Raw genomic sequence first — 1,153,433 nt, 5'->3', positions numbered from 1 at the left:
AAGAGTTTCAGGTGTACTCTCACCAACCATCACTGAAACTGAAAAAGACTCAGTAGTTCAGATTTAATCTCTTTTCCTCTGGAAAATTAGAAGTGTCTCAGAAGAATTCTAGCTTTCAGCTAAGTATTGTGAGTTTGAAACCTAGTTGGGGAATACACAAAATATGGTGTGTGCAGAGCCCGGGTTTTTCCTTTTCCCATAACTGAACATTAATTCTCCTGATTGCAGGGGAAAAAAAAAAAAAAAAAAAGAAAGCAAAAATACCAAAAGCCTGCTGGTGCACAGAACAGATAGAAAGAATAAAAAATCATAGAATCATAGGAGGTTTTGTGTTGGAAAGGACATTAAAGATCTAATTCCAATAGCCCTGAGATGGGGAGGGACATCTAACCAAATATTTAGTGTTTTTCTTCTGCTTTGAGGTTTCAGGAGGGGAGGTTCAGTTAGGATTTTTCGGATGCATTTTTCCTTTTGGTTATTCTTCCTTTCATATTTTGTCAATGAAAAATAAAAACTGAGTTTGAAAGCCTAGAAAAAAAAAAATCTGAATGTCACATCATCTCCATTATATGAAACTCATGATGGCCACACAAAGAGGAGACTTTGGGCCACAGCATCCACCCAGATGGTTTTCTTACCAATGATCTCTGGGTTAAATTTTTATCAGCATCAGCACTCTGGTGGGATGTGTGTGATTCCTAAATGGCTAGCAAGGTTTGAGAGGATTTGATCAGATGATATGAGCTTGGATTTTTTTATTGGAGAGGTCAGATGATTTGCTGAAAGCATCCAGATCCTTGGAGATGGAGACATTGATTACAGGCACGGATTTTACAGCAGGAACACTCATGTTTGACAGTTCCAGTGCTTACAAACAGGTAGGAGATTTCTTGCCCCAAATCAGGGACAAGTTGTTTCTGTGCAGGTTTTATTATCAAAAGGAGTGATAGCTTTGATCAGAAGGTGAGACTCATTCTGACCATCCTGCAAAACCGATAATCTGTGCTGATTCCCCATGTGTATCCCTGATAAAGATTTTTCTACTTTTTTTTTTTTTTTTTAATATGTACTTTGAGTCTAGTACAGCAAAACATTTTGGTGTAAAAGCCAGATATGTGCAGCTTGGTACCTGAGTTCATGGCCTGGGGGGACAGTGACAGCTGAGGGTCAGGAGAGAGGCACAGAAAAATGTCAACATTTTCCCACAAGGAAACCAGCTGCAAATAGTGGCAATTTCAGCTTCATTTTAGGCCATGAAAACTTTTCAAATATAATAACAGTAATAATATTAGTGATAGTAATAGCAATGATAATAATAATTATCATCATCATCTTTCTCAGATCTTTTTGGTCCCCATCAGGCAATGCTTGGGAGTTGGAGTTCAGCAAAAGCACAAACTCCCTGTGACAACCTGCACTGCTGTGAGGGCCTGACTTCTTTGAGCAAAGCCATGACAATAATCCCCTTCCAAGTGGTGGGCAGCAGTGCCAGGAGTGGATGGGAAGGAGGAGAGGGAGGAAGATGAGGAAGATGCTGCACTGAGGTGTTGTTCCAGTGCATGAGATGCTGCCTCCACTTCCCCAGTGGTTCAAGGGACCACAAATAAATTCTCCATGTTGATGGTTACATGACTTTCAGACCCCAGGAGCTGGATGTAGCTGTCCTGAATTGATAAAATCCTTCCAACTCAACAAACAACCTCCAGGGTGTCAGGAGCTCTGCTTACCAGTCTCTGCCCTGCTCCTGCCTAGCAAAAAAGAAAAAAATAATGGAGATCTTGTTAAGAGAAATGCATTTGTCAGCACTCTGAATTTTAATGTGAACTGGCAGTGGATCTCAGTGATAAAGAAGAAGTCTAATACGAAAGGTAATTTTGCAGAGACCTTGCTAACATGTGTTATCCACTGGCTTTCTTTTGTTCACCGCTGTGAATTATCAACTGACTCAAGGCAATAAAGGGAAAAAAGTTGTATTTCTCACTGTGTCACTTTAATAACGTCATCCAAAGCTCACTGCAATAATTTAATTTTGCAGAGAAAGCACAGAGTTATTACATTTCTGACCCTCCCCTCCCCCAGCATTTTGCAGACAGGTATGGAGCAGTGATTGACCAAAAGTTGGGATTCATGGTCAGCCCCGGGGTTCTGCCAAAAGTCTAAAACTTTCATTTCTCTTGGAACAAATAATCACAATTCCTAATCCTCCAGTAAGGAAGCTTGATCCAACACATGATCTGAACCACCATCACCAAAGAATGTACAAGAAACCCTGCAGAAAATGTGGGATTAAGCAACCCAAGAGAAATTTTCCTCTTACCCTCTGTCAGTTATAAGCAGAGATAGCAATGTGTATCTATGCAAAGTGTCTCAGTTAAAAATAGGAGGTTTACACAATATTAATAATCATAATGATATGAGATTGTTTCTTCTTTCCTCTTATCAGCAAATGGGAACCTTTGGTGATAATTTGGGATGCTATTTTGCCAGAGACTAATTGTAGCATTGCAGCAAAGGCACTGAGGCTGTGTGTCTACAGTGTTCACTTTATGAAAGTTTGGATTAGGTTCTTAGAACCAAGCAGAGAGCTACAAAATGCATTTCCTTTGCTGATTCATTTTAAATGTTCAATAGTTTAGGTTAAAATAATTTCTCCCAAAAATTCTGAGCCACTCTCCTCCATCTTGCTTCAGTTTTGCTGTGCAGAAAGGAATTCCTGAAAAGGAGTTTTCTTGATAAGAATGTATTATCTTCTGCCACTATTGCCTCAAAAGTTTTCTCCCTAATGTTCTTGATGCTTGCCGCAGTTTACATCAGTCAGCAAAATTAAGCCCATTAACTCCATCTCCCAACTCACCAGAAATCCCCAGTGTCCAGCACACCTACTTTAAGTGTTACTTCTGGAAAATGTGGAAAATAACTTTTAGAGTCATCATTAGGTGTATTGCTGGGAGTGTCATATAAATATCTTATTTACAGAAACATTGAACACCATATGTTCAAAGGAAGATGTGCCAAAAAGTGCTAATTACACTGTTACTTAATGCCAATCAGGTAATTATACTCAGCCCACTTAAATGCTCTCTGCAATCTGGGGTTGCCTCAGCAGCTGAGGCAGGATTACAGGCATCCCAAAATGCTCATCAGTGCCCTTTCCTGAGGGCACTGGGTATTGAACCAGACTTCTGAGTAGGACCCAAACCTCCAGCCCTTTATTTCCTCTGCTCATCCTTTTCCAGATGCTTTTCTCTCTTATCCAGCCAGACACTCAGGAGCTTTTTCCTTAACCCAGAAACATTTGAAAGAATTTTTTTTTTTTTTTACTGTCAGAGAGTGTTCCCCCTCCTTTGATTACTTTCTGGTCTTGTAGGATGTGTTTGGCCTATTGTTTATCTTCTGGTTCCTGGGACAGAAGTGACCACTGCTCATCTCCCCAGCAAAGCACCTTGCCAAGGTTCCCTGGCTGAGAACTTCTTTCTGCACCTCTACTTTGAGCTCTTTTCTTAACACTGATATGTTGTGTTCAGCAATAGGATTTCTGCTCAAATCCTTTTCCATTTCTCAAATCAATTTCTAGTCAGAAAGCCAACCCAGAGGCAAGGTACAAGCATAGATATGCATGTATATAATATATATATATATATTAAAATAGATATGTGGACTCTGTATAGATATCACCCATATATTTAATATAGTAAAAATATATAGATATTTGAGACCTAGAAAATCGAAAACATTCTGCACTGATGTATAGCTGAGGGGCATCTCATCAATACAGCATGTGAAGCTGATATGCAGATCCAGTCCCTATCATCTTGCAGGCAGCCAAACCACCAGGTACAGCAGTCCTGAGCATTGTACAGAACTTGCATGTAAAGAAAAAGTGCAATATACTCAGTAATCAGTGGCAAAATTTGTCATCACTTGAAAGCAGCCAGGAGGCAATCAGAGACAGTTTAACAGATGTTTCCATATTTAAGCCAGAACAAACAGAACAGATTAATTTCCCCACTTTCTCCTCAGAAGCAAATGCCAGAAAGTTCTGGGTCTGAAATTTCACTGTGTAACACAAGGGAAAAACAACTTTTTGATCCCTCCAGCTGCAGAGGTGATGTGAGCAGCAGTGATGAGCTTAAGAACCAGAAGCCAGTCTGTGAGTTCAGGCTGCTGCTTGGGGAGAACAAGGCTGCAGTGAGGTCCATTAGTGTCTGATCACACAACCTGGAGCACAAGCAATTCAGAAATATTACACACTGCTACTATTAAACATAAATACCAAATCAGATTATTTGTGAGGAGAGCAAGAACTTCTTAGCACAGCACCAAATTCACTTTCAGGTTGAGTGTGGTGTTGCCTTTTCTTACATAGCAGGTTTTTGGCCAAAAAAATGGGATGAAATGTGCTTTCAAGCTGCTGCCTGTGCCACCCCACTGATTGCAGAGGGGTGTCCCAGGGCACACATCAATGATGGATACAGCCCAGAGGTCACAAGCTACCTCTCAAATTGCAGGACTCCCACACTTAATTCACTGCTCTAATTATACCATCAGCTGTCATTACTCCTGTTATTTAGATCTGTCATCCTGACCCAGCAGGGAGGGCTGGGGGTGAGTTGGTGCCTGCTGCAGGCACGAAGGAGAAGAGAAAAAGCTGCAGAATCCAGGGATCTGGCACCTGGGGCTGCAAAGTGGAATTGTTCTGAGGCTTCTGGAGGGGAAACTGCTCTGGCAGCAGCTTCTGCCCTGCTTCAGATGGGAGGGGTTCCACAAATCTGCTTCCTCCCTCTGTGCCTGTGTACCAGGGGTTGTTTTTTCCGATTTTTCTCTCTCCACGTGGCTTGAAGTCTGCTAAAAGTGGCTGTCCAAAGCAAAGAAGTGTGGTCTGACGCTGAGGGATGATCAGCACTACACCAACCACTGTGTAATTTCATGTATTGCTTTATCTGCATCCTCCCCTGTGAATTGGTTCCCTGTGAGCCTTGGGAGGGCAAAGAGGGAGAGCAAAGCATCAAGGCTCCTGCTTTGCCCAGCTGCTGATGAATTTGTGTGGGTTTGCTCTTTCCTGAGCTCTCCACCCCAAACGTGAAGGTTGTGTAACAAACCCTTCCCCAGCCTTGAGTCAGAGGCTGCCAGCTCAGAGATTCACCACCTGCTTTCCCTGGAACTGCCAGCTGAAACCCCAGCTGAGCAGAGCCTGTGTGGGGCCAGGGGGATGCTGTCCCCAGCCCACTGCTGCCCACGCTCCAGGGACAGCTGTGGGTTTGTATTTATCACAGGTGTGCACTCACATCTGACATTAAAAAGCCCCAGGGGGGAGAAGGAGGGGAAGAGGTGTCCTTCCTTTGTGAGAAGCCTTCTCCTCTGTTTGCCATTTTGAAGGTTTTACAGTCATTAGACCATCATCTTCACAATTGCCTCACCCAAACTTTGCCGGAGCTTAAACACTTCTTCCCTGTGACAACGATTTCAGCCCTGGCAGGATCTAAAAAAGGCTTTTAATCCTAGTTATTTTCTGTTCCGCTTAATTGCCTTACCCAACACTTCATATAAAGACAATCCATCTCTTCCCCACTAACTTCTGTAATAATCATTATCCTCCTCTGCAGAAATAAAATAATAATTAAAAAAAAAAAAGTAAAAATTAAGCAAAAAAGTGATAGGGGTTAGGAGGAAACTTGACATTGAAAACAGACACTCAAATTATAGATGTCTTTGAATAATCCACAATATTTTTCATGCACTTCACAGTTTCTTTCTGGAGCTAATGGAGCTTTAATAGGGGATGTTTCCCCCCTCCCTTCTCCATGCAACTTCCCCTCCCCTTTCCTCTTCCACTGTGAAGTTTCCATGAGTAATCCCAAAAACAATATTTAGATGACTGAAACGTTACAGCATAATGTTACTGTATAATACAGCATGTCCAGAATGTTCCTCTGGGATGGGAATCTTTTCAGTGTATTAAAGGAGAAGTAAACATTGTAGTGGGGATAAAAAAGGATGCTTTCAAAACTATTTTACATTTTTGCCATTTTCTTTCACTTCTGTCAACTTTATTGGAGCAACAGCAGCTACCCTAAAAGTTTTCTGTGGACAAACCCCATTTTTTTCCTGACAGTTGTGAGCCCACCTGGTTGTATCTGTCATACAGATGTCCTCCCTGTTCTTTCTCCTGTTTCATTTGCCAGGAATCCACCAGGCCAGGTACCATTTATGCAGTGCACTAAAAACACTGCTGTGTTTGCCTTAACTTCCAAGACAACCAAAACTGTCTGTTGTATTTATCTGGTGTTTGTGTCATCTGTCAAACTGTGAAATCAGACTCTGCCCTTGGTGACCCAAACGTTCACCCACATAGATTAGTATTTTTCATTTCAAATTTGGCCTTTTAAAGAGTCCTGCTACAAAAAATGAAATATTAATTTTATGAAGTAAAAAATTTCCAGAGTCAAGTGGAATTGTTGCTCATCCAGGGACAAGGATGCTATGGCATCAAAGCAGATTTTTGAGCAAGATTGAGATAATTTGGGGGCAGCTCCTTGCTCTTCCCCAGACTCTCTGTTTGAGTGTGGGCAAGCCCCACCACTTCACCAGGCAGCTGTTTTATCATCTCCAAAACAGCCTTGACAGAAGATAATAATTCTTCTCTTACAGGCAGATGATGTGAATAAATCCACAAATAAATGTTCAGGGCAGGTCTGCAGCAGAGGATCTGTGGTTTCAGTGGAGATTCCCAAGCTGTCTCTAAGGTGCCTCATGCAGGTACCAGGAGCAGCCTCTCAACAGCTCAGACCACACTGAGACCCACTGCAAAAAGAGCCCAGCAACAGCCAAATTATAGAGCAGACACAACATTGAATCATGTAATAAGGAGAGGGTTAAAGACAGGTATACTGCTTGTCTTTTAGGCACCAAATCTATGGCATTAATGTGGTAGGAGCAATAGAAAACCTGTTATTAAATAGTTTCGTTTGCAGATCAACCTGCTCCTCACATCCATTAGAAACTTGTGGCTTGGCAAATTGGACTTGACAAAGGTGGGTGATTTTTTGCTGGGCTTGGGTTTAAACACAGCTACTTACAATTCTCATTTCCCACTGCATCAATGTATTCAAGAAGATTTTTTTTAATTTTTTTTTTTTTTCTCACATGTGAAAATAAAAACAGCTCAGTGGAAACTCACAGGTCCTGCAGCCACTTTGCTGACCTAGTCAGCTGGCCACCTTTTTTCATGCAAAATGTTTCACGTGAACCTGTTTTATGCCTTGTAACATTTTCATGTGACTCATGACAAGTGATTCATATTTCTTTGGTATTCGCCAAAGATCATACTTAGAAATCTTTATTCTTAGAAATTTTTTGTTCCCGTGTGTAGGAGGGATTGTGGGTGCTGTAGTCAGGTTCATTATGATAAGGCAATCTCAGACATTGTCACATAATCCAGTTTACTGTAATAAATAATAATAATCATAAATTCATTAAAGTCTTGAGCTTGCAATATGAAAAAATTTACATCAGATCTTGGAAAAACCTGTCTGAGAATGGCTTTGAACTTTAAAATGTTGCTGTTGCATTTAAAATATGTGTATAGAATTAATATTCAACCTATATATTTGAGTTGTAGACTGGGATGTGAGGTCCAGCCTTGCTAGGGGACTTCCAGTGTGACTTTAGAAAAATTGCTGAATATTTGTTATTCTGTTTTCTCCTATTGAATGTGCTACTTCTTAACATTTTTGCTTGTTTTCATCCTAAATTCTCCAAGGGAAAGAAGGAAGATTAACTCTTGAGTCTATAACAGTGATTAATAGAAGCAGTAAAGTGATGAGAAAGGCTGTAAGATGCTCATGATTTTGGCTGGGATTATTCATTTTTTCTTTTATGCACCCAAGATTTAAATAACAATTAAAAAAAAAAAGAAAATAATTTCCAAGTGTTTTTCAGTAAGGGAATTTTTTCAACAATTACAAACACTTCGAAATTGAAACATGGTGTGATCTAATTTTAGAACTTCGGATGCTCTGCCCAGTCAAAAGTTGCACAAAAATTTACTAATTGAACTGTCATTGAGTTCTTTCACACTTTAAGTGTGAAAACCACCAAAAGTGATGAAAAAAGGGATAATGGAGAACTGGGGAGGAAAGGGAGGAAATGCATGCACACTGAAACAAGAAAAATAGACCAAAAAAAAGAAAGAAAAGAGAGTGGTATTTGAAGTGTTTGTGGAAATTCAGATATCAGATGAAAGTTGGCTGGTGTTTCCTATTTGGCCTCAATTGGCTGGCTCCTGTAATTTCCAATTCTGTTGATAAAGTCATGCTGTGCCAAACCTTGGAAAGATGCTAGTACACAGAGGAGGGCTGAGGGAATATTTAACTGGAAGAAGGGAGTTTTAGGCTTTGATCTCTGTTCCCAGGTTTTCACATTTTGCTTAAAAACGTTTAGGGTCTTTGCCAGAATGATTGTATAAATTGAGTTGATGAGGGAGGCATTTATTAAGGTGCCCCTTCACTGTGGCCAGCAGCTGTCTCCAAACTCTCACACCAAAAGCTGACATTAAAAATTTCATGAAATCCTTACAAGATTCCCTTCAACTCTTCCCAAGCCTTACCTTTTGTTTCTCAGTGGAAATTGGGACCAGCCAAAGAGTGATCTGGTGAGAATATGCTGTTAGTCTTCATTGTGAGGGATGTTTTTTGGTTTTTTTTAACTGAGCTGATCATCAAGTTGAGCATTCAAATCAATGCTTTGGCTTATATGAAGCTCTTGGGCTTTCAAAGACATCTAGAACCTGCTGCTGCCTGCTTATGGTTTTAGAGACACATTACTTGTTTTGTCTGTTTTAAAAATACAATAGTAAACACACAACCATTTTGGATTTTATGGGACCCAATTAACAGAATGAAAGAGGATCTTGGCTTTATTGATCTTTGGAACAAACATTAGGGGGGAAAAAACTCCACACACCACACAAGTCTGTCTTTCTATGATTTTAACTTTCCTGTTTTCATATAAATTTTTGATATTTTAATTAGAAAATATTTAGCATCATGGTATTGACCTTTATGGTTACATGTCATTTTTAAGAAATTGTTCACATTCAGAGATTAACTCAGAAACATTTACTTAGGTTCAGTAGAAAGTACATCCTCCCAAATAGTGACAGATGCATTAATGGTTAAGATAATGTCCATGGCTCTCTTAGGTAAATACTATCAGTCTGAAATCTTCTTTTAAGAAGGAGATAACCAAACCCACTCAAGAAATAACAGCAAACAAAGCAAGACAAAGTAAACTCACATTAAAAGAAATTAGTACCTACAAAACAGGGTAACAGCTTAACAAGTTACTGGTGTAGCACAAATCTCCTCTAAGTACCAGGAAATAAGCCATTGAAACTTCATCACTAAAGTGAAGTCCCTACTTGTAAAACTTCAGATAGCTACAAACTCCTTTGATTTGATGCAAATCAGAGGTGATTTTTTTTTTTTTTTAAGGTGCTATTTGCTTCTAATACACCTAAGCAATAGGTGAGCTGAGAAAGATCAGGGATGAGTAAACACAAGGCAGCATAACCTCCCTGTGCTTATATATTCACTGAGGATGGGCAAATTTAAAAACAACAATAAGGACTTTTAAGTGTTTATATTTCTGTTGATTTTCTCCTTTCATCTTCTGGCAAAGAGTGATGTTTAGTGTGAGACCTTGTTAACCACTCTGAAGCTTTCTACTTTGTAATCCTTACTTCAGAGTCAGTTTGTATTTCCAAGTTTAAATAAGGTGTTATACCCACACATGGAGAGGTAATAATAAAACTTCTGCTATGACTCAGTATAAAGATGGATTCCTTTTCAAATCACATCTTCCCTGGCACATGCAGCCCCACTGCTCCCTGTCTGGTCTGCTTTCTCCTCAATACACGATCAAGGGACAATACAAAAACTGTTTCAACTCCCAGTAAGAGGCTTAAGTCTGTAGCTCAGACTATAGGCTCCCAGAGACTTTAAGCTCTGAATGGACTATTGGATCAGCTAGTCTGACCTTCTATACAAAGCAAGCCCTTACATGTCATTCAGCTACCTCTGCAAGAAGTGTTGCAGCTTGTTTGGCTAAATCAGGACTTCCTCCTTATAAAGCACATCTCTCAGAATGTGCATTCAGAAAACATGCTCCACTTTCTTTGACAGCATATGGCAATGCTCAGTCAGCCTTGCCTAAAAACAACTGAACAATTGGTAATGTGAATTTGCCTAGTGCCAGTGTGTTGCTCCAAATGTTCTAGACTTATCTGGGATGTTTAAGAGAATTGTCACCACACACCACCCTAGGCAATGATTTGCCTTGATGTGCTGTAGAATCACAGATTGTGCTGAGGTGGAAGTGACCCACAAGGAACATTAAGCTCAACTCCTGGCCCTGGGCAGGACACCCCAAGAGTCACACCCTGTGCCCATGAGGGTTGTCCAAACTCTTTTTCCACTCTCTCAGCTTCAGTGCTGTGACCACTGCCCTGGGGAGCCTGTTCCAGTGCCCAACCACTTTCTGGGTAAAAAACCTTTCCTAATATCCAACCTAAACCCATTTTGACACAGCTCTCTAAGTTTCTTCCATACTGACTTAATATATTCTTTTCTTTCCTTCAGTTATATGGAGTCTTTTAAACTGTAAGGTTTCAGGATGTGCATTCCTGGGCTGCATCTTGCTATCCATGGCCTTTTGGGCCTTGATGAGTAGCTATTAACTTGAAATAATTTAATAGATTTGTGCTGAAGTTGAGCTGCACGCAACTGAAAGCCAGCAGGGAGCTGTACAAGTGTTGTATCATACAATAAATGGCTGGAGGGGCTAAAATCACAGGGAAGGGTTATTTTATATTTTCCCTCTTTATGTATGAATCTAAACATATTTAGGTACCAATCCCAGCCTGGCTGTAAAGGGGCATCAAGCAGTTCCATTTTGTAAATATGGAAAATATATAAAAATTCTGCATTTCTGTAGGTCCCAATTCCAGTCATTTTGCTGGTGAATATTTGCAAGGTCTTGGGCCAAATGAGCTTATAAGTATGAACATATATAAAATGCTCAGGTAGATCCCTCCATGGTGTAAAATTTCCATTCTTGGCGTCTATGTAAATACAAGATTCGTGCCTGCTAAACCAAGAAGAGTGCAATGCCAAAATATAAGTAGACAAGGGTATTCACCAACCTTTGAGGTAGTGGGTTTATTTTCCATTAAAAATAGGCAAAAATGATAAATGAAATAAGCATGACTGTGATGGAGAGGGGGAAGAGCAGTGCTGTGCATTAACACAGGCTGGGTAGCATTTACTCCAACTCTGCTCTGTCTTCTCTGAGTTTCAAAATCAGTCTTATCAGGGAGACAGCAACAGATTTTCAGGGAGGAATTCATGTTCAGGATGTCATGGAGTTGCTCAGTTTCCCTACAAGCCCCAGCTTGGTGTGAGTGGGGCTGACATTCTCCTGCAGGGTGGCCTGCAAATTGGAGCCAGCTCCAAGAGAATTCCCTGGGGAGCCCAGCTCTGTAATTATGTCACCACTTAGTGGAATAATGAACACTGATGGGTTGAAATGAATCCTGGTCCCAACAGATTGAACTTTTTAGCCTGTCCTGTATCAGCCATCTCTTCATTTCATATAGAGTTTCAGTAAAGTAGAGGGCAAGGCCAAGTTCAGAATGGCACCCTGAGCAGAGATTGGAATTAATAATATCAGTTTTTTTCTTTGTCTGAGGACATTTTTTTGCTGCTGCTAATCCAGATGGACTTCAATGTTTTTTGCCAGTCTTGAAACCATTAAAAAAAAAAAAAATCAGAATAAAGCTGTATTTGCTGGTAGTTTATAGCATATATGCAATTCCAGTTATTAATTTATACCTCGTTGTGAAACTTCTCTGTATTATATCATCTATCTCTAATAATGGAACTAATGATATTTATCTTGCAGATTTGCCCAATGTTAATTTCTGATAGCAATCTGATAAGGGGAATTGCTGCATGGCAGAGCGCTGTGGTTAAGGTGGGACCAATTTACTCTCTGACTCATGGTTTTGACAACTCATCCCCACCCTCCCTTTTTTCATGTCAGTGAAACAAACACTGTCCACTAAAAATCACTGGTGTGTGTCTGTGTGGCAGTATTGCCCTCTAGTGCTGACCCTCTGAGGAGAAGGGATAACAATTCTACAAGTGAGGACTGCAGATGTGGTTCCTCATGTCCCCTCCTGAGAGGCAGCATGACTTTGGCTCAAGAGATTCCATATGTTCTGGAGATGAGAAGCTCTTGGGGGAGAAATCCCATAAACCAGTGAAGAAACACCTGAGATTTGCTTAAAAGAGCTTGAGTCTATTATTGCTCAAGGGGAGAGGTTGTTTTGTTTGTTTGGTAGGTTGGTTGGTTGTAGTTTTCCAATTTTTTGCCTTCTGGGCTTAAATAAAACCAATAAAGTCTTTTCAAATGTTTCTGATTGGATTTTTTTTTAACAGTAAACATTGTGTATTTGGTATCTGAAAGCACCACAGCCTACAAAGGCAGACAATAGAGGAAATGTTTTCTTCAGCAAGGATGGGATTGTTTATCAAAGTGGGGATCATCCTTCCAGGATCCACAGGGTAAGAAGACTGCATTTGACAGGAAAGACCAAGGGACAAATCAGTTTTTATGCCTGATTAAGTACAGGAGTTTTCACCTCTTCCATCCCAATCACAATGCTCCAAATTCTGGACTACTGGTTATATTAAGAGCAAAGCTGACAGCATCAGGAGTACCTCTCAATTTTAACATGAATTTAATTTTTATTTTCTCTCTCATTCTGTTTTTCTTCTGTTCTTCACCAGGTCTTGCATTGTTATACCCTGTAATTCTAAATTATATTCAGGACAACCATGACCTATGCTAAGATAAAGCACAGTCTCAGAGTCAGTGTGTTTAAAACAGTGATTGTGATCTCTGAAGAGTCATCATATTATTGTTTTAAATCTGCCACTGATCAACACAAGCTCTACACAACAAAGAGAGTTGTTTCTAGAGTGCTACACAAAACCTGTTGTGGGACTCAGCTGTGGAAGAGATGCCACAGAGCTCTGGTCAGTCATTGTCCCCATCCTGGTTAAAGGATTGATCAGTTTTCCCCAAGTGTAACTAATAATTCCATGTACCCACATATTTGAGAATTTAGTGGGAGCTATCTCAAAAATTGAATTTGTTCCTGAAAACTAAGTCTCAAACTGATTTAGTGTAAGTCAACACTCTCTAATATTCTCATTTTCTGTCCCATCTGATCAAGAAAAAAAAAAAAAGAGGAAAAATAATATATTGAAAATTAAATAATAATGATGATAATAATAATATCCTCATCAAAACAAAATCTTTCTGTAAGAAAAACAAAGAAAAGATAAAAATTTCCAAAGAAAACAAAATCTTTGCTGAAAAACTGTTTCCCCCCCCCCCCCCCCAAATTCCCACTTTTGATGCACAAAGAGTGGTAACTAACAATCTTAAAATACCCATCAGTATTATTTTTTAAATGGCAGCCATTCACTTGCTATGACTGTCACTGTCCTTGGAAGTCTCTGCTGTAGATTCAGAGTGTGCAGCCCTTGCAGGCTGCATCACAGCACAACAGAAGCCTCCTCAGAGGCTTGGCAGTGTGACATGAGACAGGGAAAACATAGGAAAATAGCTATTTTCTAATGTTATCTTAAAGGCTATCAGGGGAAAAGTTCTTAGAGTGTAGAAGTTACCAGTGAACATGTCTGCACAGGACATTCTAACTCACTGAGCAAGTTAATAAAGTGTGGAATAGTATTTTAGCAGTTTGCTTATTATTAGCAAGGGACCATACCCCACATGAAACATGACTCAGCCAGCTGCAAATAAACCCCTCTTCGTCCTCTGAGGTTTCTCTCTTTGATGCTTGACTTATCCAAGATGCTTCCCACTGCCTGCCTCCAATTTTGCTTTTGTGGTAAATTGTTTAGACATGATTTAAAAACACATTATGGGCTATGGAGAGAGATAAGATGTAAATCGAGCTCATCCAGTCATTCAATCCAAAAATAATATTCTTGCATGGCAGATATTAGAACCTCTGCAGGATCCCAAGTGAGAAGTCTTGAAACAAAATCAAAGTTATTGTTGTTGTTATTATTACCCTGTGCTGAAGAGCAGAGGATCCTTCCCTATCTGCGACAGGCATCTTGTGTCAGGTTTCCCACACTTTGAAAACCAAAGCAAACCTTTTGATTAGAAAGAATAATACACTGTGGCATATGTGGTGTGGTCTGCTGCTGCCTTGCTTGACTGAATCCATGTTAACATCAGTGATGGGCAGACTGACTTGGGTTAGGTGAAATTTGGAGAAAACTAAAACTACAATGAAATTCCTTTTGAAAGTCTCTTAGCTTAAATGCCAAAACCCCCCCAAAACCAAACCAAAAGTCATGTCCTATAATTATTGAGTTCTTCATATAGGATGTAAGTTTGGAGTTAGTGATAATAGCTAGTAGTAAAACATGACAAAAGGAAGAATAAATCCCCACCAGTGAATAGTATCAAAGCTAAAGTCCTCAGCAGAAGTAAAAAGATACGATGCAAATGATCACAACAAGAGATATACAATATTTTTATTTCAAATAGACCATATCAACTATAATACAAATTATCTATGGCCTAGAAAGTGGTATAGACTGGCAAGTCTTTTCTTCCAACTAATGTGACTTACAATTTCTCCTTTGAAAAGTTGATCCATTGGAAGACTTTCTTGTGAAAGTAAATAAATAAATTATTGCACGTTCATTCTGCTTAGTAGAGTGGACAGATAAGAAATTAATTACATGAGGATTATAATACTATCTTTCAAAACAGCTCATGAGAGCCAGACATGTGATTGGTGGTCATTTTCCAGCACAAGGTGGCTGGTAACCTTTCTCTAGAAGTTCATTATCTCAATGAAACAAAATATTCACATGATCTTCATTCCACAGTTTTGGTATCCTTTTGATATTCTGGCTCTTGAATACCTAAGGAGGGTGAAATTCTGGTTCTGATTTGTATCTTGTACATCCTGGAAGAGTGATCACATCTGTGGCTGAAGAGATATCATCTGGTACCTTATGGTATAGAACCATGGAATAAAGGAGGATGGAAAAGGCCACCAAGGTCACCAAGTCCAGTCTTTGACTGAACACCACCTTGTCAGCTAAACCACTCCACCAAGTGCCATGTCCAGCTGTTTCTCAAACACCTCCAGGAATGGTGGCTCCACCACCTGCTCCATGTTTCACCACCCTTTCAGTGAAGAAATTCTTCCTGATGTCCAACCTGAACCTGTGCTGGTGCATCTTCAGTACATTCCTTCTCATCACGTAACTTGTTACTTGGAAGAGGAGACTGATGCCCACCCTGTTGCAATTTCCTTTCAGGGAGTGTAGAAATCAATAAGGTCTTCCCTGAGCCTCCTTTAGTCCATATTAGAGAATATGAGCCCCCAGCTCCCTCAGCTGCTCCTCACCAGGCTTGTGCTCCATCCCCAGCTCCATTGCCCTTCCCTGGACACACTCCAGCACCTCAATGCCTGCCTTGAAGTGAGGGGCCAGAACTGGACATTCACAGTGTGTGGAGCATTTGCAAGGTGCACGGGGTGAAACACAGGTATGAGATGTGCTGGAAACATCCCAGGAATGGAAGAGCACAACCAGTGGCAAGTAATTGTTCACCTAGATGGAACAGAACTCCCTCAGCTGCTGAAAACAGGGCTAAAAATGAACTGTGTACCTACCAACAATTGCTACAGAACTGGGGAGGAATCCAAGTTTCAAACCTGCATGTTTTTTGGAAAGCTGTGGATATTTGCTCCTAACTGAGTGAAACTCCACTATGGAAAAATACTTGATTATGTTGGGAATCACTTAACCTCTGTCCTGCTCTGTCCAGGTGAGACTAACTTCTGTTGCCTGTGGTCATGCCAGTGAGAAGGTCACCTGTTCTGTCTGAGAACAGAAACTAAACAGTTCTAACTGTTATTTGATGACTCAGGCCCTAAATGGTGAATAACAGAACTTGAATGTGATTCAACCCAAACAAAAGTTGAACTCTTTCCCAATGCTGCATTATTGTCCAACATTCCTGAATAAGTGGTACAACCTTATGCAAAATCCAAACAAACTCAGCATGTGAAAATGGCATTTAAGCCTGAATAAAGTGTTAAAATAAACGTATTGGGCAGCAAGGATATGTTTTGTAAACACATCAGGATTTGTAAACAGATTGCCATATTATGTTAAAACCTTTTAAAACTCCATTTGTGTCTACAGTCATTTCATAACAACTTTTTCTAAGTGGCTAAAGGGACACATATGGTGTGTTTAGTCTGTTAAAGGAGAGAGCAGGAACACATTGGAGGGGTTTTATTCTACATCACTGGGTCTGTGTTACAGCAGTATTGAGCTGCTGCTGTCAATCCCTGCTGCCCAAATGACCCCTTCTGCATATATTATTAACAGACCTCAAAATTGATATTAATGGTGAAATAGCAACAAAAATTATGAAGTCTGGCTCAGCTAAACAGTTGACATCCAAACCTTTGTCTCAGTACTGATCAGCAAAGCACAAGCACACATACTCAATACTTTATTTAATGTATTGAATCTAGATTACTTTATTGAATCAGAATCAAAGACCAGAGACAATCCCAAATTTGTAGGTTTTTTTTCTTGTCTACACTTCTCTTAGGAATTTTTCCACTTTTTTTCCATTCAGCCCAAATCTTTCAAAGTCCATTCTTCAGGCTGTCTCTGCAAAAATTCTTGTGAAGGTGAAATCTCCAGAGACCACCAAGGTCTTAGAAGGAATGGTGATCTCCCCATTGGCTACCCATGGGGCCCAAAACGTGCAACAAAATGTGACTTTTTGCTGACTTAAAATTAGATAAATTAAATTAGAGAAATGAATGTTGCCTGCACATTTAATTAAAAAAAAAAATAATTAAAAAACCTGTGTTACAGAGCTGGACTGTGGAATAGTATGACAGACTTCTATGAAGATTCTTTATGGTGGTGCCTCCCACATTGGCAATAGCTGAGGATCTGGCCCAGGATTTTCTTTACTGAATGTGAACAAAAGCATTAATATTAAAAGATTCAGTCATGGAGAGCTTGCTTATTCAAGTTAGCTTTTGTCACACGACACTGTTGTGAATTTCATAGACTGGAAATCAGGAGGTTAGCTTAAAAAAAAAATAAATTGCAAAATAAATTGATGACAGGACTGTGCTCATGTCTGAAGCATTTTGTACATATTTAGGTTTGACTCCCCTACCCCCTCTTCTCTGAGATTCAGAAAAAAAGAAAGAAACAGAAACACTGTAAAGCAGATGATGTGGCCTTATAATAAATTTATTCCAGGAGGTGGGGATTTCTATAAAGCAAGGATCTAAGGCTTCTGATCCGTCCAGTTCTGAGGCTGAATTTGCAAAGGCAAATTTATTTACCACTCAGGACTCAGCAACACTGGTCAGGGATCTGGCAAGTCACAGGGCACCAGTAGCTGCAGACCATTGAAGGCTTTGTTATCAGTGTCTCTGTGAGATCCACACTCATTATTTTACTCCCTTCCCAGCCTGGTGTTTCCAAGTTTGCTCACTAGCCCCAGTCATTGACTTTTCACAATAGAATTTCAGTCTAGCTGAAGTTAATTAATTTAAATTTGGCTCCAGCTCTGGTTCATCTCTCATCAAGCCATCCCTTTCCTCTGCCTCAGCAAAAGCCTATTACCTCATCTGTTGGACTGATCCTCACCAGACAGTGTCCAGCCTGGACACAGGTGTTAACCCTTCCCCACCCCCCTTGGATTTCCAAAGAGGATCTCCTTGAAATTTAGGTTGGAATTAATTTCTCTCAGAGATAGCAATATTGGAAAAATACACACAGAACTTGCTTTTTTTGATTACAGCAACTGCAGAAGGGAAAGAGATGTTAAGGCAATTTGTGATGGTTTATAATTGCAGGAATTGCTACAAAAGAACTTAATTGATGTTTAAAGTAAGGATTCTGTGTCCTGCTTGAGGCTCCTGAGGGACACCTTGCTGCACACACTGAGGTTTCTCCAAGAGTGGGTGAGCTGCTCTTTTGAGGAGTCAGGCCCCAAATATCTGCTAAAATGGAAGCAGAAAATAAAAGCTGTTCAGCCAGTAGCTCCCCCCTTCCAGATCTTTCTGCACCTCCTGTTTCCAAAACTGCCTCTGCTTTAAATTCCCAGGGCATGTTTTCAGAGATGGCTCTGAAACTCAGAAGCTCCTGTTTGGAATATTAACTGTAAATAACCTTCCAAGATAAGCTTTGTATGGCAAAGTGGAAAAGTTTCCTTTGACTCTTCCCTGACGGTGCAGCACGATCTGCCCTTACTGCAAAGTTCTCCTGTCTGTGTGTGCTGCAGATATGTCTAATGAAATGTCTTTCAACTCTGCAGACACCTGCTATGCACATCCCAGTTAAACCACCCTGCCCAGCCCCAGCAGACACATCCCCTGGCACAACAGGACAATCCAAACGAGGTGATGTGCTTTGTCCCAGCTGCCACTGCCCGGGGGGGATGCACAATGAGACACAGGCAAGAACTCAATTAAAATTACCGTTTTAATTCAGACTTAAGAATTTCCTTCTACTCCCAAAGATGGATAAAGAAGTTTCCTATCTTTACATTTCAAGGCACTGGCTGATAAATTGAAGGCACTTCTCGTTGGCAGATGGAGTGAGCTGCAGAAGCTGCCATGCCATCAGCAATGACTTGAGAGAGACAGCCAGGGATTCAAGCTGCTTCTTAGCACCACTAAATAGGTTGATGCCTATAATTCCTAAAACCATAACAGCTCACTAGTAATTTCTGTCATTTCAACAATATAGTTTTAGAAGAGATTTAAAAATGTATCACCACTATTTCATCAAATGCCACATTTCACCTTCTGTAGCCACTATTTTGTATCCTTCTTTGCTATTAAATTGACTTCAGTTCTTCAAATGACACATCTGTTTAAGCCTTATCTGTTCAAAGAAAGCTAATAAGCATAGCTAGGTTTAAAAGGATTAACTTGGATGGGAATTCTAAAAGTTTTCAAACATTCTTGATAGTATTTGCTATTAAAAGGGGGGAAAGTGGGAAAAAAAAAAAAAAAAAGCATTTACCTTCTTAAAAACTCTTTCCAACTTACAATGATGTGAGATTAATTTCTTAGCAGGTCAAATGGATGAGGATGACATTTCTGTACTTAAAGAAGCTCTTGATAGCTATCTAATGTTACCATGAGCCCTTTTAAGGAGAAATGAGGAAAAGTTGTATTTTTTTATTTGGAGTAGTAAAATTCAGACAAATATATATATATATATATATATATATATATATATCTCTGTGTGTGTACATACATTTATATATGAACAATCTCCTTGGTTATACACAGATAAATCTGAGTTAATGCACAGACACAACTAAAAATTAAAAATTCTATGAGGTAAAATGTGCATGTACAACTCTCTTAATTAAAAAAGAAAACCAATAAAACAACAACTAAAAATTATTCTCCTCTTTTTATCATAGAAATCAATGTTCTTCCATCATGTACGTCTTCCTGTCCCCCCAGTGTTTCTTCAGTGAGCATTATGTGAAGATTAAATACTAAGAAGTAATATGAAATGCATTCAGAATTATTTCAGGAGCAGAACATAGATAAATTCTCATCAATGGCTAAAAACCAGCATGAATTACATGGGCTCTCAGCCCACTGCATTAAATTCTGCAGGGAATTTGATGGAGATGTTGTGAGATTGAGGAGTTGACTTGCACTGGAAGAGATGCCTGCATGTATGTATGGATAAAAGATGGATGGACTGTGCAGGAATGTATTAAACTGACAGTCAGTTGAGAGGGCATGGCTGCAAAATTTGGGCTCTGAATGGAATCCTTTGAAAGATCAGCAAAGAGAGAGTGGGAAATTGTCTCAAATCCTGCAATAGTAAACCTCAACATATCAAACTAAATAGGAAATACCTGTCACCTTGGAAATAGTAAATATTGCTAAACTAACTTGCTGTCTGCCACCAGCAATAGATCAGCACAAGAATAAAAATACCCCCTCCTATTTTTTTGGGTTTTTTTTTTTTTTTTTGAGTAATAATTGAAAGCAAAAGCTGCTGCTGCCATTTCTGCCATTACTCTGACGAGTAACTGAGTCTTTCTGTGTGTGGATTTTAGATGCAATTACAATGGAAAGAGAGAAGCCAAGCAAGGCAGACACAGGTGCTAATACTGTATCTGTCAGTCACAAAGATGAGCTTCTCACCTCTAGCTTTAACCAAATTAACACATCAGTGACTTATGCATAGCTTTGGGACTTTAATTCATAGCTTGACATACCACATACAAGAAACCAAGGTAGAGATTTCATATTTTTTTTTAACAAATGCTTCAAAGGCAGATGGAGTCAGTGAATAGCCCAAGTGATGCAGTAGATGTGTTTGCAGTGACAGAATATTCCAAATCCTTTGATACTCTGGGTTTTCCTACTGAACAGAGATAGGCCAGGTAACAAAAAACATGCATGAAGATAAAATACAGCTTTTTTTTTGGATTTAGGTTCATCCCAGAGACAACCTAGAAATCTCTTCATTTGTTTTACTGAGGTAAAACAAATATATAACATAAAAACCAGTATAACATAAATCCAGAAGGGAAAATTCTATCAGTTTTGGATCTGAACCAAAATCCAGACCTCATAAGTTGGCTCAGCCCCAAACACTCATGTCAGTATCTAGCTGCATCAGAAAGTCAGAGTGGGAGGCTGAGACCTTCCTCTGGGCCCTAATTCATGTGTAGGCACTAGGAAAAGATATGAACCTACTGAACATCTAATCAGGAATCTTTGGAAATCTTGTTTACTTTCCTTTCTTATTTCTGCCTTTTTTAACCCTCTGAAAGAGCTGGACCTCAACACTGTAATCTGACCATTAGGTGGATTTATCATTATTTGTGTTAGGTTAAAAAAGATAGACTTCCATTTAACCCAAGCCAAATATTGCTTTCAAATAAAGACCGTTTAAACAGGCATTGGTTTGGGATCAGCAGATTTTTGAAAGAGGCTGTGAAGCTCCATGTGAACAGTATGAAAATGAGCCTTCCCATAAATATCTAGATCCAGCCCTATGTTGAAATTCTAATCCAGTTCCCTTCAAAAATTATCATGGTTTAGTTCCAAAGATATTGCATCACTTTAATTACTAGTGGAAAATGATCATTTCACCCTGTTAATCTAGTTTGTCTTTGAAAATATAATAAAGTACTATCTAATAATAAACTATGTGCTTATCATCTGACCAAGTTTCTAGCTAAAGTACTGTTTACTGATCTAATGATTTGGCTTTGCTTTAAACAATAACATCCAAATACAAACACTGATTCTTCCACTTGATCTCCTACACATTTGATTTTATGTAGGCCATTAATGATGTCAGTAAAGATGGGCTTTAATGTATTAAAATAAAATAAAGTTGGAGAAACATGTGGGAGAATAAGAATTTTGCCCAGCAGCTGAAGTATTGAGTTGGGTAATAAATTCATGTACAGCAATGTGTCATTACTGCCTGTCCATGGGGCAGGGGTCTTGTTTGGATAGAGTCACTTCCAACACCTGCCAAAGGCTTGGGATGAAAACTACAGAGCAGAAAACCCATCAGGACCCAGATGGCCATTCCTAATATACTCATTGAAGGAAATAGCTACTGTAAAACATTTTGTGGCTAGGAATAGAGAAATTATGTGAAATAATATAAAAATGGGTCTCTTTTTCCTTGTGATTTGTCCAACAGGTTGAATCCTGGCCATATTGAGGTTTCTGGTAAAATTCCAGTGTATTCTGTTCTAGTGGAAGGTGTCCCTGCCTGTGGCAGGGGGCTTGGAACTTGCATCTCTGTAAGGTCTCTTCCATCTCAAACCATCCTGAGAGTCTGTGATATTTCCCAAATAAAGGCCCCCATGAAATGAATGCTGACTGTTCAGCATGTCAGTAATCAACAAATTCTGCAATTCTTTCTCCTCTGTGCACCATTTTCTGTGCAATAGAAGCTGAACTGTAACGAGAATAATAATTTGGCACAAAAAACACCAAGTGTACTATAACATGTGAAAGTCCTAAAGTCCCAGTGATGGTACAGCCTGGCCTCTGTCTCAGAAAAATCTCTGTGAGTTCCCATGGTTAGAAAAAATATCAGGTCCTCCCATCTTTTCCTTCTGCTTCCAAGCCTCCCTTCATTAAAGGAGATTTGATTTCAAAAACATGTCTCTATGTCTGAGACTCATGCAGAGCTCCATGGGAAGGAGGTACCAGCTACAAAATCTGATTCCAAGATGGTTGGGGAAAAGTGGTTTGGTTCCATAAGTAAACTCTGAATAAAACACAAGATTTCTGGTGACAGTGATGTAGACAAAATGAAATCTGTGCTTTTGGGGGAACTTGTCACTCTCATCCTCAGAGATACCCACAGTGGGGCAGAATTTGGCCTTCTGTATAAAGCAGATATATCCTGTATTCCCAGAAAATCTGTGTCTCTATGAGACTGCCACTGAAAACACCACTGAAAGAACATTTTGGGTGTCTTTGGAACCAAAAACCAACAAAACACAATTCTCTGTGGCTTTTCCCACAGATCTATTTAGCTAATGAAGTCATACAAGCCCTGCACAAAGTGGCACTGGTGACCCCTGTGTCACTGGATGCCAAACTTTAAAGGTAACATGATAATGGGTTTGGATTTAAAAACAAAGGAAGTCTATGTACAACCACATAGGCAGGAGAATGACAAACAAAGATGCTATAGAATGGAAATAGATAATTTCAGACAAGGAGAATGGAAAGTAATTGCTCCTGCCAGTTCCACTGCTCATTACCATGCAGGTTTGGTTTTCTGCTCTCCCTCTCTGCTTTTCCACCTTTTATACCAAATAAAGAGATTTGTTTTGTAACATGGAGCAAATACACATAAACAAAGTTACTAATTCCCCCCAGTTTTCACACACAAACACCCAACTATCCTCCTTGAGGCAGGGAGACATGGTGTCCTTCAGCATTTGAAGCCTCAGCATAGGATGCTCTAAGAAAATCTCATTAAACATGTATTTTCTCTCCCTATCTGTGTGATAGATATATCTTTATTTTATTTAACAGTTCACTCTTTTTCTTTTTCTCTTCCTTCCTTCCTTCCTTCCTTCCTGCTCACTTTTTTTCTGGTGTGAACTTTGAAAATAAGAATGGGAAAATAAATTTGTAATTCTCATGTGTTTATCACCAATTTGTTTTCAACTTAAAAATGTGTAAAATTTTGTACTGTAAAATTGACTGTGAAATAATTTTTAATATAAAAAAGATCAGTTTCCTTGCATTCATAATATTTGAAGAAGAACAGATTTCTCATGTATGTCAGAGGATTAGAAAGATAGGAATTTCAACATCAATTTCATGAGTTTGCTGTTACAAGAGTATAATTAAGAAATAAAAATATACTAAACTCCCAAATATGGTAATTGTATTGATTTTGCATTTTTGTTTCAGATAAGCATTTTTGCAAAACAGTGTAAGATAAGGAGAATAAAATTGTTTATCTGCTTTTGGAATGTGCAGCATCTTATGCTTTTAAATAATACATAAAACACACTTTTCCCACAAAATCTATGTACCTTATTTTTTAATAGATTTATTTCCAGAGCTCTCATTCTTAGTAAGAAACTGTGATCCCCATTTTACATCTGGAGGCCTGAGAGATGGAAGTTCTCCTGCAGCACCTCACTAGGACAGAAACACACAGGTGAGCCTTGGCCCTGAGGCTGTGGTGCAGCCTGACTCACGTCCACATGCCTAACTCTCCCTCCCAAAAAAACCCCAACAGGGTGGCTACATCCAAATAACCTATTGAGAACAATTCTGGTCTTGTGCTATCATCCAAATTATGTCTGAACAATCCCTGGGAGAATTTTGGTTGTCCCAGCCCAGGTCTGTGCCATGGAGCATGGTGATGGAGGGATGGACCAGACCACAGCCCCCCCTCCATCCTGGGACCCGTGGTTCCATGGCACAGGAACAGCCACAAGCCCACCCAGAGAGAGTGGTTTAACACTTAAAACTGTTATTCCAAACTCTGCATAAACCAGCAGACCTTTTTCCTACATATTTGTTTAGCCTGGAGAAAGGGAGGCTCTGGGAGATCTTATTGCTCTCTTCAACTACCTGAAAAGAGGTTTTAGCCAGGTATGAGTTGGTCTCCTCACAAATCCAGCAATAGGACAAGGGAAAATAGCCTGAAGTTGTATTGGGGATGTTCAGTTTGGATATTTGGAAAAATATCCAAAATACTCTTTCTTCACTTAAAGGGTGGTCAAGCATTGGAACAGGCTGACAAGGGAAGGGGTGGAGTCACCGATTTTGGAAGTGTTCAGGAGATGAGTGGACACAGCACTTGGTGTAAGGTTTAGTTGATATCAGTCAAAGGCTGGACTTGATGATCTTGGAGGTCTCTTCCAACCTCTGTGATTCAATAGTCTCATATTTGATTCAATAATTCTAATTTTCATGCAAACAGAAACCAAGTTTTGCAGAGCTGCTCCAGTCCTGTGCCAAGTGCTGGTACCAGCAAAGCCCCACCTGGCTGCACATGATCCCACTTCAGTCCAGAGGTGATGTGGGCCCTGCAGCTGAGCAGTTTCTCCAGCTCACACAGCTGTACAGCTGTTCCAGACCACAGCTGGTGTCCACCTGGCCAGCTCTCTGCAGGAGGAGAAAAGATCCCATCTGTCCATATTCATCTTGGGGGACACTGCTATGATTTGAGGTCTGTTTCCAGCATAGCTCAGCTTTCTGTTGTTCCCTACTTTGGAGTTGTGGTAGAAAACACAGTTGTAGGAATTTTGGTCCTCAATCACATATCTCTATTAATATATAAATGTTAAAATAAATCTGTGTTGCTATAAATAAAGAGTTATTTTCACAAAACACATGAGCAATGTTTCACTCAGAATCTACAATCTGAAAGGACACATTTTCTCTTAATAAGATATGTGGTGGGTTTCCTGTATGTGACATTCAAAATAGTGAATGTTTCCCAATGGACCATTTAACTACAATAAATCTTGACTTGTTCCTTTTAAAGAAATGTTGTCAGCAGCAAATTGTTTCACAGTTGTTCTAAGGTCATGCTTTCTAAACCCACTTACTTCCCACAGTATTTACAGCACCACTATTTAATATACTTAAAATGTGATTGATTGTACGTGTGTGTGTGGGCATGTATGTGATTATTTTCATTAAACAAAATAGTTCTTATGCCATCTTATCAGAAACTGCAGAAAGAACTGAATGAAAATGAATTGAATTAATAACAAATTGAAGGAGGATTGTGCAACATCAGGATTGCTGCTAAAGGCAAGATGAATTTGAACTGGAATGCTTCTCAAAACCACTTATTTTTGGAATACTTTTGGGCTCAGTCCCTCTTTTTTTTCAGGGGCATAGTAGATTAAGAAATCACCCATGTCTACCCATCTATGGTAGAAAAGAAGATAAATGGAGAAAACTCCCATCTGTGAAGAAAAACAGGTAATTTGGACTGAATTAGGAAGTGCTTGTGACTGACTTCTCTAACAGCATCCAAACCATTGCCCCGAGTTTTGGTTGAATTAGAAACCAGCAGCTCTTGTCACCACAGCAGAATGAATATTGGTGCCAACTGATGTCCTGGCTACACTTCTCCGAAACTCTTCACTCTTCTATTTCCCATCTTTACTCACATACAAGGCCAAAATTATCCTAGTCCTTTCTCTGTCAAGCATCTTATCAATCCAAAGGAGCTATTTGCTTTCCAGAGTTTAAATAAATCTTTTACCAAGGACTTTATGACTGTGCACTGAACACAAATAATAAATATTTACATATGTAATAAAGTGGAACAAATTTACCATGCAAATACAGCTACCTGCCCCAGAGTATCCAAAATTTTCATCACTGCTACAAAGTCTTAAGTACTGAACAACTTAAATATCCATTTCACGGGGTAAGAGAATTAGCCTCTCTCTTTGGTTAAATCTAGGGCTAAAATAATGTAAATTGGGTCACGCCCAGCTTTAGACTAGTCATGCATTAGGATTATTTGAGAGCTGCTTGACACCTTTGGACACAAAATATTTAAGCAAAGTGCCTTATTCAGTGCCCTGTGAATCTTGAGTACTCTTGGAAAATCTCTGCCTGTCTCTGTGCAGTGGACTGGAGAATCTTCAGCTCTACCCACCCTGAGCAAATCCTGACTCTGCGACAGAGCCCACGAGCTGTTCCCAGGCACACAAGGAGTACTCAGGTGAGACAAGCAAGTCCAGACCTCTTCTATCCCACTAAATTAACTTGGGTTTATTGTTGCCTCATTCCCCACACTCCCAGGCCAGCCCCCACTTGTCCATTTAATATCCACTGTTGCATCCTGTCTGGCATAGAGATGGTAAAGCTGCCAGCTCGGGGACTGTCTTCTCTCACTGGTTTATGGCATCCCTTGTCTAGTGGGGCTCTAACTCTCCATTGGATTTCCCAGCCTCCTCTGTATTAAAATGAGAAATAGCAAAGAATCAAGATTTTACACTATTAACCTCTCAGCCCTCAGTAGGTGGGAGAAGCACCCAGCCCTTCAAAGCCTGGTTTATTATTGTTTGTAGTACTTTTGCAACTACAGGCCACCAACTAGACTGAATCTACTGCCATCTACCGCAACCCAAATTAATTCTAGCCAATGTGTTTTGAGCCAAGCTGCAAGTTAGAATAACACAGCCTCACACATGCAATGGTCTTGCTGTATAACCTCACCTTTCAGCTGGTTGTGAGCAACACTTCAAACAATGTTCACAGCATTGGTTTTTAGGGAGAAATCTGGGGAAAGGTAATCAGGCATTGTGCAAGCAAATATGACAGTCATATATATCACATGTTAACAGAAAACAAATATATGACTGGCTGGCACCTCCTTTGATCAGACTCCCAGGGAAAGAAGCAGACTGGGTTTTTTTATTAGTAGCTGTCAGGGGATAGAGCTCCCATTGTGATAGGCACTATATAAATGCAAAATGAGATGCTATTCCCTCCTCACCCAAGAGCTGGCAATCTTTGGGCATAGACACATTGCTTGGTCACACAGGAATCTGTGCCAAAGCTTTCAACTCATTAGACCACACACCTTCTCTCATATAAAATCTGTAATAATGTCTATATTATTAAAAATGGACTTATGCCATGAAACAAACCCAGCACATTAAGCAAGCTTGTGTGAGGAGAGCAGCTTGCTGCATGACCTCAAAAGCTTGTGATGCCAGCTGCAACTATAAGCTATCTTTTTCTGCTCAACAGCTCACTAATAATTCAGACAACCCTTGTTCTCACTAAATTATTTTTGTGAGCTGAACTGGGAGAGCACTTGCAAGAGGAGAGCATTTTGTTAGAGTTTTCAATGCTGCTCTGAATGTGACTGGCAGCATGTTCTGGCAGTCCTCCATTTGGACGGCACAATGGTGTCACTTCTAATAATAAAGAACGTGCAGACGTTTCATGAGCTCTAAAGCATCGCTTTGCTGCAGACTTCAGGGCCCTCTTATTTCTTGGAAGTGTTAATAAGTATGATGGAAGAGAAATAGGCTTTATAAAAGGGAACTTCTAATGCTGGATAATCTGGTGTGATGAATGTTGGTTTTTTTTTAAAAGAGGATTCTAATTCAGTTTGCTTACAAATACCTTGATTTTTTTATAGGCTTTGGACTGCTTTTTAATCATATGAATATCATGTGGCATGGTGACTATAGGGGTCATCACTTTTTGCTCTTATTCTCTCCTGCTTTTTGGATGATTTATTTAAAGGCTGGATGTGTTTCTGAGCAGCCTGTTCTGGGTGGCCCTGCCCAAGCAGGAATGTTGGACAAGATGATCTCCAGAGGCCAATGCCAACCTTAGCCAAACTGGTTTCTGTGACAGAAAGGACAGTTCTCACTTGGTTCTGCAGCACACACAGCAGCTGAAACAAGTCAAACCAATGGCCATACATTCATTCATTTAAGTTGTTAAAATACTGAGTTCATTTAGGGATGCAGTTAGTCAGTGCCATCTATTTTGACCCTTCTTTGAGAGGGGGATCAGTTTAAACCTCCAGTAGCTCTTTTCAACCTAAATAATTATATCACACTGAAAGGATGACTTCATCCCCAATAAGATTCTCTGGGTCATCTTCTGGAGTCCTTCTGTATCCCACCCTCTCATTTTATTAAACTCTTTTGTCTGAAGAGAGATCTGGTCATCACATTTGAGTAGTTTGGATTAACTCACCTGAGTAAGGGAAAGTGACTGAAGAAAGAGATCAGATTCCTGAGAGACTTGAATATATTCTGAGAAGAACTTATGACCAGGTCTTTAGATATATTTAAAGTCTAAAGACCATTAAAATATTAATTAAGACTCATCCCTTTCCTTCATCCACTTCCCTTTAAAATGCAGCTTCAAGTTTCAGTGTTTGCTTATGTTACTTATGCTTTTTCCAAAGCAAATACAAAGCTATGCATTTTGCAGCTGAATTTATATAAAGGCAAGCTCTGTGATTTTGAATATGCTACATTTACCCAAAAATATTTGCTCCTCTGGCCTGGCCAAAAAATTAATCAGTGTTAAGCAGAAGTAGCTGCATTTTAATGATCCTTCAGGTAACATTCATGAATAGTGTTTTAGTGGTGTGTGTTTATCCATGCCCTTCAGTCTTTTTAAAGTCAGTGGTGAAGAAGCTATGCTGTAAAAAGACAGAGCTTGGGGATCTCATTAGGAGCTTTTAGTCTGATGGTAACATTAGTTCTTTATCACTAATACATATTCCAATAAAGGCACAATACATGAAAAGTTAACACACCTTGCCAGTATGTAAGGTGATCTAAAAGCAATGCATTTCCAAGCAAGATTTTGATGATACCCCCACTCAGATAAAACCTTATGCTCCCATATGTATTCAGACTCAAGCTCCCACTGTTAATTCAAGCCTCTATATTCTCTTCTTTTAACTAGCACTTATATCTGACAGCTGTAAAGGCTTTCAGCCATAATAAATCTCTCCCTGACTTCCCAAAGCAAACAGTGTTGAAGTGAGTGATCCCTCCAATAACATTTTGTCAGCTCAAATCACCACTGTGTTGTGAGTTAATCAGACAGTCTATGCTGACTGTTTGCTTCCCAGATTTCTTATGGTACTTATTTCCTACATTTGCTCTGATCCTGGTATGCTGTCAATCCAAAAAGGTATTTTGCTGCAGCTATACCTGTTGATTATATGAATTGCTGTGCTACTTTTATTTTGAGCATTTCATCAGATCCAGCTGCTTTTATTTTCCCCAAAGGCATCAGGTGAGTTACTAGATCTCATTGCAGTGAAACAAGCCATGCAGCAGGAAAAGAAAATAAACCAAAATCCCAGATTATTTCAGTAAAGTCCATTTCACTGTTCAGAACTGATCTACTATGCCTTTAACTAAAATCCAGGGACAAAATCAGGTCCCTGGGTTCCTGCTAGCACTGCAGGATGTTTGACTATTCAGCACAACTTAAGTTCTTCAGAATGATATTAAGACATAAGAAATGGGAAAAAGTAAGAGAAATGGAAACCAGGCAGTACCTGGATCTCAGCACCCCAAACTGGTCACAGGATTGAGGAAGATATTTCCTGATGGGTTAGCAAGGTATCCCTTTAACTTCATCAGCAAATAAATGGATGGGAAAACTTTTGGCATCCTATTCTCAACTGTTTTGCTGGCAAATTATATTTTAAAAAATCTAATGACTTGATAAGGTTTTGGCCCTTGCTATTGACAGTGTTTTTTCTCAATTCTCTTTTGCTCACACATGCAACCCCATGCACATTCACATCTTTACTTCAATCTACTTATTTACTTTCAATACGTCTCACGGTGATGAGCTAGTGAACTGAACAGGTGGAGTTTTCCAGATGTCAAGTGGGTTTGTGCTGCTTAGAAAAACATTTCAAGGGTAAAAGAGCTTGTGTTGATTGCTTTGAACACTGGTGCCTCCTTTTCATAAGAAAGCAAATTCAAAAATGGTTGCCTTTGGCAGGCAAACTTACTGTTTTGCTTCAGGCGAGACAGAGGGGAAAAACCTGCACTGGTTAATTTTTTATAAGACAAAACATTCAAAGAAGAGAAAGTGGTTTTGATCAATGACAGGAGGTTGCCTATAAAAACAGTCAAGTTCAGTCCAATATTTTAATTAAAATATATTTGCTTTATGGCAAAGAAGTTATGGAAATACATAGCAACTGGGGTTTTCCTTGGTTGCAATATCTCTCAGATCTATTTCTCTTTCTCAGGTAAATGAAGTATTGTCATGCATTTGCCCCAGGCTTGAATTCATTATTTTTATAAGCAAGTTGTATTTTTCCCCCCAGTGTGATCCCAGTAATGAACTTTTCCCCCCAAACAACAAACCAGAAATGCATTAATTTTATTTGCTTGTTTATTTGCTTCAAAGTCATTGAGTTGGGGATGAATGATTCCTTGTTTTCCATGAACCTGCATAAACAGGTTGGTTTTTTTACTAGCTGTGCATTGGTTATAAAATGGGCTTTTTCAGTCTCAAAAAATACAATGGACAGGTTGCAACCTCAAAGGAGTCTGCCACATCTAAAAAGAAAAAGAAAAAAAGAAAAAAGGAAAAAGAAAAGAAAAAGAAAAAGAAAAAGAAAAAGAAAAAGAAAAAGAAAAAGAAAAAGAAAAAGAAAAAGAAAAAGAAAAAGAAAAAAGAAAAAGAAAAAGAAAAAGGAAAAGGAAAAGGAAAAGAAAAAGAAAAAAAAAGAAAAAGAAAAAAAGAAAAAGAAAAAAGGGAAAGGGAAGGGAAGGGAAGGGAAGGGAAGGGAAGGGAAGGGAAGGGAAGGGAAGGGAAGGGAAGGGAAGGGAAGGGAAGGGAAGGGAAGGGAAGGGAGGGGAGGGGAAGGGAAGGGAAGGGAAGGGAAGGGAAGGGAAGGGAAGGGAAGGGAAGGGAAGGGAAGGGAAGGGAAGGGAAGGGAAGGGAAGGGAAGGGAAGGGAAGGGAAGGGAAGGGAAGGGAAGGGAAGGGAAGGGAATCTGATTAAGCTCAAGCCATATCCATAAAAATATAATTCATTTTGCGGATTCTTTTTAATAAAATTCCTTTCCTGGCCCTCTATTTTCTCTCATGGGAAAATAATTTGTGTCACCTTAATGGTCAAACATTGCTTTATCACCCATTGCATAACTTCAGAGTGAGGAAAAGTGTCCTAAATTCCATCCCCATCCACCCTTCTCTAATCCAGGAGGGAACTCATGGTCACAGAGCAAGAAAGGACAAATCAGGTTCTTGCTAAGACCTGCAGGATTCTGCAGGCCACAATCACCAGGTGTCTGTTGTGATTACAGAGGCCAGTCTGAGGAAACAAGGCCTAGAGAAGGACAATTTCAGACTGTACCATTAATATATGGCCTGTTTTCTCTTTCTAAGGAAAGCATCAGGGCAAGCCATGGCTCTGCTCTCATTGCAGCTGAAAGCAAAGGACATGAATGGGTAACACAGGAGGTCATAACGTGATTAAATTCCAAAACACATTTAAATGATCACTTTTCTTGGATGAAATATTAGCTTGAAGGAAAACGTGTGGGGAAATGCACCTGACTGGTTCAGGACGCATCTAACCTTGGAAAATGTTCTTGGAATATCTGCTTGACATTGACCAAATAATTTAATACCTGGTCTCAGGTTATTCAGTCTTCAAGCACTTTGAAAGATGTGATTTGGAATAATGGACTGCACACAGTGGCTGGGATCTTGTGCTTATCCTAAAATGTATCTTGACTTGACATCATTGGGAAAGGCTTCTTCAGCTGAGTGGTCCACTGGTTTGCTCTGAGGAGGCACTTCTGTTCATAATCAGTCTGCTGACTGTTAATTATAATGATATTTTATAACTCAGAGTGATTATGAGGACTCTGATTCTTGTCATTTCAGGTGTGTGTAGTTTGTAGTTTGATTGGAAACTCCAGAATGAGTAAGACAATCTTTTCCCTACTGCAAAAGGTTTTCATCTAATTTTTGTGGAGAACAGCACAGCAGCATTACATTAGACAAATGATGAGCCAGGACTCCATGTTTTTTCTTTTATTTTCTATTTTTGTTTAGCTGTGGCAGATGTCAGGCAGGAACATGTGGCAGGAACCTGGAGACTGCAAAAAAGTAAATTTGACATAACAGATAAAATTGCATGTGAGAAAAATCACAAAATTCCTCCTTTTTTCACTCCTCCTTAGGATGCAAAGGAAGTCTGTCCCTGGGACAGCTGCCATCAGCAGCAATAGTGAAATTTGTTCAGAGCAGCTTTAAAACCCAGCTGGGAAACTGACTGTGATTTTAACTAATATTGATAAGCAGATAGAGTCAACTCCAAGAGTCCTCAACCTTTAAGTAATGTTGGGAAAAGATCTTCACAAGCAATCAGATTCAGGGTTTCAAGGAAATGTCTTGGTTTGCAGTAAAACTAGCAATGTGTTATCATGATGAAGAGTTAAAAACTGTTGGTTTCAGGATTTAGGATCCCCTCCATCTGTTGTGGCAGGGTGTAGGGTGCAGGAATCTACCTGCTTCCAGGTTTTCCCAGTCCCTTGTGAGCAGCATGGCAGCACTGACTGTCAGAGGCACAGTGCTGGAGGTGAGGGGCTCTCCCTGCACATTTCATAATGGAAACAAAGCTTTGACAAATGAAAATATTGTTTTTAGCCAGAGCTTTCAACCTTCTTGTGTTACAATTCTCTTTGCTGACTTGCACCAAACAACCATCACGCCCTGGGCCTGGAACATGTTCTGTAATGGTCTCCAGTGATGTTGCCATGTGCAAAAAAAGAACAACACTGCTCACAGAGGGGGGATATTTCACCTAATTTGTGATGGGGAAAGATTCCTTTGTAGTAAAGAAAATAAATAAAGCACTTTATATTGAACTGTTCACAATATATACTTTAGATGCACAGAATCAGAATCACAGGCTGCTTTGGGCTTGAAAGAACTTTTAAACATAATCTAATCCACTCCCCTGCCATGGGCAGGGACATCTTTCACTAAACCAAGTTATTCCAAGCCCATCCAGCTTATCCTTGGACACTTCCAGGGATGGGGCAGCCACAGCTTCTATGGACAACCTGTGCCACTGTCTCAATAAAGAATTCCATCCTGTGCTAGTGAAATGTCTCTCTCTATCTTTTTACAAACCTCTGTAGATATTGAAAGGACACAACAAGGTCTCCCCAGGGCCTTCTCTTCTCTTCTCCAGGTTGAACAACTCCAACTCTCTCATCCTGTCTTTAGAAGGTCTGTATATATATATATTTTTATATATATATATATGTGTGTGTGTGTGTGTGTTTCAGCCCTCTGACCATTTTTGTGGCCCTCATTTGGACATGCTCTAACAAATCCTCATCTTTCTTATTTGGACAGAGAACTTCAGCAGGGCTCTCACAAGGGCAGAGAATGGGAACAGAATCATCTCCCTTGACTGCTGGCCAAGCTTCTTGTGATGCAGCCCAGAATACTTTTGGGGTTGAAGGGTCTTGTCCTCCCCATTGGTTGTGATTCTGGACTACAAGCTCAGGCAGGAACATTAATATTTGTTTAGAATAATCACACTCTGCTTGTATTGTACATTCTAAATAAAACCCATCATTGATCAGTGTTTTTCAGTACTCATGGGACCCCTCAGAAATGCAAGTCCTGTTTTAAGCCCTATCCTCTTTTTCTGTGCATGTACACGTGCCAAAGTTCACGTGTTAAAGCAGTCTGTGACACAAAGGTTTTACCTTCTAAATCAAGGTGGGTGAAAGGCACACAGTTCCATGATCCCCACTTCACAGAGGTGGAAATGAGACTCTGGCAGATTTAGGGACTTGCCCAAGGCAAGAAGGAAGCCTTTAGCATGACCAGGAATCAAACCCCACATCTCTTCTGTACTTTAGCTAAGCAACTAGTGTTCCTCTAGGTAGAGAGCACAAATAAGATGGGAAATGGTGCTTTGAAGCCCTTTTTCTCAAGATAACGTCACTGTTATTGTTATAATTTAGCAATAGATGTTATCAATATCAAGGTAAAGCCGGTTGCAATTTGAGTTTATCCTTTGTAATGACTCACTTCTTCCATACTGCCCACCAGAAGTGAACTAATAACCAGTTATTCCCCCTGGATTTCTCAGTATGAATTGTCTCTGTGTTACTTGCTTTTAAGCTGCAGGACAGATTTCCAAGCCACCTCAACAAAGTCATATGGAGAAATCAAACCCCCCATTAGACCTCTTGGTGACCTCCTGATGGAAAGGAGGCTGCAGACACACATCTAACACCACCATGGTGCTCCTTGATGGTCCATTACTCTGATAAAAGACAGTCTGCATTCAGATCTTGTACACTCCTCATGTCCATATAGCATGTTGGATTCTTTAAGATTTGTCAGTTTTGGTGGGTTTGAGTCTGCACAGTTAATTTGACTGTAATTGATTGTAAAATCATATTCATCTTGAGTTGGAAGGGACAAGGAACATTGAAGTCCAACTTCTGGCCCTGAACAGGGCAGCTCCAGGAATCCTACCAGGAACTGCTTCTTGAACTCTGTTCTGTGACCATTTCCCTGTTCTAGTGCCCAATTACCCTCTGGTGATGAACCTTTTCTCAATATCCAGCCTCCCTAAACAACTTCAGGCAATTCCCTGTGGTCCTACCTCTGATCACCAGTGAGACTTTCAAGTGCTCTACCCATTGGAGCAGAACCTGAAAAGCAGGCACTGGGGGTCCACAGGGACTTTGGAACTGGCAGAAAAGCCCCTACAGGTCACAGAAAACACTGTCCTGAACTCTTCTTGACTCTACACCCATGAAGATCCAGAAACCTCCATGGTTATTATTGAGACATTTCAGTCTACCCAGTTTAGTCTACTTTTTTTTTTGTTTGTTTGTTTTTGTTTTGTTTTGTTTTTTTTTCCCTCACAAAACAGTGAATGACCATGCTTAGAATCATGAAATCATTTATGCTGGAAAAGATTGTTGAGTCTAACCATTAACCCAGTACTGCCAAGTCCAATGCTAAACCATGTCCCCACGTGCCACATCTACATCTTGAGGTTTGGCAAGCAGATCTTGTCAGGATGGGATCAAATCACTTATTGAAAATAATAAAACTTCTGCCACTGAATCTAATAGTCTTTTGACATTGAATCCATTAATTCTGGGGTATTTTTGGGGTTTTTTTTTGCTTTTTTTTAAAGGATGTTCCTTTCTAGGTTGGGATGGTTTTTCCTTATAGCCAGTTTTTTACAATGTAAGCATTTAATTATTACCCCAAACTAGGTAGCTGTTATTCTGAATAGAGGGCTTTGCTGAAATACTTAAAAGTGATATTGGGTAACAAAACAATCTGTGTTGGGCTTTTCCCACTGAGTAATTTGGTGTTTAGAATATACTTTGTTAACTAACATGTTTGGTTAACCAACACCTTTGCAAAATGTCACAAGTAATGTTTGTTTCAGGGATTTTATATGGTTTTCCCCTGTAGTGTCTCTCTATTTGCATATCTATTTTTTTCCCCTTAGAATTTTTAAAGCTCTTTACTGAAAGTGCAACTGAAGATTTGTTGTGGGTTTTTTTTTTTTGGTTTTTTTTTTTTTCCCAGAGACTGGTAAAATCACACTGGCTCCAGAGGTTCAACTTTCTGCCCCTGCTAAGGGAGGTCATCAGTAGCGTGGAGTCAGCTTTGGATATCTCCCAATCAGAAACAAATAAAAGTTGGCCCACTGGGATTTCAGCTAGGCTGTATCTATCCTTCCAGTGAACAGTTAAGCTTTGTAGTGTGCCTGCTTGAGAAACAGCTGTTTGTCTAACCCCTGAACTGCTCAATACATTAATCTGAAGCATAATTTAACTCTGTCTGAGCTCCTGAACGTGGTACCAATAACTGGTTAGCATAGATTTACCAGCCTTAAAAATAATAATTTCTGAGGTTCATTTAAAAGATAATTTTCCTTCTGCTAAGACTAATTAGAAGTGACAATACTTGCAGGAACATACCCAACAGAGAGCACAGTTCATAGGGTTCTAAACAGGATGCTCCCCCTTGAAACCTTCATCTTACAGTTTGTGCCTGGTGTTTGTGAGTCAGCCACAGAGGCAGACCCTGGTTTTTTGCTGGCCTTCTGTTTGGGGAATGTGGTTCAGCTGTGCATCACCACTCTGTCCCTCTGCCAGCTAAAAACAAAGATCCAGTCAGAAGGATGGGAAAAAGCATTACTATTCTGCATGAGGAGGAGCCAAGCCTGGATCAGATCTGGATATCTTCAAGCTTCAAAGTCAGGAGACTCCTGGACTCAGTGTGGGCTCATCTGTTTCTGAACTTGGATTTAAAGTCAGGGAGTCACTGGGACCATTGATCCCTGTGACAGTGTAGGTCTAAAAAGAGAGATGAAATAGAGGAAAAAAAAAAAAAAGAGGAGAGTGAATGTTTGTGAAAAACAGTAAGTATCACACGTTTGGCTTTTGAAATGCTGAATGATGCAAGATCGCATTTCTCCTCCCACTAACAGACACTCAGTCCTTGCTTCACTTCATGGGCATATACATATTTCATTCCCCAGATTGCCCCAGAGAAAAACAGAATTGTTCACTCTTCTAAGATTTTGGCTTCTGAGAGCCATTGTTTTGTTCTTCAGAATCTAGGTCATTAAATATCTGTCCAGACATAGCACTGGAATTTTCCAGTAGTTTGCACTCTTTAGGGTTTTGGTTCTGCTTTATTAGTAGAGATCATTGTATCATAGAATATCAGAATGGTTTGGGTTGGAAGGCACCTTAAAGACCATCTCATTCCTCCTCCTGCCATGGGCAGGGTCACCTTCCACTTGACCAGGGTGCTCCAAGCCCTGTCCAGCCTGGCCTTGAACACTTCCAGGTTTGGGGCAGCCACAGCTTCCCTGGCCAACCTGTGTCAGGACCTCACCAGTAAAGAATGTTTTCCCTAATATCTAATTCAGAACTTTTTTAAAATTCACTTTAGAACCATTTCCTCTTTCCCTATCACTACACACACTTGCAGAAAATCTCTTTTTTTCCATCTTTCTTTCCATGAAATGGAAGGCAAAAATTGGACTGCCCTAGAGCCTTTTCTTCTCCAGCCTAAACAATCCCACTTCTCTCAGTTTTTAAATAGGTGGCTGCAAGTTGAGGTAAATTCAGGGTGTTAATTGCTCCTCTCCACATAACAAGTGAGGGTCTCTTTTGCAAGAGGAGCTATTTCTTGTAGATACTGACAAATGAATCACGTTATGCCATGCAACCTCATAAGGTGTTCTATCTGAACAAGTAAAAAAAAGGCAGCATGGAAATTATGGAACTAATCCTTAAGTGTTATGGCCTCATAAGGTTCTTCTCTTGGTCTTACTGACTTTCAAGAGACTATCATCTCCATGGAATATAATAAAAGCTGGTCCTACTGCAGATGACCTGTGTTTCAGTCAAACTCCTTCTCTATGTGTTTTCCTAAAGCTCTGACTCCGACAGTCAAGATGTTATGAGAGATAATTGAATTTTCCTTAAAAATGAGTGCAAACAGAGCTGCCAAAATTTCACAGCCAGAGAGGAATCTTGAAAACTTAGGCTAGATCTCAGCATGTGCTTGAACAGTGCTAAAGCCTGCAAAGAGATTAAATCTCATGTTTTTCTTGCATTATCATCACTGTAGAAATAATGGTGTCTGCAGCTCAGGGAGTGCAAGAGTTAATAGGCAATGGCAGAACTCGGGGATCTCAGCAAGTTGTGGATTGTGTGACAAACACAATCCCTGTTGCAAGGAGTTTAGAGTATAAAAAAAGGTGGGAAAAGATGGACATGGACAAGCCAACAAGGAATATGATGATATTATCCTTTTTCACCAGATTACTGATTTACTGACAGAACAGGCCTGAATCTTAATGAGGGATTTAATCAGAGAAGGATGTAATTTTTCAGCTGGAACCCCCTCGGTGAAACTGTAGATTTGACAACATCTATTTTGCCTGTGAATTTCTGTCAGATGAGCTAATTTATTCATTAACCATAGCTAAAACTATCTTGGAAAAATAAAACATTTTAACATTTTATGATTAACTGTTGTGAATTTTTAGCTAAAATTAAAAAAAAGTTGAACAATTAGAAATCATATTAAATCTTAGTGAAGCATTTGATCTTAATCAGTGTTAGGCTGTAATATATTTATTTTCAGTCACTCCTTTGCTCAAATATCTCAACATTTATGTTCTTGATGAGCTTGATGATGATAAAAAGATTATGAAGAATTAACAGGAAAGCATAAAATTTCCCATTTTTACAGCAGTTTGTCTCCTAACTGAGGGGAAGATGTTGTTTGAGAAGGCAAATGGAACAGGTGAGTTGTGCACATACCAAGGGGCAGATGAAGAGTCTTGGGGACAAAAAGAGGACATCTAGCATATTCATTGTAATGGGAAAAGAGATAATGGTTTTAAACTAAAAGAGGGCAGATTTAGACTATATGTAAGGAAGAAAATTTTATTTTGAAACACTGGCCCAAGTTGCCCAGAGGGTTGGTGAATGCCCCATCCCTGGAAACATGAAAAGTCAGGTTGGACAGGGCTCTGAGCAGCCTGATCTGGTTGAAGCTGTGCCAGCTTATTGCAGGGGGATGCACTAGGTGACCTTTAAAGGTTCTTTCAAACCCAAATAGTTCAATGATCCCTTTTTACACGGGCTAGTTTGTCCCTTCATTACTCAGGTGCAGATCATGAGGAAGGCAGGAAGGGACAGTAAATCACCTGTCCCAACAGTTACAGCAGCCCTGTTACCCCTGGGTCCAACGTGGCTGCCTCTCATCACCTGTCCTAATATCCTTTGTTTTCTGGACTCACTCATTTACTGCTGCAAGGCATGGAGTGAAATGCAGGACTAATTCCCTTGCCTGAAGTAGTCCAGCCCCATTAGGGGCAGAACTGTGGCTCCCTGTACAACCTATGGGAACATAATCCCTGAACTCACAAAGCCAGCAACCCCCAGGCTGATTTTGCCAGCTGTACCAGTTATAGGGTGGTGAGAGGAGGGGATAAATACCTGGAGGGAGAAGATGCATTGCTATGGAATAGCAGAGGATGTGCTGTCACCCTGCAGAGTGTCTGCAGCCCCCAGCCCTGCTGGGGAAGGGGTGTTGGGCTGTCACCATCGCTCCTGCAGCTCCCACACCTACTGAGCCTGACAGAGCTGTTTAGCCAAAGTGCATCACGTTCCCTGCTGCCCTCATTCTGCTTAATCTGCATCCTTGCAGCTCAGTAATCCTCGTGGGGGACTTCCTATAAATAGTGCTTTGGCAATTAAACCCACTTTCCTTGCAAACTAAGCTTTAATTGCTATTGGCAGGTAGCTTGCGTGAGTATCTCCGATGGAGGAACCAGAGGATGAAACACGTTTTAAATAATGAGGGCTTATCTTTGTGAAGAAAGGAAAGTTTATCTTAAATGCTAATGCTATTATCTAATCGAGCATCTAATGTTTTTCCATGCAGTTTGCCCCTCTGAGAGCACCACGGAGCAGAAATATGAGCTGTAAAAATCCTGCTGTGCTCATGGAAATGTATAAATTTCTCTTGCACATTTTCAGGGAAACCAGGTCAAAGATTACACCTCTGCAGAATTTTTTTGGCAACACGCATTCATTATTTTTAATGCATTTCGCTCAGATTTCAATCAGAATTATATTCAAAGAAAACAACAAATCACAATAAAAGAATGGCCCCTCTGCCCTCAGAAAACAGGTGAATACACATCCAGGTCAATCCTCTGGCCAGCTCTGATGTGCACAGGAGATGGGGTCATCTGTTTCAGAAGCAGGTTTAGCTGTTCTGCCTCCTGTTTCACGAGCACTTCACATTCTTAAATGACACCTGGAAATCCGAACAGGCACACTGGAGCCTATCATAAAGGGAAAGAGGGATTTGGACTATTTGGAAGTAAATCCTGAGATTATTTTTACATGAACCTGTGAGAATGCTATTGGTATGCATGTAAGTGTGCATAAACCAGCTGCTGCTCCTGCCTCCTTGCATGCTGAGTGTGCTTTGCTTCAAATCACTTCTGGGGGAGCAGGAGCAATCCAGATATGCACAGAAAACCAAGGCTTTTCAAACCTAAATATGGCATCTGATTATGTGAGCTTTAAATAAAACCACAAATGATACAGTCCTGTATCATACATTGTTCCCAATATGGGTCAAATTCTTTAAAGTGGTGAAGATTTTACATATACATGGCTCATTTTAATTGGGTATAAAGTCACATGAGACTCACAGAAATGAATGTGTGATAAAATTCTGGGGAAAAAAATAGCATGTACAAGGGGAGATGTTGCAGATTTTATTTTTTTTTTAATATTATTAGTCCAGATCATCTATAAAATTCATTTAAATGGAGCACACACATACACACACATTTCGTGCTCACTTTTTATAAATATTGAGATTTGACTTTTCCTTCTGGGAATGTTTTCAGCAAGTGCCTGGTGGCCATGTCTGTGGCTGAGGCTGAACTTTGAATTTGTCCTGAGGGACTGAATGTGTTTGTGCTGAGTGAATGAATGTCCTGAGTGAATACATGTCCTGAGCTCAGTCCTGCTTTGAACCACAAATACCAAACACTGATAACTGAAAAAGATTGGCTTTAGATTGGACATTAGGAAGAAATTCTTTACTGTGATAGTGGTAATACATTGGCACAGGCTGCCCAGAGAAGCTGTGAATGCCCCACACCTGGAAATGTTCAAGGCCAGGTTGGATGGTCCATGGAGCATCCTGGCCCAGCAGGAGATGTCCCTGCCCATGGCCAGGGGACTGAGTGACCTTTAAGGTCCCTCCCAACCCAAACCATTCTGTAATTCCATGATCTGTCAACATTCAACTGGAGACTGCCCCAGTAAACTGCTGAAGGCCAAAAGCAGCCAGCAGCTGTATTTTAAGGAATGCTTTTGAATACAAGATCTCCAAAAATTCAGCTCAAATTTGGGGATTTTTCAAGGAAACCGACGGCCAAGTTTAGTTTAGATTCTGTGTGCTACCTTCCTATCTGGCCTGGGACATCTGTGAAACCACACTTTGCCCATTTAAACTTAAAATCAACCTTGGACCATAGTATCACTTGTATTTTTGGTCCAGGAATGGAGACTTTTGAAAATCCTACTAGGCCCCTTACTGTGTTTAAGCACATTAATATGACTGAAGCTCTGTGTGCTGCTCAAAAAGTCAGTTGGCTTTATTCCATCTCAATTTCTAGAGAAAGTAATACATGAAATATTATTTTTTTAACCTAATGTAAATTAAGTCCATTGTGATTGCATTTCTTACTTCTGTCTTACCCCAGGTACCAACACTGGCAATAATTTTTACTGCTAATGTAACTGGTTGAAACTTTTTATTTGCTTGTTTTCTAACAAGTTTCTTTTTTATTCTGTTCACATTTGTAATCTTAACAAGGGAGAAAATGCTTATAGAGAAAACATAAAGGTATACAAAGTCACAGAAATGTAGTCAAGAAGAATAATGGGCATTAAATCAATATTTATAAACATAACAGCTAATAGAAAAACAGGCTCATGCCCATTTGTTTTAAAAATAGGTTGCTGCAAAACCATGTAAATGAATATTTAATTTAATGATGTTTTTTTCTATATCAAGAATAGTTCTCTTTATAAAAGCCCATGAACAATGACAATAATGCACAATAAATATTAATAATCACCCATAATGGGTAATTAAAGTTTAATAATTAGTATGAAAGTCAAAATAACAAGAAAGAATCACTTGATCACATTCAAAACATTCAGTATTTGAAGGATGTTGTATAATCATTACAGCATAGGTTAATGATTGTCCATTTGAAGTCTGCACTCATTTACGTTCATGGTTATTGGAATGTAACAGTTGATAGAGCATTTCATGATAGAAAAAATTGAATATGTAAATATTATTCCAAATGTGAGTCCACTGTGATGGGGTTATCTCTGCAAATGTAGTTCACATTGGTGGTATTCTATAAGGAGGTTTCTTTTAGAAGTGCCTTTGCAAAAATGGGTTTAATTTAGGGGAGTTTGGGTCAATATGCTGCACAGAACTAGAGAGATTTTGTGTATGTAAACACTGCTTAACTGAACCAAATGCATTTATTCTAAAATACCCCACTCCTTGCAGCTGAGGGTCTGGGTCACATTTTCCAATACTTTACAGAGTTAGAGTTGCATAATCTTTTGCAATATATTTTGGGGGTCTGACATACTCCAACACAAAGAAGGGAAATAATTTGTCAAAAATATACTTTGGCTCATCAGACTCATTTATAAAGACAAGGAGCAGAAGATGACCAAAGTACATCTATGGGCTAACACAGATATTTTAAAATGTAACCAGTTCTTTTTGAGGTCTTCTGTTTGGTTTTGTTTGGGGTTGTTTTGTGTTTTTTCTGGTGATTTTTTTTTTAAAGCATACTTCAAATCGAGTAAATTTACTCTTATTAATCCACATCAAATTTGTTGAATGTTTTTGGTATTAACCTATTATAAGATATATTTTTAATCCACATTTCCAGGAACTTTTGCTAACAATAAAAGTCCTCTACATCTCCCATGTTGTGAACACTCTGGCCAATGAGCTACTTCCATCTTCTCATGTTCAGGATGAGATTTGTGGTCAGCTTGACAAGACACCCAAAAAGCTTGACAAGCCACATAAGCTCCATGTTTCTTTGTTTTTGGTTTTTTGGAGGCGTTTTTTGTTATTGTTGTTTTGTTTTTTGTTTTTGGTGGGTTTTTTTGTTTTGTTTTGTTTTGTTTTGTTGTTTTTGTTTTGTTTTGTTTTTTGTTGGTTGGTTGGTTTTGGGGGTTTTTTTTGTTTGTTTGTTTGATTGGTTGGTTTTGTTTTCTTTTTTCTTTTTTCTTTTTTCTTTTTTCTTTTTTCTTTTTTCTTTTTGTTTGCTTGTTTGTTTATTTTAGTTTCAAGAAATTCAGTTTCCTGATTCTGTTCTCTGTGCCTTTGCATGGAAAAGCAGGAAGCAGTCTTCTTCTGCACAAAATTCAGAAGCATTGTTCTTCTTCACAAATACCTAGCAGCATTTTTATAGTGGGATAGTACAAGGGGACTGATTACTGTCAGGGACTTGTCACATGTCAAGCCCTGTTCTAAGACCAGTTAAATGAAGCAAGAAATGAACAAGAAAATTACTAAACAAGGAAAGCTGTTTCTGAAGCAATATAATTATTTACAGTAGTGACCAATCTCTGCCTTTTCACTGCTTTATGCCCTCTGGGGCTATTGGTGGTCAAGCTGTTTTGCAATGGGTTTATCTTCCCAATTTCTTAAATGAGGAAAATGAGAGCAACTTGCTGGAGGAGGCAAACAAGCCTGGGGAACAGTCAGGATGTGAAATGCTGGTGGAAAACAAAATCCAAGGGGAGAGAAGAGGGAGAGGCTTGAAGAGAGTTTTAGGCTCCATTTCCAGCAGTATGGAGGGAAATTCCAGGACCAGTGAAGGGAAACTCCAGCATGACTGCACAGCACACCTGCCTCTAGCTGCTGACCTACAGGCAGCCCCAGCATCACCCCATTGGTGTCCAGACAATCCCAAATAATATCCACACTTAAAATCCCATACCCACCACCCAGGGGTAGAGAATCCTGCAATCAGAACATCAGTAAGGTTGGAATCGTCAAGTCCAGCTGTGAACCCAGCACCAGCACCATGCCCACCACTAAACCATGTCCTCAAGTGCCACATCCCCACGTTTTTGGAACACTTCCAGGCATGATGACTCTACCACTTCCCAGGCAGCCAAGGCTCCAAGGCTTGACAACCCTTCTGCAAGACATGCAGAGATGCAGGAGTAAGACAAGTGGATGTGCAGCAGATTTCCAGGCAGAGCAGGAAAGGAAATTTTCTCTGTTTTTTAAGAGCATCACCAATCCCCACATGCTACCGTTTAAGTAAAACATGTAATAAAGGAAAAAGACTGAGGAATTCTGTGCAGTTGGGTGAAATTAGCTTTTTCCTAAAATGGAGAATTAGAATGTTTCATGAAATTAATGGAAAGAGGATCTTAGAAAGAATAAAGAGGGGCCTGGATAAATTAAAGATTTTATCTGAAACCAAACTGAAGTAATTGACTAAATTAACTTGTCTTAAAGAGACATGTACTGAGACATTGCAAAATAAAGAAAAGATAAAAGGAAATTAGAGAGTGTAATATGGCATATAAACAGCACTAGGAGAAAAAAAACTGAAGGGAAAAGTAAGAATACTAGTGTCAAAGGGGAGGAAGAAAGGCTTTACATGCATAAAAGTGACTAAATGTCCCATTTTATTTTTCAACAAAAAATAAAACCAATCTTTCTCCTGCTTCCTTAAAATGAAAATAAGAAATCAGTATTTAAATAATATATCTCAGGGAGCAGACTACAAAAAACTATACCTCAAAATCATCTCAGGCTTTCTTTATTTAATATTAAATTTTTAAGAAATCATGGGAAAGCCCTGAGCAGTGACCACATTTTGATTTTTTCTACTGATGTGTAGAATAAGCCGAGACAAACATCATAATATTTGGTTTTTAATTTGGCTAGTATCTAGAATTAATCACAAGCAATATTTTTTGATCAATACAATGATACACAGATATTACAAAATCTGAGATTTTTAAAGACACCTTTTATTTGTTTAGGCAACTACCACAAACCTGTAAGAGCAGTAGAAACTCTTCAGTGTGCTGTGTTAGCAGAACACAAATCCAGTGCCCTCAGTTTAGGAAATATTACTATGAAGGAATAATGTTAATAATGCAAAGTCCCTGCATAAACCAAGCAAAGCTTTTTGCACAACTCCTTATTCATTCCTGATCAGAATATTAAACTAAGATTGCATTAAGGAATTGAAAAAAAAAAGAGTGTTTTTGTTAATCTTGCAGACTTCACTTGAAACCTCTTTTCCTATTTCTTCTCTATAGCCAAGATTAGCTATTGTTGTTGTTATTATCATCATCATCATCAGTTTCAATACCAATACTATTAGTAATACTGTTACTATTTAAAAAAAAATATTTGCAATTAGTAGCCCTAATCAGAGACTGAATGCACTGGAATAAATATTATATATATATATATATACACATATTGCCAGACATGCATGTATGTATATCCACACACATAAATGCTTAAAGACTTTTTTGTGAGACAGTGAGTTTACAGCAATGACAATTGCTTCTCTTTAAGGACTGAGCTCTGGAGGGAATGACAAAGAAAAGACAGCTCCTTTTCCAGGAAACTGAGGAGAAGCAGTGGGTAGAATTCACCCCTACAGTGGGGCTGAAGCAGGCAGAAGTCAAAAAACCTCATGGTACTCTCATCCTTTGGCACGTGATGAGTGGTGATGCTGGAATCACAACATATTCTTATTCTACATCTGGCAAGGGCACATATTGCACTTAAACTCTCAGCATTCCTCTTAATCTCAACTCTTACTAAAATCAAAGCTTCAATAGCATGGGAAATGTTCAAGACTAGGTTGGATGGGGCCCTAGGCAACCTACATGAGTGAAAAGGGTCCATGCCCATGACAGGGAGATAGCACCAGATGATCTTTTAGGTCCCTTCCAACTTCAACTATTCTATGTTTCTCTTATCCCATGGGTCTATGATTAGCTTTTCTCAATTGCAATGAGATTTCAGCAATTCTCACTCTTAGTGGCTGTAATTTGAGAGGTACATTTCCTCCCTTTTCAATCTGTTTTTTGTTTGGTTGGCTTTGTTTTTCTTTTCTTTTGCTTGCTTTTTGTTTGTTTTTGACTTTTTGTTGATATGTTTTGCTTTTTTGTTTGTTTTGTTTTGTTTTGTTCTGGTTTGGTTTGGTTGGGTTTTTTTGAGTGGAAATAGGAAATCTCTACAATGTGTATATGTATCTGTATCTGTCAGAGTACATCCCTCAAAATATTTTTACAACAATGGCTGGCTTATATCTTGCAAGAATACTCACTTTCTGAAAAATTGTGCAAGATGACTAAGAGAAGGTACTGGATAGACATCCTGACATTCAAAACAAAGATCTTGTAGGTTGACAATTTAAGAATTAACAAGGGGATGAGCTGTTACATATAAGTGAACCCCAGGGAAACATAGGTGCCTGTAGACACCAAAGTAGCAAAGATGCCCCTGAGTAGTGGAGTAGTAAAGATGGGGAACTGAGGCAGGACTCTCAGAAGGATTTAAATACCTGCTTCAATGAAATGAATGGCTCTCAAGCCAATGGCTGAGCTGCCAGTGTCGTATTCAAAGCCCTGTGACAAGGGAGGGACTCCAACCCTTATTTCCCAAGCCCCCACCACCCCTCCTGTAACTGGATGAGCTTTCTTTGCTGTCTCTTTTCACAACATCACCATGACAACAGTGCCTGCTCTCTTTTTTGGCTGGTGCTCAGCGTGCATATTGATGGTGATCAACAATGAGGTACCACCATGATGGGTAAACAGATTAGACCCATGTGCTACCCTGTGGTCAGCACACACACAGAGCAGATCTGGAGCCCTCAGAAAACTGCTGCTGCTCCTTCTCCAGAGCCCTGCAGTGTCCTTTCCACTGACACGTAAGCCAGCAGTTGACGATAGTATTATTTACATTTTTAATTACATTGTGTGTACTGGGTATTTACTCTGAGCACAAGTGGCAGGCTGCTTGGGAACTAGTGTTTCTGCAGTGCTGTTAATTAATTGATGATAAATAAGTAAATAAAGAGCCCAGCAAAAGCAAAAGGAAAGACTATAGCCTGCTGCTTTCCTTTCCAGAAAACTCTATCCTCCCTTGTTTTTCTTCTTTTTCTTTTTCACGCCCCTTATCATTCACCTTTTAATTGAAACAAGTTTGACATTTGGTTGCCAAACCTTCCCCCGTAAGCAACAAATGGCACTGAAAACAGGTCTCAGTGTTTTTCTTTCTTTTCTTTGTTTCCTGTACTGGGTTGATGAGTCCTTGGGTTCCTCTGAAATTCCTTACACACACGATCCCTGATAAATCAGGTCTGGCAAATCTTCCCTGTGTGCCATCATTTGAAATTTAACTCAAGAACAATGAAGGAGAATAATTGTGAACACAGAGGAGCTGGGATGAAAACAGAGTAAGAGCTCCCCTGCCTAATTTTTATTGAGAATGAAAGATTATTTCACCCTCTTCTCCATAACTAACAATCACACTGCACAGATAGGAAATAGTTCATTAAAGTGCAACCACAAGAGTTGGGCTTTCAAATGCTACACTTGCAGCTGTTGAATGTTTCCCAAAAACTTCTCATTGGGTAAATTCTGGCCACTTTCATTATGTGATTAAGGCTTTCTTCAGCCTATCAGCACACAGCAAAAACCATGTTCATTTCCTTATTTCTCCTGTATTTAAAAATCTGATCAAGATGAAACAACCTATATATTACAACACACATTTAAATAGGAGTTGGCCCAATGAGTATATTAACAGGAGTGGATATCTGGTTTGTGTTCATTAACAGATAGAGTTATCCAGTAAAGGAAAGGCCAAATTTGGGAGCTGAATTATGTAGCAAACCTGTGCTTTCTAGAACTGTTGATGGTTTTACAACTGCTTTGCCTAGATGGGAGCAATTATGCAAAGGGCAGGTCTGGGCAATGGAGACCATGCCAATGAGTCTGTAGCCTCACTGAAGGAATAATATAATCTCTGAAAGCTTTAGACATGCAAAAAGACTGCTGAAAAAAAAGGGGCAATTTTAGAAACATGTCTAAAGAAGCTGCTGTGTACAAACCTGGGCTGGACTCTGTGGAGGACCCACAGAAACATAAGGGCTGAGAAGATCCCAGTGCTCCAGTCCCAGGTTCCCTCCTGCACAACACACATGGTGTGAATTGACAAGGAAGGATCACAGGGATTTTTTTTCCTGTCTTCATGATAGCTACATCCAGAGCACAAAAAGGCAAAGCACATGAGTCTTTCCTTCCTTGTGTTTCCTCTTAATTCATAAAGGACAATCCATGAAGGGAACTTGGGCTATCACAATGTCAAACAGTGTGGTGGCCAATTTTCATGCAGCTACCTGCAAGCTCTAGTTCTAATTGCTTGTCAATAGAGGCAACAAAAGCCATCACATTCAGCAAAAACTTGCCTAATTCTGCCAGAAAAAAGTGGCTGAGATGAAAGTTTGTTTATTTCCTATGCATTCCTGAGGGTTTCAAGCCTTCCAGCTCTGAAGTTGTATATCCCAGAACATTTCTAAATTAGACACTCAAACCTTTTCTTCCCAAAGGCAGGTGAAACAAATGCATCAATCTTTTCAAAAAACTTCAAAATAGAGTCTATTTATTGAAAAAGCAGAAATTTTAGCTGAATCTCTTAACACTTTGGAACTGCTTTAGCCCATATTCAGCCCCCTGTTGATATGTCTCCTGGATTGTGAAGGGCAGGGGAATTTGCCATAAACTTTCTGGTCAAGACTATTTTACTCCACCAGTTCAGCTGAAGGAAAAGCACATTTTAACACAGATCTATAGTTTAATGACTGAAGAGAATCAAGTTTCCACTTCATTGAATACTTAATAGCAGGTATTGAAATATTTATTGGCCTTCAGGCTAGAATCCAAACTACCACTCCCCACAAGCCAGGTGAGGGTCTTAAATAGATTATGGAGAGCCCAGTGACATATCAAGATCTCCTCATAGCCAAAATTCACACACAACACGTAACTTGGAGAGACAAAGAAAAAGGGAACTCCAGGAGTAGCTCATATGTGCACAGCAGCTACAGCTTTCTCCTGCATGCTGATGCACTTTTATTTTGGGCAGGAATATTGAATGATTCCCTGCAAACTGGAATGGCCTCAGCATAGAGGTCTGAGGTTATCCATGCCCCTAGAAATGCTTGAGAAATTTATCCTCTGATGAGCTTGAAATCAATCATAATTGATTAATCTCACCTCACTCCCAGCACAGTGATGTGAGCTGCAGAGTGTCATCCCCTGAGTCTTGCAAGAGATGTGGACCCTCTGGAAGGTGGAGATCCTGAGACCTCTGGTTAAGGTGTTTCACGTGTTTAATGAGAGATTGGGGAGCCTAGGAGAAAATAAGGACACATTTTTTAACACGATCTATCATGATAGGTCAAGAATGGTTTGAAAGAAAAAGGAGCAATTTAGATTAGCTACAAAGAAGAAGTTTTTACAAAAGTGGTGATGAAACACGGGCACAGGTTGCACAGAGAGGTGGTGGAGGGGCCCCATCCCTGGAAACTTTCAGGGTCAGGTTGGATGGGACTCTAAGCTACCTGATCTAGTTGCTGCTAATTGTCCAGAGCACCTTTAACATCCCCTCCCAAAACAAATTCTTCTATGATTCTGTGATTCCATGAATCTCTAATGTCAAATGGGGACAGAAATAAATGTAAGTCCTTAACAATGGGGCACACTCTAGCTGGAGAGTCTTTACACAAAATGGGACTGCAGTACCTACCCTTAATTTAACAGTTATGCTTTGTAACTATGTCCCAGATGGAAACCAGTGAGAAAGTAGGAGAACATATAATTTGTATTTATCTTCTTGGATTAGGACTGGCAGACAAGCCAAACTCCAAAGTCTTGGTGAGGTGATGCTGCTGAAAGAGATTTCTGAGCACCTGTGGCTGCAGGAGAACATTATTACTGGGTAGCAGCAGCACCAGACAAGCTGACAACAAGCTGCTGAAGTCCTTTATGAATCACTTGACAGAGATGTTCCAGCAGGGCTCATGGCAGGAACAGATTCTTGCTGTCAAGAAGTATCTGCCCTGTCCATGCAGGAGCAATAATCAGTTTGAAAGGCTGAGATGAGACATTGAGGTTTCAAGTTTAGCAAGGTATAAGAAAGATTAAATTTCTGGATTTCTATTTCTATTCCTGGGGCTCAGCTGAGATTTAGGTTATTAAATCAGATTCTGAGTTTTCATTTAAAGGAAAACAACAACACGGACAACAAAAAAACCACCCACACACTGAGGAAAATAAAAGCAAAACAAAGAGATGGAGTGACACTCCAATCACTGGAATGTAACCAGATGAAACCTTGTGATCCTATGCGGGAATATTTGCTGCTGTTTGCTCCTTAGTTAATTAATTATTGCTGGCAAGTTGTGCAGGGTGTGGGCCTGTTCTTGGCTGCTTCACTCTATGTTTGATGCTGAGGCCAGGGGAACTCCAGAGGGTATTGTAAAAATTCCTTGCCTTGGGAGTGAAATAGAGAAAAAAACTCTCCACGCTCCCTGTTGTTGTTGTTGTTGTTGTTTCAAATCCCGTCCCCCATGGTAATTTTATGATGGTCCTTGATACTTTAAACCACCAAAAATGGAGGCTGCAAGTTTTGACCATTTTAAAGGTGTTAGGGGAAAGTTACAGTGGGAAAAGGGAGAAAGGAGGCTAGAACAGGAGTTAGGGTGCCTGTATGGGCTGTAGCACATCTGGGCTTCATTCCCTGATTTGCTGTAAAATGTCACTATGACCTCAGTCAAATCACTTAGGGCTGGGCTATTAAAGGGATTTACATACCTAAATCCACCATGACATTTTCAAAGTTGGAGTTCAGGCACTGCCTTGTCTTTCTCCTTCCTGCTGGTTCATAAAATTCCTGGGGATGGTTAAAACTACCTTCCTGCTGAGCCAGTGAGGCTTGAGAGGAGCTTCCCCTGCCACATCCCTGCTTTTCCTTGTCTTCCTGTGATTTCCACTGATATGGGACCCTGGGTGAAATTGGATCAAGCAGCCAATTCTGCTGGAAAATAAGCAGTCAAAAATGTCACCGCAAGCAATGAAAAAAATGTCAAAAATGGAAAAAATACGATTGTTCATCATGTAACAACAAAATTATGTGATAGAAAAGAATGAGGCTGGGTAGGGACAAGAAATAAAAATTATTATGAAAGGTAAAATCAGCTGTATCGCTTACAAAAATAGATTGTTTTGCTTTAATTGTTACAAATTAATTTTTGTGTTGCTAATGTGGTGATTGAAAATGCACTTCAAGTCTTCTATGCTCCAACAAAGTGTATTTATGGGCTGACAATTAATTCACCTTATACTCAATATATGAAAAAAAAGGGTAAATAAACATGCCACAATCACCAAATAGCTAGGGTATTTAATGATATTTGAGGAAAAGTCGAGTAAATTGCAATAAAGTCACAACCTCAAGAAAGGCTGTAAACAATTTTCACCTTCCTGGATGAAAATTACTGCTAATCAAAACTTTGGATTTGTTTTATTTCCTACTCAAACCTGTTCAATATATGTGATTTATATAAAATTACCCCTTTTCTGATTTTAACTAATACCAAAACAGGGTTAAGTATTCTCAGGATAGTTTTTTTTAAAAACCACAATAACTATCCATGTAGGCACAGTTGCATTAATTAAACATATGCATTTAATGTAGCTAATTTATGCAAGTTTGTGCTCAGACTCACAAGTGGTTATCATTGCATAATAACTTACTAGACCTATGATTTAACTGTCCCTGAATGTGATTTACAGCTTTAATAGGTGAAAATTGCAAAAAAAGGGCAAAATTTGGCTTAAGGCAAGGAAGAGAATTCTGCTCATTTAACTTTATTTTTCAGTAACAATAAATATGATCCATATGTGAAATGAGTGCATTGTCTGTTTGTTTAAGAAACATATCCTTCATGTTCTAGCAGGAGGTGCAAGACATTTGTTGTCATTTCAGGAGAAATTACAGCCAAACATAAGTTAGAGGGGACTTGTTTCCTGTTTTATATTTTTTATCTCCATTAAAACTTTATTTAAATTGAAAATGTCCCTCTAGGACACTGAAAAAAGCCCAGCAAAACCAAAATTATATTTTAAAATCCATTTAGCAAAAAACTTCTGCAAAGTTTCTTAAAATAGCAATTGAATTTTTTCTTTTACTGACTGGAACCAGATGCCTGCTAAGTCCAATCTGAAGACCTCATGCTTTGTTTAAAGAAAAAAATTGAGAAAGCAGGTGTGAGTGGGGGAAAAGTCTGTGGGGAAGTTTGGACAAAGCAAGTCGAAATTTCCATTCCTCCTCTGCAAAACACAAACAAGCTCAACCCTTAAGAATTGCAATTATTTCTTCACCTTGCCATTTTTCAGTCCCGGTGATGTAACTATTGAAAATCAATGTTCCCTCATTGACTGAGGTAGGTGAAACCATCCCATAAATTCCTCCCTGACACAGGAAAGGGGAATATGTTTCAAGACTGCAGCTAACTTTCTTTACTGAGTGCTTAATGTTCATAAGCACAATGCAGCTGAGCTGGCTGCTTGTTCAAGATCTTGAATATGCAATGCTTGACCGGAATATGACCAAATAAAGATTTTATTTCTCATCCTCAGGCAGCTGACATTGGTTAGATCTACAAAAGTCACTTGAAAACAGGCAGTGACTGCTGACTCAGGGGTTACACTCCATTCTGACAGCATGAAATTAGTTGCAGTTGGTCATAATATGTGTTTCTGGTCTACTCGTGGTCAAGGACATCTCCTGCAATAACCCAAAAGCTTTGAAGCTTCATCTGGAGAGAAAAATCCCCAAGGGAAAGGTCACAGTTTAAGAGAAGCAACAGTATTCTGATAAACAGGATAAGGGAATTTTAGAAACTTCAAGACTTTTTTTATTTCTTTCCTCCTTCCTTTCCGGCCCACACAGGTATTGCTCGAGGCATCAGTCCTAGAAAAATTAGGCTACTGTAAGATTTATTGGCTGAGTGCAAGTTTACATTACATTTTCTCTCATCACTTTCTCCTGGAGTAATTGCCTATGCATGCACAGTCCTGGCTGCAAACAGTGTGGTCTGATCCTTGGGTGGCTCATTCTGGGGCTCATCCAGCTAAAAGTTGATATCACCCATGAGCAGCTGAGTCCTTTAAAAGGACTCAGAAGCTTTGGACTTTGCAGGGAGATAACATGGTTCTTTAGAAGAGAAGCCCCTCATTACAGGCCTTTTGCAAACACTGCCTCTCATTTATTTCCTGCAATTGCTGTTTTCCTTCAAGTTTGATTTTTTTTTTTTACTGCAGTTTTCTTTCATCAGCAGCCACTGTAATTGATATAAAGTACCTATAGATGTAGTTCTAGTTGTGAAATTTGTGGTTAAATCATTGTGTGAGTTTTTCTTTCTTAATTTTCTACATCCAGTAGGCCTAGAAAATCTGGCACAGGGTTTGAAAAACTCTGTCTTCTTTGTCATAATAAACCCAGTAAATGCTCAATTTAAGCTGGAAACAGTGAAACCCAGTTTGCAGAAGAGGGATTGGGAAAGCCAGCCAATTACTTCTCCACACAGCACCTCAAAGAGCTGAACTCAGAAATCATTGTGGGTCCCTTTCTACTCAGGATATTTTATAATTCTGTGACTCCAAGAGCAAAACCATGCTAGCAGGTACAAATTACAGCACTCACAGAACATCTGTGGGTCTTTCTACTCAAGTTTATTGGACAGGGATAAAGATCTAACACAGCACAACCATATTTCCCAAGCCTCTATACAGAGTATTTCACAGTGAAAATATCTTATGAGCTCTGAGAACTCATGATTATGAGATTTATACCAGTGGCTGAAGAAATCCTATACATTCTTTAAACCAGGCTGAGCACCTCTGTGTTCTTACCCCTTTTGAGTTATCATTCCATCCTCTTATTTTGCCTGAGAATGTAAATGTAAATGTTAGTGGGGGAAAAAAAAAGCAAAAAAAAAAAAGTTAGCTAAGTCTTGGCTGCTAAAACCAGAGCCAGACCTCAGGGTTTGACCCTTGGTGAACAGTCTTAGCATATTTGCTCATTTCCAATACTGAAGTGTGATGTTGAGAAAGGTGAAACCCAAATAATTTCCTTTAGTAAAAATTACAGTGCTGCAAAGCTACAATAATGTGCCTGAAACAACAAGAAGAAAGGTGGGCCAGGCTGCTTCAAAGCCTGCCTGTATTATTCTTATTGGTTCCTTGGAAAATATTCCATGACACATGAACCTCTTGAACAGTAGAGAGACATCCAGCTTTGAAATAATAACTGGGGGAAGAGGGTAAACTGAGCCATATTTTTCCAAGCATTCCAGGTGCCCTCTGCAATTGGTGACCTAGTCAAGTATGAGAAACAATGCAATCCCAGGGGCTTGCTGCCAAAAAGATCCACAGCCCCTAAATGCATTAAGACATTAATGTCTACTTTGGGATCAGTTCTCAACTTAACAGGTTAACCTCTGGCCCACCAGGGAATAAGCAGCAAACAAGATTTAGCCAAAGCTTGTACTCAGAGGGTAATTGATAGCTGCAGCCCACCCATCTGATACATTTTTTTGATGGAGATAATTTTCCTCTCATAAGGGAACGATCCATTGAAATAATTTAAGTTGACATCTCAACACTAAATCAAAATGCTGTGGTCTGACATAGGTACTGCCAGATGATCTGAGTCTTTCCAGCTAAAGGACAGAGGGGAAGGCAGGAGGGAGAGAGGAAGAAACCTTGGTTTGTTATTTTGGTCATTTCTAGGAAGGAAAGTTTCCATTTCGCTGGCAAATAAATCAGTTTTTCTTTGGAATAATAAGGAATCACTCTTTATGTCTTTCGTAACAGATATATCTTAGATTTCAAAAAAATGAGTATATAGGCAGCATTTTTAGGTGAGTGTTTTTGATGTTTGCTTTCTTTTTGATAAAAGAACCTATTCTGCTGAAGTGTAGGGAATTGTGAATTGATTTTTAGTACATTAATGCAAGCAAAATTTGCCTGTAAAAGAGATAACATTGATATGAACATTTGATATTAACATTATTTCTTCTTCTCTTCTCTTGCCTTTTGCCTTTTTCAAGAGAAATTCTAACAGGTCTGGTTTTATTTACCTTCTTTGTCCCAGAACTGTATGAAAAATATCAATGAACATCAAATATCCAGCACTTTCTTAGTATTATCACACTTTCTATTTAAAATAGTAGCACAACCTTTGGGGAATATATAGAAATTTGCAGCAAATGCTGCTGGTAATGCTGGAGATTGAAGCTGGATGTCAATCCCTCTCTTGTTCTGACAGCAAGAGAAAGTTATTTCAACTGCTCAAACACTTGACATCTTCATTTACACAATCAGCTGTTATACTTTAATTTAGAAGTTCACTATGGTTAAAAAGTGCATTTTTTTATTCTGATTCTATGGTGTAATTAAGAATTCATCTTGCTGATTAAGGCAGAAAGTCATTCCATATGAGACACAGTCCTGACAACAGCACCATTTTAATCTTCCAGGACACAATCTTTTGTGTAAACTATTCCCAAAATATTCCTTCCTGAAGGAATTCCTTGCTACCTGAGAACTCATAAAACCAGAACAAGACTCTGAATTTCAGGAAATTAATTAGTTATTAAATTAAGCAATGCAATGGGTTTTTTCCTCCCTGGGCAATGGAAGTGAGAGTCCAGGTAGTTCAGCCAAAGCAATACAATTTATGATTATGACAAAGCTTCACATTGTGACATTTCAAAAATAACCAAACATACAAGACAAGTAACAACTGCAGAAATTGAATAGAAGCACTGTATTTAAGATATTTTCCTCATTATATTTTATATTCTTTTGTGGTTCCTTTGGTTTGGCCAATGTTGCAAGGTCTTTCAACCTACAACAAAGCAGAAAGCTAAGAGAAAAAAAATCCCAAACCCTAAAACTAGTTATTTGGTTTAGGTCATTTGGCTGGTTACTGAACAGAAAATATCTAAGTGGTTATTTGACAAAGTAGATTTTAGACTGACTTGTGCCACCTGGAATTTTTTCTAGTGTGAACTAGAAAATTGTGCACTTCAAATGGGATTTGCACAATTAAAAACCTTTTAAAAGTCCTAAAGGCTGAAATTTCCTAAGCAGCAGGTAAACTAGAGTGGGAAATTTTAGAATATTGTATGTGTTTACCCTTCTTAAAGCAAAACATCAGCAGTCTGTTAAAATCATGATGCATTTTGATAATTTAAATATAATTTAAATTTTGTCAAGACAACAAATAATGAGGAAACAAATATGAGTTTCCACCTTTAAAAGCTGTAAGGATTAGTTCAGGGATATCAGTTTATTCTTATCTTTTCTCCAGATTAAAAAATCAAAAAAGCCTAAATCCAAACAAAATCAAAACTGAAATATATATATTTGTAACCCTGCTCTGTTTAGGTGAAACAATATCAATTGGAAGCAGAAGGATCTTGATCACAGGAAATTACCTGAATAGCTTTTTTTTTTTTTTTGTATGAACACAGTACTTACAACATTTTGGTTTGGGACAGTTTTTCTTGTGTAGCATTCAGTCAGATCTGTTGATCATTTCACTGTTCCCTTGAGTACAAATAAATTTCACATAATGAAGGTTTTTTCCTTATTGCTGAAAGCTTTAGTTCCTGTTTTATTTCCCTTCACAGAGTAACCATACTACTATCTATAGTAAATTGCTGTGACCCATTTACATCCTTTTCTTGACCTAGGGGTGATTTTACTGGCCTCTTGGGTGGGTGACACTGATTTATTCTACTATTTCTTCTTCACAGAGATCAACAGTTTAACAAGCATGGGACAAGGCTGAAGCTTGAAGTAACATTATATAGTTGAAGATTAAATAATACCAACTAGATCTCAACAGCCCTCTGGTGAGATAAAGTTATTTTCTGTGTTAAAAGGCAGCCTTAGTGTCATCTTCAGCCTCATGAAAATCAGGACCAGCTCCTCACCCAACTGCAAATTTTTCTTATCCTGTTGAGATTCAGTGATTTATATCGTTTTATGTAGTGTAGTTGGTGATGCACATTTTATTTGGATTCCCATAAAGCAGAAAAAGAGGAAATTCAAGGATGATAATCTGCCCCTCCAGAAACACTCACCATGGTCATCATGCAGCTGGGCTGGTTTGTAGTTTTTATTATGGCCACCATATTTGAAAGGAAATTTTGCTTTGTGTTGCCACTTTAAACTTCTTTTTTCTTTTTTCCTTTTTTTTTTTTTTTTTTTTTTTAACAGCACAGACTTCAAAATGCTTCTTTGAAACAACTGAAGAGTGAACTTTAATTCATGTTTTTTAAACAAAGGTTATATGAGACTTACAGAAGCCTCACAAAGGAAAAATATCAGCAAGAATTGCACATTACGTTTAGAGTGCTACTGACTTTCAAATTTCTCTACAGGTATTATTTCCCATGAATAGGAACAAAGAGCAAAAACAGTTAAAAAAGCATATTCAAATGTGTGCATAAAAAGGCATGGTAAATGAATACTGTTTAGTTTGCTGACATAATTACTGGAATGTAATTTTTATGAGTCGTAGAAATCTTGGCATTTTCACTGAACCAGATAATTAGACTCTGAATAGAACAGGGTCAGAATAATTAATACATCAAAACTAGATGAACTTTTTCTAATTATTTTTATTTAATCTCTATTATAATTATTGTTATACTCTGCTGAGCATGATTGCCTCATGTTCATAGATTTGAATGCTGTCTTATAGTTGCATCCTGGGACTTTGTGGAATATTAACAAACCGTGGCCTGGAGAAATTAGAATGGTGTCGTTTCATGATGGAATTCTAAATTGGAATTTTTCTATTTTGCTATGTAGTTGCACAAATTTTGCTTCACTATCGTTTAAAAAATGAATTTAAAAACAAAGTCTTTTAGTTTATTTATTTTTACATTAAAGGAGAACTTCTCCTGAAGTTAAAAGCAAGCTCTTAAAATGCACCTCCCTCCCCCTCTCTTCTGACTCCTGCAACTTTTTTTCAGATCTCATCATTTTTCCTTTTAATTAGATTTTTTTTTCTGATTGCATAGTTTCTCTGCAAGCTTTTGAAACATCAAAGTTAAGGCCAGACTCCAGTGGCTGAATTCAAACAATCACTCAGAAGTATGGAGAATAAGGAGGGCTTCTGTAGTAAATGTTGGTGTAATTGAAGGCATGTGAGAGATTTTAGTCAGCATCCTAGTTTTTTTTCTTTCTTTGGGAAGTGCAAGCATTAAATATAACCACTACAAATGCTGTCAGGGGAGAGATTCAACAAACCCTCTGACATCAGGTCTGCTGGACAGGGCCTAGGAGTTGCTTTGATGACTTAAATATATTTTTCTATTCTCCATTATACAATATTTGCTATGTCTAAACAACAAAACACATATATCTGGAACACAAGGCTCAATTACAAAATCTTTCCCTTTACTTTGGGTGGTAATAATTTACTAACTTGATGCAAAAGTCTGCATTTTCAATTTTGGTTGACTCTGGTAGCCACCAGGGTTTTTTCTTCAATACTTTAACTATGTGCTATGTATGTGCCCAGAAACTTGTCTAAAGTCTTTGCACACTTACACTGGTACAATCAGAAATAAGAGATGTATTTACTTTTGGACCTTGAAATTCTCACTACACTTGACTGGAGAGGCTTCTCTGAAAATATCAGTTTATAAAAGACCTATTATCCTTTGCTTCCCAATACCTTCTGTTTACTATTATCTTTTATCATCATGGACAGAATGTGTTAAGCAGAAGGGATGGTCTGTAAAATGGGGGTTTTTTTTCACATAAAAAAGTAATTTTATAAACAGTGTTTAACCCAACCTTGTTATATTAGATCATTGGATCTGCACACTAACTCTAATGTCTCTACTTCTTCTATCCCACACATGATCTCCATGGGAGAAAAGATAATATATTTCCCCAGCTTTCTCTAGTTCAAATTCTATCTCTTTTTTTTTTTTTTTTTTTTTTTTGAAAGCAAAGCAACCTACTTTTCATCCCTCACCCACTCCTTGTCTCTAAACATGAATCCCAGCCCTTGTTAGATTACTTTACAATGAGCAGAGATACCTAAAAAGATAAGTGACCATCTTCCTTTTGAGGGATGCCCAAGATGACAACATTTTCTGCACCAAGAAAATCTGACTAATCTCTGTAGGATTTCATAACAGATAGTCAGCACTCTGGGAAAGGAACCTGGCCTCATTTCCAGAGAACCCTCATTTGTTTGATGTCCTCACTGGTAGATCTCCAGCATACACAACCCAGCTCCCAGGAGAAGGAATGTGGACAGCTGGAACTGGGAAAAGGGATAATGAGAAGACAATGAGCCCAGGCTGAGTTTCATGTTAATTACATGGTAGTCCAGACTCTGTATCATAAAATTATAGAATGGTTTGAGTTGGAGATTACTTTCAAGACCATCCCAACATCCCTGAAAGAACAAGGACAACACTATTTACTAGGTCAAGTTGCTGAGGACCCCATCCAGCCTGGCCTTGGATGCTGCCAGGGATGGGGCTTTCTTCTCTAGCAAAGAGAACTGGGACAATATTGTATAGTTTGCCACCAGAGCCTTGCAGGTTAATTAGGCAGATGCTGTTATCCAAGTCTACATAGTATGTTCTGCCATGGGAATTCCACTGGAAAATATTGGGCTGTCTTGAGGAACCATTTGCTAAAATATCCCCCTAAATCACCTTAGGGCAGTCATTGTAATTGAGTTTTAATGTTTTCTTACAAATAAAATAAAAAATTTGCCCATATTTTACTCTATTGTATTAGAATCACAGCAATGAAGGTCCAGATTTCACCTAAACCAGAACACAACCTGCTAGAAATGATGGCAGAGTCGTGTAATGCTTATGGAACCTCATGAGGACAACACTGGAAGGATAGCATTCAAAATTATTGTAGATGAGTACTTAATTTGTTCATCTCTATACTTCCAAACCTTCAATAGACCCAATCTTATGAAACTGGTCATCTACATGACTAATCTTCTGGAGTTAAATTATTTATCACAAGTGTATCTTCCTCTGATGCTGAAGGCTGAGAAAAATCAGTCTACAAAGTCCATGGCATGGTCCTTCCTCCTGAAAGGAATTCAGTCCCTCTTTCATATTGTTGTAAACAACCTTTCCCTCAAATAAAGCTGCATTTTCATCATTTTTGGATAAACTGAGAAAATAAAAAAATAAAAGTAAAAAAGGTATGTTTAAACTTGCACATTTCTGCCCAGCAATGCATTTCCTTAGAGCCTGTTCTCGTGATTAAGTTATGCCCTGGGTCAGCTAATTTATGGTTGATATCAGTGAAAGGTCAAGCATCCTGGGTGTGGGAAGAGGGAAAAGTGAGTGTGTGGAGGAGTTTGCAACCAGAAGGTTGCATTCAGTTGCTGATGCAATTTAAAGAAAACATTTTAAAATCTAGATTAAGAGGAAACACATAGGAATAAAAAATCAAAAAAACAACAACAACAAGAAACCCACCTAAATTTCCTAAAGTTAAGAAATAATAGAGGAACCTTTTGTAGTCAAGTACCACTTTTGTCTATTTCTCACATACCTTTTCCATTCATTCTTCACATCATCAAGTTTTTCTTCCTGTCTTTTCACATCTCTTTTCTACTCCTCTTGACTTCTGATATCCATGCAGTTCCCACATTCTTCTATTTTTCTATATGTGCAACTCCTAATTTTATGGACCAGATGAATTAACACTAAATTGTGTATCTGTTAAGAATCCCTAAAACCTCTAAGATACCAAAGGTACTCACCTACTCTCCCTATAAAAAAACTGCAAGATTTTACAGGGTCATTCAACATGCAGAAGTTCATGAGGCATTCTCCTAAATTTAAGTGACATGACTTCCCCAGTGAGCTATGGAAGATGTAAAATTTTCTCCAGCTACAAATACTTTCTGTCTGAGAGTGAGAGGTGAAAGCAGTGAGCAATTTTCTCTCAGTGACCATTTCCACTTCTGAGATGAGCTCATTTCCACAGCAGTGAAGTGTTTTATCTGCAGTTTCCAGAATGGTATCCCAGAATTTTCTTTGAGGCATCAATTTGAGTGGTGCAGTAAGGTGATTCCTGCTGATTTATAAAGATGGTGAATTACATCATCTTTCCTCAGCCTTTTTCTCACTCTTGTGTTAAAGGCCACCTTATAACTCTACTTCCTCAGCTTTGTTTTGCATTTCTGACAGAACACAAAAATAAACAACCCAGTGCCAGCATCTTCAGCCCAATCTGGGCTCAGCCCCAAACATGAAGGTTTCAAGGAAGGATCTCAGTTCTTCACAGAGGTATGTAGGTCAAAACTGAAACATGTTTCCATCATGAAAAACATTTCCAATGTACAGTTTTAAAGTAAAGCCAGATATTTTTAGGTTGGGCCATTTTCTCAGAAGGCCTTCAGGATAGTTGTGAGCTGATGCTCTTGTCCTGTGAGGATACATTGAGGCAAGGGGGTATCACATTTTTAGATTTGTAAAATTTCTCAACAGATTTGTTTGATATCCTCCCTAACTAACAACACAAGAGATAAAACACCATCACAGCAAAATAAGATATATATGATCAATTTTGTTTGAATTTTGAAGTGACAGGACCAAACTTTCCCAATTAGAAGAACAAATATCTGTTTGTGACAGAACACAACTGAGACATCAGTATCAAACAATAAAAATCTCAGCCATAAACATGGTATGTTGAGGTTTCTAAGAGTTGGTTGAGCTCCCACCACTGCTACATGAAACTATTATGAGCATTTCTGTCTCTGCACTGGTTTCTGCAGATTGCTGCCTGCCAGCTGCATGAAGCTAAAAACTCAATAAATTTCAGCTACATCACAGAGGTTGCACTGTTTACCCTCTTGGTGCCAACCTGAGCACATAGGTTTGCAAACATATTGCATATTCATACATATCTGCATATTCATGCAGAACTGGTGTTTAATTGGTGAGTCCACTCACTTGAACAGCAAGAAAAGATAAAGGAAAAGGAAGATGTTGGTAGTCCTTTCCTCTGTAGGCTGCAGACCAAGCTGTTGAGCACAGCTCTTTCCTTTCCTCTGGTGTTCCTCAATGTGGGATGTGCAGAAGGCACTGGCAAATTCCTGTTGTGGGGAAGGAAGAATGCTGCTGCTGCCATAGACCAGAGCAGGCAGATCATTCCAAGGTCTGCTTTAGTGGAAAGGGTCCCTCCCCATGGATGTGGGTCTTGCAATGACCTTCAAGGTCCTTTCTAACCCAAACCATTCTGTGATTCTATGATTCTCTGGTAGAGTTTGGATGTGATGCTGGTGAGACGTGAGGTGGTGACAATGACAGGCAAACTCTCTTCTCCTGCTCTCTCACAATGTTAGACCAGCCCAAAGGCCAAGACTCAGAGCCCTAAAATCCATTCTGTGAGGGTCTCTGCACACACTGCAAAGAGTAAGAATATTAATTTTTTAAAACATGTTAAGTGTAATCTTGCTCTGGCAGATAGCAATGGAAAAGTTCTCAATGGCTTTGCTGGAAGAAAACCAGGTCCTCAACTCTGCAAATTTTTGTAGAGAAGATCACAGACACTGGAGTAGAGTTAAAAGTGCCAGTGACAAATGTAACCATTGCCATCCAGTGGTACTATGGGCTACTGCATATGGATGGAAAAACCTTCCTTGCACCATATCACAGAAAACACATCTCACCCTGGAACCAGACTTCTACAGCACCTCAAGGGTCTAAGAGAGCTGAAATATTGCTCAGGACTTGAATCTACATAGGGCTGGGTTGAAGATTTTGACTTTTTTTTTCTTCTGTGGAAAAGTTAAGATACAGCAATCAGACTTGTTCCTTCTGGTCTCTTCTGCTGTAGAAATAAATGTGCCTTTTATGCCTCAGCTGCAATTGTATGCAGGAAATCCCACTTCTATCTTTAGGCTATTAGAAAAATAAGAACATGTAGTGAGTGCATATAATTGATCTGAACTTTTCTTTCAAGTTAACAGAAAGCTCAATAATTCCAATAATGAGTTCAAACAATCCCAATTTAATCATTTTCATACAAAGCTTTCTCCCTTTCCTGCCTCTCCTTCCACAGACAAAAGTGAAGTGATTAATATATTTTAGTGCTTTTATAAAGAATCCAAGTCCTTGCCTATTATTAAACAAATCTCCACTTAGGAAAAAGAACACAAATAGACAGGAAAAAAATTATTTCCCATTGTAGGAACAGAAAAAGCTGAATATGAAATTAGAGGGGAGTAGCCTACAATGTGACAATTAAAAGTTATGACTAAATCAGGAGGATGCTAGATAATGTAGCTGGCTGTGGAGTGTTTTGCATAGTGTAAGTGATCAAACTGTGAGCTGAAAGTTGCTTCCTGGACAAAACATTTAGTCATTAGCAGTTGGATTTCCCTCTTGCTTACTAGTCATGTGAGCACAAACCCCCTTTAAATCTGATAGATCAGCATATTTCATACCATTTTCCTACCATTACAACCCTAAACAAAGCTGACACCCCTGTAAAGTTATAAAACAAGCAAGGCAATGAATAAGGTTAATGCCTCTCAGTCAGGGATGAATTTGACCCTCTGGGCTATGCCATATTTATAGGATTGACAGTCAGCATCAGATTCACTGGTGCACTCTCTTGCTTTGTGGCAAGGAGGCAGAGCAGCTGTGAAACATCCAGATCCCCCAAGATGGAATTGTTTTGCTCATGAATTTGACCCCATATGCCATATGGACTGGGAAGCTCATTTGATTCTAGCAGAGCTGCTGTCATAATGTCTTTCTAAATGATGCAGCTTCAGATGTTTAGGAGCTGTATTTATTCATTTGGAATGACTGAGGTTTTTATAGCAGGGACAGGAATCAAAATATAAATTATAGAAAGGGCTCAGGTTCCATTTTTGGTAGGGCAGTTGCCTGAGAAAAAGAAAATTGACAACCATAAACACTTGGGGAATAAAGCTGAATCTCATTAAAATCTGAACAATATTCTTAAGGTTTGCCCATTTCTCCCAGAGACAATTAGGGAATTTGGTGTGACACCTGCTGATTCAAGTACTAAATGCCTTAAGTTAGATGTGATTCTGGGCCTGAGCTTCTGGTGATGTGAGAGATTTCTGCATCAGCTCTGAGGAGTGAGAGCACCTCTAGCTTGGCAGCACACCCCATGCTTGCCAGGCAAACACTCTGTATTCTGGGTATGACAATCAGGATGAGCATGTTGTTGGAGAAATATTTCAAGGCCTTTATGATGGTTTTATAAACACTTACCTGTGGGGAAAATGATGGTAGTTTAAATATTTAGAAAACATTTCAGTTCTCAGCTATTCCTGTTTTGAGAGGCTTGGCTTTGATACACATCCAGTCCACTCTCTGTGGCATTCAAAGCCAGGTAGGTTTGCTTTGGTTTGTTCTTGAGAAAAAAAAATTAGGCATTTAATGTCTCCCTGAAAAGGTATTAAACACTCTGAATAAATGAAAAAAAAATATTCTGCTGAATATGAGAAAAACTGAGAGGCTTTGAGTCCAATACTACCTCCCCCCTGTTTGCTATGACAAATAAGGCTTTTCCTCTGTCAAATTTTGCAGAAACCATAAGAAAACCTTGTTTGTACAGCACACAGACTTCCCTTGGAAAAAAATTAGATACTCTGGGGTGTTCAACAGACTATCCCAAATATTCCTCTCTCAGGTGCATCTCAGCTTGATTTCTCTAATAAAAAGTTGCCTATGCCCATCTTTCTGTATGAAAACAGAATGTTCTAGGGCAATTATTTGCCTCCCTGTAGGCAAAGGGTGAGATTGAGAATGACTTACAGGCAACACATTAATTACACATACATTGCACAATTGGAAGTGAAAGAAATTTAAGAAACTACACTGAATATGAGAAATAACCTAAATGTGTTCTACAGATCAACTGATAGAAAGGGAGATTGGGCTGATAAACTACAGACTTTAAAAATACCAGGTCAATACTAGCTGCAACATGGTGAACCAAGTATTTTGAATAACCTCTGGGATAGTTTCTGCTTATGACTAATACCATTACCAAAATTCCCTAGAGGAATTTTGACAGGACTCTGTGCAATTAGGAAGATGTAAATATGATCTATATTTTGTCACATCTGCTAACACTACTATAGTTCAACTAGACAATCAATTTTAAATTGTGTTGATTTAATGAAATCAATATCAAATTTGTGTCATGAATGGGAGGAACAAAAATGACATTTTTCAAGACATTTTAAAATATTTTAGTATAGTATACACATCCTGCATTGGTGCAACACCCAGAGTTGGGTTTTGCCTCTATTTTTTCCCCAGAGAAGATTATGATAAGGTCTTTGTTCATCCCCAGGACTTAAAATATTTCATCAAAGATTTTTGTGTTAATGGCAGGTATAGGACATCTTCATCTGAGTCATTTGGGTCCTAGATCAATCATATATGTATAATTATTTTCCTGTAATTCACAACAGTAAAGGTTGAGAATAGGGGAATTTAGCAATTTTCACTTTGAATGTCTGTGCATTTTTATGCATAGATTACATTTGGGTTTAAATTTTGGAATAATCCCTTTTGCCTTTCAAGGAAAATTGAGGCTTAAAACTTCATGCACCATAATTGCAATGGAAATTAACACACAGGAGAACAAAGCAGTAGACCTCAGCATAACTCTGTTTCAATCTTGCTAACCTTATCAGATCCCTTACTTTTGTGAATTCTGATTTCCTTAAGTACACAAAGAGGAGGAAATTTGAATTTTCAATAAAATAAATTAAAAAAATATACAAGTCTCTCATCCTTGTGGTTTTGTTACAAATTCAAAAATATGTCACAGATAATGTAATCCTGTATTAGCTGTTGATGACTTCAGATATGGTGGTTTGTGTGAAAATGTCAGTTCATTGTGAGCTACTTTTGAATCAGCTGAAAACATAGCTGTAGAGAAGGAAAAAGGCATGTAAAATGAAATAAAATTGAGCACAGAAGCACATGCCCAACTCCTGATTTGTCAGCCCAGTTAGGGGTTTTAGGATTTAATTTGTATTTATATATATTTCTTTCTGCAATGCCTTACATTTTGATTAGAAAATGTGGCCAAGGACAATAGAAAGTGAATAGACATAGAAATGAACATGCATATTTCTGGCCTGGCTATATTTCTATTTGGAAATATTGATGGGATATATGAAATATCCCACACAAATGTTCTTGCATAATTTCAAGATTGTTTGACCTGAAGTATTTATACATTTAGAACCATGTATAAATATATATGTTGGGTGGGAAGTGTTGTGTGGATTTTATGGTACCAGACCAAGCATCAGAGGCTTCACTTTCTGTTTTGCATATGCCACAGATAACAACATTCCTGGAGAAGCAATGCAACTCCTCTGGGCTCACACAGAGTTATAAGGAAGTGAATCCCCATCCCTGGAAATGTTCAAAACCCATCTGGATCTGGTGCCTCAGGGCATAGCTCAGTGGTGGACCTGGCAATGTTGTGTTAATGCTTGGACTTGACAATCTAAGAGGTATTTCAGAGCTTTAATGATTCTATATATTTTTCTGGCTTTATCATAAGCCATTACAGAGGACTCTTTTTATTGGTGTCTCCCTTATGGAACCATGAAAAGTGACTTGTAACGAGTATTTGTTTCTTTAGGAACAAGAAAACAAAGGAATGAAAAATCTATCATTATTTTTTTTTCCTCTGGAATTCTGCACTGGGAAGGGAACTTTGAGCTTCCACTAATTGATATTTTGTGTACACAATGGCTGAAGCTTTTCCTGACACAAGAGACTATTTAAAATGCCACCAAGTCTGAACATACACAGCAATTTCTGCCTGAGCAATGGTTCTTTGGAAGCCTTTGATCTCACCTTAGTTTTAAAGCATATTGTCCACAACCTAATTCAGAAAGTTGGTCAAGCACTTATTTAAAGATGTTGTTACCAGCATTTTTTCAGATTGAAGATAGAGACATGTTAAACAGGTTAATGAACTAATGCTTAATGAATGTATCTCCCATTCAAAACCTCAGGTTGATAGAAACAAAGATTTTAGAGCAGAAAGGACCATAAGATGATGCAACTTCACTTCCTTTAAAACACAAGCTATCATATTTCATCTAGTTGCTTGTGTAACAAATCCAATTTTTTTGATTAATAAGTACTTAGTAAGGGGAAAAATGACTACTACTAGCCTTTAAAGAGTTCTGTGATATTCTCAGATATCTGATTTTTAACATCTTTTTATGCTGTGGAGATTAAATTGAAACTCTTGCCAAAAGCCAGTCTCATTTGTCACAGATTCTCCCACACCTGTCCATTAGCAGTCTTGCTGACTCATTTTCAAATTATCTGCCTCTTTTATGCATTATTTTTCTTTCTTTATTTTTTCAATTCCCTCTACTACTTTTGGCCCTCTTTGGTAAGTTTTTATAACTCTCCTCTGTGTGCTGACATTTTACTAATCCTTCCTCCCTTCACTGCCTCCAGCTCACCCCCATCTATCTTTCATAGTCCCACTTTATTTTCCTTCTGAAATCTGGGAACCAAAGGAAAAGAAGGAAATCAGCACTAATGTGTGGGCTATAGATGGGATCATTATCTCACTTTGAAAGCAAAGTTATTGTAATGATGCTGGCTTGCCTTAGAAGAAGTTTAACCATCTCAATACTTGCCCATTTTTGAGTCTGTAGTACAAATCTAAAGGCCTGCTGTGACTGTAAGGATGAGCAGTGGTTCTCAGAGAATTTGGATGATTAGGAAAAAGCTTCCCTAATGGAGCCACTGTGATATGGAAAACCTGGATAGCATAACACAGGAAAGGAAGGATACTGAGAGAAGAGTTTAAAAGCTTATTAAAAACTGAGGTGTACTCTGCTCCTGGACGTGAGTTTAAAAGAAACTTTGCCATTTAATCCTCTAAGAGCCCTTGGAAACTTTGTCACCTTATCCTATTGAAATTCTTGTTTGAAAGGAAATTAGGCAGCTTTTCAAATTAAATTTTGGCTAGGATGCAATTACTCATAAAACATAACCACTGAAAAAATCCATATTCTTTGTTTATTTATCCAAACAGTACAGTCCTGTCAAAACCACAAGTTGATGTCCACAGTCCAGTTCTTTCAAGTCACAAATTTACTTTTTCACCCATCCAAGCAATGCTGGATTAGAAGTCTGTTAGAAGGGAGGGTTGTATTGAAGGTTTCTAGCTGATCTCCAGGCTCCTGAAGCGAGGCCTGATCTCTGAACCTGCTCTGTGGGACAGCTGAATTCAAACCAGGACACAATCAGCAACTTAAGCCAGGTCCTCACAAAAAAACCTGACAACATTTTATATACAGGGATGTTTCCTATTGCTGTTGTTGAGGTGTTTTATCTGCTGGAAGGATCTGACTATGCTAAGCAGTACATGCAGAGATTTCCTAACACTGGGATCAACTCAAGACCCCAAAGCAGTGGGACCACATTGCCATGAAATACCAGCAGAGGAACAGGTTAACTAGCCCAGGAACCAGCCACATCCATGTAATCCTACTACTTGTAGGATCCAATCTGTGTTGTCACACATTCCTCTTCACAAGTAATTTGGGTAAATTAAAAAGCCCTGCAGAGCACCTGAGTTACCTGAAAAGCTTGATGGCAGGGCACAGCATACTTAATGCTGGCCACCAGTCTTCTTGAGGTCAGTAAAGAAAACAAGAAATAGTTTCTAGAGGAAACTGAATCCATCATGAAGTTGGTATTAAACAGAAATGGGGTTATCCTATTCTGGAAATACCTATCTCTTTCTGTTGACTATAAGGTGTCCAAGACAACTATCTGAGACCAAACAGTAGTTAGACAAATTTAAGGGAGGCAAGCCTCTCTTTCAGGGTGGATATTAAAGCAGCAAAACCCTGGTTTTTCTTTCCTAGCTCATTGCACTTGCTGAGTATTAAAAGTCAATTTTGCCAATATAAGCAGTGTCCTCATAAAGAAAGTGTTAGTACAGCTCTCCCTATAAAGCTGTTGAGTGTAGATGAGACTTTATTTGTTTTATTTTTGTTTTCAGCCTCCTTTATGGATTTTACTTTTATTATAAACAAACTGGGGATATTGCTCTGTGAGTTTGCAATGGGTTGTTTTTAGTGGTATCAAGGCGTGTAATCACCTTGACAACAGAAGCCAAAGACACATGTTTAACAAACCAGTGTGCAGCAACTATTTCCTATATTAATCTCTCCAAATTCAGCAACTGGGTCATTTTCCCTAACTCCAGCTTCTCAGTTTAGTTTGTTCTTGAGCTTTTGAGCTTATGATCTTTGAGTGTCCCCTACCTCTGAAGGGGAGGGAAGGTATTCAATCATGCCCCTTCAGTGCTTAATCACAACTTTAATATGGTTTCCTTCCTGGTTGGTCGTGGCACATATTGAATTAGGAAGCAATCCTGTCCCAGATCCACAAACATGCTGCCAACCTTATTTCCTCCACTTAATGTAATCCAGTCTAGGCCTGGATAATTGTAGGCTTTTGTTACTCCCACCATGCCCTTTTCACATGCTTCTTATATGTACAGTCTATAAGTCACTTCTTAACCCAGTTGTTCTCTCAAAACAGGTGGTCTATATTATGTTCCTTTGGGGTCTGACTCTGCTTTCATTTACCTCATCATAAATCAGGAGTAGCTGTACCAAACTGAATGGTAGTAGGTCAGTGTAAAGCTGATGTAAAAGAAAGAAAAGAATTTAACATTATTTCCTGCTACTGTTCTTCTGTGGGAGAGAAACTCAAAAGGAATTATTATACACTGCTATTATGTGGTATAACCTTTAATTTCACTTTTATGCTCCTTTTGGGGCCCTTCATTTTATAAATTTTCTCCTCCCCTCAGTGAACCAATTTTGTATGACAGAAAGGTCTGTTCAGCAGCAAAAGTCTGTATAGTGACTGGAGCCTGTGGGGCTCAGGAGCCTACCTGCTGCACAGTGAAGCTGATGCACAGTCATCTTTTGTTATTTAATGTCTGCAGTCCTTCCTCTTTCAATTTTTAAAAAATGCAGAATATGATTGCCAGAGACAGAAATCTGTAGCCATAGAGCACATCATTCAGCCTGACATTGATTTTAATGGGTCCAAGATTTAGCCATCAACACTTATTACAGAGCTACGAATCACCTCATTGAACCAGGTCCAGTCTTGTATCCAGTCTCTTCACACTTTAATTTCCTGTACTAGCCATAATCTGGAAAAGGGGATATTTGGTGGCATTTAAAAGAAAAAAAAAAAAAAAAAAAAAAGAAAAAAAAAATTGCCCAGACTCTCTGTATTTCCTTTGGTTCCATTTTTCCTGTTATCAGGTTGATCCATCCTTTCATTCAGGAATGGAAGTCCCACATCTATCTGCACTGCAGTGTGGTAAAACAAACAGGACTGAATCACATCTGGAACATTTTTTTCCCCATTGCCAGTTGCTCAGAAGAGAATCAGAATACATTTTTCTGAAGTTTAGAGTGTGTGGATAATGAGGAAATTGTAAATGACAGATTCTAAACAGCATGATGATTTTTTTTTTTTCTTTTCTAAATTTCAATAAGGTAATTCAATCAGTACCAGGTTGGAGTGGAGTAAAGGGAGGTAGAAGTCAGTTCATTGGAAAAAACTCTTGGATTAGTGTGAAAACTGCTAGGCTTCAACTTTTTTTTCATTTTCTTTTGATTTGTGAACAACTAGGAAAGAGCATTGTCATAATGCTTCTTTCTTTTCCCAAAATTACAAAGAATGCTGTTCTGAATGCATCATTTCAGATTTGATTCAAGATTCTGTAATATCACTGTTTCTCTGCTCAAAATGGATAGACTATCTTTCATTTTGAAGAGCTGTTACCACTTAATATCTAGCAAATCACAGCTTCAAAACTGAAGCACCCTTACTAAGAGAGCATTTTATCATCAAAACTAGAAAAAATAATAAAGAGGCTGAAAAAATGTCCCTACTATGATGTATAAAGTCTACAGTCTATTTCATCAAACACAGAATTGTGTTTTCTGTCCTCCAAAGAAAAATTTTTATTCATATCTCTGATAAATACCTCTTTAGTTCATGTCTTGGTTCTGCTAAGATATTTCTCTTTCTGCTCTCCAGGGAATGCAGTATTTTAAATGTTCTTTCACCATCTTTAGAACAAATCTATAAAACATGACACTGACCATGATATTGCTTAAAAAATATGGTGGCATGATTCTTTTTCTCTCAAAAAAACATCTCAGGACTTAAGCTCATTTCAAGAAATGCTTGACACCGTATAATCGACCGTTCATCCCTCTCTCAAAAATTATTTAACTTCCAGATGACATATTCCATCAATTCAGGCTCCTTTTGAGGTGGTTTAACCATATAAGAAATAGTTGAGGAGCTTTGGAGTCATCAGGACACTTTTTTGAGGAGATGGATAAAATTCTGAGTCTTGGTTCAGCAGCTAGAGATCCTTTTTTTTGGTATCTAACTAATGGGGAAGGGGGGGGGATGTATTTCCTCTTCTCTTTGAAGGAAATATTTAACTTTTTTCCAAATATTTAACCAAACCAAAACAGTCTATATGTGTGTGTTTGAACCCTCTGACACAGGAGAAGGAACTGAACCAGTACCTCCCATGTGTGCATTTTCTTTAATTGCTTTCTTCTATGGAAAGATATGTGAATTTTTTAGCATAAACTATAACTGCATCTCAAAAAAAGTTCAAGCCCCACTCTGCCTTTGAGAGAAATCGTTTCAGCAGTAAAGCCCAACACAGGTTTTATTGCTATGACCATCTGGAAGTAGGACACATTTACTTTCAACATGATGTGGATATGTACACATTTCTACTTTCATTAGGTGCAATGTCTTAGAATACTCTGAACTTTGACAATATATAAGTATGCACATGTACAAACATATACTTTGGTTTTGAGGCTTGAAATTTTACACTTAGATGGCCATTATAATGTCTGACTATTTAGTCTCAGAGGTGCTATCCAGAGCAAAACCCAGCTCCTGAGCAGGTTCAATGCTTTAAGATGAAGTCAGTATCTGCATCTCTCACCTCCCTATTCTCACTTGCAACATGAAGGAGAATATTTTGTTTACCCACCACCATTACTCATAGTTGGAGAGAAACACCCTTGTGAGACCAGGAGGGCTGATTCCCATCTCACTTGCCCCAGTTCAGCACCATTTCAGACTGGGAGAACTGCATCCAGTCAAACTGGTACACGGGAGGCAAAAGCTGAGCTGGAGGAACCCCAGAGGACCCCCATGACAAACATCTGTGTGAACATAAACAGCAGCAGACTTGTGTGGCTCACCCAACGCTTTCAAGCCCTCCCAGTGGTGTGGGTTTTGTGGGTGAGATGTTCAGCTCTAGGCTCATGAGCACATTTGTTTCATCAGGGTATGAGTCTGAAAACAAGGACATGAAAAGGAACGGGCAAGATGGCTGGGCGTGAAACGCCCCAGAAGCCCAGGCAGGTTGTGCACATTGCTCTGCTTGGCTTGGGTTAACTTGGGAGCGAGGTGTGATGTGAGTCAGCCCCAGGACTTGTCCAAACAGTTCCAAAAGCCTACAAGAAACATTTCTGAGGTGGGACTGGCTGGCAGGGGGAGTGGGGGAGTTGGAAGGGAAGGTACACGCGGGTGGCAGTCACGCAAAACCTAAACTCCTCACCGGGCAGCGACCTTAGTATGTTTTCATGTTTATCTAAAAAGATAAAAGGTTTGTGCTTGCTCAGGAATGAAAACATGGGTAACATTCAAACAGAGGAAAGCAGAAACAGCAGTTTAAGAGGCAGGGAAATGTAAACCAGCACTGAGAAACGTTTGACTTTGCCTCTTTTTTTTTTACTGTAGAGGTCATGGCTGCATTGAATTGAAGCAAATAGGAATGACTGAGCAGGAGGTTTTGATAATGTAGAGCAGAGCTCTTCTAGGGATACTTCTGACTGTCAGAATTTGTAAGGCCCTATAGCTAACAATATAAATATGACCAGAGTGAACAGTTTCAGATTTTTTTAATTGCAAAGAAGGCATTGAGTTCAGGACTTTTCAAATGAAAGAGGCTAAAAAAAGAGCCAGAGCTTATGAATATGCCTTGTCTTTTGCATAATGCCCAGAAAAGACCAGATGTTTCTTGAAAAATTTTCAGCTGTTTCAGCATCTTTACCAAACACCAGGTAAAACCGTGTCAGTAAATACTTTCAGGCCAACATAAAATAAATGAAATTAAGGGTTAAAGCTGTTGGGAGGGAGTGTTTTGTTTAAAAACATGAAGGCAGCTTCTGAGTGGATGCGGATTCAGGTCGCTCCACTGTAAAACAATTTACATGGTATGGATTGAACCTGTGATGTTTCTGAGGTATTGCCTTTTTACATATCTGATTTGATAGAACTGCTCAAAAAAGCAAACTCCCTGTGTACAGACACAGACAGCAGGCTGCTCAGACAAAGGTTCTGATCCTTATCTTGCACCAGTTTCACACTGGTGCAATCCCATCACTACCACACATTTCACCCTGGATCTGTTCTTGCTGCTCAGACTTGTGTCAGCCCTGGGCCCAAAGTTTCCCTGTGAAAACCAGGAGAGAGAAAAACAGCCAAGAGCGGGGGAAAGGATCAATTTTTCATTTGACACCGTGTGGATCATGACTTCCTTGTGGGATGTGGTACCTTTTCCCACTCTTGGCTCCTTTCCCCATAATGCCCTTGACCTCGGAGGTCACCTGTCATTGGAAGATGAAGCTCTGAATAAACAGAGAAGACCCTGTGGTGTCTCTTATCTCTGGGTTTTGCCTCAAATCTCCGGGCGGAGTTTTAAATTATTCATCCACTGGTGCTCTCTGCGAGTTACACGTCTCCGTCACCTGCCCCCCTTTGCTTGCCCATTTGTGAGTGAAGGCGGTATCCTTGGGAACCTTATCAGAGATCACAGATTCAGGCTCCAGAAATGAAATAAAAGAGGAAATTGGCTGTATTAGCATAAGAGGAGTCAGCCTGGAGTTGAATACACACATCACCCAGAAGCACCACTGGCTTCTCTTATCAGTAACGTCTGATCACCACTTCTTTATACACACAGGCACACAGGCACACATGCACCACACACATGCACACACACAGACACACACACACACACTCCCCTCTTTAATTCCACCCAGCCCATTCCTTTGTTCCAAGCTCACATGAGGGAACACACGGAATAAGGTCAGATGGCATGAGTTTCCTGAAGCAGTTTCCAACACTCCCAAGTTCTCCTCGGTTAAAAAAAAGACAACAACATAAACAAAAATGTATTTATTTATTTATTTTGTTAACAGAAACTAAGATAATCCTGTAGCCTCAGCTGGAGGGGGAAAAAAGTCAGGATAAAGATTTCAGATAGAGGGGTTCTGTTATTAGTTCAAGTATGATTCCTAGACCAATCTCACTGTTTATCTCTCTCCAGTGTCTCCATGATAATTCATAGCCATGGTTTATGAGCTTTTATTAAGAATTTTAAAATCTGATATCCATAGAACATAATTGGACATGTTTTTGAAGATTAACACAGTGAATAATTTTGAAATTTAGAGGTGCAGATTCATGTAATTGAAACAAATTATTTTCCTGTGTTTCCTTTTTACATGGAGACATTATCTCCAATTCTGCTTTTGTGGGAAACACTGCACATTGTTCCTTCTCAATCAGAAAACTGCACTGTAATGGAAAAAAACCAATTGCTTTATATTTTTTATGGCACGGTGAATTGGAATTTTAAAATTCTGCCTTATGTTGTATACATGGTTTTGTACTTTTGTTCTCAGAGTTGCTTTGGCCTGTTGGCACCTGCTGCCCCTTTTGCTATTGAACCTGGTAACTGGACAAAAAAATATATCAGAGGGAACTAGCACTACAGACAAAGGAAAACATGCCCTGTGAGATCAACTTTGCTCAGATTTTAGGATGATTTTTCTTCATCTTGAAAAAAAATAGCAGAAATTAATGTCCCTTCTTTTGAGAGCTGTTATTTTGTTAATATCCAAATTTGGCAATTTCCATGCAGGGTTTTACTCATGGCAATATCACCATATCTCTACAGAATGAGGCTCTTTTGTTCTCTAATGAATATTGCCAACATCACACAGTAAACATGCATTGGCTTTGCAAATTACAAGTGGAAGGCTAAAGTCTATGGCCCATAATTAAGCAGAGCTTTAACTGGAATGAAAATTAAATCAAAAAATAAAAACCCCATTTCTTCATTTCTAGTAATGGAAGCAAGATGAAATCTGAAGGTCTTTGAATTTTTGGTCAAAAAATGCAAAAAGAAAGCAGCTGCAAGTCTCCTCTCAACATTTTTTTATATTGTTAGTATTTGTACAGATAATGATAATGATGATGGTGATGGTGATGGTGATGATGATGATAATAATAATAATAATAATGACGATGATGATGATAAAATAATAACAATAATAATAATGGGTTCATTCATGTTACCATGGATAAAAGATAAGATGGTAATTCAATAATTCTGGCCATTTATTCAAACAGAGCTATGAATTTCTAGGGGTTTTGTTCCTTTCCCCTTTGATCTCTGCAGAGTCCTCCCTATGTCCTTACCATCCAGAGTAACATCTCTGCTCAGAGGGCCTTGATGATGTTTGGAGGAAGGGATTGTTGTGTCATACAGAATCAACCTTAATTGGATTTGAGTGGGAGGCATGATGTATTAGTTTGTAGCCATATGCAGGACTGATGCCAAATTATTCCACAAAATGAGTCTGGATCTACTGAAGTTGTTGTGAAAACAGCCCTTGACCTCAGAAAAGCTGAGCATACACCCTTAATACCCACCTCTGCTCCTGCAGTACTCATCAGTGTAGGAGGCCATGGTATCACAAGAGGGTAGCTGGGAGGAAGATGAGGTTGATAAGAACAGCAGGGTTCACTTTTAGTCCTAACATTCTTCTTCAGTTCCTTATTTATATGTAAGTTGTACTAATCCGACCAAGAGAAAAACATCTGCTTTGCAATGTCAACAGCAGAAAATGAGGAGTGTCATTACAACTTCTGTTTGTGTCACCTCTGGAGGCTGAAAAGGAAAATCTATGTGTTAATTAAGAGTTTTTTACAGATGATAACAATTAAAGCAGCAAGGAGAGCTGAAAACATAGTGACTTCTGTTAAACAGGATTAAACTTGTTCTTTGACTAATTCAGTCCATCCAGCTGAATGGAGCTGCTGTAAAATGGAGCCTCAAGTAGAGTCAATGGAGCTCAGTCTCACTTGGGTCAGTCACACCCTGCAGGTACTTGATTATGTGTGAGCTTAAACAGAGAAGTTGGGAAACAAATGCTCTTCAATTCTGTTCCAGTATATGGAGTAGAATGAGAATGGACCAGAGATCTTAAAATACAAAATCAATATTGTAAAGATGTGAAGTGACCTGATAGCAGACACTGGTCTTTTCTCTGTCATCAAGATCAGTGTTTCACCATCAGACTTACTGAGAACAAGATTTAATCTTTCCAAATATTCCTGAAGTCAGTTGGAGCTTCCCAAAAAAGAAATACTTTTCATCATGCAAACTTTCTAGTATTTCTTTGTGGTAGAGTTATGACATTAATTACCATTCTTCTAAGACATGGAAAATCCCACAGACTGTACAGACTGGAGAAAATCATCATTTCTGTTTAACTTGGTGTTGCACCATCACATGGGGGAGCTTCCAATCCCTGCCATGGAGCTGGGCTCTGGTCAGGGTATAATATGCTAAAGAATTCAGATTCTAAATAAATACATCTTATTAATTATACTTCTAATGAAAATATATTTACAGAACTGCATATAAGGCTTGTGAATTTAATGGAAAAGAGCTCCCTTTCATGTAAAATAAGTGAGGGGTTGATGTTTCTTTCTTAAAAGACATCATCCCTTTTAACCCATTAGGATGACAAATTTTATTTTATTCCAAGTTTACTGGTTCTGCAAACACATGTTTTTTACACAGAAACACTTCATTCTGTGGAAAATTGGAATCTTTTACCTCCAACAAACTAGGCTGTACTCATCATGCCTGAGACAACTCTTTCTCCTGAAAGCCTCTGACCTCCCTGTAAATCCAGGTAGTTTCCATGCACTGGTTCTGTGTAACTCATGTGGTCAAGCTTTCTGTCTTTTCCCAACCAACAGAATAAGCAATCTATTTATTTATTTCTTGAACAAAAGTTGATATGTTTACACAATCCCACATGAGTTTGGGACTCAGGAACATGTGCCTGAAGGTGAGCAGTAAGTCAGCCTTGAAAAGGGCTCTACAAAGGGTTCTTGAGTCAGTCTGCAGTTCTTGTGTGAGTCACTGCAGTGTATTCCCACTTACTGGGAAAGAGGCAATTGCTTGTCTGAGCAAAATGGATGGCACCTGGAGGGGCAGAAAGCTGCAATATTCACAATAAGTGCATTGTGACAAGTTGACTGCCTGGTGTTTACCTCACAGAGAAATAAAACCCCTTATTTCAAGAACTGAGACACAGCTTCTTTAATCCCAGGCTTTGGAAGCTGAAGCTTGCATAACAAAACAAATCTGCATGTGTCTGCAGCTCATTAATTCATCAGAACATCCTACTGATAACAAACCTTAATCTACAGGAGTTCCTAATTTTGAAGGTGTGCTGTCTTTTCAATTCTCCCCCACCTCTCAAATATACATTTGTGAAGAGATGGTCATTGGAATTTAACCTTTACCTTTTTCATCCACAGGCCTCAAAGCACAGGGCAGTTGGGGTTTGCATTTGTCTGATGATGATCTGTCTTTTTATATGTGCAAAAATGCCAAAGTATCCTTTTGTGTCTTCTCCTGCAAAAAAAAATGATTAGCAAATGTATGTCATTTGTCATTTATGTAAGACAGGGTTATATTATGCCTATTTTGTGTGCAAGTGAGCAGAGCCACAAAAGACATTTTGGAACTTGGTCAAAGCTCTTTATTCAGGGCTAAACCTCAGAATTCCAATCTGGATACTATTCCCATCATCAGCTGCTTTTGCATTTTGATAGTGTCCAGGGATAGTATCTAAGAGCTCTCTTTCTCCATGGGGACCAAGATCTGAATCTATGCTATCTATGAATCACAGAGCAGATACATGGATGCAGAACAAAGAATGACCATGCAGCTCTCCAGAGATGATCGTCTTTATATTTCTATTTCCTAATAAAGGCTTGAATTATTTCCTTTTGCACTGAAGAAACAGATGCCCCATTTCTTATCTGGAAGAGGAGACCAAAAGAGCATCAACACATTGCTCCTGGAAAAGCCCACACAGTCCTATGTAACCTTTACATTTCTGGGAAAAACTGTTTTATAATTAAAGTTACACAAGGTGGATCTGAGTTCTGTTTACATGTACCAAAACCTGCTCCAGCTGTTTTCCTTTTCCTGATTCTGTAGTTAAACCAGAGTATTTATGCTCCCTCTCCATCAATTAAAAGCCTGTATTCAAATGAACAACTATCATATTTTATAGGGAACCTTTAGCTCCCAAACTGCACTTCAAGGAAATTTCAGGGATAGTATTATAAAAGATGTTTTGGAGACAAGACTCCATTTATGCATACAAATTTGGAAAACCAGCATTTACCTGGGAGGCAAGATATTCATTGTTCAGTGTAGAAAACATATTCAAAAGACCCAAGAAAAAAAATAAGCTTTTCTCCTGGAGAATTCTGTGCTGCTTTTTGGATGATGGTGAATTTCAGGTGCTAATAACCTGGAAAGAATTCAGACCAATGTAGGAAACACACTCCTCATGTCCAAACTAGTCATGGAAATGAGTTCTGTACGTGGCCCTAAGAAATGCAATAAGGTAAAGGATATTGCAAGTTTTTCTGATTTCCCTGTCATGTGCTGTACTGGGATCTCCCAGCCCTGGTTACAGGGAGAGTGCAGGCAGGTGAATTGTCTGAGTACAGGAATGCACCTCCAGGTATCTCACATGGCTAGAACTCTTTGGGGAAAAGAAAGACCACAAAGTTCACTACACTGGTGCCAGCAATCTAGAAAGTGGGTAATGTAATAAAACAAACAAAAAAAAGCCACTAATTTTTAACATTCTGACTTTTTACGTTTCCCAAACCTGTCAACAATGAGCCATAATTTATGTACAGACTTATGGGAGCACATGAAACCTTCTCTCCTCCCTGGGTATCATCCCAGAATACCTCTGCAGATATCAAAAACAAGCTTGGATTGGGATTTCCCCCAGCTGCTGTGATGTCTTTTTTTAGGGAATTTTAGGTGGGTTTTGGCTGCTTTCTGTTTGCTTGTTTTGTTTTGTGTTTTGTTTTGTTTTGTTTTATTTTATTTTTAATAACAGTAGTGATCATCTGAGCTCCCCATTTGCATGGAATGGGCACTAGGGTAAGGAATCATAATTCTTATCAAACTGTAACTATCCATTTCACTTTTAGATCTAGGTTATTCTCACACTGGTAGGAAACATCATTTTTAGGGGTTTCCTAAATGCTCTGAGCTGTCTCTGAAGAACCTCAGTTTTCTACACTCATTGTATGGACAACCTAAAGAAAGGTAGACAAGTAAATCTGGCCAGGTGAGTTTGAATACCTCCAGTAGACTGCTTTCCCTTGGAGTCTCCCTTTCTGGAGACATTCCAGACCCACCTGGACACATTTCTGTGTCACCTGCTCCAGGTGATCCTGCCTTGGCTGGGGGGTTTGGGCTGGATAATCTCCAAAGATCCCTTCCAACCCCAAATATTCTGTGATTCTGTAATTGGGTACTTGAAGCTGAGATGCTGTGAATGTGCCCTTTTGGTAGCAGAGCAGGTACCAGATTAACAGAGCCTTCTTTTGTATGTATTTCAACACACAGGTTGGCATTCCACACAATATGGGGAATTTCTCCTTTTCCCATGCTCTCAGCAGCAAGCAGTAAGCATCTGAATTTTGATAAATTTATGGAAAAAATATTTAATATATTTTTGGTATAATAAACTAAAAACCTAACTAATTTTAACTCTCAGTTAAAAAAAAATAAAAGAGAAAAAATGGATTAAACACAAGGTTTATCTTCTAAAGTACAAAAGCATCTGCTAAAACTATTAAATTGATGATACACTGGCAAGGACCTTCCAACCAAATAAGTGAAATGTTCTACTGGTGATGCTTCTGCATTCTTTGGCACTGCAAAACATAACAATTAATTAACAATATTAGTCTAGTGCTAAATGTCTGAGGTTCTGTATTAAATGACAAAAGAAAAAGAAAATCATCAGTACAGCTCCTGATTTACATCATTTGTGATGCTGCCCTAAAAAAATACTGTATTGATTTTTGTCAGGCAGTCTCCAGGGCATGATTCAGGTTCTGCAGGTAAATACAGTCCACATTGATTTTAAGGCCATTATTGGAAAACAGAAACAAAATATACAGTTATTATTTAACTTAGCAGCTCTCACAGCTCTCTCATATTCACAAAAAAAAAATATGGGTGTGCAGATAACCAGACCACCCTGAAAAAAACTCAGTTAAAACTGGACTTTGGAACTCCTACAAAGGGGAAAAAAAAAAGAAAAATAGAAAGGAAGACTTGTTTCTTTTCACCCACAATGCTGATGTCTATTCCTGCTAGCTTCTTTCACACCAATGCATAATGTCTTTGGATGCTTATCAAAATAGCCCCCTTGGTAAATGAATATTTTTATTGCAGTAGCCTTTGGAACTTAAACAAAGAAAGATGGGTAGATTCCCACCCACAACATTAAAGTTTTCCTATTCACTGACACCAAACCATGTTCTAATGTTTAAACAAACCCAAACGCTTGGGAAAATTTAGATTTGACCTCTGTGGGCATGTTAAACAGTTTACATTACAGCAAACTCTAGTTTTCCCTAATGTGCATAGCACTTTGGAACTGTGTCAAAACGGAACAGTTTCAAAGCTGTGTGATCTTCACCCGGGGGCCTAATTCAAGCGGCATGAAAAGTATTTCTTTACTTCTTTACGTTTTTTTTTTTTTTACTTTTTTTTTTTATTCTTTTTCCCCTTATAAAGCTGGATCTGAAGCTGGGTGCTCTCCAAGAAAGCTTATGAAGCTGACAAACATTTACCTCCTAGTCCTACAACCCTAAAACTTCCATCGTAGAAATTCAGAGCAAAGGTCAGACGGAGGAAAAACGTATTAGAAGCAGCATGACAAGCCAAGTTTTATTCTACTTGAAAAGCCAGCTTTTTCAAGTTCTTTTTCTTTCATATTTGTTGTTTGAAAAGGGATCTGAAGAAAAGTCGAAATCCCCATGTAAATGCATCTATTTTCAAACAGGAGGATACCTATGCTGATGCATATTAAACTGCATCCAGCTTTGGTGGGCAAGCCACGTTTGAAGAGCATTCCCAAGGCAGTTGATGCTTGTGTCCTTTCTGAGTCCCCACTGAAGTTCATTTGCATCAAACTGAAATGAATATTTAAAAAAAAAAAAATTAGATGTTTAATTTGCGGTTGCCAGTGGCATAAGAAATATGCATATGTGCTGCTTTCTTGCCAAGCAAAACACTTTTGCAGTAAATATTCTATCTGTGGAGTTCTGAAATGTATTGTATATTCCAAGATTTATGCCAGAATAGTGGTTTGGGTACAATGGAATATTTTACTGGGTGTCTGGGGGTGTCAGTTCAATCTAGAAAATGTATGAAAAAATCATAGATGTGTACATTTCTATATATATAACACATATGTGTGGGTAACTTTACTCATGGCAATGATGTTGGATTTAGATGATATTTAAGGTCCCTTCCAATACAAACCATTCTCTGAAGTTGGTAAAATCCTATTAGTGTATATTAATTTGAGCATTAAGAAGACAAGACAATCTAGTAAAGGGTTAATTTAAGAAAATCACATATTTCTGCACGTACCCATGTAGATATGTAACAACACACATAATTTGAGCTGTCCTATTTATTCTAACATCATTCCATTGTTTTTTCAGGGTCCTATTTGTTGCTTTGAGAACTGTGCAGTGGGAGAACAGCCCCACTGGTACCCTACAATTTTCTACACTCAGGTAACACAATCTTTGTTCATCTGACTAACTCCATGCATGGGGATATTTCAGTTCAGCTCAGAAAATTAAAGGCAGCAAAGATTATTGGATATGCTTGCAGAATTAATATGAAACTTTAATCATCCAAAATATATGAGCTTCAGTGTGTTCCTACAAATCAAATGCAAATAATATACAGCTCCTTGGTCAAATCCTCAAGTGGGGAAAATCAACTAATCTGATCTATATCAATGGAGGATGGGATCTCTGGTTTAATCTGTGGCAGGATTTTCTCAAAGAACATTTTCCAAGTTTAATATTCGAGATCCTGAGAAGTTTTGAAATGCTTCATGATGTGAAGACTTCCTGAAATTTTGAGAGCACATCTCAGACTCAAGGCTTGAGGGACACGAATTTAAACTCTTTGCAGTACTTTCTGAATATTTATAAGGAAAGAGAGATTTCCCAACTACAGCTCCACAACATATTAAGTACTTGCAGCTACTGTTACTGTCAGAAATGAGGGTCAGGGATTTTGTTTCATGTTAGGGGATCTCGTGTCATGTGTAAATGCCTCAGATAGAGGGCACATATGATACCTTTATCCATTAACTGAGCAGTCTGACCAGACTTTCACAATGTCAGATTCTTGAGCTGATTATTTTGCATTTGCCAATCCAGATGTACTGTATTAGTTTCAAACAGAAGAAGTCCGTGTCAATAATATTCATCTTTTCTCAACCCCAGGAGAGGTTAAAGAAATGTACAAAGTCATTAGAACCATGTCAAGTTGCTGTGTGTTTTTGGATAGAATCATAGAATAAAATGAGCATTATTTGTTAAAGATACTGGATGTCCACCCTTGAGGGAAAAGATCTGATTCAGTTTTAGAATGATTAAATAAATAAGAACATGTGTACACATAAATTGATTCTGCAAAAAGTATTTTCAAAAGCTTTTCAACCTAATTGAAATGAACTATCTTACTAAAAATGTTCTCTTTAACTACTTGCTTTCTTAAAAGGGATAATTATAAAAAAATACTTCATTTAATGATTTTTGTCACTTTCCTCTTTGCACATCTTAGTGGATCCATATGGCAAAGCAGAAGAATTCATTGGGTTGTTTCTGACCTTTTTAAACAGCAGCTTATCCAAAAACATTTCAAAACCATATGTAGTAAAAAGTCCCTTTTTCAGGATATCCTAAATCCTAGAAATGCTTTTATATGTGATAAGAAAGCTGTTCCTACATGTGCAGAGCCTGATGCACAAAGGTGCATGCAAGATCAGAGATTCCAAAGTAATTCTGATTTCTGGTAAGGATACTGAGGAAGCACAGTTACATTTGCAATTGGATTTCCCCTTGGGACCCTGGTACCAGAGAAAACAGACTTTATATTGCAGTACATGAAGAATTAGCCATGTAACTAGATAAGCAGTACACTGTTACAATGGTAAAATTTATGCACTCATGCACCTGGAGGCTTATGATATATCAGGCACTGGATGCTTTTTAGAGAATTTAAGAGAGTATTATAGGAAAATATTGAAATATTTTAATATTTCCTTAGTTTTTATTTTTATAATTGTCTTTACTTCCATCTCTCTGAATGCTTTTTTTGCCACATGCTAGAGAGGGAATTCTTCAGTCAGTAGCAACAATAATGATGAAAAACAATTGAGCATCTGATAAATATCAGAAGTGCTATTGGCAGTGGAATAGTTAAAGCAAACTTCTGTGTTGTCAGAGATTCTTCTTTCTCATAATAACTCAGAGTTTAAGTGCATGGGCAGAAAGAATCATATTCCTTAGTCCAACCTTCTGTTTTTCTTGTCCATTTATCTCACACAGCCTACCTACATTTTCCCATGATTCAGGATCCCAGTCATGACTATCAGATAGTCACTGTCCTTCTCACACCTACAGTGTTCTTTGAGTGCTGCCCTTATTTATTTACTCTCTGGGATTTCAGTGCTGCAGGCTGCAAAGCAAATTATATGGGAGCAATCACTTCTCATTAGAGCTTCAGCCCACAGAGCCAAGGAATTCACTGATGTGATCAGCATTAGCTGTGATTATCTCTGTTTTTTAGAGATGTTGGCCCAAGCTAAGTGATTTTTAAAAAATTTATTTATTTTAGAGCTCTGGGATTTGTCACTGTGTGAAAGCAGTTTCTGAAGGAGGGTGACTCTGCTGTGCATGGCCATTACTTGATAGAGCAGCATGCAGAACAAAATTCTCTCTCTGGAGAGTAATCCACTGAGGAGAAAAAAAGTCAGCTAATTCTTTGAAGTGAAGTGAATCATAATAGTGATATCTAAACATGAATATCCTTGTACCTTATTAGAATCATTAATTATATATAAATATAAATAAGGGGACTAAGCTAGTCTTTGGATAAACCTCTTCATTTTGGTTCATTTTTATGAAAGGAATATATTTTATCTTCACTTCTATCAACGTACTATTCCTAGAAAAATCAAAATTTGGTAATATCCATTTAGTTTTCTAAAGTTTTGCACTGGCTTCCTTTCTGAAATGACAATTGTCAAATAGTGCTGACTCCTCTTTATACACAGCTGTTATTGTGCTGACCCCAAATGCTTGGAGGGAAGGGTTATCTGAAGATTTTCCCCATCTCTCCTTTTCCCCAGCTTTTGCCCAAAAGATTTCCAAAGGAATTTCCATCACAATTATCTGAGCTTCTCAAGAGCTCTCAGGGTTAAGTATAATTATAGCAATTTTATTTTACATAAGCAAGGAAAGTCTCACACTTGTTTTGCATATATCATTTCAGTTGATTGAATAGTGGCATATGAAGTTGTGATACATGAGGGATTATGAAAATTCAAATGGGAAGTTCCCTGTTCTAGAGACCTTCCAATCTCTGTGGAGCACAAATGGAAACAGAAAAATCCTTGAGAGCAGAAGTAATGTGACTGCCCTGCACATTTGTATAGTGGGGAGTGCTTCCAGTACATCAGGCACAGAATCATTCTTTACTCTTCAGATTCTCAATATTGAGCAGAAATTATTTTCAGTTTTTCAATTAGCTTGCTTCTGAAGCTCCCAGTACATTTTTTATAAGGAAAGCTTGAGGTAATTTTCCCAGAAACCTTGATCACCCAGCAGAAATTGTGTTGATAAAGATCATCCCCAGCAGTGCATGATCTCTGCTCTCTCCTTGTTTTAATCATGCAAAGATAAGTGAAAACACCTAAGAAAATGGTCCAACAATTCACATTTCATGGAACATATTACAATTTTTCAAAGAAAACTTTTTTATTATTCAGATTGTAAAAGTATTTAGGTGAACTGCTCTTACTGGAAGGACAGGAAAATAACTAAGATGAGAAATAAGGAGCTGGACATTGTTCTTGCCATGCCTGCAGTGTCCTCATGGCTGGTGCTGCTCAGCATCATTTTCAGTGTCTTCATTAATTTCTGATTATTTAGTTAAAAAACCAACAAACTGTGCACCACACTGCTGGTGCTAAATCATCTAATTGTCATGAAATTTGCACCAGACAGATTGTAGAGATGGGTGATGTGATCTTCTTCTGTGTAACCTCACACCATATGCTACTGTTGAAATTTCTATTGCATTGTGGGACTGGATCAGTATTTCTGAATCTTCTGAGATGAGAATGTCACATTCTGCTGCAGAAAAACCCAAAAATTTTGTGCAGACACCAGGCCCTTCTCCCTAACAAAGTAGCAGAACAGTATAATTAGAGATTTACACAGGTTTTTTGTCAATTTTTGAAAGCTATGCTTCACATCTTTTAATAAGGTTTTATTTCATCTGACATTTTTTATCTTCATTTCTTTTCTCACATGCTGAGTTCTTTTTTCATGTGCTGGACTGTCCTGTGGAACTCAAGAGAAAAAGATGAAAGGACAAAGTCTATAAATTTGCTGGAAATAGTTTCTTCAGGAGAGAGAAGAATGGATGGCAATCCTAAATCATTACTTATTTAGAATCTAACATCTATAGGAAAGAATGCTAAAGTACAATACAGTTATGCTGGAATACAATACAGATATTGTATGTTTATTGCTAAGGTCCAGATAGGATAAAAAAAAAAAAAAAAAAAGAGATTGGGTCAAGTTGTTAAAGATTTTCATATCTAAATGCAAACATGACCATTAGAATAGCTTTCTTCATCTTCTGGTCTTTCTATATATTTATATATATATATATATATTTATCTATCTATCTATCTATCTATCTATCTATCTATCTATCTATCTATCTATCTATTTCTATATATATAGATTTTTATATATTTATTTTAATATATATAGATTTCTATAGATTTTGTGTAGCCTGAGAAAGAGTTTCTCAAAGATATTCCAGAAACAAAATAGCCACATGTCTGTGAAACAGCAAAAAACAATGTTTTTTTTCATCACTGGGAACTTACACATAACAAGTTTGAAAGGTAAACAGAGTGTCCTGGTAAAATAAAACTGAAAACAATAGAACATAAAGACATAAATAAAATACTTTTTCTTGCAAAACATTTTTCACTGAGAAAATGCCAATCATATAGGAAGCAAAACAGGATTCACATGTTCATTATGCTTGGATAAATACATGTACCTAATAACAGCTGAGTTATTTTCCATCTGAGATGGTCCAATGTAAAACTGAACTTTCTTTACATTAAAAATATTGAAACTTAGGAAAAATATGTTCATCCACTTCTAAAAACCTTAAAATGTCTTGCAAAATAGGGGCATGAATACTTTCCTTTTCAGCAGGAAATCCATTTTGACACCTTCTAACTTTGTCAACAAAAAATCTTTTTTATTTATTTATTTATGTTATTTATTTATGTTATTTTATTTTTTTATTTTTTATTACAAATGTTATTACAGGATCCAAAAATTATTGGAAACAAATTTTAGGACTTTCTATCATCAAAGTGAAGAGTCATCTTTTCAATAACCAGCCTGAGAACAGCTTGCCTGATCACTTCCCATTCTTCTACCTGTAATTGTGAGATAGGATTGACATCTAAGTGCCCAGAAAACAGAAAAATTGAGTAGAGGGGTGTTGATGCTGCCATATATTCTCATGCCAGGTTGTTGTGGTTGATTTATCAGCAAACACTGTTAACCCTGCAGAGGAACAGCCTGGGAGGGTTTGAAATGCTCAGGGTACCAACAGCAGGATGAACAGCTTTGGGCAGTGAGGGTTTGCTGTATTGGTATAAGGGTTCACTATAAATGGGCAGATCTTTGGATGATCTTATACCTAAAATATAGCAGAGGTAGCCTAAGAGAGAGACTAATTCCACTTTCCACAGTATTGGAGCCAGTGAGAATAATTCTAGTGAGCTTTGGGAGTTTGACTTCTTTGTCAGAATAGTCCAATAGGAAGAATACAAGCCACAACAATAGAAAGTTCATAAGCTAATTGAATATGTATTTCATAAAAAAACCCCACACATTTAACATTCTTTCCAGGAAACATACACAAGAATAATGATCTAGATATTAACTTATGAAATGTTGCCTACAATAAGTTACTGTTGCGTGTCGTTTTACTGCAGGCAAAATGAATGGGAGGCTTTGACTTAATATAATGAAAATTTTCTGTATTTTCCTCAGTTGAGAAGCTTCATTGAGACTTTATATTAGTGTTTCATTATAAGTGAGATGGGAGAGAAATCTACCTGCTTTTCACTGCCAAGTCTTTTATCAGACAAGCACATGTATTTCTGCAGTCGTGTGAGACAGAATTGCAGATGTTCAGAGCCTGTATCCAGAAGTCACCCTTTTCGTGAGGACCCAGCAGAGATTTCTATCATATCTATCAGCAGCTATTTTAGTGCTAGCAGGGACACATTAGGACATGTCAGGGGGATAATGTGTTGCTTCAGCCCTGGCAGTTGTGTAAATGTGTGTGAAAAAAAACCCAACGAAACCAAACCAAACAAAAAGATTCTGCTTAAATTTCCATCACTGCAGAGTCATGCTCTGAGGATTTTGAAGAGAATAAGAACCAAGTGTTGAATTAAAATATGGTAAATTAAACCTCATTTTTACCTGAAAAATTCTGCATGGTTGTATTCATATTAAGAAATATTACTGGCTCCTCACATTGAGCAATGTACCATTTTCTCCTCAAAAAAGAAAAAAAAAATCTAAATATCTTTAAACTCTGCTAATTACAGGCTTTCTAGTAAACTTCTCTCAAGTATAAGCAACCAGCTGCATCTATGCTTGTATTTATTACCTATTTGTATATTTCAGAAGTAATAGTTGAGAAGGCACTTTATTAATAAATAAATAATAATGGGGTGGTAGAAGTTTTTCATACTAAAGTCATTCCCACATACAGTTTGTCAAGATTTTAATTTTTATAGTGTGATTTGAAGATTCTAATAAAAATTGCTTTTGTGTAATAGATATGTTATTTTTTTCTCCAAAAAGAAGGCATTCAATTTAGGCTTCCTTGTTGTCTTCAAAACATTTGATTTGGCTTACTAAGCTGTAAATGATGACAGCCAGAAACTGCTTTACAAGACCAGCATCCACAGAAGTGTCAGACACCTTGAAATCAGGAACTTTTATCAGCTCACCTAGATAAGCCAATATCCTTTGTACACCCAAAAGCTGGGTATTTCAAAACAATTTTAAAACAGGTTTTTCATATCAGGATTTTCAAAGCATCCAGGAAAATTCAGCATCCAAATAACACCAAATATCAGTGCCAGCTCTGAAAATGTTTCCCTGCATGGGGTTTATGTGGCAAGGCTTTAGTGTAAGGAGGTTGCAGGAGTGGCACCTGTGAGAAGACACCAGAAGCTGCCTGAATGTTGGAAAAAGTCATTTCCAGGACAGACCCAGAGCTGTCCAAAGCTGAGCCTTTCAGCAGCATTGGTAACACCTTTATGGTAACATATTTAAGGGGGAGGTGAGAATGAGAAAATGTGAGTCCCAGCCCTTCAGACACTCATGTCAGTGAGCACAGAGGGGCAGGAGCTGCTCCAGGGTGAGAACAGATTCCCCTGCAGCCCCTGGTGCAGCCCAGGGTGAGGCAGCTGTGCCTGCAGGACATGGGGACCATGGGGAGCAGATTCCACCTGCAGCCCATGGGGGAGCCCACACCAGAGCAGGTGGAGGAAGCTGCAGGTCAAACTTTAGCAGATTCCTGGCAGGAGCTGCAACCTGTGGAGAGGAGCCCACACAAGAACAGGTTTTCTGGCAGGGCTTTTGTTGAAAATGTGCAGCCCATGGACCCACACTGGAGAATTTCATGCAGGACTGTTTCATGGAAAGGAACCTGCTCTGGAGCAGGTGAAGAGTGGGAGCAGAGATGAAGCATTATGAGCTGAAAACAATCCCCATTCCCATTCCACTGTGCTGCTCAGGGGTAGAAGAGCTGGGAGTGAAGCTGAGCCTGAGAAGAACAGAGGGGTGAGGGAAAGGTATTTCCAGCTTTGTTCTCATTTCTCCTGAACCTTTCATTGGCAATAAAGCACGTGAATGTCCCTAAGTCAAATCTGTTTTGTCTGTGGCAGTAATTTCTGAGTGATCTCACTCTCCTTGCCTTGAACCATAAGCTTTACACTGTGTTTTCTCTCCCTGTCCTATTGAGAAGAGGCAGTGGTAGGGCAGCTTGGTGAGCACCTGATTATCAGTCAAGGTCAAACCCACCACATTATCTTAGAATTCACTGAAATCCCCTCCTCAACCTTTCCTGTCTCCCACATATCTCCAGCCACATCTCTGGCTGAGCCAAGCTAGACCCTGCTTGCCCTGCAGGTTCTGGGAGAGTGGGATTTCTGCAGGTGTGACCCAGCCTGCTGGGCAGTGCAGGAGGAGCACAGCATGGCCCTGCTCCCATCCAGGTTATTCATGTAATTGCCCAGGCAGTGAGTGAAAATGAGATTTGGTGCTTTCCTTTGCACCCCTTGGACTTTCAGAGGATGCAGAATTAGGTGCTCAGCTCAGTCCCACAGAAGACACCCAGCCCCTTTGAAGGCAGAGGGAGCCTCATGACTTTTGTCATCTTGAATCATTCAGGTTGCAGATTATGTTAGGATGCCATCAGGCTTTTCATTCCACTCATGTATTTTATTCAGTTCTTCCCTTAGGTGTGCTTTTAAAAGGTGAGTGGCATGCTGCCCTGCCAAAAATACACATTTTCTGGTCATTTATCTTTGGGGAACTATAGTTTTTAATTATACATTCACCTACTGCATATAAAAAACAAACAAACAAACAAACAAACAACAACGAAAAAAACCCAAAACAAACCCAAACAAACAAACAAACAAAAACACACCAAATACCCCCCCCCCCCCGCCCTCAAACAAACAAAAAACTGCCCACCACCACCAGAAGGAAGGGAGAGCACATATAATTATCACCGTTTATCTACTAGACCCAAAACTGCAGTGCTTGGTTTGTCTGGTATTTCTGCCACCAACACAATAAATGCTATCACTAAAAATATAAGACATATCATATAATGGGAATGGAACTCATAATCTTAAAACCTGTATGAGTCTTAAATTATTTAAATCATTAAATCTATCTCCATCTTTCTCTCTTTCAGCCGGTAGTAAGATGCATACCCACTACTGAGAATGTGTGAATGTGAAAGCAAAGCAAAGTAACACAAAATTAAAAGTTAAATATATTTTCAAAGCCCAAAAGAAGCCATTTACTGCAGCAGGAGAGAGAATAAATTGCTGAGATTTTTTTTTTTTTTTTTTTTTTTTTTTTTTTACAAATGGCTGGGAGTGTTATAATGTATTTGATTTTTTTTTTTTTTTTTCTAGAGGTAATCTTAGATGTGGAGTGAATGAAGTGAAGTCTGTTATCAATCCATAACATCTGCTGCAGTGTCAAGTGATGAAATGGGTGACTCCAGAGCCCAAGACAGCTGGGATGGCTTTCTTAATGCAGTAGGGTATTGTGCAAACAAACAGGCACTGATACCGTCTATGGTTGTCACAATTATTCAAGCTGGTGATACATCTTCCTGTATTAGCTGCTTGAGAAGCCCTATTTCTTTTAAAAGTAAACTACTGTATAACAATCACCCATTCTGGTCTCTAACTCAGTTGAGTGCAAACATAATAAAACATTGGAAATAAAAATAAATTAAAATTTGCCACCAGAGCAGTAAAGCATAGAAATAGGTATATACGAGCTTGGGAAAAAAAAAAAAAAAAAAACAACCCAGCCTGCTCACAGTTTATAGAGCTAAGAAATAATGTATAACTTTATAGCTGGATCTATACTGGCAAGATTATTCTGCTTCTCTGGAGTGCCTCCCAGTTCCTGGGAAATCCAGCACATTGCTCAGAGAAGTAAGAGACCAAGAGTTAAAAAAAAAAACCCAAAAAACAACAAAACCCAAACTATGGATCACTGCAAATATCCCTTTGCCACTGCAGGATCATTACTGAGATCACTCAGGGGATTTCAGATTAAGGTAAAAAGTCAAATATTGGAAATATAAGGAAAGATAATGAATTTAGATTCAAGATCCTACATGTAAACAATCATCAGCCTAAGTCAACAAAGCATTTTCAGCTTAGAGAATATATATATGTACCAAAAATCATAAAATTACAAGAGAAAGATGTTATGAAAGAGGAAAACTTAATAACTAGTTTTCATGAAAATCTGAAAATTATAATTTGTATTTGAATTGCATAATTTAAGAGCAGAATGTAATCCATCAGCCACTTTCATTCTGCAAAACTAAGAAACATATGAAAAAATTGATAAAATCTTTTTTTTCCAAAATGCAACATTTCAGCCTTCAAGCAAATAAAAGCAACACTTGCTTTTAGAAATTGAACTCAATTTGAGGTATTTTAAAGAACAGAGCTAAAAAGATATTTTTAAAATTTGTATTTAATTATATATTCTGAAAAGAGTATATTTTTAAAATTTGTATTAAATGATATAATCAACCTAAAATATAATAAAAAGAACATGTACATATACACACATTATACTAATAATATATAAAATATACAATTTATAAGTTGTATGTATATGTTATACTTAGGTTGAGCTATGACAAGTTTTCTTTTTTTTAGAGCAGGTATCAAACTGATTATATTAAAAAAAAAAATAAACCAGATATTTACTGAGTATCAAGTATCAATTCAAGCACAAAATTTTAGCTTTTCAGACCCAGACTTTATCAGCTTTTCTTCCTTCTTTCTCAGAAAAACAGCAAATCCAGCACCACTGACCACTGTGGTCATGGCCCTGAACTCCCTGTTGTCCATGTGGGAGAGAGGAACTGGTGGAACTGGTTCCAATCTCTCTGCTGCTGATGAGCTTCTGGTGCAGAATGGAAATTGCAACACCATGGATTGAAGGGCAAGCTAAAGCTGGGAAGGTTGTGCTTGCCTGGATGCTCTGCTGGTACATTTTTCACTGCCTTTTACATTTTTCTGGATCAGTCCTACACAGCCCTTTCTGACTGAGTCCCCTCTCATATCTGCAGGCATCTCAAAAACATTTGTGTTCTAGCACAGGGTGTTGGGTTTTTTCCTGTTAGCTGAAGATGGTGAATATTTTGAGGTTGAAAATTCTCCCTCCTGTTTCCCAAGATGATAATAAATTACCAAAATGCCAATTGTATGTTCTCATGCATTCCTGACTTAATAAAGGTGCCTTATTTGCCTAGAAGTGTAGTGCTGGCTATTGTTTACCAGGAGGCTGGAAGAACCCAAAGGAAGATTAACAGATTGTGCCAGTTTAATTTGGTGAGATCTGATTCTGTTAGATCTTCTCATCTGATTTTGTTTTTCGAAGTACTGTGTGGAGAGGGCAATTTTCCAAAATATAACCTTTCAACAAACCTTAAACTGCTCCTGGAACACCAAGGATTACACATCCACAGAGTGTGGTGGTTATCAGGAAAATTCATCGAAGAGCTAGACAGGAGTCAGGCTGGGTGGCCCCAAAATTCCTGGTCATCTATCAGGAGCCAGGACACAGAGTTTTTGCAGAGTTTGGTTTTTGTTTTTTTTTTTTTTTTTTAAAGGGACAATATGCAGGTTTGATAGCGTGTATGCCTCAAAATATTTTAGTATCCCTGACTGAATTTTGTACTAAGTGCTTCCTAGGAAGTGGGAAATTTTCTGTTTTCCTTAAGCAGCAACATTAAAAATTCTTCACTGAAAGAGTGATTTGTCATTGGAATTGTCTGCCCAGGGAGGTGGTGGAGTCTCTGGACATATTTAAAAAAGACTGGACACTCAGTGCCATGGTTTAGTTGATGAGGTGCTGTTAAGTCATGGGTTTGACTGGATGGTCTCAAAGGTCTTTTCCAGACTAGTTTATTCTATGATTCTGTGATTAATTTATTGCTGAAGCAATGCACTGGCAAAAAGCAGAGAAGGAAGATGCACACAATGTGTTGGTCAGGGACAGGAAAGCTTGGCTCCATGATAGAGTGACCACAAGGAATCACAGCTCCTTCAGCTCATCAGGGAGAGAGGAGGAAATTCCCTTCCTGTGCAGAAAGGAGCAAGGAGGCATCTCCAAGGATGTGTAGAATTGCTCTCCCACTTCCAGGGAAATGGAGCAGTACCATCCTTGTTGGCATCAGGGAAACTTAAGGAGTTTTTCGTGTACAAAGACTTCTTCATACTGAAGGAATAGCCTATGTGTAGAGACATGCAGATAAAAAAAAAATTGACCTCTGGTGATCTTTCTTGTGTTCCTAAAGAAGTGAGATATTTGATCAAACACCTGTCTCTCTTTCCCCTCATCCTCAACTTTTTCTTCCAAAACCTCTAGCCTTAAAAGTGTCAGCCAAATTCAATAGGTAAAAATTTCAGGTGTATTGAGAGGCTCAAGGTTTCATGAAAGCTGGCAGCCTGTAAGAGAGTCTCCATAAGAGGTTCCATGTAAGGAGACTTAATTAGAGAAAAACAAAATGGAAAATTCAACATCTGTACTCTGCAAAACTATTGAAATCCTGTTCCTCAAACCATTTATCTCTTAGAGAGAGAGAGTTCTGAAACTTGGAATGTTGCAGGTAACTTCAATTATCCACTTCATCCATTCCAACCACCTAAAAAAAGGCTGAAAACTCTTAAAAACAGAGCAATAACCTGCCTCTTCTGAGTGAGTTTTCTACTTCATTTTCTAAGTGTGGCTCCCTTTATATAAAAACAAAAGCTGAGGTAAGATGTATTTTCATTTCTATTCTATCAACCATTATTGTTGTATTAAATCTCAGATAGACATGAAAACATTTGATTTTGCAGTACCTTTTCTTCTTTTGACATGTCACCCAGACCCTCATGAGCCTGTGCTCCCAACACAGCTGATCCCACCTTGAGATGTGCCAGGGATTTGTTCAGTTGGGGATAAATGGCTGGATAAATGAAGTGTCAAAATGCTTGTTCTAGTTTTCTTCTCTTGTTTAACAGACTTAAAAAATTATAAATTAAGAGCATCCTTAGCAAAATATAAGGAAGCTGCAAAATTCTTGCACAATATCACTGGTTGGAAAACACTGTTTGGAAAACTCCAATGGGAATTAAAATAGGTATTCAATAATTTTGACACAAGTCCCTGTATCAATACTGGAAGTACTCCTAAAGTTTTTAATTTCCCTATGGATGCTCTCAAGTAAAAAGCATTTGCTGGTGAAATTTTCTCATCTATTACATAGGGAAATGTTGATCTGTATTTTCCAAGGCTGTGTTTAGGTTAGTTCATACTGACCATGAGAAAAAGAAAAGCATAATTATTAGCAAGCTTTTATTGTGTTTTCATCACTCACTGCTGTGGAGACTGAATCAGATTGAGCAGATGATCAACTCAGGTAATTAGTGGAATGGCTGAATAAGTTTGAAGATTCCCCTGTTGTGAAATGAGTATGCAGAGGGCTGGACTATCTTCTGTTCTGTGCTCTTTTTATACAAATGTAAGGGAAACATGGACTAGGAAAAAACCAGAACAGTGAGAAAGAGATGGAAATATTACAGAAAGGTGTTTAACTTATTCCTGTGGAAACCTCCTTGCCCAGTTTCACACTGGCTCCTCTGCCATTGACTTAGAAGTCTGTGATCTATTGTTAAGTTTTCTTCTCCCTTTGTCTCTCTTTAGAAGACTGAAGATTTATTTGGTGTGTGTCTCCAAGAAATTGAAATTAATTTCTAGTTTTTTCAGTAAAAGAAAATAAAATTGAAAAGTATATAAAAGTCTTGCAAGTAACATTTTTCTGTGGTTCTGTAAAATCAAATGGTTAATATTATACAAAGTGAAGTAATCTGATGTCTTTTTGGTAGACAATCTAGACTTTATAGGAGGGTTGATATCTAAATCAAAATCCTGTTATTTGGGCTCTCTAGTGGAGTTGAAAAATCACTCTTATGCATTGCTTTGGTCAGCTGATGTATTTCAGTGTTCCTGTCTGTTAAGCAGGGATGCTTGCAGGACTGGCCAATTTTTAATTTATTTTTTTTCTATGGAACAAAACTTATTTCCCACCACTGAAACTTTTACATTTGTAAAAGTTTCACACCACTGAAACTTTTAAAAATTTGTATTGATTTTCTTTGTCTAAACTTCCACCTCCAAAAATGTCCCTAAAAGGACTAAAATGTTCATCTCAGATGCTTTGTAATGCTTTAGTTCTGAAATTCACTAGAATTTCAACCAACATAATGATTAAATTTTTTTTCTATGTTTGTCTTTTTGAAAAAATATCTCAAATATTTCCAGGGATGAGGCCTCCACAACTTCTCTGGACAAGCTATTCCAGTGCCTCACCACATACATTTTTTGTTGGTATCTGAGCTATTTAATATAAATGGCCAATATTTTGGATTCAGGCTCCTCCACTCTGCCTCTAACAGGGTTACATGGTTACAGTTTCAGACTTTCCAGTAAATGCTCTTATTTAGGCAAGATATCAATTGAAGAAAGAGCAGCTGATGCATTGCTAGGTAATAAAATGAGGGTTTCTTTCTTGCCAAAGGATCTTTACCCAGTGGATAAGAGTTGCTGAATTCAAGCTCTTCCTCAAAAGATGAACTGCTGAGAGATCAAGCTTTCTGTCTGGAGTACAAGAAACTATTTGTAAACCTAGATCAGATGAAAAAAATAAAAAAGAAAATATGAAAAATAAAAGAAAGAAAGAAAAAATCCCTCTGAATTTGCACAGCATATGCTGTCATATTTTCCAAATTAATTTTTTCCTTTAAAATATCTAACTTCTCTGATATCAATATTAAAAATTAAATTTCCTGTCATTCCATTTCAAAGCACTTTTTTTTTTTTTTTTTGCCTTAAAAATGGATTTAAATCACCTAGAAGCAAAGAAGCCTTAATTAACTTTGTTGTTGATTCTGGAGCCTCACACTAGAGCACCTGCAAACCCTTTAATAAATAAGACCTGATTTAGAAGGCATCCTCAGTGCATTTCTCAGTCCAGCCAACAAAACTGCAACAAAGACAGATGTGGTTGGTGGCAATGATCAAATATCTTCAGGAACTCATCTTGCACAGCATAGAATAACTTATTGCAGTTATAAGCTTCAGTTGCATTAGTATCCAGTGCTCCTGGGAACAATATCTCCTCCTGCTTTATCAGCCTAGCAAGCTCCCAATGAAGATGAATTCTTGTTGGGAGCAGCATCCTGGACTGAGAAAGAATGGACTGAGAAAGCCTGACATTTGTCTTCCAATCAGAATCCCAATAAGCACACAACCAGGGGAGGCGGGAAGGGGAGAAACAAACATAAATATTATTTTAAGAGGTCTTCTAATGTGCAATATTTATATACAAATACCAGCTAGTGTTACACACAGCACTCTCAGGTTAGTGAAATATATCGAAGTGCAGTAAATTGGAATGAGTCCTGAGTTTCCATTTACTTTATCTAACCAGACTTATCAACTCTTTTTACTCCAGGCTGATAAAGTAGAACTGCAGCAGACAAATGAGCTAGCAGGGCTGACATAATGTGCTGTCACAAAGAAATGGTGAATTAAAAAAAACCCAAACTGTGACTTTGATCACCTCTAAGGCTCCTACTTTACTTAACCCAAATTAGTTTACTCATTCTTTAGGGAATGTTCAATATCACTGGGAGGTGAGCAAAGAGAAAAGGAGTGTGCTTGGGAATTTACTTCCATTTTTATCTCCAGCTTTGAAGGGGCAAAATGGAAAGTGTGGGGAGGACTTGATGCTGGTCCCCTCTTTCATTATTAACAAAAAGTCACTGGCCTCAACAAGAATAGGTTCAACTGCTTAAGTTCACAGATTCTATTCCTTGAATTTAATGATGCCTTGCCCAATGCCTAGTTTAAATAATTTTAAATATAAAGGTCTATTTTTAATTACAAAACAGAAGTATGAGAGATGTGCCACATGAGAAATAGATTACAGCTCTGGACTTTGCTGTCAGTGGTAAAGGAAGGAGCAATTATCTAAATTATCATTGTATCTGATCATCTCAGAAATTTTGGGGTGTTTATTCCTACCTTTTTTTTTTTTTTTTTTTCCCTTGTCAAAATTTAATTTTACTTACAGAGAGCTGGATCCCAAGGAATGGAACAGGGACAGAAGTTACAGCTTTAGGATAGCTACTCAGAATGAATGGCTGGATCATCTTTTTTCTTTCCTTAAGTACTTTATGCCACATAAAGTACAGCCAGTGAAAACTGCTGTAGTTCCACTGAGATTAGGACATTTGAGACAGGAGATATCATTCATTTATCAGGTCCCCCATGAGTCAGATATAAAATAGGTTCCTAGAAGGAACTAGCAGGTGAATGAGAAATGTAAGGCAAAGAATTATGAACCATTGATTTATTTTTTTTTTTTTCAAGTGTAACACAGTTAAGATCAGCTGTGGTTTTGTTCAAGAAAAGGTTATTGAATTTGGCAGCAGACATTTAAATCAAAGTCATCTACAGTCTCTGCTGTGGAGTACCAGGATATCAAGTACCCTGTTGCAGATTATGTCTCTTGTGGATAGTGAAATTCTGCTCTGCACTTACAGGCATTGGGTCTCATTTATTTACAACCATATTTCAAAACTCCTTACTTCATCTTTCAGCTTTGATGAACCTTCCAGAGAAGCTGCTGTAAGGAGGCAAACACTGCAGACTGTAAATCAGAGGGTGGTGTGGACTATAAGCACACTGGTAAACAATGGATTGAAAGACATTTTAAAGGAGACAGAGTCCCATGTTTAGATGTAGCTCATCAGTGTTTATCTAGGTGCTTCTCCAGGCTGTTATTCATTCCATGCAATGGCTTAGAGGAAAGTTAGGGCTCTTGGCTCACTGAATAAAATGAGCAAATAACAAAAAGTGAGAGGTTTAATACCAGCCTTGGTTCTTCAGCACAACATTGCAAAAATACTCCATCCCTTTTCTCTTATATCTATATTAAAACAGCTAGAAAATTCACATTTGTATTTATTTTGGAAATTATTTCCCCTGGAGTTACCACTAGGAAATGGAAATTACTATTAATGGTGAATTGACATTGCTTTGGTTAATGGTAAATGGTAAATTCTTAGTAAATGGCAAAAAGAAATTCCTTTAGATTTAGCAGGGAAAATGATTGCACTCTAGATATGTAACACAGGTGGAATGGCCTGAGTTACCCTCCTGAGGTGCCATCTCTTTTGACACTTGGAGGAGTTTGTTTTGGAAAAGAAGATTGGTAAAGCTCTGTATTTCCACAAAACAGAGGAAGAGGGTTTATTTTATTTTTCAGCTGAAACATTCAGAGTTTTCACCTGGAATCCTCATCAGAAGCTAGAAGAAATGCACTAAATACCATTGAATAAATGATAAAATCTCAAGTTGGTGAACCTGCTACCTGCATAGCAAATTACCAATTGCCAGCTGTTCAATGGCAGTCAAAGGCTGCCAAATAATCCCTGTATTGAAATGAAAGGCTCAAACCATCTGAAAGAACAAACAGACCCTCCAAACAAGCCTTGAGCACAGATAACTTGCAAACAAAACAGAGCTCGTGTCCTCCAGTGGATTAATTGCCACAAGTACCTGCCATGTTCTCATCACAATTTGGGTTCTGGAGCCTGAAGGAAAACAAAGATTTCACTGCCAGCAGTGATGTCTGAGGTCGTGTCTGCTGGTGTAAGGAGGGAAGGATTATTCCAAGAGATATTGGTTTGCACACATGTGAGGATCACAGATCCCTCTCAAAGTTAGCTGGGTAGTGAATGTACAATGTGCTTCTCAGTCTGACAAACCCAGATATGATATTAAATAATGAGATCCAATAAGAAATCAATGAACCTTTGTCTTCAAAAATTACGTTTTTGATTTTATCATCACACAAGAATGGCTGTGATTAGGCACAGGAAGGCAGGACTATTGATTGTGCTGTCATTTACTCCAGGCTGAAAGGCAGATGGTTACAGCATTGTTTGATCTGCAATATTTTGGTGTTTAAAATCTCACTGCAGCTACCCAGGCAATGAAAGTAACACAGTTCTGCACCTTGGGTACCTGAGGAACCAACTGACAGAGAGCCATGAACTCTGCTGAAGTCAGGGTGAAAACTCACTGAAGGAAAGGGAAACTGAATTAAGGAAAAAGTCTGTTCCTCCACGTAGAAAAATGAAGTCAATATGCCTGCTTGGGTTGCAAATCTGGATGTTGATGTGTTTATTACATTGAGCACCAGGTGCTCTGCTTTTTTTCACTGGTTTTGGTCAAAACATGCATTTATAAATATTTCAAACCCGATGACATAGAGTGAATTTGTCATTCTGAATTTTGCACAACTGCATTTTAAAGTGAACTCTGACATCCTGTGGGCACAAAGAAAATTTCTATTATTTATCTACTGCATTTAGAAAAGTGCTTGTTGTCCTAGTTAGTAGTGCTTAAACAAACATATATACATACATGAGTAATATTTTAAAATATTATGTGTCTTAATGTTTACTCTTGTTTTGGAACCTCAGAAACTCTCCATGCAGCACTTTCATTTTTCACTGTTTTTAGTATCCTGTATCTCTTGTATCTTTTGTCCAGAGAAAGAAGATAAAATTTGGGGTTTACAGTGTTAATCTTTCAAGCTATCTCTATAAAAGCAGAGTCAATAGTTCCATTTCCCCAATTAAAGCAAACTCTTTAATTATGGAATGCTTTGAGTTGCATTTTGACAACGTCTCATTTTTAATTAACTGAATTCCTCTTAAGATACCCTGGATAATCATTGCCAGCAAACTTACCAGGCATAAATGGTAGGAAACACTGACATCTTGTGGGAAAAGAAAGCAGGGAGGACAGACTGCTCTAGAGAGGAATTCAATAGATATATAGAATTCAGAAAGCAGATAATTCCATGGGTATATTAAGTTACCAATAAGTACCTCATCTGGAATAATAATAAAATCATAGAATAATAGAATAATAGAATCACAGAATATTTTGGGTTGGAAGGAACCTTAAAGAACTTCCTAATCCAAGCCTGTGCCATAGCCAGGGACACCACAGGCTAAAAGTGGAGTTGGAATATTAAAAATAAAAATATACCCATAAAACTATACACATACACATGTATACATATACATGCACCCACAGTGGAAATCCACCACTTCCAATATTTATTTCTCTGTAGTTGCTTTCCACAGTTTTTGCTTCAATTTGTGACTCCCTTTCTGGTAACTTTATGAAAGACAGAATATAGTCAGTCTCTGTGATTCTCAACAGGCTTGATTCTAAAACTTCTGCTTTTTTATTCTCTTTTCTTTATTTTTCTGCCTAACATGAAATCTGACATGCACTTTCCCCCTGAAAGTAAATGCAAAAAAAAAGCACATAATTGAGCAAAAACAGCAGAACAATAAAATTAAAGGAGCCACTGTATTGAATACATAGGCTACAAAAATGCATTAATTATTAAAAAGTATCACTAAAAATGTAGTTCTCAGCCTGTTCAATACTTTTCACCTTGTATTTCAGTCATAAATTATGAAGCCTAGCAGCTGCAGCAATTCACTGATGGCATGGAGCAGCAGTGGCATCTGCTGGCCACAGTCATCCCTTGGCTGCTAAAATATCTCTATTTTAATTTTTTTTCCAGATTTTACCTTCTTGTAAATGCACAATGATAAAAAAAAACGTGGTGTCTGATAGAATATGCTATATATGGCATGTTCTGGTGATGCAGGGGATAAATCCCTCTGAGCAAACCATGTGCTGTCAAATATAGTAGCAAAAAATGCAAAGTGTTTAAAGCTATAGGCCTGAGATTTAACCCTTTTTTCTTCTTTGCTCTATGGTTGATGCTCAAATTTATTTTTTTTGCAACTTCCAGGTAGAGTTTCACCAAATTATACAAAAATGGTGGCAAAATGGACTTAATTTTGGATTCACCAAGTCCATCAAGTGCCTTCTCTTCAGATAAGGACAGTCATTCATAACCCAGTGAATTTCAGGTAATTCCTGAGAAGGGAACTCTTACTATGGGAATTTTTATTTTTTTGAGGGCTTCTCAAATTGCAGCAAAACCCAAAAGAAATGTAATGAACCAGGTCCATAGAGTATTTTGCAATTGTTGGAAAAGCAAGGGATATTTAAACCAGCAGCCTGGGAAGATTTTTTTATGGGTCTCCTAGTCTCCAAACTCTTAACACACGACCTGGAATTAATAAAAATTTTATTTAGGTTAAGAAAGTGGAGAAAATTCGAGAATGTTTCTTGCTGTTTAATAGTGAGACAGCTCAAAATGAAATACAAAAGAGTTTGGATTCAAGGCAGACTTTTTTTGTTTGTTTGCTAAATATTGGAGAAAAATAAATGCCTGAGCATAATGGCAGCAGTAATGATCCTCCCAGCCAACCATCCTGTCTCCAGCAGTGGCCAAAGGCAGAGGGCAGCCACTCCTTGCACAGAGGGGTTGGACTGGACTGTTTATAACACCCACACAGTGCCACACCTTGTGTCATGAGTGCAGCCAGGATGGTGGATCATCAAGAGATATTTTCCCAGAAAATTCTCCCAGGCTCCAGTTCTATGAGCCATAGGACATGATTTCATGAACACAAACAAACAAACAAAAGACAAAAGCAACACCAAAGCTCTAAAAAATGCCCAAAGCTCCAAAAAATGCAATTAATTTTTCCTTTAAATTGATATTTAAATTCATGGAGAAAATAAAATCTTGTCAACCAGCAATCCCCCCTACATGATTTCATTGGAGTTCCTTCATTCAGAATAGAATTGAGTAAATATTAAAAAAAACATTTCTGGCAAACTTGCATTCAGATTTCAGGCAGGTGCTTTGTGGTTTTCATTCCTCTCTGCACTGTTGCTCATGCAAAGAAATAATTGGAGAATATTATGGAAATCAGCTGCATTCACAGGCAAACAAGGGTATTTGCTGATGAACCCAGGTATCCATAATTCTTCTCCCTAACCCACCAAAGCATTTCTGCATGGGTTTAGTTCACATCAAAGGGAGCATTTCTATTTTAAAGCAAAGCTTTGTACCAGGAATATTCTTCAACTATTCCACTCACCTTGTTGGACCAGCCAAGGAAAAGCAGAAGAGAGATGAGCAGCAGAACCCATTGCAGAGAGCAGCTTATGAGTCAATCAAAATGTTATATGGCTTCTGCAAATTCAAAGAAAATGGGAAAAGTGACATCATAAAGCAGAAATCCCCTGAACTCAGAAAATCCCCTGCTGCTTTCCTGCACTGACAATACAGCAATCCTTGGTGTGATTTATATTCCCACAATATTCTACACCCAAAACTTGATTGTATAAATCTTTGTTAGTCACCAAGGTGGTTTGCACTGTACTATCAGCACCTTTCACAGAGGAAACAGGATGGGTTGTTTAGAACAATAAATCAAACAGAAATTTTAAATATGATAGTATCTAGAAGTCGTCAGAAACCATGCCCTACAAAAAATACACAATCTTCACTGCCTATTTAGGAAGCCTGAGAAGGACATATTATCAAATGCTCAACTTTCTGTCTACTTTAATCTAACTGCACATTATTTATTTTTTCCCCTTGTGAGCAAATTTACATGTAAAGGAAGGCTCTGTTATCATTCCCATTTGCAAGGAATTAAATCAACTTTTATTTATTTATTTATTTATTTATTTTTATTCTCATATGGGATCTAGATGCCTTTCTGGATGAAACTTTGGAAAAAAAATTAAATTGTATTTTTTTTTTTGTTTACCTCGCCTCTTCCCATGATAACAGCATACATTTTATGTGCAGAACTTTTACCTTATTTTCATCTTTTCAGAAGGAATTTAAAATGGTTATTTAGCATTTAAATACTTACTCTTAAATATATTGGTGGGTACAACCACAAAATAAAAGTGTGAGTTCAATCCAGTTGCCTGAGCACAAGTTCTACCACCATTTGAAATAATCTGGGGGTGCCAACATGTGTACATGTGTTTGCATGCATGGCACAAACCTGTGAGAGATCAGTTTTCATGTAGATGCCCACTAGAAAATCCCAGGACACCCGAATATGTGATAAATATCACATTTTTGGAGTGGGATCCCAATGAATGCCTGAATGCATGTAGAAGAAAAGAAGGAGAGGGTTGGGCACCCATTAAATTACCAGGAAAAAGTTAAATACATCCTTCACAGGAGGCAAAGTGAGGTATTCTTAGAATTTGGGGTAGCACCTGAGATATGCGGAGATACAATAGGATAAATACCTGTTGTCTGAGCCAGTAAAGAATTCTGTTCCTGGGATCCCTTCCACTCTGCTTCAAGGAAGGAAATAAATATCCCAACAGTAAAATTGGTCTGAGGAGATCATTTAAGGTGTTCAGGTTTTTCAGGAGGTATTGCCCATTGGAACTGCTCAGATTTGACCTTTGGAGTCGAGTCCAACTGGACCATAGGCTGTTGACATATGTGAATTAACTTTGGAGTCAACTGCAGTGGAATTTGAGTCAAAATTACAGACTTGTGCCTAAGTGCCACTTGAGAAACCACAGTCAGTGACAGCATCCACAGAAATGTGACCAAAGTGATAAGAGATATTTCAGACATCAGTGCTCACCAATCCACCAGCACCAGACCAGGCTAAACCCCTGGAATATTTCACCTGGCCCTTGTGTAGGTGGCTGAATGAAGCTCTTTAGACTGCTGCTTTCAGAGTCTGTGTAGATGTTTACTGGGAGTCCAGGGTCCACTATGGATGATGGAGATTTGATCAATACCTTCAGAGGAGCCTAGGGAATGACTCAGTTTACTGAGTTTGCTCTGTAGAAACTCCTGTATGTAGAGACCAAGACCCTGAACTGTTGAAATGTAAAATTATCAGACACCCTATGGAATTCAAGACCTGCAATTTGGCAGATGCCAGAGCCTCCTTGAATTCAGGAACCCTCCTGGAGCAGGAGCTGGAGGCAGCACTCTCAGGCACCTTCCACATGTGGTACTGAGCAGCTGCATTCAGGAAAAATCCTTGATTCAAGCTAAATCTTTGATTCGCTACTCAGCAGCAACTAAAACATCAATCTGTTACCAACATTATTCTATCCTAAATCCAAAAACAGCTACTAGGAACAAAATTAACTCTAATCCCAACCAAAACCAGGCAGCATTTCAATTAGGTACTTAAATTTAGACAGTGCTAATGTCCCTAATAGACACAATAACAATCACTGTGAGGTAAAGAGTTCTTTGATTATCATCTATGAGGATTTTTATGTCACTTTGAGGGAGAAGACTTCGAAGAAGTTGCATGTTAGCATCTCTGCTTCTGCAAAATTTTAAGAAGAAGGCTTTTTATTTCAAACAGCTCTTTATTAGATATATTGGTCACCTCATCTCTAAAAGAAATGTATTCCATATAAAGAAAGCAATTTGTTTTGATGTTGACTACAAGGTGTTGATGCACTACTGTTATATTAGTTTTTACTTGACTTTTTCTCTGCCAGTTGATTATGCATAGTTTTAAACTCCTCCAGCAATGATTTTGGCATAGCTCAATATTTTCAGTGCAATAAACTTCAGTAAATAACTAAAATACTTTCACACTGAAGTGCTCTTTAGGCAATGAATTAAAAATAACCTTGTGAGCATAGATGAGTCCCTAAATGCAGGAGGATTTGTGTGTCTGTGTGTGATTTGGGTTTTGGTGGGTTTTGTTTGTTTTACTATTGCTATTTCTTATGCAAAAATAAGTTTTAAGACATCTGAAACTATCATTTTGGATCAGATTTTTCATGTAACTTCAGCAACAAAAATTGTTGACCACGTGGAAAAGATCTGTTGTAGTGCTGAAACAACTTTTAGTGTATAGATTTAACTTCTTTTTCTAGAGAAAAATGTATCCAGCTCTTTCTATTGCTATCCTGCAGTTTCATGTATCCTACCCCTTACATACCTCCCTATTCAATAGTTTATGGTGTTCTGGAATTAATAAACACAGGGTTCCAGATTTTCCTCCTGAATTAAGGAGTTAGAAGCTCTTCTTCTCTCAGGATAGATCCAGTTACCTTTGTGCTATCTACAGCTGGAGTAACTTAAACTTCAGTTTCCACTCCTTGTCTTACACAAAACAATCTTTTCAAGTAAACTTCGTGTCTCTAAATGACACCTGTGATTTCCATCTACTCCTGGGGTGCAGCACTATAATGCTGACTTTGACAGACATAAATATTGAATTTAATGGCTGCATTTTAATTTGGGAAGTCAGTTTATGAGATGAGTGGTGCCTTGAGACTTTGATATGACCAATTCCTTTAGACATGACAGATTTCAATATGGGTAATATCCCAGAAGGAGCACTGGAAATAATCTGAGATATTGCCAGCATCAACAGCAGCTCTCTAGTTCTTTACAGAGAATTGTTTGACATGATCTCAAAGCCCCCAGTGAGGAACATTTCATAGCAATTGTCAACAACCCATTGTGGTTAACTTCTCATCAGAAATTTTTTCCTGCTATGTCAGTTAGATATTCCTTATTTCTTCTATTCCTTGGGGTCACAAATTTTTTTTTATGCCTTTGAAACAGTTTTAGTCATATTTTTGAAGCAACACTTTTTTTTCAGAAAAAAGAACATTATCTTGTCTTTCTCCATAGTTAGGGCAAAATTTTTAGAATTTCTCTTGGGTTGGGTTTTCCAAAATACTCATCCACTCTGAGTAGTGCTTTCTGTTCAGAAAGATGAATGATTAACCGAGTGAATGAGAGAAGACACTTTTTTTTTCTGTGATAATTAAGTAAAATTCTGTATACTGGAGCATGGAATTAATTTTGGTTACATGAAAAGAAGCGGTATTAATAATTTAATTCTTATTATTTTATAGTTTGATATTAAAACTATAAGAATTATATATATAACATATATAAAATATACATAATATAATATACTTTACATATATAATATAATATAATTTATGTATATGTTAAAATATAGTTATAAAATATTTATTATTATATATAATATATATTGAAATATATATTTTATATATGATATTATATATAATGCATTGTGCATACAATATTAGGTATCATAATATATTTCGAATAGGAATTAGGGAAATATTATGATTTTTTAAACCTATCTGGTGGTAACTATTTAAAGAAAATTCATATGAGAAGATCAATTCAGAGAGTGGATTGTTCAGAAACTCACAGTGTCTTCCAAAGAGCCAATATATTTATTTTGCTTACATCTGTCCGGGGCAATAAGACTTTTCTTCCAGTAGATGGTGATAGAGAACCTCCTAAAAAAAACAAAAGGCAATTGACGGCTGTGGGCTTCCCTTCCCTTGTTTTGTGGAATCTGACCCCAAATCAGCATCGAAATAAACAGAACATTTTATACTGGTCTCATGATGGGACAGTTTACCATTAATGAATTATTTTATCTTTTGCCTATTTCTGTCTTTTCCCTATTTCTGTCTTTTCTCTTGTCTAGTTTTGCTCCATTGAAATATTTATTTATTTATTTGATATATTTTTATATTTTTTTTTCTCCTACACGATTTGGTAGGAAATATGAAGCTGTAATTATTGTGATGCTGAACAATTTTTGTCTTACAACTGCAACTTTGTTTTTGGGAAACCTTTCCCCCTCTTCTCCCATTTTCCCTCTGAGCTAAAGGTCACCAATTTCTCAATCTTCTTTCAATTTGAATACTGTGTTACAGGAATGTTATTTTTGCTCTTAATCCTAGTCTTCATGTTGCATATTTTATTAAGAGAAAGAAACATTTGGAAGTTTTAAATACGTGATAATGAGGTAAATTAGTTTAGTTACACAAAATTAATAAATACTGGTCAAATAAACCAGCCAGTAATGATTTATAGGGGAAAATGTCAATTTTTCAGTTATGAAACAATATTTACACATAGGATTGAACTAGGCTTTGATATTTAATTCATTTTCTTAGAATTTATAGGAAAAAAAATCTAAATAATTCTATAAGCTTCAGAGGAACCATTAAAGTTTTCTTTATTTGATAAATGCATCCAAGATCATCTCTTAGATGCTTGGCTGGATATCTTGGACACTCTGCAGGTGTGAGGTAGGTGACATGGTAGATCCCAGTGACATTCTCTGATGTACACAACATTGATGAGTGTGGTGGAAAACAGAGACTGAACCCCAAAAATTTGGTGTCACGTGTCTTAAAGCCAAACCAGAGCAAGACAGAGGTGACAGCCCTGAGGGGGCATCAATACCAAACCATAAATGTTGTGTCAATAACTGATATCAAACCATCAATGTGTATCTGGTGTTGTTCCCACTTGAAAATTATTATCTGTCTTCTGTTTTTTATTGAACAAATAAGAATCTATAAGTGTCATAAACTTTCCAAAGTTCCTGAACTTGTATAAAATCACTGCTGTGAAAAAAGGATGTAAATTATTGTTCACTGTAATGGAATGAGCTGAGGAACATGATGTGTTTTTATCTTGCCTTTCTGAAGAAAAAAAAACTCAACAAACCACAAAAAAAACCCCAAGTGAAAGCTATTTCATGTTCATGAAGATTTTCCTTGGAAACCTAGATTGTTTTACTTCCCCTGAAGGAACTTCAGTAATCTTACCCCAATTCACTGTGATTTGGAAAAGATTATGGGAATGCTTCAAAACAACGATAAGATCAAAATAAGATCAAAATAAAATGTCTTATTTTACCAGCCAGGCAGAAATGTTTTACTTAAGGTCAATCTAACACTAATCTCACTGTGCCTGAGCTAACCTTTTAGGATTATGGGAACTATTTTTCATTGCCCTGGCCTTCACTTCTGTATTACTGGGTAGATTTACGAAATTATATCTCCTAGTTGCTGCTCCACTTCTGTCCCTGAGGACAACAGCAGAGCATGATGGAAGGAAAAATGTTTAATGGGAAAATATTGACCACTCATTCTCCTGGTATATATATATTTTTTACTTTTTTTCTTTTTTTCTTTTTTTTTTCTTTTTAAAAGCTTTTTCATATAATTTGCATCCTGTAGTTTGGACACAAGGTTCTAATTCAGGAATTGTATTAGGGTGAGAAAATACACCTACCATGACTCCAAAGTAGGCAGAGAGTTGCCAGGAGATGCTTTAGCATCATTTTGAAATGAGCACTAAAAGCCAGGCTAAACCAATTAAAAAGCTTTCATAAGCAAAACCTGCACATTAAAAGAAAAAAAAAACAAAACTATTTTGCACACCTGAGCAGATTTCCACCCTGAATTAGTAACTTCATATTTGTTCTGATAAAAACCCAGCCCAAATGTCAGGGAAAAGCATCTTGCAAGCTCCCCAAGTGATAGGAGAAACACTTCTGGGGGGTGCAAAATATGATGATCTTCCTGCTCTGAATATCTTCATTCTCTTCCAAATTACCATAGGAACATTAATTTGATTGTGTACTTCCTACAGCTCTGCTAATTAGTTATCTCATATTAATTATAGTAATTACATACACACCTATCTATAGGACTATTAGGCAGTTCATAGGAAAAAAAACCATGAACTAAGATGTGCTTGATGCAGAGCAGCTAATCAGCCAACAGCTGGTCTCAGTCCCAGAGTTGCTAGTTAACACCCAAAATACTCTACAAAAGGGATACTTTCAAAATTCCAGCTAATAAAAACCCTTTTTAAGTCATTGCTAAACAAATGTGCTCAGCCTGTGTATTTCTCTTCATCTGCTATCAGAGCCAGGGATCAGAATTAAATACTAATATGACTAAGCAGCAGAACAAGAATCATCAAAGGGCTGTTGTAAGGACACATTGCCAGGGAACAAACAGAATGTGTTTGAGCAGAAGAAATGTAGTCTGGGCAAATATAGGTCAGTACATCTACTTTTAAACCAATAAAATGTGTTTATCTGCAGTCTAGGAGTTGTTTTGACTGGAGATTAATGTCTGTCATTACCATATTTTTTTTTAATACACTGGGATAGGTGATGGAAAAAGACTCATCCTTGCACATGAACTATCATAGCAAGTGCTCAGAAAGGGATCTTCATCAATGAACTACAAAGTAGAGCCTGCTGCTAATGTTTGGTTCACAGGGATGTCCACAAACTGACACCCAGAGTGTGATGTTCCTCTCCATCAGCCATGAAAGGCATTCCTTTGTTTCACATAAGAATCTACCAAATAAAAACCTCAACTTTGTTCATTTTATGTCTCATTTTAAGTGGCCAAAAATCACAGATCTGGTTCCTATCCCTTCATGTGTACCTGAGGATGGCCTGGTACAAGAATGTGTCCTGTAAAATTTATGGTCTTCTGCTCCCACTGCCTGTGGTGCTTGTGAGTACAAGGCATTCAGTAACAGATTCACTGGTTTTAGGAGAAGAAACCATTATGCCATCTGCTCTCTCTGCCTCTGAACTGCAGGCCAGCAAGTTCTACCTGCAGATGTTACATTGATCCCATCAGGACAACTCTCTCACTAAAACATTATTCTCTATTCACATCCACTTCCACCACATGTGAAGCTTCAGTTTCCATTGTTTGGTTCTGGTCCTGGTCACTCTGCTGCAGTCTCCTATCCCACCTTTCCTCCCTGTGTGGGACATGGATCAGAGATGTTTCATCTCAATGTCTTTACAGCACCAAGTCTCTACTGGTTAGCTCAACACTTTCAATTTTTGTAGCTATTTTCTTTCTTGCATAGTAATTAAATTGTTTGTGTAAACAAATTGAGCCACCCCAACCTTTGAATTCCATGCAAATCAGAGTCCTATCATGATGGAAATTATATTTATATTTAAAATTGAATTAATCACACAGATTCCTGCCTGGAAGCTGCATTGCCAACCCCATTTCAATCAGTTGCTATCTTGGCCCTGTTGAAGACCTTTATTTTTGTGTATTCCCTTAACTGAATTGACAAAAATTGTGCATGTTAAAAGAAACACATCCTATTTGAGGTTTTTTTTTTTTTAAAAAGTATGAAGTTGTTTAAAAAAATGTGAAATAATTGGGTTATACTCAGGTCTAAGATCCAAATAAATATCTTTCTTGTGTTTCACTGACTGCCAAGGAAAGTTTGGCCATCACACCTTTAGCTTCATGAGAAGTCTACAGTTATGTGAGGGTCTATATTTGGGTCTGAATATACAGCAGATCTAGTTTCAGTCCCATTATATGTACATTCCTCATTTGCAGACTGAAATATGTAGATAGGATGAAGTCTGGGCTAAGAAAATCCATAAGGCTCTTTATGCCCCATAAACTTCTTTCATTCCATTTAAGATTCAGTCCTCATTAAGAAAACCTTGTTTAAGTAAAGTGCATTTACTGACACTATTATGGAGCCAGAATTCTTGTCTTTAGCAAAATTAATTGCCAACAAAGTGCAAGAAAGTGATGAAGAGTCTGGAACACAGGTGCAATGAGGGGAAGCTGAGGGAGCTGGAGAAAATGAGCCTCAGGGAGAACTTTATGGCTTTTTACAACTCCCTGACAGGTGGGTGCAACCAGGGGCATTTGTGTCTTGTCCCAAATAACAGAATCAGAGAATGACTGGTTGGAAGAGACCTTCAAGATCATTGAGTCTGAGCCATGCCCTGACACCTCAGCTAGACCATGGCACTGAGTGCCACATCCAGTCTTCTTTTAAACACATCCAGGGATGGTGACTCCACCACCCCCCCAGGCAGACTATTCCAGTATTTTATTATTCTTTCAGTAAAAAACTTTTTTCCTAATATCCAACCTATATTTCCCTTGGTGCAGCTTAAGTAACAAGTGTCAGGGTAAAAGGAAACAGCCTCAGGTGTCACCAGGGAAGGTTTAGATTGGATATTTGGAAAAATCTCTTGACTGCAAGGGTTGTCATGCCCTGGAACAGGCAGCCCAGGGCAGTGGTGAGGTCACCATCCCTGAAGGGATTTAGACACATTTAGATGTGGCACTTGGGGACACAGTTTAATAGTTTAATGGTAGGCTTGACAGTGTTGGATTAACATTGGACCTGATTAATTTAGATGTCTCTTCCCTAAACTATTCTATTATTCTAATAACCTTAACCAGGGATATTTTCAGAAATGTTAGCAAAGGTATTTGAGCCTTTTAATTGCTCATCCCACAGCAGTGTATAGAGGCTGTGGATGCCATGTCTGCAGCATCATTCATTTTATGTGAACTAATCAAAAGGGGAGTGAACTTATGAGGCTGAATTGAAGAAAAAGAGAATTTCATATCTTTCTCTGTAGGCATAGATTAAAAGCAAACTTGTACCATAGGGAGATTAAAAAACAAACTTTCAAGAAAATGGTTTTCCAATGTCTTTTAAAAAGTTTATTAGTTTTAGTGTACCTCTACTGTATTTAGATGCCCAAATTAGGCTTCACTGATCATGCTTCAGCTGTCTCTAGCAAAAGGAGAGTAATACCTCCAAGGATTATCATCATTAGGGGTCAGGGAAAAACTGCAGGCAGGAAAAACCTTCCTGGGTAAATATAAACCAATGTCAAATAGCTTAAAATACCATATTTATTCTTATTGGAGAATATCTAATGTTGTGTAAGAATATTTACAAAATCAAGTTGGTAGGAAGAAGTATTCACTCTTAGTACATCCATTGTTATATTTGGGAAAAACAGATGGCCTTTGAACATAAAAGAGCCAAAGAATAACATGTGCTCAGAAGTTATTCTGTCTTCTATGAGCATGTTAGCTGGATAAACTCTAAGAAAAGTTTATGACCTATATCCCTGCAGGTTAAAAGTTTCTCCCTATAAGATTTGCACCATAAAGTTTCTGCAATGAGGAGATTAGTTATTAATTTAATCCAGAGATATAAAAACTTGGGTGGTAGAGCGGCATGATTCCAGGTAATTTCAGTGTGTTTCAGTACATAAATGTCTTTTCACTGCACAAATATTCATCATGTGAATTGGTTCTTAAACAGCAAAGTTTAGATTAAAGTTGCATCTGACTACACTAAAAAGCCACTGCAAGAGTTAATATCCCATCTAACATTCTCTGAGTGTTTGCTGGGGTTTAGCTGGTGTTAAATATCTGTTTGTTAGTTAATTCTCACCCACCAACAAACCTGAGGACTTTCAGTAGAATTTTGATTGATCAAGGGCATCAGAATATGAGAAATCCAGGGTTCTTTGATGATGATTGATGATGAAGGTAGATTTTTTAGATGCTGAAGTAGTCATTAGCAAAAGCAAAAAGTTGTAAAATCTTTTCAACAAATAACATTCTGATCCTCAGCCCTTTTCTTTGAAGAGAGTAGTCACTGCTTTCCTACCACAGGACAAAAATTTTCACTTTCCCATAGAAGATACAAATGGAACAGGAAAGGAATGGGTGGTAATACATTTATATTCTGTTCTCCCAACTGTTATTGACTTTCTTCATGTTTTCAGGCAACTCTTAACCACAAATGTGTTGAGTTTAATTTTTTGGGTGTTTTTTTTTTCTTTTTTTTTCTTTTTTTTTTTTTTTTTTTTTTTTTTTTTTTTTTTCTGGGAATTAAACATTTTGCACCAGGTGTGGAGACAGTTTGACCCAAGTGAATGCCCAGGCACATCTGACCACCACTCCTGAGCAATTTCTCATTCTCATTCTCTCCTTCCTCAGCCAACGAGAAACTTTTGAATGAGTAAACTGACATTATGACATTTGCCAATTTTCAATTTTGTTCAGTCAATTAGCAGTAGCTTCAATCTTGTATTTCAATTGATTAGGCTGAAATTACCATAGTGAATTTCCATTCTGGAGGCTATAAAAGCCCTCAGACACTGGGTGTATGTGAATCTCTCCAGGCTGAGCTGCTGTAGCTAATGCACTAATGAAAAGGTTATGTCAGGCAAACTGAATATGGAAAAAAAAAAAAATCCTGAAGACAGAAAAGTTAAATAGGTTGCTTTAAACCTTTTAATAAAAATGGGATGGGGTATTTTTTTTTCCTCCTTCTAATAGTAGCAAATGCCTTTCTGTAAGTGCTTCTCACAGATATTAAATGTAGCAAATACAACAGGGAGTGCTTTTGAAATAGCAGAAGAATTGAAGCAGTGGGAAAAAAATGGAATAGGAATGGGATAAAGGATAAGATACTTCAGACTTAATATATTGCAGAAAGAGAGATAATTCTATGGGATAAAAAAATCAATCTGCATACTATCTCTTTGACACACAGAATGCAGAACTCCAAACAGAAAACCAATAGAATGCATTCTCTGATGTTTTACATATGCTATTTTACTTTTCCAGTGAAATATAAACCTCACGTGCAATCCCTTTAAAAAAAGGCAGAACTGCAGACTATGCAAGGGGAAGGTTTTCTGCTGTGAAATTCTAGATTTAAGAGAATAAAATGAGTACCTCAAGACCAAAGCCACTGGAGAGAAAACCCTCTCAAGCCTTTGTTCTGGTTTAAGCAGTATTTGAGCTTTCCATTAATCAGGAAAAATTCCTAGTGGAATTCTGTGTCCTCCCAACCCAACCAGAAGGAGACAGGGATGGCCAGAAACTTTCATTATAAACTGCAACAGCAGGAAGAGGCTTATCTGGCTTTGAAAGTTGACAAGACTTAAAAACACAGATTGTGTCTTCTGCTTTCAAAAGAAGCCCTCGTTCTTAAGAATAAATAGGAGCATGGATGAGTATAAGAATAGGAGAGTCTTCATCTGGCACCACTGAGGGGCTGATGTGGATCCTCAGTAAACCAAAATTTAAAATGGGTTTTTGTGATGGAGTCAGGCAGTCAAACTGCATGAGCCTGGAGTCATCATGGTGTGTCACTGTGAAAAGGAGAAAGTCTTGTCTTCCACCCTCAGGAGATCACAAAATCAGGCAGAGGGGAGGATTAGATTTTGACAGGACCTTGTTCAATCACGTACCAGCAAAATGATGATCCAAACAGCCAAATCATTGTGGTTTTCAGGCAAGATGTAGCAGTTTCCTAGAGGTTTGCATATCCTAAAAAGGAACAAGAAAAAGCCATGAGAACATTTTTGGTTAGGTTTGGACAAAGATTTTTTTCTCTGTTTTCTTCAATGTTTGCTTTATTCTCCCAAAGGGTTTTGTCTCAATGACCATTGTAGTAAAGATCTGATGTATCCATTTCTCCTGTGGAATTATTTGGCTCATTTTTACAAAAGTGTGGAGGTTAAAAAAAATTACAAATTTAGACCTTAATGGAACTTTTCTAATTTCCACTCATGAAAATGGAAATGCTTCTTCCTGCCATCTTCTTGGTCACAGGTATCATTTCCATTTTAGAGTTTATTTTTCCCATTGTTCAAATACTTTCCTGTGCACTCTCTCACCCATCTTAGAAATCCTTCACAAGTCACTCCAGGCCCTTCCAGTGCATGAGTGGTCTGTGTTTAAAGTTTCTCTGTTAATATTCACATTGTTTCATAGAGTGTTCCTGACATGTTGTTAAAGTCTGCTTTGAATACCATTAATTTCAGTTTATATTTGGGGGTGTTTTTCAGATGTGTTTGTCCTTTATGAAAATGCTGCTGTATTCCATTCTGTAGTGCCTACAGACCATAGCAGTGGAGTTTGGAGTCTATTCAGCTTCTGGGGGAAAACAGCTCAGATTTTTTTGTTAACTCAGGACCTGGCTCTTTAGGTGACATACTGACTCCAATGAAGACAAATTAGATTTTTCCATTTGTTTCAGATGAGGTGAGTTTTCTCTGAAATATTTCTTCCCAATGTTCCTTCTTCCCTTCCAAGCTGGAATTATTATTTTTATTACAAGGATTTCCCTTTTCACATTTTCATAATTACAATCAGCCTGTGCACAAGTATCCACAACATTAAGTTGTGAAGTATCACCCATAGTTTGTGTTTCATCTTCTCAGATGAGCACTTTGATTTATATTCTGCCTCCCAAATTGTGTCTGCTTCTTCAGCACAGTCACCATTGCAGCTTTTTATCCATAACCTGGTATCAATGAGTAATTGACAATGGCAGTAGACTCCTCTGGACTGAACCTTTCCAGAATCTGTGAAGAAACTCATCTGAGATGCAAGGTTATGGCATTGTTACAGGAATTCAGACCTGTTCTGGGTTCTGCACAGCAAAGACTTTCTTCATCCTCTGTTGGGTTCTCTGGATTATCTGCAGTGTTCACCAAAAAACTGGGATGCAGTATTTTTTTTTCCACAAAAGATAGGTACAATTAATTACACAGAGAAGTGAAAATGGTGCTTTTGGTCTGAATCTGCATTGCTATTTTTGCCAAAGAGCTCTGTAGGTCATTCAGAGAAGCCCTCAGCAGGGATTAGACACATAGTGAGATATACATTTCCAACAACATAATAAACCTTCAGTTCAAACACAAAAATTTCTCGTTCTCTGTACTTCAGGAATACCTTTTGCAGTGTTATAGCTGTATCTATAGGTGGATTGTCCAAGTACACTCAGTATTCTGACTCTGTTTTTAATTACATCCATGGGAAGGAGTTTAGACCAGAACTGTGAATTTTCTGAAGTGTAACACTTTTGGTGTAAATGGGATATTTACATTTTTGGTAAATGAGATTTATCCCTGTGCCCTTGACCTTGAATATGTTTTGTCAACATGCCATTGGCCATGTGGCAAAAGGCTTACTGGGGGAAAACTGTGATTTTTTAATATGTGTACAGAATCCTGCAAATAATTTTCCCATTAGTAAAACTGGCAAGTTGCTCTCTTATAAATCTTTTTTTTTAATAGCATACAATAGTGTGCTAAAGACATGGATGCTATCTCTTCATAAGATACATTTCACATATTGTTTTTTCTCCAATGGAATTTTAATATTTTTGGGGAAGCTTTTCTTTGTTTTGGTAACTGTTTAATTTCCCCTTGACAGGTTTTTGTTTTATCCTCAGATATTCTCTGTAGCAAATGTAAAAATAAGGACAATATTTGACACATAAGCTGAGCTCTTTTAAGTTTTCAGTCCTCATGTCTGTGGCTAAAAGAAGTAGGTCAATCACAGTTTAGAATTGTATTTTTACCACCCTAGTTTTCATTGCCTCAACAGGGTCAAGTTTTAAAATAGGTTGAGCAGTGGCACGACTATCCATGATTGGACAATTGAAAAACATAATTTGTAAAGTTTCATGCTGCTTGAGTTCCATAAAAAGAAACCAAAGATTCCTTCTTCACCTATCAAATACCAAAGATGTATTTTTCTTTAACCTTTCTAAAAATGGAATGAGAAAAAAGTAATGGCCCCTAGGAGCCTGCTAATAACAGACAATATAATATTGTTAGATTTTATTGGTTGACAAAGAATACTTTTGATGAGACAAGAACTGAACACTTTCCTGTTGTGTTTCCATCTAATCTTCCCTTCATCTTTCTAGGAGCTCTCTTGAAGCAGAGTCTCCTATATTTATTTATTTATTCATTTATTTATCCCAGCATTTTTTCTTACCATAAACTTCCAGATCCTTGATGACAATAAGAACATACACTTAGAGAAGCTTATTATTTATCTTGAAGTCTGATGTACCAATAAAGACAGACATGCACTTTTAATTTGTATGGAGTATCCTTCACGTTGCAGAGTGCCTCTCTGATGCTGAGGACTTTCCATTTCTCTTGGCACCCCACTCTCCCACTCTGCCACCTTTCTCTGTGCACCCTGGAGTTGCTGTGGCAGTTTTACACCTGCATATCTCATGCTGCTGTTCTCTCGCGTTGTTCTCATAACCTCACACTTGCAAATCCTGAGATATATTGATTTAGTCAAATTTTTCCTGTGAGAAATTGCCACAGAGTGGGCACTCTCTTCCCTTTTTCCTGCCTTTTTTTTTTAAAGTGTATAACATTATAGTAGTGGAGATGAAGGCTTAACAAATGAAAAAACCATTTCAATAGCCCATAATTATTATCCAGTAATATTACTTATACAAAAAGTTTAGTACTTAATTGGTGTGCAGCATGTAATCAAAATATCTTCAAGGGAATGTTAGAAGGATCACAGGCAGAAACTATCAAATGGAAGATTGTTTTTTCTCCCTGTCTGGCCACTGGGGAGAGTTTTCACTATCCCATTCTCCCTGTCTCTTGCTCTGTTTATCCCCTAAAAGTGACTTCACCATTTGAGTCAGTGTATAACATCATCAACACATCCCACAAATACAATTTTGTCTGTGGAGGCAACAAACCCTTATCCTTCTTTGTGCAACACTCTCAGTATCCTGTAGGTTCAAGACAAGACCAAATCCAAATAAGAATCTGTGAAAAAAAGGATCCAGATAAACAGCCAGTTCTGCCCCAAGCCTGGCCTGGAGATGGCATTTAAAACACAGTGAAGACTGAGCCAGGGGAACTCCTGTGATTTTGATGCATTTGGTCCTTGTCTGAGACTGGGACAAAGCCACAATCAAGTTCAATGCTAACAGCAATTTATAACACTTTTGCATCTCTCAAGTCTTAAGCTTTTATTTGTGCTTCTGATTCACACTCTTGAGGATGCAGAATTTGCAGAGCTTCTAAGTATACATTCTACAGAAAGAAACAACCTACAAAAAAACACCTTTCTCTTATCTTTCCTCATTTTAAAAAAACTGTGGTTAAGATCTATATTGCAGAATGCTCAATAATTTTAAACCATTTTTTTCCTGCTATGTAAGATGCATTCCCAACCTCTCTGAATCTATGGAAATAGCAGTGTGTGCTCGAACTATTTATATCTCTGAACATATCATTTTTCTTATCAAGTTGTCATTGCATTTTCTGAGCTGCTTGACTGGTTATTGCAGACAGAGTAAAAATATTCAGCTGCCAGGTATGCTTAAAAAAAAAAAAAAAGAACACACAGAGACAATAATAGCAAGTCGTTCTAAGATTTTACACTTTTTGGCTCTACTCCTGCTGATTACTGGCAGTACTGTGTTTTTGAAGATATATTTAATTATATTTTTAACCCACTAGCTCTATGAATTTTTTCATAGGTAATGAATTTTTTTGCTTTCCAAATATATCCAGTCAACATGATTTTGGTGGGTAACCTTGCAGAGTGGCAAAATCTTTGTGCACATCACCCATTTGTGAGCTACACTAGATGACACCTGAAATTTGATACAGATATTAACAATCTGTTTTAATATACTAGCCTGTGGCTAATTGGAAAGACAATACAAACTAGCAAGAACAAAAGATCTGTTCTGCAGATATTCCTTGCTGACTGCATTTTGCATTGGGTTGATCACTGAAGATAGCACAGTGGAAGAAGCTCTCTCAGATAACCATATTTGCAATTGCTATCACCATATGCTAAGTAGCTTGTGCAAATGTTACCCCTACGCTGAATAAATTGCCTGAATAATTATTGTATTAACTGCTTCTGGTCTGAATTTGCATTCTCTCTTTCATTCATTATCAGCCTGCTTGATTTGCTTCCTCACAGATTAGAAATCTCTTCCTGCGTCTGACACAGAAATCTGTGCTGTGGTATAATAGTGACTGTCTGAAATACATAAAAGAGGATATTTCAGAAATCAGATATGCAAAAAAAATAAACTGTGCTATTTATATGCTATTAATTAATATCTCTGGTTTTGCTGCAAAATCTTTTGTCTTGCAAAACTAAGCAGATTTATTAGGTGTGTTGGGGGTTTGGCAGATCTGTGAGATAATGGTAGCTCTGGTGATGACTGGCAACAGCTCAAAGGAGCCAAAAGTTATTGACTGGAATGAAAATATGAAGAAACCAGTTCAGATTTGTTCTCACAGATCAGCATATAGCCTGACATTGTACAAGACTTGACTAATTCTTATTCCATAAAATCAAAGGGAGTTTTGCCTTTGTGGCTACCAAGATCAAGACTAGCCTCTGAATTGTGTTAGTGCTGTCTGGATTCTAAACCTTTACTGACAGATTCATTACTATACAATATATTAGGGTTTAAAATTTAAAACAAATAGTGTCTTTTCTTTTATGTCCTTGTTACCTTACCACTTGACTGTTATATTGTTGCTTTACAATCTATCTTCCAACAAGATAACTTGGTCAGGAGACAGAGTATTTCCCTTGTCATTATTTTCCAGTAAACACCCTCACTCTTGGGGAAAAAAAAAAAAAAAAAAAAAAGAGAAAGGTCTAACTCTCATTCAGTTTGATCTGGTTGAATCTTTAAACTTAGGAGTTTTCGTGTTTGTGTGGGAGGGAACTTAGGAAGGCACCTTCCTCCCTGGGGGAGGGACAGCCCAGTGGCCAAGTGGAAAGGGTTGAATTTCACCTGGGGTCCAACAGGTACTCCAAAAGCTTTTGTGTCAGTCTGTACTGACAAGTGCCCCAGTGACACTGCCCACATCTCAAAGGGCAAGGGCAGGGACTGGGAGAAGAAATAACTATCTGTAGCAGATCAGATTTGAGAAAAATCTAAGGAATCAGAAGCTGTACAAGTCCATGGGACCTGATGAGATGGAACTGCAGGTCCTGAGGGAACTGGAGTGGTTAAAACACAGTCCATCCTGTTGGAAGGTGATAGCAGTCCTGTGAGGATCCCATGGACTGGAAAAGGGGAAGCACAATTTAAAAAAGGGATGAAAGGGAAGACCTGGGGACTACAGACTACTCAGTCTCACCTCAGGGAATAGCAAGATCATGGGGCAGATCATCCTGGAAACTGTTCTAAGGCACAGGGAAAAGGAGGAGGTGGTTGGTGACAGCCAACAGGGTTTCACTAAGGGAAAATTGTGCCTGACAAATTTGGTGCCTTCTATGATGGGGTTGCAGTTTTGTGTGGATGAGGGAAGAGCAAGTGATGTTCCCTATCTGGCCTTGCACAGAGTATTTGACACTGTTCCACATGGCATCATGTCTCTAAACTGGAGAGAGATGGGTTGGAGAGATGGACCACCTGGTGGGTTGATGATTGCACTCAGCTGTGATCAGCACCTCGATGTCCAAGGGGACACCAGTGACAAGATGTGCTGCTCAGGGGTCAGTATTGGCACTGGCATTGTTTAACATGTTTGTCAGCAGCACGGACAGGATTGAGCACAGCCTCAGCAGGTGTGCTGGTGGCACTGGGCTCTGTGGTGTGGCTCACACACTGGAGGAGGGATGTCACCCACAGGGACCTGCACAGGCTTGAGAGAGGGGCTGGTGAACCTCATGAAGTTCAACAAGGCCAAGTGCATCATCCTGCACCTGGGTCAGGCAGTCCCCAGCACACCCACAGGTGAATGGATTTAGAGCAGCTCTGAGCAGAAGGACCTGGGGGTGTGTGTGGATGAAAAGCTCAATGGGCCAACTGCATCCTGGGCTGCATCAAAGGAGATGTGACCAGCAGCTGGACAGAGGTGATTCTCCCCCTATGATCTGCTTCTGTGAGACCCCAGCCAGACTCCTGCATCCAGGTCTGGGACACCCAATACAAGAAAGGTGCTGACCTATTGGAATGAGTCCAGAGAACCTCTGAGTTCATCCCAGGGGTGGAGTGGCTGTGCTGTGGAGACAGGCTGAGTTCAGATTTTCAGCCTGCAGAAGAGAAGGCTCCAGAGACCTTGTAGCCCTTCAGCACCTAAAGGGGGATTACATGGAGGCTGGAGAAGGACTTTTCACAAGAACATGCAATTTCACTTGCAAACTGCTCTTTCTGACAGTTTCCTTGGCTTTCTGTCCTGTTCTCACTTCCTTTCTTTCCCTTTTGGTTTTCTTCTGAAAATACTGAGTGGCATTAGGCAAGTCATTGCAATTTTTTTTGTCTGTTCTTCTTCCCTAGGCTGACAATTTTCTACTGAATCTCCTTCTGAGAATAGGCAGTCATCGAGTTCTCAACCCACCTAATGTGCTTTCTTGACAACTTTTAACCAGAAGGTAGTGCAATACTAAATCCCACACTCTTCTGAAGTCTTAGTATGTCTGCAGTTATCAAGCCTGTAATTTCAAAAAATATGGGTTTTTTTTTATTTGATTGCATTGATATTCCTGTAAAAAAAGGTAGTATTGACTGACATTAATCTTCTCCCCAGCCTTATAATTTATGAATTTATACCAGAATCAGATTTTCCTCAGATTTTGTCTGTGACAGATAGGCTCCTTGTGTCCATAGTATCCTAAACACTCTTGCCTACTCTGAATCATATTGCAGTGCTAGGATTTGTCCAGCCTTCTGCTATTTTTGCCTCTATCTCTGTCTATTCATCCTGTCTATTCAAAATTCAGAGCATGAACTAGAAATGTCCTCCATCAACTCACACAGGATCCATCCAAGCAAGTATCCTGGCCTGCTGATTTAAAATTATTTATCTCTGAGAGATGTTTAACACCCTCCACAGCTACTAATGGACTGGAAAATACTTTATCATGTTCATATGATTCAAATACATCCTCCTGCTTCTTTCAAGATACTAAACAGAAATATTGAATAAACATATATCTCATTAAAAGTTCTGCCACCCCCCTGAGCACCAGAATTTTATTATAGCTATTATTCAGAACCTACCTTCTTCCAGCTAGTCAGATTTTGCTCTTTTACTGCCTTAATTTTCTACACCCTGTAACTTCCCCTCCTGGTTGATAGCTGTTGGTTCCCTTTTCTGTTTGCTAAATATTGCCTTTTAATTTCTGTCTTGCAGACTTTTGTTGAGCCTGGAAGGGTTATAACTAATGTTGTCCCCTCTTTTTGATGTGCATTTATGAGTTTTTAGGTACTTCAGTTATTTATAAATAAACTCCCAAGTTTCATCTGGGGTTTTACTAGCACTTTTTTTTTTTTTTTGTGTAAATGGATCTACAGAGTAAATGCTGTGGTTTGAGGCAAGAGATTACAATTCTGGGCAGATCCTCCCCCTTCCAGCTAAAATTTGCTTGTTGAGGTTTCCACAGCTCTGGTCATGAAACAAGGTGTGGTGAATCATGGTGCTGTGAAGCTCTTGTACTTAGATTACGTTCATAAATTAATTTGGAAGATTATGTTTTGGGTTGTTTATATCAGTTCATAGATACATATATCTATATTTTTAATCTATATAACAATATATCTATATAGCTGTATATATCTACCTCTGTATATATAGGTGTATGTATATCTCTATATAGGCTTATTTCATGGGGCAACCGACATTTTTCAGTACACTGATCAATTCCTTTATTTTCCATAGAAATAATTCAAAATTTCTTACTCCTGAAACTTTTGAGCATGGATTTAACTTTTTTCTTACTGTTAAAAAAATGTATTATGGCTTCAAATCATATATATGCTTTACTCCTGGCTTCCTGAGACTTCCCACATTTATTTTTAACAAAGGATTTGTCTTGCACTGAGCATGGAAGCAGTGCATTACCCACTTAACCTGCTTCTTGTAAGCTTTAGATGAGGTGTGCGTGCTGTGCTGTCTATGAGGAATTGGCCAGCATATGATGGTTTGGCTCTCAATCAGCCATGGACCATTGATTTCATTTTTTTTGCTTGTAAATAGGAATGTCATTGCCTTCAGTAGGGCATCAACTTGCTCAGTAGCTACCAGTGTAATCTTCCTATACTTGCTGCTGCCATCCTTCTTTCTTACATTCCTGCTATTGTTATTTATGGCCAGCAACTATCTTATTAGCTTGTTAGAATAGGGGGTTTATCTTCCTGTGTGTTTCTAAAGCACCTGCAGTGACAAGGACCGTGGTCCTGACATGCTGCATAAATAACAGAAGGCAGGATCCCTTGCTGTTGGGATCATAGATATTGCTGAAGGCCTTCAAAGGGAGGCTGAGGGGCAACATCATTATTTTCTGCAGTTTCATGAGGGAGGAAGTGGAGAGGGAGGGGCTGATTTCTTCTCCCTGTTATCCTGTTAGAGGATGCGTGGGAATGGTTCAAAGCTGCCCCTGGGGATCTTTAGAAAAGAAGAATTTCTTTACTGAGGGAGTGGCAAAACATTGGGACAGGCTTCCTAGAGTCTATCTGTGTTTGAGGCATTTGGACAATGCCCTTAGTAACATACTTTAACTTGGTCAGCCCTTAATTAGTCAGGCAGTTGCATTAGATGATTTTTTAGAACCCCTCCAACTGAAATAGTCAATGTATTCTATTCTATTCTATTCTATTCTATTCTATTCTATTCTATTCTATTCTATTCTATTCTATTCTATTCTATTCTATTCTATTCTATTCTATTCTATTCTATTCATTTACCAAAGCTATATTTTGAAATCCATTCAATAGGTGGAATTAGTATCTGTTTCCTTAAAATGGTAAATCCTAAATCAGCTACTGATTCCAGCAAGATTGGGATCAAGTCTTGTAGGAATACACTGAATTAGCAAATGGCAGTGTTGGCCCACTGCAGGTCCTTTTCCTCCAGCCACTTGTTTAATGTGAAGTTTTTTTCCATTATCAGGGCCAAAGAAAAACACCTAACAGCCATCAGAGACCTTTTCAGATTTCTTTGCAGACGTGACAGAAACACCATTTTCTCTTTTAATCTCTCCACGGTGCGACCTTGAGAACAAAGTGCAGTAGTGGTCTTTGCACAGGGTCTGACCCTGCATCTCCCAACAATGCCAGGAGCCCTTTTGCTACCTGTTCTCCAGCTGTCCAACACCTGACACCTGCCTGTCTGTTCCTTTGCCATCAGGCACCTTGTCAGGAGAAAAATAACTCCCAGCAGCACCTGTCTTACAAAGCCCTAAATCCCAGCAACTGAGATGTCTCAGAGTCTGTGATCTCTGAAAAGCTGAACAGGCATTGTTAAAAACTAACCAAATTCTTTATAAACTACTAGTTTGATATTCAGCTGCTTTGAGGAGTGTGTTATTGACGTTGGAAGGTCTCTGAATTTTGCAAATCTCACAAAGTATTTCTGAGTCCTGCTATATGCTTACAAATCTCAAAACAGTTTCACCAATTAAGTCAATGAATCCCGAATGAAAAACTCAAACACTTTCACTTGCAAATCCTGACTTTTTTTCTGCAATTCAAGGATAAAAAGGGATTTACAAAACCCATACTGTCAAGTACTGAAGCAGTTTTGATTCTCAATATGCCTTGTGGCTATGTTTGAAAGAATGAGCAAGCAAAAAGTTGCTGACATGGTGTCAAAAATCTAAAGGGCAAAATTCTTCCAGATGAAAGGAAAAAAAACAGAGAAGGAAGCCAAATACTGCCCATAAGAATTTTTTTCTCACAATGATGTCCTCTCCTTGGTTAGGTCCAGATCAGGGGATAATATATAGATGTCCTCAAAGCTGCTAAAACAAATGTTATTTTCCCCCACAAACTAAATTAGGGTAGCATAGATTAGAATATATTGGAATAGAATAGTTGCAGTTGGAAGGGATGTGCAACAGTCATGTAATACAACTGCCTGGTCAGATTGGGGTTGAACAAATGTTTAAACTTATTATTGTTAAGGGCAGTGCCTAAATGCCTCTCAGACTTAGCAGAAGAGATGTTAAGCACCATAGCTTGGAGTGCTTTTGTTCTAACCTCTGAAACATAGCCTCAAAGAATCTCTAAATATGAATCTTGAATTGCAGAAAATTTATTTTCCCCACGTTATCACTAATTTAAATGACATTAGTGTGCAGCATTCAGTTCAGTTTTAGACTCAACGATTATTGCTGTGTATTTTGGTAAATATGTCTTTAATTGTGCATACACCTTGTCCTGTTAAAAATCTTTTTTATTTCTCAACTTCTTAAAATTTTCTAAGCTTTCAATTAGTAGACAATTCATAAAAAGGGAAGAAAATTTTGTATCTGTTCTCTTGGATATGCCTGAAAATCCAGGAAAGATTTTATGTCTGCCTAATTTTATGAGTTCAAAGTGCAGCTATCCATATGTTTTGAGGTATATTCAGTATGGATATGTACTATTCATTTTATGTTGTGTAATGATGCCACAGATTCCACAGACCCATGTCCAGATGATTTCCTCAATGTGTTCAATCAGAAACTCAGTTGACCTTATATATTTATATTTAATTTGATAAATCCATCATAATTTGAACTTAACTGGAAAAATGTATAAATTCTTAAAACAGAAGACCTTCAGTATGATTTATTCTGACCATACCAAATCAACCAGAACAGCTTGAATGATGGATTTCAATTTCAGATTTTAAAGGCGTGAATGAATCTCACATCAGAATACTACCAAGTGTTAAATAAATTTATTTGGTCACAGATATACCCTCAAATTATTTATCCCATGCTTTACACATAATTTTGAAAATTCCAGTCCTTAAGCCATTGGATTCTGACATGTTGTGGACACTTTACATGAAGTCTATATTTTATTCTCCAGCAGTGAAATTTTTACATTTTCCTTTTGTTATTCTCACAGCACTGGATCCTTATCAATGTACACAAAATTTGTACTGTGTAGAGATGATTTTATCAAAATCCTAAATCCCTGAGAAACATAAATTCTCTTTCCCATCTTCATAGTGGAGATGCTAGGTACTGATGATTTTATTGCTAATATTGGGAAGTGAATCATTCTGCCATGTTGTGGTGACATACAGGATGAACCATACCAGAAAACCAAGCCAGAGGGGTGCAGCACTGCTGGTTAACTTTAAGGAATTTGTAGCTATTCAGGGAATATTTGTTATCACACCTGAAATTCTGTAGGCTATTAGGCAGCAGTGTTTCACACTGGTGATGCAGAGGGATAGGTCTTCCCGTTCACTGCTCAAGCAGGGCCAATTTGATAAATCATAAAAATATTCCTTTAGGGAAGGGAGTAATTTACTCTAGCAAAAGCATTTCTTTCCTGGTATTACACAATAATCTTCAGGCAGTCTTAGCAAGATTAAATAAATTTTATTTTTAATAATGAATGACTAAGTACTAACATGGCAAAAATCAAGGTAACTGATGTATTATTCAAGTACATGGTTTACAGCCATTTGAAGCCCATCAGCTTATTGATCTTATCTAGCTCAATAGCTTTGGATCAAACTACAGTATTTACAGGAGCTTTTATTTGCCAGGCACTTAGAAACGAGCTCAGATAAGAATTTGCAAGTGCCACGAATGTTCAGCCTACTGATAAATTTAAATGTACAGACAATGCATAAACAAACATTTATAGGTCAATGTTTATCATGTTACATAAAGCAACTTTGTGGAATTTTCTGTTAATAGATTTTTCATCACAGCTATACCATTTAAAAAATGCTTTTACTTACTGCCTAATATCCAAACCGGCAGGGAATTAAACAGCAGTAGCAAAACAAAATGTTATTTGATTAGAGCAAATTATTTTCTAAGAATGTTTTCATGTTGTGGCAGTGTTCCTACTGGTGTAATATTATGCCAAAAATATAAGACTGAAAATGAATTTTACTGAACAGCATTAGATGGCAGTCTTGCATGTGTTGTACAATGAGCATCTGATGTGCCAAAATTCAGAGAAATGGTGTGCTGGATTAAAAGTTGCTTCTGCAGTCGTATTTGGCATCCTTGTTTGAATGGGTTTAGATCCCACAACTTCTCTCATCTGTCACAATAATAAAGCTCTGGTCTGAATAGCACAAAAGGAAGCATTAGAAAAGCAATCTTCAGACGCACTAATATTCTTTGGAATAATAAGGATACTTTACTACTATTATTATTATTATTATTATTATTGGCATTGTTGTTTGAGTAAATGTCTGTAGATACTTTTTATGGGCTTTTCTCTCATTTTCTTTACTTTTTGCAAAGAGAGAGAGATTCTTTTCAGGCCTTCAGAAACTTTTCTGCTACAGCCCCTTAGAAAACCCTATAAATATTGGTTGTGTTGCATCAGCCCATAGAAACTGTCTGTTTCCTTTGAAACTATTTCCTTCAAAGTCGTTCATAGCCCCAGTCCTATCACAGAAAAAAAGGAACATTCAGAATATAGATGAAGGCAGCCTCACCCTGCATTTCTGTGTGTGTAGATTCCTCCAATTGCAGCTGCTGCCAGTGTCTTTAGCATCTGGTCATCACATATTGTTTCTGGTCCTGGATCTCTTTTGTTGGCTGGTGCCCTTGCAATGGGGATTTTGAAAGCTGGTGGACTGTCAAGCTTGAATTCTGGAATTTGGTTGTACATGCAGTGTGTTCAGGACTCACAGTAGTGAGTTCATCTGCTCTGCCCCTTCATTGATGCAATTAAAGCTTGGTGTGTGAATCATTCATTATTTTTTCATATTTTTCATTTTCATTAATTTCCTGCAGAAAAGTGTTTCTAGAAAATGCTGTCAGGAACAGAGGTCACATTTATGGGTCTAGAGGTGTCAGATTGTCACCACCAGTTAGTGCCTCAATGCTTTGTGCAGTCATGGAATCAGGGAATTATTTGGGTTGGAAAGACCTTAAAGATTGTCTAGTTCCAACCCCCTGCCATGGGCAGGGAACAATACAAATCAGAAGTAAGGTTTTAAAGTGCATCTCATCATGCACAGGTTTAGCAGTGGAGTGGTGTCCAGCTGTACTACCTGGATACTCCACAAAAGAAATTCAAGTGGAGAATGGACTCCACCTCACACCTAATGGGCTCAAACTTCTGTCCTTTGGACCAGGCTCAATACTCATAGCACAGAGTTGACTGCACAAGTAAAAGAAGATGAGAAAAGAATTGCAAATTTATTACAATGAATTTGGTTCACAGAAAAAAAAAAAAAAACAAAACCCAAAACAAGCAAAACCAAATAATCCAAACAAAATAACTCTATAAATCTATATTTGGCCCAAAAAAAGTTTATTTATTTTATTATTGTTTTACTACCACTTAAAACTATAAGTAATAATGTCTCCTAACACCTATGCAGAGCTCAGTCTCACAGAGCTTTACAAAACAGGCTTCTGTCATTATTCCTACCATTTCTATTTCTTCTACAGGAAGTAATTAGGCACAGGAAAGATTAAATTACTTCAGAAAAGTGTCCTTGTAGGCCTTAGAGAATACAATAAACCCAAGACCAGTGCAATTACAGCCCACTGCATTGCCTGCTAGGCCACAATCTCTTTTGGCACAACCCATTTGCCTTGGCTACCCAATAGAAAATTCAATGTCATTAGCATTTATCAATTTTTCGTGTTAGTTGAGTAAATATTATTTGGGTCAATCTGTGATGCTACAAAGCACAGTGTAAATCTGCATTAAGAACCCCAAATCCAGCTGCATCCTGGAAGTGCAGGATCATGGATTCATTGGATTGGAAAAGTCTTTTAAATTTCAGCTGGTACAAGTCCCCTGTAATGAGCAGGGACATCTTCAGCTAGTTCAGTCTGCTCAGAGTTTTTTCCAACCTGACCTTGAATATCTCTAGTAAAGATTCAGGCAAAAGTATTGTTGAGTATCTCAATATTCTCCTTGCCTGCTGTTACCAGTTTTCCAGGCTTGTTCTTCAGGGAGGAACACTTTGTTTGTCCTTCCTGTTCTGGCTGACATATCATTAGAAGCCCTTTTTTATTATTCTTTGCATACCTTGCCAGCTTCAACTCCTGCATGTTTTTCAGAGTGTTTTTTTAACTTGTCAGAGAAATTCATAGTATTGCTGAAACTCTATGGTTTTCTGAATTTTCTTTGTTTTGTTTTTTTTTCCCCCTTTTTTTGTTATTCTCCTCCTTACTATATTATGAAATAGTTTCATGTATTTGTCATGTTCCAGTGCTCTGCAATGGTTGATACAAACTGCACTTTAGAATATTTTGCCATGGATACAAAAAGAAATAAAATATTTCATCTCTGAAATAAAACATTCTCAGAGTACCTGCTCACTATAAAAATAAAGGTAAGCCTCTTTCTAGGACAGTCAACTTTTCAAAAGACAGAGAATTCTGGATTACATGAAAAACAACATCTAATTTTAGTAGAGCAATCCTTTCATTTGATTTTAGGCATACAAATAAATAATAAGGGAAGCTGAGAAGGGGAAATTCTTGGTCAGTGATACAGCAATTAAGTCAATGTGAGCATAAAGGTGAACTGGACAATAGAAAAGGGGATCAGAAAACAACAGGCTATGCAGTATTTTTGTGATGACTGAGCAATAGTTAAAGAAGATCACTTAAAACAGAAATGCAATCTTCTTTCACATGTGGCTTTACTGTCCCATACAGGTGTGAAAAATTCTGAGCTAATTAACTTAATTTTAAGGTGTTTATTTTATTTTGATTTTAGATTTCTGATTTAAGCTTGCTGGAGGGATCATATGCAAAAAAATAAATACCATTCTTGTCTAAATTGGACACATGTAGAAAACTCCTCAAGGAGCAAGAATGGGAAATTATTTTCACTTTCCTAGACCCAAACCACTTTCCAAGTCGTGTTTCTCATAACTTTAACTACCTTCATGGATAGAGTAGCACATCAGAGAATATTCATAATGTTTCCATTATGGTCTGTGTCGGTGTGGCAGAAGCATCTGGCTCAAATTCCTGATTTTTTTTTTGGGATAGGAGTAACATAAAGTGCTATTGTCAGTTTTAACATTTGATGTGCAAATTTGCCTAAATCCATCTGTTGTGAATAGACAAAATAAAGGATTTCTGGGCATGGCTGGTTTATTATAAAGGAGACTCTTACATCAGATGGGTTGAATCAGATTCTTAAAGTTCCTTTTTGTCCACCTCTATTAATAGCAAGGTTTGGTTGTCTCAAAACCTGCATGACAGCTGATGTGCAATGAGATTAATTCACATGAGTGACCCAGCCCTGGAGCTACAGTGAGATAATATGGCTATTTTTGGACCAAAATAAATCCATTATGTTCCCAAAGCTTTTTCACTTGTTGAAATTGGTGTATTCCCATGAAGGAAATTTTAGTGTTAATGAACTTTCCGATGTATTTATTTTCTTTTATTTGATCAAAAGAATTGTTGAACAACTCTTCCAACAAGTATGAAAACATGAGACTGACTCATCCTCAATAGAATTCTTGTCTCCAGTGCATAATTACACTAATTCTGTAAAACTGTGAGGATGGCATAGTCCTATATTGAGATAAGAATATTCACACACATAGATACAATTCTGTTAGGGTGGAGCACTTATTTTATTCCCCTAATTACAAATTTCACTTTCAGCAAATAAATATATTTAGAGAAATAAAATAAATTTTTTCCTTTAAAAAGCAAACATTAATAAAAAAGATAAATTGTTTTGTTTGCAGCTATTACTGAAATATATTGCTTTCTGGTTGCTGTAAACACAAAAAATGATATCCTTCAACAGGTGAAAATTCATAGCAAAAGAAAGATTAAAAAGAGGGGGAAAACAGTAGCTCTTAAATTATAGCTATTTTTACATTTTAAAAACTCCATTTATAACAATTGAAATTAAGTCTAAATATAGTAACTCTCTTTGTAAACTCTTCCAAGCCTTGATAATGCCCTGAAATTCTGTGGAAATGTCCATACTTTATACTTTTCATAACATAGATAAACTAAACTAGAACTCAAAAATTAGTGCATATTATATAAGAGTAAGATTAAAACTCTAAACTAATTTAAGTTATCCTTAGTTGACAAGTTAGACCACAAAATGTTGAAAACTGAGCTTAACCTCCAAAGGAGCCAAATCATATTCAAAGAATGATTCATGAGCTCTAGGCAATGGAGCATCTGAAATTCAAATTATGTCCAAATAATGTCTTTTTATTTGCTTGTTTGTTTGTCCTGTCATAATTCAATGCTTGACTTTATTGATTACAGCAAATGTCTGTATGCTCCTGTTTTCACTCAGATTTTGAACCAGGTAAATCTCATACTTACATATCTCAGGAAAAAAAAAAAAAAAATAGTTAAGGGAGAAGGAAAGCCCATGTAAACACAGCATAGACTTAGATAATCCCCACAGATATGCTCAAACCTTCCAGATTCATGAATGATAGAGTTTTGTAACAATTTTTCATTTGCATTGTATAAACTGCAATCTTTTCTTTGTTGGCAGAAACACTTTTAATTCATGAACTATGTTTAGTTTAGTACTGCTTAGAATTTCTTTTTTCCCCTCTAAATGCCAATAGAATAAAAAGACAAAGCAGCAGTGTTAGGCTAACATAACACAACACACAAGTTTTATTTTAATTACTGATCCCTCTCCTAGGCACTGTGTTTTCCCACCCAGCTACTTTCTGACTGTTTTACTTTGTACTTTGTGGAGCAGCCAGAACAGTCACTGATATTTCATTGTGGTTCATAGTGGAAAAGGACAGATTACATATAAAACAGCAGCAGTGTTCTTGTCAGGGAGGAGGCAAACAGTTACAGGTTCAATTCTTGTTCATAATGAGTTTTAAGGTGTAAAAATAACCTCATAACAGGTTTGCAATAATAAAATAATTTTCCAGTTTCATGAAAGCCAAAGGACACATTTTTAAACTGATGTTCTGATAAATTTGGAACAGGTGCTTAAAATGTATTATGACTGTGCTTGAAATGCCACCATTATCTTCTCCTTTGAAAGCACAACATAAATGTTTGCAGGGAAAAAAATTCTCTCTGTGTTTGGCAGGCTCAGTGTTTTCACACTGATATTCTCTAACTTGAGGACCCCAAATTGGATATCAAATTTCATAAGTCACATTCCTGAAGAATCTGGATTATTTGAAAATGCTAAACAATTCCAGCTCTTGCTGACTCACCTGAGAGTGCCTGTGTGAACAAACACCTCACAGGAGAGTGGGAGCCACCTGAGCATCTCCATCTGCTACCAAACACTGGATGTGCTTCAAAACCTGGCTGGTACAGAAAAATAATGGTGAAGATGTGGAAATAAGACTCAAATTAACTCAAATCAGAACTAAATGTCAAGCTGAAGCTTTAATGCAAGTTTAACATTTGATATTAATTCAGTAGTATTTTAAACAACCTCATGGCACATGCTTTATGTTAGATGTGTACTTCAAATATTTTGTGATTTTAAGTAGTTTGTTGGTAAGGCTGGATCTACTCCTGTCTTGCTTGAATCATATATTCCACTGAAGAGCTAAGATCTGTTATTGACAATGATGAGCAAAAAAGTGTGAAGAACAGGTTATTTCTGCTAACAGGAATATCTCATTCAACATAAACCACTTGGCTTTGGTTTTTGGAATTTTTTTTGTTTGGTTTTTTTTGGCCAATTATTTTCCCAAGTCTATTCAAATATCAAGACATTCATGTTGACCTTTATTTTTTGGCAAATAATTTTATGTGTTGGCAAAATCTGATCCTGTTTGGAAATTGCCTTTGATCCTCTACTTGCAGTCCATTTCAATTCACCTCCCAATAAGCTATTTACTCTTCTGAAGCTCAGGGCACCAAAAGTAATAAAAATATGATTGACTAATGCCCACAGGTGGAACTTCAGAATAGTTAGGCTGCATTTGAGGCAGATATATACCTGTTCCCTAACAAAAACACCTCTTATTGCATATAAATCTGTGACAGAGAAGACTTAATGAACATAATAACTTGGAAAATTGTTTGCAAATCTTTTGAGTCCACTGTGAGTAATGTTATGTCAAAGGTGAATTTAAGCAGTGAGGTGGAAAAATAATAAATAATAGAGCGGCTAAGATGATGTTTTCTGGAGTGTTTTTCATACATAGATTCCAACATTCACTGCAGAAGACTGCAGGAAACAAACTGATTTTTAGACAATTTCCAAGAGCAGTAAGTTGACTAAAGTCACATAGGAAACTAAGAATAGGAATGTGAATAAGGTTTTCCTCTCCTCCATTCAAGCCTTGAAGTCTCCATTCTGGCTTTCAAGATAAAACTAACACTCATGTAATTGTAGTCTTCCTAGAATTTGAAGTTAATGGAGCTTGGAGATTGGTCTCCCAGACCTCAGAATTGAGGCTGTAATGCCAGACTGTCAGCTTGTCTAACAACCTCTTTTCAGACCCACAGTGAAGAAAACATCAGAGATGGGAAGAACAAAAAGATCATGATGCTTTTGCAGACTTGGGTGCTGCAGCCCAGTGTTTGATTTGCAGTGGAATATTTTGGAATTCTGCGAGAGGTAGTGTTTTTCTAAGTTTCAGCAGGCATACCCTGATCCTATTGCCCGTGTAATTAAAAAGGCGTTACAATACCTTAACATCTGTCTCATATGTTCATTACTCATGTAACATTACACCTACCCCAGTACTTTATCCCCCACAGAAAGCAAGTTCCTGTTGGAAAAATGCTGAAGTGTAGATTGAGTGACAAGCAGGAGCTTTTGCTATTGAGTGACCTCTTGACACCCAGTAATGAAACCAGTCTTCAATGTTTGTACAAAAAGAACATTCAATTTTCTGGGAAATGTCAGTATGATTATTTTATTTTCATCTCTTTTAATTTTTTTTATTTTTATTTTGCCCAAGGTTTATCATCACTTAACTCCAATGTGTACATCAGGAGTTGTATTTTCAGATAACAATGAACAATTCTGAAAAAAAAATAAAATATATATATATTGAAGTGTTGACATTTTTTTCTTATCTTCTGAATGATTTTGCTTGCAGATAGGAATGGGGAGAAAGGAAGTTAGGAAAATGCATGCAAACAATAAATATGCCTCTCCAGTAGTCATAAACTGACATTTTTCACATGAAGAATCCCTAGCTATGTGTGCTACCAGGTGAAGGAACCCATCCTTGCAGCTCACAGGGGAAATCACAAATATGTGGCATCACAGCATTAATGCTGTGCTCACACACAAACACCAAAACAAACCCTGCTGCTCAATATGTACAAAGAGCTATGAAAATGGAATTAGTCCTTAGTGTCAGGAGTGATTTTAGGAATGATTTCTAGGGACTCTTTAGCCGTTCTTTGGAAATCTAATCATGAAGATTAGAGCGTGCTCAAAGTATGGCCTTTTGGTGTGACTGCTGAACTGAGAAAGGGAAGGGAAGGGAAGAGAGAGGACTAAAACCTGTGTTTAGTTTAGGTTTGCTGTTTCCCATTGAAGATAAATCTGAGCTATGTAACTGCTCTGCAAAAAATATCCCTAAGATACTTGCAAAAATGAAAGCTAAATGAAGTCTTGATTCACCGTGGTCTGCCAGCAAAGGCATTCTCCCTGGTGAAAGAAACGAGTCCAAATTTCCATCAGGGAGATGAAGGAAACATCTCAAGCTTCTTGTCTGAGCGTCCACTATGCTGTATTTTGTACACTTGTGGGAGATTTTCTCTTTTTTGGTTTCACCTATGGCTGGTGTCCTACTATGTGCAAATTAAATGTTCATTAGCATTGAAACTAAAAAAAAAAAAACAGGTGTCCCACTTCTAGTGCACATGTCCTGATTACCCTGATAAGGACCAATTCTCTTTGTCTCCAAAGAGTTTTAAACATTAAATGCAAAGTAGAACAGCACTAGCGGGAAGACCTGTGGAAGAATGACGTCTGAGCATCCTTGTGTCAAGTTCATTCTTCTGAGGAGCCAGACACCTGCATTCCAGCCTATTTCTCCAGGGGAATATGAGGGTTTTAATAAAATGGAGCAATGTCAGCAGGAGACCCTGAACACATCCCTCCTTAGAACAGTCTTTTACATAATATCTGTATGTGCTCATTGAAGTGTCTTTGGGTGGGGGGGATATCTGCACTGAGAGATAACACTGGAACAGTTCAAGAGCCAAATGGACTCAATCCTCTGCCATCTGCTCTGGGGTGACCCTGCTTGAGCAGGGAGGTGGGATTAGATGGTCCACTGAGGTCTCTTCCAACCTGACCCATCCTGCAATTCTATGACTCAGGTGACATCTCAGCTCTCAAAATCAAAGTGGCATGGACTGAAGTCTTTCATTGCCTGTCTCCCTTGACTGCTCAGAGTTTGTACTTATAGACAAGATGTTGAAGATTAATCTGTGTAGGAAACGTACACTCATGAAGCCCACAGCCACTGCTTCATCCACTGGGTTTCATCCAAATGTCTTACTCATCTTTCTTTCTGTGTGGTATCACTGGAAAGTTGTACCTCACACTCACACTTTGGAGATCTGTCCAGACCCAAGACATTTCTGGTATTTTGAGCAGTTTCCTGGTTTTGACCAAAGGTCATCTTTCCCAATATCTACTTAATATACCAACATACCTGAAATTCTGTGTAACAAGAGCTGGCACAGAGTAAAACTTAAACTGAAACAAAAGACAACAGGCTATTTCTTGCAGTGATTATGTCAAAGCATGGGATAATGGAAGGTGAATAAAGCAACCAAAAGAAAACATAACAGAGGAGAGTTATAATTGCTGAATAAACAACTTCCCTGCTTTAAGGGTTGAGTAAGGCAATAAATATGCTTCCAAAGGTAAAAGTATCCTTCCTAGCTCTATGTTAATGACACCCAAAAGCAAATAGATAAATGTGTTCAGTGTTCAATTCAATTTAATTTAAGGCTTGGCCACTGCTATAATCCTTATGAGAAGTATCCCTTTAGCTGGAAAACATTGTAGGCTCAAAATTATGTGCATACTTGTGTTTGTAAGAAGAAATGGATTCAAATGGATGGTAAACCAGGACCTGGTGAACAACAACAGCAACTTCTTGTTTATTTCTCTGTGATTCAGAAATAATACAAAGCCTTTACAGTATGACCCTGAATCATTGGGATCAGAGGGAATGTGACTAATAACTTCAGCACACAGAGAAACCCTCCATTAAGAGTTGATTAAAACTCATTCAAATTGCAAAACTCTTGTTAGCACCAAGTTTCACGCTGTCAGCAAATTGGTTGGGAAAATGCCCTTGGTTTCGTTGTGATATTTCAATGTATTTCACAGAGAGACAATCAGAGAAGTGCTCATGCATTCATCACAAACTGAGATTCCCAGCAGTCCAAAGGGTTGTGTGGTGCTTGCTTTTGATGTGAAGCACACTTCACAAACAGGAGCAAGCTGCACAAGTCCAGGCCACACAAGTACAAATGCTATGATTTCACATTGTCACCTCAGATTGTCTTGTTGGATCTTTCTAGTCAGGATAAAGGAAATAGAAGGTGTACAGAAATGCTGTTTTCTTTTGCACAGGGAAGGTAGACTCCAGGCAAGACTGCATATCATAGTTTCATAACTTTAAATTAATTATTCCAACAATCCTCAGTGACTGACACTTCTATTGACCCTCAGTTAAGAGGGAAAAAAGCCATTTTCAATCCTCTGAGGCATTAAAAATTCAGAATTATCTACTACAATCTTGAAATTACTTTCTACCATTTCATATTTCCTATTTTTCTGACAAAGTTTTTATTCTCGTAAAGGTTTCTTTTTTGCACCTTGATTGATCTTCACTAACTGCTTTATATAAAAATCAATGTATTTCCAATAGTGTCAGTCTTTCCTCACAGGACAGGTGATCCCCTTCACCTGCTTCACCTTAACCTGTTCACATACACAATGAACATGTGTAAGAGCTATGATTCACTCTCAGACAGCCACCCAAATGTGCTTTTAGTTTTGCTCATGTTTATCATCCTTCCTTTCCTGAAAGGGAATGAAATCCTGAGATTTCAATGAGCATCATTTGGGCAAGCTTTGGTCCATATCCCTGCACTTCTCATCATCCCATTCACTTTTATTGTTTCCACTGCGTTTCAGAATTTTTCCATAATTTTTTAACAGTTTCATTTTTTAGCAACCTCTCAACAGGTTTTTCCCATCGCATTTCCTTTCATCATATCTTGTTTCCTTGATTGATTGATTGATGCTCATTGAAATTGCAGGATTTCATTCCCTTTCCTAAAAGGAAGGATTTCCTTTCAGGAGAGGGAATGATATCCTGAAATCACAGTACAAAGTCTGACAAACCCACAGGAAAGGAGATACGATGAAATGAATGCGATGGGAAAAATCCAGGGAATTGGGAAATGGGGTGACCACACTGAAATGGCTTCAAATGACAAGAAGTGCAGGGAAATGGACCAAAACTTGCTAGGATTATTCCTCAAAACCTCCTGAAACCATGGAAGAAAGGGAAAAATGGAACCTGTTGAGAGGTTGCTAAAAAAGAAAATGGCCAAAAAAATAATGGGAAAAGTTCCAAAACGCAGTGAAAACAATAAAAGTGAATGGGATGATGAGAAGTGCAGGGATATGGACCAAAGCTTGCCCAAATGATGCTCATTGAAATCTCAGGATTTCATTCCCTTTCCTGAAAGGAAATTGCAGAACCTCATTGTGGAATATTACAAAGTCACTGCAGCACCTAATAAATTACTTTCTTCAATCCTAAATACTTGATTAAATTTTGAAGATTGAGGTAGAATTAGCTGCAAATTTGGGCCAGGATGCTCCAATAGATCAAATTGAGATTTAATTGAAAGCTACTGGCACAGCACAAATTATAGGCATTCACCTCTTCATGTAACCCTTCTAGTGTATAATTATTTAAAACAAATTTGAGAGTTCATGTTGTTTAACCATTGCCATGCTATTCAAAGCTACCTAGAGATGTAAGGAAAGAAATGGCACACTGGGAACTTCTAATATCAAGCAGATTGATATTGTCTTTCTCTTGGAATCACAGATTATAAAAAACCACAACTATAAAAGAATAAATAGAAAAAAAAAAGAAAAAAAGAAAAAAAAAAAAAGATCCTTCCCTGCCACAGAACTGTACAGAGACCTTCATAGGATTTTGTGCACTTACTTTTCAGTGGGGAGAGGAGAAAGGCAAAATGAGAAATTGTATTCTATTAAGCCTCTGCCAGCATAAGTCTGGAAAATATTAAGACAAGTAATGAATTATAATTAAAAAAAAATAATTTTCTTCTAATGAAACAAAATAAAAGGCAAAGCTGGCACTGCTGTATAGGAACATAAGGTGTAGGAGTGTCAGCACCAGGACAGCTGAGTGCTTAGGGCAGGAGCAGGATCAGTCATTCAGATCAGCCAGGCTGCTCCCATCCACAGCCCAGGAAGAGTGCAGAGGTGAGAGATGGACCAGCCCCAGTGGGGAGAGGCTGCAAAGGGCTCAGGGCAGAGCTGGCTGCTCACAAGCTGAGCCTGCTGCCTCAGCTTTGCTACCAACCCTTCCTTGTGCTCTCAAGAAAACATTTCCCTCTCCCCCTTTCTATCCTAAAGCTGCTGAGGGTTACAGACTGCTGGACTCAATCATCAGAGTTTGTGTAGTCACACAAAAGTCAGAGAAATGTCATTTTAGCAAGGTTTTGAAGCATGTAACATCCTTTAAGAATGAGCAGAAGAATGATGGTGAGTCCCTTATGTCCTTACTCCATGAAGAGCAGAGCTGCTCCAGTTTTTGTCCTATTTATTTAGTCACTTAAAATATGAGGAACTCATACACTCTTCTTCTGTCCTTACAGCACTGTAGTTTAACATACCCTTAATCCTAACTAAATCCTTTATATATGAAAGCAGATGTAGGACTTACTATTCTAAGTATAGAAAAAAACATCTACACAGATGCCATGAACCACATTGAAAAGTATTATTTATAGTTTTGTGTTTTTAAATGCTTCACATCTCCTGTTAATTATGCTCAGAGAAAACTGAATGATCATTTTTAACATGAACCTGATTAAATGCGTTTAATGGTACCTGGCTTTGGACTCTTGGGTCCTTAGGGAGAAAACCATGAACTTAATAGTATTGGATCAGATTTAAATGGGAATTAGCAAACATTCTATTCTTGCTCACTTACACAGCCTTGAATTCTTGCAGAATGGCTTTAAGTGGAGACTACAATTCCCACAGAGTTCAGTGATGCAGGGTAAGGCCCTCACACAGTATTTCTGGGACTGAATTTAAAATAAAACATGTACCCAAAGCACATCCACAAATCGTTGTCTGAATCTTCTGCTTTCCTAAGTAAGTGAGTAATACATCTGGAAAAAAATAATTTCTTTTAGGGAAAATGATAATATAAAAGATAGATTCACATAGAAATAAATGGTCACATCTCATGTTTCTTTTGTCAGAGAAACCTATTACCAAAAGACCAGTAATGCAATACATCTCTCTCTTGGAACTCTCTGACCATGGCAGCAGAAGACAAATATAAGTAAAACTACAAATTTTGGTGAGAACTGTGGTAAATCCTACTGAATGATTATACAAGGAGAATAAAAGGCTTGCAAATTTCAACTATTTCAATTTAATGTAAGCAGATTGATGAAAAAATGAAACTGTGCTCTACATCTGTGGAGATAATACAGTCCTGATCCCAGAAGCCTCTGAATCCTCATTTAAATTAAACCAGTCTGGTCTTGGATGTCATTGCACTGTTTGTTTCCAGCATAATGGGAAATGGTCCCCATGGCTCTCATGTGATGCAGATCAAACTGGAGGGTCTGTGAGTGACTCCATCATCCAGATTTCTTTTGGCAGCTCTTGGAAGGTCCCAGTGGAAGTTACCCTGCTGATTACAGTCACATCTATGCAGCCACATTGAGTAAATATTCCAAATGACTCACCAGTCACAGGGGTTGCAGGCAGAGTGGAGGTTTATGTTATTTCACGACATAATTTATATTTTTCACAACAGAAGTTATAGAATTATCAGTGATAAAGGACAGTATTTTAAGTTTGGGAAGAATTTTAGCTGGGATATATACAAGGCCTGGCCTTGCTTAACTTCATCATCAAAGATCTGAAGGAGAGAGAAGCAATGAGTTAAATATAATCACTACCTCTGTGAAAATGAGAGTTGCTGTCAGCTCCAGCAAGGACAGAGGCACAGTGGAAAGGGACCAAAAGGACATGAAGATATGATGGGAAAAGATATGATTTTTCAGGCTCGAGAGAGGAAGAAAAGAAATAATCCAAAATTGCCTGCAATAGAGGAACAGCTACAAAATAGGATTAAAAAGTATAAAAGGAGCTTCAATATTGTGTGTAAGAAAAATAACAATAGTAATACTAGAAGCAAAATTGAGCAGAGGCATATTTTGCTTAGCTGAGCTAGAAATGTTGTTCAAATATCCAAATCTTGAATAACTCATGCTTTATAAATATTATCTGGATAGAGCTGAAGTCTTCCCTTCTTCCCTTCCTTTTTTTCCTTCCCTCACTCCCTATCTCTCTCCATTTCATAATTTCTTCTTTTTCTTTCCTTCCTCCCTTTCTCCCAAATATCCTGGTGATCCTTGGACAGTGTTTTTCCTCCTCCCAAACATCAACACATTCTCATTTTCAGCATGAAAAATGTGCAATCTACCTGTTCTCTCTCAAGCTGGGGGGCATGACAAAGGTCCTGAGATAGAAAGTGGAATCACTTGGGGAATGTTTCAAACACTGTCAGAGAAGGAATTTCCCCTAAAATAAGCCAGCACAACAGGAAGGTGCTAAAATTCCAGGCCTAAGCAGAAAGGTGAAGGTTTGGAATTAGCTCACCAAAGATCCCTGTGAAGAATGTGGGATCCTGTGCTGAGAGCAGATGGCACCAACAAAGCCAGGCTGGTGAGTCAGCTCTGGGTACCCCACACAGACAAAAATCCCCTCTGTGGCGAGCTGTGAGAAAGGAAGAAATTCCTTCTAGATGTGCTGGAGCAAGCTGTGGGAATGGCACCAACACCCTGTGGATATCTGGGACCTGGGCTCTATAAGTGGTACCTCCAGAAGAACACTCTGGAACACCTGGGAAGCCCAGAAGAAGAGGACAAATGGGATGCTGTTGGAATCCATGTGGTCAGGATATCTTTATTTAATCTCACTCTCTCCTTCCTCACTTTTCTTCCTATTTCTATCTCTCTGTCTCACATTTGCTGTTAAATAAAATCTGTACAATTGACTTTGGCCTGTGGTCTTGTTTTTAGCTTAGTTCTGGCAGAGGCATTTCTTAACAATTAGGTCCTTACAGAGGGATCTCCCTTTTTCTGGGTCAATAGTTTCCTGCCACTCCTGCTGCTGAAGAAGTGGGTAGTGCCATCCCCTCCCCTCAAGTCTCCTTAAGCTGGACTTAACAACAGAATTTAATCTTCAAAACAACAAATAAAATTGATTGAATATTTCTCAGGACACAGGACTGAACTTCAAGCCAGGTGTCCAGTGAGAGTCCACTCAGAGAAGTTGTGAGTTCCTTCTAAGTTGTGTGCCTCATTATACAAAGGTTTCTGATAATTTATGGCATCTCTGCTGGGTTTCAATGCCCAAGCCTGGGCATCCGAATCCCACCAAAGGAATAATAAATTATTTCAAGCAGCAAATATGTCTAAAATACCATGTGGGAGAATTTTAGACACCTTTGTTTTTATGTAAATTAAATAGCATCTCCATAGGGGTGTTTTTTTTTTTTTTTTCCCTTTTGAACTTTAGTAACTGGATGGCCTCATGTCATTTCATATTTTGATGCATTGCTCTGACTCTTCTTTTAGCCTGTCTTTCCATTAGATTCAGCAGGCATTGGCTCAGGTCTGTTTGCCTTTAATTTGACCTTGAATATACTTCATGGGGTAGATGGCAGATGATTATCTCTCAGTAGAACCCACCTAATTGAAGGATATATTTGGCTGAGGAGATAACTGTGGATATAACAATGAGACTCAGAATTTTTGTGAAAAAGACATTCCCAACTATGCAGCTTTAAAATATCAAAAACTATCATCTGCAGGTAAATTCATGGGACAGTAAATACAAAAAAAAATATTTGTAACATTTAAACATAAACTGCATTTCTTAATGATGTCTCACTGACTAAGTCTCATAATGTAAAACTAGAATTTGCTAGGACAGAATAGAATTAAATTACATACACATATTCTGGCATTTCCATGGGAGAGAAAACCAAGAGCTGTCACTATCAAATTAAACATGAAGTGCTGGAAATTAGGGAAATATATACATATGCAAATAAAAACACAAATACATACATATATTTACTCTTTAACATGTTTTTCTTAGAGAAGTTCTCAAAACAAAATGTATTATTCTGCATTTACTCTAAAACTGTAGAAGGCCAAATTGCTTAATAGCATTATGTTCAATTACAATGACCCACCCAAAAATCCTGAAGGAAAAACTGAATTGTGTGTGCTTTATCAGTCAACTGAATCTACTATGCTGCATTAAAATTTATGAAATTAAGATTCCTATTTCATAAAAATATCCTTAGAACATTAAAATTCACTTTTAAACAATCAATTTTTTTTTTATTATTAAAACTGCTGCAATACCTTGGTTTGACTGGTTTGAAGTGCTAATTGCTAAATTCTTTGGATCAACTGCTGTTGATCACTGGAAACTTTTTGCAGGACTATCTGAAAAACTTAAATGTGATTAGAATAATGAGGAAAAAAGTGTGTGACTATGTGTTACATTTCTCTAATTATTTTGCAAAGGCAAACCCACAGCATAATTATTACAGGGTGGCTTGCAGAAATAGCTTTATTGCTTTTTAATTTCTTCCTATTGGGAGGAGTCACTGCCATTGGGATTTGTGTTAGCTGGTCTCCAAATTCTGAGTCCAAGAGGTCACAAAGTTAAAGAGGAATTTAAACAACAACAAAAAAGGAACAGTGACAAAGAGCAACCAAAGCTGGCAGAATTCAGTGTTACTGATGGTGTGCACTCTGTTCAAGTCGTGTTAAACTGAACTAAGCAAAATTTGGAAAAAAGATCAAGATCTTTTGGATCAGGTGGGATCCTACCAGGTGGATCTGCATTAGCATTTAGTCCATTGGAGCAAGAGCATCTTTTTAAAGCTGGGACAGACACTGTTTTCACAGCCAAGCACAATTTTCCTCGAGTGTTGGTTTATGACATTCCTGTGGGAATTTTTAATGAATACTACTACATCTATAAGGCTCAGTATGAAGCTTCATATCCATGAACAGTTGAAATAAATTGGGAATTTGAAATTGGGCTATTTGTAAGAAAAGCATCAGTGTTTAAAAATAAACCACACATTTAGTTTTGACTTGCCTAATTTAAATAAACCATTAGGTAAGTTTCTATTTATGTCTCAGTTTTTGGCTGCTAAAGTAGATATTTATCACTTGGTTTTTAAATTGGTTTTTTAATTTACTTGGCATTTAATGTAATATAGAAGGGGATTTCTTTGCTCTATGTCTTTTTGCTTGTTTGTTTTTTGGTCTTTTTTTGTTTTCATTTACTTTTTTTTTTTAATTTGGTATGAAATGTTTAAATATATCTTTAAGAATATAAAGTAGATTCTGAGACTTGTTGTTTACCTCAATGTGTAAACTCCATCACAATTTAAACACAGAAATACTGCAAAACCAACAGATTCAGTATATGGAGTCACTCTTATTTTCTATGCCAGAGTACTTCTACAATGAAGAAAATCAAAATTCTTCCTCTAAGATTTATTAATCTATCAGAAGTCTGTGTTTGAAGGAAACAGTATTATTTTTGGACACATTTTTTAATTGATTTTGCTTTCTAAATCAGGGTTTGGAGTTCTTGTTGATCAAATTTTAGGTCTTATATGTGTAAAATTTCCTAATAACTCATAAAAAAAAAGAATTAGGATCCACCTGCTGCAGCTGAGACATCTTAACAGTTTGTTATATACCTGAGCTAGAGCCTACACAGGAAAGGACGTAATGGACAGAAAAAGGGAGTTATAAAATGTACCTCAGTATTCTAAAACTGGAGATGAGACAGATTTTATGAATCATCCTCTGAAAATGCCTGTTTTTCATTTCTGACCATCAAGACAGGTCAGGGTGACCTGCTCAGATGTAGTTATTTATTGTTTATATTTCCAGATATTTGGCGAGCTGAACTGCACATTAAATGACTAACATGGAGTTTTAACATATTTTGGATTGACAGAATTCTAAAAATAAGAGTTTTGAATACAAATGCAGCCCTAAAAATTTTCCTAAAAACTTGTTACTGCAGACTCTGAATAAATCAACACCTCTGATAATAATAAGTTATTCACTTGGATTCACACTCTTAATAAGGATCAGCACAGCCTATGCAAAACCTGTCAGTACCTAGAATAGCAGAGTTGTGGGAATTTTTAGAGTTGATTAGTCATTACATACAAACAGTAAAATAGAAGTTGCTATTTTGTTGACTTTTTATCATGTTTGATACTTTTTTTTTTCAGACTATATAAAACTATGAAAACATGGAGGTTGAAACAAATGTTAAACATACTTCTATAATAATAACTCTCTTCCTGGACAAGAAGGGTGAATTATGTTTGTACTGAATTGCTGGATTAGGCTGTGTTAGCTCCAGAGTCATAATTTAACTTTCAATATTTACCTGAAATTCTTGCCTTATATTAGTTTGGTACATACTGAATAAGACACCAGTGCAGTTGTGACATTTAACAATCTTTAATGTAATGAATTGGTTCTTTTTAGCCACCATAATGGAGGCAATAACTCAAATTTTAAAAACAGTTTTATAAAGTTCTTCCTAGTTAAAACCACAGATGCAGATAATCAAATTGTTAAATCAGATCATTTGAGATACTTTGAAAATATTCTTGGGCCACACAACCCTGCCTTTACTTGTGCAAGAAAACCACAATTCTCATACTTTTACCATTCAACTTTGTAGTGCCAATAAACATATCTCCCCTACCAAACAACTCCATTCTTTTCTCCATATTAATCTTTGCACTTGGTCAAAAACATCCCCCAAAACCAAAATTATCAAGAAAACTCCATGGTGCCAAAATTTATCATGAAGTATCACTTTTCTTGAGTAGCATAAGGAGGAGAATGGGGAGTGAACACAGGAGTGATGGGTTGTCTTCATGCAGGCATTTCACTCTCAACAAGCAAATGTCAATTTTCTCCTTTCACACCCTGAAAGTGTGTGAGGCATTTCACAAAGCAAACTTCCTTTTTTTTTTTTCCCTCTATCTGGAATTCAAGATAAATTCAATATGACACAAAGTCTAAAGACAGACAAGAGTAAAGGTAGAGAAAAAAGGTGAGGAAAATGACAGGAATAATTCACTGACATGATCAAGGAGCTAAGAGGGGCAAGATGTATTCTGTCTGAGCAGCTGAACTTGTGTACTGATTGTAGATAGCAGGAATAACATTTAAGTAGATGTTAAATAAGATTGATATGACAGTGGCCCCTGTGGAGAACTTTCACTCTGAATAACTGGCTTTGTCATAGAACATACCCAAAAACTTTGATTAGAGATCAGCAGGCCAACCTTTGGTGCTGTTCAGAGTGACAGCAGCTCTGATATTTTCATCAAAACTCTTACATGACATATAATCTCACATGCAACTCCTGGATCAATAAAAATCTTCATTGGTCTCCAGTGGTGATTGAAAGGTTCTCTGTGTGAGCTGCTGCAGTGAAAAGCTGTTCAGTGGTGCTGGGGTGGAGAAACAGGCTCAGTGAAGGGGAAACGAGCTGTTCATTATCAGGTGGATTTGATTCATTATTAGTCATTCCAAAAGCTCATACTTTGAAGACAGGTGGGTGCCTAATGTGACAGATTGACTCCCTTTCTCATTTTGGGTAGAGAAATCATTCCTGGCTTTCATCATGGCTTTGGCAAAAATTTTCTTCCTGGGAAAGTGTCCTCTAAAAAAATAAGCCAACCTGGTGTAGTGAGAGTTGTCCCAGACAAAGGTGGGGTGAAGATCTTTCAGACCCCTTCAAACCCAAATCTTTTGATGATTCCAGTATTCTGTGAAACTTATCTGCACTTTGCAAAGAAATCTACATCAGAGAACCACACATCCACCCTGAGGTACTCTCCTAAGGAATTTTTATCTTAAAAAATGCTCGATGACATTTTCACTTGTACGCTGGAGCTCTGCTATTCTACAAGGCAATTTTGGAAGCTGTGTTTGGAATTTTGGAAATTGTCTGTTTCCAGGAGTGTCATGCTCCTCTTGGAGTGCAAAACCCCTCAGCATTTACAGTTCTAGCAAGAGGGGAAATGTGCAGCTCAGTCTCTGAGTGAGAAGTTTCTCCATGTGATGTGTCATATACATGTCAATGATGACAAGGAAGATGAGGACGAAGTTGACACTGCCCCCATTGCCCACAAAGACAAGGACAATGAAGATGAAGATGCCAATGATGAAGTCAACAACGATGAAGATGACGACAATGAAGATGATGAAGATGATGACAAAGACAATGATGATGAAGTCGATGACAACAAAGCCAATGAAGCAAACGACGATGATGAAGTCAATAATGATGAAGTTGACAATGACGATGATGACTAAGACAATGACAAAGATGAAAACAATGGCAAAGATGGGGACCACAATGAAGTTGATGACGAAGTTGATGATGAAGTCGATGACGATGACAATGACACAAAAGATGATGACAACAACGAAGACAATGACAACAATGAAGAAGAAGAAGAAGAAGAAGATGAAGAAAAAGATTACGATGATGAAGAAGATGACTAAGACGACAATGATGAAGTCTATGGCGAAGACAATGAAGATGGTGATGATGACAAAGTCAACAAAGACAAAGACCACAAAGTCAATGACGAAAAGGATGACGATGAAGATGTTGGTGATGACAAAGATGATGGTGATGAAGAAAAAATCAACCAACAAAGTTGACAACAACAACGAAGATGAAGAAAAAGACCACAACAAAAAAGACAACGACAAAGATGATGACAAAGAAGAGAAGAAGAAGAAGAAGGTGTTTCCTTCCTCTCTTGTGCCCAGTGATTCAGGTGTCCAAGCACAGACATATTCATTATTTCTTATCGCTCTGTGATCTGGCATTGTCTCCACTTCCCTCCCATTGGCTGTCCTTTGCAAATGCTAGGAATGACAGAAGGCAACTCCAGTTTCCTACACAGACATATTTTGGCAGCTGAATCAAGATTCCGCTTTCCAGATAAAGCCAATCTAGCACACGCACAGTGGCTTTCTAGATCTTTCATTGTTCTTCTCTTGACCTTCATCTTTTATATTCAACACCCTCTAAACAAGGCTCCAGCTGAGCCTAGACATCAGTCACCCCCTGACACTGACATTCAGTCATCCCATTAAAACAGCCCAGAAGGCAATACTCCCTTCTCTGATCCAGGGTTACACCATTCAACCTCATGCTTATAAAATTTCAACTTCTATATTTTGTCATGCTACTATCTCACAATTTACTTCTGTGTTATATGAATTTTATTTCCTACTCAGAAGTGTAGCAATTTATACTGGTTTTTATTAGTATTGAAACTCCCCATGAACCACAATTCCAACTGTTCTCCAAATTTTTAAAGCAACCTTCCACTCTGGTCTCCCCAGGACTCACAACCTCTGCATTTTTCCCTTTCATCAGTTAAGCCCACCATTCAGATCAACACTGAAAAGGATAACAAGGCTCTGGTTTAGCACACACTTATTTATTGGTGTCCTGCCTGTATTGCAGAGATTCTCTCACCAGTGTCCAGTGAGATGTGTTGATCAACTGCTGAAAATTCAAGCCTAACCAACATAGAGGAAAAAGAGCTAAGAGACATGAAACAAATTGCCTAAAAGTAAACAACAGAGCGTCTTGATGGAGACTAGTATCAAAAATGAAACTTTAGCTGGAAATCAAGGTTCGACCTTAGCACTGCATTAGTTGTCATTTCTTCATTCTTTTATGATTCACTGCTGTGCTGTTGCTGAGGGGAAATTACCCAAAGTAGGATTTTACAAAGAGAAAAAATGATGCTTAAAGGAAGTTCTAGAGCAACTGATCAAGATCTCTTCAACCTCTAATTTCTGCTCTGCACAAGCAGACAAAGTTGTAATAAATACTAAGCAAAGATGAATAATTTGTATCTATCATAGTTATAACTGGAAAGCTTAACATGCACAGCAAACCAAATAGAGTGGGTTGATTTTTTTCAGTGTATTTTTCCTCCCTTCTGTTCAGTGCTGAACAAGAAAGGCTGTTCTGAGGTGCATTATTTTGAGGGCAGAAAATGCTGCCAATATTATTACAATCCTAATTTTCTGAAATTTAAGAAGTGTGTAAGATCAGCGAGTCCATTTTGGTTTATCCATGTAAAAGATATATTCTCCCATGAGTGACATGTGTTGTAATCAAATAAGGCTACCTGTGGATTGCAGCAAACACTCCACCACAGATCTCCTTCTATCTTTTTCTGGGGTAAGCCATGAACAGGCTGCAGAAGTTCTGATTTTTTCTGAAGGCTCCTCCCATGAGACTCTTGCCTATCTTGTACCAGGGTGATGGTAATGGGTGTGCAGAGTGAAGTCCTGCAGCACACATTCCAAATGCCTGCTAATTCTCCATGTGGCCAGATTTACCACCCATATACAAACTGACTTTTCCTTGAATTTCTGTTCCAGGCAGGATGAACTTCTCACACTTCAATATTTAGTCTAGAACTTTGAGAGAGTACCAGTGAAACTTCTGGCTTTGCAGTGAAGATGCAGGAGACTCATCACAGGCTGGAATTGTTCCTTCCAAGGGCACAAACCTCTGCCAGTTAGCAGATAAAACCTGGTGTGCAAACTGTCCTGATTATACCTCAGAGCCAGCAGCAGTCAGACAGACAATACAGGGTCTTTTGGTTAGGAAATTCTATGAAAGATTAAATGTGTTAATTTAAATGTCTCAGGCTTTTATGATGAACCTTGGGGTCTCACATCTGGGTGAAATTACAAGGAGCAGCAGGAAGAAAATGCAATCCAATAGCTTTTGCATAAAAACTGGACCATGACCAGGAGTTATTTGAAATGCACATTCACCCCCACTGTGAAATGGCCCTCAGGTATCCCGTTGTCAAAATACAAATGTGTATTAATTACCAGATAGAGCGAAAGTAGATGTTCCTCAGTATTTCCCATTCTGCACTAAAAACACGAGTCAATTCAGAAATGCTTGTGATTTTAATCTGAAGAGCATCGCAGAGAAACTAACAACTGCAGTCACAGAATCCTGGAATGATTTGGATTGGAAGGAAACTTAAAGATCAACTAGTTCCAACACCCTGCCATGGGCAGGGACACCTTCCACTGTGCCAGGTTGCTCCAAGCCCCATCTAACCTGGCCTTCAACCCTTTGTCCTATTTGATTACTTTTTTCCTTTATTTCCCCCCCCCTTTTTTTTTTTTTTTAATTTTTTTTTTGTTTCCCAGAATGACAGAATTTCACTTAAATAGGGATATATATCAAAACAGGAGAAAGGAAATCTGACTTATGTTTTCATGTGCCCTGTGCTAGAACCCAGTGTCAAAAGCTACTGATGATAGTCCTAATGGACAGGTAAGTTCCTTTTTAATAGATCTAATCTCCAATGGCAATACAGTGTGTTTCAGAGCAGAACTGAAATAAAAGGTGATGTTCTAGAAAGGTGTTGGTTTATTAAAAAGAAGTAAAGACCAGACATCAGCCAGCCTGGTAGCAATGCCCAACAATTTTTAGTGAGCAGTCAGCCAAAAAAGTAACAAATTATTATTTTCCACTGTGTCATCTAGATAAGGCAGGTTACAATGATCTATAAGTCTCATTCCCTTCATTTGCTGATCATCCTGCATTCAAAGCAAGTTAGACTCTTTCATCATATGCATGCACCTTGCAGGGTGTCTGAAGATAACCTGTCAGTTTGGTCTGTTCACCACTTAAATTACCAGAAATTCTTTAAATCTTATGCCTTTTTGTTGCTATCAGGAGTCAGCAGTGATAGCACCAAGAAATGCTGGGAAATATCTGTTCTGTCTGCAGGGAAAAGAAATGATAACTGTCAGTCTGCCCTATATTCTAGAAAGCTCTTTTGCACTCCAGAAACAAAGAATCTCTTAGCTGGGAGGAAAAATAATCAAAAAGATCAATAGGAAGTGTGAAGTGTATGGATTTTAGTGAATTGGGATTTCTTTCTTGTGTCACTGCAGGCAGAGAATGACTAGAGACACACAAGGGTTCAATGCACCTTTGGGCATGGATGTGCTATTCAGAGGAGTAGCCCTTGGAAATTAGGGGTGGTGTAAGAGGATGAAATGAAAGCTCAGGTTTTGTACACTGGAGAAGCCTTTAAGCAAGAGATGTCCACTGGCACAGGATGTTAAACACACTTCTCATATTTACCTGTGCAGGAGCTGTAGGGAACCTTCCCATGGACCAATTCCTCCTGCACCCTTTGCAAGCCCATCAAAACCATGGACATTGTGAACCTGAGATCAAGACTCTGAGGCCCTGAGGGTGGCAGTTGATAAAGATGGAGGTGATTATTATTGTACTAATAGGAATTTCAGTGGAAAATGAAGTTTAAGACAATTGAAGTCAACCACCTGTGCAGTTAGAATCTGAGTATGGTTGCAGATGAGAAAAAATGCATGCAGTGGGATAAAAATATATTTTCTTCAATAAACTTATGCACAAAGGGGGATAAGAACTCACACCTACAAAAGGTTGCTGCAAATACAGTACTGTGCATTGATCCAAGAGGCTTTTTTTCCTTTTTCTGGAAAAAATAATCTTCCTCCCCTTCTTTTTACTTCTATGTGTGCTTTATCCAACCCTTAACCTGAGCACCCTTTTCTATTTTCAAACATATTATTATAGTGACAGCTCTTTACTGAAAGATAGGCCTCCATAGGTGTTATTTAAACACAGTCCACACCCACTAAGGAGCTTTTTCTGAGTACTGTGGGGAGAAAAGCTGTAAAAAAGCAACATCCTATATAGAAGTGATGTTCTGCATCCTTGTACTTTCTCCAGTCCCTGATTAACCAGTTTTTTACTTTTATGCTGGGCACAGATTTCTGTAGAAGAACTTTACTAGAAAAAACCCCTGATACTAATTGCTTAATTGACAATTACAAACTCAGGAATAGTCCTTTCACTGGAGCAGGAACTCAGCATTGTCATAGCTCTTAACACTTTCCTTTGTTTATAAATAGTCTTCTGGAAACTGCAGGCTTACAAATACTCAACTTTTCTGCATTTATTGTGTGCAAACCTTGTGCAAAAATATTCTCCTTGAAGAACAAACAATGCAAGACAGAGCAGCAGCAGAGACTAAAGGAAATATTCAGCTAATAGAAGGAAAAAATCAATTATATGGACAACTCAAAATCCAAAGCCCTCTGTGATTTTTTTTTTTTTTTTTTTGTCCTTGGGGAAGTTTTATTACATGTAAAATTGCTCTTAAGAGCACATCAGCTCAACTGAAAATAGTATTGACTTGTGTATTGAGTGTCTTGTAAACTCTTCTGGGCAAGCACCACATTTGTCTTTATGTTCAAGGAACCTAATTGTTATTAAGGCCCCTGGCTTGTGCTTTTAGATAACTAATTTGTAAGACAGAAGGTAATTGAACAATAAGTTCTGAATATCACAGGAAATAATAGTAAATTGCTGTACCTTGCAATTTTTTTTATATGGAAGTGGGAATGCAAAATGAGAATAAGTTCAGTGGAGGTGGGAAAACTGAAATGAGAAATTTTTCTTTCCTCTCAGTGTTCTAAATTTCTGTCCAGCTACTAAGCTGCAAAACTTTGTTCCTGGAAACACAAACCCAGTACTGAAATCATAATGTACACCATGGAGGTAATAAAATGTCCCTTCAGGGTCCAACTTCCTTTGTGGTCATTCTTATGCCCTTTTTCTCTTTATTAAATTAATTTCATGAGTTCCTGAAATTGCTCAGAGCCACTGTAAATTTTCTTACAAGACAAAATGCCGGGTTTCCAAAATTCCCACAACCTTCCAAATAAAATCCACCTTCAAAAATATGATGGTAGGCAAAAAAAAAAATGAAACAATGCTTTTCATTCTTATCAAAATGGATTTTTTTTTCCTTTAACATTTTGATTTTTGCTTAACTAAATGACCAATTATATTTTTTTTAATATAAAAGGGAAATAATGTTCCCATGATTTGTCAGATGGAATATCATGTAGATAATTGAACATTAAACTTTGAAAAGGAAATCTAGTGGAGCTATTAGAATTTTTAAAAAAAATAATAATCTAGAAAACAGAATCTGTGAGGAAAGACTGAAGAAAAGAATATATTTAGTAGAGGTGTCTTTGGATGTATGAAAGATTGTTGAGAAGGGAAAGAGAATACAATACCTTTTGCTTTGATTTTTAATGGATAGTCCATTATAGACACCACAAAAAGACAAAGTTTACAATAAGACAAGGTTAAATGGGCTTCAGGTTAAATGTGAGGGAATAATCTTAACATTAGAAGGCTAACACTGAAATGAGCCATTATTTCCATAGATGTGGAATCTCAGTTGGTTTAAAAATTTGGTCAGAAAAACAGAAGACACTAAACTTCCATTTGAACTAAAGCATTAACAAGATTTATACTTGATTTTCTTTGATTCTTGTATATTATTTTCTTATTGCAATGCATATGAGACAATGATCATTCATCACAAGTCTTTGCACTTCTTTTGATTTTAAATGGAATTAAAGTGTGATTTTTTTAACCACTTCTAACGGTGCTGTTAGGGACCTAAAGACAGAAATAAGGGTCAAAGTGTTACATGCATCTAAATAAAGTAGAGTTTCATGAGGAGACTTTCTTGCCAGCAAGAGAATTAAAAGTTACTGCAAGGAAGGGTTTAGCAACTCTTGTTATTCATTAATAGTAAAAAGAATATTTATCCTGTGCAAAGATGGTTAAAAGGTCATGCAATAGCACTACTGGGAGAAGTTATTTTATGTATTTATAAATATATCACATTCCATGGCAAAAGAAATCTCTCTGCAGTCCTAACAACTAGCAAAAGCTTTGCCTGAATTCCAAAATTTATTACTTCTCTTAGGTCAGTATATTATCCATGATACTTCACATTGAATTGCCAAGGGAATAAAAGAGGAAAATGGAGGATGTTCAGAAGCAATTACACCAATTGTTCTCCAGAGCCCAAACGTTCATTTATTCTGCAAATAAAGTGAATGCTAATTGCTCCACAAAAAAAGCTTTTCGAATTTGGATTGGGTCCAAAGCATTGGTGTCAGCCCCAGTTTACTCTGTTGCAAACTGGTTCCTGCAAACATCAAGGGTTTGTGGTGGGTTTGGTTAATGGTTGAGCTTGATGGTCAATAATCTTAGAGGTCTCTTCCAGACTTAATGGTTCTGTGATCCAGAAACACTGGGAAACTGATATGTCAAATAAACACAGAATTTATATTATTGATGCCTCTTTATATTGTGTTACTCTGTTTTTAAAGTAGGCAGAAAGTTACAAGGAGAGTAAAAATGTCATTATTGCTCCTGTTTTCAAATAAAGCTAAAGCTCATGGATAGCCAAAACAGGGAGTATGGGCAAACACAACACAAATTAGGATGTGCACACTGACCTCAAACTACCTCTGTCTCATTGTTGATTTTTCTCTGTGGCGAGTCTTATATTTCCAAATTATTTAAATATTGAAGCAGTGAATTTAGAGCTGTTGCCAATTATTCTTCATATTGTGGCAGAACAAAGTGACCCTCACTAAGTACAAGACTTCTGTGAGAAAGAGGGTTCCAGGCACATAACAGAAGATTCTCACTGCTCTCAGACATGAACTAATGGTGGTATTAAACAACAGATGCTTTACAAATACATGGGATAATTTTACTTTGTTTTTTCTTGGAGCTGTCTTGTACAGGGCCAGGAGTTGGACTTTGATGATGCCTGTGTGTCCCTTCAAACTCAGGATATTATATGATTCATGAATTATGACTAAATTACTTTCAGATTTTATTGTGAATATGTTTTAAAGCCTTTTGCTTGTCTTCATGACTAAGAATTCTATCTACTATAAAGTTAACAAAGGGAAAATTGCTTCATTCCCAATATGTTCATCATATGGAAAAAGCTGCTTCCTTGGCTTCCTTTTATCAGCAGTCATTAATTAATTCTCATAACACTCCTGTAAGTGCCAGCATCTGTTAAACATTAGCACACACAGACAGATGAATCCTTTGTGGTTTTCTTTTGCATATTTGTTTTTCCTCAAAGACACTTGAGAGTTATCTCTTTTTTGTTTTTTGTTTTTTTGGGTTTTTTTTTATTTCTTGGACACTAGATATTCTGTCCAGATTTTTACCTTATTTAATGCTGGAACTCTGAAGCAGCATGTTTTTGCTTTCCCCTGAAGAAATATGGACCACCAGGATAATAGAAACATTGAAAAATATATATTTACGTGTAAACCTTTCTACATTGTGACAATAGCCAATAGCCCCTCTTCTCCTTGTCTGGAGTCTCCTCACTTTACTTTTAATTTATCTCAAATTTCTGTGTGTGAAGAAAACTTCAGGAAATTTGTTGTTGTTGTTTATTATTATTATTTTTATTATTTTTCTTCCACAAGCAGATTTCTCCTGTTCCTCATCTTTCACAGTAACAGACCCCACAGACCTCAATTATGCCACCACTGTCCCAGCATCCCAACTGCATAAACATCTTTGAAATTCTTGCACCCCAACATGAAAGTCTGCACCCTTTTTTCTGAGTTAAAGACCTTCTTTAACAGTCAATAGGGAAAAAATTGATTTTTTCTAGAGCATTATTTATCTCATTCTTCTGATGTAAACAGGGCAATCAGGCCCTAAAATGCTCATTTCTCCCCATCGCTGTAGTGGTTGCAGCTCACCAGCTGAGCTGGGAATGTCACCCTTATGTCTTCACAGAAGCCACAAAAGCCTGATGGTTAATTTAGTTAGCTGAGGAAAAAATCCAAAATTACATGAGGAAAAACACAACAAAAAAAAAAATTAAATTAAAGCTTTTCTTCCAGGCTCATTTTCTATCTGATCTTTCCTTGAACTTTCATCAAGATTCTTATTGTTCCCCTGTACATAGTTTTTCCTTCTAATTATGAGGGTGAGCTAAAGTGATATTCTCCCAACACTAGATCTTTTTTTTTTTGCTTCCTGAGCTGGTAAAAAAAAAAATAGAAAAAAGAAGCAGCAAACAACCAGATTTTTTGTCATCCTGTTTTCCTTTTCTACTTTCTTTCTCTGATCACTGTTCTCTGCTCATATTAACCAACCATAAGAATCTATTACTGCATTATTTTGTTACTGGGTTTTTCAGAGCAAAGAAATTGTAGAAATCAGATTTATTTATGCAATTAAAAAAAAAAATCAGATTTTTGCACTTCCAAGGAAGGAGCATTCAGGGGACTTTAGTCCTTAGTGTAATTGTGTTCATAGATAACTCTCTGAGATCCAGGGGTTTTTTTCTCCTCCATCTGACCATGATGAAGTAACATATAAGGGAAGACAGCCAGAAAGCATCAGGATCCACAAAAATGGAACTGAAAATCCTAAACACTGTGTAAGTTATCTTGAACTTTATTTATGCAGTTTGGTGGCACAGGAGGGTTAAAGCTAGAAACAAAACTGAGTTCCAGCTGTGAAACTCATATGGCTGGGTTTTCTTTACACCACACCTTTAAAATCTCCAAGACCTTCCTGTTGAGGAAAATAAGAAAATCTCAGAGATCAGCACAAATAGGTCTGTTAAAAGACACCTTAACTTTTCTGTAGTTTTATACTAAGAGGATTCCAAATTAAGGTAACCCAAAGTAATTCTATTTTTGTCATGGAAACTATAGTCCTCACCGGTGCTTTAGCCATACTCACATCTTTTCTGACCAAAAGAAGCTTGCATTCTTTCTAAAGACAAAGAAAAGTTTTAATTTCTACTGAAACAGTATGAGAAGTTGTAAAGCAGCTGTGTTCTCAAAAGCTGCAAACAGGATTTTGGACTATCTGTTGCTGAATTCCAACAGTAACACTTCTACTTCAGCTACAAAACTCCTAGCATTTCTGAATTCACATTTTTATCTTTCTCACCACCTGAGAAGCCCATCTGCTGTTTATCTCAAATATATCCAACTTTCCAGCGTTTTTCTTTGGGATGTTCTCAAATTCCATTTTGGTTGCACTTTGTTTTTCATTTTATTTCTGGCTTGTTTATTTAGAGATGAAACTGTGCCTAGTGCAAGGCACACGTGTGTTTTGCTGCAATGTCTCAAGCAGTGTGTTTCAAACAAAAAGCTCTTTTTTTTCAGCTGCAGGTCACAATTCTTATTAGCAGCCATGAAGGGATAGTTCACAGGGATTAAGCCACTTCTGAAATGTGAATTCTTGACTAGTGATATGGCCAGTGCACAGCCAAGGAGCAAGATACCTGGAGCAGTCACTGTGCTTTTCCTGCAGAAAATACTGACTTGCCAAACAGAATACTTTGCAATATATTTTCCTAGGAGAGAGTGACTTTTTGACACTGAGGATTTTTGGGGAGTTGATGGGTTTCTGATTTTTTTGCCTTTTGTTTTTTTTTTTTTTTTTTTTTTTTTTTCCCTTAGAATTGTCAGACAAATGAGTTCATTTCATAAGAAGTTTTGTTAGGAAGCCTTTCCAAACTGGAAATCCAGTCAGAGTGGACGCTGATTATGGCACACTTCAAATCAGAGTTAAATGCTGATGAGTGCTTTGCTCCTGAGGTATTTTGATGTGGACCCTTCTCAATCTATTCCTCTAGTGATAGCTCAATTTAATTCTTTAAAGAAGGGTGACATTCATCTAACCCAACTGTATTTTCTAAAATCCAGCTGCCTAACTATAGTAATCAAGGCTTCAGCTACAACCAATGAAAAGAAATAACTGGATAGGGCAGAGACCTGTCTTTTAGTATGACACAGGTCTTCCTCTGCCTCTCCTGTTGCTTTACAGAAACTTGGACCACTTCCTTGATAAAACATTTTAGATGGCTGGATTTAAAAAAAAAGAAAATTACATGAGAACAGAAAGTAATGCGAAGTCACTGGTGATGTGCTCCTAACTTCAATATTTGGGCCAATAGTCTTTAATATCTTAATTTATGACCTGGATGATGGGCAAGAGTGAATTCTCAGCCAGCCTGCAGATGGTATAAACCTGGAAGGAGTGGTTGACAGATGATGATACTACCTTTTAAATAGGCTATAAAAATGGGTCAGCAGGAAAGTCATTAAGTTCTGCAAAGGGAAATTAAAATTCCAGCATGTGGGTAGGAACAAACTCACTCAGTACATGCTGAATTTCTTGTACTTTTTTCTTTCATTTTAGTGGACAGACACTTCAGCCAACATCTAAACTGTGCACTTCTGAAAATATTTCTTTAAGTAATATTCAAAATCAATGAGAGCACCAAGATTTCAGGCTTGGAGCAGGAAGGATTATCTAGTGGTTAGAGCACAGACCTGGAAATGAGAGGACACAGGTTTTGCTTCTTTCTCTGTCACAGGTGTTTTATGTTATCCTAGATAAGTCATTTTGCCTTTCTGAGCCTCTTACTCCCAGTTGTCAAATAACTCTTCCTTCTTTGCCTCTGTGGGATATCATAAAGTATGTGAAGAGTCCAGATTTTATAGTATTAGTTGCCATAAACGTACCTGAGCCTGTCAATTTTGTGCTGGTGATGGTGCATTTTGTTAGAGAATCCAACAGAGTTATTTTGTCATTAAACTGTACAACAAAGCAGAGTCAGCTCACAATTTTGCAGAAATATAGACTGGGGCTTTTTAATGTTTGTTTTAATAAAGGCATGGGCAGGGCAGGGCTGAGTAACTGCTAGAAAAATTAGGAGAGGATGAGTGGGAGCAGTTGAATTGGATGTACCTGAATGTGTTTTGGATGGCCCAGGGTACCAGTGGGTAGGTTATTGAACCAGAAGCTAGTTCTTGTACAATTTATCTGAAATAAATTTCAAATACACACATAGAGTGCATGTTGTATGATTGTTGCTACCTGCTCTAAATTAAAAAGTGTGGTCTCGCTCATTTCTTGTTTTTGATCAATATAATTTTTGGTCTGGACTGCTCTTCTGCACAATAATTATCATTAAGCAGAACTATCAGGAAAGGTGAGATTTGGGGATGGATTTTAGGGGCCACTAAATGTCTTTGGTATCTAAAAACCTAACTAGAATCAGGAGCCTTTGTCACTCCATCTCTTTTTACTCCAGTATTTTGGACTTCAGTTAAGAAGAAATAGAAGAATTGAGAAAAGAAAAAAATAACTCTATCAGTGTAATAACTTGCACCAGGCAGAGCAAGCAAACAAACAAAAAAATCCAATTTGAAATAATCTCCAGTGGAGTTTTCCAGTCTAATTTGCTCATGATAATGGACGAGTGGTTCTTCTCTAATTGGTAGTTTTGGGTGGGAGTATGGGCTTTTATTTATTCTCTGATCACCTCAGACATTGCTAGAGTAATGTTTCAATTGAGAGCCTGACACTTCACTCCCACTTTTTTCCTCATACTACAATTTCAGAGTCAGTTAAGCCATCTGATGATGCTGTTTAATTCTCTTATAAATAACAGGTTTGCAAAATGCTACTGCTACTAAGAAATTGCAGACCAACAGAACAATTTGGGCATTATTTTGGATGACACACACACATCTATTATTTCAAAATTATTATTGTGGTGTTTTTATGTAATCTTTTATTAAATTGAGTAGTTATCTTCAGAAGAACTACCATAACTGTAACCCAGGCCTGTGAAACTCATTTACTAGTGGCAGTGTGTAACCCTAAGTAGTTCTGTTTCCCCTCTATTTTTTTCTCACTTTAATAAAAAAGCAAACTTACACAAAAGAAATTGAACTGGATTTCATGCAGAAAAGCAATTGTGTGACAAAATCACATTTTTGTAAATACCACAGTTAACTCTCTTTGTGCTAAGAGATCAGTGCAAATATCTTGAAATATCCAAGTTACATGGAGCAAATAACCTCTATCCAAAAGATGACAGGTGTTTCTCTTCCCCCACCTCAAAATCACATTAGATGACTCTTGCAGAGTTTATTGTATCTCCTTTAAAACATGAGGTACCTTGAAGATATTTTTCTATGCTAGAAAAATTACTGGGCTAATGGTAAATCTGCAATGCATGCATAATGAATAGCATCAGCTTTCCATTCAAAAGTCTTTAGAAACTCTGTGGGATAAGTGATTATCTCACCAGCAAACCACTGTGCATTTTCTTTGAAAACTCATCAGATACTCTTCTCCTTTTGGTGTTTGTCCCTGTCTTAGCACTTTGGGATATGCAGGGGGCTAAAACTGAACATCTCTTGCTCTGATTTTGCATGTCTGTACTTTATCTTGTAGGACTCCTAACTTGGGAGAGGAAGTAAAACCACATTTGTGCAATAAATTGTACTTAATGCAGTGATGACCCTCTAAGGCCAGAAAATCTGACATTGGCCCCTCTGGGGACCAGTGACCTGGAGAAGGATCAGACCCCACAGGTCTCCCTCAGATAAATCCAACCATGTTTCCTATGAAAGTAATAGAATCACTCCCAGGGAATTATTCTTCTGAACTACTTCAGATGTCTACACTGAGTTGAAATGAATTTTATCTTAGATCTTTATCAACTTTTAAAGAAAGATTGAGTAATTAACTTCTTACTGACATTGAAACTATAACTGTGTGTTTCAGTCTACAGATAAGAAATCTACAGGTACATGCATATAAATTAAGTTCTCACAAGTGATTAATGAGCCTAAAATCTCTGTTTGAGAATTTGATTCTTTTTAGTCAATAAAAATCTGAAGCCCAGCTCAGCTCCCTCGAAAGTAGCTGGTTCTGATTCAAATGATCAATGATTTCCCACCACTGGCAGGTAGGACAGGTCAGTAAAACTCCAGAGCTCAGAGACAGAGAAGAATTTTAATTTGTGCTGACCCACAGGATCTGGGGTATCTGAGAGATGGGATGGTCACAGAGTAATTTGGATAGAAGAGATCTCTGGAGGCCATTGGGTCCAGCCCCCTGCTCCAAACATCAGCCTGCAGAAGCCTAAAAAGCCCCCAAACAAGAGATATGCAGAAAGGGACAGTGAACTCCATCAAAATCATCCTTCAAACCCCTTTGGGGGGCTTTAAATGGACATGCCCTGATAGATGAGCTGTAGCTAAGCTCCTTCACTTAAACCAAGTTTTTCCTTCACTTTAAAACAAAGCTCTTTGAGCCTGGATTCCCTTTGCCACCCTACTGATTTCAGTATGAAGCAGCCATTTTTATGAAAGTACAAATTTTAATTTTAGAGGGTGTTAGAATAGAGTTACAATAGAAAAAATGAAAGAGAAATAACAGATTTGCATCACACACTTCAATATACACTGAAAGATGGACAAGTTTAGGAGCAGCAGGCATTTCTTTGCCTGAATGAAAATGTATTTAAGAGGGGCTGGGAAAATCAGGAAAATTTTTTGCTAATGTTTATTCTTCTGTAGTAATCATATTCAGATATAAAAGCTCTTCATTTGTGCAATAAAACAAAATGGAAAAGCAAACTTCTGAGCTTTATTTAAAGGGAATAAAATTTTAGGCACAGACTGGTGCAAATTCAGCAGAACTTCCCAAGCTCTATTGTAGTTTCTAGCAATGTCATCTTTGGATGAGAATTTTTACTCATAAACTATATTGAATTTTTTTTTTAATAGGGAGATTACTAACAGTTTTATGATTTTTTTTCTAGAAAAAAATGTGGCAATGTTTTTATTTTTTGAACTAATATTTTCACATAGGTGTATTTATTCTTGTGTAACAAATATTTAATTGAAGGATATTATATATTTATGTATAGAGATAATAGATTTGGCTTGAAAGCAGAACTTTTCCATTTTTAGCACAAAAAAGTTAAGTGCTTAATTTTGCAAAGAAAAATGTATTAAAGAAATTATTCTGAGGGAAAAAAAACACAAACATTTTCTGACCATGTCTATTAATAGAAACTGTTTTTCCTATTTGAAATATACATGGAATTTTCTCAGATGCAAAATGCAAAGTGCTTTTTTATTCATAAGAAATTTCAGGAGACAAATGGCTTCTTTGCATTTCACCAACATGAAGCTGATCAAAACTGTGTGCTTGGAAATGTAGCACTATCTGCAGGGACTAGGTGCAAAACTATTTGAAACTGCTCATTTCTTTTTCTGGCTTAGCAAAGCCTCTGATCATCCTGTAACTATAGCAACATAACCATAAGCTGCTCAATTTTAGACACTTTTTGTGTATTGTCTTTTTTTCCCCAGAATATGAAAAGATAATGGGGGAGAGGCACTCTGCTTTGTTTGCCCTGTTAAGCTATATTTAAATCATAAGTGATAAACAGAATAAATTAAAATTTCTCCTGCCTCTAAGTTCTTTTACAGCTGATTTTATTTACCTGAAGACTTAGAGGAGGTGATCCCTTTTCCTGGGTGTTGACACATCATTCCATTTGAGGAGCCCTGTGGGTTCCCACCTGGAGCCCTGTGTGTTCCTGCCACAGCGCAGGGGAGGATATTTGGGAGCTTTTAATTGCTTTGGGTGGAAATACACACCCATGCCCAAGCAAGTGAACTGCACCAAAGCCTGGTCAAGGATATTCTTCAGAAGATCTTTGATTCCTGCCTGCAGGATGACTGGATATTTCCTTAGTGTCAAACATCCAGGTAGTGCTCCTGGAAGGACAGGACTATGCCAGGTCCCCAATAAATTGCTTTCCCAACAAAATGTCTTATCTTGGAGTCTTCTGGAAATACAAAATTTGGATTGGAATTTAGGGATTTCTCTGCAGGTGGAGTTTTAACTCAGCAGAAGTGATGGAGGTTTCCTGTAGGTCTTGTGTTCTGTTTGCTGTCCCATACAGATGTCACGGACAGCACAGAGTAATTCTGCAGGGGTAAATCAGCTGCCATGTGCTGGAATACCAACTCAGGGTATTCTATGATTCTGTGATTCTGTGATAATGAAGATCTAATCAGAACAGCCTGGAGTCAGCCTCTAGACACAGATATATAAATATATGACTCTTGACTGGTTTTGGTGTACAGTACTGAAAACTAAAACTAAAACAACTTGAGGCATCTTAGGATATTGATGTATTGTCACTGAGGTGGCAAACACAAAAAGATAATGAAGAGCTGCAGGAAAGTTAAAATAACCTCAGACATTTCAAATGCCATAAACAATTTGGAAACTGAGCAGTGACCATTTGTGTGTGCAACAGGACAGTTTTTCTTCATTCATTTAATCCTGTCAGACAGCATGAAAAAGGATAGAACTTGAGAAAAAAATGCCTGCTATTAATACTACTGCTTAAAAAGCACAATAAAACATTTAGCAGGTATCATACAACTCAGCAAATTTCTAGTGCTGGCAAGAAAAATGGAACATTTATGAGGGTCAAAACAAATGCCCTGGAGTTGTATGTGTCAAGCTCATGGACAGACCCAGTAGAAGAGCTGTGTCCCTCCAAACAGAAAGGTGTGAACTCTGATTAATATCTGACCACTGGAGATCCAAGGAGTAAATCAGTACATGTACTGTAGGTCTGTTCACAGTTCATTTCTTTACATTCTGTGTAACCATTGGAAAGAAATAGAATATCTCAGAGAGCAATTCACCACTGCTGGTCTAGATTTTTTTTCCAGAATAAATAGAATCATGTGTTATTAAGTTTTATTTATGTTTGTATTCATAGAGGATAGAGAGGTCAGAGCAGAGCAAATGCCTACCCTGAGCAACAAGGACCACTCCTGAGGAAATAAATCATCTTGCAGCATCTTTCCATATTGACCCCCAAAGTGTAAATGAGCAATACATGTCTGAAATTAAATTCATTCTATGTAACTACATAAAGATCTTTTTTCCCACAAAATGTCCAACCTCAAACCAATATATCTTTTGCTTTCTATAATCATTCTGATAAAAACTGTATCTCAGAGCAAAGCTGTTCAAAATTTTTCCTTGGTGAGATAGTGTTTTTATCTGAAGTGATGTCCACACCATTATTCTTGTTGAAAACTGCAAAAACAACTTATTTCCTTTTTCTTAAACTTTCCAGTTTTTGAATCGACTACTTCAGATAAATTGGATGGAAAAATGAAAACCTCTTTCCTCTGCTTTTAGCTTTTACTTCTGGATATTTTTCTATTCACATACACACGCACACAAAAACTTTTAAAAACAATTTCAAGTCCTAATTTTTTAAATAATAAAACATTACCTTGATCTTATTTCTTGGCTGTGAGCATAAAAATAGGTTGCTCTTATGAAAGAAGTACAGCAAGAATATAAATTCTTGGAAGACAGGGATATAACCATGCCAGCATCCTTTTCAGTCAAAGTTTTTTCTAACTCCCTTTTTATGTCCTTCCTGTACTACTGAAGTTAATTGCTAATATCTATCCAAATGGAGAGGGAGGAAAAAACACTTACGTTCCAGATCTTCTAGAAATAATTAGATTATTTAAGGTACTTAATGATGTATCTACTCCATTAAAGAGTGAATGTTTATAAACAAACACTAAATAATAGCATTTCAGTCCCCCAAGGGGAAAATCCATCAGCACTCTATGATATAACATATACAATCATAAAATTGAATGCTTGCTCATAGATAATTATCAAAAGAGTCTAAAGTCACTATTTCTAATAAAGATTACATGTAATCAAATAAATAGCTGTGAGCATTGCCAGTCAAATTCCTTACTTATTTTCACTGGTCTTGGTGACATTACAATGGTTATCAAAAAGAATTAACACAGGTTTGGTTTCTCTCCTTGTCTCAGATCTCCTAAGTCATCTTAAAGAAATTGCTTGTCCCCAAAATTGTCTTACCTGCCTGCCTGCCTTCTCTCAGTTCCCACCTCTGCAGCCTCTGAGAACTCAGTTCTGCTTTCCTCAGACAAACAGATGAACACACTAACTAGAAATTCTTCCTTAGGGCAGGAAATTATGACCAAAGAGCTGCCTGATTTGATTTCCTTTCTATATTTTCTCTGTCATGAGAAGGAGAAGTTGCAGAAATGCACCCCCAGACAGCTCAATGTTCTCATTCCAGATCAGACTCTCTCTCTACTTTTCCCAAAAGTTGCCCATACTCTGATGGATAGAACCCTCACACCCTTATGAGATGTTAAATCACCCTCACACTTTGGATACTCAAATCACTCCCCCTCCAGGGTCTTTCCTGGGCATCTAGAGAAGAAAAAGGCAGAAGTGTTGGACACAGTGTCTACTATTGAAGTAATGCTGTTGAGCAATTGGGATTGGAAAATTTAGGGCATGGAGAGGAAATAGGTCAAAAAGAGTGAACAATTCACAAGGTAGCTCCAAACCTGGTCTGTTTGAATTCACTATGAAGCCAGGGATTTCATGGGATGGAAGGCAGGATGAGAGAAACCTTGCACAAGCTTAATTTATTATCTTCCTTGCTTAAAATGTATGGTCCTGAGGCTAAGAAGAGTAAGAAATTTTTATGTGAAAGTTCTTATATGAAAGAGAAAAACATTGAATAAAACTTCAATAAAGTTCTAGCATCTTATAGCAAATACTTCTGAAAAAATTGGGATTTTCATTTCGGAACAACAGTATATTAATATTATATTAATAAAATCATAGAATAGTTTGCATGGAAAGGAACTTTAAAGATCATCTCATTCCAATCCCCTACCATGGGCAGCCACACCTTTGACTCAGAAGCTCCATCCAACAAGGCATTCAACAATTCCAGGGATGGGACAGCCACAGATTCTCTGGGAAACCTGTGCCAGTGTCTAACCACCCAGATAGGGAAGAATTTCTTCCTAACATCTAATCTAAATTTACCCTCTTTCTGTTTAAAGCTGGTCTTCTGGTCTTGCTAGAGTAATAACCAACAGCAAGTAGGAAAGGAAAAAATAAATTGCCCATTCAGTGATATTGATTTTGCTAATAATCTTGTTTCAGCATGTTAGTGTTTTTTTTTCTATAAGCTACTTTGGAACACATTTGAAAAGTCTGGCTAATGACATGTGAAATCATATATACAGTAAAAACCATTGCACACTATGAAATGTGTCCTTGTGGTGTTATTGGGAGCCCTTGCTTCATTACAAATACAGTATAATCATCCTGGCTGATGGAGTTTAAACAAGAATTCACTGCAGTTTGTTTTGGTTCAGCAAGGACAGCTATGTCAGAGGTTTTGTATTTAGCTACAAACGTTCAGATTCAAGGAGAGAGTCTAAGGCTAGCCAGCATTCATGGAATATTATTTTCTTTAACAAGCACACCAGTGATTTAACAAATTCAGCAATGGTTTTGAAAACAGAACATAATGTGAAAAACTGAATATAAATACTTTAGGATTCAATCCAGAGACCTTTTAGTTCAATTTGCCTTTCAAACAGCTGCTGTACCTTATTTATGCAGTATAAACAACCTATGAAATTACAATTTAGATTAGTCTATATTCATTCCTCTCTATACATGAAGTAGCAGTACAGAAAAGTGCTAGCTCTTGATTTTAGGTGTAAAATTCAAGTCAGGTTTTGGACTTAAACACCATCTATATTTCAGATGGGAATTCTGACTCTGTCTATTCTTCCTTTAACAGTGATTTTTTTTTTTTTTTTTTTTTTTTGGTTGCTTATGTTATTTTGTGTTTTCCCCCAATGAATGACAGCAATTAAACTGGCACTAAGGGAAACTAAAGTGATTGTGCATTTCATACATTAGGAGTTGATTTGGGACTGCACTCTGAAGGAAAAGATAACTGCTGGGTGACTTACCCTGGACATGATCCCCTAAACACATCACCAGATTTATCTCATTTTTTGTGTAGCATTATTGCAGCTCAGGCTTTGTTCTTATACATGGGCCATTACTGACTCTTAGTGTGCCACCTGTTCTGCTGCACTGAGTAATGGTATAGACAAAAGAACTACCTTCAAGGTTTAGATAATCTTCCTTAAATTAATATCATTATGGATTAAGAGTCCATTTCTTAAAATGAAACCAGATAATGACAACATATTCCTTGTCAGAAACCAGCTTCAGTCATGTGGATGGACTATTTTTATAATGAATATATTTTTAATTAGGAAAAAAGATATAAAACATAACTGTACCTTGAGCCCTTCCAGTCAAGGACTTCCTGAAAGCAGCTCTGAAGTATGTTGCTTCTATATCTAAATTGAACTTAGAGTACAAAGAGTTGTTCTTTTCTGAAAGCACTAGGAAACTATATGAAAAAGAATTATATTAAAAAAAGTTCCATCCTTTCTAGCTGTTATGAATTTATATATTATGCCCCATTCCTGGAGGAGTTCAAGGCCAGGCTGGACAGGCATTGACCAACCTGGTCTAATGGAATTTGTCCTTGCCCTTGGCAGGGAGGTTGAGATGAGATGGTTTTTAAGATCCCTTCCAACTCCAACTTTTCCATTTTTCTATGGTTCTATTTCTAGAAACTATGAATTACTGAAAACTACATGGCATGCCTTATCCTGAATAGACCAAGATGGATTAAAGGCACCTGAATACTCCAGATCCTATCTGCTTGCATCTTTCTCAGTAATGTGTCACAAGAAAAAAATAAGGCAAGAAGGAAATTATTAGGGTCTGCCAAATATTTTCTGTCAAATTTCTTGTGTAGGAACTTATGTTTGCATTAAACACATACCTACAGTGTCTGCTTTCCTCAAACTAAACTTTTGTCAGATAACAAAAACTTCAAGATTTTCATCAAAAAGTCAATTTTCCACAGGAAGGAACTCTGTTGTTTGAGTGAACCTAGAAATTACCAATTTCAGAAGTTTGCTAAGTTGTGCTGCAATGAATATAATTATTTCTGTTAAATCTGAGCAGTCTTTACCAAGGGCAGAACAGATGAATCCATGCAAGCTATGAAGTGAACAAGTCCTTAGCATTGTCTGAACTGCAGGTGAACATTCCTGTTTCTCTTGTTGCAGTACCCACCCTGTTTTTCTCTCTCACTGGTGCTTGGAATACTTTCTCCTCCTCTGATGTCAATATTCAATCAGAATTGATTTACAAGTGATAAAGTTAAACCAGGGAGTCTGATCTGAATAATAATCAAACCTTGAAAGTTAATTGTAATGAAAAAACTGTTTAGCCTTGCTTTAATTCTAAAAATTTAGTGTACATTAACCTTTAAATTGGCCATCTTGTGGGAAAGGGATACATTTCATCTGTTGTGTAACAAAAAAGGGGTATCAGGGAAAGGACCATCTTGCCTACAACTTTCATTTTAATCTTAATTGGTTTAATGCTATGAACTTTTCTTCTTGGCTGAAAGCAGAACTAGAACCTGGCATAGCAGACACTTTTTTTCATTTCTTCTGTGTTTTAGCTGTAATAAAAGAACCTTCCCAATTTCCTCATAATCTGCTACATGTCAATTCCCTCAGGTTGCTAGCTTCATTCTATTTCTATTTTTAAACTGAGATAGTTGACTCTTGTTCTTTTCAGCTACCCTTTGCTTAACCTCTAATTTGAGTCCTCCAGTCTTTCCTGTTTGTCACTGAGAAGAAATGCTCTAGTAAATAAGAAACAAGTTCTTTGTGCAGAGGAGCAAAGGCTTGTTTTTCCTTTATTGTCTCATCCTGTGCATCTTGCTGAGTATTTCACTGTACAATTGTGTCCTGCAATAAATCCACCAAACCCCAGAAAATGCAAAAATTGAGGTTGCAGCTGTAATGATAGCTCAGGCTAGCAATGCACAGGAGCACATGCCAGAGTGAAATCCAGGACTTGTGTAAAGCAGAGCAAGGATGTAATTTCCTTTACTGAGTCAGGACTTCATTTGGATCTTTATAGGAACTGGAAACATAAGCAAACCTTTTTCTCACATTATGCATCATCCAATACTGAAAATTAAAAAAAAACATTTTAAAAAACAAGAAGTACTCAGACTCTCCCAAAAGCTGTACTATCTTACATCATAAATTTAAGACCATGAATTAAGCCATTCTTTTACTTTACTTTTAAGACTTTAAAAAGCACTTAAAGTGATATTTTAAGGAGTTTTCCTGTGAATATGGAATATGATGTTCCTTGTCTTTTGCTGTCAAGGCTGTGAGTAAAACATCAGGTATTTCAAGGTTTGAGATAAAGCCCCCACTAATTAGATTCAGCTAGATGAGGCCTGGAGTGAGGAAAAGGACAGACATGAATTGCAGGCAAGAGAGAATAACCTCAAATAACCTGTTGGGAGTCTCTATGAAATGTGCATGCCATGAAACTTAAATGTGAAGAAGTAAACTTCCTATTCTTACCTTGTGTGCTCAGCAATTTTTGCTTTCCCATGGAAAAATTATATCTGGAATCTGTTTTTTTTTCTTTGTGCTTTTTTTTAATTTTTATGTTGCAGTTATTAAAATGAAATGGTCTATGCTGCTACTGATGTCCTAACTTATTGAAAACTCTTCTCTACCTCTTTGACCATAGATCTTACATTAAGTCCATTGTAGGCAACAAAACCACAGCCCTGCTGCCCTTTAAAGATTTGTTTCTCCTTTACTGAATTCCCATGGAGTTTTTAGCACTGGCTTAATTAGGAGTAGGTTCTGTTTTTTAGTTTTCTGCTGATAATAAACATTCTGATGCTGGAAGACACTGCAGTGCAAAAATTATATTTGAGGCAATTGAAGTTCAAGTTGTTTTTTTCTGAGAAGAAACTTCAAGTTTATGCTCAAAGAAAAAAAGAGAATAAAGAAGAAAAAGAAAAAACAATCAGGGAAACAATAAAACCTTCTAAATAAGATGATGGTGATTCTGATCTATCTGTATTTTAGAAGTATAGCCCAAGGGATTAAAAACATGCTAAAACCATGATAACAGAAATGGTGTAAACATTTCAAATCAGAAGGATTGTGTCATCTAGATAATATGACCTCTGAAGAAAGAGTGAAAGAAACTGTAGTTATTTAAGCTTAACAAAGTAAGGTGAGAGAGATTGAGATATTTGATCCCAAGTATAGGGAAAATAATTCTGCAGGGAGGATTGGAAAACAAGAGTCTGCCATGTTCATGATGGGTGCAACAAAACAACAAAAATTTAGACTTCATCAGGAAAAAAAAATCTGGTTTGTACAAGAGGAGAAATTTTCTGCTAGGGTGATGAAGTACTAGAATAGATGATTCAACCCTTTCTGAAAACTTCTTAGAGAAAAACAGGAGTTAAAGTGACACAGTAGAGCTGATCCCATTAAGGGAGAGTTGGATTAATTAACTCTTTGTTTTCTGGCCTCTCAGCCTATTTTCCTCTGATAAAGAAACATTTTCCTTTTACAAATATCGTCTAGAGAAACTGCCTCTGGTGAAAGTGAAATGTTTTGGAATATGATACTTTGGGTAGAGATCTGCTAGGATTTTGACTTACATGATCTTGAACTGACTTTTTCAGCTGATATTCTGAAATGATAACTTCAATATTTAAAATTAATATTTATAAAAGAAGGAAAGGGTTTAAAACTATTTCTGGGTTTTTTAGGTTTTTTTTGTTTGTTTGTTTGTTTGTTTTTGGTCTGGTTTTTTTTTTGTTGTTTTTTTTTTGTTGTGCATTTTTTGGTTTTGTGCAGGTTTGTTTTGTTTTTGGTTTTTGTGGGTTTTTTGTTTGCTTTTTTATGTTTTTTAAATTTTTTTATTGTTTTGTTTTGTTTTACTTGGTTGGTTAATTGGCTTGGTTTTTTTGGTTTTATTTTACTAAATCTACAGATCACTGAAAAGCAATTATGAATTCAGTTTTGGAAGAAGAAGTTCATAATACCAGTTCCATAATACCAGTATTTCCTGGACATTTTTGCTTTAAATTCTATCACTGTATCACAAACATACATGTTTTAAGTACCTCACTTTGCCAAGTAATAAATTTGAGGCTGTCAATTTTAATGAAAGCTAGAGTTAAATGTGAATTTTGTAGCTTTTAGGGAATATTATCTACATGCAATCCATGAGTTCTGCTGAACCTTATGGAAGTGTCTTGTTACGTCAAGGAGTTATAAAAGTTTCACTCCTTCCTGAAGTTACAGTAAATTTGTGATATTGCATAATGAAACCTGACTTCATCTTTTCCTGTGAGAGACTGCACTAAAAATATCTGTACTTTGGCTGGCAGCGATTTTGGGGTTTTTCTGCTGTAATGTATCTCTCATCACTCTCTGTGTTACCTCGAGAAAATTCTAGGTCAGGGTTTCTTCATAGAGGAAAAATTTTGATTTGTTTCATCTAAGGCTTCTTGTCATATCATTATTTAAAAAAAATAAAAAAATTAAAAAAGCAACCCACCATCTTTATTTGAACACATAGAAAAAAATACCTACTTTTAAAAAATTTTGCACAGCATTAATAAGTTTTTTTATTGCTGTTGATGATAACATGATGATAACTCAGTGTCTTCTTTCTGCTCTTGTTCAGTAAAATGCATATAACATGCAGTGTCATAAAACTGCCTTATATGAATTAAAAAAGTCTGTGTATGTGATTTTTTTTTTTTCCCCAGGCACACAATGAAGGGAACAGTACACTGTGAGTAGAATTTGCTGTTTCTAAGTGAATTCAGCAACACCTCTAAAAGTTTCCATTGAAATTGAGATTGGAAATGAAAGACAAATATTCAGAGTTGTATTCTTGTGAAGATGATTCAAGATGAAAATTTCAGTAATATATATATATATCACTTTTCCAAAACAATGCTTCATTACTCACCATCTCATCCAGGAAAGGAAGAGGGGAAGAAAAAGAAAAAAAATAAAGGACCGGAAGGGAACAAGAAAAGCTGAGCACACAAAAAAAGGCAGAGTCTGCACAGTGCTGACATCCCCCTGTCCTCCAAACTATCATTATACTCACATAATTTGAGCAGGGGAAGAGGAGAGGGCAGTCAGCCACACTATGTGCAGCAGGTCCCTTCAAATCTATTCATGACCTTGCAAGTGGAAAATAATTTTTGGCAATTCAGGTTTGGTTTTCACAGGTCCCACTGGACCTTTGCTTGTTCTTTCCATCTGTTTAGCCCTGTTCTCTTGACTGAACACCACAGCAGAATAAGACTAAGATTTGGTGGGAAAGAGATGTTTTCACATTTCTGGTAGGAGGTATTTACAACAGTTTTCACATATTAGCATCTCAAGGAGGGGCAGACTCTGTATACCAAAGCCCTCTGAAGGTTAATAATGCAGCAAAAAAAAAAAAAAAAAAAAATCGAGGAAAACAAATTTTGCAAAATTATTGCTATGAGTAAGGAGGAAAAAAGAGAGAACACAAGCTAACTTCAAACTTCATTCAAATTGCTTAGCACTTTGCCCAGATGTGTCCAGCTGCACTTTGGAAATTGTTTAAAGACACATCTCATAACCTCTCAGGAGTGCATTCCAGCTTGTCCTGCTTGCAAAATCATGTGTTTTTATGATGAGAATTTCTATTCTGGCAGTCTGGAACTGCCTCCTTTGGTGTTTTTTGTGCACATCCATGAAGAGCCTGATTCCATCCCCTGTGTATCCTCCATTTATGTCCACTTGAGATAAAGACTCACTCCATACTATATCCTGTAAAATATTTTTCTTCACAATGAGTTTTGGGGGTTTTTTTGTGTTTTTGTTTGTCTTAATTTCAAGCTGTACATAATGTATACATGTGAAGACAGAGATAATTCAAGTTATAGTGAATTTTCTCATGTGACCTTCTGCATTTTCTCATGTGAAATAAAGGCTGTCATGGTATCTTCCAAAGCAAATCCCAAGGTCTAGCCCCATGTTTCATATTCATCCATCATAATGAGATCCAAGGTAATTATGTAATAACACTGAAGGAAATATTTAAATGCAAGAGCATAAACTCTAAATGGCAATTTTCAACTAAGTGACATAAGACTATGCTATATATTACACAGACTTGTATGATTTACTTTAAGGACAAGACTCTACATCAGCCTAAATCCAAGTAAACTGAATCTCAGCTGCCCACCCTCCTTCCTACATCCTACATCTTCCTTCTTCTCCTGTAACCAGCTGGTGAGCTTGATAAAAGATCAGACCTAGCAAAAATCATATTCTGCAAAAAAAAAAAAAAAAAAAAAAAAACCACCAAAAAAATCATATCCTGCAAAAGATGGATGTCTCACTGGCAACTGGTGAGGACAAACTGATAACTGAGGCCATTAATGGCTGTTTTCCTAACTCTGGGCTGAGTTTCCAACAGCCTGTACATTCCTAAATAAGTACCAGTGTTTGGCTCCATCTCACAAATCATCATATTTTATGTAACTTGCAGTGTTGTAAAGTAATTTCAGCTGATGCTAATAATGAGAGGAAACTTTATAATTCACAAAACACCAAGATAGTAGAAAAGGATTAAACACACTTTCAGAGTCATTGCATTTATTCCCTTATTTTTTATTAAGGTGAGAAGAAGGTATCAGATCAGTCATAATTCCTGTACCAAGAAAGATCTTCATAAAATAGAAAGGAAAAGGGTTAATACATGGAATTTACAGGCTTAGCATGATGAATTTTTCACTCATGTTGAAGGTGCTTTTGTTGTTATCCATGGAGTAAGGCTGACTTAATTATCCAATGATAAAGCTTTACTTCCATGATTATTGGACAAATTGGTTTTTTCACAAGGGCTCATAAGACAGCCATTTCTTCCTCCCTGATTCTTTAGGAGACCTTTAAGGATTTCTTTAGGGACCTCAGTATTTTCTATATGGCTAGAGAATGAAATAAAGAGAGCCTTAAAGGACATTTATGCATACATAAAGCAGAGTAACTTATCCATCTATGGGGAATGAGGATGAAACAGAGATGAAATCAGGAGCCATACAATCACCACCCTCCTTTATTCAAAAATATGAAGGACCTAAATGCCATCTTTAAACTTACTTTCTTTATCAGGATTTAAAATTTCATCATTATCAATAAATCAGTCAGGATTAAATCAGAGTAAAGAGCAATTTGTTTTGATACAGGTGGGAGAGAAAGTCTAGCAGTGAACCTGATTTGTAGATTATGAAACTCAACAGAGCTAATTACAGCAATATTGATTTATTCCAGCTGAGCATCTGAACTCCAAAAACTTCATAAAAGCCCTTGACTTTGTTCCATCCTGTGCTTAACCAAGTGAATGACAATATTTCATTATTGTTTGCAATGTGCTGCATTTCACATGCCAATATTCCCTTTCCTGAATACAGACAGGGAGAACTACATGAATATACAAGTGAGGGAAAGAGTTTTATTGAAGGAGTTGGTGCAGTCATTTCTCAGTACATGTAAATCAATGAAGCCACACTGATCCACAAGACACACAATAATTGTAGATGTGGAAGAGATTACAGGTGACCTTGTCCCTGATAAGTCACAGTTGTTCTAATTACCAAAGAAGAGGAACAGTCTTGGCCTCAGTGGGTCACAGCTGTGACTAATGTAGATAAGTGTGATAAAAGGTGTGGGTTGGACAGTTGGAGGGATTTTGGAGGAAGAGAGCCTGGAGAAAGAGAATCCTTGAGGAAGAAGGAACAAGCCAGAGAGACACAAGGATGAAATAAGGAAGGGAGCTGGTGCTATAAAAGGTCTGCTGTGAGGTCAGTCTGGGTCTGATGGAGTCAGAGCTGAGCTGGGTGAAAGCTTTGTTCAGAGTCTGTAATCTGGTGCTTGCAGTCATAGCCAGCAATCAGAGTCTGCAGTTGGACCCTACAGTAGGAGCTTGTGTAGTCAGAGCCAGGATTGTTAATTTGTAGGAATAAACCAGGACCCTTTTTGTGTTGTTGAATGAGAGTCTGTGTCTTGGCTCATTTCTACCCTTAATGAGAGGTCTGCTGCAACAAACCTGTCCCCCAACTTTTCATCTTGGCTTCCAGTGGATAAAGAGATTAATTAGATAAAGCAAAGTAGAAATCTTTCTGTGCATCTTGTATTTTTGTGGGTTCATACACTTTATTTGATTATATAATATAGAAGTTGAATAAAGCACCTGGATAAAAAAGATTGGATAGCTGTACCTTCAAGGGGACTGCTATTCTGAATGTTCAACAAAAATCTGGAAGTACTTCAGGACACTGCACAATGCTTTATATGATCCAGAGGAAAATTCATGGAGAGCCAGAAAACAAGGATGATCTTTAATCTCAGCCTTCTGTGTCCTGTCTATCAACAGCAAAGATGATCAAGTGTGAGACACAAAGTGAATGTATTCCTGTGCTAAGGGGAGCCCCATGACATGGGTGGAAGTAAGAAACAGTTTTGTTTAAAGGCATAAATCCTGGTCATCTCTGAAAGCTTTCAATCTAAACTTGTAATTTCCTCTCCAAAATCAGTTCAAACAAAATAACCAAAAGCCAAATGAAAAGACTGTCAACTTCCATTGAAATGTCTTATCATATAATCACCTGCATGCATCTCATTGCTGAAATAAAAGATAATGCAAGATTTTGGATTAATTTTGTTACATATTCAACAGAATTCTCTTTTCTGTTAAAGGAAGAAGCTGTCTCCTAAATTTTATGATTCATGGCAAGTTAAGTGTGCCAGGCACAGTGTTCTTGCTTGGACCTATCAGGCTCAATATGATTCATAAACACTTCAGGGTTTTTTGGTTTTTTTTCCTCAAGAAGTAGCCCTGTTTGTCAAATACAATGCTCTTAGGAGGTGACAAGATGTGTGTGGATTTTAAAAAGAAAACATTCTGGAGTGTTCCAGCATCTCTGAAAGAAATGAAAATGTATTTCATGAATTGTTTTTTTTTTTTTTTGTTTTCCTTGTAAAGGTGAATGTTTCAATCACCTGCAACTACATGTGATAATACAGTTCATTGGAGGTGAGATTAGCATGAAACCAGAAAAGATTGGTTACATCTGCTCAGCCTGCACATATAGAACAATAAAAGAAATAATATAACTTTGTAATTTATGCTTCCATTTATTTGGAAGGATTTCATGGAGATGCAGTCCCACAGGACTTGTGGTAAAGTTTTATTGAAGTTGGGTATAAGGTAGTTTCTTTGCACCATGAAAATCAGATTCCTACTCCTTTAGGACCTGCATTGGACTCGGCTAACAATTTAGGACACTTTTTTTTTTTATCAAAACAGGCAAAATGAGATTTGGTGACTGAGAAGATAACAACAGATTTGTCAGTGATAAAAATATCATATTTGGTTTTATGCAGAATTAGGACTTCACCTCAATTTACCAGGACCTAAAGAGACTTCCCAGTAAAACTTTTGGTCTTTCTGGATCTGGGAAGGAAGGGCACTGTCTTCATGCTTTTGGGGTTAGTTCTTGTCAAACCTGATGTGTTTTCCCTAAATATTTTTACTGTTAATGAATCATGGGGTTATGACATGCACACATGTTGCTGGAACATGAGAAAACCCAGTGTGAGAGAGGAAAGGCTGCAAGGACAAGTAGTGAAGGACAGAGGCTCCAAATTTAACAGTGATTTTTAAAAAGTGAGACTGAAGGATAAATTAAAATTGCATGAAGAATCCCTTACCAAATATTAAGGCTCTTATAGGAATAACTTGAATTCACTCGCCATGAGTACTGCATTTGAGCTTGATTACTTTATTCTAAAAAACAAGGGAAAGAGGGAAAAATTCTGAAAAGGACAACATAAAAGGTGAGGAGCACAGGTGGTGGGGAGGAGTGTTTTTGTGAAAGAGAATAAGCAGAACACACTTGATTAAGTTGGATAGAGAGGCAATAGGAAAGAAGTCAGTAATATAAAAAATATAATGGTAGAGGGATTAACCTGAAGCTTCTCTATGCATTTTCTTTCTTGCTCCATTCCAGAAATCTGAAATGGCAGGTGGTGTAGGCAGAGAGAGATCAGAGCTGTATTTAGGAATACAAATTTGTACCATGGTATTTTTTGAGACACACATTTGAATGTTAAAAGAAAAATCACAAAGATCTGTAAAAGTCATTCATTTTGACACATGAGCTACATCTTAAGAAATTTCATTCAAAGAAATGAATAAGCTTTCCTGTAATCCATTTTGAAAACCATGTTCTTAATATGCAAAGGTGAACTTTAGTTTGGATTTTTTTTTTTTTAATTTTTTTTAGAAAACTGTGGGTTTTATGATCCCAAGAAGTTAATTCAGAATCCTGTCGTGTTTCAGGTGGCATTCTCCACAGTTACCATGAATTTTTAGAGACATCTCTGTGACCCCTGTGTGTTAGACAGCACTAAAACTGTTTCCTTGAAGAAATCAAAAGCAGTTGGTGTTGTACATCCCTGAAACTGCTGTAATTCTATATGGCAGGTATCATGGGCAGCTCTAGGGATAAGCAGCAGAGTTGCTGAGGTAGCAGCAAAACTTCCTGAGCTCTTGTCTTTCCCTGCAAAAGTGTAGGAAAATCAGGTTAGATGATGTGACTGATGGTACTGGAGGACGATATTCAGCAAACACAGGATAGTTGTTTTCCTGGTGAGTGGGTTTAACCTGTACCAGGAAATGTTGCTGTTTCCACCCTTCCCATGCTCTGGTGACAGTAGGAACAGAAAAATCTATATCCCAGATTTTTGTTTTGTAGATACCTGCTTTAGTTTCCCCACTTCCTTGAGTTTCTCTTCTTATGTTTTAACTCTGTCCTGAGCCTTGAGCTGGTCCAATTCAGAATTTCCCACCCTGCTGGGAAGTGCCAAACCAGGTTGTCACATGTGTCTTCCACACCTCTGGCTGCTATTGGCACAGTGTGAATGTCCTTTTGTTAGGAGAAAGCTGCTACAATTCCATCAGCTGAGCATTATTGAAATTACTCTCTCCTTTATGTCATGGCCAATTTATTTTTGCTTGTGTGTTTTTTGGTTTTTTGTTTCTTTTTAATGAGTAATAACTTGAAGATCAAGTAGGAGCGTTTGTTCTTTGCTAATCTGATAAAACAACCAATAAAATAAGTAGAAGAACTTCCATCAATTTCATGAATTTTGGATTGAACCCTCTGTATGTAAAAACTCCATCAGCCAAATTAACTTGGTGTCAGGAATGTCACCAAAGTGAGAAGTCAGTTGGTCAGTGGGTGGAAGACTAGTGTTATAGCTCAGCAAGAGAATCTGTTGTTGGTATAGGATGAGAAAGTGGATTTTAGTGTCAAGAGCAGGATTTTTTTTAGAGCACACAGACATGCAAACTGTTGAATGGTGACAGCAATCCTTTATTCCTTTTTAATGGCTCATATATTCTCAAGGCTAATGATGAAAACCCAGGGGTCAGCAACATCAGCTATTTTCCTGCCAGTCATGCTCCCACCTCCAAAAATGAATGTACTGTATGTCAGGTTTTGCTGCCATTAGTTTTGAACTCAGATAGTTGTACCAGCTTTGGTACAGAGCCACCCTGAAAAGAGAAAATGTCAAATGCAACCTTTTTGTTATTGTAAATGGGGTCTGTCTGCCTTCAGAAGGTGATACCACAACAGATTTCAATTACAAGTTCTCTTTGTTGTATGACAGTGAAAATTATTAAAAAAAAAAAAAAAGTTTCCATTTGTTTTTTTTTGTTTTGGTTTGGTTTTTTTTGGTTTTGCTTTTTTGGGGGGGAGGGGGGTTGTTGTTTTTTTGTTGTTGTTTTTTTTTTTTTTTTTTAATAAACCTTCTTAACTTACGAGCTGTTTTGGGAGACACAGCTCACTCCACCTTCACCACAAATGACATTAAAAGCAACAAAGTTCAAATAGGTGTGTGTATTTACACTGTGCATGATTAACTCTCCAGGAAGGAGCCTGGGGTTGCAGGAAGTGCTTGAGGAACCATTTAGTAAGATCTGAAAAATGTTGAATAAGTACAAAGAAGAACAGAAGTTTTGCAGTTTTGTTCTCTTAGGCAGGGATTATAAAGCCTGTTTTTGGGGTGGTTTTTTTTGTGGTTTTTTTTTTTTTTCCTTCTTTTTTTATTTAAAACATAAACTGAGCCCCATCTTCATTGGAGAATTGATGGAAGATTGAGAAAAATGGAAAACGACCCTGGCAGTTTGTGACCAACATGGGAGAGAAAACCAGGAGATGTTTGGCAGGTTTAGGAACATTGCACCATTATCATTCAGAAATCAGATTGCAGTGAACTCTGTGCTTGTCTGTCCTGATGAAAAGCAAGTCACAGGTGCCAGCACACAGGATCAAGTATGTGGGACATGTCTTTGTTTCTCACTTGCATGCTGCCAGACAGCCTGTGATATTTCTTGAACCGAGCTTTGGTGAACAGAAAATGAAACAAATACGGCTTTGATTCACCAAACAAGCTGTGGCAGCTTTGTTGTAAAATTGTGATTATGTGTAGTCTTTGAGAAGGCAGCACTTATCTGTAATATGAGTTTGTGAAACAAAGGGTTTGTTCCAGATTTCAGTGCTGAGTGATTATCTGCTCTGTGAACCTGCAGTCACAGGTAATGTGTCCAACAGCTCAGTGAACTGAGAGTTCCTTCTCCCTCTCACTCAATGACTGTTTTCCTCTCAGACCATCATTTTTTGGCTGCTGAGATACCTGGGTGCTGTCTATAAAAAGAACAGTAGGTGAAAGACTGAACATGCTCTTTGAATTTTTACTTGTTTTTTTGACAGAGGTTGTGCTGAGGGTGGCAAATATCAGCGACCAGAAATGGCACTAAATGCTAAAAGAAATACAGTTCTCTTGATTTAATTTTTATTTCTCAGCCATAGATTCTTCAGTTTTGAAGAGTTCAAAAAAGGCTCTCTAGAAAATTCTTTTTCTTGAGATTAAATGAACCATATTTATATCATGTCCCACTGTTCCTTTTCTGGCCTGTTTTTAAAACATTTTACAGTGGGAGGTGAAGACACTGTAAGCAATTGAGAAAATGTAAATTGTGCTTCATTACCCTTGTTACAAAAAACTTCTGTTAACATTAAATTTTCTTTATTTTAGTCTTTGTTTCAGTTTAAACATCCATTGCACATGTCGTGACTGCCGTGGCCAAGAAAAACACATTTTTCACTTTAATTTGTAACATTTTCCCATCTTTTTTACTTTCATCAAGTACCCAGCTCCTGATCTTCTCTTAGACCTTTTAAAATCAGTCTTTGCTTCTTCTCTGTGAGACTTCAGCCTTCTGATGATTCCATAGCTTTGCTTTGAAGTTTATCTAATTAAATCCAATGATTTAATGGTTGTTGGATCTGGAGCATGGTACATGTTGGTTACTCCTATTCTATGTTTTTTATCTTTTGGGTGGCCCTTATTCCTAGATGCCATTTATGAAAAAAAATTTTTTTTTTTTATTCCTGCCTGAAATTTCAGCCCTATCTTACATGCTGAAATAATAACAGCTGAAATAATAGCACTGCATAAGTGTGTGTGATTATTATCATCCATCAGTCAGACAGTAAAAGACTTTATTTCTTATGGAGGTTTGAGGTTTATTCCTTTAGGTCACCCCAGCAGCTACTCATGAACCCTGTCCTCAGTTAGCAATAAGTCATAGTAGCCAGCACAGAAGGGAAGGGAAAAAGATAAGGGAAAAAGAAGGAAAAACAGAAGGGAAAAAAAAGGAGGAAGAAGGAAAAAGGGAAGGGAAAAAGAAGGAAACAGAAGGGAAAAAAGATTTCTCAGAAGGCTCTTCAGAAAAGATGGGTCGTGCCAAAGTTACCCCTCTCAGAGCAGTCACCAGATGTAGGACTCAAATACAAAATGTCCAAATACAAATTGAAATATTAAAAATCCACTTGTGAAAAAAACTGTCTATTGAAGTCCATATGGTTGCTACTTTAAATTCTAATTTAACAATTTAACACTAAATTATTTTTCTAAATGTTTACTTTAGGCAAAAGAATGCATAAGAATTTGCCAGGCCCATTGATTCTGGTTTAACATCCCCTCTATACACATCTAGTGCCTTTGAAAATGATGTTACAACTTCTTAGACAGGTACTAATAACAGTCTTAATTATTGCAGGGTTGAATGAAGCAGAACATTCTCTGCCTTTTTTTTTTTTTTTGTCTCTGTTAACTAAATAATTTAACTGTAAAAACTGTGTGTCATCAAGGAAGTGCTATTTAGATTTATGTATCATATTTCAAACCAGCTACTTTTCAAAGTATCTTGACCTAACTTGAATCATGTAAAATTATATCCCTCATATGCCTAAGAGGGCATCAGTTCCACTCAGTGCCATCAAAAATTATCAAAACAAGTTGCCCTTAAACCCACACAGGCACACGTATCTTCCATATGGTTCCCTGTTTTAACATCTTTACAGTTTTCATGAATTTATTGTTACCATCTCTCTGGGGAAAAAAAAAAAAAAAGTGTTCTTTTATTCCTGGTTTAAGATGTACCACAAGATATAGACACTATGCAACTTATTTAGGAGAATGGATAAAATTTATGGTAGGACAGGCTATTGATTTTATGTTTAAGGTTGCTACTATTGGAACTGCAGTGTAACACTGAAAAATGATCTTAGCTCTTCTTTGAATTCCAACAGTCTTCATGGCTCAGCTATAATCCTGGGCATCTTTTTTTTTTTTCCAAAAACTTGTGTGAAGACTGAGCTGAGGGCTGACTGTGAATTCCAATGCAATAAATTATATCAGTGTTGTTTTAGGAAGCACTACAGTCATCTCTATAAGGAAGAACCCAAATTATCTTCTCTCTGACATGAGAGCAAGGAGAGATGTCTAAATATCCCAGGCCCATTTGGATGGAGGTGTGAAGAGTTTCCTGTAGTTAAGTCTTCTTTAGGAAAAGCTGTAGAGGTGTCCCAGAGCAGAAAGGAGACTCTTTCAGTCTTGAAGTCACTGGGGGCAAAGGCACATTCTGTACAATGACACAGAGTTCACAAAGACTTGATCACCCTATTCTCTCCCATATCCAAATCTATGATATTTGAGGCCAAAGGAATTTTTACTCAGAAGTTAGTCACTTGAGGGAGGCCAAGATTTCCAGAATTTCATTTTGAATGCAGAAAGCAAAATGCTTATACAGCCTAATACATAGAAATTGATATATCAAAAATGTCTTCTTCTTAATTGACTGAGTTCCAAACAAGACTCTTCTTACACCTGCCTGGTCAAACAGCAAATCTCTCTTACTTCCTTCTTACTTCTCTGCCCCTTGAATGACACTAGCTCAGCCATCGTATTGGCAAATTATGAAGAGTACTTTTATTCTTATTCAGAAATAAAAAACATATCCAGCACTAAAGTAATATGGATTTAGTTGTACAGTCCTTACTTAGAGGTCACTTCTTTTCTCAAATCAATGTTTATCTTTATGAGGAAATAAGGGATAATATTAGCCAATATTACTCAAAGCATATTTGCTGAAACACTATTTATAGGCATGACTGTATTTGATGTTAATGATTTTGGTGTAACAATCATTCTATACTCCCCTTTTGTGTCTTAATCCTCTGATTTACAGGACCTTGAAGCTCAAACTGCATGCTCTTCAGAACAAAGGATGCCAAAGGCAAGGTTAAAGCAAGGGAATTAAAACATAGGTTCATGGTTAAAAGCTATCAGCTCTGCTAAATTCCAATTCCTCTCTTACAACCTCTCCATATTATTTCCCTCACTTTTCTCCTGGGCAGTTATTGCCTTATTCTTTTGGTGCAGTCTTATTTGCAATGCATCTCGCTTCAAGAAAATGAGGCACCTTGCCTTTAAATGCTGCTTTGAAGAATCTGTGAAGATTCTGCAGCTGCTTTTCTGGCTGAGCAGTCCTTGATGGGACTGGGAGGGAAGGGAAGCCTCGTTGCAGTAGCTGGAAAGCAAATCCCCAGGACTTGGCTTTTCATGCACAGCTTTTTGCTGGAGTTCACACAGCTGTGGAGTCCCCAGAAGCAGGGAAGTTTTTCTGAGGCTAGATGGAGAAAAGATAATATAAGCCTTGTGAGAGTTATTTGGCACTTCAACATAGAAGTGCTTGTACTTCCATCTGGGTTGTATGCAAAATTAGAGAAGCCAGAGCTGTATCCTGCTCCTTGGGCTGTTGACAGGAGTTTGGCTCACGCTCTAATGGAATTTTTATGTTTGCCAGAAGGTTAGAACCACAAAACCTGTGCTGGAAATGGCAACCTATATTGTACATAGGAGTTCATCCTGGCAGATGGAGGACAGAAAGTCAAACCAGTTCTTTCATGTCCTTTGAGTCTTGCAGTTATGCCTCATAATGTTCCTACTTCTGAGCACCTCCTACCTATTTCCCAACATTGTTTGTGTTCTCTCTTTCTGCTGTTAACCACGGGGCTTTTTTCAATACAATTCATGCCTGACCTAAGTGCTGCCCAAGTTTCTTGAACAACCAGCTGTTTCTTTTACTTCAGCCTTTCATTTGACAGGATTGCAACAGAAAGCACATCCAATCAATCCACTGTGGTTTCTGCAGAATTTTTTCACTATCAGTGGGAGTTGCTTCTCCAGTTAAAATCGTGCTCTATGCTGCTGACAGAATTAATGAGGGTGATGCAAGACAACATAATTCCATTCTGATATGATGAAGAGACCCACAAGTGGCATAAATGGATGGAGGCCCGTTGACCTCCATTCTGTGTTTGTGTATATAGAATTATAGAATTCTAGACTGGTTTGGGTGGGAAAGGACCTTAGTTCTTACCCCTGGCATGGGCAGGACCAAATTCTATTAGACCAGGTTGCTCCAAGCCGTATCCATTCTGGCCTTGAACACTTCCAGGGATGGGGCAGCCACATCCTCTTTGGGCAACCTGTGCCTCGCAGTGATAAAGTTCTTCCCAAGATGCAACCTAAATCTGCCCTCCATCAGCTTAAAACCACTTCCTCTTGTCCTATCCTTACACACCTTGTCAAAAGTCCCTCTCCATCTCTCTTGTGACCCCTTTATGGACTGGAAGTTTTCTATAAGGTCTTTATGAAACTTTTTCCAATATGTGTCTTCACTGTCTTTAATGATATGGAAATTTTAACAAGAAAAGGACTACTCGAGAATTTTCAGTGGTAGCACCCATTTTTCTTCTTAATTTTGATTTTCTAAATAATTTCTCTTTGAGAGTGACTGTTCTGACTACATCCTTTTCAGAGGTTTCCCAAATAACTGGGTAATGAGAGGAGAAACTGGGGAAAAGAGGGAATAAGTTTATTGTTCCAAACTTCTGAATATTCTGTCTTCTATTAATATGGGGAAAAAAACACCTGACCACTAACTTAGAATAACTTCTACTGTGCTCCTTAATATCACATTAAAGAAGGGGGGAAAATGTATAAGGTTGAAGACCATTAATGCAGTGAACATAAAGGAACTGTAATAAAACCTTGATTGAGATATGAGATTTTAGGGTGGATCATTTTGATTATGTTTTCTCTTCTGTTCAATTCATGCCAAAGTTTTTCACCTAATAGTTTCTATTCTGAACCACCATGTATGCTTTCTGTTTCCTGCAAACTTCACTCTAGAGATGGCAACAATTGTGGAAGAGCCAGTAATGCTGCACATAAAGCTTCTTGTTGCTCTGAATTAAAGTATTTTCAGTGGAACAATGGGATTTTCAGAGTCTTCAACCAGTTGAGAATCACTCCCAGAAAAAATACTCATCTATTACCAGATATTAAGCTTTGACTCATTCACTGCCACTCTCTCAAACTCCAAGAAGGTCAGGGAAAATTACTTTAAATTAAGCTGAGTTTATTTTTATTGTTATTTTTCACTGTTTCCAGAATCAGAGTTTTGGCCAACATATAATATTCAATATTTTGCAATTTTCTTAGTGTTTGTGTAACCATTCTTATATGTTTATAAACTCACAAATAATATTATTTCCACATCAAAAAAATAGCACAAATGCACAAAAAAATTTTCTCCATGCAACAATTTATTGTTTACTTGAGAAAACAGACAACTGTTTATCTTAGTTCAAGCTTTGTTTAATGTCTTTCAAAATACAAAGTTAACAAGAAACATATCTCTGTGGGTTTTAAGGCTTGGGATGAAAATGTTTCAAAATTGATTGAATGCAATTTTTTCTTTTGTTTTTGTTTTTTTTTTAAATCCAGATTCTCTGGAAATTTAAACTGGCTGGCCTTGATGGAACAAGGTAATTCAGAACACTCTGAACCATCTCCATGCATTAGTAAGTGCCTGGTTCTCCCTTGCCTTTCATATTTAATTTTGCTACTCATTATATTTGCAACAGAATTTTATCCAGGGATCCAAAGAATTAAAAACATGAGATGTGAATTTGTAATAATTTGGAGTGATAGGAAACTAAAGCCTTTTGCAGACATAAAAGAGGTAAATAAAAAGGATGTAGAAGTAAATGTATAATTCTTTACAGCCATTAGTTTGCATAGTTAAACCTATCTTTGCAAAGGTGGTAGTAAAATGAAATTTTCTAATGATGTAATAGCATAGTGCAGTATCAAAGATGAGATAGTTTATGCAATAATCCCATCTTCACCTTCACTCTTGATTGTTTGTGCTTCTCCTCTGCCCCACAAAGTGCTGAGACTGTTTGACAAATAACAGTGAAAAAAAAAATCTTTAGCAGAGATAAATCCACACAGATCAATTGACTCCAGCTCACACCCCCCTCAATATCTGGCTTAGTCCTAAGACTTGGCATTTAGAACTAAGGACAAAAATGGATTTTTGGAGGAAAAGAGATGTTATGGCTGCCTCTGGGGAGAAAAGGGAGATGGTGTTGGGGCTGGAAACCGTCCAAACCAGCAAAATCCTGAGGCTGTCAGAGTCTTAATCTCTCACTGGAATCAGACCTGCATTTCAGAAAAAGAAAGAGAAAATTCTGTGATTAATCTAACGTCTATAACATTCTAATGCTATGATTATTCTGGACACTAGCATGAGCTCTTTAGCAGAGAAAGAAAAAGTGCTCTGGCAATTTCTTTTGTCTCTGTCTTCAGAGTTAGCTCTTCATTTTAATAGCCAGATTCTCAAATAGCCCTTTAAAATGCCAGTGAAGCTATCTGTGATGCCACCTGCGTACAAGTGGAATTACCTGACAGAACTCCAACTGCTTCAATGGGGGCAGATTTTCAACAGACCTTTGAACATGTGAACATAAAAGGCTTACTACCAGGAAGCTCCAAGGCAAATAAAACACTTCCTAAAGCAGTCTTTCTTGTATTCTGAAAACCTTCATTTTATGGGTGTGGATGTACCAATCCACCATGGCAGGAGGGTTGGAACTGGATGATCTTTAAGGTTCCTTACAAGCCAAGCTATTCTATGATTCTGTTTTTCTACTCATAGCACAATTTCCAAGGGACTTGCTACTCTTCCTGCCTAGCAGTCAACCTTGTGTCTAATAGCATCACTGTCTTTTTTGTTACCTTTATTGTAAGAGTGCTGCTGAGGGGCATTTGTCATATTACAAAAGAGGAACTAAGGACAGAACCTGGGGGACATTTGAGCATTTAAGCAATATGACCTTAGGAGACCACTCAACTTGATGAAAAATGAAGAAGTCTATTCACATTAAAAAGTCAACAACAGTCCTGCAAGTTCTAGCTTAGAGGCATTTTTTGCTTTCTTCACATGCTGAAGAAATATTAGATGGATTTCCCACTACTGTGGAAAGGTTCAGTCTTCAGTTAGTATTTCTGAAGATAGGTTGGTTGGAACAAGCAAAATTATTCATTTTGTGATTCCATGCAAGAAATTTTTATATTTGCCAGAAATTCCATTACCTTCCATTTCCAGGATTTTTGTCATATTTCACCATTGATGTTAACTTTACATAAAGCCCCTGGAGATCAGAATTTGGATAAGCGTCTCAGCTAATGCTCAACACAATAGTAAGGCCTATATGGATCTCACAATTGCTCTTCCATCCTTTTATTACTCTTGTTTATAATATTCATCTCAGGGTGATTGGAATATTTTAAGATAATATTATTTATTTTGGAGCTCCTGGTGGCACAATATTTGAAACTGGAAGCAACAGCTGAAAACTGGCACATAAGTGTTGCAGTGAGGGACAAACCAACCTTCTTGAGCCAAGCCCCTTTAATGATTCATGCTGCATTGACTCACATTGGAGAAGGATTAATAACACCCAGCCAGTCAAGGCGAGTTGGACCCATCCATTTCTAGAGCCAATTCAATCAAAACCTCTGATTGAATAGTCATTCACATAATAGTCACGTCTGGCCTTAAAATTCATACCTTTTCCTGAAAATCCCAGTCCTTTAGCTTGTAGAGTATTGATTTATCCAGGAGGTTTCCTGTTCCAGCCTGTGCCTGATCAGGGTCGCTGCATCCTTGGGTCCGATCGCTCGGCGCCTTTTATGAGCTCTGGATAATGCACAGGTCACTGACTGGAACACTGCACATTCATCTGATTTTCTAGCTGAATGCTAATAGGGCTTCAATATTTGTTCATTCAGCATTGTATTTCCAGTTACTGCAGTTAATAAAACTTCTTTCTCAGGAATTGTGCTGGCTAAGGGAATCGGAGCAATGTTTATTCCCATATTTATTCCCAAATCTTCCCTTTCAGTCCTGTCCCTCGCTGACTCAGAGGTCTGTTTTGTATGAAGAAGACAAAGAAAAGGTTATATGATTATCTGCAGAAAGCCAAGAACACATACTTGGTGGCATGCCTTTTTCATTGTTACTTGGAAACCATTAAAATATTAAAATGTCTACAAAAGCAATAAAATGATCACAGGAGTATGTGGTGATATTTAATTTTCCCACAAGTTAAATATCACTGATAATTAACTGTTAGAAGTTTATTTTGAAATGACATTTCAGTGGAATATCAGACCTTTACAACATAATTAAAGGTTTTCTCATTGTAATGGTGCCCTATTCCTGGTATGAAAGCTGTTTGAAATTATCTGTCTGCTTCATAAATGATTTTTTTTAACCTTTTTTTTTTTCCCCCATTTAATTTGGCCATTTCTTGTTTTGTTTCTCTTTTAACTACTGATCACAGCCATTTCATTAGGTAATTTGGATCTCTAAGACAGGAAAAATTTTAAAATTTTAATTGTTTGATCTGGTACTTTTCTCTGATTAGGTGGATTTTTGCTGCCAGTCTGGAAAGACTTTGCTGTTAGTAGAGTCACTCCAGGACATGTTCTTTTTCACATTAGGACTGGAGAGATTTAGGGAAATACAGATTTTAAAAAGCCATCAGTTCTTACCTGAAGTAGGCTTTTCTCACTCCTCAGATGTCACCCAAAAGGTTCATCTGTCCTGTAGAGAAAAAACAGTCTCCTGTCACTGTTGAAAATAGGTGTGACATAGACAAGTGCAAATATAAAAAATTTTATTCTAACAAGGAAGTATTTGTGGCACAACTTCTCCATTGTAGAAGATTCTTCTCTACCACTACTCTACAAAAAGTAATGGGGCTTTAATCCCTGTTTACTGCTCTTTGATGATGTTCTATCCAGTGTAATTCTGTCTTTACATCATGACATGTCAAGAAGCCTTAGTAGAGCATCTCACAAGTCCCAGACCCTAACACCAGACAGTCAGTGCTGAGGATCAGCCATGGCAGGAGCTCAGCCCCCAGCAGCTGCTGCCACAGCCCCACCCAGGTGGATGGGGGAGAGAAAGGGAGCCCAGCAGGCTTGGAGAGAGAAAACCTGTGGGTTGAGAGAAAAACGGTTTATAAGAAAAGCAAACATAAACAAAACAAGGAATGAATTCACTGTTTTCCATGGCAGGAAAGCCAGGAAAGCAGGTTTCACCATGGAGGACAGTGACATGGGGACAAACACCATCCCTCTGAATGTCCCTCACTTCCTTCTTTTTCCCCTAGCTGTTACTGCTGAGCAAGTTATGGAATATCCCTGTGTTATCAGTGCAGTTTTCAGCACATATTCAAAACACAACCCCTGAACTGTGAAGGGAATGAACACTACCCCAACCAAAACAAATACAGTAATTTTCTCCTCTAACCCTCCTTTTAAGTCTTAGTTCAAAATTGACATTTCAACATTTCAACATTTTCAACAGCGGCCCCTCAAATTTCATGTATTACACAAACAGGAGAGTATAAATACTATAAACATTTTATGAGACATCTTGAGACATCTTTGTGCATTAATTTCCAGTGATGTGCTCAGAAAAGGATTTCAATTCTATTCAGCAGTGTCACAAGGACAGGCTGGCTCCATGAACACCACTAAATTAGATTACACCAGAAAACATTCCTCAAACTACTAAACTTTTAAAGCAATCCCTGGCAATGTTTCCATGAGAGGAAACAAATATCCTCCAAGAATTTCCCAAACACAGCCTGAGATCTAGCACAGAGCAGGGACTATTTCCAATAGACAACTGGAAAACAACTGTGCCACCTTTGAAGGAAAAAGTTTTGAAAGTGTGAATGTGAGTCATTGCATAGAGGGTGGTCTTGGTGCCAGACAACATTAAAATTTAATAGAATAGATAAAACCCCTATGTATCCAATGTTTTGACATCCCAAGAGCAAACAGGCAGCAAGGAAGAGCAATGCAAGTTTACTTCTTGTTTCTCATCACTCTGCTGTGGCATGGCAGGAAAGAAACTGGCAGTGGAGCTGTAAAAGAGTTCATCATGCACATATTGTCTCTGAGGCATCAGAGGTGATCCAAAACACTGCCAATATGGCTTTATATAAAAGAGGGAGCAGTCAGCACAGTAATTGCTGGTGGGTGCTAAATTCATTTCATGCAGGTCACAAAACAACCTTCAAAGGATGATTCCAAGCAGCAGCTATTGCAATAGCAGGCACTGGGATAGGCACAGGCTGCCCTGTGCTTCTGTGGCCAGGATGCACCTCTGAAACATCTTCATTTTGCAGATATTACTCACTGGAGTCCCCTAAGCTCCATGACTCTCAGATATATTTCTTATCCTTTGTGTTTTATTGGTGAAAACCTGAAATATAGAAAAATAGAGGAAGAACAGATTATCTCAAGAGGCTTTCCATAATATTTATTTTCATCATTACTTTTGTTTCTTTTGGGTCTCCTTTTAAGAGAACTTGGCTCAGGGTTTAAGCTCTGACAAGCTGAAAAGTAATGTAAAGGGTATTAACATCCTATAAATCTGTCCTGTGACAGACAATGGATGTCAATCTCTTCCCAGACCTAACTGGGAGGAAAAAGAAAACAAAATGCACTTTTTTAGTTTTTTTTAATTTCCTTTTTCTTTTTTTTTTTTTTTTTTTTTTTCCCCAGGAAATTAATGGTATTGTCAGGAGGATCAACCTTTTTATTTCAATATCAAAATAAATCCTTGGGTCAAAAGCAAATTATGAAGGAGTTCTCTTCCAGGAATCTGGGAAGATTGGCACTGAGGGAAGTGTGCTAACTCTTCTGTCTGTATTTATGTTATATTTCAAACAGGAACCAGCTGGAAACATCCCATAATAACAATTACAGGATGTACAGCAACATCAGAATCATCTACTGGAGCAGACACAGATGTTTTTTGAGAAATTGAAGAGATTTATGCTATCAAATGTAAGAACAGCAGTGCTTTATTTCTTAGATTCATTAATAAAGTTGCTTCATGGGAACTTTCTCATGTTGACAGAAGTAGCACAGGACTATCCAAAACACAGAAATTATCAACCAAGTGGAAAATTAACTCAAATTTCTTAAGTATGATTAATTTTGAAGGGTTTTATTTCAACAAAGTAACTAGGGTCTTTAAAAACTGAGATGCTCAAAAATATAAGAATTCCAGGAATGTTGAAGACCACTTACAAAGCAAGCAACATCTTTTTCTCCATTTTCCAAAAAGACAATAAAAAGAAGCTGAGAAGCAGAAATAGAGATAATTTGCAATTAGCAAGTGACAGAAATAAACCCTCCATTTCCTGCATCCCAGTGGACCTACAGTCCAATAAACCACTGAACCCCCACAGTGCTATTGAAAAGATATTGGTGGATGAGTTATGTCATAACTCACTCTCTGTCTATGAAAAAACTAATAAGGGAAATGTCATTCTAGAGAGGAAAAAAAAAAAAAAAACCCAAAAACTTAACCCCAGTCTAGCTGATCACAAGTATCTCTCAGATCTTGATACCTTTAAATAAATGTTAAGATGTTTAAATTATGTGTTATGACTCTTATGTCCTTCATCTCCACCTGCCCTTTCCTGAAGCAGTCAACCAACAGCATGTGGACATTCAGTTGAGGAAAATCAGCAGAAATAAGATTGGGTGTTTTAACCCTGATTAAAAATGCTGACAGATTTCATGAAACAGGTGCACACCACACTCACCAGTAAGCCAGGTTTGACTAAATGGTGATATTGATCTGAAAGTTTTCAGTTTCTTCTCTTTCTGTTTGTTCTTTTTCTCTGTAAATGTGATACATCCCATCCCTGGAAGTGTTCAAGGATAGGCTGGATTGGGTTTGGAGCAACCTGGTCTAGTGGAAGGAGTCCCTGCCCATGGCAGGGGAACTGGAACTAAATGATATTTAAGTTCTCTTCCAACCCCAAACCATTCTGAGATTCTGTGATTCCAGAACTGATTGACAAAGATACAAATTCACACTTAGGAAAGTCCTAGATACATAGAAGAAGTTAACAGGGGGGCAGGGGGGAAGAAATCTCTCAAGGAAATTTATTAAGTGTTGGTGCATTTTGGTCGTCTTTCCAGGACTTTACACAGGCATTATTTAGTAGATATATTTAAAAAACAAAAACAAAAGAAAACAAAACCAAAAAAAACCAAAAGTAAAAACAAAAATAAAAACAAACAAAAAAAAACAAACCCCAAAACCAAGCAAACAAAAATAAACAAACAAACAAAAAAAAAACAGACCAAAACCCACAAAAAACAGAGCTGCAAACCTTGGATGTTCCTCCTAAGCTATCTCAAAATAAAAACACAATTGCCTTCAAAAGGTTTAAGAGTAGACAGAGGAATGGATTCAGTAGCTGTGCACTTGGGCAAATTTATGAGCACAGATGCCCTATTCCAGCTGATAAAGAAACATTCATAACTCACTGCTAGATATCAACTGGAATTGTCCCTTTGTAAAAGAAAACCCAAATTATCAGATAGCTATGAGAAAAATAGTTGAAATCTTTTTACATAAAGATTGTTACAATAATTTCAGAAACGTAATCTGGAAAGTATTCTTTTTTTTTTCCTTTATTCTTTTTATTCTTAAATGCTGAATTCAAACTCTATTTGATTCCAATCTACCACAAGTTCATAAACACATACCTCACTAAGAGGATACGAGTAAAGACCAGCAAGTAATTAAATATCTTTGCTGAACTGGTGCCTAGGAACTGAGGGATTCATTATTTTTGTTTAATGAATTTTCCTAACCTTTGGTTCTGTAGCTGTGCTTCCTCTTTATTCCCCAGAGATGCTGGCCAAGGGATAGAATCGACAGCAGATGTTTGTTCTTTGACCCAGGGCTACCAAAAGGGCTCAATAGACACCCAGGTGCTGTTAAGGTTTGTGTGTGAATAACTATTGCTGAAAATCAATCTGAGAGTTGCCTGGTGTCAAAGGCAGCAGAGCCCATTTGCAGGTAATGTGGTGATTTACTTTCAGGCAGGTCAGACACCATACGTAGGAATTTATGATGAAAAAGAAGAAAAAAAGGGATAAACCTATGATTATGCAAGCCAGGAGAGGAATTTTGTAACAACTGAGACACAATCAAGTGTAGGCAGAGACCAGCACAAACTCTTTAAAGAAGTAATAAAGATTTTTAACAGTGAGGAGACAAGGAAAATAAAAGTATGTTGGAAATAACTACAGGATGCAGAGAACCCATTTGGATTTTAAATTGTAATGATAAGCATGCAATGGCATTACAGGGAACTTGAAAAGTCTAATTACCATGACGTCAGTCACCTAAGTGCAGAGTTATGGGATGTAAACCTTCTAATCCCTCTTTTCAGTGCTTTAACCCCCTGCCCACACAAACAGGAAGGGACTAAAAGACATGGCTGGTCAATCAGTGGTGATAACACCCCCATACAATCAAGCTGCAGAGGCCAGGGGAGGATTAAGCATGGGGGAATAACAGGGTTATCAACTGGAGAAACAGCAAAGCAGCAAAAGAAATTGTAAGGACATAATAATAGCAAATAGCCTGGGAACAATTCTAAGCAATGAATTCCAGCAAACAAAACCTCACACTGTATTCAATCAATGTGTTTTAAGAAAATATAATGTGTACAGTGGGTAGACCCCTGGTGCCAGAGTGAAATGAGTTGGTGGCATAATGAGTGTCTTTATTCTCTTTTCTGTAAATTTGATGCAATCAAATGTTTATCTTCCTAAACATACTCAGAAGCTGGATTTCAGCAAAGATTAATAATTCCTAACTATGTTATTTTGCATCCAGTTAATGTATTTCTCCAAGACAGAGCTAAGAAGAAAGCTGAAATTAAAGACAGGTTTTGTCATCCACTTTGATAAATGCCTATCTTTGATAGATCTGGTGGTCACCTTCAGAAAGTTTATTCTGATTTTCAGGATAAAAGAAGTTCTAGAAAATACTCTCTACCTGTGAAAAATAAGTATTTGTCAAAGAGGAAATATCTTTATCAATGCAAAAATCTTCAGGCAGGCTCCAATTCCTAAAGCTCATTGGTAAGATGTTCAGTTAAGTGACTATTTATTAAAGGTCTGCTGTGCACAACCCAAGTTTGTCCAGAGGTGCTCAAAGAAACACTTCAGGTAGAAAATACATCACAGGCCTATGGTAAACTGTAAAAAGACTCATTCTGGAATAGACACCAAGCACAACCAAGGCACTTGCAGATATTAATAAAGTGCAGGATCTGTCTCTGGCAGGCTCAAATTATGGAGGTAATAGTAGAGCTAAAGCTAAAGGAGCGTGTGTGTGACCTGATCAGTGTGGGACAGATCTCTCTCATGTTTTCAATTCAGCAGATACACTATTGTATTCCACAGAATTTTAACAGGGCAAAAAAAAAATTACTGTCCATGCTGCTCTGTTTTTCACCTCAGACTTTGAACAGTTCTTGCTCTTTAATGTAACTATCTTCATGATTTTCTGCAGGTTTGGGAAATGCTAATTATCACTGCTTAATAGTTCACAACACCTGACAAATGAAGGGGCAGGTCCAACAAAGCATGCAATCTGTATTGATTAAGGGTTATAGATTGAAAAACAGAATTCAGGATCAAATTTACACACCTGAGTGTCTTGTTTAGTGCTGGGTAACAGCCACATGCCTTGGGCAGAAAATACCTAATAAGGAGCTGTGATATCAAATAAGAATATGTTAATATCACATCCACATGTTGGATCTGATCTTCAGCTCTGTGTGAAGCAGAGAATCTCAGTCAGATCATCAGAGAAGACTCTCCATGAATCTGGAATTCAGCCTGGAATAGGTGCTGCTTATAACACAATTGGAGAAGAAAAACAGTTCTGTCTGGCTTTTGTGTATTAATGCATGTCCTGGGTAATTCACTCTCCCCAGAAGGGGCAGGAGCTCATAATCCCCAACCACTCCTGCATTTGATGGAACACCAGAACAGTGAATGAGCTGAGACCTTATTCCTCATTAGCTGAGACTCCTTATTCCTCCTAAGTTTACAGTCATCAAGGAAAGGAAAGTAAGATGTGGCAGGGAATGGAGGAGAAGCAAAAACTTTGAGCTGTGGTCATAGAGAAATGGAGAGTCCTGGTTTGAATTGCCTGCTTCTGGACTTTTCCATTTTCATCCAATGGCTCTACAGATTGAATATCAAAGACATGACAAAAATTCAGGACTTTCCTTCTAGGTAAATATCTTAATCAGGCCTGCTGCGTTTTGTGTCTTCTTTGTTTCTTCATTTTTCCATTCCTTTCTAAGCAGGGGCACTCAGTGCTTTCACACTCAGAACACACACACACACAAATGAGTGGGAGCCAGATCTCTGGTTTTTTTCTGTCTGCATTTAAAAATGAAGCAGTTAAAATCACTAATGATTCTTACAATGGTCAGCCCCCAGCCCTATATATATATTTGCTATTTTCTTGCCATAATGCTGTGGAGGAGCTGATTGCATGGCCCAGTGTACAAATGCAAATTCAGATACAGTGACAACAACTCTATAACCCAGAAAACTTGGAAATAACCAGGTCTAAGATGTTTGGTCAGTTTTGAGCTCTACAGAGTTTGGGTGATAAATGCATCCACCTAAATCATATTTTACATGGCAACATCATTGTTTTTCAGTATGCATAAATGGTACTATGAGAAATCTTGAGAGAAAGAGGAAATCAAATCACATCTTTCAGCTTCCTTGGCACAAAAAGTGGCTCTAGGTCTCTCTTGCCTTTTAGATACATACAACTGTCTAAAAGAAACCTCTCCTTCAGAGGGCTTGACAGGAATCACTGGAAATTCAGAGCTGTGAGACATTGCTAGAGTTGTATAATGGTTAAAAGGTAATGGGTGTTTTAAATAATTTGCTAAAAGTTATTTGTGCAAAGTGAGAAAACTCTGCTGGGAAGCACATAAAAAGCCATGCTTAAATGGCTCCTAGGAAATTTCTCATAACTCAAATTTGAGCAAAATGTTTTCAGTCCATAAAAAGCAACTACTGTCTGCCTCTTGATTTAAAAGCAAATCCATAATTTTTTGATTACACTAATTGCAATGCAGTTGAATTCCTCCCTTATTCCTCAGACACTGGGGACCACAAACACATTGCCTTCGATTCTGCCTGAACAACAAACTTGACTTCAAATTATGGACATAGAGAGATTACATTCTAAGTCATTTCATACTCTTCACAAGCAGAATAATGAGTTTTCATTGTAAGAGATCCACAGCATGAAGTCTTCCATTTGAGAGAAAGCCCTGTAGGATGGTGTACTGTTGACACCAGGAAGTAAAATAAAATTGGATGGCTAGAAGCTAAAGATTATCTTATTTCCCTAGATCCATTTGATGTATCTTATGGACCCTTTAAAAGCTAATTGTCATATTCAGAGATTTAGGAAGAACCCTATGAGAAGCTCAGGACTATTCTTGTTAAAACTGGCTTCTTACTATTAGAATGTGAGCAGTTTGACTGAGATTGCTTTAACTCTTCCTCCCCAAAAGCTCTTTTTCTGTTAATTAATCTGTCTGCTGTCTCATCATAGCTGGAAGCTTTGATTCACAGTTCTTATTAATTGTCACATATTGCACTACAGCCACAATGCAAAATTGAACAGAACTATGAAAGCAGAAAGTGCCTGGCAGAGAACTGAACTTAAGGAGGAGCTATGGGTACTCATGGTAGGAAAAAAAGTACTCCTTCCTTGGGGAAAAAAACACATTTCAGAGGTGTGATGTTATTTAAATACTGACTATTATGAATATTGCATGCTTTAGTCACGTTTTCCCTCCAATACACAACTCTTTCTCTTCATATTAGTTTCTGTTGTTATTTGAGGCTTTTTCTGGGTGCAGATTATACACAATTGCCCAGGGTCACAAACCATGATTATACTGAGGTTAAGCTTTAATTAATGCCTATTTAATTATGATAATTATGATATACTTCTTGCACAGATGTTTGGATCAAGTTCCATGAGTTAGCCACATACATCCAGAGTGAAGGTGCATTTGTTACTGTAAAACCACAATAGGAAGTCCTTAGCTCCATTTTCTGTCCTTGTGAGATTCCTTCCTCATAGTCATCACCAAAAGTCATAAAAAACTCAGTTTCCTATGTCCTCCATGGAAGTTCTTTATAGAGTAGAACAGCACTACAAAAGGAGTTTTTCATTCCCCCAACAAAACAACCTCATCTTTTTTCCAAAGTCCTTCTCTCAAATTGCCCAACATGGATCTCAAAAAACTTTTTATTTACTTACTCCTTGATGTTGGCAAGGATCCCTCAAGCTCCACTTTCCAAATCAGTGATGGGAAAATTAGATAATCTAACTAAATGTAGAGAACTGGAGTTATGAATTCAGTGATGAGTGAGGCACTCTGGGCACCCTCCAGGATCAGTGAAAATCAAGACTTTAGGACATGGTCCATTTGGTCTACTCTGAGATGCAGCTAACCACATCCTGGAAATAAGAGTCTCTGCCCAGAAACAGGGAAATTAGAAAATTTAGATTTGTAATTTTCAATTAAAAAATTGAGATTGTTCTGCCAGGAGCAGAGAAGGCTCTGGGGTGACCTTATTGAAATCCTTCAGTACTTGAAGGGAGCTTATAAGAAATCTGGAGAGTGATTTTTTACAAGGTTGTGTGGTGACAGGACAAGGGAGAATGGCTTTAAACTGAGTGAGAGGTTTAGATTGGATATTAAGAAGAAATTATTTCCTGTGAGGATGGTGAGGCCCTGACACAGAGAAGCTGTGGCTGCCCCATCCCTGGAAGCATTCAAGGCTGGGTTGGACAAGTCTCTCAACAACCTGGTGTAATGGAAGGTTCCTTTCTAGTGAAAAACATCCTGTGACACTTTCCTCATTGCATTGATAATTGTATTAAAACTGAAAGCTCCCAGTACATAGCGGGAAATTTTCAATACAACCATCAACCATCCTGACAAAAAATATGATTATTCCTTTATTCACCCTGTGTTCAAACAGCTGATATTGAGTCAGAAAAATTTGAATTTGCTTGACTTGCAAGTAAATTTTAAATCACAATAGGTAATAAGGAAAATAATAGATAATAAGGAAAAATAATAGCTCTCCCAACTCATAAATACATGCACTAAGCAGACTCATCAGTGTAAAATGTGGTGGTGTTTCCCCAAGGAGAGGTGGCCTTGCCTGTTAGGTTATTTTCTCTGGGTCTCCAGTATGGCCATGATAATCTTTTTTCTTTCTTCAAAGTTTTCTTTGGGTACTTGTCCTATTTTGGACTTGTTAATTGAAACTCTGGCCTTAACAACTTGGAAATCTTCTGCAAAGAGTTTGCAAGGGTTGTGAAGTGACTCAGAAGCAAAGCAGGAACAACCACTCAGCTCTAGCTCATGGTCTTCCTTGGAGGCTCTTTATCTGGCCTTAAGTGCTTACATGACCATCATCACTCAATCTTTCTTAACAAGAGCATTTTTCATTACTATTATTTTAGAAGTGTTTTGTAATAGCTCAGAAGTACCGGGAACAAAAAAAAAAAAAAAAAAAAAATCTGAAATGCCTCTTTTTATTTTTTTTTTTTTCCCTTCACCCAAAATACATGTTTCCTTCCACTGTGTACAATCTGTTTCAGTGGCAGTGGCTTGAGTTTCCTTGGAAACGGCTGCAGGTCAGACCTTGATTGGTTGTGTTGTCAGCTTGATTGCAGTGTTTCAGGCAGTGGGACCTCTGAGTGCAGCTCTGAAGCAAGTAAATAGGGGGCTATCCAAGGGCTTTGCATTAGTGGTCTGAAAGAAACCACACAGATGGCATTTGGGGGAGTGTGTGACACAGGGGCACTGGTTTGAAGAGAGCAGGAGACAGCAAGGGATGAAAAAAGAGCCAAATGAGAGGTGCTGGCAGGATGGCTGGGATGGAGAAGTTTGGCTGCAGTGAAAACTGCCACATTTAGAGTCTCACAGAAGGGGCACTGACAGCAGGGTGCTGTGCTGCTCTGGACCATGAGTCCCTCACTTACTGGGACTGGAATGCTTTGTTTCCATTCGATTCTACCAGTTGCACTGAAACATTTCTAAGGCACACAGATATCTAAATACAGTACTAGGAGGGAAGAAGAAAGGAGGATGTGCTCCACAGGGTCTAAGAGTCAGTAAATTAAAAGACATAATTACAGATGAGAGTACTAGGTTTGTAACCTGTAAACTTCGGGGAGGAGAAGAGCAAATTGCCTAAAGAGACATCCCAGAAGCTGCTTAGTTTATGAATCCAAGTACAATAAAACCACACAGGAAGAGCTTACACACCAAGATGAAAAAAGGAAAGGTGGGAACAGCACTTCAGAAGGGATCTCTGAGCTTTGGTTCCTTCCCTTTTCCACCTCTGCAAGTACATGTGTACTGAAAATCTTCCTGGGCTCGTATGTGAACATACTCACACACACACTCGACCACTTGGTGGTTGAGTCCCATGTGAAATTTCTAAAACATCATTTCAGATCTACAGAGTAACCAGAGTGAACCTAATCTTTCAAGGCTTTGCCTTGCCTTGCCTTGCTTTCCCTTCTGTCCCCTCAACTCCACATAAAATTAGGTTTAATTTTAAACTTCAACAGCACAACAGTGGTGTGTGCTTTTGAACCACTCTGCCAGATAAAATTCCACATGGTGATTATGTTCTGTTCTGATTCCTTAGTGTGCTTGATAAATTCTTTGGCAAGCAGACATGCCCAGTGACCTACTGTGAACCTATAGACTTAAAAAAAGAGAGATTGAGAGAGAGAGAGAGAGAGAGAGAGAGAGAGAGAGAGAGAGAGAGAAGGAAAAAAGGTGTTGCTTGTTTTCCATGTCTGCAGTTTCACTTATTGTTCTCCCTGATTCACAAGCAGATCACTTTCCTTTAATTAAGTAAAAAGTACTTAGTGGAATCGATCTGAATTCAGGTCTAAGAGCACTTGTTAATTCTTCTGTTAGTTTTAGGAAGCTGGTGGCAAAAAGCCTCTATCAAGACAAATTTGTGGAGGCACTACCCATGGCTAGAGTAACAGTCAAGTGTCTGCAGTTTAACAACTTACCTGTGTGTCACCTGAGCACCAGGGACTGAAAGCATCCTCCAGCCTATGCAAAAATACAAGTGAATGTCACCTGAGATAAGATGCTATGAAATAGATGAAAAAAAACAATCCCATTTTTCATTACTTTTACGGGCCTGTGCACAGGTTATCTCAGTAATCAGTTAAATTGCATTTAACAAGCACAGCTCATAGTGACAGACACATTCCAGCCCACGAGGAAAGATCAACCCCACTCTGACATTTCAGGAGTTAAACAGGAAAGGAGGAAGTGGAGGCAAGACAGGGAGAGGAAGGCACCTGTCTTCTGTCACACAGAAAAGAAGCAACAAGTTAAAGGAGGATAAAACCCTCTTGATTTCTCCTCTAGTGCTCTCCCCTGTTAACAGCTCTGCTCTTCTTTTAATAGTGTATCACTCTTTTTCAAGCAGATGTACAGCTCTCATTAGAGATAATCCTTCATGCTCCTTCATCTTCCCTTTCCCAGCTTTAGACAGATAACATTAGTTACTGTCTTTTTATTGCATTGTTCCATTTTGTATACTCAAAGAACTATCTGCATTGCTATAATCTATGTATGTCAAATGGGATTAGGAAGGAAATTGAATGAATTAGCCAGAGTTATACAGTAAATAATCAAGGAAATTTTAAACAGGAAAACATCACTATAATTATGTAGGTAACACAAATTCATGGGGTTTTTTAATTGAAATTTTTAAAATCTTCACTATGAGACAAAATTAAATGATGCAGAAATTATTCTTTTTCCTTAATAATATCTTTCTCTGGAAGAGAAATACATATTACATCCAATGTATTTGATAGCATACTTTATATGGTACATAGAGGGAGCTGTTGGCATAGGTTTATTAGACCAATCACTGTGAAAATTTTCCATTATTACCGAACCCTTTATAAGATTTCATTATTACTTTAACTGAAAAAATCATACTGTCATCATCAATATATGAACAAAAAGAATCTCACAAGTTTTAAACACATAAAGAAGATAAGAGCTGTAATACAATATTCTGCTTTTTGCTGGACATTGGATTCATTAGTATATGAACTCCAATAAGCAAAAAGTTTTTTGCTATTTATAAATAGAAAAATAGGGAATATTAGCTTTAAAATTTCAAAAGTATATGAAAACATATAAATGAGACAACTGTACATGTTCCATTGTGTATGTATGAGACTCTTTTCTGTTATTTCTGATAATGCAGAACAGTCTGAAAGCTGGAATCTTTGTCCTCAATGGAGTGCAGGGAGACTGCTGTCCCTGCCTCTTACTCTCCTAACCTTCAGGGATCTTTTTCAGGCTGTTGCTAAAACAAGGGGCAGGAAAATATTTAAAGGGGAAGCTCTTACCCTATGAATAGTTTGGATGCTGTTAATTACCCCTGTAATTGCAGCAGGACTCTTTTATTCTACTTTTTTTTTTTTTTTCTCCACACACGAGCATCTAATAAGGTAAATAAGTACTAAAAACTAGTTTGCCCTCAGGATGAGTATAAACACTTTTGTTTTGCAAAAACAGATTAACAAATGTACATTATATGAATGGGATGGTGAGAAGTCTTTAAACTAGTTCATGTAAGATTAGGGAAAGAGTAGTGAAAGAGTAGGGAAAGATTAATGAAAGATTAGGGACAGAGTATTTTTCAATAATGAAGTATAAAAAAGAATTATTTTTTTTTCCCAAAAATTTAGAAAATGCTTTGTTAACTTTTTTGTCCATTACATTTCATTCCTGAAATTCTATAGATTTTCAAATTCCTTGTGGCACTTGCAATGATGAAATCCTGAAATCATAACTATTCCCTCTGCAGTCCTAGTTCAGAAAACCCTAAATAAGAAGTTCTTGATATGACAGATGTTACTTCCCATGAGATGTTTGGCAAAACTGGTGAGACTCACAGCTTCAAAATGCAAAGCAGCCTTGGCATTTTTACCCAGGTCAGGGCTGAATGTTTTAACATTTATATGAGACCTGGACATCTCAAATAAATAATAATTCTACAAATTGTTAGATAGTCTTAGAGTTTAGAAGCATCTTAAACACTGAATGTGATTGACATGTCACACACTGAAAAGCTGAGCAATATCAACAGGGTCACTTAGTTTCCCAGTGAGCACACAGATGTTATGCTGGACACACATGGTCACTTACCCATTTTTCATTTCACTTGTAAATAGATCCCATGTAGCACTGAACAAAAAGGAATTTATTTACAATGCTTATTTTGTGCCCAATCTCCCCTTCATTTCAATCAGTGAGAAGTTTGACTGCATTTGATATAAGCAAGAAGGAGTTGTTTGTTTCAGCTCACATTTAAATGCAACTTTGTTTGCTGTTCTACCTTAATGGCTGGAATAACAAGGACTACTGAATGATTTGTGTCTACCTCAAATTTTTATATCTATCTGATACTTTAAATTAGTAATTGCAGCTCTTACTTGTGGCCTCAGTTCAGCATGATACTTAAGCAGAATTTAACTTCAATGCATGCACTTTCCTAGGGATTTAAATAAAGCTATCTGTATATTTAAAGATAGCTTCACACTTTTTGAAGAGCAATCGCAGCTGTTGCCAAGATTTCTGCTTTAACAAGCACACAGTGTCTGAAGAACACATTTATTTATTCAGCAACTTGTTTTTTAGACCAAGTGCTTTTAAATCATTCAAATGGGTGTTGCATTTGTTTTGTATTTTCATTGCTAATACAATATTTGAAACCAAGGTTCCTCTAGAGCAAGAGAAGGGGCTATTTGGTTTAGTATAGAAGTATCAAGGAATAAAAAATGGAAATTTTTATAATTGAGCTATTTCATGTTTGGAAGAAAACTAAAAGCTAATCTTAACTAAAGTGCTTTCGTTTCAGTTCATGACACTAACAGCTGCTGTAATTGTAGTGTTGAGGCAAAGAAGTTCTGTATTGTGAAAAATATACACTAAATTGTTTCTAAGTATCTCAGAAGATCTTACCTTCTGCCAGAAGATTTATATAGTCACAATGCAGTTATTTTTCACTGAGCTGTCCTCTCCATAGCAACGAGTCACAAAAATGTATATGTACTTATTGTGGAAAAAGTCAAGATACACAGGCAGCCCTTACAATTCCTTAGTTGTCCATAAAGTGGATCATAGAATCAAAAAATGGTTTGGATTGGAAGGAACCTTAAAGACCACCCAGATCTGATACATCTGTCATGGGCAGAGACACCTTCCATTGCTCAGGTTGCTCCAAGCCCCATCCAATTTAACATTGGACAAACCCAGGGATGAGGAAACACGACTTCACTGACCAAGGGATAAACCTTAGACTGAGAATCTGAAGTGTTTCAAAGCATTTATGGTCAATCTCCTCCCTCCTGGGCTGGGACAGGAGCAGGTGATGATTAATGACAGACATCACAGGAGAATGAGTCTGGGTGGAATTGTGTTACCTGTGGCTGGGATATATCACAGTATGTCTCCCAAAGGATAAGGATTCAGGATAGTAGCTGTTAGGTAGTGTTGGACACTGCTTTTTGCCAGCTTTTCCATAGTCTTTGCTAAAGAAAGGAACATAAGATGCTGATGGTGCTTCACTTAATCTTTGGACACAAGTAGGAAACTTGCAGGATATGGCTACCCCTCATCCTGACCATTTCCTCTCCAATTTACTCATAGTGTTTTCTCTCCTCTTCATTTCACAGAACTCCACTTTTCCATCATCACTGTTTTATTAATCATAAATATAGACTGAAAAAATATATAGATCTAGGGATTATCTTTATACTCCAAAATTCTGGGCACTGGTTGAAAGTTCTGACTTCATGTTCTTTAACTTCTATTGAGAAGAAGCTCTGGTATGGGAGAGCAGTTTCTTAGTTCTGCTTCTTGTTCTTAGTGAACTGGAAAATACTGGTATTAAATATGTATTTCAGAAAAAAATATAAAAATTCCATACTAGTTTATGAATTTTTTAGATGACTTCTAAATTAACCTTGATAATACATACATTTGCTGAACAGAAATATTACACAGGAAATAATTTACTACTCATGGAGCCTTTTTTTTCCTGGTTTTTCCAACCCAGTACTCATTAACTCCACTTGATACAGACTTGAGGGACTTGAACTTAAAACTCCTCCACCACAAATGAAATCACCAGACTATTGAGACAGTTCAGGTAATTATTACTAATTTTGTCCTGTTGGAACTCTTCCACTTCAAATGAATGATACAATCATTTTTCTTCCTAAAACCTCTCTGAAAGGTCCATGATTGGTAAGCAAATAAGAGTGGAAATGCAGATTGCTATTGAAAAAATTAATTATTTTCACATGCTAGTTAAAGAGGAAGTTCAAGGAGACTGCTTTGCAGAGGGGAAAGAAAAATTAGGACCTTCTTAAGGCACACTGGAAATTCTTAGAATTTTTTTACTTGGATGCTTCAGTGTGGAATCTACAAATACATGTTCCATTCTGCCCAATTAACAGCACCTGCTCTTCAAGAAATAGAAATCTCTGCATTTGTGGTTGCCATGTTGATGAATTCTCCTTTTTTTAATCTCCCATTTATTATCAGGTATGGCTTAATAGAAAACTATTCATTTTTAGATTATCTTTTGAGTCATATGCTTCAGAGACAGCACAGATGGTCCAATAAAGGACACTTTTGTACTACTCCCATAGTGTAAAAACTCAATTGCTTGGATAGAATTTAATGAAGATGCACAATAATCTGATACTATCCCAAAACCAGGACAAATAATTGAGAGTAAAACAAGCCAGCCATCTGCAATAAGTTTTGCCCCAGCAATTTCAGTAAAGTTTGAATCCTGGTTTAAATGCACAGAACCATTCAAATGGAATTCAACACACTGAAGAGGAGTCTGCAGGAGGATCCCTGCACTGAATCCAATACTTGTGCTCTTGTAGTAATGATAATAGCTATAACACACCAATCATTCCATTTCTGTTACTCTTTCCCTATACCACACTTAAAAATACAAACATTTTCAGTCAGTTTTTTTTAACTTATAGCACCTTATCTGAGGCCAGTGTAAATTTTGACCATGATGTCACAACATCTGCCCTAGGGAGGTTAGGTTTTTGTCATTTTACACCTAGAGGAGTAAGAAATAGATAAGATGATATGTACAGCACTCAAATCTCACCAGCATCAATGAGTCCAAGTAAATGCAAATATTAGACTCTTGATATTGGTTTTTCGGTGTTATTCAAACCACTAATAAGGAACCTAATGTGATTACTGGGGAATCAAATGTTAAACAAGCAGGAAATTTATAAGAAACTTAGAAAAATTACTTGGTTTTGCAGTTGTAAGAGCAAAAAGAGTTTAATTTAGGTAAAATGGAGGCATTAAAACACAGACATATTCTCTACAATGGTTGTGTAGGTTCCCTCAGAAGGCTGTGGAAGGAGACTCGTCTCCTGCTTGTCTGGAACATCTTGTAGGATGATGTGAATCACCAAAGTCCATTGGCCAGAACAGGACTGAATCTTGAACTAAACACTGACTAGTACACAACTAAATTTAGATTAGGTGAAAGCAGCCCCTAATAGCAACAGGGGCTTCCAGATGAAGCTTCACCAGGTGTCTTCACTTGCTCTCAGATTCATAAGAAACTTCAAGATATGGAAGAATCACAGAGTGATAGAATGGGTTTGGTTGGAAGGAGCCTTAAATCCATCCAGTTCCAACCCTGTTATGGGCAGGGACACCTTCCACTATCCAGATTACTGAGACCCACATCCAGTCTGGCCTTGAACACTTCCAGGAATCCAGAAGCATTCTGAGCTTCTCTGGCAAACCTGTTCTAGGACTTCAACACCCTCACAGTTAGGAATTTCTCCCTAATTTAAACCTATTCTCCCATTCAGTCTAAAACCATTCTTCCTTGTCCTGTCACTGATGACCTTATCAAAAATCCCTGTGTAACTCTTTTGGTACTAAAGCCTGCTCTAGCTCTAAGGTTCCCCCAGAGCCTTCTCTTCTCCAGGTTGAACAACCCCAACCTTCCTGAACTCTTCACTGATCTTATAGATATGAAATCTTTATAAACTACTACAGTTTGGATGTTGCTTGTACAATCCCTCATCTTTCAGATGATATCAGGATCAGAGGGATAATAAATATCTAATAAATTTCAAAGTCCAAGACTCAGAGAACCTCTTAGGTGGACCCTGACAACACTTTTATTAGAGCTTGGAGACTTGAGCTTGGATGTTTGTTGAACTTCTGAGTAAAGGATTATTTGGCATGACTTGTTCAATTTTGTCCCTCTCAACAATGCTGACAATTTGTTCAGAAATGCAACTCCCAAGGTGCAGTAATAATGCAAAATATAATCCTTCAATCTCCTTCTGCCCTTCTGATTCTGTTTTCCTCACCTTCTTCCTCAATAATCCCAAAAGTTGAGATTTTCCAGGAAGGAAATCCAAGAGATACTTGAACCAGTTCCTAGAAACACTCTTCACACACAGTACAACATGGTCCTTATAAAGATTTTACTAATTTCTTATAGATTTAGTATTAGCACAACATTCTCAAGATACATCTTATATAGCAATATGTCCCTGAATATCATCCTTAGTGAGTCATGAAATCCTCATCATTCTTGTTTTGTAATTTCCCATTTAAATTGTACTGTAAACTTTTCTGTTGTCACAGTGACTTCTATATCAGTGAAGATCTAACAGCTCTTGAAAAGATAGAAATTTGTAAATGTTAGCTCATATAGCAATGTATTTCCAGGGAAATGCGCAAATATATTTATTATTTTTTTTTTGTTTGAATGATCATAAGTGTTGGTAGGGTAAGTTAACATTCCAGTCTTTGACTTGTGTTAATTTCCCATCACATGAAGAGAGCAGAACTTACAATTCTGCTCGTTTTTATTTTTTTTAAGCACAAGTCCCAGGTGTTTCATTTTTAAAAGATGTTACAGCAATAAAAATGTTATTAAAGTGTCTTTGTTCATGCTGTTATAGTTGAGGTTGTGTCAGCATTTCCATTACACGCTGATCTTTTTCAGAGAAAATGCTCTGGTCCATTGGTTAAATAACACATGTTTTTCTATGACACACACACAAGAAAGCTAGAAATATTAAAGGAAAAAATTGTTTAGGATCCTATTCTAATTTCATACAGTGTATGTTGGGTTGTAATTTTTCCCCACAAATGAATAAATCAAGTATCACCTGCCAGTGATCAGAGATTTCCTTGTACCACAAATGATGTTATCATCATTTCTAATGTAAACTTTTTTTTAAATTAAAATCTGGAAAAAATGTATTTCTCATTACTATCATGCATACTTCTTATTAGGATAATGCTTTGAAAGTTCATCTGACCCTTACAACCATTGTGGGAATGAAGATGTTGTGGGGCCCTAAAAGACAGATCAAAACCAAAGTTTTGTGAGGTCATTTTTTGGCTTTGAGTTCTCATGACAGCTGAAAGAAGATTTAGGTGTCTCAAACTTTATGTAACATCATGAAATTACTCCAAATCATAGGCAACTTTTGATACTCCTGTCTGAAGGGACATGTTAGGGCTGTAAAAAGGAATCAGAAACCAGGAGATTATGCCTCTGCTGACTAGGGCACACCTCAGTCTGTTAATTTGTTAGCTAAATCTGTTTTCTCAAGAGGCAGCTCACAAACCTTTTACATTCAGTTTATATGTTCTCAGTCATTCATTGCAATTTCTGGACACGAGACCCACTGTTAATAACAACACATCTGTTAAACTGAATCCTGAGCTCTTTCCCTGCTCTGGGGCTGTGATCTGTACTTTGAGCTTTTTGGTTATTACCATGATCCTCTCATATTTTCAAACTCCTTCTGCCTCATCTGACCCTGGAGAAGGTCATGTTCCATATGAGCAGCTTGGAAAATAAGTGGTTTGAATTTCACGCCCGAACTCTTCACTCAGTATTTGTTCCAAAAACAAACACTGTCTTTAATACAAGGGATGGGTGATCTCTGAGTTTGATCTCACTTTGTAGGGGAGGCCAAAAGCTTCGTAGCCTCAGGCTTATTTTTGTTGTTGTTCTTGTTTATTAATCTCTGAATCCTTTAAGACCAAGTATCTTATTGCATCGAGGTTTATTGTAGAAATACTGAGAGGTTACTTCTGTAAATCAGGGTTCAGATGTGCTAGAAGCTGTCCAAACATACAGGAGGAGATTTTTCTTATCTACCTTAGATAAGAAAAGAGTTCAGAAAGATTTTCAATGGAGAAATGAACAGAGAAGACAAGTGGAAAGGAATAATTCAACCATCTTTTGCAACAAGGAATAAACATATTAGATAATACCCTTTAAGCCAAATTGCAAATGGCCATGTTCTTCCCATGGCCAAATCTCACCTTAACACAAGATTTCTTATATTTAAAGATTAAAAATTCACATAGAGGAGATTAATTTGGCTCATTTAAACTTTTATGTCTATCATCAGATTATGATTTCCTAATTTCAGCATTATTTGCCCTTGTCCAAGACATGTTTTCCCGGGTCATCATTCATCTGGTGTACTGATTAAAAAGCCTTCCCTTTGTCTGTTCATTTCAATATTTAATACCAAGTTATGTGATTAGGTGCAGCTATTTGTTCTTATCTCCTCATAACTTTTGTGAATGGTTAACTCCTTGGTTTGAGGATATAAATTGCTGTTTTCGTACTTCAAATTAAGTCCTGTCCTAAGCATAAGGTCTCATCACTAATAATGGGCCAAAGGGGTCAATCTGTTTCCAGACATTCACAGATGTTGTGAGCAAGGTCCTCCTATCTCTGGATAACTTAATTTGCAGGTAATTAAAAACAACAAATCCAAAGCAAACTATTCATGGCTAAAATATAAATCGTTTTGAATATTTTTTTTTAAATCCAGTTTTCTGAAATGAAGTATTTTTGGCATTGACACTTCTCATAAAGAAAAAGCTAATGATTTTATTCTGAGAATAGTATGTGGGTAATTAAGATAATGTTTTTAGCAATCTGAAGTGTTTAACTACCTTCATACAATGTAAATTGATTTTGGTTTGGTTTTTGTTTTTTGAGTTTGTTCTTTTTTATTTTTGTTTTTTGGGTTTGGTTTTTTTTTCAGTCTTCATATATTTAATTTAACTGTGCAACAAAAGAGTAGAAAGAAATGATGGTTTGCATAATTACTCAGCTACTTCAAAATAACATTCTTCAGTGTTTTTCTTCTTTTCTTCTTTCACTTGGAAATTTTCTCCATAACTGAGCCTTTTAGGATCTTTCCTTTTCTTCCCTCCTAACTGCATTAAGTGTCTGTGTCTAAGAAGGAAGCATTTGCTTTTAGTTTATAAAGGTGTATGGAAATAGTGAGGCACATAAAAATATGCATAGCTGTGTTAGCTCTCTGTATAGCATGCAGGTGGATTTATATGTGTGAGTACATAAGCACATTTGTACATGCAAGAAGTATTTAATCAACTGTTAGACCTTGAAAGCATAATCATATTAAAAAGTCACTTATTTTGAAGTTACACTGGAGAGTGGTTATTAATAACTTTGATAAATTGAGGCAAGCTTTGATAGCATAAAAGAAATTGAGGGATTTTTCTGATTAATTTCTGAATACTGGTGGAGAATAAACCTTTTTTTGGGGAGGTGGGGGTTGTGTGTCACTGCTGATATTACTTAGCAAGAATTGTAAGGACCAATGCTCAGTTTAAGACATATTTTATTGGTGAAAGAGAGGAAAAATGACAGAAACAATTCCAATTGAAAATGCTGCTTTAGTCTCTCATAGGTTTTCCTGTAGGTCCCAGTGCCCCTCGTGTACTTTAATCCACTGCAGGTGCTCAGTGCTGTTTGTGAGAAGCTGATCCAGGACAAATCTGAGTTGGCAGCTGTGCAAGGGCCAACCTGCATCACTCAGCTGCCAGCATGCAGCTTCAGAGGGGAAGGATGTTTCTGCTCTCAGGTCACACTCATGGTTTTAGGGAAGGCAGTTTCTGGCTCAGCCTTTGCATACTTGCTCAGAGATGTGAAATGGAGAGATTAAACATTTAGAAACCACTACACAAATCTGTAGTTGTCCCTACACTGGACAAAATGTTTGAGCACCAAGAATTCTGCATCTGTATCAGAAAACCTGATGTTTTGCATAAACATTGCTGGTAATACTTCCTCCCACTTTTCCTAAAATACCAATATTTTGGAGATTTTATTTTGTGTAATGTATCTGCATTTTTTTTTCCTTGTAAACTGTCTAATACTTGATTATCTTCAAGGTTTTAACAGATTCAGTTGTTCTCTGTTTCTTTTTCCAGAACTAACCAACACTCTCCACTGAGAAGTTGAAGAGAAATTGTTTCTCACTTGTAAATTCTCCTTAGGGAACTGTTCTGACAGTGACAAAACTCCTGCTGCAAAGCACTTCTCAGAGCAGTCAGATTTATACCCTTAATAATAATACTCTGGTGAGACCCCACCTGGGGGTCCCCAGCACAGGAAGGACAGAGATCTGTTAGAGCAAATCCAGAGGAGACCACCAGGATGATCAGAGGGATGGAGCACCTCTGCAGTGAGGAGAGGCTGAGAGAATTGGGATGTTCAGCCTGGAAAAGAGAAGGTTTGGGGTGTAATTACAGCCTTCCAGGGCCTGAAGGGAGCTGTCAGGAAAGATGGAGAGAGACTTTTTGCAAGAATATGTGATGACAAGAAAAGGGGAAATGGCTTCAAACTAAAGAGATGGGATATCAGGAAGAAATTCTTCACTGTGAGGGTGGTGAGGCCCTGGCACAGGTTTCCCAGAGAAGTTGTGGATGCCCCTGGATTCCTGGAAGTGTCCAAGGCCAGGTTGGATGGGGTTTGGAGCATCCTGAGATAATGTCAAGTGTCCCTGCAAATGGCAGATGTTGGAACTGAATGAGCTTTATGGTCTCTTCCAACCCAAAACATTCTGATTCTGTCATCCTTAGTGCAAACACAGCAGCGTTCCCATGGATTCCATGGTACACTGGATGCATATTAAAGGAATTGCAAGCACTCAAGGAATCTTTTGCCTTTAAAGTGATTAGTTGAGAATTCAATATTTTTAAATAAAACTTTTGCATTTCTGAGCAAAGAGAAAGATTGGTAAGCCACGCTGGTAGCTCTCAACATGCAGCCTTGTCTCAGAAGGGAGCAGGTTTTGTATCTGTCAGATACTGGCTTCCACAAAGCTTGTTGCAACTCCATAGAATTTTAGAGCTTGTAGATGCACTGGATTTAGAAAAAAGCTGAGACATAGAAGAGTAATTTTAGTGTAATTTTGCCAGTTTTTTGTAATATTCTGTTACAAAGTTTGACAAAGCTGAACTCAGAGTAATTTATTGAGAATTTAAATCGTGTACAATGTTTCCACTTACAAAAATCAATTTATCCATAGATCTCTCTGGGTACCTTTCAGAGAAGAAAACGAGTTGTTTTCCAAATTTCATAACCAGGTGATGTTTATGTTTGAAAGCATCCAAGTAGGTGATTTCTTCCACATTTGCACAGAATGTCATCAATTTTGTCCCTGCCCATGGTATGGGGATTGCAAAGAGATGATCATTTAGGTCCTTTTCAACTCAAACCTTTATATGATTCAATGAACCAGGTCTGAGAACAGAAACTTTAGATTCTTTATCTGTACAGATTCCAGATAGACAATTGTATTGGCTGTATAAACAGCCAAGACTACTTAGATTTAAATTATTAACCCTCCTGCTTGCTATTCCTCTCCTAACAAAGCATATACACAGTGTTCAACTGGAGAACTGCAGAGCATGACAGTCAATGTGTTGCTATAATACTTGTTGTTATGAATTAATTAGCTGATTTACATTTCTATAGCACACTTCATGCAGAAGCAACACATGGCATTATACACTTAAACTACATTACAATTAAACAGAAATTCTGCTAGAGAAGTCAAGGCAAGGCGTCCAAAATAAACCACCCAAAAAGCTCAAAGGAATTAAGTTTCTCATGGCTCTTGTGGGAAGTAGCTTATTAAAAAAAAAAAAAAAAAAAAATTAAGAAGGGGCAAGTCTAAGTTACAAGGACAGCGACTGATCAGCCGTTCAGGGAGGTAAGTGGAGATGAAAACAAGATGTGAAGAGTATACAAGTAATGTAAAAGTAATTATTCATTTGACAGGAAATCTGTGCAGCATCCTTCACCTCCATGGGATAAGCCATTGTAGGCAAGTGGCCATTCTAGGTGGTGAATTTTGTGCAATTTACACAATGCATGGTCAAGGAAGGCTGCAAGCATAAAGAGGCAGTAATCCAGCTGTGGTGCTAGAAAATGTGAGTCAGGAGCTGTGCATCCCACCGAGACCAAATGTTCTTAACCCACCACATTCCTGAGATGACTAAAATGAAGTCTGAACAACACAGCTCACTTCAGCTGATTAGGAAATTAAAATTCCACTCCCAGCCAAACGAGTGAAGAATTATTTTTGAAAGAGTTATTTGACATAAGCAAGAGAGAGGAGAGGGGAAAAAAAAACTTAGTTAGGAAAGAAAAATTTCAAAGATTTAGAGTCTGAATTCTGACAAAAGGCATTAAAAACCAAAAAGGTAGGTCATTAGAGCATAAACTTATTTTTAGTGACTTGACCATGAAGATATTAGGATTCTGTGTCTTCTTTAACTCACTTAGAAAGAGTGAAATCTGTGAGATTTCGGTTTCTGTCTCTGGAAATGAAGGACTGTTCCAGGCAGGAGTTCTCAGATGTTAGCACTGACTGAGCCTTTTCTCCAGAAATGTGCTTCTCTGTGTTCTTCCAATGTCTTATACATTCTCAAGAATAATTTTTGACTGATTGAAGTTTCCCTTTTCAACCAAACTCACTTACCATTTATTCTGACCATTTCATTAAGTTCTGTGCCACTGAGTGCTAATTTTTCACACTAGAAATGAAAAGTATTAAAGGATATGATCCTAAACAACGTTACTTTTTCAAAGTACAGAGTGAACTTCTAACTAACCTTATTTGAGTGAACACTGAGAACATGTTTTTCAGAAAAGAAATGTTCCTCAAGTGTTGCTTTTCTTTTCAGCCAAGGACATCTAGATTTGCAAAAGATTGTGAAAACGTGAAAAAAAAAAGACACATAGAAGATTTCTGATAGCCTGGTATTGGAAACTACATCACACAAGAGTTCCTATTTTCTGGGGGGGGGGGTTTCTTTGTTGTTTTTTTCCTGGTTTTCTTTCGTTTTGCTTTGTTGCTTTTTAATTTTATTTTGTCATAATAAAACCTCTGTCATCAGAGGGCAAGAGAGTGCAAGCCAAAGCTCGTCCTCAGAAGCTGAAGATAATTCATAGTGCTGCAGTTTGAATATTAAATGGAGCTTTCCATTTGGATTTCATGGATCACATGCATTCCATACATCACATCACATACCTCGTGTCTTTTGTATTTCACAAGTTGCCTGCAGGATTTTGAAAATGTGGCTTTTATCCTCTGGCATTAAAAATTTTGGGGTGGCCATTTCCTGAGACATCTTTTCTTTCCTCAGTTCATACTCAGCTGTGATCCTGTGAGAGAGAAAAGGATAATAGGTCATTCCCAGTCTGTCCAAACACATTCTCTGTCTCTGTGCCACAATCCAGGAAAGCTGCACAAATGCTGCAGTGGGGATTTCTTTCCTGGGGCACTGGCATGAGAAATACAGTGTGGGAACGTGGGAGAGCTTAAGGTATTTGACCAAAATGAAATTATAGCCGTATCAGTGGTCAGCAATAAATTTGAGCAGCCTAGTGTAAATGTTGACAGCTATAAATTACACATGAATGGGTAAGTCATACCAGGGGATTGGATGAAGCAAAAATTGAAATAAATAAATATATCAGCAAGAAGAAGGGGAAAAAAAAAAAAAAAAAAAAAAAAAAAAGAAAGAAAGAAAAAGGGGGTGGGGGGGAGAAGGAGAAAATATCAATCTACACACCCAGGAAAAACATGTCCCAGCCACACTGGCAGTTTAGGCATGGAAAAATTACTGAAGGCAGATCATCATTATCAGAGCAAGAAAAAGATGTCTCTAATAACTGTGTTATCTGCCATCAAATCTCCAGAGACAAAAATAGACTCATTTGCTCCAAGGTTTCATGGGTTACAGAGTGAGGCAGGAGCCACAGAAAAAGAGATTGATACCAGGGATTAAAGATCACAGCTGTACAGAGAGGAGGTGGAAACAAATTGGCACTGTTTCTAAAGCCCTGATGAAAGAAAATGGTGCCTTGCTAGGGAAGGTGACAACTGAGAGATAAAAGTAGGAAGGAAATGTTTTAATATTAGAGCTGAGCAAAATGTTGGTAATGAAACAGAGCTGCAGTTTTGCTTAGTTTTGCACTCCCTCACAAACTGAGAGCTTGGATCACTTTCTCAAGGTGAGCAATCCCAAGCCAATTTATTATATCTTCTGGTGGAAATGATACAGAGGGAATTGTGATTGCCCTCTCTGAGATACAAAAGCAACCATGTGGTTTTCCAGCCTGGTGCACCAGCCTGTTTCACTCCATTAATGAGCTACCTCAGGCCTGACCAGGCAGAGCTTGGTTCTATCCTGGGCAGGGATGGAGCTGCCAAGCTGTGCAAAGCTCAGCCTGAGCCACAAGGCAACCAAGCAAAGAGTGGCTGTAATGGCCATCAAATCCCCAGCAGAGCAGGGATTAAATAACAAACCCAGGAGGATTAGCCCAGGAGCTGCTGCAGGAAGTGCTAAAGACAGAGATTTCTGCAGGCTCATTTCTCCCATGGGCAGGACAGGAGAGATGCTCCCAAAGCACTCCATTGAGTGTATTAAGCTTGCTCACAAAGTGAAAACCTGTCCTTGGATACTGCTGGGAGCCAGGGACAAAGCAGCCTTGAAGCCTTGGGTTTATCAGGCTGCACAAGGGTAAGAAATTCTAACAATGATCATGCACCTGCAGGGTGTGTAAGAGATGTGTTGTTTTGCACAAAGCATGTTTTCAAAGAAGTGTTGCCTTCCTGGACCAATGAGCCTTTTCTATTCTGTTTTGCATGATCTACCCTATATAATTGTAGTGTTTCTTTAAATAAAGCTCTCTTTTTCTTCTCCATTACACAAAGGACTATGTTGCATTATCCTTTTCTCCATTCTCCTGTAGCACAAATGCAACAGAAACCTTCTTGTCTTAGTGCTTGACCCTGAGAATTGCTAAGCAGGCAACTCGCCCTCAGACTGGTGGGAGATGAGAACAGGGGAAGAAAAAATTAAGGATCTTCCTTAAATCTGTCTGCTCTGTTGAGATTTTTGTTATGAAGACCTAATTTTAGCTTCTCGAGTTCCAAATTACAAATAGGGATGAGTGAAACCTGAAATAAACAGTTTGGAAACTTTCTCCCATTTGTTTTCGTAAATTTTATTCCCAAAATGTCAAAATTTCCTGAAGTATTATCCACTGTTGGTTTTGACTGCCTGCTGATAGTGATACACTGATGCTGATTCATTAAAACAATTAGAAAGTTAATATATATATATATATATAACCTATTTTGCATTAGATGAGCACAGTCTAGATGTCTTGATACCAAATTTTTGTCTCCGCAGAACTGTGTTTGTTCTTGGAGCCCCACCATGGCTGTTCACGTGGAAAGGATACATTGCTGTGCTGGAGGGGAATTTGGAAGAATTTAAAATATTTCTGAGTACTTCATCCTGAAAAGACATTCTTCTGTAAGTAGCCAAGCAGCTTCAGTGAACTTTTTTTTTTTATATGTATGGATAAAGACTTTATGTGTATGGATATATATAGCCTGTAGTAAAGAAGAAGTGTCCATACAGTAATTTTGAATTAAAATAATAGTCTTACAGTACATTAGCTGTGACATTTTCTTCAGTGAATAATAATGACAGGATTGGTAGTGGATTAGGCCAAAGAAACAAAAGAAATGTCCCCAGGTTGTAAGGAGCAATTTATTCCTATATCAGGCTGGGTAATCCCAGAGCAGAAAAGGACAATTTGTTATTTTAAGTGAGGTGCTGGAAAGCTGTGGAGCAGAGAAGCATGTTCTGTCTGCTGCCAATAAAGGTTAAAATGGCTAAAAATCCTTATGAATTCTCATGAAAGTCCTTATGAACGCTCTTTTCAAGGTTCTGAAAAATACACAGAACAAACCTTTTATGGTGATGAATCAACACCCATTGGACTGCACATAAATTACTTAAAATAAAACAGTTTGTCATTCCTTGCAACCAGACAGTATTGGCTCAAAAAGGTTAACTGAGGACAAAAATATTGCTGCTCACCACTTCTCTAGATCAAGGTAAACTTTAAAATTAATTCTAAAAACTTATAAAAAAAAAAAAGTATGTATGTATATATGTATGCATATATGTATGTACTGTTTTGACTGGCCTTCTGCTGAGACTTCTTTGTCCTACTGTCTGCAAATCCAGAAGATGCAAACATTGCCCTCCCAATCATAAGAAATGCAAAACAATTAGAAGAGAATTTGAAACCCTTGTTTTATCATTTATTTCTATCTGATGGGCTCAAGGAAATTTAGTTGAGCCAAGAGATGCTTCAGCCACTTTTGCTGTTGAGGAGGGGCAACTCTCATTTCCAGTGCTGTTTTATCTGCTTTTTCTGCCTTCAGAAACACAAACTCTGATTAAAACATTTCAAGTGCCTTTCCCTTAAAGCTTTCTCCTGCATAAATGAGCTGGTGATGGATTTCTGCTGAACAGCTTTGAAGCATCTCTGCACCTGACTTCCCAGCATCTGGGATCATCCAGACTCACAACTTCAGCCTCAGTTGTTCTATGAATAATTTTAAATGACGAGTGTCACTCATAGATCATTAGTTCACCAGAAGTTGGATCTAATGTGGATATTTTCAGGAAAAACACTGTTAAAAGAAGAGTTCTGAATAATTATCTATGTTATATAGCTTCCTGGAGATTACTCACCATTAAGCAGATTTAGGTCTTGTTAACTGTGGGAAAGGATTTGCTGAAATTCTTTACATGCACATAGGGACATACTTGGTCCTTGTAAAGTGCCTCATGTGTTTTTTAGTTATAGCATACAGTAATTAAGATTTATACTGCTTGAGGATATTTGATGTTAACACTAGAAATTATGTTTTTCTGTAATCAGAATGTAAATGGGGAGAAAAAAAGGTACACTTGAGACTCCTTGTGTTTGTGAGTGAGAAACTGTCATTTATATTTAGTTTAGCACAGCAGTTTAAAGGTGTTGATCTGAGAGCAGCAAGGCCATATCCAAATGCTGGTTCTACAAAGATTTAGGGAGTTCTGTATTTTCAAATAAGATTTATTAACAACAGCAACATCTCTGTTACCCAGAGTGAATATAATCCTTGTTTCTACATCCTAGAAGTAAGTGTGTGTAATATCAAGGTCTCTGTGTGGGGAATACATAGGCTGCTAAAAAAAGCTTAAAATATTTTAGGAAAATTCTGCTTTATCAAACTATTTTTCTGTGACATTATTGTTTTGGAGTAACAGTCTCTCTGCCATGAAAAATATGCAGTAATCATAGGGAAAAAAATTAGAAAAAGTAATCAACTCATCTCCCCCTTTTTCTGAGGCACTGCAGTTGTGAAACCCAAGAAAGGCAGAAAGACAGAAGGGAGATTAAAATATATTTTGATTGACATGGTCAGGATACATCCTGCATCACCCTTTTTTTTCCCAGACATTCTAGTCAGAGGAGCAAGAGTCTATGCATTACTAATGATTTCAATACAGCAACAATAGACCTTTTTCCTGGTAAAATAAATATCCTTTTTCTTTGCAAAGTAAGAAAATGTTTTACTATTAAATTTCAGAAAAATATGGAACTGAGAAATGAAGAACAGAAATCAGATGTGACCTGAGAGATTTATGACTGAGGGAGCAGCCTGGAGTGACACAGTTCTGCTAAATTCACATTGGAAATGGGGAAATGGAATTCTTTCAGAGAGAAGTACATTTACAATGATGTGGGCTTGTTCCCAATTCAAGACAAATGCTATATTCATCTAGTTGCCAGAATTTGAGCTGTGTTTAATTTAAAAGATAGTTATGGACAGATATATTGATATATCTTCTGCTTCCCCCCCCCCTTTTTACTTTTTCACTCTTTTCTAATTTTTTTTAACAGCACTGAAATCCGAACAATACAAGGAAGCACATTGTGGTGGTGTTTGATTTTTTGTTCACTGTATCAAAATTGTTCTTTCATGCCTGTCATTTTAAACTATCTAGAATGAAAGCTGACTTTAATAAAGTTTTTTTGAGTGCTAAAGTGACATTAATGTTTCAAAAATGAAACCCTAAAAATGATAACCTCCAGTGCCACAAATATGCACCTGATATCCTGACATTACTTTTTAAAACATAGATTAGCTTGGAAGTGGTTTAGTTGAAATAATTTCTCTTCATAAACTACTTTCAAATGCAAGAATAAATAATTAGATTGAATTTATCCTGCTATTAGGATTCTTCACCCCAACAAGCTTTGAGCACACTGGTTGCTTTCAACCAAAAATTGACAGAGACACCATTATTTAAAAGAGAATTAAATTTTTGTGAATCTTAACAATTAAGTAGAAGACTTAGGTTCAAATTAGTAAGGATAAAGCAGAAAGAGCTCAGTTGGTAAATCTTCTGTTTGGCCACAGCAATGAGCACATGAAGAGCTCCCAACCAGCTTTAGCCTTTCTCTCACTTTGGCTTTGGCTCCTGCTCATGGAAATACCCAAGGGATACAGGGCAGAGCTGGAGATGTTGGTGTTGGAGTCAAAGAAAGAATAAAGAAAAAGTACAGGGCAGTTCCTCAGGAAGAAGGTTTCAATAGCTCCACTGCCCAGAGAGCTCCTTGGTTTTGATAGCAAGAAGCAATTTCCTGCACTTCAAGTGCCACTTGGCTGGAGGTGTAAATCAATGCAGCTTATGGGAATACCAAGGTGTGCTAATTATATCATCCCTGATCCTCTCTGGTATTAAAATCCCTCCTAGGAAGAATTCACCCTGTGAGGAGATTCTTTGATTTAGAGCCTGGGAAATAATAGTAACCATAATGTAGCTGTACAACTTGGAAAATAGTATAAGGTACTATTTACTAGTAAGCAAATTCTTTTAAAAAAATGACAATAATGCAAGAACTCCTGAAGAATAAGTCAAAAGGTAGGAGATAAAAAGTATTTATCTAAAATCATAATAATTCCTTCTAAATTTAAATTCTGGAACAACATAAAATATGCACAGAATAACTGTGATTCATGTAATTTTGAAATTTTTAATGCATTACTCAGTATTTAGGATGGAAAGCAGAAGAACCATTCCTTGTAAAAGCACAAGAATAGGAATTAGAAAATGCATAAACTCCAAGGAGAAGACCTTTCACTTCCTCCTATTAGGATTGCTAAAGAGTGAATTAGTGAATGAGCATCATCTGGAGCCCAGATGTGCAGTGACTTGAGTATGTCATGTTCTGGGCTATTGTAATCATTAAGTTGTTTAGCATGAACAGGTTTTTGCTTTGCCAGCATCTTCTCCACAAAGTTTTATTAGTCTAACTTTTCATTTCCCATTTCTTTTTTCTGTTCTTCAAAACCAAAACGTTTCACCTGAAACTGAATAGAAAGTTTCATATGCCACCGACTTGCCTTTCAACAATTCACTTAGGAAAAACAACAAAACAAATTTCAGTACCTATAAAACCTTTTTTTTTCTTTCTCCCCTGGTTTGACTAAGTGAGGAATAATCTATTATTTATATTCCTATCCACTACACACAGGGCTCTCTCTGGGGAGAAGATGAGATAAAGAGCAAACCACCTGCAACAGATGTTGCTCATATTCTCTCGTGTGCTATGGGAAGGTGCTCAGATTCTGCCATGGTGAAAGTGGCATGTGGAAAATAGAGAGAAGGGAAACTATAATGGTGTTCTGAGCAGGGGAAATAGCTTATGTAAAACATTCTGCCTCCAACAAATCATCTTATAAGCTGTTGCATCAAGGTAGGCAAACCACTGGGACACAACTTTGCATTTTACAAATTCACTCTTGACTGTGTCTCCTGCAGAAACCAGCTACAGGAACCTGCTGCTCCCCACACTGTGTCTGAACTCAAATCACAGGGAGCAGGAGAAATGAGAGCCTTAAATCAAGGAATTATTGGAAAACAGTAAGGAGAAATGTATTTATCTTAATGCAGAAAACAAAGCAGTTGATTAAACAGAGGAAATATAGTAATGTAAATTGCTATGGCAGCACCTTGTACATACATACCTGAAGGGCTGTGTTTTTCTAGTTGGGAAATCTAAAGGTAACTGAGATTATTCTGTGTCCTCTTCTAAACTTAATGTCTGCTCTTCTTCCTTCAGTACACACTTTCAGCATATTTTCTTTTAGAAGCCATTTTGAAGCCATTAAAAGTATTTAGAAATCAACTACACGACTGGAACATTGATGTCTGGGGGAGTCATGCTCTGAAACATGGAGGATTTGAGTATTAGAACCCTTTTGATCAACTGAGTTCTTGGCGATATTGTCATACATAATGTTCAATAAAGCAAAATTCTCTGCTATGATGGTCTACATGGGAGAATTGGCTGTAGTCCTGGCTTGCCTGAATGCACATGAAATGTTTCAGAAGTGTGAGAGAAGGTAAAGCTCTAGGAAAGGTTTGCATGCAGGAGATGAAAACCATTTTTGAGTGGGCTTTTATTTTTGTCAGCTCTGGGATGAAAATACATATTACAGGAATTTGGGATTCAAACGTGTCTCACTCACCATGTCAGCATCAGAAGCTGCTTCCTGTTTAATTCCTCCCCCAGACAGAAATTTGATTACCCATCTGTACTCATTTGTCCTCTCAAAACTGTGCTGGAGAAATTGAAACAAAGTTCTTGGAATCCCTGGAAAGTCCTTGCTAATAAAACTTGAGCTACTTATTCTTTTAAATAGAATATAAAAGATATTTAGGATTTTAAGTTTATGGGAACACTTGTATCTCAGTTGCTGCACTGCCATTCTCTCTTCATCTAGCTTCTGCAAGATAAGCAGATAAAAAATAAAAATTCCAAGTTATGCAATGCAGGTGTTTTTTTTCCTAAAAGCTCTTCTTTTCTCTGTGTGTGTCCAGTCTTCAATGGAGCCAATATCAAGTGGAGATTATATGTGTTACTGGGAGACAAATAATTAAAAAAATGTTCACTAGTTAACATTTGAGAAAATGTTGTTATGCATCTTGCAGTGCTTCAGTCTGGATATTTTTTTTTTTTTTTAATCTTGAAGAAAAATATAATTGAATGCAAGGGAATTTCTCTATGCTGGAAAATCAAGCTTTCCCTAATTATAAAAAAAAAAAAACAAACCCACAAGACATTTTGTACGGGTGAAGACTCCCCTACTTTTCCATAACTGCCTCCCTCTTATTTTATGTGGTCCAAAGTGAGAGGCACAGCAAGCAGCACAAAGAATTCATCTGGTCAGAATCTTTACTTTTATGCCAAAATCAATTTATTCTTGGGCAAAATGTAAGGAAAAAGAAAGTGTGTATAAGTATGTAGAACCCTAGAAATTTAGTCTTCAGTAGGTCATGTTGCTGCACAGGCTTAAGAGCTAGTTCACACTGTTATTGAATAAAAGCAAAAAGTATAGTTACCATAGCAACCACCACAACACATGATGCTGATTTTTCCCTCTGAGATTTTTAAGTCCCTCACATTTTTAAGGAAAACATGCATCAAAATATCTCATCTGCACTTGAAGGCCTCGGTGGTTTTTATTGAAATGCACCAGATTTGATGTATTCAGCAGCAGCTCTTTCCCTGAGTGATTCTGAAGAAAGCCAAGTTGCAAGAGCACTAATAGATTGAACACAGGCCCTACACAGGTTTTTTGACACTTGCTGCTGGCAAGACATCCTTTCATGTCTTCCTAGATTTTCAAACAGAAGGGAAATGAGAAGCTGTATAAAGGAGGTCAGATTTCCAAAATCCAGTAAACATTGTGTTGTGATGATTCCCTCTGGAATGGGGAGTCTAAAACCATCCTGGACTATCTTGGATGAAGAATTTCTGTCTATCCTATCACCTCTCTCCTTTTTCATTAATCATCTCAGAATGGAGAGTATGTAACATGGCTTAACATGTTAGTTTAGAAGGAGGTAGGAGTTTGCAGTATTAAACTTGCAGCACATATGTTTCAATGGTTTATGTGGCACAAACTTTAATTATAAACCAGTTATTTCACAGAACAAGAGTATGAAAACTTCTTTCTGTTGTCTTTTAGAAAACCTTCCGGCTAATCCTTACTTTTGGAAGAAATTTTAGGGAGATAACTCAAAATGACTTTGTCTTGGTACACAGAAATTTCTAATGGAAAAGAAGCATATTTCTACTGGTGGCACAGGCTTCTGGAAGATATTTAAATGGAATTTTTAAAACAGTTCAGCATTCAGAGATCCTTTATTGCTTCCTCACAGAGCATGTTTATCATTCACTGAAATTTTATTTAATTTCCATTGGCTGCATAAGCACTTCAGTTACTACTTGATGAGTCTTTTCTTTTTACTTTTCACATTAAACCAGGGTACTGGATCCTTTTATGGACCTCTGAGAAAATATAATTGTTGATATACAAATATCTGTGTATCGAGGAATTGTAGGGAATATCAGCCTAGAAAATATGCTAGTTTTTCTCAATTAACTTTACTGGGGTTATCAAGACCATCACATAGTCTGCAGGTTGAAAACATATGCCCTGAACTTTTAAAAAGCATTGCTATAGTTTGAGGAATAATTATTACATTTTACCTCTGCAGCTGGTACAGATGAAGTCATGTGTAGGTATCCTATAGTTGACATATCAATGGAAAATACTATTATTTAATTTTAATAATAATCCAGTGTAGAAGACAATCATATAAAGACAGAGCAGTAAATATCTGACAAAGAAGTTGAGTCAGGTAGAGATCACTGACAGTGAATAATGGTTTCATATAACACAAAATGTCAAAAGAATAATTTACAGATAATATTAGGAAGGGTAAATGAGGAGACAATGGCTCAAAGTGAAAATAAGCTCAGGGTGCAGTGATCCAAAAATTGTGTTTGAAGGCGATGTAATGCAAATACAAAGCTGGCAGTGCTGCATGCCTTTGAAACAGAGGGAAATCTGCAGTCTAATTGTAAAATATGGCTCCATTTACTGAACAAAGAATGTTATCAGCAGGACAAGAGGAAAGCTGAGAAGAAAGCACTGGTTTGTAATGTGGGTAGTCACCTGTCTACAAATGGGCAGAACAAAGAGTATGGATTTGTACAGTTCCATTTAAATACTTAGGGATTATCTTGTACTAGGGCCATATCATTTTTCATATCTCTACATACAATGCTGAAAATAATGATTTGGTTGTTCAGCCTATAATGCCAATGCATAAATTTCCTTCCCCTTCTGAATGGAGGTGCCTTCTTAATTACATTCATCTGTACATCTCTGCTCTGGGTAACAGGTTTATTTTTGAGTCACTCATTTAACAGGTGCTTGAATGCAATACAAAGATACTGTGAAAATGGTGATGGGATTTAGTACCAAAAGCATTCATCAGACCCAATCGGGGCACAACAGGCAGAGGGAGATAAATTTTGGATCAAGGGCTGTTGGTGGAAAACAGAAACACTTTTTTGGTTTTTTTTTCATTGGTATATAGGACCAGATCACTGTGTTCAGTTACCTGCCAGTTCTGACAAGTATGTAATCTCATCTGTATATGCAATAACCTCAGTTTTGAAAGTATTTAGAATGCTGTCCTCCCTTTTTCACATTGGACAAATGTTACAGAAGTTCATGACTCTGGTGTTTAGAATTTTACTTTCAGTTTCCAGTCCCCATTCCTGACCAACACTGGAATGTGCCACTGTTTATTCTACACCATTTCTCCTCTGTAGTTCTTTTGAGGAATAACATTTGGTTCAGTCTTTAATTTTTCTCATTATGCTTGAGACTTTTAGTCTCTGTGTTAAGAGTACAGAATTTTTTCTTCATCAATCTACTTTCCTCGTCATGTGAGCGCTAAAGCCTAGTTTCAGTATTTTAGCACATATTTATTTTTCTAATTAAAATTAAAAAAAAAAAAAAAAACTTCAGAAAGAGATTAACATTAGACTTCTCTCTAGCATTCAGTCTGTTATGATCAGCTCAGGAGTTGCAGTTGTTTAGAAGGTGAGAACACAAACCCTCAGATTTTGGAGTAGACTGAGAGAGCTTTTTTTGCAGCCATATAGAGCACATCTGTTAGCCAAAATCTCACCATTTACTCTTCTTTCATGGTCCATCTACAATAAAATGTTAGGCCCCTCTTTTCCTGACCCTCTTTGCAGCCACTAAAGCAGCCAGCACAGCTGCTATCCCTTGAACACACTGCTTCTGTCCCAGTGTACATACCATGTTTTATTAAATCCATAATTCATATTTCCAAGTTTCTTTTCTCACATCAGGAGTTGTAAGCAAGAATAGTAATGACACACATCAGGAGTTATAAGCAAGGATGGTAATGATATAAGGGTGTTGCAACAAACAAAATGTTGTGCAGGCACAGTGCTGCTCCCCATGAGCATCCAGATAACTCCCCTGCCTGTGTGCTGGAGAATCACAGACTGAAAATGCTTCCAGCAAGACAAATGTTCTGGGGATTTGGATCTTTAGAATGAAAGGATCAGTCTCTGTGTTTTCAACTTCTCACTGGCCATTGTACGCTGCACAAAGACACCAAGGAAGCTGTTAGGTAGGGAAAGATTTGCAGCTTATTTTCTTCAGCTACTGTTGTAGCAGGTTAAAAAGATAAAATGCACTTTATTTTATGGAAATAGTGCAAAAAATATTTGAATGTTTAACCTCAAAATCTTTGTTGTAGAAGTGGATGATCACACATACTTATTTACTCTTTCTCTGCTACTGAAAAATGACTTGCACAAAAAAAAGAGAGAAAACATGGAGATATGTGCATTACTATGTAGGTCAACTATTAATTGGTTTCAAAGGGCTTTATTCTTTAAAAGAAATGATCCTTTTATACTTACAGAAGACATTTGTTCCATTTGCAGTATAAATTGGGACACATGCAGTTTCCTTTGTTGTTCTCCAAACCATGATGATTAAGCAAGCCCATTAACTCAACGAGCAATACAGAAAGACCTTTTGCAAACTACTTCAGAAGAAAAGCAGAAAAATCTCTATAAACACCGGTGAGCAATAAAATACCAATAAGGCAAAAGGATTGTTTGCAGTATACCCCTAATCAGTGGCTATTCTTTTTATGTCTCAGCATGAAATCTCCACATCTCTGAAGTTAGTTTCACAAGAAATAATCAAGAGAACTGTATAAAACCTAAAGGCCACTAAGAATTAGATTTTGCCAGTACAAAATATATATTAGATGTTCAAAAATGAACCACTTGCATTTTAAAATACTTTAGCTTTCTGTCAAAGCTCAAAATTGTCCAGGCAGTGAGGGATCAGGTTAGGAAGACTAAAGCCTGTAGAAAATTAAATCTGATATGGGGTGTCAAAGAAAAAAAAAGAAAAATAAAAGCTTCTTAGGGGATGGTGGTGATCAAAGGCAGACTAGAGAAAAGGTGGATCCTCTTCAGAAGGCAATAAGAGATTCCCTGGGCTATAGAGAAAGTTGAGGTATTCACTATCTGCTGGCCTTATTTTCTGGTGGCTACCTGACTACCTTCAAAGCCTCTTAAACATGAAAGAAATGCTTGGGCTGCACAAGCCTTTTCTATCTAATTCATAAGACAGGTCACAATTTACATCATTTTACTGCTCTCACACCACTGATTTGCTCCACCAGTGTCCAACATTGCCTGCTAGTTCCTTCAGGAGAAATCTGGAAAAGAGATTGAGAACTGACTTCCAAGTTAGCAAATTAACATTTGTAGTCCTGTAACAGAAAACCAGACAGGCTCTGCTCAGGCTGGATTTTTGTTACTCCAAAACAACAGACACCAATAATGCAGTATTACAGCAGCACTACAGTTGAAATTAGGAATTATTTATTCTCTCTTCAAGTTGAAGAAATACTTGCCCATGTTATTAGAAGCAATCATATATGTCAAAGACACTTGGAACTGATAGTTAACAAGAAAAGATAAATAAATCAACTCTTGGCCAATGCAACATATCAGGGAGTGAAGTGTAACTTGCACTTTAAAATATAAAGTGTCCTATGGCACATCATGAAAACTCAGCCTCGTGGAAAAATACTTCCCAGATTGAAATTATCAAAGACTTTGAAAACAGAATGATCTGGCCAAAAAGTATTCACAAAGTAGGGAAATAACTCAGGCATTTATGAACATTTCTGTTCTCTTTTTTTTCATTTAACCTAGACAGGCAGGAGATAACTGAGCTGAATGCAACAGTGACCAAACTGACCCAGAAATATACAAAGTTCTGCAGTTACCATTCAAGTATTGCTCTGTTTCTATATATACAGATTATAAATGGTTTTTGGAAAACAATATTTACACCAATGTGTTTTACACTATTAAATCAGTATAGCCAAAGATACCTAACTTAGGTAATAATTTAGGTATTAATAATTTAGCTATTATGATTTTTAGTTATTGTTTCTGCTAGAATATTTTCTACTCTCTCTGTAACTTTGTACTTATCTCTCCTGGTAACTAGATTCTGATGGTATATTTTTAAAGTAAACACTTATTTTCAACAACAAGAATTTTTACGAGGGTGATTTAAACATTTTAGTTGCCTATTTTTCCAGCATCACTCAAAAATTTACCTTTATTTGCAAACATTACTATATGAAATATTGCTACAGTGAAGTCAGCAAAATGATTCTGGGCTGCAGGGTGCTGAAATTCCCACATCCTCTTCCCTGACTGCTACAGAGCCAGGATTTCTCCCCTGTTGTGTTTATGCTGAATGGGATGGAGTTAGAGCCTATAAACGATTTGCCACTGTGTAAATGTTTCAGTAACAAAACTCTGAGAACTTCCTTTAACGAGGGGAGTAACTAAGTTTTAAGAGAGGAGTGGTGGGTTAATTGTAAACACCATAAGTGGATCTTATTCTAGTGTAAGCACACTATTTCCTTTTTTTTTTTTTTTTTGGTTGTTGTCTCTGTTTAATTTATGATGGATTATTATTATGCTGTATCAATTTATCCAATTTGCACTTATCTAGGTGTACCTTTGTATTGACACAAAGTTCTGAAGGTGCACTACATGTACAAGGCTAGATAGAGCCCATAGAAAACTACATTAACAAACCTGAATTAAAAGGTAAGAACATGAGTTGGTGATACAGGCACAGTTTCCTTGAGAAGGTCTCCAGTCCATTCATGACCAGAACACTGACAATTTTTCTCCAAGTCATTTCTCCAAATTTAAGTAATAGGAAGGACAAACTCTATCTCATTATATCATGATCCAATTTTAGGGCCAAAAAGGGATTGGAAAAGTATAGTCCTTCAACCAGTTGTCATAATTTTCACAATTGTCTGCAATTAAGTACATAAAATTTAAAAAAAAAAAAAAAATTCAGGTAGTACCCTGGTGGTAGGTAGCTTGCAGAATTCACTGTCACAGAATCACAGAATGGATTAAGGTTAAAGGGACCATTGTGGATCATCTGGCCCAACCTCCTTGCTCATGTAGGGTTGTTCTAAAGCACATGGCACAGGATTTTGTGCAGGCAGTTCTGCAATATCTCCAGAGAAGGAGACCCCACATCCTCTCTGAACAATCTCTTCCTGTACTGAGTGACACACAAATTAAAGTTTTCCCGTGTGTTCAAGTGGCACTTCCTGAGCATCAGTTTTTGTCCATTGATTCTTGTCCTAATCCTTGGCACCCCTGGGCAGAGTCTGGTCCATCCTCTGGCACCTCCTTGCAGACACTGACAGACACAGATGAGCTCCCCTCTCAGTGCTCTCTTCCTGAGCAGGCTCAGCTCCCTCAGTCTTTCCTCCCTTCATCATCTTTGCTGCCTTACACTAAACCCTCTCCATGTCTCTCTTGTCCTGAAATTTCTGCAGGAAAAGCAGGGCAGGGGCTGTCCCATAACACATATGTGAATGCATGGAAAATTTGAACATCCACAAGCTGAGCCACAAGAAACTGTAATTATGCAATCAGCAAAAAATAATATCTTTAGAGGAAATGTTTAGCCATGGCATCTTAATACATTTTTTAGCAGCAATCTCTCCCTGGAGAAAGGTCTCACTTTACCACTGACGTTCCCTCTATTTAGTGCTGGGTACTAAAGTGAAGGTACTTGCTAGGTAACATCCTACTGCAAACCTTTGTAATTCTGAGTCTCTTATACCCAGAAGCCAGTACTGCTACAAATGACAAGTCACAGAAGCTCAAATGGCTCTTTCACTCATACATACATTTGCAAGAATGAGCCACCATCCAAAAGCCTTTTTGCTCCCAGACATAAAAATCTGTGGTGTGGTTTCTAGAATATAACTGCAGGCAGTATGGAAATTGTACCATGAGAATATTGAGGGGAGCATATGTAAAATAAAGAGTGATTGCTGTGTTAGAAGCCCTCAGGTTAGAACTCAGCACAAGAGCTCTATAGGTTTCAGAAAGAAAATACCTTTAATGGTGCTAAAAGATATTAACTAAATGTTGCCTTTGCATAGGAGAGACATTATTCGTTAAATATCACATTGTAATTTAAATGATGATCTGTTTTTGCTTTATGTCCCAAATAGGTTCATTTTTCTCAACACAGTCTGATTTATGAAAAAACCAGAAAAAGTGTTTAAATCAAGTAAGTTTCCTTTCAAAGAAAACACCTCTACAGTGGAAGAATCTTTGCTTCTTTTCATTTTTTCAGTGATTATTTTGTTCGGTATTTTGATTCAAAGATTGTTTCAGAGGAGTAATAATGATTGAGGTCTTGGACAGGATGTGAAGAAGGATTGCTTCTGCCAGCTAACTCCTGTGTAACCATCTCCCTCTGCCTCTCTCCTTCACACTTTGGCTACATGATCTGCTTGGAAACTAAATGGTGGCTTTCTTATTATAGCTAGAATTTATCTAACATAATTGGAACCTTTAAAGTCTTTTATTGGTTTTGTAATGCTGATTATAAAGATATTTTTACTTATCTGTACCCTGGTTCATCTGCAGTGGTTTTTATGGCACTCCACACAAATGATAGTGTTAGCATCCTTACAGCACTGATAAAGCCAAAAAATTAATTCTGTCTAAATATCTCAACACCTTCAAAATACTACCAAAAGAATACCCCTTGCAACAACTAAGTTGTCAGAAAAAGACTAGAAAATTGCTCACTTATGTGGTATTTTAAAGTAATATTTTATAAAACTAAGCTATAGGATAAGAATACTTTGAAATAATCTATTTCTGTAAACCCTTTTCTCTTTTGTCCTGGTCATGTGTTAGATATAGAATTTATAGAGAGTTTTAACTCTATATATTATTTGTTAGACTCTCATAGATTCTAAGAGAAATATCCATCATCAGCTTCCTGTGATTCAGGAAGAGGAGTAATGTGGAACAGTCCTTTTCTCCTCAATCTTGTATTAGGTAGATCATGCATTATTAGTACTGAAATTACCTCTAAGTGCAATCACTTAGCTTTACCAGAAAAGCCTAAATGCAACATGTAATTTGTGTGTTTTAAACATGATGCTGAAAGGGAGGTGAAACCCTCAGATGTTTCCCTCAGGGTCAGTTCAGAGTCTCTCTTGCTCTGTGATTCTCAATGATCTGCTCAGAAATTTGATGTTATGCAGCCCAGACTTGCAACTAAATCTATTTATACATGTCCTACAGGGAAAACTCCCCCAACATGATCAATCTATTCAGGGATTTTACGTGTGATTTATATAATTCACAAGCTGTGTTTAATACAAAGTATCGTGGCACTTATCCCCCTTTTTTTTTTTTTATATTTTTTTAAACATCTTGAAGGTTCAAAGAGTTTTACAAGTACTGATAATTAACTCTGTGATTTTCAAAGAGGTTTGAAAGTGAGCCCCTCATCCACAGCTGAATTGCCTGGGTAACTCCTGAAGACTGCTTTAAGAGATGCTATCCTTGACTATTTTAAGCACAGCTCTGTTCCTCAGAATAGAAAACATTTCCTTACCCTGTCTAATTTTTTTTACAAAGACTTACTATGAAAAACAGCAGCTGATCACTGCTTTCTGTTATAAATAAAATTTTCAAAGGATGAATTTGATCCCAGTCCTCAAGGACAAGCAAGCACATGTAATGCTTTGTTTAGAGATTCTTCTTAAAGTCAGGTACTACAGAGTCCACTGATACATGTTGAAGTGTCAAGATGAAAATGGAATTTTTTTAAATAATAAAGATGATTTGCACAATAATTTTATATCAATTGCTAGAGTTTTTCCATGGTTAGCAATAATAGACATATTCTTCCACAAGTTATGCTACATTACAATAAACAGCAGATTTTAAAAACCACATGTATTTGTGCTGTAAGCAGTCAGAATTTAACACTTCAGCCCTTTTTAATTTTTTTTACTGCTGAATTTCTTTCTTTTTGTTAAACATAATTTCTTCATATTTTTTACTACCACTATATCTTTAATTTTATTCTTTTATTTCCTCCTCTGTCAAATATACAGTCAGCAACATCTTTGAAGAAGTTTTAGGTGATGTATCCTATTTTTGTAACTGACTGATTTTGAGCCCGGAAGAAAAAATAAATCAAAATTGTATTTGGGTGCTATGACGGAATGGGAAAATTGTTGGGGAAGAAAAACAAAGAAACATTGCTCCAGTATTCAATTTTTGTCTTGGTTGTCTCAAGAACCATGAGGTTGTCGTAGGTTCTTGGAGCAAAAGTATCCAATGCATTTAACTTATCTTTAATTGAAAATTATCACTGATAATCTTGAGAACTGCAAAGTGATATTTTAAGCAAAAATGTTAAGCAAGAAGTGTGAGTACAAGGGAATGCTGCAAGCCAAAAGGATAACTCTTTTTTGGGGAAGTTTCTACATTCCATATTCGGCTACAAATTACACTCATGGCTGAGCATTTCATGGTGATCCATAGAAATCAACAATTGTGTGTAGACAGTAGAAACACTGTCCTGCACAGAATGGTCCTTGCTGGAACAGCACAAGGCTATTTCTAATCTGTTAAAGATCTGTTTCCTCTTCACAGTGTTTGTCATTTCAGAGATAGACAAAAATAATACAGAATATCCTTTATATGGATAGTTATTTTATGGACATTATGGCACAGAAAGCTTTTCACATGGTGTGAGGAAATACAATTTAACCTTGGAATTCCATAGGCACACTGCCTGCCCTGCTCTCAGGACTGGCCAGAGCACACACTCAGCACCTGATGGGGCTCTAATGCTGCAGCTCTGGACTTTTGGGGAGAATTGAGCAGCCCTGAGGGTGCTGCTCTGTTTGCATCAAAACTCTGCAGGAGACAGGAAGGATTCTGCAGAATTCCCCAAGGTTTTCTCCAGCTTCAGGTGAGCTAATCTGAAAGTGAACTCCACAGCAAGAGTCTCACGTTTCATTTCCTCATTTTTCACCTTTACTGACCCAGAGGTCTAAGACAAATTCTTTGGTTTGCTTCTATCCTCTGTCCAAACCTGCAGGACTCGCTCACCTGTGACTGAAGGAGGCAGAAATTCCTGAGGCTGGAATGATCATTACCCAGTTTCTGAACCACTTTTTCCCAGACTGCTTGCTCTCACACATTCCCCCTCAGCACCAATGGCTCGTTGCTGTATTGTTTCTTTCTGCATAACAGAAAGCATCACCCATTTTATTTCACTGCTTTTCTCTCTGGTTATTTATTTAATTTCTTCTCTCTATTTTTTTTTTTTTTTAACAGTTTTCCTTTATTGACTGTTCCAGACATGGCACCTTCACACTCATCACACCCCACTCAATTTGTAGTTATTGTGTATAATAACTAGCTAAATAAAAGCAAAAATAACAGATTAACATGATAACATGGTGATAGTGACCTGCTATGCTTATTTTTTCAGCCCTGATTTTCCCTGAGAGGTTCTGGGTAGCATAATCCATACACAATCCTGTACTAAACTGTTTTGAAACACCTCCCAGCAGAAATTACTGGAAATATGGGTAGTTCCAAGTCTGGTCTCACAGAACACCTATGTTCCAGAAATCAAAAACTGGTTCACACAGAATATATGACTTCTACTGAAAAATAATAAACCCTCCTTACATTACCAACCTATTATACACACATTTTACAATCTGAAGGAGCAATCTGTGCTAAAGAGAAGCATAAATAATTTCTTATTTTGGCAGTTTTATTACAAATTGTGCTGCACAATAGCAGATGAGCAATTTTATTCATTGACAAATGGCTTAAATCGGACTGGTGCAATGGTTCATTAACCTTATGATAAGTTTGGGCTATCTCAGAAGTGTTCTTGCTGTGAATTTAGATTTGATGACGGCTCACACATCAAGGAAACAAATTGCCTTGTCTTTTATAGGAAAGAAGGGGGGAGTAAAGAAGTTAATTGATGTCTTTTAAATCCTATAACTAATAAAACAGGTTTTTTCCTAGATATTGCTTTCTAAGTCTTATGAGATGCATTAGACAGACAGAATGCCAAAAGCACAGATTATTTTAGTTCTGTTGTTACCAATTAGAGGGAGTCAAAGAACCCTGATTATAATTATCAGATTTTAATGAGCAATTGTCTGTCAAGATTTTTTCACAACTCTGAGGGCTCATGCACTATTTGTATGCAAAGTACAGGTAGCCTTGCATAGTGAGTTTTTCTTTAGATAATCAGTACCTGATTTTTGACTATCAGTTTTCACTGGGCATTTTTGAATAATTGTTTTTTGATCTCTTGGAAGAGCTACTACTTCCCTTGCTTAATCTAATAAATTATGGAGTAAGAAAAGATTAAAATCACAAGTCAGGGAAAGCAAAAATTGTTTAAAAAAATCTCCTGATGTAAGTCCGTATTGATTCAATGTGTCAAATCAAATTGGTCTGATCTACATCAGCCAGATTCTCATTTCTAGCTGATACCTTTTCATCAGTCTTTTTCATTTTTAAAGGTAAATTTGCAGAGGTGCTGGGTTTGAAACCTTACAGTTCATGTTACCACAGAGGTCTTGGCTATTATATTTAGCTTTAGTTATGGTAAAAACTACAGTGGAAAATGAAACAATGCTAGCTTTAATGTTTCTAGATTAACCTATAAATAAATGCACACTTCAACCTCCAGACAATTAATGATCAATCTCCTCCAGAATGGTGACTTAGTGCTACCTACTTCATCAGATACTGGTTTTTTTGAGGTAACTCTCCTTGAAATTCTGTAAACGTTGGATGTTAATCAATTAATTAATTATGACTGTGTGCTAAACACACTGTAGTCTAAGACTCATGCTTTATTTGATGAGGAAGCTGCGAGAATACAGAGGATGAGGTTTGAAGCCTTTGTGACAGTGAGTCCCTCTTATGAGGAAGAATGAGTACAGAAGGGATAGTATTTTCCTGCTTGTTCTGGATAATTGATGTCAATACCCTGAATTTCTGTTTAGTGCCATCCTACTTCTGTCTGTTATCTCTAAAATATTCAGGCTTCTGGGATCACCAAGTAAATAAGAGGGCTGATCACTGTTCAGCATCAGTGCTCTAAATCTTTCTCTCAAGCACATAACTCACTGAGACTCTGAAGAGGAGCAGAACTGTGCTCAGGATTGATGTAAAACTCTGTTCTATCTATCTCTCTTTCCCTCTCTCCAATCTGGCTATTTTTTAAATTTTTGTCCCATTTTAGCTAGATTTTAAGATGGAATAGTGGTCACCAGGTAATCAAGGTCTGACATAGGGAAATCAGTGACTTACAAAGGAGCAACAACTGCTGAGGAACAATATAACCCCTAATTAGACCCTGGAAAATTCACATAGGAAAGTGTAAAACAAATCATGGAAGCACCAACTACACAACCAACTTTAAACAAAGTTTATGAGATAGTAGAATATCCACCCACAGGCTGTAGTTGTAATGCAGTTTTCAGAAATTCAGCCAAAAATTTTGTGTGTTCTGCTGGTTTGGGCTTTTGTTTCCTAACATTGAGGCATGACTTCTTTTATTTTCTAAAAAATGAAACATTACAATTCAGTCTATTAGATCCCAGCAAATGCTGTATTTTTTGTATTATAAAGAATAAGGATTGGTTAAAAAAATAAACAATTCCCTTTTTTTTCTTACTTTGAAGGAACTCTTCATTGTCTTCCTAGACATTTTGTTAAGTATTAATATTTATGGCTTAATATTTAGCAAGGATGAAAGGCTTACCTGTTTTTTTACCAATAAGTGACATTTTATTCCCATTTTAAAATATTCTTTAGAAACATATGATGGCTCACTCCTGCCACCTTCTCTGGTGATAAACTAGATAAAGCTTCCCATGAATCCTGCTTTTATGGCCTATTCTTGTCTTCTTTTTCTAAGTTATATAGTGCAGAAAGAAGATTTTACTCTGTCAGTGTCATTTTTACTGAGGAGGGTGCTGTTCCATTAAATATCTCTATTAAAATAGATATGGCTACTTCAGAAATAAGGTGCTACTTGGTTTGAGTTAATGGAAACACTGCTTCCAAAATGTCACCTTGCTACAATGACTGAAGTTGAACACAAAGAAAGTGCAGATAATAAATAGGCACAGATGTCAAATTCTGTCACCACTCAGTTAGAAATGTTCCAGAACATAGCAGGGAGCTTCATTGCAAATGCCAACAGTGCTGGTAGGCCTTGAAAAACTGGTTCTGCTGAGTCCTGATACATGGCACATTCCATTTCTTTTCCCCTTTCTCTTTGTTTTCCATTGATAATTTGGGTTGGACAGTTCAGAACTCACCCACATTTGGACACACCAGGTTCACCATTCCCTGGAGAATTAATTTTAGTTGTGCTTAAATTTTTCTTGCAGGATTGCAATTGAAAGTTGAAAATAACCCAGGCTGGTCAAAGAGTAGTTTCAACCTACCTATAATTGAATGTACATATACATATACATATACATATACATATACATATACATATACATATACATATACATATACATATAGTTTTGTAGCAATAATGTGAAAAAGAGAATTCTCTTTCCTTTGTAGCTTTGTCAATCCATTTCAAGTAAGTTCCCAGATTTTATTCTCAGTTTTGTGCTTGAACTGAGACACAATTATTTGATTCTGCAATTGAATGTGGGTTTCTTAGGCTTGGAGTGGGAGCATAGAACACATTGGTGGTGGAGTCTTGGTCCTGCAATTCTTAAAAAAGTTAATGTTAAAAGATAAAAAAAAAGGGCAGTTTGCTTCAGTCTTTGGTCAGCATTTATCATCAGTCCTTAGAAAGAAGAAATAATATATTTCGATAATAGAAATTTCTGGCTGATGACACATCTTGAGTGTCACAATTCTTTATTTTGGATTCATTTCTGTAGACACACCCTATTTCTGTGCAACTGCCCTATTTTAGCTGTGTAAGGATAAAGTGACTGCCCCAACTACTTGGAATATATATTTTAGGATTAGATAGACTATTCTTTAAACATGCCCACCCTTTCCAGTAGCTACATGAAACCTAAAACCTGTGTCTTTATTTTAAATGGTGAAAATAGGGTAATTAGTCCTCCTTTTTTCCATAGCTACCTACTTCTGGATTAGCAAATATAAAATAATAAATTAATATCTACTTTGCACAGTATTACCTCTTCGCAAGTTATGGCCTTTGGAAGGGTAAAAGTAAAGAAAAATATAAATTTCTTGTTCATTACTGCGCAAAATACTGGCACGTTAATGCTAGATATTCCTGAAATCATAGTCTTCAAACCAAAAGGCTTATATTGATTTTTTAAAGAGGGACAATTACTTTTCTAAATTTCTGAAATCTTGCTGAACTCTATAATAGAATAAAAATACCATGTTTTCTTATCACTAAGAATAATAGTTGCTAATAGTTGCCACATTTCCCCCATGACTGATGGAGTGCACACATTCAAATGCTCCAAATTCTGACAGTGGAGTAGCAGGACAGGACAGGGCTCCTTTGTATCAGATTAGTGCAAAATGTGCTTCTGCTCTTATCATTATTATTTTGGAAGTAGATGAAGCTGTATATCTGACTTAGGTCCCAAATGAAAGATCTCACAGTCTGACAATGTGTATCATGATGCCATTTTGAAGGTGGGCAATATTGCATTATCCCCACTTCACAAATGTGAAATGGGGAGTCTGAGAGTTTACCCAAAACAACTGCCTTACCAAAACTACCTGACAATAGTTCCTGAAAGAAGGTAGTCCCAAAAATCTGAAAGGTCTGGAACATAATCCCAAAAGTTGTCCAGATGATGTCCTTGCTTAGACAGAGATAACTATTATGAATTTCCCCCTCTGAGGAAATGCTTGCCTGTTTCTCAAACAATTTAGTTATCTGAATGTTTCTAATCCAGGGTGCATGTGAGGCACTTTGATGAACTGGCCAAAATAATTTGATTGTTCCAACAAGCTGTGCTTGAAAATATGTTTTCCTATTAGTGTCACTGTCCATATAGTTGGCTGCATTTTCTTTCAAACTGAGAATTAGAAAAATTGTTTCCTTCCTGTTGCTTAAAAGGATTCTATTCAGGGGGTTTTGTCATACTAATGAAACAGATTTTTAGGAATGAAAGGTCAACTGTTTGAACTGTCAATCAACTAAATTTGTCACTCTTTAAATCTGTCAAAAGCCAGTGTTCCACTTTGATAAAATATTATAAAAGTTCAAGGTAATAATATTATTAAAAAAATCTTTATGTTCTAAAGAAGGAGTAGAAACTTTCTTATTAGTTCTTTGGTTTTTCAAAGCCTCAGTTTGATTAGGATAATGAAGAAACCTTCATGAATGCTGTTATGACCAATGCCTTTCTGCAAATTCATGTGAGGCTGATAATATCCTTTTGCTGACACAAGGGTGATTACATTGTTAAATTTTAAAAGTCTTATTATAAATAGCCACAAATAAACTGTGCAGTGCAGCTAAATGGTTGGAACAGGAGAGGACATGTTCCAATTGAGACTAAAGAAAAATACTTTACATGGGAAATAGGTATGAGGATCAGACCTAAAGAAGGGAATCACACAGCACAGCACTGGTGGAATGGATTTGTTCACTTTGGTACAGGCAGCTCAGCTTTTATTACAGAAATAGTAACTTTTCTGCTGACTGAAGCCACAGGCAGCAGGCACAGGGACTTGGCTGCTTCTGCCTCTGCAGGCAGCCCTGACCTTCCAACACCAGCCCACAGCCCCACGCCGTGCCAAGGACTGAAACTGGAGTCAAACACATCCTTTCAGGGGCACAGAAAGGGCAAAACCCCAGTCACCAACTCCAGCAACGTGTTCCTGAGGACATGACAGCAAAAACAGATCTTCAACATTGATAAGGACTTCAGACTTTGGTCCCTTTATCTGTAAGAGACACACAAAAGATAATTCACTTTCTGCTCTTCTTTGATGAGCATATTAACTTCCAGATTATCCAAAGTGGGATGAGTATCACACAACCAATAGGTAGAGATTTCACCTGGTTTTTGAGTCAAATATACGTAGCCCTTCACATACACCTCCAACAAATTACAGTTTAAGCCTTTCCAGCAAACTTTCTTTGCTACTATTTAAGACAGGTACATGATAAATAGGCTCATGAATACAGAGAAATCCGTGGAAGCTCTGAAGCTGCTGTTGGTAGAGGTAGATTGAGTAATAACTCTGTTCTGGGGAATGCAAAGAGGAAAGTGAATGGTGATTTATTAACTCAAATGAACATATACTGTTTAACAAGTATAGCAAGTGGAAGTGAATAATACATGAAAACTGCTGGCTCTTAAATTTAGTGCATAGAAAACTGCAGATTAAATCCATAGTAGTGGAATAGTAAGTGGAGAAGCTGAAGGGTGACAGCTTGTAATGGTTGGTAAGGGTAGAAATGAATCTGATTACAGGTGTCAAGATGTCACAGAGCCCTAGGCACAAGGAAAACTAGATTGACACTTGAAAACTGGGTAAAACTTTTCCGTGTAGTTCAGGGACCTGTTATGTGTTACACTCATAGCATGTGGTGCCTAACTTATGGCTTTGTTCCACACTGAAAATGAGTCATAAGTGCTGCTTCAAGCTGTTTTCATTCTGATGACAACTCTGAAAATATAAAGCAACCTCCTTAGGAACTCCTTACTGCAAGATGTTTCCTGTCCAAACAGCATGTCAGCCTATCTAACCTCCAGGTTTTCTGGCCTGAGAGACTTCTGTGGATTTTCTCTGGACCCAACAACAAAGCCTCACTTTTGAGGCCAGCTTCAAAAATCTCAGCCCTTCCAGAACTCAAACTTTGTGGGGGATGTTGAGAACAGCAAAATAAGTGAGAGGTGAAATTCTCTGGAAACCTTTGAACTTTTGATATCCAACACCATTGATGAGTTTAATTTACAATTTGGGGGGTTTTTTGTTGCTAGGTTTGTTTGGTTTTTCTTCTGTACTGTATCCATCCTCACAAACTCCTCCACAAAGAAGAAGCAGCCTGGGTGGAAATGTTTGACTCTTCAAGTCTCAGAGAAGCATGTGTATCATACTGAGGATTTCTGCAGGGTTTCCTCTCCTGTTCAGGTCTGGATTCTGTGTTGAATGCAGCTTTAATCATCATTAGACACAGTTCATTCACAGATCCATCATGTCTGTATAAGTGGGAGCAGGCTCCCCAGGGAAGTGGTCACAACACAAGCCTGATGGAGTTCAAAGATCTTTTGGACAATTCTCTCAGGCACATTGAGGGATTTTTGGGTGGTCCAGGAGCTGGATTCAATGATCCTGATGGTTCCATTCCAGCTCAGCATATTCTGTGATTCTATGATTCTACAGGATCACTTGATCTGATCTCTTTATACCACAAATCACGTTTCACCACTTCCATACTGAGGACAGTAATTTGAATTGGTGTGAATTATAGCATTAGCAAAGGAAGTTGCAATATCTGAACATAGAGCTCTAAGATACATCAATATATTTGACTGGTTAATTGTTGCTGCTGTGTTTTAAATTTCCTATTCTAGCACTACCCAGCCTTTTCTTTCCTGATTACACAGAAATACTGTCATGGAATCACTTACCATTCCTGTAGCTCATGAGATAAAAAGTCTCCTTTTCCAGAGCTTCCTCCAGGATTCTACAGTGGCTCTGGCAGTTTAATTTTTCTGTGTCAGCATGCAGAACACAGCACTGTATTCTCAAATATGATGATGATGATTCCCCACTGAATACACTTCACAAGGTTTATTAGATTCCCACATTGTATCTGTTGTTATGTGTATTATTTGCAACTCCACATCTGTAGTCACAAATGCATGAACTCATACTATTTTTGCAAAGTGTTTTTCATGGTTACTCCATGGTTAATCTGAATTAACCATAATTCTATCAAATCTGACATTACTGTAGTTTCAGTTAGGGATTGATAGTTTAGAGACTTAAGCCACATGGAGTATTTATGTCATTCTAGTAATTATTTAAAACTTACTCTGCTGTGTCACAAGTTACATGACACAAAACCTGTGCATTTTAAAATGTTCAGATTCAAGTGGATGTGATTTCATTCCTTCCTTAGTCATTACTGGACTGAGAACACCTTAGAAAGAAAAATAGTTACAATAAAGAAGTATTACTGATTTCTTTATTCTTTACTGATTTTCTTTAATTTTCCTAAATCCATCTAGTAATTGGCCCAAACCTCTTCTGGATTTTAATCCTGCTTGGTATTTGCAATTGTCATTTTGTTGCAGAAAAAAAAAAAATACTATGTTTTATATGCTCACATTCTAACATCTTAAAATAATGGAAAGAGTTGTTTTATTATTTAGATATGCTATATATTCATAAAATGCCATGTATTATTTCCAGAGGGTTTAATCTGACCTAACTAAAATTGTCAAAAATTTACCTATTTCAAATAAGGGAAAGGATTTCTTTTTAATTAACAAATAGTAATAGACAGTTCTGTTGAAAGTAATGAATTAAAGCTATGGGAAGAGCTTTATATTTCTTAAATCATTCACCAAAAATAACATGAAACTTTTCAGGTTTGGACTCAAAAAATATACTTTGTTCCCAAAACCTCTCTTAAAGTCAAATTCATTGTAGTTTATATCTGCATATAAATGTATTCCTCCCCCAGCACTGTACAGGAATTTAAAACATGATCCTGAAAGCTTCACTGAGAACTGCTTTCCCTCAGTGGAGCCCAGGATTTGAAAGTGGGAACACATGAGATTTCTGTTTTGGAATCGGCTTTTTCACCAGAAGAGACCTTTTTCCTCAGTTTTTCTGGTGGCAACAAATGGGTTGGAGATATAAATTGCTTGTAAACAGTTCCCAAGATTTATCTGGTCTAAGAAAAAGTTCAGTATATGCTGGAGGCACAAGCTTAGCGATTTTTATGTAAGTTTATACAAGTTCAAGTAAAGCTTCAAAAGGCAGTGGTCTGTATTTCTGCTTCCTTGAGCCAAACAACCCTTCTGACCACTCACACACAATTTCCTTTTTCATAGAAAAAATATTTTAAAAGTCCTTTACAAACCTCTGTCTACAGAGGCATTGGATTGGCTGAAAGGTTTCTAATCCTATAATTTTGTGCACGCAGAGTGCCTCATGCAGAGGAGCTTTTACTGCTTTATAAGTGCTTCCATTTTAACTCTCATGCTTCTCCAGTTTAAGGTTACACTGCACTTGAAAAACACCATCTTAATTGTACTTCAACAGCAACTTCATAGCCTTTTTGTTCCTCTTTCAAGTGTTTGAAATGAGAGCATAACTGCTCCCTGAGGTTATTGCTATTAGCCTGGTGCAGAGCTGCTTGTCTTCATTGCAGGTGTGGGGTTTTGAAGGAGACACAGCTTTCAGCAGCCTTTTTTTCCACACTGAATCCTCTTAGGCAAGGGCTGATGTGGGAAGTCAGAGCTGCCACAGGACTGGGGCCAGAAGCAGTGAGTCTCACACCACCGAGCCCACGGGCAGGGTGCCAAATTTGGGGAGCTCCACGAAGTTCTGGGGGATAGAGCTGTCTGTGGGCAAAGCTGCACTGAGATGTGGGCTTCCTCTCTGGGTGTTACTGCCCCTCTTCCCACAAACAATGGTTGTTTCCACAGGTTAGTGCTCACACTGCTTCTGACACTGTCATGGGACAGGAGAAAGCCAAGCGCAGCACCCAAGGTCAAGATGCCAAACTTGGAATATGAAACAGAAGAAATTTCATATCTTCTGCTGTCCAATTAACCTCATAAACTAACAGTTTAGGAGTAAATGCAAGTATATACCTACAAATTGTGCCCAAGGGATAAAGGCTGCTGCTGTTTTTAAACAAGGGTAAACCTTATAATTCATAATCAAATGTTCCTTTAAGGTGATTATGAGCCTCTGAAACTTGGTCTACTATGTCTGCACTAAGTTCATGGCCCCTGAAAGAAAATATCCTCCTCATCTAGCTCAGATTTCTCTCTGGGGATCACCTATGTCATTATATTTATCATTAAATATGTTTGTGTATTTTTCACTTTATCTCTCTAAGGCTCCCAAAGAGGTCATTGTACTCGACCTTCTGTGAGCCCAGAAGAGCTTGTGATCTAAATAGACAAATTATATCTCCATTTCTAGAGTCTATCTTGACCTTTCTCAGACTGCCAACTCCCCAGACACCTTTGTGGCAATGACTGTCCTGCTGGGCTAACTACCTCTTAATTGTGTTATTCCTGTTATTTTTGCCATAAAATGGCCAGACACAGACATGTAGCACATAATCTTGTTCCCAGATTATAGTCCCTTCCTTTCTAGAGTGATTGCTCTGTAAGTACATTGGAAGTAGTTTTGGAAAGGCAGTTCAGCCAGCACTGTCTGGATACCTCAAAAGAAACCTAAACCATGTAACAGCAAAAGAAATTGTTTTTACCTTCAAATGTCAATAGAACTTTCCAAGTGTGTCATAGAGTTTACAAAACAAATCTATCCCAATTTGGTTGCAGGAAATATGAAGAGCTGTTTGACAGCATTGTTTCTCATGTTTTGCTCTTTCAGAATAGGTAAGAAAAGAATTAGAAATGTCTCACCCAAGCTGCACTGGGACTGCCTCTATTCAACAAATCTGCTCTTCATAAGACTGCAAGTGGCAGTGGAGGTGGTTGGTCTTCTGTGTTATTCAGGATTTTCAGGTTAACCAGGATGATGGGAAACTACAGAATAGCCAGGGATAAATGATGAATGAAAATTAAGTTTGGTCCTGATAAAAGAAAGAAATGCACTAGAGAGACAAAACAGTGAACTTTACACATGATTCTGAGGTTATAATCAATGCTTAGCTAAAAACATCTGATCAATGTTTAGGAGAGGCTAAAAAAAAAAGGCATTTGGGGAAATTATTTTTAAAAGATAATGTAGGCAATGTTGTTATTCTTTAATAAACTATCATATGCCTATATCTGGATGAGCACAATTCTCCTTTTCAGATAAGACATACCAGAAGTAAAATGGGACCAGAAAAAATTGACAAAGATTGAACCAAAAATATGATATTGTTTCCGTGTCAGGAACAGCTAAATCTAATAAGAACATTTAATGCTGAAAAATATTTTAAAAGATTGAATGTTGAAAAAAAACAGAGGAAGACTAAGGGTGGTATGATAGAAATCTACCCTGTATGTCAGGGGATGGACTGTCAAAGGTAAATAGGGACTGCTAATATCTCCTCCAGTGAGGCAGTGATCATAGCGACACAAACAGTCACACAAAACAGAAACAGATCCTTCTTTATACAGTATGTGAGAGGTTTTTGACCAAATCTGTGAACTCCATATTTCTGGGCACTGGGGATGGTAAATGAATATGCACAGGTTTGAATACTAACCTGTAAATCCACATAGTAAATCTCTGTGCCATCCATGGAATCTGTTGACTATGAAAATACCTTTTTTCCCCAGAAGTCCCTGTTCTGAAATTTTCATGGATGGGTTGCTGCATCTTGATTTCCATGCATACTCCTCCCTAAACATGTGCTCTGTGATGTTGTCAGAGACAGGATTCAGGGGGTTATATGGTCCTTCCTGTGTGGCTGTTGTTATGTTCTTACCATTATGTTTTAGTCCTGCCTAAATTGTTCCTTCAGCACATTCAGACTTTGAAACTGCTGCTTCTGTGAGGTAAAAATAAATATAATATTGTCATGATGTGTCTCCTTCCATGCTCTATATCCCCTCTGTCACAAGACTCATATCCTTCAGGAGATGAGTGATTATTTGTGCTTGGTTGTGTGTTAAATCAGATCATTCCAATATCAACAATCTACTCCCTCCTGATCATGAGACAGGAATAGCTCTGCCCTCTGTTTCATCGTGCCTAAGGAGGAAACTCACATCCATCCTGGATCTTTTTCTGGAAATGTGTGTAGCCCTGGTGTTAGCCCGTTCAGACAGGTTCTTTGAACACATTTCTAATTCACTTCCAGTTTATGCCAAACAAGACAGCTGATGGGCTGGCTGCACAGACCAGACTAGAGAACAATCCAGGACTGCAGCCTGTGTCTGTCTGTGATATCTCATAAGGGGAAGGCAGTATCAAAGATTCAGAAATGCTCAAGTTGAAAAAGAACAACAAAAGTCAGAGAGTTCACAAAAACTCACCAAATTTTATGAGCAAATTGCACACTTGGCATGGAAATTGGTGTGTCCCTGACCTACTGTATAAGCACACAGGAGAGGGTGTGGGATAAAGGGATAGGGTGAAAGGGCAGAGAGAAATTCAATTCATCTGGGATTCTACACTGTCTGAATGAGACCTGGAGTATTTTTTGCAATTGATACTTTTCCTGATTTGAGCACCAGGGCTGTAAGTGAGCTCAGCAGTTCTGATGCCTGACACACCAACCTGATGCCTGACCTCCTGAGCCAAAATCTGAGTAATTCCATCACGCACTGATGAATCACACTCACCACAGACAAGCACAGAGGAAACCTTGAGCACTCACTCACCAAAGAGGTTACATGAAGATCTCCACTGTCTGACACTCCTGCTAAAAAGATGCCAACCTACATTTCAAAAAAACGAGAGAATATTTAACCCCACGTCTCAAAATGTGTTTCCAAGTGACCTGAGTGCAACCCAGGTGTGAACCCTCTTACACAGTGTCAATTAATGTTGGCTTATTTAAAAGAGCACATTTAAGGAAGAAAATGTGGCAGAGCACAGGTGAAACCGCCCACTAATTTTAACAGACTGAATAAATACTTTATACTGCTTTACTTGGAAAGCATCAGGTAGCTTTGGTGAGGATAGTTTCAGTTTCTGGAAATTAACACCCATGGACACATTTCTGTGATTTTACAATGTTGTGCAATCTTGAAAGTCTCACAGAAAGTGTTCATTTTTCTGTAGACTGACAAGGACTTCAGAATTGTATGAAAATACAAATATTTTATATTAACCTGCATCTCACATTAAATTCTTAACCACTGCAAACAGCAGCAAAATTTCTCCGTATTTTCCTCTTGCTTGGACAAAAGCATAAACCTGGCCTTTTATAGCAACACTTGTGTTATGGATTTGAAGAAAAAAGCATTCCCCACTTTTTTTACACTCAGAGAGCAGATGACAACTTCCTACATTATCTCCTGTCACATAAGCAGCATGTATCAGTGTCAGGCAGAAGGTGTTCCTTGACTGGAAAATCTCCAGTAATCACAGGAGAAAGCCAGGGAGTTAATCAGAAAGGCAGCAGTGACAGAATGTTTCTTTATTTCTCACAGCACTTAGGTCATTGCCTTGCTCCATGCCTCCCCATTAAAAAGATGTAGTCACTTTGACCTCCTGGGGATTGAAAGCTTGTTTCCAGAGCCATGCTATGTTATCCTGCAGTCGTTTGAATCTGCCAAATAATGCTTCATTACCTAAATATCACTGATGGGATATTCTGTGGAGAAATATTGGATTTATTAAAGGGTTGCTTGTGGAATACTGCGCTCTTTCTTGCAGTGTTTTCAAGAACAGGACTCGCCAGAAATATTTAAGGTATTAGATCTCGCTGATAAATAATCTCAAACTGTCAGGAAGAGAAATAAAGACCTTGGGATAAAACTGCCTGTAATCAGCAGCCTTGTTTGCAACCTCAGGAAGCAGCAGAGGATTTAGTGGGGCTGGACACAGAGCAGACCCTTCCCTTGGAGACTCTTTTGCTCCACATCTCCTGCTGAGCACGGAACATCCGTCAGGGGCTTTACAGCCTCCCCAAACTCAGACTCTTGCTTCTGGGTTTTAAAAATGCCAACTGTTGGCTTCCCTCAGGAGATGAGGTTCTGCAGGGCTGCTAGAGATTCTGAGATGTAAAACTGGAGCTGATTTGAGAGTATTAGTCAGAAACTCAGCATTCTAGCTGGAGCTGATTTTATATTAAGAGTGAAGAGCAAGTAAAGACATAGAAATATGATGCAGGTATTAAGGAATCATGGGAATTAAAATACTTTGCCTCTAAATACCAAATTATTTTAAGCAAACTACTGTGATGATGTAGATTTTAGGACTGCTTTTCTATCCTAATATTTCCTTTTTTTCAATGTAATTGTTTTTTATTAAGAACAGACTTGTATTTTCTAGTTTTAAAAATGGGTTTGTATGTACAGTACAGTATAAAAGATTTGGCTGACAAGTAGGTGTGTTTTTGTTAATATCAGAATAACTACAATATCAAACCTCATTTTTTGTCATAACATTTTCATTTAGGCAACATTTATCAAAAATTTCTGGAGTTAAGGACCTTCTAAACCCTATTATTAAATAAATATGAAATTTATCCCAAAAATTACTTATTAAGATTGTCATTCTTCCTCTCAGGGAAAAAAAAAAAAACAAACCCAAACCAACCATGCATCCTATCAAACAAAAGCCCAGTTTTTCCCCATGTCCATTCCAGCTCTAACTATTCTATAGACCACAGCAAGTGTGCAAGGAAGAGTCTTTTCTACAGTTCTTTAAATTTCCTCATGTTACCAAGCTGGAGTTATTCTTGATTTAAGGCTGTTTTTTGAGGTCCTCAGATAATGTAATCTGGGTTCTGACATGATGTCTTTGATGGGTGAGTAACTTGCAAAAGCAAACCACAAAAATCTAGAAGCAGCAAATGAAAACTAGTGGGTCTTTAGAGGAGCATTGCTTGTGTGCCCAGGAGAGAAATGCACTTGATTTAATTTGCTTAATTTAATTTGAGTGAGAGAAAAAAAATGTTGTATTGGATGTTTATAGGTATTCTAGTTTTTAGGGTATTTTGGGGTGTCAGTTTGATGGGGAAATTTTGGTTTTGTTTGGTTTGACTGAGGGAGTTTTGGGTGAGGGGTGGGCAGAATAATGGTTGGTCATAAATGGCAAAATACTGGTTGACTGAAATTATTGATTTTCAAAGCCATCCTTAGTTGTGTTGACTACAGATTCCACCCATGCAGTTACTCCAAACTCCTAATGCCATTCCTACAGGGAATTTGATATGAAATCCAGATTATTAGCTTAGTCTGGGCAGCTATGCCATGGTACACAAGGAAGACCCATGTCCAGTTGGAGATACACAAGAATAATTATGGGATGTTTCAAACCTCACTCTGTGCTCATGTGTGGGTAAACAGGTCAAGCCATAGAACTAAAAGATAATATAAAATATATAAGTTCTTAGACCTACACAGCAGACAGCTGTGTATAGCAAGTGCACATTCCAAAATTCAGGTGTGTGGTTTCTCCTTGGTTTCTCAAACACAGACACCTGGTGCCATTGCAGCTTTTATGGAACCTGACACCCATCTGAATGTCCATGGTTCTCCCATGGGTCTTGCATTATACCTTTCAGGTGGCAACAGATGTTTGGGATATCCCAGGGTGTTTCCAGTGACACTGAATGCCTGGTTTTAGGCAGATGAATCAAAACTTATATGAAGTCTCTATGTTTCCCCATCATTTCAATTACCTAGCTGGACTTTCCTTATCCTCAATACAATAACGTCAAGGTATAATTCAGCTGACCAAACAAAGGAATTTTCATTAGAATATGATTAATAAATATTATTTTTTCTTCCTTGAACTTGAATGAAGAAATTCATGCCTAGTGAAAGTAGAAATACGAGGCCTTGAATGACTTCAGCCTTGGTTATCTACAATTGGGTGGAATTTGAACATCAAGTCTATAAACCACCATGTGAGACAAAGACCAACCACCATAAAAGTGAACCCTTTACTCCTGTCACTTTTGTACAGTTGATGGTTACATCTGAATTCAGAAAATAAGATTCACATTTATGAGTGGAAATAAAATCTAGTGAAGTGTGTTTTTTGATGGGTTTATATTGGTGTCTGTTTTGGTGATTGGGCCATTGATGTTCAAATATAAGCACTATTTCCATTTATTTAGCTCTGTATCAGCGTGGTAGAGCTCCTCAAATCCAGCAATACAGAACAAATCTGTTATTGCTCATGCATCACTGAAGTCTTTGGACCCTCTGTTCCAGCTTTACTTTTTTTCTTTTTACTTAACCAGTGCAAAAATCAAAATCATGTACAGTGACAGCTGAATGCCTGATTCTGAGCTCTCTTTACACTTGTGCAAGTAACCTCACACACTTCATTACAGTAATCTGGCATTTCTTCCTCTTACAAGGGAAATGAAATGGCATTGACAGCTTGAAAACTTGAAAAATATCTAGCAAGAACAATACTTGTAGCTAGCTTTTGCAGTTAAGTACTGTGTATTGTTGTGAATATTTTTTCTTTTTTTTCTTTCCATAATGCAGAGGGAGCCAAATTGAATGATTAATCTTTGACCTGTGTCTGTTGGAAGCACTTGAACAACCCCTTTTAAGGAGTTTAACCTTCTCTGTAGCATGCACATAACTTTCATTAACATTAAATAGAGTTACATGTGCACACCAGGGCATAAGATGCTAAGTAGGTATTAATTGGCTAAGAAATGATCCCCTTCTTCTTCTCCTTGCAGTTGGTGTTTTGGAACTCACTTTTGGCTTGCTACCTTCATAATTCTTTGAGGTTTGCTTTTATTACTTTAACTATTTAAGTGATGAATTTTCTTTGAGGGATCTGTCAGTGTCTGAAGGAATTTTAAAGGCAGCAGAAGAATAAAAGCTTCAATATTAACGTCAGCAGTCCACTCTGTGCCTTTCTAAGCCAATCCCTGTAAATTATCAGTATATTAAATAGCACTTTAACTAGCAAGTTCATTAACAAGCAACTTCATCCTTTCCCTACAATGTTCTATAGCTCTGTACTGTGCTCCTTTACTTTGGGCAAGCACAGTTATTACCCCAAAATTCCTGCTTCTCTCTGCTCTGAGCTCTGCAGATACACCATGAATGAGGCATTGGAGGTAAGATTCATTTTGCTTCATTTGGAAATCCATGATGCAGAAATCCATATCTTAGATCCATGAGATGACTCCTATATTTTTGTGATTTTGCATCTTTTGTGGATTTTTAAAAGAAGAAGTATTTCTGGGAACTATGTTGCCAGCTTAAAGTTAGGCAGCAGACTCTTTTTGGTATTCAAACTCAAACCTTCAAGCTTTGTTCTTGGAATTTATGTTTTCTAACTTTGCAGGGATACCAATGGAGAGAAGCTTTGTGTCCATCCTTTTTTATGCTGGGCTTTGCTTCAACCATGCCAAGCTTTACTCTAGAACCAGGGACATGTGTCCTTCTGATGCATTCCTATCTTTTCCTGTTATTTATTTTTCACTTCCCTTTGCTTATGTTCAATGAGTTCTGACTGGTGCTATCAGGCTGTGACAGTGCTACACAGGCTTAAATATAAAGAGGGCACAGCTGATTATTTTCCTCTTAGGGGCTGCCCTTTGAACTGCAGGCAGTTCTTTTAAGAATAGCTCCACTCTGCCTGCTGCTATTATTATCACAGATGCAATTCCCAATTCAGCTGTCCAGATCAGAAGTGGAACCTCTCTGTTGAAAATCAGCAGAGATGCTGCATCTCCACTTTCTTCTGTTCAGACAAGCTCCTTCCACAAGGCTGTGTGGCAAGGCTTTGTGGGTTTTTGTTTTGCTTGGTTTCTCTATTTTTGATTGTGTTTGTAGTACAAGAGAAAAAGCTGAGGGCAAGATGCTGGGGAGCCTGGAATATATGCCCATAAAAGTGATGTTCTGCTTCCCTGGGTCTGCTCAGACAGCATTGGCAGGCTGGTGGCACTATTCATTTGTGTTTCTCAAACAGAAAAAGAGAGGGAAACAGCAAAACCAACCTGGTAGCTGAAACACATTGGGAATATTTCTGCTACAGACTCCTAGCAGCTCAGACAAGTTATTTAAGTTTCCCACTTCAGTTTAAGCCTTTAATAAAATTGATTTTTCCCTTTTTCAAGCCAGAATTCTCACTGCAATCACCAGGATGGTTGCTATATGGAAGTGACACGAGCTGCTCCCAAAAGCTGGCACAAATTTATTGAGAACTTCAGAGAATGGGTGGTTTCATCCATCTCTAAACAGTGGCATGGCCTGGCTCACCACTGCAAACTAAACTTTGGGGTTTCTGCTGCATTTTGGAGAATATTACACCTCCCGTTTTTTATAGAGATTAAGGGTGACTCATAAATCTCCTATGAAAGCCACTCTAATTTTCAGGTATCTCTGACCTAGTAATAAAAAGCCACATCTTGCTTTAAAACAACATAGCACAGTTTTCCCATCTATTTAGTAGTTTATGTTAAAGGCATTATTCATGTATTTAAACACAAAGACATGTCAGGAGAAGCCCTACTTCAATACTTTTCCAACTTGCTGCAGAGCTGGAAAAGGGGAGTTTTTTATTAAGTTCTCAGGTCCCAGAAAAAAGATGCCAGGTGATGGAACAGTCAATTGGAATTTATTTGGACTTTGAGATTCTGAGACTTTTTTTTCCTTGAGTTTCCTCCACAAATTACAGAACTGGGAGTTTGAGATTTAAGTAAAAGCAAGAAGAGTAAAAAGTCAAGTTAATTTGAGTGAGTGCTGGGTTTATGTTTATAGTTGTATACAGTACAATGATACTGTACAGGTTGTTTCTTTACAGGATATTTTGATGGTAAACTTTTGTGAATCATGATGAGATCCTTAGATAAAAGGCAAAATGTAGTATTCCTTAAGGCCTCAGGTGTAAAAGCACCATTAATAATTTAACACTAAAAAATATGGTTACTCTAGAGACTGTCAGATACTTCTGTGGTACAAATCCCTACAGAGACAGCCATCATAAACTGACTAAATAATTCATTTGATGAATTTCTCAACATTTTCTAATACATTTGACAATGTCTTTCATTATTTACCTAACTTGTGCATCACTGTTAAACTATCATCTCATGGGTGCAAAAGCTGTTTACCTTACAAAGAGTTTATTTTCATTGAAGAAAAGTAAGAAGTTGCTTTGCAATGCCATCCAATAGCACCAAATCCAGGGAGCAGCTGTCACTTAACTAGGAAAGGTGTTCAGAGAATGTGAAACACTTATGCAAACTTTATATTAGGGATACAGACTACTACAGGTATTTTGTAAATTTTTCTTGGTGAAGACTTTGCTCCAAGACCTAGTCCAGGATAAAATTTAGAGATTCCAAAATAGGAGTATAAGGTTTCTCCAGCATTCTGGTGATGGAAACTGTAGAGTTACATTGAGGTAGCTCCCAGTTTATCCTAATCAGGTTATGGCTCTCAGCAACTTCAGTGCACACAGTGAGTTGATGACATGGCCTCAATAATATTGAGATGTTGCTGGTGTTGAAAATTCACCTTGGTCCATCACAGAGAATCCATTTGGTGTGGGGTGTTAGAGAACAGCTTCATTGTGTGAGGATTTCTGGAACCTCTCTCTCACCATGTATGGTTTGTAACACTGGTGCTACTCTCAGCTGGAAGGGTTATGTATAAATGTTTATGAATTTCTTTTCTGTTGGAATTTTAGGGTAAAGGCTGCTAGGTCAAGGTTGACTATTTATTTGTGAAAGGAAAAGGCCCTAGCAGACAGAACTGGCCAATTCTAACATCTGTTGTATAGATATGAGTTTATATAACAGATCCCAATCTTTCCTGCTACAATCTCATCTGTAAACAAACAAGACATTTACTAGAGAAAAAACAGGCACAAGCAGATTAAACGACTTATTCAACGTTATAAAAAAAGGATACCAAAAAAGGTTTTTTTTCTGGGACAGGCCTGGATCTCAGATCTCCCAATGCACCTTTTAGTGTTACAAATGCATCCTTTTTTGCTGGATGTTTGGCTTCAGAAGCCCTTAGTAATGAGCATGGTGAGGCTGAAGATTTCATCATGGAAAATTGTCAAATAATCAGTAGGCACTGGTATTCAAATGTGCTACCATTAACATATCCTCTCAACTGGAGTTACACTGTTTTATTTATTAACAGAATAAAGAAAGGATGTGACTAATTTGTTTTTGCTTCTTTTCACAGATGATCATACAGTAAAGGTGAAGGAGACCCTCTTTTTTAACAGATCAAAGCATTTGTTTTACTGTTTAATGCTTTGGTACTGGCTCTCCCAAGGCCCCTGCTGCTATGAACGAATGCAAATTACAACAGGAAATCCAATGGGCTCAGTAAACACTGAATATTAATTCAAGATGTTTTTGGAAATGCATAAACAGCATCAGTCCCAAAATCCAGAGCAGAAGCAAATAACAATGTTAAATTGATATGTCAGAATTTTATAGGCAGTGCTGTTTTGGCTATAAAAATCTGTTTTTTCTTGCCTTGTTGAGCAATCATGTTATTCTATCACAATACATGAATTCTAAATCGTTGAGCAATACCATTTCTTCCCCCACATTTTACCCAGGGCTTGCTCAGGTTCCTAAATGCTACTTTTCCTGTGTTGTCCAGTCCATTTGCTCTAGATATATCAATGAGAAAAATGTTTTTGAGAGCTATATGAGACTGAGCTGGAATGCAGGAAACCTCCAGCAACCCTCCAGGTTTCTTTGCCTTGTTTGTGTGTGGCTTTTGCATTACTTATTGAGCTTTCTCTATCTCCATCCATGGATTTTCTCACTTTTATCCTTCAAGTTCTCTCCCCATCTCACCAGGGCAAGTGTCTGTGTGGGTCTGAGTTGACAGATGGAATTAAACCACAAAAATTCGGGCACTCTGGTCAAGTCATAGCCTTGATATTTCTCACCTATGAATGTTTTCTTCTGCTTTGATCCCTTGTCAGTAATGGACAGTTTAGAATAAATTGTTTCCATAGCTCAGCCAACACAAGAAGATCCAGCCATCAGCTGTTTCCTTCTGGATCAGGTCAGACCTACAAATAATTTAATTTATGAAAGTCAGAGCAATTATCATTCAGCTAGAGACCTAACCAACCTACAGCTCGAAAAGAGGAAAGAATGTGTCATTGACAAAAGTTTCTGCACCATCACTAAAGCACCTTGATTTTAAAAATATTTGTGCTGGTATCAACATAACACTACAGTGAGTCTGACACTACTTAAATATCTTGTGTAAGCTTAAAAGAGCTGTGAACACTTCAGCTGGAATTCTGAATGACAAGCTGGACACTTCTAAGCAAAATGCCCAACATTGCCTCTCAAAGGCCCATTGCTCAACCAACTCTCAAATTTGTTCTGCATTTTTTTAGAAGACAGAATCAAGTTGTCTGAATATTGAAATTAATAAAAAGAGTGCATTGACATTCAGCTTTCTTTATTTTTCCTGTGTATCATTACATATTTTAATATTCACCTTGGGAACTTTTCCTTATGCGAGACATCATAAAACATGGATCTGAAATATTGAGATCCTGGTGTACTGGCAAATCCACAAACTATTAATAAAATACTCTTTGTTAGAGGGTGGGAAAGGAAGTCCCACCGTGTAAGCAACAATTCCAGTAAATGTAAAATATCTAGTGATACCCAGAGGCTCATCAGGTGGTAGCAGTAGATACCAAGTGCTCATTCTCCAGAGTGTGCAGCTACTTTCCTTGATATTCTAGAGATGAAAAAGGCAATTTAAATATTTTATACTCTCTGCCCTCCAATGATGCCTAGGATTGCTCTAGCAGCCCACAGATGAACTCCTGCTCTCTCACAGCTCACTGGAGACATTCATACAAATGCCTTGTGAAACCACCAACAATTGCCCAATTGCCCAATGTGACAATCAAAGCTCCTCGAGCCACAGGTTCCACTTTGCAGGATGGAAAAGGAGCCTGATGAACCCTGACAGCAAAGGAACATCTTTTTCTTTCTCTATTATCCTTCCTTTTGCAGAGGCTGGAAGACACATGGTGCATCCAGGGACTATTGACAACAGAAGCAGTTTGATACAGAGTTGTGCTCAGTTTTTCCAGAAATATAAGCTCAGACTGAGTATTAATGGTTGTCTCAGTTATACACCTGGGTGTTACCTGACAGAAGGTATTCTGAGGACAATGGTTTCTCCACTTGTTTTATAATAACATTTAATTTCATGTGTGTCATACTGTCAGCAACACCTTTTGTATCTGCAGATACTAAATATTAAATATTAAACAGCATTGTCACCCAAAACTTTTAGCTAGTATGCACAGTTTATGTTTTATCATCAGGTAAATATAACTTTATAATAGAGTATTTGTGCAGTAATTATCCTTTCATTCCCCCCAGGCAGAACAATGATAAATGGTAAAACCAATTTGCAGTAACAAAATAATTTGGTGAAATTCAGAAATGGATACCTGCTAGAAGTGGTTCTGGGATTTAAATACTAATACCAATGAACTGAAAAGTTCTTGCTTTAATTGAATAATTTTTCTCATGAAAGGTTTCATTCTGGTATTTTTATCCTTCACATGCAGATGTAATGGACATTTTTCTGATAAGCTCAAAATCAAAGTTAAAATGTTCCTCATATAAAACATTTTTTTTTTATTTTTTAAAAAATATTTTTATTTTGGTTTTGACAAAAGAGCAATTTTTGTTTTGGTTTGGGATTTTGCTATCCCTGAGAAATTTGCAGGAGAAAGTAAATGTACCATGCATTTTAATTCCTTTTCAAGTTAGTAATGTACTACAAAAAGATCATATACACAAACAAAGAGAGAGAGAGATGTATTAAGCTCCTGTGGCCACCTTGGGAATCATTAACTGATCTGATAATAAAACTGAAAATTTCTTGGCTTCTACCCACATATTTTGAGCAGAAAGCTTCAGTACTTTCTTAGAATCCAGCAGTGAAATGTTTTCTGTTTTAATACAGAAGCTGATCTTAAGTTATCCATGTGATGTTTATTTTCCCAAATGAACTTTTGACAGTCTTTTAAACAGAACTCATTAATTTCTACAGATATTTAGCATTCCCAAAGTAATTTTTTTGTTTTAAAGACATATGTGAATTTATGTAAGCCTTCCACTCACAGCAACAGTCACTGGACAGAATCCAGAGTACTTTAAATACAAAACTAAAGCCTAAATAAGTTTTTAGACAAGTTGAAAAGATCAAGAATTTACTGATATCTGCATTTTGACCAGTGGAAATCACAGAAGACTATTTTATGCAAGATTGTTTCTGGCACTAAAATTGACACTTAAATGCTATTAAGGCATACAAATAATAATTTGGAAATACTTAAGAGTACTCATGTACAATTTAAAAATCCTTATCTGTTTCCTCAGTTACCTCTCTTTGTTTCAGACACAATGATTAAGATAAAAATCTAGTTTTTCTATCAGATAAAGCATTCTCAGATTCCAGAGTGATTTGGTATTTGAGACAAACTATATGAAAAGAACAATGGAAAATAAAAAGTTTGATTCCTCTTAGTAGATTTGAAGAACTGTTTTCTATAATCACTTGGTATCTGAAATCTCTCAGTGTTTTTAACAGGTGAAGCATTCTGGAACAAAAATGTTTCTGTTTCTAAAGTGTGTCTTGCTTAGCAAAGCAAAGATAGTAACTACATTTTGATACTGTGAGTGAATTCTCCAAGCTGGTGAACTGCTGACAGCACGCAGGAGGATTGGTGAGCACTATTCTGTTTTAGCTCAAATGAATGTACAGATGAAGATATAACCTCTCATTTGTTGTTCTCTGTTATTTGAAGATTCACATGATAAAAAATAAACAGAGTGAGTGACAGAATAACTCTGACACTGTTGGGTAAAAGATATTCTGTATTTAAGTGTTTATACATTCTTGTAGCTGAAGGCATTGCACACAATTACTTGAGGGTTTTTTTTTTTTCTCTGCTAGTAGGTCATACTACCAAATAGCAATAGGCAGTAAAAAAGTAACCAGTTAGTTTTCATTCCAATATGCAAAATACATCACTTTAATGTGGAAATAGAAATTGAAGCATTTTGTAATGTCTGATGTGTGTACTACAAGTTATAAATTACATCTAGTCTTGGCTTTCAGTTTTCTTCTTGATTTTTACCTGTCTATTCTTAGTGTATAAGAAAAGTACCATTAAAAATGAAAGCAATCCATTTTAAGATGTATATGATAAGCTTTAGGGCTCTTACATAGTAGTTAGTGGTACTACCCAAGCTCAAAGAGTCTTTTTTTTCCTCCTTCAGATGTGCTTAAAGAAATTTCCCTTACAATGAAAAATGAAAAATAGGAAATATGACGTTCAGTTACTTGTGGATTTCTTTTGTTCTTTTTTTAGGGTTTGGTTTTTATTCTATTTTCAATCACTCCTGTTTCTTTACTGCTTTGTCTGGATAAAATTGAATCCATATACCCAGGAAGCCCCTAAATTCTATTGTCAGGCTTTCTGATAACACACTATCAGTTTATTCCCTGGTTTAATCCATTTAAAGTATCTCACATTAAATGTTGCTCATTTGCTGTTATACTTTTGAAGTCATGGCTTGAACTGTATTGTTTTCTGAAGCAAACTTCTTTTTCTCAACTGAGTTCCTGGGGAATATGATCTACCACTGGGGCTCGTCTCATTGCCAATTCTAAATAACACCCTAGGTGTTCTTACTCCATTGTATTCCTTTTTAACTTGTGCTGGGGAATGAAAAAAAAAAAAAATCTATGTAGAAGATTTTAAAATAAAGAAGAATTCTGTAGTGTGATTAGGTGATTTATTATTGGCCAAAAGTGGATATGTAGGGTCAAAAAGAAAGAGTTTGACCTTTGTCTTTGATATATTATTCCTGTAAGCATTAGTAAGGAAACCTAGATGATTGGTAAAAAATGCCTTATCTTTGATGGTTAAAGTTGGATGAGAAAAATGCCAGGCTTAGCACAGACATTTCAAAGACTTAGGTAGTATTTGGCTTTCTGGGTTTTCCCAGGGTTGAACTGGGTTTGTACACACCATTTTCTTCAGTGCAAAGTTAATTATGAAAAACCTTTAAATAATGGGCTACCTGCCAAGTACTTATTCTCCTGGACACCTCAGAAAGGAATAAACACCTGGAAACAGCACTATCACAGGCTGTAAGAAAATGCATCCTGCAGAGCCTTTGGCACAGGGATCCTTGCCCTGCTATGAGTAAGAGATGCTGCTGCCTCGTCTGTGTGCTGATCTGTACAAATTGTTTTCTCAGCCTGTTTCTTAGAGGATGGAATTGTAAAACTACTGGCACCTTCAGAGCTGAATCCTGAGAGATGCAGAACTCCACCAGTTCCCAGTGCTTGTGATGAAAGCTGATGATATTTAGCAACTTGTCAATGCTTGGTCCCATCTGAGCTGCTGGGAGCTGCACAGGCAAGGGAGAATCGTGGAGCCAGGTGGGATCCTGTGGGTGCCTGCAAACATCCCATCCCCTCAGCACTGAGAAACTGGAACGCTGGCCACTGGCTGGTCTCCTGCCACAGGCACTTCAGCATGTCATGCATGAAAAAGAGAGCAAACTGCCCTTCGTTTTGGCCCACGTTGTTAAAATCCTGGGATGGAGATAGGCGAGCCAGATAACTCGCACTGCATTCATGTGATTTGGCCTCTGCCAAACACTGGTTCAGTGATTTCTAAAGTGCTTGTGGCTTACAAAGAGAAATGATTGACAGCCATTACAGTGCTATACCTTGCCTTTTGAGGGGGAAAATAAATGTATTGCTGATGAGAATTGGAAAAATTAGCTATGAAAATCATGAAGCTCATACTTGATTACTATTGGCTCAAACAATATTTCTTTTCATCATGTGCAATCATTTGCTGGAATTCCTGCCCCATTAGATAAGAGAGACAATATGAAAACATACATTTGTCCAGCATGAAAATTCAAGTCTGCTTAGAGCTCTGCTGATGTCTAAGTGAATTTATACTGATGACTCCAATGGCTTACCAGATCATAATTGGCATTTTATCCTTGTCCCCATGTTTCTGATCATGTTATCTGTTTTTCAGAACTGTAAGCCATTGCTTCACTTCTACATTCAAACAAAGGTTATTTTATTTTTCTGGAGAAAACGTTGTTTTGGGTTTTTTTCTCTCTATCTCTGTTTTTGGTTTTGTTTTGTTTTGTTTTTTAACTTGATGCATTGTTTCCAAGAGCTGTGGTTAGCACATCATATAACAAACCCAGCTCATTATTATGCAGTATCTACTGCTGCTTGCTGCAATGCAATATTTACACTTTGGCATTAAGGCAGGAGACGGCCCTCGTTATGGAGCACAGCCACCGTTGATAGATCGACATAGCAGCTTTTCAGAAACATGAAGAATTGAAAATGGCCCATCTGGGGATTGCAAGTGCTATGAATTCTTTATATCTAACAGTTGGCCTGCACTGACCCAAAGGATATTAGATTTCTTAGGAGCAAACGTGCTCTGCTGAAATGTACTTAAAAAGCTCGATCTCAGCGTCCTGCAGTGGCTGCCCCCCATCATCCCTGGCTTTTTCCAGACAGAGCATCCTCTCCCTCTGTGCAACCCTTGCTCCCTGCCTTATGCCTCCTGCTGCTTCCCTCGTGTCTCCGTGTTGGCATTCCGCAGGCGGCGGCCGGAGCGCCCGGGGTAAGCGAGTGCGCCATCAGGAGCTGGAGGAGGCTGCTCCCAAGCCTGCATTTTATTGCCATGTCACTGGGATTGTTTCTACAGCTGGCAGGCCAGAGTGACCTTTGGCTGCCTCTTCTCATTTCTGTCGGCTCCTTCCCCATGAGTCCACGTCACATCTGCTTCAGCTGGGCTCTTTCAAAGGTTTGCTCTGCCCTCGCTGCTGCTGCAGAGCAGGGGGCTCCCACCTCAGGCTGGGAAGTGGAGGGGGAAGGTGAATGCTGAATGGCCCAGCACTCACCTCACCAGGTCTTACTGGGCCAACAGCACCAGCACTGGGCCAGGTGTAACCTGCTGCTGCTGGCATGGGACACAGGGATTCACTGAGGGGCAGGAAAGCACAGCAGGAGCCAAACAGAGATGAGGGAGGATGTGAAGTGACACCTGCCCTGCCCAAAGCACAGGCAAAATCACCTTGTCATGCTAATGAGACATTTCTCTAATAATTGCCCTTTGAGGATCCCAATGCACCTTTCCTGTAAAAACCGAGCACTGTGGTATCATTTTGTAGGAACGATCAGTTATCATCCCAATTTCCTTTCTCTTTTGAGACAGATAAGTTAGCTGATGTCACTGTTGGTCTGTGACATTTGCCACTTACCATCATCTGAGCACTGGACAATGCTGCTACCCCAGAAGTTGTTCCCATTTTCTCTGCACTTTTCTATATTTTGTGTCCTCCAAACTTCCCAACATCTCTGTTAGCAGAAGGTCCTTCAGTGAGGCATAAAACAGGACAGAATTTGGGGGTTTACTCCACATAGACTCTAGCAAATCTTTTGTTTCTGCCAACTCATGATTAATTTAGAGATCTGCACAGGTGGAAAACAAACTTTATGTGCATTGCACTGGCCTCTGACACCATGACCCAAACCCAGGCCCTGTCTGGCTCTGCCACCAGGTTTCTTGTCCTTTTCCCCATTTCAATGACAATTCAGGGAGGGAGAAGGAGAGAGCAGGATTTAGGAGGATGAAAACTGTCAGTTAATTGAGACAATTTTTAATTAAACTGTGCATTTCACTAACTGCTCTGCGCAAAGAGCTTTATTGTAGTGTTGCTGTGGCAACCTTAACTTTGAGCGACCTGACATGTGATTAAAATCTAAGATTTAAATGTTTCATTAACAAAGAGAGAGATCCTTTTTTTTTTGTTTTGGTTTGTTTTTTTTTTTTAATATTTTTTATAGGCATCCACCAAAATCACAGATCCTGAAGAGTGAGGATCAGAGTGCCACCTCAGATTTTAGTTACTGAGGGAAGGGATGGAGAGAAACAGCCGTGCAGATGACTGAAAGTCTATGGGGGAGAGATATCCTTTTCCTGACTTACAAGTGCCTGCCCCCTTCTCCCCCCTGCCCTGCATCTTCCCACTCCCTAAGGATGCTGTACCAATCAGACTTAGTAGCTTAAAAGGCCATAAAGGGAAAAATGTCAGGTGTGAGCTGCTCTGCTCAGCATGACAGGAGTTCAGATAAGAACACAAAAAATACCACATGGGGTTAGACATAAGGTTCATTTAGCCTGCTAACCTTTGCCTGGCAACAGCAAGTAGCAAATGCTTAGGATATGTATAGACTTGACCTTTCTCTCACAGACCCTCCCAGCTCCTGATAACCACCACTTAGATGTGTCCTTGCAAATCTCCCCCAAATAGTGTTTTTTCCTAGTAAAGACCTTCTGAGCTGGCAGAGGTATATACTTCCTTCTTTTTTTTTTTTTTTTATTTTTTTCCTATAAGTGGGCATACTTTGTCCTTTGAAGAAAAAATGATTGCTGCTTGTATTATGATGGAATGGGATCAAGGATTCAGGGCAGCCCTGTAGGCAAACAATGAAATAGAGGCATCCTAGCGTTAAGGCAAGATGCTTTCTCCTTTCTGCGCCTCTTAAGAAAGAAAAATTGGATATAGCCCCTAATATATGTTCCTGTATAGAAATGAGGATCTGTCCTGACATGTCCTTCTCTTTTCCCCATTAATTGTCATAACAGTTTCACCCTGGAAAGCTGGGGTCACATCATCATCTCTGATTTTACCCACCAAGGGAAATGAATAGAAAAAGAAAAGTCTCTTGTATAGGTAAATTTCTATCAGAGAGCAATCTTGAAATAAAACTCCTTGATTCTCCATATCTCTTTTAATTTCTCTTGGGCATAGCTCTAATTTATTTAAGAATATGATAGAGTGGAAAGGTGTTAGGTATTAAAGAGTGGACTTATCTAGGAGAAGAAAATTTACAATAATTCATCATTTATCTCAACCTTTACAAAGCTGGGTTTCTTCTTTCCTCCATCCAGCAATAGGTGTTCATTCAGTTCTCAGTTTTTGCCTTTTATTTTTAGGAAAAGAGATGAAAACTCAGAGGCCATCTAAGCATTTGTGCAACACAGAAGCAACACATGATTTCCTGACCTGCTGGACAATTAGTTCATGCCCTGAAGTGTGATATTTGATTACCATTCCTTACAGATTTGGTTTGTGGTGCTAATAGCCGTAAAATTATTGAGTTTCTGATTAGATGCAGTCACAGAATTTGTCTCAATGATTTCCAGTTGCAGGGAATTATCCAGATATGCTTCTTGGTGTGTTCCAGACTTGCTTTCTTTTGTATTTCCAGGACCACTCATCCATCAGGACTGTAACAAGAAGAGACAAAATTTGCTGTAACATCAACAATTTTAAACATTTCAAACACAGCAAGATTGCTTGTTTGCTTATTTTCTCTCTACTATAATCTCTATGTTTATTTTAAATTGGTCTCACATTTGGAGATTGATGAGAACTGTAAGTTAAGATGTATTTTACAGGTGTTCTCAATTCTGAATTGGACAAAATCTTATAAAATATTAATGACTGTACACACATACAGAAGATAAACTTTGGTAAATGCAACTATTTCATTCAATGCTTCCTGCAAGTTTGGAGGATGCAAAGATTTAAAAAAAAATATCAGCAGAAATAGTAGGGGTTTTATTAAAGAAGAGCTATATTAAAAAGGGGTGTGGCATTCATTCTTTTAACTCTATAGTTAGGAGATATTTTCTTGATTAGCAACTCTTTTCCCATTCTATTCAACTAATTATACTCTAAATTTACAGATTTTAAAAAGTGAGATTTTCCTTATGCTTTGTTTCCAGCAGATCAAACTTATTTTTAAAATTAGAGCTTAAAATTTCCCAAAAAGTTCTCTTCCCTGTTTTGAGCACTTTACCTCAAGATTTTCAGTTTAGTTAATAACAGTGTCAAAGTTCTGTAGATAATGATTCAAGAGGAAAGTAAATAATTATAAGATAAGAACTAAATTAAGAAAAATATTACAAGGCTGTTTCAATATGTCCACAATTTTCTTTGGCAGAGATAATGGAAAATATCCTCCAGGTTGAGAAAGGAAAATTGTTCATAGATTTTAAATCCTTTAGTGCTGGAGCAATGGAAAGGGTCAAAACATCTATTTTGTCTACCCTAATGCCCAAGTGAAAAGCTGCCCTCAGCATGTCATATTAATTACTGCTTAAAAAATAATAATGCAAGGCTCCTACAGGATAAATAAACTAGGCTTGCCAAGGAGAAGCAGCATTGAGTCACAGGATGGTTTGAGTTGGAAGGAGCTCAAAATCTCATCTGGTTTCAACCCCTCTGCCATGGGCAGGGACACTTTCCACTGTCCCAGGTGCTCCAAGCTCCATCCAACCTGTCCTTGGACACTTTCAGGGATGGGGCAGCCACAGCTTCTCTGGGTGACCTGTCCCAATGTCTCACCATCCTCACATTAAAGAACTTTTTCATAATATCTTATCCAAATATGCACTCTTTAAGTTTAAAGACATTCACCCTTGTCCTATCCACCCATGCCCTTGTAAAAACTCCCTCTCCAACTCTCCTATTGGACTTCTTTAGGCAGTGGTATAAAGACTTCATTCTTCCATTTCTTCATTTGAGATGAAATGGTACCTCTCAATCAAAATTGCTGCAGGTAAAAGAAAGGAAAAAATAAATCTCAGAAGGAAACTGGTCACATAGCTAAGCAATTGATGCATGTCCTCATATTTTGGCATATGATGGGCATATGGGCTGATCCCTGCCATGGGATTCTGTCATGGTACATCTTTGTTTAAAAGCAATCAAATAAAATAGGAATTTTTCCACATCATCCCCTAAGCAAGGATTAAAAGAACACTAAATGTTGTAAGTTTGACAAAATCCCTCTCCAATATGTTTTAAACCATACATGCCTTAACCTTTGTAGCCACTAAAGAAGAACAAATAGTTCTTGCTCTTTGGAGACCTGAGGTGCAAAAACATTTATTATTTATGGAGAAAATATATTATGGAAGACAACTGACATATTTATTGCATTATACTACCAAAATACGGAGTTTCACTTTTTTTTGCTTTTTCAGAGTTTGCGTCCCCTCTACAAATCCTTTCAATGGCTTTATAGATTTTCAAACACCTGATTTTCCCCCCCTTTTGGTCATGTTAGATTCAATGCAGTTTAATTGCATTTTATCTGCCAGATGTGGGAATTAAATAATTTCTGAGAGATGTAAGGGAAGCTGGAACTTTCCCCAGTTGCCTGCCTTCTTTTCTTTTTTTGCATGTCTCAGAGTTTTGACATTTTCCCTGGTGACTGTTGCTATGCTGTGCCTCAGCACATTGGCTTGGGATCCTTGCAATGCCTAAGGTGCTAAGGCATGTTTTGTACAGAAAAATCATCCGTTTTTTTTTTTTTTTTTTAAAGGCTTCTTGGAATAGGATATCAGAATTTTTCCCCTAGAGATGATGTCAAACTTCTCATCAACACACTGCAGAGTCAAAGGCACAGAAAATTACTAATGACCAAAGACATTTTGGGAAGACACCTTGCTTGTTATCTTCAAGAGGGGCATAACATTCACCAGGTCCATTAAGGGCCTGATTTCTTATATCCAGTATTTCCCTTCTGAGCAGGAAAAGGTAGGAAAAATCTTTGCATTTCCCAATAGCCAAGCATGCCACTCCCACAGGCACCAGGATGTGAATATTGTCTTCCTAACAGCTTGTAAACCCAGTTTGACACCAGACATCTGAGATCCCAAGACTGCCTTACCCAAAGTATAAATCAGAGAGAATTTATTTGCTTCTTGTCCTGTTCCATTTAACTGTGAATTCCACTTGTATGTGCAAATAGCAAGACAAAAAATTTCTCTTTTCACAGGTGGCCCCTTATCACTTGTCATTTTTCTTCTCTCTTGGCTCAACCTGTGTTTTTTTGTGAGGATGTGAATTGCCTTATGAAAAAGTAATAATTAAAAAAAAAATAAAAAGAACAAAAGGCAGCAGCACTGTTTGTCCTGTTTTTTGTGAACTCTGGCAGCTCAGGCCTCCAGGAGGAGTTGTGGGCAGGTAAAATTGACATCAGGCTATAGCTGAGTGCGTGGCTGCTGCCAGGATCAGCTCCCCCCAGGCCTGACACTCCTTGTCACCCCTGTTGCAGCAGCAATAAAGGATGCACAGGCTGGTGGAGGAGAGATCCCCCCTGAGCACAAACCAAGAAGGGCACATTGAGAGCCCCGTGTTTGGTTAAAGCCCAGCACCAACTTATATTCCTGAGTCAAGCTGTGTGAAAAATCTTTTTTATTTTTTTGGAATTAGATGCCAAATTGGTAAAAACCAGTGGTGGTAGCAATAGAACAACAAAAACAACAATAAAATTGGAACTAAGACTAAAACTTGGGGTGGGGGTGGAGGGGATGGAGGAGAGAGGGAATGTTTTTTTTCTGAAATAAAATGTGTCATTTTGCTCAACTCAAAATGAAAAGTTCTCTTACAGGCACTTGTAAAAGGAAAAAAAGGGGAAAAAAATCACCAGGGCAACACCATCAGCCATTGTTTCCTCAGTACCTTTAGAATTTAGCACATTTAACCCTGGCTGTCAGACATCCCTGTGCCTAAGCAGGTCTGAACCCATTTGTGCCTTTGGTGGTGCTGTGAACTCAGTCTCTATGTGATCCTCACAATATGCTTGAATCACATTGTTCCCCCAAAAGACTGCACAACCCAAATTTTCTAAGGTAGCTAAACAAAACGAAGCAAACAAAAACAAAAGTAGGAAACTGTTTATCTATAGCTAGTGTTCAACTAGAGAGGACAAGAAAGAAAATAAATTAATTTTTGTCTTCAAGCGTTCAGTTTTTCATTTGCTATCTTTTACTCTCCCTTCACTTTTTGTTTCATCTGAACAGGATTTATCCATATGTTTGGAGTGACAAACTAGATTTGAAGTTAAATTTTCCAAACTGCATATAATATCAATTTTTGTATCCAGTCTGATACAGAACCCAGGCTCCTCCAGAACCCGTGTCTGCCTGTTTGGATATTTTTATTTGGATGTCACACTATTAAACTTACATATAAAAGCACAGAAATGATCCCATACTGAAAAATGGGTAGAGCACCAGTGAAGGATTTTAAATGGGTTCACATCCAGGGCTTGGTCACATTTTGCCAGGTGCTGCTCATACTGGTTTTCCACTACCTGCAATGAATCTTCCCCACTAGGGTGTAACATTTAAATCTGGGCCAGATCATCACTTTTTGTCACTATGAACTGAAAAAAAATTACGCTGCTCTGTACTGCATGGAAATATGTTGAAGTAGAAATTATAAAAAAGGGTATTCTCTGAGCAGTCATGGAATGTTTCTTTAAATTCCATACTTGATGATTGCCTAGAGCTTTTCTCTCTCTCTTTTTTTAATGAGGATCATCATATCAGTTTCTATTTATAATATCTATCTCTTATCTGAAATAAGTTGTTGACATTGAAGTCAATGCAGATTATTTCTTTTTAGCTATCATACCATGAAGTTTGTGTTGTATCTAAGATAAAAGGATTATAAGTTTGCCATGATATAGAAATCAAGATTTTTTTTTATTGACTTTCACTTTTGTTTCAGGAACAAACATAATTTCATTTATCAGGAATCCTTGAGTATGATCTTCATTTTTTAAACACTAAAGACAATCAAAATCAACAACCTACCAACTGAAATCTATGAAAAACCTGCAAACCAACATATCTGTTTCCATGAGCACATCCAAAACACATCATGAAAAATTATGTTATCCAGCCATGTCCTTGGACACCAATATTTTTACTTTGAGGAGAACACTCATGAAACCCACCTAAATAATTAAGAGGGGAAATTTTATCCAACGAGGCACTTTTCCAGGGGAATAGATTCTTGTAAAAGAAACATTCAAATACATCACAAGAATTACTTCCACACGTCACAGGCACAATGTGTTACAGACCATCCTGCCCTGGAAACTGGAGGGGGAAATCGATGAACAGTGTGATGAAGTGACTTGTTTAATTATATATTAAACTTATATGGGGAGATCATATCTGCTCAGAGCTCTTCCAACCATTCACAGTCTGCAAATCTCTAAACTCATCAGAAAAAAAACTCCCTGTAGGCCACAAACATGACAAAGGGATTTAGATCATGGCCAAGGAAGAAGTTTAAACTACACTAAAGCATCTCCACTACAACCACAGTAAATATTTCCACAGTGGGCTCATAAAGCCTTTGGTATTTCATTTGTCTTTTTGCAGAACATATTGCACTTCATGAATTTCACCAAATGTCTTACTTGTGAAATGAAAACACAAGAATGAGCCATGTGGACAATAAATACTGGACAAAACCACCTCTGGTCAGGGAGATTCTATCTCCTACAAAACAGTTATTTACTGTTTCAGTCATGAGAAGAAAAAAATGCTTACAAAGCCTTCTTAAAATCAGGCTGAAAACTAAAACTCAAGTCCTGATTGATTATTTAAAACCTGGATTATATCTGCCATGACTTTGTGATACATTATAATATTTCTCCTTTTGGCCATCCACATCTGTGTGTTCCTTGACATCATTCCTTCCATTCCTTGGTACTAATCCCATTTTCCAGAGTTTTGACCTGATACTTATTTAATTAAGCTAATATTTTGGTTTTAGTTTGAATTCAGCTTTAAAACTCACTTCTTTGTGTTCAAATATGTTTGCATTTTTGTGCATATTATTCAAATGAAAGGTTGCTATCTCTACTTATAACTATGACTAAAAATTCTGCATGTATTCTACTCTTTAAAAAATATTAATAATTTTTCTGATTCTTTATTTTGTCCTTTTGATGCATCAATATTTTATTCAGTAAAACACTTCAATCAAAAGAAGTTTAAAAAACTACCTGGTGAAGCTTCTAAGTCTGTCTATAATTCTTTTTTCAGATTCACCTGAAACTCCACATCTTTCTGTCATTTTTTTCATTCATAAAAGAAATTTTAGGAAGAAACTTTAACCAAAATCGATTTTTTTTTGAGAAGGAAGGTATATTTTTTCTAAAGTATTTATGAAAATTTTCATGATCTACAGGATGCCTTAAAGTAATTATCAAATGATGTCCAGAAAGGTCAGAGGCTGATATGCAATTAAAGATGATGATTAAGAGTAAGGATGTTTTACATCACCATGATTCCTGTCACCTTCTTTAGCCAACAGCATTGCAGTGCTCACATTTCAATATTCTTCAGGGTGACTCCTGCTCTCACCCTGAATATTTTTAGATGTGTTAAACTCTTAGCTGAGATCAATCCAGTTGTCAATATATCATTATTAGAGTAAGGAAGCTGGATAGAAAATGAACTAGACACACCACAGGAAGACTCAGAAATGCTTAGATTAGGTATCTCCTTGTTCATAAACTTTCAATTTCTAAATCCAAATTTCCTAACAGAGTCTGATTGCATGAGATTCCATCACCAGGATTTCCACCTACGGTGCAGAGACTAAATATCAAAGGTCTCTGAACTGTGAGTGATATTTACCCACAGTGTACATGTCATTAACAAGTAGATAAGAAAAGATTGATCTTGGCTTTGACTTTAAGAAAGGATCTGGCAGTTTGTGTGTACAAATGTTGTTACCAGCAGAAGTATCCTTGCAAAATGCTGGAGTTTCAAATTTAGAGCCACATGCATTGGATTAATTCTGATCATAGCAAATCGTTTCAGATTGACTAAATTGTTGTTGTTGCTGTTGCTCTTTTGCTTATGATCGTACTTTGCTTTGGATCATATGAAATGATTTTGTAAGAAATAGCTTTTCTAAGATATTTGTCAATAGCAAATGTGCTAATCAAGGCTAAAGCCTAATAAGATATCCCTAAATAGACATTTGATTACTCATATACCATCTACAGTTACTTGTAATTCCAATTCTTGCCCATTTCTGTTTGATTCAGAGAAACAATATGAAATTGAGTGTCTTGTTTGAAAAATAGGTGTGTTGCTGCATCTGGGTTAAAATGACAGCATAGTTAATATTAAAACCTCAGTCTTTTCTGGGAACTGAATTTCACTTAGAAGTAACATAAGGACCTCAGTCCTTCTAGAGAGGTCACCCACCTGCAGTTTTAGAGCAAATTTTGGTTTCACTCTATGATTCATGTCCACTAAACTATTTTCACAGGAAAATTATTTATTCACTGAAAAGGTGACCAAGCATTGGAGCGAGTTACCTAGGGAAGTTGTTAATGTTAAAAAATCAATGTGGCACTTCAAAACATGGTTTAACAGTGGGCTATAAAATGTGGATTAATAATGGGATTTAATGAACTTGTAAGTCTATTTATTCCTTAATGACATGATTTCCACATTATGAAAAATACTGCTGGGAAGTCCTTGTTGACATGATCTCCATTCCAGGTTATCACAATCCCAGAGGAAAGAGTTGGGACTTTTCCCAAGAACCTTCTCCTTCACAAAAAATGGCATCACCTCCTACTCTAATAAATTCCACAAGCTCTAGAGAAAACCACTTGAATGCTTGTAAAAAAATTCCTCCAAGAAAAAAAAAAAACTTTCCCTCCTTTCGATGCACATTTGTTTATTTGCAAAGTTTTCCATAAATATAAAACTCACCAAAATTATTTTGCTGAATTTTACTAGGAGCACTATCAGAGTCAGCCATTCCATCTGCTGCCTCCTCATTCCCCAAACATCTGCACTCAACCTGCTCCTCTTTGGCTCAAAATCTGCATGACCCACGCAGGACCTGGGAGGGCAGGGCTGTGCCCTGAACCACCACATCACCCACCCCACAGCTCACATCCACTCACCTGTTGTGTTGGAAGATTATTTTGTCCTCCTGGAAATCAGAGCTCTTTAATAATGTGCAATTACTGTAGGCAGGTGTAAAGTTTCAGGTTTTTTTTATTCATGGTGAGGTTGCATTGCTTAGTTCTTTGCACTCCCCAAATTCCCTGTGCATTCAGTCAGGCATTTATAAATGCAAGAAGAGGGTAGTTGAGCTCCTCAAATAATGTTGTTTTGCAGGTGTGCATATGAGAGTAGAAACAATTATAAAAATTATATATACAGAGAATAAAGTATTGCAGATGCAGTTTAGAATACCTTAGAAGAAACACTGTTGAGCAAGAAACTCACCACAATTATTGATTTTATTGTATTGGGTAAGGAAAAATGATGAATTTTCCTCTTCTAGCAGGTGGCAATAGCTTGTTGAATACTGAAATGGATTGAATTTCAAGATATGGCTGCACATTATTATCCTTTATCACTGTCATATTCAAGCCTGGAAGATTTCATTCACTAAATGCAAACCACATTGGAAGATGCCATTTTATTTGGGAATAGGTTTATACATTCAAAATTATCCTTGGCACTCCAGTGTTAATACCCCTCCAGTGATAATTTTAAAGATTATCAGTGGAAAAATGGAAGGATTAAAACTTCCAAGGATGTCAATCATTTCAGCAACCCTCCCCCCTCCCTCTGTCATCCACAGTAGGAGAAGAGACTGCAGATTTTGTGGTTTATGACATACATCTGGAATGGTACACTCCTTAGTATATTAATTATGCATCTTGATATTTGTCTTGTAGGATTATTTTTTCCTTCAGCTAAAAATAATTTCATCACACATTAAGCCCATGAAAATTCCATCTCTTTTGCAGACTAGATACTCCAGATTTATAACCTACTTACCTCACTTCAGTTTGTTTTGAGATTTTGAGATTGGCCTTATTTATTATACAGTCTATAAAGTAGAATTATTCTAAATCACTCCTGTGGAACCATGAAAATGAAATTTTGGATATGCAAGAGGATTTTTATGTCTTTTAATTAGAGCTTATGTTGAAACTTCAAATGCAATGGCAAAATGGCAAAATGTTCATTGAACAGCTCAAGCTGACTGCAAAGGACAGAGCCCCAGCTGTAGAGAGATGAGATGTCACAGATTTGGAGCAGTTTTAAATGACAATATCAATATTCAAATCTTTAGCTCTGACTTAGTCAGGAGCTTTATACAGGAATTCTGTTGCTTTATCCTCATTTTCCAGGCTGGCAATTGAAGGGAGGTGAATGTTGGGACTGTTGCATTTGCTCCCTTTCTACAGCAACACAGCCATGACTTTCCCCAGGATTTGCTTTTAGGCTGTCAACCTACAGTCAGACAATTATTAAAACTGGACAAAATTAATTCTCATACTGCCAGATTCCAGCTAGTCCATCACGACTCAGAAAGTTTGGTCCTCATGTACAATCAGTTTGCAGTGTTTATAGTTCTTTTGCTTCTTTTTTGAAGTATCAAATAACCCAATCTCTGTATTTGCAGCCACCTGGACATAGCTGTTACTTGTCTTTCCCCTTTTCTCCATCTGCAGCACAGGATTCAGTCTTCTGAAGACTGTAAAGCTTCCATTTAAATGTAGTCTTTGAGCTTAAAAAGCTTCATGCATGTGAAATATAACGGGTTATGATATGCAAGTAGCCAGGCTAAGTGAACTAAAGGTACCTTCTGGCCATAAGCTCTGTCAAATTATTAAACCTATGAAATTGCAGAACACAAAATACAGGATAATGTTAAGTCAATGGGAGTGGTGGAAATTAAGTATCATGTGCATTAAAACCCACATACTTGGTTTCATTAAACTCCAAGCACCAGAATTTCTCCCAGGCAATCCCATTTCATAGGATAATAAAATAAAGAGGAAGAAGCTTTAGGGCCACTTGACCAGTGTCTCCCCATATTTGCTAAGTGCACACACTAAAAACTAATTTTCAAGGAATTTAATGCCTGAGAGCCAATCCAGCAAACGAAGTAAATCCTGTCTTACAGAACACCTGCAAGTCACTAGGAAAGAAATATTCTCAACAGTGCTTCAATAAGCTTATGTATGCAAATTTAACTCCAAGTACAGAAGGTACTGTGACTCTGTCTCAGCTGCTGGGGACTATAGATTTTTTGCAGAATGGAGGAAGAAATTGCTTCTTAAATTTGGAAAGTTTCAAATAAATATTTAGAGTGATAATCCAATACAGTTGGAACAAAATCCTTTTAAGTCTATTTCTCAGTTACTTAATCTAACAGGTGTCTTAGTTCCATATATATACACACATACATTTTTTTATATATTTATAGACTTATTATTAATTTAAGACAGCTTTTCATATTTTCTGACATCTCCCAAGGAGGTGTGGTATCATGTGCAGTGGAAAACTAAAGTTAAACAGATAATGAATATCCTCAGTGTGAAGATTCATAGTGTTTGCCTTGATCAGACATTTTTTACACTATTGTCAGTTTTTATTCTTTCTTCTCTGATAAATTTTTGCATGGGTTGGTCCTGATGTAGAGAATACGTTGAAGTTCTTCAATACACAAAGTAACTTGCTACTTACATTTTTGTGTCTACATATTTATAAAATCCAGAACACAGTATGTCAAGTTATTGTCTTATTAATCCCTGACTTTCAGTAGCCGAATATCTCCTGGAACAGATGCAGTTTGTGACAGATGCCACACCTGTGGTACTTGATCTAGGTCATATAATTATTTATTAGTTTGACTTCACAAGATGGTTTTTTCCCACACAAGCAGGTGATGAGATGTTGTATATAGGGTTTCCATCCCTGGATCTGAAATAAATGCACATCTGAACCTCAGGATTGACACAGCTGGACAAAAAGAATGAAGGCCTGCACTCAGACCAAGAATACATGCACAAATCCTTTCTCCAAAAAGCTCTTGCAAGAAGCAACTTCTGGCACATGGAAGCTCTTTCCAGGGTCACTTACACATGGCAAAACAAAATTTCAACTCTGGATTTTCAAGTCCTTACTCTTCTGCTTATGTTTATTTTCAGGAAAGGCTTCTTCTACTGCAGCATCCAGTTTGGTCATCATGAATAGGGGATGAGGTTATCCTTGCATGGGTTTGCATGTCTGGAAATTTGCACATTCAGTGTTTTGATGTTGATAAGATCAAAGGCAATTCCTCTCTGCAAAACCCATCCATACCTAATGAAAGCAAATATATACCTGAAATCTAAAACTCTTACAGGTGAAGTTTCTAGGACTGTAGTTCAAAGGGTTTTTGATTGAAATGTTATAAGAAATATGCTAAAAATAATTTTAACTATAAACTCCATGTGATTTTTCAAAAAGAGTTGTCTCTCTTTTCTGACTGAACATATAAGCAAAATTAAAAATTATTTACATTTAGTAAGTGTTGTGGTTTAAGCTTGCAGGAATCTAAACACCACACAGCCTCTTGCTCACTTCCCACATCCCAGTGGGATGGGTGAGAGAATGGGGGAAAATAAAGCAAAATTTGTGGGTTGGCATAATGGCAGTTTAACAAAATATAAAAGGAAGTGAATAATTAAAAATAATAATAATAATAACAATAACAGAACTGGAATATACAAAATGAGTGATGCACAATGTAATTGTTCAGCACTCAGATTTCTCCCAGTTTGTGGATGTATGTCTATATATGTTTATATATATGAGCATGACATCATAGGGTAGGGTGCATCCCTTTGGCCAGTTTGGGTCATCAGTCCTGGATGTGTCCCCACTTTCTTGTCCACAGACTAAGGCTGTAAGGCATGTGCCTAGTGAAATTTTTTTTTATGACTGCTTTCCATGTGGATAAAATTCCAACTTCCCAAGTTCTTAATTTAATTTTTTTTTTTCCTTCACGTGTATTTTTTTTCTCTTCACCTTATGATTTTTTGGTGATTCGCTTTTCTGACTGTCCATTTGAAGCTCTGAGGAAGGAAGAGTCTGGACAGAGAAGGGCTGAATTCTGCAGCAACCTGAGCTCAGACCATGAGTGCAATTCAGAATAAAAGAATGTGCCTTGTTTAATCTTATATCATGAAATCAGACTTAATACTCTATCTTAATTCTGCTACATTATCTTGTTACATAATCTTGGAAAAAATAGCTAAGATTCATCTTCCATTCACTGTCTCTAAAGGGAATAATGCCATCTATAATATTAGTAAAATCTTTGCTTTGGAGTAAATGCATGACAAGATGGAGGTATATGGGTAGTATGATAATGCAGGTTTCAAAGTTTACTGGAAAACTCAGCCCCTGGGTTTGCCTTTAGCATCAAATGGTTAACCTTTCCACTACTGTTACTATTATCTTTAATAACCTGAGATTCCTCTTTTCATTTCAGCAACTTGCACTGCATGTGAACATTTTAACTAAAGGAGTGACATTTCAGTTGGAAATTATATGTGTGACAGTGACTCTTTAAACCAACAGATCTGAACCATTTCTATCAGAGCTTTATCTAAGTTTATTTGTTTTGCTGGTAAGAACTCTGGAATTATATTTGCAAAGACTGGCCTGTGGGTATAAAGGATATAATTAATAAAAAAACCACCTTGAAATAGGTGCCCCTTTCCATGGTGAGCTTCCTTTCCACCTAATGATCATTCTATAGACAGAGGCTAATAAAGGACTTATCCTGGCAAGTGTTCTGTATCTAATTGTCTTCAAGGGGATTAACAGGAATTCTGGTGAACTTCCATCCACAACATTTTTCTTCCTCTTTGTGCAATATAGTCATTCTCCTTCAATGAGAGTTTGTATCTTCCCATTAACTCGTTAACTGCACTTGTAAACTGTCACTGAAGCAAGCAGATCTTACAGGAATCTGGACACAATGTTGGCTTTTATTGGTAAAACACAATTACAAAGGTAATTGGCTCCTATATATCTGTGTGACATTTTCTTGGCAGAGTTTCTGCCGTTCCTGGATTGCCTTCCCCTCTTCCATTCCTGCTCAATATGGTTTGGTATTGGAGCCAATAGCCTGGTGACCATTCAGAGGTTATACTTGGCAGGTGTAGAACACAGATGCTGGATTCCAACCTTCAATGGCTTGCAAGAGTTTTTATACCAAGATCTCTGGGTGCATCCATCTCTTGGACAGTGCAGCAACTACAAAATTGCCTTTAAATATTAACTTGCTGATGAGTTAAGCCCATTTTGTAGACCTCCAGTTTCTCCTGTTTTATTTTTATCTGGAGAGAATTAAATTCTCTCACCTTCAGGATCAGGTTTTTCATGCATTCTTACCAAGATGAGTTCATGATGGACCATTTTATGTAACTTTTTTAAGATGATAGAGTGCCTTGAGGACCACCCACCTAAGCCCCTCTGCAGTCATTGAGACAGATTACCATTTCTGCATCCTACTACAAATAATCCAAAGTGTAAAACACAAAAAACATGCCAGGTGGCTGAAGTGGGAAGTGGGGCTAACAGAATGATTTAAAGCTGTCAATTTTTCCACCAGTCAAAGACTGTAATCACAGCCCACAAAATGCAAGCAAATATAGTCATAGTCTCCTCTATAGTACTTTCTGAGAGTTCCCTTGAACAAAATCCACTATAAATCAGTTTTCCAGGGTAAGAACAAACTTGGTAGTGCTTCATGTACTTTGGAAAAGAAAAAAACAAAAACAACACCACCAACAAAAAAAAGTCTCAAAACCAAACCATGGCTCCATGGTTCCTCCTTGAAAAAGTGTCAGAGCCCCTGATGTACATTAACCTTCAGGCTGGGGGCTGGAGTGTAAAGGGGTTTTACCATGAAAGATGTGACAGCTCAGTGCTGAGATCAAATTCAGGGAGGTGAGGTTTTATAAAGAATATCTCAAAGAAAAACATAAGTGAATTCATCAGCCTCTAAAAGAGCTGAGGCCTTGCAAGATGAGATCTGGTTTAGATGGTGTATATTGCTCAAACTCATCCAAAAAGAACAAAATTTAAAAATACACATTTGGAGAATATAGAAACTTCTTTACCAGTCTTTTTAATTTCTTCTTGTCCATTCATTGTTCTTTCCCTCTTTTTAAAAAATTAATATGGACAAAGTTCTTCAATAGGGAAAAATCTACGGGAAAAAAAGGATTTTTGGCAGGCTCAGGTTTTGCTGATTACTGACAGAACCAATTGTCACTTCCATTTGGTCTCTGCAGAGCCACAGAGATGAAATTTTCAGCTCTGGATCCAGAGAAGTCAGAGACATTTAGGGATGTCCACCAGTTCTGAAACTGTTGCATTTAGCTCTAAGTGAATTTATGCAGGAGCAGGAATAATGTTTAATTCTTTGCCAGAATACAAAACAAGCCAAATGCCATATTCTTTGTGATTTTTAGGTTGGATAAAGAGACTAATGTCAGAATTATTCCATTTCTGTTCAGGGAATTTTGAGGCAGATGTGAAACACTCCATATTTATGGAAGGTCCATATGCAATTAATACATGTTAGTGTCCAATAATCAATAACCACATCTGAAAGCCCAAACAAGACAATTATTTGGAGCAGTGTTACAATCTGTGCATGAAGCAATCTCTTTGTTTTCTGCTCTGCTGACCAGAAATTTCTCAGCTTGTTAAGGGCTGAAGAAATATGGAGTCAAAGAGCAAATCCAAAATACAGACAAAGCTTTAACTAGAAAGAATAAGAGAATTCAGGCAATACTGTGTGAAGTCAGCAAGTGTTAGTCTGACTAAACACTTTTTAGGGATAAATTTCAGTGTGAAGAAAAATCTTACAAGTAATAATACAGTTTCTTATTTAGCATAGAAAACAGATCATAAATGTGTGTGTGATTGCATAGATGTATATATGTCTTTTCCTACTGCAGAAGCTTTATTTCTTCTGGAAACAAAAATAGCTGTGTAATTTAACTCTCATACTTTGCTTTGCAATTGGATGTTTATGAATAGAATAACTGTGGCAGCAAATATGTCATGAGCAATCAATAGGTTGCCATATATTTCTATAAAATATTCATCAGATAACTCAAAACTAAAGAAATTCATAAAGCATGTTGCATCCACTTTGCTTACACCAAGCACTGCTGGAAGTATTATTTCCATTGGCATCCTTAAGAATTCTCACATTTGAGCAAAGATTCACAGTCTGGCCAGGCAGGATTCTGTTCTTCTTCAAGACTAGGAAATTACATAAATAAATACAGTAGAAATTACCTTTTGATAATAATACATCCTTAACTGCCAGAAAAAATTACCTAGGAAAGCAGTGGATTTTCCACCACTGAAAGATATTAAATCACGTTTTTATATATTATAAAAGGGATATTTGATGCAAAAATGACTGAGCAAAAAGCTCTTTTTGATTTCCTCTGCTTATGAAAGAAGTTAGACTGTAATTTTCATTCTAGTCCTAGAATTTATGAATCTATGATACTTACAGTGTATTTGTGGATGATTTTTTAAAAAGAAGTGGAAATGAATCAATAATATTCATTGTTAGTTGAATGCAATTTGTCTGCCTCACTGTATATTCTCTACATTCACCTACAGAACCATCATGCACAAAGTTATGGAATATGTAAATGCAAGTCTAATTTAAGTGAGCATAACCTTTTGATCTAAAAAATAAACAATCTAACAATAGGAAAAATTGCAATCTGTCAAGATATATTTGAGTTATTTTGCAGTAATTGGCTTGGCAGCAGCTTCAGTCACAGATTTCTGTTTCACAGATTGTCCCCAAATGAATAAAAGGTTTGCTTTGAAATATAATTAATACTGTTTTCAGCTGCAAGACTTTCTCAGGTTGTCAAAAGAATTTGAAAGAGAAGAGAAGAGAAGAGAAGAGAAGAGAAGAGAAGAGAAGAGAAGAGAAGAGAAGAGAAGAGAAGAGAAGAGAAGAGAAGAGAAGAGAAGAGAAGAGAAGAGAAGAGAAGAGAAGAGAAGAGAAGAGAAGAGAAGAGAAGAGAAGAGAAGAGAAGAGAAGAGAAGAGGAGAGAAAAAAGGAAAAAAAAGAAAAGAAAAGAAAAGAAAAGAAAAGAAAAGAAAGAAAAGAAAGAAGAAAAGAAAAGAAAAGAAAAGAAAAGAAAAGAAAAGAAAAGAAAAGAAAAGAAAAGAAAAGAAAAGAAAAGAAAAGAAAAGAAAAGAAAAGAAAAGAAAAGAAAAGAAAAGAAAAGAAAAGAAAAGAAAACCCAGAAGATGAAATAGCCAAACTAAATCCAAAAATTTGCTAAAGGGCAACAGGGAAAAAAATTGGACTGAAACAAATGGCAAAAGCCTTTCAGGTATTTTTATTATTGTTATTTTTTATATCAAATCAAACATCTACACAGTTCAATAATGTTCCATGGACTATACAGACACTTTCTTACTCTCAGTTAAGATAACATATGATGATTAAATATTTGTTCTCACAGTGTGTGTACATTACAAAGCAGAAGACACAAGAAAACCCTATTTTCCAGTACTGGAGCTCTAAATATCTGCTTCACCTACAAACCTATTCATTTACACTTTAAATCTACATACAAATGTTTAGGATTCCAAAAGTTTGCTTGTGGAAGTTGCTGACTCAGGGTGCAAAGTGCAGCTGAAATGGGAAAGTGGGTGCAATTCTTCTCCTTAATTAAGGGGTTAATTGACTCGGATCCATCAGCCACTCTGCACTCCATCTCTTTCCTCCACATTTCCTTCATCCTGAGATTTGGGATGTGCACACAAGGCAGGGAGTACAAATCCTTGCTGGAAGTGAAATGAAACCAGGAATTTGGTGTGTGTGGGGTAGGGCTGTGTTATCCAACCTGTGCTGGGCAGGGAGTGACAGCCCCAGGTCACAGGACAGAGACAGGGGTGGAAGGAGACTCCTCTAAGGGTGCTAAGAGCTGTTATTGACCTGGAAATCCTGACACCACCCATTCCTCCTCTAAAGACTCCTCTGTGATTACTGAGAGAAGGCAGATCCTGACATTTTAGATGCCAAAATCCCACGGCAAACAAAGCACCAGTCTAGACAGAATGTTTACAAAATTTTCTTGATGCTTACCTGCATCTTTTATACATCAACAGTTTAGAATGAGTCTCTAATAGCTCTGCAGTGCACTTCTTCTCCTATTTAAAAATTAAGATTAACAGCATTCCCCAGTAGACAGCAGTGAGTGAGAACTGTTCAAATCAACACAAACCATGTAATATCCAGTGAAAATGGAAATGGAAGAATTCCTCCTACAATATTCTTGTGTTGCAACAAAAATGTTGTTTCCTGCTGAGGTTTCCTAGCTGGTTTTGGAAGGCAGTTATAGTTGATATTTCTGCTTCCCCTGTTTTAGTTTCCATTAGAGACATACACATCTGAATAAGTCATGCTTTATTCCTATCACTGTCAATGGAGAAAATTCAGGGTTCAGCTTATCCTATGACCATATCTTTTAATGATGAAAAATAGATGGCCACTTCAGGCTTTCAGGAATTTAAGGCTGAATAAAAAGCAAAATGTCTTCCAGTGTGATTACAACTGTATTTATGAATAAAATAAGCAATTAAAACAGTTGATGATGGAACAGGTTTTCCTGGATAAACACTAGATATTCCTAAATGTTCAAGTTATCTAAAATGAGTTCACTTTTGCTCAGAACCCAGAAGGCAAAATCATCTTTGCTTTCCCTGGACTTCAGCTGGGTAAATTAAGCACATGAACATCTACAAGAACTGGCTCATTGCTTCAGTCTGTGTTAACCTGTTATCTGTGCACTTACAGCTCACCAGGAGCTTCATATTGTCAGAGATGATTTACAGTGAATTAATTCCACATATTAACCAGACTTCTTTTCTGTTCAGGCAATTATCAGTGAATTATCTGAATTAGTTGCATGTGTTGCTTGTCCAGGAGTGTTTAGGGAGGGAAAGGGTGTAGCTGTAGCCTGTGTGCTCTGAGGTAGCTGCACAGAGTGTAAAGGATTAGAAAGAATCTGCTACTGAAACAGGTTGATGTACAAAATGAAGCTGTTTGCAAAGGATACTGTGGAAGAGTAGAGAGAAGGGGGAGACTGAAGATGTGGCTTAGTGTATATCCTAAACCTGGCTGGAAGATGGGCTTTGAACAAGCTGTTATTTTCCACATGGGAGTAGCATTGCTACAGTAAAATGCCAGATTTCATCCATCATAATGTCATGGCTCATATTAAAATGTCTTGAGGGACCCGAGGGAGGGATGGGCAAAAGACATCAAATCAATTTTCAGGCAATTGCTACGGTTTTCAGAACCTAAGCCCTGTGTGATGGTGTTATGGTTGCACAAAGGGAGGCTGTAAATAAGGTCCATATATCAAGAGGGGAAGTAATTTAGAAAAAGGCAGTGGATTTGACTTTTGCATGAGGCTGAACATACAGTGAAGTACAATCAGGTTATCATTCTGTATATTCTTTACAGAGATAAGCACCAAATCCATACTTATGAGAAATTAGCACATCAGTGTAGTCCTGAAAGTGTCAGCTCCAGAGAAATCAGCACATCAGTGTAGTCCCAAAAGTGTCAGTTCCAGAACAGGTGTAGCTCTTAAAAAAAAAAAAAAAAGAAAAAAAAAATCCCCCACACCTCTAGGGTTTGTTTGTTTGGGGTTTTTTGCATTTGTTTAAATTAGCATTTAGTTATAAGATATGCAAGTCAAATACCATTACATAGCTTGTTTCTTCTGGAAGCCTGAACATTAAGCTTTTGCAGAGGGAAAAAAAAAAAAAAAAAGACTTTTTTACAAGGTGCTTTTAAACAGAGAGTATGGGAAATTAGCCCCAGGATAGTCCTGCACTAGAAACAAGTAGAATTTGAGAGTTTTATGGTCTACATAAACAAGGATAAATAGTTTTGTGATGAGTTTTTCAAGACAACAAATGGTCTGTGTACCACAATGTGCAGGGGGCAATGTTTGTACAAGATCCCCAAGCAGGTGGCTGAGAAGGAAATTGAACTACCTAATGGCTTAATATTTCTAGATGTTGCATCCACTTAGGAACTCTTCTGTTTCCAGGTCTTTCTGCTGGCAAAGGACCAGCATATATGAAAATCTATTCAAGGCATCTGAGTGCCTTCATATTCCATCTGGAAACAGAATCCAGGGAGTTGCGTGTGAAGAGTAACAAAAAAAAAATTCTTGTTGCTCAGGTATGTGCCTGTGGATATTTACCTCCTCTGTGAGCCATGCAGAAGGAAGTCAAGAGAAAAACAGTTATGAAAGCAGGTCTAGAAATGTTATTTTATCTGACATGGTCATTACCATAGACATGGCTGACCTGCAAAAATCACTAAAGAAAGAATTTTCCTTCTAAATGGGTAGTTTTAATCTTGGGCGAGGAAACATCAAGATTTGCTACCCAGCATCTGTTTATATCTTCTATAAAATTAGCTTCTGGCCTCAATCCTAGCCAAAGTGGACATATGGCTGAATAAAAAAAAAACTACAATACTTAACACTAATCGACATACTTGTTGGCACTGGAGCTGGGTGAATAATTCAGTTTCTTTTCTGTTTGGTAGCCAAGCCACACAAAAAAAAAGGTGGGGAAATTTATTGCAGCAAAATGGCTCAGCAAAACTAAAAAAAATTGCACAATTTTTTCTGCTCAAGTGTTTCATCAATACAAACACATAAATTTACTTATTTCCCTTCTAAGGTTAGTTGATGTCATTACTTGATCTTTTTTCTGTCAGTGTAGATGATTTGCTTAAGTATGAGAGATTCTTTCAAAACATGAAGTCAGTTAGTTCTTGTGGAAGTAAAACCATGCATTTTTAAATAGTAAAATAAAATAATATGACATTCTCAAAAGCCCATTTTCTTTTTTATTTTCTCCATGGCTAAAAATAATTCCTGATTTTGCCTCCATTTTCAGAGATGTTTTATATTTCTTCTCTAAAGCTGTTTTCCAATAAATCAGTAAATTCACTGTTCACTATGGAAAAAAAAAAAAAACAAAAAAAAAAACAAACAGTCTGGACAGTACTAATTTTTAATTCCATCATGGACCAATGTACATGGCAATCAAAATAAATTGAGGTTTAATCTCTTTGTGTGGGCCAGCTAATCTGGTGACCACTGGATACTGTAAATTTTATACTTTGGGTTGATTTACCACACTAACAGCTTCAATGTGTAAATTCCTTTGATGGTTTCTTGTTTCTTTCAGCACAGACCTCACAATGATATTTATTAAGGTTTCAGTATAAAGTATCTGTTCTTTGTGCACTGTCCATTGTGAAGCTGAACTTGATGTGGTCAATAAGAGCTTTTTTTATAATGAACAAGTTGCATAGCATTTTAAAAGTCTCTTGAAGCATAGATTATTTCTGATAAATAAAGATTTCTGAGTTTGGGAGACTAGATCTGTTTATTTTGGTGAACTTTAGAAAAGAGTGAAAAAACTCCTTTAATCATTTCAACAGTATATATGTTTATTTCCCCAGAAACATTTGTCTAATGAAAATCTATCCCTCCCTACCAACAGCAGAAGAGGTAGATTGTACTTTGTGAACTTTGATTTGTATATTTGCTCCTCCTGGAGTCCTTCTCTGATTTTGCACCACTGGTGGAAGTAATGCTATTGATTGCTGAGGTCTGGTTTAGCACAGTGCATTAATGAATGTTTCTGTGTAAGCCTGTTAACGTGGCATTAAATTCAACTCCTTACTTGAACCCGTGTGCTGGCCTCCAGTTACCATTCCTAAAGGTCACAGGTCTCCCCCAGGTTCTGCATCACATTTGCCAGGTCTGCACAGCTGTCATGCACAGCCCCAGGCACTGAAAAAGCACCAGATGTCTGCTCATAGGTGAGTGGATTTATCTCTGACTGGATGCAGCTCCAGCTTCAGGTGTCTGGGATGTTCACAACTCAACAGGCTCATTTTTGTCTGCAGAGCCTGTAAAGCTCTTCAGCTTGTCAAATGAGGGACCAGCTGGATAACTCTCATCTCCATTGAGCTCGATTTTGTTGGCCACACAGTATTTAGTATTATTTGAGGTGCTCCAGTGTCTTGAAGACATTCTCATGGTGCTTATGACAGATGACATAGAGGGACCTTTGCCTCCTGAAGGAGCAGCTCCAACTGGGATGCTCAGTGGCCTCTGAAGTGGCTGTACATGTCAGAATGAGAACAAACTGATGCAAACCCTTCTGACTGTACTGGAAAACAACTTAGAATTGCTAAATTAGGTACCTACCCACAATTAACAGGACAACCCCTTGAGTTCTGTGGGGCTGGTGGATGTGAAGAGGCCTCAGAAGACTCAGGCCCCCCTTTAGCAGGAATTGGATGCCAGGATGACCTGGGTTACCTGCAGTGCCATTGGGTGTGTGCCAGCTGAGTCAGCCCTGTGTCTGTGCTAGATGATGCAGCAGCAGTAAATCCTTCTTGCTCTCACAGCAGCCTCTGCAGAATCAAAATTAATTGTCAAAATCTGAAGCTGAATCCCATCCAAAACCGGGTGTTCACCTAAACTGGGCACACACAGAACCAATAAAGCAGTTAAGAGTGCCAGCCAGGGAATAAAAATAGCCTTTTAGTCAAGTGTTAATATGCACATGCTTAAAATGCAGTGTGTGCTTAAGTGATTTGCTGATTCAGACCTTGAAGTGCTTGGCCAGTCTTTCCCTCTGCAAAGCTCAGATTAGAAATGCATTGTATTTTCTTTTTTTCTTTTTTTTTTTTTTTTTTTTTTTCTCAAGGCAGGAAATAATTTCTCACCTTTTTAAGTGCCACTTGTCTGTGGGTACTGTAAAAATTGTTGCATCTTGTGGATGTGCCAATTAGAGGCAATAATTACTTGACTTGTCTGCTTTAGCATTAAAATGCCTAAAACTCTCTGTCCTTGGCAGCTGGAATTTTTACTTCTGTGCTTTTCTGACTAAGAAAGACACTGAGTTTTTTATGGAACTTGGTAAAATGATCAACAAGACAGTCACCCAAATTGCAAAACTCCATTCACCTAAATTAATTCAATTATTAATTTTGGAAATTCTTTCCTATGTAGTTCATATAATCACTTTGGTGGTTATATAATATAATATAGAATTTAAAATAATTCAAATGAACTGGAACATAAATTTTATGTAGAATATACTTCTAGATTAAGCATTCTAAAATTACATTGGATTTTTCCATCCAAAGTAATATTTTCAAGGAAGATGCAAGATTAGTCTGTACTAATGAAAACCTAATTTGCTTGAAATTTATGTGTATAAATGAAATGGAGTGAAATGCAGAATTGCATTTTTTTTGTGTAACTCTGACTAAATTTTCTGGGGTGAGAAAGTGGAAAAACTAGATAAACCATTTTGTCATATTCATGCATTTTAGCACATCCCCTAAAATCTTAAAAATCAGGTAGATATTTTTTTCTAGAATGCTTTTATGAGCTTTTAATAATTCTCATGTGTAAAATAATTCTCATGTTTTAGCTGCACATTAGGTACTTTCACTGGAAACTGCTTCCAACCAAATTTTTCAGGGGGGTTTTAAGTATTACAGAATATTTTAGGTTCGGGGTTTTTTTTTTTCCAGAACTATTCGACACCACTTCTGTCTAAAAATGTGTATGCATAGGTGGGAGCTGATTAATGGTGCTAAAAACACTTTGTGTAGGATCTTATGCTAATTATCCTTTATACCCTAACCTGTGTCAGTTTTAACAATCTAAATTAGCATTTTCTCTTAGGACTAGAGGAATGTGAGAATTGTGAAATTGGCTCAGTAAGCTGAATTAACAGTGCGAAAATTGAGATGTTCTGTCTTTCCATATTAACATCTGCTTCTTGTACTAAATGTGATGTTCTAATCTAAGTGATGCAGACAAAAAAAAAAAAAAAGACAAAAAGAAAGAGGAAGAAGAGATGGGATAGGGAAAGAGAAATGAAAATCTTGCTACATTGTAGAAAACTGTAATTGGTGACAATTGTTATCGGCAGTTCCAGGTAATCATGTCTGGAATAATGGATTTTTGACATGCAAGTCTTGAAAATTGGTTGCATTATTGTTGATGCAAATAGTTTAGTTTCTTTCCTATTACAGCTGCAATATAATGGAACACAATCTTACAGGCAGTGGGTGATATAGACAGAACATTGCTCAGGTAAAATCCTGATTACAAATGGTTCCATTTGGTTTATTTTATATTCTAATAGGGACATAAGTCTTTCTGGGCTCATTACATTATTAAAATAAAACCCCACAGTTCTGAAGAAAACAGGAAGCTTTTATTATTGTTTCCTCTTCTAAAATTATCTGAGGATTATTCAGATTTTAGGTCTTAGTGAGCTGATAAACAGCACTAATCAATGGCAGCGAGAAGAAATTTCCATTTTCAAAATACAGAGATCATTCCCAGTCCTGTGAACTGCCCATTGTTATTCCTTATTATGATAACCAGTACTGTCTAAAGCATTTCTGGGCTGCCAGGATGGCATCTGTGCAAGCAGCAGCTCCCAGGCAGCAGCAGCAGCACCTCAATCCAGATGAGTTCAAGTCAAATTGAAACTTCCTACAGGCTCAGCTCACCAACCCTGGGAGCAGCAGGCTGGAAGGAAAAATGCCTCAATCCAGTCAGTGCTGCAAGGCACAAGTTTGCTCACTGAGTTCAGGCACACAGGAATTTAAAGGTAAATAAGGACAAAGACATCAGCAACTCAATGGCAACTGCTGGAAAGGTGCTGGGACAGAGAGAGAGGTGCAAGCTGCCCCAGGGGGCTGGTTAATCCAGTCATTAATTACCAGATTAATGGGCACATTAATCCAGTCTAGATGGAAGATGAGTGCTAGTGGCTCTGGGAAAAGCTGCTGTGCTCTGTCTAGGCAGGAGGATGGGGGAGCACCAGGTTTCAGTTCCAGAGGTGCTTCCAGCTCACAGGTTTCCATAATGCTGATGGCCTGAGCTCTTGGAGTGAACTCAGAGGTTGGAGAGAGATGGTTCAAGGCTCAGTTCTCATCCTTCCCTGTTTGGCAGGAAGAAAAGAGGGGAGAGAGTTTCCCACTTGTATCTTCCTTAAGGATTTTTCTCGGATTGTAAGAAACACAGAAATAATGAGCTTGGCCCTCAGTCATCACTTCATTAAAATAAAAACCCTTCATGACAGACCAAATGTTATCTTTAAAATCTTATTACTTGTCAGAATACACTTTTGTCCTATTCCTAGCCAAGAACATTTTAAGCTATTTATTTTATTTTTTTCATCCCTGCAGCATTGCCATATACAGCCCTTCAGAAACACTGCATCACTTTTCTAGAATTCTGTTCAAATTATATCTCCAGATCTTAAAGGGACTCCTGTTAAAAGAGATTACAGGTACAGAAACACAGAGAGCAGCATGGATACCCCAATTATGGTATTTATATTCATTATTCTTTATAAACTAGCACAATTCAAGGGATCAATAAAATAGTTTTGGAAGATCTGTCTGGGTAAAACTGTAAATGAGTTCCCATCCCATTGGCATTTGGGGTTAAGCATGCACTCCCATTAGACATCTGCTTAGGAAGCAGCACTCCCAAGGGCAAGAATCAGTCCAAGCTGAGTTTTGATTATCAGAACTGCTGTGGGCCTGGCTGAGCTGGGGTTCATTTCCCCAGAGCTGCCCTCCCAGTGCCCTGGTGCCCAGAAAGGGGCTCGTGATGCCCCAGAGTTTGGGAACTGCCTCTCCAACACTCCCCTTCACCAGCACCTGGGGGGGACAGGATCCTGTGAGGGGACACAGCCAGAACCCAAACTGTCCAAAGGGACATTCCATACAACATCTGTTCTGATATAAAAGCTAAGAAATGGAGGGGGAAGTGGGGGGGTATTCATTATTTACCCTGTTTGCCTGTTGGAGCACCCTCTCCCTGCTTCCTGGGATGTGGGTAGATATCATTGCTGATGCTTTCCAGCCCTCCCACCCCACTTTTCTCATGCATGCACCTTTCATTTTTGCTTTAGCTAATTTATCTCAATTTTAGTAAATATATCTCAACCAACAAATTGTGTCCCATCTTATTTTCTCTGCCTTCTCCAGCTCAGAAGAGGGAGTGGAGTGATAGAGAGGCTTGGTGGGTACCTGGCACCCAGTATTTTAAATTTATTTGGACTTCAAGCATAGCCTAAAATGTGAACCCCACTCTGTACTGGCCACCCCAGAATGTCAGAAAACACACAGTGTTCAGTGAAACCTTTACCTTAGTGGGTTTTTTTATTGAGTTGCATAATGACCCAGGAAGGGCACCTGTATCTCTAACACAGTAGCAGATATTTCTCTCCTACTGCTAAGTTAAGGGTCTCTTTTATGGTTTGTCTCAATGATCTTATAGGTCTTTTCCAACCTAAATGATCCTACATTCTCTGCTTTATTCTGCTGCCCAGCTCACACCAGGCTTGTGCCAGCTGAGCAAACAGGCTTATGTACCATTATTTGTTAGTTTCTTGTCTAACTCTATAAGCTGGGTGTTCACTAAACATTACATTTACATTTTCTTTCAGCTTTGCTTGAACACCTGTAATAAGAATGCTGCTATAACCTGACAATCACATTCTGGTAGACATAAAATCAATCCTTAAGCACCTTTGAATTTCCCCTGATTTTTTCCACTTTATCCTAAAGAACAGTAAAAGTGACAAATTGCAGCATAATTTCTCACCAGAAGTGATTTCTTCCCAAACACCCAGAAATGCTCAACAGTATCATGCACCATTCCCACTCCATGATCAAAGACAAATCTTTTCCTGTGCCAACAGGCAAGTCACCCCTTTGAAACCTCTTTTTTAATCCCAGATATCATAACCCATACTGACTAATCATTGCACCTGTCCATCAGTTGGGACATTGACATGGATTGGGGAAATTCAGCTTTGCTGGTTCATTTGCTTTCTCCTTACAAAGTTCCCATAGCTCCACCCTGAGCAATCACTTGCCCATGAAACCATCTGTGACTTGAATCTCTTAGGGCTGGGATATTTAATCAATTATGTCCAGTGCTGTGAGAAGAAGATGGTTCTGGCACTGTCATATTACATGTGTCCCAATGCTGAACCTTTTTGAAAAACTTTATTTTTATTAAATATATCTGTTCTGTGTTTTACAGTCTCTTGGGGGTGAAAAGGCAAATTAATTTAATAATAGATTGAGTTTCCACCAACATCTGTTTGCAATCTGGCCAGGCTGTTATAAATATCCCTTCCCTGTGTATCTAAATGAAGTCTTGTATTACTTACACTGAGTTCTAGAAATTATTGCAGTGCTCTTTTGCTTGGGAAGAATTTTTATTTTATTGTATAATTCTATTTTCTAAAATTGAATGATAACACTTTTGGACCTTATCAAGCAGTGATTTACCATTCCCCAGATGGTAACATATGCAATGGTATTATTTTGTAGCAAAAGCCTCAAGAAAATAGACAAGAATGATGCCAAGACAAAATCATACTTTTTTTCTTTCCCTTCTTTTGGGACACAAGTGGAAACCAACCAGTCCCATTAATCAAATTCCTTTTCTTTTTTTTTTTTTTTTTTTTTCAGTTTTGTTCTTTGAATTATGGTAAAGTTAAGGGAGAGCCACTATAGGTAAAAAAAGAGTCAAAAGAGTAGAATTAGTTCAAAGAGAAAGTCCCAAGAGACAACCAGCTCAGTATTTTCAGGTGTTGGGCAGCCCCACTCAGCAAGTCACAGCCCATGGCTTATCTGAAATTCTGATGAAGGACTTGTGCTCAAAAACTTTGTCAGATCAGGGGCACAGACCTCAGACCTCAGCCTTTCATGCTGAACGGGGAACTGGTATTGTAAAGAAACACTTATGATAATGGTAATGAATAATAACAATAATAATTTATTATTTCTGTTTGGTTTTCCTATTTTGCAGTTCAATGGGGAAGGTCTAACTCTGAATGCTCCAGCACAGGGTAAGCATTCTGTTGTTTTCCTCATGGCCAGTCATTCCCCAGGGCTTGACTGCACTTTTCAGGTACCTCTCACCTCACAAATTGGGAGAAAGTGAGGGCATGAGGCATCTCAAGCTGCAAGATCCTGATTGTAAGGGAAGAATTTTAATTGCCCAATTGCTGAGAGGTGTTTGCTTGGCAATTGTTATCCCCAGTTTCTTTGACAAATGATGATGGATAAAGAGTCAGAAATATAGAGATCTCCACAAAGCCACCTGCAGCCCATCTGCTTAGAAACAGTGGGCACCAAAAGCTAAATATTTAAATTTGTATTTAACATTTAGCTGAACATTTTGCTGCAAGCAAACCCACTGTTTTAACATGCTAGTTACTAACATACTAGTTCCAAAACCTCCACATTTTTTAGGGCTGACCTCACATCCTTGAAGGATGGAGCTCCCTATGTGCCCCTGCCCATGGCAATGCAGTGTGATACTGATGAGCAGCACAGTGGGTGAGCACTTTGCTAAATATGCAGAAGTTTAGGATTTCTATTCTTTAAGAGATGGATATTTTTCCTTTCCTCTAAAATAATAAGACAACAGTGTACTAGTTTGGGCTAGACATGGCCAAAGTTCAATATTTCCTTGAACTTGTTTTCCTTCCATAGGTTTTTTCCAGCCCTTGCAGGTTACAATTCCATAAGGTATAACCTGACCATAAGAAGCCATTTGGAAGAATGTGACCTGACAGTGCAAACACTCTGAAATAGATGGAGATTAATTATATGGAATTATGAAGAGGCAGATGAGAAACTAATGGAAAGTCAATAGAACTGGGTTTGACCTCTGTTCCAAATAGAAAAACCAACAAAGAAATAATGGGGGGAAAAAAAACCAAAAAGAAAAAAAATCAAAACCCAACCAAAAAACCCAACCTTGTTGTATGATCTTGGACAAATCTCTTTAAGTCTTTTTTTTGTTTCTTTGTTGGCTTTGCCAGCTTTGTCTGCTTTGTCTTTTAGAATGCAATGCTCTCTGGGACAAGGACTGTTTTTTCTTTTGTCTGTACAGTGTCTAGAACAAGACACCTCAGCCTTGGTGGAAATCTTCAAGTGGAATTGCAGGGATAGTAATTATGGAGTCTTTGTATCCAGTGTCACAAGCACTTAATGAGTTAATAGAGAAGTGTCAGTATTAATATTGAAAGAAGAACAACAGATACAGCCAAGAGGGGGGAGAATCACCTTCAGTGTTTGAAAAATCCATAATAGAGGAAGTGTTTCTTGTGGAGTCTGTTTTATTTAGACAATAAGACATTTGTTCAAATTACAATAGACGTTCAAACACTTCTTATTAGGAACTTTAAAAACCTGAAGGAAGCTTTCTTTCCTTTTTTTCCCATTGAAGTCTACAAGAAAGAAAGACTCTTGCTTCCTTCTTGCCCTGAGACTTTTCTACCAGCAAGTGAAACATTTGCTAAATACAATGATTTATTTTTTTTATATCAAAAGGTTTTGACCATACCCATTCTTTATAAACATTTTACAGCTTCTTCTGTGTCCTTTCCTTTCTCTGCAGAGCGTCAGCTGCTCAATGTGGAAGGTGACAATGAGGCTCAGAGCAGCACAGTGTACCAAAGGCATTATACTGAAAATCTGTGTGTATTTGAGAATGATGACAATGAGAGAACCTAAGTTTGCACTGCTGGAAAGGAAAGCACACAATTGTGCAATTCTATGGATATAGAAATGTTCTCTGGGTTCACAGGCTAAGCTGTTGGTGGGAAATGAATGTTTTTACATATCTTAATTTCTTTGAAGGCAGGATGTTTACCATTTTAGCTCCTCACTGTGAATAGCAAACAGGGTTTACATGGTCACTGCAAGCAACAAAGGATTTCAATGAGTTTGTAGCATAATTTCCTCAAGCTTTAAGAATAGGGAAGCCATAGGAAAACAGGACATCCAATGAGCTGCTTTTGGTGACAAAGCTGGAGTTAGGAAGATGTGGACAAGAGAAGGATGCTGCAAATTCTCGTACTTGTAAGTGGTTCTTATTCTCTTAACACATAAACATGAGGTGTTTGAAAAGTCTAATTCACTTTACTTGGACCTCTTATGTGTTTAAATTGGATGCACACTTGGAATTCTGCTGGGCTGGCATGCCCATGCTTGCAGTGGGAATGAGGAATGCATTTGATTATCATGAAGAGAAGCAATTCCCAGGGCAAAGGGATTAGACTGTAGGAAATTCTTACTCTTGTTGGGAAAAACTAAATTGCTACATTTATGCTTAAAAGTTTCAAAACTTACAGTATTGTCAGCAGCAGATTATGTGAGTTTATTATTATTTTAAAGTACAGGGAATGAGTTGGGCTATTTCCTCTTCCCTGAGTGATTCTATTGATGGGGAAAAAATCCAGCAAGATCAGTGGTAATAGGACAGAGCTGAAGTTGCAGATCTGAGCCTTCTCCAGTAGTATATGGAAATAGGAAGCTTATTTGCCTTTTCTCACTGCCCCATATCTACATGGCTTTGGCTTCAAAGCATCCCTGTCACATCTGTGCAAGAAGAAAGATTCACATGGTTTTTAAGATTCATGGTTTCAGGATAATCTTTTAGTGTTATTTTCCAGAGAAAAAGATCACACACTCCTGAAATGTCAATCCTACTTGATACAGTTAAGGATCCTATGTCAGTGCAACTTGCCAGAGTCACTATAATATAATAAAATGTTAGATTATACATGTTTGGTTCTGTCTCCTTATTTTGCTTCTCAAAACTGGAGGAGGACAAGGTCTGGTGGTGGTTTGCTTTGGTTTTTTGGAAGATATTTTAGTAATCTGTCTGCATAGCATTTGGAAATGCAATTAGCTTCATATATTTGGACTGTTCTGTGCAGACATCAGGTGCTAAGGAAGAAGTGCTAAGAAAATTCACAAAAGCTTTTGGCTCTCTTGCATAGCAGCTGGCTGAACAGATAGAGGGTTGGGGTTTCTTTTTGAAAGTGGGCAGGCCTTTGAAGTCAGTGAAATAACTCTCCTGGTCTAGATTCAATTTTCAGTCAATTGCTGGTCAGATTAGCTGTAGGACTGCAAGTGTCTTACTGGTGATGAGCTAAAGCAATTAGATGCCTGAAGCTTGTCATCTCCTTGTTAACAGGCTCCTGGGTATGCCTGCAGCCCCCTTATTTGCAGAAGACTGTAATTCAAATGACATCTGTGAGTTATTTATAGGAAAGCAGTGCTGGAGCTGTAACCCATATAAAATCAGCCACTATTTCAGTTCCCTGGCAGAGACACAGTCTCTAAGTCTCCCATGCTTTGGGATGATCTTGACATCAAATGTAGGGTCAAGACACCTGTGCTTTTTGTCTTTTTTCCAACTGTATTCAGAAATCTTTCTACTACTCTGAGTTTAAAACTCTGTTGGAGGCTCAGTCCTGGGAATGCTGGGAATGATAAAGTGAAAAGGCTGCAGAAATAAAAGGGGTTGGGGCAGCCTCAGGACCCTCTGCCACAGAGAGCCACCAGCCATCCTGGCAGAGCCAGAGTTTCTCAGAGGATATTCACATACAGAGCTCTGAGGGAAAGCATTTGGGCACTGGGAAGGAAATTCAGCCACATCTCTGCTCAGTCAGCTGCAGAGATGGAAATGCTGGGTAACAGCAATATTAACTGTGAGGAAGGAGCTGTGTCTGCCCTGTCACTCATAAGCAGACACATTTTCTCTGCTTATTGAATTCATCCACTGGTGTCATTACTCTGTGCTGGTGCTGCTCCTTCTATCTCACAGGGGCACCAGATCAAACTTTCCTCTCCTCCTGCACCACACAGGAATAAATCACACCAGTTCAGCTATTCTAGTCCACTGGACACCCTCCTGGGTTAACCCTACAGGAAAAACATGGCAAATTTTGATACTTTTAATCATCAGATTCCCTTTCCATAAATTCTCTTTCATTCCCATTCGAACTCCTTCCCCCTTAAAAATTACCTGGAAAGAAAGAATCTTCTAGTCAGACACAGTGTTTAAGTTTGAGCTGAACAAATTTAATTAGTGCATAGAACTAAAAAACTTAAATTGTGTCAGCCCCTTGGTCTTAATATGTATTAAAAGTGTTATTTAGGAACAGGTGTAATTTACTTCATAGCATAAAATTGATCAGATCACTGCATATCAAAATGATGCACGAATGATGAGATTATGGTAATTAATTAATCACTAAATGTGTGTTTAAAGTGACGCTTGACAGAGAAGAGCTGAGAAGTTCAAAATTAGTCATTAATCTACACAGAATTGCACATATATTTTTGCATATCTTTTGCATCATTTTTGAAGATTTTTCACAATTCTTTACAAATACTAATAAAACAAATACTATGGAAAATAACCTTAGAAGCTTATTGGGATCAATTTTTATTACCACTGAGCTATCTCCAGGATAAAAGTGTGTGTGTTATGCACAGGGAGATGCCAGATTGACACATCCATTCAGGAGTGCCAGACTGTGCTCACCCTGACTGCTGTATTGCCTCCAGTGAGTGGTTCTGTCACCAGATCTTAATTAAGCCTACTGTAGATAAAGCTCCAACCAGACTGAACACAACACATCCTTCATTGGTGCAGCCATCCCTCAGTGACATCAGCAACCAGAAGGGGAGCCAGTTGTTACTTCTAGGGAGAATCTGCTTGTGATTTGGTATTGCAAAGGATTTAGGCTGAAAACCTGAAAACAATTAACCATTGTTATCTATTTATCATTTCTCATTTTTTGTGAATGTGAGAATTATATATTTATGTGCTCATATATTGATATGTCTATGTATTTGTTAGGAGTCCCACCTCCTACTCTAACAGAAGTCCAGCCAATATATTGGATGAAGTCTAGAAATTAACTTTACCCCAATCATTTGGTTCCAACCCTCTGCCATGGACAGAGTCACCTTCCATTATTTCAAGTAGCTCAGAGCCCCATCCAGCTTGGCTTTGAACACTTCCAGGGATGGAACATCCACAACTTCTCTGGGCAACCAGTTCCAGTGTTTTTTCATCATCATAATTTCCCCCCCCCCCCCCAATTACATGGTAATATCAGGAATAATTTCTTACTTTTATAAATTCCTAGTTTCTTGAATCTGAATTTAGTTTCTGTTGTTATTATTCTTTTCTGTGCTTGAAGGATGAAAAGCATGAAAACATGAAAAATTCCTTGTCGAGCATTCACATCAGAATAAACTAAAAGAATTACAATATGTCCCAGAAAAAGGAGAGAAAAATCACAAACAAAAAACAAAGTGAAAATGAGAATGGAACAATAATAAAACAAAGAAACAAGCAAAACACAAAAAACTCAAACCAAAAAGCCAGCCAAAAATACCCCAAACAAAAACCCAAAAACAAGCAAACAAAAAGCCTCCAGAAAAAAACTAAACACAAAACCCAATAATAAACCCAAAACAAACAAACATAAAACCCCAAAGCAAAAAACAGGCAAAGCAAACCAATGGAAAATAGCCAAGCAATGAAAACAAGCTAACAAACAAACCCCAAACAATTCAAAATCCCAGATCTAGCAATTTTAAAACCACGATATCTAATTAGGAGTTTCTTATAATTTAGACTGGCAGACTATGTAATTATTTGAGTTTTGATAAATCACTTTACTCTCTTTCCATTTACTCATGTAAAATCTATGGAGAAAAACTGGTGAAGGAGCCATGGGGGTCAGGCAGACAGAGACTTTTTTAACTCTGGAATAAAAATTCCACTCCATAATTTCTATGTCATCCTGTGTGCACTGCAGCCAACAAATGACAGTGGTTCATGGCTGGTTTGGTAATAATATTAATATTTATGTTCTGGATGACAGGACAGTGGTTTGGAAATTTAGGAGCATTGGAACTGACTTCCCAGTTCTTCTGCCAGACAACTGTGAGCCCTTCAAATGTTGTTCCAGCTATTTTCCCAGGTCCAAAAAAATTTTCTCCTTTTCTTTTTTTCTGGGAAGTCTTGTCTGCTTAATTTGTAAATTCTCCAGGGTGGAGAATGTCTTGTACTGCACAGATATGGGCCTTGATCACACATGAACTCTAGGCTTCACAAAGATTCAAATATTCAAGCAACATTATCTCATATATCTTTGCCCCTCTTTAACCTGGTTTTGCATATGGACAAAGCATCTCATTTGGTAAGCACATTTTGAAAATGAGAGCTGTCTTCTGAATTGCTTTCAGATGCTGATTTCAATCAATTTTGTGGTCACCTAATAATAAAAAGTGAGCTTCATTTGCAGAACAGAATTGTTTTGAAGTTGGACTAATGTGTCTGGTGTTGGCTTCCAAAATATTTATAGTGTGCTTCAGAGACACAGCCTGGTGTGGCCAATGCAGTGTGGTTCAATGTTTTGTCCATAGGACTGTAAAAATTCAAGAGATCCATAAAAAGATTTGAGATAGTAATACTGGCAACACTCCCAACTATACCTTTTCAAAAGGCATTTCTAGAGTTTAATGTACAAAATCAGGATTTCCTTCCCTCATCTCATGGTAAGCCCTGTATAGTGAGCACCAAAGCACCAGCTCTGATTTGCCTCTGTTTTTAGCATCAGATCTCTCTTGTGCAGCCAGCACTGCTCACAGCAGCCCAGACACAGACAAAATTCAGGCTTCCAGATGCAGAAGCAAATCCAAGATGTGATGAGTTTGGCACTGGTGATGGAGGAAAGCAGCAGTTCCTGCAGTGAGTGTGAACAGAGATGTGAGTGGAAGTTGTACTTGGAGTCCAAATGCTGGAGCCTATGACCAGAAGATAAGGATCCCAGGATCAGATGTCCATAAAAAAGAGACTGAAGATGGCCAGAGGTGAGAAAAGAAGATTTAAAATCTCACACATATACTTTTTTTGTGGGTTCATGGGCATGCCTGTGCAGCAGGGCATGAGATCTCCTCTGGAGCAATCTTTGCCATTTGGGTTGAGTTCTTTAGTGAAACCAAACAAAAAATATATCGTGCAAAAGCAAGGAGCTTGAAAGCCTCATTCATGAACCATAGGACCTAAACAATGCATAAATTCTTTATTCATTATTTCTGAAAAATTTGCAGCTGCCCTCTTACCAGATTTGCTGATTGTCTTCCAAAATGAGAAATATCCCTGACTGTTTAGCATAGAAAGGAAAAGGGAGTGTTAAATCTAAGTGATGAATACTAGACAAAGTTGATGCCAGGGGCAGGCTGGTGAAAATCTCCCCTATAATTATAAAATTATACAAAAGATAACTTCTTAATTTGGCACTGATTATTTTTTGACTTCATAAAACTAGAGGGATAATTCATTCATTGCCCTTTTCTGCTTATTTTAATTAGGTATTCTCAAGAAATTCCTTCTTCAGCATCAAAGTTGTTGTGAGGCAGGAGTAAGACAAGCTTTTTTTCTCCTCTTAATTATTTTAGATAATGATGGCAGGATACTGAAAATTTTTCCTCGATGAGGAAAAACTTTCTGCAATTTCAGAGCACCCCAACTTACATAAAACTGCTGCATAAAGGTAAAGCACAGTTAAACCAAATGTAACTCACATCACAGACCCACAGATGGAAGAGCAAAATGTGATATAATGCTCCTGGGTTGTCCTAGTGCCTTCAGCACAGTGATGTCTTACAGGATCTCAGCAGGGACCAATCTCTAAACTCTTGTGAGCAGTGGCAGGACATGAGGGAATGGCCTGAAGCTGAGCCAGGGGAGATTCAGATTGAATATCAATAAAATATTTTGGCTAGGCACTGGAAGGGTTCTCCAGGGAAGTGGTCACAGCACTAAGCATGGCAGAGCTTAAAGAGCATTTGGACATCAGGCACAGGGTGTGACCCTTGGGGTGTCCTGTGCAGAGTTGGAGCCAGTGATCCCAATGGACCCCTTCCAACTCAGCATATTCTATGATTCTATGATTCTGTAATTTCCCTGTTTATTCATTTTACAGGATAAATTGCACAAAAAGCCCCACAAAGAGCAGAAGGAGAGGGACCTCATCTCTAGGATGGTACCCTGAGGGATTCTGACTCACCCCAGCCTGCTGCTTCGAAAGTCTTGCACATCCTTCTGCATCCTCTATAAATGTAGGTGTCACCTCCTCCTCCTCCTTCTCCTGATATTTTGTAGAAAAATGCCTATCATCAGTTCTGCTCTACACTTGAAGAAAAGAAAATCAGTGTTCTTATTCTGAGTGTGCACATCACGCTGCCCCCCCTAGAGATGCAGGATGGAGGAAAGCTTTGCTGGTGTGTCTGGGCAGACCTGGCAGTCAAACACGGAGCCCTGCCAAAGTGGTGGCAGCTTTGGAGACAGCTCAGAGACTGCCAGGCATGCTGGGAATTATTGGAGACAAAGGCATGAGCAGATTTTAAAAATCTAAATATTTATAGACTTACTTATTCCAGGCAGGTGACCTGAGAACAAAGTGATCCAGTGAATGACTGAGAACTAATGACCTGGAGTCACACCTGGGTATTCTGAGCATCCAATTTAGTGCTTAATCACAGGTACTTTCACAGATCAAGTGGGACTTCAGGCTTGCACTTGCATTGCCAAATTGCAAGTCTCCACTCTTTTAACTTGACACATGTCTAATAAAAAAATGCACGTGAGGAATCAGACTGATGCTCATCTTGAGTGTGTATTCTTTCCATTGGTGCTAATTTTCAGTTTCATTCTAATTTGTTTCATTGGATATTGGGAATAAGAATGTTTCTGAGGCACTGGGTATAGCCATCTCTCTATTGTCAGACACAATGTCAGGGAGAGTACAGCTGAAAGCAGAAAAGAACATTTGGGATCCCCAAGTAAAGGGAAATCAGTTAAAATTCTATAAAATAGTGAAAGTGACCAACTATCTCTATCTTGAACAAATAAATGAAAAATTACTTCATGAAATTATAAAAAATATTATATTTATCTGCTTAATTTTTAACATGCTTTGGATTTAAAGGACATATTTTAAATGTTCTTGAAATTGGCACTGAAAGAGGGGCAATGAGAGAACAAGAGCAGTTCTGATATCAGCTTCCTTTATTTAAATACAATTATTTCAATGGAAAAATGCCTTCTTATGTGTCCCCACTATTCTTGTTTGAGATGTTAAAATTAGAGAAATAAATATGTCATAAATATGTCCAAAGCACATCATTATAATTTTCCTCATTTTCAGCTGTTTGTCATTAAAAGGATGAATTCCAAAAGGCTTTCACATTTTTAATGTAGGTTTTATGCATGAAGACTTAATAGGAGAGAATAAAAGAATCCCAAAGTAACTCTACATCTCAAAGTATACACAAATTAAAGCTCTCTCCACTGATGGGTTTGTTCTACAGAATTGCATGGACTTCATTACAAGGTAGTCAAGAGTCATAATTAGAATCTACTGAGTAAGGAAAATGCAGGAAAAAATTGCTGAACTCAGAGTCAAATATTAGTTATTCTGCTGTGAGTTAGAAGCACTCTAAGCACATAAGGAAATGAAAATAAAATTGGTCCTACATGCCAGCCCACTGCTAATAACCCCACACTACAAAGCCCAAGGTCTTTTCCTGATAACTGGATGTAAATCCTGCTGTTCTCTGCATGAGGGGGACTAAAGAGAGAAACTTCCCTGCAATTTGAGCTCCTGCCTTGCTCCACTTCTCCAGGTTCTGGTGTGGAGTCATTGCACTGTGAGCTCATTCCTGCAGTGCCACCAAGGTGCCAATGGACCCCAAACCCTCCACCACCCCTCCAGACAAGGACAACTCACCCTACTGCCCCTGGGGGCTTCTGTCCCAACCCTCATTATCAACTCCACCGTTTGTTCATTGAGAATCACAGAAAATATTTCACATTTAGAAAAGTCAAGTTTGAAAAAAGTCTCTGAATGGCTACTAAGAAGTTCTAAGGTTTTTCTGAAAAAAAAGTTGTAAGTGTTGGGTATTAAATTTTCTCTCACCAGAAACCACCATAGACATTATTTTGGTATTATTTTCCAGTAATTTTTACAAAACCTTCAAATGTGTTAAAACTTTTCTTTGGTGCTGTGTTAACCTAGAATGAAGAATCACTGCAAAACAACTCCTTCATTTGTATAACAAACAACCTGACCTTTGCAACTCTACAAAAATAGAAATTAGCCTTGTTTTTCAAAGCTAGAATAGTAATACTTCTATAAGGTTTGGTATCCTCTATCTGATTCCAACACATATCTCTAAATTCAGTAATTTCAGGGTATCCACTGGCTGCATAAGTGTTTCTTGAAGATACACATTTTCCTATTTTAAATTTTTCTGTTCCTGTGAGTTAAAATTTGCCCAGAAACTCATTGCATATTAGGACACTGCCTTCTTAAATTTAATTTGATGTCTCTTTAGAATAGGTTCTCCCATTATCTAAATGAATAAAGCACCAAAAAAGACTGATAGGTTTGAGTGAATCTTTTCAGTTATTTTGATCCTGAGAAACCAAGAGCAATTTTCAAATCCGTCTTTGTTGCATGTACAAAGATATATCACTAAAAGAAGAAGACATTAAGAGTTTTTGGATTTTTTTTTTTAAATCAAACTTTGGCCACAAGAGTGGAATTCATTGCATTAAATTTTAGGCATTTAAAAATTAGACTCTGACTTCTAAACTACTCAGCATAGGCAGGATGTTCATTCTTAGTCAATTAAAGAAAAAGATGCTTCCAAGGTGATTAATTTGACCAGAGTTAGCTGGTTTAGGCTGAAATGTCTGTTTCTCTCCACTGACTGCCAAGAGAATTCATTCTTTCAAACATTAGATCACTCCCATGTCTCATCTCCTAGCCATGTATTTAAAAAATTACCTCCCTGGCCCAGCTTCTCCAGTTTCACTGTGGGAATTTTGAAAGTTCCGGCTGACTTCACAATGATGGAGGTAGAAAATCTCCTGCTAAATTCAGCAGAGAAATGTCAGGACAAGATTATTTTTAAAACCAAGCAATTTATGCAATTGTCTGCACACAAGTGATGAGGGTTTTTTTCTTTCTATTTAATTTGGAACAATTTGTGAAAACTAATTGAGTTACTTAGAGCATAAAAACATTGTAAAACCCACTGTTTGTTGTTTGACTCAATTGTTCATTTCAACTTCTACAGATAAAAACAATCCTGAGCAAGAGCTTAGGTGTTATCAGAACTCAGTGAACACTTACCTGGCTGGATCCTCCATTTCTCAGCAATCTGTGCTGTCATTTTTGTAACTGAGCCTGTGTACAAAATCCTCCCTAACACTAAGAATGCATTCAAGTGAAAGAAGGTCTATTGAAATGGAATATAAGGCAGGAATGCTTCACAATAAAGGTAATAAAACAATGGAACAAGTTGCTCAGTTGTGGATTGTTCCTCATTGATCAAGGTCAGACTGTCTGAATCTTTGAACAGCCTGATTAGTGAAAGGTGGAAAAGTGCCCCTTGGCAGGGGGGTTGGAGTAGATGATATTTTATTGTCCTTTCTAAATCAAACTATTCTGTGTTTCTGTAACTCTATGTATTCTTTTGACTTTTGCCAGATATTCCACCCTAATATTTTGGAAAATCCACAGTCTCTAAAGATATTGGCACTGCACTTGTCTCACTTTATCCAGCCCTGTCAGCACCAAAAGCCAAGATCCATTTTCAGGTGAGGTCCCACAATGCCAGGGTTGAACACCATAGAGGCTGCTGTGAAGTTATTCTAAAGTAAATAAACGAGTATTTTTATTTTTAAAAGTTTGATTTAAGAGCCATGGAAATTGCAAAGGTCTTCAAAGAGATATAGTGAATGAACTGTGTCCACCCAAATCACTGAAACTTGCAGGAGTCAACATCAGCTTAAATAAATTCCACCATGTTCCAGGGATTTTTGTAGGACTTAAAAGATATTAAGAAAATTATGAAACTCATACTGGACCCAAATAATTTCTTAAAATTATAAAGAGGCCTTCAGTGTGGTTAGTGAGGAAAGAGAGAGACCATATAGTCCTCCATCCCATTTTTCAGGCTCTGTTTGCATTGTCTTCACCTTCTCAGCATGGGAAAGCATTTGAGGCATCAAACATATCTTTACCTCTAGTCACCACATTGATCACCTAATTTTCTCCAAATATTCACTTGAGTCTCCTTCAGTTCATTTCCCCAAATTGCATTTGTGTAATGCCTGAGTAATAAAAGTCAGCAGAACGACTAGATGGAATTTCACCATTTTGCATTATCATTGAAAAAGACATTGCTATTCCCTTATCAAAAATATCCATCAGCCTAATTACATCCCTTTTCTTCATAAGGTTTTAAAATAGGATACCTAAGTATGATAGGCAATGCAGACTTATTATTTAATGACAATAGGAGAGATACATTTTGATTCATTTTCTTATGTGTTAAAAATTTATGACAAACATAAAACCCAGTTATAGCAGCTGGATCATTTGTAATGGTCATAATTTTATTTAAATCATATATAGATAAAACATTATGTCCACTTTAAAGCATTATGCCATTTTGAACCACTTGGGAAGACAGTCTTGTAGGATGGAAATAAAGCAAGCAGTAAGAATAATCTTTGCTGAAAAATACATGAATTCTGAAAATTGGCACCTGAAACTTTAATATCATTTTAGCCTTTTTAAATGAATTTTTTTACCAATTTTAATAATCTCTCTGGCATTATCTACTTTACTCCAGTTTAGTTTTGATACTGATTTTGTCATTTGCCTAATAATAAACCTTGCTCTATCTAATTCTTTCCCTATAAGTTGTATTTATCTCACAATTTAAAACTGAAGAAGAAAACAAAGCCAATAAAAAATGGGGGGAAAAAAAAAGTCAAGGAAAGATTTTTAGACAGCATAGATCATCTGAGAGCAAGACAACTAATTCAGTCCAGAGCAGAGGAAAGTTATTACATTAAACTGGAATTGCAATTCTTACTCAATTTGTGGGCATCCTAATTTTCCAAATTTTAAACCATATTTTGATGGTTTCTGTTCCACTGGAAATTATGTGAATAAATTGTCCTCTGTTGCAAAAGTTGATCCAGGATAGTAAAAGTCTGAAAAATACAGAAATTATTTTAAAGTGTAAAAGACATTTATCCTGGAATTTCTCTATAAATAAGGATGGTGGATTTGATTCCTTCCTTATAAAATCCAGTTTAATAGCTCAGTGCTGGTTAAAACATTGATAATGCCTGCTCTTTTCCTAGAGAACTGCAGTTCCAAATATTTTTATTTTTTTCACCTAGTGTTTATTCAAAAGGAAAGTACAGCAGAAAATGCAGAGGGATTTGCAAATTTTCTTTTCAAAATACTTGAATTTCCACTTTAAAATAACCAGTTGCCACTGTATTTGAAAAGAGAAATAAACACGTACAAGGAAACTGTCTCATAAGCAGCTTTCGGGATTTATAGGGGAGTTATTTCCCTATAAAAATTGATTCTTCTGTTTCAACAAGTTGGGCCATGGCCCTTTCTGGTTAAAAAGATTTTCCCCTCTCAAAACCTCTTGCAAAAACTTGGGTTTATTTTCTGAGCCTTGACTGATATAAAATGGTGGAACAAGCTGTATTTTCATGTAGCCATGAACATCATCAGCTGTGGATCAGGCCCATTTATAAAAATATTTTTAAATATATTCTCTGAAATTTTTGAAAATACTTCCCATGGGAAACCGTCAGTTACCAATCCAAGGACCTGAAAGAAATTCTTAGAGGAAAGAAACTACAATTGTATTAAGGACAGGATCCAAGTTTGAATAGGTTACAAACTGATAATTTCTATATTTCTATGAATGCACACATGTGTTGGCAAATTAGGATTTGGGCTTTCTAATTCTAATTTGGATAAAGTCAGTCATAGCCTGCATTGGACAATTTTCAAATTTGCAGTGCCATGGAAATGCAGACTGAGCCCATTGAAAAAAATTCTCTTGATTTCTAAATCATTACTTTTCTATCATATTTTAAATCAAGCAACTGTAAATTTACTTCTAATTTATGAGATAAATTATAGAATTTAAAATTAATCCTAAAAAGTCTCTTTTTTTCTTTCTTTTTTCTTTTTTCTTTTTTTTTTTTTGTGAGAGAAAGGAGTACTAGGGCACAGATGATTTATGTTTCTATGCTATAAAAGTAAATTATGACCAAAGTCTTCTCCCGACTTCCTTTTTTTTTTAGAGTAATACAAAAACATAACCTTCACTCACTCTGTTTTTCTGCTAGATAATATTTTGCAGGTGAAGGATTTTTTTTCTTTGGGGATTACCCCAAAATGAATGTTTGGGATATTTTTTCCTTCTTTATATTTTTATTATTCTATCATAAGTTTCCTTAGGGATCCCTGAAACTCTAATAGTTAGATGTTTTATCTAAGACAGATGACAGGGTTACTTCTCTGTGACTCATGAAAGATTTTTGTGCTACAGCTGAAATTTATTTTGAGGATTTTTTTTATATTTCAGCATAAATTATATGGAATTACCTGAAATAACTTTGACAAGTATGAGCTTGTATAACTAACAATAACAAGAAAAAATTACCAGGAAGTTACTTACATTTGCAATACTTTTCTGCAATATATATGAGTCAAGTACCTATATTGCTTGTTTCACTCCCATCAATATTAATTACAGCAATAAAAATGACTCTGTTATTGCTGTCCTGAAAAGATGTTAATGATGTGGTCATCACTGAAATAGCTAAATTGGCTAATGTGATGGCACAATAAATTCAGACTATAATTGGGCTGATTCTCTTTTCTCTGACATCTGTGTAAATTAGCAGCTCCCAAAGCATAAAACTCACACAAATGAGCAAAGATCCAGATCTTTGCTTTATAGCTGTGGAGACCAGTTTGTAACAGTTAGGTAATTTTAGTTAGTCACTCTGCACTTTTGTGCTGCATTAGCTGGCATTTATATTCCATAGACATAGCCACCTGCATCTCAGCCTCTTCAATACCTAAATTACTAATGTATTAACATTCTTGCATCAGTTACATTTTCCAGTAATTCACCAGAAAGTATTTCATGGTGAATAAATATAATCATAGGAAAAATACCTTTATATATTGCATGTATTGAATAGCTGTAAAAATAAAATATTTTAACTAAATTCACATTTAAAAACCCAGTTCTTTAAACCTTAGGAAGAAAGCCTCAAAGCATCTACTTGCCCCTCCTGTTTCTTTTATTTTAACTACATGACTGTTTTTCTACAATGTCCCAGGTTTGTTTAGAGAACACACTGGAAATTCAGTTACTGATGAACAGCAAGACAATATTTTAGGTTTTTGATTTCATTCAATTTTCTCAAGCTTTATTCACTGTACAATATTCAGACTTTGCTCTGAAGACAGAATGATTGATTTCTTGCCAGCATTTCCACATTGCTTCTTCTTTGTAGCATCCATGGGCTTCACAATGATTATTGAATTTTTGTGCATAGCATTTCTGTTAGACAAAGAGATTACAGTATTAGAGAAAGAGAAGGTAAGGCAATGGTTGACCTGGTTTTACCTCACTTATTTTAGTTGCATAACTTTGGTACCTAAGTCAACAGTTTATTAATTTCAGGTTTGATCTGTGCTTAATTAAAAGATGAAAGATCTTTGAAGAGCAGCACAGATTTTAACTGAGTGCCTTTGTTTCAGAACTAAAGGAGCAGAACAGAACTATGATTCCAACTCTCACAGTACCAAAAATTCAGTGTAGATTGGGGTAGATTGAAAGTCCCATTTACCAATGTGTTATGCAAGGCTCAATTTCTCCTGGGAATAAGAAAAGAGACCACCATAAAGAGAATCTGTTTCCATAACTATATTGTTTTCTTGAAGGGATGATTCTGATAATCAATCATCATTGTGAGATTTTTGATTTCTTCAAAGCAGAGGACCTGCAGATCCTATGCCAAGCATCCACAAAGCATGAAATTCACACTTAACAGCCAACAGTCAGAATTTTGGTTTAAACAATGTGCCTAGGAATATAGAAAACATTCTGCAGAAGTAGCTCTGGGCTTGGGTCCCCTGCAGATACACTTTGACTGCCTCTGTCAGTTGAAGTCTACTCTCTAGCATGTTATACACATTCCAATTTCTGTTAAAAATATAAAAAAAATTCTAACAGCTCATTAAACTGAACAACCTTCACTTATCCCCATAGCCTGGCCCATTTCTGGACCCTGGCACATAAGAAATTGAAATGGAGAATTCAGCTGCTAACATGCAGGAGCTGAAATACTTTGGCACTTTGCAGTTTTTCACTACTTGACGCCCCTTGTCAAAACATTAAGGGGGATGTAGAGCAGCAGCATGTCATTATGTAACATTTTTACACATCATATTTATAAAGAGTCAAACACATTTTATTCTTGATCTAGAACTCTGCTAATTAGATGCCACTGACAGTTTGACTGCAGACTTTGAGCCTGAGCTCTGTCATGCTGTTCCTGGTTGGCATTTATAGTTGGCTACTCCATGGAAGCTTGGGCCACTCTGCTCAGGCTTTCAAGACAGAAGCACTGAAACTTTTCACCACTTGTTCATCATCTCTTGCTTGCTAATTAATGTCTGCACAGTGCTTTGAGTATGTGCTGTCAGAATTCTGTCTTTTATTTCCCTGGTGAAAAAGCCTAGAAAACACAATCATGGATGCCTGACAAACCACCCTAGATGGGAAAAAGAAAAGCCTATTAAATCACCTGAGACTACAACCTTTTACAAAGTGTATTTATCATAATATTATCATACCAATACAGGTTATTGCTCTTGTGATTTTAGGTTATAGAGATTTTTGTAATTTTTAGCCAGCTCAGATTCAGCAAAAGTGCAACAATACAGAGCTCAGCAGCCAGTGCAAAACCAACCCCAAAGCATGGAAAGGCAATGACCAAGTTATTGAACCTTTGAGCTAAAGGTATATACCTATCAGATCTTACTTTCCATCCTAGAAGTTATAATTGTGCCTGGATCACATCCCAGAGCATCCTACTGGTAACTGGAGTTTGTAATACACTTCTCTCAGCTCTGACCATGCTGCTAAATGATGTCTGTCCTGAGCTCTGGATGAGTCAGTCACACATTGCAGACACTTTGGGGGTTCACCAGGTGCATTGCAACTATTGTTACAGGTATCCATTGTACTCACATTCTCCAAAGTCTTAATCTTTGTAAATTACTAATTTTCCATACAGACTAAATGGCACATGACTGCAGGAAAAGATTAAGCCCCCTGTAATGATATTAAATAGGAATTTATCTGCCTGTAACCCAGCTTCATCATATCTCATTCCCAGAACTGCATGCCTCTAAATTCACTATGCATTTTCTATTGAAATTCTATGGATGCCAAAAATCAGGCATAGTAATGTAGAGAAAAAGGTGTTTTCCAATGAAAATACCACTGCAATGCAGATTAGGAGAGGCAACAAAGCTAGGAGGGATTATAACAGAGAAAGTCTCTATGAGAAATTACATTAATTCCTGGCTTTCCTGTTTGTCATCTAGCCACAATAATAACTGTATCTCTTGCACTCCCTAAGTTATGTGGTCATCTGAGGGTGACAAAAGCTCTTGCAACTGTTTAGTTCATCAATTACCTAAAACTCTTTGTGTCAAAACTCAGTGAAAACAAAAGTAAAATAATTTATGCTTTTCTGCTGATTTCAAAGTAACAAATACTCCTTCATGTTTCTTCCTACCAGCCAGGGTACTCATGCAACTTCTGAGATGGTCTATCATTTATTGAATGCATAAATACACACTTATTTGATAAACTTGGAGGAAAATATACAGAAACATGGTTAGAATTTGTTATTTATAGAAACTCTTCCAATCCATAGAAACACATTTACAATAAAAGACAGATTTTAAAGGGAGGGGGCTGGGGGTTGATTTGTTTTTCAGCATTAATTACTTCAAGTCCCCAGACCATAGGATTATATTGAGAGCTCAGGTTTATCTAATATTTATAAAGAGCTGGATGGTTTTTTAGAAGTGTAAAATCATGGCTTTACATGGCAGACTTTACCTTTATCAGCTCAGCACTCTTAATCTTGATCTCCTCGTTTGAAGAGCTGTGGAAAAGTGTGTGTGTGGGGACAACACAAGCATAATTAGACAGGAAAATGTTTGTCTCTTGATTTTATTCTCCATGGTCTTTGGAAACAAAAATTACTTTACATTTCCTCACAATAAAGCAAGATCTTGCTCAGCTGTGAAATTCTCCCCACAGAAATCTTCCATAGCAGTAGTAAATAATGCAGCACAAGGCAGTGACAATGACACATTAGAGCTTCATTTGAATGCAGGCTGTGCTTTGTGAGTGATGCAGAATTCAATGGGCAGCGATTTTGAAGGGGGGAAGAGGCTTGTTTGTGTTCACATTACATAATCCACTTGTCTTTGTTGTTCCCATTCTAGGCATTTTGTCCAAAGATGTTCTGCTTCTCATAAAGTGCATTCAGCCTTATCTGGAGCTCAGAAGCCTAAGGCTTTGTTACAATAGTCATTTATAACTTAACTATAAAAAATAAAAAAAAAAAAAAAAAAAAAAAAAAAGATAGCTGAACAGGAAAACACATCTTTAGTCATAAATAAATAGCTCATTTGTACCTGGGGAGGAGAAGAATAGCTTTGAAAGAGCTTTCACTTCAGAATCATGACTTCCAGGTAAAAGCAATTGGAAGAAGGCTCTCTAAAACAAGATTCGTGCCATTTGTTGTTGAAAGCACATTGCTAAGATTTCCAAAATTGCTCTGGGATTTGAATACCTTTGTGGGTTTTTAGGTGTCCCACATGGAATTAATCTGAAAGGAGCCCTTATAATACTAAGCATTTTCAGCTCCCTGAAAACCAGACATTCCTGTCAACCATCTAGAAATGGAAGAACAAAAAATTTTTGCCTAAGAGAAAATGAGTGGCAGCTGCAGATGGAGAAGCATATTCATGTGGGATAATTTAAGCCTTTGAAATACAATGGAGGTAAAGAAAAGAAATCTTGGTAAGTGTAATTTGAACTATCCAAGTAAAAATTTTTGACCTATTATCACGATTGATTTTGTGCTCGGAAGCTGATTTTAGATAAGGGCCTAACTATTGAAACACAGAAATTTTGCCATGTTTACAATGGCACTGCTATGCCTGTGTTTGATACCAGATATATTGGTATGATACTAAAACACCGATACAGCTTTTTCCAGATATATCAATAAACTTTAACCACATAACTAACATAGGAAGGGACCTTAAAGACTGTCTGGCCCCAAACACCTTCCACCAGGCCAGGCTACACCAAGACTCATCCAACTTGGTCCTGAACACTTCCAGGGATGGGGCAACCAGCCATCCCATGAGTGTTACCCTTTCAAGGATGATGTTCAAAGATATAGCAACATCACAGTTGAAATGGGGAATTCTTTCATGTTTACAAGACCTCACACAATAGCTCCAGGCAGAGAGGAAAACTATTCAAAAGGGTTTTGCTTTCACAAACCAGGAGAAAACGCTCAATTCTGTTCTCCCCAGCATGTGCAGGTTTTGCAAAGATATTTCCATTTCATTTCAGCACAATTTTTTGGTGTTTAGGGGGAGGAAAAGGAAAAGAAAGATCATAATTCATACAGAGGAATTGAATTAGAATCATACATAGAAATGGGATTTTTACTAAATTTTAGTTGAGACTGGGCTTGTGCTGAATGACCTGCTTTACTCATCTCTCAGATCATCATCCATGTTACATTTGAACATTTTCAAATCTCTTGAATAAACACATATTTTCCCTCATTTTTCTGTTATAATCTCAAAGAATACTTCCAATTTCCCCAGCATATAAGTTTTCTAAGCAGGAACAGAGAAACTGCCTGAACTCCAAAGCTCATGCTGAAATGCAGCATTTCTCTACTCTTGAATTCTTTTTAGTAGGTGTTGAAATCTTTTATAGAAAAGTGCATTTTACATGTTCAAAACTTCAAAAGAAGGTGTTAATGTAATTGATACATGATAAGTTTGACAGTTGGTGTCATTTTATGAGTTGCACTCAGCAGCCTTCTGAAACAAAAATTAATCTGTTTTCCTAAGGAAAGGAAGCCTAAGGCTTTAATGACAAAATAACTTCTTAATGACCTGCTCTAATCCATAAAGTCCTAGTACATGCCCCAATATTCAGAATTTTAAAGAGGATTAATGTAAATATTCTGACTCTCATATTTCTGATATTATTTTTAAATTGATCTTTTGTAGAAATAGGATTGTATTTAGTGGTTATATACACTCCCTTATATTTGTATTAAGTTACAAATAGGGATATATCTTACAACTACTTACTTGACACTTTAAATCTTGTTGCCTCTCAGTGAGTATCAATTGGATGGGGATCTGTCCCAGATTACCATTTTTACAGTTTTTTTTATCAAAACAAAACACAGAGAAAGGGTTGGATATAGCCAAAACAGACCTTGGAGCAATTTTTGGGGAGTCTGGGAAAAAGAGGTACTTTGGGTATCAATTAGATGATTCATTTCCTGCTGAAATTTTGGCCACCATCATGTGATTTAGTTGATCTGAAAATGGTAGGATTCAAACTGCTAAAAAATGTGTCAGATTTTTGGTTGGCTTGTTTGTTTTTGGTAGGGCCTGTGTGAGACCTATGAGGAGAAGCCAAGACAAGAATAATTGATCAACAAACCCAAATGATACTGGATATGTAAATTCAAAAAGGACTATCCTGTAGAGTCATTTATGCCAATGTAGAATCAAAAAGAGGAGAAAGATGACAACTTAATCCTTAGGAATATTTTTGGAATGTGTAATGTGAAACCAATTCAGAGAGTTCCTTTTACCATCTCTCCATATTCCTTGCTGAAACATGAACAGTCCTGTCTAATTTGCCTCCCTCTTCCTTCCATCCTTCATTTTTATAGACCATCCTTCTGAAAACAGCAGAAAGTTTCATAAATTCTAAATACAGAGGAAGCATTTTATACCATCACCTTGTGGGACATCAACTTTGTACCAAGATCCACCCAAAGATCAAACACAACAGAGTTATGGAGGAATCAGGAATAGACAGAGCATTGTCCATTCCAGACCTTCTCCATAAATACTGGATTGTATAAAATTTCTACAGCTACCAAAAAAAAAAAAAAAAAAAAAAAAAAAATTCAGATTTTTTTCAGGCATAACCTCAGCCTTCACACAAACCTGCTTTTCACCTAAACTCATCTCAGTGTCACTTGGCTGTTCCTCTCACCTTAGGGGTCTCTATTCCTTGTTGGTATAAATGAGTCAGAATTTAAAATCAAATTCTTGTATAAACTGACCCCTAGTTAAATGCTGCATGTACATTTTAATCTTATAGTCAATGATTTGTGTCCCACAGCCATCCCTGGCACCAACAAGTGTGGTATCTGTATTACAAAGTTCTTTCAACAGTTTTGAGTCATGAAGAGAGGAGGATGCTCTCCTTGTGCATAAATGAATCTCAGGAGGGTTGAAGACTGCCAGGCCCAGTATATTCCATGGAATTTGGCAGCATTTCTGCACTATTTACCACTACATCCACTTTACAACTCTGCTTATCTTTCTGGGTGCCTGACAACAAATGATTCAAGAAGAATGAAACCTAGATTCTGTAAAGAGCAGTTTTCCATCCAATCTGCCCTGCAGCTCATGAGCCTTAGGTTAGGTACTTCCACCTCACTTGGCCAGACAATTCTGCTCCTGTAGGAGTACTCAGACCATGTCAGACCTCCCTGAGTAACTCAAAAGAGATTTGTCAACTTACATTTTAAGAGAAATAAAATACCATCTTTACACATTGTCAGTTTTACAGTAGACAGCAAGAGGAGAGAGAAGAAAGACAGATTTGTATGCCAGAGTCTCAATTTAGGCCAGGCACCAGGTTGGAGGCAAGCCTGGGACAAGCAAGAAGGTTATGTGCAAGAAGAGATGGGTGGAAGAAAGCAGGAACAGGATCCTAGACAGGCAGGGAGAGCTGAGTGATCAGAGCAGGGAATGGTTTACAGAGTAATATTGCTGTTGTGTCCAGCATGCTGAAAGAATGGCTTTGTTAAGCTGCAACAGCATCTGATGGCTTAATAAGATGAGTTAATTATCATTATTATGGCTTAAAAAGTGGGTTATCTGAGCCTTACCACTTTGATGCCAATATTACCAGTAATTTACTAAGTTTTCTCTACAAAAATGTTCGTCTCAGGTATTTCAGATCCCTGAAAACTTTGCTGCCTCCTCTCATTTATAATGGTGCTTGCATTCACATGACAGACCTTTCCAAATTCCATGAGGAACAATGTACCAATGAGAGTGTTTGTGGACATGTGGGTTTGAGGGAGGTCAATAAGTAAGATCGTCACCACAGCCAGTGTCAGTGCTGGGCTCCCCTCCCAGGATGTCTCTGGAAATTCACAGACACCATCCCTGGGCTCTAATCCTGGTCCCCAAGATCCATGATACTCAACATGTTGCCTTGAGACATTGTGGATGCCCCATTCCTGAAAATGTCCAAATCCAGCTTGGAGAGAGCTCTCAGCAACCTGATCTAGTGGAAGGTTGCCCTGCCAATGGGAAGGGGCTTGCAATAAGATGATCTTTGAGATTCCTTCCAGCCTAAATCATCCTGTGATTCTATGGTTTGCTACATGCTTGTCAATGCATCAGTCAGCTTTCACAGAGATAACTTTTCAGTATCCATTCTCCTGGCACTTTCAGCAACAGCTTTTCTGAGAGAACATTTTCTGTTGATCCCCATGAAGCAGTTTCACATATGGCACCATCAGTGGCTCAGTCCTCTTGAAGGAATATTCTCTTAATTCTCTAAACTGTGGGATCTACCTTGATTGCACAGCCTCAAAACCCTTCCTTGTTTATTGGGGTTTAAAGCTGCCTTTTCCAGACTTCCTATTTTTCAGCCAGACCTGAAGAGAAAGTAAAACCAGAGGCACCACTGGGACAACTTGCTTGTCATTGTGAAAACATGACAGATCCTCAAATTACAGTGGGGATAGTTGAAGCACTGTGGAGGAAGGCCCATGTTACAACACTAGTAAATTAAATGTACTTTTGTTGCTTTTGTGTCTTACACAACCCAGCAGGAATGACATGAGGAGAGATGACAGGCAAGCACATGCCTCAGCTGAGGAGAGGGGAAAGAAGGTGAGGAAGCAGGAGGTGGTGATAGAGCATGAACAGCTTCACAAGGCATCCCCAGACAATCAAGTTGACAGAAGGAGTGGGAGTTTGCAGGCAAACTTTCTGCAGTCTCATTAGATTGGGAGCAGGCTGATGAGAGCTCTAAATAACAGGTGCTTTATTTAACAAGGGAGAGAGAACATGAAAATGGAATGAAAAAAAGTTATTAGGGCTGAAGTTTCACCAGCAGAGTCAGAGGCTGAGGCTATGAGAGGGAGGAATGGTGCTCTGCCTCTTTCTGTGCCTTTGGATGTCTGTAGGCTCGTGGGCAGGAGCTCAAAAGGTTTCCTGTGAACACCAGACATCCTGCAGAGTTTGTCCATCCTTGCAAGGAATTAAGTTTTCCAGAGCTGCAGAGTTTTTGTGACTCTTCTGAGGAAGTCCTGATATTTCTTCTTCACCTTCCAAAAACATCCACAAAACTCATTCACCAAAACAACTAGTTATATCACTCCCAGGAACAGAACAAAATCTACCATCAAATTCAATTTAAAAATTTGTTTTTTGGAAAGGGGACCTGCCTATGAGGATTTTATCTCTATGTAATGAACCAATAAAAGCCTTATCCAGTTTACAAAGGTATTGTTTATAGACACAGCACAGCACAGGTATCCAGCAATTACAGAAGTTTTCCATCTATCACCAGTTTCTTTATTTTTCTCATGGCATCTTAGAAATGAGTAGCAGTCTTTTGTTGTTGTTGTTGTTTTTTGGTTTTTGTTTTGTTTTGTTTTGTTGTGTTGTTTTTTTGCTCCATATTTCCTTTCAATACAACAGCAGTAAAGGAGTGTTAATGTTCTCTTGTCTTCACTGGTCAGAATGAGATGGATACATGACCATCTTAAATTTGCCAGTGGAAATTTTTTGAATTTCAAGCTAAATCTGAAAGAATTTGAAAATTTCTCCACTTTTTTTTTGACACTGCATGGTGATTGCCTTGCCAAGAAGTGAGAATACACTTTTGCAGGAGACTCTTGCTCAGTAACAACTTGCAAACTTCCAATTAGTTACATGTGGCCTTGCTAATTGGCCATAGTACCTGGTTCTCCTAAAATTCTTGAAGGCAAAGGAAAGAAATTGGAGGCTGCTTCCCATCTCAGAGGCAGGATAAGATTACAAAGTTGACAAGCATTAATCTTGTCCATATCAGTGTTCAGCTCCCACATCTACAAGGACTCTAAAAAAAACAAGTTTTGCTACTTCATTATGCAGCAAGTTACCACTTGGTGCCCGAATTTTTGTTTTATTTTGTGGAGGTAAGAAGAAATTAGAGATAATTTTTCACTCAGTGGGTTTTTCTGTTACATACATATACTTCTATTGACCCATTTCAAAGTTCACCACAGGGACACACTTTAAAATCCTGAAATTATTTAACTTCTTTTTTTCCCTTGTTACCCTTTTACACCCTGGCCTGAGGGTAGCACAATTTCACTTGTCTTTGGCAGTCTGGTTTTGTCTATGCACCATAAAATACACAGGAATGTGATGATTCATCTTCTCTGACTTTGGATCCTACTGCTTTGCTGCTTTGGCTACCTGTGGCTCTCTTTGTAATCACTTCAGAGACCAGAGGGTTTTAAGGCACAATTCATTTGACCTATTTTAGACACTGGCTTTAGCATGAAATAAATTGCACTCCAGAAGTTCTCATTTCTCTCCCAGCTGAGCCTCAGGTGACCAGCACAACCCCAGCTGTGTTCAATCAGTCCCACCCATGAATTTCACTCAGGGCCTCCATCCACTGAAATCCATGGTGAAACTCCTTCAGGCTTTGGGTACAGTTCTGCCCCATTTCATCTTTGAGAAGAAATGGATGTGCTTGCAGATGTTTTAAACACATGGTAGGCTTTTACTATCCCAAAACATAGGACAGCACCTTGAAGACTCATTAAATATCTGTACTGAGTTGCTCCTGTTCACTGATCTGTTTGAAATGAAAATTAAGTTAGTGCGATGGGATTGGAGATGGGACATTCTTCTGCAGGTTTCAAATTGTAGAGGTAATTGTTTTATTAAAATATTTGCTCTTTTGCTCCCTACAAGGTTTTTGATGGCCTGGGAGTCAGTGTAGGGCATCATGCTAGCCGTTAGAGCTTTGATTTCCACAATGCCTTTCTTTATTTAATAGGCCTGAAATATTGATTAACATTTACAGATTCAATTCCAAGCACTTGCCAGGGGTTACAGAGAGCCAGAGAGAGCTGGTTGTGCCAGTCAAATCCTGAGGTGTAATGAAATCCCCTACTGTGCCTGTCAACTTATCCAGTGTACAGGTCATTTCCCACAAGGTCTGCCGTGTTGAAAGAAGCAGTTTTCACATGAAACATTTCATAGGGAAAAGGAAAATATGTCTCCAGTATTGTATGCTTTATCCCTTTGTCTAATATTGAATGGCCTCATTGCTTCACACAATTTTTGCCCCCAAAGCTTTCTGAGTCAATAGAAGAAGAATGTTTCAGGTGGGCAAAAGTCAAGACTCGCAGTGTAAATGCTTTATTGCTGTTGTCAAGGAATTTCATGGTAACTAAGGCTAGAGATAGACAAGCCCCAAAAGGACTGGAATCTCAATCCATTTTAGTTAAGTATTGAATGATTCTTTTATTCTTCCAAATATTACAAAGCTCCCTTTGAAAGATACTTACATCTTTCTTCCAATAACATCCTCTTTCTTAATTTGTTCCAAGACCACAGCTCTCCTTCATATTCAAACTCTCTTACCTATTTCAATCCAAGTCCAAATAGAATATATTCTATTCCATCCAAGTCTACATCTGATTTTCTTTTTTTTTAGGATCAGGGTGCTTTTGTCTTCTTATCTCCTATGGAGAAAAGAAAGAATATGCAGAGAAATGTTTCATTTTCTCAGTTTTGCTCCTGCTATTAGATGTTAAATATCTGATTTTAAAAAGGTTCTTTTAAAGAAAGATGTCCTGTTCTTTGAGTGACTAGGAGCTAACTTTAGATTGACTATAACAATAGTCTCTAGGCCAAAAAAATCAATGTAGTTATTTGCCCTGATCTTTCATGTGATATTGTCTCAAGTTTAAAATTTCTGAATGAGAAGTTCAGTTGTTTGCCCTTAGTTCCTAACAAGGAGGAGAACACAGACACCTGAGCTGGTCAATGCTTTCAGAGCCATGACTTGACCTGACTTCAAAATGATGGTTTGATTTACAGTTTTAGAGTAAACTTTGGGTGGTTTTTCCATCAGCTTGAGTTGTAACATGAATGGCATAGAACCACCAATGGATTCAAAAATATTTTCTTCATTTTTTGCTTGGTATAATGAAAGGAGATGAAAAACACCCACCTGAGAATAATGCACTGGATATTTTACATGTCATTGGTACTGGCTCAGGAGGGATCAAGTCCAATGCTTTAATTGAACATTTCTAGCAATCTAAATGTAATGGAAATTAAAAAAGGCGAAGAGTTTCCCATCAAAAATGGGTGTTGAGAAAAATCCCATTATTTGACACTTCATAGAAAGTGAACATTTCTTCCTTCAAGTATGTTTTAATTTATTTCTATATTATTTACAAGAAGCTTTGCACTAAGATAAGTGGCTAACATGCAGTCCTGATAAACATTTTGCTACCAAAGATTGGTTTCCCATCTCCAGGAATTACCTTCAGTGAAACTTCATCTACAAGTTTCCCTTGGTTTGCAATATACACCCTATTCTGTTGCAAAAAAAAAAAAAAAATTAACTATGGTCTGTATAAACCTATTCAATTCAATTTCAATCAAGTAGTCAATTCCTGCATTCTCCAATGAAAACAAGATGCCTCCAACAAGAAACTTGCTAGAAATAGGAATGAAAGTGACTTTTTTCTGGTAGCCAGAATACTGGAGGTTAACATATAGAATTCTAATGATCCATGAGTGATTCCTAGAGTGGGATCCCATTTAAAATTAAATAACATATATTCAAGTATCCTTATGTGAACTGAGTATTTAATCTCCTGATAGGTACAGCTGATAATCATCATATCCAGAAAACTTTTCATGAAGAGTGGAATTCAGCTGTTTAAGCTTTCTGAAACTGAAATATCTGGGGCATTATGCCTATGGCATTACTATGGCCTGGCAAATATAAAATAGGATTTATGGGAGGTGACATCACTGTGAAGCAGAAGCTAGAGGCCAAGCAAGATACTTTTCAGAATCTAAAATTATACAAGACTGTATTTAGGTACCTGGATGCTGTCCTAGATAACTGCTTCAGGGTGAGCTGAATAATCTGACCACCACAAATATCACTGTTGCCAGTCATGGAGACATCCCAGAGGATTTGTAACCTGTACACAAACTTGACACGGACCTTGTAGGAGACATAAACCCTCTGCAGGTGAAAGTCAAGTGGGGTCCATAAGGGAACCTCAGATGGCAATTGACACATTCATTTAGGCAAATTAACTGTTTTAGAATCCATTGAATTTTCAATATGTGTTCTTTGACTACACCAGGAGCTTAGACATGTAGACATCCACAGGAAAACTATTTAGGACATCCATGTTTCTTCATATCCATAGATGAGATTGCTCAGAATCCTCCATCTGATGTACCTGAGGAACAGGTTGGCAATAAGAAGTGTTTTTTTTCACACAGAATCAATTAGGTTGGAAAAGACCTCTGAGATCATGGAGTCCAACCTGTGGTTGATCATCACCTTGTCATCCAGAGAGAGTGCCACATCCAGAATTTCCTTAAACAACTCTCTGGGCAGCCCACTCCAATGCCTAATCATCCTTTCTGTGAAGAAATTCTTCTAATGTGCAGCTTAAACCTTCCTGGCACTGCTTATGATCCACAAGCTGTGAATCCACAAGGCTAAATTGGCCTTCAATCAAGTTCCCCACAACTCAGATGATCTCCTACTTTCTTCTGAGGTGGCTAAGAGTCTCTTTTTCATTTCAATTTCCTTATTCTCTGCTCTTATTAGATCCCAAAATTAGTTACCTTAGAAAATTGCACACTGGAGGATGCAGTCTCACCTCAGAGGATATTAACCCAGAGAATCAGGGACTCTGAAATACTCCTCAGATTAATAAGATTTCTTTGAATGACCACTTACTTTGACCAAGGGGGGCTGATATTTCAATACTGATATCAATATCAGTGCTGATATTGATTTTCTCTGTACAAAGTAGTTAAAAATGAACTAGTATGAGATGTGTGACATAGATTTGAATTCCTCTTGGACAGTCCAATCAGTAGCATGATAGAAGCCTTATTATTTTTTATTTTATTTTTTTTCTCATTGAAAATATCATTCATGCAAGTGGAAGAAAGCAACAGGCACTGGAGAAATGATTTCAGCACATTCAGCTGCCTGGATGGACCTGCCCTAACAGGATGGACAGGATGATTCAGATTAGGGAAGGAGAAAAGTGAATTTTAGCATCTAATACCCTGTGCTTGCAAGTGAAAGACAAGACTCAAATACTCTCACATTTCTGACTCAGGACTTTATTTTAAAAGGAAAATGCTGTGTTTCTAGATGAGGCAAACCTTTATTTGACTTTTTAACAAGGGAAAAAAAGTGTCTCAGTTCAGATCAACTCAAACATTGTGGGTTTTTCTGAAAAGAGGTAAACAGAAAAAGCAATAACTATCAGACCCCAAATGAAAAGAAGGTAAACTCAGATGAAATTGAATTTCAGCAAAATATCTGTGCCTAATTCCCCTCTCATTTTAACAATCTGGGTCACAGCTATAGTCTACTGGTATTACCCTGCATTGGTTTTTACTGGTGTCTTTCCTGTGTGTCTTTGGCACAATTTCATACCCAATCCATTGTTCAGAGCAGCTTTTCAGCTTTTCTAGCTCCAGCTAAACCAATTTATTCCTAAAACTATTGTCACAATTTCTGCTTTCTTACATTTCTCTTTGTTAGGAAAGAAAGGTCTATTGACTCTAATTCAGCTTGACTAGGCTCCAGAGCTTAGAAGGTTTTTTTATATTATTGTTTTCTTTAAGAAAATGCAATGTTTACTCTTTCTGTTGCATTTCTTGTTTCTTAACCATTTTGTCACTGTACTGCCAACATGAATGTACTCCCTCCAGTTAAATCATTGTCTTTTTAGAGCTACTTTGTAATATTAAAGACAAATCTGTAACACTTTCATCATGTTGACACAATAGCAGCCCAAGATATCCCTGACTGCAGGAATGCTGGGGGCATGAATTCTAACATTTTGCTGTAGGCTAAATTGTAGAAAAAGGTTTTGGCAGCTGTGATTGACCCTATCTGGGGCAAACCAACTATGATGTATTTAAATTAGTGTCTTTTAATTAGACATACACAGGACTGGGGACAGCACTGAACACAATCAGGTAAAATCTTTGCTGACACCCAGAAATAAAGTTATCATTAACATTTGCTGATCTCTAATTGTAACACCTTTTATGAAAGTCTCCAGTTTCTCTTTTCTTCATGTTGGTCACAATTTCAGGTCCCTTTGTCTCTCTGCCCCTTTAGCAAAACGATGCACTGACTTTTTGCTGAAGACACAAAATCTTTTTTTCTGCATTATTGCCATAATCTGTTTATCAGCCCCCTCATTCTCTACATTTTCTGTATCTAATCACCATTCCACCTTTTTTTTTTCTTTTTTTTTTCTTTTTAACTTACAGATTGCTGTAAATAAAACTTACAGATGTTTTGGGGGATTGGTTTTGACTGAGGTTTTTAAAGTTTTAGTATAATATAGCCAGAGATTTTGAAATACAGATCACACCAGCTTCTGTGGTGGTTTTCTGTTCCTACATACAGTAAAGGTGCATTTTAAAGTCTCCCTTTTGGTGCCTCAAATAACTCTTACACCATCAAAACTTAAATGGAAGTGAAGTTTTAAAACAAATGTTGAACACCCACAGGTTCCTTAGGTTATAGTGGTTATTGCAGGTGCTTTATCACCTCTAAAATTTGCACACTTTTACTCAATTTGGAAAGGCCAGCACATTTGCAAAAGTGCACTCTCCACCCTGCAGAGTTTTGGGTTTCAATAAATGTCTTACCGAGGAAATAAACAAGATGCAGACCTTGAGATTGTTTCTTAATTCCTGCCTTTTATTGAAGAAGCCCTTCCTCTAATGCATCATGATAAATTAAATCATTGACCAATTCCTAAAGCAGAAGCAGGGAATTTCTGTTATCAGGAGCAGGCACAGCTGGAGGTTTGTTTTGAGATGAGTAATGGTCACTTTACAAAGTGTGAGTGGGACAAAATCAAGGTGCTTGACAAACCCACCACCCTTTGAGCAGGGTAAAGGTGCCCATGTTTAGCTTAAAAAACCCTCTTACGGCTTTTCCATTGGCTTCCATCAAATTCCATTCAACAGTGAATCCTGGCAGGGATTTTAAAAACCAGAATAAGCTGCTGTGGGTTCAAATTTACAAAAACATCAAGAAATTGACATTGAATTAAGAGCTGATTCCTTAGAAACTCAAGAATCATTTAAAGATATTGTCATTTAGTTATCTAGTTTCCCACACAGCCAGGAAGCTAACCTAAAATTCAGACATTTCCATGACTTATTTTCACAGAACAACCTTCTTTCTTTGTTTTCTTTTTTTTTTTTCTTTATTCCTCTTTTTTTTCCCCTTTCCCTGACAGTCCACATCTTTAAGCATATAGATTTTTAGACATACATGCTTTCAAAGCCAAGCAAAAATCTGAAAGCAATTTGCAGGGTGAAAATGAAGCAAAGAAAATCCCTAAGGTTTTTTTCCTAGTGGTAAATCTGGGCCTATTTTATAGCTGAGGTAAGAAAATCCTTTCTTGAAAAGACGTTTTCTAATTGAACATGAGATAAACAGATCTTTGGGCTAGTTCTTTATTTTTCTCCTCTTATCTTAACAGGAGGTTTTTCACATTATCAAAATTCTATTAAAAGGTTTTTATTGAAGAAAAATGTTGGACTTATTGATATTAATAATGTAACCTCCTTGAGCACCTGTTCACAGCTAAAGGAAGGTCAGAAGCTCAGGATCACTGAAAGATTGCCTAAGGATTAAAAATAACTTAAACATAACTTGTGAGGAACATTTTAGCTCATTTGTAGCATGTTGAGACTCCAATAACTCATATTTTCCAAGAGGAAACTGTATTCCAAAGGGCCAAGAAACTTAGTTGTCTTGAAATGAAAACTGAGGACCAGAAATTTATGTTAAAAAAACCCAAACCAAAAAAAATGACAAACAAAAAACTGAAAGAAGCTTACAAATATGATTCTTTAACCTCCAAAGAAATTTCTGCACACCTTGAAAGGTGACATTAGTGCTATTCCTTTAAAACCATAGCTTAAAAAAGAAAAAATACTGCAGTGAAGGAGATTTTGGAGAAAATGTATAATTTTAACCAAAATAAGTGCTTTCTTCAGAACTATATAAAAAGCTGTAAAGTAGCCAAATTCCTCCCTCAACACTAGGTAATATATGAATTAAAAATTTAAATTTTTAGACCTTCATATCTGTTACCTTTTTATTTTACTCAGATATTCCAGGGATCTGAAGCCCATGAGTGTGAAAGGAAACCAAAATTTCTTTACAGAGTGATATTTTGGAGTCAAGAATTTACATTCTTTGAGGACAGGTTATTTTTACTTGTTGCTAAAAAGTGTTGCTTTTCCTAAGAATTTAGGAAAAATTATAAAACTTCTGAGAAAAGTGAACTCTTTTTTTAATCCGGATTTTTTTTTTTAATTTTAAACTTGAGAGTTGAGGAAACATAAAGGGGAAAGAACAAAAGATTGGGAGTGGGGGAGGAATTAGAAAACGGTGCTTAAAGTGTCATAATTTCTATACTGAATCAATTTAATTCTATCTTTTAGACTTTTCAGACTTTTTCTCCTTCTACTCATAGCTGGAAATCAGCGTGGCCCAAACTATAGATATTGCATTAATACTCACCATCCCTTATTTTGACAAAACACTGATAAAAGTTGTTTGTTGAAGAAATACATTAATATTAATAAATGAATAATGAATTCACTTAAGACTTTCATTATCTGTACATTCATAAGTTTGAAAGATGAATATGATAGCTGAGCAAAAAATATTGCTAATTAGGGTGTCAGCTCAATCACCAGAACAGCACAGCTTTTCCTAGAGATGCACTAAACCCAGACATCAAAATATAAATTTGGATTTAAAAGTGGAGCTGAAACCCCACCTCAGATTAATTTCTTCATTCTGTTTTTACTTCTCATCGTGCCATAACTTTCTCAATATTTGTTGAAAGAGCTCTTGGGGGCTCTCATGTTTGTTACAAAAGACTGTCCATATTTATTCCAGTAAGGGAAAACGTTGCCCTCACTGTAAACAAGAAGCAGCTGGACTGTGCTGATGAGCCCCAGTGAGAGCAGAGTTTATGCTCATTTTTTTGTAGGTGGGCATTTGTGTGTTGTCTGCTTCTCCAGCAGAGCCTTGTTTTGTCTTGGAGTTTATACTCCACACCAAGATACATGTAAATAGACTTCCCATGAGCTCTTGGAAAAAAAATGGGATTGCAGAACATATCAAAACAGTCACAAAATTACTAAGCTGCCCTAAAATTGGTCTGAGAACTGGTTGAGGAGCAAGGAACAGCTGGACTGGGCATGAGGTGGCCACCAAGGGCTGAGAGAACTCCCTCACTGGAGCCTGGAATTGTTTGTTTCCAGGAGCCAAGTCCACCCTAGGAATATTTTCTTATCATCTCGTTCATGCTCTGAAAATTGAATCACACCATATTTTATACAGGAAGAAAGAAACAAAACCAAACCAAAACCTTCCACAGAAGGGTTTTAGTGTACATTTGAGGACAAAATTAATAAGATCAACTCAGCCTTCAGTGCCAAGTCAGGAAGAAAATTCTCTTCAAGGTTTTGATTGAGTCTATTAGGGCCTCTTCATTATAAAACTTCCAGTGCTGTTCACAGTGGGAAACGTGATTCCAAAGTAACTCATCTGTCAGATTTGTTCTGGTTTAGCAACAGGAAGATTGAATCTTAAAATTAATGTAGGAAGTAGAACAGTGGGAATGGCTGAAAGATGCTTTGCCTATTACAAGTTTATGCTTGTGAAATGTAAATCTTGATGTATTTTTGCTTTATTTGGACATATATAATTGCTGGATCAGCTGGAAACTTAAGTTAGCCCAGCTCAGGTCTGTCTTGCTCCCTTAAAATCTCTATCCTTCTCTATCCAAATCTCTATCTGTAAAAAAGATTTGTTCAACTATTGCCCTAACTTTTGTGCCTTAGTTAAGTGCCAAGAGATCTGTGTCCATCTAATATTCCAACTAGAATTCTGAGATGATGAAGGAGTACATATATATATACCCAAATAAGTAATTTTAATTTCATTGATGTTATAGACAGATTTTTCCCAGTGGGCCTGTGACTGTTCCAGAGGGCAAGTTCAGTCACCAAACAGGATTCTGACCATAAGGAATTCATGGTGTGATTTCCAGCCTGGGTGAAATGTTTTGATTTAAGCACTGTGAATACCTTCCAGTGTGATCACCTGCTAGGTAGAACACACAGATTTAGTGTATTTTGTCTTAAAGGACATTTTTTACCTTTTCTTTTCTGAGCTGAAGATAATGTGAAGGTATTTCAAGATGAAGGCATTTATATTCCAAGGAACAAAACAAAGAGATACTGTAATGGCATATGTGAGCTACATTTACCCTGAGGCATTTACCATAAAGTTCAGGGTGTTTTTTTATTGCATCATTCTGACAGCTGTGAATAGGAAAGTGAACATATTGGTATTGTCACTGGGAACTACCATTTATGTCTTCAGATACAGGAGGGAAAGAGAAAGGTACCAGCATCTGTGAGCACACACAGAGGACCTGGATCCAGAGAGCTCCCTTGGATCAATTTCATTTGGAATTCAAGAGGGACAAAACAGTCAAAACAACTGCTGATTCTTTTTCTAATAGGGAAAAGAGGGAGGGAATGAAGGTGGGAGAAGAAAATAAGGAGGAATTCATGGTGAGAGAGAGAGGGAGGAAAGGAAGGAAAACGGCAAACTGGCAAGTGCAGAAAGGAGAGACAAATAGGGAAAAATGTATAAAAACAAAAGAAAATAAAAAAGTGAAAGAAATATGGGGGAAAAAAAGAGAAAGCAAAAAAGCAAGAGGAAAGCAAGAAAGCAAGAAAGAGAAAGAAAGCAAGAAAGCAAGAAAGCGAGAAAGCAAGAAAGAAAAAGAAAGAGAAAGAAAGAAAGAAAGAAAGAAAGAAAGAAAGAAAGAAAGAAAGAAAGAAAGAAAGAGCAAGAAAAAGCAAGAAAGCAAGAAAGAGGAAGCTAAGGAGACAAAGGCTGATTTGTCTGGAGAGGTACATATGGTATATTTGAAGAGAGAATTTAAAATGACCTTCTACGAATGTCCTAGTCCAGAAAACAAGAAAAACCCATCACTTTAAATGTCTGGAAAAGTTCATTATGCTTTCTGTAGTCTCTGTGGAGCATCTTTAAGCAAAAGCATGGTAAATAATATATCAATTTTCTATCGCCACCTATGAGTGAAAATGTAGAACTGCAAATTATTCTTCTGTGCATAACAGAGGAAAGAGATGTGACAGTTCTAATTCAAACATTTCCAGACATATATGTTTACGTCTGAGGCAAAAACAACAACTATAATTTGTTTCTGGAGGAAATAAGCCAGTTTTCAGCATATTTAGGGTTTATTAATTTATTTAATTTTATTCATATCATACATTTTGGGATTTATTCCAGTAGTACTACTATCCTGTCCTAACTGAAGCCAAAACTTGGTTGTTCTGTGATCCAAGATAAAGACACTTCTGATTTGGATGTTGCTCACAACATAAAAGCAAGGGTAGGCTCAACCTCCCTTATCTACACAGTATTTCTAGATTATTAGCTTTGAGATACATGTAATTATTTAATGACAACTGGTGCAAAAGGAGAGAAACACAGATAAGAATTTACTTAAACCAGCAGCAGGGTTAAAGTGGAATAGACCAGAAAATCTGAGTGAATGTAAACTAGTGAGATATAGAGTGGTTGAACAATTGATCTGAGAACCAGGAGATGCAGGATGACAGGATTAGGATGACAGGATTAGGGAGGAAATTAGTATGGGTGCTGAAAATATGTGGTTCCTAAAGTCACAGGGTAGGAAGGAATTCATCCTGTCAGATGGCAGCAGCAGCACTTGAGGGAGAGTAAAGCAAAGACAACTCAAAATGTGTTGAGATGATCCTTTAGGATCCAGGAACCCTGGATATCATATTTAGCTGAACCACAATCTTCCTATATGACTGGAAAAAGAAGAGGAAACAAAAAGAATAACTCTGGGCCCAATTCAGGCAAGAGTCCTGGTGGGATTCATTAAGTGAATGAAACATTGCAGCACAGAGATCTTTGAGGAGTCTCCCCAGGCTCCTGAATAGTCACTGAGGAAAAGCCACGTGGAGGCTGTGAATCATCTGCATGCATTCAGCTGGGTGAATTGTATCTAAAAGGGGCCTATTCTGCTCCATTGTCTTTGAAGGGAGCCAAGGGTGCCCAGCTCATGTGCAAACTTGTGGAGCAGTCATTCAGCTGCCTCCTCTTGTGAATGGAGAGAAATGGGCACTTCCAGTGTGTGATTCATTCCAGCTTTCCCAAGCACTTGTCTAAATTGCCTTCTGGAACTGCCTTTTATTTCTTAATTTTAAGAAAATCTCAGCCTGTTATTCCTGAGTGACTAACAGGCTTTGATAACTCACACTTCCACGCCTAAAGTTAGGTGAGATGAATCCCACTCATGAACTATGAAATCTTTATGAATTCCTTCCTGCCAGACAGTTAGCTGTCTAGAGACCAGCTAGGCTGAAGTTTTACATTACAACTGTCCTGGCTTTTTTTTCCTCCTACCTGCCTCAGGTAGATGGATAACATATTGATGCTGTGAGTGTGTCTCTTGGACACACCTCTTAATGCAGAGAGGTCCCTAAAATCTCATCATTTTGGCAGCTCAGGAGACATCACTGTGTCTCCAGCCCACAGCATCCCTGTGCCTGTGTTCTTGGGGCAGGACTGTCTCATTTCACTCTAAGGATTAACACATGGAAGTTGCTTGCAGGTGTGTAGGAAGGTATGAAGGCAGAGCTCATAAATAAAATGACCTGGTGTAAAATGTTGAGGAGTTCCATTGAAGGACAAAGTGAAGTTAAGCAGCAGCATTACAAAATCACCATAATAAAGTACAATTTAGGCATAAGGTGAATTCTGAAACAAAGCTTTCTATGTTTGAGTTGGATCTGCCACAAAATATCTGTGTGATCCTCAGCAGGGCAAAGAAAACTCCTGGGAAAATCAGGTACTCTTTGCTCATAGAGCATAAACAAGAAATGCAATTTTTATTTATCCTCTTTAACACCAAAGATACACAGAAACTTCCAAAAGGGAAAGAGCTCTGGCTTTGAATGGAAAGACAGTAGATTGCGTATCTGTGAGAAATTAGTAAGAAATCTTTACTGTGGGGGTGGTGGGATTCTGGCACAGGGTGCCCAGAGAAGCTGTGGCTGCCCCATCCCTGGAAGTTCTCAAGGCCAGATTGGATGGGGCTTGGAGCAGCCTGGGACAGTGGATGGCATCCCTGCCGATGGGATTGTCTTGGAACTAGAACATTTTTATAGTCCCTTCCAACCCAGACCCTTCTGTGATTCTTCAGTTTTCTCATCTCTGATTGCACCCAGGATCAATGAACACTTCTGATTATTTTGTTTTGCTTTGCACTATTTGAATGGAGGCACCAAATATGACTTTTTTATGTGATCCCATACCAAGAATCACAGAGTGGCTCCATTTGGAAGGGACTTTGGCAGGACAAGGGGTCCAGTGCCCCTGCCCAGAGCCAGTGACCCATGACCATGTCCAGATGACTTTTGAATATCTCCAGGGTAGGAGATTCCATCACCTCTCTGGGCAACCTCTGCCAGTGCTTGGTCACTCTCTCAGTTAAAAAATATTTTCTTGATGTCCAGAAGGAACATCCTGTGTTTTGGTTTTGTACCCATTTGACCACTTTTTGCCCATGGGACCATCCTCTGGTCCTGTCACTGGGCACCAGACAACACTCATAGTGCTGAAACAAACACATATCTTAAGATGGTTGTTTTCTTTACATTGGAAATATGTCAGTTATCTGGATAACTTTCTCTTTCTCACATTAAGAATTTCATATGAAATTAATATTTATCTCAGACCTAATGAATATTCCCAGTATATTAAGGAAAAAAACATTTTTGAAAGCCTGTATGGAGTGTATGAAATATTTATAATTATATATTGATTTTGGTAGCTTTGCTGGTAAATATTTTAATTAAAGAATTTCACAAAAGAGACGAAATAGAGAAGAGCAGAGTTTTTTCAGCTTTTTAAAAATCCTTTTTTTGATGATCCCTAACACTTATGATTAGCTGTGAGAGACATGCACCAGATTATAAAAACTGAAAAATGTGAGCAATAAAAGAAAGTCTGGTGCATTCTCCAGATGCTAAGTTTTAAATACAATAGTAGCATGTTTAGAACCTAATTTAAACATCAGAGTTTTAATTTTCATCATCTGCTGCTCTATCCGAATATTTAGGAATTTGGGATGTAAGTTTTAAATTATTTTCAGAGATCTAGGACTCATGCACCATGAGAAGGAAACTTTTAAATTAAACCTATTGGACAATCAAGACTTTATCATTCCAGTAGCTATTTTTATTACTAATAAGAGAAAAAATCTGTTACTTAAACCATTTTTTGGCATTAGATATACCTTTTAAAATGTTCAATTAAAACTTGTGCAAGTCTCAGAGTATTTCTACTTCACTGAAGATATAATGGAATATATTTAATTTGAGTGAAAGGATGTTAAAGATATAATAAAAGACTTTGACAGGTTTCTCAGAGAGCAAATGAAATTTAAATATGCAGATCTTACAGGCAGAAAAAAAAATGTTCTCTGAGATCTGATTAATACACTTCAGTTCAGCAAATATGGCTTTACCACTAATCCAGGTAAAATAAAAGCAATCTATTAAATGATTAATCTACAGTCTAAGATGGTTGTCATCAGATTTGAGGATAAAACAGAATATGGAAAAATTCACACAAAACAGATGTAGTGTCAATGAAGCCTAAAGTGAAGAACTGAAAATTCACATGACCCTGCAACAAAAGGACAATTATTAGTCACTTGAATAGTTAAAATTGCTCTGACTACTCATACCACATTTTTATTTTACTCCCTGCACAGAGTGTTAGATATGTGCTGTATGGAATATTTGCTGTGAATTATATTAATATATAAATCCCTAAATTAATAAGACACTCCAAATGAAGGGACTGAATTTCAAGCTGAAAGCACAATTTAAAATTCTAATGTTTCTTTGTTTAGCTTGGTACCAAAAAACACTACCAAAAGTATATAGGAAAAGACAGGTTTGGAAAACAGGTGCAAGTCACTCAAAAAATTGTTTTAACCAATTAAATTCCAGGTACTCAGTGGGTATTAATTGGTGGGACTGACTCTCTAGGATGAGGGTCCACTTGCAGTCTTTGGAACAGACTAGAATTAAATGCAAAATTATGATCAAACTGAAAATCCAAGGTTTGAAGAATAAATAATAAAAAACATTAAACTCACATTTTAAAATGACACGAGGTTTTCAGAGGTGGTTACATGGCTACAGCAGCACAATATTCTTAGTTAAAATCTTTAAAAACACCACAGCTCATATCTCCTAGGAAATTGCTTTTGTCCCTAATTTTCTCCTAGACACAAATGATACATAAATATCTAATTGCTTTCATTAATATAACTTGATCTCTTAGAAACTTTCAGTTCCTTTGAAATATTACTTCAAACTCTCAGCTGACATGAATTTAATGATATGATGCTACTGTTGCTCTTCAGGCTCAAAATTTGCTTTTCTTTTTATTCCAACACGCCTAGCTCCAGGAGTTCTGTTATGCAAGAATCAATTTTTATTTAGCAAAAGATTAGCTTCTGCTTCTTGCCATCCACAAAAAAAAAAAAAAAAAAAAAAAGTGTTAAAATGCAAAACAATACTTAAAAGAAGATGGAAAACAAATAGAATTAGTTCTGTAGTTCTGAAAACCTGATTTTTTTTTTTTTACACTGGACCTTGCCATTCAAGAAGAGAAGGGACTAATCACTTATCTAAAGTTGAGGTTAGTGATACTGAGCTCCCCAGCGTTCCAAGAGAAACCCACAGGTTGTTCTTACATTGAATACCAAGGGGATCAGCATTATTGTGTCAATAAGGAATACAGAGTGAATCAAACAGAATGTCTGCATGCTATAAATACCTTGAAATCAGCAGAAATGTCATTCCAAATAAAGGGAGACCCAGTTTTGCAGAAGTGAAATAAACAATTATGCATGAATAGCCCAAAGGAAGCTATGGGTTACAAAACCATCTTTCTCTGCTGCTTTCTCCTGGCTTTTCAGCTGGCTGGTGTTTTCTCTCTCCTTTTCTCTCTCAGCTCTGACTCAGTCAGGCAACTCACTTATTAAGTAAACAGCCTTCAGAGCAGCTTGTCTGAGGAATACAGTTCCATTAAGTAAAAATACAGAGCAAGAAGATCTTGAGAAGCGATGATCGGAGACCTAAGAATACAAATGAACAAATGCACTTTCTGATTTAAATATGTTATTGTTATTAGCACCATTATTCATCTTCCAGTAGCTTCAGAACAAACGTCTTGCTGCACTAAACTTTCACAGGCATAAACATCTATTCTGCCCTAAATAACTTCCAGTGTAATTGAATGTTAGCAACATAAAACACTTATCAGGAAATGAGGCTGACTCACAGATTTAGCTTACTGTGTGACAGGTGGGTTCCAACCTATTTTTTCAGTTGGGAAAAAAAAAAAATTCTTTGTGTTGATCTTGGGGTCTCTCAGAGGCTGGATGTTTTTTTAACACACTCTCCTGCAGTGATGGCTGCCAAAATGCTTGTAATTCTCCATTCAGCATTCAGCTTAATGATCCTGTTTCCTAAGGGTCTTCCAAGTGTTTTTGCACAAGAGAAGGGAAGGTCTGCAAAACCCTGTGAGTTCTGCTGCAAAGGCCTGTGCTGCTGAACAAAATGTGAGATGGGAACAGCAGTGGGGCTGCAATGGCTTTAAAATGGCATGGGGCAGGGTTAAATTAGATATTAGCAAGAAATGAATTGTGGTGAGAGTGATGAGGCTTTGCAACAGCTTGTCCAAAGCAGCTGTGGCTGCCCCATCCATGAAAGTGTTCAAGGCCAGGCTGGATGAGATTGGAGCAACTTGGGATAGTAGGAGGTGTCCCTGCCCATGGCAGCAGGGTGGAACTGGATGATCTCTGAGATCTTTTTCAATCCAAACCATTCTTTGATTCTATGTCAGTGGTCTCCTGCAGCAGCCAAAAGCTTCCCCAGGTCCAGCTCAGCCCTTGACTCACAGCCTAGTGCAGGAATCCATTGTCTTTGACAATCAAAGTTAACACATTCTTCTTATTGTCCAAGGCCAATGAAGCACTTTGGAAACTGAAAGCGTTTCAAAACATGCCTGGAGCATCACTTTAGAAACAAGCAGACACACAATATCCCTGTGAGGCAGAACAATGCTATTATACTAATTTCACAGATGGATAAACTTGAACGCAGTAAGGTAAGGCCTAGATCCTATTTGGTGCTGTGCTTTGATATTTTAGGGGATTAAGCAGCACACAGAGACTTTTCTTCTCTTGCAGGAAAGCTGAAGGGTTTACAAGGAAATAAAATAGGAGTGCAACTGCAAATGCATTTACACACACAAGCTGCACATGGAAGAAGGTGGCTCACCAGCTGGAGGGCTCCTCTTCTCTACTGAGCTGCACAGGTAACAAGGATAACAATATTTTCCCAGTAAACTGCTTACATTTTTTTTAATTTTTTTTTTTTTAACAGCAGTGAAATGAGTCCCATCTGCCTCAAACCCCTTCCATGGTCTCCAAGCTGGCTTGAGTTCAAGGCAGATGTTGCCTCTGCTCCACTCCTCTCACCCTCACCTCACCAGCAGGGCAGGGCTTGCCCAGAATAACCTTCCAGGTGTCCTCATGGCCATGCCCAGGACTCTGCCCAGCCCATCCCTGAATGCTAATGCTGATCTTCCTGCATGTGCCCTGCAAGGGGCTGCACTTGGGCAGGGTGACAGAGCTGCCAGCATCTGCTGGGCGAGAGCATTGCTGAGTTCAATCTCACTTTTTCACTTTGAGCTACATGAAATTTTTAATTGTCTGGTTGAGAGAGGGTGGCAGCTGACAATTGCTTTGTTCAGACTCACAGAGCTGATAATGCTCTGTTCATGAGACTGGGGTTGTTAATGATTCCTAAGCTGATACTTCCTCACACTTGATTGTGCACAGTAGACGTCATAATTTGAGCTTGTCATGTTCATTTTTCAGGGGGGGAAACTGCAACAAAACCTCTCCTTTTCATGGTAGACTTCTCTATAAGTGTGTAATTACATCCTGATGTTCTCTGTGATTTCTACCTTGTTCAGACCATTGAAAGTCAATTTTAATACACTTCCATAAAATTTTTATTTTGTCAGGAAAAAAAAAAATGCTTTTTTTTTTTTTTCTTTTCCATGTGGCACTGTGGAGGTACTATTTTCTTATATATTAAAAATACTGTTTAAATATATAAGGATGCTCCAAAGAGCAGTTCCATCAGAGTGAAGCTGTTACCATTCCAATCCTGGTAGATTCCAATCCCTCAAGAAGAAGGGACTTGTCATTTCTGCAAATGACTGACTGTGGGAGCATCTCCATATCCATCCCAGGTCACCACAGAGAAGTCTCCTATAGGGATCCTCCCACATCTTGCAAAATTTTAATCATCAGACCTTCAATGTCAATGTAAGGGCTGTTTGCAAATTCATACAGAAATAAACTCTTCCAAATCTTGCATCAGCTGATCACTGTGGCTTTGGCTGCATCAAAGTGGTTGAAGGATGAGGCATTCTGAGTATCTTAGCAGGCTTTGAACACTGATTTTAGAATACATTATTGTTCATAAAGATTTTGGGTTTTTTGGTAATGCAAGCCAAAGCATTAAAAGCAGACTGTTGATTTTAGGTGTCTTCTCTTTTTAGATGGCTGTGAAGTCCTGTGCTCTGAAAAGCAGGATATTTTCTTTTCAAGCAACTTTATTTAGAGAATGCAAATGATAATTATTTCAAAACAATCTCCTCTATTAATTGCATTATAGACAACGGCAACCAAAACCACCTGAGAATTTGCTAGAAGAATACCTAGCCCCAAATGACCACATTAATACTTTTATTCCATGACTGTAGAATGGAGACAAGGGAAAGCTTGGAATCTGCTTTGCATTTGCAGCCTGTAGTGTCAGGGATCCAGAAAACACCAAAAGGTGATTTCAGGAGAAAAAGTAGAGAATATCAAAAGCTTGCCATTAAATAGATAAATAGTATATAGATCATTCATATATAGTAATATTTATGTGAATAAAATTGTAGTTTGTGCAATCATTCAAGATGACCTGATACAAAAAATACAAAAAATTTGCTGTCTATAAGAAGCCAGGTAAGCCTAGAGAAAAGGACATTTGCAGCCACTAAATTGCATATTTACCTGACTTCCCATTCCTTTCTGGAGTTTTACACATGGCAAAATAGAAAGAAGGAGATATTTTCTCAGTGGCCTTTAACATATGCAGCCCAGCTTGTTACCTGCCAAAACTGGGACTTTCAATTCTCCTAGACTTAGACAATCTCCTACACACTTTTTCCATTTCCTAAGGCACTTTTCTGACCACACGGCCATAAATTTGGGATACAGGTGCCTAAAGAAACAAGAATCATGAAGTCAGCACATGTTGTGGAGCCTGATGTTTTTTAACATGGTTGTTAAGAAATGTCTTCTGGGAGAGAGTGAACTCAATTTTACCCCTTGGCAATTAAACACTTTTGTGTTATAACCAAGAACCTTCTCATGTGGAAGACTTTCCCACTTTTATATAAGACAGGTTAAAATGTTCTTGTACCTATGTGGCTTAGGTTTCTTATGTAGAAAACAATCATAAAGCAGATGTAAGTGTATGCATTTTCCTCCTGTTTTAGGAAACAAACAGGGAACTTAGGTCTCACTCCAAATTCCTTGGCAGAAGTCCTCCAAACAGAATTTTCCTTCTGTCTTACACAATGATTCACAGCCATATATTTGCTGAGCCTCAGTGACATTCTCCATTTTCGTGCCCTGAAAAAGAAACATTGGAAAAAAAAGAAAGAAAAAACAAACAAAACAGTGTGGTGAGATCATGAACAATCTCTGTGGTACACAATCTGAAAGTCGTGTGACCATCATTATCATTAGCAAATCTGTATTAAATGCATAACTCATGCTCCCTTCTCTGTCAATTTAATGCCTTTAGAAACCAGTCATGCAAATGCCATTCAGATGATTTGATTTAGCAAATCTGATCTGCTCTCTTCTAGAGGTAAGCTGAAGAGAGATAATCCTCATTTCTAACTGAATGCATTTCATTACACAGATGCAGTCAAATACTTTGGGATATTTAATTCTTCCTAAACTTACCCCAGTTATTAGAAGCACGGCAATATTCCAGAGCAATTTTTCAAAGTTCTACAGCTAAACTGTTGTTTGCTGTGGCTATTATGCAACAAGGAGATACAGAGAATATTATCTCAATTTAGAAAACTCAGATTTATCTCACCTAGCTTTGTCCAGCTGAAATTTAGACATCTGCCCTGGTTATCTGGGGTCTCTCAACAACCAAAGGAGAGAGGCACATCATGAGAGCATGATTCATCCCTCTTATCTTAAACACCTATCTGATGCTGGAAGCTGGTGCAATTTTTCCAAACTGTTAAAAATGGATGTCTTATTTCCAATCTGAATCTGTCTAGTTTCAGCTCCCAGCTACTGGATCCTGACATGCTAGATTAGTGAGTTATTTACTGTAAAAAATATCTTCTCTCTGTGCATGAAGAGTGCAAATAATCTACTCTTCAAAGAACTGAATAGATGGAGATTCCTAGTTTCCCACTTTATGACATTGTGGTTGCTCTTCAAATAATTCTTGAGAGATAATATTTCTTATCACCCCAACTGACACAGCTGGAAAAAAATAGACAGGTTTCTGGGCACATAAGCTCTTCTTTAGGTCTCACTGAGTTCAAAGCTTCTCTATGAAAAGCAAATTTATTTTCATTTTTGAAAAACCATTTAACTTGACAAATTAAAGCTTTGCAAGGGAAGAAGCACTTCTTACACATAATTGGCACTCTAAGGTTTTAATTCTACAAAAAAAGCACCACAATAGTTAGCCAATTTGTCTTCTATTACCAGGAGTCTCTTTCCAGTGTGTACTCAGCAAATTCTGTACATAAACGTGATGATTTAAGATCACACTCCTGAAGTTGTTGGGAATCAATGGGATTGTTTCCACTAAATAACTTTTCATTTAGGCCTTTTGGTTCAATTCTCTACACTCACACAGGATGAAAACTTCTATGGGCATTGAGCAGCAGTCATTAGGAAGCTGTGGTGAGCTTGTAGGAATAAAGTTCGCATAAATGGTGAGAGAAAGCACACTGTTAATTTGCATTTTACTTTAAAACTCAAAGTGTATTCTAGCAACCCATGACCCTATTATCAAAGGCTAGAAGAAGATAATGAGATTCTAAATAAGGCTCTGAATAAATGAAGGTTTTCTCTCAATTATGAATGGATACATGCTTACTATTATAGAGGTGTTCTCATGTCACTTTTCTGAGGTCTTTGTCAAAACTTTCCCTTTGTCAGATGAAGGTCGAGGGGACACTTTTATTTTCACAATTACAAGCTCACTGTGAAAAAAGGTCCCTAATAAAAAATCCAATCCCCAAGCAAAGATATTCCAGCCACTAGAGGAGACAAGTTTAGAACATTTGACATTTTCGCCCTCTTGGAAATATGGAACCCTAACTCCATCCTTAGTTTCCTACCAGATCTTAAATAAATGGATGAAGTTAATACAGATATCCCAGGATACAACTGGGTAATGGGAAAAAGGGAAAAAAACAAAAAAGGTGGAAGCTGAGAAAAAATAAAAACAAAGCAACAAACCCCCTTTTTTTTTTTTAAATTTAATTGCAGATTAAAAATGTATCTAATTTTCTGAAAAACAATTCTCACTGGTTTTCCTTTTTTCTTTTATTCCTTAGATTTCACAGTTCGATTTTAAAACTAAAAATACCTACTCCAAGATACCACACAGAGAGATAACATTTCAGTGATAGCAAACTTTTCTGATATGAGATTCAGGAGATAATCCAAAGACTTTCCCTAAGACCATTTATATCTGATATATCCATTATATCTGAGATACAATGATAAACAAAACCAGTGTTTTATTGTTAATTTAATTACAATAATTAATACTCCAAGATATATTGTTGACAGGAAAAATATTGCAAGTGATTCAGGCTGTCAGTTTAGTTATGCTGGACAATACACAATACCTGATGCTTCACAAAATGTCAATTATGTTATCAACAATATTTCTGTCCAAATATCCAGGTAACAAAAATTAATTACATATAAAGCAGGAATATAATTCTGTCCCTATAGTACATAAAATCCTGAGACCTCTTTCCTCCTTTGTGGTGGCATAAATGTTATTATTGGCACTGCTTCATTATTTCTTGAATCTACATTGGGTTTTCCCTGGGGCACAGCAACTGAGACATGGTTGATTCTCTTTTTGTGTCCTATAACTTGTCAACAAGCTGATGCAATTAGGACTTTTCCTTCCTGGTGGCCCATGTGCATGCCCTGAGTGGTTGGTTTTACTTAAAGATGGACCAGATTTAACATTTTTCCTGGAGATAAGTGCCACAAACTGCAAGTCAGTCCAAATCAGCACACAGCCACAATTAGTTTGGTACATTTAGGGGTATTTTTTGAACCAGCTCTCGTGTGAAATTCTTGTGTTGTTTCACAAACAGTTGAAAATGGAAATTGGCTGGTGGATTAAAATAGAAATTCATAAGCTTCTTATGAAGTATCCCTGCTATGAATGAGGGTTGTGTGAAAAATCAAACTATTCCTATTATACACAGTAGACATCTTTCCACCTGAATGCTCTTATCTTTTTTTGATCATATAAGACAAACAAGAAGGATTCTCTGGATTTAAAAACAAGACTAACCCCTTCAAATCCACCAATTTGAGAGCTGAAAGAACAAGTCATTCATTTTCTATCCATTTTTTATTTAAAACTGTAACATTTATATCTCTAGTGAAATATGCAGGTTTGTTTCATTGGCAGTTACAAAGCCCTTTTGTGCTGTTATCTTATTCATTATATTCATGTATCTTTCTTTTAGAAAGCTAACAAATGACAGATTTTTAAACTGTCTCAAATCCTTTAGAACTCCTACACTTTCAAGAACTTCAGTCACTCTAAGCTGTAAAAATTGAAAACTGTGATAGATATTTTAAGTGTACTATTGCTACCTGAATTTCTGATTTTCAATAAAAGTCCTTATTCCAAGATGAAAATGGCTTTGGCTGAATATAGTTTATTGTAGTCAGAAATTGATCTCAGTAGTTTCACAAAATATGGGTGAGACTGCCTAATCAGATTTTTAATTTTGAAACATGAAAACAAAATCAAAACTGAACCTAAGCTTCAGTTATTCATTAGTTACTGAAATTCCAGAGACTTTTATATAGTTGTTAATAAACTTGTAGTTTACTTCTTAATTCTACAGATAAAGATCAACAACTTGTGCACCCTTTCCTGTGATGTTTGAATTCTGTCTGCCATACATTCAGTAGGAATTTCCCTTCTGACAACACTGAGCTGCAAGGGAACAAAAAACACAGTGTTTCAGTTTGCAGTAGTCTGTGATCACCATTACTCACTCAAAGACAACCCCCCAGGTTATGTGATGTCTGAGGAAAATGTTTAGAAATCCCCAGAGTGTCATATTTTTATAATGGATATTCATGCAATTATTCATGTTCTGACAGATGTATTCTCACTCACAGTATTTTTGCCACTTGTAGTAATTTCTGTCTGCAGCACCTGACGTGACTGACTGATCCCTGATTTTCCCAGGAATGCCCCAAATTGAGAGGCAGTTGCCAATTCACCAAAATATGCTTGGCCAGCAGAGAAGATGAGCCCAGAGAGGTGAAGTGATTCTTCTTTGGGCATGGGGTGTGTGGTAATAAATAGGAAAACTCTTGGCTTTTGGAGGACAGGACCAACATGTGCTCCATTCTCATCAGCTGCATTGCTCAAAAGGAATAGAAGAGAGAAAAAAACCATCTCCTACAATTTGTTTGGCTTAACTATAGAATTTTGAGGACATCAATAAGGGGCTCTTCTCCAGATGGAGGGGAAGAAGATATGAAGGAAAAAGAGCAAAACACTGAGCACCTCAAATGCAGCAAGAACCAGAGAATCATTTAGGTTATAAAAGGCCTCTAAGATCATGAAGTCCAAACATTAACCCAGCAGTGCCAGAAGTAAAGTTCAAGCAAAACTGACTCAGAAATACTTAACACAACCCAATAAATCTGACATTCCCAAACCCAATAAAACAGTGAACCAATCTCTTCTCACCATAAGAAAAAACCACACCTGAAAAGCAAGTGCCCATTATTTTCCAGTGGGACGCTGATACAATATTGCAATATTAATTTCTAACACATTAGATTTTTTGAAGATCTACATGCATAAGAAAATCTTTTTTTATTATTATGTTTCTGAACTGAATTATTTACTGACTGTAGAACTTGTGTTTTTTCATTTGGAAAATATCTTCTTTAAATATTTAGAAAAAAATATCTATAAACAGCATGCAGTTTTAATTACAATTTATACGCTTGCATTTTAATTGCCTTTTAAACTAATTTAGCTTGTTCTTAAAGTTAATTAAACTCATTGGGGGGAAAATGTTCCTTAATTCAGTTGTGAAAATGGAGCAGATGTGGAGATGTATTTGTGATTGTGTCTATCAGTTATAAGAATCCTTTTAATCTTAAACTCTTTAATAGACCTTAAAACAAAGTGCTTGCCATATGATGAAGGTGCCCTGTGCATTTTCTGCTTTCAACATTAAAATTATAGCGCACAGCACATTATTTTTTAATTAGTTTGTCCCTTCTAAAATTCATTGAAGCTGGATATGACAGCATGCTCCACCGACTGTACTGTTAGAACTTTGGGTCTTGGGGACTATAAAATGCAAGTTTCCAAACATTTAAGTAATTCACATTTGAAAACAGGTCTTGGTTTGAACAATTGTGACTTCTGGCAGGCCAGGGAACATTTTGGCAGTGAGAAGAGAGAAATGCACATTCTCAAGAGAGGAAAATATTAGAAATACATATCAATTGAATTAGAGGTCACCGTGGCACTTCAATTTACTCATTGGCATAGCTCTGAAATGGCCAAACTGATGTTTAGAGTAGTTCTGTTGTTGGAGAACTCATCATGGACTGACTCCAGTTCCTACAAAGTCCAGTCTGTTAATCCATGCTGAACTTGATATTAAACTAGTTTTAAATTATGGCTGCCTCAGGTGTCTTTACTCCAGGCATAATTACAGTTGTCCATGTCGAATATTAAATTGTTTGTTTAAAAAATAATACAGGAGAAAATAAATTTAAAAATATCAATTTGTGAAGGAAAGTTTCTTCCAGCCAAATAACCCTACCAGGTTTCAGCTTTGATTCCTACCTTGCTGTGGTAGGATGTGGTAGTATAGTAGGATGTGTGGTAGTAGGTACTAAAAAAAAAGAAACTCATAACCCATTTTCCCTGAAGTGACCTGTTCTTATTTCTTTTCTGAAAGAATTTTATCTGTTAATCAAACTAAACTATACTCTCACTCTCCAGACTGTCCATGAAAATGGTCCAGTCAAGATTTCTGGTTGCAGTGATAGTACTCGATGCATATTAAACAACCAGGTCATTGCAGACAATTGATCTTGTGATAGACGTAGAACATTAAAACCATAAAATAAATCCAAACCTTCAAAAGGCCCATTAAATTATCAGAAGTGACTACCCAACAATGCTTGTTATCCCAGATCTTGAATGGTGTTTAACCAACATAAGCAAACAAAAGAGGATTTACCGTGAAGGTTGGAGGAGAACAATAGCCAGCGTTTCAGTCTCCTCAGAACAGAGTGCAAGACACCTAGAAATTCTGAAGGAAAAAAAAAAAAAGAATTTAGATAAAGAAAACCAACCCTTTCATCCAGACTGTATCCAGCATCCTCGGGTCAGTGGCTCCGAGGTCACTGACACTGCCTTACAAGTTTTACGAAGAAAGCCTGGGCTAGCCCATAGTTCTGTTATTGCAGCACAAACAAGCTCGCTGCTGGTTTGTTAACTTGTTTTGATTCTGCCCTACTCTTGTTTCGTTGACGTGCAGCAGGCTGACATCCAGAGACACTCTCCTTGGGCAGCCGAGCGTGTCGGGCCGGGCGCGCTCGTGTCAGCTCGGCAGAGCCGCTCAACGGCCGCGCGCGGATCCAGGAGCGCCGTTCCCTCTCTGCAGCTCGCTGGGGCTTTCTGCACACTGTATAGTGTGTGACAGATACTTTTCTGCATGTGTAGCTGCTCGTTATATACACATTTAAAATCCTTTGCGGTAGCGCCTGCATGTATTTCACTTACGGATAAACTTTATGTTTTTCTCCTTTTGTCGCGAGTCTTTATTTTTCATGTTCTCTGGATTTGAAGGCATTTTTTTTTTTTTTACAAGCTTTTTCTTTACTGACCATCCGTGTCTGCCAGAGCTATTTCATTAACTGGCGCAGCATATAAACCTTGTGGAATTAATCCATTCCTTCACACCCAAGAGCAAATTGAAGTCACCTCAACACTTCCATAAAACTGAGGTTGTGCTTTTTAGATTACTGAGCACAGAGATGTGTGCATGTCCTGTTGGAGGAGCTGTATGTTTCCACAGGAAATGTTCTTTTTTACCTCATTGTTGGCTCATTAGTCTTTCTTCCCCAGTGCTGCATCACAAATCCATAGGGAGAACCTCTGTGGGATGTAGCTCACTCTCAGGCAGCTAAACACAAGTGGGAGACTGATATGGGATCTGTGGGATCCACTTAACCTAAAAGGAAGCAGGGACCACATATTCCCTTGCCTGAATAAAAACTGTTGTCCCAGTCTGGGGTTCGTCCTCTGCCCCGAGATCACCCCAGAGGGACACGAAGGTGGTTCAAAACCTGGTTTTCCCCGAAGCCGCCGAAGAGAGACTGCCGGAGACGGTTTTCTCTTTTTCCAAGGACAGTTTATTATTTCTTATCTCTGGGACTTTTTGCCTGGCCAGCAGCAGTCTGCTCAACCTGGCATCCATGGTGGAATCTGCCTGGTCAAGGCAGGGCTTATCTTATATAGTTAGTACTACGTATTACATGTTTACAAAATTTTACCAATACAATAGAATTTTATTAAATGGTCCAGCCCTGACCCCAACCAATCCAAGAGGCCAACGTGTCATCCAACATGGATGACATGGAGAAGAAGGAGGAAAAGCTGTCCACTCCCCAAATTCTCCATCTTGGCCACGTGTCCCTTATCATAAACATTCAAGAAAACCTATTTATCTATGTTCTAACATTCTAATTTACACTCTACTCATCATTATTTTCTGTGTCTCTTCTCTCAATGTGGTCAGATTCTCCCAAGGAGCCAAATCCAGCCCCTGCAGCTCCTGGGCAGCACTCAGGGGTCTCTGAGGGGTCTGCCAGGGGGGTTTTTGCACCCCCAAAGGAGCCAGGGAAAAACCCTGGATTCCCACAACTGTCACCTGTCATGATCACTGCAGGCACACTATGCATGTGAATAACGAATCACAGTTCCAAATCCTGACTTGTTTATGAAGATTTCTCCAGGTGTTTGCCTGCATTGTGAAGATTCCCCAAATGGATTAGCACATTTGGTTTCCTGGTGGCTCCTAGAATGTAAACCTAAGGCTGTGTGTGGGACTGTGAGGGTCAATAACCTCATGTCAGAATATGAATTTCCATTGGGTTGTGTCTATTTAGCCACTGTGGTCTCCAAGAATTACTGATAAAACCTTCTCATATATCTTCACCAAAAACATGGATGTTACTGAATTGTCAGACATATCCTTCTAGGAGTTTAGCACCACATTTAATTATCTAGAATCTTTCTACAGTAATTTAATCTATTAATCTAATCTCATTTGGGGGCTGTCCTGTGTAGGGCCAGGAGCTGGACTTCCCTGACCCTTGTGGCTCTCTTCCAAGTCACGATATTCTATGATTCTAATTTAAGCAGCTTCTTGGGAAAATATATTTTTTTTTTGTACCTCTAGAGGGATTTTCTCATGTTGATTTACACTTCATAGTAAATTTAACTCAGAATTGTATATTAAATAGTCCTGGTTCACATTTTATCCAAGTTCTCAAGCCTTCTCTATCCTTTCCAAGATTGGTTGCTCCACTGGTCTATCTAAGACCAGCACAATAAAGTCATTTCCTCAGGTCTCTAAACAATGTTAATGATCTGGAATGTAGTAGTCCAAGGTGCCTTCATTTTGTCATCACTGCAGACTTCTTTTGAATCTTCTGAGACTCCATGCTGCTGGCATCCACATTTACCCTTGGAAGAAAAGACTGTCTTAACCTTGTTAATACACAAGTCCCAGAGCACGAGCTGTCATGACTATGCAAGCAGTGAAATAACCATAGGGTCTCTGTAGAGTTTTAGATTATTCCCTATTTGCACATAGGTTAACTGTGATATGAAAGAAGAGAGGAAAAAATTATGCTGTACTGATTCCTAAAAAGGAGCTGGTAGGAGTCAGCACGTAGTGTCATTCTTTATTAAAAAGCAAGTAATATAATTTTCTTCTGTCATCTTTTAGTGACTTCAGTGACGTTCTCATTTTCCCTTCTTTTCCACTTTTTGCTGGTCACACAATTTATGAGCCAAGTCAGCAGCTGATGAAGTGCAATAGTTAGACCATGGCAAAGGGCAAACTTAAGGGGAGGGTTTAATCTCATCTGACTTCAGACACTTATGTCAGCCTGAGCTATACATTTATTCTCATTTCTAATGAGTGAGGAGAAACTGCTGGCTTTCAGAAGTTTATTTCAATCCTAAAACATGTTCTGTAATAATCCATATAAACATGTTCCAAAAGTACAGATTTGTGTGTGAATACTAAATGTAGTCTGGGTTTCTAGTTCAGTTGTAGGTATGAGGCATCTAAATTAGGGAAGATTAATTCACCTTAAATAACTTAGAAGCAAAACAGGAACAGCACAAATCAAGTCTTGTAAATCATTCAGAGAATAAACAGAAGGCTTTGCTACATATCATCTCTGTGTGAATGGAGATAACCTAATGCCATTTGAACAGAAAATACCTGAACTAGCATTTTCAACAAGCTCATATTGCATAATGTATCCCGAGTCACATAGGAAATGTCAATATGTTTTCTCTCTCCATTAACTTTAGAAGGCAATTAGAGGACTAGTTTACACTAGACAGATCACTTTTTGAAAGCTAGAAGTAAAAGAGATTAATTCTAGCCTATCTGTTTGCTCTGTGGATTTATTTTTTCCCCAAATCAGGCTTGTGCTGTCAGGCAGTGTGTAGTCTGGCTAGATCTATATTGCTGACTGACACTTTTAAGAGCATGTGGACAGCACAATGTTCAAAAGGCCCAGGTTCCCCTGCAAGTGCAAGGGACTGGATCGTTAGAACAGCCCTAATTCTGCACATTGTCTTTGTCCTGACAGGGATCAAGGCCACTGGTCCAAAAGCCATCTGGAGACACCAGAACACAGAATTGTGCTAGCAATATCATTTCTCAGCTTTGTCTTTCCTTACATTGAGCTGTGGATGCTGCATTTTCACTTTTGCAAAATTTTTGATTGATTCCATGGTGGGAGAAAAGCATTTTTAATTCGTGGGGGTTTCAATCAGCAAAAGGTAAATATTTAAATACACTAAATACATCTCCTGCCTTAAATCTGTTCTGGATAATCCATCTGACACCATTTGATGTATGATAGCACAGCACCTTGAACACTGTGTTTCACCTCACATCCCAGGGTCAGATTTGGGTCCTTCATGACAAGGGAGACATCCAGGGAAGGGCAATGAGGCTGGGGAAGCTCCTGAAACTGCTTTTATTTTGTCTCTTTTCTGTGTGGATAACAGGTAATCTTGGTTAGTAACAATTTGCCAGTAGATCAGTAATGGAAGAGTCAGATCTCCATATCCCAAATCAAATGGTTTCTTTTAGCTTTAGAGAGGAGAGCCCCACACTTGTATTTTAGCCACAGTGATGTCAATATTTGTCAGAACATGTTCCAAAGCCCATACAGAGGATTTGCATATGGAATACTGCTAGGATATTTTGTGTTATGAGGGAGATTAGTTGCAGTATAACAACTACAATCCCAAATTAACCCACTTATCAGGAAAAAAAATCTTTATCCAAAAAGGGAGACTATGCAAGGGAAAGAGAATAAAAAGGTTGGCTAATATCAAAGGATGAAATAAATTCACTTCTACCTAACACAAACTTAGTTTTATTTTGCAACAGATTGTTCATTTTAAGAAGTTGCTTCCAATGTTCCCATGCTGAATCAGACCACTTGTGATTTCTACTGAATACAGGCAAAAGCAATTTTTTGCAGTTTATCATCACAATATTGATTCTGTCATATTTTCTCTGATACAAGATTGATGTGGAAGTTGTAAACTGCTAAAGGGAATTCAAGATTATATTATATTCCAGGGAGTGGTTTATAATATGTAGTGAAAATAACATTTTGTGTTGTAGTGAATTTAAAAACTTACTTTATCTTTTGGAGTGAGAAGTGATCCATATATATGTGTATTTAGATAGAAACAGCTCCTTTGAATAAATTAAATGGCATGGCACAGACAATTAGGGGGAAGAATACCGATATGAAGTGAAATTAAATAAATTTGAAAAAAAAACATCAAAATGATGAGCAGATGAAGATATTATAGTAGTTCGTATACCCTCTACTACTAAAATCAGATGAGTATCAAAAATTCTATTGAAACATTAACTCTGATCAACATGGTTTTCCAAGTTTTAGGCATGCAAAATTACTTAAAGCACTTAAATATTGTTTTCGAGCATTATTCACTTTTTTCAACTGTTGTCTGGCCATAAATGTCATCATTTTGATAAATTCTTACAGGGCACATACAATTCCAATACTGTCTATTGAATTACTGAATTAATAAATTTATCATTAAGATGCAACTATTTAGATATTTCTACACTATAAAAATAAGGCTATCCTGTATCTTTAACTTCTTATATCATCAGATTTGTACTAAAAGTGTTTTAAAAAGAATGTTTCCAAAAAAAAACCCAAATAAAAATAAGCCAAAGTTAGTATTGTAAAAAGTATAGGTAATAAACTCTTCACAAGTCTAGATTTTTTTGTAAGGTAACAATTAGTGCACATCTTAGGTATATGAAAATTTTTATTTCCATGAAAATACAAGTCAAATAAAATTCTTTATCCAGCACAATTGGAAAATAAATGTTCTGCCAATGTTTAGAAAGTTCAATACCAGCTCCACAGCTGGAGATGTCTTCCATCACTGAAATTGGCTTCCCAGCCTATGGGTTTTGTCCTTCCCCAGTGACACTTTTTGCTTGATTTGTTGGTAATGGTGCAAGTGATCCTTTTTTACATTCAAATTTGCATTTTTACATACATATCCTAAAAGTGCATGCTGCAAATACTTTTCTCCGTATACATCCTGTGTGCTTTTCAGTGTTTAGTTAATGCCCCAAGAGTGCAATCATATTTATGGTCAGAGGAGAAAGAAAAGCAAAGATGAATGAGCTGCCCAAGTTTACCTGGTTACATTCCAAAGTTGGGCATTTCATTTCTATTCAAAATCAGAGGAAAAGCAGGCAGGCATTGGTGTGCTAACCACAGAAAGCAAGCACGGCTCTCAGGAAGTTGGGGCATGAAGCTCAAGATAAGGATCTTCCATTCCCAATTCTTCTACTGGCCAGTCTTACCTCCTTCTTTCTGAATTGGAAAAACAGAACCAAAGAATGTCCTGAACTGGACCCACAATGATCATTGATCCAGCTCTTGGTCTGTGCAGCACACCCCAGGAGTCACACCATGTGCCTGAGACTGCTGGCCAAACACTTCTTAATTCTGTCAGGGTTGGTGCTGTGACCACTGCCCTGGGTGAGCCTTTTCCAGTGCCCAGCCATCCTCTGGGTGAAAAGCCTTAATAATATCTGAATTTCCTCTCTTCAGAGCTTCATGTCATTACAGTTCTATGCCATTCATGCAAATGAGGATCTCTATCTTAAAACTCCTTAAAATTTGTTTAATTAAATAAAAATCTTAAAGCTGTATAAGAGAAAGATACATTATTAGCATGTATGTAATTTTAAATTTCTAATGTGGTAGAATCCTAAATAGGAATTTCTTGATTTTAAACAAAAATACACAGCACAATAAAGGCCTAAAATCTTCTTTCAGAAAGTTTATCAGGATAATATCAATGCAATGAATGATGAACACAAAACATTGTGCAAAAGGTCCTAGTCATCATCTGACTCCAAGATCAAATCTCTCTCACTAAAAAGTGATGAATGAGAACAGTTTCTTGTCCACGCACCCTCAGAAAAGTGAGTGCATGCAGTGCCTTTAAATTGTACAATGCTGCTGGAGTGACAGATCTTGAAAGCCCATCTCCCCCAGTATTTCAGCTCCTGACACTTTTGTTTTGTGGGAGCCTATTCATAAATTTTTATTTGCTGACGCTTTTCATCATAAATGTTTAAAAAGTAAAAGTGCATAATCATTTTCCCTTACAAAAAGCCCGATCGAAGTCTAGCTGAAGTCAATGGGAGCTTTTCTTCCTTTGACATCAATAGGCTTTGGATCAGATCCATACAATGAAATTTAGTACAGCAGTTAAACATGTGCTAAGGTTCCATGGACTACAGAGGGGCTTTAGACACACTCTCAACAAATGCCTTCAATATCCAGCTGTGGTGGGAAGAGAGCATTTGTTTGGCAGTTTTGGGAAGGAAGGACGAAGGCGAGAAGCAGAGAACAATTGAAGTTGATACAGTGTCATAAAAACTTTTAATTAAAAATTAGACAGTTTGTCACAGTGTTCAAAAAAGCCCTGAGAAGATCACAGATATAAATGGGCCAGTAGGAAGGTTTCTAAACTGCATAAGACCTGTTTCTCTTAAAAACATGCACAGGAATGTTCTGGAACTACTGTTTGGTCCTGTGTCCATATATCATGCTCAGGGATTTCAGAGTGAAGAATACAAACTATCAACCTGAGTAAATTTTTGGAAGTGGGTAAATGTGACAAGGTAAATGTGTAGTAGAACACTAGGAGCTGGATGTTGTTATGTACAATACAACTTAAGCATATTTGAAAATAAAATTCCTTTAAATGCATTAAAAACCATCTAACTAAATGGTAAAGGCATAATCCTTAAAATCTCTTGTGATCTGAGCTTTCACAGTTCGGTTTTTTTTCAGCCAGCATTTACCTGGTCATGTACCTCTTTGTAGAAAAATCAGGAAGTATGGATGCATAATTATTACATAGTAGGTGTCAGGGCCAAAACTGCAGATCCCCAAGACTCACAGAGGCACCATCAGAGTGGGAGCTGGGCACACCCAGTCCCTGGATGATTTGAATGTCCATTCTGACTGTCCAACCCATCACAAGTAGGTGCTCAGATAGACTTTCCAGTGGAAAATATTGATGCTTAAATTGTATTTCTACTGCATCACTTCTGCTGAAGACAACTTCCAACCTTCCCTGTAACATGTGCATACTGCAGATCCACATTTTCATCTTTATGTGATATTCCAGTGGCCACTTGTCTTATTCACTACAAGAATTTAAGTTCTTTGGGCTTTTAACCTTTTGTTTTTTCACTGCTTGGGTTTAGAATATTGAGTGATCTCATTTATACAGAACGTTATGTGAGAAGGGAAATTGCTGCTGTTTAGACACAAATGCATCAGACAGGCAGAAAAGTAAAATGTTGAGAAAGACATAAAAGAGGGGTTGTTTTGAAGTATCTAATAAACTGGTGTTTATTAAAGTTAAAACTCAAGAAATTTAATTTTGTTTCATTCCCTGAGTATTTTAATTAAAGAAATCTCAATCTGTCCCTGGAAATCCCAAACAAGAAAAAAAAAAAAATCAAATTTTTCTACAGACAACATTAAAGTAAACTGGGAAAAAAACCTCTAACCTTTTACAAAGTCTTAAAAAAGAGAAAGATTAAAAAATATGTGATCAATAACAAAGAGGGTCTTCTGTGAGTCTTGCATCGTTTCTGCCTTTAACACAAAGGCACATTAATGAGTACACAAGCATGAACAAAAATATTATGGGCTGTATTTGCCTTCCACTTAGGCCCTGGAAATTAAAGCAAAGCATCTGACTGCGAGCTAGCTCTTTCTAAACCTGAAAATTTACCTTAAAAAGTGCTTCTTTCACCACTACAGCCCCTTCTTTTAATTGGTATTTTTCTTACATTTCCCCCTCAAAATCACTGGATCTTACACTGAGCTCAATGTAAGGAGAACAAGGAAATAATCCAGACACAGTAAGAAAAGACTGTTCTGAGGAAGGATTCAGTCACTGGAAGTTGGAAACCTAATTCCTACTGAAAGTGGGAAAAAAAAAGCCTTTTGACAGTTTATTAGTTCCATGAAAAGGTATCAAGGGTCACCAACTCTTCCTGTTCTGCTAAAATATTTATAAGAGAGAGTTCTGGAGAGATGTGCTCACATGATAAGTTTTTGGATTATTCCTGAAGGTGCCCATGGCAAAGGACCTTTTTGCCCTGCTGGGGTTTAACCCCAGCCAGCCCAGCCCCACAAAGCTGCTCACTCAAGTCCCTCAGCTCAGAGGTGAGGGAGAGAATTTCAAGGGTAGAAGTGAGAAAATGGTTTGAGGTACAGACAGTTTAATAGGTAAAGCAAAAGCTGTGCACAGGCAAAGCAAAACAAGGAATTCATTGCCCATTTTCCATGGGCAGTGGGTGTTTCAGTCCCCCACTCCCAGGGAAAATGAGGCTCCATCAAATGTAGCAGTGACTTGGGAAGGCAGATGCCATCTGTAAAAATGCCCCCCTTCCCCTCTTCCTCCCTGCCCCATTCTTTATTTTCTCCCAAGATTTATGAGGTGCACATGACCCTGTATGGTGTGGGATATCCCTGGGATCAGCTGGGGTCAGCTGTTCCAGCTGTGTCCCCTCCCATCTCCTAAAGTTGGGGATACTTTGCTGGTGGGGTGGGGAGAGGAGCAGGAAAGGCCATGACTCTGGGTAAGCTCTGCCCTGCAATAATGAAAACAATAAAAACATCACTGTTATCCACACCACCAGCACAAACCCAAACCACAGCCCCTGGCTGCCGGAAAGAAAATTAACTCTACATCAGCCAAAACCAGCACAGCCCCTACTTATCCCTGAATCTAATGAAACACTGGGAATGTCACTTTCCATTCCAGTGTCTTAATTTCTAATGGTCCAAATACAGTCCGAAACCTTTGGGATTTTTCACTGGTTTTATCACAGGGTTTGGCAATGTTCTGCTTTCTCCCAGGACTTTTCAAAAAGAATGTGTATTATCTGTGAAGCCTGAAGCAGTAAGACTATTTCCTTCAGACCTTGGTGAAGGCAGTTGATGGGAAGAAAAATGCAAGGATAAACCATTGATACAGAGGGCAGTGCAGCACCCTGACACAGCTTCTTCTTCAAAAGTAATAAATATTCATTAACCATTAGGGAAATGCCTTCACAATCTAGCCGACTTCTTTTTTTCTTCTTGCAAAGCTACAGTAGAAGGACTCAGTATGTAATTTAGCTTATTAATATTCTTTATTTGTATTACAGTAGTAATCAAGGCCCAGTAATCACCCCACTCTCACTGTGCTCTGACAAATGACCTTTATTTGGCTGCCACTGCAAAATATATCTGTAGCTGAGAGCAGCAGATGACCTAGTACAGCTTCAGAACAAATGCATGTGGGAACTGCTGCAAATTCATCCTCTCACTGGAAGTGGAGCTCAGCATTGATGATAAGAATGGAGGACACCAATTTCATGTTATAGAAACTATTTTAAGTCCCCTAGTCCCCTGTCACCTCCGTTGTTTTTTTTTTTTTTTTTTTTTTCTTTTCCTCTGGACTATGAAAAGAACCACATTTTTGCAGGAGATTATCCCTAAGTACAAGTCTGTCTATCCTGAAAGCAGAGGAGGTCAGATTCATGGATATTCACTTTGCCTGAAGAGTTTTTCACCTCAAGTTACTGCAAATTATGCCATGAAGTGACTTAACCTCTGCTCCCCAGAGCTTAGACCACTGCCTGAAACTCTCAGTGACTGTTTTTTTCTTCCTACACTTCTACTTGCTCTTTTCTCATTTTTTGTCTCCCACATCCTACTGAACAACAGAAAATTCTATGGAGATTAATTAAGTGTTTTCCGTGTTTTTTTAAAATTTTTGTCATTGCTGAGAAACTGAGCAGAGGTCTGAGGAAGTATATGGGCTGGTGGCTGAGGCAAGAAAACAGATTTCAAGGGTCTCTGGTTAACTGGAAATCTTCTAAGTGTCACTGCCCATTAATTTTAGTCTGTCCTTTTCTGCTCTCTGTCAAACAAAAACTGGGGAATGTCTTTCCTCCCAAAAGTTTCTTTATTGACTTATGATGGGATTTATTATATTTTCAGTTGTGGACATTGTTTATTATGTCTCCTGGAGTTAGGAAAGCAAATTAAAGTCCCCAGTAAAGGAAACAAACTAGCTGGGGAAGATCATAATCTAAATAATGTGAATGCACTTATTTAACTGGAGGAGGCTTTGGGAATCTACTATAGAAAATTTGTATTAGATTATCCATGAATCTCAGCATTGAATAATTCTGATCTTGCTGATGTGCAATTTAAAATTGGATTAAGGCTAATTCCAAATATGTAGAAATGTTCCATATAAGTGGAACAGAGAAGGACTGGTTTCAGGAAACACAAAGGATGTTCAGCTCCCCCAGTATGGAGGTTTGAAGCCATTTAAGATTCCTTGAGGTGATTCAGTTTAGTCTCCAGCTGTCACCTCCTAAATACACTGTGAAGTTCAGTTCACCTAAAACTATACACACAGAAGCTGGCCAGATGAACATTTAATTTTCTAGGCTGTCATATTGGCTTGATCTGCTCCAAAAGTGATGCAAACAGACCCACCTTAGCAATATTTGGAGAGCAACATGTAGATACTTGCATTAACCTGGAGATGGATTTCACCCCAAATGTTGGAACAGATGCATTTCAAGTATGAAGGGTTTAAAAATGGTTCCTGTCATAGAGAGGAGCTCACCAGCAAATTTGATTCTGCTCCAACATGTCCTGTCCCTTCCAGTGACCTGAACCAAACTCTGAGTTTTTAATGGCATCTGAACCAGGTGATTTTCCAAAGCTCTAGGCTTGCTCACACCATGTTGCTCTGTTAATTGCTTAAGCAGCTGTACTTTTATATCTTCCATCCTTTCTAAAAAGGTAATCCAATTGAACTGGGATTTTTACACAAAGAAAGTAAGAAAACAATAAACTTCATTTTCAGAGAGGAGTAGACAGGTGCAGGAGCAAGAGAAAACAGTAAATACATAAACAAAACTCTCTGCCACCATATTGGAATGATAAAGAGTAACAAAAAAACCCCTGATCTTGGCAGAGGGAGCAAAGCTGTGATTAACCATTGAATTATTCATTGCTACTCTTGTTATGTAGAGATTATGTGAAGGTTAAGTAAAAGCAGAAAAAATAAAAAGAGGAATAGAATCAATATAAACTATTTGATGGAATAAAGTGATTAGATGTTGTTTTGGTAGGTAGTATGTATTGTTCATGGCAGGAGTCGTTAAATTTCAGACCAAATTTGAGATGGACTTTGAGTTATGAGACTGTGGAAGTTGGGAATGAACTCAGAGAGAGGCTCTTTCACCATCTCAAACTGACATTAATCAACAGCACACTCAAGATTTGCCACAAAGCCCATGGCTATGAACACTAATTGAACACAGTTTACAGCTGAAATGAAATATATTTTCAAATCACTTTTTTTTTTCTATAGCACACAGAGCTCTTAAAACAAAAGAAAATATCCAATGGAAATAGGGAGAAAAACTCAGTATACAGCCTAAAGGAGTCTCTGTTTCTGGAAGTTTATTGTAGTGGTCTACTGGGCTTGATGCATTGCTGAATTTTTCAGCTATTTAAGCTACATAACACCACTGATTTCAGTAGCTTTACTGCAGTGTGTTTCTAGTGTAAAATGGCAAATCAATTGCCTATGCAAGATGCCTAAGTTGCATATTCTTCTTTACCCCTCAAACTGGGTACACTTCAATTATTACTGTCTGTTTATAGTATTTTAGACAGCCAATAATAATGTAAATATATTTCTTGTCAAAAATCAGAAAAAAATAAAAATCCAAAGGTGGGGCAGGTAGATCCTGCAGCTCAGCCTCTAAAACGGAACTTTTTCAGGGCTGACTCTTCCATAAATCATGTCAGAATCTTAAAAAGATTCTAACATACCTAATATAATGCTTATTATCTCCTGCTGTCTTTGGCTGTAGGGATCATTTTTTAGGTGGGAGAGGTGGTTTTGTGACTCTAGGGATTTTTTTTTTTTTTGCCTGTTATTAACTTGACTCTTTACAAGTTAAAAGAGACAGTGAGGGATGTGAGTTCAACAGCCAGAATCTGTTCAGATTGCACTTGGACAGTAAAGTACCTGTTCCTGCAAATTGACTAGATTAAGGGCTCAATTTTCATTTTAACCAAGAACATGGAGTATTTATTTGTGGAAATACCCTTTGGCTTATCAGAAAGAAGGTTAACAGGTGGCTTGATCTGAGAGTACCTAAAGAGCAGCTAGAAGAGAGCTCTTTAATCAAGTGGCCAGACATGAGCCAAGATCCAACAGCCAGAAATTGAAGATAAAATTAAATAGGAAATAAATGTTGATTTTTATTCTGGAGGGTAATTAGCTGTTATTTGCTGTTGGTTATTAAATTACAGGAAGAACTGTTTGATACAGGAATACAGGACTGTTGAAGATGGAAAAGGCCTTTGGAGAGCATCTGGTTCAACAACTTTGCTCAAAAATAGTCTTTTGCAGCAGCTTGTTCAGGGCTAAATCCAGATGGGAACTTGAGTATCCCCAAGGACAGGGACTTGCAGCATGGGCAATCTGTTTGGCATTTGACTGCCCATACAAGAAACCTGATATTCCTATATTTACATGGAATTTTCTTTATTTAATTTGTTATCTCTGCCTGTTGCCCTGAGGACCTCTGAGAAAGGGCCAGCTCTGACTCCCCATTCCTACATGAGGTATTTGTAAACATGGGTAAGATGTCTCTAAACCTTCTCTTTCCAACTGAAGTCCTCTCATCTTTTCTTCATTTGCATCACTTCAAATTTTGCCATCAACAATGAAGGTCTCTCCACTAATCTCTCCTTAGCATTAGGATGTGTTCTAGTTCAGCCAAAAAAATCAAGTTAAATGCAGGAGTATTTGTCAGCTAGGAAGTCAGATAACCAGAGTAACACATTTTACCATTAAAATCTTCAGACTAACACCTTTGCCTTACAAAAAGAGCAACCTTCATTGAAGGTACAGATGAGCTCTCTTTCTGCCTCTGAGAACTGTAATTTTCAGTCATCAGAATAGAATTATAAAACCTGAGTAGTTTTCTGAATAAAAAAAATCCCACGCAATATTTTTGACCAATTATTTAAATACCTGTTGGGCTGTGGTGTACCCACAGTGTTCTCCTGGTCTACAGGCACTTGAGAATGTTCTTATAGCACTTGTTTCTCTCCTGCAGACAGTGGCATTTTGTATTTAGTGGATCAGCAAAAAGGCAGTGACATGGCAGGAAACCCATGACAATTATTGCTTTTACCACCCTTTAGCAATGTGGCTGCAGCAGGGCTGAACAGCTTGAGATGCTTTCCCAAATTATTTTCAGAATGTGGATATTTTTTTGACATGACTTATTTCTTTGCTTGAATAAATCTATCACTTTTCTTGGCACAGGGTTAATGCTGTCACATTTCTGATCCTCTGGAGGAAATTTTTGTGAGGTTTTTTTTAAGCCTTTCATTGGAAATCAATTTCTAGATTTAATCATCAGTACATTTTTGCTTAATCTGTTACCTACCCCTCAATCATTGTATTCCTCTGAAAATGGCTTGGGATTAATACAGGAACTGGACCACAGAGATGCTTGCATAAATCTGCTTCAGATAGATAGAAATTAAGGTATTCAGTGGGAAAAAAACTCTTGGGATGGTGTTTAAGTGGAGCTCTCTGGATGTGGGAAGGTGGACACCATTCCAAGGAAGGCCATGGTTGAAACCTGGGTCTTCCTCACCCAGTTAATTCACCAACTTTGGCTTTCTCAGCTTTTTTCCAGGGGGTGTGAAACCAGCTGTGGGGTCTGGGTGCTCCAGGGCTGTCCTTAGTGGGGACACAGCCCAGATACAAGAGTTCAAGGAGCAGTAGGATGTGCTGGTTCCCCAGTCCTTACGGTATTTGAGGCATTCTCTGACTCTGGATGTTCTCAGGCTGTCTCCAGGCTCACTCTGCTTTATTTCTGCACTTGGCATTATTTCTCTCTGTAGCTTTGAGCTGTCTCAGTGTAAAGGGGTCTTGAGGGCCTTTGTCTTTGCACTGTCAGAAATTAACACATTGGGAAATAAATTACAACTCCCGCCAGCTAAATAAAAACACAGACTGATCTGAGAAAGTAATTTATTGATCTTTCTTCTGTTAAAGTAGATTTCAGGGTGCAAAACACTAACTCAGCTAGATCAATATCCCTTTCACTACCAAGCTGGCTTTAAGATTGTAGGGATATTCTGAAGGCTGGAGTTTAATTTCAAGACATGTTCCTCAGACATCACCTTAGTTAAAGCTACAGGACAAGTTTTGGGTAAATAGGGAGAGAGGTTCTGACAGGGATGGGTGGATATTCCACAGCCAATTCATTGGGATCTCAATGACATGTGAAGGCAGAGAAAGGTGTATTGCTGGAAATTAAAACTGCTTCTAACTACAAAGCAGTTTTAAACCCCTTGTTCAAGAGTATACTTGCAAATTCTGGTTTAGTAACTTTGCCTTATCTGAGTCTTTAACTGCTGTATATCAGCACAGCTTTACTGAATTTAGTGGTGTCTCACTGGAAACCTGGCCCTGGTTTTGATAGCAAATCCTAAACATATCTGTATATAAAATGTCAGATAAATAATAATTTATGAAAAGTTCACAAATTAAAATATTATTTTATAGGAATATTTTTTTTAAATTACAAATAATTAAAAAGCATTTATTTAGCTGTAGCAAAGGACTGCTGGTTATCAGCTGTGATTCATATCTCACAGTGATGGTCAAGACTGTAGAATGTGAAGCAATACTGCAGTATTCTGCTGGAAAGCAGTCCAACTACAAGTGAGGGAATTCAAGAAATAAGTTGCTACAGTGGTTTTTTTCCCCAGCAAATTTTCCTGCTATGCCTGAAAGAATTAAGAAGAGCAATCTAATCACCCTATGTTATTCTTTCCTACTTCATGATTTAGAAATTCTCTTCGTTTTCAGTTTTGTTTTTTTTTTTTTCTCTCTTCTTCCCTGCAAGGAAAATTTAATGAGGCATATTTGCTTGTTTCCATGGTATTTCAAAGAAAGATTACTAGCTGAAAGCAAAGAAATATATAGAATAAAGCAGAGAATGAATGTCTTGTTGTTTGAAACACATATAAACCTTACTTTCAGAATTAATTATATAGAAATACTTTCTCTGTACTTGTAATAAGTGAAAACATCCTAGTAATTTTTTATTTTACTTTGATGTAAGGTCTGATGTCATGAAGAAAAATTATTTGCTAGCCATTTAGCTCTATTCTTTGGTCAGTTAGACATACACATGTAGGACTTTAAAGAGCTTTTAAAAACAGCCTTTGCTGTTTGAAATATTTCATAATTAAGTGACAAACAGTATTCTGTTTGCACTATTCTCACAGCACAGGGCTATATTTTAGAGATTTAATTTATTTATTGATGAAATCCACATTTATGTCTGTGAACAACACCTGGCCAAGAAGAATAAGAGTGTCCTTGGGCACCTCCCAAGCAGACCCAAAACTATAATTGCTCATGTACCCTTAAATTCCATGTCTGGTATAACAGTGTTTGCACAAATGCAGACAGGAAAATGGAGTTATCATCAAATCCAGCTTTATTAAAATCTCTTGCTCATGGTCAGAAAAGAATTACCCATTATTCTTATGCTGTTAATTATTTGTTTAATTTTTAAAGGGCTTGAAAGCTCAAAAGATGGATAGGATTTTACCCTGCTGCCCTCAATTCAGTGCAAAAATACCTATTAATTTCAGGGGTCTAAATTCAAAGACACATAAAATACTGAAATTAATACAAATGCCACCAACAAAACTTGAAGCAAGAATTACATTTATGGCCACACCTAATGAAAAATACAGACAGGTGATGTATGAATCAAGCCACATGAAGCAAGCCACTAAAGATTGGATCTGTCACTTAAAATGACACACCTGAGGTAGGAATTCCACGTTCTCTCTGGTTAACAGATCAGCAGCTTTGCAGGACAGCTGGATGTTCCTGAGACAAGAACCTGCCTGATGACCAGGAGTTTCATTTAGGTGCCTAAATGGGATGAACCAGGAAGAGCAAATGCACAAAATAAATGGTAGTTGCAGTTGGGACAAAACTGCTGAGGGCTTTGCAAATCCTCTTGGAACCTAATGTGCTTTATTTCTTACCTTCAAATCCAGCTGGAATTACTAAAGCATCCCTGGGGATTTGTCAATGCAAAGTGCTTTGTTAGCACAAAGCAAAGAAAACCCATCTATTCAAAAAGAGGTGGTTTGTTGGTTTGGGGTATTTTTTTTTAATTTCATTGCAATGCTAGGAATAGCATTTTCCAGAGCTCTGGTCTATTGTTTGAGGTTTTGTTAAACCTCTTCAAACTCTCTTTGAGCTACACCAAGTCACCCTTGCAGGTCCTTTCTTTGTTTGGGTTTCAGTGGGGGCTCTGCCTGTCTTTGTGTTGATCCCAGCTCCAACGATTAATTATCCAATTACAATAGAAAATGTTAATTCCACTCAGTCACTGCTGATCAACTAGATCTAATCCTTAACAATTTTAATAGAATCACTGTGAATCAGACAAGAACACTTGCCTGCAAATTCAGTTGGAGGGTATGCTTATGCTAATAAAAAGCCATAGGTCATAATATTGCTTGCCAAACTATCTGATTTTACAGAGTATTGTTATTTCAATATTATCAAATGAAAAAATAAGAACCATCTGCTCAGCATTTTAATGAAAACATACATATATTTCTTCTTACCTATATTTAAAAAATAGTCTTTTCATCTGCCATTTACCCATTTCCACAACCTTAGAAAAATTATATTTTTCCTCAATTCCAATTTTACCTAAGAGACAAGTAGAAATTATTATTTTTATTTTATAGGTGGGATATTATTGCCCAGAAAATTTTACAGAGTTTTTCCAATACAGAAAATTAGTCTCTCTTAAATTCCTCTATACTGCTTCACAGCTCGGGTTTAAATCAACTTCAACAATTAATGTAATTAATCTAGAATTTAGAATTGGGGCATGAACAGACATTGTGAAGTAAAAGATAAAAAAAACCATAATATTCCATTCTTGCCTTCTCCACATTTTCTGAGTAACAGTTCCTTATTTTTTAAGGAAAAAAAATCTCTGTTCAACTAAAGTGTTAAAATATTATCCTACATATACTTCCAGCAAGCAACTTCTCGGCATGGGTTAGGCTCTACTTGGAAAACTATTGTCATCCAGGAGACAACCTGTAGTTTTAAATGACTAGGCTGTCAGTTCTTTAGCTCTCTGCACTTGCTTTTTCTGCTTTAGTGAATAGTAACAATTACACGACAAACAGCATGTTATTTCCAACTGTGGGTTTTTGACAGAAATCTTTGTGATACAAATATTGCAAACTTCCATTCATTTGCACGATTAAATTCTATGCAGATTTTTAGAGCCTTAAGAAGATTTTAATGAAGCTTGCAGTCTTCAGAATTTGGAAGAAAAGAGGGGAATCTTTTTTAAAAGTGTATTTATTAAAATTGGATGCTTTGAACATTGCAGATTTGGGGTTTTTTGTTTTTTGTTGGGTTTTTTTAACTAGTTTTGCTAGATTTGTGTTGAGATTTGTAAACAGTATATTTCATACCCTGGAAAGGATATTGTCAGCAATAAGGATTAAATATTTAACAATTCTGCCCCAGAAAACATTTATAAATCACTTTTTTTTTTCTGAATTTAACAACGAGCATGCAATATTATATCTAGTAAATAAACATGGAAATATTATAATTGAGTAAAGCCCAAATGTCATTCATGACAGCTGCTAGAAGCCACAGACCCTACTCCGATTTCACAGGAAGCACTTTAAAAAAAATTCACCATGAGCATTTAATTTCTGAAGGACAAGTAGGGAGTGAAATAATTCATCAGTGTCAGGTTGGAAGGATGTGCACTGGGATTCCTTTCTGCCCCTTCTGCCTTCTCTTCAGAGTGGAACACGAGTTGCATTTCAGGTGTCACTTTCTGCCAGCCCTGCAGAGCAGCAGAGGCTCAGAGCCCCCATCACCCCGGGGTGACACCCCAAGGATGTTGGTCCCTCTCCAGAGTTTGGTGACATCCTAATTCCCCTCTGCAAGTGCTGGGGGAGGAACTGGGGAACGAGGCTGAGCTGGGGATTCTGCTGAGGTTGTGGATTTTAATTGTGCTCTTAGCATGGGGTTGTGTCCCCAACCACCAAGAATTCCAAACCCCAGATTAGTTTTCTAACCCTGCTCAGTCTTTATCTGCCCAAATTTCTCTCACTCTGCAGTCACCCCACATGAGAATTCATCCTTTATTTATTTTTTTCCTAATAATATATTTTCTTTCATTTCTAAAGTAATTTTGAGCAGTTCTAGTGTTCACACTCATGACAAAGTCTGCAGCTGTGTTTTTTATGAACTGAAGGATTTTATTTTGTCTTCTTTATACAATACAATTAATGAATGTAACAACAATCAAAACACATTTTTCATCAGGGTTAGACTCCTTTTTAATTTTTTTTTTGCATTTATAGATACATTTTAACCAATGAGGACAACTCCCTGTACCTGTTGAGACTATTTGATTTCCACTAAAAAATTTTAACTGAATCCTGTTTCTTTCCATATATACTCTTACATCCACAAATATCTAATATATTTTATGGTACCTGCACACTAATTAATGGTTTTATTTGAAATAAAACATTTGCTATCCTGACCACCTTTAGTGATGGTTTCCTAGCAACCAAACCACCTCAAATGTTGACCCTTATAACATTTTCTTTAACATTCAAGAGGTTAATTTTTTGCATGCTTTCTAAAAGAAAAATAATTTCTTTACATGTGTATTACTCAGTTTCTGTAAAATGTCTTTATCAATTTTCTCAGTGTCTTTTTAAGAGTAAAATGATAGATTCAGAAAAGTATTTCAAAATTCAACATCAACTCAATTATAAAAATAAAAATAAACTGTTGTACTCTGAACAATAAGTCAACTATTTCAGTTACTATTTTTTTATTCCAGGTTCAATTAATAAATAATTCTATGACAGTATCTCAATAAAAATCCAATGTTTTAGTCCAAAAAAATCACTTCAAATTGAAATTAATATTCCCACAAGAAAAGTTTGTTTATTCTGAGTTGGAACTGAAAAATTTCAACACCATCTCAAGTGTCATTGTGCTTAAAGATGAAACAGCAATATTTGTGCTTCTTGGAATTTTTAGATTACGGGTGTTGTTTTCCCCCATTTATTTCTGTTTTGCCAATTCTTTTCTTACTGAAGATCCTTGGTAAAAGTGAAAGAATTTTAAAGAAATCTTTTTTTCGAATTTTTGTTTTTCCCCACAGATGAAATAACAGAAAAAGAGGAGGAAAGAGAAAGAAGGGAAAAAATAAAGACTAAAATGAATGTGAAAAATGCTCAAGTCCTAAACTGTATTCAGAAAATTGAAATGATTTTGAGATTGTTTGGGTTTCTGAGGGGTGTTTTTAAATAATTTCTGGATGTAAGAAGACGGTTATTTTCAATATTTTCATTGTAATTAAAAATTTAACTACCTTTGAACATTGACTATAACACTCAGTCCCCTGGCTGGAACACAGGTAATGCTATTTTACCTGTGTGGAGCCAGGATCATGCACTGACCCAAGTAAAACAGATTTTTGAGAGAACCTGCATTGCAACTCCCAATATGGTTGGGGTTTTTTACCTCATCAGTACTGTGGGGGCAATTTATTAAAACACCTTAGCAGAACTCTGAAGCAATCCTTGAGTCATGTCAAAAGGTTTCATTCAAAATGTCATTCAAATTGCCATAGTATATAGGAAAAAGGGGTAATTTCAGTGGAAACTAAAAAATTGAGTAGTCCCTGCAGTAAACAAATTTTGTCCATTTAATTTCCCTGTCAATGGAAAAACATCTGATGTTAGCAGAATGGTTTTCTCAAACATTAAAATTCCTTATCCATCATAACAAATATTTTCTGTTATTTGTATAGATTCAGATTCTTAGTCCATTATTACTCACAGTTTTTTTTTCATTAAAATTGCTGTTTGAAGGTTGGACTGCTTACAATGACTGCCCCCCACTCCCCTTTTAATAGTGTTTACTTTCTATTACTAATGACTGTGCCCCTACTTAGGCAATGATAGCAACACAGTAAAAATCATCTTCCAAAGAGCTCCCACTTCAAACCAGCAGAAAAAAAGGGGTACTTAGCTCTGATTAAAGAAAATCTCTCTGCTTTCATAGACTCAAGTGAGCTCCTGCATAAAGCTTTTTGATAACTTCACAGGAAGAGCAGGACATGATGTGCATCACCCACCTGGGAGGCTGAAATGCAGAAGTTGTGGTTTGCTTGTGTGGCAGAGCCAAGCAGAGCCCAAGGCAGCTGTGGGGCAGGGGAGGAATGATTCCTCCTTGATCCACATCTCAGAGTGGTCCTGTCCAAAAAACTGAGAACTTGAAAACCTGAAATCTGCTTGTGTCTGTAGAGCTCCTAAAGGCTCTGACTGCCAGGAGTTGGGGCAGGTAACCAGGACAGTAAGGAGGATTTGTAATGATTGATTTGGAAAAGACCTTTAAAATCATTAACTCAAACCATAAGCTCAGCACTGCCAAGGCTACCACTGAGCCATATTCCTGTGACTCACACCTACATGTATTTTACATGCTTCATTGCCTGATCCCCATTCTCCCAGTTTCACTGTCTGCTAATTCTTCCCTTTTTCATTTGAAAACATCTTCTCTGCGTTTACACTGCAGATCTCTTGATACTGCAGGGTGCAGTCCTGTTCACAAGACCACTACTCAGATGTGGAGGCTCCACCTAGAGAGTTCTAGTCAATGGCAGAATTCAGGTGTCTTACATTATCTCTGTGTTTCTGGGTGTTTTTGTGAACCCTTTTGGTACTGTGCCTATCTGTGATTCTTTTGCATTTATATCTCTAGCAAAAGCATTAGACATTTCAAATTTTAATTAATGGAAATATGCTTATGATGCATAATCGGACTGCTGGGTAAAATTAAATAAATAGATGTTATTTGGAGACAGAGCAGAGATCAAGAGATCAAGCAACCAGATTAGACTAGAAAAACATCCATCAATTATCAGTTACTAAAATTAGCTCTGTCAAATGTCAATATGAAGCTTTTTTCCCTTGAGATCCAATGCTAGCACAACAGACTTCTAAGATTAATAATCTTCGAACACCTTTTTGTTGTTATTGTTGGATAAATTTTTGGTTGATTGTTTTATACATTAACAAGAGTTTAATTCCAGCAAATTGTTCTGTAAAACAGGTGCTGTTTATTGCTTTGCCTTCCTTTCCCAAGCTGCTGTTGGTTTTGCAGTCAATGAGAAATATTAGTTTAAAAAGCTAAAACCTTCATCAAATAATTGTGGCTAAGACACCAGAACTTTTCAGAGTAATTCCAAGTGCATCCATTCATTGGCTCACACTCTTGACTCTTACTGTAGAGATCTATATTTATGCATGTTCTCTGTTTTCTTACTTAGAAATCTATAAATTATATCCATATCTGTCAGTCTAACAAATGTTTTAGCCAATACACCAAAGGGAAATTTGACCAGTAGGAATTTAATGGTGAGCAGATATTGAAATGCACAGCGAGGAATACATTAACCATTTCTTTTTAATATTGACAACTGTTTTAAGCAACATAGAGAGTTACATCTGAAAGGAAAGAATTGATATCTTCCTTTGTAATCACAGACTATTCACAAATAAATACAGAATAAGGAAACTGAAGGCCCCAATGGTTACCTCTGCAATTGACTGCATCATTTTGAGATCTTTCACATTAACATATTTCCAAAATCAAGTACCAGCATGCACACTAACATGCAGAAAGATCAATATTTTATCTCCTACAATGACTATAATTGCAAGTCTGTGCATCTGAATGCAGAATCACTGCAGTAAAATGCCAATTAAACTAGTACCCAAGAAACCTGATATTCTTGTCAATTCCACTAGGAAAGGTTATTCCAGAAGAACCAGGTAAAGAAAATTCAAAATATTAGTTCTTTTTTGAAGGGTATGAATCAAAATCTTTCCCACTTTTGCACTGATGCCTGATTGGAGTCACACTTAGGTTAAACAGGCAACAGTAAACACTACTGTGGCATGGGAAAAGAGGGAGGATCTTGCAATATATTGCCTAAAATATGCCCAATTTTAAAGAAATCTCAGCCCTGAGTTCAGCAAAATCAGTAATGAGAATGAACCCTCAGTGGTGGATTGCAACCATATTTAAAAGCAATAAAACACATGCATTCTACTTCTACATTTATTTCTATTCCTTCATAGAAAAATGAAGGAATAACTGTAGTACAGAGTTCTAGTTTTCTGAGTTAAAGCTAGAGCAGATATGCCTATAGGCAGAATAACCAGACTCTCCTGTTGCTGTCTGTACCTGAAGTGGAGGTTACCAGTTAAAATGCTTGCTTAAGAAAATCCTAAATAAAATATGATTTTTAAGAGCTGGAAAAACATCCATGTATAAAATAGTGTTTAATATCACAAATTTATCTCCCCCCTTTCTGAAAAGTGGGGCAGTAAGACAGTCCATAATGTTATGTTAAATCTAAGTATGTTTTGCAAACAATTCCCTCTGACAGCAATCTGGTTCTATCAAAGCATCCCACTGTCTCACCAACATTATTATTATTTAATGACATGGGCATTTTGCTGAATAAATAAATAATTAGTGGCCCAATGATCTTGCCTAATAATTTTATGGGTGATGTAATGAGTTACAGTTACAGTAGAAGTTACAGTAGAAGAGAAAGAGAGGGCTGAGCTTCAGTCTTAAAAATTTGCTGTTATTTTCCAGTCTGAACCTATAAACTGAGTGATGTGGAGGAGGTGTCTTCTTTTTTGCTTTTTATGAGAAAAGGCAGAATTCTGAACAGTAGCTTTTCTGTGTCTTTGGTTCTGAGATTTTCATAGCTATCTCATTAAAAATCTGATGGTTTGCATGCACAATATAAAAAAAAATGCTGTATGGCTGCCAAGTTTTCAAAATAAATTAAAAAAAAAAACCTACCAGAAGGAAACCATAGAAACATTGCTGGGTGTAAAACAGTCAAATAAAAGTCCATAAATAACTACTGAGAAGGAAAAAAAAAAAGTCCAAATTTTTTAGATTATTTAAAAATTAAGGAGCAATTTAAGGTAAGAGCGTTATACCATATTTTTAGCTGCTTTCCTTTACATTTCATCCAGTAAATGCAATTAATTTCTCCTCAAGATAACACACAAGGGTATCCACAAAGTGTTGAAACATGGAAAGCTGAGGGGTGACCTACATGGAGAAAGCAGTTCTCACTAAGGGTGTGAAGTTTCATCGAAGCAGCTGCTCTGCACCAATTCTCAATGCAGACAGTGGCCTTTGCTACATCTCCCTTTATGCTCCCAAGGGAATTAAATTAGAATCATGGCTGCCTTAATTCCCCCTTGTGGGGAATGGGTAGAAAGAAGCATGTCCAGGAGAGGCAGATGTGAAATGGACTGTACTGTGCTGGTGAAATGATTTTCTCTCTCTGCTGCTTTTATAGGAAGAAAATAAACTGGCTTCAAAGAAACATCCAGTCCTTAAGACAGGAATTTTTTTCTTTTTTTTTTTTTTCCCACCAGGAAGGCTCAATTTTGCCAAGAGAGTGGCTTGCATCTCACCTGCTATAGACGCTAGCTTTGATACAAGCCTTCTGGTACCAAGGACAATAACTTTTCATCACTCTTTTTCCTGTTACTTAATTCCAGTGCTAATGGTGCCAGAGATCACAGTGCATAGTCTCCATATATAATTGCTGAATTTTGTCTTTCCTGCTGGCCTCTGCCATGTGTGAGCACGTAGGTTCCTGTCATGATAGCTGAACTATGTCTGTTTTATAGAATTAATTCTCATATATCCCTTACATTCTTCCAGATTCCCTCAGCCTTGAAATGGGATTTATCTCACATAGTCTAATCCTCTAAGTTACACACCCAGTCAAAGCCAGTCATGGAAGAGCCCTCTATCCTCAAAAAAGAGGCAGGCTGAGCAAATCCTGAAATCATACAGTACTTTAAGCAGACCATGCCTCATCTAGTCCAACCCCCTTGCCCATGGGAGTGTTAATTTTCACACTAGGTAAAGTTGACTGAAATATTTTCCAGATGAGTGATGAAAATTTCCAAGAGTGTTGGGGGTCTCAAAACCCCCCTGGTGAGGATCTCAAAGACCCCGAGTGAGACCCTGGTGTCACAGGTGCTGAATTCTAACCCCTGGGGGAAGTTGTTCAGCACAAAGAGAAAAGAAACAAGACACCAAAATTAGTAAAGTATAAATTAGATTATTAGAACATAGATAAATAGTTTTTTTGGAATGTTTATGATCAGGGACACGTGGCCAAGATGGAGAATTTGGGGGGTGGACACCTTTTCCTCCTTCTTCTCCATGTCATCCATGTTGGGTGACACGTTGGCACTTTTAGATTGGATGAGGCCAGGGCTGGACCATTTAATAAAATTGTATTGTATTGGGAAAATTTTGTAAGCATGTAATACGTGTACAAACTATATAAGATAAGCCCTGCCTTCAGCAGGCAGATTCCACCATGGATGCCAGGCTGAGCAGACCCTGCTGGCCAGGCAAAAAGTCCCTGAGATAAGAAACAATAAACAATCCTTGGAACAAGAGAAAACCATCTCCAGCAATCTCTCTTCAGCTGCTTCAGGAAAAACCAGGGTTTGAACCACCTTCGTGTCCCTCTGGGGTGATCTTGGGGCAAAGGAGAAACCTCAGACTGGGACAGAGTGGGGAATCCATAAATCCATCCACCCTGTTCTAGTGCACAGCCATTCTTTCTGCAATTCTTTTCCCCCATGTACCCAAAAATCTCACAATTTTTTTTTCACATCATGTGCCACTGTCCTTTAGCGTGGAGAGTTGCTTTTGCTCCAAGGGACTCTGTGAAACATCAGCACTCACATCTTGCTTTAGCAGAGTGAAGGTGATTTTCCAGTGAGCTGTGAAGGTTTTCTTTTTGTCTCCTTCACTTGGGCTAACATGACTATTGTGGTTTGTCATGAGTGTCTGGATTGTGGTTAGATGTGGAAATACAGTAATAGATGCTTTCACGCAAAGATGGAAGGTTGTGACACCAGTGTCAAACCAACTATTTCAGCATTCCCCAGCGATGCATCAAAATGTCAAAATAGTGACAGAAGTTGAAAAGCATCTCTAACAGGGGAGAACCCTGAACACACCTTCCAAAGAAAGAAAAAGGCAAGGCAGTTCAGTCATATTTTGAAACTGAGTGTCCTCTTAATGATATAGCACAGGTTCTGGTAATCTCCAGTTTAGAAGGGCAATCAACTGGGCATGCAGTCAGAAGTAAACTGCAGATTTCTTTGTGGACAAATCATCAGTGGGTGCAAAACATCTGAGATAATTAACAATTATATAATTTCTGCAAAATTGAGGAAGAGTTATGGAAGTAGCAAATATTCTGGCAGAACAAAACAGAATTAAGTATCTGGCAGAGTGAAGTAGAATTAAGAATCAAGAACCAAGAACATTTGCTAAAATTTTAGTCTTCTTCTGGGGATCTAAAGCATCTGCAATTTTGCTGCACTTTGTTTATACTCTGGTAGCACAGTTATGGCCAACGTGCCAGATGAAAAGTATATAATAATAATTAATCCTTGCACTACAAAATTTGCAACACAATTAACTGTGATGAGCGAAGAATTGAAGACTTGCTTCGGGGATATGTAATCTTACTTGGGACTAAAATAAGATTTGCCCCCATTTACACTTACAGTCATTAAAACACAAAGAATCAAATAATGTCTCAAGTTTGCAGAACAGATGCAGCAATTCCAGGAACTGATCAAATATTCCTCAGTCATATAATGCTCTTCAAACCGACTGACATTTCCCATTTCTTCTTCTAATAACTGTGTGAACAGTTCAGGGTAAGAAGCTGGATTTCTTTTCTGCTAAACATTTAGATGAAAAAAAGCAGCCCTGAGATGCTTAATCCCCAAGGAGATATTTCCTACCTGGACTGCTGAGGTACCACAATGCACAGCTGAATAAACCAGGTTGGCAAGCAGTTAATTCAGTTTTTAAGTCATAACCCATGGTTGAAGATGTTTTAAGCACATTTTGGGAATTCAAATCCCACGGTCAGTTTCAGTTTAATGAGTGTCTTAATAACAACTTTTTGCTTTACCTCATTTGCTTCAGATGTCAGTATAGAAGTCAGAGAATTATTTAAGTAAAAATTAACTTTGTGTTCTTTATTGCTGAAACCAAAGTAATTTTTCTGTTTTCTTTAACTTAACATTTTTTGAAAGACACAACAATCTAGGAAAACCTGCAAAGGTAATGACTCCATTAATTAAGCCACTTTTAGTTTAATTTTTTTGCTGTAACAATGCTGATTTTAAAATAATTTCTTTATGTTATTTTCCAATTTATTAAGGTGACAGTTATGTAAATTATAGCAATTAGTTCCATCAAACTTACATGATCATTTACTTACTATGGTTGAACACTGAGTTATATAACAATACTGCAACTCACTGCTGACCAAAATCAGTTCTAGCAAACAGTTAAAAACTTCTTTTTAAATAGAATTATCACATTTTCATTCTCTTTTATTTTAACTAAGAAAAGGGGCTCATCACAGCCATGTTGTTGACAGGATGATTTCTAAGCCAATTCACCACCATAATCCACTTATCCCAATCAGTCTTCTTAGGCCTACAGATTTTCTGGCAGCCTCTCTGGAAAACTGAAATACCTCAGGAAGGTGAACAAATGACTGCCTCAAAACAATCTTGCCAAAGGTAATATAAATTCTTATAGCATTCAGTAGGGGAGGGATGTTTAAGCAGGTACCAAGGCTTACCTGACACCACTCAAATATCATAAAGGTGTTATGTACCTGCTCCTTACAATCAGTTTTGCTAAACATGGAACAGAGTTTTCAATGCTGGAGCACTTAAAATTAAATCACTTTTTTTTTCTCTTTATTTTTTTTAAATGTTTCTTTGTCCAGTTCTCTATTGAGAGATTTGGATCTAAAATGCAAGTTTTGCTGGAAAACGCTATTTGCATTAGGTGGTGTTTGATTTACCCATCTACACAGGACAGGAATCAAACACCCTTTCTTGTAAGAGCAAGGTTCTTTGGGACACATTAGGGCATGATTCACTCTGCAACCATTGCTGAAAATATCAAAGGTTTATTTTAAAAGGAGGCAAAAAGTGTTTTGTCTATTCACAGCCAAAAAAACTACTGTGAGATTAATTTTCTTCTATAAAGGTACAAAGTTCAAGTTGCCAAAATTAGCAATTGTTTCACCTGAGCCTCTTCTCTATGGTCCTATTCAAAGCAGTATTGTTTAGTGTTTCAGTGCCTGCTGCTTAAAATGCAATGTTCCCCATTTAATGTGTCAAAAAGCTTTAGCTAATTATTCTCATAGCAAGGATAATCGTACCAATTATGATTCTTTAAAAAGAATAGTGGAAACAAAGAAGTGGAGATAAGATTTAACTATGACAAGACAAACTGGGGAGGCAGGGGAATCTTAAATGTTGAAAACCTCCAGTGCCTTCTTCTTTACAGGAAAAATTAAAATTACAGCTTTTTGAAAGAGACAAGTTGTCACCGAGGAACCTGGGGTATTGTGGATTATTATGACAAGGTTCCTGTTGGTTTGCAATGAAGTTCATGAGTGTCCCTCCAGCCTCCAAATCTAGGGCTCTAGGATATGCCATAAAAATCTAATATTGGTACTACCAACTACCTGGGTTTGACAGGCAGGTGAATTTTAGATGCATAGTTCTGAAGGCAGCAGTCCAGGACCTTATTTCTCAAATCTGTGGATGCTCTATGGATGCTCTATGAAGAGAAGCAGGTGGCCAGAGCATTGATTATGTCAAATATCTACCTCCAGTGATTGCCTCTGGAAGGAAAGAATTGCTAAAGGACTATTTAAATCACCTAGGTTAAATCTTTTCCTCTTTATTGGTGTATTGAATAATCAGGGTTTTCAATCCAGCTGGGTTGCAGGCTGGATACACTCTTTCTAAGGAAAACTACCAAAATGAGCAGATCTGAATTTTGGTGAGGAAGAAAACAGTAGCCAAAATGAGACCTGTGTCCCCAGCAAAGGTAATAACCAAAAATTGGATATCTATGTATATGTTCACCTAGAGGGTGAAGAGCTCTTATCTCCCACATCAAAAAGACCACAACAGGATGTGGGACACCATCAGGAAGGAGGACTCTGTGATCCTGCTGAAAATGACTCTATAATGGTAGAAAATCGAGGAACAAGGAGACAGTGAGGAATTTTGCTCCTTCTGCCTCATTGCCAGAACAAACTGAGAATCTACTGCCTTTTCAACTCAGCCAGCAGTCTGCTCCTGCAGCTATTACCTCAGGAGCAGATAGGAAGCTCGAGTGTAATGACTTTTATCACTTACTTGTGGGTATTGTTAATCACTTTGAAAGTCTTTGCGACGCATTTAGATTTCTCTAAATGCAGTGACGACTTTGGACAGAAAAATCACAAAGCCTTGGTTCTGATCCAGATCACACAGACAGCCTGAACATACCTACTGTCACTTAAAATTGAAGAACAGCGAAACACAATTGTCCTCTTGTGCCTGACAAATTCAAAGACACAGATTGAGTTCAAACAACTGGTGCCCTGTTCCACAAGCTCTGATAATGAAGACACCATGAAAGTTTTTGGCACAAAGGAAAACAAGTCAATACACACATCAGGACACTACAACAGATAAAATTTAGCTCTATTATAACCAGGTATTCAAGCATTCTTGGAGAAATTGGATCTGTCTGCTGCTATTTCTGCCGTGCTTGATTTAAGCTGCTCTGTTATCCAACTCCCCGACTGTTTATCAAACAGAGAACCTCATCTGGATGCTAAGGAGATATTTCACCATCAGGCTGAGGGGTGGTTTTCTCTGAAAGTGTCACAGGAAAAGGCACTGAGAGATGGGAAGAGCATAAAATCTTTACAACTTTTCTTCTCCCCCATTTCAAAATCCTTTCCTGAAATGTAGCCTCTGTATCTACAAGGCAAGTTTTAAACTGAGGAAAAATTATACCAAGGCTAGAGAAAGAAGTGTATGGCATGAAAGGAAAACCTGTTTGGAAGGACCTTGAGGAGGCCATCAAAAAGTTTGATTTTTGCTTAGCAAGATTTAGCTGAAACATTGTTATGTTGGTCACCTTACCTTTACAGAGACAGTGTTTTTCCCATAGCACAGGGGAATAATCACCTACTTAGAAACTGCTCCACAGTAGGGATATTCCACATTCTCACACTGTTACTGGTGGTGTTTTACTCCCAAAAGTTTGTGAGACTGAATACACACTCAGTAAGGCTTGGATTCCTCAGCCCAAAATACAACTGCTTATTCTGCGAGACACACAGGTCTTGGAGCAACAGGCTGTTATGCAGAAAGGTGTGTAGGGAGATAGATGTGTCTTACACTGAAAAAATCAGTGCTGTAGCAATGAGTTCTGGATATTCAAAGGTACTGAAACCAGGTTCCATGACCCTTCCCTGAAATTATTCCATCCTGCTATGCAAATCTTCCATCACTTTTTTTTCCCCCTATGAATTCCATTTGTTTAATGGATTTCCTTTCCATTACAGAGGTGCAAAAATGCTACAACTGAGACAGGTTAACATTGTCTGAAACACCAGTTTGCCTCAAATTCTTTTTGAGATGTCTCTGTAAAGCAAAAAGGACCTCAAGAACACAATGCAAGTTTTGAGAAGTGAGTTTCATCTAATTTCATCCCATATAAGCTAACTAAAATGTTTTTGTTTCGTCTGTGCCAGTTGTCTGCAGTCTTTCTTTAGGAAATGGAAAGGAATAACTGCTTCCAAAGGGCAAATGAACCTTCTCATTGTGAACACTTATTTTAGATTGAGACACATGCTCTGGAATAACTCTCTGTCTCTCCATGGATTAGAAAAGGAGCTTAGACCAAATGTTTCCCCACTGGATAACTAAATTTAAGCTTCTGTTGCAGCTAAATATAACAAGAACACTGTGAGACTAAGCCTAAAATCCCTTTCTGTAGTACAGCTGGTAAACACACCACCTGACAGGGAGGTTACACACAGGTTACAGGCAAACCTCTCAAACCTCTCAAAGTTTTTTTAAATCACTGTTCTTTGTATGCCCTGTAAAACAGCTCAAACCACCACAAGCCACACATGGAGAGTCCAGGCAGATGGATGGTTTTCAATGGTTCAGTTGCTGTTAAGTTTATACAGGAACTTTAGTAAAAGATCTCTGTAGGACTCAGGAGTTATTACTCTGGTGATAGAAAAACATCATGTTCAGCTATTAGCTTCACTGAATGACCAGAGTCTTGCTTTTTCATATTGTTATTTCATGGCCTGGTGACAGGGAATTAGGAAGCTGGTGGGTGAAGCATCTGATTATGCCATGGTCAGGACTTGGTTCTGCAGAAGAGCCCAAATGGCCTCGTGGTAGCATTCAGAGATTCTCCTCAGGGTCTCAAGGGTTTAAACTAAGGGTTTAAGTAAAGTTTTAATTCATGCTGTAGCAGAATCTCTTGGATGAGTGTACTCTTTACAGGGTAATAAAAATGGCTGGATGGCCAAGTCCAAGGAGTGGTGGACTCAAGGATCTTAGAGGACTTCTCTCACCTTAGCAATGATTTTATTGTTGACTATGATTTTATAATTCTGTGATATTATATTATATAAGAGGGGAAATGGTTTGATTTTTCCTTCTGTTCCCTAAATGAGAAGCAGCAGCCCATTCCCAGAGCTCCCTTAAAAATGGCAAAGCACAAGGAACTGCTACAGTGTGAGATGGGAATTTCAGGTCATTACTAATCAGGTTGACATGCAAAGTGCTGAGGTAGAAAATGAAAGCCCAATTGCACATTCCAGCCCCCTGAGATATTTGGTCTCCCAGGAACCATTATTTCGCCTGTACAAACTATTGTTTCATAGAGAATATCGTGTTTCAGCAGAAAAGTCAAATGTGTCCTCTCATAACTCCATGTGGCTGTTAGCTTACTGCTGAGCTAATACTTTGCCACATAAATAAAACTGCACAAAAAAGAGAGAGCAGACTTGCAAGGAAACATGGGGAAAATATAATTCATTGGTGCTCAGGGCTGAAAAGCTAGTGAGCTCCTTTCCTTTGTTTTTTTCTTCCCTTTACCCTTACAAGTTGATGTGTATCCAAACAGCTTGAAAAGTACTTTGAAATCCAACTTTAGTCAGCTATGATGAAGACATAAGAGGAGCTGATTTTTCCTTTGTGATGCTTTGTTTTCTTCTCTTTTATTCACTGTTCGCTTCACCAGTGGCTGCAGGAGAGGATCCAAGTGTTTTTTCCTGTAACTCTTTTTTTTTTGGCACAGTTAAAAATATATTTCTTGAGCTACAGAGTCACTAGATACTGCTCTTGTGGCAAACTCAACAAGTGAGCTGAGAGGGCTTGAACCAAAATGCAAAATTTCTCAAACCCAGGGAATCTATAACATCTTACCCAGGAGCTTTTTAATATGGTGAAAATCTGCCTCTTTGTGTGGACAGATGTGAAATGCTAGGTTGTTATTTTATTTTTGTTCAGTCAGTTTGACAAAGTTCTAAGGCACCACTGGGGACCAGTCATTGGGCTCAAGGGCAGTGGTGGCACTCAGAGGCATCTAGAGAGGTTGTAGGACAGGTCCAACAGGAGCTTCATGAAATTTAACAGGGGAAAAAATGCAAAATTCAGCACTTTATATGAGTCATCACTGAACATCTAGGGAGCAGCTCTGCTGAAAAGGACTTGGAGGCTCTGGTGGGCAAATATCTAAATAAGAAACATCAGCACACCCTGCCAGCAAAGTGTTCTGGATTGCTGGTGCAGGAGAAGAGCTAGGAGTTGGAGAAAATTTATATTCCTTCCTAATTATCAGTCATTAGCCCACAGCTACAATTGTGCCTCTAGTCCTGGGACACAAAAAAGAAAGGCATTGGTAAAAATTGGCATGAATTCAGTGGTAGGTCACCACTGAGTGGGAAAGAGCAGGAACTGGGGTAATTCATCTTCACAAGGTGCTGGGGGAGTTGGGCTTGTTTGTCCTGGAGAAGAAACTGCTACAGGAGGAGGTAACAGCCCATACCTGCACTGAGGACACCAAGAAGAAAGAATTATTAAAATGCAGCTCTGCAAAACACTTGAACTCACATTTAACTTTATGTTTCAGTTTTACTTATTCATTGTAGCTTTTAAAATAAATATAGATATTTATGTATTTTTTTTTATTCTGATCTGTCTAATTCACTCACACATCTGTATATTTTTAATGTATTGTAAAAATCTACTTAAAGCTGGACAAATACCTAACATCTTCCCTGTACTGAGGTATTTTGTAATATTAAAATGTGATTATCGTTCATCCAATTTGTGGATTAGATGTTATTTCATTTTATTTTTACAGCTATATGCAGTATTACCAACCATTAGCAGGTAAGTATGAAATGATGAAATTTTTATGGTTGCTGCTGCAAAAAAATGAAATGGTACCAGAATTATTAGGTTTAACTCTGAACATTTAATAGAAAGGAAAGGATTCAGTGCTGTGCTACTCCTCTGCTGCAGGGTGTGACATGAGTGCAGTGAGAGCTCCACAGTTTCATGTGCTTTGCACAACCTGGCCACAGGAAATCCTTGTTCAGATGAGAACAGGCACCACTGCATTAGCTGAAATTTGGGTTCATAGCAGATTCCATATATTTTAACACATATTTCATTTTGCATCCTGCCCTTCAGCCTGGTTGTTGATGGCTTTGGAGGAAACTTCTCATTCTCACATGGCCCTGGGGCCAGGAAAGCACAAACCAGCAGCAAGGAGGCTCAAAATACAGAAACATCTGAAATATCTTCAGCCTGCATAAAGGAGAAGATCCACCAAAGCAGCATCTAGATCTGTTATCTCATTCTCAGCTGAGAAAAAAAATCTTTGGATTCAAGCAGAGAATTTATGGGTTTTAAAGTGTCAGTAACCAGAAGTGATTGCTCCTTTTTTATTGGTTTTGGGGACTGAGTTCTTAGTTCTTTTTTGTGGCATCCAAACAGCAGCTCAGTAAAGCTGCAGCTATGGTTGACACAAAAGCTACACAGAGGATCCCTGTGATCTGGTAAATGATTCTCTCATCTTAGTAAAATAGCACAGTAAGATAAAAGAGTCTTTTGAAACTGGACAAGAAACAAAGTTAGAGAATTTTCTTTGCAAGAATGTCTTGTTTACAGGTAAGGATAAAAAAGAAAGTTTGAAAAAATGAGAAAAATTAATATAAGGTCTAACCAGATTCTCAGTAGTGTCAGTAGTCACATGGCAAATGAATACTGCAAAGCTGTAGAAATTTACAATACCTGAAAATCTTGCACCCTTTCCTTAGAATAATCCAAACTCTAAAAATACTTAAAATTAATGAAAGGAGAATGATGGACCTTAACACTGGAAGACTTAATAACTTTTACCCAGTATTAATACATATGCAAGTGAAAGGCTCTCAGAATATTGGTTAAATGCAACACTGAATAGTGTCTGCTAATAGTAATTATTATTTTCACCATTATTGTCTTGATGTTCCAGGAGAAATTTAGAGTAGGACTAGCAAGCATTTTTAGATTGCATTGATATGTAAATTAATTTTCCATGTAACATCATGCATTTTCATGTGGAAATCTTCATCTTTTAAGCTTTTACCATGAAAGAAAGAAAGAATACTCTGTCCCTGAGGTATCCAATCAAAATTTGTGAACCATTTCAAATTTATGAATTGAGCACACACAGTGAAACCATTTACTGCATGTTGTATGAAGAGTGACTCCACTGTGCTTCATGGTGGGATTTTATTTTATTGCTTTTTTATTGCTTTTTAAATTTTCTTCCTAATAATTCTTAATTACTTTTGCAATTAACTTTTTGACTATCATTAACCACTATTTTTTAATATAACTCTTCATGGCAACTTCAAGATCACATTCCTCAATGGCAAAAACTAAATTTAGCACAAGAACAGGGAAAAGTTAAGAATATTTTTTCATGTTTTCCTTTAACATTTACACAGTTTTAGTTCCCTGCTGATCACCACACCTTGTACATCATAGTGCTGAAATGCACTGAGCTGTAGAGCAAGAGGTCAAGGCTTTAGTTTAGTTGTTGTCTGTTTTTGGTATTCAGATCTTAGATAACCCAGAGATCTCTGTGAATTTGCCCACATGATTTTCCTTCACAGAACCTCAGTACCTCTGGAACTGAACATTTAATTCTTTATATCTGTGTTCTCCTTGCATGAAATTTAGTATTATTCCATGCCTGAGATAATATTTTTCTCCTGAAGAATAGAGGCTATAAAGAAAAATTCATTCATGCTTTTAGACACCTCAGGCAGGTTTTCACTCACCTAATTTTAACTGTCTACAAAGTAATTGTCTGTGCCTGAACTAGTTGGAGGTTTTTTTGACTCTCAGAGACCTGGGAGAGAAATGGGCACTCAGCTCATCCTAGGGTAGCCATCCATGATAAAACAGATGAAACATGTGTTTTAAGTACCAGTTCTCTCTATGATTATAAAATAAGTTCAGGTGCATACTGGACCACAGAGTTCAGATCTAGGCATAAGCATAGCTGGAATAGTTACACACTGAGGTGAGCTTGACATCCTGAGTTTACAGTGATGACTGATGTTCCAGTTTCTACAGACACCCTTTGGAAAGTTTATGCAGTATATATCTCTGAGCTATAATCTAATCAATATTTTAATAACCTCAATTTTCAGTGTTAGAAAGGATATTTCCCCAAGCTATGAAAGCATGATTTTGTTTTAAATTAAGAATTTGGAGTCTGTTGTGAGCTGTAGGAACGCTGAGAGTAAAGTGCCATGATTGCATATAACTTTGTGACACAAAGGGCACGTGGTTATTTATTGACTAAATTCTGAATAAAATAGAACAAACAAGTACAATGAGAATGTTTTATGATTGCATTTTCGCCAAGCTGTATGATCAGTTCTGGATTCAATATAATTAATCAAAAATAGCTCAAAGCACCAAGAGTAAACAGAGTAACACAGAAGGAGGAAGAGATAAAGAGCATCTCAGAATGGTAATGCAGTCTAGGCAAGTGAAAACTCATTGAGTACTTGAGGTAAGGAGTAGGAAGATAGTTTCAGATTTTTTTGAGATTTAGAATTTCAGAAGGAAACAGGAAATGTTGCATATTCACAAAGAGGGTGATTGAAGCTTGTCTGGCCTCATGTTACATGCTACACACATTTCCCATAATTTTTGGCACAGCTAACCTAATAACAGTGAAAACTTTTATCTTTATTCTACACACATTGGAGAACTCAAACTTTTAGAGTTTGTGAAAATCTTTTGAGCTCCAAGAAGGGCTCAAGAGTGTTCTAAAAAACTGCACCCTCCAATGGTCCTCCATTGCTTCTTTCCTTATTCCTACTCATGAATTTTGATAGCTGAAAGCAGCAATTTTTCTCAAGAAAACTTTGATTTAGTAGCTTGCTGTGAAAACATTCCTCTCCCACAATTTATTTTAAAAAGCTGTGATTCCAAGCTTTCTATCCTGTAGATTTCTAGACTCACAGTTCCCTGTGAATCATGAATACTGCAGGAGTCACAGGTGAACTGCCAAACTCCAGGTCCACTCTTCCTGCCACACTTTTCAGGATCTTTTCAGACATTGGGAGACAAACCCAGTAGTTTTTCTGATTCTGATTCCTTGTCATCTTTGCTCAAACTCCCATTTCAGCTATAGCATTGAAAAGAGAGGAAGAGATTGAAGTCATCACCAGCTTGGATGCCTCAACATCTCTCACTCTGTGAGCTCCCACTGCTCTGAGAAAAATAGGGTTTGCAATGGGGAGGAGTCTAGCAGATTACATTATTTTTAGCTAAAAGAAGTCATCCATTATGTCAAGATCATTATATCTAGAGACCATGCCTCTGCAACAAGTTCCTTGAGGATTTCAGGGGGAAAAAAGGGAAGGAAACAGCTATTGAGGGGTGAGAAGAGGAAGCAGATCTTAACACATGTCTCAATGCTACATCATCTCTCAGCCCTGTTGGTGTAGGTCATAGGGAAGAGTGCAAAAACTTGTGGAATTAAAATAATACTCTGTCATCTGTTATGTAACTCTGTCAGTAGCAAAGAAAATAAAAAAGTTTCTTTTTTGCATCCTATTTTATTCCTCACGTTGCCTTCAGCAATTTTTTAAAATTCAATGTTACTACTCTTCAGTTAATGACTTCTAAAAAATAAATATAAACTTTTATAGCTTGAGTGATAGTGTTTAGTAGTTGTCTACAATCTAAGATTGCAACAAGTTCTTTTCAAATTTTCAGAAAAAATTTAATTTATACTCACTCCTGAAACAGTGTTTTTGCAATATTTTGATTAAACTGCCTTCAAAGTGTTGGTTTCACAAAGATTAAAGGAAAGACTCCCAGTTTACATAAGCTGCCACATCCTGTGGGCTGTTAACATTTTAGATTAGTTTGAATCTCTAATATTAACATTTTCTCTAGACATTCCTAATTTTCCTGGTGAGTTCCACTGTTTTTCTTTTTACTTATACAAATAGAGAAGCTCTAAGGGGGCTAAACTGAGATGCCTTAAGCAGTCTCATTTTCCAATGAAAAAGAGACAGTCCTCTGTCTTCTGAAAACTAGACATCTCTTAGATGTCTGTTTATTTGGAGATGTATAAAATCTAAAATTCAGTATTCTAGTTTTTAATAAGGTTTCAAAAAAATCTCTCTTCTATATGTACCAGTAAGGATTTGTAAAGATTTCCATTTTAATATCACATCTCAAATAAACTTAACTTTTTTTATTTTCTGTGTATCTATGATGAGACCCTGAGTAACACATGAGAAATTATCTTTCTTTATTCTTCTTTATTTTTAAAGCACAGGGAGAATAATGAGGGGGAGCAGAAGGGAGAAAGAATATATGAGCTAGTGTTCACTTGTTACATATATATATATATATATATATTTAGCAAATATCTCCTCCAGTCATAATCACACAAGATAATGAGGTGATCCCACTGCCCCTTTCCTTCGAAGCTGAAAGTTTCATTTTTGCACACGTTAAATAAATTTCTGATATCCGTAACACAAAAAAATAATTTAAAAGGTGTTGCTCAAGGGAAGCCATCAGCACTTGAGAGAGCCACAGTCCCCACCATCTGCTACCACAGAGACAGAGCAACTATTCACAGTTTTTGTTGCAGTCCTCAGGCTGCAATTGTACTGCAGCTGAGGGTGGTCACAGCAGACCTGAGCAGTTTTATATCTTTACTGCTTATTCCCCCTCCTGCTGCCACCTCTCTTCCTTCCTCCTCTCCCCATTTTTTTTACTGTAACAGGCAAAATCAGGACAGGGAAGGGATTGTATCTTTCTGATCTTTAGGCGACCTGCTGCCACCAACTGAAACATGAAATGCATATTGTATTCTGAGTCTGTAGGTGATATCCTCTAGGCTGAGATACATTTCATTTAATTATAGCTATCTAAAAAGTCTATAGTTATCTAAGGCAGCTATCTATGCTCCTCCTTTAGATGATTACAAAAAAGGCAATTCCAAAGGTGCTTCATCCTAAAACTACAATTGGTATTAATCCCCAAACAAGTCCTGTGCAAAATTAATTCTCCTGTCTGATATAAAAAGAGCTCAGGTTCCAATTTGGAGCAGGATGGACTTTGCCTGAGGAAACACACAGCTCCAGTGCAGGCGTCCTTACCTGAGGTGACTGTGCAATTTCCTTTCCATAAGCCAGTAGAAAAACTGGAACTTTAGATTGCTCTCTTGCTAATGTAGATCATGGAATCATGAAATGTCTTGGGTTAGAAGGGACCTTGAAGCTCATCCAGTTCAAATCTCCTGCCATGTGCAGGGACAACTTGCTCCAGTCCAGGAGAGCCCCCTCCAACCTGGCCTTGGACACTTCCAGGGATGGGGAGTCCACAGCCTCTCTCAGGTATATAAAGATTGAAATATTGGAAGTATTTCACTTCACTGAAGGCAGTGATTAGCTTGTATCTAATCTCTTTCTTAACAGATTTATACAGTTAGAAGAGGTGAATCGTGTAGCTTCCAGAAAGCTAAAAGATGGTGAAATTATTCTGGGTTTTAGCACCTGTCTCACACAATTAGAAATCATGTGAGCAATGCCACCACCTTCAAAAGATTATTCCACTTTGCCAGACACTCATTCACCTATGCTATCACTTTCAGGTTTTGGGATGTGAAGGTTTTCATGTGCTCTCCAGAGCCCAATGCAGAGAGCCAAAGATTGAAATCACTCCTCCCTCTAACACACCAATGTAAAGACACAACAAATCCTTTGAGGCTTCAGAGTTATTGAAAGGGGAACAGAGGAGAATTTAAACCTGGTGGAAAAATGTGTTTGTGTTACTTGCACTGCCTGGAAACATTCATATGGCACAATGTTAAATATCCATGGAACTTAATATTCATAGTCTATTTTTCTTATGGCAAAAATATTATGTGAGCTACACATTTGCAAGGACACTTGTTCACCATAGTATGCATTGAAATAAGTGCTAATTCATTATAACCTTTAAAGAATCTCATCTTCATTGACATTTAAGTATTGGATTGTCTCAATGAGGTCATTAAAGGGAGTTGAATGTAAGGGAGGATAGTTCCTCAGCCTTATTTCATTGCAAATTTTATAGCTAATTACTGGGACAAAACACTAAATAAGAAGACAAACAGTGCAAGTTAAAATGGAAGGTTCTCTGGCAGATATAGCTTTATAAAAAATCAAAAGTTAAATGCTAAGGACTCATTCATAATAAAAAGCAATTTCCCAAGTATTATGTTCTATGTCCCTTATGGTTAAACACCATAAATTAGCAATGAGCATTCCAATTCAAATGACTTGTGTTCTTCAGTATTCTTAAAAATCAGTCAAATCAGAAGTCCGCTAGTGCTTCAATGGAAATAATAGAAGACAATTTAATTGACAAAATTGTGTTTTAGATAGTACTTCTTATCTTCAGGCAACACATTTTATTACCTAAAACTTCATTACAGTGCACAAAAAAGGAGAAAGAGAAACATATGTTTACTTGTAGTGAACCATACGTTTAAAATGATAACAGAATTGATTTCTTCCTGCAATTTTTATCTTTACTGTATACATTATGACCTGTATGCTGAAATGTAAAAACCTAGAAATGCCTGGTACACTTCTGCATTTTCAGGAAAAAGAAAAAAATAATGTTCTCAGAAGAATTATATTTTTCCATTGTTGTAATGTGTATTGTTTTCCTAAGATCAAATCTTAAAAGACAAGAGCCACTATATTGTTGTCAGTAGTGCTTCTGTCAGATCTTGTGTCTGTATCTTCCAAGGAAAGAGAGTTTGGTGTTTCAGGAGGAATCCTCAACATGAGAGTAAGGAAGGAGCAGTGTTAGTCTTCAAGTGTAAGTACTGGGTGTGAAGTCAATTTTAAAAGTAAAAGGTGAAATTATTGATTTTGATTCTGTATTTTCGGTGAGGAATAAAACACATGTTCTGAATCTACTGCCAAAGATTATCTGCAAATTTTTTCAGTTGTTTCTGAGGGAAAAAGAAGGATGCCCAATTTCTGGTGCTCCTGGAATTGTGGGTTATGAAACAAGCACCTGACATAACTGGAAAGAAGTATAGTTTGATAGTAACACAGGATTAAATGCCATGCTGATGATTAGAAATAATAAAAATAAACAGATCCACAAATTAACAGCAGCCCTTTTCCCATTATGACTTACAAGCTGGTAGTGTTTGTAAGTTTCCATGAACCATGAGGGTTATGTTCAACAGTCTTAATCCCATTGACCATAGAAGCACAGAATGGCTTGGGTTGGAAGGGTTCTTAATGATCAGATAGTTCCTACCATGGGCAGGGACAGCTTGCACTAGAACAGGTTGCTCCAAACCCCATCCAACCTGGACTTGAACAATTCCAAGGTTGAGGCATCCACAACTTCTCTGGGCAACCTGTACCAGTGCCTCACCACCCTCACTGTAAAGAATTTATTCTTAATACTTAATATTAGTTTGCTTTATTTGAGTTTAAAGCCATTCTTCTTTTCCTATCACTGCATGATCCTGCAAAAAGTCCCTCTCCAACCTTCTTGTAGGCTCATTTTAGGTACTAGAAGGCTGTTATAAGCAGAAAAACTAAACAGATATAAACCTATAAAAGGCATGTCCTTTTTACCAGATCCTTTAAGGATCTGGATATCAATTCTTACACTCATGGTGCAGGAGTACCACTGTAAGTGAACATAGGCATTAATTGACTTTGACTCAGAACTGTAATTGCATTACAGTTATTAATACAATACATCACGACTTTTAATACACAATAATTGAATTGCAAGCCATTTAATGGTTGGGCAGGGGTACACAGAAAACAAAGCAACCTTGATTGCTTGATTGGTTGGTCAGAAGAAAATTGTGCAGGCAACAAGGACACACGTGTGACAAGGACTAGAAAGCTCCTACACTATTGAATTCAGTAACAGGAATCTGGGAGCACAGCAGATTGTCATCTGTGTAGAAACCCTGGTTGTGTTATTGTAGTCAAATATCAGTAGAGCCCATGGGTTACATGCTTCTATGAAATACAGAACATGTATAGAGAGGCACTACTTCTATTGGACAGTTGACTCCATACTGTTCACTTCTAGAAATCACACAGAAAAAGATCCCAAAACAACAAAACAACCAAAACCAATCAGGCAAACAAACAGCAACAAAAACCCTTTAAAAACTGTAGGTTTAAAAAAAAAAAAATAAAAAAACAACCAACAACTAAAGGTATAAAGAAAAGTATGAGAAAAATAATGAGAAATTGAATTCCTGTATTGACTCCTGCACGGCTTTTGATCTGGCTGACTCCAGAAGCAATCTGTGCTCCTGAGACAGAATTATAGGTGTTATTAAACATCCTGGCAATTGGGGTTGAATCCAGGTTGCTTACAAACACTGTCTGTTGCAGTGTGATTCCAGGACAATCCATGACTCACAGCAACCTCAGGACACTGCTGCAGCCACTCCAACACAGCACAGGGAGAGGGAACAACATTTCCCCTTTGGATTTGCCTACAGATTCAGATCTGTGTGGCTCAAATGCAATTTTATTATTTGATAGGAACCACTATGGTAAATGCATATGTCTTGGGTTGCAACACAGGATGTGGCCAGCAATGTGGATTCTATCACCATCAGTTGAAGTTGGGTGGGGCAGTGCCCCTGATCTCCTGGCACATATTATCTGCTAATGGGCCATCTTTAAACCAGCTGGGCAATCATCTTTATCTTTCCCACAGCCCATCCTCCCTCCAGGAGATATCTCCTGTTCATGGCCAGTGAGTCTCAGTGCAAGGCTGATAAAATTCCATCATCCCACTGGGAGATGCTCCAGCCAGGGCAGGAGCCAAGCCTTTCCTACCCAGAGAAAAACTGAGATTTTGGACACCAAGGCACCTTCTTTCCACTGAATTCCAGAGGAAAACCAGACCCTTGAACATCATCCCTGGAGCTTCAGAGGAAACTGCACCTTCTCCAGGAGCACTGCTCCAGCTGAGCCACATCTGCCCCTGCAGGAGGATGCAGCACCATGGAATGGGACTGTGCCACCACCCTGACTGACTGACAGGTGTCAGGTTGGGTTCTGATTCTATCAGTGTTTTGAGGTTGTTCTTTGTAATACTGTACTTCTATTTTAATTTCCCTAGTAAAGAACTGTTATTCCTAATTCCCATATCTTTGTCTGAGAGCCCCTTAATTTCAAATTTATAATAATTTGGAGGGAGGGGGTTTACATTCTCCATTTCAAAGAGAAGCTTCTGCCTTTATTGGCAGACACTTGTCCTTCAAACCAAGACAACATATAAGTAGTGTGTTTTTATGCTAAAATGCCCTGATTTTATCCTGTTTGAAGAAATCCACTATTTGCAGAGTATTATTATTGAGATGAAAGTGTAACATGGGTTGATGGATAAACAAATAAGCAACAATAAAACGCTGCCCTTGCAAAACACTACAAACATCAATTAATTCTATTTGCAGCAGTCTTGTGCAGCTGATAAATTCCCTTCCTGCAGATGGAAGTGCTAAGGCATAAAAGTGGCAAAGAATTTTCACTGTGCCAGGGCATTGATTCAGACAGAGGTTTGAGGTTTGACTCTTTCCTTTAGAGTCTTTCCCACAAGCACCAGAAGGCTCTGTTAGCTCTGAAACATGTTTTTCTTACAACAGAAACTAAGCTGAATGATTTCTTTTCTCTCCCCTGCAAAGAAAACTCTCTCTGTGGAAGAGGTTCATGGTTTCAGGCTCTTTACAGCAGATCCCAGCCTGCCCCTTCTGGGTCCCCAAGAAGTCTTTTCTCCCTTCCCTACAAAAGCCTTGATGTGATGGTGTGGCACCTTCATTCTCCCAGTAGGCAACACCCAAACAGCCTCTCTGTCTGTGCCTTCTCCCTGCATTAATAAGCCTTTCTCACCATCTTCTGAGCTCTTTTTTTCCCTTGAAGAGCCCAACTTTCCCCTTGAGGTCCTGTTTGGAGCCAGAACAAAGCCAAGAGTCAGCTTTGCCCTTTCTGCTTTGCCTCAGCCATTTATAAGAGTGCAGCATTGGATGCCCAACGGGTGCAAGCAGACTTGTAACCCAGACATGATCCATCATGCACAGCCACAAAGTGACTCTTAATTCTGCTAGTCCAGTCCATCTTGGGAGGCTGAGATAAGGGAGGCTGTTCCTCAAAGAGCCCATAAGATTTTCTTTGGTGAAAACTGAATGTTTTATTGTTGCTCATAAAAGGAGCCTTTGATATGGTTTTGGTTTTTCTGTGTGAGCTTTTAACTGATGGAATCATTGATGGTTACTTTTTAATTTACCGACTCAGAGAAAATCATCCCTTTCCTTCCAGAAATAAATCCTTGGTCTTCCCAAAGCACAGTTGCATTTTAATTGTGCTAAACAGGTGGTATTAAAAGTTGCCACATGGCTGCTTTGCCTTCTTACTCTTCTGAATTTTTCCTATTAGAACATGAGTTGAAATTCATTCTCAGTGGAATGACAGCCTCCTGAGAACAAAACTGGAGGCAACATGAGTTCAGTACATAATAGCAGCTGCCCACTGAAGGGACAAGGAAGACTGGAACTTGCAAAACATAATTCTCAAACTGAGCATCATCCTGGAAATATCCTGATGTGTTCTACAAGTGTTAAAATGGTTTGAAAAAGCCAATGGTAATTTATATTTGGCGCACCAGCATAATATTTAAACAATTATTTACTTTTATAAAAGAAATATTTTGAAAGCTCTTTTATTTAAGTCATGGAATTAACCTTCCTTGCTTGTACCATTTTTGCCACACAAAAATGTCATTTTGCTGACAAAATGAGTCTGTCAAGTACCTGATTTTCTTACAGATCACTGGTGCTGTGCCATCCTGTGCAGGAAGCACTCTGCTTCCAGACTCAGGGAGATGGGAAGCTCTACAGAGAGCAGGATTTAAGCCCAACCTTCTTAAACAATTTCCTTCCTGTTCTGCACCTGCTATTTGACCAACTCAAACTGACATTCATCAACCAGCAAAGCAAAAAGTTAACAGTTTAGCAAGGAGGTATTTGAAATTGAAGTTGAGACTCTGGGTAGAGAAATGTTTTGTTATCTTTCTAGTATTTTCATATAGATATATATATATATATTCATATATCTACTACATGTATATATTCTCAAAACATTTGATTTTAAGAGGAAGCCACTTATACAATGATTATTTTTAAGAGGGTTGAGAGGTTTTCTGTAATTATGCTACGCTCATAGAATCATAGCATCCTCTTACACATCTGTTCATTACATATCTGTGTCTCCAGCTAATCATTTAGAAATTCATCACATGAAATATACAAACAAGGAAGTTCCATAACATTCACAGCCAACCCAGAGAGGCTGGCATTGCATATTTGATTGCTTCCCAAAGTCAATATTTGTGATAAAAAGCATTTTATTTCAATCTCTTTTTCCCTATCTAGATGCTAGAACTCACCATTTAAACATGCACAAGATTTTGAAGGTCTTTTCCAGATTTTGAAGGTCTTTTCCAGCCTAAACTGTTCTGTGTTTCTAAGATGTTGATGTTGGATGAGCAGTGAGGTGGGTTTAAAACTGGCTGAAAGGCAATGTCCAGGGAAGGGGATCAGTGGTACAAAGTCGAGCTGGAGGCCAGTGCACTCTGGGGGTCAACACAGGGTCCAGTCCTGCTTAGCATTTTCATTACTATTTGGATCAGAGAGTTTTGGATTAGCAAGTTTGCAGGTGATGAGAACCAGGAGGAGATGCTGATATGCCAGAGGGATGTGCTGCCATCCAGAGGGACCTCAAAGGCTGGAGAAATGAGATGAGAGGAACCTCGTGGAGTTCAACAAGTGCAAAATGCTGCAGCTGGGAAGGAACAACCCCAAGCACCACAATGTGCTGGGGTCTGCCCAGCTGGAAAGCAGATTGACAGAAAAGGACACGTGGATCCTGGTGGAAGCCAAGTTGAACAGGAGCCAGAGAGGTGCCCTTGCAGCAAAGAGGATTAATGGAATCCTGGGCTGCATTTGATAAACTATTGCCAGCAGGCTGAGAGCAGTGATCCTTCCCTTCTCCTTGGCACTGGTGGGGCCACACCTGGAGCTTCTTGTGTTCTGCACATGCTAACCAAGACTCACTGATGTTCTCAGAAAAATCTCTCTTAAGCTTTGCAACTGATTTGTGATCGTGATGTTAACTATGTTAATCTAATGTTAACTTTAAGTATTAAATGGAGGTATCCATATGTCATGAATTTAGCCATTATATGGCCCTCTTGTTTTCAAAGGAGGTATTCTTCACTAGAGAATTATCCAGATTTCATAGGGCCCAAATCAGACCTTAGAAGAGCCTTTCTTTACATGAACCTTACAGGAAGTCTAAACCTGCAAACTCTTGGATTAGATTATTCAGTTTTAGTCCTTAAATTAAACTGAATAAATCAGATAGATTTTTTTTTTTCCTAATGTGTCCTCCAGAATATGTAGATCAAGTTTTTAGTTTTGTTTGCTTTTTCACAAAGCCTATACACCATCCCTTATTACAAGCTGGGCTGTGCAACTTCTGTCCCAATGAAAATCATTATTCAAAGTAATATATTATGCACAAATTAGGATTGGGGCTATGACCAAAGGCATATATTTGCATTTGGATGAATATATTTGTGCACAGCTTAATCTCCATGTGATTGCATTTGAGATCTCAGGGACAGTACCTAATGCTTTCCCTTCAGAATTGTCATAAATAAATGAACTAGGGATAAAATACTGAACTGATTTGTGCAATTGCTAAATTACTGCAACTGATGAAAAATACATGGCCCTAGAATCCTGACAAATATCTTCAGCTCACATCTGGCAAGGTCACAAATCCTGAACTGAGCTGCAAAATTATGGATATTTACCTCTCATTGAGTTAATATGTCCTAAATTCTTAATGGCAAACAGCTTGTCTTTGGAGTCAGAGTGTCAGCACAGTTTAGGGCAGGAAGAAAAGCTCTTAAAGTTGATCTGAAGTGGTTTGTGGCAACATTGTCCCCATTAACAAAACTAGCACTCAGCAGGTGGCAATTACTGCACTTCCAAGTGAAGTGGAGGAATCCAGGATGATTTATCATGGAATGACTTGGGTTGGAACAGATCCTAAAGATTGACCAAATCCAATTCCCTGCCATAGGCAGGGACACCTTCCACTAGTCCAGGCTGCTCAGACCCCCACCCAGCCTGGCCTTGAACAGGGATGGGGCAGCCAGAACTTCTCTGGGAAATTTATTCCAGGGCCTCACACACCTTTCTTATCACACTGAGCAAACTGGATGTGCAAGAGCACATTCCAGCTGAAGGGTGAGAACCCAGAGGCAATAACTTCTATTCCTGTTTGATCTGCAAGAGCTTGTCCACATTGTCATGAACCAGGATGTTGAGTTTGGTCCTAAGTGCAGGCTGAAGGATGCTGATCACATTGGATTTTTTGTCCTGATACAGCTATGGATTTAAGCCTAAAGAACACATGGGAGGATGTCTTATTTAAAACAGGGCATTATTTAGAAGCAAAGCAGCACAGCCTGAATTATCTGAGTAGCTACTGCATCCAAAACCCTGTGATCTTAAACAGATCATGTCCCCTGCATCTATTAATTACACTCCAAATTCTCCTGATTGTGTGACTGTCTAACAGATTCAGTGTCATGGCTCTAAATTCTGTTAATTACAATTCTGCCAGATGGGTGACAGAAAAGGGAACAAACTCCAAATTACTGTAAAAAGTTAAAAGAAAAGAAATGTCATCCTGTTTTTCATGTAGCAAATGTTAAACCAGATCCTAGGCTGTACAAACTGACCAGCTCTCTTGCTGGTGTTAGACTGATTCATGCCTGCTGAAGACATGGCCCAGTGTTAGAAGAACAGATGATTCATGCAATTTTTATATTAAACATTAATATGATGTTCTCTAACACGGTTTAATAGGTACCTATTGAGTGCCAAGTTTCCGTCAGTGCCTAATAAGTATACTGACTAATAATAATTAACAGATCTACTTGGAAAGCAGTAATTTTCATATATTCCCCCTGCAAGAGTTTTAACTGTTAATGAAAGTTAGATTAACAATTGATGTAAAATGGATCTATAATCCTCAGCTTTTGGTTTTTTTTAATCCTCAGCACAGCAAAGAAATTATCATAAGAGACTCCAGTTTCCATCACAGGGGCAGCAAGGACCCCCAGGGAATATCCCAGGGCTGACTGCAGCAAGCATTTTCTCAGGTAAAGCAGCCTGTTTCTTGCTAAACAAGTAGGAAATTGTATTAATATTTTAGTTTACAGCAATTTTTGCAGGGTTTTTTTTGTCCTCATTTTGTGTTCTGCGATCATGGAAATCAAACACACCATTGCAGAGTACACAGGGGTCTGGAAGCACAATGAGGATTTTTTCTGCAGTGTTGAGGTCCTCAAACTGGTACTCTTTGAACAGTCTGGCAAGGGAATGCTGTATAAACCGGGGAATGAAAGCTTCAGGCTGCTGCTTGCACTGTGCTGAACCTGGGGCAAAGCCCTCTGAGCCACCACAGGAGCCTCCCATAAACAGGTTTGGGAGCTGAGCACCAGCCTGGCTCATCCTGCAGCATCCAAGGGCATCTCCTCATCCCAGGGCTCCCAAATATCACCTGCAGTAATCCTGGAAAAGTGAGCACTAAAGGAAAGTTTGTGTCTTTTATGTGAGGACAGGCATTAAAAACACAGCCCAGGGTTTGAATAGCACTGACTCACACTGAGGGAACCCAGCTGATACTGAACATTTCACTTGCCCAAAACGAATGAACTAATTCACTACTTCTGTGAGGACAGGATTTAAAAAAAAAAAAAAAAAAAAAAAAAGGCCTAAAACATTGGTGGATTTTTATTTTTATTCTTTCTTTCATGCCTGCTAGTGGGAAGTCCTGACAGGCCAGGCTTTCCTTGAAACAATGCAAATGAATGGCTGAACACCTCACAGTTACTGGTGCCTTCATCCTTCGTGGGCTGCAAATGCAGCAGAACTGTGAATATTTAGTGTCTGCGAGGTGCCTTGGATAATGATCTTCCTCTGATGCAGTGTTATTGCTGTTTCTGGCAGGCCCTAGAAGAGCAGGCTAATTGCACAGTGTCAGATGGTAGGTGTGTTACTGGGTAAAACTCTAAGAGGCACATCAGCAGAGCCTTTTACAATATAATAAGCACGATTAGCCAGCCTCGTAATATGACCGGAAAAATTTCACCACTCACTATTTGCTTAAAGTTCAGGAGGTCTGAATGTAAACTAGGAATAAAATGAAGACTTTTGTTTCTTATTATGACAGTGAAAGATTAAGAAATTGCACTGTTTGAAGAATCCAGTCCCTTCACTTCGTTGATTCTACCCACTGTAACACCCATTCCTTGGAAAAATGCTATTTTTTAAATTTAGTTTTTCCCAGGATGGTGATAGCAAGGAGTCCTTCAACTCCAACCAGAATCACTAAGGGTTTAATCTAATCATATTAGTGCTTGATCCTGAAAGATGAAAAAAATTCACTTGCACAGGACATGGAAGGATGTGACCCTTGGTTTTAAAAGTCTCATAGCAAAACAGTGTCACTGTAGATTGCAGTGTTAAAAAAATAGTAAGAAAAGTTCTTATATTCTACCTTACCCGCTTGAATTGAGTTATTCCTCTCTCCAAAAACCAAGAAACAGATACTCTGAAAGTCCCAAAAAGGCATTTCTCTATTAACTTTGAATATATAAGGGAGGAGCTTAGATACTAGATGGCAGTATAAAACCTTAATAAAATTCATTTTAATAATGACATTTTAAATAATCATGCAGTGCATTATCAATACACTTGCTGGGATAGCAGAGGAATTAATTTAATTTCACCACCATTTCTGTATTCCAGGTATTGAAGGTTTCTTTTAGAAGAGATACAAACTTTTTTGTATAATATTCAGACATTAATGAAACCTTGAGATAGATTCTACTTTCTCCCTAAATTTAGTCATTTCCATAATTGCAGTGAAGAAAAATAGAGTGTTATTTTATATCAATATTCAACAAGTATCTTCATTACAATCAGGAAAATTTTGTTACTGGTAAAGATAAACTCCTTAAATGTAATTTCTCTCTGCATTGCTGCCATGAATGAGAGCAGTAGAGAGAAGAAATTGCCCCAGCAAATCTGATGCTGAAATATAGATTGTTGATAATTAGTAGTCTTATACACTGTTTCTCATTTGGGCCAATCCATTTTTATTTCACCAATTTGGGAAACGCATCACAAATCCACCTAAAGCTGAGAAATACATTGAATGCAACAGATGGTGGTTAAGTTAGATAATAGAGCAGAATGCTAAAGAGATTTATAGTCTGCTTTTTATTGCTCATTCTGGGGGATGCTAGCATTCTCCATTTATGCTCATAAGGCTTTTTCATGGCAATATCCATAGTTCATAGACTAATTCTTAGAGCATTGTTACATTTATCTAATCCAACCTCCCACATAACACAGGTCAGGGCATTTCATTAAGTGTTTCTTGCACCTAGAAACATACTTTTATAGCAGCTATCATAGCAGTGGTAAACTGCCAACACCTTTCTGTCAATTTATGCTCTGTTACAGTGAACTCTCACTGCCCCAGCCCAAAGTGCTACCCACTGCCATTTACTCTCAACAGCTCCTGGTTGCACTTTCTCTCTCCCAGCCTGCTGATTCTGGAGATTTATCAAGCAGAGCTACGAAAAAGGGCAGAAATGGAACGTGCATGATGCTAAGTTCAGATGAATAGAGTAAGCAGTAGTAAGGCAGGGTATATTAAGTGGGGAAATACAAGTCAAGGAAGCAGCAGTTGGAGGGCTCTTGAGCATTTTCCCAGGAAAGGTCCTTTAACCTTTGTGCATGGTGCATTTCAATTGGATGTCAAAGCCTCTCAGTCTATAGCTCTACTGAATATAAAACAAAACCCACTTGAAAATTAGATTAAAATAAGCCCTGCTTTGTATTGATATTGTTTTTGTGATATTTTTCTTTTTTTTTTTTTTTTTTTTACACAGAACAAAACTTTTCAAGTCATCTGTATTCCACAAGTAACAGCACTTGCCTTTATGACTCTCAACTTGTTATCTTTTTTTTCCATGATGGTTTGCTCCCTGAGCTGGGTTGGACAAGCTCATATCTACAAGGAATATTTGCTGACATGGAAAGGCCACACATTCTTTTGCAAACACACCCACAGTTGCTCCATGACATACAGGCAGATAACAAAGGTTTCATATAAAATCTTCATAATTTCGCTAGCACACCAAGCCTGTGGCACATTGATGAGAAACATCAAGTCAGCACTGCAGCCCTTGAAATCAGAGCTGTAAATGTGTGGTCTGTCAGCAAAGCCCTCTGCAAACACCTGCCCAAACTTGCATGCCATTTAACATGGCACAAACCTCACCTGCCATCAAGCTCCTGCCTCTGCTGTACACGGTGCACCAACAGCACCACACAGATGTGGGAGGGACTGAATGTGAAGGTGTCCCAAAAGAGACCCAAACAGCTTTCTGCAGCTTTGGCTGTGATCCTTACTTACCATGTTTACATGAACATTTTGTTGTTTTTATAGTTTTCCGCATTTTCCAAGTCTATCAGTTGTCTTTCATCTCTAAATCCAGGAAACAAACCTCATAGAGGGGTGGGCAGTTTTTCCATTACACTGCCTACAGCTCATCACATAGTGAATCCCTTATCACCATGTCCAGATGTTATTGGAAAAAAAATAATAAATGACAGAATTTATTTCATTTCTAAGGACTGCTGTGCTGGATGACTCCATATTCTCTCTCATTTCTGAGACTGGGGGCTACTGTAATATCTCAGCATCTCAAAAGCATCCCTCTAGTACCTGCATGAGGAAGAAATGTATTTTATTTTCCTAAAAATGCGAAAGGGTCACAAAAAGTACTGAATTTCCAGGTTCTTATATATGGAAATATCACCAAATGCAAACAAGCCATTTTTATTATTCTTAAATACAATAAAATCAGTTATGGAACTGTTGTACTGAAGGAAAGTAGATGATTTCAAAACAAGCCAGGTAACCAATGAGTAACACTCACCATTCTATTAGACATTATAGGTTAGGTGTAAAACCCCTTGAGTCAAACTGAAATAGTCCATTTCTGTCAGTAAATTCATAATTTAACTCTTGATGGGCTGGATTTTACTTTGAAATGCTTTGCAGACCAAACCAAATACTGGTATCATCCTCATATCTCTGCATCTGTACCTAAAAATCTGTACCTAATCCCAGTTTCACCTAAATGACCTGCAGGGTAATTCCCATATTTCCACTAGTGTGTTTACCTCCAGTAAGTTTATTGTCCTATTTTACACTCATTGTAAGAAGCAGGAATGAAATAATTGCATTTATATTTTTTTCCAGTAACATGCTGTTAAACTTGCCATGTCAATACATTCTCTTCTGCTTTGCCCAGAAAAAGGCAATTTACATAAAGCCCAAATGCTAAATGCACAACTAGGGCATATTTTTAATTGCTTTTAATCATTTTTAGAAAAGTAAAGGAACCAGGTGTTTTCCTTTAGTTCCTTGCCTAATAAGATTTCAGATTCCCAACATAAATTACAGTCTATTTGTATGCAACTGTGGGTTTCCTTTCTGAGCCTGAGTGCTGTCTCTGTGAGCTTAGGCAGAACCCCCCTCATGCTGTATCTGTTTTTTGGCATTCAGTGAGGAACAGAAAAGGACCAAACACTTCATTTTTTAAAGGCTTGCTATTGACATGAAGGTTTTAGCAACAATGGCAGAAGTGAATGCTGTCCAAGCTCCTGATAAAAAGTTTTATAATTGCAGAGTAGGCAACAAAAACTGATTCAAACACGAGTGCTGCAGTGAGAGCTCTGACAGTATGGCTCTCTGTAAGTGCTGGCTTAATCTAATAAAGGAGCAACAAAATTCCAAAACCAGGAATGGAAGCAAGGCAAATTCAAATGAGACAGGGTAGGATGTTAACAATAATAACAACTGTAAAGCATCAGAATTACTTCATATGAAAATTGCTGGTTTTCCCTCCCTTTGAAGACTTTAAAATCAGACATCACTAGCTTTCTGAAAGATGTCTAACTCAGCCAGAAGTCATCAGCCAGGCTTAACACAGGAATTACTGTGCATCATTTTGTGCTATAGAATCATAGAACCATTTAAGTTGGAAAAGACCACTAGGTTCGAGTGCAATCATTAACCCAGAACTACCAAACCCACCTCTAAAACAAGTCCCCAAGTGCAACACCTACAAATCTCTTAAATACCTCTGGGGATGGTGAGTCTACTACCTCCCTGGATAGCCTGTTCCAGTGCTTGATAACCCTTTCCATGTAGAAATTTTTACTAATATTCAACTTAAACCTCCCCTCATGTAATTTGAGTCCATCTCCTCTTGCCCTGTCCTTTGTTACCCAGGAAAAGAGATTGGTCCCCACTTGGATGGAGCCTCCTGTTGGGGAGCTGTAGAGGGCAATAAGGTCACCCCTGAACCTCTTTTTCTCCAGGGTGAACACCCCCAGCTCACTCAGCTGCTTCTCACAGGACTTGTGCTCCAAATCCTTCACAAGTTCTTTATGGAGGAGGTCAGAGGAGACAATGGGTTTTTCGAGCCATAAAATGGAGTAATTTCACTATGGTGGTGCCAAAAGCTTGATGAAATGTATTAAACCCTTACGTTTAAGGCAATGGATGTGACATGGGAGTGAAATCTAATTTCAGCAATAAAAGGATTTAACATACCAAAGCCATGGACCCAGTGTTTGCCTCTGCACCCAACTACTTCTGCCAGTGAGGAAACCTTGAGCCTTGAACCTGATGTTCTCTCACCCACCACTGATGAGATAATGCCTCTTCTGTACTTTCAGCATGGATGCTGTAATGATTGCCTGTTTAATTGTATTTTCCCATGAAATTGGATACTACAAAGAGAGCCTCATGCAGCATTCAGTCACAAGCTGCTAATGGCTGCTGATTCTCCCTTGCACAGAAACATACATTAAGGAGGAGAAGACACCATCAGACTCGTGCTGAGATTTAGAAGTCCTCTGTTTGGGTGTGAGAAGAGAGAAATTGAAGGAAGAATAAGAGGGGTGCTAAAGAACAGACACAATCTCTTCAAAATTATGGCCATTGAAAGGAAAAAATATCCTGTATCAATCTTGGGACCGCAAACACTCCATCTGAACTTTGTCTCCTTTTTGCCACTGAAAAATAATTCTCCTGATGGGAGATACCTTCTGATATTATTTGTTTGAGTCTAGACCTCGTCCCTAGCTTACTGGAAATCTATATTTCCTACAGATTGCTTGCTTTATGCTTTTCATAAAGCACAGCTTTTTTCAAAAGGCTCGGCTCCCCCTGATGTCCATGGGACATTTAGCATTTGACAATAATGAGAGTAAAATTGGACCAATGCTGAGAAAAATCTCTCTCCCATATGCCGTAATGAAACCCCCCCATGTGTTTATGTGCTTTTTAAAGTATGTTAAGTGATTATGATGGGGCAGACACTTTTAATATATAAATCTCTAGAAAATGACAGAACATTTCTGAAGCCTCCTGAGTGGGTAGGAATCCTGAACCAACTGTTATTTCATATTTAATCCCATTCCCTTTCTCCCTGAAACTAGGCAATCCTGATTAGGCTCTACTTTTTAATAAAATAACAAATTCAAATAACAAATGCAAGTACAGTAGTATGCTCCATATAAAATTTACATTAGAGCTTTTCTGAGAAAAGCTTTAATGCTGTGCTTGAAGTAATTTTATTTTTACAGAGTGCTGCTCGTTAAAAGTTGTAAATCCCTTTCTGTGTTGCCGAGGATGTGTCTAGCTCCCAGTTAAATGGAAATGTATAATCCTTCTCACTCATTTGATTTTCTTAAATTATGGTTTTCTCTCTGGGCTCAGTCCTGGAAGGTGCTGAATACTCCCCAGATGGGAAGACAAAACCAAAATCAGACCTTTCTCTTTGTCTGGGTGGTATTTCACTTTCCTGAATAAAAGCCATTCCTTCTCTCCTCCTGGCCATTTTCTACATTGTTGATAAAGGAACAGAGAAATGGGTCTGAGCTGTTTCCTGTTCTCCACCTCCATCCACCCTGGAGCAGCAGAGCTGAAGCCGTGGGAGAGGCTGAGGGTGGAGTGCATGGTGCATTTTATGGGGGTGGGAAGAAGACCATGAGGCAGATTGAGACCTGGAGCATCACAATTCTTTCACAGCTTCTCTCCCAGCCACCAGGCCAGTGGGTGGGGTGTGCCTGAAATGAGCCTGAAATCCAGAAATTCAGAGAGACTCCACCAGCTATTGCTGTGGGACTTTGATGCCTAGCTACTTCAAAACCAAAAAAAAAAATCCCTGAAAATTTATAGTATCTGGAACCTGCCATTATTTGTCCCTTCAAATTTTTACTGCAGAAATAGAGAAATAATTAAATCAAAGCAAAGTCATAAGGGGAATGTGACTCATGCTTTCTTTCCAATTTTCATTCTTTCTTTCCAAGCTGTTGCAAATGCTGAAGGCCTCCTGCTGTCACATAAAGCCTCATAGAGGTTTTGCCAGTCCTGAATATTCCCAGACTGGTGCTGAGGATTTGGGAAGGAGGAAACACTTTGCCATTATCCACAGCTGGAGCCATGACCTGTAAAGGAATCATCTCTGTGCTTCTGAAAGGATCAACTGCATTCTGAGTTGTGTTTCATCAGGAGTATAGACAGGGCAAGGTGGTTTTTATCCTGTCAATTTTAGGTTAATGTGACAGAAGCTTATTATACTTTTATGTGAATTCCAGAAAAACAAAACTCCTTTAAAACATTCCGTTCTCACTCAATGCAACCAAGCAACTTTCTTTTCCTCCTCAGGTCTTTTCTTAAAAGTAAATTAATTCAAGGTTATCACTTCCCTTCAGCATCCCCCACTTCAATGGAATTAGTCTTAATTTACTTTAATGAAACGTACAATATTAATCTTAATTAAAAGCCTTGGAGACAGACCTGTGTAGACTCATGACACAGACACCTTGGACTTTTGTTGGAGCCTCTTTTCTATGCCATTTGGAATCCAGGAATTTGTCTTTCAGCAAATGATAGCTCTGATATTTTCCAGCCCTATTGATCAGTTAAGTAGTCAATGATTTCAGAGATTTTTCCTGATAGACTCTGACTTACACTTAGCTTGCTCCCTAAATCAACATTTGTTGTCAGAGGGAGGAAAAACACCCAGAGTCAATTGGCTCAAATAACTAACTTATTTTCCACACACATAGTATTTCAACAAGTAAAAGTGAACAATTAATTAAAAGTTCGACCAAATTGGCCACTGAGTGGCATCAAGAATGAAACTGTGCACAGAATTTTGTGCAGAAAGTCTGAGAGGATTGGGATTGCTCAGCCTGGAGAAGAGAGGGCTCTGGGGTGACCTTGTTGCAGCTTTTCAGTACCTGAAGGAGGTTTGTAAGAAAGCTGGAGAGGGACTGTTTGCAAGGGCATGTGGTGATAGGACAAGGGAAAATGGATCTAAACTGGAATAAGGCAAATTTAGATTGGATAATAGGAAGAAATTCTTCACTGTGACGGTGAAGCTGGACCAGGTTGCCTGAAAAGGTTGAAACCCAAGTGGAAAGCTAGTTTGCATTCATTTTGATGTCATGAAACATCAGTTTTTGTAATGAAATATCAGGTTTCCATGATATTTGGAGAACACAAAATCAAACCTGAGGCTTTTTGCTTTACCTTACATACATGTATATATCTGTACATATACATATTCATGTATGTATATGTATTCATTTCACAAGATATGGAAAGATGTTTGCATGTGACTGACACAAATGTTATTTGTACTGTTGAATGATCCTCTATTTAAAAAAAAAAAAACCTGAAAACCATGCTGCTGTCCATCCCACCACTTTTCATCACACCCATCTTCAGAGAGTTAATACAACAAGCTGCTCTCCCCTGCTCCATTATGTTTAAATGGGCCTTTCAACACCTTTCCCTCCACAGTGAACACTCACACAGGCTTGAATATCAAACTCCAGATGTTTGGGATCTTGGCAGTCATGCCCTGACCCTGAACCTTGGCCACCACTGAAGCAAATGGCTGTTACTGAGAGCATTGTTGACCCAAACATTTTCTGACAGCATCTTCAACCTGCCCCTGTGATTGACACTTCCCAGAAAGCTGATGTGTCTGATGGGCTGTATCAGCTTCAGCTCTTTAGGTTTCAGATTCAGTAGCTGCTAAAATGAGTTCAGTTCTCACCGTGCATAATTCAGTAAGTGCTGCATCAGCTTTGGCTTGCTCTGCATTTAATTTATTAGGAGCAGAGATGCGTTTCACACGCACAGATTGATTGTTATTTCACCAGGTGATGTGTTTCCATCAGCAGGTGATATATGTCATTTACTGCATTACACAGTTGCAGATGTTGAAATATGGGGTAAAGGGATCTGTGCTTGATTTTGCAATACATTCTAATGCATTTTGACATGCTTTTCATTTAGTAATATATTCAGTCATTCATTCTATTGTGTATGTTTGTCAGGTGGGTTTTTCTGTATTGGGTTGTCTGGGTTGGTTTTTTTTTTACTTAAATATGGGATTTTTGGATGTTTCTCTTTATTTAGACTGTGCTTAAAACTTATCCCAATTTCACTCTGCTTTGCTTATTTATATATCAAAAACATTTGCACATGTAAATTATTGCCTTGTCAACCTCGACATAAAAAGCAAAATTAGTTTGTAGAGAAATGGATTAAACATTGCAAGATGCTTATGACTTTGGGACTCAGATTTTGGTGGGACCTTAGGACATTCCTCAATTAACATTGATTTATAACCTTCACATGCTCACTACTTCTTATTCATAAATTTCTAATTTCCTTTATGTGATTATAAGTAAAAAAAATTCTACTAAGTTTATTTTTTATTTATAGAACTCCATATAAGCTGACAAGGAGCTCGCAGTTCTGAGATGAACTTTTAGGAAATGTCTTGATTTCTGTGTGTGCTACAGCAAGATTTTCTGAATTTCCAAGCTAACAACATTTCTACCACTCCCAAACACATGCTGTGGACAAAAATGTTGTTTTTTCTTTGTAAAAAATGGGCTGTGATTCTCAAAATGTATTGGTAGGCTGTTGGCAGTAGGCAATGGCCAAGTGTTTTCTCTGAGGAAAGATGAAGCCTTAGAGAAAGCAGCAGCATCACATCACATATTGCAGCTGGAGGTTCAAATGGGAGTCAAACAACTTCAGTTCTGTCCTTTGTCATTTTGGAGTGGATGCTTTAAGATTGAGACATTTTACTTGAAACACGAAGCTTTTCAGCCTAACTATGCTTCAGCACTTTAACTTTACAAAACACTTCACAGAAAATATTTAGCCCTTAAAAGAACTTGCTAAAAAACTAAGAATGTTGGTGCTCCACACAGTCATTAAAGACTACATGACATTCTCAAGAGAAGAAGAGATTTAGTGCAGAAATAAGAACAAAGTTTGTTCTCACCTTTGTGTCCTTCAATTCCAAACTCCAAGCCTTTAAATAAATGCTGCAATTTGGAATAGTCTCTAATGCTTTTGCTGCAAATGATTTTGCTGGGAATGATTTTGCTAGCACTTAAACTCTGCTTCTCCTCAGAACTGCTCTCTGGAGGAGGTTTTCTCACCCCAGTCAGTATAAAGAGAGCCACAGTATACAAATCTCCTAACTTAGGTATCTACACTGTAAATACCCTCTCAGGGACTGTTCCTGCAGGATGTAGCATTAAAACCTGTTCTGATGCCTCAAAGAATTACTAAAATGTTGTCACAAGCAGGCAGCTATGTATCATTTTTCTGTCACTGAGCACCTTTACAGCATTACAAATATTCTAAGTGCTCAAACAATGTGTGCAAAGTAAATCCATTTTAAACTAAGCCAGTTAAAGTATAAACAGTAAAATGTTTGTCTTGTTTTTGCCTTTTCATATTTTCCCCAAGACAGAAAATAATAATTTGCGAGGCTGTAAAATGCTGGAACAATCAGGGCAATTTTATAAAATATTTTAACAGTTTGAAGAATGTTCTGCTTGGAGGATGAAGAGTATATATGTGTGCACATATATGTGTTTGTATATGTATAAATATATGGGGATGGTGCTTTGGTTTTTTTCTCACACCATTTTTCTGACTCACAAACAGCTTCAGTTCATTGACTTTATTAAGGGAAAAATTGTGTGTTTCTGTTTCTGATCAAGTGATTAGCTGAACTTATCTCTTGAGGACTGTGGGAGAGAAGAAATTCTTAGGCTTTGTTTTTGCAATGTCGTCTCTGGACGCAGATACAGAATATTGATATCAAGGGACCAACCTAAAGCTTATTGAAATCAATCAGAAGACTGACTGCAGGGATAATGGTTCTAGCCACAATTTTGGAACTTTCTTAAGCAACAGCTTTACACTGCAATGGGATTTGGGTAAATGCTAAAGCGTTTTGCTGCGCTGAGATTTCGTCCTGGAAGCAGGGTTTATGTACCTGCATTTATCAGAGATGGTGTTTCTGTGTGCTTGCAGGTGTGTGTGCATGAGCCCAAATGAGCAATCCACGTAGAGCTGCTGTGCCTTTATTACCCAGTTCAGATGGCCAAAAATCCATCCATCACATAAAATAATGGGGAAGTGCAAAAACTCGCTGGTTTCGCCAGCTGCATCCTCCCCTCCTTTTCAGGGAGATGGTTTTGTGTTTGCATTTGCTAGGCTGTCACTGGCTATTTCTCCAGCGTGGGGAGATCCTGACATCAGCCATCAATATGTCACATCTAAGTGATGTTGTGTTCAACACTCACAGACGATTTTCAAGCTCTATAGTTGTGTGTTCTGCATAAGAACCTGCTGTGGCTCAACCCCAGCCAGCAGCCAAGCCCCATGCAGCCACTTGAAAGCCCTGCTCAGCAATAACAAAAACATCTCTGTAGTATCAGCCCTGTGCTCAGCACAAATGCAAAATGTAGACCCATACCAGCCACTGAGAAGAAAATTAACTCTAGCCCAGCCAAAACCTGCACAAAACCCTTAGATGAGAGTAGGTCTGTAGCAGATTTACATAATGAGATGATCTGAATTACAAGAATCAAATTATTTTGATGTTAACTTGCTATTTTTAAAACTTGATTTGGTTTGCTTTGGACCCTTAAGTTTCATGGAGAAAGTGAACAGATCTTATCCCTTGCTATTCCAAATGGAATCTCCAAACATCTCCCCATCCATAAGAGTTGATTTGTGTTCAAAGATTTTTGCCATGCCCCAGTACAATGTAAGTCATAAAGAAAGGACTTTAAATAAAGGAAGAAATCATGTCAGTAGGTTTTGGCAAGAAAGAGTTCTCATAAATGTTGAATAGCAAAAGGCTGCCAAGGGGTGTAAGAGGTCAGCACATGTCACTTTCAAGCAAAACTAAAACAAAAAGGTTGAGAAGCTGGGTCCAGAGATTGCTTTAGATCTTTTTTCATGTGAGTTTAGGTTACTTTGGAGCCACAAAGTCCTTGACATTGGTAATAAGGATAAAAATGTTACGTTACTATGGAGAGTGTTTTGAGGCAGCATTACTCAGTTTATTTTGTGCTGCTGTTCTGTACTGTATTTGTAAGAGGGTGTTTTTGTTGCTGCTCTTTGCTAAATTACTGCAGTACAAAAGTTTCCTATCTCACTTCACTTCTTTCCCATTCTTTCAAAAATTACTATGTCAGTAACAAGCTGAAGGTAACTTGCTGTGCCTATTTCTTTATCATTTTGCACTATATGGCTTTTGTTTTTTGGTTCAAAAAACCCCAAATCCTTACTTGCTAGAACATAATTTTTTCCAGTGACTGTGGCACCACATTAATCTTGAATTATTTTTCTGAAACATTAGCTGTGCAAGAAACTACATTTAAATAAAATAGCATTTTCCTGGAAATTATCTGAAACTTTAAGAGGATATAAGTTTATTTTAAGATGGATAGGAATGATAGACAGACCCAAATACTTATCTACGCATGTCCAGATGGTAGACTTTAGTGATCTGAGCTGGGAGATGGATGAGGAAAACTTGTGATTTTTAATCTTGGGTCTGACACCACTTCCCTCCATGGCCTAAGGCAAACCACTTAACTTCTCCATGCCTCAGTTCACCATTTGCCTCTAACTTGGAGTCTTTAGCAGCAGCTGCTTTCACTTTCTCTGGTAATTAGGCAAGCAGTCTTTTGCTTGAGGCCTGGCATTAAAATCTACCCCTCCTGCTTAAAGAATAGTGGAGTCTTTTGATATCTGTCACGCTCATTTTTCCTGGTTTTGACTACTTTTTAAAGGTTCCTTTTGAAATCTCTTGCATGTGATAATGCAGTCAATATGTTTAGGTTCCTACAAATGTAACACCTGAGCAATACTCATTTGCATCTGCCACTCCTCCAGCCCAGGGGGTTCAATGAAACACAGGTGAGGATTTAAAACCAGGATATCTGCAGTGCCAGCCCCTGGACACTGTAGTGGTATCTATGCAGCTCAATAAAACAGCCCCAGGAATATTTTTTGCTGCCAAGGCCTTGCCTTGCAGTCATATTTTTCAGCCCACCAAATGGATTGGTTATTACCTAAACTGCCCAAGGTCTGGGTTCCTTTCACAGAGAGTCCCTTCTACTGCTGGGAAAGGTCAGTGACTGGGAGAAAGTTAATTAGCACAGGACCAAAATCACAAGAGGGAGAAGTCTGTAGGTTGCATGAGGACTGAAAGGCATTTTTAACCCTGTTTTATTTGCCTGGCTAGATATGGACATGTTCCAGGGAAGTAACCTGACTTCCAGGTGAGGAATAAGTTCAAGAAATAAATAGTTTCAAATGTTACAGTACATTCTCTACAGATAACTGAGATACTTGCAGTTCTGACAAAAGTAATACCTAAGAGGCCATTCTTTAGCAGTGAATCTATAAATATACAGGTAATAAACACCATAATCTCCTCTTCAGAAATGCAAAACCATGACCAACATAGCCAAAGCAGCCCAGCACACCTCTAAGTGGGACAGGGCTCAAACTTGAGCCTCTCAAGACCTGTTGGGTATTCTACATTGTAGAAAAAACTTGATTATCTTAGAAGTCTTTGCCAACCCTAATGATTCTATGACTCTATGTGATCCACCCACATTTGAGATTTTAGGTCATTTTATTCATTAGCATATCTGTATCCACTGAAATCAAGGCAACAGTATCACAACATCCATTTAGATGAGTTCATTATCTTTCCTCCCTCCGCCACTAATTCTTACCTTGCAGTGCAAAAAAAAGTAAAGGCAGAGGTGCTCAGTAACTCACTAAATTAGTTGCAGTCCTCAAAATAAGGTGAAATAAAACAGGACTAAAAATGCAGAGAGTGTATTTTTATATTCGTTTATAGATTTCTTTGTTCCTGAAGCCTCTGGCTTGTAAGCATCTCCCTGCTTGAGTCTTTTTTTTTTTATTCTATGTTGTGATTGTATCTGTTTTCTTTTCTCCTCTGGACAATAGGTTATTTAACTTCTGCCTACACTTTCCCCTCCCCATCCTGTTGTCTCTGCTGTCTTTTTATAGCTTTGTTTGGCTGATTTGGGTTTGCATGATTTATCACTCTAATAACCTCTTCCTGCAATGGTGACAGGGAAGGTGCCATGGAGGGTGGAAAACTCCTTCTTCCTTATTGTTGTCCCCTTATTGTGTGATCTGACAGGCTGGGAGAGGACACAAAAGTGGGAGGGACGGAAATGGGAGGCACTGGAGCTGCCAGAATAACCCCCTCCCTTTTAACATTTCTGCCAGGTTTTCTAGAAATGAAAGATTCTTCCACCCTTTTTTTTTGAGCCTTTTAGGGAGAGAGGGTGGAGCTGTGTGTCAGCAGCATTAGAGGGTGGCCAGAAATAAAAAAACAGCTTCAGTCTTGATGTGACAATTGAGGTTTGCACAGGTTTCACCTCAGGTGAAGATCCAGAGTAGCTGAGGTTTGGCTGCTTGTGCCACTTTGGGGTAACAGCAGGGCTGGGATGGCTGCTCTGGTTTCTGCTCTATTTAATCTCTGTGAGGGGGAAAAGGCATCAAAGGATTTGAAGGAATGAAAATAAGACTAATGCTTGGTCTTCTGTGGCTTGGAAAATTCTGAGCTATTACAACATCAAATAAGCCAAGCCCTGTCACTGTTTTCTCTCTATTTTATGCGAAGCACAGAGCAGCCAAAGGCCAATGGCCTGTTCAACTACTTTATAGCAGCTTTGTTTCACCTTCTCACTGAAAAAATGAGCAGAGCACTGATTTTGTCCATTTTAGTGCCTATCTTTGCTCATTTAATCTTTCAGAGCTCCTCTCCCCTCATCCATCTGCTCATTGCTTTAAATATTTCCATTTCTTACCCCACTGTTGAAACATTTTCCACCACCCTCATGGTGCTGCCCTTAAGACTTTTTTGTCATAGTTTTTCACATTTCTTTCCTCTGAAAATGCCAACATGAGTTCTGGCTCAGGAGAGCAGCCAACTTGCCAAACTGATGACCAGGCCCTATTTTCCAAGGCAATTAAATTATAATTTTTTTCCTCTTTAGGAGGTCTGTTTTCAAAATTATATTAAAACCCAGTATTCATAGCAAGACATAATTTACATCACTTTCAGGGTGAAAAAAAGTGGCCTGCATGTGGTAAATGTTTCTCAAGATCATGACTTTAGGAGATATAACACCATAAGTTTTTTGTTTGTTTATTTATTAGCTATTCTCTGTGTTACCAGCTCACAGCTCAGCTCTCAGATACAATGTTATTTTCACCGCATTCCTTTCTTTTATTGTGGTTCATAGAATTGTAGAGTGGTTTGGATTGGAAGGGACCTTAAAGATCATCTCCTTCCAGCCCCCCTTGCCCTGGGAAGGGACACTTTCCACTGTCCCAGGGTTATCCAAGCCTCATCCAACCTGGCCTTGAACATTTCCAGGGATGGGGCAGCCACAGCTTCTCTGGGCAAATTATAATTCAGGATTGCAGTTTATTATAGCACAGACCAAGCAGCTGCCACTAAATCTGTCAGGAATTGTTCTGGCCAGGCTGCTGGGAATCAATTCTGCCCCTCTCCATCCCTGCTCGTTGATATTTAGTGACTCTTCACGACTGTTTTTTTTCCTCTGCAGGTTGCTCCTACATAACCTGGTCACAGGATGAGAGAAACCAGGAAGAACTATGCTTTTTTTTTTTTTTTTTTTAAAGCAAAATAACTTTTCACTGCAGTTTTAAAAGCTAAGTTCTTAAGGATAAATTATAGGTCTCTTTGAGAGATCAAAAATTTAATTAGAAACACTTTAAATATAACTTTATTTTTTGCCAGACAATTTAATAAGTATATTTGGGTGGCTCATTTCACTTTGGAGTGCATAATTGTTTCATGCTTTCAAGTTCTGTGGAGCTGTAGACCATCCCTATTATAGAGAGTTCTGGAATACTCTGTTGGTTAAATATGTGTCTAACTCTGCCTGTGACTCAGCTTCATGTTAAACTCCTCAATAATACAATCTCATCTTAGTGGGAATAGTAATTGATTTTTAAATGCTGTTTTCCATGCAAGAATGAGCCCTGCACGAGCCCAAGTGTCCTTCCCTAGGCTCAGACCAGGAGTTCCATGACCTTGCCAGTCTGCAAGGTGATCCAGAAGCTCTTGGCCCATGGTGGGTTCCTCTCCAGCCCTTGGGGGTGATTTTCTCTGGGGACAGTCCCAGGAGGAGCCAGAGCAGAGCATCCTATCTCTGAGTGAATCCCAGGCTTTCCTCCCCTGCCCTGCTGCCCCTGGACTCCTTCCTGTTTGTAGGGAAGAGCCATCAATCACCAACCCCAGCAATCCATGGCTCAACATATCATTTTTTCTTCTACACCTCTCTGCAATCATGAACTATGTCAGGTTATCATAATTTGCAGTCTGGGAACCAGCACCTCTAAGCACTACATCATCATCAGCTACAGAAAGTTCTCATTTAAATGAGAAAGATGCAGTGGATATATTTTGTAATTCCCATCCCATCTTACACTGATAGCCTTGAAGGTTTCCTGCAATGCCTCATCCTTTGCTGCAGTCCCTGAAAATTTATTCTCTATTCTGAGACTGGATAATTGTTTCTTATATTTGCATTATTACATTTTCTAGGTTTCTTCAGTCTGTACACTCTCTGAATCAAACCTAGACTAAACATGTTTTTAAACCAAATATTGCCTTTTTATTCCTGTAACTATAACAGACTTGATCAGTTCCAGTTAAAGATAAACTTTAGATCAGATAATTCTTTACTCAGAATTAGTTTCATGCTATGCATTCTCAATTATATTTGTCTTTCCTCTATGTATTTGCATTTCCCATTCACTTTTTTTTTCCTAAGTGCTCTATGTTTCCTCTATAATTTATAAGCATTTCATTATTTTTTAATGAAAAGATAATTTCTTTACTTCAGCATCCTTCAGCCAAGTTCCATGCAGAACTCTTCCACTTCACTGCCAGCCCTGTCCCCTGGAAGCAGGTCTGGGAGCACGAGAACTTTGTTTAGTGTCTGTGCTGGGTGTTGAAGGGTGCTGCCTGTCCCTGCAAACCCTGTCACCCCCTGCTCTCCTGGGCTCTGAGACGTGAGATGTTCTGGTCCCTGCTACTCAGGGCTGAAAATTCCTGCAAGCAGCACTCATTTCTAAATTCTGGCTGTTTTCTGGGTCTGTGCATGTTCCCATTCCCCAAGCAGCTGCTTTTCTTTGACAATTTATTGCTGTTTATTCTACAGCTCCTCTTCCAAGCCCCTCACTTTGTTGTGACCTCCTGCATCCTCTCCTGCTGGTGAATCTGTCAAGAGCACTTGCAACTTGTTTTCCCATTTAACATTTCCATCCTGCCTTGAATATTTCTGCAGTTCAGCACATCCTGCCAGCATCTTTCCCAAGTCTGGATCTACATCTTCCAGCTGTTCTTCCTTGCAGTTCTGGTCACTACCTGATCATTCAAATGTGCCCTGGTGAAATATAACTACACACCTAACTTGTTAGTTTAGGACTAGAAAACAAATGCTTCAAAAGGATTTTTCTATATTCAGTTCCCAATCTCTTCTCAAGGCTTCCTTTTACTTGGGAAGGCAATATTCCCCAAATTTATGAAACTTGCCCATTTGTTCTGGTTTAATTACTTAAAGCCAGTGCTATAAGTACTATAAGCTCCAGGTCAATGCTCTGGATTTATTTCAGTGTCAGATATATATCTCTAACCTCAAAGTCTTAGCAACTGACACTGCTGAAAAATTACTGTTGTGAGCTCTTGCAAAGCTCATTTGAAAGAAATCAAACATTTTGATATTTTGGGAAAGCAAGCACCTCTATATTCCTGCTTTCCAAAAGTGGAACAGAGAAATCTTCATTATTTGACCATTTTATGACTGGAGGAACTCTGTCTTTTCAGGAGAACTTCTTTGAATCAGTACATCTGGAAAACAAACAAAAAAAAAAAAACCACCCCAAAGCCCAAACTAAGATCAAGAAATTAAATTTAATGAAGGATTTAAATTAAAGTAGATATAGAATATAGGACACAGTATTAAAATAAAATAAAAGCATAAAAATAGGACATAGTTTTAAAATAAAAGAATAAAAATATTGAAAGTACAATATATAATATTATATAAAATATAGAATATAAAATATAATATATAAAAATGTAAACAAAAAATAAAAGCTTCCATTCTGTAGTTTTAAGTTAGAAATCATAATTCAAAAAGTAAGGAAAAAAAAAAAGAGGGGGAAAAAAGCCCTCCCCACAGACTGCAGCTCATGAATTTTCTTGATTCAACTTGTTGTGCCATTAAAAATAATTTGAATGACTCATGGTAAAATGTGAGGCAGAGTGATTCTTTAAGGCCACAACTGGGACCTCTGCTTTGCTTAAATGTCAAGCCAGTGAGAATGGGAAATACTGATTAGTTAAATAAATATGAAAAATCATTTCTATATCTGAATATTTATTTAGAGAAAGATTCCCAGCATATCAAGTGCCATTCTTTGCAGGTAATGCTGTGGGAAGTAATCAAACCAAAAGCATAAAACTGCCTCATTTAACCTTGTTACATTATGAACTGTGCTGAGCATCAGCTGGGACTCCTGAAAATTGTGACTTCATTTGGGTTTTGTTGACTTTCTTGTATCAGAGTTGATGATTCTTGGGTCCAGCTTAGATCTGGACTCTCCTCAAAGTTCTGGAAAAACCACAAGAGACAACTTATCATTCTCTTTACCTTCTTTCACTTTGCAATTTCAAAGAAGATGCTGTTGTGAAATTAAAACACAAAGAAATAATGCAGGCAAAAAGATTTTGGAGTGTTTTAGCTTTGTTTAGTAATTTTCATGCTTTTTCTTTTTACAGTGTTATCCAAGCAGATGAGTAATTCTTTGAAGTACAAAGCATCATTTTGATTATATTGAAATGTATAAAAGATCTTTAAAACATCATTTTACATACAGAATATGATTCTAGCAAAATCAAGCATTTTGTTATTGATTGAATAATCTATCCTTGTGATTAAAGGCAGTTTTTTAAAACAATTACACTTTCCCAAAAAAAAAAAAATAAAGAATATGAGCTAAATTGTTTAATTAACATTGCAACAACTTTCTGGAAAATTTTAAAAAACCAAATCAACCACATTAAAATTAAATCTGTGTGTGATTACTTCAAACATGTCCCTATTAGTCACTACCTGGGTGATCATGGTCCTTCATGCATTCATGTTTAGCTCCCAATTATTCACAGTTTGTTAATTGGTGTGATATGGAATGAATACTGATGGTACAGCCTGAAGATGATTTCCATACCAAAGGAACAGGCATATTTACTGTCCATGTACACAGCAAAAAACAAAGTTTCCAACAGATGTGTCTTGGAAATCTGGCAAACACCTCTCTGTGTGCCTCATGTTGGCTCATTACACAGCCTTGCAACATGAGAAATGGAAAATATTATGCAATATAATGGGAAAAAAGAAATAAAACAAAACAAAGTAACACAAAAACGGGGGGGGGGGGGAAGTAAAATGGCTAAGTTTTGTTGTTTAATTTGTATAAATTTCTTGAGAAACTCTGGACCCAATAGGGTCTAGACAGACAAGAGTGGTGTGACTTGATGTTTTTAATAGAGAAGGGCAGCATGTGGTGTTGGCTGTTCAGATTTGCACCTGAACTGAAACAAGAGGGTGTTCAGTGAGGAAAAAGAAGCCTCAGGAACTCAGATCTGTGTCAGATTTTTCTCAAGCTGAGTGTTAATATCCCATTTTGAGCTAGTCTGTGCTTCTGTGTTAAATCCAGCAGGGTCATGAGTCAAAGTTATTCAGAGGAGAGGTGAAAGAGCCTTTAAGAATCAGTGAAAAAACCAGCCTCTTTCACTTCAAAGAATTTGTGTTTGTTTGTTTGTTTGTTTGTTTTTGCTATGAGGTAGAATATACTTGACCAGGAGAAAATGTTAGTAAGTATAAAAGCAGCTCTAGTTGGAGGCAGGGTGAGTCTAATCCATGAGAAAATCATCTCTGAGCAGCAAATCTCAAGGGAAACCTGAGAGATTAACTCTGAGCTAACACTTTAGTAGGATGGTCCAGACTGACTCTCAGCAACAGGATGCAACAGGAAAGTATGAAAGAAGTAATTTCAAGAGGGGAATAGAATTGAAAATTTCAATTAGAGCTAATACATCTAAAGGAGGACAAAGCATAGAATGACACAAAGCCTCACATCCAATCTGCAAGAGAAGATTTTCACCAAAACAGAAACAAACTAGAGTTATCAAGGAAAAAAAAGAAAATACATGCCCTATTCTGGAGATGAGATAGCAAATTATAGGCTCACAGGAACTGTGACCCATCTGCTCTTCACCCTGGCCACAGTGTGCAGCATTTAAAATAAACCCATCTAAACCAGAATGTGAAGTTCTTAATTGATTTTGTTTTCTTTTGAAATGGCTCAACTTATCACTGAAATGCAAAGAAACACAGCTGCTCTGTAAATGTTCAGAAAGCCAGTGTATGAAAAGAAAAAGCATTAACATTTAACTTGCACTTGAGGTGGTCTTCACCTTTAATCAGATAGCATAACATGAATAAAAAAATCACTGAAATAATGACATTTCCAGTGTTCAGGGAATATAATTCTTTTCACATAAAATGGAGTAAGGTTTTGGCCCAAATTCTTTCCCTTTTGCATCTCCCTCCACTCACTGTGTTGACAAGTCTCAGAGCAGGCTTTTAACTCCCCTTACCTCTCTCACTTTTCCCTTGTTGCACTCACCAATTGAAGGAAAGGAGAGCACAAAATACCCATTTGTGAAGGGCTGAGAGCTCAGCTGCAGAGTCCACAGAGCCTCCTTTATAACACTGGGGCTCTTTTCAGCTTTATGGCATATGTGGATTTTGTTTCTGTCTTGGAGATCTCTGCAGATACAAGTGGCCTTGCCAAATTTATAGGTACCCATGCTTAGGTGTGCACACCTCAAAGCTATCAAATATGTCACATTTTATTTCTTTCACCTGTTTATGGAATGTGGACACCTGTGATTTATTGGCAGCACATACTGGTTGCTGTGGAGGAAGCTTCCAATGCAGGAATTAGCTCAGTAATCCTCCAGCTTCATGAAACTATTTTGGATTCTATTTTGGATATTTAGCATTTGAAGCAACCATTTATGTTTAAAATAGTATTTAAAAAATAAAACCACCCAAAAAAAAATCCCATTTCCTTTGGAATTTTACAAAAGCCTTCATGTAGGAGAGCAAAGAAAACCTAATGAAACCCAAAAGCATGTAACAATTTATTTTTCCTCCTACACAATATCTTCATTTATGGCAAGTGGAATCAGCAGTCTGCACACTGAGCAAAAGATGCTGTCAGGTAATAAGAGTTACTAAGCAGGAAGGGTTTTAGTAGAGGTTTCTAGGGGGTGCAGGAACTGTTTCTGGTAGCAGATGCTACCAGGTACTCAGGTTATTTGTGCTTCTCTGATCATCTGTTGCAAAGGCTTCACTCTTTCCACTGACTCAGAGTTGAGGCATTTGGAGTTTAGTGCATTTCTGCTGCATTTAGGTGAAGGTAATGTATTTCAGAAGGGCAGTGATGAGTGGAAAAGTCACCTTACCAGAGGACCTTGCAGGAATAGAGTTTTCATGCATATATTTTGAAAGATTTTTTGGAAGACTCGTCTATAAAACATGTATTGATACTGTGATAATTTTTTTTCCTATGAATGAATATAAAGCTTACCAGAAATACAAACTGTTTTTTAAAGTTAATGGTGCCCCAAAATATTTTTTTTTATTCTTTCTTCCCAGTAAATTATCTCACTTAATTTGACAAATTAGATTGACAAAGCAGACAACTTCTGTGCTGTGATTCTGCTACCCAAAGGCAGAATGCCCTGAGTGTCAGGGTATCCAATTGTCCTTGTGGGTTTTCACTCCAATATCACCAGCTGAGTGTAACCCAGCCATTGACTCTGATGAACTGGGCATGAATCTGCTGAGGCTTTTCATAGAAACATAAATTTATAGAATTTATAAATATAGAATGGTTTGGAAAAGGCCTTAAAGATCATCCTGTCCTCCAATCTTGGGCAGGGACACCTTCCACTCTCTCAGGGTATTCCAGCCTGGCCTTGGACACTCCCAGGGATGGGGCATTCACAGCTTCTCTGGGCAGCCTGTGCCAGGGCCTCACTTCCCTCACAGGGAAGAATTCTTTCCCAATATCTGATCTAACCCTTCCCTCTTTCCATTTAAAGACATTCCCCCTCCTCCTGTGAATGCTACAAGCCCTTGTAAAAAGTCCCTCTACAGCTCCCTTGTAGGCTCCCTTCAGGTAGTAAAAGGAGTAATGAAAGGGTTTCATTTCATCTCTGAAATTTAAACATTTAATGAAATAAACACTGGAACCTTTGTCCCAAATCCTGGTTCAGTACCCTAATTAAACAGAAAATGCCTTATTTTTAATAGTTTAAGAAAATATTGAAAGTGTTTCATGCAACACAAATGGCTCTAATGAGGACAGCTGAGATAGCCATGCCAAAGCAACACAGCTCTGGTGCTTCAGGCAATATTCTAAGTGGCAGGAAGTGTGTGAAAAGGCTTAGTCTGTATATTGTTTTCCTTCCTCTTTGGTATTTATTCCAGCCACTGGGAAATCAATCAGACAAAATGACTGACCAGCCCTTTTTAGGACTGACCTGTGAACCCAGTTCAAACTCCACCATCCCTGCCAAACTCACATGGCAAATTCAACATGAACTTAGAAGAAAGATTTATGACAATCAGCTGCATTTTCCACCCATCATCTCTTCTGTCACTGTGACAGTGGAAGGGTCCCAAGTCATAGCACTGTTGTGCAGAAAGGCAAGTGGGACATGATTTGATTTTTGGCTCAGATCCATACATTGGTGATCATTAGCTAGAGAGGTTAGAAGGTATGTAATCACTTAAAAAAAGTGTCAGAGGCCTGAGAATCTTGGCTTGCAAATGTAATTACAGAACTTGTCAATAGCCATTGATTTCCTTAGACAGATCACTTGAAAACATTCAGAAAGCTGGGAGTAAAATGGGAGAATGCTACAGAGCTCCAACAGTAGCAAATTGCAATTTTCCATCTTTTCCTCCAAGTTTTATATTTACACGTTGTGGCATCTTACAGGCCAGGGGCATATTTAGTATATTTGTAAGAAAATGTTCAGCATTCCTCTTATTCTGCTTTACATGCTGGTTTTAGTGCATTTCATTAAATTTTAAAAAGCCTGAATAAATGTTCACATGAAATGATTACTAATCTCTGAAATTTATCTTCTCATAGTCCATCTGTCCTCTCTTGAGTGACTATATTCCCATTAATATCTAAAGTTTCTTTATAGTATCAGCTCTTAAACTATCCTTTTGTGAACCAAACTATTCTACTCTTTACTCCACTCTGAACTTGAGCAGGTCCAGAGGAGGGACACAACAGTGATCAGAGGTCTGGAATGCCTCTCCTATGAGGAAAAAATGGGATAACTGGGGTTTTCCAGCCTGGAGAAGAGAAACTTCCAGTAAGACCTTAGAGCAGCTTTTCAGGGCTTCAAGGGCACAAATAAGAAAAATTGGGACAAAACATTTGGAAGAGTCTGTAGTGACAGGACAAGGGATAATGGTTTTGAACCAAAACAGGGTCAATTCAGACTAGACATAAGGAAGGAGCTTTTCACAATAATGATGGTGACAGGTTGCCCAGAGAGGAGGTGGATTCCCTTTCTCTGGACACATTCAAGTTTGGATGGGACTCTGGGCAACCTGATCCAGCTGAAGATGTCCCTGCTCATTACAGGGGGTTGAACAGGGTTCAACCTTTAAAGGTTCCTTTCAACCCCAACTATTCTATGAATCTAAACAATTCAGCCTTTAAAAACCACTCTGCCTCCTTTCTCCTTCTTTCCCAGAGCCTTGTGCCTGACCTTGCTGATGGAAGAGAAATATTTAAAGACTGAATCCAGAAGTTTTTAAACATTTTGTTGGAATTAGCAGCAGAATGTATTAAATGGCACTGAAAATATCAAACACAGCTGAACTGTATTTGAGGACAAGAGAGAGAAATGTAAACTTATTGTGGAAGTCTCCTGTTAGGTAAAAAAAAATTGAGTATCTGAGACTCCGATTCCAACATCAGCCTGGAAAAATAATTATAATTAGTGCTAGTAGATAACAATCATTACTGTGCAAGAAGTGATAGAGAGCCAGCCAAATATTTAATAGCAGGAAACAAAAAATAAATACCATAAGCAATTTCTTCTATGTATATCACATTATTCTTTCATCTTCTTATTTCTGCTTTTTGGCCTTTTTTTTAACAATTGCCACTGTAAATCTTTCGCATGGTATTATATATAGGAAAAATTATAAGCTCTACTCCATGTACTTGGAACTTTTGAAATATATGAATATAGCTGAATCTCAGCTTGAAATAACAGGGGAAATTGCCTTCCTGTTGAAGATTTTTTCCTGGAGGACAGGATGAAAGTTTAGACAGTTGATTCGGTTTGTTTTTGAAAGGTTTGGTAGCAGAAGGGTTAAATGGATGGCTTCTGAGAAGCTGCTAGAAGTTTACCTCATGTCTGATAGAGCCAGAATTAGTTGGACTCAACACTGGCCAAGGCTGAGCCCATCAGTGATGGTGGCAGTGACTCTGTCATAGGACAGGGGAAAAATCCTGCTCAGCACATCAGCAACCCATGAGGAGAGAGGAGTGACAATATGTGAGAGGAGTGACAATATGTGAGAGGAACAACTCTGCAGACACCCAGGGCAGTGAAGAAGGAGGGGCAGGAGGTGTTCCTCTGCTTCTCTTTCCAGCAGGAATATTGCAGGACTGAAATAATTTCTGCCAGGTGAAGATTTAAGGAGTTAATAACCCACTTGCACAGCTCAGGCATTGTAGGGTGACCCATTCCCATCTCTTCCTGAGGGCTAATGGCCAATGCACCTACAATCCAGCACTTAAAACTCCCCAAGCCTGAGAATTGAGTGGAATTCCTCTCTCAGATAATTCAGTGGTGGGTTCTGAGATGATTTTGGAGATCTCCAAGCCTATGGTTTCCTTTGTTTATTATATGTTTCACATTCCTTTGCTTTGATGGGATTTCTGCTAGCAGCTGAATGTTGATGAAGAAAAAGAAAGCAAACACTGAAATTTCATTCCCTGCCATGACACAGCATCCAATACAGCATTATTACTTCTTATATTAACACAGAAGAAATGAAGCTACCTGGATTTACTAATCTGGGCCAAAATGAAGATTACCACCATATGTTGCCTGATGAGCTAAAAGTTCTTAAAACAATCTAGAGATCTTGACAGAACAAGTGCTGCAGATATGGATATAAGCCAGGTAACCAAATGTGGTCAGAAGGAGTTTGTGTACATAATTTTCTTTCAATAACATCTTCAAGATAAAGAATTAGTTGGAGTTTCTGGCTGGGAAATAGCCTAGGAAATATAATAGAATATATTATAGGATATCCTCAGTTGGAAGGGACCCACAAGGATCATCAAAGTCCAACTCCTGGGCCTGCAAAGGTCAACCCCAAAAATGACACCATGCACTGAGAGTGTTGGCAGAACACTTCTTGAACTCTGTCAGGTTCACTCTGAGCCCACTTCCATGGGGAGCCTGACAGAGCTTCATGCTGTTCCAAATCCCATTGCTTGCACAGAAAGGAAAAAATACTTCCAGGGTGTCAGATGGCCTGAGAATCTGCCCCTTTGAGAACAAGCTCTTTGGAACAGAAATCCTGTCTTCTTTAATGGAGTCCCTGTGTCCTCTGAGGTAGAAACTGGTGTACAGAGAGAAATAGAAAACAGCAATCTGCTGAACACACCACCCAGGTTTGACAACAAGACAGACAGCTAGGGAAAAAAAGAAAAAAAAAGGATAAAAATAAAAGTTAAGTCACTTTAAAAATCCCTTAAAAATCTCTCCAGGGTATTGCAAATCCCTGTAGGCATGGAGACTACATGGCTGTGGATTTTTCTGTAGAATTCTGCAGACTTTGCAAACACTTTAGGATGCTGCAAGGAGCAGATGCTTTCTAGCTGTCATCACTGGAGTATTGCTACCCAATTATGGCTTTGTTTCACATCACCTTTAGTATTTTCCATTCACTTTATAATTTCCCCTTAACTTTTATTAAGCTAATCATAGGCTTGCAGTTGCCAGCCTGATGGACTTGGAGAAGCAGTTGTTAAGCAAAGCTTGCTTGTCCCTCAAGAGATTCTCTCAGTCATACAACAATTCTAATAATAACAACGATATGGGGAGGGGAGGAAAACAATCATTCAGGCAACAGAATATAGTGTTCATTATGTTAATTTACTCCAATGTATTTGCACAGTGTTACTTGGCACTAAGAAATGAAATTCAGTCCCATTCATGCAAGGAGTGTGGTAACATAATGTAAATGTTCAGTTTCATTTAGTGCAGGTAAGGAAACAAAGTCATGTTTTAATCCTTTGTAACATAAAAAAAAATGCATTCAAAACCCTGCATGCCTGAAAATACATGGCATTTCTTCCCATGAAGCAGACACATTTGGCCATTTGCTTGCTGGACACATGGCTGACAAATATTGTGACTGCACTCATTCAAGAGAGTCTTAGGGCTAAAAATGGTACAAGGAGGAAGACAGGTCATGTTAAAACTGAGGTGATTTGGCAAGGAGGAGTGGAAACACTTTTGTGGTAGTGCTTTGCCCTCTGACTGTTAAGAAATTTGTGTATCTGTTATCTGATCCTCATTGTGGGAGAATCTTTTCTGCCCAGTGATCACCAGCCTCAGAATTACCTGGATGATTTCTGGATAACTCAGATTTTCTCTAAAACTACCAGAGAAGTCATAAGGAAGGGAGAGTCCACTGTTGTTTTAAACTCATTTGAAACACCCAGGTTTCTGCCCTATGTAGTTGCTGGCATGCCATGTAAAGGCTCAACAATATAAGGGTATAAGCATCCTTTGGATAAAAGGACTCTCCTCAAAACAAGGGGTTTACACAAGGATGTTGGTACCAGATTTTCCAGGTGGAATGTAGGAGTGACATGAGGGTGACCCAGAGTGAATAAATCCCACTGAAAGTTTACTCATCCTGCTGGTAAATGGCAACAGGATTACTCCAAGCCTGGCCTTTCTTCTTCTTCTGGTGCTCCCAGCAGCTGGACCTTCCAGAATTTTAGGTTTCAAAGTGGAGTTCTGTTTGCAGAAGGTGCCAGAGCGTGGTGAAGGTGATGAGTATGTGATTCTCACCCTGACATGGTGCTGGATCCCACTCCACACTGCTGCACCAGTAATTTTGGCACCAGTGTTACCTTGGGAGATCATCTGTGGTTGCTGCTCCACCTGCCAGAGAGAACTTCAGTTTCTCAAAGAGATGCATGATACTTTAGGAACAAGGGCTAAATATTTCATCCAAATTCCTGGCAGGCTTTAAAAAGAAAAAAAAAAAAGTCTTTTCTCCATCTCCCTTCTCCCCTCTCTCGATCTATTTCCAAGCACAAACTGAGCAGAATCCTAATTCCTTTGAAATCAGCAGGAACCAATTGTACTCCAATTGACTGAACTAGGAATAAGTTCTTGGTGCATAATGCATTTTTTTCCTTATTTTCCTTAGAATCTGAAGATGAGGAATAAAAATATTGAAATGTGTCATAATGCAGGGAAAAAGAGAAATCTTCCCACTTAACCAAACAAAACAGATGTTTGACTATCTAAAAAACTACCAAATAAGACTGTTTGAGTCTATGTCTGAATATTCTCTCTCTGGTTAGAAGAGATGGGAGAAGAGAAATGCATTTAACTACATGGGGCTGCTGAATTTCTAGAAATGAGGCAACAGTGTCAGCCCCAAAACAGCTGCCAGCCTTTCAAACAGCTCAGCCACCCCTGGATAGGAGAATGGCATTGCAGAAAGCCAAGGCACAGAAAATACCTAATGTCTAATTTCTCTGCCAAAACATTGATGAAATCTTCAAAGTGCTGAAGGAAATGACATAAGCATGAGCAACTCTTAAATAATCTTTAAAATTAGATTCTTTGCACATATATTGCTAGTGTGGTAAAACGTGTGTGCTTGTGTGTGGGCATTTGTATAATTAACATTCAAAGACTTAAGCAATGAAATCCTCCCATAGTTTCAGTATATTTCGCACTGAAATCCTTCAATTTAAAAAATCTTTCCTAGAACCCAAAGCAGAGAATGTTGGGATATCTCATCTCTTTAATGTTATGTCAATTCTTGAACTTATTATTTTTATAGTAGGTTTTCTGGTGTGTTTGTTGGGGTTTTTTTTTTGGTTGGTTGTGGGTTTTTTTTTATTTTTTTATTTTTTAGTAGAACATTACCACTGAAGTTATTTTCAGAACATCATATGGATTTTTCACTGAAACATCTGTGTTAACTTTTATCATCCTAGCTCTGCTTTGTAATTTTGGAAACAGATATAAAGAATGAGCAACCCAGAGCACAGTAATATAGTGGGAAGCATCCTTCATAAGTCAATTGAGGAATTTAATAATCTCTTTAGAAATAAGCTCTGCAGCTATGAGAAAAATGTGTGGGTTAAAGGCCTTCCAATTAAGAAAGGTTTCTCTGTGGATTTATAGGCTGGTGGTTAGCTCTTCCTGTTCGTGTTTCCATGGCAACTGTCAGGTAGATTTTCTGCTACTTGCTAGGAAGTTGGAAATGTTGAGTCTGGTTGAGCCTTTCAATTCACTGAAGCTTAAATGAAATTCTTTGCAAGGAACTGGCATTTAGCCTGGGTCATTTATTCATATCTAGAAGAGAAATCAATTATAGTAATCAGATGTGCAAATTTTTTTTTTTTAATTGGAATTATTTTGGGTAGACTTTTTTTTTTGTTATTATTATTGTGCTACAATCTATTTTTAATGCTAGGGTAGGGAAGGTTTGAAATGCTGCAGCTGGCCTCTTTGCTGCTGATGGCTTCTGGCTTTAATTACAGCCCAAGTCACACGCAGTCACGTCTCTCTCTCTCTCTGGTCTACTTTTACAAGCTATAATCACTCCTGGTGATATTCATGATACCAGCTTGAATCCTGTAGACTCATTAGAGTTGAGACACCTGTATTGTGAGAAACACAGCTCACTATCTTTTCTCCTTTCAATTTTCTTGTCTTGTTGATTTGTTTGAATTAGGCTTGAGGAAAGTAAATATTTTGTGTGGCTTTTATTCAAACTTACTTGCTACGTCGTGGTTCAATTCCTCATCAGAATCCCTGTGTGTTTGCACACTTGTCTGTGCTCCTTCTGTTTTCCACCCTGCACTGACTGTCACTTGGCAGGTCCTTGTTTCATTCCTGCAATTCTCCAAAGTCAGGCACATCAGGGGGTGTGGGGTGCTCCTACAGTTCCAGCCTTTCTGTTGTGCACAATCCTTGCCACCTAACGAGCTCTGTCCTGCAGGCTTTATGTGAATTATTCCATGTAGACTTCATTGACTTTTCTTGCAGGAATAGAGCCAGCAGGGCTTGGCCCAAAGATCACAGATTATCTAAACAGAGGCAGGATGGTCCTCTGGGCAGAGAGGTAGTTAAGAGCTTGGAAAACCTGAGGGCTTGCTGCCTCTCTATTCCCCTGGCTTCCAGAGGAAAGGGAGAGTCATTTAGTGGCAGATCCTAAACTCCATGAAGTCCTCTCACACCAGAGTTAATGGAGCTGTGACAATTTATGCCAGCTCAGAATCTGCTCCATTACCCGAGCTCACTCCAGCTGTATAATAAAAATAATAGCAGTGCCCTACCTCAGAGAGGTGTCTTGAGGATAAATAGTTAGATGGGAAAGTGTTATGATAGTATGATAATGAAGACTAGAAAAATACCTGCAATAGGCAGAAATCAGCATAACTGATCTGACATTTACTTTTATTCTTCCAGTCCTGCCACAAAGAGACAGTAATAGCTTGACAAAGAAAAAGTGATGTCTAGCCTCTGTTTCTCCTGCTGCTTTGCTTGCCTCACTTTGCTGTCCTGCCTTTGTTGTTTCTTTCTTAGGATTTCACCTAACTTTCCTTAAAAGCTTTTAAGAACCAGTTAACAAATATTTCATTCCATTTTCCTCCTTGCTTTATCCCAGCCTATTTAATTTCATTTCTTTTTTCTGCTGCTCTTCTTATCTTCATTTCCATGGGTTAAGCCCAAAATCTGTGCATACACAGGAGTCCAAAGAAATTTCGTTATCTTTAAATGAAACATTAGTTCCTCTAGAATTCATAAAGCAACCAAAACCAAGTTTTGATGTTTTAAATTTTAGCAGTTGCTTCTAGGCCACCTAACAGAGAGAGAACTGATTTTGGTCCAAAGAGCCAGAATATCTTATCCAAGATTTTAAAGTTCTGTTCAAACTATATTTTGACTATATAGATCAATTGGATGCTAGAGGTGCAAGAGTCATGAATTTTCCAGTTTTCATGACTGACCTTTTGTCTTAGGCAGACTTGGCACCTCAGGCAAATCTCACAGGTCTAACTTTGCTGTATTTTGCACTGTAAAGTGCCTTGAAGAATAATTCTTCCTAAGTTTTTAGTGTGGATATCTTCTTTCCCTTCGAGCCTGCAAAGAGCCACCCTGAGCTTTTCTATGCTTTTTCTATGCTGAGCTTTTCTATGATTCCCTCCCTCTGAGTGCCAGTGTGAGTTTTTGGGTTGGCATCATGGCACACACACACACTCGCCCTGAGGAGCTGAATGGACTCAAAAATGTTCAGGTGGGAGGAGAAGCCTCTCTAAAATCCACTGCATGAGGAAACTGCTCCATTGCTCAATGTGTATCTGGTTCTCATGGCCAGGAAAATGTTTTGAGAAACCACTCTGACCTTCTGCACTGGAACAGGCTCTCCAGGGCAGTGACCACAGCACAAGCCTGACAGAGCTCATGGAGCACTTGGACAATTCTTTCAAGGACGTGGTGGGACTCTTGGAATTGTCCTGTGCAGGGTCAGGAGTTGAACTCAGTGATCCTTGTGGGTCCCTCCAGATCTATGATTCCCTGATTCTGTGTAGGCTTGGTTTATAACTTGGTTTTCCCCTGCATGTCTCTGCTGTGGCTACTCAAAACCTGGGTTCAGACACACACAATAGAAGAAGCCAAGTATCTACTTAACCTCAGCTTAGCACAGCAGATGGGCAAGAAAAGGCTGTGGAATAATTCTCCACCTCTCACTGCAGAGCACAGCTCATCCAGCAGTGTCATTGGTGTTCTGGTAACTTCACTCTTGGTAAATTCCATGATCCAGTGCAACTAAGCAAGGAAATGGGAGTTACTGAGACTGCAAAGGATAATGTTTTTAGTTAGGTGGTTATCTTTATTCCCCAGCCTTTACAGACAGAAATTTTTTAAATCATCTCTATGAATACACACTGAATATCCCATTCCAAAGCAGTCCTGTGTGTAAGCTGTAGGTGTCAAAATGGCAAAGAGCTGGAAAGCGCTGGTGCTTGTTACACAAAACCCGCAGCAGCACATTCCTTCACGGCTGTGTATGGGCACATCTGTTTTAAATGTAAAGGCTGCTGTTTCAGGTGACCTTATATACTCTCAAGCATTAGAGTGTGTTAGTGAGTGTGTTTTGGAAAGGTTAAAAAATATGTCGTCTCTTTTTTCAGGAGCTATTAGTTGGATACCAGCTGAGTTTTCCACAGTGTTATTGCAGGAAATACGAGGATCACTTCAAATTCAGTAATGGCTTGTTCTTCCTGGCACTAAAGAATTGTGGCCTCTAATTAATGACTATGCTTCTCCATCACAATCCCAACACATATTCATATTTTCATTTGTGCAGGCACTCACAGGATTATCTATATACAATTATTTAGTGGTTGTTGCTGCAAATCAAGAGAGAGTTTTAGCAATTCACTCTTTCTTTCTAAGCAAAACAGCAGAATGAGAAATTGAAAACAAGGTTTTCTTTTGGTGCAGTGCCTGGACCTCTTCTTTGACAAATGAGGAGTGCTGGCAGAAGACAGGACCTATTTTCATATTTCTGCCCAATGTTTTGCCAAACTGCCAGAGAGGGTCTTTAACTGGGGATGCAAGGGATGGTCATAAACTTTGATTTTGGCTGAAATTAATGAGGTAATGGCTGAAATTAATGAGGTAAACCCTCAAAATGAGGTAAACCCTGTCAAAACAGGACACCTTGAGCGGCTGTACACAGCATAAAGCAACCAGAGAAACAGGCAGGAGGAACCAGGCTCCAAGATGATGAGATGTGGCTCCAGTTACTGGAGTAACTGGGATGGGATAGGACTGGAGCCCTGCCTGCTTCCCTTACACCCAGTCTGAGCCATAGAATCATTTAGGTTGGAAAAGACCTCTAAGATCTTCAGGTCCAAACATTAGCCAAACATTGCTAGATCCAGCACTAAGCCATGTCCCTAAGCACCACTCTGACAAAGTTTTTGAACACTTGAGTTCATGATCTGTGATGAGAGTGGAGTTGCTCAGTATTTGCATTCCTGTAGAAGTCTTTCATCCATGCCTGGTTTCTTGATTCAGCTCAGTCTTTCCTTTTTCAATTATTCTTTCTTAATTGACCACCATTGCTTCTTTACAGAACAATAACTTTTACTACAACTACCTTTCAATTCTCCTCCTACTTGCAGTGGTATAGCAACTACACAGAGACCAATGCAATGATCCAAATTTGCATTTGCTGTCACCAATATGTGGTTCAAGGGCTTTACAGCATAAAGACATCTAAAGATGGTTGTGGGGAAGGATAAATTTTGGGATACCATTAATGTTCCCTATATTGTTATACTCACTTTTCCAACCTAGAAAACAGCTCTTGAGTTTCTGACTCTCATTTAAATTCTTTGAGTAATTACACTCAAGGACTATTTTTTTTTTTCTTATTTATGGATATAGGACTAGCCTGCTACATTTCCAGATCTCCTGCCTTACATCAATGTCATGTAAGCTCCAATCTGATGGAGAACAAAAGATGCAGATCACCAAATCACAGATCCAAATCACCCAATACCTTATCTTACACTCTTTTAAATATTAGTCAAAGTATAGCACCAAGAAGATCTTTACATTGCATAATTTAAATCTGAGTCATAAATTTATCTGAAAATGTTTCAGGTGCTATTGATAGTTCTTATTATTAAAGAAAAAAAAAAGAAAAAAAGGAAAAAGCTGGTCTTAATTGTTGCTGTGGTAACTAACACATCTGCCAGGATATGTTGCAGTGGGAAAAGAGTGTGAATTCTGTGAACATTTCCTGTTGTCTTTCCATGGAAAGACTTGGAGCAGAGGTCCTTAGTGGCAACTTTACAAACTCAACTAGGAGGCACTGTGAAATTGAAAGGCAAGCAGTGTGAAATGAATGGAAAGCACCACTCTGGTTTAAATAAACAAACAGAAAGAACAGGATTGGGCAGAAGACTCATTGCCTTGGTGAAAAACAAAGAATTTTTTGGTAAAGTTTAAAACACTATTGGGCACAGATGGTAACAAACTCACTCAGTAAGAATTCAAATACCTATATTTTCTACAGACTCATCAAAATTACCCTTTAGGGGTCCAAACTCATTAATATGGAAGGAAGAAGGGCAGCAAAGGAGGGGATCAGGTTCTGTAGAGTTCTCATCTTCTGAATGTGACCTTACAGGGCTGGGTGGGGAATGCATTTTTGCAGGTTTGCTTACTCCACATTTTACAGCATAAAAAAATAAACAGAGTGTTTCCCAATCTTCATCTCTCAGTGTCAAAAAGCTGACCTGCACCTTCCTTCTGGCCCTTCCACTACCCGTAGTTTTGTGTTTCATTCTGAAAGAATTTGATATATTTTTCCTCTATTTATAGCTCAAACAGTCCACCACAAGGCGGGTGGTTTCACTGAAAGACAAACAAACTTCTAACAAAACCCCACTGATTCATAAATGACCAACTCTGCTGACACTGCAGGCTGCAGGGGACTTAAACCACCCTGGGAAGCTGGCCATTTCCTGTAGTACACAGTAAGAACCCCTGTGGTTTCCTTGGCTAGGAAACAGCTGGTGGGGTTTTTTTCTTTCTTTTGCTTTTTTTTTTTTTTTTCTTCTTTTCCTCTTTTATTTCTTTCTTTACCAAAAAAAAAAAAAAAAAAAAAAAAAAAAAAAAAAAAAAAATCAATTTCTGCATTGTTTTATAAAAGGATCAAAATTTAGGATTTTGTTGCTGTTTTAATGTAATATATAAAACAGCATGACTTCCATTCCATCCTTTGTCTGACACATTTATTGATTTCAAATTGTTTTGGGGCAGATTGTTAGCATCTTTGCTCCTTTTAAAATGTACTTCTGAATGTAATGGTTTATTCCCTCATGTTCAGGACTTTTGACCTTTGCACTGGGATTTCTTGTCTTGATCTTGTTCTTGTTGATGCCTCTCTCTCCCTGAATTAAAGCAAGTTTCTAACCCACTGGCACTTTTATTCCATACAAAAGAGGCAGTAAGGCACAATTTTGTGTTCTGGCTCCTTTCAAACTCAGTGGGCTTCTGGATGACAAACAAAATTGCTTCTCTAATGTTTCAAAGGTAAGACACACCTTTGTCAAACACAGCAGCTGCATTTTGTTTAGAGTCTTCTTGTATGGAAATATCCTAATATTGATGAAATGTAGACTCTGCATCCCTTAGAGAAACCAGGGAGAAGAGATAACTGCATGTCTATGTAGCATTCTAAGCATCAAGAGTACTCTGAAGGCAGATATGTGCATTATCTTGACACTTCTTCACTCCCTGAGTGGGTTCCCTTCCTTTTTTAGACCCACACAAATTAATCACAGTTATTTGAACTGAAGACACAATTGATTCAACCAGCAGAAATTTCTTGCACCCTCTTCCTCCACTTGAGTTTCCTTCACTGTAGGGATGATTGAGGTTGCTGTATTGTCAAAAATGTCCTTCCTGCATTTTTGACAGAAGGAAAAGAAAACAGAATGAGGGATTATACAAATCATTTGGGCAAGCAAAGATCAGTGCCCCACAGCCAAGTGCACACACCAAGCCTCCCCACAGCCTTCTTCAGGCTGGCATTCTGGGGAAACTGTGGCACATCTGTGATCTTAAAATGTATTATCCATTCATTTGTAAAAGGTTTGAGATGTTTGGTTTTCAGTTCTGAACACATGAAATTAAGAAACAAGGATGGCAGTGCACCAGAGAGTGTTATGGTGTGAGCTGTAAGCTTTGAACATGCACAAGAGCCATGAGGGAGGTATAAAATTGCTGAAGGATTGTGCAGGGAGAGGACAAAACGGTGTGATTTCATCCATATTTCCTACATGGTGTGACCTTTGGAATGATTTATCACCTGAATTGTGTCCTGGTGTCACCTAACAAGGAGCCCTCTGGTTCCCATCACAGTGGGGGACATGAATGAATCTGATCAGGCAAAAATGGTGACCAGAGAAGTTGTGAAATTTCCATCCCTGGAGATATTTCAATGGAATCTGGATGTTGCCCCAGGCAACAGTCTTGGTGACCCTGCTTGAACCACAGGGAGGAACTAGAATTCCTCCAGAATTCCATTCCACCTGATTCTATAAATGGATTCAGAACGACTGGCAGAAAAAAGCGTGGGCATAAAATCACTGTGCCATATAGAAGCAGGGGCAGCAATTCTTTGCATACTTTCTGTTTTATTATCCTGTTGGACAGCTTTGCAGGAGAAAAAATATTACAAAATAAAGGTGAAGATGAGATCTAGTCTGAAAATAGTATTTTTAGTGGATTTTTGATGTGCTACTTGTTAACAAAGACACATCTCAGACAAAAAGTATAATTTCTGCACCATTTTTTACTGTGTGGGAGAACTGCTGAAATCCATCTCTGGACCTAGACATATTACAGTTGATTATATTTTGCAGAATTCCTTGAAAAGAGCAAGAGAACTGGCAAAAAAATACTTTATTGGAATTTTTTATTTTTCAATTTTTAAATATTCTGAAGTGCATGTGTTTTGCTAAAAATAGGTAATGCAAATTAGAATTTTTAAATTAAAATTTTGTTTATTTAATTAAAACAAAAATAATTTTAGCACATTTTCCTTCTTTCAAAAACAAAACTTCAGCAAGAGCAGCAACAAAGAAATTCCAAAATTTAGAGAATACATTAGATAAGGGTGGTTTTTACACTTGCTTAAGTCTTTGGACAAGTTATCTATTCTCCTACTGTACATGGTTTCCTTCAGTTGACTCCAAAGTGTGTTATCTGGTTTGTTTTACATTGCTTCTAAATTATACATTTGTTTTAAAAAGCAAAAATAAGAGGACAGACTGAAAGGGGAGAATTGTCTTTAAATTACTTAGTTTCACATTTAACATCCCACTGTGTGCATGACAGAACCACAGAAACCAGCAATGGCAAAGATATTAGATCATCTGGTCCTTCTTTTTTAAAATGCAGAATTCTATTGGCTTTGATATCAAATCAAAAGAAACCAAAATGGAGCTCTGTGTAAAAAATTAAGGCAAATGTTCCTGGCCTTAGAATACAAGTTACTTTACTACTTCATATTTCATGTCACTTAGGGAGGATTTTCTTAAAATACTAATGGGAGTTGGGTGCCTGAGTCAATGGAAATTGGACACCTGACTCCCATTTGTGCCTTTGAAAATCTTCCTTTTATAAATCATTGTGGAATTCCTTTACTATGATAGAATGTAGAAAGGGAGAGCAGGCTTAGAAGTGATGCTTGAAGTCCTCCAAGGACTATAAGGATATTCTTTCTACTTTCTTGCCTTTGAAACTGATATTGTTGGTTAAGTCACTGAATTTAAATATAACTGTTCTTTTGCAGAGAATTATGGTTTGCAAATTATGATAACCAGCTTTCCTGCTGCTGGTCATTCAAAATTCTGCTGTATGATCTTTTTTTTTTTTTTTTTTTTTTTTTTTAAATGCTCTCTTGTTTGCACCCATCTTTTACTAATAGTCCAAAGTAATGAATCTCTGAAAGAAGCAGGGAGATGAAAGTGTTCTGTAGCTCATTAGGCCACTGTTTGCTGCAATTATTACAACATTTTTCAGTTATTTCTGTTGCTTTCATTTTTTTATTCTGTTTTGAGTCTTTCTGACCACCTATTACAGAATCCTAACAAGAATGTACAGGAAATCAATGACCTGAAAAGTTCATCGTGCTGTTATATGACTTAATTTGGAAATATTGTGCAATACAGTAATAATCATGGTCTAATCCTACCTCAGTTTTTCCCTTGTTGTAACAATTTCCTTAATCCTTTATAGACCTGAGACAGCACAACTCTTCCTTAGAAGTGCAACCATTTTTGTAAGACAAGCAGTAATAATCAGAGATATTCTGATTTCCCATCACTACTCTTTTCATCCAATGGAAACCCATGAGAAATGCCATTCCCTCTCAGTTGTGAGAACGTTTTGAAGGTTTCCTTGTGTTCTCCCCTGGGATAAAATTTTAGAGGTCTAAAAACAGGCTGCAATTCATGCAGAAGAATAGACAGTCCTTTAGGGAAATGGGATACATTATGATGGAATAGGAGACTCAGTTTGAGGAAGATTAAACATTTCTTAATTCATTAATAACTGAAGAGTACATAACACAACACCTAATATATATTACTTTTTCTATGAACAGACAACTCACACATTACATTTATTCAATGCAGTATTAATTGCATTGCAGTTAATAACATACTCTTAATGGATCCTGGAATATCAGAAAAAACCTGAAGACTGAAAGAAAGACTAATGTGACAATATTCAGAAATGATGCAAAGAATCATCTGGTAAGCTTCAGGGATGTCAGAGTGACATGAAGCTATGGAAAATATGTAAAAAAGGAATCTGAATTAAATGCATGTAAATTCAAACAATGAAATATCAGCCAGGACTAATTAATGCAAATAAACATCTTTTACAAATTTGAAAGTCGTCTTTGATGAGACTGTGAGTTTGGCATGGATAATTAAGAGATGAAACATATTACTTTTGGTATGCAAATTAGGTTTTACAATGCCTAAAATGACCTCACAAGGAGATTTACAACACCTGCTCCATATAATTCTTCAGATGAGCTTAAGCCGTGTGTAAGTCCTTGGTCCAAAAGAATTGTGCAAGTTGCTGTTGAAGGCTGCAGGCAGACAGGTCCTCTAAGTCAACCCAAGATATTTCTGTGGCCTCAAAAGACATTTTTGATCCTCCCTCCCTTAGCTTCTCCTCCCCTTGCCCAGCTCCTTCCATTTCAAACCATTTCTTTCTATCTACAGAGCTAATCTGACCCTTTACTGAGCTAAATCAGCTTGCAAAATCCTAACATGAATTAATTCACTCTTTTGCTGGGCTCGTTTTCTTCTGCTTTAATGTGTGAAATGACTCATCAAGAACTCAGACAAATATCAGAGCCAGTGTGTGGAAAACAGCTGGAGCATGTGGCATGGGGAGATGGAAAGATGAGAAAAGTGAGAATTCCTTCTTTTGGAAAAGTGAGAGCTGCTGAGTCAGCCCTGGCCACCCATTGGAGCAGACAGTTCATTTGATGCTTGAACTAAAACTTCTCCAAATAAGCACCTGAGCTGAAGTGGATTTCAAAGAACATACTGAATTCTCAGGGTTCTGGAATTTGGAGCATCAACAGAAATGCCTCAGTTTGAGCAGATTGGTTCTCTATTATGATTAAGAAGAAAAAAGTCTACATACTATTTTAGAGAAGAGAAAAAAAATCCCAGAGTTAAAAAAAAAAAAAGGAAGGTTTGTTTGTAATGCCACAATCCTGAATAATAGTCTGAGTAGCTCTTTCATGCTCTGGTGCCCAAATTCTGACAAAGTCCATAATATATGGGCATATAAATACCCATAGGCTTATTCTTTTGAAAAGTACCAAGTAATACTGTGATAAAGGAATAGCTTCACAGAAAATCCTTTAAACATTGAAGATTTAATGGACATCAGAAAAAATACTTACAGAAATCATTTCACTCTGTGAAAGCATTTCTAGTAGGATTTTGCAGGAATCTATTCAAGAGCTGAGAAAATTCAGTGTTTCCATAGTGATGGAGAAGTAAACATGATACAGCTGACAAAAAACAGGTAATTATTGTCAGAATGATAGATAACGATAGTGACAAGGATTTCCTGCAGAACAATCTGACAAGCAGGGTCCATTCAAAGAAAAACAGATATTTTCATCTGTATATTTAGCTGAACACATTAGTGTGAGGAACATAACAGAACTGGGGATTGCATCCTGGTAAACCACTAACCCTAAAATTATATAGTGCTGCAGTGGAACAGGAACTCAACATAAAGTCACAGTGAGTTATTGGGCCAGAAGGACAATAGCAAATTTTTGAGAAGCAAAATATTGATATTAAATATTTATGAGGCATTAGTAGCCAAATAATCTTTCTTGCTTTTGTTGGGTTTATAATTTTTTTAAATTACAAAAAAATTAGTTAAATGCTAGAAAGCAACAGCTTTCATTTCCAATTAAAGGGTTTACAGGATTTCTTTTGTTAAAGTCCACAAATATATGCATCCTGTAAGAATTTGCTTGCCCTGAGAAAAAGATTGTGGCTGCTGGACACAACTCCTCAAACCCAGGGAAATCTGCTTCCACCAGCACAATATTACTTGGTTTCCCATTGAAGGTGAGAGTGGCTGTCCTCTCTCTATGAACTCCACACTCTTCCCTTGGAGCAACTCCTCATGCACAGCCCTGGCTTGAAGGGAACTAAGAGGTGATGTGGTAAGTACATCCAGGAACAGGAAAACAGAAGTTTTAAATGTCTGTTTCATCTAGCACAGAGCAGTAACAGAGCTCAGCCAAGCCAAATTCAAAGTGCAAAGTGGGTACCTGCTGTAAACAGAGAAAGGGATTAAACAGTGCAACAAATTACCAGTGGAAATGTTGGTTCTTCAGTCTACTGGTGTCTTATTGTCAAGCTCAGATGTCTTTGTGCTAGTCAAATTTCAGTTGAGTTAAATTTAGGCACAATTAAATGTTTTCTGATGTACAGAGGGTCAGTATGCATGATTTGAAGGTTTTACCTGCCTCCATCTACATGGCTCTCAGCAAAAGAACAACATTAAGAAATTATTATACATGTAATTTTAACATTATTTATTACATCAATTATTCTGGAGATGATTAAGTAATAATATATAAAATCCAGGTTTGTTTTTTTTTTTTTTTTAACTTGAAGGTCTACTTAACTTGTTTTCTCTAGTGAGGCTAATGAAAATGGGAATCTCAGCAATTTACAGGACTAAGTGATTTTTTCATTCTCTGTATGATTTATCTCATAGTTCTTGAAGTTCCTCCTCAGTTTTTAAAGATATTTAAAGGTTTGTGTTTTTTTATTCTTTCCCTATCTCCTGTACTCTATGAGTAAACCCCACTTGCTTACGCCTTAGTTCTACTCTGCTGGGGAGTCCTCACCTCGAGTCCTGTGTGCAGTTCTGGTCACCACAATAAAAGAAAGCTATTAAACTACTAGAGAGCACCCAAAGGAGGGCATCAAAGGTGGTGAAGAGCCTTGAGGACAAGCCTGGAAAAGAGGAGACTGAGGGGAGACCTCACTGCAGCCACAAATTCCCTGTGTGGGGAAGAGGAGGGGCAGGCACTGATCCTGTGGTGACAGTGACAGGACCAGGGAATGGTCTGGAGTGTGTCAGGAGAAGTTTAGGATGGATATGAGGGAAAGGTTTTTGACCCAGAGGGTGGCTGGGCACTGGAACAGGCTCCCCAGGACAGTGGTCACAGACAGAGCCTGGCAGAGTTCAAGAAGTGTTTGGAAAACCCTCACAGGCACAGGGTGGGACTCTTGGTGCAGGACTCAGTGATTTTTGTGGGTCCCTTCCAAACCAACTTATTCTGTGAGTTGCATAAGTAAATCACAACTTCAATCGTTTTTTCTAATAGAAACAAAATATTAGCACCTGCTCTCACAAAATCAGTAACAAAACTAATATTTGCATCCTTTGAGATTACAATTTAATAAGAAAGAGAATGATTTAAAGAAAATCCACGTGTGACTAGTCACTTAATTCATATGAGAATTTCCCAAAACATTTTTTGCAAATCAAGTGAATGAATAGTATAGTACTAAATCAGAGAACGGCAAATACATATCTGTTTAAGCATTTATGCTCAATACATTCAGGATTCCAAAGTACTTTTTGAAAAACACTTGGCTTATTGAATACTCCAATAACATGACCCCTCTAGAAGCAGCAGAGTGATTAACTGTATTTATTGTTTATTTATGAAAATGCTCTTGACTAAGCACTTTTTTTTTTTTTCCACTTTTAAACTCAAGCAGCCTGAATGGCCAGAAACTAAAGCAATATCTTAACTACAGCATGACGGCAAGATGGAATAGTTTTAATTATTAAAAAGAATTGTAATATTTCATGTGTAATGGAAAGGATTTACAGTGTATCTAGATGTCTCTAAACTTGAATCTCACAGATTTTTTTCTCTAAAAAATTACCCAAATCTTGACAATTTTTTTTAGGGTTTGAGGGTCCTGACATGAGTTTTTCCTTTAAGACTGCAGTAATAATATGAGAATATTTGTGTTTTTAAGAAAGTATTTAAATTTTCAGAAGAGATTTCTTTAAAGTTCATCAGTTAAATGCCTATTTTTCAGATATCTAGTTTTTTGTGAAAAAAAACTTCAAACCTTTTTGCTACTTCAATAAAATTGTAGATTTGATACTCAAAACCCCAGAGAGGCATTGCCTATACAGATTTTTTCAAGGAATCATAGAGAGACTTTGTGTTGGGTTTTTTGGTGCTTGCCTGAGCCATTTTTAAAAACATGCATAATTTGATGCTGAAACTTTTTAATTATAATGTCTAATTGAAACACTCATATTTCAATTAAAACAAAGCAGTCTACAACCATAGGGTGTTAGAAGCTTATAAGGAGAGTAGAATTTATTGCCATTTTGATGATCTCTAAGTCTTCAACTTACATCAGTTATAAATAACTCATTTAAAAATGAATACAAGTGAAAATAACTAAATTGACACCGGTTTCTTTTTATGATCTGAAAATATATGCATAAATGGCAAGAAAATGTTAATTGACCTTAACCTTTTCTGTGATAAGTCTCTTCAGTAATGTAGTAATACTAGGCACTTATATAGTACAGTACCTCTTATCTGAAGATCTCAAAGATTCTTACAAAAATTAATTAAATCTCACAGCACTTCTTTGACATAGGCATGTGAAGTATTAAATAGGTGATTAAACTGGAAACTAGAGGCTTAAACTAACTTTTTCAAAACAGGATGCCTAATTTTAGGAATAGGGCCCTAAATCTGGTTATTGTGATACCTTATTCTCTATAAAACCACACCTGCCTATACTAACAGACATCCTTTAAATACATCACTTTGAATCCCATATTTCTTTGTCACTTTGAACTAAAGACATAAAGATAGAATAAGCTTTATAATTACTACCTCCTATCCTTGTTAACATATGCTGCAGTCTGGATAACCATAAAAAACTTGAACAAGGCTTGCAATCATAAAGCTTGGAAATGTAAGTTGGTGTCAAGCAAGGTGTAACCACATATTTGTGTGGATGAATGTGATGATGCATGCACATATTGCACCTTAATTCCAGGAATTCCTGCCTGAGGAAGCAGTTCAGTGTCAGTTCAAATAGAGGTATCTGTGCAGGATGGGAACTCTCTCTTGCATGTAATTCATCCATGGTGGATTTGAGGAGGAAATCTCGCCAACAACCAAGCATTGCCCCTTGGAATTAATTAGGATTACGAGTAGAGGTGACAATTTATGGTAGCATGGAGCTCAGAAGTCCATCAAAAATCTCCTAGGAGAGACTAGGCAGTCTTTGGGTCTCACACCATTTGGGTGAGACAGGTTGTAATTTATTTTCAGCACCTCAGTCCCTAGTTCCCAGCTGTTCTTCTCAGCTGATGCAAGAAAATTTTTGAATTCTGACTTCTAAGTACCCTTGTTGGGCATTTCTCAAACTGAGACCCTCAAGAGGGAAAAAAAACCAAAAAACAAACAACAAACAAAAAACAAACAAACAAACAAAAAAAGAATAAATTTTTAAAGATTGCCTGATACCTTATTTTCACAGGAGTCACTATCTACAGATAGGTGGTGTTTTAGTCCTTGGAAAATCTCAAGCTTATATACTTCTATGTCCTTTACCTCCACTACCCATCTCTCTTGTTGATTTGGTTTTGTTCTTCTCTAATCTTGAGCACAACTCACACAGGCAAAAGCAAAAGCAGATAATTCATATTTGAAAACCACCTACCAAAAATATAATCACTTGACATTCAGTCTTAGAAGCATTTTGCAGGACTGGGACACCTTTATCTATGTCACAGTGCACCATAAAGAAATGGCAATTGATAAGAACATGACCCAGCTTCCCTTGCAAAAAAAAAATATATTTTTTGTTTTGTTTTGTGGGGCTGTAGAACCACTGCATGATCTTGCTATAACCAATTTAAAAAATTACACTGTCTAATTTTGTAGATTTAATTTGTTTCTGGGTGAAGATCAATGAAGTGAAAATCTCTTACAAGAATCAAATGTATTTCTGAGTATTTTAATAAAATTACAAAAGACAAGTTCCAAAAATACTTTTTGTGTTGCTGTCACTGTGAAATCTTTGAAGAGGAGTATTCAGGGCAGAATAAGACCAGCTGGAGCTACTGAGTATAATTCTGGGGCACATCCCTGAATTAGCTTAAAAAAATTCAGAGCCAAATTAGGTATAGTTTTCTTCCTTTAGATTAATCTGCATTTTCTGACTAATTTTCCTTTTTTAGATCTAGTAGCAATAGGGTTTGGATGGATCAGCAAAGTTTGGAATTGTATTATATGTTGGTCCTCCTTCAATAGTACTTTTAAAGTTAGCCAGCTGCTCAAATGGATTAAAGTAACCTTATATACCATGAAAGAACACTTTAAGTGCACCCAAAAGATCATTTTCAATTGAATTTTGCATTCTGTTTGAAAGAAGATCTTATGCAAGGCCATCAGCTGTATGGGTGCCAATTAATAACTGGGAAGACAGCTGCTGCTTCAGTTATTTATAAAGGCTTATTTATCAGTGTGACCACCTAGAAAGTCAAAACCCTTGGCCTAGTTTGTGTTTTCAGCTGGATTTTGTGTTGCCCATCCTGTTACCTTATAAATAATTCTTATATCATTATCAGTGCTGAAACAGCACAAGATCCGTGTCGGAGTATTTAAAATTCAGAAAGTGCCCGCGATTGAATTTGAACTTGGCCCTCCAAATGAGTGCTGTGATTCCAGGATAAACCCTCTCCTCGTGCCTGTTGGCAAGCACACAAAGCCTCCTTGTCCAGCACCTGTCTGACACAAGCAGAGCAGCAGCAGCTCCTTTTTGGGGTGGCTTCAAAGAGCTACCCCACTCAGCTGCTCTCAGTGTGTGGGCCTGATTAGCATTGCAGAGAGCGCCTTGCAAACCACTTCTGTTACCTGATCCTGCCTGCTGACACATCCATGCATCTTCCAGGGAGCCTTTCAGCCTCTCCTCACAGCTGCTCCCAGTTCCTTTCTGGTGCTGTTCAAGTTCTGCACAGCTGTGTGAGTCTCGCTGGGATCCCAATCTCCTTCCAGAGCCTCTCTGTGTGCATTGTCCTTGCTGGAGATTTGCTCAGCCTGATCCAGGGTTGCATTTTAGGCTATTGATGAGTGGAGAAAAGGATAATGCAACATAGTTCCTCATGCAATGGAGAAGCAGAAGAAAGAGGTTTATTGAAAGAAACACTACATATATATATGTATATAGGGTAGTACATGCAAACAGAATAGAAAAGACTCATTGGTCAAAGAAGGCAACACCTCTTTGAAAACATGCTTTATGCAAAACATCACGAGACACTCACACAGCTCTCACACACCCTGCAGGTGCATAATCATTGTTATAATTTATTATCCTTGTGAAGACTGAGAAAGGTTTCAAGGCTGTTTTTCCCTGGTTCCCAGCAGCATCCAACAACAGTCCAACTGCCTCTGAGTTTTGGTGGGAAGGGGTTAAATCTGGTGGATTTTTAGCCCAATTCACACAGTGAGCTTCTTGCCCAGCAGAGCAGTTTGCTGCTGGTACAGGACCAGCACTCAGCTGACAAATAACCCCAGTGACATCAGCAGATTTCTATGGCTAAGGAGGCAGCTTTCCAGGGAATGCTGGAGGCCTACCTGCCTTCTGCTTCTCAGATTGTCAGAAAGACACTGGACTTAACCTTCACTGCTGGCTTGACCTTTTAAAGCCTAGTCCCAAGCCCTGCTCCTCCCCAGCTGAAATGAGGGATCTGTTCAAGCTTCTGCATCCTGAGGATCTCCCCTGGTGCTTGAGCTCTGGCCCTCACACCAGCCTGGGGATAATGAGGCAGCTGCAAAGCTCATCTATGTTCAAAGGCATCCAGGGTGAGGGGCTTGGCTTGGAAGACAGTTTTTAAGGTTAAATATTTGTTTTTTCCTCTTCTTGTTGCCATTAATCATTTGTCACACGCAGTTATATTTGGAGGACTGGATGTGTCTCTTTAGGGGTTGTAATTTTGCAAAGGCAAATAGGACAATGGGCAATGGTTTTAAACTAAAAGATATTTAGACTGGACATTAAGAGAAAACTTTTTACTTATAAGGTCGTGAGGTCCTGGCATAGGCTGCCCAGAGAATTTGTGGATGTCTCATCCCTGGAAGTGTTCAAGGCCAGGTTGGCTGGGCCTCTGAACAACCTGGTCTAGTCTAAGGTGTCTTTGTCCAAGGAAGGGGGTTGGAAGTAGAGGATTTTTAATGTACCTTCCAACCCAAGTCTTTCTGCAATTCTATGGACACCTGAAGCTCCAGGGAAGACTACAAAAATGACCATTTAGCTTTGATTGTTGGTTGTTTTCCAGCCCTGAAGAGACTGGTAATAAAAATATTGCTCTTAGTAAATCAAGATAGACACACAAAAGGAAGATCCACCTCAGAGTAACCAACAACATTAAACGTTTTTAAGCAGCTTGTCTTGTGGTATTTTTCAAATCTACTTTATATATCATAATTGATGTCTTTATAACTTGCAACTTGCTTAATGTGTCCCTTCTGATTGTTCAAGTGTACAGACATTGAGTGATGCTGGAAGCCAAATGAACAGGAGCTGTATCATGTGCACTGTCCTTGCAGTAATAGAAGGAGAACAGAAAAGTTCATCATTGAATACATCCCTTATGGATTTAGGTGACCCTGTGAAATGATGCCGTTCATAAATCTATTAAACTCCATTTCCAAACCTGTTGTTACAAACAACAAAAATCAGGTCTTGCTGTGTGCCATTAGAGCATGCAAGAGCACAGCTCATTGTTTAGGCAGCAAGATGGATGGAGAAAATCTAAATTCAGAACAACTACAGAGATAAATTAGCTAAAGTTTATGGCACTGAGCACAATTGTATAATGCAAGGAGGTTTTGTTTCTAAACAGTGTGGTCTGACCCTTTCCTTTATTGCCAGCTCAAATAGCAGCAGAATATGAACAGGTTTCTAAATTCCAATGAAGAATTACAACTAAAGCCCCTGGTTGTGCCTTCTGAAGCGTGTCTAAAGCTGTAGTCAGGTAAAATTTCCTACTGATCCATGAAATGCTAAAGTTTAAACAGTACCATTTAGCTGCAACCACCTGTTTCAATTAATTCTCTTACATGTTTCATGCCTTGAAAGCTTTCGTCTTTCTCTTTAAGTCACTCTGTCAAGGACCACAGATGTTTTGTTTTTGCTGAAACCTTACCATGCTAACATGAGGTGAATTAAATAAATTTACAAAACATAGCATTCCTGGGCATCCATCATTTGCAATGTATGTAGGAATAGTTGTCAAATAAGAGAAACAATCCTAAAGGACTTGGCACGACAACAGCCAGCCCTGTGCTGTGCTTGCTGGATATCTCATTCTGTTACACACTCAGGGAAAAAAATACTCTCATAAGTGGGGGAAGAGAGCTGCTGGTTATAATCCTTGCTGTCTTAATGGCAGGCAGTATTGTACCTTCCAAACCATGTTCTGAACTTATGCAGCAATCTCTCTTTGTTTAGTGTGGGGCATCACCTTTGGTGATCACCTTGCAGTGTAACACTGAAGTGGACAATAATTTGATACTAGAAAATCACATAGTTTTTCACATTCTTGATAGAACTGGAAGCACTGTATTGAGTGCAGCATGGAAATAAGATGATAGCTAGCTGCAATGCAATGCAAATGCAATGAAGTTTTGCCTCAAATACTTTCAAAATACTCAATTAATGTTTATTTCCCACCTATGATTCTTACACAATGTGAAGGCATCCTACTTTTGCCAGTTAAACACCACCCTCCCTGCCCTGTAGGGTCTGTCACACATAACCTGTGGTTCTTTAAGGAGACCTGCAGCTCCTTGAATTTCCAAACAGAGAGAAGGGCAATTTTATGTCTTTGAAGTGGGCTAACAGGATCATTTATCTCACTTTGCATTGTTTTTCAGGAGGATCATAGTGGTGCACTGAAGAAGTGGATCTGCCTCTTTACATTATCCAGAGGATGCCTCTGGATTATCCTTTGAGTTGTTCTGTACCCAAACCTAATGCACACCACAGACAACACATAGGCCATTCATCCAGGAAAGCTTTTCCACAGAGCATCCTGAATCTACAAATTCATAATTTACAGGGGTGCAAAGAATAATCTCTGCCACTGTAACCTTCTGTCATAACACCCACAACCACTTCACCTCTCCCAGAATTTCAGCCCATATTTTGCACATCCTGCCCTTTACACTAATATAACTTCAAAGTGCCTGTTCCTTTTGCTCCAGCAGGAAAAAGTGGAAAGAAATCTCCTGCATCTCCTCTTATAAAAGCAGCCTGAATGAAATCCTAATTCAACAAAATCACCTTAAAGCAACCCCTCTGTGAGAAGATCTTTGATTTTGCCTGCTTGGTTTCAGTTTCAAGCAGAACAGTGATTTTCTTTAGTCTAGTCAAATGCAATGTAGTTCCACTGGTTGGAAATATTTTATAATACTGTGTTTAAACTGTTGTAGAAACAAAAAAAATTTCTCCATTACATAATAAGAGAGAAGTGTCTGCACAACAGCTTTTAAAATTTTCCAACTGGAATAGATATTTCCCAAGCACAATGAAAAGGCTTAGAGGAGGGATCTTAATTAAGACTTTGATGTTTGTTTATATGTATATTTGGATTTTCTTTATGCTTAGAGTTTTTGTGGGACACTTGAAACAAATATTTTATGACTGAATATCTTATTTAATTCCAATAATAGTTTTAAAGGGTTTTTTTTAATGCCTTCCTGAGAGCAGCAAAATTATAGCTTTGCTCAATTTTCTGATATATATGGTAAGTATTGTAAATTATTTTGTCAGTAGCTCCACCTTAAAATTTCTCTTTTCGTTGTGGTAAAAAAACCCACACAAAACTGTCAAAACTTATAAATCTGTTTCCACCATGTCAGCCACTATGAAAATATGTTTTTTATGTCAGATTTTGGAGAGAATGATTCTTGCTCTATTGGCAGAATTTGAGGCACAAATGCTGCAAAATAATGAGAATTATTTCAAAATATTTCAAAAACAGGACATTACTTAAAACATGTAAATAATATTTGAAAAAAATGATATGGATTAATCAAGTGTGGCAAACCCTGAGACAATGATATTTTCTTATCAAATTTTTAGACTTAATACCTTACACAGAAAACTTTTCCTGAAACCCTGAAACTGCTCAGTAACACACCAAGGTTTCTATTACTCTACTTGCCATCATGTATCAAGGTGCTGGAATTATAGTATATATATATATATATATATTCCTCTATTTTTAATTCACCATAAGATAATTATTTAGAATTCTTGGTCAAACTCAGCTCAAGTTCAAATATGAGGGAGCTTTAGCTTTGATTTTGCTACAAAAAGAAGGGCCAGTCCCTCATAGCATTTTGCTCCAAGTGGGCAATCACAGGATGAATTGCTGAATCCAAAAATCTCTTGGCTTTAGCATGATGCTGGACTAAAACTGAGCATTAGATTTACGTGAGCATTATTAACCTTTCCCTCCCTGCTGAAATCTCAGGGCTCTGGGAGGAGGTTTCAATCTGTAAAGCTCTAGAAAAGCATTTTGGAGATACTAAAATGTATTTTGTTTAAAATATACTCAGACCATGCTGAAGTGATATTCTTTGCCTAGAAAATACTAATGGTGGACCCAAAAATTTATATCAAGAATTAGCTCTTTGTATTGTAAATAGATTGAAGATGCTGCTTTGAAGACTCCTAATATGACTGAAGAATTTAGCCAGAAGACCAAGGAAATAAACTTTTTTTTCCTTTTCTTTTTTCCCCTGCTCTATTTCAATGAAACACGCCCTGCAGCTCAAGAAGGAACTATCACAGTGCTACAGGAACCACCACTGTCATCATAAGACCAATTAGAATCATAGAAATTTTTAGGTTGGATACAACTTTTAAGATCATTATGATTGACCCAGCATTGCCAAGTTCACCACTAAACCATGTAAATCACTCTAGAGGTTCATACAGTCAACAGGGAGAAATACACTTTGAGGTTTCAGTTCATCTGATCTTAGCACTTTTCCCACCAAAATTATTCACACCTGTGGAGTTCAAGGAATGCTTAGAGGTAGATTTCAGTTACTTTCTTTAAGCACCAGTTTATTTATTGCTTTTACACTTATTTTTCCACAGATTTCTCCCTGGCTTCAGCCAACCATAACAGCAGCTAGCCTTATAGAAACAGATATGTGGAACTTAGTACAGGAGGAAACCAACATGTATCCAAGCAAATAACTCTGCCTTTTGGTGCATGTGTTTCTCTCTCCATTGCAATCTGGAGGTGGGTGATTCTCCTGGGTCAATATATTCAAATTAACATTGTTCCAGCTGTGCCTCCATAGGTGACAGTCCTGCCAGACATGGGGTGTGTGAGCTGGGGGAGCTGTGCCTCCTGAGTTCCATCATCATGAGAGTTTTGGGTGTGTTTTTCTGTTGTTGAACAAATTTGAAAGACACCACTTTTAAATGATGATTCAAATCTGTACAGATTGGAGAGGGAGTAAATCTGAGGTGCTAACTGGAGGAAAAAAAAAAAAAAAAAAAAAAGACAGCATTTATCAGTTCTGATTTTCAATCAGGACCTCTGTGGAGACACAGACACCTGACTGCAGATCTGATTAAAATATCTAATTTTTAAAGAGATCATTCTGTTATTCAGTATTTTTATGGCTTATGTATCTAACTCCAAATTTTGGGGTTTGCTTTGCAAACAAGTTAAATCAAAATATAGATTCTGCAGCACTTTGAAATGCAGGCACCAGCATTTTAGTCTTCCTACATCTCAGACCCTAAAGAGTCCCCATGCTGCTCATCCTCAAAAGAGGATAGAGGTATTTCATTGTATTCCATGGCAAGTCTTTTCTCTATTTTGAACTCAGACAGCATTAATTCATATCCTGGCCTCCAACAAGCTGCAATCTGACTAGAAAGAGTGAGATTAGCTTTCAGAAAACTTTCCAGGCTAAGGATAATATAGATATTTTATGTGTCACTCTCTAATCCTTATCACAGGATCTATATAAATGACTTTCTGGCATCCCTCTACTTATCTGTTACACAGCATTACAGATCTGTAAGATTACACTTTCTGTGAGCTCTGAGATTCTCTCTTGAATCCAAATATTCAGCATTGTTTTTGTCACACTTGGACTCTGTTCCACTTTTAGTAGCAGCATGAAGTCAGTCACATTTAAATCAGATGAAAACCTGAATTTTTCATATTAATTAAAGTTCAATAGATTCCTTATAAAGAATAGATGAAAGAAGCAGCAGTGACACGGGAGTCATGTAGGCTGGATTTTCTGCAGATTAGCTAAAGCTGCTATGCACTTTCTCCCCTGCTTTCTCAAATATTTCCTGATTTTTTGAAGAGATTGACAAATAAGGTTTTGCATAATAGCACAGAAGCAATTTTCTCATCATTTCCTCAATGTAAAGAAGACAGAGAAGCAAAAGAAAAAAAAAAAAAAAGAAAAAAAAAAAAATGAAAAAAAACCCAGGGTTGCCTGTCCAAAGTGTAGTTTCTTGAAATTCCTGTGCTGTTAAATGCACAGGACCCTGATCACCCTCCAGTGTAATTCTCTCAGACACACTGGGTACAGTGGTGATAAATTTAGGGCATGTTTAGGGATAGAATCCTGGGAAAAGAACCAGTAGAGTCTCTTAAAACTGTGGATTTTTATAATGATCAAATTGACTATTTGAAAAAGAAAACTCCCACATTACTGTAAGAGCCACATTTTTGAGATGATGGATGATATTGTCATAGAATCACAGAATAATTGGGGTTGGAAGCAAAAATTAAAGGGACACCTTCACTATCCCACATTACTCAGAGCCCTGTCCAGCCTGGCCTTAGACACTTCCAGGGATCACATCATTGTAAACAATCTCTTTCTTACATCTAGTCTGAATCCACCCTCTCCCAGTTTAATGCCATTATCCCTTGTCCTTTCACTACAGTCCTTGCTAAAAGATTTGTCACCATCTGTCTTACAAACCCCATTGAAATGCTGAAAAGCTGCAACAAAATCTTCTGGAATTTTCTATTCTCCAGGCTGAACAACCCCAGCTTTTCCTCATAGCAGAGATGGTCCAGCCAAATTATTGTTGTGTCCCCCCACTGGTCCTGCTCCAACCAAGCTACTCTTACCCCAAATGTTGCAGATTCTTGTGTTGTTTTTTTGCTGGTGTTGCTAAACATGCCACATTTATTCACCATATCCTTGAGTCTTCAGAAGAGACTTGGTTATACATCCAGAAATAAGTAAAAGTGAGTGTTTAAAGTGAGTAATTCAAAAGTGGAAATTGTGAAAGTGTTGTAATTTAATTTAGAAAATAGGTAAATGAATAAATAGGTTAACAGGTATATTAATGACAGATTGTTCAGCCCACCTTTTAATAAGTTATGTTTAAACAAACCACTCGTTGTTATTACTTAAGGAATTTTTGCTTGTGGACTTCACCACTTTTTTCTATTTAATATTTGTAAAACTACTGGTAATATAGGTAGCAATTCTGTATTTTTCTGAGAGAGACCAGTCAATGCTATTGTTAGTTAACATTGCAGAGGAGGTTTTTATTGTTGGGTTTGGGTTTTCCCCTTGGTACACAGTCTCTAATCTATTAGTGAAAGGCTTGATTTGACTTCATTTTGGATTCGAGAGGGGTCAACCCAAAACAGGCACAACCTACAAGCCTTTGACTTGGAGTTCAGCTGTAGCCAGGAAAACAGCAAGAGTGCCTTGTACAAAATTCATAGTATGAGTAGGGAAATTCCTTCTGACTTTTTCCTTTGAAAGGGGACAGGTGGGATTTAGGATGTGAGCTCTTCTCAGCAGGAGAAAGGACACGTTTCATTGTGTATCCAATACAGTATTTCTGACACACGTAAGAAAATATTTCCATTTTCTAGGAGGAGCAACATTTCTCCCCTTACTCATAGAGGCTTTGAACAGTGAACTTTTTCTTCAGCCAGCACTCAGAGGACAGCAACCCCACACTTCTGGGCTTGGGTCACCTGGAAACCTCCCAAGGCTTCTCTAGCTGAAAAGAGTTTCCTCAGTTATCCAGGATGGCTCTGAAACATGGAGACTCCCATTTGGGATGCCAGGGTGCTGAACTTCTCCAGGTGAGTGAGCAAGTGCCTCACAGGTCCATCAAATCAAGCCATGGGTCAGTGATGTCCCTGCATGAGACAGGAGGAGCAGCCTCTCCTACTGCAACATCTACAGCCATGTAGAGACTGCTGTGTTTTTTCACTCTGTACACCACCAGGTACCCACCCTGACATGAAATAAAAAGCATTCCTGACTATTAGCCAAGAGCCAGTAACACAGGGAAGTTTCTAAGTAGATTAACTGCTCTCTCCATCTCTGCAAGAGCCACCTGCACTCTGACTTTTTATAAGTAGCAAGGCTGAAGTTGATGCTACAGTGATTCTAAACTTATATTCCTGCACAGGGATCAGTGAGATAACATCCATTAGATGGTGGGTTTAGCATTTATTATCTCCCTTCCACTAAAGATGTTCTTCAGGGAGTCAGCAGCATGGACCAATGGGTCTGGTGTTATAGGGAGTGTGAAGAGCAGTCCTGAGCAGGAGGCTGATGGTCTATTAGCCCTCCCTGTTCCCAACTAGAGCACCAAAACAACCTTTCAGAACAAAGCTCTGTTTCAAGAGGGAAACTTCTTGTGTCACACTGACTTAAACACCTAAAATGTTAAGACAGACTTGGCTGTGGTAAAGACTGAGGCTAACCTTTCCTCTTCTCCATGGCAGAAATCTGAACATTCCAGCCCAAACCAATACAGATGGCTTTGTACCATTTCTAAAGTAGTTTTCTATGTGGGACACATGGAATAAAAGCATCCCTGAGCCATTCCATCTTGCTGCAGTGTCCTGAAAGTGCAACAAGAGGGTGTGCTGAGAAGCAAGAGGTTTCTGGAAAGCTGGAAGGCAACCTTCAGCAGCAGCAAGCTTCCAGAACATGCTGTTCTGATCTAGAGCTGGGATTTGTCCCTGGTGTAAGGGAAATGTGTGTGTACCCTTGGTCCTTGTGTGTAAGCATCTATAAGCTTCCTAAAATTGAAGAGTTGGGCCTCCCAGTAATTTGGGGGAATGCACAGATCCACAGAAGCACAGGACCACTGAAAAGACTAATGGAAATTTTGGGGATTCCTCTGAGGATTTCACATTACACTGCACCATTGCTCATTTGCTCCCTACATGTCTCACTCCTCCTGTCAGGGTAATTGACACTCTGCATGTGTAGCCAAAGGGCAATAGAACATGGAGCATTGGTAATTTCTCACCCTGCCTCCTGGAAGAGGGACCAGCTCCTCAAGAAACAGTCAGCAACCCCACTCTAACAGAAGTTTTTTCAAAGATGCAGGTCCAGGTACTCCCAGACCTCATCCTACAGCAGAAAAAGGCACACGAGCCTTCAATTATTATCTACTAAAACAGTATTTACAGATGATGTAAATAAGCAGGAGTGTAAGACATTTCAGAGAACTTTGATAAGAACTGTGCTGAGTTTGGCTGAGGTAGAATTAGCTCCTTCATAGCAGCTGGTATAGGGATCTGATTTGGATTTGTGCTAGAAATAGTGTTGATAATTCAGGGATGTCTCTGTTATTGCTGGGCCTGGCTTACACAGAGTCAAGGCCTTCACTGTTTCTCAACCCACTCATCTTTTTCTTGTCACTTACATTTAAATCTGTCTACAGGGTTCTAAATGATGAGTAGTGAAAAACAAAGTTGAAAGTTGCTGGGAGGTATCTAGCAGATTCTGCAGGAGCCAGGTCAGGCCCTAATGTCTTCATTTTGGTCCAGGGGAGAAGAGCTAACAGAATACTAATGGAAGTTGCAGATGGTACTGGAATCAGTAAAGGTTACCAACCCCAGTGAAATAATGCAATAGGTTAGGAACCTGGGCTTAAAGCAAAATTGTGTTTAGCCCAGAAAATTGCAAGCTAATCCCACCAGAGAAAAAATAATTAATGTTGAGTAGCAAAGAGAGGAAGGTAAAAAGAGCCTGAAATGCAGAGTTATTGAAAGAGATCTGAGGTGAGAGAAAACTTTTAAGTTAGAGATAAATTTGCAGCGTGAAGCAGAAAGAAAAAAAATATTGTTGAGTTAAAGACTTAGGCAAAATTCACGGATGTCATAAAACAAGATGAAACGCTGGAGTTTTGTGCATGGCAATATCTCGCACAGCATCTCTAAATGAAAGCAACTCAGCACCAGAGGGCAAAGTACAAGGAGAGAAGACTGTTTTTTTTTTTCTCCTGCCCTTTAGGAATAATTGTTTTCTCAGGATACAATAAAGAAGTTGTTGAATAGGTCTTGTAAAAGAGAGCTTGAATAACTGATGGGAAAGTGGGTACGTCCCTCCAGAAACAAATATTTTCCCCTTTTACTAATATTTCCATTGTAGTTGGCCAAAGAGAATAAGATGAATTTAGAGAGATCAGAATCAAGATCTAGTAGTCAGTGTAGCAGTCACGTGTAGAGAAACATTATCTTTAGCACTTCAGGCATTTGAAGGAAGGAGCAGGCAATTTTAGAGCTGTGCAGTAATAAACTTTGGTAAAATTGGAAAGAAAACTACATAGTACAGAAAATCTTCCTCACTTGTCTCCTGTGCTATTTCCTACTGACTTGAGCTTTCCCATTAGATAAAACATGGTTTCTAGGAAAGTTTTGTTTCAAACTCATCCAGTCTTCAGAAGGGGATCCCTCCAATATTTTCATTCAGATAGGGAGTTTTTGGTCAAGTCACATTAGTCTAATTAGTATTAGTGATCACTGCATATGACTGAAGATCAGCTCTAGTTGATGACTTTGTTCTTTACAGCTCCACCTGTACAGCTTTGGAAATAAAACAGTAGTAGTGCATTCCAAGGAATTGGACTTTGTGTTCAGAGATCCATCCTTTTCCTATCCCTGATTTTCTTTTCCTCTATAGAAAAGTTATTTTGTATCTTTAAGACTGTCCTCACACATTGATAACTTGGGCATAGTACTACACATTTACAGAAACTGCTGTCAGTGTGTGAAATCTTCTGTATCCAGAGGAGATTTTATATAATGAAATATTATATACATACTGATATTGCATTTTAACTTTTATTATTTATAGTTAAAGAAGTGATAATTTTTCCAAATGATCTTAATTATGAATTGATCGCTTTTTATTAAATATTTCACAGTCCAGAGTTTCCCAGTAAATAAAAATTTTCAGATTGATCAAAATTTACACCTAATTTACTGGTTTTTTTCTCCTCCGACAAATCCAGATTCTACTATTTTAATGAGAAATTCCTATTTTATGTACAACACTAAAGAATGATTACTGACTTTCATTTATAAGGCCAAATCATTAAAAAAAAAAAAAAAAAAACTATCCTCAGTGCTATAATAACCAATTGAATTATCTAATTTCAGCAATTCAATTGAAATAAATACAGTTAAAACAAAAATCACTTGCTGCTTTTAAAAACCAAAGCAGGTTTGGTTAAGACTAAAATCCATGTGTTTCATTACTTATGTTGCACGCAACAGAAATCCCTAAATCCCTAATCTTGCACAAATGAACTAAAAATGAACTATAGACAAGTAGTGCACCTGGAAGTATCTGTGTTGAAGGTCCTTTTCTTTCTGCTTCATGGCAAATGGTCATTTGACACTGCACAGAAGGGGCAGGGATTTCTGATGGTACAGGCATGAGGCAAACTGATCACTGGTTCTCACACTTTCCATCAGGAAAATCCCATTCTGCCTCTGCCTCGTCAGACAGTGAAGGGATCTGAGATGGGAATTAGGCTGGAATCTCATTTAAAAATAGAACTTTTTCAGACAGGCCCTTGGGGTTTGGCTCATATTTTGTCCCCCTGTGTTTTACCCCAGCCCTGAGCAGGAGGAGCATCCCTGGAAGGCAATTCCTGCCTGGAGCCACAGGTGTGAGCTCTGCCCTGGGAAGGTGCTGGTGGCACAGCAGAGACACACTGCAGCCTGTGAAGTGACAGCTAGGGTGCACTGATACACAAGTGCCTGGCAACTGCTCTAATTTATTGCAGTAGCTGCTATGGCTCTCTGTGAAGCCTCAAATAATCTATGAGCGTTTCAGATTTTAATGGCATTCATGTTGAGGGCCTCTGTGTGACTGCAGCTATATGATAACATATGCCCCAATCGGATCTGCCCTTTGTGTACCAGATGACACAATTTGTGCACAGTTAGCCATGAGGGAGATGGAGATTATCCATTTCCAGTGCAGGCAATGCTGCCTCTTCCAGCCTCTCATATACACCAAAGAGACAAATATTTTCCTTTTTAAGAGCGTTTACACCCTCAGAGCTCAACAGATGGAATGTTCTTGCCCTTCAAGGCAAAGCTCTGCTGTCAGAAGAGGCACAGAGGACCAAGTAAGTAGCGAGTGCAGAAACTAGTATGAGAGTTTAATGTGATTTGGCTGATTATTATGCTTTCTTTTATTATAATTAACTCGTATTTTCAATAACACCAAGGATCTCGAACAAGAGACAACATTAGGAATCTGTAAAGTTCCTAGCAAAGACAAATGCTGTCCAAGAACATTACTGCTTATAGAAACTGGGTGCTTCAAAAAGTTAGGAGAAACTACAGTTAAGATCACTGCAGTGATTCATTCCTTCCTCTGAAACTGTGGCATCCAGTGCTGCATGATCATGTGTCCTTCAGTGCACAACTTCTCTTTATCCATCCATCCTATTTCTGACAGTGCAGCTCCATGTCTGAGCCAATCCCTCTGATTGACTGTTCATGCCTTACTTCCAGGCAAGAAATCCTACATAACCAACTCCTCTGCAGAAGCATCTCAGTTTTAGTTGTTTTTTCCAGGCATTTTTCATCCTATCTCCTTCTGCCCACCTGAATACACTTCTAGATCAGCTCTCCTGATATATTGTCTCCATTCTATCCTTGCTTCTCTTGTTTTTAGTTTTAGAGCCTTTCTAAGAACAGTTAAAGTGCTCGTGGCCATATCTATGGTGGTGAATGAAGTGAGTGTCAGTCTTGAGACCAAAGGGAATTGCAAAAACCCATATCAGAGAATCATAGAACAGTTTGGATTGGAAGTGACCTTAAAGATCATCCAATTCCAATCCTGCTGCTGCAGGCAGGGACACCTTCCACCAGACCAGGTTGCTCAAAGCCCCATCCAACCTGGCCTTAAACACTTCCAGGGATGTGCCATCAACTTCTCTGGGCCTAAACCTTTCATCCTGAACTCTCCATTTTAGGGGACATCCAATAATTCCTGCCATGTTGTACCATCACCTAAAACATATGGCTTGTCCCTCCTGTTGCTACCTTCTTCATGAGAGCCCTCATTTTTATAATTTTATGGATGTGTTTTTTTTGGTGTCCCTGATATAATCATCACCCCATGGACACATTTCAAGTCCCTGCTTGAATCTAGTCAGAAACATAGTCGTCACAGACCTCCTGAAAGAAAATTAAACTGTCATCTCAGGAGGCTTTTCCCTGGCCTGAGTCTTCACTAAAACTGGTCTGATTTGACCAAAGATTTCCAGCAATCAAACGCAGATCCAAAGCAGAGAAAAATTTAATCCTGGAATGTAGTGTGATAAAAAGTCATAAGTAGCTGAAAACAGGCTATATAAAAGGAAACATCATGAAACTTTGACAAATACTGTTCCTAGCCCTGCAAATAATACCTTTTTGACTGGTCTGATATTCCTTGATCCTCTTGTAAAGATTGCAAAAGATAAAGAAGATTTTACAGGCAGGCTCAACAAATACCAAATCTTGTCTTTGTCTGCATATTTGCATATTTCTCACCTCTTAAGTTTTAAGCTCAAAAGCTAAAAGGTGTGTTTAGGAGCTGACAACCTCCACTTCCAAGAATTGCTCTTGGATTGGTCCCAGATCCTTTCAATCAGGTGCAGACACACAGGTCAGGTGTGGGGGTCAGCAGTGCCTTTCACTCCTACATGTCAGGATTTGCTGAGCACGTTTAGGGAAGCTGCCAAAGTGTTTGGAGTGCTTTGGCAGCAGAAGAAACAGCTGGTCCCATCAAAGTGATCACATTCTTGGACATTAATTTAGTGTCTGAGAGGAGGGAGTGATGCCTGCCAGGGAATGAATTTCATAATCCTAAAGGATTAGAGACCCCAAATTACAGCCTAGTAAAGGTGTGGTTAAAGCAGGAGCAGCTGCTTTGTTTGCAGGTTGCTTCAGCCTTGGAGAAAAGTGTATTTAGGCAACATGCAGTGCCTGAACTGACAAGTTCCTTCAATTGGAGGAGCTATAGTTAGATTGGCATCAGAAGGCATTGGACACTGAACACTGGGAGCATTTTATGCTGTCTCAGTAAGTAACAATAGGTCAGTGCTGGTGCAAGAATGAACTATTGATCAGTGTGCATTGTGAAAATACACTTGAATGAAGTTTGGAAGCTGTTCTGTGGAGAACATGCTGGAGATATATGGACATATGTATCAGAAAAAAAATTAAAATATGCATTTGTGGTGATCTCTGCTATAATATTTAGGGCCCACCGCTGTTTGATTTATTGTGGCATTTCCTAAACACAAGATAAGCAGCTCCTATAAAATTTTACTGTTGACCAACTCAGTATGGCTCTAACATATGCCTTTTCCATTTTTTTTACCCAGTCTACAGCAATGAGAAATATCCAAATAACTTCTGAGCCCTTTAATGAGTCACTTTCTGCTCAGAGGCTGTAAAGAAGAAAACACAGGAGTCAGTTATGAGCATCTGAACTTAATGTTGGTAATAAGAGTGTGGTTATCTCTACTCCTTTTCCTATTTACACCACCGTGGAAAACATCCCCTTTCACCTTGGAACCAAGGCTGTTATTGCAACATTACAAAATTGCTGAGCAATTTTCTTTCTCTGCTTAGCTATTATTTCCATTGAATCATCAGTTACCACCCATTGAATGAAACCAAACATCAAAGCAAACCCCAAAAACACATTTTTAATAACTTGGCACCCTTATTTTCGACATTATTTCTTCTCTGAAAAGAGCAGGAATTTATACACAGCATCTGTCTGTCTTTCTTGTCTTAGGGCTTTACATTCACACCACAAACTATTCTAAAGAAATGAACATTTGAAAGGCTAACACACAAGGATGGATTAATTTATCAAAGCATTAAACTCCATAGAGATTTCTTTTTTAAGTCAGCTGCCATTGATTGCAAGACAACAGGATGTGCCGAGGGGACAGAAACACAGGTATGAAAAATGGATTCAACCCAAGGCAAGGCAACAGGGAAGGACTAAGATGTGTAACTGTCATTTATTAAATCACATAAACTGCAGAATCTTTTCTTCCTAGAGAACAAATTTTGGTTAGCCAAACTACATGGTATAAAATCATGATCTTTTAATGGAAATTGTAGCAAGCTGTTTTTTTTCAGCTGGGAGAAAAAAAAAAATAAGATTGAGGGATTGTTATCCACAAGGCAATCAGAAGTTTAAAACCGCAATTTCCACTTTACCAAACAATTTTTATGGGCTGGATTTGTCTGGGGAAGGGAGAAGTATTTGTTTTTCTTTCCCCAGCAGCAGTGATTAACATACATAGGTCACCACATCAGATGTAGAAATCCTCCAGTAACATACTACTTCTGAAATAATGCACTGCATTCAAAGACCTCACAGAACTGTACACAAAGTACTCCATTAACTGCAGGTGCTGTACAGAAAAGCTCTCTTTAAAAGAGCTTTTAATTACAGTATATCTCTGCTTAGAAGCCACCTTCAGCTACCTTTTCCTTGTGAGCTGCAGAGAAAAGCAATTAAATGTATGAGGAAACCACCCTCCATTTAAAGCTGCAGGAGAAAGCAATTAATGCAAAAAGGGCTCAACTTGTACACAAAGAAATACGGTACATGGAGCCAGGGGGGCTGGGCATTACTTTGACATAATTAATGCATGTTGTAAATCTTAAAATGTGCAACTACCCCAAGTTGAAAGTCATAGCTGGATGTATGGCCCGTGTTTATTTCCAAGTCTCCCTCTAACAACGGAGTTTACACAGAATTACATTTGTATCTCTCTCAGCTGTATAATTCACACCTTCTCAAAATTCCCTTTACAGAGTTGAAGGGTTTCAGTAAAGTTGAGTGAGCAGGAAGACACGGGGGTTTATTCATTTAAGTGAGGCCACTTGCATAGATCTGGCTACAAAGACTGTACTGGAGGAGGAAAGGGATGTTTCTGGTTTCATTTGGTATTTTTAATTTACTCGTATTGTTTTTAATAGTGGAGCTAATCTCATAATAAAACCTTTTCCTCAACCCTTTTCCCATCACATTATAGCAGAGTCCTTTTAGGCATGGTGCAAAAAAGGGGTCCAAAGTTTGGTGGATTGTTTAGTTTTGGATGTTGTTTTGGGTTTTTTTTTTTAATAAGTGAAATTTACAAAATAGTTTCTGTGTTTTTAGGAGCTAATCTTTGACTATCAATTACATCAAAATTTGGGGGGGGGGGGGGGGGGAAGAAAAACAACAACAAAACAAAATTTAAAAAAACCCAAACCATCAATCACTCCACTGAAATTAAAGGCAAAAATGTTCTTTACTGAAACAACACCAGAAAATGCTTCATTTGATGGCGTTTTGTAGAGGATACAAAGGTTAATTAGATACTTTCCATTGCATTATATAGCAGGAAACCTCTGTTAATTACTGCTTCTCTAACATGACTGATTCGTTAAAAACTGACTACAGAACCACAAATAAAAAAAATGTAATTATCTTTCCCATTCCAATGCAAACTATTCCAGGTTCTAAGAACTGTGCCCTCTGGGTGCCTTTTTATTAGATATTAACAGAGACACTGAATGGTTAATTTTAACATATAGCATTACTAAAACCCTAAAATGAATGAAATTTCCAACAACTTCTCAACACCTCAGGATTTGTTCCTGTGTTTTCTCATGTTCTACATTACAGGAGAAAAGGTTGGTATTAATGGCTTTTTTCACCACTATTTTTATTTCAACTTAATATCATAAGCGATGTGTTTTTATAAATGTTTGAATTTATGAGCTTTTGTGAGTTTTCTCAACCAATTAGTCAAATTTTTGCCTTGAAGGCATCTCCTTGCTAAATCCAGCTTTTTTGGGTTTTGTTATTTAGTGCTCTACTGTATTTCTTTAAAGGCGAAGTTCAATTATTTCTCTTTTGAAGGTCTGAGTGCCTTGTTTAAAATGCCAAGTGCATTAAAAACAGTCCTCCCTTGATTTTATAGGGAGATATAGAAGGATAATAAGTTAGTTGGATTTAATGGAATTTTGAAATTGATCATATATGTGTATACATGTGCATGAAGATACCAAAATAAAATTAAAAGCTGCCAAATCATCAAGAACACTTGATTTTTTACCCTTTTGCCATTTTTATTTCTTAATGAGGAACAAAAAGAAGGAATGCTTTGAGGACACAAAGGACAGGGAGGCAGGAGACACCGAACTTGGATGAAAACTTATACTAACATAGTTTACAAGAACAGAAATAGGTCCTTAAAGCCACACAAGTGTAAAGATCAAACTATAGTGCAAAAAAAGCTGCATTTTTGTTCTTACTACCTGGGGAATCTGCTCTTGCCGCTCTTCTGAATTACCTTCAGAAATTACCTTACCTATTTTTATTTAAATTTTGAAGATAACTCTACATGCTGTCTTTTTCCTCTGTGCTGGTGTTGAATCCACAGGAGATGATAAAAGTTTTTGCAGACAACCCAAATCTGCTGTGAAATCTTGGTGAACTTTGCAATAGATGGTTTTTGACCATGACAACTTAGTCCTTGCGTCTGGAATGGCAGGAGATTTCTGCCAACAATGGAAATGGCTTCAGGTCATCCCCTGTTAAAAGAGTCTGGAGACTTTAAATGAGAAGAAAAACAGCTTTAAATTTGACTGTGGTACCTCTTTACCATGGCTGGATGTAAGGCAGACCCTACAGCTTCAGCCCTGTTGTGCAACTCCTGGTCATAGGAATCAGCATATGGGATCTACTTTGAGTAGTAAAGACTGCAGGGAGATGTTTCTGCAGGGTTTTAAAAAAATCTATTTAGGAGCCAATTTTCTATGGTAGGCATGTTCAGCATGCATGTATCTCTTCCAGTGCAAACTTTGAGCAAAAACTGAGATTATTTCAATTAAATTTAAACATTTCAGCTTTTTTATCGGTTGCACACATAAGTCGAGCAATAACTGAATAGAAATGTTGCATATTTACTGTAGTGTGATCCAAGCAATTACTACTAAAATATTAAGGAAAAGCATAATTCTATTTTTTAATTTTATTTTATAGTCAGGCAGGAATCATATTTTGGTGAATACATTTATATTTAGAAGTTATATATTATGCTTATCTTTGTTTTGAGAGGATGATTTTAGCCCTGTCACTATAAGCCTGTTAACAACAATTAAAATAGCTATTAAAAATGTCATTTATAGCTATTGTGTTTGTTTTTCCTGTGAGTTTTCATCAAATAGTTCACACTCATATGATGTATGCAGTCTGCTAATAGTCAGGAGCACAGACTGTCAAAAATGGTTACAAACATCTGGTTAAAGCCAGCATTTTATGTACTGGGATTATTGGTTTATCTTTTTTACACTAGTGTTGTGCTGGCTTCTCATTATGCCTCTGACTTTTCCTACTTTTTGTTCTCAAAAATTATTTGAAAAAGTTTAGAAGGAAAACTTAAAAGCAGAGCAAAAACAATGCTGGCAACTTTTTTGAGTGCCAGAGTTTTAACTGCTTTCTGTTGAAATATTTTCCTCACTTTCCATTCAAATAAGAATTTTTGTGCAAGGTGTTACTGGGAAGGTTGACTGCATCCCTGCAAAGTGTAACACAGTACATGCCTGTGTATATTCTACATATACCATACTATTAAAATCAATCTGTTCAGGTTAGTTTCCATTCTGAGGAGAGCTGAGAAACACAACTACCAGTTTCTGTCACGTGCCACACCGCATCAATTAAAAATAAATTAAATTTCATGCAAAGTACCTAACTTAAAAATCTCAGCAAACAACAACAGAACCTTTTCACTAATGATTTTCAGTCATCAGAAGTGGAGAGAGGCTCAGACAGCAGACAGCATGGTCCCAGCATGCTTTTTGCCTTTTTTTTTGTTTGCACAGTAGCTGTCAGTTGCAGCCCTGCAGGTAGTAGAACCCAGTGGGAAGAGGGGCGGGACAGAGCGATGCTGCCTGAACTGACAGCAAATTTAAATTACTGAGCTTTCTTTTGCTTTTTTTCTTTCTTTGAGTGCCCTTTCCTTTTTTTTCCCCTCTTTTTTATTTTTTTGGTATTTTTCTACTCTGCGACAAACTGAAAAGATTCGAGCACACACTAATTTAACAACCCTGCTTCGTCGTCTTCTTTTTTTTTTCCCCCTTCTGCTTCCAGGATAATTAAAAGAGAAACCTGTAAAGGCAACGTTCCTTCAAGCAAGTTGGTGCTGTAACGTGCTGGTAAGATGAATTTAATTTATTTTTTTTTTCCTTCCCTCATCTTTTCTTTTCCTTTTTTGGAGCTGAAATCTTTTGTATATCTAACGCAGTCATAAGTGTGGTTCCCCTGCTGTGGAGGGTTAGCATGTAATGAAAAGGTGCAACGGCTTGATATGTGACCTTCTCCTATTACTTAGAATGGGTAATAACAGCTTTCATGTCTGTTCTCATGATGCTTCTCTCTCTATGAATTGACTATTTGCTCAACAGAAGAGATGCTGTGATTGTCGCACTATGACAATGAGGACTTGATTGTTTTTTGGTTACTGTTCCATGCTCCTATCAGAACAGATACTTGAGTTGGGGGGTTTGTTTATGTGATTTTTTTTTCCCTCTGAACGTTGCCTGAAGCACTGATACAACAGGGGGGTGGAGATGGGGGTAGAGGAGATGGTCTTGGGTGTCATCCTGCCTGTTCAGCTGTTTACTAGATAGGGAAGTGCAACACTGAAACTTTTTTCAAAAATAAATAAATATTTTTCCGCTTGCATCAAGTGGGATCAGCGTATCCAGGATTTATTGTTGTCTGATACTGGGTAAAGTTCTTGCTGTCCCTTGTGTTTTTCCTCTGGAGAAGGGGGGAAGGGGTGTTCCACTCCAAACCCTGTCACACCATTGTAGTAGCTAATTGCAAGAAGCTGACAAACTTTGAGATGAAATAGAAGGCGTTGCTTTTGTAAGGAATGAGTTTGATGCTGTGGATCACCTCCTTTGAATACCAGCCTGCCAGATACAATCAGATCTGTATTATACACATTACATTCCTGACTTGCAAGTCCCCTGATTTCCAAGGTCTCCTTTCCAGTCTTTTTCTGATACTAGCACATTATCTTTTTTTTTTTTCTTTTTTTTTCTTTTTTTTTTTTTAAAGCAAATGAGAGGTTTTTTGGGTTTGTTTTTTTTTTTTTCTGCTTTTTCTTGTGTTTAAGCTTGCAAAACCTATAAGGTGATGTGTTTTTCTCAGGCTTTCTGAATGTAGTTCTGCCAGGTATTAAATGCTACAAGATCTACTGAAATCAACAGGAAGGCTGAGCTTGTCCTGTATTTAAGAGGAAATTGCTGAATGCTGGCAGGACTAGATCTTATGACTGCTGACCAATCTCTTTTTCTTAACTGCAATTAATTCTTGTACTTTAGGCTGCATCCTGTAGCTTTTACTGTAGTATTCAGAATAAACACTATTCTTACACTTAGTTGCTGTTTTGTGGTCATGCTGATGAAAACTTTTTAAACATAGGATGGGGATTTTAGGAGAAATGTAATAAAGATAGAAAGCCAGTGTAATTTAGTCCTCTATCTCGTTGAAAGCTCTTTTCCTTAATTTTTTTTAAGAGGTATGCTGAAACTAATAATCTGCAAATTGATACATGAGACTTTCTAGACTCATAGGTCTGTTTTGCCAAATGCATAAGATGATATCATGAGAGAAGTTGTGCAATGAGACTGGAGGAGAGGAGCAGTGGGATTGAACACAGAGTCCTTTCCATGTCAGGGGAGAGGGGGAGAGGATGTGCCAGTGCCATATGGAAAATCACATCCTTTCACAGAAACTTTGTTAGGGCAGAGGGTTAAGGGTGCTGCACTTGCAGAAGTTCATCACTCCCTATTTCAGTCCCAGTTTCAAGCACTGTAATATTTTCCTGAAGGTTTATTTTGCTTGTGCAGAAAATGCTGTTGGCTTGTGAAATGAGGTCGTTGGAGCTCCCACATCTCGTTTTTGCCCTGAAGACTTTCCTTCCCCCACACCAACACCAAGGTCTGCAGGCCCAGAAAATTAGGCTTTGTCCCTTGTAATCCTAAACTCCCATCCATTTATAACCAGAGAAGAAAAGGGTTGAATTCAGTGTTCTTGTTATGGAAATAAGTTTTTATTCACTCAGTATCAACTGACAGTTAGAAGCGTATCTGATGTAATATGAATAAACTGTAGGCTGTTGTCAGTAAATTATGCATTTATAGTCTCACATTCTCCTAGGAACAGTGCTTTTACAAGGCTCAAGTGGCCTAATAGGGTGAAAAAACTACCAATACTCCATCTGGGCTTCCCAATCAGCCAAAGTCATGAGAAGTCCATGGTGGTTGGTTCCCATTGTCCATGGTGAGCATCTCAGCCATGGGTGAGGCTGCAGGAAGGAGAGCCTGAGTTTAGCCAGGGCTCTTTGGTCACAGAGATGATGTCAAAATTACTGTTATGAGGCAATATGAAAACAGTACAGCTCAGTTTAGATGCTGAGTTTTGTGTCAAGAATAGATTCTTAAATTCTTAAACTACAAAAAAGCTGATATCTGTATATTTAACTAAAAAAACAACCACCCTAACCCAATCTACTAGTCCACATTGTCTTTGAATGTAGTCTTTAAATACATTTTTTTGTAATTAATCTCTGCACTTTAAATTGCTGTTGGCTTCTAGCAATACTGTCCTCTATTCAGTGCTTGGAAATTTCTAGTTGAATGCAAGTGCTTTCATTTTAACAAAAAAGAAAAGCAAGCCAGAAAACTTGCTGTAATTTCCTGTCAGTAACAGAGAAATTAGAAAACACTAGGCTAATAAAAATGATAATCTGAGTTTACAACTGTTAACAAGATTCCTGAATAGAAATGGTGCTATTATGCACAAAGAATTTCTATCATCACTGGAGGAATGTAGTATAAAATTACGAGGTTTATTATTAGGGTCCTGTCAACCAATCAGAAATCAACCCATAACCTTACTTGTGAAATACCATAAGTTTTAGCATCTTCCCTCCCCTCCTACTAATAAAATATTAAAGAAATTTTATAATTAGAAACTTTGATAACATAACGATGAATTTCCTTCACAGCAAAAAGCTGACATAGTTCTGTATTTCTTCCACATCTCTTAACATTCCATATAAAGCCACTGCAAGTCTGAGTTGCACACAGCAGGTAAAATTAAGGTAAATCACAGACTTGCCGTGGGCAATAATGATGGGATTTCATGAGTTGCTTTCTCCTGGGAGAAGCCAGATTCCCAGATTTTTCTCAGGACTCTGAAGAATTACCAAAGAATGTCATAGCATCTCCTTCCCTGAATGAGATTATTTATTAGTATTGCATTTCTGGTCAGCTCAATTCAAATGTGAACCTTGGTAACATTCTTAGATTTTAACCGCTGCAGAGGATTCCATTTCATTTTAGGAGTAAAAGACTCTAAGATTTCTCTTGTAACTGCACATGATTTATGTCAGTGTAAGGGGCTTGCTGTGTTTCCATTTGATTTAACATATTAGCCATGGTGTTCTTTCAGCGAGAACCACTCTTGCAAGAACTCTTTACATAGGCTCAGAGTGACCCCAAGTCTCTGATCCTACCCCACTTTCTGACTGACAACATTGGGCTCCCACTTGCCTGAACACACTTCTCTCACAAGTCTGGCAGCCAGTCCCATGTCCTTCATCTCCTTGTGATGTGCACATGGCTCACTGCAGAGTCCTTGGGGCTCCTAGCCTGTTGGGAGTATAGAGAACCCTAAAAATAATCTAAAACCTCCTAATGACTCTCATCCCCCCCAAGGCAATAGAGCTCACTGTATGTATCAGATCACTAGATAAGAATTAAGAATATAAATATTTTACCTATTAAGGTAAAAAAGTAAAATAATAGCAAGAAGGAAACAAAGTGAAAAGATATCTAATAGCCCAGAGAACTCATTTCTAGACTATAATTATCAACACTCAAAGCCTTCCTCAGGCTGCTTTGCATGTCCCATGGCCTCATAACTCAGTTCCTGCCCTGATGTGCTCTGAGAGTTCTTGAAGCCACATCTTCCCTACTCACATTGTTAAAGACGTGTATTGTCATCTTCCTTGGAGATGGTAACAAATATGGAGCAACCCAAAAGCTGTGTATTTTTTTTTTTTTTTTTTAATTTACCTTCTCAGTCTGGAACCTCCAACTGTCTCTATGTTACCCATAGAGGTGATTGTTCTCTGTTCATGGCATTTGGAGAGCAGAGATAGGAATTATCTCATCCAAATTTAGATGCCTATAATGTAGACACCTACATGTGAGTGAAGTACTTCTGGCTCTCATTACAGTCAGAGAAAACAACCAGGTGTTTTTTTTATCATTTTTTCTTACAATCCCACAGAAAGACATCACAATCAAAAGTCAGACCATTTAACTTTCTCTCCTCCTCAAATTTTCCCAACTCTTGCCCTACTTTTTTCAGATATCTCTTGTAACTACTTCATGAAAATGGAGGATTTAAAACTCTGTAAATTACATGGGTTGGAAAAACTATTGACTTATAAAGCCTCCCATACCTGGCAATGAGCTTCAAACTAGGCTGAGCCTAGTGAGGCTGGGACTGGATTGCATAGGCACATCCATATATCACTGACAGAATGTCACTCATATATATCATTAGTCCTCCAGGGCAGCTGGAGGGAAGCTGTCACAAATGCATTCCAGGCAATGTGTTTAACGTCTAATTAATCTTGTTCCTTGTGGTTAATTTTATTAGGCTGAACTGATCTAGTGAAAGGAGGTGCTGTGACTGGTTTATTTGTTCTGCTTAGTAGACCAGTGGCATTTAAAAGTCATACTGCAATGCTATAAAAAATTCCAAACTCAGGAAACTCCCTGAGTGTGATGAAGTCTACCTATTTTAGGCACCAGTATTATAATGAGTTGATACTCCTGATGTAAATTCCCTTATCCAGAGGACACTTTGTGTATTTGAAATCTTTCAGACTGATACTTTTTTTTCCTAAATTTTTACACTAAGTGTTAAGAGTGCAAAAATTGTGTTGTGCAGAGTAATCCCCATCTCCCAAAGGTACCTCACACCTGCAGCCCACCTGGCCATCTCTGGAGGAGCTTTTTGTGTCTCCTTGTCCCCATCCCGATTCCATGCAACAGTTTTCATGTTCTAGTCTGTGGTATGTGGCATGAATTGCTGTGGGTGATGCTGATGGGTCACAGCCCACCTGAGCAGAGGGTAAAAAGGGTCTGAGGGAGGCAGCACCAGAGCAGCCTTGCTTGCAAAGTCTAGAGGAAATTATACCCAAGGATGACCATAATCAGCATTAATCAGGTTTATATTCAAGGAAAATCTGGTTAATTTAAAAGGTAAATGTGTCAGCACATAAATATATATTAACTATATTAGAGCATAGTGTTAATAATGCCAAGGTTGTGTGTTCAATCCCTATATGGGCCATAAACTTATGAGTTGGACTTGATGATCTTTGTGGGTCCCTTCCAACTCAGAGGATTCTGTGATATAAACACATGGTATGGCTGTTGGACACATAAAACCCCACTAGACAGGTGAGACATTCAGCAATAGGAACACATTCTACCATCAGACAAATGAGGTCCCCCTTTAGGATTAATTCCTCTCTTCACTGAGGTAACCTTCAGCATCTTAAAGATTAAGTGTAGGTTTGGTTTAAGTCAGAGAAACAGGATTTTGCCATTCATTTAAGCATAAAATGGTTGATTGTCTACTCAGTTGTTAATCCACTCCTCAATATGAGGGTATTCAGTCAAGGCAGGAGAGGCTTGATGATCATGGAGGTATTTTCCAGGGTTAATGGTCCTATGATTTTACACATGGTTAAGGTAGTCTATTCTGAACCAGAGCTCTGAAATGTTTTGCAGAAATAGTCTTTATTCAGATGATGGGAGTGGCCAGATTTTGAAGTCAGCAGAAAATGTGTTATGATGCATTTGAACTGCTCACGTAATAACAGAGCTCTGAACACAGGATTGGATCTTTTGCACATTTGCTGTTTCCAGTGATTAATGTATAAACTCTGTAGCAGCCACTAACACAGTGAGCAGTCCAGAAGGCCCCTGGACTGCATTTTGGATAACAAGAGACACAAGCATCGATTAATAGTGGCTCTTAATCAATCTGAGGCAGTCGAGGTTTTCCATAGGCGCTCCATTAACAAGCAGCTTGAGGCTCTACCAACACCTTTCTTTTCCTGCACTTTGAGTCCCTGAATTATGAAGGACATGTGCATACTAAAGGAAGCTTTTGCACTCAAGAGCAAAGGCTGCCTATCCAGTGTCACAAAGTAAGAAAGACCACATTCACAGGACATTAAAGGCTGGGTACTCTTGCTGAACAGGTTTACACATTTAAGCCTTGATCCTGCAAGGACTTATACACATGCTTAACCTTACACACTGAGAATGAAATCCTGGGCCTCTCAAAATCAATGACAAAAGTCCACCGACTTCAAAGGGCCACTCTCTGAATAGCCTTTTTGGTTTCAGTGCAGCCACACAGCGTGCAGGAGCCTGTGAGCTGATCTCCCCAACCCTGCGTGCTTGTGTGAAGTCTTAAGAGATTGAGTGAGCTGCTAAGTGTATCTTTAAGAGCACTTCTGTCTCACAACAAACTATAGGCATTCAAAGATGTTTTCTTGTTTGATCTGTGCTCTTTACGAGTTTTGCCCAAACCCTGTGGTAAAACCTGCTGGAGGAGTCTGTGAGCAATCCATAATGCAATTCCCTCCCTGGCTAGTATTGCATTCTGAGCAGTTTGTTTTCTTTACTTTCCAAGAGATCCAGTCCCTGGAGTGAGGTGATTATGCTGGAATCACATCTTTCTTTTTTAAAGAAAAAAAAAATCTATAGCTCACATGATTTTATAGGAAATCTGGGAAATATCTGCTGAAATGACTTACAGATCAGAAAAAAAATATAGTGTATGAATTTGTGCAGGATGCAACTGCAGGTTTTCATCTGCTTTGTGCTAGTAATTGAGATACCTTCTTGCAAAATCTGACATCTGTCTCAGGATCTGTTGGAGATCAGAAACTCAGTCCTGGATCTGTCTTGTGTAAAACTCTCCTCTGGCACTGGTATCCCTCAGACTCACAGTGGAGTCCTGAGGAGCTGGGTGAAATGTTCAGAAGAATGGAAAGTGGTATTAGCCCCATTTTTCAGCACAGATCCCTTTCCAAAGCAGGTTAAGTCAATGCTCCAATGATGCTGCACACACCCTCTGGTTCTGGGAGAGGTAAATTATGCTCCCAACCCTCACATTGTTTGAGCTGCTGGAGCTGGAGGGTCTGGGGCTGCCCTGAGCAGCACCAAGGTGTCTCAGCTGCAATAACAGAGCTCCTACTGGAAAATGCAGATGCTGTGAATGGTGTCAGATGCACCATTGCACCCTGCACGTGCTCGGGACTAGGGAGGTTTTGGCTATCATCTCCCTAAGCCTGCAAAAACATTTGTGAGGACAATATGTGTACTGTAAAAGGGAGCAAGGGTTTGGAAAAGATACTAATAAAGTTTTTGCATCCCAGTTATGCTTAAGGAAAAGCCTGTGTTAGCATTTGTGTAAGCCAAATTACCTTTTCTCACCTAAATTGGTGGCAGTCATTTGAGAAGGAGAGTAGGCTGGGTGAGCTCAGTGAAGCTACTTTCTTCTCTTTCAGCATCTTCCTCTGACACATTTCATTACTCTAGCAGCAAAAAAAAAAAGAAAAAAAAAAATCCCCAGACTGCACTCTTTTCTTTGGCTTTTGCTGTAAAGGTATTTTAATTTTATCTTCATCGTGCTCCTGTACTAATGGGCTTTACACATTCCCAGCAAAGTCCTGTGTGAAATTCTTAACCACAGAGATTACAGAAATTTACTGCTTCACTGGCGTGGTCAAGTTGCCACAAAATTGCATTTGCTAATGTAGCTGTGAAAACACATGGCACCTGCCATCTCTGAGCACAAGGATTTTAAATATGGCTTGGAAGAATTTAAGAATGCCTATAAAATGGGGCTTGGCCGTGTCAGTTTGACTTTAGGAAGGAGACTGTGCTATAAAATACTTGCCCATAATTGGAGACAAGTGACAGCTTTACTTAACTAGTGTTCACAAATGGACGAGCAATGAAAATTTTCTGCCTTTCTCACCCCAGAAGAATGACCACAGCAGATGTTAATACCACTGAGAACAGCTTTATTGTAGCTACAGGTGAGACAAATGGAGGATTTATGAGCCTGGGGGTTGAGGGGAGGGGAGGAAGGGTGAAAGTCCAATGTTGTTCCAAAGAAATGCAATGTCCATTCCCAAACACATTGCAAGGCACACACAGTGCACTAAAGCAGAGGCAATTCTGTGTCCATGAATTCATGAGCATGCCTGATTTTTTTGTTTGTTTTTAGCTACCCAATACCCAGAATCACAAGCTGAACATGATTCTCCTGTTTATTTCCTTATGTTCTACCCTGTACCCATTTAAGTTGATGGCAAATCTCTAACTTAATTGATAATACGATGTAATCAATGGCTCAAAGTCTGGGAACTCAGTGACCTGTGAAAGTGTAAACAAGAGACAACGTTGTTTCCCTGATGAAAGTCCTGAGACGAGGCTTGGCCCAGCATCTGCTGGATCCTTTCTGTTCATTTTAATGAGCTTACAAATGGTCCCTAACATAATGTGCATTCAATAGAAATCAGCATTGGTTTTTCAGGCACTGATCCAGTAAAGCCCTTAATTATGTGCTTAAGATTATGGTATGGGAATAGTCCCATAGAAGCCACTGCAACCACAGAAATGTTTTAAGCTCAGCAAGTAAGAAAATGTTTTGTTGCTGAAGTATCATCACATTTTTTTCCAGTCACTTTCCCCTGCCAGGAAAACTTACAAATAGAGTTTCTAGAAATCCAACAAAATGAGATGTCATAAATGCAGCGATATTCAGATTTTTACTGGGTTTTTTTGGTTTTGTTTTTTTTTTTTTTTTTTTTTTTTTTGCTGCTTTATATTCCTTTATGCCCAGATATAGCAAAGCACTTAGCTGCAGTTGTGACATGAATAGGAGTACTTGCATCTTGGAACTCAAAGCTCCCTCCCCTTTTAGATTCAGGGTATGCTCACACGTGGTGCTGCTGTGTGTTGTCAGTCCCATTTCTAGGTAGGATGATGTTTTTAAATTTATAAAAAGCAAAGCTGCAGGATAAGTAGGAAAATATTCTTCCCTGTATTTAAAGTAAGTTCTGATGGTTTACCCTAAACTCTTTAGCAGGGTGCATTTTTTATAAGAGCTGCTTAAATGGAGCTTTTGTGCCATGTGGAGCACATATTGTTTAACTGCTTCACTTCAGCTCATCCCACCTCACTAGGGGGGACTACATTTCTGCATCCTCTTGTTTTCATGAAACCTCTTGATATTCACCAGGATTTTTTCAGGTAATGCTGTTTACAGCAAACACAGCCTGTGGTGTTTCCAAAAGTTTCCTGCTGTCAAAAGCATGAGGGCCAAATTGAAAATATTGGTTTGGGAGAATGTAATCTTTTCAGCACAGGCTCTGGTCAGCGTGGCTGTGTGCAGTGCAAGTGCCCAATAGTAATGATGTCCAGGCACAGGGCCAAATGCTAAAACTGCCCCCAGAGTGAATGCACTCACACTCTGTGAGAGAAGCAGTAAAGTATTCTTGTTTTCTGGCCAGCAACACGACTTCCCAGGAGGATAACTTTTGCCAGGAGTATGAATAAGCTGCGTTGAGGCTATGCCTTATGGTGACTGCTGCAGCAGGGGCTGCTAAGTAACTCATAAATAAGCAGTCCCTGCTGCCCCCCAATTCCAGTATCCAGCTTCAGAAGGAACTTATGCAGGCCCAAGCATAAAGGCTTGCACAGTGGCCTCAGTGGGCTCTGAGAAGTGCCAAAGCAGAGGTGGCTACTTTCCATCTCCTGCTCCTTCGACTGGCCATAATTTTTCTGGCAAGCACAAATACACAGAGCCTAGAAGGATTTGGCTTCTATTCTTCAGCTCATATTCATCATGTGGGTTGCTCCAGTGAAGTTATGAAGCCAGGAGCTCCTGTTATGGTAGGATAAAGACTCTACCACAGCTGAAATCTTTATTAGCAAATTAATTATGAATAAACACAGAAAAAATAAGCACACTTTAATAAGCCCAGCAACTATCTTGTTTTGGGCACACAAGCATATTTATACCCACAACAGAACTACATTACAATGTAGGGGTTTTTACATTAGTGCTCATTTTCAGTTTTCTTGAGAATAACTTCAGTTCCACTTACATAAGCATGCCAAACCTTCTGTGATATAAATCAGAGTGATCCCTTGAAGTCTGTATCTGCCCCAGAGGACCATATAATAACCTCTGGAACCCCACTAATTATTAAGGGTGGTTTAAGTTACTGATCCAATATGTACAACTTTTAAACACTACACAGACAAAATAATTTCAGGCAGGAATTCCTACACTAGGGATACCCATATTCCATAAGGATGTAGTAGAGGTTAAGTGCATTCTTGCAGCAAAGCACCCTGTTTTGATTTAAAGATTTAAAGCCTGCTTACAAGGATGCAGCAGTTCAGGTAGTAACAGATATAACAAAGAATATGAGCATTTAGACATCTATAATGTTCTATATTGTGCCTCTGTATGAGACATTCCCCAGTTCTAACTGCTGACATACAATGATCCAGCTGCTGCTTCTTTGCAGCAGAATTGAGAACTCTGATTACAAATAAGCCAATAAAGTGATTTTCTGGACAGCAATACTCTGTCCTTGTGCTCCTTTTTTCAGCTATATTTTTCTTGCCTTTCAGGACATTTCCTAATTTCCTGCACAGATAACTTCTTTTGCAAAAAGATAGAAATATCATCAGCTGATGTGTTTATCGAAGAAAAATCTGTATAATTTAGACAAGAATAATCAACCCTTTCTATATACTAAGACAATCTGAGCACCATAAACCAGAAAAACATTGTCATAGTTTAATTTTCTTTATGTTTTCTTGATCATCAGTATAAGAATATATGTTTGTGATGTAGCTACTTATCTTTGGTTGAATACAAGAGTGAGCATCCAGAAGCAATTCTTTTTTCTGGTATTTCCAGTCAGTTTCATGCCTCAAATTATTAAAAACCTCTGGGAAGTCTTTCTCATGAAGTGTGATTCACAAATTGTATGAGTTAGTCTTCAAAGATTTTATTATAATAAAAATGGAAGCCTATGACCCTTACTATTAGTTTGTCTTATATAAATGTATTTCTCTGCTTGACTTTCACAAAATACATTAGGACAGAATAAATGACATTGAAGCAGGACAGGAAACACTTCAAAAGGAACTAATTTTCACATGCTGCAAAACTAGTTTGGGGACCATCTTGCAAGATCCTCCATGCCTCCACTTTTCTTTAGGCAGCTTTATTCATTGTCTTAAAATTAATTTTCCAGAGCAAGAAAACTTATTCTTAGGAAGGTATTAAAATTGATTTTGAAAGTCCTGGTGATAGTAGTGGCTCATGTGGCTGCTGGGGGTGTGGAAAAGTCTCTGGGGTTCTGCCATTCCTAGGAAGAAATCAGCCAGGGAGCACCCTGCAGCCCCAGGTGCTGCTGAGCTGGTGCACTCATGGGCATCCACACACATCCAACCTGAGACACCTGCTGTCCCCCTGCCCAAAACCTGGAATGCTTTACAGTGGCATTTGGCACAACCCAAAGCTCTAAGGGATAGACTAAAGATTTAAGAATGGTCAGGAAATGGTCCTTAGGCTATGTTCCTGGGCTGGATCTTTATATTAGTGTAGACATAATTAGTAGAAACACAGATCAAATGGAAGTTCTCTCCAGAATACTCACAGACTCTGATTTGAAATTCAGCCAGGTGCAGGTTCAGACTTTACCCTGTTAGAGGGGACCTGAAAAGATGAGGTGGGAGCAATTGCTGTCAGGTGTCTGTACAGATTAAGTAGGATGCTTTCAAGTACAAAAGCATATCCTAACCTGTGTAATAAAAACTCAGTGTGCTGATGTATCTACAGAGCATCCCTGAACCAGGAAGGTTGGAAGATGGGAAAGTAATGTAACTTTGCTCTTACAGCCTGCCCTAGGCATCTACTAAGTTCCAATGATGGACACAGAACAGAGACTTGGACAAACACCTGATCCTACCTGGTGCAGAATCCTCCTGCTAGCTGAAAGAGTGTGGGCTGAGGCAAGCATTGTGCCTGCCCCAGTGGAAAGAGGGCTGACTGTAGGTACAGAGCTGTTGAGAATGGATAAGGGCTGCTGGAGTGGAGCTGGCTTTCAGACCAAGCACGTCCATCCAAGTAAACACTCCAGGTACTCATCAATATGCCCTTGTCCAGGAGCAAATTGGATTCTGAACAAGCATCCAAAGATATAAAAGTGTAAATATGCTGATGCTGTCCTTTTGGAAAAGTCAGCTGCATACATTTACCAGAGCAAGAGGGGGTGAAGGACTGAGGATTGTGTTATTCTACTCACTTTAAATGTTAGCTTTGATTTTTTTTTTCAAAATGAGTCTTTATATTTCACTGCTTCCTGTATTTCCCAAAATTATTATTAACAAATAAACAGATCTTTCTTAGTTCCCTCTGAAACAATAATGGTAAAGGCTTCGTTGCATGTGCAGAAACTCCAAATTAGGTGAAATTTGCTTCTGGCAATGGAGTAGTGGCACCATGCAGACACATCTACTAATAATGATACTTCTTTTGGTGTGTGTTGTGCAAGCAGCTATGGCAGGATATGTTCCAAAATTGCTTTTATTAAATGAACAATACAGACCACCAGTAATTGTTATGTCAGGGGAAAATAAAAGCATAAAATATGCATATATGATATGATGATGTGAAAATGTACATAGAGGAGCACAGCAATGTGCTTTCCTTCTTCAAGGTTTTGGCAGGCTTTCCAAACTGTCCAGTTTAGAATTAGCAGGGTCAGAGGAGATGTCCCAAAATTTAGTATAATTTGGATTTATCAATACCAGACTCCTCTGGGGGGAGGTAAGTTCTCTTTTCACAGGATAGATAAGTCTTCTCAGAATATTTCCCCAGACAGATTCTCTTCTGCACATCTCTTTGCCAGCTGGAACCTTTTGATCTCAACATCCTCAGTGCCAAATTCTTTAATGGTGTAAATGAGTGAAACTCCACCTAAGGCAGTGGAGCAGATCCCATTTGCACCTGCAGAGAACTTGGCTTTGATTCTGTAGCCAAGGAGAGATTAAAACCATTGGTTCTAGTAGATTTGTTAGCCTGGAAAAATGTTCCTCATCTCCAGTTGCAGATAGCTCTGTAATCCAGCCCAAATGTGAGAAGGAAAAGCAGCAGAAAATGCTTTTGAGGGCGTGGATCCTGGAAAGGGAGGGTTATACACTGGAGGGTTTAACAGGATTTTGTGATCTCTGTCTTATGATAGAGGATGCATTGCCATCATTTTGATTCTGGTCTCTTCACTTGCTCCCTGTCCAGCTTTTTTTCCAGATCTCCTAATGTGAGCCACTTATTCCAGATTGCTCTTTGAAGAAGACATCCATTGATACATCAGAGATTAAATGAGTCACTCATGATGGATTGTGGTTCATGGCTTTATATACCACAGAAAATTATGCATTTTACACTACCTTGTAAAATAACCATTTATCTAAGTAAACATATTGACTTCTTTTGGGTTCATATGAAAACTATCCTGGGCTGTGAATCTTAATTTAGCAAGCTCATGACAGGCAGGAAAAAAGACAGCTAACAATGATGGAGAAGAATCAGTTACTTAAATGTCAATAGAGGGAGGTTAAAAAATGAGCTCAAAGTAACAGATCAATTTGTTCTCTACTGTCCAGCCACAGATACACACTTGGCAATTTCTACCACCTTTTCCCACATCTCAAAAACAACAACAACAACAAAAAAAGCTTTAGTTTTTTTGGCATTTGGTGCAATTCTATCAGTTGGATGCTGCTATGATATGAATTCCAACATGAAAACAGCACATGCTGGTCAAAGAAATAAGCCCAAATGGCAAATGGTTAGAACTAAGGGAAATGTTTGAGTATAATTTTCCAGAAATTCTACAGGTACCACAGCAAAGTATCTCTTTTCTGAGCACAGTTTGCACATCTGTAATGAAGATATTATTCTTCAGGTCCAGATTCTCCCCAGGGCCTTTCCATGTGGGTCAAAGTAACATTTGAACATCTGACACTGGCAAAATTGAATTGGCATAAATGTGCACTGATTCTTCTTCTGAGTTAAAAGCATCAGAGGCATAAGAATTGTGGAAGAATAAAGCTTAAGAATTGAGATAAAATGGTCTCATCCCAGGTCCTTTGGGAAGCTCTTTATTTGTCTGACTGGTGGAACAGCAATACAGGTCAGCACTTGCTCAGCTTTCAAAAAACAACAGGTTAAATTTTCAAACAACAGGTTAAAATCTTCTAGTACCTTACCATTTCTTCTTGTTAGCTCAGATTGCATTTAATTGGTGCACCTGCCTGATTTCTGGCCTCTCCACATCCTTTTCCTGATAAGTATTTCCACCCCTCTCACTCACAAAAGGGTCCAAGGTGCTGAGTGCATCATTGACTTCAGCCAGCTTTGGATCAGACCTGCAATCACTGCAACCTTCTAAGTATCTGGGACAAATCATCTCAGAGACAAAGCAGAATAACAGAGCCCAGTATTATCTTATATATTTCTGCTTTCCCAAAGGTTTACTCTCCAAAAAATCCATTGTCCTATATGCAATATAAAATAATTCACCGTGGAACAAAACACTGTATCATGATACAGATCTGGGCAGTGATTGAAATAATAACAGACTGTTTAATTGCTAAATTACAGTAGTGATATTATGAAATAACATATTATATCCGCATTTATAATAAATTAATCCATCATGATTAAAGGTCTCTCAATGAATACCAAATGAATTAATACATGATTGGCCTTTATAAGTATAAACCTTTAAAATTATGCAGTTTTCTGCAAGCAGCTAGCAGCCCACAGAATAAAGTGGCAATGAGAAAATCTGTCACAGGCAAACTTTTCTACATTTCACACAGAACACCTTTTCTTTCAGAACATTTTTGCATTGGAACTCGTTACCAATTATGACAGATAGCTTTTTAACAGGAGAAAATGTGCCCATAATAGCACAATGTTTGGGGGAGAGGGGAAAATTACCACAATATGACTAATTTTATGAAAGACATTTGTCATTTTCTACTGTTGTAATACAAGCTGTTTAGTAAGTAAATTTAATTAACCAGATTTCTCATTTTAAAAAAAAGGGGGGGGGGGGGGGGAGGAAAGGCTTTTACAGCATGCCAGGAGCATATCCCTTGAATATAGTTTTTTTAATGCACCCAATTAGACTGAATCATCAAATTTTCTGAACCTTAAATATCTCAAATTAATTTTTTCCACATTTTTTTTATGTAGCATTTTGCAGTCATTTGTACTGAAGAGTGGATGTTGTTTATTGTTGATATTCCTTTTTCAGAGTTTCTGCTTAAAGTCTGCTTCGTTCTTGGTCTTGAACATAAAGAAAGAAATCTCTGCCCAAACAGGTCCCATGGAAAAAGAGTGACATACAAAGAGTGAGAAGTGAGAAAAGCAGTGAGAGCAGGTGTATCTGTCCCAGGTCATAAATAATTCAGTGAAACATCTGAGTGTTGGTTGGGTGTCATCTCATATACTAGACCACACTATTAAAGGATGTAATTGTAAGTCAATGGCAAGCTCTTCCTTAGGGGTGTGAAATTTCCTCTGTTACTCATATAATTGCAGACCTGAAAGGTTGGTCCATTTATTAAAAAAGAATATAGTTCATTTTCACAAAGTACTGATTGCACATCATTTAGATAACTTACACCATAAAGAAATAAATTCTATAAAGGTGGATTTTTTTTTTTTTTTTTTTTTTTTTTTGTGAAAGGTAGTGCTATAACACTATTCCCCATGAAAAGCTGATAGCATTTATGCAGAGCTTTCCAATGGCCAGAAAAAAAACCCAAAAACAAACAAGTGAAAATTTATTTTATTGATGTCAGTGGAAATCTGGGGCAATTTTACTGGCTGCATTTTAAGCTACCTAAGATCAAAACCTAACTAGAAATCTCAAATCAGGCTCAGTTAAAACAAATATTCAAATAATACTAAATGAACTGATTGAAACTTAATATAACATCTTTTCCATTTGCTTAAACTACTCTTAGGAACATTTAGGTTAGTAGAAAATCACCTTCCAAACAAAACTCTTGGTGAATTTTTGATGTTAATGCACCTTCTGAACTCTGTTCTTAAATACAGCACCATCCAAATTTTACTATCTTCTCCTTTTGTACACTAGGGAAGAATTCATCCCTATTCAGAAAAAAAAAAAAAAAAAACAATGCAAAAAATACCCACTACCTGGGAGTGTGTTGAGCTGTACAGAATTTCACTGAAGAATGAAAGTGTCTTCTTTGTATCTTTCCTCTTTTCTTAAAATTTGATTTCATATAGAAACAAAGGGAGCACAGCATTAATTCTGGCAAGATTTTGTTATCCCAACAGATTTAGGAAGTTAATTGTACATAATATATGTCTGGTATTTAGAGAGCATCATTCACTTAGTAGCATGAATAGAGTCACTAAATGTGGGGAATAAGTCAGTCCAGCAGATAATAGATTGCTTACTGGATTGGAGTAATCATGCAGAGAAGTGGATAGGGAAAACTGAAGGACTTTGTTTATCCTTATGTACATGCACACATTGTAAATCTGCCACAATATCTGCAAGCTTAAACACTGCATCCTGTCCTTTAGACCAGGGTTTTCCTCCAACTTGAAGAATGAGTTGATAACTCCAGTAAATGTCCCCTCTCTCCTTCCCAGGGCCTTTGGATGAGTTCAGGTGGAGAAAGGTCATAAAGCTGGTAGAAAAGTACCAGGCTGAGAGTTGACATGTGAATTTAAATATATATTTATTTTATTTTATTTTGTTGATGGTTGGTTGGTTTTGTTGTTGTTTTTTGGTTTTGGTTTTTTGTCACAAACTTACTCTGCCCCATTTATCAAGGCTGTATTCAGGCAACATGAAGTGCCCATGTCTGGTCAGAGGAGAAAGTTATAGCAACCAGGTGAAAATATAAATCCAAAGACTTGTTTATAACCCAGGCCACTTGAATACATGTTTTAGATTTTCTTTGCTTTAATTGCCTTTCTAAATGTCTAGGACAGATTAGAGCAAACACAGCTCAGTATTAGAGGACATATGGTTATCTATATTCATATCTGTGGCATGCAGAGAGAAGAAATATATGGTTCAGCATGTGAAGCATGCAGACATGAAACAAACCCACCCCTGAGGGGTCAGCAGCAGAAAAGGTGTTAGAAGCTCCAGGGAATTTTATCTGAGCACAGGCAACACGATCAAGCTCTGAGACAGAACAGCTTTTAAGTGAACACAGGCAATCCTGCAATTAATGGAGACATATCTACTCAGTATTACAGTACAGCCAACCTGCATCCTTGGCTTATTAATTTCTCCCACTAGTACAAGTAGGTTGACGTCTTCTAAATTAAAAACAGTTCCGCCTTAGGAGGAATTGCCAAAGAATTTGTACATTAGAAGTCTCAGGAGATGAAACTCTTGCATGCCGCCTTCGCTGGGGAAGAGTACAAGCTTATCCTTCAGGAAGTGTCATCTGCCAGTTATGACAGCTACACATTTGTATTCATTTATGAATTCACCACTTACAACTGTGGCTATTTAACACAACAATTCCCTGGAAAATCTTTGGACTCTGTGTTTGCATAATAAGAAAAAACTTTCAAGAACAGCTCATCTCCTTCCGCCTTTGCTACTACTTCTATTTTGTACCCAGTGAATTTTACACAAGAATAATTTAGGACAGCATTTGGCAGGGTTGTTCTGGTCTCTGTGCACGTAGGAGGCTTGTGAATCTCTTGCAATCTTGCTACAGGGGACAACATTTCTAACAGGGTGTATTCAGGAGAGCTGATTTTGTTATTCTGTGGAGTGAAAGTGTAGTCTGTCACCTGGGCAGATACGACTGTTAACTGGAACAGGGCTCCAGGTACTGAAGCTCTGTTTCTGATTCAACTAGAGATGTTCTGAGTGACCTTAAATAAATCACTTCATCTAGCTGGTTCTTTATCTTTGTATAACATCAAAATGCAGCTATGATTTCCTCTTCTCCCAGGCACGCTGTGGGAACACAGTGATGAGGTGTTTAGAGAGATGTGTCTGCTCTCCTCTGAATTTGGGCTATAATTGCAATACTGCCTGAAGTTCAAGCACATGAGAGCCCACCTGGGCTGTCAGCTCTTCCTCTTGTGGGAGATTTTCCTTTGAAAGCTGAGGTGGTGGTGGCCATCTGTGACATTACCTCGTGGAATTCTTTACAGCAAGAGATCAAGAATGAAAGAACAGAGAATTTATCCCTCCCTAGACAAAAATAGAAAACTAAGTACAAACCTGACCAGTGAGAAAGAAGCAGAAATCAAACTCATTGATTTTGTACAATTTCAGTTAATTTCCACACTGTATTTAAATATCTGTACTCAGGTGTTGATCCTAATGTACTTCCATGAGTCTAAACTTTTTTCCTTTCTTGGTCTCTTTGTTCATTAGTGGTGGTGAAGCATTTCCAGAGGAGAAGAGGATATTAGCTGGGAGAGATGTAGGTGTTATTTAAATAAGATATTGTCCTCTGGGCAGTGCAGGGAGATCCTTTGGTGGACTTGTGCCTCAGAGAAGGTGAAGCAACATGCTGTTTACTACCTATGTAATGATGGGAGATTTATGAGGAGGAGAGCAGGTCATAAGAATAGACCACATTAATCTTCTGCTTCAAATTCTTCTCATTAATCTCCCAATAACAAACAGAAGTGGTAAAAAAAAAGTAGACTATTCCTTTAGACTGTTTTTGCCATGGATTTCACAAAGTCTTGAAAGAGATTTCCAGCAAAGAGGTTCTCCTCTTCTGTTTCTCTCATCTTCCCAAAGTACTCTACAGGGGATGCAGAAAATTCCTATCCAAGATGTGGTTTTGCAAAACATGTCTCATCACCATGATTTCCTTTCACTTCTAGCTGTAAGTCAGTGTCCATTTCTCATGACTTCCACCTCTCTTTCTTCTTTCCCTTCTCCATTGCTAATGAGATACAAGAGTATCTTGTGATTGCTGTCTGCTGAATAGCCTGAACCTGAGCTCTCTGAGTAGAGAAATTTGCATTCAGAGCATTCAAATAAGGCCAGATACCTGAATAAGCATGAACAGCAAAAATAAAAACAAAACAACAAACAAACAAACAATAAACAAAAAACCCAAAACCTTGACAAGATAAGATTTTCCTTTAAAAACTATATGAAGCAAAATTCAGCAAAAAAAAGCTGAATTTCATCTGAATCCACTGGAAACTCTGTCTGCTACATGTAATGGTTGCAGAAGTGATACACACTGCTGAAACCATCCAGATAACTTGGCAGTATCTCAGTAAAATAAGTTGAGCTAATCACTTGCCATTGAATCCTATTGTGCATCTGAACTTCTTGACTTTGGTGCATTGCAAATGTTCTTTAGGATTTTCAGTTATCTCTATAAATAACTTCCAAAGAGTAGAGGCTCTGGCCAGACAGGGATCATGGACTCCATGAAGTCATTTTTCTTCACAGAGTAGTAGAAGCAGCACTGCCACAACACAAAATTATATTCTATCCAGGGAGTAAATATATTGATTGCTTACTTAGCAGGACTGGTGAACAACACACGTTACTCCAATTCACTGCAGCTTGCACTGACTTCCAATTTGCTTTTGGATGTAGGACATGACGTATAAAGCCATGGGCTTTGTGTCTGTGTCTGCTTTTCTGCTTCTTCTCTCTTCCCTGTGTCCTACCACTAGAGATCATTTGGGATCTGTCTGCTCACAGGCTCCATTAACTCAGAGGGACCAAAGCTTCTGTCATACAATGTACTTCTGCTCCTCCATCAATTTTAACACATTTAGTGCCTGGTAAAGTCTATTTATTCAGATAACTGCCTGGGGAGGGAATACAGGCTTAGTTGAGATCATTTGTAGGAGATCAGTATTGAACATTTTCCAGTTTGTTCTGTAATTATCAACCTTGTTAGACCTGTGCCTGTGACCAGAGGTTTGTACCCATGGTAGAATCACAGAATCATACAATATCCTGAGTTGGAAGGGACCCACCAGGGTCATCAGTCCAACTCCTGGCCCTGCACAGGACAAGCCCAAGAAACAAACCATGTGCCTGATAGCATTGTCAAAACACCCTTGCACTCTGGGAAACTTAGTGCTGTGACCATTAGGAACATTTTTTTGTTTACCAAGCTTAAATTAATTCGGCAGGACTTTAAAACTTCAGAGCAACTAGAGATCAGTTTAGCAGTGATCACATCCTGTCTAGACACATGGTTCCTCAGTTGATGTGGTGAAAAGATTGAAGCTCTCAACCTAAAAGCAGCATCAATGGAGGCTTCTCTATCTGGTGCATGAGCAATGGGCTTCCATATTTGAATTCAAGTGAAAACCCTAATTTAACACTCTTTACACAAAGGTATTTCCCAATTCCTTTCGTGAATCCATCTGCTAATATTGCTTTTGGGGGAAATGCAGAACTTTGGGTGTTCTGAATATTAGTTACACACATCCCCAAGACACATTTTTAGATTGAGTTGAGTGATCAGCAAGTGAATGTCTGAGTAAACAACAAGCACTTGATTTTTCATGTGTTTTGCTCTGCCTTTGGGAGTTTTGTTCACTCAAACCATTGTTTCCCTCATAAATACAAATGCCTGTGATGTAGGATTGCTAATATGTGTCTCCCTTGGACTGGCATATATGGGTAGAACACTAGAACAGTTTGGTTTGTCATCTAGTTCCATCCCACCTGTCATGGGCAGGGACAACTTCCAGTAGACCGGACTGCCCAAAGATAGAGAAATCCTGCTTGACTACAAGGTCTGGCTCTGGATTTCTGGTAATCCACTGAGTGGGAGATGTTGGGCAGCATCTGCACAGCATCCATCCAGCTCCACCCATTTGTCTGTGACTGACCACACTGCACCAAAGCATGTGCAGACTTCGCCCTGTTCACTTCAAAGTAATTTCAAATGCTTTATTTCCTATTGTATAGGTTGCTCCTAGATGCACCCAGCTTGTGCATCCATGGCTCCTCCTGAAGCCACAATAACACAGTGTGCTTGTGCCTGCACAGGCTGTACCCATTCAGAAGAAATGCTGTGTGAACTTACCATCAGCCCACGACATTGTTGGAAGTTCCTCAGCAGTGGGAGCTTGCATTGCCAATGAAGACTTTTCTATTGATTTCAACAAAAATGATAACTGTAAATATCACTTTTGGGTAAAAAGCAGAGCATCCCAAAGTAAATATGTGACTGGTTGCTATGGTAGTCTACTAGATTGTGGGAAATATATGGGATTCAGTGCAGCAAATGAGTCCTCAGGCAAGAAAAGTTTGAACTGGTCATAGCTTCATCCGAGGGTCAATGATTTTAATTCCCCCCATTTCCTGAAATGGACAAGCTCTTTGCTGTCCAGAGACTTGACTGATTGCAGATATTTGTGTCAACTCAAATCTGAAAAAATTACTGTTGAGTCAAATCATGCAAGGAAAACTTTGCACTTTTGTCTTACAAACAGAAATAACCTTTATCTTGGTCTTCTCAGAATAGAAGGTTTATATGATAACAGTGCTGGTCCTCTGGGCCACCAACAACTCCTGAGAGTCCATGAGACACGTCAGGCCAGTTTAACAGCCACTTTATGTTTTACACCAGCAACTGGTATTGCATGCACAAAAGGCAGGGCTAATCACAGTGTCTCTTGCCTGCCAAGATTTCATGGTGAGCACCAGCCCATAGCCCATGAGGAGCAAACCCAGGGCACAACACGGACGCAAAACCTGCAGGAAGTTTAGCAACACAAATTCTGCAGGTCACACAGCAGCTTGTGAGGCGGGAGGGAGATATGGATGGGCGAGAAGGGATTAAATATTCTGCTTTTGGAGAACCCCTCGAAATGGGATGCAAAGCCAATCCTCAGCTCTGCAGAGCTGGGAGATGTCTGTCCCCCCGTTTGCGGCGGCTTATCTCTGGCGCGGTGTCCTTTGAGCGCGCACTCCGCTGCCCAACCAGCCCACCAAGCTGCGCCTTATCGCAGCCCTAATCCCTCTCCTCCTCACTCTGCAAGAGCAGATAAATGGGAGGCAGGTGTGTTGCATCCAGCATGTTAACTGAGCCAGTGCTCCCCAAACCTGCTTCTTCAGCTCTGCCTTTTATCTTGTCTTTAACACCAAGCAGCCACCGCTGATAACAAGCAGATTAAAAACGCTATCAGATTAACATTTTTATGTAATAAATGGTCAAGAACCTCACATTAAAAGAGTATCTTTCCTGGCATTAAGCATCCTTCACTCACCCAGGAAGCCTTTATCAGCTTGAACCTGCTCTGCTCGTTGCATAATAAATCTCCAAACCCTGATTTCATCGTAAGGAAATTCTTCATGAGGACAGCGGGGAACTAAATGGATGACTGTGTTTGAAAGGGAAATCAAGCAAAAAGATTAAAGTGCTGGTCTTCTTTAGTTTAAAACTAACTTTGTGCTAAATCTCTTATCTAGGGGATTGCTTAGTTTGGATGTTCCACGGTGTGGCACAGATTTTTGCTTTCTCCAGGGCAGTTCAAATTTAGCTCAGGCCATATTTATGCCAGATAAAATACATTTCTTAATGAAAAGTTTCTTAATATTTCATCAAAAATACATATGTGATCCACTCTTCCTTTACAAAATATTAATATTACTATCAGCACTTTTGCTGCATATGTTTATCTTATGCATTTTACCTTTGATAGTTTCCGGTGTCTTTTGTTTACTAACAAAGTATTTCTTAGCCCAAACACTGGACTGCAAAAAAGGGGAAAATGTGAAAAAAGCTACTTTGATAAACATGGCTACGGTAAATTTTCCACAGAAAATTCTGTGGAAAATGAGCAAAGGTCATTCCAAACCCTTTCAAATGGAAACACACTTGCAATTTTGCTTGGCCAGCAGCAGCCTTACCAAGAAAATGTACTAAGAACATTAATCTGTTTTTTGGAGGGTTAACCCTGAAAGAGGGTCACAGCACTTGCCACTAACTTGCCACATTATTCTGGTTGTAAGAGAAACAAGACTGGGGAGAAAAGAGGCATAACAGAAAAGGACTTCTTTTATCTTAGCACATTCCCAAATAATGAGGGCAAAGAAGGATATTCAAGGACTGATATTTGCACCACAAGTACTGCACCTCCCATAGCCAAATAACCTTCTGAAGATCTGGGATCCCTAGATAAACATTAAAGCCAGTCAATGAATAAAAAGAAGATATTTTTAAACATTTTTCAGTCTATGATAGCCTGAATAAATGCAAAATGCTCTTACAGGGAAACACTGCGGGTTTTCTCATGTAGCACATCTGTGTTAAAATATGAGGTTTTCAACAATAACTGTCCCAGAAAGAATTCTGGGTTCATTCAGTGCTCTGCTGCTCTTCAAGACCTTCCTTGAAGATAATCTCCATCTTACTTTAGTCAGACTGGCTGGTAAGTTGCTTGACTAGTGCTGCCTGATAGATTTGATTTTCAGTCCTAAGTTGTTTTTTTTTTTTATTTTTTAAATATAGTACTTGAAGGAATCTGAATTCCTTCTTTATAATAACTTTCTCTTTATAATACTGAAAAGCATCTACCCTTTATTGTACAACAATAAAAAAGTCTGAGCTGTTCAACTCAGGCGCAATCATTAGCAATTTTCCTATGCAGTGTTCTTAAAACTGTTTGTAAACTCTGTAGACTGCCATTGAATAAATTTTTTTGAAACTCAGGTGTTCACAGACACTTTTGGGAGAAGAATAAATCTTCATGACTGAACCACAGAAGAACAGAATCAAAAAAAAGGTTTGAGTTTGGGTATGGGTTTGGGTTTGGATCTGGCAGAAGGTGTCCCTGCCCATGGAAGGGGAGTTGGGATTCAATGATCTCTAGGGTCCCTTCCAACCCAAATAATTTTATGATTCGAAGATAAATATACAAATTAGAAAACTGTCCATATACATAGGTATATAAAATGTATAGGGAACCAAGCAAAAAATAGCTTAGGTATTTTTAACAAAATACACACTGCTTTCAGCTCATGGTGAGTAAATCCTCCAACAATGCTCTAAGGGTTGGTTTTACTGCCACAAATTCACACTGATTAAAACTTCTCAGAGAAACTGCAGAGGGACATATTTCCAGCTGAATAACATCATTTTGGGGAAGCAAGAAATTCCCAGGTAATAATTGATAACACCTGCTAGAAGCTCATTTTTTTTTTAGCAAAGCAATGATATCAGACCCACTTGGCGGTATTTTAACCCCTATCATCTCAGAATAAAAATGAAAGGAGCCAGGCTTTTGTGTGCAGAGCACCTTTCATCCACCCAGATCCTGCAGTATCTGCAAACGTGATTGCACGAACAATGCAACGATTCAGTGCAGCCAACAGCAAAGTTCAGCAACAGCAGAGGCTGAACAAAGGGGCCCAGCACAGAAAATCCAAACAAAAGGGTGTGAGGCACTAATGATTCTACAGAGGAGGAGCTTTTATTTTTAGTGTGAAAGGATATTGGGGAAGGAATAGAAAGGTTAGGCATGGAGATTCCAGCAAGTAGGAGCACAAGGGGCTTACATGGCCAGGCAGAAAGTGATGATTGGGCAGGAAGACCAAACAATAGACATGCTCTCAGCAGCAGATGCCAATTTCCAATAAATTCAAGCATCACATAGGGTTTTTAGCCACATGACTCCTATTGACTTTAATAGGAGTCATGCGGCTAAAAAACCCTCATGGCTTGGAAAGTTGCTTATTAAAAAGTGAACACGAAAAATTAATTTGAGACAGGCAGGTTATTCTGAAAGAACTGGCTTGGAAATACTGTGAGTTATGCCAGCAGAGAATTTGGCCTGATAGCTGCAGCATTATCCTGGACACCTTTTTCCACTTGATATTGTACATGTGCCTTCTCCAGTATTAGTTACCGGATAAAGAAGAATGTGAGCTCAGTTGACACTTTGGTTGACTGCCAAATAGAACTTAATAGAGTTAATAGACACTAATCCTGATTTAGAATTTTTCAGGGTTTGCTCCATAAATTACTGTGGCCACTGTGTGTTTAAATACTGCTTTTAAAGAGGAAAAGTGTAATACAGTCAGCTGAGCGCACCCAGGCTTACACTATTCCATGCAAATAGCATTTCTGAAACCTGTTTAAGACATTGTTATATAAAGAGACATTCTGTGTTTTTGAGCTGTTGTAGCAGCAGCTGGCACTCACCAAGTTTTACCCCAAAAGAAAGTCTAGAAACAAACTTGCAGGGTTATCTCCATTTCAATTCCCACTTTCCTTACCAAGCCAGACAAGAGAAAAATTGAAGGATTTGAGCACAGAATCAGTTAAATATTTTCAAACGGGATATTAGATGAAAATAAGCATAAACAATTAGAAGGACAGCAACTTGTTAAATATCCAATAAAGAATATATAAATTTCTAGCAGGCTATCCTCAAAATTCCTGGTTTGAAAGATTCTCAAGAGGAAAATGAGCTCAGGTCATTCTTTAGCATTTTATGTCATATAGGCATCTATCATTTCCAAAGATTGGTGTTGACAAGCTGAGAAGAAGAGAATACCCAGGCTCAAATATCTTTTGTTTTGTGGGCCAGATCCTGGATGAAAAAAAAATTACCAAAATTTCTGCCTAGGCTCTTTTGGAAACCAGCAGCTCTGCACAGTTACACCAGTCCAATGCAATTTCAGCTGTTTAACATGCAGATTTCTTACCTGAACAGTGATAGGAGCCTAACAATTTTATTGGGAACGATTTTATACATCAGGTATAAAAAGCAGCTGGAATAATGAGCATACTCACACTTATTTGTCCATGTCATGACAGCCACAGCAGGTTTTTTTACAGTATGGAACTTCTGCAAAATGTTGCCCTGTATACACACAAATCAGGTTCAACATAAGAATACTGAATTCTAACATCTATGGCTCATCCATGCCTTGTTTAATTTGCATGCAACCTAAACCATAGTGAGTTTCTCTATGAAAAAAAAACAAAAAACAAAAAACAAAACAAAAAAAAACAAAAAATCAGAAAAAAAAAGTGTTAACATTTTCCTCTGCTTAAATGTTTTCTCCTACTTACCTCCTCAGCAACAGTAATGGTTGAGGCAAATATAACACCTTAGAAGCTTCAGCACTTAAATCAGCTTACAGTTAGAAAAGGAATAGAGTGTTTCAGAAAGGGGTAGCTCATACTTCCTCCAAAAAGTTTCAGTTTCTTTAATATTTTAAGGAAGATCTAGGATTATACTGGATAACAAAATGGCCTGAGAATGAAAATAGGAGGACAATTCTTATGATTCCCTACCTTGATCATAACAATTAATTCAGCTGAATGGTAAAAGAATTAAAGGACATGTACACACACAAGAAAATGTGTAATGCACTCTGTAATGCACTCTCATATTTACAGAAGAAACTGATATTAAAAATCTGAGGCAGGCACCTTCAAAAGGAAGCCATATGAAGAACACAGGAATGAGCCCTGCTGATATTATCATGTCCAAGAAATGGATGATGCATCCTTTTACTGTACTGACATTTCTACTGGCATAAACAGCATAGGATGTAGAAAGTCTGTGAGATAACACTGAATCCTGAAAAAATGTCTTCACTCACCCATGGCATCTATCCATATCTCTCTGTTTCCATGTTTTTTGGCTAGTACATTGGCTCCTGTAAATGTTACTAGGTTCCCCCCTCTTCCCAGGATTTTGGATGACTAACTTCCCCCTCCAAGTAGGAACACTAGCTTCTGAACATGCAAATGCTAAGCATGACAACTGCCTCCTTTCAAATACCAGCACAAGCGTTGCCAATATGCAAAAGGAATTTCTCATCTGGATTTCTGGCCAGCCTGAGGACAGAAAGAATGACCTAGAGTAGCTCTGCCCAGGCATCAGCTTTTCTCACCACCCACTCTCATGAGTATAAGAAATTGGAGTCCTCCACAGAAGATGGTTTTTAAGCTGCCTTTCTCTGGTTCTTAACCTTGCAAGTCATGGCAGAAGCCCCACCAAATTAATATTGCTTACCCCTTTGTTGCAGCACAGCAGAGAGAGGAGGAGGAGGCAACAGAGGGCAGAGGGAGGAGGTGCAGTCAGAGATTTTCTGAAACTTTGCCATACTGGATTCTCTAGGGATGGCTGCAGTAGTTCAGCCCCACATAATGCACCCCATTAGTTACCTTACAAATATAAAAACCTGCTGCATTTCATCATTAAATAGAGGCTCCAGGAAGTGTGTCAGTTAGGGGAGTGAATGGTGTGTGCTTATTTTTCAATTCACAGTTGTGATGAGAAGCCTGAATTGTTTTGATTCCTTATTTAAGATGGTCTTCTCAAGGGATTTCAAGGTCCTCAGCATTAAGACAACTGTGTGATTAAAAAAAAAATAGGAAAGAAGCAAATATCCTAATATGCCATCCCATGGCAGGTGGATGCAGAAGAATATTTTCTGTTCTTGGATATCTTTTTTTGTGTCAGTGAAAATGAAGTACATAAAAAGCAAAAATAAAAAGGAAGAAAGAAATCAAACCACATAAAGGGAGCGATGGTACCCCAGGGACAACAGGCAAAACATGTCTGAAGTCCTGAAATATGTTAATTGCAAATCAAAGAAGAAAGCACAAACCAATGAAGCAGTGATCCTCTGCAGGTTTCAGCTGACACCTACATTTAGCTTCCTTATTTTTTTTCCACCTTAATGAACATATGGAGACTGCTCTATAAAGGGAGCAACATGTCATACACCCTGTAAGGAGTTTTGCACAATTGCTGAAATGAAACAGAATAAATAGTGCTATAAACACCTTTCATTAATCACCCAAACACTGCTATGACACTTAAGTTAGCAGTTTGATTATTAAAAGCCCATGTGTGTGGATTTCTTGTTCATGCAAATGTTATCTTATTCCAATAAAGCATTAGGCAAACAATGCGTCAAAAGAAAATTAATCAATCACTTAGTGCTTTGCTTGTATTTCCATTTCCCTTTTTCTTATTTTCCTTTTTTTTTTTTTCATTACTTTAAGGAGAAATATCCATAAAAACTAAAGGTAGGCTCTGTATATATTTGGCTAAAATCAAACAATGTACTAGAAATAAAGGAGTCCAGGTCTTCTTGCACAACCATATGGAGAAGCTGGGGGACTCTGTGAGGCTGAGACACCCCAGAGCTGTGAATCTTGAGGCTCACTTTGGTATTTCCAGCAACCCAGAAAAGCTGAAAGGAACCAGTCAGTGTTGTAATAGACAAAAGAATAGGGAAAATTCAGAGCTTTCCAGCTGATGATGAGACATGTCCATGAATCTTGTCTTGTCTGGTTCAGATGAAATCTCTGACCCTCCTCAATACTGTACTACCTTCCTTGTTCTCATCTTCTATCCCACACAGTCCTTATTTTCTTTGGGGAATATTTCTAAGTTGTATCCCATTTCCTGGGAAGTGCAGAACCTTTCAAAACCTGGAGTTACTCCCTGTTCCCTGTTGCTAAAGCAGCACATGTGCCCAAAATGTGCTGAAGCAGAAGATGCCAAAAGTCTGAGCACCTTGATGAGCTGAGGTTCCCCAGAGCCACAGATGATGTGAAACTTCTCTCACAACTCAGCTTCTCTCAGATAACCTGGCAGAAGGCCAGGCTCATTTCTGATGGAAACCTGCATTAGTAAAATTTCAAGGAAAAGAAAGGAAAGGAGATATTTTCTCAGAATGACATATTTAAGAAGAATTGGCTTTTTTTCCACTGGAGTCTGGAAATACATAGCTGAAAAAAAACTACTTGAAAAATTGGTTGAAAACAAAATGTCAGGGGACAATTAGGAGTCTATCTGTCTAATAGAAATCTCTATTTAATGGGATAACAAAAAACCAAAAATTGACACAGAAACTCACAGATATTTTGCTTGTATTAAATTACGAGTTTGTAATAAATTTACTTTATACAAAAGAAGACATCTGATAAACAGATTGCACAAAATACATAAAATATTCTTTTAAAACTTCTTATCACATTGTGTCTATCTGTGCTCCTCAGGAAAAGCTGGATAAGCTCAGAGTTCTTAATGCTACTGCAGTCATTTCTAAGTTTTTATTTGTTTTCCTGCACCTGTGATTTTTTAAATAATTTTTTTATGTATTTTAAACAACAAAAATATCCCAGTTTGCAGTATTATCTAGGCAGCTAAGAGAGGTGATGGCAATAGTTCAAAACTAGATTACTGCCTCTTGAGGTTTCCCTAAAGAAAATGGAATCTTCAGTGTGGCAATAATAGGAAATGGAAATATCTGATTTCAGCAGATCTGTGTAGTTACCAAGGAATTGTAATTTTTCTTTCTTAACAATTGTCAAGAGGGAAAAGATTGCTCTGGATTAGCACCTTGAAGCATTTTTAATGGAGGCATCACTGTAAGAGCTGATTGTGTGCAGCAGGATGGGATTTGTTTTGAAGGTGAGTTGGGTCATTTCCTGAGTCTGATTGCTGCATGTAGGCAGGTGGGGAATGTTCTAGAAAATCGAGAATATCTGACCATCTTGTTAAACAATAGAGGGTCTGCACACTTACTGTTGGACAAGTTCTCAGTGTTATTTGCTTATACAGAATATGAATGCAGTTTCACAGACAATCTATGTGCTCTCCCTTGTTTCTAAAGCTCAGAATTTGTTTGGGTTTTGGTTTGGTTTTTGTTTGCTTGTTTGTATTTTTTTTTTGTTTGTTTTTGTTTGTTTTTGTTATATATGTGTTTGGATATATATAATATCCAAGGAGCCCACCATTATACAATGCAGTTTCACAACCCATCCCCTGGGGTGTCACACTGGGACCTCCTCACCTCCCTGCACCAGTGCCAAACCAGTCCTTCTGGGGCAGCCTGGAGAGCCCATCCTGGAGACAACTTCCTGGAAAGCCTCATTTAAGTATCACTGCCCCAATATATTGAGTCTGAGATGAGGATTTTGATGGCAAGCAGCAGCAAGGTCTTCCTCAGTGTCAGTGAAAGCCAAAGAATTTTTCCTTGCCCCCAGTCTTTTGACTTTCAGATCACACTGTAATTGTATTTCTGTGTTTAGCCCTGCTGGTTTAAGCATCCTGGGGCAGCTAAGTTAGCACAAATGGGGAACCTTTTACTATTTTTGTTTGTGAACCCTACAGCAGTCAAGCAACTTTGACTTTCAGAAATGTTTTTCACTTTAACTCCAGGTCAAATAATGTGTAGACTGAAGTGCTCAGTGCCCCAGCCTATCAGACCTGAAGTGTTAAAGAATGGGTCTTGAGGACTTTTTTGAGGCTGCTCACCTAAATGCACATAAGATCACACAGAATCTTAGGAAGAGCCAGACACAGCACATTCAACTCTGTCACTGATGGTATAAAACCATCCTTCCTTACCTTAGGACTGAGAGACTTTGGCCATCATCAATATAACTCAGTCTGAAAGCTCAGGCTCCTAAGAGAAGGTAAATTATTTACTTCCATATGAATTTTACCAATATTCCATTTTCCTAATAACAGCACTAAAACATATACACTTGATAAAATTTATACCTAGAAATTCAGACCTTTAAAATTCTGCCTTCTGTCCACCTATATAATTTGTCTTTAATTGATAGGGAAAAAAATAGAAATTCAAAGAGAGGCAGGAATGATTTATGCCACCTAGACTGCTTGCAACAAAATAGGAAAAAATGGTGTGACATTCAGCAGATGCTGCTTGGGTGTCTATTTTCCTCTTTTAATAAGATTAATTTATACTTACAAATTACTTACTCAGTAGATGTGGTGTTTAGGGACATGGTTTTGTGGTCAATTGGCAGTGTTGGGTTAATGGTTGGATTTGATGATCTTAAAGGTCTTTTTCAACATAAATGATTCTGTGATTCTCTGATTCCATAACTCCCACACAATTCCTGGTAACACTCTCATTAACCCTATCCAAACAAGGAGAATAATACAAGCCTCTCCTGCCCATCCTCTGTCTTTAGTACAACCCTGAGATATACTGGCACCCATTTAAAATCAACCCTAAAGCCATCCATTCCTAATGATCCAAAACGGACAGATTTATTCATATACTTCACCAGACACACTTAGCCCCGGAGGGCCTTGGAACATTTTCTTCCTAGATCTTCAGGGAATTTATGCAAATGCCAAGTTCCCTACTTAAGAGAGTTTCAGGAGTGCAGTAACAAGGATGGCATAGCTCAGGAACTGTGATGCAGTGGAAGATTTCATTACACCTGCCAATATTAAAATTGGATCTTGCCTGTGTAATGAGCACCCATTTTTATGGCAGTGAATTTGCATTGGAGAGTTTTTGGGGTTAGGTTATGTCAGTGTCCTCTTCAGAATCACTTCTGAAGGCAGGAGAGCTTGGCCTGCTGTTGACACCAGAGCTGGATATATCATGCTCTGAAAATTGTGTATTCACAACAGCATTTTACCCTGATGTTTTTCTAAATATTTCATGTTGATGTTTTGTAGGCATCTTACTCCATATTTATCTGATTCAAAATTGTTTCAGGAACAATTAAAGAGATTCAAGATCAATCTACTGTTGGCAGCAAATATGTACTCTAGTTTCCTTCTTTATTTATGAACTGAATGTTCCTCTAACAGCAGTGTTTTGAGAAGCCTTTTCCTAGAAAATCTTTGTTGGGAAATGTTACTGAAGGAGGTGCATTTCTGTTGCTATAGGTACAGCTTGACAATTAACAGAGCCCTTTTCTGAAAAGCATCTTAAAACTTGACCACAAATTTGAGGTTACCATGACATCATAAAACTCACTCTTCCCAAATATTCACAAGCATGAAATTTTTTTTATAAATATTAATCAGATAATTTCTTTCTGATCCCTTCTATACATGACATACAGAGCTCAAGGAGGTAAATTTTTAAAATATGATTTAAAAGAAGAAGGAGATGCACCACAAGTAAGCAGTTGAAGATTTGAGAAAGGCTGAGGAAAAGATGACCCAGACTATGTATTTTATATGGATTTGTTTTAACAAAGTGCTCCAGAAATGACTACTGACTAAAGCTGACATTCACTACTGGCTGAGCAGAGATGTGTTATGCTAGGGAGGTGATAAAAATGAGTTCCCAAAAAACATTTTTTGTTTCATAAAATACATTAATAGTTTGCCCATTAAACAGTCTTTGTTAATTTCTAATATTCCAGATAAAAATTCAAACAAATGTACCTTGTCTTCTCCTTATTAAAAAGAGAGAGCAAAGTTATTGGGGAAAAGTGACCCATCCTCAAATCTTCCTGCACTGGAGGCTCAATTTATCACTTCCATGAAAATCTCACACTTCCAGCAGATGAGGAAATTATAATAAACAAAATCAAGTCCCATCTTCAAAATGAAGTCCAATATTCTTTTTTTCTCAGTTTGAATTGCCCTAAAACAAAAAATTTATGAAAAACCTATCCAAAATATATAAAATTCTTTTATTAAATGGGCTTTTTATACAAAATCACTTGTTTGATTTTGTTTCCAGACCCCTCTAATTTGTAAAAGTACTAATCAGAAAGAGGGACTTTTCCCCAGATACATTCCTGTGTAGAAAACATACCTGTATAAAACCCAGTGAATTATTAAATATAAGCTCTAATTCCTCCTAAAATTGGAGCTAATGTTTAACTTCTAATTCAACAAGTTTGACTGCATGAAAACTATATCTAAAATGCTTTTCTTCACTACCATTCTGATTCTAGAAAAACGTATATTCTTGCTGCTTCTTAACTTCGAGAATTATCCTATTGAATCAATGAAATTGGTCCTATGCTTAAAATAATATCAATATAAGGGAATTTGGTGTCTTAAAGAAAAAGGATTATAGAAATATTTTCAGACATTTATCAGGTCTTTGTGACAAGAAACTGAAATGGAGATAAAATATTCTTAATTTTTTTAATAGTGATATTGTCTTTTTCTTTGATAGTTATTTTCCTTAGAACTTAGCTCAGCTTTTTTTTTTTTCCTGTTGCACTCACTCAGGGCAGCTATCATATCATAGCCAGCAAAGATAATTGAATGAAGAATTGATTTTTTATTGCCTGTAATAAAAAGCAGTTCTTATTACTATTACAAATTACTCATAATTACAATTGTCTAGAGAATGCCTTATCACCCTGAGTGGAGTCGAAATAAGCTGGATGCACAATAGCACTTCCATGTCTGTGATTTAAAACTTGTGTTCTCATTAATGGCAATGTGAATTAGTACTATGGCAAATTAAGTTCGTATCATTTTACTGGACAGATTCTGCTGGGGAAGAATCTGAAGCAGACATGCAATTTATTTCTGAGTGGCACCATTCCTGCTGGAGCACGTGCACAGAGTCTGAGACGTTTCTCTAATTATCAAGTTGTGCAAGTTACACCTCATGAAACATTTTGATTATGCCTTTTAGAGCCCAAGTGTTGGAAACTCTGGAGTGCTATAAGCAGGTATCTGATTTGTCCCATTGCAGACATGCAAAGCTAGTTCCAGAATTCAGATTGCTCTGATTAGCTGCAGCAGATATTTATTGAATGGCCTTTACTGAAGTCTCGTCTTTAAATTTCACAGAAAAGCAGCAGTAAATTTGCACCTGGCACATCTGAGTTGTTTTTCTCTTGTTTATCAGACAGTAAGGCAAATAGAGAACATATCTGGCTTTTTTCCTTTTTTTTTTTTTTTTTTTTTTTTTTTTTTGTTTTTTTTTTTTTTTTTTTTTTTAAAAGTAGAACAGGTAATTCTAGGACAATTTAATATACTTGTTCTGTTACAGGACAGAGAGGGAAAAGCTGGAATTAAGCAGAACCTCTCTCAGCTCACTAAGGAAAAATGAATTGTAAAAAATCCCCAGGACAGTCAGTCCCCATTACCTTCTATCACAGAGGTTTGTGACTTGCTTAAATGTGTTATTCAGATAAAACAAGGTATTGATCTCTCTTAATTATAAAAAAGTGTCTTCCAGGAGAAATGAGAACCAGTTTGGAAATGAGAGGTGGATATTTCTTCTTATAGCCTTTTGTATGGCTGGGAAATAGCTGGCCTTCCCTTAATGCTGTTGAATAGTGTGACCATAAAGGTGGATTAATTTTCTGAGAACTGCTTTAATGATAATTTAGATTTGACAGATATTTTTATATTATACTTTACATTTTATTTGTTTTAACTTGCTCACTTAAAACTTACCACCTTTAAGGTAAATCTTTATTCTTGACAGCACTGTACAAACTTGGATTCATGATTACATTTCACCAATCAACAAGTCCCATTAATTCACTAGAAGCTGCCTAAGGATATAATCAACAATTTAAAGAGCAGTTTATATATTAAACTAAGCAAAACAGATATCCAGACATATCCTGTCCACACTGTTCAACACAATCACGTAGCATATATAGGCATATGTTGGGCATCTACAGTTATTCAATACTAAAAAGAAATCATCAAAATCCTTATTAATGTATTTGGTAATTCCAATGGTCTGTTCTCAGGCACTGTTAATAAGAACATTTTCTGGTTTTGAAAGAAAAAAAACCCAGTTCAAAGCATAAGAATGAGGGGGGAAATAATAGCTACTGTAAATTTGTGAATATGTGATTTTTAAATCTTTTTTTCAGGATGCCCCACTTGAAATTTCAGGGAAGAAATGCATATGTAGACTTACTCAATAAACTCTTGAAATCTCATTCTACACTCAGCAAGAGAAGTTTTTATTGCTAATGTTAAGGGGAAAAAGGGAACTATAACCTTGGAGAGAAGTCCAGTAAGTCCTTGGAACCTTGGAGGAAACAAACTGCTCCCTTGCTGGATTCAGCAGAGCTCTGTGGACTCACAGCTCCTTCCAAGGCTCCCCTCAGTAGCCCCTGCTCTGCATCCCTGATGGATGAAACATCTCAGGAGATTTCCCATGGACACAACCCTCAGTTATTCCCTGTGCTCATGTGACACCACCATCTCAAGAAACATAAATCATGTCAAAGCCATCACACACACACTTAATTGTTTGCGCTGTGCATTCCAGATTCCCAAGTTGTTTATTTTCCCTCTTGAGCCCACAGTGTCCCAGGCAGGCAAGTTGGGAGGGAAAGTTCTTCATGGTGGGGTCATGACACATGTAAAGTTCTGCCTTTAGATGTCCTGTAGATGTAACAGCATTGTCAAAACTTCTCTTGCTCTGTCAGTGCCAATATTTGCTTTCAGCAGACCCCTTGTGAAGGAACTCTGCACTCCCTGCTGCAGCAACAGCAGGTCATGGGGGAGGACTGGAGATGGTCCTTAGATGGAACCATGGAGGGGGTTTGTGGCTGAGAAGACCAATGGAAAAACCCCTGGAAAACTAAACATTACTTTGAGAAGCCAGGCTGAGGCTGAGGCTTCTATGAACAGAACAGTGCTTAGTTCAAAAGTAGAAAGTGAAGAAGGATTTACCCTCAGAAAAAATGACTGAGCCAAACAGGGCTGTGAGATGCACTTTTAAAGATGATTTTCACAAGATGCTTGGGTGGCTGATGACCATGGAATGCTTCAGTGTTCACAGACTCCTGCCAGCAGGGCAGAGCTGAGTGACCTACAGAAGTCCTGAGGCCACCTCACCAAGGGATTCACAACACACCTCTGGCTCATCCCACCTCTAAAATGAGACCTGCTGGAATCATCCAGGATATAATCCTCCCAGACCTCTCCAGGCCTCTTCCAAAGCCCAGGAGATGGCTTTGGTGAGTACATTGTGCTGAAGGGAACAGGGGGATGTGAATGAGGGGCACATGGATCTTCCAAAGGACCAGATGTGTGTGGCACTCTGGTCATGACAAGTGCAGCAACAGCATGTTCCCTTTTGTCTTAAAACCGCCTATGATCATTTCAGGAACTGATGCCCCCACCCTATTTTCTTGGGATCATTAACTCCTTAAAACCTCAGTAGTCCCTGTTTGCATATTGATGTTGTGTATTATCTTCTGTCCTCCTAATCATGCAAATGAATTGCATGGTTGATTTTTTTTGTTTTCCTCACAGATCTATAGAAAGGAGAGACACTGACCCAGGACACTTTCATCATGCAGATTCCAAACAAATTTGACTTGTACAAGTGGACCAAAAGCAGATGATGTAGCAGAGAAACTTCAGGACAACTAGAGGACTGAAATGAGAGCCTGCATCCAAAAGGACTCTTTGAATCAACCTAATAAAGTAGCTGACAACAGCTTGGATCTATCAGAAGTTCATGGATGTAGGATAAAAAAGCCAGAATGAAACTTTTAAGTACTGGACAGACCCAGAGGTACTACCAGCAGCCATTGTGGTAGGGGAAAAAGTTCCATAATCCTGCTGGAATTTTTGTCCACTGAAATATTTTTCAATATTTGGACTGTGGCCTCCAACCACTACAAAAGATGGGAATAGTCATCTCCTTTTCCAATACCTGTGATGTATGGGAAAAACATGTATTTCTTTGCAACAAGCCATGTGACTGCTGCTTTTTTCCCCTCAATCATAAACATATCTCTGCAATTATAATCATTCCTTGTTCTTAGTATTCTCATATTAGGCCAATTCGCCAACATCTACTGTTTATGAAGAAAAAATAAATGTGTTTAAATGTTGAAAGTGTGTGCAGTTCCTTAACTCTTTATGTTTTTCTGGGCCCATCTGAATGTTTATACCATTGGGATTGGTTTGCTAACAGAAAACAGATTAGAAGATGATCTACTCCAGTGGACAAGAGAAATTACTGTTAACAATCTCTTCTAGAAATATACACATACTTCTTTACATATTTTTACATCTTACATATTTTCTTTTAATTTTATGGCATGAAGATAGCACTTAATCACTGCAAAACTTGAGTAATGAAAGCAGAAAGGGCTTTCAGACATTCAGGGGTTTGTTTTCTTTAAGTGGTCCTCAGTCTCCCACAAACAAACTTCCATGTTTTTTCTCATTGCTTCTGCTCCACCCCTTCAATTTTTTCCCCAAACATTACTGAGTTCCCCTTGGGTTTCCCCTGGCTCCCAATACTCAAGGGACAGTTCCCTCCACTGTGTCAGCTCTGACTGTGCTGGGTAATTCATCCATGCTCTGAATCACTCATAGTTAACCTGGAATATGGCAAATTTTGCTCTTTCACACTTGAAGGCTACACTTTTTTCAGATTTTATGTAATGTAGGGTAGGTAGCACTATACCACCCCACAGCTTTTAACTAGCACCAGTGATACCACACACTGGAACTCCATGGAATACAAGACAATGAGAAATTTCTTCTTCTCCACCCCCTTCTTCCAGCTGCCAAGCTAAGAGCAATGTTGTACTTCTTTTTAAATGTAAGTTATTTATTCTTGGGCAATAGTCAAGTAGAATGTTGCAAGTTGATGTCGCTTTTTAAAATCAGGCTGAATAATCCAACAGCAGAAATAAAAAATAAATCATAAGAACCACTGTCAAACTGCTTATGTTGTTTATTCTTCCCTTTGTCTTCACTGACCCTTTGGGAGAAAAGTTCTTCATAAAAAGGCTTATCCAATACATATCCAATTATTTCTTAAATAGTGTCCTGGAATGTATTTCATGATCAGTTGTGGTTAGTGTTTTAATTAAACTTTTTCAGGGTATCTGCATGAAAATAGAGCCAGTGAGACAGACACACTTGTTCTAGGGGAGGTGATTGGCAGCAGGGAACAGATTGACTTGGCGTGTTAGTAACACTCATTAATCTTCTTCAAGTACAAACTGGGAAAACACCGAGTTCTCTCAACAAGCTGCTACCAAAACAGAGGTTCTGGTTGAACAGTAGGGAAACTGAAGGTATGAGGGCAGGTTGTAAGCAAAGAGTGAGATGCTCTTGCATCTGGGGAGTTTGTCACTGTGTGTGCTTTAATATTTAGAGCAGGGTAATGGATGCTTGTTGGAAGTCAATCCATTATCACTTAGGTTTGAAGCACTGTGCTCTGAGTACAAAGCTGCATCTTAGACATTGAAATCTTGCTGCTAATCTTGTTTCAGAGATTATTTTATTATACAAATATGCAGCTTCTTTAACAGAAAAATATGTACTATGTGTTTTCATGCCTATATAATGTGACAAAAGTTGGGAAATATAATTTCTTAGATGAAGTACAATGGAAGGGTTGCTTCCCTTCTGTTGTATGAGGACATCCCATTGGAGAAAGAAGTTAATTAGAGTGGAAGAAGTTACAGTTTCACTTAGTATTTCTGATCAGCTTCTCGGTAGAGTTTTAACATCAGTCATATATGGCTTGTATTAGACAAGTTTTCATTTTTCTTATACTGAAACCTTAGCAGGAAGGATTTTTTTTTTTCTGGACCCTTAAATTACTTAATATTTAGCTCATATTTTAACCACAGTCTACATGTGACAATTGTTTAAAATCTACTCATAATTTTATTCATGTAACAATGAGTATATGATCTGAAAAAAGCTCTCTTTAGCACAGAAAGTGATTCCAGCTGAGATGTACTGAGGTGAGACATATAATGAGGCCTTTTAAGGGAGATATGTGCACATATACTATTTTATTTATGACATGGCCCTGAAATCTATCTCTAATGCAGATGCAACCAAAACAAAGAATTTAATTGTGCAAAGAACTATGAACGTGCTTTTATTCCCTCAGCACATGACAGAATTCCCTAAAAATAGAAGTGCTCAAGACCCCAGACAGCAGTGGCCACAGGGATGAATTGAAGAAATTAAGTAATTTCCAAAAGTCTCCTTCCCACATAATAAATTAAATTTACCTCCCAAGCCAAAAAGCTAAGATGATCTGAAGAGGTGATTGCAAGTAGTCTGTGAACATGACATTTGTTTTTTCTCTCATTGCATCTCCCTGAAAGTACCAAAGGGACTGAGCTTACAGAATTCATCACTATCTCAAACATACAACTTAGTTCTCAGATATTTTTCCATTTGTAAATTGAAGAACATTTTTTATTGATGCAGTAGATAGTACAGGCAAATTAGATGCTATCAAAACCCCCATGAAACATTCAAAGCAGCATCAGGATCTTCTTTATGTACAATATATTGCAGAAAAGAAGCTTCCTCTGTTTTCTTACAGGAGAGATTTTCATGTACATCCATCGTGTTTGCAGAGCTGTCTTTTCCAATGTGGTGTGAATGGAATGGTTAAACACTAGAGATCTTAACTGGCCTACAGACACACAGAGGGAAATTACACAGACTGCAATACAATGAACGTACATTGGAGCAAAAGTGGACATCCTTAATAGAGGATTCCTGGTAGCAGAACCACTGTAATATGGATTTTTATTAGAATTTAGTTTTGTGGGAATGTTTGAGGTTTCATGCTCAGTTCTGAAATGTAAAGCAAGATACAGTGCACGACAACCCTGCACATTTCCAAGGGAGAACTTCTGTGTCTTCCTTGGTTCTTCTTTATTATAGCTGTCTGCAGATCTTTACATTTCCAAACTTAAACTCATCAATACATGTCCCTTCAAGAGGAGCAGCATGGGTGTGAATTTTAGAAAGAAGGAGAAGAGCAAAGGACATTTCAGTAATATTCATCAGTGCCTCTTTTTTGGGATGTTCTCTGGGTTATCATATCCTGCACTTTCATAGACCAACATCTGGAATCATCAGGCCTTGTGAAACTTTTGAAAATAAGGTCCATGGTTTCACCTTAGCATGCAGACAACAAAACTCAGATAAATGCAAAGTGTTCTTCAGGCTTTCTTTCCAGTGAGTAATGGGTGACAGCAAAGAAGCTCATAAATAAGTTTGCTTAGAATTTTTTGACAACATTTGGCAAAATGCACAGACTGATTGATACCAAATCTTTGCAGAGATGTATACATTAAGTTTTTGGAGGAGTTAAAAAAAAGCAATCAGCAAGGACCAAAACTGTTCAGTTTACAGACAATGGAAGAGTAAAGTACTGTTCATACTGTTCACAAATGTCTATATGGACAATTTTAATTTATGGCACCTTAGCTGATAACTGATCCTTGTGCTGCTGTCATCACATCTGTGTTAAAGGGCTGTAAAGATTGTTGAACCTGGGGAAGACACTTAACTGTGACCTGAAGGCAACCTGTAAGAAAGGTGGAGAAAGACTATTTACAAGTGCATGGAGTGACAGGACAAGGGGGAATGGATTCAAACTGAGAGTGTAGGTTTAGACTGGATATTATGAAAAAATTCTTCCCTGTAAGGGTGGTGAGGCCCTGGCACAGGCTGCCCAGAGAAGCTGTGGCTGCCCCATCCCTGGAAATGTTCAAGGTCTGGTTGGATGGGGCTCTGAGCAACCTGGGACAGTGGAAGGTGACCATGACAGGGGGGATTAGAAGGTGCTTAGGGTCCATGCCAGTCCAGGCCATTCCATGATTCTTAAGTGAAAAATCAAGTTTTGGTCTCTGTTTGGACTGATCTCATACCAATGCCTAATCCTCTATGCTACACTATATCAACAATCAAAGATGCTGTTAAGAACCTGGTCTTTGCCATCATGGCAGCTTTATCACATTTAGACAGTAAAACCCTGTTTGTTGTCTGTACCTTCTCTGTCCTGGGCTTGCGTCCAGCCATGAGTCCAGTGTTCAGCTGGCTGGGGTTTGCCCTGCCCCTCTCACTTCTTTCTATGCTGCACTTTGCATCATTCCCTTCCTGCCTTCTTCTTTCACCCACACACTCCCTTAAATCAGATTTCTCTCTTCAGCAGGTCAATGTTAGGGTCTAGACCTCTCCACCAAAAAGAAGAAAGCTTCAAATGCCTTGTTGGCCATTGTTCCAACATCTCCAAAACACAGACTACACCAGACAATGTTCCTTTGAAGAAAAACACCCAGAGTTAGGCACTGATGTACATCCACAGATCTGAGATTTAGAATACTGGAAATTTCCCTGAGATCCCACTATATGCACCCAAATAACAAAGAATGGTGTTGAGACAAACAGATTCAGTCAAATTTGATAAAGCCTAAACTGGAGATTAAAAAAAATAGGAAATGTCTGTATTCATCATCCAGTGACACTTGAGAAAACAAATATGGTTGGCACTTCTGAAATTAGAAGCTTTATTTGTAAATGTTTAAGGAAGAATGTGTCTTGTACCTTAGTTCAGCTTTTGCCACTTCCTGTTTCCTGAGAAATTTCTGTCCAAGGTTTCAGACAATCCTTTTTCTTTACTCTTCCTTCACCTCCCTGATCTTCTGTACACTCTGTGAAGCACAGATGGGAGCACTCAAAATAAGCCAAATGTCTGTGTCAGCCCCTTCACCCACATATGCACTGAATGAAGGCGAATAAAAGAACAAACAATACCTCTAATGGGGTGCCACAATAAAAGCCTTATAAACCTAAGGGTGATGGCCATCACAGAAAGAAGCTTTTAAATGATGACTAAAAGCATTTCAGAACCTGGGAGAAATGTGGATATGCCAGCAAAAGAGATGCATTATTTAGGCATCACTCCAAGAAAGGTAACTGCAAAGCTTTAGGCACAAATATTGTAGCTCAAACCCTTCAGGACAGATTTGAACTCATACAATCAGTGAAAGAAGCATTAAAACCAATTAAAAATAATATTCTTATATAGGGCACCTGGTGCTGTTAATTGAGCCAAAATAGCTTCAGCAGCACCAAAAGTGCTTGTGCAAAAGCAGTTATCTGAGAAACTGCTGCTGAGTTCTCATACCACTTTCACAGACAGGCAGCAGAGGCTGTTATGCTCATGCAGAAAGTGCACAGTAATGGTTCAGTTATTACCAAATAATTCCTGTATTGCTAATTACATGGAGCATTTGGAATAAATTATTCATATGCAGTTTAACCTTTTTAAAACAAATGTTTTTAATCTGTTTTTAATCTGTTGTAGGCAGCCCCTGTTTTGTTCAAGTGCATGCTCCAAGAGTAAATAGTACTGATGCTGGTAACTAACATGGGCTATTTTGGGGGAGAGACACTTCAAATATCCATTTTTTCCCTATGTGTGGGTGCCTGGCTGTGCTAAATTGTAGCACAGACTATGCAGTAAGTAGATTCAGCAATAAAACTGACTGTGAATTAATCGAATGTTGTCTTTGTCACAATGATGGATCATGTACAGTCAAAGATCTGACACCTTACAAGTTAGGAGGGACTATTTCTCCTCCTTACTTGCTCTATTTTTCAAAATTCATATGGCAATTCACCTAGAAAATCTCAAAATTGTTGGTTGGGAGACTTGGTAAGTCTGTTTTCACTTGACATTTGAATTGCAGTTGAGGCATTATGAAAAGCTGCCTAACTGTCTAGGTGCTGAGCACCTTTGCAATGCACTGTAAATTATTTTAGTACCAATGATTTATATGTGTTTTCCCTAGTCTTCTGAGTTTTGCTAAGATTAGACTTTCAGTTATTATTTATTTTCACATCTCTGCAAATATAAAAAGTGAATTATTCATTTCTGTGTCATAGCCTCATATGGTTGGGAGTGATCTCAGAGGCTCTCTCATCCATCCCCTGCCCTAAGAGGCATCAACAGCAGATGTATTAGTCCTGACAGATGCTTGTTTAAGGTCTTCTCATAGATTTCCAGAGATGGAGTCATCACAGTGCCCCAGACAGCCTGCTCAATGTTTCCCTACCCACAGCTCAAAAGAGGGTTTGTTTAGGGTTTTTATCCCCTAATGTCTTTGTTTTGATTGAAACTCATTTCTAACCAGCCTGAGGAATAGAATCCTCACCTTCACACTGGAGCAGTTTGGTATCTGAAGACCACTAGTGCTCCCACAACAGGTTATTAATTTCCTCCATTTATTTTCCATAAGCCATATTTCCTTATCCCTCCAAAGGTTCTCCAGCTTGACTCAGCCCTGTGTGCAAAATGTGATATTTAATCTCCAGTGGAATTTCCTTCCAGTCTCTCTGATGTGGCTGTCTACAGCAAAGTCACTATGGGCTACTTTTATACCCACCAGAGAGCTCATCACCTCCTGAAAACCAGCAGCATTCCAGGCACAAATGGTTTCAGAGCCCCATCCAACCTGGCATTGAACAATTCCAGGGATGGAGCATCCAGCTTCTCTGGGAAACCTGTGCCTTCATCACCCAGTATAGCACTGGCCTATTTTGAGAGAGTAAATCACTTTATTTTTCATGGAAAAGATACACATGCAGTTGTCTTTTGTGCTAAACATGCAGGTAGATATGTCAATTATTCCTAAAGTGTTATATATTCCACGTTTTATGTCAATCTAAATTAATCTAAATTATGGGCATCTAAATAAATGCACTTCTTCCATTTGAATGTATATAAATGTAACTCTTACCTTCCCTGAACTCTGAATTCATTTATTCTTCAAGAACTCCAGGCCTCACTCCAGTGTCTGTGCTTCACAGTTTGGTGCCACAAAACACTTCTACAAAAAAGTGATGGTTTGCAGAAAACCCATAGGGATCAGGACACCTAAGGACCCAGCCAAGATCACTCACTGATCTCAGTCTTAGACAAATCTCTTTCTTTGTTTCCCTTTTTATCACTTTCCTTTCAGATCTCTGGGACAAAGAATATCTCTTTCTTTGTGTTTCAGTCTCTGCTGGGACTTCTGAGTGCTATTGGAAACCAATTAATAATAATAATAACATATTAAGCTTATAAGAAACCTGAGATTTACAGAAAGAAAAGCTACTCATTTTTATTTCTGAGTATGTTAGATACAAGGCCAAATATATCCTATACCAGGAATACTCTTGTATCAAAGGGAGAATTTCTGACCCATTGAAGAAAAAGTGAGTTTTGCAGGCACAGTTTTAACTGCAATCTATTATTAAACTCAAAAAGAGCAAGGTGTGATGGCAGGGTGAAATGTACCAGGTTTTTTATCAGATAACTGTAGAATTAGACACAGAGGGGACTATTCTTAGGTTTTAGAGGATTTTCTTATGGATTGTTCCTCTGACTGGTTTTCCAACACAGTTCTCATTTCTGACAAGTTTAGAGTTCACATTGTATCATTTCTTGTGTCTACCTGTGCTGGATCCAGCAGCTCAGAAGCATTTTCTGATATTCTGTTTACAGTTTGCCTTATTCATAGAAATGTCCTTTTAGAGCTTCATTTTAAAGGCTTATCTATTTCATAGAAATGAATGCACTTTTCATTTTCTAGTATTTGGTATTAAACGCAGATAGCAATCTTTGACTTTTTTTTGTAGAAAAAGTTATTATTTTTCTTTTTATCACATGGATGTCTGTAAGTAAAATGTAAAATTATCTCTGCTCTTCTCTTGTAGAATTGCAGACACATAGTGCTTGACTGCAAAGCTCTGTAATTTTCATGTTGGTTTTTTTTTGTTTTGTTTTTTCTTTTTTTTTAATACCCTGCATTTAAAGTTTCACATCTGCAGATCTGAAGAGGAGGATGTAAAATAAAAAGCACACAATGTTCCCAGGAAAACAAAAGAGGAGTGGGTGGCGTTAGATGAAATGATTGCCTTGTACCTCTGACACTGATTATTTTGTTTGGTGGTGCACAAGGCTCTGAAGAAAAAAGTCCATTTGGGAGACACATCTGCACTCTCCATGTGCCCAGTACAATGGGGCACAGGTTGGTCCCTGGCTGAAGGAAGAATTCAGATAGATTCAGGCAGAAATGGATGTTCAGTGTTAAGCAAAGAGTGCTGCATTTTCCAGGATGGATGTTAAATGATGTGTCAGGCAGCTCTAAAGCAGACCCTCGAAAATGAAAAGATAGCATTGCCTCCATGTCCTACTTGCTTATTTGCACTGAAGCATCAGTGACAAAATATAGATTGTTCCTCTGATTCTACCCAAAGCAAGGCTTTGATTATCCTCAGTTGCCAGGCAGACTAAGCCCCAGGTATTATCACAAGACAGACTAACTCAAGACATAGTTTACATTGAATTTATGGTCAAAACATTCATAGCTGTCCTGGACATATGCAGAATCATAAATAAAACCCAAGTTATATTTCAAGTAAGAGGGATTTTTTTCTTATTTCTTTTATTTCTTGTTTCAACCCAAACTTTGAAAGGCACCTTTTTCTACACAAATTACAAGGATTTCTCAGGGAAGAGGAGGTTATTCGTGTGTAGAAATGAGGAATTATGAGATTTCACTATAGTAAGCCTAAAGGGAATATTCTTTTTTTCTTACAGGTCAGTGAAAACAAGGTTAGCCGAACTTCTCATTGAATAATCAAAAACCAATATACTATACATCCATGTAAAACTTGTCTGATTCAATATTTGCTTTAATTAGGATTGCTGCAGCAGCTAGTGATCCCTTTAGAGAGACAGCATTTCAGGTTAGGATTCCACTGAAAGACTTGCCATGCCAATTTAAAAAAAATCCCTCCCCCACCTTCTTTACATTTCCTTAGGGGAAAAAAATAAATAAAAGGGACATTTTAAGCATTAAAATCATTCTTTGTCATACAAATATTGCAAAGCATGGCATTCCATACTCTTGCAGGAGGCTAATCTAAGGGACAGAGAGGTTGTACAATTTAATCTGGGTAATGTGACATGTTAAAGGGAGGGTCGACTGGAACATAAGAGGTTTCTCTTTTTTTTTATCCTGGGAATATACATAATTATCATCTTAAGAATAGTGTGAGAACAATCTGCTGCTCCTATTATTTTTTTTAAATATGATTCCAAATGGCTGTTGTTAAAGACAATTTATTTAGACAAAAGTCAGTGTTTCTGATTTGTGGGGAAGTCCTTATTCTTTTGAAAATAAATAAATAAATAAATAAATTTAAAAAAAAAACCAAAAAAACTGAATCTCTCTGAAAATGTTTTATTCCAGAATTTTCTGCAGAGTAGAAGCTCTCAAGAGGCACTGAAATTGGCAGCCTGGCTACATGTATTTGTCCAAGGATATCGGATTTACAGGACTGCAGCAGAGATTTCATCAAGTCCCTGGTTTTAGGGCAAATCACCCAGGAAGACTCACCCAGGAGTGAGGGCCTCCTCTCTCCACAGTGTCTGCCTTTAAGTGCTATCCTGCCTCACAGCTAAACCAGCACCAGAGGTGTCTCACAGGGGGCTGCATTTGGACTGACACATCTAATTTCTTTTTTTTACCTTTGTCCAAAATATTTCCGATCACTACTAGTGTGAGGCGTAGTAAAAATCCTCTCCCTCCTCTCTGTTTTCAGAGGAAAACTGAATAAGCATCAAAAACACCCATTAAACAACCTTACAAAGGTTCTTGTTCCCTCAGAGCCTAATAAAATAGCCTTCAGGTGTTAGAGGTTTAAATGAGACAATAAACCTCGCCACACTGGGGGGTTTTTAGGCTCTTTTTGGATCATTGATACACTAAGACTTTTAACATTCCTAGTTTCAACTCCAAGCAGCACAAGGTAAAACCAATGGATGCACGTTTCTAATTCTTCCAAAGCATCCCCAGAAATTAAATATACTGCTAGGTAATTTCTGTGTTTCTTTTTGGGTAAAGATTCTGCTTTGGAATTAAACTCCTCACTCCTCTAGATATGCAGATGTTTAGGGGTCTGACATTGAAAAAAAACCCACTGTTCTTTGCATTCCACTTTCTAAGCCCTCCCTGTCAGAAATGAAGTAATGGACTCTTTCCTTGTGGTCTTTGCCAAAGAAAATGCCACATTGTTTGCTAATTATTTGCCTCTATTGATGCACATGAGAATCCAAGCAAGGCAACAGAACTAGAAAAAAAGAAACGCGAAAGATATAAAAAAGAGAAAGTAAAAGAAGAGCTGAATAAAAGCCAAAGGTGTAGAAAACACTGAATTGAAAAGACTAAAGAAAAAAGTGAAATAAATAAATGGGAACAAACAGAGAACATCTCAAAGTGAGAAAAGAAATAAAGATGCTGCCTCTTTCAGTGTATTAAAGGAATGGCAAACCTAAAGTGGAAAAGTTCAGGAAAAAAATGTTGAACACAGAAAAAGACACCATAAAATGATGAAGAAAAATAAAACTAAGAAACGCTATAATAATTCCAAGTATCTTATTTACAGGGAAGTGCTTGTAAATATGCCTTCCATATGCTTATAAATATTAATGTTACATATTAAACATACAATAAAAAGACAAGCAAAGGAAAGAATACAGCTTTAATGTGATTGTGATTTTCTAAGCTGTGACACTCTTTAGCATTGACATAATACACCAGGAATTTAACTGAGCATGAAACTTAAGTATATGCTGAAATTTAAGCATTTCAAGGATCCCATTCACTGCTGCAGCTGATTAAAGCAAGTAGATGCTTAAATGCGTTGCTGGATTAGGATTTCTGGGGACAGGTTAACTTGCAATGCCTACAAAAGAAGATAATATTTTAAATAACATTGATTTCTCTTATTCAAAGACTTTTCATGACAGCATAGATTTCCATGCAAATATTTGGGATCTCTTCTCAGTTGAATCTGAGCCCCCCACATGGAAAATTAATGAGGATGGGAGTTTGAATTGCAGGGATGGGGTTTGGAAAATGTAGAGCAAAATTGCACATGCACAGGATTATTATTTCAGTACATCCACTGATTCATCATAAAAAAAAAAAAAACAAGGTGATAGCAAATATCAGATTTCCTAGTCTGTGTTCTTGTTTGCTAGCAGATATCTTCTTAAATCCTGCTTATATTATGACTTCTTTGACACAGCACTCTGCTAGGGGTAAATCTGCAGCATCAGTGCCAAATTGCATAATTAATCTAAGGTGACCTGAGTAATTCAGCTAAATGAGGCACGATCTGAATATGACAAGGTAGAAAGCATGCAGAGAAAGGGAGCAGAGCTTGAAAGGAGAGGGTCTCAGCTCAAAACAAGGCAGAAGGATTCAGGTTCACTATTTCCCTGCACTTTTTATATTTATTTGCATCTCTGTACAAAGTGGATGTTACATGCCACAAAGGAACAAGTAAATGAAAATGCATCTCCGTGGTGCTGTTCAATGGGAAAGTAGGACAGGGCTGTAATTTAACACATGGAACAAGGCTGTGCTAAAAAGCACCAAAAACCCTGCACTTTAGCAGTATTATCTCTGCTCTCTCAGACCTCTTCACTGGAACTTCAAGCCTGACTCTCACAATTTGTATAAAGATGACAGTCAATTGGATTTCCCTTTCAACAGCCATAATAGCTCATTATCTTTTTTTTTTTTTTCTGTCTGATTAATTTGTGTCTTTTCATGGTACATTTTATCCAGCTGAAAAACCTGTATAAGATTTTCTTACCCCATCATGGGCACCTCCAGCCCATGTGTCACCAGAATAATTCAATACTTCAGCTCTACCAGTGCTGCCTTTGCACCATATCTCAGATTTCTGAAAATCAGTTAAAAATAATAATATTTTTTTTTTTTAAAAAAAGATACACAAAACAGTTCTGCAGTTGTTTAAAGAAAAAATTGACATATGGAAATAAATAAGGAGCTTGGAGCACAGCATTTCATGTAAACTGGTGAAAGAAAAAGAAAACTATCCTCAGCATCTTGTGAAACCTCAGCTAAGACAGGCGAAGTATCAGCCAAATAGCAAAAGACAAAGCAGTGTTGAGTGACAACTAACTTTACCCAATTACAGGCAGAGTTCAGCAAGTTGTCTAAAATCTGTAAAAAAAAAGCAGTGGAAGAGTCTGAATGTTTTAATAAATCACAGTGCCCGCATAAAATATCATCATTTATCCTTCTACTGGTGCAATGTTCAGAAGAATGAATAATTCCTCAGGTTTTTCTGTAATAGGAGCAGGCGTGTGCTCAGGCAGCAGCATTACATACCTTTGATGATGCTGGGACATCTTTCAGGCAATTGTCTGCCTTTATACCACTGCTATTAGGATCACAGTTTAGTTCAGAGCAATTTAAATGTATCCTTATCTCTTTCTTACATCTCTCTTATAAATCTTATCTGCTGGCTTTGTAGAGGAGGGGGTGGTAGAGCAGATTGTTGTAAAAAGTGTTTGCTTTGCAAGCCAAGGTAAAATTTACAAGATACATTTCCATCCAGCTGTTGGAAAAGTGCCTTTTTTCTTATGCAATTCAGTCAGCCCTTTTTACAATTTCTTTTTATTTTATTATTTTATGAAGAGAGCTCTTGCAGTCCATTATAGGCTGCTACCAGAATCAATTAAACATGTCACAGTAAAACTGCAGAACAAAGGACAGAAGCTTTGCAGGATACAGTATGTTCAGTTAATTAGTCCATTATGAATTAGTGGCAATTAAGATTGAAATCTTTTTCATTGATTTGTGCTAGTTTATCTGTGATTGAGCCAGCAGATGAATTGCATAAAATGACAAAAAGAAGGAGGAGTGAAACAACAAGTTCAGAATCCATACTGGATATTTCTCAAGCCCAAAAACTGAAGCAGAGGCTGGGGATGGCTGGGGCAGAGAATGTCACTGGCTCTTAATTACAGATATTTGGTGTGTAGGACAGCAGCAGCCCTGGTCAGATACTGTGTGGTTCTGTTGGAACTCAGCTCTGGAGATCGTGAGGGTCATAAGCACCTCCTGCAAATACAGAGAGGGAGAATCTGGATTTTGAAGTGCACTTTTCTGTGTGGTATTTAAATGCCTCCAGGACAGCTGCGATGGAACCAGCTCATCTGCAGTTTCAATATAGGAATTTTTGCTTTCAAAGTGAAATCAGATGCCTCAATCACTGAGCTGGAAAGAAGAAGACAACAAAACCTAAGTTAGAAAAGTTTGTTAGAGTGTAGAAGTGCATCTTGTTTCCTAACAGAAGCACACTGTTTCTCAGCCTAATTTTCTCTGAGCATCTCACAGACCTCCCAGTTACTCAGTTCCTGAAGAGAATTTTTCCACCACGTATTTTCCTTTTGGTGAGCTACATTTTATTCAGCTGTCCCAGTCCACCTCCTGAGCTGGTTTCAGAAAGCAAGGTCACGATGTTGCACTTGACAAAAATAGGTGTACAAAGGCAGTCCTCAATTTTTCTACAGTGGGTAAAGTAAACATAATAAAATGCCATTATGGCATATTAGGCTTTTGTGTACTGTGAAATGCTTTGAATGCAAAGGGAATTGCTACATTTCTAATGCCCCTGGATTTGCTGTCTCTGAAAAGACACAGATGGTAGCAAAAGGAAAAAAATACTTATATATTTAAGATATTTTTTATTCACTTAGAAGATACCATATTTATGAATGCATGAGGAGCCAGACTGCTTGATAAATTGATACTTGAACCTCAAGAGCTATGAGTCAGTCAGGAGTTGTTACTGTCTATTGGCCATTTTTGAAAGTAAGTTAAATAGTCCACATCCCTGTGGGCAGAACAACATCCCAGCAACCAAGGTATACACTCTGCTATTATTCCTGCTACTACCTCAATGCTCAATGATGGAAATGACCTTAATTTTCTCCCACTGAGGCCATGTCTTTCTGTGCAGGCTGAGCTGCTCTGACAAGCCAGTGTGGGTAACTTGGTGAGACACACGTGGCTTGCAGAGCACAGCAAGGATTTGACACACCAAAAGCCAGCAGCCTGCCTGCTTCTCACATCAGGAATGCCAGGCAAAACGACAGAACCTCGTTTTCTGGATGTACAGCTGGATGTTTGTGGAAGAGATTTGTGTAAATTCCATGTGAATGATGGACTCACAGAATCATAGAATGGTTTGGGTTGGAAGAGACCTTAAAGACCATCGAATTCCAACCCCCTGCCATGGGCAGGGACACTTTCCACTATCCCAGGCTGCTCAAATCCCAAACCAGCCTGGCCTTTAACACTTCCAGGGATGGGGCATCCTCAGCTTCTCTGGGCAACCTGTTCCAGGGCCTCACCACCCTCACAGTAAATTATTTCTTCTTGATATCCAACCTAAACCTGCTCTGTTTAAACCCATTCCCCCTTGTCCTATCCATACATGCCCTCACAAAAAGTCTCCCCCACCTTTCTTGCACATAAAAGTAAGTTAATAAGTCTTTTCAACAGTTTTTTTGCAAAGCTGATTTTTCTTCCTCTCTGTTTTCTGACATGTTTGCTCCTCTCTGAAAGAAACAGGTGTGGGGGTAACACAGGCACAAGGGTAGGAAAGCACAGATCTGTTAGAGCTTGAATGCACAGACTCTCCTGGAGCTGCTGAGTTATGTAACTCCTCTCCACACAGACTTTTTGGAGCACAGATGTAGTAAAAGCCTCGCTCCCCTGTTAACATTTTAAGTGCAAAGAGCAGAGCTGCCTCCCTGAGAAAGCAACATACAAGCACAGTGAGCTGCACTGAGCTCATTTATTCCTGCTCCATTATGCCTCTGCAGAGATGCTGCTTTTTACATTAGTTTTTCATAACTCATAATAATTCTTGTCTACAGTTACACCTACCACACATGCATCTCTGTGTTTTTAGTCACATCCCTGCATTTTCATACAGAGGTCAGCACAGAGATATGGACAAGATCTAAGCAGCATGGCACCCTAGATGACAATAAATTCTTGTACATTCAATAAGGAACACTTGGTTTTATACACTTACTTTATACACTTATCTATTTTTTAGATCATAACTGCAATTGCAGAATATATTTTAGCATTAGTAAAGTGACATTTCGTAGATACACAGAGTAATGGGTAGGATTTTGGACATTTTCAGCACAGACTTTTGCATGCTCTGCATGTTGCTGCCTTCTCCCAGGCTTGCAATTCCCACCAGGCACATGCCAGGCTCCTACCAGACCTGCCATATCCAAATGGATGTGACTGAACTCTTCCCCCTCCCAAAAAACCCCAATATTTAAAAGATGAAGATAAGCATCTCATTTCATTTGGAGCTTCACAACCCTAGGAAGGCAAGCAGAATTCAGCTCAGATCAAGACTCCTAAAAGTCAAGATCTGCAAGTAAGATTGTACCTGGGTGTCTCAACTTCCACTGGAGTCACTGGAGATGTGGAATCCAACCTCAGTGCCCACAAATAGGCCACTTTTGCTTTTGGAAGGACTCAGGCACCCAGCCTATCCTCCAGACACTTTTCCAGAAAGCTCCAGGGTTCATATATTTTGTGTTATATATTCCAGTCTCCTGGAGCAACTCAGATCCTCAAGGATGCATCAGGTGGCACTAGAAACCTATTTTTAAATAACTTAGTCTTTGTCTACTTTCAGGTGAGCTTAATTTCTCCTCAGATTCTTTCAAATGTGTTGACTAAGGGGTCACTAAATTGTAAAAATAAAGTAATAAATTCAACTCAACAAGTTAAAAAAATATCTATACATAGCGATTTTTAATTAATTTTCTTTTTAAATGAGGAATTTCCTTATGTCAAAGTGAGTTAAATATATTCTTTTTGGACCTACCAACCTGGGCAACTCAAGCAGCTGAGAAATTGTCCAATTAGTTCACATGGAGTTTAGACAGCAGATAGCCCACAAGTAATGTCCATGGTATTTCTGGTCTGGTTAAAAAGGAGAAATACAAGTTATTCAGAAATCATCTCAGCAAAATAACTTTCCACAAAGAATGGCATTTAGACAGTCACTAAAGTGCAACATCCCAGAATATAAATTTTACCCACAACCCAATTTAGTTTTCTACAGCTTGGTTTGAATCTTGCCATTTTTGCCCATATAATCCCCATGTTTGTGGTGTTACAACACTAGATTTGCATCACCTCCATAGATTTTCTATTTGCTGATTGCATTAAATCAAATACTGTGTGTGAAAGTGCAATACTTATCATTTTGTGTCATTTTCATGAAAAATTGCTAGGAGCTGATTATTTCCCTAAGTTTTGCTTTTAGAAATTTGTGACAAAACAGTTACAGAAAAATAATGAGTTTCTTTAGTCTGTCCCAGTGCAATGGCTGCAGATTTCTGGCTTCTCAATGAGACCCCTGTGCCTTCAGCTGATGCTTTGCTTTGCTTAACAGGGCAAGCCAGTGTCTTGTTTCATTTCTCTAGAGGTAGCTGATCATTCTTCAGCAGGAAAAGCAGCCAAACATTTTTAAATGTTCTCTCTATAAACCTCTGAAATCTTATTCTGAAGCATCTGAGGGTCATTTTAATTGCAGTCACTCACTCCCTAGCACAAGAGCCCTAGGAGTGCATCTGGTTTATTGGATCATTCCTTCAAACTCTGACTGGAGCTCCCCAAAAGTGCTTGTTGTCTGAAAAGTGACAGGAAAATGACATTGTAGGTTCCTATATATCTTTTCCCAGTGGATTCCAGATCCAATTTTCTCAGTTTGTGAGTGAAAAGAGCCTTATTTTCCCTTCCCCTTCTCACAAACACAGCCTGCAATCTGAAAACCAAGCAGGGTTCTTCTTACTTCTTGCCTCATTACCAGTAATAAAGAGCAAGCAGAGTTTTACCTTCCTAATGATGAAAATACATTCTAATTTGGTCTTCACTTTTGACTTTATTCCTCTAATCATATCAAGACATTTTCCTGTCAACAGGATAAACACAGTAAGGGCCAATATCTGAATAGGAAGAGGTCACTTTTATGAAGCCATGTGTCAAAGTATAACAGCATTTCACAGAGACTTGTTAATGTGTCTAGAGAAAATTGATATGTGGAAGTTTGGGTTTGAACTTCTTGGCTTGAGATATCAGTTTGAAATAGCATCAGAACTGGACTCTAATGCCAGCAGGGAGTCACAATGCATTGTGAGAATACAAGGAAAGAAAAATCTAGAAGGAAAAAAAATTATGAACAGAAGAGAGTACAATGTTTGGCTTTAGACCCTTGACAGCCTCATTTTTATTGAACCAGTCATAATTTTTCCTCCTATTTTTCAATGAACTGGTGGAGAGCAAATGCTTTCTTTAGGGCAGTGTGAGGTAGTCAACCAGGATCACTCTAATGGGATTGCAAGTGACATTTCACTGGCCCTCATTCCAGGTAGATGTTTCTGCATCAGCAGGTTCTTTTCAATGCCTCTCTCATGTCTCAAAAAGCCAAGAAACTGTTTCCAGCAATTACCTTGACTATATCTGACCAGGCCAAAGTGTAATCAGTTTATATTACTCTGTCACTTTGAAACTAGAGGTGGAAGAAAGTTGGATTTGAGAGCGGTAGCAGAGAGAATGCAAAAATTAATATATCATATTATTATTAGCAATAAAACATCAGCCAAATAGAGTGATCATAAAATAGTCACGAACTGAAATCAAGGGGTGTGAAACACATCCTCTAATCTTCTTGCTTCACATCACACCGTTGTATTTTCTGGTAGATTGCACAAAATGCTCTTTGTGCTCCTGCAGTTGCAGGACTTTTTTATTGTTATTATTTTTAATGTGTATACTGCTGTTAACCTCACCAGCACTACAAAATCTCATAGTTCATTGCAAAATGTAGTGTAATGCACTTCACCATTCAGATTAGATATGGGTGATTATAGCAATAATCGTGTGCATGTGCTATGCATCTGTACAATCAAGCCATTCTTTTTTAAATATTAAATGGCCCCTTGGGGCAAAAAGTAGGTTAATCAAAATAATGCTGTCAAGTAGAGAGTACAGACCTTTTTACAAAAGAAAATTAAGTAGAACTGGTAATTATAAGTAGTGTACAACCTTTCAATGTAGTCAATAAGAAAGTCAATTTGCTTAAAATAATGAGGTATTCTGGCATGAACAATCTGTTCATACTTTGTTCCCAAGAGCCTCCAGAGGGAATCAGAGCCTTAGCTGACATTTGATACTTTCTGTCAATTTATCAGCTTGGTGTCAGTCTGAGTTTGTAAGATGGTGGTAGAAGCATGCTTGGGGACTGATATGAAAACTGGGAAAACAGGGTTGGTTTCTAATGCCTGAACTTATCCTTATTAAAAATAAATAAACCCCTCACATTTCCATCCGCACTCCCTTCAAAATTAACTTGGGATGTTTAGATATAGTGTTAAACTAACAAGAATAACTAGGGTAGAAATAATAATAAATGTAAGCAATATTTGGGAGAACTGAGGAGATCTTAAGCTTTGGGATTGTCTAATGGAGATCTGTTTGCAAATTAATGAGTGCAGGAGAAAAGAAACTACCTCCCATTTCCCATTTCCCATTTCCCACTGAGGTTGTTCCTGTGCCACCAGGAGCTATCAAGGGCTGGTCTTAGACAAGATACTAGATGGTCTCATTTTGGTGGCCAATTTAGAACATCCATGGAATTACACAGACTTAATCCCAAACCATGAAGGCTTTTGTTCCCTTGTGCTGCTCTGCCTTCAGACAAACTTGCCTTAGGAAAATTTTCTTGGAGAATAGAAAGAAGCAACCAGATAACTGGCAAAACCATATAAATGGTTTTGGCAAGTTATCCTTCTGGTTTTTACACACTGTTCATGGCAAACCTGAAGAGATTTGGGCACCCCACAAATCAATGGTGTTCCATCAAAAAGCAGTGCCAGCAGGACAGTGATAGGACAAGGGGGAATGAGTTGACACTAAAAGAGGAGAAATTTAGAGTAGATGTCAGGAAGAAATTATTTACTCAGAGGGTGGTGAGGCACTGTAAGTCTAGAGAACAAGTGTCCAGAGAAGCTGGGGATGCCCCACCCCTAGAAGTGTTCAAGACCAGATTGGATGGGGCTCTGAGCAACCTGGGATGGTGGAAAGTGTCCCTGCCCATGGCAGGGGGGTTGGAATTGGATGAACTTTAAGGTCCCTTCCAACCCAAACCATTCTGTGTTCCTATGATTCTGTGGCTATTAGGAGAGAGGTCTGGAAAAGATATATTTATACATAGAGGTCATAGCTAATTAACAGTTTGTGGCTAATGAGAATTCATGATGATTCATGCTAATATTTACTAGTTCATTAAAATGTTGTGCTGCCTGTTCAACTGTTTTGTAGAATTCTTTGTGTCTGAATGAAGATGATCTTCAGATCACCAAAATCAGTATTTCAGCTAAAACAGCCATCCAGGAGAATTGCTGAGTGAGCCAGACAGACAAAGCAGGGCAGTGTCTGGTCCATAACCTCAAATCCTGCTCAGTTATGGCCAGGTGGGAAGGGTCAATTATCCTATGCTGAGTGGACTCATGGTGGAGACAAGACAAGGCATTGCCACCATCACCTCTCAAAATAACCCCTGAGGATGTGTCTGTGAGATCTAAAATGTAACACCACATTTCTACAGCGTTGGAGATGTTCCTAGAAAAAGGGGGTTTCAGTACTGGTGATCCTTTAGACTGTGACACAGCTTAGGAAAAGCAGATGCATCTCACAGAGAGGAAAAAGGAAGAGAGAAGCAGAAAAATCCTGAAAGCTGAGAGGACTTAAAGGTCATCTACTCATTCCCGAGTCTGTCTGAGCCAGCTGAGGAATTGGAGTGTCCTTCAAAGGAAAGCTTGTGTACATTTGCAAACAGTTCAGGGACAAGCTGCTGAAAGCAGGAACTTCCAGAGCGAACAGGGGAGGTTTTGAGCTCCTGGTGCTTCACATCCCAGTCACTGCCAGCTTGTACAGAGCCCAGTGCAGGACCTGGGAGCTGGGGATTTCTCACTTCATGGCAGGAAATCCTTGTCCTCACTAGTGCACTGCCATAATTGAAGCAAAAGCTGCCCAATGTTCTTCATCTTCTAATAAGCTCCATGGTTTGTTTGCCCTGGCAAAGGAAGAAGGAAAAGCATTTGTTTTCCCAGGCCTCCCCCCAGGCAAAGGGAGACATGCCAGGAGTTCCTGGGAATGGGCAGAGCCATGCAGAGCCTCAGTGCTTTTGACCTTCTCTGCATGGATGCAGAAATCCTCTCTCAGGCTCCCTTCATGAGATCACAGCCTTCCCCAGAGACGTCTCTGTGTTTCTCCTGGTCACAAATGTGGATTTCCATTGAAATGGAAATGTTCTGCAAAGTCCCAATGCCCAAAAAACTTCCCTCAGGGAAGTTTTAGAAACACCTGATTCCTAGTACAGTCTAGCCTATCTGGAAAGTAAATATTTGGTCCTCAGAAAGGTTTTTCATGTTTCCCTGAGTTGAATGTTATCCCTAGCAAGGCCACTAGCACTGCTTTTGATTTGGCTAAAAATCTAGATATGTTACAAGTTCTTTCCAAGACCAGTCAGCAGCACATCAAACCAGTCTGGTGAGTCACAATAGGCAGGACAGCATCAGCCTGCTTTAAAGGATGGAACCAAACAGTTAAAGAATAGTTAAAGGGTAGAAAACTTTATTAGTCTCTAATGTAAAGCTGATACAAGAATTTCCTTACCGTGAGGTTTTCCTTAAAGAAACATTTAATTCCTTTTCCAAACAGAACACTTAGGCAGACTGAACAAATTTCTAAGTAAAAGAAAAATGTACCCATTTTAATGTGTTACATTTCAGCCTGTCAGCATCCTCATTTTTTTTTTTTTCAGGAGTGACCAAGCAGAGAAGGCATCAATCAGCAAGTTCTTACATTTCTACAAATAAGAAAATCTGGGGGGAAAAAAATTAAAAACATATTTCAGTCTAATGTTCCTTTTAAATCTTTTCACTTAAAGAACTAGCAAACATTAAAATGTGAAGTGAGTTGCAATGACAAACACAAAGTCCTGGTGCTGAAAACAATGCCCAGGAACCTGCTGTGTCACATTGCACCATCCACAGCATCTCCTCTGGAAATGTCATCAAACAAGGGCTAAGTACACATACTTTCTTAAATAATTCCAGGGAGAGGCTAAATTTTGACAGGAATTGAGGTGATAGCAGGAAATATTTCCAACATCCCTGCTATGGAGTGGTTAAGAGATGTCAGAACTTCTCCACTATCCACACAAGTCAAACACAGACCCAGAGTCCTCAAAAATGCATTGCAAGTGATGGAATTATTTTCTATGAATTCCCATGGAGTTATTTTTAAGATTAAGCCAATCTTTTGCTATGAAAGTTCAAACAGATAGAAGGGTTTTTTTTTTTTATTTTTGTGAAACTGAAATTACAGGGAAGATTTTCATACAGATAGCTGCACAAAGCTGGGAGTAGTTTCAAACTCCAGCAACTCATTAATGGATGCATTTATGCTCTTAACCGGGTTTATGTGCAAAACTACAATGTACTTATAGAATCTGGACTGTCTTCATCTATCTGCCTTAAATGAATTTGGTTTTTTGGCAGACTGAATACAATAAATACTAATTGAAAAGTACAAGCTGCTCCTGAAAGTGTTTTCAGGGTTATCTATAAGACAAAAGAAATGTAAAACATTGGGCTTTTTTTTTTTTTTTTTTTTTTTTTACTATGCGTGTGTGTTGCACAAGGTGGAATTCATCCAACCACACAGGGGTTTCTGGATGTACACAGACAAATTGGTTTCAACATTTCACCAAGTAACTCCAACTCCCTTAGTAGAGAGAGACAGTCAATACATCCAAGTGTCTCATCCTATTTTAGACAGCTACATTTCATTAGACAAGTCTTGCCCCTAATCTCCACTGACTCTCATGGAGTCCAGATTCTCAATGCTCCAAAACACCAGCTCAGACATTCACCTTTTGTCAGATCAATCCCATTTTGGGTTTCTGACTCTACAAATTAATATGTTTCTAATCTTTAAAATTAAAAAAGCACTACTTATTTTCCCTTAGAAATTTGAATTTATGCTGTTTCCCCACACTTAGGGTTTTCTACTCCTAAGGAAAAACAGTTCAACCTGCCCACCTTGACAGGGAATTCTTCATGCTACTTTTGTGGCTAGTTATGGATACATCAGTCCCTATGTGTTTTAAGGTCTATTCAGTGTCTCTAGGTTTTACCCACACACTAAAATTGCCCCTGTCCCTCAGTATCATATAGGCTGATTTCAGCCTCCTTCTCTCCACTTTTTCTAGCCCTTATATTTAGATCCATATGTAATTCCCTGCTTTAAATTATGATGCTAATTTACCAAATTTCGACTGCTGTTCATGCAGGTGCCTTGTTAATCATAGGTTAAGTGATTTCACATGTTCACTTAGTGAGTCAGTGGCAGAAATCCCACATCTCTGCATTCTCCATCCTCTGCTTCTGACAGCCAGTGAACTCTGCCTCTTTGTGGCATGATGAACACAGGCAGTGAGCTCTAGGAATCATTAACTGCATCCACAATCCACTCCACGAATGTCTTTTCACTGGGCTAGATTTCATTGCTCAATTATAACCTACATTTTGCAGCTCATCATCAGAGGCTTCTGATCACATGTGGCATTTGCTCATTAAGGCTGAGATGTTATTCCCAGGATTCAGGCAAGGGTTAACATCACTAGGAGCTGCATTCTCATTCTGCAAAATTGTTCTTCAGAGGGATGACTAAACTGATCATCTCCTGTTAGAAATTTGCTTCTTGAAGAAATTAAAGGCTTTGTCAAATAAAGATGAAAACTTCCTAAGTTTGCAGTTAAACTGTGTGCATTAAATCAATTAGCTGTAAAGTGAACTAAAGCAAACTGCCTTAAACTCTTTCTTTTATTCATTTTTTTAAATGAAGTACAAAGACTAACCTTTTTCATGTCTATGCTGCCTGAATCTTTAGTGTATTCACAATGCTGAAATATCTGGAGAAAAAAATCTGAAAATTACCTAAGTACGAAATAAAAAACTCTGTATATTTTGTGTGCTGTCCTTAGATATATTTTATATATATTTCACTTCTCTAGTCATCATGGCTTCAAATCACACTCACATTTGCAATATTTCTTCTGGGACTCAACACTGTGCTGCGTGGAGAACCTTTGACTTGTGTTGGACTGCTGTAAAAATCAATATCAAAGCCCTGAATACACTGCAATAGGGAATGCTTATTAATGTACAGTTGAGGGGAGTAGTGAAAATGACCCATCTTAATGCTGTTGACAGCACATTTGTCTTGGTGTCTTATTGGTTTTAATTTGTCATCTGATAAATGTCCATTTATGTAATGGAAAGTTAAGTGCTCATTAGTTTACATTTAACTTTGTGTCTAGAGTCAGGTCAGGCTGCTGAAGTTGATGTTATGTGAAAGCTATTAATAGTCACAAAAGGTTATTTCAATAAAAACAACTGAAAGGAAATATTATACTTATAAGAGTTCAGATAAATTCATCGTTTGGTTTCTTGATTGACTCTAATGTCAACAAAATAGTTTTTCTTGGATTTTTTCGGGTGATGTGGAATTTCATACCTCCTAATGTCCAAGAAATTCTGTATAAAATGTTTACAAATCAACTTTTAGAAATATGAAAACAAATCTATAACCTTTATTACTTGGTGAGTGAAACAGGTCCTACAGATCACATGTAAAATCATTAATTTATTGGTGTTGTATGGTCTGTAGTACAAAACCGCATATCTATTTCCTCTTGGTTTTTATTTGTGTTTGCTCAATGTTAAAGTGGAGTTATCAATGCTACTTATAATAAAGATGTAGCAATAGAAAGCAGTATTTCCAGGGCTTTCATCTGGGACCTGCCATAAAACTCAAGGAAGGCATAAAAATTACATAATCCAAAATAATTTGGCAGAATTTATCAGGAGTTTCACTCTGAAATGTATGTAATAACAAGTATTTTATCATTTCTCAAAATATCATAATGAAAAACAGCTGATGTTTTGGTGATGTTTTTGTCATGGGGTGAGAATGTACATAAAGTCAAGGTTACTGTAGTCTGGCTATGGAGTAGAAACAGTGATCAAATTCAAGAGCTCCTAAACCCATCTAAACTCCTAAACTGTCCCTTCTACACTCACCTATTAAAGCCACTGAATCTGTTAAGAGCCAGTAAAACCTCTTTGACACCATCTACCTGTAAATTTTGCCTTCTTCCAGCCTGCAACAAGTTATTGCATTGCTGTACACGTGAACTCTGACTTGTGGACCTGGAGTTAAAATATCTGTTCTGAAATCCCTTTAAACACAGGAAGACAGAGGAGAGCTTAGAGTACGATGCACAACACTGCTGACACCTTAAAACAATACATGTTACTCTTTAAAAGCAATCTTAGGACAAGCTACCCTCTGACTTCGAATCCATTCTGTGGCTGTGTTAATCATATTGAAAATGCCAAGATGCTTTTGTACAGCAAAAGGTGAAAAGTGAACAAAGAGGAAAACAAAGTGCAGGGAGAATTACTTTCCATGTGCTTGAGGTTTTTTTTTTTTTAATCTAAGCAAAGACTTTCTTTTAAATGACCACTTCAGTCAGTAGCACACAGCTCAAGCCCCAACCTCAGCTTTCCCATTGATTGTGTCTGGTTGACCTCCTTAAACTATTTGGGTTTTCCTTGGTGAAAGCCATAGTAAGAGCTGTCTGGTGGTGTTTTATATCCCACTTGTGCCCTGTGCCACTAAACTGTGCCTAATGAGAACCTGTATTAGCTTTCAAACCCAGCCTTTGGCTTAATTTCTCTGCTAGGGAGGCTTTTCAGTCCAGCTCCAAGCAAAAGCATCATGTGGACATCCTGTGTCTCTAGATGCCAAGTTTTCTGAGGTGCCACAAGTATCTTTTCTCAGGTGACTCCCTGTTTTCCAAGCAAAACAGTGCCCATGAAGCAGGAGCTGAGTGATGGAGAGCTAAGTCTGGACTGTCAGAGTAAGAGAGGATTTTTCCTTCCAGGGACCAGTGGAGCACAAGAGCACCCCAGTTCAGATACAGGATGGGTTTGAAACAGTTTTGTGCTGTTAATATCACTTCTTCCACACTAATCTGGCACCCAGCTGGGCTGGGGTAGTCTGAGGGGCAGCCAGGATGGTTTTGGAAGGTGATGGAGTTATCTGTATGGAAATGGCCCATGCAGTGCTATCTGTGTTCAGGCTGCCTTGAGTTACCACTAGAAAAGTCACCAGAGAGACCCTGGGGACAGAAGCAATTATCAGCAATCAATGACCATTCCTAACATTCCTGCATTGTGCTGGAATTACTGTGATCTGGGTTCCCAGCTTGAAAAATGGCATGATAGTTTATCTTTCACAAGTTATTTTTCTTTCAGCTATGCATTCCTAAGGACCTCAGTGATCTTACTCCATTCACAAGTTTTTGTTGTTTTTTTTTTTAAATTGTGCCTGGATCTGAAAACAGTTCAATACATTTTTAATCACTACTCTTAAAACTGAAAGGGTGCAATAGAAAACAAGTTTAATTTTTGTTACAGCTTTCACAAACAATGTCTAGCCAGTCCTAGCAGCATACTCGAATCTGTTCAAAAAACAGGAAATATTCTGCTTTGGAGAGAGAATTGGAGAAAATAAAAGTTCACTTTTCAGAAGTCCAAAGAGTTGAGATTTGAAGACAGAACTTCTGGCTGTTTCTAGAGCAATCCTCATCTCACAGACACCCTGAGCTGAATCCCTAAGCACACAATATTCCTCAGACAAACACTCCATGCCCCCAGCCCCCACACCTTATCAAGTTTCAATCCTTCAATAATGCTCACAATTTCATGGGAAGTCAGGACTTTTTCAGAGCAAGTGGAGGGATCAGGTGAGGTTATTTGGTTTGCTGAAATCAAAATGTGAAGCCAAACCTTTCCATGAACTAAATCCCTTCCCACTTCTGCTTTATAGCCAAAGTATTTAGGATGAATTCTTTGTTATAAATTCCCTTTGATAGGTATATGAGAGCATAAATTTAGCTCATAGAAGATGAGATTTTTTAATTTGAAGCTTGTGTGGTTCACAATGCAACACTGATATGCGTTTTTCTTGCAGTCCACAGTCATTTAAGGTAAATTCATCACCCTGAGGGATTATTCATTTTCATCAGGGTAAGCTTGACTGGCACATAATGATATAGAAAATTAGTAAACAAAAAAGTATACACTACATATATATATATATATATTTTTTTTTTTTTAAGTTTCTGAGATATGGTGTTTAACAAACACCACCCATTTCATTAATTATATGTTGGGCAAAAACATTTGCCTTCTCCACTCAAATTCTTCTGATAAACATCAAAAAGCAGCCAAACACTTACTACATAATCTGCAACATCAAATAATGATTCTTTACAGCAATTTCTGCATTATATAATATGTAAGCTGGGCAATTAGCTGTAGGTAAGCTCTCATTATAAATTTCCATGAACCTACAAATAGATTGGTATCTCTTAAAATAAAACATCAAGTATTTTTAAGGAGCAATTTATAACAAAGTAAGTGTTTCTGATAGGTAATTTTTTCTTAGAAAGTAACTGCTCTCAGGCTAAAAAAATCTCTATGTTAGGGCTAGCAACAATATCCAGATTACATACTACTTCCACAGAATTCAATTAAGATAACCAATTAAATAAAGCATTTAAGAGAAACTATATTCAGTAGTTATGAAGTAGAAAGTGATAGTAAACTGTGAGGGTTGTTAAAGTAAAAAACATGGAAAATAGACTTATGTAAGATGGAGAGCTTGGAGCATAAAGGCAAGATTAGACAAAGAAAGCAATTATGTTCTTATCTACTGACAATTGCAAAAGGAGAAGTCAAGTGTAATATCATGTATTAAGAGGCAGAGTACCAAACATGAGTCCACAGCCATAATTTTTATTTCAGATGTGTAATTACATGAAGCTGTAAAACAACACATAAAAGAAACCATTTTTTTTCCAGCTCTGTGATTAGTTCTTGACAAATCACCAGTTTTCTTTGGGTTCAATTCTGAATGGAATAAAAATTTGCTCAACTGCTCTGTTGCTTAATTTTGAACTGTGAAGTTTTGATGGATTGATTCAGCTTTCCCCTTATCCATGTATGAAGTAAAAAAAAAAAAAACAACAAAAAAAAACCCAGAAAGAAATTCAAGTAAGGAAGATTCAGTCCTTTTCAGTGGGATATATGTTACTTTATTTGTAGCAATTTTCCAGTGCTCTTTTGAGTATTTTGGCTAAACAGTTACATTCCTGTTATTATTAATAAAGTCAAAGCTTTTTAGAGATTTTAATGTTCCTTATTCTGTTTGCTTTGTTGAGTAAAAAAACTTCTAAATAAAAATTTTTGGACACCTGTTGACTTTGTACTGAAGTAATACAATGTCAAATCTGCTGTTTATTTACTATCTGGAAAAAAAATAATATTTTGGCAATTGCAATTATTTTATATATATATTATTAAAAATATTTAGTTGTTGCTGGAAGTGCTCAAGGCCAGGTTGGAGCAGCCTGATCTAGTGGAAGGTGTCCTTGTCCATGGCAGGGGCTTGGAATCAGATGATCTTTAAGGTCCCTTCCATCTGTAACCATTCACTGAGTCTATGAAGTTTTTTACCTTATTTTAGTAATGGAAGATATTTGAACCAAATCAGCATAGAAAGAAAAAAGACAAGGTTATGTAGAGATCTGGCATTGGCTGGTGACTGCAAATACTTAACATCACTGAGCAATAACAGGACAAATGTACCAGATCACAAAAAAAATGGGATTCAGGCTCCCACCTGTGGGTACAAGTAATGATGGTGCTGTAACAGCACAGGATCATATTCTGAGTCACTGCTGGCCATCCCAAGAACACAATGTCACTGCACAAAAGAAACCCACAGCACCAAGCTCTCCATTCTACAAAACAGAAAGTAAGTTGGTTTTTGCTGTTTTATTGTTACACAAGAGTCCAGAGACAAGGATGGAGCCCCATACTGTTGGTCTCAGTACAAACACAGAACACAGAGGTTGCCTGGGTCAGCAGTTTACAGTCTAAATATAACTCTTGATTTGTAGAGGGCAGGGTTAAAATTGTCTGCTCATTCTGGCCAGCATCAGTTTTACATGTGCATCACATTCTTTTTTTCCATTCTGCTTTCCAAGACCAATCAGGAGGGATCAACTAAGAAGTGTAGTTCAGGCAGAATAGACTTACTATTTTCATTTTCTTCTACATAAATAATGCAATGTTATTATGGAAAGGAATAGAAATAGATTATCCTCTTTTTAGTTCCAGTCCCTGGATGAAGGTTGAAAAATATATTATTGTAGTTAGCAATGTTACACTTGCAGAGAGAATTTGAATATCAATAAGCAGAGAGATATTTAAATGGATATTTACATATAATATCACTGTATGTTTACATTTAATATCATATTGGGTTTAATTTTATTATGTTCAAGAAAGCAATTGGGTGAAGAATAAACACTGTGGGATGTTATCTCATTGATATGCAGAATCAATATGATAATCAAGTTGCTGATATAAACTCATAAGAAAAAGCTTCTGACATTTCATCTAGGATTCCTAATTTCATATTTGCAGTGTGGTGTGAGACTCTATACAGCAGACTTAGTGTTTAATTAGGAAGATAGTTTTGTATCCTTTTTTTTTTTTTTTCTGGGTACTTTTACCCACCCTTCAAATTATGAAAGGCTAATACTGTTTTCTACCAAAGAGTCCAATGAGGATTTTTCCTTTCAAAAGCAAAAAAGTTTAATTAACAAATACATGATGAATTTATAAAGCAAAAGATCATCCTAAAAATTTCCACAGGAGTTAACCATCCTAAAATCCTTGTGAGAAGTGTGAGATGTGTGCTTGTTTTTATGGCTTAGTAGCATGTATTTCCAAATTCCCAAACTAATGTAAGATGTTAAAGAAAAATTTTTTTTTAGCAAAAAAAGCCAGGCATGATGACTGTGAGCTGTATTTTAGGGGAATAATTTATCTTCCCTATTTTTAATACCCCTTGAATCATTTACTTAACAATGACATTATTCCTTTCCTTACATTTGGCCAGATAAGTGCCCACCACCTTGAATGAGTGACATGTTAACATTTCACTATCGAGTTGGCTGCAATGGGTACTTCAGAAAAAGAAAACAAAACAAACACAAACAAACAAAAACCAATAAAACTCCTGACTGAAGTTCACAGACTGGGCATTCTGCACTACCTAAGGGTGTAAATGCCATCCCTGACATCCATATCCAGCTGCAGCAGAGCCTGGTGCACATGGCAGAGCTGGGGCTTATGAGGCTTTCAGGAAGAGCCCTGGAATGCTGCTAGACTGGAGAATAATTTACTGTTTTATAGCCTTGAAGATCTGGGTGCTGCAGACCCACTTTTAACTGCTATTAACAACAATTTCACTCCCTCCCAGAGCAGAATCTCACATTGCTAGGACAGATGTGCTATCCTAGCAATGGATTCAGCAAAGACAGCAGTAACAAGCAGCCTTTCACAGATCTTCAGAGATGTGAGAACACCTCATGAAATATGTTTCTCTGCCTGAATTAAATAAACTTATCCTTTAGCAAACCATTCTATAAAAAGTTATGAGAGCCAAACGTCTCTAAAATTGAGATATCATTAAAGTTTCCACAACATTCCAGGCATTGCCACCAGTAATTTTATGAGTTAGGATTGATTGGGTCCCTATTCAAGAATAAAAAACGAGCAGTGTGCCAAGAATGTTGACAAGGAGAGATATGAATCCAGTCTTATCTCAGTGTTATTGCTCTTGCCAGTCACTATCTTACTATTAAGATAAAGCAAGTTAGCCCAGCCAGTAAGATACTGATTGAAGGCTGGGTAATGATTTCTGGATTTCTCATATTGGAGTCTGGAAGAAGATGGATTGGCAAATTGCAAATTTACGTTTGAGGATGTGCACATAAAAAGCAATTTAATGAATTCATATACCTGTTCATATATGTATTTCTCCTTGTCTTTCATTGGCATTAACAAATGGCACCTACTTTTCATAAATAGTTGTACATAAACATGTCATCTCTGCTTGTTGGAATGGCATTTTGGTGTGCTGAGATATTTAAATATAAAATAAAGACATTATTTCTATTCTGAACTGTTCTGTTACACTGATATATATCTCAATATTCAGGAAAAATTTTTGTAGCTTGCATATTGTACATCTATAAGCACTGTATGCATATATGTGAGATTTATCTGTGCACAGTCCAACTCCATAAAATGTTTCATGCTTTTAAGTGGCTTTTGGATCAGTCCCAGTATATATTTCTTGTCTAGATGCAGCAGAATTTAATACCAGTTTGGGTTCTTTTTTCCTTGTTGGCTGTCTGATAAGTTATGGTTACAGCAAGCAGGAGTTGTGCTTGGGGAAAAAAAGTTATGAGATTCCAGAAATTTATGTGTTCCAAACAAAAATTAAACTGAGACTGTAAAGATTTTCAAAGACATAGAGAGGCAGTCCTCATAGGGCAGTAATAGGTTATTCCAGTAGGGTGTTAAAAGGAATTTTTCCCTGTATATCATTCAAATCAATAATCTGAACTTCAATTTTCATAACTCAGATTTCATTCCTTAGCCACCCAATTATTAACAGTTCTGGAGTGACATTTGCTTTTACTTGTTCTGTGAGAGCATATTTTGTGTCAAACCTGTTGTCTGTTTCAAGAATTCTTGCTTCCTTGGGAAACTCTTTTTTGGTAGATTCTTGACCAACTCTGCAGCTTTCAGTTTGGAATTTGGATGTCTCCCAAGTTACTGTGGCCTCATCCTCCAAGCTCTGTGGTGAAGGCAAGATGTGCTCAGTGCCCTGTGTGTGGGAGCCCAGGGTGTACCCCTGGCCTCCTTGGGGGTCTCAAAACACCCCTGGTGAGGATCTCAAAGACCTCTAAGTGAAACCCTGGTGTCACAGGTGCTGAATTCCAACCCCTGGGGAAAGTTGTCAGCAAAAAGGAAATGGAAACAAGCTACCAAAATTAGTGAAGTGTAAATTATATTGTTAGAACATTTATAAATAGACTTTTGGGAATGTTTATGATAAGGGACATGTGGCCAAGATGGAGAATTTGGGGGGTGGACACCTTTTCCTCCTTCTTTTCCATGTCATCCATGTTGGGTGACACGTTGGCACTCTTGGATTGGATGGGGTCAGGGCTGGACCATTTAATAAAATTGTATTGTATTGGGAAAATTTTGTAAACATGTAATACATGTACAAACTGTATAAGATAAGCCCTGCCTTCAGCAGGCAGATTCCACCATGGATGCCAGGCTGAGCAGACCCTGCTGGCCAGGCAAAAGGTCCCAGAGCTATGAAACAATAAACAATCCTTGGAAAAAAAGAAAACCATCTCCAGCAATCTCTCTTCAGCTGCTTCAGAGAAAACCAGGGTTTGAACCACCTTCATGTCCCTCTGGGGTGATCTTGGGGCAAAGGAGAAACCCGAGACTGGGACACTTTGTGTCTCCATCAAACACCCAACACAACAGAGCAGTGGGAGGACTGTGAGCCTTTCAGGTGTTCACAGAAATTTTAAAACTTGCAGAGATTTTTACTGTAGGGCTCCCTTTGAATTCAGTGGACAACATTAAGCACCTCAACAAAATAAAACTTTTATATGGGATTAATCTTCTGGAGATACCTTTTGAATACAGCCTTCCCAACCACTATCCTAAAATATTGGCAGAATTCTTCACCCATCACACACATCTCTCCTATTTTTTTATGTTTTCCTAGCCATTTGTATTTGGGGGTATTTTTCCATACAATTGTGAGGTATTCACTTGGACAAAAAGCTACATATAAACATATTTAATGTTAAGTGCATATTGAGTTAAATACCTAAAAACAAATGTGCACTATTTATATATTCATTAGATATTTGTATCCCACCATTCTCTCTATAACTGACAAAATCCCCAAATCAGAGATGTTTTTCCTCCCACTACACTAATTTAGGTAGAAACTGCTGCTCTTGTTTCATTATACAGACAAGTTGTTATGACTTCTTTCTTTGTTTTACTATTTTCATGAGCTCAAAGAACTGATCTTAAAAAAAGTTAACTTGTTCGGGTTTTTTTTTCTTTATTTTTGATATTATTGGTTATGTTGCCTTTGCTTTTTTTAAAATATATTATCTTTTAACTATGAAATTAGCACTGTTCTACTTCTTGGTCTTATATTAGACAGTGGACAGGATTCTCCTTCAGACCCTGACTAAAACAGGCTTTAATTCCAGTGTCCACTTTTTATACAGAGATAAAAAGCAAGTACTGTTTGAAGGTATTTCAGACCCAGCCAAGGGATTGCTGAAAACCTTGATCACAATGACAAAAAAGCTTTTGGATTTATTTTAGCAACTGATTCCATTAAAAGGTTGTCCCACCTAAGTATTTTCCAGGTTTTAATTATTTTTAATGGATTTCTGGAAAACAGTAATTTAATCTGCACTGGTACCAATTGTAAAGTTTGGTGTGAAATTCAAAAAAAGGAAATTAAGGCCCTGTTACCAACAATGTGTAGTTCTAAGTATTTCATGAAGTCTTATGTAGGCTCTGTTTATGCTACACATATCATTACATACATCATACTTATGTAAGCTGCCAGGCCTCAAAATCCCTTGCAAACTATAAGCAAGAGTATTATCTCAATTTTTTACACTTGGAAATTTAAGCATAGAGGCTAATCTGAAGTTCTGTTTAGCATAAAAGCTTTTCATCCAAGGTTTTATATTAGCTGCTTGTCTCTAGTGTGTTGATTTTTCTAAAGAATAATACATATATTATACACACAACACTTGCAAGAATGAAAGCTTTCCTTCAGTATAGACAGAGAGGCTGAGAAATAAGAAAAAAAGTTACATTTCTAAATCTGGCCAGGTGATGTGTGGAAGAATACACATCCAGCATCATAGAAATCTCCTTCTCATCTAGAGTGGAATCCTGGGTTTTTTCCTTACCCTTCTATTTTAACTAAGACCTTCCTATTTAATTGTTAAATGCTGGAAGATGTCTTCAGATCTGAAGATCACTTTTGTGAGAAGCTCACTGTCTGAGTAGACAGGGCGAACTGGAAGGGCTAAATCCATGTTCCACCTAAATTGGAGTTAAGGTTTCAAAACCCTGATTCCACTCAGTGATCAAGCCTTCTTTATTTCCAGGGAGTCTACCAGAAAAGGAGACCACACTCATCAGGTATCTCCTTGCTCAGTACCTGACTTTAATTGCCCAAATATGCTCAGAAATGCTTGCTGTGAGGTGTTGGAAGGCATCCTTTGCTGAATTTTCTGGTTTTCCACTGTGCTGAGGTGCCCAGAGAGACCCCAGGGCTGGGAATGGAAAACTTGGGTGCCTCACAACTTTGCATGATGTCAGGGCTGAAGCTTCTTGCATGAAGAATGCCTTTCCATTGCTCCATTTACTTTAGTGTGAGAAGAAAAGGCAAAAACAAAAGCACCCAAGGCAAGGTGGAAATCCCTTGGCTCACCACTTTCCACTGGCTTTTCTCATAAACTCTGATTTCAGCCCCATGACTTCCACTAATAGGCATAAATGTTTAATCTTCAAGATATTCTCACTCAGAACACTCCAAAATCTAAGAATTTTGCATTTAAAGTTGGGCTTACTCTACATTTTGAGGCCATCACTCATACATATTGGTACAAACTGAGGTGAATTTTCTTTCCTCTCCTCTCCAGTTTCTTTTTTTTTTTTTTTTCCCTCAAGGTTTACATTCCCAAATGTTCCATAATGCAGTGTTTTTATTTGACATTGAAATCCTCAAATAAGTATCCCTCAAGTCTCATGTCCTGTCATCTATTATTTTTGGGGGGTTATCTGCTGGCAAATCTTAATTTAATGATTTGGAAGAGCTGCTTTGAAGGATGAGCCTTGGGTAGAAATTTTGAAGGGGAGAATGTGGTTAAAGATCCTTAGCCTGAGGGAGTTCAAACCTACACCACAGAACTCCCCAATTATTCAGGTTTGGAGTATTCTAAGGAACAAAATATCAGATTGGGCAGTGATGAGAAAGCAAAGTCTTCTAGGCAGAGCAAGGAAATACTAATAGAAATGGACAACAGAGGTGCAAACAGCACAGAATTTGAAGCTCAGAGAGACTGAAAGGATGAAGCTCACTGGCATCCAATCCATATCTCATTGATGTTCTCTGATTTTTTGCTGTTGAAGTCAGAAGGATCATAATATGCTGATATTTCCCAGTGCTCAGGCTGCAGCCTTCCCATTACAAATGTGCTGTAACTTGTAAACTACTGATTATGAAACTATGCTATGCTATAACTAACATGTTAATGCAAAATTTTATCTCCCTGTACTGATTTTTATTAATCCAGCATACATGTGTGCCCAAACCAAATTAAAAAAATATGTCTCTAGCTTCATTGATTTACAGTATGAATTACAGACTGTCACAACTCAAATTACTTCAGGGTGTGCAACAGTGCTTGGACTCACAGTTTCATCATTCAGGATTAGTCATTAAGATACTGAGATAATTCTCAAATTTAAATCCCACATGTGTGCTGAGATACTTCTATAGGGTGAAATGTGGTGTAAATTAGGTAAAACCAGAGCAAAGGCTGTAAATCTCCAGGAATTTTGTATGCAGTTAGCAGCATGTAGATCCCTGAATGTGATTAACAGTCTCATGCAATGAGGCAGCTCCTCTAGCTGTCAAGATTTTCACAAAGCAAAACCCAATTACACATAAACAGATCTTGAATTTTCCCTCTGGGCTTGTGTTTCTCTCAGCTATAGATTTTCATTCTTACTTCTTTTTTTTTTTTTTTTTTTTTTTTTTTTTTTCCTGGAATGTATATTTAATTCATCTAAAGGTTGCCATTTTATTGAGGAATTCAGGCAGCACAATCTCCTGGGTGACTTTCTTTGGTCATATGTTGTACATGTTAAATTGAATATATTGACAGCCTATTATAGCATGCTTTGTCTTGTAAATTAATATTCAATTAGTTTTTAATGCATGTCAAATATGGATGATAATCAGTTCTGGTGTTTGTCTTTTAATGTCATGACCACCTCTTACATGAAAGGATAGAAACCTTGTGTAAATGGCTTAGTGCTACTCCCAAGTAAAGCATGTCATTTTATCTCAAAGTGCACAAGTGAGGGTCACAGAGGACAAAGTTCATGTTCCTTAAATCAGGTATCAAACAGTTGGTTCTCTGAATCATGCATGCTCCCTGCATAATGTACAGAAAGAAAGAACAGCTTCTTAAGAGTCAGAAATTTTCTGCAAAACTGTCATTGTTTGGTCAAAGGGACTATTTTGTGACTCTTCTCCCTAATGACTCCAGAAAGAGTCTGCATTGTCTAGCTCAGATCTCTACAATTCACTTCTCAGATGCACCAGGTGGGATTCTGTTGCTCAGAAAGACATTCGGGGTCCCTTGAGATGCCCTTTGGAGTCCTTGGGGTGGCAGAGATGGGGCAGAGCCCAGAATTTTAAGTTATCAGTATTCAGGGACAGGCTGGTTGGATTTGGAGCAGCCAATGTGACAGGTGTCCCTGCCCATGGCTGGAATCATCACCCATTATCAATGTTAGAAAGGACAATAAGACAATTTAGGGATTCCTTTTTTGGTTGTCTGTGACTGTAACACTTCTGCTGAAACCTGCCTGACTGTCCTTAAGAAAAAAGATCAATATATTAACAATGTTGTGTTCCCAAAGAAAGTACTTTCTCTGTAAAAAAAAACCTCTCTGAAATAAACCCCACAGCACTAAAGAAACCAGTTAAATACTGGGAGCAAAGAATTTTCTGTTTAGCTGTTCAACTGAATGGATTTCCAAGTAACTTAAATCACACTCTCTGTTTGTACAAGTACTTATGCTGAGCTTGAAGGGGCCTTTAATCTAGCAGACAGAGGCAGGAAGAGGTCTAGTAATTGCATATTGAAATCAAAAAGTTCAAACTAGGAATAAAGGGGAACTCATTTATTTTTTAACTATATAATGAGATATGTTACTGGGGCAAATTACTAAATGTTATTGTAGTGCTTAAATCAAGATCACATGTGCTTATAAAACATACAGCTTAGTTTAACAACACAGAGCTGGGCTTGAGACAGAAATCCCTGGATGAAGTGTGGCCTTTGCTGAGCAGGAACAGACTAGGCAGACCTTGAACTAGTTGATCATAATGGTCTCCTATAGTTTTAAAATCCATAATCCCATTAATTTCAAGCAATACATAAGACATGCTCATGTAAAACTGAATTTTCTTAAAGTCTTCAATGGGACAAAAAGAATAACAAAGACTCTATTAACCACAGAAGAATTACACATCAGATGAGATATCCTTTAAAATGTAAGTGGCTAAGCATCTTCTTAGCAGCTGCTTTTCCATTTGAGAGAGAATTAAACTTTTCATAGGAACATGCTTAGGCCACTTGTCTAATGGAAACCTGGAAAATCAGATTAAAATGAGTCTTTAAAACAATGAGCTTTGCTAGCCCTTGAGTCCTAAAGAACTCATCAGCAACCAACTTCAGCACAGGCTTGTGATGGGAGAACAGGGGCTTGTGATATGTATGATGGAGAAAAATCACATGAAAAGAAACAGCAAGCCTGGATAGTAATCTGTATGTCTATTTTAATGTGACCTCTACCTTGGAGAAGAGGGAATTATGCAGGAAATACAGAGACACTGCCATTACCAATGTAAAAAGCTCTTACCAATGAATCAGCTGGGATAAGTTGTGCTCAGAAAAACCAAAATCATCAAATGTTGCTGCTATCAGGCACCCTACAGTCTGGTCCATTTCTATATGTGTAGTATTTTCTGTCAGCATCAGTAGACTGAATTTTGTAGTGTGGATGCACTGTGAAATCACTATGCATTATATTCATGGTTTTGGATACAGTACTTTCAGATTTTTTTACTTTTATGCCTCAGAATAGTCAAGAATGACACTTTTCTGTAATGGAAATGGGAAAGCAAAAAGTGATCTTTTTCACTGCATGCCTTTGGTCTTAAAAACATGTATGTGCAGGAGGGGAAGACTGCATTTGTCACTGTAGCCACATCTTTCATTCTGGTGAGACTGGGATGCAAAGACAGCACTTCATTTCCTGTTAATATCAGTGGGTTTTCCAGCCATGCAGGAACGTGGCACTTTGCTTTTCAGGACTGCACTAGGAAGACAGCAGTTATAATAACTTCATTTTTAATATTTGATTTCTTGCAAATCACAGGGTCACCAAACTTGAAATCCCATGTCAGTACTTTTTTCCCTGCAATTTCTGCCAGAAATGTTTATTTTTTTGTGTTTCACCTGATTTGATCCACAGATTTCCTACTGAGTTCAGGACAACTGGTAACAAGCCTACAAAAGGAGAAATAGGCAGCAGACAGGACTTCTGGGGACAGCAAATGCTAAACCTTTCTTTGCACACACCTTCCTTGTGATGAGTAAAAATTCACTTCTGTTTGAGCATGTCAGAAGTTTTACCAGTTTTGTTCATCACAAACCATGCACAAGAATCACAACTTTGCCACTTTGCTAATTTTGTTAATTTCCAACATCTGGTTCTGGTCATGCAGATGTGAGCTGTAGGTCTAAACTGAGATAAGTCAGATATATTTGCTCCAAAATTCCCTAGGCACCGACGAAAATTTTTATCCTAACCAACACCTTTAGAACTTTAGACCCTGGAAAGTGTCAAGCCAGGATCCATACATGTCTTTGTAATTATAAGTTCTGTGGAAGCTAATAGGAGCTAGCTGTCAAAATGCCTCATGTGTTTGGGTTGTATGAAAGTGTAGTTTTCAGATTATAAGCTTCTCATTGATGGTGAAAGATTTTATTTTTCTCTTTGAAGCTGGGCAAATGGCTGTATTATTAGCTCTAGATGAGTATTTCGTCTGTCCATGGCTTTTAATTGCTTTTGAATTGCTCCCTGCCAGTTATCACTATCCTTAATTCAAATATGGCTTGAAAAATATTTATAAAGAACTCAATCCATCATCAGACAGTTTCTAAAGGTAAGTCCACATGGCTTGCTGTGATACAGACCTAATAACTGGCTTTTCAACCTGCAATAAATATTCTTTTCCCTGTCCACTTCTGATTGCTCCATAATTAACACTAGGGAGACACCAGATTTAACTATCTGACAGATATTTATTTAAAATACCTTCTGCTGAATATATTAACATTTCTGTATCTACTTTTTTTAAGCAGCTTTGAGTTCTGCAATAAAATCAGATCCAGAGTTTGGTTATGTTAATAGCCTTGCATTGGTGGTAGAGATCAATTTGGAAAAAGCAATGAATCAGTCATCTGAAATATAATTGTATGTGTTTACACTGTAGAAATGTTTTTAGCATAAAAACACAATAGAAACATATGAGTCACATCAATATCACTTAAGCTGGATAAATTGTGAGAGGAAGTTTGCTGGAAAGGAGGATTTAATGCTCTCCACATATGTGAATATTTATGCATTGAGTTCTTCTCCTGAGACTGCAAAAAGGACTGAAAACAGCAGCTACCTGTGGAACCCCCTGGTCAGTGAATGCAGTTGTGCCATTCAAGAAGAAGGCCTAAGTGCATGAAGATAGTTTTATTGATGACTCTTTTGTGTCCATTCTTTGTGCAGATTTAATAGACTCAAAGAATCACAGAACATCCTGAGTTGTAGGAGATCCACATGGATTATATACAAGGAGACGCAGCTGGACTAGAAAAATCTCTTCTAGATATGCTCCAATGTTATTATCACAATATCTAGGTAGTTTCATATCAAACCTTAAGGTCTCTGATTAAGATCTGCTATTCACAGTTCAACTTCTCCTAGGGAACCATTGACTGTGACATGCATTGCACTGCTTTATTTTGTTTGGGTTTTGTTTTCAGCATATATGCTGGGGTCTGACAAGATGAACACTGTTTTCAAAAATAGCCAAGTTGCAGATGGAGGAAATGATTTGTTTGTGGTATTCTCTATCAAAGAATGTCACAGATAGATGGGTTTTACTCAAATATTGGAGTTTTCACCCAGTTTTCTGATTTAGCTGGGTAATAAGTATATACTCAGGCAGCAAGACAGCTTGATGTTGGCTATATGTGTCATGCTCAAAAGTACAGAGGGATCCCAACAAAGCCACTTGTAATTTATACTCACTAAATTGGACGCAGATCCACCTTTTTTTTTTTTCCAACAGTAGCCTAGAATAACAAAGGTTTTGGGAAAAATGCCTGGTTCTGGTTGAACGTTTCTTCTTGCTGGCTATCTGCCACCACAAACACAGAGGGGATATAATAACAGTCATTTGGAGTTCTGTAAACCTTGTCATCTGAGGACCTCAGAACACTTTCCAAGTGTTAATTAAATCCTCACAACATCCATGTAGCCATGCATAGCAGATTCCAGGTTGCTGGGCTCTCCCTGTGGCCACTGGCTGCTGCTCTGGGAGGCTTCAGAGCCTTCTGCACCCCAGACACAAGTTCCATCTCAGCCACTGCTCTGCCAGCCCAGGCTCTGCCACTGTGCTTTCCACCTAACTCCTCCAAAACAAAATTAGAGGAATTTTTCAGGTAAGCTGAACCCCAAGACTAATTGCAGTGGAGTTTTAAAATGTGTGAACTTGTTTTCTGAGGATAATGTTTTATTAGCAGCTTCAGACACGGCAGCTTAAAAAAACACTCAGGTCAGTACAGAGAGAAATTGTTCCCTAGCACTGAAAAAACACACAATACCTCCCCATGTTGCTGACTCCAAGCAATAAAAAATCATGAGTTCACTCCAAAAAGTTCTTTTAATAGTCTTTTTGTCTGCAGGCTTTTTGCTCCCTTCCCAGTTCTTGAGATATTACAGTTTTAAAGTTTCTTGAGGTGAGAAAAGATTTTTTCCCACAACCATAAAGAAATGAAAACAGATATTCTTTTCAAGTCACTGGAGTCATTAAGCTAGGGGAAAAAAAAATCAAATATTGCAAGACCTGATATAAAACCATGAGAGTTAACAGAGTTGCTTGTTTACCTCTTTAACACAACATTATTTTCTCTTGTCAGTTCTGAAAAAGCTCTCAGGCTCAACCCCTGTGCAGAAAGAGCTCTTTCTTACTGCACTCTAATAAACATCTCACAATGTGTCTTTCAATTTACCTATGATGATCTCAAACAAAATTCCATCTGAATTCTGGTTTAATTTCTTCCCCCCTCCTGTGAATACTTTAATACTCAGGCTGTGGTTCTGTGGCTGCAGCACACACAGAGCTGTGCCTTGGCACTCCTGCCAGTGTTCTCAGTTCTGACCATCCCAGTTCAGATCCCACTAAGTCACCCATGGAGACAAGTGTCACATGTAGATGTCAGTAAACATTCTCCAGGCAGCCTTCTGGTTCCTTTTCCCTGAAATGTCAATGTACAATGTTTTATAATAGCAATAGTGCCCTCTGGAAGGCCAATAACTCCTGTCTACCTTGTGACCACAAAGGAAACTGCACAGTGTTCTCCTACTGTGTAGTAGACAGTACAAGAAGTAGCTTTAAAATGGATCATTTGGATGTCATAACAACCCCAAAGCAGTAGCTTAGAGCTCATTTTCCCTGCTAAAAAACTTCTTCAGGCTGTATTGCACATGAAAATCATAATGATATTTCTTCTGTGTTCAGCAGAAATCTGTGCAAACTGAAGGGGGTCTGAAATATTCTTCTATTCCATTTTATAACTCAAGACAAACCAAATAACAAACTACATTTCCAGAAATTGCTTTCTCTGACATTGTTGTGATGAATAGGCTTCAACAGTGTCACATTCAGCACCTTTCTAGGTTTATAATTAGTCATACACCACTAAAATATGTATTGTCTAGAAGCAAATATTACTTTCTTTGTATTGTCTCTTGATGATTGGCATGAAAGTTATGAAAGTCTCATTGGGTAACACAATATAACACCTAAACATCTTGATTTCCTTTTAATACAATTCTCAATTCATGGTAGTGTATTTTTGACTATGGCAAGGTCTTCCAAACTATCTTAGACAAAGTTGCAGAAAATTTTAGTTGTGTTGTTTTTCCCAGGGAAGTTTTTCCTGGAAAACCCCAGTTCCATTCATCTGTTACACCACATCTAACTGAGTATCTCAGAGCCTTCCAGCAGGCAGTAATGCAACCAATTTTTCTGTATGTTTTGTGTTCACTCCCCCTCAGACTTACAGGTATATGCACTAGAATGCTTTGCAGAAAAAAATATTTATAGGATATATTTGTTATTGGGGCAAGTTGAAAGAAACATACTCTGCACATGGGACAGGTCTTGCTCCTGTGGGATTGTGATTCAGATATTAATCATTAATGAATGTCCATCTAATTGATGCATCCCCCAGGTGTAGATTTTCACACTTACTCCATCATTAGTAATCACAGTCTTTCTTCTAGCACCTTCTGTTGGTCACTATCTTTTAAATACTGATCCTCAGACAAGCCAAACAGCTCCTAATTTCTTCTGCCAAGGCAGCCCCAGATGTGCTTTCCATCACCCTGTTCTCTTTCCCAGCTTATGAAAGGCCAAGTGGTAAATCCTGCTTTTCCCTGTCACTCTGCAGTGCTCTGACCTCATCCCTCCTATTTGTTCCTTCTCTGAACAGTCTTAAGGAGCTGCAAGGCCCAGCTGCTGAAAACAACACCTACAATATCTCCCACTTCATTATTCTCTAGGAACTATTTAGTGAAAACACACTCATCTAGGTACTTACAAATGTTAGCATAAATTCACCCAGCAGAAATTGTGTCAAAACAATCTAGATGCCACCCACTGGGATGGGAAGGTTTGGGGGAAAAGGGGAAGGAGTTTAAAGCAGGTCTTTTGACTTGTTCTACTCTTTTTGACATTGTTTTATGTGATGTTCTCACAATAGGAAAGAGAAGGGGCAAAATCATTTGAGTTATTCATCAACAGTGATTTGTTATCAAATTAAAGCAAGTTAACCAGCAGAGTTTTCAGGAAGTTCTGCTCTGCTTTAGATTGCATTGGACATCTCCATTAAAACCTCAGAAAAGGAATAAAGGCTGTCCACTGAAACCACAGATGACACAGCTCCCAGAAGGACAGAAACCACTCTGAAGGACAATATAACACCTACAAAAATCTCAATTGCAGTTCTCTGGCTGATTTTAGTTCTTCTGGAAAGATCCCAAAGAGTAATGATGACAATGTATAAATTATTTTCAGGTTTATTTAAGCTAAACCCAAGAATTCTAAGGGGATATGGGAAGTTTTAAAGGTATGAAAAGTATTACAGACAGAGGCTGATGCAGTGGACAGAACAAGGCACCCCAGGCTAACAGTATTATGGCCCAGATCCAAAAGATAATCAGGAATCTGACAGACTGACAGACTGGTGACCCTCTGTAAGTCTAGGTCAGTACTAGGAACTTATTTAAGTCTCTTCTGTTCATTATAGCATCAGAACTGCATCACTGTCCCAGGTTCATGTCCCAAGAGTAAAACCAGACAATTCCTCTTCTCCTAACCTATCCCAAGAGTGTGCAGGCTAGAAACACCATGAGTGAAACAATGGACTAGTAAATACAGTCTGTAAACCAATATATAGGTCTCTTGACAACTTTACATCACTTTTCAACTTTGATCATAATTTAAAAGGTGGCACTTATGTGTATGATGACTGCTTTCCTTTCAAAGCCTTGTTTCTCATGTAAAAGATGTCTTTGAAGCTACCAGCCATCAGGGTATTGCATTAATGCTATATTGACTCAGCCTTCATCCTTCCAAGGCATATAAATTCACTTGCATGCAGGCAGATATATGATGAGACCTTTCAAAGGAGATATCTGTGTGCTCATTATCATCACTATTCCTCCATGTGTCCCAAAAAGGCATCATTGTGGGACATAGTAAAGCACAGAAATGAGGGACTTGAGAGATCAGACTGATGCTCCAGCCATGACCTTGGACATGTAATTTTCCCTTCCTGTGCCTCAGTTTCTGCTTTTAAAAATTAAAGATAATTATACTTTGCAGACTGCATTAATATCTGCAGATGAAAAGCATTGCCTGAGAGACAGCTATTGCTATTATTTTCATAGATGTTTTATTTGGGCAAAATCTTTTCCACCCCTAACTGCCAAGAGCTTGCAACTTCAAAGAGGAAGCAGAAAGCTCTATGCTCTTTCTAGAGAAGCAGACACACAAATCAAGCACAATTCCTTTGGTCACAATGGAAATTTGTAGCTAAATTGAGGATCCAATTTGCAAGTCAGTGTTTTAAGCATTGGCTTTTTCAGGTGTTCTCCCTGGACATTAAAGATTTAGAGGGAGTTTTCATGAGAGTGGATTTGTGCCAATATCCATGGCTAGAATTTTTTCCTTTCTCTTAAGTTATGCAGAAAACTGTTTGCTGATAGTTTGCTGGCCTGCCTGACACTCCAGAGGTGACCATAGAAGAGTAAAGCTGCACAGGTTGTAAATTATACAGACTCCTTCATGCTTTGAAACAGCAATCAAAATCCTACACAGCTTTTCCAACCATTTATTTGAATGGAAAGTGCACAAGAAAGAAATTCAGTACCTGCAGCAATGTGCCAGGGGTTTAGAAAAGCCCCAGGGACAAAGCATGGCCATTCAGATGAGAGGGGAGATCACATTTTGAAACTGGGTCAATAGACTGGGGTATAAATCCTCCCTGTTTTGCACAGAAGCATCCTTTCATTGTCACTCTGACCAAGGGACAAATCTGGCACAGTGTAGTAATTGTACATTTAACTGCTGTTATAACCACATTGCATCTCTTTCCTCTTGGCTGCACTTTCACCTCACCACCTCTCTCTCCTTACATCTTTGCTGCTGAACTTCTTTTCTTCCATATTTCACTCCCTAGTGCTGTTGTCCCTTTGAAATGTAGTGGGCCAAGCCCCATTCTGTTCACCAGAATATTCAAAGTCTGGATAATATCATTGATGCTGAAGTATCAGTATGGCTCCTCCCACAGATTAAGCCAAGACTGGGGACTCAGATTTCTCACTGTTTCAGGCTGCAGATGTGTGTGAATTCCAACAGACTGAATATCACCAAATGCTTGATTTGCATGGAAGTTTGCATTCTCTTTGAAGACTTAGGTCCTGGAGGTCAGACAAATATAGTAGATAAGTGGATCTCAGCCAGGAGCTCCAGGTGGGCTCCAATACAGGCTGGGGGCTGACCTGGGGGTGACCAAGAAGTCCAAGAAGGCCACTGGCATCCTGAGTGCACAAGGAAGAGCATTGCCAGCAGGCTCAGGGAGGTGACACTTCTCTCCTCAGCCCTGGTGAGGCCACACTTGTTGCTCTGTCCAGTTCTGAGCTCCTCAGGACAAGAGAGACATGGAGCTCCTGGAACAGGTCCAGGGGAGGGAGACAAAGGTGATGAAGGGACTGGAGCCTTTCTCTGATCAGGAAAGGCTGAGGGAGATAGGATTGCCCAAGCCTAACCAGGAGACAGCTGAGAATGGATCTCATCCATGTCCATCAGTGTCTGCAGTGAGGTGCCAGAGGATGGATCCAGGCTCTGCTCTGCTGGGCAATTGGATAAGATGCAAAGGTCAGAAACTTTGTCCAGGAAGAAACTGATGCCCAGGAAGTTCCACATGAACATGAAGAACTTCAGTCCTGAGCAGTGACCAAGCACTGGAGCAGCACAGAGAGGCTGTGGAATCTCCCTGACTGGAGATCTTGCAGAGCTGCCTGGACACAGCCCTGTGCTGTGTGCTCTGGGATGGCCCTGATGGAGCTGGAGGTCAGAGCAGATGAGCTGTGCTCCCTCCAGCCTGACCCATTCTGGAATTCTGTGATGCTTTAGAGCTCTAGAGAGCTGAGAGAAGGAAGTCTAGGTGAAACACCCTTCTTCTTGGGGCAGGTGGGACTAGTTTTCTGATGAGCTGTCTGAAACATGCATTCTCATTTTATTGCTAAAAGCTGTGTGTACATCCAGTATAAATATAAGTAATGTCCTTGAGGTCCTTTAAATAAATAAAACATAGTAATAACAAAACAAAACCCACTTGTTTTGGCACAGATACAAAACGAACAGGAAGGATTAAAAAGTATTTACAGGCTTTTAATAACACAATGTTGCAATTTAGGTTTCCTTTACAAAATAGTGCCCAGTATCTACTATCTCATGATAAATAGAAGCTGTATCTCATGACACTTGTGAACAATGGGTGAAATGGATATTAGAAAAATCTCATTTATCTTCTGCTTTATTCTGTGATAGAGGTCCTTGTCACCATGGCTATTATGTGACTAGCCCCAGAAAGGCCACGTCATTAGTTTTCTTTATCAAGATAGCAAGGTCTCCTTTAAAGGGACAGCACTTAGATTTTAGATTCAAATAGAAAATAGATTTCATTGTGTGAATTTCTGTTTTCACTGCTTAAGTACATAGGTAATTTCCACAGCTGTCAACCAGATGAAATTAACACTCCTGTGATGAGGAAGGTATTGCTGGAACAGAAACAGAAAAAAAATGGAATTTTATGAGCAGTTTGCTTGTATTATTTTCATACATCTCTTTAGAACATGTAGCATTTCTTAGTTTAAAAAAAAAAACACACAAAGGCAAAAAAAAATAAATGAAAGCAACTTTCTGTATATTCTGTAAATCTATTTTTCCTTTTGTCTTTTCCACTCACAAATACATCTTCCTCTTGTCTGACAACCACTTTGAAAATATTTCTCTATTGCCACCAAAGCAACCGTGTGAGTGTCAACAAATCAGTAATGATTTAGAATATGTCAAAGGGAATTCAACATTTTTGTCTCTTTTCAAAAATCTTAATGACAGGTAGATAAATTTGGACAACACCATCTCTATTGGTTTCTCTGAGTTTTGATGGGCATTTTTCATTGAACAAAAGAGCTTGTTCCCATCCTGCAGCAGCAAGGCAGGGGAAGAGTAGCAGCAAAATCTGATACTGCCACATAGTTGTATTAATCATGTCTAGTTCTCTGTCTAATTAAGAATATTTTGGATTTAATGATATAGAAGATCAATGATTACAAAATAATGTTGTTTTTTCCTTTGTCCTGAATGTTGATATAATAGCAATTAACTCTCAGGATACTCTCCTAGCTTTAAATAGGTGATTAAAAGCACCCTCTCATTTGTTAACTCAGTAGAGGAGAGCCTTAGAGGTAAAAGGACACTGAGTCTGTCAATATTTTTATCTTACTGCATAAATTCCAAAGACTTCTTCAACTGCATTTTAAATTGGGATAAAATTTTAAAATGCAAAAAATAATTGCATTAATACAACATTAATGTTAGAAATTTTATGGCACAATCAGGAAATTAAAAAGATAAGGCTCCCTCAGTAATAATCTGTATCAGGTGTGTGTATTCAATAAGCAACCTGAGTGATGACTGCATCTGAATACATTGAAAATATCCTCAAAATAATGTGCCAACTACATTTGCTAGGAATTGATTGAGGAGGCTGAAAACCCCATCTGTCTTGTAGTTATAATTTTGCAAATTAAAGAATTGTAATGACATTGTGTTTTTTTCCTTGAAGTTGTTGTATGTCCTACTGCAAATGCTCTGACAGAGGTTTATCTATGTGTAATGCCCACTAAAAAACAGGAGCAGTCATGTTCCAGAAGTTTGCTACAGACCTGTCAAGAAAGTAGAGGGTGGTACTTCAAAGAATTTGCCAGTTTAACATCAGAGGCAGAAGACACCAGAAAAGGCAGATAAAATAGATCACTCTTTGATTGAACCACCAGTGCAGAAATCCTTGTTAGGCTGTTTATGCCTAAAGTGAATTTGTGCCACTTCAATTCCAGTTTTTGCTACTCCTCTACTAATTCTCCATTTGCAATTTGCTCAGTGCCTAGGAAATAAAGAAATCTGAGATAGGAATGGAAAATGGAGATTTCTCTAGCTCTTCCTTTCTCAGTCTATTCCTACCTTTCTAGTCTAGCAGATGTTTTCTCTAGGTGATTCTTCAATTGTATGGCTCTTAAAAGTCACATTCATATTTAATTGGAATACAGTCTACTCATGAATATATTTTGTGCCAGAAAATGCTCCGTCACATCAGTAACACATTTCACATTTATTACTACACTGTGTTGGCCAGCATGTCATTAGTTACAGATCCACATGAGCTGAAGAAATTAAGGAATCACCTGAACTTACAATCATTTTTAATTCCTAATGGAAATATTCTTTCAAGACTCTGAATATTAGTTTTGGCTCAGGCCAAAGCCACAACACCAGCAAAAGACAAGACCTTGTAGGAGCTCTAGTCTAAACACATAAAGCAAAGTGGGGAATAAAAGCTCTGGAGGTGGAATAAAGATGTGGAAAGATGTGGAATAGCCTAACAAGTAAAGATGATGACAAATCTGGGAATAGAATCAACAAACTTCCAGGTCAGGCCATAATCTAGCAGGTTTGCTGGGTGGCCATACTGGGAACCTATTCAATTTGTTGATCCTTCACACGAAGATCAAGAATGGGGGAAAAAAAATAAATCTGTTTTTAAAACTACTTGTTTGAAATAATAATGCCATTGCATGGGAGGAGGATATTTTAAAAGTCATTACTACCCAGTATTGCATATATTGATCATGCCCATGGTCTGGACAACCACCATTCAGATCAGATTGTATAAATACCATAAGCACTCAATACATAACAAATCTTTATCTATTCTCCTTTCAGAATGATCGATTAATCTCCTCTGAACTTTGGAATTTTAACAATCATAAACATTATTGTTTCCCATTCACAGCAACTGCAGAAATACCAGGGATACTGCTGATGGAAAGGCCATGACCTTATTTATTACACCACCTGTGTACTCTCGAGAACCCTATAATTGAAACATTACACGTTGATTCACCTTTTTCTCATGATGTATTGTAACTTCTCAAGGCTAGAGTTTTCAATCATGGATTTTCAGAGATATATGAGTGAAACAGATTTTTAATCTATTCTGCTCTGAGACAAGCTGGTTCTTCTCAAGAAACTCTCACTCTTTCCCAGTTATTTTTATTTCATTAAAATGAATGTTCTAAAAAATTCCTCTTTCTCTTATAGCCCAGTGTATTTTTCAATAAAATTTTTCTACAAGGTTTTCTATTAACCAGGAAGAATTTGAGTGTAGAGGAGCCATTCAGGACTCCAGTGATAACCAGGCAATGTTTTTCAGCTTCTGATCACCCTGGCTAATTTTTTGGCTTTTTTCATCACTTTATGTTCATTAATTGCAAGTTAAAAACCCTGCTGAAAATCATGTCACCTCCTGTAAGAATAGCTGGGGGTCATGCAAGAAGTTGTAGAGAAAGCTGCTCACAAGTGAGGTGGTTACTCTTAAGTGTCTCAAGGTAAGGAATTACTATTGACAAACATTTTGACTGGAAATATTTCATTCCCTTAATTCTCTGAAAAAAAAATCCAATTTTGAGAAGGGGATTGTAATTCCTCACCTGAATTTCCTGGCATCATTTCCAGCTTCTTTCCTCTTAATAAAAAGAAGTTCCAGAACACTGCCTCCATATTTTGCATATTTAAATAATGAATGTCTACTGAAAGAATGCATGAAAATTATTCTTGGCTTTGGTTACTAGAGAAGTTAACATAAGCTACTTAGATTACTATTATAAAAATGCTATTCAAAAGTTTTTACTAATGTAAGTCCATATTAAGAGCTTGATCATGAATGGCTTTTGTTCTTCAAGTTCTTCTTGACCTGCATAATCCTTTGGTTTGAATTCTTGAGGGGAAATAAAAGTACATTAAAGAAATCATGTTCTGTATACAAATAATTTTTCATTATTTGCATAATGAAGGAGTATTCCTTCCTATTATGCACTGCTTTCTTCTTACACTGATATTTCTTCACATCCAAAAATTATAGAGACTCAAGTCACCAAGGTCTGAAGTTTGACAATGTGTTAAAGTATTTTTACTGCAGTAATTTAAAGTAGGCTGCACCAGTTGCCACTTTTTCTGTCAACCAGAAGATTTTTCCAAAAGGAAAAAAATGCACCCTGCCTCTTTTACTGGTCTATGAACAATTTCCCAACTGCTTTCTATTTAAAGAAGGAAAAAAAAAAAAAAAAAAAAAAAAAAAAAGGATGTAAGAAAATAAAAACTGAAGGGAAGTCTAAACAGCAACAGAGAAATCCAAATTCTACTGAAGAAATGACAAGGTATTTTAAATTCTGAAGAGTAACAAAGTGGCAAAACTGGACTGAGGAAAGGCAGGAGACCATTAACATGTCCATAGTGCCATGGAAATTGCTCCTGCCACAGAGTGTCCCTTTTTACCTTATAGAGTTTATCCTGCTTAACACTGTTGGTGACTGCTCTGCTGTTAGTGATGAAGTTAATGCTTCTGGTATCATTAGTTAATCAGGAGAGATTCCCATTTTCAATATCCATATTCATTCTCATAGACGATTATACTTGGGAGTTTTATAATGGTTTGGAGTCATTGGCTGATGGTAATTATGGAAGAAAAATATTTCAGATGAAAGAGAGATGGAGATTGAGTGGATTGAGCAAGGTCACTGAAGTGATTTGGGGATTATTTTCCCAGTCCAATTCCCATCTCCCATCTCCCAAAGCATATTCATCTGCAGGATGTATTCTTCCCATGAAGACAGAAGGCATAAATATTACTGCACAACTTTTCCTTTACTGTGGGAGTGTGGTAGTGTACTGCCACCCTCTGCTGGAATAGACATGGCCCAAGCAATTTCTCCACCTCCCCATATCTATTCAGAAAGAACAGTATGGATTATATTGTATTTTCTTGTTCAATATAGGAGAAACCTAAAGAACGTGGAAGGCCAATTTGATATTGAGCTTAAAAAAAATCAGAATGTGTTTGTAATAAATTTTATTACAAGACTTTTTTATACTAAGTGCTTTAAATTCAATTTATACAACTCCTACAGAGGAATTTGGTCAGGGAGTTTTACTGCTACTGGTTGCAGAGCTGTGGTCCTCTAGGGATTCAACTGTATAATCATTGCAAATGCACTCAGATAAGTTTCCAGTTATGACTTTATGAAACACTTTTAAACCCTTCTAGAGAATCCTTAAAATCAGAAAGAGACAGCTTCTGTCCTTTCTTTGTATAAACCAAAGTCTATCTGGCATTACTCAGGTTATAAGCCAGAATTTCCTACTTTCTGATTCTACCTACAGTGGAACCAGTCTTTTGAGTTACAAAGGCAAAAAAGGATGCGTTGAGATGAGCAAGAGTAAATTATTTAATCAAGACCAAGAGAACAACTTTGCTTATATATTTGCTCTAAAGAGGTACAGCAAGGCCATTTTCAAATGCAAGTGATGGAACTGGGCACCTCCATTTCTGCTGCTTACTTTGGTGGTTTACATGCAGATAAACAATGCTTAGTCCTGTCCAAGTACCTAACTTCTCCAAAATATTCAACCCAAACACCAACAGGCTGGAAACCCCTAAAACACTCTGAAATCTTACTTTTCCGTCTTCACTAATGCACAGGATGAGTTCAGCTTCTAAAAATAAAAAAAAAAAATCAGCACTATTAAGATTAGATTCTGACCATATGGGAGTTACAAGAAGGTCTCAGCACAAGAATATTCCATCATGTTAATTGATTACTGCAATATGCTGCACATGAGGGGAAGGAAGGCAAAAGAGTGTTACGAAGATGTTCCAGCAGGTCCTGTCTTTGAGTAATGCAGATTACTGAAGATTTATTGCCAAAGAATTTACTGCTTTTATTCACATTTGGCACTGATTTAAGCATCTGATCCACACACTTGAAACAAATGGTAGACAAAACCTTGACTGCACTTGAGCTAAGATCTTTACAAAATGAAGTTAGCTACCAAAAACAACACTTAGCTTATTTAGGGCAAACAGATTTTTGCACCTGGCATTCCATAGCTCTTGGACAACACTGACTAAACCAGTCCTGTGCTGGGTACTCTCATGTCCACAGTCTGTGAATAACCACCTAAGGTGTTTTTTTTTTACTGATAATATTTGATAACTTGGGATTATATGAAGTAAATAAAAATAGAAAACATTTGTTTGGTGTAATCACCTATCCATAAAGTGTTGTTCAAATTCATGTCTAATTTATTTCAACCCCAGGTTGCATTCATTATTATTTCCATCCAAGAAAGCCTTCATTCTGTGTTTGAACCACAGCCAGGAAAAAAAAATGAGGCAACTATTGTGTTAGCAAGGCAAAAACCATGACAGTTTGGGAGGGAAAGCATAGCATAAGGAGAAACTTGGGTTAACATCAAAGCTCTGTATTTCAACGTCTTCACTAATAATTTGGAATTTAAAATCCATTCAAATTACTAACGTGAGAGAGCTTTCAATGAAATCATGGAGAATGGACTTATGAGGCATCTGTGCCATAAACTGAAGCTTAACTGCATTACTGTGGTCAAAGTGCTGAATTAAAGGGAGTCAGGAGGGGGACAAGGGAGGAGAGACAAGAGGTATCGCCTCTAAAGCCTCCATAAATCTAACCTCCCTCCTTCCTGCTGACATCATTAGATTCCCACTTTGCCACTGAATAGTCTCAGGTAGGGCTTTAGCATTTGACAAATGAAGGTAATTTGAGGGTTTTATTCTTGTGGATACATTGTAGGACTTACTGTGGGACTTAAAAGCATTTTTCTTGTAAATCAAATATTACCTTGGAAAATAACAATACTGGCAAATGAAACCAGTGAGGTGCCACTCAAGGCTACAGTCCTGCTTTAGTCACGTTGCTCTTTGAGAATCTAAAGCTTTTAATCATGCCAGGCTGCCACGTTTTGGTTTCAAATTCATGGGCTTTTACAGATATTATTTTGGCCACTGGAGAGTTCACTTACTAATACAACAGAGATTCTATTGAAGTCATGGAAATTTTTGCATTATTATTTTTTTAATGCACTACAATGACTGCAAAGTTCAAACATACCTGAGTTCATATGTGACAAAGTTAATGAAAAATGGACTTAATTTGCAGTGATTTCGTGTCATTTGTTCTTCTATATTTGTTCGTGCTATTTATTAGGAACTTACTCAGGATAAAACCAGAATATTTTGATTGCTTAATATCTTCATAATAATAGCTTGTGTTGACTTTTGTATTAGTGATCTAACCTTGAACTAATAATTAAATAAATGAATTCATACATCTATGTTGTTTTCAGTATCCAGTCAAGGCCACCGTGGTCTTATCAGAGGATACTGGCTAACAATTAACTGCTTAGAGATTCATTCAGTAAGGCAATTCTTCATTTTTCAGACAAATTATCAAGTAAATACCCATGAGATACAAGTCCAAACTATAAAACAAAGGCCATTAGAAACTAGTCTTGGTTTTTTTCTTCCTTCTGGGTTTCTGGAGAAAGAAGGGCTGGCAGCAAACATCAAGGCTAATTTCTGTTTTCATCCTCTCCTCTGCATGTATGCAGTCACCTGGCATTGAGAATGTTTAGAAAGCAAGAGGGGCAAACAATATATATAGCAGACAATTATAACCAAAATCAGGAAATGGCATCAGCTACTTGCTGTTGGAAATAACCACTGGAAAGATGTGCTTTATTTTCATGGGCATGTAAGTGTGATTTTACAGAGTGCACTGCATGAAAGCCTAAGCCTTTTGAATATTCCTTCTGCAGTAATATTCCTCCTGTTGACAAATCTTTTAAATACCTTAGGCAAGCATTACTTCATGCAAATCAGATTTTCAGAGGTTCTGTGTGAGAACACATGCATCAAACCCAAATCCACCAGGATGCCAGGGATAAATGCATGTTACCAAATCATGGAAGATCAGAACTGGCTTTAAGAAACAGTGTTCTTGGAATGCAGATTCATTTCTCCATAACACCATTTCCCAGACAGATTTATTTCTGAGTATCAAGTTTTTAGTTCATCTTAGTTTGTATTTCTGAACCCATGACTGTCAGCCTCATATTTGAAAAGCCATCTATTTCTCAGGCATTTAAACTAACCTGTTCATGGATATGCATGGCTTGTAAACCTCCTTCCATATACCAATCTTAATGAGATTTTGCTCTTCAGCCTTCCAGTTACGGGCAAAACAATCTGGTTTTGTGACTCTGGTGTGTCTGCTTCGAATGTGAAATAGGCTGGCACATTTCTGTCTCTCACTTTTGTATCTGGGTGACAATTTACGTTATGCACAGAGAAGCACAGTTTAAATCAATAATAAAAATACTTTAATCTAACTTTTCTGGATTTCATTTATTTTCAGATGTGTGGATGGATAAAAAAAATTACCAAAGTGCCAGTCTAGAAAATGGAACTCTCAAAAAAAAATGAAAGAAATCCCTTTCTAATTGTTAACAGTGAGTGTGTCCGAAGTAAATCCCATATAATACGGACTACAGGATGTATAGGCAATTTCCAATTTAAGCAGAATGCCAAACAGCACAATAGGTTTTATACTTCTCTCCAGGTGTGTAAATTGTTTATTAACCACATTCAATTAGTTAAGTGAATTATAAAGGAGTGTATCACGATAATGCTCAGCATTTAACCTTCACCTCTAGCAATGGATTATTAGCAGTATGAAATGTATTTTATGCAGCCTGAGAGCTCATCCCTGGGCTCCCTGGGTGCTGGCTGTGGATATGCTGATGTGCCTGCCTGTGCTCAAGGGACTGCACGTGGCTGACACACTTCTGGCCAGCTGACCCATGTAATGTGACCTTCTGCATGCTGCACTCTTGTAAAACAAGGCAAATACTCTTAAATCACCATCGGGATAGTTTAACACATTTTAATTTGCATTTACAAGAGGTGACAAATGTGCTTAGGGTCAAATTCTGTGGAAGTTTATCAAAGAACCTTCATTTACTGAGAGCAACACGTGAGCACTGGACCATATGATTTTAAGAGGTTCCTTCCACCCTGTTTTTCCCTGCAGTTCTAAGAATTATGTAATTGAGTGATTAAGTTGAATCAAAGATTCTCAATCAGTGAACTTTGATAGCCAAAAGTAACCAGACTATCTCAGCTGGAGTTGTCATCACTACATTGATGTTTCAGAGTATCTGAGAGTTGTAGAATAAAGGTTGGAAAATATCTCAGATCATCGAGCCCAACCTTTGAACAAACGCCACCATGTCAACTTAACCATAGCACTGAGTGCCCAGTTGAGTCATTTCTTGGGCACTCTCAAGGAGACAATAAATCCATCCTTTCCCTGGGCAGCCCTTTCAGTGAAGAAATTCTTCCTGATGTCCAACCTGAGCCTCCCCTGGTGCAGCTTGAGGAAGTCCTCTTGTCATTCCACTGCTGCTGCATGGGGTTGTTGGGAAGGAACTCTTACTTGACAGGAAAGGGATTTCAGGCACCAATAAATAACTAAGGTGCCAGCACACCTGGAATAGCCCAGACTAGCTAACCTGTTATGTCCCTGAACTGCATGAAGCTTTTAGTGCTGCTGAAGAATTTCTTAAAGCATACCTGGAGCAAGAATAAATTGTTGAGGAAGGAGATGTAGGAATGGGAATATTACAGGACTCACTGGTGAGGTAGTGGTTATAGCCCCAAGCTTTATGGGTTTAAATCTCCTGATTTGTTGTTGAACTGTATCTGTTTTATAATAACATGATGGTTTTTCTTCACAGACTGGTGATCTCAGACAGTTCAGAGCAGAAGTCTGACTGTCTGAACTATGGAGGCAGATTCAAACCCAAGAATTTTCTGATCAGACCGACTGAGAAGCCCAAAATAGACAAACTAGAAGTTAGATGACTCAGGGGACTTAGTCCTGGACCACTTCCTTATCTCATAATCTTTGAAAATTACAAGTACACATGCCCTACAAAGCTAAGACAAATTAAAATGGTTTTATTATTGATTTAAAAGATTCTAAAACCCCAGAATCAGATGCAGAACACTCACAGAGTGTGTTACAAATTGAATTCATTCTTTTCAAAGAAAGGTTTCCAGTTAGGAAAGTAAAATCAATTTTTTGGATGTAGTGGGCAGACAGATCAATTTGTTGTAGAGCTGCTGTTCAAGGAATCCTCAGAGTCTCATATTATCCAGGTTCAAAACAAATTTGATCTAATTTAAATTTTTTAAACATGTAAATTTTGCTCTCATCTGGTTTGTGATGTGAGTTAGTCAAAGACTGGGACTGCACCACAGGAATCAGTTCACAGTTGGTTTGTGGGGGTTTTATTTATCTTGGTTTAACCTTCATTATGTTGGTATTGAAGAGCCCTTTTGAGAGCCTGGCTCTGTGTGGGCAGGCAAGGAAGGGGGTGGACCCTGCAGGAGCTGGAAGGGCACAGCAGACAGACAGGAGGTAAATGGGAAAGACAAGAGATGGATACACATGAAGTCAGTGGGGGAGGAAAAAGGACTTTTGGTTCATGGCTCACTTAATTGATAAAGGAAACAACTCATAGGCATCACACCAGAATATTTAATTTTAGGAGATTTTTAAGCCACAACAATGCATACCCAAACATAAAAATATAAAAAACCACCAGTCCAGAAAAGACATGCCAGTAATTCTGAGATTAACATGACCTTTTCAGTAATAAAATTCTTGGTAGTTTCACCCTTGTCTTAGCATGCTCAGCTTGGATCACTTTAACACAAACAGCAAAATTCCAAACATTTGGGACACTTGTCACAATTTACTTTGCCTGCATTTTGGGACTTCCTATCACAAATGTTTAGCTGAGGATTTTCATGGACTGTATGTTCCAGTAGGATTATGCTTTCCCTGTCCTGAATCAGAAACACAAAGCTTATGACTGGGGCAGCCTGAGACTCTCTGCACCACTGTCACACTTCTTCCTCATATGATCTGAAGCTGGAGAGCAGGTACAATATAGATGTAGTTAGATTAATGAATGGAAATTCTCTGCTTTAAATATTCCATATTGACTGAACAACAGTGGTTTTTCTGTTTATCTCATATCCAAGTCCTGTTCAATCCATAAGATTTCCTAAGAAGCCATTGGCTCAGGAATCAAAACTTCACTTCTCAAGTGGGATAATGCTGTCCCTGGAAAAATTCAGGGCCAGGGCACTGGGTTCTGAGCAACCTGATCCAGTTGAAGGTGTCCCTGCTCATTGCAAAGGAGTTGGAGTAGATAAATTTTAATAGTCTTTTCCAACCCAAACCGTGCTGTGATTCTATAATATCATTTTTTTTTTCAATGAAGCTCCATATCAGTCACCATAGGAAGAATTACAGTACCTACCTCTCAGGACATCAATAATTTTATTTCCTCACAGTTTTGATGGGCAAGGCCTATGCAGGACCTGGGTTATGGCTATCTTCCTCTGTAGCTACATTTTTCTTTGAAAGAAATAAAATTCAGTCCAGTCATTTCATTACACCTTTTGAGTTTCATGGTGTTGGTAGTATGATAAATTTTTGCTTTCTAAATCTAGAGTAGACACCTTAAGTGAGTATTAATAAACTGCCTAATGCTTTATCTCATTCACATATAAGCCTGACTTTGAGCATGCAAAGAACTTTTTGAAGTTGGAGGGAATTTGCCTGTGACATCCTATATATGCTTTAGCCCAATGTGCATTATTGGGGACTTAATGATTTTTGTCCTGACCATTTTAATGCCCATTCTAGCATCTGTCATGCATGAAATTCCTCTTACTGACACACTTATGTGGATAATCTGGCATTTAACTCCTATCTTTACTGAGTCAGGTGCATTTTGCTTTCATCTTTATTCTAAGCCAATATGGTATTTGCTGATTACCTTTATCAATCTGCCTGTTCTAAATTTGAGTATATTCACTGAACAAGCTGCACTATAAACAACCTGTTTGTTATGTAGATAAGAACTGGATCCTTGTAATCCAAAATTGTTATTACTTCAGGCCCCAAAAGTGTAATTTAAGATCAAAGCCTGAATTGATATCATAAACACAATTCAAAAAAAGGAAAACCTGAATGATTTTCTGATAAATAAAATCAGGTTAAATAAATGTAAATCTATAACAATTTTGCTCACATAATTCAGTGGTTTTAATTTAATTTTGTATTATTTTTTTTGTTAGGTCTACAAGCAGAAGGTGTTAACCAGCTGAACAGGTGAGAACCAAGTTTTCCAGAATTACTTCAGAATTTTATAAAAATCACTCAATTTTTCTACTATATATAATATAAATACTGTATACTGTATATAATAGTATAGTATGGTATGGTATAGTATAGTATAGTATATATTCTAACTACTTTAATATTCAATGTTTTACTTGTTTTAGGAAAAAAAAAATTAAAACACACAGACAAAAATGAGCAGGATTAGCAACAAAATATTTTTATGTAGTAAGAAAAAAAAGTCCTACAGTTTGATATTTATTGAAATGTTGATAAGCAAAAATATATACATGGTGGACCAGCTCTATAAACAGCCCCAGTATATTGGTCAGATATTTTAAATATAATCTCTGCATTCTCTTGTTTTCACTTAAATATATTCTGATGCAGGCAACAAAGTCATGCATGCAACTTTAGTATAGTCTACCAATGGTCATGCAAACTTATCAACAGAATTTAATAAAGAACTGAAATGGAATTGTGGACTCCCAAACGTGGTTAAATTTTACTTTTTCTTCCTGTAAAAAACGCTTAGTTAAGTTTACAAGAGCTGAAGAGTGAGAAGAAAACTGGCAGCTAATATAAATATTTGCTTCACCATCATTTGGTAAATACTTATTTTTTTCTTCTTTCCTTAGATATTCAGCTATTTTCAACAGAATAACAAGCAGTAGGTAAGTTACAATGATGAATTATTCTTTCCAGTTTCATGTTCTATCTATAGCCTTTTCATCCATTAGAGCTTTTAATTCATCTTGGGTTTGCTAGTTTTCACGCTCACATGTATTTTTTACAAAATAATTTATTACAATCTATATTTCTTTCTTTTCAAAATTATAATCCAATTACTTTCTCAGTAAACAAGAATTCCTCCTTTTTATGTGAAATTAACTACCAGCCAAAGCAGTTTCTGATTAGACAAGCTAATTTTGAAAGAACAGATAGAATGAAGCAATGAACTGGATAAAAATAATAATGGAGCATACCTTGTTAGATAACAAATGGAACAGACTCTGGAGACAATTAATGCACGAGATACTTAATGCTGAGGTAGGTTAAACAAATTTTGTCTTATTTATTTGCTCCCATAAATCATAGCTAGTTTCCTTAAATAACATGCTCTAACTACCCAGGTTACATCATATTTCTGTAAACATGTGCAATGTTATTTACTGGAAACTCCAGCAGCCTTTGTAGGGGATGTGTATATATTTATATATACATAGATATAAATATAGACAGATCAATTAATTGATTGATCCAGAAAGGGAAACAGGTCTAACAACATTTGGGATTAATTTTACTGGGAAGTACTTGGTAATTTTATCCCATGGATAAATATTATTTCTTCTACTTTGGGTTCCCAAATGAGTTACAGACTGAGTGATCATTTTTTGCTGGGGTTGATTCTGTTCCATGTCTTATGCTAAAGTAGCACTTTTCATTGGGTTTGTTGTCATGAGAGGTATGTCAGGCCTTGTTCCTCAATTTCCTCCACTTGAATCAATCCTGCCTCCTGGGGTCTGAGGGGCAGCTCCTTACAGGCCAGTTGGAATTGCTTAAGGATGAGATCACTTATAGATATGAGCAAACATCTTCCCTCACTAGCCTTGCATCCAACTCAAGTTTAAGTGCCATCAAAAAGACTCCAATATGGAGTCTTTAAATATGTCCTATTAGAGATATTAATAGAAAGGTAACAAAAAACATCAGTACCATGAACAGTCAGTCTTTAACCCTTGAAGAAGGGAAGGAAATAATGAGTCTTTACCTCTTCCTGAAATCCCTGTAGGTACCCACATTACATGGAATAAACTGTTCTCCTGTTGCCTTATAACATGTATGAAACCAGTCCTTTTATTTGTGCTGCAAACTTCAGTTTTACTTAACTCTTTAATAATAAAAACTTCAGTGGTGTTTCTGGAGAAATAAAACCGATCTCCTATGGAGAGCCTATGGATGGCTCTTATTACAAAAGGATTAACCCACTCCATCGTTGTTTCCTGCTTGCTGCTTTTTATTTTTCATCACTAATCGCATGGATGATAATAATTCTTGGTCAATGGTAACCTATCTGTAAGCACTGCATATACTGAATTTTTGAACTTACTGCCAGATACTTCCCCTTATTAACTTTCTTTCAGGACATTATGCTGCCAAATCCCTCTTGTCTCTCCTGTCTGTACATGGAAATCATCTCTAGCTGCCTTCTCTCCCTTACACAAATTGCACGTTAATACTGATCCAGTATTTCAACATCCTACTTTACTTATGAATCCTTGCCTAATTCTGTATCATTTCTCATCTCCTCTATTCTCAGTTTTGCAATAAGGACCTTTGATTTCCTCTTGAGAGTTCCTACCTTGCAAGAAAGGCCTTTCCATGATCATTGCTTTTTGGGCCTTGTGATTTCTCTTAGAGTACCTACTCCTATCCTATGAATACCCAATTTACCATTGGATATTATTTTTATATAGAGCAAAAGTGAAAGAGTCATCTAGGTTAGTGGAGAGGTGGGTTACAGTCAAAACAGTAATTGCATAATTCTGCATGTTTTATTTGCATGTTGTATTTTCGTTTTTCATGGGATCTGTTGCCAGAAGAAGACTTTTGTCTTCTCATGTCTCAATCAGATCATCCAGGTGCTTCATACTCCAGTCAAATGTGACAAAATTTAGTAATTGTTCTAATGTGGGCTTCTATTTAGATATTATTTTCTTTCAGGCCAAGTGTAGGCCAGGGTTTGGTGCTGCTGCAGATTTAGCACATAGGTAGGTTGTGCTTTAGGACTCAGCTGTTTCAGGATGTGCCATGAAGCCTTGGAGCACAGACTGAACCTCTCACATGGAAACACAAAGGATGATGTGTTCCATTTTAGCCTCAAAAAGTTGGAAAGACAAGAGTGGAAAGACACCTGAATGCAGAAACCTTGGTGATGGGAGAGCAAGAACCACTCTGAGGAGGAGAAAAAGTGATGGGGGCAGATTGTAACAGGAGCCAGCAGTGATTTCAAACTCTAATTGTATCAAATGTCCTCCAGCATCACCCTGCCTGGCCTGGGGACCAGGGAGCTCTCTGAGGAATGATGGTGAATGATTTAGCCAGGTGACAATGAGGATTGCAAGTCAGTTCATTAGAAAGTTGAGCAAAATCAGTTTCTGGGAAGTTGTTCTGTATTGATGAACCAGCATTTTCTGCAGGAAGACAAATATTCTGTTGACTATTTTGACCATCCTAATTTTCAGACCTTATTTCTCTCTTCTCCTTGACTTGCAGGGATTGTCATTTCTAGTTATATTTGCACATTGCCTCAACACTGGCTGGAGGCCATAGATTACAGCACAAATAGGCATAGAAATTGGGATATTTAGGATGGTTTTCTTTACTATCTAATTAATGAACCCCTAACTAACATTGCCAGAAATTGAGACTGTCACATGATTGATCAGTCCTGAAAAATTGAAGCATAATGCAAATTTCAGATGCTTCAGTATACTTTTTGGTATTGCTGACATAGAAATATACTACAGAAAATATTAAATTGCTAAGTGTGGATAGTTTATACCCAAGCATAGTATAATCACAAGTGCTGACACTGGTCTCCTCTCTTTCGTAACACAGCTGATTTAAACTTAAGTTTAGTTCACACTTTTTAATTTATTTCTCCTTTTAATTTCCTCTTTTCATATAAGGAAAATTATGATCTTATGAAGCTGTCATTAAATGATCAAACAATATTAAATAACCTAATGAAAATCTTAAGCAAAAGTCATTGTGAATTAGGTATTTGCTAAACTGACAACACAAGCCTTTGTAAACCTGATATTGTTCTTATGTAAACTCATGAATGGAGACTTTCTCAAATAAATTACTTAATAACATCAGAGTCATTGGCTGAGTAAATATATCCCAGGGGCACATACTAAGATTCCTGAATTTAAATGTTGAATAGAACTTCATATTTGTCACCTTTACTAACGAGTTTTTCCTTATGAAATCATTATTAGCATGAAAAAGTTAAATTTTGTATCTAATTTCTTGAATTAATGCTGTTTGAAGACCCTAAGGGTTTGAAAGTTCTTCCACTGGAATTCATCATTTACATAATTTTCATAGCCCCAACACTTTGCTCTCTGCTATGAATGCACATTGTGGGTTTTTTATGCATTAAAGCAGCGACTTCTATTTTTCTCCACACAAAACAATTAAGAGAAGAATAACAGGTAATAAACATTTTTAATCTTTAATATTACATTAACACTGAAGTGCCATATTTCATGCTTTCACAACCACATTGCATGCTGAATGATGCATTTTTGGTCCCTCATATGAAGATATTTGATTAGAAAGGAAAAACAATTGAGTTATTTGAGATCAGTGGAGCTTTCCATCATTTCCTGCTTGAGAAACTTGCAAGTGCACAGCAGCATGGCCAGATTTTTAAGCAGACTAGACCACATTTTCTCAACTGTACATTATCATAGCTCAGTCATGATCTATGGATGTTTACTCAATATTTTTTTTTGTTGCTAATATTGCTTATTATATGGGAGATTTATTCTCTTTAAAGCTGAAACCAGTGCAGCACAGTTTCTGCCCAAAATATCTCTTGATGTTAACTTCTCCCCTGCCTGCTGTTATTAATAATAATTTTTATTACTGCAGGTCTTTTGCACTCAGGGTCATGGAGATATGAAAGAAGTAAGAGACATGTATAGAATGGACCCAAACTGGAAAACCAAATTAGCAGCAAAGATAGATTTAATATCTGTATTCTTTGGGCTTAGCATAACTGCAAAGGAAACATGACAGTACAGACAGTGTTTTGTACAGAAAATCTGAACTTATCTCTGTGTCAGACACTTATTTGACAACAGCCTACAAATAATCTTTATCTGGTAAACAAATCTGTTCCCCATTTCAACAATGCATATAACAATTTTAATTGCTACTGTTGTACTATTATTATTATTATTATTAATGCATTCCTTTCTGTGTAAAAACACTAATGTAAAAAGTGCAATCTGGTTTGTGGCAAACTTTTTGGCTAGGATTCAATGTGAGATGAAGATTCCACTCTTGATGCATTTCTCACCCCACTATAGGTATCTAAAAGGCCATTTTACCCACATAAGATGAATTGACTTTACCAAATGTTTGTCCCTTGGCTGGGATAGGAAGACACCTAATGGAATAACTTCTATATTTTCAATATTTAAAGTCTAAATCTGAAGCCAAATGTGATATTTGAGTTTGATTCATTTGCCTATATATTCACATCTAGTGCTCTTCAAGAAGTCTAGTGTCATGTACTCGTATAATAAAATAATTTATGCCACCCTCTTACAGCAGCCTCTGGAATTAGTCTCTACTATCCTAGTTCACTTCATGAAGTTCACACTGAGTATAATTTACCTTGCATTTCCAAATGCAGTGCAATGAGGTCAATACTGACTCTTTTTAAAGCCAGTTTATTGTGTGTCAGATATTCTCCAATCTTCTTCAAAGTTTATGTAAAAACACACTCTTGTTTTTCTATAGAAGTAAAATCACACATCTCTTTGTTTTCTCCAGCCACAAAATATCTAGAAATAGCTTCTTGGTATCTAGCTTATTCCTGTTGTTTTCCAATAGCAGTTTCAAGTGTCACATTATGTGTTAAACTTGCCTCTCTTCCCACCTAAGGTCTCACGTATGGAAAATAAAAAACAGTCTTGAAAATATTGTTAACTGTTAAGTCCAGATGTTGCAATTTTTGCTGGTCAGTATTTGATGCAGAAAAGTCTTAAATCAAATACTGGCACAGAATGAACCCATGAAACCCTGTAAGTCTGTCTTTTGAACACCAGCAGCTCCTCTCCAAACCTTGTCCAACATCATTTCTCTGGACAAATCACTCCACTTGACAGAGTGGAGGAAGTTCAGTCTGTGTGATCAACTGTGCACAGTTTTAAATTTCCTACAAATCATGTTAGTGCTTTGAAAACATGTGGTAGTGCAGGAATGAGCCGTATTGAAGTTATTCATTTTGGACTCCAAACAAGCAACCTCAGAACAGCTTGTTGGAAGCCCCTGGCACTTAGTTACAGTCAAATGTGATGATGGCTTGTAATGTGCATGTCAAAATGAGGTCAGCCATTTGAGGCTGCTCACTTCCAACCTTCCTTTTCCATGAGCCAAATCACTGCCCAGATGCTCGTCGAGCCTCATTACCATAATGCCAACATGTTACCCAGGTTCAAATGTGGGGTTTGCTGTTGATCCAAACATACACTAAAGCCACTGAAAAACTCCATCAAGGAGTGCTGTGCTGCTCATCAGTGCCAAAATTCAACTGGCTCAGAATTTTGAGGGATTTTGGGTCATTTGCTCCATCCTAACTTGCTGTATTGTAAATTCTAGTTTGTGAGATATCAGACATTAAATGAATCTAGATGTTTGGGCTTGACTGGCAATTTCCAATAGCTAAACTCCCAAACCAGCACCTTTCAAAGTTTCCCACTAATTTCTGTGGACTCTGGGTCCAGCTATTGGACCAGTACTTGACATCCATTGCCCTACCAAGATTCCAGCTGAATTTGTCACCCTGTGATGATGTGCTCTTCAGGCATAATTGTTTGCCTCTGATTTGCAGTATCTGCTGGTAACCCACACAAATTGAAAGAAAAGCACTCATGAAACTCAAATTAAAACATGTAACTCAAATATTTATCTCATAGCAAGGTTTGACTGATTATAAACGAAAGCTATTTGGACTGATTTTAGGGTTTTATGAAAATGTATTGCTGCTCTGTAAACCAAAGCAATGAAAAATATGACTAATGGTACCAAGACAACAGTAGTTACATTATCCTATTTGTTTATCTATGCTAGCTTGAATAATTGAGAGACATGTTCCATGTCACTACAATTAGTACACTGATTTTAGGTTTGTTAACATAAGTTTCATCTATCTATCTATCCATCAGAAGATCTTGAATGCATACCAAACTTGAATTTCATTGAATCATCCCACAATTTTCAGCTTTTAAAAATGTGTTTCTTAGATAGAATGAAAAAATATCTCATTTATTGAAATTTCTCTCAGTGTTGCATTTTTCCTTTCTGCACACTAGTACTTTGTAATGTTACTTCTACAGTTCCCAGGAAATTTTAATCATTGGTGTAGAATTGTGTCATAAGTTGGAAGACAATATTCATGAAAAAACACTATTATTTTTTCTATTTTGTTTTCCTGTCATTTGACCTTCTCTTTCTTAGTTTTTCACTTTCTTCTCCTTATTTTTTAAGTATCCTTTCCTTAGTTTGGGTACAGAGTAAATTTCTGCATGTCATTTATTATCAATAGTGTAATTTCTCTTGTGTGACAAACATTTTGTCTTTCCTCTATTCAGAAAAGAGAAGATGGATGGTCAGGAAAGATTTCTTTTATTCTTATTCTGCTTTATTTTTGTAGCATGTAAGTTCATATTTTTTCAGGGGTTTTCATTGATTTGAATTGCTGTAACAGGTACTTAGTGCAAAGTCTGAACTTGTACAGTAATTAAAGTGAGAGAATCTCAAGCTATTTAACTTAATAAGGGGAAGTTAACAGACTTGATCACAGTCTAATACTTGCAGAGGGAAGAATTTCTGATATTCATTGACTCTTTAATTTAGCAGAAAAGTATATAACAAGATCCAGGCAAAGGAAGATGGAGCTTGACAAATTCAGAGGTAGAAATAAGATACTCAGAGTGTAATTAACCATCACATCTTCCCTACAGATGTGTTAGACTCTTTGCTGCCTGCAGTTTTGAAGTCTTAAAAGTATTCTGACAAAATCCCAATATTCAAATACAATTTACCATCTGTTTGTGATGATGATAGGCTGAAATTCCTGATGTATATTTTGTAGAAGGGCAGGAAAATAGCTTTATAAGCCTTATTGGGTTTCACCCACATTTATAGCAGACTTCTCTATTGAAGTTCTGGTTTCTGGTGAAAATTGTATTGGACTACTATTATTATTATTATTATTATTATTATTATTATTATTATTATTATTTAAAATACATAATAACCTAGAATGTAAAGGTAGTTATATTATTATGCACTATGGAGACACAGGTGCCTTCCTCTAAACAGGCTGACTTTGACAAAGTCATGGTCTGCACTCCAAGAGATCAAAATAAATCTATGAATGTGTATTTGATTTCTTGGTGGAAAAGCCCTGTTAATATCAGCCTCTACTTGTAAAAAAGCACATGTTCACCCCACACACATAAGAAGTGGGTTCAGGTCTACAGATTGGGCATCTAATTGGAGCCAGTTTTTAAGTTATGCCAAAATATTTTTCATAGAGTCAATAGAAAAGGGCTTCCAGAGGTAGGTCCTGCCTATCTAAGTTTAGGTTTTATACCAAAGTCCTGGGCCAAAACCACTTTCTGAAACAGCCTTTTTATCTTCCTTATCTGTGTAATGATTCTATGAGATTAAACCTCTAACTTTGATTACTACTTAGGATTTCAGGAAAACACATAAGGAGACCTCTGACGACCTTCAAAAATTGCAACTTGCATTTGCATTTTGCTCCCTAAATAGTTGTGAGGGCTGTCTAGATGCAACACTTGACAAACTTTCTCTTTTTGTCTTTGAAATCACATTCCTCTTAGGTAAGCTTGTTCTTTTAAAAATTTTGGAGGAATTTGTCAGACTAATTGTAGGCTTCTTGGGACAATTATCCTCAATTCACTTTACATTCAAAAAAATATATAATTGTTTTCAGGGCATGATTCACATTCTGTAATGTACTGCTAGATATGAACTGCATTCTAATGATGTCTCTTTTTCCCTGTAACCACTAAGTCAGGTTAAGAAAATTAGTTAGAGTTCAGATATTGGCACTGCAGACATCTGAAGTTAGATCACATGATCTTCCAAAGGTTGTCATGCCTAGCTTCTTCATCTGGTCAAATTAAAAAGGACTGAACAAAACCCATGTAAATCAATACATCTTGGAATAACAGTAAATTACTTTTTTAACTGTACTGCATGCATCATTCATTGACTATTTTACTACACGAGAGAAATCCTGTGTTACACAATGGCAAAAAATGGAAATAAATTTTAAACACACTGTAGAGAACATTTCTCCCGAATAAATCTTAAATATGAAAATGGCACATCATATGTGAGGTTCCATCAATATTTCTGGGACTCAGAACAGGGTTATAATGCTTTGGAGTGTACACATGACATTTGAGTACTTTTAAGTGATTGAATGTTAGGAAACTAAATCACATCCCTTTTTCTGAAAATGTTCTCCCAGAGCTCATATCCTGGAAAAGTCTTGGGTCATAAGTATAAGAACAAAGAGATGAGAAGAAAGGGAAAAGACATTATCTGTAAGGTCATGCAGCCTCTTTTCATTTTGAGAGAATAGGTTTTTAAAGTCAGAAGAAGATTTGGAAGAGAATATCAAAGCTTTGAAGGTAGAGATTTTTTTTTCAATAGGGAGTTTAAAAATTTCCAAAATGATGTTGAGGAAAATGGAGATATTGAAGAGTGCCAGGTTTTGAGGCACAGGCTTTGGGACTATCCTGATATAACCAAGAGAAGGAGAGGGATGGTAGAAGATGAAAAGGAGACATAAACAAGTGCTAGGAAAAGGTTGGTCCTTTACATTGAAAGACTTCAGAATGAATCCATCAGAGACAAGGGAAGTTTGGAGAAAGGAAGATTTCCTCTTGGTCATGAAGGGTTGGGTTAGAGAGTGGCTAGACAGATTCAACCCCAAAATCCATGTGCCCTGGTGGGATGCACCCAGGGGTGTGGAAGGAGATGGCAGATGCTGTTGCTAAGCCATTTGCAAACATTTTTGAAAGTCATGGCAAAAAGGAGAGGTCCTGATGCCTGGAGGAAGGCCAGTGGAACTCCCATCTTCAAAAAGAGCAAAGAGGACCCAGAAAACAACCAGCCAGCCAGCCTCCCCTTCATCCCTGGAGAGGTAGAACAGGTCATTCACCAAGCATGGAGAAGAAAAGCAGATTATCAGGAGTAGTCAGTATGGATTCACCAAGGGGAAATGATGCTTGACCAGTCAGAGAGCCTTCTGTGATGGCAAGGCAGGCTGGGTCAATGGAGAGCAGTGCATGCTGTCTACCTCGACTTCAGCAAGATTTTGACACTTTCTGTCATAACATCCTTGTAGGTTTGCTCAGGAAATGAGGATTGGATGTATGGACAGTGAGGCTGAATGGCAGAGCTCTCAGGGTTGTGATCAGCAGAACAGGATCCATCTGGAGACGTGTAGCCAGTGGCATTCCCCAGGGATCAATACTTATTTAACTTCTCTTGTCCAGTCTCATTTCCCTTGTTTATGACCTGGATGAAGGGATGGAACACACCCTCAGCAAGTTTGCTGGTGACATGAAACTGGGAGGAGTGTCTTGATACACCTGTGGCTGTGCAGCCATTCAGCAGGACCATGATGGGCTGGAGAATTGGGCATAGAGAGACCTAATGATGCTCTACAAGGACAAGGGTGGGGTCATGCACCTGGGGAGGAATAACCCCAAGCACCACAATGAGTTGGGGGCTGTCCAAGCTCTGCAGAGAAGGACCTGGGGTCTTGGTGGGTGACAAGCTGACAATGAGCTGGCAAGAGAGGATTATATCATATCTGTGACAACTATTGGGATCCACACCTCAGCAGCATCTGCAGAGAGCTCTTTCCCATTGAGAACCTGCTAATCAAGCAGATATAATTGTATCAAAGTATGACTGGCTCATTCTATTGCAACTTTAAGGCCTTTCACTCCTTCTGCCTTGGAAGCAATTGAATTTAGTTCAGCTCTGTGCTTCTGAATGTGGCTTCGAGTCTTAGTCTTGATACAGTTTCAGTGCAAAAACTTCCTAAGGGTTGGCTCTACTAAGTAAACACAGCAGGAAATCCAGCTGTGAGTTGCTCTGTAGGTTTGGCTGTTTGCTGAAAATATCTTTTGATGTTCTCAGATTCATACCCTATCTCACTAAAAAGCAACACCAGGTAGCATCTCCTGGCAATGTTCATGTACTTGCTAATAAGGACTCCTCAAAACTATCAAGTTGCTACATACAATTCTCAAGTGGTGAAACTCTTATAAAGTAACTATTTACATTTTATTCCCACCAACCTGTGATAAAATTTCACACTGCTCAGGTACGATTGCATTTTTAACCAATAAGATTGCACTTTTACCCAAAGCATAAACAGAAAAAAAAGCCAGTTCTTATTGTGAATCCTGTCACAACAATTTGCTGTTGGCCCATTTCTAGGTTTTATTTTCTTAGAATGCATCAGATCCACCAGTCTAGGGCATTTGAAAATGTAATTGAGCTTGATAGCAAGTGATACAGTTAATTCTGTTGGTAAATGTTGTGCAGTGCTAATTGCTAGTTCTAAATTTAACAATTAGTTTAGAAAATCTGAAGTGCAATTTATAATGGGATATAAGCTGCAGGCTTCAGCTTGTACCAGCTTTTTTATTATTATTACTTATGCCCATTTAGGAGGATGCATCTGAAAAAATTTAACCAAGAATCAAGATGCATGCCTAATTTAACTTCAACCAAATTTGACTATACATCTAGTAAATTTGCTATGGCTGCAAAACATGTTCTAACAAATCAAGCTTGTACCAAGTCTTCTGCTTTCTACAGTTTGCCATTATACATTAACTGATATTGTCATCCTAAACTTCATTAAATTCCTTAAAATTGTCATTGATGCTGTCTATCAAAAGAGTAGATTTGTACTGGTCTGTGTTCTCCCTCTTTTTAAAGAGAAATGTTGCCATATTTCAGCATATGGGATTTTGAAACCTGGAATGATTCATGCAGATTTTGCTCTGGACATTCTGCAATGCAAATGTCTTTGAGATAATAAAACATTAGCAGAAAGGAAATAAACCTGAAATGATAAAAGTAAATCGTATTTTTCTCACATTAAAGATTTTGTGTTGCAAAATCGCTGGATAGTTGAAGTTGAAAGAGATCTGGACACCTTTTAGTTGACTTGGAATTGTTCAAGTCCAGGTTGGATGGGGTTCTGAGCCCTGGTCTAGTGGAAGGTGTCTCTGCCCATGACCTCTTCAAGGTCCCTTCCATCCAAAACCATGCTATGATTCTATTCCATTAAATGCCCTGCTCAAAACAGAGTCAATTATAGCAGATAGTCCAAGATTATGCCCAGAAATGTTTTTTATTTTCCCTATAGATGGAGACTCCACAAACTTTCTGGGCAACCCATTCCAGTTTCATGACACTCGCAGTAAGAGTTTAAATGGAATCTCCTGTACTGCAATATGAGTCTAAGCTGCTTTCCAAACATTTGGACCCCAGCATGTGTTGGTGTGTGGAATTGCTCCTCCCTGTGTGCAGGGCTCTGTGTTTCCCTTTGGTGTCTTCATGAGGTCCAGGTTATCCCATTTCTCCAGCCTGCTGAGGTTTTTCTGAATGACACTACACTCAACTGGTTCATCCATCACTCCTCCCAGTTCCACACCTGTAAATTGGTTAAATGTGCACTTTTTCTCATTAACCAGGCCATTAATTAAGCTGCTACACTTCACTGGCCTCCACATTATGCACTTATCTTTTCTACTTATTCTACATTTATCCTGATTTCTGTCTCTTTCAAGTATGCAAATCTGCCCTCAGTCACCATTTTATGTTCAGATCTTTAGGTAAAGTAGTGTAGAGATACTTTGGTTTTGTCATTGGCAAAAAACATAACTAGATTTAACAAGTTACATAACCCTAGAATGATTCACTTTAGAGAAAGGCAAGATGCTTGGCTAGGATAAACCACAATGTTTCATTAAGTGTGCCCTGCCAGACTTGCATTGGCTGAATATTTGGCTCCAAAAGCTCTGTTTGAAGTCAATGAAGTCCTTATTGCCATCCCTGTGGGATGTGAAAAATTGCACACCTAATGTCATTTTTTTAGGTAGAACAGAGACAAGAATTTTCTTTACCAAGAGAGTATTATAGTGTTTTTTAACTATACAGTTTAAACTACTGCTCCAGCATGGGGGGAAATAATGATGAAAGTGATGATCACACAGTAAAATAATTTTCAGCCCACAGAAAGAGCATTTTTGCTCTCCCACACAAGTCGAAGGGTAATAAAAAAACTCGAGACTGGTAATGATAACTTGATTTTCTCCTGCACAGCCCCAGCCTAAATAGTGTAATTTTCCTGTCATATAAAAATATCTGAATGACAACAAGGCAATACTGTAGTTCTGCACCTTGCTTAGTATTGACCTTAGGTGTGAATTGACAGTTCACTACTCTGAGCAGAGAGTTACCTGTCTTCTCCACTAAACCTTCCTTTATATAAAACAGTTCAGATACCTTGTGCCTCCACCAGTCCTCCAACTCAGTCCTCTGAGATGCAGAGCACAACAAAAACTCAGGGTGGGCTGTGGTGAAGTGAGATGTGCATCACACAACACCATGGGCAGAGCAGAAGGGGGAAAAGGGGAGGATATTTCATCTTGCCTTCAGCTGTAGAATGTGCTTAATGAATTGAACACTTTTTAACCCAACACAGGGTGCTTTGTCCAAGCCTGTGCACCTTTTGTTTCTTTCAGTGGCAGGTTCACAATCTGACATTCATCTTTCCAAGTGAGAAGAAAATAGGTTAAATGGACTAAAAATATTACTCTGCTAAAGATGGAGAGGTTTGCATCCACTATACCACTTGTTTTGTAGCAGACTTGTGTGGAATTTCTGTGGCATTCACATCATCAATCTGGAAATAATGCACATCTTTTATGGTTTTGCTGTGACACCTTGCAAGACCTCTTTACTGAAAGCTGGGTGAATTAAATGTGCCTAAAAGCATTAAACTATATACTTTACCCTATCATCATTAAAATGAATAAGATTATACTTTCAGCCACTTTCAGAGATTAAGGTTAGTTCCAAGCATTATATGTGACTTGTAGTGTTCTCTTCTTACAGTACCAAAGGAACAATAAATTGTTAATACAGTCCATAAAATCATTGTAAATATAATACATCTCAGTTGATACAAATCAACTTTGTTAGGATTTTATATAACAAAGACAAGCCTTTAAATGATGAGTGATGTTTCACTCTTTTATTGGTAGAACTGGAGAAGGATTTTATCTTCCATTTGTGCAGAGACATTTAAGATATAACTTACAGGGTTCTCATCAAATGGATTTAGAAGATTCCATATCAAAAAAGCAAGAGAGGCAAAGGGTCACTAAGACTTCATCACTGTAAAAATTACAAAGACATAGCTTGGGTATTTGCAAAGTTTCACCATAGGGCATTGCAATCATCATTTTACCTACTTTAAGTGCCCAGTAAGGATTTTAATAGCATTTAGATGAAAGAACACAAAATGTTGATGATATTAGATACAAACCAGGTAGGAGGCAAAGAGTTAAGGTGAATACAACAGGCAGCTTCTGAGCAGCTCTTCTACAAAAGAAAATACATTTTTTTCCACATTTTATCCTTCAAAACTAATGCAATATTAAAAAGATAACTTCAATAAAACTAGAAAGAATTCACAACTAATAATGCAGAGTTTGTCCAGGGCCTGGTATGAATCCTGTCACTGCTAGTTGCAAAGCTCTTATGCTTCCATGTATTCTTATTGCTTTTTAAAGCAATCTGGACTTGAAAGCAATCCAAAGCTGCATTGTTATGCTGTAAATTGATGTACATCAGCGTTAAACCAGTCATTAGTGTGAAGGGAACCAGAAGAAGACAGGGAGGACATAAATTATTCAGCACACAGGGCCTCAGCACTCAGCATAATATTTTTCCATATGCTTCCCTTTTTAACATAAAAAATAAATGTGCACACATAGACACACACTCACACCTACAGATGTTTTTCTGTGAACCTTTCAATCCTGAGCCTCTCTGAGATAATATCACACAGATTTAATCCAAATGTTTAGTCCAATTATCTTCATATTGGCATTATTGTATCTTTTGTATTTGGTGAGTAGAGGGACAAATATTCTAAGTCTGGTGCTGTCTATATTCTAAGTCTGCCAAGGTGAGGCCTCAAACCTCTCAGGTTTTGACCTATTGGTTTTGTTAAGAACATGTTTTAAATTAAATGTTTTTCACATTTTTAGCCATCATATATTGTACTAAGGTAAATAGACCCCATTTGTGTTCATGCCTTTCATGGTTCTAATTAATTATCATGCATGTTGAAAAAATACTCAACAGCTTTACAGAGAAATTATTTCTGCAGCTGGTAACTATTCATAAGAGAAAGATGTCTTAAAAGGGATATCTTATAACCCAAGAGTGTACCAGAGAAGAAAAAAAAAAGGTTCTTCTCTATTAAAGAAATAGAAATCATCATTTTTTAAAATCCAATTTTCTTTTACAATTTTCCCTGTATTTAATGTACAAGCTGCACTGAGTGAAAACTTAATTTGAACCAGGCAATGTCATTTTCAAATTTATAATCAATAATAAGAAAATGTTATCATGTATTTCTGGTGCCACAATGGAACATTTATGAAGTTGAATCTGTCCACTCCCGTTTGCATGAAATATTTGCAGTCTTGCCATGAGTCACAAACCTCAGAACTTAAATTTGAAACACATGCTTCCTAATAGCCTCTCTTTAATAATGTATTTGTGTTCCTAATCAATGTGAGTGAAATGTTTTCATAATTTAATAATAAAGTGGGTACATTCAGAATCTTGAACAGGTAAGGATAAATCATGTTTGCCTGTGAATAACAGCTTTTATCATTTACTCAGTGGGATCATAATGTATTCTTTCAATCTGCACCAAAGGTAGTAGCAGGAAGCTATTTTATAGATTTCTTGGTAATCTGAGCTGATGTTATACCTGTTACAGGACACTTCCAATAAAATAGAAACACAGCAGGATGAAAAAAGATACAAATGGTGTATTTATAGCAGTCAATAAAAGCATGACTCTGTAGTAATAGAAAATTTGTTCATGAATTGTGAAGTACCAGTGGCTCAGTTGGTAAGGTATTAAAGTAATTCGTGTCCTGCCTTTGTAACTTTTTCTTACAATTGTACCTTTAATTTGCTGCCTCATTTTCATTGACAATGAGAAAAAGTAAGCCAGGTACAATCACAGACCTTAGAATCAAAGCAGTTCTGTGGAATGAGTTTTTATTTTGTAGATTATTCCTTGTGAGAAGGAAGCCTAGCCCACATGGACATATGAACTCATTTCTAATGGCTCAAATTCATGTTTTAGGATTTGTATTTTAATGATGCAAGACGTATTTTGTTTGAGATGCCAGGTCTACTTAGCAACAACTTAGCACAGAATTGCTTCCAAAAATGTTAGCACTGTGAACTGCTCTCTGCAGCTAATTCATGTCAGCAAATGCTTTTTTTCCTCTTTGCTGAAACTGCAGATTTTGGGGGTACTGCCATTAGGCACAAAGGTTGCCATTTGGGCTCAGTTTCTCACAGGACTGAGTCAATAATTTGGAACAGAGTTTTACAGATATGGAAGTTAATATGGTGTGCCAGACCCTGACCCTGGTCACACTACTGAAATTCAGAGTCATTCCAGAATAAGTAAAAATTATTCTGCTTTATGGTTACTCTTGCTAAGCTGTGATTGTCATCTTCAAGAGTCCTGAATTACTTTTAGACTAAGAAATAAAAATTAAACACACTAAAGAGAAATAAGAGTAGCCATACAGCATCAGAAGTGTAATTTCTGTGTCTGGCTGGAGGTGATTTTTATGGCTCAGTTATTCTCTAAATTTTAGTAAATAGAGTTGGTTGGGCACATTTAGGTGTCTAGTCTCCATTCTTTTAACTGTGTATTTTCCAAAGGTATTTTAATGTCTAAAGGGATATTTCTCTATTGCTTTTGTTTCACCACATGTACATTTGTTAATTTTTTCCTGGATAGGAAATTCTGATTTTTATAAACATGTACTTTTGAAGCCTACAACTCTAACCACATTCAGTCTGAAAGGGGCTGTTCTTTCTACCAGCTATGGGGAAAAAAGAAATCAAGAGTGGTATAAATTTTGCATCTCATTTCCTCTTTAGTATATAAATCTTGTGCAAAGGAAATAGGGTCTCCATTATCTCTTAGAGATGAAACAGCTTCTAATATGGATAGTCTGCATTCCCTCTGTCATGTTCCTGGGGGATAGGTTAATAAATAATGAACTAAATGTCATATTTTGAAGTCTCTTAGTTCATGGTGATGCAGCTTTCTTACATGTTTATTAAATTTCAATCTTCATTAGACGAGGTTAGTGGAGAAATTAGGTCCCTCTTGTATTGACTTAGTAATGCAGAGCTATAAAATAAATAAAAAACAGATATATTTTTTTCACTTTTAATCATCCTTCCTTAATTCTGTCTGTGCCAGAATTACACTTACACTTCCTAAGACTGAATCAGATGAAATATTTGTCAAAATTTGACATTGTCTGTTGTAAAGGTTAAAAAGGAAAAAGGTTTGAAATTACATTCTGGATTTGAACTGATGATTTTGAGCAACTGAAAAACAAATCTGACAAAATCCTTATAAAAGCTTCTACTTAGCACAAAATGCCCAAGACCTTGAGATCTATTTGGATCCCAGACTCAGAATACAGAAGAAAGGTTGCTTAATAAAAATTATGATCTTAAAATAATTAGTTGCAGCTGGAAAAGGTAAAAAACAAACTCCCAGTTGAGAGACCATTTCATTATAATCATAAACACACAACTCTCACAGTAGCAACATGTACAATCACACACAAGAAACCTGTTAAGCCAGTTAAATACAATATATGTAGGAAATAGTTAATTCTATCATTTAAAAAGTAGATTTTGGAAAACCATAAATTTGAAATAGCATCATAATTGAGAAATTATTTGGTAGAAAATAGCAAAAAACTTTCTGAAGGGAAAGGAAAATAAAAAATGCTACACAAATATAGAATTGTCAGTGACAAGATAACTGTCTAGTTAAGAAGAATTTGAAATTAACTAAACTATTTCCTCTGCTAATAGATGGAAAATCATTATTCTGTTGGGGAAAGGTGGAATTAATACAGAAACTGTAAGGAAGGTCAGCTAAAAAGGGACAAGGGGTAAATTAGTGAAGGAACTATGGGATTGGAAAAAAGTTATAGAGGCATCCCAGTGCTGTGGGTGTGGTTGGATACAAGTGTGGAAAAGGCTGTGGGGTGAATTATTTCTGCTATTCTTGCCACTTTCCATGGTGTTTGGGCCCCTCTAGGAGAAAGGATGCAGCTCTGGTCACTGGTGTGTGAGGAAGGTGTTTTCAGACAGGGACAGCCAGCATCAGGCTCTCAGGATGGGCACAGAGCAGCTCCTTGCAGGAGGACACAAAGAGAGTTTGGCTTGTTTAGCCTTGCAAAACACAGTCAGGGACAGGATGTGATTGCTCTCCATAAACTTATCAGGTGAGTAAACACCAGGGAGAAAAACTGCTTAAACTAAAGAACAATGTTGGTCCAAGAACAAATAGTTATAAATTGCCCATGAATAAATTTAGGCTGGAAATTAGATAAGTTTTCTAATCCTCTGGTGAGTAAGATTCTGAAACAGCCTTCCAGAAAGAATAATAAAGGAAATGGGGAATCTAGTAGGTTTTAAGAAGGGGCATTAAATAGTTTTTGAAAGGGATTATATGGTGTGGGTGCCTGTGATGAGCAGATTGGATTCAGTGGCCCAGTGGACTGTTTCCTATTTTATAAGCAGATATTCCAGTTAGACTAATTCCAATGCATTATAGCCAGCTCTTTACTCATGGGTGTCCTGTTTGAGTGGATAGTGATACAAACGGATGAGTCCTCCCTGACAGCCCTAAACCAGAACTAATAATTTACTTTTCTGGTGTATTTTATGTGAACCTGAAGGTAAAAGACATCAGAAAATGGAAACAAATGGAACATTTAAAGCAGCTTGCTAGCTGGACAAAATGAATCACAAAGAGAGCAAAAAGAGACTTGATGCCCTCAAGAAAATATGCATTATACAAATACAAATAGTCAGCACTTAAACAGGGAAATATGGAGAAATAATGAGGCCCTTTGGTCAACATGCTGACTAGCTGTGTTAGCACGTGGCAAGCTTTTTGTGAATATGTTAAAGGTGAATTTTGAGGAGGAAAATGGGGTGATGGTATTTACATGAATTTGCTTTAAAGTTTGTATGACAGTGAAAGTGGGAGAGCAGAAGAAGGTGGATTCATTGGAGCAGAGAAGATGAAGGTATGAAGAGAGAGGTGATAAATAGGCAAGGCTGCAGGTGGTATGGAGCCATGAAATTGAAGGGAATGGTTCCCACTGAATGCATGATAATGCAGCAAGAAAGAAAAAAAATAGCACCAAAATGACAAAAACAGCAAAGTTTGTGATGCCATTTCAATTGGACATAAGCAAGCTCAAATTTCATGTCTCAGAGGAAAAAAGGTGCTGTGGAAAAGCAGCCTGAAAAACTTCAGTGAAACCTGAGTCTAAAAAGTGACTCTATCATGAGACATTGCACATACAGGGAATTCAGTAACTCCAATAGGATCCCTAAATTGTCTATAAATGGATAATCCAGATGGTTGCAGATGCTCAGTTACCTTTGACCCACAATGAGCCACCAGATCCTCAAACACTCACACAGGTATTGGTAAAAATGCTCTCTCTAAACCCAGGTCTGAAAGTTGTCTTTAGCAGAAGATAGGACATCTCATGGATGTTTTCTTCCTTCTGATGGAAACCAATTTATGTCAGACCCAGCATTTAAGTTTTCACTATGTACAGTTCTAACTTCAGAGAATTATTTCCTTTGAAAGATATACTCTGTTTCTTGAGCATGGCCTGTATGCACTCAACCTACCCCTTTTTCCTCCCAAGTGATATTTAGCAATTATTGTTACTTAATTCCTGAATGAAAAATTATAGGGCCCTGCTCTGTAATTATCAATGACCTTTCAGTGTAGAAAAATGCAGCCAATGGGATGCAATGGCACTGCCACAGGCAGGCCAAGTGTTTGGACAGATATCAGCAAGAATTGTCCCTCCCCTTGAGCTGCCCTTTGTTGGAGCCCAGGCAGATGTAGGGTAGAGCTTTGAACAAACTTCCCTGATTGCTGCTTGTCATGAGGGCACAATGAGGAGGTGACAGGCAGCAAGTAACAACTATCTATGAAAAAGCCCAGAAAATAACCTAGCCAAGCCCAAAGCACTAAAACCCCTGATGGAAGCTTCCCTCTCTGCTGTTTCTACATGTGATCCCACATGGAGTCATCTCTGCTGGTTTGTGTTTGGTGCAATAAATACAGCAAAGAAATATCTTCTATGATAGTCACTGAGTGCTGCTATGTGGGAACAAACTTTTTGCTCTCTGTTCATAGAGGGAGCAGCAAAGTAGTTTTCTGAGTTTTGAAACAGGAACAGAGTTGGACTATGTACTTCCACAAACATTATTCCTCAATTTATCCATTCAAATTTGTAAATAGGGCACTTTCCACATATGTCTACTGCTGTTCCTGTATTCTTCTTCTAAGAAGGTGCTAATACATCAGATATTCCTATTCAGATATACTCTTGCTTCTTTTTCTAATCTGATAGGAGTGAAGCTTTTAAAAGTAGCCCACTTTTCTAGTTTTGACAGGATTTTGCTCAGTCTGTAGTTACATTAACCCACATATGGCTGGAAGAACACATCATTCCCATAGTTAGTGAAAGCCATTTCCTTAATGGTGTAAAATTGCCATGTTTTCCTCGGTTACTCAGACTTTAACAGCTTTTCTTTCTGAATCATTTGCCCTAGTAAGTGCTACATTCATAGAAAAACCTGTCACATTATTACTGGACATTGTGTTGCAGAACCACAGTGCCAAAGCAATACCTATAACTATCTGCATGCTGTTTATGTGTAAGAAGATGCAGGGGCATATGCAGGTAAGATTTCAATGCCTGTTTGACACTGCAACAAGCAAAAATGCCTTAAAATTGAACCAAATTAAAATTGGATCAAGAAAATGTGAAGCATCTTCACAGAACCCATGTGTCAGAAAGGGTTATATATTTAAACTGTGGAAGCTGCTCAAACCACATCATTTAGGATGGGAAGTGAAGGCAACTTCTGTCTCAGTAGTAGGAATCTAATTATCCATTAGGAAATCAGCCAAGGTTCCCATATCTAATATAGATATTGTATTCCATATTAAATGATGCAGATTTGTAAGAACCACATGTCACCAACTTTCCACTGCCTTATTAAAGACATTTTCAGCAGCTTCTTGTCTTGGGATAGCACAGGCATTACCTCAGGCTTGACAGGGAGTATCAGGCTGCCTGGTGAAGTCATCCTCTCTGTGCTTTTGTCTCACAGAGGGGGCTGCCATGCACACACTCACCAAGCTGTGTATCCCACATATCCCACTAATCCTGGAAGATCTGAGGAGATAACTCCTGAGGTTGAGTGGCTGCAGGTGGTGGGATGCTACTGAGTGGAAATGAGAAGAGAAATCTGAGTGTCAGGATCTTTGCTGAGAATCACCACCACATCCAACTGGCATGATGTATTAATTTATAATTAAATGTTGACTTTTATCCCCCTAAGGATATTTTGGCTTCCAGACCAGCACAGTTCATTAGTTAGTTTCTGTGTTTGATTCACTTATTGTCATGCCTTTGATCACTTTCCATACAAATGAGCATGTCAGAGAGGATACCAAAAACCTTTGTGCTTCTTTGTAATTGCAGGCAGAACATTGCTAAGCAAGGAACAGCATTTCTCAGCCTCAGTCTTTGCTTCTCATGACAATTCCCTTATTTCATTGAAACTGATGAAACTTGCTCAGAATCTGTGTTTTGTATCATTATTTCTTTCACCATATCTTTTCCTGATCTACTATATCAGCAAGATAACCAGTCTTATTTTCATCAGACTGTCTAGAGATTATTAAAATGAGTAATTCTTGCTAATTGAGATTAAAAACTGGGGTTAAAAAAAAAAGTCTAGGTGAGGTAACATCATTGCTATTTGTGCACTAAGTCTATATGAACTCTAAATAATTATATTTTTTGCTTAAATATAGTGCATAATAGAATTCCTGTTCTGCATCAGCCCTCAAAGGATAATGGTGCTTCTGTCAGAAAGCAAAGATATAGAAAACATGAAATTTGTATGAAGCCTGAATAGAATTTAAGTGCTTTATTTCTAGTATAATTCCCTTTACCTTAGTTACCAATTAGTTGAACTTTCTTACTAAAAACAGCAGGTGTCTAATTCTTTGCAAGGTATTTTCTAACTTTTTATAGCTGCTAAAAAATTGTTTAGTACAAAGAAAAAAATACAGAGCTGAAAACACTTTTGAGGAACCTTGTCAACAGTGATGATCTGCAGATGATATCAGCTTGTTAAAATGCACCATCAACTTTATAAAACATTTCTTACATTTCTCGCAGCTTTTGCTACGAATGGCACCTAAGACTGCTGTAACTGAAGGATTAATGTATTTTTTAAACATGCCTCTTTAATCTTTCAGTATTTCTCTGAGCATTTGTCAGAACTTTGTGCTTACACACCTTCATTAACCCACCTGTAGAGTCACTCAGTTTGGATTCATTTACTGCAGAAGTTACTACGGGGAGTAAATGAGCTTTCTGCAGGGACAGCTGATCTCTCACTAGGACACACGTCTGATACACACAGAATTATTTCCTTCTGAAGTTATCTCTCTCCACTGACTACAGAGGAAGCTGAGGCAACAACCTCTAAAGAAACACCAAATATTTTAGCAGGTAAAATGATGAGACAAATTTCTTTGCCTTCTGTTTTGTTTATGCAGTTGATTTACAGGAGAGGGAAGGACAGGTTTAATTTTTTTTAACAGGATATCATGACTATGCATCAAACAGCAGAAACAAAATCGAAAACTACTTTTAAATTAACAGTAATGGAAATTATACATTCATGCATATCCCTGGAAACTCTCCCTATGACTGTATTTCTGTATCTTAGCTACAACTGCCCTGCTGCAGAGCTGAGACAATCGAGGTATTTGTCCCTTGATAAATTTTGGTGTAATTTGATATAATAACTAAGCTGAGTTTATCACTACAAGGCATTGTTCCCTTTTTTCCATGCATTTGCAGAGTCACAGAATCACAGATTAATTTAGGTTAGAAAAGACCTCCAAGATCACCAAGTCCAACCTCTGAGTGAACACCACTCTATCTGCCAAATCATGACACTAAATTCCAGATTGAGTTGATTCCAGAATCCTTTAAGGGATGGTGACTCCACCATTTCTCAAGGCAACCCTTTCCAGTGTTTGGCAACCCTTTCAGTAAATACTTTTTTTCCTGATGTCCAACCTGAACCCTCCTGTGGTGCAGCTTGAGACCATTTTCTCTTATTCCATCATTAGTAAATTCCCTAACTCATTATTGACTAAATCTTGTATTGAGTGGGAATTCAATACCAAACTCTGTTTTCAAGATCAGTTTTGTTTAAAATTCATCCACTGACCTTGCTCACCAGGTCACACACTGGGAACACACTGGTTGGGTTGGCAATGGGAGGAAGAGATGGACTGTCCCAATTTGCAGCCCTCAGCATCTCTATTAGAAATAGATAAATGGCAAATCCCATCCCAAACAACACTGCATGGTTTGGAACTTGTATGCAAGATGTACATAGAAATATAAGCACAAATATGATAATCAAATAATCATTATTTTCTTTATATCTTAAGAGAAATTAAATATTTTATATTTTTTTTATTCTTATCCTCTATTATTCAAAAGTGTGCACTGATGAAGTTTCAACCCCCTGAAAATAAATTCTTCACTCTGGACTCGTAAATGGATGATGCAAATATCACAACAGGCTGCTGCTCCTCTTTGGGTTTTACTACTCATTTGAGCTTGGGATGAAAAGCCCAATCCTTCTTTATCCATGCTGGAGGGACAGAAGGAGGGAACATAATCAAATAATCAAATTATGGTCAGGAAATTTATCAAAAGTACATTGCTCCTGAAAATTGTAGTCAAACATACAAAACATTGCCTTTCAAAATATGTTTCTGCAGTGCTTTAAAGTTATCTTTTGCTACTTAGACAGGATTTTATATCATTTATGATCTATCTTGTTCATACATTACTTTTTATGGCCTCTGTTCATTTCACATTGATTTTTCCCTGACTTATTAAGGTCTCAGTCTCAGACCTTAGGCACTCTGCAAATGTAAATTGCAGTACAGAAAATAAAAATGCCAAAATCAGGCTGTGCCTGCCAAGTCATAACTCAATAACATCTACCATCTATGAAAATAAAATTCATAAATACTTCTTAATATCTACATTAGCTTCATAGAGCATAATCTGTAAATGCTGTAACCACTCCCTCCTCTGATGCATGAAGTCACTTAATCCAGATGCTAGAAGTATTTTTTTTAATGAGCATTAGTATTAAAGTGCTGATCAAAGTGAATCTTCAAAGCTTCCTCATGTCTAAGCATTTGCAGGATCCTGGGTGATCTGCATATAGTCTTGCCACTGTATTTCAGACTGTTTGGGTGCTAAACTTGATGTTGAATATATAAACAAGACTGGATTTCAGCAAGTGTGCTGTGCACACACTGCAGAGGGAGAAGTTCTTTCTCTCCCTGGTTGCACAATACCAGGGAAATTCTGGGAAGATCTTCATAAAATCATCATTTGTGAATTATTAGAGGACGAACTCAAGATGGAAGAATGTAAAACTTTATCTGACTAGTTTTGATGAAAGAGTGTCTACAACTTATTAATAAATTAGTCTAAAAAATCACTTTTAAGTCTGTGTCCATTCAGCAGGCCCATAACCAATTTTCATTATGGGTTGTACAGCACCCTCAGATAAAATTCACACCATGGTGTCTTTCTATCTTATGGATATGCAGGTAAATATATCATTTATGATGTGCTTCTTCCTATTCATTTGGATGATGGAGGAATATTTTGCAACACATTCCACTGGGATATGTAGAAAACACTGCTATCCTGGTAGGCATGAGCCTACAGTGGTTTGAGAGTTTAATTTGCACAGCAAATAAGAAGTATAATGTACATGAATTATAATGCAAAATGGCTGTTTAATTCAAGAGACATCCAAGGATTTAGATGGCTGCAGATATATACAATATGTATGAGGAATATAAGTATATCCATATTTTGAGCAGGAGGACCTGGCATCTACAGGGATTTCAGTATTACAAAAAAGTAACACTAGGTTTCTTAGCATCTCCTGCAAGTACAAATCCATCTTGATGTTCAAGACATCATTTCAGTTTACTTTAAAATTCAGGAGTTCAATTCATATAATAAATGGGTACTTTTGTCCATAGAAAACAAATTCAGTGAGTGTTTCAATGGACAGCAAACAGGAGGAAAACAGGATGAAAAATCATTGGGTAGCATCTAAACAAAAGCTGGTGAAAGTAGGACAATCTGTCCTCTCATTTTCTTCATCTCTTCCACGTGGATTCAGCCTAGGAGACAGCTGGGTGGGTAAGGGAAAACATTCCCAGCTCAGGAAATGGGTAGGTAAGAGCTTTAAATAGAAAGATGGTAGATTTTAATGAGATATTAGAATAATTCTTCCCTGTGTGGGTGGTGAGGGCCTGGCAGAGGTTTCTCAGAGAAGCTGTGGCTGCCCCTGGATCCCTGGAATTGTTCCAGACCAGGCTGGATGGGGCTTGGAGTAACCTGGGATAGTGGAAGGTGTCCCTGCCATGGCAGGGGTTGGAGCAGGATGATCTTTAAGGTCAGTTTTAACCCAAACCAGTTTATGATTCTGTGATTCTATGAGATGCTCTCTACACAGAAATGTCCTCTCCCAAATTTGATAACAATTTCCATGGAACTGAAGGCTCCATATTACTAACTTCCAGGAGGATGGCTTTGCACCCATACTAAGGGAAACCCATTGGATGAATTTGGGGAACTCCTACACACCTCATTTGCAGCTTCCCCCCTTCGCCATGCTGGGGTGGGGCCCTTCTGCTCACTCTGAGGAGTTGTGCAGCTGGAAAGACAGAAACACCAGGATGATTTTCCCCGCAGATATAGGAGTGGCTTCTGTTCACACTCTGCTGCAGGCATCGTGCTCTGCTCTGAACATCAGCAGAGCAGCTGCAGACTGACAGTGGTGAGTCCAGAGCTGACATAACCATCTGAGTGTTGATTTCTGCAGTTCCTCTCACTGTGGTTCATCTGCTGACAGTTTCCCTCCCATAAAAAGCAGCAGACTTCTTCATTGCTATTTCTTCCCTACCTGGGAAAATCAAGCTGCAGAGTCATGCTTCCAAAACTCCAGGCTGGAAAAGTCTTTCACTGCATGAGGAAGAGGTAAAGGTGTTATTTCTGTCTGGCTGGGTAAGGAATTGAGACATCTACAAGAATTTTTTTTCCTATAAACTGCATTTAAGTGCAGATAATGCACCAAGTAATGCAAGACAAATCAATTATGCTACTGTTAAAGTGGGAGATGGGACAGTTCACAGAATCCCAGAATGTTTTTTTGTTGAAAGAGACCTTAGGCTTTATTTATTTCTAACTCCCCTGCAATGGGCAGGGACACTTTCCACTGTCCCAGGTTTCTCCAAGCCCCATCCAACTTCCACTGGAATAGCTGGACATTAATCTGTTAAAGGCACACTGCTGGATCTGAATTTGAAGCCTTTTTTAGTTTCTCAGAGAGAAAAAGGAAAAATTTGATAAATAACCCACTTCATCTGAAAACTGACATATTTCATTTGATAATGATGTAAAATAAAACTTCCATTCAGAGCAACTGAGGGAGGCCTAGGCCAGTCTCAAATGCAGACAACTATTAAAACATTAATTGTTTGCTTGTAGTTGATATAATTCATCTGTGTTAATTGGCATCAAAATAAAAGGGAAATTTAAACTACTCTATACCCCACCACTAAATACTCAGTAATTGCTTAGAGAGAAAAATACACATCTATATATATATATGTATATATGCAGATAAATATATCTCACAGCTGCTATTTCTAGGCTTTGAGCAATGTTTTTGTGACAAAGTTTTGAAACTAAACCCATACCTCATAAAGATTTTTTTCATTTCCTTTTAAGCACACATATTAGATAATCTGCTTGTTATTCAGGGCTTTTTGATGCCTGAAAAAGGAACTGTCCCATCTTAGGAGGACAAAGGATTACATGGAAATGGAATGTGTAGATAAATTTCTGTTACAATGAGGGTCCTGTTGCACTGAGAGACAGGTTAGAGCAGTTGAGAAACTGCTCCAAATGACACAGGAGGATGAAGAGAGCAAAGAATTGACAAATAGAAAACCACTTTTGTGTCCTTTTTTGCAGTTATGCACTGAGGAAAAGCAAGCAGATGCTTTGCATCAAATGATCCTTATGGATTTTTAAATAAAAGCTCCTTTGTAAGAGTTTGCAATTTAATATGTGCCCCTAACTGCAGGCAGGACCAGGCAGTGCATTTAGTTATGAAACATCAGCTTTGTGTTAAATTTCTATTTGTTACTTTTAGTGACCTATGGAAATATTCCACATGCAGATGGCAGACTGAGTCCTGCAACAGAAGGACTCAGACATCCCCATCTCATTTTGTATTTCTTCACACCAGCCAGAGGTGGGTAAGGAGTGAAAGCAATGATAGCAAACATCTACACATCTCTTCAATTACTTCATTTTTGCTTAGTAGTCTCTTATCTAAATGTGATCTGTTCTCAAATGAATGCAGCTGGAAAGACTTGGTAAATCAAATTTTAGGTTGATCTGACCTCACATTTTTAGTTAAAAGCAGATTGGATGATTACAGCTAACCACTGTACAAAAAGTCAGCTAAAATCTCAAGAAAAAGTTATATTTGTTTAGTAACATTTTTAATAAAAACGTGCTTTGTCTGAAATATTTCATGGATGTTGAGTATCTTAAAAAAAAAAATCCACATTTTGCTGATAGTATAACCTACATGCCACAAGACCTTGGGATGTGAGTTATGTAAACAGATATTAGCCTCTAGTATTTTCATTATACAACATATGAAAAATTGGCAAAGTTCTTGGACCTGGAAGAATCTTTGAACTAGAACTATAGTTCTATCACAGAAAAATTTTGAACAGTGTAAAGTGGTGCAGATTTATGCCCAGTGTCCTGCCAAGGCTTTGAAAGATCTTCTACACAGACAGGCAGACTCAGATCACCTCACAACTGAGACAGACCCATGATTCAAATGCACCTCTTGCCAAACAGATGAAATCCATGCACTTCAACTATAACTATTTTGGCTGTCAGTTAAACATGTTGCTAAAATCAATTATGCTCTTTGAAACAAGGCAGGAAGCAAAATCCTTCTTTGTGGTGTGGCTATTCCAAAGGCAAAAACAATTTGCTTTTCAGAAGCATTTTTCAAAACCCCAAGCATGAGTCTTCTCTGGCAAAGAGTTAGCTGCAGACAAAGAGGGGGTGGACTCCATCAGAGACAGAAAAATTCACACCTACTCTTGAGGTGGAGGAGGATTTCTTAAGATGGGGCTCCCAGGAGCCCCCTCTAGCACTCCATCACTTTGAAGATCTGTGATGGAGAGCTGGAACCATATTCTTCAAAGATATATAGATATTTTGTTGTTATTTGACATCTTCAACAAATAAAGGGAAATACAGTTAAACACTTTTTTCTGCATTTCATGGAAGAGTTTTAAACAAGAGGCTCTACTGACTTACAAAGAGGTTTGTGAGTTTGAAATCTACCACTTGAAGAAGAGGAGATTCTATTATCTCCTGAGAATAAGAGAAGCAGTGACCATAATATTCTGGAAAACGTATTGAGTGCTCAGTAACACCCCATCAAAACAAAACAAAACAAAACAAAACAAAACAAAACAACAACTCTAAGACAGGAAGCCTTCAGCTGTTTCATTTGAATGTGAACATTTATGTATAAAGCTGCCCTTATGCTTGATAAAACATAAATCTGTGAGAAGATTCATTGTATTTACAATGCTAAAGTTACTCCAGGGAGTTGCTGAAGCCAAAGGTGAGCAGAAATACACCAGTTGACCAAAACAAAGATTGCCACTCTCCATATGCCTTGTCTCATTTATGTCTCAAGATTCTCACAGCTGCAAAAGGTTCCTGATAATTGACAAATGCCCACACACATTTAGAGCTTGGTGCTGAGCTGTTGTCTCAAACTGTTTTCTTCAAGTCTGAGCTACCAGATCACATCTTTGTATGGAAAACAACAGAATCCAGATCCATTTGCTTTTATCTTTACACTGTGATATTTTTGAAATGGGACAAACTGTCTGCTAAAACTCCTGTTGAGTGCATTCAACTTATTTTACACAGAACCCATTGACAGGTTTCAGGTGAAAATGTATCCTGCTCATTATCCAGCCAAGGTTTTAATCAGTTGTCTCAGGGTGAAAGGCTTTGTTACAGCCACTGTTAATCTGTCTCCCTCTGCAGTGTTTGGTCTGCTGTACAAACCTGGGATTTTCCAGGAGGATTTTGTGCACCCCAGATGGATTACAGTGCTTGATACAATGCCTTCAAAAAATGACATGCTCTTAAAATAACATGCTTTCACAGGTTTGGGTTGTTTTTTTTGGTTTTTTTTTGATCTTCAGTCTGAAACCAGAAGAAAGAATTTTTCATTTGCCTTAAACAAGCAATATGAGTCAGCATGTGAGATTACATGGGAGACTTGCAGAACTCTGGTTAAAGAGTCCTGCAGAAGAATGCTCACAAATCCCAAAGCATTGTTAAATAGTACAGTATAGGATCCAAAATAAAAAATTGAAGCAATTTTCCCAATGTGATTCCATAAGTTTGCTTTTCTGCAGATTGCTCTCCATTAAAGCAATATGAATGGGATATAAGGGCACTAGAAAGTGTCCAAAGGAAAGCCATGAAGGTGGTGAAGGGCCTTGAGGAGAAGTCATGGGAGGAGCTGAGCCCTCTTGGTGTGCTCAGCCTGGAGGAGGCTGAGGACAGAACTCAGTGACAAATTCTTCCTAAAGGGAAGAGGAGGGGCAGGCAGTGACCATGGGAAGGGCAGAGGGAATGGACTGGAGCTGTGCCAGGGAGGTGTAGCTGGGACATCAGGAGAAGATTCTTCACCCAGAGGGTGGCTGGGCACTGGAACAGCTGCCCAGGGCAGTGGCCACAGCCTGACAGAGCCCAAGGAACGATTGGACAGCACTCACAGGCACAAGGTGTGACCCTTGGGGCTGTCCTGTCTCCTGTGCAGGAGCTGGACTGATGATCCTTGTGGAACATTTCCAACCCAGGTTATTCTGTGCATCTATGAAATCACAATGTCATCACTATAATGTCCATCATCATATTTGATAACAAATAAGTATTTGTCTTTCTCGTGTTTGAGTATTTAGATACATCTGGTTAAATCATCAGTTTTTAACTAGGTATAAATTTGTGTTCTAGCAATTTATTAATAAAGAAATATTGCTTCTTTGTTAATGGGAGAATATAGATGCTGACATAAGGAAGCCAGTGTGACTTCAACATCTTGTGTGATAGGGTGTGAGAAAAATGCCAAAAGCAATGATAAAAAAGAACAATGCATTCAAAAAGTTACAAGCATTTCAGATGTAAACATGCTGCTAATCCTGTAGCATACTGTGCCTCAGGGCAAGACTTAACCCTGCTTATTGGGGACTAATATTTAAAACACATAGGAATGCAGAGAGATGGAAACTGTTTTCTCTTTCAGATAAGTCCTGAATTAAGTAAACTAAGAGGAAAACCTTCTGCTCTCAAAGGCATCACTTTTACACAGGAAAAAGAGAGATGCTTTACCCAAAGCTGCTAGCATGTGACAACTAATTTGAGATGAATTTATGAAGGGCAAGGCTGTTCATCCATCTCCATACAAGTTAGCAGCCTGACATATCCAGTGTGAAAATCACTGGCTGCCTTATCTCCTCTGGGATTTTTGCTTTGTTTTAAGTACCATAAAGTAAAAACAGCTTTTCTCCCCTAATATTAAAATCATGAAAGTCACTTCTTTTGATTATGGAGAAAGGTTTTATTACCTTCATTCTGACAAAAGTCTTCTGACAAAATCCTTCTTTTCAGAGAAATTGTGAAAAGAAATGTGTGATTTATTCTAGAGTTTGTAGATTGCTCTTGATAGAAACAGGTATTGCATATATATCAGCTGGTACTCTTTCCTCTAGAGGGAAAAATACCTCACATTTCTTTAGAAACCTTCTATTTAATGGATGGGGGAAAAGAGAGAGAGAAGCAAAAAGACAGAAAAAACAGAAAGACAGTAAATGAAAAAGTGAAAAAAAAAAGAAATTTCAAGGTGCAATGATCATGTGTATTTGAAAATTCAGTAGCAAGAATAAAGTTTCAAAAACCACATCTAGAGAAATATTCCCTCAGTACATGTGTTATTAATCCATTCAAATGTGATGTGAAAAGATTTGAAAATCTTAGAAGAGAACTTACAATGTTAGTCCAGATGGTGAATGAAGTATAGTCATGCCTGTTTCACTTAATAACAACCCACTTAGAGTGAAAAATACAGTCACACAGCAAAAGCTTTCATAAATAAGTAAAGAGATTTTCACCTCTAAAGTATATTCTGAAATTGATCCTTACAAAATCCCTTGCAGGGAATTTGTGTATAGAAAATGAAGAGAAAAAAAGAGACATTTTTTGTTGTGACTTTTTTTTTGTGCCTGAGACAGAGAAAGTGGGACAGTCAAGAGAGGAAAAAGGCTCTTGTCACCCGTTCTTGACACTGGACCCATGAGTAAAAGTGACCTGCTGAAGTCAAGTGTGTTCACAACATGGAGATAACATCTCTGTTGGCAAATCTCCTGACTCAGACCTCTTCTTGGGCCACCCCACTGTACTAATTGTTTTCTCTGGCTATTTTTAATGTGGATTCCCTTTTCAATATTGAAAAAAGATGTGACTTCCTGTGTACTATTATTCCCTTTCTTTACATTCTTCAGAAGAGATCTGTGTCTTTTTTAGCTAATTGCATGATAGGCTTCAGTGGGTTTTGTAGTGATTTGTAAAGTGTTTGTAAAATGTCTTTGCAAAAACGGAACTGAAGTTCCAGTGTGAAGTTTCAGACCAACCCCAAAATCACTAAACTCTGCTTTAACAGATCAAAATGTAGTCAGTTTTTAAACACTTTGGAGAAAGACCCTATACCAGTACAGATGGCAAAGCATTCAACTAGCTCTAGAGCCTATAAAAATAATTCCTTTTTATTACTTAGCTGTTTCACAAGTAATATGAAAATAGGTCTGTTTCTTGATGATTATATTAAGGATAATTGGGAGAAAGTAATAGGCCATCTTCTCATTATTGTCTATGAATTGATGTTCCTCAATTATATCCTTTTTATATGCATGTCCTGGTTGGTTTTGGGGTTTTTTTTTGGTTTTGGTTTTATTTTTTTCCAAGGGAGCAATTTTGCCTTCCAAGTGTCTTTTCCAGAGGAAATGAACACATATTGTGCTTTTAGACCAAGCACTGTAGCACAATTAATCTCTGCACTGTCCTTTCCTAGCAACCCAAAGTAGGAAATATATGCAGCCAAAGTGTAAAGCTAAACAGCTAGCAGGTTTCTATATTTACAAGAATCAAAGCAGTTAAATGACACAGCTGCCTCCTAATGTGGGTTATATTTGAATTTGGGGAGAGTGGGGGGAAGAATGGAACATTATTGCTTTAACAAGGTTTACTGCTAAACTGAACATATGTTGCTCATAATGTCACTTTCTAAATCAATGAAATTATCATTATAGAACATGTCGACAAATTAGACATGTAAAGTGCAAGCTGTATGTGGGAGAGATGTAATTTGGCTCTATAAAAAGAAATTAAACAATAAAATATCAATGACAGATGTAGTTAGCTAAAGGTTTTGAGGTTTAAATACCAATTTGTGAAAAAAAATTATGCAGGCCCAATCAGGGTACAAGATAAAAATACCAGCCTTCATGCAACAAGATGATTAAGTATTTGGACCAGATGTTAGGAGACCTTAGATGTGCCCTTTATTTAACTGGCAAGCATACTGGCAAGTCCTTAAATTTGTAAAATCCAAGTAATGAAGGTTAGCTCAGATGGAAGCAATAAAACAATCAAATATCAAGAGTCATTCATGTCTGTGCACTATACATCATGCAACAGTTCTGAACTATACATTTTAATATACCAGCACATGTTTTAAAGGAAAAGGCTTTTCCCATCATTTTTTAAAGAAACTTACTGGAGTATTTCTTTCTCATTTAAAGTTCTCAAAGCAAATGCTGGAATTGAATGCATTCAATATGTTTTAGATCCTTTTCCCATAGGTTTGCAGATTTTATAACTCGAGTCTCAGCTAAAACTCTGTGTCATAATTCCTGGGTTATAGCTTTGTCTCACAGCTGCTCTGTGGTTCTGGGCAAGGTGTTTAAGACTAAACAATAAAAAGTGTGTATGATCAAAGAAGAATGTCTTGCAGGTTAAAAGATGGCTTCTGTTTTAGACACTTCTAACAACTTTGTGGGGTGATCAATCTCTCTGTGGTTCATCTCCTCCTATTCATAAGCAGCAGGGTGACATAACCCAATCTTTTAGCTCATTTTCCCTCTTGGGCAGAGTCTCATTCCCAGCCACATCAGAGCTGCTGTGCACAACTGTGTGATGGCAGACCAAGGTTGTTATCTGCAATCTCAAACCTTGGGGTCCTGGCCAGGCCATGCTGTGCCACAAACCCTTTCTACAGAACCCAGGGCAGCAGCTGTGGGCAGGAGTTTCCATACAAATTTGGTCTTGCCAGTGTGGGAAATGGGGATGTAGATCAAGCTCAGAAATAGTGGGTGCTGGCCTTTCATGCAGCCACTCTGCTTGGACAGTGACTAGTAGAGATGGCCCTGATCTTGTTTAAGCCTTTGAGACATTCCCATAATATAATCAACAGCAATTCTGAAGGCATAAATAAAAGATTACATTCATGAGGTTTACAGAGGGATGACATACTGTGCATAAAACATTTGAATACCACAGACAGAGCAGATGAAAGGGGATTGGGCTCTAAAGAAGCAATCATTCCTTGATGGGCTGATGTAGCTTGGCAGTAGAAGATGGGTTTCATCTGATCAGTGTAGGCATCTACAGTGTATAGAAAACATCTCAGCTGCTCACCATACTGCTTGCCACCCTTATAGAATACAAAGAAAAATATGCTCCTCTGCCACAGTTTAACTCTTCTGGAGATAAACCTTTAAAATAGGTTCATTTAAGCTACAGCCTAAAAATACCTGTTCTTCACCATTAGCTCTGGAGAGAGGCCATAGTGATAACTCAGATGTGGACATCTGCTACATAAATATGAAAAGGCAAATGAAATGTGTGCCAACCACAGTGACCATCAATTGGTAGCTTTTCAGCCTGCCTTGATACCCAGCCTCAAGAAACATTAGTCAGTTAAAAAGTTAGCTAAAATAAATGCGTGAAGAATACTAACATGAAAATTTCCCATTTTTTAATGACAAACTTGATTTTATGCTCCCCACAACTTAGGAAAATGGATTCATCCATATGAGTGGGAGAGTATGCTCTTGTGTATTCTGTGACTCTTGCATAACATTCTCTGAAATATGGGTTTCAGCACTTCTGTTACTATGGTGCAAAACACTTGTAAACCCGCGACAGGCATGTGAATTTGATTAATTAATCTCTACAAAATGCTTTGAGTTTCACTGGGTGGAAGACACAGTTTCATGGGCCCTCCCTCATGAGGAGCAGCACCTTCCAGTACCTGCCTTGTGTCTCAGAAAAGTGTGGCCAGCAGGACCAGGGCAGTGATTTTGTTCCTGTCCTCAGTGTTGAGGAGCCTCACCTCGAATCCCACGTTCAGTTTTGACTCCTCACTATGAGACATTGAGGGGAAAAAGAGCTGGGGAAGGAGCACAGGTCTGAAGAGCAGCTGAGGGAGCTGGGGAGGCTCAGCCTGGAGAAAAGGAGATTAAAGGGGGGACCCTGTTGCCCTCTAGAACTCCCAGAATGGGGATGCAGCCAGGTGGGGACCAAGCTCTGCACTCAAAGAACAAGACATAGTACATGAAGAAATGCCCTCAAGCTCTGCCAGGGAAGGTTTAAATGAAATATCAGGACAAAATTTTCATCACAAGGGCTGCCAAACCCTGGCACGGACTGCCCAGTGAAGTGGTGGCATCATCATCCTGAAGACCTTTATGAAACATGTGGATGTGGCATTTAGCCATGGTTCAGTGGTGGGTTTGGCAAAGCTGCCTCAAAGTTGGACTTGGTGTTCTTAGAGGTATTTTCTAACTTTAACAATATAAAGATTACAAAGATGAGTAAATCTGTGTGGAAATCATTGTTTTCCTGGAGGCAGAAAAACTAGTGTTAAAAATATAATATTTTTTTTAAATTATTTTTCATTCCTTTTTTTTTTTCCCCATTGCCCTTTAAAGGGCAGATCTCAGCCCTACTCCAATGATAATCCTCCATGTATCGACTGCTCTAAGTGTAAACACTTATTCACCAAGCAGGAAACAGCTTTGAGTATTCAGAAACATTTAAACAAACTGAAATACCTTCTTTTAAGTGATTGCCTGAGAATAGAAGAGAGATGGGACTTGTAGAAAGAAGCAATGTCTTTTCTGAAACAAACTAATAGAAGTGAAGAGAAGCAGACAAGCTTTAAGGGGCTTTTGTTCCAGAAAGATTGTTTTTTTCCGACACTATCAGTTATTCTAATAAAAGATATTACCTCTCCCTATAAACCTTGCGTCTCACCTCTTAATGTTACTTACACTGATACTTCTTTTTATTTCTGTTTCCAAAGGTATATGGGTTTAGAAAGAGTCCATATCCATCTTCTGCAGTTTCCTAGTGCTTAAAACACTCTGCCTGCAGAATTGATACTGTATATGGAGTGTTGTCTAAGAGCTGCACTTACATAACAGCACTTGGCTGAATGTCTTGTTTTCCACATGCAATGCCAACAGGCTGGAAATCGGGACTGCTGAGAAACACCTACTTTCTGAAAATCATTAGTCTTCTTCCCCCTCCCTAATTAATTTTTCGAACCACTAGAGGGTTGCAGTAGAGGTGAGAAGTTTTCTGAGTCTGAATCACACTCTGATTTAACCTGGGCTTGCTTAGGGGTCCCTGCTTACTTCTAGCAGAGCTGTTCGTGAGTTTGACATAACTTCATGCCCAGAGTCATGCTGGAGTTATATATAATTGCTTTTGCTCTTCCCTGGACATAATTAGGATGTTCACTTTTTCTCTTAGATGTCTCAAAAGAAAAAAAGTGTTTGGCATTCACCTTGAACTTTCCAATTGTTCCATTTATCTGCACAAACAGAAAATTATCTACAGTTCTTCGGACGATAGCAAAATTTCCTTGTTTACTGAGTTGATCAAAAATAGCATCCCTCCTGTCACCAGCTTAGACTACTTTTTGTACCTATTAATTGAGGTTGGTTTTGCTGTGCCCTTTCCTAAACTGCCAGTGTACTGCTTTTACAAAACTGAGACCAAAAAAATCTTATGCAAGGGTCATGACTCCCATTCTGACAGCTCTCCTACAGAAAGATTCCGCTTAGCTGGGAAATATCCTCAAAACAGACAAAGTTTGATAGTCTTAATTTAAAGGAAATGTAAATTAAGAAGTTACCTCCTGGAGGAACAGCACAACAGGCATAAGCAATGCAGGAGGTTCCTGGATTACACTGATGATAAAATCCTTCTGGAAACTGAGTTCTTATAGACCTCATAAACACTGAAAATGAGGGGCTTGTTGGGCACCTGAAATTCAAAGGCAGCCTTGTCTGGAGTGCAGGAACCTGGGAGTAGAAAGGGGGGTGAAAAGCTCACAGTGATGGATTTTGTGAGAACACGCTTCAACATCTTCAGAGATCTCCTCAAAAATATCTGAGGAGATGAGGCCTTGGAGGGAAGGAGGACCCAAGAAATCTGTTTCACATTGAAGGATTGTCTCAAGTTAAGGAGGGTTCCATGCCATCAAAAACAAAAGCAGACAAAAATTCCCAGAGCCCTGCATGGATGAACAAGCTGTTCCTGGCCAAAGTCAAAGACAAAAAGGAAGCAAAGGGTGGAACCAAGCATTTCCTGACTTCCAGAGGTCCCTTCTAACTTCATTCTCTATTTCTATATCTGCTACAATGCCATCCAATTAGAAGCAAAATATATTTTTCAAGATGCATAAAATACCAAAGATTTATAAAATACATCATATTTGGCTCAGTGAAGCACTGAATATGGGAATCTGGGTGCTGTTCTGGTATTATATCCCATTTTTATCACCAGGTACTGGCCACTGGCAGTTTGTCCTTTAGTTTATCTGGCCAAAGAAGTCCATCAACGAGCACCAATTTTTAATTGCAGTTTCATGGAGTTTTTTCACACCAGAGAATTTGTTATGTAGACGTTTATAGGCATAAGTGGCAGAATAAAAACTTCGTCTTATTTCACCAGGGGCATATGAGGGTGTTTGAGGAGGACTACAGCATCCAAGTGTTCATTAATGTAATTTTCTGCAGCTATAAGACATTTAGAATAATTCCTGGTGGAGTTTAATTAGAGCAGTTAGAATTTTTTTCAGACTCTCTTTTGATGGAAAGCTGCATCCTGTGAAATGGAATGTCCCTATTAGGTAAAATTTACAGGTTTGGGCTAGGGGGAAAAAAGTCAGACAATAGATTTTTGAGCTTTGCAATCATAACCAGGAAAATATGGAAACGTTTCAAAAATATTTACTAATACTTCACAAATAATAATTGCTATTATATTTTTTTCCCTCAAGGCAGGACAAATTGTTTTCAGACGAGCTCTCTTTGTGCTGTGCATTTTGCATAACAGGTTATATCTGCCCTTTCTCCCATAACCAACACAAGCAAATGTAAATTTTTGGCATGAATCCAGACAGCTGGTCTCCGTGGGACATCTTCCTTGGTCATGCCTTTGACTCCAAACACTGCAGACAAAAGGCAGCGGTGAATAAGTCACCCTTTTCACACTGGGCTCCAATTACATCTGCTGCCCTTTGTGAGGGAGTTTGGATTCCACAGTCCATGGGCAGCTGTTGGGTTTGCAGCCATGCCTGAGCTGGAATTCTCATGAATAGGAAGTACTTGAACTCCGTGGTGGTTCCCATATCCCACAACCATGGGAACTCTGAGAAAGCTCACACTGATTGATTGGAGTCTCCGAGTCACCTAACTTCTGTCAGGGAAGTGAATCTGGAAAGCCAAAATAAGCTTCTTCCACAACAGAGATTTCTCTGTGGTGTTTTAATAACACTGTGCCCAAAGAAAACCAAGAAATTATAACCCTGCTCTCATCTGATATTAACAAAATTAATTTGCCTTAGAGTAATAATGACATGTTTCTCAAAGGAACTTATTTTTTCTTTAGAATATTGTATCTTCTGCATATTCTGCTGATTGTATTTATAAATGCTACACTATTTTGAAATCTGAAATTAAAAGGTTTTCAAGCATAAAACATGAAAAATCTGATAATAGCTTCTTGGTCCATTTTTCTCTCCTTCAGCCTTAGTCCCATGAAACCAGAATGGTAGGAGCTATTAACTCCCTGTTATTTACTGGTTATCTGAAGGCTTCATCCTTCATGTGATATCTTTATGTATTAAGTGCTTTCTATGGAAAGAATTAAGATACTACAGGCAGAAGATTCTGATGCTGCCTGAGCATTTTCAAAGCATGTGATCTCCAAGGAAATAGAGATCCTGTTACCAGTCCCCTTCTGCTGGAGCTGCCAATGGCACAGGATGCTGGGAGTCATTTTGTTGGCTCCAGTAGGACTTTTTCTAATGTATGAAGTTCCATATGTGGAATATGCCTAATTGGGTAATTTTAAAAACAAATTAAATTGTACACAAATTTACCTCAATGACATCCTACCCAGGCTTTGGAGATTCTCTTGTTCACTTTTAGAGAAGACTGTCTGGGGAAAAAAAAAAAAAACAAAAAAAAAAACAAAACCAAATTGTGGCAAAAATTCAGCTTTCAGTGAAAAAAACCCCAAACCCTGTGGACTCTAAATATGATTTTCCCAGGAATTGCAGGGGTCACTCAGTTTTATTTACCTCCAAAATCTGGGTCCTTTTTCATCCTAAGGGAATATCACAGCCTCTCTGGAGGTGCAAGGTATGGAGCACATTTCAGCAACTTCTACTACAATGAGGAGGAAGGCATGAAAAAAAATTATGAGATTGACAACTCTGTATTACCCCATGACCAGCCTTCACAGTCAAATATGTGATTGGTTTATATTTTTGCCAGAGTACATGGAAGCTTTGCTGCTGGGCCCTTCACTGGTGAGGTCTGGGACAGCACAGACTTGCAGGCACATCCCCAAGGGCTAAAGTAGTCTTTAAAGAAGAAATAGGACAGCCTAGTAAATGTGTTGGAGGGAAGAGGGGGGGCATGATTTTCCAGTGCTGAAATGGGACCTATATAATCTTGTTTCCAGGTGGTTTTTTCTTTGTTTCTCGCACTCACTACTTTATATTGGCTTTACAAAATCCTGGTGTATTAGATGTACTGCAAATGATGCCTTAAATATCACTGATGGCTCCCTGAAGTATTTTCTCTGTTAAAATGTTCATTCTGATTTAAATGACCAAAGCTACAGAGCTCCCACCAGCTCCCTGAGGAAGCTCTTGGGACTCTAACAGATCTCACCTTCCAGTCAGCAAGACTCTCATTTAATTTTGCTTGCCTGTTACCTGCACACACTTCTTGTACCCTAAGAGTGCCATTTGCACTCTAACTGTGATGTGTTATAGCTTAGGCTACAAATTACTGAACTGCCTGTTGGTTATGTCTAGTCTTTTGTTCAGAAAAGATGTGGATAGAAAAACATATAGCAGAGAAAATGTTTGATAATTTATAGCTAAGCCTAAGAGGTTATTCCCTGGATCTTCTACCTTACTCTATTTTCACTCTTTCCTGATTTAATTGCCTTAGCATGGAAAGCTAGAGAGAAGTACTAATCCTATCAATTGCACTCTCTAAATCCCAGTATCTCTGTTCAGGTCAAACTGGAAGTAATTTTCAGAGACTGCCTTTAAAAGTCTTTGAATGAACTGTCAGAGGGTAGAAGCTTTAATTTCTGAAAGTTGATTTGGAAGCAGAAAGGAAAATAAAAGCTGATGTTGCTGAGTTTGTTCAAGTAAATGCATCTGCGTGTGGGATTTTAGAGACAGGCTTGGAGATCTAGCAACTCTATTTTCCCTCATTTATAAAGGTATCTAATGAAGTCAGCTTTAAATTAAAATATATCTGTTGGTTCTGGAACAAAAACCTAAGCTATTCATCTGTTTTGTAATATATTAAGTGAAGCTGGTTTGATACAACAGATTTTGAGTAGACTGGCATTAAAATGGAGGAAAAAAGTCAATGAAAATTGGGATTGTGGATTTCAAGAAGCCTAAAACTGGGTTAACATTGGACAGGGAAAAATATGCTTGCAGAAAGTTTAATTGTCATTGCAAGAGCAACACATCCTCCTTCAGTGCAGTTTAGTTACCTAGGATAATGATTAAGTGTTTCTCAAGCTACAAGAAGATAAGGAACAGAGAATGGCCTTTCTGGACTGAAGAAGACAATCTCCATCCAAAAAATCTACCATCAGCACAAAGTGGAATTCATCCAATATTAAATTTCCCTATTTTTGTCCTAGTTCTGATCTGTCTTACCCACACAAGTTGTAAACTTGAATGAAAGGGCTCTATTTTAGTGTTTGTGCCTGGCACAAGGGATTTTTCATCATAGGCAGCACTTTTAGATGGGAACATAATGCAGTAATGACTCACCTGCAAATGCAAAATGTTCTGCTCAAGGAATCATAGGTGATTATGTCTTGTACTACAGTGATCCAGGATGAGTCTTGCCTCTCACTAAATATGGCTCAGATAAAGATGAAAAATCCCACTGGTAGAAGAGACAGCAGTTTTTCCAGGGAGAAACTAATGGTATCTGCACCTCCTGTACAGTGTCAGCAATGTGATCAAGCTAAAAGCACTTTTCCTTTGCTATTATCTCAGCCCTAAGAGCTGGTCCTGCAGGAAGTTAATAATTTCTCTAATGTCATCATCATCATCACAGAATGGTTTGGGTTGTAAGGGACCTTCAGATCACCCAGTTTCAACTCCCTGTGATGTGCAGGGACACCTTCCACTAAACCAGGATTCTCGGAGCCCCATCCAGCCTGGCCTTGGACACTCCCAGGGATGGGGCATCCACCTCTTCTCTCAGCAACCAGTTCCAGTGCTTCACCATCTTCATGATGAGTAATTCCTTCCTAATCTAATCTAAACATAACCCCTTTCGGTCTGAAGCCATTCTGCCTTCTCCTGCTGCTACATGCCCTGTAAAAATTTCTCTCCAGCACCTTCAGTCTCACTGATTTTAGTGATGCTCAATGCTTTAACAGATGAGGCAAAGAATTTGGATAAAATGTAAACAGGACAAATATAGTCATTGAAGGTGACAACTATTCATGATAAATTCAAATTGAAGTGGTTTTTTTCCCTGCTATGTTCAGCTTTCATTCCTCCAGTGGATATTTCCACTTTAAGTCTTTGCACCTTTAATTGTTTCAGATCTGGAACAGCTGCTGTTTCTTCAGCAGAACATGCAATCAGAGTAACTTTGATGCAGTAAAACCAATCTGAGTTGTGTGGAAGAGAAATGCAAATGGGCAATGGGAGCATTAGTCAGAAGGTTTGCCTGAGCATGACAGTTGCTTTGTAGCCCCTGTGACAGAGTGAAAGAGGATGGCACTGTCACCTGCCTGTCTCTTCATCCTTCATTAGTCAGGCTAGAATTGGTGAAGGTCTTGTGTGTGCTGCCTGATATAACAGATGCTGTTCAGCATTGGTTGCTATGGGTCCCAGAGCCACTAAATCCCTTTTTATTCCTATTTAGATACAGGGTCTATGAAAGGTGCCATATCCCTTTGTTAAAAACTGCAGGCTGGCACTGAAACTCCAGAAATGACAGACATCCTTTCTCTGAACACCTGTAGCAATCTCAAGCATATTTTTTGCAGTAGCTAATAAATTCAGGAAAAACTAAATATTTGTCTTTCATTCTATGGAACAGAGAGGGATTAAGAACACAGTTTGTCTGTGTGATACAGCTCCCAAGATTTGCAAGTGACTGTGAGCTTTCAGTACATTTCTCATACCTTCCCACTACCCCTCAAAAGCTCTCAAAACTCAAAAAGAATCTGACATTTCCAACCCTGGTTAGCCTAAAAGGAATGGTTCCTATTTAAATAAAGAAATGTGCAACCAAGATAAACTATTCCAGGAGTCTCTGTTTCCAATATAATAACCTAATATGTATGTGATTAGTGTTTATAGGAAAATCAAGCTGTTGGTTTTTGAAGCAGAGACAACAGTGTTTGTTTTCTCCAGCATGTTTCCACATAGAATCTAAATGTGTTCTGTCTTGTTATTCAATGCAAATTTTTGTTTGGAACTTCCTCTATTTTCTCTGTTTCTGAAATTGCTGGGTGAAATGCACATGTAGATTTTTGAGATAGCAAAGAGCAATAAGGTTTATTTATTTAGTTACTGCTGGGTCATTTGTACTGTTTCTGTTGCATGCTCTTGATTAAGATCAGAATTTTCTAGTATTATTGAAATCAATATGTACTTACACAGAACAGTGTGTGTGTATTAAAAAATCAAAGCAACTATTGTTATGCTGACCTCTGTAAAGGCAATATCAACATGAGGAATAGCAAAGGTTTCTCAGCAAAGAGCTGCATGCTGTTTCAAGCACCTTATCACCTTATTTTCACACTGTAATTTGTCCTGTGTAATGATAATTTTTTAATATTCTTCACAATGACCACACTCAAATTATTAAAGATCGTATGGAGAGTGAGATAGGACCAAAGGGACAGGTTTAAACCTGCAGACACAGGAAACTCTTTGGTATTCTTTCCATATTGAAGAGTATTTTCCATACTGTAACTGTTCTTATTGTTTTCATTACTATTTCAATATGCTCTTCAGGGCATTGCAACTAAGAATTTCATTATATCTATAACACTGGATCTGAAGTATTACAGGTAAGAGGCACACCACAGCAAACAATTCTGACTCTTACAGGCATAATTTTAAATTTATAGTTCCATTACTTCCAACTGGGTTTGCAGATTGAACACTGGTTTATGAAGTATTAATTCCTGTTTTATTTTTTAAAATACTGATTCTTAGTTTTTTTAAAAAATCAATATATACAATAGCATCGCCCCACTGGGCTACAAGCAATTAGAATCCACCAAGAGAATAGTCATCTGTCAATTGCAAACATTGTACTTAAAACAAATCCTCAGAGCTGTCTGACTAAGCAAATGTTTAGGCAAACAAATATATTCAAGTATTCAAAGATATAGTTAATGTAGTAACACTTTTTGCTGAGCTTAATTCAAAAATCAATGCCATGTAGTAAACAGAACAGCCCCTAAAACAGAGATTAAAACAAGCAATGATAGAACTGCATATAAATGACAAAATAACCACAGGTATATGAATCTTTATTGCTGAGGAAGACCACATTTCACAGTAAACACGAGAGGTGGAGGTGAGGTGATAGAAAAAATTACTGTTTCAATAAAAATAATAGGATTTTATCAGTCTGTGGCATGGTCTCAGTGTTTGACAAAGCTCAGATCATACAACAAACCAATAATGTCTCATTCTTATGGACATCTATTATATTATAAATATATATTATATACTGACATATTATTTTTGGCTGCATCTTATTGAACCAAAGACTTAAATAGAAAATACAAGATTCACTTTTTCATTGTTTTTTGAATTTATAGCACACACTCGAGTCGCATTTTCATGCTTTTCTTCATAGTCTTATACATCTGAAAATTCATAGTTTTAATAAAAGAGAATTTCTTTTCTGTTTTTGCATGACTCACAGTTCTTGGCAATAGCATTATAAATCCATAGGCATGCATCAGAAATACTGGAAGGCAGCACTTGTTGTCTTTGACTTTCAGGGTACACACTCTTATTTGTTCATCTTAAACATTAAGTTTTAACCCATTTCCTTTATTTCCTTTAACATTTTCCCTATCAAATGGCAAAGCCCAGGGATCCTGAACTGGTGTTAAGTGCTCAGGCTGTGCTGAATGGTCAGCAGCAAACCTGCCTCACACAATTTGTATGCACTGGCAGAGAGAGGTTACAGTGCCCACTGCTTGGTTTAATTGGAGTTAAGTACATCTATTATGTCAGTGTGCCCCATCCACAAGCTGTTTATTTTGATTAATGCATGCATCCCAATGAAACCTCCATGAGACTCAGAAACTTTTAGGAGAAATAAATGAACAGTTTTTAGACTAATTTTCCCCAAAGATCTGTGTGCTTTTAATTCTTTCTCCCCTGGCTGGAGTGGCCAGGTTTGAGATTCTTTGGTAGGTTTGCTGCTCAGGATAAGAGGTGCTGATCAATTGTAAGATTTCACAAGTTGGGATCTTAAGAACTGAGACACTCTAAAGTACCAGTCTTGCTTTAACACAATTTACTTCCAATTCATGACAAAAATAATAGTGAGTAAACTTAGCTCGGATGTAGAGTCTTGAAATGGGCAGTTTTAAAGAGTAAGACTTGAAATAAGAGGAGAAACAGCAGCTGGGATGTAACTTCTGAAATTTGCTTCAAAACAACTGCAAGTATATAATACACTGTAAATATGTAATACACTGTAAGTATATACTGTAAGAGTACCATGATGGGAGAAAAACACAGGTTAAGTCATCATTTAGAGGAAGGAGGAGAAATCCACTGTCTGTAGGTATCAGACTAGCAGGTAGTTTCAAGTCTGTCATCTTCCTTGACTGTAACAAAAAAACCCACAAACTTAAAAAAAAAACCCAGAGGTTCTATTTAGGTAGGCTCACAGGAAAGGAAATTATTCTTGAAGAACACCAGGGGCAGATAAGAGTGAAGAAAATGTGAGAACAAGGACAAAACCTTTCCAGACAAACTCCATCAAGGTCAGGTAAATTCGAGTCCCTTCCAGCATCAGCTGACTCCTCCTGTGGTTGCAAAGGGAACATAAATGATGTGTTTATGCTGAATGCCTGAAACCAAGGCATCAACCCTGGGCCATCTGTGTGTGTCACCAGCCATGTGTGCTAGAGGAAATGGCTGTGCTGTGGCCCCAGACTGAAGGTTATTGAGAGAAAGTACTTTTGTGATCTTATTTATTTCACTGAAAAAGTCAAGGAAATATAGTGCCCTCAGCAGAGGCAACCTGAGCAGGATCTCACAGAGCCACAGCAGCCACATCTTCTGCTGGGAAGCAGGGACAGAGGGATTACCTGGGGGAGATTTTTAGGAGGTTAGGACCAAGAAAGACAAGCACTTAATAGAAAATAGGAAGAACAATAATAGTTGGAATAACAGTCCATAAGTTTCTAGATGCTTATCCTAGTGAAAATTGAACCTCTGAACCTTCTGAGGTTTACTTACCCCCGCTTACAACAATTAGGAGACAATGTCAGTGAAATGGAACTCTGTCACAGGACAGCAGTTTCCCACTGCTAAATAAATGCTGAGCCAAGGCCAAGATATTTATTTTCAAAGTGGGAGATATTTACCCTGTAAACATGTTCAGTTCCAGTGACTTTACGTCTGTTATACCAAACTGCTAATGAGGGAGATGCTGTCTGATGCATGTGGTTAAACTAATAAGAGATTCTCAGTGACCTCTTATTGAAAATACATGTTTTCATTGGATTAGAGAACAGATTAGCTCAGCATTTCAGCTAATTTGGAAAACAGCTGGTTCATACTGATGCTGTTTTTTGATCTGCACCCTACTTCAGGGGTTTCTCACCATAAAACAGCTGGACTGCCCTGTTATCATCCAGCAGCTCCAGAGATGGAAACTTATTGTTCTGCCAGGCTTAATGAATTGGCATACATGATGTGGCATTAGCACTGAAGATGTCACAGGAATCAAAATTACAGAATCCCAACAATTTCAATAGGAATGGTACCAAAGGAATACCAAAAGTTTCTGGAGATGTGGAGCAGCAGGAAGATATCTGGGCCAAGAAGCTGCTCTTTACATGGACCCAAGAATTGGCAGGTGTCAGCCCAAGCAGATGCAGGAATTTGGACAAGGGTACAGCTGCTAAACCATCCACAGGTAGCACAGGTTCCAGAAGGAGATGGATATAGGGGCAGGAAAAGAAGTCAATTTTAATAGTCACTTATATTAAAAGAAACCTCTATCAGAGGTATAGATTGATTTCTCTCCTGCTTTGACAATCACAATACTTGAACATTGACTTCCTAGAAGTAACAGAAAAACTCTTTACCTGAAAGACTTTTAATTATTGCTTATATTAAAATAAAGCTCAAATTAAAAGTTCTAAAATTCAGTAAATTCTTATTTTCTGGATATATATATTTAAGAAAAGCTTAAAAGTACTATTTGGGAAAGTATTTCATAAAAGAGAAAATAAATTCCGTTAAACACATTTCTTTTCCCAAGGGCACCGAATTCCTAAGTCACATTGATGCCAGTAGGATATTTATTATTTCAGGGGTTTAAGGCTCCCTTGCATTTCTGTGGATCTGTAGCCTCACTTCTATTATTTATTAAATCACTGTTTCTTCAATAGTGAGAGTTTGATATTGCATATTGCATACACCTGAATTGGAAGTTGATACAAGCAGTAAAAATTTAGCACTGACTCTTAAGGAAAAGCTTATATATTGTAATGAATTACCTCTTATTTATTATACCTATTGTCCTTATTCTTTTTATCATGTGGGCTTTTCTACGACAAGAAATATAGGTGAAAATACCTAATAAATCCCTTAATTCATTGCCTAGGAATTTGTAGTAAGGGATTCCCAGTTCCTCCACTCAGTGAGGAGTGTCTCTTGATGCCTCAGAAATAAACCATCCTTGTGCTTGCCACAAGGGCACACCTTTATGCTTTACACTGTCCCATTTTGCTACTTGTCTCATGAATTCTGAGTGCTTTATTCTGTTCTGAAAGTTATTTTTATAAAAGGAATGTATTTTCCAGAATTAATCCTAGGCAATCCTGCAAGAGCTTAAGTTTGGTTTTTGAGAAACTGTGCTTTTCAGTATATATCCATAGCTCCATTCTTCCTTGGAAGATGTCAGTGATGATAAGCTCTACAGCTTCCTGCATCTCCAAGATTCTCCAGCACACTTTTTTGTGTAGGTTTATGTCAATTCATTTTAATATATCTCAGAACAAATGTCATCAGGATCCAATAATCACAGTTTATTGGGTGGACAGAAAGCAGGCAGTGAAGTCTCTATTGGGATTTTCAACATCAATTTATGAGGTGCATTGCAAAACTAAAATCCATCTGATTTCCATCAGCTTAGCTATAAATGTAGGCATAATGATTCTATCCACTTATTTTCAAATCAATTTAACATAACTATCTCCCAGAATTAGAAGACATGGATCACTGCACAGTTTAGGCACTAATACAGTGGTTTCTACTCACCAATGTCCAATACCACTGATTAGTTTAGTGTCCCACTCCTGTATTCACTCCACATCATTAACAGCCATTGGAGACAGTAGATTTGTGCTGTTTGGGCTCTCCTACACTATCCACACAGTTTAGAGACCCGAAAATGCAAAATGTTTAAATATTAACTATTGAAATTGATAAGGTCTAAGTGCACCAGAATGGTGAAATTATTTAGTCCATTGGGGATACAAGTGTCAATAACTCGAAATTTGCAAATTTGGACTGACATATTCCTGGAAAACCTGGACTGAATTAAAATGTCTATTTTATAAGCAAAATGGAACTCTTGTTTTGTGTTCTCTTCCAGTTTTCAGCTGTCTCATCAGCTTTGCTGGAGTGTAAGTGGTTTACATTAGTGTAATAATGCTGATGGCTGAAATGGGGGCACATCCCAAGTCAGGCAATGTATTAGTGGGATTTTTATGTAAATATGCATCACAACATTTCAGCATGTACATTATGCCAGAGAAAAATTCAGTTCACAACATGTGAAGAAAGAATTGAGACGTTAAGTTGGGTGCATTTTAACGAGGAAGTTTAATTTGTATTTTCTATGTTTATTTATAGGGAAGGCTTTATAATGAACAGGATGTTCATCTGATCAAATGCAATGATGCAATTAAATTGCTTCTTGTTGAAGCAGGTTTTATGGTGCTTATTAAAAGTAAATATAAATAAATGTTTGAAGATCTGTGTGATCACAAATGCCTTTTGATATCAGATGGAAATATATCTGTGCCTGAAATGCCTTAACTCTTTATTTAAATGTGGCAGATGAGTGTTTATAACATCATTGCACCAGATTTCTAAAAACACAACTGACATAACCCATTTGGTTTTTTCAAAAGCTTTTGTCAGAGACCTCATGGGAGGCTATTAAAAAAACAACACAAAGTAATCATGGGCTAAATCAGAAATATCCAGGTCAAAGACAGAATCCAGTACGAGAGTAAACTGTTCGAAATCTGGAGAACTCAAGAAGAGTAAAAATAGATTTTTTCTGCTGCCAATCTGAGTGAGAAATCCATGGACAGAAACACCCAAACAAACCACAGTGTCTGCTGCCACTTTTGCTTCTGCCTTCATTAAGGAGATTGATGTAATGAAATGTGCAAAGCAATTAAAGGCATGAACAAATGAGAATAACTGATACTAAGTAAGTTAAGTGCTTATATTAGTTATGTATTTTCATAGCCACTGAGCCTCAGGAAATACACCCCAAGGTGAGCACTATCAGAGAAAAAGAGCTATTGGGACAATCTCAGAGCTGTCACTGTTTATCTCAGAGAGCTTATGGGAGGGGGTGTCCAGAATGCTGGAAAAGTGCAATTATTGAGACTATCTTTAAAAAGGGGGAAAGAGGGTGGATTTGTCAGCTTAACTCCAATTCCTAGAAAAATCCAGGAGCAAATAATCAAGCAAACAATTTGTAAGCCCCTAGGAGATAACAAAAAGATGAGTGACAGCCAGCATGGATTTGTCAGTGTGGTGGGTTGACCTTGGCTGGATGCAGGTGCCCACCAAACCTCTCTGCCGTCCCCCTCCTCAGCAGGATGCAAGGGGGAAGGGGGAATAAGATGGAAAAAGACCCTTTGTGGGTCAAGATAAAGGCAGTTTAATAAAGCAAAATCAAAGGCTGTGCATGGAGGCAAAGGAAAACAAATTCCCATCAACCGAGCCACTTCCTGGGAAAGAGATCTAGATTTCCTGCCTCCTCCTTTTGTCTTAGATTTTACTGCTGAGCAGATGTCACATGGAATGTCCTTCTGGGCAGTTTGGGTCAGGCTGTGGGTTCTGGCTGTGTCCCCTCACAGGATCCTGTCCCCCCCCAGGTGCTGGTGAAGGGGAGTGTTGGAGAAGCAGTTCCCAAACTCTGGGGCATCACCAGAACCTTGCTGGGCACCAGAGCACTGGGAGGGCAGCACTGGGGAAATCAGCTCCAGGCCCAGCACAGCCAGACAGAAATCCTGTCAGACCAACTTCTTCCTCTGAGTGGGTAACAGGTTTGCAGAAAGGGCAGAAGCAGTAGATGCTCTATGTCTCCACTTCAGTGAGGTGTCTGACAATGTTTCACCTGACACCATCATAATAAGAAAGAAAATGCTGCCTGGATTAAACTACTCTAAAGTGGACAAGGAAATGGTTGGAAATTTGTACTCAAGCCATATGGAAGATAAAGAGTATTTGTTAAGACAGAACATGGAAAAGAGACCATGGGAGGGTGAAAATTCCAAATGAGTTCAACAATTTGCACATTCAATCTGAAACACCTAGGATGACTTCAGGGAACAACTGGCAAATCAGCAGCTCTGCAGAAAAAGAGTAGTGATGGAGAATTAGATAAGAGAGGATCTCTGAAATTAATACTATCACCAAAGTGACACTTTTGCAGAAAAGCCAAATACTATTAGGGGATGTACAAGCAGAAATAATCTCTGTAAGATACATAACATAATCTTTCTGCTCTATTTGGCATGAATGAGGTCGTAGCTGAAGCGTGGTGTTCCCTCTGCAGTTTGCATTTCAAGAAATATTTGCATCAGGTAAAGGAAGAGCAGAGTGATTAGGAGTGAAGAGCAGAGTGATTGGGGTGTAGAAACTTGACCTATTAGAAATCCGAGTTGAGATTGTTTCCCCAAGAGAAAAGACCAAGTAGAGACAAGATCAGTAGTCTTCAAATACATAAAAAGTGGCTGAAAGAGGAGACGATTGAATTGTTACAGGTACCCATTTTCTATGTGACAAGAATAATGTGCTCTAAATTGCAGAAAGGGGTATTTATGTGAGACATTGGAAGAACTTTTTGGTGGTAAAAACGATTAAGGACTTAAACAGGTTGCCTGAGAAGGTACTGAATCTCCACCAAAGAGCAGTTTAGATAAACATATGTTAAGATTAGTTCAGAGAGAGCTAATCCTGCCTGGGGTGAAAGAATGACCCCTTTCCATACATTTTTCCTTATTTTCCCAATACATTAGCACAGTGGAGCACAAAGGTTCACCATTCAGAGTCATGAACTGAATGCATTTGTTAATGATGTGCATTGTGAATAAGCAGGACACTTGCAGATTACACAAATGTTTTCTCCAGTTAAAGATTGTTCAGAGGAATTTATGACAGTACTATGTGAGAAAAATTATAGCAAGGTTATCTTGAAATACTTATTCACAGTGCTGGCTAGGCTAGCTAGCAAACTAGGAGACCTTGACAAAGTATGTTTAATAAGGGTGTGATTCCTGGGGTGCCCTGCATAGGGTGAGGAGTTGGACTTGATTATCCTGATGAGTTCCTTGCAGATCAACATATTCTAAGATTTTCTGATTCTAAGTTCTAGGTGACTGTGCACAGGATACAGGAAGGGCTTCTTCAGCCTTGCCCAGGTGAAACTGAGCATGAAAGTCCACATTAACACTTTTAAATGCTTTTAGGTAAGGTCAAAGAATTGTATTGGGTTTTAATTTGTGATATTATATGAATTTGGGTCATACTTTTGCAGAAGTACAGAAGCCTAAATTTGTATTGTTTCCTTATTACAGACTGACTGAATGACCAGACTGGTTGGAGATGAGTGGGGAATATTAAAAAGCTTGCAAAAATGATGATATTTCATTATGACATCGGAGTGTATTTCATCTTACAGTTCAAGATCACATAAGCACAGTCCACCATTTGTGCCATTCAAAGCAATAAGAGAAATTAAATCCCAGAATATCTCTAATTGGAATTTTTTTAGGTTACCTGCCATTTAGAGAAGCTTGGCTTGGAGACAGGACTGTGTACATCAGAAGAGCAATACAGCAGCACTCACAAATAGGCAGTACATTTTTAACTCCAGAAGGCTGCTTCAGATCTCTGTAGAATAGAGGTTTGTGTTTTGTTAAAGAATTTTCATCTCCTCAGTACCATTATTGGCCATCAGAGTCTGCACTGGGCCATTCCTCCCTTGCAGACAAGTGATCCATTCCAATTTGCTTCTTTTAAATTAGCAACTCTCTTTTGCAGAAAGAGGCTTTACCTAACAGCAGCACTTTCCCCTTCTAGGGGAAATGCATAGACTCACAGAATGGTTTGGGATGGAAGGGACCTTAAGCATCATCTATTGCCATATCTGGGGACAACTTCCACTGGATCAGTTTGCTCTAAGTCCTGCCAATCTGGCCTTGAACACTTCCAGGGATGAGACACAGTTTCTCTGGATAACCTGTGTCTCCTCACCCTCACATGAAATAATTCCCTCCTAACACCTAAATCCCCTCTCAGTTTAAACCCTTGTCCTGTCACTCTGCCCATGTGCAAAGCTGACAGAGTGAGGTCTCCATGGAGACTTTTCTTCTCCAGGGTAAACAGCCCCAACTCTCTCATCCTGTCTTCATAGGAGACATCATCCCTATGACCATCTTCTTGTCCTTCTCTGGTCTCATTCCAGCAGGTCCATGTCCTCCCTGTGTTATCAGTCTGAGAGCTGCAGGCAGCACTGCAGGTGGGAGCACAACAGAGGGAAAGAATTCCCTCCCTTCACTACTGGACACAATTCTTTTGATGCAGCCCAGGAGATGAGTCTACAGATGAGCCTATGCAGCATCAGATGTGAGTTTACTGTGTCTTTTGAAATAGCCAATGTGTTACCTGCAGAACAAGCCAAAAAATGTATGCATCAAGACACCAGTGATTCCTCATAACAGCTGTTGTCTTCCAAGTCATCAGAGAAGAAAGCCATTCTCCTAAGGCCACAAAATATAATAACATTTCTGGGTTTTGTTGAATTTGTAAGATGAAGAAACCTCTTCCCACCTGCCATGAGTGCCAAGGAGAGAACCCTTGCTGCTTGTGTTTGCTATCTAAATATATTTGTCTCATATCTCAGTAAAAGGATTGCTGCATTTCTCCCACCAGCAGTCACCCTCACAAAGTGGATAATTGTGCCTCAGAGTCTCTAAACTGTGTTGATGTTTTTGGCATATAAACTGCTGCACAGAAATCTCAAAGATCATCTTCTTTCAAGGTTTAAGTTTTAACATAAAAGAAAGACAATTGCTTGTACAACTTTTAGATGAAAAGTTCTTAACAGAGTTTAAAGGTGTTACTTGTTGGAATATAGCAGTGCAGACTTGACAATTTGAAATTACTGTAAGTGTCACTAAATAAAGTAATGGGGTCAAATCTCATGTGTCTCTAAACTGGTACAGGTCCATGGAGTTTAACAACACTGTGCTAATTACATCAGCAGAGAATTTGCCCTCTAGTTTCTAAGGGCCTGTCACAGACAAAAATGCTTTGCACAGGCATTTACTCTCAATTTGATACCCTTGGATGAGCTGGTTTGTGTTTATGCAGTTGCAGAAACTGACGCAGGGATGGATCTGTGCAGTTCCCTGGCTCTGGCATGGCTATCAGCAGTCTGTACATTTTCATTTTGAACTCTGGCACCTTGGAATAAGCTGGAGAAGAACTAATAACTCTGCCTGGTGTCTCCAGGTCTAGAGAGATCTGAAATGTTTTTATTGATAGACAATGAACTCTGTTAGTGACTGAGGAATGTGGAGAGGGTTGACAGAGGTTCTGCTGCTGAAAAAAAATTACTGAACTACTTTTACTGAGAAAAGAAAAAAAAGCAAGCAAACAAAACAACTCAACGTATTGTGTGTTAGGCTTGAATTCACCTTAGGCCCTTTATCTACTTTTTCCATCCTGTTTTCTCTCTGTTTTATTCCCTGCTCAAGCCTATAAGGATTTGACAGCACTGCTGCCCTTTAGCAATACTAGCTCTGCATGGGAGGGCAGCAAAATATTAGCTGGTTTAATGACATTCCCTGACTCCCTAGAAGAGCAGCATTCATCATCATCACTTAAGAAAACACCTCATCTCAAGTAGACAAGCTCAAGCAGGTTATTGCATCCACATCCATTACAAGGTCGCAGCACCTACACTGAGGTTACCAAGAGCCAACATATGTTTCACTACTGCTTCAGAGAAAATTAATGTATTGAACCACAGAGCTAGCTAATTATCCATATCATTGACCCCGACACCTTAGTGGAAAGCATTGTGCACCCACTCCAGAGCTGCTCACACAGAATTAGCATCGGATTGAACGTGTTATAATTAAGGTCTGAAAGCACATAAATGGTAAGAAAGAAGAAAAGAGGCCACTTTTGGGCTGCCTTACCCCCTCTCTCCTGTTCCTCTTTCTGGTGCAACTCTAAGTAGGCTTTTAGTTCACATATATGTGTCCCATCCTTGTGTCAAAGGGTGATGTCCAAGGCAGGTTCCCCTTGGATATGTTCCTGTGTTAATTCAGGCTCGATGGAACCTCATCCACCCAAGGTGCTGCTCACAGCAGGTTCAGGGTTTTGACAGTGCTGGGCAGCAGAAGCAGCTCAGAGCTGTGAGCACAAAGCTCTGCCTCTCAGCTGGGTTGGTCCTGCAGATCACTGAGTGCCACAATCCCTGTGTAGGACTAACTCTGCCATGTACAGTCTGTGTCTTCTTCCTTTTACTCTACTCCTTACTAACACCCAGCACTCTGTCACTATGCTCATAGCACTGACATATTAAGTCCCCAAATGCAGTTCTAAATGTATAATTATTTGTGGTTTCCCAAACACCATCTATTTTCTAATTTCTTTCCCATCATTAATTTTCCCCCTCTTTGCTGACTTATCAGTTGTCTTCAACATTATCCTTTTAAGTCTCTGTGGTGTCCAATGAAAAGGAATTAGGCTTCTGAGTGTGCTTTCAGACTTAATCTTGCAATTATCTACTTCATATTGTTCATCACTCTGGCCAGGCACTCTCTTTAGGATAATTATTTGGCCTGAATAAATATCTTCAAAGTCTAAAGTCTCAGATTCAATAAAGTTTATGGATGCTTTCATCTTTATTGATTTTGTGAAAGTCTGCAGTGTGGGTTTTTTTCTGTTTTGGGGTTTTTTTGTTTTTTTAACTTTTTGGCATAATATCTTCCTTGGTCTCATAATAATACTCCTGTGCAAGAGTTAGGAGAACTGTAGAAACTGCCATTTTCAGAATTTTGATTCTTCTTTTCCTCACTGGACAAAGAAATTGTATTATAGGGTATAAAGGTACGGAAAATTTTAAGACCACTGTGTAGAACTGCAAGGAAGAAATATAAGATTCATAAAGTGTGTTCCAGATTGCTCTTGTCTTCTCACAAAAGTTTTTTTGCCTTGACCCAAAGCTTTTAGTGTATTGACTGTGGGAGCATCTTAGTGTCTATGCAAAGTAACTTCAGGCAACTGTCAAACTTTCAGAAATTTTGAAATCCTTAAAAACTGAGTTCCTCTGAAATGAGCAAAACAACACTGTCTCATGACAAAACTTTCATGAAGCAGACAGAAACATAATAATGGCTTCAGAAGCTGAGATCCCTCAGGAAGCACACCATCATTTCAAAGCATCAATGTACAGATTTGCTCAGGATGCAGCTGACTGCTGAAAGCAAGAGCATCTTTTTAGTCTTGAACCTTTACTCAATATCAGTATGAAAATTTAGGCACCAAAACCAAGACACTGTCCAGGGATAAGTAAACTTGTCCTTGACTGAGTAGAAGATGAACTAGACAACATCCTCTTTTCCCTTTCCACTCACCATACTAGAGATCATGAAGAAGATAAACTTTTTTTAGGACATATTCTTACATATTTAATTTCCAGGCTTACTACTCTCAGCTTAAAACTATGAATTTTCTGAAGAAATTAACTAAAAAAATCTCAATGACAGCAAAGAAGCTGTAAAATTAAATTAAAAGTCACTCTTCAAAATCCAGAGCAGAAAATACAAAGTTTGTAAGGCAAATACAGTAAATCTATGTACATATTTTAATGGATTAGAAGTATAATACACGTGGATGACTGTCCTATGCTATGTTTTATTTGCTACACTAAATGCATCATATCTTACAAACCACAGAGAATTGTGCTCCTGTATTAATTACATTTTTAAGTGATTTTCTAATCTTTGAACCATTTTACTCTCTGACTGTTGCAGAGAGTGTATTAGAATTTCACACAGCACTGCTGTTTGAAAGAATTTAAATAGTAAGCAAAAGCTCTCAATTTTTTGTGTTCTTTCAGCCATTTATTTCTATTAGTATCAAAGTGGCTGTTTTACATTATGCAAACATTCATTGCAAAAGCAAGTTGGATTGTAGGTTAATTCTCAGAGAAGAAATATATGCTGTGATAACATTACCCCGTGTGGATGTGTTACACTTAAGGCATTAACTTCAGTATAAATCATTCTTTATATGAAATAAAAGTTCTTTATTGCTTTATAGCAAGATCCTAAACCACAGCAGATGGATGTCGTAGGATGTAATCTGGGTGCCAGTCAATTGATGCTCTTTGTAAAGTAAAGGATGAAATTGTAGACAATGATATCCAGGAGAACATAAAAATCTGATGTATACCCACAAAATCAATGACTATTTAGAATGAAGCTTGAAAACTTGGTATAAAACACTATCTTTGCCTCATCGAGCTAGGCCTACATCTTGTCCCATTGAGCAGATTTATGGAGGCAGCACTGCAGTTTCTTTAAATGAATGAGAATTCCCTTGCTCCTTCAGGTCTAAGACACACAGTGGAACATTATGACCTGTTGAGATTTCTCTGAGCAGCAGCAAAGGTAATAACAGCTCCACTGCCAGGGATATGGTAAATCAACCCATCTTTCCTTTTCAGAACATCTCTGCTTGTGAATTGTATAACCATTGCATAAATATATGTTTAGCAAAACAAGGAATTAATTTGTTTTCAGAACTTGCCATGAATTTTCTATACATGTTCTTGCAGTAGGAAGAGGGGAAAAAAAAACAGTGAAGTGGAATTTTTTTTCTGGAAATGTAATTTTTCTTTGAAAGGCGCTTTTTTTCCTGCCTTATAAAAATCTGTATACATTTGGACTGAACTGCATATCTACTGTTCCTTTTTTTTCCCCCCTCCAAGAATTTCCTCTGTACACTACTAACTAATCCTTAAGTAGCAGTTTTCATCAGTAGCTTTCAAAGCAGCACAAAGGAGAAAAATGTCATTGTTCCTCCTGAACCTACGGCACAGCAAGGGGGGAGGAAGGAGATGCTCAGTGGTTTGCATTAATCTCCCAGCAAGCCAGCACAGCAAAACCCACCTCCAGAACCCCAGGAATGTTTCCTACTCACTTTTGCACAACCAGCCAGCACTCCTTGCTCATCCTCTCTTTTGGCAAGAATCCCACTGAAATCCTCAGCCCAAAATGCCTCTAAATATGGCAGAATGTGGATTAAACTTTTATATTTGAGCATTCATCTGCTGAAGGAGGAACTCAAGGCTCAGAAAAAGTTCTTCCCTTCCTTCTCAGTTCGTCAGTTTCTGAGTACTGGGAGCCAAACTGTGTGAATTTTTGTGCCTTGAATGTTTATTGTTTTACTTTGTAGCTCAGCAAAGAAGAAGGGAGCAGGTGTGGAAGGCAGGGAAGAACAGTGGGACTCCTTCAAGACAGGAAAAAATACTCTCAGGCATGGGGAGAAAAAGAAAGAATAAGCTGTTCTGTGCTACCAGTGCCTACAGTGGAGGAGATGAACTACATTACCAGCAGCAGTTCTGCCTTTTGCTTAATGCCCCTCATTTTTTGCATAATAAGAGAAAATTATACTTTGTCATGCTGTATTAAAGATAATTATCTCCTTCAATCCTTGTGGTTTTCTATGGTTTTGTAGTTAACCCAGTTACAGTCCTTGATATTTGCACAGCAACTGATTGTTACTGCCAAAGAAGAGAAATTCTTTGGTTGTTCCTGAAGAAGTCTTTATCAATCCAAATGTTAATCTTGACTATTGGTCATTAGTCAGCAGCAGCATGGTCAGCAAGGACAAAAGGAAGCAAATGTCCATGGAAATACTGATTTCCACAAAGCAGAGAGTGTGGAAAGAAATTTAGGTTTAGTGAGGCTGGAATTCTCTATGGTAGCTACTCTTCTCACAGAGGACCCTTCATTGAAGGAGACATCCAGGGGATCAGATTTTGGAAGTCCTGTACATTCCCAAAGCCTGAAAATCTGATGATGTCCTTGAGAGTAGCACAGAGTTCATGTTCACTGACACAGCTGAATGAATGGCTGGCAGAAAAATGTGAGTCACAATTGTGAAAACGGTCCAAAGAGAAGAAAACCAGACCAATGAAAGAGATGCCTTGAATGAGAGCAGGAGATAACTCTGCACCACTGAATTCAGTGCACCTTACAGTGTGTCTTTGGAAAGCCTACAGGATGCTGCCAGTGTTGGATACCTGAGACATGCCAGTCTCATTCCAATGCTCATTCCAGCATTATAGGACTTGCAGATTGTGAAATGTTATGGATTTTTTATCCCTGGAAATGTTCAAGGCTATCTTGGATGGGGCTTTGAGCAACCTGACCTAGTGGAAGGTTGAAACCAGGTGGCATTAAAGATTCCTTTCAACTCAAATAATTCTATGATTTTATGAAATGCAAAATCTCATGCTCCAGTATTTAAGCACACAAAGGTTTGGCTTTGCCTACAGGCCAGCACTGGAGTCCTCCTTGTCTCAGGGATTTCTTCCTCAGACTTGCAGGATCAGTCACACACGAGGGCAGGATGCTTGGGTCCCTCATGTGCATTTTTACCTCATGGTAATACCTGCAAACATCAGCTGGAATAACGGCACCATGGAACAGCTCTACAAAAGACAGTAGGATTCTCAAGTCACCTATCATTTTAATAGACAAAAGAATGGGAGAATGTAAATATTATCATTCCTGCAGAGCAAACAGAGAGCTGGTATCACTCAGAGAGGTCAGGAGGATTAAGGAAGAAAACCCAGATCTCGTGACTCCCAAGCCAGTGCCTGAACCACACAACCACAGTGTTGTGTTCTTGACAGAGCTGCTCTCTCTGGCTTTTGATCAGCATATATTGCTTCCAGCAGTTACTCTGCCTGGTTTCCACATCCCTATTAAATTATTCTATAGATGATGTAAAAGGTCAGGGGAAGAAAAAAAAAAAAAAACACATGCAAAAGTTTGAGAAAAATGCCACCCCTTTTCTGAAGGCTTATTGTAAAATAAATAAATAAAGTAGTATTAAAGAAGGAAAAATTACCAAGGGAGTAATAAAAAGTTAGCTTTAGGCCAGAGAAATGCTGCTTTTCATTTCTATATAGTACATGAGAATATTTTGTGGACTAACCGTGCATGAATAATGTTTTATTAAAATGTATATCTTTACAGCTTTATTTTATCAGGTCCTTCAAGGCCTGGCATAAAAAAGGTTTAACAAGTTTGACACATGCTGATTTAGCATTTATACCACAAACTGAATCTGCTTTGTGAGGGAAAATAGGCCAGCTTTCAAAATACAAACACTGTGAAGTATTCAAAGTGAAACAAAACAAAAGTGAGAAGTGGGAAGAACGAAAAAAAAAGAAGAAGAAAAATGCAAACCATGATCATTCCAAACCTGCTGTGCAAAGGTTTTAGACTAACTTTGAAAATATATCACATTAAATGTTGTAGCACTGATGATTCCAGCATCCAAGTTTCCTAATGGAGTATGTAAATCTGGTCTGTAGGGTTCAACTAAAAGTAGTAGTGAGGGTTTGTTCTCTTTTATTCTTTCAAATGAGTCTGAGATCTGGCCCTTCCTGAGCCACCTTAACCCTTTAGCTACCAAACACTAAAAGGAAACCATATTCAGAATGTAAAAGAGTTTAAAAAATGTTAAATTAATGTCACATCTTCTGTTACAGAAGGAGGTATTTCAGAAATCTCCTTGTTCAGCCTCTGTCTCCATCTCTGAAGAAAGTGTTGCAAGCCCCAGTAGTTAAGAGGAAATATACTTTTACTGTGCTAGGGTAAACTGTGACCCAGATTTCTGTGATATTGAAATTAGTCGACCCTCAGCTAAACTCTTATCTAACCTGTCTTGACTTTTAAAATGTTTTTAAGCACAGTTTTTCTTTTTTGCACAAAGCCTGGATAGTTGGCACATTTTACAACTTTGCATTTCCACTATTAAAACTGCCAGATGGAGACCAGTTAAAATTATTTTTTATTTCTGATACTTTGATATTTTTCCACTTCTTCTTTTTAAGTAACAGATGGGGGTTAACTAAATCCTCTGAGCTACTTGATAATAAATGGACTGTAGAGACAAATGTATAAATCTATATGTTAAACTTGCTGGAACTGCTACAGCACTACAATAGGAAAAGGATGGATAACATATCCTTTTTGTTTAACAGAACACCATCTTTATAGAACTAATCAATAACCTAATTAGGATTTGAGGCTTTTATGTTCTATCTATAGCTCTTCTACATTTCCTATATTTCTGCCAGATTAGAAACCACAGATATTTGCCTCTATCATGGCACATACCTGAACTTTTATTTCTTGGTATATTGAACAGCAGAGACCCACTCTACATCATACCCAACATATCTGTTAGAAGGAAAGATAATTTATATAAAGCCACTAATATTTTCTCTGAGAAAAAAAAAAAATTATGCCATTCATTTAATCTAAAAACTATTTCTAATATTTTTTCTGACCCCTGCATTCTCTTTGTTTTAAAACTGCAAACTTACTAGTACCTTAAAACTCTTTTAATACTGATCATTACAGAGGTAATTAAAATATTTTTATTATTTATATAGCAGTTTTCCCGCCATTAATTTTTTAATTTGAGATTCCAAATCTTCTTGGATGGGTATATGTGGACACAGCCACTTTCTGCAGCAATCAAGGAGAGGGAAACTGTGATGGTTGTCACATTCCATTGCAATTTCCAAAAATTATACAGATATAATTTATAAAGCCTGCGTGTCAAAAGTTCAAATTAACAGACTTGGTCTCATCAAGTGCACATCACAGTTTTGATGAAATCAACAGTCCTTAACTTACCTACATTGGCTTGAAATAACTGAATTCAGGAATTGTGTATCAGAAATTCTACAATTTATTAAGCTGTGTGGAAAGGTCCTTTGTCATTTTAGAAACATGGTAGTTTATAGTTTCAGCCAACAGTTTTATCATCACTATTGCCTAGTGTCAACTAGAATAAATCTTTCCTTAATGGTCTTCATAGGCAATAAATATTGGGGTGTGAGAGAGAATATATTTCATGTGAGAACAGGTGTGGTCAAATACTTAGTAACATTTACAGAGATTTTAAACCATTTTCCCTCTTTTTAGCCTGTATTTAGTATGAGATAGGTCCACATATTTCTGAATAAATAGTATAACTCTATACAACTATTACCAGGTTCTTTCCACTCTATGTTTTACTCCTGGATAATTCAAAATTGAAATCATTGTAGGAAAAAGAATAGTTAGATTGGCTAATGGAGCTAATGGAAAGTGATAATTGAGGAAGCTATGAAAGCTGGAAATTTTGTAGTCTAATAATAAAAGAACAAATGTTAATTTTGACTGCTTCACAGTAATCTGCACAGAGGAAGATTTGTGCAGCAATAGAAATCTGATCAATGAGGAAGTTGTCTTGGGATTTTCATACAAATTGTCAAGCTCTACATATCTAGTTTTCTGGTGACATATTATCCTGCTTGTTCAGTTGCCTCTCCTATGAATTTCTATTTCAAATTTAACTTCTAAACCCTTTGTGAATATAGTTTAGTGCTGTGACACCAGTAGGACACTATGAATCTTACAGCACTTCCCAACCCTTGCTGTGTGTTCTGTGGCAAATTCCTCTTGGCTGCAGTGGCAATGGCTCTGAAAGTACCACAGGTTTAATTTAATGTCACCCTTCCCATAACATTTCATTCTTCTTTGGTTTAAGCTTCTTTTCCATTTGGAGAGTGGCAATAAGGGTTAATTGCTGCTGGTGCTGGTTGATGTGGATGAGCTGAGTTTGCTGGTGGCTGAGCAGGGAAGGTCTGCAGAGCAGGTTTTGCTTTGTGTGCAGCCCAGTCCCTCTGCAGGCTCTGCTCCCACAGAGCTGCCAGATGCTCTGGCTCCAGCTCCTCTCCTTTCATCTAAGGTGGGGAAGTGCTGGGGAAACTTTGTGCCTGCCTGAAGTGACTCATCCCCCCAGATCCCCCAGCCTCAGCTGCTGCACAATCCTCAAAACATCCCAACATGTGCCGTGCACCATTGTTTTCCTTTTTATTTTCCTTTTCTTTTTTTTTTTTTTTTTTTAATATAAATAATCTCATCACCACATCTTGCTCCTTGAGCTCTGGAAGGATGCAGGGGAGCAGATGTTCCCCACCCCCCATTATCTCAGTAATGTGGGAAGCTGGAAGGTGACAGGCAAGACATGTCAGGGTGGCTCTGGCAGGCTACAGTCACAGCACAGGTGATATTCCAGGGATTGGAGAATGTTGTGAAAAGGCCTGATTTGCAGATTTGTGAAAGACATAACCTGGCTGAGTTGTACTGGACAACAGTCTCCCCCCATTCCCCACTGTCAGCCTGATTCTCAGCTGGTAAACCATACACACAGTGCTCATATTTCAGTCAAATCATAGCTGGAACAGCCAACAGGATTTTAAAACAGCTTGTTTAGAAGGCTAGGTGAAGGTCCAGGCAGTCCAAACTCAATTTCACCTGCTCATCATTGAAATACATTATCTTATTTCTTATATGAGATAATTTCTTTCTGTGCCATGAATTAAAATCAAGAGAACTGGGAATTTATATTTTAAAAACCTCATACAGTTATGTTGTTGAAAGACTGTTGGTTTGAATAAACAGATTTAGTATGTTTATCCATAAACAGCCCAAAATGGCTGGAGTGAGGAAAAAAAAACAAAAGGAGTGGAGAGGATTTTTGGCTCATAGGATGACTGGGGTTACTTCAGAAGGTCTCTAGTCAAAGCTGGGACAGCATGAGGTCACACCAGGTCTCTTGAAAAGAGGAATCTGAAAAATGGGTCTCTATAAAACATAAAATATATTTGCCATAAAAGGGTGCTTGAAATTGAGATATCTGTGGAGTTAGTGAATAAGTGGAATAGGAAGTGCCCAGAGGCTGGTGCTGTGAGGATCTGTGCTGGTCAATAAGGTCATGGACATGGATGGCAGGAGTAGCACTAAACCCACAGCCTGCATCTGCCCTGGCAGGACTGAGGGTGCACACCCATCAGGGATGTGGTGTGGTGATGCCAAGGTGTCTCCCCAGCACACTCCACTCAACTATTTCAAGCAAGAGGTACAAAGCAAACCCCAGGATGTTATTCCATAAGCACAGTCAGTAATAATGGAGGAGAATGGAGGTGTGATGGGAGATTGACCAGTCCCTGCAAGTGTTCAGGGGAGGTGGGACAGCAGACTGAGCAATCTGGTGAAAGGTGCCCAGGGTGGCAGGGTTGGTATGTGACGATCTTCAAGGTCCCTTCCAAATGAGCTCATTCTAGCATTCAATTATTTCATTTTCTGAGTCAAGTCTACTGTAGCCATGCACTTGTAGCAAATAATCAATGATGATTTGTTTGGGTTTTTTTATGTTTCAAACATAAATGATATTGTGCTCGATGCAAACAAAGTCTCTCCTGGACTTCATTATGTTGGATAAAGATGGATTTGTCCCTAGACTGTGTTGCCTAAGGATGAATGATCATGGCATGATTACATTCAGCACAGCAAACTGAGCACATACCTGCTAGTCATTCACATACTGGTGCTTTCAAAGAGATAATTTTCCAAAGGAGAAGAATTCTGAATGAAACTGATTGGAAAATAGACACTTCTTTATTCATGGTTTATTAGATTATCATAATTCCACAGTGAGGAAAGAGCATCCCTTTGGCTGGAAGCTTATGCCATCCCAGTAGTATGGACAGCAATTTTAGATAGAGAGACAGCAAGAGAAAATGAGTGGGGGGGAAGGAGGAATAGGGAAAAATGAAAATTTATGAAATATATCAGGTTGTAATAGAGAAGCCAGAGGCAGAGCAGGGGGTGGCTGTCAGGACTACAACCAAGTGGGAAAAGCTGAAGGTGTGCCAGGAGCAAACAGCAGTGCTCTAGCTCAGGGACTGTGAGCATTATTGCCACATCCTGGTATTGCTGCTGGTAAGGCAGGAACAGTCTCTGGCTCTGGGATAGCCTATTTACTTCAAAGTGGTTCTTCTATCACTCTTTAATTCTAGAATTCCTGTCTTTAGGACCCCTTTTCTTATATTATTGAAAAATACATTATTTCTAAAAGTCCAATGTCTTTTTTTTCTTAATTATATTTGCTGGAGATAGATTCAATTGCAGTTTTGTTCACCTTCAATTTATGCTCCTATTTCTGAAGACTTTGGCAGTCTTTCAAAGAGTGTCCATACACACTGAATTTAGTCCCTCAGCTTTAGATGACAGCTCTCAATAAATTCACATGCAGTGCTTGCAGAGGGGAGAGCACCTTCCCTTTCCTCCTCTGAGCAGACCTTCAGAATAAATCCTGATCCAAAACACTTCATTGATCCTGGTAAAGCTCTCCTTTCTGCCAAACTCGATGGCTGATAAAGTCACAGCTACTACTCCTCCAGTCTTGTGCCAGGGTTTACAGAAGAAAATAAAGATTTCATGCTATATTAATCCTCAAGTGCTGTTTTTCCATGCCAGGTGTCCAAAAGCCATCTTGACACACAGGTCAGGATAGCTTCCCATGACAATTTTGCTCAGACAAGAGTTTGGAATATCAGTTTTAGGTGGTTTCATAAAAATCATTTTCACCTCTGATGGTGGGGGAAAGGGGCCAGATGGGAGATGGGGAGTAGGCTTTTGCTTCAGCAAGACCTGGAAAATATTCAGAATATAGAGGTGAGGATAAAAAATGGCACTGCTTTTCCATGCTGGGCTGAATACTCCTTCAAAACAGTTTCTTTTAAAGTAGTTTCATACTTCCTTCTTTATATCAACTCTTGATGCAGGTCATGATTACCCAGAGATAAAATTTTCAATAGTACATCAGGAAAGATGGAGGTGGGCAATGGGTTTCTCTAGATCCTGGATGACAGATATTTTGGTGCTGTATTTGAAACACAGCAGAAATATTTGCTCATATCACACAAGAATAATGAAATTTGTTCCAAATTCATAGAAATTTAGATATCTAGAAACATTTATTGGGAGTGGATTATGTTAAATATATAGATTGGGTTAATCTGCCCTGAAGAGAAATTTTATTTATGGTTAAGGTTATGTCAATTCAAAAAAGGCAGTTGGGCTGCCCCACATATGCACAGGCTGCTCAATCTGTCAGCAAAAATATAAGAAAAGATACAAAATGTTTGGCCAAAAAATATTGGACTAATAAGAATGTAACAAACATAACCCAGGAGTTCCTTTAAAAATACCATTCCCTTAAGACATTACAATGGGAAAAAGGCCCTCAAGGGTTTGTACTTTGCATCACTTGCCAGTCCAGGGGAGATTGTGGCTGTCCATGACCACAGGTTACTGGGTTGAACACAGGCCAATTAATATCCCAAACAGGCTTCATCTGCATTACTCTGTTTTGGGAGAAGTGTTAGGGCCAGCACTGTCAGGTTGTGATATCTACAATGTCAACATGAAGCCTGAATCCACAACTGACATCATGAAATGAACATGAATTTTAGATTCAGCTTCCATGATCTGAAAAGAAGGTTGCTTACTTCTTAAGGAGATGGAAACTAAAAAAACAGAAAAAAATAAAATAAAAAAGTCTTGAGGTATTTAAAGCATCCTGGTTAGTGACTAGACACCTCTTTATGCAAGAGGTAAAAACTTTCTCAAACTACTGGGTAAGGAATAATTAGCAACAGCTGGAACTTCTCATTTGCAGACAAGCTACAAACTAAAAGAGAAATATAAATTATCTGAAGAACCTACCATGAAAAACAGCACTATGTACCCCTCCTGGTTTCCTCAGGCAGAGACAGAGCTCTTTCCCAGATGTTGAGCAATAGAGACAATTTGCAATTCAGTCCTTTAAATTTCTGTCAGATGGGGGAGCAGTGAAATGTAAGATGGGAAGCTGAAAGAGCTAGAATTAAATTGGATGTTAGGTAGAAATTTTTTTGCTATAAAGGGTGAGGCCCTGGCACAGGGTGTCCCAGAGCAGCTGTGGCTGCCCCATCCCTGGAAATGCCCAAGGCCAGGCTGGATGGGGCTCTGAGCAACCTGTTCTGCTGGAATGCTCCAGCAGGTGAGATAAGCTATCTTTGAGATCTCTTCCAACCCAATGCATTCTATGATTTCACTACTGATCTCTGCTTATCTGATATAACAGGAACTTGAGAAATGAAGTTTCCCAAAGACACCCCATGAATTATTAGCACCAGATCCAGTCCAGACATGGGGGACTCAGCCTGTATTGAGTCCTGCAGCTTCCCAAGATGTGTGGATTTGCTTAGGCTGAACACTTAAATGAGGAAAGAAAGGTATTTTCCTTGTTCTTCTACAGGCCAAACTTTACCATGTGCAATTTTCTAGGCTTACAGTGTCTGGGGGGTAGTGCAATGTTCTAGAAAGCTGCTTCTATTAATCTCACTCTTTTTGCAGTCTTTATTGGTTGGATTTTGTCAGATGAAGCAATGAATGTTTATGCCCGAGGTTTAGAAAGCAATAAAAATGTTTTATTTTCAACATGGGGACCTGTGCTTCTCTTTATTGGAATCACAGCCTAGGCCTTGTCTGGGAGAAAAATCACTAACATGCTTGAGCTTGTGTAAATGAGGTCAGCAAGAGAAAAAAGGGTGGCATGAGACTCTGAGCATTTCTGAATGGAAAGAAAGTATCTCCTGTAAACAAATTATATGTGTGACTATGACCTGTTGTATATAAATAATTTAGCCTGGGCTATAATAGCTATTAATGCTTTGAAAGATACAGAACATTTATGACCAGATGTAGGAAATAATGGAATCACCAACATGGGGGTGAATGAATGAATGAATGAGTGAATGAATGAATTAATGTATGTATGTATGTATCTTTAGGTGATGCTCCCTTTTTAAATGAGTAGTCCTCAGAAAGAGAAAAAAAAATTGTAGTATTGCTTCTTCAGAAATTAAAGACGTTTCTTTAGATAATAAATGTAAACAACTGCATTCAATACATAAGGAAAAAAATCTTTCTCTGACTCTCCCTGAATTAGGACCTTTAGAGTGAACTTTTTCTATGGATAAGCTGTCCTTTAGAACTGAATTTAATGCCGGCCTTCTATTGATGAAGTAATACTGTTATGAAACACTCTCCTGTACTGTTTTCACAGGGATAACATGTTGGGTTTTTCCTCAGGAGAGCAACAGCTCATTTCAGTGCACTCTGTGGTGCTTTGTTTGGATACACACACACACCTGTACATGGATTTGTGGATGCTTGTGCCTATGCAAGCAGATAAGCACTTCTAAACAAAGGCTCCAGGGGAGTTACATGCCCAGAATCAGGACACTTAATTGGTTTTTGTGTCTATTAAAATCTCCTGCCAGCTGTTACTGCAAAAAGTTGCCTTCCTGTTTTGTCAGCTCTTCCCAGCCTTTGTAATAGGAAGGGAAAATGAAACAGTGTTATCTGCAGTGAGTACAGCAAATCCTGAATCCTGACCAGCATCAGGGCAAACTCAGGCACAGGCTAAAATGGTGCTCCTCCATGCCTTGATATGAAATATGTATGGGATTGCTCTGGCATCTGAAGCATTTTCTTCTTCCCTACTCACATGTCATCATCTTTAGGTCAATAGCAAAGCACACTCTCACATGGGACCTTGTACCTCTCTTTCTGTTTAACAGATATAAACTCAGTGCATAAAATAGGTGTTTGAGCTTAACACCTTCAGAATCATGGGCCTGAATGTACTTTTATGAATATCAGAAATGGACCATTTATTTCACCACTTTCTTAATTGAATATTTATTCCCTTTTGCTATTTTTTTCTCTTATTTCCCTCTACAACTTTGGAGCTTTTAAATAATTTTCTTTCTAAGGTATATAGTATAGATCACTTTTTTAAAGCTTCAGGGGTTCCTTACTTTGCTACAGCAGGTCTTTAATTTTTGAAGTGGTAGAAGCCATCTGTCTCAACAGATCATGTTCTTTTACACTGAATGACAAACCAGTATTTCAGTTGATTTATACTTAAAACAGTCTTGGAAAGGAGGGAATTTCATAAAGCTGCCAATTTTTGTGTCTTCTATTAAGTTCCTAGTGTTCTGCTCTGTAGATTGCTAGGGTGGTGTATGTCCCTCCCAGATGGGAAAGTAGGGCACAGATAAAAAACCAGTTTTCTCAATGTCAAGAAGAAAGAGAGAGGAATTAACTGAATATCTCCACCTAGTCCTTTACCAATAATCATCCTATTCCTTGAACTTCTGTGATGGATAGAAAACCAGAGGTAAATATTTGAAGAGTCTATTAAAAGACAGATATGGATGTAGAGGCACTAATAATTTTCTTTTGTCTCTTTGGAAATGGTTTCCTAAACATTTTACAGTATGCATTCAGCATAAACTGATTACCCTCCTAGATTTTTTTACCCTAGATTTGTCCTCCAATGCTGCATGAGGTGGCACTGGGGCTGTACAAATGCAGCTGTGGTCCATGTGAAAACACGGCCTCCATAGCAAAGGAGGTCATTTATTAAGGTCATTACCAAAGTTTTTATTTTCTGGGCTATGTTATGAAGGCAGTCTGAACAATAACCTTTTCATAAGGCTTCATAAGGACCTCTTGGTGCTCACTGTATGACCTGACACCAAAAGAATGGGAATGAAAAGCAGGCAGTGTCAGCTTTGGCTCCTCACTCTGCTGTGGCGCTGGAACAGTTAACTGCTGCTTTCCTCCTCTCCACCAAATCTGACCCCTGACTCTGCCAAATGGAATGAAAGAAGCAGATTGGGGTGTGCAAGGAGCTCTTTTTGAACATGTCTGGCAAATACAAGGAGCTTTTCTTCCCTTTCATTCTTTCTGTTGGGTGAGGAAGGGCACAGATACAGAAGTGTTCTCACTCCGCCAGCGCTGCAGAAGGAAGAAACCTTCCCGCTGGCCAGTAAAGAGAAATTCAGCAGAGGACATAAATGTTTGGCTCATATGCTGTTTAAAGTGAACTACAAACACCTTAAAAACAATTAGGCTGATGGGAGTTTGGGGATGACTGTCTCTTCAGAGAGGCTGGAAAGCATTTCTCTCATAATGAAGTATGTCGTAATAGTGATTTTCTGCTAGGTGAATAGACACAAAACACATCTTTGTTCGTGAGGCTTTTTATTGCAGCAGTTGTCATGAGAAAAACCTGAAAGTACTTGAAAATCCATTAAAAACACAATCAGGATTTGAAAAAAAAAAATACCATCTCTTGAAAGTTTGTCTCTTCAGACTGCAAAAGTGAGAAGTCGATAAGTATGAGACACATTTATGCAATTTAAGATTAATGATTAACTGTTAAAGTGCAGGCTTTGTACAATTAGCAAGGAAACAAAACCCTTCAATCTCTTCAGCCACTGGATGAAGCCAGCTTCTAAGTTACAGTGTGTGATAAGATGTGCTGAATCCCAGCCCAGCTGGCCACTGACCTGCAGTGAATTAGGATTGCTGCCTCCGGGGAGTTTTGGTTACAGTTCCCAATCCCCAAAGAGTAATTGTCAGCTGGATTTATGCCTGTTTGTGACTGCTTTTCCTCTGGTTCTGTACAAGCACCACTGCATGGCTTCGGGAATTTCTTAGACTTGGGACTTAAAAATTCTTGTCTCCCAAATCATGTATTCCACAAAGAAAGAATGGAGTAGCCTTAAATATTCATAATAATACTTGGACTTATTTATACCAGTTCTAGGAGTTAGATCTTTAATTAATTTTTTTCCATTAGAATTTTTGAATTCAGCCAGAATTTTTTCACACATCCAGGCCATGAACAAGTGCTCAAGTTCCCAAGTTAAAGCAGCATCTTGCCAAATTTAAAACATTTGGCTGGTCAGCAGGAAAGAAAAAAACTGCTTGTAAAGCACTGGAATGCATTTTCAATTAGTCACTCCCTTGCTTAAAAGGCGAGGCATTAGGGACTGGGAGGAGAGGCAGGGGGGTGGCAAGGCTGATGGGGAGGGACAGCATGAGACAGTCTGGAGAAGAGCCTTTATCAGCCCCCAACAGCAGCCCTGAAGTTGGAGGCCACTCTTTAATAGCTGAGCTTTTGTTTAACAACAGGCTCCCCAGGGAGAGTGAGGTTTCCCTGGTAAAAGACCAAGATTTCTTTCAAATAACTTAAAATTGCTTTGTATGAAAGAGCAACGGAAAATGTGTATTGGGAAGATGCTAGAAGGTTATTTATTTCTCTATTACTGCGTGATAACCAGGCTGCTGGGCACCCTGACTAAAAGGTTGTGCTCTGGCAGAACCTCCTTGGCTCCTAAAATATTTTGAGTGAGATAACAGCCTTGAAAGAAGATTAAATAACAAACCCAAACTGCTTACTATACTTGGTTCATTATCCTGCCCAACACTATGAAGTTCCCAGTCCAACAGGATTCTGGTAAAGAAAGAGCTGGGGGGGAGGAAAAAAAAATCTCATGGCATAAAACCATCTTTCTAATGCTCAGTAGCCATAACTGCTTTTGCTTTTTTAAATGCTTTGTCCTGTACTTGACCTTCAAATGTTTGTAGCTAGCTGATCTGGAACTTTTTTGACTCCACAGCTGTCTAAACTAAGGATGATGACATTGCTTAGAGATCCTTTTGTGTATGTGTGTATACAGGAATGCTGTTTTCAAAAGAATATATATTTACTTTAACATGACTCAAAATCTTGGAAAGATTGTAGTCCTTTGTCATATTAACTGAGAACTGATAAATTCTCACTGGGGGAACATGTTATGGCATGAAAGACACAAATTCCACAATAGGCTGGATTTCAACAGGTAGAGAAAATTTTTGGGGTTGTTGCCTTCTGGCTAACTGTAATAAATTTGCTTAAGTAATATTTCACAGATGTGCTGGAGGTTTCCTGGCAAACAAGCTGAAGATCATAGGAAATTTCTTTACTCAAAGCATAAAAAATAAAAGTTTTGAATACAAAGTTCTCAGCCCTAACAGAAAAAACATTTGGCTAAAAGCTGGGCTGGACTCCACTACTTAAGCACAAGAGTTAAAATAATTTTACAGTGAGTTTCTGTTTCTGTTTTATTTGTTTTCTCCTACTATAGCTACATGCTGTATGAAACACGTGAGGCTGTTTTGGAAAATCCATTGCCTGTTGCAAGTTCCTCTGTGCTAAACTTGACTTGTAGTTTTATTTTTAGAAGCCTTGTAGTTGCTGTCCTCAGCGTTGTAGGAAAAGCTGGCAAAATGCCAGCAAGGTCCTGCAAAATGGAGACATGGCTTTTGTTCCAGACACAAGAATTTGAGATTAAAAAAATAGAAATAACCACAATAAGTGCAAAAGGAAAAAGGAATAAGTATATTTACTCCTACAGTACAGTTTTCATGTGGATATGTTGGCAGAAATAATGGAGCATTTTCTGTGGGAAGACAGTGAAAAATGTATCTATGGAAAGCATAAAATGTACTTGTTAGAGATAAAATTCTGGAAATAGACATAGTTTGTGGGATTTTGGGATGAACAGAGTAAGACACTGAGCATCTTGCAGTGGGGGATAGAGACAGAGCATCTGCCTCTTTCTCACCTTGACCTGCAACAGGATGTGACAAGGACACAAACTTGGCTTGTCAATGTGTCAGGAGAGGTCAGAGTATTTTGATTTTTGGTTTTTTTGCAGGCTAAGCTTGAAGCCTTTCTTAATTCAAGCCTGGTGATCAATATGTTGGCACAATTCAAAATATTCAGTGGGAAGTTTACATGGGAAAACAGGTGAATGTAGCTCTGAAATCAGCAAGTGTGGCAATAGGGTAGAGAGGAAAGAGAAAAGGCAGAGTGCTGCAACCACTGATGTCCTCCTCAGCCTCAAATGAGGGATTAACCTCTATAACAATGGTTTACAAACTTTTGGGAGGATAAAGAGAGACACTGACCAATCCCTTTTTATTTGCTTTCCATGCTGAAAAAAATAAAATTTCCTCAGTTCCACAAAGAAACAACTGAATTTAATTTTCCATTACAAGCACATTGCCCACCTCCTTTAGTTAAACAAATACAAAGCTTCCAGAGGTGGGTGGAAGCCTTATCTCTGCAGAATTGCTCAGATATATGTGTGTATCAGGTGAGAAGCACCCTGTGCCCCGCAGGTTTTAAGAGAGGTGGAACCTCTGTGACCCAGCTGTCCTCCACCCTCCTGCCCCAGAGCTGCACCTGCAATCTGACCATCAGCTGCCTCTGATGTTTTCATCCTCACTACACCCCTCTGAGACAAAGCAAATCTGTTGGAAGCATTGCCTACGGCGGGATGTAAAATTCCAAAATCTGAACTTGAGGCTTGATTTGACAAACTGATCAACAGATAAAGCTGAGCCAGGAGCTTCACCTGGCTGAGGCAGCAGATGACTCAGGGCTTCTCCTAAATGAGGGGTCACTGATGCTCTGGCCTTTGAGCAAAGAAGGCATTTTGTATCCGGGTGATTTAAAACTGGTTGTTTCTGTCTGACCACTCTCAGCTGGCTGCTGTCTGGCAGGCAGAATGGTCACATTCTCTTTTTTTGGGAGATGGGAAGCCTCAGTGTCACCTTCTGGCCAGGGCAAGACTGTGCTGCCTTTGTGCAGCTGGCAAGGGGGGGCTCAGGCTGCCCAAACCCAGCCTAAAGCAGAGCAGGGAGCCTGAAATGCTTTAGGCACAACTCGACTTTTATCTCACCAAAGAAGGAGGCAGTGGAAGACTCAAAAGTTTATTATGTCTTATAATATTTCTTATTATGTTTCCACGAGTGTGTCACACACTGCCAGATCTCCCAAATCTCTCTGTGACCACCATATTACTGTTTCTTTTAACATACAGGGGCTGATCTTAACTCTTTTTTTTTTTTTTTTTTTTTTTTTGAGAGAGAGAGAGAGAGAACTGGTGGCAGAGGGAAACTAGGAACATATGCCTGTGACATAAATATCTAAGTGGAAGTATCTACCAAGTGGGGTAGTTTTGTTCTGACTGAACACTTTATAAGGTACTGTTTTGCTTTTTTCCCCAAAAAAAGGTTTAATTTGGGAATTTCCAGAAATCCCAATGAATTGGTGGAGCTCAAAGAGAGGTTACAGTCATTTGCAGGATGAATTGAAAATATTTAGGAGGAAAAAAAATGCAAGGGAAATATTTAAATAGAGGAAAATCAGTGTCAAAAGTATTACAGAGACACAAAAGAAGCCAATCAACTCGATTTTCCAAAGTAAATACACACTATCAGCAGTTACACAACTTTTTACTATCACCATAGTAATCTGGAGGATGCTTTACCATTTATTTTTTATGTAGTAAAAAAAAAAAAGTAGCAAAAAAAAGTAGTAAAGAAATTTAATGGAACTATATAGACACCTTCTCCCCTTTCAAACATCCAAAGGGTTACATCTGGCTTTGCATGATTAGACTTTTTATTATTCCCCCATAATAGCAGTCTTGCTTTAGAGCAGTGCATTTCAAGCACAGCTTCTGTGTTTAAGTCTATCAATTCTAATAGATTTAAAGAACAGAGGGGGGAGAATGATTATTCTGTGTTCTAAAGGTTGTGAACTGCTTTTAATGCGTGTGTCTGTCTCTCCATATGGGGGTGAGGGACAAGGGGAGGAGGGAAGGGTGGGAGAGGAGCTGCATTACAAAGTCCCTCCTTTAAAAGTGTCAAACTCCAACCTGCACAGAACAGGGGAAATGAGACCACCAGCAAACCTCAGAAAATAATATAAAAAACAAACCTCAACGGTAGAAGGAAATACCCAAAAGGAGAAGACTGCAGCTTGCAGTAATCTGTAAATGATTGCTGGCAAAGACTGGAGGCTTCGAGCTTGAGCTGTGTTTGTTCCAAAAGAAAGCCAAGAAGGACGGTGTTAATAAAGAGAGATTTAACTGAGGTCTGTGCTTGGAATAAAGTGGACTACAAAAAGGTCAAATTTGATCAGTTGGAGCAGATTACAAGGGCTTTAAAAGGTAGTGGTGAAGAAATGAAACTGGGACTGTGAAGCAATATAGCTCAAGATTGATTTTGGGGGTGGAGAGAAGCTGGGACAAGTGCTTATCAGCTTGAGAAGGAGGAAGAGCTGTGCTGGGTTTGTTGTCATTCCCACACTGAGTAGAGTACTTGCTGCTTTTGTGGTTAGCCTTCCCTGCCGTGGTTTTTCTTCTTTTTTATTTTTTTCGTTTTTAATATACGTATTTTATTATTGTTATCACTACAATGGTGTCTATAATCTCTGACTTGGATCCTCTGAAAAGCTGGAAAGTTTTAAGGTAGGCCTATGTTTTCTTCTGTTTGGTACAGGCATTTTGGGTTTAGCCCTAAATTAACTGGAGCTTGAGTTATAATCGAAATGCGAGCCCTGGGCTTAAGTAAGAAAGGAGTTTCTGGTAATTAGAGCCCCTTTTAAGATACAGCAAAATCTTTGAACAGATGTTTAGAGAGACCCGAGAGAGAATTTTTAAATATACTTCTCAGTGTTACAGTGCAGTGAGGAGTTCTTTTTTTTTGTTTTTCTTATTTCTTTTTAAGGAGAGATTGCTCTGTAAATTCAAGCTAATAGTAAAGGCTCACACCAGTTGCAACTGCAGCGTTAACTCTCTGCTGTCCTTGCTGTGCTCTGCGTGGAAATGAATGGGAAACTCCAGAGAAGCAAAAACAAACAGAATGAAAGTTGATCAAGAAGTGGAAAATAGTCTTGGGGGAAGGAAGGGGGACTGAAGTGCTTGTCTCATGCTGCTGTTGAAACTTCCACACTTTGTTGCCTCTCTTAAGCATGTGTTTGGCAATTTAAAGTTGGTACTTTTCTACCTTCAGCACTAATGTTTGGGGTTTTTGTAATTTGCATAGTGAAAAATGGTAATTCGAACTGCTAAAAATTATAAGGGGGGGGAAACATCCCCATGAATGTTTGCTGCAAATATTGAAGATCCACAGTGTTAAATGTCAGTGTTTAATGCTGCTCTAAGTGCCTGGTTTTGCCTTATTGAGAATTCAGACCTATAAAACTTTGCAGATGGTTTGCAGAAACTTCAGTAAGACATTGGAAACATCTGGGAATGTAGATGGCAAAATTATAAAATCACTTAAATATAAAGTTGTGTAGATACCCCTCAGCTTTTTTGCAAAACATGAAGCTGCCTGCACCCAATAATTTTTTGGAGTAAATTGCGAGGACTGAGGGCTATGAATCGTGATATTATTATGCCATATATGTAATAATAATATTTTAAAGTATACTTCAGATTCTTGATAAATTTTATAATGAACTTACTGTGTTCTGAGCTCAGAGAGGAAAAACAACACTTCAGAGTCAAAGTATAAAGTTTGCTTACATGACTAAGGTTTTTCCCCTCACTGAATTTTCTATTTTAGGTGTTTAAAATTCTCTGACCATTTTCTGAGCCTCTGTGCAGGACTGGGCACTGAGACCCTCTACCCTTGCCCGTGGTATGAGGCTTGGCACAGGCAGCTTATTGCAAGTTTACTTTGTTCCGTTTTTCAAGTGTTTTGGGGCTGTCAGCACAGAATGATGAGTTTCTGTTTGACTCCAAAAGTTCCCTGTGGATGTTGGAGGGGCTGGGAGGGATGGAGGAGCCAGGGCTGGGAGTGGCACTGGGCTGGGATCACCCTGCAGGAGCAGAGAGCAGGGCTGGGCTGGCTCCTGGCACTCCCCACCAGCCAATGCCACTGAAATGCTTCTGCTGAGTCCCACTTGTGCTGCCTTACAGCATGTGTGCTCCAGAGGAGCTATTCTAGGAATTGCTGTAAGTTTTATCAGCTCTGTGAGACTATTTCTGATTGCTCTGAGAGACAAGTCAGGTGATGCCAGGTTTGTGCAGAGTTGAAGGATGACACAGAGGATGTGAAAGTCAAGCAGACTGAAAGAAGGGATAATGTTGCCCTCTTGAAGAATCCTGTTTTCTTTTTAAAAAAAGCCAAAAAACCAGAAATTTTACATACCCGTAAAACAAATATCTCCCAGGCATTTTTTCCCTACAGCATGCCTGAAGTTTCCCAAGTTTGTGTGTGAATCTGAAGACTGCAGCTGTATGGACACAGAGTAGGTCAAAGATGTGATTAAGTCTGGACATTTCTGTGTAGTTTCTGTGCATGATTAGAGCAGCAGCCCTGCACAGATGTGACATGGTGCAGCACCACTGCAGGATGCAGAAGGTTAAGAGGTGGGAAAGGCCATAGGTAATATGAGCAGAATGATCACTGAAAGGAAAAAGAGAAAGATACAGTAGTCATCACATAGCTCATATGGCTTGTGACTTATTGAGCTGCAATGCCACTTCTACCTTTTCTTGTAAATTTTAGTTCCTCTTCTGTGGGCCAATTTCCAATCTGTTTGAGGCCTCTGAAGTGCCTGGTTTTAGTGTGTCCCCAAAGAAGCCTGTAGCTAATATTTATAAGAAATAGAGGAATGTTTCTGTGTTTATTTTATGTGCACAAACCAATTCTTTCAGACTCAAATGAATTGATGCCACCACCAGCTCTAACTAATGTCCTCCACTGGTAAATTCTCAATTTTGTTTACTTTCTGCACCCCCATAATTTATTCTGTGGCTCCATCACAGTTTGAGGCCTGATTAGCTGGGAAAGACTGAAGGATGCAGATCCTGTGGAGTCAGCAGGTGGGAATATTTAGATTGGGACTTAATAATCCCCAGGGCCCCAGGGCAGCCTTGGTGCTGGTCCCCCCATTTCAGCTGAGCTCTCTCTCCTCTGGCCTGCTCCTCAAACTCTCTGGACACTTCCCCTGACCTCTGAATAAAGGCAATAATGGAGAGGTGCAATATAATAACAGATAAGGCTGTGGCTGGGGGTGTAGCCTGAAAGGAGGCAGAGGTTGTGTTGGAGCATGACAGGGGATTTTGCTGGACTTCACCCAGCTAAGCTGGGAGAGCTATAGAGGTATAAAATAAATGGCAATGTGATGTGTGTATATATAATATTACATCAGGCCTCCCTCTTTGGTTGTGTCTGTCTGGAGTAGGACAGTGAGAGCTGCAATAATTTCTGGTAAGTCTCAGCTTCCTCTGGGTGCAAGAACCCTAAACACAGTTTAATGTGCATTCTCTTTCACTAAATTAATTCAGAGTTGTCTGAGTACATAAGTTACTGGAAAGAGAATGCATGGATTTATTTTTTTTCCTCCTGTTGTCTCCTTTGGGATAAACTCCCAGCATAAGATCTATGCTGTGATGTGAACACACCATGCCTGATCTCCCTGTTCATAGTGTGACTACAGTAAGCACCATGTCTTGTTGTATTCCTTGGAGCCAGGAGAGATTGGCAAAACTTCAAGCCTTCAAAAAAAAGGAAAATTCCTTCAAAGCATTCCCAACAAACAGAGTGTGCTCACCCAGCCCTCTGCAGACACAGAAATCTCATTTACTGTCTTCAAAATGAGATGAGAGCTGGGATTGAGACCCCCCTAGTGCATAAGAGAGACCAAAATCAGCTGCCTTGATTCCAGAAAAGTCTCTTATCCCTGTTTAGAGTTTCTGGCATGTGGTTTTGTCCCTCATGTGTGACAGGGACAATGGTTTCTGAAGCAACCTGTGCTCTGGGCCCCTACAGCAGCAAAAGCAAAGCAGTAGCCTGGCAAGGAGAGACACAAAAAGGAGGAAAAGAATTAATTCCTCAAGGCCACATCTCTCCTCTGTTGCTTTTCTGCCTTAATTTGGCTCAAACAAGGCTAAATTCAGCACTATAAATCATATGAGTTACCTATGCAGGGAAGACCTTGTACCCTTTTGCATTCTTGTCTCAAGAAATATGTGACCTTTCTGTGGCACATTGCTAGGAAAAAAAATTAAAAGTCGGTATTAACTTGACTTTGCAACCTCAAGGTGCAATCCGAGGGAAGAGCAGGAGTTTTTACTCAGAGGAGTGGTCAGCCCCCAGCCTGGGAAGGAGGGAATCTTGGTGTCTGCTCTGCATGCAGATGACTGGAATTTCACAAGTCCCATTGAACCAGCCTGTCCAACTTGGCTGGTGGAGTTGGGAACATCTTGTTTGCAGCTCATGTGTCAGCGGATGTACCAATTCAAATGTTCTCTCCAAAATGTCTTTTTCCACCACACACGCCGTCCAAACAGCCTGCTGATGGTTTGGCTTTTCAGGAAAAAAAAAAAAAAAAGAAAAGAAAAAAAAGTGTTTTTCATGCTTGGTAAAACAGTCCAGGAGCAGCAATTTCAGCTGTGTTGGTGAACAGGTTGTTGACCTGTTTTGGGTAAATCCCTACATCCACCCCTGTGATTACATACTTCAAAATCTTCAAATGGGGCAAGGGTGGAGGAAAATAAACACAACAGCTCAAATTTGGCTGTGGGCATAGAATAATAAATTGAGCAAAGCTTAAGATAAGGCTCTCTGTACTGTATTCAGGATCTGAACAGACCAGTAAATGCATGGACCCCCAACACATAACTGCTTAGAAAAAGGACTGAAAAAAGAAATTATTTCATTTTATTTCACTTTGCTCTGAGGACCTGGACAATGTTCTCTTCATCCAGTACTCAAAAAACAAAAGAAAATGAGCCCTGAAAGTTTGGCCCAGGGACATAATGCTGGACTCCATCGTCACCATGAAATACAGAAAATGGAATTTCAGATGTCAGTGGAGAATACAAATTCCCTCATAATTGCCACAATATGCTTGTTTTGAAAAAAAAAAAAAAAAAATCGTGGAAAGAGGGTGTGTGTGTCTTGTAATAACTAAAACCACATTTTAAAAATGGCTTTCCAGTTTACCAATGCAAAAATACAGATGGTGTCAGAGATGGCATTGAATGGGTGTCAGTGAGGGTTACACATGTCCCAAGTGGTGACACAGATGAGAATCACCAAGGGGATGGTGGCTGTTGCCAAGTCTGATAAGCTAAAATGACAGCAAAACAGTCTGGACTCTTCTGCTTTCAGTTTGAATGTGTAACTCTACAATCACTCAAGTGAATAATACTGGGATGAAAAATTAGGGCCAGCTGTACTGAAGTATGAATTTTTAAATTTTTTGTCATGTTTTCTTATTTGTGCTTCCTTTGCACTTTGTAGAGGACAATATGGGAAGATTTTCTTTTTTTTGTTTTCTTAGATATTTTTTCCCCCTTTAAAAAGGCAGGACCTATGGAATAATGCAAGAAGTAAAGACAACAGAAAACAGCAGATTAGGATGTAACACACTTCTGCAGCAACTGCTGATGGCTGAGAAAGTCATCCAGTCCTCCTTTAAGCCTCTGCAGATTTATTCTTGCATCTTTATTTTCCCCTGATTAAAATTCACTATCACTCCTTTCAATAAGAGGTTATTCTCCACCGTTTTGCTAAAAACAATCCACTTTTCATATCAAGCCTGTGTACAAGCTCATTACATCTTGTTCATTTGGACATGAGTTGTTAAATCTTCCAGGTGCTTTATGGGGGATTTAAACATCCAATTCAAATGAATGATCTCTCACAAAGAGGTTTACTTACTGCTGCTGCCATGGTCCTTTCCCTAATTATTTAAATTGCCCTAACCCCTAAAACATAATATGAAATTACTGCTCCAGCAGCACAGCTGTCTAGCCAGAGCCTGTGACAGTGAGGTGCAATAACCCTCTGCCAGCCCCCAGTGAGCTGCAGTTCAGGGACTTGTGCCAGCAGCTATGGCTTTTCCTTGATGGTTTCTTCCTCCATGAATTGATCTGGTATTGCAGTTTTAACTTTGAGTCCAGAACATCTGCCAGCAAAGAAATTCTGTGGTTTGGCACACTGCTTGCAGTTGCTAACAAAGCAATGCACTGGAAAGGCTCTTCTGCATGTAAATTTGTCTGGCATCCATGTTTTGGGACATGTGGAAAGTGTTTGGAGTGGATTCCCTGCTAAGGCCTTGAGCCACTCACTTCAGGTTTCCTTCTCTTGAGGGGAGGTGGAGGTTGTGTTGTTTCTTCATCTGTTATACCCCAGAATTTTGTTCCTGACTGGTGATTACTCACTCCCAGTTACACAGGTGCCCATGCTGCAGGATGCAGGTAAAAGCAGGATCATCCTTTCCCACTCACATTCCTTAATGATGCTTTCCTCTACCATTCACTCATCTGCATCTCTTAAATCAGTGGCAGTCCTGATGTACCCCTGCAGGTCTTTCCTAACCCACCCATTCAAATTTTAAGTTTTGTCTAGCTCTGAACTTCAGTGGGACTGAAATAAAGAGGAAGTTGCCTGTAACAGGAAAGGTAACTGGGTAGTGGCAGCCTTACATTGTCCTTGAGAGATGAGGTTATAATTTAATGCTTTTCCCAGGCTTTCTGTGTTAGTTTGGAAGTGTTAGTTAATCTCTGTGTGCCCCAGTTCCCAGAGGTAAAATGGACCTGTTAATACCTGTCTTATTTACTTTGGCTATAAGATTTTCATGGCTATACAGATGTACAGCTCTGTCCTATAAAACCCACAGTGCTGGGGGCTCAGCCTTGAGCTCAGCTTTTCATCACCTGCCCTCATAACAATAACTTATTTAACTGAAACTAGAATTTAATTCTTTTGAGGGTAAATGATTCCTTGCTTGTTTACTAAAACCCTTTCTTCATTATTTCTGCCTTTGCAAGATAGCACCAAGGGTGAGCCACACAAATTCCTTGCACTCACCAGTTTTTCTTCCAAGGAGTTGTTAGGCTTTGGGGTTTTTTTGAAGAGACCTTCATTAAAGATATATTGCACCTCTGCTAATCCCAAGATGCTGTATCAAGGAGGGAGAAAAGGAAGGTGAAACCAGAGAGATTTGTAGTCCTTGTTGCTAAGATTTTCCTTTGCCTGACCTGTGCAAGAGATTAATTTCTTCTCTCTTAGGAAAATACTCTGTTTCCTTTGGGTGTTGTCTGGTGGGTATCAGTGTCTTCCAACAAACCTATTCAGATTGCAGGAACTCTAATAGTCCTGAAAAAATTCTCTGTGGCACTAAAAAAACCCTTACAATAACCTAAGTGTTACCATCCAACCTTTTCTATATGAGCAGCTCAATGTACTTCTACTGATTATACTCTAATTTTCCTTAATTAAAAAACCCCAAACCTAATCTCATATTAATTGCATTTTTATATAACTTTCTCAATTTTTTTTCTTTGATTGTGTGTTTCATAACAAGTGATAGAATTTTTTTCTCCTCATCTGGGTGAGTCCATGCATTCCTTGAATATAGAGGGATGTTGGGATCATTCACTATAGGATGCTTGTTCTTGAGTTGACCCCAAGCTGATATTAGTGGATCACTTTGTTACTGTTGACCTGCAGACACTGACATTTTTGTTGCAGTTCCTTTGCTTTCTACAACTGAGTTTTAAAAGTGAAGATTTTTTAAAAGGTAGAAGTATTGGGAGGCTCAGAGATTATCACTGCTGTTCTCTCTCTTTTGTGGAATGGATGGATTTCAGATTATTGGGAAAATTTTTCGTGTCAGTTTTACTGGATTTTTTTTTTTTCCTTCTTCAGATATCAAGTTAAATTGCCTGTAGCCAGTTATCTTCTAGAAACATGGTGTATAGATAATTTTTATCTGTTTAAAAATTAATGTACTTGTTCAGTAATTTTGTAGTACTCTTCAGCAGTAGACTGATTTTCAGTTTAATATACCTGAACAGCTGAGTACATTTAGGTATTAAATTAGTAGATTAATGGAACCAGAGCTTTTTTGGGGTCGAAAATCTTGGTATGACTTTTGGATAATTTGATTAAGGATATTCCACCCAAGGATTTGTAAGATACTATAGAAAGCTTTAAAGGGGGGAGAAGTTAGGGGTTTTTCTTTTAGTTTTAAGATTCTGAGTTTTATATTGGATTCTTGCTTTCCAGGTCCTAAAGAAAACAGTAATGTTATAGAAAGGACTTAAATTAGCCTTTGAAGCAGTGGACATTTCTGTTCTGAAAAAATATGTGGTCTTAATAACCATTCTCCACAAAGAATGGGCTATAAATCCACAATTTAATTAATCTCCACATGTCATCCGAGCACAATTCTACCTGTTACACTAATCCTGAACTAGGAGACACTGGCAGATCTCAAGCTGAGACTACCTAATTTTGCAAACAGTAACTAAAATCACCTTCAAGCATTTTTGAGATGAATTTAATATCTCTGTCTCTTAGGATGTAATTAATCTTTGATTTAAGCAAGTAAGGGGTTACTGCATGTTAATCAGAGGTAGTTTCTAGTTACTGGGAGGTTTTCATAGATTTCCATACAACTAAGTACTGTGTCCATGAGCCCTGTTGGGTGTTTGAACCTTAATTTTTAGGTACCCTTTCATTAGAGGTGCTGGGAATGTTGGCTAACTTGGCACATTGTAACTGGACATCCTTTTCTCCTTGGTGTGGTCTTGGGGAAGAACTTCAGAGTTTCTGGCACTGCAGAGACTCAGGGGGGTCTCTGCAGCCCTTGGACTTCTGCCTTGTTGGAAAAACTGACCTTGCCAAGAGTTGGGAAATGTTGTTGACTGGGGTCAAGTTTCGGCTGGAGATGCCAAAATAAATGATTTATGTAGCCTGGGAGGAATTACAAGCTTGGAAGGGGGAGATAGGTATTAAAGGTCTCAAACAGAGTGATGGGGAGAGAAGTGTTTAAATACTTTCATTGTCTCCAAGAGGAATTAATTGGCAGAATCTTTTATGTGACTTTTGGGGTTAGATTTCCAGCTGACTCAAACTGACAAAGCTCCATTGAGCAAGATGTAGTCTTGGAATAACTGGGAGTTGGAGCCCATGTGCTCTGCAGAAGACTTAACATCTTTCTTCTTATACATAAAGTTTCTGGATCTAATAGAAGAAAAAAAAAAAAAAAAGGTCTCAGTCAAAGTAGTTACTTTATTAATTAATTCCAGCCTGTCATTTTGATGCCCAGTTTTGCTCTATCTGAAGTCTGAACTCTAAAAACCTCTTGGGAATAAACTCTTGGGAATTAACTTTTAATTTTCTAACTATTTTTCCCTGTGTTTAAAAGAAACAGATGACCCACTCTTTGCTCTTTAGTCTTCAAGTAGACTAATAAATCTACCATAATCTATGAACAAACTTAAACCCATGACATCGTAGGCTGCAGACAAGCTGAATAAACTAACTACATAAGTTGCAGATGAACTTTAAATCATTGGGAAGTTGGTGATAGAAGAAACCAAACTTGCACTATTGCAAAGGAGTTTTTTTTGTTACCTATTTGAGCTGAAACTTTCCTGATTTTTGTAAATGTGTTGGGGCAGAGGATTGGGGTGGGGGGGGGGGGGGGGAGTTGGCTGTTGTTTTGGGGTTTTTTTTCTCATTCCTGCATAAGCTGTTTGTATTTTTAACCCAGAACCACGTGATTTTGTACTTGTAGCTCTGGGATAGCTCTTAACTGAGTTTAGATCTCCCTGCTGTTCCCTGAGAGTCACAGCTACATCTGTGGGCAGCAAGTGCCTCTGTTTAGCATGAGATTCATTAAAACCTGTGGTTAGGGAGAGCTTACATCGTGCACACAGTTATTCTAATTCTAACTGCAGTGTCTTGGTACAGCTCCAAAACTGCCAAAATCACCATTTTATGTGGATCTTGTGGTCTCCTCATCTTTGCTCTCACTTTTTTTTCATAAGAAAAATTTAAAAGCAGTTTCAGCTCTTCACACCCAAGAGAAAAAGCATGTTACTCACAAAGATGCCCCCTAACTTAAAAGTACCTTCTGCACCAATAGTTTCTATAGTAAACAACAATGTGATTTTTTCTATCTAAGTCTGGGATGCAGTTATTGTAGTTTACATCCTTTCTTCTGCATCTTATCTGCAGACACTGTACAACCAGGCACAGCAGAATGTCCAGCAACAGAAACAGGCAATTATTCTTGCCATGACAAAATAGCCCCAAAAAAATCTGATCTACTGCAAAGAAAATGTTGTTCACATTTGTGTGGTTGAATAAAGGTAAAAAAGAAGAATGAGCATGGATGAAGCTGCAGGTCCAATTCCAGGAGGCATGATTCTGTCCTATTCACATGCACATGAGAAATTACCTTGGCCAGAATTATTTTTGTTGCAATTACAGATGTTTGCTGGGCATGCATCACAGCACAAAAGCCCTAGGAGAAGACCTCAGTTAATTTCCAGAGGGGAAAAAACCCCAAAAAACCAAATCAATCAGACAAACTAACAAAAAGAAAGAAAAAAAGAAAAACAAAACATCACAGCCACTGTTCAAGAATAATAAAGCAAACAAAAACAAAATGCCCTTTAAAGTACAGAAACCCAGCTTGAATGTATTGTGTACCTGTATTAATCTGACTGCATTAATTTTTGCCTTGTTTTCCCATCAAACCTCTGCAAGTTATTACAAGGTTGATTGTATATCCTGTATGGGCAATTCATGTAGTGGATTAAATTCAAGCAGTTATTATGATAATACAATCTATGACAACAGGGGGAAAATAAGCTGTGTTGATGCAGATGAGCCATGTATACAGTGAGCTTGGGATTTGAACCTGGGCTCCAGGCTGCAACACCATAAAATGTGACAATCTGGAGGAAAGAACAAGTTCTGCATTTATTTTTTTTCTTCCCCCCCCCCACCATTTTTACTTATACTACACACCAGAGGTCAGACCACACAGGAAGTTTGCACAAATCCACGTGATGGAAGTGGGATGGGGAAGAAGAACAAGCTCTGCAGAAAAGGGTTTGGGCATGTTTTATTTCTTCAGCAGCTGGAAGCTCAGTGTGGCACAGTGGAATAAAATCATCTTTGCAGGGAGGAAGCTGTAAAATGAGTGTGTGTGACAGCCCTTAAGATGTGATGATCTGGAACAGAGCAGTTACCTATATATGGTGTCTTTCTATCGCCTCAGCAGGAGCTGCCAATTTTGAATTCCTTCAGGAAGATGGTAAAAAATGTGCTTGAACTGAGGGGCTCCAGCAGGAGTTAGCAAAAAGTTTCAGGCCCAGAAGGGCTCCTCTCTGAGGAGTGTTTAATTACAGAGGCAGAGTTGCACAGACTCTCCAGTGCTTCTGAGAAATGGTGACGTGAGGCTTCTGCTGTTTGAATTTTTGAATAACACAAAGGAGAAACGAAAATCTTTTGAAAGATTTAAAAGCAATAACCCACATGGCAATTAGCTCACAGGATATTGTGCCACTAGATATGCTGAAGGCCAAATCCTGAGAATTGGGGAAAAAATACATTCTTATGTGTGATGAGAACATCTACAATCAGATAGGATTAAAATGGATGGGGAAGGATATAAGTCTTCATGTTTTGGCCAACAACTGTCTCAGGTCAAGGAGAATCTTTCCTTTTTTGGCAACATATCACTATCCATGGAGGCTTTTTGTACCTCTTAGGGATGGAAGGTCACATAAAACAAACTCCTGTCTGATCCAATGAGACAATCGCTGTTATACAAGAGCATTAAAATCCTACTCATTGAATTTTCCTCCCTACTACTGAATTCTAACAACATTTACTTTATTGATGCAATGTGTGAAAAAAAAGTATGAGCAAACCTTTCAAGCTTTATGTTACTAAAGAATATACTTTTTTAAAAACAGTATAGTATACAGGATCTTAACCACTTTTTGGACCAATGAGTTTCACTGGGTAATTTTGCAATGAATTAAAATAATTATCCATCACCATTTGAACTTTGTGTGCTCTCAGATAGGTAAATTATACATTTTAGGAGGTCAGTATGTATTCTGACATTGTTATGGGAAAGATTTGCATAAGGAAAATGCAGACTTCCCTCCCCCCCTTCCCATGATAAAAATCTCCATACACAATAGCTGTACTGCCACATGTCATGGGGACATTGTGTAAATTACAGAGTTACAAATTTGTCAGCCTAACCAAATGTCTGAAGGAATAATGTCATATTAGTTATATTTCAGCTGTAAGCCTGGTCTGTTTTAACCTTGATTTGTGTGGCAGCTAGCCATACCAACAGCTTGTGCATGGCTGATTATAAACAACTTTATTTTAATGTAACAAGATTTTCATTTAATTCCTGGGAGCTCGATGTGATGGTGATCAAAGCTAAATGCAGACCTCTCTCTGAGGTAAAGGATTAGATCAGGCTGACCAGAAAATACAAGGTCCTCAGAATTTCAAGATCACAATCTTTTGTATGTTGTAATTCATATTTTCTGAAGTTGGATAGTGTACTTAAAATACTGTGAATTATGTTCACAGAGAACCTTGATATAGTTAGGATAGAGTTTTGGTTTTAATTTAATTCCATTTTTGTGTGGAAGGACCTGTATGTCCAACCAAGATTTATTAATTTAATATTGCAATTTATTTTTTCTCCATGTTATTTTTACACATTAAGAATGAAAAAATTATTCTGCAAGAGCTGGAATACTTAAAATCTGTTTTCTTTTCCTGGGGATAATGTGTGTATCTTGGTTGAATTGTGTCATGCTGAATCAGATGCAGATTCATACTTGGTGGGGCCAGGAGGGTCCTGCTTTGGATTTTTTGCTTTTTCTGGTAGTTTCAGTGTTAGAGTGGTTTAGTGGAGCTTTTTATTTCCTTTTTCTTTTCCTTATTATTATTTCCTTTATCTTTTTGATTATTTCATTTGCTTTGTCATGGGCTTTATTTTGGGATTTTTCTGGAGGAGGTGGATCTGCTTTGGGGGTTTTTTGGAGGAGGGTGTGGGGGCAGAGGGTGTTGATGTTACAGAGGATTAAAAGTGTCCTTGTTGAAGCAGTGTGCCTGAGAGGTTTTCTGTCTCTACCTGACAGCCTATTTTCAGGAGGCTTAAGACAATTTAGTACTTTTGAGATTACCTCCTCCTTGCCAAGCATCTCAGAAGCTGAACAAGAAGTTCAAAAAAGGTGGGAGGGATTAAGCTGGCCTTTGTATGTGACTGTATTTACACATCTGATTCCAGAACAGGGTGGAAAGGGAGTAATGTGTTCGTTTTATTTTGAAATCAACAATAGTCAACCTAAGTCTGTAAATGTCAAATCTGAGGGGTCAAATCGAACCCTGAGTTGAACCTTTGAGTGGCTCTTAAGCTTGTGGTGAACTGAATCAAATTGCAGGAATGATTCTTAACTCAATTGTCCCTTTAAACTCCTGCTGCTTTGAAGCTTTGCCTTCTTTGCAAACATTCCCCTTTCCCTCCTGTGGAAAAAGTATAACTTTTAACTTCAAACAGAATCAAAACACTTTACATAAACATGGTTGGTAAAGTTTAGAAAAAATTGAGGGTTTTTTTTTTTCTTCCCCTCGTTCATTATTATGATTCTGGGTTTTTTGAGGGAGCAACAATGCAAATTGTGAACTTTAATTTTCTGTGCAGTGTTGTCAGTGGTTGGAGGAGGTGGGAAACAGCAGTAATACCCCAAGGTTCTACATTAGGTGTTTGATATTTATGTCACAGGGCAATATGGTGTGCCCATTATCCTGGTGTTGGGAAATCTTTAGGACTACAGATAATGAATCCAGTGCTGTCAGTTTTCATCATTAAAAATTTCCTTGGCTCCAAGGGAAATGATTATATGAATGAGGATTGCTGGTAAATACACAGGGAAAAGTCACAGATGATCCTGTGCACACGAAGACACTAAAGTTCAATAACCTTTTTTTCAGTCAGAAAGTAAAAATGCAGAAATTTGCTAATATCCTCTTTTAAAATATATATCAAATCATATTGTGGAACTTTCTTTACCTTAAGATTATGCACAATCTTAGAACTTGCACTGAGGCCTTCATTTTTTTGTGGTTCCATGAGTTTTTGAAACAGGTACCACACAAAAATTTCTGACTTCTCAGTGGTATAGAAAGTGCTCTTCTAAAATCTGCATCAGTTTCTGACCAAACTTTCATTTCTGCTTCAGCTGTGATGGTTTCCCCTCACTCTGGGATATGTGTAATATAAATGTTCCCTGGTTTCAAATGGGAAGCATCAGTCCCATTTCTGGGCCAATTTTTAATTTTCCTTTCAAGTGTGTACTATAGAAACAAAATAAAACTCCTGCCCAAAACCCACAGAAAAAATCAGCTTGCAAAGGTTTCTGACAGTATGCTCTATGGAAAGATTTTATGTCATTTAAAAGAGTTTAACTCCAGTTCTTTTGTATTCTCATGCTCATGGCTTGCTGTTTTAAAGACCTGTTATTTTTAAGACTCCATACCAGTGTTAATCAATTTTAGCTGCATGTCTCCAGATTGTGTATGAAGACAATATATTTATGCTTTTATTTGTCAAAGAAAGCTCTGTGCCAAACCAAGGTCTTAATAATCAGGCAGTGCTGGGTGGGGAATTTTTTTTGTTTAGCTGTGTTTGTCCTGGAGATTGTTAGGCTGAAGTATTTGTTTAAAAGAAACAAAATGAAAATGAGGGTCTATAGCCAAGTTTTCAAACGATCCTCTTGCTCACTGGCAGTCGCTGAGACAGGAAAAGTGATGGCCAGTGATTCAAAAATCCTTCATGCTCTCATTTTTTGGCATTTGAGCTCCTAAGAGAGTCTGGTCTTTTTCCTGCATCCTGAGATTAGTTGAAGTACTGGTTTTGGGAGGTTTTTTTATGATCTACATCATCCAAAATTACAACATTGGTTGGGAAGTTTTTAAGACGTTTTTTGCTAAGGCATCTCCTTCGAGATGTTGGCCACCTTTAACCATTCTTGACTTCCAAGAGTGTTGATGATTGAGTTTCACACAGGCATATCTTACCAGAAACAGCCCTCAGTTTGGGGAGGTACACTTTCATTAGGTTGGGAACCTCTCCTGGCATTTCTTCTCCATGAGTCTCAATTGTTTCTAATCCTGTGTTTAACTTTCCTGAGAACTTTGGTTTGGCAGAGGAATGTATTTGCTTGTTTGGGGCAGGCCGTGTTTTGCTGCTTTGCTTGAATTTCGTAGTGTTCTCCAAAATCACAGTGACTTACTTGGGAATCTTGCCAGTGTTTTAAACTTCAAATAGTGATAGTAAGATTTGTGTGCTCATTTGAGGCTTACATAAAGCTAAAGCTAACATTTGTGGGCATGATTAAATGCGTTTGGTATTTTGGAGGGGAGGGATGTATCTAGCTTATGAGTTATATTTGCTGCCTTGTGGAGATTCTTATGAAATGTAGCAGCAGCTCAACAGGTTATCTAGCAGAGGGAGAGCTAATGCATAGTGCTGATACTCATAAATCAGGAGATTAATGCCTGCCTTACACCTCTTAATAAAAACAGCAGAGAACAACAATCTTATCAATATACATGTAATCTGTAAACAAGTTGTAGTCAAATACAAACAGATTTTTATCATTATCCTGTGCCAAAACACGTGACTTTGCAGTGAAATACTTGCAGGAGATGAGTTAATAATACATGTTTGACAACAGTTGCAGCCAAAGGAAAAAAAAAAAAAAAAGAAAGAAATCATTAATGCTAACATGAGCAAGATAATTGGGATTTGTGGGGGAGTGAATGTCCAGATTTGAACTTTTGAACTGTCAAGCATTAAAGCCTGTTGCTTCCTCTCAGCAACTGCTACAGGCTGCTTGTAATTTTTTGTGAACACCCAGACTCAAGGAAAAAGTGGAATGTGCTAAATATTCCAATTAATAGAGATAGTACTGATGCATCAATTAGCAAGATGATCACTTCTTGTCCTTCTGCACATAAACTATTATCACAGAATGGTTTGGGTTGGAAGGAATCTTTAAACTTTTCCAGTTCCATCCCTCTGCCCTGAGCAGAGACACCTTCCACTGGATCAGGTCAATCACAGATCCACTGAAAAATGAGACATTTGTGGCCTCCACAGAAGAGGCTGGAAAGATGTGTTTCTGGAAAGAAATTACCTTGGAGAAAAGGAGGGGGAAAGGAAGACTTAGAAAGATGAAGAGTAAAGATCTGGGAGTTGAAACAAGTTGTGGAGGACTTCTTGAGGAAGATAAGCAGAGATGAAAGTTGGGGAATGCCTGGAGAGCAGATGAGGCTCAGGGTGGGAAACAGTGAGCAGTGGCACAGGATGGACCAGCACAACCTCTGACCCACGCCATGGGGGTGGAGACCTTGTGAGTGTAGAATGGGAGGTGTAACAGAAGGTAAAACTGAATTTCCTTCCTTTCTAAATAACTCCTTGCCTCTCTGTGAACAGTCTGCTGAAACATGAGCAGATATCCAAACCCATATATATTTATATTTATATGTATAAAATCACTCCTTAGGTGGGGCTATGCAGCACTTACAAAAGCACAAATAAATTCTGACTCCTAGATTTAAACATGTCATGGATAGACATTCATGCACATGATGTACAGGCCCAGAGATGTGGGATTACAGTAGTTCCATAAATGCTGCTTAGAGCAGGCTGTGGGGCTGTAAGCAGCAGTGTAATCATATGTATTTTCCAGAGGAGATATCTGTCTTTTCAATGCCAGCCCACTTCTAAAAAGCACAAATAAGCTCAAAACACTTGGAATTAAATCGTACTCTGTGAAGAGTAGGTAGGATTCATTACACACATTCCTAATTAGGTCTTAGAACAGAAATTATTTTTATATGGTATTAAATAACATGTTTTGCTTTGAACTCTCAAACCTCACTCTAATCACCTTCCAGCTTTCTTGGGTTCAAACTAAACCCCCCTGTTTTTCCTCAAATAATCCATCAAGGGTTGTTAACTGAGGGAAAAGAGTCCTCAGAGAAGCGGGTAAGTCGGTGATATAATTGGTTTCCTCTCAAAAATGTGTATGAATGAAGATAGTTGCAGCTGTTAGTGAGTACAGAGATAAACTTTCCATGCTTTAAGTCTTTTGATAGGTATTTGTGTATGTATTTTGCAGCTAACCCACTTTAAGGGGAAAAAACCAAATAAATTGGATAGCTTTACTTCATAAAAAGTGAACTCTTATTAAAAGTAAAGGAAATTATAAACTTTTTTTTAATTGCTTGACTTTGCACATGAAAGACATGGAAAAGTAGATGTAAAACCCTGGTCTGAAACTGGAATAAAGGATGATGGATACAAAGAAGTTTCTGCATAAAGGTAATAAATAATTTTCTACCTGATTTTCTCAGCTTTGAGTCTCCTCCTAGCATAGGTTCTTCTCCTCCAGCAGGTTCTCTCTATAGCCTTCATCACTGATCATTTGGGGACTTGGACTGGAAGTCTCTCTTCTCCCATCTTTTCACAATCCTTAGTCCATCTTCTTCTACAAATATTAATTGAAATTAATGTTAAATCACAAATCTGAGCAGAATGCACATGACAGACCCCTAAGTATGGTCCTTTAGGGTGGCTTGGACATATAGTAGCTGTATTAGCCCAACAAGCAGGGAAAAACAACCTTGTAAAGACACTTTAGGCACTGAGTAGAACCATTTGGTCTCCAGTCATACACGTGGAGCTCTCAGACTGAAATATAAAAGAGAAAGTCACAAAGTGTTTCAGCTTCAGGTCATCAAATCTCAGTGGTGACTGAGACACTGAAGTTTCATAGCAAAACTGCAATTAAAAGCAGACCAGCATCACCTGTGAGCCCACTAAACTAGGTTAGACTTTAAAGCACATAAATATGTCTGTCTAACAACAAAAACCTTTTAAATTAGGTCAAGTGAAACTGCTCTGTAACTGTAATCATGGCTCTACAATATTAGTTCAGGTTGTTTTTAGTTTATGAGAGCCTCTGTATTAGAGATTTGTATTTGTGTAATTGTTGGCCAAATGCCTGACTGCAATTTCTTTCTGTCAAATGAAGACATGAACAAAATAAGAGTTTCATTTACATGGCTTTTGTGTGTGTGTGTGTGTGTGTGTGATTTACAGTGATTTTTAGAGAGATGTCTGAGCAGACAGTGGCAACGTTAAGTTCAGTGTAGTTTTCAAAATCTGCCAGAAACTCTGGTAAATATTTAAGCAGCTGGTATAGGCTTGGTTTTTCACTTCTTAAAAAACAAAACAAAACAAATATATATATATATATATATATATATACACATATATGTGTATATATATATGTATATATACATATATGTATATATGTGTGTATATATATATGTGTGTATATATATATATATATATATACACACTATTACTCATTTTCAATTAGGTTGGATATCAGCATTTAAGTGAGCTTGACTCAGCTCATGAAGGAATGCAGGACTGGCTGTATTTTCAGTGCCTGTGCTGCAGGTATTTAACTGTAAAAGGAGTTTGACAGGAACAATGTCCAGGAAAATGCCTCTTTAAACTGGGAGGGGGCAGCACTATTCACACCAAGGTGGTGTGAGAAAAGTGGGGCACACAAGGATCTTTTCCTTGTGGTGTAAGAAATGTCGGTGCAGATGTGAAATGTGTGAATTTTCTCAGATGAATGTGGTCAGTGAACCACATCTCCTTTCCACTGATTGCTGGCTTTAAAACGTATTAAATATTTGCTGCCTCAACCGTAGGGTTCAGAAAATGCTTCACTCGGTGAGTCACAGCAAATGCATGGCATAGTTAGCATCTGTTGGGGTTAATTGACAGAGAACTCTTCAAAAACAGAAATAGACTCTTAACTCCTCTGCCTACTGTTTCTTCTTTTCACAGAGATGACACAAAGGGAAGAAAATCTTTATGCAGAATCTCATTGAATTGATGAGGTTATACAGAGCAGTAACAGGCAATGTGTGGCTTTACATGCCTGAAGTGCTTTGTGAAACCCAACAATTTACTTGTGCATATTTAGGATATCCAAGACACACAAAACCCCTGCTCCTGCACTCCCTAACACCTTTGTCCCCTGGGTTCCACCCTGCTGTTGAGTTGAAGCCTTTTTTCATCACATCTTGATTAATATTAGTTGCTAAAAGCAAATTGGTGATAACTGCTGGTCGTGACAGGTCTTGTGCAAGCTCTTGCTGATGGCAGCACTAGTTCTTTCCTGCTCTTACCTGCAGCAGCCTTCGTATTTTAATCATGGGCCCCAAGCAGAAATTGTCAATTAGATTGAGCCTTGTGGTTGTCTTTGAATAAATGTTCTTTAGCAGATAGATTTAGTGCCTTGCTACTCTATTCCCCTGGTTTCTATGTGCAATATACCTTCCATATACACTAAAATGAAGTATCTTCCTGGGGAAAAAAAAAAATCTATCCAATCACACAGCAGATAAAGTGGCTACTCTGCTGAACTCCAGAAAGAAATGAGAGGTCTTGATGAATGCCTTGAGGCCAAAACAATGATTCTCTTGCTGCTTTCCCCTGGAAACAAAAATCTAAGATGGAAAATCTGAGTTATTTCAATTTAAACAGTATGGAGGATTGTGGTAAGAGACAGTGTCACTTCTTTTATCACATCTACATTTGATCAATGTCTCTTGAACTGTTTTGTCCCAAGTGGGATAATGGAAAAAGGGATCCTCTGTGTATCTGGCTACAAATTATTGATAAATGGGGTAGGATCTGTGAGGATGCAGGGCAAGCTGTTCCAGTGACTCATGAGAGCTGTGGGGGATGCTGGGTGCAAACGCACTCAGTTTTGCTTCAAAGAATGATGGCATAGTCAGAAACTTAAAAATCACAGACATTTTGCACATAATTATATCTGTTGGACTTGAGTGGGCTGTGAAAATGAAAGATGATAGAGTCTGTAGCTTGCTTATGTCTGAGAAAAGTGTAGTCCAAGGCAGGGAGGGACTGCACGTCATCTTACATCAAACCAGTGTCTGATCCATTCTTTCAAAGGAGTTGTAGTTCTCTTTTATAGTGGAATTGACTACATACATATGATGCTCATACTCTGGAGCAAGTGAATGAGGGAAAACATCTCTCACTGGGAGGAAAACATTCCCCTTGAATGGTGTGTGATGGGTATTGCAGGTTATTGAGAAAAGCAAGATCCCACAGCACTCCATGGTGCTGGGCAGTGTATGCCCATATCACCCCCAGGAGACATGGGGAGGACTGCCATTATCTACCTAATAAATGGACTCCAGAACTGAGACTGGGGTCTGGACACTGAGGCTGAATCACAGAATTATTCAGGTTGGAAAAGGCCTCCAATTTTGCACAAAAATACCTTTGATGGATGCCCACTAAATCATATTGTAAAGTGCCAGGTCCAGTCATTATGTGGAACACTTCCAGGAACAGTGAATCCACCACTTCCCTGGAAATCCTGTCCCAGAGCTTAACCACACTTTCAGTGATGAAATTTTTCCTAATATCCAACCTGAACCTCCCCTGGTGCAGCTTGAGGCCATGTTCTCTCATCCTGTTGCTGATTTCCTGGGAGCAGAGCCTCCTGTCAGGGAGTTCTAGAAAGTTAAAAGGTCCCCCCGAGCATCCTTTTCTCCAAGACAAACAACTCCTCAGCTGCTCCTTATCAGAGGTGTGCTCCACACTCTTCCCCAGCTCCATTGCACTTCTCTGGACATGCTCCAGCCTTGTGGTGAGAAGCCACTTTCCACTAGAAATTTTCACAATAATAGTTTGTTCTTTGTAATTTTGTCTCTTTGGGATTTTCTTTTTTGGTTGGGTTCTTTTTAGTTGTTCTGCATTTCACCAAACTAGCTTTTGAAGAAGTGAGAATTAAAAAAAAAAAAAAAAGTGACAAAAACAGCAGAAACACAGGAAGAAGTGAAAAAGTTTCTCTATATTTCAGCAGTTGTCCTCACAGGCACTGAGTGCACACAAGAGTTGGTGACTGAAAACACAACGTTTAGGGCTGGAAGTAGACAAAGGGATTTGTGGTGCTTGGCAGTGGATGTGCATTATCCAACACGTGCTCCTCTGAGTGAGAGTATGGCTGGGGGAGGCAAAAGAGAAAGGGAATAGTTGTTAGCCTGTTATGAATGGCTATAATTAGGTACCTTGCCCAAGGTGACATGGAAATCCTCTGTCAAAAATGAAAATGGTAATCCAGGTCTTGTGGAGAAAAGCCTGCTGCAATACACACAAAGTTATTCTTCCTCTTCTACTGCTGCTTTCCAGCTAAGCCCTTTCCTCCAGGGCTGTGGGCATTGGTCTTACCTCTAGGAACATAATGATTCAAAGAAAAGGTGCTCGGGCAGAAAGGATTAGTAACTCTAAGCTTCCGACCACGGGCAGTGTGTAGAACAATTGCACCGACAGTTCAAAGGTCCGTCTTCGGTTGTGAGGGGTGTTTTTGGGAATGGTTTTGCTATTAATATTTTAATTATTATCTGGATTTTGTCGGAATGGGAAAGGCTCCGGCACAAGGCGAGATCTGGGTGAAATGGAGGCAGCGTTTGCCGGCGCTTCCCCTGCAATTACCAGCGATTCTCGTGCCTTGCTTGAATTTCCTTTGTCGTTATGAAACACAACAGGCTGACGGCTTGATATTAAAAGCAATTGTGTTTCCATTCATGCAGATGCCAGCCTGTTTAGGTGAATTTACTAAGTCCCTAGACGTACATTTTTATATTATTGCTGTCTCTGGGCCGTGCTGAGCATTTTAATTCTCTGAAAATAACCTCTGTTTTCCTTTCATCTCTTCATTAGCTCTTTCATCATGAGGACATGAATTTAAAAATATATATATCTCTTAAAGTTGTGTGTAATAAAGATGTTTGTATCATTCCAATTTGTTGAGCTGTGCTTTTAACGTTGCATGGCTTTCACAACCATGAAATGGCACAATTATTTCTGTGTTGTATTGCTTTGTACCCTGAGGTTCCATTTAAAACAAAGCAGAGAGATGTGTTTATAGGCAGTATTGAAAGCAATGTATATGGATCTTGATGTCAGGCATATTTTATTGAAGTAAGATTAAATGACAAGTTCTGCGCTATTGAAGTGAAATCAGAATGAGATTTTGTGCCGAGCTGCACATTGTTAAATCAAAATTAAAGTAATACCAAGCTGTGTTGTTATCTTTGTGGCTTTTTGGTGGCATCTTTTAAAAATGAACTTTATAGCCAATTTTAAGTATTTTAAAGTAAATATTCTGAGCTTTCTGGACACACTGCATCTTGGCACATGCATGTGCTATCTATCATATATCAGAAGACTGAAATTTCCTGCTATACATTGTGCATGCATATTTAAATTAAATCCTTGCAAGTAAAACTAATTTTATTTCTGTATAAAATCATACCATTAAATACATCTCAGGTAAAAAGCTCTTTTTATTTGATCTCTTCACCTATTTTGTTGCTCTGAAAATAAGCTCAGAAGATTCAGGATTTTTTCAAGAGGGAGAGGTTTAAATTATATGTTTTAAAGTTAAATGCCTGGGGTTGGCTCTAATTAATACCTGCATCACTGGAAGGACAACAGTATGAGAAAAGCAGTAAAATTGTGAATTTCCTTTCTGTCTACAGTTTTTATTTTTCTGGGATATAATCCCATAGGAAAGAGTTTTCCTTTCAAATTTGCATTTTTGATTCATAGAAAGGATACATTTCTGATTAGCAGAGGGGTCTCCCAAATTACAGGCTTAATTAGAATATTTGTATTTCAGGATGTAAAGGAATTGCTTCTTAAAGGATGGTCAAATCACATATCTTGTTTTAGTGTTTTAAGGTGAGCTGCACTGCAGGAACACCTTGTACTTTGCACAGGCACTAAAATTTCTGTTATGGTACAGTCTGGAAAATACAGTTACTTGAGGCTTCTGAAGCTGTGGAGTAGATGGCTCAAACTTCTTAGTGTGCTATTGCAGGAATTTGAGTATGTAAGGGAACACCACCTTCCTATTTTAACTGCATGTTCAGCCTGGACTCTGAATGTCAAGTTGGATTTTTTTTTAATCATCACTGGCGTTATTACGTCTCTCACCTCTTTTTCCCATGAGACAGTAATCTTAGCAATATATGATCTAATAAATATAGATGATTTAAAATCCCAGCTGCCTTTATTCCATCTAGTCATGGTTTAGCCTCTGCCTGGTATGTGTCACGTTGTGACTGTCTTCACCTTTTTTTTATCCCTAGCTTCCTTTCCAGGTTTTTTCTTCTTTTCCATTAAAATTGCAAAAGATGAAATTTCTCCTGCAATGTGTTTTATGCGGCATTCAACACAATCAGACCTGGTTCTCATTTTAGGCCTGTAGACATTAGTGTCTCAAATATATTCTTACTACTGCTATTATTTTTGAATACGTGGATTTTTATAGCTCAGTTCCAGACTCCACCCACAAGGGTGAATAATATAGAACTACTGTGTAGAATACACTTATTGGGCCAGGTGGGCATTCTAGTCCAAAATTTCTGCTTTAATCATTGACTGATGAGTCTGTTAAATTACATATAACCATAGAGAGAGCATAATATAAAATAAAATTCTACATAACAGCAAAATCTGTGCATGGAACTATGATTTTTGTCTGTGCACTGAAAGGCTGTGGCTTTGAGTTTTGTTTTGTTTGTGCGTTTTTTTCCTAGTGTTAGCAAAATCTGTCTACAGATTAAATCCTATCTGTAGGACTGCTATTAGGTAAGGACTAGCAATGTTTGAAAGATCAGCTTATGAAAACATGTTTTTCCAGGGGGAGAAAGGAAGAAAAGTTGCTTTAATTTAGTTTAATGTTTCCAGTCCTTTGGGTGGCACAGTAAGAAGGTCTTTTGCCAAGCACAGAGGGAGAAGAGAGTAAATGACTTATTGTTGGTTCAAATATTTGTATGCTACAACTTGAGTATGCTAGGCCCACAGATTTTTAGATAATTTTTGGAATTTTTCCTTTTGTTTCCATTTTTATGGAGAAATTTGATACTCAAATTCCTCAATTGAAGAAATTGAGGAATTTACCACAAAGTGAAAAATCAAGTTGAATGTATTTGTTAATACCAACCCCACAGCTGTCTTGTCCATTTTTTATGGGCACATAATTCTAGGGCTTGAAGAATTAAAAAGAAAGAAAGAAAAAAAAGAAAAAACAAACAAAAAAACCCTAAAAAAAACAGTGTGATGTATTTTGTGGAAAATTTTGCAGACAGTCATGTTTCTTCAGGTTTGCCCAAATGGGCAGAACTGGTGAATCCATAGTGAGGACCTCTGTCTAAATGGTGCTGCTGCTGTTGTTAACTGTTAACAAAGAATAGGAACTGTGGGAAGCTACTGTCCTACAAATAATAAATATTAGCAAATAGCAGGGAAAATACACAGGACAGTCTCTGGCATCCAATTACCAGCTGTAGCAGAGTTGTCTGTCACCCACTGCAGGTCATACACGGAAAAGGCTGCCTTGAGGGAATAGTTACCCATTTTTGGGCACTTTTCTTTAGACATTGGTATGAAAGCAAATAGGCTTCATAAAGTCTAGCTGGTTTTGGCTCCTCACTTCTTTTTTGGTGCCAGATGACCTCTACCCTTGACAGCCAGTGCCAGTCTGAGTCAGGCATGTGAATGCAGCCCATGTAGCAGTTGCTCTCCGTATATGCTTTTTTTTCACTTATCCCTGGGACACAGTGAAAGACTCCTCAAGCCCCTGCTGTAATGCAGCATGTCAACTTGGCAGCCTTGTTTATGCCAGCTCTTGGCCCCTTCCCTCTCCTCACCTGCTCAAATCCTCTGGCTCAGCACGTGTGTCAACAAGTGTGATCAGGTGTGAAGAGCCATGTGGCACCGAAGTGACGTGACTGTCACACAGGACGGGCTCCCCGCGGCCACCACGGCCCCTCCTGCCTGGACAACCACTCTGGCAGGGAGGGAAAGCTCTGATTTGGGGTAAACACTTGTGTTCTGACCCTGCTGCTGCAGTCCCCCTGCTCAGTGGTGTTTTTGCTTTCCCTCTTCCCCATGGCACAGTGCTGCTCATCCCGTGTTTGGGAGCCGTTTGGGTGACTTGATTCCAGTTGTCAGCGGCAAAATCTGCAGGCAGCAAGACATTGCTGCTTTATTAGTCACTGCCAGGAGATCATCCTGGTAGAGCAGATCCTGAAAGTAATTTAATGAGACTTCCCAGCATCCTGAAATGCAGCAGCTCCACTGAAGGAAAGTCTTGGTTATTAGAGGAGCCTCACAAAATGCTGGGTGACTTAACTGCTGCAAGTACTGTATTCTGTGCTGGCCTTCTCAGCAGGTGAAAAAGAAGTACCAGCACTAAATTCTGGTGGGAGAAATTATCAAATAAGTAAAAACATTTTTTGGTCAGTAGGAACTATGAAACATTTGGTTTCAAAGCACTAACAATCCAACTAATTTTGGAAAATCATTACAGTACTGAAATTGTGGTGTTGGAGGAGACCAACAGCAGAAGGCACTTTCATTCAGCCATCTTCCTTTGCACAAGCCAAACTGGCTGGAGAGGTTTAGCCATCAAAGGTTTCACAGATTATGAATCTGAGACAATCTGAGTCCAGTTGAAGAGAACTCAGGCTGAATGTAATGGCCTTGTGAAAAACATGATGTCTCGTAGAATCATATTTTGTTTGGATTGCAAGTGACCCTAATAATCATCTATTTCCAATCCCCCTGCCATAGGAGGAATGCCACCCACTAGACCAGGTTGGTCAGGACCCCTTCCAACCTGTCCTTGAATACTTCCAGGAGTGGGGCCTGTCTCAATCCTGTCCCATAGGTTAATACTTCACAAAAAGCAGTTTCCCTGCCTTGGGAGAGAGACCAAGCCTGGGTTACTCCAGAAGTCAGAGCTTTTAGCTACATTTCTCTGCTGCCTGTGTCAGTGGTGGACTCCATCAGTAATTTCCAGCTGTAAAGCTGTCAGTCTTCCTCTAGTTCAAATTCAACTCTAAAATAAAGCCAGGGCTTCTCCACAGCTATGCAGGCTACTTTTGATGGCTTTGAGAATGGCTGAGAAGTAGGCAGGTGTCTGTGCTGGTTTTCAGTAGTTGGGACAACGCTTTGTGAGTGATATGGAAGTAGAAAACAAAGAGGGGTCACAACCAGATCGCATTTTACTGGACTTGCCTGCCCCCTTTCAGAAATTATCCTCCCTCCACCAAACACAATTCTTTCTGACTTCCATGAAGTTATAAGTGATTAAGGGTAGGGATCCAGAAATCCTGGAGTGTGAGAGCTCAAAGCATTCAGATCAAACAGGGCATGGTGACAAAAATGTAGGCAAAGGACATGGAGCAAAATTCCAACAGTAATTGCAGTTCTGCTGTATCAAGCAGCTATTCAGACAATGAACAATTGAAAAGCTTTTCACATCACATTTGCTTAGCCTTGTGGCTAACATGTCGTTTTGGTTATTGTTAGATGGCAACCAAAAGCAGTGAGTAGTCTGTGCTACTTGGGAAAGAATTTAAAAATCTGAGTAAATCAATAACTATTTCTTGGATGCCTCTTATTGCTCTAAGTTAGACATGGAAGTACTATGTGAACTCAACTTGTTCTCTGCAAGGGTTTTGGTCTGTTCTGTATCAGATGTGAATAGCCAGAGAAAAATAATTAGAAAGGATGTGTCTAATTTTTGCACAGTGAAAGGCAACTTCTCTGCTGCTTCTTCTTCTGTAGAAGCTATTAGACTTTCTCCAGGTCTGACCTGGGGCTTCCAAAATCTCAGAAATGTTCTGATTCTTTAGATTGCTGGCAGCAATGGCTCTGAAGTTTAATAAATAAAAAACAAAAAAACCCTCACACCAACTAAAATACTCTAAAGTCTAAAGTCCATCCAGAGAGAAATTATATAGCATTGTGAAACAATAAAAACAAGACTAAGTACACAGGTAAGACCTTCTTTAGCCACTGAGACTGCAAGGCTCTCAGAATAAAAATAAAATTAATGTTAATCACTGCCAACAGTGTTGTTTGGCTTTAGCATTTTACTTACATTTTACAGAACAGGAACAGATAAATAAAATAAACCTGTTCATGACAGGTGTCCTAGTCAAGAAGAAATCAAGCCTGTTTGTCCAAATTTTTGTCATGCAGAATACTTTCTGACTTTTTTGTTGTTGTTGTTTTTAACTCTTAGTGAAGATCTGGCAATGCCATACAACTGCTTTTTCTGTATAACTGCTCAGGAGTTCTGTATGTGTTAATGTGTGGCCTGACAGGTGTCTAAAGTGAGAGGGAGTGGATGTCTCAAACCTTCCTTTTGGGGTTTCCAGCTTTCATTACTCCCCTAGAAAAAAAATATCAGAAGCAATACCCAAATAGGTTTGGATTATTTGATTGCCTCTAAATGGTATTCAGCCTCTTTTCATTGCAAGGACAAGAGTTTAATTGCACATCTGACTGATAAAGAGACAAAGCTCCATGGTTAATCAATAGATCAAACTAGGTCAAGGCATGGGACTTGAAATCCATATGAATCAGGTTCCCATTCCAAGCTGGCAATAGACATCTTGTGTGACCCTGGAGAAATTATTTAGTATCTTAGGGGCCTCTGTTCAGAATTAGAAAATCAGGATTATAGTAATGAAGTATTATGAAGACATAACTCAATAGCACTTGGAGGGGGTTATGAAAGTGCTTTCCTGATGTGCTCTTAACTTCATGGGCAGGAGAGATTCACAATCCAATTTATCCTCCAAAATTTTGAGTCCAGCTCTCCTTGTACTTTAAGAACAGAACAGGTGAGGGGTGTGTTACACTTTGGGCTATTTCCATGGAAGGTTATGCCAGTTCCAAAGGCAAGGTAGGAGCAAAAGGATTTTGGACATGAGGGATGCTGTCCTTGGATTGGATGGAACAGTGTCTCATGCCAGCCACATTACTTTGTGCAAACAACTAACATGATTATGGTTTTATATTAAAAACAGTAATTCACAGCCACAAAAAAAAAGAATCACTCCCTGAAGACAGCTTAACACAAAGAGGCTGATTTGGTCATTGCATGTTCTGCCAAACCCTTTTTAAAAATTAGATCTTTACTTTGTAATTTTCTTCTTTTTTTGCTCAAGGGTACTTCAGAAAAATAGTGGAGAGATATATAAACGAGGTGTCTCCATCTATAAATTCTCATGTAAACTGCTAGGCTCAGAAAACCCAGACAGACTTGTCTGCCACTGTGCTGGGCTCTGTACAAAAGCACCTAAATTCAGAGCATATTACAATTTAATTAAAATAAACTGCAATGAGTATAAGGAAATCATCGGAAAGCAAAAGGCAAAAGTCCTTGGAGATTATTCATATTTGTCACTTAGAAGCAATTTCAACACAAGTAGGGGTTTCATGTCTTTAAAATAAGATAATATATGTAGGTTATGAAGCTGCTAACATCCTCCTATTAAGAAGTGATAGGTTCTATATCAGAAAATGTGTTTCAGAAGGGATTTTTTGTAGCTGGAACATGTTTCCTGGGATGTGAGCTGGGTATATGGAGTACAGTTAGCCTCCTGCAGGTGGTCTTTTCCCTTCCTGGAGAACTAATTTGAGCCAGATACTCAATTTTAAAGAAGCAGGATAGTCCAATACCATACCTGGAGCACATGAGTGAGTGATGAACACAACTTCTGACAGAGTGAAGGAGTCTACATGGTGATTTAATGTGTAGGTTTGGGCTTAAGTCATTAAGCAGCACAGGAATCTTAATATTAAATAATATTTGTTTTCATTTCCTGAGCTGAAGTGCTCAAAGTTCAGTTGTAAAAATCCACTAATTCAAAATACTGTGTTGTTTGTGTTTTTCAGGATAAGGGTGTTTTTAGTACAAAATCTTGCTCATGGCAGGAGAAGAGAATTTTAAAAAGGAGAGTACATTCATGCAGTATTCATTAATGGTGAATCCTTTTTCTTACTTTTTACCTACAGCTTGTTTTCTCTTTAGAAAGGGATTCAAAGATACTTGTGTTTAAGAGAGAAAATTAAATTCCCTGTTGGATTGGGATTGGGGGAGAGTGGGTTAGGGGGGGTTGTTGTTTTGTTTGGCTTTTGTTTTCTGGGTTTATTGGGGTTTTGGTTTTTTTTTTGGGGGGGGGGTTGTTGCTTTTTTTTGGTTTGTTTTTGGTTTTTTTAGATGTGCTTTCATCAATGCTATTGCTTTGGAAAAGCAAAGTCAGAGCTATTTAAGTGTCTTGCAGAGACAGACATCAGCAGGCTTGCAGCCTGTTTTCAGGGCTGTCCTGTGTGGCTGCATTTATAACATCCAGCATCCACCAACAGGCCAAAGGGCAAATAGTTTAAAATGTGTTGCAATTTGAGAGGCTGCTTCTTTTTTGTCCTCTCTAAAATGGAGTTGTAGCAGTCAGTCCCAAACAATCTGAAGACAAGTGCTGTTTTATTCTTCTCCTATGAATTTCTCTGTCTTGGACCCATTGTAAAGGTTTGTTTTCAGTTCTGTGATGAGTCTTAGAAACTCCAAGCAGCAAGTCTGTCCTAGGAAAGAACATTACTGCAGCTATCTATGCAAAAGAGAAGCTGAAGTGGAATCTAAGTCATCCAGGCAATCTCAAGCCCTGAAACCTAATTTTAGTCTTTCAGGGAGTGGAGAGGGATGCACAGATCTACTTACTCCAACATTAGACAAGCCAAAAAAGGCACATGTCATTTGAGACTTGAGCCTGTGGAAACAATTTGGAATTAAAATGTAGGAGCAAACTGCCTGCTTAATCATCATCTTTCCACATCTTCACTGAAGAAGAAAAGTAAAGTCAGATAAATCCAATTTGCCTGAGATTTTTCATGCATGTGGCTCCTGCTGTGAAGGAGAAAAATATTTCCTCAGCGTTTGGAGAAGCCATGATATCCTGCCAATGGCTAGTTTAACACCTGTAAGCCCACCCAGCTCTTAACCAAGTCCTGTGAATCCAGGCAGATAAAACAATCTTATTGCAAAGAGAGCAAGTTCAATTCTTATGGCTGTGCATAGTTATTTTATCTTCCATTCTCAATCCATTACTGTGTTTTCAGCACTTATTTCATACCCAAATAGTTTAAATTGAGAATTGAGATGTGTCTCACTGTAGAGGACCTTGCCCAAGAAACGGGAATATCTTATTAATCAAACATATTTTTTATCAGTGTAGAGTCTTTCTTAAATACTTATGCTTATATACCAGTGAAAAGATATGATGATACCTGATTTCAATTAGTGATCTCACTAACTGCTGCATGATTTTTCTGATTATTCCAAATAAAACCCTTCAAGTGGTTTAGATACTTTAAGTTTTAGAAAAGGCGAAAGAGCAAAAGTGTGTGTTTTACAGTTTAGCATTCATCACATCTTTTAGCTTTGCCTCTCTTTGTGATTAGGGTGGCACATGATATTAAACTTCTTCCATTTTTCCTTTCCAGAGCTACAAAATCTGTATTTGTAACTCTCTGGCTTGCTCTGAAGAGAGCAAGGAGTGTTAAACCAGGGAGTGTTGCTTCAAACTGGAGCAGCTGCAGCTGGGCAAAGTGGCAATCCATTGGTCATGGTGGGAGCTTTTCTACTGATGGGAGGGGAAGGTTTATATGATCTAAGGGGATGGTGTACATTTTCTACAGGAAAGGGAAATGTGTCCTATTTATAGCCCTTCAAATGCTTTTTCAAATCCTGAAAAAAAAAAACCCAAATACCTTGTATGTCACCAATATTAAAAAAAAAATAAAAGACCCCAACAAACAAACGCCCTCCCAAAAAAAAAAACCAAAACAAAACCAACAAACAAAAAAAAACAAAAAAACAAAAAAAAACAAAAACAACAAAAAAAAAAAAACAAACGAAACAAAACAAAAAAAAACACAAACAAAAAACAAGCACATGAGAATTTAGGTATGTAGACATGTGCTGTGAAAAAAGGTGATGTTTCCTCTGTGGTCAGCCAGAGCAGGGGATGAACCCACCCTGGAAATTCCCAAAAAATTCTTCAAACAGTAAACTAACAGTTTCTCGCCAATAAAATTTTTCTCTGAAAAGCAAATAAATTTTCCAAGAAATGTAGAATGGAAAAGCACAAGCCTTCTGCATCACTTCAAGTAGCAGTGGGAAAATGTTATTATCTGGAAGTGAAAAAATTGAACTTCGGGAACTTTGTTTAACAATCATTTCTCTTCCTGATTGAAATAAATGAGCCCAAGGATTTAGCCCTATGTTCACTCTTCAGAGAAAGGGCTTTTACATTGATTTCTCTCAATAAGCATAATTTTTTATTTTGATGTGCAATTAGGGCAAATTCAACTTTTTTTCTCCCAGCTCCTACTTTCACACAATGCCGCTTAATTGAAGGCGCTGTACAGAGGTGGCAGGTGACTTGACACACAGAGTTGGGATTCTGCTGTGATCAGAGTGAGAGCCACAGCTCATGCCTCTGGCACTTTTAGCAATATAAAGCTGCAAAATTGAAGGTAAGAAAGCCAAAGCTGATAATGGCTCACTGGTGGGAGCCAAGCATGGGTGAGCTCTGAGCTGGGGTGTAGAGTTGTGGCCGCATACAGCAAGGGATACATCTGATTAATGGAATACAAATCTGAAACCCTGATTTGTTTGCAAGTTGCTGTTCAACAGCAACCCTCAGTAAGTAAAAGGAGCCCCTGCTTGTCAGCCAGAGCTGTGCTGGCTGTGTTTAATGTGATCCTAGCCCCTGCCCTGAATCCTGGGCAGAATGCCAGCAGGGACCTTCAGCTCCTCCTGTGGCTTTGGGCACTCACAGTTTCCATCACCCTGATAATTCCTGCATCCTGTACCAGCGTGTTAATTCTCCAAGAACTCTGTAAATCCCTGTGTGGCCTGTTCCAGCTGGCTGCTGTGGAGCACATGGACTTGCATACAGCCATGTGGACACCTACCTACCTAAGCAATGCTACAGCACAGCTTAACTTGAAATTTCTCATGCAAACAGTGTCCCAAAGTGTCTTCCAATGGTAAATACTTGTCTGCAGCAAAGCAGGTGTGGTAGAGTGTGGAAGACACAGGGAAATAATTGTGGCTTGTTTTTTACTAAGATGGTAACTTCAGAAAGCAAAAGCATCAAAGGAGATTTGTCCAGGAGGCTAAAAGTCTATTTAAAGTGACATTGCTGCCAAATTCTTCTAGACTCCTAAATTCCTGACCTGGTAAGGATTTCAGTTTCTTGCTACTTATATTCCAATTTATCTTGGCACTTAAAACTGAGAATATACTCGGAAGCTTGAAAAGGGGAAACAGAGGGAACCAACGCCCTGAAAATGGACTTTAAGGAAGAAACAGGGCAACCTTTAAATTCTGAAATCATATGGTATTCCAGCAATATCCTGTTTCCAGATGCTACATGTTCTGCTGACTGTATGACAAGGATAGCTATGACACAGAAACTTGAGAAGCCTTGGAGGAAAACACTGTGAGAAGTATTTCTGAGTCTGCAGGGTATTTTTTTACTCTTTTCTAATGTATCCTGGTTGCCACAGTTCATATTTTCTTAGTTCAAAAACTGTACAGTGGCTGTCTACAAACTGCTGTAAAGTGCAGTTACCTGTTATTGCCCTGTAAATAATTGAATAACCTCTTCCAGGCAACATGGTCAAGATGCAGATTTAATTTACTTACAGGCCAGCAGTAAAGATGGTTGAATCCACTCAGTTCACTGTCTGTGTCTGGAGGTGTTGCATACAGGTACATAAATAGTTTACTGAACCTGTCAAATTCTCTGGCAGGAATGAGCATGCCCTCTGGTCTGCTCTGTGTGCTTATGTGAAACACTTTCCCTTCAGTTCTCAAGCAGTAGGGAGTAATATATTTTCCAATATTTTTGTGGAAATAGGTAAAGACATAATGAATCACATAGTGTCAGGAATGGACACAGAGTCTGACTTTCTGGGGTTACTTGGTGGTTTGTTGCTTGGGGTTTTTTTTCAGGAGGAAGCATGGTATGATTTTTTATTATTTCTGTGGTCTTCTGAATTATATAAACTAATTATAAAGTTATGTGTAATGTCTCTGCCTAAATTTGGACAGTAGTAGACAATTGGACTGAATTATTCCCTAATGGGGAATTCAGGTTGAGAAATGAAGAGCAGTAAAATCAAAATCAAACTAGACAGTACAAAAATCCCCCATCACCAGGGTATGGGTTTGTTCCATCTCTATTGAGGAGGTCACCTTAAAAATGTTTTTTTGTTTTTTTTTTTTGTAGAATTAGTACCATGAACAGGAATGTGCCTCAAAAAAGAGACTAATTTGTGTTTTGCTTAGAGCTGAAATCCAAAGTCAGTGACATCCCTTGATTGGTTACCTGAACCTTTCAAAACCTTTCATGTCTGATTTTCAAAGTTTTTATATTGCTTAAAGAAAAAGCTTTTGACTCTGATCTCTACTCGTTACAAAAAAAAAGTTTAATTGATATAATTTTCACTTCAGGTTAGTGTGTTTTTAATACTTTTGTCTCTGTCATGCTAAAAGAAAAAAAGACAGACAAGAGAAAAATAATTTAAGGGTGAGATGTATTAGAGGTTAGAGAGAAGAGAAGCCTTGCATTTATGAAAACAGACTGAAATGAGCTATTGTCATCTGCAGATGTCCCATCATCTAAATTGCTTTTCGCAGACTAATTAATTAAACCTGGATGCCACTATTTCTCCATTAACACTATCCCTTTGGAAAAAAGCATGTTAGCTGCACACTTTTTCCAATAGCTGCCATTAAAAAAACCCCAAAACCTAAGCTAATAGAAAAAAGAACCCTCCATTCAGCTATCATTTGCCAAGATATGAATGCTTTAAAGCCTGGTCCCACATAATCAATAGAATTCCTCTTTATTTTGGTAAGATGGTGGTGTCAACTCACTAACACGTGCTGGCCTGTGTCCTGGCAGAGTTCCAGAAAGGATAATGATTTCTCTATCTCAATTCCCTCTCAGTTTGGATTAGATACAGTATTTTTGTTGCTGTGGTAAAATCTTTCTGTATGTCAGGCTCTGTGTGTCTCACAGCTGTTCCTGTCCTCTGCAGGGATGGATGCTTTAAGCTGAGCTGTTTGCATGAGTGCTTTAAGTGATTTTTAATGGAAAGCATAGAGGTGGTGAGCCACTGTGAAAAATGATGAAGTTTTCAGAAATTTTGTCTCTTTGAAAGTCAGTGAAGATGTCCACAGTCTTTCAACAGATTGTCTGTCCTGTTCATGCTTGCCCTCCCTCCAAGGGCAGTGTGGTGCCTTGCTGCAGAGTGTGGCATGGCCACTGTCCCCAGCGTGTCCCCAGACCTCACTCATATTTTGCATAACCCTGATCAATAAGGATTTAATAGTCCCAGGCAAGACAAAGTGAAGCCAGAGCTGGTATCACAGAAATGATGTGCCCAGGAGTGACTTCATCACTGCACAACCTGGGATTTTCAAACATTGCTATCAGGGTTTGAATTTGCCATCAGCAATTCCAGGTTTGAAGCATATTAGTTTTGAAAATAACCTTCTTATCATGGAATCATGGAGCAGTTTGGGTTGGAAAGGACCTTAAAGGATTACTAGATCCAGCTACCCCTGCCATGGGAGCACCTTCCACTAGAGCAGGTTGCTCATCTTCCCTGGTTTCAGGGGTGAGGCACCCACACTTCTCTGGCCAACCTGTGCCAGGGACTCACCACCTTCCCAGTACACACAGATATAAGTAAAGGCATCGTATATGTTTATAATAATGTGCAGCTAATATTTATAGAAGTGCCCAGCACTACTTAATAATTTGTCACTTGCATTGCAAGCTTATGTAAAATCTATGGCTGCTGTAGGGCAAAGGTATAAAACTTTCATGAGTAATATAAAATATACAAAATGTTGTTGTTAATATTTAATACAATTTGCAGCAGTCAATGAGCACAATCAATGTTTATTAATTAAGTTGTTCTGTTGCAAGAGCAATTTCTTTTTTGTGTGTGTGTGTATGTGTATCTTCAGGGAGAATTTAGCAAGCTTTCTTGACCCTTTCTAAAAAAAAAAAAAATTGGCACGTTTAACAATAATGTTGGCAATGACTTACCTTACTCATTTGCTTTTTCTTCAGCAAGTAAACACAACTCTTTAAATGACACCTTGTATTTAAACTACACCACATGATAAGAGAGCTGGGTTTTGGCCAGGATGTTTAATAAAATGTGTTGCAATTTGGGCTGTTTGTAGCAGCCATATTGACGCACTGCAGATAGTCCAGCATTTGAGGGGTGGTTCTCTTTATTTTAACCCTACAATGTTTAAGGGGCTTGCAGACAGCACCATGCAGGGTGGAAGTGGAATTTATCCACCTGGAATCTGTTGGATCAGGTCTCACTGCACCTGCTCAATGAGGCCATGTGCTGAATTGCCCCAAAATGCAGCATTTTGGCCCCAGCCATTGATGTTCCCCTTGGAGCTTATAAGACCTTAGAGTGTTTTCTTTGAAATCACAGGAGGGAGGGAATGCCCCAACCCAGTTCCTACAGGGCTGAACTGGTCAGCAGCAGGATTTTAAGTAACCCTGCCACTGCCTGGATTGTTCTGGTTCATCAAGACTGTGTGCAAACCATTTGCCAGTGTAGTACTAAAGGGGGTGGTTGTGATGGAGAACCTACAAGGGCCAGAGCCTGTCTCAGCAGCAGGTACAGCCTTCAGCTGAATCCAGGAGGTTATTCCTGTCATCTCAAGTACATGGTCAATCTTCACTGTGGCTTTTACCTGTCTTCTCCATTTTTCTCCATGTTATTTTTCTCTTAATAAAACTAAACCATTTAGATGACTTCTTCACACTATGAAACAATTTAATATACCTTTCAAGAAATACTTTTGTGATAGTGCTTAATGCCACATCCCAAACTGTGTGTTGTCTGCAGAATCTATCCATTCATTTTCATCTGTGTGTTGCACTGGTTGAGAAATGTCCAAGCACATTTTCTTTCTATTTTTTTTCCATTAGACAATATTGAACTCTTCAGCTGCATTAGAATTGAGGCACTTCATGGTTTGGGTTTTGGTACTGGGCTTTTTTGGTTTTTTTTACTTCTCCAGAAATAAAAACATTTTACATAATAGAGCAGAGCTATGCAAGAAGTGGTTCTGCAGCATCCACAAAATGGTTAAGTCATTAATTTATTTGTCTAATGCCAAAAACAAACATAAAAAACCATGACACTTTATTTAATTTGTCCTCTGGGCTAAAAATGTCTTGAGGTTACCAGTGATCTTAGTTGTAATAAGTTTTATATATGTGTATCTCTGTATAACTGTGCCACATTATTTTGAACTATACTGCTAGGGGTTTATTGAAATATATCAACCTTATTGCTAATATTTCACAGACGGTTCTTCATTTCAGCAATATAGAATTCAATTTAGCAGAAATGTGATATTCCTCCTGAAATTTTAAATTCCCAGCAGATGTATAATTCAATTAAGTCCAGAAGATTAAAAAAATTGAAGTCATTCTCTATACATACACTCTTTCTGCTCAGTTCCAAAATAATGAAAAACTACAGCTGTTCAGTTTTGGTTCATCTATCGCTTTGTACAATTTTTATGGGTTTTATGTGTAATCACATTTGCAGAGAGAATTTTTATACAGCCTGCTCCATTTTGCACAGTTATTATCTTTCCACATTAAAAACAGATTGTAAAAACTGATACACAAGCCTTGGGCCCACTCCTTAAGGCATGTAAAGCACGGTCATTAATCATGGGGGGTGCAGGGGAAAAGAGAGCTTGTAAAACTTAATTGTTCTGTTTCCTTGTGCTGTGAGATGGCCTTTGTCTCCTCTTTTTCCTTCCATCCACACGCTTTTTTTCTTTTCCTTTTTTTTTTTTTTTTAATTTTAAACTCTTTCCAGCCTCTGTGTGGAACTAAAGGGGTCATTTATTTGTGTGCAACTGACTTCAGCAGAAATTGGACACAGGCATTACCTAAAACTGTAATTCTCCTCCAAAGGTGAAGAGGTCCCAGCGTGTAAGTGCCTGCATGCTGAGAGTCTCACCAATCCCTCCTTCAGCTCCTGGCTCGTGTTCCTGGGCTGGCACTCGGGGTCAGGTTTCCATGTCAAATGTCACAAACGGTGTCTGTGGTCTGTGCAGAATAATTTAATTTCCTGTGCTTCAATTTGTCCATTTTTTGAATGCAGCTGCAACAGAGACCTGTTTCAGGGGCTGCTACTTGCACCTGAGCAATAGCTCTGCTTGATGAACTGGGGTGCCTAAAATCTTGCTACTTTATAGGGATGTAAGTGAGGTAAACCTATAATATATTCATAAAGCTTTTGCTTCAGTTTGCCCATTGCTTTTTCTAATCACATCAATCTATTATGACCTCTATCTGAACGCCTAGTCCAGAAAGGAATTAAAATCTGTTTCATCTTGTTATTTCAAACATAAGATGCATAAAATATTTTTAGCCAAAGCTCTAAGCATAGGGTGTCAGAAGGGCATTTTATAAAAAGTTCACTCTGTGATTCCCTCCAACAAGAGAGCATTTGCAACATTCCCTGAACAGTCACTCAAAGTAATAGCTTAAGCATTAGTGATCACCACTGCATCTAATCAACTACCTGATTGCCTATACAAATCCTACACTGCTCAGTATTGACCTCAGCAAGGAAAACATTGATTCACTGACCTGTCACTAGATTGTTTTCCAGAAAGTATAAGGGACTTACCCATGCTTGTTGAAGGTGCTTCTTATCTGTAAGGTGTCTTGCCTTTAGTAGATAACAGCAGGATACTATTTTTTTTTTCTTCTCCTTCCCTGCAAAACTAGAATGTGCAGCTGTTGAAATTGGAGAAGCAGATGATTTCACTTTGATTTGTTTTAGCTAAAAGATTTGGCTTTGGGGTGAATAAATCAGCTGAGGAAAAAAACTAACTGGCAAAAATTCAGTGTTGGCAGGAGAGCAGTATTGGACAGAACAGTGAACAATCATGCTAGGTGAAATATGATGTAGGTACTTGCCATTGCATGAGCAATAACACAGCTGTCCTGCCCATGGTTACTGCTTCAGCAGCCATTAAAAGATTTTCAGATCAGAATCTATATTAATCTCTGTTAAAAATTGATATCCAGACCACCTTAATAATTGTGAAAGAATAAAAACTTATTTACTGTTGACCTGTGATTTTTTTGCCTTGTGTATGTGACAACATATTAAGATTTCTTTCGTCATTTGAGTACTGTGTGTTCTTCTTTCTACTCCTCTAAATCTATATTTTATTCTATGAAATTTTCAGAGAGGTTTGTGGTTTTTTTTTCTTGCAGCTTTATAGAAATTCTCTCCCATGTATCTTAGTTTTTCAATGTAAAAAAAAAAAATGCCTCTGCCATCATGTAACTTTTCACCTCATTCTGAATCTTGTCCTATATATAACATGAAAATCTTGGAGCTGCAGTTGATTAATTACTTCCTCCCCTCCCCTTGCAGTCCTGCCTCCATCGTAGATGCCTCCCTAGGTCTGCTAAGCTGCCAAACCCAAACACTCCTGATGCTGCAAGTCCCCTTAACAGGACAGCAGCCTGTCCTTGGACTGCAGGATTTGACTCCATGCATGTGAAATAAAGGGCCAGGGGACACAGACCACAAGGAAAGTCAGTGTTTGCTGGGATCCAACATTTATGCTAACCTATGACACTGATAACATGTAATTCAGATATTTGCCTCTAAGCATGTCTAGTTATGTGAATTCTGCATTCCTGGCACCTGGACACAGAGAAGGTATTTTTCTCCTCTTTTTGTAGCAGCCTTTCCTGTATTTGAAGGGTACAGAAGTGGATCTATAGCTTTTGAAGATGCTGAAGCTTCCCTTGCCCATCTACTCTCCAGATCATCACAGCACCTCCAGCTCTTCCATTTTTTGCTACCTGCAGGTCACAGCATTTGAAACTTGGACCATTTCTCTGATGTCTTCTGGGCTCTCTCTAATTGTCTCATAACTTTGTGGTAACTTGGCACCTGAAACTTCCCCAGTTCTGTGTAGACAGTGTTGTGCCAAAAGTTACTTTTATGAAATGAAAAATCCCATTTCCCACAGGGCTTTGTAAATATGGGACTCTGTGTTTATGTTTCTATGAGTCAGGTGCTCTTCCCACCTTCCCCTTCACACCTCTGTGTGTGTCTTTCAAGACAAAGCAGCATCTTCCCTCCACATCCACACTGAAGTGGTGTATTAGGACTTGCCTGCAGAGAGAACTCTTTTAGTCTGGCTACTCTGAGCTGCAAGGAAAACAAATAAGTATCGTCCACTTGGATGATAATTTATCTTCCATGTTTTCTCATTGAATTTGTTGTATTGCAAAACTCTGAGTCATGTGCCTGTAGCCTATGTTTTGGAAGCTGCCCCTGCTGATGCAGGAAAGGCTCAAGGAAAGAATCCAGAATTTAATATGTTGAGAGAACCCATCCATCTGGCTGACTGATGAGACAATAAAGAAGAGTGGTTTGGTTTTTTGCTGTTACCCAATCTGTGCTTGGACATTATCTGCATACCTAAACACATTGACTTCCTCCCAAGAAATCTCCATGTGAGCTTTTTTTCGAGCTCTCTCAATGCACTGAAAATGTGTTGTCCAGTAGATGGGATGGCAGAACTGAGATAGAGTATCTGGAGACAATAAGATCCTTGACTGAGTAAATAACACTCATCAGTAAATACTTCTTTGTGCAAAATCTGTATTTTTTTTTTAATAATTTCGCTTCTTTCTCTTAGATTATGATGTGAAGTAGCCACTTGAATTTGCCATTTAACTTGATTGGATTATAGGATATGTGACTGGAGCCAGGAAGGAAACAGAGCTGGGTTTCTTACCTTACCACCTACTCAGTCCTGCTCTTTTTATTTCTGTGAGCATGCTTCAGTGTCAGCTTATACAGGGTTTCAGGGCTAATGTTCCACAGCAACCACTGTATAATTTACAATTCTTCATGTAATTTACTTTGTAAAAAGTAGCAAAAACTTTTGAAAAGCCTGAGAACTTACTTTATGTCAGGTGCAGGCAAAGGTCCCAGTGGCTGCAAGTTCCACATTGCCTGAGCTGCAAGTGATCAAGAGTCTGGGTTGAGCTTTGAGGTATTTTTTTGACACTTACCTTTGGTTGAACATGACTCTGTGGCTCTGAGAACAATGGGCTTCTTCATACAGTTTCAAGAACATAATGTCAGTTTGGTAACTGAGATCACCTCAATCTGTAAGAAAAATTCCCCTTTGTTTTAAATACTAAATCCTATATCAGCAGCAACTGGGGAAAATAAGACAGGCCAAAGTGCTGCTACAGACCTGCTCCTTCCTGCTCTTTTTTTACTGCTGGGTGCACATCAGGGTTTCAATTACTTTCTTGTTTACATCAAGAGAGGAAAACAATGCTGATTGTACCCACAGGTGGTCAGCCTTTAGGTAATCAAAGGAAAGCAATTAATTCCTTCCATGCACAGTAATGCACTTCCTCCTAATGGAAAATAAACACTGTCACTTCCCATCATGCAGAAGGACCCATGGATGCAGGACTTTTTCAGCTGCCATGTTGTTTTTATTTCCCCTTCAAAGAGACAAGAGGAAAGGAGTTGGAGTGAGGCAGGGAGGAACCCTGAATGGATATTTTAACTCCCAGCTGTGGCCTTTTGTGGGAAACATTTAAAAATGTGAAAATCCCTGAGGTAGAAAACACTGGAGCAATCCAAACCCAGTAAACTCTGAGGAATGAGTGCCTTAGGGACACTCATGGCTTACTGCAATCCCAGCCTCTGAAACAAGGAGTAAATAGATGCTGGAAGTGGTGGAACTCCTGCAAGCAGCACCCATTTTGCAGTAAGCCAGGGTCACAGCCACAGCTGCACCCTGAGATATTGTCACTCTGAAAACCAGTCTTTCCTCTAGAGTCCAAGAAAAACACCTCCTTTTTCCCAAGTGATGGCAAAGCCAAAAATGTGTTGAGCAAGGCAGGCATAATTGGAGTGAGGACTGCAATCCATCCTAATGAGGCTATTAGGAGATTCTCATCAAAACATTGTGGCATGGCTCCTCAAAGAAACCAGGAGGATGTTCTTTCAAATGCTGGAAGGTATACAGGGATGTTAAATTGCTGATTTGGTTTCGGTTGGTTTGGGGTTTTTTTTCCCTTTCAGTTAAAGCGAATCTTAGAAACTTATTTTTAAAGTAAATAACAAAAAAAAAAAAAAAAAAAAAAAAAAAAAAAAAAAAAAAGCATCCTGCTAAGTGCTACCATGGGACTTGCAGTAAAAGTGAAGGAGCTGATAATCCTGTATCCTGTCTTTCCAAAACATACATTTAAAAATTTTATGACTTTGACCTGGGTAAGCATGAAATCTCATTCAACCCCAGCCTGAAACTCTTGTGGTTTCTGTCATGCAGTGTGGGTGAGCTGACAGTTCAAATTTAGGCATAGTTCATGTCTTGTTTTTATCATTTAAATTAAAATGCCTTGTATTCTAGTATTTACAAGCTGTTTTCTTATAAACTGAAAGGGAGGAAAAACCTCTCTAGATCATTCCCTTTTAGTCTATTTATATGTGTAAGCAGCCAGAGGGACACTCGTAAAAGATTCCAGTCTAAGTATGTCCTAACCAGAAGCAAATTTGGAGAAAACTCAGCAATGTAAAGGGTAGGGTTTTGTTTAATTTATAGTGTTTTTTTTTTTCTTATTATATTGTATTACATTGCATTGTATTATAATTTCATTATATAATTTCCATAATATCTTAAATATATTGTAAAGCAGGACCAGTGATAGAAGGAAGACAGTGCAAGGGAGATTAATTTAATGCTATCCTCAGTTCAGCAGACAAATGTGCAATGCATTTTTTTTCTTTTTACTTTATTTAGAAATTACCAATTTGAAAATAAAATATGTCAAGAACTAATAAAAAAAAAGAAAAAAGGCAACAAACACAGTTTCCTGTATTTATCAGACCTACCTTTCCTGTGCTGTGGCAAGTTCAGTCCTAAATGGCTTCTTATGCAAATAAATAAATTTTAATAAAATGAACTTGAGAATTCAAAGAATATTGGAAGCTTGCATAGCTCTCTGTCATATTTATCTTTTTTCCCTACATCAGAATTAAGTTTGCCTCTTTTTTCTTGATCTCTCAATATTTAATCTCTATTGGTGGACAACACAAACTCTCCACCCACACCACACAAAATGTTTTGTGATAACCACAATGCACTCAACAGCCTGCTCATCTCATGGCTACTCAAAACAACCTCAAGAAAATAAGATTTTTTTTTTCTATGCAGCTGCTGGAGATGTCTCCAGACATCACCTTTTCTGCCTTTAGTTTTGTATAAAGAGTGTAATCATTCTTGTGCTTCAAGTGCCCAGAGAAGTGACCAAAGCCTTGAGGTCATTTTTTTTTCCTTGGGGGGAAGAGCTTCTGTATTTTGTGCACATCAGCTTGGCTGCTGCTATCTAATGTGTACCTTGTAAATGTGAAGTGTCATGCCTCCTTCAAGTGGCTCGAGTGCTGGGAAACTGCCTTGAAAGCTGTCAAACCAGCCAAAGTGGGGCTCCTCAGACATGATCTGTCACTAAAAAATCCTTTCAGCCAGAAGTTGCCTCAAATAGCAAACTCACTACTGGGGCTATCTGACCAATTTCTATTCATAGAGTGGGAGAAAAAGGAATGTACAACACTGGGAAAATTACTTGCTGGTAATTTTTTGTTGTTATCCTGTTCTTTTTCCAGACTGCTTTCCTTCTTTCTCGCCTGTCTGGGATGTTGCTTGACAGATGTTTCCTCTTATCTCACTCTTTCTTTATTGCTCTGCCAGTGGTATCTGATTGATAGAAAGTGGGCAGGCTGGTACTTACAATGCCATCCCTAGCTGATAACTCTTTTGCCAACTCTTTTAAGAGAGCTGGAGTCATTGCTCTGTTTTGACTGAAATCTGCTAATAGAACAGGAAAAAGAAAGGCAAAAGTGAATTGCCCTGTGGTAATTATTATTCTTATTTTGCATGGCATTTTAATAAAGCCTGAATCAATTTGAGCAAATCCTTGAGTTTTAAAGATCTTCATGATCCATTTTACTTTAAACATTCTGCTGGGCTCGGACTAGGATTGAGCTCAATGATGTAAAACGATTTAGGGCAAAAGTTTAAGATCTTCCATCATTTCTGTATAAATAAGCCAGACTGACTTAATTGAAGGTCGTGTTGGAAGTCTAACCCTTTTGCCTGGGTCCTTCAGTCCATCCATGAGAGTGCCTGTCTCTTGGTCCTCATCTTGGTGCTGTAAAACTTCCTACAAACCAACGACATGGTTTGTGAAGCAGGACCATTAGTGGGGATGTGGAGGAGATCTAGGCACAACAGAAAAAAGTTCATGGCTTTCATTGCAATTTACTAGCTATTTTTTGTCTTGATGGCTCTTTAAACTCTCTGGGACCTATAAAACCATTAATGAGAAGAAATTTTGCTGAGTAGGAAATGGAGACCAGTCCAAACCGTTACAGTGCCCAACACATTAGGAGTAATCTCTGTGAGGACTTTTGTCCCTGTATTTCTCTTTTATCACTTTATTTACTACATGTCATTGCCTATACACCCCATTCATCTGTGATTAATAGGATAATTTCATTCTTGACTTAACTGGGACTCTGCATAGTCAGAAAAACCTGGTGGTTGTGTTACTCTACACGATAAGAGTTGTGTCAGGTAAGCAATTGGGGAAACATTCTGCCTGCATCTGTTTATTACAGTGCAGTACTTTGTAAAGTCCATTTGAATTGAGCAAGGCTTTTGAACTATTGATTTATCTGGCACTTGGTACATTGAGAATAATAAACATTTGTAGTTTGTAGGCAGCAGTCTATAAGAGGTAGGAGTCTGTCTGCTGGCATGTGTAATGCAATAACCCATGTCAGCTGCACTGATGAGAAGCAATAATGAATATGGCAAAGCATAAATTTAAAAAAGCAAAAAAAAACAAAAAAAAAAACCAAACCAAAAACTAAGCAAGCAAAAAGAGGGAATAAAAAAGAAAAAAGAGAGTTTAACTTCTGTCTAAGCAAGATCATTTAGGTCATTTTGTCTGGCTTCAAGTGCACAGGAAATCCCATAATATGTTTTGCAACAATTTATAGTTCGCCAAAATAATTTACACTGTTCAAATTGATTTAGAAATCAATCTGATAGGTGTATAGAATATGTATTTGTATCAGCACTATATATGTTTGTAGGGGCTAACCTTCTCGTTCTGAGGGATTTACTTGGAAATAATGAAGTATAAAAACCATTGTCTGGAAATTTTCCATGTCTGGAAATTTTCCAGCCAGGTGAAGTATTTGTAGATTATTTATTAAGTTTGCCACAGGATGATATAGCTGCACATCTTAAATCTCTGTCTCTACTATAATGTACCTGAATGGACCTTTCTCTTCTCTCAGTGAATGGGGGAGAGCATAGCACCCACTAAGATGAATCAGAAATAGACAGTAATGCAAGGTTCATGTGGAGATAGGTCAAAATTCCTTCAGGTTAATCAAGATCACCTTTTATCTCTGGGAATGCTGATGACTAATGAATGCAGATCAAATCCTCAGCTCCAAATTCACTTAGCTGTATTTTAAATTCTTTTTTTTTTCCCTTCTCCCTTTTACCCAAAACGCCTGCCTGAAATGACATCCATTAAAAGTGTAGGCGCTCGCTTTGTGGAGGACAATGGGCCACATCACGTTGTCACTTTGGAGGCAGAACTCCCACAGAATCTCAGCAAGTGCTGCTGGGAGGCAGATGGTGTGTCTTGGCTGAACCAAGGCACGAGCCTCCTGTTCGGCAAATCCTTTTGAAACTGGGCTGAATTCTGGCAGCTTTGTGTGATCAGGCCCGGATTTCAAATACTGGGATTTTCTTCCTCCCCTTTTTTCCTTTTATTCTATGGCATCAGCAAAGGTTTTTAGCCGTCCTGCTGATTCACTGTGATCAAAAAATGGTGTTGGAGTCTTGCTGCTGGTGGGAGGTTTCACACGGAAGCTCCGTGCACAGGCTGGATCCTCTGCTTACATCCACAGCAAGCAGAGGGAGCAGGGAGGCCTGTTCTGTTCTCCTGGTGTACAGTTTTATACACTTAGGTAATGTAATGGTTTGTGGCAGAATTCAAAGCGACCAACTTTATATTCATAGAGAAGCTCAGAATTAAAATTGGTGGGTTTTTTTTTCCTTTCAGATTCTTTTTCACTTGACAAAGGCCCAGAGGCTGCAGCAAGATTAACAAATCATGAGCTCTTAAGTGCAAAAGCATTTTTTCCCCTTCATTTGCAGTTGCCAAGCACCTAAAGTTAACCACATGCTTAAGAGCTTTGTTGGATCAGAGGTGAAATCTTGTAGCACAAGTAAAGAGAAATTAAGCACATGCATGGAGTTTTGGTAGCCACTGTTGTTTAGGGCTGCCCAAGTAAAATTGCTGGGTAATATTGGGTGTGCAGAGTTCACTCTTAACCTGTACTAATTGCTTTAAATTTCTCTTATTTGATTATATACTCACCACAGTCTGCCCAAAGCACTGTTCACAGGCTGACTAGTTGTCAGCTTTATCCAAGGCTTTTCAGCTGTCAGTCAGGCAAGAGTTTGGGGTTTTTCTGTGATTTTGAGGCCTGGCTTTGCTTTGTATTGGCCCTTCTTCTCATATTTGGGCTGGTTTTGTTGCCCTCCTTCAGTGCAAGATACTCTGCATCCTTTGAGGTTGCAGTGAAGAGTTTGAACATAAATGACTGACCACAGGAAAAATCTGGTGTGTGATTGCTCCTGACATGGGAGTTGTGGGAGCCAGGTTTTAGTTTACTGCTTTTCTTCCTTTCCTTTCCTTTCCTTTCCTTTCCTTTCCTTTCCTTTCCTTTCCTTTCCTTTCCTTTCCTTTCCTTTCCTTCCTTTCCCCTTTCCTTTCCTTTCCTTCCCTTTCCTTTCCTTTCCTTTCCTTTCCTTTCCTTTCCTTTCCTTTGTCCTTTTTCCTTTTCCTTTCCTTTTCCTTTTCCTTTTCCTTTCTCCTTTCCTTTCCTTTTCCTTTCCTTTCCTTTCCTTTCCTTTCCTTTCCTTTCCTTTCCTTTCCTTTCCTTGTCCTTCCTTTCCTTTTCCTTTCCTTTTCCTTTTCCTTTCCTTTCCTTTCCTTTCCTTCCCCTTTCCTTTCCTTCCCTTTCCTTCCCTTTCCTTCCCTTTCCCTTTCCTTTTTTTTCCTTTCCTGCCCTTCCCCTTTCCTTTTTTTTCCCTTTACCTTCCTTTTTTTTTATTCTCCCCACCCCATTCACTGAAGATGCAGGGATTCTATAGTTGAATTGTCTGTCAGCCCCTATTTTTCCATCTCTTGTCTCTATTGCTTTTTACACCAGTTAATACAGTGTAACCAAATTTGACAGGCACAGAGGTCTCAGATATATTTAATTTCTGCCACTTCCATGAAGATAGCAGGCACTGCAGAGGAGAAAAAGTGCCCTCTACAAGGTAAATTCAGGATATCAGCCTTTATTAGGTATTCAAAAATTTGCACAGGGGGCCACTTTGTCACATAAATCAAAGGGTAGTGAGGCCCCTTTGGTTCTCACCAAACCCCTTGTCTTTCTCCCATTTTTGTGTTTAGCTGGATCTAAGAGCAGATATGGCACAATTCCCTGTCTGAGCACCCTGTGGGGCTCAAACGCAGGGGGATGAGCAATTCCCTAGTCTGGCTGGGTCCTGGTACAAGCCAGGATGTGATTACTATTCAATATTGATTTTTCAGGTAGGCAATAATAAAATAAAAAAATTAAAAATTAACAAGAAGTTTGAGGGTAATTGAAAAGACTTCAGGGCCTTGGAAAGATGGTGAGAAGCTAGGAGCACAAGTGGTGCTCTCCCATATCCTTCCAATCTCAGGGAATGATGAGGGAAGGAACAGGAAGAGCCAGCATATCAATACCTGGCTCTGAGCCTGGTGTTTCTGGCAGAATTTGGAGGTTTTGATCATGGATCTGTTTATGTTACACAAGGCCTGCTGGAAGCAGTGTGGTTACACCTGTCTCACAGCAGGGAAAGGAACTTTGCACTGGAGTCAGCAAGGCTCACTGGAAAAAGTTTAAACCAGATTTGAAGAGGGAGGGGGATAAAACCAGGCTCACAAGAGGTAAGGCAGGGGTAGCACACCAGTGCTTGAGGGACAGTGTGTTAGTGAGGTCCTTTGTTCTGCCTTCTCAGGGGATGGAAATCCACGTGGTGGCAAAAAAGCAATTGTATTGGAAACCATGGAAGTGCCTGAGAATGGTTACAGAGATTTTGGGTTTGTCTCCACAAAGGTGGTGGGATCAAGAACCGAAGGAACAGCATCTACACCACTGCCTGCAGCATGGGCAGCACACAGGAGGAGCTGGAAGCCAGGGAGCAGCAGGAAAACTGTGACATAATTGACATCACAGAAATGTGCTGCAATGCATGGCAGAAAATGTTCAGGAAGGACAGGTGGGGAGAGGTGATGGAGTAGGTTTGGGTGGGCTTTGATTGTCTGGATCTTGGTGATTACAGGGTTGAGTATTTATGGTGATAATCAGGGGAAAGGTGAATTAGGCAGACATCCTGGTGGGTTTCTGTTCTAGGCCACCCAACCAGGACAAAGAGAGACAAAGCATTTAATAAGGAGCTGGGAAATGTCTCACAATTACTGGCCCATGTTCCCATAGGAGACTGCAACTTACCCAGCTGTAGACCAGAAATAAAGTAGAGCAGAGAAGAAGCAGTCTAGGAGGACCCTGGAGTGTGTGGAAGAAATTCCTGACACATCTGGTGAGGAAAGGTGTCCCTCTGGACCTGCTATTTGAGAACAGAGAACAGAGAATGACTGGTGTGTATGTGATGGTCTAAGGCTGTCTTGGGCACAGTGATCACAAATGATAGTTTGAGATTCTTGGAGTAAGGAGAGGGGTCAGCAGAATGTTCTGGAGGACAAGGTTTGGCCTGTTTAGGATACTGTTTGAGAGTCCCTTGGGAGGCAGCCCTGAAGAGCAAAATTGTCCAGGAAGGCTGGATATTCTTCAAGAAGGAAATCCTAAGTGCACAGGAACAGGGTGTCCCCATATGTCAAAAGACAAGCTGAGGAAAGATTGGCCTGGTTGAACAGAGAGATAAAAAAGGAAAGTTTGTGACCTTTGGGAGAAGAGACAAGCAATGCAGGAGGAATAAAAGGTTGTTGAGAGGTTACACAGGGAGAAAAGCATAAGGGCCAAAAAACCCAGTTAGAAATTAATCCATCTACTGCTGTAATAGACAATAAAAATGTTTTTATAAATAAATCAGCAACAACAAAAGGGCTGAGGAGAATCTCCATCCTTTATTGGATCCAAGGGAAAATATAGTAAAGAATGAGGAAAATACTGAGGTGTTTAATGCCTTCTTTGCATACAGTAACATTGTCCCCTGGACTCGACACTGGTGAGTCTGCACCTCAAATCCTGGGTTCAGTTTTGGTCCCCTCAATACAATAAAGACATTGAGGGGCTGGAGCCTGTCCAGAGAAGGGAACAGAGCTGGGGAAGGGTCTGGAGCACAAGTCCTGTGGGGAGCAGCTGAGGGAGCTCAGCCTGGAGAAACAGAGGCTCAAGGGGTGATTTAATCCCTCTGTCAGTCCCTGACAGGAGGTGCAGCCAGGCAAGGGCTGGTCTGTTCTCCCAAGTAACAAGTGAAAGAACAAAGGAAAATGGCCTTAACTTGCACCAGGGGAGGTTTAGCTTCAATCTTAGGAAAAATTTCTTTGCTGATAGGGTTGTCAAGCACTGGCACAGGCTGCCCAGGGCAGTGGTGGATTCACCATCCCTGGAGGGATTTAAAAGACATGTGGCACTTGGGGACATGGATTAGTGGTGGGTTTGGCAGTGCTGGGTTAATGGCTGGACTTAATCTAAACATTCTTTTCCAACATCAACAATTCTACAATATAAAATGAATATGAGCTGGAGCAGTGCTACCTTGAACACGGAATGCAGCTGGAAAACTGAATTCAGAGTCACTTATTATTTCTGGATGGACTTGGGAGATGGGGAGGGCAAGGAAATGCCCCCACTTAAATGGTCTGTGAGCTTAAAGTGGTTGAGCAGAGGAGTGGGTCAGACAGGCTGGTGCTGCCTGTGTGTGTCTGTGTGTGTTTGCAGTGACAATTAATTACATCTCTTTGTAGCCTGGTAGCGATTTCATCCAGGGGAAATGAAAGAGCGTGCAGTTAAATCACCCTCTGTGTGTATATGTAATTTCTGGAGCTTCCTGTGAATGCTAATGTTGTGATTGGACAAGTTACTTCTCAGCTCTGGCAGAGTAGAAGTTTTTTGTGAAGTTCTCAGTGATTTTTTTTTTTCCCCTAGTGAAAACACAGGAGGCTGGTGAAGGCATGATCTGTTTTTGTTTATCTCTTCAATTGCTAATCACTGAATTGAAATCTTTGTTTTTCAGGGAAATAATAGGGAAGAGAAAGATTTACAGCTTGTTAAAAAAATAAGAAGTGTAAAGGTATTAATTCTTCATGTATGTAAACTCAACTCGAAAAACAAACCTAATTCAAGGAAATATTTCAGTCTGAAGTCTATGGCTTTGCTTTTTTGTTGTTGTTCTCTACTTCTGGCTGCCATTGTGTGGGATGGTGCCTGTTTGGAGGTGTTAATCTATACATAATGAAATTTCAGAGAAGACCCATACTATATCTGTAGTGCTCCAACTGTTCTTTAAGATGCCTGTGAATGCATCTCACATAATAATCAAAGAAAACAGTGGAAAGCCTGTGATTAGAAAGCTAACAAGTAGAGCTTATTTAGTGATAGCTAAAAAAGCTGCAATTCACATGTGCTGGCTTGCTTTATACAGCTCAACAAGACAGATCTGGGCTTTTGTTGGTGTAGAAAACACTTTAAAACGAGTACAGGAATTTATGATTTCCATGACTCACTTTGAAAATCGATCTTTTTCCAATGTTTTCTTTTTTGAAGGATCAAGCTCTGTTATATTTGCTAGTTTAATCTTTTTTTTCTCCATCCCAAGTAAGTGATGTGGGAACCTTTCAGATAAGCAGCACTGAAAGATTAAAACTATTAACAGCATAGCTGTTAAGAAGTAATTGAAGTGCCAATTTATTATAGCTGAATATTGCAATATATTGGTACTTTTTGCACTAGGTACTTGTGTATATTCCAGGTTCACTGCCAACATGGTTTGGGGGAAAACTGGGCTTTATGGAACAGCTCTGATGTACTAAAAAAGTTTTGTGAAATGGATAGAATACTTGCATTTGAATTTTATTGATTGATAGTAGGGGAGGTGAAATAGGAAACTGTATTTCTGGAGGCAAGTGTAGGAAGACAGATCAGAATTGCCAGAATAAAGCAAGCTGGAGAAGAAGAACATGATGTAAAAGACAAGTGAAAAAGCAAGAGGAGGTAACTGTGAACTGAGTACAGGGAGTAAACCAGACTAACAAAGATCTAAAAATAGCAGAAAATTTAAAAGGCACATTATTGGACATAAAACAAGGAAGGGCCACTGAGACTTCTGTCAGGAAAAGATGTGGAAGTATGGAGGTAAAACTCAGCAGTGGAAGGGAAAAAGCAAGAATAACAGTCGACTTGCTGGGCTCTGGGGGATTTTGTGGGTTTGAATTTTTTTTTCTTTTTTATTAAAAAAGATGGGCAAAATTTCATGGATGTTGATAATATCAGAGTATGAGGGGAGAACTTCAGTAGCTGACAGATGATAATGTAACTGTCACTGTTGTGCACAGGGGGAGATGTCTCTGAAGTTTATGAAAGGAATTCTAATTTCCAGTCCTCCCTGTTTAAAACACACGGGGTTTAGATGCCCTGTGGCCCTAGTGTTGCTGTGGGGCATGGATTTGGTGATAATTCAAGGTGTGTTATGTGTGAGAGTCACCACCAAGAACTTCCTGCAGCACCTGGGGTTCCCTCAGTCCTGGAAGGACCTGGCCCCATTTCCCTGATGAGATCTGAGAGATCCTAGCCTGGGGTGGGAATGGCTCTGCAAAGGGCTCCAGAGAGCTGGAACGGGACAGATTGGGGTCGGGCTGACGAGATGCAAGCTGACACACATTTTGTGGAATGAAAAGGTCATGTTTCAATGAAAAAGGAGTGGGGGTTTTGTTTGTGGGATTTGTCTTCTGGCTCAAATTTCACTGATGGCAATCTGGCCCACAAATATAAGTGGATGCAGCCAGCCCTTGGATATCAGGGCTTTGTTAAGGATTTCAGGTGGTTGCAGCTCATTCATGTGATATGTCCCCATTGCTCAAACAGGCCAGTGCACTCCACACTTCCCACACCCTTTGTACATGAGGAGCTTTGCCCATGGCTTCATAAACTAATAATATCTAAGAAAGTTTGCACTTCTCAGAAGGATGGCAGAACTGCTCTGATCCCCATCCTTCTTGAAATATTGAGCAGGGGGGAAATGCTCCTGTCCTTTTGTCTCTACTATAAAATTTTAAACCTAAACAAGTAAAGATTTTAAATAGGCTAAAACTTCAATAAGGCAATTTTTACTTCTACTGAAACATTCCTTGTTTGGTTCTATTTTTTTTTCCTATTGAAACACAGCATCACCTCAAAGCTGTAGCTGTGCTCTGTGCTGTCTGTAAATGCAACAAAAAGAGTTGCTTCTGGCACAAAGAGACTATAATTTATATATAATATAAAGCAACTGTAGGGAGTTCTCACTAATACAGACTCCCCATCTGGAAATAAGCTGTTGTTGAGCTGTCTGCTGTGGACAGGAGGGTTGGGCTGGAGGTTTCTGTTCTCTGCATCTGAGACTGCTTTTAAAGGACTTCTGCTGATTGTTTTTTTTTCCTTCTTCTCAGTGCTTTTCTCTTAGGCATTGATTTGTTTAAAGCTCTGTGAGTTGCACCCAATTTCCACGTGCCAGGGGGGTGCAATGACTTAAGTTGGATCTCATACATGAGGAGCCCCTAATATCAGTTGGAAGTACAGTACCCCTAAGGTGTTTCTATTAAGAGCCTTAACTCATTGGTCCTATTTTTTTCCCTCGTGCAGCTAGTGTGGCCACTGCAAGCACTTGGTACCAGAAAGATAAATCTTTAATTTTCCTAAACACACAAGCATTGTGATGCTATTTTTGGAACAGATAGAAGACATTCCCTCAAATAGTATTAGTGACTAACATGACAATAAATTCTTCCACTTATACTGCAGTGCTCCTTCCCACAGGGGCAAATAAGCACTTCCATTTTTGCCTCCTTTGATCAGAACAATCAGCATGTCCACAGCATCTAAAGACAAGCATTTCCCTACTCAAGTGAATATCATAGCAGCAAATCTCCACTCCACGGGCAAATGAGTTGTGCCAGGCATTTTAATGATGAAGCAGGTTAGCCAGGTTATAATTGTCTTTAATTTGCACTTGCAGAAGCTGTAACATTTACCTGAACATGATTGGCACTGGGAGAAGGGGAAAATTATGTCTCACTTTTGAAAAAGAATCAAAGAAACAACTTCAGATCTCGAATTTGAAACAGAATATCCTGCTGATTGACCACGCACATTGGTAGCAGTAGGATTTTTTTTTGATCCATAGAGCTGAATGATCGCTGCAAGTAGTGAACACAAAAAATTAGTTCCATAGTGGAAAGCATATACTTTTGCTTTTATTTTATCTTCTATTTTTTCTTTTTCAAGAGTATTTCAGAAGGCTCAGCCCTTCTCCCTGCTGAATGCCACATTGAATCCCTGCTCTTTGCTCCATTGTCCTCGGAGACCTGGAAAATTTTTTAACTAAGGTTATGTGAGGTTTTGTCTAGTTTAGCTATTTAATAACAAAAAGAAGAGGCTGTCCTTCCCTTCCCGCCCACTATTGCACCATTTTACAGTAAAATATAATTTCCTCTTTGAGAAAGAAATGGGTGATCAACACCAGTGCAGGTCTGCACTCCAGTCCTGGCACATCTCACGAACTTGCAAACCAAGACTGTTCTTTCTCTTCTGTTGTGTCTTGCAAACTTCCCCTCTTTGCAGAAGTTCTTGCAGAAAATACCTACAGCCTTCAATTTCATCCTTACTGCTGCATTTTTTATTTTTCAGCTTCTGCAGTGAATGGCTTTTGCTGTCAGTACTTCTGTTCTGTAGGAGGGAACTGTGGGTGGTTGCAGCTGTAACGTGTGCTCCATAATCTCCAAGCATTTGTTAGAAAATTCCCCGTTTGCTCTGTTTCAATTTTTAACCACTTGAGTGGCTCATGCCTGTGCCCTGGGGTAGCCTTGCTGCTCTGGCATCACAGGCTGAGCTGCATCCCACCAACATTTGGAGCACTTGCCAATTGCAGCAGGACCCCACGAGGCCCAGAGCCTTCAAAGAGAGGATGAGATGAGGGTGGGGGTTGTATTTTAAGCCTAGCAATCACTGTGGGTGGGAATTGAGAAGAGAGGCTCCTGAAGATTTGATTTTGTGTTTGGTTTAATTTTCTCTCCCTAATCCTCTGGCCAGCCAGTTCACAACCCACATTTCTGCTGCAGCTCCTGAGGGCATATTAGAGGAGAGTGGGAGTTGTCTTTTTGGTAGCCAGCAGCAGAAGGGCCCAAGTATTGATTGGGAAATGTGTGAGAAAAGCAGAAGGCATGAACAGCAGGTGGTTTGGATGGGAAGAGGCATTTCAGATTAGGGGAGAGGAGGAAATAGACCACTGCCTGCCTTGGTTTGCATCCATCCCGAGCATCTGAGAGCATGTGGATGTTCTGTCCTCATGTTAACACTCTCCACAAACCCTTTTTTAAAATTTTCTTGTTGTGATGTGGTATTTGCCACACACATTTCCTTGGTACTGTTGTTATAGGGAAATTCTCCTTTCCCTGTGCCAGCCATCAAGAGCCATCATGTGCAATGGCATTTGAGCTTATTCTTCTCCTGGCATTAGCAGAGAACTTTCTTCTCTTTGTAAATGTTGAAATGTTTTGCAGCTTAGATATAAATATAGCAAAATCATATCATTTTAGTTCCAGCATCTGGTAGAACCACTTTAATATATAATTGGGTAAAAATTAGAATTTAAACAGCAATTTTGTCACTATTTTGTTACTTTAATACCAAAAAAATCCAGCTTTTTTTTAGTCATGATATGGAAAAACAAATATCTTCTTTCTTTCAAACTAAAAATAGCTTCAAATTCATTTTGTTTTTCTCAAATTGCTTGCAATTTATATTAGCAATGGCTTCAAGATTTGGAGTGTGGATCTGCCTATTGAACAGTCTGTGGATTAATGGATAGAGGATCATGGTCTTTGTCAGGGAAACACATGAAACCCTGGTTGCCTCTTGTTTACTATGATGGGAGTTCACTTTTGCTAATCTGGTAAAAAAGCAAATGCCAGATGAAATGTGTGTGAGTCTCACCTGTGTACAGAGAGGTTCCTGCAATGCTGGGTGGGCACCAGGGATAGAGGTGGCAGTTTTCCACACTGCTAAAATACAATATTCAACCCCTCTCTGGAGCAAGTAAATGGCAGATTTGTGGTGGGTTTTAAAATTGAAACAGGGGAGCTGTTTATTCTCTCTTCTTTTGCTTCCCCTGCTTTTTCTTTCTTTCTCATTTCTTTCCCCTCCCTTATTTTTTGGGGGAGCCTCTGGACCCAAGACCTTTGAAAATATGTCTAGGTTTTGTCTTTTCAAGTCTGGTCTTATTTTCAGTGCAGAAGTTTTTTTCAATCCCATAGTAGGTACTAACATGAGTTCAGAAGAGGAGGTTACATGGAAGAAATTGGGGAACTCCTTTGTGAACTAATTATAAGTTTAGTATCTTGGTCTAACATTCTGAACAAAGACTGTCAAGCATTTATATTCCCTTTTGCACAATAATTCAAGCCTTTAAATTCCCTTTTGATATTAAATCAGTTGATGAAACTCTGTGATTCTCTGCAAGAAAACATTTGTTTATACATATAGAGAGAGCCTGCAGTGCTGGGGCAGGGAAATGACTCTCAGTCATCTTTGCAAGGGTAAAATATTTTCATTAGTCCTGGTTTTTAATTTGAATTTTTATGTAAAATTGGTGTGGCTATTGCTTGGGAAAATAGCTGAGCTTTATCTAATTTCATTGTTTTTTTTTCTTCTGGTGACTGAAGACTGAAGTCATACATGGGAGATCTGTGGCTGTGTCTGGAAATTATTGTCATTAGTCCCTGCTTCTACTGCAGCTACTCTGGGGGAGGATCTTCTTGGTAAACAGTGTCTGTGCTGTAGTTGGAAACCTGTTACATCTGTTAAAAACATGTAAAAGGTGGGCCCTGCTGCAAGTTTCATCTCAAGTTAATCAAAGCAGATAACATGGGCAAAGCATGGATAAGCCACTGCAGGATTCCCAGTTCCAGTGATTTAGATTACATTGCTCTTAATCTGCACAAAGGCCTCCCCCTTTGGAAGACATGGCCAGTAAAAAAAAAAGCTTAACATCACTTGGTGGTTGTAATTTGCTATCTTTTAGCATCACAACACTTATTTTGCAGTGTTCAAAAGAAAAAAACGTATTACAGAGTGAGAGAATTTTACATGCCATATCTTCATTTAAAAGCTGTGGCACGCATTAAATTTAATTACTCTCCTTCTATGGCTTAAATTGAGGGCAGCTTCAAAAATGAGGGTGGCTTCTATTAAACTTAATTACTTTTCCCTGCAGTCTGCATGCTTAGTAATCACAGGAAGATTCTAAACAAAGATACAGTAGAGAGATTCTTTTATGAGAATAGGGCTGGAAAGTACCCTCTAAAACATAGAGGGATGCCAAATACCTTTTATATCCAGCTTTAATTTATTATTGTTATAGTTAGCTAGTACAATAATAATAATAATAATGTTTCAGCATGATTAAGAAGGTATTGCTGGGGAAGGGGTATTAGTAGCATTCAGTCTTTCAAATGTTTAAGCAATGAATTCCTCAATTTCTTCAAGTTCTTTTGCAGATTTATGGGGTGAAAAAAGGTTAATAATAGAATTTTTTTACAATGTGTTCTATTGACTATAGATGGCAGATCTGACAGTTGAAATGAAAATTGTTCCAGAAGAAACTAATTATTTGAGATGTTATAGGATGTATAATTATATTCACCTTAAAAAAAAAAAAAAGAAAGAAAAAAAAAAGGGGGGGAAAGTTTTATTACAACTGTGCTTTTTAAAGAACAAGTGGAGAAATAAAAGTAGTAATTGTTCTTAATTATAGCTAACTGTAATTGCACACAACTGCAATATGCAGCACATCAGCAGCAGATTAAGAGATCCTGGCATATGTGTAGTGTGCAGAGCAACTTTGAGCAGAGGTGCAGTTTTATGAATATAGTTTAGTATAATTTAAATCTCCTACTTCAAATTCCATCCATGTTGATTTTATTTTATTTTTACAGCTATTATGGCAAGATAATTGTCAGCTGGAAAGTGCTGCAGTAACGATTTGTCTGTTACAAAGGAGTCAAAAACCTTCCAAAGGAAAACTTGTTTTCTTTTGCACCAGTGATGTGGTGGGACCAGGGGAGATTTTCCCAAATGCCCATGTGTATCTCCTGATGCAGATAGATGGTTAGAGGGATTTTTTTTTTTAAGCATCTCAATATAAGCAGTACTGAGCTCCCGAGGATTCTGCAGCATGGTTGGAAATCTTTGTTAGCAATCCATCCACAAGTTTTTTAGATTCCAACCCCTCAAAAATGTAACCCAATGAGACAACGTGAAAATGTTGCTTTGAAGAAAATCCAGAAATATAAAAGCCTAAAGGTAGACTCTGATTTCTTCTCTTGCACCTGATTTAGAGCCTCACTTTTTTTTTGCAGCTGAGTGCACACAGCTCCTGTTTTTGAGTGCAGCCTTGCCAGTAAAACATTAATCTGTTGCTGCACAGTGAACTAAAGAGGGAGTACAGATTCTTGAAGGAAGCTGCTGAGCTTCAAAACTACTGGCTGCACTTGTGCTCCAAACCAGATCATTGCTGAAGGAGCAGGGGTCAGTGTGCACCACGTTATTGCTGAAGGTGTGCATGGTCTTGTGATGGCAATTTCTGCATCTCTTTAGAACATCAGGTGCTTTCAGCCTTTGTCTTGATGTGCCAGGATGCCCTCCCATGTTCCCAACCTGTTTTAAGCTGTTCCTTTTACCCAAAAATAAATAAAGCCCATCTGTTACTGAATGCCTTCTTTCCAAAACAGAGTTTCTCAAAATTTTTCAGTCTTAGGCCAGCATCAGAGTTGATTTAGCCTAAAACTTGGTGGACCAGAAGGGACCTTTGTATTGCTAAGATGGACTGCCCTGCTTTGCAGGCACAAACCATAGCCCCAGTTGTTAGAAGCTGTGCTTCTAAGTTTATTTGTAGTTTGGGAAAAGTGTGAATGCCTACCTCAAACCAGCAGAGAAGGCTCTCTGAAAGAACAGTATGGTTTTAAAAGGGGTTTCACCAAGATGGACAATGAGGCACAGTAAGTGAGTGGCAGATATATTCAAGAATGAAAAGAAATTGGGTGGAATCACTCACAGCAAAAAGAAAAGGCAAAATTGATGGCTGAGTACAGAATCAAAAATGCTGAGGTGTAGGTATAATAGAAATTTAACTCATTCCTGTAGGTAGCAATAAGAATCAAAACTTGTTGTTTTACTGCATGGAGAATCTTATGATTACTGGCATGTTCTAGATAAATCATTCACTTCAAATGGCAGCACTTTAGCAAAAATGTATCTATTATGGGGCTGCTAATAAGCAAATGTGAGCAGTATTTCTTGACAGCAGGCTGTGACTGTTTTTTAATAAATCTGTGTTAAGCAGGAAAGGAATAAAAGCTGACACCCAAACAGAAATCCACTTTGGCTCCTATTTTCTCACTCCAAGTATAGACGGATGCATTGACCCAGATCAGAAATTCTTGAAGGATAATTCTGGTTAGTAGAAGCCAACATGGAATCAAATGTGTGTATACATTTGTGTGTGTGCTCCCAGAAAAGCTAATGATACCATTGCAAATGCTGAACATGTTCCCCACTCCTCTTTGTTAATACAGTGTTGCTTATGCTCTGCAATAAACTATTATTTCTGTGCTATTTCTGTAATTACATTTAATAATCATCTCTCACAGTCCAATAGTATCAAACGTAGGAGTCTTTTCAACAAACTATGATAAATAGCTCCTTGCCGAACTGTTGTACTTGAGGAATCTTTATGGCTCTCTTTGTAAGATTTGTCATTTTCTTAATGCAGCTTCAAAAAGCTTCTGAGCTTTGTTATGGCCCGTCACTGTATTTTTCCCTTCCCCCTCTGCCTTCGAGTGCAGCTGGGTAAATGAAGCTTAATGTGCCATTTCCAAGCACTGTGACACTCCTCCAGGGCTGGTTACATTTACCATTGCTAAAGTCTAAATAAGTGAGTTTTAATGAGCAGGAATGGTTGCTAATAGTCGATTCAGGTACTTAGTAGTCCATGTTATTTAACTGTGGTAGAATTACAGAACATAAATGGTCTGATGATTAATAGATGAACCTGCTACATATTGCAGTCTAATAGTTTTTGCCATTAAAGAACTATCTTAACATCTTTGGGCTTGGATGTGGCTGGGGAGAAAAGGACTTGCTTGTAGATTTATATCATTGGTAACTTACACTTTAAAGCACTTTATATCATAATTTCACAACACCATCACTATATTGTTCAGTAACATTTATGAACTTGTTAGAGAACAATGGTACTTATGTACTTCCATTTCCTGAGGTGGACAGCTAAGCAGATTTATTCTCTCTGGTTAGGCTTGTCAAAAATAAACTCAACCCATCCTTTTAAGGTCAGAAATAAGACAGGGAGTTAGATCTGAATCTCTTATTTTTTCCCCTGTCCCATTAATTTTGGGCAGTGGTAGAAGGACCAATAAGAACAAAATTTGACTGTTGTTTTTAACATTTCTGATTTGTGGGAGGACAGGTGGCAAGAGGAAAAAAAAAAAAAAAAAGACAAAAAATAACAGATGAACAACAAATGAGCAAGCATGAAGAAATAATAGCGTCCAACATCTGTTGCAGTTTATGCTGAGATACTCCAGAAGATATCAAGTATTTATGGAAATAGTATGAGGACTGTTTTGAACTACAGCTAATGGGACACAGACTCCTGGCTAACAGGCTTGTTCAGAGTCCTTTCTACATTTTTCCTATTCCATCCCATGTTCCAACCTGACATCATTGTATTTTAGATTACAAGGAGATGTCAGGACAGAAAGGAGTTAAGAAGTAAATTTACCCCTGATTAACTACTACAAGAAGGAAGTAACCATTTCAACAGGTGGATGAAAAGACAACAAGAACAAATGTCTGAAGGAAATGTTGGCAACATTCATGTTCCAGGTAGATTAGCTGTTTTCCTATATCCATCTGAAGGAAACAGTGCTGAAGGAGAGCAGGCTTTTCCAAAGCCACTGAATGCTTCTCCAGGGGCAGGGTTAAGGTAGTGGCAGTATTTATCAGATATTTTTTTCTTTTATTGTTTCCAGGGTAGGCAGGGGAGTTTGCATCTCCCCATGCTACAGTGTGTGGCCATGCTCAGCACCCCCCTACAGTGTGGAACTTTTAAACAGAAGTTGATCTTGAGGGATTTCTGGAATTTGTTCCTTCTGATTGGAAAAACACAGTGACAGTGCATCAGTCTCAAAACTGAAAGTGGGAAGAGCCTGCACTCACCCAAAGCCTGGAGATTTGTGGGATTTTCAATGGGTTTGTTGTTTTTTTGGGATGTTTTTATTAGTCATGTTTTGGGTTTTTTTAATTTGTTTGGTTTTGTTTGTGTTTCTTCCCCTAGTAGTTGCCAATGCCATTCCTGTATTTTTGCATACTGAGCTGGACAAGAAAGATCATCCCCTTCCTCATTTATGCTGGTTCTCCCAAGGTACCTATACTCAGCATCTCACTTTGTTCTAAAGTCCTTCCTTCACAAAACTTCAGAGATTCCCAAATACCCGTCTCAGCCCAGCCTGCATTGGCTAAGAAAATGAGTAACTATTGGAATACATAATAGCTGAAGTATCCAAGTTGTTTAGCTTCAGTAAAGTGTTTTTAGACCAGGATTAGATGCCATTTCTAAGCATGGCATTTCTTGGAAGAGAATCAAGTCACTTCTCTAAAATAAGTTTAAATAAAGCCTTCAAACTTTTTGAGTGGCTTGAAGTTTGTGTGTATCAGTGAAAACATCTTACATCAGGGAACACCAGAGTTTTGAACTGTTGGCATTGTGAGATTTGTGAGGGAAATACAGGTTGGGGGGAGAGGGAGGTGTGGGCATTCAACAGAAAACAGTTGTTAGGGTGGCTTTTTCTTTTTGGCATTCATTACTGAAGACATCAACATTTGACCCAAGCAATGGCTCATCATAAAGACACTTGTGTAAACTGTAGACATAACTGGGCCTCTCACCCTACAGGACTGTGACAAAATCTTAAATATCTGAAGACACTAACTGAAGCCCTGTAGACCATGTCAGAAACTAAGGAAATAATCTTGCCTATCACCATCTATAGAACTTGAATAATTTCTATGTCTTTTTGCATACATCTCATGCAACACTGTAAATGGATGAATTCTTGGAATTGCTCAGCCTGGAGAAGAGAAAGTTCCATGCAGCCCTATAGAACCTTCCAGTACCAGAAAGGATCTACAAGAAGGAGAAGGAGGGACTCTTCATTGGGGAGCATTGTGACAGAAGGGGCAGCAGATTTATACTGAAGAGGGTAGATTTATATCAGGTATTAGGAAGAAATTCTTCCCTATGAGGCTGGCGAGGCCCTTGCCCAGAGAAGCTGTGGCTGCTCCATCCCTGGAAGTGTTCAAGACCAGGCTGAATGGGGCTTTAAACAACCTGGTCTAATAGAAGTTTCCCTTTCCATGGGATGATCTTCCAATCCAAACCATTTTATTACTCCACAATTCTTCTGTAGAATTAGCCCATGGACCAGAATTCTCCTGCAACTCTATATTTGTACAACTAAGTTTGACCCAAAGCTGCTGCTGAGATTTTGGGTGTGATTCCCCTCCTTTCTTTGGCACAGTGAGAAGAGATGGTGGTAAAGTAACTCTGCACACGTGGCAGTGTAGCATGAGCTACAGGTCAGTCAAATACCAAATGTGTAAGATTTTCTACCCTGGGAGATTACAGGTTCAGAGGGTTCAATGAGCATATGGGGAGGAACATCTGCTCTGTTTTTTGGATGATCTTTCTTCTTATTTTGGAGAGAGACAGAGGGTATTTTCCTCCAGCTGATCTCCCTGAGGCAGTTGCCTGTGCATCACTTCTTTCTCTTCCTGTGCAAACAGGGTGAGCTTGTTGAAGTCAGTACCATGGTGGATTATCCCCCATATTCTTCCTGCTTCTTGTTGTGTCCTAGAGAGAAAAATCCTGCACCCACAGTGATTTCTCTCCTCATCTCCAAACCATTAACTTTCAAAACACAGCACTTGCCTGAGAAAACACATGGGAACAGCTACAACCACAAGGGCAGGGTCTGACCTTGGAGCAAAGCACCAGAGTGGGATCTTCATTTCCTCTCCATGCCCTGGCATTTCTCCCTAATGACCCTGGTTGAATTGCATCCCATTCATGCCCCCATTACCAGTCTCTCAAATGGACACTGATGTGTTTCTCCCACCTGTTAGTTTCTATCTTGCTCTTTAATAGCAGAAGATGTATGAGAGAGAAGTTTCATGTGACGTCCTTGGTGGGTAGTTAGACAAGGGGCCAAAATCTTAGCTGGGAATGGTAATTAAATTGCAAGGAGTGAGAATTTGGCCTGAATTATGCTTTGACTTGTAAGTTATAATATTGCTGCCTTCAAAGATGTTGGGGTGAAGGGTAAATCAAAACTTAAATTTTTATAAGATATATAAAGCAGTCACAATGATGAGAGCAGGTTTTTTGGGGGGTATTATTTGTACACAGGATGTACACTGGACTTGAACATTTTTCGTGGCAGGTGGTTATCACTGACTGTATACAGATTTCTTCCCGCATACCTAAGGAGGAATAAAAAATTCAGAAGTAGCAAATTTAGAATACTGAAAAACGCAGCTTTTAAAAATAATCGTGGGAGAAAACAACAAACATGTTTGCTCATGTCCTTCATCTCACTCAGCTAATCTTGCAGAATGTCACTATGCATAGAAATAGATTTTTACATATGAACTTGTTACATCACTTCCTAAAAAAAGAGTATTTAGCATGTACTTAAATAGCACATTCAGAGACTGTTTATGCAGAATTTTTGCTGCAAATGTGTGATCCTTGTTAGATAGCTAAGCTTAGTGTGAAGATATAACATGGCATTGCATTTATTTGCTGCTTACTGTGTGAAAGATAAAATACTTACAGAACTATCCATTTGAATCTTGATAGGTTTTAATAGTTCAAGTGTTTTAAAATATTAAATTGGTTTTGACCATTTTGATCTCTAGTTGGCATAGGGAACAATTCTACCAAAAATATATGTAAATAGCATGTGATATGGATAAAACAAAGTCTTATCTGAAATCTCTCAAATTAATCACAGCAAAACTGAATCCAGAATTTAAACCCTATATTTTATCCAAATGTAACCAGTTTATGTTGCTGCACGCTAACAAATCTGAGAAATTATCCAATTTAAGACTAGTGAAATATCTTGTGTCTCACAATGGTATTTCAATACATGCTATTAATTCTTCCAAGTCAAGGCAGATGCAGTCCCCAATGCGATTTTAGGAAGAGCAGAGACAACAATGTGTCTTTGGAGGTGCCATTTTTCACCTGGAATGTGAAATCAATGTCCTGACCATTTGTGGTCATTAAAAATCCCACTGCACCATTCTGCAAGGGTAGAGGCATTGACTCCCAAGTCTTGGTGAAACTCCAAGAAAGTAATTATATTCCTCCTGATACAACCTTCCTTTTAAAACTAATTTAAAGTTCCTCTTCAGTTGTTCTCCCCTGCTTTGAGTGGAAAAATCCTTCTTATCCTTTTGTAAACTTTTCTTTAGTTCTGCTTTATACTGACAGTTAGTGGCTGTCTTTTGCTACATTTTCTGATGCATGTCTAGGAGCAGAAAATGTGTCTGCAATTACAGACCCTACAATTTAAAAAAGCTTTATTGGTGGTCTGGTTGAGGGGTGTTGTTCACCAACAGATTTTAGAGCCTTCTCCACCCTGATTTTCTTGTGCTGCTCAATCAGTGGTGCCATGTCTGTGTGTAGGCAAAGCCAGGAAAAAGTGGTCAAAACCATCAGGTGAGTTGGTTCTGGCAAGTCAGATTTGCCTCTGGGGCAAAGCAAACAACAACTTATGGTTATGAAATATTTGGAAATATTTCAAGATAGAATTTCCTAGTTATCAACAGTATTGCAACTTATTATATACATCAACACCCTTGGCATTATCCAGTTATGCCCAGTGGATATTCCTGAAAAAAAACCAAACTGTAAATTTTCAAGTGATCATCCGAAATACATCATTTTTCTTCAATGTGTTCTTTTTGCTGTTTACAAATACACCCCTTCCAGTAAGATCAATGCTTGTGTCAGTGGTAGGACTCTGTTTAGTGAAGGGTTGAATGTTTCACCCAAATCAAAAATATCAGCTTAACCTATTGGGGTTTTTGTGCTTTAATGAAAATGAGCACAAGCAATGGAAGTTACTTCCCAGGGAATCAAAGTTCACCTGTCATGGAGAGGACGGGATCTTTTAACCCTCCTTGTTGAAATGTTGACTGCTGGTTCTGATACCTAACACCATCACCTCAGGGTTAGGACACCTCTCTTTCCAAACTGGAAGAATCCCCCATTCTGCATCCTGGGCCTTTTCTGCTTGCATTTGAGCTGCATTCTTATCAGCACAGCGTGCAGATCCCTTCTCCAGCTTCGCCCTTATCCTCATGTGCCTTGTGTGCCGTAGGCGGCTTTATCCTCTCCCAACGTGTGAGATGGGAAAAGGAAGAACGGTAACACGATTGCAGGAATGTGTTGCTGCCTTTTTTTGCATCTTCTCCAGCACCCTGACAGATTGCTTAGCTAGAATCCATATGCTTTCCTTTTCAGAACAAAAATCGTTCTCGGTAAAGACCTAAAGCTTCCAAATCACTTAAGGGTCACGATCCTGCAGAACTAAAAGATGGTTTCTAAGTGTAGCCTTGGCTTGTGTGGTTTGAACTTGGTACTTGCTCAGGTTATTGGTGTGCATTTAGCCCAGATGACCTCAGCTGCCCTCTAAAACCTGCCCTATCTCTTGTGCCTCAGCTTACATTGCTGAAGAAACGCAGCAAAAATCATCAAATGGTTTGGGTTGGAAGGGACCTTAAAGATCATCTCATTCCAAGCCTCCTGCCATGGGCAGGGACACATTTCATTAGACCAGGTTGCTCCAAGCCCCATCCAATCTGGTCTTGTCATCACTTCCAGGGATGGGGCAGCCACAGCTTCTCTGAGAAAACTGCAAAATGTTGCAGAGTCAAACTTCAGAGCTGTGTTGTGCCAAATCCTGCATGTAGGTGGATAACAACAGCTGCCAGTCAGCCTCAGAGAGCAGAGCACCATATGATTTCTCAGTGAACAAAACATTTAATATAAACACAACACTTTCCAGATATTATGAAGAGTTTTCCTGAAGAACTCTTTTTAAACAGAACTATTAGGCAGTAAACTCTGTTTGCTGATCTTTATGCAGATCTTCCCACTTCCACTTCACTGTAAGGTTTTGACTAAAATATTTATACTTTTCTGCTTTAGTATACATCCTACTCCAGTCCTACGGGCAGGATTTCTCAGCCTGGAGAGAGAAATGACAAAATGTGTGTGGGGTTCTTGGCTCACCCACACAGGCTCTCTGGGCTTTGATAGGAGCTACATGGTCCTCCTGAGAGTGCAGAGCTCTGCACTAGGTCAAAGCTCCTCACAGGTCTCAGAAGCAATTTATAATTTTGCTTCTTTGGAAGACCCCATGGGAGGGTTCAATATTTTGGGGTGCAGACCTCCCTCCCCCAGCATCATCCTGGTTTTGGCTGGTTCCTGCTTCTCCAACAGCTCCTACATCTTCCATATGTACAGGTCATGTTGTCCCAAATCTGTCCTTTGCAGCTGAACACAAAATGCTTGGAAGTCATAAATGACCTTCCTGGAAATGCTGCCCTGCTCTTCCATGATGTCACCCTCCTTGTCACAGCTTTTCCAGGCTCTTCAGCCAGGTCCTCTCCTTGCCTCAGCACTGCTGAGCATTAGCTCATCCCAGTTCCATTGCAGTGGAATTGATTTCAGTGGAATTCAGGGCAGCTCTCAAGCATTCAAGTTTCCATTCTCACTCTTTTTCAAGGTCATCCTTTCATATCACAGGCAGGATGTGAAAATATATGATCATGTATTCATTTTCCCTTTGAGTATTATCTTCTTGTTTTCATCCAAGAATTTTTTTGTTTCCTGGAGATACAGTAAATTGTGAGTTATATTTATTGTGTGTGTCATTGGGGAGTACTAGAGGTCTGAAAATTGGTTGTGCAAGTCTAGTTTCAGTTTCTTGAATGACTACAGAATGAGTATCTATTATCTTTAAGCAAACTTTAAGGGTTTTCTTGATGAGTAATTTGCTCCAAAAGATTTTCTTTTTTAAACTCTCATGAAATATATTTATAGACTGGTGTTTCAATTCCTGATATTTATAGGAACACTTACCATGGACATTAATCATCTGAAGCAGTCCATGTACCTTTTCTCAATGACATGGTGGGGATAATAGTGTTTGTTTTCTGGGAAATAATATTTTTAGTTTCATAACCTAAAGTGGGGTTAATTTGTTTTTATGGTAGAAGTGTTTACTGAATTGATAAGAAGCAGTGAAATCTTTGGATAGTTGAGAACTAATCAGACTTTTATTTGTGAGTTTGAGTTTTATTTGAGTTGGATCTGTATTTCTAAAACCATTACCTTACATATTTTTTCTAAAAAATGGAATTTGATCTGACCAAATATGAAATTGGCAACAAAATTAATTACATTAAAAATGTGTGTTACAGACCTGCAGTGTCTTTGTTTAACATTCTGATCACATTCCAATTTTTTTTACCACTGCATCGACTATTTAATAATTGTTTCCACAATGCTAATATCCCTTGTAGAGAGGGCTATTTAACAAGAATGAAAATCTTTAGGAATTTAGATGCACCAATCACTTACAGCTCTGCTCAGAAACTGAGAGTGTGGTTCCATGGTTCCAGTTTAACATCCTCTTTTAAACCTACATGATTCTGCTTCTTGATGCTTCCTGCAGCACCCACCCATGATTTCCCTGGTTAAGCTGGATGAGAAGCTGCTATTTTAGAAAATATGCTGCCATACCCTGAAGCAGTAAGGTTTGTGCCATTCTGTTATTGGAACAGTAATGGGTAGCTAAAGGCTACGGAGCCCCTTTAGAAGAGGAGACAAAGAGATGCCCAGATCCAGGTTCTTTCCTTCAAAAAAAAAACATTTCAATGAAAAGAGATGATGTCTGGGATTAACAGTGGTAGGGGAAAATGTCCTGACTGTTGGAACCATTTAGTGATTTGGCTCTTTGATAGGTTACAAAAAATATCATATTAATTCTTGGAATTGTATAAGTTATGAGTAGAGCTTGGAAAATAAGGCGATATGATACCAATGTGTAGGAGTTTAATGAAAATATCTAAAATGTACAGCTGTATCAAATAACCCCATAGAAACTGAGTCTCACTTTACTCTAATTTCTTTTTCTTATCTCTTTACATTCACTTGCTCTTGCTGCTGGCTCTCACCTTTGATGTCATTTATATCATGGGCTTTATTCATCACAGACACCTACTAAATATGTACCTGTCTGCCTTAGCTGGGGTGGGAACTGTTATTTTCTGAGAGGGCTCAAATATCTGCTGGACTGTTGCTGAGTGGTTGCAAGAAAAGGGTGTGAGCCATTTTTTTATTTCTTGCCTAATCTTCTCTGCAACCACTGAACACAGTTCTGATCTGTGCCTTTTGAAGCAAAGCACTGGGAGGTTTAAGGCAACCTTCTGTGCCCAGCAAACTGCACAGCTTGGAGACAGAGACTCTGAAAATGCAAAGCCGTGCACGTTTAGAGGGATCATTTCATTTCCTCTGACTCTGTAATGGAGACTACAATTCTCAGTGTAACCATTAAAGAAAAAGCCTGGTGTCACTGTGGGATGTCCAATAAATTTTAAAAATTGCAATTAAAAAAACTAGACCCTCATAGCTGTCCACGTTCATATAGTGCCAAAAAAGCACTAGAAATATCCAGAAAGATCTCCTGAAGAGGGGCACTAAATTATTGTGGTTTTACTATATTAACTGTGTAGTTGCCCCATGAAGAAAAGTGACTTCAGAACATGGGGAAACCCTAGAAGAGCCTTTAAAATATATTTCTTTATTGTTTTTCCTTTGGATTCATAAATAAATTAGGCTTTGGGGCTCAATCTGCATATATAAGGTTCATACTCTGGCAACAAAAACATATAGGGTTGTTTCACTGCAAAGAGATCACTAGGCACATAGTTTTGGAAATTGTTAAGGCAAGGAAGATTTTGGGAGTTATCTTAATTACTACCACCTCCCTTTACGAAAAAAATTCCCCTCCAATTGAAAAAGTGGATGGAAGGATTTTCTCTGCTGTAAATAATAAAAAGAAAATATGTTGAGAATTGTTCCATACCCTAAGTTCCATCTACAGACGTGAAACTTTGTAGTTTCTATCTCAGCTGAAGCAAACAGAGCATGTACTAACCAGTTACCTTTCATGCAGAAAATTTGGATATTGGGTATAAATTTTATAAATTGACAAGAAAACTGTGAAATGAGATGGGCATCTGGTCAAGTCTAAGACACTGAAGCCTCTTATGCCTTCTTGATGGTTTTTAAGGCCCTATGCATGGGAGAGAAATGAGAAATGGAGCTATCCAGCTCTTTTCCTGATTCTTGGATAAGGTCTAGGCAAATCTGCTGGGGAGGAAAACAAGGCCATACAGTGGTGATAAATCTGGGATGTATTTTAAGGACTGTGTACATAGGTAATGGTAATGTACTTACTTGTGCTTTAATGTGGCATACCACTACATTAGCCCACTTTCACTGTCTCACACTCAGCTTGCCTCAAACAAATTGCACACCCTCAAAAGGGTTTCAGACAAGTAAGTTGGACCAAAAGTCACATATTTGGAAAATAACTGTTGTTTAGGACCAGCATAAGATAATTTAACATTAACATGGCATTTTCTCAGTGCATAACCTGATTGTAGAACAATGTAATGCCTTGCTTTTGCTGCAGCACTGGAATAAAAGGGAACATTTTCCACTGGAAAAAACAGTGCTACGTTTTGTCTATGTAAGATCATGCAGTGCTGGCATTTGAAATAGTGATAATTTTATGCCTTAAAAAAATGAGTAATTGTACCACGGAGAATTTGATTTGGATAGATCCTTAGATCACACTCCATCTTCTGCTTGTTCACATTGTTTTGTATATGATGGGGGCTTTGCATCCTCCAGTGTTACATTTGCTTATGGAGCTGTGGATGTGTGTCTGCACTCCTATAAAACACTAGCAGTACAAAGGCATCTTAAAAATGTTATAGCTGTTTAAAACACTAAGTTTTCCTCCCTTTCTGTCTTTCAGAGAGACTGCCACAGAGTTATCTGGAACATTACCAAGGTAAGCAAGTTGCTCTAAACTGCATCTGTGTGTCAATGTCTGGAAGGTGCTGAAAGAAGCACGACCTTTGGAGCCAGAACATGATCCTTGTCCTGGGGAAAACTGCTGGGATACTGAGAACTGGGGAGGCCAGGAGAATGCTCCCTGCATGCCACAGACAGACAAATGGCACTGAAATACTGGCACAGCCAAGCCCACACAGCTTAAAGTGACGGGCTGAAGTTGCTTTGAGGCTCAGCACAGTTGTGCACATGATGAGAAAAATCCCAGCTGTGCCTTCCTTCCAGCTGTGCAATTATTCCCATGGCAGGTGGTTTGGCTTTTGCTTTACATTTCACCTGAGGGATGAGAGGAGGGAAAGTTGGAGGTAGGAGGGAAAAAAAAAAAAAAAAAAACCTGTGATCTTAAGGCATTTTCATTTGGAAAGCAGGAAAGCAGCTTAGACCAAAAATTTTCTATGCTGAGGAATCTTTTCGTAAAATAATAGGACTAGACCAGGCTCCCAGGCTTCGATAGATGTTTTTGAAGAGAGACCTGTCTACATATTGTCAGAGGATGCAATAAAATGCTGTAATCATGCAGACAGAAAAAAGGGTGGAGAGAAGGGAAACAGGAAAAATCTGATATGGTAATCTGTCACTTAGCAGCGATGTGATGAGTTAAAAAAAGATGTTCTCAGTCCTCTAGTACCTTCTGCCACTGATTTTGCTCTTTGAGGTGCAGGGGGTTTTAATGGGGTTATGGTTTTGGGTATCCTCTGATTAAAGCAGTGTCATATATAATGTAAAAAATATTTCAACAGGAAGGGCAGTTTTCTTTAGGCATGGTGATACATGGAAGTTGCTTCTGATTCTAAGGCAGAGAAAAAACGTTCACTGTTCTTCAGAGGGTGTGTGGGGTATATTAGTTGACTTTTTTATATTGATAAGCTGTAAAAACATATTTTCACTATAGATGATGACTTCTCCCTTTGTACCCTTTTGTTCTGTGTGTGCAAATTTATGTGTTTTATATGATTTGGTTATTTAATAGATACATTTCTTTTTATGGCTTACTGTCACTTGATCTCCGTGGTTGTGAAAGCAAATATGCTGGTGAAATTTTGCCATATGTTTGAAGAGCTGACCAGTGATCAGACCTGCCTAACACCAAGATTTTGTTCACCTTCCTTGCAAAATAATTGCATTTCTTCACACACATACACACACACACCCACCACCACACACACACCCCACCAAAAAAAAAAGTTAAAGAAAATTGGGATTGAACAGAGTAGCCACCTCGCTGGCCAGGAATCTCAATATTGATGTTTAGTTGTATCTTTTACTGGTTTTAGTGCTAAAATATTTCCAGTTTCACTGCATTTGGTGAGGTATTATAGGACTAATATACTGGAAACATGGAGTCCTTACACTGCAGAAATGAATTCCACTTCAAATTAAAGTTAAAATGAGACACGTAAGTGCTTGAATAAACACCCCGTTCCGTACTTGCCATTAATGATTGTCTAAATGTGCTTTTTGAATTATTACCACAAGGCTTTAATTTCAACTGCAGCAAGATGTCACAAATAAAATCAGATTATACCAGCAATGTGCACAAGGCATTGTAATTGTGTTATAAATATTAAACCAAATGATCTTGTCATGATTTAAAATAAATGTTTCCAGTTAGGAGCAGGTTGGCTTGTCCTCCAGCCTTCTCCAGGATTCACCTGTTCCTGAATATGTTTAAGCAAACAGCTCCTTGGGGTTTTTAATCTTATGTTGTGATGTATTAATCTAATATTTTCTGTTCTTCTTTCAAACGTCAAGTGACTCGTTTTGCTATTATTAATTCATAACAGTGAAACAGTCTAATTTCCCCACATCTTCTTCCACCTTCACCCTGAAACCACTTCCCAGCATATAAAGTTTTAGGTGTTGCACGTTGAAATGTCAAATTGATGACAACTCTCCCATCATTACTGGGATTCCCATCACTCTGTTATGTCCAGGGGGGGCAGAGCAAGTCCCCTGTCACACTGGAAATCCAACTCTGCTTTGTGCAGGCAAACACAATGTCTTTTCCCAGAGCAGTAGTGACTCTTGGATGTATTTGTGGCCAGGACTGATAAAATCATTTTCACGCACTCACAAACCTGGTGAAAGGGTTTTCACTGCAAGTGGTGTAAGTGTGAACAGATGTGTCTGTACTTGGAATGTTTTGTCTGGCTGTCAAGAAAGTTTAGGCAGTGGTGGCATTAATTATTTATGTTGCTGTTGCTGTCATTTAAAAAAAAAAGGCTCAAAACCCCTTCTGATTTTTTCATAGTTCAATTAAAGAGGTGGAATTAGGAATTCACTCCCATAAAGCACAGAAGTACAGAAGTACAGCAAAATATATTTTGATAATTTTCTCATCTCAATGTAACCAAGAGAGGTTACATATGTGCACTTTTTTAAAAAAAAGCAAATATAGCAAAGTGCCTTGGTAAATGTAGCTTTTTAATAAATTCATTTTCCATTAAATACTGCTGATGGTTCTCTAATGATTATATTTAAGAGGAAGAAGAAATCACCCTTCTTCTTGCCAATGAAGTATGTGTATCATTGATAGGCAAAAATAGAAAAATGTGAGTTGGTGGACATCATTTAGTAGGAAAGATAATAGATTCACTTTGCCTGTAGAAAGATATAAAAACATTCAGTACAATTATATTGTGTCAGTTCTAATTCACCAGTTATTTCTGATGATTTCGGGAAGCTCAGGCTCGAGAATGAATTGAAAATTCAGACTTTAAATGTGATAAAGAAGCTTTACAATTTTTATATTAAACGACATTATTATAGCTATGAATGTATATTGTTTTTTCGAAAAAAGGCTTTATGTGTGCAACAGCACATCAAAGAAGAGATCTTCACAAGGAAAACTTTACAATAATATTAAGTTGTTCATTGCATGACCTATTTAGAGTACTCAGATACTTCTTGTTGTAGACTACATAATTAAATTTTAAATGGAACATGATAAAGAAATTATACTGGTGATCTCTAGAGATTTGAATACCCTATTTGGATCTTTACAAGAGTGTAACGAAGGCATACTTTTAAAATTTAATAAAGGTCTGGCCTATTTTTTTTTTCCTTTTAGATGCTCTATAGCTGCTATGGCAGTTGTGTTTCAAACTGTTTGCTCTCAACATTTCATAGTCAATAACAGATAAAACTAAAAGTATTAGAAAAAATACAGTATTACTTGAGAAATTCACCATTAAAAAAAAAAAAAAAAAAAAAAAAAAAAGACAAATAATGAATGGAGCTAAACTTCTGAAATCTTGGGGAAGCTGAACTTGTAACCAGCCTTTCCTGGACCAGCTCTGAGCTCAGCAGTCGAGGGGAGCAGTGAATGAATGGAGTCCTGGAGCACAGTGTGAAGCCCTTTGGGCATCAGGGAGATGATGTTTGGAGCTTAAAGGAGAAAATACTCAGCTTCAATTTCAAAGGAATGATTTCAGTCTCTAGCCACTTCTGTTTGTTTCTGTGAAAGTTTCTTTATATTTAAAGAAGAACAAATATTTTAAATATAGACTAACCACATGGATTATTTATTTGCTTAATACTAGGTTAGTATTAACAGAGGGAAAATCTGGGCTACTTTTCCACTTTTATGTGCCGGCTCAATTTTTCATTTCACTCAAGGGGGGAGTAAAGTTTAAATGGCCACTTCCTCCTCTAAGCTGTTAAAATAAGGGGGGGGGGGGGGGGAAGCAAGCTAAGAATTTGCATATATATTTTTTTAATGGAAAATTTTGTTGAAATATCATTGAATCACCTGCTTAAATCTTGTGCAAAACTCAGAGAATCTTGTATTTTGAGGTGAAGGCCATCTTAAAATTGTAATTTAGAATTTTTTTAGAACTGTGGGTGGAAATCTGCAGTGCATACATCGATGCTAAAACACACATATTCAAAACAGAAATGTAAATCTTTAGCTTGTCCTGGAATTTCAGTCATCTACAAGCTTAATATATTTTAAATCTGTGGTCTGGAGCATGGTACAAACTCTGGCTCTCTTGAGTTGGGGTTTTATTCTCCACCATTCCATAAATTTCTTTGATAATGTCTCACTTCCATTTACTGTAGAGACTTTTGTTCTCGGGTGTCTACAGCATTTTGAAAATAGAATTTAAGTACTGAAGTCACTTTGGTGCTTTTGAAAAATGTTAACCTGCAACTTCACCATTATTGAAATCTAATGCAACTAAGCTTTTATCTAAAGCAAAAAGAAGAATTGACAACCCACCATATGACAAGCAAAATGAAATCTCTTGATCACTATCTGTCAGCAGTCTTTCTAATACCATTGTGTTAGGGAATGATATGTCTTCCAAGAAGCTCAGTACACAAGGTTTTGAATAATTTCTGTCTTGACAGCCTAACACAAGTAACTACTTGTAAGTGCTTGGATGAATTATAAAAATCTATGTGGCTCTGTAGAGTGAGTTAATAAAACATCTATGAGCATTTTAATTACTATGAAATGAAAAGGATTTTTTCCTGACAGCAATAGGGGCATGGTCTAAAGACCAGCCTGACATCTCAGCTGCTGTCTTCAGTGGGTTTGCACAGTGGAGTTGGGATTACCTTCTGTGTTTGCACTTTTGGTTCCCTCCCAGCTGAGATATTCTGGCAAGCAACTTCCCTCCCTGTGAGAACACCAGGTCATACCTTTCACCCCTCATGTTTTCATGTCCTCTCATGTCACTAGTGCTGCTTTGCCAGTTATGTCAGGCTTGAACTCCCACCCGCCTACGCCAGGCATATCTCTGCCAAACTATGACAGGATTTTCCATGCCCTCACACAACATTTACTGAAGCTTTATTCTCCCTTAAATACAGCAGGTACTTGGCATAGTCCATTTGTGATCCTCTCTTCTAGGGGAGAAGTTTTGCTTTCCACCTTCCAATAAATCCTTTCTCAAAACTCACTCTTGTTTTAGAAGCATATAAATAATTGGTCAAGAAAACATTGCTCATCCCGGATGGCAGGCAGTGCTAGCTGATAATATTAAAATATCTTGAATGTCAAACTATATGCAGCAATCCAGAGCTAGTCTTTGGAAATGATATCATCTTCTATCTTTTCCGAAACCTCATCATTAAAAAGAAAAGAAAAAGATTCCAGCCCTCGATATTTAAATGTTCTCAAGTCAACTGTCTTAAAGAGCAGATTTTCCATAATTTGAATGCCTGCTATTTTCTAAAGAAAGTAGTTATTTTGAAATGAGACTTGAATTTAACTAATCACTCCCTAATTTGAAAAAGAAAAAAAAAACAAAAACCAAAGTAAAAGTATCTGATGTTTGACCTTTCTCTTTGCCTCAGATGCTCATTTTGAAGTTTTATTTCTTTCATCTCACCTTTGAGCTGCTTTTCTGTACTGGAAGCAGGACTGCCTCTACCCCATTGTATCTGCTGTAGGGGAATGCCTTGATGGTGCTTGGTCTTTGAGACACTGGAATATAAATTACAGTAAAAATTAAATTTGGATATGAATTTGGGATAGTAACAAGTTTGATGCTATTGTAAGCAAATCTGGAGGTTTAGAGGAAATAATACACAAGGTCTTTTCACCGTTCTGATTTTTATTTTTCCTAAGTAAAGCTTCAGTATCCTTAAAAATGCAACATGAGCTATTCCTTGTAGTAGCTGTCGGCATGTCTCTTTTTGTTGTTGTTTTACAGCCATTTTGAAATATGTTTTTTACAGCTAATGATCATCTTAAAACACACTTATGTGCAATCTGATCCCTTTCTAAAGAGATATTTTTAAAATCTTAAGAGGAGCCTAAGGAGCATAGAGGTGATTATCCATATGTGCTTACTGATGACTCGCATTCGAAAATTACGAAGATACCAATGGCAGGATCCATACTGCCTAAATTTAGCTATCACAAAAGTCCTCTTTGAAAGAACCAGGGGAGAAATGGAAAGAAATAGGGGCCTCATCTCAGGACAAGGTGAATAACCTTGGGAATTGTTTTTCTTTCTCCATTGCCTGAAAATGGAGCCTGAGGGAATAGCACAGACTAAATGTTTCACCTGATGATAGCTTTAATTTAAGGTGAGCAGCCCGACTTTTATAAGTGTTAAAGTGCCAAGTGACGTAAGCTGATGCCTGCTGGAGTTTTGAGGACATTGGCATGCTTAACCTCAAAAAAACTTTCAATATTTCGTACTCAAGCCCTAAATATAGATCCTGGGAAGGAGGGGGGAAAGTCAGACAGAAATCATTGTTGGACTTGATACAGCTCTGACCCAGAATGCAGGAACTCTTCTCACAGTGCAGAGCCCTCAGAAATCACAGCAGCCCTAAAATGGCTCATAATTATACATAGCCTTTGAATCTTAAAACTGAGTGTGATTTTACTCGGGGTTCTGGTTTTTGGAACCCACAACCATTTTTCCCCAGCAACTCTAGGCATCTTTCACAACCGTTAATGAATTTGACAGCAGATTTTTATCTTAAAAGTCTGCTTGGGCTTTTGTTTTTATTCCCTATTGTGAAGATCTAAAACTAGAGACATATTCCCTTCTCTCCTTTTTTTTTTTTTTTTTCTGTTATTCACCTTAACCAGACTTCCAAGCATCTTTTTAACTTGTTTTACAAAGCATTGCTAAACGTGCCCAATGAGGATAATGTGCAGCAGAAACGAAAGGACTTAGATCTCTTAATTTCCATTCCTGAAGGTGAATTCCAAGATCGCGATTATTTTTATTTATACAGTGCCTAAAGAGTACTAAATACTTTATGGAACAAATAGAAGACCTCTTGTAAAAAGCACGCATTCCTATAATCTAATTTTAGTCTCAAATCAGGCAGCATGAATGCTAAGCAGCAGGACTTGAAGAAACAGAGAAGGTGTATGAAGGCCACACTAACAAGATTGAGCAGTTATTTAGGTTCATTATCTGTCCCACTTAATAGCACTGCAATATCTTGGTGGTTTAAGTTAAATTTCCATTGGCCTGTGGAGAACATTTGACTGACACAAGAATGGTATTTCTTGGGTTTGCTCAAAAAATGAGCCTTTGAAAAGGAGTTTGAATGAAGATAGAGACAGGGGCCATTGCAGGTGGAATTGAGATGCCATTTCAGTGCAAGAAGCAGCTAATGAAACCAACTAAAAATACTAAGCCTGTTTTCCCCTCCTCACTTCATTTCCCAGCTCAGTCAAAATACTTGTGTTCCAAGTTAGTGCTTTGTATGTATCCTTTGCTTAAGTGTGGCTTTAGCCCTTAAAATTATCAGAAAAATGTTATTTAGAAAGTCAGTGCAAAGGACAAAACTTGTGAGACTAAGTCCAGATGTTAATGTACATTTTGGGGGGAAAGAGAAGTGTTCACACATCAGGTTCTGGAGAAGCAAACCAGCAACTGAAGTGGAGATTTGTTAACATGGCAGAGAAGCTCTGTCTTTGCTGTAGCATGAACAAGGCATGTGTCATAAATTACATAATACAGAGTATTATGTCATATGTTTTATAAATAGTTAGGAGTGAACTGCTCACATACAGAATTTCTAGCACCATCCTTGCCATTGGTCCCAGAAAAGCAAGAAACATAGATGGAGCAATGTCAGTAAACCCACACTGCACTCCCTATGACAGCAGAGACTCTGGTTTAATGCTCTCTTCAACATTCTCTGCCTTCTGAGCATTGTTTTTATTTATGAAATCACTGCTATTGTAGCATTTACAAAAATTGCAACTATTTGAATGTTTCCAAAGATTTGCTATAAACTAAAAGCAAATCTTAGACAATTCTCAGTAAATTATTGAAAGAGGTTTAAAAAAAACCAAAAAAAAAACCCTAACGCATTCCCTGGTGTTCAAGGTTAACACTTTATACTTCATCTACATTATATTAAAAACATTTTTACTGGAGTCCATAAATGTTACACATTTTTAAAAGGCAACGAGCGCAGTGGGACTAGAAATGTTGCATAAAGCCAGACACGAGACCTGCAAGCAGTAATTGCTGCCTGGCTTTTTTAAAATTATTTTTTGAGGGTGCTGACTTGAGATTGCTTCTGTGAGGTGATGCCCATTTTTCTGGTTCTATATTGCCACTGGAAGCAGGCAGCCCCTAAGGTTTTCCTGTGGTCAGCAGCAGAGTCTGAGCCCCAAACTCCCGTGTTGGGAGCAGTGTCTCACCGTGGTAATTCTCTTACTGGCGGGGAGGTTTCCAGTTTGGAGCCACAGAGGACCTACCCCACTTTCCTGTGTCCATTCTCCCAGAGCATTTTGCAAGTTGTGCCCTACACAGCACTTCTACATCAGCAAAGTGCCAGTGTGGTGCTTCTCATCACACCATATAATGGAAAATATTTTTCATCCAGACTCTTTGGAACTTTTAGAACTCCTGCACCATTTTGTGCAGGGAACATTTAAGGCTCTGCAAAGCTGTGGTGTAAAGTGGGGGCAAATCATGGCTTTTTGTTGCAATCTAACCTTAATGAATGCCCATGGAGAAAGAAAGAGGGAAAACAAGACTTTTAGGTTTTACCTGACACAAGAAACAACCCTAAAAGCAGTCTTTCAGCCCTTTCTGTATATTTTGCTTCTGAACTTTTAGATACAAATGCCACCATGGCTCACAGGCTTAATTTTGGAGAACAGTCCTGCTGATATCAAAGTGATTGCACAAGTCAGTGCAATTTTAGCATGAGTGTTGCTGCTTACTCATTGCTGTGAGATGAATATCCTCTGATTTGATCCCAGCATTGCCACTAAGACTGTAGACAGCATTACTTGATCAAGAAAGAAGAATAAACACAGAGCAACTCAGTTTTGGTAGCATCCCCTTGAAACATGAACTGAGAATCATAAACTGGAAGCTTAAAAGAAGACCCTAAATGTCCCCAATAGTATTTAGAGGTATGGTTTGGCTAATTGAAAGTACTGGACAACTGCAGGTGCCACTGACTTTGGTTCAAAGGATAAATGTGCTTTTCTGAACCAGGCTATTAATTCAAGATCTTAAAGGGTGTCTCTGACATTTAGGAAACCTTCTCTGCTTGGAACCCAGGAGTCCATCTTTTAACTAGCTGTTTAAAATTTGGTTTATTTTTTAAGCTTTTCTGTTGAGGAATACAGATGCACCTGCACTGATGTGCTCATGGATGCCCAAGGAACTGTGGCTTGTTGCAGTTGCTGGCAGATTTCATTCCAGGATTGCATGGAGCAGTAAGCAGAAGTTCCTGCAACGATAAAGTTTCATTTAACAAAAATGAAATATTATTATTCATGTCATGAGTAATTGAATCCCCAGATGTTCTCATTTTCTATCAATGGCTGGAGACAATATGACTCTAGATAGGCTGTGACAACATGAATTGATTTCTTTCTCTTTTTTCTTTCTTTTTTTCTTTTCTTTTTTTTCTTTATTTCAAACCTGCAAAGTGACTGTGTGGTTTTGGTTTTTTTTTTAGCTGATTGCTTGGATCTGGCATTACAGGCTGTGCAGCTGTAAAAAAGACCTTCTCATTTTCATTGAGAATAAGTAAAATAAAATATTACAGAAATAGCATTGCTTTTCCCTGGTCCTGCCCTATTTATTTCTGTACAGATAACGGGGATAGAGCAATTGAATTTGGAAAGAAGTCTGCAAGAAGAGACAGTTGCTGCTGACACTAAATATTCAGAATGTATAAAAAGTAATGATAAAAGTAATCAGGTTACTAAAAAGCCACCTGTTACTTTTTTTGCTTTTTGTTTTTTCTCTAAAGCATATAGTTTACTTTTTTGTCTCTGAATTTATAGCAGAGATGGGAATTCCAAATTCTCAGAAACCTTATTATGTGCAAGGTAGTAATTCCTTGTTAAAGTTAAGTAGGAAAAGAAGCCACACTCACTAACATCTCTAACACTGCTAAAGGTGAATGCTTGCATGAAGGAACAAAGGCTGAAAAATTTTAAAAGTGCTTGTTAAGGCATGCACACACAGTGCATACAAGCAATAAGTCTGTTTTGCTGAATTGTGAAATTGCCCTGAGTAATTTCTCTAATAACAGAACAGATATTGCCCCTCTGACCCCAGAGGAGCTGTGGGCTCAGTGCTGCAGCCAGTCCTGGTATCAGCAGAAACTTGTGCAACCAAAGCACAGGCTGCAAGCTGAGCACTGGAAAATAAAAGAAACCTGATGGAGAACTTGTAAATGTTCTGGCTGATTTAAAAATTCAGAAAATTATTAATGATGAAGGTACTTCATTTATATTTCCCCCCATGGCCTTTTCTTCAGATGAGCTGCACATTTGTGTCCAGAGCTGTGTTTGACAGCTGCCTCCTATTTCCAAAGACAGTATTCATTCCACTATGAATAGAATGTACAGTAGCAGAAACTTTTAATTGGCATTTCTTGTTAGCTTTCTCCTATAGAATTGATGTGATTCTGATTCTTTCCCTCTGTGTTATGGAGAATGCCTCTGGAAATAACAGTTCTGTAGCTGGAGCAGGAAAAAAAAAAACCCAAAGAATCCCTTGGGATAATGCAGCACATGCAGAAATAGGAAAAGAAATCATATGAGAAAAACATTCCGTTAAAGCAGCAAGTTATGTCTTCTCTTTCAAAACTTGCAAGGTGAAAAGGAGCAATGTGGTTTAAAGGGGATATTGATTTGGTGGAGCTATGCATGAACTCATGCCACAACCCCAGTACTTCTCCAGTCTCTGAACCTCCCAAAATTAATGCAGGGGTTTTAGACTGATTGCTTGAAGTCTTTCTTTTTTCTAAAAAAAAAAAAAAAAAAAAAAAAAAAAAAAAAAAAAAAAAAAACATGTCTGATGAATGGCAAGGACTTGAGGAGATTTAAAAAAAAAAAAAATTAAAAGTTTCTTTAAAGAACTGAGAAAACCTTTGTCAGCTGTACTTCCTTGTAGTGCTGCATAGTTAGAGCAAGGCAGCCAGAGACTCAACCTCATTTCTTCTGCCTTCCATTTTGCCTTGTGAGTGATTGACTTCCCTCAGCAGCTCCATCAGGTAATGTGACATAAATGGGGAAAAAATTCCCACCATGAATTCATCTTACTGTGCCAGGGACATAGCAGACATTTTTAGTTATTCACCCATTTGAAAAGGAATTCAAAGCTCAGGCAGATGTTGAAAGTCTGGCATGCAAGTTTGGTTGTTGTTCTCTAGGAGGTTTTCAATTTTTTTATCTGAAGTCTGTGATATTTTATTAGCTTGTGGAACGCTGGGGGGCTTTGTTAATGGTTCTGGATAATAGAAAACATGGAGCAGAAGCTGTTTATCTTTACTGCAGTGTAAGAGGTGTTGTTCCAGAGAAAGCCAGTGGTTTGTCTCTTCATCTGGAATTATCTGGCATCTGCAGTGTAAAACAGGCTGGCAAAGTTGAGAAAAGCAGTCATGGATAGAAATATCTGAAGAAAATATTCTCAACCCTAGCCCAAACTGCTTTTCAGAAAATAAGGCAGTGCTTTCCATCCTTGTTTTCTGTGCTTTTATGGCTTTTATAACTCCTCCCATTCTACCTTTTCAAGAGATAAGAATGTCCAGTTTTCTTTTGACTTTCAGCTGTGATGCTTTCATTGGATTAACTGAAAAATCAAAAAACATACTTCTTTCATAAATTTAGCTTTGTATTAATTTAATTCTGTAAGACAAAGCACAGATTTGAAGAATGGTGTCTAGAGTCCACAAAAACAATAAATAAGGAAATAAGGACTATCAATAAATAAGAAAAGGCCACAGATTCTCTCCCCCCTGCCCCATATTCTGCATTCATCAAAGCTGGTTTCATCTGACCTTCCAGAGGCTTATGAGATTTATGTTCTCTATAAATCTTATGGTGAAGCATCAAGTCTAAGATGAGAAAAATCCCACTAACATGAGAAAAAGACACACAAGACAAAACAAAAAGCCCAAAACCTCCATCAAACCCATCTCTGATAATATTCTGCTGTGTGAGAATACCTCAGAGTAGCTAGAGACAGCTGCACACCATTTTCCTCTGTCCAGTACTGCCTGTACTACACTCACCAGTGGGCAGCAGCTGTCAGGCATCAAGGCATCAGTCATCATTTGCTTCTCACACCAGGATTTTTAGACTTCATTACATGTAAAAATTCTCAAAATGTGCTTTCCTAAAAAAATCTGCTTCACCACCAGTCTCATTTATCCATGTTTCCTGATTGAAAAAAAAATTTAAAAAGAAAAGAGAAAAGTGCTTTTATCACACATCCCATATGTGCTTTATGGTGCTGAGACTTGATAACTGAGATATGATTTTATAATGAAAAATCCCCTGAGGAAGTATGCAGATGTACTGTGGAAAGATACTGACACTCTGTGCTTTATTTGTAGGAAAGGTATGAACACTTTCTCCTCTTCTTTTTAATGGCAAAGAATGTTAAAATAAGAAATAGACTTGTGTCTCTTGTGAAACTCCTGAGGATATGTCCAAGGTGGATGAACTATGTACATGTTAAAATGGTACTCTGCAAGGCATTCCCCTAAAATTTGGAAAAGATGACTATCATTGATGATATCACTATCCTTTTTTTATTTCCCACAGTTAAATCTGTAGCCTTTTGATTTTGAAATTAATGCTGCAGCTAGGGAGATTCAGCAAGATGCTAGCAAAGGGGGCTATTGATGGCATGCTCCATACTGGAAAGCTGTCTTGTTATTGAATGCAAATGTGACTTAGATATGTAAATTATATTCAAGATTTCATCAGTAAGCCTTTAATATATCTAGAAACTATCTTAAAGCATTTAAATAAAATGTTAATTGAAAGTATGGAATAGTGTTAGCAAGCTCTTTCAAAGAAAGCTTCAATTCAAGGCACGTAGCAAGGAAGCAAACGCTCTGATCTAGTCAAACAGAACCTCCCATGGTAAAAACCTATAATTGTTTTAAAGTTCTCCAAAAACCTACATCCCTGTTCTCATCTCATCCCACACACTGTGATATTCCTTATGTTCCTCACTCTCCTCTCTCAAAGCTGACTTTCTTTGTAGCCTTCTCCCACTCCCAGCGTGCTGCCTTCTCTCACCTCCCACGCCTGGAGCTGCCTCCTGCTGCCCATACAACAAGCACTTTTCTACACATCCCAGCCCTTTTCCTTTCCTGAGCTTGTCTGTGTCTCATCCCTCCCAAAGCCATCAGGATGTCTTGCCCTGCATCAGAATCTGGAGGGTGAACTCAGGAGAGCTCGGTAGTAAGCCAAGCAGTGAATTTAGATCTTCTGAGAGTGATCATCAGATGGAGCAAATGACTGATCTTCATATGTAAAAATAAAACCACTTATTTTAAAGGCTGAAGAGAGAACGATTGAGTTAGGCTGCATCCCTCTGGTGCTCATGGAAATGCTTGCACAAGCAGCAGGGCAGTTGAGCTGTGTTGGCTTTAACCAACAAAGGTCAAATTCATCAACAAAAGCTTTAAATTAGTCCTAAGAGCTAAAAGTGTGGGAATGCAGAAGCACGAGCATCTCTTGCTGCAGCTCTGCTTTTGATTGTCACTCCTTACCTGCTCATTAAGCAGAAGGATTTTGGAAGTATTTGCTAAGTTACCTTCCTGTCTGCAGATGGTCTGCAACAGTGACAGCAGCTGTTCCAAAAACAAGCAGTGAAGGGAGGTATTATTGCTCTTTAGCTATGTTTACAAATTTGTAACAAGACTATTATTTAAAGTGTGGGGTTTTGTGTCTGCATGCAATATGTTATTACTAAAATGTTGGAGGATTGATGGAGGGCGTCAAAGGATTGTGGCACAGAGAGATTTTTCTGTTTTGGCACAGTTCCTTTCTTCCAGATCTTGTGTGAATCTTGTAGGATTGGGCAGAGGTTGCACACATTAATGTTATAACCTGTGACTTGTGCTCCCATGACCAGGGAGCTGGGGAGAGGGGCAGACACATGACACTGCTCAGCTGATGGGAGTTTGCTGGGGAAGAGCTCAAGCTCAGGAAACACAGAGTTCTACACTGAAAGATAAAAAATAAATAGAAATAAAGCGCATCTAATCCTTGCATGTTGGATGCACTTCTGATGCTAGAGGAAAATTGCCAGCTGGGGATGATTTTTACAGTCTATTTTCACAAATCCCTGCATCCACAGACCAAAGGAACCCAGCCTGCTGTGTCTTGGGGAGGCTGTTGGAGGATACTGGGATGCTCCTGCAGCACCAGCCTAGACAGGCTGTGCTGCTTTTGCCATGATGCCTCGTGGCTGTGACCAAAATGCAGACAGGAACTTGTTCTTGAAGGTCAGGATGCAAACCATACATGAGGAGTGAAAAATAAGGTCCTCTTCATGCTCTTCTGGTAGAAGCTTCTCATTTTCAGTGTATCCTTTCTCCTGTGCTTTACATAAAATGGTTTCTTTGAAGATGTTTTTAGCTTTGCAATTTAACTATGAATGGAAGTTTCTATGGGAGGCATACACGGAAAAAAAAAATAAAAAGAACTAAAAAAGAAGATGGGAAATGCACGTAATAAAAAAATTAAATATAAATTTTAAACTTTCTGGTCTGGAAGTGAAAATGCAAACAGCCTCATTTCCCTTGGAAGCGTTGAGTTTCCGTGTGGCTCCTCACTTGAATGATTCATAGCTGGTGTTTGTGTTATTCCTACTTGCCTTTGAAGCAAGCCAAGCTTGAGCTTTCCACCTTCTCAGGTGAAGGGATTCATCCCACAGTTCCATATTGGAGCTGTATGAATCATTCCTGTCTGTTTTCACTGCTGACTCAAAGAGTTCCCATGGATAAGTCCATGTTGGAGACAAGTGGAGTTAAGGGAGAAAAGTTTCACTTTTGTCTTCATCATTGTTTCAGTGAGACTGGGATTACGGTTTTCATTTCCTTGAAATAATTCACTTTAATGATGAACATGACCCATTGTGTGGTAACATTTGGCAAAAGTAAGTCATGAATTGAAGGCTATGGTAAAGTGAAACAGTGTTGTGTCATTTTGAGCATCAATTATTAATAAAATATATAATAACCTCTTGATACTGCTTGTATGTTAGGAACCAGAACTAGAAAAATGCATTTAAGAATTGCACTTTGCTGAACTGGTTTAATTAGAGGTCAGTAAAATGCAAATAGGAGAAAAAGAGCTGATTCAGAAGGTTTGAATTTGTTTAGATTGCACATGTATACAGAAAATTCTATAATGTAAGACTAAAGGTTGTACTGGGGTACACTGGAAGAGGAAGGTGAATATACTGTAGTTATTCCTTGTTAGGGAAGGTAGAAGAAAAGATCATCGTTCTCAGTAAAGCCAAAATTCTGGTATTTGTAAGATTGTTCCCTCAAACAATGTAGCCAACAACTGCTCCAAGTAAGATTTCCTTTCTTCCAGTCTGCTGTCATTCCTCTAACCTTTGAATACACCTGTGTAATCGAATCAGAAAGTAAAGGTCTATCATTTACTTCTCTTAATACCCCTGGACAGATTGCTGTCTCATTAGAAAGACTCGACAAAGTAATTCAAGAACTGTAAGGCGCTAATAAGACGCTGTCTTTAAAAATGGATTGGCTGAGTAGAAAGTCTGGCAGGTCCCCAGGATGAATATCTGGCCACAGGCTGGAATTATTTCTCTGCTAATCTCCTTGGTGTGCTCGGAGGATCTATTTGCATCTTGTGAAGTGGGAGTTTGGAGGCTGCTGACCCATGAAGAGCTCCCGTCTGCGGATCTGGGCGGTGGCTGAAGATTGAATGTTTCCTGCAGCTCCAGTCCATGGGCCAGGGCAGCACCTCTGATCAGAGGCTTATTCAGAGTATGTCCAGCCCCGAACTGTATTTATTTTTCATTAGGGTGATGTGTATGATTAATTAGCTGTGTCTGCTGAAGTGAGCTGTCAGAACTTAGCTCTGGTTTTTTTTTGGTTTTTTTTGGTTTTTTTTTTTATGCAGCCTTGGGAGAGGAGTTATTGAATTTTGGAAAGAGAGAGCTGAGAAAATCAGAAACTCTGCGCCTCATTGAGAAGTGACTGGGCACAGGGTTTGCAGTTGTACAGAATTTATCTGGAAGAGATGCAAATTCCATATGGACTAAATTCAGATTTAGATTTAAAATGCCACTCACATGGGCACCAGCTAATACACCAGCCAAATTCACTCCATTATTAAGTTAAGAGGCTATGAGGTGACCCTCATGAAATGTATTAACATAATGTCAATAATGAGTCTTTTTACAGGAAGGTGCTGGGGAAAGGCAAGCAGAGTTTGAAACATGGTACCACACTTCCAGCCTGGCTCGATTCTCAGTTCACAAATCTTTATGTCATGGATCCATCTGTTCCCAGGAGATGTGTGCGAGCTGATGCCATTTTCATGGGCTACTTTGTTTCTAGCTTGAAGCTTTCTGAATTCTCTGGAAGTTGCCTGAGACTGGGTTTTTGTTGCCTGGGGCTTGCTGTTGCCACGGCACTCAGCATGGAGCAAAGATTGCCTTCACAGGCTGGGTGGGACCTTTACTTAACTCTATCAAGGCTCATTAAAGCTTCAAATCTCTGAATGCACTTTAAAAATTGAGTGACAGGAACTTCTGGGAAAGTTTTGTTGAAAAGCCTGGCATAACCGAGTAATTATAATATAGCAGTTCTTCATGTGCAACTTGATTGTCACAGCCTGTGTCAAGAGAACACATAATTTCTGAAGGATAAGACCATATGTTCCAAAAAGAACTTTCAGAATGTGAGATACTTGTTTTGGAAGTTATTTTTTTGCTCTTCATAAAAAAAGAAAATAAAAAACAGTGTTATGAGATGAGATTAAAAAAAAAAAATCCCCCACACTTAATTTAAGTCATTCTTGGAGAGGAAGTCCCAAACCTGTTGGATAAGCATGTTCTGAGGTTACTGATTTACTTCTGGGTGTATCTGAAATAAAATGTTGTAAAAATAGTTGAAAGTACACAGTTATCCTAAATATGAGGATGCTTCCCCACTTACACAGTCTAATGCACCTGCTCAGGACCTCCTGGCATATAATGACAATCACCTTGCTGGGGATAATTGGCCCCTGAAACAAGGTATGGACAGAAGAGTCCACCAAATGTCCAGACAGATTTGTGTGTAGCAGCTGGAAATGTTACGTGCTGTGGTTTACATCAGCATCGAATATAAATGGAGGTGACTTCAGTGTCTTCCATTTTAAGCTGTATCTAAATCACCTGCACTGTCCTGAAAACGTTTTTTTCTTCGTGAATGCAATGCAGAAAGGTGATTGGGGCATCACTGGTGTTTAAAAGTCAGAACTGAAGCTGAGCTGACATTTCTGAGGATGTAAGACTTACACAGAATTCTATCCCAGCAGGAAGGAATAATATTGACTAACAAGATTTCAGCCTGCTTTTGGAGACCCTGAATGCACACTGTGCTTATATTTTTAGCATGAAGATTTTATTTTCATTGCAATATTCTAATAGTGGGATGGTGAAAACTTACAAGAATCAGGTTGGTGGGTTGGGATTTTTTTTCCCAGTAAGGGACAAGCACACAGGGAAATGTGATTTTTGTCCCAAGAGACTGTAATATTTAATACAGCTACAAGTACAACTTGATTGGCTAATTAAGACTCTCCACATAAGATTTCCAAATAGATTTTTTTCTGCATTTTATATTGAAGAAACAGCTGAACTTTGCTTGCCTTGCCTGGGAGAAGTTTTACTTATATATAGATGCTAAAATGTGGCATAAAATCACTCTTATAGATCTTCTTGTCCTACCTGTGAGACCATCAGGTCATCATAGCCTGGCATACTCAACCTCTCCATTTTACTGTTAATTTTTTAAATTGGGGCAGCATGTTGTAAAGTCTACCTGTAAATTTACCCACTTTAAACACTTGGAATTTTCTAAATGTTTTATGTATGTTTAATTTTACCTTTTTTTCTTAGCATTGCATATTTCAAACACCATCTCATCTCCAGATTGCTAGTGAATACTTATTAAATAGACCCACTGGAAGGGATCCATGTAGATTTAGCATTGAACTTGAAATATTTGCTGGCCCATGGTTGCCATGGAGTATTGATTGAGACATTCCATAAATCTCAACAACATGTTGCACCTGCATATTTCATACCAGTTCTACAGATGGAATGGCTGTTTACTGCTTCTTTCATGGTCATTGGAGAAAAGAAGGCAATTTCCCTAAACTTTTTCCAAGGAAGATATTTAAAATAGGTTGTATGGATTGTTCCTTGTGCAATGGGGAAAAGGTTTAAAGTCTCATGAAACCAGCTTGTTCCTTGACTCTTTATAAGAAGAAAATAATATAAAAAAAAAAAAAAACAACAAAAACATTAATCCTTTCCATTATGCTGTCTCACAGAATAGTGTCTAATAGACTGACACATACTAAAAAAAATCACCCAATTCCATGATCTAATTAAGTTAATTAGACAGATTCTGCCTATGTTCGTTTTATGTTCCAAATCCCAATGATTTAATTGGCTGGATTTTGGCTGGGCAACTTGCAGTGTCTGTAAAGGCTGCACTGCCTGGCCTTAAGAACAAACCAATTCTGCAGAACAGAGGCTCCATCAGGCAGATCCCTGGTAAATGCTAATGGGCAAGCAGCAAGAAGTATTCCAGAAGTGATGTGAGCTGCCTCTGCTTTACAAAATACCCACCTTTTTCCTAGTTTTAGCTTGTCCCAGCCCTCATTTCCTAATCTACTCAAACCACAAGAGAACTGTTTAGCTAATGAATGATTGAAAAGTATGAACACCAAATTCAATAAGTCAAAAAGAAAACAAACATAAAACCCCACAGAGATAACAAAATGTATGCTTAAATGCATCATTCAATTACTCTACTCACTCTTTGCTTCCCATTATGCTCTCCTTTGTCAGTACACTGTGTATCTAAATGGCAATCTCTTTGTGACAAGGAATTTCTCTTCATGCCTTTACCTGCTGGTGCAGAACACTGCTGGTACTTTGCAAATATCAAACAATATAAAGAATTGATTGCAAGCAATGTAGGGCTTGCATGATGGCTAGTGAAGCTTCTCAGGATTTTTCACTAAGGAGTACTGATGCAGCCACCAAAGTTTGCAGATCTGAGCTGCTCTGGTCTTTACAAACAAGGCAGTTTCAGGTAACTGCTGTTAAAAAACTTTAGTTCCTTAAGCCTCCAAGGGTGATACAAGCCACAGAAGGATTGTGATTGATACAGCATTATTCTTTGGTTTTTCCTAGAGGATAAGTCAGCCAGGAATCACATTGCTATTATCTACTGAAAATTGTTTGTCCCCCAAGATGTGTTGCATCAGATTTTCCATCCAAGATTTTAATTCTTGAAAGTTCCTTGAAAGCTGGGTCATAACTTGGCACAAATGGAGCAAAACCCCCTCAGAAGGGAGGATGGAACTAGATGATTTTAGGCTTTAGGTCCCTTCCAATCCAAGGCCTTCTGTGTTTCTTTTCAGCTTAAAGACCATCCTCACAGTTAAATACAGAAGTCCCCTTGGGTCAGAGAATGCAGCCATCTCCTTTGTCTTGCACCATTCTTAGGAGGTCTTTTTTAATTGCCTGTAATGCAAATAATTCAAAGGCAGAGCTAACATTTATATTATTAGACTGCATGGCATCAATGTTTCTTGGAATCTCAAAATCCTCATTTTCAGTGTACTAGCATCTGAAAATGATTGTATGATCCTCTAGAGACGTTGCTTGGATATTGCAAACAGATGTTAGAAAAAAATGAAAATGGATAGTGGTATTGATGAGTCCCATCATAAAAAGATAAAATAAAAATGTCATTACCTTTGCATTGCTGTGTAGCTTAAGATGATGAAATGCTGCAGTTATTATGGAAGAAATGGTCTTTTTGCATCCTCCAGCTATAGTCTATTGCACAAGATTAACACTGAGAGTCTTTGCTAATTAGTTTTTATGGTCAAACAGTTTTCATGAAGTTGGTTTCAAAGAAATCAAAATTAAACTCTTTATAGCTCTGAAAGGTAGAATTATGGAATATGAATGCATAGATAATCTTTACAAGCTAGAAGAAAATGATTGTTGAGCAACTAAAGCTATAAAAAAGACCCAGCAATATTTCAGGTATTGCAATATAGTCTATTTGGGTAAGTGATGACACTAGGATTTTGGAAATGCAGTTAAAGCAGGGTGGGAGATACATGGGATTAACATTTGCCAGCATGCTCTGATAGAAAACTTCACTCTTTACTCACATTTGTAAAATTAAAATGTATAAGAATAAGATGTGGTGGACTGAATTTATCCCACCAGAAGAACTGCCACAAATACATCAAAATGCATCATTTCCCCCTCCACCATTTTGCTCCTTAGTTCCTTTTCACATTGCTTTGTTAGTTTGCTATACCTTCAAAATTAGACATGTACTGGCTTCATTCCACAGCATTGCTCCACCTTCTATTTGAAAGTGTGGTGACAAAACCAAAATGTGGTGTTGCTTTTCCAAGTTAAACCACCTTAATTTACCTGTGTGCTTGTGCAGATAAGCTTTACTAAACTGTGGCCCAGCAAATATCCTCTCTCCAGTGAGCCTGTAGCAATTACATTTCACAGACAGAAAGGGAAGCACTGGATTTAGTACAGTTTTCAAAACAACTTGTGTTTATAGCAGAAAAACATTTAAGCATTTTGGGGCTCGTATCCTAGTCACTACCAATAAATTTCTGGCTCCCAGAAGATTTAGCAACTCAAGTCCTTCTGTAAAATCTATCTTTTGTTCACAGGCACTCATACCTAAATCAAAAGCATTTAATTCTTTTACTGAAAAAAGGAGAGGTGCTAACTGTGTCAGGGGCTACATTTTGGAATCAAGACCATCATTTATAGTGGATAATGGAGACAAAAGCATACAAATCCAAAAGAACTAGATGTCTTAACTGTTTCATGAATTAGCTTTCTGTATCATCAATCCCTTGGAGAGATGAAAACTTTACCTCAAATAACTAAGAAACATTACTGATATGCACAATGGAAATTCTCATAGGCTGTTTTTGTTCAGGATGGTTTCATGGGGACATGTTATTTTTCTACTTGTACTGTGGAGCCCTACAAAAGAGATGTTTGCAGTTCTGGTAAGATTCATATATCTTAGGTTCCTCATATACTGCTTTCTTTGATTGTTGGTGTTTGGATAATTAAATAATGGGATGAGGCTGAGGATTATTCTGCCTTAGTTTAGATTATTCCAGGTCTAAGAACCTAATCCAAGAAAACTTAGTGCTGTTCTAAAGTAGTACAGGATGACCATGAGATCCTTTCAATGGAATCTTGTCCTCTTGTGCCAGGGTTTGGAGGTTTTTTGTTGCTTTGGGGCTTTTACCTAGTCTTACAAATTCCCAGTATCATTGTTAAGAAATTAACACATGTATAATAGTAGAATCTTAGCCCTTCAGAGACACATCTGACCAAAGGCACTTGAGCTAACCATGTCTAGAGGCTTTTCATGTTTTCAAAATATTATCAGCTCCATTTCAAAATAGGTGAATTCTCTCACAGCAAATCTCAACAGCCTGATGAGATCTTCACTTTTTTTCTTAAGATTGATGATGTAGGCCAAATAAATGTAAAACTTGATTTTGAGATATATCCCTTCAACTCTTGTGTTCAAAGCCAGCTGGATGGGATGTTGAACAGCCTGGGCTACTGGAAGGTGTCCCTGCCCATAGCAGGGGATTGGAACAAGAAGATCTTTAAGATCTCTTCTAAACGAAATTTTTTTGTGATTCTGTGACCCCAAAAATTCTCCAATGACTATCATTTTCTATTCAAGACAGCACTATCTCTCCAGTAATAAATTCATCTATTACTACACCAGATTAAAGGATGTGAAGTCTTGGAAATGCAGCAATAGGTTAAAATATGGAGTAGCTCAGATTCACTCCATCAAGAAATAAAAAAAAAAACAAAAAAAAAAAACCCAAAAAAAACCCAAAACCAAACCAAAACAAAACAGAACAAAAACAAAAACAAAAACTATTTCAAGCATTGGGAAAAGTTTCTTTGGTTGTTGTAAAATCATTCAACAGACACAGTACAAGAAAAGGAGCTGGCACCATTAAATCATTAAGAGAATACACTTCTTATTTGCAAGTTACGATTAATTTTTTCTGAAGCTTAAATGCAATAAATCCCTGTTGTGTGGCAGAGACTGTGACATTCTGTTACAGGTTAATTTCTTTCCTTGCAAATTAGAAAATAGTGTGACTTGCAAAACAGGGGAGAGAAGGGGGAAATATGCCAGCAGCTGTGCTTAGACTTTTTTTGCCTTTTGGCTTCTTTCATTTTCTAGTCTGCTGCATTTCTTCTTTCAGTGATTCGGATGCTAGATGCCAATTTGAATTTCCAGTGCATTTAGCATCCTACAACACCAGGGAATCTAAAAGAGAATTAAGAATACACAGGACATTTAAAGAAATGAAGATATATTTTTCATCTGTCCTTTCTATCTTTTTACCTCTCTGTGATCACAGTGATAACAGCATCCAGTAAACCATTGCCATAAAGAGCCAGTCACACGTTTATTTTGCAAAGGTGTGTTTATAGCAGGAACTAGGTGGGGCTGGCTCGTTGCTTGCAATCTGTGGAGGGCTCTTTCCCAGATCAACAGACTATAAGATTGTTTTCCTGGATATGAGCCACTGATGGACCCACACAGGCTAGTGAGAGTCATGTAAGAGTCTTTTATCCTGTCTCGGCAGGGACATCTTCCCCATGGACTCCAGGAGAGAGTGTTTTCCTAGCAGCGGATTTAACGGGGGGAGAGAGGGGAAGGAAAGAAGATTAATGTTTCTGCCAGTTCCCCACAAGTTCACAGAAAATATTGGCTAGAGCAGGAGTGGCCCGACTCCGTCATGCTCCAGCCTTTTCTCTGTACTTAGAGTGGCATGTTTTTAATCAAATGTGAAATATAGCTTGAGCAGGTCGAATGGATTAGCCTTCCTTGTAAGTAACTCTGCCTGCTTTAGTCAAGAGTGCAACTTTTTTTTTTTTTTAATGTTTCACACTTAAGGTTGTCGTCTTTAACTTCATCAGTTTAATGGGTCCTTGGAGTTTTGATTGTTAAAGATGGGAACTATTTAATAACCATATCCAATTGAGCTTCCAAGTACATGCAGTGAAGACAGCGAGGTAGGAAACTCCTCAGCTGGTCTGTCATAAAAGTTAGGAAAGAATTGAGACAAACAGGGGGTTCTGTTCCTTTTTTAATACCATGTTGGGATTAGACTGATTCTAAATATTTAAATTTTCCTTGCTTTGGGATTTCAAATCTGCCTATGTTTAGGAAGTGAATACCCTCACACTCAAAAACTGGGAAATATGTTCATGACAATGTACATAACTGATTCCTCTCCTCTAATGCTGGTTGTTATTTATCAGAATCTCATCAGTCTCCTGTTCTTATACAGCACTGAAGTTATCAAAGATAACAGGGGGGATTTTCAGCTACCTTATTTCTGGGCCTCAGAATCAGCTGAGTCTCTAATAAAGTTAGGCTGTTCGTATCAAACCATCCCTTATCAGTAATGCACTTTGAAAGCTGTTCTATCTGGTTAAATCCAAGTGTAATAATAGACATCCTACCTGTCACATCCTCAGGATGCTCTACAGTGTTGTTGCTCCACTAAAATAAATAGTTGAGGTGATTTCTCCATGCCAAGAAATTCAAATAAATGTTAGAGATAATTTTAAAAAATAATTTGATTTTCAGTTGCTGAAGTTTTTTTTTAAATTTATTAATCACTACAATATTTCAGTGTTAGATATAGTATGAAATGGCTGTCATTTTTTCTTGCAACTCAGAAAAATTTGTGTGTATGTGTGTTATTTGTACTTATCTTTTACATTTCTGGCCTGTGGTTCAATGTGTCATTCAGACAAGTTTCTAGGAACTTGTTCATTTTGCTAAGTATAGCTATAAAAATTAAATTAAAAAAAAATCTCAAATTTTTTAAGCTGTCTTTTTATGAATCCATGGAATTAGAAGACCAAAGAGGGAAGACAAAGTAAAAATATATTCCAAGATACATGGGCTGAAAGAGATATCCTGTATGAAGACTAGGTTCTGTTTGCACAGAGGTAGATAGGAAATTTTAACATTCTATTTATTACAAACCAACAATGAGCTCTCTGAAGACCCTATCTGAGATTACTCCCTGTCATGTCAAAATCTGTCCTTCTATGCTGCAGCAGTCAGCAGTGTGATAGCAGACTGTAAAAACTCCAGCAGTCCTGATATCCTCCAAAACTCTCAGGCCATGGAGAAAAGGGTAACATGGTAGCTTGGCCTTTTACCATTGGATTAAAAATGCAAGACAGAGTTCTTTGATTTCCAGGAGGATCATCTGCTGTTCATTGCAATGTGACAAAATGCATTTCTTACCATAATAAATTTATATATTATCTTAAAGGGGGAAAAAAATAAAAATAGTGCACCCCAGCAGTATTGCAAAAGATGTTGGAAGCAGATTCTCTGTTTCGTATTCCCAGCTCCTCACACATTCCAGTCACGTATCTTATCTGTTCCTCTGCCTGTCTGTCCATTAAGTAGGAATAAAATTCAAAGGATGCCTGGTGTCTTCTGCACTTTTTTAATTTGACTGTTGGTTCAAGGCCATGTTTCAGCAAAGCATGTCAGCGTTTGTTTAAGTCTCACTGCCTTCAGAGATGAGCGCAGTGTTTTGAGAAACTGAGGCCTCTGAAGCTATGTGAAGACAGTACATCCTCAGTATAAATAATATCTCTTGCTTTATCTGATTAGTGATGGGCCATGCTTTCTTTTTTTCCCTGCTTTTTAAAGCAACTGCCTTCATTTATCACCATCCAGGGACCTATTTGGGTAGTCAGTGGACAGAAAACACGGCATGAATCTGTTGGAAAAATAATTTGGCTCGTGTAGTTCTTCTAAATATAACTCCTTGATCAAAGCACAGAGTGTCTTTTATAAGTCCTATCCAAAACAGATATTAGATGAAGAATATACTGAAGCCTTCAGACTCTTGACTGTGCCTTTTCAAAGGCATGCCATCCTGAAAGTACCATCATGTGATGCTGTTTGAACTGAACAAACATTTTTCCTTCAACTTCTTTCTCTTGCATTATACAGCTTAAAAAAACCCAAACCAAAAAAAAAAAAAAAATATAAAAAGCCTCTTCAATTAAAATGCTGGGGATTTTTGAAGGCTGCTGTAGAAGAGTTGTTGTACTGTTATGTCTTAGAACCAATTTTTTTTTATTTTTCACAACTTACAAACATAAATAAACATAAATTGTTTCAGGGTTTTGTGGTACGTTCATAAACATGAGAGTCCTTGCAGCTGAAATGGAATCCTTCTGAAATGACAGTTAATAAAAGATATTTTTGATTTAGCTACTAACCAGTTTGTACTTCAACAAGTGTCTTTCAGGTGACTCTTACTGTCTTGGGCAGAGATACAGGTGTAGGCATAAGAATATTACTAAACCCTGGTGAATCTTTACCAATTACTGAGCATTGAAGCTTCATTGAAATGCTTTTCCAATGCTATGGTTTTCTAAAACAAAATTATTAGCTGCTGTGGGGGTGCAATCACAGGAGAGAAAGATGTGCAGAGGCACAAGGCTTTCCTACAAGTGCACCAGGGAGAGAAAGCTGTTGTTCCTGTAAAACTGCCACAAACAGCGCTAATTAATATACTGATTTTACAAGTGATGTAGGGGACTTGTGTAGACAGAATTAATTATTAAGATCTCTTTCTTCAAAACACTGTTTCTAAGCTGCTTTGCATGATTATAATGTGAACCTGCCCTACAAAGGAGTTGCAGATCTAAGATCACATCCAGACAACAGTCATGTACTTTACTAGCAGCTGGAAGATGAATGTGTGCACACACCTGGTAAAATTAGGGAGCCTGGTTTGGAGAGATGCTGTCAGGATCAAAGCCTGGGGAGTGCAACACAGTGAGTGAAGTCAACATGCTTCAGGGGGAAGGAAGACTTTACCAAGTCTGTGACAATCCCTGTGACTGCTCACTCGCTTTCTAGCTTTCAAAGTATAAAGTTTTTTGATAGTTCTATGAACTTTACCATGTTATTTTCATCAGAATGCAGAAAGGGATGTAGTAAACAAATCCTGCTCTGATTATGCTGGAATTGCACTCTCTTGGTGCTGGATTTACTCCTGAACTACCTGCAATAATCTGCATTAGCTATTCTATAGTGAGCTGGGTTTATTTTTGGTTTGGTTTGGGTCTGGGTCGTTTAAGGATTTCTTTTGTTGGTTTGTTGGGTTTTTTAAATTTTTTTTTGGTTGTCTCATTTTGGTTTCGTGTTTGGTGGTTTTTTGCAGCTGTCTAATTGAGGTTCATGCTTCAGGGACCTATTTTTAGAATTACAGCAAAAATCAGACCTTGCAGCAGAGAAAGATTTGCAACAGACCAAAGGCCAGATTGTTATTTCTAACGCTGATTTTGTTCTTAGCCCTACATAGTGATGCTCCTCATGTCTGGACCACATATAAAAATGAGGTATTGATGACTTTCAGACTCCAAAACCCTTTTGGCTTGTCTAAAATGCAATTATATAAGTGGCAGTAAGTGATGCCTGAATGAGATTAATATAGGCTGCTTTTCTCCTCACTGCTACAGGTAGGAATGAGGAGATCTAGAGAATGACTATTGAAAGTATTAAACAATTAAGGTGGGTAGTAAAAAGTGGAGACTGAATGGGTTTTTTTCTTTAACTTCATGATAATTTGAAGAAATTAATAGCTGCATTATATAAACCATCAAATGCGATGGTGGTTTGTATATAATATATAAACTATGTATAAATCTTATTTCACTAAAGAGCAGCTTCAAAAGATCTAATGCTCCTTCTCAATCTGATTATAAGCAAATGGAGAATATTTAATGATTCAGTCTCTCTTTACAGCCTAAATGTTTACATCCATCTTACTTAATAAGATTAAAAATTGAGGTTTTGCAGTTTGAAAGCAATTTAGTAAACAAAATGACAATAGTGAACAAATAGAGATTCAGCCTCCACTGATAGGGTCATGTCTCTGTGCTGGTTGGATTTGGGGCAGAATCTGTTCTCAGTTTTACATCTCTATAAATTGACAGTGACTTCATTAGTACCACTATACCCAATCTGTGTAATTCAAGTAAGAACTGAGGCCCTGGAGGTTGAAAAGCACAATGTCAAATTGCAATAACTGTGAAGCCAATCACTGTATAATTTCCCTCAGGTTTCAAGGGTAGTGAAGTATCTGGATACCTGGATAAACTTTGAATAGTTGGGGTTGAATTGAGGAACTGAGCTTTCAGGAAATGAATGTTTATTTGGGTTGTATGTTTGTTTGTTTTACCACAGAAAGTGAAAGGATTGCATTTATTATATTTCTGTAATTCATAGGAGCACAGAATAGTTTGGGTTGAAAAGAACCTTAAAGATCATTTAGTTCCCACCCCCCTGCCATGGGCATGGACACCTTCCTCTATCCCAGGTTGCTCCAAGTCCTGTCCAACCTGGCTTTGGACACTTCCAAGGATGGCACATTTACAAATTCTCTGGGCAACCTGTGCCAGTATCTCAACACCCTCACAGTAAAAAATTTCTTCCCAATATCTAATCTAAACCTGCCCTCTGTCAATTTGAATCCATTGCCCTTTGGCTGTCACTTCATGCCCTTATAAAAATTTTTCCACCTCTCTCACAAACCCCTTTTCGGTACTGGAGGGTGCTATAAGGTTTCCCCAGAGCCTTCTCCTCCCCAGACTCAAGAATTCCAATTGTCTCAGCATCTCCTAATGGAGGTGCCTCCAGCATTGTGATCATCTTCATGGCCTCCTCTGGACTTGTCCTTTGTGTGAACATGAGATGTGTGCTTCTTCCAGAGCCCAGACCCCACCAGAGTAGAGGGGCAGGGTCACCTCCCTTGACCTGCTGGCCACGTTTCTCTTGATTCACCAGGGCACTTTTGGCTTTCTGGGATGTGAGCACACCTTGCTGGGTCATGTTGAGCTTTGTGTCCCCCAATACCCCAAGTTCCCCTCCCCAGGGCTGCTCTCAATCCATTCTCTGCCCAGCCTGTGCTTGTGTTTGGGATTTCCCTGACCCAGGTGCTCTTGGTGTTGTTGAGTTTCATGAGGTTTGCACAGTTCCATCCCTCAAGCCTGTCCAGGTCCCTCTGGATGACATCCCTTCCCTCCAGGATATTGAGTGCTCCACACAGCTCAGTGTTGGGGGTCAAACTTGCTGAGGCTGCTCTCAATCCACTGTCTGTGCTGCCAACAAAAATGTTAAGTGTGCCCATTGTTGTGTGATAGCCCATTTACTACAAAATAAACCACACCAGGGAAAAAGTCTTGCTCCTTTCTTGAAAGTATAATATTAAAACATATTGAACTTAAATAAGTCCATTGAATTTCATTGTGGAAGAATCACTTCAGAAGTTACCTAAACTGCTACTAACAGTGTGCTGGGAAATGAAGCAACAGAACAAAATTCTATCTTATTTATATTGATATAATTAAGGAAGATTTTAGGCTCTTTGGTCTTTAAGGTGATCCTTGTGCATGAGGAGGGACAATGGGGGCCACAATAATAAAACTAATATACCAAAGAAAATCACTGACACTGCTGTAAAGCTGCTTTATGGGTAACAGTAAAGCTGCTCAACACATAAAGCATCCATAACACATTTTTCTCAGGAGTTTGTTCACATAATACTCACACGAGTGTAGGAATGAGAGGGGTGATTATCTTCTACATTAAAGTCTTTTTTATGTCTCTCTGGAATATAAAGCAGCTGTAGGAAAGAATTTACACCTATACTCAGCTCCCTGCACATGATGTCTGGAACATAGAGGTGATATGTGTGTGAGTGAGTGGGAACAATGCCTATATATATATATTTCAGTGCCAAATAGGGTTTTCTGCTCTGCAGTGCTCATAGGGAAGCTTGAGCACAAGATTTTGCTTGAGCACAGGACTTTGATAGGCTCCCAGATTGTGCTGGTGCCCTTTCTAGGAGTGGGTTTATTCAAGGCAACATGAAATAAAGTCTGCTAACCTTGTCCTTACTGCAGACAAAGGGGGTGGTGGCCTCCCCCTCTCTCAGAGAGGAATCTGGGGTGTTGAGCTGCTGTAGGTACATCTGAGGATGGTGCAGGGAAGGACTCAGATTTCAGGCCAGACAATGTGGAAGAGGAAAATGTCTGCAGTGAGCACTTGTGTGCACTGTGCAGGGCAGCTGGAGTCACTGCTCCTGGTTTGCTTTCGTGCCTCCTGGGGCTTTATGGAAAATCCCATTATTATGTTGTAAAAAAATAAATCAGTCTGTGTCTGCAGCTCTTGCATGCAGAGCAGCACTGATATCCATGTCATCCTGAACTTCTCTAGTGCTGGCAAAGCTGCTATTTCTCCTCTACTTGAACATAAAAAGTAAAAAAAAAAAAAAAAAAAAAAAAAAAAAAAAAAAAAAATTAAGTGTGGCAACTGTGCACACAGCTCCTGTGAAACTTTTGAAATACCCAATATTTCAGAAGTATCCTCTAATTATGGCTACCAATTGCAGCCCTAATTTTTCAGATTTTTCAGATCTTCTGAAGGATTGATGCTTTCATTGATCTTTAAGAGGAGTGGACAGAGCATCTGAAAATCTGTGAGACAGGCAGATGAATGTTGATACAGCAGAGGGAGAGTGTGGAAAGACAATGCTTAGTTTGATATTACTAATTGTTTTGTTTTGGCAATTAAGTATTTTTTGAAGCAAGTGCCTGATTTGGTGAGAGATCAAAGGGGATTAAGTGTGACCCACTGAAACTTGTTTCTAGCCATTACTGCTTATTTTAAAATTAGTTTTGGTTTCAGAGTAAAACAGACAGACAGACTTGGTGGTATGGAAACTATCAATTATCTGTATACAGTGAAATCTTTCTGTAAGATGTCATCTTCTTATGTGACAGTCTTCTAAATATATTCTTTTGAATGTTTTAATTATTTTGTGATGTTTTTAAAAATAGCAAAGAAAAGGAAAATAATTAGATTGTGATGGAAAACAATTGGAAATACTTGTTCTTGTTTTATTTCCCCAAAATATATTCAAAACCAGTTCTTTTGGCCATTTTAAAGTACTACTGCTGATTTGGTCAAGAGGAGTATAACCCTCTGTCAAGAACTGTTTGATACCATTATGAAATATTGATTTCAGTGCCTTTTTGTTAAAGTAATAATAATAATAATACTGTGTTGTTTGCTTCATTTTCTCTCCCAGCTGAGGAGCAATTACTCTGAAGTTAGGTGGTAGACACAGACTCCAGCAGGAGAGTGTTTGTGTCGCTGTGATTATCAGAAACACAGACACTTTATGGAATGACCTTAAGAACCCTCTGTAGTATTTTGGGCACATTTAATTCAGACCTTTTCTGCACCAAATATCTACTTGAAATTCAACCTGACATACTTCCAAAGACTTGGGACTCAATTTTCCACACAAAACAAAAATCTATGAAAAAAAATTAGACCTTACAAACTATTTACTTTAAAGGAAGGATGGGGCTTCCAGAATAATTAAATCAGCTTATAAAACACGCAAGAAGAAAAACAAGACCTGGGATGCCAAAAATTTTGGATGTGTTTTTAGGAACATGAATGGATTTTGTGAAAGGTTCATCCAGGCTGCTGTAACTCCTTCCACAAGGCTGATCCTTGGCCATCCTGGAGCCCACAGCCAGCTACCATCTCCTCCTCTGTGGCTTTTTATATGATCTTTCTCTGTATCTGCAGCTCTCAATGCAAAAAAAAAGGAGCAGCAGAAAAGGACATACAAAAGGAAGCAAAAAAAGAAAAAAAAAAAAAAAAAAAAAAAAAAAAAAAAGAGGAAGAGAACAGGGCTCTTAACAGTACAGCTTGATTTGATGTTTTGCCTGAATCTTCACAAGTGTAAATATTTGACTGCATTTTTGGTGTTTTTTTTATTCCCCTTCAGGTAGAGTATTTGTTTACACAGCATAACATTTCCTCCTTCCTCTCTTCTGTTCTTACACTTCACGAGTGAAAATCTGCAGCTCTTTTGGCAAGGGTTTAAAGATAAAAACACTAGTGAGTGTGTCTTGAAATTGTATAAATCATCCTCCTTTTACTCAAGGCTTCTATAGGAAGGAACATTTGGACCTTGACCCATTCTTTCACAGCCTAATGCCAGGAAGAGTCCAAATGGACCTGGAAATCTTGGTTAACAAAACCATCAGATTTCTTAATGTGAACATCCAAGTTTCAAATGCTTGCTCAGGTGAGACCTTCCTTACAGAAAAGGGCAATTTGGCAGCTAATGCTGGAAGTCTTGCTTAACTACTGTCTCCTTCATTAATCTTAATGAATGCTGGGAGCATATATACCAAGAATATTGCCCTCTTTGATACAAGAAAAATAATAGAGTTCTATTCCCAAGGGAAGAAAAAAAAAAAAAAAAAAAAAAGGTATGCCCTTACTTCTAGAAATCACATTCATTATTCCATCTTTCATCCAGCCACCATTGCCTCCAGCATGTGTTGTCTCCTACTACATGCATGTGGTAGAATTGTTCAGGGTCAGGGGAGTCCACCTTCTCTTTGGAGATTTATGTTGTTTGTTTAGCAGGCAGCATCAAACAACTACATGTATGTTCTTTCAGATGTGTAGATGTAGAGATATTTGGTTATAAAGCTTATCTGGCTTTATATGATGGATGATTTTAAATGCCATAAAAGAAAAGAAAACAAAAACAAAAAATTCATAAATAAACTCATGTGTTGCCATTTGGGAGGTTCATACCCCATTTCTGGGATCTTGCACAAAAGAATAGTCACAAAGCAGATTTAACTCTGCAACATTCTGACATTAAAAATCTTCCTCTTTCGAGTGATTTTACTGAAGTGAAGTATATAGCTGTAAGATTTAGGAGTAGCTTAATTTAAGAATATCGAAACCTGATGATTGAGTGAAACAGCTTTTCCTAACGAGTACCTTGCTCCCAAGGTACAGAAGATGACTTGCAATTTTTTTTCTTAATGAAAGTGGAATAGGAGGAATTAGGTTTCACAGGCCTGTTTCAGAAGTGCTAATGCAAGAAGCAAATCAGTAATGAAAGTACAAATTTTTCTTTTGTCATGTAAAGGAAAGTTGCTGAACCTGTAATGACTGACAAGGGCCGATTTTCACATTACTAACAATTTTCTCTGGGTGTTTTATTATGAAATTATTGGACACTTAAATACCTTAATAAAATTATCAGGTTTGAAAGACCAGCATGGAATAGCGTGGAAGATGTCATGCTGTCTGTCATCTGTGCCATTTCCCATTGAAAAGATTCAATCTTATTTATTTTTGGCTTACAAGTTAGGAAGGAGCATCTTTTCTAGAAAAACATGCAACCACCTCACAATTAGTTGCTCACCCCCATGGCTTTTCCAGGCCAGAAGATCAGCTGGGTTGATGATTTTTCTGTATTAAATTGATCATACTGCTTGACTTATGGGACAAAAAATGATTCCAGACTGTAATACTCTATTAAATCACACAAGACAGAAAAAGCCCACTCATTTGTCTGGAAGCAGATAGAAGATTGTAGTAGAGCAATTGAAATAAGTGGAAATTATTTGGGGATGGATTTTGTGGCACCCAAAAATATTTCCTTGACGAGCTCCTAAACTCTAGACCTTCTGAATGCTATTAGGGACTTTAAGTTATATTTAGTTTTGTGTCCCTGAGGTCAACTATCTATGAAATGCTGTTCTCTGTCTGTGGAGAAGGGAATCCTTGAAAACCAGATTCAATGTCTCCTCGGGCTTTCATGCTGAACTAATCCTCTGGGAATTTCATTCTCCTTTCAGTTCAGCTGTTTTGGTCTTTGGGAATGATTTCATACCATTTGAAGTAATGAATCCAGCTTCTGTGATACTGACATACTCGATCCTGCATGATTTTATGTAAGTGCCTTCTGGGAAGTAGTATGTAGCTAGACTGAAATATGGACAGTGTGGGTTCCCATTAGCTGAAATACCTAAAGAATTTGTTATATTTAGAATTTTGTTCACTTATGCTTAATAGAGCTCCACTTTAAGTTAGGGAAAATTGGTTTCATTTTCTCTTGCTACCATTAATAGCTATTAGAGTTGAAAATAAGGCTTTAGACATATCATTAAGGTACACTTAAGTAACTTGCAACTGACAATTAACTCAGCATGGTAATACATTATCATAACATTTTTCTTTGATAGATTTGTCTCTTAAAAGATATGAGGAAAGACAAAGGAGAGTTTTTTAAGACTCCTGATGAATTTTTTTCTATTGTAATATAATCTACATTTTGAAATTTATCAGTGAAATGTGTTCCCTCATATATGTCCAGAAAACATTTATTTGGTGCTTCATAGAAAGGCAGAATCATAGAATGGTTTGTTGTTGTAGGGGACCTTAAAGAACCAGTTAGTTCCCAAGCCCCTGCCATGGGCAAGGACATTTTCCACCAAACCAGATTGCTGAAAGCTGGTTTGATGGTAGGCAGCTGTTACAGACTCTGGGGTGCCTGGGTTTTGTTGTTTTATTTCTAAGGGTACAGTGTTCAAGTGGGATGGATGCAGAAGAGAATTTGCTACCCACTTCATGGATCTTAAAGTCTAGGAGATTGCTTCAATAACCAAAGAAAGATACAGGCAAAATTCAGACCCACATTAAAGCATGTTTACTTTCAGGTTTTATTAAAATCCTCTTCAGCAGAAAGCCTGGTGAGTTCTAGGAAAAAAACCTGATTACCAACATCTCAGCATAACACACCATATGTTTTCCCTTTCAAGACAATAATTAAAACCCAGTACTGCACTTCAACTGGGAGCACTGTTTGTGCTGATTTTAAAGAATGGAGTTAATGGTGAGTGAGTGTGGACAGGGACCAAGGACTGACACCTCCCAGAGCTGAGCTGGAGCTTTGTGGTGACAGCAGCAACTTCAGTGACATCCTCACTCCTTGCAGAGCAAGGGCATTGACCTTATCCTGTCAAAGCATGTAAAAAGTGACATGGGCAGCACTGGCTTTGTGAAAACTGGACACATTTATCCAGGATGTTTCACCACATTACCACAGAGTCACTTGCAGAAGAGTAGCTCAAATAGCTGCTATGTGGTTTTTTGCAGTGAAGTTAGAAATGCAACAAAAGGCAACAGTAGTGTGAGTGAATGTTTTTGCAAATGCTCTAAAATCAAAGCCACCCAGTGCCAGGAATACAAAATCCCATCAGTTCTGCACCTGAGATCTCCTTTCTTCTTTCTTGCAAATCCACTCTTGAAGATATTGGTTTGAATATTGCACATCTTAGGGCTCCTCAGCCTGGCAGTGTGAGCAGTTTGTTTTGTTCTGAACACTTTCACCACACTTAACTCTGCAGAACTTAGAGAAATCAGACTGGTTGCATGCATTCTCCTGCAGCTGATAAAAGCACAGCATGCAAGCATAGCACTTCCTAGCTCACTCTTCTCCCTTTGCTCCTCAATAATTTCTTGAAAATTCCTTTATAATAACCTTATCCAAACCATAAATATGAAAGTCAAATAAGCCCAAAGGAGATTTATCATCCTCTGACTCGGCACTCCTTTTATGATTAATAATGACATTGATTCCTTTGGAAATGAAACAAAAATTAATTTAAAGGTTCTGATTGGTTTTAGTATTAGGTAAACTTAACATATTGAATGAGCGTAAAACAATTATCAGTCTTATTAACAAAATTAGCTACAGCAAATTTACCAGAAGGAAACTGTTGCTATTTAGCTCCCTAATTATGCCACTATTCTTTGTGACCAAATGATATAATGAAAATAATTTGATCTACTGCTGCTGCATAGAGAATTTTCTAGGAGCAGCTGAATATCATAATCTGTTTTGAATGTATGTTTTCCTCCCCTTCTTCTGTTTCAGAAAGTAGAGGTCAAGGACTTCAAAGAACTTTGCAATGGAGTGAAGTTGAACTGCACTAGGCAGAATATGGAATAGATTCTTTTACTATTATGAAATATTAGATAACCCTTTCCTTGAGGCCAGAACCTTTTGACTTTTCTAAGTGATCTATGGTGTATGAATTGCAGACTCTGGAAAAGCATAGGATGTCTTTTATCCTGCCTGGCACTAAGGCCAAGGATTGGACTTTCCATGCTGTGCTGTTGTCTGCCTATTTCCATGTGCTGTGCCCCAATCCAAGCACACAAACTTGGAAAGTTTTCCTTTCCAGCCCTGAGAGCTGATAAAACAGAGAGCAGTGGGATGCCCTCTAGACACAGGCATTTCAGCCCAGGGGGACAGGGACCTGGCCAACCTTGAAGGCCACCCAAGCATTGGTGATAAGGGGAACTTGGGGTGCCAGCTCTCATCTATTCTCTGTGAGTATCCTGTGCTCATGGGTTAGAAGTGCAGTGGGGTAGAAGCAATGAGAGCTGATGAAGCTGATGAGAGGAGTCATACATGGTCTCGGAAAAGTTCTTGTAAAATGTCTCTACTGGCACTTCTGTACTTCCACCCCAGCAAGCATTTAAATGGTGGGGTCTCCAAGCATTTCTGTCCTAACAGATCTGTCTACCCTGCCTGGCTTCATCCTGACTGGTCAGGATACAACCCTCACTCTGTGTGTGTTCTCATTTCTTCCACTTGCCATCTGCCTTCCCTGAATTGCCATCACTGGGCAACTTGGGTCCAGGCACATTTCCTAGCCCCATACCTATAACAGCTGTCCCCATCTCTAAATAGAATATTTCCCTCTCTCCCTCCCAGTGTAGCTTTATAAACTGCAAAAAGGAGATTAAGACACTCTGGTACCGTGGGAAACCTGCAGCATGAAAGTGATCTGTGTATTGTAAAACTGCCTTAGATTGTAACAATGGACTTCAATATGATCAACTCCAATATTAAACCACACAGAAGTGAAAGGAAAAGCTCCTGTAGAATAGAAACCCCTTGAGTACATCCCCTGGCTTCTTGCTTAGTTCTTATGAAGATGCTCTGAACTACACAACTTGTTTTCTTGCCTACACTCCGACTTTACATCTTTATGGTTTGTGTCCTCTGGGAAACATATTTATTTTTGTTTCATTATTTAAAGCAAGCCTAATATTAATGACAGGGCTGCTGTGCATTAAGGCACTGTGCTACCAATACACATCAGCTCATAACTTTTGGTGAGGCTTTCTGCATAATTTATGTCCAAAGGAGAGTATGCTGACACAAAATCGAGGAATTAACCATGTTTACTGCTGCTTGTGATAATTAGATCGTTTCATACTGGAACTACTAAGCAAGTGAAGTAAGGTGAGCCTCTGAGTAATTGTTAAATTTATAGTCTTCTCTTAAAAAATCAAACATTAAGAACCTGAAATATGTTTTGTAGACTATTATTTATATAGCATAATCAGAAAACCCAGATGCTGTACATAAGATACTTGGTTGCCATCAGATGGACCAGAGCAAGAACTGGCAAGGAAAAATCATGCCCTCATAGGATTTGCCCAATCATCCTCTAATTGCTCAGGTTTATAAAGTTTGTTATGGTATTTCTTTAAAGAGTGTTTCAGGCCTCAGAAGAAGTTCCAAATATCATAGTTTTTGACAGTTTCAACACTCTAAATGTGACTGAAAAGAAAGGGCTTTAAATGAGAAATAAAATCTACACGTGCTTCTATTAACCTCTAGTTTGGCGTATTTTAAATCACTGTAAATAGTTCTGCATATTTTCTGATCATCCATGCTGTGGCATCTGGTTAAAAGCATGTAACAAGTCATATGGCTCAACTTCTCTAAGAAATAAAAAAACAGTGGGTATGGTGTCAATATGAGAAAGATCTGAAAAACTAAACAAGCACCTAGTTCAAAGAAAGGCAAGATAGAAAGATGACTTGAGGGGTAGAAAACACATTCCATAAAATCTGTTGGTTTAGGTGGGAAGCAGAGGCATTTTTTCCTCTGATGAATTATGGTAAAATTATAAGAAGCATAAAATCATAATCATGCAGTCCTTAGAGAGGCTTTAGATCCAGGAGAGCTAAAATATACATATTCTTGCCCAGACAAACTGTAGGAACACTTAGTCCTTTGCTTTGAAAGGCATTTTCCATCAGTCACTCACACCTGGTGCTCCTTCTCAAAATTATTAAACACTACAAATCAGGGGTGAGAAAGAGGTTCCTACACAACCAAAGCATTAATTTTGGGTGCTCATTGTGACATTCCAAAGGGTTCTCTTGATTTGCTGATTTGTTTCCTTCCCAAATTGGATAATACCTACTCTTCTTTCTGCGCCTTCCATAGCAGCTCTCCTTGTTTCCCTCTGGATATCCTGAAGTGACATGTGAGGGTGCTGGGCTCTTGCTGAAGCTCCCCTGTTAAATGGGAATGTTTTTTGGGTTGTCCCTGAGATGACAAGAGGTGCAACCTTTCCCAAGACATTTTCCTGCTAGTTTAGGATGCTTTTTCTGAAAGATGGGTGTTCAGTGACAGGTACATGCTGCACAGTTCAGAAATGGCATCCAAAATTAAGCCATCTGTAGGATATACCCCTCTCTGACTCTCATCAGAGCATGGAGGCTTTCACAGAAGCCATGACTTGGGTTTTGTGGGGGCTTAATATGTTTCCCTATTTGCATCCTTTGCTAGGAAAACAGAAACAGCTATTCCCCAAATCCAGATTCAGAAGGGATGGATCTTTTTTTGGTGGTTCAGAGCCTACCATACTTCAGTCTTAACACAGAAATTTCTTTTTACAAATCCAGTTTTCCAGTCCCTGATGCGATGTGATTAAGAATAACAGAGTTCCTGCCTATGTTACTCCTTCACTTCATTTTCTTAGTTTTATCTGTGAGTGAAATGCATTCAAATGCCAAAAATACGTAGCATTTCTGAAGCTGATTGTTATTAATATTGTTCTGTTTGGGTTTTTATAGCTGTAAACCTTTTTGAAGTGCCTAGCAAAAAGTGAGAGGAGCAGCTTTGGAGGGGGGAAACAACTTTGAAATCGACAGAGCAGAAGCTTTAATCTCCAGTTGTGACTGACATCAAACAAAAGTGCAAAAACTCCCTTTGTTCTTGAGCACAAAGGGTGTGTTTGTTGTTTGTTCAGGGTAAGTGAAAGGCCCCCATAAAGTCCCACTGAAGATGTTTAATGAATCTGGCAGCCTCCAAGCTGTCTCTTCTGCAGTCTAATCCTAGAGACAGACCCATCACACATAATTTAACAGTGTGACATGACAATCTCTGCTCAGGAGACACTTTGGAGAGGGAATACTTTTATTACCCAACAGCACAGACCCCTCAGGGTTGGAGCTGTGGAGCAGAGCTTTTGGTGGTGGTGGCCACACTTTCATCTCTGAATTGAGGAGTATTGCTCAGGTATTGCTTATTAAGCTTCTTTGAACTCATAGTTAAAATCAAGTGAATTGGACTCTCTTTAGTGCAGAGATTTTGGCAGCCTCAGCTTCTAAAAGAAGTAAAAGTCAAGAATATCTAAGAAAGGAGGAGGCTTGCTACCAAAATCAGGTCAAACAGGGACATGGGTATTAGGGAAGGAAGGGAGAAATTGTATCAAAATTGGAACAATAATGGAAAAGACTACAAAAAAACAAATCAAGTGAGTGAACATTCTTAGATGTCAGATCCATTAAGGTTTACCACATATCTGTCATCTTTTATCAGTTTGCCCTTCTTGGTAATTCCTTGAATGAGTAGAACAGGAATAACCATGATGTGTGTCCTAAACCTCCCTTGTCCTTGCTATGATCTAATGTTTGGAGCCTGGGTATTGTGGAATTTGGGCTGTTTACTGCCAGGTCTCATGTCCTGCTGCCAGGATAAGGATGTTCTGTGTGGCTGGGAGCATGTGGAACAGTTGGTATTTGCTTTTATTTTCTGGAAATATATTGCCCATGGATAGGACAGAGGGGGTTTAAATCCTGCTTGGACTTGAGTGTTCAGGTGGGTGCTTTCATCTTCTCCCAGTTAAATCAGTTTTCAGCCCTGCCTCACTCTGCATGGGGGCAATCCATTTTCAAATTTCTGTGTCACCATTTCTTCTACAAAACGGGCATAACCTTGTATACCTACTTTGGGATAAACTGTGGAGTGTGACATCTCATGGCAGCACCTATGAAGAAGACACTGTTTTCTAGAAGAACACCGTGGTTTTTTTCCTTCACTTCCTCATGACATCAATGAAATTTTTTTAGCCCCAATGCTGGATGTAAATGCAAAAATTTGTAGTGTAGATGTCAGCCACTCCTGGGACTGCTGAGGGTGTAAGCATTATCTGCTGTTGCATTTGATCCCCCTGCCAAATGCCAACCAGAGCCCCAGAAAACCATCAAACATCAGGTCTGATGACCTGATTCAGACTTGGGACCAAAACAACCTTGGTACTCTGGAACACAATACACAGCCCCTTTTTAAGAGTTCTCAGATCAGCATCACTGTTTGAAACATTCTTTGTTCTCTCTTAAATTGCAAGAATATTGTAGGATCCATCTAAAATAGCAGTCCCTGTTTCCCTCCCTTCTTCCCCTACCCATTATCAAATCAGACGTCCAAAATCAAGTGCCTGTGTGCTCTGCTGACAAGCACAAGGGGATTAGGGAGTGATGGGTTTAACAAAACTGGCTCAAGGTTTTGTAAAATGCATCTTGGAGCCTGAGCTCTGAACGAGCCATAAAATTCCTCCCATGAGGTACAAGTGAGGTTTCTACAAGACTGGATCAGAACTTAATAATGTTTCTTCCTAAGTTATTTTTCTCCTTGCTTTCTAAAAGGTGCCATAAAACCATCTGATTTTTTTTAAATGCTGTAAGACTAACAATGACTTAATGTAACCATTGTGTAAAAATCGCAAATATGTTTTACCACCATCAAAAAGAACTGATTTCTGGGCTGCATGCAAACCATTTGGGGCAATTAGCATGTAATTTAATTTGCATTAATCAGCACAAGGTCAGTAAGAAATTAACTTTGGGTGTGGATTTTACATATAACAGCATTTGAGAAGAAGGGAGGAACTGTTTTTACAGGGTGTTAATTTGGAGCTAAGTGCATTCAGCAAGTTTGGCGGGGCTTGGCCTTGCAGGAGAAAGATGAATGATGTGGATTTGGGAGCATTGAAAGCACAAAATGATGTGGCAATTTACCAAGCATTTAATGTTGCAGTATATAAACACTTTAACAGACTTCTTGGCACTTGTAAAGCTCAGAGCACAGGTTTTGCTGAAGCACTGAGCACTGAAGGGCTGAATGTGGGCAGGGTCCCACAGAGCTGTATGCACTGACCATGGGCTGTGCCAAAGGATTCAAGAACACAGCCAGATATCCCAAAAGTGCAGATCTCCCTGCTGCATTCACTTACTGGAAGGAATTTAGGCAAATTACTCATTTTCTTGTGTGCCACTTCAGCCTCCAGCCATTCCCTCTGCAGCCATTTCATTTCACAAAATCTCCTGGGGCTGCTGAGATCTCCTGGACAGCTGAGTTTGTCATGTCAGCAACATGGTATGTGTTGAGAGAAACTCACTGCTGATGACACAGAAATTATTTTTGACAAATGTTGTCTGAGCATCTGGTTATGGGAAATGAGATGCTAAGAAGTCTGGTGGTGTTTGGCTATGGTGAGGTGGCACATAAAATATATATGTATAAATGTATATGGCTGATCTTATGCCTTTTTCTTTGAATGAAACACATTGATCAGTTGTGTGGTGTGGAAGGTGTCTGAGAGTGAGTCTCTTGTGTTTCCTCTTTTCTCAGAGGGTAATCTCAAGGGTCTTTGGAGCTGCCTCTTGTCCATCTGTAGCTCACACATCTTTGTTGAGGCAGGGTTAGAAAGAATCAGAGGCAGCACTGCACAGCTTATATTAAGACAGGATGCTATGCCCATGTCTGCAGCCATTGCCTCAATATTATTCCAGAAACAGAACTTTTAGACAAAGTAGACACAGAGGCCTCACATTCAATTATTTATGCCCAGCTGAGGTGCTGAGGTTGACCCTGGTTCACCAATACTTCTTGCCTCTTCAGAGGGAGATCCGTGGTGAGTTGAACTGGGATTGAACTGGAAGTTAGAGGGGACTCATTATGCTTTGGCACTTCTTTGTTAAGTTCCCAAACTTATCAGGCATTTATCAAACCAAAGCATGTCTGAAGGAACTGGCTACACAAAGACTTTTGGCATGCAAAGTACACCACTTTGGGACTCAGAATTAGGATCCAGTTTGATCACAAACTGGGATCATATCTGTATGATAGAGTTTAGTTTTCCTTGAGCTTTTCTCACTCTATGGCTTAGGATACATTTACAACATCCACTGAAAGATTCAAGCTACTGTGCACAGCCCACCTTCCATGGCAAAAAGCTATTTGTGAGTGGACTTACCTGACTTCTTGTGTTCCTTCCATTGCTTCTGCAAGGTTTTGCTATCTTGATATTCTATCTCAGCAAAATATCCTAAAACAATACTCACTAGTTAGCTCACTCTTAAAAAAAAAAAAAAAAAAAAAAAAAAAAATAAAAAAAAAAAGTGTGTTTAATTTTTTAGCTGCATGACAGACTAATAAAAGCAAATTTGACTTCAGAATCATAGAATTATAGAGGTTGGAAAAGATCATCAAATCAAAGCACTAACCCAGCACTGCCAAGCCTGCACTAAACCATGTCCCAAAATCCCACTTTTCTTGTAAATCCCTCCAGGGATGGTGACTACTACTTCCCTGGAGAGCCTGATACAGAGCTTGATAACCCTTTCTGTGAAGAAGCTTTTCCTGATATCTAATCTAAACCTCCCCTGGTTGTCCCTGAGGAGTACAGGTACAGGTTTTGTCTTGTCCTGTCCTTGTTACCTGGGAGAAGAGCATGACCCCCCAGACTCTCTACCCTCCAGCAGACCAACACTCCCATCCAACTCAGCATCACCTGTGAACTTAATGAGGGTGCATTGGACCCCTCATAAATATCTTTGATAAAGATACTTTTTTTTTTTTTTTTTTACAAAGATACCTTCGTCTTCAAAAATTTGTGCTCTGACATTTTAAGGAATTCCTTAGCCTTAGAATCTTGGTTTGTGCAGAATTTTCATCAAAGGTTTTGAAATGCACCCATGGGTTGGGTGTTTTCACAGGGTCTGATTTATTTCATCATTCCCACAAACCAAGATCGTAACTCTGAATTATAGGCCCTACAAAACTCTGTGAGTTTGGGACTTAGAATCATGAAAAATCACTAATCATTTTTTAACATCTTGCACAAAACTGTCAAGTGTCAGATGACATGAGAAAGGTCAAAGAAAAATGTGTTGTAAATCTAACTGAAGATTTATATCCCAGCTCTTTCATTTTAATCAATGCTAATAGATTTTTAAAGACAAAAAAGGAAGAAAGGAAGAGTATCCTTTGAAAAAAAAATGCTAGGTAGAGAGTTTAAAGTATTAAAAAAGTGTGGTGATTTTATTTTTCAATAATGAAATAAAACTGATTAGTGAGGATAACAAGTGAGGATTAGCTGAGAAAACAAGTGTCTGTGCTGATTCAGTTTTTAAATAGTAAAATTATTTTGTAGGTATTAGTTTTATTTTTATGGCAACTCTATAGAAGTGATACATTTCCTTCCCTTTAGAGCACTTTTAAATAGAAAATCTGACTATTACCAGGTAATGAATCAAGCATTCTCAACCAGTATTTATAACCAAAGATCAATTAATCTGATTTGAATTATTCAAGTTTCAGTTTGTTTCCCTTCCACACAGGACAATACCATTTTACCTACCTTTTCAGGAAACTTGGTGGATGATGAGTTTTCCCCATAAGCCTTTATTTCATATTGGATAGTGTAGGACAGTGTAATATCCACTTCCCACTTCCCATTCATTGCCAAATGTTCTCCTGGTGGATGTATCCACTCGTCTGGATGCCAGATCCCAGGAATTAGACTCCTTTCTCTTTTATACTTGCATGTGAGTTTCTGTTCAGCATCACTCTCTCTGGTGAGAGCTTGTTTTTAAATACCCACTTTCATCCCTACTTGTTGGATGTATTTCATGGATGTGGGAAATGAACCTTCTGTGTAGAGCACCGTAAGATCATTTTAAAATAGTTTCAACAGAAATGTTAAATGTGGTTCTATTTCTAATTTTAGCTTAAGAGGATGAGTATCCATTAAATTCTCATTTGTAATTATTAACATTTTTCGTGTTTATTGATATGTGCTCATACAAACAGCTCATAGATTTGTATATATTGTGCAAGTTCACTTTCTTTAGATTTTGCTCCCAAGAACTCAAGGTCCTTGATATCCCACATCATTAAAGTCATGATCTTGGCATTACTACAAGTGCAACATAAAGATATTCCTGTTTAGACAGAGCAGGTTCTGCTTATGCTTTAAATAGATTTTAAATTAAAGCAGAAAATAAATGGTTCTGTAACCAGCTGTGTTTGTTCTCTCTCTGCCTTTTCTCTCTCTTTCTCTCAGATCTGGTGCTCTGTTGCCTCTTCTGTTACTCTTCACTCTTTTGATCAGCTTTCTCCTCCTTCCCTTTAGTTGCAGGCCAGATGTTCTTACAACATGTAGATCCTTCCAAATACTTTATTTCCTTTGTAGAGTAGCCATGTCTGCAACCACAGCCTGGCCAGTTGTAAGTTGTTTCAAGTGATGTATTGTCTTCAAAAAACACACTGATGTGCATTTCTCTGTCAGAATTTGTGAACTGCACAAAATGCAAGTTTTTCTCCCTACCCTGTCAAGGGTGGGGGAAACAATGGAGCACATCTTGTAGGTAAATAGGAAAGGTTTGTTCCTTCTGTCTCCCAGATGCTGAGATGCAGAGGCAGAGCTGCTGAATGCTCTAGGGAGGCAGCACACACCTTTCCTATCACAGACTTGCAGTAGGTACCAGTCCTGCTGTATGCTTTAAATGCAAAACTTTTTATTCCCCTGCTGTCCAAGTATTAATCTTCAGTATTTATGCAACATTTTATACTCCTGTGTTTTCTGTCTGTGCTGTTTAATTTTCATTATGCTGTTTGGATACTCCCAAGTGAAAAACGTTAGAAAAGACCTTTTGCATCATGCAGACCAACAGTAATTGCCACACCATGACTCAAATAGAAAATTAAGGTATATAATCTAAAATATCTACCAAAACAGTCAAAATGAGATGGGGCAAATTTTAGACTGGTTTTGTTGCTAAAAAAAAAGCTCTGCAAGAGCTTGAAACTTATCTTCCCTTCCCTGAGCACAAAGATACTGTGAGTATGTTTAAAACACACAAAGTATACAGAGGTAGTGTCTGTCCTAAAGACCTGGCCACATCTGCATGAATGGCTCTAAAGCTGATCAATATGGTTCCATCATGCAATTTATTAAGACACGTAGAGGTGTGGATCTGAGTCTCTGTGGTTTGTGTTTTCATATCCTGGAACAGCAAAGAAATGTCTCCACCTGTATGTATGTGCATAATGCAAATAGCAAATGTCACAGGGTTTCTGCCCTCCTGATAAAAATAGCAATCTAGATGTCTGATCACTGGAGCTGAGGACCATAACTGATCTCCCATCTGCAACTATGTTAAAGGCTGTATAATCAAAACCCAAAATCAACAGAGGAAGCGGAGACAAAAGTGTGATGATTTGTTCTAGGTAAAAATGAACAAAAATTTCAATTAGAGCAGAGGTAAAGTGTGATGAGATACAGCCTTTTGAGTTACAGCCAATTCTTTGCTATTCACATTCACCAATTAAGTGATCCAAAGTAAAATGATTCTAGCAATAATACCTGGGCTTGTGTTCCAGTATTTCCAATAATACAAAAGCTGCAGGCAATGAGTTACTCATTATTCTAGATTTTAGGAGAAGATATCTAAATGAACTGTCTGCTTTCTGAAAGCATGCTGGAAAGACTCCACTTCTGAAGCTGAGGCCAATTTCCTTTCTACTTCAAACTTTGCATAGATGCAACATATTATATAGGTCACAGAATCACAGAGTGGTTTGAGTTGGAAAGGACCTTAAAGGCCACCATGTTCCACTACTCTGCCATGTACAAGGACACCTTCCATTAGGCCAGGCTCTTCAGAGCCACATCCAACCTGGCTTTGAACACTTCAAGTCTGGGAAACCTGTTCCAATGCTTCCCAGTAAAAAAAAAAAATCATCCTAACAGCTAATCTAAACTGGCCCTCTTTCAGTGTAAAGCCATTCCCTCTTGTCTCTTCTCAACATACCCTTGTTCCAAGTCCCTCTCCAGATTTCCTGTGGGCCCCCTCAGGCACTGGAAGGTGCTATAAGATCTTCCTGGAGCCTTCTCTTCTCCACGAGGAAGTAACTCCAGATATCTCAGCCTGTCTTCACAGGAGAGATGCTCCAGCCCTCGGAACATCTTCATTCCCCTTCTCTGCAGAGTCTGTTTCAGACTGGCAGTCTTGCCCAGGTGCAGTGTGATTGCTGCAGACACCCTGCAGGCAGGCTGCAGCTACCTGGAAGTGCCAGGAGGCTCCAGGTGTCTGAGCTGCACTTGCACAGCAGCCCCAGGGTGCCCAGGGCTGTGGCACTGCTGTGGAGCACAGGGACAGACCCACACAGGTGATGCTGAAACAGGAACATGGGAATTCTCACCTTTGCTTTAGGCACTAAGGTGGGATTCGTCTTGCCTAATATATGCATTTAAAATTTAGGGATCTAATCCCTTCGTAGTTCAATGGAGAGATGTGGTAATGCTCTTTAGTATAACTAATCTCCCCTCAGTGACAATAGAGAAACCCTAGATGACTAGCTTAGACTAATTGCTCAGCTTCAAAGGTGGGATTTAACCACCCAAAACAGTGAAATGCTATCAGATTAAAGTGTAGCTTTTCACACCTATACAAAGCAAATGTGATTTGAGCCTAAATAACTGCACAGCACAGCAGATAACTGACTTAGTCTGCAAGTGCCTCTCGTGAGGAGAAGACGTATTTTAAATGTTTGTGCAAGCCACAATAATGCAGTGATTTATACATCTTGCAGTGTTCTGTATTATGGTCACACTGCTCTGGAGTTTATTGGATTTTTTCATTTTAAAGATGGAGATATGAGCAAGAGGTTAATTGGTTTGCATGAGTTCTGACACAGGCACACTTGGTAAAATGGGGACATGAATCAAGGCTTTCTATTCCTCTCATGATTGCACTCATGATTTTTGGTCTATTGTCCTGGAACATTTGTCCACCATTTCTTTGTCATGAAATCTAGTCCATCTCTTGGCTGCTAAAAACACTTTTTTATTGCAGCAAAATGCCACTATATTTTGGGCCTCTGAATGCTTTTAAAGTACTGTAAACAAATGGAATGATCAAGAAATAATTTAAACTAGAAGTACCAAGCAGAAGGAACACTTTTAATTGGTATACATTAGTTGTTGTTACTGGTTTGCCTCTGAAGTTTTGCTCATTTTGCAATGTAAACGATTGTTATTCCTGTTGCCTTTCAAGGATTTGCAGCATCACATAATTAGTTTAGCAAACTCATAGGCCATACATGGAAGGCTTGGGTTTCCATTAAATACGGGGCAATGAAATTATTAAATTTCCACTGTATGTAATTTGTGCAGAGCATTCTGCAATATATGCATATCAACTATGAATCTACAATCAATTTTCATGTTAAATGTTGAATTTAAACCCACAGCTGGACTTCCATCCTGAAAGAAGCCAGATAGCCCTGTGCATCTGGTTTAATCTTCCCTTCAGCCATATTATTTTAAAGGCACTCCTGTTTAGTACATCTTACAATTGAAAAATAATACTCATATTCCCTCTCATCCTCAGCAGCTGTGATCCCTCTGCAGATGTTGTTCTGTCAGACGTTTCATTACGTGTGATAGAAAGCGTAGGTTCTTTTTGTCTGTCTGTGTTACTGCTTTGTAGATTTTCTTTTTTTATTTTTTATTTATTCCTTTGGCTGCAGATGAGTCCTTCCATAATACTTCACTTTATCTCCTGTTGCTGCTGCTTCTCCTTCTTTCCAAGTGCAGAAATGATCAAGAACTTGCAGCCGCGCGGAGCCGCCCAACAGAAGCCCATTGATTCCCCACCAAAGGGCTCTGTGTGAGCCATTCTGCTCCAGCCTGAAAAGAAAGCTTTGTTCCCTCAGCTGGTAGTGTCTTAAGATGCTGATCCTTGCCATATTTTTTGAAAACTGTAGCAGTTCATCAGACTGTCTGACACTTCCCGTTCAGCTGTGTGCTCTGCAGCTCACCCCGGTATTGCTGCTGCTGCTGCCACATCAGCCTCAGCAGCCCCAGACTGCTCTGGAGCAGCCTGGCACCACGGTGAGCTCTGCTGGGCACAAGTCATTTGGAGGTGAGCAGCCAAGGAGCTGAAATCTGGAGTGCTGGTGGCCATGCCTGAAATGGTAGTAATGGATTTAGTATTTGGGGCAGGAGGTATGGGATTTGTCATGTTGGTTGAGTATTTTCCTGGCCGCCTTCCATGACTGTTCAGATATTTTTAGCATGAAGTACAAGCGATGTTGTCTCAGTTGACCTTGGAGCATGACATTTTAACATGGAATTGGTTTGACTTGCTAATCGTTAAAATGATTTATTATTTTTTATTGCAAGAGCAACTAGACTCCCAGTCATGTTTTGCAGATGAAAAGGGAAGCAAATTGAAACCTGTCTTCCCTTGACTTGCAGTCCTTCATGATACCCATGTTTCCTAAGCTGCCATCTTTCTTTCTACACCATTAAAAGTAGATTATGTCCAGGTTTGTTTTTTAATTTGTCTTTTAGTCATTTGACAAATATTATATCAGAGTGACTGAAACTAATCCCAAGGTTTCACAGTGCTCAATGAGAAGTGTAGAACAAAAGGATTGTTTTTGTTGCAAACAATTTATGACCTTAATAGAAGTTTACAGCTGCCATCAGAAAGGTAATATCTTGCTACCAGTGTATTTATCTTGGTGATTGCTCACTCTTTGCCTTCACTCCCAGACTCAAGTTTAAAGATCAAGCCCCTAAATACCAACTTCTATTCAGGAATTAGCAGCAGTAGCACTGCATCAGGATATCATAGCAGTATATTTTAAGGCAGTAGTATATAACATAGGAAAAGAGCTTGGGACCAGCCACAGACATAGCCAAAAGTCCATGAAAGTTGAATTCAAATTTTGAAGTGTAGATCAATTTTTAGCCTGACTGGACTTTTTGACAAGTTGTCAATTTTGGACAATTCGTGTTTATTGAGCTTTGCACCTTCTTAAGTTAACATGACCTGAGTGGAAATTACAGTAATTTTTAAGATGTATTTTACTGCCACAGTGGTGCAGAAAAGCTTTTGACTGAAAAGAGCATTAAGGACTTGTTGACTTTTTCATTCTACTAAATAAGCACCTGCTCAAGTATCTGATGTACATTAAAAAAAAAAAAAAAAAAAAATTAAAAAAAAAATCCAATCATCCTCCTGTCCTCCTGCACAGTTCAAAGATTTATCCAGCAGAAGCTGAAACCAAGACATGAAAATAAACCTCTCTTTGACTACCTTGGCAACTGGGTAGACCACAACCTGCTCCTACAAATCACATGGCAAATCTCCCAAATAGGGCCAAAGAGGCTGTTTCCCTGAAATCTGTGTCACACTATAGTTCCTTTCATACATAGGAAGTGAGTAAATCATTGAATAATGCAACATCCTTCCCTGTCTGTGAGAACTGTGCCAAAGCCAAGCGTAAGGGTCTGGGTTAAAGCAAACTCAGTTACTTGGTAACCGAGTTGTGTTTCGGAGGGGTTAAAATTGGAGAGATTTTGGACTTGTGTTTTTCGGGGGTTAAAATTGCCAAGAAAAACTGAAAACTTGAGGAAGATCCCCAGATGCCTGCATTAATACTCCCCAGTCCCTCTGATGTGAGCTGGCAGGTCCCATAAAGCCACTCAGCCTTGAACAGGGAAGGGAAGGAGGGAGAGAGCAAAAGCTCCAGCTGCGACTCCAGAGCCCCAGAAAGAGCCTCTAACCCAAATCCCTTAAAGTGCACGAGCCTCACGAGCCACAGCATCTCTTTGCCACTGTATTCACTGAGTTCGCAGGGCAAACAAAAGATCCATACCAAGCATGCATCCTTCCAGAGGGGGAAAGCTTTTCCTCATTTGCCCATAGATTTCCCCCCCTTTTCTTTCAGTTTTATGCATAGATATATGTATGTGTACACATATATATACACATTATTATTTTTGTTTTAACAGCGGCGGGGGGGGGGGAATGTTGCTAATTTTTTTTTTTTTTTGGCTGGTAATTAAGAGAGCTAACACCAGCTAGGCTAGAGTGAACGCAAACAAGACCCCTATAGGCAGCACAGTGCATTAATGTAAAATATGCCCAGACAACATAACTTGTCAGAGAGGATTATTTCTGCTTAGTGAATCTGCAGGGGCCCCTTTGCTCCACCACTCAGCGTCTGACTAGAGAGAGAAAGAGAGAAAGAGTAGCCATTAGTGAGTAGCTACTGTGGCATTGATGTTTGAGCGCACTTCTGAACTGGCTTTTGTTGAGAATATCGGTGCAGAAAGCATGCGCTGTCCCAAATCCGCTGTTACTATGAGAAATGAGGAGCTGCTTTTAAGGTATGTTGTCTCCTTTGTTTTAACGCGTGCTTTCGAGTTGCCTGGGCCCGCTGCAACTATAACCGTGCTGTGTATTAAGTAGTTTCCCTATTTAAAGGAAAAGACAGGCATTGCTGGGTGCAAGTAGCATTTTCCACTAGTTTCGTGTATAACGACAAATGTACGGAGAGGGCAAGGAGGGGACAAAATAAATATATTTATCTTTTCTTGTTTGGGGTTTGTTTTGGTTTTTTTTTTTCCCTTCCTGAAAGAGAGCTGGTATTTCTTTTATCACCTCCTTTGCAATATTTCTGCCTGCTTCATTATTATGCACTGGGCATGGAATAAGCATGGAAAAAGCTCAGGGAGACTCCATATTAGAGCTAGTGCCCTAAATACCACTTTAATTTTCACTTAGCCTATGTAAATAGTTACTAATGCTTTACCTAGTCTCTACCGCTCGAAGATGTTTTAAAAATATCTGAATGCTCCTGTAATGTGGGATTAGACATCTATTCTCTAATAATGCTCCCAGGTTTAGCGGGAGGCCAGCATCGACCACTCTTTTCAGGGACACACAACACGCAGACACGCACACACGCACACTCACACACAGAATCATGCTGGAATTGGCACCCCGCTTTGAAAAATGTAGTCTTTTGTTTATTTGCTAGCAGACATTGTAGCATTGAATACATCTTTTGGTCTGACAATGGGACAGCTGAACAATGGTGTTGTCAAACTAGCTTAATGTATGTCTGGCGATGGGGTGGTTTGGGCTGTTTTGAGGGTTTTTTCCTCTCCTTTTCTCAGCCCCTTTTTCATTTCCCTTAATCTTTTTGTGTATACAGTAGAATATAAAGTGTGCTGCCTGTTTTGTGGTGGTTGTTTCAGTTGATATCTGCTGCTAATAGGGCAGGGAGGGGGAGGTTTGTATCTTACAATTATGGCTATTGCATTAAGTTGCAGATTTATTACTAACCTCTCCTTTAACTGTGGCGAGGAAACTTATTGATTCTGAAAGCTTACAATACTGCTGTCAATCTGGCAAATACATCCTTGCCAAATGTGCCCTTGCTTGATTTTATGCCCGATCGTATCAACTTTAACTGCTGTTCTGAAGATACTGTTTCTAATTTTGTTTAGGTAATGAAAATGCAATAAAAATGATAAATCAGATCTCAAAGTGGGAGCCCGTGTGACTTTCCATTTTTATAACATTTTATACGTTAGAATTTTTAAGGTCAGACAGAATAATTTGCCTGAATGATTCCTATCCCCAAATCAAACTAATTATTCATATGACGTTTCTTAAATTATTTTTCTGTTAAAACAACCATAGTTTAGCATTAAAACAGTTAACAATTTTAGGTTTGAATTTGGCAAAATTACCCTTATGCATTGTGAGAAGAAATTCTTACAAAGCTTTTGAAAAATTTTGAGTTACTTCTTGGACAGCAGCTTATGTCTTAAATAAAATGAATTGTCATTACTCTGTGGAGTTTCTTAAACTGTTTAAAGTCTTTAAATACTTTACATATTAAGCTAATGTATTGCTTTTAGCAATAAGTTTAATGATTTTATGAGAGAAAAGATTTATTTATCAGTGGCTTCTGGTTTTTGCTTTGATCAATTAACAGTAGAGATTTTGTGCTTTTTAAAAAAACTGGACTTTAGTGCATGATTTATATGGGTTGAGGGGTCTCTTGGACCCCTTAATTAAAACAAAAAGACATTAAGGATTTATCAGTAGCACTCAGAGCCCTCTAAAGCATGTATTTCAACACAAAAATGTTTGTTGGGGAGACTGAATGCTTGCTGTGCTGTTTTGCATTTTTTTTTGTCATTGTATCTTCTTCCCTTGAGTCTTGAGATGGTGTAAATCAATAGCAAAGAGTTTGTGTGAACAAAAAGGTAATATCACATAAAATACTTGAGAATCCAAGAGGGTATGGATTATCAGGTAGTACTTGCATGCTGTGTGTTGTGCATAAACATGAAGAAAGGAAGGATGGTGTTTAATATTATGGGACCATGACATAATTCACTTCCTTGGGAGAACTTCTTTCAAGACAAACATTAACTCATTCACAACTGCTCTGCTCTGCCTGAACTGGAGGGGGAAAACAGTGGCATATTTTTATAAAGTCATTTTTTTATCGTGTCATGTTGCAGCAGCCTGAGCTTTCCAGCAGCTACTGCCCTTTGTGAGTGGCAATAAAGAGAGTCCCTCACTCTCAGTTACGTGGAAATGCCCCTTTAGGGATAGCTCAGAGCTGCATGAATGTCACTTCTGTAGCAGCCACCAACAGACACCTGGGCAGCAAAACCAACACCACTTTAAGGACTATTCAATATTATAACTGTCCCTAAGCGCTCTGCTCACAGGTGAGTTCCTACCAAACTTACTGTAGTTTCTGTTTGCAGATAAAATGTTGCATAAAATACGTATACAATGATTTTTTGGGGGGTTTTTTTGTTTGTTTTTTTTTTTTTTTTGTCTTGGATTGAAAATGACTTTGTTTCTTTCCAGGGGTATTTTCTCACATTTCATTCACATCAAAGACTGATTTTTGAATTAGTTTGTGTGAATCCTACTAAGGGGAAAAAAATAAATTCTATGCATATTTACTGAAATATTGCCTTCTGAGCCATAACAATTATTATTAACATCAAAGAAGGTGAAGCAAAGCTGTAACATAAGTAATTTCTTAACATGTTTAACGAAGGTAATGGCTTTTGAAAGACTGCACAGGTTTAGAGATCTTATGCCTGAGCATCAGAGGTGTCCTCAGTGCTGCCTGTTTTGAATCTCACCCATTCACAAAGCAATGTGGTGCCTTGCAGTTGTCAAACTTGGCAACATCTGTTTCCACAACAGAGCTAAGAGAGGTAATTCAGACTCTACACGAGCTGTTATCTGTTCTTACCATGACCAGGTGTGATGTCAAAACAAGCACCATCAGTCCTACCTGTTAAAGAGCAAGATAGGTCTTAGATAGGACTTGTGTTTCCATGCTTCCATAGGAATATGGAATTGAATTATATTAATTTATTAGTCTGGAGTCTTTGTGTGTATTTATTTATTTACTTTCACATTCATGAACCGCAATCATCAACATGCTAATATTCTCTTTGTTAAGAGAGGATGACATTGAGGTGTTTCTGTTATCAAATTTAAGAATGAAGGGATTGAGACCCACCCTGCAGATAAAGACTTGGGGGTGAAAAGCTGGATGTGAGCTGGCAATGTGCACTCACAGCATGGCAAAAATGAGAAAGGTGGCCAGCAGGTCCAGGGAGGTGATTCTCTCCCTCTACCACACTCTCATGAGATTCCACCTGTAGTTCCTCTTCCAAGTCTGCAGCCCTCAACAAGTCCTCAGCATGGAACTGTTGGGCTGGATCCATAGGAGAGCCACAAAAACAGCTAGTCTGGAACACCTCCCCTAAGGAGACAGCTGAAAGACTTGTGGCTGTCCAGCCTGGAGAAGGAAAGGATCCAGGGAGATGCTAGAGCAGCCTCTGGTACCTAAAGGGGGCTTACAGGAAAGATTTTTTAGCAGGGCCTGTTGCAATGAGACATGGGATTGTGGCTTTAAACTTCAGGCTAGACATAAGGAGGAATTTTTCTCAGTGAGGCTGGTGAAACACTGGAACAGGTTGCAGAGAGGTGGTGGCTGCCCCATCCCTGGAAACATTCACAGTCAGGTTGGACACGGCTCTGAGCAACCTGATCTACTTGAAGCTGTCCCTGTCCATGGCATGGGAGTTGGAAGGAGATGACCTTTAAAGGTCCCTTCCAACCCAAACCATTCTATGATTCTTTCCTATATGAGATTGCAAACTATACCTTTGGGGCTGAAAAACAAAGCAAGTGTTCAATTAATATTCATATCTAGAAGTTTTACTGCAAGTGTAGATTGTGCTTGAATACTTAAGAAGTCATTCAGGAGTGAATCAATACTAATTATTGTAATCAGGAGGGTTAATTAGCTGAAGATGCTGCTGATGGAAAGTTCACTGCTTACAGCCCTGAAAACACCTAAGTTGATGAAATCTGAAAGCAAGATGTCTAAGAGGACTTTGTGTGGAGAGAAACGTTTGGCTTTCCTTTGGCATTTCAAGAGCCAGTCATTCCAGAGGGGAAACATAACTTGTACTCTGTATTTTGCATGATATTAATTCAGGGGGTATTAGAAGATGCAACTAAATTGGTCGTGAAGATATTTTGTGGTCGTCTCTCAATAAATGCAAGTACCATTTTGGATAACCTGTACTGTCTCTGCTGCATTCATTTGTAGATTACCATAAATTAATATGGATAATCTTATGCATTTGAAATCTGGTTCCAGCACTGTTATTTGGAACAGGTTGGGTTTTTTTTTTCCCCTGTGCTCAGGCACAGGGACTTTACATGGTATGTGTACATAAATTGCACATGCTCTGTTAGTAACACACACATATTTCTGTGTGCACACATACATGTGTGCACTTAAGTTTAAACATTTTTCATTGAGGGTGTCTGTTTCTATAATCCTGGGCCCTTAAAACTCCCACTCAGTTTCCATCTGCAAAACAATATTCAACTACATATGATTCAAAGGATAGTTATTGAAAAAGTAGTTCATGAAATTTAAGTTAGATGATAAGAAATCAAGACTGAAATGATAGAAGAAAATCCTTTTCTTTTCCCTCAATTAGTTGTGTTTCTTAAAGTGAACATTACTGAATTCAAACAAAATCCAGTTGTACAAAACCTTTCTCACAAGTGACTTGCAAGAAGATTTTATATTTAATGCTGGGTGTTTGGGATTTGCTTTGGTTTTTGTTGTTCTTAGGTTTTATTTTGTTTTTTTTTTTTCCTCTTCCCCTAGTTATATCTCTTAAGGTTATAACCAAGACAAATGTCTGGATGTTAATTCAAGAAAGAAAAAAAGACTACAGAGACCCCCTCCCTCTCAGTCACACACACATACAGAAACCCCCCAAGTGATGCTTTCAGAAGAGAGAAATTCCATTTCAAAACACATCCTTCTTTCCTTTCTAATGACATTAGAGATTATCACGTGCAGGTGCTATTTATCTTTGCAACTGCTTTCCTATGACTGTTTTACTGCTTCCAACACATTTACTTGTATGTCAGCCATAGGAGAGGTAACTGAAAATGGCAGTTGTTGGGAAAGCATGTCGCCATGCCTGGAATGACATGCATTATCGGGGCAGCAGGAGCTGCTGGCTCTACAGCCCATTTCTACTTGACCTGCAGAATGATTGGCTGCCTGGGATGGTGATGAATCACTGGAGTTTATGAAACAAGACTGCTGGCATCCTCACAGAGGAAATAAAAACGGGATTTTTTTTTTCTCCCCTATAACATTCTTGCTGTGGCAAACAGCTTTTTTTTTTTTTTTTTTTTATGTTTTGTTTTGCTTCTGTGTTATTTCACCCTGCAGCAGAAGTAAATGTGTCAATTAAAGTCGCTTTAGTACTGTTCTCAGCAAGTTAATGATGCACTGAAGGTTAACTATCATTATTGGATGGAAGTGGGCAGGAATTCTCACAATTTTTGTGTAAATCTTGATCTGGACTCTAATTTTCTCATCTCTCACTCCAATCTTGAGACTGAGATAGCATAACTAGTAATCAGCTCAAGCAGGATGTAAAAAGGATTTCAGCTGCTCCCATGCACAACTTTATTTTCTCTGATAATGTAAGGATCAGTGACCATTCCGTGGGCTAATATCAGTCAGATCCATCTTCAGCATTTCTAAACTAATGACTAAAATGACATTTCTGGAAAGCACTGACTCCCAGATTTGCACTCACTTTCTAGGTGGTTCGTGAAATTATATTGTGCATTAAGCCCACATTACTGGATTAGGCTGTTATGAGCCTGTGCTTGCAGGGAAGTGCTGTGGGGTTGTAAATCTGCCAGTGCACTGACAAGGCTGACACAGCGTGGATCACAAGCTGCCCTGTAAAATGCAGCCAAGTAAAAATGATCCTTCTATTTCAATTAAAACACCCAAAAATTGTGTTTGGGGCTGGGGAAATGGAGAGAACTACTTGTTTGTAGCACACTCACGATGTGCTACCCTGTGTCCCTTATTCAGATAAAACAACCTATTGTGAAGTTAACTCTCTAAATCAAAGGAATAAAATTACCAATAAAATTGCTCAGGAAGTTTTAAATACAGTGTTTATATGAATGTAATGCTTTTTACTGTTACATGAGGCAGGGTTTTTCTCAACTCTCATGGTTTGCTGCCCAAGTTTTTTCTCCACTAGTTTTGAAAAGCAATTTGCATGCTCACATCGGCAATTAGACTTTTCTACCTTCCTCTGAATAATTCAGCTGCTGCTGGACACTGCAGAGGCTGCAACACTCTTGTTATTTAAGGCACAGCTTTCCAATGCCCCTGGTGAAACAGAGGAGGGCAAACTTTAACCAGGGAGAAGGGCAGCACAGGGAACTGTTGCTTGTGCCCCTCGGTGTGTGAGGGGTGAATGCTGTCCTTGCTCTGGAGTTCCCATGGCAGCAAATCAGCAGGTCATCCTCAAGAGCAGCCTTTGAGGATGCTAGACAACAGTCTGTCACCAGGAGCAAGAGAGAGCAGAGAGTTTGAGGAAGGGGGAAAATAAATCCTAGAAAATCAGAGAGAGGATAGCGTTTCCCCTATTCCAAACAGAGGAGTGAAAAGTAGTATTCCAGCACAGACCATCTGGAAATTGAACCTTGCACGTGCAATACCTGTGGATGATAGGATGGCTGTGCTACAGAGTGAATTTAAGATTCAAATCCTGCACCTGCCCTCCCTGGAAGCTGCAGGTCAGCTTCTGAGGGATTGAGGGCCTCTAGAAAAGAAACAGAATTATCAGAAAACTTAAAATTTTAGAGACTCTAAATTCAACGCTACAACCTCTTGATTTAATTTCCCTTCTCTTCTGCCTAAAAAAGATTTATCTTCTGCTAAACTGTTAGGAAGAGGCACACTCTGAAGCCTGAGAATTTGCCTGCATCATTTCAGCCCACATTTAATTTTAATGAGAGAGTTATATAACCCCTTTTAAAAATAACAAAACACTAACAGAACTGCATTGGCAACACCAGGTGTTCTGCAGTGCTGCTCCAATGAATCATATGGAGATTTGTCTGTGCACGGCTGATGAACATACATTAAACTCAGTTAACCTTCACCCCTGAATAATGCAATCCAAAGTGACCAAAATTTTTCCTGAAGAGCCTTTCTCACAAAGCAGAGCCTAACTAGATGCTTGCCCCAGGAACATCATGGTTCCAGCACTTGGCCCTTTACAAAGTTTTTGCATCAAGGGCTTGAGTTTTTCCTTTAAAAGTTGTAGATGAACTATTGTGACCTTTCAAAGTAACACACTGTGTGTTAAACACTAAGTTGGGTGAAATGTTTTGGTTCAGAAAAGAAAATCAGTCTTCCTCTTTGTTGTACTGAGCCCCAAATCCCTGAAAATTGTAAAGAACAGCACATTTAACAGGTATCTGTGGGAAAAAGAAACATGTGACCTCATCAATGTTCCTTTCAGACAGAGAATTTGAGGGAAAACTGAATCAGTGATTTAAGCTTGTTAAACATCTTGGTTCAGATGCCATTCTTGACTCTGGAAGTCCCTCAGCCACCAGCTGCTGCAAGGTGTGAAGGATCCCTTGCCACATCCATGCTCTCTTTCCACCCCTGTCAGAGGCAGGGTCATGGTCCAGGTGGACCTTTTGATCTGGCTTATGTGGCAATTCTTACACCACTCAGTTAAGGGGAAAAATCCCAAACCACTAAAACCAGGCATGGTGCAGTTTTCTGCACATCCAAATGCCTTCTAGTTACTGCAGGAGCCTTTTCTTTATGTCCTTCCTGTCTGATATTTGATGGTTTTTATCTGGGAAACAAAGATAGCTACTTTGCATATTTTCAGGGTGATTGTTGAGGATTGACATGTTTGCTAGGCACTTCATGAACAAATGAAAAGAGAAGACCTGTGAAATTTCCTACCTTAAAGATGCCACAATTTGAGTTTAAGGTGAAATCCAATCATTTGCAGTGCAAAGGAAAGAAAAACACGTGGTAGAAGTGAATGAAAAGGGAGGATGGAGGTTAAGCTCATAAGGATCCTGCTGCCAGAAGTAGAGTGCAGTAGGTTAATGCAGATATTGTAATAAACCCAACATGTCTTTACACTTTGTTTTCAAAAATAAGTCTCCTTTTGGCTTCTCAGCTCTTTTGATGTCCCTTACTCTTATTCTTTCTTTGCTGATGCCACATTTGAGCTTCACACTTACCTTTGCCTGTGGCTTTTGGAGTTGGAGATGCCCTCCAGCATCACCTCCTGACCCAGGCCATCCTCACCATCTACTTCCCCTATCCTGCCTCTCTCCCAATAATCATTCTCTCCAGGCAAAAATCTCCAGAAAACTCAGATTTATATATAATAAGAGAGTCTTTTTTGTCTCCAATAGCTCTTCCTTTGGGTGTAGATGGCAGGGAGGAAGGTTTTTTTGTTACAGTGGGATTTTTCCTCTGGTCTTTGAAGGCATAGGTGGGGCTTTTGCATATTGTGAGGATGGAGCAACACAAACACAAGCACCAGATGTGTGATTTCTCCTAAGCCATAGGTTTTCACATGAACATAATATAATAGCCTAATCCAAGAATATTCAGTTGTCTCTTCCAGTTCTGATTGGAAAGGTGCCTTTTTTACCATAAATAACACATCTGCTCTCTAGTGGGAAATCAGGCCTGCCCAGTGATTGCAGTACCCCAGTTTCTCTCCTTTTTGGGTAGTAACTGTTGATAGTTAGCAGGTGAGAAGGTAAGGTAGTCCATAAAAAAAAAAAAAAAAAAAAAAAAAAAAAAAAAAAAAAAAAAAAGTCAGCATCTGTTGCCAAGTCAAGATAAGACTGGGTTGACAAAAGTCTTGATCTTGTGTCTATATGCACAAGGCACTAACACAAAGGTAGCAGCTGTGGAAATGCTCTCCAACAGGACTGCAAATAAATAACAGGATGGTAAGACCTGGTCTTGCAAAAATTTGTTTTTTGCTGCTTTACTTCAGTATTCTCTAAATGGAGCAGAGGTTACTGGGCAGCTTCTGCTCAGCACAGCCCTGTGCAGGGTTGGACCTGAGGGTGATATTTACTGCCCCATGTATTTGGGGCTGTTCACAAAGGAGGGTGTTCCTCTAAATTAAAGTCCTTTCCAAAAACCCCTCCATTCCATGTAGCATCTGCCCTGTGCCATGACGTTGCCTAATTGTTTTCGGAAAGATTGAGTTATTACCCACAAAAGGGAACAAAGGCCCTTTACCCACAGTGGGATGAAATCACCTCATCACTGGTATAAAATAGGAAGGGGGAAAAAAAAAAAAAAAAAAGAGAAGCGAGTGGGAAGTTTTACTATAGCAACCAAGTTTACATAATATCAATGCGCTTCAAGTGAAAGCTCTAGAATTACTTAATTTGAGGGACCTTTTCACAGGGCTAATTTTAAATGACGTTTATTTCTGAAGATTACTGAGGAGCTACAGTAGCCAACGGAAGCGGAGGGAGCCTCACAAGCACTATTTTAAACACTTAAAATCCATTGATCAGCTTTAACCGATATTTTCCTTTTTTCAAAAGGATTTCAGTTATATGCAAGTTATTTTATTTCTCAAAATGAGTGGAAGGGTGCTGCGTGTTTGGTTTTGTAAATACAAAATCCCTACTGAAAGGTTAAGGCTTCATAATTCAAATTTTTATTCAATGTTAGACATAACTGACAAAGACAGTTTTGTTCCAGGTAATGGTGAAATGGTGTAGAATTCCATCCATTACTTTTTACCATTCAAGGAAATGCACTACTTTTTGTCTAATTGTTAATTATTTTTACACCATTCTGTAGTTGTGCCCAAATGTGCTTTGTTTTGCTTTTTCTTCATGCCCCCCTCCCCTTCTTGCCCCTCCAGAAGTCTGCTACTAAGATTTAGGCTGATGGGCTCCCTCCCTTATGGGCAGGCTGGCTCACATCCCACCACACAAACCAAAACTCTGCACTGCCTGCTCTTAGTCACACCACTACCTCCAGGCTCATGGCTTGCCTGGAAGGTTATTTCTTTGTGAAAGATAGCAACCACCTCGTTTGCATTCCCTAACTCTAGCTGGACCAGATTCCTGCTCCCCCTGGCATTAGTGGAAGATCCTGAGTGATTCCACTGGAGTTATTTGAGCTCGCTCCAAATTTACACCGCCGTCGTCGCTGAGCTCTGCTTCTGCTGCCTCTGTTAGAAACTTGCTTTGATGCCAGAGATAAGCTGAATCCTGAGCATGTTCATTGGCTTAGGGGGGAATAAAGCAGAGGATTTGAACTCTCTTCATACTGCCTTGCAGGCTTGGGAGAGAGTGAAGTCATTCAGAAACTTTCCCTTGAAGTGCTTCCAACAGTAGCATTTCCTTGGCCCAAAACTGGGGGGCCAGTTGATTGGAAGAATGGCAATTAAGGATAGAGTGAGGAGGGGGTCTGGAGAGGGGACGTGATGTGAGCTCCACACTGGATTTGTCTCTGGGATCTGGAAGGGAAGTGGTGTCTGCTCTCTTTGTCACTGAGTGAAGCGGTGACATCAGAATTAGCTCATACACACAAGTCACTTGTTCAATCCTGGCCTTCTGCAGCTGAACTTTTTGGGTGTTTTGGTTTGTTTTGTTTCTTCTCTGAAGAGGTGTGCGATTTTCAAAGGCTGAGTTGTTTGGAGAAACTGTATGTAGCTCTGTGTTTGAAAAGCCACTTGAATGGTGATTAATCTGCAAAGGTGTGGTGGAACTTCTTCAACTGAGGGACAAAGAGTAAGTGAGCCAAAGAGGGTCTGGACCTCAGAAATGAGGGGAGGAGGGACAGGAGGCAACATTTGTAGCTGAAATAGGATTAAAGCCCGAGAACTGATGATTCCAGTTTCTAGGTTCCTCCCTCAAAACTGCCATATGCTCCACCAGTTGAAAAAGCTTAATATTGGAGGGCAGCAGTAATGCAGCTCCTCTAAGCCAGTGTTAAGAGCCATTGTCTGATTTATGCTGTGAAAATAAATGCAGTTTCACTTGCCACTCTCACTCCCCATTTCTCTCTGTACTGTAGCAACACATCAGAGCTTCCACTTTTCCCTTAATTTTTAATAGAAGTTGCTATTTTGCACACATGTGCTGGTCAAGAATCTGGCATTAATGTTACAAATAACAGAGATGAGCCTGTAACAGTGTGTGAAACATTCAGGGTTTTTTGTTTCTTCCCACTTACCCTCTGCCATCGAGAGTTAATTCATACACAGACACTACATAATTTATGTTTGAGAACCAAATTATTCGAATGCAGTTTTTCCCTCTAAGCTCTCCTTGAGTCGTATCTCGGTATCTTTTATGGAAAGGGTTTCTTTTTGCATTTGACCCTGTTCCTGCTTCTAACTTTTAAATGGCAAAAGCAAATGTGCTTTGAAAAGTGTGTTACACTGTAGTTGTTAAATAAAGCAATAACCTATGCACTTGTAATGCTTTCTCTATGACCTACTTACATACTACTTCACCCTCCTTATAGTATGATTAAAAGCTGCTTTGAATCCACTATTCCCTCAAGGGATTTGAGGCTAGAATTTAACAAACTGCTGAGAAGGCTTAAGTCAGTAAGAGGGCTTCCCTACAGCTTCTTCCAGCTAATTCACATGTAATTAAAAGGAAAATAAATATTTCAAAAGAACATACGTTTTAATGAAGCATTTTTAAGCACTTACACCTTGCATAATGGGGCAAATTTATAAAGATCTCTCTATTCCATATGCAGATTTTAAGCAAAATTATTTGTGATCCTCTCCTCCTCCCTCTTTGCATCCTGTGTGAAGCGTGGATTTACTTTTCAGTCAGCAGCAGTGGGACTGTGGTCCTTAGAAGTGACAGGCTGGTGAGACTCAAGTCCCTTAGATTTAGCATGTACCAAAAAAACTCATGATGAAGAGGTGCAGATCCAGCCTCACAGAGGGCGAACTGGGGGTGGAGACTTCTTAGTCAAAAGAATATCTTCACTGAGCTGCCTGTATTTATTCTGAGCTGAAACCTGTCCCTTCTGCAGTGGTAAGATTTTGAAATTGAAAGTTAATCCAACTCTGCTCTGGGCCGGATTAACCACCATGGAGGCCTCAGATCAAAAACCAGGTGGCTGCATCCAGCTGGAGAAAGTTGTGCCGGTTTTTCCTTTTATTTGGACTTTGCACTTAATTTTTTTATCCACTGTATAGTCAGTCCTACGCTGTGATGGATGGGTGGCGTAAAGGAATCATCATGAATTTAGTGAAGAGCAGCCATAGCTTTGCTTTTGTGCTTTTCTACATGGATGTTTAGGTGCCATGGTGATGAGGACTATGTGAACATATAGAGCAGAGCAGATTAATAACACTATAGATATCTGTTCAGGATTGCAGCTGTCCTACGGGGATTATGCTGAGGGCCAAGTGAACCTTTTCTTTCTTTAGACTTGCAAAGTAGGCAAAAATTTTAGCAGCCTGAGGGTTTTGGGTTTTTTTTCCTTTTAACTGTTTAGAATTGGAAAGTCTCTTAGTGCAATAAACGGACTTTAAAAACTTGACCTTCTGTATTTTTTTCCTACTAAATGTCTGATGGTCAAAATGCAAATAAAACTTGGCCTGACTGATAAGACATTTTCTATGGGTCAATTTAATTTTTATATTAGAATGCTCTTTGAAAAGTTTAAGCATAGTAGGTATTAATTTGCATTTGTTACTTTTTGCAAGTGTTGATTATCCATAACAAATCAAATTATGAAACCTAGAGAGAGATTCAGCTGGAGAAGCACACACAATGGAGAGGAACGTTCTGTCTGTCTAGACTGCTCAGATCACTTAGTAATCTTCGTAAATATGTTAATATTCTTTTGCCTGGAGCGGCTTTGCACTGAAGCAAGTAGGTCTTGGAGATGGAAAGGAAAATTCATACAGATTTTCAGGGGGCGGTGGTGTGGGGGGCCCCTCCAGCTATTTGTATGTGTGGAATTTTGTGTGCATCCTGGTGGTGACACTTCTGCGTGCGGCCAACTCCGAGAGCAACGAGGTTGGGAGCGGGTTTTTTGGGAGGTTACAGCCACGAGAAAGGATTTGCCGTCATTAGTTATTTAAATCCCTCTTTCTGATCACTGAGGACAGAGTTACTACCAGCCTCTCGCCAGCCAGTAACATCACTCCGAGCATTCAAAACACCGCCAAGGTCTGCATGGCAGGAGTTTGAGCGCAGACAGCCCGCACCCAGAACCTGACCAAACCTTCCCAGTGCTCCCAGCCGGGCTGGGGAGCGCCTGAACCCTCCCGAGTGCGGCGGGCAGTGCCCGAGAGAACCCGCCCGTGTGCGGCGGGCAGTGCCCGAGCGAACCCTCCCGTGTGCGGCGGGCAGTGCCCGAGCGAACCCGCCCGTGTGCGGCGGGCAGTGCCCGAGCGAACCCGCCCGTGTGCGGCGGGCAGTGCCCGAGAGAATCCTCCCGAGTGCGGCGGGCAGTGCCCGAGAGAATCCTCCCGTGTGCGGCGGGCAGTGCCCGAGAGAATCCTCCCGTGTGCGGCGGGCAGTGCCCGAGAGAACCCTCCCGTGTGCGGCGGGCAGTGCCGCCGGGGCTCCGGGGCCGCTGCCCCCGGGCCGGGCTCGCCCCCCTCGGCCCCGGGCCGGCAGCGCTGCGGAGGCTCCGGGCGGGTCCCGGCAGCCCCGGACCGGGCCGGGCGGAGCAGCGGAGCCCCGGGCGGGCAGCCCCCCGACTGCGGCCCGGCAATAGGCCTCTCCCGGGGCGGCGGGGGCGCAGGGGTTAACGGGGAGCCGCAGCGGGGAGATGGCTCCGCCTCCCCGCTCAGCACCTGGCGCTCCACCGACAGTTGCCTCAGCAGTCGATTTCGGAGGGGATTGGCGGAAAAAACCGAGAGGGGGAGAGAAATGTGACAACTGCCGGGGCTGGCGGCTGCCGCGGGGAGGCCTCCGCACCTGTGCCTGCCGCTCCGCCGCCCGGCGCAGTTGTGGGATCCGCCGCGCCCCGCCGCATCCTCCCGCCGACCGCCGCGGCGCCCCCGGAGCCCAGCATGACTTCTTCGTTCAAGCTGGATTTCCTTCCGGAGATGATGGTCGACGGCCGCTTGCTGGTCTCTGACAGAATGTAAGTGGCGGCGGGGTTTGCCGGCGGGTCCCCCCCGCCCCGGCTGCGGGTACCGCCCGGCACCGAGCCCCTGCTCCGGCCGGCTCCCTCCGCCCTTCCGCGGGAGGGGAGCGGCGGCTCCTGCCCCCAGCCACCCCCTCCTTCCCAAGTCACTGGTGGTCTCCGTGTCGTGCCCCCTCCCGGGTGCTCAGCGTCCCGCAGGTCGGTGCCGGCGGGCGCGGGGGTTTTCGGCTGCCGCTGATGATGATGATGATGCAACGTGGAGAAACGCGCATCGCTGGCGCGTAGCTGAGCGCTCTCCCCTCCGTGCCCAGCGCAGCCCTCCACAGACACCTGTCCCCTGCACCCAGCCCGGACCCACCCGTGTCTTCTAACCACCCCTCCCCGGCAGAATAAAAATGCCCCTGCAAATTTTCATCAGTTTTAAAATTCAGATGAAATGCTGAGCATCCACAGGGAGTACCAGGCAGAACGCAAGGATTTGGCTGGGGTTTTTTTCCCCCCCTATACCGTCCCCGACAGCTGCCTGGTACGGCGAGTGTTAATTAGGGTGAGGATGGTTGTTTTACCTCCACTTGAAGTTGGGATGAGGTGTACTGGAAGGCGCTGAGTGCTGGAATTTCAGAAGGAGAAGTATTCCCCTAGCCCGGCTCTGCTCTGTTAATCTCGGTCTGAAAGTTTCTATTATCATCCTCTTGGGCATTGCCAATTGACAGGTATTTTCAGGTAACCTAAGTCTTGTATGAAAAAGTAAAAGCTAGAAATGATGAAATAGACATCTGCTGAAAGATATGAAGTGTGAGGACTGTGCGGCATTGTTTTACAGTATCCAAAATATCTTTTGTTTTGTTGCTTTTTCTTCTTCAGGATGACAAACGTGGTTTGAGTTACATTAGAATGAGGCGAGAGGCTTTGGCATTGGCTCTGCACTGAAACTGTTCTGGTTGAGGCAGCGCTTAAGTTACAAGTGTAAATAAACCCGTGTGTGCAGCAGGGAGCGTTACCTGCAATTTGCACAAATCAGGTTGCATACTGTGCCCCCATCTAAGGCTATTCAAACTTTTATTGCCTTTTTTACTGACAACCAAACTTTCTCTGAGGTGGAATGCTTTCCTTTGCACCAGCAGCGTTCTGCATGGAGACATTCAGTGGTGGCCAGTTGTTCAGACAGCTGAGGTTTAGTGAGTGTGTGGGAGAGGGGCAAGAGTCAGGGGGGAAGCTACTTGGTGCAGATGACTTACACTATTTTTACAGTCCTTGAAGGACAGCCAAGTGTGTAAATGCTGCCTCTGGTCTTAAATTTGTGATCTTAAATTCGAAAGAGTTCTGTGCTGTGTTTCGCTCTTCCCGTTGTAAAATTCCGGGTTTTACTGGCGCTAGTCAGTTTTGGTACAAGTGCTGTCAATTTCTGCCGTTTTGCAGAAAACTGGCAGAGGTTTGCCCATTATGTACAAAGTAGCAGCTGAACATTGGTATATCTTGCTCTGCAGCCCTCTGTAGAGACCTGCCACAGCCAAACTGCTCCTTATTTTCATCATCTCAGCTTTGATTAGACTTTCTACCTGCTGTCCTTCCAGGCAGTCAGAAGAGATCCTGCTAACAAACATCTCCAAGCTCAAAGGCACTATTAGCTGTGGCTGCTGATGCCCTGTTGTCACTTAAGCTTGTATAACTTTATCTCAAATTTGCCCCTCGAGGTGGGGGAGTACCATGTCAAACTCTTTCTTCTGCATTGCTCTCTTCATAGTCCTTTTCTCTGTGAAGCATCCATAATATATTTTAACACAGCTTGAAACACAGTCAGTGTTCATTAGATGCAGAGCTTAATGTGTGTCCAAAGATACAAAAATTAGTCTAGAGAAATGTCAGCTCCTAAGTGGGTCTTGAAATACAGAAGTTTGATAATGGAGTTGTTAAATGCACACGTCCTTGTAGGGTTGGTGCTGGATCCTCATGCATTTTTGGCAGGGGGAGGGGTGACTAAGTAATCTCTTGAGTGGGAAAAAAAACTTTACCTCCTGTATCATCAGTGGTCGTGATGTGAGCTTCTTCCTTGCTTTAAACCTTGCTTTGCTGCTGGTCTAAGTAATTGTGGAGATGGTCTGATTTCAAGGGATCGTGTGTCACGCATGCAAATTAATATTGAGGCTAAATTGCCATGAACTAAGGGAGCTTCTATGCCTAACAAAAATAGTCTTGAAACTAAATGCTGTGTGCGAGATCTTTGCTGCGCTGCCTTTCTAACACTCTGGCATTCGCTGTTTAGAACCATCTTTATCTTGTCCTTCTTAGCCAAGTGGTAACATATATTTATTTGCAAGTCCCCAGCTCTCTGGACTCATCAGTGGTGAGGAGGATGCAGTTTGATTACGCATCAGGGGTCAGGGGCACACGAGCACCTTCCCCTTTCGTGGCCCCCCAGGCGAGCGCCGGCAGCGCTGGCGGGGTGGGGGCAGCATCCGAGAGCACGCTCCGAGTTACCACGCTGCACAAAACTTTTAACCTTGCCATCTGCTCCAGCCAGTCCGTGTAGCTCAGTTCAGTCACCAGCAGAAAGGAATTTCCTATTTTAGAGCAGGGCAATTAGCAAAATATATGTGTAATGCTTCTCTTTCACAGCACAAATTGGCAAAACTAGATTTTCCTCCTTTTGATTTTTTTTTTTTTTTTATATGCTGGTGGCATATCAGATGTTTTAGGGAATTGGTAGCATACAATATCACTTGCACATCTTTGCAAATTTAAAAAATCATTTGTAAAGGGATTTACTTTCAGAATCATCCATTATTTCATTGAGCGAGAAAAAGCGGATTTTTCAAGGAATAACTTTCAGTGCATACCTAGTGTGAAAGTTAACCACCAGCCTGATAACTGCAAAGTTAAAATGCTTTTACCTCTGTGAGAATGTTAATGGCTCTTAAATGTTGCTTGCTTTCAAATTTCACTGCTGTTACTATATAGCTAAGCAGAAATAAAATAGAATATCAGTTCCATTGAGCATAACTGTGTATAATTAAACTATATGCATGGCATCAGTGTACCTGGTTAGTGACTGAATGGCAATTTACTAGTAAAAATTAATTAATGACATGGCATTGACAAATAGATACTCTAAGATATGAAGCATAAAGATGCATGAACTTCTGTTCTTGAGGACAGATGGCAAGCTGGATGCTCTAACCATGGTAAAAAGAGCCCTGCTTGGTGAGTGCTCTGGGAAGGACCAGGAATTGTTTGACTGCTGTCGTGCACTGCGGGGAAGAAGCAGTTCTGAGAAAAATACATAGATACATGTAGGTGAAACATATAGTTGAAATGTGTGTGTGCATTTGGGCAGGAGAGGGTTAGTGGTTACTATGTGAGGTTATAAAATCTGTGTTCAATGTAATTTGCTGATTTCACTGGCTTACATGTACATGCCAACTGGATGATTGTGAAGTGGTTGCTTTGAGGATTAAATACTCATCGTTGTAAACCCCCCGTGTTGATTTCTGCAATACTGCAGAAGATTTTTCCATTCCATGTTCCACATTTCAGTGCCTGGGATTACCTTTAATGTAAATGAGTGTAAGTGTTTGTTACTACTGAAACAAACTCAAATTTTACTCTAATTTTTGGTAGCTGGATATAATGCCAATAAGATACATTATGCTTCAACAGTGTGCGTGCAGCTGCATGGGTTACAAGGCAATAATGTAAAAAAAAATATTTAGCCCTTGAATTTATTTCTCTTGTAATCAAAAATTAGTCAAAATCAGATATATGTGCAATATGCTGATTAAAAAGATCAAATTTTGATGCTTTTTGTTTGTACTCGCTCTTTAGTAAATAAAAAATGTCATCATTCACAGAACATGCTCACACTTTAAAATCCAGAAGTTCATTTTCTGCAGTAAACCTGCAGTATAGGACTTTTTTTTTTTTTTTTTTTTTTTTTTTTTTTTTTTTTTTTTTTTTTTTTTTTTAAGCAAAAAGCTGGAGATAATTTTTTTATGTTTTTAAACTTAACTATAGGGAAACTCAACATCCTGTCAAAAATATTTTTTCTACTCTCTGGTCTTTTTAATATCTAGAATATCAAACCATGATTTCCTAACTGAAAATAGACAGTTGGGTGTTTTTACAACCACAGCCTCATCCTTATAGTGGCATTTTATTCTTTGATTCAGTAACAGCTTTATTTTAAGTATTATGACTTTTACTTGTTACTTGCATGACAGATTTCTTGGGCCACTACTGAGGAAAAGCAAAGCAAAAAAAAAATTTTTGACTGTTACCAAATAGCTTCAGAAAGGAAAATAACTCTTTGGATGTCTATTAAGTAATTGCAATTTCATGGTGTCCTTCTCCCCATCATCTTTTCTAGAATCTCATTCAGAAGTTAACCTACGGTAACTGTCAGCACATCAATATTTAAATATATCTTTCACTTCCTATGATATGATCTCACAAGTTTTAAGACTCCCCCACACGTATTCATCATCCAAATTAATCATCAGTTATGATTGCTGTAACAACTTTGATAACTCTAAATATTTCATTGGCATTTTAGGATGTTTGATACCTTATGAGCATTTGGACTATTCAAATTTCATGATTAATTCATGGATTACTATAAGAATATTTGAGCTAACTGATACAGGGGAAAGGTGTACAAAATCTTTTAATTTTTAAAAGCACCTGGCATGGAAAGAGTACAATCAGGCAAGACAACATTCTACAGAGAAATCACTGTTTTATAGTAAAAGCAAATAAAAACTTACTTCCCTCTAAAGTGGAGAGGCAACGTTTTGGTTTTCTTTCTTGTTTCTTCATTTCCACACACTGTGTTTCCTATAGGGGATTATTTCTTGTGTGTTCATATAGTTGCAGTGTATCTTGCATCTCCTGACATGTTTTCCTTTGATTAAAACAAACTGGTGGCAGGGCAAGGTTAACCAGAGGCTAAAGTCACAAAATAGGGAATATAAAAAGCAAGGCTAAGCCTTCCTTAGAAAAGAAGTGGGAGAACAAGAAAAACTTTCATAGGTACAAGAAAAATGCAGAAACAAGAATGCCTGTTTGGAAAATAAAAACTAATTGGTGCAATAAATGTAATGTTCTCAAGTAATTGTGAAATAATTATTCCCCTTTAGAATCATCACACTTTAATTGCTTTCCAACACGTTCCTGTGTTCTCCGTGGCTGTGGAAAGGAGGAGAAGTGCTTGTGTTCCCTTCAGGATTTCATTTTTCATTTGCAGTAAGCTGCTGGTTTTCTCATAAAGGTTTTCAGAAATATGTTGCCTTAATCGCTGTTGTGCTCTTCCATATGGTATTAAATAGAAAAGGTGAATGGCAGATGCTGAAGGTATAAATTCCCTCCTAACATGCAGATAAAACACCCCGAGATTTAGTGGTGCAGTTCTCCATCCTGTGTATCACAGATTTATAATCAATCTCCCTTTTTCATTGAGGCTGGGTTACGTAAATAGGACACACTTCAGTAGTGTATTCTCTTTGCTCACAGCTTGATTCTTGAAAATTCAGCTGACAATAGTTTAAAATTATAATATTAATAAAGAGGAGATCATCTGGCCTTCAAAATGACATCTGAAAGCAGCTTCTGTTTTGTGTTAAATCTTAATTACTGTATTTAAATGAATGCCTAAATGAGCCAATTCACAAAGGAGTTGCCTACTGTACCAATAGTGCCTATTTGGTGATTTTTTTTTTCCTTTCCATTTACACAAATATAAAAAAATAGTTTATATGGATGAGAACAGCTGCGTTCTCTTGCCTCTTACGACTCAGCTGAAGAAGGCTGAGTGTCTTGAGTGTGTTCTCTGCCCTGGGACAGCTTCTCCCTTGCCTGCCAAATGGTGGCAATACTTAAAGTCAAGTTCAAAAGCAATGCTTCAAAACAAGCATTGGTGTGAGAGCTGTGAGAAAGATCCTGCACCAGCCTCCTGGGCCAGATTTTGTGATTTTACCCATCACTTACTCCCAGGGGCAGCACGTTGTCACAGCTGAGGGCAGGGCTTGGGGCTTGTACCATGGAGAGGTTTAGTCCCTACCTGTGAGTGCTCCAGGGTTGGGCTGGAAGGGATGTGCTCCTGCCCACTTCTGCTCAGCTTGGTCTGGATGCCCAGAGCTGTGTCCAGGCTTCCCTGGAAGGAGACAGAATGCCCAGCTGTGCCCATCTCTCCCTGCTCCCCACTGCACCAGGCATGGACTCAAACCCTGCAGAGGAGCATGCAGGGAATTTATGTCCTTGATTTCCCCTCAGCCTGTGCATAGTGAGCCACTTCAGGTTTGCCAGGGAAACAACAACAGCAACCTGAGAATTGTGCTTTATGATTTTCACATCCCTCTTCATTTCTTAAATTGTTGTGTGGCTTTTACCCTGGGGTTTTAGAGTAATTATGGTTATTCCAGAGATGTAGCTATTGCTTTTTCAGGAAAATGGCGCTAGTGTTCTACTGATTTTTATTTTTTTATCATTATTATTGTTTTCTTTTTTCCATGTGGGTTAGTGTGACAAAAAAAAAAATGTAGTCCTGTCAGAAAAGCCTAACACTGTCCCAACAGTCAGAGGTCATAATTCATTGGAAAATTAATTTACAACTTTTTCAGTGTCTTTCCACTTCAATGTACTCACTCCTAGACAACAGTAGAGATTTTTGAGAGGAATATCTGAACACAAACACCCTTTAGCACCCTGTTATTTCCATGACAGGAGAACTACCACCCTTTCAGTCCCAGGCTGTGCTGTGCTTTCCCTTGTACTCTGTTCCTACCTCCTATGCTCCTGCTTTGGAGCAGCTCCAGCCTGATTGCAAGTCACAGCTGACAAGAGAGATCTTTTTCATAACCCTGAAAAATAATGAAAATCCATCACCCTCTTAATCCAAAGGCATGGCAATATCTTCTTGCTTAATATATTAGTGCTCTTCCCATTTCTTGCTCTTCAAAAGCTTTGCACCAATGCTCAGAGATGCAAAAGAGCCCCAAATATTCACAGCTTGCTTGACCCACTTGTGTTGTTGGTCCAGTGGCACTTGGTCCAGTGATGGTTTCTGGCCTAGTGTGAGATTAAGTGCACTTCATTTGTCTGAAACAGGCCCAGTAGTTGAAAATTATTAGCTTCTGGAAGAGCATAACTGCATTTGAAAATCTACAAAATCAAGTGATCTATTCCCTTCTCTTTTTTTTTTTTTTCTCTTTTTTTCCTGGCTCATTCAATTGCTTGGCTCTGTCAGCCTTTGCCTGCAATTCATTGCTAGTGAGAGAGACATCTGGTCCTGCCCTTTATCAATAAATGCTTTTATTTTTTTTTTTTTATTTCAACACAGATGGAATGTAGAACGAGCATTAGGAATTTGAAATGTTGTCAAACATGCTCCATACCCAGTGGATATTGCTTAAAGAAAACCCTGTTCTATTCCTGGTTCTCATACAAGATGCTCTGGAAATTGCAAGTCACATGGCTGTGGTTTCTCTTGATTTCACCATGAGTTTTAGTAAACTTGATGCCCTTGTTGTGCCTTCCAGGGAAATAAAAATACTCTTTCATTTTATCTGCAGTGTCACTCTATTAACATGTAGAAAAGCTGATAATTTCATTAGTCAGTAAATGAACTTTCAATTTTTTTCTTAATTTACTTTAATTTTGTCTTTTAAGAACTTATTGCTTAGAAACCAGCTTCTCATATTCTAATGGCTCTATCCAAACTACATTAAACCCCTGCTGTCCAAAACAAAAACCAAGCAAACAAATAGGAAAAAGAAAAGAGATGCAAAAAAAAAAAAGAGTTCAGGAAATCCCAGCGACTATTACTTTAGGTATGCATTTAGTCTTTAAAATTGATTCCAGAAAATATCTTGATTGGGAAGATGTTCAGAGATTTGACCACAAAACCAGAAATGCTAAATTAAGGAATAACCACAGATGAGCTGGATGACCTCTCCAGGAAAAAAATGCAGAAGTCATTCCCCTTGTCCTAATCTGACCCACGTCATTCAACTTCTTCCTCGAAGCACTGAATTTTTAGGATTGCCAGGTGAGCACTGGCTTTTTCCAGCAGGTTCAGTGTTGCCAGCTCCTCCTGGAGATCAGTATTGAGTGGGAGGGGACCAGAGGGAAGAGGAAGGAATAAAATTAGCATTTAATTTTGCAAGATGTGGAAAAATCGATGACAAGTGAAGCAATTCTTAGAAAAAAAGAACCTCTCTGGACACGTAAAGCACTATTATCTGATGTTTTATTACCAGCCATAGCCTGTAGTCCGTGTTCAAGCCAAACTTCCGCTGGGTTTCCAGGAGCTTGGCTTGAATGAGGAATGCATAATGCTGGGCTTTGCATCCCGTGCCAGCCTGTCCAGCTCCGAACGATGAATTGCAGTCGTCTACGTGGTTTGTGCAGCTTTTTCTCATTTCTCTCCTCAGAGTGAACTCCAACATGGAAACATGAGGCAAATAACTTTGCAGATACTGTTTTACCTTGCTAGCAGAGTGCCTGTCTTGATGATGAAGTGGGAGATAAGTCAGTTTGAGTTAGGCAGGTATTCATTTGAGGCATGTTCACACATCTCAGGTTGGGACAGGGGGGGTTCTACTCCTCCTATCAAATCTTTTTCCTTTTGCCAGAGAGGAGGATTCATCTCAATGCCTGAGGGCTCTCAGCTTTCACAGATATCTCTATTCTTTGGCTGCAGAAGATAGAGTACAACTTCCCTTTTTAAGTTGGTTTGTTGTCTGTGGAGAAGAGAGTAAATGCAGCAGCTTCATAACTGTGCTTGGATATAGTTGAAGAAAGTCCAGCACTATATTACAGTTTTTTAAAACAATTGGGTTTGCCTGATTTCATTGTCCCCTAAGTGCAGCCTAGTATCTCGCTTGGTAGTCCACATTTATTTATCTTCAAGACAAGGCTGTGTAGAATAGGAAAAGCTTGGAGTTTCACTATCTTCTTATGATTCCCATGTCTTTGCTATTCCTAGGTTATTTCACTGGAAGGTTTGTATATGCTGTTGTATATATTGTAGAACATAATGATTTAGGGTCAGATTCTGGGTATTTTTGAGCCTTTTTTCTTCCTGCAGTGACTTTCAGTGTGTCCATATAGATGTTGACAAAGAGTTCTCATTGTCATTGGAAATAAGACAGCAGTAACTCTCAACATCCTATGCAAACCCTTCCTTTGAAACCAACATTCACAGAGGAATGAGACCTGTTTCCCAGAAAGAAATATCACTTACAATGTGTCCCAAAAAGTCTTCAAGAACACTGGCTGATGTCTGTGTTTTCAAAGTATTATTACAGGCTCCTTAGGTCACTCTTCCCCCGCACACACAGTTTATGGGATTTGGGAGGAGGTGCTGCAGCAGCCTCATTGCTGCCTGTTTGTCTCTGCTGATGAACAGCAGGACAATTGCAGCAAGAGAGACACTCTGGAATTCAGAAAGTTGCAATTGTCAGCTTGTTCAGATGCCCACATTGCTACCTGGAATCTCTGCAGGAGCTGGAGGCTGTTTGGCTGATTCTGTGCCTCTGCTCTGTCTGTCCTCACCTCCTCATCAGGGGATGCTTAGACTTCTTTACTTTGCTGGCATTCAGAGGATTTGAAGGTCTCTAAGCACCCCTTGGCTCTCCACTGCTTCTCAGGGGAAGGGCAGTGGGAAGGACTGCTGCTGACTTCAGCCACTCAGGCCTCTGATTTTCCTGTTTGGTTTGGAGCCACATATACAGAGTGAATTTGCAGTTAAGAGATGCCAGGCCTCTGGGTAAAATAAATACTGTGGAGCAGAAAAAGGTATGTATTTAGGCAAGGCTTTCATATAAGATGCAAATTCAGGACTACTTAGCAGAGAAAATAATAATTTAAAAATTAATGTTGTATTTAAAAAAGTGGAGCATCATTTGTGTTAACAGGAATGAAGGTTTTACTTTTAAGCTCAGCAAAGCCCCAAATCCCAGAAAATGTAAAAATGCTGCTGATGATTTCTGGATGTGAACCTGGAAGGCTTCATGGAAACTTAAAAATAAATCAACTTCCCTCTTCTTTCCCTAAACTCTTTGGGGAAAAAAAAAAAAAAAGGTGTAAATATTTAGCAGCAAATAATCACATTGCCAAGAACAGCAAACAATTTTATTCAATTCAATAATATGCTGTAAATAATGAAAGCCCTCAAGATCTAGCTGGATTTTTTTTTTTTTATCAGTGAAGAAGCTTATCATGTAGCACTTTAAAAATCCTTCAACATAGCTAAAACTCTTTTTCCAGTCTCTTACCACTTCATGGCATATTTTTCTCTGTCCCTCAAATATGCAATTTGCCCTGTTTACGTTTGTTTAAAATGCTGGGAGCCTTCAGCCTGCTCTGATCCATCCATGGAACAAGCAAGAAGCCTTCCCTGCCCTTTTCTACCTTTTGAGTTAAGGGAGAGCAAAGCAGAGTGGTTCTTATCACCATCCTCTCAATATCCACAAAAACACCAATGTGATTCCTTCCCTGCTTCTCTGGTGGATGAAGTTCCTACAAATACCTGCAAAACATTACTTTGTTTTCTTCCTTCTTTGATAAGTACAAGAAACCTATTGAACTCAGAGAGAACCACCTAGAATTTAGATCTGAAGTGCTTAATGATTTTATATTCTTACTATCCAGACAGTGATTAAAATTTTGAAAGTCCCTGAAAGCATGACCAGCCTTTCTGGTCTGTGTTTGTTGACCCAGCAGACTGGAATTAGCAGCCCTGCCTGTGATTTTCTAGGTCTTCTGGGAATCTGTTGCTTGACAGAGTATAGTAGTTTTTCTTGCATTTTTGTAGTGGATGTTTTAGTAGGTTCTCCCAGCTCTGTTTTTTAAACAGTCTTGTCTACAAGTTGTGAGCCAAATACCATACTATCATGTTGTTTCCTTTTTTCCCACAACCACAAGTTGCCCTACTTACCCAATGCAAATCACTGTGGATCTACATAACATGCCTTTCTCAAGGGCATCTGTTAATTCTGTGTGACAAGCTGGGGAGTTTCAGCCAGGAATATTGAGCACTGAAAGAAGACCTAGTTAGGCTCAGTAGGACTTAAATTTTAAGCAATCCACCCAAATTAGAGTTTTGACAGACAGATTCTTCTTTAGGTGAGATTTTCATTAGCAGCATTCCCCTTTACAGTAAATACAAACAGCACCAAGGCAGGTGATGCTGCAGGAGCACACTGAGGCCTGGGTAGATTGCAACCTTTTCCCTAAGCACTTGACTTTTTATACAGCAAAACTGGTGGTTAAACTCAATGAAAACGAGTGGTTTAGAATCAGCTCAAATATTCCAGAAAGACTGGTTGTTATAAATAAATGAAGGACTGAATCCAAAGCTCGTTGAGTCCATGGGCAGGCTCCCTTTGATTTCAAAGCTCTGTATCTGTGATCCAAACGCACCGCCAACAAATAAAGACAAAGAATTTATGTTGATTGGACATATTCAGTGTGACAAGAGCTTAAGTCTGATTCTCCTCTTTGCTTCTGAAACACAACTGTGTTCTTCTCCCCGGGGTTGCTGGAAGACAAGTATTTTGGTAGCTGCATGCTAGGACTCACAATTAGTGCTGGCTCCCAACACTGAGAACCACAGTGCTCTATGAAATGGAGAGAAAGTTATGGCTGATAACAATGCATTGTGGGGTTATCCTCATTTGCCTTCAGGGCTTTAAAGGTGTTAATTTATCCTTCTATTTTTATTTTGTTAATTATTTTTAAAAAGTCATCTTGACCTGTTACAATGTTAAGTTTAATGGCATCAAAACACCTGCAGTTAAATTGTGGGCTTTAGAGAGAGGAGGTTCTTGCTGGCTGAATGCCCTCTGTTTTCATCCTTTGTGTTGGTTGGAATATTCTGTGGCATCAAGTCCTGGGTCTGCCTGTCCTCACATCTCTGAGTCTTGTGGGCACTGTGTAGGTTGTTCTTTCTGTGTCTAAAGCCTTGTTTAGATAGCAGGTTTATTTTCTTAATCAAGGAGCACAAAGCACTCCAAGGGATGGATGTGTTGAAAGTAGCACAACAGTAGCATCAAGATCACTTGTGTCTCAAACTGATTCTGGTTTACTGCTGAGGTAGATGCTGAATAGAGAAGCACAAATCACTTTTCCTTACGATACAATTAACTTACATGAAGCAGAACTCTGATACAGATTTATTTTTTAATATCAGATACATATATTTCATTTTACCCTAAAATTGTTTACTCTTCTGGGTCTTCTGAACAAATTGAATGCGTGATTTCTCTTCCTGAAATTCTTGATCATATTAGTTTTGAAGCAGCCTTCAGTCTCATTTCTAAACTGAAGCTGGTTGGTTTGTCTCAAAGTGACTTCCCCTCATGCAACCTTAATATCTTTTCACTTGCCATCTTTTTGTTCTGTTCTAGATTTACTGTACTGCAAAAGGCATGATTATTTGATCAAGGTGTACACCTCTACATTTTTACCAGCTGTATTACAAATTATTTTTATAGACCTCAAATTTTCCAAGTAACTTCAATTAATCTTTGTTCTGGTTTATTTAGGTTCCCTATGCAAAGAGTAGAATAATGGGAAAAGTAAAAGCAGAATGTATGTAGGGGTTAGTATAAACCACTATCCTTTTCATACTGAGCATTAGCTTGTTGAAATGTCTCCACTCTTGGCAGAAGACAAGCTTCGTAACCTAAGAGGATGTGATTTGAGTGGAGTTTTCATGCCCCATGTGCTCATTGTGTTCTTGCCACTGATGCAAACATTATCTATAATTACATTTTCAAGAGACTGAAAATTGCAGTCTTTGTGGAACAAAAATGCAGCTGAAGAATGGAATGTATATCCTCTCCACCCTCATTATAAGGCTTATAAAAATCAAACTATAAGGCCCAGTACCATAGCTTTCAGATACAGGAAACCAGCACTGTTAGCCTGCAGTAGAGCATTTTCACTGAAAATTAAGGCCTTTTGATAATCAAGCTAGTGCTGTTATTTCTACTAGCGTGCCATTGAAACTAGTCAAACTAAAATTTGTAATTCAGATCAGTATAAATAAAGTTGGAATAATTACTCTGTTTGCTTATTTACAATATTTTCATGAGTTTGAGATTTAATTCACAACTGGTGGCAACATTAAAAGATTTATTAGACAGATCATAACATGGGTGTTGAAACATCCTACCACACCATGCTGGAGCAGCCATGTTTTTCAGGAGAAAAACAACAATACTGAAAATGCTGTTTTCATGATGTTCTCCTGGACACTGAGGTGTTTTAGTGCTGCTGTTCAAACTGCAGATCTCAATATAACATCTCTCCCCAACATCAGTGTTACCATTTTTATTCCAGTAGCTGAGGAACCAGAAGTAGAAAGGAGAATACATGGCCTTGATTTTCTGTGTAAAACAAGCACTGGAAACTTAAATAAAAGTTTCCAGGTGGAGACAGCCAATCCTGATCTCCTGTAGTTTGCTTTATGGAGTAGAAATTAATGAAACCACAGTGCATCAATCACCTGTGTTCATAACATCCAGGCCTTCATTTTTCTCTTTTGAACTTCAGCTCTGAGTAGGGTTTTCCCTCCAATAAGTGGGGCATTTGAATCTTCTCTGAAAGTGGAGTTTCTCTCTGGTAACAGGGAGATAAATGCCTTTAAATAGAAAGGCACATCCTGTTATTGGTTCTATTATTTACTGTATAGAGGTGTTGAATGATCACATAATGCTAATAAATAGATAAATAAGGGATGATCCTGAATGCCTGTAAATCCATGAGAGTAGATGTGGAAATGTAGAAGTTTATTATTGTTGGAAGCACAAATAATCTGGACTAAAATTAATGTGTTTTTACTTCTTTCCTTTCAAGCTGATTGTTTCGGGGTTTTTTTATTATGCTAAAGGAAGTCATAATTTGGTTGCCCTTCCCAGGTTCACAATTATTGTTAAAATCAATTGTAAAAAATAATTTGGATGACCTAGTGTAAGTCTAATTAGGTATCTGTTTATGACCATTTAAATTTATGTGGAAAGTGTTCTGGGCAACATCATATTGCAGTCAGGTGGCAATAAGGGCAGCTAGAGCCACATACTTTATGCAGTTGCTGCCCAAGTTGATAATTCTGCCTCCAAGTTCTGCTCCCTGATTGCTGCAAGCAATGCCCAGGATCACTGTGGTGATTGAGTGCTGGAGTTCCCAGGACAGCATCTATTCTTAGTGGTCCAGCAAAACTTATTAAGAAAAGTAATTAGAACAAAGCTCAAGTACATTAGCCTCTTTAATGCTCCTGAATTCTCAGAGCTGTCTTCAACATTGGCAGAGGATGTTTCCAGTAGAGAAGCTGAAGCAACTTTCTTTGCTGAAGTTAAACCCACTTTGGCATCGTGGTGGGAATTTCTTCTTACATAGTAATTCAAGACCTGGACAGATCAAAGGGTGCTGGTACTCCAGTTAGTGAAAATAACCCACTTTTCTTTTATTTTTATGATGGATTTCTGTCAAGGTGCAAAGTTCTGTGTTTATGCCTGCTTCTAATGTGTGTTGTTCTTCTATACCATGCCACCTCTCACCTTTTCTCTCATCTCCTGAGGCCCAAGAACTATGATGTGTTTCTATAATTATCAATTTCCTTTAAAGAATCATTTTTTCTCTCTTTCTTCTTTATCATAAGTCTGCCATGTTAACTTTGGCAGACTGGAAATATATTTTCTTTCTCTGCTTGCAACACCACCCAGCATTCCATTTGGTCAGCAAATCATCTCCACCATCCTCCTGAATATCTGTTTCTCCATTGGAATCCAAAATGCAGTTTCAAGCCTGTTCAGTCTTGTCTGAGGAATCAAAACTATGTCTCCTTGGGCTTTCAGAAGATCTTTGGGGAGATCTCTTTTATATTTAAACTACTTAAGAAATGTGAGTAGCCATATTCCTGAGTTGGGAACCTTCACTAAGGACCTTCAGTACAGGGAGACACATTTTCTATGAGAGAAGCTACAAGGAGAGGTGTTCTTCATTTTTTCCTTATTCTACACCTATATTCACTCATCTTGGGTGCTTATCCCCTTCCCCAGGCATTCCCCTCCCTTCTAATTCTGGTAGAGTTGGACAAGAGTTAACAAAGTGTCCTTTGAGCTGTAAGATGTCCCATTAGGCAGGAAAACAGGTTTCTAGGTTTTACAAGTCCAGACTACTCACATTCACTTACTAAACAAACAGTCTATTTATAAAAGGGCCTACAAGCTATTTTTTTCTTCCCTTGTGCCAATTAGTGACAATTTTTAGGTCTTCTGCCACGCTCAGGATTTTTTGTCTTTGTTCTTCAGTTGCCTTCGAGAGGTCTTTTGATGATTTCTGTGCTATTGCTTTGTAGGCCAGACAGTCACATCAAGTGTCACTCCTGACAACGTGCAGTCTGTATAGTAAATTTAATAGAATAACACTCATTTGTTCTTTATCTCAAAAATAAAATCCTCTTCCAGTGGAAGTTGCAGAGCTGCAAGGATTGTACAGCAGCTTGTGCTTCAGGGAACACCTGAAGGACAGCTGGAAGACCCATCACTGTGGTCACACCAAAACTCTGCTGCCTGGTTTTCCTTCATAGCAATTCTTAGACCTGTGGGGCAGTGGAACATAATTTTCAGTAAATTGGCTTGAATCAAGCTTGTCCCATTTCAGATATTTGTATCATAAATTTCCAGTGGCACTGAAAACATGTTTGCTAATTTTGAAAGATCCTCAGGACTTTCCCAAGGGTGAAGAGGAATTATGTCCCATAACTCCTGAGGAAGGCTGACTTTTGTCTGGCACTGCAGACAGGATTAATGTTAGTTCCACAATCAACTTTTTAATAAAATACACTGTTTGAATATAAATATTCAGTCAGAAAGGAGTCTGCAACTACCTGCCTTAAAGTTTGTGTTTCCCCACACTGAGGAGCTGAATGCTGATCCTCAGGCAGTTCCATTCTGTGATGCTAATAGCACTAATACAGTATCATTGTGTTTGAGGCTTCAAAGATAGCATACAAGCATTTTCTTATGATTCCCTGATCTTTGCATTTATACCCAGCTGTTTGTTATTCAGTTCAGCCATCAGCATCTAAGTCTCAATGGACCATGTAATATGCAGCTGTAGCCAGATGTAATGCTTCCTATTCCTAAATGTTTCTGTTAGAAGCTAAGAGTGGCAGGCTAAAGACGACTGATAACAGTGTTGCTTGCATTAATTTAAACTCTAGAGCTACAGTGATTCTGTTTGGCAAATTTATTCCATGGCCAACAAGCAGAGCAGTATTTCCAATCTCCATCATTGCTAGTGGTGTTGACATTAAATACATTGAGTATGTCTGCACTGATACAGAATGTACTTATGGTGCTAATTCAAATAGGAGAGGGATGTCCAATTTGCATAAACAAATATATTTTCAGATACAGTTCTATTTAAGAGAGATAAAGACAGGAAAAAGCTTGTTCTAAACAATGACTCGCAATAATTTGGAACAGTTCAACAAATCTTCACTCTCTTTAACTTTTTGTTCTCTATAGATAGCCAGGAAACTCTTACAATACCTTGTTCATGCCACAGGCAGATCTTGTTCTGCTCATCTTTTCTGGCATGGGTGGTGGCACAGAAGGGAATTGCAGTGTTTGAGCTTTCTGCCACAGATCACACTGAAGCATTTGGCAGATCAGCAGGTGATTGGGATTGCACACATACTCTTCACTAGAAGAAAAGTTGAGAAAGGTGTTCAACCTGGAGAAGGGAAAGCTTTTGGGAGGCCTTCTAGCACCTTCCAGTACCAAAAGTGATTACAAGAGAGGTTGACTACAAGGGGTGTAATGGCTTTAAACAGAGAGAGTGCAGGTTTAGATCAGATGTTGGAAAGAAATTCTTTACTGAGGGGATGTTGAGGCACAGCAACAAGCTGCCCAGAGGAGCTGTGGATGTCCCATCCCTGGAAATTTTCCAGGCCAGACTGGATGGGGCTCTGAGCATCTGGTCCAGTAGAAAGTGTCCCTACCCCGTGGTGGTGAGGTTGGACTTGATGATCCTTAAGGTCCTTTCAACCAAAACCATTCCGTGATTGCCAGTGGGTGATTAGACACTTCTGAGAAACTTTGGACAGGAGAATTCTTCACAACTGCAAAATTCCTTGTCAGTGGGAACTTAACATTCTTCAAAATTTTTATAGAAATTATCTTTTCTCAAGGGTTTTTTCGTTTTTCATTGGCAGTGTAACTTCATAATGAATACTTTAGATTCTGCTTGGTCATTTTGCATTGTTTAACTCAGTGTAAGAATGAAATCAAAATTAGATGTGTAGTGTTTCCTCCCTTGTTTCTTCCCTGCTCTTAAACCCAGCTCCTTATATATGCATACATATATTATTTTGCACACAAAGTAATCCTAATCCAGCAGGGTTGCTGAGGTGATGGGAGTGCTCTCACCTGCTCCTGTGCCCTGTGCATCCCTGGGGTGGTTGGTGCTGCACTGTCAGGTGCAGCCCCAGTGCTGGGCACTAAGGCTCAGGTTGGATATTCCAGTGTGAGCAGCATTACACAGAGGATTTGATGCAATGTAATGAATTGCATAAGGGGAAGTGCTTGTTTGAAATCAACTCCATTAACTCAGAGCACAAACCATTGCAAAGTCAACAGTTTTTCTAAGTGGCCACCGCCAGCCATCTCTTTTGAAAACACTAATGGGCTGTTTAATTAGGTGATGAAAATTGTTTACAGTTGGTGATCCCAAGTTTTGTCATTTTAATAATGGTTAAATTCAATCTCTTCTTTGATTCTTGGCAACTCTCTCATTATTTCATAACCTGCTTATGTCTAGTTTAATTCATTTGCCTGTATTAAAACCGACCCTCTTGTGCAGTAGTGGTGTTTGCTTAGCTGCACTGTGTCATTGCAATACGTGGGAAACAACTAATATTCAGCAGTTAAACAACTAATATTCGGATGTTAGAGAAGTACAACCCTGGAACAGAAATGTTTACATTTGTGGAAGATGCATTCCTTTTGAGTTTACTATATGTGAGACCTAAAGATAATCCATGCAATAGCATGTGCATTGCAACTGTTCCTGTGTATCTCTTCCTTCTGGGGTGTTCTAGCTTCTCTTCTCTCTCCAAGCTTAATAATACCTCTCACATTGCAAATCTGTGAAGGAACAACTTAGAGAATGTGGTTTAACCCATTTGCTTGTTCCCCCTTTGCCCCCAGTGAAATGGGGGAGATAATGGAGAGATGGAAGTAAAATTCATATGATGAGATAGTTTAGCATGGCAAAAAGAATTATAATAGTAAAAGAATATAGAAAACAGTGTTGCACAAATGGAATTTCTCACCACCACCTGACTGAAGCCAGTTCCTGAACAGCAGCCCCCAACCAGCTTTGGCCCCCAGTTTATACACTGAGCACCATGCAGTGTGAAATATCCCTTTGGATATTTGGGGTAGGCTGTCCTGCTGTGTCCCCTCCCAGCTCCCTGTGCCCCCCCAGCCACATCACAGGTGGGGAGGTCTGAGAAACTGAAAAGTCTTTGTGAGTTGGTGTAAACCCTGCTTAGCTACAACCAGAACAGCACTGAGTTATCAACATTATTCTCATCCTAAATCCAAAACACAGCACTGTATCAGCTACTGGGAGGAAAATTGAATCTATCTGAGTGAAACCAGGACCTTATATGCTTGATTTGGTCTTCTTGCTTTGGAGCAAGCAAGAGCAGGAGTTTTCTCTTTCTCCTAGTCTTCTGATGTTTGTCTTTACTTGGTGAAAATAGACTGGATTATTGGAAACTATTAATATTTTGCATTTTGATGGCCATAGGATGTCTATGGGCTCCTTTTCCTCTTCACTCTAAGCACACTACAAAAACCTGTAACTCCCTCTCTTAGCAAGGATATAGTCTAAACAACAAGCAAAAAAAAATTGTTGGAATGTGAACAATTATATGTAAAGCACACCTGAAGATGCATCCAGACTCATTGGATGGCACTGGACTGGCCACCAGAGTCCTGGTTCCCAGCCTCTTGGTCCTTTGCCATCCAAGGGACTAGGATTTTGCTTTGATTTTTGACAGCAATATTTGCCTCTTATTTTGCCAAGCAGCTTAAGCAGAGGCAGATAAATAAACTGGCAGATGCTGGGGGAGGGAATGTCTTTTCAGTTTGGGTTTTCTTTCCTGTCTGTTTCAAAATTATGTCCTATACAGGTCTTGGGTTTAGAAGGAATAGGAGCCTTTCAGTTGAGTTTTGGATGCCACTAAGATGGAACCCCACAGAATGGGTTTTTTGAGGAGCTGGAGGCTGGTCTGTTCAGAAACCACATTGTGTTTGATGCTGTGATATGAAATCCTGCAGCATTTCTAAACCTCTTTGTGCCTCCTATTTTTGTGGTGCAGATGTAAAGGCATCATTAATATAAGCATGCAATATGCTGCATGGGTAATTAAAGCATTCTTGTGTAGTTTTTCCTTGCAAAGTGGTGCAGACAGTCACAGCCATATGTGACTGCACTTGGATAAAGGTTGTGCTTTCTGGGGCTCAGAAACCATGTGGGAGACCCAGTTGTGTCTTCAGAAGGCACTTGATGGCTTATGAGTCCCAGGATATCTGCAAGGACATCACTAAGATGTTTTCAAAGAAGTCCTTGTGCAGTTCATCTGCTCAAGAGTTCTTCAGCCCTAAAAGTTCACAAAGACAAAACCTTGGGTACAACTTTAGAGCAGGTGTTACCACAGCAGCTGTACATGAGTGACCAGGCAAGTGCACAAAAACCAGAGTGGTAAGAAGGATGTACACAGCAGGGTAGGAATTTTCCAGCATGGCAATACTCACTTTAGGTGTTTTCCATTACCATCATGTGTACTCAGCTTTCTGAAATCAAGGTAAATAGGCAAGCTGAGGATTGTTGTATTGCTCTGTTTCTGACATTACTGGACTTCTGGAAACTACTGTGATGCTGTTGCAGTATGACAGGTGGTCTATTATTTAAATAAGAACAACTAAAGAAAAAATTGTTTATGTTCAAGGCGTAGAACTGCATGAATGATTCAAAGGAAATGCAGTTTCTCCCATTTTCCGACTGTTGTGTTCTTGGAAAGTTCTTTAAATATGCATAGAAAATGCAAGCAAAATAGGTTTTTTAAGATTTCTAATTGTGTGTGCCGTTTTCTCCCTAGGGAGCAAACAGATGAGCCAAAATAAATAAGGTTTATTCTACAGCTTTAGTGATAAAGATACTTGACCTGAATAATAGTGGGAAATAATGAATGCAAATGTTTGCAAGAAGCTGTCACATATCTTTATTATGTAATCAATACCAAAGAGTTGGGACTATGTTCACATAGTAGTGGCACACCCTTAAAATATTATGGTTCATTATAAATACTATTTTAAGAGTACCATTCAAACCTCCTACTTATAAGGGAAGTTTTTAATAGCTTTTCCTCCTTACCTTTGCATCTTAGACACTCAGGAAATTTTGTTCCTTCTTTGAAACTTCGTGTAGCAAACTTCATGAGAGAGCAGGTTTTTTGGCTTTTGGGGTCAAAGTTCTACGAGTCTGGCTATTTTCAAAGCTAGAAAGCAAAGGGTTAAAAGGAGTCTGTATTTCTCTATTCCCAAAGCGCCATTTAAATTGAAACATAATTTTATGAACATTACATCTGAATGCCATTTCTTTTTACAGGATCCCTTACCTCTGGGACACTGGCTTGGATCAGGATTTTTTTTTTTTCTTGCAACAGCTGTTCAGTGCATGAAATAAGCCAGTGGATGTGGTCCAGTTTATAGTGGGAAAGTGTCCATCTCCAAACCACCATCTCAGCTGGCACTGAGTATCATCCCTGTCTCAGCAAAACAGCCAGAAATTGAATGAGCATGAATAATGAACCCTTTGCAATTGTCCAGGTCAGGTTGACAGCAATTTTGCCTCTGTCTATTGATAAACTTGGCAAAGGTTCTGCATTTCCAGGCATGCAGAGGCCTTTCTTAATGGTTAATTCTCCAAAATAAAATGCACCAAGTTTGAAGTTGCTGTCGTTCATAGTGCCAATGAATACATGGATGTAGTTTTCAGAACATTTTGATACCATGAACAGTTTTCATTTTAAAATCACAACCACAGGAACAGTAAAAGGTTGCAGTAATTCAGAGGATGAGATTTAAATAGTATAGACTATCACATGACCTAAATTTTCAAATTTGGGTGTCTAAAGTTAGACACTGAAAATCAGGACAATTATTTTAGTCTTCCTACCCATTTTTGCAAGCACAGAAATACATTGCTAAATCTCATATTCATTTTCTATGGAAGTAGTGATGGTTTAGTTTTAACTTAGTGCTTTTTCTCTGAGGAGCCCTGAACAGTTTTATGAAGTGTGTCAATGTCTTGGTAAAGAAAATTTGATATTGAAGCCCAGTGAAGTTCAGTCTGTGTTCTTATCTTAATATAAAACTGTCCTTTCAACCCAGCCTGGAGCCTTTGGAGGTATTTGCAAGAAGGATTATCTTTCTTGGCATCCTCCATAATCACTGGAGAATGAGAAGCTCCAGTTCTGAAACGTGTTATTGGAGCAAATGTTGGTGCTCTGCATTCCATCTGAGGAGCTTTTTGTCTGGGAACCCAGATCTGGATTCCTATCCCTAAAAGTATCTTTGTGAGTACCTTCTTTTGTGGGATTAGTGCAGTATAAGAAGATAACAATTCTTCCATGGTTGCCACATGAGGGGCATTTGTCCCTTCAGGTTCCACTTTTTCTTATCCTAGAGACATCCATTGATCAAAATGCCTGAGTGGGGCTGATAAATCTTGGATTTGTCAAATATTACTCAGGCCTTTCCCTTTGAAGGGCCTGGTGGGGCACCAATGTGTTGCAGAGAAATGAGACCAGATTTTTGTGTCAGGTTTGTCTTTATGTAATCCATCTCAAGTCAGGTGAAGAATGTGGTGTTAATTGGCTGGTCCCATTTGACCCATTTGTCCAGGCTGAGCCCTAGAGCCAACTAGAAAGCAGAAAGCTCAGGAAAAGGAAAAGGAGCATCCCAAATGCAGGCTTGTCTTGGCAGCTCTTTGCCAAATGCTGAAAGTGAGAATGGAGATTTAGGGTTTATGTTCCCAAACTTCTGGTGAAAATGTTTTCCTTGTCTCTGTTATCCAGAAAGTCCACCAGCTTTCTGCAGAGGAACACCCTTTGCTCAGGGGTACAAGCAGGTGTAAAAGATGGATCCAGGTGAGCTAGCAAGCTACCAAGTGGGGCACTGGCCTGATTTGAATGAGAAACTCAAACCTTGGTGTCTTCATGTCAGCCAATTCCCCTCCTGGTCAGATTGTTTGGTGATTCCTGTGCAGCACTGGAAAGAGCAGGGCCCTTCCATCCCTCTGTCCCAAAGCCAGTGAGCTCAGGACTCACAAGGACAGTGCAAGACAAATCTTCCAAATTAATTCTTCCCTGGCCTGTAGAGATCATATGTCTCATCTCATCACTGCCCCCCTTTCCCAAGACTTTCTGTCTTAGAACATCGAATTCATCATGCCTTTTCTAAATATAAAGTAAAATTGTTCCTTTAAAGGAAGGCTATACATCCAGTTCTGCATTTGTTCCTTTTATTCAGTAGATTTGTTTCTCATTTCAAACTCATTTGAGACCTGAGACTCTGCAAGATCTTTAGAGAAAAGACCATTTCTTTGAAGTGTGTTTATACAAAACCTAATTCTGGGAACCCTGATCCATGAAAGGTCTGAATAGCTCCTATAAGACAAATAATAATTTGGGAAATATAGGCTTAACCTTTGCAAAACCAAATGCATTTACTGTTCATTGTAGGGTGAGAGGGAGAAAAAAAATAAGTGTTTATAAAGAAAATGGCATCTGGTAGGCTGCAGGAAGATGGACCAGTCTGTTAGGTCTTAGTGCTAACAGTCCTCTTAAGTTTTTTTCCTCAAAATTACTGCAGTTGAAAAAAAAAAAAAAAAAGCTGCTTCACATTTGTGCTTAATTTCACCTCTGTTTATTCTCCTCTCCTGTTCCCTGAAGAATGTAGATGAGGTTTAAGTTAGTCTTAATAGTAATAGGTTGGGAATCTAGCACACTTTCACAAAATTAACTTTGCTTCTGTTGATCTGGGAATTAAAATGCTTCATTAATTTAGCAAGTCCTGGTTTGACAGCCAAATAATGCATTTTGTGAGTTGTACTTTTACGCCTGAAATTCTTATCTGCAGCCCTCCATGGATGTCTCTGACATTCAGGGCAGCTTGCAGATCTGCGTGGCCTGGAAAGGAGGAAAATGTGCCTGAATACATATACAATATATACAATACATTATATTAATATGTTGTGTCCAAGCATGTATTTAAGCACTACATGAGTATGTAACTATTAAGAAACCTGTTTCTTCCCTCCTTTACAATACACACTTGGTGATTTTTTTCTTTTTCCTTTGTTGTTTTTTTCTTTCCTCATTTACCAATGCAACTCTATATGAGCATCAGCGTTTTTGGTAAAGGGAAAGAGGCTTGGAAAGAAACATGATGGATTTCTGTGCTGTGCACTGGGGCTGGGGGAAGGGAGCAAAAAAACCCCTGAACATATCAGTATTTGGTGGAAGAGATTTGTTACCTCTCCTCATCACACCAGACACCATGTGGTACTGACTCCTGGGAAACTGAGGAGATGCTGATATTACCAAGTTCTCAACTATACAGCTCTATAACAGTGTTCTCATGTTTCCTGTTCCAGTTGTTCTGCAAATGCTCTTTATTCTGTAGATGTTTTCCTCAGAAACATCCATGAGCTACATGAACCATGCTATGATCATGTATCAGGCCTGCAGACTGTGCTAGTGCACAATACATACCTGCAGAGGACTTGTGTGGTGCCTTCAGAATTTTCCCTGACACAGAAAATTAATCTCTTCTTTACATCTCTTACAAACACTCCCCCAATTCACTTTTATTTGATTGTTGCTTGTCTCAAGGCTCACTCTGGTCTCAGCTGTAAGGCTGTGTATGGGCACAACACAAGCAAATGTCTACAGAGCACAACCATGAAAAGACTTCAGAATTCCCCAGGCTCTGTAAAACTAACTGCAAAGCACTAAAATTTAAAGCAAGTTGAAACAGTTTTGTTTTATTGGTGTCTAAAAATGTTTATTCCCTTTTAGTGTCACCTCAGAGTGGTGCAGACCAGCAGTTTCACAAGGACATAATATAAAAGCAGGTACAGATTCCCCAGCATGAGGCATCACTGGATTCCAGGTTAAGAGAAGTTCAGCCAGATTTAGCCAGTAATCCTGCTGGATGACCACCCATCACAGAGTTATGTAGATGCAGCTTAATTTGAACTTTGTTTCTTTGCAGCTCTGTGATTTACACTTCAGAACAGAACATGCTGAGTGGGAAAGGGCCCTTAAGGAACATTGAGACCAACTCCTGCACAGGACACCCCAAGAGTCACACGCTGTATTTGAGAGTATTGTCCAAACTCTTCTTGAACTCTGTCAGGCTCTGTGCTGTGACCACTGCCCTGGGGAGCCTGTTCAGTGCCCAGCCACCCTCTGGATAAAGAACCTTTTCCTGATATCCAGCCTAAACCTCCCCTGACACAATTTCAGGCCATTCCCTTGGTGGTGTCACTGGTGACCTCAGAGAGGAGATCACTGCTGGTGTGTACAGAAGTGTCATGCAAAGACAATCAACTGTAATTTTCTATTTGTGCACCCTGCTGCAAAAGCAGGATTTTTTTATCCATGCAAGATGAGTAAAATTTTTGGAATTTCTTTTCTGTGCTCTAATTACCATAAGTCAAGATGGGTCTGTAGATTCTGTAGCCCAGGCTAATTGTGTTTTGCTTGTGAAAGTCTGTGAGTGAAAGGCAAGGTATGTTTTCATGACATAGCAGTGTGGCACTCTTTCCCCCCCATGCACTGCTTTATAACCTCAGTTATTTCAGAGGTAGCTCCTCTTTACTGTGGTTCATAGCAAATCTTAATATTTCTATCTGTGTTTTGGGAGGGGTGAGGGAAGAGTTAATTTTGCTCTTCTGTTGTCTAGGAAACAGTGGTTGTACTTACTTCCCTTTTGAAAATAGATAGTGAATTCCACATTCAGGGAGCAATGAATAAGATAAAAAGCCACAAGATTAGAAGCTTGAATTAGACACTGTTTGAGAGAGCAAAGATAAGTTCGTGTGTGCGCTGAAAACTTTTCAGTTGCGCTGCAGTGGAGTGGGGAGAGGATCTGCTTTTAAAGAAGCTGCTCAGGGCTTTCAGGCTCTGGGCTGTTGGCTCTGGTTCAACACAGCCTTTAACTAAGTGCCTAATTTTAATGATGTAGGGCCCCACTGAGTCCAGGGCTGGGGATCTGGTCCGGTTTGTACATTAAGCACTTTGCCTCCCACCACTTGGAGAATTCAACCCTGTGCACATCGTGCTGAAAATTAAGAGGAAGAGAGACACATCTGGGCTCCTGTGCTGAAAACAAGCCATCCATCCAATTTAGGGCTGTAAATACTAAAATTGGAGATGGGGTTAATGACTCAGAACAACAGAACAGGGAACAGGATTTAAAAAAAAAAAAAAAAAGCCTTGACGGTTGTCACAATGGGCAGCAAATGACAAGTGCATTTCAGTGCAAGTTTAAGACGATTATACTTGGAAGATGGAACTAAAATATAAAGCAAGGGCTGTATGCAATGCTGCACGTTCAGCTGGAAATGTAGGTTATGTACTTGGTATTAATTCATGTCCCAGTGAACAGGAAAAAAAAAAAAGCTTTCTTCGATTCAGATGGGACTTGAGCTGTAGATTTTTCTGACTAAGAAGCTCTGGATAATTCTTTTCTTATGTATTATTAATAGTTCTATTACACTAAATCTTAGGTGCTCAGAATGATCCACCAGAGGTGTTTCTCCTCCCCCATTCTCAATCTGCTGTTCCCAGCTGAAGTCCAGGGTGCACCTGGGTAGGTGAATCTGGGCTTGGGAAACTGGCACGCAGGTGCATATAAAGAGAGACACAATTTTCAGGACTAATTTTTTACAAGCAGTTCAGCAGATGTGTTTTCAGGAGGGATTTTAGTGTAGTCAAGGAGGTGCTGCCCTCCAAAAAGAACTGTTTGAAGAATTGCAGAGTCCTGGGGAAGACCTATTAAAACAGGAAGGGGGAGAGAGTGATGAAAAAGGAACATGTTGGGAGTAGTGAAGCAGAAGGATCCTGGCAGGGAGTGAAGAAGAGGTTTTCTGGATGTGTTTAAAGGTGTAAAAAAGGGCAGCCTTATAGACAGTAAATGCAGATAGTAAATCTCCTCCCAGGCTTTATGATTACTACATTGTGATTTTAAAAAATCCCAACAAATATAAAACCACTCAAAACCAATAAAAAAAGGAAAAAGTCAGATGGAAAATCCTCCCATATCTTGTGTTAGTGATCACAAGCAGTCCCTTGTAAATGTGTCTGCATTGCTATACAAATATGCATGCCATGCTTCTGAGTAGCAAATTCCAGCCCCCTTTGAGTGGGGCTTTGCAAAAGGTTTTGGAAATAAATATAAATGCAAAACCTAAAAACCAAGAAGGAATATGGGAAATGCTCAGGAGGATTTGTGATGACTTTGCAGACTGGAAGTCAGAGGCAAACTCCTAGGTTGGGAGACATTTCAGAAATGGCAGTCAATTAAAACAATATGTGATAGAGGGTTGACAGTTTGGGTGTTTTCAAATGATCCAGCCCTAGCTTGGAGTGCAGTGGGTAAGGTGCAGTGCTTAGTTGGATGTTTTATGGCAGTTGTTAGTCACCTTTTCCCTTCCCATAGAGCAGAGAGAGCCCTAATGACAGAGAGCCCTAATGATGCCTTCAGGGATGCTTGAGGAGTAACACAGCTCCTCCAGCAAGGTGCAGCCAGGTTCCCTTGTCTCAGTTTCAGTGGTGTGTGGAGGAGCAGGACATGCCTCCAAGGGGTTGTCAGCCCCCCCTCATCACTCCAGAGCTGTTAGACAATTAGGAGCTGCTTCCTGCACATAGCCAGGAGTGGAAAGGGAGCTCCAACCCCACTGCCTCACCCAGGGCTGGTAGTCATTTGGCCTTTGCTGTAAAGAGATGAGAAATGTGAGTTACTGCTCAGCATGGCTGTGCACTTCACCACAAAGATTTACCTGGCAAGGCCCCTGTGAGAGGCACCTGTGTCTCCTGATGAGCTTTGCCAGTGGTGCTCTTGCCTCATCTCTTTGACATCAACTTTCCTGAGCTGCTGCAGCCTTATGTAACTGCCCAGCTCCCCTAGCAGCCTTTTTGGGGGGAAAGGTGCTGATTCACCCTGCACACAGGTGCTGCAGCACAGCTTTGGTTGCATCTCTCTGGTCAGGCAGCACCTCTCTGGAGCAGAGCGAGGGAGAAGTAGAGAGGAGGAAAAGTTGGAGCTGGAGGAAGGTCACACTGCAGCACTCGTGTTTCCACTTCTCCCCAAGAGATGCTTGCAAGGAAAAGACAAACCTGATGGATGGTTGTATTTTCAAGAGAATTCAATGCAAAGCAGGTGGTTCCTGGCACTTAACAGACCCAGGGTTGTGTCTGTGCTGCTTTCAGAGGTTCACCTTCAGCAGGCTTTAATCCTGGCTGCCATGGGTTGTGCTGACAAAAGACTCAATGGAGGGGCTGTGGAGTGAGCCACCCAAGTGCCAGGCTCCAGAATACCAGCACTGATGTCTCTTTGCTGCCCCAGGTGATATTGGGGTGATGATTAGCAGAATTCCATCTTGCCCAGCTGCAGCACCATCTCCCCACAGTGCTGTAGGTGTTCACCCCATGCTGTGCTTGGTTGTGCTACAGAGGTGCTTTCCTTCATATGGATCCCTGTATCAGAGTGCTCATAGGTACTTAGGGATTAAAACAGAATTACTGGCACTGGCTCAAACAGCCAACTCAGAAATCTGAGTCTGTAATCTTGAGTTCTTCTGTGCCCCTTGGTGAAGGAGAAAGGGCATCTCAGGGCTGGGTGTTCACCTCCTTCTGAGCCACTGGTGTCCAGCAGGTGGGAAAATGGCCTTGGAGGGAGAAGGAGCCAACTGTGTGACTTACACAGCCTCAGGCATCTGAGATGGGGCAAGATGACACATGGGAAGACCTGGGGATGTGGGTAGAAACCAAGAAAGGGAGGCATTTTAAAAATGTGCTGTTTTAATGAATATTTTCAAAGCAAAACAAAATTGAAGTCCTGGAGTAAGGCAGTCTGCAAAAATGCCAGACTTCAAAAGCCAAAAAGGGGGAGATACATGGCTTTCAGTGTGCAGGATGCACAAAATATAAAAATATGTTTTGAAGACTTTTAAAATTCAGAAATCAGAGTCAGGAAGAAAAGAAAAGGTGAGATGAGAAGGAACAAAGAAGGGTTTGGGGGTTTTCTTTGTTGTTGCAGTTTTGATTTTTTCACTGCTCATCAAAGCCTCCTTCAGGACCTCTTCATCAGTCAGCTCTAAAGACCTGTCCCAAGAAGTGCCTCCTCTAGCAAGGATTAGCTGTTTGTTGTGAACATGCTAATTTCTGATCATAGTTCTGAGAGTGCATTTTCTCTCCTTGCTGATAGAAACCATATTAGCTAATAAAAATAATTAAATTTATATTCTCTAGATGTAATTGGTGATTATGCCCTCTAGGTGGAAAAAAATGCTTTCAGATGAGCAGAAGCCTATATTCTCCATTCAGATGGCTAAAATTCCTTAATTTCCACAGAAGTGGACTGCAGAGAGAGTTGTATTCCCCAAGCCTGCACAGAAAGGGCATTAGCAGCCATTTCCTAAAGTAATTTATAGTACTGTTCACTGTATTATGCCAACTCTAACAAACTCTCTCCTCCTTTACTGCTAGCATGGCTGTAATTCTGGTCACTCCATTGGGAATTTGGCTCTTGGAAAGCTAAGTGATTTATAAATTTTTAAGAAGTGATGCATGCAGCTAATCTAAAGGAAAATGGGCTCTTGCAGCCTGTGCACCTGCTGTCTGGGAGGGGAGAGGATTTCTTGCAGGATTCCTCTGCTAAAATGGGAAAACTCTGATCATCTTTAGGGTAGCTTATTTTAAGAGATTGATGAAAGGCCAATGCTCCTGGAGCCTAAAGCCTTCAGTTTATCCAGAAATGGTTAAAGTACAGATACCTATTTTTGCAGCGGTGCTTAGTCTTGAATCATCATACAAACTTCCCAACTGCTGGCTATTTTGCATGAGGGAACAGTTTTTTTGTAAAACTGGTGGCCTTTATTTAGGTCACACTTGGGTCCCTTCTCCTTGCATCCCTCCCCAAGATGCTTTCAGTGTGAGAAACTAACTCTTTCTAGGAAACAATTTGTTAACATCCTCCTTCCTTCCAGCTGGGACTTCTGAGCCCTGGAGAAGTGTGGCACAGAAGGGATGCAAGGCAGGGAGCATGGGAAGAGCTCCTCCTTGGTGAATTCAGACCATAGTAACTTGGTATTTGATTTCTGGATGAATGCAGTTACTTGTGCAATTCTGGAATTGCCTCTGAAGGACTTCCTGTATGGATACCTGTGGCAAATGTACACTTCAAAACATGCCTTAAAAGAATTTCATACTAATCCATTTACCCCTGGTCCTTGGCAAGATCTCCAGGTCAAAAGTTACATGGTGTTCCCACTCCCCTGACAGATGGCACTGACACAGTGGAGAGATGGAGGAGAAGCTGCTCTCTGCCCTGCTTCAGTCAGTGTGTCATCGTTGCTAGAGAAACACAAAACCTTGGACTGGGATTCTGGCAGAATAAAAGCCTTTCAATTCATATTTGATCACATTTAAAGGAGGGGGAAGGAGGGACCTTGTAAAAACCCTGTTCATCCACTAGAGAGCATATAGGCAGTGCTTCTCCTTGGAGAAAATAAAAATGTCAAGCTCTTATTATGCACAATAATGCAATGCAGTTTAAATGTTTACTGCTGTTCTACCCACTGCAGTTACATATGGAGAAAAGACTATGTGAAAACTGGAAGAAGGCTTTGCAAATATGCAACTTTTCATGTTCAAAAGCCTCTTATCTCCTTGTTAGCGTTTAATATCTCCTTGTTCTTAAAGAGCGTTCCTATTCTCCCCATGGAAATATTAAATTATTGACAAAGTTCCTGAGAAATACAGGGGTGGGACTTGAGAAGGTGCAAAAACCGGTCTCTGCAAGGGCATTTTGTGGCTTTTAGAGGATTCCAGTGTTTCATTTCTGGCTGATGTGGTTTGGAAGAAGCTTCTGCAAACAAACTGATGTGAAGCTGCTCATTCTGCAGAAGATCAATGCAAGAAGCTGGCGCTGAGAAGGTGATATCCTTTGAAGTCTAATGATATTAATGTTGACTCTTAAATATTTCATAGCTGTTACTCTTTTGTAGTGATTTTAGTGCTGGAGTTAAGGAGCACAATTTTTTTTCCTCATCTAATTTCCATTTTTCTCCTCTAAACTGCCTCACTCTGTGTGTGTACAATACACATATGTAACTTCAGATTTAAACCACAGGGATCTACGTGCATTAAATGGATAGTGGTACACCCCACTAATTAATTAAACTTTTTTTTTTTTTTTCCCCATGGGTGTCAAATTTACTTTTTCCAAAGGCTGTTTATTAATACAGTGCATGTTAGAGGCAGTTTTTTCAGTGGAATAAGTTGCTGACTTTCTCTGTTGCCCTAGTTAACCTTATTCTGTCCATCTGTAGGTTACAGATGATTCCACTTACACTTGTAACCTGCTGTGAGAGCTAGGCATGAGAAGTAGTATAGAAACCTCAGGTAACTCCTCGAATACTTACCTTTTCCTTTGGCTCTTTTTATGTTTTTTTTATTTTGTGGGAGGTAAAATTCTTTATAATGAATTTGCTACATTTAGATAAAGCAACATGGCTTTGTTGTACATTTATTGTGTGGCCTTCTCTGGTATTTTTTTACATTTTGTGTGTCATGATTCTGACTTAGCCAGTGGCAAAATATTAGTGTAGTACTTGGATACTGGATGGATTTCCACTGATATTAATGGACAATCTGGTCAGGATTTTATTTGCCATCAACACCAAGCAAAACTTTCTTTTTGTTGCCTTTTGCAAGTGATCAATGGATCCACTTAGATTATAACCTGGAGTTAGAAATAGAATTACATGTTAATATCTCTCATTGCAATAAAACAACTGTTAGAGTCCATTACTTTTCTAGGGAAAAGAATGGAATTTGTTTAATTTTAACTGCCTCAGTAGTGTACTGGTGCATATATAAATGCTGATGAATGAAATCAAGCAATTAGAATTGGAAATTAATAACACAAGGCATCTAGTCATTTCAGCGAGTTTGCATTTTGATTCTGATTGATTTTTCTAATATTTGCTAAGTGCATATGTATCCACAAAGGCTTTATATCCATATGCTGTATTTTTTAAATGCTGGCATGTTGACTTCTGGGAGCTAGATCTATTATTTGACAGCATATTATGATTTAATTTCTGTTATCTGAAAAACTGCCCCATTAAAATAGCTGATGCAGAATTTAAGTATATCTGTTTATTGTTCTCTTTTCCAGTTTTTGGAAATTACACCTGCTGCCTCACACTGTAAAGTTGGTTTATATTTCAGGCAGGGTTATTTTTCCTCTGTGAATGACAGCGAGTATTTGTGTGCATGTATGCAAGTGTGACATGAAAATACAAAGATAGATGCCTTACAGTTCTGTTTTTACTTTTTAATTGATATTTGGATGATATAAAGCAAGCAACTGCCATATGACAATAAAGTGGACCAACTTTCCCAGCTGGATGTCATATTTGACGAAGTATGTAACCAGAGAAACTGTGAATTATGTAAAGTGCTAAATAGGATGCTGGGTGTAACTTATTACCCTGAGGGCTGGAAGATACTGCTTGTTATTTACTTGCACTTTCTGAAGCAACATTATTCTGGGTGTTTCTTAGAAGCGCTAAACTTCGTTACTGGGAAAAAAAAAAATCGAGGAGTGAGTGTCATACTTCTGATTTCCTATGGGGAAGGAGTGGGAGTTTTGGAAGGCTGTTGTGAGTAGTATAGAGTATGATTTCTTGAATTCTTGTCTGCCATGTGTGTGCTCTGCTGCCACCAGGTAGGGATCAGGGGGAGCCAGGTTTCCTGATAGCTCCTGACGAGGACAAATGCTGCTGTCTGGGTCCACTGAGATAAGAGTTCCTTGGGCCTCTGTGGGGTGGTGGCTTTGTTTTATATTCTGTGTTTACCTCACCAAGGATCGTTTTATTTGCTTGTTGATTGTGTCCCTTTGTGGCTTAGTGCTTGGTTTTTTGGTGTTTTTTTTTCCTCAGTTAACTGAATCACATAATTTATTTTACATATAGCTCTTGAAGAGCCAGTGTACTGACATCATTTTTTATGCAGCACTTGCTTTGCTGCATGAACCTAATGCAGCCTCTCTGAAACAGACATTTTAAATTTTAGCCTTAATATAAAACTTGCTGCTTTCATTTTTTCTGCTTTCCACACTGCACCTGCTGTTCTTCCTTGGATTTGTTTTTCAGCCATGTGCAGCCCATTCTTATTCACCAGCTACCACAAGTGTTGCAAGTGATCTGTGCAGCAGCCAAACTTTATGCAGCAGCATTCAAGTTGTGTCAGGAGGTTGTAGCCACATGAGGGTGTATGAGTTGGTTTGGTTGTAGGAGGAAATAGCCTAACAAGGACCAGATTTGATGATGAGCTTTGCTCTTGTGCTAAAAATTGTTGCTTCGTGATGCATTAGGCTGGACTTGTCCAAAAACTCACTGCTCAGAGCAGATAACTGCAGTCATAGTAGGCAGCTGGTTGGTGTTGGTGGGAGGGATGCCTGTCAGAAAAAAGTTCATGTCCATCAGTTGTTGGGTGTTTTTGTTAAGATGAGGCAATATTAGCTGCTGGCTCAGGGTTGTCTCTGCTGTCTCTGGCCCTGCAGGTGAAAGGACAGTCCAGAGGAACCTGCCAGGTTTCCATCTTCTAGCAGAGGCAGCTCACTTTGCCTGTCCCTTCATTAACTGGAGGGAACAAAAGTGAGTGATGCTTTAAATACCAAAGTTTTGAAATAAATACTTTCAGCTGCTTTCCATTTTTTACCTCTGTGCTTTCAGGTTCTTTTTTTTTTTTTTTTCATTTTCTTCATGTTTTTGGGGGTCTTTCAAGGCTGATGGTGCTGTGCAATGGGAGAGATGAATGTTTTTTACTCTTCTGTGTGTGAGCATTATGCAGGGTGGAGAGAGTCCAGGGAGAGGCAGCAGTGTGGCTGGGAGAGAACATTGCTCTTGCTGAGACTTTGGTGAATGGCAAACCTTCTCTTTCCTAAAGACCTGTCCAGAGACTTTCTTGCCCTTGCAGCTAGCAAAAGACACTGTCTTTTTCAAAATCCTGCTGAAGGAACAGGAAAATATCAAGAACTAGAAAACACCTGCATTATCCCCTCATAAAGAACCTTCCAGGTTTCTTGGCAGATGAAGGGAAGATTTGGTGCATGCCTCCAGGAAGATTTAGGTTTCAGCTCACGAGCATTTTCCTGCATAAAACCTTGTTCAAAGTATGTTGGATCAGCTTACAGAGCAGGTCTGTGGGGTGCAATACACTGGGAACTGCTTTTTTCCATAATCCAAATGTTTTGGGGGTGAAGAAAGCAAGGTGTGGTGTGGTGGTGACTCACAAGAGTCTTGTGCTTCACTTTCACATGAAATCAGAGTGCACCAGGCCACAGGTGCCTGCAGCCACAAGCATCTGCCTTGCTTGGTGTCTGTGCTCATTTTGAGCTTTTAGGTCTGCAGAAGTGAGGGGGAAAAGCACAAGAGAGTGTTGCTTTACTGGTGTGGTGAGAAGCCTTGCAGAACCCCTGCAAAATGACAAATGTTGTGTCAAAACCTCAGGAATCTAATAGCTTGTAAACAGCATATGCTCCTCCAACTTTCCAGAAGTATTTTATTTTCACATAAATTCTATGTGATACCTACGAGTACAGCTACCTCCAATTACAATTCTATGGTTTTTTCCCTCACACATGAACCTAAATTCTCAGTTTTCTGTAGTAGCTTTGAAACAATTTAGCAATATGTAAAGTATTTGAAAATTCAGAACTTTAAATGCTGTTGGAACTTTGGTCCATTTGTCAGAATTCAGGCAGTAGCATATCAGTTGTTGCCCAATAATTCTTATTGCACAATGCAAAACTATTAAGCTTAGCAAGGAGGTGTTAAAAACATGGCGAAACTGAATTTTCAGTTGGTTTCCTGTTTTTAACATTTAGATTCACACTACAGTATGAATGTAATGCTTCCCATCTGGGTCTCATCAGTTAAAACTTACCTTTTGGTAAATCTAATTATGAGTTTCTGCTTACTAATTTCACTGCAAGATCATAGACTTTTTAAAAAAACCAAACCATTGAGACACTCAAGTGAAAAGGAAGTTTGATATGTGCTATGTGTTTATTTCAAGTGCTTAAGCACCTTAATGAAAAAAAAAAAAGAAATGTGATGTTTTCCCCTTCTTTAATAACTTGTCAGAAGTCTTGGGCTAAGAATGGGAATAAAAAATAGCCTTCATTGTGCTGTATTCAAGTTCTGCTTTTAAAATCTTTAAGTAATTTTTTAAAATCAATTTGCTAATTTCCTAAAGGCTTCCTATCCAAACTATCGTAGTTCTGTAAAGTTTTGTGAATCCTTTCCTTTTATGTTAGTTGATCATTTTGTCCCATATCTAAGTTGTTAGTTATGGGGAAGAATTGCCATTATAATCCCTTATAATCACCATTATTATCTCTGTCATTCCCAAATTAATTCAGAGCTTAAAAAATACCATCTTTAAAATACACATTTTATTTTCAGTTTTCATACAGCAAGTAACCAGTGCTCTGACTCAGGTCCTTTTAAAATACCTAGTTCTGCTGGCCATAGTTGGATATTCAATAATGAAATTTTTCACTCAAAATTTTTTCCTAGAAGTTTTCATGTGACCTCCTGCTTTCAATTTGAATTTTAAGTTCAACTGACTTAATTTTCGTATAAACTTGTTCCTAGCATTTGCTCTGTGCCAAAATTCAGCCTTTTCAACTTTTCCAGATTTCTTTCCCTGCCTGTGTTCTGTGGCGAGTTCAGCCCTGCTTTTCTGTGTTAGTTAACCTTTTGCCCAATAAATATTCCTGCATGGAGATTTTTCCTGGTTTCTCAGGTTTGTGATAGAGAGCCTGGGCTGATAAGGAAACCCTGCTGCCAGCGTGCTGAGGAAAGCATTAAACCACAGCTGCACTCCTTAGTGCTCCTGTCTTTACCTGTCCCAATCTCATACCATTACACTTGATTTATCCAGTGTAACGTGATCCTTATACAAAGCCAAGCTTGGTTGTCATAAGCCCTTCCATTTTCATGCCTTTCTTATCTCTTTTCCAAGTGCATGTTCCCCAGTGCAACAAATAGCTCTGGTGTAAAACTTTCACAGTAAAAGCAGCCAGGAGTAAATTTGTGCAGGTTGGGTTTTGATGGAACTTAGACAGATAAATGTGGTTGGGGTTTTTTTTTTAATTTATTTTATTCTATTCCCCTTTTAGTCTCCTGCTTTCTGGTTTCTTTCCATGACATTAATCACCTTGCTTACCTCAGTGCTGGAGATAGGAGATGCACCATTCTGTAGCACTCCCTGTTATCTGCAGGTTTTCCTGATCTGCCTGCAAGAGCCCAGCTGCAGCCACCTCAGGCTACCTTCTGGAGGGGTGCAGGGGACAATTTTGTATTTCTATGAAGCTGTGTGTTTAAAAGCTAAATAAACTAAAATATGCACAATTCTTCCACAGTCAGGCCCACCAGGACACCCTCCTCATCAGACTTTGACATAAAACAGCTCTTAGCACTGATCTTTGTGTTGGATGGAGCTTACAGTGTGGTTAGTAAAGAAGGCTTTCATTCATGTGTCCCTGCAAATTAAAACAATCAAAGGGCTTAGAGAAATATAAAACAAGTGGCAAAATGGGAAGATGCTGCTAAGTTCAGGTGATTAGAAATAACATCATGCCTTTAGAAGTCTTTAAATTGAGAAACACCAGATTTCTATGACAGAAAAGAACTTAAAAATATAACTATATATATTTCTTTGTCTTAGGAACTTTCTTTCTTATTCTATTTTTTTATTTGAAGCCACATAGGCTGAAAACTTACTTTACCCATTTTTTGAAGGGAAACCCAAGGCTCCCCTGCAATAAAATTGGCTCTGTCCTTCCAGTTTAGATTTTGATTTGTACTGAGTATTTTTGGATGCATCAAAAACATGACTTGCAGTCAGAATATGTGTCCTTGTCAACATTTCAGTAAGCAGAGGTCAAACCAGAACATGAGAATACAACTTACATATTCATAGTTGCATAAATTGTCCCTAAAGAAGGTCTTTTATTATATGCTGTCCATTTGCATGCTTAGTTAATAGTTTAGTGGGCACCATAAAGATGCCAGCTGCTTCTTTACTGATAAATTTTATTTTATTTTGCATAAGCCTACATGTTTTTTCAGACAAGAGAATTACTGTAATCTCTTTAAGAGTGATAGCAACATGAGTTCAATGCCTACACGAAGGGATGATAGCACTGGATATCTGTTGAAAAGGAAGAAATCTTTGAAATATTCCATTCACCTATGCAGTTAAAGTACTAGAGATTCAAGCAATCCTCAAAACATTGATGCAACTTCACTGTGTCTGCAAATCTACAAGCACCTGCCTCCAAAACAAGCAAACAAATAAAACAGTGAGAAATAGAAAGTAATTGAAAGGTAAAGCAATTATAAACAGTTACTGTACTGAAGGTATGGCAGTTTTTTAACAGTGTGGATAAAAGAAATGGGACAGGAAAACCATGGGAAGATAATGTAAACTAATGAAAACTTAGGTGGTTTCCATGAATAGCTTTTAGGGGGTTTGGGTAAAAAGTCATTTCATGATAGAATAAAATAATCAAGAGAGTGATCAGTGGTAGTCAGGGCCACAGATGCAGCCGTCTGAAGATGAAGAAAACCAGGAGTGTTCCAACATTGCTTTGGTCCAATTTTTGGTGACATCTTTGTCACCAATGACTGTTCTCAGGAATGTTTGAGGATTTCTGCTCTAATCAGCTCCATGCTGCCCTCAGCACAATGGTCAAAATTCTCTGATGTTCTTAGTCTGACTACAGCAAAGCTAAACCTGCCTTCAGTTGGGATAGTGTACAATGGTGAATCAGGGCAACTCCTGAGAAAAGGTGACAGAGTTGCAGGGAATATCAGGAAAGGAACAAAACCCCCACTTGCTTACTAGTGAAAGCAGAGACTGTGACCTAGTTTCCCTTTTTTTCATTAGGATGTGGTTTGGCAAAATTGCCACCATGTGCCTGCAGAGGTGATGAGCCCCAGCCACACCACAGGGCTTCCCAAGAGCTGAGCTGTGCAGAGCCTGGCACCTTCTGCCAGAGCTCTGGGGCACAAAACATCAATCCAAGAGGCAGCAGGTAACTCCTGAGAAACACAGGGCCCCTGCCAAACCCCCAAGTGAGGCCAAAGCACTCATAGGAATCAAGGGGCAAATCAAAAGAGCAAGGGCTGTGGCACACCTGCCCTGTGTTTGTGCCTCCACCCTTCCCCAGCAGTCACTTGCAATTTTTGTGAATCTCTGGAAGTTTTCATGTTGCTAAATGATAATCTATAGAAAGTGAATGAGGAAGCCAGGCTGGAGTGGGGAAGCTAAAAATTTTGTGTTATAATACACAACCATATTGATTTAGAAGCTCCATATAGGAAGATTAAGGTGTGATCTTCAGGGAATAATCTGTTCTGTAAATGCTAATCCTGGGAGGATACTTTGCCTTTGGTGGATATACAATGTCTGCATACTGGTCTCAGCACACTAAATTTTGATCATGAGCTATCCAAAATTAGCATTAAGCAGTATCAGCCTACTGTAACAGTGCTGAGTGTCAGAACTTTGCATGTGACTTTTCAAGAATCCAAAAAACATCTCTGCTGAAGAGGCTCTTTCCTCAAGCTGACTTTCACATTCACTTTTGGTTATTTCACTGCTATTAATTTATTTCCTGCATCCATTAAAAATGGCATTTACAGGTCAAGGAGCATTAAAATGATTTCATTTGCAAAAAAAAACAACAAACCAACCACAACTGAAAAACAACAGCAAAACCCTCTTTGCCTTTGTTGATTGTGCAGTTTACCAAAGATTTACATTTTTCACATCTGTTGCCCTCCCATTATAGTTTTCATCTTGCATGTAAAATTGATATAGCAGCATAAACAATCTCCCAATGGCTGGAGAAGGAAAGCTTAATAATAGCTCTGATTTTTTTTTTTTTTTTTTTGCAAAAAAAGAAAATATAAAACATCCTGTATTTTTCATGATGTCACAACAAGTGGAGAGTTTGACATTATCACATTAACTGTTAATGTATAAATGCAAAACTAATGTACTAGAATTAAAACTTTGTATAATGACCTTCCCTTGGTTCAGCCATTAAAAATACATTAATACTCTGTTTTGCAAATTGGAGCTGATGCAGTTTTATTCATCAATAACTAGTTTGTGGGGGTTTTTGTTTGTATGGATATCTATGTTTATTTTGTGGGAAATTATTCTGGTTTTGTCTTTTGCAAAGCAGAATTCAGCAATATCTCAGGTGCACTTATATAACCTCTATTCTATTTTTATTTGCAAGAATAGTAGCCAGAACAAGGAAACTCAGTCTCCCTCTTTCTACCTTGTGCTCAAGTTTGTCAGCTTTATCCACTGCTGTGTGCTTCAGTGTACCCATTTGTAAAATTTGTGTATTACTCATCTCATGTGAAAATTGAGACTTAATTAACAGATGTTTGTACCTTTCACATCCCCCTAAGAGCCACACTATGTAGGTACAAAGCAGTTGTTGCTGGAACATGAGAAAATTGGAGCAAAGGCTTTTTTGGAGAAAGGGAGCAGGTTACAAAGGGCTACTTTATTTGGACGGTTACTTTATTTTATATTTTTTTCAGATGCATTGGAATCTTCAAAAAACTCACTGTTTTCAAGCAGGTGGGGCACAAGACAACAAAAGATACCTCCCATATAATAGGTTTTGTTTCTTGCATCCCTCTTCTACAACCTGCATGCATCAAGGTTTAAAGCTCTTAAAAGCAAACTGAGGTGAACAAAAAGACTGCTGGAACAGCAGTGGGCATGTCGAAGCACACTTGAAGATAACAGCTGTCAGGACACAGGAGAGGAAAATGCAACCAAGTACACAGGCTGCAGGAAAACTTGGCCTTGGGCATTTTGCTTTCACTTCAGTAGTTTTAACTCTTTGTACTCCAAAAATTGTTTTTAAAGAGAAAAATCCTTTGTGAGCTGTTTCTGAAAAATGAAAATACACAACCAGTAAATAGCTGTCGGGCCACTGCTGTAAAGTGCAGGGAGGGCTGTATTTAGACAGCTTGGCTTTTATCTGATTGTGAGCTGTTTCCTCATACGGGAACTACCGCCAACCCAATTTTAATCAGTTGCAATTTTGCTCTCGCGTCTAAATTAGAATAGCTTGGATTGAAGGGGAAGTGAAAAGAAATTATTGTCAAAGCATTTCTATAAAGCAAGAACTCTTTCACTTTAGTTTCATCATGCATCTCCAGCCTGATATTCTTCATTTTACCCAAATATTACCAGGATTACTACTCTAGTGCATTTTACATCAGCTTTCTGCTTGCAAAGCTAAACAAACAGTTCATGAGCCATGCTGGGAAGTCTCCCCAAAGACTTTGCTCTTTAAAACACTTAAGTACAAGCATGACTCAGATTGGCTGTGGAGAATGGAAACTTTCAGTTCTGTTGTTGTCTAGAATCCACCTTGATTTGGGAACAACCAAAAATATTCCTTCCTGATGACCGCTCGGGGGCCTCTGCGAGGAGACCCGGCGGTATCAGTTACTGCAAGTAAGCAGACACGTATTTGGCACATGCCTCAGCAGAGACCAATGTACCTCCCAGCCAACTGGGGGACTGCTAGCAGGACAGAGCTTGATTTGTGACTGAATTCCAACCTGTGACCCAGCAAAGCTCCTCGCTCTGCCTGTTGCTCCTGCACTTTCCACCTGCATTATATCCAGTCAGAACGAAAAGGGCTAAATACAAGTTTCTGCTAGCATCTGTTCCCATGCCTGTTGTCTGAAACAAAGCCTAATTATCACAGCTCCTTCCTTCATATTTTCTTGTGACTTACCCAGTTGTCTACAGCTTTGATATCTAGAGCATAAATGCCAAGGCTGAAACGTGCATTCAATTAGATGACTCTTGACTGACCTACATAACAGTTCATTCATGAGATAATGTGACCTGGAGTCATGGAGATAGAAGCCAGTTGATTGAGTTGGCTTGGCTGTGTACACTGCAAACTCTCCAGTGATTGAGGAATCTAAAATTAGCCATGCACTGTACGTTGTTGAGAGCCTTTCAGACCCGGCTCTGTTTCAGTAATATATTTTTTATGAGATGGGCGTATAATTTGTCACATTACAATTCTTTAATGCTTAACTTTATTAGCATGAGGTACTTGGGTATCGAATAAAACAAGCAATTAAGTGATTTATGCTTAAGGTCTGCTCTCTGTTCAGGGCATAGGTAACCAGCTTCCCATGAAGGGGTGAGAGCATGCACAGTATTTACCACTTCCTTCAGAGAGCTACAAAATGGTGCTTTTTGAAGATGAACCTTGTTGTGCATGTAAATCCCAACTGCCTATTAGCAAGTTAAAATGCATTCTTGTATTAAAGGTTATTGTGTGTTTGTAGAGAACCACAGGGTGTTTTCCTTAGCTTTTGCCTACTACATTTGTGAACTTGCAGCTTTCAGCTATGGTGGGGGAAAAAAAAAAAAGTTAACCAGGGAGCGAGTGTTTTCAGTGTAACGTCTGAGCGACAGTTTTTGCATTGCTAAGCCACAAAGGAAGCTCAGATAAAGGTTGTAGGTCGGAAAGAAACCTTGAGGAGCATGCTCGTGAAGTGAGGCACTTGAAGAAAGGCTGCAGCTGTCACTTCCACATCTGAGGGGCTGTGAGGTATTTAGATCATTTTCTTATTCTATCTTGTCTTAAAGATTCATTAACAGAATAATGTAAATTTTTCTGATGTCCTCTGGGGCTTAAGTCCTTCAGTTTTTATTTTTTCCCCCTGTCAGTGTGGTAGGAGCAGACTGTGCTCTGTGTCATGCCCAGTTCCTCTCAGATGGGGCTGCTTTGGTGCTGGCACATTTTGTACAGGGAGACTGTGGGCTCTTCAAAACACATTTGGGGCACAGCACCACAGTTCCTGAGGCTTTCTCTTTTAGTAGATGCATCTCGTGGGGGTTTTCTGTGCTTTTAAAAAACAGGTTCCTTGCTGCCTCCTTCTCTGTCTCTTCCATGCTTCTGTGGTTAACTCTCTGCTGGCAAAGTGGTGATCCTCTCTTGGGGAGGGTGAAGACTAATCAAAATGCCCAGGAGCTGGCTGTCAGATGTCCAGCAGGAGGTTTTGGAGAGTCTTTTTTTGAGTTCCTTAGGGGTTCAGGGTTTTTTTATTACTTGACATTGTATAAGAAATAAGGAAGTGACAAGTTGCACAGCAGTAAAAAGGCATTTATTCTTTCACATTTTACATTTTGCAGTGCTTTCGTGTGATCCTTTTCTTTTTCATGATGCATATACATTGTTTGGCTTTGAGCAAATAAATTGTTGGGAATGCTGGAGAGAGGAGCAGAGAAAACTTTTATATTTTGCAGGAGTTTTTTTGGTTCCGACAGACCACTTGGGCTCCAAGCTGCAGCTGAAATTGCACAGGGCCCAATTAGTGCCTGTTACCTTTGCTGTTTGCTCTTGATGGGTTGCAGAGGCAGAGGTTTAATTAAGCAGAAATGGGGATGTGGAGTTAATGTTCATTATAACTAAAATCGAAACAGCTGTTTACCTTGCCGAAGCCTTGTGTGTTAATGTCCATAAATCTCACCTCGAGGAGAGCTCAGAGGAGCCAGCCCCTGTACATGCCTTTCCAGATACCATGTGATATCATTTTACATACTCATTTTCACAACATTTCCTAATCATGTTAATTAACACATTAGGGTATAATTCTTATTGTCTGCAGAAATTACTTCAATTAAAACTATTAACATATTATCATGATTGTTATGGTACTTGCAATTTGCTTTGTTACTACTCAACAACAACTGCAGCAAACCCAAATGTTTGAAATCAGCATAAAACTGTCGTGGCTGCACTTTTTCTCTTTACTGTCACATCAGGTCTCACTGTAAACTTCCTGAATAAGCTCTGTTTCTGTGCTGGGGCTTCCTCTGTGAAAAAAAAGATGTGAGAGGCCATGACTCCTGCAAGTTGAGGCTAGAAATATTTTGTCTTGATTAGGCTCTGCAGTGCCTAACAGGACTGTGATCTCTATGCAAGTACTTATGGAAAGAGTAAATAACTACAGTGGAGAACAAGACAGTAATGGATAGAAACTGGTCACATTCATGCTAAAAAATTAGTAGGTTTTTGCTTTTTTTTTTTTTTCCTTGGTCAGAGCTGTGAGTTTCTGGTCTGGCTGTCTTGGAAGAGGAATGAAGGCAAGAGGGTAGCTTTAATATTGAACAGTTTCAGATTCAAAATCTTATAGGCAAGTGAAATGTACTCCCTGTGTAAGAGGCAAAAATTTTTTGTTAGTGTAATTGAAACCTTAATGGTCTCATTAAAGATTACTACTATTACTAGTATTATTATTACTATTACTATTATTATTGCTATTAATCCAGTTCTACTTATTAAGAGAAAAGAAAGAACACTGTTATGGGTAAGGAAAGCTTCAGTAATACATTTGAGATGGATATAGACATTTCTTAGTGTCTACTCGTATCCAAGGTGTTTTGCTTATCCTTACTCAAAGAGCTTTAAATTTTGGAGCTGAGAAGTGGTGAGGGCAAATAGATATCAAGGGCATCAGTGGGAGGGGTACCTTGATAGAGGGGATTTCTTCTTCTTTTCTGTCTTTATGAGCATGATGTTGATGGTTTCCTAATCCTCATTCTGGGTTCTACTTTTGGTTGCTTTAATGTTTTGGGTTTTTAATGTTTTCTAACATTCTTTTACACCTTGCTCATTCTCCCTTGGACTGCAACACCACCATTCAATATGTATGTGTCTTATGTATCTTGGATACTTTTTCTGTCTTACCCTAAAACCACAGATTTGCATTTTGTTAGGCAGCTCTAGGTGAATTTTTGTAGCCCTGGGGTCTTGAGTGTCAGGCTATGCCCTGTCTAATATCTGTTCATGCCTCCACTCCTCTGCACTGTAGCTGGTGTAGCCTCTTCAGAGCTCTCTGCTATGTTACCAGGTCTGTGTTCCTCTGCACTCTGCTGTTACCTTGGGATCATAAATATTTCATCTGTGCAGAGTAACTGCGAGTTACTACTGTCTGTATAAAAAGTGCACATAAACCACATCATCATGCAAAGACAAGCAAAAGCAAAATATATTGGGCAATAGCCACCTGGCCATTAAGAAAATTGCTGCTGCAGCTAAAGCAGCTAAAATGAAGCTCCAGGCTGGGCAGTACAAGAGAAGGCAGGGCTGACATGCCTGGGGCTGAGGATGTGCAGGCTCAGCACAAAGTCTGTGTCCAGTTACTGGCGTCACTGGGCTACAGGACATGAATGAGATCACTGTTTGACTGTACCCTTGCTTTCTAGGTGGCACAGGATATCCTTTTTGGTCCTGGGTTTGTAGCAACCCCTTAAACTGTTGAAATAGAAAGGGAGTACTTTGCCTTTACAGAGCAGGTGTATATTGGTGTAGTATTAGCAGGCAAGTTGCACAGAAAACAAGAAATTTTATCTAACTGAGGTGGATAATTGCTGTCATTATTCTAAGCCATATGTATTCTATTCATCTTCATGATATTGCTGTGACAAAGCTGTTATCCTCCTTTACAGATAGAGTATTTATCTACAGTTGCCCTAGGATGCTTCTATATTCAATGGAAAAACATTTCTACCTCCATTTTAGTCCACCTGAAGTCTGAATTGCCCTCTAAAATGATTATTTCTCTTCACGGACTAAACAGGAAATCCCACACACACAAATTTAATAAATCTGAGCCAAAGAGATTAGAGATTTGTCTGCAGCAGATGAGTTTCAGAGCCTGTGCTTTCACAGCTGTTACTACTAACTAGTTTAGCTTAAATTTATTTCATATATGGAATATATAGGTGACTGCTATAGTTTAGATTTTACTGTTGTTATACATCAAATGAGACATGTCCAAATGGCCAAGTGTGGAATTTAATTTTCATATTTTGGATGAGAAGATGATGCCCTAATCAGGTCTTGTCTATCTAATGTGCTCAGTGGCACTACTCAATTCTTTTCACTTTGGCTACCACTCCAAACTGTTAAACCATCTGCTGATAGCAGCCGAAAAGATGACAATATAATAAATTACTAGAAAAAGTTAAGATGCCTAACAGCTGCTCTCCACCAAGCTCGAGCATCTCCCCTGAATTGATGTTCTGTCATCTCCTGACACACTCAGGGAAGATGCCTGCTCTGAAGCTGCTGCAAATGCAAATCATTTGCAGCTGGACCTACATTCCAGCATCCATCCTAGGCATAAATAGGGAATAACAATCGAGAAGGGAGAAGACAAAGGCAGGAGAAAACATAGTTTCTCAAAATACCTTAAGAAGTTTCTGGCCCAGGTAAAGGCCTTCATCTACTCCTTATTCATTATGATTAATGAAGAAATACCTAATGATGGCAAGCAGAATTTTGCAAGACAGAAATAGAAACTGCTGCCTCTTCAGAACCACATGACTGTCTGTCCTGGAACTACACTGTGCATAATGTTTTAATCAAATAACAGTTTGCTCAGTAGCAATGGACCACATTGGTTAGTGCAAACAGAATGAAAACGTATTCTAGATAAGATTATGTAGCTCTAAAGGTGCTGGTAGGCAGACACTGTTGAGAAAATATACACATAATATTTATTTAAAACGTTCCTGGAGCCTCCTTTGGTGTTATTAGTCTGTCATGAAAATCTGCAAACACATACTTATCAGAAAGTCACTGCAAAACATTAGGCAGTTAGTGAAGTCAAATATAGAGGGTGGATGCCATAGCAGAGCACAGTTAATGGTTGAGCTGTGACTTAGCTTACATCCAAGTGCAAACATAATTAAATTAGAAAAAGTCCTGAACCAAACGTAGGAGGTGTAGCCTGCCTGGAATGCAAAGATGAACCTGGATCCCATCCTACTGCTTCAGTCTCCTGAAGCAGAACTGGAGGAAACAAGAGCAGAATCCAAGTTAAAAGGTGTAAAACAAACTAGTAGGTGCCACAATTTCTGTTCATTATTGTGGTATAAACTTGCACAAAAGTAGCTGATTCTAAGAGAAAAGACTTACAGACTGGAAAGTTGGTGTGCATTAATTGGGGAGATTTGCCTTACATTAACTAAACCCAAGCTGTTTTCTAGTTTCTTTTTCTAAGTTTTTTCAAGGCTAAAAGCATCATCTTAAGACATGATTTCTCTGAGTATAATAATTTATTTCTTGTCTGTTCCTAATTTCTCTCACATACACAGCCCTGCTTATACAGTGAACAGGTGAAGGAGGGGCATACCTGCAGCACAGATTCCTCCATGGTAATCTCCTGTAATTTTAAACTCAGTGAAATCCCATTGGATCTAATTTCACCTTAAGCAGAAGGATGATCCTTGTAAATAAATATTAAATCATGTAATGTGGTTATAAATCATAAAATAATACAAACATGATAAGTAAATAAATAAAGTGTGAATAGCTAAATACCCCAGTAGTCTTTAGTATATAGTAAAGCAACTGGATTTGATCCTGCAGAGTGTATTCCACACTGTATCCCCATGAGTCCTGTGGTGCCACAGATCTGTCATCCATCCATCCATGAAAATCTATTCCTTCAGGTCTAGATTAGAAAATGCTCCCCTCCCTGTTTTTCCCTTGTAACAGTAGTGTTCATCATTCACTCTGCTGCTTCTCCTCACCTCCTCCTGTCTCCTGGTAAGACTTTGGGGCTGCTGGCCAGTGTTCCATGGAACCAGCAAGATTTTCCTGAGCTAGACCCAGCAGAAGCAGCAATGAAGTTCTATTTTAGCTTGTGTGATTTAGCAAACACTGGCTATGATATGATAATAAGTGAAATAAGGAGCCAGCAGGTTGGGCTGGCATCAGGAGCAGGGAGCACATGGTGGTGGTTAATCTGAGATTCTTGCCATCAGTGCACCTGGATGAGCCTAGGCAGAGACACTCAGGTTTATGTCACACTGCACCATCCTGGAGAAGGCTCAGGTGAGCTGGTTTGGTTTGTCCTGCTTGGAAAAGGTGTGAGTGTATAAATCTGTGTACATGTGTGTGTCCCTGACTGACAGATTTGACCCAGTGCAGAATTAAACCTGTAGCTGTCACTGTCTCATCCCAGCGTGGTGACCAGCTGTGCCTGACTGATACAACAGGCTGTTCTCCCTTTTAGAGGTATTATTTATAGTGTTATCTTTTGGAGTAAGGTGTGAGACTGGTGTGTTTGGCTGGATAGCAATGCCAGTATGTTTGTCTGCTACAGGGTAGAGGTGATGTTTCTAATCAAGCTCAGGCTGAATGGACTTTCCAAGAGGAACAAGGTGAGATTTCTAAACAATTTAAAGGATTTGGTTCAGAACAAGCATTAATCAGTCATTAAAAAGCAATTGCAAATAACCATTACTTGCTGTCCATCTCCAGTGTTTCTCAAGCATGTCCCTGAAAGCTCAACACCGTTCTGCAGCTTTAGCAGCTATTTTAATGCAACAAATAGTACCTGCAAAGCACAGATGTTGAAAGCTGAAAAATCTGAAGGTGCCGTATGTTTCCTGTAATTGAAAGCAGGTGCCCTGAAGGAAGCAGAGATTCTGTTTCACTTTATGAAGTATCTAGTTGGCAGAGCAGGCAAAAAATACCTGCTAAAACTTCATTAACTAGGACTGGATAAAACAGATTAAAACTGTTGTTTTACGACAGCTCTTGGGCTCAAACAAGGGATCAAGATCCTGTTGTGTTGGGCAGCTTTGGCAAAAAGGAATTAAGTCACAGGGTTTGGGGTAGTAAATAAATGGAACTACATGTTTTTAAAGGATGGGATGAGGGGAAGGACCAGGATACACAGACCTCTTGGAGTGATTCCAGAGGACAACTGATGATTAGAGGAATGGAACACCTCTCTATGAGGAAAGGCAGAGAGAATTGGGGCTTTTTCATTCTGAGGAGGCTCTCAATTAGGGGAGACCTAATTGCACCTTCCAGTATGTAAAAAGGGTCTGGAGAGAGCTGGGGAGGGACTTTTGGCAGGGACATGTAGTGATATGAAAAAGGGAAATGGATTTAAGCTCAGAGAGGACAGGTTTAATTAGACATTAGGAAGAAATCCTTTCCTGTAAGGGCAGTGAGACACAGGAACAGGCTTCCCAGTGAAATTGTGGATTCTCCATCTTTAGAAATGTTCAAGGCCAGGTTACACCAGGCTTGGAGCAGTCTGCTCTCATGGAAGGTGATGATTTTTAAGATTCCTTCCATCCCAAACCATTCTGTGATTCTGTTGTAAAATAACCATTTCTTGTGCAGCACTGAAACCAGGCCCAGCATCTCCATCACTTCAGGACTGTTCTGCTTTGGGGTGGATGCTGCATCTCAGGTCTGCATCTCCCAGTGGCCCCACACCCAGATATTCCTGTAATTGCTTCAGTCAATGCTCAGTATGCTGGGCTGCCAATCTATCTTTTGCCTCAGTTGTTGTTTATAAAGAATCCAGGTCTAAAAATTATTAAAAGCTATGAAAATTTGTGTTTTGGAGGACTGCTTTTTGGGAAACAGCCTATAAGGTGAAACCTGCAGCATAAGGAAAAGGAGAGAAGTCCCTGGTGAGCTGTAGCTGCAGAGCTCACAAGCCTTTAGGGAGGATTTTTTGTGTGTTTGTACCTCAATTTACTTATAGGCAGTGGTAAAAACCCCAAGGATCCTCTGAGAATTATTTAGTTGTTGTTTGTGGGGGGGTTTTGCAAGCTTTGTGGTAGTTTTAAGACATGTAAGATTCACGTTGTACACCCCAAGAGATTTAGCAGAATTGCATTCAAGTTGAACATAGTCCATGGGTAGTATTTGATACTTAAAGGCAGAAAAACCAAGCAGAAAAGCACCCCAAATCATCCAAATTTACTGATGCTTCCAGCCAGTTTTGTAGTGCTGCAAGCTGGGGCTACATCCTCTTCTGTTTTGTGTTTTGGTGGTTCTGGCAAGCACAGAAAGACAAAACAATTTTGATCAAAACATTTTTCATCTCTTTTTCTAATGAAACAGATAGTGCCTGGAACAGCATCATTGTGCAGTTATTTCATCTGTCTCAAAATACTTTTCTTAAGTTCTGAAAGTGCTGACTGACCTGTGTGCACTGGGCTCAAAGCTCTTGCTCCCATTTAAAGACTCTGCAGCACTTTCACTATGTTCTTTCTCTTTGGATTGTCCACAGGTTTTTTTCCTCCATCAGTTCTAGGCAGACATTTTCTAAGACTTTTTTCTTCTTTAGTCCATCAAACCACTGAAAAAAAAAAAGGAAAAAAATGTCCTTTGTTCGCATTGTGAAAGAGAACATAGATTTTGCTGAGAAAATAGTGAATTATGTTTATCACCTTTTTCTAATGGCCAAGAATAGATGGAAAAACTTGCGGGGGAGGGGAGTGGAAGAAAAGGCCAGATATTCAATATATATTAGTCAGTTTTTCATTCTTTTTGACAATCTTATTTAACTGACTTAATATTGGATCTTAATTCCAGCCAAAACTTTAGAAAGTAGGAATTTAATGACCACATCATTTCTCTCTGTGTAGCTTCCTATACATGAAAGGTCAATGTCAGTCAGACTGTACCATTTGGCATGAAGATGAATATAGAAGCTAAAGAGGATTTAAAAAATACATGATCTGGCATTTGAAAGTGGAGTCTGGGACTTGAGTCCTGCTTTTATTCCTTTATCAGCTGGTGACCTGGCAGTTCTTCTCTCATGGAGTGTGTTTACAGATTTAAAACTTTTTTTGTCCTACTGCATGGCAGCGAGGAAAGTCCTGCAGGGGCTAAGTCAGATTTTTAGGTAGGTTGAAGAAGTGTCTGGTTGATGCTACCACTGTCCCTAGAGGCATTTCTGTGCAGAAAGTATGTAAAACAGGGTTAATACTCTCCTCACCACACAGAACCTGAAAGAGAAGTCCATTTACCTAAAAATCTTTGGCAGGAGTGTCTGGTCCCCTTGTTTCTTGTTATTGACTGTAGAAAGAAGGGAAAGTGTCTGGGTTACTAATGTGGTGTTTACTGAGGCTTCTGTAGCTCAGTGAAACCCATCTGAGCATTAGTGCCTTAATTTTCCCACCTGTGGAGCATAGGCTGTGTCCTGCAGTGGAATGGAGATCCTTACTGCTCCTGTGTTCAGAATGCCTGGAGAAAGAAGGCAGAGTTAAAAGGCAAGGTGGTAGATTCTGATCAGGGTGGTGCTTGCTCTGAGAGCTGCACACAGCCTGAGAGCACAGCATAGGTGTGGTCATACACAGAATGAAAAATAAATTAGCAATAGATGGCTTATAAGCCTTATTTCTTTGTGCAGTGGTGCTTTTAGGCAGTGATGTTAGGTGTTTCAGCAAAAGATTTGAGTATTTCCAGTCAGTCTTGGAAATACCCATTTTAATGTGCACAGCAAAGGTGGAGGGACCTCGTGTTTGTGATTTGGATACTTGCAACCAGGTCAGGGCTCTGTGCAGAGTCCCTCTGCATCTGCTGGCTTGCTATTCTTTATGTTTAGTCACTCACTTTTGATAATTGCATCAACTTCTCAAGTGAAAAATACAAATGTATATTAACAATGGCTTTGTTATGCATTGCTAAAGAGTCAGACAGCAGTCAGGCAGCCTGCAGAGATGACCTTACAAACATTATAGCAAATTCTATAAATTTCTGAATTTCCAAGCTTTTTTTAAGAAATGAAACCTGGCTGAATAAGCCACATTTTCTTGTCATCCATTTGCCTTTCTCTGGAATCACACAAAGCTCCCTTCTGGCATGTGCGAGTCTTTTGCACTTCCAGTGCCACATTTTTCATGTTTTCCTTGGTCTGTTTTGCCAGCTGTGTGACCCCATCATTGGGTTTGAATTGTAGTGAAAGCATTGACATAGTTAAAATGATTGAGAGTAACACAGTTATTAGATTTTGGGAAAACCTCATTGAGAATATTAAAAAATATATTTTTATTTTACTCTGGCTTATGTAGCTTGGAGGTGATTCATAAGTTTGAGCTATTCACATAAGTTTGAGCTGGTCCCTGACTTTGAAGCACATCAGAGTAAAGATACTCTGGTGATGTCTGACCAGCTTATCTGGTTTTTAAGGTGTTTAAAATGTGGAGTTGAACCTGGGAATCAAACTGGCCAACAGCTACAAGTTAGAATCTATTGTCTCAGGCTGTTTATAGTTTAGTCTCTGTCTTGCAAGTCATTTGGAAGTGGTTCCAAATACACATTTAGCACTCACCTGTGGGGTTTTCCTATCTCTGTCTGCAGTAGCTTCTCCTATGGAAGCAGAACTAAAGGGTCTGCAGAAATTTGACCTCATTGGTGTCTGCAGATGCTACACTGAATATGAAATTACTCTAACTCCACTTCCTTGGGGGCAGCTAAAAGATTTCTGTAGCTTCAACCACTGTGATGTGATGTTCGGGAAGACTCCTACTTTTATAACTGCATATTTAATTGTATATTTTAAGGAGTGGAGGGTGCTACTGTGGAAGAACTTTCCCCTTCAAATGTATGTTACTTTGTTTTAGTTTTCTCTTTTATGGCTTTGTCATGCATATGTAATATCAGCTCTTCCAGAATAACTTTACCATATTTAAAATATAAGCTGAGTTTGCAATTTGATGTAACCTACATTTAGGCTTCTCCTCTCTTTCTAGGTGCAGAGAAATCTTGTATTTTTTTAGGATGCCTAGGTTATCAGGCAGTATAAAATATCCATCACTCATTCCTACATCTAGTATGGCATTTTCAGTCAACAAAAAGTTTCAATCCCTAATTGCTACAAATTGCCATTTGCAGCAAGTGGGGCAGAATTTTTTGAATGAAATCTGAGATGATCTGGTGATCTTTAGCTTCTGCAAGACAATTGTTCTTTGCTAGTAGGTATCATATTAATTATCAACACTAAAAAACTTGGATCCTTTCTATCCTGTCACATAAGATCGAAGTGCACGAGATGTGGTTATGCTACTCCTGGAAGAAGAATGCACTTGTTTCATGCTCTCTGATATTTCAGTTTCATCCCCCCATGATCTGATGGCTTTCTCTGTCACTTCTCATTTTCATAAGGTATTGCTCCTGCTGTTGGTAGCAATAGTAGGATCATGTGGTAGCTGAGGTTTGAAGGTCCCTCAGGAGATCTCCAGTCCAACCTCCCGCTCAGAGCTGGGTCAGCTGTGAAATCTCAGTGTTTCTCAGTGTGTGACACAACTGTGTCTTTAAAACCTCCCCAGGTAGGGACTGCACGGTGTCTCTGGGCAGCCTCTTCCAGTGGCTGACTGTCCTCATGGGGAAAATAGAAGTTTTTGCTTCTATTCAGTAAGATATTCTACTTATAACTTTAATATGTTGCTTCTTGTGTTCCTGTTGTGCCATGCAAGGGACCTGGTCCTGTTCAGCCTGGAGAGGAGAAGGCTCCAGAGGAACCTCCAGGTTCTTACAGGTAGATATGGAGAATTCAGGGACAAGATCTCAAACTGGTAGATATTCCCATAACAACTTCTCAGTGAAGGCTGGTCTGGAGTGGTTCACACTTTGAGAAGTCTTTGAAAGAAGATGCTTTAAAGAGAAGCGATCTCGTTTCTGCCAGTTGGCAATGTGTGTGAATTTAAGGAAGGATTCTGCCCCTTCTTCCCATCTTTGACTCAGGGAATCCAATCTCCCCTGCATGACATCTTTCCTGGCTGATGACAGAACCTGCCTGCCACTGTCCTAGTCCTACAATCCACTGGCAGCCTCTAATACAGGCAGTGAGGCTCGTTCTGCTCCCTGTTTTCCAAACAGGTTTTCCCCTGGATTGCCAACACTGCATGCACAGAAGCAGGAATGGTTGTCTCCATTTTTGCATATTTCTGGGTTTTCTCTGCAAGGGCTGTCTTGTAACTTACTGCCTGAAGTTATACAAATTACTGCTGCAAATGGTTAACACTTAAGGAGATGGGGAAATTGCTGTTCAGACAGTACCTATCAGTCTGGGTAGCAACTACACAAAAACTTGTTTCGTTCTAAGACAGAGTAGCACCCAAAGGCAAAGAGCTGCATTGGTGTTCTTGAGCTATTTAATAACATGGGGTTTGCTTGTTGTTTGTTTTTTGGTTTAGTTTTTTGTTTGTTTTTAATCTGCCAATAAATGCACATCTATTTCAGCTAATTTTTGAAAAAAAAATAATGTGGGACTATGCTGTTGTTTCCTTGTTGTATATCACTAGGCTTTTGCATTTTTTTTCATAATCTTAAAAGAGAAATGAAAGCAGATTACAAATGAGGGATGACTCTCTAATTTGCATTTCTAAATCTTACAAGACCCTGTTCCCCCAGCATGGCAAATTACTTCGGTTCCAAATTCAGACCTAAATGAAACAAGCCTCTGCTGTATTTTGCTTCTGATCCGAATTAAAACCAGTGCTTCTAGATATTTAATGGAAATAATATCCTTTCCAGTCCTGTTAAAGGATTTGTTACATTTCTCATTTTTAGGTGTTTGTTTCTACTGCTAATGCCTCTTGTGATGCATCCAAAGCACCCCTGCAGGTTTCACAAAAGCATAACAACCTCTTCACCAAAAACATTTGTCTTCTGAATCTGGAGGGTCATGAAAGTAAAGAGTAGGGAGTACAGACAGAGGAGGATTTGAGATTTTACAGCAAATTATTTTCCAAGGGACAGAGAGGGGGGCTTCTCTTCCTGGAGCAATGCTTAGTAGCTCGACTGTTGCATTTTAACTTAAGATATGACTAAAAAAAAGATTAAATCTTTTTAAAACAGCTATTTAAATTACAGCACAGGCTGTGTAAAAGCACATGAACAGCTTTACAACACCACAGTGAATGTTGACCTGGCCTAGCAGCTTGATGCCACAAAACCCAGAGAAAATGTGTAAGTGAAAATAAATAAAATATTAGTGAGTGTTCAAAGATTTTATTCTTTTCTTCCTGTAACTTCTCCTGGATGTTTTCAAACTGAAACATGGTGACTTCCAAAAAGTTGCACTTACACATTTGTTTTGATTAGATTTTGTTGAATTTCTTATCCACTAGGGAAGAGTTTGTCAGGTCTTTTTAGGTCCTCACATACTGGGCTATTTTGGAAGAGAACTAGATATATTTATATGATATTACTGTTTGCTGCTACATTATTTTACCCTCCTGTACATTAATAGTGCAGAGTCATTAGCATCATCCCACACATTCTGTGTTGATGCCAGCAGGGTGAATAAGAAAAACATCTGCCTGGGAGGCAGGAACGTGTTTTTATATATGAATGCATCAACATGAAAATTCTACACCTTCTGGTTTGAACTCACACCAGAGAGCACAGGAGAGCCCTGTGAATTTCTGCAGTTGGGAACTGGCCCTTGTGTAAATCCAGTGGGAGGAGGTTGGAAGGGATAAGGTGTCTGTCCACATCCGTGTTAATGAAGAAGAAAGTTGGCAGAGCCACTGCTTCCTCTGGGAGTGAAGCTACGGATGCTGTGACACTGGGACACCCATGCTGTCATTTCCTCAGCATTCATGAGCTGCTCTGTCACTCATTTCACTCTGTGTTGTGTTGCTTGAACTTAAATGCAGTGCTGGGAATATTTAAGGTAATGTTGATCCTTCCCTTTTACTGGTTGTTGGTTTTTTTGGTTGTTTTTTTTTTTTTTTGGTGGTTTTTTTTTTTTTTTTGGTCTTATTTGTGGTTTTGATTTTGTTTTGTTTTGTTTTTACAATGGCCTTTTTAAATTTATTATTTTAAATATTGTAATTTTGTCCATTCAAGATAGATTGGGTCTGTTAAGCGTGGCAGCTCCTGATGGCTGTGCATTTCCATGGCAATGATAAGGATATACAGTACAGGGGAAAAGACTGTTTAAAATAAATAAACAGAAATTCTTGAGTGTTTTTATTTTCAGAGAAGTGCATCTACCTAAATTTCCCAGGACACACTGAGCTTTTACTAAGTATCTTAATAGTCTCAGGGGTCAGAGTGATCCTCCTGTTGATCCTATGGAGTTTTCTGGTAGCTGACACCTCCATGGAAAAGCAGGAATGTCAGCAGTAGAAAGCAGCATTCACATCTTGACAGATGAGTGTTATAATGGCATCTTTAGACAGAGCTCACGTGCCTCTCAAGGAAGTTATTTTTTTCCACAATAACTTGAGTTTGAAAAGTCTTGTATTGAAAAATACCTTTGATAAGATCAGGTCTTCCAGAGTTGTCTACAGAACCTTTCAGGAAAAGCCCAGGCCTCTGTCACTCAGCTCTGCCCAAAGTTTGCATTTTTAAGAGCAAGATGGAAACAGAATTCCCTCTTCTCTTTAATCCCATCCTGCTTTATCTTTGTAAGCGTTTAAAAATATTGCATTTTATGCCATAATGGAAAGTTAATCAGAAAGCTGGCAGATAAGAAATCCTGCAGCCAGTGGAGATGCTGTACAAACAGCAGAGCTGTGAGTATTTAGCAACATCATAGTAGCCTTGTTTCACATTTGCAATTAATACACGTCTGTGTTTGCATTTGTTATAGGACTCTTGACAGCACCAACATAACAAGAAAAACGAACAACCTGAGTAATAAATCTCTGGAGGCATTCAGCAAGTGCCATAGGGCTCATTAATCTTGATTATTCCCCATAATAGATAACTTCACAAATCATCTATTCTCCCCAATCATGCACATAAGGATAATGTATATGTAATAGCCTCCCGTACTGTAAAACTCCAAATAGAATTTCATTTTTTAAATATAAGTCTTGACAAATGCAAGACAAATATTTATAGAAAAAGGATGGATATGAATAATAATGAACTGGACTGAAACAAGTCAAGCAGTGACTGTTGTGAAAAGATGGGGTTTGGGTTTGGTGGTTTGTGGGGGAGGATCCCTTTACTTTATGATGTCTCTATTTGAATCAAGAAATTCATTTATTTATTTGTGGCCTGAAGTAGATGGGATTTCCTTCCTGAGAGTTTTGGCTTGGGAGATAAAGCAGTCTGCAGCTGCAACCTTCATGCATGCTCCTTAAAGAATGTAGATGGGAAAATAGGAGCAGCTAAGAAACACCCTGAATTCCAAACAATTTAATATTTATAATTTATAGTGATTCCTGCTGTTTCTTGTATCTTCCCAAAGCCTTCCTTTGAAACTAGAGTTATCAAAGAAAACCCTAGCTCTGATTTGACATGGTCTTCACCTGTATACCAACTTTTCTCAAATATACAGCTGAAATTTGCCAGCAAAAGAGATCTATGAAAAATAGTTTATTTAGAGTAAGACTGTGTATGATCCTTTCAGTGAGAATAACAGAGGTGCTCTAATACCCAGACTGTGCTTCAGCTCACAGTTACCTTGATTACCTTAAAACTGATCATTCAAACAACAGAAAATATAACAGACCTGTTAAGTTTTGAAAAAATATACAAAGTTTTATGTTTTAAATTAAATCAGTTTTAAAGGATAAAGGATAAAGTAAAGAATAAGCAAGTGAGAAAGAAAATAAAAGAATTTTTTTTTTTCCAGAAGTCGACCAGTACTTTTTATATCTTTGTAATTGTGGTGACCTTAACCTGATGCTTAAGAGTAGGTTCTGCTGATTGAAGTTTCAGAAGTGCAAAGCTCTATTCATAGCTGAGCCTTCCTCTTACACAGAATAAAGCATGAGATTTGATTGCCTCATCTTTGCCCACATACCCATTTGGCCACCTTTCTTCTCCCTCCCTCCCTCCATGTGTCCAAATGCTCCCAAAACCTCAGGATTTTGTTCTGTGACCTAGAGCACCAAAATAGCAGTTTTATGTGAGTGGAAAGGATTTTACAGAGTTACAACTGAACAGCTTTAGGGCATGTTTCTTCTTGTTCACTGTCCCTTCTCCACCCTTTGCATCAAGTACTCAGGATTCATTTCCTTAACATTTATTAGAAACGAGAACATACACATCATCTTTCAGAGCTGAAAAAAGAAGAACCTGAAATTTGGCTCTGTTTCTTTGCTGTGCACATTGTTTCAGCAGTTCTATTTCTGTAATTGTTCTGCATGTGAATGCATAATAGCCATCTATAAAGTGTTGCAGTCTTTTAATAGCCTACACTGCATGGTGTGTCTCTGTTCCTAAATACATACATGTTAATCATATCCACAGGCAAAATATCTTCTGGCAGAGGTGAAGAATGGGTCTTGCCTCTAAGAAGTTTTAAAAAGTGGAGGAAAATCAGTGAAAGTTTTCACAATCATCTAAGTTTGTGGACAAAGGATCCTGTATATTTGACCTTTGTGTTTAGACCTTTCTTTCTTCAGACTTCTGCAAAGAACTTTCTAAGGCAACGTCAAAGAGAAGTGCATTTTGGCTTGAATTTTTTTTGCTTTTATATCAGCACAGTCTCGTTTGAAATACAGTTTTGAATCAGGATAAATGGGTTGTATTCCTAACTGTCTGAGAAAAATTCAAATAACTCCCTTAATCTCTCTTGGCCTCAGTTTCTCCCTGTATAAAACTATACTTATAATGCTCCACCATCTTTGTAAAATGTTCCACAGTCTTTTGATGAAAGGAATTATTTTAAGTTCAAAGTGTTGCTCTTGGTGAAAGAATGATCTTGTTTATTCTTGAAAAAATACTTTATATAAACATCAAAGAGTTGTTTGTACCAAGTGTTTAATCTGCCATAAGGTGCTCCTGTGTCTCAATTAGCAATATTTTCTCATTCATTTCTCCATGAAAAGGAATGTGTTTGGTGATGTGGATGCCATGTGACACTATTCCATCAATGTCAATATGTGCAGCAAACTAAATGCAGTGTTTGACATTGGCCATAATTTCCTATTCTGTACACAAATTAGCATAGCAATGGATGCAAAGTGATATATAAGTGATATCACTTATAATGATTCTCCTTCCACTGCCCTGCCTGGCTGATTTCCCCAAAGAGCCAGCAGTCAGTGCCATTTGCAATCACCTCCACAAGTGGGAGTGCCTTTGTCTTTTGTGGAAGGAGACCATCTTTACCAGTTAATGCTAAAGGCCACTTTTTCAGGTGAGAATTGACACTTTTGGCCATTTGCTTCTTCTGGAACTAAGGAAGAGAACCCCAACATGCCAGAAGGTCAACACAGTAGAAAAGAAGGTGGAGTTGATGTAACTTGCCCCTGTCTGGGTTGAAAAGGAATGAATACCACAAGTAACCATAGATAACATAATTCCTGAAGGACAACATTTCTGTTGTTTAAGCAGTCTTAGCTCTCTTTTTTTAGTCTTCAAAAAGTATTAGAAAGCCTTTTCTTTCTTTGTCATGCAGATATAGTGATACAAAAGGGGATACTGACCCTTCTAGTTTAAAGTAGGATTACTGGGCCTCAAATGGCGAAGAATAGAGTTAAGAAAGGCCATAATATGAATATTGGGACATCTTGTCATCTCTTTAACTGATGGTGGAGAGCACAGCACTGTATTGAGGCTTTTTGAGTTCAAGTTACAAGGAGAAATTGGTCTTCCTCCAGACCTTGCTAAAATGGGGTTATAAATACAACCCAGTAAGTGGCAAGGTTGCTTCTGGAGAGATCATTTCCATCTTTCAAGATAACATCTACTATTGTAGGGAGGCAGCACTTAACAGGCCTTCCAGTGGGATCTCCTTATACCTGAAAAATCATCTCCACAAGCACTTTGTCAGTGTTCCCATCCTTTCTTCAGGAGGATTAAGTGACCAAAACCCTGTTCCCAATGTAAACCAAAAAATACATTAGCTGGTTATTTTTAAGTCGTTTGGAAACTTGACAAGTGAAAGCAGCTCTAAATACATCCAGATACAAAACACATTACCCTGAGTATCTGAAATAGAAGTTGTAGTTGTGACAGACTCCCAGTGCTCACATCTCAGGAGCTTAAAAGATGAGAAACACATGTTTAAACTCAGATGCCCAATTTAGAAATAAATGTATACAGGCTCTCGGTCTCTAGACTAGGACCTGTGTTATGGGAAAAAAGTTTATGTAATACTGTTTCCATTATAAATGGAGGCTAATTTTCTCAAAAATACTCTTAATACTGAGCAAACAAGTAAGTTTAGTACTAAAAATATTCTCAGTGCTTCATTGCCTTGGGTTTACAATATCATTTGCACGTCAAATTATATTTCATCTTATGATTTAGTAATGCCAGAAGAATAGATCTAATTCTCTGTCTCATGATACTCTTAAAGATGGAAGATTGCTTTCCATGGAGTGTAAAACTCAATTTGTAGTCATGTGTATAAAACATGACTTTATGGCAGATTAGCTTGCTGTAGATTTAGTTCTCTCTGACAGTGAACTGAAAAATATTAGCATTTCACTGAACACAATATTAATGGCAAGAAGAGACTGTTATTGTAATGTAGAAAGTAGAATGGGATTTTTAAAGTAGAGCAGAGGAAAATGTATTTAGAGATTTGTAAGGAGTTTAGGTAGAGTTGGTTTAACTTCTTTCTCTTCCTCAAGCTTTTCCCCATCCTGCCTCTCTGTGAGTCTTGTTGAAAAACCAAAGTATATTTGCAGTTGTCAGATTGACTTTTCAATGGTTTTAAATAAAACAGCGATTATGGTACTGGAAGATGCCTTTGGATCATGTGTGTTTCAAGTGACTGTAGTAAAACTGAATTTTTAGATATTTTTAAATGCTAGTTTTGGTTTGGAACTGTCTTGCTTAGCTGTCAGATGTGATGTTTGCTTTTTCCAGTGGAAGGAGAGAGTATAAGCAGAAGATTAGAGTGATCATTTCTGTGCAGTTCATTATTTGTAGTGCTGTGGAGGTGGTGTGATGCTGTGGTGATGGTGTCAGTTTGTTGAAGCAGGTTAAAATCAACTCCTGGGTGTGACAAGGCTGTCCCTTGGAGTGCTGAGTACTTAAAAACAGCTCCCAGCCAAGTAATGTGCCACTAAAACCATCCCAGCCACGTGTTGTACTGAGGGTTTTAGTAGAAGAGATGGAAGAAGGAAAGAAATTGAGAAGGAAACCAAATAGACACTATAATTAAATGGCAATCAAGAGGGGAATGTTTTATGGAGAGTGTTCTGTGCTGTTCTGTATCCTGCTCTTGAATTTTTGCAGCCTATCTTAGATGTATCTGCCAGAGTGATCCAACATGTTTATACAGAGCCTGCTTTTCTAATGCGAATGATAATAATGAAATTCTTTATGCCAAACTCAAAGCTAATATATTCAAGATACAAATGATATAGGAGGGTGGAAAAAGCACTGCAACAATTTAGCTGCAGTTGTATAAAGGTTCTCCATGCTTCTGTTTTAAATGAATACTTTGTATTTATTAATTGTGTTCATTTTAATTCCACAGTAAGCCAAATAACAATGTGTGAAAACAGCATAATTAAGCTTTGATATTTCTGCAAAAGTAATAACTAAATTCGATCTGCTTTTAATCTTTCAGGCTATTCATTGTATCCATCCCTTATTCCTACAGTTATCTCTTTTCTCATTTAGTTCCCTTTGATTAACAGGCAGTGGAGGTCTACCTACGTTCTTGGGTCAGACACAAGCTCTGCTGTCTTTTAAAATACCTTTCAGTGTGATTACAGGTCCTTTGTTTCTATTGAAGAAAGCATTTTATATTGTAAATGATGTGCCAAATTGTCCCGTTTTTTACAGAATATTTTCTACATATTCCAAAGGTTGAAAATTGAGAATGCATGTTTATATAAATTCTTATTTTTCACTAATTTTATTTCATTTTTAGCTATTGCTTGTACTGTGTAAGACCTAATCCTACAAATATGCATGTGATTAATTTTTCTCACCAGAATTTTTTTTGTTGCCATTGCTTTTTGCAATCTCCAGAGGACTTGCTTTGCAGCATATACAACAAACAGCAGTGTGCACTTGAGGTGTGCAGTCAGAACAGGGGGTTAGGGATAGCAGGAGAAACTGGCTGCAGCCTTCTGATGTTGACTGGTTTGTGACTGGTTTGTAACTGGTTTGTGCTGGCTGAGTTCCCCCACAGAAATCAGCTGTGCTGGTGGGGCCTTAGATGAACAAAGTGAGTTGAACTAAGTTGGAGGGGAAGAAAAGAGGGGAACACAACTCCTGTTTCCACAGCTGTCCTGCTGTGATGCTTATTTTACAAGTTATCACAAAAAGTCTTTATAATCTACAGGAGGTGGACTATGGTATTGTTCAATCTCATGGTGATTGTCTTGTCTTTGGTGGTAGAGCTGGAGAGCAGCTGGGTTTACTGTCAGGTTTACAGTCTATCTCCACTGAGAACTTTGTCCTAAAATTTTGTCATAAAAACAGCCTCTTCTTTGCCAAACAGTAACAGGTTTTGTTTATGATTGCAAGGAAGCTGAAGTTGGAGAGGACAGAGGGACCTGTCTGGAGTGATTTTCCTCCCTCTGTTTATGTCCCCTGTCCCAGGCAGAGGCCAGGACTGCACACAGTTTTTCCTCCAGAAAACCTAAAAACAGCAGAAATTCATTGTACAGAAATTTGTTGTATTTGACTTGTTATAGTTGTTATATTTGTGCTGGGTTGAGCCTGTGCCCCACACAACCATCACACAGGTTTGCAATGGTCATATGTGCATCAGGACCTGTGGCCATTGTCTGGCTCAGTGACCCAAAGGCATCATTCAAAACCAGCCTGCTTGGCACCATCTGGCCTGGCTGGGGTTTGTCATCTCCTTCCCCATGCCCAGTGCAATCTCTCCCCATGCAGCACTGTCTTGTCACAATGCTAACAATGCATTTGAAAAAAAAAAAAAAAAAACAAACAGGGTCAAAAAGATGCATTTGCTATAAAAATCCCAAGGATGCCTTAGCCTTGAGGGAACCATAGTGATGTTGGCTGTTAACCCTCTCAAGAAATGCATTTACTGAAATGTCAACATTTATTTTAAGCTGAGCAGGCCAGGACAAGCAGTGAGGGTTTCCTGTGGTTCAGCTGGCTTACTGACAAGTGCTCAAACTGTAGCAGCCAAGCCCACACGAGGGCTGTAAATAGGCAGGTAGTCTTCAAAAAACCCATCTTACTCCATTGCAGTGGCAATATCTGTATGTCTCAGCTTTCAGAAAATCCTCTGTCACCAAATAAGCAGCTCCATGTTTCACAGTTAACACAAAAGAGACACAGAAAAGGTGCCTTCACCTTGTGGGCTGTGCTCTGTGGTGCAGGAAAAAAATATCAGGGATGGTTTGTCTGCCCACCCAGAGAAAGGAAACCACCCTTACCCCCACACTCCTATTAATAACTGCTTAGATGTTACTGTGTGGTGACTCTTAGACTCTTAGAGTTTTTATTTTGCAAGGATCAAGTTTTTCTCATGCAAGTATTTAGAAATAAATGTATGTGTGCATTTTTGAAGGGCTCTCAACATGTCTGACAGAAGCACCTTTTGTCTGAACAATGAATGAAATTTTGGCATTTCTTTAAAGCCCTTACAAATCCCTTGAGGCTTTTAAGGTTATTTGTAGAAATTTCAAGAGGCATTCCAAATACTTTTAAAAAAATAGACACAGGCTTTAAATAGTTAATGAATGCACATCATTTACCTAAACAGTGTTTTTATAGATCTTTGCAAATATGACATTAATTAGGGAAAGTAACTAAAGCTGAAGTGCCACAGAATGTTAATCCTCAGCATCAGTAATTAGCTGTGGAGGAGAATTTTTAAAAATGTTTCCAGTTTATATCATTTTGTTTTGGAAGAAACACAAATATGTGGGTTGAATTATTAAGAAAACAAATGAGTATAAAAAAAAAAACAAACAACAAACAAACAAAAAAAACCAAAACTCTTAAGGAGTGGATGGGTGTGTCTGTGTTTTGCCATGAACCTTTGCAGGCCCATGGCTTTGCTGGCTCTGGGATGGAAAATAAACCTGGATAAAGCTGAGCTATCCCCATCCTGCTCCCTCTCCTCCCATGCCAAACAGGTGTGTGTCCTGTGCACCAGGCATCCTTCTATTTCCAAATTGTCCTGAGACCAGACTGTGCAGACAGCGACTTGGCAATTAATTTGATTGTGTTTTTAATCAACCAGTGAAGGCAGCTCTTTGACTCTGTCCCTCCTGCACGCCCTGGTAATCATTTTGTTTATCTGCACGATTTGACTCGCCGCAGCGGGCAGGGGAAGGGCCGCCTGCATTGTTTGTCTTCTTAAATTGTTAAATGAAATGACTCAGAAGATGCAGGAAATTAATTTTTGCAGTCTAGATATAGGGTGAAAAAAGAAAGCTTTGAAGTGGAGATGTCAGTGTGGCCACTCTGAAATTCATGAATCAGATGTCGCAAGATTTTCAGAGGATTAAAAACTGAGAATTTTTTTTTAATAGTTGCATCCTTTTTAGTTGCCTATTGATATCTGAACCTTAACAATTCATGTCACTCTGAGCTTTATTCAACAGCTGTTTTATATGAAAATGAAAGCCAAGATACCCATATAAATAAGGCTCCAAGAATCAGGGCTTTTAAAATAAAGTGTAGCATTGTTATTAGACTCAAATAAAAATTGTGATAATAGCCAGTGCTACCTATTCTTTTCTTTCCCCTTTTAATTTTTTTAAGGATGATTAATTTAACAGCTGCTATCAAAATAGCCATAAACAATTTAATAAACCTAGTAAAACTTCAGATGCTTCTTTACAATGCATTCAAATAGGATTCTCAGCCTCTTGAGTCCTACTCTATACCCTTGAATGCTGCTAAGTAGTGCCATTAAAATGGCAATACTAGGAGACCATTCTCATTTATGGTGATTGTAAAAGAGGAGCAAGACACTGGTTTGGATTCAGTTTGAGAGGTATGTTTCCACAATAAATGCTAAAAGAAATGCAAATGCACTGTACTCTCTGTGGATATCAAATGGTTCACTTTGACTTGTTGAGGAGTGTTAATACTCTGTGATTTTCTTATGTTTAGCTTGAATTTGTGTTAGCAAATGGTAAAAATTGATCTTCCTATCTAGAAAACAGCCACAGCTGTGGCAGAAGAATACTTATGTCTTACTGAAATACCATTAATTTCCTATAGGTTGATATCTTTTAAGATTTAGTGCATTTCAATACTTGAGGATGTTCAGGAGGAAAAACTGAAAACAGTTTTTTTGTTGCATGTTTATTAAGAAAGACTTTAAAATTATTTGAAAATTTTTTTTTCAAGGTATTTGATAAAAAATTATACTTTGTCTTGGTTTTGGAAATTCAGGCCTTAAGGCCATTCCATTAGCTGAAATATGATATGCAGGCTCTTACTTATTTTTGCCCCCGTTTTGTTGGTAGATATTTGCAGGTAATGACTCAAGCTGGGTGGCAGCCTGGTGAAATGTGAACCTGTGGTTTTCTCCCTAGGTGAAAGAAAAGGTGGAGCTGTGAGCTTTGGTTTCTTGTCTGTTTGAATATACAGATGCAGGTGTATCATTCATAGCTACATCTTTGTGGCTGTAGAGATATGTGAGATTTGTACAGTGTCTCTGAGCTAAATTTTAAGGAGTCTTCCTGGGGGAGGACTGTGGCATAGATTACTTGCAGGGCAAGTGGGGAGTGCAGCACTCTGCTGCTGCCTCCAGCAAGCCAGCTGTGATTCTTTTCTGTCACCTCTAGTGTTGCCCCTGCATTTTTCAGGGGATTTCTGCTTCAGCAGAAAAGCAGAGTTTGTGATCAGAGAGTACAGCAGAGCCACTGACTTCGTGTCTCTGGATATAAAGTCTGGAGTTGCTGAGTTCTTTGTCCATTTGATTGAGAAAGTAGATTTTCAGAGATGGCTGCAGAACAACATTGTGCCTCTGATGGACCCCTCCTCATACAAAATGTGCTGTTCTGTACAGTGACAAGCTGATTAAGAGCAATTTTTTAGAGAGAAAACAGACCTACATTAGATGGAGAAGAGTATTAGGCTCCTGCATGAGCATCCTTATACCAGTGGTTGTGCTCCAGTAATTAAATTCTGACAAACAGATGAACAAACAATCTCCAGGGGTAATGAGACTCAGTCAATGAACCACAAGTGTTCACAAGTACTAACAATAAGAGAAAATACAATTGAAACCCCTGCATATGTGTTACTCAAAAAGCAAGTTAAGAACTAATTAAAAGGATTTCTGTTTTCCTCTCCATGCTTTGCATTTAGAAATAGATTTATAGAGTGTATTCTATGCATTCCAGCATTCCAGTATTCTTAGATAAAAGCATGAGAGTAGGTTTTGAGCTCATTTATTTTAAAAAAAGGGTATTTAATAAATCCAATGCCCCACTTGACCAAAAGTTATCACCAGCATTATGCGGTTCTTTGAAATAGATTTGAAAACGTGTAACCAGAGAAGTGAAATCTTTCAAATTCAGTGAGCTCACCCTTTGCTTAGGGTGCATAAAATGCCAGCTCACGAAAATGTGGTTGTAGAAATTGAATACAGTTCCTTCCAACCTGCCTGGTGATAGCATATTTCACATGCTGAAATGTAAGTATCTCTTTCTGCTCTTGGGGAAAAATGATAACATATGCCATCACCTTAACTGTGCAATAAAGTAACTCAAATTGGACATGTCTGTAGAAAAGTGCTTTGTGTCATGTGATATAAATATCTACATTTTTTTAATGTCCTTTTTCTTATCACCCGTGACAGGGGCCTGTCTCGCCACTGTCAGAATTGATTTTTTCCCTTTGAAGTATTGTTTCTTAGTTCTTCAAAATATTTTTTCCAGCAAAAAAAGATTGGAAAACAACCATTTCATGTGACAAGTACAGATGGGGAATTGACAATAAATACAATATCAACTTTGCCTTTTGCTTCAGCTTCTGGTCTGAGAGAGTTAATCCCATCAATGACAGTCACGTTAGTTTTATTGATATTTTGTAATCTGTCTTTCCTTTCTCTCCCTGGTTCACTGCAATCTGCTCTTGGTTAGTGACCTGTCACACTCTACTGGTATCTAATTGCTGCATGTATTACTTTCTTCATTTAAAATTGTGCTTTTAGGGATCATATAAAGCACCCTGATGGACATTGCCAATTGGTTCAATATAAATTATTTTCTTCCCTCTCTTCCTCAGTGGAGTTCATATTTAAACTATATTCATCAGAGTGCTCTTTGGCTACTGTAAATGGTGAAAAATCACCATCCATAGACACGTAGAAGTCTTGGTGGCTTGGAGTGGCCCAAATGAGAGTGTGGTACCAGGTCCATGAACCCTTATCACTAACAAGGAGTCTGGTCCATGATTATGGGACCCATAGTAATAACATGTATATACATATTTCTTTTTTTTTCATATTTTTCTTTATGGCAGTCAATGACAACAAGCTCTGAAGTCTTTAGCACAGTAAGGGAAAACCCTAATGACTCAAAAAAACAAGAGCTGACCTGAAGCTGATTTGCAAAATGTTGAGTGTGGTTCCAACATCCTACTCTGGGGTTTGGTTTCATGCTTGTTCTCTCTCTGTAAACAGGAAGAGTAACTTGAAAGCCAAGGGAGGCTGGTCTGTGTGCACAGAGTCACGTAGGGCTTGCACTTAACTGGGGCAAAGAAAGGGTTTGGTCTTTTTGTGCCAAAATGAAATGTCTGTATTGTAAGGTGGAAGGCAGAAAAATTTCTATTGAAGTCAAACCACACTGTACTCAAGAGCTTTTTGTGTAATTCTGATGGTTGGGGTGGCACTGCCTTTGGAGACACAACAGGCTCAGGGACAGCATGACCAAGACACTGATGATTCCTATACTGGCATCCAAAGATGGAGAACAGGATAGAAAAGCAAATGTAAGAGTTTTCTTCTCAGATATGGCACTTTCATCCTTTTCTCCATATTAGGATTTTTTTATATAGAAAGGGAAGAAGGACAAGCAGACTAATTTTTATCACTACTATATTTACATATTTAATTTTTACTATTTATTTTAATATTTGCTGATGAGATGGCCTGATATACTTATGTGGCCACTGATGATGTAGTTTATATCCAAAATACAGTGCTGTCTATCCCTAATATAAGGTTTAAATCCTGTGTCTCCATCATGGGATATGAATACACCAAAAGGAAAGAGAGACTGAATTGGTAACCACAGAAATTTCAGAATTGCAGAAATCCTTTAAGAATCTAACATTCATTAATCCAGTCATTTAAAATTTCATTTTACCCTAAGGCTTTCTGCAGTGGGGAACCTTTAAATAAAAGGAATTTTTATTTATAACTAGTAAAAAAGGCCTAAAAATAAAAATTCAATTAGTGCATTTTAGTAAAAATATATCTTAGTAAATAAACTTGAGTGACTTGAAAATTTGGTAGTAGATATCGTTGGAAGAAACTATATAAGTATAGTTGGATGAAGTTCATATTTCAGCCATATAAAAATTGGTCTTTAATTAATCTTAGTTGCTGTTGTGGGGGTGTTCACACAAGAACCTCAAACCCTTCATTAAATGTTAAGTAAACCTCAAAAATTCCCTTGTGCTGTTCTGTAGTAATTTTTCATATTCTTCTGTTGTGGCACAGAGAAGTGAAGAAATTTTCCTTCTGTAAGAGACAGAAATAGAACAAAAATTCCCCCAACCAGCAACCACATTATTGCCTCTCTGTGTTTATCAGTTAAAACAGGATTGCTTTCTTTGTATATTCACGTTTTAACTTTCTTCTGAACTCTTTGCAATCTAGGGATGGGTTACTTTATCTGGTGTATGAGTATCTCATGGTCTGTAGAGTTCTCCTTAGCCTTTTATTTATTCATATTTCCTTTTGATTTTGCACCTTTTCTGCCACTCCTTTGCCCAAAAGATGTTTCTAACCATAAAAAAGGTCAATGTGTTTTGTCCTCCTGACCTATGTACAAGGATGCTGTGGAATTAGTATTTTAATTTTGCAGCCTTAATTTTTAAAAATAAGTATTTCCATGACTTCTTCTTGCTCTGGATGAAATCCTCACCTTATACCTTTGTATCTCCCATTAGAGAAAGCAGCCCAGACATATTTTCTGAAGTGTGCTAATGCTAAATACACATCTTTGGGCAGGTGAAGGAAGATTTTGGCTGTAGCTGAGAGGTTATTTGTGTACAGTTGTCTCCATCCTCCCTGTCTGTGCTGGCCATGGGCGCACACTCGTGTCCCCTCCCATCCTCCCACCACGTTCTTCCCTGGAAGAGCTCTCTGCAGCTGAGAAATTAAACCTCTTTACATATCCAGCTCCAATCAGTCCCCTTACCATCAAACCTCTGCTGTGGGATCCCTAAATGAGCCAGCTTGTGCATGGTGTGCAGTTTTCCCTGCCTCTTGCTAAAGCAGTTTGTGGGGATTTTTTGTGTCGTGCAGGCGTAGCCAAGAAAGAAAAACTTCCCTCCCACAGCACAAGAACAAAGCGCTGTTTCCTCTCTGCCTGAAATTATTTTTCTTGAGATGGTTCTGCAGGGACTGAAGTCATTTTGCCATTGCCCCTTAGTGCTACTTTATGTGGGATTTATAATGAAATTGCTTTGACAATTTGGATAATGATGGAACAACGCAATAATTGATGAAACATTTTGGGGTGGAATGATTTCCTTTGGGAGACATCAACTTCTGCATTAAAGTTGTAGTCCTAACATAATACACTGAAAACTTTAAATAATAATATTTTTTTACAAATAGCATAGTCTTTGCATTGCTTAGTGTGTATCACTGATTTTTTTCTGTTTTTTCTGGTCGTTTGTAAAGTAAGATTTAAAAGGTCTCTGGAGCAGTCAGATCCACATAGCTCAAGGATTCTATCTCTGATAATCAAATAATCAAGGAATTACCCTGTTTGTATTACTTCCAAGACAGACAGGAGTAATAGTTTGCTGTAATTTTCACTAAGTTGAGTGAATGAGCTAGTAAGAAGTGTTGTGCTATGGTAACAGAGAAGTAAAGAGTTTTATTGTGATTTTTAATAATTTCTCTCAAATTTTTAGTTTAAAACTTATTTCCTAAGACAGTAATATATTTTACAATGTCTATATATTTTTTATCATCCATCCAATGCTTTTTTATTTAAAGATCTTGGAGCATTTAACTTCAGTTACTTTATTAATGAGTAATCTCACAAAGCATTTAATGTAGATCAGACGATTACATTTACTACTCCTGCAATATGGTTTCATTGATTTTTAAATCCAAAATAATTAACCAAAATAGACTGTACTTCATATTTTCAATTTGCAAACAGAAAAAGTGAAATTCAGAGACCATAAAGCAAACCAGAGACCTGACCACATGCACTACACACATTAAACCCTCTCCTAGTACTGGGATTGTTTGGCAGATCAATCTCCTTCAGACATGGGACTGTTTGCATGGCTGGATTTTTGTCATGCTAATTTCCAGCACTTAAATGCTTTAAGGTAAAGCAGTCAGATCAATTGCTAAGAAAAACTCTTCAGAGAAAAATTCTTACAGCTGAGCTGTGAATTCCTGGAAAGGGAAGCTGAATCCTTGAAAGCACACCTGCACAGCCACAGAGAGCTCCTCAGGCACTGCACAGGATGGATTTCTCCACTAACCAGAGCAGTTTTGCCACAAATGCTGAAAGAAACCCAAACTTCATCTGTATCTCTGGCAATTGTAAAAGAGATGTTGACTTAAAACATGTGACATTACACCAAACAGATATGTTAAAAATTGTACTTAAAGGTTAATATAATAAAAGTGCAGTTCATGTGAGAGTGATAGAAATATTGATCATAAAAATAAGTAATGGCCCAGAAATTCATCTGAGAAGGGGGGATGGGGGAAACTAGTTGATATATGAAGAATTTGAGTTGTGACACTAAGATCAATGGCTGCATTTTCACCCAGTGAAGCATGAGAGCTTCAGATAAGGGCAGTTAGTCAGTGAAATACTGACTGACATACCCTTTTACTGTTGGCATTTGGTCTCCAATATTGATCTTGGCTGTCACTGCCAACAAAGTATACTGAGGCTGTATTTATGTTCAGATAATGTTGTGTTCAGTGTTTTATGAATGATTTCTAAAAGCAAGGTGTATAAGGAGTTAATTTGAGCACCCACCCGATTTTATTTGATTTGGTTTTTCACAATGCTACAAGCCATTATAACTTTTGCCAGTCAGTCAAAAGATAGATAAAATGCTGTAATCCATGCAGATTCTATAAATCCAGAGATTTCCCATTCCTCTGCTGAGAAATAGTATTCTGTAAACAACAATTACATTGTTCTTTGGCTGTCAATACTGGAAACACCATTCCTAAGTGTGCAGAAGATAACAACTAAAGTGATTAAAGAACAAATCTTTAGAGGGAAACCATTATTTCTTGTGTCAGTTTGGGGGAGCTGGAAGAGTTAAATCCAGGGCTTTTGAAAATAATAGTGACATTACAGCAAAACATGTTTACTGAGAGACATTAATCAAAAGTTTCAACATTTTATTTTCCTTTACCTTTTTCTGCTGGCTCCAGCTGAAAATCACCTGTGAACAAGTTCTTTGCTTCTGCTCTTTTAAAATTAACAGTTTGAGCTTGAGTCAGAAAGGCTGAGAGAATTCTGATCTTGCTTCCAAGGTGGCTCAAGCAAAGCTGAGCCAAGGGTTGAACTCTTCCACTGCAATCAGAAGCTTTTGTGTGTCATGGGTTATTTGCTGGCTGCTTCAAAGAGACTGAAGGGTTCATCTAGCAAAGAGAAGCACAACCCAAACCAAACCATTTTTCTGCCTTTCTCAGACCATCATCCACAGATTTGTAACTTCTGTTTAATTTTTGTTATGTTTGATCATAACTGCAGGATTACCACTGGTTATCATGGGGAGGAGACTCAGGATGGTTTTTATTGTAGCCTGGCAAAGCTTGAACTTCAAGAGAAGGAAAGTTAAGGAAAGGAAGCAGAGCCCAAGCAATGGATTCCCTGACTGCTGGCAGAGAGTCTGGTGTGCCTGTTCTGAGTTAGGCTGGAGGGGAAGGGGGTGGCTCTGTCTGTGCTGTGACTGTGTTTTTGTGGAGAATGAGTTGGTTAGGTGAAGTTATGTCATTTACCCAAGACAGCTTATGCCAGTCTTAGCCTTTGACCTCTTATTCAACTTCATTTGCTTTCATATACCCAAATAACTGTCTGGAATAATCCTAGCCAGCAGAAGAAACATCACAAGAATGAGTAATGAATTTAGAGGCTGGAGACATGGGAGTAGTGTCAGGAGCAAACTGGGAATTTGCATCAAGTTTTAATAATGGGAGTTTATCACAACAATTGTTTAAAACCATAACAGTTAAGACAGTGTATTTCCATGCAAAGTTCTGTAGCAGAACTAAATAACACTGGAAATAGCTTGATCCAACTATGCTGCATTCCAATTCTAGTAATGAAGCTGTGGCTAAACCACTTGGAACTGCCAACCAGCCAATGCCACTTGTTTCTCTGTATCGAATTAGAAAGAACATTTAATTTGAAAATACAAATTCAATAATTTTTTTACATGTCTTTCCTTCATACTTTATTTTGTACACCTGAATACCATCACTGGTGGTGCATTTTATGCTGAAATTGTCTCTCCACTGCACTGGATGCAAAGACTCTTTGTGGCTTGGGTTACAGCTGGAGGTTTCTCTGATGGGGTATTTGAAGCTATGACAGTCCTTCATCTTCTTTAAAACCCAAGGTTACACTATACAGAGCAATTCTGGAGATGCTGAAAGTTCTAAAAGCATAGGTAATGACCATTTTAAATAAGCAGAGTGAGGAACCACTGAGATACAGATGTATCATATTGCTGGACAGATCCTTCTGAGATTGGACTATAGTGGTGCTTTATCTTGCTGTGGATTTTCCTATGGCTCCTGAGGGTGATGTGACCACCTTTTAGCTCAAATATGGTGAATTATTATTGTCATGAATGTAATACAGCATTATGTAGAGAAGCAGCAATTCTAGACATTGGGTGAAGCCTGCTGATGTTATTTTTGCATTCTTACCTCAGGGAAGAGAATATAAGGTTAAAATTGGAAATTATGATGCTTTACTCATTAAGGCTTTTACAGTTACAAATGAATATGAGGTGAGAAGAGAGGCCTTCTGGACCATCAGAAGCAATTCTTAGCTCTTTAAGATTTCACGTTTTTCCTGAAATGGGAAAATCATTTATGCATACCATTAGTCGCTTCCTAGAAGACAAGGTATTTTTCTGCAATAAGCTAGAAAAATGTGACTTTTTCAAACTTTTTGTTTCACTCAATCAGCTTTGATTTTTAAATCATGAAATTGCTTGGATGTGAGTGAGCAAAACTAAACACCTGTAAAATACATCTGCTGATGGCAGCCAGAGACACACAGTGAGTTCAGCACTGAGCTAATGCTGCTCTGTTGTGAGCCCAAGTCAATCAAGATCTGATAGTTGTCTGTTTAAAGCCAGCTTTCCCAAAAATTTGAATTTTATGCTCAAAAAAGCATGTTTTCCATTTCTCACTATGATTTTTGAGGGCTGAGTTCTTTCAGGCACCAGCTTTCTGGGTTCATGGAAAATTGACAAGAACCCCTTTGGGTTCTCAGAGTGTCCTTCCCTCATATCTCCAGCCTGCTCTTACCAGTGGTCCTCTGCTGTCCCTCTGCTCCCCTGGTGTCATGTTCTTGCCATGGTTAGAAGGATCTCTCCTGAGCTTGCCCTTCCACCCAGGGCATGTCTCCCTGTTTACAGGAGCAGCCTCAGAGCACACAGGAAACCCCTTTTAGGCATTGCCCCTCTCATGTGCTGGGAATTGGCCTCCTTGATCCCCTGAACATATCAGGGCCTTCAGTTCCAGCCCCAGTGAGACCCCCAGGTTCTCTGTAGCCTTTGGACTTGACTCCTTTCTCTCTCCTCTGGGGTGAGATTTGGGGTGCTTGCAGTCTGCAAAGCCCATGAATTTTTGGAACCCAGTTATAACAGGCTAAAAAGTTTTTTTTCAGGAAGCAGTTTCTGTTTTCAGAGGCAGAAAAGGGGAGCAAGGGGGAATATATGGGGCTTCGGTGTATTTGTTGTTTTTTTGTGTAGTTAAGGGCCCTTTGCAAACATTCTTTTCAATATTTTTCAAAGATCTGATGCAGCAGGTGTGTCTTGGACTTTGTTTCATTTTCCCTCAATCCATCTCTGTCATGATTTAGAATAGAACAAAGGTGGTCATGGGTGAATGAAACCAGACATTAAAAAAGAAAAAAGGTACAGCACACTTCAGAAGCATTTTATGATATGATCAAACAACCTCATACATTACTACAGACCTTAGCATGATGACAATTTAAGAGCATTAATGATCTGTATCAGCATCTTCATCTGCCTAAAGAAAAAAGGCAGAGGCAAATATTAAAGGCAAATAGATTGTTAATATTAGAGGCAAATAGATTGTTAGAGCTATGAGTGTTTTTGTAATTTCACTTCATTTTGATATTCTGTGTATATCTGTCCACTATTACTGCTCACTGTAGCATCATTATCTTACCAACTCCACTTAAAGTGCATTAAATATTGCACTAAAAAGAGCAATGCAATTCAGGTTTGGGAGTGATTTGAGGGTTGTTTGCAGTATCTTAGTTAGATCAAGTTTGTACTGTAACCACATCTAATGATCTTTTATTTCATAATTTAGAACCTAGCTTCTCATGTGAATATATATGGACATACATACATATGTAACATATGTGTTGGTGTATATATATTTGCATTTTTATGCACATCCATAAACATAGAAAAACACAGAGTGCTCCATGTCTGCTTTTCTAAGTGGCATCTGAGGATATGTCGTGGAGTTCATAACCCATCATTTCTATTCTCCTAGGCACTGTAAAATTCATTAAGCTAAGTAAAATGGCAAATTACTGGAGTATATAGAAGCGTGCTTGTTTGATTTTTGGGCTCTTGTCCATGTTGCTTACCGAGCAATGCTGCCTCATATTAGAAGGGTCGTGATTTCTAAAGACTCTACTAAAGCAAGTCATATTATGTGTGTGTATTAGAGTGTAGCAAAAAAGCCTTTGTTCATTCTGACTGCAGTGGAGCTGATTTAATGCCCTGTTCTGCAGCTGTTCTCTAACTACTACTCACTCCAGTATTTCTTCTGCAAGAACCAGTTTTGTCCATCCTACAGGTTTGTTCAGGAATGTTTACAGTGATGTCCTTTGAAGTTTTTCTAGCCTGTGACCAGTCTAATGAAACAACTGGATAATTGCTAGTGTAGAACACTGAGGAATATTTTCTGGCAGTAGTTTTACATTGGAGTTTGATGGGCTGGAGTGTCTGTACAAACCAGCCATCAAGGTGTTCAGAGTGCAGAAGCATTCATGAGTTTACTCCTTGCATCTCAAGCTCCCTTGTTGCAAGAGATGTCAAATCATTTATTTAAGGGCTTGGGGAATGAGCCTCAAAGGATTTGACTTCAAAAGAGCCTGTGATTTGTTGGTTTGCATTTAGACACCTAAATGAGCAACCTAGTGTTGCAGATCATTTGACATCCAGCAGACACAACTAATTTTGTTTGGGTTGTTTATGCTGAGCACTCCTGATACTTGACTGCATATTCTGGATGGCTGATTGGGAGCTGAGCTCTAGCTTGGGCTGGGTGCACTTAACACCACTGAAAACCCATACCAGGATCCCTTGTTTTCCAAAAGCAGCTTTTTGGCAAATGTGTCAGTGCTCCTGCAGGCTCCTAGGCTTTGCATGTCATCCTGCTCACCATCAGTCTGCTCAGCAGGCAGTCCTTGCTCTGTAGCTGATAGGAGAGGCTAAAGGTGAAAAATATGCTTAGACCTTCTACTCCTTTCTCCCCATACACTTAGAAAGGATAAGGATAAGAGGCTGCCAAGGAATCCATCATTTGTCCTGGTTTGAAACCTATAAATAGCCCGATCATTAAAGGTGTCACTTACAAAACTCCTTTGTCACAGAAGCTATTTATGGTGTGGAGTTTGGCTCTGCACAGTTTTCTAGGACTGCCAGAAGCAATGTTAACCTACCTGGGCACTGAGGCTGGCAGAGCTGGTGGTGATTTCCTCTTCTTCTTTGCATTATTATAAATTCATTTTGGTGTAAAGAGAGCAAAATCTGGCCTCATATTTTATAACCAAATAAGAAACAAAACTATCCAATGACTAGCAAGATTTTCATTAAAGTATTTTAGATAGTACTCCCATAAACTTTAATCTTTAGTGCTCTTCAAGGGAAAGCAAGGAAATGCACTTTTTATTTTAAAGATTTCACTGGGCTGCTGCTTACTATCTGGGGAACCAAGTATGCCACAGCCGAATGTTGAAAACTTGCACTTTAAATGAGTTGTAATGAAAAGATACAGGGACAGAGTGTTTGGTGGTTACAGGGCTATTAAGAGACTCAGCAGACCCAGATTAATTTCAGTCCTTTGCCTCAGACCTACGTTATTACCTTGGTCAGGTTACTCAGTCTGTAAAAGGAGAATTATGCATGGCTATCTGTAAGAGTGTCATAGAATGCTTTGGGTTAAAAGAGACCATAAATATGCTCTAGTTTCAACCATAAAGGGACACCTTCCACTAGACCAGGCTGATTCAAGCCCCATCCAACCTGGCCTTGAGCACTTCCAGGGATAGGGCACCCAAAGGTTGTCTGGACAATATATTCCAATGCCTCACTACCCTCACAGTTAGGAATTTCTTCCTCATCTCCAATCCAAACCTACTTTGCTCAGTTTAAATGCAATTACCCCTTGTTCTATCACTAGAAGCCTTTATCAGAAGTTCCTCTCTAGCTTTACTGTAGGCTCTCTTTAAGTACTGGAAGGTGCCTTAAGGTCTCCCCAGAGCCTTCTCCAGTCTGAAGAACCCAAACTCTTTCAGCCTTTCTCCATAGCAGAGGTGTCCAGCCCTTTGAGCATCTTCCTGCCCTCCTCTTGACTTGCTCCAGCAGCTCCTTGTCCTTACAGTGCAGCCCAGGACATGTTTGACTTTCAGGGCTGTGAGTGCACATTGAGAAGTCACCAACATCCCACATCTTCTGCCCAGGGCATTCTCTGCCCATCCTGTGCTTGTATTGGGATTGCCCTGACTCACTTGCAGGACCTTGCACTTGGCCTTGTTGAACTTCATGAGGTTTGCATGGGCCAACATGTCCTGGTCCCTCTGTATTGACTGCAGCTGAGTGCATTCCTTATCCAATGAGTGGCACAGCCATCTAATCCAGTTTAGAGACAAGGATGGTGTGTAGGACAGTGTCAAATGCTTTGCCCAGCTCCAGGTATTCAGCAATGCAGATTTTTTAAGGATGTTGTTTCAGTTCATGAAGCCCCCAAATATGCTGGGATCCTTCAATTTGCACTAGAAAGATTATGGATTAGGCACTATTATTATTTCCTTAGCTTCTTCTGTAGTTGTAGTGTTAAATGCAAGCAACATGATTTGATCTCAGATCAGCAAGGGTCTCTTCCATTAACCAAAACCATTTAAATCATGAAGAATTTCTCTTTATTAGAAACACAGAAACTAGTGTTAGTCAAATCAATTATTACCAAAAAATGCTCTGGTAATCTAGTTAGGAGTGACCCTGTCCATTCCATTGTTTCAGTGATGCATTGAATATGACAGGCCAGCTTGACTGAAGGCAGCCAGTGTGTATATATATATAAATATATATATATATATATATATGTGTGTGTGTGTGCATATGTGTGTATAACACAGCTGATGCTCATGAAAGCTTTAGTGTGGTGAACCGTGACATTAATAGTGAAATCAAGGTTTGCTAGCTGACAGACACCAATTTGCCAGAGGCCATCCCTCCTCTCCACCCTCCCTGGCACATTTGTGCACTCACTCACACACACACACACACACATGTGGACATATCTTGTCTGCTGATTTCTGAAAAATCCTGTGGATACTTGCAATCTCTGCTCTCAAGACATTTGCCAGCCAGCCTCTCATAATGTATTGTGTGCATTCCTGCAGGCTGAAAAAAAATAAGTAAGAAGAATTACAGATGATTCAATTAAACTGATATTGTTCACAACAAAAATGAGAGCAAATGCAATTTGGGTCCTGTTCATGTGACTTAATTATCTCTTACCTCCCCACTCCACCCCCTTTTTTAGAATTTAAAAACAATTATGATATAATTGCCAATCTGGAGATCCCTAGATATGCAGTAAATACGCTTTGTCTTACTGAACGCTCTTTTTCCTGATTCAGAAATGGGACCTTATTAAAAATGCACACACACAAACACAAAAAAGAAATCACATAAAGTCATCAAATGACCTTCAGGAAATAAAATTCTGTAATGCTGTATACCCAGGAAAGACATACCCGTGTATTAAGTGAGAGAATCTGCTAAAGTCATTGAAGATAATTAGCTGTGTGCATTTATAAGATGTGCACACTTTCAGCACTCGAGGCAAATCCCTAGAAGTCAATTGAGACCCTCTCTGATAGAGGCATGGAGGTGCATTTGAAGACCAAACATGCCTCTTTTTTTTTTTTTTTTTTTTTTTTTTGCCTGAATTAGTAACGTTTCAAAATTTACTAACAGCTTTTTAATGTGTAATCAGCTTGACTTAATGGGGAAGAAAAAAATCACCATCATTAGGAAGCCCATACCGCGCTCGTGGTGGGAAAGTGCCTCGCAGTGTACAGTAGTCTGGAGTAAGTAGGATCCATTACCCATATCTGATGAAGGGCTGTCAGATATGAAGCAAATTTAGAGACCTGCTTGTCCCTTCAGCTATTCATCACTGCTGAGCAGCTCTAGCCGCAGCGTGCGGTATTTTTAGAGAGGAGAGCGATACGGAGTTTCTCCGTGCGCCGAACATTAGCTGATCCCATTCCTCAGAGAAAGTCACAGCTCACACATCAGCTTGGTGCCAAAGAGGAGCAGTTGGCTCACAAGGGAAAACACAGAGGAGTTGTCTGAGGAGGGGACGTTTGTGGGGACATACATTGCCACGCTGAAGGCTTTTGTCAGCCGTGGTCTTGTGTTACTTGGAGTCGGCAGCAAAATGCAAAGATAATTTTTGAAATGTACATTTTTATCCAGGTATGTTGTCACATAATGCATGTAATAGTTTGAATAATAAGAATAATAACTCATTGTTAGCTCCTTAAAGCATCCAGCAGATAAAAAAAGGTTTGTCCTGAGCTTTGGGATATTTTCAAAATAGTGCAGGCAGCTGACTATGAACAAGCTATTTTGCAAACAACCAAAGTCATCTGTATTATTATTTATCATTATTTCATCAAAGAAAATCCATTTAGTTTAATGCTCATTTGAATTGCTTCTCTTTAAAACCTCCAAATCCTAATAATGTCTCAAACACACTCCAGAATGTCAAAATAGTAAATTGTATGTAATTTTCTTTGACAGTAAGTGGACGAGTCCTTGCCAGAATTGTTCCTCTTTACACCCAGTGTGAAGTCATTGCTTTTCTTCTGTCAAGTGATATTTGACTTTCTAAAACCTACTAACAAGAGAACACTGCTGACCTTCTCATATCAAATTCAGCTCAGTGGGGCTGTGGGGAGCAGGGAGAAGTGGTCAGCAGGCAGTGGCCTGTTCTGTTGCAGCCCTAGCTCCACACCAGCAAGAACTGAGGGTGGGCACATGTGCCAAACATTTAAAAGCTGGACAATTCTTTTAAAAAACGTCCCTTTTTTTAATAGCTCTAGTACTCACCCCCGAGCGCTGCGATACTGAACTTCCAAAGCTTTGGGCTTACAATGAATAGCATTCATCTTCTCTTCTGGTTCTGATCTTGTAAAAGCTAACTCATGCATGCACAACATGATAGACCATGTTACGCCTCAGAGCCTTTTTCAGAGCTATCATCTAATACATTTTTTATAAGCCAGAGTGCATTCATAGAATTCTGCCTCAAAAGGCATTTGGATTTAATGGCTGCACTGAAATGTCTGGGCTGGCTACTTGTGCTGTTTGAAACAAAAGGGTAGTGAAAATGTTGACATTTTTTATAGTAGCCTTTAAATTTCAGGGCTTTTTTTCTTTTTTCTTTTTTTTTTTTTTATGAAAGGTATGTTGTTTACAAGCAGAAGAATGTCTAGAGAAAAGCTTCTTTCTCCTACTCCTAAATGAAAAGAGTCAGAATTTTGTCAGCCAAGAACGTGTATGCTCTCTGTGGAAGTGGTTATTTGAGTGTATTTTATACCACATATACACACATGTGTACGTGCATCTGCAGAGAGGCTGATCTAGGAACAGGTTAGGTTAGAAAAATATTAGGAGGCAGATTTTGGTGTCAGTCCTGCAACTTAGTTCAGGTTAGCTGCTAACAGAAGAGAAGAGCAGAGATGGTTCATGGGTATAATTTTGTAACATGCATCAAAGCACAAAATAAAAATTTCGTACTTCAAAAATAAAAATGCCTCAAAAACCACCAAACTTTCAACTGATTAAGGGATGTTTTAAAATATATATGTGCCCTTTTCAAATCTACCTCAGTAGATGGACAAGTTTGCACTCTCACTGAGAAATTGGTTTTCTAAAGAAAATTGGTAATCTGAGGTAAACAACAGTGCTCTTGAATTTTTCTAGTCCTCTGCAGGCAGGACTGCATTCATTTGGCTTGCTCTGATACATTTTGAAGATTATTTCCTTGTGTATCAGAAATTTGATTTAGCAGCTAGAGTTATTTTTGGGTTTGTACGTAACTGGAAAGCTTGTTTGTCTTTAAAATGGGGAGGACATTTGTAGTGGTAAAAAAATTGAGATTTTAGCTCCTAATGCTTTCTTGGAGCCCCAAGATAAAAATTCTGTCAAAGTATTTTAGAAAATGCTTTTTCTTTTTTAAAAGATACTTCAAAAAGTCTTCAAGTTGAAAAGTCTGTGAACTGCTGGTTATGAGTGACTCATTTTAACATCCAAGTGTGGCTCTGTGCTTGTACTTTGAAAATGTGCAGAGATGGAGACTGTGTCAGAATCTGGGCCTTTGATTCACTTCTGCATAAGGGATAGAGAGTGTCTTCTGCTTTGTCTTAAAAAGAATAATTTGTCTTGATGTTATTGTCCTAAAGTGATTTTGCAATAATAGTCTGTATTTCTGGATCAAATTAGAAGCTAATACAAGATAATTGAATTGTATCTTATGTCTGTGAGGTATTTGATGAAAAATTTTCCCAGATTTTATAATATTTCTTTATCTAGGGCTGTGTATAAGTTGCCACATTTTGCTTTGGCTTGGCATCTTGTTGCCAAACAAATTGTTGACAAACCTATTCTCTGGAAGAATCCAAGGCCAGGCTGGATGGAACTCTGAGCAATCTGGTCTAGTGGAAAGTGTCCCTGTCTATGGCAGGGGATTGGAACAAGGTGATCTTTAAAGGTCCCTTCCAACCTAAATGTTTCTATGATCTTCTGCTCTTGATCTCATCATACAGACATTAGGTATTTTGCTTATGGGTTTATTTTGAGACTAACAATGATTGCAAGCTAACCATTTGTGCATGTATGTCTTTCCACAAGAAATTTTAAATATCATCTTCCTTGCAGGAAAAGCCCTGAGAGAGGGTCTGACTGGACAGAAAGTGGCACAGGTGTCAGTTTTGCACCCTTGCAGAACAGAGGGACAATGTTAGGGTGTCCTGAATGGGTAGGCAACAGGCCAGGAGAAGAGATTTTCTCCATTTGACACCTGAGTCCACATCTGTGCACTGTGTCCTGTTTTGAGCTCCCCAGGACAAGACACTGTACAAGGGCTGCTGGAGGAGTTTGGTGGAGGGACACCAAGATAATAATCAGGGATGTGGAATACATGATGTAGGAGTGGCTCAAAGAGTGCCTTATCCTGGCAGAGAAGGGGAAAGGGAAGTCCTAAAGGTGTTCTGAACTCCTTATTGACAGATTATAAATACAACAGAGCAAGACATGTTTTTGGTTTTTTCACCCCAAGATGCACAGAGTACACAGGGGCAGGAGGCAACAGGCACAAGGTGTTAGCATGGAAAGGCAAATGTTGATAAAAGAAAAAAAATTCACCATGGTGTGGTCAAACACTGTAACAGGAACCCAGAGGGACTGTCCTTGGAGATACTGAAATTTCTGCACAACCCTGAGCAACCTGATCAGTTTGCCCTGCTCTGAGTGTGGCTTGACCAGGTGACCTCAAAAAGTCCCTTCCAACCAAAATTACTCTGTGTATGTGTGCTGACACAGGCTCTCTCTCTCTTTAACAGTGCAGTCAGGAAATCTGAATGCTGACAAAAGGGAAGAGGTCAGTTCCTCCTGCTTTAAGAACCATTTGTGTGAAGTTAAACCAGAAACCCCAAACGAAATGCCCTTGCTTTGAGGCTTGCACAACTTGTGACCCAAAGTGAGCAAGTTAAAATTTTTGTCACATCCTGCAGAAGCAAAAATCTCATGGATGTATTTTGCAATTATTGCAGTAGTAATTTGTGGTTTCTGCAGGATATAAGTATTTGTATCCATCTCCACTGTTCTTAGGTTTGGCCATGGGAAGTAAAGAACTTGTTTCCTATGGGATGAGCCAGTGATGAAGTGTATCTTCAGCATCAGCTAAATGCCACTTTCTTTTTGCTTTTCAGACTGTCAGGACATCTAGATACAGCTTTAATATATCTAACTTTTCAAGCTATAATTGGTATTAATTTCTAGTGCAGTAGTATTCAGAGAGCTCAGTCAACTTCAGTTGCTTGATGAACAAACATATCAGACCCAGACTTTGTTTTGCCTTCTACAACAAAAACAATTAATTTGAATGTTAAGCTGCCTGTGCAACTCCTGACAAGACCCACCCCAGCTGGACCTTGCTGTCAATTCCAGCTACCTTAAATATTCATCCACTGGGGGCCTTTCACAGCTGATGGAAGAAGAGTGAGCACTACAGAAGGGTGCCTCAAATGTTTTAGATGCTACTAGGACAGTATTTTTTTGGGGTTTTTTTTTGCCAGGAAAAGGATTTGTCAAATATCAAATTTCTAGTAGTGTACAGGGGCCTGGAGTAAGACCTGGGTCTTGAGTCACAGTCCAGAGCCTGTGCTGGTTTTATACTCTGTCTACTGTGGTCCTGAAGATACCCTTCTACCTGAAATATGATGGGCTGCCTCACAGAATTTTATTTGGTCTGTTTTCTCCAGAAAAGTGTGTTTTGTACACCTGTATCACTTCTGAGAGAGACAGTCTGTCATTCTAGATGTTTTTAAAAGCAGCAGACAGCAGCCTCGCTCAACATTTCTGCAATAATGATAACAACCACTGGAATAATATAAACCACTTACTAATCAGTTTGCAAAGGCAGGACATCTGCTTTACACAATACAGAAGCAAATTAAGGAGGCTTTCACAGTATTCTGAAATTGTGTGTTAGACTTCAAAGAGAAAGAGAGAGAGAGAAAGAAACTAATGGTAAATAAATTGGACCGTGGTGCTAGTTTTCATCCAGCTGTATAAGGCTCTAAAACAGCTATCTCAGAAAGGTACCCATTATTTAATAATTCAAGATGACTCCAAAAAAGCAATTCCTCCATAAATTTCTTTCCAACAACTTTCTAATCTCAGTAAATTCTTGGCAGAAGTTATGCTGGGAGAATATGTCCTCAATTACTGTCTTCACTATTGTAATTCCAAGTGGCTTTTGCCTCTAGACATGTGGCTTTCTAAAGGTTTAAAGGGTTTTCATGCAGCTGTACCATGTGTTAGATGCTGGCTTAAAACTACTCTGTCCTACCTTGCATTGCAGAAGGAATAGAGGGTGTCTGGGATTCATGGTATCCCACATTTAATGGGTTTGGTTTGTATGGCTTTGTCAAGGTTCCATCATCTTCCTGGTAGCAGCCCCACAGCCAGTTCCCACTGCCTCTGAGAAGCTGCATACATCATCCTCTGAACTGAAACATGTTTTTCATGCATGCAAGACTGTCAGCTTGTGTTCTGAGATGCAGTATTTGGGCAGGGAGACCAACTCAGCTGCTTTCAGGGATTTAGTGTGAGAGTCAGGAGTAAGACAAGTGGGCAAAATTTAGATATAGGTGTGATTTAGGATAGGCATTGCACACCAGCTTGGAAGCAGGTCACTCTATTTAATTTACTTTCTTGGATATGAATTTCAATAGACAGCTATGTCTGGCACAGAATGAATCTGAACAGAAATCCTAAGACTAATTTTCATCACTGTCTGGTCCATGGCAAGGATGCCTGTTTAACCTGTTTCTTATTTGCTCTGAAGACTAGTGGGATTGGGATCTGAGGTTAGGTTTCCAGCAGTTAGCCACATCAGTACTGTTTGGTTAAGAAAACTCATTTAAAACTGGGAAAATATAACCCCCAACTACACCTGCCTGGAGAACCCAGTCGTGGAATATACACAGTGCTGTGCTCTGCATGTTTTAGATGGCACAACATGTAACCAAAACCTCACAGTCCAGAGAAAATTAATCCTTTTGGGAAATGCAGATGTTAAATATCTGAGCATGTGCAACCTTTAACTAGGTGAAAAATGCACTTTAAGTTCATCAATATTTCCTTTTTTTCTTGGAGTAGGGAATGTACTGATTGGCTGAATTTCTGTAGAACTTGCTGGCTTTGCTAATGTTAAGAGTAACACTTGCCCACTTAAAAGAAAAGGGAAAAACTGAATCCATTTGCAGAATGTGTGTATATTATCTATTTTCCTTTTCCCTGGATATGCAGTTTCCACCTTCATCTCAGAGTTGGAAAGTTTAAGATATAAAGTAAAACATACCATTACAAAGGATGTTTAAAGCTCTGAAGAAATTGGTTTTCATTTAAGTCCAAAGTAATTATATGCAGGTTTTCATTCATCTGTTTACTTTTAAAGGTGGTGAAATATTTAGCACACTGTGTTACATTTTTTCTCCTTCTAGATTAAGTGTTCTGGATACCCATCATCTTTAAATTGAAATGGCACACAAGAGTAATATTGGAGCAAGTCTCCACTATAAGTTTTTTCTAAACCAAAAATGTGTGAATGTTTGGATTTCAAGGAACTACTTTATGTTTCTCCCAGCTGACCCTCTCATCAAGGATGACAGCAAAGACTGGCTGTCTTCTGTAAAACTGGTCTCTTCTGATGTCCATGGGTTTCAGCTGTCTAGAATTAAAAGATATCAGAACTCTAAATGGTGCTGCAGTGCAGCAAAAATGGGGGTTTTCCTCTCTCACTGGTGTAGCAGCTCACCAGAGCACTCTGTCTCCCCATTCCTTCAGCTGACATTTGCTGACAATGTGGATTTGTTGACTTCATCCACACTCACTAATATAAAACACCACTGGTCTGCACAATACTGTCTACAACAGGCTTAGAACTTGCTGCAATACTTAGCCTGATCATTAATTTTATTTCATTTTGTGTTTCCTCCTTCTACCTGGAAACAGAGATATTACAACAATACCAGATCATCTCTAAGAATCACCACTGCTCCAGATACTTCTAGCACCTGTGCTTTGTGAACTCTTGGGTGCACATTACATCAATACTTATTTTTGGACTAGAGGCCCACAGGGAGCCCCTGGCATAATATTTTTGCAGTAATTCAGATTTGAACTCCCTGTGGTTAGGATATACAAAGATATTCTAAGGATGGCAGCGATTTGTGCCTTCTGCACAGCGTTTCTCAAAAAAAACTCAAAATGTCTTTCCCTCAGAAATTTAAAGGTTGCTGTTGACTGTGACTGCAGGGGAAAAGATATTACTGTTTCTGTGAAGAAGTTAGTTGTGAACATGAAAAAAGCTTCAGTAATTTCTCTAAGGAAAGGCACCAAACACCATAAAAATATTGACAGAGCTTATGCATAGCTTTTCTGCACTTCGTTGCTTATAAATAAAATAAAGGTACCCAGATTACATTTCATAATGAAGAGAGGTGAGCTGAAAATCTATAAAGCTGTGAAAGAATTAAGAATTATAATTTTTAGTTAACACTTGAAAGATGTGGCTATGTTATGAACCATTTAATGCAAGATGCAAATGAATGCATTTGAAAAGGGAACTTCATGTTCATAGGTTTGCTGTAATCGAGCACAGTATGAATTTGAAGGAGTTGTTAGGGAAATTAAGTTTAGGGCTAAATATGACTATTCTGCTGAAAAGCTCAAGTTTTAATCAAGTAAACAGGTCTTTAAACAAATAGGAACCTCAGGGTACTCCTTGGGAGCATGTGAAACCACAAGATCTTGAGAAATCATGGGGTCAGTGAGAAGAGCCCCCCAAAACTGTTTTTGTGCTATTGATGTTCACTGTAGAAAGTCCCAGTTCATTCCAGATCTGATGTGCTCAACACTCTCAGAGCAGTACATTTTCTCCTTGATCACGAGGTTTTGATGAGAAGATGCCTTGAAATCCACTGGCCCTCATGGGAGAGGGCCAGAGACAGCACTGCCTTTCATGTGCCCAAGCACAGGCCAGTGCCAGCTCTTCCAGGACAGGGTGTGCCCAGTGTCTCATCTGCTGAAATCAATTAGCTCTGTTTGAGGGACGAAAATGTCAGAGATGCAGAGATGGAAAAGCCCAACCCCAAAGCCCCAGAGCTGCTGGCATCAGGAGGAGCAGCGGGGTGGGGGGCACCTGGCAGAGCAGAAAGCAGGAGTGGGGGTATAAAATTCATTAATTACTGTGACAAGTGGTGTTCAAAGACAGAAACAGAGAGTATCTCCTCACAGGTGAAGCTGGAAGATTAAATATTGCCTCATGATGAGTAAGTGAGGTTGTAGGAAAGCCTCTGCTGGCAGATATGGTGACAGTGCTTCAAACATAAACATTTGTGGGGTTACCTTTAAATGCTGATGCTTTCCTCCTCTCTGGGAAAACACTGAAAATAGCATTTTCTAGCCCAGAGCCACTGAGCAGGAGTAAGCAGTTGCAATCTGTTGACATTGTGTGTTAAAAGCCACAATCTGTATCTGGCAAGCGAGCAGAGGTTTTAAAGTTGGAGTTGAACTAGCTGAGGTAAACAGGCAGAAATGGGTGCTTTGGTCTTTAATTTGTATTCAGTTTTAATAACATTTAATTGATTTTGGAAGTATTTTTGGAGCTTTCAAATAATTTGTAATGGTTTTTCAGAGCTTTAGATATAGAGCATCACATTTCCAGTTAAAGATTCATTATTTAATTAATGCAGCTCAGTCAAGTCCTGATAAATATGAGCACCATCAGAGCTATTTTTGTTTCCTGATTCATTTCTCCAACAGGACTGAGGAAACATGGCTTGAACCATGTTTCTAATGGTGAACTAATTTCCTGCTGAATAGAAACAAGGAAGAGAATTATCTGCATATATTCTACCAAGAGTTCTACTACATGATACAGAGATTAATAATATCATTATATTTCTTCCCCTTCCAAACACCTTATTTGACTTTACTAAGCCACTCACTCTGAAGTAGAAAGCCAAACACTGAACAGAAATAGTAGCTAACATATAAAAAGAAGATTAAGAAAAGAAAAATAGCATTCTTAGCTCTTTTTTGGCTGCACTGTTTTTATAACTGAAAATCAACCTCTGTTTCTAAACAATTTATATGTTGTTTGGCTATTAACATTGCTGCCATTTAAAGCTCTCTGCTTTTTCTTCCCTCTCCTCTCACCCCCAGTATTTCATTTTTATAGCTGTCATGAAATGGTTGGGGTCGGAAGTCAGCACAGAGTGCATCATTTGTACATTGTGTCTCTTTTCCTCATGTGCCTCCGCTGCCAGAGAAATTGAACTTTCATCCATTAAAAATCCATTTATTGTGTCTTGACTTCACTGAACTAAAGAACAGGACATTTCATCAAACAGTACAGCTTAAAATCAAATTAAATTGTACCAGTACCCAGAAAATGTGACATGATAAAGACCCCAGCCATTTAAAAAATCTTTTTAAAGACCTTCCTGATTTCACTTGCTGGTACTTCCACACGTCCTTTAAAGTTTAGACTAGTCAGTGATGCAAGGACTTGCCATGGGACACCTAAAAGGACCCCTTTTGTCTTTTTTCCCCCCTTTCCTTCTTTCCATAAAGTAGATGGTGAGCATTTCTTATGGATTTATGGTCCCTCAGGTTTAATGCTGAGTGGGTGTAAGTGGTCCCCAGTTGTAATGTCCCTTTCAGGTGATCCTGGATGTTGGACATCACTGGCATTACAGAACAGCCACCTACAGTGATGCCTTGTGTTGGAGCTCCCTGTTTGAGTAACTCAGTGGCAAACCCATGAAAATCAGAGGAGGCAGTGCTCATCCAGCAAACTTACCCAATGGCCTTTCAGCTTGGTTAAATACATTCCCCCAAAAATGGGGGTTGCATCCAATGTTGTTCTGTAACAACCTGGTGCCTCTATTGCCATATGTACCCACAGCTTGTAGGGGAGAGCCTCCCTAAATATGGTTCTTATCCCACTTACAGTTTCCACAGTGCTGATGTGCCACTGGAGTCAGGGAAGCTGGAGTTTCACAGATGGATTACAGAATTAAATTGTGCAACTTGCAGGGCTGCATATGCGCAGAGTTTCTGGGAGTCCAGGAATGAAACCAGGGGCTGAGGAAACACCCATCCTCCAGACCCCAGTGCATGGGCAACAGCTGGAATTTGCACGGCTCCTTATTCAATTAATATTCAGAAGCCACTATTGCATTTCCCCAAGAGCAAAGAGACAGTAAAAGCAAGCTGCTACGTCTGGCTCCGCTGTTTGTCCTCCCCCTTACGCCGCGTTGGGTTGTTTGGTTGGTTGGTGGTGGTGTTTTGTTTCTATTTTAACCTCTTATAAATATGTGTTACATTTGGCAAAGAGGCAACTGGGGACCTAGAGGAGAGCAGCAAAGTGGTGTTCCAGAAGCCAAGAGAGAAGCGTGTTTGAAGTGAATTGCACCAGATTTTTGTTCAGATGGGAGATGCTTGATTTGGTTTTTGCTTGACTTGCTTCCGTGCATAGTGAACTGCTGGGATGCTTGTTTGTAGTTAAGATCTTTCTAAGGTATAGTTTGGATTTACAGTGTAACCAATAACAAGAGGAAGGCTTACTACAGTGATAAATATTTATTTGGATGTAATGCTCACAATGTTTTTATAATGTAAGCAACAGATTAAATACAAGTAAGTCATCACTGCCTTTCATTTTTGAAAAATGAGGTATATCTTTCCACTCTTGGACTGTATTGTGTATTCTGAGTAGAAGCAGATTACAAAATGATATTTAGAAAACACGATTTATGGACCCTTCTTTTGTTTACACATACATAAGAGGTGTCCATTCTGTTTGTGTGCAGAAGGAAAATAGCCACTGTGATGGTTTTTCTGGCTCCCAAGCTGCTCAAATGGAAGATCAGGCCAGGGAATGTATTCCCTTATGGTGCTTTTTGGACTGAGGCATTGTCTTCCCTTGAATTGCATGTATTACACAGGCTTCAGAGGGGCTGATTCTCTGGCAACAGGCTTTTTTTCCTGCTCAAGGCCAGCCCTGGAGAAAGGGGGGTGAAAGAGAGTGACTAAATTTCATATCTCATCTTCAATGGATGATTTCAGCCTAGAAATCACTTACCATTTCTTGCAAAGTATTGACAAGTGGCTGAAGGCTAAAGGAAGGTTGTGGAAGTTGTTTTTAATTTGCTATCAAAATGAGAATTTTGGGGGAATCTTGCTTGCTTCTTTTTCTGACCTACCAAAATGAGGGCAGTGACAGTGGGAAGCACTACAGTATTTTTTCACATACCTAGTTTGTAATGAGTCACATCAAATAAAAGCTTTTAATCATTCATTGCAACGTAGGCTGGGTCTTGGCTTTAGGGCTTGTCTTTTTTGGATTTCAGGACATCCATGCACACCAGTTGCATCATTTTAATGGCAAACTAGCTCTTTTTTATGGTACCTCATCATGGTTTAAATAATTGATTTTGGTTTCTATTTGTACCCTTTTTTTCTATTTTGACAAATTGCGATTACAGTGTTCAGCTTTATCATTGTCTTATAAATGATATAACAACTGCTTGTAAATACCCGTAAGTTTTTATTGTTGTGTGTGAATGTTAATAACAACATTGCAGAATGGCAGAGAGAAGGTTTAGCAGAATAATGTTTGCATTTCCTCTAGCAAAATGTTGTACCATAGTAAAATTCCTGGATAATAAAGCCGTGAATTCTCTTATCTATCTGTGCCATGGTAATGAATCATGTACAGAGCTTCTAAATAGGAGGTGTGTGTTACACCTGTGATATGGATAGATAGAATCATAACTCTTCTAGATATTGAAGGGTCATGATTCATCCAATGCCTGAGAAAATTAGTGCCATCTCCAGAAGTTCCAGCTCTTGCTTCCCATGATTGAATGGGTATCATGGGCTTTCTGATCACATATTGCAATATGTGTGTGCAGAGCAAGCAGCAGGCACAGAGCTGAACTGCAAAGAATGGGAAGTTTGAAGCATTTTTGAGGTTGCAGGGATCAGTGTCTGTTCCATCTTTTCTGTGTGGGAGAGTCAGGCTTCACTTATGCATAATGGCAACCCCAGAGAATAAATAATATTGCGAAGAAAAATTTATATCAAGTCAGATTTAATATAAAAAAAAAACCGAAACTGTTTCCTCCAAGGAAACTTTATTTCCTAAATAATTTCCTCATTCTCCAGGAATTTTTCTGCAGGGTGCTGATATCTAGACCACTGGATAATGTAAATTGGGAACTCTGGGATTATCTGCTCCAAACCCTAAATCAAAGCAGATCCAATGAGATCAGTATGCTCAGGGATTTGTCATGCCATCACACACAGAAATTCCAGCAGCGAAACACCAGATTAATTATTTTAATTCCCTCTTGTTAGTAATATGTTGTCATACTTTGCTTCTTTGTTTTAGTTTGAGAGGGTATTAATGTGTGTCTGAATGGGATTAAACATGTATAAATCTTGCAGTGACTGATGATTTAGGGAATAGTTGTTTTCTTCAGCTAGAAGGTTTTACTCCTGGAAAATGCTCCTAGAATTTTTTTAAAACTTAGTAAAAATCTTAGAGTTAAATTAGATAAGAAAATATATTATGCTAAATCAAGCATTGATTTCAGTCACTCTTTAGATGAACACAAAATCCTCAATGAGACACCTTCTAGGAATAAAAGAAAGAGTTCAGGCACTTTACATGTTTAAAATTCCTGCTTATTTTGTCTTGAGATGGCAGGAATGTGGGACAAATGAAAAGCCTCGAGTCTGAACCAAGCCTGACAGAGGAGAAGGGCGAGATTGCAAGGCAGGAGTAGGACAAGGCTTGGGAAACCATGGCACAGCTCCTGCCCTTTTCACTCTCCATTCCCTGGAAAGCCAGAACAGTGACAAAACAACCCAAAACAGCAAAGCCATGGGAGGTTGCACCCTGCCTTTCACCTTTTATCTTCCCTGGCCCACTGCAGGTGGTGGAGTTCAGTATTTGTGTGATTCTTCTCTCCTAGGAAATCTCAGCAGTCAGGAAAACAATCTTAGCTCTTTTAACACTAATGAAAGTTGAAGGCAGTAAACAAAATCATGGAGTAAATCATCCAGTGCTGACATGTCTTTTGGAAGCAAAGAGCCTTTCATTTGAAGAGGTGAAATAACATTTCCATCGTGTTTTTGCTCGTCTGATAATTAGAAATGATTTAGGACGGCAGTGATGGTGACTCTAATGGGCACCTTGTGGGTGTTAATAAAAGGAAGAATATATTAAATGTAATGATTTGTGATTGGGCTGATGGGGTTAATATTTTCTTAGAATATAGCCAGCCATTTTTCTTCCAAGTAGCAATGTAATGTAATTATAAGTACCTTAGTAGATGGACTCAATTGCTCCTATCATGAAAATTAATTTCAGGAACATGCTGAGGCTTTCTTTCATTTCTTCTTTATTTCCTACACTGTGCAGGGGGTAGCAGACACATACAAATGAAATTATGTTTGAGCAGACCTCACAGAGGCCTGGCCAATTCTTGTGAACAACTCAAATTGAAATCTGTGGGAAAGGAGAGCATTTCCTTTTACGTTCCTTGACATACTTTGCACCTGTAAAACTCCCAGTTTTCTCACATGCTCTTTCAAAGCACTTGAAAAAGCTAGACAGAGATCTCCAAATTATGAGGAGAAAAATGAAATATGCTGAGTTTTCCCAAAATGTTTTCTCGGAAGTAGCTGAGCTATGATTGCAGCTTTTCCAATAAGTTCAGCCAAGCTTTATAATCAAGCTTCTTCAGCACATGTAAATGTTCTTGCTGTAGTATTTCTAAGCACTGGAATACATAAATAATATTAATAATAATCTCAAGAAGGATCTTTTATGTTTTCCACTTCATTGCATAGCAAAATACAAAAAATATAACTGGAATTTATAGTCTTGGGATATAAATCTCTACATTTTTGTGCTAAGTGAAAGTCTAATGTATTGAACAATTGCAAAGGTTTGTGAAGAATGAAAGGACAAAAATCTACTCTTAGTTATGTTTTGAGCTTTTACAAGTAACTTTAGCCTTGAAGAACTTAATGAAATTAAATCAAATAGGACTCTAAGACATTGCTCTGAAAATACACACAAATACAGAGAGATATCAGCAACATGAAAGTCTTGCTTTGCTGCTGTGTGGTTTGAAACCTTAATTACCAATACTCATTAGCAGATATACATCTGACCCATTCGGATTTAAAGTAGCTAAAAATAAATCTTAAACCCATGGAGGAAGAGGAATGTACAACAGAACCAAGTAGGGAGTCTTGGTGTGTTTGAAGGCAGTTTGTTACATGCTTTTAAACCCAGAGCAGACACTCAGGCTTGGGATTTTGAGTCTCACTTTGAGCTGATGGTGTAAATCCATATTTGGGCAGAATTTCAAAGGCAGGCTTTATAACAGTTTTACAGACCTGGTATTCTTCAGAGAATTTAGTGTTTGTGCTTCCTAAGTATTAATATTTCCTGTTACTGTTATTGTGGGCTATAAAGTGTTAATGAAAGGAGAAGAAAGTCTGAAGATTCCTTTCCAGAGAGTCATTTGCATGGTGAGGGAGGGAGAAACACAAATATACTTGCAAGTCGAGGCAGAACTATGCTGGAGTTCATCATTCCTTTTCCTTTGGTTTTCTGGAGAGGTACTTAATGGTGTTTGAACATGACTGTATAGTGCCATTAATGTAACAATTTTCATTTGTACAGTGCAAAACCAGAAAGATAATCTCTGTGTTAAGTACTTTTCCTTTATAATCCCTGGAGAGTCAGAACTCTAAAAGCAAATATTGTATTTACCATAGACTGTAAAAGGGGAAGAAATGAGGCTAAAATGCAAAGCAGCAGGGATAAAATAGAGTTCCTTCTGGATGTCTGCAGTGGTGCTATGAATATACATGTACTCACTGTTATGCTTTTTATATTATCTCTAATTTGAAATAAACAACATGATTACAGATTAGATCAATCATGACTTCAGTATTTCTGGCCAAAGCAAGAAAAGCCTGGATGTGCTAGCTAAGAGTGTAATCGAAGCAGAGATTGTTTCACTGTTGGTGATTTGTTTAAGGATTTTAATTTACAGTAATGAGTGTCCTTCTCTGCATTGTAACCTGGCTCCCCATGTCTCTCTTTGGAAAACAGTCACTGCTTGTATATACCAGTGGAATGATGATGCAAGGCACTAAACAACAAAATAGAGCAGCTGAATGCTGCTGCCTGGCATCTCTTCCAGAATAGAACTGAGTGGCAAAATTGATGCCTCGCTGTCCTTACTTTGATTTGCACAGGAGCTCTGGTGGGAGCTCAGCCACTCTGGTGGCTGGGGGATGTGGAAGCTGAGCATCTTTCAGAATTCAGCAAGTAAACAGATAACCAGTTCACTCCAGAGGACAGTTCTGCCTTGGCTACTGGAAGGATTCAAGGATAAGATGATTTTTTCCTTTGTATGACTCGTGTGTTCTTTCTTAGGAAGTTAAGCATAGGAGCAACATGCAGTGGCAGCTGGAGAATATCACAGGTGCCTGAAAGCAATTTGACAAAAACAGTCAAGAGAAAAGAGATCAACAGTTTACAGCATATTTATTTTTGGGTAGTAGTTATTCAGACTGGAAGGGAGCTGTTGGGAATTCAAACAGTGTTCAAAAATGATAAAATATGGTGCTAGGAACCTGATGTTCAAATGCTTTGAAGTTGCTGTCACTTAATCTGGTTTCGGAATCATGCCCAGAAATGATGCAGTAATAAGGGCCAGCTGCCATGGTTGCATTTCTTATTGGTGTATTTTTAGTGGAATCATCAGTTTAATGATGAACAAATGCAATAAATGCAAATAAAAGGTGTGTTAAGGACAATTCAAAAGACAAGTGATAGGAAAAAACCCCATGAATACAAAGGAAAGCAGAGGAATAGTATAAAGAAGTGTAGAAAAGAAAAATAAGTTTGGTTGCTTGCTTCTGATGGAAAAATGATGGCTTTTCCCTTCAATTTCCTCCAGGGAATGGAAGTTTTCCATGCTTTCAGTGCACATCTAAGGAGCCTGATGGACTTCCTCTTTGAGGTGCCTGGAAGCCTTGGCCATATGTCAGGGTCATCTTTCTTGTGAGCAGCTCACTTGGTATTTAGGATAAAAGTCTGTTCTTCTGACTGTTATTCCTGCAATCCAAAACTGGAGATTTTGTCTGAATTCAGGGACTCCTGAAATCAACAGGGTTTTATTCTTCTTTTCAGGAGGCTGTTAGACTGCCACTGCTTGAAACCCATGCTTAGTTTGCTTGTTGATAGTTCAACAGTAATTGTATTTACGGTTCATTTTGCTTGGATGCTCATGACTCTAATCTTTCCACAGTGTCAGAGGCACAGTTCAGCTCTGATGTACGTGTTCATCATCCTACTAAATGGAAAATCCCATTGCAGTTATGATTTCTGTCATCTCTGTGAGAGTTAGGAGAAAGGATGCTGTGGATGTTCTGTTGAAAAAGAGTGGGTGGTATGAAGTAGAAATACGGGTTGTGACCAAATCCTCAATCTTCTCCACTGTGTAACTGTAATTTAGATGTGAATCTATGTACAAGAAACATTTAATCATGTAGTGTACTTCTCTTTGCTAAAGGAATGAGGTATTGGTTATAGAAACATCAGGGTGTTGCACAGTCCTACTGGGAAGTGTAATAAATGACACAGAAAGCTGAAACAGTCAGACAAATCCAAGTAGCTGCAGTGTTACATACTGTTTAATTTTTCAATGAGACACTTAGAATGACATCTTTTCTTTTATAAATGCCAAGGAGAAGGATTTTCATGGAAAGCACTGTAGAACAACACAAGTCTTCCATTTCACAGGACTCTGCACCAAGTAGGAATATTAGTTGGCTACTCAGAGGGAAGTAGAGTGGGTGAATTAAATCTTAATTTCATTTCTGTTGAGCTTCAGCAACTGAACTTTAATGCTTTTTAATTACATTCCTTACCTGGTTGGTGAGAGGGGCTATATTAAACCACAAATACCTTAACATCTGGGGCTCATTTGTTGCAAAATGAACACCATCTCCTTTAATTTCCTATTTCTCTCTCTCTCTCTCTGCTTTTACAATATTTGCCTTGTAGTGAATCCCATTGCTAACTGCAATCCATCCAGTGCTGTATTGGAAAGAAACATTTCAGTTGCATAATTTAATGCTTTTAACTTGTCTTGTCTTTGCTGACTCACTGGTCAACCTTGAAAAATCACACCAGTGCAAGCATTGCAATGCCAGCAGAGGACTAGCAGGTTGCACAGGGGACTCTGTTACTGATTAGTGTCATTTTTTTTCTGAGTTGAAAGAGCTATTGTGTTTAAGGCCATGAGATTTAGAATTAGGAGTAATTAAAAACCAAGGCTGCTGCCTTTATATTTTTTTAAATATGAAGGGCCCCAGGAGTCTCTGTAGTCATTAGAAAATCCTATTCTCGTGCTAAGCCTGTCCTTATAAGCAGTTCTGTTGTTGGCTTTCCTGAATGTAAAGCGGGATCTTGTTGAGAGTGGATGATGAGAGGGGGAGAAATATTGCAAAGGCATGGGAGAAGAAAAGAGTGTGTGTGTGTGTGTGTGTGTGTGTGTGTGTGTTTGGGGGGCAGATATTTCGTGGTTGCATGGCTGCTTTGTAATGTGCCCTTAGCAACTGGCTTTCTACTCTAATGGGAAAAATAGATGGTGGGAAAGCATTCAAGGAAAGTGGGTCACATTTGATCCATGACCTAAAAGGAAAAGTGGGGGAAGGGAATAATCAGCTCAGATCATTAATGAGGTGAAAATTTATCCTTATAAAGCTTGTTCATTGCACTGGGAAAAATTGCTGTTGTGGTGTCTTGGCTATGTGATAGAAAACGCAGCTCCCACTCTCTGAGAACACAATTGCTCTGCGGCTTTGTATTAAAAGAGAAGGGAAAAAAAGAAAAAAGTTGTTTGTTTTAAACACTCTCCAGCAACACAATGATTAGACATGACAGTTTGGCTGTGGGGCCTTCCTTTCAGTTCAGGAAAATGTAGAACAGAGCTGAGCTGTCCTTTCCTAGTAAAAATGAGGTCATTTGTAAAGCTTTGTGTACATTTCTGCAGCACTCGTGGAACAGAGCTCACAAAAACAGCTCTCCTGCAGCCTCATTCCTACCTCCACCAGTGCTCCCATTTTTAAGAAATGCAGGCCCATTGACCACATAAGCTGAGGAATCAGAAGCTGTGATTTAGATGAAATGGCTCCTCAAGGATGTTCAGTTTTGATTTAACTGGCAGCGCGCTGCCGATGCTGACTCGGAGCTTTCACAGCTGCGTGTGGCTGTGGGGAAGCTCCTTGTAATCTGTTCCTTCTCCTTGTGAGCTGTGTCTGTGCTCTGAAACAAGCAAAAGTGCTCTGTCAGGCTTGATTATTCTCTCTGTTACATATACAATGTATTGTATACATTATATTCGCTAATCCCTGTTGTTCATAAAAATGCCCCAGGCAATTAAAATTTATTGAATAATAATTTATTTTATGTAAAAGCTAATACTAATTTTCATACCCAACTATTTTTCTCCTACCAATCAAATGCTGTATTGCTGCTAATATTTCAAGGTAGTTTTAATTAATGTGTCAGCCTAGTGCAACTCTATGGAAGAATGCATCATTGAATTAAATAAGAAAGGATAGCAAGGCATCTACTGGATAAATGCCTAGAAAATATAGAGTAATGAGATGTGAGCTAGCACATTAGAGTTGCATTCCCTTTTACATTGAAACTTCAGGGAATACATTCCCATTCTGTCCAGGAATCCCCCAGATTCTCTGACCTTCTTAGTAGAGCAACAACTGTTTCAGCCAGCTGTATTGATATTCAGTCCAGTCATGGAAAGATGGAAGCATAGACAATTAAAGAGGCATTAAACATCTTGGGCTCATTAATGAAGGTGCTTGGTACCAGTAAATTAAAAATTCCTGACTTTGTAGGCTAAGTGAACTCAGACCTGCTGTGTCCCCTTCTCCCCTTCATTTCTTAACTGTCTATTAAAATAGTCTCTGTGTGTGTCATATTTCCTAACATATGAAAATAGTAGAAAAACATCTGGGCTTACTAATAAAATTAGGTCTGCTACTTAGAAAGCAGGCAGCATTGTTTGGGGCCTCAGAGATGCTCTTGCAATGCAAATAGTAATAGTGGTTTTGGAAAGTGGTTTACTTCTGCTGTATTTCGTAATAGTCAAACACTGCTTTTAAGAGAAAAATTAGAATTGCATCAAGTTAAAAGAAAAAGTATATCATGAAAGGGTAGGGATTTTTTTCTTTAATAACATAATGGTTCAGCATTTATGTAGTGTTTTCCTCTGAATGTTTTAGAATTATTGGTTGGGACAGGATCATAATTCAAAGGCGAGGGAGATAAGCACAGCAAAGGGAAAATACTTATAAAAGAGTGTGGCTGAGAAACAGCTTTTTTGTTGCATAGTTCTCTGCTCTTTACCATTAGACACCCTTCCCAGCTTTGTTCTTCTATTAGATTTCATCTTCTCTGAAGGATGGTTATAGCAAGAAAACTGATGTGCCTTAAAATAATCTGTGAGTAATACCCCTCTCAATGAATTTGAAATTGCTCGAGTGAAGCTCTGTGCTCAGTGCTCAGAGCTGACCTGCTGCCCAGCTGGTGGCTGCCTGTCCTGAGTGATTGTGTGGGCACAAGTTACAGATATCCTTCCCTGCCTTGGACCAGAATGAGCAAAAATCCGCAGCTCTCCAGTGGTGGCAGTCAGAATGAAAATTCAGCTTTCGTCGTTTCTTTCTCCATATCTCTTACTTACAGTGACAAGCCCAGCAGGTTCAGCCTTCAAATCATTAAAATAAATGCTCACATTATTAAAATCCCATATTTGATGCTTGGATTCCCCTCGGTTTCTTGTAGCAGGCAGCTGAGACGTGAGCTTCAAGTCTGTATTCTTCCCTTGCCAGCATCCTGGTCCCTCCACCTGCCCTGGGGCAGGTTCTCCCCTTTTTCCATCTGTTGAGCAAAGGTGCTGATGACCATACAGAGAGGAGTTATATGGAAAAGCAGTTGGAAAAGGGCTAGAGATCTTAGGGAACCACATGGTGTTACTAATCCTCCAGCTTTCCAAAGACTTGTCATCACAAATAAGAGTTTTCCACTTTCAGGGGCAGGAGGGAAAGAGAAAAAAGAAGGAAAGAAATTAACCCTGTGGTGTGATGACAGAGATTTCTATAAATCACACTGCGTTTCACACTGCTGCTGACAGCCAGCCAAACCTGAGCTGGCCAAGTTTCACAGGTCGAGTATGTTACAGGGAGCTAAAAAATATATCCACGACTGTTTAACTACCTTTTCTCTTGCTCAAGGGTATTGCAGTTAAGATTAGTTAATTTGTAAATTATGGGGTGGTCAAAACTATATGGATTGTATTCCTGTTTTTTTCCCCATCTCCTCTTTTCCCATTTCTTCTCTAGAAGTGCCAGCAAGTCCCTAAGGCCTGTGTTCATTTTTGCATGTAAATTAAACCTCCAGAGCAAATAAATATCCACTAGGATAAGATTTTATCCAAAAAGTACAGTTTAGCAGTTATCTCATAATTTTAAATTTTTCCTGCTGCAATTATTTATAATGACCTTAAAAGCATGGGGTTTTGGCAACTTTTCAAGCTGTATTTTCCTTTCCATTTGGCAAAACAGTTCCAAATGGCACCCCTATTTTGTTTTCTCAATGCTGCATTTTCACAGTGTCCTTCAAAATCACAATTAAAAGATCTTGTAAGTTAGAAGCATCCCCATAAATGGCTGCCATGTGACTTGGAAAGTGTGTGTGCATGTATATGCTAAGGCGTATTTTTGTTAGGATTTTTCAGGGTATGTTTATTAGGAAAATTTAAACCACTTTTTCTCATTTTGTTTGTTTGAATGATGTCTTTAAAGGGGGAGTTGCTCCTTCCTTAATTATGTGTAGTTGTTTATTATCTTGTGAGCTTCAAAAGAACAGCACAACCGACAGAGCAAAATATCTGATTTGCAATAATAGAGAAAAAAAAAAGGAACTAAGTAAAAATCTTAAGCTATAATGAGGGTTTAGTTTTAAAACTCGGACTTGTTGTTGACTCCTTGTCTGCCAGTGCTACTACTGACTTTTTGTATAGAAGGTCTCTCTTTGGACGAAGAACTGTTGGTAATCCAAAATACAAAGGAAAATGAATCCTTTGAAGATGCTAGAAAACACATTGCAATGGAATTTAGAGTTTCAATAAGTGAGAAATTAAGACAACTTGGCCTGTTTTGAAGTGCGGACAATGCGTTCCCCACGGCACGCACGGGTTTTTTTAATTTAAGAAAATTGCTCAGTATTCTGCCTTCACATCCAATTTCTTTAATCTACAAATCATGGTTGCACATCTGGTGGGACCTGCTTCTGCCACCAATTCACCCTGGCAGGGGCGTGTATGTCTTGCTCATCTGAAGTTGAATCCAGACTCAAATTTTACTCATTCTCTCTTCCATTCTACAAGGCAGAAGTACTTGTCCTTCTACATAGAATCAACTACCACTAATAGTAGGCTTTAGAGGTTTTCCCCCTCCCCCAAAAGCACTAGAGTGAGTTATAAGTATGTGGAAAATTCACTAGGGAAAATCACTTTCTAACTATTGACATTTTAGTAGCAATCTAATGAGGTACTTAGATTTTTCTCATTTGTTATATTGAGGAGCAGTTACAAAATAATCAGAAAAAGGGAAACTTTTGGATTTTTTTTTTTTTTTTTAAGCTTCCTTGTAATACAACTTAGGAAAAAAAGCCCACTATTGATTTTGCTGTTGTCCAGCAATCAGATCAGAGCTGAGGTCTGCTCTGCAAAAAGACTAGGCACTTTTTCAGCTCCCTTTTCTTCTCCCTAAAACCTGTCTGGACAAAGATGACTTCTCCCTGGGGAACTGGGAAGTGTTTTCCAGACAACATTCATGTTTGCCTTTACTAAACAAACAGAATTTAGACAAGATAGGAGGAACAGAAGTGTTTTGAGGAGAGGAAAGGAAAAAGAGCAAAAAAACTCTGCCCCAACCACACTTTCCAGCTATATTTATCATTGAAATGGCAAAGTCAGCTTGTTTCCTGTCCTACATGCAGATGTTTGATTGAGCTACAGCTTCATAAAATTATACATCCCATTTACATGAGACATATACATTTGAGAGTTTCCCCACAGTTCCTGAAGTTTTCCCAGCCCACATGCTTTAACATCAAGTCTTTAGAGGGATAAATTTTTCATCTTTGTTTGATTGTATGTTTAAGATTTCACCTTCTTCTGCTGCTGAACCAAGCCTGATCCTGATTTTCCATTGTGTCATGTAATGTGTAGTCCCTCTAACACTGTTCTAATACCAGAACCTTCTTTTCAAAGACAGAGGAGGAGATGGGAGCATTGACACTACCTGAAAGAGTTACACAGGCAGGCAAGGCACTAAAATTTCCAAAGCCAAATAGTGGGATGAGAAGAGATAGGACCAACCTCTAGCACCTCTTGTTGTCCAGACAGAGGCAACACTGAACAGGTAGTGAGTATCTTAGCTTATTTTACCCACCTATGAAATTTTCTAGGTGGTTCTCTGGGATAGGATTGCCCCACTCCTGCCCTACCTCCTGGCTTCTGATAAACTGCCACAATGAACCCTCAAGTACAGGTGTAGCCAAACCCTTTCCCCTTCGCCTGGCAGGGTGGAAATCCACCCTGGCCAAATGAAGAGCTTGGCTGGTTGAAATAAAGCAGGATGGGCTTCATTTCCCTCTGCTCTGCAGAAATTCTTTGTCACCACTTTGACCTCCAGTTCACCAAAACTGTTCCATCTGTGGGAAGAAAAAAGCCCGTCACAGATGACTGGCGCTTCTGCAGCTTTTACAGGCTTGGTTAGCACAGAAGCAGGTCAAGACCACACCGTGCTGTCATTCGAAGAGCAGCATCACGTTAAACTCGTGGTGTATCAAGATGTGGTGGAGCTGCTGCCCCGATTTGAGCACGAGTGACCCCCAGAGCTCTGGAGGCCGCGCTGCCGTGCGCGCCATCCGCGCTTCCACTGCGCTCGGCATCTTCCCAGCGCCCGCTGGATCCGCGGAACCAACCGCGGCTTCAGGGCGCCTGCTGAAGCAGATCCACCCTGCTCAGGGAGGAGACTGCACTCACACCGTGCAGGAGCGTGTGTCAGCAAAGTGCCTTCTCAGCCTGAGTGCACAAATTCCGAGAGGGACTCAAAATTAAATTTTGAATCCGCATCTCTTCTGTTTGTTAGGGGTTCATCCTTTCGCAGATATGCGACGTTCCGTTGTGTGTCTTGTATCATAAATATATACATTTTCATTTGAATTTTTTAATATTGTCTTTCCGTGTTGTTAGGAATTTTTTCTCTCTCTTTTTCTGGACTGGTTGTACATATGCTAATAGAAATATGCCTATTATTTGAAGCATAGTTCTGCTTGTCAATGAAGCTTCATTAACACCGTTATCACTGCCTGACATTTATCTTATAATTTTCCAGAGCTGACTGTTACATCTCCATGGAAACCCAAATTGCAATTGAAACAAGTGAGATAATAAAGGCATCCACAGAGGATTGACAGTATGCAAGCCCACGGTGTTTGCAGGCTACATTTGTTTATAGTTCCTTAGATAAATCCCTTGCAGTGGAGATTTTTATTACCTGTCTCCTATCTTTCCATGACTACTGCTTATTGCAAGGTTTAAGGAAATGTTTTTTTTTTTTTTTTTTTTTTTTTTTTGCTTTTTAATTAGAACAGTAAATTTTATTGAACTCAGCAAGGGAGCCATTGAAGATGTAAATTCTAAAGTGATTTTTCTGGAATGAAATATGAAGATTTTTATATATGAATTTGGCACTATGTAGACTAAGGCATTCTTATGTTGATTTGGTGGAGGATTTTTAGGAGCCAAAATTTAGGATCATAGACTCTTTAGATTTCCTGACTCTTTCACTATTCAAGATGAATCTCTTTTTTTCTGTACCTAAGAACTTGAGCTCTCTTAAGTTCGTGACTCTAAATCAATTTAGATGGTGCCTCAAAGCAAAGAGTCATGAAACTGGAGTGGGTCCAGAGTGAATTAATCTGAAATTAATTTGATTTTGAAAGGCTCCATCTGGCTGTGTTTGGAAAAGGCATTTAGACAGATATATAAACAAATGATCATCTGTATTCTATATGCCAGATGTGGTGTCAAAAAAATGAAGAAATGGTTTAAAAAAAGAAATCAGCTGAGGGGTTTTTTTCTATTATGATGCTCAACCTGTTGAAATCACAATTGAATCACACTTAGGACAATGATCTTTTCTTATATTTGGATTTGTAGAAGGGTAGAGCATGGCTGAGCTTGATAGGATTTTTTTGTTTAAACAGGAAAATTTAATGTCACGACTTCCTCTAATGGTCTATTTGAGACTAACCAAAACTGTCTAAACAAAATTGGCTGCACCCTTAAAATGAGCAGGTCTGTGATCTTCCATTCCCCTTTTAAGGAAGTTATGTAGGTAAAGCAGCCATGTCAGGCATGAGCTTTTGGCCTTCTCTTTGGACATGGCTTTTGGGCCCATGAAAATTATTCCCCTGCACTTCGGGGAGCTCAGCTGGGACCATGTGTGTACATTCACATGTGGGTGCCAGTCTTGAAATAGATTATTTCTTGCAGTAATTCGTTGATTTTAGTGCATATAAATGGCTGCATTTCAAAACAAATGTTTGGGAACACCTTTCCCATGTCCTCCATCTCAACTACAGGACAGAGTTTGCCATAAACTAGATAAGACCTTGCAAACTTGGTAAGAACTTGCAGGTAATTGCTAGCCTGGCTACAAAACTTGCTGAAATAGTCATGTCAGAAATTATCAAGTTAAAGATAAAAATTTTGAAGCCTTCATTGCTGTCTTTGAAGTTTTTTTGGAGGGCAAAGGAAGAATGGAATTGAGTAACAACTTTGTAAATTTGGAGCAGTAAGTGTTTGGAATGGGGAGAGAGAGACTGAGGTTGTTGACAAGAAAACAGATGGTCCTACGTGTCCTGAATTTCAAAAGCCTGGTACTGTTCTAATTCAGTTGTTGACATGTCACATGTACATAAGCATTTGGGTGTAATCAAATACTGTTGTGCTTTTTTAAAAAATAATATCGATATCTGCCACACAGAAAGAAGAAGTGTGCTTCATGGCAAATGTGTGTAATCAGCAAGGCAAGGCATTAATAATCCTCACCATTAATACTGAGCAGTCAGCTACTCCACGTTCAACTTCATGTGAAAAAGTGCATCAATCCATGCTCCAGAATTATAATGGAATTGTTCAGGCACACAAGCTCGCTCTCATGTTACTGTCCAGTTTACAGTGATGCAGAGAAAAAAAAGTTATTTTCAACTAGAGTCCCTTTTAAAGACAGAGCACAGATCTTAATGCCCCAAAGACATTACTAGTGAAAAAAATTTGTTGAGGGGCACAAGAAGGGTGGAACAGCAGTAGTTTCCATAACAGAGGTTTGTTTAGACACAGAAATTATAAATTAGAAGCCTTTGCTATTGCTTAACATCCCAGGTCAAAACGAGATGTGCAGATGTCCATCTGGGAGTTGGTCAACAGAAAACAGATTTAAAATCATGACTTAGTATTTGTTGAACTTTTCAGGGGATATACAGTGATAGAACAAAGGCAAATTGCCTTAAGCTGGAAGAGGGCAGGTTTATTGTGGTGGTTTTGAGGCACTGGCACATGTTGCCCTGAGAGGTTGTGTCTGTCCCATCCCTGAAGGTGTTCAAGACAAGGATGGGGCTTAAGGTTACTTCCAACCCAAACCATTCTGTGATTCTGTGTCTTAACTCTCATGGGACTTTTCTTAGAAATGCACCTACCTTACACCTGATGAAGACAACCCCAATCTTGTTTAAGCATTTAATGTAGAGAAAAATTCTGACCAGAAAGCAAAAATTAATTATTGGGTGGTTGCCTAAGCTGAGCTTTATGTTGCAGAACATTATTGTTTGCAGACCTCATCAAACCTTGAACTAATTATACCCCAAAGCTGATAGCAGCCTGGAAGAACAAGGGTTGGGGCTTACATAGGCTCTTAGTTTATATCTTCAAGTACTTATTTTCAGTCATTCATATCATGTATCCCAGAAATTTGTGATTCTTGTCTGTACTTGAATAAGAGGGGAAATGAATTCAAAGCAGTCAGGGAGGGGCTTTGACTTTCTTCAACCATTGAAGGACAGGCATCTGTCACTGGCTGTCGAGCTTCTGCTGTTTCAGTTGAGTAAAATCTATAGGCCACTGTAGGCAAATCCGTAAAGATACTGAAAATAGGCCACTGTAGGTTTTATCAGCATAAACAAAAAGACAGATGCTGTGTTTGTTTGCTTCTGCTTTTAGATGAACTAGCAGTGATATTTAATTGGTTTCCAAAATAGAAGACTCTAAATAAAACAAACCTCTTCCTCTCCCTGTTTGCTTTCTCTTCTGCTCTGGTTCACTCTTTTTTTTACGTGTATTTTAACTTGTATGAGTTGCTCCACTCACACCACATGTACATCATTAAGCACTACTGAATGTTCTAAAAAAAAATTTGCTTAATAAAAAAATTAAGGGTCCATACAGCAGCAGTAAGAGTTGAGATCACCTGAAAAGTGTAGGACTTTTCTTTTTTAAGATGTGTTTGCATGTAAAGGGTTTTTTTGAAGGTGTGATGTAGCAAACGTAAAAAGATGTGCAAAGTTAGTTGCTTGACTCTATGGTTCCAGGAAGCATTACCAACAGTACAATATTAGAATAACATATTTTGGTAGTTTTAAACATGTGCACAAGGGGTATCCAGGGTTTAAGTTGAAACCCCTGCCTTAAATCAAACTGGTTTGTAATAGAAGTGGTGTAGGAATACAGAGGCTGAACACCTGAAGAGCCACCCCCCTCTGGAGGTGAATATTTAACTTTGGTGAGCAGAACTCTGAGGGCTAATTTTAGGCCCTAAAGGACAAAGGAGTGTATGTGCTCCAGTGTGCACCTCCAACTGAAAAGGGAACTGCATTTTAATGTTGCTCTTACTATGATTTCCTTTTGTATCCTTGATTTCTTTCTGTGATACTGGTGAGGAATCTGCATCTATACCTCTAAGAAATAACATGTTTTATCTCAGGTAGGATCAGCTCTCTTCTGATATTTCTCTAGTCTGTATTTTGTTCAGTACTTTTGCCAATTTATATTGCCCTTAGTATCATGCAGTCTGACCTATCTGCTTGAAAGGCAACTTCCTTCTGCTGCCAATTCTCCCAGCCCAAAATTATTACCCATCAAAACATTTTCAAGGTAGGAATTTTTTCGCCCCCATATTTTAATTTTTTTTTTTCTCTGAGGTAAAATTTCTTCTTACCTTACCTAAAATTTGCAACTGAGCCATTAAAGTGATGTACTAATTTTGGAATTAATCAGAGAACAAGTATTCCCTATACTAACAGTGGTTTGCTGTGATTTGTATGATCTGCTACTTGGAGAAAGTTAACAAAGCTGAGTTACAAGAAATCTCCGATTTCACGTGGATTTTAAATTATCAGGGCAGTAAAAAGTAACTCATTGTCTGAAGAAAAATTACACTTTTAGAGATAATTTCTGCCAATGTGGAGGCAACACAGGGAAAAACATCTTTGCATTTACCACTGAGTGCTTACACAAGCACTTGAGTATTATTAGCTACTGAGAAGAATGAAATCTGAGCATTGTATGTCAGGTATTAAAAGCCATCAGGATTTTCATGTAATTCATGTGTGGTTGAGAGTGCAAGTGCGGTTGCTCTCTGCTGGGTGGATGAAGAATTGCTCATCTCTTTGTTAAAGTCTTTATGGAGCTGTAAGATGGATTGCAAGTCTTGCAGCTGCTCAGTTGTTAGCCCTGCTGATGGGTGCAGGGAAGGCTGGAGATAATTATTTTGTAGACTTTGCTGCCTATGTTGGACTGAACGTCCTGCCATAGGAGGTTTTCTTTTCACTGGGTATGATGTCAGGGTCATTTAGCAATTGCTGTTTAGGATATGTGTTACTTAATAATAATTATAAGTCTATTAGAGTCTAATAGTTCTGCCAAAAACTAAAACACACTATAGCAGAAGCATTTAATGATTTTTGAAGCATCATTTTTCCTTTGAGCTGCTTTTGAGCCAGTGTGCTGCAAAAATGCTGATGGGCCAGAAAGCATCTGGAGATGACTTTTTTCCCCCAAAACACAGAGACCTGGTCATTTACAGCTTAGAAATGTTGCACAGCTTCTTTTTCTGTTTGTCAGAGGTGCTGGCCCTTTTTTTGCTGGCCAAAATCCAATGTAGGTAATTACCTTCTGTGTCTATAAATTGCAGCCCCCTGCAGTTTTCAATTGGGTACGGTATTGTTCTACCCTTCCTGGCTGAAATTGTTGTGTGATAATGCTCCATGTCATTAAACAGCTGCCGTCTGTCACCTTAGGATGAAGTCATTCCTCTCTAAACAATGAGTTTATAAAGCCCTTTTGGGTCCTTCTAGATAAAATTTGCTCGTAAACCAGCAATTATGATCTTTGGAGTACAGTAAGGTGATGCTTGGCTGTCTCTCCTGACAGCAGTCAGAAGCCTTCAAACGGGTGTTGTCCCTTTTGTCAGTTTGTGTGATATCCTGGCAGTGATGCCACAGCTCAGATGTAAATGCTTTATTACTGTAAAACCTTGGTGCCTGTAAATACCTCTCAGCTGGGTTGGATTTAGTTGTCATTACACTTAGAACTCGTTTGTTGTCATGCTCTTGTTCTGTTGGCTCTTAGAGGGAATTCAAATAACTTACACCATGGAACATAGGCAAATCCCCAGCAAAAATGGTAAAACCACAATAATAGGGTTAGGTTTGCAATATGAGTTAACCAGAAAAGAACAATACGAAGATTCTGGGTAGGTTTAAAAACAAATTTGACAAACAGGTGTCATGTAAATCCATTTGGTCCCCGTTAACAGCTATTTTTCAGCACCTGACTTGACACTGGGATCATTAATGGAAATGAACGTGGATTAATGCCAAAGCTCTTCACAGTGATGAATTTAAGAGAGTCTGTTTTGATTCAGATATTGTTTCTGAAGGCTGTGTCTCTGTCCTGAGTGGGCAGTTCATTTTAGCAGTTCTACAGTAATTAAAGATATGAATGGGGGAGACTGAGAGGGCATCTACTGGGTTTTTCCATGCTCCTGCTGAAGCAGCAGGGATATTAAAACAATCTCTAGCTCCTCAAGAGTGGCCCTGTCAGCTTGCTGAAATGATGGAATGGTAGTTAGGTTATTAGAAGAAAAATTGGCACAAATTGAGAGAGAGGATGCTCTGGCAGCAACCACAAGCAGCCAGCGACTCAGTGTCTTAATCTCTGCCCTCAGGCTGCTCTCTATGATACAGATGACACCTTGTCAGTGAAGATGATGTGCTGGGTCACCCCTGAGTCCAATGGGCTAAATTTGCCATGGAGGGAAGGATTGCTACAGCATAGAACCAGCAAGCCACATAATCTAATTTTTTGGGAGATTTTTTTGTTTGGGGGTTTTTGGGGGGTGTTTATTTTTTTTTTTTTTTTGATTGGTTTGGTTTGGTTTGGTTTGGTTTTTTTAATGTATGTAATCATTTGAGTACTGACAGTAAGTTCCAAGGGATCCCATTCTCATTAGTGTTCCCTACACTCAGCTATCTCTGTACACTTGTGCTTTTAAGAAATAGTCCTAAGGATTGCTTAGAAATAATCCTAAGAAATAGTCCACAAAGATTGCTTTGCTTCCTTCTGGAAAGTTTTACATGTAGTTTCTCTTTTGTCTTACTTCTTGGGTACAGGAGAAGGGGAGATGGGGAAAGGAAGAAGCTGGTTCCTCTGAGAGCCACTGTGTTGGCAAAAAGAAATTAGTAAAAGCCCTACAGCTGTTAGCAGCCAAGAGGTCTTAGTGCAGAGCAGTGATGTCCATTGGGTGAAGATGAAAGCTGGGAAAAGAAAAGGGAATTCATCTTTAGAAGAGATCATTTACAAAGGATCAAGCATATTTGGCTGGATTTTGTATGGACCCAAAAAGCTCTGTGAAAACTGAACTATCAGGCAGAAGTGGTGTATATTTTTTTTCCTCTGTGGGCCCTTCAACTGCACTGCAGGGATCAGATCCACAAAATCTATAAAATAGGTGTTTTTCCCCATTGTTATCTCTTTGCTGTTTTATTCACTTGTTCATTTTGTCTGCATTGGCTCTAGTCCTACACCAGCTGCCAGAGCTGGGTGAGGATACTACTGCAAGTGTCATTTCTGCAGCAGTTCATGAGCTCCTCCAAATCCCAACAGTGAGACTTGGATTCCTGCTCTGAGGTGTCTGAGAGCCTTGGTTTGCAACTGAAATCAAAGGAAGTGAAGTTTAGGAAGGAGCCCAGCTGTGTTTGAAGATATTAGTACCCTCTCTGTGGTCTGAACTTGTCTGTCCAACCGCCAAAATGTTGGCAGCTCAGTCAAGCCCCTACCTTGTGGTGGGAAAGTATTTTAAAGAAAAGCCTAAATTATGCTTGGTTTTCCCCTAACTCTGCAGGAGTTAGTGGATTGACAGAGCTGTCAATGGATGGCAGAATTTAGTTTGGAGAAGTTTTAATGGCTTACTCAAGTTAATACAGGCAGTGAGTGACAAAACCTGTCCCCTGGAGCTTTGCATCAGTGTATGGTAGCTATGCCTTGAGTCAGAGCTTCTAACCATCCTCAGTCAATAAAGCATTTAAAGAATATGATCAATGTGATTCAACTTCAGTCCCAACAAAATAAAGAAAGGGCTTGAACATTTTGTGCAATTAGAAGAGAGCTTGCCCTGTGCCTAAACCTTTAGCTCAAAGCAAGAACTTTGATGCTAATAGAGCCATTAGCCTGAGAAAATAGGTATTGGTGTTTGGCTTTGTGGTTTCCTAAAAAATTGGCTGATTAGCAATGGAAATTGTGGGGCTCTTGGTGGTAAAGGTGGTTTTGGTAAAGGAAAAAGCAAAGGAATAAACTTGTTATTCTTTATTAAACATGACCCTAGCTGTAATTTTCGGCTGAAGTAGCAATTGTGTATGGATTTCTTAAAGAAGGGATCCAACAGAGAGAACAGATGAAGGGCATAATTTAAAACTGAACTCAATACAAAAAACACAGAGAATAAATGAAGTGAAAAGTCAAGCCAATTTATGAAAGAAAATAGTTGACCAAGCCCAGGGCAGAGTTGGGAACTTAATTAAACTTCTACCTTTTCTTTCAAAATAACATGTAAGCATTTTCCCCAGTTATTTTAAGCTCTGGGTCAGGGATTTTTCAACCTCCCTAGTAGGTAGGTTGTTTGACAGATTGGGTTTTATGTAAAGGAATAGGAATTGAAAAGAAATAATGGAGTGATTTTCAAGAGGTTTAAGTGTCACATAGGTGCCTACTGCTCCATGAAAGTCTTAAAAGTTGCTCCCATGAATAGGGACTCAAGTGAGTCAGTCATGGTTTTTCTGTTTCTTGGCAATTTTAGGGAGGTTGCTCTTTGGATGGTTGGCTTAGTTTGGCTTAAATATTGTCTTTGTATGGAAATGCAGTTTCCAAGGCCTGGAGAAGTCACAATTTCTGCAGTAGAACTCATTCAAAATGCAGAGCATTTGCAAGACAAGATATTTGTACATGGAATGTGACGTAAAAATTTGGCCCAAATCTTAGAGCCTCTTACTCAGGCAAGATTCCTGCTAGAATAGATAGGAATTTTAGCCATTTATGAGTGTAAGAAATGCTTTTGTCTGCTGATCCATGTTGAAAGCACTTCATAAGGGATGATCAAACTTCTTGCTGGTGGTGTAAAATATAACTTTAATATAACTTTCTCCTTCCTTTCCATAAGCAGGGAAAGTGCTAAAGTTAATACAGACATATTAATGTAAATTATGCTTTCAAGGAGATGAAACACATGAAACTAAATAATTTGTCTTCTCACAGGTTATAGCTGTGAGACAGGGGAATTGCACAGGGTTGTTTTCTTCTTGACACTCTTAGATTTTATTTTTTTTTCACATGTAAAATATGATTTTCATCTGGTTGTGCAGATTCTGAACTCTTCCAAGTCCTCCGGTGGGCATTCACTCCTGAACAATCATCAAACGGAGAAATTCTAATTAAAGCCAAGTTTTTTGAAAGTGGCAGGTGGCTCTGAAATGCCTGAATTCTGCCATGATCAGCTTCTGACATTGCTGCATACAGGCCATTTGCCCCCTCTCCCTGGTGGAAAGAAGGGGGGATGCTTGAAAATTCATGCATCATTAGTGTTCTTTCTTGAAACTGAAACATCCAAAAATCATCAGCACTTCTGGAATTTCTAGCCAAGTAATTAGTTGAAACTACTGTCCTTAATTATCAATAATGCATGAGGGGGGAGGGGGATGGAGTGATGTACTTTTACTTTTGTTCAGTATTTTAAATTATTTATTTTCCGTGTAAAAGTACAAATCCTCCTAAACCAGGATCTATCACTTGTCTCCCAGACCAGATTATTTTTTGTTCCAAAGTTCTTTTTCCCTGCAAAAGTGTGGTTGTTTTGAACTTGGATGTAGGATGTGCATCTGGAGATCACATAGGCTACAAATTAACAGGAGGTGAAAGTGTTCAAAAATTTGATCTCCTTTTACAGGAAAAAAAAAACTTTTTGAAGCAGCATTTTAATTTCCACAACGAAGTAAGCAGTTTTGCCACTGCTGACGCTTTTTGAATTGTGCTTTTTTTTTTTTTCTTATGGCAGCAATAAACAATGTGCTTTAAACTGAGTCTCTCCAGACTGCTTTTCCTTTTTAAAGAGCGTAGGCAACTAATCTGCAGCAACCAGCCACATAGCTGGAGTGTTTTCCATTCTAGGCAATATCATACTAATTTGATGCACACATGGATGCTTCACACAATCTGCAGATTCATCGCTGGCATCTTGCATTAGTCATCTGACAGATTGCCAAGTGTTTCATACTCCTTTCATGTGACTTTATTACAAAACACACACACACAGGCACACGCACTGCCTTGTTTCTGCCAGTAGCCAGTTGAGTGAGGATTCACTGCAGTTCTGTTTGCAACAGCCATGGAGAGAAACCTGCACTTATCTGCCACTATCCCCTGCTTTAAAACGCAGAAGTCCCGGGTTGTGTTGTGCTGCTCTCATCTTATATAATGACATTAAGCAGCAGCCTGCAGAGAAAACCAGACTCAATGAAAAATGTAATAGCATTGTTTTTTGTTCGTAATACTTATGCTATTAATTAAATACTGGAGTTTGGTTTTTTTTTTTTGCTTCGTGCCAATCGACATCATCTTCTGCAATCTAGTGCACATGAAAACTGCGTAGTCTCCTAACTTGTCTTCTCTTTTTAATCTCCATTTCCACTTTCTAGTAACGGCACAGCTAACAAGATGAATGGAGCTTTGGATCATTCAGACCAACCAGACCCAGATGCCATTAAGATGTTTGTTGGACAGATTCCCCGTTCGTGGTCAGAAAAAGAATTAAAAGAACTTTTTGAGCCTTATGGAGCTGTCTACCAGATTAATGTTCTCCGAGACAGAAGTCAGAACCCTCCCCAAAGTAAAGGTACAGTAGTTATGTTCTCTTTGCTTTCAGTTTGCTTGTTTTCCCCATGATCTTGCTTGCCCTCAGCATTTCCAAAGAGGTTTGTATCTGGGCTCTCTGTTTTGCAGTATGCTGTGTTGAGCTTTGCAGCAGTCCTAAAAGGAGAGGACTTCTGAATCCTATCGTGTATTGCCTTCCTCCTCTTCTTAAACTGAAGTTTAATTGTCTGTTATCTGGAAGCATTCATTCCAACTGCAAAAAAAAAAAAAAAAAAGAAGAATCGTTCTCCTTGTTTAAATTATCATTGCCAAAAATGTGGAAACCTGAGCGGTTGCTTCCCAGGATTAGCTCATGAAAAATATAATTTTCTATTTCCTTTCGTTTCCTCTCTTTGCACCCCAGGTGGGAATTATTTTAAGGATACAGAAGGGAAAAATGATAGTGATGGGTTCTTGCCACATCATTGCTCCAGCAGCAATAAAAATTACAAATAGTCATCCTGCCCTTTTTCCAAAATCTGATTTATTTTCTGCAGTCATGCTAAAGGATTTTTTTTTGGCACTGATATTGTTCTTAATGAAAAGGTTAGTTTTCCTTCTTGCATTTTTTCATACGTGTGTAAAGTATTTGTCCCTGACTATATTCCTTCCTTTCACTACATATTTAGACATGTGCTTACACATATTTAGGTGTAGTGCTTATTTAGGCATGCGAGAGTTTTGTGGATTATAGCTGTTTAAGTGTGACACGTGCTTACACATAAACTAAAAGTGAGTATTTTGCTTCACAGAATGTATTTTCCTCCCTACCTAGCTGTATCTTTTCATTCAGGTTTGGTACATGAAAGCATTGCTACTATTAAAAATAATTAGGGTAGCTCAGAGGCAGAACTGGATGTGCATGTGTGCCCCTGGCTGTAAGGTTGCTAGACAGTTATTCCTCCTTATTTCACTCCTGCCACTGACTCTAAAATCCTTCAGAGCACACATGCTATGGAGAATATCACAGAATGATTTTGTGAGCTCCCAGCAAAGTTAACAGAGCAAAGCAGCCCTTGCTGGAGATGGAGGTGTCTGGTGTGGTGGGAGGCACACAGCACAGCCTCACTGCTCCTGGGCTTTTGGGCAAAGCACTGCCAGGGCTCAGCATGTCTCCCTGTACTGGGCAGAGGATCCTCTCAGTGCCTTCTTTTTGCTGCCCAGTTTAAGCAGTCAGGTGGTTTAGTGACTGTGGTTTATTTTGGGTTGCTTCTATCTCTCACTTCTGGTTAAAAGACTTGGTGCATTGGTCTCACACCAGTGTCAAGGAGCAGGTCCAGCTCACTGTACCTTCCTGCTAATCAAGTGTCTGTACTAGATCACTCTGATCCCATCCCTGGAACTGTTCAAGGCTATGTTGTGTGAACAACCTGATCCAGTGAAAAGTGTTCCTGTCCATGGCAAGAGGGCTGGGACTAGGAGCTCTTTAAGGTCCTTCCAACCCAGAGCATTCCATGATTCTGTGATTCAGAAGCAGAAGGTATTTCTGGTTGCAGTGTCTCAGTGTAGTCCTGCTCCAGGCACTCTCCCCATTTCCCAGGATTGATGTATTGCAGCATGTACCCCCTTACTGTGTTGGCACAGAGCCCTCACCAAATGCCTTTTTCTTGTAATGCTGGATAGGAGAGCATTAAGAGGTCAAACAACTGGATTTTCTGCAGCCCAGGCTGCTATGGATGAGCAAACTCCTCCTTACTTTAAACCACTAAAATGCTGAACTTTGAGACTTGTCCATTTGGAAGGAGCTGATTCCTGGGTCACAGCAATGCCTTCTCACTAAGCAGCAAATGAAGTGAGAATGATATTGTGGTTAGACAGAAGAAACCCACTGATATCCATTTCTGGGAATCACTGCACCTGTCCATCAGGCAGCTGGAAGGCATAAGGATGAATCATAGATCATGCAAATCATTGTAGGCTAATTATTAATGTTTTTAGTCCCCATATACAATATTCTTTTTGCAAGGTAGCTGGGTTTTGGGGATGGTTTTTGCTTGGACTCTTTTCAGCCATGCAGAGATTATGCTTGTCACTTCAGGCTCTATGTTTTAATTAATGAGTGAATGAAAGTAATCCTGAAGACAGGCAGAATAACCTTCAGACTTACTTTTCTCTAGCACCAGCAGCAAGCTCCTCTGGTGGTCAGCTTTTCCCTGGGAAGCTTTGAAGGAGTGTATCTCCATGCTGGCTCTTCCCTTCCTCCTGGCTGAATCTGCCAGCAAGGTTGCTAGAAACCTCTTGAGTTTATTGTAGATATCTCTTGACTAGGATTGATCTTTATTTTCTTAATCCAGTTGCACAAAGGATTCTGTGTGAGAGATTGTTAAGAATGCTAGAAATAAACAAACTGATAAATTGCCCTGAGAAACATCCTATAGTCTTCTTTTTATCACAATGCATGAAAAATACTTCACCTATACTAGCTAACTGGCATTTTAAAAAGAAACTGAGTTTTCATTTATTGTTTGGAGGTCATAGAATTACAGAATATCCTGAGCTGGAAGGGACCTGTAAAGATCATGGAGTCCAAGTGCTGGCTCTGTACAAGACACCACCAAAAATCAGGTATCTGAGGTGGAGTGAAATCCCATGCTTCTGTGTAAATGCCCACACAAAACAACCGTTTTTATTTAATCTGAGCTGGGTGGACTTGTGTTGTGCCAGGGTTTTTCTGCCTCCTGACCCTTTGTATCACCTCCATTTTTGTAGAATGGTCCATCAAGGGACCTCATGGTTGAGTGAGGTAGAAAAAGTCAATTTCTCATTTCATGGCATGGTTAGGACTGTGTGTCAGGCAGAACATTCACAGCCTGGTGTCACACAGAAATTGTTTTCTGAATATGCTGCAAGCCACGAGTTGCAGTGTCAGGAATGCAAGTTGGTGTTACTACACCTCACAGGGCAGGGGGGGAGCAGTTAGGTTTTGCTCTTTAAAAGAAAGCATTTTGATTTTTGAAAGATTTCTCTCTTCTCAGACAAGGGTTGTGCATTTCTGTGAGCTTGGCCAAAGGGGCTCCTCTAATTTGGACCGAGTGTTTCTTCTTTATGAAGCTGCAATCTGAGTCTCTCCCAATTCTGTCAAAAATAACCATAGGCTGCTTCTCTCTCTCCTGCTGTTTTTCAGACTGTCTTTCATACCCTCCAACGACAGACAGCCTAGTTCATGTCTTTCCTCCTCTTTTGTGTTTCTTGCCAGCTCTGCAAAGCTGAGGCTGGAGGAAGACAGGTAGAAAGCCAAATTTACCTCACTCTGGAAAACCAGAGGAAAGCCATTTTAATTCCACAGATATATTTATACTACTGCAAATGTTGAAGCTGAGCTTTATTAATTGGGAGCTTCAGGAATGGCTGCATTCTAGGAAATTCCTCATCCTTTCCAGAGCTTGCATTTCTCTGCTTTTTTGGATGTGTGAAAGAGCTCAGCAAAAAAATTTTACTTTGTTTTTATCTCCTGTTTTTTTGAAAGGCTTTTTCCTCTTTCTACAACAAGAGGAATCCAGGGGATTAAGTAAACTAAAGAAAAAAATATATAAAAAAGAAAAAAACAGGGCAGGAAATTCTGTACCACTGAAATAAATGGCACTTTTGGCTTCTGGGGGCTAAGGGGATTCAAAGTCTGGACAGATCAGCCCTCTCTGTTCCAAATCCAGCTTGCTCCCTTTATATAATTTATTCTGAGTGGATAGATGACTTTTTTCTAGGGTAGTTGTTAAAAAGAGCTTCTCTAATACCTCAAATGCAGCAAGCTCTGTGTGCAGGCAGCATACACTGCCACCAAGATCTCTCTTCCTCCCCACTGTTTTCCTAAGCCGGAAAGATTTCCTTGGCTGCTTTGGTTCTGAAGTCCAAGTGCTGAAGCAAGCAGATGGCACAGAGCTACTTCTGCCTTTTGAAATGCAGCAGAAGAATCTTGGGCCAGATCCACTATGTCCTTTTGGCACCTTGCCTCTGTTTCTATACCTGATAATTTTTGTAGGGATCAAGGTCCCCTAAACCAGCTTTTTGAGCCTGAATCTCTTTGTGCTGCCAGAGGAATCACACTGCAGGAAGCAGAGAGAGGCACCTGTGCAACAACTGAGTCTGAGTTTGCTTGCAGCCTTTTACAGACTTTTTATCAGATTAGAGGGAGGCTGCTGGGTGAACAAGGATGTGCTGCAGTTAAAGGCCAGTGTTTATTATTATCCTATTTAACATGGTAATTTAAGTCTACTGGGAAGCAAGCAGAGGAATTTGATAATGAGGCATTCATCTGCTGCATACAGGAGAGGCCAGGTGGGCAAGGAGGTATATAGATATATATATAGTTACATATAGAAAGAGAGATGCAGCTAGCAGGCAGAAGTTACCTGGCTTACTTGAGCATCTTTTCAGCCTCAGTTTAGCCCTTCCAAAATAAGTAAGTGCAGCCAGGGAGGATGATTCCTCTCCTCCAGCAGGTCCCTCTCACAGTTCCTGGTACAGTAGGAGAGCTCAGGCAGTCCTGCACAGCAGCAGAGCTGTGGCACTCAGTTTGTCACACATTCCCATCCTGACTGTCCTAACCTGCAGCAAAAACCAGCTGCTCCTTCACTGCCCCTGTGGCACCACCCAGCCAATTGCAGCCTCTGCTCCTTCAGGCAGTTTCAATGCATTGTGTTTGGCAAAACTGTTTTAGGTGCTCTTTAAAACTCCCTTCAGCCAGCACTCCAGGAGCCAGGGTTTCTCTATACTTCGTGTCTTATTCTGTGTTCTGGATGCTCTCACAGGCCCATGTGAACGGTGTTTATCTTTTGAGATCAGATGAGTTGCACCATGAGCATATTTGCAGTTGAAATGGCAGGACATGTGCCCACAGCCATTGTGCATGTGTGTGTTAGACTAAATTCTGGTGATGGTGGCTGACAGATAATTTTGTTACTATGCAGACTTGAAATCTTTTCCTGCACTGTGTTAAAAAGTGCCTTGCATGTTATTTTTTAGCAGGGCCATTGTCCACTATAAGAAGTTTCAAATAACAAACACTGGTAAAAGCCAGTCATTAAACATAAGTACAATGGGGAAGAAGAGTGAAGGATAAAGTTGAGTTTTTAACTTGAAGTTTCTGACTGTAGGGCGTTTAAATTTAAACCTTAAGGAATTTTAAATCTGTAATTTTAAATAGGTTGTAAATAGCATTATAGAATATATTCCAGATGTGAGCTGATTTTTAGAAAAGGTAATTCTTACTTGACAAATCTGGTGGAGTTTTTCAAGAAGTTTCTGTGAAAGCGGGCAGGTGTGAAATCACCTATATAGTCAAGCTGATTTCCCAGGGGCATTTCACACAGTGTCACACAGGAGACTAATCCATGCAGCTGCTGGTGAAGCAGAGAAGGGCCCATTTCCAAATGGAGAAAGGATCTGGGCAGATGATGGAGGGCAGATTAGAATGGGGAGAGGTTACGGGCCAGGGGAAGAGAGGGGATGATGACTGGAGAGCAACAGGGACTGTTATTGGAGATCAATACTTTTTCACTCTCTATGTAAATGGCTTTGACAGAATGAACCACCAACTTGTTATCCAACTTTTTGGATCATGCAGAAGGGACTAGATGGGGTAGAAGCCACCTGATAACCTGGAGAAAACAATCAAACACAAAGAGATTCTGCTAGGTACAATGAACCGTGAGCAAGAAGAGTAAATTTTATTTTGAGTGAACACATGTGTTGAATGAGTGTATTTTTCAAAGATTTGAGAGCAGGAGAGGATTCGAATAGTGCACATATCATGAAAGGACTGAGATGAAATTTTGTATCTGTGTGGTCAAGAAGGCACAGAAAATGTGAAGCTGTATAAATAGAAGCATTGAATAGAGCCTTCAAGGAAATACTGCACCATTTAAAGAAGGATTTTTTAAAAATCATGTTTAAATTATAGTTACTAATATTTAGTAACATTCTATAGAAAAGGGCAGAGGTCCAGAGAAGAGCAGCATGATTTTGTATGAAGTCAGGAAGGGTTGAGCCATGGTGAAAGGTTCACAAAGGTTAACTTATAAAGAGCTTCAAACATTGACTTACAAGAAAGCTAAAAGGGAGAAATCTGAGGAAGAATACAGGACTGTGCCTGGTTTGGAAAGAAAAAGTTGTAAGGGGATACAATCAAAATTTCTGCAGTATGTTGAAGAGCATACCAAAGGCAGGAATAGATAAGCTCTTTCAATTAATATTAAATCCAGGGACTGCACAGCATAGACTTAAGACTGAGGAACAGCAGGCCAACAAAAAAAAAAATTGACTTCTCAAGTCAAACTTTCTTCTTCCACTTGCAGAGCAGAGAATGGCTTCCAGAAGAAGCAGTGAGAAGAGTTCCAAAAGAAACTTTATTTTTGCTTGTTTCCATTTAGTGTTTTGAAATAATTCATCTGGAACAGGATGTGACACAACTGCTCCCCATGTCCAAGTGCAGTTTCACCCCATAAACAGCACAAGGTGCCAAGCTGTCAGTGGCTTTGCAATGTCCAGCACGAAGAGGGGCTGAGATTGGTGTCCCCTGATATTTTTGTGTTGCTTTGAAGAGAGGGAGCAGATCAGGATAACATCCCATTGCATACGTGACTGCAAACCTGTTGCCCACATAAATCAGTCTCACTGTATTCTCCCTTCATTGACAATGGCAAGAAAGTCACCCCTCTGATAACAAAAATTGTCACAGCAAACCCAGCCCGGTCAGACAGAGCAGAGCAGTGGAAGATATTTGTTGACTCCCTGTAATGGGAGCAGGGAGCTGTGGTTGAGAATTGGAACACTAGAGGATTGGGGGGAGGTTGAGTAGAGAATTTTTTAGTTGAGGTATTTAAATTTAGAGGCAGCACAGAAACCTGTCTTTAGCCTTGTTTTTTCAGCTCCTGTTTATAGTGCATGAATGAGTGGAGCAGAATGAAGTTTGGGTTTTTTGTTTTTTTTTTTAAGGCATCTTTTCCCTCCCCATTTTTATGGTATTTATCACAGTGGGAGCTTGGTCCAGAATTGAGAACTCTAAGTATTGCTGTAAGAAGTTAATAAAAATAACACATCTCTAAGGGATTAAAGTAGATCACTTTGGAGCTCATTGGCTGCAGTTTCATAGCAGCTTAACTATGATTTACAACTGCATATGAATTTTAAAAATTGAACTAAGACTGTATAAGCACATTATTAATTACATCTATAATGAAAAAAATGCAAAAACTTTAACTACATGAATCTTTTTAGTCAAATTGATAGAAAACCCATGTACAGACTGACTATGAGAAGAGCAAGATTTCATATTCTAATTGTGGTTCTTTGTAATGTTCATGTCTGATAAACACTCGAGAAAAATACAAGTCAGTAAAGGGGTGTTTGAAAAGGGAGTTTTGAACTTACTTCAGGCATTCTATAATGTTGACAACTTCAGCACATCATCCAGCATTTGCTTATAGAACATTTTAGAACAACTTAAAAAAGAGTCCCAAATGTTCATAAAATATAAATGGGTAATCTGTTCTTTATAATGACATCACTTCATTGGGGGAAAAAAAATGTAAGCAGGCAGTTAAAAAAGCCTGAACTCTCAGTAAATTTGAAAAAAAAAAAAAAAAAAAAAAAAAACCTAATCAAATTGCTTTGTTGGATGTCAATAATATGCCAAACCTCAGTTTCTCAAATATATAATCTCAAAGGCAGAAAACTGTGATGCATGGAAAAATCTAAGTCAAGTCATGCACACACTTGCACGTAGGAATTAATCAATAGATATAATACTCAGACATAAAACACAGGCATGTTTTAAGTGTTTTCAAGATTGCTGCCTACATTTAAAATATATACATCTATAAAAGTGCCAGATGCTGTCAGTTTGATATTTATGGTGTCCAGTTTCTTTAGTGGCATATTAAAGCTCACATCAATGAGATTCGACCATTTTATGACATTGTGGCCCTGCAATTCTTTCCTCCTCCAATTTTCTATTATGTGAATTGTAGCAGTGAATAAACATACACTATTTATATGCTCAGTGCATTAAAAATTATGCAAGTTTTTGTAAAGGACAATGGCTTCAAAACAAACCACACAACCCTTCTCTTGTCATTTAGTTCTTCTTCTATTCAGTTCCAATATCAAGATCACTCCTAACATGAGGAGATTTTGCAAAGGATGTGGGGACTGGTCTGAAATCCTCACACAAAGAGCTCAAAGGAAGAAAACATTTGACAACTGAGCAATGTCAAAAATGAAGTATAATTGGGAAGCAGCCTTGTGAGCATGGATTTTGGGTGTACTGCAGCTTCCAAATCTCTCATTTCCACTGCAAAAACAGCGTTTTATTGTTTTTATCTTCTGTTCCTTTCACCCCACTAAAAAGTGCCTGTGCATATATATACACAAATAAATAATAGCCTACATTTAAAACCCACAATACAGGAAAATTCTTCATTAAAAGATAGAAGGAGAGACTCCAAGGCAGTAAGAATTTCTCTGTCGCTGCTGAGATGATGTGAGAGACATAAATATTACAATGAAGGGTCACAATAAAAAGCTAAAGACCACATAAAACATTTTAGCATAAATGTATCATCAATCTTGCTAGTTCTTAACATGAAATTTAATCCCCAGGAGGGCCCTGAAAGGATGTCTGCTATTCTTTATAATTTTGAAATGCATTAAAAGCAGATATGTATAACATGTATAGCAGTGTAAATTAATTACTATTTCATTACTTCCATCTTCCCTGCAACAGAATTTGTCACTCTGTATTTTTTTTTTTTTATGGGAGCAGGGTAGCAAGAGGGCAGATTTGGGTTTGTTTGGGGTCTGGCAGGACCCACAACATCCTCAGTGTTAAACTTCAGTGAAACAGATGCTATAAAAGGATGTGCTGTGCCAGCTGTAGTATTACTCTTTTTTTAAGACAACAGTTTCACATTGCACTGTAACCATCAGCATATTTCAAAAGAATAGCAAATAACTCCCCAAGGATAAAGTCTGGTAGTGGCTTCTAAGCCTGGTTTGAGCTTAACTCAAGCCAGTGAGCTGTGGGTGGAAGGCTGTGTATGCCATATAAATCTACTGGTCCATCTGTCTTGGGAAAGAATGCATTTTCAGGAATCTGTGTCTTTCTAATTGCTTATAAAAACACTCTGAGACAAGCCAGTGAATAAATTAAATTTGAATGTTTCCTGTGGATCTTTTCAGTTTCTCACTGAACCTAATTACTGTCTAATCTATGCCCATGAGTATGCAGTTTTAAGTGGGACGTTAGACTTTCACTCTGCAGATTAAACTCTGTGGTGCATAAATTCATTATTATTTGTGGAAGAGAAAACTTCAGAAAACCACTACCTTGTGGTTTTAATTTAAAATAACTACTGCATCCAATCCAGGCATTCTTTTAGAGGACTAGGAAGAGCTGTAAAGAGGTGGAAGATGTTTTCTAATAAACCGTGTCTTTTATTCACCCAACTGAATTGGGAAAATTTATGTTTCAAACAATAATTAAACTCTCCTTGTAGCTCAAGATGTCATGCCTTCAACTGCAATTTTAGGGAGCTGTACCACAATAGGGAGTAGATTAATATAATGTACTGCAGGAAACTTTTTGCTGCAAGGATGAGCGTGGCACCGTGAGGAGCAGGACTGCTGCTTCAGCCAGACATCTCCAAGTGTTTTGCAAAGGGAGACAAATAGCATCATTCCATTTTTACCAGCTGGAAGAACTGAGATGCAGAGGCCTGGGGGGATTTTTCCCAAATTTTTTGAGTCACTTTGAGCAGACAGAGAATAATGTCCTCTCTGTGCTGGTGTCATTTTGCCTAAATCAAATCTGGTCCCTTCATTTTCAGTGCATGAATCCCTGATCTGGTTGACACAAAAATTTTGTTATGTTAACACTGCCCAGGTGAGATCTGCATTAGTTTATTCACATATTAATCGGATCTGATGAGAGCTGCAGTTAGAAAACAAGTGTGGAGCAGACCCAAAGGCACCAGCTCTCACTCTTCCTGTGCTCCCCCTAATTAATACAATGAGCCTTAAACAACAATCTTCCTTTATTATTTGCAGATCATGGGATATAAAAATCATTGTAGATTTAAAATGGACTATATTAACCCAAGTAATTCCACCAGGACTTGAGTTTCTATAGTGAAAAGTGTTGTGTTGTCTCTGGCTCAATTAGATTTTTCTCAGTGTCAATTTTAATTCACTTCACCAGAGCGTGGGGGAACTCTCAGTGGAAGGGAAAATGTTGCTTCTGAATGAGAACCTCCTGTAGCCCACATTTTATTTAAGAGCTTTAAAATGCTTTGCAGTCCCACGTTCTCCCTTGAACGTCTGCTATTGTGTTTCATAACAGCTGAACAAAATCACTTGATGTTTCCTAATGTGACAGGCATCTGAGTCTGAGCAGGAGGATGGAAATGGGGAAAGCAGGTTCCTTGGTCCCTCTCTTTATTTAATACTAAAAAGAAAAAAAGAGTCTTGATGAGTCTTGGTGGCCAAATAAATTTTATGTCAAATCATTCCCACTCTTCCAACACCTGCCCATGCATAAAGAGAAGTAAAAATAGGCAGCAGTGTCCTTTTGCAGTGCTGACCACAGGAAAGACTGAGTGGCCTCAGAAGTTGTTTTTTCCCCTTTGTATTTGGAATTTCCCACTTCCCATGACTGTCAGAACTTCAGTGTGCTTTGCTTGGTTATTCTCTGCTTGGTGCAGAGTAATCCAAAATCACTGTGTTTTCTCTATTTCAAAGGGTAAATTGGGTAGATCTTTAACTTGAGAATTGTGAGAAATTTTCTCATTGTGAGAAAGAGAAGACAAGGAGAAGATAGAACTGTCAAAGAAGGTTTACCCAAGACAGGGGCCTGAAATGTACACTGTGGATAGGCAGAGCTTTCCAAAATGCTCTTTTCCATCATGTTCAGCAGTTTTTTCTTCCTATCTCTACACTTGCCTTTCCCATATTTCATTAAACTCTTGAGACTTTCAGTTTATGAGTAGTAGTGCACACGCACTAAAGTTTTACTTTGTGTTTGGGTGGGTTTTGATTTGTTTGCTGGGGTTTTTTGGCTGACACCTTCTTTTTACTGTTTTTGCAAGTGATTGAGACTGCTTTGCAGTATATCACTGGGCTACCTATACAAAAAGAGCTGGGACTGTCACCAAAACCAGTCTGTTGGATCAATGGATGTGAATCTCTTTTCTGATTTAGACAGAAGATGATGCCAAAGCATGGTGCTCAAGTGCCCCATAGTTACTATTAATGCCTGCTTGTGTATGAAATTGTCTCCATGGAGAACACCTTCGTGTTTTTTCAGAAGAACTATGCAAAACACTCTATGAAAATTCAGGTTTCCAAATGTGTCATCTCCCAACCTTTTCATTTCTAACAGTTTTAGCTTTCCTTCCCAGTTAGAATGTGATGCCTTTCTCTGCTGTGTTACTTGCTAGTTCTCACTTGGGCATATCTTGAGTTAAAAGGTGTGGAAGTAGGAAATTATTACTATTACTATGACTAGTATTATTATTATCATCATTTAGATGCTGCAGTTTAAGTAGTTAAAAAAAAAATCTCAAAACTAAAGGTCAGCGTAGCTTGTAGGTTTACACGTGCACAGTACAAGTAACCTTCAGAAATTTCCTCATGACAAGATAAGTGCAGCAATTATATTTAAATGAGTGCCAGAGAAAATTTCACTGTAAACTGCATTAGCTGGAGAGGGTGTGCTGTAAGAGGATTTAATTGAATTAATGTTACTTACTATCAAAAGCTCCATCTAGCGTATTGCCAGGTCTCCTTATTACTAAGAATAATATTTGGCTCATAAAGACCCCTGCTCAACTAAGCACACAGTCCTGATGACTTCAGCAAGTGATTAAAATTAAAGCATTTCCTTCAGTGCTTTGCTGAACAGGCTGGAAGCTGAGAACACTGGTTTGTGTACAGGGCATGGAATCACCCTTTAACAAGGCTCTTCATGCAGATTCCTCCTACCAGTGGTTTTCTGAGTGTCTAAGGGAGGTGTGATTTTGGCATGAGTGTCCTTCCACCTTGGTTTGGGTGAGCATTGTCTGGGTGTTCAGTAGGGACTCGGGGTGATCCAGCTGGGGTTTGGAAACCTTCCACGAGCAGCAGTGATGGCAGAGGGATTTTACTGAACAATCCTGGTGGTGTTTTTAATGCTGTTATTAATGCAGGACTCTCCATCTCACATTATACAGATGTGCCACAATGAGATCCAGGGAGGTATTTTGTGTGACTTCCTACATAAAAGCAGAAATGCAAATGAGCTGCATTTACATATCCACATGATATAAACAGAAAACTCAGAGGCGTGGAAACGCAGGGACATAGCCAGAGACATGCTTCAAGCCAGGGATAAAAAAAAAAACCCCATCGTTTTCCAACATTTATGTTTTAACCATTATGGAGAAAATGTGATATATTGGATGTTTTTGCAGAATATTTTTGAATGTCAAAATTCCCATTGAAGCCTGCGTCTCCTTTATGTTTGATTTTATTTTCCTTTCACATGCATTCTCAAAAAAGCAAATACATGAAATCTAGGGAAAAAAAAATACCTTTTATTCTCCATTCATTCAGCAACAAAAGCAAAGAGGGTTTGAACCAGTCTTTTATGAAAATTGGGAAACAGTAGAATATTTTCCACAACAACTTTCTTTATTGTTGGCTGAATCAAATGGCAAAAGTTTTTATTCACCTACACATCTTATATTTTAACAAGCCACATGTCACTCCTGAGCTTCACCCACCCGTATTTCTGCATGTGGGTGGCATTTTGGTACAGTCAGTGAAGCACATGCCATTCAGAGGAGTTACAATCTCCTCTTTGTTTTTGTGGTGTTGTTTTGGGCAAGAAAAAGAAAGAGTAATTGCCCGTGTTAACTGATGTTCATTACACAGAATTGTTTAGCTCTCTTAAAAAAATCATTGATCTGCTTTTCCCCTGTGAAAGTATTCAAGGTCTCAGTTCACAAAAGAGAAATCAGCATGTAAAGCAGGAGTTTGGCAATCTGTGCTGCAAGGAGCAGGGTGCCACGTTCTGTGCAGAAATGTCAGCAGAGTTTGCTGTCTTCAGAAAAAAAGACAAATATTTAGTAAGGATGAGAAACATTATTACTGTTGCAGTCAGATGTGATTTTGGGGAACAATCTGTTTAAGAGTAAGCATTTTTTCTCATGCATTTGTATGTACTGTTCATGATTGGACATTTTGTAGGTAACATCTGGCATGAGCTGTTCCTCTTTCTCCCTAAGTTTCATGGCTTTGTTTTGTATTTGAGAAGGATATTACAAAGGTAATTTGTTGCCTCATTCCCATTGGTATGGTCATGGTTTTAACTTTTGAATTACTCCCTGGAAATAGGAGGAAGCGGGGGGAAAACACCATTTGGGTATTTTTAATAGGGAATAGGCAATATTTAGGTCTCATAGCCAATGCCCATGGTACATTGTGTTCATGCAGCAAGTCAAAAGTGCAGCTGCAGACCAGGGTCCATGAGCCACAGATAACAAAGGCACCCAAAATCTGGGGCTCTAGCCTTATCCACATGCTCTTATTATCCTTTACTGTTTGTATTGCAGATGCACGTAACAGATTGTACAATATGCTGTGCAAACAGATTGGTAGAATGATCTTTGTCCTGAAACACTGACAGCAGAGCTGAACAAGAAGTATTGACAATGTGCCTGCACTGAGAGCTGCACAGCCCAGACGCCACAGTTTTGGACTCATGTCCTCAACAAAAGGGCTTTGTGATCTTTGGTGAAGCAAAGGTCTGTTCTTGCTGATCTTGCTGTAAAGGGCTGAAAATTTAAATAAGAATTAAAATAAAATAGCACAAAGATCATTAGAGAGCGAGTAGGAGAAGGGAATGTGCCTAGTTCTCTCTTTTTTTCCCCCTTCTTCTCATCTAACAGCATTTCTTCTACACTTGCCAGATCGAGTATGTCAAAGCAGCAAACTTGCAAACTTTGGGCAATTGCTTCCACTATTGGAACAAAGCCCTGGAAAAAAAGGAAGAAAAAAAAAAAAGGCTGGGGCATGCAGGGCTGAGGCTTTGGTGACCTGACTGGGAGGGGCACTGCTCATGGAAACTCTGACGCTTTGGAAATGATAGGGAGAGCAAGCCTGCAAACTTGGCTTGCTCTCACAGGGCTACCCAAACAGGAAAAATCCTAATACTTAATGTCTTTTTCATCATCCAGGGCATGCAAAGAGATCATCCACTTATACCCCGCGTGGTTAAGAAAACCAAGAATTGCTCACTTATTTATTGAAGTAGCTAATGTGCATTTCAAAGTGCCTCAGTCTTGGCTTGTGGGGGAAGGAGGAGTGAACATTAAGATTAATTTCGATGAAAATATTTTATGGGAATAGTTTGTTCAGTGAATCTAGATCATCTGCAGCTGGTAGAATAATGATATAAGCCCGTTTATATGCTTTATTAAATCAATAAACCACATGAAAATGGAGGTGGTTTGTGCTTTCAGAGGATCTTTGCTTAGGGACGAAAAATGATTTTGCCTTTTTTTTTTTGTTTCTCTTTCATGTGAAAGTGCTCTCTCACTAAAAATTATTAAAGAAAACATTTTTCAACTCTGAAGTATTGCTGTTATTTTGGCAGTGGCTGTGGCCAGTAGTTCAAGGGATGGGAACTGCTGAGCACTCAGTATTTAAACAACTGGTGTTGACTTTGTGGTTAAAGAAGTTTTATGACTGGATCAGACATAACACTTGACCCACGTTTCTGGTTTGAGGTAAGGCTGTACAGGAACATGCCAAGATCCAGGGCTCAGCATCCCTGGGTGCTCATGGTTGGGCCACTGGGGCCTTTGTCAAAAGGGGTTGGTCTCGAGATCAGGTAAGAGATTTTGAGTTCCAGGATGCAAAGGTCTCAGGTTTGGAAACCTAGCTTGAAAGAAAAATTCCTGCTGGTTCATCCAGCCTGTTGTCTGCCAAATCTATGCTTGTTCTGTTTAGTGCATTCCTAAATGTTTTGTCCAATTTTATTTGGAAGTGGACCATGGGACACTCTTTCCAACTCCCCCCCACAACCCACAGATTAAATGTTTTATTATTGTACTGTAAACACACACAGTCTTAACATTTTTTGGTGTTTCGGTCCCCCCATTTTATTTATTTTCTGTTGTATAATCTCTCTTCTGTGCTAATATTGATGAATTGAAGGTATGCATTTTCTGTCATGTAAAATAGTACTGGGGATAAACTCTGCCTAGGATTTTGGCTGACCCCTTCATCAGGCTTAGCTCAAAAATTAATTTGTCATTACCCAGGTGCTATGCACTAAGCTTTATTGGCATAGAGGAGCACCACATCCTGTATGTTCTTTGGAAAGGAAAAAAGTCATCATATAATCACTGAGACAGTAAACAGTCATTTCCAATCTAGTAATATTTTATATGAACTGGCACTGTATGTTGTATATCATCCATCTTGCTAATCCTTGTTCCACATTGCCTCCCACTTGAGGCCAAGAACATTACAGCTGTGCCAGAGAGTGGGTGGAAAAATAGCCTTATTATTAACCTAAGTTGAAAACATAATGGCTTTTTGAATGTCTTCATTCACACATGCAGTCATACTAAAATATTAATACCCTTAAGTGTAGAGAAACAGAACTTTCATTTTAGATCCATTGTCCATGTGCGTTGCAAAAGGAAAAGCCTTGAAAGTGTTGTGAATTCCCTGTATCTTTTCTTTCATGCTTTATCCTTTAAATGTCAGTATTCTGTAAGAAAGGAGCCAAAATATTCTTCAGAGTAGGTTTTGAGCAATGTTGCTGCCATCACTAACATTGCCTTGTGGTAAAGGAAAAAGAGTTTGCCCAGTTTTCTCTTTGTCTTAAGACTGGTAATAATTGAGAGGATATTGAAACACACATAATGACTTTTTAGCACCATGACCAAGCCAGGGCTGCATTGCCAATGTCCATGTCTGTTTAAATCTCATCCCTAGAGGGAATCAGAAATATTCAAGTTGCATGTGTTTTCTGGGAGGAGCCATCACAAAGAGCAGAGGATAAAACTGCAACCCTCATCTGATTAATCTTCAGAGCACCCTAGGATCCCTGATTTACAAGCAGAAATGAGGGACCTAGTAATGAAAGCTGAGTAAATTTGCAGCACAGCACCACTGAAAAGAGACAGAAAAAGGAGATGATGCTCTTCTTTAGTTATAGTCGTGGTTTGCCCTTCCTAACTCTGCAATTTATTTCTGTGTATCTCTTCCCAGGTAAAATACAAATCTTCCACGAACCTCTTTAGGAGGTGTAAGGATTCCTCTTGAAGAGTATTCAGAGAAAAAAATAAATAAGTCTTGATTGTACTAATTTATGACTAGCATGAAAAAATGCCCCATCTTTTAAAAAGGAAAATAAAAGGATTAAAACTTCCAGTGTGTCAAGCCATGTGTTGTAAATTAGCTTAATTGTTTTAGAATTTAGAAGTGTTTCATCATTTTAAATTGGGCTTGTCTGATATTTAGTTCCACATTTTTTATAACTCTGCAGGACTAATATGTAGCCTGTTGTTGCACATGAAAAGCTTTTTTTATCCTAATTTTTAAGACTGATGGAATGAGAGGAGGTTGACAAGTAATCGCTTAGTTATCTCTGTGTCAAAGCTTATGATATGCTTTATAGTGAAAATGCGCAATATGCAGTTCCAGAAATAATTTTGCTCTACATTATGGTTTATCTTTCTGGCATACAAAATACAAAAGTGAGTAATGCAGAAGTCTGATAGACTATTTCAAATTGCTTGGAATTATCTTTATGTTTTGCCTAGTAAGTCTTAGCAGGAGACAAAATATTGTACAAGAAAGGAACCCCAGTATTAACAGGACTGTCCTCCAAGCACATGTTTATTTCCCCATATCCCATTTCATGTGGGAAAAGAAACTTCACATTTTTAGGGCATTATTTTGGGGTTTCTCTGTTGATCCACTGTACTCATTGATAAATACAACTCAGCTATGAGTAGGGCTTTTTGTGAAAAGACCAAGTGATGCTTGTTCCCAGTAAGAACTGGTGGTTGCAAGATTTGTTTGGCAATCTAACCTGTAAGCCACCATTTCTCAGCTCCCATCCAGGAAAATTTTGCATTGTTTGTGCTCACCAGAGATATTTGACACAATAACAATGTGTTGAATAAATGGTGAGGTCATGTCGTAAAGTTAACTAAAGGACCTCTAGTATCAAAATATCATTTCTCAGAGGTTTTAGTTATTTTTTTGGGGTTTTTTTTTTTTACCTTGCAGTTAAGACTGGGGACTTTGTTCTAAAGCTCTCTGAGATTTTTGGTAGTGAAGCTGCATGTCTGTGATATTTTGTTGGCCGTGTTCCTGTGGCTGCCATGGTGACCTGCAGGGAGCCCCGTGCAGAATCCTGCTTCTCCAAAATGTGATTAGATACATTCAGGAGCCACATGCTATTGATGCCAAGGAGCACTGAATAGTTTCATCTACTTTGCAGACAAGCTTCAATGTAAGCCCTCCTGCCACTGCCTGCTCAAGGCCACCTTTGACAGCCGCAGGAGCCAACACATCACTGTTTAGGCTCTGGTTTTGTTCCTTTTCTCTATTTTTCCTTCTCCCTCTGATTAAGTTGCCAATCATCCAGCTTCTTTCTCTTCTTGTCTTGATAAGTTGCCAATCATGTCATACAGCCTGTGCCTCTAGAGCCAAGTATTTCTCTTGTCATAACTTGAAAACAGGCTGCTGGAGATTTATTTTAAGTCTTGGTCTGATTAAATGCCACATTTTGATCTTTGGAGAGCCATAGGATCTATAGATCATAGTACTCTTGTTTGGACTTCTGTGAACTGGTATTAACTAACAGACTTACAACATGTCCTGTGGGTCATCCAACACAGTCTCAACATTCCCTTCCCTTAATAGATATTAAATATTCCTGAATGGATTTTTTTCATCAGTTTTCCGGGGCATACATGGTGATAGTTGCAAGAAATAAACAGTGACTTTTACGAATGCTTCTTGGGAAAATAACATTTATTTTTATGTCATGTGGGGTTTTATGTTTTGGTCTGCTTGTCAAATCATTTATACAAAGATAAGTAGTAGCACTATTTTGTAAGGTCTTCAAGACATAAATAGCAATGAGAAATTAAGCAAAACTGAAAGTGTTTACTGTGAAAAGTATATTTAAAATACTTCTTGTGAGATTTTGAAATAGTTTTTTTGGGAAAATTATGGAAAATCTGATTCTGGGAAATCTACAGATAGAACAAGATAAAACTTTGGAAGAATTACGTGTGGAAGCGTAATGCTGTCCTCTCTGGGAGAGGAGCTTAGCTGAATTTTCTTGCCTCTAACAGTTGTATAATTCTATTAAAACTGCTTTCCTAGATATACAAGATAACATTTCCTCCCAGTATTAATACTTTGTTAGCTCGTTTTCCAGTCAGAAGGAAAAGACTGTATGAATCATCCTAGTTTTTCTCTCTCATTTTGGAGGTTCATGTGTTACACGTCTATTCAGCATCTCCCTTCATTGATTTTACATTAGTTAATCATCAGACAAAAATAAAGAGGAATAATAATTAACTAGGAGAGCAATCTCTCCCCAGAAGTGTTTTCTTGCCCCAGTGAGGCTGCACAGGTAAGGTGAAACATGAGCTATAACTCTTTATCAGGACACTATACATTTTTACACTGTTAGTCTGTGCAAAATGACATTCTGTGCAAGAGGCAAATGAGAGGCAGGTTGGGAAGTGGTTGTGAGATACCTCTCAAATACTTCTGAGCTTGAGCTTCCTGAGCATAGATCCCCCACATGAAGTGTGTTCTTCGTTCTCATTGCTTGTGCTCATTAAGTGCTGCCATTTATTTTTGTGTGCCTGCACAAATATATGGCTTTATTACTAAAGTGGTTTGTTTATCTTTGCTGCTGCTGCATTTATTTTAGCACTCATCTAAACAATTAATTAGGGAAACACTTGAGTACCGAATACACTTCTTCAGATACCACTCAAGGGTTTTTTATTTATTTCCAGGAGCATCAAGCATTAAAAAAACTCATCTTTTGCATTTTTTTCTAACCATGCCTTTTTCCCTCTTTTTTGAAGTTTCCACAGCAGAGTACATTGCTTTGAAAGATCATGGGCCCTGTTGAGAGTTCAAAGCCAAGTAAAGATGATGCTTAAAGTTCAAAGGCTCTGTGGAGCTGCATCTTCATCTGCATAAAATTGTTTCAACTGACTAGAAAGATAGAAAAGTTGCCAGGAAATGCTTCTATTTCGTTTTTATTATTATTATAAAGAAAGCTTAATTGGGGAACAAATGTGTCAGTGCTAACAAGTTCAGGCAAAGCAAAGCTCCTTAGATGAAACACTGCTTGAAGGTGCAATGCAGGAAAGATTTGACATGTGCTGTGACCCTGTGAGAGTGAAGCTGTGAATGCCTAGAAATCAATAAGAGATGTGCAAGGGTTCATGATGTTGGAGTCAAGAAAGAGTTGAGAGTGTTTGACTGCATCTTGGGCAAAGGGAGCAGGGAGTGTGACGGATTGAGACAATGGATTTAGACCTGAGTTTTAAAGATGGGGAATGTATTTATCAAGGGGAAAAAAAATCAAATAGTTGGAAATTATCTCCATTAAAATAGTGTGTATGTTGTAGCCAAACATGACTCAGAGTGAAGGTTTTGCCAGTTCTTCCACCAGCAGAGAATGGAGCCCACAATTTGGTCACTTGGCCAAAAGCAGCAAAACACGGGGCAAGGGAGGTGTTGGAGAAACAGTTACTTATTGATTCAAGTTCTGGGCACTTAGAGACAATATTTATCCTAGAATTTCTTCCCATGCTACTCAAGCATCCCTTAAGCCATCTCAAATGTCTTGTATTGATTTCTCTTGTTTCCTGTAAGGTACCTGCTGCAGGAAGTGTGACAGACTGCAGTGAGTCAGATGGGCACAACACTGGCACGTACTGCTCTGCTGTTACTGTCACTACGATGGCTGGGTCTTTTTACCTCAGTTTTTATTTTTTCATGGTTTCTTCAGAGCACTCCTTTGAGCTCAGAACATTTCATTCTTTCTATTTAACAAGGAAAAGCTAGAGCACAGGGAGATGAAAGGCCAGGTTGTTCAAAAGCACGTTGGCATCGAAAGATTCAGATGAGCATTGAGTGTTATTTTCAGAAGAACTTCAACACCCTATTCCTAGAAATGAGTTATACAAGGTCAGACATTAGATTCTCTTGCAAAAATGGTATCCAACTCTTCCAAATCCAGCTAAATGTTGAAAACAACCCATGCACGACATTCTTGCCAAGTTTCTGGGTCGGGTTGAGGTTTTGTTGTTGTTTTGTAAGTGAGTGAAGTGTCAGCTATAGCAATCTTTCCCATGTGTACCTTCTCCCTGGGCCTTCTCCTTTTTTCCTCTTTGTACTGCTAGTTCTGGCTTTTCCTATGCTGTCCTAAGAAGACACAAACTGAGAGGTTTAGAGCTGTCAGTGGGGTTTTAAAAAAACTTCATGTCAGATACAACAGGACTGGATAAAGTGCATTAAAAAATGCATTGTGTTATCATGAATTCATAAATGTATTTCTAAAAATGAGGTATGACACAAGACATTGTAATTGGCAATATCTGCCATGCTGGGATGTTCATAGAATTACCATAGAAACATTAAATGGTTTGGGTTGGAAGGGGCCTTAAAGATCATCTTGCTCCAGTCTCCCTGTTGTGGGTAGGGACACTTTCTGCTATATCAGGTTGCTCAAAACTCCATCCAGCCTGGCTTTGAACACTTCTAAGGATCCACACTTCTCTGAGCAACCTGTTCCTCTGTCTCACTGCCCACACAGTAAAACATTTCTTCCTTATACCTTACTGTCCCTCTTTAGTTTGAAGCCATTCTCCCTTGTCCTATCACTACACCCCTTGTCAAAGTTCCTCTCCAGCCATATCCTGGTCCTCTTTAGGTACTAGAAGGTGCTGTAATGTCTCTGATTCTGTTTCCTTAAAAAAAGGAAAAATAAATAATTCCTATGTTCTTGCTATGAAAAAACTCATCTAGTGTGTGAAATTTGATAGTGAATGAGAGCTGGTTCCCAACTGATGGGTACAACAATAAAACAGCAATTTATCTGATGTTGTCTGCTAGAGTTAAATAAGCTTGCAATTTATTTCTGGGGAAGTTAAGCTGTGTTAGGAGGAATGTTGTCAGAAGCCAGTTAAATTCCTTCATTGCCATTTCACAGAATCACAAGCTAGCTGAGGTCAGAAAAAAACCTCTGAAGTTCATTTTACCAACCCCAGCTCAAAGCAGGGTCATCTACAGCAGGTTTCTCAGAACTGTCCAGGCAGGATTTTAGTATCTCCAGGGATGGGGAGAGTACACAACCTGTTTGGGCAAACCATGCCAGTGTTTGATCACCCTTAGAATAAAAATGTAATTCCTTATTTTTAAATGGAATTTCCTGTATTTTAATTTGTGGCCATGGCCTCTTGTCCTGCCATTGGACCACTTAGAAGGCTCTATCTTCTTTACTTCATTACTTCCTCCAATGTTTTCTTCTCCAGGCTGAGCAGTCCTGGCTCTCTCAGTTGCTTTTCATGTGAGAGATGCTCCAGACTCTTCCTCATCTTCATGGTCCCTCACTGGACAGCCTCCAGTATGATCACTAGGGAAAAAGAAGATCCAGACCCCCATATATGTCTCAGCAGAGCTGAGCAAAGGGCAAGAATCACCTCCACTGACCTGGTCTGCCTGATGCAGCCCAGGATGCCTTTGGCATTTAACCGGTGAAGATAATTTCCAGAACAGAACACAGGTTTTTCATAGGGAAAGTTTATAAATTGCAAATAACTTTCAAAGATTTGATTCTTTTGAAGGGATAATTTTATGGTAAAGCTCTTCTATTCTGAGCATTTTTCCCCACAGAGTTGCCTCCTATTTGAACTAGGACTCAAATGGCTTCTCAGGAGTCACAGTGCAATTAGAGGTTTCATCAGAGCAGTGATCTGGAAGTCTTATCAGGAAAAGCCAGTTTTCAGTGATGTTTCTCAAGCATTCAAGTGAAAGGAAAAATAGAAGGAAATCCAGGACTATACACGTGTGCTGGGAAGTTTGATTTGCTGCTAGTGAGTGCCAGTGTTGGAGACAATGGGGCTTTTGAAATGACATCAGGGAGAGATGTGTCCCTGCCTATGTTAATTTATGTAAACATGATCTTTGTAGAGTCTTTTTGAACTGAAATACTGTGTCACAGCAGTTTTCTGCTGCAAGAATGAATTAATAAAGGAGGACATCTTAATTTCGTATTTCCATTTTTTTTACATCTGTTTTCTGAACCCTCTTTCTCTACTGCAGTCAAAGATCTATTTAGCAGATGGTCAGACTTAGGGGCTAACATGCACAGAGGACATGTTAGTTCATTTTAAACCCAGTAAACTTAAGTCAGTAATTGTTACCTGGCCAAAGAAAAGAGAAACAATAACCATCTGCTACTAAGAAAAGTGTAAGAATTTATTTGAGGGAAGAAGAAAGTGAATTAGAGATTAAGGAACATTAGTGCAAGACAGAGAAGGAAAAGAAGAATGAAAAGGTAAAGGGGAATGACAAGAAGGCAGTATAAGAAATTATTTGTATTTTCATTTTTTTGTTGTTTCATTTCCATATCTCCCCAGTTTCAAGAATTCTTTCTTGATACAATATAGAACACAGTGACAGGTCTTGTTTAAAACTATTTCAAGTTTTTAAAAAAACCCTTGTATTTTGTGTATATTCTTTCCTATATTTTACAAGTGGGAAGTGCAGTAACTTCCCTTGGGACACCCCCTCACAGAGCAAGAGGCTGGAATCCCATCCTCTTCCCTTGCTGTCCTACTTATTGAGAATTTCTTGTCCAAGAGCTCTCTGACAAGCAGTAACCTATATGGACTGATGTATAAGATCCCTATTTCTCTGAGATCTAGAAATGTGAACCAAGCATGAACTCGACAGGAGGCACTGAGCTGCTGCTTTGATTTTCCCTCTGGTGCTGGTTGCCTGACAGCCATCCCTCTCCATGGCTTTCCCTAGGGATTTGCACTGGCTGGGTGCTTGGAAGGGCTGGCAAAGGAGGAGCACTCCAGGCCAGGCCACCTGCAGATCAGGGTGTTGATGCAGTGCTGATGTGCAGGTTCAGTGCCACGGGCTGCTCGGCTCTGAATCCACAGCACTTGCTGAGTTTATGTTGCAATGTCTCTCATCCACTGCTCTGCCCAGACCAATAAAGTTCAGCTTCCATCCCAGCATGCAGGGATGGTTTCTTTAGGGACAGATTAGTTTGTAATGACATAAAATTGCCTTGATGCTATAAACCTGATTTGTGTGTATTTATTTAGCCTGCCACCATGTATAGAATCAAATTCTGCATCTGCTTTTTTTTACTCCTTTATCACCATCTAGTGCAGTTATCATATGAGTGTTGCCAAGTTGCAAGTGTGGAACTGGCCCTTTCCTTCAGAAGTAAAACAGAGAGTTCCAGCATGCTGGCCATTCATTTTCCGTTCATTACACTGGCAGCAGGAGAGTTCAGGAATTTGCAAAAGCAGTCATTGTCCTATATGAAAAATTGTACATTGAAATTCTTCAGATACTTGAACAGCTATTAGCCATTTAAAACTGTTTAATGTAAGTGGCTTATTTCAGAGAGCAAGAAAAGTAGATTCTGGAAAATTTGCCCTTGATATCTTTTCTATCTGTGTCACACTTTAGTCAAAATTTACATAATAATGGGTAGGGAAGTGTTGTGGCACATGAACCGGTGCATATTAGCTCTTAGTTGCTTTCCCAAAAGGCTTGAAAATGAAACAAATTTAATCTAGGTCAAAAAAAAAAAAAAAAAAAAAGAAGGAAAAAAACCACTTCCATTTTGTAGGCAGAGGACATTTATAGAGAGCATTTGTATTCACAAGGGTACAGGAATGACAGAGTGTGACTCCTCCAGAAGAGCTCCCCGGTGCAGCTGAAGGCTGACAGCAAACTAGGACTTGTGGCCAATTAACAGAAAGGCCATCATAACTTGCAAGGCATGGAGAGAAAAAATTGAGCTCCATGGGATCATTTTTCACTGGCCATTTACGGGGCTGTTGCTGGCCTGGAGCTTTTGTGCTTTATTGCCAGCAGTGTGATGTGGGGCACTCTGGGGCTGGGGCACTGCCACCCTCAGTGCTGTAACCAGGAGGAAAAATAGAGCCCAGGGTGGAATTTGGCACGTCCCAGCTGTGAATCCTTCTCACATGTGAGCCCTTGCCTACGTTCAGCTAATGTATTAATATTAGAAGTGGCATTGCTATAATATGTGCTGTCATTAGAGTGGCAATGCGGTTTCCTGGCTGGTGACAGGGCTGGTAATATGGTTTCCATCAGGGTGCCAATTATATCAAACTATTAGCAAACCTGAGCTAATTGGGAGGCAGCAGCATTAAAGGTTGGTTTCTGCTGTATTCGGCAATTCTGTCAGGGATGGCTTCAGGAGTGAATCCTTTCCATCTTATTCTCCCATGGCTCTGTAGGCAATAGAGCATGAGGATGGTGCAGGTAGGAATCAAAACACATCCCTGCCTTAGCCACCTTCTTCTTCTGATAAGCAGAGTTTCAAAAATAGTCGGATTTTTATTTCTGGCTGTCTTTGTCAGGAATTTGCTAATCAGACAGTTCATGGTTTTCTCTGGTTTTATATGGAACCATCCAATCAAAATCCCTAAGACTTGAAACACCTTTCCTAATATTAGACCCTGTCTTCAGTTCAGGTTAGGTAATTGCACTAACATCTGTACACAGAAGAAATGCCAGGCAAGGCTTCCATTGCACTGCATACACTGTAAGCAAAGTGAAAAGTCTCATTGCCCAGCTACACACTAGAACTCCTTAATAACAGTAGGTCTTCTCAGTGACTTTAGTGGAAAAGAGATTTTAATGTCTTCATTGGCTTTTGGAAAATGACATTACAGATCATGGTGTGTTTGGTTGGAAATTGTGCTGTTCAGGCAGGTTTTTGTGATGTACAGAGCACGTATTCCAGAGCTCAGGTGGATGGCTGGAATGCAAGAGACCTTGTTAAGGGCTGCCCTGTATTAGTGTAGTATTTAAATTTTGGTGGTGGACAAGTGAATGTGGAAATCAGGAGAGAAACATTTGGAGTGGGGAAGAAAACAAGAAAAATAAATCCTTCTTAACTTAAACTAGCTTGAACTGTGCTGGATTGACAAGAAGCTACTGTCCCCATTGAGATTCCAGGCTTGTGTGAAGCCAGCACCTGTTCTGCTTGCAAATGCACACACAAAAGTGAGCTTCATTCACAGAAAGAAAGAAACATAGCAGGACTTCACTCATTTAGCCTTCCAGGGCCTTCAGTCCCTTGATCTGTCAGCCCCTTAGAATTCAAACGCAGCCTTTAAAGGAATTTTCAATTCACAACATGATGACTTTGTTGATGTCCTGAATGTGAATGTATTTTGAATTGAATTTGTCTGCCAGGATTCCATTACTTGCTAAAAGAATACAGAGTTCAATCATCAGATAATCATTATAGCTGTTTTGAAGTGTTTATTTTATTAGTCTAGAAGGTAAAGCAAATTTCATACTTTTAAGTTGTTGGAGGCTTTGCAGGCACCCTGATAAGCTCTTGTATTTCTATACCCCATGGTTAGGGTTCAGGTACTGGCAGCAGGTGATAATATGCACAACACAGGAGAAATCCAAACTGACAAATTTTGACAGTTGAAAACTAAAAAAAAACTAATATATGAAACCAATAAATATGGGTTGGGCATTTTTTTCCCTCCTCCTGTATCTTTTTACTTTTAATTCCCAAAATATAAATTTTCAGGCCTGGGAGATCGCAGAATATTTTTCTTCTAAGCAAAACCTTGCGGAGCACGTTTTAAATCCTGTCCACATCCAAGGGTTATTTTCTCATATAGATGCACAGGTGTAATTCTTGGTAACTTTGACACAGGAATTGTCTATTCAGTTTAGGGAGCTGTAAAAGACTTTTTCTCACCCGAAGCAAGATGGAGGTTGCCATATTCACTCAGGCATGAAATCCTGGCTGAGAGATTAAGCCTCTTACACAGATCCCAGCGCCGTTAAATGCCAGCGAGGACCGTGTAAGCCACATCTTCAAGAGGAGGAGAGCTTCCCTTTGTTAGCTGCTCGAAATTAGGAATGTAAACAGCTCTCACGGCATAATTAGTCCGTGTTTGAATTGGGAGAAAGTGACGAAAATAATGGCACGGTGCGAGCTGGATCTTGCAGCCTAACAAAGCCGTGACTGCTCTGCTGGGAGGCAAATTTGGGTCAGAGAGCAGAAGTTGCACGGGAGGAGAAGCCCCATTGCATGGGGTCACTAACAGCTCTTTGAAAAAATCCTCTTTTTACAGGAGGAATGGCATTTCTTTCACGGTTTCACGGTGAAAACTGCAATTTGTTGTCGTCCCACGAAGTCCTCCAGAAACCCAAGTTCACTGTCAGCAGAAAACCATGGCTGCTGTGGTGTGAAAGTCCTCACCACTTGATCTTTTTCCTATTCCTCACTTCTAAATGATGGCTTCAGTGCACCCATGGCTTGATTCCCCTGTAAACCATTGCTGCCATCTTTGACAGTGACTCACGTAAAGCTGTTTCTAGCCATACACGAGGCTGTTTGTCCCTGTCACTGTTGTGCTAAACAGGTTTCTGTGGAAATTAAATAAATAAAATCTCTACCACTGGTGCTAATTGGTGCCTTTGGCAGCCTGAGCCAGGGCTTGTGAATTGAATGTGTCATGGAGAATTGAATGTGTCAACTCTCTCCCAATGGCTGGGACCTTGAGGTCTTTCTCTGGCACTAAATTTCCTTTGAAAAAAGAAAAAAGGAGAAGGGGGGAGGTGCAGAGACAGAGAGAGAGTGAAAACAAGCTGAAGTAAGAGATCTTTTCCCGTTTTTAATGAGGTGTTGAAGTTGAGCATTGTAGTGTCCACACTGCAGGTTTGCTCAGATGCCTTGAGAAGCAGGGCTGTTTTCTGCTGTTGTTTGTCAGGCATCCCATTTGTTGCCATTAAAAGCCTTGCAGCATGGAGTGGCAGGTTTTATTCAGTCTGTTCAAGCATCTGGCAGGATAGCCATGAAGTTGTTGCCGATGTCCTTAAGGGACTGTAGGGATCTGCATGATTCATTCAGCTTTTTTTTTTTTTCAAGGTACAAAGAAGAAATGCCTTACGCTGTAGTAAATACTGTTCCAAGTAGAGCACAACCAGCTTAGCAGAGCGTGGGAGATTTGCTGCTCTGGAGGCACTGACTGGCAGCATGAGCTCCTCTGCCTGGGCAAGAATACACTAACCCATGTGGAGTTAAACTGGGCTGTATTTCAGGCTGTTGAGGACTGGCAGAACCATGTCTACAAAGCAATTCACCTTTTAAGTTGTCCTGACTTGGAGGGGAGAAGGTTATCACTGCCAGGCTCTGAGTTATTGGGATGTCAGAAAAGTCTAGTTGTGGTTCAAGCTACTGTCGAGTTTGTTGGTGATGAAACAAAGATTAGATGTGCATGGCGCCTGAAGGTGAGGGTTGTATTTTTTAATTTTCTTTCAGTAGTAAACATACTTTTTCTTTTCCAACTGGGCCAGTTGTTTGTGTCTGGCAGTATTACATTTTCTTTAGTAAAATGGAGGAAGGAAGGTTGTTGCCTCTTTGCCTTTCAGCAGGGGACAGCTACCAGTCCTAAAGCACAGATTAGCCCTGTCCTATTACAGAGGCATCTTCCTCTCCAATATTCCTGCAGAAAAAAACTGAATTAGGTATTTTTTCTATGTACTGACCCTGGGTGCATTTCAATGCCATTTGTTTAACATGGCTGCAGCACCTCTGGAAAATCCATAGGTTGAGCTACAGCATTTCCTTGGGGAAACACAAACTATTGCCTTTTCTGTTCCTTTCTCTTGTCTTATTTTCTGAGTCCAGCCCTGACTTCTGTAGCAGATACCTTCAAATTCAGATGTTCACAAGTGGGTGTCCATGCTGCCCTCAAACCCCACAGCAAACCAGCTCTTGTTGTGGGGTTTGTTTTATTTAAGAAGCTATGAGCTAAATGTGTCCTGAGAAAAATCGTATGCATATGCATTTCCAGATGTGTCAGTTTGTGAGCTTAGAAGTCTGTATTTTTGTCAAGGTCCAATGACCTACCTGAAACATCTGCACATTTCCCATTAAGCCACTGTTTCTTCCGGCCCTCATTCAAAGAAACATTATTTCTCTCCTGAGCTATTACTTCCTAAAAATGACCAGTTAAAGGGTATTTCACAGCATATTCATCTTTCAAGTGCAGTTCTTTCAAGTCGTGCCAAGAATGATAAACCAATAGATTTCAAATTTCTCCTTATCGGAATGAACCCACACAGCTGAAATCTAAAATGAAACTCTTCAGGCCCATGGAAAAGGACATGGCAATTGCAAAGTTGTGATTACAGCTTGATATTTTCCCCCCATTGGATCCTGTCTCCTGGTTAAAAAGCCTTCTATTAAAAAGCTAATAAACCAAATGAAGAAACAATAGAAGATAGACTTGGAGCTGGCTGACAGGATTGCAATATTGTCTCAAAATCACACTATTAAATGTCACAAACTTGGAAGTTTTTTTCTCATTTTCATCTGGGGTAAAATAATTCAGATTTTCAGAATTTTGCAGTGAAACAGAGGGTTTAGAAACACAGGAAACACAAACCTTAACACGCTGTGCCTGTCCCTAGCACACATCCCTGTGAACAATGTTCTGCTTACTGAAATAATTGTTAAACCATCTCCATCATAAAGTGTGAAATTTTAAAGAACCTGTTGGCAGTATAAAAAATGTTCCTCTCAGCTCTGTTAAGTCTGATTACCTGTCCATGTTTTGCCGTGCCTGCAAGTGATTTTGTGTATTAGGGACAAACTTGCTGTGTTCCAGCTGGGAATACATGGTCACCTTTGCTTGTTACTGAGGTAATGGTTGTCACTGGCCTGGCTGCAGAGCCAGAGGGAGCATTCCCAATGCCATGCACAGATTGAGCCAAGCAAGGGCCAGTGGAGGGGCTGTTCTGGATTCAGCCCTTCATTCCACCGTGGGCCACCTCCATGGTCACTTCCAGTGTTTGCTGTGTGCTGCTGTGCACACCTTCTCCTTGTCTCCTTTGCCACTATGGGGATGCTGCAGGGTTGAACACAAGCAGGAATGTCAGGTGGGCTGGGATGTTTCACCTTGGCCAACATTAGGGAGCGATACAAACATCATCTTTGCTCACTGCCTGAAGCACAGATTATTTTATCTGTGTCACGCTCCAAGGGAGCACCAAGGCTCATGAGCCGGGGTTTCTTTTATTTACTGATTGGTTTTGACATTTCTCTGGAGTTGTAACAAATCTCTGGCTGTTATTAAGAGAACAGGATTGTTTTCTGATTCATCAGTAAGACCTGCATCATCCTGTTTCATTTGAAGTAGGTTTTCACTTCAGGAGCCACTTCTGCCCCCCAGAATGTTTTCCCTCTCCCCATAGCAGCTGGGTCACCAAACACCCCATCACAGCAAATATCTCATCTGTCAAGGAGCAGACTTCATTGCTGTGGGGCACTACAGGCAAACCCTAGTCCTTGCTTTTTGTCTCCTGCCTGTGACATTACAGATCTTCCCTGAGGATCTGCCTGTGAGCCCTGACCTCACCCTGGGGCTGGTGTTGAGCTGGGTTGTGTGTGCTGCAGAAAAAGCTGCTTTACATGTTTGCATTGGACAAATGACAGCAACCCATGTTTGGTCCCACACACACCTGGCTGAACCATGCTGTCAAAAGGGAAACCACAGGATTAAGGCAACCAAAACCACCTGCTTTACTGCAAATTTGGCAGATGCAGGGAGAGCAGAGCCTCCCTGAATGCTGTCAGCCATCAGCAGCCTCCACTATCCCAGCAGTGGTGAATTCACCTGTAGCTTGTTTATCATTCTTGAAACTGAGATGAGTGTTCCACCCCCAGTCCTGCCTGGTTTCAAAGAAATGGGGGAACAAGCCTTAGCTCTTTTGTATAAGGCCCTTTAAATAAGGTGCTGCTTTAGCCTGATTTTCTGCTTGGGATGTAACAATGAATTCCTGCTGCTTGAGCCTGCCATGTTGCTTATATTCAAAGTATAAAGGGGAGCCTTTAGAAAATATAACCTTATTTACAATGTACAAAGCCAATTGGATTTTGGTTAACAATTTCTAAGTGATTACAGTTCACTAACAATGCAGGTGTGCTATAGATGCAATGCACAGGGGGGGACTTTTTATTTTAAACCATACAAGCTTTCTTTTATTCATGTCATTCAGGCGCCTCAGGATAATTCACATTTCCAGCTTTCATAATGTGTTGTTCAGCCACTGTTTTTTCTCCCTCCCTATTGTACTCTCACAAATCATACTCACTAATTTCTGAAAGCTTTTCATTTCTCTCTATAGGTTGTTGTTTCGTAACATTTTATACAAGAAAAGCTGCTCTTGAGGCACAGAATGCACTGCACAATATTAAAACTTTACCTGGGGTGAGTACATTTACTTTTTGATCCTAATTATTTTATTGCCAGAAAAATAGCCCTTTTGCTGTCGATGCTGCTTGGTGCCCCATATGAACTTGATCTCTGCAAGGAGGGTGGCTAAGCTGATGGTCTGTCCTGTATTGGTGCCAGTCCTGTAGTAATGGTGTCATGTCTAAAGGCAGTTGCTGTTCTCTAGAAAATCCCTTGGCTGGAAAGGATACTGATTCCTGCTGACTAGAGATAGTGGCCAAAGTGCAATGTGGATATTTTTAAAATTTATTTATGGGGGAGGGAGGGGAGAAAACATATGGCAGAAAAACACTGCATTACTGGGGCTTTATGTTTAAAAAGGGAGAGAAGTGGAAAAGACAAAACACAGCCAAATTTTGTTAAATGCAGCCTTTATCCACACAGTTTCTAAACAACCTGAATGCACTGGCTGCACATCTCAGGGTGCTGTGGAGTGTGGTACCACATAGCTGCTTGCTCAGAGTCATCCTGTCTCCTGACATCACCTCTCCTCACCACCTGCTCCCACTGGCACCAGCATTCAGAACAATTGTGATTCTGTTGTACAAATGGTATCTTGTGTTTTCCTATGGTATTTTATATTTAAATTACAGGGCTAGAGAGAAGTATATTACTGGTAATTGCATGTCTTAACTCTGAAATCTTCTTGTACCAACATTTTCGTTTTTTCTGCTGAATACTTTGAGGATGGAAGAGAAAAAATATAAAGGATGGAGGTATATTCTCTATTGATGTGGGAGAAGTGTTCAAGTGTATGTTTGTAGTGTCTGGTTAAAGACATGAAAATAAATAAATAAACTGTGTAAATAAATAGAGCATTGCCTGGACTGACAGCTATATGGCCAATATCTCCTTTAGTTCCTATGTGCTGTGTGTGAATTTGGACACTGTGTTTGAAAAATTATAACTGGCCTCTTCACTTTATGCAAGTGATTTCCTATGAGGAAAGCCACCTCATGTGTCATGGAAATGACCAGCAGAGAGAGGTGCTGTCATGGGACAGTTACCTGGGAGCCCTGCTAAAAGTATAATGGGAATCCTCTGGCAAAAGCAATGAAAATGCTGGGAATGGTGGTGGGAAATCTGCAAAGGTAGGGCAGCCACAGGAAACAGGAGAAACGTTGTGGCACTTCAAGTGATGTTTTCCAGCAGCTGGCCCTTGCAAGGGGCAGTATCAAGACCTCACAAGCCTCCCAGTGGAGTCAGAGTTGAGTGATGTGCCATCCTCAAGGGAGAAAGGAAGGATCTGAGGGGCAATTCCCTTTGAGACCCCTTTGGAGCTCAGGCTGAATCTCAGCACCCTCTGGCTCTGCAGCCCCAGGTGTTGGCTCCCATCCTCACTGCCAGAAAATGCTGAGCACTGGGATGGGAGCTCTCCAACCCCATTCAATGTTGCACCTAAACCAACTCACTGAGTAATTGCCCTCCATCATGCTTTGTGTCAAATGGCTTTGTGGACTGGCTGGGCAGGATGGAGGTGATCCCAAGCTGCTGGAGCAGCACTCTGCCCAGATAGCATCCCTCAAGCTCTGCCACAAGATCTGCTCATCACCCTCCTCAGAAGCAGACAAGATCTGTTTAGAATCATACAACCACAGAGTCAGAAGGGCTGGAAAAAATCTCCAAGATCATGGAGTGCAACCTTTGTCCAAAACCCACAATGCCAATTAAGTGCACTAAGTGCCACATCCAGTTGGGTTTTTTTAGCACTTCTGAGGATGATGACTCCACCACTTCCCTGGGCAGCATGTTCCAATCCTTGACCACCTTTTCAGTGAAGAAGTTCATTCTGATGTCCAACCTGAACCTCCCCTGGTGCTGGATGTTATCATCCTGTTGCTGAGTTCCTGAGGGCAGAACCTGACCTCCACCTGGCTGCACCCCCCTGTCAGGGAGTTGGAGGGAGGACAAGTTCACCCCAAGCCTCCTTTTCTCCAGGCTAAACAAACCCAGCTCCCTCAGCTGCTTTTAATTTTCTCTGTTCTTTCCTGAGTCCCCCTGCTTGCTGTGTTTTGAGAGATTTTATTTATCCCAGTGGGTGACTTGGAGGGGCAGATTCCCTCTCTGATTTCCCCACATACAGGTGGCAAAGCTGGCTCTGCTCTGCATTGCATTTTGCTTGAGCAGGGCATCATTTTATCCCTGATTTTTGCACAGCTAATGAGCAGGCAACAGTTAAAGATGATAGCGTACCTTTTGATGTTTTTAAAATAAGGTTCAAAATTTTTTTTTTCTAAAGCCCTCTCTAGCTCTTTGTTGTTTAAAATTTATCTTTCCAAGCTTTTTTTTCCTGTCCTGACTGTGAGGTTATAAAGTTTTCTTTTAGGGAAATGTGGAAATTGCATTCCCATGACTCTGGGGTCTTGGATTTAAAAATACTCCTGATATAGCCAGAGATATTTAGATTTTACTATGAGATAAGTTATATCAACTTTTTTTAAGGGAAGCCTCTAATAAAGAGAAGCAACTTGAATACATTTCTACTACTTATCTTTCAGAATGATTCAGCATTTATTATATAAGAGATTCTATATTTTGCACGTGCAGTATGCTGACATTCAGCATATATGGAGATACTGTTATGCTGCATCTGTGAATTCCCAAAATAACTCCATTTAAGCACTCTTTAAAGTTGTGGCACACGTGCTGGAAATGCTTCACGTTAGCAGGGTTCTCCTTACATGAATTGTAGCAATTTCTGTATTGTTCCTCTTGCCTGCTAAGCAGCTTTTACCAAACAAGCAGGAATCAGTAGTGGTTAGTTCCACGTGTGGAATAGTCTCAGAGCAAATGGAAGCAATCTTCTGTCAGAGCTACAACAAGGGATGAATTGGGATCAGGTTCATTTGGGCATCAAGAGTCAGCTTGCTTCCAGTAAGCAAGGTGTGGTCAGGAGGGGGTTCAGTAATAAGGTGTCTCCTGGAAACAAAAGAATCTGTGCCTTCCCCTTTTGCTGTAATACCTCCATGCATCAGGTAAGGCATCCTTAAATAGCCCAGGAGGAAAATCCAAGGCAAAGACAGGTGATCTGTTAGTGTAAGGTAAGGAAAGCTGTCAGGGACAGGAGCAGGGGGCTGCAGAATTGCTGTGGCTCTTGGAACTCTTCTGTGTTTTACCTGCACTCAGGTGTAACCTGCACTGTTGCAGAGGTGTGGAGGAGAATAACTCTGTGCTCATTACTGATGGAGCCCAGATTGTTTCTGGGTTTAGTCTCTTCATCAATGCAGACTTGCTCCGTGCAGCTCGGTAAGCAGGTTTTGGATCAGCCAAAAAAAGTGGGGGTTTAGTGTGAAATTTATCCCCCTTCCAAGGCTGCAGTTTAATTTAAGTAGGTTTTTGGGCAAAGCCTGCAGTGCTATGTCTCTATCTCTGCTTTCTGCCTGGACCTCATCCTTAAAAGAGACATGAAAACACCAGTGCTTGATGTGCTCCTTTGAGCTGCACCCTTTTAGTGGACATGAAGAAAATAGGACCAGACATAAATGATTAATGCAGAATCTTGGAAGAAAATATTGCAGGGTGCCTTGCTGTTTGATTACAAGCCTTGGAATTAGTCAACATTTCCATAATTCTAAACCAATATACACCTGTTTTCCCACTGTGATGTGAAGGCACAACTTAATTTAACAGAAACCCTGCTGTGCTAAATCTCTCATTAAATACCAAGCTAGTTCTGTAATTTAAAGTTGCAGCACTACTATTTTAACTGAATTGCCTTTGTATTATAAAATTAATAAGAAGTTAATGATGCACTTTGCTGTATTCTCTCAGATTTTTTTTTTCACAGCAACAACAACAAAAAAAAGAAAGATAAAGAAGAAAAACATGTCACCAGCTGACATCTCAAGGCTTTTCTGGTTTTAATCATTTTCCTGAGGATAGAAATTCATTTAAAAGATCTTTTAAAAAAAAATCTAAAAACTTTCTGCACAAGTAGGATCAAACATCATCTTTTTATTCATGATTAATATAATCTCTCTGTTAGTCATAATATTCCTTGTCATATATTGGAGCTTTTTATCTTTCCCAAAATGTGTATTTAGATATCGCTTGTTATGTACGATTGCTACTAGGCAGAGCAGCAAACATGCAGTGTTTGAGAAATACAGGCATATTGTTATGATATATGATACAGATCAACGAAACAGGGACAGTTCTGTTTACTTGGTGCTGGCATCACAAGTAGCTTTTATGTCTTGCAAAGGAACAATGTGAATTTTCAGATGTGTCTTTTCAAACATAGCCTGAGAGCAGGTTGCTGATACCCTTATAGCTCATAGGGATGTGGTTTATATTATTCAGCTTAGAGTCAGGTTTTCTTGGAGTGTTCATTTGGATTTTGTTTTAAAAGGCAGAAGGGAGAAAAGGGAAAAAAACAATTTGAATGTAATAATGATCTTAGAAATGGGCTTCTTTGGGATGAGATGTAGAACTGAGGCCTTAACTAGTCTCATCTTCATTAAGAATCTCATGGCTTCGTTAGAGGTGTTTAACTTCTATTCCCTAAACAGAGTAATCCAATAAATTCCACCCATCTAACTGTACCTTCAGTTAGATGTAATAATCTTGGTTCCCCCATGCTCTAATTTGCTGCTTAGTGAAAATTGGCTTCTGTATAGAGGGCAAACCTCAAAGAGCTGTATTCAGGGACTGCTTTAACTGCCTTCATAGCACTGACATTTGTTCTTTGTTTGAGTTTTAACATGCTTTATTTTAAAACCAGAATGTGCTCTGTTTTGCTGACAAGTGAACCTGGTAGGATTTCCTGGCAAAGGTTAAGTGCAGATAGGTAACACAGAGCACTATAGGTTGGTTGGATTCTTGGAGCCAAATAGCTGAATAAATGCACCTTTAATGTCATGCAGAGGCTATTTGAAGTCAGAAATCAATGGGCATCCATTTGTAAAATCTACACCTAAAACTCTTTGGAGTCTTTGTTCTGTGTTTGAAGTTAGATTTATCAGGCATGGCAAGGGTCATTTGTTGTCTTTATGTACATTTTTTATATATCCTCCTACCTAAGTTATCACAAAAATAATTAACAGCCCACACTCTGCACTCCCATGTTTTAACAGAATCATTGTCTACGTGGTTCTTACTGCAAGATACACATATTCCAAGTAGCAGCAAACCTTTTGTATTGAAGTTCTGGCATGAAATTAGGGCATTAGCTGTATGAATTTATTTGATTAAAGGTTTAACAAGGAAGAAATACCATTTTGAGAAATATTTTGAATATTTTAACAGCAAGGTGGAGTTTGTAGGAAGTGTTTTTGTAAAATATTCATGGCTTCCTTTTTTGCCAAATATTGTCAAGGAAAACATTTTTAATTTTTATATTGTAAGAATCACTATTGTTTTAATTAAATGTTTTATACATTATAGGGAAGCAGGACTGGCTTAGAGGGAACTTTGCCCACAGGTTGTATACTGGCTGTAAGGAAACCTAAACCTCAAAGTCCCTTTAGGGGTGTAGAATATGAAAAATAGTAATCAGAATAACCTGGTCCAAAATGCAGGAACCCATGATGACTTACTATTAAACCTCATTCACTTTCTGATAAAATACCATTTGTCCAACAAGAAGCAAAAAATCCCAAATATATTTCTGGTTCTTGCTTTTCATCATGAGCTCCTTTCTAATGACTATCTTGACACTCTCCTTTCTGGATTAGTGTTTTAATATCCAGTTCCCTTTTCTGTTTTAAGCCTTATGGTTTGACAGTACTATATGAACATTATGTAAAAATTACCTGCAATAAAAAGGTAATCATCCAGTATGATTTGAATAATAGCCTGAATATGATATATCAGTGGCTCTTAGAGATTTTGACAAACAGAAAGGGAATTCAAAGAGCAATTCACTTTGTTAAGGCTTTGCAGTGATTGATTTATGATGACAAATTAAACTAATTCAGTACCCATATAGTATGGCCAAATGCTGTTTAATGAAGGATGCAAAGAGTATAGAACTGCTTAAGTTATAAAAATAACCAGATGGGAAAGAGAAGAATTCCCAAGGAGCATCTGTTCCTAGGAAGTGAGCTATAAGACATTGAATGATGTTGAGAAAGTGAATCTGGCCCATTCTTTCCTTTAAAATACTATGCAAAGGAACCCACTTAATGATACATTTTGCCCAGCTCAGAAGACATGTAGGTATTTTTTTTTTAATTCAAAATTGCCACTTCTACCTCTGTCCCTCAAAAAAAAAAATGTTGTGCTGACTCTGCTACTTCAGTGAAAATGAATATTTTCACTAAGTTCAGATACCTTAGTAGAAAAGTTGGGTGCACACCTACCATTGTCATGAAACACAGAATACATCACCAGTCCCATATTTATAAAATGGAAAAAAACTGACTTAGGAACCCAGTGAAATCTCTGTAAGTAGCTGAACTTGAAGATTAATGGGAGAATGGTGAGTTTTGTGCAGGCGTAGGGAGAGGAGAATATTGACCAAGTGAAAATAACTTCCCTAAATTGAACAAAACATTTATAATTTCATAACATTTCATAATTATATCATTCCTTTTTCTTATTGAGGGATGGGGGTCAAATTTGCCTTCACCAAATTCACAGCCTCATCATTAGGATGACTTTCTGGTATGCAAGGAAAATGCAGCTCATATCCTCTCTGCCTTGTTTACTGAAAGGATTTAGCTTGGATTGACCTAACAGAGCCTTCACCACGGGACTTAGTTAAGATTAGGGTCACTGTTTCTCCTCTTGAAACTGCTCCAGCTGAATGAAAGCATCAAATTCTGGTGGGAGTGAGAGAAAGCAAGGAACAGCACTTGGTACTGAGGGCAGTGACTCAAGTACTGTGATATCTGGATATGGCTCCATGCTCTAGTAAGTATTTTGTTCTTTGGCAAAGCTTCAAATACTGGGAAGGGACTCTCCAAGAACAGGGAAGTGCAGGAAGATCCATTGCTGAGGCACTGAGAGAAGGTGGCTAAACCTTGACCTGCCTCACCTAGGGGGGTGATGGACCTGTGATGTGTCAGGAGGGTGAAGGGCTACACTGGGCATGGGCATCAATGAGCTGGTTCAGATACTAAACATCCATATCAGGTTGCTGCTTTTCCTGCTGGGAAGCAAGACCACACTGGCCCAGCTGCAAAAGCAGTTAGAAGCATAGGCTAGCTTTTTAGAGAACTCTTGGAGTAGTTCAGGAATTCCTTTTTTTTTGCACAGCTTTGCAGTACTATAATATTGGGATGGGAATTAAGTAATGCATAATAATGGCTTGACCTCAGAAAAATTCACTAACATGAGGCTCATCCCCAAAAGGCCAAACCATTCTGGTATGTGACACTGGGATTTACCTCTGTTTCCATAACTCTGACCAATTGAGGTCATCACTTTGCAAAATCCCTCCAGACCTTTTTGTCCAACTTAGAACATCTTAGTCAGTGAGGGTGGAGCATCAGTTCACAAGATATCACTTTTAAGCTGGGTAGCCAAAAGTCACTGACTTGGAGAACCTTTTGCTGTGCACTTCAGAAATCTCTGAAGAAAATCGAGAGGCCATCAGTGGAGTACTCCAGGGTATTGCAAAGCTCACCAAGATTTAGGTGGGGTGCTTAGCTAAGGATAATAGCCCAGGCACTCTCTTAAACAGCTATTTATCCTCCTGCTGGTGTTAGCTGTTTTCTGTTATCTGGAACAGAAAGTACAGGTGCTTCAGTCAGCCTCATTAGCACCACGACACGAGCTATTAAAATTGTCTTCGTAATGAAAAACTAGTTCAGGGAGCCTTCCTAGCTGTCTGACTACTCCTACAATAGTGAAATTAGAAAGGCAAATCATAAACAGAGTTGCAGGCATCAGGAAGTAACATCATTAGAGGTGCCCTTGGATGCCATTTACCTGCCTTGATAGCAATGTTTGGCACCCATGGGTCTGAGTTATGTTATGACTACAAGCCTGGGCCTCATGGCATGTTTATATCAGAGAGAATGTTTGTTCAGCATCCTCCTGCCATTGTGTCCAACCCTGGGAGCTGTGCTGCTTCCTTCAAACTCCTCTGCTCTGTGCTCCATTGCTGTTGAAGGGATGCAGTGCTTGCTCTGTTTGCACTCCTGTGGTGGTGCAGGAAGCTGAGGTAGCCCCAGCCAGATTCCCCTCATCTCAGTCAGGTAATGAATCCCCATGGGCAGGTGTACTTTGCAGACCCAGAGAAATAATATTTTTGTTGCTCATTTTTTGGAAGAAATTATCATCTTCATCAGCTTAGTTGGATTAGCCAGGTTGTTGTCTGTTCTTCCCCTATGTTGTGCAGAGAAATCCTTCCTCCTCTGGGCAGTGGGGCTGCCAGAAGTATATGGGATTTCCTGGGTGCAAGCACCAGTCTGGGGTACAGATATGTTCATCTGATTGTCTTGGTAGACATTCAAAACCTTTAGAGATGCTCAAATGGGCTGTGAATTCCCACCCTAGAAAGACACAGAGGACATGTAGTTGCAGAGTTTATATTTTAGGCTGTCTGTGTGTGAAGCAAGTGGTCAGCACCCTCTAAAGCAGAGAGCAAATACTATTGACAAGACACAGGGAAATGGGTTTAAACTGAAAGAGAGCAGGTTTAGATTAGACATTAGGAAGAAATTCTTTCCTGTGAGGGTGGTGAGGCCCTGGCACAGGCTGGTCAGAGAAGTTGTGGATTGTCCATCCCTGGAAGTGTTCCAGGCCAGGTTGAACAAGGCTTGGACAGACCTGGTGGAAGATGTCCATGCCCATGGCAGAAGGTTGGAGCTAAATGGTCCTTCAGGTCTCCTCCAACCCAAATCTTTCCATGATTCTAGGATTCTCTGATTCTGCAATTAAAGTGTCAAATACCTTTTAACAGGAAAAGCACTAACAGAGGGGGAAAGCTAATATTTGTCTCACTTTTGAAATGCTCCATCTTTTCTCATTCAGCTTAGCTGAAATCAGTAATGGCTTTGCTACCAGCCAGTAACCTGCCTGTCTGCAGGAGCAGAGAGAAACAGCCATTGAAAAAGATTCCACCATAACTCCATTTATTAACAAAAGCCTGTATTTATTGCTTTGTTCCAGGGAAGTTAAAAAAGCAAAATCTGCAGAAAAAAAAAAAAAATTACATTGAGCTAAACAGAGTCTTAAGCAGTGGTAAACAAAATGTATCTTCCTTTGTGGTTGATTTTTATCCAGCTGCAGCCAAATATCAAAGCGATATCAAAGGAAAGCTACCCATTAATTAATTCAGACTGACTTCACAAAGCAAGCTGGAGCTTTTGCTGATATCTGATTCTGACAACTTCCTAATCTTCACAAGTTGTCATTAAGAGTGGCATTAAAGCAGTCTGCAGTCAGTCCCAGCTCTCTCCCCATTGTAACTCAAAGATGGTCTCTGCCATCGCAGGGAGGGGGACATGCAAGCACGACTTCAAATAAGGAACTTTGCTTCTTTGCAAATGGAATTTACAATGTATCAGGGAACATATTAATACACTGCCTCAATCACACAGCCTAGGAATGCTCACCCATTCCCACTTGCAACCCTTGCAAGTTGCAGTGGGTACAGATTTTCTCTTCTGAAGGAGATAATCGGGGAAAAAGCAGAGAAAGAAACTAAAAAAGAAACTTGTGTCTGAAAGGAATAATTAGAAGTCTGTAATGATCTCTAAGAAAGTATGAATAGAGGCTTATCACTGATTTCAAGATAGAGAACATAGGATTGTGGGTTGAAGAAAGTAAGATTGTGGAAAATAAGACACTAATCAGAGGATAAGATTGGTTTTACACTAAGAACTTGGAGCAGCCTGGTGTGGTGGAAGGTGCCCCTGCCTTTGGCTGAGGGGTTGGAATGAGATGAGCCTTAAGGTCTCCTCCAACTCAAACCATTCTATGACCCTATGAGCTGAAAATCTGGTACCTCCACAGCTCCTAATTCCACCATGAAAACACAACACTCAGTGTTCCTTAGTGCTGCTGGGATCACTCAGAGGGATTGCAGCCTCATGCAGAGATGTGAGGGATATGACACCTTTATATTTCCATTCAGCTGTGAATGGCTCAAATGATTGAAGGGAGTTTGTTTTCTAGACCATCACTTGAACAAGTATCCACCAGACAGCAGCTATTATTTTGTGGCAAATTCCTGAGAATACCTTAGAGGAAAATGTGCTGGGTTATTATGCAGTATATTCATTTCAACTATTACAGAGAAAACAGAGGAGGATAAGTGCTATTGTGGGAGCACCTCATCCAGCATCCACAGCAGCATCCATGAGGATGGTGCATTTATTTCCTCCAGGGCCAAGTACTGCCCAAATGCCAGTGACAAATGGGAATTATTTTTGGTTGTATACAGAACAAAGGATTTACGATCATAAGAGATGAAATAAAGCTTAGATCGAGTATCAGGAAAAAAATACCCAGTATCTGTTCAATTAGAATAATCTTCTAAAGGATACAAAGTTAAATCCCAGTCCTTATGGGCGTTTGGGGTAGGGAAGTATTAGAAAATATGGGATAGGCAGTAATCCTGTATTGGCATTAAGTCATTCGAGATGAGCTGCTGGATTTTTTCATCTCTCATTTCTCCGATTGCTGAGAAGTGAAAGAAATTGCTATGCTGGGTAAATATAAATACTCCTATTTGTACAAAAATATATGATTAACCAAAAAGAAAGATCTTGCTAAGAGCTCCAGTCAGTCTAAGTGCTTGTACACTTGTGTCTGGAGGGCTCTGGGGGCTGCTCAGGCAGGCGTGTCCCTTGCCTCCTGTGACCCTCTTCATTTTGCAAAGAATGACATGGATTTATCCCAGTTTAAAAGTGGCCTGATAGCTGACAGCCCTCATTGTCTGCTACTTGTCTTCCTCCCTGTTGACATGAGAGCCAAAAATAGACAGTGTGACATGGGGAAAATTTCTTTTCTGCACCCATTCCTCTTTCCCTGTGCTTTCCTCCCCCTCTGCTCTAGCTTCACTGACACTGCAACAGCCCTCAGGCTGCATTAGCCTCTCAGAAAAGGTAGCATATGCTGAGAAACCAGGAGTTTAAGACTTCCCAGTAGCTCTAAATGCTACTTTTGGAGCAGGTAGGATGAATGATGTAAGAGTTTGTAGCTCAGTTGGTTTTATCAGAGGACCTTCCTGATAGTTGTCTGTGGCCTCCAGCTGTTCCACCTGAAGCCATCCCTGCAAAGAGATTTCCTTGACCTTTAGACAAGTTGCACATAAAGATGTTACTCACAGGGCATAGACAGAGAAGATTTCTAGCTGAGTACAGTAACAGTAAAGAATAAGTAAAAGAAGACAAGTTCTCACACACTGATGCTTACAGTCACTAAATGAAGTGTATTTTTTCTTTATTTCAATAGAATCAGGGGCCCAGTCTCTGGACACAGGCATTAAGGTTCATGCTCGGGATCAGATGCTGGTTTGGAGCTTTGCAGATGGGTGGAGGCAGGTTGATTTTGGCTTTACTCTTCCTAGCAATGTCCCTTTTACTAATGAAATCTTAATCACAGCTTGGTCCAAATACCACAGCCAGCTGGAACTGACTCATTCTTAAAAAATATATGTTTCTGCTAATGCTGCCCATTTATTTTTTGTTTGTTCCACTTTTTGAAACACCTATTGACAGAAATATGCATTATTATTATCAAATGCATTGGAATTCCTGAAGATCAGCATTATAAATATATAATGCTTGTTTAGTTTGAATACAAACCACTTTCCTTATCCCAAAGTACGTTAGCTACAGAGATGCTAAAAAATTAAAGAGAATGAGTTCATACAAAGGGTGGTTAAAAATAACATGGCTGCTCAATGTGACCTTTACTGGTGTTTGTAACTGCATGTATACACAACTAGACATTCATGTTTTCATGTGGGCAGTGTGTGTTTGTGTGTGCTTGTGGCTGGAGAGCTGTGGCAGTGTTGTTCTGTCCTCATAGAGGGAAGGAATATTGAGCTTTTTCATTCTCTCTCCACAGCCAGATTATTTTGCCAGTGCAGACTATTGGCATAACACTGAGTTTGGATTCTGATACTGGATAGTCGTGGAAAATTCCTGTAACTTCAGCTCATGGAGAGCTTAAATAGAATTTATGAGCCATATCCTCATTTGGCATAAAATATTATGGCTGTGCTGGTTCAACAATAAAACTGTACTGCTTACCCCAGCTGATCTCAGTCAGGAGAGTTGGATTTTTGACATCTTCATTCAAAACCTCTTTTCTACCTGAATGCTTTGGCTATTCCCTGCAATATTTAGAGGCATGCATGTGGACAAGTAGTTTGGGGCTCACGTCTGACCTTTGAAGAAATCTGGATTGGTCTGTTTTTGGTAACAGGGAGGAATTTGACTGCCTGTCTATCTTCTGGGGAGAAGGGAATTGTGAATCAAGACATGTATTCTGGACTCAAAACTTCTCTGTACCTTTGCTATGTGAAAAGTGAAAATGGCAGCAGCCCCACATTATCAGGGCCAACTTTTTCTATATATTTTACCCTTTGCTCTAATTTAAAAGGTAGAATTTCAATGGATTTTATAATTTTGATGCTTTTGGGGCTTATTTTAGACTTACCTCAATCACACTTTTTAGCTATAAGATGTTCTTGCTGGTACATTGTAATGCAAATAGGAGAGCTTTCCAACAGAACTTTAAAAAAGCTTTACATTTAAAAAAAAAATCCCATAGCCTAGAATTTGAGTGTAGTACAAAATAATAGACTCTACTTTCTGTCAGAAGAGGAGCCCAAGAGCGTCGTTGAATCAAGGTGACCTTCCATGCTGCAGAAAGAGTCAGGCAGAAGATCCACTTAGCAAATGAACAGAAAAATCTGTGATGTGAAACTGGGGGAGTGGCTGAGGCTGGTTTCTCTCTTAGAATGAAAGCAAAAAAAATTAAGAAGATAAGTGTAGATGCGATAACGCTGTGAAAGAGAGTTTCCCTGACTATGCTTGCTTGCCTTTCTGAAATGTTGCTGTCACTAGTCATTCCTTTTAAAGGGTTATCTCCTGAATTCCAGCTTGGCAAAGGTAGAGGATATTGATGAGAATAATCACATGGTGTTTTCCCAGAGCATAGTTCACAGAGGAGAACAAGCAAGCACAGAACAGCGTAAGTCTTAAAATACAGCTCCTGCAAAACAAGCATTTTATATATCCTGGTCACTGTGACCTCTCTCAGAACCAAACTTGTGTTTTGCATTACAAAAGCCATTGCATGTTTTTAAAAACCTATGATTTAAACTAAATTTCTTCACAGTCATTGGTAACCTGAAAGAAAAGTTATTTTGTTTTTGATTGGGACTGGGTTTTTGGGGAAGAAGAAGGAAAGGGTAGAGGATTGCTTGGTTTTCATTACAAATTTCTAAAAACCATCCTAGAAGTTGATGTGGAATCAGAGGGATTTATGTAGAAAGGGAGGGGTTTCCTGTGGACCAGTCTTGAGCATTAACACCTTAAAATGGTGACCACAGACTGAGCTACTTGAATATTTTCATTTGGCAGCAGGAAAGTTTGTTTTAAAATGGGGACTTCACAAGCTTTCACAGATTCTGAGAAGGGTGGAATTCCCCGAATATGCCCTCAGGAGTGCTGCTCCCTAAGTGGGGAACCTGGGAAGAGTGTGAAATTTTTTTTTCTGGGAGAAATGTGAAATCTGCCTTTGCAGACCCTCAAGAAAGAAAAGGTCTCTGCTGTGCTGCCTTCCCCTTTTGAGATGTTGGAGGGACCTCTCTGTCAGTCCCATGGGGAGACTTTTCATAGAAGATGACTTCATAGGTAGCATGTTTTGGCTTTGCCCTGGCTCTGTTTTCCAAACACTAATACGGGAAGAGGAGGTGTCCTTAGATTTGAAGGGAAAATACTCCCTTTAAAGTCTCAATCTCCTGTTGACTTCTGGAAACAAACACCCAACTGTGGAGATGGAAGAAAGTACATCTTCAGAACACTTGAGTCATGTCCAGTGGGATACTGACTGGAAGGCTTGTGTCATGCTGGGAATTGAGTCCTGGCATCTTAGGTCATGCTGGGTAAATCCACCCAATGCACAGCAAGGCTGCATTAGTTATTAGCTGACATCCCAAAGCCACAACAGCTTGGCTGGCATTTGGTTCCTCCAGCAGCCCTGGATCACTGCTTCAGGTTCTTATGTCACCTCTCAAATAGGATATCTAGGGAGTAATATTGTAAAAATAACTCTGCCTGTGTGGAGTACACCTGCTAAATAATGTCTTATCTACACTTGATGATAAAATTACAAGATTTTGCCTTGATAGGCTTGGCTTCAGTTGTGGAATAACTCCAGACGCATCACATGGAGCCTCTGTGCCTTTTTCCCATCTTCTTCCTTTCTGCTGCAAAGAGCCAGCAGCAGTGAGTAGCTCTGGTGTTAGGAGAGGAATCAATTGGAGCGTGAGGAGCTCGGGCTGTGGTGCAGTGCAGACAGCTCAGCTCCCTGTGGATCCTCATTCCAGGCCGTGCTGTGCTTCCCTCCCTGGCACTGGGCAAGCCTCACTGTGCTCCAATTTCAGCTCACAAACCTGGGCAGTTTTTTGCCCCTTGCCATCACCTTGAATGGGTGCTAAAAACCCAGTCAATCACTGTCACAGAGAGGCTTCAGTTGTCTCCCGTCCTCACCCCATTGTCATGCAAACTCCAATTGGCAAAATGTCAACAGAAGTTATTGCTGCTGCCGATTAGATGGATAACTCTCGCTGTTAAAATAATATCTGACGTTTTGCTCCAGTGTCTAATGGCTTTGCTTTTTAAGCATGGATGATGCAAAATATCCCCAAGGCATTATTCCCAACAAGTTATAGAATCCCACTTAATGTCTATTTTTGGGATTGAATAGGTTCTGTAAAGGCTCATTTGTTTGAAGAAAAGATAGTTAATAACTTTGCTCTCCATGTGATTTTGAAGAGACAATTTTTGACCATACCTCCCCTTCTTTATCCCCACTTTGTTTGGCTTGCTTGTGTCCTGAAGTTGTTGCCATTAGTCTGGGAGGTAAGAAATCAAGGAATTAAATAAATGGAGGAGAACTGCTAAAAGAGCAACAGTAACTATTTGTACAGTAGGAAGTGGTGTATCACTTCTAAGATATCCAACTTTTTAATTTCTATATGAGAGTACATTTAAAAGAGACTGAGTGCTACAGCCTAATTGGTAAATGTGTTGGAGGACCAGCAGAATGTGGGGGTGGCTAGATGAAGAATTATTATTAATAATAATAGTAAAAATAATGTTATTGTTATTTTATTATTATTTAAAAGCACAGCATTGTTTTTAATCTCCCTCACTAATGTTTAATTTAACTTGAATTTAAACCACAGAGTGTAGTGGATTGCAAATGACTGAGTTGGAAAGCTTCCAAAAGCCATTGAATTTCAGTGGTTTTAGTGTTCTCCGGTAAAACAACTTGTTTTAAGCAAGCTATAGGCTTGTTTCTGTGCTCTAAATAGAAAATAATGATGTTATGCATTACTGCATGAACTATATTTGGCACCCACCAGCAATATTCATTTTCTCTTGCTTCTCTCTCTTCCTCCTTCCCTCCCTCCCTCTCCCTCTCTCTCCCTCCAAAAAAAGCATGTATATATGTCTGACAGTAATCTAGGAGGCCAAGTAACAGATCATATTCTTATACTACTAAAATTGTATGAATGCCTAACACAGCTTAAATCCCTTAAATTGGGATTTATTGAAAGGATGACAGCAAACAATCTTCTAGCTATGCCATTGCTTAGGCAGTTACAGCAACTGCTTTACATTTATTTGTGAGAGTCTAAGTGATAAATGCACATTTTTTCTCCTTTTATCCATGAATAAATGAAGGTGAATTACTTCAACCAGTGCTGGGAATCCAAAGCTGTGCCTGTGCTGGTGAAGCCAGCAGGAGCATGGTGTTGGTCAGCATTTCTCTGCCTGGTGTGGGGGCATATTTTGGGGGAATAACACTGTTCCCACTGGACAGTGCAGACAAGGATATCCTGTTTCGAGTGGAAGGAGGAGTATAACTGTGTAAGTGCAAGTGCCACACCGTTTATTTTAAGATCCAGAAAACAGTCCTTTGCCTCTTTTATTCACTAGTATTCATTTGGCCTTGGAGATTATCCCCAGTTCCCAGTGAAGTTCCCGAAGCGCCAGCCAGATATTGACTGCGTAATTCAAGTTAGTTTGACCCTAGAGGAGTCATTCTAAACAGTTCTTTTCGATAGGAAAACACACCTCTTTCACTTCTGGGAAACTCATATTGCTTGTGAGTCACAAGGGTTTAAAAAAGCAAAAGCAGCTGGCAATGAAATGATGTGAGAAATTAATGTTGTTTCAGCTCTTCTGAAAGATTCTGTGGAAAAACTGGGGAGCTAAAAGCTGAAATTAGGGGCAGGGGGTATAAGGTATTTGTACATAATAGTCCAGAAAAACAATGGTCTGTAAGGACACTGAAAATCATTTAATTCTCTGGTGCTTATGGAGTATTTTCTCTTCTTCCTCCAATCTTTGGGTAGGTCAATACATTCCCTCCTGACTTCCAGACTCAGTAGAGGTTCTCAGAAACCTGGTTGGTCTTGTTTTGTCCTTTGACTACTGGTCTAATTAAACTGCACTCGCTAATTGGATCAGGAGCTTGGAGAAAGCTTTGAATTAATTTCCAGACCAGAGTTAGGCAAAGATCATAATTTTTTCCTCACTGGTTTTCATGCTGGTAGCTCTTTAGGTGCTTTTCTTCTGAGCCCTCAGACTGTCTCTGCTGCTCCTTTTAATATTTCCTTCCTCTTTGGTTTTCCTACTGATTCTAAAAGTCTCAGAATTTCTAATCCTTCACCCAAAAAGAATATTAGGGTTTAATTAAGATCTAATGTCTCTTCTCTCTTCCACATTCTATCTTGACATTTTATAGTTCTGAGATGTAAAAATTATGAAAGAAGTCCCCTTTGGCTTCAGCAGTGATTAATGCTAGCAAGAAGTAGGTCCCAAAGTGCTAGAAATGACAAGATACATGCAACCTGTCATCATTTAATCCTATTGCTTTTTTGTTTGGTTTGGTTGTTACCCAAGTAACCAGAGTTCTTCAAATTTTCCCTTTGCTTGGGGGGAGGTTTAGCTCCATTTTGTGTGGTGTTTCTCTCTGATGTGGACTGTGAGGGTGACAAACTGAGTTGGGTCATCACTAGAAACTTATAGGCAAGGCAGATAACAAGGAAAGGAGGAAGAGGACAGGTCTGGAAAGGGCTAAGAGCTCTAGAAGTCTGCTGGTGGCTTTAAAGGATTATAGAAAGATGATGACACAAGTGGAAAGGAGTGAGGAGTCATGGAGAGCATTCCCATGTACAATCCCTCAGCTCAGATGGTGAAAAGTCACATTCTGCTTAACTTAAGAGGACTTTCAGAATGTGGTCTTTGACTGTCATTCTGAGCTGGGTGAAGGGCAGGTCTGATGTGCATTCAGAGTCTTTTTTGCCAAATGGTTTTCCTTCCTCAAGGCACAAGGAATGACAGGAGCAAGGCATGTGCATCCATAGTGACAAGAACAGACAATAAAAGCTCCTAAAATAATCATGTATGAAGGTGCTTCTGCAGTGGATCATAAAAAAAAAAAAATAAAAAAATAAAAAAAATAAAAAAAAAAAAAATAAAAAAAAAAAAAGATTTTTCAGTCTAAATGACCAAAGTTTCAGAGGTGCTGAGGGTATCCAGATTTCACAGACTCAACTCAGCTGCAGCAAAATGAGCCCCTCAGCTCCTTCATCTTCACTGAAAGGCATCTTCTGCTTTTAATCACCTAAGTCCTGTGTAAGACTAACATACTCATGTTTAACATCTTAAAGCAGCCAATACAGACCATTTTGAGTGCCAACTGCCTCCTCCTGCAAACCTTGCTTCACTCACAGAAATTGCTGCTTGCAGGAACACTTTAGTCTACCCAGAATATCTGCATGACCAGAAAATTGATGTAAAGCAGGTGTCCAAAAGCCTTTCCAGCCAATATATTGACAACTCTGAAATGTGATTTAAGCAGTTGCTGTTGATGCAGTGATGACTTGGAGTGTGCCAATCCCATGCTGGCCATGCCTGGAGACAATTCTTACCCATCCACCCCAATACCTCAGGCTTAAGATTACACCTGATTTGAAGCATCCCCTGACTAAACAAAACAAACCACGAGCTGATCACCTTGTGCAATGTGCAACCACACAATAGTAATCACAGCTAATGACTCTGCTAAATGCTAGACTGCACACACCTCCTTGTTTGGTGTTTGTTTTGTATACAGAAGGTAACATGGAGTGAATAACGAGGATGCCAAGTTACAGATGGGGTTGTGGAATGGTATTTGACAGCCGATTAGAGTAATCTGACAGAAATGATGACTTAATCACCACGACAGACTCCAAATTCCCAGATAGAATTCCACTCAGGTTAATCTAATTTCCTTGCAATATTTTTGCCAGAAATAGACTCTTAGCAGGCTTGTTTTCTCCCATGCAGATGTCACATGGCTTTGACAAGAATGTAAATAGGTACTGTTATTATTGTAGAAAAGATGACTTTGAGGTTCCAAAGCTGGAGAGGTTGCATGCCTTTGAGATGCATTGGGTTGCTTTGCTGTGGTTATTTTTTTTTCTCTAATAACATTATGCTTACATACAGCAAGATGTACTCAGGAAAAGGAGGGGGCGGAAGTGTAACTATTCAATTGTAATTCTAGGCCATGGCGTGGTCCTGCTGCTGCCCTGGACATTGCCAGCAGCCAGATTCTCATTAATTTCAGGGGGAATTTCAGGGCTGCATGTTTGATAAGTGTTTCTTTGCCTTTTTGATTCCCATGGACTGCCTCAGCACCACTGCTTGGGATGCACCCAAGGAGAGGCAGCGATGTGCTTGGCCCCAGGCTTTGGGTGGCACAAGCAGCAGTGAAGCTCCCACTTTGCTGCCAGCACTGCCACAAGGCACTGGCAACCTTGGGCAACAGGCATTTTCCTGCTGCCAGCTGTAAAGCAATGGGATGGTGTGTTTGGTGTGTTGTGAGCCCGATGGATGGAGAGCACCTGCAGGAGAGGCAGGTCATGCCCTGCTGGCTGCACGAGTGTGTTCAGCAGAACTCTGTAATACTGATAAGGAGAGGTTGCTCCTCTCAGCCCATACTCCAGACTGGATTTGACACAGTGCTTGCCAGGGGAAGCTGCCCATACTCAGAAAGAGCTTGCCTGAGAGCTGTGTTGTTCTCTTTTACTGTGTGTGCTGAGCGCAGGGTGATGTTCAACTTAATAAATTACTTGCTGAGGTTATTTTTCTCATTCTTGCCCTCTTTATTAATTGTAAGTGTGCATTCATAAATACTGTATTTTCATAAGGAAAGCTTTCTCCAAGAAAAGAAGAAAATGTTTCCTGTTGTTCTATGTGACAACATGACATACTGAGAAATCACTTACCTTGAGATCCATAAGTGATGTATAGCTACAATAACAGCTTTCTGATAAGATGAGAAATCCTTCATTTCGGTAGATGGCATGATTCTAGTGAGTGGCATCTAATTTGAAACAGTTTTATATCATCTATAATCTTTTGGAGGGCCTGGAAAAGCACAGCTATTTTATTGTTTTATAGCCTGCAGTTATACAAGAAAGATACAAAACGTACAGATTATTTTCTCTTTTGCTCATTGTAGGAGAGTACCTATTTAGCTTTTGTCTCTACCCCTTTAATTTTCTTATTCACTGCACACTTCTTTGAGAGTCATTCTTTTCTTTTCCTTTCTTTTTTACACCTACCTTTAAATATTTTATGGGTAGAGAGCTTATAATATGTATTGTCACGGCAGTTGTCTCTAGAGGTCAGCAATGAGTTTAATAATGAGATGCGAACCAGTGACTCTGTAAAACCCATTTCAGGTTATAAATGGCATGTTTTATTGAATCTAGTGTTAAAGGTTGTTAACGTATCAATTGGTGATGGTCAGGGTTAAACAAGCTTCAACATGAGCCCTCTCATGTTAGGAAACTGTCAGTAAGGTATTTTTCCACTTTCCTCATCTCTGAAGCCAGGTTTGTGTATCACATCCATTTCCTGGGGGTATTCTGCAGTTTAAACTCTCCAGGCCTGAGCTGGATCTTTTATTAGTTTTGCACCAATATAATTTTAAGCCCAGTGGAATTACTCCCAAATTCAGCTTGATGGTGAAGAGATTTGGACCATGATTTTTTAGCAGGAACTTTTGAAATCAAGTCAAAGCACATTTGAAGCATCAATCTTGCCTCTTGGTTTGGGAATGTACCAGATTACTGAGTTAATGAACCTGGGGTAATGATGTGTGACTGAAGAGGATGACTTTGGATGTGCAGTGTTTGTCAGGTAACACTGATCTTTGTGTTGTGACCATGGGCTGCAAAAATAACTTCTTCACGTGAATTTGGTGTAATTCTGGCTTCTCTGGTTTGGGCAGTTTGAAAAGTGAGAGGTTTTTGACATTGTTAGAACAGCCTTTATTCAAAATATCCTCCTCTTAGGGGCATATAAATGCATCTGTAAAGAGCAATAGATTGATTCTCTGCCTACAAAAGGTCTGAAATTGGGCTGGGTTTTTCTTATATTCTGCATATTCCTGAATTTTCAATGCTTGCCTTTCTTTCCTCTATTTTCTCACCACTCCATTGCTCCCCAGAGACATCAGTAACCTGCAACAACCTTGTGGAGCAAGTTACACCTTTTTTCTTCCTTCTGTTTTTGCTTCCTCAGTGGACATGGTGCCTCACATTCCCATGAATTTTAAGTTTCCTGCAGTGCCCAGTGTACTGTTGATGTCAGGAAAAATCTTAAGCACTAAAGCAGACAGAGAACGATAGAAATTCCCTTTTTTCTGTAAAACTGATCTAATAAGAGTGGTGGCAGACAAGTGCTGGGCTATTAAAGTCCATTTAGGAAACAGATGATTCAGAGAGAGCAGTATTGTTAGAACTGAAGAAAATGTATTCATCCCAACAACTACATCTACCTTGTGGATTTGTCTTACCCTAGGACACAGTGGGGAGTTGTGCAAGCAGCACAGGGAATGCATTGATTTGCAGGGCCAGGGAGTGTTCTGGACTTGGAGTAAATCTAACAGAAACATTCACAGCAATATTTTATATTTTCTAAAGAACCCAGCAACTTTTTCCCTGGTGGTTAAGTTACTTCACTAAAAGCAATGCAGATGTGGGTTTCTGTACAGCTTTGAAAGCATATTTGATATGAGGGCATGGATGTTCTCTCCTGCTCAGCTGTTTTTGTTTCCCAGAGTTTGTCATAACAATCTTTTATTAAAAAAATGGAATTGCCTCTGACATTTTCAGGCAATACGCAGCTGCGCTGCACTGAAAAATGATACAAAAGTAGAAAGAGCATCCATTATTTCACTCTTCATGTGAATTGGTGAGGAATTGCTGAGGAGAGAAAAGGCAGAGGTGCTGCTGGAAGGTTTGTACAGTCAAATCCCAGTAACTATGCAGAGCCCAAGAAAAATATTAAAATTGAAGCTTTTTTTTTTTTTTTTTTTTTTTTTTTTTTTTTGCAAGCTTAAACATCTGCCATTAAATCTCAATGTGAGGTCAGTTCTGGAGGCTTTTGAGAAGCTGTAATAAAATTTCCCTGAACACACCACTGTGGCCACAGGGCTGGCTATCACCAATGTCCTGTAGAAAACTCTGGTCGTGAGGGAGCTCAACTGCTGTGGGGTTATTATCCAGAAAGAACAAAAACAAAATTTGTAGAAATTTTATTGGAACTATCCACAGTTTAGTGTGGGAGAAGTATCATTTAGCAGAGAAAGCTGAGAACACACCACACCAGGTGTGCCAAGGTGGGATGTTCAGCACAGAACTCTGCACACAGGGATTGGTTTCCCTTGCAGTAATCGGGACATGAATGGAGAAAAGGTTGAAAAGGAAAAAGGATTTTGAGTTTTTATGGATGCCAGAATTGTTACATGTTGTGGAAGCTTTATGGATGAATGTGCAATGTATTCTCAAACAAAAATATGAGATACTAAACTATTATAGGAAGCTATTTTAGGAATCAAGATCTTCTTCAGTCCTGAAAGAATCAGCACAATTTTTTAATTACAAGCAAAGTTCGTTTGTCAAACTCAACTCCTCTGAGTACATTTGAAATGCTTACTTAAATTACTTGAAAATTACATCTTGGTTTTGGCAGTGGTTGAGCTCAAGGAAAAAAGAGTTGGTAAAATAGAAACCAAGCATGCCATAAACTAATGAGGGCTGTAACTTTAGAGGTCTTCTGAAACTAGATACAGCAAATTAAAGATTTATATGAGTCCTATGGGCCCAATGATCTTTTTTTTTAACTTCCTCATTATGAAATACTCCTTTACCATTTGATTCTTTATAAGCCTATAATACAGTATTATTTTGAACTTATATAATTTCAACATGGTTAATATTAAATCGTGTCTCTTTTTAGCCCTTCATTAAAAACATCACTCTTGATTTTTATGACGATCCAACCTGCCTTACTCTCTTTCATTTTTGTTTTTAGATGCATCATCCTATTCAGATGAAACCTGCAGATAGTGAAAAGTCAAATGGTATGTGTTCAATTTCTTTTTATTTAATTGTGTCTTTTGCTAAACTAATGTAAGCACAACTCCTTTTGTGGTGAAAATAACAGGCAGTTTCCCTATGTCTGACATGTTGGGAAGGTGTTGAGCTGCTCTGAACTCCCTTTTATCATCTGATTTAAAGAAGGAAGGAAATGTCCTCAGAAAGGATCTTCCTTGTACCTGCTCTATGTCATGATGTACCTCACTGCATACATCCTTCCCTTGGGTTCTCCTAACAGTGAGGTAATGTGGGAGCACCTGAGGTTGATAAGATGGAAATAAAATGTTAATGCTGAAAATTAAAATAATAAAAACAAAAAGGCATACCTGTGTTAACAAACTGTATAAGTACACAATTTGCCTTAAACATTTGCCAAAGCTACCTTTTTACAGAATGATGCCATTCTGAATCTGAGCCAAATTTAGGTTTTAATCATATGCTTCATTATGAGCTGGGAAGCCCACTTTGGAGCTCTCTGTATACTTATTCCTCAAAACGATTGAAAAATGAGTGCTATAAAGACAGTAATATCCATTTGGAATACTAGGGTACTGCCTAAGTGGATGTATATGACATGCAAAATAGATGGCAAACCAAATCTATTAAACATGCCAGGTTTATGTATTCAGGGAAATAAGATAATCTAGTGGTAGTGCAACTTGGCGGCGTGCGATTCTTTAAAAATATATACGTGGATATTTTGCCCCTTGATTTGTTCCTGTAATTTTCTAAAATATATGTTAAAGATATCATCTGCCTTCTTAGATTGCAAGAGCTTCATTTTCCCTTAAGGCCCACATAATCAGAGCTGGTTCCTCCAACAGGCATCTTTGCACCTCATTAATTAGTAATCAGGGCAGAAGCCGTGCACTTAGAGATCTACATACCTGCAAATGTAAATTATGATTGGGCTCTAAATCTCTCTGCAAGGCTTTTTTAAGGCTTCTTTTTTTGCTAATTGTAGTGCATCCCTTTTTCAGGCTTCTCCAAGGATTATGAAGTTTGGAAGGAAATTAAAACTTCACATTGTGTTAGGTTTTCCATTATGACAACTTTCCAAACAAAAGTGGCCATGAGTACAGGAAATGTGAGCCCTCACACATTTGATTGGGAGGGGTGTGTTGGAATCATAGAATCGTTGAATATTCTGGGCTGGAGAGGATGGATATCCATCCATGAGGATTCTCAAAGTCTAATTCCTGGCCCTGCACAGGACAATCCCAAAAATCCCACTATGTGCTGAAGGGCATCGTCAAAATGCTCTGTGACCTCTGTCACTCTGGTGCTGTGACCACTGCTCTGGGGAGCCTGTTCCAGTGCCCAGCCAACCTCTGGGTGAAGAACCTGTTCCCAAATATTTTTAGCAGTGATTTCTTGCTGTCTTTGAATGCTCAGAATAGAGGCCAAGGCACCTGGATGGGCAGGACTGAACTTTTCAGGCCCCACTGTGGTCAAGGAGAATGTTGCTGTTGGAATCCAAGCTCCAGTCCCCAGTATTTAGTGCTAGCAGTGGGCACAATTATCCCTTAGGAACGCTGGCCTGAACCCTCTGAACTAAGTATGGTCTCTATGGGCTCTTCTTTCAGAGACAAATTTCACCTCAATTTCCTTGGCAAATTAGAAAAATAAGAGGCAATGGGCCAAAATTGACTCCCAGTGAGTTACTTGTTCATTGCCTGAAGTGTTTCTTTCTAAAGGAGATTGAACATATTGGAAAAACACTGTGGGGAATTGTGCAAATTCTGTCTCTCTCTGCAAGTAGTGCCTGCTTGGAAAGCAGGGTAGGTTGGCTCCTGGCTGCTGCTGTTAGTCTGGGGTTATCTGCATGAAACTCCTGTCTGCACTGTGGGAATACTCACTTATTTTCTGGCATCTATTCCAAGCATAAAAATCACAAGGGATTGGGTTTTTTTGCTTTTTTTTTTTTTTTTCCTTGCCTTTCTTTGTATTTTTGGGGAAAAAACAAATTGTCAGTTCAGGGGTTCCAACTGTCAAATTAAACACCTTTTTAAATTTAGACTCCTGAAGGGTGTGGGAACTTTTGATAGGCATGATCAAGGGGTGGTGAACTTTTTTTTTTTTAATCGACTGGAGAAACAGAAGGTAAACTAATGCCACAATGATGGTAATAATGGTACAGCCCCTCAGAAAGGCAGGGTGTAGGCAGGGGGTTCAGGGAGTGGGTGGCAGTTTGCAAGCAGTTTTGAGATCAAGAAAGAGAAAAAACAGCAGTGTGGGGGTTGTGGAGGTTTGTTTGGCACATATTTCCCACATGCTCCAGGCTATCCATTTGAGGAGGTATGTTATCCATGCCAACAGCAAATTGTAAACTGTACCTCTTCAACCAGATTGGTAAGTTCAAAGGGGAAAAGAAAAAAGACATGCCAAGGCATCTTGGTTTTCATGATCCATTGGTGGTTGAGCTTTTGAATACTCAAATCTCTTTGATTTCTGAGTCATGGGAGGATCCTGGTGGATTTTATGGGTAAAGTGGTGTTTCTCCATTTGCAAAGAGGTTAAAGACATTTTCTTGGTCAAAAATTTCTTGTGGAAAGATGTGTAGGACAAGCTGAACACTCTACAATTCTTCTGAGCCTACACATGTTTGTAAAGGATTGATGGACCTGTTTAAGTTCCATAGGGAGGAAGGAGAGGTCCCCTCATTCAACTTACAGAGGTTTTCAAAGAACAGTATTTGCTGTGTGATTAAATGCCCTCTCCCCATATTGAGTCCCTTGTAAAAAGGCTCTGAATGAGCATCCAAGCCAGAGACTACCAGGATGAAATGCTTCTCCTTTTCCATCACTGTTCCTGCCCTTAAATGTCTGCATCACCTGAGGAATCTGTCCCTTGACACCAGAGGCCAGGCTCACCTCATGGAAACTGGGAGATGGGTATGGAATGGACACCTCCAGCACACCTGGACCAGGTGCTCCCCATCCAACCTGGCCATGAACACTTCCAGGGCTGGGGCATCCACAGCTCTTTGGGCAGCCTGTGCCTCCTTCCTTGCCTGCAATGTGTCTAAGTTATTCCTCTGCTCATGCAAGTGAAGCAAATCTTGACCTCTTCCACCAAGCTTTTGGCACCTAGAGCTGATGGGGCAACACTTGCCCTCAGTTTTATTAATTTAACTACCCAGAGTGATTCTGAAAAGCTTCTTAATGTTTAACATCTCTTGAAGATTTGCAGATGATGAATTTTGTAGTGTGTCTGATCACCTTTTTGCAGGTTGTTTTAACCTGTCTAGAAAGTTTTGGTTAAGGATTTTCTGCCAAAAAGCATGGGTTTTGGCAGACCTTTGAAGGTTCCACCAATGCTAGATTCATCAGGCACAGTATTTATTCTCTTAAGGATTTATTCTGTTTTTCAAACAAAGGAGGTTCCTTCAGTCTAATGCTGAAAAATTTACAAACACCTGCTTGACTCTAAGTTGTCTGTGGCCATTAACATCCTACAATTTGCAAATGCTTAAATGTCTTGGATCTGGATTTGAACACAGTCAATGCTTTCAGGCACATATCCTGCAGACTATGCTCTTAAATGGATCAAAGCACCACTGCTTCAGGGAAAATAACAAAATTCTCTATTTAAAAAAAAAAAAAAAGTAAAGTAGAGAGGAGGGTAGCTGAGTAATCTTATAATTTATTTTTATTGATTTTGCTAGTGGAAAATTTAAAAAATAATTATGAAATTCCAAGTGGCACAACTTTGCCGATTTGGAGGTAGTAATTAGATGCCATATGTTAGCACTAACACATAGAAAAGTTGATAATTAATGCAGGCAGCTCTGGATTCAGGTGTTACTTTGACAGATTGTATGCAAGGGGTTTTCACAGGCTTACAGCTAGGGATGAAAAGTCTAATTTCACCCTTTTCCTTCTATATGGGAGTAAAAAACCAAAACAAAACAAAAACAAAGCCTCCACACCATTTATACATAATTAATTATTTATCTATTTGCTCAAAAGAGAAGTTCATCTTCTGGGGAGAAAATTAACTCTATCTGACTAGACTCCTCAGAAATGTACAAAAAAAGAGTTATAATTTTTATTTTTCAGAATTTTGGGGGTTTAGAAGAGTGAAAAGTTACGTTTAATCTTCAGAGAGATTTCCCACGATTATTACAGGGTTTAATTCTTTGGTAGAATTCAGAAAACAATCTCTACTCCTTTATCCTCCTGGGTTAGCACAAGCAATCTAATACAGCCTGCAAGAAATGCTCATTACTGAAGCAAATTGAGTAAAGCTAAAAAATTAGATCCTTCAGGATGTTATTCTGCTTGCTGGATGTAGTGCTGTCAGAAGACAGGAGGCTCAGTTTGAGAAGTTCCCTCCCAGCAGAGACAGACTTCATCTCAGATAACCTTTGATGGCTAAGGCAGAGTTCTGGGCTCAAACACGAGGCCCAGGCATGTGTGCCAGTGATGGCAGTGCTAACCTTGATGGGGTTACAGGAGTAACTCACCTCATTTTAACACAGGTGTCTGTACCTCTTCTTGCAGTGTTCCTGCATTCTGGCAAACCCCACCCCAAATCCAGCAGGCTTAGCCTGGATGTGTCACTGAACTGCCCTGGCAGACAGTGATGTGTTGGCATGGATTAAAGGTGAACCCCATCATGTGTTAATCAAGGAAGTGTGCAGTTTCACACTTTCCTTCCTATAAATAGAGCTTGAGGCCTTGTTTGCAATGACCTTCTGGCTGCTTCTGCTCCATCAAGGAGGGGCACTAAGCCACCCCATCCTACCTGCTGCTTCCAAACTGCTGTATCTACCTCGTGTACAATAGTCAGAGAGTTCAACTAAGCCCATGAGCGAGGTTCAGAAACAATTATGTCAAACACATGCTAACAAAGTTCTGATTTTTCTGGATTTTGAATTGTTGAAACCTACCCCAAGGGTATGGGGGAGAGAGTTAGCATGCAGCAGTGAAATGCTTTTGAGATTGCACACAAGTACTGGCCCTTGCACACATTATCCTCCCCCCAGCCTCTTTCTTTGCCTGGTCTCTTTGCCCAAAGCACTCACAGCTTTGTCCTGTCCCTCAGAGCTCACTTATTCCTGATGTCCCTGCAGCTGGAGCTCAGGACATCTGGATGTTATCATGATGCCCAAGATCTGGGAGCTGGCTGGAAGGAACCAGCTTCTGTCAATCTACTCAGTCAATGTAAATAAATCTACTGTCAGTATCAGGGGAGAGACTCCCATGACAAAAGCTATCCCCCCTTGCTGGGAGAGGTGAGATCTGTCACTTTTTGAAGGAGCTGGTCTCTTGGAATGGCCAGCAGCCAGTTGAGCTGAGACCAAACCTGTAGGAAACTGAAGTCAGGCCAGATGTGTTTAGGCTGCCATCCTTCCCCAAACAGCAGCACCTGTCCCAGCCTCAGTGCTTTGCTGGGTCATGTGTGTTTAATGCTGGGCTGCTCATTTTATAGTCCATGGGAGAAACCCAACACACACAGGAAAATCCACAGGCTTGGCAGATCCAGAGGGAAGTTTGCTAACCTCTAAATACATTTGACCCACACTTCTTGCACTCTGTTGTCTGATTCTCAAACCTTGCCTGTGTGGCTGGTAAGAACTCATTTTAGAAAGAAAGAAGTGGCTGACCAAAAATGCAGAAATAACTCCTGAAAATCAGCCTTATCGAGGTGGAAAAGTATTCCTTTCTCTGTGTGAGGATATATTGTTAAAAACTCTTTCAGCCTAATGATATCAGATGTTCTATCAAATGGAGTGAAAACATGTCATTTTGATCTTGACAAATGTCACTTTAAATGTTTTTTATGCTGGGCCCCTAGTCAGAAAAAGAATAACAATTTTCTTAAGCTTCAACACTGATCAGCACTGACTAATGGCACTGAATGCAGAGCACGTCATCACATCAATATGTTTACTGTACTCTGAGCATTCTTCATGAAATCTGCATTTTGAAGATGTACAGTACACAGGAGCTGGATGTTTAATTTACTATAAAATCACCCTCAAGCTGCAAACCTGCAAATCATGTTAGCTAAATAGCATATTTATAGGTTTACTAGCAAAACCAGAGGAGGCCGATGGGGAGTTTGTCGCCTGCTACTCCTTGGAAAATTAAAACAAAGCCTTCTGTTCACATCTCATTCCTTCTGAGACTCCATGTGAATCTCTTTGGTTTGAGGCTTAGTCCTGGCACCAAAGCAGGACCCAGGGACCTCCCTTGGGATGTTGTGGTGACCATTTGTCTAAATTAGCTATTTTTAAAAGAGGGTTGGAACCTAGTCACCCTTACACCTGCACACTGTATTTCAAGCCTAAGATCAACCCAAATTTAAGCTGGCTGGTACTAGCTGACACAGAGACACAGAATAAGAGGTTCATAACACAGAGCAGAAGGCAATGCTTAGAAATGTGCTTGGCACCAAGGCTTCACCCAGCCTCAGCTCAGTCTGTGGTGTGGAGAAATCCAGGCCTGGCAGCCCAGCTGGGTGCCTTGTCTCAAAACCTTTCCTGCACTGTGGCTGCTGTGGAGGGATCAGGCTGGCCAGAGCTTCCTCAAAAAGATTGCTCAAGGCAATATATGAATTGTCTGCAGCCAGGTTACAGGCATCCTTCCACCAGCAGAAGTAGCTCCCTGCACTCCTCCTGTAGCTGTGAGCAAGGCAACTTGGCTTTCCCACCCTTAAAATAATAATTAGCAGCATCAAGGTCAGCTATATATTATGAATCAGATGCAAAGTTTCATAATAAGACATATATATATGTATGTATTTATATTTATGTATATATAAATATCCCAGCTTGCAGGTCTTATTTGCAATCACGCATATTCAGCTCCTGATCTGTATATAACTGGCTCATCCCATGCATTCATCATTTCTTAACCCTTTCTAGAGGGTTCACCTGAGTGTGGAACCTCAATATAAAGTGTGAATGAAAATGTTCAGTCTTGAGGAATCTCTGCTGAAGAAAACATCTTCCCCTGGGTGTTATATTCACACCAATTTTCTTGCTAGCTTGTAGAGTGAGAAGCTGGGATTGCAGGGGCTGCTCTCTGTTTTGGGTTCTGAAAAATGCATGGATTTGATGCCTGCTTGTATAAAAGCTACAAATGCTTTTTAAAGTCAGCGATTTAAGGAGAAAATTACTTCAAACACTTCTTGTGATCAATAAACATGAACTTCTTCTTGTTATTCTTGAAATTATTAAATGCACTGAAAATGTTGAAGTATAACAAATAAAATCCTAGAAAAAATGGGTGCAGTTCCTTCTTCCTCAGCTTCAATTTTTTCCATATGACAAACTTGTACTAATACACGAGACAGAGTTAGATAGCAAGGGAGGATTCATTTTTTTTTTTTTTGTAAGCCCAGAAATGAAAATACTTCATTACAAAAATAATTTGCACAATAATAGAAATAAGTAAGTGCAGTGCAGGCTCTCTGGAGTAAAGCATTCTTTCCCTCTTTGCTTCCCCACAAACCCTGACAGTCTGCTCATTAACAGGGAATTGGATTTACATGCCATTTCCAGAGAAGGAGAAAGCACTGGTGTGTGTACTGTATAATAAGCACTTAGATTTTTGGTTTAATATAGATGGGTGGGTACGTTAGCATTTTTAAATTTTCCCAGAGTGAATTAAGTTTTGATGACCTCTTTCATTTTTGACAAGAGTCCCCAGCTTTAGACCACTAAATTTGAGTTTGATTAATAGGACTGTGTGCATCCTGCTGCCACCAGCTTGTGCTGGTGTTGGTGTCAGTGCAGGCAGGAAATATTCTACCAATAATCAGGTAAAACACATTTTTCATGTTTTGGTTTTTTTTTTGGAAACTCAGCATTATTACACATAAAAGAGTGTTCAAGTGATGTGCTGAAATATGTCTTGTGTTGTCCTGACGGGGAGAGGGCTGTGGCACTGGAAAAAAAAAACCAGCAGAAAAATTTAATGCATTCTTTTTCCAGAGCAGTCATTGCACACCTGCCCTTCCAGTGCTGTGCATTAAGTTGGCTGAAATTGAAAGCTCAGATAGGAGCTGCTCTCAAAACATTTCTCAGGAATATTTTTCATTAGCTTGTATCATTACATGCACAATCCTTTCTTCACCCTCACCCCATCATGATTTCTTTCACACATGAGGGGGATGAGGGAATTTATCTGAATTAGAATCTATGCAAAGATATCTCTAAAAGTGTCTCTAGCAGAGGATACTTTCCTTTTAGAAGCCATGAAGGGGAGGTGTATACAGAGTGACTGAGACAGCCAATTAATATGTTATATAAACAGCAAGCACCACTAGAAAAAGGAGAGAGAGGAAAACGAGCTATTTGGGGTGGGGGAGGGAGGGGGAAGGGAGGTTGTAAGTATAAAGTGTTTGCCTTAGGACTTGTCTTCAGTTACAGAGCCAGGCTCACATGACTGGAGCTTGGTTTGATGTGGTAATGAAGCATTGATCACAGCAAAAAGATGAAATGGCCTTTGCTCATTCATTATTTTTATCTTCTAGCTGTGGAAGACAGAAAATTGTTCATAGGAATGGTTTCCAAGAAGTGTAATGAGAATGATATCAGGGTGATGTTTTCTCCGTTCGGCCAGATAGAAGAATGCCGAATCCTCCGGGGACCAGATGGGCTGAGCCGAGGTGAGTGTGCAGCCTGTAAAGTCTCTTTCCTTAAGTGCTAATTGGGAGCTTTATGTCACAGCCAAGGTAGGCAGAGCTACTGTCTGCAGTGAGAGGTTATGCTGTATACGTCCCACGTGATGAAGGTATCCACATGAACTTTTCACAGTGACTGAAATTATCACCTTTTATTTCCAGTGTCAGAAAGGTCTCGGTGCCAACATATTAACTGGTGTTATCACCCTGTTTGTCAGCTGGAGAGGTTCCTTTGCACCCTGAGAAAACACCCTCAGTTTTCTGCTCTCACAAAATCAAAGTTGCTCCCCTGACCCCATTTCTGCTTTGTAGCACAAGGCCAAAAAAAAATTGAAAGAAGGACAGGACTGTAAATGACTGCTTGAAGGCATGAAGGGTGATGGGACCTGTCCCTCGTTGTATCACTATCTCCTCCATTCCTGTGTTTTCTGTAACTATATGCAAAACATAGGTCTGCTGTAACTGAGAAACAAAGAGATTAGCTTGGACCTGAGAGCTTTGCCTGGATAAAAGTTTGTAAAAAGAGTTTTTAAACCAGGGCAGAGATGTTAAGCATCTCCATCAAAAGTGGTCAAGTGGCCAACATGAACTTGGAAAGGAAATGCTGCACTGATTTCAATAGCCAGTGATCCCTTTGAGTGCACAAGTACCTTTTAGGGAAAGGCCTTATAAAAAACTATTGAAAAGATAAATGTATATTGATGACACAGACTGCACATAACTCCATGGTATATGGACCTGAATTTATTCTCAGAGCATAAACCTTCTCCAAACATCAGTGTCAGGGGTTGCTGAGTGGAAAAGGAAATTGGGATAGTCCCATCTCTCAGTGCAGGATTATGCTGTTATACCTTCCACAGTCATTGAATGGCACAGGGAGTAAAGTAATTTTAATTGTGGAGCTGTTTAAAACATCACATCTATAGGAAAAACAAATACATAGAAAGTACACAGTTTATGCATTTTATTACATTTTCAAAAGACATAGAAAAAGGTAATATAGCAGCCACTTTGCTTATAGACATGGGCATAGATTTAGAAATTTTTTTTTCTTTACTTTTGGATGTACTTGTTTCTAGTAGGCAATAGGATCCACATAATTTTGTGAAGCAATTTGTGCATGGGGTATTTTGCTTTGTGGGTGGCCCAGTTTCTATAAAACACCTATAGATTTCAGCAAAGGGAGTGCAGGTATTCCTAAGTATCATAGCACTGCTTGAAAGCACATATTGTACTGCTTCTGAACAATAAAGACTTCTTGAAAAGCCACTCTGACAGTAAATAGGGAAAATTATGCACTTACATTTATGCTTTGTGGTTCCCCAAATTTTTGGGGCTGGGATGCAGCAGTCCCCTCATGCAAGGACAGCCTCATGGTGCTCACCTTGGGGAAGATTAGGGCAGAGGTCTGAAGTTGGTTCCTGCAGTTCAATAAGGAATGTTTACTGATGGAGTCGAGTGTTGCCATTATCTTTCTAGACCCAACACTGAGGCAAAATAAGTATTTCTGATTTTCACTGATTTCATTGTGTAAGCAGCACAAAGAACGGATGATGGAAGACACAAGTGGGGAAAGGAGCTAATTAACTGCTGAAATAACAAGATCTGCGCATCAGATGTTTTGAGCCCCAAAAAAAGATTTAATTGACTTGTCAGCACCACCCAACAAAGAAATGGATCTTTCCTGGGATCCATAAAAATCCCACTGCATGGTTGCTTTTAATTCAACAGACTCAGTATAATAGGAGCACAGAAAAGCTAATTATGAAATCCAGCAGAGTAAGTGAGGTTGGTGGGGTAGTTTTGCTGTGAACAGCAATCTCACGACAGTCAGGAGCTGAGATTCCTAAGCCACGTCTCCAGTGCATCGTGCAGGGCAGTGTTGTGTGCTGGCCAGCACAGCTGTAGAGTTAATGTGCTGTTCTCTCCTGCTGGAGGCTGAAGCTCTCAGCCCAGGTAGGTCACACTCCAGTAACCACAGCAGAGCTGCATCCTCTGTGCTGCTCGGGTTCATTTCGGTCACAATCACGACTGATATTCTATCATGCCCTCATGCCTCATGCCTTGTTAAACTCGAATTGCTTTCTACACACCCATGTTCACACTTCAGAATGGGTTCAGCTGCGCCAACCAGGTTTTCAGGCAGATTTTTATCAGCTTCACAAAACCACCACTCCATGAGAGAAGGCAAAGTGTTGGGAAAATGGTTGGTATTGCAGTTGAAATGAAAAGTGCTGAGGGACATCTGCAGAGGAGGGAGCTTGACTGAAAAAGCACAAGGTGAAAAACTGCTTCAGGAGGGAGAATTTACACTGTTAAAAAAGTTCCAATCCTTAATGAGTTTTAATTCATATTACCATTTCCAAGATGTTCATTCCCTTTGCCACAAACATTATTTTCTCAGCACCCAACCAGATGTGCTTCCCTCCTAGACACAGAGGGGTGAATGAAAAATAGTCACATTCTGAGGAAAACACTGACCTTGCCATGCCAGAGCCTTTGGGAGCTCAGTTCAGTGCTCACAGCAGTGAGATGGAAATGTGCTCCAGTAAACTCTGTTTGGTGTCTCTCTTCAATTGCATAACAAGTACACCTCATGGTATCTCAAATTAAAAAAGCTTGAACAGTATATTCCTTGGTATTTATGCCAGCTTTTGAGCGTTCTTGAAGGGTTCAGGCAAATAGTCTGCATTACCAGCAGATAGTTGCAATGAATAGCTCCAGATTTTTACTGTACAATAGAAAAGTTTTGGTTTGAACTGGGTTTGGGTTTGGGGTTTTTTTCTTAGTAAAGACTAAAAAGGTTTAATTTGACTTTTATTTTAGCCCATGTCTACACTACATCAGCAACTTTACTACTGGGAGGGTAACAGTCTGCTGTCGACTCATAGTCAGGATTTAGGGTTGTATTGTATCATATGGGCTCCAGTAGCAAGGAGAAATCCCATCCTGTGGCATCAAGGGAAAATGTAACACTTTGTGATGAGTGTGATATAAGTGCTGAGATAAAGGGAGAGAGATGGAACTCATTGTTTCTGTTGTAGTTTCTAACCAAGAGTTGACAGAACTTTAATAAAGTCACACCCATTGCTGTCACTACTGATAATGGACCATCACCTATTCTATTCCAAATTCCTATTGTCAGCTGTTTGAAACTCAGCTCTAAAATGAGGCTAAAGTAGTGACACACAGCTCCAGTGGTGGAGCAGTGTATTTTAAAGAAACTGAGATTTATTTTTTTTTTTAGCTTGAGTCATGTTTTCCCCCATTGTTACTCACTCCTGTATCTAAGAAACAACCATTGTAACTTGCTGTATTTTGATCAGCTCCAAGAATAGACAGCAACCAAAAGGCTTTGCCTTCCAAAGGCTCTGGGATAGTCCCTGTGAAATTAGCTGGCTGGCAGCGAGTAATTCCCAGCTGTGAAAGATATTTTAAAAAAACCCAAACCCTGTTGGCTGTAGAGATAAAGAAACCAGGGACCCCACAGCCATGGAGGCTGGCTGCCTCTTGAGCAGGGTTCATGGGACTATCTAAAGAAGCTTGCCACTGCCTGCTCGATATTCATTATTCAGAGAGAAGGATTCAGCCTGCAGGGTTGTTTAATCCAGCACTTTTTCTCAAGAGCTAAGTATGCTTTACAAAAATTCATGATTGTGATATCATGTGCTAAGCTTCATTATCATGAAAAAGTAGAAGTGAACTGCCTCAGATGATTAAGATTTTAAATCACTTATTGTAAACGGCTTAAGGAAAGTTTCAGACCTCCTGACTCCCAGCTCTATGTAATGGCTGTGTGACCACAGAAGCCAACACAGAAAACCAGGTAATGAGTGCTGGAGTGTGCAAAAATAGCCAGAAATACCCAAGTTTGATTTGTAGCTCTAAAGCTGTGCCACTGATGTGCTGTATTGACCATAGGTGAGTTGGTTGCTCATCATCTCTGTTGCTTAAAATAAGGGTAGCAATGCTCCTCTGCCTTTGTAAAATGCTTATTTTAGATCAGTGGATCAATATCTCTGTATCACTCTAGGAATTATTACCATCCGTAATGATGATAAAAAAAATCCTCTTATCCTTATCACAGGAGCACCACATAGCAAATTATTCTGCTGTATTGCTAAGTGCAGATTTATATATCAGATACCAGAAAGAAGTCAACTGGGTTAATAGTATGCACCGAAAAAATCTGCTAATAACATGTAGGGAGAGTTGGATATACCAGGAAAATTGTGAAAAAGCACAAAATGCATTTTTCTACATCTTCTAGGCTCCTAATTGTATGATTTTTTAACAAAACATCACCAGGCACATGGGACAAGTGAACATTTCTGCAGACATTGATTACAAGGATTGTTTTTTTCATTCTTTCTTTGCCTTAAGAGCAGGTTAGAAAGGGAATAGCAAGTTACACCATGGTGAGGCAATTTAATTGCTTGAAAATCCATTCAGAACTTTCAGATTCAAGGGGTTTTCTTGATGAATTAGTAAAAGAAAATTAGTATTTGCATCACAATTAATTGTAGGGAAGGATAGGTGAGGAGACTTTTGTGCTGGGGTTTTCTTTCCTCTGGATATTTACTGCTCCTTTCTGAGCTAAAGTAACACAAAGTGCCAGCTGTGGGAACACCCTGGATTAGGGGTCACCTTCTGAATTGAGTGTCAGTAAGTGGTGGGAAGCAAGGACAATGGAAGTGCTGTGTTTTCAGTGGCTCTTCAGAAGCACCTCCATGCCTTATTCCTTTTGCTGCAATGTGGTAACATTTTCACTTTTTCCAATCATTATGGCACATTTAATTTTGTTTTCCCTTGCTGAAACTCTTTTGCAGCTGGGAGGGAAGAAACACATCCAACTGACCAATGTCTCTGCTGGCCTTTGGCCAGTAACTACATCTCAGATTTCCATTACTGCAGTTTTGCAACAATCCCTCCCAAGAGGCAATCCTGAAATGACATAATTTTCAAGAGGCTTTATTCCAACAAGAGGATCATCGAGGCACAGTTAGAGAATATGGTCTTTGGTACCCATTTAATTCTAGCTTTGTGTAAATTCCACTTACTGAAGTCTGTACTTTGCAGGGTGGGTAATTGAATGTCCAATTAGAAATGCTTCGAGGGAACCATGAGCTTCAGGAAATTTAAAATCTACAAGCTGTCATCTGGTCAATACTCACGTCAGTAGACCTGAAGAGCTGAGGCATGGTTACAGTATGTGCCTCTTGTTACCTTTATGTGCCTGTTATGCATCAACTGAAGAGCTTCACTCTGGCTTTTTCAAATAATTTTCTTTAGACTGAATTGTTGCACTGGGTCTCAGACCTGTCATTGTTTGTCTTAGGTAATACTCAACAACCAAATATCACTACAGTAAACAATTTGATGTACAATTTAGTTTGTAGATGAAATGTATTTTAGCTATCAAGACAAATTTTTGTGTGATGTCTTCATTAGAAGGCTTTTTTCCAGGATGCTCCTTCTTTCAGACTGGAATGTATTACAAAGGAAAAGGAAAAGGGAAAAGGAAAAGGTAAAGGAAAAGGAAAAGGGAAAAGGGAAAAGGGAAAAGTCTAATGGCAAGCTCAGCTAGAAACATTTTAACCCAACTAGAGCTTATTTTATGCCACTTCAATTTCCATAGCTTTTTATTCAAGCCTTTTCTTTAAATAGAAGCTTTCATCTCAGAGGATCCCAACTACTCCTTGCAGGAGGAGTATTTGGCAGCTTTTCCCTTTTGTTTCTTCACAGAAATTGAATAAAAACTTGTTTGCAGTGTACTGGGAAGCTGTGGCGCAACCATTGCAGCACCAGCTGTGCAGCCAGTGCTCCAGTGCTCACAGCACTGTGGTTGCTTGGGTGGCTTTGAAAACCTCTTGGGTCTTCTTCTGTGTCAAAACCATGTTTTTAGACTTCCAAACAATGTCTCTGCATTTTGCATCTCCCTTTGGCTTCATTACCTCTGGTAGACTGTGGTGGTTTCATGAGGGAGGTTTCTTGTCTAGGTATGAACCTTACCTGAAGCTTCCATACCTAAAAATGTTCTGCTTCACCTGCAGCTCACAGGTGTTGATTTTGTGTTAGGCTATGCAAGAACTGCTTAATGAATGTTTCTCAACACTTTTAGGAAAGCCTGAGAAGAATCACATGAAGCAGGAGCTGAAGTGGGCCAGGGCTGAGCTTTCTTAAATATTTCAAATATTCAGTCACTCAAGCAGCAAGCCCTAGGTTTGGGATGGCCAGGATCAGCCTCTCACATTTCATTGCTTTTTAAGAATTCTCTTTCAGTTTGTGGTGGGAGAAGGGTAAGGAGTAACCCTGTGAGTTTAGATGTTCTCTCAGCCAATGTGGCAGATGTGATAATGGGCTCCAAAATTTCTCCCATGCCAGGGCTGGGTGCCTTATTCCAATTCTGCCTGCAGAAGGAAATTACTTCCAGCAGTCTTTCCCCAGTCACTCATTTATCTGCTCTAGGGGGTAAGAAGGCAGCCTTGGAGAAGCAGCTAAAATTCTTACATCTTCTTTCTCCTTCCCTTTTTTCTTTCTGTCAGTGATCCCTGACATTCTTAAATCAGAGCTGATAAATAAGTGCAAGGTGTCTTGTAGGTTGGCTGCTTTTACAAAACAATATTTTTTGGTGTAAATAGGTAGCTGGTTGGAGAAAATAACATTATTTCAAGGCATTAGCTATAGAAATATCCCCTCCATATTTTCCCTCCCAGAGAGCTCCACAGCTCCAGTGAGAAGGGAATAATTGAGTATCAGGACCAGAAATAGTTTGCTTGTAGCTGTGGGTCTGCAAGACCTTGTTCTGTGCCATGCCAGTCAATGCCGTGTTTCATAGGATGAGGTAAGAGGCCATGGAAATCTTTCTTGTTTCCTTGCACCATGAGGCATGAAATCTGATTAGTCCTGTCCTCTTATAATTGTGATTTACGGTCCTAAGGCTGGCAGTGTGTTCCCAAAAGAGCACCTGCACCCGTGTGACACACTGAGACTGTGCTGAAAGGGTTTCCCCAACCCTTCAGAAACAGAAAGAAATGAAATCCAGTGTCCTTGGACACCAACTTCTGATGGAAGTCTGGGTGCCCAACTAAACCATCCTCCTCAAGCATATGTGTCCCCCCATGGAGGAAAATCATTGACCATGGCAGTAAATACTGAAGAAGAACATTTCAGAAGAACAGCTTTTCTGAACACCTAAATTGTAAATGCAAAGTGATTGAGTTAAATAGACCAAATCCTATGACACAGGCTGAACTCCCTTCCAGGGTGGCAGTCTGATCATGAAGGAAAGGCATCCACAGTTCACGCATAATAAAATATATATGATCCCATATTCCATGCACAATAAAATATATATGCACACATAATAAATATACAAATGTTGTGTGTGAGTGTCCAGGTTTGGTAGCTGAAAAATAAACCTTGAATGTGACTACATGTAGCAATGTTTGGAAGGATGCTTAAATTAACAAACGTTTAATTGGGGCACTTAATGGCAACCTCTTAAAGTCTGGATTTTCAAGTAATTTAGAAATAACATTGTCTACTGAATTTTTGCCAGGTTATTGAGGTAAATTGGAAATTTACTGTGGAAATGGCCACTGTCCATCGGTGGGAAATGGCCTGCTGAAGGGAGATAACAAGGGGACTTAACCTTGTAGCCTCTGGCTGGCAAACCCTAATTAAAATGCAGCCCCATCCTCTCTGTGGAATGCTGCTTCCAAATGCTCAAATTCAAGATGCATAACCTCATTCATCAGGCATTCCCCTTGCCCAAAGAACAAGTTTCTTTCAAATTAGTACAGAGATCTGCTACAAAGGTCTTTTTGCTCCATGACAAAGGCAACGAGACCCATGCAAATGGTTTTGGGCTGAGGAGTGAGGAGTGAGGCTTTGCAGAAAGTACCCAACAGCTGAGTCCTGTGGTTAAAAAGAGAGAAATCTTAAGGGAGGGAAGGGGGAGTCTTTATCTTGAGAGGAATGCAGCCTTATTTCTCTGCTGATTCACATTTCTTTTGAGACCTGCTAATCGCAACATCTCTCAGTAAGTTACTTAACAGCAGAACTGCTGGGGAGAAATTGTGATAAATGCATAAACTGTGTCTTACTGATTTTTGTTGACATTTTACATGCTTCTCATGCATTTGAAACCTCCATCCAGTAATTGTCACTATAGTACACACTCCTGGATAGTGAGAGCTAAAGAAATGAATGAAGCAGTTTCTTGACCATTATCAACAATATTATTCAAGGCTCTGTATGGGGTTCCTTGCCTGCCCTCCAGTATATCTCTTATTTATGCTCATCCCCCACTGAATTTGCAAGAAAAGAACAATGCTAATAAGAAATTGGTGTTAAGAAATACTACCTTGAGATGGTAAATTTGTGCCTCTTTAATTTTAGTGCACAGCAGCAATATGGAATCTAGGAGAAGTACTGTTGATTATTTACCCTTCTACTGCACATTTTGTCTAGATTTCTGTACAGAAAGCTGGTTTGTTACACCATATTCTTTGACAGAAATTAGTTGCTGAACAAGACTGGTACAGCATTATGTAGTGTGGCTAAACAGTAGTGAGACATCATCAGCTATTTTGTTACCTAAGAAATACGGAGTCACAATGCTGTGGTGAAGTGTGGGTAAAAGAATTCTGATTTCTGATTTTATGATGCTCATCTATCAGCCAGAGCTACATAAGCCAGCTTAGGTTCTCTGGAATCAAGGGCCTTTACATTAAAGAGAAAAAAAAGAAATACCGCATGATGCAAAAATGCATTGACTTTATTTTCATGACTAGATGTAGTGCTTTTGGGTAATGATCAGGCATTGCTTTCTCTTACTGTTGTTTGATTAAAATGTGAATACAGTCTTGACTTGATAATCTTACCAGGTACACACAGAGCTAAAAAAGAAAAGGTATTCTATGCCTCAAATTGATTTGCATAAACCAAACAATCTGTTGATTGCTGGATTGAAAAATGGTTTATTTTGCCCATTGGCCACAGGGGCAACAATATTGTATTTTTGATGCCAGAATGCAGCTTTCATGCATTAGCTCTAAAATGACAATATGCTTTAGCCTCTCAGTGCTTAGATCTGCTTCATTTGGAAATCTTTTAAGTAGTAATAATAATAATGTTTTGAGGAAATTGAGTGGAACACTAAATTATTCTCTGAAACCTAAGTTCAAACTGTGCAAGGCTAAGGGAGCTGAAAATCAATGCACTTTTAAAGTCATTAGAGATCACAAGTGAAATAAGTCTGTGTTGCTTTAGCTAAGCTTTTAGTGTGCCATGGTATTATTACAAAATCAGCCTGAATCTGCATTAATTTCACAGTCTTTTTCTTTAAGATGCCCAGGGGTGCATGAAGAATAAAATGTAAATCTCAGGAGGCAATGTTTTTATTAGCCAAAAGGGCAGTGAGTCATGCACTGAAAACGTTGACCTGCACCATGCCCAGTGTAGGTATGGCTGACAATAGTAAAAGGGTGGAAAAATAGCCCAGGCATTAGCCTACTGGCTTTTCATAATGATTTTAATGGCTGAAGAGTGGAAAAAATGAGTGATTTTTTTTTTCAGTTATTCATGCAAATAGCTTCAGAATTGTTCAAGCTGGCAATAGCTTTCACAGATCAAAGAATTATACTTGTACCTAGAACTCAGAGAAACAAATACAATAAGGATTTTTATTTTAAAATGTTACCTTCTTAAATGTTGAGATTCCACCTACATTACTGAATTTTGTCTGAGTAGTTTCAGAAATAGTCACAGGATGCACAGTGGAGTTTTTCTCATTCTTATTTGTATGATCCTTCTTGGTGCATCACAGTAATTTGTGATGTTATGGACCCCTTTATTAAATTCTCAGTTCAGCTGTCAGTGATGCCGACATCTATTCACTATCCACAGTTTACCTACACAAAAGCCAGAGCAAGCAATTGTTAATGCATGGTCTGAATAGATTTAACTATGCAATCCAAAGGCTACATAAAAACCTTATTTATTTCAAACCCTGTGGCTGAAGAACAAAAACAATAACAAAACATAACAAACAAACAAAGCAAAAAAGAAAAACAAAGCAAAACAAACAAAAAAATTAAACAAAATCCCTTCTTGTCACCCATCCCCACCTAATTTTTTTTCTTTCATCTATGGTCAGATTAGCAAGTCAGCACTGTCAATAAATAAACTAGAGAAGTTGTTTATTTTTATGTACTACTGAGAACAGTGTCGTCTTGTGGCCGTTCTCGTAGACTGTGTTGGTTTAACAAGCGTCCAACCCTTTTGTCTTGTTGTTTTTTGTCTTTCCTGCTCCCTGTCCCCTTGTTCCCACAGGCTGTGCGTTTGTCACATTTTCTACAAGGGCAATGGCACAGAATGCAATCAAAGCCATGCACCAGTCTCAGACCATGGAGGTACAGTACTGTATCATTTGCCCTTTCTTTGTTTTCTTTGTGCAAATGATTGCGAATGGTAAAGCCATGCTCTCCTGGATCAGATCAGACACATGACAATCACAGATTTAAATTTTTTACCAGCTCACTCTACCTGTCTTTGTGAAGCTTTATTTTTCTCCATCACCTAAAAGAGCACAGTAAGGCTGCTGTGTGGTATCCAAACACAGCTCTCAATCCTGTTTTCAGTGGCATTCAGCAGAAAATAAAAAAACTGTGAATACCACTCCTCAGTCGTACTCAGAGTATCTCTGATGAGTAAATTACCTCTATTTTTAACACAAGTTCCCCCCAAAGAAAAATCTTAGTTTCTTTTAAATAGATTTCTAAGTGTTGTGGTTTGCACTGCTCTGAGAAAAAGCTCAAGAGATTTAACATGGCCACGCTGAGTTACTAGTGCATGTGTTTTTCTGCAAATAGAATCTCTTTTTAAGTTAATATTTTTTCGCCTTCTTCATGTAGCCAATAAAAATGCTAATGATGACAGAGCATATCGGAGTGTGGCACTTCCTGCAGAGCACCATTGTGGCTGCCCCCTCACCAGCAACACTCTTCATTCCTTTCCAAACTGCCTCTATGGCCTCGCGTTTTATCATGATGAGCAACTCAAAACTTTAAACTGGTTCACTTAATGTGACTTTAGCTGCTGGCTAATGATCTGGTCATTGGAGTGGTTATCAAATGCCACAGCTTGTCTGGCAATCTCAAAACTTTTTTCAGTCTGTGATTTTTGTCATGGTCTTTCAGAACTTTGCACAAAAAACCGCACAAGTATGAAATCTTTACTTACTCTGGATCTTCTAGCTTATCATTGGAGAGTGCATGTTATACTGTATTATGTATACTGTATCTTCGTGTAGTGATGATTTTTCTCAGAGGTGGCATTGATGTTATGTGCACTTGTTTCTCTTTTATTTTTATTATTATTATTATTTCTTTTTCCACCAGGACCTTTCAATTTTTTTATTTTTTTTTCTCTCAGTGATTTTCCTTTGCAATGCTCTAGTCTCCCAAAGCATGCTGGGTGCTAAACAATCATTATTGCGTCATGTCGTTGAGCTGCTTTGTGTAACGAGCCAAGGGGGGACTCCAGGGTGGGAGGGTGGACAGAGGACAAGGAGGAGAGAAGATAAAATTCAAGCCAGTGCATGAAAATGTCACTAACTGTTTCCTGTACAGTACAAGTAATGATATCAGCATTGCAAAGCTATTGTCTTTCCAAACATCACGTTTGAATTTGGTTGAGCTTCTTTTATAATCGATGTGTTTTCTTTTCAGTGCAATGCATTTTTAGACCCTGGGTATACAGTTTTAGTTGAGAATCTGCCAATGAGATGAGAATAAATGAAATGATCTTTACTAGAAAGCTGCTGTTGTACAGTCTATGCAGTCTGACAGTATATTGTGAAAAAGCTGCCACTTTGAGTCTCTGGAATAATACCTGTAGTAATTTGTCTGCCGTGCACAACTCCATTAATTCAGATCTGTATGTTTTACTGGGTTTGATTCCAAGTAAAAAGGAAATGTTTACTGATAATACTGTGTTTTACCTATATTTTCCATGTGTTTTAATGTATTTTTCCATCTAGCAAAATGAATTTTGCACAGCTCTACTTCCGAAGACAGTAAAATAAAGACATGACACCTCCCAGACAAATTCTCCCACTCCTCTGTTTCATGCAGCACTCCATAGGGGGCTGCATTTTAACAGGATACTCTTAACAAAATTAGTTCTGTAGAATAGTTACTCTTGGATCAAAATCCTTCTCAACATCTTTAGAGGCACCATCAGTGAGATCGCCAAATTGACAAGGCAATTCCAAATATTCTGCCCTTTGTACATCTGGGTCTTTGCATCAGTTGAGCTTAGGCTGAGCCCCTTCTTGGAAAGAAGCTGTGCACCCTCCCTCTCCATGGAGGAGGGACTCAACCTCACAACAGAAAAATATGAAGGCACCAGCTGTTGGGAAGAAAATGGCCCTGAATGGCATGGAAATATGAAACCATTGAATGAGGAAGAGAAATGCACCTTGTGTGTGTGTGCTGGAAGCTTCCTCTCAAACTAGAAAATAGAACTGCATCAAATAGGAATCACCCTGTAGGCAAAACAAACCACATTTGCTCACTTTTGCCAATACTCTTCTAGTGAAAAATTAAATTGGGTTGACTAGAGTTACATGTCAACCCTCAGCCTGAAACAGTCATCCTTGGACACTTTGGTTTCATGTTCTTTCTCAAACAGAAGTGGGATTAGGGGAAGATATGTAGTACACAATTGCATTTCAACCCAATTACTACAGATTTTTTTTTCCCTGTTTTTATTATTTTCAGTTCTTTAGCATGCATCACTGGCCAAGATGAATTTTCAAGGAGGGCTAAGAAAGAACAATGAGGCTGTTAAGTTCAGATGAACACGTCTCATAGAATAATGCATTCTCTTACTGCTCTTTCCACCTGACTTACTGACCTGGTTAAATCAACTGATTTTTAAAATATAATTGCTACTCTGAAGTGTTTGCTCTCCTATTTCTTTTCTGTAGAGTTTTTTTGTTTGTTTGTTTGTTTAAATCATTCAAATGCAGCAGCAGTAGAAGACACTAATTTGTTATCATGGAGTAAATTTGATACAACAATAACAAGCCTTTTCTCATATAGAGCCACTTGCTAAATATAATCTCAGTCTTCAGAATGTTTGCTTTCTTGAAAATGATGAAGTGATGAAATATAGAGCAGACAGTGAAAAAATGAATTATAGATTCATAAATTGCAGAGATATTGTTTTTATACAATTTACTGACATTTAAGCATTCATAAATATGTCAGCTGTAGTGTTGAATGCTGAACTACCAAACTGAAAACTCAAATAACCATTTAATATTTCTTCCTTTGATACTCATTTCTATTTCTTTGGAAATATACTTAATTCTCCTGTACATCCAGGCAGAAGGCAGTAAGTTCCAGTTGTTCTTAGCCCAGTGTTATCAAACCTCTTATAAGACAGAAAGAGCTTGCTTTTTTTTATTAGCAAAACCAGAAAAATATCTCTCACATCCTCTACCCCCAGCTCCTTTTTCTTTCTTCTTTTTTGCTAAATGATCTTATTTTTAATATTAGTATAAAAATCACTAGAGAGAGGTAAGTGTGTAACAAGCCGACTCCTTCATAATCTTTATTTGATTGCTGGAGTGTTACGAATCTCCTTTCTTCCTCACTGAAACACTGAAAGACATTTTTACAATGAAACACACAGGAAAAGATTTGGAGGTGGAATAATAAACCACAAGCAATGATTTTCTAAGATAATTCTAAAGGAACAGTGTTCATGGGGGATCTTTATAAGAGAGATTGTTATTATTATTATTATTATTATTACTACTATTATTGTTATTACTATTGCAGTTTATTTCATCATTTCATCTGATGATTTGGAATATTTTTATCACTTGAACTAGTGTGAGGTTTTTCAGAGAAAAGGTGCATGGCTGCTTTTTGTAAGTAATTGAGAGCAGGAACTTTTCTGGAGATGTTCACTGTGTTGTGAGAGCACCATGGGAAGAGTAGGTGAAGTATAACCCTGCTCTGAATCCCACGCTCTACACTTTGGCTAAGGCACTGCTGTGCTTCTTGACTTGAGTCACTTACCACTCCTGCCATTGTGTTCACATTGAAGTTAGACAAGAAATTAGTATAACAAAGCATGGCAAGTGGAGTTGTTCATTGGATGCTGTGAAGTTGAAAAGCAGTATGAAATGGATTGACAGCTTTGATGACTCATAAAATGCTTGAATTAATTTGAAGAACTGAATCATTGCAGTATATAGTTTGCTTTCTTGATCTGAAAAAAAAAAAAAAAAAATTAAGACTTGAAAGGTTGAAATATGAAACATTTCTTAGCAGGGAAAAAACAGAGAGAAATCAACAGAGACATCTTTCATAATCATGTCTCATTGTCTCAGTGACTTCGCCCAAAAATGCCTAATTTGAAGTCCAAGCAAAATTCCAGTTTCCCTCAAAAGTCCATTTGGTCTGTGACCTCCAACTTCTTCCCAAGGGTCCCTCAGCCATGACTGAGGAATAGACTGCAGACCAGACCTCTAGCTGCTCTTTCTTACAGCTTCCCTATTTCCTAAGGCATCTTACAGCCTTGCCATACCATGTAACAAGAAGCTGATAGAAGCAATAGAAGAAGTGGTGGCAATCAGGAATGGGCTGCTATCACCAGAGCTAGTCCCTTTTGGTCTGCATCCTGCCCTTTGTTCCCATCTCAAGGGTGCTTGACACAAAGCGTGCCTGGGAGCGGACGCAGGTGGGTGAACTGGCTGGGGGTCCTTGGAGTGAGCAGGGCCAGTGCCTTGCTGAGGTCAATCTGCTGCTCCCAGTCTCTTCAGGGTGCCCACACCAGCTGCACTGAGTGTGATGGCACAGCCAGACTGCCGTGGCAGGGCAGTGTTGGCTGTGTGGTCCCTGGCAGCACCGAGCTTGGACACCTCTCCCTTTGGCGTTCCCTGAAAACAGACTGCACACAAAGCATCGTGTCCGTCTCATCAGCTGTGAAGCTTAATTAAAGAGGACTGGTACACTTTGCTGTCTCTGGCAGCAATTTTGATAGCTAAAGGAAAAGAGAGCCTGAGGAAAGGTGCTTTATAAAAAGAGCTGGGGAATCAATAATTTCTCCATAGCCTCTTTTCCTATGAACCTGAAAATCTTATTCCTTGCGGTCCTACACACACCAGTCACAAAGAGAGGGTGAACAATCTGCTTGTGCCAGTGGCCCTACAGGACATGGCTGAGCTCACAGGGCAAGGGTGACCCGGTGTGATTTAACCCTTCTGTCTCTCCCAATCTGTCCAACCACAGGGCTGCTCTTCGCCAATCGTGGTGAAGTTTGCTGACACCCAAAAGGACAAGGAGCAGCGGCGTTTGCAGCAGCAGTTGGCTCAGCAGATGCAACAGCTCAATACTGCCACTTGGGGAAACCTCACAGGTCTTGGAGGACTCACACCACAATATCTAGCTGTAAGTTCATTTCAGAGCTGGTGGCTGTACTATACTGTATTTATTTTAGGACCATGGTAAATCAGTTCTCCTAAACTCCCTGCAGTAAATTGCTAAATTGTCCAGGATACACAGTGTGTCATCTTCTGCATGTGTTTATCTGCAAAACAAATCATAGATTCATAAAAAGGCTTGGGTTGGAAGGGACCTTAAGGATCATCTAGTTCCAACCCCTCCACTGTAAATATATATTGATTCCATTAGTTTTATTAGAGGTTTTGAATGTTAGAGTCTGTTTTTTATGGCTTGAATAAAATTTAAGTTCTTCCTTAGGGGAGGACACATAGGCAGCTGAACACTGTAGGGGCCATAGTCATATGGTGCAGCCTTTAAACTACAATGTTGTGGTTCAATCATCAAATTTCCACATTTTCATTTGGAAATGGCTTTTGCTTTAATACATGGTTCTGTCAATGCTAAACATGCATGGCTCATATCCCCTCATACAGAAAGTGAATGTGGCCAGGAAAAGCCATAAATTTAAAATGGTCTTTTCCTTGATCCATTTGTAAGATGAGAAACGTGGTAGCTGCTGCCCCTGCTGGAAAATCTGAAATCCACTGCCACATGTCTTCAGTCCTGGATGGCCAAGAGATCCTCCCCTTCATCAGAGCTGAGAGGGAGCCTCTCTCTGCCTTTTGTGGTTCTGGAGTTGAGAGATCTGGTTGAGGAGCTTTAGGATAACCTGGGGGCTCCTCATGGTTCCAAGTGAGACAAATATAACCTCACAAAGTACAAGGCCAAGGACAAGGTCCTGACCCTGAATCAGGGAAATCCAAGTACCAGAGCATGGACCAAGAGCAGCCCTGAGGAGAACTTGGAAGTATTGGTGGATGAGAAGCTTAACACAACTTATCAATGAAAGAAAGTCAAACATGTCCTGGGCTGCATCCCCAGCACTGTGGGCAGCAGGTCAAGGCAGGGGGTTCTGCTTCTCTTCTCAGCTCTGGTGAGACCCCACCTGCAGTGCTGCATCCAGCCCTGGGGTCCCCAGCACAGGAAAGATAGGAACCTGTTGGAGCAAATCCAGAGGAAGGACACAAAGGTGATCAGAGGCTTGGAGCACTTCTGCTATGGAGAGAGGGCTGAAAGAGTTGGGGCTGTTCAGCCTGGAGAACAGAAGCCTCTGTTCTTAGGATTTTCCATACCTGAAGGGGGCCTCCAACAAAGCTAGAAAGGGCCTTCTACAGGGGCATTTCATGATGGGACAAGGGGTAATGATTTTAAACTGAGAGGGCAGGTTTAGATGAGATAGTGAAGAAACTGTTTCCTGTGAGGGTGAGAGAGTGGCACAGGTTGTCCAGAGAAGCTGAGGCTGCCCCAGCCCAGGAAGTGTTCAAGGCCAGGCTGGAGGGGGCTTTGATAAACCTGGTCTAATGGAAGGTGTCCCTGCCTGTGACAGGGGTGTTGAAAATGGAGGATCTTTAAGGTCCCTTCCAAACCAAACCATCCTATAATTCTATGCAATGGATGTGCTCATATATATGCATTGTGTATGTATAAATCATCATTTGTGTGCATACAGTGTTTTGGTATAGTGATATAAACAGCAATTTACCCAGCAATTAAATATATATAGTAGTACTGAGGTTGGCTAATTAATACTGAGATGGGCTAAATTGCTATATATACAAATACCAGTCTAATGAATATCTGTATGCTTGATTCATAAAGATAATAAAGAAAAAACTGAATTCGCAGGGGTGGGGAAGAATGGACCATGATTGACAGAGATGAGTTATGGTAACTACTAGACTACAGAGGGTTGTAATTAGTCACACTATGTTGGTTTAAATAGATTTAACACCTGGTTGTTAAAAAGAATAAATTGATTAATTGTTTTAAAGCAGCCATGTTATTGAGTTTCCCTTGTGTCTCTGTGTTTCTTAATAGAGATTAGACATTAATATGGATTTACAGCATTGACTCTAGGGATGTTCATTCCGACAGCAGACAGAAGCAAGAGACTATAGAAATGTAAAGGAAAGCAGAAATATTCCAAATGCGAAATGATGGCTCATTTTGGTGTTATCTTCATTTGTTGCATTGCTGTCAGATAGATTGCTGTGTTGTGTTGTTCATTTGCAGCTCCTGCAGCAAGCAACTTCCTCCAGTAACTTGGGTGCCTTCAGCGGCATTCAGCAAATGGCCGGTGAGTCAAAAACCCTTTCATTTTGCTCCTGCTATGTTTTGTATTCCTAGGCTATTGAATTCTGTACCTCTAATAATCACATTGTCAGGGGGTGGGGGGCATGTTGTGTATTAAACGTGGCAGATGTATTGGCAGGGGACAGCTCACGGTTCAGCGTCAATAGAAGCACTTTCACCCCTCTTTCAGAACTGAAATTAAACCCGGTGCTCCCAGGTTGTGCAAACAGTTTGTCTTGCATTAGTCACCTGCCATTTGGCCAAAGTAACCAATTGTAAATGGCAGGAGAGCTCTTAGTCCCTGCAGCCGTATCCTGCCCTATGAAAAGTGTCAGGAAAGCAACAACAGGATTACATTCTAATTTCCAGTGAGATTTCTGTGTCCTGAAAAATCAAATTAATGGCAGCCCTCAAACATTTTAATAATACGTGGTGAGGAAAAATGTTCTGACCTTTTTAATGAAACCCAAGATTACAGGCCTACCTTCAGTATGAATTTTCAGCCTCCTTTTATAATCATGGAAAATTAACTGGGTGCCTTTTTGACTTTGGAACCCTAGTTGGCACAATTACACAACAGAGATTTTATGTAAAAGTATAATCTTCAGTCTGGAGGAAAAAAAGAGAAAGAAAGAAAAGAGGAAAAAAAGAATCAAAGTGTGAGCGGATTTGAAAGCCAGCTAGTTGGAGGGTTTCTTAGTAATGAGCTGTGTGCCAGTAGTAACTGATGTGTAGTGATTAGCAAAAGGTCATTCCCACTGTGTGACCTACCATGCTGATATCCTAACTTAACATGATGCTAGAGAAGGCAGCATGTGCTGTAAATCAGAGCACAGATGCACATTATGCCTGCCGTGAGGAACTGTTAAAAAGCTTTTTTTTTCTTTCCTTGTTAAAGGAAAAAAAATAAAAGAAAGAATCACAAAACCCCTAAATTGCTACATTAGTTTATTTTAATCATGAGCCCACTGAATCAATGAAATACAGCATTATGCTTGCTTCATCATCACAAAACAAGGGCTAAAATATTCAGAAGTCTTTATGAGCACCATTTCTCATTCTTTTTTTTTTTTTTTTTAATCCTGATCTTTTGCTGCTTCTGGTTCTGCTTTGAATGAGGCCTGGAATACTTTAACAAGTATATATATCCCACACTGTATAGCTATACCCCACAGGTATTCTTTGCTCAATCGTTATATTATGCCATTATTGCAGTGACATCAGAGAATAATGTGAACCTGCTGTCTGACAATATAAATTGGCCTACAGATGACAATATCTCTGAATTATTCGCTCTTCCTCAGACCTGCTGGCAGTGCTTGCTGGTTCTATTATGTTACACTTGCAATCTAGCATTTTTTCCATCAAAATAATGTATCTTAATATGATAAACAGAACAGAGCGGTTCAGCAACAGTTTTATACTTGGCAGTATTGGAGGTGGTTTTGAGCTCAAAGATTGTATTTCAATGTTTTCATATTTGGTTAGGTCTACAAAATGAAAGAATTGGGACACTGAGGAAAAATAATGTGATATCCATCACATTATGTGCACTTTAGAAGTTTTTGTTGCCTATTTCTCACTGTTAGTGTAATTTCAGCTTTGTTTTCAAGAACTGTGTTGAAACTAAGGATTTTAGTCAAGTATTTCCAGGATGGGCTTTCAATCCAGGATGTGATTTATTCTCTGAAAATCATATGGTCTTCAGACTAAGGAGAAAGTCATCTTAAGAAATCATAGTGGCACATCATTGTTACTCGAGGGATATACTTTTTTCAACTGCAAATTAGATTGCTAATGCACTCATCTATGGGATAATTTGATGACTGACTGCCTCTCTTGGAAAAAATGTATTCTTTATCTTATATTCATGTTATTAAAACTGCTTGATGTTTACTCCTTTCCCCAAAAAATGTGACTCTTAAATCTTAATGTTCAAGGTAAAATTAATGATACTAAATTGTTCTCCAAGCCGCATCTGTACATGAAAGTGCCAAAAACTAAGCACTATTTTATTGTTAGAACTGAGAGTTCATGTCCTCTCCTTGGAAATCAGGCAGCACTGTGTCATGCAGTGCATCTGGTATTAACAATTTGTATATGATGTTTTGTGAAAGGAATAGAAAGTACTCCTGTGTCTGCAGCAAAAGCTTGCATTACCAGCTGAAGCTATCTTTGAACATTTGTGAAGGTCTTTTTAATTTAAGCTGTATAGGTTCATTTCACAAAAAAAAAGAATCTAATATGTAATTCCATATTGCATATAGTTTGCCTATTAATATAACATTTCAAAGTGAGGAATAAAATCCAGACACAATTGAGTGAGGTGCTAAAGAAGATCCGTCATTGCAGCTTTCAAGTTCTTTGAACTTTATGTTTGAGGGGTGCAATTTTTTTATCCTTGAAGTCGATGGGTGTGCTTACCATGTAATTCAGACACTAAAACTTTGATCAAAAGCCACATGAGCCATTGAAATTCCACCCTTACTTCCATGTCAGGGCTCTAGCATCTCTTTCGTGCTTAAATCTTGATGAAGTCATGGTTTGCTATGTTAGGAGTTCTGATATAGCTACCCCCCCCCCCTTGTACAAAATTAGGGCCCTTTGCATCTGCAAGTGTTTATTTGTACTGCTAAAGCTGGTGTTGTCTCTGTATAGAAAAAAAGGAGAACAGCACAAACCCCACTGCACATGTGAAGAGTTATTTGCTGTGCTCAGTGATATTATTTCTTAAATCAAAGCAATTTTCTTTGCTAGCAGAGCAAAGACACTGCTCTTCAGTGTGCAGTTTTAAATTCCCTTTCCCTAATACCATATCTTAGACTGTTTAAAGTAATTCTTCTGTTGCAGCAGCAGTGGTTCTTTGATTTTGGTGAAGGGAGTGGGATTTTTAGATGTTTGTGATTGAAGAGTATTGGAGTTTGCTTGTTCGTGTGTTTCTGTGTAAGCTGGGAATACAGTCTAAAGAAAAATGGGGATTTTTCTCAAGAACTCACTAACATGCAGGCATTAAACACTCAGCACCAGGTCTGAAAGTGAACACTGTTCCTGCTATAGCAGCCAACTGACCCTGCTATGAATTCAGCATTTTGTGAAGTCCAAGCAAATCATTAAACTGGTTTAACAAAAATATGAGATCCTGAACTTTGAGAGACAAAAAAGCTGTAGCTTGCCATTTTCCTTTCCATGCTTTAAGATTCCATGCCAAATTCTGCAGTTTAGTTTTATCTCACTTCTATTGAAAAATGAGATTTTCATGAAATCATTCTTCACGAGTCAAGCCAAAGAAAACAATGTAATATGTTGAGACTGGTAATAAAGGTGGGAGAGCTGGCAGTGGTGCCTTTGGTATTACAGTAATCCCCTGCTCTTGATTACAGGCACTAATTCTACCTTGCCAAAGTCTGCTTCATTGTCCTGTATAAAACATGCAAGGACATGCATCCTTATGAGTGTATTTCATAGTGAGCACTTCCTCCCTTTTCCTCCCCTTCTCTGATACCTTCTGATGCTAATTTAAGGCAGTGTCTCCTCTCATGTGCCTCTCCAGCCTCAGTGTCTGGCCTGCACTTTGTCTTTGGGGAAGGCTAATAATGTAGATGAATTACATTATGTGATTTGATTGTCTTACTTTAAAAGACAATGTAAGCTACATTAAACAATACCAACCTTTCAAGCAAACACAAAACTCCTCCTACAAATACATACAAATTGCATGGGAAGCTTAGTTCAAAGGAGATTGATGTTGCTTGAATGTTTGAATTAAATTTGGCTGGCACTGGAGCAGGTCCTTAAAGCTGCAGTTATTTAAGCCAACCTGCCTGTTTAAGAGCTTGGGAATTACTATACAGACAGTGTAAAAGGAGGTTTACTATTGCTAGGATGGTTGTAGAAAATATTTCAATGTTTTCTATGTTTAAACATTATACAGACTAGGAAGATTTTCTCCAGTCCATTAAAGTCAAACGTTTTGGCAGGAACAAATATTGGTTCATACAGCAATGTTTTTTTTATGTGTGACTATTCAAGACATAAAAAAGTACAGTAGTCATAAAAGACACAAAGGGCTCTTAATTTCATTGAATAACAGTGTATTTTGCTTTCTGAAGTTATACAGGAGGAGAAACCATGGGTTTTTCTTTGTCTTTCAGATCTCTAAGCCCTCTGCAGCTGGGACTTTTTATATTTTTCCAATGTATATATTTTTTCCAGTCCTTTCCAAGTTCTCTCACAGTTTGGTTACATTTTGGGTTGAACTTCTGGCCCTTTCTGAGCTCTGCTCTACCCATTCCACCCTTCTTCCACTACCCAAGCCAGATTTCCTCCTGTTGCAGAGTCTGTAGGAGCAGATGGGTGAGAGAAAGTCTGTGAGGTTCTGCCTTCAGAATATTTTTCTCTAATTGTTGGATTGGCTCAGTGGATCTGGAGGGACCAGTTGGAAGCCAGGACCATCTGCACAAAAGCTCTATGCTTTTGCATTGGCCAAAGGATCCTTTATATCCTCTGACTCTTGGATGGCTTCATTCCAGCAAAGCCATACAGAAGGAGGATTTCTCCTGCTATGACCTCTTTAGGGATATCATATTAAAAGTAAAGGTCACCAACAAACTGTTTCCAGCTCAAGGGAGATAGCTGTTTCTTAAAGATAACTACCAGTTTTGAAAATGTTGACCTTGGGGACCAAAAATATTCAGCTTTTGTAACACTAATTCCATTGAAAGTCCTAGTTATTTTAACACATAAAATTAGCTTGCTTCCCCCCCCCCACCCCCCCTTCTTTTAACTAATAAACTAGACAGCTCTGTTTAGCATTTTTGGAGAGACAGAGTTTGCAGCAAGGGAGCCTGTTCCCAATCCAGACATTGCTCATTCTCAGAGGAGAAGGAGAGGCACCTTGAGAGGAAAGAGCAGTGCTCAGCAGTTAGGAGATATGCTTATTCAGGTGGTAAAAGTGCACAATGTGCAAGTTTTGGCACAAGATCTGTAGAGTATGGGCTTTCCTTAACCAGTAAATGGAGGTTGAGGGGGCTTTTTATTGCCTTGGTCACTCTGGGGATGGAATTTGTACAACTGGACCTCAGTAGTTTGGAAAGAAGGGATCCCATCTCCCCGGAATGTCAGCAAAGAGGGAGTCACTCCCAGGCAATGATGCATCCTACCAAGGTTGGGATTAATCTGTTTTGTGGATATTAGGAAAATACTGCATATATTAGGGAGCAATTCTTCCCTGTGAGGGTGGTGGGGCCCTGGCACAGGTTTCCCAGAGAGCTGGGAATGCCCCATCCCTGGAAGTGTTCGAGGCCAGGTCAGACAGGGCTTGGAACAAACTGGTCTGGTGAAAGATGTCCCTTGAAAGGTGGGACTTTAAACAACCTGGACTAATGGAAAGTGGCCCTTCCCATAGCAGGTCTTCCCATAAATGTTCTTTATGGTCCCTTCCAACTCAAATTTTCTATGAGTCAATTGTTCTCTTTTAGGATCAGACAATTTCATTACCCCCTCTTCTCTTCTTTGACTGTAGCAAGAGCCTGAGTGAGTAACTTCTTTTTGGACATAGATCAGATGAATCCTTCCCACTAGGACTGAAGAAATTTCAATTGACAAAAGCACTTTTCTTGCCAGGATGTGTTTACAGCATGTATAACCTGAAAATGGGCTGAAATCCTACGTAAGTCAAAAAATGGCTTGAGGGCTGTTGGAATTAGGTGATCTTTAAGTTCCCCTTCCAATTCAACCATTCTGTGATTCTGTGAATCTGCAGTCAGATTTAAGCACATACTCTTAAAATACAGGACAAAATCAATTGTGGACTTAAAAGTTGTTTTAAAGTCTTTGCCCAATCAAACAATAATAGGTCAGGGTACCTCAAGCACTTTTCAGATAAGCAGCTTTTCTAAAAGTAGCCACTGAGGATATGTGGTTTGATGGAGATGGCACTTAGATCTCCTGTCTATTTTAATTCTTAGATACTGTTGGAATTGCCCTCCACACCTTTATACACATTTTACTATCATCATCCAAAATGGCTGTCTGTGTTAGCAAATAGTTGCTTTTTAGCCTAGAGTTGATAAATTTTACCTTAATCCACATTTTTTAAGCTGCAGCCAGGATTTAATTCAGATGGAGTAAATCCTAATAATTGAGAAGGATAAAATTTCCAAAGCAAAGGAAGTCAAGTCAGTGGGAACTACTTATGAGCGATCAGATTTGGTTCTGATAATCACCACTGACTTTGAAACTCTTCTTTCATATGGTGCCACTAAATGTAGCTGGTGCCTTCCTTTTTTGGGAATTTGTGCAGTAAGCAAGCCTCAGCTATTTTCTAATATGATTTTATTATGGTTTTAGAAACCCAAGAGCTGATGAGGCCTAAGAAGTCTTCAGGAATGGCTTGTGACTCCATTCCCTCCTCTACAAATACCCAATAATTCCAAATTTGCAGTTATCACAGGAGAAAAGCTGCAGTGACTGAAACGAGGCAAATTATTTCATTGTATGAAAGTTTGTGTCAGAGGCAGCACAAGAAGTTGTAAAATGTAAATCTCGTGCTCTCAAATTTCCCCGTGTTTTCACAGAACTGCATCTGTGACTGTGCAGCACTACAAAAATTTCCTGTGAATGTGCTAATAGGCCTTATGAGAATGTTCTATCACCATCCATCTGTCACTTTTTAACAGGCCTGATTGGCAAGCACTTGTAACAACTGACATCTGTTCTCGCTTATTGATATGTAGATTTATGGTAATTGCTGTGAACAATAAGACACAAAATTACCTAAGGTGAACATTAAATTAAATTTTCATGCCCCTATCCTTATAAATAATTTTTTAAAAAATCTTAAGTTTCAAGCAAGGCATACTGTGCATCTGTTTTGTACATAATTTAATTGTTTTTTTAATCTGCCAAATAACCAAATGAAAGTTGAATTTCCTTGCGATCTTGAATATTTGCCAAGCTGATAGCACATTGGTAAATACATGTTATTAAAAATGGAATCAAACTGTATTGTGAATCTGGGTTTTTTAATCATTTCCCTTTAATTCCCAACATTGTCTCCATCATGAAGATCAAGAGTTATTCCTTACCCAGAAGGGTTTTTTCTCTACAGGAGGATATTCATTTTTCATGTGCAGCTCTGCCTATGAGGCTGTTCCTCAGCGTTAAGCAATTTGCATTTCTTCAGAGAGAGGTGCATTTGCTGAGTGAGCAGCACTTTCAAATAAAATCCATCTACTCATTTACTGTCCAGCTCTGTTGCGGGATTTGGGAGCGTTTTGAAAAAACTGTAGGATGTGAAATGTGTGAAGAGTGTGTGTGAAAGGGGAGAGAATGGGAGGGCAGATTCATCCCACAGAACTGCAGAACTCTACCTTAGCTGAGGTTCAATTGAACTAAAAATCCCTATTTGAAAGCAAAGTACTTTTGGGGTCTGGGACTTCAGAGCATTTGGTTTCCCTCCTCCAAGTTTGTCCATGCAAGTGGGATGTTGACACTCCTGACAAGTTGATGGGAGAAACCAATAATGAGGGAGAAGAGATGGTAAAATGCCTGGGGAACATGAAACAGTGATGACAGGACTCATTTTTCAGATCTGAACAGACAGAGGATCCTAAAGAGGATGCATATTAAGTGATAAAACTGTTGACAAAATGGGCTCTAGAGCATGCTGGGTGGCAGTGTGTGCCATGAGCCCTTGCTGGGACTCACATTTGGGTGGTCAGGTCAGTGGGGGTCTTTGCTGCCCTTCTCTTACTCAGGTGTGACAGCCAGCAGGTTTTTCTCCTGCAGACACCCAAGCTGAAGCCCTGTATCATCTTTAGGCTGCTTTGTGGCCAGTGTCTTACAGTCACTGCTACAGTAAAAAAAATTGGGTGGGGAGACAATTCATCACCATCAAGCTCTTGTTAATTCATTTTCTTTGGGCATTGAAACTCATTTGCCAAGTTGATGAGTTCTTCCTGTGCTTATACAGAAAATGTCCCACTATTAAAAAAAAAAAAAAAAAAAAAAAAAAAAAGAAAAATTTTTGTGGAATGAGGCAATGATGGTATTTGTTTTGTATCCACAGAGGTGCAAGGGGATTCATGAGTGCAGAGACAGCAGTTGTTTGCTCTGCTGCCTGTTGACCTTGTCTGGCCTAGGCTGTCCTCCAGAACCATTCTGTATTCATCACAATTATTTAATCCTACCATGTATACCATTTAAAAGTCCAAAGAAAGCCTCACACAGAAAAATCATGACTGATCCTTTTGATGAATAACTAAACAGTGGGTGATAGAAAGCCATTCCTCTGGAGGAGAGCAGCCCACTGTTTTCCCAAATCCTTGTTACAGAATGGCATGAAAATACATCCTCAGTGAAGATCAGCAATGTTTGCTGGATATTCTTTGCTGAATTACTTATTCTCCTTATGAAATAGGAAGGTAAATTATAATTAAGGACCAATATGAGTCCAGGATGAAAATTAATTCCATATCTCATTATGAGGGTTACTGACTGCTTTGTTCACAAAGATTTGGGTCTCAGCTTAAGTCATTTCCATCCTCAAAATCTTGTTTGAAATAGTCTGCAGTCTTACTACCAAAGCAAGATAAATCTTTGGTGGGGAAGAAAGTACTTACACCCAAGGCAAGCCAGTAAGTCAGACAAGTAATTTTTAAAAATAAAACCCTTGTTTGCATACCTGAATCTCTATCTGAACTGTCTTCCAAAATCGCTTGGATTAGTAATGTTTGAGAAAAGTCTTATCTTTGAAGATGGTCTTTAGTCTCCAAAAGAAACCCTAAAGAGCTTTCTTGGTCATGTCATTTCTCCAAATGTCTTGTTCAAGTTCCAGACTGAGTTGATATATTTTGGATCAATTAAAATCTTAACTCGTCCCATTGCAATTGTGTCACATTTTCAGAAACACTAACATCTAAACTGAATTTGGGCATTGACTGAGATGCCCACCCTAGAACCTCAGCTCACCTGAGGCCTGGCCTGGCTGTTGGAACATGCTATATTTAATTTTGGGGCTTTTTTCACAAATAGATGCTTACATCAAGGTTTATTTCACAGTCCGTGATGGTGTGACAGAAAGAATTCCTCTTTATTGAGATTATTGATTGTACTAACCTGAGTATGCATTACCTGTGTTTGAAAGTAATATTACTCTCCATTATTGTAGGAGTTCTGAATTCCTACCAAGTACCTAACTTTCATTGAACTTTTTTTCTTCTCAGACATACTTACCAAGTATTGTAGTTAAACTCTCTTTTTTCATTTTGTCCAAGTTGTTGTTAAGCTCCCCTGTTTGAGATACAAAACTCTTTTAGTCTGGTCTGGTTAATGCTCGCACCCATCTTATATCTGCATTTTACTCTTACTGAAGTATTTCACCTTAGAGTCTGTGCTCAAGTACTTTATGTAGTCCAAGGTAAAAGGTGTTTTCTTTTGAATTTCTTTGGAGAGACCAACTCCTGTCCCTCTGATTTAAGCAAACATATGCCATTGGCTGTTGCTTAATCATCTTTTTTTTTTCATTTCACAAAAGCTGTCTTTAATTTTTTTCCTCCTTTGCTTGCCATCTAAATTGCATTTAAATGCCTCAATTTCTTTAAGGTTCTCCCTAAAATAAAGGTGCATCTCCCCCACATTTTTTTAAAATAACAAAGTGACAGATTGACTCAGTAGTCTTGGCATCATAGTCCAGAGCTTACAGCCTGAAAATCCCTGTCTCAGTGATGGTTCTGTGGTCAGGCTGATACTAATTTGATGTACTTAGTGCATTTGTGGTTTTAGAAATGAACCATCAAAAGGAAATTGAGCACAATTATTGGCTACTGCACAGAGTAACCTTAGTGGTTATATTCAGGGGAGACATGGCAAACAAATTTTATTCATCCCAATTATATGACCCTGTCCTGAATGTGTTTTAAATGCTGGTTATCTTTTCATCCCCCATTGTTTCAGGAAATAATATTGTGCCTGGGCTTCACACAGAGTTTAAATGACTTTTAATTCTACACTTCCCTTAGAAGAAGCACAAACCAGGTTTAATTTTCCTGAAGTATAGGCTGGTGCCTTTGGTGCATTCTCTCAACTCCAGGGTAGAAAGATGAGAAATACTCAGGAACTGCAAGAGGTGGTTTGAGATTATAGATGTCTTGGGAATGAAAAGAATCAAGTTTATTGGCAAGGTACACCCCAAGCTCCATGACCATTGAAAACAGCACTTTTAGATGATTATGATTATGGTTATGATGATTATTGCCTGTTTTAATTAACCCTATTGCTTCTCCACATAGGCATGAACGCTTTACAATTACAGAATTTGGCAACTTTAGCAGCCGCAGCAGCCGCCGCCCAGACCTCAGCTACCACCACCAATGCAAACCCTCTCTCCACAACGACTGGTGCTCTGGGAGCCCTCACAAGTCCTGGTAAGAGCAGAGTTCCTGCTTCCAGCACACAAACATGGGCCTCGAGGGGAAGGTGGTTGTTAAAATGCTGATCCCGTGTTGTGTCGTAAGTTCCGTGCTCGTGTAAATTGTGAAGAGCCTGTAATAGCTGACTACATTTTTGTTTTGTTTCAAGCAAATAACTGCTTTTTCAAGTGGTTCAATGTGGACAAGTTCACCTTTCCAGATTCATTTCAGGGGCCATTAAAGCTTAACAGACCCATCTTAAAAAACTCTTCGTGAAAATTACAATTGCATGGGAAACTCAAGATAAAATTAACTTTTCACAAACAATTCAGAACATGACCAAATCCTTCCCATCCAAAGGAAAATCAGCTGAGGTGGTTTGTTTTAATCCCCCAGGTACTGATCTTTGATTCCCATCACATGCACGTATTGCCTTTGCCCTTCATGAATTTTTCTAAAGTCCTTTTTATTTTTCCCTTCTCTTGCTGCATCTCAGTTGAGCTTTCTTTTGGTCCTGAGTACACAGTTACAGAAGTGACATGACACAAGGAATACACAGCCAGATTCTGACTTTATTACACTGAGCAGAAGCCAGATTTATGGGGGCAAAAGGGCCAGGATAAGAGGTGGAAATGCCTCCATGACCACCATGTGGATTTCCAGCCATGTGTGTCTCGTGTCTCCAAAATCCTAGAGAGAAACTGGGACAAATTCAGACTTAGGTAACACTTCAGGATCTCTAGAATCCACAGAGAGAGATGTTGATTCAGTGTAGTTACTCTGGGTTTACAGTGATATAGCTGAGTAGAGAATCTGGCCACTTATTGTTACATAAAGGCTGCAGGGTGTAATTATTTGCATCATGAAGTGTGTTTATTGCTGTTCTAAAAAACATTCATATTATTTTAGACACCACTAAAGAACATTTGTGTTTAATCTTGTTTAAGTGTGTATTTATCCCCCATGAAAAAGTAATTCATGGCAGACTGTTTGAGCTCATCAGTAAGGAAAACAGTCTTCACTGCACAATAGAACTGGGACTGAGTGTGGTGCTGGGTGTTAGTGCTGGCCAGGGCTCCCATTATATTACAGTTTTATTGTTTGTTTGGGACAGAGGTTAAATGGAAATAAGCTTGGCTAGTATGAAGTTTGTGCATAATTTTCCTGTTTTTGGCATGAGTCTCATCTTGACCTAAAAATAATATTCATTAGCAACATCTCTGAGAAGCAGGTTGGGTGAAAATAATTTTGGCTTGCTGAAGTGTTTTTTTTTAAACCTGAGCAATCTCTTCCCTCTGTCCTGGAACTGGGACTTAGTACTTTGCAAAAGACTATTCCCAGTGTCAGTGTTTCCATGTTACACCTGTCTAAATGCCACCCATTTATAGAAGCAGAAACGTTGCATGCATGCTCTGTGACATCTCTGCAGTTTAGCTGATAAATGTCTGAGCAGCCTTGTCCTCCCAAGACACACACAACATATCTTGGCCCAAACTGACAAGAGTTTCCAGGTCAACTCAGTGCACTTCACTGTGGGGCAGAGGGGCTGGGAATTAACTCCCTTTTTCTTTGCTGCTCTGCAGCACAGTGGCACCAGAATGTTCCTGTTGTGCACTTTGTTTTGCCATGTACACACAAACCTTAAGGCCCACATTTCTCTCTTTCCATCTCCAACACAGTCTTCTTCTCCAGCCTGTCTGATTTGCTGTTCCCTTTTGATCTGGAGGCTCCCTGAGTGCCTGGGAGGTTGTTTTATCTGATGCCCAGGTCTGCAGAGCCCCTTGGTAGACAGGTGCTCCCACTGGGCTGGGCAGATATATCTTTGGGGTAACCAGAGCTTCCTATTGCTCAGGGTGGTATTGTAGAGCAGATACCAGGGGTTTTTCCAAAAAGGTTAAGGATTTTGACTAGCACATTGAACTTACATGATTTTCAAAAAAATTTGGACATTTAGCCTTTCAAATAGTGTCTTGAGAATGCCAGTTGCCTTTGAAAGTCTCATAGATGGTACCTGTACACAGGTGTTTCTAATATTAGACAGCTTGAAAAATCTCTGATAGTTCCACTGACCTATTTATGTTGCACAACCAACCTAAAATCAAGCCTTGTTAAAATGTTCTTCAGTTTAACCTTCCTTATCTGGTTCCACATTCTCCACCCTATTACATATTTTGTAAACCTGAATAATATCTTCAATGATTTTTCTCTGTTCCATGGAAAATGAATTTAGTGGGATAAAGCTTTTCATAGTAGCTCAGAGCGTTTCCACTAAAACTTGAAATATGTTGGCAGAAAACATTTAAATCTGCCTTTCAGTGTGTGGATGTTTGGAGGCCTTAAGGGTATTTTTTTGGTCTAGTTTTCCTTTAATAGAACACTTCAGTTTGTTGTGTTTCGTAAGTGTAAATTATTTTGTCTGATTTCCAAGCCTGCACTAAGCCCAGGAAGAAATGTTTGCATCTCTCCAGATAATGCATTAAATTAATATTTCTTAGTTGAGAAAGCAGCCCACATTTGGGGCAGTGCAAAGGTAGATGCTTAAATTTAATCCTTCTCTAGATGTTTTTAAGGGCAAAATACTGCACAGAATGGAGATGGGCATAAGTTGTACTTCCAGGATGCCTTGAACCATGGCAGACACATAATCCATGCTTCCAGCCAGATATATCTCCCCTGAAGATCTCCCCTGAATCAATCTTTGACCAAGAGCTCTTCTGTGCTTTGTAAACATGTGTCATAAGAGCCCCAAAATGGTTGTTTCAGTCAAAATTCATCTTGAAGCTTTATTTTACATAGATAAGCTTTAGCAGCCATCAGTGCACCACCCTAGAGGAGATAGTGGCCAGGCCAACTTCAGTGCATTGGCAGCACAGGGAAACAGGCCAGGAAGTGAGGAGCCAGCAGGACATCTGATATTTGAGGATTTCCAAACAAATTAAACTCCAGTGCTCTTTCTCCCACACATTCTGACTAAACAGCTTTGACCTCTAGAGAGTCAAAGGACACTCGTTCTCCTCCATGTGCTAAATACTTTCTCTTAAGCTTGAAAGAGTATTCATTCAGAAAGAACAGAGACAATACAATCCCCCAAACTATTAATTTTTTTATAATTGTAAATTTATAATTTCAATTTTGCATACCCATGGAAGTGTCTCCCTACAGCATTGTTAGAAATGATTTTTTAAAAGCCTTTGCTTAAAAAAACATGAAAGATTAAGCTTTCATTTTAGTAAAAATCCCCTCAGGCAATAAATAGGTTCTTTTGTCTCTTGGCCTTGGAAAAAAAATTTAAATGGTTTAAATTGCCTATGGTTAAAGTAACTGTTTCTTACAATTATCAGATGGTAGTGAATAAAAATTAAAATGAAATCATGAAAGACCGCAAACCAGGTAAAGGCATATTATGACTTTCATGAGTTTCTCATGGGTCTTTTGAAGACTCATTTAATCATCTTTCTTGTCTTTTATTTTGATATGATAATTGTTTCCTTTATTTACTTTAATCACCTCTATTTAGTTAATTAATTCTTCACTTTATTTTCATTTCACTTGCTTAGGATATTTTTCTGTTTTGAAGACAGGTACCAGTACTATTTCACACTGTTTTAAAGGCAGGTACCTGTGGCATTTCATAACACAAGGATTTGGGCTGGGGGAGCTTTTACCTGACTCCAGGTTTTTCTCACCCAGTTTGTCTCAGCTGTCTTTGGGGGTGGATCTGGAAATTTGCATCCTGTAAAAGGATCATTGAGCAAAGGGAGGCTGCTGCCCCAGAGCCTGCAGAGCTGTGGGGTCATTCTGTGGGTGGTGGCAATGCCTGGAGGTGGATGTGGAGGAAAAGCATACAAGCTCAGGATCAAAGTATGTGTCTCTTACACTGTCTGACATTTAATTTCCCTCAGTTGACCCACTACCCCAATTTTCCCAGGGGTAATAACGTGTGTTCTGACTGGGTGGCACCAGGCTAAGCAGCACTGTAAAATGTCACTCAGGGCAGGCTGGTGCAGTCAAGGTCTGAGTAGCTCCAAGGATGGAGATTCCACAGCCTCTGTGAGATCATTTCAGTTTTGTTTCTTCAAATTCATGCATAAATGTTTGTTTCAGTAACCAGTAGAAAAGCCCCATTATATGTAAATGAAGAGACTAAGCATCTAATTATATATCCAGATTTATCTGCATGAACATACACAATATAAATTCTGAGCTGTGGGGGGATAGAACTGCTAAACCAGAAGCTAATTCAGTTTCAGACTTAGGAGCCTTCATTTTCCATGACATTCTCATGATTATTTGATTCTCTAAATTATTATTTATTCACACTAGCTATTCATGCTTCAGTAAAAAACTCTTTAGGTTTATCTGCTGTGTATACCTAAGTAGAAATATTTGGGGGAAAAATACTGATAGGGTAAAAATTGAGAAAGTGAGACTTTTTCCTTTAATGACATCCTAAAATCCAGCACGGCTTTTGTCATATTATGTCAGTATTCAGCCATTAACTCTTAAACTGAAAAAAAAAAAAGAATTCTCCTAAGCACAAAGGTCTAAAAATACTCATTTTCAGACAGATGCTGACATTGAAGAATAACAGTCCCAAAAAAAAAGGAAGACTGTGAAGTATAGAATAAACTGAAAAAGAAAAAAAAAATTACACTGCTTTTCCTGTAAGAATTAATTCTTTCTTTTCCTCTGCTCAAAGCAGAGAATTATAACTTACAGCTATCATCCGTGGCTCATTATTTTCTCTACCCCCTAATCTAGTATGAAGATTGTCTTTGTTAGCTGAAGGTGTTCATGTTGTGAGCACAGTTGTTGAAATGGTAGAGATTTTATAGAATATACAAGATGCCTCAGCTGAGAAGCAGTGAAGAATGTTCAAATAACCATTCTTAGAAGATTTGCTTTTTGTTCACTTCAGTGCAATACGTTTTTCTCCAATCAGTGGTGCAAGGCTGCCACCGTGACATTTTGTTAGAGGCCAGTGCACCCACTGAGATAGTTGTGATTTGCTTCCAGGATGATCCAAAAATAACCCTACCAGTAGGTGTGGAGGAAGGTCTGACAATTGCTAAAGACTGAATTGAAATAGATGTTTCATGTTGAAAAAGATTGGTTTACAATGCAGAATGGCACTCATCATGCTGTAGTGCAAATTGATTATTTTTGTGCCATTCCATGTGAATTAATGCATGTTCCATTATTGTACAATCATTTAAAATAAGCTTTATTAGTTTTGCAGAACATAGAAAAACTTCCCTGGTATAATTTTCATTAATTTTAGGATAAAGATATAGTTGACAAATATAAGACATAGCTTAAATAAAGATTTTAAAATACAGTGTATGTACAGTACACACACTTAACCCAAGTGTATGTTTTAAAATTTTGCATTTTAGTCCAGTTATATAAATCACCTTGTTATCTTAGTGCTTGGAGGACAGAGAATTTCAATACCTTAACTTTCATCTCAGCACCAATATTGTAAAAGAATATATTTTCAAGGAAGTTGTGGAAAAAAATCTTGCTTTAGCACGCCCACATCCCAGTGCCTGTTATTGGACTGCAGAGCTCAAGGAGATTTGTGACAGGACAAGTAAATTTCTGAACTGTTGTGTGTCAGCTGGTATTACACACATGGTGATAAGTTCCTGTGGTTAGGCTCCTCAATCAGTGAATTGATTTTGACTGTTCTTACTGCCCAGAGATTATGCTGCTTCTTGGAGAGATATATTGGTACTAAGCCCATCTGATAATTAGGCCACCCTTAATCAGGCATGCAAACACAAGTTGGAGCCAGAAACAGGAAACTGGGCATGTATTTTTTGACTTATATTTGTATTCTTAATAATGCTTCAATATGTCCTAAATGACTAAAGGAGAAAAGAGTGGGACTTGTGGCCAAGAATCTCCCAGAGTGCCAGTACAGTAAAAGGAGAGGTGATGGATTCATATGGAGCCTCCCTGGATCAGCACTGACTCTCCCTGGTGTCCTCATTGGAAAAATGAGCCAGTGATAACCTGAAGGATGCTGGTGGCAGCAGACAGGCCCCCAGTTTGCTGTTTGCATATTTGTCCATAAAATGTAGCAGGTCTTTGTACATTCTCCTCTCAGAAGGGTTTCTGAGCAGGTGCATCCCTGCAGCCTGAAGGATTTCAGGGAGGCTCAGCCACTGAATGGGCTCAGGGTGGGCAGAGCTGCCTTGTGAGCAGTGTGAGGCTGCCTGACAACTGTAGGGGTCATTTTGGCAAAGCTCCTTATCTGTTTTAGAATCAACATTATCAATTTATGCACAGAAAATTTTGGCACAGAAATCTCCAGCTGTTTCCTCAGAATTCCATTTAATACCAAAGGACAGAAACATAGACATATTTTCAATCAAGCATTGTGCTAGTTAATTTTTTTTAGGTTTGTTTTTTTCCTTTCAGGAAGCAGCATACAGTACTAAACCATGGATTAGTAGGATCTAATTCAACAGGAGACATGTTTGTTTTTTAAACATTATTACATTATCATCTTCCTAAAGTATTAAATCCATTGCCTTAGCACATTTCAGGATTTACTTTGCTTGCAGTATACAAATAACACGTATAATACATTATATTTTGTAAGTATCTCTCTACCCCACTCTTAATCTCTATTTCAAGCTACAAGAATCCCAGTTTGTAAAAAAAAAGAAAGCTTTTCTTCTTTCTGTTGGAAGCATTATTTGAAGTTCATTCAGGGTTGTTTCCACTAAAGAAAGATGATAGTATCAGCTTGCCTATACAGGTAGATATGTGAGCTTATATGTAATATATCTTACAAGAAGTTACAAGCCCAGAAAATGCTGCAGTTCATAATACCCAGGAAATAATGTAAATCTTAGAAAAACTCATGCATTTGAAGGAGCTTCCAACTACTGCCAACACTGTTCCTTCAATCCTACTGGATTGTGCTTGTGTCCATGGATAATCCTGGTCTGTTTACCCAAGGCAGAAAAATGATAATTAATAGTAAAGAATAAGAATTTTTTAAAAAATCTTAATTTTATTCTATTTTTTATTATTTTTAATATCTTGCCCTAATTGTTTTAGCATTCTCTCAAAAGAACTAGTTGCTTGAATATGGGCATACTGCATTATTTTATGCAATGTCCAAACAAATGCATGAGTTTAAAACCAAGTAAAGTAAACCCTCAACTGCTTTTGCTGTTAGCAGAACAAAAATGTGTAATATGGATGAAAAGAACCAGTGTCATAGTGAACTCAATATGACTTTGCAAATGGTCTGCAAAGGACCTGGCTGAGTAATTTTACATGAGGCAAGATAATCCTTAAAGTTCTGCAGCTCCCAGGGCTGAACAACTGCATTTTGTGCATGTGCTATTGCAATAAGGTTGTGCTTGCACACCCCACTTAGAAACCCATCTGACATGGAAATAATTGCATGCACCTTCAGGATTCATAACTCACTTAACCACAAACTCAAATTTTCAATATGTAGTTTAGCTCATCTGTATTCTAAAATACCATGGATAGGATTCCTAAGTGTCTGAAGGAAACAAGTCTTTTAGAAACATCTTGCTGCAATGGAAAGACAAACACCTCCCAAGGACTGTTTACCTGATCTTAAGACAAATATATGAGAGAGGTGAAAAAGAAGAGGAACCAGGCCATCCTCTCCCATGTACTAGAATTTGAATTGGTATATATGCACGTGGTAAGCACTTGTAGAACAAAAACATTGCTTTCTTTGAATGACAGCCTTGGACTCTACTGACACTCTTTTTTTATTTTTATTTATGGAGAGATGCTACTGCATGTTGTTTGTCTATGCTTAGTGCTGAAAGTGTGTCAAAGATGTTGCAGGCACACCAGGGGCCATCTGAAGGGACCTGTACTCCAGGCAGCAGATCCTGGCCTCAGTAGAGCCTTCTTGATTTTTAGATCAGAAATTCTTTGCAAAGTGATTTATGAGTGGCTGTGTTGTGAAGTGGCTCCACATGGAGGTCATTTCAGCATCGGGGCATGCATCTCTGAACAATAGCCCGCTCCAAATTGTGTGAGATAGCTGTAATAAACATGAGAGCACAGCTGGAAGTTCCCTGTAGAAATGGCTTTGATGTGAACTCAGTGGTGCTTCAATGAGCACAGCCACAGCCCTTGGCCCCACTGAGTAAAACAGAGTCATAAGTGCTCAGTAATTCTTTGTTTTCCTCATATTGTGGTGATTGAATTTGGTTTGATTTCAGTTAGAGTTACGGTTGCAGATGTGCCATGGTCAGCTATGAAGCTGAATTCAAGCCAGTCCACTGTGCATTATTATTCTGTTCCTGAGACACTCTAAACTACTTGCCACCCAAAACCAAAGGCAGTTTATCATTGTGGTGTGCTGGGGAGAATGGACAACGTGTTGCAGGCACAGTATTGAGGTACAATTTGTAGTTTTCTCTAGAGGTGGATGGTCTTCACCAAGAAATGCATTTCAACAAAACATCAGCATGGAATTGGCTCAGAACATTAACTTGCTTTTTACTCTCTCTTCATCTTTAAAATCCCATAGGAAAATGTGCCCTTAAACACTAAGATTCAAAAAACCAGCCTAAATTCATGAAGGCATGCCCTTGTTTGTTAATGTACATTTTGCTAAATAAATAGGTTTGGGGGGAAATCATGGAACAAGGGATTAGAAAACTACAAAAATAACCAACTAGTAAGTTTGTCTGCCATACTTGTAGTACCTTTGCATGCTCTGTTTTCTCCTCCTTGTTTGCACTGCTGTGGAAGGTCCATGATGTAGATACTGTAATTTCATGACAATCATAAATGTCAAGTTAAGTGTTGACATAAAGAAGTGATTGAAATGAGGGTCCCTGATTTTTGCTTCTCCCAAGCTTTCTTAGCTCTCAAAAACCCATGCAGTGCTGAATAGTATGCTTTTATGAGCCTAAAGTTATTCTCCCATTGTTGAAGGCCTTGGCTTCTGAATTTGCAAAAAATTTGAATGTATTGGTTCACCTCTTTATGTTTTCTGTGTTTTTTTAAATTCTTGTATAAGTCAGTGTTCAAAAAGGACTTCATAAAGTATAAACCTGTTTTCAGCAAGCCAGAACCAGAAGGATCACCATGGGGAAAGACTCCTTCCTCTCTCTCCCTCTGTGCCATGCTTTCTCTCATTTGCACAAGCATTCACACAAACACAAAAAAGAGACCATATATTGAGTGCATGGTGTTCTCCCTTCATCCTTTGCTCAATGTTGCTTCTCTTTCCCTGTTCCATGTGAAGAAATGGAAAATTTTTCATGGGCACAGTTCACCTGTGAGTAATGAAGAAGCAGAGGGGCACTGACTTATTGGAGAATGGCTGTGATATTGGTATATGTCTTTCTATATTGTCATTCTTGTTTCCCCTGACTCCTTCTTGCTCTCTTGCTTTTCTGGTGCTCTTCCCTGGAGTGCATCTGTCACTTTAATTTTATCCTATCCAAGCACAAGCAAAGCACTTAAACTTCCTAGAATCTTCCTTTTTGACATGTCAGACAGCATTTCTGAGATACCAGAAAACGTGCAAGTTTTTTATTTATTTCTCCATACCAATGGCAATGTGCTAGTCAGAGGATCTTATGGAAAATGCACCTCTCCAGACCAGGAAAATCTACCTCACCTTTGCCAAAATCTGCCCTGAGAAATAGAACCAGAGCCTGCTGGTACTGTTAGTAACAGAGGCCACCAGTTTGTGCAAGGGTGGATATTTGGATGGGCTGGAGATCAGCACAAAGGGCAGACAATTTAATGCCAATCACACATGCTAGTTAGATTAGAATACTGATGAGCCCTAGTGAAAGGCCAACTGCATCTTCTTTTAGCAAAAAATATTAAATTGCCCCCATTTCTCTCCCTCCCCCTCCAGTTTCTCCACAAGAATAAATTAAAACTTGGAGGTGTGGTTATTATCACAGAATAATTAGACCTCATGGGATTAGAGACACTCAACGTTTGCTAATGCCCCTGGGTTGTGATTATCTAATAATGATGATGCCTCTGTCATTGCTTAATTATTCTTCCCCTTTAAAATGTTCCTTCTGCAGTCAGAGCCCATAGAATGTGCTCATTTCAGCCAGAAACACCAGTGCAAATTCCTGAGAGCAATGTCACATGGGCATCATGATTGACTTGCTCACTTCTCCCCCACACTGTTTATAATCCTCATTTCATCAGCTCCAGCATTACTATATTTGAATCATTCCCCTTTTCCATAAGACATTTCATTTGTGTGTTCAGGAAAAAATTCTGTGCCCTCCATCTCTTCAAAACAACCAGTTGGTGTTTGTGCTACACAAAGGTAACACACCTTAATCAGTTGACCTTAAATATATAAGATCAGATCTGTGCAGAATCCCTCCTAACTCCAGGCTGATAGTCCAGACTCCCATCTACATGAGAGCCTTCTACAGCTGGGTACCATTCCCTGTTTAAGAGAGTACCACCACAAAACTAAGATCATATAAACCAAAGTCAGAAGCTTTGCACAAACTTTGTCCAACACAACAAAACTTTGTCCAATATCTTTAGTCTTTCAGTCAGGCCAGCAGATGTTCCTCATGTTTAGACAGAGTTTTGAAGACACAGTTCCAAACATCATTGGTTATTGCAGCTGAAGATTAGAAAGAAAACAGAGAACACAGCCATAATCTGATTATCCTTAAATCCAGTGTTGTCTCTTAGCTTTATTATCCCTCTTGGACTAAGCAAGGGACAAAGACATATTTTGTTTACCCAGGAGATTTTGTGTACTAAACAAAGATTTTAAATTCAGCTGGCTAAAATTAGAGATTTCTACTTTGGGTTAAATTTTTTTGTTATTTTGTCTTATAATTCTCTGATAAACTCTTACAATTTTTTCTGTTGCTGACTGAGAAACTATTAGAATATTTTTTTTTATCACTTTTACTCTCTTTGTATGATTTCTTTATATCCTTTCCTTACATTCTTCTACTGTGGTTTTATTTTCTGTTGCACATTGCTGAATCTAAGAGGAATCTAAAACCTCAAGGAAAGATCCAACGTCAGAACTTCTGTTAGATGTAGGTTGGGCCCTAGAAACCTCACCCACACAGTGTAGTTGTGGCAGCCTAGAATGAAAACCACAGATGAGAGTTAGCATAATTAAGGTCAACCTCTGTTTCTGCAAACAAACCCAAGAACAGAAATTGGTTCTGCTGTTCAATACACCTTCATTCTTCAGCCTTCTTTCATTCTGCTCTAGTGTGAGCTGACTTTCTCTACCTTTCTCCTACTCTGCTCTAATTCCCACAGAATGATTGAAGTTGGGAGGTCAGTCAGGTCCCTGCTCATTTGAGATCAGGTTGCTCAGGGCTGGATCTAAACAAGTCTTAAAAACCTCCAAGGACACAGTTGGAGCAATCTGGATAATCTGTTCCAGAGGAGGAAGGGAGCAGGACAAAGTGGAGAGCAATGGAGAAGTGCACACTCTACATTGCCCATAAATAGTGCCAAGTTAGCACATATAGTAGGGAGATTCCAAGAGATCCAAGGGGCTTTGTGGTACAGGACTTTGCTGAGAAGTCACTGTATTTTTTTTTTTTACTTAGACATTTACCAAAAAAATTAAGGAAAGAATGAGGCTGACTACACACTGCCATTTCTCTGCTAAAACAAAGTAAAACGTGATTGGAATAGGTCCTTTCTTTCAGTGCAACAGTCAGAGGGTGGGTTATTTATTTCTATGTCTTCAGCAGCCTTCCTAGATCCTGACCCCCACTGTGGGAAAAGGATTCCTGAAGATGAACAATGAGATGGAGCACCTCTCCTATGAGGAAAGGCTGAGGGAGCTGGGGCTGTGCAGTCTGGAGAAAGCTCCAGGGACTTTATTGCAGCCTTTCAAAAGAGGGCTACAGGAAAGATCAGGACAAACCTTTTAGAAGGGTCTGTACAAATACAAGGGGCAATGCTTTTAAACTAAAAAATGGTAGATAGATAGATAGATAGATAGATAGATAGATAGATAGATAGATAGATAGATAGATAGATAGATAGATACAAGGAAGAAATTTTTTTAAATTAAGATGGTGAGACACCAGCACAGGTTGCTCAGATGCCTCATCCCTGGAAACAGTCAGTCAGGTTGGATGGAGCTTTGAGCAACCTGTTCTAGTTGAAGATTACTCATTGCTCATCTTCAAAGATGCCTTCCAACTTCCAAACCATTCTCTGATTCTACAATTCACTTTATAAATTGGCCTGAGACAGGAGAGGGGTGGTTCTTACCCAAGGCTGTACTACAGACAAGCATAGGTCTGTGGTTTCTGTATGGCAAGAATCTCTACCAAGGGCACTCCTTGGTCTGAGGTGTAGGAAGTAAGTAGGTGTGACAAAAATGTGTCTCTGTCTCCAAGATACAGCTTTCTAAGAGACAGGCAGCAACTGTGAGGAAGCAGAAAGTCTTGCAACAAAAATCATAGCAATGGCTTTATCCAGGGCAGCACAAGAAGTTTGAGGGAAAACTGGGAAAGGCACCAGTAGCATCTGGTAGTTGAGCTCATCCACATGGTCTTTAGTGAAAACCAGTCCAACCTGAAATAGAAATCTAAAGGTAAGGTGTCTGAATTGTAGGTTTTTAAGTCTCAGAAACAGTCTAGTTTTGACTAGACTAGCTTGAACGAACAACAAAGCTGCCAAAGGTGGGAAAATTAATTCCATCCAGAGGGTGTGTAGCAAAGCCAAAGAAATATTTACACATCATTGCCTTTCCTAGATGCTGTTATCCTGAACCTAGTTCTCCAGCTGAGGCAAATCCAGATGATGTAAATCATTATGACTCTATTGACACAAGCTAGCCAAAAGAATGGCCAAAAGTTTCTATGCTAATTCCTGTTGGTTTTTTAGGTTGGCATAGTTTTTAGGAATTGTGTTGAAGTGTTATTTAAATTAAAATTTCAAAGACAAATAGCTCATTGCTAGTTCATATTTCAGTTAAAAGAAACAAAACAAAGCAAAAAAAAAAAAAAAAAAAAAAAAAAAAAAAAAAAAAAAAAAAAAAAAAAAAACAAACAAAAAAAAAACCAACCAAAAAACACTAACCCAAAAGGTGTTATAACCATTTATAGGCAGAAGTGAATGTTTTGAGAACATTTGAAAATGCTAGCTCCTTCCACCCTTAAAAGTCTCCTTGAGTGCAGCATTACTAGTTAAACACAGATATCTGTATTGTGTAGAGCAACCACTCCAAATAAATATATGTTCTCTGTATCAAAGAGGACTCTGACAAAGAATATATTAATCAAAGTCCAAGTGCCTTGGCTTGAAGCTTGGAGCAGATAGTGAAAATTTCATCAGCAAAATGGAGGAAGCACAATAAGAGGAGGGGAGGCACTGAACTCCTCTTTGTGATAATCAGTGACAAGACCCAAGAGAATGGCCTGAAGCTGTGCCAGGAGAGGTTTTGGGTGGATATCAGGAAAACGTTCTTCACCCAGAGGGTGGCTGGGCACTGAACTGGCTCCCCAGGGCAGTGGTCACAGCACTGAGCCTGACAGAGTTCAAGAAGTGTTTGGGCAGTGCTCTCAAGTACATGGTGTGACTCATGGGGTGTCCTGTGCAGGGACAGGAGTTGGACTTGATGATCCTTGTGGATCCCTTCCAACTCAGCATATTCTGTGATTCTGTGAATGTTCTGGTATAGAGTTGTGAAATTTATTGGGTTTTTTTCATTTATTTGGTGTCAGAGGAACGTGGTAAAACCCAATTTATAAATTATGTAGGTAGCCAATCTATTTTTGTCTTCTGGACAACTTAAAAGACATAAATATAGAAAGTATTCTGACAGTGAATTATTTTTCCTTTGCCATTACTCTGAGCATTTGTGGAACCTGAGAGTTTTGCTGACACAAGAGAATTATACAGGCTCCCCCAAAGTAGTGCAGTCATTTGCTGTTACCACAGGCATGTGATTTTTCTTCTTTCCCTTCAGTTTAATATATGTTACAATTTTTTTTGTTGAAAGGAAGCAGAAAATGGCAAAGGACAAGAGAAGCATTGTCCTTGTCTCCAGATGGATTTCATCTGGGAGCACAAGAAGAAAAACTTTCAGCTGGTCTAAGCCTTCACACTTGTCTTGTAGGACTTTTTAACTTTTCTTTCATATTCCTTTAGATTTCTCAGGGACAAGGCATGCCATTGCTTCATCTGTTGATTTTATACAGCATTTCGTTAGAAGTTTTCACCTCTGTTAATATTTTGGACCTTTTCTGGCCCCTTTATGGAAATATTTTAGCTCATCATTGTCTCCATCTTTATTTTATACATGCAGGTCATAATTAATGTGGGGTCTCTCATGCAGAGGTTGCATGATCTCTCCCTAAAGCACCCTAAAAAAAGGACTTCATTTCTATTCACCCCCTGTTCAATAAGATGGTGGAAACCCCACAACGTGTTCAGTTTATTTCTTCTCAAAGAAATATTAAGTCAAGGAGGAAAGAGCATTATCCCACTGTGAGGCAGATCACTGCTAAGAAAAAGAAATACCACAACAACAAAACACTCATTCCTGAGGTGCTTCAGGGCTCCAAGCAGTATTGTACAGTGAGTATGTGCCAAGTCTTTATTCAGGCAAACTAGATAATCAGCATTGCACCTTCAAGTGGGAGAAAGCACTGAGGCATCTGCTCTTTATTTGCCTGATGGAATAGAAAATCTTGATATCAAAAAAAGGAGAAAAGAGATGCTGGCCTGGATACTGACCATCCCTGGAGCATGTGTTTGAGCAGCCAGTAATAAGAGCCTCCATAATTCATTCTGGGTTGCACAAGAGGGAAGGTTTTAAGCATATTTTTTTTGCCTTCTCCAACAGATGTGTTGACAATCCATAAGCATATGGCTCTTGTTCACAGGAGCTATTTGCCCCCAGCTTTAATGTAATTTACAGGCAGTTTCCTAGTGCCCATTTCTCTCATTTCTTAACTACATGTGTTTCCTCAAGAGAAAATGGTAATAATCCTCTAAAACAGAAAATTGATGGAATTTAGTCCAGTCAAAACTAATAAGATCCTTCAGATTTGAGTTTTATATATTTCATTTAAATCATTTGCTAATGAACACTGACAGAAACAGACCATTGTTGGTCACAGGGAATTCACTTTGTTTTTTTCCTCTCTTCTCTGTTGGTGCCCAAATTATCTAAAAAAACAAAAAAAAAAAAAAAGGAATTTTTTACTTGCTTTTTTTTTAATTACTTTTTAAATCAAAGACATTATTGGATTGTTATTGCTTTGTGGGGACAGATTGAATAATCAAAGCTGCTTCTGTTTGCAACATATAAAATTATTGGAGTTAACATTGCAGATGCTAAGAGACAAGGACTGCACCACAGAGTCTGCAAATCTCTCTTGCCTCACAGCAAGAATATTTCTTGTACTTTGAGGCCCCAAGAGTGTGAAAACCTGTCTTCAGTGGGTCTTAATGTTGCAAAGGCAGGTTATTTGTAGGTTAGAGCTTCAAGGTTTACCCACAGAGTGAAAAAGTTACCTCCTACTTTCCTTACTGGATCCTGTCAGCTCTAGAGACTTCACTTTCTTGAGGGTTCACTGAGTAATCTGATGTGTTTGACAGCCTGAAAAAGCATCAAATAAAAGTGGTCTTAACTATTTCATAGCTAGATAATGAATAGGAGCAAAAAAAGCCTGGTTGTAGACATGGTGTGCATAATCAACAAAACTTTGACTTTAAATGCTCACCTTTCCAAAGATAATGGAACTTTATAACAGGAAGACAAAAGGGAGTCTTTATGGCTGATATACAAAAGTAGGGCTCAGGAGATGGGCTAAAAACTTAATTGCTTCTGCAGCTTTTAGGAGTGTGATTCATTTGCTATACCTTTACCTACCTGTTAGTTAAGTATTTAATCTTTACTGGTTATTCAAGGCCCTTCTGTGAGACAGACAGGTATTTCTAGTTCACCCTACCTATCCCAAATCATGACTCTTTATTACTTTTTTATGACAAGAGATTGAATCTCTCCCTAAACACATAATTTAGATGGATTCATCTCACCCACCTTCATCATTCCCTTGACATTGTAGCATCAAGGACATTTTTTCCACCTTTTCCCCTCTGGGAGAGCTTTTGGGGATACATACAGTATCACAGGGGTGCATATACATGATTATCTATGTACTAAGGCCAGGATAAAAGCCTGCAATAATGTGAATGGTAGTTACATTTTGTATTTGCCTGGTCATTCTTCTTACTCTTATCTTCTGGTCTTTAAATGAAGTTCATACAGTGCCCTAGAGCATAGGTTGATTGGCAAACTTTTGAGAAAGTCTGATCCCATACATACTGGTTTGAAATTATATTTGCAAATAATAGCACACTACTGAATTTTGTGATCTAGTATTTGCAGTTCTAGACTCATCAACTCTTCCTATGAACAATCATACTGCTAATGTCTTGAACAAGACTGGTCTTGTTAGTCTCATTTTCTTTTTCCTTCTTGCAAATAGCCCTGTTGTGCTCCTGTGTGTGATTGTAAGCTGTTCTGTGATCAAATAAAATAAACAAACTTAATTGCCTTAATTTTGCTTTGCTTTTTTTTTCCTTTCAGTGGCTGCATCAACTGCTAATTCCACAGCTGGTGCGGCCATGAATTCTTTGACTTCTCTGGGTACTCTCCAAGGACTGGCTGGAGCCACTGTTGGACTGAATAATATTAATGCACTAGCAGGTACCGTAAACAGTGAGTATTTATTGCTGTGGTGGACAGCCTTCCCCAATAATCATGCCACAAAAACTATCAACTGTAAAGTGATAATATGATTTTTAATCTCTACACCAAATAAGGGGGTCAAGTTGATTCAGTTCCATACTTCTACTACATGTGTAGTTATCTGGAGTCTTTTAGTTTCACACAGTTTATTCTGCAAAGTGAATTTCCTTGTGTCCCTGCATAAAGACTCCTCTTCTTGCAATACATACAGAAGGTAAAAGAATTGTCACTGGGAATTTGGGTTGTCTAGGTTATAGGAGAGGCTCCTTTTTCATTGAGGGAGTCTGACAACAGGTGTATCACCCCAATGTACAAAACCACACTCAGAAATGTAGTGGTAAGAAAGATGTTTGCCACAGAGGCAGTCCTTTAAAACATCTGTAAGAACTATGTAATTGACTTGAGAGCCACATGCTTTAAAAATGAAAGCAAATCTTTGGCTTTTAATTGGCAAGTGTAGGAGAACATGCAGTCAGTCACCTGTAATGCCAGAGCATGCACACCTATCCTATGACATCTTAACAAACCCTGGCATCTCCAGCTAAGAAGATGCCAGTAGTTGTTAGAACACTCTTCTTTGTTCTTAGTCTTGGTCAAGATTTTCTTGAAGAAGAAGGATTTTTTTTTAATTATTGTTTCTGCTATGATGACTTCACCTTTACCTATAACAGAAGAGAGTGTCCCCCTCCCTCTTTTTTTCTTTAGTTGCTGTTGGCTCCTTGCATTTCTTTTTGCAATGCAAGGAATCTATTTGGTCATTGCCAGTCCCTGACCATCATAATGTACCCTCAGGAATGGATGTCCTCCTCAGTATCTCTTGCTCACTCTGATGCTGTGCATGATGTCCTTTCTGTCACTGTTACTTGGCTGCTCACCCAATATTTTTGTTCTGTGATCTCTGGTTGGCATTGTGGGGAGCTGGGAAGGAAGGGGGCTTATGGATGTCCATGTAGCAATGTTGAATGGTTGCATGGGGTCTCGTGTAAAACAGGACTTGCTTCTGGCAAGGACATGTGCATTTCACACAAAACAACCTCTTTTTAAGTACAACTCAAGGACAATGTAAGAAAAATGAGTATGTCCCAAAATGGCAGGCATTAGTTTCCTTTTTTCTTATTCCATTAGTGTCGAAGCAAGCCACTGGAAATGGCATGCACAGAAAGCTAACTTACCTCCTCTCCTCTCGTGAGCTCTTTAGTAAGAGATCTACCCTGTCATGAGTAATAAACCATTAAATGTTCTTTCTGATGAGCAGTCATTGTGCTTCACTTGATGTATAAAAGAAATCACAATATCAAGACCAAAATATGACATCCCACTCCTTCCCCTCTGCAAGTACCTAGAACCCAGGCACACTGGAGCACTCCAACATAATGTACCAAAACAAAGCAGGAGTGAATCCTGTGAGCTCATTGTGTGGGAACCCTTCTGTTTCACTCCTTTTAGCACCCCTTGCTAGGCTGCAAGCACAGTTTACATTTTCTCAGCAAGTATTTTGAGGTGATGTTTGTGCAAACTTATCTGCATGTGTCATTGGAAGTATTAATGATGTATTCACAGCCTGGTACCAAATTTCAGTTTGTTCTAAGCCACCATTGCTTCCATGGACTTGTACTGACAGTGACTGCAGTCTCAGATCTTCTTCATGGATGTTTCTATGGATATGTGTATAGTGCTTAAAAAATGTATGTGGGTATGTCTGTCTATGTGTATACATACATGAGAGAGAGCTAAAGAGGGGAAGCTGCTTTCCCATGACACAACTCAGCATTAAGGCACTGTTTCTCTCAAAAGGGAATTTGATTATCACCTTCTGGTACTCATGGTGCTGATGATAGTTAAGTACTACTCAAATTAAAATAAACTCCCCCTCTTTTAATGAAAATTTGGGGCTTTTCCTGGTGATCTTGTCTGACTCAGTTATTCACACTCAAACTCACCTGGGAGATGCCTTTGGGAAACCTCATGTTCAGTAAGTCTGATGTTCCATGCTGACATGGCTTATACCATGGTCATAAGCAGGCCAGTAAAAAGTATTCACTGGCCATGGACATTCCTGAAGTAACTGCACAAATTGGGAATTGAGTGATGGATGTTCTTCTAGTTGAGAAATCAGAAAATCCAAAGCACAAGTCAAGCAGAGCTTAACCCAAAAATTGATCAGAAGGTGGCACTGGGCTTGGGCATTGATTTATACAGAGGTTTGAAGAGATGCTCTTCTGCCTAAGACATGTCCTGCCCTGCATGTAAGAATCACATGGAGAATGTCTTCCATGCTGAGCTCACTGGAAGACTTTTATCCATTTTTTTGGTCCTCTTTGAGTCTGTGAAAAGAAGCTGTGCTATGGAGGCTGATAGTCCTGTATTTGTAGAGAGAAATGTTTTAGAAAGATGTCTGAAGGTCTTAAATAAAGTGGAGTATGGTAAGTTTAAGTATCTCCAAGGTTTTGGCAGAGGTTGCACCTAAGGGTGGGGATCCAGTCTTCCTGCAGTTATTCTTGAAGCACCTAAAACTTTAAATGACAAAACATTAGACTGTCTGCTTTGAGCATGTGAATTTAAAAATTCTAAGTAATAAAAAGAGTTATGAATTATGAGAAAAAATTACTAAAGAGGGAGGAAGCAATTCTTTGCAATTAAGAAAGAAGACCATACTTTCAGGACACTGGACAGCTATGGCACAGTATTTGTGTGTGACCCCAGGGCAGTCACTTAGCCTTTTTGCCCCCTTATTTACATCTGTAAAACAGAGATAAAACTATTCATGACAGATTTGAAGGTGCTTGAAAAGCACTTTGAGAGACCTTTGGACTTGCCAAGCTTTGTTGCTTTTGTATTATGTAGAGAAATTCAGAAAAGTAGAAAGTCTCCAAAAGGTTATTCCACAGAAGGGAGGAAGGGACCAGAGTTCAGTGTGTGACTGAGGTGTATTGGTAGAGACAATAAAGAGATGGCAGAGATGTGTAACAGCAGCTGGGCCTTGCAGATTTCATAAAAAGGTAACAGAAGAAGTGTTGGGCGCTTTCTGCAGCTCAGTTTTGCTCAGAAGGGAGGTGTGTGCCACTCGTGGGCTGGGGCAGCAGTAGCTGTGCCCTTCCCAGGAGCAGAGCCGTGGGCTGGGGTGTCTGGCTGATGGCTGATCTGGAGCTGCTGAGTGGGAAGGTGCTATTGATTCCAGGGGAAGAAGGGGGAGGATGCTGCCCACTGCAACACAAAGCATGTTTATCTAATAGGCCAATGACTCACGAAAGATAACATGGTATCCTAATGCTACCTCTGTTATCAAGTCATTTCAACACTAATAAAAAGAGAGATACAAGCTGCTTTATCAGGAGTCTTTACTTTAACCAGTCCTGTGTGTACACCCATGCAAGCAGTGACACAAATCTAAGCACAAAACATCGGAGCAGACTACAGTCAGCCTCGGGATCAAAATATTATTAGTAATAATATAGAATATAGGATATAGAATATAGAATTTATTATAAAAATATTATTGATATTGTTTTTATTATTATTATTGTAATATTTTGTAATATTTGTAATATTTTGCAACTCTATCATGACCCCTCCTGAACTGGACAGGGCAGAAAAAATATAACAAAAGATTTGTGATTGGAAGGGCAGGGAGAGATCACTTACCAGCTACCATCACAGGCAGAACACTCCTGACTTGGGGAGATTAGTTTATTACCAGTCAGTTCAAAGTAGAATAATGAGAAATTAAAGCAAATCTTAAAAACACCTTCATTCCTACCTTCCTCCCAGGCTTAACTTTATTCCTGAGTTTTCCACCTATGGTCCCCAGTGATGCAGGAGGACTGTTCATCACACATTGTTCCTGCAGCTCCTTCCTCCTCAGGGCTGGACTCCTCACACTGCTCCTCTGCTCCAGAATGGGGTCCCTCCCACAGGAGAGAGTTCTTCACGGGGTCACAGCCTCCTTTGGGCACCCACCTGCTCTGGTGTGGGCTCCCCCATGGGCTGCATGTGGAATCTGCTCCCCATGGTCCCCATGTCCTGCAGGGCACAGCTGCCTCACTCTGGGCTGCACCAGGGGCTGCAGGGGAATCCCAGCTCCAGCACCTGGAGCAGCTCCTGACCCTCCTTCTCCACTGACCTTGAAGAGCTGCTTCTCTCACACTTTCTCACTCCTCTCTTCTCTAGCTGCAGTTACCATTGCACAGGGATTTTTATCTTTCTTTACCATGTTACCTCAGAGGTGCTACCACTGTCACTGGTGGGCTCAGCCTTGTCCAGTGACAGGTCTGCCTTGGAGCCATCTGTCCTTGGCTCTGTAGGACATAGGGGAGGCTTCCAGCAGCTTCTCCATTATCCCCCCACACACACACTACCACCCAAACCCAATACAGTTTTATAACTGGAGCCATTATACAAGAAATACCTCAGTTTTTTGTTCAAAAGTAGTGGCAGCCAGTACCTCCCATCAGGGTACAGCGATGCTCTGAAGTGGGGTGGAGGGGAAAGAGAAGGCTTCAAAGTGAGACATTTTATTAAGGAAAGGCTAAGAATATCACATCTCTGTCAAGTGTTTAGTCACACAAATTATAGTAAGATCAAAAGGTATAATTTATGCAGTACAATTCTCTTAATTGGCACAGACTCTGGTGGAGCCAAAAAGGTGCCACTTGAGCAATTGTCCTGATTATGGGAGACTCATAGGAATATGCTTTTCAAATCTACATGAGAGGCAGAAGGATACTGGGGTCAGCATCTTTATCCTCCTCTGTCAATGCTGGAAAATTCCCTGCAGTATTCTTCCTGTATCTAAATTACACATGTGATAAGGTTTCTGCCATCTTCCTTGAAGATTGTTTCCCAGTCTAATAGATTTAATTATTAATTTACTATAAAGTGTCCTCTGCTTAATTTCCCCACTTTTCACCAATTTACATACCAACCCTTATTATTTTTCTGAAATTAAGCCCTTTCCTTCTCTTTACTATTCCTTGCTTTGGGGTCTTAATAGGACACCACCAGTCACATCTTCACCCACCATTTTACCAATCAAAACATTACACAATGTCTAAGAAATTATTTCTGGTGATTCTGGGTGCCCCTCCCCGTTCTTCTAGTGACTGATCTGTACCTCTGTATGCCTGTTAAGCTGTCTACCTTTTTTGTCAGCTGTTCACCTAGAAACTGGGGAGCTGGGATAGCTTATTGTGCAGAAGACATGCCCTGCCTCTCAGTCCTGATGGGCTCTCAGTGCTCAGGTTGACACAGGTTGTGTGTGTGGAAGATGAGTAGGGCTCTGAACCCTGCCATGCTTTCAACTTCCAACAGCAAATTCACTTTTTCTGGAATTCCAGAAAGACATGCCAGCACTGTTAACTTCAGCATAACTCATTTAGGAGCCATGCTGAGCAATGGAATCAAAGGAGGGAAGCTGTAGCTCAGGAGTTTGTCCACCATCAAATCAGAGTGGTACAACTCCTTATGCAGCCCACACTGTTTGCACGGATGAGGGATGTCATTTTCTGCACAGCTAGCAATCCCATCTGAAATTTCCTCTTTAGCAGCCATCCCAGTTAAATTACTCTGTTACTTATCAGGATACAGAATTGCTGTAAGTTAAAAAAAAAAAAAAAAAAAAAAAAAGACTCTGCTTCCCTTGTGAAGAAAAACATTACTAGAAATAAATGCTTTTGTGTCTTCATGAAAGATGCCTAGTCTGGATGAAGTATTTTTAGTCACTCTGGGTGTGCTGTTGTTCATGTCCTGTGGAGTGACTGGAGTAACTAGAGGAGGGTGGAAGCAAAGAGCATCACAGTCCATCTTTCTACCACAAGCATAAGGGACAAAGCCTGTAACTGTACAGAGGGTTATAATAGAGTTGTTTAGGTTGACAAAGACCTGGTTTAAGTGCACTTAATCAGGGTTATCTGCTTACTATGTATAAGCAAGACACTTCTGACAGGTTGTGATGGCCTTTTGCTGAAGAGCCTGGTCAGGGGGAGCAGGTTTCCTCATGGACTGCTTTTCCCGGTGGCCATCTCGCCAGGACACAGGGCAAACAGGTGCCGTGCTGCCAGCCTCAGACAGCCCCAGCAGAAGCACAGGTGTCCAGGAGGATGAGCAGAGAGGCTCTCAGGAGCACAGAGCTGTAGTACTTGCCAGTAGCAGGCTGCATGCGAGTCCATTTGACTGTGCACCCCTTGTGCTGAAGTGGTCCTGATGCCAAAGTCGTGTTTCTTTGTCCTCAGTCCCATTTGGTGAAGTGCCGAGCTGCATGCACCGCTGTCGTTGTCAGTGTCGTATAATACCAACGACTTTCGGAAAGCACTAATGAACAAGTGCAATTTCTTTTCTCTATTGTTGGGTTTTTTGTAAAGTTGCTCAAATGCTCTCAGGTATGGCGGCCCTGAACGGAGGACTCGGCGCCACAGGCCTGACGAACGGCACGGCGGGCACGATGGACGCGCTCACGCAGGCCTACTCAGGAATCCAGCAGTACGCGGCCGCCGCGCTGCCCACCCTCTACAGCCAGAGCCTGCTGCAGCAGCAGAGCGCCGCGGGCAGCCAGAAGGAAGGTAAGAGCCCACGCTGGCAGACCCAACGCCTCTGTGTCCTGAGGAAAATGGGGTGCCACACGTCTGTTCCCATGTTTCTGAGGAAAACGGTGGTACCTCATGTCTGTTTCCATGTTTCTGAGGAAAACAGCGGTGCCACACGTCTGTTTCCAAGGAAAACAGCAGTACCACACATCTGTTTCCATGTTTCTGAGGAAAACAGTGGTGCCACGCGTGTGTTTCCATGTTTCTGAGGGAAACAGTGGTGCCACGCATGTGTTTCCATGTTTCTGAGGGAAACAGCGGTGCCACGCGTGTAGTTTCCATGTTTCTGAGGGAAACAGCAGTGCCATGCATGTCTTTCCATGTTTCCAAGGCTTCATGGAAGGCCTCAGATGGTCTAATCTGTGTTTTCCTCTTCCTCCAGTTTTCTCCTGCTTAGCACTGTCACCTTCTTTAACTGCTAATGCGTTTCATTTTTCAGCCATCTGTCCTTCGAGTTATACTTTGCCACCCATCCCTTCCTTATAGAAAAGCATTTACCAACTACCACATAAAAAGGCACCGCTAAAAAAAGTCATATGTCTGTGGATGCAATTTTGTCTTCTGGTTTCCATTTTCTGTCATAGTGGAGTTAATCTGATTAAGGTTTTGAGCTAATGACAAGATCCGTTTTCACTTTGAGTGGTTCTTTGCTTAATTGTGGGTCTTATGAGGAAGCAGCTAAGTGAATGATTGCTCCCCTCTCCCCACACCAACAGCAAATAAACCTCAGGAAGTTATTGCTAAGAATAAATTAATACTAATTACAAGGTGTTTAGGAAAATGAAGCTACCCTTTCCCCTCTTCCGTTCCCCTTCATACTTCCCAGGCATTTTGAGGGGGGTTGTTTCTGTTTTCATTACTTTCTCCCATCCTAATTTCCAGCTAATTCTACAAAGACAGAAAAATCCTGCATGCTTTCTAAGACTGTATATATGTTGTCACTACTGCTCTTACCAAGGATAAGCCTTGAAAATAAACCTAGTATAATATCGTCATGAGAAATATTTTTTATTCTCTTTTGAAATAGTATCTTGTACTGTTATGGGATGTCTTTCCTAGGAAGACAAATATGGCATTCCCCCAGCTGGTTATTGTATAGGGACACTGGAGTGAAAATGTATATTTTCTCTGAAGTCTTTCCTTCATTTGCTGCTGAAAGCTTGAATTATTTTAAATGAAAGGGGATTTTTGAAATATTTTTTTCCTTTTTTTTTGTTTTTTGTTTTCTGCATTTATCTTTCACCTCAGGCCCTTTGGTCAGTGACAATAGACTATTTGACACCAGAAAAAAATTGTTTATTTGGTGTCATTGCAAGACACATAGTGAAGGACAGATTGATTTTTTTCCTAATTATTTTAAATTTTTTTTCTGCTCAGAAACATTGCCATCAAATTTCGGCTTATTTTTTATTTTCATTAATCGCCAGCATTCTTTTAAAAACACAATATTTTTTGTTATATATCTTGTATGTGTTAGTTGGTGGTTACGTTCAAGTGAGTAAATTCCACTACTGAATACTGACAAAAATGTTTTGTCTCTTACCATGATTTCTGATGGAATTGTGAAGAGTCTGGAGTGGTTGAGGATAAACAAGTACCAGAGAAAAATCCTATATAAATATTAAATGCTGAAGCACAGTGAACTGCCTCGTGCTTATGCTCTTAAATATTATTCAGTAATTTTCCCCTACTATTTTAAACAATATTAACTGGGAAATAATAGTTTACTTCTGACAAGAAGAAAAAAGTTCTTAGTGACAAGTTTTCTTCATCTTTTTTTTATGCTTTTTTATTATTATTATTTTTTAATTTAATCTAATTCATTTATCTCTTCCTTTTTGGGTAAACTTGCTACCTTTTCCTTCAGGCTGAGAGAGCAGCCAGCCTGTTTCTGAGTGGGACAGGTGAGGCTCCGTGGCTCTGTCGCAAAAGGAACTCTGTAAATCTGATAAGCACTTTCCTCTTCCTCTCCAGAAAAGCAAGGACATCACATCTGAGGCACATTTAGGTTCCATTAAGCAAGGGAGCACATGATCAGGCTGTTCTAGGTGTGTTTTTAGCAGAAATACTTTTCCCTTTGTGTGTCACTTACTCTGCTGGAGCCTGCATGAGGAGGCCACATCTGGCTCCATCACATATCATACTCTTCCTGGAATCATTGCTCATTTCCAGTGTGTTGCTATTCAGCTAGGGGGAAAAAAAATAACCTATCAGTACTCAGATTAATACACCTTTAATAATATATATCTCAAATCTTGTCTGTAAGTAAAATATTCAAGGCACCTTTGAGTTTACACCTTTCTTTGCAAGCTTAACTAAGTCTAAGGTACTGAATTGCAACCCAACTAACTAATTTTGAACTTCTTTAAAAGACTTGCTTTACAAAGCTTCTTCCAGGACACAGAGCTTTCTATGGGTGATTTATATTAAAAAAAAAAAAAAAAAGAAAAAATAAAACCACTCATTTTGAAATGAGTCAGTACAAATTTAATTCTGAATGTCTTTTTCTCACTGACTTCACTGTCTTTACTGACTTCTAAGTCACAAGGTGTGTTTTGTCTTACTATTTTTATTCTTATCTGCATCATTTTCTTGCCCTTTGAGTTTAAATCTGTGGTACTCAAATCTGAGCTCACCTCCTTCCATTTCCATAAGTAAGTTCCTGCAACTGGAATTAATCTGACAAACCCATGCAGGTGTTGGAAGCAGCAGAGCACTCCCTGAGCAGTTCTTGGGGTATTTTGAAATACTGTACCTGTTTTCCTGACCTTAATTATACTGAAAGACAATCATGCAAATTGAATAAAGAGGATGAATTTAACTACTTCTGTAGTAGAGTTATGAAATAAACACTTTCCAAAGTAAACACTTTTCACAATGGGATGCTCTAAAGAGCTGCATTTCAGCTGTGCTCCTTTGATGATCCACTTGCTTTTGTTCCTTCAGTTGGAAAGTGAAATGCTTTCTGACCATCAGCTTCAGTAAGTATTATGGAAAAACAGATTAAATGTAGCACTTGTAATAGCTGTTTTCATACTTTTTTTTTTCTTTTATTTATTTTCCTAAAGGTCCAGAAGGGGCAAACCTCTTTATTTACCACCTCCCCCAGGAGTTTGGAGACCAGGACATTCTGCAGATGTTCATGCCTTTTGGAAATGTTATCTCTGCTAAAGTCTTCATTGACAAACAGACCAATTTGAGCAAGTGCTTTGGTATGTCAAATTTAATAAATCAAACAGTGAAAGCCATATGCACTATTCTGAAAAGGGGGCAGGAAAGAAAATTAACAGCAATGTGAGAAATGTCATACTGGAAAATCATTCCAAAAATAATGGACTGTTAATCCTCAAATGAACAGGAAGATGCACAGACAAACTACTTCTAACTAAAAATTGGATATGGAAAAAAACCAGTAGTCTGACATCTCGCATGAATGTGTCAAGTACATGAAACTAATTACACCCTATGTGGGGGAATGTCATTTAGTATACTATTAAATTGCCTTATTATGGATACTTAATTATTCTCTATTGTATAGCTGAGCCACTTAAAAAAGCTCTGTGTTTAACCCATTGCTTCTACATTACAGGAATTTCTGTCTTCTGAATTAAGTACAAGACTTTGCAACTAGTGACTGAATGGTGTGTACATGTAGTTCAGAATATTTTGCAGACAGTTGATGTCTAGATATGCAGCTCCAGCTGTTGTGGGTGGATTCCAGTGTTTTATGGAAGGTGGCATTTCCCTTACCTCAGGGCAAGGATGAAGAGAGCCTCACTAGATCAGTGTCAAGTTTCCCAGAGAATACTTTGAGCTGTCAGAAAATTAGATCACAGCAAAGGAGGAGATGATGTGCTGGAATAAAAATAGTTTTAGGGTTGATTAAGAGGGCTGATGACTTTGGAATAGCAGAGATGTACCAGTTCAGTGCCTTGATGGAGTGGAGCAGAGAATATGCATGGTAAACTTTTGGAGCCTTGGCCTAGTAATTATGGTCTTATACAAGACACAGGGAGGATTTAGGAGGAGGAAAGAGTCTCTTAAACATGAGTTTTATAAGCGTTGACAGAAAATACTGGAATTTCCTAAAAAGTGGCAATTCTTTCGCAGAGTATAGGAATGCAACAGTATATATGACAAAAGAGGATTGGATAGTACACTTGAAAAGTTGATTCAGTTCACAGAAAGAGGTGACATTCTTTCTGCATTTTCCCACAGTCTGACAGTTCATTTTTGAAGCATTCACATCTTTAAGCTTAACAAAAAGATATTCCTATCTAGACTAATATAGTCCAGCCTGTGTCTGCAATGGGTTAAAGCACTCCCTAAGGCTCTTGCAGATTCAAAAAGTGGAATTGAAATGGACTCCCCATTGATCTGGAGCCAGTTCTGTTAGTATGTTGGGGTTAAAAAATCGTTGTTGAGGTCTCCAGGAATCTTGATGAAATGTCAAATCAAGCTACGTTAATCGAAATGCAGCAATTGTGGTGACTGCTGAAAGAATGTAAATTAGTTTGGGCAGGTGGCTCAATTCATCACATTGTTTCCCACACTTGCTTTTTGTACATTTTCTTTTACCTTCTTACACATTTTCCTGGGTTTGTGGGACACAATTACCTGATTTAAAGTGATGCACCAAAACTATCTTCTTTAAGAGAAAATAGAGGTGTCAACACTCAATGGATGGAAGAATCCTCTGTCATTTTGGTTTTAGGCAGCTTTCACTGATATTTCCATTTCTCAGTCTTCCTTCCCAGATATTCTGCTACCAGGGAGGGAGCTTTTTTTGCAGAAAAAGGGCTTAGGCATATTTTCATTTCTTGTCCAAATCAGAATGAATGCTCAAAGGATTAAATTAGGATGAGGATGACAGCACAGTGTGTTTACACCTGGAAGTGGTCTTCCACGAGTTTTCACAGGCTCCACGGGCTTTAATTGACTCAGCAGACAAAGGGTTTCACTCTTCAAGCTTATCTCTTGCCTTTCATAATCCTTAGAATAAGAAAAATGAGATATGTAAGTAAGGCAGAGGAAGGGGGACCCAATTACATCAGTGCAGAAATGTGGTCAGCCTTATAGCAAAATTGTCTCTTGAATGATTAAAATTATTTATCCTGATTATAGAAATACCCAAATATCTAAAACAAAAATCAGAGTTGTCATGACAGGGTCTTTGAGAATTAGTAAGAAACATAATTCCAACTTCATATAACCTGTGGTTTAAAATTCAGACAAAAATGGTGAATGGGTGTAATCAGAAAAATACAAATGAAGAGAAGGCATTCCAGATTCCTCAGTAAGTTTTATAAATAAAGGTTCTCAATAAAGAAGAAGATGAGAGTGTAACAAGCTAATGCAGGTATTGCATTCTCTGTAAAGAGACAAATTCTGAATAACAATTGAATTACAAGGGCTGATGCCAGCAGTGTGCTTCCTTCTCTGCATTCACCATCCACAGATGCCAAGTGACTAGTTTAGATCACTTGCTCACTTTCCAGGTGGATAAAATTAGGTACAGAGGAAAGAAACTACAGTGATGATAAGTTCATAGCAGTGATATGCACCTAGGAGAATAAAGTGAAGGTCAGGAAAGCTGTAGAGGGAAATGCTGAATTGTCAAGGTAGGTAGGAGTAGCTGTAGCTCAGTTGTGGAGCATATGCCTGGACAGGGCTACAGCTGCCTCCCAACTCTGCTAACTCCCTTTTTTATCCCTGAGGCAATCCTAGAGCCAATGGAAGGAGACACAGGATGTAGAGCAAAGATAATGACTGCAGTCGTGTGAACAGATCTCCTAGAACCAAATAGGAGAAAGGAAGAATGGAAGAGGGTGATGAAGCTCCCCAGGATTTGAGAATAAATTTAAGAGGGAATGATCTCAGGGAGAAAGTGGGGAAGTAGCAAGAGTTACTAGAACCAAGGAGGGTATGGAGGAACACTTATTGTCCCTTAAGGAGGTTACAAATAATGAACACAGGACAATATAGATAGATCATACTGGCTTTGGCCAGGAGAAAGTCTGCAGAGATTCAAATGAGAGGTGGTTTTGAGTGGAATGAACAGAAGTTAGCCTGAGTTGTCAGAGAAGAGTCTTAACTTAAATAGTTTGGTGAAATTGATTTAAGGTGAAGCCTCAGGGATGATCAATGAAAGAGAACAGCTGGACAAGTATACCTTGATAAGGGGAGAGGATTTTATGCAGTGGGTAAAGTGTAATAACGCTCTGACTCTGCAATTGGAAGAGGGCAGCAGTGCAAGAGCCATAAAAGGGTAGGTTAAAGTAATGGTAAAAAGAGGTTATGAGCCCACGAAGTACACAGACACTAAGCACAAATGAAAAAAAGCTGGTTGGTGAAAGAGAGGCACTGAGAAGCCTGTGTTAGGAGTGAAAGCAAAGTGTGTGGTATCCATGCTTTAGGAGTGTGAAGGCATATGTGTTAAGGCAAATTCAAGTGGAAAGAAGAGGAAGCATTTCAAAGCAGATGCATAACAGCAGTCTGAGTACAGTAATAATCAGCCCGAGCTGAGGCAGAGCAGCAGTTAGGCAAGCTTTGCAATTACAAGTGGGAGGCCCAGATATGAAAATGAACTTTGAGCTTCCAGAATCAGGGAGATTTGAATGTATTATGAACAGAACATTTTCAGTCTCCTAGGGAAAAGAAATCTGAGCCAGTCCAGCCATTCTGAATTACCCAAGCAAGCATTATCCTCCTAGTTAGTGCTCATACACGAGGAGCAGATCTTGGAGTTCTCATCAAACCCTACCATTGTCTTTATGATGCTGCTTAATTTTGATGTTTGTGTGCTCCTTTGGGGACCAAGAGACTGAATTAACTAACATTCAGGTACCCTGAGATCTTGAACTGGAAGGAGCTGTAAAATTGCAAAATATTAATATTGCAACTGTCCTAGGTTGAGCCCAAAGAGATGAGTGTCCCATAGCACACATGAACTCACACCCAGATGTGCCAGGGGGTTTAGGCAGTTTGGGGGTCGAGTCTGTAAGCAGGCTTACTGTTTCAGCTTCCCTTTTTCAGACTGGCCTAAATAGCAGTTCCTAATAGAGTGGGAGGTATGTAGATACTACACTAAAAGTGTTACAGTAATAAATATCTTCAGTCTCTAAGGTAGGTAGATAAATAACAGAATGGAAACTGCATTGCACCAAAATTGGCCAACTGCATCCCAGCTAGTAAAGGAATATTATGAAGGTAAAGAGGAAGGCAAAAGGAAACGGGAGAGCAAATGGGATAAGAAATGTGATCAAAGAACTAATTGAAAGCAAAGTAAATGTGTCAAATAAACAGCAATCATAAAATTCTAACAAAATGCCTTCTGCCATTTGTGGTAACCTGGAGCTGACTGTCTCTCCCACCTGTGTTCTGTGTCTCGCAGGTTTTGTTAGCTACGACAATCCGGTCTCTGCACAAGCTGCTATCCAGGCTATGAACGGCTTTCAGATTGGCATGAAACGCTTGAAGGTTCAGCTGAAACGCTCCAAAAATGACAGCAAACCTTACTGATCTTAACCCCAGATGCTTACTGCTCTTATTTTAGCTTTCTTAGGGTAAGTCCCATGAGCAAACCTGTCCTCTGCAGGGGGGTTAAGAAAGAACATAGAGCCAACCTTCACCAAGAGACAGTTATTTTTACAGTTACCACTTCCATCTCCCCACTTGTCCTTACTACACTTGGCTCCCATTTCCTTGCCAAGTAATTACTGAGTTGTGTTACTGTATTTTGTTTTGCAGCATAATTTATCTCCTTTTTGAAACAAAAATAAATGTCTTGAAATTCCAAACAGCACACACACACAGACACAAAAAAATGTGCAATTTAACTCTGTGAACCCTGGTGCCATTAGCACACAATAAAAGTTGTTTTCTATGGATGGATCGTATTTTACCAGGGTGGCACCAGCAGTTTATAGGTTAAACAAAATGGCCTCATGCCAGTTGAAGCACTTATTTTGCAACAAAAATTGAAACAAGTCTTTCCACTACATCAACTTGTTTTTTGAGAAGATCTGATTTTTTTTCGGTTCAAATCAACGTATTGTTATATATTAGTCTGATTTTACACTGGTCGTCTTTATATTTCATTTTTTTTAAGTTCTTGTTTTTTTGGAAAGGATTAATGTAAAAAAGATTTAGAGATCTGTTTCTAAAGCTACAGGGTTTAAAATAAAAAAAAATAAAATAAAATGAGTGACAATACTTGATGTTTCTTGAGAGATAAATTTAATAATAATAAAAAAAAAAGAAAGCCACAGGCCTGTAAATTTTATTTGTAAAAAGCATTTCTATTTTTATACAAAATTTTTACTGCCTCAGAAATAATGGAATTTATTTATTGCCTATTGTTAACTTATTGGATACCTAAAGAGCAGCTCTCTATGCTAGCTAGATCCTTTGAAGTAGTCTCTAGAGTAATTGTGCCAAGAATGGGCGCTTTTTCACTGTTGAACCCTCCACCCTTTGCAGTTCATGCTTTTATCCTCTTGTTTGTATTTGTCTGGTTATTTTGTTCGTAGTTTCCATTACCTAGTTTAAAGTTCAGTTGTCTGACCCTTTTTCCCCCCTCTCCCTGAACCTTTCTGTTACATTTGTAGAAACTGGTTCTTTCTTCTCTTTTCTCCCCAAAGAGGAATCCATTTTCTCTGACTTCTTTCAGATGGATTCTTTTGGGGTTCCATTGTGTTCTTGTTGACAAGTATTGTAAGTTAATGCAAATTATGTGAACGGCTCGTAGGCTCTACTGATAAAAGATTTGCATTAGTTTTCTCCTGCACCCATAAAAGTGATTTTGTTTGTGCTGCATAGATTCTGTGTAACTTTTTTCCTCTTCCTTGTTTTTTCCCTAGACATCTCCATGCCCGTTAGCCCATCGTTTGCCTAGCATGTCCCTGTGGCGTCTCAAAAAAAAAAAAAGTTTCATCGTCCCGTCATTGTTTCTGATGTCTTTCTGACCTCACATCATATTTGGTTCTCCTACTGACCTAGTTTGACCTTTGAAATTTGCATGTGACCTCATCTAGCTATGAATTCTGGGAAGTCAATGTGAAAAAACATTGCTGCATTCATGCAAGACTGAAATTTATTATTAGATAAATTAATGATAGGATTTAAAAACAACCTGTGGCAAAATGTTTTTTCTTTCTTTCCTTTTTTTATTTTTTAGTTTTGGTTTTTGGTTTTCTTCTTTCCTTGGAGTTTTTGTTTTGTTTGGGTTTTTTTGTTTTGGGTTTTTTTCCTTGATTTTTTGTTTTGTTTTTTCATTTCGTAAAAAAAAAAATAAAAAAAAAAACAGACTTGAAAGTATTATACAGGGATTGGCATTCTGCCTGGTCACTGGTGACAATAGCAATATGTGTCCAGAGGCACAGAATGTTGGTTTCTAACAGACTACTTCCAAAACAGTTTGAGAAATAAAACTGTCTGATTTTAAGTCTCTAGAGGTCTGTAATAGTTTTTACATTTTTCAGGCAGTGTAAAGTTTTTTGATAAGGCCATTTTAGGTGGCTCACTTTCTCATTAAAGTATATATATAGAACCACTTTTTGTAGATTAGTATAAGAAAATATTTACCCTGTTTTAGGGCAAATGCTACCTACTTGTGTCACCTTTTGCTGAACTGACTCACAGTTAGACAATCCATGGTTTAATGCACATGAAATTACCTATATTTTATACTGTTTCAATGTACAGAAGAAAGGTTACTGTAAAATGTGTTACGTTGGTGCTTCTGTGAATTAAGTTGTGGTTTCATCATGAGTCTTATGGTCTTAAGTGTTCTATGTTTATAAAAAGACAAGTTTAAAATTGGTTTACTTGAACAACAAGAACAAAAAGAAGATTCAAAAAAAAAAAAACACAAAAAAAAGTTGTTTGCTTAAAAAAATAATTTCATGTGAAAATGAAAAAATATTCCAGAATAAGTTTGTGTTGGCTTGTGACGCATTGATGTCATTTTTTTATTGTGAACAATTTAGGTGTGTTTGTGTTCAGCAAAATGTGATCAGTTTTTCTTTTAAAGAAAAAAAAATCAGTGAAACTATAGTGCCAAATTCCAAAGGTACTTTCTTCCTAGAGCTTCAGTGTGTTTCTTGTGTGAAGTAATTTGATAACATGGGTATTTTATTATGTGTTTTGTATAAATCCCTAATATTTAAAGAAAAAAAGAGGTTAAAAAGTTTGTTAACTTGCTATCCTGTGGTCTTGTTGCCTGAAATTGTTATTGTTTGTTATTTCTCTTTGATGTTTTTTGTAAAACATTGTATAAGTGCCCATGTTTCACTTTTTTAACCACTCTGCACACATCAATGCTGTGAAAGCAAACCTCACTATGTATTTTCTTCATATTGTATGGAAACCTCTAAGGTGAGAAAGTTTTGAACTTTTAACCCTTTCCACCCAGAGCTGTCTTGAGTGTTAATACCTTTTATACATTCACCATTTTGCTGTTTATTTTTATATATATATCTATATCTATAAATATATATATACTTAGTTTTTTGTGGTTTATTTAATACATGGTTGAAATCAGAACAATGCACAGGGCAGATCTGAAGGACAAAAATATTTTACTGCTGTCTAAATTTCTTCTGTATCTATAACTAAAATTATTTAAAACCGTAATTAACTTGTGGTTTTCCTTTTTAGATTTTGGGGATTTTGTCTTTTCTTAAAGAGCTTTTAATATGCTGCTGGAATATGCTATTCAGTATTAATAAAAGAAAAGAAAAAGAAAACAATTCTTTAATTATCTATTGTGTGAGCCACTCCCAGCCAGGAGCGGTCAATCCACCATTTGAAAACCTTGAGGAGAAAAAAAAAAAAAAACAGAATAATAATATTTTTGTAATTTAAATAAATGAACTTTTGCTTAAATCAGATGCACTAGATCTTCCTGGGTGAAAATTCAGTGTGCACTGCAGTTAAACTACTTTTTATGGATAAAGTTTACATACACTGTAATGTTTGGTGTTATTCGCCATTATTTGTCACGGCAATATATTGGCTTACTCCTGCAGACACTCGTACAGAGAGGAGTAACTTTACTCGTACCCGTGGTCCATGGGAATATCTGTGTGACTGATGTGGGTGTTTGCTGGAGGAAGCTCTTTGTAAGGAGCCAGAAAAGAGATGCTGGTAGCCCTTTTCACTGCCTTGTAAGTCTGATTGGGTTGCGTTTCTACCGCACAAACAGTGACCAACTACCAAATTCGGTTCTTTGCCACCGGTTTAGTGAATTCATTGCCAATCCAATGTGTGTGAGCAGCAGTACCTGCTACAGGTCATAAAGTGCCATACCTTCTTCCACCTCCTAGTTCTATCTGGTTATATTTGAAGCCACCTAAAATTAAAAATGAAGCCCTATATGAGCAACATCAGCTGGTGCACTCTTGTCTCTCATCCCCAACTTAAATGCTTCTTTATGTAGAGCCCTGGGATGGAAAGGACTAGCCTCTAGTGATGCAAAAAAATTTCCTTCTTATAGCACATGCACTTATAAATAAATGATCTATACTTTTCTCACGTTTTTACTACTGCTGGGGCCTTCCTACACCCTTTGAGGGCTATTTTGTACTACTTGCAGCAATTGTGCGTATTCAAAGTATCATCTCACGTACGTTATATTATATATATGTACATATATATATATAATATGAGATCATCATTTGGACTGTTTAGAGACTGTTTCACTAATTTTTCTCATTGTACCCACCGTCTAAATTTCCAAAGCTTTTGTAGATGCCCTGGTGTGTCCTGTGGGTTTTCCAGTCCAGTTAGAGCAGTGATGCCTCTGGTCCTTGGGCAGTGTAACTCGGCACCAGGCTGCCCTGAATTACTCCACGGGACATTGGCTTAGCAGTGGGAGACAAGGAATGTTTCTGTACTTCCAGGCAACTGAGATGAGTCATTGCTTTAAAAAAGTGTCCATCTCTGGGAAAAAAAAAAAATTAAAACCAAAACAAAAACCTAAATTCAAGATTAAAAAATAAAATTCAAATACAAAACCAAGAACCCAAACATACACCTCCTGGGAGGCAAATTATCTACCAGTTCTCTTTCAAAATAATGAAAGGAAAAAGCTGCAAGGGTGCAAGGGCCTAATAAGAGAGGAAGTAAAACAAGGGAAATTTCTTTACAAAATTCTAATCAAAAGACTAGACTAGTTGTTTTATCAAACAAATTAGCTAATTGCAATGAAATGGCAGTCCTCAAAGGAGTAACAAGTTCATCTTTCTTTCACCATAGGGGTTACAGTTCCTTGGCTTGTGCTACTCTGGAATCATTTTACTGTTTCTGTTTTTATTATCTTAAGTGCTAATTAACAAAAGGAAAAAAAAAATCCTGTAGTTTCATTACCTTTTTGGATAATGTCATACAAAAAGAAAAAAAAAAACAAACCTATGTATTTGTGTTTTTTTCGTGCTGTGGGAATTGTTGTTTGTAGATTAATAATACTATCATTTTGTTTAGAATTACAGAATAGTTTTTAAGTATTGTCTGAGAAAAGCCAAAGTTAATGCAATCTAGTGGAAACTGTAAGACCATTTGAGTATTGTTTCTGTTTTATTGATGCATTTGGATTTTGTTGTTTGATGGAATTTGAGCCAAAAAAAAAAAAAAAAGAACAAAAAAAAGGCAAAAAAAAAAAGCAGGCTTTCCTATTTCTACAACTTGATTGTACTTATGCATTTTGTACCAGTGGAACTTTTTATACTGGAGATTAAAAAACAAATGGAAATTTTTGTGGCTTACTCTCGTGGGCCCCCTCGATCATGACTGATTTTCAAGTTTGATTTCTGGACGGTAGAAAGAGAGTTGGTTTTGTTTCGAGAATTCAAAACTTTGGCTTGATTTCTTTTTTTCCCTTTGCTTATATCTAGTGTTTAGAATTTTGTCTTAACAAAAGCGGTAAGTTTCACTTTTTATTCTGTATCGTGCAGTTACACAATAAGGTAATTAGAATTAGGAGTACTCGGTCACTTTGCGTGGATAAATGTATTAGTTAAAACGTTAGGGGTTTGCTTTTTTGCTGTTTAGATCAGAGTTTTTTCTGATTCTTCTGTCCTCATTGTGAACATAACCGTGTAGTTGAAACAGTCAGACTTATTTTTGTAACGTATGTTATTGTGTGATGCAGTTTTTTGCTTCTGTCTCCAATATTAAACCATTTTCCTAATACTTGTCTCTCTACTTTGTGTGTTGTATTGTTGGTGGTCATTCTGTGTTGGTAATACATCTGCACACCTCACTGTTTCACGTGCCTGTTTTTTTTTTTTTTCTCTATTTGTTGGTTGTGTACAAAAGATACAGTCGATTCCACCTAAGTGAATAGCTGATTGGGGGGCAAAAGAGGATTTGTACATTTTAGACATGTTCTGGTTTCTTTGATTTTTTATTTTTTTTTCTCTCTTCCTCCCCCTAGTCATGCCTTATCACTTGGATAATCTCTTGGAGCAGGAAGCATTTTAAATGAGTTTCCTGCAAAGTCCTATTGAAGGTAGCTTTTGTTAGCCTTCAAACTGCAAAATCTTCTGCACACAAACACGCAGAAGACACCTAAAAAGATTTTTTTTTTTTTTTTTTTTTTTGCTGTGGCATTTCAGTCAGTCTGGAAAATGTGGATTATGGAGATAATTTCTTCCTAGTTGTTTAAAAAAAATAATAATACTCTGCCACTGTGTTGCAGAAGCATATGAAACATTCAAGAAAAGGAGGATATAGCCTTGGGATTTTTTCCAAACTGCACAGTAATCTGATGGCATATGGCGTTAGTCAAACTCTCCCTAGAAACTAATCATCTCTTAACTAGGGCTGGGAGAGCCTGCAACATCTTACCAGGTGATCAATCTTGTTACGTGCAGTTTTACAGATAATACTTTAAAATATATAACAAAATCCAAGTGAGCACAGGAAGACTCTCTACTAAAGCCAGTGGAAGCAAAAAAAAAAAAAAAAAAAAAAAAAAAAAAAATCCCATAAATAAAAAGAAGGAGAAAGATCCCCCATTGTTCCACTGGGTGATTTTTTTGCTGTGGGCTTAAAAAGCAGATCATTCTCAGCATTGGCTGATAGTATTACACAAATCTCAAAATGGACTAAAGAAATACCATAGCACTTTTTTTCTCACTATTTTTTACATTTGGCTCTTGGCTTTTTTATTCTTTTTTTTCCTATAATTTTTTCCTCCTTGCAAGAATCTCTCTGCTCTCCCCCAAACGGTATCTACCACAATGAAATAAAAGCTGCAAAAGAAAAAATCTATGTTGTTCTGGTTTACAGAAAGTCTCTTCTCTCCTCTGATTGCAGATACAAACCTTAGAATTTGGAGAGGGGGGAAAAAAAAAAAAACAAAACAAAACCAACCAAACCAAATCCAAGGAGGAGAGAGAAGCACTGGCGAGTGCTCTCTGGAATTCAAGCCATACGCCCCCATCCCTTTCCTTTGTCCCACTTTCTGTGATGCTCAGGAATCGAAGACCACTTAAAAGTGCTCTTATGAGACCCAAACGACACTCCTCCCTCTTGTCTCCTCTCCCCTGGTCTTTCTGGCGCTCTGGCTTTGGCTCACACACACACACAGCCCCATCAACACCGTCCGACAAGGTCCTGGCGCACTGGGTGTATCCGTGTGGTGTCAGCAGCAACGTTGGTTCCTGCATTTGGAAGACTTTTGAAATTTTCTGATGGCTTGTGAGTTGGCCTGGTTGTTACTGCTCCATCTATTTTTATAAATTTTTCTTTTTTTTTTCCTTTTTTTTCACTTTTCCGTTTCCATGAGAAGCAAATGAGCGATGTGTCTGGAGCCCCCACCAAGCTCCAGTGCCGTCCTGCAGGGTCTGTTACCAGAGGTCAGGGGTCCAGCAGCTCTAGGTTTCACCTAAAACCACAGGAGCCTGTAGCAGACAGCCCAGGCAGGAAAGCAGAACCCAATGGTCAGACTATATCCTGGGCCTTTGACACCTCTAGAGTTTATGATCTCGATTTGGGTAATTTTGACACCAGTGGATTCAGTTCAATAAGTCTTGACTTGCATGGTGGATAAATCAGAATTGCTCTCTGGGATTTTTTTAGCTTGCTGTGGATGTTTTCTTTTTTTTCCCTCCAAACTTGGTCTTAGGAAAGAAACTAGAGCTTTGTGAAGGGTCTTTTCTTCCAAAAATACAACTAAAAAAAAAAAAAGACTTATACTGCAGTTAGGATTCTTTTAAATACTCAGGGCTGAAAGATACAGGGTTTTCTTTCTTTCTTTCTTTCTTTTTTTTTTTTTAATTTCAACAATGGGGGAAAAATGAGTTCCTTAAAGCAATGCAGCTGAACAGTTAGTCCTGCTTAAACACATGCTTTTAATTTCAATTATGTAAGGCACCTTGCAGTGTTAGCAAAATGTCTCTTTGTTAGCTATATGTGTATCGCCATGGGAAATTACCAAACTGTCACAAGACTCACTGATTAAAGAATAGCCTGCCAGAGTGTGTGTGCCTTTGCCCAGTGTGACTCTTAGGTATTAGGCTAAGGAAAACAGTTTAACAAAATGTAGTGTGAATCATTCCTGATAAGTGAATAAAGCATTGTGACCAAGCAATCAGATTATTCACTTATCAGGAATCGACTGTACTGATAGTTTGCCTGATCGTTTTTGTTCCTCATCTCTGTTGTAGTTTCACTACTTTGCTGTGTTCTGTTTTTTCTCTCATGCTCTTAGCAAAATCACTGGGAATATCCCTTCGTGTGATCATGAAACGTGCTACTGAGTAACAAATAAAAAAAAAATTTAAATATAAAAATGATATCTTAACAAAATCTATGCACTTGCTATCAGGAACACAATACTGGATGTGTCTTATATATATTGAACTATAATAGTATTCGATTTCTTAAATAAAGCTTAAGAAAGGATTCTGTTGTCTGTAAAATTTTATGAGCATTAAATGGAAAAAAAAATGTTTCTAGGGTTGGGCGCTTTTTGTTATATGAAATCTTCCTGGGTATTTGGTCTTTAACCACGCCCAGGCAAATGTTAACTAATTCGCTTGATATTTCATTAATAATGGAGACTTTGAAAATCAGGCTTACTGAAATCTGTGGGGAGAAAAAGTCTTGCCATTCAGTGACTTACAGCAAAAGATTCTAAGATGCAGAAATTTTTATCTCTTTCTGTATTTGCAGAAGCAAACACACTTGGTTTTGCATTAAAAAAATGGCTAAAATATGTGAATCAGAAAATGCCATAAAACAATACAATACTGTACTTTTTGGTATATGACTTTTTTTCCTCCTGATTCTAGATAGGTTTAGAGTTAAAAAATGAAAACCCATATGCTCAAAATTCCACAGATTCCACACTGGAGGTCAAAGCATCTTTTTTGGGAAGATGTATGGCTTACTGTACGTTTCCTGTATTGAGCCTTCTCTTAAAAAAAAAAAAAAAAAAAAAAAAAAAACCGTTTTCACATCAAAATCGGTATTTAGATGGGAATTGAATAGATAAAATTGTTGAGTACACTGAAAAAATTATTCCTTCAATGGCTGTATATTTGCCACAAAATTATGGATTTTAAACAATCTGGTTTTTATGAAAATGGCCATAATTCTTGTGTTTATCAAACTTTCAATAATGTCAGCCTTTGGCAGAAAGATCCAGGAGAATGAGGGGAGGGAGGGAGAGGGGTTGCTTTCTTTTTTTCTTTTGAACTGCATTACTGCCTCACTTTTCATATGCCATTATATTATTTGAAGAAAAAAAATTAAATTGTGGAAATCTATCTGCTGCTTGTATCATTCTATTCATGCATATTTAGTAAATGTTACTGACCTCAACATCCAGTGGCCAGGTGTGTCAGCCTTGTGAGCCAAAAACACTGTTCCACCACAGAGGTCACAGGGAAGATTTGCCTTGGTGGGCAGCAGGATGGTCCTGTCCATCCCACATCAGCACAGAGCTCAGGTGGGAACCCTGCCCTGCTTTTCAAGGGCTGCTGATGTAACACAAATATTAAGTAATCACAATGATTAGCTCATATTTGTATTCCCTCTGATTTTCCTCATCAGCAGACTTTCTTTTTTTTCCATTAAAGGGAACTGGAAAGTTGCATTCATTTTCTGAATCATTTGCCCCTGTTGATAACCTAATTGTTTTACATGAATGCTAATATTTCCCTCTCACACATTTATATCTATCAGCTAAATCAGCAGTAAAGTAAACTCTTCTGGGATACATTCCTATATCAATTAGCAAGGATTTATGCTCCAAAGCACCATTAGCATTAATGGGAGTGTGCTCTTTAGCATAAACAATTGGCAATAGGTCTGGTGGACTTTATTTCATAAACAAAGGAGCATTTGAATCTTAGAGACTTGTTTCCTCAAGACAGCACTTCAGGGAGTGATGTCCCAGCCTCCCCGGCTGCTCTGGGGACATCTCACTCACAGGACATGCATAAATTCCTGAGCTGCCAGCAGAAGGAGACAGTGTCAGTTTGGAAGGTGGGTTGACTTCTGGCACAAAGTTTTGCTGGCATTTTCCCTTCTGAAAACCTGCCTGAGAACACACCAGGCAAAATTGTCAGCATTATCTCCTGTCCCTCCGACCAACAGCTTGAGAAATTTCATTCATTGAGCGTTACGTATGTCAGGATGGAGACCACAGAGGGGAGGGAGAGAGGGAATTTGGGAAGAGGCAGGAGGAAGAGCAGAGATGAAGCCTGTAGGAAAGAAACTGGTGGGTCCATGAGCTCCTTCAACCAGCAGCCTCTCAGCTCCATGGCTTTCAGTAGAGAGCTAGAGGGAACCAGTAAATCACCAAGTCTCAGCTTTCACATACTTTACAGTTTCTCCCTCACCCCATGTTTGATGAACAAATACACAATCAGAATATTTCAATCTTAATCTGAAGGCAGGAGCTGGGGCAAAAGCCCACCACTTCCCAGAGGTGCACGATCTGCTGAATCCCTGCCCGTGCTTCTGCAGATGTTTTCTCTGTAGGTTTTGGCTTTGCTCAGTTCTGCTACATTAAAGAGCCCTTCTGCATCTGCCATTTTCCCCCAAAGGCACTCATAAATGGGTCTCAAGTTGCTTTTCATCCCTCGTTCATAAAATAAATATATCATACTCTGGAAGCATCCATACACAATAGTGGTTTTCAGTCCCTGAATAATTCATGTGCTTTATTTCTGCAACTTTTTCTTTTTTTCTCCAACATTCTTTCTAAATTTGGGTTATCAGAGCCAGATATGTTATTTCAACATCGTGGTGCAACATGCAGAAATCGAAAATTTCATCCCTACTCTACTCCTCTGAACCACAGGGATAGTGTCAGCCCCTCCAAAAATAGCATGCAAAAGCCACAAAACACCACATTAGCAGAATTATTTGGGGTTGCTCCTTTAGGATGCTCCTTTAGGAAATCCCACTGGGATGCACTGCACTCCAGGTTCCTGTGTGTGAGGTCTGCTTGCCTGTTCTTCCACTGGAAAGCTTCCTTATAACCACACTGAGAGCGTTTCTGTTTAACTCCTAGTCCCCCCCCGCCCCAACATTTTCCAATGTTATCAGCAGTTTTGATATTTACTTCCAAGTCATTATTGAAGATATTCAATAGCCTTCAGTCCTCCTCTAAAAAACCACTCTCCTACAGTGAGTCTCCTTTGACAGCTTCTTTGTTGACATGTCAGCCCATTCTTAATCCATTTTATGTGCCTTGTATTGATAGGGTAGAATGCTAATTTTTTAATCAGAATCTGTTGTGCTGTCAAACATACAAAAGTCAGAATATATTCCATCTTTGCAATTACTTTTATCAGCCAAAACCTACAATCACATCAAAGAATGAAATCCAGTTTGACAACCCTTCCTCCCTTAAAAACCATGTTGATTGGCATTAATTGTTTACCTCATCTTTAATGTCTTTATACCCATATCAATATGTTCATTATTTTGCCAAAGTAATGTCAAACTAGCCAACCATGGGCTGGGCCATCCTTCTTTTATCAGTACATGAGAATGTCACATTTCCCATCCCATCTGGGATTCTGCTGGTGTGCTTAAATATGCCTAAATGTTGATGTCAATGGATCAGATCTCTCTATTCTCAGCTCCATCTACCCAGGGCTACCACATCTTCAGCAAAATTGTTGAAGTTAATGTTACAAAGTTAGACCAGAAACCCTTTTATCCTTCTCCTGGCATGTAAGTATGTGAAAGAGAAGAATTTTAGACATTGCCTGTCTTTCTGCAACATAACTAGAAGTTTTCCCATCTCCAAAAGCCTAAGTTCAATGCTAAAATACCAAAAGAAATTTTGTAGTTGTCCTGCACTTCTCACCCAGGTAGAGTTGCCCATTTAGTGTGGAAGCATAGGGCAGTGCAGGTTTGGTTCTATGTGATATATTATTTAAAGGTCAACAGGAAGCATGTGGGAAGGTAAAATACCTTTTCAGTCACCATCCTCCTCTGAATAGACACAGCTGCTCTCACTGGTGAGCTCAAGCCCTGTGGCTTTGAAGGAGGCAGCAGAGAGGAGTCAGTGCCACCTGAGGATACCTGGGGCCTATTGGAGAAGGGAGGTCATTTGGAAATCAGAAGAAACCTTAATCAAACAGACCTGATGCTGCAGCAGCAATAACAGAGGAAGGTGCTGTGCTGATCTGTGCAATAGCACAGGTGCTGCTTCAGGCCATGGTGATCCCATAGAGGATCAGGAAGGGTTCCTGCTCAGGATCCTCAACCTCAGCCCAGCAGAGCTGCTGCTTTACCCTGTAGCCACCTCCCCATGTCAGGGTAACTAAATGCATCCTGCAGACAATTATTCCCACATGGAGCAGTGTGCCAAAGCCCAGGCAGTGAGGGACCTGGCTGAAAGTGTTGCTGACTTTCCAGTGGCTGTAAGAGGCAACAGGAGCAAAAGGGAATTTTCTCAGTAGAGACTTCAAGTGCTGCCTCAGTGCCCAAGGATGCCCTGCTGACTGCTCCCCTGCAGCCCCTGCAAAGAAGGGTAGTGGTGGGTTGATGACTGTACTCAATGATCTTAAAGGTCTTTTCCAACCAAAACAATTCTGTGATTCCAAGGGCTTGCAGACATGATGCAGGATGAATAGGGTATTTATGACCTCCAGCTCTCCTAGGCCATCAAGGGCTCCTCCTACAAGTGTAGAAGTCTGGTGCAACCAGATATTCAAGTAAGGATCCCTAAGCTTGGAAGAATGAATCTGTGAGCTGAATCCCACTTAAAGACCTATATTCACTTTCCTAAACCTGGGCCATGTTGGATACTCCAGGGCAACTCAAATGGCATTGATTCCTGAATTTATTAAAGAAAAATTGAGCTCTAGGGGTCTAATTTGTAGACAGCTGAAGGTGAAATTCAGTGAATCCTATTGTTAACAAATGAGCCCCAGGTGATGTCCCAGAGGCCCTAAGTGGGAATTGTACCATACCAATAAAAACACCAGCTGCACTGGAACTGCTTTTTAGGGGGTAGATGTATGCAGACTATCCCTCTAACAGGAAAGCCAGACCCCCAAGGACTTGTACTTAGGTGAACTATAGAGCACCTCTGGCATTAGCTTCATCCCATTCAGCTTTTGGCCTTGAGGATCCCTAGGAAATGATCACTCACATTTCTTGTGGATGTGGCAAAAGTATCACATAATTAGTAATATTTGAGTCTCTGATGCTGGTGTAATCATGCCACACACTTTAGCATCCCATACCCCCAGACCATGTAACCTCCTGTTCAACAGAACAATAAAATAAAAACCAGGAAACTTCACAGACTCATTGGGCAATTTGTTGCTCTGCTTGACTGTCCTCATGGTGAAGATGTCTTTCCTGATACCTCTCCTGTCACCACTCATGCCCTCTCCTCTCACACCTGCCAGATGCCATTGCAAAAAGGTCTGCTAAAACTTCCTAAGAAGCTCCCCAAAGACACCAGGGCAATGTGCCACTCTTAAGAGCCCCCACAGCTGGAGCAGCCCTCCCCTGACTCCCTCCATTTGTCCATTACTTGGATGTGCTGGAGGCACCACAAAGTGGATGCAGTATCTAGATGTGGTATAGCACATCAGTAGCTTGGTTTTTTGGGGGGATGGGAGGTGATAATACCTTCCCACACTGTCCTGGCTCTGCAGCCTGGGGTGTTGCCTTGGTTTGCTGCCAGACTCACTGCTGCCTTGTGGTGACCTCCCATCAGAACACACACCCAGCCCAGCTCCCTTCCAGCAGAGCCCCTCCCCAGCCTGCCCATCCCCACCCTTACCACTGCAAATCCTCTTCCCTTCTGGGTGTGGGTGTCTGCATTTGTCCTTCTTGAATTTCACACATTTCCTACTGGCCCTGTCCTCTTGTTCTGAATGACAGCCCCGTCCTTGATCATCCCTCATGAATTTTGTGTCATCTACAAACTTCACAGATGGGACATGCAGTGAAATATGAATGTTGCATTTGCCTTTGGTTGCACTTCGACATGTGGGTGAATCTAAGGCAAGTCGAGGCTGAGGAGACAGGGAGCACATTATGATACCACACCCCTCACCTTTTACTTAAAAATTAAGGAAATTCCAGAAGGTGCCAATAAAGGAAATAAAGGAAACAGGTTGCTCTCTAGAAGGCACATGTAACACAGCCCATTCTGAGCACTCCTGGGCATCAGAACTGGGATATCTGCTCCCCACCCTGCTGGAAGCACACTCAGGCAATGCTGCACTGGTCCAAACACCTACCAGTGCTTTGGATGTCCACAACAGTGACAGAGCTGTGGCTGCAGCACTGCCAGGATGGCCAAGATCCTTGCAAGTGACAGAATACACCTACCCACCCCATTCCCTTGCCAACCACTTTCAGTCAGCTGCAGGCAGCCAAAAACATTCCTCCTTTCTGCAGGCATGAGCACAACTTGTGGGACAAAGTTTTGGGCCTCCTGCTCTTCTGTCCTGATCCTAGCTTTTTTTGCAGTTCACCTTTCTCCCACGCACTCTCAGCAAACCTCGGGTTTCTAGCAAACGTGTGGGTGGAGAAAGGAGAAATGGTAACAGCACCACTCAGGCAGGGACTGAGAACATGCTGGCTAGAAACATGCAAATTGACCAGATTTGTGCAGGGAGACAGAGTCTTCCTCATCCCAGGTTCCTTTCCCAAACAATGATCATACAAGCCTAGAAAATTAGGTGGCATAGCCAGACATACTGTCAGTTAACTTTTTTTTTTTTTTTTTTTCAAACACCATTTGCCAAGCCAGTGGATCCCATGGTCATCTTCATGGGCCTTACACAGTTAATACTGTCACAAAATCCCATGTGAGATATCCCTCTTGCCTGTCCCCTTCCATGCAGCTTCTGCATGACTGGGAATGCCTGCTTACTAGACAGCTTTCCTTATGCCAAGATATACTTTCCAATAAAAAAGAACTTGTGAAAGTTCCTGTAAAAGAGTTACAGCTGCAGCCAAATTCTGAGCTCCAGCAGTGGGGCTGGGCTGGGCAGTGTAAGTGCTACCACTACTGAAATTGTATCCACGATTGTGCCACAGCCTGACTGTTTATGTCTTCAGCATCTCAGCAAAATGGCTTGTCTCTGGGTCAGAACGTAATTTCTCTGCCATAAATCACCTCCTGCGCCTCCTGAGGGAACAGATGCCAGCCATAAATTCACTCCTGGTGGAACAGAGCTCCTGGATGAGAGGTCATGTTCCCAGGTGTGAATAAATGAAAAGTTCACAAACAACACCAACTGGCTGGATTGTGGCTTTGCATGAAGGGCAAACAGGATTAATAGGAGAGTTCAGAGTGCCCTCTTCTCCTCCAGACTCATTTTCTTCACCTTCTTTAGCCTTATTGTATTCTATTAATAGCTGGCCACCTCCCTGCTTGCTGACTGCTCTTCACTTCTTTGTCCAAGTACAGAAATATTCCCACCTACAGTCCCAAGGCTGTGGAGTTCAGCCTGGGAATTGGTGCCCAAATGCCTGCTGAGGCATTAGAGCTTTAGTGTGGCCAGCCCTCGGGTCAGTTAGCTGAAGTTCTTGGTTGTCTGAGCATCCCTGTCCACTGACAATGGTGGAGAGGTATCACCCCATGCAGGGCACACCTCAGCCTGACCAATTACACACTGGACAAAACTGCTCATTCTCTGCTGAAGGGGGGTGAGGAAGGGACCCTGGTGCAGAGACCTTTAGCATCCTGACTGGGATGGACACAGTGCTCTGGGACATTTCTTCTGCAGATAAGGAGCCCTTGTGCCCTAGGAACTCACTTCAGGGCTTGCCTAGAAATTTGTGATCTTCAGCTTTCAAGGTGTGAGAAAATTAAAAAAAAATGAAAAAAACAACAAAACACAACCCTTCAAACTGGATTTTGCACAGGAAAATGCACTCATGTCCTTGGGAAAGCAAGTTTGTGAGGAGCATTACCATCAGTGTGCTGGAAGTTCTCCTCAGTTCTGCTTCTGTATATATGCAGGACTGCCTTCACCTGGGCAGCTTTCACCTGCTGAAGGCTTTTTGGGCACCCAGAGGGCACAGGGTTTTTGTTCATGGTGCACTCACATTCCTCATTTCATGTTCTGTTGCCCAGCCCTGCCTGTGCTCTGCTGCTGCTTCAGACAGGCATCAAAGGCACCTTCTGAGAGAGCCCTTCAACACCCCAGGAGGAACTGTGTTATGCCTTCCCAAATTAACATGCAAAAGTAAGCAGCATGAACCAGCCAGGGGGCTGCAGCTCCCCTGTATCCCTTTCACCAGCAACTTGGATTTCATGCTTGGAGCATTGCTCTTTCTCCATTCCTTGCCTCTCCACTGGTCCTCTCTCATCTAGTTCCCATTCCTTTTCTTCCTGTGAGGAATCCTTGGTCTCTGCTCTGTATTCAACAAGTGTTTCAAATGAATGAAGGAGCTGATTAATTATTTAGAATTGTACAAGGGAATCTAACTAGGTGCAGTGGGAAGGAATTAAGCAAGTGAGACATAAAGGCTGAAGATCAGGAAAATATTTCCTTAAAGTGAAATGTAATAGAGGGCAAGCCTGGCTCTGAGGCAGCACGGGAAGTTTTTCCTCCCATGGGATTTGGGATTGCAAAGAGCAGAAAATGGTCTTTAAGAGGAATCATTCTGGGACAAGGCTAGCCAGGCCAAAAAACTACATTTGTCTATCCCTTCTAGGCACAATGGTGGGACACAGTGTGTGAGAAGGCACTGAAACGAGAACACAAAGAGATTTATTCATGCTGCAAACTTAAAATGCAGTGGGCAACTACCCCTCAGCACAAACAACTCCTTTTATAACCTGTTTGAAGAGGTTTTTTTGTATCTCCTTATTACTCGAGTAATTAATTTTCAACAACAAATGTGAGAAGACCCTGCATTAACACAGCAGGTAAATTTGGGAAAGAAAAGAAAGAGCAGTAGCTCTTAAAATGAGATTTATTTGTGAAGACTACATCTAAGTTTCTAATGGCACTCTGAGCAAAATCTAGGTTTTCTGCTTTCATTTGCTGGGCTGTCTTCTTTCATTACAGTGTCCTAGCACAAACTGATCTGCCACACTGCTGAATCCTTTTATCTCTCATTAACTCTTTTTTTTTTTTTTTTTTCTCATTGATCACTTCCTTCTCATGCAAAGACTTGATATGTTTAACCTTCATAATCTTTCTACTTTGCAGATGTGGGTCTGTAATTACAGGCTGTTTGAGGGTTCAGCCAGCAATGAATCAATTTGTGCTAATTGAACAAAAATTTTTGCAAAAATCTTTCAATGAAGTGGTCAATTCACCCCTTTTTGGAAAATTTTACAGCTCAGGAATAGCATGCAAACTTATTTATGTGTATCAGGATTATTTTAATATAATCACAGAATCATTAAGGTGGGAAAAGACCTCCAAGATTATCAAGTCCAACTTTCAACCTTTGGGAGCCTGGTGCCTGTGTCAGTTGATGGGAGATTCTTGCTGGCACTGAATCTCCACTCTCCATTGGCATGCAGAGCAGAGCTGGCTAATAATTAATGCTTTGCTACTTGCTGGTAACACCAAAACCACTTCTCTTTGTTGTCCCTCAATCATCACACTGCTTGTTCTTCTTTTTTTTCTCTAATTTACTGCTGTTGAGGTAAGGACTGGTTGGTATTCCCAGGCACAGAATGTGTCTTCAAAACTCTAGTGCTCCAAAGACCTGACAGCAGCTTCACATTCTCACAACCATAGGCTGAGGAAGCAAGGAAAACAATTTTACTTCAATTTTAAGTACAGAATCTTGATGCTTCAGAGCTGGAAAAGCCCCCAAGAGAGTGAGGGGATGCAGAAGTGACACAAGGAGAAGGTTTCTCAGCACTTTTGCTTTGTCTCAGAGGGTAATGGCTGCATATTGATGCCAAACAAGATTGTGCATGTTCTTCAGTTTGGCACAATACCTCCTGCCTTGCTCTTTGTCTGACCTCCTCTGATATATCAGTTGACTCATCTTGCAGATCCTCAGCTGGAATGTCTCAGTGTCCCAGCAAGCCAAACAAACCCTCTGCGTGTTTCAGAATCCTTCCCTCTCATTTAATTAGCTCTTGTAGTGGTTTCAGAATCCTTCCCTCTCATTTAATTAATTCTTGTAGCAGCTAATGGCCACCAAGTCTGCTCTCTGTGGGTTATGAAAGTCTGATTTGGAGATGATTTCAGAAGGCATCCTGTAAGGCAAGAGGGCTTTGCCTCACTGACCCTCAAAATTTTATTTATATTTCTGGTGATCCTTCACTTCCAGACTAAACATTGCAGCAAAATGACAGGATCCAGTGGAGATAACGAAGCCAAAGCTGCTCCTGCACACTGCCAGTTTTAAGAGAAGCAGTTTGAGACTGCCAGGACACATCACCCAGGTTAACTTCACAAGCTGCCACCACTAACAAGCTCCTCTTTGGCCATTGCATGGTGGAGCTGTTCAGTACAGAGGGGCTTTGTAGCCAACCTGAGCTTGAACAAACAGCTGCAACCTTCAGCAGCTCTTCATATACCTCAGTGTCCCACTGATGTCTCTGTGCCATTTTCCTTCACAGAATGTCAAGAGATAATAGTGGGAGAAATTCTGTAATCCTGAAAAAACTTCTTATTCTTGGCTGGTGAGTAAATTTTTGGAGAAATTGTTATGTGCCTAGAGTTAAAGAGAAGCTTTGACAGGATCTTGGAAAGCAGAGACTTTGTCCATGTAACATTTCAGTGAGCAAAGTTGTGCCAGGGAAAAAAAAAGATAGGGAAGGTTTACAGTAAAAAGCAGCTGCTTTCAATTGAATTGGAAAAAAAAAAATAGAAAAAAGAATATTCTGTGAAAATATTTAGTGTCTTCTCACAGTGAAAAACCTGAACTGAGTCTTTCCCATATATTGTTTTGCGTTTCTCAATAAGCATATTATATTTTTTATATTTTTTTACCCTGCCATGAATGCTTTGCAGCAAAGATGTGCCAAGGCTTCCATTTGACTCTGTAGTGCAAAGACTTCAAGTTCTCATTATCACTATGGCAACTATTAATCATTCATTTGTTGTACCATAATAAATACATGCCCTCCACTAGAAAGCATGCTACAAATCACTGGAGTACCCTCTGAGCTGCTCTGTGTAGCTCTAGGTCACCCAAAGGAAGGCACAAGTACAGCTCTGAGTATGTCAAAATGTTGCATCAAACCTTGTGGTTTGGGTCATCAGGAGAACAAAGTAATCAAGTAGTCAGTGTGGGTTTTGTGTGATTTCTCAGAAGAGTAAATGCTCATGATGTAAAATAAAGCATTAGCTCTAAAATGTGGAAGCTCCAGGTTGGATCACACACATCTCTGCCACGCTCTGTGACTCAGCATGCCACCTCCAAGGAGCTGGATCTTCATGCAAGAACAAACTTTGAGATCTTGGAGACAACATAGGCACATCTGCAAGGATCTCCATTCTCCAGACTAAGGCAAATGAGATTTTCCTTGGGGACAGAGTGACACTGACAGGGCTACACCAGCCCTGGGGGAGCCCTGGGGCCTTTTGGGCCACCAAGAGAGTGGTCAGCAGGATGGAGTGGGTCCAGTTTGGTTATTGCCCAGGATGCTGAGGGAGCTGGAGCACATGGAGTGGGTGGTGATGCTGAGACAGTTTGTTCATCCTGGAGGAGACACAGCTTCAGGGGAAGAGGGGGAGGATGGGATCTTACAACAACCCAAAGTGGCTAAAGACACATGTTCCTCAGGAGCCCACAACAAAAGGACAAAAAGCTACATGGACAGGGAATTTGCAGGAAGGGCACTTCCAATTAGGTACAGAGAAGGAAAAGTTCACCATGAAAGGAGTTAAGCTCTGGAATGGGAGTCATGAGAGGAGGTGAGATCCCTGACCTTGGAGACATTCAAAAATCAACTAGGCATGGCCCTGAAGCAAGCTGAGCTAACAGGGCAGTGGGCCCAGCCTTGAGCAGCACGTTGAACTAGGACCTCACAAGGTCCTTTCCAGTCAGAATTGCACTGTGGTGCTGTGATCTTTTATTTAGGTGATTCCTACCTCGCTAATCCCCAGCAGCACATCACTGCAAACAGCAGCACATCACTGCAGAATACATGCTACTTAATCCACCACTCTTTGATCTTTAGGACTGGAGTCAGTGAGGGGATCACTAGATGAACCCAGCTCTGGAGAGATCTTGTCTCCAGAGATTTATGACAGCTAACTACATTCCTCTCTCAGCCTACATGGTGGTTTATTTTCTTTTATCCTGTTCCTCAACCACCCAAGTTCCTGTACCCAGTGTAGGAATTCTCTGTGTTGTAGAGAATCTGAAATAAAGAATTCAAAGGTGTGTTAGTGCCACCAGGAAAGGCTTTAAAATTAGCTGGTAGTTGTAGATCTTAGATTAATCAGGGAAATAATCACATACAATGTCATAAATAGATGGATCCTATGTTCCTAAAAGAGGCTAAACTTGCAAAAAAAAAAAAAAATCAAAGGGTAGTTTGCATCTGAGAAGAGCAGGCTTATAAGGGGAGTGAAGAAGGAAAATCTTCTCATGGTATTTCTGTTCAAGTACAGCCTCAGCATAAGGTGATCACATTATGTATTTAAAAATGAAAACCATCCATTTTTCTGAAAGAAGTTTATCACAAGGATCATCTACAAAGGCTACACAGAAAGATGTCACAGCAAGGAATTATGTGCCAGCCTGGATAGGAGCAGCAGTGAAGGGCTCCATGATGCCCAGCACAGCCAAGATCCTCACATAACAAACTCTTTATTCCAAAAATGTTCCTCCATAACGCTCATAGCTGAACTATCAGAGCACTTTAAAGTCATGCACCAGGCAATATGACTAATATCTGTCATGTTCTCCCTTTCATCCTGTCCCCAGGGGCAGAAGCTTGTGCAGTTCTGGGGAGGGGAAGTTAATTCATGCACACATTGGTACGCACGCCTGTGACCCACACTCACGTGCATGCTGACAAAATCTTCCTCCTTTATTTGCATTTTGTCAGTAAGGCAAAGAGCTAGAAGATGCAATCTCCACTAGAAGATGTGCTTTCCACCACCACCAGGGTGGAGATTTACCACACGTTTAAAAGCAGAGATGCAATTCTTTGAAGTTCTGAAATCCCAAGGTAGCACATCCAGAATTGCATCCTACAAGTAAAAGACAAACATTATCTTAAAAAATATAATCATCTCTCTTCCAGAAGTTCCAGCCCAGAATAAACTCTCTGTTCTCAAAACAAAAAAAAAAACAAACAAGCTTTGGCTGCAAAAAGCAATGTGAGATGTGGCAAGGCAAGATGTAACAGTGTTCTATTCCAAAGCAAATACTCAATGCTTTTATTACAGTGAAAAATAATAATGGGATACAGAGTGTACATGATGTAAACACCTTTAATGCAATTCTAATTTTATTGTTGCTTCAAGATCACAGATTGTTATGGCAACTAAAGAGGGAAGGGGGGAACCTGATCGCAGCATTAATTTGATATCAGATTCATTTGTTCCACATTTGTGCTTCAGTGCATGCATAATAAACAATCCTGGTTAAAGAAAAATAATATTGTAGCTATAATAATGGAATAATGTAGTATCCACTTAACCCCCAAGTCTAGTTAAAAAATAAAAAAAAAAAATTAAATCCATTATGAGTATATTACTGTTCCAGCTGCAATCCAACACACATTATAATCAATAACACTTGTAGAGCAGGAAGGCAAATTTTCAGAAACACAGTCTATTAAAGCCCTGAAAACTGCTAAACTGACAATTACAACGGTGGCCCAATGTCACAGCTGTAAGCTCCAGGCAGGAGACCCAGCAGCAGGAGAAGATCCCACCCCACTGCCTCAAATGGGATGTGGGCACTGCAGCCCCAAACTGGGAGGGATTCTGCAATGCTGGCAGCTCCTGGGTGCAGCCCTGCCAGGATGGGGAGGGGAATCACTTAAGTTTTGTGAGCCTGAGCCTTGGTGGTTGAGCTGGGATTGGGTTTCTGAGCTCAAGCTGAGAGAACTCAGTGCAGATGAGCAGCTCCCTGCATTGACCATTGAAACACACAGACCATCAGGGCTCAAAGCAAGTTGGTCCAGTGCAAAGTGTCCCTGCCTGTGGCAGGAGGGTTAGAACTCAGTGATTTTTAGAGTCCCTTCCAACCCAAACCATTCTGTGACTCTATGATCCCTCCTGAGAGTAAAAACTAACTGCAAAACCCTAAAATTTTCCACTAACCAGAGTGCCCATTCTGCCCAGAAGATCAATAAGTGTAAAGTGGAAAAAAGATTGAAGCTGCTTAAATGAGGATTCTTAAGGGAACCATATCCATCTCTGATAAAGTGAAAAAAAAAAAAAATAGGTTGCATCAGAGAAATGGAAGACACAAGCTATTGCCCTCCAAGGAATGTGATGCCTGCAGTTTACCCAAACATAATTCTGTAGGCTTTGGGGCATGAAGTGTGGCTTCACTTTGAAAGGGACCAATTATTAATAGTGTCATGGGTTGCTGGGATTACTGTGTCTCAGAGGTTTATTGTATGTTCATTTGCTCTGTTGACTAGCAAAATGTTTCTCCTCCAGATTCTCATCTTCCAGGGCTGTAAATGCAGCTTAGGATCTGAAAGTCAAGATGAGCTCTTCCAGGGTCATCCATCAAGAGTAATAAAGTGTCTCCTGGAGGTTACACATGGGTAAGCAAGAGCACAGCCTGACAGCAGTGGGATTACACCGTGTGTACTACAATTAGAAATTAATGATCACTCTTTTCAGATAATGCAGAAGAGAGAAAAGGCTCCAGTTCCTGAGTTCTGCTGTTAGTACATCAGGCTGAGGGCAGGAAAAAATGGCATGTGCTTCCCCAGAAAACACAGCTCCCAACACACACAAAGCATCCAGGCTCACTGGGGTGGCAACTTGCCTTTTCTGTGTCCCCCACTTCCAGAGGAGAGGCAGATTTTCCTTGCACATCTTTCTTTGAAGAGGTGAGAGTAGTAAGGCACAATGTGGCCTCAGGGTCAGAAAGATGAACACCCTGCTAATGCACAGTGAATTAAAACATGAAAAATGGCTTCACACAATTGGCTAATAAATGGCAAAATGAGAAATTAGTTTGTTCTGTTCCCAGAATAGAGCCTCATTCAAATGTGAGCCTGCAGTGCAGCTTTCAGAAGCATCATCCTGTGACTGGGAGCCAGGTAAAACTGTTTTAGTCCAGCTGTTCAAAATTTATCTACATTATTCTTTCAGTCACAAAAAAAGCACCTGGTCACTTTACAAAGGACTACCAGAGTCAGCAATATTTGCATTTACAAATCATAAATGGCCAAACCCAGTTCCACAGAAGCAGTGTCACAGAGCTACCAGCCTCTAGTTCAGTGTGATTTAATTATTCCTAGCACCACTGCTTCATCTTTTTTTTAAGCTATTTTCTGGGTATTCATATTTGACAAAGAAAACCAATGTGTCATAAACTAACCACGTGTTGTGCTCATCCTCGTTAGTGCAGAAGATGCAGCAGTAAATTCTTAATTAGTCAGAGCCCCAGACAGATCTTTTTATCTCCTCTACCAGCCTGTCATCAGTCACTCCAAAGCAAGGAGACAAAGACTTTCAAAGTTTTTTGGTGATCAGGGCTGACTGACCTGCAGCCTTTGAAAAAGCTTCAGTCTTTGCAGGACAGGCAATTCCACCAAGCTGATGGCACAAAACCTGTGCTCAGGCTTACACCCTGCCACAAGCATGAACTCCAAAGTTCTTCTGACCTGCCAGTATAATCTTTAATAACTGACATGTCATGCAGAGTTGTAGGAATTCATTTGCATGGTTGAACCAGCCATGATGGGAAGTGGAAACCTGACAAAACTTCAAGCAGGAAACAGGGTGGAAACAATAGGCTTCCTACAGAGGAGACCAAATTAGATAAGACAATGATCCTTTTGAGGATTGAAGGCCAGGAGTTGCCTTTATTTTTCATAAATAAATATGAAATCAGTGTGTTTATCCAAGCACTTGGATAATGTTTTCCTTTTTTTTTTTTTTTTTTTTTTTTAATTTTTTTTTTTTTGCTCACACAGGCTGGGCTGGCAAGGACAGGTTATTTGTGCAGGAATTGAAATATTTGTCCTTCATAGTTCATTTCTCATTTGACATTCTTTATTCCTGATTGTTCTGCTTTAAAAGATAGAAGCATCCAGCCATGGAGAAGCAATAATCCCCAGCAAGAGAGGAAGCTGATGACACAGCACAAATGGTGCACTTTGTGCTTGGTGCCTGGCACTCACAGCACCACAGGAGCTGAATCCAAGGGGGGGTTTGCACAAGCCCATTTAGCAGATTCTTCTGAATAACAAATATGTTTAAATGAGGCTCAGCCCATGAGCAAGAGGCAATAAAATTTTAAAAAATTAAAAAAAAAAAAAACCCACATTGCCCAACTTCTCCCACTGGGATTTTGCAAATATTCACAACTGGGTCATGAATATTGGTCACAGGGTCTTGAATGGAGAGCCTCCAGATATCCTCAGTTTTCTTCTGGACAAAGATCCCTCAGATCAGGATTTCGGGTGCTACCCACAACCTCCTGATTTCTTAGGAACAATGCGAAAATTACTTCTGTAGTAAAAAAGTCAATGTACTGGTCAAGTAAATAAATAACAGGCATGGCATGTCCCTCTCCCAGAGGCTTACAGCATAAAGGGTCTGTTTATGGGTGTTTAAAGGGTTCAGTTTCTGTGGGGCAGTTTCCCATTCTCCTATTGCTGATCTTTTTTTCCTTACCATCTGTTGCTGTTCTGGAACCACACCCTGAAGGAGAAGACCAAGAAAGGATTCTTAGGCAATTTAGGCAGACTCAGATTTTGACTCCCATATCTTTCAATATGCAAGTGAAACTTCTAAAAGGTCTTTTCCAGACAAGAGCTGAGCATCAGGAGGGGTGTTCTAAGTCCCATCACCATCACCATGGTGTTTCAGAGTACTGCTGCCCAGAGATGAAGTGTGAATTCAGATGTAAATTTTAGATTGGGTCACTTTTGACAAAAATGCTATTTTTGATGTCTTTTTGATGGCACATTTTGGATGGCATTGGCTTGAGCTAAGAGAGCAATCAAGCAAATGCAGTGAGCCCTCAGAGGCTCTGAATCTGCTCTTCTTTTCCATCCATAAAGTCCCAGTTACCAGTAGTATAAAGTAATTACAACTTTCAATTCTGAAGTTGATTTTTACAGTGATTTTGAGTTTTTCTTGTTGAAGTTTGTAATGTTTAGATCGTTTTGCTCTGTCAAGCACTTTCCTGCTTATGAACTCTCAGCAACTTACAGTGATTAATGGAAGGAAGCTCCAGCACACTCTGGTATGACAGAGGAGACACAGGATTACAACAGTTTCTTCTTCAAGAAATGAAAACTGCACTCCCTAAGCCACTAGAATAAAGTAACTGCTGATGAACATTGACTTTAGTGGCTACTGGGGATGTCTCTCTCCACCTCTATAATCCAGACACTTGCCAGATGAGAACACATCTGCCATCCTGCCATCTGCAGCCACAGGGGAAAGCAGCTTAAAAATGGCAGTGTCAGGGTCACAAAGCAACAGAAATTCAGCATTCAACAGAAGCAGCTTCCCTAGCCTGAAAACTATTTTTACATGAGATTTTAAAATAAAATAAAAAATAGTCATTTTAAAAGGACTGACCTCTTTCAGTTAGGAACAGTTCAAAGCAAAATGTTTCCACAAAGTTCAGATTAAATATTGGGAAATGTGATCTGTGTTTAGATTCTATCCATTTCTGAAAATACTCTTAGACTTGCAGTATTTTCAGTGTAGTAAAAATGCTGCTTGTAACACCAACAGCCAGAGATGAGCCCCAAGGCACTCTGCAGATGGATGGGAAGAGATATCCCATGTACCAAAGAACCTGGAACCCAAAGAGATGAGTCAGGCAAAGAGTGGAAACAGATTGCAAAGACCAACCAGCTAGTCCAGGTCTCACAAATCCCACTCTGCTGTATCTTTTATGGAATCCCACCTTCTGATGGTTTTTTCCTTGCTTTCAGTTGCAAAGGACTCTCAGCTGGTACCTTGACTGGCCAGGCATGAAGGCTGAGCTTTAATTCCTGATTCATTCTTTTGTATTACTGTAATTGGCTCAGGCTGAGAATGAAAAGAGAATCACAGAATGGTTGGGGTTGGAAAGGACCTTAAAGATCACCCAGTTCCAATCCCCGTGGGCAGAGACCCCATCCACTAGACCAGGTTGCTCAAAACCTCATCCAACCTGGCCTTAAACAGTTCCAGGGATGAGCAAATTATTTGTATTTAATGTGTTTGGAATTCATTATTTCACCTAAAAGGTAGCTCAGGTGAGTTTTCTGGCAAATACAGCCTATTTTCTTTAGAGAAGTAAAAGCCATTATGCAAATCTGGGAGCTGGAGGACTTGTTTCTCCCTCAGCCTTGCAGACAGAGCCAGCTCCACTGAGTCCATGGCTCTGTGGGCTGCCCTGATCTCATCCCATTCATGCCCCAGCAAAGCAAAGCCCCACAGCCATGGTTAATGTGGCACAGATTAAAGACATCCTTTGCAGCAGAGCTCCTGCTGCCTGAAAGCAGTTGGGCAAAAACACCTTCAGTGACCCAGGCAATACCCAACAACCCCATGAACTCATTGCCCAGGGAAGAGACCTCTTATCTGTGAAAAAGTGCATGGCAGGATCAGTTTAAATGTGTTAAATTCCCTCTGAACAGAACCAAACATCACAGCTTGAGCCCTTCAGCCAGGATTTCCTGGATCTTTGAACATCCTGCTCTGGGCTCACAAGGAGGTGAGCCAACCCTGAGCCTCTGTGTGTTGCACAAGGGAACCCTCTGGAGAAACAGCACATCACTCTACAGTGATAAAAGCATCTCCTGCCCTTCCTCTGACTGGTAATGGATATGCAAAAATTACCTGCTCTGCATAACCAACAAGCAGAAGCTGTTTGGAGAACAGGTTTTCTCTGTGAACACAAGACCTGGAGCTGCTGGTGGTGGCAGTGGAGTGCCCAGAGTTGTCCCCATCACTGGGAAGGGATGCTCTGCCCTTTCCAGGCTCCCTGCTGTGTCACCCAGCAATGAAGCTCAGTGGAGTACATGAGTGGGAGACATGCTGGGAGGCAGTAATTTTTATCCTCTGATGAAGCCTCATGTACAAAATCTCCTGCAAAAGGGAACTAGTCAAGAGGTGGAAGAGACTCCTCAAGACAAGGCAAAAATAACATTTCCATCTCCCTCTCCAGCTGTGGCCAAGAAATTATGAAGGCATGCTGGGGCACTCAGCCTGGCACAGGAACAGCCCCACTGTGGTGCAAGGGCCATGGGGAGCAAGACAGAAGGTGCAGGGCTCCCTGTGAGCCCTGGTGAATTCATGCCTGGAAAAAATTCAAATGATTGTTAGAAGTTTTTCATTATTTGCAGTACACTTCCCCTCATTTTGATGTAGCTCATTTCCTATGTCCTGGAAGAGAGGTGGGCTCAGCCCCCAGTTCAGCAACACTGGCAGAGCAGGGAGGAGTGGAGCTAAGTTAAAGTCTAATTATGGATTTAATTGTGTAAAGCTTTTATATCAAGTTGGCCCTGAGGTACAAAGACTGGCTCTTGAGGATCTCAGAGGAGAGGCCATCCCAGCTGATGAGGCCAGGAGATGTTGGTTTGTCCTTGAAGCTGTATCAGAGAAAAAAGGAAAGATGAACAGCTGGGATGGGTTCCAGCACAAACCAGCCTCCCATGCCTGTCAGGAGCCAGGGTGACATTCACTGCCTGCCCACCCATCCTCAGCCACAGTGGATGTAAGGATGGGACATGATTAGCCCATAAGGACTATGGGTGGTTGTCTGGTGAAAGCTGAGACAGGATTTGGTAATTCAGGGCTAACCAGGGCCAGTGAAACATCTCAGGAGAAAAGCAGCAGGGGCAGTGGGGGCTGAAAATAACGAATGTGATGACAAGCTGGAGGGTGGGAACTGATGGAGAAGGTGATCAGAAGAGCAGACAACCAGACAGTCAATGTAATGACAAGAATCCACTGGGTGAAATAGAGGCAGGAGCAGTGGAGGCAGCAGGGCAGCCAGTGTGAGACAGCAGCTGACAGGTAGGGCAGGCTGTCAGGATCCAGGGAGGCAGCTCCAGAGCATGTCTGTCATTCCCCTGGTATTTATTCCCCTCCACTTCCCCTTTGATTAAATAATTGCCTTTTCATCCAAAAACCCCTTTTGTCTCTGCTACTGGCAGCCTCACCATTTATTATCTAACCCAGCCCTCCCTAAAGTCATCCTTCCCATCACTACCCACTCACAGCCTCTCCAGCTTGCCCTGCCTTCAAATGCTCGTGCCCCATCTCATCCAAAGCCAGCCCAGTGCTCCTAAAACTCCATATGCTCCCATGTTTTCCACTGCTGTGCAGCTGGGACACCACTCATCACATCACCAACAACCTGTGCAGGTGTGCCCCTGAATAAGGCACACATTCCTGCAGCTCCCAGGGGCTCAGGGAGTCTCAGGCTCTGGGAAAAAGCAACATTCATGATCCTCACAGCTCACCTTGGGTCCAGGGCAAATGTGGGTACAGCACCAGAACCTCCTTATCCCCACCCTTTACAAGAGAAAACTGCTGGCAAAAAGAAACAGCAAAACCTAAAAGCAATTACCTGTGGTATTTGGGATAACGTATTCCCTGACAGCTGAAAAATGTCACAAGCAGCTCTCTGTACATCTGTGACAGAAGGGCTGGCAACTGCTCCAGGCCACAGCCAACCTTTGCTGAACTCATGCTGGCCCCACAGAAATTAACCCCCTCTGGCCCCAAATTCCTGCCCACTCATCCTCACACCTTTCCTGCTAAATACTGTAACTTCTTCCTATGTATCCATAAGAAGGAGCTAGGCTTAGCGTGGAGATAAACACAAGGTTCAAAAGAGGTTCTTTGCCTTTCTTTATTTCATGGTGGTCCCAGGGCAAAAGAGGATCTCAGGTCTTGGCTTTTTCTAGGAAAGGGTCAGGGAGGGGATATTTGGCTCTCTGCCAATAGGATAGGGACAGGAGGGACAGGTAAGACCTTCCTTATACCTCTGGTATCAGATTACAACATCTCACCGTTTTCTGTTTATTAAGTGAGGGCAAGATTTTGCCCACCATTTGTAATTGGTGGGAGAATTAGATTGTTCTATGTTTTTCATTTCCACATGATTGACTACAGAGGTAGAAGGAATGATACCATTAATAGCTTTGAAAACTAAGTGACGTAGGATCCCGAATGCCATTATTACAAGAAAAATAATAACAAAGAATAACAAAATTGTTTTAACTATAGAAGTCCACCACAACACTTTCCCACCACATGGCCGTGAGAAGGGAACAGTTTGCACCCTGAAAATGGCAAAGAAATCTTTGAGTAGAATCCACTAAAGAGTTTGGAATCAGAAGGAGAGGGAGAAAAAAAAAAAAAAAGATGAAAAAGAGCTCCCCCAAATCTGACAAGTGTTTAATGTTTCCTTCTCTGAGATTTACTAATTTTCAGCTGTCATACAAAACTTGAAGACTCCAAATAGAAGCAATACCATAAGAATGGCAAAAAAACTCCCATGTGCCCTCAAACTACTTTTGAGCAGGGACTGAGCTAATCAGAAAAGCTTGTCTGTTCTTAGGACAGTCCTAGAAAGAACATAATTTAATTGTTGTTTGCTTTGGCCCCATCAATGAAAACACAATGATTTTCTGAGTGATTCAGAGCTTGTAAGTTTTTTGGAAAACAAGAAGGAAAAGATATGCAAAACTTTTCCTTCTGCCACAGCTGGCTCTTCAGGAGAGTAACCAAGGCAAAGGCAGGACAGAAAGAAAATTTGAAACAAATTGAATTTTTGAAAAGTTTCCAAAATCCCTGTTGGGGTTGCTCTTAATGAAAGGCATCATGGCTCCTTTTCCAAGGCATGTTCTTGAAAATTCTCTAAACCCAAATTTTCAATCACTGGAAACTACTTATTTTCCATGTACTGTTTTCAAAATTCAAAAAGATGGAGAAGAAAATCACCCAGATCAGCCATCTCAAGAGGATCTGGGTTTTTTGGGGTTTTTTGGTTTGTTTTTTTTTTTTTTTTGGCAGAACAGAACTCCATGTTTGGGACATTTGCCACAAAACTGTGTTTGGAACATTTAGCTTGTAGCTCCTGGCAGCTCTGGGAGACACAAGGCACTGTTCAGAACAAGATATTCCCATTTCTCAGCTGTGTGAAGATGCAACACCACGAGTCCCTTCTGTCTCTTTGCTCCAGCATCTGGAGAAGGAGAGAGGGAAAAACTTGATTTTGTATAATGATGCACAGGCTCAGCACAAAGAAGGAGCCAGGACATACATCAGGACCAGGGAAGAAACAGTTTTTCAGCTGATGGTTTTCATTGGATAAGGAATAATTTGAATCCTCAGCAACTGAAAAACACTATTTTTTTTAAATCAAAGAGGTAAAATATTCAGCCTTTCTCATTTTTCTCAGTGAAATTTTGCTGGAAAAGAATATAGAAATTCCAGTAAATGTGTCGAAAATGTTCTATGTGACTTTTCGTTTTTTTAATTGTGGGGGGAGGTGTTGAAAGGGAAGTTTAAAAAAATAAGCTTACCACCTGTCTTTTCAGCTTGTGGGTGTCAAGCTTACAAAAAAAACCTAACAGCAATGTCAAAATCATACCCAAATTTAGAGCAAACACCACTTTTCATATGAACCAACCACATTATTATGCAACTTTTAAAAATGACAGATGATAGTTATTGAAAGTAAATGATGAGTGTTCAGAGGAAATGCATAGGCAAGCATACAACTTAAGCTTGCAATCTGTATGTGTTGAATGGAGGCTGTAAACTATATATTTTAAATGAAATGAGAATGAAATGTTCCCTAGAAGAGCTGAGCCCTATGAGTTAAATTAGCCATTCACATGCTGAGTTCCTAAATAGATGTCACATTTCATGTGTATGCACATATTACAGACAATTATAAAAAATTAGCATTTAATTTCATTAAACATTTTATTTAGCTAAATAATATTAAATAATATAAATATATCAGTGTGTGTACATAAATATATGCATACACACATATCTGTGGATTAATTTTTTTAACATATTTATGGGTGAACATGCACACACATCTCTGTATGTGTTGGTGGAGGCTGCATCCTGTGCACATGTGACTGATCCTATTTTGACATGATGGGTTTGTAAAATAGCAAATACCTATAAAAATGAACTCTGCTGCAAGGACAAATTAGCATGATGTGAGAGCCCTGCAGAGGATATCAAGCATCCAGACATTTCAGCCTACAATGTCCTGCAACAAAGAGATTGCTCCAGTTGCCTGCAGTCATATTTTTTAAAGATGAGAAACTAATTAGCAGCATTATCAGCATAACTTTATCAAAAATTCTGTATTTTTCCCAAGTTGGAGAATGAAGTGCACAGGGAAAACGTTGACTTTAACAACATAATAAGAGGGCCTCAGTGGGTCCTCAGTATAATAATAATAATATCAATAACAAAAGCAACAAATAGATAAGATAGGTTTTATCTTTTCCATAGTGGTTGGTGGCACATCCCAGGTACCTGTATCAGTCTTTCTTCCTCTGGCCAGAAATAGAAAGAAATTATTCAATCCCACCTCAATTTACTGAAAATATTTGAAATCTACCTCAGAGTCTATTATAGAGGGATGCAAGGACAGAGAGGACCAATCTTGGTGGAGTCAAGAGGTGAGAAGAGGTTTCTGGAGCAAACAACTCTCAGAGCTGCATGTTGGGACAACAAGCTGGACAATGAATCTACACTAATTAACTGCACTTGTTGGTCCAGAGCAACTTAAAAATCAAACCATTGGAGTAGATGCATTTCAGGCTGAAAAAAAATCCCAAAAAACAAACCAACAAAAAAACAGGGATAGAGTTAATTTTCTTCCTTGCAGCTGGTACAGTGCTGTGATTGGGATTCAGGATGAGAGTGATGTTGGTAACACACTGATGTTTCAGTTGTTGCTAAGTGGAGTTTAACTAAGTCAAAGACTTTTCATTTTCCCAGGCTCTGCCAGTGAGGAGGTGAACAGCCAGGACAGCTGACCCAAGCTGGCCAAAGGGATATTCCATAGCACAGGACATCATGTTCTGTAAAAAAACTGGGGGAGAGTTGGCCAGGGGCTCTGATCACTGTGTGGAACAAGCTGGACATCAGCCAGTGAGTGGTGAGCAATTGTAGTTTGCATCACTTTTCTTTTTTACTACTTTATTAATCTGTCTCTCCATTATTATCATTATTAACATTATTATTATATTTTATGTCTTTCAATTATTAGATTATTTTTATTGCAATCAGTGAGTTTTACTTTTTTCCAGTTTTCCTCCCCATTGGGGCAAGGGGTGGGAGTGAATGAGCAGCTATGAGGTGCTTAGCTGCCAGCTGTGGTTAAACCATGACATTCTCTTCTTTTTCACTGTGATAAAGATGGAACAACTCCATGATCTATCCATCAACAACCCTTCACTCTCAACCAGGGTGATCAGACATGTCTGAAGTCCAGGGACAAGTATACTTTCACAGCCAACCACTGATTTTTAAAATCAATATTAGTTAATTAATCGAATCAATAATTTTTTTTAAAATCATGATCTAATGCCAATATTTTGCCCAGAGAAGTGCAAGCAGTGATAACACATTCAGAAGAACAGTTTGTTTTAGGTAGCTTCTGTTTGCTGTTTGGTGTTGTCAAGTGTCATGATTTTACCAACAAACTCACAGTAAGTGGTGTTTTTCTCTCTGGCCAACATTCCTGGAATTGTGTTTGTACTCCATGGGTCATGGAAAGTTTGAAAATTTCAGTCCTGTATGTACCCCTCCCTGAAGAGAAAGTAAAAGCAGCTTTAGTCTTCTTTTTAATCTTAATTTTCAAGCCATTGTTGGAATTGATGGGAGTGAAAAATTATGCTGGACCTTGTATCTGTGGGTTTTGAAGTTTTACATGAGAAACCCACTCCCAAACTGTGCATACCATGAGCTGCAGAAGCCAACATCATCACTGCTGAAGGGCCAAATTATCCCTGCTGGCACCTTGAGCAGATGATCAAACCTGAGGCTCCAACAACTGGACCTGGGAAATGTCACAGAAGCCTGGAGAATAATGAAAACATGGAAATACCTCCCGAGGGAATGCATGTCACTCAACACTCCTGTCAAGGAAATTGCAGACAAATTTCCACTGACAAGCACACACCCCCAGGAGCAGCAGTGATGGGTGACAAACCCATCCCTGGGGAGCAGTGATTGCTGCACCCCTCCAACCTGCAGCCCCATCACTGCAGGCAGGGCATTCACAGGAGACAGACAAGCCCCAGGCCATGCAAACTGCCACACTTGCTGCAAAAACACCCTGCCCCAATCCCCCAAAGCAGAAACAGCCCTCACAGGAAGGAACTCCCTGCTTTGCCCTTCACCTCCCACCCAGATGCCACCAGGACAGAGGAACTGGGAAGAAATTGGAAAGAGGAACCAAGGAACTTTCTCATCCAGAGAGCAGAAAGAGCAACATTTCTTGAGCAGTGCTCTGGACTTCTGGGTGCTGTGTCACCTCTGAATGGAGGGAAATCAGCCCAGGAGGAGTGTGTGCTGCCAAAATCACTGAGGTGGTGTCACTGCTCACACAGAGCCCCTTTCTCACTTTGGGAATTATAGTCAAACTGAGCCCTCAGACCTGCCCACAAGTGCATGGATGGTGCAGGGACTTGAGCAAAGCACATGGATTTCTTCAACTACTTCTGTGGCTTTTGACTCGCTCAGCTGTCCAAAACCTCAGTCTGGAAACACACCTGGTTGCACATCAAGATAGAGACAGAGCAGGGTTATCAAAATCACTGGAAATCTATGTAGTATCTAGAATATTTTCTCTGAAGATTTAACAAAGCATCCTCCAAACCCCATCCATTTGGAGTGTTTAGTTGAAAAGCAGATGAGGTGGTGTGTTAATGTCAGACCTCAGCTCTGAGGCACTGGATTTAAATAACACTGTGGGATTTTGGTGCCTGGGGTCCCAACAGAGCCCACAAGGCAAGTCAGCTCCACTGAAAGCTAAGCTTAGGGCATGGGGCTGGCAGGTATGACATGAGCCCTAAGCAAGAGCTCTTTTCTGCACTGACACCTGCATTGGGTCAAATAAATGAAGCCCTGACTGTCTGCTCTGCCCTGTGCTGCTCTCTAGACCAGCTTCATCTCCACTGAAAATAATGGGAGCTAAACACTTCAGCATGTACAGAGAAACCTGATAATGTAGGTTTCACTTCAGGCTGAAACCCACTCTGAGTTCTAGATATAAAAGGACAGCCCATCCTTTGTTACACATGTTTTGTATGGAGAATTTCCATTTTGTCTATCTGTAAAGACAGGAGAGCAGCCACAGGATGAAGATGGACATCAGCTGGGATGGCCACTGGCCAACAAACTGACAGGCATCACACACAGAGGGAAGTGGTTCATGGTGATTACCAACCCAGCTCAGTGACTCCTGGAGCTGCCCAGAGACTGATCTGGGATGTGACTTTTGGTGAAAGCAAAGGGTGTCTGTGTTGTGAAGAACAGCTATATCAGCTGTGCAAGTGATTCATGTGGCCAGAAGATTTTTTTTTTTCTAGAGCAGTGTAGAGCCTGAGGATTTTACAGTCCATTCTTACCCCTCTATTCACCACAGAGCTCTGGTCTTGTGAGCAGCAAAGGACCCACCAGTCACCAGCTGCAGACCCTTCCCCTGGGTGTTTGTAGGAAGCACTTGTACCAAAGAGAGATCCTGCCATTCCTCCTGACATGCCCAGTTGAACACTCCATGTATTGTGGTCAGCTGTGGATGCTGCTTGAGAAAACATCTGTGAAAGATCAGAGGGACTGGGAGGTGCAATAATGCTGAGCTCAAAGGGACAGCAGCAAGAACTCTGCTGAAACTTCACTCAAAATCTTCATCCTCCCAGGAAAGCTGGACCAGGTAGAAAGAGGTGAGACACAGCTTTTTTAAAGGAAAGACAAATTTTCAGAGGCTGTGTTAGGAAAGCTGGAAAGGCCAAAGAAGCAAGAACTGCCAAGAGGTAATGGCCTTCTGGTACATGAAAAATGTGCTGAAAAAGGCAAGGGACAATCTGTTTTCCAGGTCCAGGGCATACAGGACAATTAATAGGATTAAGTTAAGAAGAGGAAGACTCAATTTAAATATGAGGAAAAAACTTTCCAGTGGCTGGAATAATAGAGAACTGGAATAAATTTTTCTGATGTTGAGAGGTTTATGGCCCTATAACTTTTGGGATTTAGAATAATATAGTGTATTTACAATACTTACAGTATCACTGTATTTACATGGTTTTATGTATTCTAATAGTGACTTACCAGCAGCTGCCTGGTTCTTTTTTGAAGCTGTGCAGTACTAGTATCTATTTATCAAAGTATAGTGCATAAAAATGATGCCTAAGTTTGGGAAAAAGTTTTTGCGTGTCCCAAGTGGACAACATTCTGCAAAATTCAGCAAAAAATTTGCAACTGGTTCTGCATTCCCTGTTCCAGCCCATAGCTGCTGTGAGTTATGGTAGCTTTGGGAATGTGGGATCTTTCAGCAGCCTGCTCACCTACCCTGATGTGGTTCTTTACCTTTATAGAACTCTTTTTTCTTACAAATAGGTATAAGCAGGCACATATGCATAGAGATTTTTAAAGGTCTTTAAAGTCAATCCCGGCAAGTGGAAACAAAGAATATTATTTGAGATGGGCCTGACAGATTGGATTTTTTAAAAATAAATTAAACCAGCAACAAACAGCCCTTCAGTGCCCGTGTGCCAACTTTAATCCCCTCGTTAATTAAAAGCAGCCGAATGATAACCCCTTTCCAAAACCGGGTTTACAGCAGAAATGCCAAGTGAGCACAAACACTCTGGCACCTCCGGAGTGCAATATCTGCTCGCTCCGTCCCCTCCCGCTAATCGCTGTGTGGAAAGTCCCGGCTTTATCTGCGGGGCTCAGCCGAGCCGGGCTCTGCGGGGCTGCGCTGCCAAGCCCGGCCGAGCGCTCCGGGCAGCGCTTGGCTCCCGGGCTGAGCCGGGCTGGGCTAGGCTGAGCTCTGGAGCTGGGCTGGGCCGGGCTGGGCTGGGCTGGGCTGGGCCGGGCTGGGCTGGACTGGGCTGGCTGGGCTGGGCTCTGGGGCTGGGCTGGGCTGGGCCGGGCTGGGCTGGGCTCTGGAGCCGGGCTGGGCTGGACTGGGCTGGCTGGGCTGGGCTCTGGCTGGGCTGGGCTCGCAGCCAGGCTTATCTCGCCCTGCTCCTGGCTGGGCTGGGCCGAGAGCAGCCGGTGCCCCGCTGGGTTCTGGCTGCATCGGGAGGGGAGCGCTCCCAGCCCCTCACCTGGAGCATCCTCTGCGATACAGCAGCGCTGGAAGCATCACCTGCCCGAGAGCCAGGCTTGCATCCTCTGATGGCTGTTTGTTCTTTGCTCAAATTAAGGAAATAATTAAATTATTAACCTGATCGTAATTATGAGTTTCTACAATATCTCTTATGGTGCGAAAGCACCCTGATATCAGCTATGAAAACCTGTCAGGCTGAAGGGGAAATGCAGTCTGTAAAATGGCTCCTGCCTTTGCAGATGGATTCCCTGTATGAATCCAGGACCAGGGGCCAGGTCTCCACTGGAGCTGTGCCAGTCCACACCAGCTGTCAGCACAGCCACAGAGGATCAAGTATTTCTGTGCCACCCCATCCCTTCATCACAACTGTCAGCTCGGGCCCCACCACAGAATATTTATTAGTGGTGACAACAGGAAAGAATAGAAATATCAACTCCTAGGTTGACTTTTGCAAAGTCAGTAAGTAAAAAATATACTTTTTTTTTCCTCATAAAGGGATTAAAGTTGTTGGAAAAGATATAGGGCAAAAAAACTCCAAATCCTTGGGGCTTAGGGGTAGGTTTGCTTTTTGCTTAATGAAGGATTGGCAAAGGACTTACACTGCATGAAACCAGACATTGCTCTCAAATTCAGATGCTGAGGAAGGAAGCAATCAGTGAAAGCACCGAAGCACAGGTGTATCTATGGGTCTGACCATGAAAAAGTTATAAACAACTAAATGCTAAGGGTTGCTCTGTACTGAGAGACAGTCTCAAGTCCTTGCATTTACATACCAGCTGTCATCAAGGCTTAACCAAAGTGTTTCCAATTTCTTTTTATTGTATTTTGTGTTGTGTTTATGTGTTGGAAATCAAGGCACTGAGCCTGCAAGTCAGGGTGAAAAAAAGGACAAATTAAGTGAGGTGCCAGTGAAATTCAGGTGCTTAAATGCACAGAAAGCAATATTTAAACTCTCTGCTCTGCTGCTGTTTAAACTTAGAGATATTGAAATGTTCACCATACAATTTTTCACTACTCAGTAAGTTAAATAATTTGCCATCCATACTGATGGCCCTCAGTCCAAGCCCCTCCATCTCACAGCCAAGCCATGCCATGATCCAGCACCTCCCTTCCCACCAAAGTGGGGCCAATTCCAGGGCAAGAGAGCTGAACTCCCTGGCTGTGGGCTGTGTCTGCTTGGAGGAGCTTCCCAGAGACCCCATGTTTGGGATAAACAGGGATTAAGGTTCATCTGCACAGACTGTTTTCAGCAGCAGATTTATGGCATCCCCTGTGTCCCACCTGGAAGGTGGCTGAGTCTGACTCCAACTCTCGTTTGGAGCCCCTAAAGCCCACCCAGAAATGGAGGAGCAGAGATTTTTGGGTTTCCTGCTGGGAAGCCACATTTGCAGGTCCCCACAGGGACTCCAGCCCCAGTCACAGCTGCAGTGGCACTCAGAGTGGGGGGCTCCTGTCACTTCACATCCAGGCTGCTGATAGAACCCCCTCAACTAGGAAAACATCACTGCAGAGAACAAAGCCATCTCCTGCTGAACTGATTATATTTACTGTAAAACACAAGCAAATGAAATCTCTGATTGAGAGAGAAGGAGAAAGCTTTTAATCCCACTCTATGGCACTTGCCAGATTGACAAGTCTAGAAACACAAATGGAAGAGTAATTACACAAGACTCATGTCACTGCTCAGATTTATTTTTCCAAATGTAAGAAAGAGAAAGAGACAGAAAAGGCCTGGCTTGTTATACTGGTTTCCATAGCTGTTAGTGCAAATTGATTAGAAATCAAAGCTCAAGATGTTCCAAACTACTCAAAGAAAAAGAAAAAAAAACTCCTCTGAGCTGTGGCACAATCAAAATGTCATGGATGATACAAGACAAAGAGAGGGGAAAAAAGGAAGAAAATAGTCATTTGGGGCAAAGTCATGTTTTCATTGTTACAAGTCCTAGAGCTCTTTGTGGAAGAAGGGGGAAATGTCTGTGCTACCTGGTCCAAACAAATTAAAGTTATGTGAGTAAACTCTAAAAATATCCATTAAATCTTTGAATTCAGTTGCTAAATGAAAGTGATAGAGAGGACTAAACAGTGAAGTGCCTGTCAAGTTGTAGTCACTAAATACTGGGAAAAGATGCATCAGGGCTTTGGGTCAGGGCTGAACTCAGAGCAAATGCATTTCTTCAAGGGCCCTTCAGGACACTGTGCTTTATAATTGAACTTGTACTTCCAATTTGAGACTTGAGCATCCACCACATAATACAGCAAAAATACAGCATAGACAGAATTCATCTTGCCTAATTCAAAACATCCACGCTGGAGACATCTGTGCCTCACTGAGCCTCCCTTCCCTTGTAGCCATGAAGGGAAACAGGCACTTCTACAGCCTGCTCAGCTGACTTATTTTAGATACCAGCTTTAGGGTAAGATGAATCATGCCTTGAATGTGCCAATTTCCCCGTGGTGCCAAAGCAGGACTAGACAACCAGTTTGTTTGCTCAGATGAATCCCACGTGGCTGAGGCTGATAGATTTGTGCTGTGATCTGGCTGAATGTGGTTCCAATTCTTACATCATCCTATGGAGAGCCCAGTGTAGCTGTGCCTCAGTGGATCCTCAGAGGTGAGTTGGACAACAGCAGCTGCCTCCAGATATCATCAGTTCTGACATTGTCTGCTGATGAGTCTGGATGGCTTCCCTGGAGAAACAAATCACCTTAAACATTTAAGTTGTCCCCTTTATAAAGTTTGAATCAAGCAATGATAGATTCAGACTCATTTCAGCCATGTTGGTATGGACTTGCAATGGGAATATTTTTTGGGCTTTAGTGGATGTATATTAATGCTGCAGATAGCAGTTATCAGGACAACAATTTACATTCTAGTCTTTCCTCCTTTGGTGAGGAGCTTTATAGGTAAAGATTCACACTGCACAAGGACATTGAATATTGAACAGAAGCTTTCCTTCCAAATTTTGCTTCCAAAAAGGCTTAAGAAAGATAACCAGAGTTTTATGCATCTGATTAAAAAGCCAACACTCCAAACTCTGTGCATGTAGGTTTCTGGCATTATATTCTGTTATGGTCATAATCAGCTGCTTGCCCATTCCAGCTGCTAAAGCACACTAGACAAGACTTGAATTCCAAATATTATTCTCATCACCATGGTATCCTGTGCACAGATCCCCAAAGGTAATTAAAGAAGTTTGAGGCTCTGACTCCAAAGGCCAGGTCCATAAATAATTTCAGCTCTTGCAATTAGGTGACACAGTGTTTTGTTTGGAGACTTTTGTACTGCAGGGAGTGATTCCTGGAGCTGCCTTGCCTCCAGCTGACAGAGAGAGATCAGGGCAAGCTCACAGAGGATGCTGCACACAGGGACACATCTGGGAGCTCACCTGTCCTGGAGGCTCCTCACCCAGGCTTGCAGGGAAGCAGCTCCATCTTTGGACAGAATCCTCCTTTCCTGCTGGGTGTCAGTGTTAAAATCTATATAAAACACAAACACAACTGGCACACAAACAGCAGAGGAAGATGTTTTGGTTCCTCCCCCCCTTCACCTGCCAAATTCACAGCAAGATCTTTGACTGTGAGGTGGCAAAGCAGAGACCCTTTGCTTTGTTTGGCCCAGTATTCTCATGAACATCCCAAATCCCACATTATTTGCCAGACAGTAGCATTAGCAAAAACAAGTTACTTTTCTGGGAGAGGGAAGTTCTGAACCTTTATCCTTAACCCTCCCTCCCACAATAAAAAATAATAACCAGGATTCAGAGTGTATCTTTTCCTGCTTTTACCAAACATAAAAAGTATAACTGCTGAGGCTGAGCAGCAGCAAACATGTAGATAGAAAGGATTCATAAAGTGCAAGGAGAGACATAATCAAAGTCAGACACTCCAGAATTGGGTAGGGGTTGGTTATGTTTTATTTTACTTGCATCATGTGTATATTTTTCTTTAACTACCAGGTCTCTTCTGGACACCACCCTTTCTAACCTGTATGCAAATATTTTCTTTTGGGAGTAGGGAGAGGAGAGAATTCATAGAGCTATTAAAAGTGATTAAAAGAAGAACGAGCAGAGAGTTGTTTTAACATAGGAATGGAAAGCCCTGGGAGGATTGGTCCCTTGGAAAGATCCCACCTTCTGCAAAAGGGGCAAAGGACTGGCTTTGCCTGAGGAGCAGCAGTGTTTGTCCTGGATCTTCATCCTGCAAAAAATAGCAATTAATGGATTTTAATATGCAATTTTATATATTTATAAAGATGCAAGAAACACAGGATCAGTATTATTCAGTTGAATATTTACTCCATTTTAGATCCTGCAGCTCAAAGTTTTTTCTTTCTGTCCATTTTGTCCTTTTGTCCTAAACACTGTCAATTAAATGTCTTCTGAGGAAGATTTGGTCAAGCTGCCTTCTCAGTAATGAACATCTTTTTTTGAAATTACATCTCTAAATTATACTATCTGCCATAATGTAAAAGCTATGAAGGAAAAGAGAATAAAACCCTTGGGAAGAGACATGTACTTTTCCCTCAAGTTCTCTTCCATCCTTGCCATCTTCCATCAGTCTGACAAAAAGCTGTTTGTAAGAGCCTCTTGAAATGAGGAATCTAATATTCAATCACAGAAAGATTAGCCTTTGACTGTGCTTCACTCCATGCTACACTAATACAATCAGCTCAGGAAATGTTATCCAGGAACAGGTTAGGGGAGAGGGTGGAAGACCAGGTGGTGCTGGAGACCTAAATTATAAAGGTTTATTTGTCATGAAGCATGACTTTTATTTGCTTCTAACTTCAGGAGATGGAACACACAGCAGGAGATGCTCAGCCAGGTGTGCAAGGGCAGGTGTGCTGCTGGGCCACTGCTGAGCTTGGGCTGCCCAGTGGAAAGGAGATGGGAAAACTGGGATTACTTTGGAGAAGTTAATTCAGAGCTAGAGCAGCCTGCACACACCCAAAGTGTCACTGATGGCATGAGGAACCACAGGACACCTGGACAGAGTGTGGGCACTCCAATGTGGGACTGCAATCCACAGAACATTTATCACCTGAGGCTCCTAAAGGGCCATAAACACATAATTTTTGCCACTGTAATTACCCAGCTATCTGGAGTTTTGCTGCTGCACTCAGAAATGTTGTCATCTCAGCAGGACTGTGCAGGTTTGCATCTATGCCATGTGCATGCCTGTTGGGATCTGCAAATTAGGTCTTTCTGTGCTTAAGTTCCCTGAGCAGTCTCAGCTTTTCCTCAGGTATGAAGCAGAGGGGAGGATTCTTTGCACAGGTTTTGTCTCATGACCCAGGAGCTCAGAGACTTCTTTCAGAGCAGGAGATGGGACACATCATCTCCCCTCCCAAAACTGCTGCAGTACAGGAGGAAATGTAAAGCTGGAGAGAAAGAGAGAGATTGCAGGATTGTGCAGCCCTGATACAAGCTCTGACCCTGCACAAAGCTTGGCATTTCCAATCTCTGCACAGGCACCACGTCTGCATTTTGCATTAATTTCAGTAAGTCTTGTACCAATTCTGCACTTTTTTGTTTGCTGCCTCAGCAGCAGCAGAGATGTCTGATCTCCCACAACATAAGCTGCCCTCACAGTTACATTACATAAATACATTACATTTTTGTGGCACGTGCTGTCAGATGCTCTCTCAGTGCTAGGATAAACCAGAGCTCATGGAAAACAGAGATGATGACAAGTATCATTAAATCTCCAAGTAACTTTTTTTTCCCCCTGAGATGTCCTTCCTGAAGCCACAGAGAAGGACACTCAATAAATACACGTGTCACCATCACTTACATCAGTAATCTAGCAGACAGGAGTGTGGGATTGACATGATGGCCACAGGGGCTGAATTTAGGTCACCTACCAAATGAATTAAAAGCTTCTCCTTATCTCACTGCCACATCTCGTCCTCACTCACATCCTTGTCGGGCACAAAGATGATGAAAACCAACCCACTGATTGCCAAGTGACTCCTAAACACCACAGTCCTTAATCAGAGTGCCAGAGCACATTAAACTGGTGCAGCCACAACAGCAAAGCTCCAGATTGTGTTTGTCCCTGTGTAGTTCCTGCTACAGAGCTCAGTGACCGAGATCTGTGTGAGCTTATCCTAAAAAAAAAAAAAAAAAAAAAAAAGAAACACAAAATCAACAACAAGTAGAAAACACACAGCAAAAGAAATAACCAAACAAAAAGCCAACAACAACAACAACAAAAAAAAAACATTTAAACTAAACAAAAACTCTAAAAAACAAAAGAGAGGAACCCACACATGCAAGATTTGGACACAGGCTTGCATCAGATCAAATGGCTGGTGATACCTCTGTTCTTAATTTCACCTCCACTTTCACTGCGAGAGCTGTGATGGCTTTGGGCTGAACAGCAGACTGAAAGCACAGACTGCCAAAGTCAAGCCCTTTGCTAGGAAAACAGCTCTCTTGTTCCCATTTTTTAGTGATTTATGGTTTTATAAAACACACGAAGTGCCCTCAGTGCCCAGATTTGCATGCACTCATTACTGATGTCCAAAGAAACCTGCACCCAACACAAAGGCACATCCTCACCTGAAATCAAGGCATGTTTTGAGTCTTCTTGAGGTTGAAGAACAGCAGATGAAGGTGTTTTCTGGGTGTCTGGGAGTATTTTTGCTGGACAAGGTGGATAAAACATGAGCCCTGCAGCTAAAGGAGCCCAAATCCTTCATCACTGAGCTCTCAGGTGTGGGAAGGAACCTAATGTGATGGGGTTGGGGTTGCAGTGCTGACAAAAGAGGTCTGGAGTTTTAATCAGGAACATTTCTTGTGTTTGGTTTTCATTGGGCACCCAGGAACTGACCCCATATGCTCAATATGCAAATTCATACTGTGCCAACAATCTCCTGGGCTTTCTCTCCTGAGTCAGCTTTGCAAAATTCCATAGTTTTGGCTAATGATTCTGATGAAAACCAGGAGAACATGCTTTGCTGCTGCCTCAGAAACAAAGTGTGAAACCTCCTGCTCTTCAAGGGCTGGTGTGGTCCCAGCAGCCCATCTCTGGGGGCTGGCCAGCCCAAACCAGTGAGGCTTGGCAGAAATCAAACAGAGGTTAAAATTACTGTCCAGTGGTTTGTGTTCACTCTGCTGTGTTAGAATGAGATTAAATGAGAGGAAGGAGGACTTCCCTTTTTAGGATTATCTTTTGTATTTTGGGGGTTTGGCCTTGGAGAGCTCTTTGAAAAGTTGCCAAAAGAGGCAGCAGTGTGTAGGTGTGTGGCCAGAGCATAAAGCAGCATCCTGTGGGGAGACAGGAGGGTGGGATGTACTGCCCAAAGCCCCCTGCCTGCAGAGGGAGAGGCTGACAAGGGAGGGGGGCAGTTTGTGAGTGTTTGAGGGCAGTTTGTGTGTGTTTGAGGGCAGTTTGTGAGTGTTTGAGGGCAGTGCAGTGAGTGTCTGAGGGCAGTTTGTGAGTGTTTGAGGGCAGTTTGTGAGTGTTTGAGGGCAGTGCAGTGAGTGTTTGAGGGCAGTGCAGTGAGTGTTTGAGGGCAGTTTGTGAGTGTTTGAGGGCAGTGCAGTGAGTGTTTGAGGGCAGTTTGTGTGTGTTTGAGGGCAGTGCAGTGAGTGTTTGAGGGCAGTTTGTGTGTGTTTGAGGGCAGTTTGTGTGTGTTTGAGGGCAGTGCAGTGAGTGTTTGAGGGCAGTTTGTGAGTGTTTGAGGGCAGTTTGTGAGTGTTTGAGGGCAGTTTGTGTGTGTTTGAGGGCAGTGCAGTGAGTGTTTGAGGACAGTTTGTGAGTGTTTGAGGGCAGTTTGTGTGTGTTTGAGGGCAGTTTGTGAGTGTTTGAGGGCAGTTTGTGAGTGTTTGAGGGCAGTGCAATGAGTGTTTGAGGGCAGTTTGTGTGTGTTTGAGGGCAGTTTGTGAGTGTTTGAGGGCAGTGCAGTGAGTGTTTGAGGGCAGTGCAGTGAGTGTCTGAGGGCAGTTTGTGAGTGTTTGAGGGCAGTGCAGTGAGTGTTTGAGGGCAGTTTGTGTGTGTTTGAGGGCAGTGCAGTGAGTGTTTGAGGGCAGTGCAGTGAGTGTCTGAGGGCAGTGCAGTGAGTGTTTGAGGGCAGTGCAGTGAGTGTTTGAGGGCAGTGCAGTGAGTGTTTGAGGGCAGTGCAGTGAGTGTTTGAGGGCAGTGCAGTGAGTGTTTGAGGGCAGTGCAGTGAGTGTTTGAGGGCAGTGCAGTGAGTGTTTGAGGGCAGTGCAGTGAGTGTCTGAGGGCAGTGCAGTGAGTGAGGGCAGTGCAGTGAGTGTTTGAGAGCAGTTTGTGTGTGTTTGAGGGCAGTTTGTGAGTGTTTGAGGGCAGTGCAGTGAGTGTTTGAGGGCAGTTTGTGTGTGTTTGAGGGCAGTGCAGTGAGTGTTTGAGGGCAGTTTGTGTGTGTTTGAGGGCAGTGCAGTGAGTGTTTGAGGGCAGTGCAGTGAGTGTTTGAGGGCAGTTTGTGTGTGTTTGAGGGCAGTGCAGTGAGTGTTTGAGGGCAGTTTGTGAGTGTTTGTGGGGGGAGCCAGGCTGCAGGAGAAGCTCCTGGGGATGTGAGCCAGGCCAGGCAGGTCAGGAGCTGCGTGCAGGTGGCACCAAAGAGATGATCTCTCCTTTCCCCATTCAGAGGGATATTTTAGAGTCTATCAGACCATGGATTAAGACAACCAATTTAGCCATGCCTCGCCTTGTACTCCAGCCTGTTCCATAATCACTGCAAGATAGAATTTGGCTTTAATCAGTTCTCATCCCAGGGACAAAGCCTGTTTTTACCCAGTGTGCCAAGACTTTCTATGAGATTAAAATTATGTCTCTTGCAAGATTGTCCAGATCCTGTCTTCAAGGGTCTCTTTCTAATTGTTTTCAAAGGCTGCCAGCCTTGCAGGGTGCAGCACTAACTTCAGAAGATGTGGGGTGGAAAAGTCTTTTTAAAATGATTTTTTAAATCAGAGGAAGAGAGGAGGCTCTTTAATTCCATACAGAAAATCACTGCTCCCTGCCAAGCAGCAGTGGGAGCACAGGCCTTGGAGTTCATGGTTCAAGAGTGCAATCATTTGACATGCCAGCACTGCCAGGGGCAAAAGGAGGGGAGCCCAACCTAGGCTGAGACTCTGTGGCTGACCCTCCAGGAGAAAATCTCTGTCTCCTGCCTCCACAGACATTCACTGCATTCACCTGGGCAATCAGAAAACAATAATAAAGCTATCAAGTTCAAAAAGTTTGGACTTAAGATTATAAGGTTGGGGAAAAAAAAAAAAAGAGGCTGTGGCCACCCAACAGTAACCCAAAAAGCTCTCACTGGGAATGGCATTTGGATATTGGAAGAATGTGTAAAATTTTGATTGGTTTGTTGGTCTCACTATTTAATTAGGACACTTAAAAATTCAGAGAAGCAAAATGACAATAACAGCAAGAAGCCCAAACACACCCTGCCCTGGGATAAGTCTGTTGCCTGGCATTGAAAAAGCCACCAAGTGACAGAATGTACTGTGGTAATTCATGTCTGTGACATTACAGTGATTGCCTTTAATGCACTCACCATAAATTACTGGGAGTCAAACAAAGCACTCTGAGGAGACAGACAGACAGAAAGGAACATTCAAGGTTCTTGATTATTTATCAGATGGCTGAAACATTCAGAGACCAATGTGAGAATTACATATCCTACCCAATGAATCACCTCATGGCAAAGGATTTTACATTCAGATGAAATTTCCACTAGGGGCTGGAGGGAAAGGATGTGCAAACAAGGTCTGTGTGACACAAAGAGGTTTCAGCAATGTAGGCAGAGAACTTGGATCCCTGGAAACCACACCAGGGATGCTTTATTAGAGGGAAGTTATCAGGCTAAACACATTTCCAAATTCACTGCTACCATCTTTAATTGAAATTAAGGACAGGTAAACCATATAATTTATTCTTGCCTTCTGCTTTTTTTCAAGACACTTCATGCTGCCACCTAAACAGCTTAAAGACTTTGCCTTCACATTTTGGGTCTCCCACGCCTCACAAATGCTGCACCATGAAAATACCACACTGAAGAACAGCTGAACAGAACTTGGTCTCAGATGACATTTTAAACCATTCAGGAAGCACTGATCACAAGCAGATATTTTCCAGTAGTTCTTTATATAAATAACATTTAAGTTTCTGCCACAAGTCACTTGTGCTCCTCCATTAGTGGATAACAACTGCAAAGTGCAGCAATTATCTTGTGAGTGCAGTGTGATGGGAAGAACCAGGTTGGGAGCAACAGAGAGCAAACAGGAGACAAAGTACTCACCTAATGTTTCTAAGAAACCAACATGAAAGGCTTGTAAACTGCTATAATACTTCCTTTTTCTCTATCATACTTAAATTTCCTTTGGATTACGAATTCTTCACTCGAGAGCACTGTAGACTTGGTGCTGGCTTTTTGCAAAGCCATTCTTAAAAACATTTCATCAAGGTGGGAAAAAAAACTTCAAAAAAATCCTAAAGCCCTGCATGTGATAGCAACCTTCTGACTGATGCAGCCCCTCACACTGGATTCAGTCTGTTCCTGACAACAACACATGCAATAATTTCTGCATGAGCCATGGGAGATAAGGACCCCCATGGCTCTGAATTGCCATCGTGCTGGACTGCATGTAAGTGATAACTTAGCATTTTGGGATAGAAAATACTGAGTATTTTACTCTCTTATAACCACCTCTTCATCTTAAACTTTCATGTGATAATTCAAAAGATTTTCCCCAGACCTTGTATCTTTAATAGAAGTTAGACAAAGCCTGAATCATCCTGTGTTTGGCAAATGTTTTGCTGTGGATGCATTTTTAAATAAACAACTGATGCAAAGCCCTGAGCACACAATGTAAGAGTGGGATGTGCTGCTGTAATTCCTTTATCCAAATATCTCAGTACATCTGTGGTGCTGCTGCATCACCTAATGTTAACATGTGCAATTTATAGGGAAGAAATGGAGAGAGAAAATGTGCTGAAATAACTTGCCTATAGCAATATGCTGAGAGATCCAGTGCCAGGGCTGGGAATTAGAGCTCAATTGATTGCTGGTATCCAGCCCCTTGCATAATTCACTAGGTCACAGTAACAAGATTTAAATATGGGACTAATTGAATGTTCATATAGGAATTGCTGCTCTTTTGGTCTGGCTTGATGCAAAGTTGGAGAGGGAGAAAGATACAGAGGAGAAAGTGAAATCTCTGGAGGAAAATCCAGGGAAGGGGGGAATAGCTGGAAGAGAAAGCTGCTCTGTCCTCCTCCTGTTATCTCAGTGGCAGGTTAATTCTGGATGACAATTTAAATGTCAAATGTAATAGATCTATTTCACCAGGGAAAAATTCCATCTTCACAATCCCTGCTGACAGAGCAGGAGCAGAAAGCACCTGGGCCCCAGTGGGCTGCTCTAGAGGAGAGAGCTGAGCTCCCCAAAACCATAAAACTGCCTCCAAGAGCAGGAACATCTCCTGAGGAGAGTGACCATGGACCCAGGGGTCTGGCTGAAGTCACCCTTGAGCTGCTGTGAATAATCACAAGCAGAAACATGAGATGGCAGAAAATATAAACATTAAGGTGCATGTCTCCAAAGGAAAATCCTCTCAAAGGTCTGAAAAACCCCAAATGGGTCAGGGCAGCTTCTCCCTTTTCTGGGCTGTCCATCACATCTGTGCAAGATTCCTCCTGGTTTTTTGGCAGGTGGTTTGAATGCTGCATGCCCTCCAGCTTTGCTCCAGCTCCTGATGGAGTGTGGAGTGGTTGTGCTTGCTGGGAAGATGTTTCCCAGAGCAGCCTGCCTTGGGAGCAGCCTGTGGCTAAACACAGCTCCACTGAGCCACTCCAGGTTTGCTGTCTGCCAAAGTACAACACTACAAATACTCCTAGTCCTCCCCACTGGAAAGCCAGAACAGTTTTTCCTCCTCCTCCATGGTTCTGCTGGCACAGGAGAGGACTCACATTGCTGCCCTGATTATGTGGCTTGTCCCCAGGGATGGATCCTGGAGGTGTCTTCCCCTACCTTGGCAGTATTAGAGCATATTCTTCCCAGAACTTTCTCCTGCAAGACAGCAAAGGAGCAAGGACTTTGGGGTAGGATGAAGATTTAAATTTTTGTAACCTCCAAAGCAGCCAATTCTTCCTCACCCACATGCTATTCCTTCAACCTCCCATTAATTTATACAGGACATCCCTGGAATACTGGAAGTACTCCAGGTGTGTTTCCCACTGTAAGACCTGCTGCTGCAGCTACTTTTCTTTTTATGCCACAAATGCCACAGATTCTGTCTCTGCTCCAGACTTCAGGACCTCTGGGATGGCCCATCAGGAACTCCCAGCAGTGAGCAGGTGATGTGTGTGCAGAGGTCCAGGCAGGCCAACACAGTTTGTTCTCCAGAGGTGGGTGCAATCAGTTCCTAAAGGTTTTGTATCCCAGTTGCTAAATCAGCACCCAGTTTTCCTAAAAGAGCATCTAAACAATTTCTGCCATCCCCCCTCCCCCCCAAAAAAGCCATTTGCTTGGACTGCCCCATGGAAATATTTACTTTTCAGAGTTTATTTAGGAGCAGGAGAAAACCACAGGTGTTCCCAATGGCAAAGGTGAAGCCTGCTCAGCTGCAGTTCTAAAAATCCTGTTTCAATTCTTCAATCCCCATTGAGAAGGTTTGATTGAGCTTGGTAATATTTAGGGTTAGTGTAAAAAATGAAGTTCCTCCATTCATGTTCCCTGCTCCCTCCCTCATCCAAAAAAAAAGCAAATCTAAACAAAAAAACCCCCAAAATCTCTGAACAAAATAAATTTTTAAAGTTCCTATTTAAAAAGAGAGAAGAATCTGGTTTGGTTTTTCTGGGTTTTTTTTGGCTTTTTTTTAAAATTCATCCAGTGAAATACATTTAGCAAAATTATTTCAGAAAAACCCCACAAGCACTTTAAATTCATCACCCAATGCCAGCAGGAGAGAGAGATGTCCTGAAAGAAAGGGAATATCTGTGCCCTTTTTATACATCACCACCTGGGGAGTCCTCCCAGTTGACAGACAGGCTGTACTGGTTGCTGTGCTGGAAAGTTGGACACACTGATGGAACAGGCAGTTCTTCCAGAGCCCTTGTGCTCAGACAGTTTCTGGGGTGGGATCTGTTTATGGAAATGTAAATCCCTTGGCTGGGCTCTGAAATGGCTAAGAAGCCAGTGACCAAAATCATTACAAATGTTGCTCATCTCCACAGGGTCATTTGGAGATGAGCAGATAGAACTCACCTTTGGACTGTCACCAAAGCAAAATTAATAATTATGAAAAATGACTTGGGCTTTGCACGACATCACAAATCCAGAGCACTATGTCTGGAATTGGCCTTTCCTCAGTGACAAATTCTAAACAGCAAACATTCATAACACAAGTCCATGAAGTATTGGCTGTAAAGGGTAATAAATCCTTTAGCAATACGAGGAGGGTAGGAAAAATCTTCCTGGCACAAGTATTGTTAACACTGTCTGTGCATTCCAATGGCAAGTGCAGCTGGATTCCCAGCTCTGGGGAAGGGTGCAAATAATTATTGTGAAAAATGTTATGCAAAATATTCCTTCCAGATAACTGCTAGCTGAGCCATACACCTGACTACTGTCTTTAAAATATTTACACCTGGAAGAGGTAAAGTAATAGATGTTTTTATCTTATATGTCAATATATCTCTACCAGGCAGAAAGGACACCTTCTACCCACGTGCAAAGGAAATGCATTTAATGGTGTTTCCTGCTCAAAAGCATTATCAGGTTTTAATTCATCTCCTCATGGGCAAGTATGGCTTGGTCCTCTAAGATCTTTGAATATTCAGGGTTATGATCAGTAGAACACTGACATCTGAGCACACAACCAGATGTGGTGAGACAACAGAGTGAGCTATTCTATGAAAATTACTGTAAAATGTAGAGAAAGGAAAGCTAATCTATCACAAGCAAGCACTGCTGGACATGGCCTGCAGCTACCTAACAAAATATAGAGTTTCTGGAGGAAAAAAATAAAGGTCTTTCACCTGAAAGCAAAAAAAACCCAAACCCAGACATGCAAAAAGTTGTGATCTGCAAAAAATACATATAGCTCAAAGTACAAATAAAAAAAATACTAAAAGCAGAGCAGAAAAAGGCAAAGAGTTTCAGTCAGGTTGAAAATACAGACAAGTAATAATGGAGAGTACAAAATTCAATGAAAACTTTATAAACTGCAAGAATTCAGCATAATAAAGAAGGCAACTTGAAACAAAGAAATCCCAAGTGTCAGGTACAGCTTTATTGTTGGACATTAATGTTAAAATTGTAAACACTGATATCAAAAGGCAACTTCATGTAATCACATTAGTGGGAGATAGGAATTGGTGGGGCTTTTCCCAGCAGATTTCCCCAGGGACTAACTCTTAGCTCAATATTATTTAATACTTCATCAATGTTCTAGATGTTCGTGTAAAAAATTCTGTAGATGACAGGATAGCAGAAGATGATCAGAAATTAGTTTTACAAAAGAAGCTGGGTTTGGGGGTGGGGATTTTTTGTTGTTTTAGCTTTGGGGTTTGGGTTTTTTTTTTAAGGATCACCATACAGGCAAATTGATTCTAACACAACTAAACACAAAGAAATCCTTCTGGAAACCAGGAAGGTTTCCAAAGAAATTGGAAGCCAAAGCATTATGAATTCTTGTCTGCCACAGAGGTCCTGATTCAACTGATCTTTGCTTGAGAACAAAAAGTTTAGTTTCATGGGTGCTTCATATTAACATACTTATTAAGCCAAAGTATTTGCATATGTCATTAAAAAATAATAAAAAACCTGTAAAGAGCTGTGATATGTAGCACAGTCACCAATCAAATAGCATCAGTCAAATTCTCAATAGTTTGCAGAGACAAGACAGCAAGTGCTTTTTGGAAGCCATTGCCTTTGTAAATCCACTCTCTACCCTGGAAATTTATTTTTCTAGACAGTATTTAGGTTTTTCAGTTCTAAGTTTTAAGATGAGCCAGCTAGAAGCAGAGAACAGAAAGATGTCTAAGTTCCCTTGATTTGTTCCCATTTTTACAGCCAAATAATAGATGTACTCTTGAAAGTTTCTGTTACTGATGAAACCCACATCAAATATCACTAAAAAAACCAAGCTCACAGGCAAGGCAAGTCAATAATTTCTCTCTATAATAGGCACTCCCAGCCTGATCCTGCCTGTCTAGGGACAAGTGATGACCTGAGCTGGCAACCAAAGTCACAAACACAGATCCTACCTTGTATGACAACTGTCCTTGACTATGTTTAATTACCTATCAAATAATCCTTTCAGTCTCACAGGACAGAGACTTGTTCAGCCTTTGTGTTCAGAGATGTTGCTGAGTGGCTTTTTATTGTTGTTATTATTGTTATTTCCCTGAAAGAAGCCCAAGAGGAGTTGTCTCACTTTCATGAGGAGGTCTGGGTCCCCCATCTTACACAAGCCTTTGCTGGCATCTTTGTCCTTGATTTCAATGTTCTTTATATCTGACGCCTCTGAACCAAAGATGTGAAGAACTTTCATAGATATAAGTTTCTTGAAGTTTGTTAGAATTAATACAATACATTTCCCTCCTGCTACATCTTTGCATTGTGCTGCCACTTCAAACACAGAGCCCACTTAGCTTCTTCTGGAAGACTTCAGATGTCAAGGCTATGAGAGTCCTCTTGGAGCAGTTACAATAAAACTCTCATTTCAAATAGATGCTATTAAACAATATCTTTACAGAAAAGACTCCCATTAAAATAACAAAAAAAAAGTTTTCGTTGTGAATTAATAAAGGTATTGCAGAGTAACGGGTTCTATATTGAAGAGAGGAAAATATTTGGTATCCTACAGAGAAACTGAGAGAGAACCAACTTATCTCAGTACTTCTGAAAAGAGATAAAAGCATCATCCCACATCTGTGTATGCAAAAAACCAAAAAAAACCCCCAAAAATACCCCCCCCCCCAAAAAAAACCCAAAACAACCAAAAAGCAAATACTGAGTGAAATTAAAGATTAAAGAAATGCAATTTAAAAGAAAAATGGAAATCAGACACAGGAAGAGCTGTTTGTACAGTGCCAACCCTGCATGAAATGTATCAATGACAGTTATGAAAACCTGCTTGAAATTTTTAATCTCAGGCACCAAACATGCAAAGACTGATGGGTTTTTCACTTTGCTTATGGAAAATTCTCTCACATCCCATCTCACATCCCACACACTGCTGAGCTCAGTGGGCTCCTGCACTCTGTATTTACAGTCTTGGAGGACTCATCTGCCATGGAAGGCTTTTCTCTCAATAACACCCAAAAACATGGCTGGGTTGAATTAAGAATTGGAAGAGAAGATCTGCACAGGAAGAGACTTAATGGACAAGGGCAGAGAACACTTAAATATTTAAGAATGTTCTTCATAGCTTTGAATTCTAATTAAGATAATTAAGTATTCTTGCTGACATTCTAATAAAGCTTTTTGAATTCAAAGAGCCATTTTCATTTTCTTTTGTTAGCACTCTGCAGTGAGAGGTTCAGGTATACTCACCTCAAAGCACCACCAGCATCCTCTAGGTCTATTCAGCTCCTATTTGGGAGAAAAAGGCAGCAGACAGTGACTGAAAAACAATGCCCAAGCCAAAAATAAGTCCAAAAGGTCAGACTAGACTTATCACAAGTTGATGTGATAGAAAATATTTAAAATTTTCCATTCAGCACAACAAAGTGCAGTTACAAAGACACCTCAGGAATTAAATGTTGCAGAGCAGGGGAGGCGCTTTAAATCTTGTTAGGCTGACAAGCATTTATTATTTTTTCACAGCAAAGGCAAAAAAGCAAAGAGGGAATTTCTCCCTAAGCATCCCCACCATTAACACAGGAGTTAAAAATAAAAGGGCTGCAAGTTTTTCATATGAACAACACTATCAAGGAAGTGTCAGACAGAAGATGCAGGCTGGAGAGATTTTATAAAGTAGCTCAGCTATTCTAATGGTAAAACTGAGCATCTGTCAGATGCCAAGGATACAAAGCCTTCCTAAGCTACATGGACATTGGTTCCTCATGTTATACAAAGAGTCACTTGAGAGGTTGGACACAACTCTTTGGCCTGTTTCAATGATTTAACATAATTAGATGCAATTCTCTCACAGAAGCACCGTCATGGAAAGTGCTCCTTCTGCACTGTCTGAGCATTGCTTGTTCTTATGGCTGGAAACAATCTGACCCCACAGCAATTCACTCCTACTGTATTGCTTAAAGAGAAAAGAATTGTAAGACAGAAGTTCACCTTCCTTTCCTGAAGATAAATGCCTTAAAATTACTTATAAGCCCCCAATGGCCTCCACAGGTCATGGGTTAGGCTCGTAGATGGAAACACAATCCTTGCTTGAGCTCCAAAGGCATCTACTGGGTGGCCAACTTGCCAGCTGGGATTTTGCTGAGCCCTTCCTGCAAACTGCATACAGTACTCAGGGGATATACTCAAAGTATAAAAAAGGCAAATCTAGTTCAACTACCTTGTTAGCAGCTGGCAAGTCTTTTCAAAGGTACAGCTAACTCTCCATCTTTGGATGGGTAGTTAAGTAATTTTCCTTTATTAATCCAATCCAAGGATAATTAGCAGTCGTGGAAGTTTGGCTTCCCTCCTACAAGCCCCATTAGTCCAGCTGGAAAGGAAACTTGAGATCTCAGCTTAGGGTCATTTTAATATCAGAACATGATTCACTTCTAAAAGGGGAGGTAGACAAGGGAGTCTGGCCTTCCAGTTAATAATAAAGTAATTATCAGGGCTGCACAGAACATTATTATGGAACTCAAAGGCCTCTGTAAGAAACCACTTAAATGAACAGGGAAAAACATCACCTGACCAACCCTATTGAGTGTAACATGAAGGTTATAATAAAAGTGATCTGCTTATGTGCCCAAAATCACACGTTCTGAAAAGCATTTCAAAGCCTTTGAGACATAACATTTACAATGATAAATGTGTGCCCAGCATGACACCCCACCCAGCCACTGAAATCGTGGGGTTTTATAATGGCATTTAAAGAGCAAAACTATTTTGTTCCTTTCTGAAGTTCGGCTACCAGAACTTTTCTCTGTGGGGAGCAGACAGAGCTGCACAACTTCCAGGAGGTCAAGTCCACAGATTTTAACTCCAGAATTCATGACTTTTCCCTCTCCTTTAGTATTTGGCATAATTTGGACAGAGCTGGGAGGACCAGAAGATGGGAAAACTGGATATATTCTAAAGCTTTGTCACAAAACAAATAAACCCCACAACCAGCACCCAGGAGGAGCCATGAATACTTAGAGCAGACAAAGGACTGATTTCTTCTCCTGTCAGACGTGGTGTGCCAAACAAACTGAGCCCACCAAGAAAGCAATGGGAGCAGGCAGGATGGACACTGCCCACCTGGATGCACAACTGCATGGCAAAAAGCATACCAGAGGTAAGTGCTGCACTTTTACACATTACACAGCAAAACCACGATGTACAACATCAAAAAAATTTGGGGTATAGCTCTGTACAACTCCAGCAGCCACAAATTACTTTCTGTAGCTGTGAGTGTACTCATACTATGGCAAGGAGAGACTATGCCTTCTTTATTCACTATATGTGATGAAATATTTACAGAGAATTCTGCTCTCAGCCATCCAATAAAGGCTGACTTGCTCCTTTGTCCTGACCACCATCAAATTGTCAAATCATGGACACAGCCTCCCACACAAGCCAGCTATCACTGGGGAAAAAAAGCTCAGCAAAGCCACTGATCATCCCAGCCCTTCCAATTAATGGGGTAATAGTCAAGCACCTCTATCACTTATGATGATTCAGGTGCTGGTCACAGCAGAGCCACCAGACAGACCTTCCTAAAGTGCTTATGATTGGCTTTTACACTGATAATTTCTGTTTTATTATCTTCAAATCATGTACTTTGTCCTTCTTTCAGCGTTTTCTCCAAAGCAAAGTGACAGCACTGCAACTTGCAGACAGAATTTGAGACAGATTGGAGAATGCAGTGAACTGACACAAAGCATGAAGCTCATGACAGGCTGACACAAGAATTGAAAGAAAACTCATTCACTGGAGAAGCAAACAGGTGGATATCTCTACTGGAATTGAAAAAACTCAGAGGAAAAAAATGTGACACAGTAAAACCTGGGGAACAAAAAGGGAGAGCACTCTGAAGGGTTTCAGGAGTTCCAGACACAAAATCTGAACAAATGACATCAAAGAAAGATCTTCTAACACAGTTGCTTTCTTTGGAGACTGAAAGGTTGATTGGGTGAGCTGTCTCCAAGGAACACAGGCCAAGAGGACTGTTTTAAAAACACTTTAATATAAACACAATACCCAGTTTGTTCTAGGTTACCTTTATGGGGCTTGCGTCCAGGAATTTGAAACTGCTGTCCTCCAGAAGGGACCCAACTCCTCCTCCTCTGAGAGCACAGGTTCTCCATGATGTGTTTTGGCCAGGAGACTGCTGACCTTGAGTACTGTGTGCAGAGCTGGGCACCACAATGTAAGGGAGATATTAAACTATTAGAGAGCATCCAAAGGAGGGCAACAAGGATGGTGAAGGGTCTGGAGGTCACATGAGGAGTGGCTGAGGGCACTTGGTCTGTTCAGCCTGGAGGAGACTGAGGAGAAACCTCATTGCAGTTACAGCTTTGTGTGGGAAGAGGAGGGGCAGATACTCATCTCTGGTCTGTGGTGACAGTGACAGGGAATGGCCTGAAGCTGTGTCAGGGGAGGTTTAGGCTGGATACTAGAAAAGGTTTTTCACTCAGAGGGTGGCTGGGCACTGAACTGGCTCCCCAGGGCAGTAGTCACAGCACCGAGCCTGGCAGAGTTCAAGAAGTGTTTGGACAATACTCTCAAACACAGACTGTGGCTCTTGGGGTGTCCTGTGCATGGTCAGGAGCTGGATCCTTGTGGTTTCCTTCCAAGTGAAATTTCAGAAGAAAACCCAGATGTTGCTAGAAACAAGCTTTGTACCAAACTCCAGTCCCCAAGGTGAAGGCAGTAAAGCATCACCATGTTTGAGAACCAGCCCTTCTGTTTCAAAGCTGTGTGAGTTTTACTATAAAACACACATTGCTGCTGGGTCCAAGGGGAGCCTTGCAACAGTGAAGCTTTTGCACTTATCTGCACTACAAAACCCCAGTTTTCATGATGAGTGCTAACATGCCTGAAAATACCATCCAACCCACCTGATGGCAGCACTGGAGATCACTTACTACCTGTGGGGTCATCCCCAAATCTGATCTCTCCTTGGGGAAATATGGGAACAGGTATATTTAAAATGAAGGCACAGATTAGACAAAATAACCTAAGAGACCTTCTGTTATTGAAAAATATCCAAGTTGTAAGGGACAATACCACAAATTATTATAAAAGATACTGCTGAACTTAGAAATACAATGATTGAAATGAATGATTTGAACTTCATTTCTCTTAAATAAAGACAGGAGCTCAGGCACCCCAGTTCTCAGCCCAGGCTTCCATTCTTTACCTCATTTCCAGCAGAAAAATCTGACAAAAGCAATGCATTACCAGGAAACAGGTTATTTATTTAACCAAATCAAACATATTGGACTGGTAGGAGCTCAGCTGTAGCTCCAAGCTGGCATGTTTCTGTGGCAGGACACAGCATTTTGCAAAAAATTCTTCCTGTGTGTATTATGTTTTTTTGTGCTTGACCCCAAGCAGAAGCAACCTTAGACTTTGGATTCCACAGACTTGTACAAAAGTCTGCACCCTACAGCATCCTTCACCAATTACCAAATTAAATTGCTTTATCTCAGGAATTACCCTCCCTGGAGGATTTCTGACCAACAGCAATACTGACAATATCATTTTTGTTCCCTTAATTTGCACATCTAGAAAGGAAAAGCTGAAGAGGCAAACAATAACCTCTGATATACAGCAGAAACAGCAGCAAAAAGGCATCACAAAGCCTCTGAAAAACACACTGGCACATTATTAGAGAAAGGAGACAGAAGAATCACATCACGCACAGCTCACCTTGACAAGGCTGACAATAAAATCAGTAAAACAAACAAAAAAAAGGAAGAAAGTCAGAACAAGATAGCTTTGTTTTCTGATTATTCATTCTAGAAGTTCTATTGATTTTCTACCAACATAAACTCCATAAACACCAAAAAAAAAAAAAAAAAAACAGTTGGTGTGAGCAGAGAGAATCAAATCACTCAGGAGAGGGACCTACGTGTTCCCTGCTGCAGTAAGAAGTTCTCTTGGCACAAAGAATCCAGAAAATGGTCTTTCCCAGGATTTGGCAACCACTTAAAGGCTATTCCAAAATGACTACAATTATATTTCCAATTTCAATTGTTGGCCCAGTCATCTCCTCATTGCATTTCTGCCACTAAAAGCATTTGGATTGTCTTAATATTGCCCAAAAAGAAAAGAGAAACTGCAGCAAATTATGCAGTAGCTTCATGCCATCTAAAGAGGAGCCTGAATGATACTTGGTTAAGTAGCTGCTAAACTGTAACTATGCTACGTTTACAGAACTTTACAAAAATGCAGTATTTAAAGGACTGCAAAAAAAGATTATATTTTCCTCTCACTGAAGTATTGAAAGTGGAATGTTCTCTGCTGGAAATGAAACGGTGGGCGTTTGATGGCATATTTTAAATAGTATTCTTCTTTGTGCATGCAGTGTAATGCTACCCAAGGGGGAGATTAAAAAAAAAAAAAAGTCTGCAATTTGCAAGTCCATTTCAAAGTCATATTGAAGATGATGTGAAATGCAGGATAGGATTCTTGAGAAAAATCTCCCTGGAAAATGTGTATGTACCTCAGGGAAGCTTTGGATTTGCTTCCCCACACTGGAAGGCTGTTCTGTCTTTTGACATTTCAATGTTGTTTACTGTTTGCATCTAATTTTTGAATTATTCTGTGGTTTATTACAATGGTGTATCTTTGACTAGCAATAAGGTGCTTCTCTTCTGCATCCTCCATGATTTCCAAAACTGTCTGTCTATTTGTCTTGAAACTTTACTGACAGTGAGGATAGAGCAGTTATTTTTACAAGGGATTCATCCAGCTGGCAGATATTACACAGGTAACTGGTATTTACATATCCTGCCCTGAGAAAAATAGGATTGTCCACTCCAGCCTGATAGTTCTGAAACAATTGCAAACAACATCATGCTTTTAAGGCTTTAGGTAGTCATCAGCAGGTGTAGGAGGGAATACTCTCCTTAAGAGACTTCTGGCTAAACAGGTTTTCTCTTTCCTTGGTGTTGCATTCCCTAAAGCATTACAGACCTGGAGAAACAATTTTCCTGAGGTCAGATTCTCTTCCTAGCAAGTGGATATTTAGATTCAGATTCATCACCAAATCTGATGCCAGAATCTTGCCCTGGAAGGAGGAGCAGGGATGGCTTCTGTCTTCACTTGCAGTGCACAACACATCTTGGTTATACATGCAAGCAAGCACCTGGATCTTGCAATCACATCCCACACATCCAAAGGCTGAGTACCAGTGATCCTTCCTGTCCTTCTTCCATGGCCACAAGGCTGAAATGCTTCATTACCACACTGAAATCATTAGATCTAATTTAGCAGGGCATCCAAGTGAAAGGAAAAGCAACCACAGCATATACTCAAGGTCCTTTCTTTTCCCTTTAAATCCTAATTAGTTTAATTTCACTAAATTTTTGCCAGACAGGAGTTAGACATGTCTCCTTACCTAGTCTTCTGTGTTTGTCTGTGTTAATTCTCCAAATCTTTATGCTGAATTTGTCTCACCAACCCCAAGGAAAGCTGTGACAACTAACAGGGACAAGAAACCTACAGTTTATAAGCTCAAAGCAGAGATCACGGAAAATTATGAAACCATAGGAAGGAAAAAAAAGGTCTCAAATATTTTATGTTGATACTTACCACTCCACTGTTTTCACATAACAGAAAACAGTGACAGCAAAGCTCTTCTGAGGATATCTAATCCATGACACTGAGATGAGCCCCTCCACCAGCAAGGCACTGGCACAGCTGTGTCTCACTTCACTCTGCATCAAGTGGGTTTGGTTTCTGGTACAAATGACCGACTCAAATCTGGCTGTAACTTGAGTCTGGTTTGTCCAATTAAATGAAAATTAAAATGTATTTTGCACTACAGTCAGATGACATAAAGCTGGGTTGCTTTCTTTTAAAACAACTCAATATCCTCCAAATATGAGAGAGACAGAAACCACAGTCAGACTATTATTTTGCACTTCGATCAATGCAACTTTGCAAATTCCTTATGCCAACAATTCTCTTTTAAACTGGTATTGGGTGAGATTATTAAAACAAAACCAGAAAACTAGGATCACAGTTTATGTTCCCAGCTTTTGCAAATGATAGGCTAAGGTTTAGCAGTGTAATAAACTATAATCAATAATCTTGCTGCTTCTGCAATAATGCAAAAGCACTATATAGATTATATCCACATTGCTTAGTCTAAAAATAAACATGTAGAAATTAAATAGGATACATAATATATAAATACATGATTCACTTATGAAAAGCAATTATTTGTGCTGAGAATAGCAAAAGTCCAGGTTGGAGCTAATCAAATAATTAAGAAGAAAGACAAAACAACATAAGCTTAATTATTATTATTTTAACATGTTAAAAATACAGTCACATCAAAATAGGGTACACAGTTATAAAACTGTTGCGGATGAAATAAGAAAATAGTGTGTATATATTTTATATATAAAAATCTACAGTATTTACTAATGCTGATACATATTTTGGAGCCTCATATTGTTTGCACAAATAAATTGTACAGCTTCGTTATGAATTACAGAACCATCATTAAACACTGAGATTATTACACTTAGCCACAATATTATATACATACATTTCTAAGCTGCTGTAAGCAATCAAAACTAAAGTAAGCCCAAGTCATATTTATCTTCACAATTTTAGTTTAGGATTTCAGTGTAGTGCTTGGCTACAGTTACTTCGCTGCAGTTTGCAATTTTCAAAATATAAAATTGCCCAGTTATTAAAAATTACATCAGACACGTTATATACACAAAAAAAAAATGTTTTGAAACATACTAAGTAAATGTTACTTCCATTTGTAAAAAATTGTTTTACTTCTGTACCTTAAACTTACAGAGCCAACCTGCAGCAATAATAGGCACTAAAGCTCATTTTTTAAAGGAAAAAAAATAATATCCATTTCTATGTTTTCAGTTAACAAACCTTAGAGAACAAAAGGGAACAGGACAACTTTCCAAACCGGTGTTGACACCAATGTTTAGTACTTCAGTACTAGAGAAATGTCTCTGTTCAGCACTCCAAGGACCTCTCCTGGCGAGACCCTCCTCTGCCTCAGCTCCTGGTGAGAGGTCAGCGTGTCCTGCAGCTCGCAAGTCTCCATCCTACATGTGCCACTTCACCTGCTTTTCATTCCACCCCCAATTCACAGTCAAAGAAAGGAAAACACAAAGGAGAAAAGGCTGCAAACACTAATTAGAATTACTTACATCAGCAGGAGTTTAAGGTTCCTGTTAACAACAGTCAGGGTCATTTTAGTGTGAAACACGGCGCATTGCAAACCCACAGCACAGCAGCACACACCCCATCACACACAGGAACACGCCAGCAATTTGGGGGAAAGAGGGCAAAACACAACAGAATCCACTCAACAAAGCTTAAGAGAAGGGACACTGCATACTCACATAGCTCAGGGAGTATCAATATTGGAGCAAAGCTCCAACTCCTGCATGCACTTCACAGAGATGTTAACGAGCTGTGCAATTCTCTCATACCTGTGAGATTTGGCCCTGCAACCTGTTTTAGTCTGACAGCACAGCATGGCAAAAAGTGAAGGGTGCAGCACCATTTCTGTATCTGGAATTAGTCTCACTGTGCTCCAGTCTTTTGCATATAGAACTACATTCCAAAGGTAGATTTGGGTGAGAAGGTACAAATTCTCCCCTTTCGATGCACTTACAAAACCCCTAAACACTGCCCTGAATTTAAGCACCATTTCTTAGCCAGATTAGAGAGACATTTTTGGCTTTTTGCTTTTGCCTGCCTGCTCCTTCCTGCTGAGGAAAATGACAAACAGTAGTCAAAGGAGAGGAAATTAACTCTCACATATGATTAAATTAATAATCCCAAAGCATCTCTCCTGCCCAGAACAGATACTGGGATGCTGAGGCAGTTGTATAAAAATGACGGAAATTCCCATTCAAAATGAATGGCTTCTCAAATAAATTATAAAGAAAAATTAATATGAAAAAAAGTACTTCACAAGCTTTGCCCAAAGTTAAATGCATTTAAACTCTTTAGCTCTTTTCCATATGAGTTTGTGTACTGTAAGTGCACACTCACACAGGCGCACACACACACACATCTGTACAGTGCATTAACAATGTCAGTCAAAATAAAACTTTTCAGTGTGTTACAGGTTTTAGGCAGAAAGATTGTAACACAAGTTATTCAAATATGTGAGGAGCAACAACAGCATGAACCACATGATGTATATGAGCTTATTGCTATGTCTATGTGCATTAGATCACTTCCAGTAGCTTCCATGCAAGTCCAAGAACTCCACCAGCTTTCAACCAAAGTCTGAAACATCTCTGAAACAGTGTCATTATTTTTGAACTCACATGAACCATTCACATTTCAGAGAACTGAGGTGGACTACTACTGACACAGTACTGTTCAACTGGTTTTGGTTCTTGCCATTTTACTAAGCACAGCCAGATTCTCAGAGAAGCACAGATTCATGCATAGACAATCCATCAGTTCTGTTCCGATAGTGCTGGGCTTGAGCTGATGGGTTTGGATACTGTGGGGAGCCATTCTCTTCAAAGGCTGGGGAAGTCCTGTATCTCACTGGACTATCCACAGAAACAGCAGGAAGACTGCGTTCTTGTAAAGGTGCTGGCTGGAAATGCTGGTATCTCTGGAAACTATCCAAGTGGCCTCTGCTAAGGTCTTGGCTCCAGGGCTGCCTGTAGGGCTCGTGTCTGTAGGTGTAGGCGGCGTCCAGCCACTTTCTCTCCTCTGGCAAATAATCTGCTGGAGGGATGATGTACTTGACACCCGGGGAGGACCTCGAGTTGCTGGTGTAAGCATCAACAGGGGCGACTTCAGTCTGAGCAGGGGCTGGTGAAAGAGGATTCTGGCGACTGGCAGGATAGGAATTCATTTGCAGTTTATTTGGGGAATAATCTACTGACATGAAAGGAGGGTATGGCCTTCCAGAGGGGCTGGGTCGATTCCCGTGGTAATGCAGAGGTGCAGAACTTGCATTGCCTATACTGGCAGCATGCTTTGGAGAATTCCCATAGTAAGTAGGGGGATTACTATAACCTGGCAGTGGCTGTTTTACATTCAGTCCATGAGATGGACCATCAGACTGAGACGCGTATTTTGGAGATCTGGGTTGTGAAGTGAAGGTGTAATTATTGGGTATTTTTAATGGAGCTGGTATTTTTTCTATTTGCTTTTTTGGACTATTAGAAAATGCTACATGCCTAGGACTTTCTGGATGAGCTCTCTCAAGCATATCTTCAACAAGATTCTCATTCTCAGTTTCATCCTCTGAAACATTGTCATACTGAGACGCATTAGACCCTCGCTTACCTTCATCAGCATCCAAAACCCTTACTTTTTGCTTTACATTCAAAGGCTGCATTTCTCCAGGACTTGGTGGTGGGCCCAAAACAGAAGGGTTTACTGGCCTCCCTTTCACCTCTGCAGTGAGTTTCATTGTCTTTTCCATTATTTTGATATCAGATGGTTTATTCCACTTAGGTACAAATTCCCTTCTTGTATTGGAAGCAGCATTAGAATTTTGATTAGCAGCTGCATTATTGTATAGACTCGAGTTGTCTTGCTCTGTTGGCTGAGGCTTTTTTCTGGTATCTACCTCATTCTTAGGCAAACTGTTTTGTGTCTCTATTGGTCGAACCTTTTGCTGTTGTAAGGAAGGTTTCTTTTCCACAGAATTAATTCTTTTTCGGTCATTTGGTGAACTTTCTGGTTCTTCTTCTGTGGATGGTCTCTCTGTCCTTGCTGCTTGAGTACCAGTACTGTTCTGTCCATTAAGCATTGGAGTGGAGTTAAGCACAGAAGGCAGAGGTCCTGATGGAATCTGCCCCAGTGGCTTCTTTGGAAATTCATCTTCTTTACCTAAAACAAGAACAGGAATAACATAAATTCACCTTTGTGCAGAAGCCTTCTTTAATCTGTTCATCATGCAAGCACAAATAGTTAGAAATTAACTGGGCCTTTCTCTGGGTCACCATTCTGCTGAACACCTCAAAGATTCTTCTAGACACTGACATCAAACACACTTTTTTTTTAGCCTCTCATGCCAACCAGTTTATTCCTTCCTATAGTGGATGCAATCTCACCAAGCTTTTGCTCTATCATGATACTGCTGAAAAATAACCCATTTTCCTGGATGACATGTTGGTTACAGTAGCTATTCTGTATGGAACCCTCCTCACATTGCTCCATTAAACAAATTACCTCATCCACTTTAAAAATCCTTTCCAGTATCACTCTCCCACCTGATTGTTTTCCATTCATTCATCCTTTAATGTTCACCTCTAGCAAGCCACACCATCAGCTCCTCCCTCACATGCATGAAGTTCCCAGATGACATCTTTGAACTCTCACTTCAGTTTTTGGGTGGATTCCTCATTAACATTTACACAATTAAGACCTTGTTCCCCCTAAACCCTTTTCTGCCTAGAAACTTCACTCTCAGTATTAAAAACCTCCAGTAAAAGGTGCTACACACAGAATCTTTTCTTTTTTTTTTTTTTTCAGTTCAGCTTTTCATCAATACAGAACAACTGAAGCTGCTGACACCAATACTGGCAACTTCATGGTTTGAATTGAGTGTTCCATGGAGGGACACAAGGGCATCATTTACAGAGCAAGAACATGAATGGAAACTTCTACCAGACTGGAGCTCAACTCATTGCATCAGCCAATGGTAAATGTCAACTGTGTGGGGACCCAGAGCAACCCACACTGACATACAGAAACAATAAAGAAGTGTTTCAAGGCTGGATGCTGCTCACAGAACAATTCACATCAAATTTTCTACTGCAATCCTTCTCCTTAGCAGTCAGCACCCTTCATAATCACAGCCAAAGTATTTTATCATATCTACTTGCATATAACTTATTTAATTGTGTAATCCATTACTTTCCCATTATAGGAAGAAAAGGTCATGCACTTCTCATTAAATGTATTCATCTAGATTTAATTCATTTGATGTTCAGCATTAAAAAAAAAATACACAAAAGTTTTCAAGTCAGCATTACCAAACAAGTCCTATTCACTGTGCATCTATTTATAAAGAGAAGCATTGTTGTAAGGAGGAAAAAGAAATGGCTACCCTTGCTTAAATGCTATTCAAAATAAATTATATAAAATGGCTGTTGGTAAAATAATTTTGTTTAATCCCTGCTTCATCCTAAGGCAAGGACTGTAGAATCTCTTCCCATCAGAGATCAGAGAGTTAGCACCTCACTTTCTAGCTATTTGTAATTTAAATTCTTTTTGTTTGTCTATAAGGGTTCACAGCAGTGAATACACACAAATACCTCTCCCTGACAAGTGCTGTAGTTACCAAGTGAGCTATGTTCATTTATACAGGCGTGAGCAGGAGCTCAATCTTTGATGAGTGGTTCATGATACAGATACACTGAGGAAAGCCAGCAGCCAAGGTCACTGTTATTTGTTATAACAGCATAGCAAACTACCAGCAAGGATCAGTTGCTATATAAACAAAAAGAAAACTCAGAGTTTGAGCCAGCCAAGCCATTGCAGGACAGCAGAGAAGAACACAATGGTACAACAAGGTAACTGAATAAATGCACCTAATAGAAACAGCCTAGATTTGCCAAACAACTAAACTAGTGTTTTCTTGATTTTTCTTCATAAGGGCCAAAGTTCATATGGAAACCTACCCTGCTTCAGAAATAGCTTCAGAATCCTCACTTCACATAGAGCACACACAGTGGGGCCAGGCCTCAGCACTGGGCTCCAGTGAGGGGCTCCTGGAATTACAAGTCTGATGTTTGGTCTCTTTCCATACAGGGCCCCACTATTCCCATATAAAACCTGGAACAGAGCTCCCAGACCTGCACCCCCCTGCAGGGGAGTGTTCCATCACTGGAAGAACAGATGAGGGGACAAAGGAAGGAGTTGCACAGATGCTGGAAAAGAGCTGATTTAACAGCTCTGCAATACTCTGACTGCTGCACCAGCCTCTCCAAAATTGCCCTTTAGTCTTTATAAACAGGAGTTCACTTTCTGAACTTGCTTCTGTTGGGCAAGAGGCATTTGTATCTTAATTCCATCTGCATCCTCAAATACACCATTAGGCAAAGCTGAAGATCTTGTCTCCTGAATAAAAGTGAATTTTGCACATAATAAATATTCCTGATACTTAAACTATAGATTGCAGTGCTTTCAGTCTTACTAATCTTGAATGGTAAAATAGCATGAAGCCTGCATTAAGAAACAATACTTTGGTGTGTATAAAATACATACAAAAACCTGCCATTTAAATCATACTGAATATATCTTTATGGGCTGCTAATCCATTGATAGCCTCCAGGAGATGCACAGCAGTTATGGAATAGCACAGAATATATGGAATAAGAAAATGGCTCTGCAACATCACTAAATTATTTAATTTCTGTCCTTGTATGGAAGACATGTTTTAGAAAGAGTGTTGTTTACTTTCTTCCACATTTGAAAGTTAAAATATTCTAGTCATATATATAAAAATCTGAAGACCAGTTCCTCTGGTAGCTACAATGCTTCTTTCATTTGCCCAGGGTTATCAAAAGCATGAACTGATTTATTTTCTCCCAGCTTTTACTCTAGAAAACTTCAACAGAGCAATAGGAGAGCCTTTAAACATACTTGGTTGCCCAATAAAAGTGAGGTTTGTGTGAGTTTTTGGTTTTTAATTTCACACACTTAAGGTTTCCTAATTACCATTAAGCTCCAATAAACTCAAGTGAGAATACTGCAGACATTTTTATTGAATTCTATTGAGGCTGCTTTGTGTCACCTTTTCTTCTCATTCAGGGTAAAGGAACCCTACAACCAGGCATATGTGGGCTGCATGGTCTAGATGATGTATCCTGTAACATGAATCACAGCTGTGAAGTGACTATCAGAAAAATCTTGCCATGTCTGTAGTGAAATTGTTAGAACTCTAAATTAATTCACATCCTGAGTAACAAGGAAAGTGTTGCAAGACAATTTGGAAGAAAACCTCTGCATTTTAACAGCAGGATACCATGTTTATAGGCTGGTAACAGCAGAGCTTAGTGCTGTCAGGGAAAACAAAACACAGAACAATAAGAACATGTGGAAGAAAGCTCAGTGGGAAAAGAAGAAATACAGGTTGAACCTCAGCCACAGGACTTCCACAAAACTTGGTTTGACTTGACCTTGGACACAAACAAGTGGCAGTGGTTGCTCAGTCACCCATGTCTGCTTGTGGAACTAAGCAAAGCCACATAGCTGGAGGCACCAACTCTGGAATCAAAGTTACCAGAACAGGCCTTGTTCTGGTTCAAAGGTAGTCCAGCACTGATCACCTCCAGCCATAAAAAACACTGGGAGGAAAGGAATTGTGTAAGGATCCATGATGTTGCAGCAAAATGACATTTTGCAAACCAATCACCTTGTAAAGGGAAATTTTTGAAACTGCAAAATGACTACTTAATTCTAATTTAAGTGTTCAGGTCATATATAAATGCCCATACACACACACACAGAGTTACCACTTCCAGTGGAACAAGAACTTAAAAAAAAAAAACCCAACAAATAAAAACTCCTGAAGTTCCAAAGAAGTTCATATAACAAATAAATAAACAAGTAGAGGATAATCAAATTACCACCATGCACATGACAACAATGGGACACTCTTCAAATGCACAAAGAGCATGCCAACTGTTTTTGGGAATGCTTTAACCAGTCCACTATCAGCAATAACAGCAAGAAACCCATGCTGCTGCATGCTTGCAGCAAGCAAGAGAGAAAAAAGGTAATAAAAGCAAAAAGCTGAGGAAAAGAAATCATAATGCAAAAGCAAACAAAAGAAACCAAGTCACAACAAACATCTCTAGCTGAAGAGGTACACAAACAACTCACCAGACAAGCACATGCAAAAGCACCAATTCCCATTTCTTTTATCTACCATTTTTCCACTCCAAACCTGCCTAAAGCCTCACACACAGCTCTCAACCATCTCCTTTACTACTTCAACTGCACTCATTGTTCAAACTCCTCAGATCTGAGCATGAAGAAATTTTATTTGGATGTTTAAAAGGAAATTCAGTTGAGTATCTGTTTGTGTTGTTGATCCAAGATATGAGTTAATTCCCTGTCTGGACGTATCTGTCTAACTGAGAAATTGAGAAATTGTGAAATTCTACAAGAAGTACTTTTGGGACATCTTTTCTATACAATCTGTGATGTTTACAGACAAGAATTGAAAGCATTTTCAAACTAGAAGTTAAGACAAAGCTTCCAGTTCAGCTGTGATTGTTTTGACCTGTACAATCATAGAAATGTTCCTTTGTCATCTGAAGCAATCTGGGCAATGAGATTTTTTCCCAAGTTGCCAGTATTCCTGTGAGATATGGATATCTCTTTCATCCTTTTCTCCTTCCTTCCTTCAACAGAGTAGGTTTTTGGACAGTTTAGTTACTGGCTTTTCCCAAAAACAAGCACTATAATAACTTGTATCAGAGTTTACAGAGCAGGAGCTATAGATTTTTCATTTTTCCTTTAAAAGAAAGGTAGTGATTTAGTTGGCTTCTATGCAGTATAGCATAAAATAGGCAAACAACAAAGGAAATAGGGTGAAAAATGGGTGAAGAAGGAGAGCAATGGAAGTAGAGGGAGACAATTTAAGCAAAACAAGAACAATCAGGTGCTTGTTTGTTGTTGGCAAACATATTCCCCGACACAAAAAGAAGCAAAGCAAATATGAGCAGATCTGACTGTTCCCAAAAAAAGAAATACAAGCCATATGAAAGAAAGTTTCCCTCTTGACTTGCTCCTGCTCAAATAAGCCTTGGCCACCACCCAGTGGAAGCTGATCTCCACTGCAAGACTTTCACAGATAATTGCTTCAGGAGGCACTAACAGCCTCGTGCATCGAGTAGCAGACATATAATTGGAGTAAAGTGCTTTAAGTGCTCTCTCTGGTGAATAACAGTCTAGTCCTTAATTTCAGCACCAGAATACATGCACTTTGACTGTTCTAACACAATTTTCAAGGATGGTAATGGTCATAAAAACAACTCTTAAAATGACATCTTGAAATTTTGTGTTTATTTCCGATCAGTGACATCCCATCTTCTTCCGTTTACAAGTCCAAGAGAATTTTAAAGAAATTTAAGTGCCTGCACTAGAAGCTCAAGCTGCTGTCTGAAAGTCAACCTCTGCTCCTCCTTTCTTTATATGCCATCATTGGCAAAGGAGTTGCTAAATGAAATACTGCTGGACAACTTGAAGGGAGAACTGAAAGCAGTGTTTGCCTCTCTTGCAGCTGTGCCACTTTTATAGGACTTTGACAGTAAACATCTACATTCAGATAAACAATAGAAATCTTAACAGATTTGGTTATTAGCCAGAAGATACAGGTGACCAGCTGCACATCTGTAAGGTGCCCTTGCAAAAAAGAAAGTTCTAAAATTAACCACTGCTTTATATTCCTAATTCCACATTTCTTCCAGAAAATATAATTACTTGAAAAGTCTGGTTTAAACAGCAATATGAACAATGACCAACACAACTATCTGGATCATGTGTTTCAAGATCATGCAAGTTTTAAACAACATAGATCTTTAAATGATGCAAAGCCAAAGTCTAAAACTGCTAAGGATATATACTAACTATATTAGTATAACTCCACATATTATTTTAGTTCATAGTATTGCAAAGTATTTGCATCACACAAGAAACAAGGCAGAAAAAAATAGTTTAGTTGATTAAAGCAAGAAGTGCATTGTCTGAAATAGCTACTTGTGTATTCTTGAAGTACAAGAGAAAAATCCAAAATTCTTCTGAAACAAAACACAACCAAAAGAAAGACACCATCAGAAACAGGAAAGTCAAGCCAATTTCCATATTTCTATTGCTTTGCCTTTGTCAAAAGGTTCATTAACAGGAGAGAACAGACATTATTTAATGGATTACTGAGGCAATATACATTTCTGCACTGTCACTGCTGACTGTGTAAAACAGATCATTGAAAAAAGATATTAATAATAAATTTAATAACATATGACTTCAAAGATAAATATCAAATAAACATTTTAAAATTTATGGTAAATGTGAGACTCAAACTTTGCTAGTTTTCCCTGAATACAGAAAAGATTGGGAAAACTAGAATTGCAGTTCAAACCTGATGTTAATGACACATGTAGATTCCAAATTTGCCAATACTGCTTTCAAATTAAGGTACAAGACCTTTTTCTTTGATTTAAGGCCTTCAGCTGCTGCAAAGTCTATTAAACTTTCAGTCATAAATATCCAGCCCAGGATCCCCTGCCCACCCTTTTCAAGACTCAAATATTAAAACACAGGTGAGAAACTGTGTCAAGAACAGACCTGAGGGGCTTCAGGCCTTGAAGGTGGGCATGGCTATCTTGTTCACAAAACACTGGATTAAAAAACTGTTTTCAGCAAAATATTTTTAATATGGAACTTTCACTGGTAAGCACTTCTGTTTATTAAAGTCAGACACTATAAAAATCTATCCATATATAAATACTGTTTATTAAGCATTGCATTATTCATGTAGTCCTACAGGAAAAAATTACAGCAAACTAGAAATTCTATCCATATCTTGTGAGCATTTACAGAATTTTGCTGCTGTTTTAAATAACAGACAAGAAAAGAATTTGCATCTAGGAATTTTGGAAATCAATGGTGTACACCAAGAAAATTTTTCTCATTATAGTCTTAACATCACTCTTGAATTAAGGAAGAGATTATTGAATTTCCATTGGATCTGGCTCCAGGAGAACATGTAAAGTCTGACAGATTTAGGTGAGAGTGCTCTTAAAGAACCAGATGTGGTGTGGACATCCTTCATCACACTCCAGCCAATCCAAAAAATCCCAAATGCCTTTTCCTCTTTTTGAGGCTGTGTCAGAGAGGTCACAGCCTCCCTTCTCCAAGGTGTCAAAAGCCACAGCTCCCAGTAAGAGGTGTGCCTATCACACAGACCCCTCTCTCCAGAGCCATGGGAATAGAGGGATGCCCACCCTGGATTGCAAGAACAGCACTGGAGCTGCAAACAACCCTCTGGAGATTAAGCATGGACTGCCCTACACTGGGCAGCACTCAACCAGAAATCAGCACAGAAAGGAAGAAAAATCCATGGCCTTCTTTATGCAAAACAGTCCTGGTATTGGCAAAACACAGTGCCAATCACTGACATCCAAAATTAGCAAGATCCCCTTAACACTCATGCCTTCTGGCTGGACATTTTAAGGGCTTTGACAGTGAGAAAATGTTAAACAAGTCCCTTCTTTCTCTGCTCTGAAGGGAACAAGGAGCTCCTTAATTCAGTGAGAGAAGCCATGGAGGAAGAGAGCCAGAGAAAGCTACATCAGACATAAATAGACATCCACTTTAAAGTAACACAAAAGTTATTACCTCTTTTAATATCCTACTGCAGCTTACCCTACTAGGGCAGGAAAATCTATACAGCCTAACAAAGGATGCCAGATGGAAAATTCCACTGAGCTTAATTAGCTCACTGCTATTCCTGGATGACTGATACTGATGCAACTGCAAGATGAAGATTTTTTTTTTTTCCTTTTTCCTAACATGCATTTTTACTTTAGTTCTTTAAGGTGTAATTTTTGCTCAGTGTAGGAAAAAAAGTACAAGATAGGAAGCAGTGCTTTGATTTCAGCTGAGAAAACTAAAATAAATATTATTTTCTCAGGCTACAGTGAATACTTAAATGAGCAGGCTGGCATTTTTTGTGGCTGTATCACATATCATAGTTTCATATCTTTTAGATGAAATTAGAAAGAAAATGAGTGGAATTGAAGGTAGTAAAGAGAGTAGGGCCAGACAGACATTTGCATGGGGGTTGCATGGCCAGTTTTTGGCAGCCTGTGGGAGGGACTCCACCCTGGAGAAAGGGAAGAGTGTGAGGAGTCCTCACCTCAGGAGAAAGAAGCAGCAGAAGCAATGTATGATGAACTGAGCACAACCCTAATTCCCCCTGCTGCTGGGAAGGAGGAGGTAGGAAAAAAATAAGAGTGAAGTTGAACCCACCAAGAAAGGAAGAGTGGGGGAAGGTTTTTATTAAAGTTTTATTTCTCACTGTCCTATTCTGATTTAATTGATAATAAATTCAGTTAATTTTCTCAAGTCAAGTCTGCTCTGCCCATGATGGCAATTGCTGCCTGATCTTCTCCTTATCTAGAAGTCTTTTTTTGTTTTCTCTCCTCTGCCCAGCTGAGGAGGGCACCTGGTATCCTACCAGAATCAACCTGCCACAACACATCAGCAAAACTGAATGTCTAGAGAATGTTCAGAAAGAACAAGAATAAGAAAAAGAATACTGTTTGAAGATAGTGATTAACAAAACTAAAATGAGGAGACTGCAGAACATTTAAAAAAATAAAACCAAAGGCTTAATAAATTCATACGAAGAACAAATGAGGCACCCTCACTCAAACAGAGATAAGAGCAGACAAATCAGCTAGATTCCCAAGGATTAGGATGAAGGCATTTTATTTTTAGTCTGTGAAAGGTTAAATAATGTTCCCTTCTACCCCTAGCAAAAACATACCACACAGAAATGCTTGCCCAAGTTAATCTGAAATCAGAAACGTAAAAGCTCCAGCATCAAATTCCAGCCCCAAAATACACTTCACTTTGGCTTTTCTTCCTGATTTAAAATTAAACCTTCTCATTCATGTTCAGGAGAAAAATCCCAACACACAAAAGACATTTTGTTACTGATTTTTCTTTAGCTACCAAAATTAAGAACCAATGTGAGCCAAAACACTCAGCTCACTGTATCAGGAGTTACACCTAAGTGTGCACAGTGTGAAAACAAACACCTACATCCCACTGCCAGAGTGTCTCAGGAAGAAGACACAGTCACCATTCCTTGGTTCTTAGTATCCACAAGAAGACTCAGTGAGTCTCATATTTTCACAAGGGGGGTGACTCTTATGTCACCTAAATAGTCCTTGAATTTTCTATGAAAATCCAGAGTACTCTTAAACAAACTTTCACTTGAAGGCATCTTATGTTCTACCAAAACAAAGGCCCTAAAACAAATAAGTTAGGAACAGACTTTCTTCCTTTTGCATCAAGAAAATTTCCAGTAAACTCCATATTTTCCACAGAAAATCTCAATATTACTTACATGCATGTGATTTTCTAGGCTGGAAGATAAACTACCTCCATCAAATTGCTAACTATAAAAATGTTTTCCAATTGTGTTTACCACAATTTCAAGTGAAACTTTTCACTGATGAAATTTACTTTACCACATCCATTAAAAAAATCTATGGGTGTACAAACTTGATGGTTCAAACATTACCATGGAGAACTCTGTATTTAGGATTGAGCAGACAGAACTCCTATGATCCATGCCCTTGTTACATGCTGGTGTGGAAACTGATGCTAAAGGACACAGCTGCTCATATCTGTCCCCACTGCACAAGATGCTGAGCCAGCACCTGGCTGAAATGCAGGGACAAAGAACAACTTTTGAAGAGAAAGTCAAGATTGAAACTCAGCTTGGGGAAAAAGGATGGAGAGATTATAGAATAGGAATGCTGTAGTGAGAAAGGGGAAGCAACAGATGAACAAGAGCAGAAAGTAGACTTAGACCTATTGTGGGTGGAAGAAATTCTGCTGGACAGACTGTACAGAAATTCAGGAACAGAGCAAAATATAGGAATTGGGAGCAAGAGAAATGGGAACTCTGAGAAGAACCAAAATAGAAACAAATATACAGGAAGTGTTTGTATTCCATAGGATCAGATCTGAAGAGCCAAGTAAAACAGGTATTTACTTGGAGTAATAATAATAACAGTAATAATTAGGAGTTCTGGCACAGCCCAATACTGCATGCAACAAATAATGTCAACAGAAACAGAAAAATTTGGTTCATTAATGAAAGAACAAATTATCACAACAATGCTACACACAGGTAACCTTTATTCTGACATTTCTTAACTTCTGAAAACTAACCATAGCAACTTTAAAAAGTTACTTCTAGTAACTTTAAATTCTGCCATGTTTGTAATTTTTTAAAAAACATTTTCTCACATACTATTTTACAATTAGCAAGGAAAAAGTAAAAGGACTCTGAGTAATCACAAGAAAAATTCCAATTAAAAATTATAGAGACAGGGATAGAGAAGATAATATAATCTTAAGAGAAAGAAGAGATTTGATACATTTCATAAGTAAGGTCACATGAAAGCATCTCTTATCTGCAACCAAAAAGCACAAAAGCTAAAAAGAAATAATGAAAACTATTCCATTAAATACCCAGCAAGTCTATCACTTGTGAAAAATTTAAAATCTGGATTGGACAAACAGAAGCATCTATTTGACCTGAAGTTTGGTCCATCTAATCAATCTACAAAACAATCTGGATTCTCAGACAATGTAGTGTTTCAGATACTTTGAAACCTTAATATTTGATCCTCTATTTGAAAGGTTGTATAAATTAAAGTCAATAAAATTACCAGAACGTGGTATTTTTCACAATGCTTTGCCACTACCTTAAAAACAGTGAACAAAACACCAAAAGAAGATTAAATTAATAAAAGGAAGAGTGGTGATTTTGCACTGTGAAATATTTTTGGATAAAAATTCCCCAAATCTATGCAGTGATGAAGAAGAAAATATTTGCACAGTTTTCAACAGCATTAATTAACATTTTAAAAACTACCAATGTGTGAATAACTCCAAATATCTAACTCTGCATATGTGCAAGTTTCTTACCAGCTACTGGTAAATCCAGCTTTGCTCGTTTCAATTCTGATATAGAATTTTGGAGCTGCTCTATTACAAAGTCATCTTCATAGAAGAAATCCTTGGCTAAAGTCTCCTGCAGAAATTCTACAAGCTCTTCCATTTGTAATTTCATCAGATGCTCTATATAAGGAGAAAATATCACATTATACATTAAGATACTTTGATAATGAACACTCAAAAATGTACTTTAGTCATGAGGTGCTTTTGTTTTCAACATAGAATGAAAAACTTGTTAATTAGGCATGTAACAGATTTCTAAAACCAGAGGTCTAAAAATACATTGAAAATTCACTTGCAAGTCACCATGGAAATCTTTTCTACACATTATTCTTTACTTAGGACAGTGTTTTACAAAAAGGGTCATCTTCAGAAAACTAACTACAAGCCACCCTCCTTCAGCCTTCTCATGTCCAACAGCTTCAGGTTTTTATTTGTCAGCCTGCATCCTAACTTACAACCACATATATCATCTCTCTTATTAGGAGCTCTGAAAAGCAGAAAAATGTTTTAAAAATTGCTATTTACAGCAACCTCATTCACAACTGAACTAACTCCCAATGAAATGATGATGGCAGTTCACACTTCAGAACCACTGCTTCAGGCTCTCTGAAAATTCAGGTCATATTCTGAAAGTCATTTTACAGTTATCAGACTATTTTTCTGTCCCTTTTTACACAGTAGTAAGGCCATGTTGCAAAGCTGTAACTGCATACCTATGTCTCTTTTTTCATCATTTGTACGTCATCAAAAGTTTTAGATCTATAATTTCTATATGGAAACTATAAAAAAAATGTTTTGGTGCTGTAATAAAAATGCCATTGGCATGTATTCCACTGACACTGACTGAATAGCTGTATCATGCATGTTTTTGAGGGTAGATAAGAAACTGGATAACAAATCAGAATCTGTCTTCTGCCAGCCCTCTCATCTCCTCTCTTGCCATGAGGTTCTCTCAGTGTTTGATTATGGAGGAAGTTGCTGTGTACTTGCTAAGCAAGCAAATCCACACTCAGAATTTTTCCTCAAGTCTTCCCATTAAAAGAGTGGTGAATAAAAATAAAAAAAAATCAAGTAGATATCTTTTTCCAAATAAAGAAGAGAAACCAAAATGTTAAGCCTAATGATTTGCCTCTGAATGTTTAGCTTTCTCAAGTGCAATAATGTAGAAGACAACCTGTTAGATTTTTCAAAGTTGTTTATGAACAAACTAATGAAAGCATCCCAGTGAGACAGTGAGGTAGCATCACCACAGTTCAAGAAGGATAAACTAGCAAGGAAATTACAACATTGATTCTGTGGGCCCCACACAGACCTCTGTATTTACATAAATGACTTCACTCAAAGCCAAAGTCCCCAGGAAGAGTGTCTCAGAGTCAAGATACAAGGTATCATCCTCAGAAATACTCAAATCTATTTAGAAGACAACATTCATCCTCAAAGCTTTTTGGGTCCTTGGAACTGGGATACTCAGTCACTTTGGGGAACCAGGCATGGTGCTTTAGACAGTACTGTTCCAAATCTCAAATTTTACTTCACCCAGAGTCAAGAGATGAAGGAGAACAAATAAACAGTATTCTAAAGTGACATAGACTGGTGATCTTGTTGCTGAGGTATTTGCTGGTAATTTTTCACCATTTAGTGGCATTGTCTTGACTCTTGTGTGCTTTTTTGATTAATTTAAATCCTGTGGAGTCTAAGAAGCCATTTCCAGACCATGAAACTACCACCCTATTCCACATTGTTAGTCAGTAATACAACTGAGTTCAGGTCTAAATAACTTTCTTACTCTAATAAACACTTCTGTTTGACAATCACACTGCACTGGGGCCAGCTGAGATGGAGTTAATTTTCCCCACAGCTGCACTCCCAGTGCTGTGCTGTGCACTGGTCTCTAGAAAGATCCATCTTGTTTTCTTCTTCCCCCAGTCTTGTTGAAGAGGGGAAGGATAGAGCAGCTTGGCAGGGACTAGGATCTAGCCAAGATCAACCCACAACACACACACATTAATAAAGCAAATATTTTTAACTTTTTGTGCATAAGGGATGAAAAATAACTGTCAGAAGCAGCATAAGGCACATGGGAAACTAAAATTTTCACACGTTAAGGTCAAACTACACAAAATGAGAACAGAACTAGCTGAACCTCTGTTTAGGTTTCAAATGTTTGACAAATTTCTTACTTCTGTGCAGTTTCAGAATTGTGTAAGACATAGCAGTGAGAATCCGCTCTCCTTCAAGTATGTAGATATCCCATATCCTGAGGCTTAATGTAAAGGGAGTCTGCAATGACAGAATCAGCAATGCTGTGAAAACAGTCTGCCCCAAGTCACAATTCAAAACTGCAACAGAAAGAAAAGCATACTCACACGATCAAGAAAACACTGGAAAAACCACTTGGTTGTGTAAAAGCTGGTGGGCATATCCTGGGAGTCCTGCAAACAACACAGAAGTTAAAAAACACTTTCAGAAATCTAAGTAAGGCCTTGCACTCTCCATGAAAAAAAAAAAAACCTTTTCCCCTGGAGGCTCATATACTCTATAGTCACTGCAAATAATTAAGTTAACTATATAACACAGTGTTACTTCAATCCAACAGATGGATTTTCTGGTTTTTATAAATTTTCCTCATCAATTTCACCACCTGAAGTACACTTGGAGGTGCTGAAGTATTAATACATGCTAGACTTTTCTCATGTTCTTGGGACAGAGGTAGCAGAGGATAAAATCCTCTCTAAAGAAAATAAATCAGTATTCTGGAGCAACCCAGGTTCAGGAACTGGATCCATTAAGTCTTTCATTTCTCTGTAGCAAGGCTCACAATTCATGTCCAAGGCAGAAAGGACTTTCTTACAAAAATACACATCCACCAGAAACGATTGTGAAACAACCAATTTCTTTGACCACTGGGCTTCAAACAGGATTTGGGCTGATAAGGAATTTTATTTCTTGATTAAAGGGCCTAATTTCCCCTAGAGCACAGATAATCCATGAGGTATGACACCCAGTCAAGGATTGCCAAAGCTTCTTTGCAGCCTCATGGAGCTCTTCAAAGTCCTTTGCACAGTAAGAAGAAAAGCTGAAGTAGAAGTTAAGAAATCCTGAATTTTAACTGTGGGATAACATCATATCCTATGTTTGCCAGATTCAGATTTTCCAAAATTTAAGGACCAAATTCCAGAACTAAGTTATATAAACACTGAATAAACAATGGGTCAAATCCCTTTGGTTTATGTACAGGTTTTACTTCTGATTTTCAGGCTTATTTTAGTGACACACTCGCAGGAAGAGATGAGGAAAAAGATGTTGCTACAAATGAGCAAATCTTACACCATCTTTTAAGAACTGGATATGGATTCTGGCAGTACTCATGCACTGTAAAAGGAAATTCTTCAGGCCTACTGGAAGAACATTTTTCTCCCATCAGAAAATTAATTTACATCTTAAAATAAATATAGCCAATATTAAAAAAGGGTGTATTATTTTCTATTTAAAAGCATTAGAAGAGATAAAACTTTACATGTAGCTTCATGAAAAAAGAAGTATTTTTAAAGGACCATTAACTCCTCTTATAAAGGTGATTTTTTAAACAGAGATTAAAACTGGTTGGTCCTAAACTCACCTCTGTCCAGAGATGAACCACAAAGCTAAACATACAAAAAATCCCTGATAAAATGTTCTAGCATCATTTTGCTTACAGAAGCTCACACAAGGCCAAACAGAAGAATCACACATCATCCTTAACTCACAGATCCCAAGTGAGAAAGACACCCAAATTAATCACTCTTAGGATCCAATTTTATCATAACTTTGTCAAGATGCACCATCATAACTTTGTCTATAATGAAAACAACAGTATTTCTGCCTCTTAAAACTTTGCATTTTTTCCTGAGGTTTGAGTATTCTTGATCTAGTGGGTTCACCTGAACTGAAACAAGGTAGAAAGCTGTAAATTATCATTGTTTGTATAGTGAAATAAATACTTACCAAATGCTGCTTAAGTTTGGACAAAAATTTCTTCAGTATTTTGTCATGATGTTCCTGAAACCTCAACAGTTTTGGAAAACCAGGAATAAAGAAACCTAAGAAAAGAAGTTGACCATTTAACAGGTGTTTGTAGTATAAAATGACATTCAAAAAGCCATTAAGGCTCCAAGAACATTATCCTTCTCTAAGATCACTGGATCAGAACAGATATTCATAACAATATTTTGATGCTTCTATATAGCTATGCACCTACTCCTGCCTGAATAGCTACAGTCAGTGCAATCCCTTAGTGACAATTATTAGATCAGAATGACAAATGACAGCAGATCCATCAATCCTACATTAGTCAAACCAATATAAGATTGTGTGGAAACCACATTTTTAATTATTCTTTAAAAGAAAACCAAAACAAAGAATCACAACCCTCACCCACCAAAATTGAAATTATAGCCTATAATTTTCTATAATTGAAATGATAGAAAATTCATGATAGAAGGGCAAACAGCATAGGTATCTACTAGAACTGTCTGTATTGAAGAAAAGACACGAGGGATATTCTAGCAAGACAAATATCATGATTATATCCAATAAGTAAAGACTGTGAGCTCATACAACTGAAACAAAGGGCATAAGAAACCTCATCTAATTGTTTGAGTGATTACACATGGAAAATGAAAATTCTAAGATCTCCTTCCAGTGGAGGTATCAGCAGAGTTGAAGTTATAGAAAAAACCTCCAATATATTTTAAGCAGTATGAAAACTGGAAGAACAAGTACAGACCCATACTAGCCATGCAACTTAAAAAAAAAATTACTGAAGTCTTAGATCAAAAAACCAAAGTCTTTCTAGTTACCAATTGTGTAATTCAATACACAGTCACTAAGACACAAGATTTACTATCTCAGATTCACACAGTTCAGTATTTCACAGATACAAATGCAAATTCTACAATACTTAAATATCAGGTTGCATATTAGGAAATTTCAGTAACACAGGTAAGGCATTTGATTTTTTTCTTACTGTAAACAGTGACTACATCAAAGCTAATTAGCCATCAACAATAACAATAAAAGTTCTTTTTCCATGGAAGTTTGCTCTTTCCCATTTACATACACCAACTCATTATCTTGAATTTTTAGGACTACAGAAAGATCAATGGAAAGGGCTTCTAAAAAAGCAAGTGATTTTCAGGGTCAGATGTCTGTATCTTATCATTTAGAGACTTCACATCATCCATGCAATATGATAGAGAGTACCAGAGAGGCCAAATTCATCCCTTGATTTCAAGTAGTTTTATACTAGAAATTAGTCTGGCTAATGGGCTGCGCCCAGAAAGTATTCCAGGTTGCTGTATCACAGGTAAAAGTGAAGAACACATGAAAAACCTTATCTGTGGGGAGGAGTTTTTTAACCATCCTAATCTTGCCAATATGATTCTAATTGAATTACTCAGCCCACTCCTGTAATTTCCATAAGGAGATGTCCATTTCAGAGAACTACTTGATGGTCAGTGGCATCAAGTACAAGTATAAAAGTGTTTCTACATGGATATTGGCAATTTGGAATTGAAATTTCTTAAGCTTTAAAGAGCTGACAAACTGTGCATGAAGCTACTTTGCCCAAAGAAGAACACAGAAAGTGCAAACTGTAATATGTCATCAGTTAAGTCAGTTATAAAGTTTCCTTTCCTGAATCTACAGTGGTATTTACAGATGCACAGTGACATTTAAAACAGATGCACTCAAGGAATCACAGGAAATCCAGGTTGGATGGGACTTCTGGAGATTATCTGGTCCAACCTGCTGAAAGCAGAACCTTAGACTAGTTTGCAACATTTAATAAATGATAAATTGGGAGCATATGAGTTATAATTTAAATTTTATCAACATATCTATGAATGCAAACTTGCCTAACAGGCACTGCCAAGGCAGTTTCAGTGTGTATAATAAAGCTGTGGCACAATGGTTCATATGCCCTGGGGAGAAGCTCATCAAGCCTTGGGCTACTCAAAGCTCCTTCCTCCCCTCTCTCATCACTTGACAGGTGTGTGACAGGAATAAAGGAGGGAAGGAGGGAGGTTTGAAACATCTCAAGCAATGAATTTGCCTGTGCTTATCCTCTTGTTTATCATGCATATGATTTGGTAAATTAGGAGCTGATTTTGATTTACTTCCTCCAAAACATTTAGAATTTTCTGTGAGCTTTGAGGAGCTCAATATTCTACAGGGCTGCAGTTGCACAGGTTTGGATTATTATGAAATCTAGAGATTTTTTTTCTAAGATGCTTTTAGTCTGTGTTATCCTTGTGTAAAGCTCCACAAAGATCTATGACAGTTGATAAATTCAAAATTTAATTTTTGACATTGACAACAGATCACACTTTTTTCCCTCCCCTCCAGTTGCTAGTTTTGCAGAACTGTAAACAGCAAATTAACAAACTATCCCTTTGTTTTGGGGGTGGAGAACATCCAGGAACAATGAAAAGCCTGGGAAGGAAGCATGAGAAAGATTTGTGTCACAGAATGAGAAATTCTTCAGCAGGGAAAAGCACCTAGAGCTTGTTGGAAATTTGCTAAAAAGCCCAAGTTCTGGATGATATTTACTTTTGCAGGCTTCCAAGAACCACAGCTTTTTTGAACCACCAGAACTGTAACATCACAAAGGTTTTGGAATTCCTGGAGTTGTTCCATACCAACAGCCATGGAATATGCATAGATCATACTAAATCTGGCATGGAAAAAGAGAACTACCAATAACATGAGAGCAACAATACCACAAGAGCAGGAAATTCTGTGTGAGATAGAGATAAAACTGAGAAGCCTGAAGTTCATGCCTAGACACAAGTCCATTTTTTACTGAGGATTCCTGTCCTGCCAAGTGACAGCACAGCTGCAATATTATTTAACACACTCTGTATTAGGTTTCCACTACTATTTTATTACTATATAGATGTTTACATAACCAGTTTTCAATTGGTTACATTCCCTGAGAGAATAAGAGAAGAGGAAACCATCTGATTTTCATTAAGAACTACTTGAAAGCTATCACATATAAAAATCATTACTCTCTCTTATGGATGAGAGCTCCAGTAACATCCAATACCTCCTCCAAGTATAAAACTCCCATTATGCTTTATTTTTGACCAATCAGAACAGAACAGTTTCATTTTCAAATAATTTACAGCTTAAACAGGACAGGCTGAAACCCAAGTACACTGACATGAAACTCCATACCATGCATAGCATGCTTTGGGCCAGACAGAAGTTTCACCAAGGCCCAGAAGGCATCTTCTTCATTCATGAACATCAGGAGCAAAGCTGTGATCTGGCTCATTCCCTGACAGTATCCAACTTCCTGAAAATCACACAGTGGAAATATTAAAATGCTGGAAACAAAAGCCTCATAGCCATGAGCTTTTAGCTTTTCTGAGTTAGTAGAGGAAATATGATGTCAGTCCTGATGGCAAAACTTCCCACCAAACACACTTTATATTTAAACATTAAAAATATTGATAGATAGAAGGGATGATGCACATCCCTCCAACTCAAAAGTAACCTGGAAGTAGTGATTGATTGCTCATTATAACTCACTACTGATGAACAAAATCCTTGGTCATTACTAATATTTTCAAACTACTGTATCATCTTTTTGTTCAATGGCTGCATTTCTCATTTAGTTATAATTTGGGGTGGGGTATGGAGGGTGAGAGCATCTGGCTTTGTTGAGGACACCATCTGATAAACACAGGATTTTTCAAGAGTGACCTGCCACTTCAAACTTGCCCAATAGCAAGCAACTGTAATAAACCCAAAGAAAAAATTTGTTCCAAAACTGAACTTGAGTACTTCCTCTGCTATTAATTTTGAATTTTATGTCAGGAACCAGCTGTCACTATCATTTAGCTGCAAAGATAACCCCATCAATAAAGTATTTGTGAAGACAATTAATTGTTTAGTAAGTTCTTTCAGGTTTAGAATTTCTTAGCACAACTTTGTTCTAGAGATAAAACCAAAGCATAAGAACTGCCACACATTAGGAGGAAAAATACAACAACAGAAGTGCAAAATAAAAACTTCAGTATAATATTCTCATCATTATACTTTGATGATTGATTTTACACATAAATATTCATGCAACTTGAAAATACCAGCCAAATGTTTTTATAGGAGGTATAAAACGTCAGACAGAAAGTAACATTTCCTAGAACTTTGAAAATATCCAAACAAACCAGTATTTAATTCAAGTAACTGCTTTAATTTCTCTTTCCTCCTCTACAGTTAACATATTTTATACTGACTTCTAGGGAGTTGCTGGTGGACATAGAATGGAAGATGTACAGAAATGCTAAAAATGGGCCCAAGAAATGAAGCTGCATTAAAACCACAGTTAAATGTGGACATGAAGACATTTCTTTTTCTTCTATTTTTAGCATACAGCCAAAAGACATTACAAAATACATAAGCTTCTAACCCTTATATAGAGACTGGAAACCCCACTCTAATAAATCCCCATTAAGGACTGCAGCCAAGACAAGGGCTTATGTAAAGAAGATGCAACCTTTTAAACTAATTTCAAATTTTTAGAACCTTTCAGGTTATGAAATACACCTGTGGACTCCAACATTCATCTTTCTGCAGCATTTTCTGTCCTATCATTGAAATGAAAGACAGGCAGATAATACAATGGGGGGAAATATCAGTCACATAACACTCCAGCACAACATAAATTCATTATTCTTTATTAGTCAATCCTTGGCTTCAGCCAAGTTGCAAGCATAGCTCAGTCTGTCCAATAAAACTCATAATTCACATGCTTTATTTTAACTTCAGCTCAAAATATATCAACAAATAATTTATTTCTATGTACTTCCAAAGGTGTCTGAAATGGTTGTTGGTTTTCTTAGGGAGAAAGAGATGCAATTAATTATCTTACAGCACATTCTGAGAAACCAGATTTGAGTGTGAAGGAACACAGCTTACCGTATTATATATGGAATATGCAGCTAAAACATGGAACAAAGATTGTTGCCTGGAGAAATAAGAGCAGAAAATGAAAAAAAATACAGTATTATCTATTGTAAAAACAGAAAAATATAGAAGTAATGAACTAGATTTTAGAAATGTTTTCCCAATATAACTTGTCTAGCAATAAAGAACAGGATAAACCACACTTCACAATGGTAAGTGCTTCTGATTTCAAGCCTATTTTGTAATTAGCACCTTTATGATGTTTTACAGGTTGAAATGTTTCAAAATGTATCAATGCACTTTTGAAGAGAGTGGTGGCACATTATCATTTTTACAGACAGGTAAAGTGAAACATTGCACGGATGACATTTCAAACACTGATTTATTCTGAATGCCAAAATTTAAACTCCCCAAACCTGATTTCTGTGCTTGCAGAACACTAACAGCTGTTACTGATTCCAAACAGAGATGTAGAAGTGAGGATGTGAAATACACAAAGCAGCCACAAAGGTGTCTTAATCTTGGCACTGAAATTAAAGTCTGCTCTAGTGACTGCTACTGTCAAACTGAAGAAAAACATTATTAACTCTGGCTCAGCATCCTGTGCTCAGCCCTCTGTTGATCTCTGGGGACTTCAGAGCTAGAATTACAAAGGGCTTTGTGGGGGTCCCTTGCTTTCTGTAAAACACTTCACACTGTAAAACAGTGTAACTTGTGAAGGTAGTAATGGTGGAGAGCTCTCGAAATCAACTTTTAAACTCCCAGCTTTTTTGTCACCTGTTCAGAAGAGAATCTGGATACTTGAATGCCTGCTTTCATCTACAAGTAAAACTGCTAAAATTTAACAGCAGAGTTCTGCATATTGGTTTTTTTCTGTCCAGTAAAATTTTCTCCCTGTTACTAATCAATGAATGGAAAGACATATCAGCAGGTTAAAAAAAAGAAAGCACAATCCAGAAGGTGCTTGTTTTCTTCTGTGAAGAGGATTTACACTTGGAGAATTTTATCAAAGCATCTGTGTTGTGGCAATTTTGGTTTACTCTCTTGCAGAACTGAACTTTAGCCATTCTTCAGTAACCAAAGGAAAGTGTAACAAGGTACTAGACATTTAGCTGGAGCCTCATTTTACAATGACAAACAAACAGGTCCCCAGTGTACACAGGAACCTCCTGTACCCTCAGCTGACCATATGAAACTGAGTGTAGCAGGTCAATCTCAGTCACAGCTCCAAACACAGAATAAAGGTGATTGCAGTATTATTTACACTAGATGGTAGCACTGAAGACCTGTAAAAGAATGAACCTTCAAAGACATACAGTCTACTTAAAAGTCAATCAAGCAATTGACTTACTATGGAGACTTTATTTTATTGCCATGTGAAATGATTTCTGAATTTTTCATCGAGGCATTGCTGGAAATGCATAATATATGTACAGTAATTCTGAGATCTATTCCAAGTGTGAAATTGCTTTAGGCAGCCAAAGGATTTCCTGTGGACTCTGAGGGCATGGTTACAACAGCCACAGAGACTGGAGCTGGCTCTGCTTGTGTTAACCCCAAACTCACAAGACAACAAGCTTCTGCTGACATCTAAAACGTTTGTACAGGACAAAGAGAGGCTTGAGCAGCACAGGCACTGCCAGCCCTGCACAAATGGAGCTGAACTGCACTGAACCATCTCATCCTGGGAATCTGTGCTCCTTCCTTACAGCCACCAGAGAAATTCCCCTGATTTAGGATTTTTCCACAAAATATCTAGAATAATAATGTAAGAAAATATTTCTTTTAGATCACATTCAAGTCCAACGCTCTTGAGTACCACTTTTTGAGAACAGCAGCCTACCATAAAATCTGCCTTGGCAAGAAAAGGAGATTAAAAACTGAATACAGAGACAGAAGGGGAAAAATACCCTCTATCTTCTCAGCAGGGTGCTGATGCTGCAAGTGAGCAACAACACTGATGTGTGCATCCCCACTTTTTTCACAATTAAACATTTTTAAGGATGACAGCTGCCTAATATTCCTCTCATCTAGTGGCAGCAAAAAACAACGAAACAAAACATTTTGAAGAAATCCAAAACCATTATGGCCTACAGTTGTAAATCATTAAATGCTCACATACAAAAATACTGCTTTATTTCATTTTGAATTAGATACTGGGAGAAGAAGAATACAAAATACAGAGGAAGAATAAAATCTGGGAATAAAGTTGACTTACTTGACACCGTATCTGTCCCGAAACATGATGTGGTCTCTGTATGTCCGGTTCACGTCAAGGTCAATTTGCCGAATATCTGGAGAAGACCCTCGTGCTTGACACTTCAATTTCTGGGAGTACAGTAAAGAACACAAGTTTAAAATTGTGAACTGGAAAAAAAGCAGAAACCTGCTTGACTGTACAGCTGTACTGAATTAATTGCCATCATGTGATTTAAAACAATTTAAAACAAGTGACAAGATTAACAGGTTTAACTTCTAAAATAAGCATATATATGTACAAATTCTGAGAGTCAGACACAATCACACAGTAAAGATGTAGAAAGACCAATCCCATAAGACACATTTTTTTGATACATCAGTAACTACCCATATTTAAGGCTGTTTCAGTATTTCAAATTTCTTACTGCCATTTCTCAGGCAGGCACAGCACTAGAAAAAGACAGAAAATTAATTCTGCTACTCAGGAACAGGAACCTGAGATGTAAGTGCTCTAGACTAGGCTTTAAGCAAATTATTTAGTGTGGTTTTCATACTTTTCCTGTCTTTTTCTCTAGCAGAAGTAATAGCTGTATAGCTGCCAGTTATTATCTAAATATAGGTAATGGACATTTCTGTAATAATTTCCTCTTTCTATTCTAATCTAATTTAGCTGTAGAATATGTCTGCTTTAGCACTTGCTTTAGTGTTTTATAATTAAATCCATTTCTGTAATTGAATACTTTCGAAACCTGCACAGGTTTAGACTGACACCTTATTTTTTTGCACTTACAATAATTTTCTCTTGACCGTCATTAATTTATTCTCACTTCTGTCCATAAAACTTGAGATTGCAAGACCTGGATTCAACATGGTATTTTTAAAACATTACTTCTGACTATTAGAGACTACCAGAGACAGTCGAAAGGCAAAACTCTACAGACTCTGGTTGCAAGAAAACAAGAGTAAAGTCAAAAATGATAATAACAAAGGGAACAATAACATGCATCAAGTCTGTTGAACACAACCAGAAGCTTTAGGCACATGAGGAATTACTTTTAAGTCACAGAACCAAAACAAATACTAACCACAGCTACATGCACCTTTCAGTACAATTTAAACTAAACACCCAGAATGATTTGTCCCTGAGACAGACAGAAAAGCAGCAAAAGGAAAATTTCTAGTTTTAAACACCTAAGATTTGATGGAATATAGGAAAAGAAGCACCCTGAGCCCTTGCAATCATCACAGCTTCACGTGTGAGAGAACAGAAAGGTACCAAAAGTCTGAGAAACAGGAAGGACAGAAGGTTAAGAACTGGTCTTTCCCCTGCAAAGAGAACTGAAAGAAGCTGTTTAACCTACAATAAATATGTATTATCCTGACTTTATGGTGTGCAGTTTGTGACACTTGCAGTGAGCAGTGTTAATATCACCTCAGGAAATAGGAAAATAGCAGCAAGATGAGTATATAATAAATAAATCAGATTACAAGAGAAGAAACTCTTCTTACTTCTGTATCTGAACTACAAACATTTCTTTGTTTTGCATTGAGCATTAGATGACATTAATAATTCCCAAAGATTATTTCACCTATTTTTAAATGCTTCTAATTTCACTCAGCATTCTTTCCCACAACTACATTATTCAGCATTACCTCTGTTTCACCTCCTTTGGATCTCCCACTACTCTTACTGAGGAACTTAAACACAATATAATACTCAGAAAAAGCAGCCTGTTAGACTAAAGAGCAAGAAATACGAGGAAGTTAGCAGACACCAAAATTTAGATAACATCAATGCCAACATCAATCTTCCTTCACAAGACTCCTTATCTACTCAGCTTTTGAATACACAGCCTTTTGCCTAGCTAAAACAAGCAATAGAGTGCAATGTAATTTCTAATTTATTTTTTAACACTGTATAACAGCAAAGGCTTAATAAAGCCTGTAGCTGTAGTATCTGACGTTTTAAAATTAATATTAAGTATAAATTCTACAAACTCACATTATAAAAGTCTTTCATTTCTTCTTTCATCTTAGGAACATCAAGCAACAAAGACCAGACTTGCCCTCTGAACTGTCGTGGGATCCCTTTATAAATTCTCCTATGAAACTGCAAAAGAAGAAAAGAAGGTAAAAATGCAGCACAATTTACAATGCTCTGAATAAAAGGAACAGTGATGCACAACATGCTAAAGAGAAAAATGGAATTACACCAAGCACCCTAGGAAAGGGACAACCTGCTGGGGACAAAGTGTTCCAGAGTGTTTTGAGGAATGCACCCAGCAATTTGGCACCTCCTGACAGAATCCAGAGGCACAGGGACAAAACAGACACACAGGCCAAACCATCTCAGGTGATGTTTTCAAGCCAGGATTTTTGCATATAGGAAGGTCTATCAAAATTTTATCACCTTTGCTCAGCAAATTTTGTAATTTAGATCCCAAAAATCAGATTCTTAGCAACACTATTTCAGGATACACAAAGAAGCCACAAATAACTCACTGCAATTACAGTCTATATATAAAAATAGTAAAATGCAAGCAGCAAAATCACAAAGCTTTAAAAATTATCAGTAAAAACCTAAAAGCAGAACTGATTTTTTAAATTCTTCTGAAACTGTGACAGTATGCTAAAATGCATGTATGCAAGGAAATAAACTGAGATCACAAAAAATCAGAATGTGCCATTTCTAAAGCTAACAGATCTCACATTGTATTTCTAAACTAATAATCAGTCTCCTACATGCATATTAAAACATTTGGGGGAAAAAAAAAAAAAAAAGAACACAAAAAGGTGTTATCATCTTTCATATCTAAGACAAGGAAAATTAAAAAGACAACCCTGACACAGAAAATGAACTCTTCTGAAGTTATGTTTTTACCATTATTTTAATGATTACACAGGGAGACAATTAGGTTTAAAAGAGAACAAACCACACACAACCACTCCAATTTTTTCTTCATGTTTATCCTACAATGGAAGTTAGACCTTAAAAATTTCAGTTGACAAAGCCACCAATTCCTTTCAACATTTTTATAAAAGTTATGTTTGCAGTAAGAAATATTTTAAAAGCAATGTCCTCCTCAAAGACAGGATGGTTTTTCTTTTCATGTATTTCCCATCTCCAGTTTTGGAAAATGAATGAACTCCTCATTGCAGTGTATTTCCAAACCTCCTGCCATTTGGAATATATTGGGTCTTTAAATGTGTCTTTAATGCCAGCAAGGATTTGTGTCTGGATTGCAGAATCTGTAACTCCTGCACATAAGGTTATGAGTTTCTTCCCTTGTTCCTTTTTCAAATTAAAAACATAAACTTGTATAAGATACAACAGCCATCCTGGAGGCTGTCCACAAAAAAAAATGTTGTGCTTCATAAAGAAAACTTTGCTGCATTAATACTACAAATGCTAAAGAGCAACACTTGCAGTGTGAGCACAGCTGTGCCAACACAGTTTCTTCTGTAAAGATGAAGAACAAAATACAGAGCTCTAAAGCATCCTTCTCTACAGATGGACACCCTGAGATCAGGTCACAGGATTTCACCATGTGTCAAGCCAGACACAAGGTCACTTGCTTGTGGGAGAGAAGAAAATTCAGTCTTTTGAAAGCCAAACATCCCCAACTGCAGTGGAGTCATCCTGGGAAGAGATTAGCCTGTCTACTGGAAAGCAGAATGAGACAAACTTGCAGTATCTTTTCTGGAAATTTGGAATAAAACTATGGGGAAAAAATGCAGTGATTGATGTCCTCAGTGACAGGCAATTTTATCCCTCAGGCCCATGACCAGCAACAGATACCTTCACAACAAACATTTTTGACAGATAATTCTAATGTTTTAACTAATTTTCAAATATCTCCAAGAACAAAAGATTATTAATGGAGACAACTGATTGAAGAATAAATTCTCAAGACTACTGTTGTTGTATAAATTAGTATTTTGGGAGAAGGTCAGGTAGATATAAAACGCCAGAAATAAGCCTTTATAATAATGTCTTATCCAAACAGAATTAAAACAATTCAAACCATCCATCCAAAATGTGGAGTTGTTCAGGAGTTTTTTGGAAAATAAAACTGAAGAAGAACCTCGAGTTTCAGAGGAGACCCTGACATTTACAATTTTCCCATCTTCTGCACTGCCTAGGTTGAAACAGCCAAATGCTAGAAGAGCCCTAAAGCAGTAAGTAAAAACTGAGACAGGGAACTGTGGAAGTGCTTTTCACAGAAAAGTTTGAAAAGTGAGTTGCAAATATAACTTTAAAAAGAGCAGAAAGGACAGAGAGGTGAACAGTTTCATCAGCCCACAACAGCTATGCCAAAAAAACAACAACAACAAAAACAGGAGGAAAGCAAACATTTTTAGTAGCTAAGTTCTGAATTGTTGCACTACCTGACAGAATAAACCCAAATAACATTCACAGCTTCTTGCACACCATTTTAGATCTGTGTTCAGCTGACTCTGCTGTTCCATCTGTTCTTTTGTTGAGGCAGAGAAAAAGCTCTCAGTCATCCCAAGTCATTACCAGATCCTGCCTCCAGACTCAGCAGAACACAAGAGCAAAGACTTCCACCATCCCATACAGAACAGAGGAATGTCACTCAGTCATGGCAGAGGCTCCACTGCACAAACAAGAACATGGAAAGGAGTGTGAAAAATTTCATGGAATGAAATGGAAAACTGAGAGGAGTGGCTGATATACCAAGAGGGTTGTGCTGCCATCCAGAGTGATGTTAACAAGCTGGAGAAATGAGCTGCCAGGAGCCTCACAGAGTTCAGTATGGAGAAAAATCCTGCACCTGGGAAGGAACAACCTCAGGCACCAGAACATTCCAGGGGTCACCAGCCAGAAAACAGCTCAGCAGAAAAGGACCTGGAGGTCCTGGCAGACACCAAGTCAAGCAGGATCCAGCACAGTGCACACTTGAAGCAAAGATGACCAATGGTATCCTGGGCTGCATCAGACAAAAGTATTCCCAGCATGTTGAGCGAGGTGATCCTTGCCCTCTGCTCAGCTTCTGAGTCCAGTTCTGGGCTCCTCAACACAGAACAGACATGGACACATTGCAAAGGGCAACAGAGATGATGAGACTTGACCATCTCTGCCACGAGGAGAGGCTGAGGGGGCTGGGACTGTTCAGCTGGGAGTGAAGAAGGCTCAGGGGGATCTTATCAATTTGGCTTTTGCACCTTCCTGAAGGGAGGGTGCAAAAAGGAGAGAGCCAGGCTCTGTCCACTGGTGCCCAGTCACATAACTAGATGCAACAGGCACAAACTAAAATACTGGAGATTCCCTTTGAATAGCAGAAAACATTTTTTTTTTTGCTGTGAAAGTAACAGAGCACTGGCACAAGTCACCCAGTCAGGCTGTGGTGTCTCCAACCCTGGAAATCTCAAAAGCCACTGGGACATGGTCCTGGGCAGCTGGAGGGGGCCCTGCTTGAGCAGGGGGGGCTGGACCAGGTGACCTCCAGAGGTCCCTTCCAACCCCAACCTTTCTGTGACCCTGTGCAATGCTGCAGTTTTGTGAAAATGTCACAGCTGAGCTAAATCCTGGGGAGTGGTGGGGGGGAACTCACACAAACTTCACTGCAAAATTCATTTCTGATAATCATTCAGTCACCAAACAGTTAAACAAAATATAGATGAGCACACTGATTATTAGCTAGCTCAGTGTCTTTGCCATAAGCACCATGCTAGTGCCCTCTGCTGTCTTCTATGTCCTTATGTAATATCAGGTAAAAAATCTGCTGAGAAATGCTGCTTGTCTCTCTATACCTCTAGAACTCTCATCAACTTTTCTGCTCTCTCCAAATTAATAATTAAAACAGAAAGTAGAAAATTCAGGAAGCTAGTTTTTTCATCTGCTTCTGAGAAGATGAAATACTGAGTTAATTTTAAATAATTTGTGAAGAATAAGGCAATCTTAAAATAGTCTCTCAAAACAAAACACAAATATATAAACTCAGAGTTCAGATAAAAACACACATCTATGAAAAAATTCATCATTCAGAGAATGGGGTTATGGGATCTAGGATGTTTCCATCAGTGCAGGACATGAGAATATACATATTATTATATGAACACACGATACATAAAAAATACAGGTTTAAGCTCTGTAGCACATCTGCACTGATATTCAGCCAAGGACAGCTGTCAAACTCTTGCACTTCTTAGTAAGATTGTTGATCCTGAAGTAGGTAGGAGAAACTGTCACTAAATGAGGCCCTAAGACCCTGAACTAAAACCCTTATAAAGCAGGAAAAAAAAAATTAGCTATCATCTCAATGAAGGCCATAATGTCCAACATGCAAAAACACCTGAAAAACACCTGAAAAACATTCCTTGACTGACCCTCATCTCTCCAGCTCATAAACTCAGCTGGCTTTGGGACAAGAAATGAGGCCACTGTCACTCAGCACTAGCCTGTAGAGTGGCAACTGGCACCATTGCTCCTGCAAGATATAAAGCTGGTTTTCTTGAAAATAAAACGTTCTCAGCTGTCAGGAAGAGCTGCACAAGTAGCAAAGGGGCTCTGCCACCTCAAAAAGAATCAGTGATGAGAAGCCTAAGAATTAAAATCTGAAGTCTCACAAGAAAGTATATTTATAATGAAAAGAAAATATATTTATAAAGGCTGCTGCCTTTAGAGGTTCTTCATCTTCTGTGGGCTGCATAAAAACAAGAAAAAGTGCAAATAGAAGAGTTGCTCCATCTCATTCAAAAATGTCAGGAATGCAAAGAGGGTTCTTCATTAAGGTACTGTGCTCAGACTCCAAACGAACTGGAGACTTGATTATTACACTGTGTGTGAATGCCAGAACAGCTGGAAATGGCAGCTACCCTGATTGTTTCTCTTCTTCCTTTCCCCTTCAATTTAGGCAACTTCAATCACAGATAGATGAAGGCAGACAGGGAAAGACAAATACTTTGGTGGAAATACTCAAATGGGAATACAACATGTAACAGTTTTATTTAATCTTTCCTGAAAGTTATGATCATACTAAGCCAGGAAGGATTTACTATCTGTGGGTGGTTGATTGTACCCTCAACTACTAAGCAGTAGAATACAAATAGGAAATAAAAGCACAAACTAGAGAAGGACCACAGTGAAACACAAACTTTGCTGCTCTGTGACACTTCCTGCATAAGAAATGACTGATAGGGAGATGAAAGCTTTATTTTGACAAATATCAATCAAGCAAAGACACAAGGGCAGTTACACACTTCAGAGTGGTATGTGTAAGAACCATGACAACTCCACTGAAAGAGATGCCTAAATAACCACACAGGAATCAAGGAGTTTTATGCACAAAGAGAAAGAGAAAAGCACCAGGAGGCCTTTTTGAATGAACAGGAGTGCCTGCACAATTTCAAATGAAAAAAGGAAGCCTATGGGGAGGAAGCAAGGACAGGCAGTTTGCAGAAATACAGAGACCATCCCAGATTAGAGAGCTAAAGCCCTGGTGAGATCAAATCTGTCCAGTGACATGAAGGCAACAAGAAAACCTCCCACATGAGGAAGGAATTGTTCCCTGTGAGGTTCCCTTCCAGAGAAGCTGTGGCTGCCCCATCCCAGGACTGACAGGTTGGACAGGGCTCTGAGGAAGGTGGCCCTGCCCATGTCAAGGAACTGGAACTCCATGATCAATAAAGTCCCTTCCACCCCAGGCCAGTCTGTGATTCTACACTGCCATGGAGCTGTACATGGGCTCACTTTGTTACATCACACTTCACTACCTCTAAACTATTCCCCAAATATGGTAGAGCCTGACACATTTCTGGTCTCAATATGACAATTCTTCCATCTTTTTCCAGTTCTTTGTGGTCATACATTTCTAGTCTCTATCCCCCATCCCATCTTTTTTTACAAAATTTAGCACTAGAGTTCTAATGGGGAAACAGTGCAAGTTCCCAGACGCCTCATCTATTTCTTGTGATATTCTTCAGCAGTCAAGATCAGGTGAAGATGTAAACTGAAGCATCTCAAATGCACACACACATCCACTAGTGTGTTAATGTTTTCTAATTAATTCTCTTTGTGAAGTTATGACAGGAAAAAAAAAGGTTGAGAAGCAGTCTATAGGCTGGTCTGCAAGAATACTGAATGAAAACTGTAGTTTGCAATTAAGCATAGGACAGTTTGGGATAATGGAAGCAAATATACACATTCATTTACAGTATTATATAGATTAATTTACAGTATGTGTACAGTATGAACAGATTCCTTCAAGACAAAGCTCTCATAGCTGTATATTTTGAAGACTCATCACAGGCTGTCCAAAGTCCTGCATTTTGCACATATATCCCTGCTGTATACTTGGGACCATCACTTTCTCTGAGTCTCCCTTCCTACCAATTTAAGAGCACAAGCATGTCTCAAATATGCCATTTTCCAAAACCAAGCCACCACTACAATTATAATCTATAATCCCATAACATTATTACTGTTGTTGTTGCTGCAATGTTCCCTTCAGTGCTGTTTCAGGAGCAGCCTGACTGCACAGAAACCATGACAGTGTCAGGTGATTTGAGTCTTGTAACACACAGGCTGCTCATTTTCTTTAGAATTTGTTCCTCTAGCATTAATCACTTTATCCAGTCAAGTGAAGACAGAAAACAAGACTCAGGAACTGTTCCTGCAACTATCCTTCCATGCTTCAAAAACGTTAGCTTGGAATGCTGGGGGATTCTTCCAACACATCCAGATAAAAACTGCATTTAATTGTGAGTTTTGCCCAACTCTGAGATCATGGCCAGGCTTTCCATAAAGAGCAGTGACAAATAATGTCTGGCTTTCCACTGGATGCTCAGGAGGAGGAGGAGGCAGCTAATTCTTTACTCTGTATCTTCTGGTTCACTTAGCAGGTAAGATGTGAGATAGAATAAGGAAAACACCCTTGTTTTTCTAAATTTCGTGTGCTTCACTAGAGTTCAACAATGAGTGAAAATTTTTCCTAGCCTCAAGTGAAGTTCATCCCTTTATGAACATATTGAATTATTCTTGCCACTATTTATAGTTCAGCCTATAATTTGTTACATGAACTGAAACTCCTTCTGCTCAGCTGATCTGCTAGACCTTCTGCATGCCTGGTGAAGAGAGGATTATTTATATAAGTCAGTGTCTCATGGACTGATGTCACCAATGGCTGAAGAGCACAACCACTGCAGCTTAGATGACACATGGTTATTGTGTTACCTGGAAGGTCATGTTTAATATTCTCTTTGCAAAGTAACAGTAACAGAGTATTTTTTATTGTCCCTTTGACTTGGGAACATATTTGATCTTAACATTTCCTTACTGCCACATTAACAAAACAAAGTCATAACAGTTAAGACCTCTAGTTTCTCCTCCCAGAGAAAATGGCAGAACAGAAAGTAGGATTCTAGGAAAAACTTTGAGAATAAATAATTATTTTTCATGCATTCACATCAAATTTTAAAGAAATGGATTTTCTAGATTCTGAGCTATACCCTGTAATAGATCAACCACTGCCTTTGGTTTTTAACAAAAAAAGTCTCAAAAACAAATGTAGAGAGCAGACAAGAGGAGCAAGGGACATGCTGAGTATCTTTGTCCCTCTACTTTACTTGTGGCATCTCAGCTCTCTGCTCATCAGGCTAACAGGTATTCTGGTCTCAATCTCTGTCTTCTAAGGTCTCAACTTTGCATAAATAATTTACATAAGGAGGAGGCCAGTAAGGCAGTAAGGCCATTCCAGGCCAGTCACTGGGGCAGGAACCTGGGATGTGGAACAGCTGCCCTTGATCCTCTGCACTACAGGTGGATCAGCAGCATCAAAAAATACCAAAAGAAAATTCAAGTCTTAAGCTGTGTCAAAGAGAAGAATGAATCTGAATTCAGGATTCTGTGCATTATCCAGCAAACAGCCACAAGAACAGATATGAACACCCCCCCCCCCCCTCCCCCCCACAACCCACTGTTGGGAATATGGTCTCTCCAGCAAGTTTTTTTTCCAGCTGAAATTCTTCCATAATTTTAAGATGACCAAGACCACAATTCCAGCAAATAAAAAGTTCACATGGAAGTCCCCACCTAGGTTTTAAAGCAAGTAAAAGTATTTAGGACTTAATGGCACACCTGACATAACCCATTCTGTCCACAGTTTATTCTGCACACATGAACTCACTGAACACAATTCCTGGCATTTGATAACCAATTTTGTTGGGCAATTACTATTGGGTTAGTAGGTATTATTGCATTTTGGAAGAACAAAAAATCTTATTCTTTCAGTGTGGGGTTTGTTTTGGGGTTTTTTTTTGGCTTTTTTTTTAGATATTAAGCACAGGCAATCTAATTTCAGGATATACATTTTTTCTGTAGTGACAGCCAAAGAAAAAAGCATACAGAATTTTACCTTTTCACTATTCTTGTATTTTTCCCAGCTTTTCAGCATCTTAAGCCATTTTGTAGTTCTTTCAATTTCAAGGTGCTTTTGCTGAAAAGAAATTACAAATTTTTAGTATCTCCAAAACAAATGCATTTAAATTTGTCGGTTTTTTTCCAAACAACAAGAAAAAGTTTAACAGAGCATTATGAATTTTTTTTTTCAGTCATCTGAGAACACCAAAGAGTAACATCAGTTCATTTAAAACATTCAAAAAACAGCCAACCAAAAACCAAGCAACTCTTATTTTCAGAACTACGGACGAATTGTATTTTGTAAGAGGAGGTTAAGTACAAGATTTCTAAAAGTTTCTTTTTTACTCACTTGGCAAGGTAGGAAATAAAAAAAACAACAACTTCCATTTGTTTTTATATTCAGTTTTCAAGCAAGTAATTTCTGCTGCAAACCACTTAAAACTTAGTTGTCTCTGAAATTATCTTTTTTCCTCAGACTTGCCCTAAACATAATTATCTCCTGTTTGCAAGTGCTTACACAAACCATCCCTTCTTAAAAGGCACAGGGTTAAAAAGGAACAAAAACAAGAACATTCAAGAATGATAGCACAGGAGCAGAAGTGGGAATAAGCATTAATCTTTAGACATTAAAAGCTAGAAACCCTTGCCATAATTCTCCTTTAATTCTCCTTGTAAATTTTCATGTGAATTACCCTGTGACTTAACATCAAAGATTTCTTCTGAAGATCTATTTGCCTAAATTTTATTACTGACAAGAATATTTCAGTAACAAGGTGACAGAATGAGAATCCAAACTAAAACCAGCCCCAACTTCTCAAAATAAATAGTTATATTAAGTAGTCTAGCAAATACAGCCCTACTACCTTAGAAACTGCCCTTCTATCTATGAAAATATTGCTAGAGTTGCCATCAGCTTCTCGAATTTGGGAATCAAACAGGCACTTGGAATCAACCATCTTAGTCTGTGGAATTTCAAGGCACTTTGGCACAACACAACCAAAAATCTGTATTTCATTAGCTCTAATGATAAGACTTTCAGCACTTATTTTTACAGCTCAGTTTTACATTTTGCAAACTGTCTCTGATAATACTACAAAGTTAATAGTTAGCTGTGTGTTTTTACATGTTTTTAATGAGTCTATTTCAACTCTCTCAATAAAGCTTTGGAGCAGAAGATCTAGCCTGGAAAGGTTAAAGCAGAAAAATGTATGTGTGTGGCTACTGCTTTCTCTTCAGAGTTGAATATAAACAAGTATTTAGTTTTATTGTAAAGGACAGCCCCTCTACCTCCAACTTCAAATCCAGGGATTAATAAAGACAGGAAGGACATTCATATGGTTAGAGATTCAGTCAGGTAACAAAGTAAAAGTTTAATTTTAAAGCTCTGCAGGATACTGAAAAGTTATCAACACTTTCATTAAGTATTTATAAAGTCAATTGCATCCAAAATGCGGGGGGAAATATAAAAGAAAATTATTACTTATTGTCCCAATAGAATCCTAATTTTACTTCTAGCTTTTACCCATCAGAATTTGTGCATTCGTTCTTGGCTATCAATGCAATAAAATGGGCTTCTTTAATTTCCTGAACTTCTTTAACCCAGGAGTCCAAAGTGTTACATTAGCACAAGTATAACTCGATTAAGTTTAGGTCCACCCCAACTATGGCAGGTCCACAAAATGTCCTGTAAATAAGTTGGTTTGGGTTTTCAAGTCATTTCTGTTTGAATTCAAATGCTGTAAGCCTGACAAAAGTATAAAAATGTCATGGGGAAAAGAAGTGCCTGTACTATTTCAACCTTATCTATCTACTCATGTTGCAATCAACTGCCCACATTCCTCTTCAGGTTCTGGCTGGATTGGGTAATAACTCAAATACTTGCCTTTTAAATTTTTCTTACAAGACATTTCTTAAGACTTATGTTAGAAGGGAAGGCTAGAAAAACTATTGCTTCCAAGATTTCACAACACTTTTTCTGATTCTCCTTCACACTTATAACCTCTTTAAGAAATCAGCATTTCCAACATTTCTTAAAGCAGCTGTTCTTTAGACAAAGTTTATGCTGCAGGAATATCAGGAAGTCAGGAAAGGTCTCTGCCCTCAACAGGTTTTTCATGTAATTGGTAAGAAAAAGAAAACCCTATCTGCTTCCACAGACTTTTTGTTTGTATGTGTTTGATCTGCTTTCAAGATTTTTGGTCCTTTGAGCCAGAAGCTCACTTCAATTGTATATTTATTCAAGCTTTTATGTCTTTGTGTCAATTTACCCATTCTCAAGTGATGCTACTGTAGTCAAAATAGCAATTATTTTTGTGTTCAGTTGTTGAAAACTTTTAGCTATTTCTTTGCCTATCTGAATTATGTTCACTTTCATGTCTAACAGGTACAACACTGAAAACACAGATCTGAGGCAGCTCATTGCAGAGCAGAGGGATGCTACTGCTGCTCTTTCAGACAAGTTCCATGTAGTTGTCACCAAAAAAAGGGGGAAAAAACCCATTTATCTGTCTTCTGAGTACATTTTACACTTTGAAGCATTTTTGCCATTGGGTGTAACAGAATCCCTAATTGAAGCAGAGCTGGTTTCTACTCTTATGTCAGTAAACAATTCACTAGTGAAAGCAAAAATATCATGAAGTTGGCAAGCATCCCCTCATCTGCAGCACTTCACCTTCCCAGAGAGAACATGTGCCAGGGGCTGAGGCTTAAAACAATGCTTCAGCAAAAGCCTCAGACAAAACCAAAACTTGCTGAACTGCTCCCCAGAGAATTTATAATCAAGTAAACCAATGACTGACAAAACTTAACTGAAAATTACTTACAAAACATTTCACAGAACTTCAAAATCAGAGTCAGATTCAGACTACAGATTTACTGAGGTCAGTTCTCCTTTCCTCCTCCAGGAAATCTTTCCTCCACTTGTTTTATCTGAGATATGCTGGATGATTAATCTCAAGGTTAAGAAGTTCATAACATAGGACAATGATTTGATGCATTTAAGGCATGAAATGTGAAGCAATGTAAGTGAAGCACCAAAATGAGTTAATTACTATTAATGCAGAGTAAAGGTGTTATGACCAAAAATACCCACACAGAAATCCCAGCCTAAGGGTTTTTTTTTGCATCTGAAGAACAGATTCCAAATTCACAAGAATATCAACCTTTTACGTAAGTTGCAAATGAAATGAAAACTTGAGTTAGGGATATTTTTTAAAATTCACAAGGCAAAAGGAAAGCATAAATAGTTCTGCCAAGTAAGTGACTTCAAAAAATATTGTACAGAAAGCTTTTAATCTTAGCCTACATTAACATAACACAGTAATCCCTATGAATGGTATCTTGAAAACTGCAAAGATTCAAGCCCTGCTGACAGGAGCCAGATAAAGCTCAGACCAGCAGAGGTCAGGATACCATCAGGAGTGTAACCAGGAGTCGAATGTGGGAGATCACTGGACGATTATAAAAACACACTGGACTTGCAATTTAACACTGACTCCATAAATACAGTTCCTGTGCTGACACTTTGAGACAGCACAAATGCAGTTTGGGACAGAGAACCTAGACACTATTTCTCCCAAATAATTCAAGGCTAACTACAAAGCCACAGTGAATCAGAGCTTCAAAACATATCTATCACAGTAGCTGCAAGCTGCCTAATATTTCTGCTCAGAGACTCAACCCCCTGCTGTGTCCTTCTGATGGAAATGAAATTATACATTACACTCACTGTGTTATTAAATGGAATGAAACATGGCAGGAAAATGCAGTTATTTCAGGCTGTGTATGCAAAACCAAGGCAAAACAAAAGAGACAAGTTCTACTCTTCTACAGTAAGAATTTTTTACTAGCTTCAGTATATAATTGAAACACAAAATAATTAATTTTCAGAAGCACTGCTGCTCTCAAGGAGCTGAGCTGCCTTGAAATAAGAAATTCCATCCTTTTTCCATGTCTTTCACTGATTTGTGCAGCCAAGAGGACTAACTTAAACCTTTAAATATTTTATCTTGATTTTTCTGGTTTGATTTGGTGTTGGAGGTTAACAACAGACCCGACTGACCAAGGGGAAATACCAACAGTAAATAGACCCAGATAAGCAGATATTCAGTTCCCCATTACTTCTCCACATTCCCAACACATCAGTTACCAAACTACTTCTCCAGAACCCTCCAGCAGCAGAAGGATTTTTGGACTAGGACCCACAGCAGCTGACAACAGAACCTGCACATCCAGAATACATTCAGCTCAGCATTACAAGGGAGGTCACCACACTGCAGGGGCAGCAGGATATTTGTCACCATTTCCCAAAGGACACAGCACACACCCCAGTGTCAGTGCCACCACCTCACTCACATCATCCATCCCCCTGCACAGCTCCTGGCACACTCAGCTTTCTCTCCTAAAGGGCAGAGCTGGGTGTGAGCTCTTAAGCAGCTCCATTTCCTTCACCAGACCACAAAACTGGCCAGGAATATTCACTGTCATTGGCAGGAGCAAATGTAAGAATGAGTGGGCACCCAGGGACCTGTGACAGGTCTTGGGATTTACAATGTGCTTCTTTGGAGATGCAAATCACTAAAATCTTTCATCAACTCATTTCACAGTGATTTATATTTTTAAAAGCTGTAAATCTTGAAATGTTTATTTACTAGTAAAAAACCTGGAGGACAGTGGACTTACCTTTTCTATCATCACATCATGGACTGGAAGCTCCTCTGGACTAAAAACAAAGACAAAGTTCATGTTAGTCTTGGTTGATCTTGGCACAAAATCACTTCTGTATAGGCTCTTACAGTCAGCACTTACACCAGCAATTTGTACCAACAAGTGAATGAGAATTCTGAACTGTAAAGAAGAACAACTAATATTAAGTACAGGATAGGATAATAGCTTAATAGAATATTTTAAGTCCAGAACTAGGATTTTAAATGAAAGTAGCTGCATAACTTAAGACAAACATTGCATAGCTTAAGAAAACTTCTTTTTTTTTTCTTCTGTGAAAGCACTCCATGCTGTATGACTGAACTGAAACCCAAATGATTATTGTTTTGCTTTCTTTGACTATATTATTGTTTGCTGATTTACCAACAAAAAAAAAAAAAAGCATCCTCTGTTACTACTGTGCTCAAGGAAAGGCACTGAGAATTTGCTTGACTTGGGAGAGCTAGCTCATCTGTTCTCAAAACTACAAATCTCCCTCTAAGTAGCAAGCAGAAAGTAGCAAGGGAAAAAAAAAAAAAAAAAGGAGTTTTGTTACTAAGTACCTAAGTAATAGTAAAAATTACAGTCTTTTCGCTTCTTACCCCAAGTCTAAAAAAGGCAGTGTAGGAATTGAAAGCTTGAAAAGCAACCTTTGACCTGATAAATCTTCAGATTTTATACTACTTTCATTTCATTCTGAGGCCTCTGACTTCTGTTTTTCTTAGCAAAGAAATTTGTGCTTTTCCTCTGCAAAGTAACTGGACCACCTTGATGCCAAGTGAGCTCTCCCCTGCAGCTTCTGAAAACAGCAGCTCAATTGTAAAAAGCAACTCCCTTATGCTCTACAGGTCAGATAAATAACACACCCAACAAAACCATGTTTAAAAGGGATTAAAATACAGGAAATATGTGAAATACTTTTAAAAATTCCTACTGAGTCTTGATATTATGAAAAACAACCCTCATACCTACAACATTATAGCTTTCTACAGAGAAGATATTAAACACCAGTATTTTAGACCTGTATCCACTCTGTGCAAGGGTGACCTTGGGGAAGGTTACAGAAGTAAAGCCTGCAGTCAGTGTAAGAACACTGATGCAAAACACTTGAATTGTATTCAATCTGATTTAATTTATAAGATGCTGTCTCAGATTCAGAAGTTATATTTGAATAAAGAAATAAAGAATAAAATAATACATTTGAACCACTTCATCTAATGGAAAAACTTGCTCCCATCAACACCTTCACAGAGACCACAAACAAGTCAAAGTTTCCAGTCCATAGCTCAGAAATTGTTAAAACCAATATTGTTTCTCTTGAGAAGCATTGCAAAGAGCATAATTCATTCATTTAGAAGAACTCAACAAATATCTGAAAGTTTTCTTGCTGAACAACAACATAATCGAAAAAACTCTTGATCAACATCTAATGCACAAGAAACAACCTCCAGTCAGTGCTATTTGTACATGTTAACAAAATTATAGTACTATGCATGCTCTCATATAACTGACTCAGGTGAAAGCAGGCCCTTTGTACATCAAATATCACCTAGAAATTCAGATTATTAGAAGTGGAAAGGAAAAGCAAAGGGGAAGAAACAATTCAATTTAATACAATCTGCTTGGGGTGGCTGTTGTTTGGTTTGGATGCACAAGAACTGCTTGGCCTTCTCACATCACTTAAAATTTCCAATTCTTCAGTGACAGTAGCAGGTCCTCCATGAGCCTCCCACAGCAGCCTCATTCTTTGCAGCCCTGCAAGGTCACACCAGCAGCTGGCTGTGCACACAACACACAACAAATTCTTTTTCCCCCAGTGCTGCCTGCACTGTGCAAGGCAAGGATCTGACAGCTCCACATCCCCACGGACTCACTCTGGACACAGCAGCTCCTCTGCTCAACTGGGACCCCTTGACAGCTTATCTGCACACTGGCATGGAAGCTGATCACATGAAAGATTAATCAAATCTTATTTTTCACAAAAGGAGAATGAGTTATAATAATTTATTAAGGAATTGCTAATTTTGTGAGTTATCATCAATGTACAAAGAAAAGGCGTGGCTGAACCTCCTGAAGAGGAAAAGGCAGCCCTCATGTCCTGGGAAGCAGACACTAAATTAATCCAATATCAGATTTATGCCAAGATTGCTGATTATTCTTTTGAGCTGCACAGCTCTGCACTAATACCACAGAGCTACACTGACATTCCACAGCAGCACATTAAGGAGCCCCTTTTTATTCCCCAAGTCACTGCTGAGCACCTGGCACACAGCACAGAAGCCAAAGGAACTGCCTGGGGCTGCTCAGTAACTCCCTGGACATGCAGGAGCTCCTGGAGATTCCCTCTCCACTAACAAGATGGCATCAACTGTGCCCCTGTACTCACACATGTAAACATTAAAATCTACCCTGCAAGGAAAAGCAGTGCCAGGCACATAAACTCTCTCAAGCCCCTAAAGGTATGTTAAATAAATATATTTCCATTTAGTGTGCTTTCTATGCAGAAGAACCTTAGAGATTTTCTTTTATTAGGTAGGATCAGACACAAAATCAATTATTGTCTATGTACCTATTATTTTATTGTACCTTCTATTTTTTCTTTATAATGATGCATCTTTCCCTTTCTTCTCCAGCCAAGCCAATCTAATATTTTTACACCTTAATTATTACCTTTTAAAAATTAAACTTCTCCAACCATTCCCAATCTATTTAAACTTGCATTTCTCCTGGCTTTTATCTGCATACTTCACCAAACAATAATGGGAAATAGTAAACAGCATTAACATAATATAGCTATATCCCTGAGATGACTGTTTTAATAGCTCAAGTAATACTCATTTAGGGGATCCAGAGAGAACAGAACTGATTAACATGATTAGCTTGGAACCATACAATCCTGGATATCCAAAAGAGGAGTCACAGGGATGCTTTTAACTGAAGTCATGAAAATAAGGTCTCACTTAGCAGAAACAAGATCTTAACACTGTGCTGTCCCCACTAAAGTAAAATCTGAATAGGTGAAGTCATCTGTTGAATGAGGCAGGAATTAACAATCACTGCACCTGGTCTGTGCCTTGCCATGAAGACAGAGCTCCCCACACAGGAGCCCCACAGCAGCTCAGGCTCTGCCTGTCACTGCCAAGCTCCTCTGGGGTTACTGCACCAAGAGAAAGGGCTGAAGATCAGGACTCCAGGTCTGGGAGCTGCAAACCCCTGCAAATCAAATCCCAGCTACAGTAAGGGGCCTGATGGTCATCCTACTGTGAGGTTCCTCAAAGACTTCTCCCTGGAAGAAATATAAATACATAAATACTGGATTCCAAGGTCTGACTGGAACTTAGGATCTCTACCCATGGTCCTCACTGGTGGTGATCTGCAGCACCAGCCCAAAGCCATCTTCCCCTCTTTCAGCCTGAACTACTTCCACCTTCTGGTGAGAAGGACTCTAAGGTCAAAGACAAGACTTCATTTACTAGACCAGATTCAAATTGCCTCTTTTTATCACGTTATAAAGGATGAATGGGACTTACATCTTTAAATCCACCACCCTGGCTAACATAGGTTTTCATTAATGTTTCCAGAAAATTTTTTAAAAATTATGTCAAATGCATATATCTGTCACTTCAGACCATTAAATATGAAGATCTATGGTTTTGACCATTACAGCATGTGCTGTAATTAGCCTCCTTGAGTAACACTGGTCATTGAAATAAATTGAGAAGTCTAAGGCTTAACAAGCTTACATCCCCTACCCACTGCTGCTGTTTAAATCAGTAATCTTTAAATAATACTTTGATGTATTTGTTCAATACAAACACAAGGAAAGACTTTATTATATTAGACATTCAAAAGATTTGTTCTTTTCCTACACTTGTATTTAAATCCCAAGTATGCTCCCCGCTGACTCAAATCACAGCATTTTCCTGTTTCTGGTTTGGCTTAAGTTTAAAAAATGTAAAACCTCCTCTGTCCTTTGTAGCTTCAGTTAAGGATGGAAGATATTTAGTGCAATGATCAACCTTGGTACACCAGTTACCCCAGAACTCTGAATTCCAGAGGATCAATTCATCACTTCACAGCTACAAGATGGACAAGGCCTAACAACAAAATTTTCATTGGGGGAAAAATAAAGTGGCAAAAATTGACCACAGTAAGACCAAAAACACTACAAAGCTTAATTGCCCAAATAATTGTAATGTTCAAAATCTTTTGGTATGCTGTATTTTTATTTCTCAATTTCTATTTCAGAACTGGCCAGGGCACTTTGGGGCTTATCATGAAACATTTGTGGGAATAACTGTGATACACACAAGTGATCTAATTAAAAAGTCAATTACATTCAATATTTCTGTATTACTGTAACAGAGACATTAAAAAAGTTTAATCTTCATAAAACTTGCAAAGAGGTAGCTATGGAAAAGGTTTTCTCAAACTATTACTCAATTATTTTCTCATGCTCCCCTCTAAGTGCAATAGCATCACCTTGTACCACTGCACAGAGTTTCATTTTAAAGGAAAAGTAGTTTGAAATCATATCTGGCTTCACATTAATGTGAAATACAATGTGGGAGAAGTTTCTTGCAAAACACTGATCTTCATGGTCTCATTGAGTTAATCATGAAGAAACAAATGCTGTGCATTCAGCTTGTCATTTGTGATGCACTTTTAAATGTTTAAATCCACAAGGAAAACATACTTGCTATTACCCAGGAGACTTACCTTGAAGGAAATATTTTTAAAAATTTTTAAACACAGTCATGTGTATCATTTTGAAACCTTCATGATCAAGAAATTTGTGAGGAAACATCCACAAAAATATTAGTAATGTATAAAACTTAAAACCAAAAGTGACGTGAAATAAATTTGTTAAGAGTGACCATGCACAGGTAAGATATGAGAAAGTAAGAATTCCCTTGACAGGTGTCTGAAGAGCTTTAGCACAAATGGAATTGTCTTGCTATACAATATGAAACTCAGATTGCTGAAGTAACAACTTGCACCATTACAGTATCCAGATATATTAGGAAAAAGTAAATCTGCCAAAATAGGCAGAGTTTTAAATTGTGTGATTTGTCAGGAGTGAGTTGTAGGAGTCTATGGCTTTACTAGACACAAAAAAAATGAATGTATTCACACTGGGAAACCAACCCTACAGCAATAAACACACTAATGAGGTGTTCTGTTAGGTCTGCCTGATACATGGCACATAAAGCTGTCAGGGCAATATGGGGTATTATGGATATGTGCAACAGTGCTTTGCAACAGGTAATTTTCAGAGGAATCCTGACTATGAAAACTGCTTTAATCTTCCAGTTTATCAAAGGAAATTAAAGCAAAAGTGTTATTTTCAAAATCGATAATATAAGGAAAAGATTTCTGAAAATATTAAAGAGAAGGTAAGAAAGCTGTTGTTCTTCACAGATAAAATTCTATGGCTCACCTCCTTCTTTCTATCTCACAATTTACTTATAAATTCACCATATTGACTGAGTTTGTCTTTCAAAATAATTGGAGCTCTGCTACTGTAATCATCCACTTGGAATTTTCACCAAACAACCTCTGCACAGTATGGGGGTAGTGACTACAGCAGATTAAAAAACAGCTTTCAGAAGTTTTGTTAAAATTCATAAGCAAGCCAAAGCAATTAATTAACATATGGGATAAGCCAGTGTGACATTCCACAATATAATTATCAGGAAACATGCTGCAAGAAAGAATTTAATGCTGGCAAAAGGTTGGACCACATGTGATTTTGTGACTAGGTTTTATTTGCAATTATTATTTGTGGATTCTGTGGATGTTGCTGCCAATTTGCACAGCACAGTGCCATGAACATGTAGCTCCTGTCCAGAAAGTCTCAAGCAATGTGCACTGTGAGAAATGAGATAATATAAAATCGAAGTTTTATCAAACTCAACTAAATCACAAAATGGTGACTTTTTAGAAAAGTACTTTGCTGCTTGAAAGAAGGTGATTTTGCTGTTAGGTTTTCTTGCCAATATGAAAAATTATCAAGAAATTCATAGCAAAAACCATAGAACTGTATTTTCACTGCCAAATGCTAGAAATATGTGCTTTCCTCTCATTTAGTGAAAATGGATGTTCTATATGCAAACTTGAAATTTCACCAGCATGGAATCAGAAAACCTTTGAGAAAATCTATAATCTGCTTTAAAAAAAAATTGAGCACATCAGCATTTCTAGTGATTTTTGATGTCACTTTTTAACTGTACATAAATTAACACTGAGGTTAAAAATGTCTTCTCAGAATCACATTTTCATAGAAAGATAAAAATTAGTCTAAGCTACCTTAAAATTCCCAAAAGTCTAAAAGGCAAATGAAAGAGAGTGCCTTTCTTCTAATTTACATTTGAAAAATGTCTAAAACACCTAGGATTTTCTCCTTAAACACATATCTCCTGTTTTGAAGTACTGCTCAAAGGTTACTTCCTGTGCAGATCACTTACACCATAAATGAACAGTGATCCATGGTTTGCATGTTGGCAGCTTCATCTGCATTAAAATTCACACACTATGCAATATGCAAAGTGTATTTCAACATAAATTAACTAAGATGGTATTGTTCCAGCAATATGTACTTGTTCACTGCTGAAGCTCAAAGCATTATGTACCTACACCTGCTTCTTAGAAGAAATAAACTTCAGTGGTCTCAAATCTCATTCTGGTGGGTCCTTCATTGGCTCAAGAGCAGCAGCATCTTTGCACTTCTAGAAACTGGTCCCCATTTTGGCATTCTTTAAAACCTGTGCCAGTAAAACACATTGGCCATTCCCCACATTCAGTTACTTTACTCTTCTATAAATGCTAAATTTAGTAGGAAATATATGAGACAATAATAATTATTGCTACTATGATTATATTTATGTTTCAGAGTTTAAGCAGTAACTCAAAAGCATTGCATATCACTTTATGAATGCTGTATAAATTAAACCATATTAACATAGTCAATCATTTTCTTCAGCTCTGCTACCTAATAGCTCTTTTCATACAAGGAAGTACTTCATGAATTCCTAGTACACACTGGGTGATCTTTTACTCAAATCAAGTAGCAGCAGCTGTTAACAAAAAACACATTATTTGTCCTTAGCAGGCAGAATTACCCTGCAGCTTATTTTTGTGTTTGCCATCAAATCTGCAGGATTGCATTCATCTCATTTCCTTCTGTATCTGCAGGGGATTGCTGAAGTGACAGCCTGGGCTAACTCAGCTGAAAGAATGGATTTCAAATTCAAATTTCAACTCTAGTCTTAAGAATAAGCTTAGAGTAAAGCTAAGCCAAAGAAAGGGGTAAAGCTGTGACACAGATTTAGGAAGAAAAAAAGACCATACCATTCTGAATTACAGCAAATAACAACAGAACATTTCTTCCTTCCATTGGAAGAACATACATGAAAGGAAAGGAAGAGAAGAGAAGAACCACACACTAGGATCATCACAGTAACACAAAGAGAAAGACAAAAAATTTTAAAAGAAAGGAACATCTTAAATGCTGTTGCAAAAGAAATGAAATGCACAGTCCAAGTCACAGAAAAATTCACTGGTAACTTCTAGACACATAACTGCAGTACTTTCTCCTTCTCTTGGAGGTCCTACCATTAAACACACAAGTGGTGTGCAAAAATATGCAATTGTAAAGCTCCCAGGTGACCACCAGAGAGAAGGTCTGGTTCCTTTGCTATGTCTAGCTAAGACAATTTTCATTAAACAGCTTTGAATAAACAACCACTTTTCCCCATCAGGCTGACAAAGAATACTTATTAAAATAGTAAGTGTGAGAAAAAGTGAACAACAAAGGCACTGGAGAGTTCCTCATAGTAACCAAACCACCTTCTAAAGCAACACTTCTGACCACATGCTCTTGCAAAATAAGACCTCACTTTAAGGAAGCAAATGCTGCAAATTGCCACAGACAGCTCATGCTTTGGGACACAAGTTCAAATGCATGAATGCAAAGACTCACAACACAACCACCACCAAGACTACAGACAAATTCACAGAACAGTGTTCACTGTCCATCATGGAAGCAGAGCTGTAAACTCAGAACAGACAGGATTAGGCAAATTATATTGCAGGTCCAATGTACTCTTCCATTGCCAGGGATGTTTAAATAAAATTACCTATTTATCCTGGTCTCTGAACCAGCCTCACCACTTCACAACTGCAGAGTAAGCAAGGATTCATTTCAATTTACCAGGAATTCCACAACTGATAAATTGTGTGCTTGAAACAGGTTTTGTCAAAGAGAAATGCAATTAAAATATTATTTGAAAAGCAGTTCTCTGTCGAAGCATGCAAAGAGGAGAAAAAAAAAAAAGGATTTGTCCAAGGCTAGGAAGATGAACCTAAAAAAAAAAAAAGCATTTCTGAATCTCAATAATTAACCCAAGAAAACTACCATTTCTTTCCTTAAATAAAGATAATAACCTCAGGGTATATTAGGGCAAAAAGAGAGAAAGTTAAAATAGAGCTGAAATTTGTGGTTGGGTTTTTTTTAACAGCAGTTCCTCAATATCATTAGCAATGAATATTCTGCAGCAAAATAAGGCAAGTGTATCACATATGAGAAGGCAGAATCTGTGGCACATAATATAAGATTCCAACAGAGAAGTCAGTGGAGTTCCCATGGTAAATCTTTATAATGCCTCATGAAAAATTCTAGACAGGCGAAATGAAGCATATTGGTGTATTTAGGAGAAAGGGAAGAGAAACACAACTTTTCTCTAATAAGAGAGATCTGAACTTTTTTTAAAATAAAGATTTGAGTTTGGCAGCTGAAAGAAGCTGAACTTGGCACACTTCTTCCCAAGGGAAGGAAGAGTTTAGCCACTCTCCTGACAAGAGGGTCTGACCCTGCCTCACAAAGCTGAGAAGAGGAAAATGACAAGTCCCTGCTGAATGACCAGCATAAATAAAATGCAGTAAGACTGACATTTATAATTGAATTGTAAAGAATAAACGTTTTATTGCTATTTTAGCACATCACCACACCACTGAATATGTCTTGCAATATTTACTCTCCTACTAAAAATGTGAAATTAAAATTATATTAAATCTTTTTTCTTTTTTTGACTGCTACTTTGATTATTACCAAATTACATCAACCATGCTTCTTTCTTTCTTTAACTGCTATTATCCAAAATCTCAGCATAACTTCTTTTGCTGCCAAGAACCCCCAGAGAACTGTCCTTGCAGCTCTTACTTGGAGAGAACTCACTCATGTGCCCACCCAAATCAGCAGGGAGAGCTGCACAAGAGTTATTGCTCTTGGACATGTGGCTCAACAGGCACATGGGAGAAAACACTAAGGAATGTACACAGAATACTTCAAAGACAAGGACTATTTTCCAGCAAGGCTACATACAAATTAATAAGAAATAGAATTCAAGAGGGGGTAACTGGTTGCTCATCATTTTGCTCCCTATGAAGAAGTTCAAGGTAAAATAATAATACTGGAGGAAGAGAAAAAAACCAATGGTTTCATTTGAAGACATTTAATGGAACATCTCAATCCTGACTGAACTCTACATTTCTTTTCTCTCCTAACTCGTTTTTGGAGCATGCTGTAGAAATGCACTGGAACTAATAAAAATGCACTGTATTTTTTTAAAGAGTGAAGTTTGATGAAGAAGAGCAGGTAGGTCTCATCTCAGGAAAAGAAAGAATGAATTGTGCTATTTGAAAAGCACCTCTCCCAATGTGATAATCTCCATCATTAGCAGACTATTCTCAAAGCATGTTCACTGCTTTAACAGGCTCATGGGATAAAGACTAAGAGTATGAGTCATGTTCCCAGCTGCTGTGAATTGGTACAATTCCATCAGGATCAGCACAGAGCTACTGTAAGAGTAGCACAAGAATCTAATCCAAATTTTAGAGATCCTCATGAATGGGGTGAGGGACAGACCACATCTGCATTTTCTACCACTAGTACTTGTATTGTACCACTCTTTAGTCTCTAGGGGATAAAAACCCACATAAACAACCTTGAAAAATAAACCTCCAATCTGCCCAGACTCACTATGCTGATCCTGGAATATTTATTACCAGAACAGCATCTGCCACAGTAAATATACATCCCTAGTTTCCATTTACTGAGAGGTAGTAAAAGAAAAAACCTGTTTAAAATGAATCACCCAAGTCAGACCACAAACTGTGACAATATAGGTTATTGCTATAAGATAGCAATTACTAATAAAAGTTAACACAAACCTTGATAATAACACGGTCTGAAAAGAACTCATATGGTGCTGGCTGAAGAGATAAAAGTACTTTTTAATTTTTTACATGATGCCATGTGTGCTAGACTTTCACAGCTCATCACTAAAAGTTGCAAGAACAATTCTGTTACTGGCATTCATCAGGGAACAATGGAAATAAGAAAGTTTTTTTTAATAATTTGCAGTTTCTTCTGTTATTTCTACTTCGTAACTATTAAGGCCTGAACACTTAAAACACTTTCCACAATATATTACTCAGAGTATTTAACTCAGAATCTATATCTCCCAATGAGGAGCAGTAAAATTTGGATTTGAACTGTACCTGCCCCAAATTCCAAAACTTTTTTTTTTTTTTTTACACTTAGCAAAGTAAAACTGTGATATTGAATAGTTTTCTTATAAAAGAAAACAAAACACTTCCCTCTCAGCTGGGTGACATACAGAGAGAAAAATATAAAAGAATCATCAAGAACATACAAAAAGAAGAATGTGTTTTAAAAAACAGATAACATAAATCCTGATTTACAGCTAAAAATGAAATGTGTGGGATATTTTATTTTTAAAAAATATTTTTGCTTGGTCCTCAAATGACTGAAAGACTGTAGTTCCAATGAACCTGGCTGATGTTTCTTCCTCAGGGGGATGTTGTTCAGTGCTCTACAAATTTCAGTGCAAAGCCCCTCAGGACCTGGAGTACATTGACCAGGACCATGTTGGTGTGGTGACCTAAGGCAGGAAGATGCTGTTCAGATTTGCTCAAATTTCAGTTTTCTGTGCCATTGCAGAAAGACACTGAGGCCATTTGGCTTATCCTGCTCTGACTTTTAGCCTGGTGTTGAAAGGCCCCAAAGAGGATCAGCTCTTTAAACTGGTGTTGACCTTTTCAGTTGCAAAATGCTGTTCTCAGCTTCTACCCTAATTCAGCATCATGTACAAAGTTGGGGCTGTTTTGCAAACTTCAATCAGCCAATGCTCTTGTGATCATTCAACCTTAACATTATGTGGGGCAGGGAGGATGGGGAGGGAATCAAATTATTTTGTCCTTGTAACTGGAGAGTTTAATAAAAAAATATGTACAAGGATATATTCATGAAAAACAAATCTTTAAGTATGTGCTTCAAAAACAGTCAGTTAAAGCTTAAATTCTTATTTACTTACAAAAATATTGTCATTTGAATTTATTGCTGTCTTTTACTGTTTTAAGGCCTTTAATAATTTTTAGCTATTAAAAGTAACTCAAAATTGTCACTTCTAAATAGACAAATCAATAAAGACATTACATAAACTGTTAGTTTAAATAAATAAAATAGCTTTAAAAACATTCCTAGTTGTAGTAGGGAACTTGTCACCACCTCAGGAATAAGGTATTTATTTTAGTAGCTTTCTTAACCATTCCAAAGCAGCACCAAATCAACTAAATAATTCAAGGAGGGGAAAAGGGGGAATCCCAGATCCTGAGGCATTATTGGAATGCCTGCTATGAGCTCCAAGACACTCAGACACTCCTTCAGGGTTTTTTTTTCCCTGAAGTTATTCCCTTATCAAAGACTGCTGATAAAAAAAATGCAAATAGAAGTTATCTACAAGGTAAAGAAAAGGGCTGATGAGAACACTAAAAACTGAGGAGATTTAATTTAAAATTTAGCCAGGTTCCAAGATAGGACAGAGAGGAATTGCTTTTTTGTAAGGTGCAGGGTCAACATTCACACAATGCTGACCAAAAAGATACAACATATCCAACAAGAAGGGAGAAAACCCAAAAAATAAAAAACAGCAACAACAAACCCCCTGATTTTTTATGAATACCAAACACATTCCACCTTTTTCATTTCCAAAACCAGCTCAAACAGTTTTTGTTATGACTATCTGTGAAGAGATCTTAGGCATTTCTGCCATTCCTAAAATACTTGATTGCAGAAATCATCTATTACAGGCTAAGCCTTATCTGAGCCCTATGGAGAGGGGCTGCTGGACTTCCATCAGCTGCAGGCACAGCTCCTGCATCTCCATCTCCTGCACTTTCTAGAAAAGAATATCCAATCTTATCAAAACACTGGCAGATTGTGTATACAGACACTGGTGCTAGACTGCAGAGGAAAAAAATGTTGGTTTTCAAACTGAATGGTACTTTTCACATCAGCCTGACTGCTCAGCATTCCTGCATTATCATGAAATCTGCAGCAGGATTTTTACTGGAAAACAAATTGCATGGAATAAGGAGGTTTTTCTGGAAAGAGATATTGCTGGTTTTTATATTTCTTTAAACATTTTTAGGTTTGCAAAACCTAAAATTGTATAGAATATACTGGTCTTCTCTGTCAATAGTCATGGTCATCACTAAGACAAGCTCTCTTCTGACATGGAATTCTCTGAAAGAAACATTACAGAAGTGAACAGTTGTTTTTAATAGGTTATTCCATAATATAGGAATATTTGATTTATGTATTAATTCAATATGCTATTCCATGTATACCATGTAGATCAGGTGACACTGAGGAAGATCAACAGCACCTGGCAGAAATAAGTCTGTATTAATTAAGAGGAACAAGACTAATTGGAGAGACAGAAGAGACACATGGAAGGGGATGTTGAGAACGTGGCTGGAGCTGTACTCCCAGTGGGAGAACACCATGTCAGGGTAAGACACAAGGAGCAGAAGGAGAAAAAAAGTAAGAAAAAGTAAGAAAACAGGAGCAGCAGAAAGAAGTCCTCGTGGGCAGGAGCTCCTGCACTGCCTGTCCCCTCACCACAGGAACTGGGCTGATCCAAGGCTAACCCACAACAAAAACCAAGGGCAGACACGTGTTTCCTCTAGATGCCTGTTAAGTGTTATGGTTTGGAGTGTTCCTACCCAGCATCCAAGTCAGCAGTCAGAATGTCATGTTATCTGGCAGTAAATTATGAAAAAATTCTCCAAGTTGAGTCTGGTTTGCCTGCAACACCACATGGCTTAAACAACCCACCACTTCCTTACAGCCTTGCAACAACAGTAGCTGGCAAAGGCCAAATTTTCTACAATTGAGCTAATAATGAGAGTTTTACTCTTCCTGGTTCCTGCATGTCTCTACAGTACAATTTCTATTTTCAGTAGAGTAGCTTTTAACTGCAACAATTTAGTCAGTGCCACTGAACTCCTCATAGCTGCATTTTGTTTTGTACACTCTGGTGTTAAACATCTCAAGAGACAGTCCCCTTGGGCTCCCCACAGGTTATTTCACAGTTTAGCTTTGCTGGAAACCTTCTTCCCACATCCAACTTCCCTCTAAAAACTTCCCTTTATTCATTTCAAATAAGTCTCATTATTATAATGCTCTGGTACTTCTCACTGAACACACTTTCTTGTTCCCTAAATTCATTAACTTAGCTATTTTTTGTTTGTTTTAAATAGCTATATTAATAACCTGTCCATACTACTTTCCTTTTAATATCCAAAGTTAACTAGAACATTCACATTCATTTGCTGAACTGCAAAATAATGTACTGCAGCAAACAAATTAAATTGTGCTATGGAGGCAGCAGCTACTAAAAATTTAAGATAATATTGGGTAAAGATGGACCTAACTCCTGTAAACAGTAAATATAACATCACTTAAAAATGACTAAAGATGCCAGATACATCAACTGAAGGTCTTATAAATAGGTTAAAGTGGCATATTTTACTTGAAGGGAAATCTTACATCTGTTTCCAATCACAATCCATTTTCTCCACTGTCAAATAAAAAAGCACTTTACCTCTCAGTCCTCTCTGAGGAAAACCTGAGTCCACTTCTACTGGTATGGAAGGAAGACAACAGAAGTGTTAAGTCTTCAGGTCCCTCAGGTTTACAAATTCACAGTTTAATACACAAATAAGGACAATGGGACACCAGAAGAATTGCAGATCTAGATCAAAACTACTCTTGAAATGTCTCTAGCTTTTACATTCTACCCAGTGGCAAGTTACACATGCAGCCTGAGTGCTTTGTTCCCTCAAAATTTTCTTTTCTGCCCTATCAGCAATCAGCTGAACTTTGAATGCCCCTTCACAGAGCCCAGGAAAGCTGAACACAGGACACAGACAAGGAAAAAGAGAAAACTACTGATAGTAATCAAAGCCTATTGTACTTGAGAAAACCAATCCTAATTTTGTATCAGGTTCCTCACACCTAGCACCCTTCTGATACAAAAGAGCCTCTCTTAGTATTTTAAGATGTCAGTATAAACAAGATTACAAATCCCTGTAGACCTTAACTAGGACACTAAGCTTGCTGCTGCCCTTAGATTTTGTTTTCAATGTGCATCAGCCTGTTTGCTAATTTACAGTGTAAACACATGAGAGGTCACAGGGAATTATGGCTCTCCAGGTGATAAACTTCTGAGGGTTTTTTTGGTACATTTCAAACTCTCATAGAACAGGAGTTTCTTTCAGACACAGCAGGCCCAGTATGACAGCACACATGACCCACACCACAGCTAAAATCTATACTGCAATATAAATTGCCATTTCAGGGCAAGACACTTGATATGTTTATCCTAATTCTATTTCTTCTATTAGGAGAGATTTTGTTTCTCATGAAAATAAAAACATAATTTGCAAGACATTGAATTTGTCTTAGACAACCACAAAGCAGCCTTGAGAGCACCCCCAGGGGAAATCTGCCCTGTAACAAGACATGGATAAGCTACAAATAGGAACAATTAGTGAAGAGATTATCTGCACACACTGTTAACCTGTGCAGTCTTTATGTAATTCAAATCTTTCAGCTTTCATCCCTTGAAGTTGACTGTACACAGAATTAATTCTGCATTGGTGAGTAAAGATGTTCCTGAGCAAGAGGTCTGGGGTAATGACTGAACAGCAGCAGCAAGAGGAGAGGACTTGAGTAACAATCTTCTACTCTAACACATAAAAATGACAGTATAACAATACAAATAACAGGAAAAGTTCGGAGTTCACAAGGACACCAAGTCAGAGGTGAACCCTGCAATAGTTTCCATTACTTCTGCCCCAGAAATAAAATAATTCTGACATCCATTCTCCATTAGGAATGCTACAACTGCAGGCATGTGATGCTGCAGCTGGGGTTTACCAACACAAGGACCTCTTTGTGTACAACAGATCTCTCTGAATGTCACACATCAAATTAACTCGTTCCAATGAAGCACAAGCAGTGTGCAGGTAAAGATGGCATTTAACTGACAGCTTGTGAAAACAGTAACATTGCAAAAAAAAGGAAGAGAAGGGAAAAAAGTCCCCCCAAAACCAGAATATACACATCCGCCTTTCTAATACTATAAATTACATAGGTATTACTACATGTTCCACTTATCACAGATTTTTCTGGATTTAAACTGCATTTCATGCATTTAAACAAAAATGCCAAACACCAAGAACCTCAGAGAGCCCTAATATCATCAAAAGTAGCAAGTCAGCTTGGGTTCAGTTTCTGCAAGCAGGATATTTACATCTGCCAACCACAAAAGTCCTAATACAACTTAATACTCTAATCTTCTATTTGCCAAAAAGGAAGAGATTATGTTACAAAGGAGGCACCTGTAGGGGAACTGCATCTGGACTGTGGAATTTTCTGACTTAAAGCTGATTCAACATTAGGTCCCAAATGAGCAATTATTTCAGTAAAGTTGAAAAAAAAAAAGAAAATTAAGGCAAGAGATACTAATATTTGATGGACTGAGATACACTGTTGCTCATGTATAACCACTGAGTAACCTCCATGTATTGAGATATTTTTAAAATTAAACATTTTAACAAAAATTTTATAAATTCTTCCAAGAACTTCAAGTTTGTTTATATCTAAGTTATTCACAACAAAAAATTATCTTCAATTCAATTTGAAATATGTTTTGGTAGACTATCAATTTTCATTTCCCAATAAAGTATTTTAAAACATTTCATTCCCTATGCAAGATCAAATTACAGAAATAAAAACCCAGACAGAAACTGAATTGAAAAGCACAGTGAAAGATTAGCCAGCAGTAACACTTACACAGCAGTTTCCAAAATATCTATTAAAGGCATAGTAATACTTTCACCAAATAGGTAATACAATAAAGAGCCTGAATATTAATAGTAGCAAACTTTTAATCTTATTTTCTTTACAATCTTGCTACTTACTGTAAAAACCCAAATCTATCAGTGACTTTGTAAAGCCGGTAGTCAGCATCTTCCCACGGTTCAATCTGAGCACCCTCACGTCCCTAAGGGGAAAGGAAAACATAAAAAGCCAAATTATATTTTATGACACAATAAATAAAGACACATATTGAGAGCATTTAACCACTGAAAGCATAACCTTTGGGACACTTTGGGTTATGGTGGCAGGAGGTTAGAGGAGGGGGAGGAGAATACCTAAACTAAACTAACTAAAGTTAGTCCTAAACTAAACCAGCCAAGAGCAGAACACATATCCCAGACCTTACCAACAGTATTTTCACCACAGGAAATATCTTTTGGTTGCTGCTATACACAAAATATATTTCAACCAGAGTCACAGTAATTCCACACCTGCTGTTAAACCCCACAATAATCCATCAACGTCCCCAGACTGCCCTCTACTAGTTTCATTTCCCAAGTCAATCTTTCCTGAATAATCACCAGCAAGAGCACATTCTGCAGACAGTCCTGAGTTAATGTCCATGCTGACTTGCAGCAGCTGTCAAACAATGCAACACTGAGTTTTCCCTCAGTTATGCATTCATTCACATCCCATTCTTTTTCTGCAATTGCCAGTCTTGCAGAAGGCTTGCAGAAGTTTAACTACATTTCAGCTCTTTCTACCTGTGGTATGGGCTATGCACAGGTTACTGGCTATGAAATCATGCCACCACTCTGAACATGAAGTTTATTGAGTTTGTCTGGCCTGGTTCTAGTAAGGTCCACTAAGGACCTGCCACTGGCCATGGCCATGGCCACACTGGAGCAGGTTTGGTGGCAGGACTTATGACCCCATGGGGACCCATGCTGGAGCATGTGCCTGAAGGACTGACCCTGATGCAGGGACCAATGCTGGAGCAGCCCATGGGAAGGACCCACAGTGAAGAAGTTCATGGAGAACTTCAGAACTTCATGGGACGGATCCCACACTGAAAAAAGGGAAGAGTTGAAGGAGTCAAACCTCCAAGTAGGAAGGAGTCACAGAAACAGTGTGGGATGAACTGACCACAGCTCCCATTCCCCATCCTCCTGCTCTGCTCAGGTAGAGGAGGTAGAGAAAACTGGGAGCAAAGCTAAGCCCAGGGAGAAGGGAAGGTTGGGGGAGAAAGTGTTTTAGATCTAGTTTTGATTTTCTTATTGTCCTACTCTGATTTGATTGGTAATAAATTAAACAGATTTCCTCAACTTGGGTCTGCTTTGCCCATGAGCCACTGGAGAAGGATCTCTCCTTGCCTTTATCCCAGCTCATGAGCCTTGGGTTATATTCTCTCTCTCCTGCCCAAATCAGGATGGCAGCAACTGAGCAGCTTTGCAGAGCACCTGGTGACAGCCTGCCACACATGAGCAGGTTTTTCCTTACTGAAACCACCAGTAAGTCTGGCACATAAAACATTCCATGAACTCTACAAACAAGGCCATTGCTCTGTACTCCATGGCACTTAAGAAATCCGTAAGTGTTACAAAAGTATCTGACTACCATGTAAGCATTCTAGGCATACTCTGTGCCAGGCTTTTCCTAACAAGGGGTCCAAGAACAAACATGGTATGACCAGGGCATTTCTTTAGTTTTCCACAACAATATCAGAAACAATACAGTTCGCTCATCTTCTACTTTTTCTGCTATGATTTCAGTGTTTGTACTTCCATAACCAAAGACTGAATAAATAAAAAGCAAAATGAGAGTCCTTCTGATCTCATAGTTATACTGAGCATCCTTAAACACCCCACTTTCACTACTTCTAATACAATATACTCCCTGAAATAGTCCCAAAGTAACTTGCAATGCACCTGAAAAAATGAGTTGATTAAGTCATTATCCAGAAAAACCCCTGTGGAGGGAGAGTTTAATTCACCCAGAGGCCATTGTATTATTAAACATCAGATTAGTATTCAACAGAGTACTTTAAACAACAGCTAGCTGGAATCATGATTCAGTTTTTAACCAGACATGGTACTAAGATTTATTATAAAATGTCTTTTAAATTACTAAAAAGTTTACTTACTCTGTCATACTTGGCAACTATCTCTGCTCGTTCCTGGGCAAGTTTGATAGCAGCATCCTGCTCAGCATCTGCACCTGTAAAGGAATTAAAATAATGTTGTTCAGATTTTCTCTCTTGTGAAAAAAGAACTGCAGCCAAATACTTGAAAATCAACTGCAGGGAGACTACTTCAATGGAGAAATGCCAAAACTATTGTGTCAAAGCAAAATATGACCTTGGTGTATGTCTTGAATACTAGTCAAAGCAAAGTGCAGTTACTGCACACTACCTTGATTGCTGAATTTAGAATATATTTGACTTTCCATCCATGTAGATATTAAATACAGTAACAAAATAATTCTGCACAACCCACTAAGTGAAAGACTGAAGAAAGTATGACAGGCCACTAGCTAGCAATTCCACAAACATCCTAATAATCAAAGAAAGCTGAAGCATTCACTACTGGCTTAAAAGAATATTGTGAAGTATTTACAGGATTTGTAGAGATATTGGAATACTGAAGAAATACTGCATGGCTTCTTAGAAATTCCCTAAAACTTATTTATCAGAAAACAGGGAAGGATGTTGTTTGACAGTGTCAGAACTGCAACTCAGGCACAGCTGGAATAAGTGTAAGGATATGACAACAGGAAGGTTGACAGCAAGAAAAAAAAATAACAGTGTGTGAGTAAGCATTGGACACAAAGATACTGCAGATGCAGCATTTACTACGTGAGTGGAGTTCAAGTTTTGCTCAGTCCTGTTCCCTGAGCAGAAACCATCTCTAGAACATGGACAAGAACAGAGAGCACCAAGAAAGGAAAAGCTGCTGTTTTGAATACCCAACAACAGAACATTACATCCCAAATATAATTATATCAAACCAATGAGCCTTAATTAAGTTTGCGAAAGATTCAAGAGTTGAATTTTTTGATTATTTAAAACCAATGAACTTTGAATAAAGCAAGGCTTAAAAAAGGTTTAAACTATATTTCAATCTAACACTGTTATAAAAATAACTTCAGGCATGTGGGTTTTATTCACTATCTAGCTCATGGCAACATAATGATCTTCAGGAATTGTACATGAAATAGAAAACAGATCAGCTATTACAGTTTTCTATTATATGACATTAACACAATTATTTGTTCAAACCTAGTGTTTCATTAATAAAGGTTATCTACACATTTTTCAACATTTAGTCAAGAAGTTGTGCATTTAACATGGTCTCTGCTTGTTTTCACTCCACCTTTCTTCAGGGGAATGAGAAGAGAACCTCAGAATGACCCAGCACAGACACAAGCACCAGCATTCAGACAACAGCACTGCTTGGCCCAAGCTTCCCCTAAGGGAAAGCCTGGCTGCTTCTTCAAAGCTTTCATTTACAATAATCCCCAGAAGTCACACTTGGTTACCCTCACCTGGCCCCCTTTGTCACCATCATTTGCTAATCATATTAGTCCTGTTTATTAAGAATACATAGAGCTCTGTCATTTTTTTTCCAGTGTGCAGCAGAACCAGCATGCATGTATTTACACAGTTTTTTGAGAGAGAAAAAAATAATAAAGAATTCAATCTGCTATATTTGGAAGCTTCACATCTCTAAGCTGCAATACTGACAAATCATCTCCTCCCTGTAAAATAAGGGATGAGTAGAATAATTTCATATTGCTCAGACTTTGGTGTGTCCAAGCAGGTCACTGCTCCTCCTGTGCTTTCTGGTGCTGGATCCACCTTGGATCTGTGGGGAAAAGCCCCCTTGTTTAAAGTACACCTGTTGCTGAGCTTCCAGAAATAGGTTAAAAAAATTCCTATCACTAACTTGCAAGTAGAAGAGATTAGATTTAATTTGAGAAAGAATGAAAGAGTGTGGTTTAATATAAGCAGACAATATTGTAATACAATATTGTTGTCAGTACATTCACATAGTATGTAGTTGATATACTGTTTAAAGAGAACTAAAAATGGTTTATATTTTTATTTTAAAATGTGCTCAAAAGGACATAGATCTTCAAAAACACAAACAGAATAACAGTGTAAGCTGAAAAAAGTTTAAACCTTTGCTTAAAATAATGCCAAACTGTATTTGCACCAGAAAGCAAGTTCCTGATTTATGCTGAAAACATGGCCATGGCTTACCATCCCCTTCCTCTGCATAAGCAATGTGTGAATCAAATTTTGGCATGTTCTGTGTCTCATGACAATTCAATTACATCTAGTGTGTAAATTATCATATTCATTGCCTTTAAAGTAATCCTCTTTGCTTTCTGCCAGAATCATCTTAACCTTCCAGCTGCACTGAGATAGTTCAATGTTTCATTAATCCATCAATACTGAAAACCCAGAAAACAGCTTGAGATGGGGGAAAGAGGTTTTATTTTGGGAGATAAGCATTAAATATGATTTTTCTTATAAGAGGAAATATTTAAATATCTCCAACTTAGAAATTACACATTGATTCCTGATAATGTAAAAGCTAAATATGGGAATAAGAAAAATTCGCCAGCACAAAAATATACTTTAGCAAATACATCACTTATGAAATTGAAAACAAATAACTGGTATTCTAAAATCTTATCAGTTTTGTTCAGTATTTCAGGGAAAGCAGCTAAAGATATGATACAAGTATGATTAAATTTACTAACTAAAAGTTAGCATTACAGATTATACAAGAAACAATGCCATCTCAAATGAGGTCAACAAGATATAGTCAATTAACCAGTACAGAGAACTGATTTGAACTAAAAAAATATATTATATATTATATTATAATATATTGAATTATAATATATATAATATATATTGAAATATATTAGCCATGACCTGATGATAAATTCTGTCAATTATGGCATGCTAAAGTACTTTAAAGTCCCCCCTAAAATCAGACAGGTTTACAAGGATAAGCAGCATGGCTAAAATCCTGCCCAGAATCAATCATATAATTCAAGGGTTCTAGGGACCTCAAGGACCATCTAGTCCAAGCCTTCTTGGCAAAAAGCACAGTCTAGACAAGACAGTCCAGCTCAGTCTTAGCAGTGTCCAGTCTTGGGGAATCCACCACTGCCCTGGAGAGATTATTCCCATTGCAGCTCTCACTGTGAAAATTTCCAAGTGTCCTGAATCTCCTCAGGAGTAACAGACATAATGCAAACTAAAATATATATAACACTTTGCTCTGTTAATGAATGCTAAACTACCTGGAAGATACTAACTGCCATAAGTGACATTGAACAGCAGAACAACAGGTCCAAGTAAAAATAAACACTAGAAAAGAAAAAAATAAGGTTGTGGCCTACAAAGAGATGCAAAAATTAGATTCTGAATTTTACTAAAACTTCTCAAGGACAGAGAAACAGAGCTATAGTTTGATGATCTGATGAAACAACAAAAAAAAAAAAAAAAAAAAATCCTGCCCTACTCTTGCTTTTATGCCATATTCTCTTTTCTGTTCCACGTGGAGGAAGAGTTGCTGTAGATGTAGTCACCTACAGAGACCAGAGAATCTTGACCCAAGAACCCCCTACTATCCACCTAAACATATATTTTAAGGTGAGGGTAGGGGGAAAAATTATAATAATGTAATTTTGTATTCATTTACATCACTGAGCTAAACACTGAGGATCCCTCTTGCAGCCCTGCAGTAGCTCAGTTTTCCAGAATAAAGGAGAGGGAACTGGCAGTCAGAAGAGCTGAACAAACTGTGACAGCCTGGCAGCAGCTCCTGGTTGGGGTGATGAACACAGAGCCCAGTTACACCTGGCTTTCATCACAGCCCACAGAACTGAGCTGCTGCTGAGGGAGGAATGGCCACAAGACAGTAAAACACTGATCTTTCCCACAAGAAGAAAAGCTGCTCTTCTACAAGGTTTACTAAATACCTGCATTTTGAATTGTTTGTCTAATCCTGTTCAGCTACAGAACTGCAAACCAGTAAGGCACAGCCTTTTTTTAAGTGATCTCCATGTGCAATCCACTGAACATGCATCTCTAGTCCCCACAAAAGTAGTCATGCAGCTTCTAAGATTGGTCTTTGAGGTTACTCAAACTCACTACTGCTGTTCTTCTGAAAGAGCCTAAAAAATGACTAGGCTGTACCTCACCTGTCAAACAACATGGAGTAGCTCCCTCATGAAGGCAGCATCAAGTGAGTGCCACCGAGAGCCTCCCTGGGTTCCTTACACTGAAGGAGAAGTAGGTACTAGATACATTGCACTGCTTATGCATCAGCAGCAGGATAATAAATTGCCCCTTACATATGTGCCATAAATTTAAGAAGAATCACAGATTTGTTTAGGTTGGAAAATACTTTTAAGATTATTGAGTCCAAGCATTAACCGATCACAGACAAGCCCACCACTAAACCATGCTCCCAAGTGCTTTTAAATACCTCAAGGGATAGTGACTCCACCACTTCCCTAGGCAGCCTATTTCCAGTGCCTGACATCCCTTTTGGGAATGAAATTTTTCCTAATATCCAACCTAAATCACCTCAATGCACTCTGAAGTTGTTTCATCTCATTCTGTCATTTGTTACCTGTGAGCAGAACCCAGCCCTCACCTGGCTACACCCTCCTGTCAGGGAGTTGTAAAGAGCAAAAAGTTTCCCCCTTGAGCCTCCTTTTCTCCAAGATAAACACCCCCCAGCTCCCTCAGTGACTCCTCACAGGACCTGTGCTCCAGACCCTATCACAGCTCCATTCCCTTCTCCAGACACACTCCAGCCCTTCAATGTCCTTCTTGTCACAGGGGGGCCAAAACTGATCCCAGGATTCGAGGTGTGGCCTCATCAGTGTTGAGTACACAGGGGCAATCACAGCCCTGGTCCTGTTGCTCACACCATTTCTGGCACAGGCTCATCCACTGAGGACCAGCACCCTCAGGAGTGATGCCTCTTGCAATGGGGTTGAGGTTCAATATACTAAGAGCATCCTGTGTAACCTTATCCAAAATTCCAGAAAGCAATTTCTTCCTTTTTGGTCCTTTAACCCACCATTATTGTCTCTCCAACAGCAGAGCACTCTGAAAACCCCGAAAGAATTGAAAATGTTCATTTGTTTCCCATGACTTTAGTGAAATTCTTGCTTGTTTGCACATTACACATCCCACTGCTCAAAGAGCTGCACTGGCACAAATTCCTGTCTGCAGGCACTACCATCAGCTGCTACACATCCACACATTCAAAGCACATATCAGAGCAATAAACAAAGTCTCTGGTCATAGCAGCAAGTCCCTTAAATACTCAGGCTGTTTATTTTCCTTCCAGTTCATTCCTATCAACAACAAAATAAAAGCCATGACGTACTCTTAATAGTATTTTGTTTTGGGTACACGATGTTCAAAAGGAAGAATCTTGGTAAATACCTGCACATCAATACTAAACCTGCTCTAAACAAAGGGGATTAAGCGTCATTTATTATACTTTAACTTCATGCAGAGAGAACTTTTGAAACAGAGAACAACTTTTGACATAAAATGAACTAGTTAGTTAGAAAAACAATCCCTTTTGCATAGCAACACTTTCTCTGAAATACATATTTCCAGAAGTTAACTGAGCTACATTTTTTCCACCATTAAACATAATCATATCCCTTAAATATTATTAAGTATTTAAAACTCAGTTATCACTAATTTGAAATGAGACAGAATTGAAACAGCAGAATATAAACAAAGTCCAGTACATAAAATTGTATATAACACTTTACCAGTCTTTAGACTGTCATTTTCATTTTCTTCCCAGTCCTTGTAGAGCTCTGTTTTAGTCTTCATGAAGTAAATCTGTTTGCTTCTAGACCATATTCTAAATCAGTATTTATCAAAAATGACCAGGGGAAAAGTTCTCCTCCTCCACTTGCTGCATGTACTGCACACAACTGAGCCACTTGACACGTGCTCCTTTTACCAGACACAGCCCCTCTACAGCTCCAGGAGCTGCAGAGGCTGGAACAAAGATGCCATTTGTTAATGCCAAGTGTCACCAAGGCACCACGCTGGTGTTCTCCAGCCCAGCCCACAGCCCTGCATTCCAGCTCATAATAAACAAAAGAATTTGAACAAACAGCCTCAGAGGCCAGGGCTCCTGTAACACATCACTGTTATATTCTCGGGCAAAAATTCTTACTGGTGTTTTCCAAGTGCTGCGGGAAAAGCATCTTACTGAAAGGATTTGCTTGAAATGGGGCTTGAAGTACCCTCTTTCTGGATTATTACCTAAGAAACCACAAAATTAGGTAACTCTAAAAATGCAGTTCCGATTTCTGCAACTGGCATCCTACTTAAAAGATAGATATTTTACATATTTTCTGATCAAAACCCCTTTACTATTCAAGATACCTTGGGGACTTGAAACACTTAGGACGTCAGGGGTTGGCAACAACATTTTTTGTTGATAAAAGTGCAGAAATTCAGGAGTAAAACCTGAAAACCAGATCCCCATACCAAGTATCCCATCACAAACACAGGAACCATTCTCCTGCCCAGACTTTAGACCTCACAGATGCTTTCCCACAAAGCTGCTGTGTGATGCCTGCAGCCAGGAACCAGCCAATTCCACATCCTAACCTAAGCAGTCAGGGCACTAGCAGATACTTTGTGAAGCCAGCTGAAAGATGATCAGTGGCACAGGCACAGGTCACCCAAGGGGGCTGTGGAATCTCTCTCCATCCTTGGAGATGTTCATAATCTGGACACGGTCCTGGGCAGCCAGCTCTGCACAGAGAACAGGGCTGAACCAGACAACTTTGCGAGGTCTCTTCCAGCCTCAACTCTTTGGTGCTTTTCTTGTGGTTTTAACACTCAGAGAAGTGTTAAAATGCCAGGAACAGGAGATCTGATCAAGCGTGTTGGACTGTTCTTTTTTCTCCAGAGACTGAAAAAAGAACAGTTCCTTCAATTGTTTGAACCTTCCTCCCCACATCTTCTGGCAGAGCATCGAGCCTGGAAATGAGCAGCAGCTCCTTTGTCTTTACCAGTGATTGCTGCTCATGGATCCCACCCAAGCCCAGGTGTCAATAGTTTAGTCTCTGCAATCAGGATGAGTTTAGACTAAGCCAGTGCCATGTCCACTACCAGGCACATTTCCCTCAAAAGCAGCATTTTCTTACTGCTGACACACACAACAACAATCTTCTTGCCACACAGAAATAATCTTCCACTGTGTTCATAACAGAACTACTGAACTGAAACCAGCTACTTTCTGTTTCCTTATGTGTGAGCACATTTGTGGTGAGGATGAAAAGAACTCACACATAAAGAACATAAGCATTTGTCCCAGGTCAACTCTCTCACCTTCACCACTTGAAAACAACTTGCTTTTAACATTTCTGCTGCTCTTCTACCACACACTAATCCCAGGCACCAATTAGCCATATTACTCACACACACACACACACACACATATATATATTATAGATATATTAGAGGTATCTATACTGATGCTTCTCTTATGTCTCTCAAGCATATCTGGTTTTGTGGGTGTTTTTCAAGTAGACTTACACACAGAAAGGGGAACATTTTGGCTTAACTGAAATTTCTCTCTATTCAAAAAAAAAAAAAAAAAAAAAAGAAAATATAAAAGAGTAAAACTCTTAGTAAAATCAATAAATTGCATTATGCTCTGCACTAAAAAAAAGCCCAATGCAACAGCAAAACACATGCACCTCTTAATAATCAGCATTCAGAGTAGACACTATTGTACTTTTATTGCATAAGGAGCAACAAGTGGAAAATATGAAAGCAAAGATTTAACCTCCCTGAAGAAACGTGACTGAACTCACATCTTAATAAAAAATCAAGTTTCACTATGGTAGAGCTCTTGCAGTTTTGCAACATCCCCTGTGAGACTCTGCACATTCACCAATGGAAAATGGTCACTTTAGAAATGAGTAGAATTAACTGCTACTAAAAACCCTCTCAAATCAATTTTGAAGTGATCCCCAAAGGACTCAAAGCAAGAGCAAGAAAATCAAGGCAGCCCTGCAGTGATATTCCACAGAGGAAGCCTGTGTCAAAACATGAAATGTGAATTTAGAAGTCTATACATTGCATAGACTTTAAACCAAATGCTCTATCTTGTTTTTAAGCAACAATGGATTAAAGGGCTTACAGAAACTCTACCAATATTAATCAATTACTGCAATATGACTATCATTTTATTTTTAGTAACACAGCCTTACCAACACTTTTAGTTAATGGAGCAATAAAAGCACAAAACTCAGAACAAAACAGAAAATAAAACAGAAAAATAACATACTCTAATAAAATACAACTTGGCCATTTAATTAGTCCTAATTTGCAATTTGTTTTTCTGTGTGGTTCACAGAAATAACTACACCTTAAAATTAGATCACTCCATCAGTAATGCCTACACCTCACCAGCTGGAAGCTGCAGTTGGAATGCTCATGTCATCACTTCTCTACTGAACCTTAGGAAAGTTCCCACAAGGGTTACAAAGTGGATTGACAAGATCTGGCAGGGCTCTACTGTAATTCCATTTTACAATGTGTTGTGTGCAGTCATGAGCCAGAAGATAATTAATTTGCTGAAGGTTAACATAATCAGTTGCAAAGCCAGAAGAAACCATACTTGCCAATTTTCAACAAGCTACACTGGAAAGAGTAAGCCAAATTTTGAATAATGCTCCTTTCCAGAAAGAGGACAAAACCAACACACAATCCACCTTCCTACTCAGACCTCTGTCAACACAACATTGAAACATTTATGGCAGCTCTTAATAGACTTAAATATAAAATCTTAGGCTGGGTATAATTTGGGGCTTGCCAGCATATAAAGACTGGTCTGACTTGTGCCACAACTAGCTAATGTCTTATGTCTAAGCTTAACTCATCCTTTGTTCTTCTCTTCCCAAGGGTGTAGCTGGTATCCAGCCTTTTCATCAGTTTTTCCTCAGTGTTATGAAAAGAGCAGCATTGTGGCCATGAAGAAGTGGCCACTCACCTACAAGTTTGTCTTTGAGGAATGCAGGCAGTGCTGAGCTCAGCCATGCCAGCTGCTGCAGGGGCAGTGGGAGCAGATTGCATCCCTCTGCTCAGGGGACACAGAGCCTTGTGTGTGGAACATGCTGTAACCAGCAGCCATGGAGCCACAGACACAGCTTCATGGAAAATACAGGAGGATTTCTACTACATGCAAATCATTTTATGGCCTTCCACCAAAAGATTACATTTCTTAGGATTCCTGCTGTGGCTAGAACTGATCCCACTGTAACATATAATCTGTTTCATCTACAGCTCATGAGTATTACTCCCACACTCCCCCTGAAATCCATGACCTTTCCCAGCACTAGCCCTAGCCTTTACAATTATGTCTTAATAAAATATGCTGCAAATCATCTGCTGCATTATATGGTAAGATCAGACACTTGACCTCAGAAGCAGTACTGACAGATGAAAATCAGAAATATTTCAAGAATTTTTACCCTATATACCTAATGTAAGTCAAGGTATCCTTTTACACTAGTGGCTTTTCAGGTATTGGTTATGATTTTATAAGCAAATTTAGCTGGAAATGCCTTTTTTTTTTTTTTTTTTTTTTTTTGATCTCTTGTACTTTAAAAGTATATTATGCTAGCAGTTCCCAGAGGCTTTGGAGAACTAAAACATCCCTTCTGTACACTGACACTGCTCATACTTCTTTTTACCATGACAAGCTACTAAACACACAAGCAAAACCATCTTTCAGCAAGACTGAACATAGCAGTTCTCTGCAATAAATTTCTTCTTTGCTTTCCCAATGTCATATATCAGGATATACCAGTAACATAAATCAAAAGAACATTAAAAAATTTTCTGAAACGTTGACATTACTTCCAACATAATTTCAGATTTCCTGTTTTGAACATTAGAATTAGTAGTAGAATATGAATGTTTTCACAGCACTAAGACTTGCAGTATCAATTTAAAGAGTAAAATGGTTCTAATACTTTCAATTCTGACACAAAGTAGAACATTTCACAAGAAGAGCTATGCTTCCCACATTAACAGATTATATTTAAGTAGTCAGTTGCCACACTGCACTAATTATGGTAAGTCTCCTGATTAATCATTTTTCTCTCTGCATTAGTCAAAATTAATGAAGCAAACAATAATTATATTTTTAAATTCAGCGTTAATTATGTGAAGTCTATTCCCAGTTTAAAACATCACCAAGACAACACTCATACAGACTCTGGATGAAGTTTTTTAAAAGAGGGCAGTTCTTCATTTTTGAGGAAGCTGGTTTATTTCTTCTGGAGGGCTAGAGAAGCTACAAGTCTCTAGTTACAAAATTTTATCTATGTTGGTATCATTTCATACTGACTCAAATAAAGAGATTTGTTCTTCTACACAGACGAGCTTTGAATACACTGACATACCCAGAGTCCAGCTCATCATTTAATTACACAGCCGATTTAACTGATTACAACAAGAAGAAAAGGAGGGTTTGTTTTTGTAATAGATGCTATTCTGCCATTTAACAAGACTAAAGAGCTCCAAGCCAGCTCAGAAAAACACTGGCTCTGACAAAGTGGAACTGGAACAGCAGCATGGGGACACAGCAGCAGCAGCAGCTCCCTGAGCTGCCCAACAGGCACTGCCCACACCTCCCCAGCCCCACCAGAGGCTTTGGAAAAGGAAGCAATCACAAACAAGCAATGGATGAGCAGCTCCTGAAACCACCAGATTTACTTCCTGAGTGCACGTGCACTACCAGCCTTTGACTTTTCTGCCTTCTCCTGGAAGAGACAAGATGAAGCACACAGGGATAAGTCCTTGCCCAAAAATGTGAGAAAACCTCCCTGCAGCCTCTGTTCACTCCTGAACTTGAGCCTCCCAGGGGCTGAGTTACTGCTCTGCTTCTGTGGGCACAGCCTCTGCATGGGGCGACCTCAGCATCCATTTTCAAGCTTTAAATTCAGTTTCAGCCCAATACACAACAGGAAAGGAAAATCATAACTATTGTGGAAGTTATGGCAGGATGAAAAACCATTCCTTGCTTTCTTCCAGCAACAGCATTACAGTTACACCAGTTACTACAGGATGCTAGACTGCTGTGATCCATACCAGAGCATGGATCTTAGGCATCCCTCCATATACCACTGGGATACACTGAGTGAACCACCAAAAAACACAGTAACAATGAGAGAAGCTGCAAGGCCCTTCTCTTCAACTTTAATTATCATCTTAACATACTTAAAGTATTTCACAAAAGAAACCCAAACTGAGTTACACACTACAACTCAGCTCACCATAGCTGAACAGCTTTCTTCAATTACTCTGTCTCAGAGCTACTCATCTTTGAGTAGATAAACATTACAACTGCAGTAATAATACCTTAAGTACAAATAGGATCCTCTAAGGGAATCCTCTGAAAAGTCTGAATGACACCAGGAAGCTTTTATGACACTAAACCTTCTCCTGGTGGCTCTGTGATAAGTTTAAGTAAGTCCACAGAAAGACATCAAGGCAAATTTAGATACCTGCCTGCTTGTATAAGTTGTGTCTACACAGCACAGAGCTGAATAACTGGCTACTTACAATATCTGTCATTCATTTAATTCAAAACTACAATGACATTCAATAGAGGAGAAAAATGCTGAAATCCCCTCTGAACATTTGAAATCATCTTAAGTGTCAGGCAGCAGTAGATCCATGTTTTTTAGGAAAGGCTGGAGGAGTAAGAGACAACCAGATGAAACATAAACAAGTTTGTCAAATGGCAGCAGAAACGGGGGAAGTTTCTTCATCTTTGCTATGAGAAAAGGAAGTGAGGGGTAGACAAGAAGGTTCTGTTGTTTTCAGTTTCACTGACTGAGGGCTGGTAAACAAAACAAAGTAAACAGCCATGGCATTTCCCATGTGAAACAGAAATTAGGGCCTCCAAGGGTGTGCTGTGTGCCTGGTCCCAGCCCTAAGCTGAGGGAAAGCCCAGCAGAGCAGCTGCAATAAATCCCACCAAATCACAATCAGTTTGCATTCATACTGCTCATTAGCAGTACCAGTATGAATTTGTTTGCCTCTGCCTAGTTTGCATCAGTTAAAACCTTTGTCAATATAAAACAACTTCAGAGTTTAGATTAAAAAAACCCAAAGGCAGGGAGAAAGGGGGCAGAAAAAACATCACAAACTTCCTGGCTGTGTATCTACAGAGCACTGCACCAGTAAAGAAAAACACTTTCTGCCTACATTATTATATCCATCCCCTTTTTTTAGATGTAATCTATCCCTAAAACTTAGGAGAGTGTGCCAAAAAAGTCCTTGGTCTTTTCCCCCAGCCTTTGACTCCAGTTAAGTACAGACAACACTGAGGTATCAGCATCACTGCGAGGCAGGCACAAAGCTGTAGCAGAAAAAGACCACAAAAGACAAAAATGAAAAGGCATTTGTTTGAATCTTTGATTTTAAAGGACTGTACAGGACCAGAACAGAATTTTCCAAAGAGGTTATAAATCTCCTTCAAGTAAGAGACCACAGCAAGAGGCACCATTTGGTTCATTCTTTGGATACTCTGAAGACATTTTACAAATATCCAGCATTAGCATAAGATGAAAATTATTAATTTATACTGCTGTGCACAGAAACAATAACTTTAACAATAAGTGCATTAACAGGCATATCAGTAACCATTTATTTTTATTGGCTTAAAAGAAGCTAAGCACTGAGGTACTTCAGTAACAAACCCACCAACAAGTTTTCAATGCTACTTCTCTCAAAATCAGTACTTTCATTCCAGTACTGATGCAAAATGAAGAGCTACAAACACATGCTGTGAGCACCTTAACAAGTTCCTACTGCAAAATAAACACGAGGTTAATTTTAGTCTAAGCTTCATACACAGGCATCAAGAAAAAAAATCCATTTGTTTATGCTGAAGTCAATAATGCACTGAACCGACTAATGATGATATTCTTTAAAATCACTACACTCTGTTAAAGAAAAAAGCCAAACCAAAGAAAAACACCCATAACACAGGAAAATCTGTTTGTCACAGATTCTCATATCTCAGCAGAAATTGCGTGAAATTAAAAAAAAAACAGTTTTAACTCAGTAAACTGAGAATGCCTACTTCATCTAATAGAAACACTGATGCAGTTCTATGGAAATCCCTATTCCAGGTTACAGGCATTAGCTCTAGGACAATACACAAATACAGCCTTTTATGGATTCCAGTCCAGAACATGTAACTATTGCCTTCACAACAGATCCCTCTCAACCTCTGTGAATGTCATGTCCCCCACAGAATCAAAATCCACAGGTAGAGTCACAACTTGGTTGAGCCTGTGGAGCTGCACCTGGCAAACAGGATCCTGCTCCCTGGGAAAAGCAGACCCACTGCAGAACCCTCCCCTGGGGCAGACATGAGCTGTTCTTTCCACCAGGGAGAAGCAGGAACAGCACCAGCTGGGATTTAAACACACATCCACCCACTGTCTGCTGTGCCTGTGGACATGCAATTAAGATATTCAGCACTCTGGGGAGGGTTCAAGTTCTCATTTGTGCAGCTCAGGACCAGGAGCAACAGGGATAACTGGTTACCCAGGCATGAACCAAACAACCCATCCTTCACAAGACAACAGCTTTGAGCTCCAACTCAAACCAGCTGCAGAGAGAAAACTTAGAGGTCAAAGCTCTACATGAGCCTATATGGCCTTTAAATAATTTTCTTGATTTGGAGAGGTAGACACAGTGGTCACGCAGGAAACCTTCCCATGAGGGGCAACACTCATTCTGAAATCCATCACCCTCACATGGAAATTCAGCAAATTCATCAGTGAAGTTAAAACTCAAAATTACTTCGAAGGGAAAAATATATTTTGGTTATGAATTCTGGTTCCCTTGTACCACTGAAGATATTTCTTCAGTTGATGTTAAAATGACAACTTTGCATTAACTAACAAAGCCAAAGCCTCTACTTGACTCAAGGAACTGTAATGCAGTAAACCAAAACTATCTATGCAAACATATTCCTGAAACACCTAGCAATCAGGTGGGAAATGAAGAGGATGAACATAATGAATGTTCCTTCAATTACAACATTTTGTAAGGATAAAGAGCTGTCATTCCAAGGGCTTCAAACTTCACAAAAATCCAACAGCCTCTCATCAACTCTTCCCTCTTCAGCAGACATACAGCTGTCATCTGCTATCACTCAACTCTGAAAGTGAATGACAACTACCAAATATTGCTCCTGTTTTAGAGTTTTCAGAAACCCTTAAATTTAACAACAAACTTCTTGTTATGACAGCCAGTTCTTAAAAGAATTTACAAACAACTCAGTCATCCTTAAGGCTGAGCAAAAAGAAGAAATATAATTTTCAACTTAAATGTTTTACTATAATCCACACTAAAGACAACAGCTTTTAGGGTGCATTAGTCATCAGTATAAACCTTATTCTACTTAAATAGTGAGCAGAATTTCTATACTTTCTCCTTCTCTAGCTCACTTTATTCCCTGGCAGAGAAAAATCCAGGGGTGTAACTATTAAACACTATAAAATTACTCATACATATTCTATTTGCCACCACCCACTGTTTTGGGAGAGCACACAAAACCTAAGCACTGACAACAGGAACCAGTGGTTCACATTATTGTGATAACATGCTCTATAAATGTAGAAAAACAAAAGCATCAGAGAGTACTTTGTATCTGAGGTACAAGAGGCTGCCTGATCCCAGGGTAACAGTCAGGCCACCTCAGACACGCTGATGACAGGTTTCTCTGAAAAATGAGTCAGCTGCATGCCCTGGGGAAGTTCCCTCTCAATTAAAACAATATCCCAAACAGCCATTATTCTTCAGGTGCTATTGAGCCCAGGTGGTGTTTCACTGAGTCACCAGCTCCAACAAAGACTAACTCACTCTTTCTGCGATAAACAGGATTTTAAGCAAAGGCACAAAACAAATCCATGGATTTGAAACTCTTCATTTGAAACCAGCTAATCAGGCTCTATTAAATGAAATCTCTTTGGTGGGAATGCAATGAGAGGCTCTCCTGTTTGAGAGGTCCAATGCTGTGGATGCAGGTGAAGGCTGCAGCACCCAGAGCTCCAGGGCTGATGGAAGCACAGCCTGCTCAGCTTGGACACTGCAGCCTTTACCCTGACACGCTGCCCAAGCGAGGCAGTGACCTGTGCCATTGTCCTCTGCTGATGTAACCCCTTCTGAGACCTGAGAAACAGAGTACTGAGAATTTAGGAGTCACACCTAATGACAGTGCAAATGCAAACAATAAGAAAAGAGGATACAGAAAGCAGGGGGGAGGAAGTGTGATGTTTTAGCTAAGGAATGACATTTTAAGAGGATGATGTACCAAATTACTAGAATATAATTAGCTGTCAAGTTAAAAGTATGCAGAGATCATCATCAGTAAGGAGCATGGGATTACAACATTCTATCAAATCTGAGTACCAATTTTCCCACCACCTTCCACCTGTTTTCCTCCTTCATACCTATATATTACATCAGCACTATTTGGTATTTCTCTGCTTACACAAGCAATGCTGAAATGAAAGAAAATAATAATTTAAACACCAAAAGCCTAAAGGAAAACTCATGGAGGCAAAATACAGATGCAAAACAACTGCACATTCTTAATAAGACAAAGAAGAAATAAAAAAAAAAATGGAGAAGAATAGGCTATGGCACAATTTAGTGTGAAGGGTCTTATAAACTGTAAGTAACTTTGAAAAGCACAGTTTTCTCCAATATACAGCTGAGACTCACCAGCACAAAAAAAATACAAATAAGCTACAAATCAGCTTCTTTTTAAAAACTTTAGAGTTTAGAGTCACCTTTTAGGTAGCTCCAAGTTTAAGGATATGACACAGGGAACTGCCATATTTATAAGCCACTGTAATGATGTGACTGTCAGATACATCTGCTTTGTGGCCACTTCAGAGCAAGCAAGGCAAATTTCTTATATCTCAGAGGTAACTATTCCTCAGTGAATCTGCTATGTCCAATATCAGACAGTTCCCTGATATGTCATTCAGCCATCAGTATTTTAAATTCAGGCTTCTTAGCTCATATAAATAGAATACCATATATTTACAGCCTTTCACATGGGACTGTAGGATTTAGCCCAAATTTCAATTGAAAGATTTTTCACATTTGGCTCAGAATGAAAAAGAATGCTTGGGAAACAAGCTCATCTTCTTATTATTATTATTTATAACTTAAAATTATAAAAGAGCTGTAATAGATTTCATGTTAGAGCCATTTTTAATGTCTTTGTATTATTTCCAAATATGAAGTTCTAAGTTGTTGGGTTTTTTTAGTTTTTAATTGGAAACAAAGGTTTTCCCACTAATCAGAAGTCTATGAACTCAACTGATGAAAGCTGGATGACAGATAAAAGGTAGGTAAAAATAGGTTTGAGAAGAAAAATAAAAATATATAGCAGAAGATATGTTTTAAATTAAAAAGTAATCAGAAATTGCCAAGGCAGCTTAGTCAAATAAACAAAGCCCAGACCAAACTATGAAACAGCAATTTGATGGCAGCAGGAATGATTCAGATATATCAAATAAATGTTGTGTTCTCTTGTCCTCTTGCAACCACCTCACATTCAAGTGTATTCTCATTAGCCCTAATTCGATTATCTCTTCTCTAAGCTCATATCATGAAATTATATCACAGCTAGGATGCAAGGGATATATTGTTTACATTTCCTAATGGTTGCAATGACTTTAGAATTTCTAACACCAGCCAAAATTGCTAAAAAATGTCCCCTGGCATACCAGTAAATTCTGTTTCAAAACCAATTATTACACATCAGTAGCTGGAAATATTACAAAGCTTCTTAACTTTTTTTTTTTTAAGACAGACAGATTTTACCTAGGAGTACATTAAGAGAGCATAAAGGAAAAGGCAGGAGGACACCATTCAGTCATGGATTTACAGTGCTTTGTTGACCACAACACTGCTCTTTGTCTCCCACTCTGCTGGAAGTTACTGCTCTGGGCAGAGCTGGTAAACAGAATCATGTGAGTGCTCTGCAACCCCTGACAGCAAAGCCCAACTGCTGAATTTGCTCATGCTGCCCTCACTGGCAGCTTCAGGGAACCTGGACTGGGGAGAACTCACAGGAACAGAGGTTTGCAAACTTTGTCCATATCCTCAGCATTGCTGCAATGGGTTGATCCTTGGCTGGCTGCCCTGTGCCCACTGACCTGCTCTCACTCCTACTCAACTGGGGGAGAAAAGAATAAAAAGCTCATGGATCAAAATAAACAGGGAGGTCACTCACCAATTACACTCATGAGAAAAACCTACTTGGCTTGGGAAAACTAATTTACTGGCAATTAAAAATAGTATAGGTCAGCCCACAACACTTGAGTTTTGCTGCTCCTTAATCCCAACACTCTTCCCATGCTCCAGGCACAGGGTCTCTCCAAAGGGATACAATCCCTGGAAACTCTTCCAGCAGGGACCTTTCCCTGGAGCTGCTGTTCCTGCCAGAAAACTTGTTCCTGCTGTGGGCTCCTCTTCCAGGGCCATAGTTTCTGTCAGGAGCCTGCTTCAACACAGCTCTCCATGGTCTGCAGGGACATCTCTGCTCCCTCCATGGGCTGCAGGGACATCTCTGCTCCCTCCATGGGCTGCAGGGACATCTCTGCTCCCTCCATGGGCTGCAGGGACATCTCTGCTCCCTCCATGGGCTGCAGGGACATCTCTGCTCCCTCCATGGTCTTCTCCAGAGCTGCCAATGACTCTGCTCTGGTGCTTAAACACCTCCTCCTGCTCCTCCACTGACCTTGGGATCGGCAGAGTTGATTCCCACATATTTTTTTATCTCTCTCCTCTCTCACAACTGCTGCACTGTAGTTTTTAGCATTTCTTAACTATCTTATCTCAGAGGTGTCACCAGCTTCACTGATGAGCTCAGCTTTGGCCAAGGATGGGCCTGTTTTGGAACAAGCTGTGTCTGGCTTTGTCCAACCCAGAGGCAGACCCTTGGCTCCTCTCATACTTCTGGGCCACTTCTGCAGCCCCAGCTACCAAAACCTCACCAAAAGTGTCCAAACAGAAACTGTGCCATTAAGTTAGCACTTAATCTCAAGATGCAGAGCATATAAAAACCCAAATCATAAATGTCAGTCTTCAGTGCTTTAGTGCATAATCTCTTGATCCCCTTTATGCCCCTTTATTTACTGTTCTCCACTTTGTGCTGGGAAGAGACTTGGAAGTATGCAAAGCTGGATTCCTTCCAGGTTCAACTATCTGGGAGATGCACTCCTACCTCCAAGTCATACCCAAAGGATAAGGCCAAGGTTTGATCCAGCCTGGAAAAAACTGCCAAAACTCAGAGGAATGTTGAACTCTTAGCTTTCCTCTCTCCATCTCTGCCTCCAGTGCCACACTCCTTGCCAGCATGGACACGGTTCATGAGCCACTGTTATGTTAAATGCCCAGCCCAGGCCCCAGCACAGTTGTCCTTTGATTTGTCTAAGTATATTTGCTCATTCCTCCTTTTAGAGCTTATCTGCACTATTTATAGAAAGGCTTTACATTCTTATTAGTTGCCAGACAATGATTTTTAATACATGTTCCATCACTACAAACACTCCTCTGCAAAGCTTTACACATTATGTAAAACAGGCAATTATCACTGCACAGATTAGAAGGTCATTCCAATGCCTATAAACTAAACAGTAGTGGGAATTGGAGTCTGTGTAGCTTATTTGCTTTTTCATCTATAGGTTTGGCAAGCTCCAGACTAGCATTCATCCCACGTATTTCAAAACTGAGCCAGGGTACTAATTCACTGCACAGAATTGACAAAAACATATCTTTGATTTGTACAATGTGTGATCCACACTACAGTCTGTGAACACAACATTTTCTTTTAGCCAGTGATGTGACATGGTGGCTTCAAGACCTGATGCAGCTGTAGCTTAGATAGGGAAATTTTTCAAAACCTTTAAAAGTCTTTTCAACGTACAGCTGTCATCAGAAAAAGGAAAGGATTAGTCAGGTTTTTTCTTTATAGAAAAATTAGGACACAGAGCAATGGTGCAGCCATTTATACATCACACAGCAAAGTGCAATGCCTGAAATCAGCAGTATATTGCACACTGGAGAGCCCTGGAAGCAACCCAGGAACACCCAACAGTCGAAAGTGATGAAGAATTGTTCCACCAATCCAAACAATGTGACTTTAAATGAAACAGAAAATATTTCTCTAGGAGAGATCACAGCATATTCAAGTTAACAAAGTCATTAGCACAAACAGTATTTCCTTTTCTATCAGCAAGAGGAAATCTCAGATCAAGGCAACTTCTCACATTCCAGTTGAGACCTGTGAACTGCAATATAACCATGTCCTTCAGACTCCTGCTATTTCCTACTCAAAAATGAGGTTTAGTAACAAAAGCTTAGCTTTCATTCAAACTGGGACAGCAATCAGTAAACCAAATTTATTAATTAAAACTTTGAAGGGTTTATTTCTAAAAAATAAGCCTGAAACTCAGTCTTAACCTCTGTAAGATACTTAAAAGTGGAGACAAGAAGGGGCTTGGAGAGTGCCCTGTAGTCAAAATATTTTGGGGGAAAAATTAGCACATATTGATATGGTGAAACTTGCCTGTTCACACTCATGTTCCTCTCCAAATGCTTACATATTCATCTCGCTTGGTTTATTAGGTATATCTCAAAAGAAAAATGTCTCATCTTAAAACAAGGAAAAGAAAAAACAACCTATTTCCCCTTCAGTTTCCAGTGAATAAAATATCTGTCAGTCGATAAATGCAGAAAGATTTTTACAATCTGATTTGACAAAATTTACAGGACTTTGCTATTTGCTTTTTGGAAAATAACAGGCAGAAAGATTACATTTGAATACTCCATGTTCAGATATAACTGGTGCCTGCAGTGATGCAAGGAAGGGAAGGTGCTGCTATCACACCACTATAATATGAACACTAAGAAAAAGACATTTGATTTTTAAATTCTTGAATACAAACCTGTTTTTCAATGATGAAGATGAATTAAAGCACAGGAAAATAAGGAGACTGCTTTTCCTAGTTCGACTTACATTTCATTAATAGCTGCATTAGACTATAATAGTCCTGTGGCTAATGTGCCATAGGAGTGGAACATCCAGATTGTGATAATGTGTTGTTCAGAAAGCACAACAGTGCCAAAGAAAAATTACTGCTAAACAAACAAAAAACAACAACCAATCAAACAGCAAAACCAACTACCACATACACAGTGGGAAAGGAGGGAAAAACATCAAATGCAGCTCACAACCTGCACTCCCCAAGGATGTACAGTTTCAACCATGTGTATCACAGTGATACCTGGCTGAAAAGCTACAAAACCCCAAGATTTTTACAACACCTTGAGACTAAAGGAACAGTAAATTCTATCCTGCAGAGTTATTGCTCAAACCACCAATTCCATATGAAGTGTGCACTCCAGCTGTTCCCAGTGGCAGTACCTTCAACCCAACAGTGTTATTGGGCAAACAAGAGTACCCAAAGTCCCCAAGCTGAATATCCATGAGCTTCTCCACATGGACACAATCTGCTCCTGGGAGCTGTGGCCAGTCAGCCCTGACTCATTTTACACCAAAGCCCACTTGCACACATGGAGCCCTTGTGGCAGGTCCCAAGATTTATACCCTGGCTTAGGGTGCAGAGTTAAGTGACTGTGACACCTGACACAGGGGTTGTGCTTTTCTCCTGGAGGGAAGAGTGTGCAATCAAGTACCTGCACATCTATTCCCTTTCATGTGTCTGTGTGCTGCAAAAAATAACAGTAAGGGGGAAAACCTGCATCACCTGGGACATGAAGCAGAAGGGAGCAGGATATGTTCCTTGAGGAAATTATTTCCACCAAGGACCTGCCCCCTCCAGGTACTGCTAAAATGCTTCGTTAGCTGCTTTATTAGCAAGGAGGCAGCAGCAGTCTTGGGCATCTGTGTACTTATTTTCTCATTTCCACCAGGAATTTAATTAACTGACATGAATTAAGTTTTCTGTTTGATCTGGAAATTCAGTTCAAATTAACATTTTTATGGATAGTTTAATACTAATGCTGACAGATAATTTCCTTTAGAATAAACTGCTTGGACTTGCAAAGAGAAGGATGAAAATAGTGGAATCTACTGAAAAACCAATGTGTTTATTTGCTATTAGACAGGACTAACTAAAAAAATTGCTTTGATAGCTGATTGGAGAAGTTACAGTTACAAGCTATACCAAAAGATCTAGAAGCTCAACAGGACAAAAATACTTTGAATAAGTCAGATAAGATGTCCAGGGAAGTTGTGAATGTCAGTATACACCAAAGCACTGTCTAAGCCACCCAACTGCTATAATTATCTGTTGTAGATAATGTCCAGCTGGGACCCTGTCACTTTGAAATATTCACCACATTTTAAGTTATTGAAAACAAACAGGCAAACATATTAGCATGTCTCTCTGCACCATTGCTTATTGTATCCACTGCAATTTAACAAAAAAAAAACCTGTCACCTTTTCAAGCTTTTTTAATAAGTTCTGTACCAGCTTCCCCATTAACAAACATGGACATCAGCATTCATATTTAACACCGGATTCCAAATTCCATAAGCATGAAGATAAAATACTGAGAACTTAAGAACTTAACACATTACAAAAAAAAAAAAAAAAAAATCAGATGATCCCTCATTGCTTGAAGTGTCCACATCTCAACAAGCACAAGTTTTTCTTCAAGGAATACATTTGTTCATGTAAAATAACATCAGCATTACCCTTGAACAGCCAACAAGAAGAAAAAACTTTAGATGCTTCAAAACAACACATGCATAACTGCCATCCCACCAAAATCAAGATCAGAAAAATATGTCCACCTGAACTATGAAAATGCAAGACTGAGAATGAGGCTTGTTTTTCTAGATCCTTCAGGCAAAGCTTCCCAGCCTTCTCTCAAAGGCCTCCAAACCAGAACTAAAATGTCTTAGTTGTAAAATTCACATTTTGATAGAAGCTCAAGAACCAGTAGAGAAGGAAAGGCATAGGATACAAACACCTTTTCATCATGTTCAGATCCAGGCTTGAGAGCTTGGCTCTACTTCAAACACAGTGGACAAACACCTCAGGCAACACAGAATCTTGGTCTCAGCTGGAGTATCACTGAAACCAGAAAGCCAAATATACTCATCCTACCAGCTTGAACTCAAAACCATGTAACTCATTAATCTGCCCAAATGTAAAACAAAAACTTGAATGAATCATTAGTTGTCATCTTCTTTCAAGGAACCCAACAAATCCACCTTGTTTTCATTTGGTTTTTCACCTGCTGCAGCAAAACCAGGACAGGGTTTGCAGATCCCCACACCCAGCAAGTCAGATCAGCTTCACTGATGCCAAAACAGCAGTGCTGATGGACACAGAACTGAATTTCTGTCTCATCTAGAAGATGCATCACTGCAAAACTGTTGTGCTATTCCCTATTTCACTACTGCACTGTTCCCTCTATTCTTCCTTCCTTTTCAAGCTTTCTTGTATAGGAATATTTTATGTTAAGCTCCCACATTTCTTACATGCTACAAATAAGAACACTAAAATTGTATTTCAGGATTACTGAAAATTTACATTTGACAGTTCATGGGTTTAGGGTGACACCTTCCAAAAATAATCCCAAAACATACTAGAATAACAAATCACAGTAGGAAGCTGAAGATGAGCTGCCTTTGCTGTGAGTATCTGCTTGTACATTAGCTCATTTCAGGTGACTAACATTACTGCACAAAGAGAGAGCAAGTAGTGCTCCTTTTCTCTGTAGTTCCTCCACAGCTAAATGAATTCTAGCTGCCTGTATTAATTTTGTTATGCCACAGAGCAATTCCCAAGATACAACATGTGCAGACTTTGTTTAATGATGCTACCTACCTAATAACCAAATACACAGACACTAAAGTAAGCCATTAACAGCTACATATGGTGAAGCAGCTCCAGGACCTTTCTTAATCACTGCAGCTGGTATCACACAAAGGAGAAGAATACAATTTCAACACAAGTAAAAAGGCAATAAAATGTCAGGATAAGAAATTGAACAGAAAAGCCACGATGTATGTCTATCCCATGAAAGTTACTACTATTTAAAGTGAAACATAGCAAGTGCCAGCTACAGAAACAGAGGATATTAGGTAAAAACACCCTGGATGAGTCACTGTGTGTCCAGCTGTGCAGTGATCCAATTGTATTATTCCTTGCTTGTGTCTGTATTATCCTGAGCAGAGTTCTGGCACTCCAGGAGAAGGAAGTCCCAGCAGCATTCCCCATTAGTCTCAGCCAGTGGTACCACTGGAGGAAGGCTGTCACCATGGATTCACTCAGATCCCACTGCTGGCTCCTCCCTGGGGCTCAAAGCACCTCTGTGAACTGCACCAGCAGCTGGATTAGTTAAACTGATCAGGGTTACAGAATTAAAATCAGTGTCCCACTCCAAACCACTGCATGGCTATACAAACAGGGGAAGCACTGTGGGGATTTGAACTGGGATGAAGAGACCAAGTGAGCAACAGAGGCAAGCAGGAGTCATTTCTGCCAGCATTCTTTATTTGTGAAACCACAGCTGAAACTTCAGCACAAATAATGTCAGAACTGCTGAAATATAGTTAAATTCTGTCACACTGTTAGAAACTTTGCCATGGTAAATTATGAATTGAAGCTGTGTACCTGTACTGATGATCTGCAGACTATAATACATTATCTTGACTGCTGTGGGCAGAATTTCATATTTAATGACCAGAAAAAAAAAAAAAAAAAAATTTAACTCCCTGCTTGCAACTCACTGAAAAGCTCATTAATTTTTATTAACTTGGCTCTTCTGTCCAGTCTCCTTTAAAAAAATTAAGTAATTCAAGGACAGGTAAGCGAGTCCAGAAAAACCTTTACTTCCAATTCAGCATTTATCAGTTACAATACTCAACCTGGATTACAACAGTATTATATGAAGAAATAAAACAAGAAATTCAGGTGACCCAGGAAACTCCCATAAGAGGCAAAACTCTCAACCTTCCTTGCAAAGATGCTACAACAAACAGAAAAATCAAGGGATTGAAGAAAGCATCCCATATTTCAGTAGATGCCTCAATGGAATCCATTTGAGTACACTTTTCCTCTACTATCACCAAGGTAAGGAGAAAGCACCACAACTATTTTGATGTGGGTCTTTATTCTTCACCTTGCAACTACTCAACTTAGTCCATGGCCAGAGAAACAAGCAAAAAACCACTGCTCAATTCTTGTCAAGTCCATGTCTGAAATACAAGGTACCACCATAGCACTGTCTGCACTGAATCCAAGCAGTAACTTCCCAAGCATCACTTATTGCCAGAGAATTTAAACACAGTTACCCTTGGCAACATCTACACATCTCACAGTCCCAAACAGTGCAGTGACCAAACATATGCCTCCTCTTGCATTTCATTTTAAAAAAAATAGTATCAAACTGAATTTTCTCTCAGGTTTCTCACACTGAAATACTGCATCCCTTTTTAATTCTGTGATTTCAATTTAGTTGTCCCATCTGCTAGAAGTGTTTTAATACAATGTCTCTTTTTATATCCTGACATCAAGGTGATGTTGCCAATTAAGTTCTGCTGTAGCCATCTGTAAGAGGAAGAAGGGAGGAAAGAAGTAAACGTGAGTATTTCTTCAATAATTTTAAACAGCCTGGATTTCAACCAGGGTTTAGTGATGGAAAATAAGAAAATAATTAGTAGATTTATAATCTACATAGATTTCTCTAGGACAACTAACATTTGAATTTTTTTTAAATTCAGAAAGGTTTCAGATCTCATAAAATGTTTTGTTTCAAATTAGAACACTTGTCAAGAGAATTTTATACTGCCATGATTTATCACTTTATTCAAAGCAGACTTTCAATTTTATAAATAAAAAATGGCAATATCTTAAATTTCTTCACAACTTCATGTTCACCTTCAGACTTACAGGGCATGTAAAGTTTTACCCCTCTGACAACAAATGACTAGTGGCAATATTTTCCTCTAAAGAATCTGGTATTAGCTAAATATGGTATGAGTCTGGAGTTTCCCAAAAACTAAACCCATAAAAACCAAACAACAAACCCTGCACACTCACCTTCACTGCAATTGGAAGACAATGGAAAGCAATTATAAAACTTTTTTTTCCTAAAAATAAATTGAATAATTCAATTTTTAAACAGCACAATATTAAAAAACGTACAGGAATGTGAGACATTAGAAATCAAAACTGACTGTTTAGCCCACTTCATGTACTCACCAAGCCAAGACTCTCAGGCTTACTGAAGGATTTTCTGATGAGAAAATCAGAACTGCTGGTCTTGCACTGGGAGACAAGGTGGATACTCATGCTCACACTGCCTGACTCTTTGTGGGATTTAGTCTTGTAAACCACCTATTTATCAACCTCTTATGATACAGAAGATTAAATTTAATTTAACCTGTGGCATAGGTCACGGCCAGAATGAAAATAGACTGTCCCATAAAAAACCAAAATTAGACTCCACATTCTGTCAGGCTCTTCAGCTACCCCATTAAATCCACATTTCAACTCATGAAGGATTAGTAATGGGGTTCTTTTAAATGGCATTCTGCAGGAATTTCTTCTGCAGGGATTGAATTTTCATTTCCATAGTAGCTGTGCTTACTGCAGACTTTATAACAAGCTTCTGATGTTGAGTGATGGATGCAAAAAGACAATCTCTTGGCTATTAACTGTGCTTCTAAGCACCTCAGTGTGAAAATAAATCTTGGGAAAATTGGAGGGCAGAGGAATCCTTTCCCCTCCAACTTTATGTACTATTTGCAAAAACAGTGACTTGGTTAGGACCTTCAGTCTTAAAGAAGTTTTTAATTTGATACTACATATGAAATATGCAATTAATACACTGTGCTCCTTTGCAACATTTACCTCCAAAGAAATTATATTCTAATAAAAACACTTTTTAAAGGAAGAGGATGCACCTGAGGAATGAGATATAAAAATCTTTACAGTTTAGTAACACCAATTTGAAAGCACTTTGCTAAACCCTTCATACATACATCAACCCCCATGTCTCAATGGATTCACCTCACATTCACAGTGGGCTTCCTAGCAACTCTTTCCTTACAAGTCCATTTTTCCATTTACTGAGAACAATACTGAGAATGAGTCATTTCTGCAGAATACAGCCCTTCATGTACACCAGATGCCTAATGTTGCATGCTGTGAAGAAAAAAACCTCATGTCTACTCAAATTACTGTATCCATCACCAAAACCTGTCAGCATTTTGCATCTTCTATAAATGTTTTCTTCAGAATATGTGAATGTTTTTTAATGTTAAGATCTTAATTTGCTTGTCAAAATGCACCACCAGGTTCTGTAAGAGCTAACACCTAATTAGCTGAGTTAGTAGCAGCTTGAGAATGCCACCCAAACAATGACCGAAATTAGTATCTTTCACCAAGGGAGTAAAACAGAAAAAAAAACCCAAAAGCTTTAAAACTGAATCTGTTCCTATAAATAAGTATTTTTAGGGGCTATGGTGTTTTAAACAGTTCTCCCATTAGTTCTATAAAAATCCTGCCTGACTAGAAGTACGTGCAGAACAGACAAGTAGAACTTCTGCCCCTTCATCCTTCTCTGGAAGCTGCACAAATCAAAAATTAACAGTGAACAGTGCTGAAGTCGAGTAATTCACTGGGATGAAATTATACAACTCTTGGGGGGGATGTTCAAACAATCTGCAAAATCTAAGAAAGTAATTAGGAAGTTAACCATTTTTCTTTCAGAATAAGAGGGCAACAGCTGAGCCCACTTCTACTTTCACACCTTTTGTTTACTTACAGAGGTGTTTCATTAACTGACTTGTTACAACTAGAGCAGTCTGATGTTATTTGGTTTGAAATAAAGGTACTTGCCTATAGCCACACATTACACATAAGGGCAAAACAGAAAAATGACACAGTAACAGCCAGATGCTAAAAATCCTAAATTATTCACAACCTATTTAATAAAAAATAAACTGGTCCTAGAAAATTGATTCTAGTAAGGAATTAAACTTTTTAGTTACCCCTACAAATTATTTAGTTCCTCTACAAACCAAATATTTAGCAGTTGCAAATAATTAAGATGTAAAAGGCAAAGTAAGTGTTTAATCAGATTCTCATTAGATTTGTGTGCCAGTTACCACAAAAGATGGCAGTACTTTAGCAAAGTAAAGACAAATGTTCAACACACTGAAGTAAATAAGAACTGCATTTAACATCAATTAAATTCAAACAATCATTGATTATTTCAAGTAGTTTTTCATACACTTGCAAGAGGCATTTTGATTTTGAAGCTGGTTGTAATCTAGAAATAATCTAATTGTAAAACCTAGCCAGCAGTGCAGCTGTGTACTTCCCCAGTCTCTCATTTCCATAAGCCTGTTTTTGCTCTCATTCTCATTTAGAGCATTAAGACTCTAAAAGCTATTTTGATGGGATTACATAGAATACAACTGCTATTTTCACAACCTGTGGTCCCCTGACAACAAAAATGTTACCTCAACAACAACAACAACAAAAAAGGAAAATCTTTAGTACAACAGTAGCAGTTGCAGATGCTGACAAACTCAATTTTCAGCATAATAAACGTCACTGGGATTCTCTCTGGGAAAGCGTCAGTTGCAAAAACGATAATAATTAGGCTTAATATAGTTCTAAGCCAAAGTATAGCAGCTGTACTTGCACAACAAAGAGCATTTTTAAGTATCAAGTATGCAATTTAACTGCAACTCCAAAATATTTCTGATTCACAGCAAGTTATTGAGAACACTGAGTACATCCCAGAGCTGCTCTTACCTTTCCTGGCAGCCTCTGCTCTCCGTCTTGCTGGCGATACCAGATCCTTTACAATCTGCAGCACTTGAATCATTGCTCGTTAGCAAGATCAAAGGAACGAGCTGCTCCTCTAAAATTCCAACAGGTTTCATTACTACACCTTTTTACATGGCTGTCCTTAGTATGCTCAAGCAAAACTGATGCAGGAAGAATTCATCTACCTTCCCAGGAAGATTTCTGCCTGACGACTCTACAGGCTGGGGTGATGGATTTAAAGTGACTTCAGCACAAGGAGACAAAAAACCACAAGCAGTCCTAAATGTATTTCTACAGAACATTTTAGAATTACTTACTGCAGAGAATGCATACTGATTTCTCTAAATAAAGTTTAAAGGAAACGTTCACAAAGTAGCAAAAGAAAACAAAACCCTTGAAACGACTGCCGACAGATGCAGCGTGCTCCCCTCGGCTCAGTAACTAACAAGTGTGGCTGCATCCTCTTTCCAAGTCAGTCTCAATTCATGAAATTTCACGTAATGTTTATAGAAAGACTCCGGTGCAGTGCAGAGCCAGCATCAGACCCACCAACAGAACTAAAATTAAACCCAGCCTGCAAAAACTCCATCGAGCACAGGCAAGCTCCTGCTAAAGAGATTCATTGGGTTCCTTTTCTCCCCCCTCAAAGAGAAACCTCTGACACCTTGTACGTGACAGGAATTCTCACAATTCTGGAAATCCTGGGAGTATTTCAGGCATTCTCTCACCCACCACCAGAGGCCCAGGTCAGGTAATTTTAGGCAGACAGATTGCTGTATGTGCCCTGCAACATTTTTAATGACATGTACAAAGGACCTTCAAAAGTGCCTTTTGTCAAAGCCTCTGCAGAACTAACCCAAAAAAAAAAAAAAAAAAAGTCATGAGCAATTATGTTTTATGTGATCACTTTAAATAACTGTCAGGCCTGAAGAGGCTCTGTGAACACTTCAGAAAACTGAATTCCTACACAGCACTGCAAGGCCTTGCACACACAGAGATCAATTTAGGAATCCAGCTACATGTTCTGAAAATCATAACATGGAAACAAACCACAGGCCACAGAAAACATTCTCCGGCCTTTAGACCTTCTGTTCCCATTGCTTAAGTGTTAGATGGGGGAGGGAGAAGAGGTCATCTCTTTCCCTTTTTTCATTTCCAGCTGCTCATCACAAGAATTTCAGATTTTAAGATTTACTGGTGTATTTATCCACTCCATGTCAGTCTCTTGAATCACTCAGAGCACAGGAATGACAAACTGTGTCTGTTATTTCAGTCTCATTCACAGCCTACCCACTCATCTCTGCCAGAAGGAAGAGCAACCCAAAGTTCTATCCCATTTGATTAGGCAAAACAAAGACAAGTAAAATCCTTCTACCTGCCAGGCTGATTTCTTCTCCCACTCTGTCAGCATTCAAACATCCACCCAAGAGGAAGCCTGTAGACACACTGTGCAACTATGACTTACCCCTTCCTGAAAAAGGATTCCTCAAAAGGTTACAAACAGAATCCTCAATTTTTCTATATTATGACTAATTTCTAACTCCAGGACCTAAAGTTAAATTCCAGGTTTAAGACCAATGACTTTATACCAAGAGAGGTTTGGACAAGATCGCTACAGGCAGACCCTTCCAGGACAACTATAATTTCAGAACATTTAAGTAAGATGTAAAATGCAGTAAGGTTTACCTAGAGCTCCATTATTTAATAATCCAGTACTCAAAACTGCTGTTGGAAGAACTTCCTCCATTATTATCTCACCATGATGCATTTGTTCTTTATTTAGTTGAGCAATCAAACTTATCTTCAAGTCAAAGATATAAAACCAAAGGAATATCATTATTTGCAACTGTATTACACTGCAAATTTTCTCTAAAAAATTGACTTCTAAGTTCATGATACACAAAACCCAACTATTACAGAACTACTAAACTTTTTGATGGTCTTTATATTAACATACTATGGATAGGAGGAGAAATAAGAAAAAAATAGATGAAGGTTGAATAAAATATTCAGTAATAACATCCACTTAGCCTTCCAAAGCAAGAATACACCTTGCAGATCCTACAGCTGATTTTTAAATTATTATCTTTGCCACAGAAGATGCAGAAACATTCTCAAGTCCTGGAACAAGGAAAGGATGTTAAACTGACAAAGATTAACAGTTGGGAAGGGGGAGCAGAAGAAGAAAGAACTGGAAGGTATGACTTGTACCTACTTTTGTGAAAAATTATTTTAAAAGGAAGAAGTTAAGCACTTCAGTACCTACTCCCAACTGCAAAAAGAAGTCGTTCCTTTTTATTCCAAACTCTCCCTTACCTTGCTGGTACAGGTCCCTGTCCTCCCTTTTAAAGAGAGGCACACAAGAACTTCAGGACTGGAAATCATTTTCACACACACCTGCCTTCCCCAACATGAAAGAGTTTCCAAAACTGGTATGCAAAGTAGTTTCCCTCTCTCCTTTATTGTGACAATTGGCATGTAGGAAAAAAACTGAAGAAAACTTGCAAAGCTTTCCTAAAATAATTTAGGAAAATGTAAACAACATTCTATATACAATGTAAAGAAAATAGTGCAAGTCTGAAGCAGACATGACAAAGAATAAATTTAACAAATCACTTTGAAGAATTACACAATAAGCTTGGTGGCTGCTATTAGTCTTTCCTCAAATCAATTTATACACCGAGACAGCAACACTAAACATGCTTCAGTATAGAGGCAATACCAAAAAGACTTCCAGAAATGAAACACACTAACTAGTTAAATTGTACAATTTCATCTGTTACTCATGAGTCAGAACTTGGTTATAGATCACTCTTATCTTTGACTGATACTGAACCAACTGATACTCCTATACAATCTGTCTCTACAACTGCCACCTCTCAGACCACACATCCTGACAAAACAGCCACTGTGGGCAAGGATGCACCAGATGGAAGTCCATGGCAATTGGACACAGACACACAGGGTGAACCACAGAGAAACCATATCATAAATCTAGTGTAACAATTTGAGTACATTCTGTTGGGGTAAAAAAGTAGTGCTACATATTCAATGCACAGACCACAGATCTCTGCCAAGCATTTTTCCTCTTTAGCAGAGAGCTTGCTAAGCAATATGTCCTTGATAATGTTTTTGGATTTTGCTTTACTTCCTTGACTTCAAAACTGTAGGGAATACAGAAATCATGGACATGTTATCAACATGATTAAATACATCAGTATTGGAGGGAACAGTTAACCAGGGTGGGATTTTATTGAACGCTGTGTACAGCCCTTGATCCCTCCCAAGCATAATAAAAAAAATGACCTGCATCCTGATTAGTCAGCTATCGTAATTCAGAATAAAAATGCTTCCGTTAACATAATTATAATTAACTGATCTTTGGAAGCAGCTCTTTTTAATGAAGCATATTGCCAGGAGGTAACACATTTACAGCACAAATGATGCTGCAGAAGGATGGCTCAGTGGGTATTTGTCAAAGGTATTTGACACGAGGTGGAGAAAATCAGAATTTAAGTCTGAGGAAGACTTAATATTTTCTCTTCCACTCTCTTCTTCTAATCTGTAATGGTTATATATTCACAGCATTCTGTCTAGGCTATTAAAAAACCATCAAGAACCCTTGGGGTTTTCCCAGGCAGCATTGCAGCTACCCTAAAAGGGCCTGTTTGTTGTGTCCTCGTTTACAGAAAGGCTACAAGCTGCTACCAGAAAAAAATCCTACTCACTGCAATGGCTCGAGGCCTTTCATTCATAGGAACAACAGCCCTGCACACATTTGAGCTGAAATGCAAAGTTATTGTCACTTGTTCTTTTTCCACCTCTTAGCAACTTGAACTGTCCAGGATTCAGATATTCTGCATACTGATTATTCCCAACCTCTCTGCAGAAACCTGTGTAGGTGTGGCTTCATCATGCTCCCCTGTGTTCCCCACAGCCAGAATTATGTCCTTTTCCCTACCTGCTAGACTCCACACATGGTTAAAATGCCACAATTTCAGGCCTGACACCCCAGGGAATGGAGAGCCCATAACAAAATGGCCAGGAAGGTCCTAGCCCAGTTCTAGCCCTAAGCAGTTCTGTCACTGATGTTTCAATGGCAGCAGGATCAAGCCTTAAGCTCTCTAGGAAGCAAATAAATACACAAAACACCCCTGGTGACTCTAGTTCTGCAATAGAGCAAAGTCTGACATTAGAGGCAGGAGAAGAGGATGTACAGGAGAGCAGGGTGCATTTGCTCTTTGGACCCTCCTTTCTGGGCTGTAATAGCCAGAAGGTGTGAGTCAGCAGGGCTGTCTGTAACAGGGGCTGTAAAAACTCCACTGCCATGGGAAGTGAGGGCACCTGCTCTTAATGACCCATTGGAATGTTTGCTTTCAAAGCTGCAGTTTCAGAAACCACAACTGCTTCAACTGCTCCATTGTCCCTCCCATCTGAGCAAAGGGGCTCAGAAAATGAAGATGATTTTCCCATCAGGAACCACTATCTCATATGCAGGATAGAAGTTTTCAAGAACAGATTAAAGGATTAAGGAAATTCAAGTCAGACTCAAGGAAAAGATTCTTTAAATATCAAATAAGAGTAAAGTGTAAGAACACTTGCACAGTCCCTTCACAAAAACTCTGCTTATCCTTGCAAAAACAATGAATTCAGATAAAGTCTATCCAGCTGTGAAGGCAAATACCTTAACTATCCCCAGGAACATTTTGGTTTGTGATACTCCTCTCTGACTTTTCCTGTCACAACTGGTCTTCAAATTATTATCTCAAAACAATTAGGCATTGAGCTCCAAGGCAATATATCATAATACAAGTTAGTACTACAGCTGCTATGTAGTAGGTTATCTATTGTTTCTCACTAATATTTTGAATTAATTTTCCAATCTCTAAACTGAAGCCTACAGTTTTTTACTGTTCTCAATAATGTATTGTAGTTAGATGAGAATTCTAGAGTTCCAGAACAATAATTAAATGTCCCCATAAATCTCTGAAACTTTAAATTCTTAATCTTTATTTTCTACAGATCATTCTTTGAAGCATGAAAGAAGAAAACGTAATGCTCTCAAGAATTCCTATGTGAAATTCTGATAGCCTTTCTTGTAATAATGTTTGCACCAGTGACACAACTCCATTTATTATTCAAGAGCTCATTTTTCAAAAATGACTGCTTTTGGCTATGCATTTTGCAAAGCATCCATAAAAATAAATAAACATCCTCACAGTCTTCTCAATGGTCCTTCAGAGTCAGTAACTGCTTAATCCAGTGGAATTTGAATCCACTTGGAAATATTTCTTCATTTCTAGCAGGTTTGTTACCAAATTTAAAGCATGAAACTACAGCTGCAGTTTTTAAAAGAAACTGATGAAGATCTAGGAGCCTTATTTAGAAGGCATCTTCTTAGGAAGAGAAAGTAGCTTGATGTACTACAGGCTGGAAAAGTTATAATTTCAAGAGAAAGTTATTTGTTTGAAGTCTGTTTTTCTTTAAACATGCAAAAAAGGTGTTCATTAAATTCAGATGATGGAAAACTTCAATAAATGGTCATTGAAAGTAATTCTACCAGTTCCAGGGAAAAAAACCTATAAACTCAAAATAGAAAAACAAATTGTATAACTGGGGAAAAAGGGAAGACAGAAAAACACAGGGCCACATTCCACAGACCTTACTGCACACAGGGAAGGAAAACTACACATTGCACAATCCCATCCCTGCTCAGTGCTCTCACTGCCACCCCTCTTGCATCAGTTTTCACCTTCTCAGCTCTTGCTACAACACATTCTGCAAGTGGCTCTAGACTACCAGAAGACAGACAGTGAGTCTCCCAGAGAGCCACAATGAAGCCTGTATAATGCATGTGTAATGTACAATTTATTTTTTCCTCCCAATAAAAGTGTTTTATACCTGTCACCTCCATGAGAAAAGGGTGCTGCTTCTTCTTTGCTCATGTATTTTCTGTAGATTTAGACCTACAAGTGCATGTAAACTGCACCATGTAGCAATAGTTCAAAGAGTTCCAAAAGCTCCTAGGTATTTAACCCTGGCAAAAGGAATAGCTCAGGCTGCAGTGCAGAATTCCTTAGATACAGAGGTACTCATGTCTTTTGGGTCTAAGTGATTAGGATTGTGTTAAGCAAGCTAACAAGCATTATGAAAATAAAAAAGAATAGAATCTAGAAAATAATAGTTCTTATTATGAATCTTCATATTAATTACATTTCTTTCTCCTCACACTCACACCATGCCCTTCAAAGGTCAAATGGTCACTTTATAAGGCTCATGAAATGGTCAAGAATGCAATAACAAAGCAAATGGAATTCCACCACCATCCCTCACACCCCCTAAAAAAATGTTGTATCAAAGAAGTCCATTTTAAATGATTGAGAAAATAAAGTTTGATGGTTTTTTTTTTAACAGGAGGAAGAAAGAGGATGGTAGTACAAGATCTCATCTCACTGAATGCACACAGCACAGGATTTCTCACTCTTCCTCATATTAGATGGCAAGTTTTCATATAAATTTAGCTGCAAATGAAGATTCTTCTGAGAAAAAAGTAGTTCCATACTAGAAGTCTCAAAAAGAAATCAGACATTAATGAAGTTGAAATTACAATAAAAATTATTTAAAATATATTCCCCAATAATATGTAGTGTTTTCTGCATTTACAGTATTTCAAACAGAATATGCAGCAATTTTACACTGCCTGGATTTGGGTAATGGCTGTAGTGCTAATCAACAAATTTATCTTAAGCTAAAGGATATCATTAAATGTTCTGTCAAACCAAAGCACACAGAAAGAAGACACACTAGTCATTCAAGACTTTTTTCAGTTTTGCAATATTAAACAAAAACCAAAACTATTACTATCTAACATGTGCTAATACTGAAGTCAAAGTACATTCATTAGTTTAAACAGGCATAGACTGATAAAAGTGAATGCATGTTCAATTCAAAGAAAGAAGCAAAACAAAAACTTTGCTTTTAATTTAAATCCTTACTTGGTTTCCTTTGGAGGATATGAATGAGACTAATAATCTTGTACCTCCCTGAGGCAAAGAAAAACTAGAAAATTCGATGCACTGCTATTTGTTAGCGTGATTACATCCTTCACTGCATGTACATTTCTATGCTGATATTTAATCCATTTAATAAAATGCAGCTGTAGAGAGGCACCAGGAAGAACATCAAATCTTATTAGTCCACTGCAAAATACACACTACTTTTATTAAGCCCATGTATTTGCAGCCATGGTTTGTGCAGCACATAGTACACGGTGTGGCTTTCTGTCTTTGCAAGAAAAATCAAAACTTTTAAAACAAGTTTTTGAAGATTGTCTAATAGGCTAATCTAACACTGTGGTGGCATCTAATCCCACAAATGCAACCTACCTTAATGATGAAAAACCTATTACAAAGAGACACGTTCAAAGGAAGATCAAATTCAACATTTCAAAAGCAGCCAATGGAAATTAACCCAAAGGTCACACAGAGCAGAAGGGAACCACCCTCCTTTACAAGGAAGCCTACCTGGGTCTGTTTGCTTCCTGCAGTTGTGCTCTAATGGGAGACATCAACACCTGCTCACTTTCAGACTTCTGCCTCCTGCTCTCCTTCTATGTTCACTCAGAAATGCATCTTTCAAAGCAGATTTTAACTAATGTATTTTTAAAATCCAGGCTTAGCACTTAAATGTTACAGTCATGTTAACTGTGACTACCTAAGATTAATGCTAGAGCTATACTTGAGATATTTTCTGTCTAAGTGGTGGGTTGTGGCTACCTTAATGGTTATCTCTGTTTTGCCTCTGGTCTTCCATCTGGATTTATTTAGTGTGCTGTAATGAGCAGGCCCCACTTCCTTCATATCCAATCCTACTTCCCATAAAAACATATAAATGCTTCCTCTGTTGAAGAGTTCTCCTTTTCCCTCATCAATGAAAAAATTGTGGAAACATTTGGGCATCTGAGACTTCTTTAGTCAGCTTCACCTTAAGATAGTCAATTCATCCAAATGAAAAATGTCTTACCTACTTATTGCATGAACAACAACAAAGGAACCTACTAACTCCATCCCAGTTCTGGCAGATGGAAAGCTGTAGCATATTTACTGTTCTCTATGTTCTCTGCAGCTATGAAGAATTTAAAATCATGCCAAGTTTCAGCCAACAACTGCCATGGTCCAGACAAGAATGGTCATCACTTTAAACAGCATCACATTCACACACTGTAACCTAGTATTTTAACTCCCACTGGCACTACACCAGTGCTAAAGGAACAGAAGTGCCATCATCCCCTCTTGCAGTGGATTTATCCTTGTTAAATTTCACTGAGTAACACCCAGGTAACCAGGCTTTGCTGTATCATCCTGTAAGTCCCCTAATATACAGTGTTAAACAAAAACAAAAATTGTGTTGGCTCTCCTAAACTGATGTTCCACTTAATGACTGATTGCATTAAGAAGAGGGGAAAAAACACTCAAGAGACTTACAGTGAGTTTCACATAAATATTATTTCTTTTAGTTTGTTTTAATGCACAAGGAATAAATAAATACTGAAATGTCACTAAAAGTGACTCATTAGCCTTTGCCCTAAAAAGAAAACTTTCCTACCACATACTTAGAGCAAAATGTACAAATAAATGTTTTTGTCACTACTTCTGACATAGAAAAGGGGGGTGGGGGGCAAGGAAGCAAGTGAGGAGGAAATAAAAAGCATAATTGACACTTTTCAATTTGTTCCTCATCTCTTTACAGTGACAGACCAAATTTTTCCTCTCCTGTTCTCCAAGACCAATCATGACAGCATTCAAGCATTCTTACAGTAACATGATGCAACTGGGGAAGAGAGGAAGCTAAAAGCTCATCTAGTTCTTCAGCCAGATACAAAATAATATGAGCTGTAACTGTGCTGAAGCTCCCAAGGCAGACAGGGTCTGTAGAGCAGCCTGACCACAAGCACAGCTGTCACATCACTCCAAGAACTCACAAGTGTCACTTCCAAAACTGAATTTGGGGGAGTGCAGAAAAGGAAGGTTATGCCATTGTACTGATTGTAAAACTCCGACACAGCACCACAAAATAAAATTTCTCATATAATGCTGTATAAAATTCTACCACAAAGGAAAAAAGAGAAGGAAAAAAGCTTTATATTGAATGAAACAGAACATTCTGGTGAGAGACTTACTTCCCAATGTCCCTAAAAATTCTGGCAAGTGTGAGCTGTGCTCAAAAGAGTTCTGAGTTAAGCTTTCAGCACTCCACCACAGAATTAGGCAGGTTTTCAAAGAGCTTTTCAAGGCTAAAACAGAAAGACTGCATTCAAGCCTACTCTCCTATGGCAAACCAAAGTGCTTTATTAAAACAAAGTGCCCTTTTACATTAGTGATCTGTTAGATTAATGACTGCTCTGGCCAAAAGCACTGAGGTTCTACAGCGTGTTGGTATGCCTTCCATTCTGGAGACCATTATGTTACATAAAATAAAACTGAGGAAAAAAAAAGAAGAGAAGAAAGAAAACAACACCTCACACCAGCTTCCCAAATAGAAAAACCTGGGGAGTTCTGTACAACTTCATGCTTGCTTCAGAAATGTTGAACAGGATAGGTCCAGGTTTACCAATAGCATTGAAAAAATTCCAGTGCTATCTTGCCAGTCTCCCACATAATTTTAGAAATCACAGTATCTGAATTATAGGGGAGAGGGTCCTTTGCAATGAGAGCTTAAACAAGCCTTACAATTAGTTGATTGATAGGATATCACCATGTACCAAAGACATCTGCAACCATCCTTGTAAACAGTGAAAGGATAACAGGCTGGATAGTTTAAGTAAAGAAAAGATCTTAAATTTAAACAAATATGGAGCCAGTAATCTCACTGACATTACTTACATAACTCTACTTCTGGCAACAACCCCAAATATTTTCCAACTGTGTTACTAATCAGAGAAGTTGTTTCCTATCAATAGTTGGGTAAAGCATGTCAAAATAGTTTTTCTTGAAACACAGTCAATTTAGCTTTAAATAACCACACATTTTTTAAACCAGGTGCATTGTTTCTTGAATATGAACATGGATAACAACATAAAGGGAGACTGCAGCTCAATTATTTTTTGTATCTGTGATAAAGTTACACCACTGAGCAGCAGTACTTCACTTTCTCTACACAGTGCTTCATATTATTCAATCATTTGTATGGAAAGTGAGAATCAACATGACTCATGCAAGGAAAGCTCTGTGAACACCTCATTTAGCACTGCTGTTGGGAAAGTTCTTCAGTCCATTTCTAACCCCTCATCCCATTCAGATGTTTTGTGAATTCTTTGATTCAAAAGAAAATAACACCACCATTAGGGAGCTTAAAATCCTCCTGCAGTAACTGCAACATTGTTCTGAGACTATTAAGTGCCTTATGCAGAGAAGGGGGTGCCCACCCAAACATCTACATTTATAACTGTTCCTTTTCATCTGTCCTTTAGTTGGGAATTTCTGCATCCTTCTCCCTTTGGAATGTACTTGAACACCACCCTCAACTTATCACAGGATGAATAGGCTCCTAGAAATATGAATTGCTTACATAGTGAAGATACTTGATACTCACTCCAGAGAACAAGGTTACAGTGTTCTTGTGCTACTCCTTCTGCCACAGGAGCACCAAAGGCCTACGATAAAGGTGTCATTGTGCAATGCTCTGTATAAAGGAGCACAGAGAGAAGCCCAAAGACTAAGATTTAAATAAAAACCTATGTAATGGAAGAATATTATTGTGCCAAAGGCATGTACTGCTGTGTATGCCAATTAGCCACAATAATTCAGCACTCCTTACTGGTCATCAATCAAAACACTGAGGCAGACAGATGTTAGAAGATGACTCTTGTTTATTTATAAACACATAAATAAAACATTTTTAATATATTTTATGTAGAAATATAGTTTTACATTGTAAAGAGAAAATAATTACATAAAATATATATGACAAAGCATACAATGAATGTTTAAATATACATAAATTAGTATCATAACCATCTTTCTATCATCCTTCTTGTTTTAGAGACACACACAGCTGGAGTACCATAAAGTAAATAATTTGTAAACAGTCCAACCTTTTTTCCAGTACAAACATAGCAGAATAAATATGAAGTGCCAATGCCTAAAAAGGACACATTTGGGGAACAGTGTGTGCATACAAAAACACTGGAACTCCAGCAACATTAATGATGGCAATTTTCCTGCCACACCTCCCTGTCAGCTCAAAACTACCAATAGTTTCCTGCAAGTGCCAATATTTTGGTTTACAAACAGAAATTACATCTCTTTAAAAGTAGTCATGTTGCATTAATTTATTTAGAGAAGCCCCAACAGCTTGCCAGGGAAAAGCCAAAGGAAAGAAGATAGATTTGAAGTTCTCTTTCTGGAAAAATAAATTTAAAAGTAACTATAATACCTTTTAAAAATGTTCAGTCAATGTATCTGAAGTGTATGTAAAGGGTTTTATAAATTTAACTTGACTACACATAAATTAAACTAAAGAGTAAGTATTATCCAATACCTCTTTGTTAACAAAGCCCTATAAAAAGTGACATTACTGAACTTGAACCTACCACCTGCAAACACAGCTTCTGGATGTGATGAATACATTCCTGGGAACTGCAACTGCAAAGATGCAACTTCATTTCAGACTATGGAGATTGAAGACTTACTTTGTTCAAGTAAATATGTGACAGAATAAAATTTAAAAACTGTTTATCTGCCTCTTTGACCTAAAAATAAATTTTAAGTGCAAGGGAAGCAACAACTTACAGCTTATTAGCCATAAATATCCTAAAAAATGACCAAAAATAAAGGAAGTATTATGAAAAAAAAATTGAAAATTACTTTTACATCTGTTTAAATACAGACAAATTTCAAAAAGCTTTAATTTGTGTTCTGATTTATTTAAATAACTGTACTATGAACAGAAAAAATCTGCAAGGTCTGAGAAGCTGCATCATTACATCAATTGAATAAATAAAAATCCAGCATAATAAAATGCAAATATTAAAACAAGAAGTAAGTTTCTACTAGTGTACCTGCAATTCCCCCATGTAATACATCAGTTTTGTGCAAAGTATTTGGCTTTATATTTTAGTGCTACTCATGCACTCTGTGTATTCAGAGGAGCAGTTTAATTACAGTATTGGTGAGAAACTGGGTCATCCAAGATCTGATTAGCCCTCAGGAGATGCCTCTCCTTGCTTAGCAGAGAGGAAGCCCAAGATTACCACATTCCTGAACAACTTAAGCTACAGTTCCATGCACACTTCCAGCAAGGGAAAAACAGCATTTAGCAGAATCTCACCCAGGGGTCACTGATCCCCTGCACTGCTCTCCTTGCAGGGCAGCAGTGTAGCCATGGATGCAGCTACCTAGGCAAGAGCTTAGGGAGCCACCCAATTCCAGTCAGCCTCATCAGTGCTCCTGGGACAAGGAAGAATAATGCAGGAATTCAGGGAGGCAAAGGACATCAGCCCATTACTGGCATGGGCAACATTTTAAAGAGGTCATGAAATTTTAAGACCCTGAGTTCAGCCTTGGCTCCTGCAACCCAAACTGTTCTAATGAAACTTCATTCAAAACTTCCTTGTTGAGACCATACAGGCTTCTGTAACTCATTAATTCTCATCTCTTAATCTGTATTTTGAGTCAGAAAATTATCTCCAGCCCAGCTGCTGACAGACTCACCAGGTACAAGCTGCAATATAAAGAGGAGATAGAGCAGCAAGTAGCAGTACCCCAAGAAAACAGATCTGAAAAGTTAAGAAAACACAAAAGAGTAACAGTGAAGTAAGACAAGTGACAAGTTCTCCTACTACAAGATTCCAGAGCCAAACAATGTCTCTTTCAGTATAAAAAAGTTAAAAGTGTACCACTACTGATTGAAATTCTCATGTGTAACTACAGTTACAGTGGTGAATTCCCTTAATAGCTTCAATAAAAAAGAGGAAATATTAAATAAACACTGATTATCAATGAAGCAATTTTCAGGTGGTCACTAATATACAGTAATTTACTATTTAAGAGTCTTATGGATTTCCTTTTTTTTCACATAGTTGACTTGCAGGGGGGTACTATTATTTAACTCTTAAATATTTTTAGAAACTTATCACAAGTATACAAAGCCACATTTTGCAAATCTGCATTATGGCTCTTTGTTCCCTTATTATTTGTCTCCTTTATTATTCCGAGCTTCAGTTTTTCACAGAGAATTATTATTTCAAGTTTCAGGAAAGATAACCCAGGAGACTCAATGGCTTCTTCTCTATTTCTCAAGTGACAGTATTTATAAAGATTAGAAGATAACTGTGTTGTGAAATCTCAACAATTGTGAAAACACTTCACTAACTGTGGCTTCAAACTTGCATTTCATGACTAGGCTTTCAGAGTTCATGGTTCAAAATTAAAACAAAAACCTAGCATGCAACATAATAATCTAATATCACTTTACTGTTCATTATTATATAAAAGTATTTTAGCTTACTTGTAAGCTTTCCTTCCCCAGCATGCAGTTGTCTCAGTGAGTCACAACCTGGACTTTCTCCTTACTTTCATTCAATCTCAGCTCACTGCAAAGAAGTGATGACTACAAAGCCTCTTCCACCAAATCATTCAGCTTTAAAATTATTTGCAACATTGTACCCACAACACACAAAATAAACAGCCACCTACATTTTGGGTAAAACAAACAACGAGTCTGTCTCCCAGTATTTATTGTATTAATATTTTGACTTGGTCCTCAGTTCACCATAGATTGACTATGACACACCAGGAGGGGGAAAAATGAGCCAGCCTTAACTCAAACTTTCCTTAGGACAGGGAGCTCTACAGATGCTCAGAACACTCAGATGCAAGTACAGAAATAACAATGTGTAGGATGGTTTGGGTTGAAAGGGACCTTTAGATTATCCAGTTCCAATCTTCCTGCCATGGACAGGGGCACCAACCATGAGACCAGGCTGCTCCAAGCCCCATCCAGCCTGGCCTAGAGGCACTCACTACAGCACTGCATCTTGATCTGTTATGGCTGACCTTAACATTTGTTTTAATTCCCAAGTTCATTGCTTACGAACAAGGAAATTGACAGCCAAAACTATTTCTTTGCATATACTACAAGAACACAGAAGGAAAGACAAAGAAAAAAAAATCTATGTTTTTAGAAATCCCAAACCACAAGGCTCCTCTGTGAACACAGACTAGAAAGCCAGAGCTGTAATGAGAGGTCAAGGTATGGAACCAACCAAACAGCAGCAGCCTTTAATCAAACCATTGTGGGCTTGATTTGAACTGGGGAGCAAAAGCTGCTCCCATCATTACCAGGCCATACCAAGCATTTGCAGAATGTAAGATTACATTGCACAGCATCTCTCAAAATGTGTTCTCTCACATAAAATGTGTTCCTACCCTCAGATGAACAAAAGGAAAACCTGAATTGATGGGAGTGGAGCACAATGAAGCAGGTGACCTTCCCAACTGCATTCAACTTTAAGTTTTCAGTGTATTAGAAATAAAACTAAAAGCAGAAAGACAAAGTCAGGAAAAAATATACTGTATTATAAACTGGCACTACATCTTACATGTTTAAGGGGGGAAAATGAAAATGTCAGCAGCTTTTGTAATAGTGTGCACTAATCTTAAGTTTCACTGCAGCAGGTCAAATAATTTCATTCACTTCAGTGTCCTATAAGGCATACAATGGAAAAGCACAATTCCAAATACAAACCTGTCTTACCCTTATTTATGAAAACAGACATTTACAAAGCTATTGCACAGAAATAAAAGCCTTAACAGGGACTGCCTCAGTTTTAACAGACTTCTTGTATTGTCCAACAACAAACTATCACCATGAATGGTAAACTTTGCAATTCTGTCAATGCTCTTCACCAACACAGGGGAAGATCCAGTACAACAGGAGCCAAAGCAAGCACTTACACACCTGGTAACTATGAAAAAAAAGTTAAACAAAAAAAGTAGTTCTCTCATTCACTTCAAAAAAATTAACTGATCATTTGCTTAAAAATAAGCACGTGTTACCAGGATATTAACAGATTTACTTCTACAAGGTATTTAAATAAAATAATAAGCTTTATGTAACAAATTTTATATGGTAAACAACAAATATTCTACTGTAAATATTACTTAATCTAGTGAATAAAGTTGGCAAAAAATCCAAATAGGCATTATCTGCCTGTGAATAAATTTAGGACAGGTATTAGAAAAAGGATTTCATCATTTTAGGACTTAGTATCTAACACAGCCCTTCACCAAGAGTAATGGAAATATATATTAAATCAAGTACATCACAGGCAAATAGTAAGTAGGATTAAATCATGTAGCCTGCACATAACAGCACTGTGGAGTTTCTAGTGGCTGAGACTACCTCATTTTTTGTTTGAATGACACTAGATGATGCACAATTTAAGACTACTAGACTCCCACTATTTTTCTTTTTTAGCTATTCCAGGTGCCCACAAATTTTGTGAGTAAGCACAGAACTGTGCAAATGAATGCAGTTTCATAGGATATAATGCCTTATTGACCAACATATTTAGGAAAGAGGAGCATACAACTGTACTGTACTTACAGTTCAAGTTTCTCTTAAGTAAACCATAAACTAAGAAATTCAACATCAGCCAAATATAAAACATCTAATCTTCTCTAAACCATATTTTTAAAGAGTGGCACTTTGTGTTGTGCTCTTGAAGCCCACGACAGCACAGGCTTAAGCATCCCTTCCACCCCAAGAATGCAGCATCTGGCATTGAAGAATATTGTTACTGACCACCACAGAAAGTACTGCCAAAATGTTGCCTTGCATTTGAATAAGGGTCTTCATTCTTCCTAATGAACAGCTGAACCTTCCAGTCTGGAATCAGCTCAAAATCAAAACCAACGTTGTTTTGCTCTAGCACTGTCTGTATGTGCTGTACCTAAACCAACATCACCACAGCAGCACCCTGGAAATCACACTTCACACAGCAGCTATGAGTCAGTTATTTGTCATGTGTAACACTGTACATAAGGCAAGGACTGCACATGAAAAGCTCTATAAAACAAATGAAGATTCACATACAGTGTTTGACAAATCAGGATATCCCGGTACTTGAATAACTGCATGGAAAATTGTCCTCTACGCAATACAGCAAATACTTTAAACATCAGAAAGTAAACAAGTGTGAACAGCAACATGAAAGAAAATAGAAATAAATCTGTATTAAAACTAAAATAGTTCTATCTATACCAGCATGAACCCTACAGCTCAGCAATTCTTTTGGGTCTTTTTTCGGTGTAATTTTTCCTCTGCTGTATTTAGCAAGCATTTCCTTCATCATTCTTTTTTTTTTCCAGATGTCAAGAGCAATCATTTTTCATTTAGTTTGACAAGAAATTTAACCAACAATTTTCTTTACTCACTTCCTCCCAGAAACTCAAATGGTCTTATTTTACTAACAAAGGATATAATTATCCTATGAACAAGATGCTTTTCCTCCAGCACATTCAGTACAGTTGTGTTGAAGCTGAGCTACATTATAAATGCAGTTCGCATGCAAACCAAGTTTTATTCTTATTTCTACATGAGACAAGGCCAAGCAACACTGCTGACAAAAGTTGCATAAAGAAATCTCACATCTGCAAAACTTATGAGACCTTTAAATACTCAAAAGAGCTCACTAAAAAGAGGTTATCTTACCCATCAGATATGACCTAAACCAAAACTTCCGGTGTCTTTCATCTGTTTTTTCCACCATAACAGATATTAAGTCAAGTTTTCTATGGCTCAGATCATTCCAATACATGCCAGAATTCCTTTGGGATCAACCCTCTATACTGGATTTTGAGTAACATATTTATTTTTTCCTATAAAATGAAGTCCATTCATTTTATGCTGGATTTTTACCAGTTATTTTAATGCACTAGGCAGGCACAAATTCTGGAATTCTTAGCAAAACCAAGGCATTTTTCCCCTCAGAGTTACATGTTTTATTTATACTGAATAAAACAAACATCATCTCATTACAGAACTCAACTTCTTGAAAAAGAGACCAGACTACAGAGAAGTCTTACAGAGCACACATTGATCAAGAATTTGCAGATTAAAAATGGCATCTGCCAAATCTCAGCTTTATTTGGTTATTTTTACAGGACTGAAGACACAACACTCAGTATGAATATTTTTGAGGAATAACCACCTCTCAAAACCTACTACAGAAGTACAGTTCTTCTAAACTACAAACTAAGGGTTTCTTTTTTTCTGAAAGAAAGAAATCTACTTACTCATGACTGGAAACTTCTTTGTATATAATCCAAGACAGGTCTTGAAGCAAGGTATCTTGATGGAGAAGGTTTCTCAGAGGTATACATGTCCTGAAGGTGGGAGGAGAAAAAAAAATACAAATAAATTTTTCAACTTCAAATCACTAGAGTATATGTTTACATATAAACTGTCTTTCCTACTCTCTTTTCATCTTCTCTGTTAAAAAAAAAAAAAAGGAACACAAAGATGTGTTTGTTATGACTGGGGAGCTTTACTGCTTTATGCTTATATTTAGCAGTTTATTGACTCAAAATGTACAACGTCTTCAAACAATCAAATTATAAACTTGCACGTATTGTAAAAAAAAAAAAATGTGCTATAAAATATAATGTTTGTTATCTCTTGGGAGCAGGTAAAAAGTTGAAAGTATATGACTACAATATGGATATAGTAACTGAAACTTCCAAAGTAGTATTGTCCTTCAGCAACCTCAGCTGGCAAAACAATGCAAAAAACCCACTTTTTGAAACACAAGAAATGCAATTAAGACTACTAAACATGCACAGGTTGGCACTGACATCCAACATTTCCTTCTCAGAAACAAAACCTGGAAAAGTTACCATTTCTAGCAACTATAAACCTACAGTTCCATCAATTCTTAACTGATTTCAAAAAAGATACCCAAGTAGGGCAGATATGGATTCACTAACAATAAGCCTGGCACTCCCTGAAGCCAAATATAGAGGTCTTAATCTCCAACAATGACAGCACAGCAAGTACATTTTGAAAAATTTATTACATAATCTCCCTCCTGCTGCTAAAAGCAAGTTTATACAAGTCTGATAGAACAGTTGAATGAAAGAAATTTCTCCTCACAGCTGAGATGAAAAGAAGAAATCCAACATATCTACTAAGCTATACAGTTTTCTTCTAATACCTGCACAAATAGAGACTATCTGTCAATTAAGGAATATCATGTGATGTATTTCCTCTTTTTAAGACCAATTAGAACCTGCTGAATCTCACCACCTGTGCTAATCCAGACAGATATCTTGTGCTGACTCAGATTTCAAGTCTCAACTCTCCTAATCTCTTCATGCTCAAAAAAAACCCCCAAAAGTAAAATGCAAAAAGACATAAGAAGAGATGTAACTTTCCCTAAAATATGAGTTTGCATAACATTTACAAATCTACAGCACACTGCAAACTATTACAGGAACTTCACAGGACATCACAAGAAGATTCCTTTATCAACTGCTAAAACAATTTAAAAAAAAAAGAACAAAACATCAAAGCCACACACACCATGAAAAAAAGAAATCCAGCTGCCAAAAGGAAGCCTTTGGTAAAGCTCCAGACTGAAAATTACAACCAAACTTTTTGCACTGAAAAAGTAACACAGGGAAGAGACTCAGCAGGGAAATAAAGCAGCTGAAAAAATCCACACACAAACATTCTAAATAAGCAGAGGTGAACACAAAGGCAAGAGATGCTACAATCAGTGAAGAACAGTCTAAACTGCAGGCCCTGTCAACTTTCCATGAATGTCTGCTAAATTGAATATTTAAGCATACACAGCCCAATCAAAAATGAAGAGTGTGTATTAAAACATATCATTAGAACTGCAGCCTTGTCAGCTTCCTCTCGATTACTGGTGTCAAAATTAGCAAATATAACTTTCCCAACATTTAATTATTTTCTAGGCTAATAACACCTATTATGTTAAAAACATCAAATGGATCAGACAGCCCTCAAACCAGATCCAAGGCACTTCTGACCAGTTTCACACTACCTTTGGGACCAAATTCTTCTTGAATCATTATCAACTGGAAGACCAGAGTGTCCCATTCAACTTGGCTTACCAAAGTCATTATCTCACCTCAGTTTTGTAAATATGAACTAACAATACTTTGCCTTTGAGACATCGTGTTACATGACATTTTATTGTGTGTATGTACAGGAAAAGGCTGTTCATTAGGAAAAAACAAAACAGCAGCTCTCAAAACCACTTAAGGCTAATAATAGCTTAATTATGCACCCTCATCACTTATAAAAACCTTGTCACGTATCACTGAGGAAATGAGATGGGGATGATCCAGAAGCTCTGTTCTACTGAAATGTGTGAAAAGTGAATGCTGAGAGCACCAGAGCAGCCTGACCTCCAACTCCCAGCTGTAAAGTGCTACTCCTCTATTGCCTTCAGTGTCTAAATATTTTCTTTAGCTATTGCTAGCTCTGTTTAGCAGACAGTGCAGAGTTCAGTAAAGTCAGTTATTGCTCTCTGTAATAACACTATGTGTGGTTTATATAACTTCCCTTGTAAATAACTTTTTTAAAAAAGGAAAATTTTGTTATTTCATCTGTAATTTTGAGTACAGCAATAGGAAGCAGTATTGAAAGTCTACCAAAAAGCAGAGTCCCTGCTTTCTATTGCATTGCAATAGCAAGCAGCATCTTTTCCTAGTGATGCCTGTTAGAAACTAAACTGCTTTCACTTTGATTTCTCAGCCAACCTGGTTTATTTTGATGCTTGCAGGGTTCTCTCCCATACAGAAATACTACCAACTACTACAAAACAGAAAGAAGGGGTCTATTACTTGTTCAGTGTCTTTCTGAAAGACACTATATTGGAAAAACTTTAATTGAAAACAGTGCCTGACACTCTGCCTGATTTTCCTTGCAATCAACAAGGCTAAAATAAAAATAAAATTTAAAAAAACCACCCACCCACAAATACCTTTGTCTTTTCCTGAAGAGCTAACCTTTGTATTCCACCTCATGCTTCCTCTAGTGACACACATCTACTCACTCTTGGGAGTATCACCTTCAGTAGCTGTGAAACTACTGGCACTTTAACTGAGATTTGAAAGGAATACCTGCAGTGAGTGAAGCTCTTTGCAACTTCAAATCCACACACACTCATAATACATTCAATTACCTGTTTCCATAGCTGGTGCCTGGTCTCTTTTTTACCCAATGCTCTATTTCAGGATAATTAGCAGGAGCCAGATTGCAAGCAAATTACAGCACATTGTACTTCTATGCAGTATGACTCTACCCAGAGGAGAAATTTTCCTTTAAGTTGGCAATTAAAAATTCAGGTCTAACCTGTGTGTTACTGTAGTATCTGTTTAATTTAGATACTAAGGAGTTAACATTAAGAATTTATACTCCCAGTTTCCAAAAACCAGGAATTACAGGAGTAGCATGCAACTGCACTGCCTGCACACACAGTCTAAAGAGAGCCTGCCTTGCACAAATCAGTATTTTAGTGTCATTTACCATCTTCTTTAAACCAAACGTTACAGCCCCTCACAGAAAACAGACAGACTTCAGAAGCACTATGTTTCAGAGTTGCAGATAGCTGGATGGCAAAACATTAAGTCTGAAATTGATGGTTTCTGTCCTGTATAATCAGAGGGCAGAGGCACAGTTAAAGGGCAGTTCTACTAAATACTTATTTTACACTGCATCTCAGCTGAATTAACTTAAAAGTTATAATCAGAAACAACAAAAGTTAAAAAGGAGCAAAACTAAGTCACTCCAGAGCACAGTTATTAAAAAGAATATGCCAAAAATGCAAATATAGCACCAAGCCTCTGAGCACCCCAGCTCAGTAAAATGCCCAAGACAGCACAAATGCACAATTCACAACAAAGTGAAATTGCTACTGTTTCAGAACCTACAGAGAAACACTGAGTGGCCACAGATGAGGAAGCACATGGAAGTACAAATGAAACAAGCCAAACGACACACCCTCCTTTGTTCATACAGGAATATTTACACTACAAAGCGTTGAGGCAAATCGCCTTTAGTTTCAGGCACTGCTGATTGGCCGCTGCGTTTAATACACACACGCCTGGTAGAGTTGGAGTTTCGACTGTCACACAGCAGCTCTAGATTGCAGGGCACGCAGCAAGCTAGAAAACCATAGAAAACAATTATTTAATATAATTATCCTAACTGAAGATACATTTGTTGTGAACAGGGCAGATGTGGATTTGTTTTCACTCCACTGTAATTCAGGGAAAGCTGAAAACCAGCTCCCCTCACAGACACTTTCATGCAGCTGCCTCCTCCAAGCAGCAAATGGCACAAAGAAAGTTATTCTCGAGCATACGCGAGTGAACAACTGCTACCGGAGTTTGGAGACTGGGTTTTAATTCACCACTTGACTCTCGTTCAGCAGGCAGTTCAGTGGCTTGGGTGGTTTTCTACAGGCAGCCATCCACGCCACAGAAAGAACCTGAAACACCTGATAATAACTGGCTCTTTGCTGGCAGCCCCAGCGGAGGCTGAGGGCTGGCAGAGCCCATGGAGACCCAGGCTGAGCACAGCCCTCCGTCCCAGCCCACCGCTGCCAGCCTGGCACTTCCCACCACATACCTGAAGCATTACAGAAAGCAGAGGAGGGAGCAGGTACAGAGAGAGCAGCGGTGCCAGAAAGTCACATTAAAGAGTTCAGCCATCGAAATCCTCCCTACTCCCGATTAGGGCGGCACTGTCGCCTCCCACACGGCCAGGAAAGGGGGGCCTGAAGGAGGCCCCAGGTATGCGACCTACAGCCGTGACTCCCTCAAGCACACACCCACACCCAGGCCCCCTGCCCCGCTCTGACTGCGGCTCCTCGCGCCGCCAGACCTCACTCCAACCTTACAATGGGACCAGGGGCATCTCCACAGGGCTTCCCCCGGGCTCCCCCAGCACTCCCGGCTCCGCCGCGTCCCGCAGCCCCCTCAGCCCCCCACGCGCCGCCCCGTTCACAGCAGAAAGAGCAGGGAACACACACACCCCTCCGCTGGCAATGGAACAGTCCGAGTACCCCAGTACCCTGCGGGAGCCGGCTCCCGCCACTTCCACCTCGCCGGCCCCGCGGGGGGTGCGCGCTCCCCCCGGGGGAGGATGGTAGCGCCCGCCTCCCCTCAGCCGGGAGGAACCCGCCCGCTTCAATGGAGGGTCCGGCGCGGCACCTCTACACACACACGCGGCCCCCCCCGCACCCCCGCAATGGACGGGTCCAGCCGGCCACCCCGTGGTCGCACAATGGCCGGAGCAAACGCCGGCTTCTCCCTACCTTTGCTCGGCTTCCTCCTCTTCCCGGGGCCTCCCTCCGCCGCCTTCCCCAGCGGCGCGTCCCTGCTCGCTGCCCCGGGACCGGCGGCCTCCGACCAGGAAGTGCCCCGATGTGACACCGCCGCTATGGAAACCCTCCCCGCCCCCGTCCCTCCCACAGGGCTGACCCGCCGCGGCCGCCATCTTGGGCTGGCACGAGGCGCGTGCCCGCGGCCGCGAGCTGCAGTGGGGAGAATGGGGGAAAGCACAGAACGGGCCTGGAGCCCTCAGAAACAACCTGGCTGTGCCGCCGCGGCTGCCAAGGGCCTCGGTGCGGACACCCATTCTCCTGTGGCCAGTTCTGGGCTCCTCAGTATGGCACCAAAAACATGGGGGTAAATTAAACTCCCGAACTCTCTATTCTACAGTTCTGGGCATCGCGTTATTCCCAGCTGGAGTGCATAGCAGAAAACTCCAGCCACACGCATTTCCAAAACTTCTCGCTCACTCGTTTCTAAATTGCATATTTCTCTTCATTAATTACTGTTCTATTAGTTATTGGTTTCTTGCTTCTCGTGCTAATTAGTCCACATTTTTCAGCCTTTTTATCAACTTTTCCCTGCCAGAGTTTACAGTGCTTAGGCTGTGATGTCTTTGTTAGTCTCTTCTGGTTACTCCCAACAGGGAGGGCTGTACATTCTGGATCCTTGGTGTCCAACTTTGCTTTGTTCACTGAAGTTTATCAGGGTTAGTTTAGCAAAACTGAAAGTCTTGGTGAACTAATAATAAGTCTGTCAAAAGAAACTTAGCGACATGCTGGCTAAAATGGAAAATTACACTGCTTGAGACTAATACACTGCTTTTGATTAATTAAAACAATTACTTTAAAAATTAATTAGGGAAGTGATATGATTTCCAACAGTTCCTCCCTTTGGAAGTGATTTTAATTACTTCTTTTAAGATTATTTCCACTTAAATAATTGAGTATTTGTCAAGACTTATCACGACCAACAGTGCAGCACTGGATGGTAATGAAGCCAAGCAACTGGGATCCCTGTCCTGGGATGCAGGTATTGACCAGAGGATCAGGAAAAGACCAGGAACTCTCAACCTCTGGAGGAAACTTCTGTCAAATGTGAGGGAAAGGTACCTCTGCATGGAAGACTTTTCAGTGCACCAAGACAAGTGGAACACTTGGAAGGTACCTGGTGCCTGAGAGAATTAACTGTGCTGGAGATAATATTTTCAGATAACCAGCGATTCCCTAATACTCCAGACAGCATCCAGTGTACACAAAACATGTGGTCATGTGCCAAGTCATGGGGAGTGTTGGCATGGGAGGAGGGAGAAGAAGAAGTGGGCATTCTGGTTTGGCAGACTCCAGACACATGAAAAAACTATCTCCACCTCATTATGGGCCTGTACCTCATCCATGGAAGGATGACGGAGGATTTTTGGAATTTAAGATAGAAAATTAAAGAGGGCCACCAGAAACTTTTAGAGGAACTTAAAAAGGAAATTTTCCATGCCCTACCAGTACAGACCAGAGTCTCTATTAGGAGCAGGCATCCCCCTGCTCAAGAGAGGGGACACTCCACAGGGTAACCTGTGGTTTTAGCTGTAAGGAGAAGACATGAGGAGCTGGGACAGAAAACCCACCTCTGCCCTGGCAGCACAGGCATGTGAGTTGAGAGGAGGAATGACTACCACAGGAAGCTCTTGGAAGATAAATGCCCCTCCAGTTTCCTGTGGAAAAGCCCCTAGGCACAGTAGAAGGGATGATGTTATGTCCAAACCTCTCCAGACCAGGAGGGACAGGGATCACTCACAGCCAGCAGATCAGGTAGAGCTCCCACTCCTCCATGTATGACATAGCTGTTGTGTAAGGAGATCAGGAACCTGGAAAACAAGCAGGATTTAGAAATGGAGATAGGTAGAACACAGCTTCACATCATAGAATGGAAGTGGAGAAGCTCTCCTGTTTCTCCTGGAGTAGGGGCCATCCCAGTCCTGGATGAGGACAGGTGATGACCCAAAATCTCTTTGTGCTCCCCAAGGCAAGAGACAGGCTGCCCAAATGCCTCCCAGCAGCACAGTTCCCACCCAGGCCTTTTCCCTCTGCTCTGAATTCCCTCCATGCCCCAGACAAGGGAAGTAAAGGAAGAGAAAACATTTAATTGTTCCTTTTTCCTGCAAGAAAAGTTATTTTTGGAGTATTTGGGACAACACAACAGGAGAACATCATGACTTGAACATGAAGGAGCTGGGCACAACTCCAGGGCTACACTTGCAGCCAGATGAGGTGAGGAGAGTCCCTGGTGCCTGTGGGGAACAGAGAGCTCCAAGGGGTACCAGGAGCTCTGAGGTGGCATCCCACAAGCTGCATGAGGCACCCACTTAGTGCCACGTGCCTCTGAGTAACAACTCCAGGCCCTGAAGCTGTGCAAAAGGTGCAGAACAAGGGATCAATATTACAACCAGGAATAAATTTTTAATATGCGTAATAAATTAATCTCATTTTCACTTATTAAGCACAAATCAGATAGAACTCAGCACAATTTACAGCAGATCCAGAGTGATTAAATCTTTTATCAACCTCTTCAGGAAAACCACAAGCCTTTATTTTTTGATAGATAGAGTGGCTCTGCCCCTTCTTTACTCCCAAAAAAGCTGCTCCAAAACTCCAATATTTTATAAGCTTAAATGCACCCAGCTGTTGCACCACCTGCTGGGTTTGCTTTTGTTTATTTCCCCAAAAATGAAAGTGGTGGGTTTCAGGTGTTACTTCCAGCCCATCCCTTGCCTGCTCATGTCCTTGCCATTTCCAGGAGCTCTGCAGAACTGGTGATTTAGGCAGAGTTTGCCTGTACACGGGAGCATCAGCCCACATGGAGACACTGCATTACATGGGAAGGGCTGTGCTAAAAGCAAGAGTCAGGTGGGACTTGGAGGGTTTGCCCTTTCCTTCACTATTTCTGGCTGCCTAAAGGATTTTTTCCTTTTGGTTGGGATTGTTTGCTGTGCCCTCAGCCAGTCCCATTGTCCACAGGCTCTGCTGGTTTGTTGAGGTTCAGGTTTCACCCATTCAGGTCTCTCTTCCTGTTTTTGGTGGCTCCTGCTGTGGGAATCAGATTTGAATGTGCCTGATGAAAGGGGCTATTTCTGTCCCCTCTTTCTGTCAAGACAAATTTTCTTAATCCTCCTTCTTTTTTTCCCAAATTTTCTGTCTCCTTTAGCATTTTCTTGCCTTTTGCCATTCATCTCCTTCTGTCTTATTCTCTTATTTCAATAATATCTCATTTCCTTCTCTCTCTTCTTTTATATGTTCACTTAGCTTTCAAATTCTTTATGTATGAAAACTACACACAGAACAACATTTAATACACTTGCACAGTAAACCCCTTTTTAAAATCATAATACTAAATAGTTTTTCAGTGCACTGAGAAGCATCACAACACCAAAAAGGTGAAACTTACCTGTTTATCTTATGTTTTAGAACTTCCCAGAGATCCTTTTCTACATTGGGTACATAGACAGTGTGCAATTGGCTGTGCACAGCAAATGCAAAACCCAGAAAGCCTGGCTGAAGGAGACCAGTGTGGCTGTGTCTAAACTGAGGCACAGGATGGGCTTTAAAATGTGAGTTGGGATATTTGCCTGAACTTGAGTTTTTTGTTAACAGGATTTCATCCTGCTCCCACAGCAGAAGGTGAAGGGATTTGGTGAAAGATAGGGAAAAACTATAACCAAATGATACATCTTTCAAATCAAAGTAGAACATAAAACAGAGCAAGAAAAATAAGAGATAAGACAGAAGATGAGGGCTTATTGGCAATGATGCACAGGAAAACAAAATGTCAGCTTCATCTTCTGTGTGCCTTATTGTGATTTTCCAGGAGAGTGGCTGAAAGATATACTTTTGTAAAGTGCAGATCTGATGTAGAGTTACAGTAAGACAAGGAACCAGGAATCTCATGACAGTATTTATAGAGTCAGTGTTCAGAGCACAGTCACTATTAAAGTTTATTATCACTCACTCATAACCACCAGAATGTCAAAAGCAATGCAAAGTTAACAGAAATAGAATTATTTCTTAGACACCAACAAATCTGAAAGCCTCAAAGGGAATAATTTTCATGAAGTTACAAGTGAATGAAAATGGGAGCCTGTAATAAAATGTGTCGATATTCTGCACTGTTATACACCTGAAAAAGGTGTAATTACTTGTCTAATGTAGCACAAAAGTTAAATCTTTATGACCTTTTCCATTTGCTGCTGAAACCAGCAGAAAGACAAATGTGAATGACTGATGGAGCAGAAATATATTCAGTTCATTCAGGTAAAGCTCCTTGGGAAAGATCAAAATAATTTTATTCCAGCAATGTGATATTTAGAGTCTTTTCCCAGCTCTGCTTCATGTAGGATTTATGTAGCACAGTGTGAAGTGGGGGATGCAAGTTGTGCTTTGCATTTAAACACGTTTTTCCCCCTCTGCCTTGAGCCATCTGTGTTTGGTCACCCTCCTGTTCAGGGTAAAGCACCACCAAGGTTTCCTACGGAGCCTTGACTGCAGGAATAGCTTGCCAGGGAAGTGGAAGTCCTGTCACACTTATCTTTCCCCTAACTAAGCCCATATGGCAACCGTTGTGAAACAAGCCAAAGAGAGGGTGGGCATGCTCTCTCAAGCTGTTTCACACCCATAAGGAACAGAGTTCTTTCCCCAGGGAAGGGCCACTGCTGCATTTCCCAGGGTCAGGCTGCTCAAACACAGGGACAGGTTCCTGGCTGGTGAAGAAGGTGTGTTCACAGATCTTGCTGAGGCTGAGGTTTACTCCAGGTACCCTGTTCCATCCCATAGGATAGCCAAGGTCCCTGTACATAGCCACCATTGCTAATAAAGGCACCCCTCACCTTTGGCAAACAAAGCCAGCTTGAAGCTGTAAAACAGGATGAAGCTTCCCAAACTTTCAGTAAATACCTCTGAAGTGTAAACATGCTATATCTTTTTTATGGAAGGAAGAGCTTTCTGAAAGGTGAGACATCAACTACCAAATAACAGGCTGTTTTCTGCAAAGTTTCATTACAATCCAGTAATTTGTTATCACATCTGGAGATATTTCTACTTTGGTAACCTCAAGAAAATGAGCAGGATTCAATCTGACCCCACTTCAGATCGATCAACATCATGAAAGGTGAATTTTCTTAAATACTGGGTTGAGGGGAAAGTGAATTTGTGCAAGGACACACATACCTTGAGATATATGAGCCAATCGGCTTAAAATGTTGTTTTGCCCTGACCTGACAAGACTTGCTGTCTGGCAACGCATAATCTCTTTTAATGTACTCCTGGGAAGGTGATGGCTGTTTGAAAACCCTTCTGAACTGCAGTTTATCTCAATGGCTGGCACCTGAATAGAAACCACACAGCTCTGTGGAAGCCCTGAGATAGGCAGGAATTAATAGAAGTCCATGTTGATTCAGGAGACAAAGACTCTGAATCAACTTGCTATAGGTTTTTGTGCAGAAGTTTAAAAAATTGTGTGTCAAGGATTTTGAAGTAGACACTGCCCTTGGAGACATCTATTTCACTGAATAAAGCCATGAGGCTTTGTCTTGCACATCAGGACAGGATGTTTTCCTAAGAGTGTGCTACTCTTATTCATCTCCGTCAGAGTGATTTCAAGTTGTGCATTTAAGACTCAAGTAAGCTCCTTTGCAAACACTCTTGAGAATAGGATCAAAATGGGAAGAGATTACATGTAATCTAATTATGTTAGGTTCCATTTGAAATCCTTCAGTGTAAAAATTAAAAGAATACGACACAGCTTTGCAATATGTTGTAGTTCACATGGAAGTGCCATGAGCAAGTGCAACTGAGGCAACATGGGAGAAAATATGTATTGTGTATACAGCAACATTTGCTTTAAATAATCTAAACCTCAGGACTAGAATGGTTTGGTGAACTAAAAATAAATTCTAAGAACTTTATGCCCTCTGTCATTAATGTGGCACTGGCCTTTACCTTTTATTGTCTGGCCACAGCTTATATGAAAAAGCTGGTAATCAAGAGATCTTCATCAAACAATCAACACCAAGCATGGCACTGCTCAGCAAGGTGTGTGCCTGGAGCAGCACTGACCCTGAGGATTGGCACCTGTTCATGGGACAGACTGTGAATTCCCGTTGCTGGGTGCTCTGCACCTTTACACCATAACAATCATCTTCTGGTAAGGGCTGTAAGAACATAGATAGTCACTAGAGATTGTTTT

General features: G+C 38.8%; 2 protein-coding genes and 1 long non-coding RNA gene across 23 annotated transcripts; 1 reads left to right on the top strand and 2 right to left on the bottom strand.

The window, feature by feature from the left end:
* Positions 1 to 186,497: 186,497 nt before the first annotated feature.
* Positions 186,498 to 201,845, bottom strand: LOC306800871. Its single transcript, XR_013773936.1, has 4 exons — positions 201,604 to 201,845; positions 188,704 to 188,894; positions 187,169 to 187,220; positions 186,498 to 186,541 (listed from the first exon to the last, which is right to left on the bottom strand). It is a non-coding gene; the product is annotated as an uncharacterized lncRNA (long non-coding RNA).
* Positions 201,846 to 446,980: 245,135 nt separating this feature from the next.
* CELF2 (CUGBP Elav-like family member 2) lies at positions 446,981 to 983,631 on the top strand. Of its 19 annotated transcripts, none has more exons than XM_079304437.1 (16): positions 446,981 to 447,315; positions 540,944 to 540,977; positions 541,625 to 541,660; positions 683,039 to 683,074; positions 857,018 to 857,214; positions 887,706 to 887,788; positions 910,330 to 910,378; positions 918,882 to 919,016; positions 929,370 to 929,449; positions 934,346 to 934,504; positions 936,632 to 936,695; positions 946,981 to 947,115; positions 963,701 to 963,820; positions 970,219 to 970,416; positions 973,509 to 973,652; positions 977,834 to 983,631. In XM_079304437.1, exons 5-16 carry the CDS (start codon positions 857,037 to 857,039, stop codon positions 977,959 to 977,961), a joined length of 1,473 nt encoding a protein of 490 aa, XP_079160563.1. In that variant the 5' UTR covers positions 446,981 to 447,315; positions 540,944 to 540,977; positions 541,625 to 541,660; positions 683,039 to 683,074; positions 857,018 to 857,036; the 3' UTR covers positions 977,962 to 983,631. The 19 variants fall into 19 exon arrangements, with proteins under 19 accessions (XP_079160563.1, XP_079160565.1, XP_079160567.1 ...); XM_079304439.1 differs by having other exon boundaries at positions 446,995 to 447,315; positions 970,237 to 970,416; XM_079304441.1 differs by lacking the exons at positions 446,981 to 447,315; positions 540,944 to 540,977; positions 541,625 to 541,660 and adding an exon at positions 614,676 to 614,982 and having other exon boundaries at positions 963,701 to 963,832; positions 977,834 to 978,005; positions 979,302 to 983,631.
* Positions 983,632 to 1,037,943: 54,312 nt separating this feature from the next.
* On the bottom strand, positions 1,037,944 to 1,147,342 carry USP6NL (USP6 N-terminal like). Of its 3 annotated transcripts, XM_079304429.1 has the most exons (15): positions 1,147,187 to 1,147,342; positions 1,142,133 to 1,142,222; positions 1,097,024 to 1,097,097; positions 1,094,982 to 1,095,064; positions 1,078,608 to 1,078,647; positions 1,073,923 to 1,074,003; positions 1,065,549 to 1,065,656; positions 1,063,566 to 1,063,675; positions 1,061,360 to 1,061,408; positions 1,059,614 to 1,059,734; positions 1,056,380 to 1,056,474; positions 1,054,762 to 1,054,827; positions 1,054,576 to 1,054,675; positions 1,052,363 to 1,052,515; positions 1,037,944 to 1,041,505 (listed from the first exon to the last, which is right to left on the bottom strand). In XM_079304429.1, the coding sequence occupies exons 2-15, from the start codon at positions 1,142,134 to 1,142,136 to the stop codon at positions 1,040,076 to 1,040,078; spliced, it is 2,514 nt and encodes an 837-aa protein (XP_079160555.1). In that variant the 5' UTR covers positions 1,142,137 to 1,142,222; positions 1,147,187 to 1,147,342; the 3' UTR covers positions 1,037,944 to 1,040,075. The 3 variants fall into 3 exon arrangements, with proteins under 3 accessions (XP_079160555.1, XP_079160553.1, XP_079160554.1); XM_079304427.1 differs by lacking the exons at positions 1,142,133 to 1,142,222; positions 1,147,187 to 1,147,342 and adding an exon at positions 1,124,821 to 1,125,490; XM_079304428.1 differs by lacking the exons at positions 1,142,133 to 1,142,222; positions 1,147,187 to 1,147,342 and adding an exon at positions 1,102,705 to 1,102,972.
* Between the last annotated feature and the right edge of the window lie 6,091 nt (positions 1,147,343 to 1,153,433).

The sequence above is a fragment of the Erithacus rubecula genome (assembly GCF_903797595.1).
Source record: "Erithacus rubecula genome assembly, chromosome: 4".
Taxonomy (NCBI): Eukaryota; Metazoa; Chordata; class Aves; order Passeriformes; family Muscicapidae; genus Erithacus; species Erithacus rubecula.
The sequence above is the reverse complement of the archived record's forward strand: the minus strand, read 5'-3'. Positions and strand labels throughout refer to the sequence as shown.

What these genes read in the sequence shown, in the direction of transcription:
- USP6NL (XM_079304427.1), bottom strand. Translation starts at nt 1,124,893, where the DNA reads ATGATTCAAGTGCTGCAGATTGTAAAGGATCTGGTATCGCCAGCAAGA. An exon ending in TAGTTGCCAAGTATGACAGA is followed by an intron (nt 1,095,065 to 1,097,023) that starts GTAAGTAAACTT and finishes CTTTCCCCTTAG; the next exon opens with GGACGTGAGGGTGCTCAGAT. An exon ending in CGGGACAGATACGGTGTCAA is followed by an intron (nt 1,061,409 to 1,063,565) that starts GTAAGTCAACTT and finishes TTATTTCTCCAG; the next exon opens with GCAACAATCTTTGTTCCATG.
- CELF2 (XM_079304430.1), top strand. Translation starts at nt 732,604, where the DNA reads ATGTTTGAGCGCACTTCTGAACTGGCTTTTGTTGAGAATATCGGTGCA. An exon ending in GAACCCTCCCCAAAGTAAAG is followed by an intron (nt 857,215 to 887,705) that starts GTACAGTAGTTA and finishes TTCTCTCTATAG; the next exon opens with GTTGTTGTTTCGTAACATTT. An exon ending in GGGAGCCCTCACAAGTCCTG is followed by an intron (nt 947,116 to 963,700) that starts GTAAGAGCAGAG and finishes TTTTCCTTTCAG; the next exon opens with TGGCTGCATCAACTGCTAAT.